Source organism: Tachypleus tridentatus, chromosome 11 (assembly GCF_004210375.1).
Source record: "Tachypleus tridentatus isolate NWPU-2018 chromosome 11, ASM421037v1, whole genome shotgun sequence".
Taxonomy (NCBI): Eukaryota; Metazoa; Arthropoda; class Merostomata; order Xiphosura; family Limulidae; genus Tachypleus; species Tachypleus tridentatus.
The window spans coordinates 80,988,711-82,038,079 of record NC_134835.1 but is presented as its reverse complement, the minus strand read 5'-3'; the positions used below and the strand labels follow the sequence as shown (position 1 = coordinate 82,038,079).

Genomic DNA, 1,049,369 nt, shown 5'->3' with positions numbered 1-1,049,369 from the left:
TTTCATTAAGAACAGTTTTGTGCATATAATTCTTTTATTAGAAACGGTTTTGTGCATATAGTTCTTTCATTAGGAACGGTTGTGTGCATATAGTTCTTAAATTAAGAACGGTTGTGTGCATATGGTTCTTTCATTAGGAACGTTTGTGTGCATATTAGTTCTTTCATTAGAACGGTTGTGTGCATGAAGTTCTTTCATTAGGAACGGTTGTGTGCATGAAGTTCTTTAATTAGAAACGGTTGTGTGCATATAGTTCTTTATTTGAAACTTTGTGTATGCATGAAAGTTTCAGTTTTTCAATAAGGAACGGTTGTCTATATAATATTTTAATTAGGAACGGTTCTGTGCATATCTCTTCAATTAGAAACGGTTGTGAACTATGTAGTTCTTCATTTGAACAGTTGTGTGCATGAAGGTCTTTCATGTGGAACGGTTGTGTGCATGTAGTTCTTTAACTAGAAACGGTTGTGTACATATAGTTCTTTCATTTTCTACGGTTGTGTGCATGAAGTTCTTTCATTAAAACGGTTGTGTGCATGTAGTTCTGTTCATTACAAACGGTAGGGTTGTAGTTCTGTCATTGATTGTGTGCATGAAGTTCTTTCATTAGGAACGGTTGTACGCATGCAGTTTCTTCAATAAGGAAGGGTTGTGTGTATATAATATTTTAATTATAAACTGTTGTGTGCATATAGTTTTTAAATTAAGAACGGTTGTGTGCATGTGGTTCTTTAATTAAGAACGATTGTGTGATGGTTCTTTAATTAGAACGGTTGTGTGCATGATGTTCTTTCATTAGGAACGGTTGTGCATGTTGTTTTTATTAAGAACGGTTGGGTGAAGTTCTTTCATTAGGAACGGTTGTGTGCATATAATTCTTTTCTTAGGAACGGTTGTGTGCATATAGTTTTTAATTAAAAATGGTTCTGTGCATATTATTCTTTAATTAGAAACCTTGTGTGCATAAAGTTTTTTCAATTAGAAACGGTTGTGTGCATAGAAAGTTGTTTTATTAGGAACGGTTGTGTGCATGTAGTTCTTTCATTAGGAACGGTTGTGTACATATAGTTCTTTAATTAGAAACGCTTGTGTGCATATAGTTCTTTAATTAGAAACGCTTGTGAGCTATTAGTTCTTTAATTAGGAACGGTTGTATGAATATAGTTCTTTCATTAGGAACGGTTGTGTTCATTAGAAAGCTATTCTTTAATTTGGAACGGTTGTGTGCATGTAGTTCTTTCATTAGGAACGGTTGTGTGCATGTAGTTCTTTCATTAGGAACGGTTGTGTGCATGATGTTTTCATTAAGAACGCTTTGTGTGCATATAGTTCTTTCATTAGGAACGGTTGTGTGCATATAGTTCTTTAATTACAAACGGTTGTGTGCATATTATTCTTTAATTAGAAACGCTTGTGTGCATAAGTTCTTCTATTAGGAACGGTTGTGTTCATATAATTCTTTCATTAGAAACGGTTGTGTATATAGTTCTTTAATTAGAAACGCTTGTGAGCTATTAGTTCTTTAATTAGGAACGGTTGTGTGCATGTAGTTCTTTCATTAGGAATTAGGAACGGTTGTGTGCATATTAGTTCTTTCATTAGGAACGGTTGTGTGTTCATTCATTGTTGATGCAGCCTTTTCATTAGGAATGCATGGAAGGAACGGTTGTGTGTATTTGCATATAGTTCTTTAATTAGAAACGGTTGTGTGCATGAAGGGTTGTGTGTATATAGTTCTTCAATTAGGAACGGTTCTGTGCATATAGTTCTTCAATTAGAAACGTTTGTGAAATATTAGTTCTTTAATTAAAATGGTTGTGGGCGTGAAGTTCTTTAACTAGAAACGGTTGTGTGCATATAGTTCTTTCATTTTGAACGGTTGTGTGCATGAAGTTCTTTCATTAAGAACGATTGTGTGCATGAAGTTCTCTCATTAGAAATGGATGCGTGCATATAATTCTTTTCTAAGGAACAATTATTTAAATAGAAACGCTTGTGAGCTATTAGTTCTTTAATTAGGAACGGTTGTGTGCATATTGTTCTTATATTAGGAATGGTTGTGTACATATGGTTTTTAAATTAGGAACGGTTGTGTGCATATAGTTCTTCAATTAGAAACGTTTCTGAACTATTAGTTCTTTGATTTGAACAGTTGTGTGCATGAAGTTCTTTCATGAGGAACGGTTGTGTGCATGTAGTTCTTTAACTAGAAACGGTTGTGTGCATACGGTTCATTTAGAACGGTTGTGTGCATGAAGTTCTTTCATTAGGAACGGTTGTGTGCATATAGTTCTTTCATTACAAACGGTTTGTGCATGTAGTTCTGTCATTTGGCATGATTGTGTTCATGGAGTTCTTTGATTAGAAACTGTTGTGTGCATTTAGTTCTTTCATTAGGAAGAATTGTGTGCATATAGATCTTTAATTAGAAACGGTTGTGTGCATGTAGTTCTTTAATTAGAAACGGTTGTGTGCATGTAGTTCTTTCATTAGAAACGGTTGGGTGCATGAAAGTTCTTTCATTAGGAACGGTTGGATGCATGAGTTCTTTAATTAGGAACGGTTGTGTGCATATAATTCTTTTCTTAGGAATGGTTGTGTGCATTGAGTTCTTTAATTAGAAATGGTTGTGTGCATATTAGTTCTTTAATTAGGAACGGTTGTGTGCATATAGTTCTTCATTAGAAACGGTTGTGTGCATGTAGTTCTTTCATTAGAAAATGTTTGTGTGCATATAATTATTTCTTTAGGAAAAGTTGTGTGCATATTGTTCTTAATTAGGAACTGTTGTGTGCATATAGTTCTTTAATTAGAAACGCTTGTGAGCATTAGTTAATTAATTTGGAACGGTTGTGTGTATGTAGTTCATTCATTAGGAACGGTTGTGTGCATGTAGTTCTTTCATTAGAAACGGTTGTGTGCATAAAGTTCTTTCATTAGGAACGGTTGTGTGCATATAGTTCTTTTATTAGAAACGGTTTTGTGCATATAGTTCTTTCATTAGGAACGGTTGTGTGCATGTAGTTCTTTAATTAGAAACGGTTGTGTGCATGTAGTTTTTAACAAGAAACGTTGTGTGCATGAATAACTTTCATTAAGAACGGTTTTGTGCATGGAATTCTTTCATTAGAAACGGTTGTGCATGAAGTTCTTTCATTAGGAACGGTTGTGTTATGTATTCATTAGGAACGGTTGTGTGCATGCAGTTCTTTCATTAGGAACGGTTGTGTGTATGTAGTTCTTTCATTAGGAACGGTTGTGTGCATGTAGTTCTGCCATAGAACGGTTGTGTGCATCTTTTTCATTAGGAACGGTTGTGTGCATATAGTTCTTTCATTAGGAACGGTTGTGTGCATATTATTTTTTAATTAGGAACGGTTGTGTGCATAAAGATTTTTAATTAGGAACGGTTGTGTACATATAGTTCTTAAATTAGGAAAGGTTGTGTACATATGGTTCTTAAATTAGGAACGGTTGTGTGCATATAGTTCTTCAATTAGAAACGTTTGTGAAATATTAGTTCTTTAATTAGAACGGTTGTGTGCATGAAGGTCTTTCATTAGTAACGGTTGTGTTCATTAGTTCTTTCATTAGAAACGGTTGTGTGTATATAATTCTTTAATTAGAACGGTTGTGTGCATGAAGTTCTTTCATTAGGAACGGTTGTGTGTATGTAGTTTTTCATTTAGAACGGTTGATGCATATAGTTCTGCCATTAGGAACGGTTGTGTGCATGAAGTTTTTCATTAGGAACGGTTGTGTGCATATAATTCTTTATTAGGAACGGTTTTGTGCAAATAGTTTTTTAATTAGGAACGGTTGTGTGCAGCTAGTTCTTTAATTAGGAACGGTTTGTGCATATAGTTCTTTAATTAGAAACGCTTGTGAGCTATTAGTTCTTTAATTAGGAACAGTTGCATGAATATAGTTCTTTCATTAGGAACGGTTGGGTGGATGAAGTTTTTTCATTAAGAACAGTTTTGTGCATATAGTTCTTTTATTAGAAACGGTTTTGTGCATATAGTTCTTTCATTAGGAACGGTTGTGTGCATATGTTCTTAAATTAGGAACGATTGTGTGCATATGGTTCTTGAATTAGAAACGTTTGTGAAATATTAGTTCTTTAATTAGGAACGGTTGTGTGCATGAAGTTCTTTCATTAGAACTGTTGTGTGCATGTAGTTCTTTAATTAGAAACGGTTGTGTGCATATAGTTCTTTCATTTTGAACGGTTGTGTGCATGAAGTTCTTTCATTAGAAACGGTTGTGTGCATGAAGTTCTCTCATTAGTAACGGTTGTGTGCATGTAGTTCTCTCCATTAGGAACGGTTGTGTGCATATAATAGGAATAATTCTTTAATTAGAAACGGTTGTGTGCATATAGTTCTTTCATTTTGAACGGTTGTGTGAATGAAGTTCTTTCATTAAAACGGTTGTGTGCATGTAGTTCTTTCATTAGGAACGGTTGTGTGCATGAGGGTTTTTCATTAGGAACGGTTGTGTGCATATAATTATTTTTTAGGAACGGTTGTGTGCAAATATTTTTTTAATTAGGAACGGTTGTGTGCATATAGTTCTTTAATTAGAAACGCTTGTGAACTATTAGTTCTTTAATTTCAAACGGTTGTGTGCATGAAGTTCTCAAATTAGGAACGGTTGTGTGCATATAATTCTTTTCTTAGGAACGGTTGTGTGCATATAGTTTTTAATTAGAAACGATTGTGTGCATATTATTCTTTAATTAGAAACGTTGTGTGCATAAAGTTCTTTTATTAGGAACGTTTGTGTACATGTAGTTCTTTCAATAGGAACGGTTGTGTACATATAGTTCTTTAATTAGAAACGGTTTGTGAGCTATTAGTTCTTTAATTAGGAACGGTTGTATGAATATTCTTCTTTCATTAGGAACGGTTGTGTGCATGAAGTTCTTTCATTAGGAACGGTTGTGTGCATGTAGTTCTTTCATTAGGAACGGTTGTGTGCATGAGTTCTTTCATTAAAAACGGTTGTGTGCATGTAGTTCTTTCATTAGGAACGGTTGTGTGCATATAGTTTAAAATAACAAACGGTTGTGTGCATATTATTCTTTAATTAGAAACGGTTGTGTGCATAAAGTTCTTTCATTAGGAACATTTGTGTGCATATAGTTCTTTCATTATGAAACAGTTGTGTATATATTGTTCTTTAATTAGAAACGGTTGTGAGCATTAGTTCTTTAATTAAGAACGGTTGTGTGCATGTAGTTTTTATTAGAAACGGTTGTGTGCATTAGTTCTTTAATTTGGAACTGTTGTGTGCATGTAGTTCTGTCATTAGGAATGGTTGGGTGGATGTAGTTCTGTCATTAGGAACTGTTGTGTGCATGAAGGTAATTCATTAGAAACGGTTGGGTGCATGTTGTTCTGGTATTAGGAACGGTTTTGTGCATGTAGTTCTTTCATTAGAAACGGTTGGGTGCATGTAATTCTTTCATTAGGAACGGTTGGGTGGATGTTGTTCTGTCATTAGGAAATGTTGTGTGCATGAAGGTCTTTCATTAGAAACGGTTGGTGCATGTAGTTCTGTCATTAGGAACGGTTGTGTGCATGAAGTTCTGTCATTAGGAACGGTTGTGTGCATGTAGTTCCTTCATTACAAACGGTTGTGTGCATAAAGTTCTTTCATTAGGAACGGTTGTGTGCATATAATTCTTTTCTTAGTAATAATTCTTTAAATAGAAACGCTTGTGAGCTTTAGTTCTTTAATTAGGAACGGTTGTATGCATATATTTTCTTAATTAGGAACGGTTGTGTGCATATAGTTCTTTCATTAGGAACGGAATCGTGCATGAAGTTCTCTCATTAGGAACGGTTGCGTGCATGAAGTTCTCTCGTTAGGAACGGTTCGGTAGATGGAGTTCTGTCATTAGGAGCGATTGTGTGTATATAGTTCTTTCATTAGGAACGGTTGGGTGGATGTAGTTCTGTCATTAGAAACGGTTGGGTGCATGAAGGTTTTCATTAGGAACGGTTGGTGCATGTAGTTCTGTTATTAGGAACGGTTGTGTGCATGTAGTTCTTTCATTAGAAACGGTTGGGTGCATGTAGTTCTTTCATTAGGAACGGTTGGGTGGATGTAGTTCTGTCATTAGAAACGGTTGGGTACATGAAGTCTTTCATTAGGAACGGTTGGATGCATGTAGTTCTGTCATTAGGAACGGTTGTGTGCATATAGCTTTTTCATTTGGAATGGTTGTCTGCACATAGTTCTCTAAATAGAAACACTTGTGAGCTATTAGTTCTTCAATTAGGAACGGTTGTGTGCAAATAGTTCTTTCATTAGAAACGATTGTGTTCATGTAGTTGTTTTATTAAGAATGTTTGTGTTCATATAATTATTTCTTTATGAAAAGTTGTGTACATATTGTTCTTCCGTTAAGAACTGTTGTGTTTATGTAGTTCTTTAATTAGAAACGCTGGTGAGCTATTAGTTAATTAATTTGGAACAGTTGCGTGGATGAAGATCTCTCATTAGGAACGGTAGCGTGCATGTAGTTCTTTTATTACAAACGGTTGGGTGCATGTAGTGCTTTCATAAGGAACAATAGTGTGCATATAGTTCTTTAATTAGAAACGTTTTTGAACTGTCAGTTTTTTAATTAGAAACCGTTGTGTGCATGTAGTTCTTTTATTAAGAACGGTTGGGTGCATGGTGTTCTGTGATTAGGAACGGTTGTGTGCATGACGTTCTTTCATTAGGAACGGTTGTGCGCATATAATTCTTTTCTTAGTAACGGTTGTGTGCATATAGTTTTTAATTAAAAATGGTTGTGTGCGTATTATTCTTTAATTGGAAACGCTTGTGTACATAAAGATTTTCCATTAGAAATGTTTGTGTGCATGTAGTTCTTTCATTAGGAACGGTTGTGTACATATAGTTCTTTAATTAGAAACGCTTGTGAGCTATTAGTTCTTTAATTAGAAACGCTTGTGAGCTATTAGTTCTTTAATTAGGAACGGTTGTATGAATATACTTCTTTCATTAAGAACGGTTGTGCGCATGAAATTTTTTCATTTGGAACGGTTGTGTGCATGTAGTTCTGTCATTAGGAACGGTTGTGTGCATGACGTTCTTTCATTAGGAACTGTTGTGTGCATACAGTTCTTTCATTAGGAACAGTTGTGTGTATATAGTTCTTTAATTAAAAACGCTTTTGAGCTGTTTGTTGTTTAAGTAGGAACGGTTGTGTGCATGTAGTTTTTTAATTAGAAACGCTTGTGAGCTATTAGTTTTTTAATGTGGAACTGTTGTGTGCATGTAGTTCTGTCATTAGGAACTGTTGTGTGCATGTAGTTCTTTCATTAGGAACGGTTGGGGAGATGTAGTTCAGTCATGTGCTTGAAGGTCTTTTATTAGGAACGGTTGGGTGCATGTAGTTCTTTCATTAGGAACTGTTGTGTGCATGTAGTTCTTTCATTAGGAACAATTGTGTGCATATAGTTCTTTCATTAGAAACGCTTGTGAGCTGTCAGTTCTTTAATTAGAAACGGTTGTGTGCATGTAGTTCTTTTATTAAGAACGGTTGGGTGCATGAAGTTCTGTCATTAGGAACGGTTGTGTGCATGACGTTCTTTAATTAGGAACAGTTGTGTGCATATAATTATTCAATTAGAAACGCGTGTGAAATATTAGTTTTTTCATTAGGAGCGGTTGCGCGCATGAAGTTTTCTCATTAGGAACGGTTGCGTGCATGAAGTTCTGTCATTATAAACCGTTCGGTGCATGGTGTTCTGTCATTAGGAACGGTTGTGTGTATGTAGTTCTTTCATTAGGAACTGTTGTGTGCATAGAGTTCTTTCATTAGGAACAATTGTGTGCATACAGTTCTCTAATTAGAAACGCTTGTGAGCTGTCAGTTCTTTAATTAGAAACAGTTGAGTTCATATAGTTCTTTAATTAGAAACGCTTGTGAGCTATTAGTTCTTTAATTAGGAACGGTTGCATGAATATAGTTCTTTAATGAGGAACGGTTGGGTGCATGTAGTTCTTTAATTAGAAACGCTATTGAGCTATTAGGTCTTTAATTTGGAACGGTTGTGTGCATGTAGTTCATTCATTAGGAACGGTTGGGTGCATGTAGTTCTGTCATTAGGAACGGTTGTGTGCATATAATTCTTTTATTAGAAACGGTTTTGTGGATATAGTTCTTTCATTAGAAACGGTTGTACGCATGCAGTTCTTTCATTATGAAGTGTTCTGTGTATATAATATTTTAATTATGAACGGATCTGTGCATATAGTTCTTCAATGAAAAACGTTTGTGAAATATTAGTTCTTTAATTAGAACGGTTGTGTGCGTGAAGTTCTTTCATTAGGAACGGTTGTGTGCATGTAGTTGTTTAACAAGAAACTTTTGTGTGCATATAGTTCTTTAATTAGGAACTGTTGTGTGCATGAAAGTAATTCATTAGAAACGGTTGGGTGGATGTTGTTCTGGTATTAGGAACGGTTTTGTGCATGTAGTTCTTCATTAGAAACGGTTGGGTGCATGTAATTCTTTCATTAGGAACGGTTGGGTGGATGTAGTTCTGTCATTAGGAAATGTTGTGTGCATGAAGGTCTTTCATTAGAAACGGTTGGGTGCATGTAGTTCTGTCATTAGGAACGGTTGTGTGCATGAAGTTCTTTAACAAGAAACGGTTGCGTGCAAGTAGATTTTTAACAAGAAACCGTTGTGTGCATGAATAACTTTCATTAAGAACGGTTTGGTGCATGGAATTCTGTCATTAGGAACGGTTACGTGAATGAAGTTCTTTCATTAGGAACGGTTGTGTGTATGTAGTTTTTCATTAGGAACGGTTGTGTACATGCAGTTCTTTCATTAGAAAGGGTTGTGTGTATGTAGTTTTTCATTAGGAACGGTTGGGTGCGTGTAGTTCTGCCATAAGGAACGGTTGTGTGCATGAAGGTTTTTCATTAGGAACGGTTGTGTGCATATAATTCTTTCAGTAGGAACGGTTGTGTGCAAATACTTTTTAATTGGGAATGGTTGTGTGCAAATATAATTTTTAATTAGGAACCGTTGTGTACATATAGTTCTTAAATTAGGAAAGGTTGTGTACATATGGTTCTTAAATTAGGAACGGTTGTGTGCATATAGTTCTTCAATTAGAAACGTTTGTGAAATATTAGTTCTTTAATTAGAACGGTTGTGTGCATGAAGGTCTTTCATTAGTAACGGTTGTGTTCATGCAGTTCTTTCATTAGAAAGGGATGTGTGTATATAATTCTTTAATTAGAACGGTTGTGTGCATGAAGGTCTTTCATTAGGAACGGTTGTGTGTATGTAGTTTTTTCATTTAGAACGGTTGGATGCATATAGTTCTGCCATAAGGAACGGTGGTGTCCATGAAGATTTTTCATTAGGAATGGTTGTGTGCTTATAATTCTTTTAGTAGGAACGGTTTTATGCAAATACTTTTTTAATTAGGAATGGTTGTGTGCATATAGTTCTTTAATTAGAAACGCTAGTGAGCTATTAGTTCTTTAAAATAGGAACAGTTGCATGAATATAGTTCTTTCATGAGGAACGGTTGGGTCATGTAGTTCTTTTATTAGAAACGCTTGTGAGCTATTAGGTCTTTAATTTGAAACGTTTGTGTGCATGTAGTTCTGCCATAAGGAACGGTTGGGTGGATGAAAATTTTTCATTAAGAACAGTTTTGTGCATATAATTCTTTTATTAGAAACGGTTTTGTGCATATAGTTCTTTCATCAGGAACGGTTGTGTGCATATGGTTCTTAAATTAAGAATGATTGTGTGCATATGGTTCTTGAATTAGAAACGTTTGTGAAATATTAGTTCTTTAATTAGAACGGTTGTGTGCATGAAGTGCTTTCATTAGGAACTGTTGTGTGCATGTAGTTCTTTAACTAGAAACGGTTGTGTGCATATAGTTCTTTCATTTTGAACTGATGTGTGCATGAAGTTCTTTCATTAACAACGGTTGTGTGCATGAAGTTCTCTCATTAGTAACGGTTGCGTGCATGTAGTTATCTCATTAGGAATTGTTGTGTGCATATAATTGTATTCTTAGGAATAATTCTTTAACTAGAAACGGTTGTGTGCATATAGTTCTTTCATTTTGAACGGTTGTGTGCATGAAGTTCTCTCATTAAAAACGGTTGGGTGCATGTAGTTCTGTTATTAGGCATAGTTGTGTGCATGAGGGTTTTTCATTAGGAACGGTTGTCTGCATATAATTCTTTTAGCAGGAATGGTTGTGTGCAAATACTTTTTTAATTAGGAATGGTTGTGTGCATGTAGTTCTTTAATTAGAAACGCTTGCGAGCTATTAGTTCTTTAATTTCAAACGGTTGCGTGCATGAAGTTCCCAAATTAGGAACGGTTGTGTGCATATAATTCTTTTCTTAGGAACGGTTATGTGCATATAGTTTTTAAATTACAAATGATTGTGTGCATATTATTCTTTAATTAGAAACGCTTGTGTGCATAAAGTTGTTTTATTAGGAACGTTTGTGTACATGTAGTTCTTTCAATAGGAACGGTTGTGTACATATAGTTCTTTAATTAGAAATGCTTGTGAGCTATTAGTTCCTTGATTAGGAACGGTTGTATGAATATTCTTCTTTCATTAGGAACGGTTGTGCGCATGAAATTATTTCATTTGGAACGGTTGTGTGCTTGTAGTTCTGTCATTAGGAACGGTTGTGTGCATGACGTTCTTTCATTAAAAACAATTGTGTGCCTGTAGTTCTTTCATTAGGAACGGTTGTGTGCATATAGTTTAAAATAACAAATGGTTGTGTGCATATTATTCTTTAATTAGAAACGCTTGTGTGCATAAAGTTGTTCTATTAGGAACATTTGTGTTCATATAATTCTTTCATTCGAAACAGTTGTGTATATATTGTTCTTTAATTAGAAACCCTTGTTAGCTGTTAGTTCTTTAATTAAGAACGGTTGGGTGCATGTAATTCTTTCATTAGGAACGGTTGGGTGGATGTAGTTCTGTCATTAGGAAATGTTGTGTGCATGAAGGTGTTTCATTAGAAACGGTTGGGTGCATGTAGTTCTGTCATTAGGAACGGTTGTGTGCATGAAGTTCTGTCATTAGGAACGGTTGTGTGCATGTAGTTCCTTCATTACAAACGGTTGTGTGCATAAAGTACTTTCATTAGGAACGGTTGTGTGCATATAATTCTTTTCTTAGTAATAATTCTTTAAATAGAAACGCTTGTGAGCTTTTAGTTCTTTAATTAGGAACGGTTGTATGCATATATTTTCTTAATTAGGAACGGAATCGTGCATGAAGTTCTCTCATTAGGAACGATTGCGTGCATGAAGTTCTCTCGTTAGGAACGGTCTGGTAGATGGAGTTCTGTCATTAGGAGCGATTGTGTGTATATAGTTCTTTCATTAGGAACGGTTGGGTGGATGTAGTTCTGTCATTAGAAACGGTTGGGTGCATGAAGGTTTTTCATTAGGAACGGTTCGGTGCATGTAGTTCTGTTATTAGGAACGGTTGTGTGCATGTAGTTCTTTCATTACAAACGGTTGGGTGCATGTAGTTCTTTCATTAGGAACGGTTGGGTGGATGTAGTTCTGTCATTAGAAACGGTTGGGTACATGAAAGTCTTTCATTAGGAACGGTTGGATGCATGTAGTTCTGTCATTAGGAACGGTTGTGTGCATATAGCTTTTTCATTTGGAATGGTTGTCTGCACATAGTTCTCTAAATAGAAACACTTGTGAGCTATTAGTTCTTCAATTAGGAACGGTTGTGTGCAAATAGTTCTTTCATTAGAAACGATTGTGTTCATGTAGTTGTTTTATTAAGAATGTTTGTGTTCATATAATTATTTCTTTACGAAAAGTTGTGTACATATTGTTCTTCCGTTAAGAACTGTTGTGTTTATGTAGTTCTTTAATTAGAAACGCTGGTGAGCTATTAGTTAATTAATTTGGAACAGTTGCGTGGATGAAGATCTCTCATTAGGAACGGTAGCGTGCATGGAGTTCTGTCATTAGGAACGGTTGTGTGCATGTAGTTCTTTCATTAGGAACAGTTGGGTGGATGTAGTTCTGTCATTAGGAACGTTTGTGTGCATGTAGTTCTTTTATTACAAACGGTTGGGTGCATGTAGTGCTTTCATAAGGAACAATAGTGTGCATATAGTTCTTTAATTAGAAACGTTTTTGAACTGTCAGTTTTTTAATTAGAAACCGTTGTGTGCATGTAGTTCTTTTATTAAGAACGGTTGGGTGCATGGTGTTCTGTGATTAGGAACGGTTGTGTGCATGACGTTCTTTCATTAGGAACGGTTGTGCGCATATAATTCTTTTCTTAGTAACGGTTGTGTGCATATAGTTTTTAATTAAAAATGGTTGTGTGCGTATTATTCTTTAATTGGAAACGCTTGTGTACATAAAGATTTTCCATTAGAAATGTTTGTGTGCATGTAGTTCTTTCATTAGGAACGGTTGTGTACATATAGTTCTTTAATTAGAAACGCTTGTGAGCTATTAGTTCTTTAATTAGAAACGCTTGTGAGCTATTAGTTCTTTAATTAGGAACGGTTGTATGAATATACTTCTTTCATTAAGAACGGTTGTGCGCATGAAATTTTTTCATTTGGAACGGTTGTGTGCATGTAGTTCTGTCATTAGGAACGGTTGTGTGCATGACGTTCTTTCATTAGGAACTGTTGTGTGCATACAGTTCTTTCATTAGGAACAGTTGTGTGTATATAGTTCTTTAATTAGAAACGCTTTTGAGCTGTTTGTTGTTTAACTTGGAACGGTTGTGTGCATGTAGTTTTTTAATTAGAAACGCTTGTGAGCTATTAGTTTTTTAATGTGGAATTGTTGTGTGCATGTAGTTCTGTCATTAGGAACTGTTGTGTGAATGTAGTTCTTTCATTAGGAACGGTTGGGGAGATGTAGTTCAGTCATATGCTTGAAGGTCTTTTATTAGGAACGGTTGGGTGCATGTAGTTCTTTCATTAGGAACTGTTGTGTGCATGTAGTTCTTTCATTAGGAACAATTGTGTGCATATAGTTCTTTAATTAGAAACGTTTGTGAGCTGTCAGTTCTTTAATTAGAAACGGTTGTGTGCATGTATTTCTTTTATTAAAAACGGCTGGGTGCATAAAGGTCTTCCATTAGGATCGGTTGTGTGCATGTAGTTCTTTAACTAGAGACGGTTGTGTGTATATAGTTCTTTCATTTTCTACGGTTGTGTGAATGAAGTTCTTTCATTAAGAACGGCTGTGTGCATGTAGTTCTTTCATTACAAACGGTAGGGTGCATAAAGTTCTTTCATTAGCAACGGTTGTGTGCATAAAATTATTTTCTTAGGAACGGTTGTGTGCAAGTATTATTTTTAATTAGGAACCGTTGTGTACATATAGTTCATTAATAAGAAAAGCTTATGAACTGATAGTTCTTTTATTAGGAACGGTTGTGTGCATGGAGTTCTTTCATTAGGAACTGTTGTGTGCATAGAGTTCTTTCATTAGGAACAATTGTGTGCATACAGTTCTCTAATTAGAAACGCTTGTGAGCTATCAGTTCTTTAATTAGAAACAGTTGAGTTCATATAGTTCTTTAATTAGAAACGCTTGTGAGCTATTAGTTCTTTAATTAGGAACGGTTGCATGAATATAGTTCTTTAATGAGGAACGGTTGGGTGCATGTAGTTCTTTAATTAGAAACGCTATTGAGCTATTAGGTCTTTAATTTGGAACGGTTGTGTGCATGTAGTTCTGTCATTAGGAACTGTTGTGTGCATGTAGTTCTTTCATTAGGAACGGTTGGGGAGATGTAGTTCAGTCATGTGCTTGAAGGTCTTTTATTAGGAACGGTTGGGAACATGTAGTTCTGTCATTAGGAACGGTTGTGTGCATATAATTCTTTTATTAGAAACGGTTTTGTGGATATAGTTCTTTCATTAGAAACGGTTGTACGCATGCAGTTCTTTCATTATGAAGTGTTCTGTGTATATAATATTTTAATTATGAACGGATCTGTGCATATAGTTCTTCAATTAAAAACGTTTGTGAAATATTAGTTCTTTAATTAGAACGGTTGTGTGCGTGAAGTTCTTTCATTAGGAACGGTTGTGTGCATGTAGTTGTTTAACAAGAAACTTTTGTGTGCATATAGTTCTTTAATTAGGAACTGTTGTGTGCATGAAGGTAATTCATTAGAAACGGTTGGGTGCATGTTGTTCTGGTATTAGGAACGGTTTTGTGCATGTAGTTCTTTCATTAGAAACGGTTGGGTGCATGTAATTCTTTCATTAGGAACGGTTGGGTGGATGTTGTTCTGTCATTAGGAAATGTTGTGTGCATGAAGGTCTTTCATTAGAAACGGTTGGGTGCATGTAGTTCTGTCATTAGGAACGGTTGTGTGCATGAAGTTCTGTCATTAGGAACGGTTGTGTGCATGTAGTTCCTTCATTACAAACGGTTGTGTGCATAAAGTACTTTCATTAGGAACGGTTGTGTGCATATAATTCTTTTCTTAGTAATAATTCTTTAAATAGAAACGCTTGTGAGCTTTTAGTTCTTTAATTAGGAACGGTTGTATGCATATATTTTCTTAATTAGGAACGGTTGTGTGCATATAGTTCTTTCATTAGGAACGGAATCGTGCATGAAGTTCTCTCATTAGGAACGGTTGCGTGAATGAAGTTCTCTCGTTAGGAACGGTTCGGTAGATGGAGTTCTGTCATTAGGAGCGATTGTGTGTATATAGTTCTTTCATTAGGAACGGTTGGGTGGATGTAGTTCTGTCATTAGAAACGGTTGGGTGCATGAAGGTTTTCATTAGGAACGGTTCGGTGCATGTAGTTCTGTTATTAGGAACGGTTGTGTGCATGTAGTTCTTTCATTAGAAACGGTTGGGTGCATGTAGTTCTTTCATTAGGAACGGTTGGGTGGATGTAGTTCTGTCATTAGAAACGGTTGGGTACATGAAAGTCTTTCATTAGGAACGGTTGGATGCATGTAGTTCTGTCATTAGGAACGGTTGTGTGCATATAGCTTTTTCATTTGGAATGGTTGTCTGCACATAGTTCTCTAAATAGAAACACTTGTGAGCTATTAGTTCTTCAATTAGGAACGGTTGTGTGCAAATAGTTCTTTCATTAGAAACGATTGTGTTCATGTAGTTGTTTTGTTAAGAATGTTTGTGTTCATATAATTATTTCTTTATGAAAAGTTGTGTACATATTGTTCTTCCGTTAAGAACTGTTGTGTTTATGTAGTTCTTTAATTAGAAACGCTGGTGAGCTATTAGTTAATTAATTTGGAACAGTTGCGTGGATGAAGATCTCTCATTAGGAACGGTAGCGTGCATGTAGTTCTTTTATTACAAACGGTTGGGTGCATGAAGTGCTTTCATAAGGAACAATAGTGTGCATATAGTTCTTTAATTAGAAACGTTTTGAACTGTCAGTTTTTTAATTAGAAACCGTTGTGTGCATGTAGTTCTTTTATTAAGAACGGTTGGGTGCATGGTGTTCTGTGATTAGGAACGGTTGTGTGCATGACGTTCTTTCATTAGGAACGGTTGTGCGCATATAATTCTTTCTTAGTAACGGTTGTGTGCATATAGTTTTTAATTAAAATGGTTGTGTGCGTATTATTCTTTAATTGGAAACGCTTGTGTACATAAAGATTTTCCATTAGAAATGTTTGTGTGCATGTAGTTCTTTCATTAGGAACGGTTGTGTACATATAGTTCTTTAATTAGAAACGCTTGTGAGCTATTAGTTCTTTAATTAGAAACGCTTGTGAGCTATTAGTTCTTTAATTAGGAACGGTTGTATGAATATACTTCTTTCATTAAGAACGGTTGTGCGCATGAAATTTTTTCATTTGGAACGGTTGTGTGCATGTAGTTCTGTCATTAGGAACGGTTGTGTGCATGACGTTCTTTCATTAGGAACTGTTGTGTGCATACAGTTCTTTCATTAGGAACAGTTGTGTGTATATAGTTCTTTAATTAAAAACGCTTCTGAGCTGTTTGTTGTTTAAGTAGGAACGGTTGTGTGCATGTAGTTTTTTAATTAGAAACGCTTGTGAGCTATTAGTTTTTTAATGTGGAACTGTTGTGTGCATGTAGTTCTGTCATTAGGAACTGTTGAGTGCATGTAGTTCTTTCATTAGGAACGGTTGGGGAGATGTAGTTCAGTCATGTGCTTGAAGGTCTTTTATTAGGAACGGTTGGGTGCATGTAGTTCTTTCATTAGGAACTGTTGTGTGCATGTAGTTCTTTCATTAGGAACAATTGTGTGCATATAGTTCTTTCATTAGAAACGCTTGTGAGCTGTCAGTTCTTTAATTAGAAACGGTTGTGTGCATGTAGTTCTTTTATTAAGAACGGTTGGGTGCATGAAGTTCTGTCATTAGGAACGGTTGTGTGCATGACGTTCTTTAATTAGGAACAGTTGTGTGCATATAATTATTCAATTAGAAACGCGTGTGAAATATTAGTTTTTTCATTAGGAGCGGTTGCGCGCATGAAGTTTTCTCATTAGGAACGGTTGCGTGCATGAAGTTCTGTCATTATAAAACCGTTCGGTGCATGGTGTTCTGTCATTAGGAACGGTTGTGTGTATGTAGTTCTTTCATTAGGAACTGTTGTGTGCATAGAGTTCTTTCATTAGGAACAATTGTGTGCATACAGTTCTCTAATTAGAAACGCTTGTGAGCTGTCAGTTCTTTAATTAGAAACAGTTGAGTTCATATAGTTCTTTAATTAGAAACGCTTGTGAGCTATTAGTTCTTTAATTAGGAACGGTTGCATGAATATAGTTCTTTAATGAGGAACGGTTGGGTGCATGTAGTTCTTTAATTAGAAACGCTATTGAGCTATTAGGTCTTTAATTTGGAACGGTTGTGTGCATGTAGTTCATTCATTAGGAACGGTTGGGTGCATGTAGTTCTGTCATTAGGAACGGTTGTGTGCATATAATTCTTTTATTAGAAACGGTTTTGTGGATATAGTTCTTTCATTAGAAACGGTTGTACGCATGCAGTTCTTTCATTATGAAGTGTTCTGTGTATATAATATTTTAATTATGAACGGATCTGTGCATATAGTTCTTCAATGAAAAACGTTTGTGAAATATTAGTTCTTTAATTAGAACGGTTGTGTGCGTGAAGTTCTTTCATTAGGAACGGTTGTGTGCATGTAGTTGTTTAACAAGAAACTTTGTGTGCATATAGTTCTTTAATTAGGAACTGTTGTGTGCATGAAAGTAATTCATTAGAAACGGTTGGGTGCATGTTGTTCTGGTATTAGGAACGGTTTTGTGCATGTAGTTCTTTCATTAGAAACGGTTGGGTGCATGTAATTCTTTCATTAGGAACGGTTGGGTGGATGTAGTTCTGTCATTAGGAAATGTTGTGTGCATGAAGGTCTTTCATTAGAAACGGTTGGGTGCATGTAGTTCTGTCATTAGGAACGGTTGTGTGCATGAAGTTCTTTAACAAGAAACGGTTTGTGCAAGTAGATTTTTAACAAGAAACCGTTGTGTGCATGAATAACTTTCATTAAGAACGGTTTGGTGCATGGAATTCTGTCATTAGGAACGGTTGTGTGTATGTAGTTTTTCATTAGGAACGGTTGTGTACATGCAGTTCTTTCATTAGAAAGGGTTGTGTGTATGTAGTTTTTCATTAGGAACGGTTGGGTGCGTGTAGTTCTGCCATAAGGAACGGTTGTGTGCATATAATTCTTTCAGTAGGAACGGTTGTGTGCAAATACTTTTTATTTGGGAATGGTTGTGTGCAAATATAATTTTTAATTAGGAACCGTTGTGTACATATAGTTCTTAAATTAAGAAAGGTTGTGTACATATGGTTCTTAAATTAGGAACGGTTGTGTGCATATAGTTCTTCAATTAGAAACGTTTGTGAAATATTAGTTCTTTAATTAGAACGGTTGTGTGCATGAAGGTCTTTCATTAGTAACGGTTGTGTTCATGCAGTTCTTTCATTAGAAAGGGATGTGTGTATATAATTCTTTAATTAGAACGGTTGTGTGCATGAAGGTCTTTCATTAGGAACGGTTGTGTGTATGTAGTTTTTTCATTTAGAACGGTTGGATGCATATAGTTCTGCCATAAGGAACGGTTGTGTCCATGAAGATTTTTCATTAGGAACGGTTGTGTGCTTATAATTCTTTTAGTAGGAACGGTTTTATGCAAATACTTTTTTAATTAGGAATGGTTGTGTGCATATAGTTCTTTAATTAGGAACGGTTGTGTGCATATAGTTCTTTAATTAGAAACGCTAGTGAGCTATTAGTTCTTTAAAATAGGAACAGTTGCATGAATATAGTTCTTTCATGAGGAACGGTTGGGTCATGTAGTTCTTTTATTAGAAACGCTTGTGAGCTATTAGGTCTTTAATTTGAAACGTTTGTGTGCATGTAGTTCTGCCATAAGGAACGGTTGGGTGGATGAAGATTTTTCATTAAGAACAGTTTTGTGCATATAATTCTTTTATTAGAAACGGTTTTGTGCATATAGTTCTTTCATCAGGAACGGTTGTGTGCATATGGTTCTTAAATTAAGAATGATTGTGTGCATATGGTTCTTGAATTAGAAACGTTTGTGAAATATTAGTTCTTTAATTAGAACGGTTGTGTGCATGAAGTGCTTTCATTAGGAACTGTTGTGTGCATGTAGTTCTTTAACTAGAAACGGTTGTGTGCATATAGTTCTTTCATTTTGAACGGATGTGTGCATGAAGTTCTTTCATTAACAACGGTTGTGTGCATGAAGTTCTCTCATTAGTAACGGTTGCGTGCATGTAGTTATCTCATTAGGAATTGTTGTGTGCATATAATTGTATTCTTAGGAATAATTCTTTAACTAGAAACGGTTGTGTGCATATAGTTCTTTCATTTTGAACGGTTGTGTGCATGAAGTTCTCTCATTAAAAACGGTTGGGTGCATGTAGTTCTGTCATTAGGCATAGTTGTGTGCATGAGGGTTTTTCATTAGGAACGGTTGTCTGCATATAATTCTTTTAGCAGGAATGGTTGTGTGCAAATACTTTTTTAATTAGGAATGGTTGTGTGCATGTAGTTCTTTAATTAGAAACGCTTGCGAGCTATTAGTTCTTTAATTTCAAACGGTTGCGTGCATGAAGTTCCCAAATTAGGAACGGTTGTGTGCATATAATTCTTTTCTTAGGAACGGTTATGTGCATATAGTTTTTAAATTACAAATGATTGTGTGCATATTATTCTTTAATTAGAAACGCTTGTGTGCATAAAGTTGTTTTATTAGGAACGTTTGTGTACATGTAGTTCTTTCAATAGGAACGGTTGTGTACATATAGTTCTTTAATTAGAAATGCTTGTGAGCTATTAGTTCCTTGATTAGGAACGGTTGTATGAATATTCTTCTTTCATTAGGAACGGTTGTGCGCATGAAATTATTTCATTTGGAACGGTTGTGTGCTTGTAGTTCTGTCATTAGGAACGGTTGTGTGCATGACGTTCTTTCATTAAAAACAATTGTGTGCCTGTAGTTCTTTCATTAGGAACGGTTGTGTGCATATAGTTTAAAATAACAAATGGTTGTGTGCATATTATTCTTTAATTAGAAACGCTTGTGTGCATAAAGTTGTTCTATTAGGAACATTTGTGTTCATATAATTCTTTCATTCGAAACAGTTGTGTATATATTGTTCTTTAATTAGAAACCCTTGTGAGCTGTTAGTTCTTTAATTAAGAACGGTTGGGTGCATGTAATTCTTTCATTAGGAACGGTTGGGTGGATGTAGTTCTGTCATTAGGAAATGTTGTGTGCATGAAGGTGTTTCATTAGAAACGGTTGGGTGCATGTAGTTCTGTCATTAGGAACGGTTGTGTGCATGAAGTTCTGTCATTAGGAACGGTTGTGTGCATGTAGTTCCTTCATTACAAACGGTTGTGTGCATAAAGTACTTTCATTAGGAACGGTTGTGTGCATATAATTCTTTTCTTAGTAATAATTCTTTAAATAGAAACGCTTGTGAGCTTTTAGTTCTTTAATTAGGAACGGTTGTATGCATATATTTTCTTAATTAGGAACGGAATCGTGCATGAAGTTCTCTCATTAGGAACGATTGCGTGCATGAAGTTCTCTCGTTAGGAACGGTTCGGTAGATGGAGTTCTGTCATTAGGAGCGATTGTGTGTATATAGTTCTTTCATTAGGAACGGTTGGGTGGATGTAGTTCTGTCATTAGAAACGGTTGGGTGCATGAAGGTTTTTCATTAGGAACGGTTCGGTGCATGTAGTTCTGTTATTAGGAACGGTTGTGTGCATGTAGTTCTTTCATTACAAACGGTTGGGTGCATGTAGTTCTTTCATTAGGAACGGTTGGGTGGATGTAGTTCTGTCATTAGAAACGGTTGGGTACATGAAAGTCTTTCATTAGGAACGGTTGGATGCATGTAGTTCTGTCATTAGGAACGGTTGTGTGCATATAGCTTTTTCATTTGGAATGGTTGTCTGCACATAGTTCTCTAAATAGAAACACTTGTGAGCTATTAGTTCTTCAATTAGGAACGGTTGTGTGCAAATAGTTCTTTCATTAGAAACGATTGTGTTCATGTAGTTGTTTTATTAAGAATGTTTGTGTTCATATAATTATTTCTTTACGAAAAGTTGTGTACATATTGTTCTTCCGTTAAGAACTGTTGTGTTTATGTAGTTCTTTAATTAGAAACGCTGGTGAGCTATTAGTTAATTAATTTGGAACAGTTGCGTGGATGAAGATCTCTCATTAGGAACGGTAGCGTGCATGGAGTTCTGTCATTAGGAACGGTTGTGTGCATGTAGTTCTTTCATTAGGAACAGTTGGGTGGATGTAGTTCTGTCATTAGGAACGTTTGTGTGCATGTAGTTCTTTATTACAAACGGTTGGGTGCATGTAGTGCTTTCATAAGGAACAATAGTGTGCATATAGTTCTTTAATTAGAAACGTTTTGAACTGTCAGTTTTTTAATTAGAAACCGTTGTGTGCATGTAGTTCTTTATTAAGAACGGTTGGGTGCATGGTGTTCTGTGATTAGGAACGGTTGTGTGCATGACGTTCTTTCATTAGGAACGGTTGTGCGCATATAATTCTTTTCTTAGTAACGGTTGTGTGCATATAGTTTTAATTAAAATGGTTGTGTGCGTATTATTCTTTAATTGGAAACGCTTGTGTACATAAAGATTTTCCATTAGAAATGTTTGTGTGCATGTAGTTCTTTCATTAGGAACGGTTGTGTACATATAGTTCTTTAATTAGAAACGCTTGTGAGCTATTAGTTCTTTAATTAGAAACGCTTGTGAGCTATTAGTTCTTTAAATAGGAACGGTTGTATGAATATACTTCTTTCATTAAGAACGGTTGTGCGCATGAAATTTTTTCATTTGGAACGGTTGTGTGCATGTAGTTCTGTCATTAGGAACGGTTGTGTGCATGACGTTCTTTCATTAGGAACTGTTGTGTGCATACAGTTCTTTCATTAGGAACAGTTGTGTGTATATAGTTCTTTAATTAGAAACGATTTTGAGCTGTTTGTTGTTTAACTAGGAACGGTTGTGTGCATGTAGTTTTTTAATTAGAAACACTTGTGAGCTATTAGTTTTTTAATGTGGAATTGTTGTGTGCATGTAGTTCTGTCATTAGGAACTGTTGTGTGCATGTAGTTCTTTCATTAGGAACGGTTGGGGAGATGTAGTTCAGTCATGTGCTTGAAGGTCTTTATTAGGAACGGTTGGGTGCATGTAGTTCTTTCATTAGGAACTGTTGTGTGCATGTAGTTCTTTCATTAGGAACAATTGTGTGCATATAGTTCTTTAATTAGAAACGTTTGTGAGCTGTCAGTTCTTTAATTAGAAACGGTTGTGTGCATGTATTTCTTTTATTAAAAACGGCTGGGTGCATAAAGGTCTTCCATTAGGATCGGTTGTGTGCATGTAGTTCTTTAACTAGAGACGGTTGTGTGCATATAGTTCTTTCATTTTCTACGGTTGTGTGAATGAAGTTCTTTCATTAAGAACGGCTGTGTGCATGTAGTTCTTTCATTACAAACGGTAGGGTGCATAAAGTTCTTTCATTAGCAACGGTTGTGTGCATAAAATTATTTTCTTAGGAACGGTTGTGTGCAAGTATTATTTTTAATTAGGAACCGTTGTGTACATATAGTTCATTAATAAGAAAAGCTTATGAACTGATAGTTCTTTTATTAGGAACGGTTGTGTGCATGGAGTTCTTTCATTAGGAACTGTTGTGTGCATAGAGTTCTTTCATTAGGAACAATTGTGTGCATACAGTTCTCTAATTAGAAACGCTTGTGAGCTATCAGTTCTTTAATTAGAAACAGTTGAGTTCATATAGTTCTTTAATTAGAAACGCTTGTGAGCTATTAGTTCTTTAATTAGGAACGGTTGCATGAATATAGTTCTTTAATGAGGAACGGTTGGGTGCATGTAGTTCTTTAATTAGAAACGCTATTGAGCTATTAGGTCTTTAATTTGGAACGGTTGTGTGCATGTAGTTCATTCATTAGGAACGGTTGGGTGCATGTAGTTCTGTCATTAGGAACGGTTGTGTGCATATAATTCTTTTATTAGAAACGGTTTTGTGGATATAGTTCTTTCATTAGAAACGGTTGTACGCATGCAGTTCTTTCATTATGAAGTGTTCTGTGTATATAATATTTTAATTATGAACGGATCTGTGCATATAGTTCTTCAATTAAAAACGTTTGTGAAATATTAGTTCTTTAATTAGAACGGTTGTGTGCGTGAAGTTCTTTCATTAGGAACGGTTGTGTGCATGTAGTTGTTTAACAAGAAACTTTTGTGTGCATATAGTTCTTTAATTAGGAACTGTTGTGTGCATGAAGGTAATTCATTAGAAACGGTTGGGTGCATGTTGTTCTGGTATTAGGAACGGTTTTGTGCATGTAGTTCTTTCATTAGAAACGGTTGGGTGCATGTAATTCTTTCATTAGGAACGGTTGGGTGGATGTAGTTCTTTCATTAGGAACGGTTGGGTGGATGTAGTTCTGTCATTAGAAACGGTTGGGTGCATGAAGGTTTTTCATTAGGAACGGTTGGTGCATGTAGTTCTGTTATTAGGAACGGTTGTGTGCATGTAGTTCTTTCATTACAAACGGTTGGGTGCATGTAGTTCTTTCATTAGGAACGGTTAAGTGGATGTAGTTCTTTCATTAGAAACGGTTGGGTACATGAAAAGTCTTTCATTAGGAACGGTTGTATGCATGTAGTTCTTTCATTAGGAACGGTTGTGTGCATATAGCTTTTCATTTGGAATGGTTGTCTGCACATAGTTCTCTAAATAGAAACACTTGTGAGCTATTAGTTCTTCAATTAGGAACGGTTGTGTGCAAATAGTTCTTTCATTAGAAACGATTGTGTTCATGTAGTTGTTTTATTAAGAATGTTTGTGTTCATATAATTATTTCTTTATGAAAAGTTGTGTACATATTGTTCTTCCGTTAAGAACTGTTGTGTTTATGTAGTTCTTTAATTAGAAACGCTGGTGAGCTATTAGTTAATTAATTTGGAACAGTTGTGTGCATGAAGTTCTCTCATTAGGAACGGTTGCGTGCATGGAGTTCTTTCATTAGGAACGGTTGTGTGCATGTAGTTCTTTCATTAGGAACAGTTTGTGGATGTAGTTCTGTCATTAGGAACGTTTGTGTGCATGTAGTTCTTTATTACAAACGGTTGGGTGCATGTAGTGCTTTCATTAGGAACAATTGTGTGCATATAGTTCTTTAATTAGAAACGTTTTGAACTGTCAGTTTTTTAATTAGAAACCGTTGTGTGCATGTAGTTCTTTTATTAAGAACGGTTGGGTGCATGGTGTTCTGTGATTAGGAACGTTTGTGTGCATGACGTTCTTTCATTAGGAACGGTTGTGCGCATATAATTCTTTTCTTAGTAACGGTTGTGTGCATATAGTTTTTAATTAAAAATGGTTGTGTGCGTATTATTCTTTAATTGGAAACGCTTGTGTACATAAAGATTTTCCATTAGAAATGTTTGTGTGCATGTAGTTCTTTCATTAGGAACGGTTGTGTACATATAGTTCTTTAATTAGAAACGCTTGTGAGCTATTAGTTCTTTAATTAGAAACGCTTGTGATCTATTAGTTCTTTAATTAGGAACGGTTGTATGAATATTTTTCTTTCATTAAGAACGGTTGTGCGCATGAAATTTTTTCATTTGGAACGGTTGTGTGCATGTAGTTCTGTCATTAGGAACGGTTGTGTGCATGACGTTCTTTCATTAGGAACTGTTGTGTGCATACAGTTCTTTCATTAGGAACAGTTGTGTGTATATAATTCTTTAATTAGAAACGCTTTTGAGCTGTTTGTTGTTTAACTAGGAACGGTTGTGTGCATGTAGTTTTTTAATTAGAAACGCTTGTGAGCTATTAGTTTTTTAATGTGGAACTGTTGTGTGCATGTAGTTTTGTCATTAGGAACTGTTGTGTGCATGTAGTTCTTTCATTAGGAACGGTTGGGGAGATGTAGTTCAGTCATGTGCTTGAAGGTCTTTTATTAGGAACGGTTGGGTGCATGTAGTTCTTTCATTAGGAACTGTTGTGTGCATGTAGTTCTTTCATTAGGAACAATTGTGTGCATATAGTTCTTTCATTAGAAACGCTTGTGAGCTGTCAGTTCTTTAATTAGAAACGGTTGTGTGCATGTAGTTCTTTTATTAAGAACGGTTGGGTGCATGAAGTTCTGTCATTAGGAACGGTTGTGTGCATGACGTTCATTAATTAGGAACAGTTGTGTGCATATAATTATTCAATTAGAAACGCGTGTGAAATATTAGTTTTTCATTAGGAACGGTTGTGCGCATGAAGTTTTCTCATTAGGAACGGTTGTGTGCATGAAGTTCTGTCATTAAGAACCGTTGTGTGCATGGTGTTCTGTCATTAGGAACGGTTGTGTGTATGTAGTTCTTTCATTAGGAACTGTTGTGTGCATAGAGTTCTTTCATTAGAAACAATTGTGTGCATACAGTTCTCTAATTAGAAACGCTTGTGAGCTGTCAGTTCTTTAATTAGAAACAGTTGAGTTCATATAGTTCTTTAATTAGAAACGCTTGTGAGCTATTAGTTCTTTAATTAGGAACGGTTGCATGAATATAGTTCTTTAATGAGGAACGGTTGGGTGCATGTGGTTCTTTGATTAGAAACGCTATTGAGCTATTAGGTCTTTAATTTGGAACGGTTGTGTGCATGTAGTTCATTCATTAGGAACGGTTGGGTGCATATAATTCTTTTATTAGAAAAGGTTTTGTGGATATAGTTCTTTCATTAGAAACGGTTGTACGCATGCAGTTCTTTCATTATGAAGTGTTCTGTGTATATAATATTTTAAATATGAACGGATCTGTGCATATAGTTCTTCAATTAAAAACGTTTGTGAAATATTAGTTCTTTAATTAGAACGGTTGTGTGCGTGAAGTTCTTTCATTAGGAACGGTTGTGTGCATGTAGTTGTTTAACAAGAAACTTTTGTGTGCATATAGTTCTTTAATTTGGAACGGTTGTGTGCATGTAGTTCATTCATTAGGAACGGTTGGGTGCATGAAGTTCTGTCTTTAGGAACGGTTGTGTACATGAAGTTGTTTCATTAGGAACGGTTGTGTACATGAAGTTTTTCATTAGGAACGGTTGTGTTCATATAATTCTTTTATTAGAAATGGTTTTGTGCATATAGTTCTTTCATTACAAACGGTTGTAGGCATGCAGTTATTTTATTATAAAGTGTTGTGTGTATATAATATTTTAATTAGGAACGGTTGTGTGCATATAGTTCTTTAATTAGAGACGTTTGTGAAATATTAGTTCTTTAATTAGAACGGTTAAGTGCGTGAAGTTCTTTAATTAGAACGGTTGTGTGCGTGAAGTTCTTTCATTAAAAACGGTTGTGTGCATGTAGTTCTTTAAAAAGAAACGGTTGTGTGCATGTAGTTCTTTTTATTTTGAACGGTTGTGTGCAATGAGATCTTTCATTAAGAACGGTTCGGTGCATGGAGTTCTCTCATTGGAAACGGTTGGGTGCATGAAGTTTTTTCATTAGGAACGGTTGTGAGCATATAATTCTTTTATTTGAAACAGTTTTGTGCATATACTTCATTCATTAGAAACGGTTGTAGCCATGCAGTTATTTTATTATGAAGTGTTGTGTGTATATAATATTTTAATTATAAATGGTAGTGTGCATATAGTTCTTAAATTAAGAACGGTTGTGTTCATGTGGTTCTTTAATTAGAACGGTTGTGTGCATGAAGTTCTTTCATTAGGAACGGTTGTGTGCATGTTGTTCTTTTATTAAGAACGGTTGGGTGCATGAAGTTCTGTCATTAGAAACGGTTGTGTGCATATAATTCTTTTAGTAGGAAGGGTTGTGTGCAAATACTTTTTTAATTAGGAATGGTAGTGTGCATATAGTTCTTTAATTAGAAACGGTTGTGTTCATATAGTTCTTTAATTAGAAACGCTTGTGAGCTATTAGTTCTTTAATTAGGAACGGTTGCATAAATATAGTTCTTTCATGAGGAACGGTTGGGTGCATGTAGTTCTTTCATTAGGAACGGTTGGGTGCATGAGGTTCTGTCATTAGGAACGGTTGTGTGCATCAAGTTGTTTCATTAGGAACGGTTGTGTGCATATAATTTTTTTTAGAAACGGTTTTGTGCATATAGTTTTTTCATTAGAAACGGTTGTACGCATGCAGTTTTTTCATTATGAAGTGTTGTGTGTATATAATATTTTAATTAGGAACGGTTCTGTGCATAAAGTTTTTCAATTAGAAACGTTTGTGAAATATTAGTTCTTTAATTAGAACGGTTGTGTGCGTGAAGTTCTTTCATTAGGAACTTTTGTGTGCATGTAGTTCTTTAACAAGAAACGGTTGTGTGCATATAGTTCTTTAACAAGAAACGGTTGTGTGCTTGAAGAACTTTCATTAAGAACGGTTTGGTGCATGGAGTTCTTTCATTAGGAACGGTTACGTGCATGAAGTTCTTTCATTAGGAACGGTTGGGTGTATGTAGTTTTTTTCATTAGGAACGGTTGTGTACATGAAGTTCCTTCATTAGAAAGGGTTGTTGGTATATAATTCTTTAATTAGAACAGTTGTGTGGATGAAGTTTTTTCATTAGGAACGGTTGTGTGCATGAAGGTTTTTCATTAGGAACGCTTGTGTGCATATAATTCTTTTAGTAGGAACGGTTGTGTGCAAATTCTTTTGAATTGGGAATGTTTGTGTGCATATAGTTCTTTAATTAGGAACGGTTGTGTGCATATAGTTCTTTAATTAGAAACGCTTGTGAGCGATTAGTTCTTTAATTAGGAACGGTTGCATGAATATAGTTCTTTTATGAGGAACTGTTGGGTGCATGTAGTTCTTTAATAATATACGCTTATGAGCTATTAGGTCTGTAATTTGGAACGGTTGTGTGCATGTAGTTCATTTATTAGGAACGGTTGGGTGCATGAAGTTTTTTCATTAAAAACAGTTGTGTGCATATAATTCTTTTATTAGAAACGGTTTTGTGCATATAGTTCTTTAATTTGGAACGGTTGTGTACATGTAGTTCATTCATTAAAACGGTTGGGTGCATGGAGTTCTGTCATTAGGAACGGTTGGGTGCATGAAGTTTTTTCATTAGGAACGGTTGAGTGCATGGAGTTTTGTCATTAGGAACGGTTGGGTGCATGAAGGTTTTTCATTAGGAACAGTTGTGTGCATATAATTCTTTTATTTGAAACGGTTTTTTGCATATAGTTCTTTCATTAGAAACGGTTGTACGCATGCCGTTTTTTCAATAAGGAAGGGTTGTGTGTATATAATATTTTAATTAGGAACGGTTCTGTGCATATAGTTCTTCAATTAGAAACGTTTGTGAAATATTAGTTCTTTAATTAGAACGGTTATTTGCGTGAAGTTCTTTAACTAGAAACGGTTGTGTGCATATAATTCTTTTCTTAGAAACAATTATTCAAATAGAAACGCTTGTGAGCTATTAGTTCTTTAATTAGGAACGGTTGTGTGCATATTGTTCTTAAATTAGGAACGGTTGTGTACATATGGTTTTTAAATTAGGAACGGTTGTGTGCATATAGTTCTTCAATTAGAAACGTTTCTGAACTATTAGTTCTTTCATTTTCTACGGTTGTGTGCATGAAGTTCTTTCATTAAAAACGGCTGTGTGCATGTAGTTCTTTCATAACAAACGGTAGGGTGCATGTAGTTCTGTCATTTGGCATGATTGTGTGCATGAAGTTCTTTCATTAGGAACGGTTGTACGCATGCTGTTTCTTCAATAAGGAAGGGTTGTGTGTATATAATATTTTAATTATAAACGGTTGTGTGCATATAGTTTTTAAATTAAGAACGGTTGTGTTCATATGGTTCTTTAATTAGAACGGTTGTGTGCATGTTGTTCTTTTATTAAGAACGGTTGGGTGCATGAAGTTCTGTCATTAGGAACGGTTGTGTGCATATAATTCTTTTCTTAGGAACGGTTGTGTGCATTGAGTTTTTAATTAAAAATGGTTCTGTGCATATTATTCTTTAATTAGAAACTCTTGTGTGCTTAAAGTGTTTCATTTAGGATAGGTTGTGTGCATCTAGTTCTTTCGTTAGAAACGGTTGTGTGCAAATATTTTTTTAATTAGGAATGGTAGTGTGCATATAGTTCTTTAATTAGAAACGGTTGTGTTCATATAGTTCTTTAATTAGAAACGCTTGTGAGCTATTAGTTTCTTAATTAGAAACGCTTGTGAGCTATTAGTTCTTTAATTAGGAACGGTTGCATGAATATAGTTCTTTCATGAGGAACAGTGGGGTGCATGTAGTTCTTTAATTAGAAACGCTTGTGAGCTATTAGGTCTTTAATTTGGAACGGTTGTTTGCATGTAGTTCTTTCATTAGGAACGGTTGTGTGCATGTAGTTTTTTCATTAGGAACGGTTGTGTGCATGAAGGTTTTTCATTAGGAACGCTTGTGTGCATATAATTCTTTTAGTAGGAACGGTTGCGTGCAAATACTTTTTAATTGGGAATGGTTGTGTGCATATAGTTCTTTAATTAGGAACGGTTGTGTGCATATAGTTCTTTAATTAGAAACGCTTGTGAGCTATAAGTTCTTTAATTAGGAACGGTTGCATGAATATAGTTCTTTCATGAGGAACGTTTGGGTGCATGTAGTTCTTTAATAAGATACGCTTATGAGCTATTAGGTCTTTAATTTGGAACGTTTGTGTGCATGTAGTTTATTCATTAGGAACGGTTGGGTGCATGAAATTTTTTCATTAAAAACAGTTGTGTGCATATAATTCTTTTATTAGAAACGGTTTTGTGCATATAGTTCTTTAATTTGGACGGTTGTGTACATGTAGTTCATTCATTAGGAACGGTTGGATGCATGGAGTTCTGTCATTAGGAACGGTTTGGTGCATGAAGTTTTTTTCATTAGGAACGGTTGTGTGCATTGAGTTTTTAGTTAAAATTGTTCTGTGCATATTATTCTTTAATTAGAAACGCTTGTGTGCATAAAGTTCTTCACTTAGGAACGGTTGTGTGCATGTAGTTCTTTCATTAGAAACGGTTGTGTGCATATAATTCTTTTAGAAGGAAGTGTTGTGTGCAAATACTTTTTTAATTAGGAATGGTAGTGTGCATATAGTTCTTTAATTAGAAACGGTTGTGTTCATATAGTTCTTTAATTAGAAACGCTTGTGAGCTATTAGTTCTTTAATTAGGAACGGTTGCATGAATATAGTTCTTTAATTAGGAACGGTTGCATGAATATAGTTCTTTCATGAGTAACGGTTGTACGCATGCAGTTCTTTCATTATGAAGTGTTGTGTGTATATAATATTTTAATTAGGAACGGTTCTATGCATATAGTTCTTCAATTAGAAACGTTTGTGAAATATTAGTTCTTTAATTAGAACGGTTGTGTGCGTGAAGTTCTTTTATTAGGAACGGTTGTGTGCGTGAAGTTCTTTCATTAGGAACGGTTGTGTGCATGTAGTTCTTTAACAAGAAACGGTTGTGTGCATATAGTTTTTTAACCAGAAACGGTTGTGTGCATGAAGAACTTTCATTAAGAACGGTTGTGTACATGCAGTTCTTTCATTAGAAAGGGTTGTGGGTATATAATTCTTTAATTAGAACAGTTGTGTGAATGAAGTTCTTTCATTAAGAACGGTTGTGTGCATGTAGTTCTTTCATTAGGAACGGTTGTGTGCATGTAGTTCTTTCATTAGGAACGGTTGTGTGTATGTAGTTTTTTCATTAGGAACGGTTGGGTGCGTGTAGTTCTGCCATAAAAAACGGTTGTGTGCATGAAGGTTTTTTATTAGGAACGGTTGCGTGCATATAATTCTTTTAGTAGGAACGGTTGTGTGCAAATACTTTTTAATAGGAATGGTTGTGTGCATATAGTTCTTTAATTAGGAACGGTTGTGTGCATATAGTTCTTTAATTAGAAACGCTTGTGAGCTATTAGTTCTTTAATTAGGAACGGTTGCATGAATATAGTTCTTTTATGAGGAACGGTTGGGTGCATATAGTTCTTTCATTAGGAACGGTTGGGTGGATGTAGTTCTGTCATTAGGAACGGTTGTTTGCATGAAGGGCTTTCATTAGGAACGGTTGGGTGCATGTAGATCTGTCATTAGGAACGGTTGTGTGCTTAAAGTTCTTTCATTAGGAACGGTTGTGTGCATATAATTCTTTTTTTTGTAATAATTCTTTAAATAGAAACGCTTGTGAGCTATTAGTTCTTTAATTAGGAACGATTGTGTGCATATATTTTTTTAATTAGGAACGGTTGTGTGCATGAAGTTCTCTCATTAGGAACGGTTTGGTGCATGGAGTTCTGTCATTAGGAACGGTTGTGTGTATGTAGTTCTTTCATTACGAACGTTTGTGTGCATGAAGTTCTCTCATTAGGAACGGTTGCGTGCATGAAGTTCTCTCGTTAGGAACGGTTCGGTGCATGGAGTTCTGTCATTAGGAACGGTTGTGTGTATGTAGTTCTTTCATTAGGAACGGTTGGGTGGATGTAGTTCTGTCATTAGGAACGGTTGTGTGCATGAAGGTCTTTCATTAGGAACGGTGGTGTGCATGTAGTTCTTTCATTACAAACGGTTGGGTGCATGTAGTTCTTTCATTAGGAACGGTTGGTGGATGTAGTTCTGTCATCAGGAACGGTTGTGTGCATGAAGATCTTTCATTAGGAACGGTTGGGTGCATGTAGTTCTGTCATTAGGAACGGTTGTGTGCATATAGTTTTTTCATTAGGAATGGTTGTCTGTACTTAGTTCTCTAAATAGAAATACTTGTGAGCTATTAGTTCTTCAATTAGGAACGGTTGTGTGCATATAGTTCTTTAATTAGGAACGGTTGGTTGCATGTAGTTCTTTAATTAGAAACGGTTGTGTGCATATAGTTCTTTCATTTTGAACGGTTGTGTGCATGAAGAACTTTGATTAAGAACGGTTTGGTGCATGGAATTCTGTCATTAGGAACGGTTGTGTGTATGTAGTTTTTTCATTAGGAACGGTTGTGTACATGCAGTTCTTTCATTAGAAAGGGTTGTGGGTATATAATTCTTTAATTAGAACCGTTGTGTGCATGAAGTTGTTTCATTAGGAACGGTTGTGTGCATGTAGTTCTTTCATTAGGAACGGTTGTGTGTATGTAGTTTTTTTCATTAGGAACGGTTGGGTGCGTGTAGTTCTGCCATAAGGAACGGTTGTGTGCATGACGATTTTTCATTAAGAATAGTTGTGTGCATATAATTCTTTTATTAGAAACATTTTGTGCATATAGTTCTTTCATCAGGAACGGTTGTGTGCATATAGTTCTTAAATTTACAACGGTTGTGTACATATGGTTCTTAAATTAGGAATGGTTGTGTGCATATAGTTCTTCAATTATGAACGTTTGTGAAATATTAGTTCTTTAATTAGAACGGTTGTGTGCATGAAGTGCTTTCATTAGGAACGGTTGCGTGCATGAAGTTCTCTCGTTAGGAACGGTTCGGTGCATGGAGTTCTGTCATTAGGAACGGTTGTGTGTATGTAGTTCTTTCATTAGGAACGGTTTGGTGGATGTAGTTCTGTTATTAGGAACGGTTGTGTGCATAAAGGTCTTTCATTAGGAACGGTTGGGTGCATGTAGTTCTATCATTAGGAACGGTTGTATGCATGTAGTTTTTTCATTACAAACGGTTGGGTGCATGTAGTTCTGTCATTAGGAACGTTTGTGTGCATGTAGTTCTTTTATTACAAACGGTTGGGTGCATGTAGTTCTGTCATTAGGAACGGTTGTGTGCATGAAGTTCTTTCATTAGGAACGGTTGTGTACATATATCTTTTTCATTAGGAATGTTTGTCTGCACATAGTTCTCTAAATAGAAACACTTGTGAGCTATTAGTTCTTCAATTAGGAACGGTTGTGTGCATATAGTTCTTTAATTAGAAACGGTTGTGTGCATGTAGTTGTTTTATTAGGAAGATTTGTGTTCATATATTTATTTCTTTATGAACGGTTGTGTACATATAGTTCTTCCGTTAAGAACTGTTGTGTGAAGGTAGTTCTTTAATTAGAAACGCTGGTGAGCAATTAGTTCTTTAATTTGGAACGGTTGCGTGCATGAAGTTCTCTCATTAGGAACGGTTGTGTGCATATAATTCTTTTCTTAGGAACGGTTATGTGCAAATAGTTTTTTTAATTAGGAACGGTTGTGCGCATATAATTCTTTTCTTAGTAACGGTTGTGTGCATATAGTTTTTAATTAAAAATTGTTGTGTGCGTATTATTCTTTAATTGGAAACGCTTGTGTACATAAAGATTTTCCATTAGAAATGTTTGTGTGCATGTAGTTCTTTCATTAGGAACGGTTGTGTACATATAGTTCTTTAATTAGAAACGCTTGTGAGCTATTAGTTCTTTAATTAGAAACGCTTGTGATCTATTAGTTCTTTAATTAGGAACGGTTGTATGAATATTTTTCTTTCATTAAGAACGGTTGTGCGCATGAAATTTTTTCATTTGGAACGGTTGTGTGCATGTAGTTCTGTCATTAGGAACGGTTGTGTGCATGACGTTCTTTCATTAGGAACTGTTGTGTGCATACAGTTCTTTCATTAGGAACAGTTGTGTGTATATAGTTCTTTAATTAGAAACGCTTTTGAGCTGTTTGTTCTTTAATTAGAAACGGTTGTTCTCATGCAGTTCTTTCATTAGGAAGTGTTGTGTGTATATAATATTTTAATTAGAAACGATTTCGTGCATATAGTTCTTAAATTAGGAACGGTTGTGTGCACATAATTCTTCAATTAGAAACGTTTTTGAAATATTAGTTTATTGATTAGGAACGGTTGCGTGCATGAAGTTCTCTCAATAGGAACGGTTGCGTGCATGAAATTCTCTCATTAGGAACGGTTCGGTGCATGGAGTTTTGTCATTAGGAACAGTTTTGTGAATGAAGGTCTTTCATTAGGAACGGTTGGCTGCATGTTGTTCTTTCGTTACAAACGGTTGTGTTCATGTAGTTCTTTCATTACAAACGGTTGGGTGCATGTAGTTCTGTCATTAGGTATGGTTGTGTGCATGAAGTTCTTTCATTAGGAACGGTTGTGTTTATATAATTCTGTTCTCAGGAACGGTTGTGTGCAAATAGTTTTTTTAATTAGGAACGGTTGTGTGCCTGTAGTTCTTTCATCAGGAACGGTTGGGTGCATGAAGTTCTTTCATTAGTAAGTGTTGAGTGTATGTAGTTCTGTCATTAGGAACGTTTGGGTGCATGTCGATCTGTCATTAGGAACGGTTGTGTGCATATAGTTTTTTAATTAGAATCGCTTGTGAGATATTAGTTCTTTAATGAGAAACGCTTGTGAGTTGTTAATTCTTTAATTAGGAACGGTTGTGCGCATATAATTCTTTAATTAGGATCGGTTGTGTGCATATTGTTCTTTTATTAGGACGGTTGTTTACATATAGTTATTTTTTTGGAACGGTTGTGTACCTATAGTTCTTTCATTAGGAAGAGTTCTGTGCATATAGGTTTTTATGTGGCCTTGCTCTAAAAGAAATAAATCAACCATTTTTTTCTTTAATAATAATGTGGATGATAATTATGTATATATTTATATTATTACTATTACGAAAGAAAACATCGATAGGGTATATTAAATTAATTGTATTAATTACAGGCTTAATCTCCAAGTCTGATCTATATGGATAGAATGCTTTGGTTAGGTTTTTCTGGAGTTTTAAGTTTATTAGACTTGTGTTTAATGCTTTATATCTAATCCCTGCTGATATTTTCAGGTATCATAGTTTACGATGAAGTTTATTTTTAACGGTTCGGCATGACGTAGTGTGTTAAGGTGTTCGACTCGTAGTTTGAGGGTCGCGAGTTCAAATCGCGGTTGCACCAAACATGCTCGCTCTTTCAGCCGTAGGAACGTTACAATGTTACGGTCAATCTACTATTCGTTGATAAAAGAGTATACCATGAGTTGGCGATGGGTCGTGATGACTGGCTGCCTTCCCTCTTGTCTTACACTGCTTAAGTAGGGACGGCTAGCGCAGATAGCCCTCGAGTAGCTTTGCGCGAAATTCAAACTAACAAACAAACTATTTTTAATATAATAGGAATAGGTGAAATTCTCAATGTGATGAAATCTAGGAAACATTTTTATGACAGAATGTTAAAAATAAAAGTACTGAAGATTGGCATGGCCCGGTGGTCCTGACACCCGACTCGCGATCTGCGGGTTGCGAGATCAAATCCTGTCACCAAACATATTCGGTCTTTCAGTTGTGAGGGTGTAATAATGCGACAAACAGTCCCACTAGTCATTGGTAGAAAAATAGAGAAAGAGATGGCAGTAGAAGTAGTTGACTAGCTGTCTTTCATTAGCCTATAGTTTCCACGTTAGGGGTGATAGGCATATGGCCCTCGAGTAGTTTTGCGCGAAATCATAAACTACCGTATTTATAGAAATGGGAAGGGAGCACATGGCATACTAATGGTAAAATATAATTTGTGTCAAGTGGAAATCACACATGTGGTGCGCAGTTCTTAACATTTCAGGTTTGTTGAAATGTTCGAACTGTGGTAATAAAGAGATCGGTTAAACAGATCCGGTTCTGATGAAAGTTTGCTGGGTGTTAATGCAGGTTTTACCTTCTACTGTAAATTTTTTTATTTATTGAGTTGTTACTTCCTTCAACAGTTCACTGATTAACCCGTGTCCTTCCATAAATATTTCATTTATATAATAAGTTATGGTTTATGTAAATTAAGGACGAAGTAAAACAATGGATCTTCACTCAGAGCTGTCATCAAAGAGGACTAAGACAGTGAGTGACCATTAATGCATCATTTGTTTAGAATTTGTAACCAAAAACAATCATCAAAATCCATCCATTGGTTGCAGTCTAGCCAGACAGGTGCTCCAGTCTCTCATAGACTTATCAAGACAGATTTGTAGACTAACCAAAACAGCTACTGTCGACTTACCAAGACAGCTACTGTAGACTTACCAAGATAGTTACTGTTGACTTACCAATATAGTTACTGTAGACTTACCAAGATAGTTACTGTAGACTTACCAAGACAGCTACTGTAGACTTACCAAGACAACTACTGTCGACTTACCAAGACAGCTACTGTAGACTTTTCAAGATAGTTACTGTAGACCTACCGAGATAGTTACTGTAGACTTACCAAGACAGCTACTGTAGACTTACCAAGACAGTTAGTGTAGACTTTCCAAAATAGTTACTGTAGACTTACCAAGATAGTTACTGTAGACTTACCAAGACAGCTACTGTAGACTTACCAAGATAGTTACTGTTGACTTATCAATATAGTTACTGTAGACTTTCCAAAATAGTTACTGTAGACTTACCAAGATAGTTACTGTAGACTTACCAAGACAGCTACTGTAGACTTACTAAGATAGTTACTGTTGACTTACCAATATAGTTACTGTAGACTTACCAAGAGAGCTATTGTAGACTTACCAAGACAGCTACTGTAGACTTACCAAGATAGTTACTGTAGACTTACCAAGATAGTTACTGTTGACTTACCAATATAGTTACTGTAGACTTACCAAGACAGCTATTGTAGACTTACCAAGACAGCTACTGTAGACTTACCAAGACAGCTACTGTCGACTTATCAAGACAGCTACTGTAGACTTACCAAGACAGCTACTGTCGACTTACCATGACAGCTACTGTAGACTTTTCAAGATAGTTACTGTAGACTTACCGAGATAGTTACTGTAGACTTACCGAGACCGCTACTGTAGACTTACCAAGACAGCTCCTATAGATTTGCCAAGACAGCTATTGTAGACTTACCAAGACAGCTACTGTAGAATTACCAAGATAGTTACTGTAGACTTACCAAGGCAGTTAGTGTAGACTTATCAAGACAGCTACTGTAGACTTACAATGACAGCTCCTACAGACTTATCAAAACTGTTACTGTAGACTTACCGACATGCCCGAACTCTGCTTCATTGGTTTATTCAAGTTCTGTTTTCTTTTGTGCAGATTATGTATGCCTTTACGTTATGTAACGAAAACAACACATTTTACGATGTTTGGCATCAAATTCAAATAGTTCAAGGCGTTGGAACAAATTCTTTTCTTCGTTAAGTTTTTCCTCAGGAGCTGTTACAACACAAGACTGTATTGTTAATTGTCTTTCTTATAACCGTCAGAGTTCAGACGTGATAAGGGCTTCAGTAACTGTCCTTTTAAACCATTGAGACTCATGATCAGGCCTGACTAGTGGTGGGTACCAAGATGTACAGAAGGACGAAACAGAAGGTATCTGGAAGATCATAAGTATATATGAAACGAGATTTGCACATGGAAATCAGAGAGTATGGGCCCAAAGAAATTTCTTATTTATATGTTTTAAACGATAATTTTTGGAATACATGGTAAAACGTTGACAAGTATTTTATAGTAGCTATAAAATTATTAACAGATTCTAACCTGTCACCAGGAGGTGAAAACCTCGTTTGTTTCTACCTATGAGATGCCATTGGTCATTTGATGCTTGTGTTTGATTGATCGCAGGCTGTGTATTACTGGTGTATTTGGCCCTACAACAATTCTGGGACACGGCTTTCCACGTAAGATTCAAAATATTATCTTTCATTGGCCAAAAACGTTTTGTTTCTGTGAACTTATGCTCTATTCAAAAGAGAAAGTATTCCGTCTTGTGTTAAGTGTCTGACAAATGGATTTCAACGACTGCCTTTGGTTACGGATTGTAAATAAATAACACAGTGTTAATCCTCCACTGTCCTAGGTTGTTTTTTTTATGCTAAGCCCGGCATGAACACGTGGTTAGGACCGTCGACTCGCAATCTGAGGGCCACGGGATCGAATCTCCGTCACACCAAACATACTTGCTCTTTCAGCCGTGGCAGCGTTATTAATATAGCAGTCAATCCCACTATTTGTTGGTAAGAAAGTAGTTCAAGAGTTGGCGGTGGGTGATGAGGACTAGCTGTCTTTCCTCTAGTTTACACTGCTTAATTAGGAGTGGCTAGCATAGCCCTGGTATAGCTTTGTGCGGAATTCAAGAACGAACAAACAAACTTTTTGCCAAATGATATGAGTGAAGACCTATTGCTTCAATGTGTCACTAACGCAATCAAACCATCACCATCAATATAACAACAAGATAATGAAGAACAAGGCTTAACCCCCGAATTATTGAAGTGGTTAAACATTTTACAAGAATAGTAATGACTTCTGCTCAAACACTCGTTAATTAGAAATTTATTTCACCAAAACCGATCATTTTACGATCAAAATTCAAACATTCCAACCAACCTTGAACATTAAAGGCAATTTTAGAACATGAATTAGGCCTTTGTATGATTTTCGTTCGAAAAAGAAAAAAAGATCGTTTTTGTTTGTTTTGAATTTCGCGCAAAGCTACTCGAAGGCTATCTGCGTTAGCCGTCCCTAATTTAACAGTGCAAGACAAGAAGGACCACCAATCGCCAACACTTGGGCTACTCTTTTACCAACGAATAGTGGGATTCACCGTCACATTATAACGCCCCCACGGCTGAAAGGGCGAGCATATTTGGTGCGACCGGGATTCAAACCCGCGACCCTCGGATGACGACTCGAACACCTTAATCCACGTGGCCATGCCGGGCCCAATAAAAAAAGAGAAAGAAATTCTGTAATAATTGTGTGAAGTATAACCATTTCTATAAAATCCCTTATATTATTGTTTTTCAGGGTTTGAATACTTTTAAAACATACTCACAAACATATATTGACTATATTTTATAAATGTACAATCGTGTTATGAAAAATTGGTCATGTCATCATTTTATGAATGATTGGATATGCCATTTATTTTACCATCGGAAGGATGTAAAAAAACACATTTTTATCATATGGTCAATTTCTTTCTTCTTAAAAATCGAAAAAGCATTGAAAGTAAATTTTGGTAAGACTGGAAAGGTAAATATATCTATTATACAATTCAAAATATATTGTTTTAATTCATAAATGAAATTAGAATTTTTTACCTTGAACGTATATTTTCGGAGCACTTTTCAATATTCATGTAATGACATCTATAGGTTTAAATCTTAGTTAGAAAAATGTTTAAAATATAAAAAAAAATTTACAAATAAATATAAGTGAGCTTAGAGATATTCAAACGTCTAGTCACCACGTGTCTTCAGGTAAATAATTTTATTTAAATTTAAAATAATTTGTGCAGTGGTTGTAGATTAATAATCAAACATTTGAAATTAAAATAATTAGAATTATTTTGAACCAGACAAAGGTAAAAGTAGCCAGTTTTAAGGAAAGATAAAACAATATGGTAATTATATATATCTTTTAAAGATTTTGGGCACAAAGCCCTATGGGTAATATGAAAGTTGATTAAAGACTGTTTATTTTCAGATCAAACTTTCTGTTACACAGAACATATCATGGATGAATATGGAGAGACAATTTTGTTATCTAAAACATGCGCTACTAAAGAACAGTGCAATCACAAGACGGTTGGATGCTATTTTTCAGGAAATGATCCTATTAACATGGTAACTCTATACACTCCTTCGTAATTACATTTTTTTTAGAAAAATAACTAATTAGAAAACACAAATGTGTTTATAAAGAGGACCATAAAAATTACAATTTACTATATTTTTAATAGAAAATACTTTAGATCTTCGTTTAAAATGTAGTCAAACTTATCTCGTCTTTCTAAAATTTAAATGAATAAATTATTTTTTTATTTAGAACAATTTATTAGATATTATGTTCCAATTAGAAATACAGGTAAACATCGATATAAAACGCATCGATAAAGCGCGATAATCAGTTGGGCGCGATGGGGTCTTAGGCCCCAAATTTTTTTTGGTTTCTACAGAGGCTGCCGCTTAATATTACCACTGCTTAATGTAATCAGCCGGTTAATGTGATCAAAAATCAAAAACCAAATCCACTTCAATCTTTTTGTATGGTTTTCACGCCGCATATTGTGATCAAACCCCTCATTGGCAAGTTTCGACAACCAAGATGTTTCCATCACCTCAACATGAAGACACTACCACTTGACTACAACAGCAGCAAAAATGCATGGATGACGGCAACAATCTTTGAAGAATGGTTTCATCAGGAATTCGTCCCAGCGGTCAGGAAGCACCTCAGAACACAGAAGAAAGAAGAGAAGGCCGTACTACTATTGGATAATTGCCCAGCACACCCGCCGGCAGAGAACCTCACCAGCAGAGATGGAAAGATTACCGTACTCTACTTACCCAAAAACACCACCAGCAAGATTCAACCACTTGACCAAGGGATCATCGCCAGCTTCAAGAGAGAATACAGAGCTCAACTGGTCAAGGCCATAGTCGATGATATCAGCAACGTACCAGAGTTCTTGAAGAAGATGACCATCAAGAACGCCATCTACATGAGCAGCATAGCATGGAACAAGATAAGCCAGAGCACCATCATCAATTGTTGGAATAAAGGACTCAAAGAAGCAGCACCAGAACAACAACCAGAAAAAAACAGAAGAAAAAGATGACATTTTCCATGGATTTACAGCAGAAGAAGTAGCAGAGGCAGAAAGGAAGTTTGTAGACTACCAGGATGGACTCCCCTTGACAGCCCTTGTGAAGCAGTGGGCCGAGATTGACGAAGTAGCACCAGTTACCCAGCCACCCCTCACAGATGAAGAGATCCAGAAAGCAATAGAGAACCCAGCGGCAGCACCCACAGATTTTACCACTCCAGATGAAGAAGAAGAAGATGACCCCATTCCAGAAGAACTCAGGAATTGCATCACCTCAACTCAGGCAGTACAGTACACAGAACAACTTCTATATTGGGCAGAACACCACAATCTAGGAATTTGCAAGATGCTACAGATCCAGGACCTAATGAGAACTGCGAAGAGGATGCGGAACCAAGGAGGAAGACAACAGACACTTTTGGAGGCTTTTGAAAGAAAGAAGACTACTGAGTAACTATAAATTTGTGCATTTCAACTTGTTTTATGTGCTTACTATATTTTATTGTTATTACATTTTTTTAAAAATCCGTTTTTGTTTCAGTACTGAATTCGTATTTTAAACTTTGCCATGACATTTTTTTATCTGGTGATTATTTGACTTCAGTTTGTACTTAGATTTTAATAATTAGTAAATAAATTATCAAAATTAATTACTATATGTATTAACTTTTAAAATTGAACTAATTTTAATCAGCGTCTAATCGTAAAACCGATCACATGATTGCTCTGACGGAACTACTTTTAGAATATCTGCCCCCATCAAAGTAATGAATTCGATAAATTTCTTTAGAATTCTGCTTTTTACATTTAATTTCAGTCTTAAAATTGAGTTTAATAAATAAAAAAAAATAAAAAAAAATACTATATCATTGGTGTAAGTAGTTTTGTTTGTTTTTCTTTATTTCACTACAAAACGCGTAAATTTTGCATTATCGCTCACCCCGAGGGTCAAAAAAATATATAATCAAATCGGGTTAAGGCGCAATCAGATACAACGCGGTCGAATTTTTTGGACCCCAACTAGCGCCTTATATCGATGTTTGACTGTACTTCTGATACCCAGAAGAAATCCTATTTGTGATTTAGACACTTTCTTTCCATAATTAGCTGAATAAAACTCAAATATATTTCTAGGGTTCATAAAAGATGTCCAGATATGCTTTATTTAACTTAAAAATAAAATTACCTATTGAAAACCGTCCCCTGTTGGGTCACGTGTAAGTTCGCGGACTTGCAACACTAAAATCGGAGAATCGATAACTTCGTGTTGGACAGAGCAAACTCTGTATTTTTGAGCTTAAAAAAATATTGAAAAAGATGTGGTAAGAAAAACTCGTAAGTCCTTTAGATTTAAAATAAAACACGATTTATTAGGAAATTTATTTTATATTTTTTAAAGTGATTTTGTAAAGTTTTCAATGCTTGTGAAACTGATAAACTGACAAATTTATTTAGTTGGATGAATAATTTATTTATTTTACAACACATGCCAATTATTTATCTCGTATCAAATATAATTTAAGATGTTTTTTTTTTGCCAACAGAAATGTATTTCTTGCTGTGACATTCCATACTGCAATCGGAAGATCCCAACCAACGAAACCAGCGCCATTTTGTTATTGAAACGACAAAACTCAAATAAAGGTTTTCAAACTGTATTCCACTGGACAGGGATATTCCTGTACATTAAACTGTGGGTTATATTAATATGTATTTAAAACAACGTGTCTAAATGCCTAGTTTTACATTTTCTGATTCCATAATTATTTAAGAGTAAAATATTGATAGAACAATTTCCTTTTTCAGCCATAGAGCTGTTATTATTGTTTTGTTTAACTGAATGACAGTAATAAATGCTTTCCAAAAAATTAAACATCTCTTAATTAAAGTTAATTATCATACTTACTTAATATGTTTAAAATATATCGTCACTAATAAATAAATTTTACTTACGATAATTGATTTACTTTTAAAATATATTACCAAGCTTGAACATATAAGTTATTACTCATAAATTCGTGATTGCAATTTCAACAGAAAAAGAAATTTGTTTGTATACATTAGCGATATTTGCAATAAAAGAAAATGGCCAAGCGTGTTAAGGCGTGCGACTCGTACTCTGAGGGTCGCAGGTTCGCATCCGGTCGCGCCAAACATGCTTTTGCAGCCGTGGTGATGTTATAATGTGATGGTCAATCCCACTATTCGTTGATAAAAGAGTAGCCCAACAATTGGTGGTGGGTGGTGATGACTATCTGCCTTCCCTCTAGTTTCACACTGCTAAATTAGGGACGGCTAGCACAGATAGCCCTCGAGTAGTTTTGTGCGAAATTCAGAAATAAAACAAATTACCTTTGTTGTTTGACATTACTAGCAACAGATAGCAGCACGAGTTATAATTTGTTACCCTATTGCTGCAGTAATTTCAATTTTTTTAGCAATTTAAATATTTTCCCTTCATCATTTATAAAATTTCAAAATTAAACTTCATAGATCACAAAAAGTGAAAACTTTATCTATCATTTTCAAAAATGATAAAAGCAAATAAGAAATTCTGTGAAAGTAACATATTTATCCAAGACCTAAATACCCTTCATTAATGGTTATACAGGGCTGATATAGCTATAAAGAAACAGAAATAATACATTTGGTCAATAACCTTGTTTGAACTCTGACTTAAGAAGACACTTAGATAGAGATGAGTACACTTGGAAGAAGTTTGATTATTTGCATCTGTCTCACAAGGTTTTGGATGATACTTCGCGTTTCTAACACGGATCTTCGTGTTAGCACTTTCATTCTTTCTTCAGGTTTTTACACGGGTGTGCCCCCCCTAAAAATAAAAATAGGAATCACATCGCATATATCCCTATGTTTAGCTTTGTGATTCAAGCAGTTTACAGGACTATTCAAGAACAAAACAACAGTAGAAATACTAGGAAAATAATGATAATCAAATACCTTTCTTTGATATTTTATTCAAATTATTTAAAAAAGTAAATAAAGTTAAAAGCACTGAGAAAGAAAATATATTTAGCTAATAGCTAAATAACCTTCATTAGGGTTTCATAAAACTGTCTTAAAAAATAGACATCTCTTGAAGATAATATATTTGACTGATGACTAAATAGCTTTCTGCTTTCATAGGTCGTTTTCATAGACCTTTATCTATTTTTTTGCGTTTTATTACAAAATAATTATTAGTTTCGAATTTATTCATCATATTGTAATAAAGATTTTAGAACATTCTTTAATATTCCACTACAATTGCTATTTGGGAATAAAACTTACACTGTAAATTATTTGTAGCCTCCAAAATGTTTCCAAATATTTAAAATAAATGATGGTTCGTGATTATAATAAAATGTAGAAAACTTTCTAATTACGTGAAGTTTTCTTAAATATATGTTTGTGCCACTTATTGCCTCTTAAATAAACCTTTCAGAGTTCAGTAAGTAAAGGTCTTTTGTACTGTTACTACTTGCAATCTTGAAATACTTGTAACGTATGGAAGTGTAGTAGTTTATCTCTAGAAGCACACAGTGAAGTTTAAAGTACAATTAATAAAAATGTATTATCTGAAAAAACTTATTTCTGAGTGAAGTGCAATGGACCTGTTCATGTGCAAATCCATTTTTTAAAAACTTTCTTTACCATGTGAACTGAAACCTTGAAACATATTTTATAACCGCGTTGATTAGTCCTGTGCTAAAATATTAATAGTGATGATTTGAAACTAAAAGTACGATATAAAAAGCTGTATTATTGATATTATTACGTAGAATTTATGACGTTATTACAAATGCAATATGCTGTGTATTTAAATGAGTACAATTTAATAAAGAACGCTATTTATAAGCATTTCTTTCAACTTATTGTCGATAGCAGATAATGTTTCACAAGATACCAATTACAGAAGAATTTTAAAAAGAAAGTTATATTAAAATAATTGCATTTACAATATGTGTTTTTAGTTGTAGATTACAATTGTAGCTCCTTTTTTGTCTTCTTTGGGTTTATATGAATTCAGAGCTGGAAGTTCATAAGTTATATTAAAATATCCATTCTTAAATTTTAGATATTTTGTATGCAATTATTCAACGAAGCCAAAATAGTTTAAATACTGTTATTGATAGTTTTTGAAATCCATTACACAAACTTCAATAATAAAATTTTGTCACGTTAGTGTCGAGATTATTATAATTCATTTCGAATATTGACTTTTGATTTGAATCCATTTAAGAATCTGCTAAAATAACTGCCATCTAGCGGTAGTTATATACACTAAGAGGTACTCGGTAATTATTATGCTGCAGACATGCAGAGGTGAAAGTTGATTAGCTAGTTAGTTGTCTATGGGTTTCTATAACTAACAAAATTTTGGTGTTTTCAATCAATTTGGCAATTTTGCGTGTATATAGACGTAGCCAACAGAAGATGAAACACGAGATTTTACTGTCAGAAATTCTGCAGTCCGTTATCCATAAAAAGAAATTCAGTGGCGCGAATTTACATAAATGCATTCCAACTGTTTGTAAACGTAACGAAAACAAAACTTGAGCATTAAAATTTATAAAATGTTTTATAGCTAACATTAAAGTTTGTAGGATAAAAAGATTTAAAAATAAAATATTGTTTTAGGACTCTACTTCAGTTAATATCAGTATTTATTATGAATAAAATTACCATTATTATAAAACTCACAACAAAATAAACAAGTATCACGTAATTACGAAATAATTCAGTAAAAAGTATTGAACTAATAACAATGTAAGTTAAACTTAAAAGTCTCACGTAGTTACATGTGTTGCTTTTCAAACAATAAAATGAATAGTTTTTACATATTATGCATGCTATTGTTTTATAACACTTTCTTGGACTTGATGCCACACCAAAAAATAAAAAAGTGATAGCATTATCACTTTTTAGCATTAAATCTGAACGTTTAGTCATAGTGTAAATTTCTCGATTCAGAAGCGACTGTTTCTATCTGCTCTGAGAATAACATTTTGTTACTTACAATACGTTTATCTTGAAACTAGCTGAATATCTTAACAAAAAAAGTTAATTTTTAACAATTATACATATAAACACGCATTACACTTGGCTTCTTAGCACCTAAACTAGGACGTATTGTCAATATTGGCATTTTATAATTGGATACTTCTCTTCAAACATTAAATATTTTGAAAACTGCTTGATGATGTAGACCAATGCAAGATGTTTTATTGTCGTTATGTTAATTATCACTGATTTATTAACATGCTTATGATTATTCAATACTGATTTACAATTAACGTTTGCCTGACATAAGGTCGTTAGGTTTAAACGTATGACAGAGAGAAGAAATTCGAGTTAACAAAGTTTTACAAAATGGCGCTCGTTTTTCACTTTTTACTCATTAAGTAGAAACCTTCATTCAACGTTAACAACAATGATTTCTCGACACAATGAAATATTTTTATTAATTTTTAAGGACCTTTTGAGCTTATAAAACCTCTTGTTCTTGATTTTTTATAAATAAATTGTATACATCTGCATATATTCTAGGTTTACATGGTGGAAACAGACGTCGTCAGAGTGGGAAATAATATAAATGAAAGTGTTTGTGGGCGACCACAGTTGACATCTGTAGTAAGAAGACAGGTATCTTCTTATGAAATGTTAACACTGACAACAAGTTCTAGTTTAGGTGCTAAGAAGCCAAGTGTAAACCGTGTTTATATGTACAATTATTGTTGAAAATTAACTTTTTTTGTTAAGAAATTCAGCTAGTTTCAAGATAAACGTATTGTGCATAACAAAATTATATTCTCAGAGCAGAGAGAAACAGTCGTTTCTGAATTGAGAATTTACACTTTGACTAAACGTTCAGATTCTACTACTAGTAATGGTATCACTTTTTTTTTTTTGGTGTGACACCAAGTCCAATAAAGTCTTATAAAATAACAATATACATGTACGAAGATGCTACTTATAGCATTGTTATTACTTTTATGTTATGGCACCAACACCAAAAAAGTGTTATAAAACACATGCATAATGTGTAAAAACTATTCATTTTATTGTTTGAAAAGCAACACATGTAACTACGTGAGACTTTTAAGTTTAACTTACATTGTTATTAGTTTGATACTTTTTGTTGAGTTATTTCGTAATTATGTGATACTTGTTTATCATGTTGTGAGTTTTACAAAAATGGTCTAAATTAGGTACGGCTAGCGCAGATAGTTCTCGTGTATCTTTGTGAGAAATTGAAAAACAAACAAAAATGGTCATTTTATTCATAACTGATAATAACAATAACTGAATTAGAATAGTAATGCAATATTTCATTTTTCGGTCTTTTTATCCTACAGACTTTAACGTTAGATATAAAACATTTTATAAAGTTTAATGGTCAAGTTTTGTTTTTGTTATATTTAAATTTTTGAAACGCTAACTTACCTGCTTTAAATTTTCGTTTTTGTTAGGTGTATAAACAGTTGGATTTCATTTGCGTAACTTCGAGAAACTAAATGTTTTTATGGATAACAAACTGCAGGATTTTTACTGTAAAAACTAGTGTTTCATCTTCTGTTGGCTATGTTTATATACACAAAAAATTCCCAAACTGGGTGTAAATATCAGAATTTTGTTAGTTATAGAAATTCATAGACGAATGGCTAACCAACTTTCACCCCTGCATGTCTGCAACACGATGCCCACCGAGTACATCTTAATGTGCATAACTACCGCTAGATGACTTATTTTTAGCAGATTCTTAAATGGCTTCAAATCAAAAGTCAATATTCGAAATGAACTATAATAATCTCGACACTAACGTGACAAAATTTTATTATTAAAGTTTGTGTAATGGATTTCAAGGACTATCAATAACAGTATTTAAACTATTTTGGCTTCGTTGCATAATTGCATACAAAATATCTAAAATTTAAGAATGGATATTTTAATATGACTTCCAGCTGTGAATTAATGTTCTTTAATCTTCCAAAAGAATGAAATACGCGCATCATAAACAAGGCTTCAAAGTTTTATTATTCATTTTCCAACTTTTGACAGTTTTTTCTGTAATACTCAAAACTTTCTTTTTATCGTTAAAAAGATACATGAAAATGCACTTACATTCTGTTCACATCATAGTTAAAAGTTGTTTTTCATTCTATAAGGAGAACTTACAAAACTTCTCCATATGACATAAGTTTGTTTGTTTTAAAAGTACATTTGGCTTGTTTTGCTTTTAATAAAGTCAACGTAGCTTACACGAAACTCAAAGTTGATAAACCGTAGAATTTATTATTGTATACTTGTGTCAGAGTCCCCCGCTACTACAGCTGTATGTCTCCGGATTTACAACGCTAAAATCAGGGGTTCGATTCCCCTCGGTGGGCTGAGCAGATAGCCCCATGTGGTTTTGCTATAAGAAAAACACACACACACTTGTGTCAGAATTCACAGAAAACAACTAGGTTGAAGATTTTAGCTGATCAGTTCTCAGCTTACTTTAGTATATACAGGACCTACTAAATCACCGTTACCTATTGTGTCCCAGCTTTTTTCAGGATTTTGAGGACCTACTAAATCACCTTAGATATTGAACCCAGCTTACCTCAGTATATTGAGGACCTACTAAGTCACTATTAAATATTGAGCCTCAACTTACCTTAGCATACTGAGGACCTACTAAGTCACCGTTACCTATTAAACCCAGTTTATCCACGATATTTAAGACTTACTAAGTCATCGTTACGTATTGAACTCCAGCTTACTTCAGTATATTAAGGACCTAAGAAGTCATAGTTACATACTGAATCCAGCTTGCTTCATTATATTGTGGACCTACGCAGTCACCGTTACACACTAAACCCAAAAAGACCTAATACCGAGTAGCTGAAAATTGTTCCCCGGTGGATAAGCAGTGAGGTTATGGATTTATAAAGCTAAATCTGGGGTATGATTCACTGCTTTGGAATAAAAGAGCAACAATTTTAACGGATTTACTAATGTATATTTATTTTAATATCGATGTTTGTTTTAGTAATGCATATATTTAGAAATGCACGTAACTTACATTGTTAAATGTGCATTGTAAAATTCCCACCTATTCTCTAAATTTGTAGAATATTCTCGAGCGTAAGAATCAATAATATATGTTTTATGAAATTACTAGCGTATTGTTGGGTTAACTGAAGTTCCTATAACGTCGCCTTAACTTTTATAAACCGAGAAATAGTTTTATATTGTTGGTTTGCTACAGTTGGTATACTATAAAGCTTGGAATCTATATTTATGATTAACGCTTATTAATCGGGAAACTACAGGTAGTTGACTAGGAATGTTTACGGTTTTCGAACAGTAATAACCATTTATCTACAGTGGTGAATAGTCAGCTTGTAAATGGTGTAAGACTAGCGAAAAATACAAAGTTAGTTAACTCCCTGTAAAGTAAATTCTATTTATGTTAACTCGAAATTAATTCGCTCATCGTGAACCCTCGATAAAATATTCAGTTTCAGACCAGAAATAAGATCTAATGATATTTGTAAGTTGGTAAACCTTTGTATGTAAATCATTATTTGTATTAACTATTTATAATAACCATTATAATAAATTGTATCACTGTTTGTATAGTAAAATATATTTGTATTAAGAAAGAAATCTATGTGTATCAATCTTGTTAGCAAATATCATAAATTTGATACATCTCGACATTTAATTAACTTCTAAATTAAAATTAAAATTTAACTCAGTTTTAGACTATTTTAAATCGTAGCACGTAATATAATAAATTGGAGACTTGTCCGAGATAAATAATAATACGTAACACCACGTTGAAATTAATAAAACACTACGACATTGCTCATCTTATCAATTATTAGAAAATATTTTAAAGTCTCTCTTTCTTTATCACTTTTCCTCAAAACAGTATAATGAATTTCTTTCATGATGTTATTTATTGAGTTATGTCCTGTATTAATTATATTTTAAGTTTTTATGTGTGTTGGTATCAAGCTAACTTCTTCAGTTCTAAATATAACAAGCGAACTCATGATAGTCTGTGTGGTGTTCCTTTCTTTCTCTACGTGGTTATCAAAGGGGATATCGCCTCAGAAAAGTTCCTCAAGTATGATGAGGGTCTAAGAGTAACATTTTAGGGTCGTTGGATCCAAATAAAGCATCAGATTTTGTGGCTTTAGATCCCTGAATCACTGAATCTTTGCTCCCCCTGTCCCACATTTGTCGCGCTAGCAGGATGAAATTTTACAGTGGACCTAGTGTGGCCTGGAAATGTTGTTTATCCCTTACAACCGAGGGCTTACAAGAGAAAATAATCACACCCAGATGGTCACTCAGGCAAGATGACTGGGGTTTAGGTGTAATTTTCAGAATTTAACATCGAAAGTTGTGTTTCTGGTCCCTCGAGATTCCGAGGGCGTATGTATGAAAACTAGTTAATACTCCGATCCGAAACCAGTGGAACTCTTCTTGGGGCAGCTAGAAGTATGTTTGACTAGTACAAAGTGAAAAAGGCTTAAATCTCATTGCAGAACGCGTGTATTTTATGCTAGTCATATTAAAGAAGTTGATATTCGTCTAAGTAACAGAAGAGATATGTTTGACTTTTACTATATATAACTGTGTAAAATAAGATAAGAAGATACTTGGACACAGTATTGTCTGCAGTTAATATTCACAGATAAGATCAAATAAAACAGCATTAACAACAAACAAAAGTTTTTGACACAGTATAGCTTCTAATATATTATCATTGTAACCTAAAACTGGGAAGATGTGGAAAAATAAGTTAAAGGAGAAATTGGATTTTAATTTGGAATAGAGGAGGGGGTATACATAATTTAAAAAAAACTGAGGAAGATGGCCAACACTGAAAACAGTAATTTATAATTAGGAAAAAGAAATAAAATATTTTGAAGGAAAAAGAAATAAAATATTTTGAAGGAAAAAGGAAAATTGGAAAAACAAACTCAATTATATGTATATAATGTATGAGTATTTTTCCGAAAACGTACGAGAGGTAAGGCAAAAAAATGGACAAAGAATGAAAGTGGAATAACGGTTATAATACAGTAAAATATTATTATTGTAAAGTTCATGTAAGTATCTAGAAATGAAGAACATTATTTTTAGGTATCATATCCTTTGCTATCAGAAATCTACACCTTCTAAACATTTATTGCAAATCGAGAGACTGCAGACACTGTGTTACAATTTTGGTCAAAGAAATACGTGTGGCTTATTTCCAGCTTTCGAAAGAAAGTAAACTTGTAAAGTTTTATGAAGAAAGTAACAAAACTAATATTTATATTGTAACTAAAACCAGTAAATGGACTGAGTTAATCTCCAAACTAAACTAGCTCCAGACAGGCTGTATACAAAGCATATTTGGTTGATTAATTGTTTAATCTCAAAAATCTCAAAAATGCATCATATATGAGTATAAATAATTACTTCATTTTCGTTTTATTGAGAAACTATATAATCACACTGAATGATTTTGAGGCACACTCATATACAGTTATAGATACAAACGTGTAGATATTTATATCTACGTAATGACACTACGAGCTACGTTTAAGAGAAACACATTTCTAGAACTAACAAAGTACTTCTTTAAACAAACAAATTATACACGTTAAAAGTATTTTCAGTTATAAACTTTTTAGATTCAAAATATTATCTGAAGTACAATTTGTGAATGTAATAATTTAGCAGACGACCAACGTTCATGAAGTACGTTCCATTTATTTGGGGTCAAGATGTCATTTTTAGAGTCTAACATCGAAAGTTGTGTTCCTGTTCCCTCGAGATTCCGAGGGCGTATGTATGAAAATGAGTTCATACTCAGATCCGAAACCAGTGGAACTCTTCTTTGGAGGCTTCAGCTATTATAACAAATCATCTCCAGGACTCCTAGATATTATAGTAAAGTCTTCTCCAGAGCAACTTTTAACTATTATGATAAAGCTTTCTCTGAGGGTTTTAGTTATTGTGACAAAACCTTCTGCAGGGCTTCCAAACATTATCTCAAAACTCTTACTTGTTGTGTTAAATCCCGTTCTAAGTCTCTTGTTCGTTATGAAAAAGTCTTCTTTGGGCTCTAAGCCTTCTTCAGGAATTTTAACAGTTTAGATAAAATCTTCATCAGAGTTCTTAACTAAACGAAATTATGTAAACTGATAACTAGACGTACACGTTTAGCCGTCCGAAACTTGTAAGGTCGACTTCAACTTGTTTATATCTCTTTACATAATACGTGTGTGTTTTTTGCTATAGCAAAGCCACATCAGACGATCTGCTGAGTCCACCGAGGGAGATCGAACCTCTGATTTTAGGGTTGTAAATCCGCAGACTTACATAATACGTATGTTAAGTTCCTTCGTTGCACCAAAAACGTTACGCATAAAATTAATTTTGTTAAATTTCTTTAAGACTTGTTATGAGTGGTATGTACATAGAAGAGTTGTAATTAAAAGTGAAATGTCAGATTTTATCATATGAAGAAACCAGAGGCTAACAAACCGTACAGAATCGAACGTTGAATTTTAACAAGTGCTATGCCATTATTATATTCCCTTATTAATTACTCTGTTTTCATAAAAATACTTGAATGTAGATAAGTGTATGCTAAAGATGATCTGTTATGTGTCATCCAGACCCAAGTTTTTACAGTAATGGTTTTTATCTTCCACTGTTTTTCCTAGCAGTTGGTCTATGAAAATGGAAGTTCCAACTCTCGGCAGAACTCATGTTTCTAATTTTTTGGTTGTTGTTTAGCGCATATCTAAATAATGAGTTATCTGTGCTACAACTATTATCGAAACCCGAGTTTTAACGTTATAAACCCTCATATTTACTACTGAACCACAGGTGGACAAAAGCTCACGTTATCGGGTTTTTGAAATTATAATGTACATCAAATGGGTCAACGATAGATTTACAGACTTTCACCGTTAAAATTCTGGTTTAGATTACCCGCAGTGGGCATAGCGTAGGTAGCCCATTGTGTTGCTCGAACAGCTTGAACTTCAAATTATAATTCATCTATACCTGTAAATTAACTTGATGTCATAACACCATAGAAAATAAAAAAATATTGTTGGATTCGGTTTTAACTGATTAAGCTATTTATGAACTTTGATCTTAAATATACAAAACCATGTTAGATAAACAGTCATGTCAGTCCATCAGACAAGGGCTCCACTTATGTGAAAAAATGTATAATTACATACTCAGTAATATGCAGCAACATAAATTATGAAGATTTATGGAGAAAATGTTCATGACAAGCTTACGCAATAAGCTTCACAAATTATACGTGTTAAAATTTACCAACTTAAATATTCAATTTAATATTTCTCTAGGGAATATTCGCTTTCTGTTATACATAGATCATCTAGGAATAAATAACTTGCTTCATTATTTATACATATATTTTATGTTGGGTGGAAAATATCTTAACGTTTTTCTTTCTAATTTAAGTAATGCGCACAAACTAGATATAAATTATTTAAAATTCCCAAATTAACGTGTTTTTTTTAAAGGGTAGCAATATACTCTAAGTATGATTTATTGGGTGTCCATAATCTACATGACTTGCAGAAGGAAATGATTGTGTTTATTATAAATTGTCTTCGTGGACTATAATTCAGAATTAATGCATTACAAGAAAGTATTATCAAATACCAGCAACAGTTTAACGTCACTCGGGTGTGGTTTGCATTAGCTATCAGATGTTGTCTTTTTTTTCAGTATAAAAAAAAGAAAAGCAAATAGACGCGAGATTTCCGTTTATTTTTCCATCTAGCTTTCTGTCCATCCGCTTATTTACGTTAGTTACGACATCGAAATAATTTTCACTTCTCGTGATCAAAAAATGAAGTTTTAAAATTTTGTCCTGTTCGATCACAGTAAGTTTGTTTCTTTGTAGTTAAGCACAAAGCGACACAAAGGGACCATCTGTGCTCTGCCAGAATTAATTCTCACTTTCATAGTATTGGTAGAATTTAAAAAAAATTGTTCTAAAAGAGAAGATCTAACAATATCTTATTGAATCTTTACGTTAATAGATTTGTTATTATTACGTAAAATGTGTGCTGTTATCTATCTATTTCTATATAGGCCCGGCATGGCCAAGTGTGTTAAGGCGTTCGACTCGTAATCCGAGGATCGCGGATTCGAATACCGGTCACACCAAACATGTTCGCCCTTTCATCCGTGGGGGCGTTGTAATGTGACGGTCAATCCCACTATTCGTTGGTTGACGGCGGGTGGTGATGACTAGCTGCCTTCCCTCTAGTCTTACACTGCTAAATTAGGAACGACTAGCGCAGATAGCCCTCGAGTAGCTTTGCGCGAAATTCAAAAAACAAGAAACAGTCTCTCTCTCTATATATATATATAGAGAGAGAGGGAGGGAGAGAGAGTTACCGAAACCTCCTTATATAAAAATATAAAAATGCACTTGTCATAATGTCCAAACTAGAGAATCAGTCCTGTGTTATAAATTAAACTCAGATTATAAATATGAGAGGTCAATGTATTAATACATACCTTGTTACACTTCTAAGAACTAATAAATCAATGCCATGGTTCTGGGTGAAGCCCTATAAATGTATATAGTGTATGTCGCATCTGTTAGAATGATATATAATTTTGTGTTAAAAAGGGGGGGGACTAAATCTCAATGTAAATTCTGTTTTTCTTGTATTGTAAAAAACACATACAAAAGTCACAATAAGGACCTTTTCCATAGGTTTTAAAGCAACCCAAATTTATTAAAATGCTTGTATTAGAAAAAAATATAGTGTCGTTATTTTATAGGATTAGTAACTGACTCTGTAGAAAAATAATACTGTTCACATACCGAGTTACTGTATTAATATATAGTCACAGCTCTATAGCATCTATTAAATATATTTAAATACTTTAACTTAAGTTGAGAATTTTTTTCACACCAACAAAATACCTACACTTATCTTTCAAGTAAAACTCTCTGTATAAGTCGCACAGGAAAGAATGAATATATAAGGTATATGTGACAGGAAGACATAAAGAGATATCCGTACATATACTGGAGCATCTAAAAAGGTATCCATACATAGACTGTAAGACATAAAGAGATTATCTTTTATCCAGAGCCTAAAGTATGTTGTTTTTTTCTATTTCCGCCATCCATTGGCATATGTGATGGTCTCGAATTCATTCTGTCTTAAATCTACAAAACGAGGGTAAATTAATGATGAAAACGACACAGTCAGCTCTGACCCTTGTTCAGTTAGTGTTGTACTCTTATCCAGGAGTATAGCTGTTGATCTAAATACCCCTCAAACATAGGAGTTGAAATATTTATCAGTTAATTACTGAACGTAGACGTCAAAACCCGATTGAGATATTTTTTCCGTTATATTTCATTCAGTTATATTTGTCTGTTTGTACTGCCCCCAGTGGCACAGTGGTATGTCTGCGGACTTCCACACTACAAACCGGGTTTCGATACCGGTGGTGGGCAGAGCACAGATAGCCCATGGTGTAGCTTTGTGCTTAATTCAAAAACAAACTGTTTGTACTTTTGTAGAGCATTTGGCTGTTATGCACGACAAAGTTGAAACAGTACTGTCAAAATGTATTTAGATTCATCTGACCCATACACAAACATGGGTTATTATTATATAAAGTTAAGAAATCAGTAAATTTTAGTACACAATTTTGTTTGAACGATTTTTTTTTCTTAAAAAAGCCGCCGGATACACGTATAAAGTTGTATAAAAATGACTATTTTCAAAACAATTTTCATTCTGAGGTTACGGTAAGCCAGGTGCTGGTGTATTACCGATACGTACCAGTGGCTTCCAGCATCTGATTGCTGCACAATGTGCAGTCAAAGAATTAGCGAAAGTTCGCCTACCTAAAATTGTTCTTTTGACATACAGGAGAGCATAATTACCGACAAAACTGAAAACCTGTAATTTATACAAGTAACCTGGTCTTAAACGCTGAACTATTAAAGCGACGTCCCGGGCAACTGAATAGGTTGTATACTGGAGCTGTAGAAACGTTGATCTAGTTGCACCGGCTGTTCCGTATTGTTCATATGATGACAACCCAGCATAGCCAGGTGGGCAAGGCGATCGACTCGTAATTCGAGGGACGCAGGTTCGAATCCCTATCACACCAAACATGCTCACCCTTTCAGCCGGGGGGAGCGTTATAATGTGACGGTCAATCTCCACTATTCGTTGGTAAAAGATTAGCTCAAAAGTTGGCGGTGGGTGTTAATGACTAGCTGCCTTCCTGCCAGTCTTACACTGCTAAATTAGGGACAGCTAGCGCAGATAGCCCTCGAGTAGCTTTGTGCGAAATTCAAAACAAACAAAAACAATTATATTTCAACTGGTTTATACAGTGTAAAATCAGGCTTAAAATCATATCTTGCAAAAGTTTTAGTTATTTTTGCTTACTAGTTGCAGGTTTTTATTTATCCGTATAACAATTTCATACAATTCAAGTCTTACTGAGACAGACAATAGCGAAGGTTTATACACCAATCACGCGTGTACGTGTTTACATGACATTGTTATTCTAAGTTATGAATATTTTCTACACATAGCCAATAAAATTTGTACATCGGAGTACAGCCTAGAAAATAAAAGCTCATTCCCTGAAAACAACACACAATAACCTAATTTTGATACAATCGTCATTATTTGAACAATCGAGTTTAAAGTTTGTAATGAAACGAACCCTTTTTTCTCTGAAGTTATAAGCCTTCCATACCACAAATAATTTAAATAAGCAATTTTACTTGTTTATAATTCACAGCTTATTAGATACAATATAATTTGTTCATCGGCACAAGACTTCTTCCATAGAGCTCGCAAACTCCCTCTTACACTTCCCAGACAACGTTCCTCATTCCACATTCTAAACACAAAATATATTCAGTTCTATTTAAAATCCAATAATATTTTTGCTACAGACTATGGATTTATATGATTTTTAGAACAGCATGGCCTTCTAAAAACGTTAATGCTTACAGTTTAATTTTCAGATGTCGCTTTAGTGTATTGATCACAATTAGTTTTACTTTCTGTTAGTTTATGTATGTTCTTATACAGTTCATATGAGCGTTAAAATAAATATTATCTTAGCAGTTAACATGATAATGACATCAAAACTGAAGACAGCGACATCAAACCTGTGATGAAATAAGTCATAATGTTAATACAAGAACTAAAACTATGTATAAAAAACCAAGTCACCAGGGCACAGGCTTGATGTCAAGTGTAAGAAATTAGGTGTTCAAAAACTGACTTTCAACAACTATTCTAGCCTTACTTCCATAGTCACCTCTATAAGCCAGGATAAATCTCATAGCCCTGTGTCCTGATTACTTTGTTTTGTTGTGCAGTGTTTTTGATTAAGGTTTGTTTTACAATATAATTGCAACTAATATTAGCTGTGTAATTGTTTCGTATATAGTATAGCTTTATGCCATTAGTTTAGTTAAATTGGTTTTTGATAATTACTTTCCTTGACGAGCGTTATTACTTTTACTGAACTTCCTTTCGACTTTTACACAAGATTTGACGTTACTGTATTTAATACTCCATGTAACTAGTTTCATGTGTTAGTTGAAATAAAAGAGATAATATTATACATCCAACAAAGTATGTTTAGCTTATTAACACCGACTTTTCAGGTGTTACTTTATTTTCATATTTATTATTTTGTACTTTCGAAATAATTAATTTTGAGTTTTACTATAGAAAAATTACTTCTATTACCGCAACGTAGTTTAAACAGTAACATATGTAGTCATATTTATATTTGTCACAGGTGTCACTCTCTCTTAACGTTATACAGTAGGAGTGGCTTAATGAGTTTAAATTAATTAAAAGATGTATTATGGGGAGTTGGGAAAATAAGGTATATTATAACAGTTTAAGTTTTTCAAAGAAATGTTGTTGTATGAGAGTAGTTCAAGCTAACGGCTAAATGTTACTTAGGTATTGAAAACAATACTATCTATCCATTGTTGTGTTTATTAACATTATTAGTTACACTGTTTAAAAATATACTATTATTTTTAAATTTCATTATCATACTTTCATTATAGTGGTTGTTTTACATTATTAGTTTAATATATTTATTTAGAACTAAGGCAAATCTCCTAAAGTGGCTGAGCGTTGTGAGATATTATTGGGATTACGGACGAAAATATCATTAACAGCGAAGGTATTAAGTTGGTGATACAATGCATTCTGATCTTTATAAGTAAAAAAGAAAGAAAAGTACGCTTAATTAATTATACTGATTGCAAAGTCGATTCTTAGTTTCGGTCTAAATACATGGTTTACTCTACTCAAAAGTTAATTACCCAGATCGTAAATTCAAATTCTATGTTTTAAAGCATATTAGAGAGGGAGTTTTTTGTTTAGTAAAATCAGCTATAAAATCTAGGCTTTAAAACTTATCAGAAAAGACTTTTCAATTAATCTGATCTGAAATTCAAATTTTATGGTTTAAAGTATGTTAGACAGAACTTCTTACTTAATATTAGTTGCAAAATCTAGGATTTCACCTGTTCAGTGCCGTAGATGAGATAACTCGTCCAAGCCGATCGGTAACACAGTGCCACGGACGAGTTAATTCGTTCTCAATAATACCGAACTTGAACGCTGGATGTCAGAACCATACATGCATTTGACCTACTTACAAATTGTTTCACTTTCGATCCAAAATGGCGTCATAAAAAGTTACAAAATGAAGAAGCATCAGAGTTGTATTGTAGCAGCTGTAATACTTGGCAGTCAACAGGTTAAAACTTGTTGAAAACTACTATTTATAGAATGGTGATTTAAATTCTAGAATTTATTACTTTTCTTCTGAGAGAATTCTTAGTTAGAAAAAGTAATAAAATATAGGGTTTAAAATATGTCTGATCAGTTTCCTTTCTTTCATTAACAGCGATTGTAACATCAAAGCTTTTGAAGGAATGCCTGAGAAGAGCACAGCATGCTTTAGGGGTAATAGGGAAAACAAGACTACGAACTGACAGATCATAGTCTGCATGATAACCACTAGGTCGCGCCAGGACGAGTCTACAAATAAACTACACGTGCTGTTCACTGGCTTATAATATGAAAGCACATTTTGAAGCATTCGTTCATTTAGAAAAATAAAATAAAATAAAAATGGGTAAATTAAAGGTCTTCAAAGTACAATGCAGACCGAGGTTGTAATAATTTCCTGTTCCATGAAAAACTGCGTTGGTGAAGCACATACAAGGCATATTATTTTGTTGACTCCTATGAATTCGAGAAACATTTATGTGTGACTATAAGTGACTCGTCACGAATGACTGAAGAATCAGATAAACGGTTTCAAACCAAGCGTAAAATAATACTCTTAGAAGTTTGATATCACCAGTTCGTAATAAGTTAGGCAGCATAATATTCAAATTTATACATCTGAAACTACATGAAGCAATGAATTGTAGAAATTCATGTTAAGTGAAGTAAAAATTGAGCTCGCGTAGAATTAGAACTGTTTTTTGGTTGTATTTGCATGTGTGTATATATATATGTGTGTGTGTGTGTGAGAGAGAGAGTGTATGTTGGTTTTAATCTTGAATGTAACACTGTGAAGGGACGAAACATTCTCCGAATAGAGGAGCTTAATTACATCATCGATCACCATAACACTGTAACATGTACACAAACAAACAACGTAGAAGAGAATGGTTCAGAGTGTAACATTAGAAGCAACTAACTGTAACCATCGAATATCTTCTTCTTCATTTGAACAACTCTAATCTGTTTCGTTCGCTGCAAGACTTCTTAGTGTTAAAACCGTACACACTAATGGAACGAAGTACTTGAGTTGGAAATAGCTGAAACTTTAATAAAATTTTCGTTAGAAACTCTGAAGACAAATGTATTTTCCTGTGATTTAATCAGCAACTCTGAGTCATTGAGCATCAACTATTTAATTGTAATCTCGATAATAAGAAATATTTCAGTAAGTCAGGCCGTTAATAACAAGTCTGTCAAATAATGAAAATTATTGTTTGTTTGTTTTTGAGCTTTGCGCGATGCTACACGAGGGCTAATTACACTAGCCGTCCCTAATTTAGCAATGTAAGACTAGAGGTAAAGCAGCTAGTCATCACCACCCATTTTCAACTCTTGGGCTATTCTCTTACCAACAAATAGTGAGATTGACCGTCACATTATAACGTCCCAAGGCTGAAACAGCGAGCATGTTTGGTATGACGGGGATTCGAACTCACGAATTACGAATCGACCACCTTAACCACCTGGCCATGCAAGGCCTTGAAAATTATTACCTGTAATAGTTTGTAGAATATGGCTGATGTTAGGATAAGTCCAAATAAATTAGTTAACTATTTTTATAGAAGTTTGCGTTATATAAATATATCAAGCCTATTTCAACTTACATACAAAGACATCACAGAAGTGATGTTTCGATCTTAGCTGAATATGACAATTAAATAGAGTTTAAGATCTTTAAGTCAACGGTGCGTTTCAAAAAACGTTCATCTTTATTTTTAAAATCAACTGAACATCTTAAGAAACACCTCAATGGCTGACTGACATATCATATCTGGTTTTGGAAATATGAGTTGAAGATGTTATAGAATTTCTCAATGACTGATTCACATGTAACATCTGGTTTTGGAAGTACAGGTTAAACATCTTATGAAAAACTCAATGGGTGACTGAAATGTCACATCTGGTTTTGGAAATATGTGTTAAGTTGCACATCTTATGGAACTGCTTCACAACGCCCTATCGAAATGTCAGATTTGGTTTGAAAGTGTGTACTCAGCTGAAAATCTTATGGAATTGCTCCATAGTAGCCGCTGGGCATATCATACATACAGTTTATAAATGTGTGTTCAAACATCGTTGATCAGAAACTATTATAAATTATGTCACATTTGTCAACCCTGGTAAAACTAGTCAAATTTATAACGTTGGTGTATACCTTTAGATTCTTTTTTGACCCAAGTGCCAGTTGCTATGACTGAAAGTTGGAGATTGCCAAACCAACTGTACAATAAAGGAACATGAAAGGTTCGAAAGTGAGACTCTCTAATCATGTAAAATCACTTTGTATGGACAGCGTATACAGCGTTAAATATTATGTCGTCAATATTCTACATATAAAAAAAATTGGTGTCATTGGACTTTATTCCATTTTTATGTGTCTTCACCGTACATACGTGACCGCTGCCACCTTTGAACCAGACCCTATGTTGTGAATAGACTAACATAACATTTCTTCTGAACCCAAAGACCGTAAACCACATATGAAGTGTTAAACCTTCGTCACCCACCAGATGCTGTGGATCATGAAACAAGTGTATTTGCAAAGTAACAGAACAAAAAAAGTAACATATAAAAAAATTTGGTGTCATTGGACTTTATTCCATTTTTATGTGTCTTCACCGTACATACGTGATCGCTGCCACCTTTGAACCAGACCCTATGTTGTGAATTTTTTATATGTTTTATATTTTTTATACACCAAATTTTTATATGTTACTTTTTATGTTTTTTTTTACTTTTTTATATTTTTTTATATGTTACTTTGCAAATAAAGTAACAGAAAACCTTATTCCAGAACTCCATTCAAAATTCATACAGTTATGCAGTGAAGCCGTACTGAGTGGCCATACTATAAAAGTGATATAAAAATTCGGGAAGCAGATTAATTTACGATATATCTGAGCACAAGCCGTTTACAAACTAGAAGGTGACATATCAAGGGCAGTTGTAGTGCAGTACGAGAAACAGTCTATTCTTGATGACGAGAAACCCACAGAAATAAAAATGTATCTTGGAACAGCTGTTATGGGTATTATCACTTTTATTGATAAACAGAGAAACAACGTTTTAACTTCCTAGGTCATCTTGAGGTCTTAACCTAGTAAGGTCGAAACGTTGTTCTCTGTTTATCAATAAAAGTGATGATACCCATACCAGCCGTTCTGAGAAACAGTCTAGTTTATGATCTATTTGAGCAGTAACCATCTACGTGCAAAGTAGGTGGTGTGAAATGATTTTACTTAAAAATGTCAATAAATTTGCTTTTTGTCAGTAGTTTATAAGTTATAATTTAACAATTTGTAAGAGATATGTTAATACTTGTTCATTTTTCATTCTTACACGGCATATAGCTTATATTTTAACTGTGAAATATATGACTGATAACTGAAGTGTGATTATCTGTTGTATAGTTTTAACCCTAAAGTATTTATCTAAGCATTAAAAGCATTGTTTACTACATTTTGGAACAAGTTTTCAGTTTGAAAGGCTCTTTAACAAAATACTAAAGTTTTACTATTTTATTCTATTCAAAACCAACATATGTATGAAGAGTGAAATAAAGCGTTACGTTTAGATAAATTTCATTATTCAAATCATGTGAAAATTAATTTTTCTGTTACGCAATAAGGTAATGATCTATTTTATTAAAATGTGTAAAATGCACACGCCTTACATTTTTCCACGCACTTGATTTGAACAATGTACATGTCACAAAAACTATATTCTTATTCTAACATCTGATCTATGCGTGACCGTCATGTTGTATTTTTAATGCTTCGGAAAATAGAGAAATGCCTTATTAATTTATTTTTAGTGCAGTAAGGCGGATAATTGTATAGATCTTGTAGTGCAACAAGATGGGTAGTTCTATAGATCTTGGAGGAATAGTAAAAAATGTAAAATAGAAAATAACAAAATTAATGACTATTGAGAATGTCCCTCCAGTGGCACAGCATTATTTCTGCGGATTTACAACACTAGAAACCGAGTTTCGAAACACGTGGTTGGCAGAGCATAGATAGCCCATTGTGTAACTTATGTTTAACTTCAAAACAAACAAAACTGAACTAATTACTATTGCGAGCATTTACTAAAGTCAATAAAATAGCTTCTGCTAAAGATATACTCCATGTTCGTTGAACAGTGGTACTAACAAAGCTTGAAAAATATGTAATCAAGCCCAAGATCAGTTCACATGTGTGGCTAAACATGACTAAACCCAGCCAAGAATCGCATGGAATAGAAATTGTGTTCTGTACAGCGATTACCTTCTAAGGCACTTAACGTAGGATGGAATGAACTACGTAGTAATGTTGATCTCACCAGAGCTTCGGTTTGGTACATCAATAAATTTACAGCTAACACAAACACTTTAAACATGGTAACACCATCCATTCATGAAGAAGATAGTCTCTTTGTTTAAGAAGCTTACGGATGCCAACATGTGTATGTTAGTGTCAAAATATCAACATAGATAGGAAACAGGTATCCCTAAGATGTGGGCTCATGCTTTTATCAAATTCTTATACTTAAACGACAACTCTTGTTTTAAAGTGTATTGAATCGTCAATGTTGTATAAAACACCATAAGTAACGTCCAAGAGAAGGTGTAGTTACAGTTTTATCTCCATCAGAACGAGACACTACTGTGAAAACTAAGTGGTTATCACAGTGGAAAAGAAACCTAAATCAATGCTTCTGTATAAGCAGCTGATTCATGGAAAGGCTTTTAACATGATGATGAGGACTAACCATTACTATCCTTTGTGTACATTGCAATTCCTCTGAAAAGAACCACTGAAATATCTGTGGATAATCTTTGAAAGCCAACTGAACTTCTCGAGTCACAGTTAACACTATGAGAACCAGAGCTATGAGAGGAACCAAATTAGCACTAGAAAATAAAGTTGAAGAACATCACTTGCTTATTTTATCTATCTTGAATTACACACTACCAATGATAAGTATACGAGGGCTGTTCAAAAAATACGCGGACTGACGTCATAAAACAAAATGTACTTTATTTAGAAGTTACAGGTCTGGGACCCCTTCAAAGTACTTTCCTCCCCAACGCACACACTTATCCCAACGGTGTTTCCACTTGTTGAAACAGTCCTGGTATGCTTCTTTTGTAATGTCCTCCGGCTCCTTCGTCGCATTTGCCTTAATCTCGGGAATCGTCTCAAATCTTCTTCCTTTCAAGGGTCTTTTGAGTTTGGGGAACAAAAAAAATTGCAAGGAGCAAGGTCAGGTGAGTAGGGGGGTGGGGAAGAACAGTGATCGAGTGTTTGGCCAAAAACTCACGAGTTCTGAGGCACAAATTTCGCAGCAACGCGGTGCATCTTCAATTTTTCGGTCAAAATCTCGTAACAAGATCCAACTGATATCCCACACACTTTAGCAATCTCCCTGACAGTCAGACGTCGATTTGCCCTCACCAGGGTGTTGATTTTGTCGACGTGTGGGTCGTCAGTTGACGTGGAAGGACGTCCAGGACGCTCATCATCTTCAATGGACTGTCGATCATCCTTAAAACGTTCATGCCACTTGAAACATGCCGTACGCTTCATAGCAACATCACCGTAAGCCGTGTTAAGCATAGCAAAAGTTTCAGTTGCAGATTTTCCAAGTTTAACACAAAATTTCACAGCAAGTCATTGCTCCTTCAGGTCATTCATTCTGAAATCCGCCAAACGAAAAAATCGCACTTCACTTAAAACCGCGTAGCTAATACACAAATGAAGATATCTGCAATCGAGAAATGGCGTCGTAATTAGCTGATCTGTGCAAACCTAGCGACACCAAGCGGATTCCCCTGGAACCAACTGGAGCCGCGCAATTCAAACAGTCCGCGTATTTTTTGAACAGACTTCGTATTCAAAATCGAAACCCCACACTTAAAACTCAGATAAACACAATAAGAAATAAAATACGAAACTTAATCAGACAACAGAAACAAGAAAACTGGGACACCTTCTGTTCCGATCTAAATCATAAAACTGATCCTAAACAATTCTGGACACATTTGAAAAGATTTACAAACACAGGAACAACAAACACAGTATATCCACCACTGGAACTGGATGGAGAAACAGCATACACTAACACAGAAAAAAGCCGAGATATTTAAAAACACCTAGAAAACACGTTCAAAACACATCATGAACCAGACATGAACAGATACTTTTATAATACAGTCACAAACTTTATTGACCAAAACAGAAGCATTTTACACCTAAATTTCCAGTCAACAATATTACACACCAAGAAAAAAAACAAAAGACTGGAGCACTCATCAACTGGTAAAACATATCACTGTTACAGAAGTAGTAACTGCTATTAAAAACACAAAAAACAAAGCTCCTGGAGAAGATGGTATTCAAGCTATCCTCCTAAAACAAGGCACTCAGAGATTATATGAACACCTAACAGCGTTATTTAATCTCTCACTATCAGCTGGATATATCCCCGTTTCTTGGAAGGAAGCAATAATATTAATGTTCCAGAAAGAAGGAAAGTCATGAATAAACCAAACAACTACCGCCCGATTAGCTTAACCAGTTGTATTGGCAAAGTATTAGAGAGGATAATTAGTAATCGTCTGTCAGTTTACTTAGAAGAAAATTCAAAATTACCAGAAATTCAAAACGGATTTCGAAAACCGCCAAACTACAGACCACCTGATTCGACTTACAGAATCAATTACCGACAGCTTCAACAAAAGAATGCACTGTAGCTTGCTTTCTCGACATTGAGAAAGCATTTGACACAGTGTGGCATAACGGCTTAAGACATAGATTGCTTGAAATGGCATTACCCCAGGAAATTATTCGCTGGCTGTCCAACTTCCTGGATAACAGAATGTGTAAAGTAAATGTAAATGGGGCCCACTCAGGGTCCTTTTCACCCGAAGCAGGAGTCCCGCAGGAGGGGTTGTTAGCCCTATATTATTTATCATGTACGTGAGTAATATGCCTCTGTCGGACCTAAATTTAGGTTATGCATCACAGTTCGCTGACGATGTAGCAGTCTGGAAAAGTGCCCCCACTCCGTCAATAGCAGCAACGAACCTACAACCAGTCCTAAATAACATCGAAGAATACTGCCAGAAATACAGAATCAAAGTTAATATTCCAAAAACCCAAGTCATAGTATTCAGCAGACTGAATAAGCTGAAAAAGATCCACCAAAACTCTATATGAATGGATCACTTTTACTGACTGCTACTTCTGCTAAATTTCTAGGTCTAACCTATGACTCAAAATTAACGTGGCTACCACATATTAAAAAATGTACTGATACGAATCTGGAAAAGAGCAAACTATGCAAGAAGTCTTTCAGGTAAAATCCAAGGAACATCACCAGACAACATACTTAAAATCTACAAAACGTACATTAGACCAACAATAGAATATGCATCACCTGCCTGGATTAACATAGCACCCACACATGTACAGAAACTTCAACGTATACAAAATTCTGTACTAACTTCAGCATACAAAGTACCACGTAGCACCTCAACCACATTCATGCACAAGTATGCAAACATAGATACAATAGCTGAAAGACTCTTGCATAATTCTCTAAAATATTTCAATAAGAATTGGCACAAAAATGACTTAATGTGTGATCTCGACAGATATCACGTACATGATGTAAATGGTACTAAATACCTCTCCCTTTTAACATATATTTAAGAAATGTAACACAAGCTGGCCACTATGCACTAGACACTTAGTCCTTGTTTCTTTTTATTTTATAATTATTATTTTCTTTTTTAATCATTATTATTATTTTTATTTTATTTTCTTTTTGAATTATTATTCAAGTATTGAATAATAATAATTATTATTACTTTCTTTTCTGTGTGAGTGTTTGTGTTACTACAAGTAGTAGTAGCATTCTCTCAATCGAGAAAAAGGAGAAAAAATACAAAAAAAATATATATATATATGAAAAAAAAAAAAAATTAAATGGAAAAAAAAACCAAAAAACTCCTTGTTCGTCCATGCATGGACTGAGCCCTGAAATGGACCTGAGTATGATGTTATACTTTTACTCTGGCCCAAAGCTTTAAAAAAAAAACAAAAAAACCCTAAAGACAGACGCTATAATCGTTCGGGAGGGAGGAAGAGGTCAAATGTACCTGACCCTCCTGGGTATTTAACAACATCAATACCCAAATACCCACACAGTCAAACTTCGAACTTCGAACAGACCTCGTATGTTACATAAGATACAATACAACTGTTTAAGTTTGTTTGTTTGTTTTGAATTTCACGCAAAGCTATTGGAGGACTATCTGCGCTAGCTGTCCCTAATTTAGCAGTGTAAGACTAGAGGGAAGGCAGCTAGTCATCACCACCCACCGCCGATTCTTGGGCTACTCTTTTACCAACGAATAGTGAGATTGACCGTCACATTCTAACGCCCCCATCGGCTGAAAGGGCGAGCATGTTTGGTGCGACTGGGATTCGATCCCGCGACCCTCGAATTACGAGTCGAATTCCTTAACCACCTAGCCATGCCGGGCCAACTGTTTAAGACTGGCCAAGGAATGTGTCTCAACCACCTTGATCAAGGGCTTTTTACACTTCACAAGTTTCAATAACACATAGCACCAACAGTTAAGCACAAATCTAGACAAAGGGTTCTCTGTGCTCTACCCACCACGGGTACCGAAACCCAGATTCTTGCGTTATAAGTCCGTAGACATACTGCTGTGCCACTGGGAGCCAGAGAAAGAGAGACACATCATTTATTGAACCACTAACGAAGTGAAACAAAATATTTGAAGATGCTAACCTTGGTAGTTCACCTGACCGATCTTTTCTTAAATATTTACTGCATAGAATAAACTAAACATTCAACGATCCTCATACTTCAATGTACCGATATTCATTTAACAACTCGAGCGAATCTTCTGTTTCACGTAACATTGTTTTAACTAAGCAGTTTTTTCTCTACGGAGTTACAGATATGCAGCTGTATAGGTAACTGTAATTAAGTCGGAAAGCTGTGGAGTGTGTGTGTGAATTATAAATTAACAGCATTTTCACAGAACTGTATTTAAAACAAATTTAAGTATACGATATATAGCAGCCATGAGGTCACTTCTTTGGAGTATTAGCTTTAAAATAATGAAAGAACAGAGTACCTAAAACACTTTGAGACACGTCTTTCTGAAGCATTATGCTCACGAACTCTTATGTTGTTCTACTGAAATTACATGTAATCATTATAATGATACAAGTGTGGTAGAAAACCAGAACGTAATCTGGCGTTTAGAGCGGAATTTTGCGTTCTCCTTAAAATTAGCATGTAATTAAGCGTTGATGCGCTGACTGTGAAATCGTCGCCGTGTAAGACTAACTAATCAGGAAGTTTGCCAAAAAAAAACAAAAAAAACCAACATCATCATGGTCTGGTAATTATGTCTTACACGTGGTCATTCTTAAATTAATTAAACCATTAGAAAACTTGAGGAAACTTACACTTTGTAACCAAACAACACATTATAATTAAAAGTGACATATTATACAGTTGAATATTATTCATTGCCCTTCGCTCCTTCCATAACAGACCCGACATGGTCAAATGGTTAGGGCGTGCGACTCGTAATGTGAGGATTACGGGTTCGAATTTCCGTCGCAAAAACTGAGTTTCAACATTCATGGTGGACAGAGCACACACAGCGCATGGTCTAGCTGTATGTTTAACTACAAACAAAAATTTTATTTTCATTCGTTTGGAGTTCATTGAAACCGTTAACATGCATTTAATTAAAAATAAAATCTTAAGGTATTTTAAAAATAAATTAGAGCTACACCTATCTCATTTATTTAATTATATACAACGAAAACGTATTTGTTGGTTGTTTTTGTAATTTTCGTGTACACATAAATACTGTTTGAGCATAACAGTTTTTAATTTTGAACTGTTAGTTAAAGGGAAGGCAACTTGTCAACAGCAGATGTTTCTAACTCTCAGTTGTTATTTTCTGATCAAATAATGGGGTTTGACAGTCACTGTTATAGCACAGTTAATGCTTTAAAATGTGGGTCAGTTTTTTATGACAACGGGACATAAACAAAAACCTTCAAATTCACAGTTTGGAAATGCTAGCACAAGGTCGGCTTGGATAATATTGAAAACTAGGTTGAGTGTTTGTTCGTTTTAGTTCATGAACTACTAGTTCGATGCATTATATATATATATCAAATATAGAAAGTTATCTTGAACAAACCTTTGAAGTATGGAAATAAACGTACTCTTCTTTACTGTGTTACAGCTTCAGTTTTTAATTTCCTATTTTGTAAATGTAATGAAAATGACTTGTGGTATAAAATGCAAAGTGAGTGAGTTGTAGTAGCTGTAAGGTGTTCTGAGTTTAATATGGTATTCCCGTTAAGGATCGAATTACCATTTGTACAAAAGTACAATAAAACGGCTAAGTTTTTTTTTTAATATCGCGCAAAGCTACACGAACAGTATCTAAGCTAGCCGTCCCGAATTTAGCAGTGTAAGACTAGAGGTAAAGCAGTTAGTCATCACCACCCACTACTAATTCTTGGGCTACTCGTTTACCAATGAATAGTGGGATTAACTGTCATATTATAATGACCCCACGGCTGTGAGGGCGATCATTTTTGGTGTGACGGGGATTAGAACCCGCAACCTTCAGAATATGAATCAAGCGCATTAACCACCTGATCATAACGGGCCTAAACTACTAAATTTATGCAAAACTCAACGTTTGTTTGTTGTAGTAATCTGTTAGATAATTATGCTCTCTAACTCGTGGCACGAAATTAGTTAGATAAGATTTACTACGACGTGAAACAATGGAAGATAACAACATAATGTTGAAACAGTATCAATAAAAAGATTTCATTCCTTTGCAAAACTCTGAATACGTTTGGTAAACTATACTGGAAAAATATGGAATTTGTTTTACTTATCCAAATTTAGAGACGAACTTGATTAACCAACCACGTCGCATAGTGATGTTTGTTAAACTAATTAAGGTTCACAATTGCGTTCTAGCTTTGCGTTTGTAGTTTGACTGATCTGTTAATGGCATATATTAAGCTCTTTCACTCATTAAGTTCACCTTTGTTCCATTATACATTTTACTTTTATAAATCAATTCACACTGTTCACACCGTACTTTTGATATTGATAGAAGCAATCGGATGTAGACTGGTGGTCAACGTGTCGACCTGTGGTTGTCCGAGATTATAAACGTGTTGTTAATGGACACATTCCGCATATTCATCTGTGGATATGTTATAAAAATTGCAGTCAGTCCTATTATTTAAGTCAAAGATCCGAACAAAGTATTTGTCACAGGAGATACTATTGTTTGGTTACCCTTCCTCTGGTCATCAGCCCAAAACTGTATTCTAATGGTTTGGAACTTGGCGAAGCTCACGTACCGTTAAGCTTGAAATTATATATTTTTAAAAATAACCATAAGAATTAATTCAAATAAAATAAGTTTTATGATCATTCGTGAAACGGAAAAAACAAAAATATAGAAGTATTTGATACATTAGCTCATTCTAATATTGTAACCCCTGGTGGTGGCTTTTTGCTTGTTATTCAACGTCATTTTTTTATATTAGGTTAGCTTAAGTGCCTAAATAATTGGCTAAGACAGTTGCGTTTAGGAAATCCATCTAAGTAGTATTTTTTACGTGGTTAGGTTATTAATTTTATGACAGGCATTGGATCAAAACGACTTATTTCTTTTAAGTGTAAGAGATATAAAACATCTAGTGAAAGCATAAAAGACATGAACACAGATTATGGATTATGAGTTTCGCACAGTGCTCTGGTATGTAAACAAGTAATGTTCTGTGATGTGTTTGTGCTCTTTTTAACCAGTACAGAAGTATGACATATTAAATTATTGCTATAGAGTTACTCAGTGGTGACTTCAAGTTTTATCCATTGTTCGTTCTCAACTAACCACGAAACGTCTATAAGCAAATATATTGGGTTTAAATAAGTCAGCCTGCATACACACGTTTTTCTTAACTGTTGTTGTCTCTGTTAGAATATCAATGTTTTAATTTTTTGTATATTAAAATATAGAATTTCTGTGAACTTTTTGGATAGCTGTTATAGGTTTATCAATACAAAGTCTGCAAATATATACATTTTCTAGTTACGTAAGCCTAATTCGATTAGGTTTGGATTACACTGCTTCTAGTGTCGATAAGAGTATGGCAGATACTAATTAGTGTTAAGACATTACATTATAATGGATGTTTAATGTGCCTAGTTTTAAAGTGTTGCATCATTCCTAAGATGAATCATAACTGTGTCTTTTTATTCTGTGGAGAGCAACATTCTCTAACTCATGAGTTGGGTAAGAGCTACTGACAGGGAGCAATAGAAAGAGAATAATATGAAACGTAGTGTTGAAACACTATCAACCTAAATGAAAAGGAAACCAATTCTCAGAACATGTTTCGATAAAACCACATAGAATTGTTTTGTTATACAAACAAAAGTCACTTAATGTACTTTATTTATTTTGTTCACATAATTACATTAACACATTTTACAGCGAAACCGCGTTTTAACAGGTTCCTTAATATTACCAAACGGCCTAAGTCAGTATCATTTATCTCGACATCCTGAAAGTAATTAGTTCTTCACGCAACGTTTCTTATTTCTGTGTTAACGTTGTAATACTTTTTTTCAGTATTACGTTGCCGTGAAATTTCTAATCTTGCATTTACATTCTTGTTTGTAATAACATTCGACGTACAGAATTTCAACGAATATGAATTATTGTGGACAAGTAGGTGTTTTAGTGTTAATCTGTTTACAAATAATTAATGAGCGAAGCATTAAACAAACATGATACTATTTACTTTGTAAAACTCACACTACTGGCTCTGTTGTTAAATATTTCACCATTGAGACTTGCACACAACTTGGAACAATAATTCACGTAAACTTTTATCTTCCATCAGATATAATAGTGTTGTAGTTTTGTTTTCAGTTACAGGGTGTTCCAAGAATTCATTAGTGAAAACAAATGAAATTATATTATAATAAGAAAACAACATTAAATCTACTATATCAAGTGTTAATAAGGCCTTTTTGTACAATACCAGAGTTTTTTTATTTACAAACTTCTTGAAGAGGCCTCATAATCACATAAATTACATACGAAACAAGTACAAAAATCAAATACACAGTTATATACAATTGAATGCACCTAATACTATTTGTTATTGCTCATATCAAAGGACACACAATAATGTAACGTTGTGAACAAGGATGAACAAGTTTACAATACAATTGAAAGAAAGAATGGACATCATTATGAATAACATACCTGGAATAATCAAAACTTATTTTCTTTATTAACTGATCCTTATAAAATGACAACAGACTTAAATGGATATTTTTGGTTAAACAAATTTTCCTAAAAGTCATAATACAATATTTAGCTAATGTAATCAAAAACATACACTGTAGGCTGTCATCTTTTCTTAATCCTTCTAGGAAGCCGTGTACAAGAATTCGCCCTTTCTGATTCATTGAATGATAAAGGAAATAATGTCGAAAACTAATGCCCATAAGGGTTGAACCATTGGACACAGGCAATATAAATGTCTCACTGTTTCGGTGTCTTTAACACAAAGTGTACATAAGCCAGTATCATGTTTTTGCATATGAACAAGTTTATTGTTCGTCATTAAAGCATTGTGATAAAATAAATAATCCACATCTGCAAAGACAAAGCCTTTAAATGGGTGATAAGTATATTTATGTATTTTTTCCAGTTAGTATCTCTTAAATTTTGTCGTACCTGTACTTCTCTTTCAACCAAGTCTTTCCATTCTTCTGGAATAGCATCATATAACTTTTTGTAATACTGTCTGACTTGAACAGGTATCACACTTTCAGATACATCCTGACATAACTCGATAATGGTTTTCAAGGGAAGCCAAAGAGAGACAAATTCGCAAGTGAAGTCCCTTAAGCGAATTAGTCCCGCGCTAATAAAATTTTTATTATAGAATGTGCTAAATCCCGTTGTGGGAATGAGAAACTGTAGTTGCCGGAAAACAATTTCTGTTAAAATTCGACGACACCTAACGAGCGTTTTACAAAACTCTAATACTTTACAGTAAAATGTTACAATACCACACATCGTACTCAAGATTTATATCACCATACTTGCCTAGAAGATGGGTAAACATACGAAAATGTGTTATAATCTGCTGATCTGAAGAACCATTATTAACCTAAACACCGCCTTTTTCATCTTGGAACCTACTAAATTGAGATAACCTTTGTCTTTCACAAGGTTGGAACACATGCGATAAATTACATATAGTCCAGGCACTGCTATATATTATCAGTTTTCATGATTAATGACTGTTATGGTGTGAACCGGATTAATACATCAGTTATAAGTACTATCAATCTCACATTAAACATCTATAATCAAAATTTGAGGAAAATAATTAAGAACAAAAGATTATTTATTTTTACTCTTAATTTTAACATTAATTATTTATTTATAGTTGACCAATGACTTCTGAACATTAACAATCAGTCGAAACAAAATCTGTTCATTTGTAATAGTTGCTTATAGAAACGTCTATTCAATAATGGGAACGATTTGTATCTTATTAAGGATACCAATGAAATATACAAGTATACTTCAACTGAATTTGAAATAATGTTCACGTTTCCCACTTGTTACAATAACAGCACTAGCCTCCAGGCCTTAAAAGTTAGATTTCATGTTCTTTCACCTGAACGTTTAGTTGAATTGGTTTCAAGGATTATCTGTATTTAATTTATTTAATCTATTTTGCAAATCCAGTTACAGAAGATTTTGAGCAAACTAACTGTTGCCAATTTTATTTCTGTTTCTAATTATACATAAACCAGGTGAGATGGGTCTGATTTAACTTCCACGAGATTCAAGTACAATATTTTTTACTTCGTGGCTGGAATATAAGTGGATTGTACTCGGCTTATAACACATAATTATGCCAAATATCTTTACATGTTGGAAAGAGCTACTGAAACATTACTAATTATCAAGTAAATAAAGTTCCATGAACCTAAAAACTATAACTACTGTCATATGGGAGGATCAAAACCTTGTCTGTGCCTTAAATATTTTACATTTTTTATATAAAATCTTGAATAAATTGTTTATGTGTATATAACGTTGTGTGTCTTTAGTATTTCTTATAGAAGTACGAAATTCACAAGAGGCCCAAGGTTTGACATGAAGTTAGTCATTTCATGCTTTCTAATAACATTTGAATACAGCCCAGATGTTTCTTTGTGTTAGCACAAAGCTACACAATGGATTATCTGTGGTGTGTCTGTCACAGGTATAGAACCTCAACGTCTAACAATATAACCTCTCAAGTGAAATAAAATTATAAAATGCGAGAACAACTGATATGACGTATATATATATATTATTGTGACAGTAACTGGCCTATTCCTATTGTTTGTTTATATTTCTAGTCAAACAGTTGTGATAATACATAACTTGTATGCAATAAAAACAGAGTTGAATTACAATGAAGAAAACAAACTGTTTAAGACGACTTAAGTGATTCGAGGTTATGTAATGGTTTTGATTTCAAAATTGTAGTCAGAATTTGTCCCTTGCTTCTAGTTTTTGAGTCTCTGTAGTATCTCAATAAATTTATAAATACTTTTATTAGTGCTATGTGAAATACCATACAATCAACTTAGTACACTGGATTTATGCTGTCATATTAAGTTTACTTGGTCAGTTTGATGGATTAAAGACATACGTTTTTGATAACTTTAAATACTGATTGTACTGTATTGGTATGAAATTCCGATTATATTGTCCACATATGAAATTTGTTCTCGATATAATTGTAACGATTGCACCACTTTCGCTTCATTTCCATGCTCACTTGCTCCACGTGGGAATCAAGAAATCCTCACGTGCTCAGTTTTCTAGAACATTCGAAAAGTCATCAACTAATCATAAGAAGGGAAGAGTCGGTTAATTTTCTCTCAGTTACTTCTCACTCACTCAGTTGGTCACTTCGCCTTTCTCCGCGCACAGTCAAAACAAATCCGAGCTTTTTTCCCGCTCCATACCCAAGATATGTTTTTACTGAAATAAATTATTTTATATTTTTTATAAAATCATTTGAAATACTGGTTGCTTCCAGTTCAAGTAAAATCCGAAAGTGCAAAAGTAATCCAGATAGTTTCTACTACATTTATAGAAACTTTATTACAGTTTCAGGAAGGTTAAACATTACACACGAGATAAAAGTAATTTACTATAACTAGTTTAAACATAAACTTGGTGACCAAGAAAAGCATTGGACTCTACATGTGTGTTGTACACATTACACATCTGGCTTGATACAGTGGCTGACTAAAAAGAGAGAAGTATAACATTTACAATTTTCGTGATACGACGTGAGACTAAAGATCAGGTATCTGACTGTTGCTTTTGCTTAACGTATATTTATTGATATTTAGACTTAATTAAACAATACATTAAATATTCAAATATTGCATCTGCAATGAACTCAGCATATCATAAGGATGGTTTTCCAATGCCACGTCCACCAGTGAACAGGAAAACAGAAGAGTTATCCTGCAAAGAAGAGAATGAACCTTCTTCATTCTCTTCCTATTTCTGTGAAATATCAACATAAACTAACTCATCTAATCACTCAAGAATAGCTAAATGATATGATTACTGATTTGTCTCTGACAAAGAAACACGAAGCACATCTTAACTCTCGTGCACAATAGCAAGAGTTTCAGTTTACTGACGTCAACATCAAAGTCTTGCTTGTCACTAGAACATGTAACATACTTTGTGTTTCTCAATAATTGTTGATGCACTAATTGAAGAATTTAGAACTGAACATCATCCTCAAGAATGGAGAGTTTGCATCGAATCATCTGAAATTAGTCTGAAAACTGTATATTTGCACAATGTGAAACTAATCTGCCGATTCTTGATGCTCATGTTGTGACTACCAAATAAACTTATGAAAGCACGCAGATTGTATTATACATTCTTAAATAGAAATATCAATAAACAAGTAGTGTTTTTAAAGAAAAAAGTTATTTTCACGATGTATATATAAGAATATTTCGAATAAATCTATTAGAACTCAAAAACTACAGGGGTTAGTAATTTTAAACATTATTTTTAAATTACTCAGAAACAGTTATATGTTTTCTAGTAGCAGATAAAATTTTTGTTATTGTTGTTGCTCCATGACGTATTCAAACTTGGTTTGTTATGAACTTAAAGTATTCGTAGGAATGATAAGGTAAGGCTTTTACTTTCTATTATACGAAAATGAACAGTAAGTTAAGAAATTATTTTATACTTATAATGATGAAAGTTAATCGCAATTTTTTAGAAAGAAGTTCCAGGTCTATGTTACCTTTGAAAATATGTTTTTTTTAAAGTTCAAAATGCTCATTATAATAGCAAAGAGTAAACAGTATCCTATGAAATGGTAGCTTTAATTTTAACAAGCTGGTGTGAAGAATGGTAACGTTAGGAAATACGTATTGATAATGTTTACACAGATCCGTAATGCTAACCTATTTGTTAACCTGAAAATAACTTAAGCCGTCATGAGATACATGTTCACACAGATCATTCACAGTATGTGGACATCGTCGTCCAAGAATACACTTGAGCTGTACAGGATGCTTTAATACATGTAGTAGGATGTGAATGCTTTCAGACATCTGTCCCATGTTGACAGCCATTTATTTCGAAATGTGTCTCTTTATGAACATTCTTCAAATTCAGGTAACAGCCCTAAAATTCTGTGATCGTCTATGCACCAATGAGATATGAATCGTTGTATTGACAGTCTGAGCACGCTTATTACTAAGCTACGCTCGGCCGCTCAAGGGATGCACTTGTGTTTAAAAAACGATAACTTGTAAAGATCTTTATTCTTTGAGTTTTTAAAACTATAGATATGGAGAAATTGAAAAACCATGAAGCATTTGTTTAGATTTCTTTCGATTAGATAAATGATTTGCACAGCATGCACTCACTTGCTGTCCAGAAGTAAATAATTAAATATAATCTCACTTAAATAAGAATGAATTAGAATGTAGTAACCTAACGACTCTGGTTAGATTGTTATTGATTTTCGACACCATTGTATTCCTTTGAATAAAAATATATAGATTAATCTTCAAATGTTAAATTTCAAATGAAACTGTAAATTAAAACTACGCTTTACTCAATAGAATATTTACAAAACGAATTTCATGCAATTAAGAGTTTTCTGAACTTAAGCTATGAACAATACACATTTAAATTTATACTACAATAAAAGCTATTTATATATTACTAATCCTCAAAACAATAAGAGGGCGTAATTGATTTTAAGCAAATTATTTTCATGCAGCATCCCGCTAGTACAGCGGTAAGTTTACGGATTTACAACGCTAAAATCAGGGGTTCGATTCTCTTCGATGGGATCAGCAGATAGCCCGATGTAGCGTTGCTATAAGAATACACACTCACACATTTTCATGCAGATTAAATTTTTTTATTTGTGCGAAAAAAATGCGCTTTGTAACAATTCGCTTGAGTAAAGCAGAATAAAACCTACATTTTCAAAAGACATAAAGGTTATTAGAAAATGTTTTCTAAGACTTCCAATATCACCAGTTTTCTGTGTCTTCCTTTAGTAATTCCACTTTGATGTTATATCTTGAAGTTTATCTGAACTTAAAGTTGGCAAGTGTTATTTTGTTGCAAATAGTTAAAAATGTATTTCATTGGCTAGAAATAAAAATTATGATGTAAGGTAATTTCCTCGAGTGACATGGAAGACGTAAATAAGTTTTAATTCCATTATAAACAACACATTTTAAAATATACTCAAAAATACTTAAAAAAACATGTTAATATGGAGACATGTGAAGTTAATTTATATGTTGTCCAGTGAAAATATACTGAAAAATACTTAAAAAACATGTTAATGTGGAGACATGTGAAGTTAATTTATATGTGGTCCAGTGAAAATATACTGAAAAAATACTTAAAAAAACATGTTAATGTGGAGACATGTAAAGTTAAATTATATGTGGCCAAGTGAAAATATACCGAAAAAATACTTAAATAGCATGTTAATGTGGAGACATGTAAAGTTAATTTATATGTGATCCAATGAAAATATATTCAGAAAATACTTAAATAGCATGTTAATGTGGAGACATGTAAAGTTAAATTATATGTGGTCCAGTGAAAATATATTGAGAAAATACTTTACAAAAACATGTTAATGTGGAGACATGTAAAGTTAATTTTTATACGTGGTCCAGTGAAAATATACTGAAAAATACTAACACCTGTGCATCAACTTCTATTGCATCTGATGCTACTTTTAAAGTGAAAAATGAAGGCTAGAACTAAATCCTTGTATTTAGAAAATAAAATATATGTATTTTTAAAATAGCTAACTCGTTAATATGTTATGTATTAAAACTAGAACGTTTTATTTCAACGTGGTTAACATCTTGGTTAAAAATGAACTAAATTATTAGCATATAAAGTCCTTTGTGATAAACGTGAATTTTTATATTTAGAAGTAACTACCAAAAAGACGATTTATTCAATAAGTATATGAACTCAGAACGTTAAACACCGACGATGGGGGAAGACAGCCCAGAGTGTAGCTTTCCATTAAGAAAACAGCATCTTTGATTCATTCAAAATACATTTCGCCCGTTCAGCGTAAATTATTTTTACACAAGAAGACCTAAAGAACGTCTAAATACGCCAAAGAATACGCCATAGAAGTCTAGAAATATTAGAAATATAGGTGATACTGGAGGTCTATGCACGTTTCAAAGATATAAAATAAATTTCACTAAAACTGGAAAATTTATTTAAAAAACTCTTAAAATGTACACACACGCTCATATATATATATGTTTGTTATTTTAACTCCAAAACAAGCCCAAAAAAACAAACAAAAACTCTGCATCCGCTAAAAATATCTCAGTTTGTTACGGCTTGTTTTTGAGTTAAAAAACAAACTAACTTTGGTCAGAGGTTTGGATTTGCTGTTTTTAACGCAGTCCTTCCTTACGATTTTACTTATTTTACTATTGAGCTTCATTAAAATGTAATTATTTTCACTAACATATATATATATATACATATTAAATTTCTCGTGTAAACTAGATACTGTCCTATGTTTACTGCCACTACTACTATAATTTGGTCAAAAGTTGTGTGGAAATAAGTTATATTAAAAATCACTACGTCCGAATCAACACTATGAAGACACATTAATAAAGGTATGAGATACTGCTTGTCTAGAGAACCTTTCGAATGCGCCTCGTCAGATACTGATTATTATTGTAAGTTAGTATTTTTATGCATAAATATATTCTATATTGTTGTAATATATAATTCAGCTTTCGTTCATAAATATGACTTATTCTACAGACTCAAACTGATTTTATTCAAAAATACTACACTATTTTATATTAACTCATTTTCAATTCAAGCAGAGATTACATATATACAATGTTTATGAACGTTAAATTACTGAAAGTACCATTGTTTCAGAAACCTGACGGTTAATGACCGATTTTGTGTCGTGCCATTTGTTCGATATGAGATACATTAAAATTTAATAATATGATTTTGTATCACCTACGTTGTGGTGACACAAATGTTACTAATTTATAATCTTTAAATATAATTGTCTATTATATATTTCAGAGCTCCATAAATAATAGCCCTAATAGAAGAATTAACAAAAATTTTAAAGATCTAACAAAAATTCATCTACTTTATATATATTATAAACTGGTTTATATAAAAAACCAAGTAACTAGAATGGCATGGCTTCAATGAGATGGAATCTGGACAGGCGTGTTATTTGAATTCTACGAATATCTAGAAAATCTTTATAAAGTTACTTACCAAAACTATCCAGAAATGTTTCCAGCCTGATATAATAAATCTGCCAATATTCATCTTCCAGCTTGCCGAACGTTTTTGAAAATGTCACTCCAACGACCATTTCAAGAATACGCTTTCCGTGTACTGTCACATCATGTGATCTTTCATTTATTTTAGTGTTCTAACGTGATGCCAATTCACTCCTATTTGTATCTCTAAAATAACCTTAAGGGAGTACTAGATATTTCAAGAAGAGTAAATAAATTAAGGACACATGAAGATGAGAAGAACCTTTTTAAAATATGTCACAGTTACAAAATTAGATTATTACCAAAGTTATAATATCTGTCAGAGCTAGATTAATGTTCTTAAAAAGTGGGTACAATGAATTAATACCCTATAATGATTAAGTCTTAAGAATATTTGTATTATCGACCGAACATTTAATTACCAATGCTAGTAGTAAAATAAAAATGACATAAAATATTTTATTATATAAATATTTAAGATGTTTTTGAAGCCATGAAAAGACGCTAAAATGCAATGAAAGTACCGCAATAGTTTTTATACTAATACAGTGGCTCTTTTATTTAATGGAACACCTAATGTTTCATTCAGTAAATCCGTATATTTATGTCGAATTGTAAACTATAACCTGATTTTTCAGTAAATGCTAATCAATAAAAAGTAATAATAATACTAAGTGGGTTGAATTTCAAAACGTTATTAACACCGGACAAGGTCCACCTTAATATTTCTAACATGCTACTCATAATCGATATATTTTCAGAAAAATGGATGGATACTGAAGGAAGTGATTAGTTTCTGTGTAAAATAAATGTAACATTTTATGAAACCGGGCACGTATTGCAAAACAATTCGTCTTTAAAAAATGGTTTTAACTCGGAAATCTTTTCCTTCTTTTCTTGGAAAGCTCACCAGGGTTCGTTGTGCCTTTTGGAATACAGTTGTCAAGCAGTTTTGAAAATTACTTTCCAGGTCAAGTAGGACTAAACTTGTATTCTTAAACCCAGATCATCTATCAAACATCACATGCGTGCACTTGGAAAATTGTCAAGAAAAAACTTTGTATTTTTGAGCAACATTTATGCTTCTTTGCGAGTCGCTGGAAATAAAGGTGCGAACGAAACAGATGGGACAAAACATGGCGTTCAATACTGTCGCTAGGTGATAACAACAACAGAATCCCTTTAGGTTGTATTACAGCAGGCCCAAGCCATTTGAGTTATCGGAAAAGAATAATTCTCAGACCCAACGTTCATAATTAAACGTCTGCATACATTATTTACATGGTGAAGTTGTACCAGTACAATAAGATAGATTTCACACTATTTGGTAACAGGATCATTCTTTGACCTAACGCTCATAACTGAATGTCTTTGTATATTATTTACGTGGTAACATTGTAGCAGTACAATAAGGCACATTTCGTACAATTTGGCCATAGCAGAATATAAGTTAGTTATAAGAGTATGCAAGTTTATGCAGATAAGCACAGATAGGCCAGGTGGTCAAAGTGCTCGCCTTATTATCTCAGGGTCACGGAATCGAATCCCCATCACATAAACGTGCTTTTTCTTTCAGCTGTGGGGGCGTTATAATGTGACGGTCAATTGCTATTTTCAAGAGTGAAAAGAATATAAATTCAGCAAATGAACGTATCACAAACTTATTTTTTCTCCACAAAAACAAAAAATATACAACCAAACGAATGAGCATGTTTTGTCTCTATCCACTACAGTAAGAAGTCATAATACCTTTAACATGATTCAAAAACCAGCTGAAACAATAAATTTTAAATGCTTCAGCTGCGCAAAAGCTTGAATCGACTCTCGATAATTTCAAGCTTGGGAGAATTGCGTGATGCTTAGAAAACATACTGGGAGAATTTTCCTGGAATAATTCCAAATGATTATCACTAGGGTTAGCTGTACGTTTTCTGCTTGTTGTAGTTACCATAAATGATACGTCGTTTAATTCTGATAACAAGACTCAAGCTCTGTTCGTTACATATTATCGTGTAACGTCTGCTTTGTAATGTTGGAAAAAGGTATTGAGATCTGCGCTTTGTGTAAGGTACTGAATATTCTCAGCACGTCCGATGAAAACAATGTTGTTTCTAAAATTCATAATAAAATAAAATAAAAACATATCACTAAATTTCTACTGTTTACCTTTCAAGGTGTATTTGATATTTTTTACAGTTGCGTGATTTATCTTCTATTTCACTGTAAAAAGTTGGTTTGGTAAGACCTAAACGTGTCTGCGCTTTGAAGACCAAATATAAAAAAAAAACATGAAAAAATTTTGGTTTTTCCAAAGTTATAGTGAATATAGAAACATGGGTAGTGGGTCGGATACATAAAAATAGTCTATGTTATATATTACCCAACACCACTAGTGATAAACTTATGTAATTAAAATAACAATGTTTGGTAGACAGTCCATGCATGTATACGTGTTGTCTCACATGGAATCCAGTATTCCTATTTGCTATTCGTGCAGTGGTACTTTTATATTTATACGAGTACTAAAAAAGAACACCACCAACGTATATTCTTCTATACAAGTGCAAAACTATAACCTTTTTAATAACACTAATTTTCATGAAATTTACTTCATAAATTAATACCAAAACAAACACATTGTAATAGTTCGTTACATTTTCGTGGCTTATAAATAAAACAATACTATTATATCTCTGTATAAATTCAAATAGGCGCCTAAAAATTGATAGTTAGGCCTAAAGTTTAAATACGTTTTGTACACAAAACATGAGTTTGCTGGCTATATGATTCATGGCAATTAACTTTTATAAGTGTCACTGCCAGAATTTCATTCGTTTTAGATGCTACAGTTGATATTTTTCCCTAAATAAAATAATTATATGTTTCAGACGATATACAAATGCAATATAGACGCAAATATACACAAGAAATGTACAAACAACAATACAGTTGACTTTTACACTTACTGCTAACAAAATTTTAACAATTCATTATTTTATAAGTTTTATACGCTTCTATCTCAATACAGCCACATAAAAACTGATGATTAGGCCTTAAATTTGAATATGCTTCTCACGCCAAGAACAGATTTATCTGCCAGGGAAATAAAGTATTACATCACTTCCATTATCAGTGATATGCTTTCTTACTACTTTAGGGCAGTGTTTTACAAACTATGGGGCGAGTTTCCCTGGTTGGACGTACTGGTGGATGTGAAAAAGCAGCCTTTGATGGAGGAATCCTAAAACAACGACGGAAAAACAATTGAAGACAACGATAGCCTAACAAAGCTAGCTCTTACTTTTTGACACTTTTATCTTTTGCCCTCGCATTTATGCACTCCTTACAAGCATTTTTCAATTGAAAATATTAACAATAGGTGGAAAATGTTGATTTTGCTGTTATTACTTTCGCAAATTATTTTAACGTAAAGAGGACGCAAAAAGCTTTGCTTAGTTAAGAGATGTCGCTATTTAAAAGTTTGGAAAATACTGCTTTAGGGAAAAGCAAAAAACAACAACATTGATACCATCACGAAGGAAAAGATAAAGGAAAGTTAATAGCGATAAGTAAAGACAGTTGATTCATAATCTTATTGATACTATAATTTTTGAAATTCACTGTTTTTTTATGTATTCTCAAGAGTTCAAACAAAATATCTAGATCTAGTCAAAGATGGCGATTTTCCATAAATACAACAGCTATACATTTTTTATTGCATTCTTGTCCAACTACAAAGTACATCAACAACATTATTTAATAAAAGTATTTATCTATTTAAAACTTGAATTCGTTTCACATACACATATGTAGTGTTCCACTTCATAAGGTTGCACGCTTGAAAAATCTTTGACCCTTACTTACATGATATGTTTCGTGTGTGCTGAGTAGTGGTTTCAATCCCGTCTTTATCCTATTTTATCAGTTGTTGTTTTTTGCGAAACAACGTTTCAGTTGTCAAATAATTTTAGTACATATATCTAACACAAAGCACGAGTTGATTATTTAGTAGCTTTTAAGAGCAATAACATTATGCACTAAAGGTAAGGTTGTGACAAACAGATTTTATTCATTGTCGTGGTTACTAACCTACATGGTCACGAAAGTGTAATTACTAAGAGGTGGTTAATTACTACTATTAGATACTAATTATCAATTAACTTATATCCTACTTTTGAGCTGCTAAATTAGTGACGCCTTCAGATTTGTCCCCAGGAAGGATGTATGTGGTTCCAGACAGCGATTTTCTTGCTAGAAACGTTCCCTACTGAGATCTGAATCAACTAGTTATTCGAATAGTTTCAGGATGAGTACCCAGGTTTTGTTGACATCCATGCTAGTTTGGTTCATTGTTGTTCTAGTTAGGGAGATGAAGAAAATTTTGTTTTTTATCTTTTTTGTGTGTCACTAATATCCCATTACTTAAGTGTTATCACATTTTATTACACAACTTTTACTGACGTGATGAGTTATTCTAGACAGATCTATATCTAATCTTGATTTCTGAATTATGACTTCTGTGATCATTTCTCCAGTATATCAATTATAATTATTGTTAATCCATGAAATCTGTACACCATAATTATGTAAAGCATTGACTGTGAATATGCTAAACCTGAGGTTAATCTCTTTGTAATTACTTATGTGCAATATATTTAAATTATTCGTTATTTAATAATTTTAACATTGATTAGTCGCTTGGCTACTAAACGTGCATTTTAAAATATAAAAATATAAGAAAACTTATATCAACTGCATTGCCCACTAATGTATTGATAAATGGGTTGAAAAGTTACAATAGGGTTGCAGTGTATTTTGAAATGTAATAAAATTGTATATAATATGGTGTAACTGTGGGTGAGTAACTTAGCGTTAACGGCAGAAATGCCTCTAGTTTTGATTTTTTATTATAAGTCAGAGATGACTTTAGTTTTGATTTTTTATTATAAGTCAGAGATGTTTTTAGTTTTGATTGTTATTATAAGTCAGAGATGACTTTAGTTGTGATTTATTCTTATTTACTGCAGGTGACACGTTTTTCCTTTAAACTGTTGTGATAATATAGTTTATTACGAGCTAAGCAACCCTAACAGCTGTTGTCTTTGTGTCTAAAACATATAAAAATATAAATTAGGGTCAGCCGTAGTGACTGTTACATGTTATTAATTATCGTGTAGGTGGTTTTTCTCTTGCACATGTTCATTGGGTATTACTAAGTTATTAGGTATTTTGTCAAAGATTTCTACAATCAGCTTGAAGTCCACTAGCCTTTGACCAATCGTGAACATCAACACGAACTGTTCACCTGCTTTTTTCCCACAGTTTCCAACAAAAAATCTATACAATCAGTGCACCAATACGGTTACCTTTTCCTATGACTTAACTACACATAAACAGGCTACTAGCTGGGTTAAAAAATCACTGAAGCGATCGAACTGATATTAAAAATATACACGCTAAAAGCATTTCAATGACAGACTTAATGATTGTATATATATTCTCTCAATTCAGCCGTTGTAACTAATGTTTTTAAGGGTTTTAAAACTGGGATTTTCATTACAGAAAATTTCTTATTCAGCCATATCATGACATAAATTTCTTATTATATTGAACTAATAAGTTTTACTGGATTTCGCTATCTAGTTGAACCACACACATAGTTTAATTATGCTTTTCAAATGAGTTCAAAGTTAGCTAGGGTTCTGACATTGTTATCGATAGAAATGGGTTTATATTTAATTCGAAGTTCAGTATTTATTGTTATTTGTCTATTTCATATGATGTATAAACACTGTTCTTTTTTTTTTAATATCTCATTTCACGGTTGTTTCTTGTCCAAGCAAACAGCCGAATTATTTCCAGATTTGGAAGGTCATTAATGCATCTATAATCTTCTCATTAAATGTCGCATCAAACGCTGGCCACTATCGTTTTTGTTTTTCAATTTCGCGCAAAGCTACACGAGGGCCATCTGCGCTAGCCTTCCCTAATTTAGCAGTGTAAGACAAGAGGGAAGGCATCTAGTTATAACCCCCTCCGGTTCGAATCCTCGTCGCACCAAACATGCTCACCTTTTCAGCCGTGGGGGTGTTATAATGTTAACACCAATCCAACTATTCGTTGATAAAAGAGTAGCCCAAGATTTGGCAGGGGAGGGGATGATGACTAGCTGCCATCCCTCTAGTCTTACACTACTAAATTAGGGACGGCTAGCACAGATAGTCCTTGTGTAGCTTTGCGCGAAATTCAAAAACAAACAAACAAACACATTATATTAATACGCAAAAACAAACCGTACTGCTGTTTAATTTTGGGGTAACAAATAAGCGTAAAACTCAATAAATCAGGGATCTTTTGTAGACTTTAGAATTCAGAATTAATCAGTGACATTAGTGTTCGGTCATGTAGTTGGGATAAACCACAATGATACAGCTATTTTAAATTCTATATATATATTAGTAATATTCTGGTAATCTATAACTATTATAACTTAGTTGTAATAAATAAATATTTATAACTGTCATTATATTATACATAGCACAATGTTTACTGTATTACTGTTACAGTGAAGTGTCAGTGTTATTCACGTGTCTTAAATTATATATAACAATGTCGTAGTCAGTTTATTGAACTGATATATCAGTACAATGGCTGTATTAGTACTATGCATGCATCTACAGGTATGTTTTCAATAGTTTTGTTTTGATATATTAATTATTGTATTTAATATTATTTTACTCGCCCCTTATATTAAATATCAACTTGTATGTATTCAAAGATAACATGCTTGTGTTTTGTGTTATTATATGTATAACTGGCTGAAGTGTCCGTCCCCTGAACAAAAGTTATGTACAATCACAATTAATGAAAGGTCATCTTAAGATATGAAAAGTTCTTTTCCTTATATGAAGTTGAATAAAATCCAAAAACGCTCATGAAATATGCAAAACAAGAAATGTGAAACTGCAAATTTACATGCATCTCCATATGGACCCAACAAACCTCTACGTGAAATTTGGTGAAGATCCATCTACAGGGCACAAAGTAGTGGTAAAAAACACACACAGAAAAACGTCTATAAAAAACCACAAAAGACAAAACCAAAAATTTGCATAGACCTTACGAAGCTCTGTACTAATTTTGGTAAAAATCCATCCTCATCGCGCAAGGTAGTTACACATGCATGCAACAAACAGTACTATTATATCTATATATATTTTAATATATATTACATAATTGTACCCGTTTCTTAACGTCAACAGTTGTAGAAATCCGGAATTTGGAGTTGAATTGGAAACCGATATCATAAAGTATTCGCCACACTTTAAGCTGTGGGTGAGTTATAGGACTGACACGTAATTCTTTAGCATCAATGATGGTCGGTAGGATGTGCTGTCTGACCGGCTACTTTCCTTCTGATCACATTGCACAACGAAGTTTTCGCTTCTTGAACACTGCTAGGTGTTCCTTATAGATTTTTAGCTACTGATCACGAAAATCACATCCAAATTTGCCCATCGCGTACCGTTTCATCGAAATCTTCAGTTTTGCTACAATAGAAAAACGATATCAGGGCAACTGGGATCCGTCAATGCTTGCTGACTACTGTTGGACACTGCAACGTGATGCACCGGACATTGAATACAAACGAAAATCAAGAGCAAAACACTTTTAATTATGTTGAACTTAATAGCGTATTAGAAACATAAACGCAATTAAATACGCTATTGTCGGTAAACAGTTAACTGTCTATTTCTCATAGTTCCTACGTGATGAAGCAAAACCAAAACTATATTTGTGCATACCCACCAGATACCTGTCACAATCAGCAAAAACCTTTTAAGAAGCAAAACTTTAAAAAAAAATTGTTGCGCAGTGTCATTAGTTATGGCCAGGTAGTTAGGTCGTTAGACTCGCAATCAGAGAGTCGCAGATTCGAATCTCCGTCACACCATTATGCTCGTCCTTTCAGCCGTTTGGGCATTATGTAATGTGACGGTCAATCTCACTATTCATTGATAAAAGAGAAGCCCCAAAGTTGGTGATTAGTGGTGATAGCTAGCTGCCTTCCCTCTAGTCTTACACTGTTAAATTAGGGAAGGCTAGCGCGGATAGCTTTCGTGTAGCTTTGCGTGAAATTCCCAAATAACCTAAGTTTAAAATTAAAGACGATGGCCTTAATGGTTTTGTTATAATTACAAAATAATCAACAGTATAGAGGATAAACACGAAGGTATTCTATTTTACGTTCTAATTTATACTAACTAATTCAAACGACTCAAACTGATGTACTTGGAGCAAGAACAAATAGATATTGACAAAGAGAAGAAAAAATGAGATAACGTTTTTATATAGATGTGGTATAATTTAGCAAAAACTTTTAGGATAGCTACTTTATTTATATGAAGCACCTTCTGGGTATTGAAATATGCAGGCATTACTTTGGATAATTGAATATTTTCCACATACTCTGTCACATTTATGTTGTTGTTTTTTATTTGTATGCTTGATATTAGAGACCGTCACTTCATAAAACTCACGTTATAACGTGCGCTTGTGCGCTCTTACAGACAATTGTATTTAACTAGTCAAAATACACACGTTTGATAGGGTTTACTGATTTAGGGGATAATATAGGGAGTTTGCACGCGAACGTCAGTGAGACTGCTAATTGTAGTGCATACAAATGTACATTGACTACTTTCCAAACGGCAACTTGTTTAATTTTGCACGACGGGGCAACAGTCATATTGTTTTCTGTGCGAGAAAGGTAAAACAAGCTAATGAAAGCGCACATAAACATAATGATTCAAACATATCTATTGTTGTCTAAACACCTCATATCCCAACAAAGGAGATGCGTGACACTATTAGAAACTTATTTTCACTTTTTAACTATGTATACACAGAAAAACAGGTGTGATTGTTCCACAGCCAAAACTCATGCACACATATTTAGCAGTAACTTCTGTTCAAGACTCCAGTCACACCAGGTCAAAATATGAAATGTTTCTACAGGTTCTCTATCGAAGTCTATGCCTCACTAACTTAATATTGACATCATAGACACACGTTCAGTTTAACCATAAAAACAACACAATGAGCTGAGAACAAGAATTTTCATTATAGTGTTACTGTTTATTTATTAGAATGTTTCATTGGTTCATTATTGTTTATCCTTGTTATAGTGTTACTGTTATTTATTAGAATGTTTCATTTGTTCATCCTTGTTATAGTGTTGCTGTTATTTATTTGTATGTTTCATTTGTTCATGTATTGTTCATCCTTGTTACAGTGTTGCTGTTATTTATTAGAATGTTTCATTTGTTCATTATTGTTCATCCTTATTGTAATGTTGCTATTTATTTATTAGAATGTTTCATTCATTCATGTATTGTTCATCCTTGTCGTAGTGTTGGTGTTATTTATTAGGATGTTTCATTGGTTCATATATTGTTCATCCTTGTTGTAGTGTTGCTGTTTATTTATTAGAATGTTTCATTGGTTCATGTATTGTTCATCCTTGTCATAGTGTTGCTGTTTATTTATTAGAATGTTTCATTTGTTCATGTACTGTTCACTTTCCCCGTTGTTTTTATCTATATGTATAGAACTATCCATGTACTCTTTTTTAAAATTTATGTACTTTATTATTTTTAATATTTTCCCATCGGCTACAGGCTATATTTTCATTTATCGAGCATTTACTTATATATATCCTCCTACCTTCTCATTGTTTGGCTGTTTTCTCAACTATTCATTATTCATCCACATTATCATTGACATTTTGCCTGTTTGTTCAGCCATAACTTTACTTGCTTATTTCCATTGTTTAACGTACAACTTATTCGTTCTTTTTTTTATTTGTTTTTTATTAGTTTAAAATATGTGGAGTCCGTTGTAAGGTTCAAAGGCTCCCTCTAGTGATTCACTATTCCACATTTGATCGTGTTTGCTTGTGAGTGAAGGTTTGATTAAAGTTTCAAATATGTCTTCCCAGAAATTACGAGTGGAGCCAGGAACACAAGCTTCAATATGTCATCTAGGTTTAGTGAGATATCCTTTTCACAGTATCTCAGACGTGCCTGAATGATGATTGCCGAATCTTCATTTGAAAAATCCCCAAACAGAAAACATTATGAAAGATGTTTGCGAATGTTATAGCAATAATTATTGTATGTGCTTGTGTTTTGCAAAGGAACAGTCAATTTACTCGAATGTGTGGTTAGATACTTTGTCTTGATAGAGATTTATCAATTTGGTATTTAGTCCTAACAAAGATGGTACTTATTAGTGTTATATTGGTGTTGATGGCATGCAGAATTTATCTTAGTATCTTAACAATTTTCCAGACGTTTAACTTACCATTATTTCTGTAACCTGCATAAATTCCTTGGATAGATTTTCACAACATGTGTGGCCCGGCATGGGTTAGTGTGTTAAGGCGTTCGACTTGTAATTCGAGGGTCGCAGGTTCGAATCCCGGTCGCACCAAACATGCTCGCCCTTTCAGCCGTGGGGGCGTTATAATGGTACGGTCAATCCCACTATTCGTTGGTAAAAGAGTAGCCCAAGAGTCGGCGGTGGATGGTGATGACTAGCTGTCTTCTCTTTAGTCTTACACTGCTAAATTAGGGACGGCTAGCGCAGATAGCTCTCGAGTAGCTTTGCGCTTAATTCAAAAACAAACAAACAAACACAATATGTACTGTGACAGTTTGAAAATATTTTATGATTATAAATCGCCTACTACTCGCCAAACACTTTAAGAAGGGATATACTTCATCCAATCTAACGACATGCTTCCATACGTCAGGCGCCACATATAGCTCGTTCAGTTTTCGACAGTTAGTCTGTTATGTTTCTTGGGAAGAAGTTTCAAAAGTAACTCTTATGTTGGTTTTATAAACCTATATGTATGTGAGTAGTTTTTATTGCAAAAGAGGTTCCTACTCCAGTTTAATTGTACCCATTGTGATTTTCGGTTATTTGTAATGACAATCTGTTCATTACTTCTAGTGCACAACTGTTAGACGGACGTGTTTACATCTTATTGAAATTACGCTCTACCTTGCCTTACCAGTATGGACGAACGCTAGAGGTATCCTTTCATCGAAGCATTTAAAAAATCATACTTTGCTAAATGGAACTTCGTTAAGAAAAGTCGTATTACGCAACTACTCCGAAAGTGAAATAATTTGTTCATGTAAATCGCACCTAAAATTAACTTGTGTGACCTGTGGCTACAAAGGTACGACCAAATACAAAGTTATTAAATATTTACATTGTTGACATAGATGGTGGACAATCCTTTAGGTATATTTACCTTCCCGTGTATCTCTTTAGTATATCGTATATTGTTGTCATTTTTTTCATCTTCCTATTTCCTTAGTCATCAGATTTATCTGTTTTCCTACGCATAATTTAAATGTAACATTATTTTTATTAAACTTCTAGCTGTGTGAGAAGTACAAGCTCGTTGATAAGGGTTCGATTATTCTACAGGTTTTCTTATTTGTTTTCTTTAAATAATCTTATTCTAATTAAAACAGACTGCTTTTAACTAAAATTATTAAACATGATGATAACAGCCTGTTAAAACGAATTGTGTTTTAAATAGCTGCATGTCGATATTTAGTTCATTTTGGTGGTTAATGTCTGTTTTTATTCCATTTGTCATATAAGTTTAGTTTTATGACGAACACATTCCACCCATATCAATGAGGTTTCCTGGATTTTAATTGGCTTAATGTGTCATTGTCCCCTCGGAGTTATCTTTCAACTACACTTTATATTACTGATTGTAATCTGAGCATGGAAGTTATTTAAGACAGTCATATCTTATAACTGGTGGATAATAATGTTTAGGCCCTTCGTTTATCCGTAATAAATATTGTGTAGTTGTTGTTAGAGTAGCATTTTGTCAACTCATTACCATGAAGTAAAAAAAAAATAAAAAATCAAACGTCACTGTCACGTGGTTAGGGCACTCGACTCATAATCTGAGGGTCGCGGGTTCGAATCCCCATAACTCCAAACATGTTCGCCCTTTCAGCCGTGGGAATGCTATAATGTGACGGTCAATCCTACTATTCGTTGGTAAAAGAGTAACCCAAAGATTGGCAGTGGGTGGTGATGACTAGCTACCTTTCCTCTATTCTTACACTGCAAAATTAGGGATGGCTAGTGCAGATGGCCGTTGAGTAGCTTTGCGTTAAATTAAAAAAACAAACAAAATAAAGGTATTTTTTAAAAAATTCAATTTTTTGGTGTAACAATATAACTCCATATAAGACTGTGCCATGTTCTCAACTTATCACTGTTATATAAAAAGAGTATTGAAAAAACCTATGTGTAGTTTATTGACATAAGACAATGGATAATGTTTGACCGGTTTTGACAAATCATGGCGTTCTTTTTTCCTTAAAATTACCATCAAAGATGAATTTGATCTTATCTAAAAAGTAATGTACTGAAAGAAACAAAGTAATCTATGATGTCCAGTATTATTATTAATTATTATTATAAGAAGAATGGAGTTATACCTTTTTTATTTATTTTGTGCAGTACTAAATAATGCTTTTGTTTTCTCTTCTCAGCATTTTGGTTGATAGAAACTTATTTCTAATCCCATCGTGATATTGGATGCTGGCATCTCAGCAAGATGACTTGGTTGGACTCTAAAGTATGTTGGGAAGGAGAGAAAACTGACAACGAATGTATGTAGCTGTGTTAAGGTGAAATACACTAAGCTTTAAATGCTTGTTTATCTGTGATATCGGAGTGCTGTTTCAAAGTTAAGTGAGACTGTTATCGGAACATTACAACAGTAAATGTGCTCTATTTTACCTGAAAGAAAACAGTAAGTCACACATGTCGAAATCAACATCTTCTAGACTTTTAGTAATAATCGTTTCAATGATATAATTCTATTATCTGTTTCAATATTGTCTCCAGAAGATATTATAGTCACGAAACAAGCTCACCTGTAAATATGTGAAACGAGGTTCGAATTACAACCAAAGTTAAAACAAACTTATGGAACAAAGTTCTAAGCAGAGTTCATATTACAATGCAGATGGTGAAAATATGAATCCCACTGATTCGTATGTTAAGAACCGTTCAAAGTGAACATTTCTTGTCTTGTATAACTACAAATCGTCTGAACAATTGGTATTAAAAAAACTAAACAGCGCTTCATAGTTGTTCAGTTCAGTTTCTTAATTTAAAACTTAACAACGGATACAATAAGATCTATTTTGTTCAAAATTTACCTTTGTACCTTTCACTAAGGACAGCTTGAAAAAGAGGCATTCCGAATGTCTTTGGTATTGTTCTAAAAACACAATTGGAATATTAGACTCATTCTAGCATTCAAACATTCGCACGCATGTTTGATATATACTCATACAGAAGTGTCTTAATACAACAACAAGAGTGATCTATTGCAAGTTCTGCTTAGTGCAAAGATAGTTTTTATGTTATAGGTAAACAATGTACATAGGAATAAACCATTAAGAAAAAAATAACACAAGTCTTACAACATATATATGTATATACTTAACAATATGGTTGATTCTGGCAAACCTGTTTTAAATTCTGCTATTCTTGACAGTCCAGACAAAAAACAAACAGCAACAAATAGAAACACTGTTTTGTCGTTGTCGTGAGAGACGAAATTACTTCAGAGACTTTGCATACAAAAACTCAGGCCCCAGGGCAATGACGTAGTTCTATACAGAGTACATTAAATATAATATATCCAGGCATATCTTCACAGTACGAGTAGGCCGTCCATAAAATATAATGCAGTTACCATGGCAATCCGCCAGACACGGTTCCACTACCCAGACAAACTCAGACACAAATGCTCTTTCAGCAAGAAAATGCAATGCCCTCCTTGTCATTCTCTATACCCTCCTTGTTTTAAAATAATGAATAGTTGGAATTATTCCTTCGTGTTCTGTTCCTTTTATCCATTAATATTCATTACCGCTTGTGTTTTTAAACGCATTAATAAGCGATGATTGGTTTGTTAAATGCAGAATTTACAATAACTAGCTGCCTAACTATTCGAATCATGTGTAATTCCTTTGTGAATCTTATGATGTAAAATGAAGCCTCTTTCACGACGAACTAAGGATTTTGTTTGTTTGTGTGATATAACAATATTTTATTTATATTAAAAGGTATGATATTAACCTTAATCAGAAAATAAGACTCATATACTCCCAGATGTTTTTCTAGAAAATCTGAAATGTTTGGGGTAATATCTAGTATTGTTATTGTTATAAAACGGATATTAATATTTAAAAGGAAACCATGTAAACTAGTCCATAAATAGATAGATATATTTTGAGGGCGCATTTGAAAAATGGAAATCACCGACTAGTACATTGTAAATAATAAATATTAGAAAATGTTAATATTTGAAACTTCGTCATATTACAAGTTAACCAGTGGCATAAAGTGACTCAGATATTATACGTTCTTAATACATATTTTAACTAACAGTAATGTGTTTTCATAAAATCAACTTTTGCAGTAGATATATATAAGACCTTCTACTACCATTTCAGTTTTTTATTATTTTAAGGAATTTAACCCTTAGTTAATGAGCTAGTGTTAGCAGTTGTTTAACCTTATAAATACATTGTTTTATAAATTGTACGATCTAATGTAATTGTCTCATTAAAATTGTATGTTAACCGATTTACTCGAGTTATAAAGTTTGCAAATCAAAGGAGTAATTTTAGAGACTGAAATACATACTTCATTTCAATTTCCCGTCTCTCTATAAGTATGTATTTTAACTTAAACGAAGGGAGTCATTAAGAGCTTAAAACAGCCTGCTGCATCGAAAACTAATAATATGGGTGAAAACTGGGTAATGCAGGTAATACCAAACCCATTAATTTTAATAAACAATAATATAAAAGTCGTGTTGTAAAAAGACAAGATAATGATTACATATACTCCACACAATTGTATATATAGAGAAAACGGCATGACATGAAACGTTTTCTGAGTAAAGTAAGGAACTGGTACTTGCAATGAATGTTGCTCACATAAAAGGACTGTCTTTGTAACAAATTTTAACTCCGTCACAATAGTGTGTCATGTTGATAGAAAATAAACAGGTTGTTCTTTGGGAAGTCCGTTCACAAACTGTTTACGTTCTTTTGCATCCCAAACACGACAATAACTTTGTATTCATTCGTAACAAGTATCATCAAATGCCGAATCCATATTGTCGCCCAGCATTTGGCTGGTAGTGCCATGTGTAAGAAGACTGAACTGGTACACTCGTATTGCATCTCCATGGTACTTAGGTCATTACTAAGACATGCATGGATGTAACTCCTACAACTTTAGGCGACCGACGTGTACTTAAATTTGACGGATCGAGAGTAATACACATAGTGGTAATAACTTAAATTCGTTAATGTTCTGAGAAGATTATAGGGTTTGTTTTAAATGGATATCATGTAATGAACAGTGAAAAAACACTTATAATATGTCTGCTCATTCTGTCGTACAAGCTGCCATAATGAAAAATTGGTGAACTAAATACCTCCGTCTATCTCCATGTCATATACACACACATATGTTTATTGGAATTGTGACTAGTAATGATATAATATGTTATTTGATCTATTATATTTATTACTACACGACTTATTTTTAGTCATTCTAACAAAACGTTGAGAATGAAAAATACTATGCAGGATAAAGTTATCGTCAATAATTATTTTATCATGATTAACCAATTTTAACTTCGTTACACTGGATATTTATTTTTAAATTTCTTTACATAAAACATGGCAGCTAAGCTGTTCAACTTTCCAGTGCTTTAAATAACATACATGACCGTCTGGTTTCTTCTACGCATAGAATTGGATTGTTTGCAGGATTAAAAATTAAATATATCTTTCATATATACATAAATCATTTTACAATTTTATTTCGAAGAATACTCTCAGGCTATTTAGATGTCCAATAAATTAATCTCTAATATTTTAGTATACTTCTGTCTGTGGAATAAATGGTAATACGAACATATTGTAGTTCGTTTTATTTGCTAATGTTCATGCGCTTCAGTTCCAATTGAGAATCACAGTATTCGCCTCATCATGACACAGGTTCTGGAGCTCGAGTGAATTTAACTATTTTCCTCTCCCGTAAACACAAGTTTATATGAAGGCTTCAAGAAAATACACATCGCATTATTCGGCTTAATGTAATCAATACTAACTATACTTAATGTTACTACGCGTTTTACCTCAATAAATACCAGCTGAGAATTTCAATCTTATCTCGTTTCTCTTTAGGTAACTAGTGGGTACTATAGTGAAGTTTAGCACTACTGCTTAATAATTGTTTCGCCTCACTGGCACTGCTTTAGAAACCTGAAAGTGTGGAATTAACCATATTAGAACACCATTTTAACCTTAAGTTTGAATGCATCTCTTCTCCACGTAGTATATGTATATATTTATATGACACTAAAGAACATAATTTAAGTAAATGTCAAAAAGAAAGATTTCACCAGTTATTTATCTCGCTGTCTAAGATACTGAACATATTTCTCTAAAGTCATGTTCTATGCAAGAGTGGGACGAAATCAGTTTATTTCAACATCAGGTGATGTTTCTCAATCTGTTTTGGAAGCAATGACAAAGCAATGTTTAAATCAAACCCAGTTTTCTAACGAGCAACCTTTCAATTAGTATCTCGTCTTTTTTCCCTTCTTCAAGTAATTTTAACCGTCCTTGAGGTTTTTGATTATTGATAGAAGTTCAAATAATTTTTTCATAAAAATCAGTAGAAATTCATGTACTATACTTGGGGATCCCAGTGGCTCAGCAAAATGTCTCCGGAATCACACTCCTAAAATCCGGGTTTCAATACCCGTGGTGAGCAGAGCACAGATAGCCCATTGTGTAGCTTTGCGCTTAATTCAAAAACAAAAAACAAACAAGGGTTAGCTTGATTGCCTGCAGCAAGAAATCAGGTTTAAAAATCAGAGTAGAATATTGATTAATTATTTGTAAGTAACCATAAAGCTACACAATTGGCTATCCGTGCTCTGCCCACAACAGGTATCGAAACCCGGATTTTAGCGTTGTAGGTACGCAGACATACCGCTGAGCCAGTGGGGGGCAAAAGCTAACCCTTACAAAGCAGAAAAACAAAATAAAAACTATTTATTTTCAATATCACTTATCATATTGAGATAATTTAATATAAACATAAAGCTAACTTAACCATTTAAACATAACAAGCATGCCTAATCATTTAAAAGCTTAAAATTTAATGTTCTTAATTAATCACAAGGAACTTAAACTGTTCTCTGTCCAAGTATTTACAGAAAGAAGAGCTGTTTACTATTCTGATGGCCCGGCATGGCCAAGCGTGTTAAGGCGTGCGATTCGTAATCTGAGGGCCGCGGGTTCGCATTCTCGTCGCGCCAAACATGCTCGTTCTTTCAGCCGTGGGGGCATTATAATGTGACGGTCAATCCACTATTCGTTGATAAAAGAGTAGCCCAAGAGTTGGCGGTGGGTGATGATGACTAGCTGCCTTCCCTCTAGTCTTACACTACTAAATTAGGGACGGCTAGCACAGATAGCCCTAGAGTAGCTTTGTGCGAAATTAAAACAAACAAACAAACAAACAAACTAGTATTCTAATTTAATTCAACCTATGAACTATAACATTACAGTACGTCCAAAACATTAAAGGGACAAATAGTAACTGCATATTGCATCAGGGTAAAAAGTTTATAAATTCGTTGTCATCAGTTATATGCGCGTTTCACATGTCTTTTTGTTGAAGATACTTCTACTTCGTCATAAGTTGCATATTATGCCTATCCTGAAGTTACATATCATGCTTATCCTAAAAGGACAATATCTCTTCTTCTAATGACATTCGATCATTGTTTATGTGCTGTTTTGATTATCTGTATAATAGCATGGAATTATAACCTGTGGATAGAGGGCCCAGAAAATTCAGACTGTCCACTCTGTTGAAGTGTGGGAGACCGGATAAACAGAAACAAGCGAGTGACAACCATTTTTTCTACATTAAATCCTATAATCTGAATGCTTTAAACACGCTACCAGACACCTGGTTTGTACAAAGGCAGCCTAGACAATATTGTATTTCGCGAGAGAGCAATTACGCTATACACAGTGGCTGCTCCTGTAGAACACGGACTTTAGGAATAGCAAGTGCTCAACCAGAGACTCCTTGCATGTTGATGAAATAATTCTTAGTGACTTGATGATAAGAAATAAAGTTTATGAAAAAAATCTGCTTCATCCGTACAATTTACAACACAGCAGTCCATAACTCGTTTGAACTTTTGTCATGACCAATTAACAGCAAAGCCACTACACGTTTCTATTCGTTGCAGACGAGTCAAGGTTTCATATCTTTACCAATGTTCAACGGATATGTCTCTGTGGAGTAGCAGGTCAAGGACATACTCAGCTCGATGTCGCCGTGATGTTATGGGTAGCGTTGTAAAAAGACTTATACATCGATAGACATATGGCTGTTATTGTTCTAAAGAGGAATAGCTTAATTTTCGACAAGATATTGACGAAGTATTGGATCTACTTGCATGACCTTTTCAGACACAGTCAAAAGCAAAATCATTCATAATATCATATAATCATCATTATGATGAAATAAGTGGAACAAGAAACGATGGAAATGATGGGTTGTCAGAAAATAGGGCCAGCCTAAATGTCTTTGTGAACGCTGAAGTGATAGCGTTAACCTATCTTCCACTATCAGAAAGCTTGGCTAACTTATGTCTAATAATGGCTTTGAAGAGCTTGTGTTGGTATTAAAGAAGAACTTAGAAAATATTAAAAAGTGTGTGTTTCGAAATTCAAAAATCAGTTTTAAAATAGCCTTACAACCATCGCAGAAGTTTGTTTAGTAGTTGTGCATAGATTTTGGAGCAGTATACCTAGCCGTTTTTGCTGTAGTATTTGATCCTTGGATGGCTTCAAAAAGAAACTAGGCCAGTAGCGATAAAAAAAACTGATAAACTTTCTTCTTCTCGTTCAATAATTAACATAAAAATAGTCCTATGATTTGCACAGGAGTTTTTTTCAGTAGGTTTGCTAGTGTTTGGATAAAGTATTGATAGCCGTTTCTTCTGCAAACTTGTGAAACAATAATAAGGATAACGCGAGGAACAAATGAATGAATTTTATATTTTATTTAACAGCCAGAAAATAAACGTTTTTTCTATTATCAATATTTTAGCAGCCTTAGCCATTGAGATAGAAAGTTTTGAGTGTTGTTTCGAGAAAATAAATCTACTTTTAAAGATGTTTTTTTGCCAGCATGTTCTATTAGAAATTTTGTGAAATTTCTACGCGAATCGTATTTTGAACCACAATAGTGGTTCATGACAAAACAACAACAAAAAACTCTAAAAGGATGAAACTATAAAGTTTTATATTAAAGAAGTGAAACAGTCATAGAATACAATGTTCATATAACGTTTTCAGTTCCAACAATAGATAAAAAGACAGAAAATACATATATAGATCTCGTAATCGGTGTAACATAAAAGCTTTAATTTATGTATGAGTAACAATTTCTACTTACATAGAGTGTTCTATAATAATACAAGATATTACCTCTAAGCATATTTTCCTAACTTGATTCACTTGACACATATGATTTATCTTTGATATGTTTGCTTACCGTTTTTTTTCCATCAATGCAATTGTAGTTCAGTTTAAATACAGAAGATGAGAGTTTATTCCTTTTATTAAAGGTAGATCTTAAGAGTAAATGGGATTTTTTTGTAGATAAAAATACTCGATATTTCTAATATTTATAAGGGGCTGAATATTTATAAAATGTGCTTATAAAATTGTAGTATGAAAAGCAATTATGTGTAATGTTTTCCTTTATCGTTTTTCTCTTGTTTTGTCAACGATATTAGAAAAATGATTTTTTGTTTCATAATAGGTAAATTATATGACTTAAACTTCTTTTTGACGAAGATCTAAAATCAATTATGGACGTTACTATTATTTCATGAAATAAACTGTTGTGCATTTATGAAGGTTCCAGTAGAGTGCTTAAGCCTTTAGTAAATTAAGCAGCAATTTTTCTAATTTTTGAATATGTAATAAGTTTTATGGACAATTGATTTTCTATATTTTCTTGTAGTTTTCTTTAGAATAGATAAATCATTTTTTTTTCTGTAAAACGTCACAAAATGGAGCATCGATTGTTATTTTTAGTTATCTAATTGATTTTAAGAAATGACGTTAGGATATACCACTAAACACGAGACTTATAAACTAAGTGGTGATAACAATTAGGAAGGAAAATTTGTACAGTAAAATCAAATATACACATTTTGATAACGAACAGATAGCCTGTCTGAAAAGGAAAAAGACACTCTTTCCTAAAAAACATCAAGGATGCACTATTTAATAAAAAAGAAATACATTTTCTTATAAAGCAAGGGCGCACTATATTGTAGAGAAAATACTCACTTTTTTATAAAACAAAGATGCACTATTTTATACAGAAAATGTACACTTTCTTATGAAGAAAAGATGCATTATCTTATAGAGTAAAATACTCTGTTATAATAGAAGTGACATAAATTATTCTTTGTGATTTTCAAAAAAAAAATTATAATGACGACCATTTGATGTTTTTTTTTTTTTACCTAGTAAAATATAACATGCAATTTTTTGTTTTGTTTTTTGTAGTTTGAGAATAAAGCTACACAATGGGCTATTTTCCACCATGGGTATAACAACTCGTTTTCTAATGTAAGTTCAAAAACATTCCACCGTGGTACTTTGGAGGGAGTCAATCAGTTCTACGAAATTGTGTGATCTATGTATTGTGACATAACTCAACTGTTCGGGATAATGTGATTGATGTATAATGACATCAATCAACTGTTCAGGATAGTCTGATTGATGTATAGTGACATCAGTTAACTGTTCAAGATAGTCTGATCGATGTATAGTGACATCAATCAACTGTTCGGAATAATCTGATCGATATATATAGTGACATCACTCAACTGTTCAGGATAGTCTAATCAATGTATAGTGACATCAATCAACTGTTCGGAATAATCTGATCGATATATATAGTGACATCACTCAACTGTTTAGGATAGTCTGATCGATGTATAGTGACATCAATCAACTGTTCGGAATAATCTGATCGATATATATAGTGACATCACTCAACTGTTCGGAATAATGTGATCGGTATATACAGTGACATCACTCAACTGTTTAGGATAGTCTGATCAATGTATAGTGACATCAATCAACTGTTCGGAATAATCTGATCGATATATATAGTGACATCACTCAACTGTTCAGGATAGTCTGATCAATGTATAGTGACATCACTCAACTGTTCAGGATAGTCTGATCAATGTATAGTGACATCAATCAACTGTTCGGAATAATCTGATCGATATATATAGTGACATCACTCAACTGTTTAGGATAGTCTGATCGATGTATAGTGACATCAATCAACTGTTCGGAATAATCTGATCGATATATATAGTGACATCACTCAACTGTTCAGGATAGTCTGATCAATGTATAGTGACATCAATCAACTGTTCGGAATAATGTGATCGGTATGTACAGTGACATCACTCAACTGTTTAGGATAGTCTGATCAATGTATAGTGACATCAATCAACTGTTCGGAATAATCTGATCGATATATATAGTGACATCACTCAACTGTTCAGGATAGTCTGATCAATGTATAGTGACATCACTCAACTGTTCAGGATAGTCTGATCAATGTATAGTGACATCAATCAACTGTTCGGAATAATCTGATCGATATATATAGTAACATCACTCAACTGTTCAGGATAGTCTGATCAATGTATAGTGACATCAATCAACTGTTCGGAATAATCTGATCGGTATATACAGTGACATCCCTCAACTGTTCAGGATAGTCTGATCGATGTATAGTGACATCTATCAAATGTTCAAGATATTCATGTTCAGATAGAGAATCAAGTGTGTTTTTATAATTTGTAGTTGTTGCTCTTTATATTCTAAACATTTTTTCTTACTCTAATTATTAATCTTAATCTAGAACACACCCATTAATAAATGGTGATAACGTTGTTATTTTAGTGGAAAACTATACAGTAATAGCATGTTTCCGTTCAGTCCAACTTGAAGAATCGAAACTCGAACTTTATTACTGTAAGTCGTAAACTTACCAAGTGGGATGGGGACTAATAATGACGAAACCAAGTCTTTATCTTATAAACTGCAACTAAAGAGTATACATGAAAATTCGCTTGGCTTGCCAAAAATGATAAACAAACTGAAGTTGTTACATAAAAAGGAAAAGAATTATGATACGTGATTCAGCTCCTGTTATCTTCCATTAACGAAAATGATAAGTTAATTAACTTTTCCCCTATATTTTTCTAAAGTTCTAATTTCATAAGAAAAACTGCAGTGCAGATATTTCTTTGCATAACTGGTTCCTTACTTCCTTATGATTACGAAGCTTATAACGTCTGAATACCAGACCAAGATAGATAATTATTAGTTGTCTATTTCTGGAGAGAACGTGAAATTGACAACACGTATCGAATGCAGGAAGAATTCAAATTAAGTTTTCCAGGTTTTATTCCTCTTCGTTCGGTTGTCAGTTATTTTACATTAGATGAAAAATATATTCGTCGAATGTCACTGCATTTCTTTCCCAACAATTAAAACTGAATTTGGTTGTTTATATAAAAAAGAGAAATAATACATTTTTTGACCCTATGACTCTATGTTTTCAAACAGAATAATAAACTTATTCAACGCTTATATAAAGCATTTCAGTTTAAGAACAAATAAAGATCTGATTTCCGAGTTAGCCGAGAAATGTGATAGCCCCGATGGTACACACTGCGTTCTACGTATTATGAAGTTTTATTTCATGTCATTGCGTGTACCACTAAATAGTCCAGACACATTAGCCTAGGTTACATTTTGATACTAATCAATGTAACTTGTTTCTCTCACGTTTGTTCATAGAAAATCTATGTCAAAGGATATTATTATCAACGTACTTATATTTCATTTTCACATGCATGTTAATGACAGAAAATACTGGACAGAATGTTATATTGTAACTTTTGCTTTTGCAAGTTTCAATGATTCACAACTAAATTTATTTTGATTTAAATCTGAGAAGAGTGTAAAAATCATTGTTTATTACAGAACATTCTAACGTGATGAAAGTTATGTTGTTTATTACAGAACATTCTAACGTGATGAAAGTTATGTTGTTTATTACAGGACATTCTAACGTGATAAAAGTTATGTTGTTTATTACAGAACATTCTAACGTGATGAAAGTTATGTTGTTTATTACAGAACATTCTAACGTGATGAAAGTTATGTTGTTTATTACAGAACATTCTAACGTGATGAAAGTTATGTTGTTTATTACAGAACATTCTAACGTGATGAAAGTTATGTTGTTTATTACAGGACATTCTAACGTGATGAAAATTATGTTGTTTATTACAGAACATTCTAACGTGATGAAAGTTATGTTGTTTATTACAGAACATTCTAACGTGATGAAAGTTATGTTGTTTATTACAGAACATTCTAACGTGATGAAAGTTATGTTGTTTATTACAGAACATTCTAACGTGATGAAAATTATGTTGTTTATTACAGGACATTCTAACGTGATGAAAGTTATGTTGTTTATTACAGAACATTCTAACGTGATGAAAGTTATGTTGTTTATTACAGAACATTCTAACGTGATGAAAGTTATGTTGTTTATTACAGGATATTCTAACGTGATGAAAATTATGTTGTTTATTACAGAACATTCTAACGTGATGAAAGTTATGTTGTTTATTACAGGACATTCTAACGTGATGAAAGTTATGTTGTTTATTACAGAACATTCTAACGTGATGAAAGTTATGTTGTTTATTACAGAACATTCTAACGTGATGAAAGTTATGTTGTTTATTACAGAACATTCTAACGTGATGAAAGTTATGTTGTTTATTACAGAACATTCTAACGTGATGAAAGTTATGTTGTTTATTACAGGACATTCTAACGTGATGAAAATTATGTTGTTTATTACAGAACATTCTAACGTGATGAAAGTTATGTTGTTTATTACAGGACATTCTAACGTGATGAAAGTTATGTTGTTTATTGCAGAACATTCTAACGTGATGAAAGTTATGTTGTTTATTACAGGACATTCTAACGTGATGAAAGTTATGTTGTTTATTACAGAACATTCTAACGTGATAAAAGTTATGTTGTTTATTACAGAACATTCTAACGTGATGAAAGTTATGTTGCTTATTACAGAACATTCTAACGTGATGAAAGTTATGTTGTTTATTACAGGACATTCTAACGTGATGAAAATTATGTTGTTTATTACAGGACATTCTAACGTGATGAAAGTTATGTTGTTTATTACAGAACATTCTAACGTGATGAACGTTATGTTGTTTATTACAGAACATTCTAACGTGATGAAAGTTATGTTGTTTATTACAGAACATTCTAACGTGATGAAAGTTATGTTGTTTATTACAGAACATTCTAACGTGATGAAAGTTATGTTGTTTATTACAGGATATTCTAACGTGATGAAAATTATGTTGTTTATTACAGAACATTCTAACGTGATGAAAGTTATGTTGTTTATTACAGGACATTCTAACGTGATGAACGTTATGTTGTTTATTACAGAACATTCTAACGTGATGAAAGTTATGTTGTTTATTACAGAACATTCTAACGTGATGAAAATTATGTTGTTTATTACAGAACATTTTAACGTGATGAAAGTTATGTTGTTTATTACAGAACATTCTGATGTGATGAAAGCTATGTTGTTCATCATAATTTTGCTTATCTTGAACACTTTACGAAAACTCTTTGATGGTCGCCGGGCGCTAGTACAGCGGTAAGTCTATGGATTTACAATGCTAAAATCAGTGGTTAGATTCCCTTTGGTGGGCTCAGCAGATAGCTCGATGTAACTTTGCTAAAAGAACACACACACACTTTGATGTTCGTGAAAAATGTTGGTGTTTTAATTCTATGAATTTGGCTTGATCTGAAACTTCATTTTTAGTTTTTATATTTTCATATTCACCAGAGAAGATCTTAGTGAAATTATGGGGAAACAAATAATCGATCAGGTAGCCAAGTGAAAGAGTTAACACAATGAATGTCTCAAAAAAGAATAAAGCGATCGCAGGGAAATACGAGTGTTCATCTAAATAAACTTAAATGGCACAGCTGCTTGACAAAAGTTAAGAAAAATATTACGCTATTTTTTGGAAACACGGTACTTATATTCAAATATTACATACCATTCGCAAAGTTTTTAGCCCTATTTCTAACACTACGGCCTGCTAATTGCTTCACTGTAAAAAGTTGAGTTGCAAGCGACGAACAATGGGTGTAGCTTATATTGAGTTTAGGTTCTAGTGCCCATCTTGGGGTGTCTCTGAATAAAAACACAAAATTCTGTGTTTTAGCTTATAAAAAATATTTGTAATGCGTCATATTTTATATTGAATAGAAACATTGGACCGAATGCAGTATAATAAATAGCTAAGTCTTAGGCCTATTAGGATTTAGAAAGAGTCGTTCCTAGTTATGAACTACCAAAACGAAGGAAAGCAGATATCCAGTGACACCCACCACCAAAAGGGCTTTTATTGGTCTTTGAACCTAATAACGGGATAGCCTGTCACATTTATAACATACCCATAGCTGAAAATATAGAATGTTATAAGGGAAACTAACTAAAGCACGTAGACTCTTCCACTTGTATTCCGAAACGTTAACCATGCTAAGAAACAGGTCTAAGTAAGGAATGTCTATGTTTGAAACTTAAGTGTCTCTGACTTAGCCAGGTAATCAGTGTCTGGCATAAAAATATACCAAAGTAAACCCTAGTTTTTATTCAATATTTTATTTAATACTCATGATTTATAGTTGATCCGTTTGTCAAAATTACTCACCCTATCAAAAATCAGAAAGATATGACACGTAAGGACTTAGCGAGCACATTTTGTTTTAAATATATTAATAAAAATAATCGAAAATGTTTTTTTTTTATATATAACATCAAATAAAGCCCTTTCACAGGGTATTCGCAAAGATGACTAAGGAAAATATTCTATGTAACTCGAAGTTGTTATGATGAAAGTAGTTATGAAATTCATAAAGTTATAATTATTTACTTTAAAATGCATAATCCAGTATAAAACGTCCGAGTATTTAATGGCGGTTCTGTGTGATATTTGATAATTATTACATACAACCGCATCAAATATTTATTTATTTATTAATTATGATATCCAACGTAGAAATTTAGGATTATTGTTATTAACTTCTAAACGTGTGTTCCTTTATTCTACTACATATAAAGAAATGTGTGCAGAAAGTAGTATTACACTAAATAATAACTTACTATGTAACAGTATTCCAGAAACTTAAAGTATTACTTCTAAATTGCAGGTTTGGTTATTTTGGACATAAGTTACACAATGGGCTATCTGTACTCTACCCATCACTGCTAACAAAACCCGGTTTTTAGCGTTGTAAGTCCATAGAAATACCACTGTGGAGTTTAAATTAGGGATAAGTAATTGTTAGGATAAAAGACCAATATCTTTGAGTATCATCACTTAAAAAGACTAATGCTTCATTATACTACATTAATTCCATTATGTGATGGTAAAATCTATGTTGAAGTTAGTTCACATAAAGGCGAATAAAACTTCTTAAACCACAAGACGGCTAGCACAAATAGCCCTCGTTTGGGCTTGCACGAAATTCAAAAAAAAATTCAGTATTGGAAAATATTTTATATTCTAAACATTTTTCACACTCTAATGATTAATCCTAATCTAAAAAAAAAACAGCTGAAACTTTAATAATGATAACTACGTTGTTGTTTCAGAGCAAAACTATTCAGTAATAGCATGCTTCCGTTCTGTCCATCTTGAACAATCGAAACCCTAACTTTATCGTTGTAAGTTCTTAACTTACTGCTGACCGCACAGGGAGACTAGTGATTGTGAAACCAAGTCTGTATCGTATAAATTGCAGCTAAAGACTACATATGACTGTTCGCTTGGCTTTCCAGAAATGATCAACTAACTTACGTCGTGACAAAAGTATCAGTCTTCTTTGGACACAGTACGTGGAGTGAAATATTACCTAATGTTCACGTAATTTTTGGCAATTTGCTAACAATACGGCCTATGACTTGCTTCACTGTAATAACTTTCTCTAGTTTATTGTGATCTTAACAAGAACCTGCTACAGTAAAGAGTCTATAATTCTGAGATGTTAAACAAAGTTAACAAGTTTGGAGAGATACACGATTTTCTCTTATTACATATAAACTTGAGAATATTTAAATAGATTAAGCTACTGAATATTCTTAAAGAGGCTTACATAACTTATAAGTTGATTGTCATTAACAACTTATGTTTAATTTTTTTATACTTTTGTCTGCGTTCTCTCACAAGCGTTTTGAAACTCAATAATTTTAGTATGAAAAATTATTGACTCGAGTGAAATCCAGTAGAGGGCAAACTTCCACAATGCAGCGTTAATTATATTCGGCTCACAAATAAAAAAAAATATATCCGTCGTTGTCAATGGACCCGGGCTAATTTCGGTAAAATAATTTTGGAATAATATTATACATATTTCCATCAAGTTTCATCAACATTTGATCATTTATGACTGAGCTTAGAGCAAAAACAGTGTGAAGAATTGGACCCCATGTTAACAGACAATTTTTTTTTTTATTTCCTTAATCTTGCTTTATCTTGACCTCGAAAAACTAACTACTTCTACGATAGGTCACACTCCAAATGTATACCAACTTTTGTCTATATCCATTTAGTCGCTCTCGAGAAACCTTATTAACTAAGAATGAAGGCCTGGTGATTAGAAATTTTCAACTTGTATTTGAAAGAGGCTGCTGCTTCGAATGTCACCTATAGTTCATCGTTATGTCCTTGAGCAAGACAATTTATCCAAAAATTGTTTCAGTCTACCCTGCTATAAAATGAATACCAACTAATATCTCATCCTCTTTTGCAATAGGAAACCAAAGTTAAACACTGGCGTTATTGTTTTTAAGCCGCAGGGAAGTTTTATTTTTGAAGTATAACAGTAGTAGCGCTATGGTTACAATATCGTATGATAAAAATCTATGTTGAAGCTAATTTACATGAAGGCGAATAAAACTTCTTCAACCACAAATTAACTGTCTTTTGTTCATGTTACGAAACCACAAAGAATATTTTTGACAGTGTAGTAGCCTAGTTATTAACTTTCAATGTATAAATGCATGCTAGATGGAAATCACTAAATATAAATTGTATCTACTACCAAGCAGGGAAAACTACTTAGATCTTTTACATAGAATTAAAGCAAGTTAAACTAACTATTAATTACAGTATTTAATGAAATGTATTTAACATTTATACAGGTACACCAAATAATAAGTTACTTAATGAAAAGCCCCCCAGTGGCATAGCGGTATATCTGCAGACTCACATCATTACAAACCAGGCGAATACTCGTGATGGACAGAGCTCAGATAGCACATTTTATATACTTGTGCTTAATTCTAAACAAACAAACTTATTGAGAAACCTTAAAAAAAACTTACCACTTGTAACTAAGAGGTTTACGTTAGAAATAAAATGAAACTCAAAGGTTATATATATATATATATTTTCTGTGAGAAGTGTGAACATATATATGTAAATCATTAACTTTTTTCCCACCTGACTAACTGATCCAGGTTTTTAAAAATATTTTCTTCACATAGCTGTGATATTTAATCATACTTCGTACCTAGGAAGTAATTATCCACAAGCACTTGTACACAGTAAAACTAAACATCTCTCAGCTTACTGATATCTCACCAATATGAAAAGTGTTTGAACTAGACTTGGTGGGCCGTAGTAATTCTAAAACTTTTAAAAGGTGCCCTTTCAGTAGAAAGTTTCTCTAGTTTATGTTAATGTTAATGGAATGTTGTTGTAATAAAATGTTTACTATGCTAAAAACCTCTTTGTAGTTGGAATGTAAAACAGGGTTAACAAGTTTGGAGAGATACATGAATTTCTTTTATCACACATAACTTAAAAAATCGTCGTCGTATTCAAATATTTACTAGAATTATTTTGAGAATATTTAAATCTCTTCCACTTAGGCGAAGTTGTGTTCAATGTAAAACTTCTTTTAAATGATAAATTATTTACATCTTAAGTACCTAATAACACCTGAGATATTTTTAATCTATGTATAAATCATAAATCGCTTGAAAACTTTAGTCATCTTGGGAAAATGCAACGAAAAGCAGGTTTATATGGCGCTATCAAAACGTTTCACAGATTGTAGAAACATATATTACAAGAAAACTAACTATCTACTCGATTTTTCCTTCCTTTTTTTTACCCTAATCTAAGTAAAAAGTTCATGTTTCCACCATCTAATTATTACGATTAGTTGCAGTTTTGGAAGTATTCTTGATTAATGGGATCACTGTTTTGATACCTAAGTAGCACTGATCTTTTGGGTTTTAGTGTCGTATTTTTATAATAATGACAATTTTTGATATATCTCTTTATCTCTAGTACATATAGCTGAGAAAACATGATAAAAATTATCTAAATTCCTCATTTGACACAAGTAAATATAAAACTTCATCTCGGTTCCATTATAAGCATTTTCTAGAACTTATGTATTAATACGTAAAGTAAAGGCAGCGACATCTACTTAATAAATTCTGCTTCATAAAATAAACCTTATTTTTTGCACTAATTCACGACTAGACGCCACTGGATTTGCAACAGCGACGGTATAAGAATATTTCAGTGGTTTATCCAGCTGTTGCTCAAATTAATATCTCTAGTTTCCAAGTAAAATATTGTAAAATAAAAATATTATGCCTAATAACAAAAAAAATCACTGTTTGATTATTCAATGAAAGTTTAGATGTGCTTTCTTCACCGAAGCACATCAGTAGCGATATGACGTTATTATTTCGTAAACATATCTTTCACTTCAAGTTTCACTTATGCGGTTTTTAACACTAATACAGAGCACATCGAAATATAGTCAAGTGTATTAAAAACACTCAATAAACATAAAGTACATTTATTCGAAAAAATGTACTTCTGAATTTAATTATTTGAATTAAATGGTAATTTTATTATAGCTGATAGAAATTGATAGCATCGCACTTTATCACAATAAAAAATGTGTTTTTATTATAAATCAAGCAACAAAAACAACAGAAGCCGACGCCCGTTTCGAGATAAGCTCTTTAATGTTAATGATTTTGTTTCTTTTTGCCCCACTTGGGAGATTGAGCCCCAAATTTTATCTTTATGAATCCACAAGCTTAGCTGAGCCGCAAGGTCACCAACTAGGACAAGGAACTGTGTTAAAATATCACATTCATTTAATCAAGTACGAATAAATAAAAATGAAATCGTTCAGGGAAGTGCAAGGCATTGTCTTATATAAAAGCCCTTTCCATTGTAATAACGGCATCAGACTTACAACGCTAGAAACTGGGTTTCGATATCCATGATGGGCAGAGCACATAAAGCCTATTGTGTGGCTTTTTGCTTAAGTACAAACAAACAAATCTTACACACATAAAGCCATTATAATGAAAAATTATTATATTCAGTAAAGGCTTAGATAATATGCAGTCTATGGTAATTATTGTGGCAAACTCAACTAAACAGAAAACTATTTACGGATTCCGCATGACAATACGATTGGTACAGTAAATAGAGCTATGAGTTTAAAAACATACACAAAAAGAAACAAACAAAACATCTAAATTAAAATATTAATTCAACAATAATATATTCCTACACTCTAGATACCTTGACAGTAATTACAACCTTCATATCTGAATAATTCTAAAAGTTTGATTTTTGTTATACATCAAAACTCTTTTACTCTCCTTGTATAATTTTTAATGAACATTAACGTTACCAATAGTGCATATTAAGCTATCAAGTATCAACCTTAATAAACAAACGGGTTTGAAAAATGAAAGTTTAGAGAAATTTGTATGTTACATTTGAAAAACATTAAGGTAAAGAAAAATAATGTAACATTTAATTAACTGAGAAAAAAAAAAAGGTACATAAACTGGCTGTCTTTTAAAATAACTAACGGCATCAGAGTTCAATATAATGAAGTAGACATATCAAATGTACTAGGCTCGTTGGAAGCCAATAATTCTATTTAATTTGATAATTAATTAGATGTAATTACTTTTCATATTCTAAATGTATATTTAATGATGTTGTAGTTTTTTTTAAATAAATTGTAGCTATATCTAAACATGGAATTTATTAATCTTAACTGCAACACTATGAGCACTGACAGAATCTGACGTTTTCTAGTAGGAGTGACATAGAAACAAAGCGTCATATTTATTGTTGACCGTATTTGGCGTTCTGTTGCATGAGTGACATGAGAACAAAGTACAGCTGTTGTTTACAAGTATGACGCTGTAACAAGGTACAAATCTGGTGTTTTTTGTGTCGTGTTTTTAAAAGAGTGACGGTGATGTAGTGGGTGTAGCATAGGAACAAATATTTTGACCTACAATGTTTTATCTCTTTCTAAAATTTGGGTAAAGCTACACAGAAGTTATTTGCTCTAGCCTTTCCAGCTTTAAAGTAATGTTTGAAAGTCCTAGGCAGTGATTGGTTAGCTGTTGCTATACAATGATATCTGCGCTCTGTCCACCACCGGTATCAAAATCCACTTTCTAGTATTGTAAGCCTGCTGACTTACCACTTAGTCCCTTGGAAAGGGAGGTATTTGGGCAGTGAACTAAAACATTAATGCAATTTATTTTTTTTTACATTTTAAAAGAAACGTTACACTTTGCAAACTTTACTGTCAGTTAAATAAACACAGGAGATTTGGGAATATTGTTGTACTGATTCAAACACCCCTCTCTATAATAATGGTAACAAGTGGAAAGTTTCAAATTTTTCTTCTTTTTTTTTTACATCGCGCATTTTAAAACCCATTTGGAATTTTCTGAACAAATGTTTAGTTTGCTATAAAAATAATTTTCCGGATTCTATAAGATATATTTTAGATGTTTTTTTAAAGCACAATTAAAATTTACATTATTGAGAATACAATTAACGATCTTTAAGTAAATTCCAGTTAGTTTTGTTTTTCAGTAGAAAGCAGAAAAAGTTAGTAAAACATAAACATTTTCGAAATGAATTTATATCTGCTCTAGCCGTCTCTAAATTAACAGTGTAATACTAGAGGAAAGCAGCTAGTCATCACCACCCACCGCTAACTCTTGGGCTACTCTTTTATCAACGAATAGTGGGATTGACCGTAAAATTACAACGCCCCCACGGCTGAAAGGGAAAGCATGTTTGGTGTGACGGGGATTCGAACCAGCGATCCTTGGATTACGAGTCGAATGACTTAAACACCTGGCCATGCCGGGCCTTGTGTAGGTTTATTACCATAATTCTATCAGTGGACATATTAACTTGAAAATAACTAAATTTCAAACTAGATCAGTACCTGTAACGAATCTTCTGTGTCACAAAAATTAAAGCAATAGCAATTTCTTTAGTGAGGAATATTGGCCTTTTATATTAATTTAATAATCAAATAGATACATTGTTATACTAAGCATGAAAACTTAATCAAACACAACCATTTACTAAATAAATTATAAACTAAGCTATATATGTGAAAACAAAAAGGCTGAAGATAAACACTTGATTTTAGAGCATTTACTAATATTAAAGTTTAACTATAATACATGCTTTAAAGTTCTTTTTTACCTACACCCTAGCTTGAATTAACGTTACGTGATGGAATTTATTGTCTTAGAGTTGGTTTTTACAACATTTAAGTCGTAAAGTTAAACCACGACACAATTAACCTAGTCAATGTAATATATTAACCTACAAAACAGCACGAGACAGATTTTGAACAATTTTCCATGTAAAATGTTAAATCATAACAAAATTATCTGGTCAACGTAATATATAATGCTTCAAAATATTAAGCAACACTAAATAGTTTTTGAACGATTTCCCATCTAAAATATTAAACCATAACACAATTATCTAGTCAACGTAATATATAAAGCTTCAAAATATTAAACAGCACGAAACAGTTTTAAACAGTTTTCCATGTAACATATGACTTATATATAGCATTTTACTGAAGTTTGCTCGCATTAGAAACGCTATACAGCTGGATAGAGAAATAATAGTGTACACTCTACATTATTCATAATATAGGACCAATGTTTACTATTGTTTTAACTGATGGTACAACACGTCCCTTAATATACTGTAAGATATTTTATGTTTTCGTGGAAAAAAAGAAGAAAATTATTATATATATATTTTCGGTTCATTTCTTATGTGTATGTATAATCGGGTTGTGTTTGCAGAGTTGTTTGTACAGATTAATCGAGATTTACCTAATATAATCTGTTAAATTATACTATTCTTTTTTTTGTACTTTTCTAGAATAAAATTTTTGCTACCATTATACAAATGTTCCTTGTCAAACTTTTAATCTGTGTTTAAAATTGTTGCTTGAATAAATATTATTTTGTATTAAATTGATTGCTTTGATGTCTCATAACTTTTGTTAAATAAAGCTAGTAGGGTGTTTGTTGTTCGGTGTTAAAACCCGATACTGCTATTGTTGTTCATCGCTACGTGTTTGGTATCGATATATGGTGTAGAATTCATCACTCTGATTTTCTAAAAAATGGAATACACTGAAGACCGAAGACAAGGTTGTAGCAGCTGGTATAAAAAAAGCTATTATGTACACCCGTACCTTTTTTGACACATGTTGAAAAAAGCGAACTATTAAAAGAACAATTGCTTTTGGTAAGCATAAGACATGAAAAACCGAAATTCAAGTGATTATTAGTCCAGCAGCCAGTGTGATAAAGAACTATATTGAATGAGGATGCACAACCACGAGTAACCTGCAAAAAAATTGAATTTATATCATATTTTAGAACTATATTGAATGAGGATGTACAACCACAAGTTACCTGGAGAAAAAATTGAATTTATATCATATTTTACAGACACCTTTCAGAATGGACATGCATATTTTAAAACTAGACGTATGTTTTATAAATATATATATAAGTGTGTGTGTGTAGCGAATTTTGCACTTATTGAATGAAGGTTATAGGCTTAAGACTCTTCAATACTCACTTATAACAGCAACAAAAACTTTATAAAGCACCTTCAGAATTTTAAAAGTCTGAATGTGTAACATAACAGCATTTTAGACCAGTTTGTTTAGTATCATATAGAACTACCATTGGAACTCTAAATAACTGCAGGTGTCGTTTTTATTGTGGTGGTGATTTTATGTTGCAAAATAAGGAATTTACGAACTAATGTTAAACACCAACTGAAATGTAAATAATCCGTTTGGCGAAGAACAAATGTTCGTCTCTTTTATGACTTCACTTTAAATTAATAAATGAATAATTATTATTTCACCAGTGGAAAAAAAATATCGTTTAACGCTTTGTATTCGCAGTCAAAATGCAGCAAGTTTGTGAGACTTGTTCGTGCCCACGGAACTGCTGTATCCTTAAACAAGACATCAACTCACACTTCGTGTAGTATACCAATCTTTAATTTGTGGCCCTGCTATCAGATGGAGCTTACTCCGAGATGAACGGAAATCCAATCCAGGAGGAATGCCACAACATCCTTACCCGTAAATACCACAAGAAACCAGAATTAACTACTGGTTTTTATTGCACGGAAAGATTAATTTATTATTTTAGCGCACCATATCATTACACTCTGACTAATATATAGTACTTTTAGAAATTCACAAATTGCTCTTTCAAAACACACACACACATATAACCAGCACACTCAAAGAGATCCTTTGTAGACATCGAAATAAAAATTAATTATAAAGTACATGAAAAAATTGTTTTAAATTAAACTATCATTAAAGATTCATTGAAGATTTCGGTCTTAAATTTCCTTCATATATTTTCACACCTTTCTTTTGTTAATTAAAACAGTAGGAACCTCCTCATAGTTCTCTGGTGAGACAGTGGTAAGTCGTCGTATTTACAACGCTAAAAGCAAATATTCGATTACCTTTGGTGAATAATTCAGATAGCCTTGTGTGGCCTTGCTACATAAAAAAAACATCCATCCACCTCTTATTGTAGGGTTTTGATATCAATGGTGGGCAGAGAACAGATAGCCCATTGTGTATTTTTGTGTTCAACTTCAAAGAAACCTAAAAACCTCTTATCGTAATTTCCTCAAACATGTCCCTATAAGCTTCTGATAATTGTTTCCTGAGAATTTTTTTTTCTTATACGCAGGAAATGAAAAAAATATTAGCGTTTGAAATAGGTTTTAAGTTTAGCTTGGCTCCTTTTTACTCAGAAAACCATTGTCTCATTATACTTAAGCTAAATTACGAATGATAAATTTAAGTTGGGCGTGATTTAATGGCTATCTTGCTCAGATTTTTAAATCAAAAGATTAACGATTCGCGACTTGTTCCCCTAAAATTAAATTCAGTGTTTGGAGCCTTGGAGGTACTGTAAGAGTGTAGTCCATTTCTGCAGTGGAAGAAGAGTAGCGCAAAAGTACGGTACTGTTAACTATCTTTCTTCTAGTGTGCGAACTCAAAACTATGCAAAGACAGCAATTTGTGTAATTTTTGCCAACAACATCTAAAATAAACAATCTGGCGAGAAGATGTAGAATAACTTTACAGTTTTAAGACCAAATGAAGACTTTTCCAAGAAAGAAATTGAGGGTTTGTTTAACTGACCTTTAAACAGTTTCATACGATCTTTTAATGCACTTATTTTAGTTTCACGCTTTCAATCAGTCTACGATCAACCGTGAACGAGAACTATGTATTTTAGTTGTCCTTAGTAGAATAATAATTTTCCAATTGTTTGTAACCACTGCACCATTGCATCCATTTTAATTAATTGTATTTCAAAACTGTTGACAAAAGAGGACGCTAATCGTCCAAAACAATGAGAAATTTCAGTTTCCGGTCTTTCATTTTCGATTGCTTAATTATCAATTTTATAGAATATCTTTATGAATTCTTAGCATATTAAACTAACGTCAGACTCTGTCTATCAGACATTTTTTGAACTGTGCCTGCATCATGCGTATAAAATACTAAATCAGAACCAAGCAATGCTAAAATTGTAGGTTTATTTTCATTACCTTTATTTTTGTTTGTGTGTTTGTAATTAAGCTACAAAGATTCACAACAGGCTATATGTGCTCTGCCCACCACTTGTATCAAAACCCGGATTCTAGCGTTATAAGTCCGCAGACGTACCGCTGTGCCACTGCAGGGTTAACTTTATTTACTCATAATCTTCAAAGAGGTGCATTTTGAACAAATAGATGGAGTCTGTGGCTTTAACATTAGATATACTCAGCAAAATTGAAAATATTAATGGATTAAGGAAAGAACGAATTTTAGATGGTATGACATGAAGCAAACACTAGTTTTATGTCTTTTAAATATGTTCTATTTTTAGCTTCATTAACTTTATTGGTTTAAATGTTTAACATATTTATATATATAATGTTTTGTTTTTTTCATTATCCTTCATTTATTTGTTGTTTCTATCATGAAGATTATTTTCAGTGATGTTGAGAAAACCCACTTGTAAAGAAATATATATGTAAAAACGAGCCGTTTTTACATACACATGAAGATTATTTTGTTCTGGTTGCTTTGTTTACGGATTTAAAAGTAACCCATGTCTATTAAGCTGACGTAACGTCATGAAATATTATTGGAATTATGGCCGAATATATCAATAACATACTTATATTATACACTAGGTACGTAGTTTATTGTTACAATGGATAACTGGGTAGTAAAATCAATAATAAACCTGGTTGTGATAGAATTAGTAGCTAAATCAGTAACAGTTTTTGGTTATCAAGAACTGGGTAACTAAGTCAGTAACAGTTTTGGTTATGAGGACTGGATAGCTTAATCAGTAATACTTTTTAGATATCAAGACTGGGTAGCTAAATCAGTAACACGTTGTGGATAGCAGGACTGGATAGCTAATTCAGTAACAGTTTTTTTTTTTTTTTGTTATGAAGATTGGTTGTTAAATAAATAACAGATTTTGGTTATAAAAAACTAGAAAGTTAAATAAGTAGTAGATTTTGTTTATGAAAGATTGGAAAATTAAATTAGTAACAGTTTTTGATTATGAATAGCTAATAGTTATAACAGGAACAATTCTTGGTTATGAGGACCGTTATATTATGTCAGTAATAGTTTATAGTTATGAGACTGGATAACTAATTCAGTAACACTTTTTATTACTAAAGGCTAGTAGTTAAATCAGTGACATTTTTGGTTGCTTGCTTTCAACAGAAATTATTTATAATATTGAATGGATGTACATTCTGTTAATCCCAGTTTGTATGGTTTAATAAAATTTAATAAAATGAAAAACATATTACGAGATTCATCCACAAATACTTCATATCTATCATCCTGTCGCCATAGTATTAGCACGAAAATTTTAATGTTTGGATATAATGTAAGATAAGATAATTACAAAAAAAAAATCAGCAGATAGCCTGATGTGGCTTTGCTGTAACAAAACACACACACATTACAATAAATAAATATATAAAATAACTTCCTGGAGGTAAATGAGAAGCCATATGAGTATATGTAATAATTTAAATTCAAACCTATGCAAAATACCCTACTTCTTATCTGCTAACAATAACCGTCTCATTTTTAAACTTGAGAAACAATCAATGGATATATCGTTTCAATTTGGTATATATACAACACGCCACCTATGGAGCAAGAATATAAATGCTTGTATATTGACATATATATATTAACAAGCCATATTGATCTTTCTAAATACATAAACAAAATTTTAGTATCAATATTAGATTTAATAAGTATTTGAAATTATATGTTTATTGGAAACAGTATAGACGTTAAGAATATATTTTTTTTGTGAATGATATACGTATGAACAGTACATATCTCCATTCTCATTTTACAAATTAATGAATCTAAAGCATATTAAAGTACAATTTGTGATTGACATTCAAGGAATGTAATCACTGTATGACAAGATAATCTAAAAATAAGAAGTTAATTTTAGAAAATTTAAAGAAATTCAAACTATGCTTTCAGTTTTACTAAACACAAAGGTTTAATAATGATGGGTTTGAAAACAGTTTTTAACCTGACGATGTTATTCGCTATCTTAAAAGAGTGATATTGTGAAAAAGTTCGATGACTGCTACTTCATTGCCTTTTAAATATATCTTTATTTAATTCTAACTTGGTAACGTTGACTTAATACGATATTCATTTGCAATGTGGTTTTGAACATTGGCTAAGCACACATCCCAGTTGGTTGTTATATTTGTGAATCTGTTTATTTTCAAGTTTAGCATAAAGATATACAATGATTTATTTATATTATGCCTACGACTGGTATCGATACCCGGTTTTTGTTGTTGTAAATTCACAGACTTATCCCTGCGCCACTGGAGGAACTTAAATGCAGAACTAAACCATTTAGGAGTTAGTAAAACTACTTCTTCAGTTTAAAAGAAAAAGCATAAGATTAAAGCAGTAATAAAACCCAAAAAGCTATTATAGTAATAGTGACTATAATATGTTACTAATTACTTGTTCCTGAAGAAAATTGCGTTTTTATAGTCTCAGCATTACAAATTATTAATTGAAAAGGAATCCTTGTCTATTTAATGGCTCATTGGTAATTCATGTTTCTCAGTTTCACCTGTGGGAACAAACTCTCGTTTTAATTGTAATAATTTGGTATTTAAACATCACTTTAATAACGCGGACCCGACAAGTATTTGGAAATATAAATTCCAACGACAATCTTTATATGTTTTCTGAATGCTGTAATATAAATATATATTTCTTTAATTTTAGCAGATTTATGATAAAAGTAATCGTTATTTTACCCGAGAATGGTAGCATTGAAGATTGACGAATAACATTTCAGGAAGGTGGCGCTACTGTTTGTCATCCCAGATCGGGGTAGCGAAAGATACGCACTGCATTCGCGTTCGAATAGTCGAGGGTAGATGCATAGTGAAGCTAACATGTAAGTTTTATAGCAGTTGAACGCTATAGCTCTATCTTCCGGTCAGTTGGGAACCTGAAATACTGACGCTGTAGTATAAGCATAATCTTCCACTACAGGAAGTGATGAGACTATTGGAAACAGCACTATATCACCTTCTTGGTGCTCTTCTTACGGCTAGTACTAGATATAAGCTAATTCCAGTTGAAACACGTTTCTTTTGAGAAGTCCGGCATTTTATGTTCCTGCCAAGTTTATAATCTTTTAATCCGAAAAACTTGGCCCTGTTTTAAACTGCAAACTTTAAACAATGAAATCTGTTTACGTTCAAGAAATATCTGAACGAGATTCGGACACAGCGGCTGGTTAAGTTAATACTCTTTTCAAGCAAAACTATAAATTCAGTTTGTTTTACAGTTGTTTTTGTTCATTTAAGAACCAGCTATGAATTTAAAATTTATACAAGAACTGGAAACCTCCACGTGGTATTTCACCTGCAGACATCGCGAAATGTTTGCTTTGATGTTCATGGTTTTCATCACAGAGGTCACTGTAATTAATACAGGTGAGTGTTAGTTAATAACTAATTTGAAATATTTTCCTATTTCATACATGCCAAAACTTATTTCGTGCTGATACACGATTCATACGCAGTTTTAATGTGCATACAATGAAATTTGACAACGTTGTCTTCTGTCTTGAAAGATTGTCACTTGGTTTGTTTACTGTTAAATATGAAGCTATAAAGTGGGCTATCTGCGCTCTCTCCACCAAGAGTATCTAAACCCGATTTTTAGTGTAAAAGCCCCTCAAACTTATCACTGAGCCAAGGAAAGACAACGTTGGTTGTTGCTTCGTGTTTTTTTATTTATTGTTTATAAAAATGCGACGTTACTTTTGAACCTCCCTTAGTAACGTTGGCCTAATGTAATTTTCGATAATGTGCATTTGCGAAGTTATTCTGACATTGCACAATACACATTCCAGAATCTATTTTATCTGTGGAACTAAAAAAATAAGCGATTACGAATATTTCTATAAATACGGTTTAAAACGGCCAGTCAAAAGATTAAAACACTTGACAATACTTAATAGACTATAATAATAGTTCGTATTGAGGAAAAACTGAAAACAATATTTATGAAACGATAGAAAAAAACATTTGTTTTTATATAATATTATAAAAATACGATAATCAATCATGGTCACTTATTTTTATTACAAATAGCATGGCAGTTAAATTACACACTCAGAGGGTCAAATATTTATTGAAATGTCTTAATAGTTAAATTCTTGAGCTTCTTGTACAGAAGAAGAAACCCTGTTGGAAATATAAAACTAATAAAACTAAACATATGTTTGTCCAGCTGTCCTGAGACTGCTTTTTACAACCAAGTAATGAAAAGTAAACAGTGCCTCATTAAAAAATGTGTAGAGTTTTAATAGTCAATGAGAAATAACTTAACAAAAACTATACAATGAAAGAATATTTCGAAGACTAATTTGAGATCTGATCTACCAGAAATATTCAATATTTTTGCTTTTGTACGTAATGTGCTTTAGAATTGGAATCTTTAATCGTCTGATCCAAATTGCACTTGAATAGTTATTAAATACATTATTATTAAATAATTATTCTTTTTCTATTTCATTAATTAATTGCATAAATAAAAATAATGTAATTATCTTTTCAGGGACTCGCATATTATTTGTGACATTACAGTCGTCTATGAAACGCAAAACATAACTGAAACCACCATTAAACATGGTTGCTTGTTTCCACAGTGCAAGGATACCAAAATGTTAAACTTATAATGTGATTAACAAAGGGGAATAAACTAGATAATGAGCTGAAAATTAATTAATATTAATTAACATATTTGAAAAGAAAATATTAAAGAAAAAAAGCTCATATAGGATGTGTGTGAAACGGTGATATTGTTATTAATATTAGGATATACTAATAACCATTTTCCAGTATTGTTATGTTTAGGCCTTGGAATAGTCTTTGTTTTGTTTTTTGAATTAAGCACGAAGCTACACAATGGGCTATCTGTGCTCTGCCCACCACGGGTATCGAAACCAGGTTTCTAACGGTGGCAGCCCACCGATATGCCACAAAAGAACTTAAAAAATCATAAATATTTAAAGTTCTATCCACGTTGATCTTATTCGTGTAAAAACGTTATTAAAAACTTTTGTATGAATTGACAAAAAGGGTTTATTCAACTCTTTTGTAATGGTAAGATCATTTTGAAGCTACAACACAGAGAGTAGGAATACTCGAAACGTTAGGTTATATTTTTGACACCTCCATTTCATTATGATTTTATCCATCAATATTAGGAGTATTTTTTGTCAAAGTTATTTAATATTGTATGTCGTGAAATTATTTATTGAAAATTCTCAACTACAATTTTGTTTTTAAGTTGTAGTATTTTATTACTGGAGCAACGTTTCTTCATTAATATAACTTATTGTTGTGGTATTCTTATTTTTTTTAAAAAAAACTTCGCAATTTTTTTTCGTATAATTCACAGACAACTCTTAGTTTGCTATATGGACACTGAAATTTCATATTAAAGAACTTGCTGATCAGAGATCTGATGCAATCTTTAAAGTATAATATAAGTAAGTAAACCGTGATACGTTTTTTTTTCGAAGTAAAGCAAATCCTCGTAATTAGATATAAATAGAATGACATAGCGAAGAGTAAACTTTAACGTGATATTGCAATAGGTATAATGTGATGTTGTGGAAAGTAGTGGTTTAAAATTTATAAAGGAGGAATAATTGAATTACTCATTGTTTTCTAAATTCTAACGTGTTTTAAGTTGGGAGTATTTGAACCAACTTTGTGAAACACCAAAAATAAACTATTATTATTCCGATGGAAGATTGGACGACATTTAGACCGAAACGCATGCAGATCTTGATGAAAGGTGTTTGTCAACGTGTGTCTATAATCTGTGTACAAGATTTGTTGGAACTAACTATAGCTTAAGTCTTTAACATAATTTTGTTGTGAGTATTGTCATAAGTTTGATCGAACAAATCAGTGGTTACGTATATATTTTATTGTCGTTTAAGATAAGCTTTTTTCTCAAAAGTAAACCCTTTTCCATTAAACATTAATGGAAACCAGTAGTGATTAAATTTTTAATGACAGAATAAGTCTTATTTTATAGAAACTAAAGCTGTTTGATAATTTTGCGAATGCTAAGCTATCTTTGAAGTACATTTCATATTTAATTCGAACACAGTCGTAGAAATGCGCTTTGCAAACCAGGTAGAAAAACTTAAATCTGTAGAACTTGCTCAGAAGGGAATGAAGTTTGGTTTGATTTGTTTTAAATTTCGCGCACAACTACACGAGGGCTATCTGTCTAGCCGGCCCTAATTTATCAGTGTAAGACTAGAGGAAAGACAACTAGTCTTCACCACCCACCGCCAACTCTTGGGCTACTCTTTTACCAACGAACAGTGAGATTGACCGTCACATTATATCGCCCTCACGGTTGGAAGAGCGAGCGTGTTTGGTATGACGGGGATTCGAACACGTGACCCCGGGATTACGAGTCGAGTGCATTAACCACCTAGCCATGTCGGGCCAGAAAATAAAGATAAGCGCCATACAGAAATTTGAAAAGCAATATGATAATAATAATAATAAAAGTTGTATAAGAGATATTCGTGGTAGTTTATATTTTGGATTTTGTTCGCCTTTCCTTCTGTAATGTATCGTAATAAAAAGTAAATCCATCATCCAATCACAAAGAACAACTTTTTAACTGGAATTTTTTGAGCGATTGAAGACATTTGTTTTGATATGTACAAGTACTTAAATATGCTGTCATATATATATCTTTTTACTTACTGATCTAATGTCTTTACTTGGTGTACATAAACCAACTTTTATATACTTTTAATTATTGATCTAATGTCTTTACTTGGTGTACATAAACCAACTTTTATATACAAGTATTTATATATATATCTTTTTAATTATTGATCTAATGTCTTTACTTGGTGTACATAAACCAACTTTTATATACAAGTATTTATATATATATCTTTTTAATTATTGATCTAATGTCTTTACTTGGTGTACATAAACCAACTTTTATATACAAGTATTTATATATATATCTTTTTACTTACTGATCTAATGTCTTTACTTGGTGTACATAAACCAACTTTTATATACAAGTATTTATATATATATCTTTTTACTTACTGATCTAATGTCTTTACTTGGTGTACATAAACCAACTTTTATATGCAAGTATTTATATATATAACTTTTTACTTATTGATCTAATGTCTTTACTTGGTGTACTTAGTCCTTTGTTTTAGACCCATATGATCAATAATTACATTAAAACTCTTACTTGCTTCTAAAACGTTGACATAGTAAGTAACTAAGTTTTATTTCTTTTGATGAAGTTCCCTGATGATACATCGAGACGTCTACTGACTTAAAACGCTAACATTCAGGGTTCGATTTCCCACGGTGAACCCAGCATATAACTCAGTGTGGCTTTGCTATACAGAAAGCAAAATTTAGAAACATCCTTTGATGCGAGTTACTTTTATATCATTTATGTAGCCAATCTCAATAGCTATTTTGTTTTATTAACATGGACTGTACGAACGAACTCCATAGGCACTTGATAAAAACTATTGATAGTTGACAAAAGAAAACTTCGAATTTTCTTAGGTCTTGAAATTCAAATAGTGTATTCTAAAACATTTTCGTATCAGAAAAGACACCCAATCACTCGAGTGCTTTCGGAAAGTAAACGTTCCTCCATCAGGAATAAATATACCTGGTGATTAAAATCATAGGCTCTCGCAATCTGCGGATCGGAGGATTGATACCCAGCACCATACACGGTGATCCTTTTTGCCACGTGAGCGTTATAAACTAAAAGACAATCCCATTATTCGTTGATAAAAAATAGCCCAAGAGCTGGTTGTGGTGCTGCCTACCGGTTGCCTTTACCCTGGTCGGTAATTCAAAACTAAGGACGTTGGCAGATAGGCATAGTAACATTACCATAGACAAAACAGAGGAAAATGCATCATTAAGGCAGATCTGACTTAAGAAGTTTTGATTTCTGACACTTTCACACACTCATTTTGTTCCAATATGTGAGTAAGTAATTCACACCAAATTATATCCATGCTGAATAACATTTGAAGACTGCTCAATATACTTGAAGTTTTACTCTGAAGTTCGCATTATATCTACATATCTTAAATATTCTAGAATGTTCCAGGATGTTCTAAATATCTCTGAAATATTCTAGGTTATTCTAGAACGTTCTAGCACATGATTATGGAGTATTCTAGCATATTCTGGAATATTTCAGAATATTCAGAATGCCCCAAAACATTCCGCATGTAAATAATCCAGTTTATTACACTCGATGTTTGGAATATTATGTATAACATGACAGTAGTTTCTACAAGAAACTTCAGGTCAGCCAACCTATAGACGACTATCGAAAGCTTCTTGGAATCTCTATTGATGTAATGCAATTTATGTCACCTGGAGCACTATATTATGCATGATGGATGACCAAGGCATTAGTTACTTTCAAGATCTAGACGTCTATGGGATAGTTTAAGCTCACTGAACCATGAAGAAAAAGGACTCAGTGATATTGCACCATCGTTGTTGTAGCGTGTCCTAGTTTACTGCTCCTTGCAAGGACCTGATCTTCATACAATGACTTATTAAGTATAAAGAGGTGAGTTCTACTCTTTCAAAATCTAACTATAAAAAAATTACTGGATATTTATGGTATCTCAATGAAGAACTCGTTAGTGTGGTATTCTTTCATTCAGCTGTGTGAATGAATTTCCAAAATACACCAAGTTGAAAATCATGAAGTCTGAAAAAATGCCACTTGAATAGTTCATCATGAAAAACACAACAACGTTTTCTGGTGCTTCGAAATTCTGTCTGAGTTTCTGGATTATGATCTCAAGTCATAGGGGCTCATAGAGGACTACAGGAAGGCAATAAATACAACTTAACACTTGAATGTTGTATTTGACCAGTATAATGACATCACAACAACAACACAGAAACAATTTATCGCTTAAGTTAAGCAAGATCATAGAAAACCTTTTCCCAGTAGCAAAAACAAGACGATAACTAACCATACCAAAGTCTTATAAAAGCCCAGGAATTTTTAATAGTGCAGTTTAACACATATTAAGTAAATTGCTTATAATACATAAAAAATATATTCTTATTTCATATACACATACGTTACCAGACCACTACAGTCTAAAGCTTCAACTTTAAATATGGTCCACAATGGATGAAGTGTTTGATATTCAATTGTTTTTATTTTTAACATTTTGCATGTTATAAGAAAATTAGGATGGTGGGGCCTTTAGAATTTTAATCTGTAATTTTACCTTCTATTAAGAACCATCCTAATGTCTGGTCCCAGCTTTTCTTATTGATCCTGTGAACATTTGAGTATCACAAGATTATACTATTTACATTTCTCCTTCCACTTAATCAGCATGTTTACGACGCTAAAAATCGAGTTTCGATACCAATGGTGGGCAGAGCATACATAGACCATTATATAACTTTGTGTTTAACAATAACAATAAACCATATAAGATATTTTTAAAAATTCGGTGATCAAAATAAGTTTTGATTTTGAATTATATTTCTTTACTAGTGTCAGCGATTTAAACAAGTCTGACTTTGGGACGTAACATTTTTCGTGGAGTTACAAATTTGAATTTAGTTCTTTCCTATCGATGGTCAACCAACTAACACCGTCGGAATTTCTAGTTATACAGTAAAACCTGTCTAAGCAGGAAACTCCATAGAGTGGAACCTGTAAAAGCCGGAAATATCAAAATTTTGCAGCATTATTTTAAGATTTCTCTTATAAAAAGCCCTCTGGGTCCCGGCATGGTCAGGTGGGTTAAGGCGTTCGACTCGTAATCTGAGGATCGCGGGTTCGAATCCCCGTCGCACCAAACATGCTCGCCCTTTCAGTCGTGGGGGCGTTATAATGTGATGGTCAATCCCACTATTCGTTGGTAAAAGAGTAGCCCAAGAATTGGCGGTAGGCGGTGATGACTAGCTGCCTTCCCTCTAGTCTTACACTGCTAAATTAGGGACGGCTAGCGCAGATAGCCCTCGAGCAGCTTTACGTGAAGTTAAAAAAACAAACAAACAAAGGCTCTCTGAATGGCGGAACTTGCGTAGCGCGGACGGAAAACTAACTTTACCTTTCTCATCTATCAATAAGTAGGATTAGAACCTGAGTAAGGCGGAAACATGTTTTTGATTAAATATTATATCTTTATTTAGTTAATAATTTCTTTAAATATTAATAAATTCTCGAACATTTTGTTACAGTAAGTATTGGTTAAATATATTCTGTTATTTTTTTCTGCCGTCATTATTTCTGCAGTTAAATTAAACAAAAGAATGGAAAGAGAAAATAGGAATATTTTACTTTTCCTATATAATGCAACTTGTTACCTAAAAGTTCAACTTTCAAATGTTCGTTTAGTCTTTCTACCTACATGTACAACATGAGTTCTACAGTCACTAGATAATGGAATTATACAGTGTATAGAATTGAAATACAGAAAATTGATGCTTCAGCACATTATTACAAACATGGACGACAGTAAGAGAGCATCTGAAATGACCATGAAAAATGACGTGTTAGATGCAATTGCATTTTTAAGTCATTCAGTCAAATGCGTAAAAGACGAATGCGTAACAAATTGTTTTCGAAACTGTGGATTTATTCTTGATAATGGCGGAGATTGTGAAGAAGTTGTTTGTTATTCTAGTGAAATACAAACTCTGATTGAGAAGATTGATGCAGATGATTCTTAGAACGTGGAAAGTTTTGTGAACGTTGACAAGAATGTTTTAACAGAAACTGATGAAACTGATTTAAAATCTATAATAGAATCACAAGATGGTAACAGTGTGAGAGATTCAGAAGATGAACAAAATGGAAAAGATAGTGAGGAAACAGAAATTTCTACTTCATCACAAGTGTTAAGTTATATTAATGCTATCAAATTGTATGCAAAAGTGAAGGTAGAAAATGAACTTCATGAAAGGACTGTAGAATTGGAGTTCTTTTTTAACCGCATGAGAAAGCCCATTAAAAAAATGAAACAGTTGAAATTGGACACTTTCTTCAAATAAAATTAAGACTTTGTGTACTTATGTATATTTTAAATATCTATTTTTGTTCTTATTCTAATAAATATAGCATAAATAGTATAATAACTTTATAGACAAACGTCTTTTTTCCCTTGAGTCAAGCAAGCATAACGTTCCACTCAAAAATTATATATAATTAAGGAAATGCATGTTCACTATGTCTAAGACGGAAAACCCGCTTAAGCCGCAAATTTTACTCGGTCCATTGAGATTCCGCCTAAAACAGGTTTTCATGTAATAGGTTTATCATGCAACAAAAATCGTTATTGTAATAGTATATCATTCGTCAAGTGGTGTTGACAACCTAAGCTCATATAATTCTACTTTTATGGGTTGATAAAATAAACTGTTTTGTCTTATTTGCTCAATATACACGCAACGCCACGTGTGTTTCGTGCCCATAGCCATTTCTAATTTTGAACTGATTTGTTTTTATTTATTTTTGTTAAACCTAAAGATACACAATAGGGTATGTGTGCCCGATTCACATCGGGTATCAAAACCCGACTTTTAGCGTTACGAATCCCCATCCATGCAAACAAACTTCAGACTAGAAAGACGTCAGCTAATTGTTTGCACCCATTGACACAATTTGGGCTGTTCTTGTCTGATTGAATAGTGGTATATATCGGTCACGTTTATAATAAGTCCCCAAGTCTCCAAAGTGAGAATGCCTTTCTGCAGAAAGGACACGATCCATGAAATCATTAGATTTCCAGTTCGGTCACGAAAACCCTAAGATATACCAAAACCATTTTTCTCATTACCGCATACCATATAATTTTGTTTGCTAACTGATGGCTTAAACTTTGACAATAAATAAAATTAATGATACCCAAAATCTCGAAACTATATTTTCAAAATTTTAATTAATTTGTATCGAAATAACACGTCACTTCAAATCCATCTCAACTGCATTCCAATACTTTTATCTCAGTAAATGAACTTGTAACAGGAGAGAATCCTGAACAGCCGCAGCATTTGAAATTACTTAAAGTAGGATTATAAATAAAGCTATGTAGGCCCGGCATGGCCAGGTGGTTAAGGCACTCGACTCGTAATATTAGGGTCGCGGGTTCGAATCTCCGTCACGTCAAACATTCGCTCCCTTTCAGCCATGGGGACGTTATAATGCGACTGTCAATCCCACTATTCGCTGGTAAAATAATAGCCCAAGAGTTGGCGGTGTGTGGTGATGACTAGCTGCTTTCTTTCCAGTTTTACACTGCAAAATTAGGGATGGCTAGCGCAGATAGCTCTCGAGAGCTTTGTGCGAAATTTAAACCAAACAAAACGAATGACGCTGTGAAACCTTCCCCACCCTAACAACAATAACATCGTGTGGACCCCCCTTCTCATGTCATCCTGTATCACTGTGTCAAGTTTGGTGCTGATTGATGAAGAGATATGGAAACGTATAAGGAACAGATACACGTATTTTGTGGGCCAGTAATTTTTATCGTGGGGTGCACGCACACCCGATTCGATTTTATTAGTCATCAAGACTCTATCCCACCCTATCCCTATCTTAAATTATTTTAAGCAGAACTAGAGTAAATTAACGTATGAGATTTTAGGCGTATTCGGACATATCAATCGAAAGAGTGTTATCTCCCTCATGTGTCTAAAACTGTAACTATATATCAAATTGGTGAAGAGATGATGGAGATACGAGTTAAAAGTTTTTCTTTGAGAAAAACAACAACACTGAGAGCCATTTTCGAGTCACTATATCGCGACTAATTTATGCTACAATAGTTATAAGGAAGGTCATATTTATACAACTGAGGTCATGATAACGGCTAAGCCTGGCATGGCCAAGTGTGTTAAGGTGTTCGACTCGTAATCCGAGGGTCGCGGTTCGAATCCTGGTCGCAACAAAAATGCTCGCCCTTTCAGCCGTGGGGGCGTTATAATGTAACGGTCAATCCCCCTATTCGTTGATAAAAGAGTACCCCAAGAGTTGGCGATGGGTAATGATCACTTGTTGCCTTCCCTCTAATCTTACACTGTTTAATTGGGGACGGCTAGCGCAGATAGCCCTCGAGTAGTTTTGCGCGAAATTCAAAACAAACAAACAACGGCTAATATCACTTTATGCAACAATGGTCATAAGGAAGGTCATTTTTATACAGATGAGATCATGACAACGGCTAATATCACTTTATATACACAATACATGCTCAGCAATTACATTTGACATATTTTGACTGTGACTGAAACCCTATCAAATTTTGGCTCTTCGAAATATTTCTTTCTCCCTTATAACATAGAGCTAAAGAAAAACAAAGCTAAAGTACAAATGGGTTGTGATTCAGTTCGATCACAGGATTATTTGGATGGTTGGTTTTAAGACAAAGCCGCAATAGGTTATCTGCCGTCTCCACCGCAGGGAATCGAATCCAGAATTTAAGAGTTCTAAGCCCATAGATTTATTGCTCTTCCCTTTGGGGATCGACCATGGGATAACACTTAAAAATGCAAATAAGCATATCAGAGGTATGACTTCTTTTTGTTTGTTTGTTTTTGGAATTTCGCGCAAAGCTACTCGAGGGCTATCTGCGCTAGCCGTTCCTAATTTAGCAGTGTAAGACTATAGGGAAGGCAACTAGTCATCACCATTCCAAAGCTTCCATCTCACAGTATTAATCCAAAGTGAAAAATCTCCAAAGCTCCTATCCCACAGTAATAATCAATGTGTGAAAGCTTCCACAATCCAAAGCCGTAAATCCAATTCATCTTATTAATCCAAAGTGAAACATCTCTAAAGCTTCTGTTCCACAGTATTAATTCATTGTGAAACACTTCCAAAGCTTCCATCCAGCGTGAAAAGTTAAATACTGTGTGATCTAGAAGTAATTACTCTCCATTGTAATCACGCTGGCCAAAGCATCTCCCAAAGACGTTGTACGTTTCTAGCTGAAACTATCAAATGAAAAACACAAAAATTTTACATAACAAGTCTTTATACTGGTTGCTTTGTTATCATATTGCTAGATGTTTCCAATTTAAACCTAAAAATGTTCTAAGTCTTTCGTGTTCTGTTTGAGAATAGATTTCCTTTCTGTGTTAATTTCATTAATTAGTATGTGTTTTTCTTTTAGCAAAGTGGCCCCCGTTAGTACAGCGGTATGTCTCCGGATTAAAACGTTAAAATCAGGGGTTCGATTCACCTCGGTGGGCTCAGCAGATAGCCCTTTGTGGATTTGCTATGCGAAAAACACACACACACACACACTTTTAGCAAAGCCACATCGAGCTATCTGCTGAGCCACCGAGGGGAATCGAACCCCTGATTTTAACGTTGTAAATCCGTTGACTTACCGCTGTATTAAGCATTAATAATTATGTGTTCAACCCTCTAAGTTTGTTGTTTCGTCCTTTTCTGTTCGTGTAAAAAAAATTCAAATTTTTTGTATTAACAAAATTCTAAAATATTTTTCTGGACCACTGTAGTTATTGTGAAATGTGTATTTAGTTCTATTACATGGTATATGTTTCGTTTATTTCTGTAATGTAATATATCAGACAGTGAAAATTCCTATATGTGTACTGTCAATTTTTATATGTATAATATCTTGCAAAATCCTTAGTTTGTTTTACCGCGTAATCTCTTATTCAAAATCTTTAATGTCAACAATAATAGGAATTATTAATGAAAACTCTTCTTTTCTAAGTTAAAATGCTTTTTCTGGCAATAATAAAAGTAAACTTTAGCGATCCAATGAAAAATATTTTACATTATTAACAGAAATTCTGTAGTATCGATCGGCACTGAAACAATGAGTGAATTTCGAATTATATGCATAATATACCTGCAGTCACAGATAGTCTAGATGGAATCCAATAACGACGCCATAATGGATAACGTTAAGTGTTTCGTTGATGTTGGAGACAACAATATCTAATTGGTTTGATGTTACGATTGTTGGGTTCTAGTTCTTTATGTTTATTCAATAATGAGTTGTTCTATAGGCATTTCATACAGTTCTTGGGTTTTTTTGTTCAATTCAGTTAACTTTTACTAACGTTATTTATCATTCTGCTCGTCTCTCGAAAATACGTGTTCTGATTTAAACTTTGAATAAAAAAGTGAAGCAAAGGGTTTTTTGTTACTTTTTAAGGTGAATCGCTTAAGAATCTAAAGAACCAGCTTGTTTTGTGTGGCACATTGAATTAAAGTTTCTCAAAAGCTTTCCTATATGTTCAGGAAGTTAATCGCAAAGTGAAAAGTGGCAAAAATACAAAACATGGATAAAAAGTCCATACACAGCACGATCCGCTAATCCGGGAATTTTTTTCGTTTGTCATACATTTAGCTCTTTTAATAAAATGCGTTACTTGAACAGAAAATGTGACATACAAACTTAGAGTTAGACTTGTAAAAAGGACTTCAGTGAAGTATGGTTACGCTATAAATTGGATTTTCAGTTAAAGTATTTGGGATCTAAAGTAATCAAAATAGACTTGTAAGTTGACTTTTGTATTAAAATAAAGGTTAGACAAGTAATCTAGGTTTTGTATTAAAGTGTGTGTGTTTTCTTAGAGCAAAGCCACATCAGGCTATCTACTGAGTCCACCGAAGGGAATCGAAACCCTGATTTTAGCGTTGTATTAAAGTAGTTAGACAAATAAACTGGGCTTTCAATGAAAGAAACACTTAGACTTTAAATGGTGTTTTCAATGAATGTATTTCCAATGAGCGTATTACTAAACCGTGAGTATCCAATAGTATTATTTCGAATATGAATGCTGAAAGGTCTCAAACACTTATCAGTATTTGATTTCTTCAAATTAAACGCGATGTTTTGATATTTTATGCTAATTAAGTGTTAATACAATTACATGTCGAAAACTTTGGGGGAGGGGAGAAGCCTGGTAAATATGATGAAAATAAACTGTAAATGTTCAAAATCTGAAATGGAGAAATAAAGAAAAATGTTTTATCTTTAGTTTGTTCATTTTAAATTTCATCATCTGTAGTTTACGTTACTTTAACCACAAATGCTAGGCCTATTAATGAATACGATACAATTTATCTGAAGAAAAACATCAAAGGTATATCCTTCTGTGACATATTTGGGCTTAGAAACATCTTATCGTACAAATCTAATTAAGCAAATGTTTTGATTGAGAATATTATTCACAGTTTCATCTGAGGTAGCAAAGAACTGTGATCATCAGATGAGATGAATTGAAAACCCACTTACCCTGTAAATTTTACTTCATATGCAACATATACATAAGTTTAGCTTCGGAACTAAGTAACTTATTAATAGTCTGGTAATTTTTGAAATGCTAAGTATGTTAAGAATGCGAATGTTATTTCAAACTCCAGAGTTTATACAGATAAAATTATTATAGTTGTTTCACATTAAGATTTTTCAGTATTGTGTTTCGAAAATGGTAAATAATGTGTTAGAGTACCATAATCATGCAAATAGAGGTATTTTACATTATTAACATTTTATCTTAAAATAAATGTTTTACACAACAAATCCGTAAAACGTGAACAAGAAGAAGTGTGCATGTTATAATATAGTACACAAAGCAATCTTTATAGGTTGTTTTATTTTCACTTCAGTATGGAGTATGCTCAACAGTAATATCAAAGACAGCTAGACACTGATGCTGCATATTTAAAGTAAGAGTATTGACAAGGTCATTGAGTATTCTCGACCACTTATCTGAAGAGCTGTCGCTAGAACATCTCTGATAGTTAAGAGTCCTACTTGATGGGACATGACACGTCTCCAAACAGCATTCCATGCATGAGTGATTGCAATATATCTTGAGCACTCTGGCCACTTCATTCGCTCAATCCCATTTCTTCTTAAAGGAATGAGTATGACTAGCATGCTGGAAATGGAAATTATCGTCCATTAGGCGAAGCACGATAAACTACATCAGCACATGGAAACACAGAACTTCAGGAAACGAAGACTCTTTACAATATTAATGTGTCATTCGACAAGATAACTAGAGGTCATTATACTTGTTCCTGCGATACCAAACTTCCACATCGCTATGTGCGTCATGTTTCTGCGTGAACATAGGGTTGGATATGCTTCTAGGTTCTCTTCGCGTGAGCATACGTTTGGTATTTCGCTGTAAAAATAATATTAATCCATATGACGTTGTTCTTCTGAGATGGAGGCAACTATTTAGTGCCCCTGAATGGATGCCTGCCATACATTCCAGTCTTGTGAAATCTTTTTCTAAGCGCCTGTACAACGAAACAACATCTTCTTGCGGTGAACCAGAGCAGACAGCGGCTGCCTTTTTTAGTTGTAGATGATAGTATATCTTGTTTAGGTGTTCTTGTAGTTGCACCATTAGTTTGTAAGCGAATCAATATTCTACCTATTGCACTTTGAAACATCTGTAGTCAATATTCAACAACGTGCATTAACCAACTTCCATTTGTCTCGTTGCTCTCGACATGCAATGAAGACCCAAATGTCTTCTTAGAGTTTATGGATCATCGAGCACTTGAAACTCCGTGACTCACGTTCACAATTGACACAAGATTGCTATTATACTACTAAATACAACACAAACTGAATGAGCCATTTGTATTTCAGATCACACGACTAATCATAAGATAATAAAACGAACTGAGAGAATGATTAACATTACTTTATAACAGTTTGTTTCTACTTTGTCAGAGCTCTAAAATTACAAATTTCCATAGTATTTTTATTATTTTTCTTCCTTCAGTATATTAGAAGTATTCAGAAATCACAAATTTTGATCTTATTATTTTTTGCAACGAAAATAATGGTATTTTCGATATTTTTTTACCCTCAGTAAGAGGATTTATTAATTTACTATGATTAGCTAAAGACGATTGTTCAAGTACACTTGAGTTACTTTCATGGTACCCGCATGTTCTGATAACTGTCGGTGTAGCTGTAACGCTAATGGTTAGATAAGTGTTAATATGCACCAGTGACAGAGTCCTTTAAGACTGATTTCGTTGTATTGACCAAAGTTATTGAGAAATTGTTTATGTGAAGCTCTATATGTTAGTTTATTTTTAGTTTTTATCCCTCTTTGTTTTTATATATATATGTCTTAACCCTGACACCTCTCTGATCTTTTGGAAGGCACACTTGTGTGCAGGAAACCTTCACATTTTTTCTTTTCTACCCAGGAGAATTCTTCATTAAAAGTAAACAATGAACAAACACAATGTTCGATAACAAGTCGTACCTACAGTTTCAGCTAGATTTTTTTTAAGGATCCAACCAGTTAAGTGGATTAGAATAATCACAATTAAAAAATTTATTTGAAGTAATGAAGAACCCCCGAATCCCCATTAAAATTATTGAAATTAGAGAAACATAAAAATAACAGGTTTTCACAATAGACTTCTCACCACGTTCTTAACTTGAATGGAAACTTCTACGATTCAAAGGTCCCCGTCGCGCCAAACATGTTTGCCCTTTCAGCCGTGGAGGCATTATAATGTTACGGTCAATCCCACTATTCGTTGGTAAAAGAGTAGCCCAAGAGTTGGCGGTGGGTGGTGATGACTAGCTGCCTTCCCTCTCGTCTTACACTGCTAAATTAGGGACGGCTAGCACAGATAGTCCTCGAGTAGCTTTGTGCGAAATACAGAAACAAACAAACAAACGTTTAAAGGGTATTTCATTAATGAAATACCATAATGAAAGCAAAATAAAAATCCAACACGTTATTTGAAGCTTGTAATGATTTCCAGTTAAACTATTGATGCGTGTCGATATAGATATTCATCCATCTTTTTTCTCGAAATTGCTTTACTTTATCAAATATCAAGGTTTCGGAATGGTTTAAAACACTTAGCAAATAACAGTATTTGTAATAGTTGTATATTTCATCGCTGACAGTTATTTTGCCGTTTCTCTGTGGCACTGACTCAATGAATTAAAAAAAAAAATCACTTAATACAAAAGAGAAAGGATAGAAATGAGCTACATTTACTCCTCAAAAAGAACTACCTAACCGTTAAATACTGTATATTGTTATTTTTCTTATGTAGCCGCCACCCGCTAACTCGTAAGCGAGTTTACTGGCTTAATCGCTAAAAATCGATTTTTGATACCTGCAGTGAAAAGAATACAGATAATCCCTTTTGTGGCTTTGTGTTTAATAAACAAACGAACTTCTATTGCTCTATGAATAACCGTGTATATCTCAAAGCCGTGTTCACATTGTTAAACCAAGCAGTGTCAGTTTTGAAACTGGAAAATGTTCAACGGGACATACCGCATTAATGTAGACAACCTTATAACAGTATCTCAGTATAAACATTATTTTATTTCTCCACTTGTATTATAGGTTCAGGAACAGCACTAGTCAATTATTTAAGTAGCTCTAAATGAGAAACCAATCGAACTGGCTTGAGAAAAAACTAAAGTTATGGTCATAAAATAAAAAGAACAGAACTCTCTTTATTGTGTGATATTTAAGTCCCACTAGACGCCATTTTTAATTCAGTTTTAAACAGATCGAATATTGTGTCTGTGGTTATTTTCCTTGTCGTTCTTTCTGCTCGCGACTTTCGTCTCGATCGGAAAGTATTTAGTCTCTCCAAAATGCCCAGCATGGCCAAGCGTGTTAAGGCGTGCGACTCGTAATCTGAGGGTCGCAGGTTCGCATCCCTGTCACACCAAACATGCTCGCTCGCCCCTTTCAGCCGTGGGGTGTATAATGTGACGGTCAATCCCACTATTCGTTGGTAAAAGAGTAGTCCCAGAGTTGGCGGAGGGTGGTGATGACCAGCTGCCTTCCCTCTAGTCTTACACTGCTAAATTAGGGACGGCTAGCGCAAGTAGCCCTCGTGTAGCTTTGCGCGAAATTCAAAACAAATCAAACCATTACTTTTTAATTTTGTTTCAAAATATTTGATATTGGACGGCTTCTTCTTTCTTCAGAACCTTTTATGTACTATGTCAGACGCACCACAAAATTAGCATACATTTTAAACAATTATTCAGTTGAGATGGCTATATTTATATCTCTGACGAATGATGTTAAATCAACTCGAATTTTAACGCATTTAAAAGTAGACTTCTTGTATCTCCGGTATGTGTTGTTACGAAATCGTAAATGATAGAAATCACTACTATATACTGAACTATTGTCTGTGTTTCCCAGTACTTTCTGTTTAAAAACTAATGTATTTGGATACAACGGTATTTCGTTTATATTATTAGATGTCTGGTAAACCATTAAACCTTACTTTAGCAAAAGATGTGAAATCTGTAGATATAGTTAAGTAAACAGTTTAAACGTTATTCAGCGAGTTAATTGTTGTCTGAAACACAGTGTATCAACCCGTATTTTTATAACACGTAAAATCAATTTGTAAGGTGTTCATGTTAATGATATTATTACTTACGAGATTTTAACTATAACTAAGAACCAAATCATACTGATTTATTTCCTCTAAGCTAATTTTTTGTATAATACACGACTGTGTAATACATAACTGTTTGTATAATACACAGCAATAGACAAGCAGCATTTGGTAGATTAAGTAACATTTGTACGTAATAACGTAATATTGTTAAAGCAGTAACGGGTTAACGAAAAATGTGCTAAGTTTTCAGATAAACACGTGTAAGATGACCAGCATGCGTTATAAAGAGGTTGTACTTGTAGCGTGATGAATTTTTGCGTGGACTGCCTGGAGCCATAAATACCGCCTGCTAACTTCCGTCAGTGCCAGAGTTGGCCCCGGACCGCTTATCAAGACTGATATGTCTTCCTTTGGCTACTAAAACACAAAGAATAAATGAACTGCCAAGTGTTTTGATTTGTCATTATATATTCCCGTTGAAATGGTTGCTCGGCCGGAAGGATTATTTGTTCGGTGTTCTACACGTACTCGCCACTTTTTAGTTATTCTAATCAGCGTATTGTGTTAGCAAGGGTAGTGGAAGGGCTTGCTTGCATCGGGCTGTGCCTCACGGAGTCATTTTAAGCTACGCCGAACAGATTTCTGACTCGAAGAAATTGTCAACATTAAGTTTGTCATATCGTTTCTTAATACACGTATTTTACTTTCCTAAGCCTAAATCATGTACATGTATTATTTATGAATATAAAAGAGTAAATGCGTATTTATTTGCGCCCTAACACTTTGGGATCTACTGGGCCAATCTCAACCAAAGTTTGTATGTAAACACCATGAACTGTGGGGAACGTCCTAAGGGGTCAAAATTGAAGTTAACTATATTTCTATTTAGTAATCTCTGTGAGTTAATTGCTTCCAACCTATTGATCTAATCTCAAACAATTTTAGAGGTTGAAGCTTCAGATAATATTAAATATCCTAAATGGATTCAAGGTCAAAGTAAGAAAGTTCCTTAATTGTTTCTCAAACAACCAATGCTTTTTAGATGGTCAATGAAATGTCGGGTGTTCAAGGTTTGTAATTACCTCAACATCTTGGACCTGGCATGTCCTGGTAATTAGGGCGCTCAACTCGCAATCTGAGGGTCGCGGATTCGAATCTCTGTCACACCAAACATGCTCGCCCCTTCAGCTGTTGGTTGGAGCGTTATGATGTTATGGTAATCTTACTGTTTGTTGGTAAAAAAGTAGCCCAAAAGTTGGCAGTGAGTAGTGATGACTAGCTGCCAACTGAAGTACGGCTAGCGCAGACAGCTTTGCGCGAAATTCGAAACAAATAAAGAAACCTCAAAATCTTTATTTGTTGCCAGATTGAAAGCAAATAGCATATGTTGTTTATAAAGAAGCTTCGTCATAACTTTAAAATTTTTAGATAAAGTTGTATCACTTTGAAACATATGATTGCTGTTAAAATTATAATGTTTGAACTAAGTTTAAACATTCTCTGTCAGGGGACAGGTATATGATCTTGTAAGTTATAATTACAGAACCACTTTTATATTCATTCTCAGATGTGGTAAAATATATACATCCGTGTAGGCCATATGACACTGTAGTTTCAGATCTTGATAATGTTTGATCAGATATATAGATTCAAATTGATTGTGACTTTAATGCTATCATAACTACTCAGTTCTTGAATAACATTAATCCCTCAAGTTTTATCGGTGTTTTATAAATAATTCTTATTTTTTAGAAACAACACAACATAAAAACAATCAATTTTGATTTTCAAAGACAACACTTTTTTTCTAATTACTGTTTTATTGGCCTAACACGTAATATAATTTTGCCTTACACTTTGAAGTTCTCAAACTATTATTTAAGCCAAACTACGTGGAAGAATGGCTGAAGTCATCGTGTTTAACTGACTACACATTAAACCTTTCGACTAACAAACTCATGATCAGAAGTTTTAAATATCAGTAACCAATGAAGGAACCTAGAACTTATAATTTGCAATATTACATACTAATTCTCCTATAGCATATAAATCATATCTTCAAATTAGATGTTTGAGATCTAATTTGGAACATACCAAATTCGGTCAAGGTCACGATAAATGTAGCCCGAAATATTACTTTCTGTAGTGGGGTCTGATCACAAAATCTACCTATGATTTCATGTGATAATTATTTTTATATTTTACCTCAGTATATGCAGTATAGGTACTTCCATATCATTTTGATCCGGTTTTCTGATTGGTCCACAGCAGGGATATATATTGTGAATCATAAATACAATTTTTGTGGGTTTCAAGCAGATTAGTTTCTGTCGTCAGAAAGTTTCGTTTGGTTTGTTTTGAATTTCGTGCAAAGCTACTCACGGGCTATCTGCGCTAGCCATCCCTAATTTAGCAATGTAAGACCAGACTCTTGGGCTATTTTTTACCAACGAATAGTGGGATTGACCGTCACATTATAATGCCCCAACGACTAGTTACAGCATGTTTGATGTAACTAGGATTCGAACTCTCGACTATTAGATTACGAGTCGAGTGCCCTAACCACTTGGTCATTCCAGGCTTATAGCAGATAGACCAATGTGGGTTTAATATATGAAAACAACATAAATACCTACGAATTAATTGCAACAATATTTCATATTGTTACTTCCTTAGAAATATATGAAAAAAAACCTTTTAAATAGGTTGAGTGCCACTTTTTAGCGATTTAGGATCATTCTTTTTTTGTTTTTGAATTTTGTGCAAAGCTACACGAGGGCTACCTGCGCTAGCCGTCCCTAATTTTGCAGTGTAAGACTGGAGGTAAGGCAGTTAGTCATCATCACCCATCGCCAATTCTTTGGCTACTCTTTTACCAACGAATGGTGGGGTAGACCTTGACGTTATAACGCCCTTATGGCTGAAGGGGCGAGCATGTTTTGTGCAACGGGGATTCGAACCTACGACCCTTGGATTACGAGTCGAGTACCTTAACCACCTGGCCATACCGGGCCCTCGTCAGAAAGAATATTCTATTTAGCTTTCACAGAACCAAAGGTCATCCTGTAAATATTGTATTTATTTGCTACATTTCTCAGCCTAATTGTAACGATATAATAAATAATTTTTAAATATACAGACTAGATATCGGAAAAGAAAAATTAGAGGCTAGGTTACACAACAACAACGAGAAACGTCCTTAGAAATTCTGAAACATTTGTTTTATACACTGAGGGTCAGGTAATAATTGGTTTTGGAAAACAATGTTTAATTTTAACTATCTTTGGGGGTAAAATTTGTTATGTAATTGAACATGCTGGTATATTGTTTTGTTCAAAGCTTTCGGGAATATATATACATAGGGTACATTTTATAATCCCGAATTATAACTTGTACCCTGGAATTTTTTCATTCAGTGCAGCGTTTTTCTGTTTAATTTATTTTTGTTTCGGCTTATGTTTTTAAGTTATAACAATCTATATATATTGTTATATATTTCTCTGATGATACTATAGAAGATTAAAGTATGTTCACACGAAACACAGTGGAAATGTATATCGAAAGAAGATGACGTTACCGTTCTGAACATATGTGACAAGTGTAAAAAAATCAGAGACCAGACTTTGAAATTATGTCCTATAGTTTTATCAGACTTGTTGCTCTGTATTGGAAAATACGATCTCTGGACAGATTTATATATGTGTTATTTAACATATGTATAACAGAAAGATTGAGAAATAAATGAAAACAGAAATCATACCTTTATTTAATAGGTCAAAGTTTTTATATACTTAAACATATACATAATTTCTCCTCACATAAGCAAAACTCACCTTCACCATTGCATTAGGACACACATTAATGTGCTAAATGTGTGCTCGCGTACGTGCTCAGACATATATTAGTCATAATTCAAATCGAGCTTTTTACAAGGTCTCAATTCTAGATACAATGATCAAAGAAATTAAAGTTAAAATTAATGCTGTAGCATATCGTTTTCTAACACAAACGTTGCCGTGAATTCTATGTTTGCTAAGTTATTGTATGTTTGATAGGTTAGAAATTTTGTTACCATAACATTTTTTATACTGCATATACCAAACTTGACAGAGCGACCAACTTTCACACAAACTTTGATTTCTGACGTCATTTGGCCCGGCATGGTCAGGTGGTTAAGGCGCTAGACTCGTAATTTGTGGGTTGCGGGTTCGAATCGCCGTCACACCAAACACGCTCGCCCTTTCAACCGTGGAGACGTTATAACGTTATGGTCAATCCCACTGTTCGTTTAAAAGAGTATCCCAAGGGTTGACGGTGGGTAGTGATGACTAGCTGCCCTCCCTTTTCTCTTACTCTGCTAAATTAGGGACGGCTAGCACAGATAGTCCTCTTTCAGATTTGCGCGAAATTCAAAAGGAAACAAACTGAATTATTTATGTTCAAATTCTATCTTAGATGGAGCCCACGTAGAGATGTTTTTTTGCTGTAATTCTTAATTCATTTCTTTTAAAAGTTCGCTCCTTGATACGCAACATCATTGGAACCACAAAATTGATATCGAAAAGTCTACACTTTTTTCACGTTTCATGTAATTAGATTTTACATTACACTCGAATGTGTATAAAATATCCGCAATAAGACTGCAGTTACGTGTACGTGGTTTTTCATTTTAAGAGTAAACTAATTAAAGTGTTACGGGAAATACCTAAATACCTTTAACAGTTAGCTTATTCGAACGTAATCTATCTCTAACACCAAACATCAGTATCTGCTTAGTTTCAATGTTACGTTTAGACATACACAGGTACGCACCCATTTTAGGCAGACGTATTAAAAAAAATATAGTGATGAAAAGCTCGAACAAATGAACATAGAAAACTTTGCTACTTGTGCTGGACATTGCAATAACTTTTACCAATATACCACTTTCCTTGAAATAGACTATTTTAGAAGTATTACTTCTGTGGTGGTATGTGATACCATTTACTCGAAAATCAAATAATCTAGTTAATAAAAATGTTTAACTTTGGAAAATAATCTGTTCAGGTTTGACGGCACTGAAACAAATTCCTGTTTCACAGTGAAAATAATTGACGTAATTTAATTTATCATTTGAGTTTTGAAGAATGGTATATAAAAAGTAGTGGTTATTTCAGTGAAAACATATATCTCCCTGTTATATAAAATCATTTTTGTTTTTCCTTAAATGTGTGACTTTTGTATAAACCATATACATCTATTTTTAAAATGTTGTTTCCTTATAGAATTTATAAAAATTTGGTTATCTCAATTTTTTGGCTTCTATATATATAAAAGAAAAGAACTTTTAAAAAGCACGTCTTTAACTGAGTTATATCTTTGATGCTCTCTACTATAAAATAATATACTTACTTTACGACGTAGACTGACCCTCTATTCTTTTAAACACAGATACGTCAGCGTCTACTTTTATTTGCGACATGCATGACATTGAATAGCCCAGTGTGCAAGATGTTTCTTTCAGAAATCATGATATACTTACCAGCAGAAAAACTAAGTGCATTGTTGTTGCAAACTCTTAAGAAACAGGTTAACTTCTAGGAAATTTCTTGAGCCTTGAGGACTTCTCAAACTAAATTTTGGTGATAAAAAAAAAAAAAATGTACTAAAGAATTATCCAAAAGAGTTTCAGGAAAGCGTACTCAAAAGGAAAGGCCTGATAATGTTCTATTTTTTTTCTTTAAATAAAGAACCATCTTTTATAGAGACCAAAGCGAGGCCTTAAGCAATGAAGTGTAAGGTAATAGAAGAATGACTGCATAAGAATTTCGCGGAGGTTCTACAGTGCCAAACTTTATGTACATAGGTTCTACAGTGCCAAACTTTATGTACATAGGTTCTACAGTGCCAAACTTTATGTACATAGGTTCTACAGTGCCTAACTTTATGTACGTAGGTTCTACAGTGCCTAACTTTATGTACGTAGGTTCTACAGTGCCTAACTTTATGTACGTAGGTTCTACAGTGCCAAACTTTATGTACATAGGTTCTACAGTGCCAAACTTTATGTACGTAGGTTCTACAGTGTTAAACTTTATGTACATAGGTTCTACAGTGCCTAACTTTATGTGCATATTTAAATAGACAAAGAGAAAAATATTTCGCAACTTATAAAACGCAGGTGGTATAAAATATTACCATATCATCATAGATGTAATATTAGCAAAAAGTAGCCAGTAATAAAAACTTGCAACACTTCATCGGTTGACGTCATGTTATTTGAAATAGCATCGGTGTTTTGTAAAATATGTTGTGATTAATATATCTCCTGATCTTATCTTTTGTAAGGCCGCATTGTTGATCAAAAGGTCTGGGGCTCGAGACGTGCTGCTGTTGAATATTTTCAGCTGTAGATGGCTTATAAAAGTGACAATCTCGTTATGTGTTTGTGTGTGTTGTCTTATGGCAAAGCGACACCGAGGTGAATCGATTCTCTGATTTTAACGTTGTTAATCCAAAGTCTTATCACTGTCCCTACCAGAGTCCAATTTCGTTATTCGGTTGAAATTATAATTACAATTCAGTCTAAAACTTTGCAATGATCCATAAAATATTGTATCTGATAAATATGTGTTCTCGAAAAACTAAATCACTTTACTTGATCTTAAATACATTATATTTATACTTTTTGAAACTTTTTAATAATCAAATAACAGCTATTAAGCGAATTGTGTTTTATTATTAGCAATAATAACATTATTATCTTTCTATTAAGACGTCATTCGTTCTAGTCAATATCGTCAACTACATTGAAGCCATTAATTGTTGTACAACATTACATGGTTGCTACTGTTCTGAGATATTTACAAATTATTTTTTATTTTGTATAACCTAACAAGTATCAATGCAAAACAACGCCTTCAGAGAGCGTTGCAAAACGAATACAGCTAAAATGACAACGTTAGGATTTCAGTTTAAATCTGGGAAGAAAAAACTAAGCCTATTACGTGTATTAACATATTCACCTAACACAAATAATCCGTTTACCTTGTGTCCCTCCCTGATTGCTACATTAACGTCTGAGCTCGCTATGTTTACCAAATTGAGGAATGCGTTATTGAAGCGATACAATTTAAAGACACAAATTATTGTCAAATATACAATTAAAACTTTAATTTAAGCTTATTACATGCTCTGTTTAACCTGTTTGAAAGTTTTCCTAACACAGTAAGATTTTTCGTATTATCGACGAAATGCACCAAGAGACAACTCGCGTAGATCCCTAGCGTTTCCGGTTTAGTGTTAATGAAGCAATCGAAACGTAAATTGATGGAAGGAATAGATTATTCGATTTAATATTTTCTTATTTAGAGTCAGGTAAAGAGTATGAGTGTAATAATCCAATCATTAGTAATCATGTCTTCCTTTAATGTAAACAATGACAGTACCGACATATGACGTAGTCCTTGTATTTGGATATCTTGTTTCCCAGAGAAAAGATGTAAAATACATTTTTCATTGACAATGTCAAATCTACAAAGCGAATCTGGCCCGTCACGTGGGAACCAGTTGATATCATTGAAGACTGTTTTCATTGGTGTACTACAAAAAGGGAAAGTGGTACTGTTGTATAACACCACAGGTGTTTGGCGTACCACATGTGTTTGAACGTACATCAACTCACTTAATGCGTTATTTCTCGTGAGAGTGTGTGTATATGGATCGATGTAAGCGACACAAGGATAGGAACTACAAAGTTGGGTCAACTTATGTTGTGGATTTAGACATTTAAAAATGTGTATGTGAAGCGTTATTACCGAAAATGAAAAACATATTCTAAACCGAGTGAAATAATTCGATTCTATATCTATAAACGTGTTTAAGTTTGGCCCACAGTGGTACAGCGATATGTTTACGGACTTACAACGCTAGGATCCGGGTTTCAATACCCGTGGTGAGCAGAGCTCAGATAGTCCATTGTGGAGCTTTGTGCTTAATTACAAACAAACAAACGTATAAATTTAATATTACCTTTGAAATAAAGCTTTACAGATCAATCAAGCTGCATATTTATTTTAGATTGGGTGTTCACATTAAGGCAAAAAGTGCTGAACATTCTATCATTTAGATATTGTCGCTCAATGTGTTGATTATTGGAAAATACTTACTTCCTTTTAATATATTTATATATGTATAATTCTTTAGATCATTATCGTTTTCCCTCATGGAAGTAAACGTTTTTCTTATTGCAGGGTGCGAACTGTTACATTTCTAGTGGGGAGGAAAGGGGAGTAAAATAAATATAAGGAAACCTATTGGCTTGTGTATACTACACAGCTTAAACAAAGATACGTTCAATAAGTTGCTTCTTTATACCGAATCGACTACTAACAAAATACATATTTCAATGTATACATGTATATTGTTTTATATGAAACGAAAAGGCATTTACAACAATTACTTACACTACACAACAACTTAACATAAGAGAGCACTTATGCTCTATCTTGTGGTGTAATGTCAAGAACTGAACAATAATAAAAGAAACGTTGTTCATATTTCTGAATAGATAGTGTTAGTTTTATTCATCAGGAGAGATAAATTAGACAGAGATGAAAAAACAGACCCACGGTATCCCCTCCCTCATGTAAAATCCTATCTAGATAGTGTGGACACTTTTTTTTCTAAAGCTGGGGAAGTATGACCACATTCCTAATCAAGCTCCTCAGGAAATTTCAAGAATTAGAATGATTTAAAGGTAGTATTCCAACAACACGATGCTTGTTATATCCATTGTCGACGACGCGTTTTACTCACTCCAGAGCTCATTAAATCGACTGGGATTTAACAAACGTAGTGAGCGTCGGAATATTAATTATATAAGCTTATTGAAACAACCGGCTGAGCTCTGGATTGAGCAAAACGCATCTTTGACAATGAATGTGACAAGCATAGTGCAGTTTAAATACTACTTTTACACCATTTTAATATTTGATAATTCCCAATAGACAAGAATAAGAACATAGTGTTTAAAAACGTAGTAAGCCCAATACTAATGTCTTCTGACAAATATAATTACAATAATTATAATTAGTTATGCTTGTAATAAGACATTAATATTAGGGCACGGCGTGGTTGAAATATTATCATACACTTTTCTTCTTGAGAAAACAAAGACCCTAAGAGGCTGGACAAATAATGTTTGGTTTGTTTAGAATTTCATGCAAAGCTACACAAGGACTATCTGCGCTAGTCGTACCTGATGTAACAATGACAAACTTGAGGGAAGGCAAATAGTCAACACAACCCACTGCCAATTATCGGTTTCTTTGCGATTGCATTATCCTGTGACCAATCATTCACTCACTCGCAAACTGAAACATACGGCCCGGCATGGCCTGGTGGTTAAGGCACTCGAGTCGTAATCCGATGGTCGCGAGTTCGAATCCCTGTCACACCAAACATACTTGCTCTGTCGTTAAAATGTTACGATCAATCCCACTATTTGTTAGTAAAAGAGTAGCCCAAAAGTTGGCGTGGGTGGTGATGACAAGCTGCCTTCCCTCTTCTCTTACACTGCTAAAGTGGGGACGGCTAGCGCAGGTAACCTTCTTGTAGCTTTGCGTGAAATTAAAAAAAAAACAAGCAAACAAAACAAACCGAGACATACTGATGTAATCCTTTCGGCCAAATTAAAAAAGATCACAACATTTTAGAAACCAGGGACTTATGGTATCTTATACGATACAGAGATGAGGACACGCTAGAATTAAGAAATGTCGGTGGTTTTCTCGATCAATGTTTTCAGGTCAAACATACATACAAACAACTACACTAAAACTCGAAAACAAGTACTGTACTATAAGTAATGAAAATGTAAAGGATAGACAGAACTCGTAATGTGATTACATTCCACAATATCATGGATTTAAAATGTATTGTTAAGTACTACTTTTAAATAATGAATTATTTTGGTTTCTGTTTAAGCAAAAAAACTATAGAAAAGATTATATCCACGATGCCAACCACCGTCAACTCTTAAGCTACTCTTTATCAACAAAGTGTAGGATTGACTTTCACATTGTAATGTCCGACGCCCAAATTGGAGTATGATCGAGAGCGGATTTGGATATTACGATCCGCTGATTGCCGTGGCAGATCTGCACAATTGAGGAATATATTTACTTAAATTCGGGCCCACCACTTGATTACAACAAATTAATACCTGCGATAATCAAGTTGTATGGCCAGAGCTACTGTGTTCAGTATGTGTAACGTTGAATTATACCACACAAAACGTGGAGAAGTGCCCTAACCACTTGGCAGCTTTCTGTATTCTTATACACGTAGTCTTAAGTTTGATATAATTATGCTTAATTTTCTGTAATAAACTCGTAACTAAACTTAGAATTTTCATCTATAACTTTTATTATAGGTTGTTTTCTCTTAAATCTAACGAACATTTCGACTGACTTATGATTTTATACGTATTTCTATAAATGTTCACGATGACATATTTGTTATAATATTTCAGGCTTAGAGAAAAATATCTTATACTTGTAACCGTCTGTTATCGCTAATTATAGATGTTACTTGAAAATATAAAACTGCCTGCTAATACCCGTAATAATATTGCATATTTAATGCTTGACTTAAACAACTTACCATACCAGAACGACTTAGTGTGTCATTAATATAATAAACGTTTTCACCAGTTGCTGTATAAACAAGGCATTTAACTAACGGTGATTAAAAGACAGTTTTGTTATTTTTCCGTTCTTACTGAATAATTATGCTCATAGCGAAACACTTCTGAAACGTTTGTGTGTGTGTATAATTAAGTATCTGTCTTTAAGAGTCGTAAAATTCAGTGAAAGGGAAGTTTTGCTGGTCGTAATGTTACATAAACTTATAATAAGCTATTCGAATGCACATAATTAAATTATTGGCTTTACGTTTGTCAGAACAGTATAATTTGTTCTTTCGAAAATTTTACGTGAAACATACTATGTAAATTTAAATTAATATTATCACTATGTGCAATTATCTCCTTTCTGAGTTATTGGCGTTTTATTTGGCTCCGTCTTCGTATACATTCGATTTTGCATTTTATGTATTAAATAGGCGCATATAAACTAGATAATACCAGAGTTGTTTCTTAACTCTACGATGATTTTGTTTTTGTTTTGTTTTGTTTTGAATTTCCTGCAAAGCTACACGGGGGCTATCTCTCCTGGCCGTCACTAATTTAGCAGTGTAAGACTATAGGGAAGGCAGCTATTCATTACCACCAACCACCAACTCTTGGGCTACTCTTTTACCAACGAATAGTGGGATTGACCGTCACATTATAACGCCCCACGGCTGAAAGGGCGAGCATGTTTAGTGTGATGGGTATACGAACCCGCCACCCTCAAATTATGAGTCGAACGCCTTAACCCACCTGACCATGCCGGGCCTATAAATGTATATATATGCATTTCAGAAATGGAGAGGTATAAATATAATTGCTTTTGTTCGTTTGTTTGTTTGGTTTGAATTTCGCGCAAAGCTACTCTAGGGCTATCTGCGTTAGCCATCTCTAATTTATTAGTGTGAGACTAGAGGGAAGGCAGATAGTCATCACCACCCACCGCCAACTTTTGGACTATTTTACCAATGGATAGTGGGATTGACCGCCATATTACAACGCCCCCACGGCTGAAAGAGCGAGCATGTTTGGTGTGACGACCCTCGGATGACGAGTCGAGTGCTTTAACCACTTGGCCATGTCGGACCCTTTCAATGGCGTGCTGAACTGTGAGTCTGGAGATCAACTGTGTAGGTCTATATATGGCAAAAAAAAAATCGTGTTCTGCACATTAGGGTTGTAGTTGCATCAAAAGTGTAGTAACCAAATTACACTATTTGATTTGATAGGAGCAGCCCAAGAGTTGATAATGGGTGTTGCTGATGACGTAATTATCTCCTCTTTGGTTTATCGATTGAAAATTAGAGACAGTAAATGCAAGTAACCCTTGATTAGCTTTGTGCCAATGTCTGAAAATAAAACAACAAAAAACACGAAACAATAAAATTTATTGTTCCAGTAAAACAAGAAGTTACATTACTTTATTCGAAAAACTCAAATTATGTTTGTTTGTAGTTAAGCACGGAGAGACAGAATGGGATATCTGTGCTCTGCCCACCACCGACATCGAAACCCAGTATCTAACAGTGTAATTCAAACAAATTCTTAATGGCATTAAATATAGCATTATTAGGCTTAATATATCCTACTACGACAATCAAAATTTATATTTTATAAATGTCACTTGGTAAAAATTCATTTCATAATCTTAGATCATAAGCACTTTAACACAAAAACGTTCTGACTTACAAGACTCAGTCTTATTGATTCATTATTTGATATTGTTTATCATATAGCAAATACAGTAATATAAACAATAAAAAAATGCATCAGCCTTTGTTTACTTTTGCTTAAAGCTACACAACAGGCTATCTGTCTTCTGTCCATAACGGAGAATCGAAGGCCGAACTTCAGCAATGTAAATTTGTGAACCTAACCCTGGCCCATAGGGAAATAATAGTTATTTATCGTTTATCGCCTATTTTTATTTAAAAGCAAAAGTATTATACTTTACTTTATGTTAACCGTTTAAGTTAGTACTTTAACCCATATAAACTATTGAATTTACATGGTAAATAAACATACGATTTAATATTTCAGTAAAAGCGAAATATTTCAGATGTTCAGATTATAAATTTTAAATAAAATTCTATTGATTTTTCAAAACATTTGTATTTCTGTGTTGTATTTCGCAATTAATTTGTTATCTTAGGCCCACGGTGAAACTACTGAAAAGATACATGGACTTTCTTTCTTTAGCTTTATGGACTGCATTACTCTGGATTTTTATTTATAGGTAAATGTTTCACCTATGCTGAGTTATTCCACTGTATTTGTACGTGTCGAAATTAATAGTTAAAACAATCATTCGCGTTATAATTGACTCGCAATATGAAAGTCGCGGATTCGAATCCCCGTCACATCAAACATGCTCGCCCTTTCAGCCGTTGGGGCGTTATATATTTTGCGGTCAATCCTACTATTCGTTGGTAAAAGAGTAGCCCAAGAGTTGGCGGTGGGCGGTGATAACTAGCTGTCTTCCCTCTAATATTTCACTGTTAAATTACGGACGGGTAACGCAGATAGTCCTCGTTTAGCTTTGTGCAAAATTCGTAACAAACCAAACTACATAACAATGTTTTCACTGACTTACACATTTTCTTACTTCATTAAAAAGTTATAATTAGACTTTCGGAAATACGTTAAAGTGTGTGTGTGTGTGTGGAAAAGGTAAAGCTGTTCTTTTATCCGCATGCATTGATATTGATCATTACGTCTTTTATTAATGACCTAACTTTACGGATAATTACTTGCTTCAGTCAATATCCACTGCCAGTAACAGAATCGAATATCTTCTTGCTTCAAATGTATCTTTCAACCAGGTCGGCCAGCTGCCAAGTAAAAACTGCTGAGTTCTGGTCACCGTATGGTTATGTTCTGCTTTACCAAGTAATTGCAGTTTATGAAAACATCTAATGAACCGTATTGTGCCAGCAGTAATATTAATATTTCTACTTGATTTTTTATTCTAAGTGTGACAGAGTTTATAGGAAATTTGATACATGGAAATGGTATAATTATGTACACTGTCCAAAAGAAAAACGTGGTTTGATATGTGCGCATGAAGTTTATACATACAGTCACCATAGATCACCACGAGATACAAGAACATTGTCCAGTCTGTACAAATCCTATAAGTATTTAATCCCTAACAAGTGTTTTTGTTTGTTACTTCTGCAGAAGTAACCTTAGTGAAGGCTCGTGGGAAACGTTGATGTAACGGTGTTGAAGGTCACCGACCTGCAGAAATAATACGTTAGCTTGTAATGTCTCCAACTGTGGCAGGCTAATATTTTACAGCATGTTGAGGTACGTGTTTCTCATGACAGTTGCTTCTAAAAAAAAAAAAAAAAGGAACAGACCAGTGGCAGCGTTATGTGTGATTGCTACCCAAAAGTTTATTTTGGGCCCATTTCTCACATATTCATGTGCTGTGAAAAGGGTTTAAATATTGTTTATCCACGTGCAACAGACTTTGGTAAACAGTTTTCTGTTAGATATACAGGACTATTTCATTTAAATTTAATATGAGAGTTATGACGTACTAAATTAAACACCCGTGCTTTATAATTATCTATCTTAGAAGTGATGATATATCGAAGATTTGCTTACGTAACTGTTTAGGTACTATTTATCACCAGCAAGTCACAGACGCTTACTGTAAGAATCTTGCACATACATACATAAAATCCAGACATTTTTTTCCAAATATAATATTGCAGAAGTATTTCCACAAATCTTGGATACCCTAAAATTTAAATGTAAGAAACAAAACAATAAACATAAAGACTAGGGCGGTTATAACTGATAACGCCCGATTTATGAGTACCAAACAAGACTTTAGTTTGTGAACAAAGTAGGAAACTAAAAGAAATAAAACTATTTTAGATTTTTCTGTTTACATAGTTTGCATCTTATGCGTAAAATATGCATGTTTATTAATATTTCCCAAAAGTTTGGTTTGTTTTGAATTTCACGCAAAGCTACACGAGGGGCTATCTGGGCTAGCCGCCCCTAATTTGCAGTGTAAGACTAGAGAAAAGGCAGCTAGTCATCACCACCCACCGCCAACTCTTGGGCTACTCTTTTACCAACGAATAGTGGGATTGACCATCACATCATAATGCCCTTACGGCTGAAAGGACGAGTATGTTTGGTTTCCCAAAAGTTAAAGTGGCTAATTTTTTTGTTTTATTCTCAAAATTATGCACCTTTGCAAAATATATTTCACCGACTTTGCCTACTTTTGATTATACAGCTAGCTTTATGAAGTTATCCGGAAACATTGAGTACTGCAAGCTTTGTTCAACAACAAAATATAAAAATATTGGTACATGCATTATTTTTATTAATAAAATAAATGTAAATAAGAAGGTTTGTTGTTCAGACTTTCGCGACGTTTTATTGTCAAATGCGTTAGATTTGCTTTAAAATTGCTTTCAAAATAATCTGTTTCTGTTTTACTATTATTCGTTGCTAAGAGAAGTAACTCCAAAAGTGTAAGCGCTTACAACGTTAGCACATGGCAACTAAGGTCAGTAAGTTCTTATTTTATCTCTCCCAAATGTTATGATTTTGTATATATCGCGAGCTGGGGCGTCTGTCCGAGCGTTCGTCTTTCTCCAATTTACAGCGATTTGAAAAGCTGCGCATGCTAGCAAATATCAACATATACTTTTAAAATTATAAAGAATAGACATGATTAATATTGATACCAAATTTTGTTTAATAACCAGAATTTATACAATATATTGTTAGGAATTAATTGCACTATCGTTCACATTTTAAAAAAGAGACGTAACTTAAGTAATTATAATGTATGTTTACCGTATATTATTGTTTAAGCACTCAAGCTATGACTTTTCACGGTATGTTGTGACTCAAAGCTTTGACTCTGAGTGAAACCGAGAGTACAACACATTCAGTTTTTCAATTTGAAATTCATGAAGTAATTTGAGTTGATAGATCAACTGAAACTATCCCTCTCTCTTGGGGCGGGTACTTTTGCTTGTATCTACCAATCCTAGCAGCATGAAATCATGCTGTGGGTGCTACCTTTTTCCTTTTAGTTTTATTTATCCTTGAAAGTTGTCCACATAAACGATGAATGGGGAAGAAATATGTAATATATTTGATAACGTGTGAAATATAAAAAAAAATATCCTGGTTTGTATTTTATTTCTCTGTTCGAGTTGTATCCTTTAAAAGTCTAGATAAATAATGGTTACAATGTAAGTATCTTGAGTTGATGTAACATCAAAAATACATTAAATCGATCCAGAACCACTGGAGTAAAAGAAAAATCTAAAATGCTACTCAAGCTCAAAAAGTAGAATCGTCACCGTTTAGGTGGATTAAGAGTAAAGTTACAGTAAACACAGTGCAATGTGGTGAATTATGAGTTAAGCCTAACATAAATCCAGTTTTACAACACATGAATAAAATGGTACAATGTGAGTAATAGGAAGTTGCTTTATTTTTGAGACATCACCTACTCTTTGAGCTTAAACAGATCGTTGGGTTTTTGTTTGTTTTCGATTGCTATTTGGTGAATAAAATATGATAATTGCTTGTTTGTTTTTATAAAACAGTGTGAATGAAGTTGCAAATGTTTTGAACTGAATGTAATTCACAAATGTTTTGCATTTTGTATTACAGGCTTGCAGGATGGAACTAAAGTGATTTGTACTGTGAAGAAACAATGTTACTTTTTAATTAAAATACAAAGTATTCAGAATCAGATTATGTGTATTAGGTCTTCTGAACATCAAGTGTAAACAATGTGAACAACACACCAAACGATCCAAATACCAATATATAGGTTATTATGTTTTGAGTTTCTCTTAAAGTTTGTGAAACTTTTAAATTCTCTGTAGTGAGAAAATATCTAAAGGTTTTATCATTAAATACTTCTCGGTAACTTAAAACGCTAGAATCCAGATTTCGATACCAGTGGTAGGCAAAAAAAACATAGCTCAGGGTGTAGCTTGTGTTTAACTTCAAAGAAACCAAATTGTCATAAATTAGAATATGTTACTTGTAAAAAGTAAAAATCGTTAACGTGTCTGTAAACCCTAAAATACTATTTAGTACAAGCACGTGGCCTTGATGTTCCCGCGATAAATGTTTTGAAAAAGTACAGAATTTAATTACATTTATATATGTATTTTAAAATAATTATTTATCAGACTGCTTTACTTTTTTTTTTACTTCGGATTACATTTAACACATATGAGGTTTTTCTTTTGTAACATAATGTGATACGGAATAGCCCTACTATCTGGGTTAGAATATAGTTTGAGTTTTATATTATTACGATCTGATCACGGTTTATCGTTCTAAGTTATACCTATGATACCAATCTATGATCTGTTGGCCCGGCATGGCCAGGTGGTTAAAGCACTCGACTCGTCATCTGAGGGTTCGAATCTCTGTCACACCAAACATGCTTGCTCTTTCAGCCGTGGGGGCGTTATAATGTGACTTTCAATCCCACTATTCGTTGGTAAAAGAGTCGCCTAAGAGTTGGCGGTGGGTGGTGATGACTAGATGCCTTCTCTCTAGTCTTACACTGGAAAATAAGAACTGTTAGCGCAGATACCCTTCGTGTACCTCTGCACGAAATTCAAAACAAATCAAACCAAACTATGATTTGTTCCTAACTCTTGGTAAACAATCTGTTTTCATAGGCTGTGAAATTAGTATTTCAGTCATGATTTAGAATTTACAACAAGAACTAAAGTAGATTTTATTACATATCTTCCGGTGATAAATGGTGCTCTACTTTGCAAAAGTGCAAACAATTAGAAAGTAAAGCGTTTCAGTTAGTTTCGAAATTCGTGTAGTTATTATTAAGTTCAATTTCCTAAAACAGTGGCTTATACATATTCTCAAACTTTTTGAACAGTAATATTAATAACGGAGGAACTCATAATCTATTCCGAAGAATATGTTTAGATAATTCTTTTGCTTATTGTGTCAGCAGATATGTTATAACAAATAGCTTATGTCCTGCAATCGCATGGAGAATTAAAGAATAATAATAAAAAATAACTAAATATTCGTTAAACCCACAAGGAAGACATGAGGGATGAGGGGGGGACCTAAGGGTACATACCATGTTTGGTGGCAATCTGTTCAACAATGCGCCAGTTAGAAACGGACGCATACAGACTTTTGTTAAATAATGATTTAGGTCAGTACAAAAGAGTGGCTGTCTAATGAGTAGTGTGAATTCAGGAAGCTCAATTCGTGTGAACTAACCTGGATAGGAAAACAAGCAATATTATTTCAGAATGACAAATGTTATTTTCATGTCGTATCAGAAATCGGCATCTGGCGGATGTTTTGTTGCAAGACAGGAATGCTTGCATTTATACTGGAACAATATTCGTGTGTTTCACATCTTATTGAAACGACGGTAGCATTAGATACGTCATTGTAATTTCCATATCAGTCACTCTGACAGTCCTGTATTTCTAGTAAATACACTACGTTATTCGTGAAATAATCATAGGTTAACATAGATCAGTCATTGTTTGGCCTTTAGTTGTTGCTATCATGAATGTTATTCACAAAAATCTTTCCAGTTTCAACACCATTATTTGAGATTTGCTATTTGATAGATACATGAAGAGACACTTTGCAAAGAGCGTTACTATTATTCAGTTTGATGAATACTTTTCAAACTCAACATTTGCTCTCATACTTTGTAGTTGCATATGTGTATTAAAGTTGGAATTAAAGGAACTGTCCGGACAATGCCTTACAAAGTCAAATATACCACGCTGACACCATGTTTTTACAAGACCGTGGTTTGTTTGAACGTATAAAATGAATTTTGTATTGACAGCTTTGACTTCATGGACACATCTAAAGATCGAAAACGTTTACACACATTTAACTGTTTGTTTGCTGTTAAGCGTAAAGCTGCACACTAAGCTATTTATGCTGTGCTTATCGCGAGTATCGAACCAAGAATTTAGTGCTATAAATCATTAATCAGGAAGTTACAGCTTAATTAGAAAAACACCGATAACAATTTAAATAAGCATATAAAGAAGTATTTTGATCACTGTATTGATACTTGATGAAATACAGATTGTCTTAATTAAAGATGGCGAATGTAATCGATTTGTGATTTCATACGTATTAGTTATTTGTTTTTTTAGCTCCAATGATACTATTAACTGTTAACGCTTTATCTTCTTCATTAAGTAAATAGTTCAATATACCGAAATAAATGTATATTTCTAGCTGTTCACTCGTAGTTGAGGGGGTAAACTACAATTACCTTTCCCTAGCTAAGAATATGGGACGAGGTAAAGGTCTTAACTAATAATTTGATCTAAGTTTTAAAATAGTCTCACTGTATGAATTCTTTTGTTGTTGTGATTTGGAAGGTGGGGAACATTTACATCAAAGTTTAAAATATTTCGTTCTCAAGGTTTGAGAACGCGTTATATGTTCATTCAAATTTGTACTGTACTGATTATATTTTTGTATTTTTCAAATAACAACAATTTGTAATTATACAAAGCTAGTTCTGACCAATTTTCGTTTGGGCGTAAGACTTAGATTGTAATTGCAGATCAGTTGAAGGAAATCCCATCAAAGGATATAAGTAAAATTCGTGGAATTAGAAATGTTCAATGATATAAGCTTAATTTATGGACGAAGAGTAGGCAAAGAGATAAGAGGAAATAAGAGGCCGACGAACAAAACAGCCCATTATTTTGTGTATAAAATAAAGAGAGGGAGATGTCCAATCCAAAGCGGTGTAAGTGGGCAAACAATTATGTAATCTCAGCTTTTTACGAAAAAGAACATAGAGTATTTCAACCTCTAAAATAAATATGCATAGACATATAATATCAACTCTTACAGGTGCACGTGAAGATAAGGATGGTCAGTTAGGGAACGTCCCCTCTCTCTCAGAGAAAAACAAAACAAAGTTTAGTATAGATATAAACCAGTGTTGAATTCAGGTCTTTTCAATATGGGGCAGGAAATGTGAACCTTGGGAAAATGAATTAAAACTCCTCTTCGACAAATAGATTTTTATTCAGGGGGATATTTTTTGGCATAAGGAGAGTTTCCCCTGTACGCCCCCTGAATTCAACACTAGATGTGTACAGAGAAGTATGAAACATCTTGATGAGGAAGTACAAGATTTAAAATTTCCATTATTTGCAATGGGGAGCTGTACGAAGTTATAAGACAATTAGTAGAGATGCACACTAAGGGGTAAAACTAATACTTGTTGAAATGTACAAAGAGATGAGGTCAACTCTTAATAGGGAAATAAAAGAAGAATAAATGTAAAGTTCAAGTGAAAAATAACATTTAAAGAATAGGTCAAATTATTGGTGGAAAAGGATGTAAGATAATATTATGAATTATTGATGGAAAATACACAAAAATAATTTACTGGCTTTAAAATGTGCTTGAATAAGAAGTTCAATATCTAGTGAAGTTAGATTAAAGTATAGAAATGTGCATTGATAATTTCGTATTATGAGGAGCTCCAAGGTTTGGGCCGAATATTCTGTTGGAAAAATACAAACTGGGATAGTTCCAACGTTTGATAGGGAAAGTACCCAAAGAAAATGTAAAACACCGAAATATTTTGTGTTAAATGAAGGAAGTACAGGTTGTTGAAAGTGTAGAAATCGATAAACGTGTAAAATTGTTGCAATACTTAATCTTTGATGATGTGTTGTGTATTAGATCATTCAGCCGTATGTGGAACGTCGAAATGCTCCATCTCAAGAAAGCTCAAGTCAACCAAGTGTAACAAATATTACTTTTTATATTTGTAAAAATCACCGATCTTTTTTCAACACATTATCTGGAAAATCATGATTATGGACACTGTCTGTATGTTTTGTGCAGTGTATCATCTACGAAAATGGTTATTTTAATTGGTACGATACACTATCCATAAATTACGCTGGAAATGTTTGGTGCGATTTTGCTTACAAATTGATCACTTTAGAGTGTGTGAAGAATTCCTTCCACAAGTTCTGATTTCATGTTGTCTTATGTAAAATGTGAAGGACCGTTTTGCGCAATATGTAGGATTTCCCTCTCTTTGAAGTTCCCATAGTAGATATCACCATGGATGCCAAGAAACCTCAAAACAAGAGTTGTCTCTGGGACCACGAAGATTTTTCGTCAATAGGTCAATATATCCATGCAACAGTTTCAAAGTCTACTAAATGATAAAGTTACAGAACACTTCTTAGGTTCTATGGATGAGGATTTTTTCGAAAGTATGTCATAGTCTTTCAGGCATTATAATGGATATTTTTGAAATACAACATAAAAAACACTATCCTTACTTATATTCATTATACTAATTTTGTAACTGTCCGCCTCATCAGGGTTAAATGTTTCATTGAGAAACAAGTAAAACAAACAAAAAGGAATTTCACTGTATTTTACCTCATAAAACTATTTCTGATTAACTTGTACTATTGTATTTAACGCACAGATTTACAGTACTAAGTCTTTTGGCGCTTTATGTGATATTATGTATTTTAAGCTGAAGTCTTTGGTTTGAATTTTGCGCAAAGCTACACGAGGGCTATGTGCGCTAGCTATCCCTAATTTAGCAGTGTAAAACTAGAGGGAAGGCTGCTAGAAGTCACCACCCACTGCCAACTCTTGGGCTACTCTTTTATCAATTAATAGTAGGATTAACTGTCACATTATAATGCCCATATGGCTGAAAGGACGAGCATGTTTGGTGTGACGAGGATTCGAACCCGTGACCCTCAGACTACGAGTCGAGTGCCTTATCCACCTGTGCATGCTGGGTCAAACTTAAGTGACTGTTCTTGCTAAATGGTTTTTATAGTATGCATGTATATATAAAAATAAAAATGAAAAGCCGTCCGTCTGTCACACAAATATCTCCGTTCATATATGCAACGGACGATGCATTATGCTGGGTATATAATTAGATCAAAGGGTAGGTAGGTTGATCGAGATGAGTAATAAAATCAAATCGAATATACACGCGCTCCATGCTTTGTATTACTGGCGCACAAAAATCATAAACATTGACTAAAATTCCCCATTGCGTTTGCTTGGTTGTCAAGAGGACACATTGACGCAAAATCACCAAATGTTATCGAGCCCAAACCCTTGGCTACAACTCTATAACAACTCACATGTTTTACCCGCAGCACATTTCAATCAAATTCACTGTCTTTACCATCACAATCAATCACTTGCAGGGTCATACAGTTGATGATGCAAGTAGGAATATGTCTTTAAGGTTCAGTTTCTCGCGTGTTTCAATCTATAAGAATTTATCGAGAAGAACATTTGACAATATACAAAAGTCACAATGATAATCAAGCAAGAACAATACTTAAAGATGATAACAGATATACATAAAAATTGTTTTCTTCAAATACTAGAAATATGATATTGATTCTCCATACATATATTGTTAATATATTATAATTAATTCACATAAAACATGTTCATAAATTATTTATTTAAGTATAATTTTAAGGAGAAAAACTAATTATTATTTCCAGTTATAGTAGGAGCATTCAGCTTGTATTTGTTATTTCACAGCTATAATGTAACAGTATCTATGTCATCTTATAGTCGGATATTTCAGTCAACCTTATGCATGCGGTTATATTTTACTTTATTATTTCATAACTTTGCAGGAAGAATTTCCTTGGAAGAACATTATCATACAGGGAATATTTGAGATGATCCATGAAATAACAAACGCGTGAACGTTTTACCACGTACAGTGTAAACTAATATACAAAAGCTGTTTGATAAGAGTGTCGCTTTTCCCAGGTGAAGTGATTCTTTTAAAATGGTATAGTAACATACTATAGCTCAAGTAGTAATATTTGTGCCGTTTACAAAATGTATTACTGTCATTTTTACTAGATGACAGAACATGTAAAATAATAAAATCGGTGTGTACGGTCTTTCAGCTGAGCATAACAAGAGAGAAAAACGTAATATACTCTCTAAAGGAGTTCTGGTGAATAAATCTCTATCTAACGTTTTCTGATTTTTTATATTTTTTTTACAGAGGAACCATTTGTTTAAAGCCTTCGATGAAAGGTAAAAGACATGAGTTGTATGTAATGAGAATTTTAGCCAGCGAGGCGTAGCTTCACACTACCCCATCAATATTCGATGTTTCATGCAGGGATTACTGGAGGAAGAAATAGTCCACACAGCTGATATCGTGATCCACATAGTAACTGTTCTTTCTCAAATAGTAAATGTTCTGTTACTGTCGAACACTAAATTGTCTTGAAGTCTAAGTACATGATATGTTTTAATCAGCTTTTTTTTCACCACTGTCGAAAGTGCGTATTTTTATATATCGTATTTTTACGATATAAAATTTGAGTTTATCAGGAAAGTTAACAGCTACAAAAGTTAACAGAGAAACGAGATTTGTTTTTGTTTGCTTCGTAGTCTTCCATTGAATTTTAATTGTAAGTACACAAACAACCACACACACACACACACATATATATATATATATATATAAATTGAAAACATTGAAACCTCTAATGCATATACATAACTGATTTTTAAAGAGACTAACATGTCTCTTTGAAATATTAGAGCGCGAATAATAATTGACTATTATTGTTTCTTTATGTTAAGTTAATTAATGTAGTTATTTTAGTTGCATAACTTATGATATATGTTATGAAAAAGATTTGAAATAAAAATATTCGGTAAACATCGAGAAATTCGTGAACTCAATGTTTATAACACATTTGGTTGGCTAAAACATGTTCATAATAGCTAAAATCAGTATTAAGAGGTGTAAACTCTTTAAGACCTTAAAGAAACTACCTTCTAGAGTTTGTAGAAGAACGTTCCTAAACTGCTAAAGGTGCAGTAGTTTCACTATTCTAACTTTCATAACAGAGTATTCTTCTACTACAGTTTGCGTATTGACTTAGGGCCGTTACGTATCATAATTTATCTCGTATGAGTATCCGTTTTATTATGCCATGTCTGTTTGTCTGTCTGTTTTTTGAATTTCGCACAAAGCTACTCTAGGGCTATCTGTGCTAGCCGTCCCTAATTTAGCAGTGTAAGACTAGAGGGAAGGCAGCTAGTCATCACCACCCACCGCCAACTCTTGGGCTACTCTTTTACCAACGAAAAGTGGGATTGACTGTAATGTTATAACGCCCCCACGGCTGAAAGGGCGAGCATGTTTGGCGCGACGGGGATGCGAACCCGCGACCCTCAGATTACGAGTCGCATGCCTTAACACACTTGGCCATGCCGGGCCATTATGTTATGTACATTGTTTATTACCATTTCAAATATCCGGAATTATAATTTTAATTTGGAAGTTAATTAAATGTTAATATGTATGTACTCAAATTTATGATATTTGCCAACAAGACTGATACAAATAATTTTCATTTTTAACACAAACATATTTCAGTGTACAAAAAACAATGTAATTTATGATGACGGTTATTAAAAATAATTATTGCAAATAATTATTTATATACAAAAAAAAAAAAAATTCACAAATAATGTTCAGTCTTTTATTTGGTATAAAACTTAATATTTTATTGACGGCCCAGGTCCACGACGAGCGAATTAATTTCATGTTTATACACAGATACACTTCATTTGACGGGAATGCAAACCAACGTGGTTTACAAACTTATTTTTCACAGAGGAAGATAGACATATAATGTCCTCGTAGAAGTACTAACGTCCGAAGTTAATTCTCCAAACGTTCCTGGTCAAATATCTGATTTTCTGATTTCTAATCGTTTATCACCATTATAGCTTCCGAGGCTTTTAGCAGACCAAAAATATTGTTTTAACTGTCTTTTAGGAGACTTTTTCGAAAGCTCACTTGGTAAGAATACTATCAATCACTAGTATTACATACACACCTAGTATATTGTTGATTCTTACGCTTGAGAATCTTCTAGAAATTTAGAGAACAGGCAGGACTTGCCCAATACCCATTTAACAATATAGATTACATAGAGTAAACTAAAACAAGCAAAGATATTAAAATAATATTAAATCCTTCAGGGCTAAGGACGTTTTGCACTGGAAATATATGTATATATTTTAACTTTTTTTTTGGCGGCGACTCGAATTGCAGCCATAAGTACACTAAAGCATACGTGATTCGAGCTTAAAAATTCTGTCTTACTTACTCACTTTTATAATTAACGCTATTGTTATTATTCTTATTTAAATTTTGTTGAATATTTTTTAACTTTGGGGTATATTTTAAATATATGTAATAGCAGTAACACGATCACACTTAATTTTGTATGATAATTTTAGGATTGCTACATTTAGATCACGTGCCGAAACAGCAGTGTTTTAAGACTGTATAGTTCAAATCTCAAATATTAAGAAAGTACCGAAACCAAGGTAAAATATAACTGAGTATATATGTAATCTAGTTTTTTATGGAGTTCGTATTAAAACAAAATGACAGCACTCGAAAGTGTTCAGTTGCCCATTTGAATCTTGCGCAAAGCTACACGAGGGCTATGTACATTGGCCGTCCCTAATTTAGCAGTGTAAGACTATAGAGGAGGCAACTACTCAACACCACCCACCGCCAACTCTTGGGCTATTCTTTTCTCAACAAATAGTGAAATTGACCGTCATGTTGTGACGTTCCAACGACAGAAAGGTCAAGGATATTTGATTTGAACGAGGCTCGAACCCGCAACCCTCTGATTGCGACTCAACCACCCTAACAATCTAGCCATGCCAGGCCGTTTAATTAGCTAGAATGATACAGTTCATTAGATTAAGTCACATTTTTGTGATACATAGCGGCGATTTCCATCTGTGAGTTATAAGGCTGTATATTTGTACCGTTAAGTATAAAGCGAATGTGCCCGTTAACGACAGTCACAAGGCTCGATTTTCAACGGTAGACAAAATACTGATGACTCAATGTATGGCTTTGCGCTAAAATATACAAACCTTTAGCGAGAATTTTTTTGTTTCGAGATAGTTACTCGAGGGCTATCTGCGCTGTAAAATGTCATCATCACCCGGTATTCCCAGTCGGTCACCCTCTTTAGCTTTGTACTTTAGGAAATGTCCCTTATGAGCGCTAATTTTCCCCTGTGAAAAAGTTTGTTTATTTCAGATTTTATCACAAACTTGCGTAAGGCTTATCGGTGCAAACCGTACCTAATTTTAATATTATAATCTAGATAGAAAACAGCTAGTCAACAGCACCCACCGATATCACTGGTGGTACTCTAATAGATTAGAATATGCGGAACGCTGATTTTGCGATAACGGGATACGAACATATAGCTCTTGGATTCACAATTCGCCACCCTAAGAGAAGGTTATTTTTATTCGCGATTGTGCTGTATGTTTCCACTTGATCTGAGTATGTATTAAAGTCGTCGAAATTCTTTTTTTTTCTGTGTGAACGTGTGCTACAAGATCACGTAATGCGTGAATCTATTGAAATAACTTATCTACGAAAGGTAACGATACGTTAACACATTGAAATCAGGTATGATTCAGGTTTAAGTGTGTTCAAATACTATAAAATTATGAACCTCTGACCTCTGACTAACGCACAAAAATGAAAGATAAAGATTTAAGTAGCCATTCCATGTTGGAACTTATATTAGTGGACTTTGTTATTAAACAGACACCATGTTCTTCTATGCGCGTGTGAAAAATAGTTTAGGTTTATTAACAACATATATCACTTTATTTTCCCTTTCAATAACTTAAATGCAGCTTGTGAAACCACACATATTATCTAAAATTAGGTTACCAGCCTCATACAGTGACCAGCTGACAGTTGAACCAGCTTGTAGTTTCTACAGTTTGGTTAGACAAATGTACTGAGTCATCATCACGCAAGGTTTACCACGAACTTCGCAAAACTGAACATTTTAATTGTTCTTCGAAGAAATATGTGTCGATTGAAGAAAATAAAATGACTAGGACTTGTAGGTGGGTGTTATGTTAAGCTACAGTTTTAGAGACTGTGATATCCTGAGTGAAAAAATTAATGAACGTCTCACATACGTTTGGTTTGATTTTTTGAATTTTGCGCAAAACTACTTGAGGGCTATCCGGGCTATCCGTCCCTAATTTAGCAGTGTAAGACTATAGGGAAGGCAGCTAGTCATCACCACCCACCCCCAACTCTTGGGCTACTCTTTTACCAATGATTGGCCGTCACTTTATAACGCCCCACGGCTGAAAGAGCGAGCATGTTTGGTGCGACGGGGATGCGAACCCGCGACCCTCAGATTACGAGTCGCACGCCTTAACACGCTTGGCCATGCCGGGCCCGTCGTATACGATTATTCCCACAAGTAATTTCAGTTATAGAACAGTTGAACCTAACTCAAATTATTACGTTCTCGGTGAAATCTGAAGACGTTCGTTATATGATTCTGGCAGGTTTTCACGTGTTGTTTGAATTAGCTGTTTTCAGCCTTACCCCCCATAGGCACAGCGGTATGTCTGCGGACTTACAACGCTATAAACCGGGCTTCGATACCAGTGGTGGGTAGAGCAAATATAGCCCATTGTGTAACATTGTGTTTAATTATAAAGAAACAAGCAAAAAGCCTTTTTTCAACTAGTGATTTTTTATGATGTGCGCTACGTGTTATGCCCAACGCCAAGCAGCCGCGTATACATGAAGTCCCTAATGTTTTTGACAGGAAAATGTACGAGAAACATGATGCCCATTTTATCCTATTTTTGATCTTTAACATTGTAATATTATATGGAATGTTATCCAACCTTTAATAAATCTGAGGGGTAGTTTGTTTGTTATTAAGCACAGAACTACACAAAGGGCTATCTGTACTCGAACACCGCGGTTATCGAAGCTCGGTTTCTAACAGTATAAGTCCGCAGACATATCGCTGTACCACTGTAAGAGGGTAGGGGATAAGATACAGTGTTCATTCAAAAACATTTCGTATATAATTATTATTTATATAATAATAATGTATTGATTGCTTAAAATATAAGATATTCAGTTGTAACATACAGAATTCATACTTTGGAAATCTTATTTTAAGATATTCAGTTGTAACATACAGAATTCATACTTTGGAAATCTTATTTTAAGATATTCAGTTGTAACATACAGAATTCATACTTTGGAAATCTTATTTTAAGATATTCAGTTGTAACATACAGAATTCATACTTTGGAAATCTTATTTTAAGATTTTCAGTTGTAACATACAAAATTCATACTTTAGAAATCTTATTTTAAGATTTTCAGTTGTAACATACAGAATTCATACTTTGGAAATCTTATTTTAAGATTTTCAGTTGTAATTATACAAAATTCATACTTTAGAAATCTTATTTTAAGATTTTCAGTTGTAACATACAGAATTCATACTTTGGAAATCTTATTTTAAGATATTCAGTTGTAACATACAGAATTCATACTTTGGAAATCTTATTTTAAGATATTCAGTTGTAACATACAGAATTCATACTTTGGAAATCTTATTTTAAGATTTTCAGTTGTAACATACAGAATTCAAACTTTGGAAATCTTATTTTAAGATTTTCAGTTGTAACATACAGAATTCATACTTTGGAAATCTTATTAATTACATTTAGCTTTCTATTTACCTTTCCTTATAATAAAGAAGTGACAGATTCTATAGCTGCATACAACACGAAATTTTGTAAAACTTGTACGACGGACGAGCTTTCTCTGTTTTGTGTTTTGTCTGGTTATTAAGGAACCGGATTTTCAATGAACTGCCGTTACTAGACTACACTGGCTGATGGACCTCCCGATGTCATTAGTAGAAAGAATGTTTCTTAAAATTTCATAAGAAACTTCTGCAACACGAGCGGGCTTTCATCTGAAATCAACCCCGCGACTTATCTGACTTTGGCACGCCACCCCAATAAAAGGGTATTGTTGTCCAGCCACTCCGCAGGGATTACAGAATCAAGATAGATGGGAAGACGCAGCCTTCGATATAAAGTCTCATCCAACTGTGAAATAATAGAGACAGACTTTAGCTGCAGGTTGTCTAAATTCTTTTATCACGGAGCGTAGATTAAGGGCTGTATGTTATATTTCTCATGAGTATCTAAAGCCAACAGTTTAAATGGAAGTCGGAACGCTATGCCGTGAGGAATTCTATACGATAATTGTTGTATTCCGATTCATGATTTTATAAAGGTTTTCCTAAAGAATCCACGACGACGAAAACTTTAATGTCTTGTCTTTTCTTAGCGTCGATGTTTTTCATACAAATGCGTTATGTATTGTAGCTAGACGAAGATGATGTTATTATTTAACCCAAATCGACTTAGTTTATTGTAGATGGACATCAATTCTGATTCTGTATTTTTAGAGATAAAATGTGACACTTAAAGTCATTTGCTTAATATAAATAACTGATATCATACCACTGTTACTGTTTCTTTAATTAATAATATTTGAACACTAGTCACAATAACACATGGTTGTTACACAAAAGAAAATTGCGCTGCAGTGGATATTAATGTATTGCTGTATAGACTATTGTTATTATTTGTTAGTATACTACTGTATAGACTGCTGTTATTATTTGTTAGTGTATTACTGTATAGACTGTTGTTATTATTTGTTAGTATACTACTGTATAGACTGCTGTTATTATTTGTTAGTATACTACTGTATAAACTGTTGTTATTATTTGTTAGTATACTACTGTATAGACTGTTGTTATTATTTGTTAGTATATTACTGTATAGACTGTTGTTATTATTTGTTAATGTATCACTGTATAGACTGTTGTTATTATTTGTTAGTATACTACTGCATAGACTGCTGTTATTATTTGTTAGTATATTACTGTATAGGCTGTTGTTAGTATACTACTGTATAGACTGTTGTTAGTATAGTACTGTATAGACTGTTGTTAGTATACTACTGTATAGACTGTTGTTAGTATACTACTATATAGACTGTTGTTATTATTTGTTACTACACTACTGTATAGACTGTACATAACTATCCGTTACTATACTACTGTATAGACTGTACATAACTATCCGTTACTATACTACTGTATACTGTTGTTGCATATAACTATCCGTTACTACACTACTGTATAGACTATACATAACTATCTGTTACTATACTACTGCACAAACTGTTTCAAAAATTCAGAAAACAAGAGTCAAAATTTCATTTGTTTCATATTTGTTTCATCAGTCACTATTACAGTTAGAGCTCTAACTGCTCCTCTTAAGACTTATTAAATTTCTTTAGTCATTTACTTTAACTCTAGTATCCAGTTGTTGTTTTTTTGTATTTTGATTTTTGGTAATAGAATTTGTAAAGGTATAATCTTCAAGAGTAACCAGTCATGCCAAAGTCCCTCCTGACACTAGGTTCCTGTTATACAAACAATTTCCTTCTCGATAATTAAGTCGTATATGTTCCATGGGTAATTTATTCATGTTTTTATTGAATGTTGGCTCTCTGCTAATGCACAGACTATGTAAAAGAGAACACGAAGTTGGACGATTGACTGAAGCAACTTGCAATTCTTATAAACAATTACTGTGTTAAAGGATATAAATGTGTATATCCACAGACTGTCTTGTAATTTTTTTACTGTGTTGTATTTCCGTGATAATAAATAACAGCGAAGGAGCTACAATACAAATAACTGCTTTTGTTTCACCCGACACGTTGTAAAGTTTCTTAAAAATTAATAGAAATAAAACATATTTGAAAATGTAAATAAGAGTAAAAAAATGAAAATAAATTATATTAGTTGTTTCTAACAGTTGCTCTCTGTTCCGTAACAATTGCTGAGCTTTATTTAATGGTAACATGAATGTGGTATTGGACCAGTAAGCAATAGTATCTTTAATTATTAATAGTACTATTACGATATCACACATTGTTCTGGCTTAAGTGTGAAGGGAAGGCATTGAGATATATAATGGGACGAAATCGAAAATTAATTAACTTAGATTAATAGCTTGGGGAACAACCCCTTGTTTTCTTCACTATATTGTTAGTTTATTACCAAACTATTATTCTCTACTCATAAACAGTTCTACAGTTTGTATTATAAAATAAAAGGAATGTTTTGATAAATGAAGATTTTTAATACATGTTTGTTTTTGAATTTCGCGCAGAACTACTCGAGTTGCCTTCCCTAAGGGACGGCAGCTAATCATCACCACCCATCGCCAACTCTTGGGCTACTCGTTTACAAACCAAGAGTGGGATTGATCGTCACATTATAACACCCCCACGGCTGAAAGGGCGAGCATGTTTTGAACGACGGGGATTCGAATCCGCGACCCACAGGTTACGATTCAGCGCCTTAACCACCTGGCCAAGTTGGACTGTTACTTATATGAATTTTCAGTTGTAGAGTATAAAAACTGGGTCTCGAAAAACTGGAGAACTCTCACAACACTTCTTATGTACAATTTTCCTTTGCTAATAATTTCCGTCGAGCATCGTAGATTTAGTTTTAAATCATTGTATTGTTAGATTCGTTAAATGTCACTGGAGATACGAATATTTTAACTGCGAGGTTTGCAACGTCTGCACCAACTCATCACGGTGCTTCGAAAAGTTTCTGATATATTCTTACATTAGGCTTAATAATGGTCATGTTTTTGTTAAATATACAGCTAAAAATCATACGAATGGTAATAAAACAAAATAATTTATATACAAAAGAGAACGCCAAATTGTACGATTAAGTGAAGCATCTCGCGATTGGCCCAAAGCCAAGATAGGAGCCATGAATAAAGTATCATTTTGGTCTTTCACAAATAAAACTGTTATCTCCAGACAAATTATACATATAGCTGTACTTTAAAGCAGCTCTAAAAATTACCGGCACTTCGCAGGATACACTTATTTCGTTTTGGAAAAAACAAAACAGGAATTTTATAACTAAAATCACACTTAATTGTGATGAACGTATTGACCATTGAGTTGGTTAAGTAATGTTATACTATTAAAGTTTATTGTTTCTTTCTGAGCTTTACAGTTTTCATACGAACATTTATTTCTTGGAAAGAAAAAGGAACTTGAGGAATAGGGGTGGTTGGGAGGGGGTACGATTTAAATCTTTTCATAATGTTTATTGTTTTCTTCTTTTTTATGCACACTTCCTTATTATTTGGAATAATATTCGATTCCATTACTTTCGTTTTAGCTAATCGCTGCAACTTTAATCTAACTAGAGCATTTCCTAACCAACTGCAGAAAGCAATGCAAAATTAATTAAAGGCTTAGAGAATGTGTTCATCACCGAGTGAGACGTGTACTATTTGTCTCTTTCTGACATAGTGAATTGAATGTTTAAATATTTCTCCTGGCTTTAACTAGTCTCAGAATGTAATTCGATCGTCAGAGTTATTTAAACACATTAATGAAATGACTAAAATTATGAAGTCGAGCACTTTATATTAAAAGGATTTTAGATCCTCTTCATGTAGTTACTGTCAGTGTCGTCATATCCAGGCATGCTTTATCTGATGACTATACGTCTTGAAATAGGCCTGCAACGTAGCTTCCATTACAGAAGGATTCGTCGTAAGATTTTAATGTTTAAAGCACACCCTTTTCTCTCTTCAGGCTTTCTGTAATCCGAATAATATAGTTATTAGTGCATATTCTAGCAGTTTGTGTGATCGTATGAAATAGCATGGATGACCGTTCCCTTCTTCAGTTGTTTGAGGTATGCAACGATTGAACATAAAGTACAACTGGAAATATTATTTTGGTAAACCCATATCCTTTGGGCTTCGTTTTTAGACACAAATCTTTCTTAATAAGTTTGTTTGGAACAATGGACAACTTTTACCAATGAGTTTGTGTTCATAGGCTCTCACCTTACTAGAACTCTCATTTTTCTTACCACGACGTTTTGGAGCTCTATTTCTGAATGGTCCTGGTGTCCCAAGTTGATTCTTATAATTTTCCTTTCCAATATGCTTGAATAAAAAAGTAACCCCATCTCAGAAATGATAAGTTTCCTATTTGAACACATTGATATAAACGTATTTTGCGTCGAAAAGGGCTGTTATATACATTTCCCAAAATCGATCATTTTTCGGTGGCGTTACACCACCTACGAGTCTGCAACGAATGTCAAAACGTTGCGATACAATGCTGTATACACTAAACACAGTAGCCCTGTGGTTTATGTGATACAATGTTGTATACACTAAACACAGTAGCCCTGTGGTTTATGTGATACAATGTTGTATACACTAAACACAGTAGCCCTGTGGGTTATGTGATACAATGTAGTATACACTAAACACAGTAGTCCTGTGCTTTATGCGATACAATGTTGTATACACTAAACACAGTAGTCCTGTGGTTTATGCGATACAATGTTGTATACACTAAACACAGCAGTCCTGTGGTTTATGCGATGCAATGTTGTATACACGAAACACAGTAGCCCTGTGGTTTATGCGATGCAATGTTGCATACACTAAACACAGTAGCCCTGTGGTTTATGCGATGCAATGTTGTATACACTAAACACAGTAGCCCTGTGGTTTATGTGATACAATGTTGTATACACTAAACACAGTAGCCCTGTGGTTTATGTGATACAATGTTGTATACACTAAACACAGTAGCCCTGTGGGTTATGTGATACAATGTAGTATACACTAAACACGGTAGCCCTGTGGTTTATGTGATACAATGTTGTATACACTAAACACAGTAGCCCTGTGGGTTATGTGATACAATGTAGTATACACTAAACACAGTAGCCCTGTGGAATATGTGATACAATGTTGTATAAACTAAACACAGTATCCCTGTCCACACTACTTGGTTATCGCAAATGGTAATATTTTTAATCAGTTTATTTGCCAGGCTTCAATTATAGCACTTTGTTAACTGTGCATGTTTTGCATGACCTTATGGTTAGGGTGCTCGATTTGAACTGCGTCACCTCCGTCTTAGTTTAGCTAAATACACCCTTGTGCAAATTAATTGAAACAAGACGGAAAATTACGATTTTTTCAAATTTTTTTGCGTTTTATTTCTGAGAATCCAAAAATTACTCACAAATTAACACATGATATGACCGCCTTTATTTTTCAGAAGATCATTAATCCGCTTTAGCATCGAGTCCACGAGTTGACTGCAATCTTTACTAATTTTTGGATCGAGATACCACACCTCAATTATGGCCTCAATTAGCTTATCTTTCGTAGCACAGTCTTTTCCCCGAAGTCTTTCTTTACAAATCGTCCAATGATTTTCAATGGGATTTAAGTCCGGAGAGTTTCCAGGCCAGTCCAGCACCTATATTCGCGTTGTAGTCATGAAATTCTTCACAAGTTTCGATGTGTGACACGGAGCCAGATCTTGCTGAAAAATGCCAGATCCATCTGGAAATTTCTTTTTCAATTCTGGAACGACTCTTCTCTGCAAAACTTCGATGTGCTGTGGTTTTCGCATCATATCTTCTACGATATGTAAGTCTCCGACGCCATCGTAGCTAATAAAGCCCCAAAACATCTTCTTAAAGGGATGTTTTACGAACTGATTGATGTAAGATTCTCGAAGTTTCTCACCTGGAGATCTGTGAACATGCAGACTTCTTTGACCCTGTACGAAGAAATGAGTCTCGTCACTGAATAACACATTCCTCCATTGTTTTTGTACAGTTCCTGTATTTCAGACCCCATTGATACCGTTTTATCTTCATTGAGTTGGTAAGAAGTTGTTTTTTGACTGGTCTCCTTGCCCTTCTAACGCAATTTTGTGTGACGTAATATTCCTCAATATTTCGTCATGTATCCCAAAAATAGATCGACCGTACTGCAAAACACAGCTAATGATGACGTCTGTGTGAAAAAATGACTATTAAAGGAAATCAGCGGGTCCAGCGAGCCTACACTGGCTGCCATGCTGAAAATATTGTAAAATGACCATTTGTTTCAATTAATTTGCACAAGGGTGTATATGCCCATTGCCATGTATTGTATATAGAGAGAATTTAGTTACACAGAAATTATAAATGCTCACTGTATTCTCAAACAAATCTCGCTGACAATCTCCAGCTACAATTTAACATTTTACATCTCTAAGTAATGCGATTAAATAGTCAATAGCTACAGTAATTCGTCGTTAACCGTAAGAGATAGTTACTAAATATGTTCATTATCATTACAATATATAAAAATATCTACTATATTAAGTAATAATTTTCTTATTCTTGAACATAAAAAAACAGCAAACAGGATAAACAAAACATTCGAAGTGAAGTCAAAATAGGAATTTGTTGTTTGAGTAAATAATATCTACAGTATCTTCAGCCTTGTTTCTTTACTTTATGGCCCGACGTGGCCAGATGGATAAGGCACTCGACTCGTAATTCGAGGGTCGTGGGTTTGCATCCCTGTCGCGCCAAACATGCTCGTCCTTTCAGCCGTGGGGGCGTTATAATGTTACGGTCAATCCCACTATTCGTTGGTAAAAAGAGTAGCCCAAGAGTTGGCGGTGGGTGGTGATGACTAGCTGCCTTCCCTTTAGTCTTACACTGCTAAATTGGGGACGGCTAGCGTAAATAGCCCTCGTGTAGCTTTGCGCGAAATTAGAAAAAACAAACTTCACCGAATGTAATTTTACGTTAATTACCAACTGTTGGGATAAGTATTATGTTGTATTTCTTGCCATTCAATTATTGTTTGTTCATCACCTAGTAGCTTAGTCTGGTAGTCTCTTTGTATGTGTGTGTGTTTTCTTATAACAAAGCCACATTGGGTTATGTATTGTGTCCACCGAGGGGAATCGAACACCTGACTTTAGCGTTGTAAGTCGGTAGACTTATCGCTGTACCAGAGAGAGACATTTCTTTGTATTATTTGAACAGTTACGTTAAGAAAATACATTTGTTTTTAAACACTAAAACAATACTAAGGTTCACCTTCTTCCTAAACGGCTTGTTTGAATAAAATTACTATATTTATCCAATTTACTTATTACACCTCTTTTTTTACATTCCGCTTATTTATCAAAAATAATAAAGATAAATAATGAAACTGTCCAAAATTGTAGCTACATTTGGCACTTGTATTTGATTCACATTTTGGTTTTGAAATATTAGACATTTGTTCACGTTGGATGATAAAACCTATACCATATTCAGCTGAATACAGCAGTTTCGAACTATATAATTTCTTAACAGCAGGATGTGATCACTTCTTTTATAGGGAATGTCATTCAAATAAACCTCTTTTGCTGTGGAGAGTCAAGACGTGTGTATAACGGAAATATGAACACCAATATTTCCTACATCCACAGACATAGGAAATGTTTGGGCTCGTTTTCTTCTTGGTAGTATAACCTTTTACCAATAATATAAAAACTACTGGGTATAATATGACAAATCAGTATTTGAAGGTACTTGTTCTGGTCCATTTTTCCATTTATTTTGCAAATATCTCCTGCCGATTCAGTAGAGAAACACTTCCAAAGCATTACACTGCTTTTTCTGTGCTACACGGTAGGTACAATGCACTGAGGTATGTTTCACTTTTCTTCTGCCGGACTTACAACCCTCACTTTGAACCAAATATTTAAAACTTAGACTCATCTGTTCACAACATCCTTTTCTAATCATCAACAGTTTAGTTTTTATACTTTTTAGCACATTTTAGTGTACCGATAATATTTGGAGATTATCAGACAGATCTATTGATAATATTTGGAGATTATCAGATAAATCTATTGATAATATTTGGAGATTGAAGTAAAGGATTTTAAACTGCTACACGACTAAATATTTCATTTTCTTCGATTCTTCTTGACACTGTAGATCTGGATACTTTTCTGTCTTCGAGTACATGATCATTTATCTCATGCTAGAGATAAGTGGCAGTCATGAAGGCTACATAAACGAAGATACTTAACATCAGTATCACTAAGTTTAGATGTTTTACTTCCTCCTTTCCTACTTTCACATTTACCTGTCTCGGTTTCATGATCTACAGTGTAGTTGATAGTGTTTGGGGAACATTCCAAGACTGCTGCAATTTGTTGGAGAGTCCAACTAGCATCACTTAAAGTTGTCATGCGAAATCTCTGCTCTACTGACAATTCTCTACGCTTTTTGGGCCGTAGCGTAATGACAAAACTTAATATACAGTGTTAAACACAGTTTTTATTAAGTGTTTTTGTAGAGACCTATTAAGTTGATTTATACTACTGACACATGCCAGCTCCTTGTTTACTTCTTTTTATATAGTTAAAACACTACATAGGAAACCATGACAGTTTTTGCAGACCCTAAATTTGATCAGTATGTTCATTCAAGCAGAACCTTATGACATGCCCTTGATATAAGTATATAGGAATTCTAAAGAAGATTCATAAGTATTCTCACCTTAGCCGAATCAGTTGTCAACAGGAATCAGTGAAGCATTACCGTAACGTTGATATTTACATTCTATAATAGCAAGGAAAATAAGCCTCATAATATGGAAAGAATGACCAAATATTCTCTTGTCCTAAGCCTTTTCACACAGTACAATATATGCCGTTATTATTCTACGTGTCAATATAAACAGATTGGACACATTTTTGATCAGTTCCTTTTTGCCATATAAATTGACATTTCCAGTAAATTTGATTATTAAAAACTTGCTTGCACTGAAGAAGAAACACCTTAAGTCTGTCAGAAACAAAGATTTCATTTTACTGCCTTCGGTGTCAAATAAAGAAAATTATATCAGAAAACAGTGCACGTTAATTTTTAAGAATTTTCTATATATGTGGAAAACTAAGTATATTTTTCTTATGTGATATTTATGATGTCGCAGAAAGGGAGGAGAGAATAGCTTGTACGTTTCTTTCAGATAATAAACCTTTAATTAACGGATCGTGGTTAAATTTTTACTGTAACTTGTTCTATTTCCCTAGGTATGTCTAGACACGCACATGACATTGAAACATGGAATCAGATATTGATAATTGTATATTTTTATTTTTCTACGAACAAAATTTTCCTATAAACTTTTATCTTTACTTTCATTATCAGTTCTTTTCAGCTACTGATACGTTAATGCTTGAAGGGCGCCAGAATCGATGAGCAAATGCTCCTTCAGTAACATAGCTCTGTGACTTTAAACTTCGTAAAAGTTGTTTTGGTTTTAATAATTGATTTTTCCACAATTCAGCTACCCATACTTTCAAAATAATATTCATTTTTTGCTATTACGGAAAGAAATATGTTGCTTAGATCAAATTGTTATTTCATTTACCACAGTGAGGATTTTTTTATTATCATATTTCTTAACGAAATTATAAATAAACTAAAGGGAAGACATTGATGTCATACAAATACGTATCTTCCTTCATCCTGATTTTTTTTTTTTTGCGTGAAATCTAGGTCTTTTAGTCTCAAAACTACTTGTGATCTTTCTTTTATGTATTACGCCTGGAACATCTCGTTTCGATGACCAGAAGTAATCAGCCATTATGTAACTAAATATTCCACCTTCCATGATACCTCATCTCCATATCCCTGGTGTCTTGATGAAACCTATCCCTTTGTTCTTGGCTCGACATGGCCAGGTGGTTAAAGCACTCGACTCGTAATCTAAGGGTTGCGGGTTTGAATCCTCGTCACACCAAACATGCTCACCCTTTCAGCCGTGGGATCGTTATAAGTTACGGTTAATCCCACTCATTATTCGTTGGTAAAAGAGTAGTCCAAGAGTTGGCGGTGGGTGGTGATGACTAGCTGCCTTCTCTCTAATCTTACACTGTTAAATTAAGCATGGTTAGCGCAGTTAGCCCTCGTGTAGCTTTGCGCAACATTCTAAACAAACCAAACCAAACCCTTTATTCTTCGCTGACTGCACTTATGTTTTCAGGAAAATAGTCAATATGTGAGTGTAGGAAATGAACTCATAAGGACATGTTACAATCCAACTCTTTGAATTTATAGATAATGTTATTGACAATATTTTCATAATTCGGGTCCTCGTTGCTTGATAAAAATTGTCAATAACATCTTTAAAGACAATAAGACAATCCACATTTCTTTAACAAGTTCCCTTTCGACCTGTTCATACGAAGTCAACTTCCTAATCTGAGGTCCAATAAATTCCTTCTTTAAGTTTCGGTTTTGACAAAGCTGGAAATTACTCATATAGGTACTTGAAAACAGCTGCCATCTTAGTCTAAGGCTTTTCCAAACTGCTTAATCAAGCCCAGTTTTATAAGAAGTAAAGGTAATGGGACTTGTGTCAATGCTTTTTTAACAAGATCTGTAATGTGTTGACTTTGTTTCTTTGTAAAATTTTGCAACAAATACAACAGAATATGTTTGATCATTTAATAACCTCTTGTTGCCATAGTTACGAATAAATAATGTTGAAAAAATTAAAGATTTCGAAGTGCAAGTACAAACAAATACTATGCAGAAAAGGCAAGTCGTGCGATCTGGTAACCGTTTTTTATACTAGCGGTGCGTTCCTCGTGGATTCTAGAACAATTGATAAAACACTCAGGTCGCGATTGGTCTAGAGAAAGCTACAGCCACTGGTTATCAACATTTTAAGCATAAGAAAATGTGACCCGATTTCAGTCAAAATGGTTCACATATGTAAAATAACGTGAAGTTTTCTAAAAACTCTGCACATGATAGAGAAAAAATTGTTTTTGTTTGTTTGTTTGTTTTTTAATTTTGCGCAAAGCTACACGAGAGCTACCTGCATTAGCCGTCTCTAATTTATCAGTGTAAGACTAGACGGAAGGCAGCTAGTCATCACCATCCACCGCCAACTCTTGGGCTACTCTTTTATCAACGAATAGTGGTATTGACTGTCACATTATAACGCCCCCACAGCTGTAAGGAGAAGCATGTTTGGTGTGACAGGGATTCGAACCCACGACCTTCAGATTACAAGTCGAACGCCTTAACCCACCTGGCCATGCCGGACCTTGGAGAAAAATGGATATCACTTTGGGATTCAACGTAGAGGAATTATAGTATAACATGTAAAAGTGTCAAGGTAATAAAACCATTGAAGGCCTGTTTAATTTGTCTCTAAAGTTTTCTCTAAACTTTTATTTCAACTTGTTTATTAAACGATGGCCAAACAAAACGATTCTGCTACTGCTAGCACTAACTAATTTGTATTTTTGTGCACTTATTACAGGCCAAACACTAAATACACGGCTGTGAACGTAATTAACTTATAAACAGCGTTTAATTCTTGGTGATATACGCTAATATGGATAAAGGTAAGAAAAATTGTGGTATAACACACCGACAAAGTAGAAATAATAATACTACGTTGCGTATTAAAATTTATCTCAGATAAGACTCCAATTCATTATGTTATGTATTACAATTTGAAATAACTTGAAATTGAGTTAAACTGTAATTTAAGTTAAGAAGTTAATTAAATATCTATATGTACAAATTTATGACGTTGTCCAGTAAATATGATGCTCACAGGTTTCTTTCTAAATATAAATATATTTCTGTATGGAAACAATAATACAATTCATGATAACGGTTATCACAAATATTGATTTGTATACAAAAGTTTTGTGTGGTTGTTTTTTAATTTTGTGCAAATCTACACAACGGCTATCTGCGCTAGCCGATTCTAATTTAGCAGTGTAAGACTAGAGGAAAGGAAGCTAATCATCACCAACGAATAATGAAATTGATCGTGACATTCGCACAGCAGAAAGGGCGAGCATATTTGGTGTGGTGGGGATTCGAACCCACGACCCTCTGATTACGAGTGGAGTCCCTTAACCACATGGCCACGCCAGGCCTACAAAAGTTTTATAAACTTATAAACATTATTGAGCTTTATATCTTATCCGGAACTTCCTTGATATTCTACTGAATGCTCACGATGAGTGAATTAATTTATCGATTTGGTATCGTCTTTGCCGATCATATGTAAGTTTTTCATAGTTAAAGTTATATAATGTTTTCGTAAAAATACTAACGTCCGATGTTATTCCTGTGAAATTAAGTGGTTAGTAATGTTCAAAATATCTAAACGTCTCTGGTCAAATATCTGCAGTTTCCGATTTAATAAGCAGTAATCACAGTCATGGCTTCCAAGGTTTATAGTACACCAACTATAGGAAAACAGAAATGTATACGGTCTCTTGAGGTGTTACGTTGGTTACCTTTTCAGAACGTGAGGAGAACTTCTAGAAATTTCAGCTGTCACAACAATACTGACGGTACGTTAGTAGTTTCGCAGATCATATATTGTTGATTCTTACACTCGAGAATCTTCTACAATTTTAGCGAACAGGCTAATACACATTTAACAATGTAAGTTAAATGTATTTCTAAATATATATTTATCTGGAACAAACATCGGTATTAAAGAAATATATAATAGTAAATCTATAACAGGTTTTAATAACGCAAAACACTTCAAAAATTATTTAGTTTTGGGCGAAAATACGTTTGGCTTTAATGTTTCTGAAATTAAAACAAGAATGTGTTTTACCTCATGTTACAGTACTTATTCTCTGAAAACATCATTCTGCCCACTGCCCCAAATACATGTGTAAGGGCTCAGTTTTAATAAACTACTTTTAATACTGCCTACAAACTGTAAAGAAGGAAATACACGTTCAATACCCATAAATGTGTAACTACATAAAGACGATTGTTTTCTTACGTTTTCATGGGTATCCAATGATTATTGGCTAGATATGCATAGTTTTATTTCATGCTGTAATTTATTTGATCAGAATATTCGTTACCATTTTTTCGCACGTGTTATAAAACAGCAAGGTGCTCAATGAAACATTTATTTCGGAAATAGTACTCGTGTAAATTATTTTTCATTTGCACCAGTAATAATTAGTAATCGCATTTAACTTTAAAAATGCACTCATTATTTTACGTTCTGTAATCACAATTAATGTTATTACAATCTTCCCCCCTCCAGTAATATTTACACTTGGCGACAGACAAAATCTCACTTCCTATTTTGGCGTTACTTTATTAATGATTCTTGCCCCAGTAATGAAACTTTGCTTTTTGCGCCTCTTACCTTATTTATTGGAAACTGCATTTTCAAATTAGTGATAACACACTACTTCCATTTTGAAAGAAACTATTTCCCAAAAGTAATAAAGCCGTACGACCAGTGCTAATAGTTTTTAACTAAAGTTTGTTCGTTTTGTGCCAAATTATAACATATTATATCTTATCATTTTATTCTAAACGCATATCTTTTATATATTTTAATTTATTCTTTCTCTGTCTTTCTGATATATGAGATATATGATTCCAAGACAGATCTGTAACCTCTTATTAAAGTCAGACATAGTACAAACACAGTTATAAAGCAGAGCTACGTAATTAACTTTTCTCACCCATGTTCACTTGAAATTTGAATTGGAAAAATAAGCATGATGAAATGTTAAACAAGTGTAGAAAATTTATACAGTGGGTTTAAATAACCAATAAAGCAATGTTATCGTTATACTATTGCCTGGCCTGGCATGGTCAAATGGTTAGGGGCGCTAGGACTCGTAACCTGAGGATAGCATGTTCGAATCGCCGTCACGCCAAAGATTCTCGCCCTTTCATCCATGGGTCACATTTTAATGTGACGGTAAAATTCTGCTATTTGTTGGTAAAAGAGTAACCCACGAGTTAGTGGTGGACGGTGATGACTAACATCTTACACTCCTAAATTAGGAACGGCTAGCGTAGATAGCCCTCGTGTAGCTTTGCGCGAAATTCAGATCAAACCAAAACCAGTGTTGTCGTGAAACGAAACTTAAACCAATTGTGTACACAGCATTATTGCTATATAAAGCAGTTAATTGGTTGGTTTATAATCGTTGTAAGTTAAGTCTTAACAGCTCTTGTAAGGAATAAGCGCTATTCGTTATTAAATATATCAGTTAATTGTAGCTAAGATTATTTAAACTTATCTTGTGGTTAAGATGTGTTAACTAGTTTTAGTTTGATTTTAGCAATATTAATTTTCAGTATTTTTTTCCTGGATTTTATAACTCCTTGTATACCAGTTGTTAACAATTAATTACACTTAGTTGTTTAAACTATGGTAAATTGTCTTGAATATTTGATTTTTAACTAAGCAATGAATATTAAAAATGTTTTCTTTTGAGAGTTTAGTTGTTTACAATGTGAATTCGAATTGTTTACTTGCATTTTGTAGATTTTGTATAAATTAGGTTTAAAAAAAAACAATTCATTTTGTGGCGTCAGTTTATCAGCTTTGGGCAGGTGGTTCATTAATACACTTAGCCTACTTTCAAAACAAAATAAAAACTTTAGTATTTTAGCTGCACGCTCCAAGCACGTGCTGCCCTCTGTTCTTCCACGCATCAGTAGAAATGAAAGCGTTATGTGGAGAACAGACCTTACATACTTAGTCATCGTTTCTTAAACCGTGAAACGCGACGTAATACTGTAACACAAAATACAGTGTTCTTATCAGTGTGAGTAATGATGATAAAAGATAACACCGACTCTTCTTCTACTGTTTTTATTTAATACATTGTTAGTTTCGTAATGTTCTTTGTAAGAATTATTTAAACTATCACCCGCGTTCAATGATGTCGAGAAAACCCACTTGTAGAGAAATATATGTAAAAACGGCTCGTTTGGGTTGAGAAAATTAGAAAATAAAATTATATATTCAAACATCTAAGTCCGCCCTCTACATTCCGACACTCAGTTACACAAATCCCCTTTCAAACATGTGGTCAGCTTCCGGTCAGTTACCTCTCTCTTTCTTTGTGAACTTGACGATGGCCGAAGAAGGTCGAAACGTTGTTCACTCCTCTACGAAAAAAAATCTCAACCCAAACGAACCGTTTTTACATATATCACCCACGTTGTTAAACAACACAATGTACCAACAGTTTATTTATAGAGACAAGAAGACTAACCCTAGTGTAAGTTTTTAATTTTCGATATTTAGGTCCTTTGTGTGAACCTGGGAGGGTGAGGTACAATCTTAACCTCTTCTTCCCTTGTGTACGTTTGTTTTGTTTTTTGAATTTCAAGCAAAGCTACACGAGGGCTATCTGTACTAGCCGCCCCTAATTTAGCAATGTGAGACTAGAGGGAAGGCAGTTAGTCATCACCATCCACCTCCAACTCTTGGGTTACTCTTTTATCAACGAATAGTAAGATAGACCGCTATATTATAATGCCCCCATGGCTGAAAGGGAGAGAATGTTTGGTGTTACAGGGACTCGAACCTGCGACCCTTAGCTTACGAGTCGAGCGTCCTAGCCACCTTGCCATGCCAGGCTTCCTTGTGTAAGAGCCGATCTTTAAAAGAAACGTGTTAGTCAAGTATGTTTTTGTAGCTGTTAATATGAATAATAAACCATAAAGTTTTGTCTTAAAGAAAAAAAGAAATCATTATAGAACCATATTAGAACATGCGCAGCTAATTGTGTTTGTTGTTGTTGCTAAATTCCAAAAGATTTAGAAGATCTGAACATAAAAGTGAATAACATCGATGAAACAAGAGTTTACGGAGGGTGTCGTTGACTAATTGCCTTCCCTCAATTTCATTAGTACAGAATGAATGACGCACTAGGACTAGGCGCAGGTGATTAATAAGTGCGTTAGCTTATCATGGTTATGTTATGTAAAGACTTCTTGGAATTGCGTGTTAACTTTGTTTTAACACTAATATCTGTGTATTTGTGTGTGCTTTTCAGTCAAATTATGCATCGTGATTGCTGATTTGTTAATCTAATTCTCCAAGGCCATTCGAGAAGATTTTCAACATAGGTTTATGTATAGCATGGAATAATATGAACAATATTCAAAAATGTTAACTTTGTTGTTTATTATTTAACCCAAAACTAGCTGCGCCGTACCCATTGCGAGTATCAAACCCTGAATTTTTACGTTATAAGTCCCCACGTTTAGCGTTAAGCGAACGGAGGCTCGAAACTTCAACTAGTGAGTAAAGCGAGAACAGTGTAGTTGAATGACAGCACCGTAACCTAATTTCATTTACATCATTTCCGGTATAACTGTAGAGCAACATGTGTCATGAAACATGTCTTACACATGCTCTCAATAAATGTAACACACACGCGCATGCACGTGTACGCAATCACATAATATAAATGTATATACTTTTGATAGTTTACTGCATATTGCAAATACATGAATATTTGATATTTTTTAAAATTTTTCCACTTCTCGTAACGTAATTAGTTTTGTTCGTTATTTCTATAAATGCTACTCTTTAAGAACGTTTAACGAATAGATCTGTGTTATGTGTGCACATAATATTTTTTAAAATATCTCATTCTTAGAACGCTAATAATGGGCCCTCTAGTGGCACAGCGGTATGTGTGCGGACTTACACTACTAAAAACCCGATTTTGATACCCGTGATGGGCAGAGCACAGATAGTCCATTGTTTAACTTTGTGCTTAGTTCCAAACAAACAAAGAAAAAACTAATAATGATGACGCACGACGGTAGGCCTAAGGTTGAGCCCTGAAAATCACGTGTCTTTAAATACTCCATGGTCAGAAGAAAGCGCATAATAAAGTGGTAAAAACAGATGTTTGAATTTTTAAGAGAAGCAGGTGTTTCTGTTCATTTAAAATGGGTTCGAGTTCCCGTTACACCAAACATGGTCGCCCTCTTAGCCTTGGGAGCGTTATAATGTGACGGCCAATACCACTATTCGTAGGTAAAAGAGTAGGCGAAGAGTTGGCGGTGGGTTGTGATGACAAGCTGCCTTCCCCCTAGTCTTACGCTACTAAATTAGGGACGGTTACCGCAGATAGCTCTCGTGTAGCTTTGCGAGAAATTCAAATCAAACCAAACCAGTCATTGAGTCTCTTAATCGGTTTTCTATATATATTAAAAAAAAAAAATAAAGGGAGAAAGGCTTAACGTTATTAGATAAATTCCCAGTCAATGATCACAATACATTGCTATTTATAGTTTCGGAACACTCACAGTCTCGTGGTTAACAAGTTAATTATGAAAAGAAGCTAAACATTCAGAACATAAGACCACTTTTATTTATTGCATTTGTCGAGTTAAGCCTCTATGTGATGATGTTGTAAGTCTTAAGAAAACCCTTGGAAGCGAATTGTTCTAAAGGAAGCGTTAGGTAAATCTTGATGCATTTGTATTTCTCATTCTACTTCACTTTATTGATTCTTATTAGCTGCAAATCATTGATGTGGTTACATGATGATGGATGTTTAAATGTAGATGAAGAAGTCGTCTTCTCTCTATTAAAAAAAAACTATCCGTCTGATATCCGAAACGTTTCGTTAAATATTATTCAGTGATATTTTGCATGGAATGTTTCAGTCAACTGTATAATAAATAAGGTAATGGTAATATATGTAACTTATATATATATTTTCATATTCATAAAAAATTTGTACAGCTGAATAGTTTACAATAATAACTGGTATACAACTGTTAAAATAGCAGCTGTAGATGATACAGATTTCTAAATTAGTTGGAATAAAATTCACATGTGAGTGTTTGTCTTAACACTAAAAGTAAAATTTTTCATGTGAAGCATTCTGGCATGTTCAGCTCATTACTTGAGAATATTCTTTATTGTCCAAATTCATGCTGGCTTGTCGGGTAATAATTTTCTGTGGTAGACAGTTCTGTGATTACTTAAAGTATATAAGTAAATGTAGGTATAAAGACATGTAGAAAATGTTATGTTAAGATAGAAACATGGTATAAACAGAAGTTTAAGACTTATTTTGAATTTAGAAGTATATAAGGAATTAGGACGTACCTATCTAGTGGGGATATACCTTTTATCGGGTACATCTTGAAATCATTGGCTTAACAGATGGTTTTATAATTTATGAGAAGACGTTGGCGCTTAAGCACACACGGTGTCGCATATCATTGTCTGCAATTAGCTCTGTGTTTGTTTGTTTTTTGAATTTCGCGGAAAGCTACTCAAGGGCTACCTGTGCTAGCCGTCCCTAATTTAGTAGTGTAAGATTAGAGGGAAGGCAGCTAGTCATCACCACCCACCACCAACTCTTGGGCTACTCTTTTACCAACGAATAGTGGGATTGACAGCATATTATAACGCCCCCACGTCTGAAAGGGCAAACATGTTTGTTGCGCCTGGAATTCGAACCCGCGACCCTCAGATTACGAGTCGAACGTCTTAGCCTACCTGGCCACGCTGGTCCTGTTAGCCCTGTGAATGTGACTGCTAAAATCTGTACAAACAGAAAGTGATTATGGACAGATCACCAATGGGGAGATAAACTTTTATCCCCAGATGTTGGTGCTGGAACCCTAGGAACGTTTGCAAATAATTACATTATAACCATTAGTAGCCAGCAAACAGTGGGAAAACCGATAAATATATGAATCACAAAATACTGTAAGATAATAATAAGTATTTCAAATTAGTACAGCACATAGGTTCCTAAAAAGAAAGAAGTTCTCTTTATACTTGAACGACAATCTCTAAAATTCCGAAGCAGTCATTCAATAAACTTTGGAATTGGCACTTTTACACTTCACAAAATTATAACACAACAAAATATTGTATGTACGATTTAGACAAAATTATAACACAACAAAATATTGTATGTACGATTTAGACAAAATTATAACACAACAGAATATTGCACGTGCGAGTAAGACAAAATTATAACAGAACAGAATACTGTACGTACGAGTTGCACAAACTTATAACACAACAGAATATTGTACGTACGAGTAAGACAAAATTATAACACAACAAAATATTGTACGTACAAGCTACACAAAGCGTTGAAATTTTCACAACCTTAATCAGATAATTTTATGTAACTTCCTTATAAAAGAAAAACTTAATTTCATATATTACAAGTTTTTGTTGAAATTATTTAAGTAAATTATATTTATTTATTTACAGTTAAATAATTGAAAATCTGTTTTAATCATACTTGGTTTCTGTCTATCCTGTACTTTGTAAATAAGCATGTGTTTTGTATAACATATTAAAAAGTTATCAGTGTTTAAATAGGTCTAACATTAGGTCATAAAATAACGTTGTAAGTTCTTTTGTTGGTAGTGTTAATTAAGGTTTAGCCCTAACTAAATTAAAGCATATAAACGCACACAAGTTACGATATTAATTTACCTCTATTGAATATAGGCGGCCTCAATAAAGGCTTAACGAAAGTTAGGCCTAAGGTAAGTGGACTTCTAATTGAAGTTACAGATTTCAGTGTTTATTGTTACAATTTTTTTTGTATTATTCTAGACATTCTGTATTTAAAAAAGTACCGTGACAATAAAGATACTAATTCGCCCACAAATAATTTGTAATAAAAGTGTTGTGATGAAGCTGATGTGATAACTTCCACATTTTGAACGATTTCGATATCAAGTTTTTAACGTCTGCAGGATATTCGGTATAATACATGCTTGCGCGGACGAAGTGTGATTCAGACACAATTATTTTTATTTTCATTCATAGGCTGACCTCGTCAAATGTAGCTCTTCATTATTAAGGTAGCTATAATTTAAAATCGAATTTATTACATATTCTACAACATCTGACCAATTGTGAAATAATAAAAGTTTGACGTAATTTAGATTGGCCCGGCATGACCAGGTGGTGAGGACACTCGACTCGCAATCTGAGGGTCCCAGGTTCGAATTCCCCGTCACACCAAATACGTTCGCCTTTTAAGTCGTGGGGGCATTTTAATGTGACGGTTAATCCACTATTCGTTGGTAAAAGAGTAGTCCAAGAGTTGGCGGTGGGTGGTGATAACTAGCTGCCTTTCCTCTAGCCTTTCACTGTTAAATTACGAACTGCTAGCACAGATAACCATTGTGAAGCTTTGAACGGAATTCGCAAAACAAATAAGCTGAAGTAGATAGATAAAACATTGCTGTAAAGATAGTGTAGGCCATAAATTTGACAGAAATTGTTTTCTTGAACTTGACCCAATAAAAATGGTGATGTGAACAGTATGGTTTGCACCTTGAATACGTAAATCTAAGTTAACGAATTTCGTATTTGAGTAGTTCGTGTGTTTTCAGTAATACTGTAGAAAGACACAAGTCGTATACGTTTTTACTTTCAGAATTTCACACAAAGTTACTTAAAGGTTACATATGAGTATGTAACCATCAATAATTTTGAACTTATAGGCTATACAGAAAGTAATTGTACAGTGTCACAATCGACCCCTTCTGCCCCGATTTTCGGGTAACTCTTACTTCAAAAGTAATCATATTGAACCGTCCTCTCATAGCACACTCACGCTTCCAAAGTGCAGAGCAAGTTTTCTAGAAAATAAGTCGCGAACCATGAATCCTCAGTTCGGTCCACCGCTAGTACAGCGATAAGTCTACGGATTTCCAACGTTAAAATCAGGGAAGGCCTGGCATGGCCAAGCGTGTTAAGGCGTTCGCCTCCTAATCCGAGGGTCGCGGGTTCGAATTCCCGTCGCACCAAACATTCTCGCCCTTTCTGCCATGGGGGCATTATAATGTGATGGTCAATCCCACTATTCGTTGGTAAAAGTGTAGCCCAAGAGTTGGCGGTGGGTGGTGGTGACTAGCTGCCTTCCCTGTAGTCTTACACTGCTAAATTAGGGATGGCTAGCACAGATAGCCCTCGAGTAGCTTTGCGCGAAATTAAAAAAACAAAACAAACAAACAAAATCAGGGAATCGATTCTCCTCGATGGACTCAGCAGACAACGCGATGTGGCTTTGCTATAAGAAAAAAAAAAACACTCCTTAGTACGGGCGTCATATTTACAAAGTATTAAACTATAACAGTAAATAACAAAAAATAAGAATAAAACTATAACAATATTAAACCTTAAATAAATCACTTCTTAAAGGACTTTTATTCAAAAATATAATACCTAAAGTAGCTATACCTCTTGAATAAGTTGTCATTATCATCATTAATAATTACCTTATTAAACTTTCTTGCCCCAGTGGCGAGTTTGAAAACTAAAAACACTACAATTCAGGCTTCGAACGTTTTTTTGAATACAACACAGACGCCCTACTGCCCTTAACAACAAGTATACTATATGAGAATAGAAGATTGCTTTTACAGTCTAAATGTTTCAGAATCCCAAAATTGCAACCGAGTTCAACAATCAGAACATTAACATATCACCTTTTATTGCTGAATTTTTGCTTTTAAGTTAGTAAGATAGTAAGAAAAAATCAATATGGAATGTCTTTCAGCGGAATGTTGATGGTTATAATTATCGAACAGGATACGTAAATTCCAATTACTTGGGAGTGGCCACGAATCGGTGTTTCATACATTAAAACTTTTTACGGGAAATGCTTAGCTTTTTTCCTTCTTTTAAAATTACTCAGTTTAATTTAGGGTTGTGAAATTCCTAACTTTTGAAGATTTCAGCTTGCTCGGTAAAAATAAAATAAAAAATAAGTAAACGCTCGTTCCAACAGCTGCAGTCGACGTTTACCGCCTAGACACGGGCAGCTCCTAGCGACACATGCGGCGACTTTTTAACGCGTTCTCTTGGTAAGTGTGACCTGCGCTCCTGGGTTGGTTTTGCAGATTGTTAATGCCGACTCGGCTTGGAGCTTCACCACATCAAAGTAAAAAATTCTGACGTTTCTCCCGGGAATATCTTGATAACAGTGGACTGAATAATCTATTTTGCGTAAAGAATGGTCAAACATGTGTGATATATTTTTTGAAGACCACGACTGGTTGTATGAATTCATAGAGGAACAAGGCTTCTTCTACGGTTTTTTTTTGCAGCATGGAAAAGATTTTATGTATATAAGATATATCTAAGTAGAATCCCGCTGATTGCATTTATTCAGTAAAGAACGTAACTGAAATGGCATTAACAGAAATATTGTTCTGAGAAATAAAACTTAGTTTTAGTTTTATCAAATACAGTACTTAGTACTCGTTATACATTGCTAGACAAAATCTTAAGACTAATGAACATAAAGAAAAAATATGCATTTTGCGTTGTTAGACTCAACCACTTATTTGAGTAGAGCTTCGAAAGATGAAAATAAGAAAAGTAAAAAAAACAACAACTTTTTTAGCATTTATTAGGGAAAATGTGAACGCTATGAAATTAGCCTAAATACCAGCTGGACAAAATTTTAAGACCATACAGAAACGAAGCGTTAATCGGTAAACACGTAACGAAATTTAGTCAATTGTGTTGTCAAGCATTAGCGTTGTCAACATTTCCCACTGACATCTCCTATGTTACATTGGGTAAAAATATGACAAAGACTAAAAAATTGACAGAGTTGTGGCAGAATTGTCGAGCTGCAGAAGCAAGGTCTCTCATAACGTGCCATCGCTGGTGAGATTGGGCGTAGCATAACTGCTGTTGCAAATTTCTTAAAAGACCCTGAAAGATACGGAACGAGAATTTGAAGTGGTCGGCCCAATAAAATTTTGCCGGCGATGAGCAGGAGGATTCGACGGGTTGTCCGGCAAAACACCAGCCGATCATCGAATCAAATTAAGGCCCTTACGGATGCAGAATGCAGCTCAAGAACAATAAGACGGCATCTACGAGAGAATGGCTTTAAAAACCGTAAACATCTTCAAAGGTCACGCCTCCTTCCACACCACGAAACAGCTCGGTTAAACTTTGCTGAGAAGCACCAAACATGGGACGTAGAAAAAGGAAGAAGGTTTTGTTCTCTGATGAGAAAAAATTTAACCTGGATGGTCCAGATGGCTTCCAACGTTACTGGCACGATTAGGATAGCCCACCGGAGACATTTTCTACACGACACAGTGGAGGAGGTTCCATCATGATCTGGGGTACTTTCTCCTTCCATGGAACAATAGAGCTTCAGGTTATACAGGGGCGTCAAACAGCAGCTGGCAACATTGGCATGTTAGAGAGAGCATCCTAATTGACTGAAGGCCCTCGCTTGCGGTGAAATGACTGGATCTTTCAGCAGTACATACGTGTATAAACATTTGTTTCGAAATCTTGCCAAGAACTACTATACTGATTCGGAACCAATAGTTTAGGTGGAAGGCGGCTAGTCGACAAATCCCACTATTGACTTTTGGGCTATTCTTGTTTGACCAAATAGCAGGGTTTTACCATCACTCTTATAACATACTCACGGCCTTATTTTCTTTTATAGCAACTGAACCTTTGAATACACTCTCTGTGCACGCTTACCACTACTTCGCGCCTGGTTCTATTACATAATTGAATCTTTAAGCACTAAACTTTTACATGAAAATATTACTACAATTAAACATTTATTACTATTGAAAAATATATATGTAAAAACGGCTGGTTTGGGTTGTTTGCTCCTCTACATAAATTTTTTTCTCAACAAATCCCAGCTTTTTTTACATATATATTTTTCTCGACAAGCGGGTTTTCTCGTCATCACTGATTTATGACTATTGGTTTATCTTCAAGGAAGTTTTAAACTTTGCAACATTTTATAACACAGATTTGTTTACATAGCAACGAATGACGTATTTTACATCCTGTGTATTTTAATCTATAGAGATGAATTCGAGAATTAATTTGTGTTGAAATTTAACAGTATTGCTTTGTCGCAATTAAATTTAAGGCTAAAAATATCTTTTAAAATGAAAAGACAAGTTTGTTGCGCCATCTCGTGAACGCTATTAAAATCAATATATGAACAGCTGTTATAAAATAAAACCTGATTACTGCTTTCTGTTCTAAAATAGTATATTTTTATGACAAATACGTTGCGTTCGGAGTCATTGTTGTTGATGCTTTTATAGAATCATAATATACTAGGTTGCATTTCCAGTTCATTTTAAAATATATTACTATGACGTATAGCATAACAATGTTTTTAGAATGAACTCACAAATGGAGTTCAATTACATATCCACAACTTTTTCTCATTCATTTAAACCTCCATTCGTTTTCAATAGTGTTTTTTTTATGTTTGTGTTTGTTTTTTCTTCAATATCGATATAAATGAATTATTGAATACTTCACATGAATTTATTATATAATTAAATAATCTTCAATTAGTGAACAGAAACTCTTATTAGGTAGAACATCATGAAACAGATAAATGGGTTAGTTGTTTTTTTTTCGTTGGTTATCACATTCATATCAGAACAAATCATTCAAACAATGTTACATGTGTGAAATGTTGTTAAATGAAATATCTTTGGGGAATCTAGGACAGACAAAGACAACTAAGTGAAAGAAAGATTGCTGGTTTTTGTTAGAAAAATTAACTTCCAGTGGAAGACCTAAATAATCGTATTTCTGCTAGACTTTACACAAACTTAACAAGTAAAATAACTTTCAATTGGGGAGCTATAAGAAGTCTTGAATTCTCGAGCCCTTATAATTTATTAGAAAACCACTTTTCCTTATCTATCTACAAACGATGAAGTTCGAACAATTCTGTTTTAATATAAACAATTACCTTCCCACAATTGTCTACAAACGGTGAATGTCGAACTTTTTCTGTTTTATTACAAATAACTACATTTCCTCAACTGTTTATAAACGAAGAATGTCGATCCATTCTGTTTTATTATCAACAACTACTTCCCCACAACTGTTTACAAATGACTCATGACGAACTAATTTCAAGTGATGCAGTTAGTCCTTTTTACCAATACTATTTCAATAATTAACTCCTATTAGTTAATGGAATTTCTTCTGTTGTTTCTGTTATTTTATAATTTGTTTAATTCCGTTTTCTCTTTGTTTGCAAATCAGTCATGATAAACAAATTAACATTCACAAATAAACATAAGATTAAAACTAATTTTATAGATAGTCACGCAGGGCAAGCTTTTCTCATTATTTTGTACTTTGCTTTCCAATCTTTAACATAAGTAAAGATGACCAAATTTAATATTTCTCGCATGAAAAAAAATTACAGCTGTAAAAAACTTAATTCAGACTGTTCTTCGACTGTGAAAAATATAACACCACATCTATAAACAACATCGTTGATAATAAACCCGCTGGTACAGCGGTAAGTCTACGGATTTGCAACGCTAAAATATGCGGTTCGATTTCAGTCGGGGGACTCAGCAGATAGTGGCTGTGCTATAAGAAAACATACACAAGTATGATATTGGAGTTTTTTCTTTGATGTTTAGAATAATTATCGGTTAAATACGATATATTATTTTGATATTTTAGAGATGTTGTAACTATTTCAAAGAAAGTTAGTATAACTGTTCCAGTAAACTTGTGTGAAATTTTCCAACAAAAGTTTAGCAAGAGAAATCACTCCAAGTACAATACGAGCATTTGAAGCCTTGGGACCAACCGGTGTCATCGTTAGCAATATTGAAACCATTATTACACTAAATGGAATTGTAGCAGTCAACTTCACTGTTATTTCAAGCATGATGTTCCGCTAGACGTAAATGTAAAAACTTATATTAGCGTAGACTCTAGTTTAAATTCAAGGTGAGCTCATACAATGGATTAGTCTTTTTCAATGAGTAGCTCACGTACTCGAACGTGATTCATTTTATTAATGTGAATCTTTTTTTGTTTGTTTGTTTGTTTGGGAATTTCGCACAAAGCTACTTGAGGGCTATCTGTGCTAGCCGTCCCTAATTTAGCAGTGTAAGACTAGAGGGAAGGCAGCTAGTCATCACCACCCACCGCCAACTCTTGAGCTACTCTTTTACCAACGAATAGTGGGATTGACCGTCACATTATACACCCCCACGGCTGGGAGGGCGAGCATGTTTAATGTGAATCTATGAATAATCGAATATATTGTGTGCATATATATATATGTATATAGTGCACAGTGTTTAAATCAGTTTAGGTATCAATGTATTAGATAAGGGAGAGGGGAGGTATCTGTAGACAATAAAAACAAAATCAATGACCTGAGAAGAAACATTTTTGCAGAAATATTAAAGCCAAACATAATTTCTTGGAAAACTAAAAATATGTATGTGGCGTGTTCTATAAATATATGTATACTGCTTTGTTAATTTTTTATTTGTGTGCAATACTAAAGCTTTTCTCTCGGTTTGGTCTTCATGCATCTATATTACGCCCATTTTAACTACTGCAAATATATATAATTTTTAATTGTAATTTTTAAGTCAAAACAAATCACATTAATGTTAAACAAAATACGCTGCATTTAGAAAACAAGATCCTCGGGTACAAGCTACAACGTAGGATTATAAAATGTATCCTAAGTTTGGTGTGTTTTGAATTTTGCGCAAAACCACACGAGGACTATCTGCGCTACCCGTCCCTAATTTAGCAGTGTAAGACTAAAGGTAAGGCAGCTAGCCATCACAACCCACCGCCAATTCTTGGGTTACTCTTTTACCAACGAATAGGGGGATTGACTGTAACAATATATCGTCCCCACGGCTGAAAGGGCGAGCATTTTGGTGTGACAGGAGTTCGAACCCGCGACCCTCAGATTACGAGTTGAGTACCTTAATCATCTGACCATGCCGAGCCGTATCCTAGGTTTTGGAGGTGACTGAGGAAGTAGGACCCACATTGCGGTGAGGATACTCCGTTTCTCAGTCTTAACTTTCAATTCGCTAGTCTCACCTGAAAAATAGACGCAATTAGACTAGAAATTAGGAGAGCGAGATGTGGGTGTTCAAGCTCACAACGTCCCACATCTATTTCACCCTTCACTGCCTGCAGATAGTTAAAATAATAAGACGAAAAAAGATAAACATAAAAAGATAAAAGTAAAAAAATAAGGAATCTAACTACCATAATTTGCGGGTAAGTAAGATGAAACTTACCTCTTGAAGTTAGCATTCCTGCCCCCAATATGATACAGGCACTAATTAACACGACATTAAACCATATCAGTGGGTTAAATTTACTGTGACTGTCGTTGTTTTATATGCGACTCAAGGTGTACATCCGCATAAAGTAGTGCCAAATTTTAAATGACCTTATTTTTAACTAAAAATAATTATAAGTAAGGGGAAAAAATCTAATTTTTATTTCTTTGTATTTATTTAGTACATTTTGGTACTTATTACAAAATAGTTTAATAATTTTATCGAAAATTTCTTTATTAAATCCATTAATATTATTTCAACATTATTATATATATATAACCTATATGAAAAATATCCTCATAAACTTGTCTATAATTCAAGTATGTACTGTTGATAGTTGCTTTTCGGTGCTATTGCTATTTTCGTTTTACAATACCATATATACCTTCATATAACATCGCTTTGTACGGTTTTGCTGGCGCAAACATGTATTTGTTGGCGCGTACATATGTACTAGGCACATTGTAATTTTACATTATATATGTGTCATTTAGCTTGAAACCGACATTCACGTTATGAAGCCATGAGTTCTTAGCGAGGTTGAACTTCAGTTACGCCCAAAACTGAGCGAATTGCAATAACCTATCAGATCAAATATTATAAACGTTAATAGTTTCTTGCACAAGATTATTAAACTTTCACTTCAAGGGATAAATTTGCTGTAACTCGATCTTCATGCAAAACCTGAGCCTATTGCAGAGTAAATGTAGGGAGAGATCTCGTTGATTTGTATAGGTTATATATTTCGTTTAAAGATATTATTTATCAAGATGGCCAGGTGGGTTAAGGCGTTCGACTCGTAATCCGAGGGTCGCGGGTTCGAATCCTGGTCGCACCAAACATGCTCGCCCTTTCAGCCGTGAGGGCGTTATAAAGTTACGGTCAATCCCACTATTTGTTGGTAAAAGAGTAGCCCAAGAGTTGGCGGTGGGTGGTGATGATTAGCTGCCTTCCCTCTAGTCTTACACTACTAAATTAGGGTCGGCTAGCGCAGATAGCCCTCGAGTAGCTTTGCGCGAAATTCAAAAAAACAAACAAACAAACAAACTTATCAAGACAAAAGCGAGGTATGCTGTACTCTCGTCTCCTGTTCGTAGAGGTGTGTTTGTTTGGAATTAAGCACAAAGCTATACAATAGGCTCTGTCCACCACGGGTATCGAAAACACTGTTTCTAGCTTTGTAAGTCCGCAGACATAAATAACACTGTGGGAAGCGTTTCTGAGGTGCCGAATGATATAGAAAAATTGTTTCGAGTTTCTAAATATAAACTTATGTATTGAAACAGATGTCAAACTGTTTGAATGTTTTTACTTTATTTAATGAATTATATTTTATTTTGTCAAATTATATTACTCAATGAATAGGGATTTAAAACATATCTTTTTTAAACTATTTATGTACCAAATTGCGTATCAGAATGTAACTTTGTTGATTACGGGGTCCATAATACCATAAGATATACCACAAAGCCACGCAATGAGCTATGTGTGCTTTTCCCATCAAGAGTATAATAATGAAATAACATATGAATCAAAATATTGCACTTAATTACACTAATTAATGTTGAGGTTTTATTATATAGGAAATGAACGCTTTGACCAATTTTACTGAACATAATGCAACATATGAATCTCAGAACATAGATAAGTCGATGATTTGAGAGTTGAATATTACACTGTCGGAGTTTACAGAACTAACATTCATGTTGGTACTAATCAAACTGTATTATTTACAGTGTATTATTAATTACACTGTCGGAGTATATAAGATTAGCATCCATATTGGTGCTAGTATTTGTATTATTAATTACATTGTCGGAGTGTAGAGGAATAACATCCATATTGGTACTAGTATCTGTATTATTAATTACACTGTCGGAGTTTAGAGGAATAACATCCATATTGGTACTAGTATTTGTATTATTAATTACATTGTCGGAGTGTAGAGGAATAACATCCATATTGGTACTAGTATCTGTATTATTAATTACACTGTCGGAGTTTAGTATCTGTATTATTAATTACACTGTCGGAGTTTAGAGGAATAACATCCATATTGGTACTAGTATCTGTATTATTAATTACATTATCAGAGTTTAGAGGAATAACATCCATATTGGTACTAGTATCTGTATTATTAATAGAAAATTTTCATGTCTACAATATTTATTGATTTTTTATATCAATTTAAGGAAATTTTTGGAAAGCCTTGTTTATTTTTAATCTTGATGAGTTCTTGACTAAGACTATATAAAGGCCTTAATCAAGTTTTAAATGCACCAACAATACAAAGTTATCTACGTTAACGCTACGCATTTTAATTGACACATATATTATTATAGGATAAAAATTTTAAAGTATATCTGTTTTGCGTTTATATAACGTGGAGTTCTTTCAGCGTTTCAGCTATGTATTTGTATAACTCGTCGTTTCATGAAACTTACGTTCCTTTTATCTGCGGAACCTTCAAAAACATTACGGTGTTTTCAGAAACGATCGTCTGAACTTCTGGTTCCACTTATGATCTATGCATTCATTAAAATTGATAAATACGTGTTTGTGATATTATGACAATTCTAAAGTATGATTATTACGGTATTTTCAAACTTCAATAAAAATATTCTCTTGCAAGTCATTCTAAAACTAAATATTTTGAAGGGATTAGAAGGAGGATATACCGGTAAAAACCGAATTCTGTCTTATTCACGTAAATATGTGTGACACCTCTTATTACAAAGAAATTAGAATAAGATTCCTTAAGCTGCTGATGCACTGCAGTAGTAACCTGTTGATGGGCTGCAGTGTTAAGCTTTTGATGTGCTGCAGTATTAACCTGTTCATGTGCTGCAGTATTAACCTGTTCATGTGCTGTAGTATTAAACTGTTCATGTGATGCAGTATTTTTAGAATTCGAGTATACAATATCGTAATATCCCCATGACTTCCGGGATTTGGTTCATGTTTGGATCAGGGAGGGTAGGCCTCTTTATCCCTCTCAGGATTTGTAATTTTGTTTACACTGTTACTGTATCCTAGGTAATAACCCTATTTACAATGTTGTTGTTGTGTTACTAGCAGTATTTTACGTTTTGTCTATTGTCAGCAGTTTTAATTAACATATGCAATTAATGGAGTAATGGTAAGGTGTATATTTTTACTAGCTTCAGTTATATATGATCGCACTGTTAGTCCATGTTCACAATACGGTTCCGCCAAGCAGTCATATATACACATATAATCGTATTTTTAGTACAAAACCCAATCAAAATAGAGCTACGTTTGTGTCTGTGATTTATCATACTTAGTTTAGCGCTGTTTCTCTGTAAATTTCTTGTTTATGATGTTTAGATGGGAGAGGACGTAGAGCTAAGTTCATCATGTATTATATAACTCTCTAGTTTGCGCATCATTTCAATATTATTAATATTTTTCTTATAATATTGAAGCGAGTTATTCAGGGGTCTGTCTGATATTATTGGTGTCTTTGAATAGGTGTGTGGAATGAGCATCACATTATAACGACCCCATAGCTGAACGAACGAACATGTTCGGTGATGGGGACTCGAACAAACGACTCGTACTGCAATTCGAGCGCCTTAACCATCAGGCAACGTCAAGCCTCCCCATATTCGAACCATTCAAAGTAACTAAGAAAACGAAACACAAAATCCTGCTAAATAAATTACGTTATCCTTTTTAATGAGCTTTGCACAGCAAAATGAACGGAAAAAATATTCGTCTTATACAAATACATACGTATTTACTTATTGAAGAGCCTCGCTACCTAAAAATACATTACACTGATGACAAAAACATTTGAGTTATTTTGTACTATTAATGTGGAAGTGGATGGATTCCACATGTGTCCGTTTCTTTGTTGCTTGACTTTGCCAGTTGTAAACTTGGGAACAAATGTATGTAACACATGCCTCAGGTGTGTTCTTTATAATAAATATTTTTTTCAAGGTCTTTCTGTTTGTACTTGGACGATTTTCCTCATTTACCCCGAACTCCTTCGTTGATTTAATATGATATTTAATTAATTAACTTTATTACAGAATAATTAAGCCAGAGAAAGAGAAGGGTTTACATTTTGTTACTTTGACCATTACGCACATATATCTAAGTAAGTAGTTTACTAATGTTTTAATTGTAGCTAATAAAGATCGTGGGTGCTGTATGTTATTATTAATTAAATTCTTCATCATCTGATACTTAGATTTTATTTATAACTCATCTATGAGGGCTTACATAATAAATATTGATTAAACGTATTTATAACCCCTCAGCAGTTAGCTTGATGGCTCACAACGCTAGATTTAGAGGCTCGATCCCCACGGCGGACACAGAAAATATAACCCAGTTGCGTCTTTGAGCTAATAAAAATAGTACATCCAGTACTATGGCTAGTGAAATAATATTGTTTCTTTAAGTAGGGGCCCGGCATGGCCAAGCGTGTTAAGGCATGCGACTCGTAATCTGAGGGTCGCGGGTTCGCATCCCGGTCGCGCCAAACATGCTCGCCCTTTCAGCCGTGGGGGCGTTATAATGTGACGGTCAATCCCACTATTCGTTGGTAAAAGAGTAGCCCAAGAGTTGGCGGTGGGTGGTGATGACTAGCTGCCTTCCCTTTAGTCTTACACTGCTAAATTAGGGACGGCTAGCACAGATAGCCCTCGAGTAGCTTTGTGCGAAATTCAAAAAACAAACAAACTTCTTTAAGTAGGTAGTTAAAACTGTCAAACATGAGATGATAACATGTTGCATGTTAATTATAATGTAAAATAGTTGAAACTTCGTTTTGACATATAGATTATAAGTACTTCGAAATTATACAGAGAGTTAATCACACATCAGGTGAACACTTATTACAGTCGAACATACGGTAACGCGTCATCGTAGATGGAATCCATGGCGTCACAAGTAACATATCTACTACCTATAGTTTTACTTCAAAGCGAATTTCCAACCATATGGGAATATCTTTGTCGTCACAGTTATACTTAAGGATGGAATAATATATGAGTGATGTAGTGAACTGAATGTCTGCGAACAGCTTGTTAAATGATAAAGTGCCAAGAAGACAGAACATTTCAAAGAAGGAAGATTTCATGGAAGCGAAAAAAGTCTCATAGCTGAGAACTTAAAACACAACGGGCTTCAAAACTTAAAAAGGAAAAAAAAGAAATTTATAATTGTGAAATAAGAATCTCTGCCTCTTACTTCCCTTTACAAATTTAACCGTGCCTTTGAAAAAAACAACAAAAAAAACAAATTAGGGAAATTGTCGTAGGAACTGGAACCGCAGCAGTATCATTCGTAAACATTCTGGTTAATAAATTCCCGGATGCAGTTCAAATGAACCTTTCTACATTTAACCTGCTTAGGTGTAGGCTAGGAAGCAGACATCTTCGTACAAGTGAGAAGGTTTGTGAAAAGTTTATAAAACTGTACAGTTTCAGAACGACCTCCTTGTTTACTGCAGAAATTGATTACATTGATTATTGTGGTAAAAGAGTTACCTAAATGTATCAGCACAAAATTAGGCACTTGGGTAGTTTTGTTTCAAATTTTCTAAACAAACAAACGATCCATGCAGTGGACACATCGTGTAATTTTGTGTAAAATAAACAACACACTCTCTCAACGCACCCTGGAACCCAAAGGTAAAGACTGCATGTATTTTTTTTTCCGGCAACAGGTCACGAGCCACGAATCATTGGATTCAAAGTTCTAGGACACAAACTAACTCGCCAGGAAATTCCGTTCGGTTATATTTCAGAGAACCCCAGCTGTAAAATAGTTATTTAACATGATATTATTGCATGTACTACGGTTGTGTTTACTTTTTATATCAATGTCACTCAAAAAAAATAAAGTTCCTACACGTTTCGAAATTCTGAAGAATATCATGAAAGTAGAAATGTTATTGGACTCTTTCATACAAAAATACATTACGATCTCCTCGATTCATCGAGTTTTTGGCGCGCGATTTCATATCGCTTACCACCTGTCGCGTAACCGTTTCTGGCTGTAGTGCAAAGATGAACTAACGAGGCTATAAAGTTTGAACACTGGTTCGATCATGTGACTGGCATGCGTTTCTTTTGCAAACTTCTAGAGTATATATATATATTCTTACGCCAAGCAAAAGACATATATAATTACCGCCTCTGTTCCTCACTATGTTCGGTTAAAGAAAAAAAAAAAGAGGTAAAATAATATGTATTAATTATTTCTGATAGCAGATGAGCTGTATGGTTAGCATCTGAGTATCTTACCAGAATGAAAACAAGTGCTGATGGTTTACGATCAAACTGGATTTTTTCCAACCAGTTAGAAGATAATACACCAGTATAAAGCCTTATATATTCAAAGACAGTTATACTCTGCCCAGTAATAGTAGTGTGAATCTTGTGATTGCCCCAAGAAGTGAATTGCCATATAACAAGCGTGTAAAAATGAGAGTGTTAGTTGGTAAAAGGTATTGTGTGTGAAAAGTTGTGGCAATAGTTTGTTTCTATTTTTTAGTAAGAGCTGTGTGGAGAAGGTATGTAAAACTGGCATTACTAACAATAGAAGAAATCGAAGTTGAAACTGGACCATTCTAAAGGTTATATTAAATATCTCGGAATGATTTCTTTTTGAAGCATACAAAGATCTAGCACAGACCTTGCGAACGAATATCTGGTAAATGCAGTAAGGTACACATAGGCACAAGATGGTTTCTAAGGACATGTAGCAGCTCGAAAGTTACAGCTAAGAAGAAGTAAAGAAACCAAAGGATTGATATGAATATTGGGTCACAAACACACACAGAAAAGAAATGAGCAACACTAGAGATGTGTTATTTATAGGTGAATCCAAGTTCGAATTGTTTGTTAACAATCAACAACAGTTTCGTGATGACAAGAAACTTACTTGAAGTAAAAATGTATCTCAGGACGTCTAGTATGGCTATTAACAATTTTATTAATAAAGCAGAGAACAACGTTAATCTGAAGATGTCCTAAGAATGTCAAAACATTGTTCTCTGCTTTATTAGTAAAAGTGTTAATAGCCATACTAGCCATCCTGAGATACATTTTCAACAACAGTTTGTTAAACAGTGAAGGGAAAAAGTATCATAGTGAATGTACTACATTTAGAGTGTGTGTCTTAGTAAATACACTACATTTAGAGTGTGTATCATAGTGAATGCACTACATTTAGAGTGTGTATCATAGTGAATGCACTACATTAAAGTGTGTGTCATAGTCAATGCACTACATTTACAGTGTGTATCATAGTCAATGCACTACATTTACAGTGCGTATCATAATGAATGCACTACATTTACAGTGTGTATCATAGTCAATGCACTACATTTACAGTGTGTATCATAGTCAATGCACTACATTTACATTGAATGGCATTTTAACTGCTGACAAATACAGGCAAGTATTGATCCACCATGTTGTACCCTCAGAAACACGACTCATTTAGTGGAGATTTATCTCCCAGCTAGGCAAGGACCTCCAGCATACAACATAGGGGGTGAAACGAGGCAAATAGAACATTTACAGTTATGGCTTAACCTGCACAAAGCCTTCTTACGAACATTCTTGAAGCTGTATTGGGTTTTGTAGAAACTGATGGTGAAAGGACTAGACAGTTCAGTTGTCCTTTCACCATCGATGTGCAATGTGTGATAAACTTTGAAGGAACGTGAAAACAAAATTCAGTGTTTTATATAAAGCAAATGACTCGTACAAAATACAAGTGCATTAAACAACTTATTCAATTTCTTTTGTATTTACTGTGATAATGTTTTGTACCTTTAATAAATCCATCATCTGATTGTTACTAGCCTTTGTTTGTCACTCCTGTGTGTACTTAGCTGGTGCATATTTTCTACTTCTGCAGCTCTATACATTTTTTTTCATGATAATGTTGACGATTATTGTTTATTTTTTGCCAACATTGTGTCTAGATAAAGGTTACTAAGAATCTTCAAGTAATGTGTTAAAATGTTGATGATAAAAGAGAGGAATGTTAATTCAGTCTTTGAAGTAAAAAATACTTGTAATTATTTTAAACTTAGCACATTTTAAAACCAATAAACATATCACTTTGTTTTAGAGCAAAGCCACATTAGACTGTCTAATGTGTCCACCGCGTGGAATCATCCTGGGTTTTAAGGGTTGTAAGTTCTTACATCGGGGGAACAAGCGGAGCATTGGAGATGTAATTATTTATCTGTATAGATATAGGCATATAAGACTGTCCCCAGCCGTCACAACGGTAAGTCTATTGATTTACAATGCTAAAATCAGGGGTTCGATTCCCCTCAGTGGACACAGCAAATAGCTCAAGTGGCTTTGCTATAAGAAAGCACACGCACAAGTATATAAGACTGAACATACGGTATCCCTCAGAATTCTAAACAAATATCACTTTACATCCATGAGTTAGTGCTTGGTTTAAATCGAAAACATCTCTAGAATTTTAACACCATCTCAGAAATACATAGTAAAATCAAAATGGGTGTTTTTGACTGATGCCTGTAAAAACGATAAACGAACAGAACGCACTACAGCATTTAGTACCTTTTGTCATCATAGATTAAACTGCAAGTCTATTGCAAGTCTATAATATATAAGAGTTCTTGCTCGATATATAAAACATTATTATAGAATAAAAATAGTAGTTATCTTTGATGAATGATAATATTAGTCTTATATGATTATTGTACTAATATTTAATGCACCAAACGTTGCAAAGTGATTTAGCGGATTAATATATCAAGTGAAAGACAGAAGAAATATTACGTAATTGTGACAAATCACATTATACCAAAACGTAACAACGAATTAAAGAAGACACAAATGTGGCGAAATTAGAATCCCCGTACTTGTGAGTTTTATCTTTTTCTTAAGTGTAAACATATTATTTTGTTATTTTTGTGCTGAGAAGTTGGTTTGTTCGTTTTGAATTTTCGCGCAAAGCTACACGAGGGCTATCTGAGCTAGTCTTACCCAACTTAGCAGTGTAAGACTAGAGGTAAGGCACTCATTACCACTCACCGCCCACTCTTTGACTAACAAATAGTGGGATTGACCATCACATTATAATGCTCTCACAATTAAAAGAGCGATCGTATTTGGTGTGATAAGGATTCAAACCCGTGACCCTCATATTACTAGTTGAGCGTTCTAACCATCTGGCTGGAAAGACGTGATTTGTTTTTGTTACGTAACTTAATATTATTCGTCTTTTTGTACACCGAATTAGTCTTTGAACAACTATTTTTTTCTGCTAGTTATTATCATAACTTGTCATAGAAATCAGTGGCAGTGAGCCAATAGAATAACGACCCCCATTGTTCGGATCTCTTGTTTTTCGGCTATCTATCTGTTCGCTTTCTAGCGGAAGCAGCTGACGTTAGCCCTCTACAGGTGGTGAGACTAGACGATACCTTCTGCATCAGCAACAGCTCAACGATTAATGAGGTTTAGTCCTATAACGTTCACAAATAGCGCATTCTAGACATTTGATATTAAAGAGAGTTCTGTTGTTGTTTTCTTCGTTTTGAGAATATATGAAGACCCTAATGCTTAAAGATGATGAATGAAATCGAACAGAAACGGACAGTACTTAAAGGACACTGATAGAATGCTTCTTTAAGTGTTTGTTGTTTTACTTCAGAAAAGCAACACAAAAAGAATTTTAAGGGTGTAATTAATGATTGGAAGACCAGTTTAGAAGAGCAATATTTATTCGTGCAACTGTTTTGCGTATCCACCCCATTTCCACTGATTTCTCCGACGAAATTGTTATATGAATACTGAGAAAGAAACAGGACAACACAAACTGGCCCAAGGCATTTGCTTGGAGGTTAGATAAACTGAGTATTGACTATCACACCTGTGTTGCGATTTCGGATCTACCAATGAAAGTAACCCACAAAATATTATATCCGCTGGTGCGAAGTGATTGTTTAGAACAGTGGTAAACCTTAACAAGCGCGAGTCGTACTAGCTGACACTTGCGCGTAGCTGTATGGTCGTTTCGTCAAATTTAGTTTCAGGTAATAACACTAAGAGCTGTACACAAGTTTTAGAATCATAAAGAAAAAACGCTGTGATTGACTTTCGAGTGAATAGTAGCCGAACGCTGATTATAGAACATCTATTAAATATCAAAAATTATCCATTAACGGAGAAATTTGAAAAGTTTCCTCTTTCAACACATTTTATGATGTCATAAATATATCTGCAGGTGCAAAAGGGATTATCTTCGAAACAGGTATTAAACAACCAAGTTTTAAGTGAATAGGGACCCAGTAGAGATAAGACGTTTTATTAGCACGATAGATTGAATACAGCAGCAAGAAAGTGAATTTGACATCACTTTAAACTGGAAGTCTTATGTTTGTGCACAGTCGCTAGAAACGAGTTAACAGTATCGATACGGTTGTTATATGGTTACAAACTCATCCACGAGAGTAATGTTTTAACTAATGGACGTTTTTCTGTATGGATAAAGCGTTAGAGTAAGTGTGTATATTTTGTTGGTGAAATCTTCAAATGACCACCAGGATGTTATTCACACAAAGGACCAAGTGGTTTATCCTGTATTTCATAGTCCCTGTGATGGGTAAGTATAAATACGTATACTACATCAAATAAAGTATGTATATGTTATTACAGATATGTGTGAAACTTGGGAATTATTGAAAGTTGCATGTTTTAAAACTTTTGCATTAAGATGAAGGCGATTTAAGTGCAATATACCGGTTTAGTGGCTCAAGTAGAGAAGTGAAGTGTAACCGCCAAAAACAATCGTAAATTATTTGCATTTGTTATTTTAAAATATCTTAGATTACTTTAAAATACATGGTTTACTTGCCTTGGATATTTTTACATCTTTATCAGAATGCAATTGGTGATTCTAGAATTATATATTTTTTTTATTTTGCCTGAAGTAATGATCGGAAATTGTTGAAGACTTTTATTGATATAAATGTATAATATTGGTATGTTGTAATTATAAGATATTATTATTTATTTATGCCTCTCGATTCCATAAAGGAATATAGGGCCGCATTTGCTTGCTGATTCATTAACAGGCTGGTTTTTTAATGTGAGTAGATTGTTAGCCTACCGCACAACCCCCAACCAGGAGGAGAAACCTTAGCCGTCCCTAATTTTGCAGTATAAGACTAGAGGGAAGGCAGCTAGTCATCACCACCCACCGCCAACTCTTGGGCTACTCTTTTACCAACGAATAGTGGGATTGACCGTAACATTATAACGCCTCTACGGCTGGGAGGGCGAACATGTTTAGCGCGACGCGGATGCGAACCCGCGACCCTCAGATTACGAGTCGCATGCTTTAACGCGCTCGGCCATGCCGGGCCAATTATAAAATAGTAAAGTTTGAATTATATTTTTTCGTATTCATAAAGTTTGATTACAAAAAAGTTAATTCTATTTAATCGTATGTGTTGTCTTTTTCCCATTAATGACATATGTTAATCAGAAGTTTCGGTTTTTATTAGCTGTTTCGCTCTTTCTGTCTATACATACACATATGTTTTATATAGTTTCTTTTATTCTTGCAAAGCGATCTCCAAATATATGAAGATCTTGAAACAGTAACTCGTACTTCTTTTTATCTCGAATGTATACATTTCAGTCCGTTATATTCAACACCTTTTATTTCTCAAAATGTGACCTGTTGTATAAAATCAGTAATATTCCTAAGGGAACATATACGATCAAAATATTGTTTTTTTTTTCGGGTATAAAAGCAAGTATTTCTTTGAAGACTATAAATGTATGCCAAAAATCCGTATAAATAGGAATTACTTATATCTGAATGAAGGTTTGGTGTAGGATTCAAATTCCTTTTGGAATTCAACTAGTCTACTTTTCCCATTTAACTTCTTGGACGACCTTTGGTTATTCTTGTGAGTTTGGATGGTATTTTTTTGGTTTCTCTGCTAGCTCAGGTTTGCATCAGGACCAATTGAGGTTTTAGGTATATCTCTGTTAGATTTTAAATTGCTAGATATATATATAGATGCTTTATATGCATCTGAATGAAATAAGTCTTAAAATGGAGTTTTTATGTGTTTGGAACGAATGTGTAATCAAGAAAACTTACCATGGAATATTAATCGATCAATGGACAGTTACTAATATGGTGAAAGTAAATTACCGCTGAATTTTTAATAATTACTCGTGTAACATCTGCATCACAAACTTTCGATGGTTTTGTTTTAGTTCGTAAAGGTTAGTCCTAACAGAATAAATGATATCGTAAATAAACATATTAATTTAAATAAATTACAATTTCTCATTAGTTTATTTACAAAATTACGAATAATGCAGCTGTGTTTGAATACGTTAGCATTTATCTGAAACCAGAATTATTCATGAATTTTAACCATGCATGTGACAATGTTATCTGTCATTATTTCGTTCATGAATATTGAAGAAAATATTAATTGTAAACTAGAAGCTGCTTAAACTGTTTTTTTTTCAACTTTGTTAAATATTCTAATAGTGTCTTTAGTAAAGCTACGACTTCTAAACTTAGAAAAAACAAAGTATCAGTTTTTAAGAATGATTGCATGTAATAGGAAAATTATTAATCTGACTTTATGCTTATTACTGATACTGTGAAAATTTAGTCTGTATTAGTTTCATTTGAATTTTCGGGCCTTTCCAAATAGATTGTAATGTAGTTCGCATTTTAGCCTTATGTTTAATCATGATTTCAGAAGTTGAGTATGCTATATTAAACTGTATTTCTAAGCCTCGATAACTACGTCATAGTATTACATATCGCTACCTCCCGTAATGTTCAACTGACGATCCTGAATCTTGACAATAGAAATACAGCGTAGTTTGTATTGCAGAAGACTGCCATTTAAGACTGTCATGTCTTAATCACATCATTTCTCCCTGCTTTGTTTTCATAATCCATCTAGTGTACGATTGCAGAGGAATACGTATGTCTTGCGTCCAGTAACTTGAACGGTACCTTTCATGGAAAAGCATGAATACCTGTTTTGTTCTACACCTCTTTTAGGTTTGCAACGGGTGAAGGCGAGGAATGACTAGAAACCTTATTTCGGTGAGCCTATGTCATGTTGTCCTCATTTCCAGACGGAAACCTTTCTCTATCAATGTAGCTTGGGGAGATGGAGAGCTTTTACCTCGGACCTTTGTGTCTGTGGATTATTTTCCATTACAAGTCGCTGCTTTTTATTTGTCATGGCTGCTGTACCGTCTTGTTGCAGGTCTCTTTCTAGATACTTCTGATGTCCCCAGTTGATCCACATTCTTTTATTTTTAATGCTTTTAAATTCTAGGACTATCTTACTATGTATATATCTTCAGGAAGGGCGATCGATTTTCATTATCACCAAAAGTTATCCACGCAATACCAAATATAAAACATACTTCTAAACCATTCCATTCTACCGTGACTCTACATCCGTTATCATGTGGCTTGCTGATCTTCATATGTAACATTGTTTAATATAAAACAATATAGCGATAGCGATTAAACTCGTTTTATACGAGCTTATTTTTTGCTTAAATTTGAGTATGCTTACTGTAGTTGTTGTGAATCTCAAAAATTAAAAAAAAAGGTTCCGTCACAGGTTTTATTTGTTTGGGGCAGAAACACCTTATATATTTTAAAACTCCAATATTTAGCACTTTGACGTGACTGAGAAATGTTCCACGATTGTATTGCTTGAACATTATTGTGTGTATTTTAAAAATCTTGTAGTGATAGCTATATCTTTGTTAGGAGTTAACAACAGGTAGTGGTATTTTCAAACTTGAAAGTGCACCTTATGGAATACATTATGCAGATAACCATAATTTTCTGACATTATCACTACGCTCTTTTAAGTGATCTAGAGGAATGATACGCAAATCCTCCATTGCGTTCGGTCTTGTATCTGTTCGCTGACCACTATTCTGTGCAGGACTTTATTTCTCATATCCTCACGATTGAAGCGTAAGACAGGTATATTTCATTCTTCCTCCACTTGGTCCGGCATGGTCAGGGGGGTAAGGCGTTCAACTCGTAATCTGAAGGTCGCGGGTTCGAATCCCGGTTGCACCAAACATGCTCGCCTTTTCAGCCGTGGAGACGATATAATGTGATGGGCAATCCCTCTATTCGTTGGTAAAAAAGTAGCTCAAGAGTTGACGGTGGGTGGTGATGACTAGCTGCCTTCCCTCTAGTCTTACAGTGAAAAATTAGGAACGGCTAGCGCAGATAGCCCTCGAGTAGCTTTGCGCGAAATTCAAAACAAATAACCCTCCACGTCTTCCAACTGCCTTCAACATTGTTTGTTTTGCCAGTCTATTTTACTTCATTCTTAAAACATACCCTTAAATAACTCAATCTGTATAACTTGAGAATTTCTATGATTTCTATTATTCTGTACCTGTCTCTCTTAACGTATCTTCTCTTATGTTTAAAATCATTTGATTTTCATTACATTTTTTTAATAGTTACTTTAAAAACTTCTTAATCTAGACCCAACTGCCCCTCACTGGCACAGAGGTATATCTAGAAACTAGGTTCTATACCCGTGGTGGGCAAAACATAGATAGAATATTGTGTAGCTTTGTACTCAACTTAGAACAAACTAGATTCAGTTTTCTGTAATCCTTTCCATTATTCACAGCCATATAACAAAACCGACAAAACAAAGCTATTGAACAACTTAAGCTTCATCTTAATAGAACAAGCTGTATTATTCCAAATTATGTTCAATTTTATAAAACCATCTGCTTTTGCAGATATTGTTCTTATTTCCCTGCGTATATTTACATGAATACTAAGTAATTAAACTACCACGATATATAAAAAAGGTTCAGGCATAGCCATACCTAATTTAGAAATGTCGACTAGAGGTAGTGCAACCAATCAAAAAGCATCCGATATTGATGTGGCTACTCTTAAATGGAGAGTAAAATCGGCTGTCACAGTTATGTTGTGGCACGTAACGCGACTCGGATCTTGAACCTTTCTATTCTTAGCACACTACACTAACCAACTGCAGCAAGCCTGATACCCAGTTAAATTATTGATTTTTCTAACAACAATATCAAAGCACATATTTACCTTTCTTAAATCTACTCAATTATTCCACTCCGCTGATGAGCTATAACAAGCCCAGCATGGCCAGTTGGTTAAGACGCTCGACTGATAATCAGTCGCGAGTTTGAATCCTCTTCACACCAAACATGCTCGCCCATTCAACCGTGGAGGCGTTATAATGTTACGGTTAATCCCACTATTCGTTGGTAAAAGATAAACCCAAGTGTTAGAGGTGGATGAAGATGACTAGGTGCCTTCCCTCTAGTCTCACATTGCTAAATTAGAGACGGTTAGTGTAGCTAGCCCTCGTGTAGCATTTTGCGAAATTTAAAAACAAAACATCAGTGGTAACAATTATAACACTAACAAAAACCCCTTGTATATTTCCAGGTAATTCTATTTTTGTACCTACGATAGCAAAGGTTCTGTTATGGATATTATATTCTTTTTTTCTTGTAATTTTAAAGTCGATAAATTAGTCAATGGAATTTCAGTTACGTATTTTTTTTAACGATATTTACATAATATGAACAAAGATAAACAGCATAAACACAGAAGAGTGGGCTAACCGTTTAGTGAATCTTAGTTTTCTGACTGAAGACACATCGAATTGAATTTTTGTTTGATTTATTTCTTTTCCAGTAACATAGAAATGCTTATATGTATTTGTTGAAAATTAAATTTCTGTATTGGATTATATTGCTTTAACTGAATGTTTGCCGTGCCTGTTGTTTTATTTAGCAGCGGGTCTGCAGATTGAACCATCTCATCAAATAGATCTCATTGATGGACTTGACGTTTTGAACTTCACCTATCGAGGCTTAACCTTAGTAGAAGGATTTCATAAACTTGCCCCAGCTGTCAAACTGACAGGTATAGTATTAATAGTTACTATGTTCGTGGGTCAGTAAAACATTAACAGCATTTATATCTTTTTCCCATTTGTAATTTTTTTACAACTCTAAAAAAGAAGCCGATCGTTAAAAATATTAGGTAATTTTAATTTTCCGTTAGTAAGGCTCAGAAGAACTTAGCAACTAATGAACTATGAGACTCATTAAGTTAATTAATCGTATTTTTAGTTTTAAGCAAATATTATTTGATTATATCTAATAATGTTTTTTAATTAAAGGATTATGTTTCTGTTGGAATTTGGAAGTATGTTTAGTGGTTGTAGTATAACTTTTTTTTTTGAGGCGTTGTTGTATTGTAACAGGACTGAATGAGCTTCTGTATCTAGATTTTTTTTTTTTCGTTGTTGGTTGATCGTCCGTCTCAAATTTGAACAGTAATTATATAATATTTCGGCTTAAATTTTGTCTAGTGTAATGTGTAGTCATTAAAAGTTAAATTTATAAACTATAAATCACAATGTAGAATGTTATGTTATCATGAACGATCAGTAACCGTTATTCTTGGTAGTATGTGGTCAACAAAGCGGGTTTACTGCTTACGTTTTATACAACTAGGGGACAATAGGCAGCTTGTTCTTCCACCAGAAAGTTACGTAAGAGCAGCTAAAATACTTTCACTTAGTAACGAATTTACGTTTATGGTGACACTGAAACAGAAGCAAAGAAATACTGGGACAGTTTTTGGGTTTTCAGCGGGAAACGCCAGGTAAACTTTAACCTCGTGTATTTGCGTTCTTTTTTAACATGTTATTTTAACATTTACTGTTATGTGTAATTTCTGAGTGGCATCATATGCCTTGTTCTTTGGTAAATTTTTCTCTGTTTATATTATTAGTTTTCTTTATACAGTGCAAAGCCTATATAATGTGATTAGAAATTTAAATAATAACAAGTACTGCGTGTATGTTAGTGAATATTTGTTAAATAATTTGATGTATTAAGATTTTGATACAAGCTAGAGCTGTAAAAATAGCTTTTTACATCGTACTAGTACCTCAGAATTTGGTCTGTGGTTATAAATTTGTATTATTTACTTACTGAAAAGTTCAAACATTCATAAAATATTGATCTGACATCTAAAATTTGTGTTATTGCCCCACTAGGGGTGCTTGGAGTAGAATGAAAGAATAAGGTTTTGTTTTTTAAGTCATACATTGAAATTAATAGTTAAAAATGTAGTCTGCAAAACACACTTTACTATTATTATTATTCATTATTATCTTTGCCCCCCGCTAGTACAGCGGTGTGTCCGATGTGGCTCTGCTGTAAGAAAAATACACATTATTATCAAGTTGTTGGCAGGGTACTAAGATATAATTAAAAAGGCCATTAATATCTAGGTTATTTAATTTATAAAATGTAAGGAAACTTTTTTCTTCTTGCATTTTTTTTTTTTTTGCTTTTCCCACGAAATGTAGATTATCGTTTAGAAAGTTTATGTTCAAATTATATATGGTAGAATAAATTTTGGTGTTTTAGTTTAGTCATTTATGTATTAATACAGTGTAGAATACAACTGCTATAATTATTTCATCATATTTCACTTCAGGTTTCTGGAAATTCAGAGTAGTGGCAGGAAGAATGAGATACGTTTGCACTATACTCATGGTAGCATGGTTTATGTAGAAACATTTCCTTATCGTATAGCTGATGATAACTGGCACCAGGTTGCTCTGTCTGTCAGTGGCAATGTTGTTGATTTATTTGTAGACTGCAATCATATTTATAAACGGGTAATTTTTGATGTTGATCGAAATGCAACTTCAAGAAACACTTCACTCTGGCTGGGTCAGAGGAACTTACATCACTTTTTATTTCAGGTTTGTATGCATTCTTCTACTTAACTGATATCATATGATCATGGTATTAAGAAAAAGACAGGTTAAAAATGAATACCATTCTTCATCATTGTTAAAGATGTTTACTGAGCTTGATCATAAGCTCAAAAATTTCAGTATTACCCAGTTTTTAGTTATATAATTATTTAAGAAAAAAAATAGTGTTTAATTATTTTGTTTGGTAAACTAATTATGTGTATAAAATTGAAGTTGATCTACTGTTACTACTGAATGCTAGATTTGTAAAAGTAGGTTGGTTATTGCAAAAGAACTTAATTTAAAGATGTAATAGTAATGTTTGTTTGGAAATTCAAGCAAGTTCGATAGAAGTTTCATTTAATGTTCCAAATACATGACTGTAAACAAATTCAAGTTTTCATCTTTATTACCAAATTTTAACATATATATTTCTCTGTGTTATGTGATTTAAAGGTTTTCATGTAATTTGTATGTAAAAATAAGAAATTCCAAGACATAAAATTTTCTTTATTGAGAAATAGCTGTAAAACTGTTTCATAGAAGGATGGCCATAAAGCATGTGTTAGAGTTAGTTGCATAAACAAGATGCACAGTAGTGTGTCGTTGGCTAAAACTACTCCCAGGATACACTGAATGTTGTTAACAGGAGTGATAGTTCAGCAGTTTTCCACTTTTGGTATGTCAGACTATGGTAATCCAAACTATTGCATATTTCCAGTGGCTGTGCTCTTTTTCACCCTTACTTTAAATACCAAATTTCAAGACAATCCTTTAAGAAATACAAGAGATATGTCTCCAATTTTTATTCATGTTCTGCCTTTTTTTTTCTTTTTGCCAAAAGTATGAAAAACTTGATTGATAGAACTTAGATATTTTTTTCAACTTTGATGCACTAATACATCTTTGCAATCAAAATTAGGTGTCAAATTTGGTCTAAATATAAGCCATTCAACAAAAACTGCTCAATTTTAACCAAAATTTTAGCACGACAATGCAAAAAGTCCTGTGAGCTACCAAACTAAAATTGTTATTACAGTTTCACCTCAGAGTATAAGTGGGCTGTTTGTAGTTTTTTGACACTTGGATTAAAGACAGCTGATTTGGAGCAGCAAAACTATAGGGTGAAAGCACATGCAGATACATAAGTACTATTTAGGCCAAACAAACTAGATTATCAATTTCTAGCTCAAGATTTCAAAAAATTATACAGGTGGATGGTTAGTATTTATTACTAACTTTTAAGCATAATTGCCCTAAATCTTATCAAATTATCCTAATTAAAAGTGTTAAGCATCACATGATTAGCTTAAGCAATTAGCATAAATGATATGTGATGTAGCTATATCAGTTGCATGGGGGATGGTGACAAGAAACTGTTAATCTAGATTCCATGGCATTACTATTGAGTTGAAGTAAGAAAAAGAAACTGCCATATGTTTTAAAGAGTCTGGTTGGTTCTGTAAAGTATAGGCCTATTCTGCTTAATTAGGGTTGTGATACTAAAACTAATGTCAGTTACTAATGAGTTTCACTTTCTTATTTGTTGTAGTTTGTTAGTGTGTATTGAAAAAAAAACGTAATTAAAAACATCTTAGATAGGTAAAAAAGGTTTGAAGGTATAATTTAATGTAATGAATTCACAATTGTCAGTCAAATTGGTAGTTGTACTTAAAGCATTAATAAGAATTTGTATAGCAAATAATTGTTAGTCAGCTAGGCTGTGTATTTTGTTTTGCCTACATTATGCCCAAAGTTGAACAAAAAAGAAGCCTGGCTAACTAATGAATGAATATTTGCTGTAAGTGTTTTATCAATGATATAAATGTAGCCATCAGTTCGGCTACAAATTTTGACTTCATTGCTTAATTTGCATGCATAATCATTTTTTTTGCCACACTGTTTTTTGCACCTAAGGTGTTTAATTAGATATTATATATGACCTAATGAGTTTGTTTAATTGAGTCAACTAGAACTGTTTTATAGAAACAGGTTTTAAATACAGATTGTTCAAATTGTCACTGTTTCTATATTTTAAGAATAATCATTCTCTTACAAAATCAATAACTTCTAGGGAATTCTGCAAGATGTGAAAATAGTTGGAAGGCCACATGGATATATCATTCAATGTCCACATCTTGATACAGGTGTGTTTGTTGTTTCTTTCTAATTTTAAATCTCTACAAGTGATAAATGTAATTATTTTTTTGCAAAAAAGCTGTTTGAATTAGACATACATAAAACCAGCAGTGAGTTGTATTAAAGAAATAACATATGCATTTTTGTTTCTTAAACATGTACTTTTGTTGAAATGGACAAGGTGCCTGTTTTATTGGTCAGTAAACAACATTTCAGTTCTTCATCAGTGGATTGAAATTTTGTGTGATAACTGGTTCATCAGTTTAGTTGTACATTTAATGCTAAATTTTTCAATGTGTGTAACTTGGTAATCATATCGTTCAAACATTGTATGTTGTTATTTGAGATTTTGATAAACCTAATTCACAGCTAATATCAATTAATTTATTTAATCACTTTTTATTGCTAGTACAAAATGGAAACAAGTATAAAAGAAGAAAATTTAACACGTCTAAGCACAACAAGTATAATAAATTTATATTGAAAATCATGTGAAAGAATGTAAAATTAATCATAATTTATACACCTCTAAGATAAAGCAAAATATACCATTATCAGTTTCATTAAGTACCTAAGAATATCTTATAAAACTTAAACATTGCATAATTGTATCTATTAGTTCCAAGTTACATGTAAAGCTTACCCTTATAGGAATACAGAAAAGTCATTATAGTTCATGTAAGCCTTCTTGAAGGCATTATATGTAGTTAGTTTAATAAGTGGGAAATCTTTTTGAATCTAGATGTGTATATATATATATTTTTTACTAGACTGTCCAACTTGTGGCCAATTTAAACAGTTGCAAATGTCTGTGGTACACTTGGAGAATTATATGAAAACTTTAACAGAAAGAGTAAGTACTTTACTGTTGATCTTTATAAACATTTTTATTATTGGTAAACAAAATATCTTTCTTTTTTAAGATAAGTAAATTTCTACTAATACCTGCTAAAAATTGTGTATTCAAGTAGTGTCAATAATCAGATTTATTGATTTAGTTTACAAGTTCAAATTGTGTCAACATTTATTCATTTAGGATGTAGACACAAATTGTCAACATTGTTATGCTTGTAAATCAGGTTTATGGTATTTGGGCTGTATCCTTCAATTAAACTTGAAATACCTTTATACTTGTGCAATAAATATCTTTACCAACTTTGTGAGATTGTAAACTTGAAATGTTGACCAAATTAGTTTGGGGATTAGACTCGTGAATCTGTTCAAAAGCCCCCCTTTCCAAACCATAGTTGTTTAACAATACATTCACTGACTGAAATTTGTTTGAAACAAGTTGTCTTTTGTGTTTGTAATTCTATTACACATTATTATGCTATAGTGTAGATTGTCTGCAGTATATTTTGGGTTCTGTTTTTTACGTTCATTGCAAAATAGATTATACTGTGTATTCTCTCCCATTTAGCTCTAATTGTGCACTGTTTGTGTATTGTCTTGCAGATACTTCAAGCAGAAGAAAGATTGGCTTTGTTGGAAGAATGTGAATGCCATAAAAATTGCCATGTGAATAAAACAGTTCATATGGATGGTTCATCCTGGGAAGTTGGTTGTGATATTTGCTCATGTGTGGTGAGCTCTTTACCTAATTCACCTTTTACTTCCTATTGTTTTTTTTATTTTACATTTCATAAGACTTAAGAAACTTGGAGTTATACTGACCATATATCAAAATAATTTTATGATTCTGTTAATGTCGTGAAGTTAATAAGTTTTTTTTTTGTACCTATGTAACACTAAGTAATAAAGTATAAAATATTCAATAATTATAAGCTGATATATGAGGTAACATTAAACAAAGTGATTTGTGCAGATAACTCTCAAAGTCAAGGATGTAATTTAGACAAATTATATTCTGTTAAAGTAAAATAAAACAAGAAATTATTTTCCATTTTTCACAAAGTATTCTGTCTTAGGTTAAGTGAATAAAAGCTATTACATTGCATGTTATATGTTGTAAGGTTTCCAGGAATTAAATAGTGCCATTGTATTTATACTTGATATTATTGAAAATGTCTGTATTGTTAGTTTTGACTGTATATTTTAATAAAATTGCATTCTGTTTGACATTTATAGAAAGGAACAACTACATGTCATAATAAACCATGCATTCCAACACAATGTAAAAATCCAGTTCAGCTTCCAGGAGAATGTTGCCCAATATGTCTCAGTAGGTATTCAAACACTTGTTTTTCTGTCAAATTTACACTATTAAAAGTGTTGTAACATTAGTTTTCTGAAGAGAGATTTAAAAAGAAATACCTTATTAAGTGTTTTTATAATGAACTGAAATCATTGGCTGCAGAAGTGTCTTATGAGATGAAGTTGTAGAGTCACAGGTTAAAGTGTAAAGTGAGTATAACTCAAGAAATAACTATTCATTCTAGCATTATGATGAGTGTTGTCATATCAACTTCATCTGAGTTTACGTATTATTTAAATAGAGGTGGCCAGTTTGTTTCATTGCATTTCTCTGTAGAGAATATCAATGCACTTTGAGATACGTATAACATTTGTGTACCCTTCCCCAGATTGTGTGTCATAGAAATTTTAATGTGTGTGTGTGTGTTTTTCTTAAAGCCATATTAAGCTATCTGCTATGTCCACTAAAGGGAATGAACTCCCTGATTGTTGTTTTGAAAATCTGAAGACTTACCACTTCTCTACCAGGGAGTGGAAAACTTAGTTTTTTGTGTTTTTTGTCTGGCATAAGAACATGGTGCTTTATATGAATCTAGTTAATGCTAACTTATATCAGATATAATCAATGCTCAGTAACATCAATTACGGGGTGGAAGCATCGTGAATGTCTTTGTTCCAAATTATTATCCCATAAATTTGGTTGAGATTGGCCCTGTGACCTAATAGTAGATAGGTAAGGGACAAACAGACAGACAAAAATGTTTATGATTTTTATATATAGAGAAATATTAAACATATTTTTCTGTGACATGCTTCATATTTGATGTATATTATCAATATACTTTATTAATGGGCGTCCTGGCATGTTATATGGCAAGAATGTTTCTTTAAATGCCTGAAATTGAATGTGTGAAAGTTTCCAAGATATCCACACTTTGATCTTATGCCTGTAGGCCTAATAAAACAAGAGTCTTCCATTATTTCCACTTTCTAAACAGCCATATTTCTCATTTTATTGTGACAACCCTAAATTTTTGTTGATTTTTAAATCACGTTTTTACATGAGTTTGAAGTTTAAGATGGATTTTAAATTATTGTAGCTCACATGTAATGATTGGAAGAATAACTCACAACCAACACTAATCAGTTTTTTCTATCAACATGTCAAAACATCATTTGTTTGTTCAGCTCTTGTACTAATTCCTTGTAAAATATTTATAATGCATTGATGCTATTCATAATACTTCTTAGACGCATTTGAACGACATTGCAGGCACACACATACAAATAAGACAAATAATACACAGATGTCCACCCTCCACTGGTACAGCAGTAAGTCTACTGATGTACAATGCTAAAATCAAGGGTTCAATTCCTCTCGGTGGACTCAGCAGATAGCTCGATATGGCTTTACTATAAGAAAAATACACACGCACAGATGTTCAGTCCAAATAACCTGATTTAAAATATTCAATAAGACAAAAGTGCATGGTAATAACAACATTTAGCATATATTTCAGTGTTCTGACACCTTCAAGTGTTTAAATGTGATTTCCCAAATTGATGTTTGGAGCTCTGGACTTCCTGTTTTTTTACAAATTAGTGTAAGATCTGAATATAAATTTCTTTTGCAAGCAAAGCACTGATTCGTATTGAATTATTAAATGAACTGATATTTTGAATTATTGCATATTCATCATGTAATTATATAGAACTTCATCCAGTTAGTTATATTCTGGTGAAAAGTTCCAAGAATAGGCATTGTACGAAAAACTAATAATTCTTATCTTTTCTAGAAAAGTGCTTAATGGATGGAGAAATATATGACCATGGTGAAGGAAAGAAATTGGGAAATTGTCAAAAATGCTATTGTAATGTAAGCAGTATTACATTTGTCAAATACGTAAAATATATATTTTTCTGTTGTTCCAACACTCTTATGTTACAATAATTTCAACACATTTTAACTCGGTATTCTGTTAGGTATGACTTAATTAACTTGAGTTGTGAAAAACACAGGCAGAAGAAAGTGTAAACACTAATACATAGGTGCATATTAATTCCAACCAGTAATTTGTGAAGTTTTGTGCTCTTGTAGACATCATATTCTGTGGAAATTCTTATTAGTGGATGTAGATCATTGTAAGATTTCTTTTTTGCATTTGAAATTGATGGTTTAAATGTAACTTACCTATTGAGGGGACATGATGGAAACAGGTATATTATTTTCTTTTTGTGATAAAGTAATGTGTACATTTGTTTGTTTTTCAGAATGGCAACATGATCTGTGAAAGGAAACAGGAATGTCCACCTTTATCTTGTCCTGTAGAAGATAGCTTTATTGTAGAAGGAGAGTGCTGTAAAGTTTGCAAAGGTTAGTAACTCCAGCAAATAAAAACACTTCTAGAGTTGAAGTAACTTTGATCTGTTATGTATTTGAATTTTAGAGTTCAATGAATCTTCCTATCACAGACTTTATCAACATAAGAATTCAGCAATCAAAATGTTGAAAATTAACCTTGTGTGTGTGTATGTGTGTGCATATTAGCCTATCCAGTTAAAAATATGTAATATTACTTTTGTTGCATTTATTTATTTGTTTATAGGCATAGACTATTGTTCCAAAGGTCATGATTGCCATATTAATGCCAATTGCAGCAACCTCTACACTCGTTATATTTGTCATTGTACAATTGGTTACCAAGGAGATGGAAAGCACTGTGAAGGTATAGTGTTGATATATCCTCAATATATCAGTTTAGAAGATACTAATTTATCCTTTACTTTTGGTGTCTAATGTAGTTTTTTGAAAATTGAGTAAATTACACAATATTTGTTTAAGATATTGAGAACTATGTACATACAAACAAATCTTAAATACTGACAACCTTTACAAATGTTTCAAGCCAAAACAAATTCAGTGTACCATAAACATTTTATGAACCCATTTTATTTTAGATCTAATCTAACTAAGCACTTGTATATAACTTTTAAAATGTACACATTTTTGTTTGCAGATTTTAATTATTATTTTAAGTATATACTTAAATCCACCTGTTTTAAACACATCTATGTTTACAGCAATAAACAATTAATAATTAAACATTAATTTGAATTGCCTCAGTATTTATGAATATGTATCTGCAACTCTGAAGATTGAGTCATATAAATCCATTATCAGATGAATTTCTAATGTTTGAAATAATAGTGTTAGAGTGTACTAGTTATTATGGTTAGCTGTTACTTTGTTCTAGCTCCACAATAGTGTAAGGTAATATTGTGACAACTGTTTCTTAATTATCTTATGAAGCTATTTCATTACAGACCTTAGTTAACTGGCATTTTTATGACATTTTTGGTGAGATTTTCTTTTATAGTTTCCTTCATTTTGACTGTAATACAGGCATGTGTGTGTCTCCCAGTCCCTTTCTATATATATATAAAATGATTTGTTTTTATATTTTGTTTTCAGAAGTAGGTACAGGTAAACATTACCTTTAAATCACCATATTTTTACATGTATTCATATTCAGATGTGAATGAATGCCTTCAGAAAGGGGGTCATACAGGTCATCACTGCCGGGAGAATACTCGGTGTGTTAATTTGCCTGGCACGTATGCTTGTGAATGTTTGCCAGGTTACAGAAGGGTTGATGCATATTATTGTGAAGGTAAGTTTGAGACACATAATGTAAATTTAACTTCATTTTTGAAGGTTTGAAACTTCAAATATTTTTCTTTTCAATGTTTCTGGTAGAGGGTGAAACATGGGTTTGCACTTAGAAATAAGCTATTTGTTAATGTAGGTTCTAATTACTTGGGAAAGATGTCTAAAAACCTTTTTACATTTTATATTTGTATAAAATGAAACTACACAAGGATGTGAAAATGATAAGGCCAACATAGTGCTTTAAATTCATAATTTAAATGTTGTGGGTTTGAGGATTTTTCCTGTCTAGTCATTACGTTTTGAGTAAAACACAGTATCCCATAATATTTCAGTCTAATCAGTTGCAAAATAAGCAGTGAGGACTAATCTTTAATGGACCGGCATTCATTCTTTTTAGACTTTCTAAAATTTTATGTCAAAAACACATTTCAAAAATCCTAGCCTTGATGTGCACCCAAAGAATCGCTAATGGTAAATAGTTACGTTTATTTTGACACTTTTCATGAAGTTAATTCTACTTATAACATACATGGAATATTTTAGTTTACAAACTTGAAGGAAAATAGGCAATAAATGTATTAATTTTTAGTACTTGCATTTCTACTATTTTTGTAGAAACATATTGTTGATGAAAATTGCCTTAAAGCTTATTAAGTGGAGTTCCCCTGTATGGATTCTCAATGGATATTCGAATTGTATTATGGTAACCAACTCAGTGTTTCAACAATTTATTGTCATTTCTTCTTTCTTCTTGTACATCAGGATGAATACAGTTTACTGTCATTTATTTGTTTCTTCTTTCAGAGCATAATGAATGTCTTACTGGTGAGCATGATTGTGGTGCAAATGCTTTATGCATTAATACTGTAGGAAGTTACAAATGTCAGTGTCTAGAAGGTTACAGTGGAAATGGATATTCATGTGATCGTAAGTTTATAATATAAAGCCTCACTTTTAAAGCACAGAATAATGAGTGCCTTTTAAGAACTAAACTGTTTTGGAGATGTATATAAACAAGCAAAGTAAAAAAACAATTACAGTAGAAGTAGACTCACACAGATGGAGAGACAAGGTACTGAAATATTGTTAGAACATATTATTTACATTAAATGTAAATTTAATGTTTATTTAAAACTCATTTCTCAAAATTACATGTGAACTACTTAAAAGGTTCAGAATTTTTATACAGTGAAACCTCTCTCGAGCAGCCACCTTTGGGACTAAGACAAAGTGGCCTGATTAGAGGGGTTCCACTGTGTATAATTAGGGATTATGTAAACAAAAAAGGGACCGTAATTGAATGACCACTTTCAGATGGTGACCGAATCTGAGGGGTGGCTGCTTAGAGGGGTTCCACTGTAGTTCATTGTTGTTTGCTTTTTCAGTTAATCTTTAATGTTTGTTATTATGAAACGTAGCTTTATTTTTTTTTTTAATTTACTTCTTATTTAAACATAAAATCTTCCCAATTAAGTGCAGAATTAGCATGTGAAAATATTTTATCAAAATTAAATTGGAATGGTTAAATTGAATATTCTGACAAAGTTTTAATTTTACTGAAAAGTTCTGACATTTTGATAATTGTGTTTTACTTTAATGGCACTAAAGTATTTAACAATTTTTCCATCCAGCTATATGCAACCAGACTTGTTTGAATGGTGGCAACTGCGTAGGACCAAACATTTGTTCCTGCCGTCAAGGTTATGCTGGACCAAGCTGTGAGTTAGGTGAGTTTACAGGGAGATAAAAGAAAGATTTTAGGAAAATCACATATTAGCATGGAAAAAAGCACAATAAAAGTAAGTTTAATCAGTTATGCTGTCAAAATTTAAGTATATGAACATTTTACTAAACATTTTTAAAACACAAAATGGTTATAAATTTCACATTCTCACAAGATACAGAATAACTGACACTTATTGCTTCTTTTGGTAAAAAAAAAAATGCTTTTATTTTCTTTGAAAATTTATTGACAGTGCATTAGAAGGATCCTAGTCCATAGAGTGAAATGTGATGGTTTGTTGAAAAAGATGAAAGTTAGCATTTATGACTAGAAATCCTGTATGATAAAATTGTATTAATGACATTTAAAGTTGATTTAATTTACTGGTTGAACAAAACCTTTGACTTTCTTTGATATTATTAAGTACACCAGTGCTACATGTGATTTAATGGTGCCATATCCACATTTTGTTATGATATACTGTATATATATGTAAGGGTGCATGAGTTTAGAGTAATATTAATGAGATTGTCTGTACTGTGTCGTAGCAGTGGAACTGATTTTATTTATTATTTTATTAAGAATAAACTTCCATATAATGAAAATGATGTAAAGGTGTATGAGAAAGCTGTCATCAGATCATAACTTTCTCAAGATGAGGTTTTACGAATCATGAAGGTATGAGTTTGGAAATTTTATATGCTGATATTCCTGAAATAACATTACATGGTACTATCCTTAAAAATCTTTTTCATCAAATAAATTATTAATCATTTTTAATTTTCCCCTTTTCCAGATATTGATGAATGTAAGTTAGGCATTCACCACTGTCATCCAAACTCAGAATGTATCAACATGCCTGGATGGTATTATTGTCACTGTCATTTTGGCTACGAGAGTCATTTGGATAATAACCACAGTGGTATCACGTGTCAAGGTATTTTGATAGACTTTATTCAACACTATATAAATATTACCGTATTTTCCGGTTAATCGCCGAATAAGCCGAGGCCAATTTTCAGCTCTGAAAATGATGGTTTTTGCTTATTACCGCCCAATAAGCCGAAGCCATTTTTAAGAAGTGACAAGTTTCTTCAAAATGATTTCTTAGTCTTGTTTCAGCGTCAGCATGCATGTTGTGTGTGATCATTGGCGTTCTGTAGTAAAGCAGAACGTGTCGCATTGAGACAGAGATGGAATCAATATGTCATTCGTTATTGGCTCCACTCACTGTAATTAGGTAACCAATGAAATTCCAGAAACAACGTTTCAGTGTAGTCTTAACGTGCTTTGCTGATGGGACAAAATTACCGCCTATGGTAATTTTCAAAAGAAAAACATTTCCTAAGAAGAAGAAATTTCCGAAAGGAGTGATCGGCCAATAAGCCGACCCCGAAAAATCAGGTCCAAAATTTAGGGCCAGAAATTCGGCTTATTAGGCGGAAAATACGGTATTTGTATATTAATATTTAATACTTGACAAAATAAAATGTAGGAAAGCAGTGTTAATAGTAGAGTTATAATGGGTAAATGAGTAAATTAAGTTTAGGTTTTTTCAAAAGGCTTGTGTTATTACTTGATAAATTACATTTTTATATTTTCACAGTTGAAGCTTTAGTGACAATGTGCCTATCTTTTGATTAAGAGCTGATTTTCTTAATTCAGTGGCAAATGATTCTAGCATTATAAGTTTGAATTCTTTCTATGATGATAGAGAATGAACTGGAGGAAGGTGCAACATTACATTTGCTTAAACACTGTTGGGTAATGTTACTGATTTTATACGTTTTAATGTAACAGTGTTCTTTTACTAGACTACAGAGCCTTTTAGTAATTGATCTAATATATCCTTGATTGCACCTCAGGCTCATGAATTTGTCTTGCTATTTGTCTTTAACAGTAAAACCTTATATTGATATGCTTACTATTTAACACTGTTAATATGGATAGGTTAAATCATATATGTCATGACTGTTTACAGAGTTACATATAAAACTTAATGAAACTGTTTTATTATCAGTGTGTACAAATAAACTTGGTATCAAAAAATAGTCAATAAATCAACTTTTAATGTTACATAAATTTTAATTTGTTACTTTTAAAAAGAAATACTTAATTATGTTTTTAATTTCTGCTTGTATGTGTATTATGACATTTTTCCATCCAGACTGCCTATTTTCTGTTTCTTTCATCACCCCATTATCATATTATGAATTTAGCATAAATTATTTGTAATGGTATAGATATTGCTAAGGCATAATTTAATTTTTTTTTAAGATCCACTTGCCATGCATACCTATCACATTCTTTTCTGTACAGATTGCTATGAATTCTCTCTGACATTTTATTATTTATTATTTATTAATTATTTTGAATTACTAAATGATGTTAATGAAAAGAAATAATAAGAATAAATAATTTCTTCATGGGATATAACTGTGCGTTATGTCATTTAAAATGGTAATTTGAGCTATGCATTTACCTAGTGATTTACAGGTTGTATCCTAGACGTATTAGTTAGATGTAGTTCAAAGAGAAATAAAGCAATAAGATCTATTAGAAACAGATGTCATCATTATGAATCTTGAGGTATTTCAGATAAATAATTTTCAGGTACAATCTACAGTTGTTCTAGAAAGAAAAAGGGATATTTTAGATTTATTCCATATTTTTTGCAGTGGTTATAAGGTCAACAAAATCAACAGAGTCTGAATAGAAAATAATAGAAAAAAATATTAAGTTTTACTGAAAAAATACTCTTGATATTCATTAAAGAGGTTTTGTAGGTTATGTAAATGGACTTTGGAAACTGTAAGATGAAAAAGGTATCTTTAATTTTAACATGAAAAATCATTTTTCACTCGGACTGTTCAGTGTTCGAATTTTGTATTTTAATGGACAAGTCTTTAGTAAAAGTAGTTTAATAAAAACCTAATTTTTTTATATTCAAAAGACTTGAAGTATTTACTAAAATGTTACCATATTAGAAATTATATAATGGATACTTTCATGGTTACCTGGTAGTTGCAAAGTCAATCAAAATGACTTAAGCTGTGTTGTAATACTGTATATGTCATTTTCCCATCTTAATTGTTGTTAATGTATTATTTAATAGTAGTAATATTTGCATAGTAGTTTTAAAAATTACTTAACTATTAAAGATGTACTATCACATATAATTTATATGCCTTTATAGTCACAGTTGTGCACCTCTGTTAACTCTCATTTCTCACCTTGGTGTGCATCACAGTTTATGCACCATGGTTTTAGTCTGTTATTCAAAATTAAGAGTAGTTAGCACAGATAATCCTTGAATACGATTTGTGAAAATATTTGAATCCAATGAACAAATTCAGAAATTAAGGATATCCATTCCTTGTGCAATGTCGTGTGAATATTCAAAATATATAAAAAACTGAGCATGGAATTAGAATTGGCAGTAGAACTGTATAATGCTGTTACAAGGAAGTTGGAAAATAGGAAAGTTTTAGCCAAAAGGTTGAGTAGTCCACATGTTTAAATATTTAAACTTTTCAAGAAATCAAAAAATTGGAAGAACAAATTAGTGTGCTAAGACTAACAAACCAACAGTAATTTTGTGTGGAGACATCACCTTGAGAAACTTAAGCAAGTATATGTATGCAAAACAGTATTTAGCTATGTGTCCATAAAAATATGGAGATTTCTTTTATTTCCTGTGGGAGTAATAAAAATCAGTTTTATAACAATCTTTTTCATCACACAGTATCCAGTGGGTGACATTTAGTTGGCCAATTGCTTTGAATCCCACTATGCTAATGATCCAGTACATACTTCCTCACTGAATAAAATGTACTTAAAGAAAAATATAATAGCTTATAGAGCAAAGCTGGAAGAAATTACTGTTTTATAATTCCATAATGTAGTTAAAGCTGTGAGAGAGGATAAATATTGATTATTTAGTTCTTATATGTGATTTTGTTATAATGAGTATAAATATATCATGCAAACAGAAATAATCTTTCTTTAATAAAATTACTATTGACACCTTTTGACTCAAAATTATGACTGAAAATCAAATTTAATTTTTTTCAACATTTCCATTGCAATATTTACTTCAATCAAATTTTTCCTTATGTTTAGAACATCTATGATAATAATAATGGTTGAGATGTCAACATTAACAAAGTAACAACAGTATTACCATAAGATCACTGATTTTGTATAGCAAAAAAAAAGAAATTTAAATGAATTTAAATTTTCTTTTATGTAGATGTTAATGAATGTGCAGATAACTCTTCTACCTGTCACAGAACTGCTGTTTGTGTTAATGACGAAGGAAGTTACCATTGTGAATGCCAGAAGAATTCCACATGCTCTCTGAGTCAGTTTTTTTTTTCCTCCCAACAAAGTATTTTAAAATAAATTATGGTGAATCACATAAATTTTGAATTTTGATAAAATTTTATAAAAAGTTTTATGTTTGTCAACATTCTCTATTTATGTTATTAGTATTTTAGGTTTGTGACTGAAGATTATGTGTGGCAAGGAAAATTATTTTGGGAATTATTACTTGAAAATTAGTTAATAATATCAATAAATGCATTTAAATCTAAATTCAAAAAACAAGTTAAATGTTAGCTGTATTGGTGTTCATGTTTAGTATCTATTTTATCGTTATTACTATTTTAAATCATTATCTCTGAATGAAACTTGTTTCAAAGTATAAATCAGTTTTTTTTATTTATTTGTTAAAAGTCTCCCCGTTGACTTGGGAATACGTCTGAGGGCTTATTAGTATAAAATTTGGGTTGCAATACTCATGGCCAGGTGGTTAGAGTACTTGATCCATAATCTGAGGGTTGTGGGATTGAATCCTCATCACACCAAATATGATTGCCCTTTCAGTTGTGGGGGCATTATAATGTTATGGTGAATCCCACTATTTGTTTGTAAAAGAAGTAGTCCAGGAATTGGTGATGTGTAGTGATGATTAACCATCTCCCTCTTGTTTTACGCTGCTAAATTAGGGATGGCTAGAGCAAGTAGCCCTCATTTAGCTTTGCACAAAATTCAAAACAAGCATTATTGATGGTGAATAGATAACAGATAGCCCATTGTGTAGCTTTGCACTTAGTATTGTTTGTTTTGAATTTCTTGCAAAGCTACTCGAGGGCTATCTGTGCTAGCTGTCCTTAATTTAGCAGTGTAAGACTAGAGGGAAGGCAGCTAGTCTGATGCCAACTCTTGAGCTACTCTTTTACCAACGAATAGTGGTATGACCGTCACATTATAACACCCACACGGCTGAAAGGGCAGCATGCACTTAGTAACAAACAAATGAATTATTAAAGCTAAATTTTAAATAACATTGCCAAACTACTATAAATATTATAGTCCATTACATAATTATGTATCCCCCAGTGAGTCAGTAGTAAGCTTATGGCAATGAAATTCTAAAATCTAGGTTTGATTCCCAACAGTGGATAGAGTGCACATTGTTTGTTATGTAGCATTGCATTGAAACAAACAGAATAATTCTGGGGTTTGATAAAAAAAATTAATTAAGTATTTTAAATTTGAATTTCTTTTTTCACTTTCACTGTTAAAGTAAAATAGAAGTGTTCAGTGTTTGAGAAAAGACCAATACTGATTCATTTTTAATATTATTTAGGTTGTATATATTATGGAACTGAAAAATCAAATGGGGACACCTGGTTAGCAGCAGATTCAATTTGTACTGAATGTTTCTGTAAGGCTGGTGTAGTCACATGTCAGAAACAAGAGTGTGATTGTAACAAGCCAGACATCGATCTTGGCTGCTGTCCTGAATGCGACACCTCATCCTATTGTCGTCACCAAGAAGTATCAAAACTTTTTCGCAATGGGGAACGTTGGGTTTATCAGTGTCAAATTTGTGAATGTTTAGTAAGTTTAGGAGATTTTATACTTTTACAAATAAGTTTTACTGAATACTTCAGTACTTTTTTTTTATTTATATACAGTTTTAGGATCACTATAAAGGTGTCAATTATACTGTCACTGGAACTGGAAGCTATTTGAATAATTAGGTTAATCATAAATAGAGTTTTACCATAGTTTTTGAAATAAAAAAAATGTCTGTTTTTTTTTCTTTTTTTTGCATTAAGTAAAAATATAAACCTTAATTATATTATTGTATTGAAGGGAGCAGTAATTAAATTCTTTGATAATTTTCTATCTATTTTTGTTTCAGTTAAACTAAGAATATATGCATATTGGCTAATTTTGTGATGTGTTTATTCAATTAGGAAACCTCGAGTGCATATCCCTCAACGTCTTGAAAATTATTATTCTCTCAAATAACTACAAAGAATTCATAAATCAAGACTTTTCACTTCTCATTCAAACCTTCTTCATTTAATAAAAGAGAAATCTGAAGAAGTGAAACATGTTGGTTTATGACTCTTTCCAGTTACACAAGAGATGCTGAAATTTGTCAATAATTTTGTGATAGAAAAGTATTATTTATACCTTAAGTGCTCTGATGGTATTATTTAAGGCAGGTAGTGATGACAGTTTTTGTAAAGCACTGTTGTTTTCAGTTGAAACAATTGTATTAATAACCTTAATGAAAAACATGTAATTCTAATTTTTTAAAATTTAAGATGCACATTTGCATCTAGAAATTTAATTATAAAATTTGTGAAAATACTTTATTCAAAGAAGAGATGAAAATTTAATCGAAACGCGTATTTATCATGACATGTGTGATACATGATAAATACATAATTTTGCTGGCACAATTTGAAGCACAGATTATTCTGGGCACACTTAACGTTACAAGTTAAATATTTGCATCTTTCTTTTCGGCTGCATAACCTGCACTGTTTTTTATCTTTTCCTGCTAAAACCAATGTTATATCTTTTAACAAATGTTTAATATCTTTAGCATTTGGCGATTTACCTTCACCTGGAGGATGTAAAAGCTCTTATTACTGCCAGACAAATCTCATATAGAATTATTTTGTATCTGGAACAGTGATTATACAAGTGAAAGGAATTTAGCAGAGTTGTTTGTAAATATGATTACAATCATTCTTATGCCATTCTATGGTTCTTCTTGAGTAAGGACAATGTGATGTCTGATCTTGCCTCTTGATTCTACTTACATACATGTGGGAGTATAAATTATGTCACTTATACTTAATGCTTACAGCTGCTATGTGCATTTCAAACTGCTATTAGGAATATCATCTAATTGGAGGTGCACATATGTATTCTCAGTGGTGAACATGTTCAACTGGTTTAAGAATATGCAGAGTTGGGAAGGTTGTATTTGGTTATTTTGTTAGTTTTTAATTGCACAATCTATTTCCATCTCTTGTTTGTTATCTCAAAAAGTTCATTGTTCTGTCTTTTATATCCTAGTTTACTGATCTAAATTCTGACTTTTAAATCTCAAAATTTTAATTTAGTTGTTGTATAATTAAAGTATTACATTATACATTTTTTTAAACTTCAAGTAATATTTAACCTGATGTTTTTATATGAAAGTGTTAATACTAACTAAAATTTTCATTTTGTTGACTAAAGGTTTATTACCCATCTTTTTATTACCTTATGCGTATGTGAACATATGGACACTTGTAAATGACTGGGAGCAACATGAGAACAGAATGACCCATTGCAATTAAAGTTTGTTTCTTCTGTGGAAATGCAAAGTATAATAATTCGCATAAATTTAGGTTTGCTAAAGCAGTGCAAAAACTATATTCACAATCTGCCCTCAATCCAAAAACACACAGTCAAATGGAAGATTAACTGCTGAAAGCTATGTGTGACATTTGGAAGTACGTCTTTTGGTAAAACCTAAACAGTTTTTTGTTGTTCTGCCAGTGATACAACGTTTCCAAAATTTAATAGAGCACACTAGGAAAGTGTTTCCAAACAACTTGTGGTGGTTCCAGCTTACAGCTATAATGAAAAATTAAACATCTGGAATCAAGAAAAATATCAAGGTGAACTTTACATACTAGCAGGCTGTGTTGACACACTAAACCATGAGGAAACACAATCTTTGTATGGACTGGATGCTCAAAAAAATATGGTATGTTTCTATGAAGACAAAGAACTCACTAACAAATCCAAACATACCAGTCTTACTTCTGCATATAGTACCATTCATGGACATCTCCCATGGGTTTCTATTCCTTTGCTTTGTTAAAACAATTCTTTGAAAGTCATAGCTCGTGCATTGTTGATGTACTTTGTCGTAAAGCATATACAGATGATGGAGACAGCATTCACCTCAGTGTATTGTGTAAAAACTCCCTATGGTGAAAATTTTGCTGTAGAGTAATAGTCCACAGCAAAGACCATTACATAAACCAAATAAAAGTAAATCAAACTACATTCAGTAGCTGTTAACTAGTAATGTTACTTGCAGAAGTAAACATAGGGATGAAATATAACACACTAACTCCAACTAAAGATGGAAGAAGGAATCTTTAAGGGCTAGGATTTCATTCTTGTTTTGTTTACATATTTTATGAAAACCTCTCTTTTAGTCTTTGAAAAACAGTTATTTGTTGTAAACAAGTTTAGTTTTGTATCGTACTCTTCTAGGCTTTTTATCAAGAAAATATAACATAAAATGTGTTTCTTTCTTTTAAAAATATTTAAGATATTGTTATGTCCATAACGCAGAAGCTAATATTTTGTTATGGGATAACCTTATACATAACTAACCTTGTGATCAATTACTAGTTTTAAAAGTTTTTTCTAAGAAATTTTCGTTTTTTTTCCTGAATGAACTGTTAATCTTATTGTTTAAGTTTGGAGAGATTGACTGTTGGGAACTGGAGTGCCCACCAGTGACATGTGACTATCCTGTTCTGCACGAAGGTGATTGTTGCTATCGCTGTGAGGATGATGTTTGTAGTTCTCAAACATTTAGTAGAGATGAAGTCAGTGGAAATGCTACTTCAAACCAGCATCATGATCAGGGCTGTACTTACAAGGGATACTTGTATCAGTCTGGGGAATCGATCCCCATCAATCATGATCCCTGCACTTCTTGTAACTGCAAGGTAAGAAGTTAAAATATATTAGTAATGTGTGTTGTTTTTCATATAGATTTTTGTAAGAAAATGATAACCAATCTGGTGTTGTTTTATGGTGAATCAACCCAAAATAAAATAGTAACATACTAATAGTGTAAAACGTAAATGTAGGTTTATGTGAACTTGTATAGTAAGGTACTTTTCTCTCTAACTTCTGTAAAACAGTCTTGAATTTTAGAAAATGTTATTTATTATTGACTTTTTTAATTTATCCATCAGAGCATCATAATTTTTTTTTTATTTTTGGGTTTATTTCTCAGTTAATACTATAAAACTACTATCTGTAGTTTGATCCACTTTTATTGAATTTTTTATGTCTTGTTCAATTTATGTTTAATTTTTGTGTGTGAAGTACTAACAAATTTGCATCAATTGCTGATTATAATGCAAAGTAACTAATATATTCCATCTTTTTCCAATTATTTTTTGCATTTTGTGCTCCCTCATCATATTATAAAACCTTTAAGTGATTTATGGAATATTTTGGGGTGAAATATTCAGCCTTATAAACTACTGTATTTAGTAAAGTGGTGCAAGTTTGGACAATATTCAAATGAGCGGTTGTTATGATCTAAGTTGAAAATTTTCTGAATTGTGATTTAATCTACTTCTGAATGTAAATGTTTTTAAACTTCAGTGTACCAGGAGGTCACTAAAAGCTAGAGATAAAACAAAACGTTTGCAATGTTTTTGAGTACTACCTTTTTAAATTATTTTTTGTGCACAAATTATATTGTACTTTACTCAGAAAATAAATACAAAAATAAGAAAGTTGGTCAGTACCAATGTAATTGACCCATTACATTTGTATGACTAATTATTAGAAAATCATTTCTAACATAAAGTTTTTTTGAAAATCATTACCTAATGAGCCCATCTGACCTAATATGTTGTACTGTTTCTTGATGGGTTTTACATTATTATATAAATTCTCAGATAATTTTCATATGTAAATACAAATGTAAGAGGAATATAGCTGTGTAATTCATATATTTGGAAGCCATAAGTTTTTAAGTTAAATTTTTGTTTTTATAATAATTTTGAAAACGTAAAATCTTATTATGTTCCTGGGCATCCTATTACAGGGGAAGATTGGTCAACACTCGATGAGCAATAGAGGTTATAGTTCACATCGGTAAACACAATGTTATTCTTATTTCTTATTTTCACCTTAAATATTTCTTGATTTCACACACACTCTCTTTGTTTTCTTAGCACCATTTTCATACTTCTAGTTTTCTATTCTTTTGTTACATTCACTATTTTATTGGATTTCTGATATTAGGAAGCAGTCTACAAGTTTGATGTAAATATTAATAGAAGTACTTGTATACAAAGAGTGATTCAATATTATAAATGATAATGTTAATATCAGATATTAGAATTTTGTACATATTTTTTACCTGTATCACTGTAAATATCAGAGGTGCTCCATCTTCATTATTTTCTTCATAAATTCTGCCTTAGCTGGTTTTCATCTGTTAATGTACTTAGTTACCTTAATGTAGTCTAATTACTTTTAACTGGAATTTATAAATCATTATTGTTCTTCTAGATGAAATTATTGATACCTGTGTTTTTTTATTATTACTAACTGGGTTAATATGATTGGTATGTATAAAAACTGTTCAGAAAGAAACAGCTGTTTTCTAGTACTTTGTATATGAACTGATCCTAAATGGTAAATTATCACTTTAAAAGAGACAATGTTCTTCTACTGGTAAAAGCACCAAAAAGTATATTACAATGATAGGTAGTATGAAACACAGTTACAAAATCTTAACTTTGAGTGTCATTGATTTTGAATACTATGCTGCACAAATGTGCTTTATGAGAGAAAATGAAAGGCTGTGAGCATACAACAATGGTTAACAAATATGTGTGAGAATGATCTCTTATCACATATTCAAGTACATAAGTGATTCACAAGGCTTTGATTCTCAATGCTGGTTAAAATTACTGTTAGACAGAAGCTTAACCAAGATGATCCAGGATTTACTGTACAAGATGAAGCTACTGCAGTCATGTCAGATATATACTCTTCATGAATTGGAAATCAATATTCAGTCTATTGAAACTATTATTGTAAAAACTCCCATAGTGACGTATTTGTTCAATGGGCTCTTTAGATGTTAACAAAATGATACAAGAAAGACAGATTTGACGACTTTAAGTAGTTAGTGTTGCAATATAATATTGAATTAACACATTCGATGAATGTTTACTGCATAAGCTTGAGACAGAAATCTGATATGGCTGACTTACAAGTTAGGAAATTGCATTTCATTCTGAACATTGCTAGTAATTTTATGCCCCTATTTTCTACTGAAGATTTGAAACCTAATACATTGATTGTGAAGAATTGTGTCAGACTCTTAAATAATAACCTTATTAGTCATGTTCTCATGTCATCAAATTGGAATTTATTAAAACAATTTTTTTCTACCTTAAACAGCCAGATTCTAAACATTATAATGTTTTTATAAGAAATATTTGATACATATATGATTTTTTGAACTATGATGGTTAAAATATCTCTTGATTACTATTTAAAAGTATTTTGTTCAGGCCTTTCATTTTATATAACTGTTAGACAATATTCGTGTTTTCTTTATTACTATGTAGCTTTTCAAGTCACAGGGGTGAAAAGTATTATGTATATAATAGTGGTAGTTGTTATAAATTGTTTAGAAGTTAATTGATTTCCAAGCCATTATCATAATTCTTTTAGTAACTGGATTGTTAATTTTTCTTCACTTCCATTATTGTACAGCTCCAAAATTCTACATCAGTTTTATTATCAGTCTGGAATGAAAGCTTAGGAACTGTTCATTTCTCAGTAGGTGTAAATATATTTGTTTGAGAACAACTGCACAAAAACTAATCTCCACTAATCTAGATCTGATATACAGCCTAAGAACATACATATATATATCTTCTATTGGAGCTTTCCTTAGAAAATATTTTCAACTGTAATTATTAATCATATGTGTAAAAGTCTGGTTAGTACCAATGTAAAGAAATAGTCTTAAACTCAGATACTTAATATTAATTCAGTAGTAATTAAAACTAGTTAAACTATAATAATAATAATAATTACCTTTGGAGATAAAGCCTTTAATGCTTCCACATAGTTCAAACGATGTTATGAACCACTGTACCAAAAGGTAATTTAAACTTTAAAGCCTGTAATAAAGTATAATGGACTTCATTCTCAAAATGTGTAATCTGTAATAATATATTGGAATGCATTAATAGACAGTGTTTTTCTGATCTAATATATGATGCATACTGTACGTCTCTCGTGTAACGGTCACCAACTGAATTTCAATTACATACAAGTCCTTTAAGCATTTAGAAACTTTTTTTGTTAGCACTGTAAGAATAGTTATAATTAATCATGCTCATGGATTCAAATATTTAAATAAGTGATGTATGGGAGTGTGGCTCTTTCTTTAGTCTTGTATGTTTCTTATACTTTATAATAATAATAAAAAAAATAATTGTTAAATTTGATTAACTTTTTCAATATTAATTATAACTTCCAAAAATATTGTTAAGCAGCAGTACCTAACTAGTGAAACAATGTATTTTAATCAAAATAAGCTGAAATGTAGAAGGGTGAATTTAATGACATACACTGATTACCAGGTTGAATTTTAGTTTCACTTGAAGAACACAACTTGCTTTGATTGGAAGGCTACATTAACTCCATTACAAACTTGAAATTTAAATTACCTTTTAATATAAGTTCATTTGAGCTATGTGTAAACATTAAAGATTTTACCTTCATAGATAAGTTACTAATCTTCATTGTTTATTATTGATGACAAGAAACCCACTTGAAGTAAAAATGTATCTCAGGATGGCTGGTATGGGCATTAACGCTTACTTTCAACCTTCTTAAGTTTGTTAACCTGAAGATGATCTAAGAAGGTTGAAATGTGGTTCTCTACTTTATTAGTAAGTGTTAATACCCATACCAGCCATCCTAAGATACATTCATTGTTAACTGTTATATTTTTATAATGTTATTGTCTACTATTGTGTGCACTAAGGTTAATTCATTATTTGAACTATTTTCTTTTTTTATGCTTATAACCATAGAATTGCAGCATGTCTCTTTATTTCACTATTATTCTCTCTTCTTCCTTTTTCTACTTTCTTTAGTGTTTTAACTTTTAAAATTTGAGTAGCTAAAACCTTACAAACCTACTAAACAGCAAATTGTGTTTTTTTTTAATAGAAGTTTAACTTAAATTCAGGAAATTTAAGAGTTTCCATAACTTGCATGAAGAATGTATTTTGGCCAGAGATTGAGATTTTAATTCATTTTTCAAATTAAACTGATATTAGTGTTCTCAGTTCATATTTGTTTATGTTATTCTATGATTTAGTCAATTTTAGGCACACAAATTTTTTTGGTTTAAATATCATTCAAAATTTAGAAAACTTACAAACTTAGAACAAAATGTTTATATACCAAATCTTTTTCAATCTGTATATGGTATAGTTATTACAACTGATTTAATAATGAATAGAAATGTTTGTGTTATGTTTTATTGTTTTATGCACTTGTCAAACATTTGTTTTGTTTAGGATGGACAACTCTGCTGTTCGTATACTCCTACTTGTCTTGCCAGCTTTGGTGACACTGATGTCTTGCCCTCTACGGACAAATATAAACATATCAAGCCAAATTTTATCCATAACTTTAAGCAATATCTTTTCAAAGAGGAAACAACACAAGTGGAAGATCTTCCCCTGTTTACTGAGAATTACGTTCATACAAGTTCTCCTTTTTCGAAGCTCCTCTTGGTGGCAAAGTCAACACAAGTTCCTGACTCACAGATGGCAGACCACCATATAAAGGTGTCTTTAAAGATTAGTAATGAAAATAATCCAAGTAATAACCATGGAAATATTGAAAAAAGATTTAGTGGTGCTAAGGATTATCTAGGCAACAAAGAAAAACAACAAGATTTCACTGAATCCCAAGAAAGCACACAGATGGAAGATAGTGGAAAAAATCACCAAGGTCACAGTAAGGAATGGGTAAACATTCCAGAAGGAGGAGGAGTAAAGATTCCTATTTTGTTTTCTTCTGTATCTGAGGTTTCTGATATGAACTCTGAGTGATACTCAGAAATCATGTTAAGAAGAATGGATAGGAATATAATTTGTGTGAGGGCCAGAATAGGTTCTTTTGCCTTCAGCTCATAAGCAGTGTCTTTGTGGAAAGTTCCTCTTCCACTTGCTCAGAAGCTCCAGTTGAATTTCAAGAGGAAGGTTTTGAAGAAATAAAGGAAGGGGGTAGAATGTTGGAAGTATGCTAAAAATACCCAATATCTTGTATAAACTGTTGGTCATTGCTGTGGAATGTTGAAAAAATGTTTGCCGTATTTTCAAATGTAGTCTTGTTAAAATCTTTAAAGCTTTGTGTGCCATCCAGATATTATCACCTGCAGTAGGTTGTTCAAAAAGTGTGGTACATATTTAATTTATTTAAAGGCTCATTTCAGAAAAGGTAATTTGACAGAAAATGATTCAGGAACTGGTAAGATGTAACTATGGTATGCTGATTCACTGTTACTCAATCATTTACACTAGTCTGTATATAAATGTTTGCACCCAGTTAATGAGTTTAGTTGTATATGTACTTAATTTATTAAACTTATTTTGTTTTGATAACTTAAGTTCAACACCAAGGTGTTTCCATTTTTGAAAATTAGATCTTTAGAAAATTAAGATAGGGAAACAGTAAAATATATAATGTATTTTAATTGGAAAGATAAAAACATTAATATATATATGAACAATATATACATGTATTTGTGATGTTAAAAAAACACATAGGTTCAATAAATCTTAATATAAGATGATAAAAATCCTATAACCTGAGCACATTCAAAAGGTACACCTTTTTTCTTGAGGGATAAACTCAGAATGTTGGTGTAACTGAATAAGTGATACACAAAAGTTGAGTAATATTATGAAGGTGTCACCTGGCATCCAAGGAAGTATTTTTGTACATTTTTAAGTCACATGTAAATATATCTCATTTCTAATAAAACATAGTTTGAAACAAGGTCATTGGGTAAAACAGTGTTAGCAAAAAAGGTAAAGATAAAGGTAAATAAGAAAAATTTCTGCCAGAGAACAAGTCAATGATCAGAGATCACTGATTTCAGTATCCAGATTTATTCTACAAGGTTGAACAATATTTAGATTAGCAATCCAGTAAGTTTTTTTTATCTTTATGTCAGCTTTTGTTTTAAAGTTTGTTTCAGTGACAATGAGAGAAACACTGTTAAATATCTTTAACCAAGTTGGTTAAAGTGTTGAGCAATAGGGAGATCTATTTTTTGGTGTTACTAGAAGTTTTATGGTTGTTGAAATGTTCTGTAACAAAAATTTGGGTATATCTTACATACTTGGTGATTGTATTTTTTACATTGTATAAAGTAAATGGTATTCTGTGTTCCACAAGTAATTTTCTTAGTTCTCTGGTTGTAATTGTGAGAAAAAAAAGTTGGTAGATTTTATGAATTTGTAGATTCACAATGAGTTCTATTATATGGATGACAACTATTCTTTGGTGAAGTGTAATTAACTTGCATGAATAAGAGTATGTTTTAAAATTCTGCTTTTCTGGAAGGAGATATCTCAGGAAATATCTTTTTAAGGTGATCATTCAGTTTTAAAAGATGAAAATGATTTTCAGAAGGTGTGAAATGTTTCTGAGTTTAAAGTGATAGGTATTAACAAGAGGAATTTTGTTTGAAACTTTAGTGTTACTCTATTTTAGGATGTTTTCAATCTGTCTGTCAATTTTGGTATCTTTATATCCTCATTGTAACATTGTTTGTTTTAAATCCTGGTGTGTTTTTTGTAATCTAAACAGATTTTCTTTATTCTAAGAGCTTGACTGTTTTGTGTGAGCATACTGACAGCTTTTATAGTGTAGGTACTGTGGTCTGTCTGTCTGTTTTTTGTATAAATTGTGTAAAATTCTATTCTTTAAAAAGATAGTGATATCAAGAAAGTTAATTGGGTTGGAGAGTAACTAAAGGTAAATTTTATTGCTTTGTAAAAGGTATTTGAATATAGGATAAATTATTTAAGTGATTCAAAATTGGCTGTCCATTTGAAAAATGTCACGATGAAACCTTGTAGAATGGACGGCAACTGCCTCTACACTTGTGTCTCCACAACAGGCAGTTGCCGTCCATTCTACAAAGATTCATTGTGAGTACTCCACCTAAACAGTCTCTCAAAGAAAAATGTCATGTATGAAACTTACAGGGCTTATTTGTAGAAGCTGGTTTTCAGTATGAACTGTAAAATTATTGACGTAATTGGGAGCCAATTTGATACTCATTGTGGTACCATTAACGTGAAAATAATGTTTCTTATTGCATTGTGGAATATATTTAGATCCTGGAACAAGTAAACTTCAATTATTGGTTTGTTCTTTCTCAGAAAAGTAATTTTTATTTTTCATGTAGACTCTTAATGTTTACCCATGATCTTTCTAATACTTCTTATTTATTTGTGATAATTTTCCATCCTGTCTTTAGAAATTGACCCGTTTAACATTTCTTGTTTAGTCAGTCTACATGTGTCAACTTTATTTTACTTTAACAACATTTAGGTATAGTTCTTTTTGATCACATGTAAAGAAAAACGTCTCTAACATCTTTTTATGTAATGATCTCATTCCAATTGTGTTTTATTGGAAATGAAATGTACTTACAAGTAGATTGAAAAATATGCAAAAACACTTCCTGAAAGCCCAGATAACCTTCATCATGTTGCTCAACTCCCATTATAAATCTCTCACTCAGTAATGCAAACAGTCCCAGTTTACACCTGAAAAAGAAAGGTACATCTTTTGAAAGTGCTCAGTTTACAGGGTTTTATCTTTATATTCACATTTATTGTACCTGACTGCCAGCAAACATTTTCTGTGAGAATAAAAATCATTATAAGTATCCCAATTTCTGTACATTCTTTTCATATGGATTCTGAGTCTTTTGTGTTTTTTTGGGGGTGTATCCAATTTTTGTTTTTCTTTGTACAGTTCACTGCTGTATCTAGTCATTTGTTATCAACAAACATTTTTTTATCACCAAGTTTAAGATGAATTTTATCAAAGGCCAATATTTATTTAATAATAATTGTACCTGATAATTTTTATTTGTTGATTGTTAAAGAAAACTTTAATTGGTAAATTGAAGCAATTTACAAAGAAATCATTCCCAGTTCCTTATTGAAACTATTATGCTCACAAACAATTCAAAATATAAGCTTATATATCTTTTCTCTTAAGGCATTCCATTAATACAATATTTAACTTTTTTTTATCTATTCTTCTGCCTAATATTCAGACCTGACAAATTGAAAACTTAACAAAATGTTTCTGATTCATACATTTTGTGTTTTCATATCATGTCAGATATTTTCCTTGTAACTTAAATTTTATGTCATGGATAAAATAGCTTTCTCTGTCATTCTCTTTGAAGGTGTTTAATAATAAGTGGAAGTGCCAAATTTAATAACTGATATAAACTTCATTCTTTTTCTTTTATAATATAGTACAAGTGAGACACCCAAAAAAGTGGCTTGTGTATATAGGTATTTGTGAATTAAATGATCATTTGTGTATAATTAAAATATATTTCATATCTGTCTTCAATTTGCTTTTGAATACAACTAAATTTCTTCTCATGCTATTAACTCGTAATCTGAGGGTCGTGGGTTCACATCCCCGTCGCGCCAAACGTGCTCGCCCTTTCAGCCGTGGGGGCATTATAATGTGACGGTCAATCCCACTATTCGTTGGTAAAAGAGTAGCCCAAGAGTTGGCGGTGGGTGGTGATGACTAGCTGCCTTCCCTCTAGTCTTACACTGCTAAATTAGGGACGGCTAGCACAGATAGCCCTTGAGTAGCTTTGTGCGAAATTTAAAAACAAACAAATAAACAAACTCATGCTGTCAATTATTCCTTTTACCATTTGCTCTTTCAGAAGAGGTTTACAGTAGAAGAAAGAATAAAAGATCTTTGACACAACATAAGTTCTCTTTAGAAACAATCAAATATTTCTTTTTGTGTGATCTGAGAGCTAACATTGTAATAACTGCTAACAAGGTGCACTACTATATTGTGTGTATATAAAGTGTTTTATTTATAAAACTTAACGGCACTTGTTTTTCTTTTAGTTCTATTTTGTGCATTATATGACATTTATTGTCAAGATTTACTTTTAACCCTAAGGTATAATTTGATGATATTTTTAATATACTTGGATGGTCTGAACTAGCAGAGCATGATATAAATCACATATTTGTCACTTTAACTTAATTTTCACTGTTTCCAGCCTTCATTAGTACATATATCCAAAGTCAGATTAATGTGATATGTTTCATATTAGTGCCATTGTAGTTGTTTTATTCTGTGTAGTCCTGTATCAATATAAATAGAAGAAAATAACAATACTAGCTTGATTTATCAAAGTGTGATGTAAATAAGATAAATTGATTTAGAAGTACTGTAGCATTTCTAGGATATATCTTAACTCAATATTCATATATTAATGTTCCAAAGTGACTTTACAAACAAATAAGTTTTATCTAACTTTAGGTTCTCATAGCTAAACTGAGTCAACCATTGGTGAGTTGTAACTCTTCTAGCTATGCATCATGTCTTCCTAACAATAGTCTGTTACTTGTATGCAGCCTTTGATTAACCTGGATTAATTGCCATACTTGGCAAATTTATTCATTATCCATCTCAGTGTTCTAATAATTGTGTGAGTGTAGTACTTGTACATTCTGTATTAACAGTTCAATATCTCTAGAAAATGTCATTATTCCAGTTATTCATATATTTTACTGAAACATTTGTTTTCCTAATTTTTATCTCTAAAACTCCTAAATCACTCTTTTTCTGGTTTTCTCAAGGACTTTGAGACCAACATGTAAAAAGAGAACAGAAGATAACTCGGTAATGTTCAGAAAAGTCTTTAGAAGTGAAATAATAACATTGGAGAAAACAGTACAAAGATATTTCATACACTGATCTCTACAGCTGTACTGAGATAGTTACTATGAGTGATGTTTTGTTGATACAGAATTTATTTGCATCAGATGTATTAATCAAATAAAGTTTTTTCTTTTAATTTCAAAATAATTAAGTGTTTAGAAGATAAACTAAAGAATGCTTATTATTAAAAAGTCAAACTTTGATAAAACTAAACAAAACCATTGGTATTTTTCTCCATTTAGCTCAAATGAAAATCAAAAAATCCATTAAGTGTAGTTTACATTGTTTGTAGCCAAAGAAAATAAATTATAAAGCTAGTAGTAAATGTATTTCCAGTACTACAGCTTGTAAACTACATTATGAGCTTTGTAGTTAAGATATATTTATGTATAATAACTTTCAGTGTATATAGTTTTGAATTGAAATTTAAAGAAATTAATAATATATCCAGAATGTAAAATGTATTTAAAAATCACTATCAAAACATGTATAGTTTAAACCATAAACAGTCAACCAAGATTGTTATGATAGTCAATAGTCAAATTTTCCTATCTAATATTAGATGTGCAAATGCATATTTCTACCAATCTGTTACATGCTTGAGTATAACATATTTCAGATATAATCTATCATAGAAAAGAAACAGTTTATAAGAGTGGATGGATCAAGAACTAATACTAGTCTTGCTATGGTTTAACTTTTGGTGAGGTTTACAATGGTTGCACTGAAGTTTACATAGTTTGTTGTATTTATGAATGGACTGACATTCTTTGATTATGGTGTTTTTTGTTGTTTTTTTTAAACGGTTGTTAGTCATATTCACAAAATGTTACAGTTTGACTACTATATGAAATTATGGGTGACTTAGTGTTAAAAAGCAGCCTGTAGTTTAAGATTGATTGTTATAAATATATACAGAAAGTAGTTCTTATACCCACTACGTTAGATATACAGATCCTTACTGTTGTCTTAAAAATTGCACTTTTGTTTTCTGTTGTACTAAACCTGATCTCAATGTTGAATTAAAAGTCAATCGTACACTATTAACTGTGTGTGTGTGTTTAGTTCGGGTTTCACTTAATTGGAATAGTGACAAGCTTACTTTTGGGTCTGTAAAATATTGGGTTGAGGAATAATTCGTGAGCGTTTTTTCAAGTTAAAAAAATATATTCATAAATGAAACGCTTTCGCAAAATATTTCATGTCATTTGGTAGATAATTTTTTGCTCTAATAGATGGTGTGTTTGATTTTCATATGTCTTTAATTTTTGCTTTCATTTTCAGCTCATTAAATGGAATGTCAAGTGGACAAAATCGAGCATTTTCGACACCATCTGCTTTTCGCATTTAATTTCTTGCAATTTCGTTTAAAACAATGCATACTATATACCTAGGTATTACATGAAATAAAGTATCATAATAAATGTTTTGGGTGTAATATATTCATGCATTGAAGTATTGTATAGTCTTGAATGTAATGCTTGAAAGAAATTATTTAAAAACGCTCACGAATTATTCCTCAACCTAATATAATCGAAATGATTTAGCAATTACAAATTTTATATTATTTTCACACAAGATAGTGTTTCAAAATATGAAACTTGCTTTTTAAGTAAGCCACAGTATGAGACTATGAAATAAACATCCTTATACAGCTACATTACACTTAACTGTATTGGTCAAACCGTCATAGTGTATGTAGTCTAATACCGCGAAAAATCATCTCGGGCATAACTTTTTTACCTATTGACGTTTTAGGTTTTGCTTCTCCCATTTTTTAGCAGAAAAATCCACTTTTTCATATTCATTAGCAATGGTCTCACAGTGAGTTAGCAATCACTTTTCCAGACTTATAACGCTTAAATCTAGGGTTTGATTCCCCATGGTAAACAGGGCACAAGAGCTCATTGTCTAGCGTTGCGCTAAAATAGTAAAGATTACGATAACATTCAGTGATGTATTCATATTCCTGTACGATATTCATCGGAACTGCGACTGCCGTTGCTCATCCTAAGAAAAGGTGAAGTAATATAGTTTCATTGGAAAAATTACGAAAAAAAAACTATTCACAATCATTTTTATTGAAAAAACCAAGACATACAATGACTTCAAACGGTAATTAGTTAAAGGTTCAAACACACAAAATACGCTGTCTATCGTTCACCCTCAGTGACATGCATGGGGTGGTGGCGGTTAGGTGGGCAAAAGACCTTGCCTGTGTGCCCAAAAAGTGTCATTTTTTTCTCTGTTATTAAAGTCAAAACCTACGAAATGATAAACCTGTTTTCACACATGGCTTATTAGGTGTGGGAAAACTTGAGGTTTTAAAACGAATGGAACACAGATAGATGAATTTCAAGATAAAAACAAATCGATATGTTTAGTGGAAAATTATGAAAGTAATTATATGACAAATTGAATAGGAATGACAAGTGATTTACCAGCTTCTTATGACTTTCATCCCATGTCTATAAAAACAACCTATATTGTCCATAGTCTCATCTAACATACTCCCCCCCCCCAAAAGGCCGTGCATGGCCAGGTGGTTAAGACACTCGACTCGTAATCCGAGGGTCGCGAGTTCGAATCCCCGGCACAACAAACATGCTCGCCCCGCTAGCCGTGGAGACGTTATAATGTGACAGTCAATCCCACTCTTCGTTGGTAAAAAAAGTAGCCCAAGACTTGTTGGTAGGTGGTAATGACTAGCTGCCTTCTAGTCTTAAACTGCTAAATTAAGGAAGGCTAGCGCAGGTAGCCCTCGAGTAGCTTTGAGCGAAATTCAAAACAAAAACAAACCCTCCCACAAAAAAAAACATAATTCCTCAACGTTGTTTTATAAAGCGTTCATTTTAATATTCTTTGCACTTTACAGTTTCCTCTAACAGTTAAAACTTCCTTGAATTTAGCGCAAAGCTCTGCTGTTACAAACAAATTATTTTTACTATTCATTAGTGTGATATTATATTCGACAGAGTTAAGTGAGGAAGCGTTTCCAATTATTTTTCTAGTTTGTTTCGGGTGTAGATAATGTTTTAGTGTTAAACGTATACTTGTTTTACGTCAGTTTTGAATCAAACCCATAATCCGTTATCTCATATAGAAAACGGCAATTACCAAACTTGAAAGAGCTGAACCAACTGTATCTAATGGTGATATAAACAGATGCAACACAAGTTTATAACTCACCTCACGTTCAATGATTAACCTGTTGACTGCCAAGTATTTCAGCTGCTACGACAACTCCGAACCAAGTTCAAAATACAACTCTAATGCTTCTTCATTTTGTTATCTTTTTCGTGACGCCATTTTGGATCGAAAGTGAAATAATATGTAAGTAGGTCAAATACATGTATGGTGCTGACATCTAGCGTTAAAGATAGGTATTATTGAGAACGAATTAACTCGTCCGTGGCACTGTGTTACCGATCGGCTTGGACGAGTTATCTCGTCTACGGCATTGAACAGGTTAAACGATTGTGTTCTGTTCTTCACATACTCGCAGCTCTCTTTCTGGTTACGAGCTGGCATTCTTAATTGATAAAAAGATTCTATCGTTCTAAAGTGGAATTCTTCAAGGGAGTGGAGAATCACATTTACTTAGACAGTGGCCAGCATGAAGTGCAACCAGAGATTTATTGGGTGAAGTATTAGGAGGCTTTCCATTCAAATAAAAAACAGTGTAACGGTAAAACTTACAACGCCACTAGTATTATCACCCACTGACTAGATGAACGTGTTAGGGTCCATGAAGAGAAAGTGATCTATAACGGCCTCCTTCGTTGAATCACCACTACTGTATATTATCAGTAATGATTCTCCAACCTCGTATATCATGAACACAAGGTCGAATGTCAACAAGCAAAATGAGACTTCGTTTTCTTGTTATTGAACAATTTTGACCTAAGCTAAACAGTTGGAATCTCTTATTGTTATATAGTAGATACGTAAATAGAATTTCACTTTGTTCAATTCAAACAAAGAGAAATTGTAATCAACTGAATATGTTGTGAACGAAACACAGTTCAATCTCATCCACTTTTATATAACGTACGACTGCTTTACGTTACTATTGGTTTGCTACCTTATCATGCAGCTTCTGTTTTCTAAAACAGGGAAACAAAACTACACTTTATTAAAAAAATATGAATACAAACACATATTGTAGCAGAAATAAATTATTAACATTAAGATCAATAGTGAATCTTGATAACAGCTACAGGCAATGTATTTGCTCATTTTTACCGACTACTGTCATCTTAAAAACATGTGTGAAGTTTTACTTTTTTTTTTGGAAAGAGTAAAAACATTTCCCGAAACACAACTTGGAGAGATACTTGTACTTAATTTCTGTTGTGCGTATTGGAGAATCAAAGGTATATTAATTCTACAGATAAATGACTTTATAACACCAAGTGTAGTTGGATTATTATTTAATTAGACTCCCTTTTAATCTTTCTTCAGACACGTGCACAAAATAGCAAACCGTAAATGATAGTTTATATAAGAAATTCTAATCGATTCTGTAGTGTGCGATTCGAACATTAAAGCTAACTGTTGAAAAATTAATAGTTTTCAACAGTAACCAAAATTCCTATTAAGATAAAAACAATGAAAGTTAAAATTCCGTTCGTCTGTGATGGTAGTTGTTGAATGGAAAAAAAAGCTTTAAATATTCTATTAGTAAATTTGGTGGTTCTTTTTATGTTGGAGCTGTTAAATAGTCGAAGTGTCCCATTATACTTATGTGTATGGTTCTTTCTGTTTCGCCAACGTTTATTTGTTTGTTTTGAATTTTGCGCAAAGCTACACGAGAGCTATCTGCGCTAGCCGTCCCTTATTTAGTGGTGTAAGACTAGAGGAAAGACAGCTAGTCATCGCCAGCCACCGCCAACTCTTGAGCTACTCTTTTACCAGCGAATAGTGGAATTGACCCTCACATTATAACGCCTCCACAACAGAAAAGGTGAGAATGTTTGGCAGGACAGAAATTAGAACCTGCGACCCTTAAATTATGAGTCGAGTGACGTAACCATCTGATCATACCGTGCCTTTCCAGAAAGAAGTAAAGGATGAAGATTAGAAATAGAGGGGTGTCAAGATTAATATCTCATGGGTGACAGGAGTTAAACTACTGATAAAATAAACTTCCTTTGTTTCTCTGCCGGATTTTATAATTCTATTCAAATACAAATGAAAATCACACAATTGATGCAGTGGTAAGATTGAGTAAACATTATCAGAAGGAGAACAACCATCCTGATACCATGTAACTGATATTTGCGACAACAAGAATATTTCTATAGGTTTTTGTTTTTCGAAAGAAAACTACAAGAAATTCAATGAAGATTTGCTTTAGCATTTCACCCAAGAGTAGAATTTAGAATATTGTAAGAGGATTCTTGAAACATTTTTGAGTTTTGAACAATATGTGATAAAGAGAGGAATTATGTTGGATTGCTGTGGTTTAGAATGTTTGGGAGCAACAGTAATATATTTTGTCAGGTTTTAAATTGAATTAAAAAGTTATATTATTTACGTGGAGTTTTTGGTGAGTTGGTGTACGTTTTAAAATCATTATTGTTAGTACAGGTCTTTTTTCATGTGAAGGGGTTGATTCTGAGTGATGTTTTGTTTTATATTGGCTGAATGACAGAACTTCGGTAGTGAATATGTTGTGGTGTCTCTGAATCGTTGTTGTATTTGTATGATTCGGTATGTATGAAGCCATGTCTTAAAGATACGGTGACACGAAGATAACGTATTTCTCGTGGAAAATATTTAAATATAAATTTATTGATTAATGGAAAGTGTGTGTTTTCTTACAGCAAAGCCACATCGGGCTATCTGTTGAGCCTACTGAGGGGAATCGAACCGCTGATTTTACCATTCAGGATTTGAACAAAGGTTGTGAAATCAATTATATATTTTTTTATTCAAGGCTGTTGAAAATTTTAAGATGTTCTAGAACTTTAACATGTGAAATGTTAGCGTACGTAGATAAAACGTTCATTGTACAAAGAAGACTGTTAGGAAGCAGTAAACATCATAATTAATATTCTGAATATTTTTGAGAAAATGAGTAGCGTCTTTCATATAAAAGAAAGAAGGCAGAGAACGTCTGTCATGTAGTAAACAACATAAATAGATAACTTTCGTTAGCCATATTATCATCAGATATGATAAGACTACAATAATTATCGGGTTTATGGATTTTAGGGAATGGGTAAAAATCTCTCTGGAAAATACTGTTTTGGTGTTAAGTATCAAAAAGTATTTTTGTTTTTGTTGGCCTTTCTAAACTCAGTAGTTAGGCCGAAGGCTAGGTTCGTAAAAATGTTTGTCTCTGACTTGTTGGTAATCTCCAGTGATGTAGTTCTTTTATCGAGTATAACAATAGTATTATTTTTTATAAGTAGTTTTTATTATCACCTCAAGGGTGATTCTTTCTTTTGTGTTGAGGTTATTGTGAATGTTTTTAGAGAATTTCAATGACTATGTCATGTATTTCCCATCAGTTTTAATGTAGGTTTCTAAGTGAGGTTCTTTATTAGTGAGAGGTGTCCACCTATATTTTTGCTACGAAATTAGGCATATTTATGATTAATAGAAGATAGTTTGTCATGAAATACTTTCTGAACTGAGAAAGCTTATTTAAGTATCCGGGGAGAGAGCCTGTCTTAGAAGTTAACATGTTGGAATGGTTTGCGATGTTCTATTGTGTATGGTTGTAATATTTTGCGACTGATTCTCCTTTATTTATCGTCCCAAGCTGGTACAGCGGTAAGCTTACGGATTTACAGCGCTAAAGTCATAGGTTCGGTTCCCTCTGGTGGTCTCGGCAGACAGCTCGATGTGGCTTTAATATAAGAAAATTCACACTTATTATTTTTAATCATCGAGAAATTTCCTTCAGAGAGACATTATACATCTAAGTGGTTATAACTGTATGTAGTTACTGTGGAAACAAAATCTTCCGTTGGTTTCATGAAGTTGTGAAGACGTGTTTCAAATATTTGTTTTACTTTTACAAAAACGAGCTTCACTATGGAGATAAAATTTTGTAAACCTTAAATACATTTGTTTACAAGTTACACACACACAGTGAATTTTACGTTATTTAAAACGTGTGCTTTTGTCATGTCATTGTTCACATCCCTAGATGGCACGTCAGTTACCGGATGAGGAGAGTCATTCCACGTTACCGTGCGCAGAAGCATGTTAGAAAGACGGGTGTACGCATGTTAATAATACTAATAGTGCCAAATGGCAAGGCATACGTCAGCAACTTGTGTCTGTGTGTGTTATCGTACGTTTTTTACTTGGCGACGATAATCAGTTCTGTCAACGTAAGTCTTATTTCTCTTGTAAATTTTTTTTATTGTACTTTTTTAAAACTTCAATATCGAACTTGGTCATTCATACGATCTGTGACTATGACACGTAAGGCAAAAGTAAATTTAAGGGTGGAAAAACAGTATTGTTTGTAATACATTCTGATTTGATACAGAAATGAATTGTACCCTACACGTTAGCTGATTCAGTTCTGTCGTCGAACATTAACAGCCAATCTGGGCAGAAAAAGAAAACGCATCTTATTAAAGTTACTGAAATGATACAGGAATGATGCCAGAGTAATGAAACAGGACTATTACCGACAAAGTGAGGCCCGGTATGGCCAGGTGGTTAAGGCACTCGACTTGTAATCCGAAGTCTGCAGGTTCGAATCTCTCTCACATCAAATATATTTGCCATTTCAGCGATGGCGGCGTTATAATATGACGGTAATTCCCACTATTCATTGGTAAAATAGTAGCCCAAGGGCTGGCAGTTGTTGGTGATGACTAGCTGCATTTCCTTTAGTTTTACACTGCTAAATTAAGGACGGCTAGCGCAGATAGCCCTCGTTGTGGCTTTGGGCGAAATTCAGACCAAACCGAAATATTGCTACAGGTGATGAAATGTGGGGAAATATATAAATTTCACTTTGAAAATTTATTTTCTAGTAGTTTATTTTAAGTATTTAGATTACTTTAAAAATCATTTATATTTTCAAATAAAGTATGCCAGATAGTAATTCTGATAAATTTCCCGAATGAGATTCATATTAATGTATTTGCTGTATTAAGCTAATTTTATTCAAATATCAAAATTTCTTCAGAATATTATTTTTTGAGTGTGAAATCAGGTGATATAAACCTCAAGGGCGTACAATCTTGAAATAAAAGCTGAGGCTATGTTTTGGACAGGAGTAACTTAAGGATCTCTCGTAAAGTGGATTTTAAATTAATTTTATAAAATGAGAAGTCAAGGCTTATAAATTATTAAACTTTATAATTGATTGGTAGAATAAAATCTACTCTTTTTATGTTTTGTTTTCATAGCATACAAAAATTGTATTAATAATCATGACGAATAATACAAGATAGATGAGCTCAAACATGTTTAGTTGCAAAGTGAATCGAGTTATTATGCAATGATCCAGGCGTTTGTGTGACATAATTTCAGATCGTTCACGTAACAAATGTATTCTGTTAATGTCATAAGGCCACTATCATATGTGATTTTAAAAGGATAGCTTGTAGAAGAGTTAGAGGTGTGGGATAGCTCAGTGAATTAGGTCCTAGACTAAGTCTAATAGTCAACCTAGATTTTAAAATAAAGGTTAATGAATGTCTATTTATATTTCCCTAATTTTCTTTTATTGTGCATAAAACCTTAAGCAGAAATTTCAAACTCTTTGGGTCTTACACTTCTGTTTCTTTACGTGGATGAATAATTCAACACCCCATCATTAGGCAACTAAAAACAGCGAACAAACATAATGGTAGAAAAAGTGATAGTAAAATAATATCTATAGAACTATACATGCAGTTTACCTTCTTAAATTGTTCCTTTACTGTAAAATATCCAGTCAGAAAACCTATAGAGTACAAAAAATAAAACTTTCCTCGTTGTACAATCAAACAGCTCTTAGGTTGAGAAGGACTTAAATTCTCTTTGATGTCTCCTTCCTGCAAGAGCAACGACTACTAGTTTGAACCCCCAACACACACAAGAAAACTATCTGACGCCTTCCTTTTGAAAGGGTAGCAAATACCAGTTTGACCATCCATCCCACACAAAAAACAATAAGCAAACAAATAAAACGAATTAAGTTAATCTTCCGGGTTATATGACTTGTTGCTTCAATCAAAACAAATGTTGTGATGTTTAAATGACTTGTTGCTTCAATCAAAACAAATGTTGTGATGATTAAAACTTTATTTAATCCTGTCTATCTTACAACTGTCCTAAACTCTGGCAGGATTTTAGTGTTATAAACACTCAAGTCTATTGCTCATCCTTAGGTGAAGAGAAAAAAGCTAAAATAGTGTATTGAGAGATTACTAGTTAATCTATCTGTAGAATTATTGTAATGGACCTTAAAGTTTCGTTTCACGAATGAATGTGACTTTAATAACGTTTTCAGTTGGATTAGGACAACTACTGCAAGAAAAAGTTTCGATGGAACTACATTTTGGTGTTTTGTAAATAGTGTATTTTGACCGAAAACTGATCGCTTTTAGGAAAGGTATGCAGATATATTTTCCGACACAAAATGTTTGTACACTCAGATTATAAAGTGACTTCAGATCGAGGATTTAAAATTTTTAAGTTGAAGATACCCTTGTAATTAACGATAGTGTAAAACCAAATAACGTAGATCATCTTGAGCGGTCAGAACCATATAGAAAGAGACTTGCAACAAGTCGCATCCAGTCTTGTAATAGGAGTTAATTCGCGAACACAAAGGTCAGTACAAGAAGCTGAACATGTGCCCCAGACAACAATATCACATAACCACGATTGATATCTTTCTGTAAACGAGGTGAACAAGGTATGATTTCATCAAAATAAATCTTCCAGACATACCTTTTATTTAACCGTCGTGGACCTTAAACAACTGAGAAATGAAGCAGGAGTTAATGCTTTTCCCTACAAATATATTACTTCTAACGTAGAACCAACGGACTTCTGTGCACCAAGAATCCGCATTCCTGGTACACTAAATAAACAATAGGAAACAAGCAGAGAGGAATATTGTACGTTGGATATTTCAGCTTTACGTCTGATCTTCTTGCAATGGAAGTTATGCTATCAGATAGAGTTAAACCGAATGTAGCGACATACACTGTAACGGCGTGACAAAGCCCCAAAATAGTTTTGATATATATCTAAGGTACTCAACTCACTGTATTTCACGATATCAAATTACAATGAGGGTTCGGTTTATTTGCTTAATACATTTATTATAACATTGAAATACTGAAACAGAATATTCTCCATATTGGTTTATTTCACAGATACGCTTACGTAATATTCATGACAAAAATGTTTTGTTCAAAGGAGTGAATTTTGAATGATAAAATTCTTTAATAGGAAAACATATAAGTAATGTTTTAAATCAAATAGACAGTAAAAACAGGTTGTAACATTACGTACAATTAAGCTTTCAAAAGAGAAAATAACTTGGAGCGAACGTGAAAAAGTGTAGAACAAAAATGCAACAAAAACATAAAACATTTTAGACCGAATTTATCTGACAATTCAACGAAAGTGGGCCTGGCATGGCCAAGCGCGTAAGGCGTGCGACTCGTAATCCGAGGGTCGCGGGTTCGCGCCCGCGTCACGCCAAAGATGTTTGCCCTCCCAGCCGTGGGGGCGTTATAATGTGACGGTCAATCCCACTATTCGTTGGTAAAAGAGTAGCCCAAGAGTTGGCGGTGGGTGGTGATGACTAGCTGCCTTCCCTCTAGTCTTACACTACTAAATTATGGACGGCTCGGTGCAGTGGGCTAACAACCTACTCACTTAAATACCTGTTGAAGAATCCGCAAGCGATTGCGGCCCTATGTTCCTTGATGGAATCTAATGGTGATAACTAACTAACTAATAATCATTTTAAAATGTAAAATAAAAAGCCAAATCATTGGTATTTAGTAAATTTTGTTTTTATTTTCGCTTCACCTAAATTTACAGAATACATTATTTATGTTTTATGATGTTATTTTAACTGTTCTCACTTCATGAAAAAAAATGTTAATTGCTTCGTTTTACGTTTAAAAGTTTTTGCTTATTTATTATTCCAATGTCAGAAGCCTAATTTTATTTAGAACTTCCTTATTAAAATTTTCTCCTTCTATTATTCCAAGTGTCCCTCGCTAGTACAGCGCTATGTCTCTGGATTTGCAACGCTAAAATCACGGGTTTGATTCCCCTCGGTTGGCTTAGCAGACAGCCCGAGGTGGCTTTGCTATGAGAAAACACACACACATTATTCCAAGCATGTCCCGGTGTTTAGCCTATCAGAATGAGAATCCGAGGGTCTTAGGTTTAATATGATGCCGAAGATGACGCTTTTTGCTGTAAGTGCATTATAAGAGTGACAGTCAAATATTATATTCTACTATGAGTAAACACTACAAAAGGCAGTTGCTACCAACTGGCTACCTTTCTATAGACGTCACTGATAGTGATATTTAGCTTGTTTGTTCTTTTCGTACTTAGCAAAATATTAAGCTAGTTTCGCTTGTTACAAATAAATATTGTAAGAGAAATAATTATGGAAACATGAATTTCTACGATGCACGACTTTTGTGTATGGAAGCCCTTTGTTTTCATGTTGCCATATAGTTTCTCAATATACGATTGTTTAATGTTGTACCACATGTCTTTTATTACATCAAACAACTCGGCCAAGTTGTTTCGCTGCTTTTCTCACCTTTTAAAGACATTTACGTTGGAACTTTGTGTTCAGACTAAACCTTAACTGTAAGCGTTCCATTAGTCTCTTTTCATAATATTGTTTCCCATAATCATTGTATAGTTGGGAACATTTCCTTACTGGATGATGAATCCCTGTCTGATGAAGAAGTACCATGTTGGATCGGAATGTATTTGTACTCGTAAGCAGTCAGTGCCATTTCTATTTTCAGAGCATTTACATCTTTGCTAAGATGAAACCCTAAGCCTGTAACGATCACCCATTCTGTTTCATTGTAAATGTTATACATTGATTATGTTACTGTTCTCCTCTGCCTTTGGACAAACTGTCCTTGATTGTTGCAAGACTTTGCTTATTTCATTGTTCCTAGACCAATGCTCATTTTAATCTCTTATTTAGATTACTTCTTCCCAGCGGCAGTTTTTGAGCAGCTATACGTACATTGAGATCTCTTCGTGTGCATTTGTATCTGGCTGTTTTCGGAACTCTAGTGACTATTTATACTACAGAAACCATTGAAATAAAGGAGATTCGAAAAGATAGAAGAAAATAAGATAAAAAATTTGGGATCTTGAAAAGAAACCACAGACGAAAGAAAATTGTTCCTTTTTAAAATTAACAATCTATTTATATACTAACTGAACTACTCCTTTCCTGGACGGAAGTTATGTAAATCCATGTTTAATGAAAGGCTATCTTATGACATGAAAAAAAATTATAAGAAACGCAAAAACGCCTATATAAACTGCAATACTTGAAACGTGTAACCGAAAATTTGCATGTACCTCCTCAGTGATGTAATGAGTTTCCATATACCTCAAATTATGTGAAGATCCATCTACAGGGGGTGAAGTAATGGTAGAAAATACCATTAAGAACCACAAAATGCGTAACTGAAAATTTGTATGTACCTCGAAATGGACCTAATGAGCCCCCATTCCAATTTGGTGAAGATCAATCCACACCCTGTGAAGTAATTACATTGAAATATAACAGAAAACACACAGTACTATTATATTTATATAGATATGCATGTGCAATTTGTATTTATCACATGATTATAGTGTATTTGTTTCAAAAAACGTGTAAATGTTGACTAATTACCATGGCACTCAACTAGTACAATAAATAATAGTAAACAAAAGAGCTAAATCATCATATGGTATTAGATGTCAAAAATAAATAAATTAATTTGATTTGTTTATATATTTTAACACGTCCTTTAGGAGCCAATGAATGTTTTTACACTGCAATGGTTTTTTTTATATTAAAGGTAAATTCAGTCTGGAAACTCCCAAAGAGGGTGGTATTGGATATATTGTTTCGAGACAAGTTTTCATTTGCTTATTGATAAAGTTTAAGTAACATACAGTGGAGCGCCATTAAGCCGCGGTTAAGCAGGTTGATCCCTCAAATATCGCGGCTTAACGGCGCTCCACTGTATAACATCATCAAGTGTCCATACTAGCTAGTACTGAGATCTATCCGCTGGGAGTAAATCCAATTTATATATAAAAGAAAAACCACATTATCAGCATAATTAATTATGCAATTGCCAATTTTTTATGTTTCTGCTATTACCTTTTTATGTTTAGCTTTCAAGTCAGATACGAATGATTTCACCTGTGATTTCGTAGGGAAGGTTGAAGTATCACTGTAGTCAGCAGTGGGATGATCAGACAGAAACACTTCGATATCAGCTACAGACTTGATATCTTATTCGGTTTTCTGCACAATATTCACAAAAGTTGTTCTAAGCTGTTTCTGAATATCTCTGTATGTTATTTGGAGACTTCCATGTTTTTCTGTGCTTGACTGTTAAGGTCGTGATGTTCTGACAGATTTAAGTCACTATAATTTAATGTTGTGTAAACAGGCATGGACGCGGGGAATAGGTGCAAAGGGGTTCAAATCCTCATCTGCTTTCGTGGCCGAAATTAACAACTGTTATTTATTGTACAAGTCGGCGCAAATTTAGATGGTGTTTTAAACATATTGTTTGGTTGAAAAGTTAATTAAAAAGAACCATATTCTATCACAAAGAAACATTAAATGTCAGTGTTTCACTTGATTGGTTTATTAATTACCTTAAAAGCTTTTCTTTCAGTTTTTATGACGTCAACACAGCTGGAGTCTACAGAAATCCTGCTGCAGCTTCAGCCAATAACTGATTATTATAAACGAATACAACAATATAACAGTCAGTTAATCGTTGCCATGGTAAATTTTTGCGTACTATCTTTTCCCGCGCACACTCTAAAAATGCGTATGTATTCTAGACTTTAGATTCGTTTTCATCAAAGCTAGTATTGCCCAGAATACCTACAGCTTTTACAACATATACTTGTTACAAAATCGATTTTTAATTGTTTAAAAGTTAAAATAATCGCGAAAAAGATCTTTTCGATTGTTAATCCTAAAAGTAAATGAACATACAATTGCTGTGACTGTGTAAGTTACAACTTAAACGATAAACAAACAGACGTCCTGTTTACGAATGCTAAAATATAGATTTAGATGTAAACCTTATTTTGTTTTCTAAATACAAAAATAGCTATTTAATTGTTACAAAATTTGAAATGTTTGTTTTTAGATTTTAATTTTCGTACAAGCTGAGACACACATCCTACGTTTGGAGTAAAAAGGTTGTATGCATGACTTAAACTAATGAATTAAATCAGTAATTTGTATTTATACGCACAATCTATTTCACACATAATCTACAACTATTTTATCCCACATTACAGAAATGATGTTACAGCTACTTTCCTTTTACTAATCCTTCTCGACACGTCAGTGTTTGTGCTGAGTGCTTCTTGATAAATTTCAATAGAAGGTCTTCCTCCTCCCTGAGCCAAAATAAATAAACTTCTTTGTGATTCAGGCCCGGCATGGCCAGGTGGTTAAGACACTCAACTTATAATTTGAGGATCGCAGGTTCAAATCCCCTTCACACCAAACATTGTAGTCCTTTTAGCCGTGGGGGCGTTATAATGTAACTGTCAATCCCACTATTCGTTGGTAAAAGAGTACCCCATAAGTTGGCGGTGGGTGGTGATTAGTAGCTGCCTTCCCTCTATTCTTACACTACTAAATTAGGGAAGGCTAGCACAGATAGCTCTCGTGTAGCTTTGCGCGAATTTCCAAAACAGATCAAACCAAATCTTTGTGATCCTTTTCTTGAATACACGACAAAGAATTTACCATGTAAGAAACAAAGGGGTTTCAAGGTAGTCCTATCACTTTAAAGGTCTGACCTTCTGCTTTAATTGCAATTTTTCCTGGTAAAAGAGATCACAATTTTCCAATGAAAAACTGAAAATAAAGAACATAGGAATAACAATTGGTCCATGAATGCGGAGTCGTTAGCAAAATAACCATGCTTTGTTCCCTAGTTTAGAGTAGGTAGGGGGTGATAGTGACAGGCATAAAACATGTTTTGTGGTCCATTTGTCATCCAACCAAATTTGGCTGGGCTTGGTCCTGCAGACAAACAAGCAAAAATTTTTCTTTTTTTTATGAATGTAAATCAATCACATTACTAGAATTAAATATAGTAACTTTGAAATTGCTGGATTATAACCTAAATTGTTTTGTACGAGTCTTGATTGAAAGCTTATCGTGTTACTTCATCAAATTTTTTAATTATTTACTGATGAAACACGTGATGAGTTTTTATATGCATTTCAGAGGCTGAACAAAAATCATAGTGGCCTTCAATATTGCTTAAACTTATTACAAATATTACAGGTAAACAATGCCAAGCAAGTCGAAAAATTACGTACGAGTAATAAAAAAGCAAAATTAATGAGAAATGGGAGTATTTGATTACACAAATATCAAAGAAAAAATAACTTTTTAAGATGTATGAATTGATGTTTTTGTAGATGGTAAGTTATCTTTTGTTATATATTACTTCTCTTACCTGTTTCTCATACTTTTGATGCAGCACAGTTCACTCCTGGATAAGGAAAACTCTAATGTGCTAGACGGTTGTAGAAATAGATTGACTCTCCATAATCGTTCTTTTTAACAAGCCAAACACATGATAAATTGGACTAAGTCCAGTAACTTAGTTGGCTACTCCGGTATATCTATTTTTTTCACCTTGAAAAACGTTACTGCATGATACTGATGGTGTGAGGACCTGTGTTATCCTGCTGATATATGAACCCATCTCCAACAGCAACAGGATAAAGGTGAACAATGTGTATCAAGATCTTATCCGCGTAACGTCAGAGATCCTCCATTCACCACATATTCCCTCTGTATACAGATGCCATGCAAGCCCATTACCGAGTCATCCTCCTAAAGGTATCATAATGGGCAATGTTACAGGCCGAAAATAGCCTTTTTTACGTCTTTTTCCTTACACGTAGATCACCTCAATACATACAAAATCTGCTCTCATCTGTGAACATAGTACAAGTGCCCACTGATGAAAGGTCCAGGTGATATGTTCTTGAATAAACGCAAGCCGGACTGTTCCATGCTTTTGGGTTATTACAGGGGCTATAAATGGTATTCTATACCTGATGTTAATATATACACTACAAAGGCTTGCTGAAGCTTGTTTATGATGCCATTAGCGTTACTGGTGTGGTTTCTAAAGGTTAAAGAAGCAGTATGCTGCATCTATAGCGCTTCTGCGACCATGACCTGGCCTCCTGGTGTATTCTTCTGTGGCCAGGTATTGGAGAAAAATCTACTGACCACAGATTGTGAGAACCTCATGTCTTGTACCACTTCAGTTTCTCTTAATTGGTTTTAAACAGCATACATACTTTTTCGCAAAAATCAATACCAGCATAAAAAACCTAAACTTAGCATTGTATAAACAATAAATATTTTCCTTAATCAGTCATAACAACTAGCGTTTCACTTTTCGGAATTTGAGCCATTTCTCACACAGGCTTAGTACATAAATAGTTATTGGTGCATAAACTTGCAAACCCCAGGAAGGATTAGTGTAATGCTCTACAATAAGCATGCTAAATTTGAAAAAAAAAGAAACTGATAGCTTACAAATGTACAAATATAAACAAAACCTAATATCATTTAATTTTTGTAAGTAGTGTTTCACTTTCTTTTACTGTGAATTGCAAAATTATTTGTGTTTGAAAGCAGCAGAAAGTCTCTTCAACAAGAAGACAACAGATGACGTGAAATAAGCTTATACGCTTTAGATAGTTTTGTTATGAATTTCGCGCAAAGCTACACATATGTCCTAGCCGTCTCTAATTCAGCAGTGAAAGACTAGAGGGAAGGCAGCTACCTATCACCACCCAACGCCGACTCGTGGACTATTATTTTACCAATGAATTGTGACTCTGATTTTTCACATTAAAACTCTTCCACATCTGAATGGTCGAGAATGTTTTATGGGAGGGAGAACTGGAACCACCTTGTCATGTACAATTTAGCGACTAGTTACTGGTTAACAAAGAAAACTTTATTAAAATTTTAACAAATACCAATGTTGGTTAAAGGTTTTTTTTTCATTTTCAGCAACACATAGTTTATCTTAACACAATACGAAGCAAATAAATTACACTACAGAAGATCGCTTGGCGTCTAATAAAGATTTCTTATCGATAGTTAATCGGTTCTTTGTTTAAAGTTACAATACTTTTACTTTTTAATAAATGTTATGGTTTTCTTGGGTCGCAATACTTGTAAGTGTTGTGTTCACAAAATTAAATTCTCACCAAAACCCATAAATTATATTTATTTTTTACTGAGTATGGTAGACGATCGTTATATATTCTGATGCATCTCATATTTATTTAATTTTATTAGTATGATGTTTATTTTATTCATGCACTGTAAAATATATAAATTGGCTAACGGGCTACTTAATAACTTGTAATGCGATCATGACATGTTTTGAATAAAACATCATTACACTTATCGGTAAGAGTACAACATATTTTTTATTATTTAATTATCATTGAGTTTGATTTACATAAAATCAAAAGAAACAGATTTGTTACTGTTTGTTGCTATTTAGTCGACATTAGCGAGCTAACTTGCACTCTTAAATAAAAAATGTGTTGTTATATTTTGCAAATGGCGACCTTCTGACATAAGAACCAGACTATTAAGTAGAACTTTTGGATGTTACCTATTTGCCAGTTCTCAGCTTTATCTTTTTTTTTTTTTTTTTTTGGATAAACTGACGGTCTTAATAGCTTTTGAGAACCTAAGTTAGGTGTTTATAAAAGTCTCTTAGATTGTTATAACAAACATTTTAGACTATGATTAGCAATGAACAACATGCTACGGCTACTTTTTATTCCTGGCCCATCTGTACATATTAAACATAACCGTGCTTAGCGCTGCTGAGTACTAGACTACATATCCAATTAATCTGTAGTATTGCAGCATTGTTCACTGTATGTTCACGTTGGAACGCAGCTCTGATTTGCTTTCAAGCATCTAGAAACAGAAATAGTCTATTTCTTCTTGCATCCACAAAACATTAGTTACACGTGCAGTTGACGTAGACCAGGTCATTTACACAAACTCCATGCCATCTTCACATTGTGTAGTTTGTTTGATTGTCGAGAAATCCTCCCACCTGTTATTTTAGACTCGTTACGTGAGTATTCATAATTAATAATTTACGAAGTGAATATCTAATAAATCTATTCATTAAACACATACTTGTTTAAGGTTTAACACCTCCAGTACGTGTAATGTGTATCTTTAGTCTTATCCCTAAATCTTCATAACTTATCTTAGTAGGTAAATAACCTGTAACACTAATAGGTTATGGTGGCACAAGGTCATAATGATAGTTTGACTTTGTCTTGGTTCCGATCTAAGTATGGTCACTGATTCCACGTCTGTTATATAAACAATACAACACCTAGCATGTCTTTAATTAAATTATAAATGTTCTACTGTCAAAGTCAGATGATGTTTGCCGACTACGTGACGTTCGATTATGATGTTAAGAATTCTTAGTTACCACAGGTAGCGAATTTTGATTCATCTTTTGTTCAGTAGAGCACGCTGAAAAATACCACTTGTGAAATGAAACATATTCATCTTAAGTCATAAGCTAGACATTTTCCCCAAATTTTTATACGTAACTCGAATATCATCTATATGTCCACAGTACAAAGCACAGTTTGTGCGAATTTATATGACTGTTCATCTGGTCTAATTCTACTCACCTTAATCAACTATAGTGGTTGAAAATGGCGTTTAGCAGACTTGAAAATGGATGAAAAACAAACAAACAAACAGTGCCGAGTTCTTAACGGCGGAAGAATAATTTAAGAAAAGTTGCAGATAACGAATAAAGTTTTAAATTTCTATGGAGTGAGAAATTTTTGGACTCACCTTGGAGTGTGTAAGGCTAGAACAAAAGATTATTTATACCCTATAGCTACCGTGTTAGTCATTTGATCAATACAGAGTCAATGACCACACCTTGATATTGACCGAGCATAATTCTTGGTGGAGTTGAATAAAATATGTGTGAAAAATGTTAAGGTAAGTATTGGAGGGAGTACATATATATATCTATACCACCAAGATGAAGAAAGTTATTTATATTCTGTGCTAAATATATTAATTGTGCAGTCTATACGGTGTTGATGGCCATACCAAGGAACAAACAATATGGCTTATGTTAGAGTTGAATAAAGTGGTAATTTCGAAAAGTAGTATGCTAGCTTAGGTTTATGTTAGGTTATGAATAATCCATATCTATTATATCAATTTGCAAATCAGTATTCCTTTTGTTAAAAATATGATTTTGTTTCTTTTAACATAAAGCCACACAATAGGCTATCCAAACTTTGTTCACCAAAGAGAATCGAGTCCCGAATTTTACCGTTGCGAGTCTGTAAACTTACTGCTAAGCTACTTGTACACGAAGGATTTATTAAATGTGGTAAAATTCTCAATGTTATACAGTTTAGTTAAAAATAAACTATGTCTACCCCAAAATTTAAAAAAAAATTGTGTTTGTAATTTACAAAAAACTTGGCACTATAATAAGTGAATTATTTAATATAACTTACACCTCAAAACGTCGATTTGTGTAGTAGTTTCTCTTAATATACCTTCAAAATATGCCTCACAAAGAATTATGTTTAGCTACGTTAATAAAATTACATAGGTTTAGTACTGCTAAGTGGTTATTGTATATGTTAATTTGAAACACTTTATTGTATCTTTTTTTAGAAGTTGTATGATGTAGCTACCAGCCATCGGTATATCTTATGTCTGCTTTAAGATGCGTAAGCCAAATAATACAAGCGTGTTAAACTGTCGCGCTCGCATTATGATATGCCAAATAATACAAGTGTGTTAAACCGTAACGCTAGCATTATGATATGTCAAATAATACAAGTGTGTTAAACCGTAACGCTAGCATTATGATATGCCAAATAATACAAGTGTGTTAAACCGTAACGCTAGCATTATGGTATGCCAAATAATACAAGTGTGCTAAACCGTAACGCTAGCATTATGATATGCCAAATAATACAAGAGTGTTAAACCGTAACGCTAGCATTATGATATGCCAAATAATACAAGTGTGCTAAACCGTAACGCTAGCATTATGATATGCCAAATAATACAAGTGTGTTAAACCGTAACGCTAGCATTATGATATGCCAAATAATACAAGTGTGTTAAACCGTAACGCTAGCATTATGATATGCCAAATAATACAAGTGTGTTAAACCGTAACGCTAGCATTATGATATGCCAAATAATACAAGTGTGTTAAACCGTAACGCTAGCATTATGATATGCCAAATAATACAAGTGTGTTAAACCGTAACGCTAGCATTATGATATGCCAAATAATACAAGTGTGTTAAACCGTAACGCTAGCATTATGATATGCCAAATAATACAAGTGTGTTAAACCATAACGCTAGCATTATGATATGTAACGCTAGCAATATAATACAAGTGTGTTAAACCGTAACGCTAGCATTATGATATGCCAAATAATACAAGTGTGTTAAACCGTAACGCTAGCATTATGATATGCCAAATAATACAAGTGTGTTAAACAGTAACGCTAGCATTATGATATTTTATTTGTTGAGGTTGAAAAGTAAACGTCTTTATCTTTCAGCTGTTAACACAGAAAAAACAAGGACATGAGCATTTATAGGTTGTATAACTCAGTTGATATTGTTTTGTTGTGTGGTTGTGCGTATTATTTGACAAATATTAATAGCTGTTATTTATAGAATACATGTGCATAAAGATCCAGTTATGTTAATCTTAACATCAAAGGAAAGAGGGCGTAAAACAATGACGTTTACCATCAATAACGTTTTCAATTAAAAAAACTGAGACAAAAGCAGCACTTCGGACGTATATATATATATATATATATATATGGAATGCTAGCTAGCTAACTCTGTTTCTGTTTCTTCTAACGTGGATTACAATCTGACTTTTACAAGGAAGATATCTAGTGTCATCGTAGAAAGTTCTGTGCAGGACAGTTTATGTTTGTTTGCGTAGCTATGAACTATCTGTGTTGTGCTTACCACGGACATGAATTTACGGGTCTTAGGATTATAAGCCTTCAGACCTACTGTTAAGTCACTGTGGGAGTAAATGACAGATAAATTAACTTAGGATAAAATCTGGTACAAAATAGAATTATGAACGTTATTCCATTAAGACAAATACAGGAGAAAGATAGATCAACACACCTTCTGTCCCGTTTAACTTTTATCATCTAGCCTCTCATGCAAAATGGGCCCGGCATGGCCAAGCGTGTTAAGGCGTTCGACTCGTAATCCGAGGGTCGCGAGTTCGAATCCCGGTCGCACCAAACATGCTCGCCCTTTCAGCCGTGGGGGCGTTATAATGTTACGGTCAATCCCACTATTAGTTGGTAAAAGAGTAGCCCTATCTGGCTAGCGCAAGATTGCCCTCGAGTAGCTTTGCGCGAAATTCAAAATAAACAAACAAACTTATGCAAAATGAATTGCAGTCACCTATAAGATTATTTTAGTTTGTTAGAAATTATACAGTATCCGTGAAATTGTAACACTTTCGTGATAACGTGAAGGTACGTTATCAGAATGTAAAGGAAATCCTGTAAATTTCGAAAGCAAAAAATTAAATAAATCGTGTATCAACCTAACCTATGATTAATTTTATATCCAGTTTCTGACAAATAAGTTTAGTTATCACATACATCATGAATATTAGATGGATAGAGTTGTAACATGGTTATGTGCTAACGTTTCTTGCTTTAATGTAACTAAGATGGTCGAAACAACTACAAATCATGTGACTGAAATTTCTCTCAGTAAAAAGAAACTTGTTTGCTAATTGCTAAAAATCTTCGTGATATATAACTGTAAGTTTATGATTCTAAACAAATTAATTAATATACGAAAACAACTACAAAACCAGAATAAACCATAATCTGTGTGATTTTGAAAAGAAACATTCCTGCTTTAGGAGTAAATGAAATTTTCTTACATTATTTTATGCTAAAAGATGTATACACTGGGTTAAAATACATATATACTGGGCTAACTGTTGTTACTTATAATTTATTTCGGACGGGTTTCCAATTTGCTATATACCTTACGCATAGCTATATCAAATAGCCGGTAATTTTAATTTTAATTTATAAATTAAGTAAATTTCGATATATATCAGATTTATGATATTTGCTAACTCGACTGATAAGTACAATTCTGTTTCCTAATTATAATAACGGTTATTACAGATATTGGTTTATAGACAATAATTTTACAAACTCGTAAACAATATTCAGTCTTTTATATGCTCTGGAGCTAAATAATTTATCAACGGTCTAAGTCAACACGACACAAATTACTTTTACGTTGATACAAAGATATCTTTCACTTTGCGGGAAAGCTAGCTAGCTAGCTGTGTTTCTGCTTGTTCTTCTTACGTGATTTACAATCTCACTTTTACAAGGAAGATATCTAGTGTTCTTGTAAAAAGTTCTCTGAAGTTAAACGGTTCGCGATGTTCGAAATCTATAAACGTTCCAACTCAAATTCTGTAGTTTGCTGATTAAAAAACATTAACCACAATTATGCCTTCTGAATCTTATAGTATACTAACTGTAGCTGATCAATAATATTATATTTCTTGGCGAGTTGGTTTATACAGTTTAAGCGAGATTCTAGAACGTTCAACAATATTTGAAGACACGCTGACATTTTTGTAAAACAAATATTCTTGATTTTTACTCTTGAGAATCTTCTACAAATTTAGAGAACAGGCAGGACTTGCGCAATACACATCCAACAATATACGTCACACATCTCAAACTGAAACAATCGCAGCTATTAAAATAAATGTATAACATTAAATCCATTACACTGTGCTGTACTCACTGCGGGTATTGAATCCTGTTTTCTAGCAATATAAGCTCTCAAGCATACTGCCCAGCCACTGGCGGCAGTAAACGGAAGTTTATCTTTCCAAAACATCCAGATTACCGAAATGCTTTTGGTATCAATAAAAAAAAATTAACATTTAAAAAAGTCTACAGCTAAAACTTTGTAAGTCAACTTCAAAGCATCTAAAAACTGACCAGCAGAAAATTCTTGAAAGATTCAAGTCACCCGCCGTTAAATAAAATAACTCAGATATTTGTAGATTGTACTTAGCTTGAAAATGTGTTTCTGAATAGATTATGTTTTTTGGTGCAAACTTACGTTATTTTTGTTACATGCTGGTGAAAACTGATACATAGGATAACGGTAAACGATCCTTCTGAATAAAGTTAAATCGTGTGTTGGTTACTAAGAGAGAATTCTTTAAACGTAGATCGAAAGAGTTACTGAGAACGTGCTAGAGTTTTCTAATTATCTAAATTATCTTTGTGTATCTAAAATCACATCTTTTATGCGTGGGTCGATGTAACTACCAAGGGACATATATGGAAGACATAGAATAAAACAGCCCGCTCCAGGTAACTTAATCAGGAGATATCTAGAGGAACAGTTGAAGTATAGAATAGGGCGGGTCTAACCCAGCATATATAAGGGAGGATAATATGCTAAGCAAGAAATACAATGTTTGTATAATGTGCTTTTTCTTCGTTCTTGACATCAGTTTGTTTTCCTTTAGCAACTTTATAAACCAGAAAATGTAAAAATAAGGTTTATCAGCTGAGTGATGAATAGTTGCACGCCCGACGTGTCTAATCTTGAGAAACATTGATCTGTTTCTTGCCTCTGTCTCTTCTTTGTAAGTTCAAATTGCGATTTTGGGATTTTGTTGGAGAATTCTTTGTTTGAAATTAAACACAAAGCTACACAATAGGCTATCTGTGCTCTGCCCACCACAGGTATAGAAACCCGATAGCTAACGGTGTGAGTCGGCAGACATACTGTTGTGCCACCTGGGAGTTTGTTTGAGACATAGGTTCTTTTAAATTAAGACTCCTGGTCATAGAGAATTTGGAGTGTAATAGATATTTCTGAAAGCACACAACTTTTAATAATTTTCGTGGTATTTTTTTGTTATTGATTTAATTTTCCTTTCACGTAGTTGACTCGTGAAGTAACGTTCATGCTGTGTTAGACCAACAACGACACCTGCATTCATTTGAATTAAAGATAGCAACGATAACTAGAAGATGTCGTTGTAGCAACGCCTTTTATTGCGTTACAAATCAAGCTTTTTGCCACATATTCCATTGACATGAGAATAACTAATATTATTGTACTTGTACAGCTTACTTAACTAGCCCTGCTCTTGAATAACTGTAATAGTCTTCTTTCCGCTGCTAAAAGTCTAGGTAATAACTACAGAGTGACTGCAACAGTCACTTCATTTGTGTCACACCTGAATATATTCATCAGAGTGACTGCAACAGTCACTTCAATTGTGTTACACCTAATCATATTCATAAGTAACTGTAACAATAATCTTTCCTTTTCTACATATCTGTAAAAGTCATTACTTACACTAACATTTCTTTTTCTCTGCTAAACATCTAGTTAGACCATACTACAGAGATAACTACATGAAAATGACCTAACAGGCCATCTTGTGGTATGCATTTACATAAAATAACGTTGTTTGGAAAAAACTATACGTTTCGCACTCTATATTTATGTAAAAACAAAAAGATTTATTAATAAACTCACACAGAAAATAAGTTGCATTAGGATATCCAAAAGAATTCAAATCTATCATTATTTTTGCTCAAATGTTAAAATATTTTTTCTCCAGAAAATAATTAACCAATAATTTGTAACAAGAACTTCTGTGAAGAGTAATCACAATTTACATGATATTAGAATTACAAGTAAAAATACACGTTCTCCGGGCAGGAATACAGCTAGTTTCTGTGAAAGGAAATTGGGCCTGAGACCATTCCCGAATTTGTCTGACAATTCAACAAAAGTGGGCCCGGCATGGCCAAACTTGTTAAGGCGTTCGACTCGTAATCCATGGGTCGCGGGTTCGAATCCTCGTCACACCAAACATGCTTGCCCTTTCAACAGTGGGGGCGTTATAATATGAGGTAAATCCCATTATTCGTTGGTAAAAGAGTAGCCCAAGAGTTGGCGGTGGGTGGTGATGACTAGCTGCCTTCCCTCTAGTCTTACACTGCTAAATTAGGAACGGTTAGCACAGATAGCCCTCGAGTAGCTTTGTGCGAAATTAAAAACCAAAACAAAAACAACAATAGTGTATTCACACTTGTCATTTAATAAAGTTCACCATCCATAAGAAAAGGATTTTATTGAAAGTTTAGGTTTAAAATGAGCTATCATCACAACATTACATCACAGAGTAGATTTTATTCAAGTATTTCTTTGTAGACACAGTTATCAATGAAAGAGCTTTGCTTTTCTGTTGCAACTCGTCAGATTTTCGGTAAAGAAAAACAAATATTTTAAAGTTGGTTTTTATTATTTTATATTTGAAATTATTCCTTTTTTAATTTTTCGTGGTTAAATCTGAAACATATTACTGTTTGGACATTTTGGTTGTTTTACTTTTTGCTCAGCTATAAAAATACTGAATAGTATCTGTTTCGTGAGGTTATTTCAGTTACGTGGTCAGTCTTCTAGTTTCTTTTTTTTCCTTGAACTAATATGTTTTTTAACCATTCAGAAGCTCTTTCAGACAGTAGAAAGCTCAACTATGACCTGACTCAAAGGTATTAAACAAATAGCACAAGAAGCTGATGTTGCTTTACCTTTGTGGACATTTCATGTGTTTGCTTTCATTTTGATGTTCTTTCTTAGTGCTGCCCTTACAATACAATGTGACATTAAAGCATTAAGTACACGTGCATTTATAAACAAATATTTCTCGTACTTCATCTTTTTCTACAAGATTTATACGAACCACATACTTTATCTAAGTGATGTCCAAGCAAATAATTCATTCAATGATTTCTTACTGCTAAACACCAGGCGAATCATCTGGGAAAACGAGAACTATGTTGTAACTTTAATTGGACATGGTTATGTGGTTAAAAAGTTTTGTTTGTTTGTTTTTGAATTTCGCGCAAAACTACACGTGGGCTATCAGCGCTAGCTGTACCTAATTTAGCAGTGTAAGACTAGAGGGAAGGCAGCTAGTCACCAACACCCACCGCCAACTCTTGGGCTACTCTTTTACTAATGAATAGTGGGATTGACCATCACATTATAATGTCCCCACAGCTGAAAGGGCAAGCATGTTTAGTGTAATGGGGATTCAAATCCGCGACCCTCAGATTATGACTGATATTAGAATTAATTTTAAGCAGAAAGAAATGAAAATAATTTCGATTAAAGAATGTTAGCAAAACTATTTATATGAATTTAATAAAACTGTCGACAAAGTTTTTTTTCTTTTCATTTTTACTGGTTGTAAATGTGCGTTTTATTAGGCGTAATTTTTCTTCTCTTACACGCGCTAGTGATTATGCGAGAGCTGAAATCGCTACAAAGTTGTACATTACTAACGCTTAGAGTAATAAATCTCCAACTCGTTAGGGTAAATGGTATTTATACTGGTGAGTTTGCTAACAGACTGAATATTTATCTCCTATTTGTGGCAGGTTCTGATAACACGTGAAAAATATTAATTAAACCATGAAGAATACACTTTAAAGGTAATGTATTAGCAGTCTTCAGTATACCATAGTTTTAATTTCCGTTTTCAAATATATATTGCTCTTCCTTTGAGCACGAGACATGGTTCACGTAGAATATTAACTGAACGAATTTATAGAGTTTGAATACAGATATACACCGTGGAAGTTGAGCAGCAGTGTCGAATTCGGTGAAAATGTTAGAATATCTGGAATTTTGTGAGCTTGAGAGAAGACGAATTGTAGGCTATTTAAAGAGTATAAAATTATATGTGATATAACCGCAACGCTTTCATGAGTACATTTAACGGTACAGATATCCTGATAATACAACGTTATCAGAAAATACTTCAAGAGCATGACAAACGTTCTCTTGTTAAAAACTGTATAAAGTTGTCAAACTAATTTTTCAGCTACTGCAGAGCAGTTTTACTTTATTAAACAGGAACAGTCTCGAGTCTCTTTTGGATTAGAACTCAGACCACTAGGTACAATTTTTTTAGAGCAATTACAAGTGGTTCTTACGCTTTTAAGGTAGAGGTCAAATGTGGTTTGTAGTGAAGCAGTATGATGTTGCATCCTTCACGTTGGGCATGGGTGTCTTATCCGTGGATACTTTACACACGTAGCTAAGTACACGTAGTTATTTAATTAATGTGTTGTTTCAGTGGATAATACTATCTGACATAAAAAAGATCATTGGTTTAATTTAGTTTGAATTTCGTGCTAAGATACGCTAGGGCTATTTGTGCTTGGCGTCCCTAATTTAACGGTGAAAGACTAGAAGGAATACAGTTAGCCATCACTACCCACCGCCTACTCTTGAGCTACTCTTCTACCAGTGAATAGTGGGATTGACTTTAACATAATAACGCCCTCACGGCTGAAAGAGTGAGCATGTTTGGTCGATGACCTGTCACTCGCTTCAAAATAACAATTTCAACATTTTGCGATTGGTCTATTAAGCTTTCCAATATAAGCTTGTGGAAACAACTAGAGGGGTTACAATATAAGATTAATTAAATGGTCAATTAACTAGACATTACTCAGAATTGATGGAAAAAAATGCATTGCAGAATATCAGCAATTACTTAAACCAAAGACAGTGCTGCTACCTCTCGGTAGTCAGAGTTTGTTTGTTTACAAATTATACCCAAAGGTACGCAGTCTATCTGTCCAAACCTGTCCCTAATTTGGAACTGGTTGAGTCTACAGAAGGCAACATACGAACAGCACCCTTTGACAACATTTTGGGTTTATTTTGTTTCGTCAAATAGTGGGTTTTGATCGTAAGTATAGCTCGCGTACGACCTTAATGCAGATTACGTTCTTGTGACGAAGTTGCGTAAAACAGAACCCTCGGAGTCATAGTTCGCTTGCGCTAATCGCAAGCTTTCGTCTGGTCCGTGAAACACTGAGAAATAGGATCCTATCTACTAAACTTCGAGCGACCAGATTGTTTTGATGGTGTACTTTATATATGGCTTAAGCATTATACCTTATTACCAAAATTAATACTTCGTTTGATTCATAAATATTTAATATGACATTTTACAGTTATTTGAAAAAGCCAATAAAATTTAGTTATTATCGTCTGTACCGTTAAAACAAGTTTTATTTTCCATGCCAGATAAGGTTCTTGTTATCACTTCTACTTCAGTAATTAATCACTGGGATAAAGTTATGCCTTTTCCAACAAATAACAAGAACAAACTTAAACATAAAAATATAAATTTTTCTGAACGTTACTCGTGAGTTATTTACAAAATCAAAGAGCTGAATTTCCAAGTGTACTCGTATTACATGTTGATACTTTTATAATTGTTTTGTCTCTACATTATAATATCAGAAAGTTTTCAATTACTAGTTAGTTGTTTGTCTGTTTGTTGTAAATTTCGTACAAAGCTACTTGAGATCTATCTGCGCTAGTCGTCCCTAATTTAGCAGTGTAAGACTAGAGGGAAGGCAGCTAGTCATCACCACCCACCGCCAACGCTTGGGCTACTATTTTACCAACGAATAGTGGGATTGACCGCACATTATAACGCCCTCACAGCTGAAAGGACGAGCATGTCTGGTGCGATGGGGATTTGAATCCGCGACCCTCGGATTACGATTCGCACGCCTTAACCCACCTGGCCATGCCGGGCCCCGCTATCATTGTTTTGTGAATATTATTTTGTAAGAAATGAAATTGTAATTTTTTACTTAAACTAAGTATTGCATGCATATGGTATATTCATGTTGAAATGTCACAAAGTATTAAATGTTTTTTTTTTTCATTTTTTCATTTAATTTGATGTTTACATAAACTTACAATATTCTGTTTTTTGTACGTTTTTATCGTGATCAAAACAACTACACATTTTGATGGATAATTGCTTCGCGAATGTCGCTAATGATGTTTTTTTTCTAATAATTAGTTACACGGGTAAGGCAAAATTTATTTTAGATTAAGCTCTGGAATGTGTGAGAGCAAACTAGATATTAATACGATCTGAGGATATATCAACTGGTAATTTACATTGAGCGTATTGGTCAATTTGATTAATGACCCACAGAATGAAAAAAAACGAACAAGAAAGAGCGTAGCATCACAGAGGACTAAGTCAGTTGCTATAGTTTAATTGCATTTCAGCCAGACGTCTTTAGTTACTTATTCTGAAGCTCCGCAATATAAAAGTTTAAATAGCCAAGGAAAACATAGACATCTCCAGCCTAACTTTCTTAAGTTATTAACGACATTTTCAACCTTGCTTGAAACTGATTCTTAAATGGAATGGCATTTAACTTCTTCAAGCAATTAGTTATACAAGATTTAAGTATACGTTCAACTTCTGTATTTTATTTTTATATTTTAACAGTGAAGAGTTGTTAACTGTTGAATTTCGAAACTTAACACTGTATAACAGATAAGAGATACAGTGACACCTGTACAAATAATTATATCATTTATTAGAAACTTCTCTTAATTATGCATTCAGTTCGTAAATACAGCTCCAGCTATGTAAGTGTGCATTACAGTACATACACTCTTATATCGACGTGCAACTTACACGATCTATACTGGTCATTGGTGCACATTAAAATTTGCAGATGCCCACAAACTGTATTTCACTTATACAGTAGTTTAATTGAAGCCCATTTTTTAGTGATACAACAGCTGGTTAAAGATACCCCGAGCTTTAATGAATTCAACTAGTCGTAAAACTGTTTTCGCTTCTTTAAGCAGCAATTGCGAAGAGCAAGTCCATTTACGACAATAAAATGCGAAAAGTCGTTTTTCCTTAAGATGAGTTGGCAAAGATGTATTAAAGAATATACAGTAAGCATATGAAAGCGCAGTTATGTGGATTGATTTGTCTTGTTCGTTCTTAAGGCAGGTACTTATTGAGACAAAATAATTGTTTTGAATCTCGCAAATGGTATCTCAAATAAAAGTAATGAATGCATGCTAATGTTAAATGCCTTAATATAAGAGTCAGGTACTTACTGTGAACCTCAGTTAAAAACAAAACAAATAATGCTGACCACGTCCCAAACTAAAACTGGAGCCCCAATTATGTACCCATTTTATTGAATATCCCAATTCTCCCATTTCAAATTTCCAATGTTTAATAATCATATCAATTTATGAATAACCAAAGACAGTGTGTGAGATTTATCGTAAAAGTAAATTAATGAAGAAGAAAATTTTGGCGTGAATTTTCATGTTGTTATTCTGCGTATCTTCCCGCAAAGTTATTTAAGGATTAAAGTGATAAATTAGAGGAAAAACACTTAGTGACCAGTAACCAACGTCAATTCTTGGGCAACTGTTTTCTGACGGAACAGTAATGTTTAACCGTCATCCTCACAACACACCCAAGTCTTTAAAGTACGAAACGCAATTTCTTTTTTCTTTTTTTTTTTGCGGTAAAAATATTCGAACGTAAATCCGACGATTGATAGTGAGGCACAATAACCGGTGGGTAACTTAATTGTGAAAATCGACCTTCTACTTTAAAGAGTCATGCCGGAGATAGTTTATGTCCGTTGTCCAATGATAATGGTAAGTTCGTGTGGTGCTAGAAACATCTTCGATTCTTGATGTAGTAGCAAAATGTTTAGAACTCTAATACCATATTCGCGGTAAAAGCGGTATTTTATTATCGACATTCTGATGTTTATATAATGTTCTAATTATTTATCCTTCAGTTGTTTGTCTTTTCTTTCGTTCACATGTTTAACTGTCTTTTCCGTTCCAAAGCGGCAATCGTTTTTTGTTCGTTTTACAGAAAACACTGTACTTACCAACACATTATATGTCAAGAACAGACAGTGTAAAGCACTGAACAAGTTCCTGATATAAAAAATAAGTTTCACGCTTCACTTGTTTAGCTCAGCAGTGACCAACAAATATTGTCTTCATTTTTCTTTTTCTCCTTTTCCGGTTTCAAAGTAAAAGAATTCTGTAACTTCGTTGACGATATTTTCTTTCGTTCATATTACATAAATACCAGACACATACGTCTTCGTGCAAATAAATTGGTAAATTTTCCTAGGTTTTTTACTCCAGTGGGGTTTGCTAGTGACGTGAACTATTACACAAGGACCTTGGAAAGAGACAGGTTGTTGGAAACAGCAGGTAATGTTTTTCCACTACTTATACACACAACCATTGATCAAACTGCTTTTCATCTACACTCACAACGTTTCGTTCGGCAGACTTTATGCTCTCAACCGTGTTGTCTTGTAGTAATGATCCAATGAATAATTAATTGAGCTTCTATTGCAGTCTTTTGTAGGTGTTTAGTCGTTCAGTGCGTTTACATTAACCGCTGCGACAGACAGATAATGGCTCTGAAGTATGAACGAAATATGATAAATTAAAAGTAAATACCTGTAACAAAGTCTGTGTGTGTACAACGTCTACTAAAAGTTGTATGCATATATAAATATTTACTTAGTACTGTTGCACCAATATATTGAACAAGTCTCTCCAGGAAAGGAGCACGTTACTAGGTAATTTGAGTTACAAGCCCAAGTTACTAAGTGCACTAAATTTTAATGTATTATAAATTTAAGGAAGCTAAAGCATCTGTAAACATGGATGTTGCCTTCAAAACCTTTGAAATAAATACGTCTTGTTGACGAATAGTGGGATTGATCGTAAAATTATAACGACCCCACGGCTGGGAGGTCGAGCATGTTTGGCGCGACTCGGGCGCGAACCCGCGACCCTCAGATTACGAAGCGCACGCCTTAACGCGCTAGGCCATGCCGGACATTTAACGGCAACCTCAAAATAGGTTTGATTTTATTTACTGAAGATGCGCATAAGAACATATCTTAACAGAAAGAGATCTTCTTGAAGGGAAAACATTAAAAAAGTAAAGTGAGAGTTTAACACATATCCGATATTTTAGAGAACGTAATAAATATCAGGTATCTATTGTATGCTATTTATCTGAGTTAATTGGATGTTTTTGATATACTGTGATGCAGTGATATCATATACTCAGAAGTACAATAAATTAAACAAAAAGAGCATTTAAATCACTGGATAGTAAGTCTATCGATTATTTATATCATCATGAAACGCCACCTACATGTCAGTTTCCATTTCAAAATTTGTCCTCCTGTTGATAACTGAATGAGCCAGTGTATGAGAATACTTATTATTCTTTAAAATTACCATATGCTTGTACTAATGGTAATTCATATGGGTTCTGCTTGAATGAACATACTAATCAAACATAGGGTCTGTAATAACTGGCATGATGCTCCGTGTAGCGCCTTAATTATGTAGCGCCAGGTGGGTTAAGTCGTTCGACTAGTAATCCGAGAGTCGCAGGTTCGAATCCCCGTCACATCACACATGCTCGCCCTTTCAGTCGTGGGTAAAAAAGTAGCCCAAGAATTAGCGGAGGGTGGTGATGACTAGTTGCCTTCCCTCTAGTCTTACACTGCTAAATTAGGGATGGCTAGCACAGATAGCCCTTGAGTAGCTTTGTACGAAATTCCAAAATAAACAAACAAACAATCATTATATAGAAAGAAGTTAGCATATGGTACAGGACTGTGTTAGAAAAAATCAATTTAATATCACTTTGCAAAAAAAAACCTTGACAAAAATAGTATTTAACACTATATATTAAATTTCCTTGTCATGCCACGGCCGAAAAAAACGTAGAGAATTGTCAGAAGAGCAAAGAGCTCGTATAAAAGCTTTACGTAATGTTGATTGGCCTTTCCGACAAATTGCTGCAGACTTAATGCTCCCCACATACATCAAGTACACCATATATCTTGAGAATCAGACTGACCACCAACTCTTAACTGATTTTTCTCAGTTGCTAGTTAATTTCTGCAAATATTTTTGTGTCATTTTAATTGATCAGAGAACCACTTGAAAACTGTTTGTTTGTTTTCTTATAGCTAAGCCACGTCGGGCTACCTGCTGAGCCCACCGAGGGGAATCGAACCGCTGATTTAAGCGTTGTAAATTCGTAGGCTTACCACTGTACTAGCGAGGGGTAGAGGGAAGTCAACTAGTCATCACCACCGTCCGCTAATTCTTGGGCTACTCTTTTACCAACGACTGAAAGGTCGAGCATGTGTGATGTGACGGGGATGCGAACCTGCGACCCTTGGATTACAAGTCGGCCGCCTTAATCACCTGGCCATACCGGGCCAACTTCATAAAGTCAATAGAAAAAATACAAATTAAACAAAACTACAATATCTCAATCATACTGACCGACTGATACTGTTGAACGGTTCTAGTTGCGTAACAAACAGACTTTATATAATTATTATCGCACCAAATAGAATAACAACACAAGGACACCAGGTGCTAGTGCTAGCGTTTTTCTATGATAGGCATAATTAAAATAATGAAGTATCTAATTAAATTAATTAACTGAATTATCAACCTTTAGTATACACATACATAACCGCAACTCCGCTACATCGCCCAAATGACATTCCACACTATAGAATTTGTGCTATCACATGTACAGCACATATGCTCACTCAGATGTGTACACATCACGTAAGTGACGAGAACATACACCATTGGTTTATTGTATACAGGATAAAAAATATAAACGAAGTTGGCATACACCAGATGTGGGACACGAACTCTTGTGAGGTTGTACAAAGGAAATTTTATTACACAATGTCCATTGTTTCCTTACTTTGTCGTGCACCTATTCCTATATTTTAATTTAAAAATGAATCTATTTGTTTTTATTTGTTTCAAGTTAGCGCTCTTCTTCAGATCCTAAAACTTGCAACAAAAGCGTGTGAGCAGAATATAAAAAACAAACTAGTTCTTATACCCAGAAACAAGCGCTCAACCCTACAAAAAATGAGCATACCGATGTTTTCAATTTATGCTTACATACCATCAGACCAACAATGAGATGAAGTATATCATATTAAACAATCACACAATACTTACTGAAGAATCTATCAATAAATCTAATTTCCAACATCCATCCATTATTTCTTTCAGATACGACTAAAACCTAAAAGAAATCCTGATGCACAGTAACTTTAAACAAAATGGTACTCCAAGCGCTCACACGTGTAAACGAAACAGATGTGCCACCTGCTCACATATAAACAACAGCACAGATATACCAGGAAAAATCACAACTTTCGAGATAAAACAATCCTTTACGTGTACCATTGGGTGCATCATTTACTGTAAAATTTGCAAAACATATAATACTTTATACATTGGAAAAACAGGCCGACTCATTTAAGCGCGAGAACATTTAAATCATGTTAATTTGCAGAACCAAAATACACCTATATGTAAATAATTCACCATCAGCAGTCATGTGGTCGAGGATATTCTTCGTTTCTTGGCTTTATTAGTGCTCCAACAGCCATCCACATACGAAACAAAAACGACTCGCAAGGAGATTAATGTACAATCTGGAAACTCTAAAACCATTTGGTTTAAATGAATGTTTTTATTCTTGTAAATCCTATTTTTTTCTATATTCTGCTTCAATTTCAATTTTTAATCTGTTTTCTTCTTTGTTATCTTCTTATGATTTTAACATTTATGTAAAGGTTATAATTTTGGGATGATACTTCACGCTCAAAATGCTACGTACTAATTTTGCGCATGTGCTTCTGTCGTAATTTGTATGATCTTACGAAGAGCGTCAGCTTGAAATGGAATTCTCTCAAAAGAAAAATAAGTTGAAAGCTTGGACCGCCAAGCCAATCTTTTGTTTAATTTCGACAACTGTATCGTCTGTGCAGTTAGTGGTGTCATGCACATTCCAAAGTTTTCCTGGCTTTTGCAATAAATATCAGCGCAAACTTTAACATATCCAGACCTATTTGGGTTTTAGGCTGGCTTCTGACATTGTTTCCTTACACTGAAATACAACAAATAATTTCAAATGAAATAAAAAAGGCAAACAAACGCACACGAAACACAGAATATTTGAAATGTAATATCAAACGGTATTTTCCTCTGGTAGAGATTACAGGTAGAAAAATCTAAAACATCCACTGCAGTCGTAACGCAATATTTAATTGTGAATGTTAAGGGCACGTCGCAGTAGCCCGTAAACTTTTCCCACGGTGTGTGGGATATAATGGAGACCACCATAATTCAGCTTATCCAAAAGAATGTGGAAATCTTCTGTGCTGTATTTGTAAGAAAAAATGAATCACAAATTGCAAAGGACCTTTAAAATACAAGTACATGAAAACAAGAAGTTACAACAGACACCATAACATCAAGACCACAGAAACAAATAGTCCAATACACCGAAACAAATCATGCACAAAAAATTAACTACAAAAAATACACCTTCTACCGACACCAAAAACACACTCACACCTTCACTTACACACTTTACACTTTCATTTAGTTATGCAGCAGCAGTTCGTTCACAATGACACATTAAATAAATATTTCATCCAAATAAGCACAAAGAGGAAAGAACCATTGAATAGTAGTTTAACATACTTACAAGTCAAATAATGCCTAGTCAACAAATATCCCGCACTGAGACATATCTATAAACAGCAGTGACCCGGCATGGCTAGGTGGGTTAAGGCACTCGACTCGTAATTTGAGGGCCGCGGATTCGAATCCTTATCACACCAAACATGCTTGCCCTTTCAGCCGTGTGGGCGTTATTATGTTACGGTGAATCCCACTATTCGTTGTTAAAAGAATAACCCAAGAGTTGGTGTTAGGTGGTGATGACTAGCTGCTTTCCCTCTAGTCTTACACTGCTAAATTAGGAACGGCTAGCGAAGATAGCCCTCGTGTAGCTTTGCGCAAAATTAAAAAACAAACATACCTTCCCTAAGTATTAGTTTTTATAGATGGAATAAAAGATACGGTTAATATATTTTGTCCTACATACCTAAACTGTTAAGTGGAGTAAAAAAAAACAGAAAGCATTTCGTGTGTATACTTCAGACAAATAAAACTTTTCAAGACAGTTTTGGATGGAAAAGTTTCCTTTCTGCCTTCTAATAACTAAACGAATCCTGATAAATATCAGTGATTTTATTGATAAATTACAAAACTAATACTTAGTTTTAAGAAATTCTAGGTTATACTGTAATATTTAAAAAATAAGAATCTAAGTACATGTGCTCTCTCTTTTTCTCAGATTTTACTAAAATCAAAATGAAAACGTAGTTAGCAATTGCATAATTTTTATAAAATACAATCTATGAATGGAGCACTTAATAAAGAACAGACATATATCGTTCTGAAGGATTTAGAATAACAGAAAACTGTAAATGATTTCATCTTTGATATTTGTAATAAGTACGATATAAGAGTAGACATTTTTGTTATTTTCTAATAACATTTAAAACAGTATGCGTTTGTTTTTTTAAAGTAAAGCCACGTCAGGCTATCAACTGAGCTCACGGAGGGAAATAGAACCCCTGATTTTAGTGTTATACTAGCGGGGTATTGTTTAAATAAAAAGCTTAATGCATACACAGTTATTACATAACTATTTTCCACCATATCACAGAAGCACCAGTTTAATTACGTTTTGTTTTATAAATATTTTATGTTTTTTAACTATAGTAATGCTTTAGAAATTCTGAGACATTTTCGCAGAATCAGAAATATGCGTGTGGTATGGCAGATGTTTCATATTTTTTATGTGGTGTAACAGTTGCTTTGTATTTTTCATAAAAGTTTACCGTGTACAAACAACAGCAAAAATATTAAAATAATACGATTAAAGTTTGTTGGCCTGTATGAAATTAACGTGTATATTTATTCTGAAGAGCTTATATATGTTGTCGAAAGATGGTGCTTTCTGTAAAGTTTTCAAAAGCCTTTTCAAGAATTGTGTGTAATTGTATACCGTCATTTTATCATTACATTATTTTTATTTAGAAAATACACTGTTATGAGTTATAGTACCAACTTTTTAAAATATTATTTTCATCTGTAACAGTATCTTCATGATTTTGGGAATAGTAATCTAACGAATTACACAGTTTGTTTCATTGTTTCTTGCCCTCAAAATTTTTTTCAAATTATCTTTCAAAATTATCTGTACACAAAATATTATGGAAATCAGCTGCCACAGGTGTTTGTGTGAAACTACCATTGTAACTTTCTTTATTATTGGGCGAGTTCTTTTAAATTATTTGATAAAAATGTTGTCATGTCCAGTCGTATTTTTTTAAATAAACGATTACTGCAGTCTACCTTCACTTTGACGCAAGTTGTTGGCCTATGCTTACAAACAATGTCTTTGCGACATACGCTCTGAAACTACTGAAACTAAGCCTAACGCACTAATTATGTTGAAAATAATTTTATTTGACTGCTAACAGATGCTAAATAACTTAGTGAGTTGCTTGCAGAACCACTAATTTATTGAATAACTTTATCAGTTATCTCTCGCACAGCATTCACACACTGAATACTTCACTAACTTGTGAATAAATCACTACTGAGTAACTCCTCAATAAATACATCACTGGATTCTTATTCACTGATTACTCGCATTTATAAAATGTGTCCTAACCTGAATATTAGTTAAAGTTACTAGATTTTTAACGATATGTGCTCTCAAACTAACATATAAATTAAGACATTAAAAGTGTACTTTAGAACATTTTCATGTAATAGTATACCGGTTATAACGTAATGTGAAATATTATATAAATGTTTGTGCAGATTCACAAAAAAGTTTTGTAACTATGAGCAGCAATTGTATCAGCATGAAACTAAAACTTCACAAACTAGATGAGAGCACATTAACACATAAACATTATTTGTTATTTTACACACACGTGTGTGGTGGTGAACTTCTTTAATAGTCAGTATAAAGTTGCATAGACAGTTCTGTACAATGCATTACTGTCAATCTAACGAGAGCCATGTGTCAAAACAGTCTTGCTCTGAAATCGAAATTCACTTATATATTTATGCATGTTAAAGGTGGAACGGATGGTACCTTAGGGAAAGTCTTAACGTCTTTGTGCAACGTGCCTTTAAAAATAAGCTGATTTTAAATATCGAGAAATGTAATAAATATTCTTGAAGCATCAACATGTTATTGTTTAACGAGATATCTATTTACTGCTATTTATAAAAAGCTATGACATGTAATCAGATCACATTTAGTGAAAACGATTATAGCACTTGTAATCTAAAAGTCCTGGGTTGGAGATCTCGTCATACCAAACAGTCTCGCCCTTTCAGCCGTGGGGTCGTTATTATGTGACGATCAGTCCCATTATTCGTTGGTAAAAGAGTAGCCCAAGCGTTGGCAGTGGGTGGTGATGACTAGCTGCCTTTCCTCTAGTCTTACACTGCTAAATTAGGGACGGCTAGCGCAGATAGCCCTCGTGTAGCTTTGCGCGAAATTAAAAAAAAAAAACTTTCGTGGAGGAATCATTTATCTTAAGTTATTGACAGTTTTCATTGTTTTTGTTTCCCAGTAACCGAAGAACTAGATACCAAACTGTTAGAAATTGAGCAATTAGACTTTTTGTTTGTGTTTTTTTTTTTTTAAATTTCGCACAAAGCTACTCGAGGGCTATCTGTGCTAGTCGTCTCTAATTTAGCAGTGTAAGACTAGAGGGAAGGCAGCTAGTCATCACCACCCACCGCCAACTCTTGGGCTACTCTTTTACCAACGAATAGTGGGATTGACCGTCACCTTATAACGCCCCCACGGCTGGGAGGGCGAGCATGTTTGGCGCGACGCGGATGCGAATCCGCGACCCTCAGATTACGAGTCGCACGCACGCCTTGACGCGCTTGGCCATGCCGGGCCAGCAATTAGACACCTAAAGATGAGGAAGTAAGACGCTTCGACACCTAATAATTCTAGAGGGATATTGAGACTTTTAAAACTTCGCAACACGCTTAAAAGAATAACTTCATAATTCGCAATGTAATAACGTAGAACTAAAATACATTGCGAATATTTACTCCAATATTTGATCTACATGAATCTAGATTTATTATATTACCAGTTTGATTTCGTTCATTATGCCAACTGCATAGGACAAGTCTATTTTATTAAATTTTAAATCTATTCCATATTTGATCTACATGAATCTAGGTTTATTATATTACCAGTTTAATTTTGTTCATTATGCCAACTGCATAGGTCTAGTCTATTTTATTAAATTTTAAATCTATTCCATATTTGATCTACATGAATCTAGGTTTATTATATTACCAGTTTAATTTTGTTCATTATGCCAACTGCATAGGTCTAGTCTATTTTATTAAATTTTAAATCTATTCCATATTTGATCTACTGAATAACTTCTCAATCAATTGAGTTATGTTAATGGTAGTCCAATTAGTAGATAGTTGTTTGCGTGTATATAGGTGAATTGTTTTCCCAATAACTTCAGCCTATGTAAGTGAATTATATTAAAACTGTAGTTCAAGTTATGTTCTCTCTCTTTGAAATATTTTAATAGGATATGCGCAACCTTCTCATGCCGTATTGGCTCGGCATGGTCAGGTGGGTTGAAGTGTTCGATTTGTAATATGAGGGTCGCGGGTTCGAAACCCCGTTGCACCAAACATGTTCGTCCTTTCAGCTGTCGGGGCGTTATAATGTGACGGTCAATCCCACTATTCGTTGGTAAAAGAGTAGCCCAAGAGTTGGCGGTGGGTGGTGATGATTATCTGCCTTCCTTCTAGTCTTACACTGCTAAATTAGAGACGGCTAACGCTGATAGCCCTCGTGTAGCTTTGCGCTAAATTAAAAAAACAACAACAACAAAATTCTCATGCTGTAGGTCAACGGTATCCAATACGGTCGCCACTCGCTACATGTGGCGAAACGCTATTGACCTGTGACGAATTGGTGATTTACTATTTATGTTTCATATTTTTTCAATAAAATAAATGAAAGATATTTGTATTTTCTAGCCCTCTATATCTGTAAAAATACATTATTTTTGTCATATTACAAAAGTGTTAACCTATTCTTCTGGGTTTTTGTTGATTACTAAAAAAAATATTGGATACCGCTGCATAAGGTGTGAAACTAAACTTTAGGAAACGAGATATAAAATATTCTGAAAACAAAAAAGAAGGAAATAACTACAGCTTGACCATATTTTATGTTACCGATCGTTAAATCAAAGCTTGAGTGTTTATAGCCTGGGCGTGGCATTGTTACTCACAGGGCGGTGTCTTTGTAGTACTTCAAATACGTTCTTTATACCACGCGCCTATCGAAAACGTGTCCGTATATCTATCTTTGTTTGAAATTATACGTAAATTTCCAGACTTTTTTAAAATTACAGTCGAAACAAAACATCGATTTATGTTAATGTGTCATCAACTTCGTGCAATATTTTCAATAATAGGTTAAAGATAGATGACAGAATGTACAGCAAGAACAACCACAATTTTTAGAAAGAAGTTTTAATGCATTAAAATTTATTTAAAATGAATAATATATATATATATCAACCATATTTCCATTGGTCACAATAGAATAAAATATATTGTGGGTCTTACCTAAGATTACCAAAATATTCCATTTTTATAATATATTTCTTAAAAGTTTTCTAATTATTGACTCAGAAATCATACGTATTTTAATTCAAGATTTTATTTTTTGTACTTTTTTAACTTGTTTATCTTGTTTTCTATACTCCCAGTTTCTGTTGTATACAATGGTTTGTTTGGTGTTTTATAGAGCAAAACAACTAGGCTATCTGCGCTTGTTGTATACAAGCACGATTGATTATTTACTATTCGACGGGCTAGGCATGGCAAGATGGTTAAGGCAGTCGACTCGTAATCCGAGGGTCGCGGGTTCGAATCCCCGTCACATTAAACATGCTCGTCCTTTCAGCCGTGCGAGTTTTATAATGTGACGGTCAATCCTACTACTTGTGGCTAAACGAGTAGCCCAAGAGTTGGCGGTGGATGATGTTGCACTTCCTAAATTAAAGGCAGCTAACGTATATAGCTCTCGTGTAGCTCTGCGCGAAATTGAAAAAAGAGAAACACTATTCGACTTGGGTTAGAGTATTTACCCGTGAAGAATACACTTGAGGACGGTAAAGGTCCATACTAATTGATTTTTTTTTTCGTCTTAATGAATTTATACCCTAAAACAGTTCATGCTTGGTTATCTGTATATCCATTGAAAGATGTTCGAACTTCCCAATTTCCTATTGCCTGAACTTCTGGGGATTTTTGGTTATGGCCTTAATCCATAAGACAGGAAGAAGTTAAAATATATATATAAAGTTTGTCATTTGGGGCAGCACATTCCAAGCTTTCTTGGTTCACGGCGCTATTAGCGTCTTAGCAATTTTTTGACGGCGTTCCTAGGCAAAAGAAAAACCTAACAGTTCCATTAATTAAGTAGTTAGGTCCAAAGAACTTAATACTTAAGTATTTATGTCCTAATAACTTATTAGCCGTCTGAAAGAATAATGCGCGTAAATTGAAAGTAAAAACAATATTTTTATTTCATTTATAAATAACCACAATTATTAATTGGATGTGCGCGTCTGTTGGGCACTGCACAGCTTCTCAAACCTTGGAATCAGATTGGACACCGCCACATTCATTTCCTGTTCCACATTGATTTTCGCGCGGTACTTGCTTTTAATAACAGTAACCGCCAAACACCCAGCTTTGCAGAGATATGACGTCACAAATGGAATCAGTATTCGCTAAGGTTTAGCGCTTAGCATCGTATATTCATCTTTTACTGATTTACAAAACTCGGCCAGTTCCATGCTGCCAAATTTTGTTTTTTAAAGGCTTATCACAAGACAGCTCAATAAGATTTTCTTCTTTTGCGGAGGTAGATTCAGATGGGATCATATCCTTGAATGGGTCTTGGATCCATTCAAACTTCTCCATATCTTCTGGAAAGTAATTTTCAAAGCAGTCATTTAGCTGCGTTAGGAGCTCCTCAAAAACAGATTTTAGTCCGTGGGTCAAATCAACTTCATTAGATGTAACAAACTGTTGCAACAGGGGGAAACAGTCTTTGCCACCATCTACATTCATTTTTTCTTTTCCATAGTAGTAACTTTTTTCTGAAGGATGAAACCTTCTCTGAGAGTTTCAGAATGTGCGTGTTGCTTTCCTGCAGAGAGAGATTCAACACATTCAGTTTTTCGAAGAGATCACACAGATATGTTAATTTTGACAAAAATATCCAAGAAGTTTTTTAGCACATTCATGTTCCTCTTCTTCGAGTTAAAAATAGAGTTTCTGTCGTAATTCGAACACACGGGATAGTACATTCCCATGGGAGAGCCATTGCAAGCTACACCAGTACAACAAAGATGTGTGCTCAGATCTCATATCTTCACACAGTTCTTAAAAACTTCGCCTTCTGTGGCCGAGTTTTTATAAAATTCACCACTTTCAACACATTTTCGAGGACTAGGTTTAGTGGAGAACTCAGGTGCTTTAAAACAAGGGATTCTCTGTGGATTATGCAGTAGGTGTGCAGCGCATCAAGAGCTTTACTTCCTATGAATGCCTGCAATCATCCATAACAGTCGGACATAGAGCAACCACCATTGGTACAGACCCCAAAGCACTTAGTCCGGTTTTAGTTGTTTTCACACATAGAAGTATCAAGGATCTTAAAAAGTTTTGAGGCTTTGTACCTGCAGTGACACTTTTACAAAAGAGAAGGTCTTCCACAATTTTGTCACCATCTACTAACTGTGTGCAGTAAATCAAATGAGCATCCTTGTTGCTATCTGTTGCCTCATCTAGCTGTAACCAGAATTCCTTCCATTTCATTTTTTCAATTAGCTGATCGTTGAGATCTTCATCCATGTGTTGGATTCTACGACTAATAGTATTGTTGGATAAAGGCACCTTTGAAAGCAGTCTTCCCGAAGATTTATCAACCATAATGTTCACCATATCCAATGCAACAATTAAAATCAGTTCTTCTGCGATGGTATGAGGCTTTTTACATTTCTCAACTCTATATGCCACTTTGTAGGATGCTAGAAAGACATTGCTTGGTATTGATGCTTGTTTCAAAAATGTGTCTTTTTGTTCTTTCAATTCTTTTTACTTCTTGGTAATATAATCACGGGAGTAACTAGCCATGTTAGGATGATTGGTCTCTAATTGGCATTTTAGTTTACTTGGAAGCATGCACTCTGGAGCCAAAACTTTTAGACATAATATACACTGCAGACACTCTTCAAGATTGACATCTACAGAAGTAAAACCAAAATCTAGATAACTATCGTCATATTTTTGATATTTCTGTTTCTTCACAACTTTGCTCTGTGGTTCGTTATCCTTTTCTTCACTCCCACACTTATTAATGTTCAAAAATCTGTCCATTCTTATGAACAAGGACTGAAAATCAACAAAATAATTCACTGAGTTTCGCTAGACCTCACAGACACGTTATCACAACAACCTTCAGTTATTTCGATTACTAACGGACCCGGAGAGTCGACAGGTATTTATATACAAAAGCTACAAAAAGAGAAAGTTCGAGAAGTTACTGGCGTAGTCGAAAGTACAAGTGAACAAAAGCATATCTCAAACATTCGAGAACGCCATCGAAAGGAATGTAGCGCGATCTAATGTTAAAACTGTGAACTACCTCGAGCTAGTACTTCGCGCGGTGTCCGACAGATGTCGACATTGTTGTGTTTCTCTCGAAAATTTGAAATATCCCGAGGCGGACAGTTTGGGAACTACTTTCTAATGTTTAGAAAGTACTGTGCTAATATTCAGTACATCAGCATGTCGAATGACGCACTTCGTTCTACTATACCCGTGAACTTTCGCTAATTTATGTAAAGTGATGCTATCTTAAAGTCTATCAATTGACATTGATTCAAGTTTTGTACGTTTTTTTGTGTCTTTGCTTAACAATTATTTCAAGTTAATTTTGTATTAAAATCAACCTTTTTCTCAATATAATGCAGATACATTATAAATTTAACAATTAAACAGCATAAGATAAAACATAAATAAATACCTGAACTGTTACGCCTAAATTCAATCTTCTGTAAGCCAGAACTGTCAGTGTGCTATGCTCTTCCTTCTAAAATAGGATTTCCAATCTTAGATAGGCTAAGAAACTAATACTTTTCCAGTTGGTAGGTCCTTATTTATTATCTCATTTGCTTTGCTTTAATAAAAGTGTAATTACGTGAGTAAGTAAGAGAAGTATTAGAAAATTATTATTAGCAAACAAATAAACAAAGTATTATGAAAAACACTTTTTGATAAAACATCGTTATTAATGAGTGGGATAAGAAAAAGAAGGTGGTTGTAATAAATTTATCTTAAAATATGAAGTATTAGCCAATTATGTGACAGCAGACAATTCAAAACTTTAGGCTCATAAAACTTTGGTCGATAAACCATCTTAACATTTTGTATGTCAGTAGTAGTAATTAAAGCTTCATTATCTTTAATGCTTTGAAGGCTTGTTACTAAAATAAACCATGACTTGATGAGGTTTGGCTTGAGGACGCAGTGTTATTAGAGTGTTAGAAGCTCGCTGGGTTAAAAACTCAAATCTGCAGTTGAACTTAAGAGATTTAAGACTGACAGTGATGCACAGGAAAAAGAATTTGAATTTCATGTTTTCATAAATATTGAGACAGACTCATAGCACTGTGTCCCTGTACTCATAAACTGTATCAAAGAGCTAACAGAGTTTGGGAAGGTTAACAACTCTTGTTACAAAGTGATCAGGAAAATTAACTCTGACTTTATGGCTGTAGCAAAGGGAGAATTAGATGAATTTACTTGTGGGCCCTGGCAGGATTATATTTAGGATTTCTGGATGGAAGACAAAGTGAGGCAGTTATATCTGCATGCTCAGAGCAATCCAGACGTTCAAACAGTAACCAACTTTAGAACTAGACTTTACTGGTAGGGCTCCACTGCAGGCTTGTTAGGGTGGAAAAATGGGTTTTGCAATAGCTGTAATTTATAGTTGAAAAATATAGATATACAGAAATGATGTATGGATATGCAGATAACCTGTACTAAATAAACAGTAAAGTTTATTTATGTGTGGTTACAAGAGATCTTAGAGATGTCTTAGTGGATAAATTTATCAAATGTGTGTTAGCGAGTTTTCGAACTATCAATTATAATTGAGAGATATTCTCGTTTGATAGAATTAATGACTACAGTGTCAAGGTTTGAAATGGTGACTTAAAATACACAAAATCAGAAAATAAGGTGGAATTAGAAACTGCAGGCTCTAGAGCAATGCAACCTCTTAAAAGCTCCAAATCTCACAAAAGCAATCATTATTGGCAACTCAGTCACCACCATGAGAGATTGGTGTGGATTTGTGAAGATAAATGTTACTTCAGAAAGAGTCATTAATAATGCCTGTCATGTCTACTGAACTGCAATGATAACTTTACTCTGACCAGCATTGGAGACATATTTTATGGAGAAGTTTAGGAAGTAAAAATGAAATTGCCTATATCTTGTTTGTGGCACCAAAATCAGAAGGTGACTGAAATTTTCATCCTAGTAACAGAAATCAAAGACAGACAATCTCGAATCAGCTGAGTTAAACAAACTAGGCCTGGAATGGATATTACCACTAGCCATAGACTAAACAGTACTGTAGATAAGTTACAGAAATATTCTGATGATTATTTTGGCTTTACGAGCTTGTGTCTGTTACAGTTAGTACTCGTAAGGTGGAAATGTTGGTTGAAAGAAGACATGCCAGAATTCAACTGTTAGCCTAACGTATTAGGCATTGTTAGAGAAGATATCTTTTTGGCCTGAAAATGCCGATTTTATTCCGAATATATTCAACTTGTCTCATACTTGGCTGGTTTTGGATCAAGCAAGTAGGCATCATAGGAATGTATCTGCTGCATAAATTATTTATTCATATTGCTTGAAACAAAAACGAATTGTGGTTCTGTAAACATATTATCAAGCGGTAGTCAATTAAATCCCCAAAACAGTTGACTGTTGAAATAAAGCTAGAGGGAGATTTTTTTTCTTCTAATCCACATACATGTATAATGTTTCTGATGAAATTGCAAATGTAGTCTCATTAATTATCAGTAGACTCAGCAGACAACCCGATGTGGTTTTGCTATAACATAAACACACACACACACACACACACACACACTCATTAACCCTCGCCCCTAAGTGGCACAGAGATATGTTTGGGGACTACAACGTAGAAACTGGGTTTTGCTACTCGTGGTGGGCAGAGCCCATTGTGTTGCTTTGTGTTTAACTTCAAACAAATAAACATACACCATTAACTTCAAACATATTGCTAGAGGAAATATATGTTTATTATCCAAAAACAAAGCCACATTTACCTGGATTGTAATTTCTTCAAGGATAAGTGAGTTATCAGTGTAAATAGTATTTAGCTCACTCGTGAAGAACTTGCATGTAACTGCTTTTATAAACAATTATACAATTGTACGTTGGTTCGGTTCTGGGTATGGTGTAAGAAAGCAATATAAATGAAACCAGCATATTACTAGTATTGCTCGAAATGCTTCATGAAAAATACATGTATTCCTGAAAATCCGAACATGGTCGTGGTAGCTTGTGTTGACAGTTTGGGTGAGAACCAATAAAATAGAGTTGATAATAGAGCATCTCGACGTTTCTTGTTAGACTTGAACAAAACAAATTTTATTCAGCAAAACTTCGACAACCAAGGTTCACAACTAACCAAACAACTACTATACAGGGTTTTCTGAAGTTCTAAGAGTATACTTAGCACTCGAATCGAATGGGTGTTTTTATAGAATAATCACAAACTGCAGTTATTGAAAACATAAGGATATAGTGAAGTTCTTGTGAACATGATAGTGGTAAAATACATCATCGTACAACATTATGTTTATACTCTCTAATACAGACAAATGTCCGAATATTTTGAATAACCTCTGCCTGGTACTATGAGAGATCACGCATGTGGCTACTGGCAAATCGAACTTTCTTGTGAAAGTAGGCATAAAACGGTTTTCATTACTCAAAATATGTATTGGTTCTAAGTAATGTCATCTGAACTTTGAAACTCACTGGATGCTGTTGAGTAGCTGATGAAACTTGCATAATGTGATTTGTAGAGGAACATTAATAGACAGTACGTTAGTGTTCATCCAAACATTTCAATTTGCAGCTAAAGATAAGTGTGGTATTTTAGAGAAAAGTGAATGAAAATGTGATGTTAAAGCCAGGAAAGTGTGAACTAATCATATTCGAACTGCAGAATATCTTTCAGATGTCGAATGGATATCAAATTTCAAAATTTCAGTAAATAGTGACAATTCTAATTCTACTGCACATTGAAGAAAAAACTTTCCGCCATTGTAATATTCATTAAGTATTTCAAACTTTATTTATAGTGATGAGTTCTTACTATCTGTGTAGACCACGTGCCACTGAAACGAGAAATGAACTTCAAAAACCCCGGAAGGATTGTTTTTTTTTTGTTTGTGTTTTGAATTTCGCGCAAAGCTACTCGAGGGCTATCTGCACTAGCCGTCCAACTCTTGGGCTACTCTTTTATCAATGAATAGTTGGATTGACCGTCACATTATAACACCCCCACGACTGAAAGAGCGGGCATGTTAGGTGCGACTGGGATTTGAACCCGCAACCCTCGGGTTACTAGTCGAACGCCTTAACACTCTTGACCATGCCGGACACCCCTCCCTTCCTTCGGAAGGAATAATTGTACATTGGACAACAAAACTACTAGAGTACAACTTTTGTCCGTGCACGAAAACCATATGGTAATAGAGATGTATTTTCTCAGTTAAGACAAAATCATGTACATTTGAAGAATGTTCTGATAAAAGCATAAGGCTGTTGTGAAAGCTGTAATTGTTCTAATAACAAACAACTTTATGTCATTGAAAACATAATAAATGATTGATTACCAAAGTTAGTAAACAGCTTCAACAAGAACAGATAAAGTCACAAAAATAGATAATGCTTTCATGGTAGAATCTTTTGTTTTGTGATGTCATATTCATAAATCTTTTAGTAGCATTCAGAAATCGCTTATACAACGATTTTTTTCTTGGTATTATCAGAAGGTAATTTATTAATCTTGATATATTAGTAACTGCACACGTTACATACACTTTACATGAAACCAGTATCCTAGATTTATTTGGGATTATTGGATACTACTTTAAAGTTTCAAAGATGAAGTTAGAGTAAACCTCTTGTACAAGTGAAATCATATTTAATCATTTTTGTTTCCATGTTTATCAAGGTTAAGCAGCAATATACAAAAGTAGAGCAGTGAATGTCATAAAAACCCTGTCCTTTATTCCAAAACTTTTGTGACAACACGTTATCCTGATAAAAAGTATATGGTATTCACATGTTCATGTTATGTCATCTGCTTAATACATAATGAAAAGTTGATAAAAAAAGTATGTTATTAAAGGGGTCCGCTACATGATTCATAATTTAAATTGTGTTATCTAGCTGACGTACCAGTTCAACAAACGGGAAGAAAAAACATAACAGGTGTTTAGTAACAATAGATTCAGAGGAAGCAAGTTATAAGTTGCACCCCACACTTCTATCAAATATTGGTTTAAATTCGAGAGTTTGGTGTAAGCTATTCTCATTTAAACACAAAACTTTCTTTTGTTTAGAAGGTTAAGAGTTTAATTTGATATTTTTTATTTTTCTTATATATGTGAAATTAAACAATTTGCTATAATTGATCCATAATGTAACGTAAGAAATTATTTGATAATGTATTTAAACTTGCGGGTTTGAAGTAGTTATGATATCCATGGTGTTTATATGATATGTGCATGTACTGTAAATTTCAAAGACAGTTGGCCATAGTAAGTGAGATGAATGTGCAGTTCCACTCACATGGAAATGGTCGATGTGTATCTTTAGAGATGTTTCTTTACTTGCTGGTGGATTATATATATGCATTGTTTTTTGTTAAAGGTTATGTTTTAACGTTATGGTTAAATTTTTACATAGTATATTACTTATCTAATTTTGTTGTTTCTTTATAAAGTCAGCTTATAAGTTAGAATTTTGTAGTAGAGTTACTATACAAGTAACTTATGGTGGACATATAACAATAGTTATTTTATAATTATGTGTTATGTTTTATTGCACATGTACGATTTTAACGATGTTTTTGTTTGATTATGATGGTGTAATGTATGGAGTGGTTTTGACATTTTGCTTTTCTTATCTTACACTCATATGATGTGGGAAAACGGGATTAATCATGTGTCCAAACCAATGTTTGCGTTTGATGTTTTGTGACAGTTATGTTTGTGGAATTCACCTGTTGGAACTATGTGAAGGAAGGATGAATATGTGTAATTCTGAAAGTGAATACTCAAGTGTCAGCACTGTGTTGCGTCATGTGCTGTTTCTTATTTAGCAGTTTGCTCTGCACCATAAATCCACGTTTTAGGATACAAAAAGAATTACCTGAAACGTGTAAGCTAACAATACCATTTGAATTTTAAGTGAACCCAAGTCAGAAGTTGTAATACAACTCTCTCTCTTTCTTTATATATATAAGGTCACGATGGAACAGGATGCATCAGGATTACATTTTGTCGCTGAAAATTGAACACTTTTTTTGTGAAATTATTTAAAATTTAATTTTAATACAAAATATTCTCATTCTCAAATTATAATGATGAGTTCATGTGGGAGATTTGCAAAGCCAGATACTTTTTATACCAACCTCCAGTGGCACAGCGGAATGTCTGTGGACTTACAACGCTAAAAACCTGGTTTTGATACCCGTAGTGGGCAAAATACAAATAGCCCATTGTGTAGCTTTGTGCTTATCTTCAAATAAACAATTCACTTATACTTAATATTATTAGAAAACAAAGAAATATCGATCACCTATGGATTCCAGAACCATTTATAAAAAGACTTGTTCAAATCTTATCCGAGCTGCGGCAAACAAACTATAGCCTCTTTTAACAGACGAGAATCACAAACACAGAACAGCGGCAAAAACTATCTATGTGTTCCAGGCAACAAGAAACAATACAACCACGATGAAATTCTCTCTGGAAAAGTGACGCAAGCCACATGTACACAAGTGCTTTTATGATTTATCCATTCAACAGTTGCATACTTCAAGTAGATACAGAATGAAATGGTATTCATGCTATTTCATACGAAGGCATGCTGATAAAGTTAATAGACTCAGTGCTTAGGTATTTCTGTGCGATCAAACTGTTGAGGCAGGTGTGAGTGAACTGTAGTCATTGTACACTAATTATAAAATTATAAAAATAATTGTAATTATTTTAGAAACTCTGTAGGGAAGAGCGTTGTATTTTGAGCATTACAACTTTATGAAAATGTCTTTCTCAATGAATCTTACGCTGTATGGCTGTCACCGTGAAGTATGGTGGTCAGATAGAGAATGATTGGATGTGGTGATATACGTTGTAACGACGTGATGAGGCCACAAAATCGTTTTGATGCAATATATTCAATCTCTTCAGGTATATTTTCAGTGTGTTTTTCTGCACGTATTGTAATTTCTTGTCCTTTATTTAAATCCACCTGACCAAAACACTTTTAACATAATCCTTGGAAGCTTCATTTAAGCACGGTCGTCTGGCTTGATCGGTGTTTACTTATATAAAAAAATCTTAGTATAATAGATTTATGTTGTGAAATTAAATTTACTTCGACACTTTAATGAGTAAATGGCATACATTTTTGATAATTTAAACACTGACCTTAATTTATTAGAATAAAACACCAAATCTATTATTCATATACACTGTTTGTTCTTGATATAATTGCAGCGAATTGCATCACTTTTGCTTCATTTTCACACTCACCTGAACCGTTAGGAAATCAAGAAATCCTCACGTTCTCAGTTTACTAGTATATTTGAATAGTTTCTCGACTGAGTATAAAAGATAGAGTCAGATGCCTTTCACTCACTCAGTTGATCACTTCGCCTCGTCTTAAGTACAGTTTAAACAAAGTCCCATCGTCTTCCTTGCATCATATTCGTGATATAATCAAACTGTATAAAACCTTTTTTAAATATTTTAAACTCTAGTTCTGTAATTATAAATTATTTTATATTTTTTGATAAAAGTATTTGAAATGCTGACTGACTCCATTTTAAATAAAGTCTGAATGCGCTAAAAATCACCCAAACAGATTCTGCTACATTTTTGAAAAATATGTTGCAGTTTCATAAAGGAAAAACAACATACAAGGTAAAAGTTGCTTACTAACAAGAATTCAAACCAAAATTAAACTAATTCAAAGGAACACGTTTCTACATATAGTAATTAAAAACCTGATTGCAAAGTCCCCTACAATCTTGTACCCGTTTACACTCTCGTTCCTAGGACATGAGCCCAGCAACGATAAGCTGTAAATTCTCTTTGTTAATTTGAAGATGACTTCAGAAGGCTATTATTTACTTTATTTTAATTACAGTTTTAATACTTATGCCAGCCGTCTATAGCTTGGAATATTTCTTGGTGTTAAAAATAGTGAGAAACAGTTTTACGCAGATATAGAAGGAAATGAATACATGAATCAGAGAAGATGGCGTAGAAAGTGATATAGAGTAGAAATGTCCGTCAATTATTTTACCCAACACAAAATAACGAAGTTAAAGTTATGGTTTAAACCCCGAAAATTGATGAAGAAATAGGAACGAATTCGCCCAGCTATGTCCTACAAATCACATAAACTGGAGATGTTTTCTCCGCATTTAAGATTCAGAATCAAAGATATATGGAAATCACATTGCAGATGTATGTTTTTTCTCCCGCTAGGCATTGCCTAAGAGACCTTTTGTACAATACAGGATTCGTCATGTAAGCTGGGCGATGGGCGATAAGAATTCTCTGAAACGTTATAAGACAAGCGATAGAACTTCTTCTGCAGGGATGGATCAGATGGCTTATCTAGGTGGTATTTTAAATATCCCCTCAACAGGTTATCCCAGCTTTACAATACTATACAGTGTTTTCTATGTAGTAACTGAGCCAAAACATCTGGAAATGTCTGTAAATATCATAGCAAGAAGTTTGAATTTATTGTTCTTATTTCTTATGCTTATTTTTTATTTTATGATAACTCAAAAACCAAAACAATAATGTCAACTAGTTTCACTGAGGTTACATAGTTTAAAATGGAGTATCTGCTTTTATAAGTATTTATTAATAAGTAGTAGTTATCTTTAAAAAAATCATAATTCTACTGTAAGCTATGTTACCATTACCACTTAGTCAGATTTCAAAAAGGAAGCAAATGTAGGAATGGCCAATATCAGTCCTTCAAAAACAATGTGAACTGTAGAGATGATGCAAATGTTATCCATATTATCTTGTTTGGTTTGTAATCGAAGGATTCATATTAACCACCTCTGTATTTATTTCCTTTTTTTCTTTACTTGTTTTAATATGCAATATAATACTTAAAAACTTTGTTTAATTAGATGGCAAAAGCTTGTGAAACATTAGAAACTAAAAGGCTTAACGTTTGTCATAAAATCATTCAAATTCCTTTGGCGTGTAAGTAAAATAATAACCTCGAGGTGGAGCACGATGGAATGTTAATAAAATACATTGTTTTTATTTTTATAGTCTGTTCATTGTACTCTCGTTTATAGTGTTCTGTTAATCATGCTGCATTGTTGCTTAGAAACAAAAATTGGTTTCGTTTGGTTTGAATTTCGCGCAAAACTATGCGAGAGCTATCTATGCTAGTCATCCCTAATTTAGCAGTGTAAGACTAGAGGGAAGGCAACTAGTCATTACCACCCACCGCCAACTCTTGGGCTACTATTTTACCAACGAATAGTGGGATTAACCGTCACATTATAACGTCCCCACGGCTGAAAACATTGTTTTTACTGAGTTAGAGAGCAAACTTTTTTCTGTATTTCATGACGTTTTACCAGGTTAACTTGGCATTTACAGGTTATTTACATGATGTTATTAAAACAGCAATGCCTTCATATAGAAGGAAAGCAAGCGAACATCAATATTTTAATACAATGTTTGTTTCGATGTAACAACATACTGTTAGGTATTATTAATTATATATATTAAATTCACGGTTAACTTATTTACTTTTTCCAAAAATCTTCCATCAACAAGATTCATGTTCATTTAGTTTAAAAGCATTAAAAGGCTTTTAAGCTAAAACTACGTTTCTTTCCGGAACGTGCACTTTTCATTACACTAATGATAATAATAGAATAATATATTTCACATAGAAACTTGAAATAAAATATAATATAAAGCATTATCCATCTTCGTTTTTCATATAACGGTGCAATTTACAAAAGGAGTCATTCTTTATTAGAAATCTCTATCTATTATTTTAATTTCGTTTGGTAATATAATTCGGTTCTTGTCCTTTATAATTCCAAGGATCCTATTTGCGAAAAATAGCATGAAATTAGCAACTTATGAGCTAAAAACGTCTTATCCAGATATGTGGTGGACAATAATCTAATTAAGGATTCATTGTCACAAGGAGAAAGTTAACGCTGTTGACTCTAGTTTTAAGTACCTACACTTAAGCCACTTATTTTAACTAAAGCCCTTAAATTAATAGAAGCAAAATTACGTTCAACGAACCTTTTTATTATTATCTCTCTCTTTAAGGCACAAAGTCAACTATTTTATTTTTTAATTATTTTTATATGATTGAATAGATTAAAAACATATCAAAATAACTTCGGGCACAGTGTGGCCCAGTAATTTACGTCTTGAAAGAACTCGCATTTCTAATGTTTAGTTGTGGGTAGATTTCAAAAATGACTTTGAAATCCGACTATTTGTTAAACAAAGATTAGCCCAAGGGTAGGTGATGGGTGCTGTTGGCTAGCTACTTTCCTTCTAGTCGATCAGTTACAAATTACAGATTGCTGGTGTCGTTAGCTCTTAAGTATCTTTGTGCGAATATTCAAAAACAAACGAACAAATTACCCAGGGCTCTGCACGGTCAGGTGATTAGGGCGCTTGCCTCGTAATCTCAAGATCGCGGGCTCGAATCTCATCTATTTCAGCCGTGAGAGCGTTACAAGGTTACGGTCATCCCACTACTGGTTGGTAAAACAATAGCCCACGAGTTGGCGGTGAATGGTGATGACTAGTTGCTTTCCGTCTAGCCCTTTTCTGCTAAATTAGAGACGACTAGCATAAATGGCGAATGTGTAGCTATGTATGAAATTAAAAAAAAACACCCAAATATTGTAGTATTCTTAATGAGTAGCCATTTCATTCTGATAGAGAAAAATAGTACATTCTAAAAAGGTTTGAGTTTCTTGGTCTTTTCTTATTAACTTTTCAGTCAATTTATATTGAAGATATTGTCTAACGTTAAGATATAGAAACAATAAATAACCAATCCGTAGTCGACAAAGCTGATCATGGTTTAGATCAAGTGTGTGAATGTGGTAAGACTGTCTCTAACAACAGATACTCATGCACTAATTATTGCTGTATTTGAAATATCAAACCTCATCTAGACAAATTAATATGCAATGTTTGCTTTGTCATTAAAACTGCACACTGATGTCAAGTATCATTTTTAACAAGAAGCGAGAAGTGTTGGTTTGTTTGTTTCTGAGGTTTGAGCAAATAACACAATTTACTCAATTTTCTTTATCGTTTTCCCAATTTTTGTTTATAATTTGTACAGAATAGTGATGATAAATTATGTAACAGTGAATGATCAACAATAATTTGTTTTTATCATAAATTTAATAAGCTTTATTTTCAATTATATTTCGCAAAACCAGCTATTAGCTATTATTAATGTTATGACAAGCACATGATGGCTACTTTCTTGAGGCAGAATTATTACTTCAGTGGTGGCGCTACCTTCTAAATCAATGAGAGATCAAAAGGAACTATGCAGGATTTTCTGTTTGATAATTTACGACGTATTAAAACAGATTACTTACTAATTGGTGTGTGAGTAAAAGTTGATTTGTATTCTATAAAAAATATACTGAAATTAGTTAGACACTTGATGTTAGAGGTTCTGTTAACGTGACGATTATTATACAAGCTGTTTATTTCAAAAACGTTTAGGTGAACCAACACAGTCAACAACAATCCAGAATTCCGTGCAAAGCTAAAGTCGTTTATAAATTGAACTTCGGTATGTTTGAAGCATTTGTAAGTTGTTGTTTTTGTTTGTTTTCTGTATTTAAGACCCACGAACATTTCCAATATTGTACAGTACAGGAATGTGTGGAAAGAATTTCGGTATCATGATTGAGGCTCGAAGTGAAAACAAAGATAAGAAGTAAATCTTGGTGTAATGAGAGTCGGAGTGAAACGAAAGGGAAGAAGCGAAAATATTTTTTCATGAAGCTCAAAATGAAAATTTGTTTGTTTATTTGTTTTTAATTTCGCGCAAAGCTACACGAGGGCTATCTGCGCTAGCCGTCCTTAATTTAATAGTGTAAGACTAGAGGGAAGGCACCTAGTCATCACCACCCACCGCCAACTCATGGGTTACTCTTTTACCATCGGATAGTGGGATTGACCACACATAATAATGCCCCCGCTGCTGAAAGGGCAAGTATGTTTGGTGCGTCCGGGATTCGAACCTGTGACCCTCAGATTATAAGTCGAACTCCTTAACCGAAGTAACTCGATATCCCTTAAAGTACCAGAAGATTGGCTATCACTCGATCATGAACTTTTCTGTATGCGGCTGTTCCTTAAAGATTTCAGAAGGAATTGAATTTGTATAACATGCATATTCTAGTTTAATTCAATATGTCTAAAGAGTGATCTTTTTGTAACAAATTTTTCTGGTAGCAAGAAGCTTGTATTTGTCTGGTATTTGTTTTGAAGAGAGGAGGCAGCTAGTCATCACCACCTACCGCCAATGCTTGGGCTACTCTTTTACCGACGAATAGTGAGTTTGACTTTAACATTATAACGCTCTCAAGGCTGAAAGTGTGATCATGTTTGGTGTGACAGAGATTCGAATCCGTAACCCTCAGATTACGAGTCGAGCACCCTAACCAACTTTTAGCAGAAAGTTTTAAAAAGTTTTCTCTCGATTAAACATTATTCTTCATACTTTTTGAAGAGTCACAAACGCACACTTACACATGGAACATAAAATACTTGTTTCATTTATTGATTACTTCACATGGATGTGTTAATCACCAGTGATATATATTTTTGACATATAACATGATCAAAATTTTTGTATACAATTTTAAAAGATGTCACCTTTTTGACGGCTTGGAATTGTTTTACAAACTATAAACATACTATTCTAGAACTGAATACCTTTTATACAAAAGTAGCAATTATATTAACAAAACGTGAATAATTTAAAACGCTTTCAATCTCACTGAAGCACTGATGTGTATTCTCAAAATTAAATATCCAGCATCCTTTAGTTTTAAAAGAAAATTAAACCAAAACGTGAAAAGCACATTGGTAGTTTTAATTTTTGTATTATTTTCCTTTATGTTATAGTCAGATACAAGTCTTATTACATGTGAATATAAAAACGTTGCTACCGTGACTAAATGGTCACTACTAGGTGTCGTGTTTATAAATGCTTTAGCAGCTCTAATTAATCAAACACAGCGCAATAGCCTCGTTTGTTCTAAGTAAAACGAGTGACAATTTAGTCTTTTTGTCAAAATCAGACAAACATCGAAAATTTTTCCGACTTTAAATGTTGTAATATGCTGTCACGTTATAAATTTCTTTAAAATGTTCTCTAATTAGAAATCTTTGGTGTTGTATATCTTTTCATAATTATCTTGACTTTTTTTCTAGTTAGCAAGTCTTTCCTTTTTTGCGTATTCGCGCCTCTTCTCATTAGCATTGGAAAATCTTCAGTCTTTCTTTAGACTTCCTTTCATAAGACGTTCTTTTTTTTTTCTGTTCACATTTTAATTCTTAGTTCTATTGGTGTCTTAACAAAACCCATCTTGTCTTCCATGAACACTATAACTGAAAATAAATTAGAGCTACTAACATGACTGAAAGGTCTTTGAAAACTTTGCTAAACCATTTATGTTTCCGAGTTCATAATGGGATTGGTGAAATAAAAAAGGCTTAATGTTTTGTCTTTAGGCCTCAGTAAAATGTCAAAGAAAATAACTGGATGATGGTCTCCCTCTAGTTCTCTATATCCTTGTTATTAAGTTAAGGCCCCCTATTGTCACAGTGGTATGTCTGCGGACTTACACACTAAAAACAGGGTTCGATATTCATGGTTGGCAGAGCACAGATAGCCCATTGTGTTGCTTTGTGCTTAATTCTAAACAAACAAACAATACTAAGTTAGGTAAAACAACTTTGATTATATGATACATTAGAAATTTGACTAACGTCGGCAAGTCTATGGAACTCTAAGTACGTGTTGTTGGTTGGCAGTTACTTGAATAATAGTTTAAGTATATCATGTTTCATATATGAAGAGCACCAAGTTTATTAGAATATAAAACAAGATTTCGATTGTGTGTAAAGGAACAAAACCCTACGACAACGTTAATTTATATATTATTTAAAACTAACCGCGATTCGCTAAACATTTACAGTAATTCTTATGTACTTCGCTTGAAACTTCTTATTCTATTATTCTTATATACACCATTTAAGCTACGGGTTTTGCAAACATTGTGTTACATCGATAAATCCTGGTCCATTTGAAAACATATAAGCGATTAAACAGACGAACCCACCTTCACGTAAATTTATTTTATAAAACTTCTCGTAAATTGAACAAATTAAAATAACGGTATTTATAATAATGTGCAGAGCATGATATAGTTTTGAGCGTTCAGTCTATAGCACAGTTTTACCAGTTGAAACGAAGAAACACACGAGAACGAAAAAAAAAACCGCAGTGAAAGAGTAGCCAAACGTTGTTACAGCGGTCTATGAAACAAACCGAAGCTAATCATTGGAAAGTTGTTGTTGTTTTGAATTAAGCACAAAGCTACACAATGGGCTATCTGTGCTCTGCCCACAACGGGTATCGAAACCCGGTTTCTGCGTTGTATGTACGCAGACATACCGCTAAGCCACTGGGGGGGCTGTTGGAAACTAAAGCAAACGTTAAGTTGTAATGAAGGCAAACTTAGCTGTGTATGCCAAAATGTCTGAATTGTTTTGAATAAACTGTACATGTGTATTTGAGACGTCAATAAGTTAGGAACGCCGACAGAAATCACACTTAGTGCGTGTTATTTACTTTAGGAAATTATAAGTAGGTTAATTTTTAGCTGTGTGGAATACTAAAACTGAAATTGAAGCCAGTGGTCACGTGATGATAACGACATTGTATCATGGTGTACCATATTCTTTACATTGACAAGTTTGATAAAGCAAAATAAAGATAAGATGATTTTGAATTGAAAAGCTAGTATGTTATCCGGATTCCTCTGGAAAAAGTCTTTCTGACAATATAAGATGGCCCGGCATGGCCAGGTGGTTAAGGCATGAGGTTTTGATATGTTGATGATACATTTAATATTACTATGCATTACAAATAATTCTCATTAATCTTTGAACCACCTGAACAAAAAACATCCAGCGATGCAATTTACAGTAGAAATAGAAGGTAACATAGCTTACATTCCTTAACGTGTAGCTACCAAGACACTTAACTCGTATACCACAAGAACTTACAGTAAACCCATAGATATGGGAAAGTACATTTTCCATAGATGGAATAACTCAAACGGTGTAAAGAGGGTATCATAGACTGCCTAGACTCAAGAATCAACAAGGTTTGTAACAATGAAGATTCTAAGAATAAAGAAGAAACGCATATCAGTAAATTTTTTATTTACAATGTTAGGAAAACATGGATGTTCACAAATTCAATTAAAGATTGAAATATGCAACCTTATAATCTGGGCGATTTTAAAAGAAGATAATGAACAAGAATGAGTAAGAAGACAACTATACAGGATATATAAAGAAATACAATCAGAACAGTAATTAAAAGCTACAATACAATCGGACCCTGCATGGCCAGGTGGTTAAGGCACTCGACTCGTAATCTGAGGGTCGCGGGTTCGAATCCCCGTCACACCAAACATGCTCGCCTTTTCAGCCGTGGGAACGTTATAATGTGACGGTCAATCCCACTATTCGTTAGTAAAAGAGTAGCCCAATAGTTGGCAGTGGTTGGTGATGACAAGCTGCCTTCCCTCTAGTCTTACACTGCTAAATTAGAAATGGCTAGTGCAGATAGCCCTCGTGTAGCTTTACGCGAAATTCAAAAACAAACAAACAACACAATTGCTATTCAATACAAAAAGAACCTAAAGTCCTCATGGATAGAAAAAAGCTGTATTTACAACACATTTTGATGTGGATTCCAATACATTGGAGAAACTAAAAACCCAAGAAAAATTAGATTTCAATATCACGATACACACACGAGTTTCTAATATGGATCTGTCTGGAATAGTCTATCCTGCCAGAAAGGACGAGCATATAATAAATTTGAATAATGGTAAAATAATAGGATCTGAATCACACATGGGAAAAGGAAGATAAAAGATACTTCGTACATTTGAATAACTGACAACACACTCAGCCAAACTGGCAAAGATGTAGCAAAGCTTCATTATTTCTTTTGAAGGCATTAAAATGAGTTCGTTAATTAATGTCATAACGGGAAAAATTGAATCCAGACGAGATTGAATCCATTAAGAGAATTCATCTTGGAATACCAGTCGCTAATGACCAACAGTCATCGGTGGAGCCTTTCTGAAACCGGTAGTAGATCACATCCAGCACTTAGGGTATAAAATAGTTAATATTTAGTAACAAAAAATAACCAGTTGATAATTACACCTTGGTGATCATATACAAATCAACTCTAATAATGACTGATATACGATAATTATATTATTAACTTAAATAATCAAACTATCATCCTTTCTTTTTTCTAATGCTTCATAAACATTTATTGTATTTTATAAAAAAAATTCACAAAAAGTGACACTGTTCTGTAGTAGAGAAACTTTTAAAAGAAATATGTTTATAAAGGCATAATTGTATGTCTGCGTATTTTAAACGCTACAAATTGGTTTTCGCTACCCGTAATGGGCAGGGTACTGATTATTCTACTGCGTTTCTTTGTGCTTAATTACAAACAACCTGTTTATAAAGCTCCAACATCTGTATTAGACGTAGTAAACCAAAGATTCTTATAAAAGTTATTGTTGTATGTTGCAAAGTATATTTCAAAACTAAAGTAACATCTCATTTATTTCATATGAAACTAAATGGACATTTATTATCTCCAGAAATTAACAATGAATAAATAGACCAAAGTTTAAAGAACAGTGCACCGAATATTTATGGGATTCTGCTAAATTCTACGTGTTTCTGGGAGCCTCTTCTAATAAATAGAAGTAAAACTATATACATATAATAGCTATGAGATTACACTATATCAAATTTCAGCAGCTAATGTAAGTTGTTTGATTAAAAAATCTTTTGAAGCAGACAAGTGTGACTGAACACATTACAAAATAAAATATATTAATTTCACTTTAAGCAATAGGATTAGATGTGCTGAGAAATTTATACAAAATTTACAAGTAATTATTTCAAATTTAAAGACAGGTAATTTTATACAAAGAATAAGTGTTATAAACCTAAATGAAATATTTAAAACTAATCATTAGAGCACAGAATTGTTTTCTTTTTTTCTTTTGTCATTATAAATGTTCAGGCTCATAACTTTGTGGGGTAGAACATGAATTAATATAGGTTGTTTAATTAGCTGTCAAAACATTTCTTTTTATATGATAATAATGTTTATCTAAATTGCGTTTTATTCTTGGGATTATTATTGTTCTGTCTAGTAATAACAGAAAAAAACTAAAAAATGTGAACTTTATACCCGATTTTTGTTTGACGTGCGTCAATTTTTTCTGAACTCGACTTTAATAGACAAAACCAAGTTGTGAGTGAATAGAAAACCTACACTTGATGACACTCGTAGTTTCTGCTCAACACAAAAAAAATCTGGGACATATTCTGGAATATATATAAATGTATATTTGTGCGGTTGTAGAACAACTGCCCCGAAGGAAAATTACCACCGCACAACTGTCCCTCGCTACCATAACTTATATTAACATGACAGACTAAATAGGAAAAATAAAATATATTTTCTATATTTTATAGGGCTGGCATAGCCAGCTGGTTAGTATGCTCAACTCGTAATCTGAGGGTCGAGGGTTCGAATCCCCGTTACCAGTCGTAGGGGAGGCTTTAATGTAATAGTCAATCTCACTATTCATTGATAAAAGAGTATCCCAAGAGTTGATAGTCGATGGTGATGGTCTAACACTGCTACATTAGAGATGGCTAGCGCAGATAGCCTTTATGTAGCTTTGCGCAAAATTTCAAACACAAACAATTATATTTTGAAGAAGAATGAATTATTTAAAATTGTTTAACCCTATCGCTCCAGCTATTTTCTACTACGTATGTCACGAGGTTTTAGTGACCTACATTTAGATTTCAATGAAGTAGTTTTTGTTCATGTTACACCAATTAGTACAGCATAAAAATATAATAATTCACTTTCAATAGTATAAGTTTAAGTGTGTTTTTAATTTTATAAGGCTATGTTTCATAAAGAATAGCTTATAACGAACAGTTTTAGTTTACTTTTGGTATAATTTGCATAGTTCAACATTTTTATTTTATTATAATAAAAATATGTTAACAAAACCTGTGTTATTCTCTCCTGCTTAAATGCCTTCCACTGGGACAGCGGTAATTATTGGGATTTACAACGCTAAAATGAGGGGTTCATTTCCCCTCGGTGAACACAGCAGATAGTCCGTTGTAGTTTTACAATTAGAATACACACACACACCAAACTTAAACAGTCTTAGAAAGTTAATTTTTCTATAAAATAAAATATGTTTTTTGTCCTATTTTAGTTAGTAATATTAATATGATAAGATACGGGTGCAGGAGGAAGTTGCTAGGTTAACGTTTATGTGTACCCATTTACTAACATTGGGAAGCAAAATAAACATATAACTCCTTAATAACTTTATTGAACAAAACTGATAAACTATACAAATATAATGGGTTTGTTAAAATTTTATTTGAATATTCATACATTAGTTTTCGTAACATTATTATCTTAAATTTGTGCAATTTTGAAATGCTAGGTACCACAAAAAGGTGTTTTTAATCAAAATTTAATCCAAACCCAAGCGAACTTTTTTGATCGATTATTCTCATAGGACATGTTCTTTAGAGTTTCAGAAAACATTTTCCTTTATATTTTGTCAATCTAATTAATGATTCAAACCCTTGTTAGGTTACAATTGGAAATATTACATTTGTTTTCCTGTTTTGAGTTGTAGATCAACTAATTGTTGAGTTTTTAAAGAAGGTATAACAAACGTTAAGTGAAACGAAATTTTTTTTATGGATGTAAATCCTCTGTAATGTTATTTGAGAACCACCAGAGGGCAAGTGTTTTCATGACCTCATTTTAAATTTTTATATAGTCACATTATATGTATCATTTTTCATCTCTGATCGTATTCCTCGTGTTTTAAAAGCTCACCCTGTTATTTTGGAAGCAAATAAGATAAAAGCTTAGCGTCAGGATTAAAATAATAGTTTTGATTTGAATATTGTATCGAATTACGGTTGTGTTTCAATCGATAAGATCCATAAAAAATCAGTATGGGCATGAAGCAGCTACTGTTAGAAACTCAATTTGAAGTTGAACTTATAACTAAGTTTCAGAGATGGTTTATCGTTTTGTATTTAAGTAGGAATATATATTTCTGGAAGTATAATTAGAGGACTTATACTTCACTTTTTAATTGAAGCCCAACTTAAAGTAAAATACTAAAGTATAATGAAGTAGAAACTCACCACTACATAGAGAAATAAACTGCGATTTTACCGTCTTCACTCTTTAAATTATAGCTAGAGTGTTAGGGTGGAGTAATTGTCTTGGTCCATAATTTTTCTCATATGAACTCTACAACTGCAGAATTTTCTTCTTTAGTAGTGTGTTATTGACTTGATGACTTTCATTCGTATTTGTTGTTTAATGTATTATTACTAGTGTTTAATATATGTTAAAGTTATTATTACTTAGTGCTCATTCATCTCTCTCTATATATATATGTGTGTGTGTTTTCTGATTTGCCTTAGTGAAATTTGGCAAACACCCTTAGGGTCTTCCAAAAGTGTTGTGAGGTTCGGCGTTAAGTTCTGACCACCCATATCACTCACTCTCCACGGATCTTTGTCTATCTGCCTTTCGCTGGTATCATTTTTACCAATCGCAACCAAACGTGGCATGCACCCTTGGGCTTTTCCTGGAAATGGTATGGAGGTCGACGTTCATATCTCGTCTCCCTGTGCCACCCCAGTGGCTCCTATGTTTTCCTCGTGCTATTTTATTGATCTGCTCAGAACTTCGACAGCACTTTTATTACACTCAAGGGACTAACATAGAGGTTCATGTTAGGTTTCCTCCTCCCATGTCACTCGTCTTTATGTCTTATCCGCGTGTTGAGCGAATACATCGGCTAACCCAGTGGTTTTCAACCTTTTGACTCAAGATTCATCTATAAACATTGTTAGCCAGTAGCAATCCAGCAAATAGCGCTTCAGTGCAGACATATAACACTTATCAAATACACACCATTGGTATTCATTTGTAACTAACCATAAAACTGGATAATTGGTTACATGTATTATACTCCCCACGAATATTGAAACCCGGTTTCTAGGACTATAATTTTGCAGACGTATCTTTGTGTCACTAGAGGCAACACTTACTAAATAAATAACATAAATCTTATTTAAAAGTCTATTTGCGACCCTTTCATACCTTTTGATAACTCAGTATTGGGTTGCGACCCATGAATTGAGAGACCTTGACATATGACGCAGGCGAAATTTTCTGTATGGTTATACACGACAATGTTCTTCACAGCTTAGTAAAAAATCTATTTCATACATCTGTTAAATGTGTATTTATATTATTAATAAACGTTTATATACATTACTCTTAAATAATAAACATTTGTTACAATTTAACGACAGTTTCTACACCTAACTTTCATTGCAGTTTTAAGTTAAAATGTCGTTATTTTTGACCAGTAAGAAAGTACAAGCGCGAGTATAAAAGTACGTTGTACTATATACGCTGTAGGGCACTTTTTACTGCGTACAGCAGACCAGTCGTATTTTCTGTTACTTTAAAAATAATTTCAAAGGATGTTAGATGAGCCTGTCCGGATTTTAACTCAAGCAAAATTGATGTTCGTTCAGTTTCATTAATTTCACTTAAGTTGCAGCTGACGGAATTTGCTGTTGGTAATCATTAAAAAATCTTTAGCTATTTATAAAGTTTTGATCCCTTAATTTTGACTGTTATTATTACAGCCTAAAAAACAACTGGAAAGTTTTCAGTATATGCTGAAGTCGCTTCTATTTGACTGAGCAAGTTGAGAGTAAAATTGTTCTATTATATCAAGAATGAACAAAATTTAGTTTTTTTATTTCGGAAACGAGTGGTTGTTTTGGAATTTCGCGCAATGCTACTCGAGGGCTATCTGCGTTAGCCGTCCCTAATTTAGCAGTATAAGACTAGAGGGAAGGCAGCTAGTCATCACCACCCTCCGCCAACTCTTGGGCTACTCTTTTACAAACGAATAGTGGGATTGACCGCCACATTATAACGCCCCACGGCTGAAAGGGTGAGCATGTTTAATGTGATGGGAATTTGAACCCGCGACCCTCAGATTACAGTAGCACGCCTCAACACGCTTGGCCATGCCGGGCCCGGAAACGAGTGAGAAAACTCAAAGTCATATATATATAATTATATTTAATTTTGTTATGAAAGAAAAATATAAGTAAATAGATATTGCTTTAATACCGAATTATTAGTGACATTTATCACTAGGTGAAAAAATTTGTTGTTTGTCTAAAATTACTAAACGTTTTTCAAGAATACAAACTGAAAAACAACTAAAAATATAATTTGAAGTTAAGAACAAAGATATACAAAAAGGTATTTGTGCTCTACCCTCTGAAAATATTTAAACCGGGTTTCTAGTGTTGTAAGTACACAGACGTATCACTGTTCCACTGGGGACGAGAATATACATACACTATTGTTAACTTAATACTGTATTGCTTACTCTTATGATTTTTTTTTTATGTTATGTATTAATAAAAACATTTTTACCTTCGTTATTCTTGAAGATTTATATATGATTGCAATATCAATTTTCCATTAATTGCTTACAATCTAGGTGTATATAGGGATGCATACTTATTGATTTAAACTTAACTGAGAAATATGTCTTCACAATCATCTGACAAAATTTGGCCTGGCATGGCCAGGCGTCGATTCGTAATCTGAGTGTGGCGGGTTCGAATCCCCGTCGCATCAAACATGCTTGCTCTTTCAGCCGTGGGGCCTTATAATGTGATGATCACTTCCCCTATTCTTTGGTAAAAGAGTAGCCCAAGAGTTGGCGGTGGGTGGTGATGACTAGCTGCCTTCCCTCTAGTCTTACCCTGTACAATTAGGGACGGCTAGCGTAGATATCCCTCGTGTAGCTTTGCGCGAAATTAAAAAACAAACAAACTGACAAAAATTATTAATAAATGAAAATATAATAAGTCATGGGATCAAAAGGATATTTATTAAACTCGTCTTGTTCGCTTCAATTAGAAAAAAAAAAAGTGCATTTTGATAAATTTCTAATAATCCCAAAAATTCGGCTTCCTTTTATGTTCCTCACTATTAACTGATAGAAGCACTGGAGGCACTAATGAACCATTCTAATTTTGTAACATAATTAAGTGTGTTATCCTAACAAGAACCGCGAGGAATTTGGACGAAAACATATATATTTCATTACTGTAACATGGATAACTTACTAGCACCTTTAAACCACATTGACACTAAATAACAATCGTGGTATTCTGGTAAAGGACTGATCTGTTTTTTTGAACTTGGAGAATGTATTTGAATTTAAATTGATGAGCAAACTTAATTTTACATGTTTTTGTTAATATAGCGAAACGATAATAATATGGTGTAAAGAAACTATGTTGTTGTGCAAAAGCCACTAAATACATAGTTGCACAAACTTTACGAATCGAATCGGAATTAAAGTAAAAAGTTATTCATTCACACGTTTGTGTGAGTAGTTTGAACCAACATTAAATAACAAAATAATATGAATCCTTGATGAATAAGGGTATTTATATAGTTTAGTTTTTAGTTTTTTTATATTCAGTTACCTCAGTTTATAATTTTTTTAAATAATACCCGTCCTACGGACGAGAGAGTTAGGCCTCGAACGTAGAGGTTTGAAATTGCTAGTGCAATCCAATAGACTTTGAATTTTATAACGAATGTTGGAACAATTTTATTTTTAACAATACTAAGCCCAAAAATGTATTTTAAAGACTGCTAGTATGGGTATTAAAAACTTCAAGTGGATTTCTCGTCATCAAAGAATACGGAACCCAGTTTGTAGCTGTAGCAGTTATATCATATGATTTTGTTTATTGACTTTCCTGCAAATCTAATCAAAGGTGTTACCCGTCTTTAAATTTAATTTAAATAGTAGAAGGAAGGCAGCTTGTCGTCACTCCTCAACGTCGAATAGGGGGAATTGACAGTCACATTATTAACGCCCCTATGCACGACTGAAGAGGTGATCGCGTTCGGTGACAGGATTCGAACCCGCGACACGCATAATTACGAAGCCAGCATCCTAGCCACAAGGCCATATCAGATTAAATGTAATAATAGAATTACTTCGTCTATGATAGTAAATATTTTAGTGTTAGCTAACCTTCATTTATCTACTTACAATAGAAGGAGCCCCGAGTTAATACGGTCCTGTTGTGCGAACACATCGAACCTATTTTTTTCGATTAAACCTGCAAAGGATTAATTTCGATTTATTTTAATTAATTTAACAATTAGAAACTACAACAGAAAGGGAAATATTCCTCAAAAGCAGCTCGTAAAATCCGTTTACCACCCAGCCGAAGTTGAGAGATATCGTAAAATACATGTATAAAGCAACGATTTAATTTCGACATCATACATTGATGTATTTTGGTGTGTTGTTTTCATGGTGATTCGTCAGATTATTTAAACAGTACAAGACAAGACGAAGAGCTATTCGGTCTAGTAATTTTATTTTCTCATACACTGATGTGTTGAAGAATGAATACAACAGTCTTTATCTGTCTTTTGCTACTAAATTATAGAGCTCTGAATCCTTCTTAAAATCTGATTATGGGTTCATAGATTATTCAAGAATTTCAGCATGGTTGAAATTCATTTACTAAAGTTATAATAAAAGTTGTATTACGACGTAACTAACCAGCTTCAATCTGGCGATCGTCTTTCAATACAGAATCTGTAGCATAGGGTGGCGCTGTGGTAGAGCTTTGAATATCGAGACTGACGAACCGTCTCCGAATTCACACGATATCATAGTATATTTCCTGCACTTTAATTTGGTTATAAGAATGATAGTATTTTGTTTGTTTTGTTTGTTGTGGAATTTCGCACAAAGCTACTCGAGGGCTATCTGTGCTAGCCGTCCCTAATTTAGCAGTGTAAGACTAGAGGGAAGGCAGCTAGTCATCACCACCCACCGCCAACTCTTGGGCTACTCTTTTACCAACGAATAGTGGGATTGACCGTCACATTATAACGCCCCCACGGCTGGGAGGGCGAGCATGTTTGGCGCGACGCGGGCGCGAACCCGCGACCCTCGGATTACGAGTCGCTAAAGACGGCTGTAGATAGTCTTAGCAGTGTTGGCATAAATTTAAATATACCATCTTTAATGTCAGTTAGTTGTTTATTAACTACTTTCTGATTTAAAATCACAGAACTCATTAGCAATAGAATGAACGAAACTCAAAATATGCTTAGTTTACAGATTAGTTTGGATTCGTATTTTCATAATCAGTACAAGTGATTTTGAGCAGTGGTAGATAAGAAACATTCTTACACTTTACTTTATATAAAAAAAAATTGTTTGTTTTGGAATTTTGCACAAAACTACACGAGGGCTATCTGCGCTAGCTGTCCCAATTTAGCAGTGTAAGACTAAAGGAAAGGCAGCTAGTCATCACCACCCACCGCCAACTCTTGGGCTACTCTTTTACCAACGAATAGTGGAACTGACCGTCACGTTATAATGCTCCCACGGCTGAAAGGACGGCATGTTTGGTGCGACGGGGATTCGAATCAGCGACCCTCGGATTACGAGTTGAATGCCTTAACCACCTGGCCATGCCGGGTCGCTGCAGCGATAAGTAGTTAAATTGATATGACGTTTTTTCTATTTATATGGAGGCTCAACGTACTGAAAATTGAATAAGTTTGTAGTTAAGCACAAAATTACGCAATGGGCTATCTGTTCTCTACCCACAACAGGTATCAAAACTCGGATTCTATTGTTGTAAGTCCACAAGCATAATGCTGTTCCAATGGGGGAGGAACAATTGAACAAAAAACACCAAATGTTTTTTAACACCAACGGGTCTTAAAGTGTGTTCAACAAGCAAACACCAACTTCAAATTTTACCCTTGTTAATATTCGTTAGGGTATTTTCATTTAGGTTTCTTTTGCAATTTGTATTGAAAGATTATTATCAAGGTAAAATACTGCTACTTTGATGGGTAAATGTGTATTCTCTAGAATATTTGTTTCAATGTTTTGTGCTGCTAGAGACTTTAACTGGAACTCCTTTTCTCACAACATCGTTTAGCGAGGGTTTCAGTGAGATTTTACGTCAGCAACGAATTGATTACCGATATTTTCAACTAACCAGGAGAAAATAAATTGTGCTACGAACATGGGAGTTCTCAGCCCTTAACAGCGGTTCTTTTGCCTTTTAAAATATTCACGTTTGTTTGAAACTTTCTGAGCCTTATATTTGTTTAGTTATGCATTAAAGCTTATCTAAAAATCTCAACTTAAACGTGTTTTGTCACGCAATTGAATTAATGCGGAGCTATAAGTACGTGCAATTGGTTAGTTTTATAACTTCAAAGAACCGATATAGAAAACTAGCTAAAACATAAGACTATACAGAAACATTTCGGTAGGTTATATTAAAGTCCATAAAGCTTGTTTCTATAAATAGATTAGATTACTTACTACAGCCAGATTATACTGAAGTAAAATTATGCATAAATCATAACCAATGAACGTGTATTCTTTATTATAGGCAGATTTTACAAAAGTACTCGAAGTTCATCACTATAGACGCTTTAAAGAACGAAAGCTAAACCCCTATAGAATAAGTACAAAAGTGGCTAATGTGATATTAAATGTAAATATTTATTTGATATAAGTAACATTGACATGCTTTACCCTAAAGATAATGATATATGAAGAAAGGAAATAAACTTTCGACTGCGCCCACTCTTTTATCTGAATGTGAGAAATCCATTAAACAACTGATTCGTCATGTAATAAAAATTCATAGACTAAGATATTGAAATATGGTTGTGAATTAGTTTTGTTTTGTTTCTTTTCTCGATGTTAAAAACGAAACGTTTTCTTGTATTGTGTTTTCACAATTCAATTGAAAATACTGATATTATCTACTTCTGCTTAAACACCTAACTTTAAATGTTTGTAAAGGTTCTGTTCATCACTTTGCCCGCGAACTACACTGTATTTAAACGTTTTGATATGCAATTTAGAAACTTAGCTTGCAGTAATATTTGTTGCTTTTAATAAAAAACAAAACAAAATGAGTAAACGATGGAATACGAAACAACAATGAAACGTAAGAGAACAACATATTGCTGAGCGGTTACATCTGAGAGCAAACATACAAAATTATATTCACAAAGTATGACTTGGTCAAAAAAAAAAAAAGGACTTATTTCAATATACTTACAAGCTCAAATCGTGTGTCCACTGCCAGTTATTTACTCCGTGTTGTGTGACAGTACTTTGTTACAATAATTCTGATATCCATTTTGTTATTCATTTTTCTATGGCCAATTGAGAAATTTAAGAGCGTGCGTAAGTGAAGCAAACAGCTTTTCAAGTAATATTGAAAAGGAAAGTTTAACTTACTAAGTCTGATTTATATTGTTTTGATTTGTTTGATTTTTATTTTAAATATTCATTTATGATTGTTTTTCTATTCAAACTTAAAACCATGTGTAGATAAAGATGCAGTATTGTGTAACTGAAAGATTCCTAGTAGCATACAGTGAATGTACCGTGTTGTTTGTTTACGTTTCAGTCTGTTTTTATTGAAATTTTTGTTTCTTTGGTCTTAGTTTTTGTGAATAAAATATGTATTTCTTATTTTTATACATTGTAATAAAAATAACTTATTGAATTATAAAATTCAATTGTTTCAAGGTGTTGTTTTACTATTCCCACAGAGAGGTTGTCTGTTTTTTTTATCCAGTTCATCCAAGTTTCCTCTCAGCAGTTCTCTCCCCTGTATTGTTACAGGGTGTTGTTTTACTATTCCCACAGAGAGGTTGTCTGTTTTTTTATCCAGTTCATCCAAGTTTCCTCTCAGCTGTTCTCTCCCCTGTATTGTTACAGGGTGTTGTTTTACTATTCCCACAGAGAGGTTGTCTGTTTTTTTATCCAGTTCATTCAAGTTTCCTCTCAGCAGTTCTCTCCCCTGTATTGTTACAGGGTGTTGTTTTACTATTCCCACAGAGAGGTTGTCTGTTTTTTTATCCAGTTCATCCAAGTTTCCTCTCAGCAGTTCTCTCCCCTGTATTGTTATAGGGTGTTGTTTTACTATTCCCACAGAGAGGTTGTCTGTTTTTTTTATCCAGTTCATCCAAGTTTCCTCTCAGCTGTTCATTCCCCTGTATTGTTACAGGGTGTTGTTTTACTATTCCCACAAAGAGGTTGTCTGTTTTTTTCAAAAGCCTCTCTTACACTTACTTGGATAAACGTCTTGACAATACATCATTTTAAATGAATAAAATTCGAAATCTTCGTTGGAACTTTTGAATGTATTCTTATGTCTCTGTCGTGCAACCGAAATGAATAAAAAGAGAACAGTTTGAGGTATTGATTTGTGTTAAATCTAGTTATTTTTCCCTTCATCCAATTCCATGTAAGCAGCAAATTGATTAGCTGAAAAATGTGAACTTTTCTATTTTGTTTTTTCAACGTTGGTTACAATTGACAAATTGAAGCTTAAACTGAAAGACTCGTTACATGAATTTGGATTTTCATGCGGAAATATATTTGCAAAGTTTTATCATTGAGACAAGTAGCGTATTTTTATATTCAGTGTATTCTATAGAATAATAACTATTCTATGAATTATTTATGACTTTGCTATTTGCAGAATCTATTACAGTAAAGTATTACAGTTGTATTACTTAATACAACTTGTTACGTGACCAGTTATTACTTTGTTTGTTTGTAGTAAACTTTCACTGTTTTTTCTGCAGTGTTGTTTAAATGTTCTTATACGAGTTGATATTTTTCATTTACATGTTTCAACTTGTTAATATTTAGAATACCCAACTGAAAACTGAATGTAAATTTAAAACTATACTTATTTATGTTTTGTATATGTAACATTTTCTTCCGGGTAAAATAGTGAGGGAGGAGATTTCTGAGTAACATGTAACCCTGTGTTCCTTGGTTATGTTCTAACGACGTTCTAGGAACAGATTCTGATTTCTCTCTAACGATGTCTAACCTATAGGGCAGATTACATAATATATTGGTCCAACAGCTATTTGCACTAGCATCGTATCATACTAGATCAGTCCTTCATGATGTACTTTCGATATGTGGTTATCGTCTAGCGATTTGTGTCTACATCCAACTTCCTAATCAGTACTCTGCTGTGTAGTAGTCACTGAAATCTAACAAGATGCAGCAAAGAGTGCATCTCAAGCCTCTAGCACTATAAACATTTCAATTACATGTACATGTGGTCTAATCAAACTTTACTACTATGGAAGCGTGATGGAGCGACAAACAATGCTGTTTACTGGCATTCGTAAACACAGATGTTTGACTTTAATCGCTTGACGCCGATCTGTAAGCAGATAACATCCAGGATGACTAGACAGTTCTTTCCTGCAACAACAATTCTCATATTACACAACAAAAATGAGGACTAGAAAAGGTGAAAGGAGTTTGTTTATTTGTTTTTATAGCAAAGCGACATTGAGTTATCTGCAGTGTTGACTGCTGGGAATCGAACCTTGTATTTTAGCAATATAATTCCATAGACTTATCGTTGTTTCATCGGAGGACTGTACCCTAAGCAGCTGCCTAGTTCTACGACTCTGGACTAGCAAACAGCAGCTGGCAGGCAACTTTATAAAGAAGACGAGGATTAATATTACTGTCAAGAGACATCATGAAGAAGCTCCAGAATATCACGAAGATGATCAATATGGGTCCTCAGCAGTAAGAGTTACGGTCACCGTGCGTTTGCTGTCAGAGAGATCCAAGAAAAAGATATTAAAAACAAATGAAATAAATGGACTCCAATGATGTCTTTGTAAATATAACCAACCCTTTGCTGTAAAATAATTCCTATTAGGAATGTCTTGTTAAAGACATTATGTAAAATATTCGACCTCAGTTGACTTTGAGTCAACTGAAAGGTCGCACAGCTCATCCAAGAAAAATGTTTTGTCTTGTAGGCCCGCCAAAATACACACACACTCTTAAATAATATGACCTTTAACTTATTACCAGCAAATGTGCAGAAGCACCAAACAAATATGTCCTCTCCGTGAGCTTGAGCAAAATAAATGTACCAACTTGTATGTAGCAAACAATACACAAAATCATCAAAGGCAAAGAACTAAAAGTAGTGACTGATTTCATATACTGGAAAGAATCTTTTCAAATTGGAAATAAAAACACGGATTGAGAATGGCAACGACTCACATGGGAGACTTAAGTATTGACTGTGTGATCAATGTGAAATTGTTAAGAAAGTTAAGTACGACTGTAGGATCAGCGCTTTTCTTTTACCTATAAAGCTGGGAGACTTAGACCTGTTATCGTAGTTATACGAGAAAACTTCATAAATTCCATCAGAGACATTTCCACTCTCCTTAACACAGAAGGACAATCACAAATAATGATGTTTGTCCATCTGCCAACACAATTAGCATGGAGCATTTAATGATCAGCCAAAGCCAGCTATGATGGATTGCAAATTTTAAGCAAACTGAAAGAAGACCATCTCTCCAAACAAGTATTATTGGGTGAACTGAGACAAAGGCACTGGTCAAAAGAACGCCCAATAAAGAGATAAAAAAAATTAAATCTTCCATCTGTGTGGCATGAATAAGGAATGGGAAGTTTTGCCTCAGAAAGGCTAGAATAGTGGATAAAATATTCATTCGGAAGTCATATTGTTCAAGAAGAAACCTTGCTATCCCTTTAGGACTAAAAAAAAGCAGAAACATAAGCAACAAGTTACTATTGTTAACCGCAAATTGACTTGCTCCTCTTGCAAAACAAGAAGTCTCTCATAAAGTTGAACTCATCAGTGAGTCCATAAAAGACAATACTGATAGCCTCAGTCAGTTGTTTTTACGCTTAAAAGATAGCCATTATATCTACACACAAATTGCGAACACATGTATGTATATTTAATAAATATGTACGTATGCACTGTGTGTGTACAAATAATGACAGATAAAGATGCAGCTCGAATTTATTGTTTAGAAGCCTTAAACAGTTAATGTAGTATATACTTTTGTAACTGGGCCTGTGAATACAATAATTTATGGTTCAAAAATCTTAAAAACTGGTATGGTTGTTGAGTTCGGTAAATTAAAATTATCTTAAAGCCACGTCACGCAATTGTTGCCCATATTGTCATAACTAATCATGCTTTATCTGACAAAGAGCATATTAATAATAATCCTGCTACGTAATATCCATTGCAAAAGATTTTATCGTACGACTCTCATATTCAAAGCACGCAAACCCGTCCTGTTTATTTTCCATATTCCATTTTTTGTACGAAGACGACAATTTCTCATGTGCTTATTTCAATAGTCTGATCATAAAGCATTGCGTTTGTTGACTTGACCGGTGTTTCTTCGTAAATACCAGTTTTTTCACAAGCTGTTTGAAGTATACAATGACCGAATGAGACATACTGAAGAGAAGTGTTGACTTGGACACGTGAATGGTTTTTGTGAATGACTTTTCTTGTTCATGAATTCTCACCTATTATAAGACGTCACACTTTGCCTACCACGACTATGGTATGACTTCATGTAGGTCTCTTCCTGAATAGGTCTGGTGCCTCAAGTTTTGTTTCCAATACCATTAAGTAAAAAAACAGATATCTCTGACTTGTAAATTACAAGTTCTCGATCTGATTACGTCTATACAATTCGGTTTTGTATGTTGCTTCGGAAAGAGCTGTTACATACCTTTTCCAAGAATGGTGAATGATCGGTAGTATAACACCAAACATTGTCTAAATGTAGTTCTAATACATTTTATTTTATCCAGGCTTTATACTGTCTGTGGTCGTCACGTGAATTTCCGTTTCAATATAATGCACTAATTCTTTTATATAGTGTTGTAGCTGTGTTTTTTCTGTACTATAGTTCAAAGGTCTTTAACAGTTAACCAACTAAAGTATCTACATGCCATCTCCAAAAGGTGTAGGACTTTTGAAAAAGGTATTAGCTATGTTCTTTCTATGAATATACTTCCTTTATTCTTGGCGTTCTTGTTTTATACAGGTCACAACATGTGAGAAATTATTGTCTATAATATCATATGATAATAGTTATTACTTTCACGTTGGAAAAGAAATGATATCCCATATCGGTCTACAACTTGATGACATCAAAACATGAACCTGAACCCAAAAGTATTTTTCGACATAAAGAAGATGCCCTTTCTATTCAATGATTTTGAAATATGATCTTCAAAGATGTGTAACTTATTAGATTGCAGTTCGATAGCCCTAGGCTTACGTATAACGCTATAATTACCATGCAATTTAGAAAACCATACTATAGTGATTTATATAGGACCAAGCGCGGCTCTATATTTGTGACAGGCTAAGCATCTTTCGGTCCATCGTTTGCGGCCCATTATCACCAAAAAATGAAAAAAAATCGCATTCTGCATTTTGGGCTTGTGATTACCTTGTGAGGGCTAGAGAAAAATCCTAATATTAAGTCATACAATGGTAGCAATATTTATCAGTTGGTGCCGGTTCACTAGTTGCCTTCCTTCTATCAGATCGAAACGAGGAACGGCTACCATAGATAGTTATTGAGTAATGTTTTGCGAATATCTGAAAATAAACAAAAGCAGAAATAATTTGAATTTCTATCAGCCATAGGAAAAGTATTGTTATTACTCACCACTTAGCTTAAGTAACCTTACGATGACCGCGGGTACAGTATTATTCCTCGTTATTCACTTACGTCAGAGTTCCAACATGTAAATCACAGTTGAGTCTTGTGAAATTATATTTTATTAGACGAGAAGCAGGTGTTGCAAAACTTGCTTTTAATTACGGGTTAAGTTTCGTTTCGTTTGTGTGATGTATTAAATATGTAAACAGTAGTATTAAGCGTATTCTTAAATATGTTTAAAGCATACGTGATGTAATTTCATCCTCTCTTTGTAGTCTGAATATCATATTTTAGGTGTTTTCAATGAATACTTGATGATTTCATTTAGTGTTTTAAAAAGCAGAAAAAAAGAATTTATAAGCAACGGTTGTGTGAAATTAAGTAAACAGCACGTAAAATAAGGGTAGACTTTCTCTTCCATAAACAAGTGTTGCTAATTTTTTAATTCTTAAAAAATGTGTTCTTGAGCCTTTGTTATAAGCCTTGTTATATATATGTGATAAGATGTGAAACGCTGAATTTTGACTATTGAATAATTATGTAAATTGATATAACAACTAGGAATAAATTTTTTGAGGGTTTCTGTGTAATTCATACAGCTTAAAGTTTGTGAGTAGAGGTTTTTCTTTGTTAAAGGTTAAATAGATACTGTTACATACTCAAGGAAATCCTTGATAGAGAAATAATAAAGTCTAAATTAACAAACTGCTCTACACTCTTAAGTTGTTTTCCTGGTGTATACTCATTATCCAAAAATAACAACGTTAAACTGGATAAAAAAGTGTGTTTTCTTGAAGTAACAACTGTCTTAAGGTAGTAAGTATTACTGTTGTTATCACTACAACTGTCTTAAGGTAGTAAGTATTACTGTTGTTACCAATACAACTGTCTTAAGGTAGTAAGTATTACTGTTGTTACCAATACAACTGTCTTAAGGTAGTAAGTATTACTGTTGTTACCAATACAACTGTCTTAAGGTAGTAAATACCACTGTTGTTATCACTACAACTGTCTTAAGGTAGTAAATATTACTGTTGTTACCAATACAACTGTCTTAAGGTAGTAAATACCACTGTTGTTACCAATACAACTGTCTTAAGGTAGTAAATACCACTGTTGTTACCAATACAACTAGTTTAAGGTAGTAAATACCACTGTTGTTACCAATACAACTGTCTTAAGGTAGTAAATATTACTGTTGTTACCAATACAACTAGTTTAAGGTAGTAAATACCACTGTTGTTACCAATACAACTGTCTTAAGGTAGTAAATATTACTGTTGTTACCAATACAACTAGTTTAAGGTAGTAAATACCACTGTTGTTACCAATACAACTGTCTTAAGGTAGTAAATATTACTGTTGTTACCAATACAACTAGTTTAAGGTAGTAAATACCACTGTTGTTACCAATACAACTGTCTTAAGGTAGTAAATATTACTGTTGTTGCTAATGATAAGACAGACACAACAAGCTCGATATTTATCATCCAACACACTTGCTTCTTCTCCTTTACTTTTATATGGTGTATTATATTTTATCGTGCATAACATTTTTATTATCAGGCTTTGCTCATAGGTTGTGTGAGTATAAAATATATATATTCATGTTTATCTTTCAAAAGTGAATTTTGAAAAAGAATATGTGATTTTGATTTGATTATTCTAAGTATCATTTAAGATATATTACATAACTACCAATAATCTCTTAATGTTATTAGTAAAGAACCTACAAGGTCACTGAAATACAAGTCAACATCTGTATAGCCACATTTATTAAAACAAAAACGTAAGCCTAAACCAGATATCTACGGATGTAAACTTCTGATGTTGGATGCATCATAACACTTCTGTTTCAAAGTGATCACGAGCGAAACGACATACGCATAATGAGTTCTATAAAGCTCCACTGAAGAGTGAATCATTTTGCCAACATAACAAAGTTTCTGGTTCTGAATAGTAATTACTGGAATAAAATAATGATTCCGTAAAACTTCTCTCCAGTTTTACAATAAAGTAATCATAAAATTGATGTATTGATAACAAAGGATGCATTTAATGCGGGCACGTTCCTAGCACACGTTTATTATAAAGATTATAATATATCTAGTATGATTAATAACCTTAAAATCAAACTGCGCACGATCATATTTTGAATAAAGTTTATAGCTCGAATGCAAGTACTTGTGCGTTGTAGAAGACAATATATTTTTTGATGAAAACATTAGATGTTGTTCTGGTGCAACAAAATACTCATGTAGAGGTGTAATATAACTATTATTTAGATGACAATATGTAGTTCTTATATAACCATGATTTCACCTAACTATTGAGCTAGAATATATTGTTGTGTTCTTACAACTCTTTATACCATACTTAAAATTTTGGAAGGTTTGTTTGTTTGTTTTTTTATTTCGCGCAAAGCTACTCGAGGGCTATCTGCGCTAGCCGTCCCTAATTTATCGGTGTAAAACTAGAGAGAAGGCAGCTAGTCTTCACCCCCCACCGCCAACTCTTGGGCTACTCTTTAATCAACAAATACCTGATTGACCGTCACATCATAACGCCCCCACGGCTGAAAAGGAGAGCATGGTTGGTGCAACGGGGATGCAAACCCGCGACCCTCACATTACGAGTCGCACATCTTAACCCACCTAGCCATGCCAGGCCAAATTTTTTAAATTTAGTTTTGTAACATAGCTGATTTATACATATTAAAAGAGAATTTAAATAAATGTGTTTACTTAACCGTGTCTTTATTTGATATTCTGGTTGGAAAAAAATATAAAACTTATTTATTTCGATTCTCATTATGTTTAAATGGAACTCAAGTAAAATTTTTAATAAATGTATTTCATTCTCACTCAAACATATATTCCAATATAGTCATATATGAATTTTTACTTTCGTTCTAAAATGAAAAGAAACTGCCCTTTTGCAATAACAGCAACCAATCAGCGTGGTCAATTGTACATTACATCATTTGCAATTACAGCAACCAATCAGCGTGGTCAGTTGTACATTACATCATTTGCAATTACAGCAACTAATCAGCGTAGTCAGTTGTATATGTGTCGTGAGTTTTGATTGATATTGATTTATTGGATTTATTTTTCTTTAAATTGCTCTATTTTTTTAGCTCTAGCATATTGCGTGTTTTGCAATAACACTATTGATCCGTTTTTGTTGGTTTGCTTGGTTCCTTCTTTTTCTTAAAACCAATTTTCAATTTACTTTCCACACGTTACAGAGAAACATTAAGCATTCTTTCTCTAGTGTCAGATTTACGGACCACTCGTATCATAATATTATTCCTTTACAAGATAATAGCCATCTTCACTCTCGAAATTTTTTTTTTAATTTCGTACAGCACGACTGAGTTGTGTTACATTTGTTTATCAGTTTTCTCCACTATTTTAAAGCCTTTTGATTTATGCGTTCTAATTCCTCTAGAATACTACTTTTTCCTTCTGCTTAAAGCTGGTATATAGGCTTAATGTTTGTTTTTGAATTTCGCTCAAAGCTGTACAAGGGCTATCTGCGCTAGCCGTCCCTAATTTAGCAGTGTAAGACTAAAGAGAAGGCAGCTAGTCATCACCATCCACCGCCAACTCTGGGGCTACTCTTTTACCAACGAATAGTGGGATTGACCATCACATTATGACGCCCCACAACTAAAAGAGCTAGCATATTTAGTGCAGATTCGAACTTGCGACCCTCAGATTACGAGTCGAATGCCTTAACCCACCTGACCATGCAGGGCCTTATAGGCTTATGAAAATCCCCTGGGATGTACTGAAGTGAGACTTGGGAGCAGCTACAGTTATCCCGACTCTTAGATAATGTCAATACTATCAATCTCATCAAATGTATTCTCTCCGCTAACTGCTCTATCCAGATCTACTTGGAATTCAATATTTAATAAACACAATTTTTGAGTTAAGGTTTATGTTTTACGTAATCTATATAGAATATTTCTTTAACAACTTATCGATCCACTTCCTACGATCTATAGTAACTTCAAAGAAGCCATATTCGAAGTTCTAAAATATATGAATGTATGTAAATAAGGCTAGTTCTGTTCATAGAAGAATAGGTTTTAACTGGATGAATGGTTCACTCAGAGGTTAATGAGATCAAAGTTCGAAATCTCAGAACGCAAGTATAAAACGATCCTGTAGAATATGATTACCAACTTTAGCCCTACCTCTCTATATCTCTTAAGTAATAACTTCGTAAGTAGTAAAAGGGTAAATAAATTGTATCAAGGGTACTTCAGGCCATTTAGTTAATGATTTTGAGTCAATGCTTCTCAAATGGGTGAGTTTTTGTCTCTGGGGTTAATGACATCAGAATCAGAGTGAATGCGAATTATCAATTATACAACAAATTCAAGAGCAAAAACGTCATTAGTTATTATTATTTATTCTAAATGAAGTTCGGTAAATACACTTGTTTTGTGTTTATTTTATATTGTATTCATTCTAGTTGCAGTTTGATATACATTTAAGTCGTTATAAATAATTCTAATTTAGTACTGTTTTGTTGTTTTTTTGAAGTGAGGTAAATGAGCTGTTTCGGAAAACAGAAAAGGGCGAGCGACATTGGTTCAGAAGAACTGCCCTAGAAAATCGAACTAAGTCAGGTCCTGCATGGCTTGATAGTTAAGGCACTCTTCTAGTAATCAGAGAGTTGCGGGTTCGAATCCCTGTCACAACAAATATGTACGCCCTTTCAGCCGTGAGAGCGTTATAATGTTACGGTCAATTCCACTTTTCTTTATAAAGAGTAGCCCAAGAGCTGGCAGCAGGTGGTGATGACTAGCTGCCTTCCCTCCAGTCTTCCACTACTAAATTATGGACAGCTAGCGCAGATAACGCTCGTGTATCTTTACGCGAAACGCAAAAACAAATAAGCTGTGTCAGTTAATAACAGTAAATAATTATTAATAGAATATTCTGATACTATGCACGGTTTACCGCCCTGAAGCTACATGACTTTTGTTAGCTACTTCAATACACGATAGTTCGTATTTCTTGTTTTGTTTTATTGTATTCGCCCGCTAAATCATTTATAAGAATTAGCTGAAACATGTATACATGGTATTATTGTATCTAACAGTTTCAGAAGGCAACCTACTTTGTCTCTTAGTGATTGTTACTACACTTTCCGATAACGGGACCGTGTAAAGGAAATGTGAAAAATCGTTTAGATGAATATGTCCCTACGTTGTTTTGGAAACCATTAATGTAATTTTAATTATGAAGGTTTAACTGACCAAAATGAGTACACGAATTTACATTTAAAAGTTCTTACATTTAAACATTTCTTATTTATTTTCCAATCGTTGTTTCCAAAGGCATTCAAATATTTTATATAGAAAGTTCGTGCACATATGTGTCAGTTTCTGTAATTGTGTACCTTAACCTTTTAAACCAGCTTCCATCTCTAGAAAATTCTACACCGAATGAAAACCACCATTTCTTAATATTTTTTGGGGGTTGTGTCACTAGTTCGATTCCCCGGTATGAAATATGCTCAACCTTTCATCTGTGGGGTCGTTACAAGTAACGGTCCATCCCACTATTCGTTAATAAGACAATGGGTGTTGCTGTCTAGCTGCCTTTCCTCTTCTCTATCACTGATAAATTAGGAACAGCTGACGTTGACAGCTGTTGTGTAGCTTTACGCTTTATTCAGAACAAACCAAGTCCAACCATTTTATATAGGTACGAGGTGTAAATTACATTAAGTCGTGATATAACTTAATTTTGTGTCCAGTAACTGGAAGTTTCACGTTTGAAATTTTAGCTTCAGAAATGTTTTTGAACTTTAAAATTTGACTATATCTAACCAAGTTTTACTTCTGGACATTAACGTATATAACGTCTAGCGACATTGCATTTCTAATTAATAACTTCATATGTTTAACCTACCATAAACTTCCTTGCTTTAAATTTTTAGTGTAGATATATCCGCTATATACTAATTGTTCAAACGATTAATCAAATTAAATCGTTAATCTTTTCTTTGTCCTCTCTATGGGGTCAAAGGGAAGTGTGAGGGCTCAACTTTAAAATGCTGGGCTGGATTCTCTGTGACGCACAAAGGTAAAATAGTCTATTACTTTAGAGTCAAACAAAAACCTTGTCTTTGTACTCTTTACGCTTCCTGTATAATTTGATTTAAGTTTTTTGACTCTGTTGGATGTGAAATGTACGAAAAAATTGAAATATGAAGATAAGGTTGCCAAAACTTATCAAACAATACTGAACACGGTAATAAATTGAATTGAGAAATAATCTTGTCACACTTCAAACGTACTTGTGTGTTATCACTAATTACACAAACCTGCAATGGTTTGATTGACTAGAAATGTTTACTTGCTCCGAAGTAATTCCTGTATGCTGACTCGAAAATTATATCCATTTTACCTAACACGTACAGATTTTTCACAAATCGTTATATGCATTTTTATAAAAGGGAATCATTTTCATTGAAATTTGGTCACATCTTGTTATGCCTAAAATATTGACAACGAATTGCTATAGATTTCTCTAGATCAATTGTTACGTGGGTCTTATCGATTGTTTTAAAACCACGAAAAGGCACACCACTAGTATATAAACGGTTAACAGGTGGCGTGACGTGTCATTTCTGGATAGTATTTGTTTATGTGTCTACTTCGATATTATTTTTTCTTTTCAATATTATTTATTTATTGCTTCAGCAACAAGAGGTTGCGTAAGTGAACCAAACATATTCTTCTATATTTCTGGTAAATTTGTTATAAATTTGATCTAAGTGAGAGTTTTTGTTTTGTTTTTTCCAGATTTGTTAAAAAAAACCTACTTGATAGAAATAATGGATAATATTTTAGAAATCTGTGTATCTGAATTATAAAAAAAAAGCAACAACAAATGTTATTAAAACGAAAACAACTTTTAGGAAGTTTAAATTTATAAGCCTGTGTTATCTACTGTACTGTACTTCTGTTACTTGAAATTTAGAAAATACGTTTTCGTATGAAGGTTCGTTTTTCCAACATATGTCACTTGCAATCATATCTTTTTGGTGATAGTAGTATTCACCCAGTTACTGTTAAGCTAATTTCTATTGCATTTATATCCCATAGTGCATTGCTCTGTAAGTCTCGTGATAAAAATAAGTTTTCACAGTCTACTAGTTGGATTTAATAAGACATCATGAGGAAAGGAAGTAATCTTCAAATGAAAATGTTTATAAAGTACAGGATTAAACCATGGATATCTGAGACATCTCAACTTTTTATCTCGTACACAAACCCACTTTGTGCAGGGTAATGAAGAAATAGAATTCCACTCGATAAACTAACTCGTAATATTGACTTGACCAATCAGAATTACACATTCCTATCTTCGTGCTAATTGTGAAACAAGCTGGGAACTAAGCCACACCTTTACTAATTGAATTGTCATCTATAACTAAAATGAGAGTTTAGGATGTCAGGCCACTACATCCACTGTGTGAAGATAGCTTCATACTTCTGATATCACGAGGAAATGTAGGGTAGGGAGACCGTGAAATAAATGGGGGCGCAGTGCCCAGTTTGATGAGAAGAACGATGGAACTCTGTGAAACAATTAATTCAGTTTGTCTGAGAAGAACTATTTTGGGTGTAAGGATACAATAAAGATACGTTTTGGATACTGACAATACCGTCTTAATTATGACTGATGCAATTCCATTCGTAAGGACTGTATGTTCAGTGTAATAATGTAACAAATTACTCCTCTGGTAACGACAGAGGTTTGAGATTTTTATTAGAAACAAAAGAGGGCCCGGCATGGCCAAGCGTGTTAAGGCGTGCGACTCGTAATCTGAGGATCGCAGGTTCGCATTCTCATCGCGCCAAACATGCTCGCCCTTTCAGCCGTAAGGGCGTTATAAAAATTGACGGTCAATCTCACTATTCGTTGGTAAAAGAGTAGTCCAAGAGTTGGCGGTGGGTGGTGATGACTAGCTGCCTTCCCTCTAGTCTTAGACTGCTAAATTAGGGACGGCTAGCACAGATAGCCCTCGAGTAGCTTTACGCGAAATTCAAAAACAAACAAGAAACATAAGCTCCCTGAATCTGTCTTGACCTATAGAAGATCTCAGTCTAAATCTGGTGTAACTGCTCTGTGACGTTTTGGAGCGCCGCATCAGAGACAGACCTCAATATAAATATAATATAAACAATAGAATTGGGTTATAAAATTGAGATACAAAATTTGAATTGTAATTTTTTAATTAAGTAAAATCTTACACAATCGGACACGTGTTTACGAGGAAAATAATCAATGAAACTTACCAATTGCAAACAAGAAATATGTCTCTAAACATTAACTTCATTTTATGTATAAAGAAAATCATACTTTATGTATTTATAATGATAAACCGATAAGACATTTTCTGAGTGCTGACAAAATCAGCTGAAGAAGTGATTAAATTCGGTATTATATGGTGTAAACATATGGTCATATTTCCTTGGAAAACTGTCTGATTATAACACATTTTTTACCAGATTAAGAGCGTAGTGTCAGAGACTGTCATTTTTTATTGAATTTCAAGATTAATGATTTTATCAACGCTACCTACATACGGTTTTGTTTAACGACTTTTCTCTGATAGCCATCATACTTCAGTGAAGACACGGAGCTGTTGAACAAGCAAGCGCAGAATCAATACCAACGCCAGGCAGCATCACAAACCCTGTGATACTTCTAAGATGTGGTGGGCACGATATGTTGCGATCTTCAACAAGTGTAACCTGTGAGTTACGTGTTCAAAACTTCTATGTACGAGATTTCGTTACCTTATTAAAATACGAGGTTTGGCAACGGTGAAGACGGAAATTATCGTGTAAATAACATAGGTGTATATGTACTTATATGTGAGTGCCATTTTGACTGGAAGAAGGATAAAAGTGGACTTGCAAGTTTATCGCAACTGTGATTTATTCTGAAACGTTGAAGTTTATCTGAGCTACTGTCAGCCATACTTCGCACTGAAACTGAGGCACATTTTGTGGACTTGATGTGGCTTGGTAAATGACGGTTTGAGTTTTTTTCTTGACTGTAAAGAAACGGTTGAGAAGATATTTAATATATACTCTTAGTGTGTCATACAATGTGAACCTTGCGGAAAAATATAGTTGAAGAAATAATCTGAGAGTGTTCAATCTAATAATTATTATAAAACCTTTACTGTTAAATATCAAGAGTTTAACTTAGTTATATCGAGCTGTCTTCACGAGTGCTACAACCCACAAATTTCAAAGGTAACTACTGTTTTGTTTATCTTACAGGTTTTGAATAACATTACGTAAATAATGGGTGAATGATAATCAAATAAGTTGTTAAACACACGCACACAAATAACACATTACAAGTAATACTGGATTTGATGTTGATTTGTTTCTATTTTATTGTTTAGTTGGTGTCAAGCACATAATTACAAAATGAGTTGTCACCCGCTGGAACAGCGGTAAGTCTTCGGATTTATAATACTAAAATCACTGGTTCAATTCTCCCGGTGGATTCAGCAGAGAGTACGATGTGGCTTTGCTATAAGAAAAATATACACACAAAATGGGTTATCTGTACTGTGCCCACCACCGATATCAAAAATAAGATTTGAGCATTATAAGCCTAAAGAGTTACTATTGAGCCAATGAGGGATTCCAAAGTATAGAAACGCAATGTATTACATAATATATTGTACAATTATATTATTAAGTATTATACTGAAATTATTTTATGGTAATGAAATCCATTATAGGATCATCACAGAAACTTGGAGAGATAATGTATTATATATAAGATTTTAATAATTTAAATTTGGAAAATAATTAGTGTGATAAGGATTTTAATGTCTATTCTCTCGTAACCAAATGATTATGGGATTCTTCTCACTTAGGAAGATTGACAGCTGTCATTATTCAGTGTTCGTGTCTATCGCTGCTTGCACTTGCTTTCATAACTTAAACTACCATCCATTTTGTAATGTCATCAAGCTAAGTGAATTTCTGTCTGTCTCTCGTTCCACGTTCTTTGATTCTAAGTACCATAATCTGTGCCATCCTTCCTCCAGATCTAATTATGTCTAAGTAGCGCATCTTATGGTTCCAACAGAGATCCAACAGTCGAAGTTCTGTCTTTACACGTTCCAGTATTTCTTCATTAGTTGTTGTTTTATTTACACAGCTTATCTTTACTATTCGTCTATAAACCACATTTCTAATTGTTTCAACTCTCTTGTAAACATTTCAAGTGTTGCAATATAAAGCTCTAATTTTAGATTTCTCTTTATATATATATATAATATTTATATATATATATACACGTAGTATATTTAGAGTAGGGGTTAGTAACTTCGTTGATAGATACAAAATGCAGAAGAAAGTCTGTTTTATTTATTTATAGTCCGACTGAGAATACTGTGCTACCAGTATACATCTAATATTCAAATAAAAAAGAAGGGACAATGTTTTTCCACAAGCCTATTAATGCGTCGCAGACTCAGAATCTTCGGTCCATGTAACTTCCAGCAATAAAACCATAAATAAATTATGATTTACTAGACACCAACGCTTTTCTATAGCTTCTGATATGTCTCTACATAAAAGGATATTCTTTATCTAAAGAGACGGACAGTTGATTGAACGTCGTCGGGAATTCTCGAAGGAAACATTACTGTCAGCTAAACTTTGTAAGAGTAGAAGCAACATGAAAATATTTCCAGCATGAGAATTTTGTCATTCTCAAAGTATTGTAAGAAACCTTGGCCCATTATATTTTGGAAGTGATATTAAAGTTCAGTACAGAACATGAGGTATGGAATCTTCGAAAATTGGTAAATAAAAATGAGAATCGATGGTTCTTTTACTTCATGGAGGGCAGTAAAGTAGGATTTCAAAAAAAATTCTTGTTGCAACTAATAGAACCTTTTTTGCTTATAAATAAATTGCTTGATGGAGATAAATCAAATTAGCTAGTCTTAAAACAAAAATAAAAAACCCTGTTATCCGATATCTTTCTCAGTTTGCCCTTGATGAAAAATATTTTTACTTTTCTAAATTGTTCGAGTTATAGGGTTAAAAGGTTTATTACTTTTGTCTCTTACTGATTTTGTAAGATATTTTTTTCAGGAGGGTCAGACGTGGCCAATTGGCTTAGCGTGCCTGGAATGTGAATCCAAGGGTTATTGGTTTGCATCTTGTTTCTTCTTCAATGTTTTCTGACCTTTGATGTCGAGAAAACCCACTTGTAGAGAAATATATATGCCAAAACGGCTCGTTTGGGTTGAGAAAATATTTTACATAGAAGAGCGAACAACGTTTCGACCTTCTTTGGTCATCGTCAGGTTCACAAAGAAAGAGGTAACTGACCGGATGCTGACCACATGTTTGGAAGGGGTTGTGTAACTAAGTGTCGGAATGTAGAGGGCGGTGTTAGATGTTTGAATATATAATTTATTTATTTTATTATATTAATATAGGTATAAAGGCGTTCCTTTATATTGGTTTATTTTGGGTTTAAGTTGTTGTATAAGTAAGGCTTCTTTAATTTTGCCTTTGTTTATGTTTGTTTCTTTATTTAGTATTTGAGTGTTTTCTATGGTTATGTTGTGTTTATTTGACTTGCAGTGTTCGAAAACGTGTGAAGGTGACTTTTTATGTTCTTTGAATCTGGTTTCCATTTTTCTACTTGTTTCTCCAATATTGAAGTCGTGACAGTTATCACATTGTATTTTATAAATAATGTTGGTGTGGTGTTTGTCAGTGTAGTTTTTACATAGTATAGACCTCAGTTTTGTGTCTGGTTTTTGAATAAATTTGGTATTAACTGGAATGTCATATTTTGTTACTAGTTTTTGCCAAATGTTGGTTATTTGTTTGCTGATGTCAGAAATATATGGTATGCAGCAGTATATGGTTTCGTGATTTTTTGATTCGTGAGATATATTTACTTTTGTTGGTTGATTTTGCTCTCTGTCTAGGTGTGTGTGTGTATAATGTTTTCTACGGTTTGTGGAGGAAACTTATTGATGTTGATGAAGTATTGTTTTATTTTGTCTAATTCATCGTTAATTTTATCTGGTGAGCGTAGTTTTATGGCTGTGTTTATTTGTTTCTTAGTATGTTGAGTTTTTGTTTAGTTTCATGTGCTGAGTCCCAAGTAATGTATAGTCCAGTATGGGTGATTTTTCGGTGGATTTCTGTTTTGAATTGTGTGTCGGTTCTTGTAATTTTGAGGTTAAGAAATGATATTTGATTGCTTTCTTCCTGTTCACATGTGAAGTTAATGCTGGGATGTATAGAGTTAATGTGATTGAAAAAAATTAAGTATGTGTTCTGTAGATTTGAATCCCGCAACCGTGTCATCTACATATCTGTACCAGTATAGTGGTGGATGTAATGCTGTGTTAATTGCTTGTGTTTCAACTTGTGTCATAAAAATATTGGCTAGAACTGGTAATACTGGGTTGCCCATGCTTAGGCCAATTGTTTGTATATAGTTTTGGCTGTTGAACATGAAGTTTGTCTTCATCGTGGTGAATTCTATGAGGGTTGCTAATTGGTTACTGGGAATGTCTGTAGTTGGGTTAGGGTCTCGGATATAGAGTTCTAAGGCTATCTTGCAGGTTTCAGTGGTTGGGACTTCTGTAAAGAGGGATATAACATCGAAACTGGCCATTGAGGCTTTATGATTAAGTTGATTTAGATTAGACTTGAAATTAAAAGAGTCTTTGATGAATGAGCTGGCTGATGTTACATATTTGGAGAATGGCCATGCTATGTATTTACCAAGATTGTAATTACACGATTCACATGTGGACATTATTGGTCGTAATGGACAATCTGGTTTATGAGGTTTGGGGATGCCGTATATTTGTGGTGTGCGTGAGTCGGTTTTACGTAGGTAGGAATAAAGTGTTTGTGAAATTGTGTTGGCTTTTTTCATTTTTAGTAGTAATTTGTTCAGTTGCGTTTCGTGTGTCTTTGTTAGATTTGTGTGTATTGGTTTAAATTTGTTCGTGTTTGATAGGATGTTCTTCATTTTTTGGATGTATTCAACAAACAAAACAAAAACTCAACATACTAAGAAACAAATAAACACAACCATAAAACTACGCTCACCAGATAAAATTAACGATGAATTAGACAAAATAAAACAATACTTCATCAACATCAATAAGTTTCCTCCACAAACCGTAGAAAACATTATACACACACACCTAGACAGAGAAAGCAAAATCAACCAACAAAAGTAAATATATCTCACGAATCAAAAAATCACGAAACCATATACTGCTGCATACCATATATTTCTGACATCAGCAAACAAATAACCAACATTTGGCAAAAAACTAGTAACAAAATATGACATTCCAGTTAATACCAAATTTATTCAAAAACCAGACACAAAACTGAGGTCTATACTATGTAAAAACTACACTGACAAACACCACACCAACATTATTTATAAAATACAATGTGATAACTGTCACGACTTCAATATTGAGAAACAAGTAGAAAAATGGAAACCAGATTCAACGAACATCAAAAGTCACCTTCACACGTCTTCGAACACTGCAAGTCAAATAAACACAACATAACCATAGAAAACACTCAAATACTAAATAAAGAAACAAACATAAACAAACGCAAAATTAAAGAAGCCTTACTTATACAACAACTTAAACCCAAAATAAACCAATATAAAGGAACGCCTTTATACCTATATTAATATAATAAAATAAATAAATTATATATTCAAACATCTAACACCGCCCTCTACATTCCGACACTTAGTTACACAACCCCTTCCAAACATGTGGTCAGCATCCGGTCAGTTACCTCTTTCTTTGTGAACCTGACGATGACCAAAGAAGGTCGAAACGTTGTTCGCTCTTCTATGTAAAATATTTTCTCAACCTTTATTGCTACGAGTGCACTATAAAATCTTTATCTGGTCAGGCAAGAGTATTCCCTTTATATATCAATTAAATCTCAGGGACATCTGCGCACAGATTGCACAGCCCTTGTGTGGCTTTGTGCAAAATATCTAAACCAACAAATAATGCTTCGTAGAATAATACACGGTAATGAAAAATTCATTAAAATAAGCGATCATAAAACATTTCATTGGTAAAATACCGTCAGAAACGAATGTCTCCAAATTTCTCATGTGATATTTGTTCAGAAAATTTAACTATAAAGAGAAACAAAGAAAATGCTTAGAAACTGCCTTTCTTAAAATATAGAAAATTCATTATTAGACTTTTAACCTATTAATAAAATTGTATAAGATATTCAATGAAAAACATACATGTTTTACAATAAAATATAATAATGTATGTAATACTACCAAACTATAAGCAAGACTGAATAACAACAGTAGATAAAACACCTTTATTAACATTATATTACTTTGAACAACGTCAGATTTATTCCAACAATATATAGTTTATATTGTGTATTACTTTATTACACATGTTCAACAGATATGTTAAAGAGAAAAACTTTCAATAAAGTAAGGCAAATTGGTTGATGGAGATATTTCCAATTAGCTAGTCTTTAGTGGCCAGGTAGTTAAGGCACTGGACACGTAATCAGAGAGTCGCGGGTTCGATTCCCGGTCGCACCAAACATGCTCGCCCTTTCATCCATGAGGGCGTTATAATGCTACGGTCAATCCCACTATTCTTTGGTAAAAGAGCAGCCGAAGAGTTGGCGCTGGGTGGTAATAACTAGCTGCTTTCCCTCTAGTCTTATATTGCTAAATTAGGAACGGATAGCGCAGATAGCCCTTGTGTAGCTTCGCGCGAGATTTAAAAAAAAAAAAAAACAAGCGAAGAAATAGCATCACCGTAAATATTTTTGTAAACATAAGGTATAATAAAAGAAGTCTTACTTGAAAATAAGTATTTTCAAATATTTTATTTTTCTTAATGAAGCTGGTTTTTATTAATTCCACTTGCTACAAATATAATTTATGAAATACTTTACTTAGTATGTCCGAAATATATATAATTAAAAATAGTACACAAGTGCCATTTAATTTATTTGTCTTAAATAACATTGAAATTTGTTTGGATTTATCCACAGCATACTTAGAATACACATAAAATTCGCACTAAAACCTAAGAAGCTTTATTTATTAAGCATTAAAACTGTCAGTAAAGTGTCTATCAAATATTAATCTTTTTTGTCTTTTTTCATCACAATTCTAAAAGGAAAAGACAACTTTGAATAAAATGATTTATTCAATCTGTTAAAAATTAGAATTACAGAAACAAAAATGTTTACTTACTGAAAGAAGAAAATTTTTTGGATTTCTAGCATATTACATATGTAAATTAACCCTCAATTTGAAATTTCGTTCTTTTTTCAACGCCTGTTTTATAACAAATAGAACTCTAAAATAAGATGTAAAGTTTTCTCAATTCATGCTCTTTTGGTCCAACAATTAAATTTCCTAGTTCAGGACATCTATTTATATAAAACAAATAAATTTTATCACATGGTTAAATATCTTTAATTTTTAATTATTAAAGATAACAACCTAATTAAATTTGGAGGTTGCTGATTAATTCAAATTATTTAATAATTTTCGGAAGCATTCTTTCACAACTTTATCAATTATTTTAAAGAAAGTTTATATTAAGTGATATCTCTGGGCAATATATTAAGAGGTATAACTTTTGTACCAGACCAGTGAAAATGTTTAACTTTATTGATTTGGATTATTGCTAAAACAAACTTAAATATTTGTGTGAATTCGTTAGTTTACAATAAACGTTTATCGTTATTACAAAATTTTCTCTAACCACTTCTAAATTATCTAAGAATGATGATATTTTTATTATATTTTAATAAGTCAGAAGGTGATTTGTTTAATTAATTAAGAGTTATGGATTTTCGAGAATAGTTTAGATGCACTTTACTTACACTAAAAATAAACTTTAAGGTTATTCATAACAAAGTAAATAAAACATTTCCAAAATATTATTTATAGTCTATAGAGTTGATAAAAACAGTTTGGTTTGTTTGTTTTGAATTTCGCGCAAAGCTACACGAGGGCTATCTGCTATAGCCGTCCCAAACTTAGCAGTGTAAGACTAGAGGAAAGGCAGCTAGTCATCACCACCCACCGCCAACTCTTGGGCTACTCTATTACCAACGAATAGTTGGATTGGTTGTAATATTATAACGTCTCCAAGGTTGAAAGGGCGCGCATGTTTGGTGAGATAGGGAATTCGAACCCGCGATCCTCAGATTAAGAGTCGAATGCCTTAACCACCTGGCCATGCCGGGCGAAAAGTTTGGTAAAAAAAAAAGGATTTGTTTTCTTGTGTAATGGCTGCTTACCTTGAATGGTATTAGACTATAATTTTACAAGATATAACATACTAAAAACTGTTAGAATGATATTTTCGCACGACTTTACCAACCACGACAATAATTTTATTTTAATTTTATGATTTCATTTGGCTGTTTTAATATATTCATCATAAGCAACTTTTCTTGTGAAAGTAATTTTCAACTCAATATATCAACATTTAAAAACATCGTGTTATGAAAGATTTAAAACAAAACAAGTGCCTTTCCTCTTTGTAATCCAGTATTTTCAAGGCACTTGTTTGACTTTAAGTTCTATAGAAAGTATCGAACGATTTTAGTAGATGACAAGAAACTTCAAATTTCTCATTGCACTGGTTTTATTATTACTGATACATTTTAAGAGCACTGACTATATGATAATGCACTGAAACGAATTTCACTTCTATGGGCAAGTAATTTCTAAACTGAAATTATACTCTTCATAATCCTTTCGCAGGACGTAATGGTATGCGTTAAGTGTTCTTTAAGTGTATCTCTCAAATAATCTATATGACATCAGCTAGAGACTATAGTCCTAATATGTGGCCAATGTATAGACTCAGGTCTCACAAAAAGGGTTTGTTTAACGGCTACGTCTCTAAAAAAGCTCATTATACTTTAAAAAGAAACTCATTAATCCTTAACATTAAGTGAGTTTCTAACGTATATAATTACGGGTACAATAAAAAATGCTTCGATAACGTACAACATTAAACTAGTCAAGCAGAACTGACGAATGAGTAACTCAGATTATATTCTTCTCCAACCGTGTACAGTAGACGAACTTTGAATTGTTAAATTATTATATATAATATAAATAAATGACTTTCACACACACACACACATATATATATATATACTTGAAAAAAATATGTTATTTTACAGAAATAAATATACATTAATTTGCTTGTTTTTTATCTTACCTTTTTAAATAATCAGGAATGTATATATAAATAAATAAATACAAAAGTTGTAATATTTCTATTATCTGCCATTACTTGTTTTTATATTCTTAGATAAGGAGGCTGGTTTATATAAAATATGTTATTGGAGTTTCAAAGATGAATTCTATATTTAAAGCCTAATCATAGGTCTCCCGATGGTTTACCGTAAATATGAAGGCTTATAACTCTAACATTTGAGATTTTATATCCGCTGTGGCCATTGAATAATTTTGCGTTTTACAACAAATAAACAAAATTGGTGCTTTTAACTAGCTGTCCATATTTCGTTTCCAGTTGTACTCGGAATTTCTACGGTTATCTTTATTCCCTGTCCACTCTGTGGAATGTAGCTTGTTCTTCATTATTTTCTTTTGTCTTGTTGTTTTGAATTAAGCACAAAGCTACACAATAGGCTATCTGTGCTATGCCCACCACGGGTATCAAAACCCGGTTTTAGCGTTGTAAGTCCGCAGACATACCGCTGAGCCACTGGGGAGCTTTTGTTTTGCCTACATATCTCTTTGTCTTATTGAATTCTATCTCCTAATTATTTTCATTTACTTATGGACGCTAGCCAATTCCATTCGTTTGTTATTCTTGAAAACATAACTGTATTGTGTCCCATTAAAAACTGGCATAGATTTAAACTTAGTTAATCTTTCGTTTATGATACTTCATAACTTTAATATGCAGTTACCAGTTTTATAACTTTTAATTTATCTACTCATAATCAACTCTTATTGGCATAATTCATGGAAATAAAACACCACTTCTTGGCAGAGCTGCCGAAAGCAAAATATTGTCTTTTTGAAACTTCACCACACATTAGTATACCACCAAGTTCTAGTACACTACTTCTTTGATATTTATCTTAATCTAATATGCAAAGCATGTTCGATTTAAATATTCACTTGCCAAACTCCAGAAAATTATTTTTTCTACCAGATTGGAAATTTGCCTGAGTTTTTCGTCTTCAGATATAAGTAGTTTGAGAACATGTGATCTCGTGTTAGTCTTAACCAGGTATTTCTTTACATAAGTTATCAATATTCTTTTATTATGGATTATAGACTACCACGTATGTAACTTTAAAACTTTCATTCAGATAGATCAAATATGTGTTTTTTGCATATCCTCATTTCAGAATTCTTGTTTCACTCATAACTTTCTGTATGAAATTCTTGTTTCACTCATAACTTTCTGTATGAAATTCTTGTTTCACTCATAACTTTCTGTATGAAATTCTTGTGCAAAGACAGAACAAATTTTCCTTAATCCAGTTGTGTGACTCACAGCAAACTTTTCTTCGAAAATTTATTGTATTAGTTCTTTCACGTAAGATAAAATAGTATCACCATTTTGCTATAAAAAATAAGTGATGAAACTGTTATTTGAACTAAGTAACTGAGAAGAGACGAAGAAAATTGGCCAATTAATGTGGTTATTTGTTTTTTAGCCTGCGTTGTAGGTTACTCTTAGGATTGTATTTTCACTGGTTTATGGAACAAATTGGAGCTTTTAGACTCTGTTTGGACTTTCTTAGGTCTATTGGTATGCTAATTATCGGTTAATTTCGGACTATCGATTTATTTTTACATCCGAGTGAATAAAGGAAACCTGAGAGCAACAATATAATCGCTAACTTGTCTTGTTTGGTACTTAAGTCCAAGGTTCAAGTAATACTATCTACTAGACCTAATGAGAAAGTACTAATCTGAAGAAATAATTAATTTTATTTATGAATACAACAAAAAAGTCATTTATGTAAGTGAGAGTAATAAAATAATTGGTTTGATTGAAGAAGTAAGAAATTGTTATAAATTGAGGTTAGTGAAACTAAATATCATGGATCATTACTGGGACATTAGCTATTTTTATATCATTTACGTAGAGATAAAAACTGTCAATCATTTACCTTTGTTAATGAACATAACAGTTTGTGTGATGCTGGCTTTAAGAAGGATGCTACGGCCTTACAAAAGGATTTGGATTATTTGGAGATTTGAAAGAATAAGTGACAGGAAGTTTTTTTTGTTAAAATTAATGTAAGGTGGAGTATTACAATATTGATTACGAATATAATTTTGATAAGAAGAACCTTAATAAGGTTAATGGAAGAAACATAATTGTATTTTGCGCAATAGATATTTGAATGATAAAGGCTGGAACTAAGTTTTCAGTATTTTGTTTAGTAAATAGGACTATTTACATTAATATTTTATATGCTGCACTAATAAAATTATACTTAATGAAACCATATTGAAACAAATGTTTCTTTTCGATAGCATTTTCCTTTTCCTCTTTCAAGCGATCAAGCAAAGAAAATTGCAACAGTTTTTAGTAAAACGTTGTTATCTTCAGTGTTTGTCAGAGATAAACGACCTTAGACTTTGTTTATGTGTTTGTTTTGGTAAAACAAAAAGCTACCTAACTGACGGGTTGGGCTCTACCCAACGCGTGTATCAAACCACAATTCTGAGTGTTATAAGCCCTCAGACGTACCGCTAAGCTACCGTGGGAGATAATTGAAAGGAGAATTTGATATTTAAAGACCGTAAGCATTAACATAGACAATTTACTATGAGCTTTGTTTTTATTTTTATTTTCTTTGATGCTTTTATTCAAATAAAAGTTTGGTCATATTATTTCCCCAGACAATTGAAGTTACGTAGGGTTTTTTTACCACTGTGGAACACTAATGTCATAAGCATGTGTTATGAATTTAAAATATTATATTTCTATGCAATAAAATGGTACGTTGAGCTATGAGTATGTACAGTATTTTATACGGTGTTTTTAACGAATTTAAGTATTGCTGTTTATATTTTGAAAGCCACTAAGTACGAAGGTTTTACTGCTTTAGATTTTTATATTCACATGAAAGACCAGTAAAGCAATGACAGATATAACAATGATAGATATAACAATGATAGGTATAACAATGATAGATATAACAATGACAAATATAAAAATGACAGATATAACAATGATAGATATAACAATGACAGATATAACAATGATAGGTATAACAATGATAGATATAACAATGACAAATATAACAATGACAGATATAACAATGATAGATATGACAATGACAGATATAACAAAGATCATTTAGGAAAGAGAAAATGTTTTTGTGGTTTTTTTTCTGATAACGAATAAATTTTATTCTAAACCCATACTGTTCTTCCACCATCGTAAAATGAATAGTAATAACTTTCCAAAAAGAATCCATCTAAAATTAGAAGACTAATGTTCCATATTTTTCTCTAAAAACAAATGGTTTGGTTTTTGGAATTTCGCACAAAGCTACTCAAGGGCTATCTGTGCTAGCCGTCCCTAATTTCGCAGTGTAAGACTATAGGAAAGGCAGCTAGTCATCACCACCCACCGCCAACTCTTGGGCTACTCTTTTTACCAACGAATAGTGGGATTGACCGTCACATTATAACGCCCCCACGGCTGGAAGGGCGGGCATGTTTAGCGAGACTCGGGCGCGAACTCGCGACCCTCAGATTACGAAGCGCACGCCTTAACGCGCTAGGCCATGCCAGGCCCCTAAAAAACAAATACAGTTTAATTTAAATTTCCTTTTTATCTTTACTCGAGTTATAGTTTATTTTAAAGTTTTTATTACGAAAATGGTTTTCAAATGCAAACTGTGTTTTATACTTGACTGTTGTAACTGGTGTGTTGATGAGGTTTATTCTTTGTAACTTTATTATTAAACGAACACTTAAATCCCTAACAATTGCAATATCAGCTACTAGCTATTATGTACTTTGCAGAGATACGTATAGTATTAACTAATTAAGCTGTCACTGAATGTCCAAGATAATTATTCTATGTTAGTGTGAATGTTAATATATACTTTGACGTGTGTAGAGATTGTTCTAACATGAAGTTTCAAGAGTGGTTGTTGGCTTCTGGCGGTACTTAGCTCATTGATTGAGAGGGTAAGTTGTGTAACTTTAACAGATGTTTAACAAATATCGTGTTAGTTAATAATAAAGACAAGCTATGAATCTTCGAACTGATGTAAAGTTAAGTCCTTGAACTAAATGGAAAACTGGATGCGTCTGATCAATCTTCGATACGAACTAGATCAAATAAACAAAAACTCCACCAACATATTTCTGTCTACTAATACGGTGAGCGTTACTTAGTGAATCAAAGCCATTGATTTGTCTGAAATACTGTCCAAAGATATGGCGTTTAGCTAAAGTAGGTAATCTAGTGTTTCTTTGAAAGAAATCAGTTGAACGTTCGAGATATTAGGAACGCTGGACATAACCAGTTGCTCTCTCGTAATTAGAGAAGGGGAAAAAATTACATTCTCTAGTAGTGATTTATAAGATATTTATTTTAGTTTGTATATATGTAACATACGAGGTTACATTAAGTCGATGGTTACTAGTTTTCAGTTTCGACTTTCATTTTAAGTCACTCTTCAATATTTGTGGTAGAAGCAAGTTTGGGTTATATACGCAAACTTTTCGTTCTACTCAAAATTTTCATTGTATAATGGTATACCTAATGTCATTTTTAGCATACATTAAAGTGTATAGTGAATTACCAGCAGTTTTTGTTTTTATAACTCGGCTAATTAAAGTTTAGACTGAATTACCAGCAATATATTTATATCTTGATGGATTAAAGTATCTAGAGAATTACCAGCAGTTTTATCTACATCTTAGTTGATTAAAGTATATAATTAATAATGTAAACATTCTTTTCGAACTAGGTAATATTATATTGTTGTCGATTGAATAACCACTGTAAGACAAGAAAAAAAAACTTACTACAGTGTAATTTTTCTTTTTGTGAATAATAACATTAATCACCAAAAATAAAAATAAAAGTTATTTTAAAATCAACACAGTTTTACTATTAACACATTTGTTTTGTTTTTCATTGGGCTAGCTGTACTCTGCTCACCATAAGCATCGATACCCGGTTTCTAGCAGTACAATTCCGCAAAAACCCGCTATGTTACTAGGTTGTTTTTTCTCTTCTGGTAATTATTTGTAAATACAAACCTTTTATTAAATATTAATTAGTTTTAAGTTGATTTAATCGAGACGGATAAAAGCAAAATGCGTAAAATAGAAAGTGATTCACATTAATTTTGCACCAAGTATGCTCGCCCTTTCAGCCGTGGGGACGTTATAATGTGACGGTCAATCCCACTATTCGTTAAAAGAGTAGCCCAAAAGTTGGCGGTGGGTGGGGATGACTAGCTGCCTTTCCTCTAGTCTTGCACTGCTAAATTAGGGACGACTAGCGCAAATAGCTTTCGTGTAGCTTTGTGCGAAATTCCAAACCAAACGATTAATTTTGTCTGAAAACATAATTAATACTCAATTTATTGTTCTTGCTAAATATATTTCGACAGTGACGGTGTTTACGGTTCTTCTTTAACCGTTGGAGGAAGAAGTTGGCATCACTTTTTAAATCCAGTGTGTTTACTTTTAAACACACAGATATGTATGTGCAGTTTATAATATGATATTTAAAAATAGGATTTGTCAATGAAGAAAACTCGCAACTAATATTGGTTTCCTTTAAATGGGAAATTATCTTCAGATGTAAAGACGATTTAAATCTTATACTTTATTTGCAAGATTCTGACTTGTTCTTGTATTTAACAAATGGGTCTCCCGCACTATGGTCATTTACACGTTTTCATTATGAATGTTTGACTTGAACTTTTACGTATCTTAAATGTTTCTGTCTCTCGATGTAGATTTCTGTGCGTGGTGAGAGGATCTCCAAAAAATGATTTTGTAACTTTCAGATTACATCTTCTGGGATCTAAACATCCACCTACGTGTTTAGCATGCGTGGCAACCCATAAAGGAGAGAAGAGAATCCTGGTAGTTGAGGGGTCCAACCTTAACACACCACTTTCGTCTTGAATTCCCACAGACGAGCAATCTTGGAGAGGCCCTCAGGGTCAATCGGCTGGTACACTGGGCTAAGATTAACCAAGAACCAGTATTAGACATTCTGAACGGGAGTCGTAGACATTGTGTCTAATGCTGATGTTTGAGTATAGTGCTCACTAAACCCTGGCGTTGCTGCAATATCCTTGTTCGGTATTGTAGTGCGACCCCTCGTAGGGCTTTATGGTGGGTGGGGTCAGTGGGAACTGAAATATTCTTTCTTTATTATGGATTCCCCAATTTAAAACAAAAATACCTCATTTTCTTATGTTACATTTTTTAGGAGACAAATAGTTAGGACAAATATCTCCCTTTTTTATTCAAAAGGGTCTAGAGAGGCTTGCTGGCTCTCTTAAGTCAGTCAAAAAGCTATGTTCTGTGGACATCTTGGTGGAACATCCATTCCAAAACACAGTAAACTTCTCTTGCATTCAAAAGTCATTGGGGATATACCCATTAAGGTTACTCCCCATGCTACTTTAAATTTCTTAGGAGGAGTTATTGTTGAGAGCGGTTTGGAGAACATCTCGGGTCATAGATCCTCGCTTATTTCTCTATCAAACAAGTTTCTGCAGTGAGGCGAATTTCCACTCGCAAAGATGAAATTATGATGCCAACCAAAGTCCTAATTTTGATGTTTACATTATCACATCTACCTGCCAACATCAAGGTGAGTTACTTAAATTTCAAGGTAGAGTCGTATATTCTGAGCCCTGTCAGATGTTTCCAATGTCAGAAGTTTGGTTACTCAAAGACATCATGTTGTGGTACCTTGACGTGTGATCGTTGCGGTGGCAAAAACCATGACGCTTTTGAGTGTAAAATGGACTCTCATTGTGCTAACTGTAATGGCTCTCACCCCTCTTACTTTCGTTCTTGTCCTAGGTGGGTGGAGGAAAATAGTTCACAACATTTCTTACCCCGAGGCTCGAAAGTTACTGTCCACCACTCCATTTCGGACATGCTGCTGCACTCCATTCCACTGTTACAGTAGGAGTACAGATGGATCTCTCCGTGTCTCTAACAGGGTCGTTTTCAAACCACGTGAAGAAGCTTTTGCCTTCCATGGATAAAAGAGTTGACAATGTCAATGTCAACACCTATCTCTATCCAATCATTCCTTTCAGTGGCTTTCTAGATCCAATTATTTTAGCTCCGGCTTCTGGAATCTTCATCTACTAACAGAGAACTGCCCACTCGACCCAGGGCAGGATCCATGGAGATCGATAGATTTTTAATAAAGAAAAACAACGTGGTCGAAAACAGAAAAGATCTTCTTTCATTTTTATTGATGTGAAGGAGAATTTGGATGACGTCAAAGTGCTGATTGATTCTTATCATTTTGTGTGTTTTTCCTTACAGGAAACATTTCTTGAAACTGTCGATACAGTCACCTTTTGGCAGTTTTTTTTTCTATATAAATGACAGTTTGTGTGGTGGACGTGTGTATTGTGGAGTGACACTACTGATTGATAAGAATGTTCCAAGCTTATTTTTGCTGCTCAATACACCCTTAGATGCTGTAGCCATACCGTGTTTCTACCATTACTATTTGTTTTCTCTGCCTGTATCTTATAAATACCTTTGATCAGTAAGATCTTGATGCTCTCATTGAACAGTTTCCATCTCCCATTTTAATTGTGTGGAACTTTAATGGACATAATTCTCCTCTGGGGTCGTAAGGAAGAGCATATGCTTTGGGAATAATACTTCTCTCTCTTCAATACCCATTTTCATGCACCTAGTCAGTCTTTTACTGTTATTGATGTCTCTATCTTCTCCCCTTTACTTTTCTCTCATTTCTTTGACATTGATTAATGGGGAGTGATAATTTTCCTATCATATTGAAGGAGACTGGCCATGGTCGATTTCACCTGACCAGCGTGCCTCAGTGGAAGCTAGACTAGGCCAATTGCCATCTTTCATTGTTCTGTTGGAACTTGATCCTGCTGTCATCTGTAAACCACCAATAGACGAATGTGTGGAAGCAGTAACTGACTGTATGGTCCAAAAGCAGATGCTCAATCTATTCCTAAACCCTCGACACTTTTTGTATGGTATCCTCGTCCATGCTGTAATTCTGCCTGCCACATGGCATGAAAGGTTCAAAAACGGGCCTGGGATACCTTTCGTAGGTATCCAATACTTTCAAACTTTGTCACCTTCCAGTGGGCCCTTGCACATGTTCGGTAGGTAAGACGGCAAAGCCAGAAGTAATCTTGAATTAAGTTCACAACAAGCATCGCTGCTACCAAAGCCATATAGGAGAAGATTCTGAAGGTCAGTGGGTAGTATACTTCTGGCCTCCTTTTGATTTTGATCTCCGATGGCCAGGAAGCTGTTGATGCTTACAGCATTACTGATACTCATGGCAAAAGCTTTTCTTATAGATCTAGCAGTTTTGCCTCATCATCCATCTTCTTAGCCATCAAGACTCAGGCAGACTGATCACTTCTTTCCTTTCGGGCTCATTGTCTCTCTGAGTATAATTGCCCCTTTATACTGGTGGAACTCAAGCTTGCTCTTCATCAGTCGAGCAGTACATCAGTCGGACCTGATAATATTCACTAAAAGATGCTGCGCCATCTCTCTCCTAACTCTCTTGCTATTCTTCTGGTTGTTTATAACGGGATCTGGTAGAAGAATGTTTTACATGATGCTTGGTGTCATGCTATTATCCTATCTTTTTATAAGTCTGCAAAGGATCTCAGTATTCCTTTAAACTACCGTTCGATTGCTTTGATGAACTGTTTCTATAAGATCTTAGAGAAGATGGTTAATGCTCGCCTTATTTGATTTCTCTAATCAAACAACCTCCTCTCGCCCACCCATTGTGGGTTTCGCCAACAGTACTCCACCATGGCCCACCTGATTTGACTTGAAACTTCAATCGTGGAAGCCTTTTTCAAGCAACAACATCTTGTTTCTGTATTTTTACCTTGAGAAAGCTTTTGATACTACGTGGAAATACGACACCCTTTGAAACCTCCACTCATACGAATTGCATAGCCATTTGCTCATTTTTATTAAGCATTTTTAATGGACCGTCAATTTCAAGTCTGTGTGGATTCAACACTTTTCCGTTCTTTCCTACAATAACTTGAAATCCCTCAGCGCTGTGTCTTGAGTGTCACTCTTTTCATTATAAAGATTAATGTTATCAGTGGACAACTCTCCCTACAGATGCAAGCGGTCTCTATGTTGATGACGTCTACATCTCGTGCCAGTCGTCGAGCATGAGGTTTATTGAGTGGCAGTTACAGACTGCCCTCAATCGTTTACTAAAGTGTACCACAGCAAACAGTTTTACCTTTTATCGTTCTAAAACCGTTTGCATGCACTTTTGCTGTGAATTGGGTATTCATCCTGATCCCAAACTCTGTCTCTGAAAGTTATGCTTCCTGCGGTCCCTGAGGCAAAGTTCTTGGGGCTTATCTTTGAGTGTAAGCTGACCTTTATTCCACACACCAAGTAGTCAAGTGTACAAGGGCGATGAACATTCTCCGTTTCCTCTCTTCCATATTTTGGGGAGCAAATCAATGTTCTATGTATGACATCATCTATAGTGCCCTATTCGATCAAAACTTGTCTATGGGTTTCTGATCTATGGCTTTTCCAGGATTCTGACCTTGGAAATGTTGAACCCTGTTCACCATCAGGGGCTTCGATACTGCATCGGGGTTGTCTGCACTTCTGCAGTCCAGGGTTTGTCTCATAAACCTCCTTTACACCTTGTGTTTTGCAACTATATTTACAGTATGTGGCAAAACTTCGCTTTTTACCACAGCATCCCAACAGGGGGTTGTGTTTTCCTTCCTCATTGGACATGAGCTTTCAAATAGACTGTCTGTCATTTGCCCCTTTTAGCCTTTGTATCCAGTTGACTGAATTGAGTCATCCTTGGATGGTGTTGCTGTCTGCACTGGTCAACCTATCCTACCATGATTTATCAACATCCCCAAATGTGACCTTTTCTTGGGTCATCTATTTGCTGAACATCTTTCGAAACATTCTTCCATTCCTATTTATACGGATGGTTCAAAATCAAGTGACTGTGGGCTTTGCCTTGGTTTGTTATGGTTTGGTGGTTGCACACAGGATCCCCCCTACAATTTCTGTGTCCGATGCCGAACTGTACGGCATTTCTCTTGCCCTGGATCACATAGAAGCTATGCAGTACACGAACTGTACTATTTATACCAACTCACTTAGCTCTCTACTGGCCCTAGAATCGCTTGACGCTAGTTCTCATCCTCTTCTTGTCGATATTCGAAACCAACTGGCTCGTTTCTCTATATCATCCATTTCTATCCAATTCTTCTGGATACCAGGCCACACTGGTATTCGCTGTAACGAGATCGCTAATACCACAGCTAAGTTTGTCTGCTCTAGTGCTATCAGGACTGTGCCTGCCCCTTACTTGGACTATGGTCCTATCTATATTCAACGGTCGGCTCCACGCCAGTTGGCAGTTGACTTGCAGTAAGCAACGTGTTTATAGATAAAACCTTTGGCCGTCTTGCATCCGTAAGAAGGAAGTTGTCGTAGCTAGACTACGCATTGGTCACAGTTTTTTAACTCGTTGTTTACTTTTATCCAGAACTGATGCACCAGTGTTTGGTCTGTGTGACACTAAAGTCACAATAGTTCACATTTTTCTGTCGTGCCGTCGTTATGACCGTGAACAACCGCACTATTTTTACCATGGGTTCACCCTTGGCGTTGGACAAAGCCACTGGCAATAGTGACACTCGGTTGTGTTTTTAAATTTTTAAAGGCCATTGGCCTTTTAAACCCTATTTAAGTTTTTAATTCAAATATTGGATTTTAGTTTGTTTTAATATGGTTCCTTTTTATGTATTTGAATAATTTTACTCTTATTTTTAATTATTTACCGGTTCGTTTGGCGCGGATAGCCTAGTTGCTTTGCGCCAATAAAAGCCGATCAACCACCTAAATGTTTCTGACATACAAGTTATTATGAAAGTATAAATTCCATTATATTTGTATGTGGTTATTTTTGTTAATAAATAGGACCACCAGTGGCTCAGCGGTATGTCTGCGGACTTACAAAGCTACAATCCGGGTTTCAATACCCGTCGTGAGCAGAGCACCGATAGCCCTTTGTGTAGCTTTGTGCTTAATTCAAAACAACAACAACAAGTTAACACATAGAATTTGAAGGAACTTTATTAGTATCTAAATTTCACGAATAAAGTTTTTTTTGGGAAATGTGTGTGGGTTTTGTGATAGGAAACCCATATCGGGCTACCTGCTGGGCTCACCTAGGGGAATCGAACTACTGATTTTAGCGCTGTAAATCCATAGACTTACCACTGTATCAGCGGCAGACATTTTGGAAATGAGGGCAAAATCATGTTTAAAAGATGTCAATTTTAGAAATAAAAACATTTTTAAAAGTATCACTGTGACTGTTTGGACGAAAATACAATTAACGAGTTCTTCCTATTTACAACGTGCCTCCCGTTAGTACAGCGGTAAGTGTAGGGATTTATAATCCTAAAATCAGCGGTTTGATTCCCCCTCGGTGGGGTTAGCAGATAGCTTGATATAGCTTTGCTATAAGAAAAACACACACATTACTTACAACGTATACGCTTTTCTAACCATTTTTTATATAGTTTTATTTTCTCAAGCTGAAACATAACTCCTGATATTGAGCACCATGAATCAGATGAAAACCAATATATTTATTTCATGTCATTGATGTTACTTTGATGCTGAGAAACTGAACTATATCTGTATAAAACTTGATATATATATATATATATTCCTCGTGAAGCAAGCCATGCTTCGTTGATACAAATTTGTTCAACATTACCTCGATGAATGAATGTTTTATCATGAAACAGAAAGAGACACGACTCGCATTCATGTCGAAGTTCTATTGATGGTGAATCGTTCGATAACAACGGAACAACAAAGAAAGCGATTTTGCAATTGGTCTAAAAGGTTTTTTGTTGAAATTCAAAATTTTTGCTTTCTTATTTATTTTACTGTAAGTTTTGCTTAACATTAAAGACAACATATATTATCGTTTTGACAAAACGAACACAATAAAAATATTATTATTTTACACACTTTCATAGCGATTTGAACTACCTTCGCTATTAATTTATTTACTTCTATAAAATTAATTTGTGTGCTATCTATCCAAGTTAATTTCCATGTTCTTATGTTTCAGGATACAGTATTTTAAATGTGATTGATTTACAACAAAGTTCCAATGAGAGTTTTTGTGTTTTTTAATAACAACACTTTAACTGATCAACAGTTTTCGTTATTTCTAAACGCATAGGTTTCTATTGCATTAAAATATCAATCTGACTGGATTTTTTTGTTATTTGTTTTGTGTAATTAATTGATTTCTGATGGGCAGCGATATGTTTCTGGACTTAAACAATAAAATCCGTGTTTATATTCCTCTTGCTAAACAGAGACTATAGTGCAGCTGTGCACTAAATCAGTAAGTCACAAACAAATTGTGCGGATACCATACTTACATAAATTATTGTTGTTTTATTAAAAATACATAAAATACGCAACATGTATTCTTATATTTTTAGGATAATATTAAATACACTGTCGTGCTTTAAAATATCTTTGTACAGCTAGAATTTTTTAGACTACTATTTCTAATTTACAACTGACTAGAATGAAAAAAAAACAATGAGTAGGAACCACCATCTATACGTATACTTTTATTGAAATAACAGATTTAACTGTATCTTATATCTGTCCCTTCATAGGACAGCGGTAGTTTATAGACTTATAACGCTAAAATCAGCGATTTGATAGCCTTATATAGTTTTACTTTATGTGATATAAATTTCCGTGGAATGGAACAAGAAGCCTGCTTTACGCTACTTTTAGAATGTAATGTTATTGCTTAAACGTTAGTCTGCGTTCTTGAAAGATTAGCAAAAAACATCTTCTAGAAATTGCATCTTTAAAGAGGTACTATTAAAGGCTTGAGCAAACACCGAACTATAACATGAGCTCAACACGAACGTTTTATGAATATGTTGCTTAGATTTACACCAAGTTCTTTACTTTTCCTAATATTGGCTTTAGCGTGAGATTATTAGCTTCCGTAATTTATTGCTCTTAAAACCTGTAAAATATGAAGAAAAAAATAAAACATAGATAGTTTATATAATTAGAAACTTTCAATTCCAGTATTGCTTTTCAGAAATTACTTAACTTTTTACTTAGTGGCAAAAAAAGCGTTTTTTTTATTCCACTGCACCATTAAAACCAAAAGTTAAAATTATTAAATATACTAACAACCCAGTTGACAGGCAATAACTTCATTTCGAAACAATTAATTTTACTCCCTGGTGGGACAGCGATAAGGTTAAGGACTTTCAAAGCTAACATTCGGGGTTAGATTCATCCCAGTGCACTGATTGAATACAGCCAAATGTGGAGCACTGAGCTGGAAAAGACAAGAAAATGTTTGAAACTTTATCTTAATCAGGGAAATAATAATTAGACGAAATTATTTTACTAAATTTTAAAAAGATGTTTGTATATTTTAAATTTCGCACCAACCTCAAAGTGCACAATGAGCTATCTGCGCTATGCTTATAACGAACTCAGAATATTTGGAAATATAAGACCTCCAGCTTCCTGTTTAGCCACAGGAGGCGGGAGGGGAGATAGAGAGTTGACTAGTAAACTAAGCTACACGAGGGCTATCTGCACTAGCTGTCCCTAATTTAGCAGTGTAAGACTAGAGGGAAGACAGCTAGTCATCACCACCCCCAACTCTTGGGCTTCTCTTTAACCAACGTATAGCGGGATTGGCCGAACTTTATAACGCCACCACGGCTGAATACGAGAGCCTGTTTGGTGTGACGGGTGTTCGAACTCGCGACCCTCAGATTACGACTCGAACGCCTTAATCACTTGACCATGCCCGGCCTAAGGTGTTCGCAAGAACTCATCGTTTGAGAAAGGTGTAATTATCAAGAATTACACATTTAAAGTATAGTAATAAACTAATATTTCCCAACGTTTGTGGTGAAATTTAAATATAAAAATGTGGTTTTATTTACCCTAACCCCACAAAGATTGTTGAGACAATCATTGTGCCCTAGCTACCTAAAATTTATGTGAAGTTTGGAAAAAAATACTTGTTTTTTAAAGTACGTGAGGTCGTTCAGTTATTTTACCAAATTTTAAAAACTTATTAAAATAATAAATCGAAAACAAAACACGATGATGCCTCTAGGCTTAGCTGATCTATAATAAAAAATGATTTTTACAGTTGAGTTTAACAGTTACTGCCTAACATTTTAACATATCTTTAATATTCAGATATGGTAGAGTATGAATCAACCAAAATATCTTTAAAATATTCTATAATCATTACCTATTGACCAAAATATATTTTAAAGTAGCTTATACCTTAATATAATAGATAACTCGTCTTGTTTTTTTTTCGTATTATACATATATACATATATATATATACACTAATTCAGTGTTACTGATGACGTGAACATATTACAACATTATAATTTACAAAAAAAGAAACAATGTATCTAAATACTCGTTATTAAAATTGAAGAAATACACGTGGTCATACAAATAAATTTATATAAATATGAGATACAAAATTCTGACACTCGGTTCTACCTTGAATTTTAAAAGTCGGTTTAAGGATATTTTTTCTTCAGAAGAATGAGCTCCTAATTAAAACCTAAAATGACCTTTGATTTTCTTCCTTTTTTTATCATTTTCTTGTATTGGTTCTCTTTGCACGTGCCACATTGGTGCGAATGGATTCATTTACTCTCTCTTTGTTACACACACTCAAAAGGTTGGATTGAATGTTTGCTCACCAACTGAAAGTTTTATGTTTAACACGTTTGCTGCCATGTGCTCCATCGGTGGGTCGGCTCGGTATGGCCTGATGGTTAAGACTCGCAATCTAAGGGTCGCGGGTTTTAATCCCCGTCACACCAAACATGCTCGCCCTGTCATCCGTAGGGGTGTTATAAAGTTATGGTCAATCCCATTATTCGTTGGTAAAAGAGTAGCCCCAAGAGTTGGCGGTGGGTGGTGATGAGTAGCTACCTCCCCTCTCGTCTCACAGTTAAATTAGGGACGCCTCGCGCAGATAGCCGTCTAGTAGCTATGCGCAAAATAAAAATAAAACCCATCGGTGGGTCACATACAGTTATATTTTAAAGCCAAATTTCTCTCTAACATGAAGTTGGGACACTGTGACTGCTTCTCGACATCTTTAAATATTTTATTTTATTTGTACTTAGTTTATTATGTAATAACCAACTTGCTAAGTTCATATCACACAATCGTAATGTCGTTGAGTAGATAATGTTTCAAAAACGAACTTGCATTGAATCTTTAATTTTGTAAATTTGTTCCTTGATTTTTTTTCTAAGTATTTGCTTGACTGTAACATTTGCAAAATTTTGCAAAATACCTTTCAAAGCAAGAAATCTGGGGGAAAAGGAATAATATTAAATGCTTAAGATTACACGGTTCTTAGAGTCTTCAAAAGTTATTGAATCTAAGTTATCATTTATATTTTTATTGTTTTCTATTACTAAAGCAATATTTACCGTTGCCTCTTGATGTGAAAAGAGAAAAAACGATCAGTAGAAGCGATAATTCATTCAAAGGTTGCACTAAGTATATGAATACTTCATTTTTAAAATTGTCGCTAATAAATTTAAAACAATATTAATTACTACTTTGGGTGTTGTATACGAACGAGAAGCCAAACGCAGTCATCTATACTGAAATCGTATTAATGAACTTTTATTAACGGAAATCCTTATTAAGATTGAAGGAGAAATTGGTCTAAAAGATATCATGTCTCGCCATTTACAGTATTAAACATTAATGTTTTTATTATTATACATCAGGGTTTCATAAATGTTTTATGCTTTAACCTTTTAGTGAATATTCGTTCATCAGTTAAAATGTCCCCACGTGGGGCACCGACAATTCTACAGATTTACAACACTAAAATATGGGATACAATTCCCCATAGTGAACACAGCACACAACCCAGTGTGTGTTTGCTCGTAAACATACAAACTAATAAAGACGTCCAGCAACTAGGCTTAAAAATCAGTGCTATTAATGAAGATATGGACCGTCCTTTCTACAATTTTGAGCCATAGCACATGGATCGTTCGTCCGATTCAAGGGTGCTTCTGCTACGCTCGGAATTAAACGTTACTTTCGTTCGGTGTCGCATTCACATATCTTTCCACTGATGTACCTGCAACAGTTGAGTTCCCAGTATTAGCATTTAGTATTGGAAATGGGTGTTAAACTCAATCAACTTATCCGATAGCTTATCCATTTGCAATTGAGTTGAATTTAATTAATTCAGTTGAATTAATCTTCTAAATTGAATTGAAGTCGGTTTAGCCAATTTATCACAACTTGTTTCCACAATTAGGAAGTTGCTATATATAAATGTAATATAGAAAGGTTTGCAAAACCTGAAATTTATTGATGTTTTAGCAGCGGATTAAACTTAGTACATTTTCCAAACTTCAGAGCACCAAAGAAAATAAATGCATGACTTAAATAGGATGATAATTATTTATCTTTGTGTCGTCCTGTACTCAAGTTCGATTAAATTCATTAAACCATTCGATTAAACTCAACGCTTAATAATCTATGTGATTACAATAAAGTTGTATTCAATGTTATTTAATATAAAGATAACAGTTGATATGTCTTTCGTAAACCATTGTTTTAGAATAATAAAAGGAAACTAATACAGTTTCATTCTGTTTGCAGCTAAGTACAAAGTTACAGAATGGGTTATCTATTTTGTTATTATCACGGGTATCGAAACCTGATTTTTAGCGTTGTAAGCCTTCAAACTTACTACTAAGCACTTGGAGGTCCAAGCCTACATTTTGATATCAGTTTTATCATTCATCAAAGATTTCTATACTTTATTCCTGCAACTGAAAGTCATATACAAATTAGTATTGTAAATCTATGATACAACTGAAGATCTAACTTACAATTACATGACTGCGTGTTGTTGTCTGTCATCAGTATATTTTTTTCACTGGATACATGGTTTTGAAAACCACTTAGATCTGTAAAAACTGATAATTGCTAAAACCTCTTGAGCAATCAAGATATTTATGTTCTCTTATAGATTCTGAATTTATAAAACATTATAACATTTCGGTACCTATTTCGTATTAGGTAAATAAGCGATTATAAAGTAACTTTTAAGTAAAACAATCGATGATCAAGGCATTACAAAGAAAATCCGATGTACGGAATAATTCATAAGGCTGCACTGTCTCATTGTCAGAAGTTATTAGTGAATAGGGCGTCACGATAGTTCGATTCTTACAAAATCTTCAATGTTAGATTGTACATAGAGCTAGGACAAAATGAATCAGTATATTATACATAAAGTTAGTAAAAAACAAGTTAGGTTATACATATAGCAAGGGAAAATTGGTTAGATAGTACGTAAAGACGGGGACAAAAAGTTAGTAGAGTGTACATAGAGTTAGTACAAAACGTACTAACAGAGCCAGGTGAAAACGAATCACTCTACTACATAATATCAGAGCTGATAGTACATCTGAAAGTAATCATTGGTGAGGTTTTACAATAGAAAACTAAAAATAAAATAGTTTTGAAAGCTACCGTACAAATACCACTACAACGAAGTAATGTGCTAACAACAATTACATGGGAAAAAGACATATAGACGATAAATATTTATACAAATAGCTTATACGGGATGATAAGGGGTTGTGGGGTGGGATAACACCCATGTTAAAGTCACAACGTTGGTAACATGGATTATAATGAAGCGTGGTAACCAAGAACTATCCGAAATATACTAATCACTCATATCACACAAACAAATAAATTTCCCCCATATTTTCCACAAATTCAAGATTTTGCTGTTAACATGCACAACTCTTTGCTGTTTTGAAGTCCATTATTATTATTATTATTTATATCTGTCATTAAGCTAGACAGCAATAATAGCTTCAGGTTATTAACTTGCGTAATATATGGCTAGAAGACAGCTTCAGAGAACATTGTTCATTATTTGTTTAATCATAACTCGTATGAACGTTGACACACAAGGTTTTCTTTATTCTAGAGATGCTATTAAAAGTCTAGATGAAATTTAGTTGGTAATTTGTCCTAGAGCTTGGTTTAGCTAGTGTGTTCTACAGAGTGTTCGGAAAGTCACTGTGCACTTATATATTTATTAACAGACATATTTCAATATAGAATACAGGAGGTAAATATGAATGACAATTATAAACAATGTTGAAAGTGACCCCCGTTGGCATCAATACAGGCTTGGATCCTTCTTATTTTGTTTCTAAACACCGCTATCAGTTGCAGGCTTGAAATAGACTGAATGAATGCTGTTATCACTGCTTTCAAAACTGCACAGTGACTTTCCGAACACCCTGTATAACGCATAGTAACATCGGAATGTTTTGTTTGTTTTACAGCAAAGCTACATTGGGCTATATGTTATGTCTACAGCAGGAAGCCGAACCCCAGGTTTTAGCGTTGCAAATCCGTGAATTTACCACCGGGATGCAAGTGAGAGTGGTGTGATACTCCACTAATTGTTACATTAAAATTTCCTAACTTTTCTAAAACTCGTTTAATTCCTCGAGTGGTTCGAATCCTCTCTTGTTCTTTTGATGCTTCAAGTCGAGCAAATTTTGCTAATGAGTTGCGTAGGCTGGCGATCAAATCTTCAAGACCTCGTAGTCATAATTCTGTGTCTGTTAAAACATGATAAATTGTTCATTTAAGAATTATGAGAACACCAGTAAACACATGTAAAGTAAATTATTCTCCCGGTATGTGTGTGTGTGTGTTCTTATAGCAAAGCCACATCGGGCTATCTGCTGAGTCCACCGAGGAGAATCGAATCTCTGATTTGTAATCTGCGTTGTAAATCCGTAGACGTACCGCTGTACCAACAGGGGACTGTCCTGTATGAGATGCGTTTCCTATATGATATTTATTGTTGTCCATATAATAGTGTGTCAGAATTTTGGAAAAATCAAAACTTTACCTCACTTCGTTTGAAATGTAGTTTGTAGATTTAGTCATTACCTGTGGTTAAAGATATTGATTCTTAACCTGCGGATTACATTATTACCTGTTAATCAATCCCACTATTTGTTGGTAAAGTTTGTTTTTATTAAATTTCGCACAAAGCTACACGAGGCAACTAGTCGTCCCTAATGTAACAATGAAAGACCAGAGGAATGCAGTTAGCCACCATCATCTACTGCTAACTCTTATCCCACTCTTTTACCAACGAATAATGGGTTTGACCGTAACATTATAGCTATATCCTGAATGAAAGAATGATCATTTTTGGTGGGAAGAAGATATGAACCACAAACTTGCAGATTGCGAGTAAAGCGCCTTAACCACCAGGCCATGCCAGGCTCCATTGATAAAGAGCAGCCTCAGAGTTGGAGAGTGGTGGCTTTGACTAACTGTTTTCCTTCTAACCTACCACTTCAAAACTAGGGATGGCGAGTTTAGATAGCCAGCCCCTGAGTAGCTTTGCATGAAATTCAACAAACAACCTAACAATTGGTCAGTATCTAGGTGTTAAGCATATTTTCAAAGAGTGTTAAGGAATCATTTATATAACCTGCTAAGTCTTTTAAACTGGTTCCTGAAAAATCAACTAGTAAAAAAAAAATGTTTGACGTTGGTAAATTTATAAATCTTGGACAGACTTTCTAAAAATTCAGTTGCGATTGTTACTTCAGTTTCAAGTTAAATTCACATACGAATCCTATATTAGCTCATGATATGAATGTCTTTAAACATTCCATATTAATATAACAATGTAAAGGAAAATATCTTAAACTTACATTGCCAAATTGATGTATTGTAAAAGGTTAAATGGGACATCTGTTATCACTAAAAATCAATCCAAGATAATTTGCACATTTCTGTATTAACTTTATATATAACTAAGTTTCATCGAATTTTTCTCCTCGAATGCTTTAATAGATCATACCTAAAATCTTCCACATGAATAAAGAAACAAAATGACTAATAATACCCAAAACCTTTTGATGAGACGTTTAGCTCTGTATTTTAAAGCAGAAATTATGTAAATTATTTTAAATAGGAATGTCATTTACACTTAACTTTGTTCTTTTAAGAAATAATCTGGGGCTTCATTTAGTGCGTGTTGTTTAACCCTGTATAACGACAATCTATACCTTATTGCGCTATTATAAAAGCTCACCTTTTGACGTATTTCCATAATATTAATTGTCATGTGAAATCTAGAAAATTTCTTGTTTCAGTTATGTGTGATTGGAACAAACCTTAACACATTTAGGAAGCAGATTTACTAACTTACAGAACAGAACTGAAATTTGGACAGAGAAGATAAAAATATGATGAAGAAGATTAATTGTGTTCTTCCGTCTTATCTTTAGTAGACGTCAAGTGCAAAGAAGATCAAAGAACAGCAAGGTATTAGAGCTTAACAGGAAAAGAAGTAATTAAATCATGGATCAGTGTTTTCTACTGTGTCTGTGGAAATAAATGGCCGTCTGAGTCTTAACTTTAACATTTTAGTAATGAAGAGGGTACGGTGTGAAAGAGAAAAATGGAGCTTATACAAATATAAATATATATGTGTGTGTACATTTAAGATGTTAAATGTAAAATACATTTAACAAAAACAAGGTATTTTGTTATTTGTCCATAACAAAACTGTTATGGACAGTTTTCCATAACTGACGTGGAAAAATTGTGTTATATTACATTCATGCATTAGAGTTAATTATTGTGAAAACATGCATGTCTCAGAATCCTCTCAAAACCTTTGGAAACAATGATTTTTTATAGCACGTTTGTTTTTGTATTCTTGTTTTTACTATTTACTTTCGCGCAAAGCAACACGACGGCTATCTGTGTTACCCGTTTCTAATTTAGCAGTGTAAGAATAGAGGGAAGAAAGCTAGTCATCACCACCCACCGCCATAGGGCTACCTGCGCTAGCCGTCTCTAATTTAGCAATGCAAGACTAAAGGGAAGGAAGCTAGTCATCACTACTCACCGCTAACTCTTTTACCAACGAATAGTGCGATTGACTGTCACATAATAATGCCCCCACGGCTGTGAGGGCAAGCATGTTTGTTGTGACCGGGATGCGAACCCGCGACCCTCAGATATTACGAGTCAAATGCCTTAACCACCTATTTCAAGCAATGATACCATATTGATTTTAATCTAGAACTTTAACAGACAGAAACAAAAAAACACATACATTTATCTAATACCTATTGGATTCTAGATGTATTACGTGTGCCTAAAGTTATCTAACAAATACCAATAAGAATAATACTGAACTCCTGTTTTGAGATCATGCTAGTTTTTCCATTGTCAGTTCTCAACATTGTGACATAAAACAAACACAGAACTAATACATAAAAACATGTACGAACAAAGTATCTTCTGTCAAAAAGGCATTATTTATACAGATGCAGAAGTCTAAACCATAAAAGTAAAGATCGGGTTTCGGACGATCTGAATAAATAAGTTCATCTAATTAGTAAAATGGTTTCTTTATTTTATAAATTTCGCGCAAAGCTACGACAGGGGTATCTGTGTTACCCGTTCCTAATTTAGCAGTGTAAGACAAGAGGAAAGGCAGCTAGTCATCATCACCCACCGCCATAGGACCATCTGCGCTAGTCGTCCCTAATTTAGGAGTGTAAGACTATAAGAAAGGCAGCCAGTCATCACTACCTACCGTCAACGTTTGGGTTACTCTTTTAACAACGAATAGTGGGATTGACAGTCACATTATAACACTTCCACGGCTGAAATGGCGAGCATGTTTGATGTTACGGGTCTTAAAACCGTGACTCTCACACTACGAGTCGAACGCACCATCCATATGGTCTTGCCAGTCTACCAAGATAGAATTCAACCTTATTCAAATATGTGTAATAAAATGGAAATAGAAAGCTAAGATACTTTCACACGAGTTATATTCCAGGTTTCAACTGTCACTTACTTTCTGTGGCCAATAGGAAAATGGCACTATTTCAAAAACAAAATAGTGCCTACATCCAAAAATATCCTACAATTTAACGACTTTCGTAGGAACTACAATAGCACGATTATGCAATGTACAGTAACTCTAATAAATAACCAAATAGCGTGCATTTCAAAATCACTGGCTTGTGGCTGAAATAAAGCAATTTACAAACTTTACGACTCTACCTTATGTTAAGTACATTAGATGTAATACACCGAGTTAAAAGCTAACATTATACACTGATATTCATTACAATTCACGGAATAAGACATTTATTACGTTGTGAAACACAACATTCAAGAGAGAGATAGAAAACCATAAATTAAAATGGTAACTTCCTTATCTTGTCAAATAAATTTTAGTGTAAGGATCAACAAGTGTAATGTTGATGTCCAAATAGCATACGTTATTACTGATTACATAGCTGATTTTAATGAGAAATATAGTTTCACCATTTCTCTCTGTCTAGTTAGCAGGATTATATATATTTCAGTAAATACCATCAATAAGATTGGCAACGTTCTGTTTAAAGTTGTCGAAGGTGAGATTAGTAAGTAAATACTGTCACCTTTTCTTTAGTAAAACAGTTTCATGACTGAAAAACATTAAATATCAATAAGAAAGGTTGTTTTTTTTTACAAACATATTAACTTCAAATATTTCTTTACTTATAAAAATGTGCGTTGTCATGATTTTTATAAATAATGAAGAATAAGAGTTAAAGAAACCTCACCTTGGCTCGTGATTTTTCAATTTGATATTCGCGGGTTCGAATCTCGTCGCCGAATGCAATCGTCTCTACAGTCCTCATGGTCAATGTTGCTACTTGCTGATAAAAATACCAGAAGAGTTGGCGGTAGGTGATTTTGACTAATTAATTTGTCGCTTAAAAATGGCTCGGCATGGCCAAGCGTGTTAAGGCGTTCGACTCGTAATGCGAGGATCGCGAGTTCGAATCCCGGTCGCACCAAACATGCTCGCCCTTTCAGCCGTGGGGACGCTAATCCCACTATTTGTTGGTAAAAGAGTAGCCCAAGAGTTGGCGGTGGGAGAAGATGACTAGCTGCCTTCCCTCTCGGTATACACTGTTAAATTAGGGACAGCTAGCGCAGATAGCCCTCGAGTAACTTTGCGCGAAATTCAAAATAAACAAAAGCAAACAAACAATCGTTTCAAAATATAGGGACATTTAGGGTGGCTAGTTCTCATGTAGCTTTTCGCGAAACTTAAACAAACGGGTGTTTTGGCTTCAACTGTGGACAAAGAGCAAAAGTTTAGGAAAGATGATCTATTTTAATTTTTTTTCATTAGTAGAAATAACTTAATTTCTATAGTATGCTAACTGAACAGCTATCAGGCGGAATATTTTATTTCGTGCGTTTTTCTTAAGTTTCAGTGATTAATTGTACTATCAGAATATATAACGCGTAGCAGTACAAAAATACGTGAACCTTGTTCATCTTTGACAGCATGGCAAAGTGCGCTTCATTGAAACTATATCTAAAGTGTAAGAACTATAAGCACTCACTTGTAATAATTATTTTACGGGCTGAACAAGCTCTTACTTGTTTCGTTATTCCAATATCTGAACATTATCGTTTCAAAAGTCATCATTTGATGAAACGAAGTTGCCACTTTCTGTCAAGATTCGCTTTTTTAACTTTGTAGTGTACGTTGTGAAGTAGAGGTAGCAGAACTATCTCTGCTGAGTAACATACATACCAATTCTTCAGTTCTCTATCTGAATGCTCTTACTTACAGGGAATAATCCATACTATTATGTTCGTTGGTTCATCAATCGAACATTGTTCCTGTATATAATATATCCAGCTATACGCTATGACAATATATCCCACTAAAGAATATTTTGTGCAATATAGACCTATTTGAGTGAGATCTTAAAGTAAAATATGTTTCGCTACTATGTTACACAACATGTGTAATAAAGGTTTAAACTAATAAATAATACACATAAAGTACTGAATTACAAATGGAATAATTGATATACAACGACAGTTCGTTTTCCTGTGAATATTGTTCCTCTTATCTTCATTCTATATAAATAAACAAATAATTTAAAATAAAGTGGCGGAAGGGCAGCGGTATTTATTCTACAGTTATTATAACGTCTGAAAGTCCCCTTCGTTTGTGTTAATAAGAATATAATACTAATTATTAAAAATACGTTGAAATTTGGATTTAAATATCTTCATTTTCTAAAGTAGATATTAGGTATGTTTTTGATTTAGAACAAAGTCAGAATGGGCTGTCTGCTGTTTCTATCGCGGAGAATTAAATCTCCGATTTTAGTGTTGTAAGTCCCTAAACTTACCGCTGCCCTACCGAGATATTTGTTCACAAATGTTATTCACAGAATATCTAATTACTGTTTCTCTTTCTCTTCTTTTCTGTCTTTCTTTGATGGGTTATTTATCATGTGGTAGTCTAACAAAATATGTTTTTGCGTGTTTGTTAAGCCTAGTTCATAATATGTTATTGTTAATCTACTCGAAATGATAGTTGGAAATAACTTTTTTTAGAACGAAAAGCTCGTATTTCAAATTTCCGGAGAAAAGTTCCTAAAAAAGCTTTTTTCTCTTAGCTTTTATAGGAATAGAAAATTTCAAATTGAAGAAATCTAAAGTGGTCGGAAGACCCTAACCTGGATCATAAGATGTAAAGCCTTTAATACTTAATTAAAGCAAAAAAAAACAGCAAAATAACAGCTCTAATATCTTTGATATAATCCCTGTAGATATAGTTACTTTTGAATGTGTATGTGCAAAGTATTTACGTTCATTAAAATTGATGATGTTGAGACCGTGCAAAATAAAATATAGCCGTTAGTTATTAGTATTCACTGTTTCAAAGTAATGTGAAACAGCAGTGGATATTCTATTCTTTTCACCAGAATAGCTATCCAGTAACTGAAAATTACGAAATCTCGATGTGCAGAAAGACCTCTTGCTAATCCAGTCTTGTTTTCTTGTAATAAAAAGACTGTAAGTACTTAAAGGAAACCGTGTTGAATCCAACTATTTGCCAAATGCTACAAATCTATCTTTGTATTATTTAATATGTAATTTACAATCAGTCACAGCACAAATGACCTTGATTGTGTATTAAGATATATTGTTAACTTGGTAGCAGTATATTATGGCTTTTGTGCTCATATAACTGATATTATTTATCAAGATGCTTTTATGATAGAACCAATTTAACATCAGTAATGTTACACATTCGATATGTACTCATTACCTTTAATAATGTATCATTACACAATTAATATCTTTGATAACAAGTTAGAATATATATATTCCATGTTTGGTGCCTTACGAATATTCATTACACTTATTTCGTACTTAAAATTATTTTTATAAGCCGTCTTCTGTTTATTGCGAGGAATCGAATCTCGGATTTTGACGTTTTAGGTTCGTAAGCTTATCGTTGATCTACCAGGGACAATTATTCATTAATACTTATGTATGTATTAAGCTATAGCAATCGTTTCTGGATAGTAATGACCTTTCAACTTGGCTGACATTTAATGGGGTCAAAATAAATAGATTCTTCACGCTGATAAAGTATTTTATTTGCCAATGTTTTGTTTGAAATTACATAAACTTTATTTTATATAATTTTGCAATTACGTTATTTCGTAATTTGAGGTAAACCTGGGATTATACGTTTTATTATTTCTCTAGCTTGATTCCACATTTAAATTAGTCATTAGCAATGACGTCTTCAAAACAACCTAAAATATGTTTATATTTTAAATCTCGTTTTATTTAATTAAGTTTGAACCTGAATTCTATCACATTGAAGATATTTTATAATATTTTTACTGCAGTACAGGAATTTACTTCATCTGACATCTTTGGTGTTTCTGTCTTCTTACTAAAGGAAAACTAACTTTGTTGACTTTAATATTCTTTGTTTTGTGTTGCAACAGACAATTCTAGCATTTATAACACATACATAACCAAAACAGCAATAACACTCACCGCATGGATACTAATATTCGAACACTACACTATCAAATTATACTTTTTTTTTCTCATTTATTAATACCTTTAATCAGTTTCATAACTTCAAAGTTTACATTTCAGAATAACATTTTACTTAGAATCTACAACAAAAACGTACAAATACTAAACATGAATAATCTAAATTAAATACATATATTTTCCAAATGTACAAACATATAACAAACTCAATCTATAAATTAAGTATATTAAAAACGCTCAAAAACAAATTATATTACTCGAAGTTTATCCAATATACGTCCCTTTTTGAAGTAAAGTAACATTTTAATTATACTTTTTATTATTATTATAGAAATGTGAGTTGTTTATTCTACAGTTTCATATTTCTACCTAGTTTTTCTTTCCTGCATGTCTTAAAGTTTTACAATTCCAACTGACTTCACACAACCAGCTACTTCTGCCCTATTACTTCTATCTATTTGTTTAATCGTTTTTTGTTTGTTTTTTAATTTAATTTCGCGCAAAGCTACACGAGGGCTATCTGCGCTAGCCGTCCCTAATTTAGCAGAGCAAGACTAGAGGAAAGGCAGCTAGTCATCACCACCCACCGCCAACTCTTGGGCTACTCTTTTACCAACGAATAGTGGGACTGACCGACACATTATAACGCCCCCATGGCTGAAATGGCGAGTATGTTTGGTGCGATGGTGATTCGAACCCGCAACTCTCGGATTACGAGTCAAAAGCCTTAACCCACCAGGCTATGCCGGGCTTTCTATCTATTTAAAGCGGCGCCAAAAATGTAACAAAATATTTTATGAAAAATATTTTGTTTGTTTTTCAATTTCGTGCAGAGCTATTCGAGGGCTATCTGCGCTAGCCGTCCCTAATTTAGCAGTGTAAGACTAGAGAGAAGGCAGCTAGTCATCACCACCCACCGTTAACTCTTGGGCTACTCTTTTACCAACGAATAATGGGATTGACCTTCACATTATAACGCCCCCACGGCTTAAAAGGCGAGCATGTTTGATGCGACGAGGATGCGAACCCGCGACTCTCAGATAACCACCCGCATGCTTTAACCCACCTGGCCAAGCCGGGCCTTATGAAAAATATTTTTTTTATGTTTTACACCACATGCTCAAAAATGGAAAACGTGAAAATATTGCGCGTTTACAACTCTTTTTTTTTTTTTCAAAATACATTCATTAAAATGTTTGCTGACATAAAGTGGGATTTTCTTCGGGACATCGATCATGGAATTTATGTAAATGTATTCTTAACCTTAAAATATCTTTTTCACTAATATAGAACTTACCACAATTTACATATTCTAAAATATATATTAATACCTCAGAATTGTAATCAAATGAAATATTAATAGAAAACAAAATGTATTTGTTTCTGTTCTTTATTATTCTGGTAATTTTCGTGTAATTTCATTTACATACATTACAGTTCACTCATTCACAACTGAAGGTACTTTATTTAAAAAATGTCAGAAAATTATTTTTAGCAATTTCAAACCTCTTGTTATAATGTTTCCGGAAAAACTTTACAGGAACATTTAATTTTATAGTTTGGAATGATTACTACAAAAATATCATATTGATAAGAGTTTTATGAGAGTTCATAAATAAATATCAGTTTTAAATTGTGAAACACTTACCAATTCATCAGAAAATGACAAGATTTTATTATTTTATTGTATTAAAAATTCGAACAAATTTATTAATATTTTGAGTATCTTTCAGTGTTACAAAACAATCATTTGAAACATCTTTTACAAAAGTTTTAATTTGAATTGCAAAACTATCTTCCAAATAATTATGTAGTACGTTAAATAACTGTAATTCCTAAAATTCTATAATGATATTAGCATTAATTGAAACGACTTTTGTGTCTATTACTGTACCAGAAGTTTCGTTAAAGATTTGTCCCTTATAAGTACAAAAAACAAACAATTTTTAACTATTATATCTAAACTTTGTAATCCAAAATCTTTATTATTTAATTGTCTTAAAAAGTTTAGATATAATAGTTAAAGATTGTTTGTTTTTTGTACCAGGGGTTTCATTAAAGATTTGTCCCTTATAAGTACAAAAAACAAACAATTTTTAACTATTATATCTAAACTTTTTAAGCCAAATTTTTTATTAAACCTGGCATGAATTAAACTTTTGTATTTATCTAGGAAAAGGTATATAACCACAGTTTTCATGAGACTAATTATCAACCCAGAAAAGCTTTGCACACGATTTATCAGAGAAGTTTCATTGTGAGTAACCAAGGCTGCTACTCTACAAGCAAGAAATTTGTTAAACTAGTTATTTTACCTTGATTCCCCTCTAATCCTTGCAATGTTTATGAAAGTTCTAATTAGTCTGATTCACAGATAAATGTCATCTTTGCAATTTTTAAATGCGTGGAGAAACAGGAATAAAAAATCAGATTCTCTTTCAGATTCTTTGTGGATATTAAAATAATCAGATTTTGTGTTTTCTTACACTATAATTGTCTTCATGCGTTTATAAATGAGTGAAAGATGTTCATAAGTTTGGGGGGACAACTCAACTTGTTCAGAACATCAAAAATGCAATGTATTTTTACGGTATGAAAGGTCTTCTTCAAATCGATAAAAGCTACATAGAGTGGTATTCGTTTTTACCCACACTTCTTTTGTAGTTGCTTCATAGAAAATATCACATCAATGGCAGAGCGTCCTGAGCGAATATTGCATTAAATTTGGGAACAGATTCTTTCATATAGCGATGGTAGCCCAGAAAGCGCAATGCGAGCGACAGCCTCTCTGATATAGAAATACTTCCATATTTATCACAGTGGCTTTTGTCTCCCTTGTTTTTGTACACTCATATAAATCGAACTCTTTATAAAACTAAGTTATCGCTTCCCCTTTCCAACAGAGCATTATAATTTCATGGAGCTTTCCAAGTAATTTACCACTGACATATTTTTAGACTTCAGTAGACAAGTATGGATACACTGTTGTTCCTCAGAATCAATTTAATGACCTTTAGCAAATCTTCTAAAGTAGACTCTTTGTACAAATCCATCTTAACTTTAAACTGCAAACCATCGTGTTTGATTCTGGTCTCACTGCATAGTAATATTTCGTAACTTAAGTTCAGCGCTGAAATTATTTTTGTTTATTTGTAATGTCATTTCTGTTTATATCGTTCTGCAGAGCTATTTTATTCTTTGCTGGACGAACTGGTCTTTTAATATCTTCACACATTCCACGACTATTACCAGCGTCAGCTGCTGACATGGCTTGGTGGATTACACAATCAAAATCACTTTAGTGTAACGTACTCAACCATATATACACAAACATACCTCTAAAATATTATTTAATTTGCTTGACTCGTTTATTCTTGCATATAAAAAAACAGAGTAAAGTTATGAACATACCAAAATAACGATATAATTTAATATGTTCCATTTCACGACTCTCATTGTCTTTATGAGGATTCGTATGGTATGTATTGTAAAACCTGATAGTCAGGGAGACTGACTGCCACTCTGGCTACTCTGCAGGTTAAGGATTCAAATCTCCTTCTCACAAAGCATGATCACCTTTTCAGTCGTAAGGGATTTAATAAATCCCATAATTCGTTAGTAAAAGAGTATCCCATGAGTTTGTTTTCTTTCCTCTAGTGTGTTACTGTTCATTTAAGGACGGCTAAGGTATATGGCACTCGATTACATTTATACAAAATTTAAAACAAACGCATATTTGTTTGTTCTGGAGCAAAGCCAAACTGGACTGTCTTCTGTGTCCACAGCGGGGAACCGAATCACAGGTTTTGGCGTTATTAGTCACAAACACACATTTAGTAAAACATATAAAATCATCGGAGCTAATTTTTAAAGTATAAATTATAAAACTCTAAATTGTATATTATTTTCACATGCTTAACATAATGTATTAATTAATATTGTTATATGCCTTTCAATGTTAGTCACTTTGGAAGCTAAGCATGTGAGACGTGAAGTTCAGATACAAGTTAATTTTATCTAGAGATACAGTGGATCACTAGTACACCTACCTTTTATGCACTTTGTAGTTTGTTATTTACTGTACACGGTCTTTTATACTCAAACCTACAAAAATGACACAGAAGACCAGGATAAAAATAGTATAATTTTACAAAACTCTAAATCAAGTATACCGTGATATTTGACCTTAAGAACTAAGTAAGACCAAGTGGATAACCAAAGTGAAAAGTCTTGATTTATTTTTGTAGGATTTCTGCGCATATGCTTTGTTCTCATATTAATGTACAAGGGCGGTTTAGGGAAATCACCATGAGTTTTAAGCATTTGGAATGCTACAGATTTTACTAGTATGGTACGTTCATAACATTCAAAATAATCTGTAGTCTATTTCTATGTATTAATTATCACTGACTATTCCCAAATATAACTTATTAATATACTGGCTGGAGTACCCGTCCCCTGAACGGAAGTTATGTAAATTCATGATTAATGAAAGGTTATTTTCGGACATAAAATAAGTAATTGCAAAAAAACGCCCTTAAGAATTGAAAACACAGCATATAAAACTGTAAGTTTTCTACCTATCTCTCCCGACAATATGTTTAAGAATCATATATATATACCTTACAGTGAATTCACCACCATTCAGCAGGGCAATACAGTTGGAGGAATATGGCACAATTATCTCAGTGCAGGTATATTGTATAGCGATATTTAAACGATTTACGCTTACAAATCAACTTTTCTAAGAAGGAAGTCTTAAACGTTCTCAACAGAACTGGAATACTTGCACAGAAGATTATTCAGAAGATGATCTAGGTTCATAAACAGAAGGCATTACAGTCCAGAGCAACGCTTATATCCGTAGAAGAAAGACTATGATTATGAACCACAACCTTCTGATACCAAAAACCATTGCAATGAAGCTAAGCATGCCACATTTAATAAATAAAAATTTGAAGCTGGGAAACACTCACAAGGCAAAAGTTGAAAAGCCTTCAGTAATGTCTCCAAATAAGCAGTTCTTTCTTATAGGAATGAGTAAAACAGCTGAGACCACAGCACTCAAAGTCAACAGTTAGCCTAAATATCAGTCAGTGCAGTTCCTGTAAAGTTTTGTGTCTTTGATGTACATAAAGATCATTAAAAGACGCTCTGCAAGTGCAAATAGAATAATATGAAAATTTTGTTAGAATTTATGGACAAATTAATCCTTTCCATTCTTCTCCTACTAAATATATCAATGTTGAAGGAAGTAATTCCAGAGGCAGCAGGATCATTGTTCTTGGACTGCAATTATCCTTAATAAATACATTGTTGACAAGTGTGAGTGTGTTCTGTTAATTTTTCAGATTCATTAAGTTGCATAAAATGTTAACACTTAGCAACAAAGTTTATTTCTTTTGTCTTGTTATTTTGGAGTAGCTTTTACTTCAATTAAAGGTATGTAAACGAGCGATTTGTGTTTGTCTTTGAAAAATAGTTTAATGAAATATCTTTGACGAATTGTTACTCGTAACATTACGATTTAAAGGTAAAGAAATTTAGAAATTGTTTTATAATCAATTTAAATATCTAATGCAACAGGAAAAGATTTAGTAGAAGAAATAACTTATCAGCAATTGGTGGCTAAATGTTATGTATTTTCTAATAAATTTAGATTTTATAGATTACAAAATTAATTCAAATTATTTAGGGCGATATAGAGGAAAAATAAGTAAAAATACAATATTATTTCTCGATTTTTTTCTCATTAATAGAACACTTAGAATACTTTAAAGAATAATGTACAAAATACGTGAAGTTTCTAAGTATTCCATCTTTATCAGTCTACTATACACGGGGAAATATATAAGTATTAAAAATCGGTTCAAAATATCATTAGAAGGGTGTAACAGTAGATAGAGTTAAGATGTATATTTAAACCTAATTATCAACCGTAGATGTTGTTTTCTTTAAATTTGAAAACCGAAGTTCTGTTTAACAGTTATCAATAGTATCTTATAAATGTACTTGTCCTCGCTGTCAGCAAAGTTTTATCGTTTCTACTAAAGGAAAACTGCTAACACAAGTTAAAGAAATGACAACCTAATATCTTCTACTAGATCTGAGGAAGAGCCTTTGATGAACAGACATTTCAATGAAAGAGATCTTCCAAAAGTCACAAGCTGACGCATGAGATTAATGTTATTAGAACCACTGGGAATCTGGAGTAACAGTCAAGTCCACTAACAAATATCCAAATGTAGTAATCAAATCAGCACACTGTAATACAATCTACCTCTTGTTTCTAGATAGTTCGTCTTTTATATCATTCTCTAATTGTTTCTAAATTCGATAACGTAACACCCAAGAGTGTGATAGTCCACAAAAATAAAACAAATTATTTGTTTAATTATTAACAAGCTTAGTAGTACTATCTACTATATCACGCTCTATATTGAGTTAGACTGTATACGTAGCATCAATCAATCCTGTTGCAATGTGTAAAGAAACGTAACCCATGCAGCTCTATCCATGTAGAAGTTGGAAACGAAACGTACGATACGTGTACTGGTTAAATTAGGATTTTGAAAGAAAGAAAACTTATTTTTTTGACCCAGTTCGACGTCCCATTTAGAAGATTAGGAAAGCAAATATCTTGAATTCTAAACAGGCGAAATGCCGTTCCGCATCGTTCCGCCTGATCTTAATGTCTTGCTATGTGCGTGTACTATGTGAAACGAAACATAGGTTACGTTACTATTTCTTAATAGCACTGTGAAACGAAACGTCTACTACATAGCTAAAAGTCTTAGGAAAACCATTCTATACTATATAAAAGTCTTTTTCGTAGATATCTGATTAGTTTAAAATAGGGCGTAATAGTTGGAGTCCAAGACCTTCCATAAGAACAATAAAATGAAGGGCAAATTAATAAAATTTTAATTTTAATTTACAAATTAATAAATAATAATTACGTATTTGTGAAAAGAAGAAATAACCAAGAAACTTTTTTTTTAGCTGAAGTAATAAGGTTATGATTTAGCTGCTTCTCCAAACAAGTACACGCGTTGAGCCCTAACCTCAGGTTTGTAATACCCTAGATAAAAAGATGTAGCTCTGTCCAACAGCCCATATGACTCCAAAACCTTAACTTTGTCGAGGAGCTTAGTGAAGCGGGTCAAAAGAAACAAATAGTCGTCTAGACGGTAAGAAGAGATGTTCTTAAGGACTAAGAAACATATATGTCGTTGACTCTTGGGCATAGGGTATAGGATCAGATAACTTAAAGAAATAACTTGAGAGTTATATTAAACTGAAAAGAGAATCTCCAATAGCAAGTTCACAGTGAATAAACTTCGTATATTGTTTTGGAAAAATATGATAAGATAAACTAGTTTGAAGTCCATAAGTAAAAACGTCAGTATGTTGAATATACTAGCAGCTGCTTGTAGTGATATGTAATGTTTCAAATTGACAGATTAAATATATTTCTTCAATAGTTTTGTTTGTTTTCTTACTTTTGTCACACGAAAATAAATTTACTTCGTATTATTCTTTCGTTTTTATTTATGAAACGCTAATAAAAGTATCAATGACTTAATAAGGAACAATTTTTAAAATATTTAGAAACGGTACAGTAACGTAATAAATGATTGGCTCATGAAATATTCGAGATATGGGGGTTTTCTAATGCGGAATTTACCGGTACTTTCATAACTCCTTGCCATCATTACCGGTACTTTCATAACTCCTTGCCATCATTACCGGTACTTTCATAACTCCTTGCCATCTCCCTTTTCCCTTTATTATGCCCTGTAGCATAAACAAAAGTGTTTTTGTATCCCAGGACAAAGGTATTCCAACATAGATAACCAGTATAATTTTTGTTTTGTGTTCTGCTGTCAAGAATAGCAAAACTGTAGTGAAAATTTATCAACAGACTGGTGTGGGGACTTACTGAAATTATAACCCAAGGACTGTTTTACTTTAGTCGTTAACAGCTCAATTTCTATTTTTGAGGATTTCCAGAAGTTGTTATTAATATTATTAATTCTATTTTTAGTCATGGAAGTGAAAATTTTATAATGTAGAGTATTTGTAATCCCCCTAGATGTAGCCATTTTTCATCGATTTATTTAACCAATGTGTTGATGTCACGCATTCATGTTTGGTTATGTTTAAGGATCTGAGAAGTACTACTGTGTAACATTAACCAATTTTGTCAAAGTTCTAGCCCGATGTGGCTTTGCTATAAGAAAACACACAACACACATACAATCAAGTGTACGTTAAATTAATGCTAAAGATCTCTCGAAAAAGTATGAAAGATGTTTAAGCTCAATTTCATAATTAAAAGTATATTAGTACAGTTAAACACACTGCTTCTATTAATTCTAGCTTCCGGACTATTGTAATTTTCTCATACTGAGATGTATTGATTAATTATATCATTGACGTCACTACAATACCAATATCATGTAGGAAGCAGAGCATTCATCACGTGTTGCTAAACAAATGTCAACTCCAGACACTCTCCTTAAACTCTGAAATGAAGATCAAATGTAATAATTCACATTTTGTTTTAAAGAGTGAAATAAAGATGAATTAGAATAATTGTGTTTCTCAGTAAGGTTGCTGGCTTTCGAGTACTTCATTATGCATTATTTAAAAGATAAGAACACAAACACGCATTGAAGCTTGAGTTGTCTTATTACCCAAAACGTTGCTTGCAAAACAGTGAAATATTTCTTAACCTTTGATAGATTGTTTAGGCAGAGTATTCATGACAAAACGTTGAAGAATGGACAGCAACTGCTTGTTGTGGATATCAAGTGCAGAGGACGACGTTGCGAAAGTTTGTTTGTTTTGAATTTCGCGCAAAGCTACACGAGAGTTTTCTGCGCTAGCCGTCCCTAACTCAGAAGTGTAAGACTAGAGGAAAGGCAGCTAGTCATCACCACCCACCGCCAACTTTTGGGCTACTCTTTTACCATTAAATAGTGGGATTCGAAAACTTTGAAACAAATTTTCAATTTCAAGTGTACTTTGTGCTTCTGGTTAATCTTTTGAAAAAACCGTTGCATGCTTTTGTGTCATAAGTAAAACTCTAACGAACGCATAATAAAATGATTACTAGTAATTTATGCTCGAGTATGATAAAGAATTACTTCCGACTATTTCCGGGTGAGTGTTGTAGGCGTAACTTATTAGACGACAAGGAAGGCTTAGTTCAAAATATAAGAAAGTGTAATTTATTACATTAAGTCTTTCTCTGGTGCTAGGTATCCCGTTCACCTCTTCATATAAAAGGTTTATCGTGACGCCCTTGTTTAAAATGTTGGAATCTGCATATATTTGTTGAATACTGTCATTTTTTAAAATCATTCGTCAATAAATATAATTTAACAAAATGTGTTGAGATTGGGTTTGGAGTGGAGTTGTATGTATTACTTTCTACTTTGTTATATATATTTATTTCCTAAATGTAATAGGTATAAAAGTAATACTTTAGTTTCTTTTGAGATTACACACTATAATATATTAACAGATTATTCAATCGGTGTTCCTTCAGCTGTGTGTTTAAACTAATGTACTTAAGGTTTCGTATGTTACTTTATATTTTCCTGAAACTGATCCATTCTCACTTTATCTTACAAACGGCGAATCGACAAATGGCTTGGAAATGCTTTTACCAACTTCCAAAGATTATATGTATGTCATATGCTTTAAAAGTTCCATGAAGGGGATAACTTTTCCACCATTAAATTATATAGGTATATAGGTAAAGCATAGCTTTACGATGTATATAATCGAGGTGAAAATTCTTGTCTATGTAACTTCATATTTTGCAGAAGAACAATTAATTACTTCTAATTCGTATGTAAATACATAGATTTTTTTTAGATTAACATCAAACTTATTAGTAGTTATGTGTTGTAGAGTGATTGTTTGCATGGCCACGCGTTGAGGCGTGCGACTCGTAATCCGAGGGTCGCGAGTTTGAATCCCCGTCGCGCCAAACATGCTCGCCCTTTCAGCCGTGGGGGTGTTATATTGTGACGGTCAATACCACTATTCGTTGGTAAAAAAGTAGCCCAAGAGTTGGCGGTGGGTTGTGATGACTAGCTGCCTTCCCTCTAGTCTTACACTACTAAATTAGGGACGGCTAGCACAGATAGCCCTCGAGTAGCTTTGTGCGAAATTCAAAAAACAAACAAACAAACAATTAGTATTGAAAGTTTAACTTGTAAATACAATTATTGTGTTTCGTTTGTTATTGAAATTCACACAAAGCTTTTAAAGAATTATCTGATTTATTGTTTCCTAATTTTAATATGATAGACGAAAAGGCAGCTGGTCAATAACATCTGTCTCTGACTCTTGAGTTAATCTTGTGACTTCGAAAACTATAACGAATCATGGAACTCAGATCTGCAAGCTTGGACGTTAATAACTAGATTGCGTTTGTCCCAGAAAAAGCGTATCACATTTTAAATATTGTATATATATTTCACTGAAATCTGTGGATACATATAACATACAAATATATCTATAGTTCTGTCTACGAACTGGACATTCTACTTTGGTCACATTTTATTGAGAAGTTATTCAGATTCAAGACCATTTGGTCATGCTAAGAGTTTAGTAATGTGAAATATACAATCACAATAAAATAATTTACTTTAACATAAGAAAACCTTATCTGTTACAGTTCAAATTTTATTTAATCAATAAGTTAAGTTGAAGTTTTGAATTTCGCGTAAAGCTACTCGAGGACTATCTGTGCTAGCCGTCTCTAATTTATCAGTATAAGACTAGAGGGAAGGCAGCTAGTCATCACCACCCACCACCAACTCTTGGGCTACTCTTTTACCAACGAATAGTGGGATTGACTGTCACATTATAACGCTCTCACAGCTGAAAGGGCGAGCATGTTTGGTGCGACCGGGATTCGAACCCGCGATCCTCAGATTATGAGTCGAAAGCCTTAACCCACCTGGCGGGCCAATCAATAAGTTCCTTTACAATGACTTTTATAGCGAGCTGGAAATACAGATTCAATGGTATATTTCATAGAGAAAATGTATTTAGGCCTGAAGGAAAGATTGAGCACGAGTGTACACTGATATAGTTATAACAGACAGATCTTGAGGTTTTGTCATTTCTACATTAAGGGGAGTATCATCGTGGAACTTTCTGAGCATATCTTGTGTAGCAATCGAAACCTGATCCTAGTATCGAATCACGTTTTCCCAGTGCTGGTTTTTGTTACTCTGTGCTACGCTGAGGAATTTGACAGACATAGTGTACGTAATCCAGGAAACGAGATGGATTTAGATATTTTGGTTTGCGTCAAATAAATCAATAAAAAAAAAACTAGAAAAATATGGTTCCAATTTTCAAATAAATATTTTCTTTTGTCCCAAATGTTATTCCAGTGCTGTAAAATTCAATCAAAACATTGTTAAAATAAATGACGTTGGTGATAGTAGTCGAATTTTGAGCACAATGTAAACAGTTTTTGATTTCTTTTTTATGTAACTAATTTTCGCAGTGTGTAAAGAACAAATTAAATGACAAAATAAACGGATTAAGGATACAGTTTCCTAAATTCACGAAAGGGTCAGAATAAACTATTGAAAATGTATGGTTCAACACAATATCTAAAATCAGGGGTTCGATTCCTCTCGGTGGGCCCAGCAGATAGCCTGATGTGGCTTTGCTATAAGAAAACACAAACAAACCAACATAATATTTTGCGACATTTTAAGGTGTAAAAATATACTGATAATTAAATATTTAAACTCTCTCTTGATATATGGTTTAAAGGTGTTTTGTATGTGTTATCTGTGGAATAATTCTCAGTTATATATATATATATGCCCCCCGCTAGTACAGAGGTAAGTCTACGGATTTACAACGCTATAATCAGGGGTTAAATTATTCTCGGTGAGCTCAGCAGATACTCTGATTTGGCTTTGCTATAAGAAAAACACACATTAAACACACTATATATGTATAATTAGCTTGATTTACTTGATTACGAAAACACAATTATTGACGAAACTAATCAAAATTTTAAATATAGTCTCTTAATCCCAAATAACATGAACAAATTAAAAACACAAGGAAGTTAAAGATGGTGTGGTTGTTTTAAATTTGAAGGTCAAGGATATTGTTTATGGAATTTGTTTCGTTTGAAGATCCCACTCTGGTTTATGTGAGTACCATATTTAAGTAACTGTTGTCGTCACTTATGTTGTTTATCGTTATATCATTAATAAATGTTAAAGGCTAGTATATTATTTAAGATGGTGCTAAGTATTTTGTGGAAAATACTTTTTTATGCTTAATTGTAATGATCCATGGCTCGAATCCCCGTCACACCAAACAATACCGCCCTTTCATCCGTGGGGGCGTTATAATGTTACGGTCAATCATACTATTCTTTGGCAAAAAAGTAGTCCAAGAGTTAACGGTGGATGGTAATGACTAGTTGGCTTTCCTCTAGTCTTACACTGCTAAATTAGGTACGGCTAGCGCAGATAGCCCTCGTGCAGCTTTGCGCGAAATTCATGAGAAACCAAATCATGGTTCATAGGATCACATTATTTAAATAAGCCGCTGGGAATTTTGTGAATAAGAAAAACTTATTTATGCCTAAGTGAAAAGGTAATAGTCTATAAGGCTCATGGTGAAGTAGTGTCAATGAGAAATTACACAGTCATGCCGAAAGAATGCAGTTGTTTGTCATGTGAAGTGTGGGCCTAAGGACAAAAGATACTAGGTCTACATAATGCGAACTATAAAGACGTCTTTGTATATGGTGTATCTTGTATAAAATTCTGCAAATGGTTTGACTAATAAATTCGATAGGAATTTGTTATTTTAAACAATTTGAAGTTTTGTTGATTGGTTTGGTTTGTGTTTTAAATAACAATTCTGAATAATGTGTAAAGCAAAACGTTGAGAGTCTAATTAAATAAAACATTTTTTGTATTATAAGGTTGTTTATTTCTAGTATTAAACAGTGTTCTACTTGACTTTATTTAAATAAACCTTGATACAAAAACATGACTGCCGACGATATATACATGATGATTTACATAACAACTTGTTAAATCGCTCAATACTGGCTTTTCTTCACTGTATATTTGAAGTAGCATTTTCTAAGAAATCAACAAGTTGGCAACAGTCCATTTTAGTAAAGACTATTTCAAGCTTGTATTCATATACAAAACAAATAAAAGAAAATTATGATTTTTATTTAATATGGAGCTTTATATAATCTCAGAAATATTAAGATGAGTGTTTTAACTATTTTTATTAACCTTTGTTCCGAGTTAACATGGATAAAGTTTATAAAAAAAAGACATTTTATTCGTTTGTTTAACTAGAAAGAAAAATGTACTATTATTCATTTTAGCTATCAAATCTTATAAACGTTTCGTGTATTTTATGACTATTGATGAAATGTGTTGTGTTTTGAAACGTTCTTTAATTTTACCCAAATGATCTGTTGAATCTCTTTCTGAGACTGTTAAAATAGGCTTTTTTGTAATATATTTAAGCATGTCGTTATTACAAGTCGAAATTATCAAGTACATATTGAAAGACCAAAGAACTAGACAAGTAGAGAGGGTGGTTTTGTGTTGGGGTTTTTTTCAACAGTTTATGTGGGGAACTCCATCGTAATTTTTGGTTGAGTAAAGCTAATTTTACATTCTTTTTATAGTTTTATAACTGTTCTAGTAATGTAGCAATCGTAATGGAAATCTAGTTTAGAAAATTAATTCTGAAATGTTCGTGTTTTACTTAGGTTTCCGTGCGTGATTGAAAAAGTACATCGTTTTGATGCACGTTTTACTCCGAGGAATTTATTCATTCGTCATGAAATTAAAGTACATCCGTAATGTAAAGAAAATGTTCTTATTTTTCCATGGTTATTTATTCCAGTTTCAGCATCTTTATTTCCATTTCACGTGCTTGTTGTGAACTCGTATCTTTTCTTATTAGGATTACGTCTTTATTATATAATACAAAAAACGTAATATGCTAACCAGTAATAACAAATATTTATGTCAAGTTTCTATAAACGGACGAGAAACCAAAATAAATAATAACAGATATCCATGATGTTTCTCTGGAACTTTTTGTTGCTGCTGATTACTGAAGTTTCAAAACGTTCTTACTGCATCCACAACGCTTAAAGCGATTTTAACATGTTTAATATTTCAGAAACTGAAATGCAATTACTAACTTCAACAACACCTTACAAGCATCTCAGCCTAACAGTTGGGTCAGAGAAATCAAAGGTTACTCTTGGACTATTGTCCAGAGGAATGGCGAACAGAATCTCTCACTTATAATAGTGGGCCCGGTATGGTCAAGCGTGTTGAGGCGTTCGACTCGTAATCCGAGGGTCGCGGGTTCGAATCCCGGTTGCACCAAACATGCTCACCCTTTCAGCCGTGGGGGTGTTATAATGTGAGGGTCAATCCCACTATTCGTTGGTAAAAGAGTAGCCCAAGAGTTGGTGATAGGTGGTGATGACTAGCTGCCTTCCCTCTAGTCTTACACTACTAAATTAGGGACGGCTAGCACAGATAGCCCTCGAGTAGCTTTGCGCAAAATTCAAAACAAACAAACATTTCTAATAGTACTAGATGTCACTTTTAAGATGTGCTGTAGATAAAAATGTATTCATTGTATCACGTCTCGAACCTAGGATCATTCGATGTACAGTATTCGATAACTATTAGAAAATTTCGGGTTTGTTTTAAAATAATGGACTGATAAATGCTTTTTTTTAGTAATTAAGAATAAATATATTGCAGCTTGAGTTGAGTAAGTTGGATATGGTGATCAGAGTGTTACAAAGTTGTTTTCTGCTGTAAATAGGTCAAGTTATTTCAATAAAATAATTTCTTGATTATATTTACAAAAGTTGATTCTGTAATTAAATATACTTTAGAGCAATATAGCTTTTACTGTTTATTAAAAATCCACCAAGTAGCAAGCTATAGTTGTTTAAAATATCTCCAACATTAGTGTACTTATTCTATTGAATTTTATGCTGTTCAGTGTCAACATATTTATTGTTAACCAATGTGGTCAGTTTTCGCGGCAAATACTTTGATCACACACAGAAAAATAAAGATATGATAATAAAAAATTTCCAACTATTTAAAAATAAATAACTGCGTGTGTTAATATAACACATTGAGATAAATGAATATGATTCAATGATGTAAGAGAGAGTGTAGCCTAGTGGATTATTAAGTCAGGCTGGGAATTAGAAGACCCAAGGTTCCAGCTACGATATGAGGCTAAACACTCTTTGAATTCTTATTGTATATCTCCGTATTTGTTTTCTTGTGTTAATTTATGAACGCTTCTCTCTTCTTCTACACGTGAAGGTATGTGAAAGATAGAGTTAACATTTTTGTTTTAGTTTAAAACTCAGACTTTATGTATATTTTTATAAGGCTCATTTTGTTGTTTCTCTGATTTGCTTTTGCTCGTTTCTGCATACCACGTGTGGGAGAAAAGGGGTTTAATACGTATATATAGAGATGTATTTTACCTGACATCAGGGATTTAAAATGATTAGTTTTGTATCATATTTGGTCAGGGTAAATAATATATCTTTTTCTCATTCGTAACCTAAGGAGATCTTTCTTTTTAAACCTCATGACAGTTATTTAACAATACGTTAACTTAATATTTGATGTTAGAGCTAAACGAAAACTCTTCACTTTACTCTACACCGCTGATGTAATGACAGCTGACAGTAGAAAACAGGAAGTACGAAAACAATGGGATATTAAAAACACAGATCTGAATTCCAGAGGTTCGATATACAAACTGTGCCATTGATAAAAATGTTTTGATTACTTACATGAACATCATGTAACACACTAGCTTGTCAGGTTCTGAGTCAGGCTGACGTTGTAAATTCACAGGTATGTCTTGAGTATAAATATACTCGAACCATATCATGTATAAACACGAAGTAAATCTGGAATTATACTCAACGCTTACTCTTTACTATGGAGTCAATCAAGTTGACCAACGACATGTACATTGGGTTAGAGGGTTTGATGTTTTGTTTATATTATATTTTCATCATATTTTATTAAGTATTTCTTTCAAATTATAACACTATGTAACACAAATTTTGTTCCTGGATAGTATGTGTTACTTCTTAATTGCTTATGTTGTAAAAGTACAGAAAATGGCCATTATTCCCTTCAAACTTTGCTTTTGTGACCTGGATATTGAAATTTAGAAATTAACCTATTTTCTACGTAAAAACGGGCAAATTTGCACATTTTCATTCACATGAGGTTTGAATAAAACAACGTATGAATCAAGATTTACATGTATTTATATTAAATTTACACAAAAATTGAACAAAAATGTTTAGAAGTGAGTAGTTTTTCGAGATTTGCGACTGTAATGTGAATCACTTTCACGTATCAGCCCCCATAGTCTCGACATTCGACTTTGTTAGACCAAGATCTCTGATCAAGTCATTGAGGTCTCTTTGGTTGGAGTAGTATGAGTTTCTCTCACCAGCTGCACCTGTGAAATTGTAATCTGGATCTTCAATGTCTACTTCCTCTTCTGATTTGCTGCCCTCTTCTGAGGATGGCAGCTTCCTAACTGTCTGAGTGGTTACAGGGAGCTTAGGGCAGTGTGGCACTGGGGCGATGAAAGATCCGGATACATGACAAGAGATGCATTCTTGCCAGCCCGACGTTTAGATGGGTCCACCATGCAGAATTAGCAATTGCTCGAGTGGCCAGTGGGTTCACGCCAAATTTTTGGAATAGCAAACTTCATGGCTCTCTTTTCCCCTCTGTACCATCCTGCAAAAGAGCAAAATAAAATTGTTATTATGAAAAATAAATTTATCTCATCCACAACTAATGTATAAGAGGTTCATGCAAAATATTTTACATGTTATATTTTTTTCTATACTATTGGAAATTAAAAAAATATATTTAAATTTTAAAAGGTATAAATTTTGTAAAATATAAAATCTTACTATTCAAGCAAGCAAAAATTGTCCGTCTTACCTTCTAGAGTGTTTTTGCAGTGCTCGCAGGTAAAATGAGGTGCCCAAGGTTTGTCTCGATCCCCGACAGGCATGCCGAATTATGTCTTGCAGGCTTCACACATTTTAGCAGATGCTGTCACAGAGTACTTTTTCGCTCTTGTTTTCATAAATTGGCCACATACATAGCATAATGTGTTTGGAGAATGCTTGCAGCTTCTTGATGCCATCTCTGATAAAATCAGATAGGTCTACGTGTTCACTTAGGCAGCTATAACTAAACTGAAGTGGTGAGCTCCTGTATATATATTATTATGGACAGTTTTAGAAAATTCTTAAAGGTTCTTTAACATTCTCGTAACTTCTACAACATTCTACAAAGTTCTTGAAAATTCTTGTAAGTTCTACCTGGAATGTTTTGGAAAATGGGTAAATTTGAACATTTCATTACCCAGACCACAAAAGCAATGTTTGAAGAGAAAAATGGGTCTTTTCCATTTACTTTAGGCATAAGCAATTGGGAAATTACACTTTCTGCCCAGGAACAAGAAAAAGTAAAACGTTTGTTACATAGTGTAATTAAATGGCTTTCTATGTGTTTCTAAACTTATATATTAACACTTCTTAAAGAATATTATTTTCATCATGTTTGTGTATGTATGTAGTTTTCATAATCTGTAATATATTTTCTTCTATTTTATACGTATTTGATCTGTATCAATAAAGACTTAAGTTACAGGTTCGAATCCCCGTCGCACGAAAAATGCTCGCCCTTTCAGCCGTGGGGGCGTTATAATGTGATAGTCAATCCCACTATTCACTGGTAAAAGAGTAGCCCAAGAGTTGGCGGTGGGTGGTGATGACTAGCTGCCTTCCCTCTAGTCTTACACTGCTAAATTAGGAACAGCTAGTCCAGGTAGACCTCGAGTAGCTTTGCGCAAAATTAAAAACAAACAAACGAACAAGACTTAAGTTTAATAACTTACCTATGTTAAAAGTTTTCATTTTCGTGTATAGACTGCCCCTTATCGAAAAAATATTTTTATGTTTCGTATTTCAGTGTTAAAGGGCATTTATTTCATTATTAAGCTAATTTTAAATTATGACAATTTTTATCATTTTTATCGTGTAGTGCTGTGACATATTTCAAAATGTAGCTAAAATATTTTCTTTTGATGATTGTACGATCATGTATTATATTGTAGATTTATGTTATACTTAAATTGTTTTCATTTGATACATTAAATTGGAAACTATAGCTAAAGGGTTATTTTATTTAAGCGTACTTCTTTGTTTGAGGATTTTCTCAAATAAATGGAGTGTAACATTTCATAAGAATGAGAGGAAACTTAACGCACTTTTCGACAGCGGTGCAAGTTAAGAGATTACTTTAAAGTTAAGTTTAATTATAGGCTTGAAGTCGATTCTGAAACAGAGAAAGTGTAAGTATGATGCAGAATCATATCAAATGTTTTCAGTCTGCTTTAATTAATATCGTAATTTAAGGGTTTTTTTTTATTTAGTCTGTAGTTATGCAGTATTTGAGATAAACACGTAGTCGAGAAAATCAATGAAGTTGTTGTGTTATAGTTGTCTTTGTATCTTTGTTGTTCTTTAGTAAATAGTATGCATCTACTTTGCCCACTAAATACTTTATGTTGAAAGAGGTTGTTGAAAGCAGTGTCCTTTGCTGGCCAAGTAGATGATATCTTTATGTTACAACCTTTTTCTGTTATACAAAAATGATTTTGGTTAAAACTGAGGTTATCTTTTTAGCACGTTGCATCAGTTTACTCGTGACAGATCTAATTATAATCATACGGAGTTTAAGAAATGAGTTGATGTATAGAGAGACACCTTGTAAATTTATAATTTTTGTTGGATTCATTGGTCTAGTAGGATGGTTACTATCCAGCGTCCACACAAGTATGTACTCTGTGTTTTGTTCCTTTGCTTTTCATATAATATTTTTCTTTTCGCATCATGTGTTCTGTTTTATTCCACAGCTCGAAATTAAACTATTTATGTGAATTAACATTCTGACTGCTTCTTTTGTTATAAAGAAGATTACCTGATACTTGTACGGAAATCAGTTTACTTCAGGATACAGTACAACAAGCTTGACTATCATTAGTACAGTTGCATTTGTGATAGGTTTGTTTGAAGATAAGCACAAAGCTCTACAATGGGATATCTGTGCTTTGCCAGACCACAGGTATCAAAACCTAGTTTTTTAGCGATGTAAGTAGGTGGATATACTGCTGTGCCATTGGCTGGCCTTATCGTAGGAAGAGGATGGATACACAATACTCAGTTTAAACTGTTTAGTCATATACATCTTTAACAACTAAATAATGAATCTTCAAAAGTATTTGAATGATACACTTATGTATAAATAAGCCGCATACAAAATTATCAGTCAAAACCTACCTGACAAAATCAGTAGAGAAGTTACAAAAATTCACAAAACCACAAATTTTTCAAGCTTACTAATTGACTGACATTATTAAATGCTTCTAGTTGTATAACAGAGTTGACACAGTTATAAGTGCACCAAATAAACAATAGCACAGGGATCACGTGTTAGTGATATGATAAAAATCACCAAAAAGAAGTGCTACTTGACATATATGTGTTAACACCGTCAACAGAGACGTTAGTTTAAAATACATACATACGTTTGTTAACTCCATACATTGAGTAGATGCAAGAGCCAACTTACGAGTTTCGCTGCTGTACAAAAGAGGGACGAAAGATATTTCTGTTAAGGTATATCTATTGGTTTAAAATACTTAAAGTTCATTTCCCTGTGTTAACTAATGATAAATTAGAAACGCACTGATAATTACATATAATTATGCAATGTTGTAATAATTATTAATGTACTTACGCGTAAATAAGTAAGGTCAAAGTCCAACTCAAATCCATTTCTTTCATAAATGTCAACCTGCATTACCAACTTTTTAGTTATCGTCTCAACTAGATGAAGTAGTTGATTAAATTAATTAACTAATTTATCAATCTGTCTTACATGCACACAATCACAACTTACAATACATCACCCAAATGACATTGCACATTGTAGAGTTTGTGCTATCACATGTACATCACACATGCACACTAACATTGTTTATATACATGGTAAATGAACAGAATTCACACCACACGTACACCATTATTTATTTGCTAATTTATTTCTGTTGATATCTAGTATGCATATCATCAGAATAAATACGTTAATGATGCAAAAGATAATGTTACCTTGTACGAAGTGTATGAACAAGTGGGAAAATATTTCAAAAAGGTGTGGGGAAAAAGTGAGGAAACAAGGCAGGAATGGACATGCTATAATAAAATATTCTCTGCACAATTTCACAAGGGAGCGTTTCCAACATTCTGTTCATACCTACTTAGTTTATCTGTGTTCTTGATATTATACACCTCATGGGTACATACAAAAGTATGTCTGTGGTTTTCCCACTTATGTGTAGACAGAAAGAAATCAGTGACTCGATACACAAATAAACGAAGTAAGCGTGTACCAGATGTCCGACACGACCCCTTGTGACTTTGTACGGAGTTAATGTTATTACACTATGTCTATTCCTACCTTGCTGCTTCAGTTATTTGTTCCTCCATCCTTACACTTTCTTTGTCTAAAATATTTTTTCCACTTGTAGAATATAAGATTGCATGACTAATAATAATTCATAAAAAAACTAATTTTATCATCTGTTTGCCTCTAACACTTTAGTTCTAGAGTTCTATAATGTTCTTATTAGGCTATTATCTAAGAATCAGTTGAGTATTGATACCTCCTGTAATTTTATACATATCCAGTATGACTCGATTTGTAAGTTAAAAGCTTTCTTTCTTTCAATTTGCTCTTATTGGGATGTGATGGTTATGGTAATCCAATGGCAATTTGTGGATCATGGGTTCGAATCCCATCACCAAATTTGCTCGCCATTTCAGCAGTGGGGACGTTATAATGTGACGGACAGTCTCACTATTCGATGATAAAAAGCATCCTAAGAGTTGACGGTGAGTTGTGTTGATTAACTACCTTCCCTGTAGGATTCGTTTCCAAATTAGGAACGGTTAGCGCAAATTTTTAAAAAAACAAACTACCGTGTCGGCTATTCGATAGGTTCATTAATTTAAGTATGGTCAAAATATTCAATTAATTACAAAACAATATCTGATGAAACAAAATTAGGCAACTAATCATCACACCTTATTAACATGTTAATTATCATATTATTTGGTTTTTTACTAAGTTACATCACTGAACGTTTAAAAAGAGAAAAATACTCAAAACGTCCAGGCTTATGTATATTTATAGATATATGTATGCATATAAAGTAAGTAAAAACTGGATGTATTTATTTATAAAAGTGTTTAGGGGCGATCCGTATAATGTAGGAGCAAAATACTTTAAGCGCATACGTCAAGAATAATTGAAGTGCATTCTGCTGAATTGTGCAAAAGACCTTTGTATGAGCCACGTGTGGTTATTTGTATTTCTAATTGGGCTGGGTAGGTCCGGTATGTCCAGATTATTAAGACATTCGACTCGTAAGCTGAGGGTCGCGGGTTCGAATCTCCGTCGCACCAAACATGCTTGCCCTTTCAGCCGTGGGGCGTTACAATGTGACAGTCAATCCCACTATTCGTTGGTAAAAAAGTAGCCCAAAAGTTGGCGGTGGGTGGTGATGACTAGCTGCCTTCCCTCTAGTTTTACACTGCTAAATTAATGACGGCTAGCGCAGATAGCCCTCGAGTAGCTTTGCACGAATTTTAAGAAAAAAATTAAATCACAGGCTAAGAACGATAGCCGTTATATTCTTGCTAAATTGAGTGCACAGCACGATGTAACTTTGAAACAACCGATCATATTGGTAGAGCTCTACCATGAAAATGGCTGCTGTTAATACTGAGGCAATACTGTTGCAATGTCAATACATGTCAGACATTCCTCAGGCAGACTTTAGTGACATCAAAACACCACTTCCTCCCAATGTGTCTGGCTGCCGAGTTCCCCTTTACTTATGACTACTGATGAAGTAGATTTTTAATGATAGAAGTCTATCCAACACGTTAACGTTTATTCCTCACGAAGGCCCAGCTAATTCCTTGGAAGATGTTGCGTGTTGCAATATCCACTACCATTTTTAGAATGAGCGTATTAATTGAAATTAATGGTGGCAATTATGAGAAATTACAGTAGTGGAATTTCCAGAAACTAGCGGTATGCATGTATTAAGTAATGGTTTTAAGTGTATATCTAAAACATGTCACCCGAATGTTGCACGATTTGCACAATTTATCATTCGAAACACCCATAACGACTTTATAAGCAACTCGCAGATGTGACTGCACATAAATGTTTGCAGTATATAATTTTCTTGTAGTTATGACTTTATGGTAGTTTATGTTTCTTTTACCCTCCGATAGGGCGCTGTCTAAAAATACGTCACAACAAGAACCAAGCCGAACTATCTCTTCGCTAATTTTTTTTATGATAACAAATATTTTATTTTAATTTGATTCTTACGGGAAAATCAAATACTTTATTTATCAAAATGAATCCCAGTAAATGAAGAAATTTAAAGGGAAATAATGCACGTGACACGTACAGATCCCTCAGTCAAAATATCCACAAGCCATAATAGAAATATCCTATATTGCGTTCCAAAACTTTTAGTTGATTTCTACTTTCGCGTCAACTGACATTCAAACAGATAATTTACGTTTTGTTTTATTGATTTTTGGTTATAATAGCAAATGTACGATGGTTTCTACCCTATATGTCAGTCTTTCTTTTCCTTCAGTAACAAAAGGTTTTACTATTCGATCTAACCTTTCACTTATCTGTTTTATTCTGCTTCATTTATTCGGTTATCTAAATATTTATTCATCTCCTACTCTCTTTTATTGTTTAACTTTGTTATAATAAACATTTTAAATTTATCTTCAAACATAATGCTTACAATGTGTGTCAATAACCGAGGTGGTATTCATTATGGTTTTATACCAACATTTTCAATTAACCGTGAATATTTTCGACGGAAGTGTAGAGGTGTTTGTTTCTATAGCTCTGTACTTCACGGTGAACAATGTTCTATTAGTGTTATACTTACCACGGGTATCGAAACCTAGTTTTTAGCGTTATAAGCCAATAGATTTACCACAGACACTGGGGTACATGTACAGGATGTTCTGGAAATATTTAGCAAACTGTTTACTTTTGTTAATAAAGGGAGGGTCCCTGTAAGGGCTGTTTTTTTTTCTCCCTACCATGAATTTAAACAACTGAAACACGCGTGGTAGTTCGAATTGTACATGTAGCAATTACAAAAACATGTTTTTTTACCCTATCGGGTGTTTGGTGAAAAATATGAGGAAAGAAACATACAAGTGACAGCACAGTGTCATTCATGTGACCCCAGAAAGCACAACTAGAGCAAACATAAAACATGGATATGATGTCGAAAGATATGTGAAATGTTTAAACCTATAATGTCCATGGTATGCTATTCCCAGGACAGTGGTCACCAGTGTCATCACAATTACTGTTCGCTCTGCCACATCAATGATGTGATCTTGAAAGTGTCTGGTAACACTGTGAGAGTCGATAGACCGATGTCGCATATCCCATATTTAGACATGACAGTCTTGAAAAACAAAGAGTATGGATGCTGGATGCCACAGTATTATAAAGGTCCGAAGCGCATATGTCATAGTAAACATAAATATTATATGTCACAACTTCTGAATTTTTTAACATTAGTTATCACATAAGTTTTACCATTTCGCTATGAATCGTACGTACCACATTCATTTTCATATCTAATACGTGTTTCGTTTCGTTACCTATGCAGGTCAGACATCATGATGGTACGTACCTGTGCTGATGTAAAGTCGAAGCCGTTTGAGTATCAGTGGTAGAATACTTGCTGAAATCCATACGTAATTATATAAATATTTTAAAGACACGCGATATTTTGCATTGATTTTGGCCAAATACGGCTGACGTAATAATTTTCTTATGCCAAGACCACCGTGAAATTAATAATCCTTTTAATTATACTCAGTTGAACCACTTAGCGTAATTTTAGATTTTTTCACACATAGTGTGACTAACATGAATTTTTACACTTGACTACGATAGACGATTCACTAGTTCTGTAATGGGCACTTTGTTCAATATTTAAAACAAACTCAAACTAAACGTGTTAGTGCAACAGCCGGTCATACGTTAAACGCCATTTAAGAAAAAAAGTTACATTACAGAAGTGTATTTTTTGCACTGCAACACTCGGCTGTCACTAAGGATAACAGCTGAAACAATATTGGTAAGGGTTAAGGAAAAAACTGTAATTACGGAAGTGAAGGAATAAGAAAGACAATTACACGCTTCACAAAAGGGACTATCAAGAAGTGTAATTATTGTAACTTCGTTGCAGTACTTGATGTTATAGTTTGTCTGATCATAATCTGTAAACAGAAATGGAATACCCTAGTCGCCACTGCCACTACAAAAATGTGTCCAACAAACAGATCTTACTTCTTCGGTAAAACATTTGTTTGCTTTTTGAATTTCGCACAAAGCTACTTGAGGGCTATCTGCGCTAGCTGTCTCTAATTTAGCAGTGTAAGACTAGAGGGAAGGCAGCTAGTCATCACCACCCACCGCCAAATTCTTGGGCTACTCTTTTACTAATGAATAGGGGATTAACCGTCACATTATAACGCCCTCACGTTTGTAAGGGCAAGCATGTTTGGTGTGACGGGGATTCGAACCCGCGACCCTCAGATTACGAGTCGAGTGCTTTAACCCACGTAGCCATGCCGGACCTTATGAGGCATCTATTAACTATCACAATTCTTGAAAAATAAGGTACTCAATTTTCAAGACTGTTTTTCATTTTATTAATGTAATTAAATATTTTAAGAAAATGTTATTGCACTACCAGTGCTGGGAACATCAACAAAAACGAGCTAACTCAGTAGAAAGAGAATAAGCTAAGTATTGTTTATTTTATACATATAGAGCGTTTTTTATTTATGTAATTAGCTTATGTGATTACTGTTGTTAGTTGTTTCATCGCCACCCGCTAGGACAGCGGCATGCCTGCGGATTTACAACGCTGAAATCAGAGGTTCGATTCCTCTCGGTGGGCTCAGCAGATAGCCCGGTGTGTCTTTGCTGTAAGAATATGCACACATACTTGTTTTATATATTTAGTATGTTACACGTACATTCCCTCTTGATTTTCTCGTATGTTAAAAAAAGGAAGATTTAGCATATGATAAAATAATTTCTCTTTGGTTTTCTCGAACACCTAAATAGTTATTTACAGTTGATGTTTTAGTTTATCTGAATACTTTAATTAATTTAAGGCTTTTGCAAATGGTTAGGAAAGGGCCACGAGTGATTACTGAGTAATGAAACATGAACTCATTAGAACTCGCAAAATATTGAAAAAGTAAATATTTAATGGATAGAAATAAGTTAAGATTTCATTTCAAAGTAAACCTAAAATAAATTAGGAAAACTATTCACCTTATTCACATCAGACGCGGAGACAGTTTGTATTGAATATTGAACTGTTACTGCAGTGGCAGAATTATAAATAGTACAAATATATCAAACCGAAAATTATTTGTAGAATAATGTAAACAAAAAATACAATTACTTGGTATAGTGTATTTGTTGTTGAATTGTTTACGAGTCAGCAAAATCTTCATGATTTAAGGTTCCTATAACAGGGTATAAGCCAGAAGCGAAAACCTAGGTACATCTAACGTAAGAGATCTTGGGTTCCTTTGACACTGTCAAGCCAAGATGCAATATATCTAACATTAGACATCTGAGGTTCTTATACTATGATATACCTAACATGATAGATCTAGGGTACTTATACCAACCTATATCTAATGTCAGAGGGTTCTTATATCATAGTGTATCTAACATTAGAGATATAGTGGTGTTATACCGTATTATATCTAACGTTACATATCCAAAGTTCTTATATAGTAATATTTCTAAAGGCACATATCAAAGGTTCTTATACCACAGTATACCTGCCGTCACTGATCGAAGATTCCTGTGTATTCAAGTTGAATTAGCTAAATGTAAGAATTGTAGGAAAAGTTAAAACTATTTGGGAATATGTCTTATAACACCATCAAATAGGAAGATAAAAAGCAAGAAGAGGTACAACTAGTCTCAATGTGTATGAAAACAAGATATGAGAGTCGAATAACTATATGTTTTATATCAAGATTTTCTAGGATTATATTGAATCTACCAGTAGGTGATTACAAATATACATTCAAGAACATTTAAAATTACGTCATTTCATCAGCTTCCAGCATCAAGAACCAAGCGCTGAATGAACGTCGTGAAACGAAGTAGAGACTGATTTGAAAGTCTTACAAAGGCACGCAATTAACAGAAACTACGCACAAAGGAAAGTCTATTGATCAACAGACTTCAGACGAAGTTGAATGAATAGAGTAGTGCCGTTCACAAGGTGGGTCGCACAACTACTGAGTTAGTACTACCTTCGCTTCACAACTGTTTACACTAGAAATTCCCAAAAATAACATCCTGAACCTCCGGGGAGGGAAGTACAATTCTATAGATAATTCTATAGAAATTGACATCCTCACAGTATTAAAATTTAAATTTACGTTAAAAGGTACACCAGTAGGTTTGCTTTAGGCTTACTTCTCAACTCGGGTTAACGCCATTGTTTCTTTTCTGAAGGAACTGATATTCAGTTTTTTGCCGATTAAGTTGATCACTCGATAGTCTTAAATGGCACATTATATTATTTATTTCTAGACTAATTCTGGCTGTTGTTGAGTTAAGGGAAGATTCTAAACTTGGACCTTTTTTAGGACTAAAATACTAAAAAAACATTAAACCACATTATATACATATATATTTTGTCTTTTAAAACTGGTTATATGACAATAGATATTTAACATCTTTCATCTGCAAAGGTTAGTTCGAGCTTTGTATGTCCTGCAAATAAATCTGAGGGGTTCACTAAGGATCTCTTAGTCGCTACATAATATTATAAATATCTGGTGGATGACGGATCTTGAAGGTTTTCTGACGAGTTTCATTAAGAATCAATAGTCGTTATATCATATTATGATATAAATGAAATGAATCAAAACTAACAGAGAATAGCATATTTTAAAACATGTTTATGTTAGAGACAATGCTAAATCAAAGATGTTACGGTTTAATGTGTGTGTTTCTTATAGCAAAACCACATTGGGTTATCTGGTGAGCCCACCGCGGGAAATCTAACTCCTGATTTCAGCATTGTAAATCCGTAGACTTACCGCTACACTAGCGAGAGACTGCGGTTTAATCTGAACCGTAGTTCTACATATACACGTATGTCTGAACGTAATATTGAAAATCCAAGATACAGATTTCTTCGATATACAATAATGAATATAAATTATAAAGTTTTCTATAGACAAATCTTGTTATTTTAGTTTAGTTTTTAAATAAATTCAAGGTTATCAACTTTGATGTTTTTACCCCAACAAACTCTAGAAAACAAATGCCCAATAGTGTATTTATACAGTATTTTACATTGTTCGTCAATTTTACATATAACAAAGCCCATGATATTGTTATTTTCGTCTATAACAACGGGAGATCGGTTTTTCTTTTTGCAGTTATAAACCAATGTCTGGCTTTCTTCAAGCTATTTTCAAGTGGAATGTCTTCTCAAAAAGCGATTGCACGCACGTCATGTGACAAGTCTCATTTTTCAAGTAGGGGAAAGCATATTTAAATGCTTCAGGTGTTCACGATTTATTCAGTGTACCGGATATATACACCAGGATACACCCGTGCTCTAGTCTTAACCAAGTATAGCAACATGTGAACAAAACTAGTGTTTTTCACGGAGAGCGTTTACGCACATACAAACTACACTAATATTCTGAAATATTTTTTTACAATATACCTTGATAGAGACATATTTGTTTTCTGTTTTAGGGTAAGTCTACGACGATAATACCATATTGCACAGGTAATTAAGCAATATCTCAGTTAAAAGTAGTTAATGTACGTAACATAATTTATGGATTTTAATCATTAACTACGAGAGTGATACCTTATTATATCACAATACCACTAATAATAATTTATTGACACTATTTATTGTTGTATGAGAGTTTCTGTTAAGAAACGAGTATCAAAACAATTTTAACTACATTTCGTTTGTTGCACACCAACGTCGGCGAGACCCTTCATCAATACCAAAGTTATTAGACAGAATGGATTTCAATGTAAAAAAAAAAGTTTTGTCGACACTGCCTTCACTACACATTCGTGAGACATCAAGTTTAATGTAGTTTAATAATTACTCTAGCGAAACGTGATGTTTTACTGAGCAATAGTGTAATAATTATTTTTATTTCACCGTTTCCATCAGCAAGAATGCATAATAACCTTTCAAATACATTTTACTGCCGTGATTTTGTTAATTTTGTAACACTATAAAAAACGCTTAGTGTTTTATCTATAAACTGTTTGCTGTAAGGCAGTTGGCCTGATGAGGAAGTCTAGAAGTTGTTATGAAATTATTTACCCTTCTTCAGTATCTGGTATACCTAATGTAAAGAATGCCATCAGCAATTCCACTGATATTTTGAAGAAAATATTCCATAATGCAAGAAACTGGAGAACAGTTAATTCAAAGTTAAAGAAGGTAGAATATTTAAGAATTAAAATCGTGTTTCGCTTATATAACAAGGAATCAAACTGCAAATATAAATGTTTGAAAGCAACAATTATTTTAGAATATTAAGATTGAAAAGTGTGATTAAAATTAATTAACTTTTCTAAAGCTATTTCGTAGAACTTGGCAAGCACAAGTGACACAAACGTCTCTCGCCCGAGATGCTAAGTTCTGTCATGATCGGTCACTGGCTAATTTTAAAATTTCCACCAAAAAGGGCCGCTTTTATATCTTTTGAAGAAAATTAATGCCGCTAAAATCAGTTGCTGTAACAAAAGAAAAAAAACGATTAGTGAAACACAAGAATCACTATCATAATACTATAATGGAACTCTTGCTTATATGATTCCGGAAAAACGTTTTTATTACGTAATGTGCAACCCTCAAATCTGCGAAATTTTTATCCTATATACATGTAGACTTGCAATTGGGTCACGATTTTCCTGTTTCGTCTCCGTTTTCCGTCACGAAGAACTTTGCCTTTCTCCATTCTTAGGATGAATATATGACGTTACGAATACGTCACACATGGATCTAATACATTGGAGCCACGAGTAATTAAAAATAATGTTTCTACTTACGAAATATTAAAATGATCGTCTGAAAAATAGCTTTTAGACTAAATAGTTAAATCTAGAAACATAATCACGATTACTCAAAACTCACCGTGATAAAAATGTGAAGCTTATGAACCCAAAACAAACTTTATTTATTTTCATTACGTAAGTAGAAACACGTGAACCTTCTTGTGTAATTAAACTGTCGGCCCGGCATGGCCAAGTGGTTTAAGGCGTGCGACACGTAATCTGAGGATCCTGGTTTTGAATCCCCGTCGCGCTAAACATGCTCGCCATTTTAGCCGTGGGGGCGTTATAATGTGACAGTCAATTCCACTATTCATTGGTAAAAGAGTATCCCAAGAGTTGGCGGTAGGTGGTGATGGCTAGCTGCCTTCCCTCTAGTCTTACACTGCTAAATTAGGGACGGCTAGCGCAGACAGCCCTTGAGTAGCTTTGCGCGAAATTCAAAAAACAACACAAACAAACAAAATTAAACCGTCTTTTAAAGAAACAATAAGTCTTACTTTCAGTTTAACACTTCCTTACTCTAGCATATCACACAGTCTTACAGTTTGTTTTAACAATGCTAGTATTATATAATAATAGACATTTCCAAACTAAAATGCATGGTTTATTTGATAGAAATCCAAACACAATCTCGTGAGAAGCACGTGGTTCTTTTGATTACAATAACAAAATTATCTTCCACATTTCTTAAAATAAAGTGACGGAAACATGGTCTAACTTGTTAAACGTCTTTAGTTTTAGCACACATCTTCTTTACGTTTATAGTTTTAATTAAAACGTTAAACAAGAATGTATTCTTGAACACCTCTGTTGTTTACTTTTTCTGTTTTGGCGTTTACTTTACTTTTGTGTACTGTTCTTATCACATTTACCTTACTTTTGTATACTGTACGTATAGCGTTTACCTTACTTTTATGTACTATTCTTATACCTTATAACGTTTATCTTATTTTTGTGTACTGTTCTTGTAACAGTTAGCTTACGTTTGTGGACTGTTCTTACAACGTTCAACATGCCGTGTTACCATAGCGCGGAACTGTTGTACTTTGTTCTTTGTTTGAAGACTAAATGCAGGCATTTTTTAATAATGATGAAAGCAAAGCCGTAATTATTAATTTGTTTTAAGTAATACAAATACATATCACAAATTCAAGAGTTATAAAGGTGCTTTAAAATTACTTAGCATTCCTATATATAATTAAATATACATCAATATTCCTTGTCTGTATGTGTATCACGCAACTCTTCCTAAACCAATGGTCGTACTGAACCGAATCGTCTTGGTTCCGAGGTTTTCACAAAGGTTTCAACTCAGCTCCTTAGAGAACCCGAGTAATTCTCGAAGACACTTTTACGGGGATTATCTGAAAGTAGACTCCAAGCAAACAGAAATGAATAAATAGAGACTTTTATTCAAAATAATATTTTTTTAGTCACCGTGTTGGTCGGCTTTTTATTTTCCGTTGTCATTTCAACTGGTTGAAGTGATGAAAACAGAGGCAGAAGTAAATCAAGACCAAACAAAAGAGTTCAATAATATTGTAAATACCCCACTTTTATAGTCCTACAGCCTACACTAGGTTAGATAATTCGATTACACATAGTCCCAGTTGACCTGAAGTTTTTATACCACTTATTTGAATATGTTACTTTCGTGCAAGGTCCGTACGCAGAATAATGCATACTAGTTCGAGACTAAATTCGTATCATGTAACTTTTATCTATGTTAAAAGATTAACGTATGTTTACGACCTTTCGATGTCGGTTTTACAATAATGTCATGACTATATGTAAAACTGCAAAGAAATATAAAAAAGCTATCTTTATATAACTAAAATAATGTGCATTCTATACTGATTATGGAAGGATAATAACAATAGGTATTTCAGCCTGGATACAGATATATTCTGTACTCTTTATTCAATATAAAATTAATGGTTATGTAAGTTGACATTTGTAATCCTGAATTTTAAAAACTGTGTTCAATAAACCTAAATATTCAGTATCATATGTGAAGTGAACTGATTTAGATAAATATTTTTAAGATTTTTGTTTCGTATTTAGAAGTGATATTTTCCAAGAATTTCTTTAGAAATTCTACTACTTTCGTAAGTGTAGCAAGGGGATCCAATGGAAGAAATAGTATCATTTTCATAAGTGTAGCAGAGAGACCCAGTGGATGTTTCATCGTAAATCCTAATTATTAGTATTATTTTTACAATAATTGAAATCTTTCTACTCAACTTTTACTATATAAAACTACCTTGACTTTTGAGATGTATCATTAACTTTAAGTACTTGCGATGGAGTTTGTTCTCCTGAAATTTTCATATGGGACTATTATGTTTAACCTTTAACAATTGTAATACGAAACTTACTTCAGCCGTTTTTTCAGCCGTGGAGGCGTTATAATGTTACGGTCAATCCCACTATTCGTTAGTATAAGAGTAGCCCAAGAGTTGGCGGTGGATGGTGATGACTAGCTGCCTTTCCTATTATCTTTCACTCTTAAATTAGGGACGGCCAGCGCAGACAGCCATCGTGTGGCTTTGCATGAAATTCTAAAAAAACATAACATGTGACTGCACATTATTTTTTATTAAAACCTTGTTTTATACAACCTTTCACTCTTTAAGATTAAGTGTCACTATTATAACATGTACACAGCATAAATAAAAGAAAGTATTTCCTGATTACATACAGACTATTAACTTTCACATCCTACAAGATATAACACATTTTTAATGCTGTGAAAAAATAATTTAAACTCGTATAAACTGTATTTCTTTAAAACATGATTCTTTTATATCATGCTTAAGAAAAAGAGCAAACCGTGATTTATTCGTAATAAAAAACATGTGCTTATTTTAATTGCAATTATAATTTGTACTGCTGTAAATGTTCAATTTTGAATGCCAATTTCGTTCTTATAATAACGTATCGACCAAATAGGTTGGCCCGCCATGGCCAGATGGTTAAGGCATTCGATTCGTAATCTACAGGCCGTGGGTTTGAATACCCGTCACACCAGATTCGCTCGTCCTTTCAGCCGTGGAGGCGTTATAAACTGATATGACGGTCAATCCCACTATTCGTTGGTGAAAGAGTAGTTCAAGATTTGGCGGTTGGTGGTGATGACTAGATGCCTTACTTTAGTCTTATACTGCTAAATTAATGATGGCTAAGGCAGATAGCTCTCGTGTAGCTTTGCTTAAAAATCGAAAAACAAACAAACAATCGAACAGTACTTTAAAGGATAGAGCTGAGGCTCTGGTCTCTTCGATCTATATTAATAATAAAATTCAATTATCTTCAACATTTAACTTTATTCTGTGGATATGTCATTAAAGTAAGCTACTTACTTGAGCTCCTGATGACTTCCGTCATCAGATGCAGTCAATCATTGTAGAATAGCACTTCAAACGTTAATTTTTTAGAACAATTAAATTAATGAGTGCTTTTGAAAGCATCTATAATAGTTATTCAGGACTCAACTAATGACTTTTTACTTCGTTGTATGAGAACCTATGAACATATTAATTGATTCCGGACTCAAACGTTGCTACCATTTTCAATGAAAGTTAAAAAAAAAAATCTATTTTCGGAATGACTTAACCTATCAACAATATTACGAAGCGTTTGAGCTTTTCTGCTAACCGCAGAGCTATTCAGTTTGATTAAATTAATGTTTTTTATATATTTCTGGTTAATATAAAACAAAACATCACATTGATGAAAAAAATAAACTAATATAATAAACAGAATTATAATATACATGTTTTAGATTAGATATACCCTATGTTTTAATTTATACAAAATAAATCCAATATTTTGACATAGTACAAGTTATTACTAGGAATAGTTGACGATGAATCCCCTAGCTGTCGTAGGAAATCAGTTTTTGTTTGTTTTTGAATTTTGCGCAAAGCTACACGAGGGCTATCTGCGCTAGCCGTCTCTAATTTAGCAGTGTAAGACTAGAGGGAAAACAATTAGTCATCATCACCCACCGCCGACTGTTGGGCTACTTATTTACCAACAAATAGTAGGATTGACGGTCACGTCATAACGCCCCCACAGCGTAATTTATACAATAGAATCCTGTATAGTTAAATTCTGGTAGTGGTTCTATCGGGACATTAGTAGATGAAATTATCTCCCTTTGCCATTTAACATTTATGAATTTCGTTGACTGGAATGGGGCACCCTCTCCCCTGTCGGTGGCTCGTAGCAAGTCTTGGAGCAAGTAATGCTAAAACTCTAGTTTTGATACTTGTGGTAGGCGGAGCACAAATGCTCATAGTGTAGTTTTATGCTTAACAGCAAACATCTGTTAACTGGCAAGCTTTAAGACTTAGTCTTTTAAAACATCTAAATGTGACAACTTTTCGGATGTTTGTCATAGCGTAGATAAATATCCAAATTATTTTGAAAGGTTTTAAACAATGACTTAATATTCATAGTCTCCACCAAATTATTCTTTTAAAGGTTTACATTTAACAAAAAACTGCCATTAACTGGCAAGCTTTAATAAAACTTCACGCTTTAATACATCTAAGTTTGACAGCTTTTCGGTGTTGTTTTTTTATAGCATAGTTGAATAATCGAATAATTTTGAAAGTTACTGAACAATTACTTAATATTAATCATCTCTACTCAAATCTTTCCTTAAAACATTTACGTTAAACAGGTGATCATAAAGAAAACTCTATATTTAAAGTAGTAATTATTGAATTTAATGGTTTAGTTTGGTAGTTGTTAAAGACGAAGTCAAACAATCGACTCTTTGCTTTGCTTACCACGGTTTTTTAAACCCGATTTCTGAGTTGTAAGGCTGAAGACTTAGATCTCTGCCCTATGGATGACTACCGTATATAACTTTTCTGTTTAGTACTTTCCTCTAAGAAACTTCAGTGACTCTTCATTTTCTTTATAAATGCTTACCAACGCTAAAATCAGGAGTTCGATTTCCCTCGGTAGACTCAGTAGATAATCCAATGTGGCTTTGATATAAGAAAAACACATAAACGTACACACAAATGTTTACAACACGAATTCTGAAACAAACTAGGATGCTTAACTAAAAACAAAAAATTCATAGAATAAAATTCAATTAATGTAAAAAAAATTCATTAAGGTAGTTCATAAATGAAGTAAATAGAATAGAACGTATAATAATATTTAGTTGTCATTATACATATCTCGGAATAATACAGGGTGTTCAGAAAGTCACTGTTCACTTATATATTTATTAACAGACATGTTTCAATATAGAATACAGGAGGTAAATATGAATGACAATTATAAACAATGTTGAAAGTGACCCCGTTGGCATCAATACAGGCTTGGATCTTTCTTATTTTGTTTCTAAACACCGCTATCAGTTGCTGGCTTGAAATAGACTGAATGAATACTGTTATCACTGCTTTCAAAACTGCACAGTGACTTTCCGAACACCATGTATTTAGTTGCCAACATATATCTGTATGTTAGAATAATATTTAGTTGCCAATATACATATATGTTAGAGTCTAAGTGGTCGTTATAACGCATTTGAGCCTAACAACGTACATATACTATTATGTTGTGTTAACTTTAACCAGATAATGCTTGAGGTAGAAAAATATCTCGTGAAACTTCTTTGTAAAAACAGTGAAGCTTTATTGGTATCATAATGTTTTTTGTTTTTTTTTACCATGAATATTTATTAACTTCTGAAGTTGAGTATGAATTAGATCTGTGAAGGAATAAAAAGTAACTAATAAGAAACCGTGAGATAAACTACTTTCACGTTCAGAGCTCTTTCTTATAACACAGCGGACGGATTTCTTATTCCAGATACTAAGTACCTATAACGGATACAGTCTTAAATAACTTAATCTTATAGTCATTTCTCTAATAATTTCGTATAGAATGTCAGTAGGAATTTTCCTAATACACAAAATAAATATTTTTTAGTGGATATTATTATTTCATATACTGGAAAAGATTAATTTCTTAGTTTCTTGTAGTAGCCACACGTTCGTAGACTCAGCAGAAAGTTTGAATGCAGTTTGTTCCTTGCTGTGGCATCACCCATAAAGCCATTTTACAGCTGTGCTGCCATCTGTGATCAAAGAGGATATTTTTAATATAACGAATTTACTTGTAAAACATTTAAATTATGTCCAAAGGTAACGAAAGCATAACTTTAAAATTGAAGTTTCAAATCAGTAGATTATACAAACATACACAAAAAAGAACTAACTGAAAAATAAATTATTTTAATTATTACAAATTTTAAGTAGTTTCTATAAATATCAGATTGAGTCGTATTGGCCCGGCACGGTCGGGTGGCTCGGGTGCTCGACTCGTAATATAATGGTCATTGGCTCGAATCTCTCTCACATCTCCAATGTTCGCTCTTTCAACCAAGGGGCGTTATAATGTAACGGTCAATCTCACTATTCGTTGGTAAAAGACTAACCCAAGAGATGATGATGGGTAATGGTGAAGAACCAGTTGTTATTGTTTTACGTTTTTTCAATAATGTTTTCAGTAGTAACCGAGATATTAATCTGATAAAGTTTTATTAGCACAATTTTAATCAAATCCCTGAGAGAAACAGGTAATATTACGCATTTACTTATAAATAATTTACATCGTGTAAACGTCAAAAAGGTCCCAGTGTTGTACTCTTAAGTACAGCTTAAACTTGGAAACAAGAATATATTGAACTTTCTCTCTTTGATCAACTGTTAATTTTTTTACCTAATACTCTTCTGTAATACGGTTTTCTCGAATTTTTTGTTGTTTTTTAATAACTTTATTGAATGTCTGTATGGATCACTACGTCTTTCAGCCAAATAACGTTTAATGATAGTTAGTGCCAAAAATATATTGATTAAAACCGTGACAAACGTTTAGTTATACGACTGACACTTATATAACAGTAATGCATATGTTTTGAAATAAGATTATAGAATCATATTTACTACAAAAACACTGTAAATTTTCTATTTACCTGATAAGGTTATATTAATTACCACCATGTAGATGCTGTTTTAACCTTACCGCTAATTTTGTTTTAATGAAAACACTCTAATTAAATAACTTCCTGCTTATTACATATCAATTACTTTAATAATTAAAATTTAAAGGCTGTTGGGGATACTACTGCAGCCGAATGGTTTGTCGTTATGTTATATTTACCTAACCAAAAGGAAAGAAACAGTGGAAATTTATATAAATAAAACTAGCAAGCACATAACTTTGTTTTCGATTAATTATGTTTTTTCCTTAATTAACTCTAACTAGTTGCTGGTTAATGCCATCATTCCAAAACCATGCCTAGATTCAGCTAAGGCAAATGACCTTATTATACACTTCTCTTAATTTTTCAGATGTGTTGTAAATAAAACTGCATGTGTGGCTGTACGTTACTATGGCGACAGGCCCAAGTGGCTCCGCCTTAGTACCGCCTACAATCATCGTTGATGAAGAGCCGGCAGAACAGATCGTTGAATATGTACCAACAGATGGACTTCTGACGCCTCCGGATATACTAGATAGCGTAGATTGGGCACAACTTCCGCTTTCTCGCCATAGACTTTCATACAGGTTTGTTTACATGTCAATATTTTATGAATCTTAGTATTAAGTCCAAAATATCATTCTATGAAAGAGCAACAACATTGATGTCTAACTTTCGTCCTTCGATAAAAAGAAAAACAAGGAAAAGCATTAATATGAAATAACTGTTATTACAATTATTATGTTACAAAAATTTAATACATTAGAAATGTATAACTGAAAATTATTACTTTCAGAAACTTAACAGAATAAATTATCAGATGGCGTTCATTGAAACTTGTACAAAATCGTGATTTACAAAGCTTAACATTTCTATAGTTAATGTTCTATAAGCTTATCACCACTGAAATGATCGTATGAAATAGTTAATAAGAAAATGTTAGCATAAAAAGCTTTTACCAAAAATATAAATTAATTAAGTTGCTTTACTTGCTATCCTTTTAAAGCTACGTTTAATAATTACAAATGTGTATTGAACGTTCAGTTGAAGGTGGAAAACAATCATCAGTGAAATTACGTTCTGAAACTCTCGTGAATTAATGTGAAGTTGAATGACATGATGACAAAAACTGATCATTCTACAACAGAACATGTGTATATTAATGCTCGCTTATAATACGATACAGACATTTTCACAGTAAAGTATCACATAATGAGTTTCAACGTGTATATATCATTGTAAACCATATGATATTATTAGTTAGTCATCTAAAATTGACCATATCATATTAATGCTTCTGACATTAATCTGTTACGCTAAGTTTGGTATAATCTCACTAGATGGCAGAGCAAGCAGTTCGTTTTGTATCATTTGGTTTGAATTCTGCGCAAAGCTGCTCGAGGGCCCTCTGCGCTGGCCGTCCCTAATTTAGCAGTATAAGACTAGAAGGAATGCAGTTAATCATCACCACCCACCGCCAACTCTTGAACTACTCTTTTACCAACGAATAGTGGGATTGACTGTACTTTATAACTCTCCCACGGCTGAAAGGGCGAGCATGTTTAGTGTGACGGAGGTTCGAACCTGTATAACCCTCGAATTATGAGTCGAGTGCCTTAACCACTTGGCCATGCCGGGCCGTATGCTTTGGGATTTAAGTTGTTATTAAAATAAAGTTGATTTTTAGTGTTTATTAATGTTAATGCATAATATTTTATTAACGTGTCGTTTTTTATAAGTTCATAGAGCGGAATACTTTAAAACTGCAAGTAAAATGTTCTGCTTAAATATTTTATGTCTTCTGATTATTATTTGTTTGTTTTGAATTTCGCGCGAAGCTACTCAAAGGCTATCTGCGCTTAGCCATCCCTAATTTATCAGAGTAAGACTAGAGGGAAGGCAACTAGTCATCACCACCCACCGCCAACTCTTGGGCTACTCTTTGACTAAAGAATAGTGGGATTGGCCGTCACATTATAATGCCCTCACGGCTGAAATGGTGAGCACGTTTAGTACGACCGGGATTCGAACCCGCGACCCTCAGCTTGCGAGTCGAACGTCTTAACACGCTTGGCCATGCCGGGTCCCCTGTGTGTTACTAAAAGAGTAACCCAACATCTGGTCTTACACTGCTAAATTATGGAAGTCTAGCGAACATAATCAGAAATTCAAAAACAATCAATACTAATTTACACCGTATGACCAACAATATTAATAAACTTCGCTTAAAAGATGGAGTATCTTATTAATTACAAAACACACAAAAATTTGTTGTCCATCCTAACATCCACATAGCTCATTACCACATATCATACTTGCATTTACTTCTAAGTAGTTCAATATTGCTACTGCACGGGTGATGTAACATCGGTAAAAATTACACATCAAGTACTCTTTACATCATTTGACACGTTTTTCATTTTCAAAACATTCTAAATGCATTGAAATTTTTAATTACCAAACTTTAAGCTGGAGTTTGTTTCAAAAAATTAATTTACTAAAAGGTATTTTTATTACCGAGGAATTTCTACCTAGAACTTTTCAGACTAAATATAAACAATTCAAAGTTTGAGAAACGATCGGCTCGTTTTAAAAGAGATGCGAAATTATCTTGTTATTTCTATATGTTGCTACAGATCTCCAAGAGATAGCAATAAACATAATGTAATATCTATCTTTGTAAGAGCTAGCTGATGCAAAGTCTCTTGTTAACCTGAAGATAACCTAGCAAGGTCGAAATGTTGTTCTCTGCTTATCAATAAAAGTGTTAATACCCATACCAGCAGTTCTGAGATACAACTAGCTGATTTAGTATTACTGGTGATATTTTCTTAGATTACATTTTCAATACATTTTAGTTACGCCAACCGTAAGTACTTCAATGATGAAATAAATACATTCGTAGTACATTGAACGCCAACTTTTAGAACACCTTATCGTGCTTTTCATGTTTTATTTAAACTAATTGCCTTGGGAAAATTTCTGTTTGTTTGTCAAATGCAAATATCCATTCAAAGATGGCGCCACAGAGAGTACAGCGTTAAACGTCACCCATCATTACATTCGAAAGTTTGATTGGTTGGTTTGGCGTTATATGGAAAAGTTTGAATAAGTATGATATATATCTTTTTAACTAGAAATATTTATTACATATCGCTGTTTCAGTCTAATCTTTATCCTATTTATCTTATATTTATTCTTACATTCTAAGTTAACTATTTTGATTACAATGGATAGGTAATGAATGCGTTGGAGAAAATCGATCACTGGCATTCATTCAAAGTTCCAGACACGAAAGTGATGTAACAGAAGTATACTCGTAATTAATTTTATTTTTACGTACGTAATGTTAATTAAATAAACCAAATAAAATTCTCAATATCCGAGGCACATGAAATTCTTTTTAGGCAGAATGAAGAGTAAACCAATCTATGAAACCGTTTTTATGTTTTTCCAGTTTTATTTCTCTGCGCCAGCAATACCAAGAGTGAAGAACGCGCACATCTAATTCTATTTAATTACTCATCAGGACCTCTATCGGCTTACCTTCAAACTGAAATTATCTTAGGCAGAATTAGATTAGAATAAATTAATTTATGAGGCCTTGGGCATATCCAAATACATCAATCAAAAGTGTTGACCTCCGAAGCCCAAAACTGTAATTAGGTCTCACGTCGGTGTCAAGAGATGACGTACCAATGAGCTAAAAGTTTGTACTTGAAAACAACAGCAACAACTAACGTATCTCGTGGCTTAACATTGTAGAAAATATCACTTTTTATTTTTGGAAAAGGAAAAAATATAATCTGCTGAACAATACTTCGAAACTACCAAACTTTACTATTACGAAATTTAGAATTTAAATGTTAATATGTATTAAATTTATGATATTAATAAGCACAATTTTCTTTTTTTAAAAAATTTATTTTAATATACAAACAAAAACAATACAATTTATAATAACAGTTGTAACTAACAATTATTGAAAATGATGGCTTATATACAAGAATTTACAATCTTATACATTCTACTGATTCTTATATCCGGTCTAGAACTGAATATTTTATCGACGATCCAGGTTCACAATGAGCGGATTAATTCTGAGTTGATATTGTCACATCTCGGTTTTAGCTAGCTAGCTGTCATTTCTTGATTGGCCTCACATAGGTTACAAGTTCACTTCTTACCAATGAAGATACTTAGCATCCTCCTAGAAATACTAACGTCCGTAGTTAATTTACTGAAGTTGAATGGTTTGCAATGCTCAAAATTTATAAACATTCCTGTTCAAATCCCGTAGTTTTATGAATGATAGACGTTAATCACAACTGTAACTTTCTAGACCTATACCACATTGACTGTAGCTGACTTATAACATTATTCTTAAATTGTTTCTCGGCTCCTAAGCTGCTATTATAAGAATCACGCGAGTTTCTCGAAATTTCAGCAATGTTCTAGCGCATTCTCATAAAGTATATATTATCGATTTGTATTCTAAGTAAATTTCTAGAAATTTGGAGAACAGGTAGGACTTACGGAACACACAGTAAAGAATGCACTCCACATGCAAAGAAAAAAGAAAACTGTACTGAAAAAAGCGTAGGTGTTATAATAAACGTGTAACGGTAAAGCGTAAGTGTTATAATAAACGTATAACGGTAAATTCGTCACAATTCCATATGTTCAAGTAAAGCTTAAGAGAAAAACAGAATTCTGAATTACTATAGAGACAACTAACGCTCCTCAAATACGAATGACCAATACAGCAGAGCGCATATAGCCCTCGTATAGCTTTGCGCGAAATTCAAAACAAACCAATACAGCAAAACTAGATTATAACAATATTCCTGAAGGAGAAGTTTTGTTGTTCTCTATAGTAATTCAGAATTCTGTTTTTCTCTTACAAACCCTACTTTCATATATTTGTTTCTTTCATGTTATACCACGACCCTGGTATTTCATATTGCTGTTCTTAAAGAAATTTGTTTTAATACAAAGGTTTTAAACAAAATGTCTAAATCCAGTTATATTATAGTTTTCAAAACACCACGATAAGTCATATTTCAAGTTTTAATTCTGAACAAACTTCGTTTCTGTGCTGTACACTTTAGTGTTGTATTTCAAAATGTCACTCGTCCATAGCGCAATAAAGTTGTTATTATAATTTATTTGTCTGTAAATACGATCATCCGTATGCTTTAGTAGGCAGCCATTTTTGTTAAGGCTGATTTAAAAAACATAAAGCGTCAACGCTAGTAGGATGATCTTCAGTGACGTCACTGGTTCCGTTCAGAAGTTTCTGACAACGGAAAATCTCAGTTGGTTTTTGGAAAAAACTCAGTTGGAAAATTATGGTTGGTTTAAAGAAGTTACGTTCCATATCTGACAATCATTTGTAGTGTAAGAAAAACATGAATAAGATAAATAAAAAGGAAATATTAATATATAAAAGGAAAGAAAAGATATCTAAAAATGAGTTGCTTTAGTTCTTAATCGGTTTTATTTAGATGTGCATTTCTAGTCCTTACTTACATTTTATTCTGTTTAATAGCAAGATAAATAAAACCGGAATTATACCATAATGTGCATGTTTCCCACACATTGTTTTCTAATACCAATCTATCGTGTGCGTTTGTATGTAGCGTTTGGAGAGTTTTTTCATAAAATTACCTTAAATATCAAAAACCTTTTGGAAGCTATGTTATTTCAAAATGTATTTCTGCATATATGTATTTAGGATAAAATGTTGCTTTTCTTGTATGTTGAAAGGAGTTTAAAATACATATACATAAAGTTGCCCCCTAGTGGCATAGCGGTAAGCCTGCGGATTTACAAACCTAGAAACCGGATATCGATATCTGGGCAGAGCACAGATAACCCATAATATATGAAGTTGTTTTATGTTAATTTTGTTGGAATTTCTAACGTTAAAGCTCGCTCCTCCTGATGACTCAGTGATACGTCTGAAAGCTTAAATCACTAAAAATTGAGTTTCGATACCTCTGGCGGGCAGAACACGTATAGTCAATTTAAGAATCTTTTTCATTAACAAAAAACACACACACACAAAACGTCACAAATAAATATTTTCTTCTTACACGAATTTTAACGACCAAAACAAATTAAAGTTATATTTATGTACTTGAGGAAATGTCCTTTCTAAACATTTCCACAAGGTTCTGAAAACGACGCTTGTGCGAACCGAAGCGATAAATTCAGTTTGGTGTTTGAATGCTATCATCAGTAACTTTTCCACCTTCTTCCACCTACTCGCCTCATAATTAGAGTGCTGTATATGTTTCTGTTTAAAATGTCTCACCTTCCGACTACTAGCACCGCAATACGGACTTTTCACCAGCTGTAATTGTTTTTTTTTTTCACTCTTTCTCTTGACGCCAAAAGAAAGATAATATTGAATTGTATATAATTTAGTCCTTTTTATTAGTATGGAAAATGCGGTCGCGGCAAATGCACTTTGGATGTAGAACAGAACTAGAACTGATTTATATACTTCCAGTTGCTGAAATCTGTAACTTCTGACAGCTGAATAGCGGAGTAAATTGTGGGCTTGGAGCCACAGTTATGGTTAGACACAGAACTTGACGGTTTTTTTGACAACTAAGTTCTAGGCCTTACGGCAGTGATATGAGCACCGCAATAGGTATAAAGTAAAATGTTCATGTTATTATATTCCAATAATGTTTTTTTGTCTAGTTTTTCATTGAATTAAATTATGGTAGGTGCTTTTCAAACAGCCAGGTTTATTGTAGTGAGAAACTTTACATATTGAGATGGTAGAGAAAAACCACACGTTAATATCGTTTTGCGGTCGCTCATTTTATGAGAACCGTTCCCGCGTGATATTCTTTTAAATTTCACGAATACAACCACATACACACCCAAAGGTGACACCTACTGAGCGTTAACGTATGTAAGTAAAAGAGAAAAAAAAAACATGTTATATTTCAATTCCGCTTGATGCCAAATTCTCTTACTAAATAACGTATATTTTCCTCACACGCATCGTTAAATCGCTAATGTTGTTCGCCACAAAATCAGCTTTTGTCACCAGGCGTAAAATTACTGATTGTTAACTACTCTAAAATAACCACTCTTCACGTAAGCTTTGTTTTTATGTAATTATCAATAACACCTTGTTAAGAAATATGTAAAGTACAACGATATAGAAAATTACCAGAAAAGACAATATTCGTCTGTTTTATTAACGTTAGATGCTCTGTTTAATATAACGTCAGTTATTTCGTCGCAAACTGTCACACTAAATTCTGAGTAAATGTGTCTTCTTTGTTTGAAATGTTATTAGTTATCAGGAAGATTGTTTGAAGGACGAAAAAAAAATTATTTGATAATCAAAAGCTTTTTATTAAAGGCGGTGGCGTCGAGCAAAACACTTCATTTTATTTTTTATCAAATTCAAATATTGGTTTCCGATCTATTTAGCAGAAAACGAGAATTTTTAACCACTATTTTGCAAAAGTTGAAAGAACATTACAAAGTACTGACATGGAGTAAATAATGTACAAGAGAATTAGTGTTTAAACTTACGCCTAATCCTTTCACACAAGTGGTTCATCAAAGAATAATTTTTAGAACCTTTCTATTTAACATACGTCACAAAATTAGCAGATAAATCAAAGAATAACTTGATTTTTATTTGCAAAAACAATTTATATAATTAGCAGTTATAAAGAACTCGGTTACAGCATGGGCCCAGCATGGCCAGGAGGTTAAGGTGCTCCTTTATAATCTGAAAGTCGTGGGCTTGAATCCCCCTCAAACCAAACATGCTCGTCCTTTTATCCGTGAGGGCGTTATAATGTAACAGTCAATCCCACTCTTCGTTGCTAAAAGAGTAGCCCAAGAGTTGGCGGTGGGTGTTGATGAATAGTAGCTGCTTTTTCTTTGTCTTACACTGCTAAATTACACTGCCTATACTTATTGTAACGACAGTATTATTAAAAAGTGTATGTTTTTCTTATAGCAAAGCCGCATTAGGCTACCTTCTGTGTTCATAGAGGAGAATCGAATCCCTGATTTTTGCATTGTATACTTGAAAACTTACTTACATTGTATATTTGAAAGACAATAATATTTTAAAAGAATTTTTAGGCGATATAAATGTTAACAGTAATGTAATTCTCAAGTTACTATACATATCCAACACTTCATAAGTCACTCTGTACCTGGAGGTAAAAATTCCATGAAATGTACATTATACATTTTAATATATGTAAACCTTAAGTACACCAACGAACATAACAAAAAGTATCTTATCACTACGAAACATAAGACAAGTTTGGTTTGTTTTAATGTTCGTGCATAGCTATAGGATAGCTATCTACACAAGCCGCCACTAATTTAAAAGTGATAGACTAGAGATAAATCAGCCATCACCACCAACTCTTGGACTACTATTTTACTTATGAATAGTAGGATTGATCGTAACTTATAACGCCCCCACATATGAAAGGACGAGCATATTCGTTGATGAGGTTTCGAAACCGCAACCCTCAGATTACGAGCGGAACGCTCTAACCACTATGCCTATACCAGACATTGAAGTATAAATAATTACAAATACTTAATTATTGAAAATTCCATAGAATGAACTAAAAGTAAAACATCTTTCGACGCTACATCTATCAAAATGTTTTGTTTCAACAACTCCTACACCAGCCTACTCTTACCTGAAATCAACGAAAACTCAAATGTGCAATTAACCGAACTTTCCACAATATTGGTAAGTTAATGATTTATATAAACGACACTATTTTTATAACATTCACATTAACACGTATCATTAGTTTACAGACGACACTATTTTTATAACATTCACATTAACACGTATTACTAGTTTAAACTTGACGAATTGAAACACATAACTTTTTTATACTTAACAACTACTTTCAGTAAGATTTGACTAACAAAACAGTTTAAGTACGTAAGCAGTATAATATATTTTAACATGAATTTCAATACGTCACACAACTTCTCTTAAAAGACTACCGTATTCTTTACACGTAATACATAATTTTTGACATAGTATTTATTCGATGGGCTTAACATTGAAGCTAAAACGTTCAACTAATATGAAATGAAGTGTATTTTCGCGATTTAAACATTGGCGTTATTAATAATTTTCCTTCAAGATTTACAATAAATTTTAAATTATAAATTTGCCGCTTATTGTTACAAACATCCCAAGGAAAATAAATTGTAATGTTTGCCTATCACAACTCATTATATATGCTAGAATTTGTTATGATTTGGAAGGTTTATGGAGAAAGTTCGAAGACTAACCCATTAACTTTTTAATATAGTTTTTAGCCGTGGCGTAGTAGCTCATGTAATGGTTCTGAGCTGATTTTTTTCGAGTAGAAACTTTTAGTTTCTCGGTTTGTCATCTTTTGACCGATTTGAAACCTAATTACTGTTTGGGACTCAGGAGATCAAATTCTTTTGATTGATCTATTTTACCACACCCAAGTTTCATACATTAATTTACACTAATCCTGCCCAAAAGAATTTCAATTTGGGGGTAGGCTCAGAGTAGAGATCCCGTTTGGGTAATAAAAATCGAATCGGGTATATGCGCACCCCATACTTAATATTACCGACGCACAAAAGTATAAGTAATATATAGGAAAAGAAAGCCTCATAGGTTAATTTACTGTAATCCTGTCTAAAGAATTTTCATGAGTTGTATCTACTGAGGTTTTCTTTTTTTTTTCTCTCTTCTTTTTTCCGACAAATCACACACAGTGTTTTTTTTTATATTTGATGGTAAGCACGATTTTTAAAGTAAAATGTATAATATTAACAACCACCTTTACATGCAATATTTAATAGGAATATTATTAAAAATATTAAACAAATTAACAAAATAATTATAGATTATGTACAACTTTCTTACACAACGGCAAACAGTCCTAAGCATTTCACATATCCGAAATACAGTTTTATTCAAATCTAACGTAAGTGGTCGTTGACTTAGTATAAAAAAACGTAACACAATGTAACAAAATGTTTACTTTTTTTTGTTCCTGGGCAGAAAGTGTTATTTCCCAATTGCTTATGCCTAAAGTAAATGGAAAACACCTATTTATCTCTTCAAACTTTGCTTTTGTGACCTGGGAGTGTATAACGAAAACATGAAGAGAGACTATATTTGGGGGCTGAAACGTGAAAATGGTTTACGTTAGAGTCACATATCTCGAAAAACTACTCACTTCTAAACATTTTTGTACATTTTTATAACTTTAGTATAAATACATGTAAATTTTGTTTCATATATTGTTTAATTCAGACCTTATGTAAATGAAAATGTGTAAATTTGCCCGTTTTTACATAGAAAATAGGTTAATTTCTAAATTTCATTATCCAGGTCACAAAAGCAAAGTTTGAAGGGAATAATGGATATTTTCTGTACTTTTACAACATAAGCAATTAAGAATAACAGATACTATCCAGGAACAAAATTTGTGTTACATAGTATAATTAACACAGCCAATACAGAATAGACATTACTTTATTCATCATATACTCTAACATAAGCTAAGCTTTTAAACTTCACACTTATAACTCAATTCAACTCCAGCAAGACTTAAGCTGGGTTAGTCATTTACCAGTGTGTAGTTGTTGACTCGGTATAGATCACACAGTAAGCACTGTCACTATAGGATACACATAACATTGTTCTTCCTAACTTTACTACTTCAACAAAAGTTTAAGAAATTATTACACCAGAGAGATTTAAAACAATATTTTTTTTGTCTTTAACGTTTATTAACTTTCTTCTTTTAAGACTAAGAACATGACATCTTTGGTTTATAAAATTCATAAACAATTTGTTTCAAGTCTGGACATTGAACATACTCAATTTATCAAGGTCAAATTAAGGTTGATATTGCTGTTGGTTTAGCGCAAAGCTTCACAATGCGCTCTGTTTATCACTAATCAAACCCCGGCAGTGAACGTTTAAGTATGTAAACTTATTGTTGATTCAATACAAATAGAATTTTCTACTGTTCTGCGGACAACTAGCTAGAACTTGCCACATAATAAATAAGACTTAAGCTTTATATGTTTGTATAGATCGCAGAATTAAATTCATTTTTTTTATTTTAGTTATATATGAAATTAAATATATTTAATAAACAACGTTAAAATCATTAATTAGCAATAACTACGTTTGACAAGTGTGATGAGTATGGTTCATGAAGCTTTACGTGTGACAGTTCTGTTTCAGTGTTTACTAATTCATCAAGCAAATTCAGCTTTGTTGAGTGTTTTTGGGATAAAGACCGAAAGTACTGCTAACAGCCAGGATATCCAACTGATGTTTTAAAACAGAATGGTCAAGGAGAAAGTTTCTGGCTTGCTTGTTACTCGAAATTAAGAATGATCATTATAAGTCTTTTGAATGTAGGGATTGAAATGGTTCAGAAACTAGAAGCATTCTACAACACATACACTGCACCCCCAGGATAGATGCACGTGTACGTTAGTTGATAGAATAAATAAATAAATAAATAATTTGATACAAGTAAAAGTTAAAATCATTCCGTTTTTACAACTAATACTTTTCTAGCCATGTGCCAACTACGTTTCTTATTGTGTTTTTTCTAGCTTCTCATATATATCCATATTCTTATCTCTTCAGTAGTTTCTAGTTACTTCTATAGTATGTCTATATTTTAGTTTTCTTAGTTTTGTCTATGTGGTAATTTTATATTTTGTTTACTTGATACGCTTCCAGACATCTGTCAGTCTGCTTGCTTGTATCTGTTTATTAATCTATCACATTTTTAAATTAGTGATTTATTTAGTTTGGTCAAGTAAGAAGTGAGAGCAAAATAGAAAAATTAGAAATATCTGCTAGTAAAAAAATGACTTCAACATTACATCAAAAATCTAAGTAAAAACATATTAAAAGCTTTTGTAACTAATTATTTTTCATGTTATTAGAGGGACAGAAGTTTACGGATTCGACTACCAACATTTTTGTGTGAGTACTTTCGACTGTCTATCGATATACACATAGTTTAAGAATGGGTGATTATTTTGTGTTAATAACGAATTTCATGTCTCCCTCGACCTAGTTCCTCTGTAAGCCAGAAGTGAGTTGATGGACCAACCCTTATGTCCAAGGTTCGATTTTTCATGGAGGGCAGAGCACATATGCCCATTTATGTAGCTTTGTGTTAAAACAAACTTTCGCTCCCCGGTGGTTCAGTGGAAATCTTGAGGGCTTATAACGTCAAAATTCGGGTTTTGATACCTGTGGTGGGCATAGTACAGATGATCCGTTGTGTAGCTTTGTTTTCAATAACAAGAATTTCTCGATCTACAAAGAATACAGATGTTAGTATGTCTTGGCATCGCTTGCAAAGCAGTGATTTCTGTTCAAAATATACACTTAAGGAATACAGCTAAATATAGAACACTGAAGCTGTGAAATATGTAATAACCTTTTAAACCTAATCCCCCGTAGTGTAAGTCAGCGGAAAGTTTACTCATTTGAAATGCTAAAACCTGAAGTCAATTCTTCGAGGTGAACAGATAGTCCATTTTATGTGTCTGTTCCCAAATAAAACAAACTGTGGTAAAATTCACAGCATGACCTCGGTAATTTTAAAATGTTGTTGTATACAATTTTACTGGTGGTTTGATTCGAAATTAATTTTTTTAATTATTTTTATTTTGAATATATATACCCTGTAAAACAAAGCATACCACCAAATATCTGATAATACCTATATACTGTGTATGTGTATATTTTATTATCTTGGATATGTCTGAGGTAATATATTTTGTATAATGTACAAACCTCCAAAAAGAATAATTAATTTAAAAAGTGTATTAGAATCAGAAGTTAATTTATCTCAAATTATCTTTCACAATAAAGACATTATCAGAATTAACCAAAGAAAGCGTGTGATACGCATTATAAAATACTTCCAGTGAACAAAAGTAAATAAAGCGACACCTAGCGGGAGAATAAACGTATAAAAGTACACAACGGAAAGGTATCGTCCTAGGCTACATTACATTTTCATTTATAGATTTCTTATCTTAAAATATTTATTTATCTATATAGAGCAAAGGAAGGTTCAGACCTAATGATCCTTCATTGTTTTTTAACACGCTCTCTTCCGTAACGTATTATCAGTACTATGTACCGTGAGGATTTGATAACAAAGAGAGATACGCAATTGTTACAAACGTTCGATTGAACGGTAGCACATGATACAAGTTTGAACCCTTGGACTGCACAACTATCCTTCCTAAGGTGGTTTCGACACTGCTATAGATGGGTGGGTTGAAATAACGAGAACCATTTCAACGCATTACCTAAAGCTGATTAACTCGGATGCTATAACGTACATTAGTAGATCCTGAAGATAATACGATCTAACGTATAGTTAGCGGCCAATCGACTTTGGGTTGGGTAACTGTTTATGTTAGTAAACCTATCTTTATATACATAGCTTTATATAGGGAGAACAGAAAGTCGGAACATGAATTTTTCCTTTAATAAGAAATGGTGCTATAACACTCCTTTGAAAGACCTTGCGTGAGTAACGTGGTGTTAAAAGCTTCCTTATAATGATTATAATAACAGCTGTCCGTAGACGTATACAGTAGGCAGGGCGAAGGTAATTGCTTGGAAGTGGTACCGCTGTTTAAAGTAGCCTTTTTGTAAGAAGCATCCCTACTTCAACTGCACGATATTGTGGTTTCTCCTAGAAAAAACAACTTTCCAGCTTTATTGTGTACATGTAATCTTTTCAGGCCCAATATAGATATTTTATAACATTTTGTGATCCCTGTGTTCATACATTAGAGAATTGTGACTGAGCTTGATCTAATTCTAAGTACAATATTCTCACTCTGAGTAGTGTTATGCTCAAGTCACTGGGATTAAGATGGTTTGTGGATCCAGCAACATAATCTCACTCTGAGTAGTGTTATGCTCAAGTCACTGGGATTAAGATGGTTTATGGATCCAGCAACGCGAATTATTTTATTTAAATATAAAGATGAATTAAAGAAACTACCGTCCTGCAAATTACAATAATATTTACTCAGAACTCCTATTTCTGATTGACCAACAGTGAATAGATAAAAAATAACAAGAGTTTTTTGACAGGTGGTCTTAGTATGGATATCGACTAATGAATTGAGGTTTGTTTCTATAGATGGAAAGTTTTAAATGATAAGTGTCATGAGTCTCATATTTTTCAATAATAACTAATGATGCTACATTGAAGAATAATTGATACAGATGCAAGCGACCAACCTTATTCTCCATTAAAACATCTAATGTGTTCTATTCTCTGATCATCATTGTTCCGACGAAACGCTACATTTAACCACAATGTCTGTGACAAAATATTGATTACACTATGTAACACAAATTTTGTTTCTGAATAGTATGTGTTATTTCTTAATTGCTTATGTTGTAAAAGTACAGAAAATAGTCATTATTCCCTACAGACTTCTCTTTTGTGACCTGGATAATGAAATTTAGATAACCTATTTTCTATGTAAAAACGGGCAAATTTTCGCATTTTCATTTACATAAGGTTTGAATAAAACAACATATGAGTCAAGATTTACATGTATTTATACCAAAGTTATACAAATATGTTTAGAAGTGAGTAGTTTTTCGAGATCTGCTACTGTAATGCAAATCACTTTCACGTATCAGCTCACAAATATAGTCTCACATCATGTTTTAGTTACACGCTCTCAGGTCACAAAAGCAAAGTTTGAAGAGAAAATATGTGTTTTCCATTTACTTTAGGCATAAGCAATTGGGAAATAACACTTTCTGTCCAGGAACAAGAAAAAATAAAACTTTTGTTACATGATGTTATTGGTGAAGGAAAATAACTGATTTTGTATTAAAACGGTTTACATTGGTAATTGAATAATATTTTCTTTTGTTATAGCACACAAAACTTTAGGTGTCTTCACTTGGTAACTTGTAATGGATTGATTATTTTAACCGAAATAATGAGGCGAAGTATGAAATAACCTGGTATTTAGGGCACTCGACTCGCAATCAGCAATTCGTCGACTTGAATTCCCATAGCCAAAAATGCTCTCTCATTCAGCTATGGGAGTGTTATAAAGCGATGGTCAATATGCTATTCATTGGCATGAGAGTAGCCAAAGAGGTGTTGGTGATTAGTGCTACCTGGATGCTTTTTCTTTAGCTTTTCACCATTAATTAGGGGTAGTTACCTGAAAAGGGGATGAACGCTACCAGGTAAAATTAGCCCTAGAATCACATATGTTGTATCACCCTCTCAGTTGCTTCAGCAGTCGTAAGTGGCCTCAGGACAAAAACAAGAACAACAGACAATTGGAGTAAAGTAATTAGTAAGGTAATAGTCAATGACGTTTTTAAATTTAGAAAACTAAAATGTTCAGGTGATTAAAATGTACTTAAAATGTTATAGTATACCGTAGAGCTTTTACACACAAAATTTCTTATATTTTGTCATTGTACATGCTATTGGCAAGAATGGCTTCTCGACAGGTAAAAAGTGAAACTATAAGTAATTGGTTTAAAACACTATGGTAGACTTCTTCAGTAGTGTACCGTAAGAACAAAATACTATATTATTGGGTGTACGGTCGACTTAATGTGTCTTAAGTCTATTTACAATGCCTGGGGGGGAGGTGAAATGAGAAACCCTGTTATGACAACCTGTTGGTCTATGATCTATAGTGACATAAACACCATTCCTTTCTGGCGTACGTTAAGTTCAGTTTTTGTCCTTTGCTCGATTACTACTGTCATGAAATCCTACGGCAACGAAGGTAAACAAATATATGCTCTGGAAGTACATTTTAAAATGTCACACAAAACCTTAGTCGAGTTTAGGTCTGGGAATTGTTGAAGTTAGGGAAAATGGTAGAGTTCCCTCTTATGCTACTCACATCAACCATAAACAGTTGATGATGGTGGCAACGTCACCTTGAAAACAACTATTTTCTTGAGGATACTATATAGCGAATTAAGGGTGAACATGATTTTTATGGACGTTCAGGCTCACTTCGTACCATGAAGATACAATCCACATCATTACTTCATCTTATGCAATATTTTAATTCGTCAATAGTCCAATCCTGATGGATTTTGCACCACACTAGATCCACTTTTCTGTTGACAGCTGAGACTAATGACTTTTGATTCAAACAACAGTTACTAGGATTCACTTCTTGCAACTTCCTACCCATTATTTTAGTTTTCATGGCTGGTTTTGATACATGTCTGATGTAAACTCTCAGTTGTTTGTCCTGAACATTTCTTGTTCTTCACAACTCGTGCTAACTGCCATTCAGTTTCCTGTTGGAGCAGTTTCTTCCATCTCATGCTGTATAAACTTGTTAGATGATTGCCTTTGACTTCGAGGTCAGTTACACTTTTTTCTCTATTAAAGCTCCAGCTAATTGAATCCCAACAATAATTCCTCTTTGTAATTCAGATGCATCACACGAATTGTTTAATTTGGTGCACTAGTCACACGGGAGACATTCTTTTGTCTGTCCACTCATCAAACAGTGGAATAATTCAATAAACAAATAACTATTTTTTTATCAAACAGCTATACCTTGATGATACGATGTAGTGATCCTATGACCCAGTCAGGTAATTAATCCTCAATAATAGGATGTAGTTTTCCTGGGATTCAATCACACATCCACATCTCGGTGGCACGATGAAGTGTTCCTGTGACTCAGTCAGGTAATAAATTCTCAAAAATAGGACGTAGTGGTCCTGTGGCTCAATCAGATAATAAATCCTCAAATATAGGATGTAGTGTTCCTGTGGCTCAGTCAGGTAATTAATCCTCAATGATAGGATGTAGTGTTCCTGTGGTTCAGTTAGGTAATTAATCCTCAGTGATAAAAATGTAGTATTCCTGTGACTCAGACAGGTAATTAATCATCAATGGTAGGATGTAGTGTTCCTGTGGTTCAGACAGGTAATTAATCATCAATGGTAGGATGTAGTATTCCTGTGACTCAGACAGGTAATTAATCCTCAATGTATAGTTCCTGTAGCTCGTTTGTATTGCATTCTGTTGTGTTAAAATAACAATATGGAAAACAATTAAATCAAACAATAGGACAGTAAATTAACTCCGGTGTTTCATCAGGGTAAGTATTTATATTCGTCAAGACTGTGTTATGAAAATTATTAACATGCTTTTCTTTCTTCCTATAGCTCTTTCTTCACTACCTTCTTCAAAGACTTCTATTTCTGTAGAAACGGATGTTACTTATTAGTTGTCTCCTTTGGCCAGAGTTATGAACAGTGGTTTCAGATTTAACCATTTATAACGTCTTCTTAAAACTCCTATGGTATAATCTTATACGTTCTAGGACTGTATTTAATTCGAAATATTCTTGACAACATTCTATGTCTCTCTACACATTATAGCAAGTAAAACAAGATATTCTTGACAACATTCTATGTCTCTCTACACATTATAGCAATTAAAACAAGATATTCTTGACAACATTCTATGTCTCTCTACACATTATAGCAAGTGAAACAGACTAAGGTTTCTTACGTAACGCATGTGTTTAATACCTTTTCACCCATAGTGAGATTATATTTTGTTTATTTACTGATTACTGATCTCGAAAATTCACTACATAAATAGGCTTTCCTCCTCCTTTGTTAGCAAGCAACAACTGTGATTTCTATAGTTTAAACAATTACGTTATTTTCCATCCAGAACCGGAATCTCACTTTTTGTTTAAATAATAATTCTCAGTATAACAAATGAATAAAGGTTGACTGAGTTCGTATAGAATATCCTGCATAATAAAGACAGTATTTAAAATAAGCCAAGCAACCTGTACATGTGATGAATGCTTTGACATCACGATCTCCTGTTTCACGGTTGAACAGATGATGTTTCTTTGTCAAAAACGCACTCATTAACCCACTTGTGTACGAAACAGTTTACATTAAACCTAATGCTAGACACTTAGTAGTAGCCCAAGGACACGTGTTCGTCTCCACTGACACAGTTATGTGAAATATTTTATTATTCTGTAATCATTAAGTATATTGCGTCTCAAGCGATTGTCTCATGAGTTTTGCTTTTTATTCTAGTATTTCGCAATCTGAAAGAAGTTTGAGGTACATGGTAAAAATTATGGTAACCCACCTACTTGGATCCAAATTGACTATAAGTGTTAACCTGTTAACTCATATTAATCGACTTACTCAGATATAAATTGACTCTAGGTATCAACTATTCAGTTGTGAATAACAAACAGTACAGCCACAAAAAGTAATTGCTTCTCGAATCTTAAAACGTATCAGAAAAATACAAAATGCGTTTTTAGCATGAAATTCACTGCCAAAATATTACAAATTGTTCATGAGAGCAAATCATTATGTCCACTGTTAACCTGAAATCCCATTGTGCTGGGTTGATTTTCATAGTGAGTTTCAACCTATAAGTTATTCATCATCACAGCCATTAACACGCGATTTCAAGTCTTGTTTTTTTTGAGTGTGTAGAAACTTTGATAGATATCAATAGAAGTATTATAACGTAAAACGATAATTTTATATTACTGTTATTCATTTGTTTCTTCTGATAGACAGATCTAAGCTGGCTGGCAAACTGAAAAACAAAGAATAGTATCATAGGATTCAATGGCATGAATGCCCTGTTGTAGTGACACCTATTGGAAAATGTTGCATTAAGTACATTGGTGAAACCATATGGGAAAAGTCATGTTTATGCGTTATCCAATACAGCAAATATACACTGTGTACAGCGGTGGCTTGTGGCAACTAACGTTCAGTCTGCAGTTATTAATTTAGAACCCTGATTTGTTTTCCACTAAACCTCCTGAGAAGTTTCGAAACGGCGCCTGTTATGAAAAGATTATCTGTTTGTTTTACAGCAAAGCCATATTGTACCATCTGCTGTGTCCACCACGGGGAATCGAACCTTGGATTTTAGCATTTTAAGTCCGTAGGCTCACCGCTGTTCCAGCAGGGGACAAGTAAAATGCTTTTCACAATAGCATTTAATACACTTCAAATATATCAGATAATATCAGCTCTCTTTGGTTACGGAAGAACTATTATATTTTCACGTGCATTGAAACTACAAAAGTCGTCAAAGTTAATAAATTAGATCAACGTTAAAACGTTTCAGTTCTTGTGATTAAAACTAAAATATAATTGAAACACATTTATGTTGAGTTTGTATCATGTATAAAAAAATAAAACAGATGGTGTTCGGAGTTGACAAGTTAATAAGACACGTACTAAATCAACTGCTTTTTCAAATTTATCCAAGGAAGAAGTGTTTATGTATTCTAGTTTGGGGAGAAGATAAGCTTTGTATTTATATATCAGACAAGAAGTAATTGACATCTGTCGTTTGATATATTGTGATTCCTTGAGTCTTTTCATCTACACTCACGTGCGCCGACAATGACGTAGATGATTTGCATTTCTAGTCACGATATTTTTAAATAAAATACCCGAAGATAGATCTACTGCACGCTATCGGTGCTTAATAAATGCGAGAGAAATCTAAAAAATACAACAGCAGCAATAACCCGGATGCAGTCAGAGCTGTCGTTTCTTCGTTGTGTAATTTAACGGATAATCACTGAGAAACATGCAAACCTCGTGATCACCCCACGTGTAGGTTCCACGTAATCAACAACCAGAAAAGACAAACAGGACGAAAAAGAACAGCTATTGCCAATTCATGTACAAACTAAAATGTAATGTACAGGATATACCAAAAGCAGTTTAACCAAATTTTCTTTGTTTTAATTTTTCTTATTTGTTTCGGATGACTAGAATGGCAGAAATGACCGCAGATCAAACAGTCTTTGTCAAGTTTAATGTATCGATTCCAGGATTCTGTGATTATCATTAATGGTTCTGCTTTGTTTAGAAACAAACCTTTATTGTTTTTTCTGTTTCATTGGAAGCAATTAATTAATTAATTATCTTCGAAGACGTTAATGCACTGTTATGTACTTCATGAAACGTTCAACTGTTTTTAAAAACGTCGCTTTGAAAGAATGTGCGTCATATTTTTTGTTTAATTATTTTAAGCTGAACGAATGGCTTCATAATGATATAAATATTTAATATAATCAGCTAAACTTTATTTGTACGTTTTTTTTTATTCAGTGTGATTATAAATTTTTATATACAGCTGTCTTGTGTGTACTTTTGGTGCAAATATAAGTAACTGTTATTGTATACTTAGTTATCAACTCGAGTAATTTTTCGCCGAATTCTTTGAAGATGAACTAATTGCAAGAATGCAGTGCCAAACAACACAGAATTATAAGTTGCTACAATTCTAAAACTTTATTTGCTTATTATAAAAGTCACGTATTAATCATATTTTTCTTGAAATCTTTCACAGATTTCAATCTGTCTCTGGTCAAATAATTTCAAAGGATTTTAAAGAAATGTATAGTGATTTATAATAGTAATTGTTCCATAATTTATATTGCATGATAAAACAATTTCGCAGGTTAAAAAAGAGTTTGAAGCGTAAATAAATCAAACACAGAAAAAAATTACTTTCGTTAAAAAGATTGCTAAAAAAAAAGATGCTACACAAACATAAAGCTATAATTGGCTTAATCCTAATGTTGATTAATGACAAGTGCTAACTAGTTTAGATGACGTATCACCTCCTGCCGGCCAAGTGTGAAGAATCAATGTAGTAACTACGTATTAGTGTCAAAGTTGTAATACGTAATACAAAACTACAAATACGATGTATCAACTACAAACATAATAGTGGTGATTGCGTCGCAGAAAAATTGTAATATGAAATATAACTTACAATAATTACACTGAAACAAGATAATAATTGACATCCGTATAGTTAGAGCATTGTGTTAGCATAAAGAACAAAGAAACCCATTTGAAGTAAACTTGTATCTCAGGATGGCGGGTATGGGAATTAACACTTTTACTGAAAAAGAAGAGAACAACGTTTCGACCTTCTTAGGTAATCTTCAGCTTAAAAAAGATGTTAACCATTTAAGCAGAGAAAAACGTTTCGATCTTCTGAGGTCATCTTCAGGTTAACATCTTTGTTAACTTTTTAACCTGAAGATGACCTAAGAAGGTCGAAACGTTTTTCTCTTCTTTATTAGTAAAAGTCGTTCTTGTATTAGAAAATGTAAAATTAATACGAGAAAGAAAGCGTTCTTAGTAAAAAAATATTAATAGCTTTATCAAAAACAGCAACAGAATAATGTAATATTAAGAATGAGAAATATTTGTGAATAAGTCCCATTAATGAAATTAAATTAGCGGAATATACAAAGCAGAATACTATAAGTAGAATCACATGAGAAAATAAAAGTAGAAGAATCTGAGAAAGCACATCGTGCTAACAGTGAAATCAGTCAAGGCAATTATTGAAAACTACATCATGCTAACAATGAAATCAGTTAAGGTAATTATCGAAAAGCACATCGTGCTAACAGTGAAATCAGTTAAGGTAATTATTGAAAAGCACATCGTGCTAACAGTGAAATCAGTTAAGGTAATTATTGAAAACTACATCATGCTAACAATGAAATCAGTTAAGGTAATTATCGAAAAGCACATCGTGCTAACAGTGAAATCAGTTAAGGTAATTATTGAAAAGCACATCGTGCTAACAGTGAAATCAGTTAAGGTAATTATTGAAAACTACATCATGCTAACAATGAAATCAATTAAGGTAATTATCGAAAAGCACATCGTGCTAACAGTGAAATCAGTTAAGGTAATTATTGAAAAGCACATCATGCTAACAGTGAAATCAGTTAAGGTAATTATTGAAAAGCACATCGTGCTAACAGTGAAATCAGTTAAGGTAATTATCGAAAAGCACATCATGCTAACAATGAAATCAGTTAAGGTAATTATTGAAAAGCACATCGTGCTAATAGTGAAATCAGTTAAGGTAATTATTGAAAACTACATCATGCTAACAATGAAATCAGTTAAGGTAATTATCGAAAAGCACATCGTGCTAACAGTGAAATCAGTTAAGGTAATTATTGAAAAGCACATCGTGCTAACAGTGAAATCAGTTAAGGTAATTATTGAAAACTACATCATGCTAACAATGAAATCAGTTAAGGTAATTATCGAAAAGCACATCGTGCTAACAGTGAAATCAGTTAAGGTAATTATTGAAAAGCACATCGTGCTAACAGTGAAATCAGTTAAGGTAATTATTGAAAACTACATCATGCTAACAATGAAATCAGTTAAGGTAATTATCGAAAAGCACATCATGCTAACAGTGAAATCAGTTAAGGTAATTATTGAAAAGCACATCGTGCTAACAGTGAAATCAGTTAAGGTAATTATTGAAAACTACATCATGCTAACAATGAAATCAGTTAAGGTAATTATCGAAAAGCACATCGTGCTAACAGTGAAATCAGTTAAGGTAATTATTGAAAAGCACATCATGCTAAGAGTGAAATCAGTTAAGGTAATTATTGAAAAGCACATCGTGCTAACAGTGAAATTAGTTAAGGTAATTATCGAAAAGCACATCGTGCTAACAGTGAAATCAGTTAAGGTAATTATTGAAAAGCACATCATGCTAAGAGTGAAATCAGTTAAGGTAATTATTGAAAACTACATCATGCTAACAATGAAATCAGTTAAGGTAATTATCGAAAAGCACATCGTGCTAACAGTGAAATCAGTTAAGGTAATTATTGAAAAGCACATCATGCTAACAGTGAAATCAGTTAAGGTAATTATTGAAAACTACATCATGCTAACAATGAAATCAGTTAAGGTAATTATCGAAAAGCACATCGTGCTAACAGTGAAATCAGTTAAGGTAATTATTGAAAAGCACATCGTGCTAACAGTGAAATCAGTTAAGGTAATTATTGAAAACTACATCATGCTAACAATGAAATCAGTTAAGGTAATTATCGAAAAGCACATCGTGCTAACAGTGAAATCAGTTAAGGTAATTATTGAAAAGCACATCGTGCTAACAGTGAAATCAGTTAAGGTAATTATTGAAAACTACATCATGCTAAAATGAAATCAGTTAAGGTAATTATCGAAAAGCACATCATGCTAACAGTGAAATCAGTTAAGGTAATTATTGAAAAGCACATCGTGCTAACAGTGAAATCAGTTAAGGTAATTATTGAAAACTACATCATGCTAACAATGAAATCAGTTAAGGTAATTATCGAAAAGCACATCGTGCTAACAGTGAAATCAGTTAAGGTAATTATTGAAAAGCACATCATGCTAAGAGTGAAATCAGTTAAGGTAATTATTGAAAAGCACATCGTGCTAACAGTGAAATTAGTTAAGGTAATTATCGAAAAGCACATCGTGCTAACAGTGAAATCAGTTAAGGTAATTATTGAAAAGCACATCATGCTAAGAGTGAAATCAGTTAAGGTAATTATTGAAAAGCACATCGTGCTAACAGTGAAATCAGTTAAGGTAATTATTGAAAAGCACATCATGCTAAGAGTGAAATCAGTTAAGGTAATTATTGAAAAGCACATCATGCTAAGAGTGAAATCAGTTAAGGTAATTATTGAAAACTACATCATGCTAACAATGAAATCAGTTAAGGTAATTATCGAAAAGCACATCGTGCTAACAGTGAAATCAGTTAAGGTAATTATTGAAAAGCACATCATGCTAACAGTGAAATCAGTTAAGGTAATTATTGAAAAGCACATCGTGCTAACAGTGAAATCAGTTAAGGTAATTATTGAAAACTACATCATGCTAACAATGAAATCAGTTAAGGTAATTATTGAAAAGCACATCATGCTAAGAGTGAAATCAGTTAAGGTAATTATTGAAAACTACATCATGCTAACAATGAAATCAGTTAAGGTAATTATCGAAAAGCACATCGTGCTAACAGTGAAATCAGTTAAGGTAATTATTGAAAAGCACATCATGCTAACAGTGAAATCAGTTAAGGTAATTATTGAAAAGCACATCGTGCTAACAGTGAAATCAGTTAAGGTAATTATTGAAAACTACATCATGCTAACAATGAAATCAGTTAAGGTAATTATTGAAAAGCACATCGTGCTAATAGTGAAATCAGTTAAGGTAATTATTGAAAACTACATCATGCTAACAATGAAATCAGTTAAGGTAATTATCGAAAAGCACATCGTGCTAACAGTGAAATCAGTTAAGGTAATTATTGAAAAGCACATCGTGCTAACAGTGAAATCAGTTAAGGTAATTATTGAAAACTACATCATGCTAACAATGAAATCAGTTAAGGTAATTATCGAAAAGCACATCGTGCTAACAGTGAAATCAGTTAAGGTAATTATTGAAAAGCACATCGTGCTAACAGTGAAATCAGTTAAGGTAATTATTGAAAACTACATCATGCTAACAATGAAATCAGTTAAGGTAATTATCGAAAAGCACATCGTGCTAACAGTGAAATCAGTTAAGGTAATTATTGAAAAGCACATCATGCTAAGAGTGAAATCAGTTAAGGTAATTATTGAAAAGCACATCGTGCTAACAGTGAAATTAGTTAAGGTAATTATCGAAAAGCACATCGTGCTAACAGTGAAATCAGTTAAGGTAATTATTGAAAAGCACATCATGCTAAGAGTGAAATCAGTTAAGGTAATTATTGAAAACTACATCATGCTAACAATGAAATCAGTTAAGGTAATTATCGAAAAGCACATCGTGCTAACAGTGAAATCAGTTAAGGTAATTATTGAAAAGCACATCATGCTAACAGTGAAATCAGTTAAGGTAATTATTGAAAAGCACATCGTGCTAACAGTGAAATCAGTTAAGGTAATTATTGAAAACTACATCATGCTAACAATGAAATCAGTTAAGGTAATTATTGAAAAGCACATCGTGCTAATAGTGAAATCAGTTAAGGTAATTATTGAAAACTACATCATGCTAACAATGAAATCAGTTAAGGTAATTATCGAAAAGCACATCGTGCTAACAGTGAAATCAGTTAAGGTAATTATTGAAAAGCACATCGTGCTAACAGTGAAATCAGTTAAGGTAATTATTGAAAACTACATCATGCTAACAATGAAATCAGTTAAGGTAATTATCGAAAAGCACATCGTGCTAACAGTGAAATCAGTTAAGGTAATTATTGAAAAGCACATCGTGCTAACAGTGAAATCAGTTAAGGTAATTATTGAAAACTACATCATGCTAAAAATGAAATCAGTTAAGGTAATTATCGAAAAGCACATCATGCTAACAGTGAAATCAGTTAAGGTAATTATTGAAAAGCACATCGTGCTAACAGTGAAATCAGTTAAGGTAATTATTGAAAACTACATCATGCTAACAATGAAATCAGTTAAGGTAATTATCGAAAAGCACATCGTGCTAACAGTGAAATCAGTTAAGGTAATTATTGAAAAGCACATCATGCTAAGAGTGAAATCAGTTAAGGTAATTATTGAAAAGCACATCGTGCTAACAGTGAAATTAGTTAAGGTAATTATCGAAAAGCACATCGTGCTAACAGTGAAATCAGTTAAGGTAATTATTGAAAAGCACATCATGCTAAGAGTGAAATCAGTTAAGGTAATTATTGAAAAGCACATCGTGCTAACAGTGAAATCAGTTAAGGTAATTATTGAAAAGCACATCATGCTAAGAGTGAAATCAGTTAAGGTAATTATTGAAAAGCACATCATGCTAAGAGTGAAATCAGTTAAGGTAATTATTGAAAACTACATCATGCTAACAATGAAATCAGTTAAGGTAATTATCGAAAAGCACATCGTGCTAACAGTGAAATCAGTTAAGGTAATTATTGAAAAGCACATCATGCTAACAGTGAAATCAGTTAAGGTAATTATTGAAAAGCACATCGTGCTAACAGTGAAATCAGTTAAGGTAATTATTGAAAACTACATCATGCTAACAATGAAATCAGTTAAGGTAATTATTGAAAAGCACATCGTGCTAATAGTGAAATCAGTTAAGGTAATTATTGAAAACTACATCATGCTAACAATGAAATCAGTTAAGGTAATTATCGAAAAGCACATCGTGCTAACAGTGAAATCAGTTAAGGTAATTATTGAAAAGCACATCGTGCTAACAGTGAAATCAGTTAAGGTAATTATTGAAAACTACATCATGCTAACAATGAAATCAGTTAAGGTAATTATCGAAAAGCACATCGTGCTAACAGTGAAATCAGTTAAGGTAATTATTGAAAAGCACATCGTGCTAGCAGTGAAATCAGTTAAGGTAATTATTGAAAACTACATCATGCTAAAAATGAAATCAGTTAAGGTAATTATCGAAAAGCACATTATGCTAACAGTGAAATCAGTTAAGGTAATTATTGAAAAGCACATCGTGCTAACAGTGAAATCAGTTAAGGTAATTATTGAAAACTACATCATGCTAACAATGAAATCAGTTAAGGTAATTATCGAAAAGCACATCGTGCTAACAGTGAAATCAGTTAAGGTAATTATTAAAAAGCACATCATGCTAAGAGTGAAATCAGTTAAGGTAATTATTGAAAAGCACATCGTGCTAACAGTGAAATTAGTTAAGGTAATTATCGAAAAGCACATCGTGCTAACAGTGAAATCAGTTAAGGTAATTATTGAAAAGCACATCATGCTAAGAGTGAAATCAGTTAAGGTAATTATTGAAAAGCACATCGTGCTAACAGTGAAATCAGTTAAGGTAATTATTGAAAAGCACATTATGCTAAGAGTGAAATCAGTTAAGGTAATTATTGAAAAGCACATCATGCTAAGAGTGAAATCAGTTAAGGTAATTATTGAAAAGCACATCATGCTAACAGTGAAATCAGTTAAGGTAATTATTGAAAAGCACATCATGCTGATAGTGAAATCAGTTAAGGCAATTATTGAAAAGCACATCATGTTAAGAGTGAAATCAGTTAAGGTAATTATTGAAAAGTACATCGTGCTAACAGTGAAATCAGTTAAGGTAATTATTGAAAAGCACATCATACTAACAGTGAAATCAGTTAAGACGTATGTGAAAAAGACTATTAAAATAAAGAATAGGTAAAGATATATGGAAGAATGCTCACTTTCCGAAACTAATTGAATTCAAAATGATAGGATAAAAATATACCAGTAAATCCATAATAAAGTTCTTTAGACAGGACAACATCATGTCATTTAAAGTAACAACAATGTTCGGTAAGTAGAATCATAGTGAAATTGTAAAAGGATCAGCAAGGATCCAGTCGAGATAGGACACTGGATTATTTTGAACTAAATTTTACTAAAGAGTTGCTATGTCTGTAAAGAAGAAATAAAGTTTATTTACGTAAAATAATAGTATTTATTTGTGGGTAGTTATATTATAGCAATGTCACCCCTACAAATGGAAAGAAAGAACGTTAATTCCAGTTTCAGTGTTACTAGAATAGTGAGACAACGAAATATAACTTATTGATTAAAAAAAGTAATACGTTCCGATAATTCCTAACGAACATGTGTGACAAAATCCAGCTGCTTTATTTCTAGTAACTTGATCCGTAGCTTCTAACGACATTGTTTGACAGAAACTAACTTATGTAGTGCCAGTAACTTGATATATATGTATATATAGTTTCAACGACCATGTTTGACAGAAATCATCTGCTTTCTTTCTAATATCCTGATCCATAGTTCTTAACGATCATGTGTGACAAAATCCAGGCACTGTTTCTTTTCCAGTAAGTTGAATCATATTTATTAACGATTATGTGTGACAAAATCCAGGCACTGTTTCTTTTCCAGTAAGTTGAATCATATTTATTAACGATTATGTGTGACAAAATCCAGGCACTGTTTCTTTTCCAGTAAGTTGAATCATATTTATTAACGATTATGTGTGACAAAATCCAGCTACTGTTTCTTTTCCAGTAAGTTGAATCATATTTATTAACGATTATGTGTGACAAAATCCAGCTACTGTTTCTTTTCCAATAAGTTGATTCATAGTTATTAACAATTATGTGTGACAGAATTCTATTTATTCCTTTCCAATAACCTCATTATTAGATTCAAACAGCCATGTGTTAAAAACCATGTTAGTTTCTAATAACTTGATCCGTTGTTCCTAACAATCATGTGTAAGATAATCTACTTGATGTATTTTTATTATATCGCTGAGACGTCAGATATTTGTATACGATATACGTGTGTCGTTAGTTAACTGCGTGTGATATAAATGTGTCGTCAGTTATCTGTGTGTGATATACGTGTGACGTAACATTTGAGTACTGCGGTATCCATGAAAAGCTTTGGTGCAAGTTTCAAGTTAAACCTCAAATATGTATATTCCAAAACAAACCGGTTTTTTTTTTCGTAAAATTTTCCGATTTTGTTATCTTTTTATTCGTTTACAACTTTCAAGAGTATGGTATTACAGAAAATAACTGTACGTAAAAAAAAATGATTGGATTTGTTCAAAACTTCTTTCTTTACCCTAAAGGATTTGTTAATCAAAGTATGTTTTATTCAATGTATAGGGGTATAAATGCAGATAATATCCGAAGAACTCCATTTCTATAAATCTTGTATAGGAAGAACATTGCAAGGCTATTAGTGAACTTCTAGGGTTAGGGGAAGATAAGAACTGAAGAGTTGGTTGAACTATCATAGCTCTCATCATTACCTATAGACAATTGATTCGCACAACAAAGAACTTTCGTGACGTCACTCATTGATTTCTCGGCGAGCCGTTATCTAGATTTCATTTCACTAGCAAGTCTCCACGTGACTCATTAAGTATATCATTCAGTACAGCATTTATCTCGGGGCGTAAAGTATTAGAATCCGCCGACCGGAACCAAAGAGATTGTTAAAAGTGACTAACCTGGGATTATTTTCGATTGGATGTGTGTTGCAAAAGTTGGCTTTTAAAGTTCGTAGCAGCTGCACGAATCCCTGTAAGAGCTGGCCAAAAGGCGCAGCTCTTTCGTCGGCTTCTGTTGTGCGGCTGAGCCCCGCCTATTCGCTCCTGGCAAATTTTCTTCACGTGGATTCAAGAGCTCGGTTTACCCACTTGAACTCCTTTCTATTCTTCGTTTTTTTCCCGGATTTTTCACATCTAGCTCTGTACTTATTTGCAGCTTCATAAAGAAATAAGCTGTATGCGTTAATCACTAACCAAGTAGGGTATTCTGTAGAGGCGTTGCATGACAGCCAGATGTATGCTGGTAACACAGCTGTCGTTAATGAAGAGTATATATATGAAGAGCTGGTTAAACAACGGTTGAAGCGCCTACACAGAGAGACAAAAACGTTTATTTTAAGCGAAAAACCCGAAAACGTGTCCAAGTGGTAAATTAACATTCCGATTGCCGTAATGTCTCTATAACAGCGACAAACACAAGATCAAAGTGGCATTTTGTGAATTTTGGTTGTGATTTAATTCATCCGTTTCTGTTTTCGCTGACCATCACAACATTTAATAGTGTGAATAGTGTCACAGTTTCGAAACAATATAAACGTGATCTATTATTATAGAAGTTGAGGGCCATGACTAAGATCTCTGTATTTTTGGTCAGTCATGTTAAAATCACTAAGTGTCCAGACTAGTACTGATAGGTATACCACTATGTTGTCATGCTGATATATTTTAATTCCCCTGTGATTTGTCATAAATTACAAGTTTGTTGTCTAATTAGCACATGTTTAGTCAATGTACTGCTGGATTAATTGGCCGTAAATCCCGTCCAAATAAAAGGCGGCAACCAGGCCATTATCGCCACCGACCTGCTTTCCGTCACAAGGACCGGACTTCCCCCGCATCCCTCTCTCCACCCTCTTCAACTCATTTAACAGAGACGAGGGACTGTGAGAGATGTATGTCACTACCTACTACCCCTCTTCAAAATGGAAAATTCAGTTATGGATCTTTAACATCACCGGATTCTGGTTTCCTTCCTTCTCCGGATTCTGAGAGGTAAATCCAATATACCATATGGCGCAACTTTCAGAAATATTAAACAGAGCAGTCAGGTACTGAAAAGTAATTTTCACCACTTTTTTCTGTTTTATATAATTGGGTACATAACAAAGAATTGCACATACTGCAAAAACATGAAAAATAATAAACGATGTTTGTTAATATGTTAGGACATATTTAATTTCTATTTTTGTTCATAACGTTTTCAGTTAAGGTCTGTACACCACACAACATAAACTGTGTTGTGGTAATTAAATCATGTGACAAAAGTTGTTATTATCTCTATTAAATAATCATTTACAGAGTTCTATTAAACAGTTGGAATTAAATATGATTTGATCATTTTTGTTAGGCCTAAAAAACAGTTAATGCTTCGCTAGTTTAATCGTTTTAGACAACTGTTCTATTTAACCATCATTACTGTATATATTAGGATGTGTATATAGTGATCACCCCACACGTGTAAGCTTTTCGTTAGAATATCAAGAAACGGTTTTGGAAAGTACAGTGTCAAAATAACCCTAAATATTCCTTTATTTGTGTTATCTTTATTAATAAACAAGATTCATAAAATCAAACACTTATATACTTTACACACTATTGTGTTAATAATTGTGAATGGCACTTCTTGAAAATCCGTAATCCTGGATTTTTTATTCATAAAAACATATAGTTATTACATAGAACAGAATATAATTTGTTTCTCAAATCTACGTTAGGCTCATGTTGCTTCAAATTATCTTATGATAATGGGATGTGTCATCAAGCTGTTTTGTTTTTTATGGAATGAATAATCTCTACAAATGTGAAAGTTTAAAGCTCTTCGCTGTTGTAAAGTGTTAAATTTGTACACCGTTCCGGATAGCATAGTTTTGTAACTTCTTTTATATTTGATCGGAGTTTTTAACATCAGAATTATTTTACGCAGTGTGCAGAATTGCTATTTTCTAATAATTTTATTATAACTACGGAGAGCACTAATACTAGCTACGTATATCAGAGTATATTCTCAGGTCCAATGAAAAGTCACAAAATACCTTCTTATTGATTTCAGATGAGCTAGTAACCTGTTGTTTTACCCTACTCAGATAAACATGTGTACCTAAAGATGTTCCTTTCGGGCCCGGCATGGCCATGTGAGTAAGGCACTAGACTCCTAATCCGAGGGTCGCGGGTTCGAATCTCCATCACACCAAACATGCTCGCTCTTTTAGCCGTAGGGGCGTTATAATGTTACAGTTAATACCACTATTTGTTGGCGATGGGTGGTGATGACTAGCTGCCTTCCTTCTAGTCTTACACTGCTGAAATAGGGATGGCTAGTGCAGATAATCCTCGTGTAGCTTTGTGCGAAATTCAAACCAAACCAAATCATTCCCTTTGTGTTAAACTGAGCAAGTTCTTCATTAGTAGCAACAAAAGAAAAGAAATAACAGAAACGTCTTTGTTACCAACATACATACGTGTACTTGTAAATAATTCAGTTACTAAAACAAACAGTCGTATTAATTACCAGCATCAATGATAACATAGAGTGCACCATGTTCCTCCTTGATGTACTGTAAGCTAACTTAAAGTGTTATAAATTAACTTTACGTGTTGTAAGTTAACTAAAATATTTTTTTAAACTAATGCTTACACATTTCAACGTTTAGGCTCAATCAGTCAAGTTTAAGTTCATATCCATCATATGTATACGATTGGTATACGACGTCAGTTACGATCCGGTTATATATGGATCAAAAACAATAAAGTTGATAATATATCAAAATTCATAGGTCCTAGGAGACCAATTCCAAAATATACACATCAAGAGCCAGTTTAGACATATTACAGGATTTATAAAAAACTTTTAGAAATGATATTCAGTATGTTTTGTTTGTTGTTTGTTGTTTTTTGAAACTCTCAACCTGCAAGAATCTATATATTAACCTTCGTAATGTCAAGCACCTGAAGCACTTTGGATAAATCAATGTAAAGTTATGATTTCAGTTATTACATGCACACTATGTACCAGAAAGGCGATAGAAATGATCCTACATAAAATAAAAAGTTGTGTGTTAATATACAACACTTTTCAGAATATGTGGTAAACCTAATAAGAAATACAGTAAAATGATCTTACGAACTTCTCAAATATTATCACTAATTTTGTTTAAAATATTACCCTTTCCCATTGTGTACGCCCTCCTTCCCTAAGTCTATTATTGGGGTATATCTTTTGAAGTTTACTTCCGTTAGGGTACAGTGTTTATTGACTTTGTTCATAGTGTTTCATGTATAATTTTGATACGTTGAATATTCATCTGTGTTAATTCTTATTTAAGCTCTTTTATTTATATTCCATAACAATCTTTTCAAGAACTTAAAGTGTGAGTATGTTTTTCTTATAGCAAAGCCACATCGGCCTATCTGCTGAGCCCACCGAGGGAAATCGAACCCCTGAATTTTAGCGTTCTAAATCCGCAGACATACAGCTCTGTACTAGCGGGGGGCCAAGAACTTAGGAAATTATGTTTATAATGTATCTATTTTACATACACGTGAGTATTGAAAGTAAAAATGTCTGAGTTGATATAACCAGGAAAGACAATAACCTAAGCGCTTTCAGGAAGCAAACGTTTTGTCATCAGGAATAGATGGCTCAGGCTATTTGATTTCTTTTTTGATGTTAACGTTTCTCTGTTGATTTTTCAATATCACAAGTAGCCTGATAGAATAATGCTGGACACATATATTGAATTTGTTTTGTTTTCGTTAATTTCTATATGCTAATTGCAACAGATTGGTTCAGGACTTCTTAATACAGTCAACATTTCAAATTATAGACTATGTTATTTTAAGAATTAATTACTTTGACTTCGATCTGAAAAAAAAAAAAAGGCTTCAGTATAAAAAAGCCAAGATGTTGTCCTACTCAAAAACAGGAACATTCCTTTTAGGTCAAATCTGTAGAATGATAAAACGTTGTTGTTGTTGTTGTTCTTTTATTTAAAGTGGCTCCGCATGGCCAAGCGTGTTAAGGCGTTCGACTCGTAATCCGAGGGGCGCGGGTTCGAATCCCGCTCGCACCAAACATGCTAGCCCTCCCAGCCGTGGGGGCGTTATAATGTGACGGTCAATCCCACTATTCATTGGTAAAAGAGTAGCTCAAACGTTGGTAAAAAAAGATTAGGCTGAAGAAGTCCAACCAGCTTAATAATGTTGTAGCCATGTTTTTGAAAGTTCACTCAAAATGAACAATAGTATAATCAAAAAGAAAAGGTGTTTATGTACATTCCACACTGGCAGATGAAAATCGAGAACCTCGAAAGCGGTTTTGAGTTATAAAATATGTTTTTTAAAGATGTCTCACAAAGGATTTGTATATATCTTGTCGTGCTTGTCCTGCCAGTTCAACACCATCGATTCTAAAAACAATTTCACTATATGTAGACGTTTCTATTTATATGTCTGTTTTGTGTTAAGAGCTTGTGTAAACACTTCCAAAATGAGTGAACACTCTAAACGCTGTAAAGATTAGATAAATATCGCATTAGTGGTTTATTATAGAATCTGAAACATTTCTCTCTAACAAATAAGTTTCAATGTGAACATTTGTAAGATAAATTTTCTTCTTTCCATACGTCAACAAAGTTCAGTAAAAGAGCTGCAGCAAGGTCTGTGTAGTTTGCATATTCAGTGCACTATTTTTTTTTAAACTAAAGTAAGCACATCAGAACCATAATAGCAGTAATATTGATACTTAAAGGGCAAAGTAATATAACGCGATGTTCTTTTCTCTTGCTGTACCAAGTGGCGTATTTAGGTAGGGTCTAGAGGGGACTCGGCTCCAGGTCCCATGGTAATAATAAGGGTTCCATTCATAATTTTACCCCGCTGGTACAGCGTCAGTCTGCGGATTTACAACGCTAAAATCAGGGGCTCAATTCCCTTCAGTACACTCAGTAGATAACCCAATATGGATTTGCCATAAGAAAACACACACACCCACATCCATTGATAATTTTATTCTATGTAAAATTACATGGGATATAGGGCCCACAAATGTTATTAAACCTTGGGCCTATACAGTCTTAAATCTGCCACTGCTTGTAGCGAATACTAAAACAAATTTAAACTGTACCATTGTAACCGAATATCACTGGATGTAAATATCACTGCTTCTGTCCCTAGTTCCGCTTGAAACCGATTGGTCTGTTACAATATTTTAATAGTTTTTGTTTACAACGAGCGCACGGAATTTTAAAATGGTTATTTAAGTATATTGAGAAAAACGGAGGCAAACGCTCTAATAATAACAGTAGATAATTACCCAACATGGTTCAGCATAATTATGCGCATATCGATATTTAATAACATATCAATATCAAAATGGATGTATTTTACAGCTATTTTTTGTATCTAATGAGAAATAAAGTTTCATGAATACCTCGCTTACATAACATAGATCAGGATCTAACCTTAATCGTTATTGATATTCCAGACTTTAATACCAACAGCCTAGAGCCTGTGTGCACATTTCTGTTGTGTTTTTGATTTAGTTTTTAGTTTTCTTTGAGCAATTAATCCAGATATCTCAATTGTCATCTTAAATTTTAATCCGCTAAAAGGGAACATTCAGATCTTATATAACACGCCACGATACTTAGTTAGAATCGAAATGTTCATTATCTCCTACCTATGATCCGCTAGACAACTATAAAAAAAAATTAACATGACGGTACAAAGTAGTTTGTATTTCTGTACACGTTCCTACATCAGTGCTATTTGTTATTACTACGTGCTACGCTTATTATATACCAAATACATTTCAAACTGCCAGTAAAACAGCGAGTTACGTTTCTTAGTCAAATAAATATAGATGGTCGTATATTTCATTAAATTTCACGTATATATATATTTTAATTATTTCAGTTATACGTATGCGTATAAATACATTCATTTTTTTACGCCGAATATAGTATATATTGTAAAATCTGGTCAATTCGTGGTCTTACACAATTCTTTTAGTTTTCAAGAATAAAACACAATTTATAATTAATTGCGAACAATTATGTAATAAACTGATATATATATGTGTGTGTGTGTGTTTCAACCAACAAATTAAAATTTCATCGATATGTTTGTTATAAAAACAAAGCAACTCTAGGAAAAAGAACATTTTAAAATTCGGTATTCTCACTTTGTGACAGTTTCATGTTTAAAGTCCCCCGGTGGCAAATAGTATGTCTGCGGACTCACACCACTAAAATCCGAGTTTCGATATTCGTGGTGGACAGAGCACAGATAGCCCATTTTGTTTTTACTTGTTTATTCAGGTTTATGTGACCAACCGTATATTTTGAGACAGTCTGAAAATTCACCCTTAGATCGTTACTCAGTGCGATTTTAATGTTATAATAATATTTGGAATAGTATGGAAAACTCACTTAAACAATTACTTTTAAAGAACAATTTTAATAGTATTACTTATTTCGGACAAGCCTCCGATTTATTATATTGCGTATTACTATTTCTAATAACCGGAATTTTGAATTTGAATTTAGGAGTTAATTAAATGTTAACTTGTATAAAATGATATTTGCCAATAAGATTAATACACACAATTTTCTTTTTTGTTAACACAAATATATTTTATAACAAAAAATACAATTTATACTAGCAGTTACTACTAGTAGTTATTACAAATAAAGATTTACATCCAACAAACTAACAAACACTACTGTGTTTTATATCATGTTTATAACTGAATATTTTATCGACGATCTAGATCGACGACGAAGAAATGAATTTTACTTGATATTGTCGCACCTCGCTTAAGCTAACACTATCTTCTCTTGGCTAGCCTCACACTGTTGACTGTTTATCGATGAAGATATTTAATGTCGTCGAAGAAGTACTAACGTCCGCATTTAATTATCTGAAGTTGAACAATTATAGCTTCCGAAATCTATAGCACACTGACCTATAATAATCTTCATTTGTCTCTCTCTTACTTGCTTTCACACGAATCACACGATTTCTAGAAGTTTCAACAATATTTTAGTACGTGTTTCTAACACAAATATTGTTGATTTTCATTCTCAATGATATACTACAAATTTCGAGGATAAGCGGGGCTTGCGCAATACACTGTTAAGAATATACGTCACACGTAAAAAAAGAAAACTACAGTGAAACAACAGTAGGTATGAAAATAAATATAATGGTAAATTCGTCACAAATACTATAATAATGTTTGTCATAGTACGGAAAACTAACTTAGACAATTACTTTTGAAGAATGATTTTAGTTTATAGTAATGTTTGTAATAGTATAAAAAACTCATAATTGGATCATTGCTCTTTTATGATGTGATTTTAATGTTATAGTAATTCTCTGCCATGTCCAGTTATATATAATTACAATTTCAGTTTTATTTATATTTTGTTTAGGCCAGGTGGCTCGGACGCTCGACTCGTAATCTGAGGGTCACGGTGCCAAATGCCCATCACAACAAACATGCTCACTCTTTCAGCCGTGACGATCAATCCCACTATTCGTTGGCAAAAGAGTAGCCTAAGAGTTGGCGGTTGTGGTGGTGACTACATTACTTCCTTCTAGTTTTACACTGCTAAATTATATACCCCTTGTGTAGCTTTGCGCGAAATTCAAAACAAAGAAACAAACAAATACTTTTGTTGAGCTGTCGTACCTTGAAGATAGTTATTTATATCTAATTAGAACAGGTGTAGTAATACTTTTGTATCTTGTGACATCCTCATAGGGCATGTTCAAGTAAAGTTCACTTAATGGAGTAACTTAGGTTAGCACATTCTTTCGTCCGCTTTACAAATTTGTTTGATTTACATAGTTGAACGAATGTTGGTTATTATTAGTTTCTTGATAACGTTAATTTTACTTCAGTTTATAAGACGTTGGGATGCTATAGTTCATTGGCCATTATTATAATGTGTTTTTTTTTCGGATGTATGACATAAGTAGTTGGGGTTGGTGTGAATGGATGGTTTCTTTGTTTTTCTTGAAAACGAGAATCCCACTAGAAATAAAAAATGTGTCTCAGAACGGTTGGTATGGGTATTAACACTTTTATTGATAGGCAGAAACAACGTTTTGACTTTCCTAATCTTGTTAACATGAAGATGACCTAGAAAGGTCGAAACGTCGTTCTCTGCTTATCAGTGAAAGTGTTAACACCCATACCAGCCGTTCTGAGATATGTTTCTTTATTTTGTTTTTGATTCTCATTGGCTTTTTATATATTTTCCATTACACTATGTAATACAAATTTTGTTCCTGGATAGTATGTGTTATTTCTTAATTGCTTATGTTGTAAAAGTACAGAAAATAACCATTATTCTCTTCAAACTTTGCTTTTGTGACCTGGATAATGAAATTTAGAAATTAACCTATTTTCTATGTAAAAGCGGGCAAATTTGCGCATTCTCATTGACATAAGGTCTGAATAAAACAACATATGAATCAAGATTTATGTGTATTTATATTAAAGTTATAAAAAATGTTTAGAAATGAGTAGTTTTTCGAGATTTGTGACTATAATGTAAATCACTTTCACGTATCAGCCCCCAAATATAGTCTCCCATCATGTTTTCGTTATACGCTCACAAGTCATAAAAGCAAAGTTTGAAGAGAAAAATAAGTCTTTACCATTTACTTTAGGCATAATCAATTGGGAAATAACACTTTCTGCCCAGAAACAAGAAAAACTAAAAATTTTGTTACATTGTGTAACAGACTGTTAACGCGAATTAAAAAAAAAAAACATGCTAGCGTTAGATCCCCCAATTATGTCAAGTGTACTTGAACATGCCTTAGAAAATGTGATGTTGTTGTTCATGAAACATGAACAAGGCTTCAGAATGAGAGGCTGAGGTCTAAAAAAAACTTTGTTGGAACGAGCAGTGAACTGTTTCGTAGTATGACAATGTAACATCTTTTATATGTATACCTTTTGCAATTTCAGTTTCATCAAGTAGAGACTGTCCTACTTCGTGTCTAAAAATGATGTAAAAATATACACATACAAAACGGGTAAAATGGATGTGTGTATACACACACACACACACATATACATATATATATATATGAAACTTGCATATAATATACACTGAGTCTAGTTGGCATTCTTGTATTGTGCGTACTATAAGATTTTCTGCATCTATTCATTATCTGCATTTGTATACGTAGTAGTCTTAGCTTCAGTTATGGACCAATACATAATTCTAAACATTATTTCGCATCATGTTTGTTTGTTTGTTTTTGAATTTTGCACAAAGCTACTCGAGGGCTATCTGTGCTAGCCGTCCCTAATTTAGCAGTGTAAGACTAGAGGGAAGGCAGCTAGTCATCACCACCCACCGCCAACTGTTGGACTACTCTTTTACCAACGAATAGTGGGATTGACCGTCACATTATAACGCCCCCACGGCTGAAAGGGCGAGCATGTTTGGCGCGACGGGGATGCGAACCCGCGGATTACGAGTCGCACGCCTTAACGCGCTTGGCCATGCCAGCCTTCGTACCATGTTAGTAGACTGCTGTTGTTGACAAAACTGTTTCTTTGAATATTATCGTGTGAACAAATCCTGACACACCTACTGTGGAGTTTATAGTCTGCCAAATTACACAAGTTATGCAACGGGAATTTAAAAAAATATGCAAATCGGAATTATAAAGATATAAGCAATACAGGTTGGACATACTGTGGGCATTATTTACTGAAACCTCTGTACTCTTCTCAAAAATAACATTTTGTGGAGTCATTGTTTTGCTATAAAAACCTGCAAAAATGGAAACCACTGTTAACAGAACAATGGTTTCTTTCTGTGTCATATCAAAGTATGGTTTTGTAGTAGAAACCATATTCACTTCATAAATACCAAAATAAAAATATCTGTCAATTTCACAGCGTAGTAAGTAGATACACTTCAAAAAATCCAAATCGACCATCTATCTCCATGATGTCATATGCAAATAACTCCACCGTACATATACAGGTATTGTTTGGTAATTATTACAGGACAGAAGCATTCATGCTACGAACAAAGTGATCCTGGTAGTTAACTATATTTTCACGAGATTGAAAATTCGGTTAATGCAGTCCACAGTGATTAAGAGTAGCCCAAGAGTTGGCGGTTGGTGGTGATGACTAGATGCCTCTCCTCTAGTCTTACACTGCTAAATTAGGGACGGCTAGAGCAGATAGTCCTCGTGTTGCTTTGCGCGAAATTTAAAAAAGAACAAAACAAGAGTAGTAATAATGCTGTAGGGACATAGTCCCTAAAACCATTCGAACAAATTTATGTGAAGAGCGGGCGGCTGGTCGTTTTTTCTTAGAAAGCTTGGCCACTTTTCACTCCAGAGAAATATTTTATATCGACAGCAGTAGACATCACGCATGTAACATACTAAAGCTCACGTTTGCATAGTCCTCGGTAAGTTAGGAAACCTTTTCGAACTGTCTGAGTGACGACAAAATAGGGTAGTATTTCTATTATTCTCGGGGGTCTCATTTAACCGGGTGAACGATCACGTCTGGTGATATTCAAGAATGGTCTACCTTTCTTACGCTTGTGACTAGCTTACCTCACAAGAAAGAGTTTTCATGCCATGAGTGGTTCCAAGTCGGTCTCAAAACGAAGGGTTAAAGGTCGAAGCATTGCCGCTCTTCCTTAGCCAGACCGATCGCCGAATAAGAACTACAACCCGTCCCGGCATGGCCAGGTGGTTAAGGCGCTCGACTCGCAATGCGACAGTCGTTGAATCAACAAACATGCTCACCCTTTCAGCCGTGTGGGCGTTATAATGTAATGTAATGTCAATCCTTCTATTCGTTGGTAAAAAAAGTAGTTCAAGAGTTGTCGGTGGGTGGTGATGACTAGCTGCCTTCCCTCTGCTCTTACATTGCCAAATTAGGGACAGCTATCGTGGATAACCCTCGTGTAGCATTGAGTGAAATTCATAACATAATAAGAATTCCATCGAACAAGTCTATCCTTGATTGCTCCCCAAATAATCACCCATACACACTTATCCGAGCTATTCGCTAGAGTGTAATACGTCCCTACAAGTCCACCTCTTTAGCATTTTATAAATAATATGTGTAACTGTATTTCTGCCTTAAATACTGCATGAGTCACATCCTCTAAATACTAATGATAGCATTTTATACTATCCGTACAGTAAGGCTAAATTTACGTATTGGTAGACACAACAGCAACAACTTCAAAATTCAGATATCCTCTCGAAATATTTATTTAACATTTTTGTTCTCACCCAGGGGATAATCTCTAAGTCTGCGGACTTATAACTCAAAACAGAGTTCGATACGCGTACATCACATATAGCTTACTAGGTAGATTTGAATTTACAAATTTTAATATCTTTTTTTTTTCGCATTCGGCTGATTAGATTTTTTTGTTTTTATCCTTAATTTGTTGTACCGATTTGTGTAGCACGCGTATACGCACAAGCCTATAGAATAGCACACTTCATGTTTGCGTCGGTAAAACAACAAAGATTTGTTTATTTTACTGGAACGAGATCTCTATTTTCATATTCTGTGTGCACTCTGTATAGTTGCTTTTTGTTATCAAATGTCTTTTAGAATGTCTTAAATTATTTATTCGATAAATTGCAGCACTCGTGAGGCTTTGTTTATTGTTCAAGTAATAAATATGTAAGTTCTGTAGTGGAAACGTTTCTATTCTGAAAATGACTTAAAATAACCTTAGTAATACTTTACATTAAAAACGTGATTTTCTAAAAAGAACAAAACAAAATTATCGAGTATTTACTAGTTTTGCAACACTGACCCAACTTGCAAAGAAAAGTACACGTATAGTTTTATGTCACACTTGTGTTGCAGTGCAATTCTAGTTTGTTATATGAAACGTAATAAAAGTAAGATGGTGATTTAAATATTCATGTCATGCGTGATATCAACTTATCCAAACGTACTTAAAGTTGTTAATAACGTTAAATCATAGTTTTATAGGTTGTTTTTTTTAGCTGTTAACTCTTTTTGTCATCATGACGTCAATATGATAAGACGATATGTGTGCGTGTGTGTTTTTCTTATAGCAAAGCCACATCAGGCTATCTGCTGTTCCACCGAGAGGAATCGGACACCTGATTTTAGCCTTGTAAATCCGAAGCCTTACCACTGTCCTCGCGGGGGTTGTGATAGGGCAAATTATGTATACAAACTGTAATATGGAAGATAAGGTGTCTAGAATGACTTCCACAGATTGCGTAAGAAGACATAAAACAGAAAAAGCTTCTGAAGCAGTATGAAATATTTCCATTACAGACTTTTCACAATCCAGGTGGCAGTGTAATGGAGCAACAACTAGATATTTATATGGTTGAAAGACGCGTGGCAACATTTGTCACACTACTGCACTACAGCATATACTAACAATGAATAATCAAAATTCTAGCTGAAGTATCCATATCTACAGTAATCAATGTTAACAACAAAAGTAGTTAAATCTGATAAACAGTAGAAAGGTAGAAACGTGTGCTGCTTTCTTTGGATTATTAGACAGAAGCACGTGCATTATCAGTTTTAATTCTGTCAACAAATACGATTCTTCGGTCAGCTCCATGGTTACTTATGATTAGCAGTAAATGCTGGTAAATGGAAGTTGTTGTCACTATTGCTGTTTTTTAGTGCAAAGCAACACAATGAGTTACCTCCACTCGTACACCGCGAGGAATTGAACCACTGATATGAGAGAGTGTGTGTGTTTTCTTATAGCAAAGCCACATCGGGCTAACTGCTGAGTCCACCGAGGGGAATCGAACCCCTGATTTTAGCGCTGTAAATCCCTAGACTTATCACTGTATCAGCGCGGGACTGGTGTGAAGTTCTCAGTCTGTAAACTTACCGCTGACTCACCGGGAAACATTGTAAATCTAACTACCAAATATAATTGTGTGGCGTTTTCAAAACAGATAGACCCGGCATGGTCAGGTGATTAAGGCACTCGACTCGTAATTCGAGAGTCGCGTGGTCGAATCCCCGTCGCACCAAACATGCTCGTTCTTTTAGCTGTGGGGACGTTATAATGTTATGGTCAACCCCACTATTCGTGGGTAAAAGAGTAGCCCAAGAGTTTACGGTGGTTGGCGATGACTAGCTACCTTCCCTCTCGTCTTACACTGCAAAATTAGGGACGGCTGGAGCAGATAGCCCTCGTGTAGCTTTGCGCGAAATTCAAACCAAACAAAATCAAAAGAGATAAATAACTTACTGATTTATTAATTATATATTTTCCATTTCTAATCATTGTTAAACTATGGAATAGACATAGAAAATAAAAAATACTTAATTTCATAAATATTTAATTGTTACACGTATAAGCATAAAAATACAAAGTAAGTTTCGGTTACGAATCTGTTGGCAGGAATTTGCTTGTTTGTTTTTGAATTTCGCCTAAAGCTACTCCAGGGCTATCTGTGCTAGCCGTCCCTAATTTAGAAGTATAAGACTAGAGGGAAGGCAGCTAGTCATCACCATCCACCGCCAACTCTTGGGCTATTCTTTTACCAACGAATAGTGTGATTGACCGTCACATTATAACGCCCCCACGGCTGAAAGGGCGAGCATGTTTGGCGCGAGACGGGCGCGAACCCGCGACCCTCAGATTACGAGTCGCAAGCCTTACGCGCTAGGCCATGCCAGGCCTCTGGTGGTAGGAAACTTAACAGATGACGTGAATTTTAACATGTTATCAGTTAATTTGATTATACTAATTACATCTGTTTCTGTCAAGTTAAGAGCATTAATAAATTTAAAAAATAAATAACTGACGTTTTTGCACGTCCGTGTAATCACTACTAAACCTAAATAAAATATTTAGAATATTTTGTTTCCCTTATTCAGTATTCTCTATTTCTACAAGTGTGATATAATAATTATACACATTAGTATTAATTTACTGTAGTGTATAAGTTACCATCTCTTCCCTTATTTCAGTTGATAACTAAGCCGTTGTGGGTTGGTTGGAGTTGGTAGCTAAATTACTATTTTGTAAAAAAGTTGTTTATTACATACTATTTCAGTGAACATGCCACTGGTTGGTCGTACATTTTTACGCTTACACTGATTATATAATGTGGATATTTCTAAAAACACTCATCTTGGAGGCTGAATGTACAATTTCAATAGATAAATTTATCATAACATTCAACGTTATCAATAATTTTGTTCACATCATTGTTGTAACTCTCCTCCCCTTTTGCCCCCCGCTGGTAAAGCGGTATGTCCCCCGATTTACAACGGAACAATCAGGGGTTCGATTCCCCTCGGTGGGCTCAGCAGATATCCCGATGTGGCTTTGGTATAAGATAACACACACACACTCCTTTCAACAACTGGGGTCAAACGCAGCTCGGTGTGCCAGTCTGTCTTTGTAAGGTTTCATGATTCATGATCAGAGGCCGTGAATACGTTATAAGAGTAACGAGTGATATTCCAGTATTTTTACAGGATATCTCAAGAATTGGCCGGATTTAGTGTTAACTAGCTGTCTTCCTTTTAGTTTATCACTTAAAAATTAGAGATGGCTAACGCAGATAGCCACCAAGTAGCTTTGGATGAAAATTCAATAAACATTTTTAAACTGTCAGTGACTTTTTTGAGTGGTAAACAGTCGTTTTCACACAAATTATTGAGACAGATTTGGATGTTGTTAGTTTCAGTACTCGTATCTTATAAACGAAGAATCCTTGGTGCTATTCGACTTTTGTTTTAATAGGTGTCTGTAAAACCAAGGCACATCTTATAATCTTTTCTGGCAGTTCGTGCTTTAGCGGTGTTTGTGCAAAATGCTTTGGCGTTTCCTGCATAATTTATCGTTTCTGTTGTTGTTATTTTCAAACGTTTCTTATTATTGGTGTAAGATTTTGCGATACAAAAAAGAATGTGATGGTACATAAAACTATGATATACAAATTGCAACCAGACCAATTATAAAATGAAAGGTTTCAATTTAAAGAACGAAACATCATAACCTCAGTAAACTAAGACTACAGCTTTCCACAACAAATTAAAACTTAACAAATTAAATATTTCATTTGTAGCTAGTTTAGGTTAATTATTTTGTGGATAGTTAACTTGTTATCAGCAGTTTAAAAAGAAATACAGTGGAACCCCTCTAATCAGGCCAGTTTGTCTCAGTCCCGAAGGTGGCTGCTTTAGAGGGGTTCCACTGTACATTATTTTGTCGCTAGTTTATATTCATTACTTCATGGATCGTTAACTTGTATTGAGCAGTTTAAATAACTACTTTATTTGAAGCTGGTTTACATCAATTACCCTATCGATTATTAACTTCATATTCATGCTCTGTTATTCTTGTTTCCTATATATTTTTGTTTTTTACTCGTGAAAATATATTATTTAATCAGTGCGAGAATCCAATAAAAGTTTTATTTGAAAACGTTTTCTTTAAATATAATTTTATACTTTTTTATTATAATTTCTAAAATATAAGGTTTTATATTTGAGCTACATGGGACATTTTAGTTATTCTGTTTGCTGGTAAATATAAAACTACATAATGAAACCACCGCGGTATCGAAATCCAGTTTTAGGGTTATTAGTTATAACGATGGTCCATGTCAGTTGTCTGTAACAGCGTAACAATCAGAAGTGCTACGAATATTTATTTTTTTTATAATTTAAGAAAATTGTGCATAATTGGATCTGTTGTAATTATTTCTTATATTCTTATATCACAAATCAGTTGTTACAGGAATATATATGGTGTTTTTTTATTTACTTACAAAATAAAATAAACAAGAGTATTTATATGTATTTATAAAGCTTACAAATGTTTCTCATGTTGACTATATTTGTATTTGCATATACTTCCACCAACTACTGGTCTCAAGACTATTGTCAGAATCCTTTCGTTCAAAGGAAATTTGGCCACTTGCACTAACCCAAATGGAATAAATGCTACATTTGAAATCCGCCTCAAATTACCGATTTCCTTATATATCGTTCATGGTCCGGCATGGCTAGCTGGTTAGGGGCGCTCAACTGACAATCTGAGGGTCGCAGGTTCGAATCCCCGTCACACCAAACACGCTCGCTCTTTCAGTCCTGGGAGCGTTATCATGGTAAGGTTAATCCCACAATTCGTTGGGAAACAGAGTAGCCCAAGTGTTGGCGGTGGGTGATGATGACTAACTGCCTTCCCTCTAATCTTATACTGCTAAATTTGGAACGTCTATTGCAGATATTTTTCGTGTAGTTTTGCGCGAAGATCAATAGCAAACAAACAAGATGCATCGTTTAATATCGATATGGTACATTTATTACATCATAGTAAGTAATTTTGTCTATTTTGTTACAATATAAGAAATGACCAAAATGAATTAAACCACTCATTTTTTATTAATTAAATCTGATAATATTCAGTACTGTTAGTGTTTAAGTTTGTTTGTTTGTTGTTGTTTTTTGCCTGCCTCATAAATTACTAGGGACGTTCCGGAAATAACAAAGTAATGGATCCACTAACACTTTGGTACAGGCTAGAAAAATGTGTTTTAAAATGTGTTTAATATGTTTTAGGGTTAAGGGTTAACTTGTATATAAATCTTATATGAATATCACCCAGATATTCCAGTGCGTGGACTTTCACAAACTGTTTTGAATTTGGGCTGAGCTTACATTAAATAGTGATTAATCACAACATTTTCTACAGTAGCAGTTTAGCCAGATTATATTTCTGGGGATTATTTTCTATCTTATTGTTAAACTTATAACAAGGTAGATCACAAATACTAAATAAAGAAAAAAATCTAAGGATTCCATATACTGCACAATGATCTAAAAATATCTTTGTTTCTTTAATGGTGGTTTTATGGGTGAACCTTGTAGACAAAATGACGAAATATATATATTTCTTGTGCGCGTAAATCAATACTAAACATACGTGATTACATATGTTTTACATCAGTCGTTTTACATATATGTATATATAGTAGCTAAAGTACAAAGTCAATGTTGAAAGTAGAATTTCATGTTTGTTATTTCATCAGTCATAAATATGTAGCTATTTCTCACTTTTGGGTTGTATAGGTTCTATCCTATCTTATCGCTTGTATTACTTAAGGTGTGTGTTTAATTACATATCAGAAAGTGGCAATCACAAATACGTTGTAAAATATAATAACAAAACAAAGTATATTAATTGTTAAGCCCACAATTTAGTAACAAATCGAATCGTTGTAGTAAATATGCAGTTAATATGATGAAAATTCCAGCTTTCTATGTTAATGACAAATATTTATTTAAAATCGTCTGACAAACCATTCAGAAAGTGTTATGTATAAGGAGAAAATATTACCAAGGAATTCTGTTCACATTTCAATTGTTAATATTCCCATCTATAATACTAAAACCTACTTACTGTCAATCAGTTTAGAATATATAAATTTTATAACCTGAACACAAGCACGTTTTTGTCATTTGTTTTCTCATAAAAACAATTTCGTTCACATTCGTCTTTCTTCTTTCATATTTGAAGCTATTTGAACTAAAAATTGATTCAGGAACTTTCCTTCGCATAGTTTCCGTAACGCCAATAAATGAACTGAAAATAAATCTTAAGAAAATACCCTAAAATGGTTTATTGAAATTTGCTACAAGAAAAGAAAATAGCATTACCTAAGCCTAAAAGCTAATGTGAGTACGCGGAAAGCAATAAACAACAAGTTTACTGCTTCTGTTTAAAATGTAAGATACAGAACGTGACATACAGCCAAAATAACTTGTTTATTTGAGACTTACAGAAAGCTTTAACCAAAACTGCTGTGCTAAAAAAAACAACAACTACAGATTCCCAATATAAATGGCCCTAAAACGAAATTCCAGAAAATATTTTGCAGCTGAGTTTGTGTTCGTGCAAGAGAATTTAAATTCACAAATGATAAATAACTTAGAATTGTTTAATCCTGAACACGTGGATTCCGAAAATAACAAGCACGTAATAGTTTTTATTTTCACTGAAAGCTTGAATTCTGAAAATAAAACATATGTGAGATAGTGTTCATGTCTGAACACGTGAATCTGAATTTAATATACTCAGGTGATAGTGTGTGTGGCTGAAAGTTTGAATCACGTGAGTGACATATAATAACGATTGGGTATGAACGTAAAAGTATGGTTTCATATACTTATCCACTGATCAACTATGTATGTATTGGATCTGGATTAACGAGCACTCATTCATTAACATTATTTAGTTTCTAGTCAAAGTGGCTCATAGAACGATTCTGAGTTGGTATTGCTGTTTTCAATTACCAGCATTTAGTTTGTAGTTCCACCTCTTGACCGATATGATATCTAATTACAGTCGCGGCTATTGAGGATTTTATTTTATTTTAAAAATTCTTTTCACGTGATTGCTTAATATTGTGGTGACTTAAAATGGAAGATTAATTATTGTGCTGATTGAACTTCTTAAATAAAGATATACTGTAATTCGCTCACACATTCTCAGATTAACAACCCTGCATAATCTACGCACTTGTATATCATATCTCTTTTGATCTGTTTTATGTTCTAATTGCTCACTTTTGATGTCATGAAATGTAACTGAAAGTTACCAGATTTGTGTAAGAAGCCTAACTTGGTAGAACAATATAATAAACAAAAGAACTCTAGCTAAATATATCTACAATTCGAGGTAATGTTAGTTATTGAAACAGTTAAGATTGCATAACGACATATTTTTTCTTACATACCGTTTATCCATGTATATAAGTAAATATTATTCTGATATTAGTGAAATTCTACAATGATAGATACACATGTTTGAGTATATTGACTCCAAAACTGTGGTATTACTAAAAAACTTCTTAGTTTTCTAAGAATTCGTGTCCTGATGAGATATCCTAGTTATTCATCGTCGTATTAATTTTGTTTTTCTAGTTCAATGTGTTTTTAGGTCACTTGTAAAACATATACCAACAGCTTGCAACACACAAGTCAAATTACGTTTTCGTTTAAAAACTTCAACCGATTTTTGAAATTTCAAATTATTTCTTTACCTTTCTCAAATGACTGTAATTAGTTTTTAGCAACAAACCATTTATTTCAAACGTTTTATCGTTATTCTGAATGGTTTCAGGTTGAACTCTCTCTCTCTCTCTCTCGTTGTTTTGGTATATATATATATATACACAGGAGGGTCAGGTGCACTTGACCTCTTCCTCCTTCCTTATTTTTTGTTTCTGTAAACTGTTTAATGTATTAATAAATATCACATGAAGGACAGAGTAACCCGCACTTACTCAGGCCTCTTTTGTTTGTTTGTTTGTTTGTTTTTGAATTTTGCACAAAGCTACTCGAGGGCTATCTGTGCTAGCCTTCCCTAATTTAGCAGTGTAAGACTAGAGGGAAGACAGCTAGTCATCACCACTCAGGCCTCTATCAGGGCAATGTCCATGTACCTTTCACCAATAAATTTGGTGTGAATATACTATTTCTCTTTATAGTTCCATAATAACTCACATTTTCATTACCTAAAACACATTTACATAACCTACTCAGCAAGTTTCTCACTAACGTCTAGTTTATACGTGGACTGTTATTATTTTATTTATTTTTATATGAATTGTTTAATTATCTATTCTTATTGATCTGATGTATAAATTAATCGAGGAGAGGTGTTTTTGACTATCTTCATCTTATAAGTAGTACCTGTCGAGTTCGCATAATAGTTCATTTTTCCTCCACTACTATGTAGCAGTCTATCTGCTATTGTATTTGTGTTTGAATATTTATGCATAAACTTTGAAGAGGTGGTTCTAGGTACTCTATGTACAGTCATAAGTAGTATATTTTGTAATGACTGTAATTTGGTTTCCAATTGTTTTTACTTAATGCTGGAGTTGCATAGTCTATTATAGGTCTTATATATGTTTTGTATATTCTTACGATGTTTTCAGGTGTTGCTCCACTGTTTTTTGCCAGTTAGACTCGTAGCATAGTTTGTTCTTCGTCAAACTTTGATTTTTATAATATTTAAATGGTTTGTTCAAGTAAGGTTTGAATCGTAACTTAGTCCTAGAAATTTTGTTGATGTTATAGTTTGTAGATGTGCGCCATTCATGTAAATCTGTGGTCGTGCTTTTTGGTGTTTCGTTGACTTTGTAAATATCACTAGCTGGGTTTTTGCTGTATTTATTTTGATTCTATATTTTTGACAGTATTCACATATTTTGTTTAACTGTGGTTGTATGTTTGTGGCTGCTTGTATTGTGGCACTTTTCCAGATTGCTACATCATCAGCGAACTGTGATGAGTATCCATAATTTGGATCTTTAAGCGGCATATTGTTCACACACATGATGAAGAGAATAGAGCTAACCACCCCTCCTTGAGGGACGCTGGCTTCTGGAGTGAAGAACTCCGAGAAAAGTCACTCTACATTGCTTGTTTTCCAAAAAGTTCGAGAACCAGTAATAATTCCACACAAAATTCCCATTTCATTCATGTGGATTTGAAGACCATTATGTCATACAGTGTCGAATGCCTTCTCGATGTCGAAGAAGCAAGCGACAATGCATTCTCTTTTATTAAAGCTGTTTACTATTGTTTCTTGTTGTTTGTCTAAATTTTCTGAATCCGTTTTGTTTCTAAGATAATTTTCATGTTATCTCCAGAAATATGGAGAGTCTGTTACTTATTATATGTTCAAAAATTTTGCCTACACAGCTGGTCAGGCGGATTGGTCGATAAATGTTTGGTTTAGTTGTTTATGTGCTCAGTTCCCCTCGGTGTGTAACTCTATAAGTGATGAGAGGCCTCCCAGAGGTTCTGTACTTTCAGTTTACCTCCTCTGTGATCTCAACATCCACACACATGTATGCCGTACATGGCAACCAGTGAAGAGGAGGAGAGGATCCACTTTGATCTTGAACTCCTGTAGACAAGTGGCCTTGGATTGGCCTCCCCAGGGTCAATCGGCTGGTCGGCCAGGATCAATCAAGTGCCAATGTTGGACATTCTCAACGGTTGTTGTGGCCATTGTGCTTGATGCTGATCTTTGGATATAGTGCTCACGAAACACTGCCGTTGCTACAATGTCCTTAGTTGGCATTGTAGTGCGTCCCCTGGTAGGGCTCTATGATGGATTGGGGTCAGTGGGCACCGGAATATTCTGTCTTTATTATAGATTCCCAACTCAAAACAAAAATAAAATAATAAAAAGACAGACTATAAACAACGACCACGTCTTGAAAATTACGAAAAGCAACTTCCAGCTTCTTTAGCACCTATACCTCATTTTCTGATATTAAATTCTTTATCAGACAAATCTTTAGGGGAAGTATCTCCATTTTTTATTCAGAAGGGACTAAAGAGGTTTTCTGGCTCTCCTAAGTCAGTCAAGAAGCTACGCTCTGGGACATCTTGGTGGAAACATTCACTACGAAACAGAGGAAACTCCTCTTGAATTCGAAGGTCTTTGGGGATATACTCATTTGAGCTTACTCCCCATGCTATTGTTGAAAAGGATTTAGAAAACATTCCCAAATCAGTTATCCTCGCTGTTTTCTTCACCCAATATGTTTCTGCAATGAAGCATATCTCCATTCACAAAGATGTAATTATAATGCCAACCAGTGTTCTAATTTTGACGTTGACATCACCAAATTCACCTGGCACCGCCTAAACGGGTTATCTATATTGCACGTTGTGGACATATATTCCGAAACCTCCCAGATGTTTCCAATGTCAGCAGTTCAGTCACTCGAAGACATCATGTCGTGGTTCTTTGACGTGTGCTCGTTGCAGTGGCAAGAACCATGATGCCTACGAGTACAAAATAGGCTCTCATTGCGCTAATTGAAGTGGCTCTCACTCCTTTTACTTTTGTTCTCACCCTAGGTGGGTGAAAGGAAAAGAGGTACAGCATTTTAAAATGGTTCACAACATTTCTTAGCCCGAGGCTTGAAAGTTACTGTCGACCACTCCGTCTTGGACGCATGCTGCTGCATTCTGTTCCTCTATTACAGTGCGAGGATAGACAGATCCCTCCGTGTTTCCAACAGAATCGTTTACAAACCACGTGAAAAAGCTTTTACCCTCCGTGGTTAAGACAGTTGAAAAGTTAACATCAACACCTATCTCTATCCCCACCATTCCTTCCAGTGATTCCCAAGATCCACTTCCTTTCGCTATGCCATTTCCTCTGGTCCATTTTTTTCTTCAGCAAAATGACAACTCTTGCACGTCCTCAGTCATTGGAATCTTCATCTACTAACAGAGACCTATCTACTCGACCCAGGGCGGAATCCATTAGTCTGGCAGTACATCAGTTGGACCCGATGATATTTATTACCAGATGCCACGCCATGTCTCTCCTGCCAGATCTGGTACAAAACAATCAGAAGAGAGCAAGGAATCTTGGTATCATTCCGAAGATTCCTTTAAACAACAGTCCAATTGCTTTGACAAGCTGTCTTTGTAAGATCTTAGAGAGGATGGTTAATGCTAATCTGATTTGGTTCCTCGAACTAAACAACCTTCTCTCTCCAAGCTAGTGTGAGTTCCAATGACAGCGTTACACTGTGGATCACCTGATTCGACTTGAAACGTCAATCAGGGAAGCAGTTCTCAAACAAATATCTTGTTTCTGTATTTTTTACCTTGAGAAAGCTTATGATACAACGTGGAGGTATGGCATCCTGCGAGACCTTCATTCATACGGGTTGCGTGGCAATTTGCCCATTTTTATTAAACATTTTTAATGGACTAGCAATTCCAAGTCCGTGCGGATTCGACCCTTTTCCGTTCTTTCCAACAGTAACTTGGACTCTTTCAGGGTCCTGTCTTGAGTGTCACAGTTTTCATTGTAAAAATTAATGCCATCAGTGGACAACTCCTTCTACAGTTGCCAGTAGTTTCTTTGTCGATGACTTCCTCATCTCGTGCCAGTTATAGAACATGAGGTGTATTGAGCGGCAGCTACAGACTACTCTCAATCGTTTACTGAAGTGGACCACAGCAAACAGTTTTACTTTTTCTCACTTTAAACCCGTTTACATGCACACCGACAGGGTATTCACCCCAATCCACAGCTCTGTCTTGGAGAAGTTGTGCTTCACGTGGTCTCTGAGACAAAATTCTTGAAGCTCACCTTTGACCATAAGCTAACCTTTCTTCTACACATCAAGTAGCTACGTGTCAAGTGTACAAAGGCACTGAACACCCTCTGTGTTCTCTCTTTATCCTCTTGTAGAGTGTGTCGATGTTTTATGCTCAAACTCTATTTGTGTCCTCAGAGATTCAATTAAAACTGGATTATGGGTCTCTGGTCTATAGCCCTGCTAGAACCTCAACCTTTAAAATATTGGACCTTGTTTACTGTCAGGGGCTTCAGTTCTGTACAGCACTGTCCACACTTCTCCAATTCAGAGTTTGTACTATGAATCTCATGATCCTCCTCTCCACCTTTTGCACTGTCTTTACTGCTTGCCCCAAAACTTTGATCCTTAGCACAGCATCCCACCTGGTTGTATTTTCCTTTCTCAGCGAGCCATGTTTATCAAAATACATGGTCTGCCATTGCCCCTTTTGGCCTTCGTATCCAGATGCAGTTGGTTGAATTGCGTTTGGTCGTGGATGACGTTGTTTTCTCCACTTGTCAACCTATACCACCACAGCCTATTACCACCCCCAAATGTGACATTTCTTTGAGTCATCAAAAGGAGACGGATATTCTCGACTGGAAGTTCTTTCTTCTGTTTACTGACCATCTTTTCAACCATCCATATAAACTGAAATGGATGAATGGTTTTCTGGGTTCCAGTGGTTGCACACAGGATCCTCTCCACAGTCTCCATGTTCACTGTCAAACTATACGCCATTTCTCTTGCCTTGGATCACCTGGAAGCTATGCAGTACGTGAACTATACTATTTATCCCAATTCACTTAGCTCTCTACTGGCCCTGGAATCGCTTCAAGTCAGTTCTCACTCTGTTCTCATTGATATTGAAAATGGACTGCCTCGTTTCTCTTCGTCATCCATTTCTATCCAGTTCTTCTGGATACTGAGCCACTTTGGTATTCGCGGAAATGAGCTCGCTGACACCACAACTAAATTTGTCTGCTCTGGTGCTATCACGATGGTGCCTGTCCCACACATGGACTGTAGTCCTGTGTTCAAGATTCAACTCTGCACTATTTGGCACTTGACTTGGAGTGAACAACGTGATAACAATCATTTCCAGATGAAACATTCTCTTGGACATTGGTCGTTATGCTTCCTTATGGATCGGAAGGAGGAAGTTGTCTTAGCTAGACTACGTATTGGTTAAAGTTTTTAACCCGTTTTTTTTTATCTGGGACTGATGCGCTAATGTTTTTTGTCTGTGTGACACTCAGGTCACAATAGCACACATTGTACTGTCGTGTTGTCGTTATATCCGTGAGTGACGGCACCATTTTAGACATATTTTTACATAAGTACACCCTTGACGTTGGACAGTGTCATTGGCAATGGTGACACTGTCCACTTCGGTTTTTTTTTTTTTAATTTTTAAGAGCCATTAACCTTTTCAACTCTATTTAAGTTTTTAATTAAAAAAATGGAATCTGTTTTGTTTCAACATGATTAATTTTTACAAATTTTAACAATTTTAGTTTTTACCGGTTGTATGGAGCAGATAGCCTAATGTCTTTGCGCCAATAAACGCCAACCAACCAACCAACATGATCAATTATGTCAGTATTATTCTAATGAAATACACGTGTCATTGTAAATATAGAACTAAAAACGTCTTTTTTTCACCTAACTAGAACCAGAATAGTCGAATACTTACAACTTTAAATTATGAAAAGTTGAATTTTTTTTCATTGTAAATATAACATTAACAAAATATTTACTTTTACTACTCTTGAAGCTAAGTAGTGGAAGTTCCAATCGTAGTAACTGAAAATCAAATAAATTAATTTTTACATGATTCATAATTGGCCGAGTGCATGTTTTATTTATATTTAATCCATAAATGAAAACAACATGAAGTTTAAATATTCGGTTAATTCAGTCACACAGAACACTGGAGAGGAGGAACTATTTGTAAACATGTTCGTTGTTCGTAGCTTCTACTGATATTTGTCGACGTTTTACTAAAAGTTAAGAAACGAAGATAATAAAACTAGCATGTTTCAAACAAAAGTCTTGCGGCTAATTGAACAGATTTTGTCAGTACTTGTGACTGTTCCGTATTTGTTACAATTCTAAATACGTATAGTTTAGTAAAATAAGTTCGTCACAATTACCATACTACTCGATCCTTCTAAAGAAATTATTTACAAACCAATAACAAATACAAGAGTATGTACAGCACGACATACAGCTAAAATCGCCACTGTAGGTATTAAAAAGAAATTTAATCTCTTGTTATAATTTAACAGAATTAGCATGGTCTTCGTTGTATCTTATTGTCAGATCTGTTCCAAAATTACTGAGTCTATATCTGAATAAAGTATTATCATGCCAAAGATTTATCATAAGCAGGAGTTTGTATTTGGTACATAAGACCAGCTCTGTTGTCACACTTTACACTGATTAGCATCATTAAGGTTTCAACTCACGACTTTAAAGTTGTAACCTTGCCAACCACGCGATACTTCGGGTATTGAATAGCACGCCTTTCTTGCAGGGGCGGTGTAACTGACATTTTATGCACCCTACGTATCGGTCAGAGAGCATGAAATACGTAAAGTATTGCTCTGTTGGAAATTATGTTTCTTCAGATTAGCGTAATTAAAACGTCAGTATTTGTATTCGGTTTATAATGAACTCTGATAGTAAACAACAGACATTTTGAAGAATGGACGACGACACATGAAGTACAGGAACTTGATAATTATGACGTTCATCTTACTGACACAAGAGAAGAAAACAAAGTTTAAAAAATGTTCAGCTTTGTGTTGATATTATCTTACATGAAATGACATTTGAATATCATCTTTTCTCGATATTCATGGATATTTACGTATATGTATCAAAAAACTAAAACAATAATTGGTATTTACTGGCATGAACAATTGATGAAGTTTCCATTAAGAAATGGCCAAAAATGGCCAGGTGGTTAGGGCGCTCGACTCGTAATATGAGGGTCGCGGGCTCAAATCCCCGTCGCACCTAATATGCTCGCCCCTTCAGACTGGGGGTCGTTATAATGTTACGGTGAATCCAATTATTCGCTGGTAAAAAGTAGCTCAAGAGTTGACGGTGGGTGTGAGCCGCATTCCCTCTAGTCTTACACTGCTAAATTAGGGACAGATAGCGCAGATAGCCCTCGAGTAACCTTGCGATAAATTCCAAACAAACCATTGCAAAATAATTCAAGTCTATTTCATTAAAGAGTTGTTATTACATGAAACAGGTTAGATAATAACGAAGGTTCAGACAACATTGTAGTTCAGGTGAATTAACTGGAAAATTCTGTCATGTGTACATATGTCATATAGAACTAACGCTTTGAAATGTATATCAATTTCTACTTAACGCCACAAATAGATAAAAAGTAAATGTCTATTGCCATTTTAAGTTTCCCACTATTATTTTGCAAAACTTCAAATTAGTCTAAGTTTCCGATATTCATAAATAATATCCGAATAATTAAATTTATTCATTTTTTTAGTATACGAGAAATTACTGGAATGATTTACAGTTTTTTCATGGAAGATTGTAACACGCGAGCTTTCTCTGTCTCTCTGTTTCATTATATCATCTGTTATATTTTTGTTATTTTCGTGTTTAAAGTAAAAAGTCACGTCAAGAAGTACTTTACCTCCCAGTTGTTTTATTAGTTGAACATAACGTGACTTTTAGCGGCTAATTGCACACTTGAAAACGAATTCTTATATGGGGTTGTTTTTCTTCATCATGTTCTATGAGTTAACAAAAAGGCCCGGCTTGGACAGGTGGTTAAGGCACTCGACTCGTAATCCGAGGGTTGTGGTTTCGAATCCCCGTCACACCAAACATGCTCGCCCTTTCAGCGGTGGGGACGTTATAATAATACGGTCAATCACACTATTCGTTGGTAAAGGAGTAACCCAAGAGTTGGTTGTGGGTGGTGATGACTAGCTGCTTTCCCTCTAGTTTTATACTGGTAAATTAGGAACGGCTAGTACAGATAGTCCTCGTGTAGTTTTGCGCAAAATTAAAAAACAAACAGTTAATTAAAAAAAAGAAATTCTCATTGTTGTTCTTTTCTCTTATTTTTATTTCGAGATAACAACGATTTTTATAAAGTTAAATCAGTTTCTATATATTTACAAACTCCTCCTGAATCCAACAGAAGGTATAATAGGTAATAAAACAGATTTGAAGCATTTAAAATCACCAAGAAATGTCTTGCTTAAGGTGAATGTTATTAGGAAAAGTTAAATTCAGAATTGTTGTTAGCCACTAGAATTGGATTATTTTAATTCCAAACTACACTCTAGGATAAAAACGTCAACTAACAGTATTTTCTGTCACTATTTAAAGGGCACCCTTTGAATACGTGACACAACACATTAAACTTGTTTTTAAAGATAAGGTGTTGAACTGTTGTATTGGTAAAGTTGGAAAGTCTGGCTTCAACCTAGAGACCTTCACCTGTAATAGAGACAAATTACACTATGTACTTGTAATCACCTAATTATCTGACAATCCATATCTCGTGATGTGTTCATACACTTGTTGTCTGATACACCATCCCTTCTTACAACACCTCTATACGTGATGTGTGTTCATACACTTGTTGTCTGATACACCACATCTCCATTTGCGAAAAGTGTTCATAAAATTATTGGCTGGTACACCATACATCCACATGTAATATGTATTTATAAATTTGTTGCCTGCTGCACAACACCTTGTAACGGATTTACTGTTATATATTTGTTTTAATGCCTACGCTTGTTTCTGTATAGTTTTCTTTCTTGACTGTGTATTGAGCAAGTTCTCCCTGTTCTCGGAATTTACAGAAGAATCTTCAGAGTAAGTACTTGTTTTATGAAATGCGCTAAAATGTTTTTGAAACGTCGAAACACTCGCATGATTTGTACACAAAGCTGCTAGCGAGAGACAGATGAAGAGTATTACAGGTCAATAAACTATAGGCTTAGGAATATTAACGTTTATTGCTTTGGAACATTTCAAACCGATTAACTTCAGTGAATTAACTACGGACGTTATTATTTCTATGAGGACATTAAATATCTTCCTCGGTAAGAAGTGAACTTGTAACCGGTGTGAGACCAACTAAACAAGGAGCTTAAGCGATGTGCGTGACAGTATTAACTCAGAATTAACTTGCTCGTCGTGGACCTGGACCATTGATAAAATATTCAGTTCTAAACCAGAGAGAAGACTTAGTATAGATTGTAAAACTCTTGTGCGTAAGCCATCATTTGTAATAACTATTAGTAACAACAGTTATTATAAACTGTATTATTTTTGTGTTTGTATATTAAAATATATTTGAGTTGAGAAAGGGAATAACGTGTATCAATCTTGCTGACAAATAACATAAATTTGATACATTTTATTAACTTCCAGATTTAAATTTAAATGTCTTGTTATTTGAAATAGTAATACGTTAACACACGTAACGCAATAAATCGGAGTCTCGTCCAGAATAAATAATAATACGTAACAACCTGTATAAAGTTGCTGTTCAGCTCACCACACCTTCATGTGATAGGCCAGGCATAGCCAGATGGTTATGGCACTCGACTCGTAACCCGAGGGTCGCGGGTTCAAATCCCAGTCACACCAAACATGCTCGCCCTTTCAGCCGTAAGGGCGCTATAAGTGATGGTCAATCCCACTATTCGTTGGTAAAAGAATAGCCCAAGAGGTGGCGGTGGGTGGTGATGACTAGCTGCCTTCCCTCTAGTATTACACTGTTAAATTAGAGACGGCTAGCGCGGATAGCCCTCGTGCAACTTTGCGCGAAATTCAAAACAAACCAATCATATGTGATGGGTGTTCTTTGTAGCGAATAAAAGGTATTTTGTTTTTCAGTCTCGATCGGCTAGAGTAATTCGCGAGATTCTGTGAAGAGTATCTTCTAGGTGACTTATTTCTCTTCTAACCATGGTATTCCAGTGACGTGTATATACAATCGATGTATTGATTGGTAGACACGTTTGTTTGAAGTTTAATGTTGCGAACGTTGACGTCACCACCCTTTCTTATTGTGTAAACAACAACGAGTTACACAGATTTTTTTCGTGTGTAAAATATTTTAACCCAAAACTTTATCTTAAACAGTGGATAAGATATCAGTGTATAATTACACAGTTGCTGTTTTTTTTTCTATAAAAACGTTTGTTAATGTAACTGTTCTAAATAAGTAGAACAATGTTATATTAAAACAAGAGAAACTGAAGTGAATATACCAGTTATTAATGTAAATTTATGGACTTTTTTGCGCTTAACTGATGAAAAAAACAGAAATGGATCTGGTACTAAATAAATACTAAGTAATCCAAACACATGTTTGTTCTTAGTAAACATGTGCTTCAGCCTTCTAGAACTGAACGGTAAACGGTGAAAGTTTTTTTGGTCAAAGGGAATAGTAGAGAAATATTCAGTACAAAACAAGGAGACATTTAGAGAACCTCCATTTGTTTTCTAAATTACTGAAAACAAATAACAAAAAATAACAGACTGTACTTCTTAGATTATTCTTGTATTCCGAATGGTAGCAGAATAGTAGAGTCATTTTTTACGATGTGTTTCTAACTTTTAAAATGTCAGTCGGGCGAGACGGATTATATATATATTCAAAACGTGTTTCATTCGCCGATGTTTTATAGAAACCTTAAAAGGAAGGAGAAAGACAGTGCTGGAGATGTTTGGCGCCAGGGATGTATTATATTAAGATGGATAACGGCTTTACTTTATTTGTTACGTTAAGATGATTGTCTTTCTGTGTGGCAAAGTATCTAACAAAAAAAGAACTCATGTTCTTTAATACAAAAAAATGTAAATCATGATAACAGAACTAATTCATATATACGTTAACAATGTGAATATCCCTAAAATATACACAATTTCTTGTTAAATCCCCCCCATTAAACCTAATCATATCCTTTCCTAAATGAACTGTTTCACTATTGTGGCTTTACTTTTCAATCTCTACACTTGATGTCATTACACGTATAAGTTAATGAGGATTCTTGGAACTATTAAGAGATCAATGAACAAAAAAGAAACTTTTTTTAAAGTACAATGTTTTTTTTCCTTCTAAGAATGTTTTTATACGTAACAAATGAAACCGATTGCTACAATAACGATATGAAAGTAGATGTTTTCTCTTTGGGACAAGTTTGTTTTGGCATTTCGCACAAAGCAACTCGAGGGCTATCTGTGCTAGCCGTCCCTAATTTAGCAGTGTAAGACTAGAGAGGAAGGCAGCTAGTCATCACCACCCACCGCCAATTATTGGGCTACTCTTTTACCAACGAATAGTGGGATTGACCGTCACATTATAACGCCCCCACGGCTGAAAGGGCGAGCATGTTTGGCGCGACCGGGATGCAAATCCGCGACCCTCAGATTACGAATCGCACGCCTTAACACGCTTGGCCATCCCGGGCCCCTTCGGGACAAGAGAAATGTGGCTAGATTATAGACTTTTTACATAAATCAAATGCGATACTCGCTATTGTCTGCAATATCTTAAAATTGTTAAAATAAATCTACAAATAAGAACTAGGATACAACAAGTATTTACAACAAAATCCTTAACAAATCATTTATTTCGAGCAATGTAAGGGAACATTATCTTCCCAAATGCACTCTTTCCTGTCAGTACACATTTGTTTCTCTGGAACTGTGATGGTACATATGATACGTACAAACTAACATAGAAAGAAACGTGAGTAAAAGTATTTGTATAATAAAAAACAGATTCCTACATACAAACGGAGAAGATGAGCCAATCAACACTTCCTATTGGATGATTTGTTTAACTTAAATATTCTGGCACGTACGAAGTAATTTCCCTCTCATCTTTTGATTTTATTTTTTTAAACTAACTCGCCCTAAACTAACTACTTACGTAAAGGACACTGTATAATTTTTTCTCTAATGATGGTTACACGTAACATGATGTTACAGCTGTAAGTTATGTTAAATAAATTTGATTATTACTCTACGAAAAAACGTTTTTGTGTGATTGTAAGTATACCATCACAATGTGCCTAAAAAGAATTATAGTCACATGACTACCATAGGTTCTTATTTGCTACCTATTATTTATGTTGTAACACACAATACAGTCGTTTCTCTTATGGTCCCTACACGAGAACTTGAGAGCTTGTAATGGGATTTGATCCCCGCATTGGGTAGAATAAGGATGGCACATTTTAAAACGTGAGATAACTCCTGTATTAATATACTTACTACGGGCCGGTGATCGCGGTTTCCAACCGTCACAACAGACATCCTTGCCTTTTCACCATGGGGGCGTTATGACGTGCGGTCAGTTTTGATATTTGTTGGCAAAGGAATAGCCCAAGAGTGGGCATTGGATGATGTTGATTAGCTGTGTTTCCTTTAGTCTATCACTACTAAATCAGGAATGCTATCGCATGTGTGTTTTGTGTTTTACTTTTAGAAAAGCCACATCGGGCTATCTGCCGAACCCACCGAGGGGAATCGAACCCCTGATTTTAGCGTTGTAAATCCGTATACTTACCGCTGTACTATCGGGGGGCAACGCTATCGCAAATAGCCATCGTGTTGCTATACGTGAAATTCCTAACAAACTAAACCAAACGGTGATGATATGTAGCAGATATTGAATTATCATAACTAAACCTTTCCCGCTCTTCTCAAGCCATAAACGTATTTTACGCTTATCAAGAAAGATACGTTTTATTGAGCTATTTGTTAATTAACGTACGTATAGTTAAAATCTGCAAAAAGTGACAGAAATCAATGAAATTTTAATTCTTGTCCAAAGTAAAAAAGGAAGTGAAACAAAATAAGTTAAAATTGTGTCGTCTCACAACACCATTCAATTCAGTGTATTCTTCTATAGTTTCTTAACCCGTTGTTGTCACGTTGTTAACAGTAATAAATAGCACTTAAATTATGTATTAAAAAAACGCGAATAAAATTATGTTACACTTTTTCACTTCCATTGGTTTTACGAACTGTTTTGGGTGAAAATTAAATCTCTGGCATGACCTTGAAGTTGGGATGCATATCACGGGGCCGAAACCTTACGCCATTTATAGACCAGTGACAGTTGAACTGTTTTTGTAGTTTGTTTTGAATTTCGCGCAAAGCAGTGTAAGACTAGAGGGAAGACAGCTAGTCATCACCACCCACCGCCAACTCTTTGGCTACCCTTTTACCAACGAATAGTGGGATTGACCGTCACATTATCACGCCCCCACGGGTGGGAGGGCGAGCATGTTTGATGCGAGCGAAATTCGAACCTGCGACTCTCGGATAACTGGTCGAACGCCTTAACACGCTTGGCCATGCCGGGCCTGTTTTTATAGCCAATATTAAATGTTTTATCGTTCTTTTAATAAAAAAAACACCATTAACACAATTCGACTTAGTGCCATCAAATAATACTAACTCACTCTCTCTTCCTCTGAGCCAAAACTGCAGGGCTTTTGTTGTTGTTGTTTGTTTTCCTTTGATAAAAGTGAAGAGGACGTAACTTTCTTAGATGGGAGCCAGTGTGTGGTAAATATGATATTTAAGCCTTTTTCGGAACTTTAATACTTTTGAAACTGCCTGAATTAGATTGTATATTAAAAAACTTACTAAATCCTACTTTAGTTTACTCTTTGTGACTTTTCTTTACTAACGTAGCTATATATAAATAAATATACAGTAGTTTTTACCTTTATATTGAACAACGTAATAGGTATGTTTCTAAAATGTGTTAAAATTCAGTGAACAATGTAAACAAATTTAAAATACGTGACAAAAGTTAGTATTAAATTAATATCATTATTCTTTTTTAAAATTCTGTTAATCTTAAGATGCACTAGTTGTGCAGCGAAGACTTGTCACAAACGTTTTTCTCTGAAAGTTTGTCTTACGTTTCTTAAGGGGTAAGTTTATCACTCAAAACGTTAAAATCTGGGTTCGATTTTTCGCTGAACAGAACACAAGTAGCTCATTGCCTAACTTTGACTTAAAATACACTTTTAATAGTACAGCCTCATCCGATGTTGTAGTTGATAAATGCCAATAAAAATTACAAAATAATATGTTTAATCCGTATTAACGGTCGTAGTAGTTCATGAAAAAACCGTTATTTTTTTATTTAATTTCAAATAACACTTGCTTTATCGTAGTTGTGGGATTAATATTTGTCGTACCTCATAAGATATTTAAAAAATGTTCATACGTTTCCTTGAACTAGAAAGCAGTATTTTTAGTGCACTTCTGATATACCTCAAGGCCTATAATGTTAAAATTCTGGCTCTATTCCTTCAGAAAGCATAGTGAATATAGCCCATTTTACAGTTTTGTGCTTAAATAGTGGGTCACACTTGTAAAATTCAATGGTATTACGTACATGTAATATAACATTACAACATATGTCATAAAAGATGACTATTAAAAATACTATTGACATGGCACTCGACATGGTTAAGGCACTCGACTCCTAATCCGAATCCACGTCGCACCCGTCGTAGATAGTTAGCCCTCGTGTAGCTTTACGCGAAATTAAAGAACAAACAAATAAACTGTTAAAAATACCTGATGTAATTATATGTCGGGATCTAGTTTTGCGTAGAGGTTAGGGCTCTTGAGTCGCAAAATAATGATCGTGAGTTCGAAACTATGTCAGTGAACTATGTCATTTATGGAAGCCGCCTGGACCGTCCACTAGTGTGTAAAAATTTCTGTTTTACAAGTGCAACGGACAACCCTCAAACTAGATGATATTAAGGACGTTGTAGGGAAGAAGAAAAATACGTTATTGTATGTTATGTTTCTTATAGGTTATTAAATTGAAAGTCATTTTATGAGATGTTTTTTTCTGTGTTTTGCTGCGCGGTTAATAACTATTACAAACGATTAACGTTCGGTGTAATGTACCATATAGTAATCACTTATTTTTATCCAACGTTTTTGAAAGTATCTAGTTATTACTAATGCTAAGTTACAGTGTTTTACGACTATTTTAATGTGGTAATTATTATACCTGTTTATTATAAGAATTTTACAAGAATATTGTTTTTGAGAACGGATTTTTTGTGATAAACAATAAACAATGAGGCGTGTATCTACATCGCCATGTCATTTCTGTATGATGCGAAGAAACCATAAATAATCTTAAGTTTATATATTTTATGTTTTACCTTTTATATTTGTGTACTAGTGTTTCAATTTCTTTTCTTAGTGAGTCCAAAATACTGATAACTATTTTTAATGTTAAAGTATGTGATATAGCTCGAGACGTATTTAGATACTTGCGATGAAGTAATCAAGTGAAGTGCATGCACAAATTTAAATTTTTGGGCTGCTCTCTAAGAAGGCCGCTTTATGATATACAAATACCAACCACAACAAGGGTAAACTTAAAAGTTCAAAACTTGGGTAATTTACGAGCAGTACCAATGATGGATGAGAAAAAAGCTATCGTATGGTTGCCCCAAAAAAAAATTAGTTTTTTTTTCGCTTAAACTCACAATTTTCATTCAACAACCCTGTTATTTTAATATGGTGAAAATTGCAGGAAAAGTAACCAGTGTTTGTCTTTCGTTCTAGCTATTGTTCAATCAATTATATAATAACAGCCTTCACTTGCCACAAAGATATGATTTATTATTACAAAGCTATTACGTTAAGGAACCACCCAGGTCGTGTCAAAAACGAACAATGCACGTGTGTCCTCGGTAAGTTGTACACGAGGCTGATCGTGTCTTTACTATAGTGACACACCAACTACATCAGGCGTTACTTAAAACAAAAATGAGCTTGACATATCAATTGCTGTTTGTTTAAAGGTATTTTATTCACCGTACCTTTACCGAAAAACAAACCTTTCTATTCAATAAATATTCAAAGTCACATAGATAACTGATTGCCTACAAGATATTATCAGCTTAGTCGATACTGTTCTATTATCTTAGAACAAAAGCCAACAATAGATAGCGATCAAACCTGACAATATCAGTTTTATTTTCGAAAACGAATTACGTTTATCCATATCCTTTATTCTGGTACACAGTTTTATAGAAAAAAAGTGTTATCTTTCTCTATATGGTTTAAGTTTTTACCTTGATGTGCATTCCCTGTTTTCTTTTATTAGTTTGATTCAGTATATAACAAATATTTCAATAGATATGAATATAAGAACGTCTTATTTTTAATTCTAGCTTCTCAATATCGGTAATTTAAGCTCCTAATTCGTACGAAACTGAAGATGTAATACTTTGACCTCACACACATCTAATCTGAATCAGTGCTTATTCAACACTAAAAGAATCTATGTTTAACTTTTTTTTTATTCACTCTTAAATTAAGAGATTGATTAATATATAACACTAAAATGAGAATTATAATCTATACAGTTTGTTATGTATGTGTCTGATTTCTTATAGCAAATCCACATCTAGCTATCTGCTGATCCCACTGAGGGGAATCAAACCCCTGATTTCAGCGTTGTAAATCCGTAAACTTACCGCTGTACTAGTGAGAAGCTACAGTTTGATACGAAATAGTAGTCATTAAAATTTTGAATGCAATGACGTGGCCTTTGATCCGTGATCCGTCTGAAGAAGGATAATAAATGCTTCCATGGATCAACTTTGATATGGTATTTTAAAACTCACACACTAAAAATATACCATTAAAACTCGTGTGGACACAAATTCTTTATTTTTGAAACCTTACTTCTCAGAATCGATTACCATACATCTATTTCTTTCTTGAAATTTTCTTTCAGATCGAATAAAAACCCGATGATTGGAGAACAGAAAATAAGCGATAAATCTTCCTCATGGCTTAAAAATCACTGGTATTTTAAAGTCGTAAAGCCACTAGAAATAATCGTTCTTTTCATATAATTTATTTCTTCAGATGTAAGATATACAGCTAAACAGAACTCAGAGGTATCAAGGTATGTTTTATTTAATTTATCTTTTAATCTTTACTATACAGTATATCCCCAACTGGTAGAGCGGTAACGCTAAAATCAAGGGTTCGATTCCCCTCGCTTGACTCAGCACACACACTACACACTAGACATTTTATACGCTTGACTCAGCACACACACTACACACTAGACATTTTATACAAATTCTCCTTCAATTCTTATTATCTTCAACGAGAACCACTTTATACTAAACCTTATACAGGGGGTATTGTACGAAAACTAGAAAAATCGATTAGCTTTCTTGTTGTAGTGTAAACGTTAGTTGTCAAAAAATGTTTAGCTGTGACGGCCAGAACAAACAAAAGGATAATGTGATACGACTACACCCACAGCACCTGCTACTGTTTATGAGAGACAATAAAACAGAGCATGGTATGGTGCTCTGACAAACACATGTAGACGAACAAAACATAACAAATGCTTTGCAGGTTAGTATCTATGTCATAATGATACTTTTTAACTTGTTAAACCTCTGGCAGATAGTGGTCTATGCTTCTACTCAACATGAGCTTGTGAACAATTCAGAGTAAAATTTAGTATCTATACCTTCAAAGATTGTTCATTGCGCCATTTAGGTTCCTTATACATGTTGATAATATTACTAGATTATCTTTGCAGGACTATACCCACTGTACTGTTTAATGAAGCAGCAAAACATTATACCTCTATATTCATGTGTATACATGTGTAATATCCGCGTGAGTTAGGTGTCTAATAAAGGTGGCAATGCGTAAGAGAAACAGAGGTGAAAGCAAACCCTGTTTCTTGTCTTGTTTTTCTTTAATTTCGCGCAAAGCTATCTGCGCTAGCCGTCCCTAATTTTGCAGTGTAAGACTAGAGGGGAGGCAGCTAGTAATTACCACCCACCGCCAACTCTTGGGCTACTCTTTTACCAACGAATAGTGGGATTGACCGTCACATTATAACGCCCCCACGGCTGAAAGGGCGAGCATCTTTGGTGCAACCGGGATTCGAACCCGCAAACCCTCAGATTACGAGTCGAGTGCCTTAATACACCTGGCCATGCCGGGCCACGCAAACCCTGTTTAATTGCGTTGTGCAATTGAAGTCCGTTAACAAAGCACTTATAGAAAATATTTCTGTTTCAACTTTCAATTTTGAGCCTAAGTGTTAAACCAGAAAGGTGTTTTATGACAGAGTTAACTTCAAAAGTTACTCTTACATGTTAAAGATGATTTCTGTAAGTTATTTGAACGTTAAGTTACATGAATCCGTGACAATAGTTTTTCAAGATACAAATTGTTTCTTCACATAATTTCAACAAACATCAGTACAGAGCAGAGAGTTAGCTGCTTCACTAAATATTCTAAATATTTTTTTTTCTCCGAGGATAAAAAGAAATGAGCATAATACTAAATACTAAAATAGAATATATATTACGTAAATATTTACTAAATCATATATAGCCCTTTATTGGATGAATGGAGAGAACTAAAATCCCTAATGTGCGTGCCTTAAGGTGACACAGGATGTTGATGTCTGTTGCAAACTTTTAAGAAATTCTGTATTTTTAGGACTACATATAACCATTTTCCCTTCTCGTAACAGGTTCTCTAGGTTTGGTTTTCTGATTTCTCTTTCATATTTCTTGTACTGCAAAAAAGATCCCCAAATTGTAAATGAGCCCCCTATTCGTGAATATCAACTATATATATATATGTGTGTGTCACTTCGTAAAAATTACACTTATTAGCGCAAGTAATTTTAAATCTGAATGTTTATTGCAAAAATTACTCGCCGTCTCAAGCTTATACGTTGTTAGAAGACGCACCTGTGGGACTGGATAGGCCTAAAGGTACAAAAAATAATAATTATAGCTTTCTGTTTCATCTTGTAAATGTCTTTTTGCTCGACACAAATGTCTAATTTCCATCTGTTATTGGTGATGTTTACAATGTATCTGCGCATATTATTTTAGCGATAATTTACGTACTTCCACGAAGACTTTTTTTTTTTGTCACAGGAACTGTTTCTTCAGGCATTCTTTAATAAATGCTAGTGCAGAACACACCCACACCCAAAAAGCAGACACACCACTGGAATACAAATTCGTACCTACTAGACGTTCCGTTTAGACTTATGTGTAACTTTATATAAAATATTTGAGTAATCGTTCAATATGTATAATGTTAATACACAATGAAAGTAACTGTCTAGTCTTACAAACATACTATACGAGGGTAAAGGTCACTTGTCTTGATAACCTGTTTTCTTTTGTTTTACTTGCTTCTTCAGTATTAATATTTTCTCTACATACACGTAGTTTTCTTCAACTATAAAACAAAGCCTCGCCGTCACACCAAAGATACTCGCCGTTTCAATCGTAATGGTGTTATAATGTAATGGTCAATCACACTATTCGTTCGTAAAAGAGTAACCCAAGAATTGGCGGTGGGTGGCGATGACTAACTGCTTTCCCTCTTGTCTTATACTGCTAAATTAGGGACGGCTAGCGCAGATAGTCCTCGTGTAGCTTTATGCAAACTATAAACAAACAAACAAAGCTTCTTGTGCTCACGTTCACGCCAAATTATTTGGTCTGTTCAAAAGTCCTCCTTGCGGACATGGTAAGAATTAAATGACAATAAAAGCATTTTGAATTTGCACGTTCTTACAGAATTTAATTACATATTCAACTCAGCTGACGACATCTTTCTTATAAGGGCTTGAACAGATAATTGCTTGCTTTGTATGGAATGTATTGTCATTTGCATACGCTGAAGACTTCCGTTTTTTTTAATTGCGCAGTGTATTATATTTAGCGGTAATTTGTCGAGCTTTTGTCATTGCGCAGATAAATTGTGTGATGATTGTTACTCTTTAATTAAAGTGACGTGTAAAAAAAATCTTAATATTTTGTTGAAGAATATAAAAAAGAGGTAAAACTATATTTTTTATTTCAAAATATTAACATCCACAAAGATACTTTGTAATAATTCATATATTCAACAATATAAGATGACAGCAGAAAAAGAAAAAAGTCTTATAAAAGTACCTAAAAAGTGTAGTGGTTTTTTAACAAGCTTAAACAGCCATAACAACACAGATGGTGGTCTATACTGTATTCACTACCACGATAACGCTTAGCATCATTAACCAGAAGAATTGTGAACAATATTTTATAGGCTAAACGTAATACTAAACTGTGTTGAAGCAGTGAATGAATACTAGGACGTTCTGCTGTGACTTAATGTCCATTTACGCATAACAGAGAACTGCATGTTTGGATTTATATTGTGCATGAATTTTTGTTTATTATTCGGCTGCTAATCTGCTCTTATCTAAGTTTCGACAGGTATCTTAAGTACACTTCTTTTTAGTTATGATTTGAAACGTCAGGTGGTCCCGAATATATTATGCAATGGTAAGACCCAAGCACTAAGTGGACCATTTCAGAACACTCATAATGTTAGGTTGTTGCCATATATGAGTTTTACGTATTTTTTGTAAGGTATTATGGTGTTGTAATGAATCATTGGTCTACAGAGCACAGCGGATAGAAAGTGCTCATTAAAGATACTTTAATACTTATTGGCATTTAGACGTACATTCACTTCACGTGTAGACTTCTCACTCAGTCACTACACCTCTCTAATAATATTATTATTCACAATTATTAGAGCACAATAATGGACCACGTAAGACACATATAAAATCACCACAACGTTAAAACACTTCACGAGTAGGCACCACTCAATCAATACTCCACCACTGCACTTCACAGTTGTTTCAGTACAATTATGACCTTTTTCTAGACCTATAATCAGTCATCATAACATGCAGAGACTTCACGGGTAGGCACCACTCAATCAATACTCCACCACTGCACTTCACAGTTGTTTCAGTACAATTATGACCTTTTTCTAGACCTATAATCAGTCATCATAACATGCAGAGACTTCACGGGTAGGTGCCACTCAATCAATACTCCACCACTGCACTTCACAGTTGTTTCAGTACAATTATGACTTTTTCTAGACCTATAATCAGTCATCATAACATGCAGAGACTTCACGGGTAGGTGCCACTCAATCAATACTCCACCACTGTACTTTATAATTGTCTCAACACAGTTATACCCTTCTCCCAAATCCATCTTTAGTCATCGCATCAAAATTAGATGGGGCAGATTTTCATCCCCAGAAACAAGTTATTCCAATTTTAAACAAAATAAAATGTACTGTGATGCTCGTTCTGTATTAATTGACCTAATTAATGACTCTTTCTTCAGTTTGTTTGGATAATCAGTTCTGGTATAATAACACAAACATTCTGAGGATATCCTTCTTTATTTACACTTTTTAACTTATTGTTAAACAACAATATTTTCATCAAGTGAAGTACAAGTACAGGTAACCTCAAAATTCGTTGTGGACACGTTTAAATATTTTAATCTGTCGTGGTTAAGAAAGTGAAGACATCGTGAATGTACTACACCAATCGTGTTGTCGACTAGAAAAAATAATTTTCACATTTAAAGACGTCTTTATTGGCTGATTGCGATATTGTTTGTACAAGATATCTGTGAGGCAAATAGTAATGTTATTTTTAAATGTGTGCTGTGATGTACTATTGGTCGTCTGATTGTTCCTCTTTACAAGATGTTTTTGCTGTTAATTGTTGGTTAGACATCATCTTTTTGTTGCTTGAAACTGGATGGTGCGTCTTCTTTGTCCATGAGTAGAGTGGCTTTTGTCTTTGTCTCTTGACTGAACTATTGTGATGTATTGCCATGTTTAGGTTCTGCAGGTAGTTGTTTTATCGCTTTTCGGTCTACTGACTTTCTCCTAAATTCTTCTAATGTGTTGTATGTTGTTGTTGTTTTTTTGGTAGTAGCTGTATCCTGGTTGGATATATTTATGTGTGAAGGCATGTTGTTCTGAGTGTTATATGATAACTTATTATTGCATATAAACTGAATGGGTCGTTGTTGATTTTCACAAATGTACCCAAGAGTTGCCTGCGCTACGTGTTCTAAATTTTGAGGCTATAGACTAAAGTAAAGGCATCTAGTTAACTACAGTCAACTGTACATACCTCGAATTCGTGAACTACTATAATCGAATAATAGGATTTAACTATCACTCCTATAACGCACTCAAAGTGCCACAATGAGGAGTGCAATTTTATAAAATATAAAGAAATAATGGGAAGGACACGTGGGTCACGGAACCATCGATTACCACAGCGCTGTATGCTCGTCACAAACAGAATAGTAAATACCGTAAATGCATGTTGCAAAGGTGCTAGGTATTTGAATTTATCATTCTGAGATAAACAGTTGAAGTAGACGTGGTTGGAATTTTGTTTGGAGTTAAATTTAAGGGAAGAATTAGGGATGCTGAGAAATATTTCTTTCTCCATTCCGCTTCGTGGTTAGGGTTTTGTTACTTCTTAGTGAAGGGAAGATACGGAACATGAGTGAGTGTTGCATGCTACACTTGAGGTGTTGATGCGCATCAGAGAAGCCATACATGCTACACTTAGGTGTTGGTGTGCATCGGAGAAGCCATGCATGCTACACTTGGTGTTGGTGTGCATCGGAGAAGCCATGCATGCTACACTTGGGTGTTGGTGTGCATCAGAGAAGCAATGCATGCTACACTTGGGTGTTGGTGTGCATCAGAGAAGCCATGCATGCTACACTTGAGGTGTTGATGTGCATCAGAGAAACCACGCGAAGAAGAAAGAAGATGAAGACAGCTAGATGGGAGAAGTCAGAAGTTACGTTTAGTTTAATAGCTCTGTCGACCTGAGAAGTGTTACTGTAGATGCGTTGTGTCAGTTTTGGAGGTCTTGTGGTAGCAATGTAAATACTGCTGTGGTTCGTTAAACAACCAGTTCCAAACAATACTTTCGTATTTGTTTACGTTTATTTGCTTGATAGTTGCATGATTAGTATTAGAAGTTCGAGACACAATTTTAAAATGATATTTCACATATTTGTTTTCCCAGATTTCACTTAACGTTTACTTTACTCATTACTTTAGATAAGTAGTTCCCATTTTAAGAGAAGTCGAGACCTTATCCAAAGTTTTGCTGAGGATGAAGAGTGATGATACAAACGGATCTCAGAACGTAGACACGTTTGTATTAGAGAAACAAGCTGTCGACTTTAAAGTATTTGACAGTAATTCACTTGTAACATTTATTGTATACTGTATTGTGATATTTACGTTACGGATGGGGATTTATTCTAGCGTAAGGTTACTTGAAACATCAGGTTGGGAATAGTGTTGTATGTTCAACTGATCTTTCTACAATGAAATACATTTATTTTTAACAAATATTTAATTGAACGTTATTTGATTCTTAGCCTGGCATGACCAGGTGGTGGTTAGAGCTCGACTCGTAATTTGAGGGTCGCGAGTTCGAATCCCGTCACACTAGACATGCTTGCCCTTTCAGCCGTAGGAGCATTATAATGTGAAAATCAATCCTACTATTTGTTAGTTAAATTGCAGCCCAAGAGTTGGCGGTGGGGTTGTGATGACTAGCTGCCTTCCCTCTCGTTTTAAACTGCTAAATTACGGATGTCTAGAGTAGATAAGCCTCGTATATCTTTGCGCAAGTTTCAAAAATAAACATATAATTTTGTTCCACACATGTTACTTATTTAGAGAAATGGAAAAAGGGTTATATGTTCAACTGGTTTTTATAATGAAATACGTTGATATTTGTTCAGAAAGTATAAGTGAAACACGTTTGATTTTTTTTCCACACCAGTTACTTACTAACCTTTAATACAGAGAGAAAACTAAGTTTCTGCAACCATCTGAAAGGTTTAGTTCTTTGCATGAATTTGCATCCTGTTGTATGGCTTCTAATTCTTGATGCTAATCAGGATATAGAGCCTTTTCGGATTTTCTGCCTTTTTAAATTCCTGCGTTTTTGCCAGCAGAGTTAAAGATGGAAGTATATGTCAGCAGAGTTAAAGATGGGAGTATATGTCAGCAGAGTTAAAGATGGGAGTACATGTCAGCAGAGTTAAAGATGGGAGTACATGTTGTGAATTATTCGTTTAATGTTTATTTTACGGTTTAGTATGCTGTGTTTGAACAAATGAACAAGTATAAGAAACCTGATAATCGAACAGAAACACCTAAAAGTAACCATATTACTACGCTAACACAGATGAAATGAATGTTATTTAATAAGTGAATGTTTATTTGTTGTGTTATAGAAAGCTGCCCTTTTATACCCGATCTAACAAGTTAAGCGAAGATTAGTTTCAATGGTTAGAAGAAATGCTAACACCTACGTAAGTAAGAGAATTACAGAAACATCTGTATCACAGTTTTCTGATACAGAAACATATATATGATTCTCTGTAAACCAAACTTCTGTTCCTTTCCTTCCCTTTCTTATATATATATTGATCTTAAGAAAACCCTCAAAATTGAAGTTGGACAGAATATATTTTTGCAGTCATCATTCATGTTTAATGACCCGTTTTTTTCCTTTCGGATAAAACATAAAAATCATACTTTACACTTTAGGAACGCTGTTGAGTGTTATAAAAGTGATGGTGAAATCCTGCAATTCGATTATGTAGGTGCATTTGTATATTGATGTGTTATGCACATCGAGAAAACTGAGACACACCATTTTCAAATGCATTTTTTTTTACCTAAATGAGCTAATCAGTCCAGGTATAGCCGTAAAAACAATGTCATAAATATATACAAGTGCGGACTTTATAAGTCTGTACACATACACATGAATGCGCTGATAATATTTTCTTGTGGGTTTTAACTGCGCTAACAGCCTTATCGGTATTTACCGCCATCTATACGCTGGAACGAACTCTAAGTAGGCAAAGACATTAACAAAAATTTGTTTTAAAATATTATAAACATCACCTCAATAACTTCACTTCGTTTTTTTACGTACCTAAACAACTTATCTTTATACATGTATTTTACAAATAGATATCTGATATAAAGTGTGAAAAAATAACGTTGTTGAAAGGAAAGTGACCCATGAACTAACTATAAGTAATGCTTTTCTTTAGCCGTCATAATTTACTCTGTGGTTTTACTTAACTCAGTAAGTGTAAAGTTGAAGGCTTATACTTGGGAGAAAATATTTACTTCCTAAGACATAACCTACAATACATATATATGGTTACATAACCTATAATATATACATGTGTGTGTGCTGAATAATAATCGTATGGTTTAGACTAGTTCAGGGTTATGAAATGAAATAATTATTGTTTGTTTGTTTTTGGAATTTCGCACAAAGCTACTCGAGGGCTATCTGTGCTAGCCGTCCCTAATTTAGCAGTGTAAGACTAGAGGGAAGGCAGCTAGTCATCCCCACCCACCGCCAACTCTTAGGCCACTCTTTTACCAACGAATAGTGGGATTGACCGTCACATTATACTCCCCCACGGCTGGGAGGGCGAGCATGTTTAGCGCGACGCGGGCGCGAACCCGCAATCCTTGGATTACGAGTCATTTTGGTTTGAAAAACCCTTTGTGGTTTCATATATTTCTACGGGAATTTTCGAATGTGATTTACTTTGAAAACTTTGTTTATTTAAAACTGACACTAATTTCTCTGGCTGTCCTAATCGTATTAATTCAATAAACATTTTCCCTTGAAAAAAAATATAACAGGCCCAGCACGACCAGGTGGGTTAAGGCGTTCGACTCGTAATCAAACCCGCGATCCTTGAATCCCCGTCACACCAAACATGCTCGCCCTTTTACATATACAGACTGTTATGAAGGCAAGTGGAGCGTAGTGTCATCTGACGATCATTTTATAACGTAATAAATATAAAGTTCCAATATTGTTTGATAGATGGCAGCACATTACAATCATGAACCGTAAGTTTCGAAACAAGCTCCTTTTTTTTCTTTAGTCCTTTCTACATCCTCTGAAGTTTTAAGCCATTTCGTTTTGAAATTAACTATTTTATTTATCCAAGTAAATTACAGTCCATATGTCAAAATAATGAAATACACTTAAATGTAATTAAAATACAAAGACTGGGGAAAAATTATTCGTGGAAATGCCTCTAAGAATATAATTACTCATATTTTCTGAGTTTAGCCTTGCTGAAGATTTACGGTAAGTTTTGGCCATTAGTTGCTGCATAAACATTATTAGTATTTATTGCTAAGTTTAAAATTTTTTCAGCCACTTTCTGGAGTTATATGTCATATAAAAATGTAATTTTGAAACATTTTTCTCTTTTCTAGTTTCAAATGTAATCATTCAAAAATGTTCCTTATCATATAATGCTGTATCTAACAAATTACCCCATCAACTTATCTACAATATAGCGGAAACAAAGTGCCTATATTAGAAGCCTGAGTTCTCGTGGTTTTTTGTTATAGAAAAGCCACAAGCGTTTACAGTGTCTGAGTTGTGGCAGATATTTTTGGTTTTGACACAGACTGGAATTATTACAGGTCGAGAACACTATAACAGTGTTGGTAGAAACACGTCCTTTGTAAGCAAGTTTTTTTAGAATCTAGTCTCAGGGAAAATGTCTATAATTAACGTAAAAATTAAAGTGTGAAATAAGTTACTCTTATCATATGAATTGAAATCGGAATTGCAGCTGATCATATACTTCGTAAGTTTATTTCAAACTTATGCAACGTGGAAGTTCGTATAATATTTTTATGCGATCTTTCTTTTTCAGAATTTTAACTATGAAGATAAAAGTATAACATGTTGCTAGTGTATTCCTATTAAGATTGGTGTACTTAAATTATACACGATATCATCACAATTTCGCTATTTCTATCGGTGACTCCATAAGGAAATTCTGGTATCGCTTCTCTGATTTCTTTTCTATACACAGGTGTAGCTTAAAACAACTGCGGGCGAGTGCAACATGTCTCCGCCACGCAATCTCAGCATGGCCCATTTTCATACCAGAAAAACACAGAAAAATCGAACATCTCTATGCCACCATTTAGGATCTGCAGAAGGTATCTTTGTATCGAATACTGTGTACGTTGGTTTACATACACATGAATAGTTCACGAAAACCCCACGTTGTACTTTCCTCGCTGAAAAATTGAGCAACAGACAAAATTGCCCGTATCATTGTTCGAGACCTGTAAAGAGTACCTTTGTGATACATTTCATGTAAATTGGTCGAACCAAGCCTGAGCCACTGACCAAAACCCTTAAAATTTTAGGTTTATTTAACCTTTTCAATCCCTAAAATGACAAATACAAATCCCTAATACAAACAACAAGATTTTTTTATGTGTGTTTTTTGCATAAAATAGTATAGAATGAATAATAAATATAATTGATAAGAGATGGCGCTAAAGACCCAATACTGCCGAAACTTATTTGTTTCGTGTAACTCCAATTCACTCAATAATACAAAGTATGTAAAATTAATTAAATGCTTATGCAAATACACAAGGTTTTAATAATATTATTTTTACAAGCCTTTTCACAAATAGCTGCAAACGATAAATGCTAATTTCAGGTCTGAAACACTGTGGGTTTCAATACCCTTATCTGCTTTTATTCATCCCTTGTGAGGCTTGCTATAACGCTTAAATCTCTCAGCGTGTCCCTACTGATATACGAGTCCTACCTTTCAGACTCTTATCAAATTAAGGTACATTCTATTGTTCCCACACTGACTATAGAATGTAGCCTAATATTGTATATTTCCTTTACGTATGATGTTCTGATTTTGACATTGTTCCCTGAATCATTTATATATGTGTATTCTTGTGTATATTTTATACAGAGCTTCTGAAAATTCTGGAAAACGTTTTACAGCTTGCACGATTGTTCCATTTCTTGCCTAATTTACATTAAGATCTCTCACGTTGAAGGTAAATTATGTTCTTAAAGAAATAAAAGGTTGTAAAAATATTTATATAAATATACTCTATAAAATATAAAGGTTAGACATTAATGGTCACTCCTTACTGGCAAAATTTAACAAGCTGTACATGTCTCCGTGTGTTCTCTTCTCCCGTCAGCTTCAATTATAATAATATAAAATAAGTTATCTAGAGCTATCTTATAGCTGGTCGTCCCTTGCTGGTACAGCCGTAAGTCTACGAATTTAGAACGCTAAAATCAGGAGTTCGATTCCCCTCGGTAGACTCAGCATATAGGCCGATGTGGCTTTTCTATAAGAAAAAAACAAACTTAGAATTACGAAGGACACCATTCTATTTGATTATTATAGAAATATTTGTATTTTAAAAGGGAGCAAAGCTTGTTTCATTTGTCATTTATCTGTTTTTGAATTTCGCGCTAAGCTACACGAGGTCTATCTGGTGCTAGCCGTCCCCAAATTAGTAGTTTCAGACTAAAAGAAAGTCAACTAGTCATCATCACCAACCCCCACCTCTTGGGCTACTCTTTTACCAACGAATAGTGGGATTGACCGTCACGTTAAAACTCTGCCACGGTTGAAATGGCGAGCATGTTTAATGTGACCAGGATTCGAGCCCGCGACTCTCAGATTACGAGTCAAGCACTTTAACCAGCTGGCCATGCCGGGCCTCTTTGGTTGTTAATAAACTTTGTGATGTTTATCATACCGCTCAGGAGGAGAGTGACCTAAGATCGTGTGCTGTTCGACAGGTCTAAAATATTGAGTGAGGCTAGGTGTGGCGCAATTTCAGCTGTTGGGACATTATAAGTGTCAGTCAACTCTTCTCTGTAGTTAAGGGTAAAAGGCGTGAGTGGCGGTTGCTACTGATTTGTTTCTCTTTCTTTGATCAGCAGTTTTAAAATAGGAATGGTTATTTCTGAATTCTAGGGGTCTCTAACCTGGCCTTTAAATATATGTGTTGGGTGAAGTGCTGCTCTGGTTGAAAGTACCAATATGGTACAGCAAGCGTGGGTTGAATACTGACTTACATGTTCATACAATAACTAAATAAACTTATTAAACCTGGTAAGTCAGTGCCATTCACATTTTCTGCGGTCTAACATATGTTTAAAAAACAAAATTCATAGTTGAAATTTATACTGTTTATGCATTTGTCGTGGTACAGGAATATTGGAAAACTAAGTTAACGATAACACCAGATGTATATGATAAAAAAATACTGAAGAGCCATTAATAAATACAATATACGGTTATTTCATATTGTACGCAGTTATTGTTTCTAAAGCCCATTGTGAAATGTGTAAAACACTTTTTTCTTAACTTCGTGTAAGGTGAGTGTTAGAACTTTCAAAGAGCTTCGTCCAAGCGATTAACCTAACAGAAGGTTGTATTTCTTTTTCTCTCTTTGAAATATCGTCCTATATCTTTTTACAGCATGTTTCTATAAGGGTCAGTACATTGGTTTCTCTTAAACAAACATGGGCCATGAGGTCACCAGTTTAAACAGTGTATGTTTAAGTTCTGCGTTATTATGACAAGGAAAATGATCCAATTTAATTTATCTCGTTTTGAGGTGTCATTTCCACGCAAGTTATCAGAAATAAAGAGAGAGTGGAGCAGGTGGAATATACTACTGTCCGTTTAATAGTATAGGCGTATCACGTGGTTTTCATGAACTGTCTCTTTCTTTTACGATTTCTTTACGTTGTTCCCTGTTACAGCCAGTTTGAAACAGAGACAATGAATATTTATTACAGAATTCGTTCTTTCTAGCTCATCACTGGTATCAAGCAAGGAGTAGCACCGCTTTTGTAGGGATGGCTCGGATTGTTCACCTAAATGGTACTTTAAGTATCTCCTTTATAGGTCATCAGAACTTTACAATACTATAAAGTGTTTCCTTTTTTAACAATATCTATGTATTGATTGAATCACATGTTCCGGAAATGTCTATAAAAATCACAGAACAGGGTTTTAATTTCTTCAATTTTCTTCAGTTTCTTTTATATTAACGAAACTCAAAAACAAAATCAATGGTGCTGACCAATTTCACTGAGGTAATGCAGTGTCAATCGATATTTGTTTGTTTGTTTCTGAATTTCGCACAAAGCTACACGAGGGTTATCTGTACTAGCCGTCCCTAATTTAGCAGTGTAAGACTAGAGGGAAGGCAGCTAGTCATCACCACCCACCGCCAACTCTTGGGCTACTCTTTTACCAACGAATAGTGGGATTGACAGTCACATTATAACGCCCCCACGGGTGAAAGGGCGAGCATGTTTGGTGCGACCGGGATTGGAACTCGCGACCCTCAGATTACGAGTCGAACGCCATAATCCACCTGGCCATGCCGGGCCAGTTTCAAAAGAAGTGTCCGCTTTTATAAATATTATTAATCTGATGGTAATTTTAAAAAATATAATTCTGATTTTAATCATGTTATATTTACCCCTTAAAATTTGTTTTTGTTAGAGAAATATGGTGTTTCTGTAAAAGGATTAAGTGCAGAGCGAAACAGGAATAATTAAACAATAAATATTATAGTTAGAACCTCATTGTATTTATTACTTGTTTATAAATACAGTCATTGTGTGTCTGTTAAAACACTGCATTGACAGATAACACAATAAGTAAAGAACAAAACTTTTCAAAACAGAAAGTAAATGTAGGGATGGTTGACATTTATCATTAATAAACAATACCAAAGAGATATGTAGTAGTAATGCAAATGCTATTCTTACTATTTTGTTAGCACTGTTTTTGAAGGATTAATATTAGCCATCCCGACATTTACTTCTTGTAGTGAAAAGTTCGTTTTTTTTTTACTTGGTTATTTAGTAACGTGCCAAGCGTGGTGCAGTTATTAACGTTCCTGAACTGTCAATCCAATAATTCATGGCTCTCATTCCGTTTCCGCAAAAGTGAATTCTGTACTTTAGGATCGTGAGTGTAATAAAAAGTCATGGTCAAACTCAAGTATTCGATCAGACAAAAGCAGTCCGAGAGTTGCCTTCCTTTTAGTATAACTTTTAAAAATTAGGTCGGCTAGAGCAGACCGTCTTTTGTGTAATGTCAGTCGAATTTCTGAAGCGGACAAACTCAAACAAATTATTGAAATGTAATACAAAGAAGATAAAACGTGTATAGAAAGTTTTAGTTCGCATTCATGATAAATTATGAGTCTGACGAGACTAACTTTGGCAGTGTTTGATATGAGAGTTGAATAGAACAACTTTGGCAGTGTTTGATATGAGGGTTGGATAGAACAACTTTGGCAGTGTTTGATATGAGGGTTGGATAGAACAACTTTGGCAGTGTTTGATATGAGGGTTAAATAGAACAACTTTGGCAGTTTTTGATATTAATGTTGAATAGAACAACTTTGGCAGTGTTTTTATGAGGGTTGGATAGAAAAACTATAGCAGTGTTTGATATGAGGGTTGGTTAGAATAACTCTGGCAGTGTTAGATATGAGGGTTGGATAGAACAATTTTGGCAGTGTTAATTATGAGGGTTGAATAGAACAAATTTGGCAGAGTTAGATGTGAGTGTTGAATAGAACAACTTTGGCAGTGTTAGATATGAGGGTTGGATAGAACAACTTTGGCAGTGTTAGATATGAGGGTTGGAAAGAACAATTTTGGCAGTGTTAATTATGAGGGTTGAATAGAACAAATTTGGCAGAGTTAGATGTGAGTGTTGAATAGAACAACTTTGGCAGTGTTAGATATGAGGGTTGGATAGAACAACTTTGGCAGTGTTAGATATGAGGGTTGGAAAGAACAATTTTGGCAGTGTTAATTATGAGGGTTGAATAGAACAAATTTGGCAGAGTTAGAAGTGTTGAATAGAACAAATTTGGCAGTGTTAGATATGAGGGTTGGAAAGAACAACTTTGGCAGTGTTAAAAATGAGGGTTGAATAGAGCAAATTTGGAAATGTTAGACATGAGGTTTGAAAAGAGCAACTTTGGCTGTTTTAGATATTAGGGTTGAATGAAACAACTTTGAGAATGTTAAATATGACGGTTGAATTGGCCAATTTTATTAATGTTAGATATGACGGTTGAACTGGACGATTTTGTCAATGTTAGAAATGATGGTTGAATAGAACAACTTTGGTAATGTTAGATATGAGGTTTGAATTAGACAGTTTCAATGTTATTAGACATAAAGAGCGAAGAGACTAATTTTGTCGATTTTGGTTATATGGCTCGAAGAGACTAATTTTGTCGATTTTGGTTATATGGCTCGAAGAGATTTTGTCGTTATATGGCTCGAAGAGACTAATTTTGTCGATTTTGGTTATACTCGAAGAGACTAATTTTGTCGATTTTGGTTATATGGCTCGAAGAGACTAATTTTGTCGATTTTGGTTATATGGCTCGAAGAGACTGATTTTGTCGATTTTGGTTATATGGCTCGAAGAGACTAATTTTGTCGATTTTGGTTATATGGCTCGAAGAGACTAATTTTGTCGATTTTGGTTATATGGCTCGAAGAGACTAATTTTGGCAGTACTTGATAGTTACCCGAATGTGGAAAGTAAACTGACTAATTAACTAATGTATTTTTATAAGTTTCACCTTTTGTTTTCTCGTTCTTGTTGGAGGAATAAGATAAACACTTTATCTAAATGTTATTAACTACATCGCTGATTAAGCTGAAAATCGAGTATATTTAGCTTATCTCTAAGGAGTAGTCGTAAAGTGTTAAAACAATCGAGTAAATGAAACCATCAGAGATAAACGATGCTATAAATTCTACCACTGATAAAATAATAGTTAAACCACTGGCGTTAGATGAAGGCTCGGCTAATCAGCCACTGGAATTAGAAAATCTATGGTAAATAAAGCCTTAGTTACAAGTGGTGTTACATGAATTCTTTGTTAACCAGGTTTAGTGAAACAAAAAATATCAACACTTCTCAAAATCTTCAAGTTTAAATCATTACGGCCCTATGTTTTTGTGTTTGTATGGAACTACAGAGTTGCATGTACAGGTTGTAGATATATCAATACATTGACTTTTCAGTCAGCCAGTGCAGTCGAACTCCCAGCTTGATGGTTCTTTTCAGTTGGTTGAATGTTTTTTTGGTTTTGTGTTAAATTAGTGTTTATCTTATGCTTGCTGGCTGTGTCTTATTGTTGCAGCTAATATAATTCCAAGTATTCACAAAATATAGAAGGTATATTAAAGTTAACACTCTATGAATTCGTAAAGACTCCTTTAAATGCACCATTAATCATACGTTTGAAATGAACAACATGTTGGTTTGACATCGCGTGACCCGGCTATCCATTGTTGAATAAAAGAGGACTTCCAGCAAATCTTATTAAAATACTTTATTACGGCTCAAAACTGAAATGGATAAAAACATAAAATTAAAACATGGTTTTAAAATATCAATCACATTGGATACTTATGAAATGTTCCTATTTTCTCTTTTGAAAATATCCATCAGAAGAGTAAAGCAACAACCTAGGAAATGGGTAGCTTCATTTGTGTATAAAAACATATCCTCCACAGAACATTTATATAAACAGGGTTTCACTGCTATCACTTTACGGCCATAGCACAAAAAAATCATTATTACTTGAAACATTGAATCATGTGACCTGATAATATAAATGTAATTAGCTGTACATTAAGATTTCAAATGCTCAGATACGTGTAGATGTTTTAAAAACAATTTGGCTTATTATTTAAAATCACTTATTAAACAACAACTTACAGTAATATAATCCTAAGAATTTAGAAGCAAAAACGAAGAATAATACGTATTAATATGTTAGTACACCATATTTATCAGTTTCAGTATTGACAAGGTGTTTAACCTAATTCCAGTGCTTAACAGGCTAGCTAGGACATAACAGGAACAGTAGTGTATTTGTTTATCCTTGGCAAGTCTTTAGGTTTTACGAACCAGGGACCTCCAAATACAGGCACCTCTTCCTCAATTTGCTCGTGACTAAAGAGGCAGTAGAAAGACTTCGTGGAAAAAATTGTCTTGAAGTTCACTTCATTCAGATTTAAACATTAAGGCATCCGAAAAGAATCCATTGTTCAATCCCGATGTCTTTGGTCGTCCCAGCACTAAAGAGACTCCAATCTTATTCAGGAAATTAACTGAATGAGTTGAATGAAAAAATAAGTTGAAAACAACAGTAAATAAGAAACAAATTTAACTGCACTAAACTAAAGTGAAATAAGATCACAGGATCCAACATAAGAGGAAGATGATCCAATCATCCAAAACCTGAGAATTTACTGTGGGGAAAAAACAAAAGAGTCGTGATAAAAACACAAAACAGTTTCACTAGTGAGGCACCGAAAATGCTAACCGATAGTGCCTCAGTAGTGAGTCTAAATCTAAAAATAGTACTTTGATAATAAGACAACACAGTATACGTGAATATTTGCAACACATAATTTGTGGTGTTATTAATAAAGACTAGAGAAAAATAAGTAATTGATTGTTCTAATAAGATCATCATTGGAATCGTGACTTGGAATACTTGCTTGGCTGTAGTGTGTTTGTACCAATGTAGTAAAGTGTCCGTAGAGTTTCCGTGCTAATAGTTAAGGTTATTTCTGGATCAATGGAACAGTCAGCTTCTTTAAAAGTTTCTCGATCAGTGTCGTAGGCTTCGGTTTCTGGATCAATGGAACAGTCAGCTTCTTTAAAAGTTTCTCGATCAGTGTCGTAGGCTTCGGTTACTGGATCAATGGAACAGTCAGCTTCTTTAAAAGTTTCTCGATCAGTGTCGTAGGCTTTGGTTTCTGGATCAAGTGGCGTTTCAGTTTATGTTTTTTATGCTGCTGTAGGTGTTTACTTTAGTTTGTATTCGATGGTCCTGTAGTAAATGGTTTGTCATTGGACGTGTTTGTACTTTGGATCTCCTTAATCGGTGTTTGAGTATGTTGGTCTTTAGTTTTACTCTTCCTTCTACAAGTAGTTTGGGTTTATTGGTCGACCGAGATTTTATTTCCTGGAGCAGTTTGAGAATTTCAAATGTCTTAAGGAGGGTTATAGAGGACGGCTGGTTCAGATTTTCATGGTTAAGATAGGTATTTGAAGTCTCTGGACGTTTGTTGTAGTCCTCTTTTTCGATATAATTCTGGCTGCTGATTTAAAATACCTAAAGAATGCGCAAACTTGTTGAATAGAGTATAGATAAGGCAAGCTGTCGGTATTCAGAGGTGGTGAAATGTTAACACTTAGTGATTAAGGTGCTATTTATATCAGGAACTGTTGTGGTTTGAATTAGATTAATTTAGTGATGTGTAATTATTATTAATTTTATTTAAATCATTTTCCAAATCATATTAAGAGTTAATAACATGATGCTCTTTAATTAATTGATCATTGGAACTAATTAGTTATTATTGTTATATTTTATCTTGTTTAACTTTACTATCGTTCAGAAAAACTGGCGAACTAGAAAGATAGTGTTTTTGTTCTATAGCAGTGGTACTTAACCTAGGTTCAATCGAACCCTAGGGGTTCGGCGGAGGTCAAGACACACACACTGTGTGTGTGTCCGTTCCGTTCACCCCCACTCGTATAATTCGTGACGTCATGCTCCACTTGGCTATCATTGGCTGCGGCTGATTACGTCACATCACTTGGCCTTAATATTTGTGCTGCAGGGAACTTCGTGCGCTTAGCAGTTGACTTGTGACTGTAGTAATCGTGCGTCATTTGTGATTTTTTCCTAATCTTTCATTCCCTTCATACTAACTATGTCGAGCAAAAACAGAAAGTGGTCGGACGAATACGTACAATATGGATTCACGTGTATAACGGAACATGATGGGAGTCAGCGTCCTCAATGCATGATTTGCAATGCCAAGTTGAGCAATTCTAGTCTATCACCGGCAAAAGTAAGAGAACGCTCCCTAAAGCTGCATGAAGATGGGAAATACAAGAACACGACGTTTGCTGAATTCAAGGTAAAGAGAGCCAGGTTCGATGAAAAGGCTACTTTGCCTGTTCTCGGCTTTGTACCCATCGACAAACCGATCCTTACAGCATCGTACGAAGTTGCGTACTTGATTGCAAAGCAGGGCAAACCACATACCGTTGATGAAGCACTCGTAAAACCAGCTGCGTTAAAGATGGCGAATATCATGCTGGGAAAATCTGTTGAAAATAAGTTATCCCAAATTCCTCTTTCAAAAGACACCATCAGCAGCAGAATAGATGACATGAGCGATGACATCTTGGTTCAAGTAGTTGCAGATCTGATTTCAAGCCCAGCAAAATTCAGCCTTCAACTCGACGAGACCACCGACTTTCCAATCTAAGCCAGCTTGTTGTATTCGTGCGCTATGTGAAGAATGACGAGATAAAAAAAAGATTTTTTTTATTTTGTAAGCCTCTTACAACAACAACTAAGGCAGCTGACGTGAAGAAACTTGTGGATGACTTCTTCAGAGACAACGATCTTTCTTGGGATATGGTTTGTGCAGTTTGTTCGGACAGAGCTCCAGTTATGCTGGGACGAAACTCTGGTTTTGGTGCGCTGGTGAAAGCTGATGCACCACACATTATTGTAACACACTGTGTTCTGCACAGGCATGCGTTGGCAACAAAAATCTTGCCTTCAAAACTGGCAGAAGTATTAAAAATTGCAGTGGAATGTGTGAACTTTGTGCGAAATAGTGACCTGAAGCACCGCATCTTCAAAGAGCTGTGTAATGAAATGGGCTTTGAATTCGAGGTACTTCTGTACCATTCTAATGTTCGGTGATTGTCCCGAGGAAAGATGTGAATCGTGTTTTTGCCATGCGTGTGGAATTAGCCCTCTTTTTGCGAGAGCACTAACATTGTCACGCAGATTGCTTCGAAAAATCTTGGCCGATATCTTCAATGCTCTCAATCATCTCAATCAACAGATGCAGGGTGGTGGAGTCAACATCATCGAAGCGGAAGAAAACCTGAAGTCTTTTCAAAAAAGCTACCGTTATGGAAACGACGAACAGAGAATGATAACTTCGCAAACTTTCCCCTGCTGGACGACTGTGTAAATAAGATCAAAGATGTGTCTGAAATCGGAGACATTTCTGTACCCGGGGAACTGAAGCAAGCAATGAACTCACAAAGTCTCTCGATGGATACATCCCCACAAGAGAGTCATATCTAGCATGGGTGAGACAGCCGTTCACGTTCAATGTTGCGACAGCAGATGTCAATGATGAATACCTTGACGAAATCATTAAACTTCAGCAAAGCCAGGTTCAACAGCAATTTTTCATAACACCAATTCTCTCAACGTTTTGGTGTTACCAAATCGTAGAGTACCCTCTTATTGCTAAGAAAGCCATTGAGATACTCATACCGTTTGTTACAACGTATCTTTGCGAGCAATCCTTTTCGAAGATGGTATACATAAAAACGAAGAAAAGAAACAGACTTTGTTGCGAAAATGATATGAGAGTAGCACTTGCTAAGGTGAAGCAGCGCATTTCTCAACTTGTCTCTGAAAGGCAACAGCAAAAGTCACATTGATTTGCAGTAAATATTCATTGAGTTTTGGTTTTGTGTGAAATTCATGTTTTGTTGGTTTTGTTCTTTGAACACAGTGATATTGTGTGCAACTGATGCATGGTTCATTTTGTGCACTAATAAAATATCTACTTAAGTTTTGAGTTTGAAAAAATCATATTTTATTTTTCCAATTACGAAGGGTTCAGTGAATACAAGTACGAAACTTCGGGGGTTCAGTGCCTCCAACAAGGTTAAGAACCACTGTTCTGTAGTGAGTTAGACAACCACAGCAACAACAGCAGAAAATCGCATAAGTAATTCTAAGAACCGGGAGTTTGTTTGTTTGTTTTGGAATTTCGCACAAAGCTACTCGAGGGCTATCTGTGCTAGCCGTCCCTAATTTAGCAGTGTAAGACTAGAAGGAAGGCAGCTAGTCATCACCACCCACCGCCAACTCTTGGACTACTCTTTTACCAACGAAAAGTGGGATTGACCGTCACATTATAACGCCCCCACAGCTGGGAGGGCGAGCATGTTTGGCGCGACTCGGGCGCGAACCCGCGACCGTCAGATTACGAAGCGCACGCCTTAACGCGCTAGGCCATGCCAGGCCCCAGAACCGGCAGTGAAAGTAAAGAAGAATGTTTAATAATTCGTTATCCAAACTATATCTTCTAATACCTAATACCGATGAAGCCTTTCGTCCAATAACGAGGTTCATCAGGGTTGTCGAGATAATATTTTCTGTTATCAACTGTGTACCTTCGACTAAACAAAAATACATTTGTGGTTATAAAACCAAGAACAAAATTCAACAGAACTTGTTCAGCATCTGACTTCAGTTTATGCAAAAACAAAGTTTTATACGAAAGTTCCTTTAATTATTGTTGGCTCTTCTTAAAATATTAAAACAATTTGAGTGAACAGTTATGTCACACTCATCTAGGACATGTTCCAGTACACTTGATCTATACAAATGTATTAAATTACCATGCTCCTAATTAACAGTTTTCTTTTAGTAGAACCAGTACAACCGTCCTGAGAACAAGGGCAGGTAAACTGATAAAAACATGTTATAATTTCACTATTAAATCCCACTGTTCGATAAAAAGAGCCAAACAGTTAGTTTAGTTGATGTTCAATACCTGCTGCCTCTCTAGTCTATCAGGTTAAAATTACACAGGACAGCGAAAGTAAACTTCAAATAAATTGTTATTTTAATAGTTGATTTTTTCCGAATTGAGTTACGCAGACTTCGGAAAAAAAGACATTCATATTTTATCACGTTAGGATTTTTTTTATAAATCAGGAAGAACAAAAACCTGTTTAGAACAAATTATAATTTCATTTCTCACAATGAGCAGTTTTTATTATTATGTTTGTTAACAAAAATACAAACAAACTGAAGAAAAGGGATGAACATTGATGTGAAATAAATATGTATCCTCGTTCAACCTGATTTCTTATGTAAAATTTACGTCTTTTAATTTCATAACTTCGTGTTTTGGTCTTTCTTTTATGTATTGCGTCTGGAACATCTAGTTTCAATGACCATCAGCTGATGTTCCACTTTCTCTAATGCTTCCTATCTGTTTCCTTGACGTATTGAGGAAATCTGCTTTATTGTTGACAGCACCAAGAACTTCAGTGAAATAGTCAATGTGTGAGTGTAATAAATGAACTTTTAAGCTCATTAAACAAAATAATTCTTTGAATTTATCCAGCATATTATTTACAATATTTTCGTAATTTGTGTTCTTGTTGTTTTCTAAAATATTTGTCAATAACATCTTTAGAGACGATTGACGCAAATTTTTCAACTTTCCTCATTGTCTTTTCGACCAGTTCACCCGAAGTCAATTTCTTAACTTCAGGCTCAATGAAAATTCTTTCTTTAAGTTTTCCTTTTGAAAGGCTCCCAGTAGCTCAGCGGTATGTCTGCGGACTCACAACGCTAAAAACCGGGTTTCGATACCCGTGGTGGGCAGAGCACAAATAGCCCATTGTGTAGCTTTGTGCTTAATTCAAAACAACAACAACCTTTAGAAAGAACTACGATTTGCTCACATGGATACTTCAAATAGTCGCCATCTTTGTATATGGCCTTTTACAAGCTGCTTCCCCAAGTCCAGTTTTATGTGAAGTAGAGACAACAGGACTTTAATTGCGTCAACTAAACTTTCATGTTCAATGTCTTCTGATCCTGTTATCAGGATGACTCTGGTTATTACTTCTTTATCCTGTGCTAATTTCGTGCTCTGCTGACACATTTACACACAAAAAAACCTTGAACTTTGTATTACCGGATTATTGAACCAACAACATACTATGGTATTTTAAGACTCCTCATGGTAGAGAACCGTGTTATACTAAGGTATTTTAAGACTCCCCATGGTAGAGAACCGTATTCTTTGTATTTGACCTCATTAAAAGTTCGAGATTTTCGTACATTTCCTTCAAGTGAACAAACTGAGTAACAGGAACGGATGCACATATGTGTAGTGAGAGTCTTATTAATTACCCTTTTGTATGGATGTAAAGTATTTATTGCTTACTTAAGGTTTACAAAGAAGAGCGGGCTCGTCTTGTGGTGGAGCTTTGGAGGAGACGATCTGGGATTGAATCCTTGTGATACCACAAAATATTATTCGAGTTTAAGTTGTGTGAGCGTTATAAAAGTGAAAATCAATCTCTTAAGGAGGATAGTGGGTTGTAAGGGCTGTTGATTTTTTGCTTGCCTGTCCTCTGGTCAGTACTTTAAAATTAAGGATGGCGACACTACTTGTAGCTTTGTCAAAAACACAAAATACACAATTGAAAAACTTATTCTTCAATAGAACAACGAATTCTAGACAAATTTAGGGGATTTTTTTACATGCTGTTACGTGGTAATTTATTGTTTGAAGGAGACACGGGTAACATTTTTTAAATTCATGTTCTCTTAACATTTATTTTATGTTTGCAACTCTGTTTACAACAAAATAAAAGAATCACGTTTAAAATGACGCAATCTGTGTTATATGCCACATACTCATGTCTAAAGCTTTCAAATGACTACAACACAATCATTTTAAACTACCAAAATTCAAACAGTTGTGTTGGTTGATGTATAATATTTGTTTTGAATATCGTGCAATTTAAATGCTCGTAATGAAATTGTTACTTTACTACATAGCAATTGTTCTGAACAAACATATTTAGATATTGAAAATTGTATATCTTTCGCATTACAGCCCGGCATGACCAGGTGCTTAAGGCACTCGAGTCGTAATCTAAGGGTCGCGAGTTCGAATCTCGTTCCACCAAACATGCTCTCCCTTTCAGCAGTAGGAGCATTATAATGTGAAAGTCAATCCTAACAGCGGTTAGCGGTGATGATTAGCTGCCTTCCCTTTAGTCTTACACTGCTAAATTAGGGACGGCTAGCACAGATAGCCCTCGAGTAGCTTTGCGCGAAATTCCAAACAAACCAAAACCTTCGCTTTGCGTGTGTTTTCTCAGTGCAAAGCCACATCGGGCTATCTGCTGAGCCCACCAAGGGGAATCGAACCCCTGATTTTAGCGATGTAAATCCGGAGACGTACCTCTATACTAGCGAGAGGCCTTCACTTTGCAAAAAAATAAACTAAAATTATGTTTATATCAATACAACATTATTTCATTTTTGTATTATACTTCGAAAAGTCTTTTATGAGTGTGTTTGTTATTTTTGGCACAGTCACATTGGGCTATATGCTGTGTCCATCGCGGGGAATTTAACACTGGATTTTAACTTTATAGGTCCGTAGACTCACAGCTGTCCACATGTGGGACATATGTGATGGGTACAATTTGTGTTGTGGAATATTCCAATTTTCTGTCTGCAGCACAACTGTTTCATAACGTAATTTACGTGGCTCAGCGATAAGCCAGTGGAATTATAAGGCTCCCTCTAGTTTTACACTGCTAAATTAGGGACGGCTAAATCTGGTAGCCCTCTTGTAGCTTTGCGCGAAGTCCAAAACAAACAAAATATTACGTCGTAATTTGTGAAAAGAAAAATTCAATGCGCAGTTTTATTGGGTTCTTCTTACAGTAATACCTTTTTAAGTGATCTATTTTCATTTCTTGTATGCTGTTTTTTCCGAATCCGTCAGTGGGTGGAAACATTCCTCTCCTTGTACCATCTTGAACTTTTTGGACATTCCCTTGTAACATAAACACTTTTTTCTAAAAACATTAATTTTAAAATCTAATTTTGAGATATTTAAAGTAATTCATTTTACATAACTGGTTCTTGAAACTGTTGGTTCTTGGTAAAGCTATATAATTACAAGCAAGACAATTGTACGTTTCACAAATACATCATTTATTGACGATCGTGGTTTGACCAATGACTTGATGTTACTTTTACTAGCGAAACCATAGTCGTGAAAAAAAAAGATGTGTTTCTGAACGTACAATTGTTTTTTTTTATCCAATACTGTGATTTCGTTTTAACGTTTTTCTTTATCCTACCTTCAAAAATATTTATAATTGTTAATTATATTTTATACATGGTTTGGACACCTTTTCTAAGCTAGTGAAACATAATTAGGATTAACTATACTTATTATAATAAGCTGTTACTAGGCCTATTACATTTTTTCTTAAAAAATCCTTAAGAGCCTGAATAAAAAGTAGGGTTAAAAGTATAATAGACCTACTACTATATGTTAAATTAACTATATTGTACAATGTTTGCTTTATATATACGTATACGTGATTATATATATAAATAAATGTCAATAATTATCTATATAAATATGTATATTTGTTTACGTTTCGTTTCTATGAAACATCAAAGAGACGGAAAACATTCAATGCTTTGTAATTTTCTTTTCATCCTCTCATTTCTAAAGTACATTAAACGTTACTTTTGATCTTCGAAATTAATTTTTAATTAATTACAATACACATAAGCTATTTAGAGAATTTTAGTTGAATCAGTAACAAATTCTAATAACCAAACCTGTATCATGTATTGTATCGAAATAATTATTATATATATATATATTCTATTACCACATACTTTATACATGGGAAGTATACAGATGTTTTCATTGTTGTTGTTGTTGTTTTGCTTTAGCTTTGTACATCTGTTACCATATGGTAAAACAGCTACTTAAAACTCTCTCTTTATATAGATGTGAATATTATATATGAATTTGAATAATTTAGTAAGTAACGTACAATAAAGCTGTTTTCTAAACTCTTAAGTGTAAATAGTTTCGTGCAAAGTAAGTCGAGTGTGAAGAATTAATATGGCTGGTCCTTAATCAAAATGTATAAATATGTATATGGCTGAGAACTTTTATTCCATATTATCATACAATAGAAGTAACATCAAAAATTTAGCTCACGAAACATAAGAATGGAGAGGCTTTATTATTTGTTATCGCTTCAGCTGCTTGTGTATCGAAACTTTTCGTGTGACGTTTAGCCAAACTTTATATACAATAATTACTCCAGATAAGAATAGCAATACGCAGACCTAATGGTGCATGAAACACATCTGCCGTATGTGGAAATCTATCGTCAGTTGTGTTGTTATACGACAATATTTTATGTTATAGAGAAGGTTGAGTATGTTGTAATGAAACGATTTCCAGGTGGCAACTATGGCAAATACAAACTCATGGTGGAATTCGACGTATCAGAACCAAATTTTGAATTATTTAGTTTTTTTTTGTAGGTAGCGTAACCTCACCAAAATAATAATAATCATTTTTGGGAAAGGTATGTAAAAGACATTTTAGATGCAATCTGGTTGGTTGGTTACTTACAACGAAAGAGTTGAGGTCAAATCTCTAAGACGGTTTTTATATAATGATATTGTAAAACAAAGAAATATTGCTCAACTTGGTGCACCAGGACCTTCTAGAAAGGGACCTGTAACAAGTTATACCTTAATCATGGTAATAATGTGCGACATCTTGTAATATTCGAAAATACACGAACACCATGGTTCCTGGTATGGCCATTCACGTGCCCCAAACAGTAGTACACGCATACTTAAGAAGGGCGTCCACCTCAAAATCCATAAAAATCACATATACACAAATTGCTTTTACGATACACTTATTCAAACGTCGCTTACCTTGAGCATCCAGAGAATTAAACAAATATATATACTATTCCATACCAAGTTCTATCTATAGGTTAAGTTGCCTATGGATTTTTGTGAAATTGGACTTTTAAAACAGGCGTTGTATTCGTACATTAGATGGTTTAGAGAAAATTGACAGAGAGTAGGTGTGAGCTTTTGACTGGACAGCCTTACAACCAAATCTTCTGCTGCATCGGGATATTATTATCAAAATGAATCATGGCCAAACGTAATGACATGGACTCTTAACGAGAGCGGCTCAGTTGTGAACGTGTTTGACCAAGAAGCCAGTATTTAGGGGTTTATGCCCTATTACTGTACTCGCACGCGGATACTATTCGCGCTCTACATTTTGATGTAATAAACATGATACGAAAGTGACGATCAAACATAACTTTCAGTCAGAGTAGCCACGGGTTGGAAGTAAATAGTGATGTTCCTTACCTCTGTTCTGTCACATAAAATTAGAGACGGGTAACACTAATCACCCTCGAAGAGATTCGTGCGAAATTTAATATCATACAAGTGAAACATGTAAACGTGATTTTAGTTTTATACAGTTGAAATAATTACAAAATTTCCTAAAATCTTGCTCCCAGTGGTACAACGGTATGTCTGCGTACTTCCCCCGCTAGAAACCACGTTTCGATACCCATGATGGGTAGAGCACAGATAGCCCATTGTGTTACATTGTGATTAATTCTAAAACAAATAAGTCCTAAAATCAGTAAGTTTGATAGATGACAAAGGTTTTATACTTTTAATTACAGAAATTAACCAGAGCCAAACGTTTGGTGAAAAAAACATTTAATGTATGCTTTAATAAATAATATATGTACAACTTTAAATTTTGTTTTTAAACAAAGAATTGCTCAATAAACTAACTCCAAATTTTAGCAACTTAAACCATTAAGATCACCCTCAAATGAGCGGGGCCTGGCATGGCCAGGTGGTTAAGGCACTCGACTCATAATCCGAGGGTCGCAGGTTCGAATCCCCGTCATACCAAACATGCTCCATCTTTCAGCCGTGGGTGCGTTATAATGTTACCGTCAATCCCACTATTCGTTGATAAAAGAGTAGCCCAAGTGATGTCGGTGGGTGATGATGACTAGCTCCCTTCCCTATAGCCTTACACTGCTAAATTAGGGACAACTAGCGCAAATAGCCCTCAAAAAGCTTTGCGCGAAATTCAAAACAAACCAAACCAAACCAGCGGCTAGATAAAAATACCACAATGATTTATATCTTGTTTCATTATTAAGACGGATTTTATGGTTCTCTTCATATTAACAACGTGACTTCATCAGCCACATTATCACCATATTAACCTGCACATCAATGCGCAGTTGAAAAATGTTATATTTTCATGTTCTTCCAAACTCTTATCTATTCCACCTTGGACTACATACATCCGATGATCAATACGAGTGTCATGTAGTTAATAAAGACTGAAAAGTTCCAAAATGCTTCTTTAAGACTAGCTGCGATAATGTACTTCAGTCAACAGGATTTTAAATCCTGTTACACCTCATAATAAGGAAAATTATTTATTAGGTCTTGAAGTATAAAAACCGTCCATTCTATCATAGAGCCCCTTCCTTTTTCAGTTGGGAAATTATAGCTTTGCAACGATCCTGTAGACAGGAAGCAAATAATAAATAGTTTATGAAGAGTCTCAGAAGGCGAATATATATTTGTGAGATCTGCTGAACTCAGAAAAAAAACATAAAGAATGGGGAAAACACGAAACACAATATCTATCATATATATAAATATCTATAGAGACCATGATGGACAGTTATTTGTCTTAATGCTAGTAAAGCATCAAGACTTACTTCAAACAGCCAACGGATGTAATTGGAAGCCATAAAGTTTGGTTGGTTGGTTTGACATCTATTGGCGAAAAGTTATTAGGCTATCCTTAGATGGAGAAACCAGCGAGGATCTCTCTGATTCGGGGATGTTTTTCAAACCCTTCTCAACAATATCTCCTTGTGAGCAATTCAAAGTAACGTGGGGTGTAATTTCAACGGGTATATCCCCTGTGGACTTAGAATTCAAGAGGAGTTCATTGTGTTTTTGGGTAGATGTTTCCATCAAAATGTCTCCAGAACGTAGCTTCTTAACTGATTTAGGGGAGCTAGCAAGCCCCTTTAATTCCTTATGAATAAGAAGGGGAGACATTTACCCTAAAGGTTTGTCTGACAAACAATGTAGTATGAGAAAGAGGTACAGGTGTGGAGGGAGGTGGAGACTGCTATTCAAAGTCTTTAAAATGTAGTTATTTACCGATGATCTGTTTTTATTACTTTATTTTTATTTGGATTTGAGGGATTCGTAATGAAAGAAGAAAGACTCATTGGATGCAAAACAAGGGCACTCCAGGAATGTCATGGTTTTTTGAGCACTATACCGAAATAGCAGCATCAGATAAAATGTCCAGAACACAAGTTCAAAATGCTCTATAGTGGTTCTCGTTTGAACTTAGCCCAACAGGACCAGTCAACTGACCATAGTTGGGCAACTCCAAGACCACCTGTCTACAGGAATTCAAGGCAAAAGTGGCGTGTTGGGGTGAACCTCACAAGCTATAAGGTAAGCTTTCCTCTGTACTGCTAAAAGCAATAAGCTGCAAACAGAGAAGGCCATCAAATAATGTTTCATTTCAGTGATAGGCAGTGCTCCAAAGCTTCAGAATATTTAGTCTTTAGAAAACAAAGAAACTACACAGTATGATCATCACCTAGATATGTGCCAGAACGTGAAAGTGGCATTACCGGCTGGTGTAGCTAGTAAAAACAAAGTAAAATAAATTAATAGGACGATATGCAGCCAGAATGCCTCTGATAACAATAACAAAAAACTCTCTCTTTTGTTTTACCTCCTGCGACACATCTATTTCTATATGAGGTGTCAGAGTCTGTCAGTACAACCCCTGAGATTGTCAACTAGTATTTAACTCAACCTCTCGACTTTATAATCCGTTTATATTATTGCTAAACAACTAATCACTAGCTTTGAAGAAATATTGGAAAACAGACAGACAGACGCTGAAAGAATAAATAGAAATATTAAATTTTAGCTTGTGTATAAGAATATTTGGGGATAATCAGTTAAAGTAACATAAACGTAAAATATTTATACAAAATGTAAATAATAGATACAAGTACGGTTAAAACACTACAGATTCATTATATGAAGCCTAACATGTAATTAATTTATAATGATTTACCAACAAATAAACAGGAAAAAAACAGATATTATCAGCTTACAAGCAGACGTCGTATAAAAGGTTTCGTTCTGGCTGCGAATTTACGTCACGTTTTATTCTTGATCGCAAAATTCCTTTTGCATGAGTAATTTATCGAATTAAGATGTCTGGAGAGTAAGGAGCTGGCGTTTCACTTTAAACCTTTTGTATTCCTGATTTTGGTTGTCAAGACTGCGTAATGTGCTTACAGTGTAAATTCAAGTATATTCTGTGGAATATCTTCTGTCGAGAAAGTATATTCTTTGGATTTTAATATCTTTAGAAAAAGCTAGAAAACTACACGGGGTCCCAGTGTATATGATATGTAAATTGTAAAGGTTTACTCTTATCTGCCGGGTATTTCAAACAAACTTTCCCATGTTGGAAACATGATCTCAGGTTTCATTATCTCTTCTGGACTCAGTTTGCTCTTGTTCAAATTATTTGGTCAGTTTTTAACGACCATTATGTAGTAATATCCATTACTATTTCGAGGTGATGCTGTTCTCTATCTTTTTATTGTGGTATCCATCTACTTACAGTTACCTTGCATACACCAAACCACATTTAGTTTTATAAAAGCATAGATACATATGGCCCGAGAAACTTAATATACCAAAATGCTTGTATTGACTCATCATACCTATCCACCATGTGTATTAAAGTGAAACAAATAAACATAAGAGATCTATTCACCCATCCTTTATTTTGATTCTTACAGCGGTAGTACACATTTTTGCAGGCAGTCTTACGAGAATTGTGACTACGTGCAGTCATACAGTCTTGCTGAGAACTTCTGAATAAAAACTGAGCAGATAAACACGTATTTGAAACTGAGCCAATGCACGATAGCTCTACAAAGCAATCCCCCTAAGTGCATTAGATATAATATGAAAGTATAATATAAAAAGGCTGTAAGATTTTCTGATGCTTATAAATCGATTCTCATAATTGAGAGCCAGAATATTAGATGTATGAAGCTTACGTCTGAAGTTTAAAGTAACACTGATCGATTGATTCGAAATATCTTGAATTTACGCGAACTATAAATTGATGATATGACGTTATAAATCCTATAGAAAGTGTCATTATCAAACTAATGGGACATACATGGTTGAAATACCGTCAAATGGATCAGTACGTTGGAAAACACTCGTGTCTTTGTTAAGCACATTTGAAATTTGAGGTATTTGGAAACGTGGCGGTTTTTTTATATAATTTGAGTCAGTACGTGAATTTATTAAAGAATTCGTTTTGTAAATGTCAAAACCCCATTTTGCTGATAAAGAGAGAATTCAAAATTATAATAGAACGAACTCTGGATTTTTTTTTGAAATTGTTGCAAAAATTGAAAAATAGTTTAAAAAACATACGATTGGCATCATTCTGAAACTGTGTAACGCTACATGTAAAAAACAACAAAAACACATTTGGTTGGTTCTGAAACTGTGTAACGCTACATGAAAAAAACAACAACAAAAACACATTTGGTTGGCTAAAAGCAATTTTTTACTTAATTGTCCTGGAATAAAAAAATATTCAGATAACATGGTAAGAAAAACAGGACAGTATCTTATTTCCTGCTTCATAAAATGCTTGGAACAACATAGTGAGGACATTAAAAACTAACCAAAGAATTTGAACAAGAGCAAACTGAGTTCAGAAGAGATGATGAAACCTGAGACCGTGTTTCCAACATGGAAAAGTTTGTTTGAAATACCCGGCAAGTAATAGCAAACCTTTATAATTTACATATAGACCATATCAATAGAGTTGTGTTTCATTTACAAAAAGCTTTCGCAGGACGAAACTATTATGGAGGTTCCTGTTTTGTGGCTTCTTTAACATCGTTGTCCTCAACCATGCGAGTATTTTTAAAGGCAGAAGAACAAACGTCTGGTTGACTGAAATCGACCTCATGCTATTAGCAATTGATGACATGACGTTGTAAGTCCTATAGAAAGTGTCATGATCAAGATAATGATACGTGCGAAGTTGGAATAACGTCAAATTGTCCAGTATTTTGTGAAACACTTGTAGCATTGTTGAGTACAGTTGAGAATTGAAGTATTTGGAAACGTAGCGATTTGTGTGTGTGTGTAAAGTTTGAGCCAGTATATGAATTTGAACAAAGATTATCAGTTTTATATATGTTTGTACCCAAACCTTTTCATTTTATATATGTATATATACAGTATATCACAATAAAAAAGCTACAGTTTGCTTTAAGCTGAGTATATAAATTCGAGGCCGTATTAAGACCAGCCAGGACTAAGCCGTTTACGTAGTATTGTTAAATCATTGCGCCACTCGTAGAAAAAAAAAATAATGCATCGTAGATATTTGCTTCTAAACAATAAAAATAGATGAGTTGGAAAGCAGGTTAACGCAGCAACATTGTAAAAAGTTACCCTGAAGCTTCAAGGTTACGAAAGACTAAAGACAGAACAATGTGCAATAGTAAAATTGGGTGAAGAGTTGAATTGTCGAGATGCGCAATACATAACGTTGTATAATCTAGAAAGGGTGGATAACTACTAAATACATTTTCTAAATGTTTTGGTTTCTTCTGTAGTAACGTATGTCATGGACAACTAAAAAAGATGGAATCTTGCATGACACTGAGCTACGATACTTCGTTTCTTTGGTTTGTTTTGAATTTCGCGCAAAGCTACTCGAGGGCTATCTGCGCTAGCCGTCCCTAATTTAGCAGTGTAAGATTAATGGGAAGGCAGCTACTCATCATTACCCACCGCCAACTCTTTGGCTACTCTTTTACCAACGAATAGTGGGATTGACCGTCCGTCACATTATAACGCAACTACGGCTGAAAGGGGCGAGTATGTTTGATGTGAGGGGGATTTGAACCCGCGACCCTCAGATTACGAGTCGAGCATCTTAACCACCTGGTCACTTAACCACCGGGCCGCTATGATACTATCGATAATCTTGCAGGTGTTTTATGCACAAGTTTAATGAGGTGTCTTAAATTATCTCAATCGAACAATAAATATATCACTGTGAAAAATGAAATCACAAATAATAGTTTCATTAAAATAATGTTGTGAAAGGCAAAATAATAGTGAAAAAAGATTAAAAATTAAGTATTTTCTAGGACTTACATTGATATGTTATTAAACTGAGCACCGAAGACAATAATCTGTGAAGTCGCTCGGTTTCTACCTCTGACTACTAACTGTTATTATTAAGAACGTCTGATTAAAACTAGCTTAATTATATAAAAAACAAATGGTAAAACAATGTTTAAAAGTAGGTTGTAAGTTGGCAAACTTTGATATTTGGTATCCTCAACCTTAACAACTCTTAGAAACCTAAACTGAACGAGTTAATTTAAAGTCCCTAAATTTCAACAATAACCATCCATAATTTAAAATTTCTGATTAGATGGATGGCAAACTGTCAGCACCACCTGTCGATCACTGTTAACCGAACTGAGAAAATGACTGTCGTGGTTATAACGCTTCTACATTTAAAATATAGAACACGTACGGTAGCTTATCGCGACTCGATATTTGAACCTTTCGATTCGCAGTAACCATGGTAATCGGCATGACTTTGATTTGGCTATAACATAATATTAAGTGAGGATGATACCCGAACTGCTTTTTTCTTTTTCGTAATTTTATCAGAGCTTTGTTATCATTTGTGTTCAAGGGAAATATTTTTAATACGTTGGTTGTTGTTGTTTTTTTATTTTGCGCAAAGCTACACGAGGGCTATCTGTGCTAACTGTCACTAATTTAGCAATGTAAGACGAGAGGGAAGGCAGCTAGTCATCACCACCCACCGCCAGCTCTTATGCTACTCTTTTACCAACGAAAGGTGGAATTGACTTTCACATAATAATGCCCTCACAGCTGAAATAGCAAGCATGTTTGGTGTGACGAGGATTCGAATCCACGACCCTCAGATTATGGGTCAAGTGCCTTAAATACTTCGTTTCTGTCATTTGGTGTATTCAGAATTAACACTGCTTTTTTCTGATGCAGGTGAAGTTTCAAGCAGCTTTGTAGACACAGTGTTTGCTTTTTGGTAGATGTAATGGATACACCAATTAAAATGGTTTGGTTTTTCTAGTTAAAAATGTCGAACTACCTTATCCTGTTTTCTTTATAAAATACCTTCAATTTCTTTTCGTTTTCTTTAGCTCAAAAATTTCATGTGTTGTGATCGTTGTTATGAGAAAGTTTCCGAATCGATTTCGATTAAATTCAGTTGAAGAATTGAACTAAGTCCTCTCAAACCCTGAGTTTAGATGGATAAGCAATCGAAAGAAGGGCTCGAGTTTGGTTGCATTTGAAGTTCTACCGTTGCTCAAAGCAGAGCCAAACGAAACGACGTTTAATGCTGTGTGTAGCGTAGTACCTTTGCTAATTACTTGTATCTAGTAGGGCTGTTTAACGAATGACACATACGAACACTATTCCGTGAAGACAACGTAACGATGTCACGTAAAGCCCAGGTACGTTATATTCATATATATAAATATATATATATATATTAGTGAAATTAAATAATTATATCTAAGCGAAATTAAATGGACAAACAAAATCATGAGGAAGGACTGCGTTGAAAACAGCAAATCCTAACCTCTCATTAAGTATATTATACCCATAACATTTTTCAAACCATAAACCAAAACGCATTAACATAAAATAAAATAACCTGCATATATATATTTTTAAAAAGGATCCTAGGCTACAAACTACAACGTGGGATTATATAATGTATCCTAGGTTTTGGAGGTGACTGCGGACGTAAAACCCATATTGCGGTAGGGATACACCGTCTATCAGTCTTAACCTCCAATTCGCTAATCTCACATAAGAAAATTAGAAATTAGGTGAAAGAGATTTGGCTGCTCAAACCCACAAAGTCCCATATCTATATCACCCTTCACTGCCAAGTTAAAATAAGAAAAATAAAAAGATAAACATAAAAAGATGAAAATAAAAATAAGGTTGACTCCCATTTGGGAGTAAGTAAGGTATAACTTAACTCTTGAAGTTAGCATTCCCGTTCCTAGTATGGTAGAGATGCTAATTAACATGACATCAGCAAAGTAATAGTTTACTGTGACTGTCGTGCTTTTATATGCGGCTTAAAGTGTACATCCGCATAAAGTAGTGCCAAGCTCTTAGACGACATGCACGACAATCAAGTAGATCTGTCAATTCATTGGATGAATTTTGTTCACTCATCATAATGCTTGAAACCAAAACTAACTCAACAGCTGGTTGTGATCCAAGACAGTAAATTGCCAGTCTGTTTGTACGTAGTTCTCATCGTTTTCTTCAGATTAAGAGTCAACCAGAATCTTTGATTTCCTTGTTAATTCCTTTTATTAAAGTTGCATCCTGTATCTAACAAAACTAATAATAACTTTCTTGTAGCTTTCGCAATGTTCCTGTGGCGTCGGAATATAGATAATGTGAGAAGCTGGTTTTCATTACTACCTGGAATGTATTTTACACTTAACGTATATATTTCTCTTCTTATTCAACCATTGTTATGTAGCTTCTCGCATTCGTTCATTAGATGTGTCATACCTTTCTCTATATTATACGTATGTACATCATATATGAAATTATATATGTCATTCCTTGAAGGATTCGGAAATAACGCGAACATACACCAAAATACTGCAAATGCTTTCATGACCTTTATTAACCTTGGGCATATTTGCAGACAACTACACAATTAATCAAATATGTGTACAAACGTGGCCGTTTTTGGCATCAATGCAGGCAAGCTGTTTTATTGTGAAAAGAGTGATCTTAATGGACATCTGGCATATAGGAGGGCCTTGTCTGTTACTTAGCGTTTTTACTCTTAACACAGTATCTAGGCTCAGCGTCGAACGTCTGATGTGACGAACCGGAATCTACTGATAGCAGTCGTTTATTTATATTGCGAACGATTTTCTGCTTTATCCAGGTATCCAGGCAACAACGTAACCAGCCTGGTACTTCCTACATTCTAATGAGACAGTTCGAAGCACTTATTACCATCTTGAACAGGCTGTCGTGATCAGCCGGCTTTCATTCGTGCCATAGCTCTTCATTTGAATGAAACATCCACATGTGTTTTTGAGGTCCAACTATATTTCACGAACAATTTGAAGTACTGAAAATAGGCTTAATCACTTCAGATTTGGAACTTAGACAAAAATGTTTGAAACTGCTGAACACAGAAGCAGGTTTGGCTGCCTAAAACGCTAAAATTGGGTTTCGATACTTACATTGGGCAAGGCATAAACGACCCATTGTGTAGCATTGTGCTAATAAATAAACAATAATTTGCATAATATTTACATGAACGTTTATTATGCACCATATTTGTGTTATACTAAATTGAGAGGGCGTGTGGACATATATAATAGCCAAATGTCTGTTGTTACACGTTTAAACTCCTGAATGGTTAATCGTAGAAAAAAAATTATAAAATTATTCACTTTTATGGAATTCTTAAGATTTCATGTTCGATCCTTCAGTGTCAGAAAATGGTTATTAAGATCAAAAAGCTTTCTTTTTGAGAGGGATTTTCACTAAACGAAAGCGAGGCTTTATCTGTATAGAAATGAAAACTGTCAAAAAAGCGATAACCTTGGTAGCGGTTTTCCTTTGATAAAATGACAAAAAATAACACATGGTGGCATTTAAAGTAAAAAAAAATCCCCTCAGCAACACAGCGGTATATCTGCGGACTTACGATGCTAGAATCCGGGTTTTGATACCCGTGGTGGGCAGAGCACAGATAACCCCTTCTGTGGCTTTGCGCTTAACTTCAGAACAACAGCAAAGAATCCCGGCTGGTTTTTAGCGAATCTGAGCTCCTGTTGTGCTGGATGTACCCATTGTATCGAAACCGAAACTTTTCTGCCAACGTTGCATTAAAGTCAGTATTCTGTGTGTGTGTGTGTGTGTTTTGTTTTTTTTTCTTATAGCAAAGCCACACCGGGCTATCTGCTGAGCCCACCGAGGGGAATCGAACCCCTGATTTTATCGTTGTAAATCCGTAGGCATACCGCTGTAATAGCGGGGGGCAGTATTCTGTGATTAAAAACAATCGTATTGTAATTTTACTTACTGAAATAAAACATGGAATGACATAAGACAGTTGTTAACAGCTTACTACACAATAGTATTGTATGTACGCTCTGATCCAAGGGATTGAGTTAACTGCACATTTCATATTTATTCGTCACGGGCATCTGTTAATATTTCATAACATTGATTGTGCCTGCTAATAATTATGATATTACAAATTACGATTTTCTTACGTTTAGTTAGTGAAAAGTGTGATGATTACGTTCACCATAACGTTAACTGATCAATTTCACCCTGTTATTCTATTATAATTGTGTTCGTTCCTCAGATGTCACTTAAGATGACGTGCCAGTCACTCACACAGATGCAGCCAACAGTTGAAAAAGGACGTTTTCCAGGTAGACAAATAAATGATGTAATAGATTGGCTAATATGTATTACTCCTTCCAACTTGGATGTGCCATAGCATAATTAACGCAGATTTATTTATGATTTCTTAATACACCTGAAATAATCGTCATATTATTTTAATTCTATTTTTAGATATTACACTTTATATTCATGAACACTGAAACTAGTTCATTCTTTGGCAACATTACATTGTTGAAATAACCGTAAAATATTCACAACTGAAGTTGTTTGTTTGTTAGTTTTTCATCTTTTAGTTTGAACGGCTAAACCCTTTCAGTGGAATAGCGTTTGTTTAGTTGTACTTATATTGTTGTTAAATACATACATTTATATCTGTTGGATTTTCCCAGACTTCTAAATTCCACACATAATTCACCTTCATTTGGAATATTATTTGTAGTCTATGATAAACAAAAAAAGCATTATTATCATTTGAGTACATAATAAAGATTTTTTACATGTTGCTGTAAAGAGTTTATTTGCACCTACGTTAAAAAGCAAGTATAACTTTATGAGAGCTACACTATCCATGTTTTAGTTATGTATTTTTAGAACATCGATCGTTTGTTTGGAGGACAAAAAAAAGCTGGCGTGTTTCTATGAATATCAGTGTTCATTATAACAAGCACGTATCAATACTTGTAGTTTGTGTCATAATCATTTAGAATATAAACATTCTATTCTGGGAAAATCTAAGCCATCTGTCGAACAAAGCTCCGTGGTTTGCTGCTATTTTCAGAAGCTGCTGATCTAAAAATAGAAAAGATTTATCTGTTCACCACGCAACTTCAAACTGCATTGCATACGCTTGCAAAACGTCACGCTGACGTGGTAAATTATTATTTAACAACTATAGCGTCGGTGGCGCCTGGTCAGACAGACGTGACTTAGAAGGCATATATGACTTACGTAGAACTAACTCGCTATCGATGGTGTCGCAGGCTGGCATTGATTTGACTAGGTTGCCATGGCAACAGAGTCTGGCAGTGAGCGTCAATCGGTCCGTCGTGTATATCGTTCGAGATGCTCAGAAAACGTGATTGAGTCTGCTTTTACTGAGGAGAAGTTTCAGAAACTGATTAATCACATCACCATACCATATCCCAGCATTCTAAATTAACCCACCTTTTCTGTGATAAAGGAAATTTCGTGCTTTGAACAATATGTTGTGTTATACGACTTTTACTTAAACCTATATCGTTATTTGTTTTCATTGCAAGATTGTGAAACGCGGGGCTATTAACTGATATATAGGATGGGCTTTACGATTAATGTGCGTATAAATTTGATCAGGACCTCGGCCTTAAAACAACAGCAACAACGATAGTCATTCGGACATTAGCATCAATGAAAATTCTTACATCTATTTTGTGTTTTGATAAAGTTATGCTTTATGACATGCAGTGCTTACCGTGAAATTGAACGACATTTCTGTTTTATAAACATACATTGAAATATGTGTCAAAACATTACAAATATGTGTAACAGTTTATTTTCTAGATTTTCGTTTACACTTTCATGTTTAGAAATATTTGCGTGGCATTATTTATTTTCAAATTAGGTTATTTTTATAATGTGATGGATTAATAGCCCAAGTTGATTCTTATACGACCGCGCTGAGATTTGAATAACAAATCATTACTTATATGTGTCATTGGGAATTCTGAATTTAAAAGTATTGAGCGACATGGTGTTATTCCACGATTGGTGCTCTCTGGTTTTAGACAGTAAAATGACTCCGAGTTAAATTCGTAGAAAAACACTAGGTGTGATAAGTGAGGGTTAATAATTGTTATATGAAGGGACAAGTTGATTTTATCAGGAAGAATAAAAAGTTGTTTTATAAAGATAAACATATAGAACATGCGTCGTAGAATTATTTGTTGTGTTACAGTTCCATCTTAATTATTGCTGGCTAAAGACATCCTAACACTTGCAGATCAAGTATTTAAGATATCATAGTTGTTATGCATAATTTAATGTCTAAACTAGAATTCCCTCGCTTGTACAGCGGTGAGTCTACAGATTTACAACGCTAAAATCAGGGGGCTCTATTCCCCTCGGTGGACTCAGCAGATAGCCCGATGTGGCTTTGTTATAACAACAACAACACATACCTAAACTAGAATAATGTATAAGGCTTAGGCATATTTTATAAACAATTTTTAGGAGTAGAAAAAACATATGCATCAAGTACTGTAGTTTTTATCAAATGTGGAACTTATCTTCTGTATCTAAGTAGGTTATCATATCTTTTAAACATTAATAAAAGGCATTAAATTTACCTTTGCCAATACAACGTTACAACACCCAAAAATAATTGATGAAGTGAGAAAAAAGGAGGGTTCTAAAAATTTATGCTTTGTTATTTTATTGCAGTTTTGTCATTTTGTGGTTGTATCAAATCATTGACAATATACAGTGACTCTTAGTAATCTTTAAACAAAAACTGAGAAATTGTACTACTCAAAAATATTATTTATCCAGAAGAGAAAAGCATAGCTTCAAACATAACTTGGTTACTGTCATCAAACCGTGTTAAACTATTCTTCAACTGAAAACTATATTTATTAAGATGAGTTGGAACAGCTACGGTACAGTTCCACTTCCTAATCATATGAGCCCTTCAAAGGTGCAATGGGGCCGGCATGGCCAGGTGGTTAGGGCACTAAACTCGTAATCTGAGGGTCAATCCCGCTATTCGCTGGCAACAGAGTAGCCCAACAGTCGACGGTGGATGGTGATGACTAGCTGCTTTTCCTCTAGTCTTACATTGCTAAACTATGGAAGGCTAGTGTAGATAGCCCTCGTGCAGCTTTGCGCGAAATTCAAAACAAACCAAACCAAAGGTGCAATGACCAGATTATACAACAGTACGACCGTGAACCTCAAGCCCTTGCTATGGTCTTATGTGCTCAAAAGAGATGCATTTTTTCTGTAGAGAACTGGTGTTCTTAAGAAACGGTTATGGCACTTATTGTTTTGTAATGTCTTATTTAATACTTTCTACAACATTTATATGTGTGGTGAATGTTGTTGATAATTCCTTGAATGTTCTTGAATTATCCCAATAATAACATTACATGATAGGCCCACACCAATACTCATTCCATGCGATCAACAGCTATTTCCGTATATTTTTCCATTCTAGAATTATCTCCCTTTCAGTGGATCACACTGTACTGAGATCACGAAATATACACTTTCTTTGTAGCTTCTTAAATAATAAGTTCTCTTAAATTTAAGCACGATAATATAATTCAGATAGAAATGAAGATTTGTTATAAAAGTTAACATAGTGTGGATACATTATTTTATGTTAAGAAACGAATCATTAGATTTAACATAATAACGTAGAAGAAATGATTCGATTATGTACTACGATTGTTAATCTGTCGTAGTTAAGTATGAACGTTAAAGTTATTGTACTTTGAAGCTTGAATTTTTAATACTGAGTGAAATGTGAAAAGTAAAGATTTGCTCCAAACAACCGGTAGGTTTGGTAGATTTGTTAAAACGTACGAAAAATAAAAGTAGAATTAAATTTGTTTGAATTTCGCGCAAAGCTACACGAAGGCTATCTGCGCTAGCAGTCTCTAATTTAGCAGTGTAAGACTAGAGGAAAGGCAGCTAATCATCACCACTCACCGCCCAACTCTTGAGCTACTCGTTTACCAACGAATAGTGGGATTGACCGTTACATATAACGCCCCCACGGCTGAAAGAGCGAGCATGGTTGGTGAGAAGTAATTTCGAACCTGCTACTCTCAGATTACGAACCAATGCTGGGCTGGATAGATGGGTTTGTAATTTTATTTTTAATTATCTTACTGCAGAATCGTAAAATAAACATAGATAAAGTACATGTTTTATGAAAATGTTATTTTAATTCAGAACGACTATACAAAGCTGTTTACAAAAACCATAACAGAAGTTTCTATATAAGATAAAAAATAACATCGTCCAATCAGATTTCGCGAGGAAAAAACTTTTTGATATACGAGCTTTAACATCTCTCTATTTTAATGTAAAAATAAAAAAATCCATAAATTGTAAACTTATAGACAATTGAACGTATCTAGTGATTTCTGCATATAGCTAAGAAACAATCTATGACCACTTAACCAATTTGGGTAAAATATTTTAAACAACGAAATATTATTATTATTTGAAAAACAAGTTTGAAATTAATGATTGTTTATAACTCAGTTTTCCTGTATTGTTTTTGGAACACGAGTGATTAATTTTGAACAAACGAACAACTTAGTGAACTTAAGTTAAATAACAAGAGTTAGTCGTTTTAAAATTGATTTAGGTTTAATAATCTGGTTTTCTAATATTGGAAGTGATCTGTGAAATTTGTCGTTTTATCTGCACCTCTTTGGTTTGCCTTTCTCGTAAACATTTCTTGTTTCTCTGCGCACCGCTGTTTCTCGTATAGCCACCCCTGGTGGGACAGCGGTAAATGTACATACTTTTATCACTACAATAGTCATTTCTCGGCAGTGGACAGAACTCAGAAAACCCAATTTATGACTTTTAAGCTAAACTATATCACACGCGCAGATAAAACAATGCATATAATCGTTGAGTATTCTTTTCAAACGTATTTGATCAATTATGATAATCTGTAAAATCATGGTCGTGGAATCAGATGTCGATATTCGATCATTCATCTCTCTAGATTTGTTTGGTTTTAATGAAAACAAAATCGTACTCGTGGATGCTGCGAATTAAAATACTAATGTTGTTGAGAATACTTTCTAGATACTATTTTAAATCTTTGATAAATAGTACAATTTCTTGGAAACCTGATATACAGTGTTTAGAAAATTATTTAGCAGCCTTAAGGTGTCGTCAGGGTCCATATCAGTACAGCCGGTCATACTCAGTCTGACGACAATGCATCTTTGGAATAGGCCCGTAGCGTAGTTTTCATTGAATAAGGTTTAGTCGTAATGCTGTCATATCTAAATCACATAGTTTCTCCCTATTGCTTTTCACAATCACAGAATTTGGTCTTATTGTTTATTCTGGACGGTTCTGCAGCGTGACCATTGTGTTGAGTATGTTTTCCAACTATGATCCAAGTATTGATCCAACCAAAACATAATTAAAGCTTTTTAGTGTTATTAGAGATGAGAAAAATACACACACACACTCAAATATATAGTATAATTAAAATAAAAGGTGATAATTCACGTGAGGTGAACTGTAAAATAAATGATTACTAATTAATGCTCTTACATAGAACATTTCATTTTAAACTTATCAGTGATCACTGAAAAAAAGCAAAAATATTTTTGCATTTCGAGATATATTATAGTACTAATTTTAATAACATTTTCACTGAAACAAAAACATTGCATCAGACAGCAGGAATCAACATTCTGCCTCTAAGTCGTTTTGGTATAATATATTAATTATATTAAATTTGAGGGATGACTAGATCTCGTGGTCAATATTCAAAACTAGAACCTAATGATGTCTAAGCTTCTCCTGGGCGTTCTTAAATTATAGTCCAGACAATAATTAATCTGTAATCTCTTACAGAATGTACGAGTAACTTCCGTTTGTAAGGCTTGAAGTGACAATACTCATATCCAAAACCTATGTAAACGTTAAATGACAGTAGTGGAACATCCAAACTCCTTGTTCTAAATACCAGTAAATGGAAAATAATGAAATCTTTGCTTGGGATAATAATAACTAAATGGTATATTAATGAATTAACTTCTACCTGCAAACAGAATACAAGATATAATGGATTTAATTTATTTGTCACGTTTCAGTGTGTTTGGATTTCATCTCTGCTCTGTAATGAATTATCCATCGAACGAAATATTTAACAGCATAATACCACTTTACTACAAACTCATTCAGGTTTTATTTTAATGTGGGAAACATAAGGCACATAAGGTAGCAAATTATTTTATGTAAGATATCTGAGAAAGACAAAAAGATCATATTTGCAAATGCTGACTTTATTTGTTTACTAAGTTACACTTTTCAAACTGAAATGTGTTTTTTAGATTTTCAATACAAAACTTTAGCAAGTTGTATTTCTAAGATAGTATTTCAAATGACGATAAATGTTTATTCAATGTTTTTATAAAGGATACACAAACCTGGATTTATTGCAATTATTAGAATGCTTATGATAAACATCAACGGTTTTTAATGTGAGAAAAAAAAACACGTTTAACCTAGAGAACAAAATAGCTTTATAGTTAACACTAACATTAATGTGTTTCATTGTTAACCTGTACCTAACCTGTTTATGTGTAATTCATGTTTAGACTTTCCTTTTATGGTCTTCGTTGATTTTCTAAGGCTTCTTTATAACCACATTAGCGAATGTAATCACTGGGAGTCTTTATAAATCTTGTCGTGATGTTCTGAGGTAGCTTAGAAATATTCGTTCAAGTCCGGGTTATATTTCATAATGACCTCATAAACCAAAATTTACGCAACGTTCCTCAGAAAGTGGATTTTTGAAAACAGCAGAAAGACGCAAGACTAACAGTGAAACACTTACACTAACATGCCTAAAATGTAAGTACGTTCAACATCTTGTAGCTTTCTAATACGACTTATGATGCCGAAACTGACCGAGAACGAATATATGAACTACTTAGCTATTCTTAGCATGACGTTTATCGTAATCTTATAAATAACTTACATCGCGATAAAAATGTCTACTTTTTACTCAATAAAAGATAGTCTTTCTTTGTTTTTTGAATTTCGTGTAAAGTTGCTTGATGTCTAATGACTCTAGCCGTCCACAATTCATCGCTGATAATGGCTCTAGCCGTCCACAATTTATCACTGATAATGGCTCTAGCCGTCCACAATCTATCACTGATAATGGCTCTAGCCGTCCACAATCTATCAGTGATAATGGCTCTAGCCGTCCACAATTTATCAGTGATAATGGCTCTAGCCGTCCACAATTTATCACTGATAATGGCTCTAGCCGTCCACAATTTATCACTGATGCACCAGAGCAAATCAACACCTCCCATCATCAGCTCTTGGGCTACTCTTTTACCAGCGAAACGTAGCCCGGCATGGCTAGGTGGTTAAGGCACTCAACTCGTAATCTGATGGTCTCGGGTTCAAATCGCTGTCACACCAAACATGCTCGCCCTTTCATCCGTGGGGGCGTTATAATGCTGGTCAATCCCTCTATTCTTTTGTAAAGGAGTAGCCTAAAAGTTGGCGGTAAGTGGTGATAACTTTCTAACTTCCCTCTATTTTTACACTGCTAAATTAGGGACGGCTAGCGCAGATAGCCCTCGAGTAGCTTTGCGCGAAATTCAAAACAAACCAAACCAACGAAAAGTAAGACTGGTCGTAACGCCCGCATTTTAAAAAGACAAGCACTTTCGGAGACAAGATTCAAATTCGCAACCCACAGATTGCGATTTGAGTGCTCCAACTACTCAAACGTGATAACAGAAATGACTTTATTTATCCTAGTAGGGTTGAAATATTCTGTGCTATCACTTGTAGCTGACAGTTATATTATCACAGTATGTCAAAATGCTTTTCAATATCACTACTAAGTAATCGAAATGTAAGCTAATGGATATTTTTTTAAAACAAAAATATGTTATTTCTGAAAATCAACACCAGATGTTCTGCTGTTCATTCTATTTAAATATAAGTATTGTTGGTTGTTAATGTATTACTATGAAAAGCGTATTTAAACAAAATTCAGCGATTTTTATCATAATGGTCTTCCAGTATTTTTATTGTACTTTTGTTTAAAATATCTTTGACAGAGTTCACGTTTTGTTCATCTATTTGACGCATTTTCTCTCCTACATAAACGTATCGACTATCGTGATGTGCAAAAATATTAAACTTTGGTTAATCATCTTGAAGCATCTGAGTAAAAATGTCGTAACATGTTCAAAGAAGGACTTTCACGGGAAAAAAATAAATGCAGATTACTATTATTTAAAGTTTTGTGTGTGTGAATTATGAAACAGTACAATTTCTTATATCTATATGTGACAGAATATTGAAGAGATAGAGAAAATAAGAAGAGAAAAGCTTCTCATGCTTTCTAATAACATTAGGGATTACCTTGTTTATAGAAATACACAACTCTTTCATATTAATGAGTTTTTTAACAGTCAGTATAGATGCAAAAATAAAAACGATATTTAATAACGTTTCTATTTATGAGAGGAGAATGCAATTCACAGAGCTCTCCTAGCTCATGATTTATAAAGATAATGGTATGTGTGTAATATTTTATCCGAGAAATTATTATTTTTTTAAATTTGCATTGGGCACTTTAACGTTTTCTTCAGATTTGTTATGCATTATGATTTTTATAAGTTATTTAGAAGATATGGAGGACTTAAGTCAAATGAAGACATAGATATTATTGGAAATCAGTTTCCTTACGTAAAACGTTATGAATAACTTTATTTTTCGAAAGTGATAAGAAATAAAAGTTGGATTTCATCTTAAGTAAACTATTTTGCATTAAACCTTTCAAGTATTTAATGATAAATCTATGTACATTATACACCCAAAGAAAGCGTGGGTCTGAACATTTTCTAAGTCCTTTCTCTCTAGTTCTCTCTTCTCTAGTGACAGTAATAATTATGATACCTGATATCTCTTTGGGGGTTAGGGGGTGAAACAAAAAACCTTTTGAACCTGCCTAATGCAGTGCTGTGCTTGTAGGATTTCAGATATGTGTAGTAAGTGAATTTAGGACGTTGACTCTAGTAATAATCCAATTAGTTTTTCTTATTGGATTTGCTAGACTAGAATGGGAAAAATGCACGTGGCTCAATCTTGGTATTTTGAGTGTTATCGTTAATTTAATATCAAACTATTGTATTAATAGATTGGGGCTGTTTGCACAATTGTAACGTTTTCTGGGTAATTTGAAAATAAATACTTATTTTCTCAGAATAAAATTCATCAGTAAATCGTTTGTGCATGTACTCATACGTTATATTTTTGACTAATTTCGTATTAACTTCGTAACGAGTTACAATGCTAAAACCAGCTTCTTGATTCTCCGTTGTTGATAGAATAGAAATAGCCCATTGTTTAGCTTTAATGTTAGAAGGTACCTTATTGTTTATTAACAGTTTCGGAAACTTTTTATAAAAAGTTAGGGACTTTTATTTTAAATTAACGTTCTTGCATAAATAAAATTTGCAGTTTAAATTAAAACTGGTCTTTTTATTATCAATTATCGAATGTTTCACCTTTTTCTTAAATACATTATTCAAAATTCAATCCTATCACACGTTAAGATACTTTATCTAATAGTAGTGATTTTAAGTATAACTAAAGTATAACATTAAGATTTAATGTTACGATAGGGAGATACTTGTTAATAAACGCTGTTAGCTTTGTTGATAAAGTAGTTAAGTTCTAATACCGACATTGTTTGAAAGAAAATCTGAGTTACATGTTAAATATTATTGTTATATAAATTAGGTATAATGTTGTCTCGTGTATTTGGTAGTTAAGAAGTAATTAAGTTGTAGTGTTTGCTGTGTTTTTATATATATATAATATGAGCAATCACTCATGAAACTTACTGTGTTAGATGACAATTATTTCTCTCAATATCAATATGGTTTTAATTTTCCATAACACGTGGTTATGTTGTAAGAAATTTCTCTATGGACTTCTACAAAACGGAATATTTAAAATTAAAATAGGTTTTTACCACGTACATCTACCTTTTAATTAGAATAGCACAATAAGCAATAGTTGTTGTATTGCAATAACTTTATTAGTTAAACTATTGTTAGGTTATAACAATAATTACCATGAATAAATTTAGTGTAAATTCTATTTTAATATTACTTTTAAAAAGTACGTTTCTGTTTATTAGTATCTAATATTTCGTTAAATCTCTGATAATGAGTCGTAAAAACCAGTATTTAGACTTCATAGAAATGATTACCTATAATAGTAAATACACGTAATTTCTTTTTAAATCACAATTTGATTCGTAATTGAACAGAACGAAAAATATACTGATAGAATTATATTTCAAGATTTGTGGATTAATGCTGACTTGGTTTACTTGTTCTTATCTAGAAGATGAATGGCCAGAAGATAATACACCTTGTACTTCGCTTATTTCGAAATTCGGTGGCATTAACTTGGATAAATATCTAAAAAGTCCTTTCTCTGTCTTTCTTCTTGCTTGAAACATACTGGTCGTCAGCAACTTTTCGGCTAAGCTGAAGGGTATTGCAGAGAAAGGCCTTTTACAGGGGTTCAGTAAATTGTTGCTTTACTCTTAGAAACTAACTACAAAGTTTTGATCCGTTCAAAAATACCGAGCAGTATAACGACGTGAAACGAGTACCAATCGCAGAACATTCTACACCAGATCAATATAAAGTTTCCGTAGAGATAGGCATATAAAAACTCGTCTCTTCGTTAGTCTACACGACATTTGTGGCATTCATTGCCGGAAGCTATATTCGTTAAGTCAAAGTCTGAACCAAATGCCTAAAAAAAATAAGGCCATTGAGAACGCACGCACACATTTGCGCACACGAGACCTTTATATTGTACAACTAAGCTGTATGCAGTACATCATGGAAAATTTGTTTCTAATAGTAACTGTACGTTTGTATGATTTTCACGTCCAACTGTGCCTCACACCCGTGAAGCCGAAGAAACAGCTTAAGTGTACTGTGTCTCTCTTAATGTCACTAGGGCCGTGAATAGACACTTACCTCAAATTACATTAGGGCTAACCTTCGAACAAGAATATGCTATAAATAAGGAAACATGGCTGTAATAATAACTTGTGCTGTTAAGTTACGGTCATAGTTTATATTAAGAAAGTCATTTTTCATTAAATGTAACTAATTTCGTACTTTAAAGCACATTAATAAGTAAACTTAGTAATATGTATAAATATATGTTTTAGAAATATCTCTCAAAGCTACAGAAAGGTAGCTGTTTATATTTTTCCACATTTGAACCGCTAGACTAGAAGAAAGGATCTAGTCAAGAATACCCACCACCAACTTCTGGGCCACTCTTATTTGACCGGATAAGGGGATTTGACCGTCAGCATTATAAAGTAACCAAAAGTGTATGTGTGTGTTTTCTTATAGCAAAGCCACATCGGGCTATCTGCTGAGCCCCCGAGGGGAATCGAATCCGTGATTTTAGCGTTGTAAATCCGTAGACATACCGCTGTACCAGCGGGGGGCGTAACCAAAAGTAAAAGTGCGATTTAACGATAAGTGGACGCGAACAGTAAAATCCTCTGCTTACAGTCCACAAACTAGAGCATATTCAGTTTCTTGTGTAAAGAAAGTTTTCAGTTTTATACACCGTGTTTCATTCATAGAAGAAACCACGGTACCAATATATTTAAAGAGAGAGTATAGCAGAGAAAGAAACGTTTAAATAGAAAATATCAGCATTTTTATATTAAATGATAGCGGCACCTGAACAATGTGGTGATATTTAATATTAAATGACAGCGGCACCTGAACAATGTGGTGATATTTAATATTAAATGATAGCGGCACCTAAACTATGTGATGATATTTAATATTAAATGATAGCGGCACCTAAACAATGTGGTGATATTTAATATTAAATGATAGCGGCAACTGAACAATGTGGTGATATTTAATATTAAATGATAGCGGCACCTAGACTATGTGGTAATATATCGTAGTAAATGATAGCGGCAACTGAACAATGTGGTGATATTTAATATTAAATGATAGCGGCACCTAAACTATGTGGTGATATTTAATATTAAATGATAGCGGCACCTAAACAATGTGGTGATATTTAATATTAAATGATAGCGGCAACTGAACAATGTGGTGATATTTAATATTAAATGATAGCGGCACCTAGACTATGTGGTGATATTTAATATATATGAACGTAGTAAATGATAGCGGCAACTGAACAATGTGGTGATATTTAATATTAAATGATAGCGGCACCTAAACTATGTGATGATATTTAATATTAAATGATAGCGGCACCTAAACAATGTGGTGATATTTAATATTAAATGATAGCGGCACCTGAACAATGTGGTGATATTTAATATTAAATTATAGCAGCACCTGAACAATGTGGTGATATTTAATATTAAATGATAGCGGCACCTAAACAATGTGGTGATATTTAATATTAAATGATAGCGGCACCTGAACAATGTGGTGATATTTAATATTAAATTATAGCAGCACCTGAACAATGTGGTGATATTTAATATTAAATGATAGCGGCACCTAAGGTATGTGGTGATATTTAATATTAAATGATAGCGGCACCTGAACAATGTGGTGATATTTAATATTAAATTATAGCGGCACCTAAGGTATGTGGTGATATTTAATATTAAATGATAGCGGCACCTGAACAATGTGGTGATATTTAATATTAAATTATAGCGGCACCTAAACTATGTGGTGATATTTAATACTAAATGATAGCAGCACCTGAACAATGTGGTGATATATAATATTAAATGATCGCAGCACCTAAAATATGTGATGATATAACTCTTTTTTTCCTAAAAATTTGATCTTGAACGTTGTAATAGCTAGGGTTATTAACTTTGTTTCGTGCTTGTAGCTATATTATTGGATAATTGTATTTTGGTGTAATGTTTATTTACAGACTTGAAGAAACAGTAACTAACTTTTACTGTAACTTCCTTTTCTGGCTAAGAACTAAGCCTGTCATACTTCCAATTTAACAAATACAAAATCAATATGTAATTTGTCGCCAGCGCTCTTGTCTTTAGAAAGTTTTCTCTGGAGGATTATAATAAAGGGTTTCTTGTTGTAACGAACGTTAACACGTGATAGGCTAACAAAATATTGATATGTTGAGTAGGAATTAATTATAAACTACTGTAGTGGGGGCTCATAAATAATTAGCTCAATGAGCCAAATGCAGCCAGTATCTTAATTAATTCAAGTAAGTTTGTACTGGCAACCAATTCACTCATTCATGATAAAAAGTAGTTCTGAAGAAAACTCGTTTGTTTTTTAGTAATTTCCTTCTCTCTCTACGCTGCAATATGAGGACTTTTATAATGTGGTGAGGTTTGATTAGTGTGGGCGAAGATAGATTTTGGTGGTAAATCCAAAGAGACATCTTCCTTTGCGAACTTACTTATCACTGGTAAAAGTTAGATGAAAAATACTTGCTATAACTCATACAGTAATAAACCCGTTGTACATGCACTGTTTTAGAATTTTTATTTTTATTTGATACCACAGCTGTGTGATAAATCATCACAATCAAAATATATGTGTACAAGTAATGAAAGGAAGTGTTTGTTTCAGAAATTCGTGCAAACCTACATGAGAGCTGTATGTACTAGCCGTCCCTAACTTAGCAGTGTGAAACTAAAGGTTAGGCAGCTAACTCTTTGGCTACTCTTATACCAATGAATAGTGGGATTCACCGTCACTTTATAACACCTCCACGGCTGAAAGGGCAAACATGTTTGGTGTGACGGGAATGCGAACCTCAGCTTAGGAGTCAAACGTCTTAACCACATGGCCATGCTGAGCTCGTGAAAAGAAGAATATAAATTAATTTCTGTAATCATACAACACAAACGTTTTGTAAAACAGTCGGAAAACAGTCTGACGAGCGTTTATGATTTGATAATTCGCCCGAGAAACATTTGAGCTTGCTTAAAATAGTCTAAAACTTATTATCTTAAACGAATTTCCGTGTTACAAATCAATAATGGTCTTTGTGGCATGAACTGCTTACGTTTATCAGTTAAAAGTCAACGTTATCATTCAATAACATTTTGTTTCAATAGGATAGATTCCAAAGTTTTTCAAGCTTCGTTTAATTGGGCTCGGCATGACCAGGTGGATTAAGGCGTTCGACTCGTAATCTGAGGGTCGCGACTTCAAATCCCAGTCGCACCAAACATGCTCGCATTTTCAGCCGTGATGGCGTTATAATGTGACGGTCAATCCCACTATTCGTTGGCAAAAGAGTAGCCCAAGAGTTGGCGGTGGTTGGTGATGACTAGCTGCCTTTCCTATAGTCTTACACTGCGAAATTAGGGACGGCTAGCGCAGATAGTCCTCGAGTAGCTTTGCGCGAAGTTCCAAAACAAACAAACAATCGTTTAATTTAAAACAATAAACCCATCAGTCACTGATATGAGCGTCACTTATATTCTATCATACAAAATATATTATGATTTATAACATTTTTTTTTATAAATTTCAGCGCGCTCCAAATATTATTTGTGTCTCAGCAAACTCCAGATATTCATAAACACAAATTATATTTCATAACACGTCAGGTATTATTAAATACGCAAATTATGTTTCATCACACACCAAATAACCCCAAACCCACAAATTATATTTCCTAACACGGTAAATATTCTTAAATACGCAAGTTAGCTTTCACCCCCCTTCAAATGTTCATAAATACATAAATTATTTCTCATCACACGCCAAATGTTCATAAACATGTAAATTATATTTCAGTTAATGTCAAATGTTATCACAGGTATATAAACAAACTGTTCTTCATCACATGCTAAGTATTTTTATTCGTGTACACCAATGTTCATCTAACCCCCACAAAATATTTTTAATACTAAAGAAAATACAAGTTAAAGTCACCTGGTGGTATACATATAACATTAGAACGGCTTCATAATAACTCGAAAAGAACAATAAATCTGTGTTAGGAGCAAAGATTCGTGAATTATAATAACAGTTCTTAATTTTGCATGTGAATAATATCAGCCATCATATATGACGTTATTGCATCACGCCTTCTGGTTTTTCGGCCTGGAAATGACAAAACAAGCAACGTTACACGTTATCACCAACAGTGTCTGCCTATATATCCTGTACCTGCCAGGCGATACTGAAATTATGTCGATTCAAGGTATTGATTCTAAGTCCTTGTAGCTGGCTTCACAAACACTTCTACAGTTTGCTCGCATTAACCTCATTGTAATCAACGACCTTACATCCTCGCATTCTTTACTAAGCGCCGAGAAATCCGAAAGAAAAGAGATAAATTGCTTTTCATTTTCAGGGCACGTCTGTCGTTCATGAATAACATTTGTGGTACAGTCGAGTTCTCTTTGTTAATTAACTGATTTAGTGGAGTAAATCTTTTGTGCAACTTTGCTAAGGACAGCTGCAGCATAGCTAAATGATCTCACAGAATTACTCTAACCAATTCTTTATTTTCAAACTTTCATTTATAAGGTTGTCTTCACCATTTCAATAAGTGTGTTCATTTCTAAACGCTTCTACTAATATTGCCCGGCATGGCCAAGCGTGCGACTCGTAATAATCTGAGGGTCGCGGGTTCGCATCCCGTCGCGCCAAACATGCTCGCCCTTTAAGCCGTGGGGGCGTTTTAATGTGACGGTCAATCCAACTTTTCGTTGGTAAAAGAGTAGCCCAGAAGTTGGCGGTGGGTGGTGATGACTAGCTGCCTTCCCTCTAGTCTTACACTGCTAAATTAGGGACGGCTGGCACAGATAGCCCTCGAGTAGCTTTGTGCGAAATTCAAAAACAAACATTTTACTAAAATTTTGCTGAAGACAAAAAATTATTCGAAAATCTTAACGTGGTTAGAATGAAGATGCAAATTTATTTAAAGCTCACGTTTGTGTTTATTCTTATTTCTCTGTTAGTACCAATAATTTAGTAAAATTTCTACGTCTTGAACTATGTCCTTATAGAGGATTTTGAGTTCATCCAGTATTAAACTAACAATTATTTAATTAATAAATGTAAGTAATCACCAACCTTCTCGGCTTAAGTTCCCTTTATTTATCAATTGTTTGTTTAGCACAAAGCTATATAATGGGCTATCTGTGCTCTGCTAACCACAAGTATCGAAACCAGAATTTTAGCATTTCAAGTTTGCAGACTTATCGCTGAGTCTTTGGTAGGTTTTCTGTTGCTAGGTTTGTGAGAAAATATTTTTCATTTTCCTTTGACTTGAACACCAACCAATAACTGCAGGTTTTATCAGACAAAATTATATATGTTTAATATAATCGTGCTCTTGCTAAGAGAGAATATACATGATCTTATGTAAGAAATCTATATAACTGTCTTTCGGATCAGCACTAAAGGATTCGCTTTGTTAGATTAGACTTTTCTCGACTACTGGGTTTGACACCAGCAGTCGACGTTTGTGTATGGAAATAGGGCATATTACTATAAGTAGAATAAATTTGTCTTTGCTTTACATAATTAGAGAAACTATGCGAATTTCTATAAAACACGTGTTCTTTGTCCATGCAATTTCTTAACGTTATTAAGCATTTCACTTACAATTACAGGAAAGCAGTAGCCATATGTAGAATGGTGAGACTTTCCTTTGACACGAATGGTGATGATAAAAGCTTCGAAATGGCCCCAGATACTTTCATTAAGTTCGATTCGTTACTTGATTAGTTAGGTTAAGTACTCCTAATAAAACAAACGGTGGAATTAGCTTTTTCGATACTCTAAAGTTTCTTAATCAGTTAAAATGGAAATTAAACTTAAAAAAATATATATTAACTTTGTATTTATATAAGAAAGGTACCATTCTTTTATTCTTTAAACAAGAAAGTAATTCTCATTTCACTGATTTATGTGTTGATTTAGATGAATATCAGAAATATATTTGAATGCTGTCAAAATATGATAATGACTGTGTTTGCATGAGAACAAGAATAAGTTCATTATACGCTCTTGGTGAGTGTTTAATACATAAAAAAAATTAATTAGACGGTAGTACGGAAGGTTAAGGACATATTGTTAAAGATTTTAAGCTTGTATTTCAACATATCAACTGTAGACCATAGGGGATATAAAATCGCTACATATTGACACTGTTTGATGTTTGTTTAGTAGTATTATGCTTACAAAAACTGATCGATTTTCAAAGAAAAGGTAAGTAGCAGTTTCTTCCGACGTAAAGTTTTTATACACTCAGCTCATAACGTCGTGTTCAGATTGGGGAATTTGAGCTTCCAATACATGGCTATCCTTTTGTTTTAATAGCATTGTAAGACAAAATAATATGGATCAATTTAGGGCATCAAAAGCATCCACAAAGAGACCTTCAACAAGTCTTGTCCCACCCGTGGTGAACCAAGTATGATGTTTTGAAACTAGTAAGAATTTACAAACTCAAAGGTCAGAAACAAATAAAATAGCAACTGTCGTCCACGTGCCCTAGGCAACAGTATGCAACTTAACCAAGAAGAATTTCCGTCTGGAAAAGTGACACAAGTCGCATGTACAAGATGTTTCGACGACATGTTCGTTAACAGTTGTATATCTGAAGTAACTGGAGTATAAAACTATATCATGCTACAGAACCTTGCAAATGTATTCACCTCCCACCAGTAATGTCACATTTTGATGAAATACAAATAATAGAAAGAATTTTGTAATAAATTTATTTTTATTCAAAAGTCTAATAATCGAACTTAACACTGTTATGTGTGAAAAAGTTTAATGTCGGCAAAACCTACAAATAAATTATATAAACTGAAGTTTGCTGATTGGACAAGTTTTCAGCCCCTTAAGTCAGTACTTTGTGGAAATACCTTTGGTAGCAATTACTGCTGTGAGTCTTTTTCGTCAGCTTTGCAAAATGGGATGGTGTAATTTTTGGCCATTCTTCCTTACAAAACTGCTCTAATTCTGTTAAATTCGTTTACTGATTGCAATTTTAAAGTCTTGCAATAAATTTCCTATTATATTCAAGTGAAGACTTTGACTAGGCCACTTCAGGACGTTCACTTTCTTCTTTTGAAACCACTCCAGTGTGGCTTTGACCTTGTGCTTCTGGTCATTGTCCTGCTGAAATGTGAATTTTCAACTTAGTCTTAGATTCTTGGCTGTCTCAAGCAGGTTCTTCTCCAGGATTTACCTGTACTGCTTCCCAGTTCCTGCTTTTGAAAACCATCCCCATAACATGATGCTACCACCACCATGCTTGTTGACAGATGGAGTGGTGTTGACTGGGTGATGTGCTGTGTTGATCTTACACCGGTGTAGCGCTTTCAATTTATATTACAGAGCTCATTTTTGTCTCATCTGACCAAAAAACATTCCAACACGTATCTGCAGTTTCATTTACTTGCTTTATCATAAACTCCATACGATATTTAAGATGGTTTTTCATTAATGACTTCTCTTTTGCCACTCGTCAGTAAAGGTCAGCTTCGTGTAGGGACCATGATATTGTCGATGTATGAAGACTGACTCCTACCTCAGTCATGGATTTTTGCAGATCTCTCAATATGGCGTCCTTAATAAATTTTCTGCTTTCCCGAATGCCTAATTTGGAAGAGTGGCCTGATCTGCAGAAAGACTGGATGGAATTAAGCACATTTTAATTTTTAATGATGACGTCACCGTACTCAAATAGGTAATCATCAACGTTGAAAGTTTCTTGTGACCTTCTACCAATCTGTGCTTCTCTGTCACTTTATCCCTGACTTGTTCAGAAATCTCCTTGATCTTTATGGTTGCTTTGTCACTATATGAGTTGTAGCTTGAACAGATGCATTAGTCTGAAGTCAAGTTAAATCACTTTGATTTACACTAATTTTATAACATTTCAGGCTAATCTTTTGCTCCTGAACTGATTTGGAACTGATGTAGCAAAGGGGTGAATATCTTATGTAATTGATAATATTCTAGTTTTCTTTGAAAATTTAACTTACATAATATTAGTGTCTTTTCAGTTTTCTCAGCTTGGAGTACATTGTGTAGATTATAAATACAAAAACCCAGTTAAAAGCATCACGATTACAAGCTCAGGTGGCAACAAAATGTGAAAACTTTACAGGGGGGTAAAGTAGTCAGACGCAGAGCCTATGGATTTCGAGTGCCAGTAAGCAGCCGCCCTTGTATATTAAAAATATTAATTATGGGAAGACTTGAGAGGAATACTCTATGAGCATTACGCCCTTACTACTTTGTAATGGAATCTACGCTATAGAGCAAGAGCTATTTTCAAGACCCACGGTCGTCAGACAAAACAGGATCGGACGTGGCGACATGGGTTATAGTGACGTTGTGAGGCTCCAAACTCGTTTTAATTTGACGTACTCAACTTCTACGCAGAATTTTTACATACGTGTCAGATACGACGAAAAATTGTTTGTTAACATTTGTCACATATCTCAGTATTCACGCACGTAAGATGTAAGACTTAAATTTCAACGAGAAGTAAACTGAGTTCAGTTAAAGCATGCTAGTAAACAGGTAAGCGACACTTTCCATACAATGTGCACCAGTTTTTACTGTGAAATTGGGCATCAATGTACGGTACACTTATCAGATATGCAGATGAGATGTCGTATTATATTATTTCTCGTTACATACATCACGGCTATTGAGTGTTTGTATGTGAATGTTTAATACATCATGAAAGTCGGCGGAAATTGTATGCTGGTAATTACCACAAAGCTTAGTTGTGTTGTTTCAAAGAAGTATGCTTGTTTACTATATACACTGCTGGCCAAAATCTTAAGGCCAATAAACATAAAGAAAAAAATATGCATTTTGCATTGTTAGACTCAATCACTTATTTGAGTAGAGCTTCAAAAGATAAAAATAAGAAAAGGTGAAATGAAAATAAAAAACTTTTTTAGCATTTAATAGGGAAAACGTGAACACTATGAAATTAACCAAAATACTAGCTGGTCAAAAGTTTAAGACCATACCAAAATGAAGTCCTAAACAGGAGAGGAAATGGCCAACAAGAGGTCTCATTAATGAGTTGCACGGCCATCATTGCGAATAACTGCAAACATTCGTTTTGACATGGTCGATATAAGCATTTGCAGAAGGCTGGCTGGAATGTTATTCCAAGTGATGAAGATAGCTTCACGAAGATCATGCACTGTTTGGAATTGACGTCCATTTCTATAGACTTCCCTTGCCATCCACCCCCAAATATTTTCAATGGGGTTCAGTTTGGGCAAACACGCTGGATGGTCCAAAAGAATAATGTTATTCGCCATGAAAAAGTCCTTTGTCCTGGGGGCATTGTGTATTGCAGCGTTGTCCTGCTGAGAGATTCAGTCATTTCCACACAAGCGAGGGCCTTCAGTCAATTAGGATGCTCTCTTTAACACGCCAATGTAGCCAGTTGCTGTTTGACGCCCCTGTATAACCTAAAGCTCCATTGTTCCATGAAAGGAGAAAGCACCCCAGATCATGATGGAATCTCCCTAGACCATCCTGGTTAAATATTTTCTCATCAGAGAACAAAACCTTCTTCCACTTTTCTACATCCCATGTTTGGTGCTTCTAAACAAAGTTTAACCGAGCTGTTTCGTGGTGTGGAAGGAGGCGTGGCCTTTAAAGACGTTTATGGATTTTAAAGCCTTTCTCTCGTAGATGCCATCTTATTGTTCTTGAGATGCATTCTGTGTCCGTAAGGGCCTTAATCTGGTTCGATGATAGGCCGGTGTCTTGCCGGACAACCCGTCGAATCCTCCTACTCAACGCCGACAAAATTTTCTTGAGGCGACCACTTGAAATTGTCGTTCCGTATCCCTCAGAATCTTCTAAGAAAAATTGCAACAGCAGTTTTACTATGCCCAATCTCACCAGCGATGGCACGTTGAGAGAGACCTTGCTTTTGCAGTTCGACAATTCTACCACGTTCAAACTCTGTCAACTTTTTAAGCTTTCCCATGTTGTTACCCAATGTAACACAGGAGATGTCAGTGGGAGATGTTGACGACGTTAATGCTTGAACACAAATGACTAAATTCCGTTTCGTGTTTACCGATTAACGCTTCTTTTCAGTATGGTCTTAAACTTTTGACCAGCTGGTATTTAGGCTAATTTTATTGTGTTCACATTTTCCTTATTAAATCCTAAAAATAGTTTTTCATTTTTATTTTCCATTTTTTTTCTTTTCATCTTTCGAAGCTCTACTAAAATAAGTGGTCTAACAACGCAAAATGCATATTTTTTCTTCATGTTCATTGGCCTTAAGATTTTAGCCAGCAGTGTATATGTGTATATATATATTACAAAAAATAATTTATTGGTTTATTAATGTGACATTAAAGTATAAAAATAACTACGTACTTCACATTTTAAGGCATAGTTTAGTCACGAAAAAAAAGTTTATTGCTTTGATATTTGTGATATAATGTGTTAGGTGACTATAGTATTTTAAATGCTATGGTTGTGTTCATATTACTTAGGTCCCTTAACCCTCTTATCCTCTTGTTATTTAACATTATTACCCTACGGTAACCCTATTTATTTTCATTATGTCTCGTGTAAGATTATGTTTATGAGCATGGTATAAAATAAATAGAGGTTATTTTAGGTTTTAAAGTACTATAATTACAGAATATTCTATTCAAGTATTATTTCTTATGTTTACAAGTGAATTAAACAAGTTATACAAACTATCACAAAACTAATATTACATAAAATAATATCAGTATTAAATTCCCGTTAGAAAATCCACAAACATATTATGTTATTTAAATCCTTTGGAATCCATTGTACAACTAAAACCACCTTTATAGCTTATACAATAGATATGTCATTGTAAGTTGACGTTATTAGTTGTTATGAATATTAGTTAATATTAGGTATGCAATCGGAATTTCATAGCTATTCAGGTAGTTCCAAACAACATTCCTGTGCACGTGCTGTTTTCCCACATGATAGCTCGCCTGCATGCAACCCTGTCATTCGTCGATTTATAACATCCACAGGCTTAGTTTAAGCTAGATTGGAATAAATACAGTGATAGGTGATCTTATTATTATTCCTGTGTAGAATAGATAAGACCACTAAGGAAAGCGTACTTCTAAGATTAATTTTTCCAAAGAGCCCATCCGTTTTATTTACAAACCCTTATCAATATAAAAATTAAATTAGAAAATACCTCAAGTTTTAGTTTCACGCAAGGATAATAAATTTTGATTCTGAAGCAACTAATATTTAGGTAGGAAGATGTGGTTTGGAATATCATATTATTACTAATATTATTGTAAAGTGACGTTTAGTTTAAAATATCAAATCACTAGTAATATTAATTTAGGCAGATACGTGATTTGAAACATTAGATTACTGCTCATATTAATGTGATGAGACATGTGGTTTAAGATATCAAATTACTATTAATACTAATGTAGAAGGCCCGGCATGGCCAAGCATGTTAAGGCGTGCGACTCATAATCTGAGGGTCGCTGGTTCGCATCCCCGTCGCGCCAAACATGCTCGCCCTTTCAGCCGTGGGGGCGTTATAATGTGACGGTCAATCCCACTATTCGTTGGTAAAAAAGTAGCCCAAGAGTTGGCGGTGGGTGGTGATGACTAGCTGCCTTCCCTCTAGTCTTACACTGCTAAATTAGGGACGGCTAGCACAGATAGCCCTCAAGTAGCTTTGTGCGAAATTCCAAAAAACAAACTAACTAATGTGGGAAGAGTAGGGAGACATGTGATTTAAAATATCACATTAACTGCCAATATCAATGTAGGTAAGCTAACCTTATGTTAGCGGGTAAAAAAATATTTGGACACTCGGACTTGCATATCAAATTACCAAACGATAGTTGTTATTTTGAAGACTTTGTGTTACTAAGACTGTGATGCCAGTTATAAGTCATGTGACTGACCTCTTGCCATGAAACACTGAAGTTTTCGAATTGCATTCTGAATCGTATATTCAAATTCCACTCACACGTGGTAATTAATTCCGTTTTACAGTAAATATCTATTATTTTAAATATTTCATTCCAAAATACTTTACGTACTTTAAATTGGTTTAGTTAACTCCAGAAACATCAGGTTTTGTTAAAATAAATTAATATCTTACTTAGAAATTATAGTAGTTGATGTTTGCGTGTTTCTCTTATAGCTGAATTCACCGAGGGGCATCGAACCTCTGATTTTAGCATTGTAAATCCGTAGACTTACCGCTGTACTAGCGGGAAGTTAGTGGTTGATGTTTCTAACACAAATATAAAAACACTTCATAATAAAATAAAACGAATTAAAGGAAAATAATTTGATTTTTTTTTAAAGTTGAAAATGTACATCTGCGAAAACTAATTTTGTGCTATACAAGCAAAAGTACTAGTCCCAAATGACGGGAATAAACTTAAGTTAATCTAACAATTTAAATTATTTCATAGACATTTTTGAAAGGTTAATTGTGCTCCACTCTTGGTTTTACTCAGAGCCAGAGCTCTGAACTATTTTTTACAGTGCACCCGAATAGTGATTATTGAACATTTCAGTTATATTAAGAGCCGCTGAACAATAACATACGGTAAATTTACATTTTTATTCTTCAAATTACGTTACAATTTGAAATGTGAATGATAATGTGGCTATTTCTTTAATGTAGAACATTCTGCTTGTCGAATAAAATATGGGATAAACATTATTTATGTCTGTTCCACTGTCTTTTTAAAAGAGAATCTTGAGCTTTGCCTGCGCGCGTTTCAGACGCAGTAAACGCAAGACAAACGAACATTCATAAAACATATAAAGTATAAATACATATAAATTTCGCTTAAGAAACGGGTGGTTTCACATCCTAAGTTGAACACATATATTGTATAAAACACGTTTTAAAAAAATCCTCAGATACCATAAAAAAAACGTCATTTACAGTAAAAAGATTCCCAAATTGCGTTATTTTATTCTTCCAATAGTTCGACAACCATTTCTTTTTTCTTTTCCTTCCAAAATTACTCATGCACGAATAATTTTTAGTTTTCTGCCTATGTTTCGTAAACGTACGATATTAAAGAAAATATGTCTATACAGCGTTGTTTTGTTTCAGAAACTTTATACAGTTGATAATCGAGAAGTCATTTGCTAGGTCGTTTTGAAAACGTTCCTGAGGACTAAAATAGAAGCGGCACAGTTAATTTCCACAGTTAATTAACAAAGTTAATTTCTTCTCCGAAGAGCCACCGTTGGAAAGTAAAACACATACAAAGTGCTTAACATAAGAATGACTCAATGGATCATTTTAGTATTGGGCAGATTTGGTTTTATATATATATATATATAGTCTAGGGTTAGCTGACACGAATAATTCACTGGATAAACTAGATGCAATAAACTGTTAAAGTTAAGCTTATCGTCAGTTGAAGATTTCTCTTTATCTTCGATTGTCACCTACACACGCATCATGTAATACATAGTTTTGGAATTAGGAGTTATTAAAAGTTCCGTAAATATGTTTCATCGGAAGTTAAAATCTGATAGGTAGAACCTACCGTATCTCTTGTCGTTATTAATTGCCACATCTTGTCTGGAAGATGTTTGTTTAGTAGAAATTCGCACAATATGCTATTGATGTCCTGGAAACAAACGTGAGCTTTGAATAAATCATTTTAATAACGTCAGGGAGTGGTAGTGCGCATTTGACTGACTGATCAATCTAGACATACTTTACGTAATCTAACACTGTATGACTATCGGAAGTTATGGAAATAACCGTTTACTGCAAAAGTAGGCTCAGGTTAAGTCATATGGACCTGTAATGTGGCCAACTGAGAACAGTTAAATCAATAAACGACTCAACCAGAACAATATTAAGAAGTTATGTGCAGTTGAGATTTTTATTTAGGAGGGAATACTGTATGGAAGTAAGTTGGTAAGTTAATCTACTGAAAATTTTCGTTGAAATCGAGTTTTGAGGTTTTGTAGTTGCTTCCAAGACTCTTTTCTTCCCCACTTCCCATTAAAGAAACATATCTCAAACATATCTTTATTATATGTATACATTACACGAGGGTACTAAGCACAAATATAGACTGAACATTTCCTGTTTATTCAGTTACGCCTGCCACCACACTTTAATTTTTTAAATATAAACAGGGAGTACTGTTTCTTTGTCGACTTATTAAGGTGTCCCTATTTGTATGTATTGTGAAGCGCCATCTTCTCCAATTCTATCTAATAATGCCTTGACTAACATCATGAACACCTACTCCACTCTACAATTTTCGTTCTTTAATATCATTGTCCATCGTAATATTTTTGATACTGTGATATAATAGCATATATATGTATATGTGTTTTAGTGCACAAGTACTGACAAACATATTCGAATACTGTGACATGTTCTCCTAGTATGTTACTGCAATTCCTTCTGAGTGAAAATGCGGAGACATATTATATTGGCGAATTAATAGTGTTAAGACGTATGCAAAACACGAAAATTACATGAATTACACAAATATAGAAAATGGGAGATAATAGGTTGAAGGAACTGTGGGAAATTATTAGGAAAATAGAAACAATATTTCTTCACAAGTGATATATGATATATATCATCGAAAAATAATACTTCAAGATGTAAACAGTTTTCACGTGGGTTAAAGGTGTGATTAACTTCTATTCATCACGACTGTGAATAAACAAATGTCGGAATTCACCTTTTTTACTACATCACATCGACCTCACTGCATCCAATGAGGTCACTAGTGAGTAGACATCGTCTGTGAAGTCACTGAACCATGTGTTTGTGAATAGAAATACGTTTGACAAAACTAGGGTATAATAACCACAAGAATGAACGACACTGCTTTGATTTATAATTTTCATTAAATGGTGATAGAAACACGACGGATGGTTGCAAGCTTTATATAGAATGGGGTCCTTTTTCACCCTTATTTAAAATGATGGATGAAAATGGGCGAATCCTTCGAGTCTGTAATAGAAGAATGTCCTGTTTTGGTGAATTAAGTTTTACCTATCTACATTTAAATACCCTTACGTTGTGTGAGATCTTGCAGAAATATGTTACAGGAGTTATTGTAGAAGTTCATTTTTTTATCTTTTGAATTTCACGCAAAGCTACACGAGGGCTATCTGCGATAGCCGTTCCTAATTTAGCAGTGTAAGACTAGAGGGGAGGCAGCTTGTCATCACCACCCACAGCCAACTCTTGGGCTACTCTTTTACCAACGAATAGTGGGATTGACCGACATATTATAACGCCCCCACGGCTGAAAAGGCGAACATGTTTCGTGTGACGTAGATTCGAACCCGCAACCCTCGGATCACGAGTCGAGTGTTTAACCACCTGGCCATGCCAGGCCAGTTTCATTAACTTCAGTAGGATATTTATCTCACTTGACAGAAATTTCTCGGTTATGGCCCACCTTTAACCCATTAAAAATAAATCAGACTGGCAATCATTCAGGCCAAACATATGAATGTGATCACTAGGGAGCCTCATCCCTGGTACATGTCTACATTGTTGGCAGTGCAATGTACCTAAACCTGTGATTACCACATGCTGACGTATCTTATAGAATAATGTACCGAATTACACTAACGTACAGCTACAAGAAGCTGTGTGTATTATTAAATGTAGTAATATCTACTCCATCATACGAGAATTAATAGCATCACGTTCAAGTACCTTCAGCGCTGTAAACTGCAATTATTTGCACATGACTATACCATTTCTGTTATTATAGGAATTCTTCTACTGTCGCAAAAAACGACATGAAATATGGTTTCACTTTGACAGCGTTCTTTGAAACTAAAACGTACGCGGTTCCAAAGACTTGCCCATCCTCCTGAACGTCAAGCTGTGACTTTAGAGGCACAACAAAACCTTGTACATTATTATTATACCAATGCAATTTTAGTAATGTTGACCACACCTAACGAAATGGTCTTCCCGAAATATAATAATACTTTTTTTTTAGAAATAATTACACTAATGAAATATCGTCAATATTCCTTTTCGTGTAATATACGAGTGTATATATATTTTTTTATTGACTCTAAAAAACAACATCTACAGGTTGAGCCGGCTTCATTAGCATAATACACATCATCTTCACGTGATTAATGGCAGAATTATCTACTTTGAAACATTGCTTAACTTTACTTTGATATCCAATGTTGTTCAACTATGTGCGTACTTATAGCCAGCTGCCAGTCTATGCAAAGTACGTTCTTTTGTAGTAAAATGTTTAATTACTTCCCAATTTTAAGGTCACCACTGTCGAATAAGCAACTCGTTTTGTCAAATCTTACGTTACCAGACGTAATATATGTTACGTCACGTGTATTTCACTCTAACTACAACTTGAAATTACACGTGTTTTTTTTTACTTGGGTTTAAAAACTGTGTAACTGTTTATTAACTTGATTCCTATTACCAGCATCAAAATGGTTTGTCAGAAATAATGCTATAAAAATGTTTTCGTTACATAAAAATGTAATGAGCTGACTTGTTGGAAAGGTGGCATCCTATGACAGTGTCACGTTGAAAGTTACTGAACTCTTTAGCACGACCCATTCTACTGCCAATGTTTGTCTATGGGGTGTCCAAATACTTCTGGCCATGTAGTGTAACTAGTCGTTTTATAATTATTTTACCCATTAATTTCTTACGTAGATTTCTTTTGGCACCTTACTTTTCTTTGTGTATTTCACTTCATTACACATTGATACAACGGTCACTTTATAATGACTTTATCTCTTTGTTGCGTGGAATTGTGTGTTCTTTGTAGGCTATGACATTTATGTAAAAGAAGGGTGTTTAAAGTACTTCCTGAAGCTGTTCTTAAATATCTATAGCACAATTAGTACCACAAAGTACCTTAGTATCGTTTTCCTAGTTTTATTTTAAATTTCGTGTTTCAGCATATAACAGAATAATGTACAATCACTCCAAAAGTCTTAATATTTCCTTAACTGTTTATGTTAGCTCTGTTTATTTAGATATTTGTTTAAGAAGTTTTTGTTACAACAAAGAAACAAACATATTTTGACGTGTTTTTTTAATTTCGCTCAAAGCTACACAAGAGCTATTTATGCTAACTGTCCCTAACTTAGCAGTATCAGTCAAGAGGAAAGGAAACTAGTCATCACTACCCATCGCAACCTCTTGGGTTTCTCTTTTACCAACGAATACTGAGATTGACTGTCACATTATAACGCCCCCACGGCTGAAAGGGCAGGTATGTTTCGTATGACGGGGATTCGAAACCCCGACCCTCGGATTACGAGTCGAACGCCCTAACTGCCTGGCCATGCTGGGGCTATTTTGACGGTTATAGCCTATTTATCTGCGTATCCGTGTATTTAGAATTTTACCTGATGTTTTGAAAAAAAGGATGAGTTGTAAATTGTACTTTTTATCTCCGTATTAAGAACGCTTGTGCTTTTTTATGTTAGTCAAAGTACGTACGAAAATGTGTTAAAAATAATTCCTTGATCAACGAATCAAATGCTGTCAACATTTTTACCCAGCAAAGAAACTCCATTAAGCAAATCTTCCTGTGCCAGGCAGAGCATCTTTCTCCATCCGACTGGTTTACGTTTCCGTAAGAATTTGATCTTATTATAAAACCTGACGTCAGAGTACATGTGGGTGGATGGGCATTATGTAAATTCATTTTCTCTAATTTTCCTCCGCTTTATCATCTATCTTCTGGATTATATAGTGTGTAAACATAAAATATTAGGTAACTTCATTATAAGTACGGATGTGTTAGGAAAATAGCAATAGCTCTTTCTCGTAATTACACGTACACAGGACTGACAGATAATTTCAGAAAGGTCTTAGATTCTTAGGAACAATCTGCAATCGATACTTCTGTGAACAATGACATAAACATTTTTTTTGTGTCTAGACGATGAACTTGTGATGAGCATTGTTTACAAAAATATGACATCTGTATATAAAGCGTTTCTTCCAACTCCTGGAACTCTTACTTCGGTTACTTTAAGACCAAAATAAGATCACTTGGAGATTGTACTGACAAGATAAATTCATTTTCCTTTTTTGTGATTCCTGGAGAAACATCGGTAAAGAGCAGTTTCTTCAGTTGCTACAAAAGTAATAAAAACTGTTGAGAAAAAAATTAACTCAACGAAGACGTTTCTTCAATTATATAATATATATTTTGAAAACAATTTAGGAAGTGTGTATTGTTCAAAGTCTGGTTCATATTTATATAATGATGCATATATATATTAAATATACTAACGTATATCTAAAAACAACGTTTAAAAATATAAAGTGTAATTTAATAGCAGCATGTATTTCCAAGAATATTTTAATTTCAAACAGCTGGACTGAAAACAAATAACACATCTAGGATAGACAAAACAAAAACCCACATAGTAGAATAGTATTAACAATTTCTGTAGAACTAAGGCACTAGTAACACCTACCATTTTTCAGATTTAAACGGTATTAAGCCTAACATCAGAAATAAAAATCCAAGTTTAATAGCTTAAAAAATATATACGTGTCCATATTCATAACATGGAGTATACAGAATTAATATTCATCATTTGTTGCCATTCATGGGTAGGTAATCGGTTCTGATTAAACACAGAAGTAAAAAATAATAAAAATAAAAGAGATTACAACGAAAAACCGCTAGGATGATATGTAATATGTAGTGCCTATATCAAATTAAGAAGTTAGAACTTATTCTTCGGATAACAGTAATTGTAGTGCCTTTACCAACCTTCTACTAGTTTATTCTACTATTAAAATAGTAGCAAATCAAACAAGAAATAATTCAACTAAGTTCCACACTAGGTAAGAAGTATGTTAACTGATTATGACATCAAAATAAGAGGCTCGATATCTTTGGTAGCCAAAGCGTAGATAGCCTGTTGCGAAGCTTTGCGTTAATACAACAGTCAAAGGTAACATGATTCAATTGCATTACAGTTATGAAATTTATTAGATGTACTAATTTATGACACTTGAGTCGTAAATTATTACTTATTGTTTTGTCCATCAGTGATTTAGTGGTAAACCTAAAGAGTTAAAACGCTAAATACAGGCTTTTCGTTCTCGTAACGGGTACAGCACAGATAACCTATTGTGTAACTTTGTGCTTACAAATAAACAAAAAAAATTATTGTCTTGAAACTTAAATAATATTATATATTTAATATTAAAAAGTCGTCTAAGTCTTACAGCCAGTCAAACTCCATAAAGGAAAGAAAATATTCTACATTGTTATACACTCTGCAGTATCTACGTAGTCAAGAAATTGTGTATTATGTATTATATGTGTACATATATATATGTAAAAGATTTTCTTTTCTTTATTTTCCAATACATCAGTTTCATAGTATTAAAGTCCCCTCTAGTACAGCGGTAAGTCTACGGATTACTATGCTAAAACAAGGGTTACATTCCCCGCGATGGACTCAGCGGATAGCCCGATGTGGCTTTGCTATATGAAAACCAACACACACACACGTAGTACTAAAAGGATGAGTGCATTTTGTAATAAATTCGTTTAGCAGCGTCCTAAACTACCTTAAACATTATGAAAGTTATTGAAAACAATTGTAATAGAACAAACATAAGACATCTACTTATGTAAAGTCGTACGCATCGGAAATTATCACCAATATACAAAACTCCTATTCTTTATTATTAACCAGCAGATGCCTAACGAAACAATTCAACGGTAATAATTTTTCTAAAATTAGTGATGAATAAATGAAAAATGAGCATTAAATCATCATCTTTGGATTATAGTATATATGTTTGATAATTGTTTAAAGGGTAATTTACAACTGAATTTTATAATCCGTCTGTTATTTCAACAGGAAAATTGCACTGCGCCTGTTTCAAAGCAAAAAAGAGTGACTGTAGATGCATTGTTGAGAAATATTTCGCTGGATGCCCCCGTTTCTTGTCATTTTACTGAGCGCAAGAAAATATAATTACCGAAGTGAGCGCTTTATTGACAGTTACCATTTCTATAAGAAGTGTCGAAAGAGATATATTCATTTCAAATCAACCTATTCGACGTGGTGTAATAAAATCCTGTATGTATACAACACTGGCATGAAAAACATGTATACTGAACTACAACAAATATGAGCTCAAATATTTCCTCCCTTTATGGGTTTTTTTCGTTCATATTTTTATCTTGGAAATATTTCTTTCCAATCAGTCGACGGAAGAAGTCCTGTTTTTCTTTTCGTGAAATTCCTCACAAAAAGAAATATTAACTGTTCATCACTTGTAAAGAATGATCAATCGATGTTAAATATGAAAATTCCTTTTGTAATTTCCTCTTGAAAAAAGTTTTGATATTTTTTTCCCTACGACTGACCTTTCAGAAGATACAGAGCATGACATAGAGACAAACATTTGGCTATTATATATACACAGATATAAATAATAGAAGTTTCGAGTATATTTTATTAAACAAATTGCTGTTTTCCAAAGCCAGAATGTGGTCGTTAATGGATATCTAGAGTATAAATGAAGATTATTCCAAATTATTCGGTCCGACATGGCCAAGTGGTTAAAGCACTCGACTCGTAATCCGAGGGTCGCGGGTTTGAATCCCTGTCAAACCAAACATGCTCGCCTTTTCAGCCATGAGGGCATTATAATGGTCGGTCAATCACATTATTCGTTGGTTAAAAAGTAGCCCAAGAGTTTGCGGTGGTCAGTGATGACTATCTGCCTTTAAGGCAGACTATCTTTAAGGATGACTAGCGCATATTACCTCGTGTAGCTTTGCGCGAAATTCTAAACAAACCAAATTATTCCTAAAGACACTATCAAAGAAATTTGTATCTTAAAAGGAACTGGTTCTTTTTCCAGTTTTAAACAGATTGCGCGAATAGCGGTATAAAACTTCTTTATTTTTGAAACATATTCGTTCTTTAATAATGTAATAGTATCATAAAATTGCTTGTCAGAAACAGAGATCAAAGCCTATGGTAGTGAAAGAGTGTGACATATGTCAGCAAAGTTTCCATTTGCGCTTCTGATGGAGAGATTTCTCGAGAACAAAAAACAATATATATGTATCTAAGTGTACAGGCAAACTGATAGTACAGTGAACTGGAAATAACAAAAATATGTAGGAGTCAACAGGAATTAATAGATTTTCAAACAATTTTTTGTGAGAAACGAGCGATCTTCCTGAAAATGGATTTTCTGTGAAATATATTTTATTATATTCGTAATCATCAATGGAGAATAAAAAACTTTAGAATTTCTTAGAATTCGAAAAGGAACTAGTTACACATTCTATACTACAAGCATTTGAATTCTTTTGTGAGTATTTTAAGTACTAGTATAACATGAGTAAACTGAAATTGTAGCATATACATCAATCTGAGGAGTCGAACCTCGAGAATTGTAAGCGGTAACTTCACTTCCAGGAAGGGTTAAGATCAATTTAATTCTAAGAATATCGTGTTATGGTAGCTTGTGGTTTCATGGTTAAAGTGTGCGAGCAATTTAATAAAAAGTCTTAGCAAACATTATTCTCTTTACAACCACGTTAATTTCTTCCTACTTGTCTTGTAATTAAACAAATATTGTAATTATTTAAGTTTTTTTTAATTTGAACTTTTATTAATTTTCACCAATGTATTGTTTTTATAACAGTAATCACTACATATTTACGTGTATACGTCTTTAGAAAACTAAACTACACACTTTTAGATGTTTTAGTTAGAATTGTATCTATATGTGGGTATGTTTTTGACAGACTCCTATCTCCCAGTAGCACAGCAGTACGTCCGTTGGCTTATAGCGCTAAAAACTAAGTTTCGATTTCCGTTACTGGCAAAGCACAAACAACCCATTGTATAGTTTTGTGTTTATCAAAAAATAAACAAGCTAAAGTCTTCGGTGGTTGTGTGTTCATATCTTGAAACTAGAAAAAAAAAACAATTTCTATTCCGTAAAAATTTGCTAAAATAACCCTTTAATGAAAAGCTGATTTTTGTTTTTATGCTTGATTTCAATTTTGTGCTATACAGGTAACACAGATCAACCATATAAACAATAAAAGTAAATTTACAGTTGAATTATTTAAACCTTTCATAGTTTTACTCGTATTTATTTACATACGAAGTTGTTATTCTGAATCTAATTAAAAGTCAGAATAATTTTAAGTTTCACAGAATAATCTTTAGACCGAATATTAACTCATGAACCATCAACCCCTTGTACTTGTTACCTGTATACGTTGAGAAATTACCCTCATCTAGGTTTTCACAAACAATCACTGTGCTTAACAAACAAATGGAAAAAATCATGAAACGACCAATAAAAAAGTATAAAAATAGACAACCTTTTGCTTTTATCTAGGTTAAGTTCCAAATATAATTGTAGTAAAAATTGATTCTATCCATTATCGAAATTACAGTAAATGACTATAGATGTGTTTACAGGATGAAATTGGACTGAAATCAGGTTGTTTCACCCGAAAGAGATTTTAAGGCAATTATATTTCACCAACATATACAGGGTTGATTTAACTAGAACTTTTTTGTATGAAAAAGTAAAGTTATAGTAATTTAATAAGATCATAAGTAGGTACAGTAATTTAAAAAGTGTCTTCTCTATCAAAGAGAGTAAAATTTAGACCCATCTTCGCTACTTTGTAAGTTTTGTTAGAAATTTCAATAGCACGAAGACTCGAAACTTTAAAGGTGTAGCAGGTGACTTATTTACGTTTTTTATAGCAATAAAAGTTCAAACTAACGTTTCAACAGGTTTTTAAATTACACCTATGATTTGTAATTAATTGGATAGACGAGGCTTCATGGATAGCTTTCCAAGTTGGACTTTCAGTTGATTCAGAGTTTTAATCTGGCCAGCCACATCCGTTGTTCGGTTAAGAATAGTCGTGTCGGTGGAGAGTTCTACTGACATTTTGTTCTGAGTAAGCTATTACTGAAATGTGGCTGTGTCTTAATCTTTAGAACTCTGGTCTTGCAGCTTAATCCATATGTCGTATAAAGAACTTGGTTTGTTTTGGTTTAAATTTCGTCCGAAAGCTACACGATAGTTATATGCGCTAGGCTAGCCGTCCCTAATTTAACAGTGAAAGACTAAAGTAAAGGCAACTAGTCATTATCAGCAACTAACAATTCTGGAGATACTCTATTATCAATGAATAGAAGGATTGACCATCATATAATAATATCAGCACAACTGAAAGGGTAAGCATGTTTGACGTGACGAGGATTCGAACCCACGATCCTCAGATTGCAAGCCAAGTACCCTAGCCGCCTAGCAATGCTAGGTATTTCACCATTTCGCAAGTGATGTTTATATTTTTTATTTATATAGGGTCCTGGCACGGCCGAGTGGTTAAGACACTCGACTTGCAATCTGTATGTCGCCAGTTTGGATCCTTATATCACCAATCATGCTCACTGTTTCAGCCATCCATAGAAGTATTATTAAGTGATAATCAATCTCATTATTCACTGGTGGTAGGTGGTAATAACCAGTAGCTGCCTTTCTTCTAGTCTGTCATTGTTGAATTAAGGACACCTGTTACAGACAACCCTCATGTAGCTTTGCACAGAACTCAAAACAGAAAAAAAACCATATCATTTATGTATTTAATTGTATTACGTATGTTTTATAAAAGCAGATCACCTTACTGGGTGGATTGTGTTATAAGATTCTATAATCGGAAGGTATTACTTAGTAAATTGTATTATGAAAGCTAGTGCTGCAAAATGGACGGTGTTTCTATAAATAGAACCCGGCATAGCCAAGTGGGTTAAGGCGTTCGATTCGTAATCTGAGGGTCTCGGGTTCGAATCCCGTCGAACCAAACATACTCACACTTTCAGCCGTAAGGGCGTTATAATGTGACGGTCAATCCCACTATTCGTTGGTAAAAGAGTAGCCCAAGAGTTGGCGGAGTGTGATGATGACTAGCTGCCTTCCTTCTAGTCTTACACTGCTAAATTAGGGACGGCTCGTGGAGATAGCCCTTGTGTAGCTTTGCGCGAAATTCCAAAACAAACAAACAATATTCAAAATAAGCATTCAATTATATATATTGAGAAATCAGAGATTATATAATATTACAACCATACCAACAAATATATATTAAACAAATAAACATAGTTTATAAGTGTGAAATAGTTAACAATCATTATGTAAAAGGGCCTTTAATTATAAATGAAGTTATTTCTCACACACATTTTATAAATTCAATATATTTGCTGTTTATCATTACAAAATATTATTTACAGAAACAATGTAAAATCATAGACTTAACAAACATACTGAAACTCTTATTAACAAAACTTCAAGATACACGAAACGCTTCTCAACTCATAAAATACTGAATTAGCTTTCACACAATTTTTGTACATAATATTCATAAAACTATTTCAGTTAATGTTTCTATACTTTATTTATAGAACATTCTGTGAAAGCAAACAGAATTTATCACAATACTTTATACTAAAGACGTGTATTATATAAATCAATGAATAATGGATGAAAACATATGCATTATTTTGTGACACCAGCAGTATTATTTCTTCGCACACATTTCAAAATATATATTTTCTTCAAATATCTTTTATCATGAATTATAACCCGTAAATTTGAGTTTCTAACAAGTATATTTGAGCATTGTTTGTTTGTAATTAAGTATAAAGCTTCACAATTAGCTATCTGTGCTGTGCCCACCACGGGTATCGAAACCTGGTTTCTAACAGTGTGAGTTTGCAGACATATTGCTGTGCTATTAAAGGAGCATATTTGAACATCTAATACAAGTCTCCATTTATATTTCAAATATAAAACTCATATCTCATCAATGATATACGTAAGTAAAATCACAGACTTAATAAGTATCATAGTTATTAACAGAACTTAAGATGTACCGTATACTATTTACAAAAACATAAAACAAAATAGTGATATATAGTAATATCTTAAAATTACTTGTTTTACCATCATCTAGTATGCTATTATCAGTAATGTAAATATAATCACAGACTTGTCAAATATCACATACACTGAGTCATTTATTGACAAAGCTAGAAAGTTAGAAAAGACTACTCTATGTATGACAAGCTGAGGTACCCGTCATTTGTCCGAGTTATGAGGTTTAAAACATGTGGGGGGTAGATACTTATATTATAAGCCTAAATGCCTAGTCATCTGTAAAAGTTGGCTCTGGTGAGCTCTATTCATACCAATATTATTAAATACATCACACGAAAGGAAATAGGGGCCCGGTCAGGAGATGAACATTAAATTCACCCTTGGTTAGATGCTATGATAAATAACACAAAAATCCTAACTTTAATATAATTCATTGATAACATATTATTACAGCATTCATTATTACCTCATCAAAAGTTTTGTATAAGGTTTAAGAACTCAGTATATGTACTAAAAACACTGTTAAACAGTCAGGATGATTTTGTATTAAGATGTAGCGGCCAAGTAGTGGTGGTAGATATGATTTCTGTTATCCACTTTACATACCAAGCTATTATTGTCCTTTCATACTATTTCATATAACCGATTAACTGATGATCACTAGCTCTAGAAATGTCTTATGTCTTACAGGCCAAATCTGAAAGGACTTAGGTCAAATTATGAGGTAGGTATAACTCAAGAAATAGATTTTCATACCAGCTTTGTGGTAACTGCTGGCGTAAAAACTTTATTTAAGTTTATGTATTGTTGTAATAGTTGTGGGCATTCTGTTTCCTTGCATTCCTCCATAGAGAATGCTAGTGCACTTCGTAAGATATATAAAATGTTTCTCTGCCCTCTCCACACATTTCGTTTACATAGTGTTATGGAAAATTTAATAATTGTTTTCTATACGAACTGGCACCATCTACAAATGTAATTAACGTTAACTTATGTTAAAGATAATAAATGCTCAAAAACAGCATCAATGGAGGTAAAGTGGTTTGTTAACGTCCCATTAACATGTCCTTTATTCCAAACTATCATCCTGCAGAGTTTGGATGAGATTCATCAAGCAGCCTCGAAATAGTCAGATAACAGACAAACATACAGACACAGGATATTTCTGCTTTATATATATATATATATCGTAAATAAAGTGCACATATTCTACTTGTAAAGCTTTTAGGAGAGAAATCTGTAAAAAGTTCTTGACAAAACATTCCAATTTTCTTGTTGCTTATGATAAAACATGTGATCTACAAGAAAAGACGTTTAGTTGATGGTTCTTTCATATTTCATAAATAAATTTATTGTTTATCACCACAGAATATACATTACATTCTAAATATCTTTTATATGAGTCTAGGAATGAATATTAGATATTATATATCATATTTATTCTTCCACTTTATATAATGCTATAGAAAGCTGAATATATATTCATAACATTCTCAAGGTGTAACAATTCATTAAGAAGTTTTGTGTCTAGAACTCACATATTTATCACTTGAAATTAATATTGTTTACAAACACAACCTACAAAAACCTATACTTAGTCTACATTATTCAGGGTGTATTTGTTTAAACACGTTAAAACAAATATCAAAATAGTCTATCTTACAATTTGGGCTGTATTCTTCAAATTAACCTGAAGATCATAATTGACTAACACCTCGAGTCCTTTGATAGTTAGAAAAAACACTAACTGAAACATGTAAGAATTATAAAATATAGGATCACCATGGTTAATTTAATTTTCATAGAGGTCCGATACATTTCATATAGAGTTCATTTCTAATATGTTTTTTAGTGATCTGCATTCATTAGTTGTACAGATAAATATATACTGATTTATTGTTATGCAATGTGTGAACATCACGACAACAAGAGCTACTATATTTCGTCTGATACATATATAACCCCCTGTTAGTACAACGGTAAATCTACGGATTTATAACGCTAAAATCAGGGGTTCAGTTCCCCTCGGTGGGTTCAGCAGATAGTCCAATGTGGCTTTGCTATAAGAAAACACACGCACTGATATATAAAAATATGCCAGGCACGGCCAGGTTATGAAGGCACTCAACTCGTAATCCGAAGGTCGCGGGTTCGAGTCCCCGTCACACCAAACATACTCGCCCTTTCAGCCGTGGGGACGTTAAATGTTACAGTGAATCCCACTATTCCTTGGTACAAGAGTAGCCCAAGAGTTGGCGGTGGGTGGTGATGACTAGCTGTCTTCCCTCTAATCTTACACTGCTAAATTAGGGACGGTTAGCGCAGATAGCCCTTGAGTAGCTTTGCGCAAAATTCAAAATAAACCACACTAATATATAAACATAAAAACTGTGTTGATTGTAACTGTAAAACTTAGATAATTCTCGTAAAAAAAAAATTTGTAAAATTTGTGATATTTTAAGAAGTTAGACATTTACTGACATTAACGTACTGTATTGTACGTTATGATTAAGAAGCATTAGGACGAACGTAAAAAATGTTTTATGACGAGGAAGGGTTAATACTATCGTGCTCTTGTACAATGTATAGGATGAATAATGTTAAATGTTATTTTAGGTTTGGTGTTTGTTTGCTTGTTTCAATTTCGCACAAAGCTACTCGAAGGCTATCTGCGCTAGCCGTCCCTAATTTAGCAGTGTAAGACAAGAAGGAAAGCAACTTGTTATCACCACCCACCGTCAACTCTTGGGCTACTCTTTTACCAACGAATAGTGGGATTGATCGTCACATTATAACACTTCCACGGCTGAAATGGCGAGCATGTTTGGTGCGAGCGGGATTCGAACCCGCAACCTTCAGATTACGAGTCGAACGCCTTAACCCATCTGGCTATGCCGGGCCTAGGTTTTCTGAGTTCACAACTAAAAATACAGTTCAGAAGAAGAGACGTATCTATCCTTTGACACGAAATCAGTTTATAAAGAGCGTTCATGTGAATTAACACAAAAGCCATGTCAGACCTTGATCAATGGCATTAGGTTCATCTTCAGAGACCACTTGTTAAATATGATGTTTATTATAATTAAGTTAGTATTATTCCTACCACATAATATAATATATAATATTTATGTATCAAACATAAACAAAACTGTTATAAGAATTATAAACATTAAAGTTTATTGTAGTAACAAAACTAAAATAAATTCATAATCTGTTATCATATGGTTCTCCCTCAAGTTATAGTAATAAAAACCTACATTATTGTATTAAGAAGCCAACTGTGCCTGATAGGGATGAGTGAATGTTATTTACCCTTGGAGTAATTTTCCAATCATCGATAAAATAATTATTTTTGACAGTATATAGGTAAACAACATGTAGCTTACTATTGCTATAGTGACTATTTATAATGACAAAAATAAAAATAATGAAGGCACTTGGGTTTTATGGCCTCGAGGTCTTCCAAACGAGACTGTCCAGATCAGTAGCCAAGGGTCCATAAAATATAGATACGTATACATTTAATAGGTGACATAATTTCTCTTTTATAGTATGATGAACAAAGGTCAGTAGGTTTATTTGTTTTGTTTTTTGAATTTCGCGCAAAGCTACTCGAGGGCTATCTGCGCTAGCCGTCCCTAATTTAGCAGTGTAAGACTAGAGGGGAGGCAGCTAGTCATCACCACCCACCGCCAACTTTTGGGCTACTCTTTTACCAACGAATAGTGGTATTGACCGTCACATTATAACACCCCCACGGCTGAAAGGGCGAGCATGATTAGTGCAACCGGGATTCGAACCGGCGACCCTCGGATTACGAGTCGAACGCCTTAACAGGCTTTGCCATGCCGGGCCAAAGGTCATTAGGAAACATACAAAAATGATAAGCTAATTGAAAGGTAGTAGACTTGTATAAGAATTAATTTATTCAAGGCAGTTTTGTATTTTATTATTCCTATATGTTTCAATTTGTAGAAGGTAGACAGCTAGTCAAGAGCACCCATCTTCAAATATTAAACATCACTGTAAAAACACACCCAAAGCTTCAAAATGCGGAATGCAGTTTTGCTCATGTAAAGGAAACCATGAAGCCTCAATTTGCATTTTGTCTTTTTCCTTAAATATATGGCTCGGTTAAGGCACTCGACTCGTAATCTGAGGATCGCAGGTTCGAATCCCCGTCACACCGAACTTGCTCGTCCTTTCAGCCGTGGGGGTTTTATAATGTGACGATCAAACCCACAATTCGTTGGTAAAAGAGTAGCCCATGAGTTGGCGGTGGGTGATGATGACTAGCTGTCTTCCCTTAAATATACAGAGAACATACCATGCACTATATATTCTATAATCATGCTTTAAATGTGCTCAATGCTAACGCTAGGGATTTTTATACTTAATTATGTTTTTGAAATAAATAATTTGTCTTATTAAAAACGTTTATCTTTAGTTTCGAATCAGAAGTAAACTAACTATCAGTATCACAAATAAAAAGAACGTAAGCCAATTAAGCCAGTTCTATATAACAAAATCACCAAAAGTGAATAACGTCATAAATTAATATGAAGGAGAATATGGCCTGTAATAAATGTAATTTACTAATTTACCGGTTGCGTGCGCTCATTATGCTATTGAATGTTAAAAGGGACTAGAATCAGCTCTTTTATTCTGAATCTGTTATATTTGAGCAGTATCTATTCACGTATTATTTTATATTATGCGCCCTTTTGAGGATTTCAACTAAACGTTAATTTATTTCTTACTGAATTTCATGTCAGTTTTTTTACCGTTAAAAATTAAAAATTAATAAAATTAATTTGTTTGTTGTTAAGTACAAAGCTACACAATTTACTGTCTGTACTGTCCACCTGGATAACTATACGTTTTCATACTTACTGCTAAGCCACTGTGGAACAAAGAAAACAGATATACGAGGCAGTCATCTCCAAATAACTGAAATATTTGAAATTCAAGATAAAATTGGTGATCGATATACGAACATCGTTATATCATGGTGGCCGATATAGATTGTGTTTATTTATAGAAATAGCGGGTTGTAGGTAAACCCCGGTAAGGCGTTATTTTAATTTTTCTATCAACGAGAGTTGGTTAAAACCATTATTAACTAAATATCGCTTACGTTTTTTTTTTTGTTGTTTTTTTTTCAAATATAATGCTTACCAGATTCTGTCTAATGATAGATTCAACTTGGATTCTGGTCAGAAGTGATTATTAGGAAACAATGGTCAATTTTCAGTTCGGCCCTGCAGCTTTGCCTGCTCTTTTATAACTTACAAGCAAATATTCCCGTCCCCAGTACCGGGAAAAGTTTAAGTTAGTCTATCAAGTTAAATTATTTCATGGACTTTAAAACGGATTAATTGTGTTGCACTCAAAGTCAAAACTCTGAGTTACTTATACCTCCCACCGTGTAAAATAATTATTGAGCATTTCAGTCATGCTAAGAGCCTGTCATCAATAACATATGGTACATCTATGTTTTTATTCTTCAATTCGGTCATATTTAGAAATGTGAAATAAATTGTGATTATTTCCTGATAGCTTAATGTAGAATATCCTGCTTGTGAAATAATATTTGCTGTTAACATAAGCCTGCGTGCGCAGCTTTTCAAACAGGAGACAGCAGAAAAGCTCAATGGGCACCACGATTCTCAATATATATATAAGATTACAAACGATATCAAATGGAGACTGCTTGGAAATCATATTAGACGAGTCAGTAACTTCAATAAGCGCATATTTTAAATTTCCACAATAAACTTCATAAACACTTTGTCCGTACAGCGTAGGTTTATTTGATGGATTCTTTGTCATTTCTTTTAAGAGTGCTAAGTGTAATTTGTAGTCTGGTTTGGTGTAATTTGAGATGAGTGTTGTCGATATGTAATCCAATATTTTTATTAATGTTCTTCTTGACTTCGTCTATAATATTTTCAGCGAGTATAATTCCTGTCTGACATTATAGGAAATTTTAGTCTCTTCCATTATGTAAACGTGAGAAGCTATCTACGATGGATAATGTTTGTAAAGCTCTTTAGAGTTCAGTAAGGAAGACATCTTGAATGACAGAGTTAATGAAATATGTTCCTTCTCCAGTAGGTGTTCAGAAAATTTACCAATTTGCTAGTAGACACCTTTTAAACTATTTATAACGGTTAAAATTCCATTGGCGAATTGTGATGAAACAGTTAGTTTTGAGATATGATTTATTATACATTTGTCCACTATAAAAATAGTCTGTGAAGGAGCAAACCGAAAAGGAATGAAATTATCCGAATCCACATAATTCACTGACAGGTCGAATGATCAGTTAGGGTCAGTATTTCTCTATCTGTTGTTTGTTTGTTTTCGGACATTCTTTCAAATTATTCAAGGGCTATCTGCGCTAGCCGTTCTTAATTTTGAATTGATAGACTAGAAAAATGGCAGATAGTTAACAGTATCCACTACCAACACATAGGTTTCTCTTCTCTGGCTGAATATTGGGATTTGACCATCACCCTTATCATGCATCCACTGCTCGAAATTTCGGAGCACAAAATTTTATTTATTTGGTGAACGAAAATGATGGATTGTCGAATCCATAACCTAATACGTTTACCAAGGGGGTTACACAATTATTCTTAAACTTTTTCTTTTTTAGTATTACTATTGTTGTCACACATCTAAGCGTTTTACCGTTTACACTTTTTTTTTACAATATGTATGTATAAATTTCATCTTTATTTCTGTATTCCATACCCACTGTTCATATTTATACTACTCACTGTTTCATGGCATTGGTATTACCGCCCATTCACAGCTAATGACTTTTGTATTTGTATTTGTTTGTTTTTGTTGCTCTTCTTTTCGCTAATTAAATTGTTTGTTTTGAGTTTCGCGCAAAGCTACTTAAGGGCAAACTGCACTAGCCGTCCCTAATTTAGTAGTGTAAGACTAGAGGGAAGGCAGCTTGTCTTCACCACTCACCACTAATTCTTGGGCGAATAATGGGATTGACCATCACAATATAATGCTCCCACGGCTGAAAGGGTGAGCATGTTTGATATGACAGGGATTCTAACCCGCCTTGTTTTGTTTGGTTTATATTAATTTAAACGGGCAGACATGGCCGTGTAGTTAGGGCGCTTAAATTGCAATCTGAGGATCAAAGGTTCGTATCTTCGTCCATCAAATAGGCTCCCTCTTTCATTTGTAGGGGCGTTATAACGTGACAGTCAAACCCACTATTTGTTGATAAAAAGCAGCCTAAGAGTTGGCTGTGGATGGTGATGACTAACGTCCTTCCTTCTGGTCTTTCACTACTAAATTATGGAAGGTTAGACCAGACAGTCTTCGTGGAGCTTTACATGAAATTCAAAACAAACCAAAAAAACTAACTAATGTATTGCACATAAAACAAATACTCTCTGCTTGCCAATCAGTTTTTCATTTTCTACATTATGGTTGTAGTTCATAGTGTTATTGTATAGAATGTTCAAATATTTTTACAGATTTGTTTACGGTGAAAACAGCATGTGGTTAACAAACGGAGAGTACATTTGTACTGCTTTTGTATGCATTTTATTATATCAAAGCCACGTCGAATTATCTGCTGTGCCAACAGAGGACAATAGAACCTTTTATTTTAACGTTGTAAGTCCGAAGACTTAACGCTGTTCCACCGAGGGACGCGTGTATGTGTGTGTGTATTGTTTTGTTTATCTGTTGTTAAGCACAAAGTTACACAATGCTTTGTTCATGGAAATAAGATTCGTGGCGTTACAAACCTTGAGATTTACCGCTGAAATGTTAGGGCGCGTGTGCACTGTTGAACAAACAAGAAATAAAACCCCTTAGTTATAAGTAGTATAAAATTCTCCCCTCACCCAGGAAAGAAGGGTTGTTTTTCGAAAGAGAAGCTGAAAACACTAACGTATATTGTTTATTTTGCCGGTATGAAATTTCTGTTGCGTATTAGTTAGGACTAGAATTTCTAGCGAAACCAAGTTTGAAACAAAAACATATCTTAAACATGTGTTGTTGTTGTTCATCTTACGATAAAAGTTTTCCAGTCTTCTTTTTGAAAACTTCCAACAGATAATATTGAGAAAAAGATAAATTACAGAACCAGCATTTCCTTTGCCATAGCCTCTATCCAATTTCGTATTTATGTTCATCTAAATTCAGAATATTCCCCTCTTGCTGAGTGATCGCATCATATTTTGACGAATCTAGCGAAGCATGTAATTAAAAATTAAAGCTTCATGATACGGCCCAACCCCTTGTTTGTGCAGAGTTCGTAGGTAATTCGTATCATCATTCTTTAAAAGTTCTAAGCTATTCATTTACAATAGTGTCTATTTCTGTATGGACACTATAGAAGTATGTCTTATAAATGGAAGGCATAACGGCATAAAAAGTGCTGAGTGAACAAACCGTATAACATTATTTTCAGTATTCTGTTCTAGTATGTCTCAACGAAAACAAATTTTTAATGAAATATCTTTACATTCTTAAGTCTTTTGTCGTAAGTATTATTTATTTTGTGACCAGAAATGTGAATCTACATTTTTTTCATCACATATTATATTATTAATAAAATATCGATTCGCAAAGTTTAATACGCATTTAATATTTTAATAGCCACAATCTTTACAGCTCGAATAGTGATGTTCTTGTTTCAGCGCAAGGCTACACAATGGGCTATCTCAGATTTGCCCACCTTAGAAAATCAAACCTCGTTTTGGCGTTATAGGTCCATAATCTTGCCGCTGACCCCTCGGGGGAACCGAGATATGGAATGATTTTTTTTAAATGTATAATTCAATGTTGAATAACAATGATAAGAAAGACACAGACAGAAAAGAAAGACCGATCATTGAAGAAACGAATAAAACCAATCATACGTGCAGTAGATATAATATTTATATAATCCTCAGACAGAGAATTGAGTTACTTGGAAACATCTGGTAAACACGTATATGATTGACAGTATTAAAATTATATTTTTTTGTTATTTTTACATGTACCCTGCAATATCTTTCAAGTATACACAGAGAGAGGGTCGTAATCCCAGTACACTGCCCATGTAGATCATGCTACTGCTTTCCACTAGTAAGCGATAAATGTGTTACCATAGCAACGGGTACAAGACCGTCCCATCGCTGGTGAAGTGAGCACGTGATATATTTTTACTCAAAGGTTTGTTATACAAGTACTAAAAAAGGTTAACAGAGCTTCGATTCAGGCGCAATGATAATATTCGAATATCTGCCTTTATACCTCGGAAAATAGTAAATAGAATCTTACTACTGTTTTAAATAGTTGCGTAACCTTCCATGTAGCCTTTAACATTTTACACAACTTTATGTAATTTAAATAAACAAAAATACAAACTTCTAGCAGATACATTGTTTTAACTAAAACATGCGTTCGATCGCTGGATCTTATTCTACAGATATGCCAATCTGTTACCCTTTGTTATGTAATAAAATGCTATTTACGAATATTTATTAAAGTTCTATTTGAATCTCTAGGATACTATTAGACTTTACTATTAACTGTTTGAAAGAAATATATTAGCAAAACTAGTATGCTTAGATTTTAAAATTAAATGCTCTGTATTAGAAAGAAAACATTAAATCCTTTTGTAAATTCTGCACTATTTGAATAACTGTGAAGTTATGAAAATTTTTTCGTAAAAACGAAAGCATGTTACTTCCAGTTCTTAAATTTAAAAAGCAAGTGATGGAATTTATCTAAATTATTTACATCAACAGCACCATTGCTTACTTTTCTATTTCAATCTATATTACTATTGCACACTGCAGTATATCAATCTATATTACTATTGCACACTGCAGTATATTTTATTTTCCAATTTAACAGGATTTATCATAGTAATATAGTTGTTTATACCCCAATAAACAGACAGATATGTTGATGAAATACTTAGTTAATGGATGTCATTTTTACAATAGTTTTAATGTATTAGTAATAAACCTGATTTGACTTTATCTATATGTAAGTTGTAAATTACATATAAATTCAGCAATTACGAAAATGTGACATCTTTGTTGGTTTGTTGAATTTCGCGCAAACGCACTACCTGTGGTAGCCATCCTTAATTTTGAAGTGACATAATAGGCGAAAAATATCTAGCTATCATCACCAGGTTTTGGGCTGCTCTAATCATACCTGAGTAGTGGAATTTTACCGTCACTCTCATAACGCATTCACGATTCTATTGGTGTGAAATATGATTTTTCTCGCAGAATCTAAGATTCACGGCTCCGCACGTTAACCACTGGGTGACCCCGTGCACAAAGAGACAACATTAGTAGTGGTTCTTTAAAATGTTTTACTTTGGTTTATTAGAATTTCGACTATTTGTGAATTTTCTTTGCACGAACATTATATCTAACAAACAGTTTCAGCAAAAATAAAGAATTATCTAAATTATTATGAAAGATGTGAAAGAATCTCTGAACATATTATTGATGTCTGAGTTTAAAACTCCAGTTTCTTAATTATCATAACAAAATATTATGTAGAGATCCACGGTTTTTAAAAAAAATTCAGTGAGCCCGAGCCTGAGTTGTGTGTGCATCATATTGTGTGGCCTGAAATATGTATGATATCGTCTATATTAATCCACGTGAGATAGAGTGAAGTTGGAAGTCATGGGTTCTATAAATATCCTTTTAACGTCGGTGCAGTGCTTCAGGATATTTATACCGTCCTGGAGGAACCATTCCAACTTCACTGGTCCCCAGTATAATCCAGAATTGAAGAAACTGGCAAAACTGACATGGTTTTAACAATGTGTTTTACCATTAAACTATAAAAATCGAATACAAATTCACTTGTAAACCTACTTCAGTGAAAATGTTTAGAGAAAAACAGAGGGGAAAAAAGCAATAAAAATTTGGTGTAACGATGACAATATCAAAAACGTATAGAAACAAGGTAAGTTGAATACATAAAACCGTACAAAACATAAGTAACCACTGAGGTCATAACTGATTTTATTCAAACCTGAATTCGTGTGACTGACAGAAACTCAATATTTAGTTGTAGGTAAAAGTTATTCTTGAAAAGGTTTGACTGCTTATGTAGTGATTTTTGTATGGTTTGTGTGTCCATCTCTACCTTGTTTCTGTGCTATTTAGCATTTCATCTTCCAGTGGCACAGCAGCATACCTGCTGACTTATACCGTTAGAAATCGGTTTCGATACGGGTGGTGACAGAGTACAGTTGTTGTTTTGAATTAAGCACAAAGCTACACAATGGGCTATCTGTGCTCTGCCCACCACGGGTATCAAAATCCGGTTTTTAGCATTGGAAGTCCGCAGACATACCGCAGAGCCACTGGCGGGCAGGCAGAGTACATATAGCCCTTTGTGTTGCCTTGAACTTAATAACAAACAACTAAAACAATTTGGTAATGTCATCCTTATATCATATATAATTTTCGCAAAATTTATTTTTATTACTTGTAAACATATTTACTCGATGTTTCATTTATTAACTCTAAAACGAAGCTTTTTTACAGCTTATATATAAACAATATTCGGATCATTTATCAAGAATATCTTGTATATTATTGAGTAATTTCTAAATCAAAAGCTTAATACGCTTATAAGACGTACCTAATAAATCATTATCAAAAGCTTACAAAATAAATAATCGGTATATACAAGGTTAAAATTGTTCAGAACTATCTTTACTAGAACTTTTGTTTCTTTATTTGTTTTTGAATTTCTCGCTAGCCGTCTCTAATTCAGCAACGTAAGGCTAGAGGGAAAGTGGCTAGTCATCACCATCCACCGCTAATGCTTGGGCTTCTATTTTACCAATGAACAGAGGGATTCATCGTAATATTATAGCTTTCCTACAGCTGAAAGGGTAAACGTGTTTGGTGTGACGGGAATTAAAACCCCCGACTCTCAGATTACAAATCGAGCACCCTAACCACACGCCTAACTTATAAATAATATCATATTTTCAAATTACAAAAAAAAATTGTATTTATAATTCAACATACGAGTCAGTTATGCTCTTACAAGTTATTTTAGCAGTAAACCTTTAAAGTTCTATATTATTCAGTTAATCCAGCTGATTTAATAACCTTTCATATTTTGTTTACTTGTTTGCAGTTAAGCAAAAACTACATAAAATACGTGCTGTGTCCCATCACGGGTATTTAACCTCGATTTCTAACGTTGTAAGTTCGCATACTTGCGGCTGTGACACTGAAGAGTGGTGGCAGCTATTACTGTTCGCTGATAAAAAAACAAATACTTCTATACTTAATTCACAATGTTTCAAGTCAGTGTATTTTATAAATTATGTTGTAATACCATTCAGTATTATATCACCTCGAAACAAAATTACTTGAAACCACGTGAGGTAAATAGAAACGTTTTGCATATTATATTTTTGGAGATTTTTCTATTAATCTCATTAATTATTTCACTTGATTTTGATTTTTTTTTCTCACCGAGATTCCAAATTTTTGTTTTCATGTATAAAATAATACGGTGAACTTTCGTACTAACTTCACTACTGGGACACTGTTTACCCATGCTCTTCTTTTCGCTAATTAAATTGTTTGTTTTGAGTTTCGCGCAAAGCTACTTAAGGGCTAACTGCACTAGCCGTCCCTAGTTTAGTAGTGTAAGACCAGAGGGAAGGCTGCTAGTCATCAACTCCCACCGCCAACTCTTGAGCTACTCTTTTACCAACGAATAGTGGGATTGATCCTCACGTTATAACGCCCCCACGGCAGAAAGAACGAGCATGTTTGGTGCGAAGGGGATTCGAACCTGCGACCATCAGATTACGAGTCGAACGCCTTAACTCATCTAGCCATGCCGGACCCCGCTAATTAAATACTCGTCTTTACCTGATCAGTTTATTGCCCCCTCTCTAGTAATGTAGCTCATCTAATTTTACATGTCTATAGCAACTACCCGATCAATGCCTAGTGATCAGCTTCCGAAATGAATCTGAAGAATATAATGTGACGGTCAATCCCACTATACGTTAGTGAAAGAGTATCCCAAGAGTTGGCGGTGGGTGGTGATGACCAGCTGCGTTCCCTCTAGTCTTATACTATTAAATTAGGGACGGTTAGCGCAGATAGCTCTCGAGTAGCTTTGCGCGAAATTAAAAAAAAACAACTAAATTCTACTTTGTCAGCAATAAAAGCTGATTTACTTGTAACTGGTGTCTTTTACAGCTTTTTTATTTAAAATTTTTAAATAATTTCAGAATATGTTTCTTATATTTTATTTTTCAATTTTGACAATATGAATATTTTTCTTTAGTTTTCGATTACGAACATAACTTTTTACGTTACGTTGACATATGGTACAGTACAGTCGACTGTTTGATACCTTAATCATTAGAGTGCATCATTTTTTGAATTATTTTATAAAAAATTGAGCCATTTGTCCTCTTACTCGCGAAAAACTACAGCTGTTTTCCTTTTATTTCAGTAAAACTGTCGAGTACTGTCAAAGTGCAGACAGAAATCGAAAGACAGAAATCGAAAGAATCAGCTGTTTTCCTTTTATTTCAGTAAAACTGTCGAGTACTGTCAAAGTGCAGACAGAAATCGAAAACTACAGCTGTTTTCCTTTTATTTCAGTAAAACTGTCGAGTACTGTCAAAGTGCAGACAGAAATCGAAAAACTACAGCTGTTTTCCTTTTATTTCAGTAAAACTGTCGAGTACTGTCAAAGTGCAGACAGAAATCGAAAAACTACAGCTGTTTTCCTTTTATTTCAGTAAAACTTTATTTCAGTCGAAAAAACTGTCGAGTGCTGTCAAAGTGCAGACAGAAATCGAAAACTACAGCTGTTTTCCTTTCATTTCAGTAAAACTGTCTGTTTTCCTTTATTTCAGTAAAACTGTCGAGTGCTGTCAAAGTGCAGACAGAAATCGAAAAACTACAGCTGTTTTCCTTTTATTTCAGTAAAACTGTCGAGTACTGTCAAAGTGCAGACAGAAATCGAAAGAATCAGTTATATATACATCACACCTTAATGAGAAATAAATGGATTAATTTTTTAAGGCAGAACAATCATAAATATCTGATAGCGCTGAGAATAAGCGTGTATGAAAAAATCCAATGTTTAAGGCTAGAAACTACATTTGTTTGTTTAACGAAAGAGTTTTCTCATTTAGTTCAAAGAATCTCAAAATATTCCTCTGATTTTATTTTTGGTAAAGGAAATATACATTATTGCATATTAAGAATCTATATTTTATTTATTGCATTGTTATTAATAAAATTGTTTCTTACAAATTAATTTTGGTGTGTTTGTTTGCTCTGCCCGTCACGGGTATCGAAAGCCGGTTCTTAAGCTTTGTAATTACACAGATATCCCGCTGTGCCATTGGTGGAGGTAGCTCATTGTCAACCACAAAAAATACTATTCATAGCACGCTATAACGTGCAGTATTTTGTTGCAAATGACTTCTGTTAAGGTTAAAAACCTACGATTCTAAATATTTTGTATTTCTTCAAGTCAACATTGTACGATTGGAGAAGATAACAAGGCAATATTTTTTTGTTTTCGAACTGTTTTATTCTTATCTGAAAACAACACTACGAAAACCTTTATTCGGAAATGCTTAGGATTTGTACTTTCAAAACCTTCTAATGTTTAAACTGTTCGAAGCGTTATCTTTAAAAGCATTAATTTTTTTTTCCAGTACAAGTATCGTAATTATTTAAAACCTAGAATATAACTATTATTTTGAACCAACTGAGAAAAAAAAAAAAAAAATTTACTGGAATTGCGTTGCATTGCTGTTTTAAAGCAGTTATATATAAAAGAAATACAAAATAATTACATAATTATTATGACCGCTACACTGAGTGAGTTGCACAAACTATAACAATGTAGTGTTTGTATTATATCTTCAGACTAATGAATATTAAAAATAGTATCAGTTATAGATACGCGTGGGGATCAGGTGAGACTTCGGGCTGTGCTCCCAGTAGTTAAATTGGGGCCCGAATATCATTGACCATCCTCAATATTTGCATCATCTCTACACTTTACACTGCTTTTGTGGGATTGATGTGTATCCAAATTCCACTCACATCTGGTAATTAATTCCGTTTTACAGTAAATATCTATTATTTTAAATATTTGATTCCAAAATACTTCACGTGATAGTCTTAAACTAAATAGTTTTAGTTAACTCCAGGGATATCAGGTTTTGTGAAAATAAATTAATGTCTTGCTTAAAAATTATAGTGGTTGATGTGTGTGTGTGTGTGTGTTTTTCTTATAGCAAAGTCACATCGGACTACCTGCTAAGCCTACCGAGGGAAATCGAACCCCTGATTTTAGCGTTGTAAATCCGTAGACTTACCGCTGTACTAGAGGGGAGCTGTAGGAGTGATACTGATCATCTCTACATGTGCTTCCTTTAGTCATGATCATTATTTTATAATAAAAAATTCTTATTTAGTCTTCCTTCTGCACAGTCCGACTTTGTAAGTTGAAATTAAAAGAGGCTACACTTATTTGTCAAACTCTGAACGATACACCGTTGTTATTCATAAATGTATAGCGTGGCTTTCTGTGGCTTAGGATTTTGTAGTAAATAGCAAAAAGAAAAATCATTTATATGCACATTACTGTCTTGTCATCGTATAAAGTTGCTGAAATATAATTTAAAGCGTTTTTATTGACTGTCAGACAACTTCCATTCATTTAGGACCACCCTCTTCCAATGTTTTGTACGTTCCGACGTGCTTCATACGAATTATTGAGTTTGTGTGGTTCACATTACTTTTTTTATTTCTAAATCGTGGGTAGAATAGCAACAGTTCCTACAATTCTTATCTATCTGTAGTAACAATTACAGGTTTAAGAGTTTTATTAGGGAAGCGTAAATCTATAGCGCCACCTTGTGCTTGATTCTTTAAAAAAATATTAGGTTTATTGGTTTTAATAGACGAAATGACGTAAGATGATTTTTATCGTTAGTGGGTTTCAGAGTAAGCAAATTCAAAAAGTAAATATCGAAGAATAAAATCATAAAACGTTAGTAGAAGAGTGAGAGAAGACCAGTACTATTGTTTTTAAAACCTAAAGAACTGTCAAACTGACTTTTGTAGCTTAGTTTGGTTAATACTTGCTAAAATATTCATGTTTGTGTGCACGTGTTTATGAATTGTTTGGCTTATTTTATGAATTTCGCCCAAAACTACTTGAGGGCTATCTGCGCTAGCCATTCCTAATTTAGCAGTGTAAGACTAGAGGGAAGGCAGATAGTCATCACCACCCTCCGCCAACTCTTGGGATACTCTTTCACTAAATTATAGTTGGATTGACCGTCACATTATATAGCGACCTCACGGCTGAAAGAAAGAGCATGTTTGGTGTGATGGGGACTCAAACCCGCGACCCTCAGATTACGGGTCGAACACCTTAACCACCTGGCCTTGCCGGGCCGTTTGTGAATGGTGAAATATTGTTTGTGAAATAACCTACAAAATAATTCAATGAAATACCGAGATAAGCAAATATAAAATGTTTGCATAAACAAATGCTTTAGTATACGTGATTTTAATTATTCTCACTGTTATGAATATTTCACACCTTGTATAGGTGCTCATGATCTTCCAATATGTAGCATGTTCAGAGTTTTAACCTTTGACAGATGAAAATTATGTTAGTCGTGCATATATATACGAGGTCTGTTCAAAAAATACGCGGACTGACGTCATAAAACAAAATGTACTTTATTTAGAAGTTACAGGTCTGGGACCCCTTCAAAATACTCTCCTCCACAACGCACACACTTATCCCAACGGATAAACAGTCCTGGTACGCTTCTTTTGTAATGTCCTCCAGCTCTTTCGTCGCATTTGCCTTAATCTCGGGAATCGTCTCAAATCTTCTTCCTTTCAAGAGTCTTTTGAGTTTGGAGAACAAGACAAAATCGCAAGGAGCAAGGTCAGGTGAGTAAGGGGGTGGGGAAGAACAGTGTTCGAGTGTTTGGCCAAAAACTCACGAGTTCTGAGGGCTGAATTTCGTAGCAACGCGGTGCATCTTCAATTTTTCGGTCAAAATCTCGTAACAAGATCCAACTGATATCCCACACTCTTCAGCAAGCTTCCTGACAGTCAGACGTCGATTTGCCCGCACCAGGGTGTTGATTTTATCGACGTGTGGGTCGTCAGTTGACGTGGAAGGACGTCCAGGACGCTCATCATCTTCAATGGACTGTCGACCATCCTTAAAACGTTCATGCCACTTGAAACATGCCGTACGCTTCATAGCAACATCACCGTAAGCCGTGTTAAGCATAGCAAAAGTTTCAGTCGCAGATTTTCCAAGTTTAACACAAAATTTCACAGCAAGTCGTTGCTCCTTCAGGTCATTCATTCTGAAATCCGCCAAACGAAAAAACCGCGTTGCTAATACACAAATGAAGATATGCAATCGGGAAATGGCGTCGTAATCAGCTGATCTGTGCGAACCTAGCGACACCAAGCGGATTCCACTGGAACCAACTGGAGCCGCGCAATTCAAACAGTCCGCGTATTTTTTTAACAGCCCTCGTATATACAGGCGCAGATACAATCAATGGTCTACATATAGGCACTTTACTGCCACACGAAGTCACCGTAAGAACCAACTGGCCTTCCCGGGCCGTTTGTTAATGGTGAAATATTGTTTGTGAAACAACCTACAAAATATTATTGGTTCGATTAAACTTTCCTTTTATTCTTGTTTTTTTTCAATTTTGTTATTACGTGCATAAAAAATATGTTATTTATATTTTCATGCTAATAATTCAATATGTGTTTTATATTACAAATGAAAAACATTAATTTCTGGGTGGTTGTAATTACTGGTGTTAAGCCTTAACCTAATGCGTGGCTACACATCTATAAGTTACGACACATTCAATGAAATACCGAGATAAGCAAATATAAAATGTTTGCATAAACAAATGCTTTAGTATACGTGATTTTAATTATTCTCACTGTTATGAATATTTCACACCTTGTATAGGTGCTCATGATCTTCCAATACGTAGCATGTTCAGAGTTTTAACCTTTGACAGATGAAAATTATGTTAGTCGTGCATATATATATATACAGGCGCAGATACAATCAATGGTCTACATATAGGCACTTTACTGCCACACGAAGTCACCGTAAGAACTTTGTTAAGTTAGGTGCTATAAAACTATTGTTCGAATGGTAATAAAACGCTTCAGGACTGTGTAAAGTCGCCATAGTAACAGAGACGCTTGTGACAGTAGAAAACCTGGTCGAAGCTGCAAGTCATGAGGGCAAACTGTAGTAGATTAGTTTATGAAAAGGTTTAACGCATTTAGATTTTAAATGCCCAGTAAAGCACAGGGCGAGTTCTGACACTCTCAGACTCTAATAAACTTATTGTGCCCTGTAGAATTACGCAAGAATATAGAGGGAGCTTTGGTTCTAGCAAAATCTGAGAGCGTTTCTCGGTGCTAGTTCTAGATGCCTCCACCACGTCATCACAGAACGCCCTTCACACCCTACAGCTCAATGTTCCGCGAATGTTTTGTGCACGTAGTATCTGTGTGTATGTGTGGAGGTAGGTGTTCTCTGTAGCAGGTGTGTCGGCACCTGCAGAATCTCTTTGCTGCTGATCCAATTCAGAAACCTCGGAGCGACCGAGTCTGACGTGACTTATCTACAGAACACCCGAAACTCAGAAGCTCAAAAATGTTTTGTAATGCACCTGATTCGCCGGTGTTTAAAAATTAGCCAACGGACGCACTACATTGAATTTAACGACGTAAAGAGAGCTTTACGTGGTTGGTTTAGTTGGGAAGTGTCAAACCAAAGTAGTAGTTTTTTCAAAACAGCAAAGTATACCTTATTCTCAAAACAAACGTTCAGAGTTCAAGGTAGGACGATTTTTAATGATGGAAAAATGTGGGTTATTTTCAAACGCGTTACTAATTTGTGGTCGTTCTTTTAAAGTTAACAGTTATCTTAATATGTACAGTTTTGAAAATGTCGTTGTTTTATTTTAATAGCAGTTTTTGATCTAGAAATGTTTAATGGTGTTTTTGGTTACTGTCCGAAAGCTGTAATGATAGCGTGACAAGTGAAGTTGAACAGAGGCTTAGCTCTCTAATTGTTTTCAAAGTTGTTCATAGTGGGCGCCATTAAAAAGACTTTAACTAATTTCACTTCTTTTGATTACATAGGAAGAGCAAGACTAATATTGGTTCTATTTACTTTATCTAATTCTGAAAGCTAATATTCTAATAGTAATCTATATCATTTAACCTGAAAGAACTTATCAACACATGATACAGAAATTTTGAATAAAATAGAAAACTTTTAATTTGGTCTGAAATATAAAGTTTGAATAAAATGCGTTTCTGTTGTAACATTTGATTCGAATCAAACAAACGGTGTTGGCTACAATCAAAGAATGTAACATTTCGGACCAAAATTAATAGTCAGTTCACGCTCTTTTTTCATTTTCAACACGTAGAAAGCCTTAGGAGAATGGAGATTTATGTAACAACGAATAGACTCTCTTTATTTAAGGGCTCTATGACATTTAGCCTACATTCCGTAATATGTATATTATTATTATTTAGTAGGCAACTTTAATTTTATAATTTCATTTTTAAAGCAAACTTTAAAACAAAACCTTTACACTGGTTCACTTTTTCTCTCCATTTGAGAATTCCAGTGGAAACTCTTGCAATGATTCAATTCATTTCTTTACACGATTGGTCAGTGTTTGTGAAAGTCGAAAGAAGTTTGATTCAGCTGAGACAGTTTAATGGTATTTCGAATGCACGATGTTTCGATATATTATAATTTTACCTGGAGATACTGAAGTACACTTAATTGCTCGACTGGATCGAGTTTACAAGTACACTTTCATCAACCATTTTTTAAAGTTTGTTAAGGATACAAATAAAATAACTACGGACGAAAGTAAATATTATTTCGTCATTTTTATCGAGTTTTCTTTAAAAGTAAAACGATTGCGTTTTAGTTAAACTTTCTGTGGATAAAAACAACCATCTCTACGTTTTACCAGTGATTTTGTAACATGCAAAAGATCCGTGATACGTTCAAAAAAGCAAAGAATCCAACTATGGATGCGCCAGAGGCGAATTTAGCAACTCACTTGGAGATACATAAACAAGTTAGGTCAGCTTCCTACGGTGAAATTCATTGCAAGAACAATGAAGAAGATTCCGAAGTTCCATCATCCTTGTTGAATGTGCCTAACAGCAGAGGCCAGAGATCGCGATCTTTTGATTTGGTCACTATGGAAGCAAGAGGAACTGAAGGTATTACAACATTAGATGTTCCACGTTGGCGCATAAGAAGACGTTCCTCTAGCGACAAAAGTCAGCACTCCAATCCATGTTTTCATTGTTTATGTCTAGAGAAATATTACAGAAGTAATAATTCTGGAAGCTCAAGTTCCTTAGATCAATCCTTCTATCTTGATTCTAGTTCAGATAATATTGAAGAAAACTATGATGTACTCAGTCATAGTGAAGATCCAACCAGTTCGGTAGCTTTAGAACTGCCAGCATGTCCTGTTTTAGTAACTCTCTCTTCACCATCATCGGATGATGTTAATACTAACGAACTTACTTATGGAGAGAGCGACATGGCTGTTGTCTCTCTGGGAGTTCCTCCTCCATCAAAACAAGTTCGCTCAGCATCTGTGGATTCCTCATTCTTGAAAGTTCCAGATGTTGATGAGGAGGAAGAGGACGAACATGGCCATAAAACCCATCGGTCACGATCTGTGGACATTGGACTTCCCACTGGTGGTTACACTCGATATACAGTCCACACCAACTCCAAAAAGAACTTGAAGTAGGTTTTTTTTCATATATATAATTTCGCAGTTATTAATTTTAAAAATTGCCGTATTACTCATATGGTATTGATAAAAGTATTTAGAATGTATAGTGTGCACAATGTAAAATAATGTATTGTAAGACTTTTAAAGACCAACGAAAAGATTATTAATACAAATACGAACACTAAAGATATATCTTTGTTATATCATTAATAAAATACTTCACTTTAATTGAACAAAATTTTATCTTTAACCTAATGCTGGAGGTAGACGTTGATAATTAAGAGTTTCTCAAATATTTTCTCATACAGATTAAATATCAATGGTTTAAATGATAAAAATTTATTATAAATAATTGTAAGTTTATTTACATTCTTAGTAGGAACCCTTAGAAAAACTACTAATAATCTTCTAATAATTATAAAATCGAAAAATAATACTGTCTGCACGTGATGCTAATGGAAATTATTACTGCAGTCTTTTAATTTGACGCTATTCTCCGGTTCACCTTTGATAAGAAAAACAGTTGTGTAGTTGTGTTTTGATGGGTAAGGAAATGTAATCCTTAAGTATTCGGAATACGTATCACTGGAGGATCTGAGTCACCGAAATGTCCCTTTATAATTGTCTCAAAATATTAAAAGTTACTAAATATTCATTTCATCATTACACCATAAATTTATGATAGTTAGCTTAAAAAATAAAACTAATTATTTTCAGCCTGTGTGACAACTAGTTTTAAAGTAAATATATGACTTTTAATTATTGAATTATTTACTCTAGTCTGTAAAGCTCAAAGTAAACATATTACTTATCTAAAATCATCAATTTATTAATCGGGTAAGAAGGAATCCTCAATAGCCACGGCACTTGAAATTCCTTTCAGCAAAATTAGAATAAATTAATCTATGAAGCATTTTTTCTACCTGCGGCAAAGCAGCTCATACAACAGCTCCAAGTTTTCGTGGTTTGTTTATGCGTTATTTTCAATTACAAATTTTTAGCTCAAATTTCTATCAAATCCTGAACGATTTGAGATTTAATTACATTTTTGGACTGCTTTTCACGCTCATTTTCTAATTATTCCAGATGAAAGTTAGTAACAATAAGTAGGTTTTCTTTAGGCTTTACTATATAATTGGTTCTTATGCAGGTTCAGATAAACAAATTTCTTGTGACGTATACATTTTTTAAGTAATAAAATGTCAAAACGTGCGTGATTTGTATTTTAACAACATTTGAAGCAAGCGTGCCAAAAATAAAATATAATTATAGAAGATTCTTTTTGAAATTTTTTTGTTGTTAGTTCATCGCTCCAGAAAATAATGTTTAACAGGAGTCCTGGAAGTTTCTAGCACACAGTTTAATCCAAACTTTTGCATGACAGCCATAGTTTCGTATTGTTGTTGGTTTTTTGTTTTTTTCACAAAACGTGATGAATCTGTAACCTTTTACGTTCCGAACTTCAATATGGCGTTTAGTCTGGAGAACACAATATGTTACATATCAGCATTTCGCATATTTTTTCTAAACAAAGTATTTACGACATGCAACATGGGAATCTGAGCGACATTCGTAGAACATATAATAAGGTTAGATTTTTTTTTACTTTTTTTTACATAGTATTAAATGATGGTTGAGAGAAAATCTGTTTTCATCTTTGGCTGTTATAAATGCAACGCCATCCAACAACATTCCACTTTCACAAACATATTTTCAATCTCACATAGTAATTTATAGAATCGGACAAATTTTCATTTATTCGTTTCATCCGCATGGCACTGTCACGCAAATAAGCCGTTGATGGAATCAAGTCCTTAGATAACGTTGTAAGTTGTTGAAAATGAACACTTTATCAATACAATGACGTTTATTCCTTTCGTATAGTCTAAGACACTTGCTACGCTTCAGTATTTTTCTTATGGTATTGAGTTTTGTAATGAAAGTTATTCTGCTGAGTTTCCCATTTGTTACTACTGACGATTTTAAAGATAACGAACCTGAAAACGAACTCTGAACATCATTACTTTTATACAGTCATATTCGTTAAATATATCAGTCAGTATAAAATTTCTTAAACTACATTTATGATACAAATTTACATATTTATATATTTCAAAACAACAAGAGAAAGTTTAAGATAAAAATAACAACATGTAATACTATTAAAAATATTATACGCTCAAATAAGGACAACAACAAATCAAGAATAAATAACCTGGACCTAACATGGACATTGCAACACAGGATATTTATTGATAATCAACCAGAGAGAAATACAAGTGGGGGAGTTGGAAAGTTGGAGCAGTTTACTATGTGTAGATAGATTAAAGATTTGTATCTGCATAACTTAGAGCTGGAAGCAACAAAGTCATGATAAAAGACTTATCTATTCAGATTACTTAGTGCATGTGACCGTACTAGTCATATATTATCTAGCACTCAATGACGACACGCACATTCAGATAAACAAATGTTGTCTTAAAGTAAACCAATGGTTAGTGACTAAAGCATGCAGATCATTCAGGTTTCAAAGATTATGGGATACATTCTATTTGTAGCCTTCGTTATTTATTAAATATCTACTGACGTAATTAACTGTTCGATTAGGTTCCCAATGTTATATGCATTCCTTATTTACCATGTTAGTTAACTTCACACTAACACGATAACACTAATATGTTAGTTAACTTCACACCAGACGATTCTTCCTTTTGTTCTTTCAACTGAACTGAAATCTGGACTTACAACGTTAGGAGACAACATGTTAGTTTTGTATATACAAATTGTACTATATTTATCTGAGCCTTCTGTACGTAATAAAATACAGGAAGAAACATAAAAGTCATTTGATTCATTTATTAGACTAACAAAAAATTATTAAAAGAAGAAAATAGTGTAGTTTTAAAACAGCAGTGTACACCAATGGATAACGTTGAACCACAAATCAGTAAAATATATATACATTATCACAGTCCGGTACTTTCCTGTTGTCATATCAACGTTTAGATGAAGCAATAAGATATATGAATTAACATGGCTTAAATTTATTTTATACTTACGTTATTTTTAACGTGTTGTCTGTAAAAGGATATATAAAGAATATCTCAAAGATATATAGTTATATAAGGATACACGCGTTGTATAAATTACCTATGCCGTATTTGTTAGATTACATTGAAAAGTGACATGTTTTAAAGCGATTTACCCTGATAAACTTTATGTATAAAATCTGCTGTACGAACAACTGTTTGTTTGATTGTAGTTGAGCACAAAGCTACAAAATATGTTACTTCTGTTCTGCTTACCACTATTGAAACACATTTGAAGTCCGCAGACATCCTGCTGTGCCACGTGAGAGCCGTGGTTTGGTTTGTTTTGAACATCGCGCAAAGCTACACGAGGGTTATCTGCGCTAGCCGTCTCCAATTTAGCAGTTTAAGACCAGAGAGAACACAGCTAGTCATCGCTACATCTTTAGCTACTCTTTTACCAACGAATAGTGGGATTGACCGTGCCATTATAACGCTCCCACGGCTGAAAGGGCGAGTATGTTTCGTGTGACGGGGCTTCGAACCTGCGACCCTCAGATTACGAGTCGAGTGCCTTAATCACCTGGCCATGCCGGGCCTAAGGGCAGTGTGAACAAGAAATAAATAGTTTAATTTGTTTATTGTTAAAGCTATAACAATAAATTGACCCTATAGCAGCAATATAGAAAGAAATATGTAGTTAGCCCTATGGGTGACAAAGATGTCGACATTAAATTATAAGTTAAACAATCACCAAGTTCTTGCATATTTTTATTTTAAGCAGACGATGTTTCAAACTACCGCTCTTCGTCAGATCGTACAGATTACGACTTTGTAAACCGTACGATCTGACGAAGAGCACTAGCTCAAACGTCATCCTCTTAAAATAAAAATATGCAAATATTTGGCGATTGTTTAACTTATTTACTTTTGGGTAGCAATAGTTAAATATAAATAACAGATGGCTTAAAATGAATGAAATTTAACATATAATTATTATGTTTAGATTTATATTAAAATAATTCTTTTATATTTTATATTGATATAAAATCTGGACATGATCTAGTGGTTAGCAAACTGGATTGTGAATTTAAAATTCCATGGTTCGTGTTTTGTTATCACAAAAATGCACTCTGCACCTTGGGACTATAGGTGTGTTATAAGATTGTCGGTCAAATTACATAATTCGATAGTTGTTGTCCAAGAGTTGGTGGTGGATTCTGTTGATTAGCTGCCTTCCATCTGATCTACCAGTTCAAAATAAGATACGACGAATTCAGATAGTTTTCAAGGAATTTTCGGCGAATTTCCGAAACAAATATATTGCACTAAACATTATATATATGGTACTATAAAAATGTCAACGTACCTAATTCATGTGCGACTGTAAATTTTTTGTGTCATAAAGAAATACAAAAAAGTTACAATAACGAACTAAATAGTAACTATTTCATGCTATTAGACTGAAATGACTAAGATCCGTTTTTCGTTCACCGACAGTTCCACGTTTCATTTTGGCTTTCGTTCTCTTCATCCATTCTGATTGTCTATACGTTACATTGACAGGTGGTACTTATTATTTCAAGTTATGAGCTGGTTCCAAGCAGCGAGAACTCATTCGCGTCTGTCTTTTCCTTCTGTCAAATCCAAATAGGTTGTTCTTTGCACTATTGTTTTGCATCAGCCATTTAGGCCTATACATGTGTTCACGGAAAGATCAGGTTTTCATGTTAAAACAAACTGTATATTTATATCAGCGCTCCCTGGTGGCTCAGCTTTAATTCAGTGATGTTATAACGCAAATAAATCGTGTTTTGATGCCCGCAATACATAGATCGTTTATTGTGTATCTTTGAGCTTTAAAACAAATTTTGTTTCATCACTATGAACATGTTACAATATTTCTTACCTCTGTCTTCTGACATGCCTTTAAAAGGTTTTTCCAAGATATTTGTTAAAGTAGTTTGTAGTTAGATCACGAATGATTATTCTTTACAACACGAAGAACATCAACTAGACAGAATATTGATTTTAATCTAACTAGAATGTAATTACCTTATGATTCTACATCATTAGGACGTCGTGTGTGTATTTTTCTTATAGCAAAGCCACATCGGACTATCTGCTGTGTCCACCAAGGGGAATAGAACCCGTGATTTTAGCGTTTCAAATTCGCAGATCATACGCTGTCGGGGGGCAATATATTAGATTGGTTTGCTTTGAATTTCGCCTAAGCAGTGTAAGACTAGAGAAAAGCCAACTCTTGTGCTACTCTTTTGGCAACGAATAGTGAGATCGAACGTAACATTATAACGCCCCCACGGCTGAAATGGTGAGGATGTGTGGTGTGACGGGGATTCGAACCCACAACCCTCGGCTTACGAGTCGGGTGCCTTAACTACTTGGCCAAGCTGGGCTTTAACACATTAGATAGAAAAAAGAACTTAATTTTATGCGATAGCTTACATTCTTATAACTGTTTTTATTGTTAATATATTGTTATTTTCTTAGATTTAAACTTTTATTTGTAAAATATACAAAATAATCTACACATAAACAAGTAGATGCTAGAAAATTAAGATCAAGATATGCTAAGAAAATGTTTAAAAACTATATTTTATAATGATACATAGATGTGAGTTGGGCTAATTTAGAAAATTATATAAGCTATATATTGAAGTTTAACCTGAAGATGACCTTGGAAGGTCAAAACGTTGTTTTTTACTTATTTTAATAAAGGTTTTAATAACCAGACCAGCCGTCTTGAGGTACATTTTTACTTCAAATGGGTTTCTTTTCATCACGAATAACTGTAATATTTCTCCATTTGAAAACAAATGTGTCATTCGTGAAACTCTCAATTCCACAATATTCACAATAGGCTTCGGAGCGAAACGAAATAAGTGCATTTTCAGCAGCGAGCTGCAGTTGCGAATTACTTCTTGTTAAGCAACAATGTGACATCTTTCGATTCGAAATAGGTTTAACTCAATGTATGTTCACTGTGCTATCGTTAATACTTTACTTTTCTTTATAGGTGGATTCAGTACAAGAAATAAATTATTCTTTTGGTGTTTCTTTATTAGAATATAGATTTGAAATGGATACATATAAAATGAATATAGCATTTTTTCGATTGCGTTTAAAAAATGTTTTTTTTTCAACATTTTCGAACTGGTTATACGCTATTAGTGAACGGAATACCCTCACATGTAAACTGCGCTTGACTCCGGTCATTCGGCCGAAAATAGTGCAGACTCGTCGGTCTCTTTACGTGATAAGTACACAAGATAAGACGTTAATTAATTTTTCACCGTGTCTAGCTCACTTGTAATATGCAAAGAAGAAAACTGCTTTCCCTTTCTGAATAGTGAGCCTCCTGAAGTAGATGGCACGGCTTTCTGGGAAGTTCTGGCACAGCTGGAACTTAATTATAGTTGTAAGTAAAACTCGTACTAGATCAAGTTTACTCCAGTGATTGTTACGAATACATTTACAGATCGAATTTTATTTGTCCACGATCCGTATGCATTTATTTCTTAAGAACATCCTGTTTTAGTGGACTTCATGTTTGTTGGTAGTTCAGTTTTACCTGAGAATACAGCTATACAACAGATCGCATATCTTCTGACATCGTAATGAAATATTATTTAACTTGGTGTGCTGTGATACCTTACTTCTGTGCTTGTTAGTTACACATGTATTTTCTTTACCCATATATTTTCTAAATTTTCCATTACAACGGGGGCAAATACGGCCCAATGGTTAAAGTGTCCGACAGTGGAGATTTGAGTCCTCGGTTTACATTCTGTTACTGCAAAAATAATAATAATAATAATTTATACATTTTGAGGCATGATACATTATTAAAGTGACAGTTAAATCCCATTATAGTCCTCGATTTGATAAGAATAATGGCAACGTTGGTAGTGGATGAGATTAACTAGCTGCTTTCCGCTAGTTTGCCACTTCCAAATGAAGGACAACTAATGCGGATAGTCCTCGTGCTTTTCGCGAAATCCAAAATATCGACCAAATAAACCAATACACTGGTTTGAAACTGCAACGCTAATTCGACAATTATAGAACCATATTATAACTTAAAGATCAACCATACGATTATGGTGTGAATTATATTAGTCACTTATTCCTCAGACATTATGGTGAGATATTGGTTTTTTGGTTGTGTTTTTTTTTTTAATATGACAACTTCTGGAAGGCGTATTAACTTTCTCGCTTACTGGTATACATGTTATTATTCTAGTGAAATGTTGATCAATCAGTAAACGAAATTAAATCGTTTTTCGGTTGAATGAACTTTGTTTTTACTTGTGGTTTAAAATGTAAGGTTTACATTTTAAGTGGTGTGTAAAAACTTTTGATGTGGCTCGAATGAGCAAGATCTGTCTATGGTATTTTTTCACACACAAAACCTGTCAACTATATTATACACGGTGATATTTCGTATACTCATGAAGCTGTATTTGAACAAGAGACAAAAGTTGCATATGACAATACTATGTAACCTAAACCTTTTAGATATACAATATAAGAATTATGAGTGAGTTTAAACAATAATATATTATATTAATCACATTACATTTGGCATGTTCGGTATCGATTAGGCACTTAGTTAGATATTTGGAATGTTCACTTGTTACTTGCGTATTTTTTAACTCAGAATGTAAGCTTTCCCATTTCTCCAGTAGAGGGATGGTTACGAATTACACGAGGCAAAACATCAACTTCTTTCACGTGTAAACTGAATTTGGAATTATTATAAAAGTATTTGTTCGTATTCTTCATTCACTTTTTCATCGGTTAGCTGAACGTGAACTTTCTTGTTTGCCTAAATCTGTTAAGTGTAAAGTTATTGGTCTGTCATAAAATTATACCTGAAGAACCTTGTTGCTTTTAGTAATGTAGCATCAGATCTTTATTGGAGGTGCGATAAAATTACAATTTGACAACACTGATAAGTTGTTTTGAGCTTTTGCTTTAAGCTACACATGGGCTGTTCTAAATTTTTAGACTGATAGAGTAGATGTAAAACAATCAACAACACCAATCTCAGAATTTTGGGTTTCTCTAATTGAATAATGGCCCCAAATTACAAAGCGTTTTTTTTTTTTTTTCTTGTAGCAAGAGGTGCAACCGTAAACCTCGCCCTATCAAACTGACAACAATTTACAATGTGTATGTGCGAGTATGCGGGTCAGATATTGTATGTTGTATGTTTAACTCAGAAGTTGCGACGTTTAAAAAGGATCCTGTCAGGCGGGTCATGTTTGATTATGAATATAAATGGTTTTAAGTATCACTTACTTTAAAGACATTTGATACCAAAATATATCTACAGCTTGGCCTTACCTTGATGTCATTCGCTTTCATCCATAATGCTTTTTCACATTAGTAAAGCCTTGATAAACCCTTACGATATAGTTAACAATACAATACACTTCAGATATAATGTAGACAGCCCCTGCCATCCAGTGGGTCAGCATTAAGTTTACGGACTTATAATAATAAATTTTGGGGTTCGATTACCCACGCTGAACAAAGGTCGAGTGCCTCTATTGTTGGCATGGCCAAGTGTGTTAAGGCGTTCGACTCGTAATCCGAGAGTAGGGGGTTCGAATCCCAGTCACACCAAACATGCTTGCCCTTTCAGCCGTGGGGGCGTTATAATGTGACGGTCAATCGCACTATTCGTTGGTAAAAGAGTAGCCCAAGAGTTGGCGGTGGGTGGTGATGACTAGCTGCCTTCCTTCTAATCTTACACTGCTAAATTAGGGACGGCTAGCGCAGATAGCCCTCGAGTAGCTTTGTGCAAAATTAAAAACAAAACAATCATATTTACTTTTATAATTGATAGCTGGGTTAAAAACACTACCCAAATATGAAAAATGGCAATGTGACAGTTTCATTATCATTCCTGATTGCTGGTTTTGGTCTTCCAACATGATATTTATATGTAACTGAGTCTGTAGTACGCAGTCGCTGATACACGTTTCCTTTCACCTGACGTCAAAAATGACGTTCATCTGGGAACGGTTGACACAAATACACAACCTGACATTGTGGTGGTCATCCTCATAAAGTAAGATCATATTAATTCAAAGTGCTTTTCAACTTAGCACTGTAACATTATTTAAATTATTTCTGAGCAGTTGTATCACAGTGATTGTGTTATACGTTAGTAGCTTTTATCTTCATACTTCTTATTATTATGGACAGTTAAAAGGTGCAGTTATCTGTTTGTATAAAATATGGACTTTGTATCTTAAAGTTAAGTTTGTGTAACATCAGAAACAATGTTCAAAATTCATGAAAGAGGGGCATGACTATCTGTAACTCTCGTTGTTGAAGAGAGGTTTTGGTAATTTTTAGTTTAAATTCTTCATTTTTAATGTATACACCCTTTTAATTGACATTTTGTGTGTATGGTGCATATCAATCAAATATTCGAAGAACATGACCTGGAAGATAACCTTGATTGACATCTCAATGATATTGTCACAGGCTAGCCCCAGAACATCATTACATATTACAAGCAATTGGCCTGGCAAGTCCAGGTGGTTAAGGCACTCGACTCGTAATCCGAGGATCGCGGGTTCGAATCCCCATCGCACCAAACATGCTCGCCATTTCAGCCATGGGGACGTTGTAATGTGACGGTCAATCCCACTACTCGTTGGTAAAAGAGTAGCCTAACAGTTGGCAGTGGGTGGTGATGACTAGTTGCTTTCCCGCTGGTCTTACACTGCTAAATTAGGGACGGCTAGAGCACATAGTCCTCGTGTAGCTTTGCGCGAAATTTAAAAACAAACAAATATGTATACATATGTATATATAGACATACCAGGCCATCGAGAGAGGAATGTATTGCACTGGGTTAATATAAGTCTAACTTTATAATTTTATAGTTAAACATTATCAAATAGCAATTGATAATTGTGTGACGTTTCACTAAAAATTATGAAATAAAACTTCTCCATTTTCGTTTCCTATAACGAGACATTTAGTTCAGTGTAAACGGTTAAAATAATGTTCAATCGTATAAAATATTCGCTTCAAAGCAAAAGAAAAAATCTCATTTTTTGTTGTCAGTTTATAATTTAGTGAATAATAATTTCTTAAATATCTCTTTCGCTCACATGTTGTTGTTTATTCATACATATTATGTAAACACATACTTGTGTTGTATTTCTCACATAATACAACACGACGTGTATTTCTGGAGTAGGAATTATTGATGATTTCTAATCGTGACACTATAACATTAAAACCGTGTGTATTAATTACTTCTGGCTAGAGATATTGTTTTACGGTGACATGCTATCCTCACATAAGTGTTATCACTGAATACAAATCATTGTCACATCTAATGTTAGTAACCTGAGGGATGAAAAAATTAGACTTCTGTTCATTCACACCAAATCCGTCGATGTTGCATTTGCTACTCTTTAGGAATGATGTCGAGAGTACAATTTCTAAATTTTGTTTGTTTGAATTTCGCGCAAAGCTACACAAGGGATATCTGCGCTAACCGTCCCTAATTTTGCAGTATAAGACTAGAGGGAAGGCAGCTAGTCATTACCACCCATCGCCAACTATTGGGCTACTCTTTTAGCAACGAGTAGTGGGATTGACCGTCACATTATAACAACCCCACGGCTGAAAGGGTGAGCATGTTTGGTGCGACCGGGATTCGAACCGGCGGCCCTCAAATTAAGGGTCGAACGCCTTAACCCACCTGGTCATGTCGGGCCACAGTTTCTAATTGTCATCCTTCACGAAATTGAAAACGAAGTGTTAGGTGTATTTTCCATCATCTTCGTTGATTTAGTGACGGCTATAGTAACGTTGGTTTAAAAAAAAGAAAGTATGGAAATGCATTACATACATATTTACATGGAAAATAACAGGAAATCTTGATACATAAATGGCCGAAAGAAATGGAGATGGATCTGTATAAAAAGAATTTTGATTTTTATTTGTTAGGTTTTTCTAACTTAAATCTATTTGCAAATTACGTTTTCCATAAATTATTTAAGAAAAGCAGAAGTGGTCTTCAATTACTTACTTGGATCAGGGAATAAAACAAATAAATAAATCATTATTCTAGAATTTGGGAAAAATAGAATAAAAAATTCTTGATGAGTTGTGGAATCAATGGCTAGATACTCAAAACCCAAATAAGATCAGCAGTACTTTCATGGATTGTTCGTTTGTTATTAAGCACAAACAACAAAATGGATTATCCGGCTGTGCCCATCGCTAGTATTGATACCCAATTTTTAGCATGATAAGCTCTCAGACTTTCAGCTGAGCCATCGAGAGAGGAAAAAATAAGTAAAAGTAAGGACTCTTCTAATTTTGATTCGCTGAACCAAAGAAAAAATGTTCATAGCTTTTGTCACATAGAGGAGTAAACAGATCAAATACCAGTCAGGAAGACGTTTGAGAACACGTAAGGAATGGAGTTCTTTCATGGCCCGGCATGGCCAGGTGAGTTAAAGAGTTCGACTCGTAATCTGAGGGTTTATGGTTCGAATCCCCGTCGCATCAAACATGCTTGCTCTTTTAGACTTTAGGGCGTTATAATGTGATGGTCACTCCCCCTATTCTTTGGTAAAAGAGTAGCCCAAGAGTTGGCGGTGGGTGGTGGTGACTAGCTGCCTTCCCTATAGTTTTACACTGCTAAATTAGGGACGGCTAGCGTAGATAGCCCTCGTGTAGTTTTGCGCGAAATTCAAACCAAACTCAATGCAAACTCAAAAGTTTTACTTAAAATGTATCCATTACTCACTGAACACACGTAAATAGTACGGAATGAATTTTCTTTGATGTGTGAGTTGTTGTTTTTTTTTAAATTTACACACGTAGATGCTAATATAAACTTTGGTGTCATCGGTTTTTTTTATTATTTTTTAGTACTGTCAGTTAATTAATCAGACTAATATTTATCTTTTCGTAAAGTGAAATAAGATAAACATCGATATGGTTATTTTAAATTGTTTGTCCAAGAAGCGGCTGTTAATTTGGGCAACAGCCAATTTTTTACAGACAAGCAGGCGCCATTTAAACCTGCTCGATTTTAGAAGATGCCTAGGCCTAAGTCAGTAATTTTTATAGTGCTATCTATTCTAAAATATTGGATTTAAGATGATGACGTAATTCAGTTGTTGCACCTTGAGTTCATATGAGACATCTACTTGTAAAGTGGTGTGAAATTCCAAGGTCATTGACACTTTGAATTTATCAGTAAAATTATAATATCTACCCTCCATTGCTTGCTGAATTCCACTGGCATCAGCATATGATCAGGTGACATCCGAAGATAAAATAACGTGTGTTTTTTTTTCTACTGCATGATAGAAAGCAGGAAGAGAAACACTTACTGAAATAACTTATAATTAATTGTTTTAAAAGTGGTGTAAAATATGAAGAGGATAAGATGCCATCTGCGGGTTATTTTGCACCAAAGAAACCAACCCTACAGGTCGGGCGTGCGTCTTAATAAAGTAACATATAAATATTTATACGAAGAGTAGTATTCTTTCCTTTGTATAATGATTGATAAAATGGAAAAACCACTTAGGAATTTACAAATAAAATCCCGGATCTTACAGTGTTAAGAGCACTACAGGATAATGATCGTACGAAATGTTTCTGTTTTAATACGTTTTTGAGCAGAATAGAGAAGTGGTTCAGTCCAAACAGGATGTTCATGTAAGAAGTCTTACCGGGAAATACAGACCCTGATCTATTGCGAAACTGAAACCATGTTGGTTTTTTCTCTATCTACTTTTTATAATCGATTAATAAAATTTAAGCTCTCGGTGGCTTCGCGTTAAAATAATAACATGCAGTTTAAATTAAAATTATTCAACTTAAATAAAGCGTTTGTGCTAGTAAGTTTGCATTACGATTGTTCTTAAAAAAATCTCAAATTATTTTTGAAATATTAATTCTACATAATGGTTTGTTTTCAATTTCGCGCAAAGCTACACGAGGGCTATCTGCACCAGACGTCCCTACTTTAGCAGTGTAAGGCTAGAGGGAAGGCAGCTAGTTATCACCACTCAACGCCAACTCTTGAACTACTCTTTTACCAAAAAATAGTGGGGTTGAACGTAACATTATAACGCCCCCACGGCTGAAAGGGCGAGCATGTTTGGTGTAATGGGGATTCGAACCCGCGACCCTCGGATTACGAGTCGAACGCCTTAATCCACGTGGCCAGACCGGGCCACCACATAGTCTATAATCTTAAGCTGACCTATATAAGTATTTTTATAGAACGTAATTTTTCACAGTAAACTGAATTATTTTTACAGTTTCATTGTAGAGGTCATTGTTAAGTAGAAACCTTTAGAATGAGCTATCTGAGCTGTATCCAACTCCTGATGTTTTGAGTTATTATCCTGAAATCTACTTGAGGGGTATTTTTAAAGATAACTATTTTTGTTTTGTAATGAATTATTTACAAGATCGATTCCATTAATTAAAAGGCACAAAATGTTTAATTTTATATAGATTATATGTGACGTAAGACAAATTAACTGTAGTTGTCACAAATACGAATAGTAACTGATTATAGGGTTATCACTTTTTGACAATGATAGACACTTCTTTTATTTAAAATCTCCCTATAGGGGTAAGGCATTTAAAGCTAAATAGTAGGGAGAAACAACAAATGCCTACAATGAACCCAGTGTGTAGGAGGTCAAAGCTCTATCGCCGCTTTCGTAATCACTTCCTTCGTAAATCTAATTTTCTAGTGACTTAATGAATTTAATTTGGAGTTCTGAATACAATTTCATAGCAATTTCCTTTTTATCTGTATTGAATATTTTATATTCTATCTTCCCCAATATTCGTATTAAAATCAAAGGTTCAATAATAAAACCATTTAAAAATACATTTTATAAAAATTATATATTTTACTTCGATTACGTTAAAAAGGGGTTCTATTCAATTAGCTAGCTATTCAATACATTACCTTTCTTCTCGTGTCAGTACTGTTTATTTGTTTTTGAATTTCGCGCAAAGCTACAAGAGGGCTGTCTGCGCTAGCCGTCCCTAATTTAGCAGAAGGAAGACATCATTGTTAAGTACAAAGAGCTTTAGAATGGGCTATCTGTGCTGTATTCCAACCTTAATTTTAGAGTTATCATCCTGATATCTACTTGAGGGGTACTTTTAAATATATATTTTTGTTTTGTAAAAAAAAAATTATAAGATCGCCAGCTCTTGGACTACTCTTTTACCAATGAATAGTGGAATTGGTCATAACATTATAACGCCCCCACGGCTGAAAGGGCGAGCACGTTTGACGTTAGGGGGATTCGAGCCCGCGAATTATGAGACGAGTGTTTTAACCACCTGGCCATGCCGGGCCCGTGTGAGTATTTCCATATAGCGGTAGACAAAACTCAACGTTTCTTATCACGACAACTTCCTAAATATTAGCCCTAAAGTAATCATTTTACTCTGTTACAAGTGATGAAGTTCTACAATATTTTCATCGCAATTATCCCTTTTATACATTGTTGTTTGCAACAAAATGCTATTAATAATATGGTTACAAATATTTGACACCTAGTTCTTACGTAGTTCGCAAAACTGTTTTATTTCTTATACCAGATAATAAATTGATTGGGGCAATGGTGCAACAAATTATCTGGGGTCGTAATCGGTTTCGATTGAGAAGAAAGTATTTTCTCAGATAATTCAGTTGGACCCGAATGGAAAACCTGGGCTTGTTGACCTATTCTTGAGGTTCTCAAAACACATCTTATGGAGAATCCTTAAAATTTTCCATAAATTATAACTGATGTGCTGAATATAATTTCACTATTATCGTGTACGTAACGTGACTCAAGAACATAGCTATGAAGTACAGCACATAAATTTTTATTATGGATAACTTGCGTAGATTATCCATCTATCTCACCCACATCCCCACCCCTGAGGCCCCTATATATTCACTAGGCTATCCTAGTGACCAAGAGACAGACCTTGAAGGCACCTTCAGAACACTCCAGAGAGCGACATCAGGGTTTACATCTTTTATAAGAAAAGTTGAAATTTTGGTCGGAATCTAAAGAATCAAGATTACAAATTTCACTTCAATGTTCAAGGTCGCATGAGGGTTAAAGGTCAGAGATGTTATTGCTTTATATAAACAGTCTAGCTGATGCACCAGTTCAACGTATGGGGAAGACATATGGGCCTCCTTGGAAGGACTTAGAGAGGTATATATCCGGATGCAACCCCCCTCTATGCTACTCCTCAGGGGACACTACGAGTGCATCCGAAGAGTGGACACAGAGATAGGTAGCTCTTTGCGGGGATGACGTGAAGGCCTAGATTCGAATGTCACTCGACGTTCCCTATATCACTCACGGGATGTTCTCAAAATTTGATAGATTTCAATAGTGACAGACACTTCTTTTGTATAAAATGTCCCTATAGGTGTAAAAGAGATTTAAAGATAAGTGATGGGAAGGAACAAGGAATACTTAGATGACCAGGAGGAGATGCTGTTGTCGGTGGGGTCAAATTCGAATGTCCATTGCGTATAGCATTTCTCGTAAGTCCTAAGGGTTCGAACTAATTTTTGATTGAGGTCGATGTATGGCATTTATACATATAGAGAGATAGATTAGAGTGTAGCCCCTCGAAAATGGCAAGTGTTATGAAAACACTGTAAAGACTGTTACAAATTAAGTAACAACAATTTTGTTTACATTACAACTCACACTTTTGTTTCATAGTAGCTCATTGTACACAAAATTGACAGTGAAAATATCTTCCCTATTTTTCAATTTCCCTTGAAACTACGAATCAATAAATTTTATCTTCATTTTTTTTATCTCTGTAAGTGCATCTGGAAGAGACCGCGTGAAGCTGACAAAACACCGTCTTCGTTCTAACAAAACACCGTCTTCCTTCTTCTCGTGTCTCTTCCATTTGAAGATTTATTAATTAACGTTTATGGACAATTAAAACATTTCAAACATATCTTTTCGACTTACATAATGTGTATGGTTTAACGTTATATATGCGTTGAAAGAATAACTGACATTTTGATATACGTGCTACAATCACTGATATTTTCATTAATATAATCAGTTGTTTTCATGTGTGCGCTTAAAATTTAAATATTTTTTGCAGGACATATTTCAAACAAACATATAATTTAATGGTATTACAACAGTAAAAACTATTTTGTAATCTCTTGGGCTACTCTTTTACCAACGAATAGTGGGATTGACCGTTACATCATAACGCCCTCACGGATGAAAGGGCGAGCATTTTTGGTGCGACTGGGATTCGAACCTGTGACCTTCAGAACGCCTTAACCCATCTGGCCATGTTAAGCCTAACTAAAATGAATTGACGATGAAGTGAATTGAAAAACGTAACTTTATTTAATAAATTTTCCACTGATAATAGTGTAAATAGATTTAAAAGGTAAAATTTAACTTGATGTTTGGTGATTTTTTAATTTTTTTTTGCGACTTTCGACTAATTAACTATTCCTACTAGTTTTCGAGCTCGCCACAAAAGGTGCTGACAACAACGTGACAGGAAGCCAGGTATTACTTATTATTTAGAAAGACAAAAAGCTAGATAGAATAGAGTTCGTACATAAATTTTAGCACGAAATATTTGTTCAGGTGGTTAAGGCGTTCGACTCCTAATCCGAGGGTCGTGGGTTCGAATCCCGGTCGCACCAAATATGTTCGTCCTTTCAGTCGTTGGGACGTTATAATGTGACGGTCGATCCCACTATTCGTTGGTAAAAAGAGTAGCCCAAGAGTTGGCCTTCCCTCTAGTCTTACACTGCTAAATTAGAAACGGCCTGCGCAGATAGCCCTCGAGTCGCTTTGCAGGGAATTCAAAAAACAAAACACTTGGTTATTCTTCCCATGTGTGATATTGTTGTAACTATGAAAAATTACGTGTAGGTGCATTTCTGCGAAAATCAAATCTCTGAGCGTTGGCACTGCGTGCGTTGCATTATAGATCAATGCTACGTGCGTCACACGAGAGATTAGAGTCTACGTGCGTTAGTCTCGAAATTAAGGCAAATGCATTAAACGAAAAACAAAGGATGAAAACATTACTTGAAAAGTCAAGGGTATATATGTCACACTCGTTAGTGATTAAAAGCTTTATGTGTTACTTTTTATATCGTAATTATATGGGTGATTAACTGCCCGTAATCAACGCGATGAACAAATTTCAATCTGGTGTAAGTTTCAAGGGCTCAATGATTGTTATGGAAACGTGTGAGATGTAAGTGGTAAGTGGTAAAAGAAAAGCTACACAATGGGCTGTCTGCTGACCATGGGTATCAAAACCCGGTCTCTAGAGTTGTAAGTCCACTGATACACCGCTGTGCCACTTGGGAGCTATATAACAAGGATGTTGACGATGGGTATTTCTGAAATGTATTGAATTGGAAGATGGAATGATTAGGTAGAAGATGAATATTAGGCAAATGGATAGTGTTACAGAGTACAGGTGACTTAAACCTATAGTGCTGGTTGACTAACGCTATACCTTTGTCAGAGAGTACAGAGGTGACATAAACCAATAGTTTTGGTTGACTAACGCTATAACTTTGTTACAGAGTACAGGTGACTTAAACCTATAGTGCTGGTTGACTAACGCTATACCTTTTAAACAGAGGTGACATAAACCAATAGTTTTGGTTGACTAACGCTATAACTTTGTTACAGAGTACAGGTGATTTAAACCTATAGTTTTGGTTGACTAACGTTATAAATTTGTCAGAGAGTACAGGTGACATAAACCTATAGTGCTGGTTGACTAACGCTATAACTTTGTTACAGAGTACAGGTGAAATAAACCTACAGTGTTGATTGACTAACGTTATAACTTTGTTACAGAGTACAGGTGTTTTAAACCTATAGTTTTGGTTGACTAACGTTATAACTTTCTCAGAGAGTACAGATGACATAAACCTATAGTGCTGGTTGACAAACGTTATAACTTTGTTACAGAGTACAGGTGAAATAAACCTACAGTGTTGATTGACTAACGTTATAACTTTGTTACATAGTACAGGTGTTTTAAACCTATAGTTTTGGTTGACTAACGTTATAACTTTGTCAGAGAGTACAGATGACATAAACCTATAGTGCTGGTTGACAAACGTTATAACTTTGTTACAGAGTACAGGTGAAATAAACCTACAGTGTTGATTGACGTTATAACGTTACAGAGTACAAGTGTTTTAACTTTGGTTGACTAACGTTATAAGAGTACAGATGACATAAACCTATAGTGCTGGTTGACTAACGCTATAACTTTGTTACAGAGTACAGGTGACTTAAACCTATAGTGCTGGTTGACTAACGTTATACCTTTGTTAGAGGGTGCAGGTGACAAAAACATAAACGTAGAGGTTTGGTTGACTACTATAATAACTTTGTTACAGAGTACAGGGGAAATAAACCTACAGGGTTGGTTGACTAACGTTATAACTTTGTTACAGTGTACAGGAGAAATAAACATACAGTGTTAGTTGACAAACGTTATAATTTTATTAGAGAGTGCAGGTGACACAAACATAAACGTAGAGTTTTCGTTGACTAATATAATAACTTACAGTTCTTGATAGCCTTTATGTCCTGTTTCTGGCAACAGTCTTTCCCAGATGAAGAATGTACGGTTTAGTTGTAACATTAAATCTTTCAGAAGTAATAACTAACCTGCTGAAAGCATTCTGACTAGTCAGCTTCTCCATGCACCGGTGCACTTGTACTGACTAGTCAGCTTCTCCATGCACCGGTGCACTTGTACTGACTAGTCAGCTTCTCCATGCACCGGTGCACTTGCACTGACTAATCAGCTTTTCCATGCACCGGTGCACTTGTACTAACTAATCAGCTTCTCCATGCACCGGTGCACTTGTACTCCAACATAATGCTATCCCTCTTCCAGGAAGAGAAAGGACATTCTCGAGAAGTTGAGCTGGCTATCAGATGTCCATTGTTGTTAAAGAGTTCATCCCATTGTTTATAACTACAGGTTATGTGTCCCAGTAGCACGTCCAAGAACTGTCCTGTAATTTACTACTAAAACATTACAGCTTTACTTCCTTGTGGGTCTATGATACTTTTCAGTAACACATATACTCTCCGTTATAGATCGTACTTACGCATGTAACGTGATATATCAGGATCACGTGTCGCTTGAATGATCAAGGTTGCATGAGTTAATTAAGAGAACTGTCACGAAAATTAGTATTTCTGCTGAGTTTCAATTCATTTTAACTATTATTACAAATATGCTTAGGTAGATAGTCTATGGAAGACATTTCATCATTAAAAGCAAATTCTTTTTATTCATGTATGTGAGCTCTGTAAATATAAGAATGAAAAATATTAGTATACAACATAAGGATTTAACATTAATGTATTTGTGGTAGTTTATATGTTGCATCGTGTTGAAGACTAGGCTTGTGAAATATACCAAGATAGAAATAAAAATTTGGCCAATGAAATGAAAGCTTCTAGCAAAACATTTTTCACCGGAATAAACTTTGCTGCAAAAACAACAACAGCAAGATAAACAAACAAATTACGTTTAAGTTTGGCGTCAGAATTGAAAACGAAAAACGTGTTCCTTGTAAGGAGCTTTTGTTTACTTGCCCGTAACCTGTAAAAATAAAAATCGAAACTCATCACTGTTTCAACTGGATATACTCTTTTTTAATTTTTTTACAACCAATTATTATATTTACTAGAAGTCAGAAAATAGTCCACACTAATTTAGGTACGTAGCGTTTGGAAAAAAATCATTATTTTGTGTATAGAAGGAAGAAAGATCGTTTTTAGGATATAGAGTGTTGCGTATTACAATTTCAAATAGCCTAAAATTGAGTTAAATTGTAGCTTGGACTTAGAAGTTAAATAAATGTCGATATGTATCCAATTTATATTTGCCAACAAGATCGATAGACAAAGTTCTTTTTTTTCAATACAAATATATTTTAATTTACAAACAACAATATAATTTATAATAACACTTATTACAAATAATGATCTATGTACAAGAGTTTTGCAAACTTACAAACGATATCGATTTTTTTTCATTCTCGGCTGAAACTTTCTTGATGTTTTATCGAGGGTTCACGATGAGCGATCTAATTTCGAGATGATGTAGGTACAATTTCTTTAATAGGTTGCTTGCTAACTCTCTATTCTTCTTTTTTTCACCAGCTACACGCCGAGTTATTCAATCGCTGAAGTTATATAATGTATTTGTAAAAGTACCAATGTCCAATGTGAATCCGCTAAAGTTAAACGGTTTGCAAAGTTCAAAATTTATAAACGTTCCTGATCAGTAATATACACTGCCTCTTGGCACGTCGCTTTTGTTACCTTTATAAGCGTTAGAAGAATCTATAAATTTCAGCCTTCACAACAACACTGACGATACACTAGTGTTTACGTATTTACACATATTGTTGTTTCTTACCCTCGAGAATCTTCTACAACTTTAGTGAATAGGCGGGAATTTTGCTATACAGATTTAACGGTAAAGTTACGTACATTTCTAAATATAAATTTATCTTAAATAAACATAGATATTATACCAAGTATATGAAAGTGCTTTCGTTACAAGAGTCACGTAAAACGTCTTCAGTTAGATAGTTTTGCATTTAATACAATCATAAAAAGTAAATAGAAAATGGTGAATTGATATTATAACTTTCAAATGAGTTGTTTATGTTATGTTAAACTACATTACGTATAGTGTAAAAACGTTCTTGATTTTGACCTTTGAATTAGTTCTGAAACGTCCAGGTTGTAGAGCGAGTAACAACATTTTTATAATTCTTAATGATTCCAAGGGGTAATTTCACATATATTCCTTATATCTTGCCTTCTTGATTTATAAAGAGTATTATATTAAGAACAGTTCTCTCTCGTGAATGTTTACCTATCATATTGCTTTTCGTATTGACCAATATGCTACTAACCATCTAAAAGGTGTGCTTATAATACTATGAAGATTAAAACATTCCAAAATAACCATGAAAAGAGTTAATAACACGTTATTTTTATTCAGTTTTAAAATACTTACCCAGTTAATTTTTACAGCAAATGTCTATGTTACATGCACCTAAAATTGTGCAGCTACTTTAGTGAAGGCTCTGCTTGGCCAAGCGTGTTAAGGCACTCGACTCGTAATCCGAGGGTCGTGGGTTCGAATCCCCACTACACTAAGCATGCTCGCCCTTTCAGCCGTGAGGTCGTTATGATGATACGGTCAGTCCCACTATTCGTTGGCAAAAGAGTAGCCTAAAAGTTGGTGGTGATGACTAGCTATCTTCCCTCTAGTCTTACACTGTAAAATTAGGGACGTCTAGTGCGGATAACCCTCGAGTAGCTTTGCGCGAAATTTAAAACAAACTTTTGTTTTGTTTGTTTGTTTTTGAATAGTGGGATTGACCGTAACATTATAACGCCCCCACAGCTGAAAAGGCGAGCATATTTGGCGCGACGGGGATGCGAACCCGCGACCCTCGGATTACTAGCCGCACGCCTTAACACGCTTGGCCATGCTGGGCCGCAAGACGAACGAAACCGATACTTTAGCGACTTTTTTTTTTAACGCAAGAAATTCAGAAGTAAAAATAGTATTAATATTCCTGTATGAAACCATCACGTATTTGTGGCTAGCAGACGCTTTTATTTTTACCTTTGGAGACTAGTTACTAATATTAATTCAATTACCTAAAAGTATTCCCTTAAGGCCCATGGTTTTATTATAATTACTCCATTTTGGAAAATTTAAAATTCAACAAACGTTGAGAAGTTAAACTCAGCGACTTGCCGATTAAAATTTGTTTTACGATTAAAACTAGAAGTAAAAAAAAAACTTTTAGAAAACATTTTTCATTAGTTTGAAAAAGGCATTTAGTCTACTTTTTACTAATGCGCTTAGTACTAATAGCAAGCTAACTTAGGTAGTAAATTAAAGTTCAGTGTTCCTACGTGAGAATATATTGATGGCTTCATTTTTATTGATCGGTTGAGCATGTGTGAATTTGAGATAATAATACTAAATACCTTTGAAAACGAATGTGTCTGTTTGTAGCTATGAGGGTTAGGAAAAAGGTTATAGTGAACAAGGTAATAATAATCCTTTTAAAAACTTAGTTGAAGTTTCAAATTAAAATTTAATTAATACTTTCTATTCAAATTAGCTTGTACTTCTTCAGAAATTGGCACGTAAAATCACTGACATTTTGAAACCTCAAGCATACTCTGTCTTCAGAGAAAAGGCTTCTCTCCTATATATATTTCTTTAGGTATACGTTCTACGTATTCATATATACTGGAATCACCATTTAAATATATATATTGAACGCTTGTAACAGAGTAACAATACTGTTATTTATTGTAGTAAGTATATTTCTTTATGCATCATTGACAAAATCATCAGAAAATCACTTTGTTTACAAAAGTAACGTATTTTTGTTTTTTTTTCTTAATAAGGTTTGTGTTACAATATTGATTTTTATAACATTACCAAAAACAAAGTGAAAAGTTTAATTCGAAACTGAGTATCTTAAATGTTTTCTGAAAATAATAAGTTCATCATAGGTCCAAAAGTAACAAAATCAAAGCTTCGCTCGCTAATTTAGTGCGTCAACTTTTCCATATCTTGTACTTTTAAAAGTGGTTTAACGTTGTGAGGATATGCAGCTGTTGACGAAGTTTTTAAGAAGGGATTTTTTAAAAATAAGTCTGTGGTTATTTTCCACCTTGAAAGATAAGTCGAAATAATGTTTCGCCATACCTGATAAAACATGACATGGATGAATTGATCATGAGAGAAGAAGATAACTTGATGCATGATGTGTGAAATTAATTGCGTTAGTGGATAGCGACCCTTTTACGATTGGAGTGTTGAAGGGTAGACGGGTAAGAGGTTTTTATATCTGAGTATAAATAAGTTGCCAGAAATGTATATATATGTATGTATCTGGATGGACCGATAGACGCGTGTTTGAGAGAATAAAATACTGGATAAATTGGTGAAATGTACACATGTTTCAATCAGCTAACTAAATGGTCAAACTATTCGATGGAAAACGTAGTTAGGTGTATTATAACTAGATACAGACAGTAGAGTTACTGGCGAGCTTGCTTTCACGCACAGCTTTTTTCGGTATTTATACATTACCACACTGATTTCATGAGCAGTTTTTTACCACACAAATGTATGTTAGGTTAGTTAACGGTTTTACATGTATAAGAAAGATTTATGTTGTACTGGTTTGAAATTATCCATTTTAGATCTCGTGTAGAACCATCTTATAATATGATATGAAAAGCTTATTTCTTGCTCACTGTTGTCCCTTACTGGGACAGCGGCAAGTCTACGGATTTACAACGTTAAAATCAGGGGTTCGATTCCCCTCGGTGGACACAGCATATTGCCTGATGTGGCTTTGGTATAAGAAAGTACACATCCTCACTGTTTTCACTTAACTTCGTTCTTAGAAACATTTAGCTGCTACGGAAGGTTCTAGTTTAGTTCGTGACAAATGTTATTAGTTTCACAACTAAAATAATCGCATGATGGCAAAGGAGATAAAAAAAGGTGTTTAATGATGCCTTCTGACATAACAAAATAATGTATAACAGTGTTTCATTAGTTGTAACATTAAACACGTTTCCATCTGGTCAAATGCTTTATTTTTGTTGTAGCTCAACAACTAATACAGAGCAGGTGACGATGAAACCTTCGTGTACCTGTAATATCTAAAACAATATTATGGACAGAAGGATGAAACCTTGAAAGGAAACTACTAACAAATAAAACATTAGAAAATAACGGTTTTGTATGTAGTTTATGAACTTCACTTATACATCGTTATATAGTAATTACTATATGCTTACATCTACCATATTACTGAACGTGGCCAAAACAATTACGTTAGGATTATTTTATTTTAGTTCACTACGACTAAACTTGTGGCTGGAGCTCCCTCTTTATTTCGGATGACCTAGAAATACTGTGAATCTTTTCACGACAACATTTATAAACCTAAAAGCTTTTCTATGTATCTTTGCTTATAACTGTTTCAACCCTTCCAATTCCTTTTAAAATCTGGGAAGATAGAAAATCACATATTTTGTACTTACTGTGTCTCAGCTGTTTTTGTTGGTAAGACTAACATACCTATTACTGGTTGGTTCAAAGATTCCATCGAATTATCTGTTGATACTGTATTTCTTTTTATATTAAAAATCTATTTGTTTCGTATTCTCCCTTGAAAATTAGATTCAGATTTAAACAGTAAAGACGATTATCGTATGCTCAATAAATTTATCTTCAAACAGAAATAGTTTAGTAACTCGGATATTATTTCAATTCGTGAAACTTTAATATAGCAACAAAATTAACTACTTGCAAATTTGATTCGGTCATTTGAATTTAGATACAAATAACCCAAAACAAGTGTTCCATCTTGTGTTATTTTCCGTTAATTTTACTGACTTGTATTTTATATCCTGCTGCATTAAGATAAAAATGTTACCTTTATTGGAGCAACAAAATTTATTAATCTTTTTTATAACTCAAAGGACACCTTCAGAACTGTAACTTTTCTTTACAGAAAACCTTCAAAATTGTAGGTCTTTTCAAACAATCTTCAAAATTACAGGTCTTTCCTTGAAAAAAATACTTCTGTATTGTAGACTGTTAATCGAAGATAAATTTTTCAAATAGTATTTGGAACATTTTTTCATATTACTTCCTTCTACTTCCACTAAGTATAGTCAGGTTCGCTGCAAAGGTACATATACAAAGTAAAGAACAAGTCTGCTGACACAGAGCCTCGTGATTGGTCATTTCACGGTATGTTGCTTCCTGGTGCGTGAGGCTACTGCCTGACAGCTAGGTCTCGTTATCGGTGTAACTGATATTAAACATTGACATACGGGATCTTTCTACCATGTAATAATTATTGAACGAAGCATAACACGCGCTTTCTGTTATAGTATATAATCAAGGAACAAAAACAAGCAACCTTTATTAATGGTACTTACAATACAGGTATTTCTAGAGTTCCAAGAATATAAACCATTTATTTACCTTATTTTCCTTTAAGTATTCATACTCGCGCGTGTCTATACTCATGTGGGAAGTAAGAGAGACTGCATCCAAAAAAAATTAAAACAAGCACTCATGTTATTAGGTCCGTAAAAGAGCACTTGAACATACACATTTGAAAATCGGTATTTTGTTAAATAAGCTCACGTTTCAAGTATCCTGTAAAGTTTATAGCTAGTTGCTCAGGCGTATATTGTTTTGGTCATAGTTAATTTTTGCTTATTATTGTTTCCCTAAAACTGTTTGCGGTTCATGTGTGTATATCTAGATCCTTAATATGAAGGCTGGAATCCTGTCAAATGACTTGTCTGTTCATTAGGTCGGATGAAGTCGCGGAAAGTAAAATGTGCATCCCAGTGATGGTTAGCAATATCGTCTGTTATAAGTTGCACATCTTTTGCCTATGACCTCATCATGCTTGAACTTGAGAACAGGCTTTGTGAGTTCGGATTACAGTCGAAAAGTCTACATAGCACCGCACGTCACATTTAAACTTTTTTATTTTTCCGATATCCCCATTTATCGCCTGTTCGGTTCACAGGTCAGTTTCGGTTTGGCTTTTTTGCACGTGGTCGATGAGCTGGTGTCTGGAGAAATAGCAAGTGAACGCTATGTTCGATGTGACGTTCAATATTATCATTTGGGTAGTGTGGTTGAGACGTGGTTTGGAGACTATCATAACGAACTTTAGAGGAGCATAGTTAGTACTTGACGAAATATTTACGCGGGTAATATTCCTAGTTTGTACATAACATACTTCTTCCTGATGTAAACTAACTTTCTGTGTCATAATGTCAAGATTTTGATAGATAACATAGAGCAAGAAAACTTCCGTGATCGTGGACTACTCAGCAAGAAGTCCTGCTATCGTATCCACCACCTCAAACAAATTTTTACATTTTCTAAGATAGGGTGTGTACTTTAAAACTTTAAATCCTCCACAAGAGGACAGCGAGCTTACAGTTTCTCTCAGAAATGTCTCCGACTGTGTATTTTGTTTTACAAATGTATCTCTCTCACTCAAGTTGACTCTGCTCTGATTATTTAAGTGTTCTTCCACATATTGTAATTAGGAACTCTTTGATAACAAAACTGGTTTACTAATAATTAAGTGAATAAGTGGTGTTCCTGACACATGTTTTATTTTTAGCTATGTTACTCATTTGGTTGACAAAATTTTTAATTATGAAATATGATCTATCTACTTGACAAAAAAGCATCGTGCATAAATTATAGATACACCATTCTAATACAGATTGTAGTTTCTTTTTTTATATACATGAGTCACTTAAGCCTATTGAATGAATCGTAAATAATCGGATATATAATACGTTAGGTCTAAGTACACAAAGTTTCTGATAATTTGTTCACTTTTATCGTTTGTTTGCATTTTAGAAAATTTTCAGTTAATGTAATGTCTTTAAGAACAAGATTTATAAACAGCAACTGTCTGAGTAGTTTTGACATTGATTTTAATTAACAATGCTTTGTGCTGAAGGAAGTCTCAGTTTCAGGGAAACTGTTTGTGATTTTCCTGAGAATCATGTTCAGTTGGGTATAATTCACGAAATTTGTGTATTTATTGTAATAACACAAGAACATACATAAACTAGCAAATGCACCCAGAAATGCTGGTTTTGAAAAGTAATACTATAAATGGAGAGCGTAGGACATCCCCGTCCAATATTTTGAACTTTAACACAAGATCCGCTAACTCAATGCAAAGGTACCCGCACTATGCGTGGCATTAAACGTCACTTTCGATTTGTATCGGTTTTAAGTATTTTGCTACCTACCTCATCCTTAGCCAAGTTTTTTACTTGCAACAGTAAGGTGGTAAAATTAAAGTAATTTTCAAACTTCTTAATCGGAATGTCCACCTGAGTTTTCTTACCACATTTCATCGCATTTGGTTTCGCTACTTCCTTACAACAATTTTGACAACATATAGATAATTCTGCGTTATATAATTAAACATATACGTGAGGTACATATACATTGGAGTTTCTCCTCGTTACCTCGGCTCGTCGTAAGCACCTAGAAACGATTCGTCTTTAAAACGGTCATCATAACAACCATTTTGCTTGTGGGTGAAATAGACACGTTGAAATAGCAATTTCACTACGTAAAGAAATTGACTTGTTATAAAGAGAATATTTTCACATCACGTCAAATTAAACTAAGCAGTAGAGGATTTGTAATATATTATTACAATTTAAAAATTATAGATGGCAGATCAGGTGTTCTACAAAACTGTCATGATACAAAACCGTAAAATAAACAAAGAAAAAATCTTCCTATAACAAACAACTACTTTAGAGACAAAGCAAACTTCCACATAACAAAGATATCCAGTAACTGTTGCAATACAAAAGCAAAGCAAGTTAAGCATAATTTAAAATGGCAATAGGATAATTGAAAAGAAACTAAAAGAAGCGTGTTAAGTCACCTGAAGATAACCACATATAACATTAATGGTTTACACAAAACAGACAAGGAGAGTTTAGTGGGATTTGTATTCTAGAGAAGGGATATTGCAATGAAAAAATTAAGGAAGATTATTTATATGACTAGAGATACAAAGGTCAAATAATGACATAGTAAGTGAGGGTTTGGTTTGAATTTCGCGCAAAGCTACACGAGGGCTATCTGCGCTAGCCGTCCCTAATTTAGCAATGTAAAACTAGAGGGAAGGCAGCTAGTCATAACCACCCACTGCCAACTCTTGGGCAACTCTTTTACCAACGAATAGTGGAATTGACCGTCACATTATAACGCCCTCAAGGCTGAAAGGGCGATCATGTTTGGTGCGACGGGGATTCGAACCCAAGACCCTTGGATTACGAATCAAGTGCCTTAACCACCTCGGTATGCCGGACCCTGTAAGTGAGGAAGGGTAGGAATATCATTAAAGGTGCCAAATAATAAGACAGTTTAACATACCTTGTCTAGAGAGATTAGACATTTTAGAAAAGGTTTTTTTTTCAATAACTGAGAGAGAGAAAGGAATAGCGGAAAATTATAATTTCAATTGTAATGTTTATATTTTCTACTCTATAAGTTTCTTGTTTAAAATTATTATAATAACGAATGTATTAGGAAAATAATGTGAATAAATATTGTGGTTGTTAGTCTGATTTGACGTGAATTCCCTACTTTTCAACAAAATACTCTAAAATATAGATAGACAGATAGATAGGTAGTGAAAGAGAGGGATGATAGCTGACTTAACTTCGTTACAAGAATAGTCACATGTTTCAACATACTTCCACTTACTTTTGATTCAAGTATGTTTTTGTGGTTTTTTTACCATGATGAAAGGGCACACTTTTATCGTATATAATTTTAAGTATACTCATATGTAATCCATAAAAGAAGCCGAGTTCGAAATTTTCAAAGCGTATTTGTAGCAGCCTTTGAACAGTCCTAAGTAAACACTGTAATCCGTCAAAACCGCGGTTCAGCCAAGTTCATTCAGTTAAATGTATAGTGACTGTTCTTATCTAAACATTTATGTTATAACGTAACTCAGAAACCTGAACGTATTTTTTACACTACTTACTTGTGTTATAAACTTTTAAGTATTTTTTTTTTAAATTGTGCATTGAGAAAAAAAAAAATTGAAAAAAATATTATTATATAAATATTTTAATTCTATGTTTAGTTTTATCCAAACACTCAAACTATTAACGAAACACAGTCTTTAAATTAACATTTTATGGCCATAAATTCTCTTAGAATAGGGGAGCAATAACCGTATCCAACCGTACAATCTAACTGTTTTAAGGAAATTCTCTTAGAAGAGGGGAGCAATAACCGTATCCAACCGTACAATCTAACTGTTTTAAGGAAATTTATGGAACTAACATGATTAGTTTAAATAATGTAGCGGGATATTCTTTGAAAACATTTTCTCCACATTTTTGACAAACATAGGCGTTAACCAACTCATGTTTTATACTGGATGCTGACTTCAAAACATGTTGCTTTCCTGGAACTTGGAGGGATCACCCATGAAACAGTTTGAGTGGGGGTGAATTTCTGGCTACGCATGTTGTTTCTACCTATGACGTCGATAAAGTAGGGTCTCAATGAGAGATATCTTAGTTAATATGGTATTGGTCATTGGTTATCAGTTCAAGAGTTAAAAGAAATATTGTTTAATTGGTTGATCCTAATATGGGTTAAATGTGCTTATACAAAACATGTACTGTATTCAAAAATAACTTAGTTCTAGACTAGGCCAAATGTAGAATTACACACCGTTCTTATAGATAATATCATGCTTCTGTAAGTAATGCGCAATAACAATTTGTTCGCTTGTTTTTGAATTTCGTTCAAAACCATACGAGGGTTATCTGCGCGAGCTCTTCCCTCATTTAATAGCGTGGGACTAGAGCTAGCCATCACCACCCACCGCCAACTCTTGGGCTACTCTTTTACCAACGAATAATGGGATTGACCGATACATTATAACTCCCCCCTGACTGAAAGTGCGGGCATATTTGATGTGACAGGGATTCGAACCCCTGCCTCTCATATTACGAGTCAAGCTCCCTAACCACCTGGCCATGCCGGGCACAATAGAAATTGAAATTAAATATAAGTAAGTTATACTCTTAGGAATTTTTATCTATTTTTGGGAGATATAAAAAAAAAATTACTGTTTTTTTTTTCGCAATTTCAATCATCATGCTCTTACAACATAAAAGTAAAAATTAGGATCTCCAAAATACTTTAATAAAAAGTAAATCAAGATTTTAATGGAAAGTATGGATTCGGTTCCTTGGTTATTCGTACAATTGCTATAGTAAGTAGTAAATAGAAAATAAGTGTTGCAACAAAAAATATACAAATTCGCTTCAATTAGCTATTTGCCCCGGCATGGCCAGGTGGATTAAGGCGTTCGACTCGTAATCCGAGGATCGCGGGTTCGAATCTCAATCACACCAAACATGCTCGTCCTTTCAGCCGTGAGGGCGTTATGGTGTGACGATCAATCGTTGGTAAAATAGTAGTCCAAGAGTTGGCGGAAAGCGATGATGACTAGCTGCCTTCCCTCTAGTCTTACACTGCAAAATTAGGGAAGGCTAGCGCATATAGCCCTCGAGTCGCTTTGCAGGGAATTCAAAAAACAAACAAACAATCATTTAGCTATAATGATCACGACCAAAGTAGGAACATCAAAAATCGTTTAAAAATCTATCCAACTATCATCACTTCACTTGCTATCTTTTATTACAGCATTTAATTTGTGTTTGATACTTGTTCTAGGAATTCTACGAATAACCAAACATCCCTACTTTATCTTAAAATTTAATTTTTTCCTATTTATTTGTTCGGTTTTTTGTATGTCCATAAAATGTACGCAATATCTATAAACTTTAAGTATAGCTATATCTCCGATAGCTAAAACTATACCAAAATTAAAACCACAATTACGCATTTATAAAATGTAATTCTTGCTTTGGCCTAAAGATAAGTGTATAAGGCTGGAAAAGTAGATATTAAATTTTATAAATTTGTCATTATGGTTTAATTAACTTTGGTAGCATGATCCCTATATCATTTTAAAATTCATAATTTTTTATATTCTTGTTTATCTTTATATGTTATACCTGTATAAAGTATATACTTTACCCTCAGATACCAACGAGTATCAATCAATTGATATGTATCGCCATCTGTTGGCTTGAACTGAGTGAAAAAGGTATTAAATACGTGCATGATACGCTTACCATTTATAAGATATATTTATATATACGAATCGGAATACCAAAAGTAAATAGTCAAAACCAGTCACCTAAGATGATGAAATCATGTAGCGATAGTTCGAACCGTCTAGGGTATAGCTCCGCTGACAGATCAGATCGGTTGCAGACGAAAACTTTTTAGAAAATTTTCAATTATTCCTTCAAAAGATAAACAATCAGTTTTATTTAACTTGTCGTAATTACAAATTTTACGGTTGTCAGTTGCTGTTACTAATATATTGTAAAACGCTTAAATAATCAACAAGTATAATGACTTCATAAATGTTTTGTTACATTAAACTGGAGGTAAGAAGCCGGTATAAACGCGCGAACACAACATTGAATAAATCAGTTTTCTCCACCACTTACATATGTACTTGACACATTCCGAGAATCACGCACTAAATTATTTTATAACCTCTCACACAGATTACAGGAGTAAAGAGAATTTTCATGTTTGTATAGTCTACCCCATAAAATAAAAAGACCTCTCATGTTTCTATCATTTATCTCATGGAGAGCCAGTTCTGATCATATTTGTATTACGCATCCCACGAAATGCAAATACTGCTCATTCTTGTGTAATCTATTCCATAGAGTGCAGAGTCTGCTCATGTTTAGGTAATCTATCCCATGAAGATTAGAGTCTGCTTGGATTTGTATAATCTATTCGAAAAATTGTAGTCTTATATAATCTATCTCAAGAAGCCCAGTGTCTTTTCACGCTTATATAATCTATCCTATAGAACAACAAGCGTTCTCCTGTTTCTACAATGTCTCATGGAGTAATGAGTCTGAACACATTTACATAATATATCCCACGAAAGGCAGAGCCTACTAATGTTTCTATAATTTATTCGGAGGACAGGGTCTGCTCATGTTTCTATAATCTATTCCATTTAATGAGGAGTCTATTCATGTTTTCATAATATATCTAATAAAGTGCCAAGTCTATTAATGTTTATATAATCTATGTAATAAAGTGTCGAGTATGTTCATGTTTTTATAATCTATCCCCTAAAGTGTCGAGTGTGTTCATGTTTTTATAATCTATCCCCTAAAGTGTTGAGTGTGTTCATGTTTTTGTAACATATCCCCTAAAGTGTCGAGTGTGTTCATGTTTTTATTATCTAACTCCTAAAGCGACGAGTCTGTTCATGATTTTATAATATATCCCCTAAAGGGTCGAGTCTGTTCATGTTTTCCTAATATATCCCTTAAAGTGACGAGTCTGTTTATATTTTTATAATGTATCCCGAAAAGGGTCGAGTCTGTTCATGTTTTATAACATGTTCCCTATAAGCTATCTAACAAAGAGCCAAGTCTAAATGCCTATTCAATTCCGTATCAACAATTTTAGGATTCCTGTTACTTCTCGCAAGCCTATCAGCTATACGAATTGGATAACGTTAGTAATTAAAACGATTTACTGAATTAGTGTGTCGTTAAAAAAAACAACGAGGCTATAAGAACTGAAGCTTATTTAAAAACTATAAAAGCATTAAAAAACTACTCATTATCATAGTCTATGAATCTGGAAATGTGGCCCGATATAACTGAAATGTTACCTGATCGATAGAAGGCGTTAAACTTTTTGTATAACGTAAAGTATAAAAGTACTGCTGTAACGAAAACTTTAAAAATAAAACTATATTTAATACAGATGACATAGCTTTATTTCTTAATCTTATCTTTAACTGCTGTAACGAAAACTTTAAAAATAAAACTATATTTAATACAGATGACATAGCTTTATTTCTTAATCTTATCTTTAACGTTTTAGATCAGACAAAAACTGTCGTTATTCCTATAAAACACTGATTACACATGAATTTCGTATTTATTAGGGGTTAAAACGAATTATAGTTGGGATTCACTATATAATCAAAGTTTGTATACCGTTAGAAATGAGGAGAAACGTAATGGTAGATAAGAATGCGTCACTTGAACTTGTATAAGAATGCTAGCCTGGATATGATAATTCTAACATTAAACAACGGAAAGAGATAAAACATAAACATAATAGATCAATTTGTTAATTAACACATCCCAACCTGTAATATCTTTTATACATTTTAAAGAAATGCTTACATATATTGGCTTATAAAAATACTATTTTTAATTATATTTTTAAGAGGTTAACTTTGCTTTGCTTCGCTTCACTAGCCTTACTTTAGGCCTACATTATTTTCCGAGTAAGTGTATTTTATAGTACAGTGATTAATAATATTATTATTAATTAAATAAGCTGAAATATATTATTAATAAAATATTGTTAATATCTATTATATCTCAAGTGTCTAAGATTTGATTCTAATGCAACGTAACTCTACTTAGCTATTTATTAATGCCGGATATACATATGTGTAATTTTAGCCCAGAGATTTTAATATGAACATGTCAATATATATAGTGCTTCATGGAGTGATATGTCCTTACACTTGTTCTCAATTATTTTAATCAACTACTGACATGTCAGATTTTATTGGATGAATGTTCCGGACATTACAATATTTTATTCGAAATAAGGTTGAAACCGCATATCACTAATGAAAAGGTGTATTCCTCTTGTGAAACTTCACGCTTTGCTGCATAAGTGATTCAGTAGATACATTTTGCTTATCTATATATGCTTCTATGACCACCAGTGACATTTGGTCAGAAAGGTCTGGTAATGTGTGTAAGGTGAAAACGTCCAGGAAGTGTGTTTAGTGTTAAAGACTGCAAAATAAGAGTTGTGGGGGACAAAATAAAGACGTTTATGGAAAACGACTGAATCTCTTGTTCATGAACTACTTTCTCACTGTTTACCAAACAAACTAAAACCACTTTTTAGAACCTGAGAGAGACATTTCACGACATTAATATATAGAGCCAACTCGTGTGAAATACAACCATTGGAGAATGTGACAAAGGTCTGCTACGAGATATATATATAGAAAGTTTTGAAATGCTAATAAATAATGGAAAATTATACAGAAAGAAAACACTGTTGAAAAGGATCTAACATTTTGAGTATTGTTTTTCTATGTGAGGTTTGAATCATTTATAAAAGTCGCGTGAAAAAGCAAACATATATTCAGAAATGTCGTTTGTATTTTCTCATATTGTTAATATTTAATCGCATGCAACGAGTACTAAGAAATAAGCTTTCCTTTTGTTTTACTGCTCTTAGGATATCAAACTTAGTTCAACTCAAATTTTCAGTTATTCTGTACGGAAAATGTTCTCACTGTTTCTTCAATTAAGAAAGCAGTAACCATGTTTTTGATGTGTATTCATGTTGGCTCGGCATGGCCAAATGGTTAAGACACTCGATTCGTAATCTGAAGGTCGCAGGTTCGAAACCCGCTCGTACCAAACATGATCGACCTTTCAGCCGTGTGGGCGTTATAAAGTGACGGTCAATTCCATTGTTTGTTGGTCAAAGAGTAGCCCAAGAGTTGGCGGTGGGTGGTGATGACTAGCTGCTCTCCCTCTAGTCTTACACTGCTAAATTAGGGCCGGCTAGCGCAGATAGCCCTCTTGTAACTTTCCGGGAAATTCAAAACAAACCAATCCTAACTTCTTCGCAAGTTAGAATATTTTTTTACTTTCTTCAATACGAACACGAATTAGGTAAAATTTTATTTCTGAGTCAAGTGAATATTCTTCGGTCTTACAACACTTAAGTAGGAACAAAGAAAGCTTCTGTGGCAAAATTAATCGTTGGTAGAAGATAAGCATCTGTTTTGTAAAGTTAATCCTTCATAGACGATAATCATCTTTTTTTTGTAAAGATATATTTTTTGTATAAGGATCTTTATTGTGATATCTTGGATCATCTTTTACTCCATACAGAAGTTGTTTTTTTCTTCTCTGTAATGGCTAACGTCCTGGGACAGGTACTCGTTTCTCTATTGCCCCCTGTTTTTTTGTACCTTTTGTGTCTTTGGAAATTTTGTGCTGATTAATGGAAGATAGACATCTGATAAGGTGTCAGAAATAATTAGTGGCTAGGTTTTGTTTTCCAATTTTGTTCTACATTTATTTTATATTTATTCATACTGACGATATAAGTGCATCTCATTTTCTACTGCGTGTAGAACCAGGCCACATGGAAGTTTAACCAAATCACGTTGATGATTGTGAAGGCTGAACTTCAATAAACATGTTACAACTACATTATACTTGCTTATTTACTCTTTCCTCGTTCTCTACACTTATCAATACGTGATGTTGCTTATTTACTCTTTCCTCGTTCTCTACACTTACCAATACGTGATGTTGCTTATTTACTCTTTCCTCGTTCTCTACACTTATCAATACGTGATGTTGCTTATTTACTCTTTCCTCGTTCTCTACACTTACCAATACGTGATGTTGCTTATTTACTCTTTCCTCGTTCTCTACACTTATCAATACGTGATGTTGCTTATTTACTCTTTCCTCGTTCTCTACACTTATCAATACGTGATGTTGCTTATTTACTCTTTCCTCGTTCTCTACACTTATTAATACGTGATGTTTTATAGCGTGTGTAGCATTTGCAATTAATAAAATATTTCCTTTTCATAATTTCTATTAACGTTTTTCCAATCTACAAGTCTTTTAATGATTTAGAATGTCTTTTTTCATCAACACGATACCAATAAGTCCTCTGCGTATATATGTTGGGAATTATGGCTTCACTTTAAGCTGGGATAACTCTTCTTGAAGTGTAGTCTTTCTGTGACTGTAAATCACATGTCACGTAATAAAAACAAACTTGTACTGTAGTTGATAACCTTCGAGTTTACTTGCAATGTATATTTTAATGTGTAATTAGCAGGAACCTCTGCTTAACTTTCGTTGTACAGTTATTACATGTGGTTGTGCTGCTAGTTGTTACTGTTTTTTTAATTATAATCACAACTTCAGTGTTTTGCAGAAATCATTTTCATTTCTATTTGACAAAGTCACCTTAAACACGAAGATCATATTGAAACTCAGACATCAACGCTATTCACTTGTTTTCTTCCTAGGCTTCTACAACAATATCTTAAACATCTAATTTACCATCTATATTGGCCTGGCATGGCCTTTTGATTAAGGCACTCTACTTGTAACCCTAAACGTGTCAATCTCACTTTTCGTTGGTAAAATGTAACGAAAAAGTTGGCGGTGAGTGATGTTGAGTAGCTGCCTTCTCTCTGATCTATCACTTCTAAATTAGGAACGGCTATATTTTGTTACTTGTAATAATGGTTGTAATGTTTTATTAGTGTTAGTGGTAACAATTCCATAATGGTTATTTGTATGCAATGTGTTCAAATGTTTTTTGTCGTTTTTGGATCTTTTGGTAAGGACGGTGTCTGTTCCGTATGTCTGACTGATTAACCCTTCTAAGTTATTTAAGCAATGTTAAAATTAACTGTCTTTTAGATTCAATAACTTAAAGCATGTACTCTGTACAATCTATTATCTGTCTTTACGGATAATAACACCAAGGTTAAACTCATTGTTTGGTTTATTGTTATGTGCATGTTTTAATCTTCAATGGCAAAAATTAACTTGATTGCGCACCAGTTAGCCCATCGTTTCTTGGAACATTAGTGATAGAACAACTGATTAAAACATTCCACATCTTAAATAATCCCTGGCAAAGTTTCTCTATAGTTTATTACTCTACTTTTTAAATTCTCCAGTGTTCCTAGTAGTTATTAATTTAAAAAAATATATACGAATTATTGAGTTCTGTTTTGGTTTAGTTTATTATACTCTGTAAACACTGGGTCTGTCAGTTAAGTCACAAAATGAATAACTTTGTGTGCTCTACCATTTTCAATTATGACATAAAACCAAGCGTAGCTTTTTACGTATTTGACAGGATTTCCTCAATATATTATCCATATTTTTAATGTGTAATAGTTATAGATCTAAAAGTTGGTGCTAGTGATACGATCATCATCGCCACTGAAGAGTTTGTAAGTTCTTGTGTGACAAGATTAAGATGGTCTGATTGTCTATCTTGCTATTTCTAAACTGGCCCGTTGTTACTGACAAAGCAAACGATTTCTGTAGCATTTTGCATCTTCCTACACTACGAAAACTTGATCAATCACCTTTCTTATTACAGAAGCAAACATGGCATTTTATTTTCTTAATCAGCTGTTACAGCCACCCACTTTTCAACCACTTTCTTCGGCTTATTTTTCTGAATTTTCACGATGAATATTATAAACCATTTCCACAGTCGGTTTCACTCCTGAGGCCATTATACGACAATCTTCAACTGTAATATTTTCTAGGGTGCACACTAACTCGCTTACTCTTTTTATAAAGCACGAAAACGTTATTATACAACTAAACTACTTGAATGGAAAAAAAATCTAAGTTCAGTAGAACAGCTTATCAGATGTGATCATTTTTCTGAGGAAATTAACATTTAAGAACGATTATACAAGTACATCTACTATGTGTTAACACTTGGTGTTTGACGACATAAAACAGTATGGCCGCTAAGCCTACCGTGCAAAACTGTTTGCCAGCACTTTCCTGATTCTGAATAATCTAATGTTCCAAAAGTTTGTAGAGTCGTTATTACTAATCAATTCTTTTGAATTTTAAGTATGAATTTTAGCAGTCGCAATTTTATATATGTTTTTAAAAGATTACCAATGATCTTGACTAGGCTAGCATTTACTCCAGTTGTTAACTTCATTCCGTTATGATATTGTGTAACAATAAAAATGTGCATTTCATTACCTCATCATGATGTGCTATAAATAGCTCCACGTGGTATGTTAACAGATAGAGAATGACGTGTAATCAGTTTTACGTTCGGCATTAAAAAGTTTATAACAATGCATGTTTGTGGTCCTTTTACAGTAATTTTATTTGAGTAATAATAAGTGCAGAAGCAAAAAATATTAAATAAAAGGTTAGTTTGGAGAATATCCATCCAGTAAATTTCTTTTCATTCAAATCCTCGCATCCTTTTTCATCATCCAAAGACAAGGACGACCACGAAAGTCAAATTTAGTAGTATTACAGATCATTGGTTGTGACAATCATCCAGGGCCCGGCATGGCCAAGCGTGTTAAGGCGTTCGACTCGTAATCCGAAGGTCGCGGGTTCGAATTCTGATCGCACCAAACATGCTCGCCCTTTCAGCCGTGAGGGCGTTATAATGTTACGGTCAATCCCAATATTCGTTGGTAAAAGAGTAGCTCAAGAGTTGGCGGTGGGTGGTGATGACTAGCTGCCTTCTCTCTAGTCTTAAACTGCTAAATTAGGAACAGCTAGCGCAGATAGTCCTCGAGTAGCTTTGCGCGAAATTCAAAACAAACAGACAATCATCCAAAAGAACAGTGAGATCACGTACATTCCATTGTACGTCCATTTTGTTGTTCTTGTTGCATTAAAGCACCATTCTTTTCTTCGATAGAAAATCGCCGTGAAACGTAATTTAAACTTTCACAATGTAATTTTTAAAGCCATATTTATTTAGTTTAACCACATTTAATTTTTATATTACTTCACTGAACCTTTAAATGCGTGGTATTGTTATTAAAAAGACTAATATTTACGTAAGATACGCAATCTATGATATTTCAACTGTTTATTTATTAGTAATGAAAGATCCACCCCCGCTAGTACAGCGGAAAGTCTAGGGATTTACACCGCTAAAATTAGGGGTTCGATTCTCTTCGGTGGGCTGAGTAGATAGCCCGATGTGGCTTTCCTATAAGAAAAACACACAAAAACACATGCGGCTTTGCTAATAGAAGCCCACACACGCTAATGAGAAATTATATTTTGAATATATAATCTGGTGCTTTTAATACTGACAAACAAAAACTTTGTTCCTCTTATTTTTAAGAACTAAAAACGTACACCTCTAAATATCAGAAAGGTTCTTTCAACGTTATTGTTTGTTTTGGTATAACGTAGAATAGATTTCCCAGTTTTGTTATATACACTGAATGGTAGCTTTGGTAGAAACAAAATATACCATAGAACTAAAAATACAGTATTGCAATTCGATTTCTTCTCAGAAGTAGAGACGTAATAATAAAAAAATATTGTAACGACTTCTTATGTGAGTACAGTAACACCTGGCGGCTCATAAACATATTGTTCAAGTGTCTTTGTCTGTCATTTTCCCCTTAGGAGGAAATAAATGTGGTGAGATATGATAAAATGGAAAGTTCTATGGGGAACATTATTAACAAGAAGACTAAATTACAAGACTGTATTACATGGAATGTTTTTCGGTTAGAGGTTTTTAGTCAGCTCTAATGTGTAATTTCCACGACAGAAGGTCTAAATATATTTCTATTTATTTTCAAGTAGTTTTGTAACACATTAAGCACTGATCATATTTGATTTTTGAAATCCAAATTTTGGTAATTTTCCTATTCAGTGCTTGATCATATCGAGATTTTCAAAATTATTTTGAATATTTTCAAGATTTGTAAAAAACATCGCCGTTAGGGCTAAGAACTCTTTCTCTAGAAGACTACAGTTTAAAGGTAGTTTGTTCAAATTAATGTTTGATTAATAATATTAAGGAAAAAACTGCGACAACTCGAAAGAATTATTTATTGCAACAGGGAAATATGTTAAGTGAACCAGTATAATAAGTTTCACGCGTGAGTTCTAACGAATCCGTCATATTTAATGATGTAGAACATTTCGGTATTAGAGATGACCGTATCCTTAATAGCACATATCTTAAAAAATAAATATTATTTTTATTTAGACAGGTGGATGCTAGCCCTTCCTCTTAAAATGTACAGTCCTTATGTAATAATATCAGTGTTACTTAGGTTTATTCAATGTAAATACACACGTTTCCTGAAGCATAATTTAAAAATAAATCAGTGCTATGAAATCCATCTACCACTATACCCTAGTGGCACAGCAGTGTGTCTACAGACTCACACAGCTAAAACCCGGGTTTCGATATCTGTAATGAGCAGAGCACAATAGCCCATCGTGTAGTTTTGTGCTTAATTCTAAACAAACAAACCGTCTACCGCCAACTAAAGTACATTACGATATTTACTGCCCTTAGAGCTCCTTAGAATATGTAAAATATTATGTAAGGCGAAGATGTATTTTATTTTGTATATACATAAAATAGTTAACGCTTTGTTTGTTTGTTTTTAACTTCGTACAAAGCTACTAGAGGGCCATCTGCGCTAGACGTTCCCTAATTTAAAAATGATTGATTAAAAGGACGGCATCTAATCAACATTACTCAGCGCCAATTTGTGGGGTACTGTTTTACCAACAAAAATGGGACTGACTGTCACAAAAGTACGTTACCACTACTGAAAGGGCAAACAGTTTGGTGACAGATTAAAGCACGCGACTCGTGGATTGCGAGTCGAGTGCTCTAATCACTAGGCTATGCCAGGCAAAAATAAGCTCAACATTTACGGATTCTAAAAGAAGCAAAATTTTCTGACATGAACATACACAATGCCTTTGTTTTATATGCAACACTTGTTCCTTTAATAATGAAACATGTCACTTATATCACAATGCTTGTTTTTAAATGTATTTTTAACAAAATTCAACGTGTTCTTTGTAAAAAAAAAGTTGTAAGATGAATACTTATATTTTAAAATGTACAAAATTCCGTGTTAGATGTATCTTACAGCAAATATTGTACACATTTTCTGGATTAAACTGTAACTGTCATGTATACTAACAGGTTAAGCAATAAAGATGAACTCTCTGTTTATCATTGGACTCGTATCAATGCCGTAAAATGACGGACCATGCCGTTATGCGTCCTCAACAGTATATATATCTCCCCGTTTTGGGATCATTTTTCTTCAAAATAGAAATGTATCTAAAATATGTCGTCAAAAGAAATCTTTACGTTTAAATTTTTAAATCATGTACCAAACCGTGCCTAGTTATGGAAAACACTTTTCTTTAGACCCAAATAACACTATCATTTAACACATGATGAGGTAACTTTTTTTACAAATTATGTTAATTAGACACACCATATATTCCTATATGGCAGATAAGTGAAGTAAGTGTACATGTTTCTGTTGTTCTATGACATTTTGTTTAATAAATTATGTTAATTAGACACACCATATATTCCTATATGGCAGATAAGTGAAGTAAGTGTACATGTTTCTGTTGTTGTATGATATTTTGTTTTATAAATTATGTTAGACACACCCACACCAAAAATCCACCAATTACAGATAATTGAAATTAAGTAGACATGTTTCTATTGTTACATGACATTTGGAGTTATTTGCATACTTATTGTTTTGAATCGTTTGTATAAAAAAGCACCTTTCTCTTTGTGATTTTGCGACTATTTTTAGTTTTAACTTTAAGGGTGTTTTTTTTTTATAACGCAAAGGTTTTCTAAAATAGCATGTTGTGAAGTATCGTGTGTTTATTTTTCTGTATGACGAAGGAAATTGTCAACTCATAACAAATTACAATAATATTTCTCCTACTGTTATAAACAATTCCGGTCAATAGGTTTTTGGGACCTTCTAACGATTGCTGTAGTGAGAAACATAATATCACTGATTCTAGCAACAACGTAAAATGACTTGTGGTCAGATTTACTTAGGATGTAGTTTGATGTCACGATCACTATTATTACATTATTAACAATTCCGCTTCAGTGAAATTTGCTTTTAAACAGTGAAATGTTTTCTTATAGACCTTGACTCTGGTTTTGCAGTTTTGAAGTGTATTAAATAATATACCACGCACCTCCGAGCGAAACGGAGAGTGGATGTTATTTACCTACAATCAAGCAAGTTGGAAGGTTCTATTTCTCTTTTTCTATTTGATACGTTTTTTATTTTGTAAATCTATACCAAAATAAAAAAGGTAAAAAAAGAAATACAGAACATGTACTTGAGGAAAATGTAAAAAAACAAGCACAAAACATGTACTTGAGGAAAATGTCACGTAAACTATTCAATTCTGTAATTTCAAGTTCAAAATCCACCTACAAATTGCACATACTGACTACTGATGAAACAAATGTGCTACGTTTGAAATAACAATATCGTAACATATGTATTTGTTACATTGTCTCAGATACTTTTTTTCAAACTCGTAAAACACTAGTTATTATTTACAAGTTAAGCAATACCTACAACTTTAAGAATGGTTTATAAAAACTGTTCTGTGCTTTGATACAATAAACATGTTCACATAAGGATTATAATTGTTGTGTAAGCTATTTATCTAAAACCTTATAGACTTTGTTTTCGAGTAAAGCTACATTAACATATCTGCTGTTTCCACCACAGGGTATCAAACCTCGGATTTTGGCGTTGTAAGTCTGTAAGCTTACCATTGTCCAACCGAGGGATACTATAAAGAGGTAGGAAGATATATTTCTAGCTGCGATTGGTTTTAAGCTTAGTTGTTGCTTATCTGCAGGTAAATCGTTTTTGGTAAGAAGATATTTTACCAACAAATGAAGGGACCAGTTATATAAAGATATAGTATTTATATTAAAAATAATAACTAAGTTATACAACAATGTAACATTTATGTTGGTAATATTTCCCGATCCAATAAAAAAGGATCTGGCATAGCTAGGTGGTTAGGGCGCTCGACTCGTAATCCAAGGGTCGCGGGTTCAAGTCCCCCACACACACAAAACATGCTCGCTCTTTCATCCGTGAGGACGTTATAATGTTACAGTCAGTTCCACTATTCTTTGGTAAAAGAGTAGCCCAACTGTTGACGGTGGACGGCAATGACTAGCTGCCTTCCTTCTAGATATACACTGCTAAATTATGGACTGCCAGCGTGGAGAATCCTCGTGTAGCTTTGCGTGAAAATAATTCAAACAAACCAATGATATTTTTCATTGGTGCCAAATTTGTTCTAATTATCTAACTTTTAACTTAGCCATTTTAACATTACGTTTTTATATATTTATCACCTTTACCTAACTTTGCTCTTTTTGTAGCTAACATATTTAAAAGTGCATGACAATTTAGGTACTTTGCTCTTTTTTGTAGAAAATACATAATCAGATATCACTTGTCACATTTATGTTAAATTACGATATTTCACAACAAAACTCTAGATTTTGATTATAACGCATTAATCGTTTCATTTTTATGTTAAACTTATTTTAACAACTGATCTGATTGTTGAAAAAATAATTAGATTATTATGTTTTGTAATTATTTAAGTGGTAATAATTTTAAATGCATGTATTTTCATTATTTTCCATGAATATATTTTATTAATTTCCAATGCTTATATTTTAATTTAATCAACGAAACAGGAAAACACAAAAGTTATTAGTTACCTTTGACAGATATTATTTAAACTAATCTTAAAAGTTTTACAGGATGTTCAAATGAACAGTTTGTTTGTTTGTTTTTGAATTTCGCACAAAGCTACACGAGGGCAATCTGTGCTAGCCGTCCCTAATTTTCCAGTGTAAGACTACAGGGAAGGCAGCTAGTCATCATCACCCACCGCCAACTCTTGGACTACTCTTTTACCAACAAATAGTTGGATTGACCGTAACATTATAACGCCCCCCACGGCTGAAAGGGCGAGCATGTTTGGCGCGACGGGAATGCGAACCCGCGACCCTCGAATTGCGAGTCGCACGCTTTAACGCGCTTGGCCATGCCGGGCCAAACAAAAACACAACAGTGATTTTACCGCTTTTTGCTGTTTTCTTCTCTTATTGTAACAAACAATAAATTATGTTCTTGCTGCATGTGATGTTAAAATGTTTATATATTTTTTAAAAACACAAGAATAATGGCACCAAACTGTTTAAAGTAACTGTGGCAATAGCTCAGATTTTGTCCAAATCGTTGCAGAAGTGCCTTTTCCTACCTTTGTTGGAGTTCGCACAGTAAATTTGAATACATACTTACCTTATTAGTAATTAAAATACGCTCGAACTATTTGCGAGTTAGAAATGATTCACTCGATCCAGTGCCTGATTTTTCGACATAAATATACATAAATATTTTAGTCATAATTAAGTGTCGCGAACCTATAGTGAGAAGTCGTTTCAATACCCTCTGAACATTTTAAAACTTTAGAAGCTTATTTATACAATTTTTTTCTTTCTCTAAACGAATGACAATAACATCTTTAAATTCTGGCTTCTAGAAACCTTTCTAACGTTCTAATGTAGTTCTACTTTTACTGCTTTACTAACAGCTTTCAAAACATTTAACCTGTATTATGTTCAACCTACTTTACTAACAGAAAACATGTCGTTTCTACTATAATTTTTTAGAACTTTATTTGAAGTATTGATTTCCTTCAAACGTTTTAGCTGATATAACTTTACTTGTGTTTTTTTTATAACCTTGCGTATCTGAAAACTCAAGTTTCATGTGCTCGTATAATCAAATTCCTTCAAGAGCTCAAGTGGTGCTCGTGGTTTCTCTTTGAAACCTTCCTCTTTCGAATTTCGGAGTACTAGTTAATGTTGAACTCGATTTATCTTCCCAAACAAATTTAAAAATAAAACTATAAAAAATACACTATATATATATATATATATATGGCATCTATTAAAAACGTATTTTTATCTTCTTTTCTTCTTCTTCGTTTTCTTGGAAAAATTAAGTTTAACCCTTGAAACAAAGAAGCTTTGACTACTGTTTTTTTTCTGCTTTATCAAGTAGCCTCTTCTATAGCTTTAAGCACTTTATAGAAGGCCACTCTGTAGTAGTTACCAGAGTCTTGAATAATTATTATGTTTACTTAGTGAATGTTATTACAAGGATGTATATAATGTTGAATTGTGACGAACAGTCCGCACTGTCTGTCAGGAAGAGATCCGCAAACTCACCCCTTCTTTCGTTTCATTAAAGCAAAGATAGGTGTTTTGAGTTTTTGACTTTACTTTAGATAGAATCCTACGCGCCCCCAAATGGCACAGTGGTATGTCTGGGGACTTACAACGCTAGAATCCGGATTTCGATACCCGTTGTGAGCAGAACACAGATAGCCCACTGTGTAGCTTTGTGCTTAACTTCAAAACGTCATCAAAGAACTATGTACTTGAATCTGAAGTCTTCCAACTAGTGGTTTAGTGAAAGGGCACTTGCCTCCGGATGCCGGGTTCGCTAAATTAACACCCACCTTACTCAAAATTTAGGTGTTCGCATAAGACTAAGGCTCGTGAGAAACGTTTCTGTTATTTTTGACTTCAAGCATTAGTAAATCATGAGAAATATAGTGCCTGGGAAATCCCTTATAGCTGATTAAACTACACTGACATTTCATAATTGGAAGAAATTTTAGTAGTTTTTTTTGAACACCTAACAACTTGAGGCTACATTTTTCAAGCTGTCGAGGGGTTTTTGGCGTCGCAAACAACTCTATCTCAGATCTATTCGTCCTGTAATAATATATATCAGGAGAGCTGTGGTGCATTTTAATTAATGTTAAGTATCAAACACAACATATTGTTATAAATGACTCTCAACTATATTATGAACTGACATGTAGTGTTCCTTTCAGCTTTGATTTAAAATACTGAGTATCTGATTAGCGTTCAGCACTTGAATCAATGTACAGAAGTGTTATAAAGATCCTAGTTTCCTTATAGCTAGTTAATAAACACTAATATGTCACATCATATCAAGCATCAAATTGACAAAATAAAACTTAATAAACCAATGAAAATCTTTAATCAAATAAAGTAACGTGAACAAGTATTCCCATTTACCACAAATTCCTTTCAATGGAATTAAATGCCTACCTACATCCTGTGCTGCTATTGTTACTTGACCAGTAATTGTCTTCAAGAAACCAGATAATCATGAAATAGGTTGAGCACAGTACCATAAGAGATCGAGTGCCACATAAGGTTAGAAAATAGAAAGTAAGAGTTTAAAGGTCGTATTTAAACTTGTATCTTTTCGGGTGGCGCCAAATTATGTTTTACCCCCGGATATCAAACATCCTTATTATACCACATATTCGAACACCGGATCTATAATATCACTTCGGATATAGTATGGTATAATAAAGTGACGGTTAACATTAGTAATGAGCACTAAATAATTTGTAAACCATATCACACTACAAAACTTATCAAACAGACATAAGTGTAGCAAACCTCTTACACTTGTGTCCGTTTGTCATTGAAGTACTCTCTTAAGGTCGTCTACATGGTCAAGGGCAATGTTTACAATACATGGTTTTATTTAAAACGTATTCGTCGTTATATAAACAGTGGGGTACTCACTTGTCTTTAATTCACCGAGACATCACGTTTTAACAGATCTTATTATGATTTAACAACGTATTCAATCACAGACTCACGTCCGTATGCTGCAGTGCGGGTTTCGATGTAAAACTTGTCGTTGGATTTAAACCTACGGAAGTTTATATTTTTCGTATCCAAGTACTGTTACTTGTTAGCTACTGCAAATCCACTTAGTATTTAATTAAACGAGTTCATCTTAGATATCTTAAATCACCAAATAACTTCTCTTAAGATAGTCATCATGATTATGGAGATGTGTATCTGGGATGATGTTTCTAAATCAAAATCTAATATTAATTCATCTAAATCATTAACTGATATAAGTATGTGTGTGTATCCGCTTAAAGCTGTTGAAACACTGCACCGATCGTCACCAATCTTGACATGTATCCTCAGAACGCCTCAAAGAACAGCATGGGGTACAGTAAAATATAAATGTAAAAACGGCTGGTTGGGTTGAGAAAAATTTTTACGTAGAGGAGCGAACAACGTTTCGACCTTCTAGGGTCATCATCAGGTTCACAAAGGTCAAATTAAATAATAATACGAATGCATCATACCAGGGTAGAATTTACTAGGCAATAACAGTCTATTTTGTGTTGTTCTATTTATCCCATGATGTCTTGCTTTAAAATATTACTTAAACGTAATTTTAAGTCTTTGAAACATATTTTTTTTAAATAAGTGCTTTATCAGGCTACTTAAAGGATAAAAATAAAGGTTCTTTGTGAACCTAACGATGACCGAAGAAGGTCGAACGTTGTTCACTCCTCTACGTAAAAAATTTTCTCAACCCAAACCAGCCGTTTTTACATTTATATTTTTCTCAACAAGTGGGTTTTCTCGACATCACTGATGGGAGTACAGCATTTGGATCTATTTAATCTTTTGTCACCTCTCAGAGCTCTTGGTTTTCCCTGTGCCTTGAAGTGGTACATAATGTAGTATTCCTATAAAAATGATTTCTGATTAGCATTAAGAGTTAAGAAACCAATTTTTATTTTTCATATTGTATCGTATGTCCGTATTGGCCATTCTTATCCTTTAAGTGGCCAGATAAAGCACCTATTTAAAAAAAATATGTTTCAAAGGCTTAAAATTACGTTTAAGTAATATTTTAAAGCAAGACATCATGGGATAAGTAGAACAACACAAAATAGACTGTTGTTGCCTAGTATTTGATTTTGAATTTCGCACAAAGCTACTCGAGGGCTATCTATGCTAGCCGTCCCTGATTTAGCAGTGTAAGATTAGAGGGAAGGCAGCTAGTCATCACCACCCACCGCCAACTCTTGGGCTACTCTTTTACCAACGAATAGTGGGATTGACCGTCACATTATAACGCCCCCACGGCTGAAAGGGGAAGCATGTTTGGCGCGACGGGGATGCGAACCCGCTTATTGCCTAGTAAATTCTACCCTGGTATGATGCATTCGTATTATTATTTAATTTGTTTCCTTTAGCTTAAAGGAGCTGACATTTATCGGTCAGTCAAGTACAAGAGCGATAAGGCCCGCATCTGGTTTAAATCATCGTTTAACATTCATTTCGTAACTTCACAGGAGTTATAGGAGTTCGCTGTTTCTAAAGCGATGAAAGTACATATATGTGTTAGTTTTAACATTTTTTTTTCTTTCTTTCAGAAAAGCTATACAAGGAGAAATTAAAATATCCACAGAAAATGGAGAAACGAGAACATTACGTAACACACCAGACTGGGGAGTATGTTTTATTTTTTGCTTTCATTTGACTATACATTAACATCAACTTAGAAGTATTTGTAATATCATTGCGTATGAAGTACTAAAATCAATGTTTTATGTTTTGTTTATATTTAATTAAACGTTCACATCAACTTAATAATACTAGTAGTGTCATTACATGTGAAGTACTACTGTTAATGTTTTACTTTTTATTGTTTGTTTTGAATTAAGTACAAAGCGACACAATAGGTTGTCTGTGCTCTGTCCACCACGGGTATTTAAACCCGGATTTTAGTGATGTGAGTTCGCAGACAAACCGCTGTGCCAGTTATGGGCGTTTTTTATTTACATTTGCTTATACATTCACATCAACATAGTAATACTTGTAATGCCATTACCTGTGAAGTATTAAAATCACGTAAATACCACATCTTATACAAGAGAAGTATGATATTGTTTGCACATTGTATGAATGCAACATAAGTATGAGATACTTTAAGCTCTTTATCCTGACAACACTTGCAATATTATTTAAATACGTGTTCACGCTCATATCAATAATAGAATCGATTCGGTGTTAACACTCACATTATTATCACTCAAATATTGCAATATGTACTTAAACACCAATATCACCTAAGTACTGCTTTTTGTAATCGTCGGGTCGAGAACCACAGCAGTATACGGACTTGCAACTCTAAAATTCGAGGCTCGATTTCCCGCGTTAGAACACAGCAGTGAGTCCAATGTGACTCAGCTCCAAAACAAAAAAGCAAAGCTTCTTATGCTCACACATTGATATGACCTAAATCTTTCATTTTTTATTCACTTTCATATCTGTATCATTTAAGTACCGCTCCAACTAATTAATTTTGTATCAAGATTGTCTACGTATCGAATTATATGCTTTATTGGTTAAAATTACATAACAATTACTGTATAGATTTCACATGCCGAGAGAATTTATCACAGATATTTCGACTACGACATCATTGGCAAATAATTAACCTTCAAATATTTTGTTAAATATTATGTTTTCTAAACAGACAGTTCCTAAATGGTAGAAACCTTCTTAAAGAACAAATGAGTTCTAAAACTGTTTTGGTTTTTAAAAGCTCTTTGATACTAAAAATAGACATTTCCTGATGTGGCTTAACTCCAGTTGCTTAACCTAAAACTTTGCATTTCTTTCTCAGGATTCACTGCTACATCTTGTTTGTGCAAGTAATAAAAAACTATAATTAATGGCGATGATTTAACTTCTCATTATTCACGCCTTGTGCGAAATATAATCCAATTATTTGTAAAACGAACTTGGATTATGATCAACTGGTTCGTTACCTACATATTGATACTTTAAGATTTTATTTTATCTTTGTACTTGTTATGAACATTGTGAATACATGTTGTTGTTTAATTCGTATAGTATGTTGCAATGAAGGGTTTTTATAAGGACTCGAAAATTTATTTTCATCCTATGTATGTCATGAGCAATTATATTAGCTTAATAAATTTGGTCACTGGTGAGCAGGACGACAACAATATTTGCCTTTGTTTGCAAGATAGCTTTACGAAGATCTAAGATGAGACTATCGACGTGAACCTAATTATGGTTCTATTGGCTTCATATAACTACGATGCATTTCCTAGCTTCTAATCTTAACTTGAGTTTACCTTATAGGAGACTGCAATAAATGGAGATCACCTCTGGGTCGCCACTAGTGTCTCCGGGGATCTCTGCTACGTTGGAGAAAATGATTGCTCAGTAAGTTAATTTTTTGTCGTTAGTGAACTGTTTTTATTTAAGTTGGTAAATTTCTACTTCATTTGCTACTTTTAAGATACAAAATAAAACTATCTTATGATAACGTAATTTAACAAATTACAAGCAATGAATTTTAAAATACATAATTTTCGGACCTTGATATTACAGTTTTACTCCTGTTAGGCTGCGCAGTTGGGTTCGTTGGACAGTGTCTTTTACAGGACCTGATATTTACATTTTCTTGTTATAACTATTTTGTCAGAGGTCGTCTCTTATATTTGGGTTATTATAACTAACCGATGAAAAATGATTAGATACAGATTAGTATAAAAATAGCTTCAATATGATAATTTAATAAAGAAAAAAACTCTGTTATAAATAGCCGAACAGTGTATGATTTCATCTTTCTTAGTTACAATATCAAGTTCACTATCATAATACAGTGCTTCATCATATATAAATATTTAAAGGATAACCATAACATACATTTTCATCAAGAATTTCTATAATCAGAATATATAATAAAGTTTTGAAACTTAAGTACTACTGGATAAATGTAAAATATAAATAAAGTTTAAAATTCTGGACAGTGGTCAGTGGTCCACACATTTACCTAAGAGTATTCGTAGTAGCATAAACACAAACACGTGGGCATTAAATATTTCATGAAACGAAAACAAATCAGAACTTCAACAGATTGAAAAATATCTTCTAAAATATAATTAATATTTTTCTTTGATTACGACAAAAATGATTTACCAAAAGATAAAATCTCCATCTAGTTGGAAATACGTCTTATATATGTTCTTCGTTTGAATCAATATCTGTCAAAGGGTTAAAAGTTTCAGCTGTCTCTCAAACTTCAGTTGTCTATATTTCAATTAATATAATTAAATACATTCTTCAAAGTAGTGTTATTCAGGAAAAGGTTTGACAAGTAAATATTTCACAATAGTATTTAGTCAGAAAGAGATATAGATATGTGATATATATATATGTATAAATAGCTGTGTGGGTGTACACACAACTATATATATATATGTGTGTGTATACCTTCTGATCTTTTCTAGAAGATATTTCACACTCTTCACTCCGTGAAAAAAATAAAGTTGTCAGGGAATAAGAAAAATAACATAACTTGGTATGTGGTTTGTATCTTTAGATACATCACAAAACTTCAAACATAACATAAAAGCCACCTGACTTTCATAGAAATCGATCCATGAGGAGAATCACATGTAACTTCCTTAGCTGGAGGCTCTGTACCGTGCTTGCTTAAGTCACTTCACAGTTCCTATTCTGAGAGAGCAAGAGACATTTCATGTTCTTATTCAAAAGCTTTTATATACTTGTTCGAGTTGTTTCTATATGTGTTAGGAGTCAGTGGACCCATTACAGTGAGAACTATAAAACATGAAATATATTATTTGTAAAGCTGTGCAACGGTTAGAGAATAAGGAATAGAATACGTGAAAGATGTTACGTGAAAAGGTGTGTGTCAATAGGAATAAGAAATATGAGACACACTGGGGACACTACTTGAAAAATGGAAAGGTGTGCATTCATTGGAGAATAAGAAATACAAAGCACAAGTGATGTGACATGAAAAGATGTGAAAAGGAACATAAAACATGAAAGATATTGATTGAAAATAAAAACCTCTCTAACCAAACCATTAAAGTAGAAAGTATAAAACAAGAACTTTTTTTTGAAAATGTGTACATCCATTACAGTAAGAAATACAAACGGAAATTATTAATTTTAGCTCCACAAATCTTCTAAATGCACGATTAATGGATCCACATTTGTATGCATGATTGGATAACCAAATAAGCTTTATTCTAATCAAAGAAAGTGTCGTCTGTTAATTTATATGACGAACTAAGTCATCATGTAATCATATATGATACACACACTTCATTTAAATTTGTAAGGGCCTGTAAATAATAGTCGTAACAACAATGTAATCTACGGGAGGTTTCGTTTCTTTGTTGTTAAGAACAAAGCTGCACAGTTATCTGTGCGGTGTCTACTGCATAGATCGAAACCCGAATGCTAACGCTACAAGCCCTCAAGCCTACTGTTGAACCGTACGAGGGAAAGCTCATGGAAGCAAGAAATTAATTTGGTGTTCTTGAGATATATATATATTATCGGATTTTTTTTTCACAAAAACATTTCTTTTGTTCAGCTCTGAAGAACAATGACTAAACAAACAATGAAAAAATATTTAAGAAAAGCATCAACTTTTGATTGCCTATGGGTAGAATTATAAAATATAAATAAGTTAGTCTTCTTTCTTCACTCTGGAAGACAAAAAATTGTTTCTATGTAAAAGTTATAATATTCATTTTCTTAAGCAAATGTTCAAAGCAGCTACATTTGACCAAAGAATTCTGTAAAAATATTTTCATCAACTAAACTCATAAAACTTTAGGAGAAACTAGCAAGGAATTACAATACATCGTAATAAAACTTATATAAAATATTTGGGGACCATTTTATGTCACAGAATATGTTTTATCATAACAGTCCCTGCACAGGAGAAGATAAAAAATAGAAGACTAAACGTGTAACCAATAACTTTAAAAAAGGGTTATTATTAGGTTCATCATATTTAGTAATATGAATCACTTCAATAAATCTGCTTTAGTTTGTTTATTTGTTTATTTTTTGTGGAAAGCTACTCGAGGGCTATTTGCGGTAGACGTTGGGATTGACCATCACATTGTAACGCTACCACGGCTAAAAGGCCGAGCAGGTTCGGTGCGACGGGAATTTGAACCCACAACTCTCAGATAACGAGTCGCGTGCCTTAACCACCTGGCTATGCCGGGCCTAACCGAGTTCGTAAAAAGTGAAAAATATGTGTTAACCGAACAGCATACTAAGTACAAGGTAACGGTATTTGTCTAACATGTTCTATTGTTTTATTAAGCTCACAGAAAGCATTCTCAACAATGTAATTTTAAGAGGGAAGAATGCACCTTCATAATCAACCCAAACTTCGATTATTTGTGCAATTACTGCTGTGTGGATCGAAACCTGATCGTTACAAGCCCACAACCTTATTGCTGAGTCACAGAAGAAGGGAAATTCATTGAAGTTAGGAATTAATTTTGCGTGTTTGAAACATGTGAAAGGTCTGACAGTGAAAAATTTTTTCTCTCTTTAGGTTAAATTTTTCTTTTTATATTACAATATCATAATAAACATCTCAGTTCTGGGATTTACACAACTTTCATTATTGTTACTTAGTAATGATTTTAATCCCTTATATATACGGTTGACTTAATTTTAATTACTATAACTATTCACTTTTCTATATATAAGTGTGTGTAAGTACAGTAGCTTTTCTTAATGGACACCAAAAACATCATCATAAATTACATTCAATCTGTAGAGAAATGAAATACGTATTTATTTAATATCTAGCCAATTAGAATTGAGCTTTTCAACCAGGATGGCCCATTAGAAGTACAAGAGTTAAACATACAAGTCAGAGAAATCCTTAAGGCTCACATATAGCTGTTCGTAATTTGGATCTATGAGCTAGAGATATGGCAGTCGCTGCTATAAGAGCTTGTTTCTTCCAGTCCTTTGGATCATATAACGAAATTGAATGTCAATCTCTCCTCGCACACTAAACGAAAAAGACGGTGGGTGTTCATCTTCAGTGCAATTAAGTCTTAAAAAATGTTGTTCCTTTTGTCAATTTAGCTTCGATTTTTAATGCCAATGTACGTTTGTCAATACATTTTATATATATTCATAATGTAAATAACACAGTGAAAGAAAAAAACAACGAAATAGCCACGTTCTTCGTCACTAGTACAAGGAATATGAAACAAAATACTGGGCAATTCTTTATTCTTTACCTGTATTGTAGCCAATGTTGATGCCATGAAGTACTTTTGTTACACATCCATAATTCTTTTAGTAAACAGTGACATAAATAGGTTTCGTCCCCGGAGATAAGCGAACGCCTTTTACACATCTCGTCTGCAGGGCCGTAATTTGATGGTTGAGGGAGGAAAACTTGTCGTTTTATTCGATCAGATTCTTGACGGCACAGAAAGATGAGTCATGAAGCAGAACTAATCCTGTCAATAACCATAGCAATCCCGAAGCTAAACAACAACCCAAGTGTCGTTTATCACGTAATGGGTTCCACGGTCTGCTATCTTTCGGGGGGGAAAAAGAACAAATGATTTTGTTTACCAATCTGTCTTGACTATGGAGCTCAGTAAATTTGGACGGGAAATCAAAGGTTTTCCTTTCATCTGTTCCCGTACATCTTATCTATGTATAAACGAAGGTCATTCATCAAACTCACTGTCTAGTTATCTTTGACTAGTTTCATGAAAGTGCAAGCTTTTACATGCGTTTTTATTTACAAAAAGAGTTCAAAATATTTACATTTAACTACTACTGTAATTCGTAATGAAGTCATAAGTTTCCTTTCAGTTAAGAGCCTTGTTTTTAACTCTCTTGCTATTTCTCTCAGTTCTTCTATTTTTCTAAAGAAATGTAAGAAAAGTGACCCTGAATTTTAGATCCTACATTTTTATATGATACTTTTTAAAATAATTTTTATTAAGTTTTCTTAAAAACGTTTTTCCTAACTACTTACATTCAGTTCTAGTGTGTATTTATATCAGCAGAACAATGCAATAGAGGGTCCCTTACACTAAAAGAATGTTCTAAGTGAAATTTTCGAACCCTATGAATTAATATAATTGATCCAATGATTTATAATATGTCAAAAATTAATCAGCTTATTAATAAATCTATTTTGAAAATGTTTTATTCATTTTATAATGCTGTTCAGTTACTAGTAAATATTACCTTGGTAGCTAAATGCCTATTGTGAGTTTTGCAACTGAAGATGGCTATGCCGTTATTAAGGATCCTGGGATAACAAAAATTATAAAAGTTTGGCCTTCGTCAGTTTAGCAATACTATGTAACTGAACCGCCTTGTAAATGTATTGGGGAATCTTATACTGTTGTTGAATGACTTCAAAGTGATTTACTGCTCAAATTTTATTACATGATTTGGTTTCAAGAAGTTGACACCTTAAACATAAAGTTAGGCACTACAAGTAAGTACATGAGGCAATTCGAGTAAGAAGTAATAACCGATAAAGGTTGAATGAAAGTAAAATATAAGTATCCAACAGCCTAGAGGCCCGGCATGACCAAGTGGTTAGGGCCACTGGTTCAACTCGTAATTTGAGGGTCGCGGGTTAGAATTCCCGTCACACCAAACATGCTCGTCCTTTTAGCCGTGGGGGCGTTATAATGTTACGATCAATCCCACTATTCGTTGATAAAAGAGTAGTCCAAGAGTTGGCGGTGGGTGGTGATGACTAGCTGCCTTTCCTCTAGTCTTACACTGTTTAATTAGGGACGGCTAGCGCAGATAGCCTTCGTGTAGCTTTGCGCGAAATGCAAAAACATACAAACAGACAAGCAACAAAACATATATCATCTCATTATAGAACAGTCGAATGAAACTAGGACATCGATAGTAAATGTAAATGGTAAACTATGAATTGATCTGACATCCATATGTTAAAGTTAATAATATATACATAAAACAATTATAACTATTATCAGGCTTAACGTCTATTATCATGTCACATATATGACACTATAACAGAACGGTAAGCTGAGTAGATGTTCCACTCCAATACGTATTACGTTTAAACTGCCAGTCGTTGGCTGCAGTTATCTGTAGAAAATTGGAACTACTAATGAAATGGAAAATGAAGAGTAATAAATATAATGGAAAGTGTTATTAAGAGTAAAGAATTCAAAGGATAGGAAACGTTTTTCTATGAACTGAGCACAAATTACACAACGATAAAATTCTGTGTAAGCTGCATGTCATTATATTGGGTGAATGTGGTGGTCAGGTGGTTAGTGCTCAAGACGAATAATCTGAGGAGCGAAAGTTCGAATCCCCTTCCCACCAAACTTGCTTGTCATTTCAACCGTGTGAATGTTATAATGTGACGGTCAATCCCACTATTCCTTGATAAAAGAGTAGCCCAAAAGTTGGCGGTGTGTGATGATAACTAGTTGTTTTCTCTTTAGTCTTACACTGCTAAATTGAGAATGGCTAGTGCAGATAGTCCTCGCGTAGCTTTGCGCAAAATTAAAAAAACAAATGAACATACTTAGATGAATCTGCAATATTATTCTCCCAAATAAAGAATTAGCCTCATGCAGGGTTGAAAAGTCAAACAAATTGTAGAGACTTTTATACATGAGTTTCAATAGTATAAGATAGGAATGCAAGTTTATTGTCAATCTGAAGAGGTATAAATGAGAACTGTGTTCTTAAAGGAAGAATTATTGTGTTAAATGTTGCAAGGTTTTAAATTATAGCGATATGTTTCTTTTCCAGGGATCAAAGGCCGTTCATATATACCACTATGCAAAAGTGTTAAGTACGACAGAGAATCAGTGGAAGTGTTTGAGTTCAGCGAGCAGTTAATATGTTGCTTTAATAACTACAGACAGTCTATCAGGCATTACTGTAACATCTTTAATCAGAGTTTCCTTTGGAATTTTACTCCAAATGTCTCTAGCATATATTGTTGACATATGCTAGTTTCTTGGTAGCTTCTTTCTATATCGTTAAGATAACTACATGGGGTACCATGACAGTTATTTCAGACACTAAATTTGATCAGTATGTTCATTCAAACAGAATCCTTATGACATGACCTTGATACAAGTATGTGGGAATTCTAAAGAATGATAAGTATTCTCAATCTGGCTCATTCGTTTGCCAACAGGGATCAGTTGATTGGTTTGGTTTGTTTTGAATTTTGCGCAAAGCTACACAAGAGCTATTTGCGCTAGCCGTCCCTAATTAGCAGTGTAAGATTAGAGGGAAGGCAGCTAGTCATCACCACCCACTACCAACTCTTGGGCTACTCTTTTACCAACGAATAGTGGGATTGACCATCAGAATATAACGCCCCCACTGCTGAAAGAGCAAGCATTTTTGGTGTAAATGAGATTCGAACCTGGGACCTTCAAGTTACGAGTTGAGTGTCTTAACCACCTGGCCATGGCGGGCCCAATAATGTTGAAATTATTTATTTTGTAATGGCATGGAAGAACTATTCCCATAAAATGAAAAAAAAAAACGACACAATACTTTCTTATCTATCACTTTTTGTATATCCTCAGTTATTCCAAATGATGAGAAGAACTTTGTCTTTTAAAATATTTCATTAAAAGCGAATTAATTTAACTGTCAGACGGAATAATCCAGATAAACCAAAACTAGAAGTCTAAGTTATTATTCTCTCAAAAACTACTTTTATTGGTTTTCAACAGGTCGATATATTAGGGTTAGAGTACACTTATTCATAAAAAAATTGATACGTCTGGATCCTTTTTTTAACATGTGACATAAAAGCTACAAATTTTTATAAAATATTTTATTAACTTTATTTTGTTAAATGTCTACACGTTATGTCTACACTTATAATACGTGACGAAAACAACTTAAAATGATTTTTCTATCGTAATCCCAGGTAATCATAATAAGCTTTATTTCTTATGCTCAGAAGGTCTTAATAAACATCTTACCGAATCCTATGATACATTATCTTACTGGAATACACTGTAAGTTTGATAACTGGACAACGTCTTATTTACTAAGTACGCAATTTTCCATTTTTCTAGATGAGATAAAGTTATGCTGATGGTGATGAGTCATTCATATGACATACAAAATACACAAATACAGTTGTGTGGCAAGAGCTGATATATTTTTTATTTAACTGTGTTATAACTTCTAAGTACTTCGTATTTGAGCTATATTGCAAAGAACTATGTTTAGAAAATAAATAATTTTGTACTCAAATTGTAATGAAGTTCTGCAAATGTAACAGCTTTGAAGCTTGTATTAAAGTACATTTAAAAGATGGATTTTCGTAAAAATGACGTAAAAAGATGATTTATTGCTTATTTTTAGCGTGGTTAAAAGAACAATTGTTTTAAATGGAAGTGTAGCTAAGAGATGGAATATTTTGTTGTAGATACCATTAAAGGGTGGATAGGCTTCAAACAAGTGTGGTTCAAGAATGTTATTAGTAATAAAGTTTGTTATATTGCATTAGTGTGTTGGCTTATTTGTGCTATTTTTAAGTACACATTTTGTATTTACTTTTCGACTTTCCATGAGTGAATGATTTTATTAACCGTAAATAATTATTTTCCCTTTAGAAACAAGGCCCTCGCATGAAATGTCCTGCTTGTAAAATTACTGCTCATACAAGTTGCATCAGTATCCTGATAGAAAAGGTAAAGTGTCGTTTTTATAATAATATAAAAACTAACTTTAATGAATCTGCTGCAAAGACACATCCGACACTCAATACACATACAAAGAAACACGCACACGTATAAATACAGTTGTAATAACATTATTATTAACAAAGTTTGTCCGGAACACAGGCTCTTACCTTTGTTTTCGTAATGCAAACAAGCAATGTTAATGTCATTCTGCACGAATGATCCAAATTATCATAATAATCTTAAAGTTTGATAAATCCTGTAACGCTTACTGATTTATGTTGTTTTTAAAGTTTTATAAATCTTCTAACGTTTATTGATTTATGTTGTTTTTAAAGTTTTATAAACCCTCTAATGTTTATTGATTTATGTTGTTTTTATTAAAGTTTTATAAATCCTGTAATGTTTATTCATTTATGTTGTTTTTAAAGTTTTATAAACCCTGTAACGTTTATTGATTTATGTTGTTTTTAAAGTTTTATAAATCCTGTAATGTTTATTGATTTATGTTGTTTTTATTAAAGTTTTATAAATCCTGTAATGTTTATTGATTTATGTTGTTTTTAAAGTTTTATAAATCCTGTAACGTTTATTGATTTATGTTGTTTTTAAATTTTTATAAATCCTCTAATGTTTATTGATTTATTTTGTTTTTATTAAAGTTTTATAAATCCTGTAATGTTTATTCATTTATGTTGTTTTTAAAGTTTTATAAATCCTCTAATGTTTATTTATTTATTTTGTTTTTAAAGTTTTATAAATCCTGTAACGTTTATTGATTTATGTTGTTTTTAAAGTTTTATAAATCCTCTAATGTTTATTGATTTATTTTGTTTTTATTAAAGTTTTATAAATCCTGTAATGTTTATTCATTTATGTTGTTTTTAAAGTTTTATAAATCCTGTAACGTTTATTGATTTATGTTGTTTTTAAAGTTTTATAAATCCTCTAATGTTTATTGATTTATGTTGTTTTTATTAAAGTTTTATAAATCCTGTAATGTTTATTGATTTATGTTGTTTTTAAAGTTTTATAAATCCTGTAATGTTTATTGATTTATGTTGTTTTTAAAGTTTTATAAATCCTCTAATGTTTATTGATTTATGTTGTTTTTATTAAAGTTTTAAAATCCTATAATGTTTATTCATTTATGTTCTTTTTATTAAAATTTTATAAATCCTGTAACGTTTACTCGTGTTGATTTTAAGTTTTATAAATCCTCTAACACTTATTCCTTTATATTGTTTTTCTTTTCCTTATTTCAGAAGTTCTACTGCAAACCAACATTTAAAGATGTTGGTATTAGACAATATAGAGAGGTAAGTGTTATCTTCTTAAAATAAAGGTGGAAAACTTGATACATCAGAGACATTTTTAAAATCTTAGATTTCTTTATTTTTATCAATGGCTCACAGAGAGATTAAATTTGAAAGTAGGTCTTTCACTTAATGTCTTTATTTTACAGTTTATTTGTGTTTCTTGGTGACGGGGATTTTCAAACCTTTTAAGTCCCCTTTTATGTATTTCAATAACTCTCCCAATTTTTAAATTACAAAAAATGATGAATTGTCTGGATATCAGTGATACATTTCCTTTCTAGAAAAGGATAACAGTCAGGGATTTCAAACCGATTTGTTCTATTTTCTCCAACCGTTTGGGATTCACTTAAAATTCCTCCGCGAATCTCTCAGGATCACAAACCACAGTTTTGTAACAGCTACCTTAGAATGTTTAGATATATCCACCTCCATATCTACTATTACTAGATTGAATATAACTTCACTGTAGTAATCACTCTAAATTCGAAACAGTACCATTAAGATAGCTAGGAGAACGATATTATGTTACTATCTTTTATTTCGAGTTGTTCAAATTAATAAAGCTGTAGTTTGTTTTAAGAAACAGATAGATTGATATAAGTGTAACGTGTCTACAGGTAGGAGTTTCTTATAATATCAATAACAACCGAAACTATAATACTTACAGCTAAATGAGTGTATACGTGAGAAACGTTTTAAACCTCAATTTGCAATGTAAAAATGATACCAGGTGTAGGGAAGTACGGATGACGTCATCATATGCGTGAAGAAGGGGCGGGGTAAATACTACCTTACATTGTAAAGGGAATAGTAAGTAGAGAATGGATCTATCATCTCTCAGAGCCTCATCTCAGGCAGAAGTATTTATGTGTTAAGGTCATTTATTTATATATACTTAGAGTATCGGTACTGTCACCTTGTTGAGCTTTAATACTTGCCTCAACATCTAAAATTTGAAAAGACCTCTGATTTCTCTGACTAGATAAGTCGATCTGTAATTTTTGATCAGACTACTTGGCTCAAAGTAGCTTTTGTACTAAAGGTGTTTAGTAGGTATAATGCGTTTTAGAATAGGTTTAACCCACTTACACGTAACCTCGCAGACAGTGTGACGCCCCACACGGCCATCAAAATTCGTTCAAATCTCTAGATATCTAACCTCATTCGTGAGTAATCTAAGCAGGTTACTTAACGGTTTATTTACACAAAAATATTTCTTCCTTCTCATTTTATAAGCCTCGCGTATTCGAATTCAAAATACCACAACCAAAAACAAAAAACGTTTTGTACGCGAAGCCCGAATTTTCTCCCTGGTAAGAAATTAAAACAGAATCGAATGATCTGTCTCTCTGCAAATATATGTATTGAAAGTAAGTCGCCTATACTGTGTTGTTAGAAAGAACAGTTTATCAATAGCAATGTCTTATATTCACTGGACATTTCTTAGCAAACTGTGATTCATCATCACTGGGTGCACCGGCGACAGCAAAAAGGGCGTTGTAAACAATGTGGAAAGGTAAGAACCGATTCCATTTTCCTTTTATCATTGTTTCCATTCTTAAATACTATTAGTTATTCTTACGTTAATATAAAAATATTCGAATGTTTGGAGAGTATGGAATGTCATAATTTGCTTGCTCCGGATTTAATATATATATATTAGATACAGTTCAAGCCAACTGATGTGAAATTTAAATATTTATTAAATAGATCGTATCTGTTGCATTTCAACATAAACAATTACAGCAGCTAGGCGACATTTAAAGCTCTTTTAATCTCTAAATTGTTCTGAAGTCCAACCATTTCACTAGATTGTGCCTTATTCTTCTCGTCTGGAGAACCAAATGACTCGTTGAATGAGTCGGGTTATGCTTTAACACTCTGAGTCAGTCAGGCATGACTCACTTCAGATGGGTTGCACATTCTTCGTAATAACGAGAAACTCACTTGAAGTAAAATTGTAATCTCAAGAGGAATGGTATGGATATCAACACTTTAATGAAAATAAAGTACATAACAACATTTTGACCTTTTTAGGTCATTTTCGGGTTAACAAAGAGAGTTTGCAAACTTTGTTAACCTGAAGATGGCCTAAGAAAGTCGAAACTCTTTTCTATACTTTATTTTAATTAAAGTTTTAATACCCATTCTCGCCGTCTTAAGAATACGATTGTGTATTATGTCAGTGACTTAGCTGGGTTTTCAATGATGTGAGTGACATTCTAGTATTTACGAATTTGGATTCAGAACTTACGTGTTTATTGAAATGTATCGTTAGAAATTATAAAGGGTTAAAAGAAGCTAATAATAATAACGTTTTCTTCTTTTTAAAAATAATTAACAATTGAATCAATTTTACATCTGAGTTTTTATTCGAGCTCAACATTTTAATTTGAAAAATATTATGTAATAACACATAAAATTACGTGTCCACAAAACTGAAATAAATATTTTTTGTTCTTTTTGTGGGGGGGATTGTTATATTTTAAATTTCGCGCAAAGCTACACGAGGGCTATCTGCGCTAGCCATCCTTAATTTAGCAGTATAAGAGTAGAGGGAAGGCAGCTAGTCATCACCACTCATCGCCAACACTTAGGCTACTCTTTTACTTACAAATAGTGAGATTGACCGTCACATTATAACAACCCCACGGCTGAAAGAGCGATTACGTTTGATGCGACGGAGATTCGAACCCGCGACCCTCAGGTTACAAGTCGAACGTCTTAACCCACCTAGCCATGCCGGGCCTTGTCATATTTTACCACGAGAAATTTTTTGCATGACAAATAAGCATAGTTTGCTACAAATAACCAAGCGTTTAAGAGTAACATTTCATGCACTTCAATATAGTATTGAAGAAAGAAATATATAAAAATGTATTCAAGAATGCGTTTGTGATATGATATTTTTGTGGCATTTTGAGCTTTTTTTTAGTGTTGAAGAAAAGTTTTGTAACCTTATCATATTTTATTGCATACATATCTATATTTTTAAATTAAAAGTTATACTTTTCTTTCTACAGAATAAAAGCTAACTATTGTGGCTCCAAAGGTACAGTGTTATGTCTGTGGGCTTTTACTGCTAAATACCTTTTATTAGGTAATCCTGGTGAGCAGAGCAGAGATAGTCCCGTTGCAGCAAAATTTTGCTTAGCACTTTAGAGCTGTTGATACGTTATAAAAGTGATGGCCATATTTCACTATTCGATTAAAGTATCCTATAAGCTGGCGGCGACTGCTGTTTGTTGACTCACTGCCTTCCCACTAATTTATTAATTCTCAGTTAGGAGACGTTAACTAAAGTAAGCTGAAAAAGAAATCAATTTTAGGATATTGTGTGTGTCATCTTGTGGTAAAGCCACATCGAACCATCTACTGTGTCAAACGAATCTTCGATTTTAACGTTATAAATCCAAACAATTACCGTCGCTCCACCAGAGGACTTTTAAGATGTTGGTCTTTATCCAGAAAGTGCTCTTTCACTTCAGGAAATTAGATAAATTTGGAACTTTTTTTTTTTTTTGCTGTTAAGCACAAAGCTACATAATGGACTATCTGTGCTCTGCCCACAATGGGTATTACAACCCGATGTTTAGTGTTATAAGCCTAGATATTTGAAATTCTTAAAACAGTGGTAACTCTAATTGAAGAAACAATAAATATGAGATATTTCATAGTAAATGTAGTTCCTACTTTGCAATTTCTGTATAAATTTTACATATTAGATTATTTTGTAGGCTTTCCAATCCAAACTCTCGTTTGCCAGCAAGGTAAGTTTTTTTATTTCTGAAAGATTATTTTCTTTGTATGTTTTCAATGTTGATACTTTGCTAATTTTGAGAGAAGAGTGTATATATATATATATATACTGATAAATGCACTTGTTTATCTGGTTATTCTTACAACTTAAGTTTACTGTAAACAAAATATATTAATTTTCAAAACAAATTCATCAGTACTTTGACTGTCTATTCAGTTCCGCGTTTAAAATAAAAACTAATTAAAAAACCAAACTAATTAAAAGACACTGAAAGTATGTCAACTAATGACAACACGAGAGAGTTCTTGTCTCCGTAATTTGCCAGTTCGGTTTTTAACTTCATCAGACATTTAATAGCCTAAGCATGTTTTTGTTCTTGATGGGCCGGACGTAGCTTAGTGACTAGCATGTCAGTCTGTGAATCCCTGGTTTGAACCCCTTATCATAAAATCTGACTCCTCATTTCGGAGCCGTGGATGCGTTACAAGAGTAACAGTAAAAATTCCACTGTTTGGTTAGAGTAAACCATGTCTGTAGGTGTTGTTGAGTAACGTCCTCACTCTGTTATTTAAAAACAGTGTTTTTTAAACACAGATTAGTCTTGAGCTAATACCAGTAACTAACAAGTTATTTGTTAAGATATATTGTCGTGTTAATGCGTAACCAACCTCAGATCATTATCTTTCTTTATGTCATGTAAAGGTTTCTCGTTAGCCTGCTGTTTATATCACAACGCTTGACATTGGTTTAAGTGTAGCTTTGATCATGTATGTTTCATCGTAAAGTGTATCGCCTAAATGAATTATATTTTTCTTCATACAGTCGTGTTTATCTCTCATAAATAACCATGCTAATCAGTAAGTTTGTTCGTTTTTTTTTTTTCACTGCATCGTTTCACTTTAAAAACGAAGTATAACGACATATTATCAAGTTAATGTAGCTTTCAGTCCAGTTCCTCCTTTCATGTTTCGCTCTCGGTCTCGACGAACTCTCAACTTGCACGTAGCTTTCAAACATGAAATCTTTTTCTCATTACTTCTCTGTGGTGTAAGTTCCGTCGATGACAGAGAAGGTTCATTTGTTTGCTGTTGTTTTTAGAAAGCCAGCGTTTTCTTCTGAACCATTCTTTTGAATTTTATTTTAGCCAAAGGTATTCAGTAACTTTATTTAATGAAGTTTAGCGAACATTATTCTGTCATTTTAGCACAAAAATTCATTAGAAATGTAATATTTCCTTCTTGAGAAACTTTCTATATGTAACAAGAGAGCATACTTGTATAACTGTTAATCGTAGCTATATCAGACCATGAGAGTATACGCTTGTTTGTGGCTTTTGTACAAAACTACACAAGGGTTCTCATAATCCTCGAGAATATTCTACTGTGAAACTAGAAGAAAGACAGCTAATCAACAGTGCCTACCGCCATTCCATTGCCTGTCCTTGTGTTATCAAATAATGGGAGTTAACTGTCACTCTTATGGTGCACTCTGTAGGTCACAACTCATGAATCCTCGTATTCACAGCGCGGACCACAGGATTATCAAATGGTGAACTGTTCAGTTGAACCAGTCTAGTATTACAAAACATATCTCAGTTGTTACACTGTAGGTTTTATTAAGAGATTTTCATCAGTTTGCATTATTTTTGTAAAACTTGTGTAAGCTAAAGGTTATAGCAAGGCAGCAGCAGACTTGTCACAAACCCTGTTATACATGTATATAAAATCCAGATCTTTCGTACCGATAATAGATCTTTATGAGAAAACAGTTTAAGTTGATAATGTGTGTACCGTTGATATTAAAATTGGATATAGCTTACAAGTGTGAATGTTAAAGAAAGTGTGTCCTTTAAAATGTACTTACTGTTAATTCCAGGAAATCGTGGGTATCAGTTGTTCATGGTGTAAAACAGCTTATCATAATAAAGAACAATGCTTTAATATGCAAAAGCTCGAAGAACACTGCACTCTGGGAATCCATACAGACATCATTGTTCCTCCATCTTGGATAGTAAAACTTCCCCGGAAAGTGAGTAGTAATGGCATTATAAACTATTGTTTATATTTTAATTACTTCCCATCTACTAAAAAACAGGAAACTAACCAGGTGTCTCTGTATGCTTGCTAGTTTTTTATAATCTGTATTAACGTGTATGACTGAAACATCTGTTAGGGAATCCAATAGACCATATGGAAGCGTATGTTACTTTTCAATATTATCACATATTGCAGAGTACATTGGACCATATGGGAAAACTGCATTTCATAAATTACCAAAACATATCTTTATTAGATTTAAAATAACATTTTTATATGAATGAACAGATTAGTTTTATTACAGTTGGCTGATCAGAACAAATTAAGATTTTAACTAATGCATTACAATTCGTTTGAGGCTAGCTTGCTACATAATATGTCCTTGAACAGTAGGTTTCTCTCCAGTTGTATCAATCTAAACATCTTTGTAATGGATACCATCGAATAGCCAGTGTTAACCTACGATGGACTAGCATTCTATCCAGGGAGAATGTTTTACCATTCTAACCTTTTTGTGTCATTGAAACCAATATTTAGGACAAGTTCATACACGTTGTCTGGACTTTACTTGACGTTACGATAATCTAAGCCTTATCTGTTATTAGATACTAATTACCTATTAGTTTGTATCCTACCCTACGGCTTCTAATGTGTTGTTTTCTCCTAAGGGATGTTGTATATGAACATAGGAGCACAATCTTCTGTTTCACTTTACTTTTTTTTTTGTCCTAACTTCATAGTGAACAACACATCAACCTATGTAGCAAAAAAAGCCGGTATCAAATCTCAATATTTGCCAACGCGTACAAACTTTCTTATGTTTCCTGAAGGTAGAAGCAAATTAGAATCCAGGACATAAACTAATAACTAGTTTCTAACAGTACACCATAATAATAATAAGAAAAATAGCAACTTATTAGAAATTAGACTAAGTGTTCAAAAAGGCTGCTAACCATGATAACGATTATACCCTATCGCCACAACCTTAATGAAAGTACCGTATATGCTGGAGTACAAGACGACCATATGATTTTCAAGTTAAAATGTAAATATCGGGATATACTCGCCATGTAAGATGACTCCACGAATCGTGCACTTGTTCAGCGGAACGAAATGAGCCTGTAAGGAATTGGTATCCGATAGTCCTTAGTCATCAGTATTAAAAATAAAATATAATGTATATGCTTACTCAATGAACTGTAATGTTATAAAATTCCCTCTAGAACATTATTGATCCTAAATACAAGGTTAGGTTCGATCGAATATAATATTCGCCGAACAATTCAATGGAGATTTGGCTTGTTTCTTTTATTTTATTCCATCACAAATATATTGGAAATCATCCCCACTGTATCTGATCCACCAATATAAATTTACCGCACACGACAGTATTAAAGGTTCACATTTCATAGCTGGTGTATAAGACGACTTCTAGTTTTCAGAGATATTTTTAAGCTTCAAATGTCGTCTTATACGCCAGAACGTATGGTAATTAAACATATACTTTTGTTTTTCAGGAAAACTTAATTTTTTAGCACATTCGAATATTTAAGATACTACAAAGATATTTATAAGATTGTCATCGTGTCTACTACAGTACGTTTTCCCAGATTTATTTTTATAAAGAAAATCATACACGGTTTACATATGTTTATATAAATATTAGGAAGAAATGATAAAGGGAATTTCTACTAAACGTTGATATTATTTTCCACTTAGGCTGGATAACATGCTATTTATAAATAATTTCAGTATTTGCTTTCATTTTACCAACACTGATTAATAAGCTTACAATGAGCATCCTAGTCAGACATTGTGACACTTTATATCTCTCGCACAGTTCATTTATTGATTCGAAACCTATATAAACAATTTTATTGTTAGAACCAGCTGCTTCACTGAATATTAATATTCTTCTATATCTGGTTCTGTATTGTATTTTCAGTCTTGTATATATTGTATTTTTTTATTATTTTAGGGATCTTTTAAGTCTTCTCTGCGCAGGTCACCAAAGAAAAGAGGATCTACAAAGAGGAAATCCAAGAAAGAGGCAAGTCGATATATTTCTGTTGCTTCTATAATAATTAAAGCGTTTCTTTTCGGCTGGTATTCAACAGAACGTAGAGTGTACTAAAAACAAATGCATGTGTCTTTCTTTCTCATTTTAAAACTTTTGAAGTTACATATTCAAATTTAGTGTTAAAAAACAAAAGGGTTTGAGTTATTTCTTTTCATGGTGAACACCAGCAGGGCTTTTTGTTGTTGTTTTTTTAATCCTTTTATCTGAACGAAGTCAGTACAATAAGATTTCCGCGTAACGTTCAGGAGACGTGACTGGGTTTGAGAATAAGGATATATGGGAAACTAAAAGTTTCTTAAAACTAAACTAATGAGTTTAGAATTGAGTGTTGCACATTACCATCTCAGTTGTGTGCGATGCTAGAATTGGGAAAGACGATACTGATAAAGTTCCGCTACCGTTGAAAACATTATCAAATTATAAATGACGACATCAGTCCTGGAGGTTTGGTTCAGAATTTATTTGAAGAAAAGAAAACGATATTTCTTAAAATTGCATTTTCTGTCCTTTAAACTTTCCGACAATTCCATATTCCAAGGAATGTCACCTAACACTATTTGAAGAATGATTTTCTCATCTTTTATTTTATTTCGTTTCATTCAAACTCGATAGAATATTAAAGTACTTTTATTTTTTTTGTAATAAAGTCTTAGCATTAAACCGTTGCAAAATAACTTCCAACATGATAAAGGTAGTTTGAGAAGAACAGTTGCAGTAAACCTCGTGTACTGTCAGACTATTCTTCTCTTTGATTTCTATTATTGCAATTATACTCTTGAAATTAGCGTTCAAAGTGTAATTAGTTGATGTGTTGTTAAACTGAAACGTTGATATATGATTTAAACAAACATTTATGAAATTAGGAGATGTTAGGTTTATCCTGAAAGCTCGCGCCACAATGTAAATAAATTATAATTAGTGCGGTAGAAGTAGGGAAAGGTAGTTCGGCTTGTTAACTGAAATTCTAAAGTGACTGAATAGGCCTAAGTGAATGGACATTTGACAAGAAGGAAGCTACCACATAGTGGTTGTGAAATCCATATGTTCTCTATAGTGTAAATAATTTGTTGTACATACGTATAACTAGTTCGAATATATTATATACAATATATATTATTTTGAAAACAAGTGAAGAGCGTACTATTCGTTTTTTAGACTAGTGATGTATCCAATATTTTAGTGTGTGTGTGTCTAGGTGTTTAATTGGTGAAAACTATATTAATGTCAAAAATGTCGTATGATATAGTCTCTCACTTTGACAATAATTGAACTGTGCTTATAAAGCCATTAAAAATTTATAAAATTAGTGATGCTGGGCTAACGTTGCCGTGGCAGCTGTCAGGCTAAGTCGTTCTTATGTTTTATTTATCAGGTTTTTAGTTTTAACTATTCACTTGTTTGAGAAATCGACGGGCATTTGGATCTGATTCGACTGTTTTGTGTTGTGTTTTTTAATCAAACGTTGTTAAGCTAATAACACATGTATAGAGACCAAGTTACCCATCTGTAGTTTAACGTTTTTAATACATTGTTTTTTATTATGATAAAACTGATTAATAAATAATATAATAAAAGAAATATTGCTGATTTCTTTTTAAAAAACGTGTTTTTATCCCAACATTTGTCAGTTAAGATTTAGTTATGTGTTTGTTATCGTATATGCCTGAATTCAGCCTTTCCTCCAGTGGCACAGTGGTAAATCTGCGAATTTATAACGCTATAAATCTGTTTGCAATACCTATGGGGGCACAACGCAGATAGTTTATTGTATAACTTTGTGCTTAACTACAAACAAACCTATATTAGGAATCGTTGTCTTATTTATTTATAATATCTATCATTCTACTTTCTTCCAAATTCACTTGTTCACCATCAACTCGTGCGCTTTCCATTCTCGAAATTTCCTTTTTGCAATATATTCAACTTGTGGAGTGATATGCTATGAATTACTCCTTTACTTTATCTTAACTTGTGGACTAATATGCTATGAATTACTCCTTTGCTTTATCTTAACTTGTAGACTGAGTATGTTATAGATTACTCCTTTGCTTTATCTTAACTTGTGGACTGAATATGTTATAGATTACCCCTTTGTTTTATCTTAACTTGTGGACTGATATGCTATGGATTACTCCTTTGCTTTATCTTAACTTGTAGACTGAGTATGTTATAGATTACTCCTTTGCTTTATCTTAACTTGTGGACTGAATATGTTAAAGATTATTCCTTTGCTTTATCTTAACTTGTGGACTAATATGCCATGGATTACTCAATTGCTTTATCTTAACTTGTGGACTGATATGCTATGGATTACTCCTTTGCTTTATCTTAACTTCGAGACGACGATTCTTGCTCCACGCTGATCCCTTTTTCGCGACCATTCATTCAAATCCTCGACATTTTTAACTTTTCTTTCTATAAAGCAATGAAATGCCAACCTGATAGACAACAATCCAAGCATTTGATCAAACTCTATTAATCGAAATTTATAACAATACATCTCGTTGGTCTCAAGCTTCTGTTTATACAAACATCCAAACAAAAGCTTTTGTTCGTGTGAACATCCAAACACAGACTGTTGAACTTAATTAAGACAAACAAGAAAAACGAGCAGAACTTAGTCGAATCTTCTGTTAAACAGGTGTTAAAGTAACATTATAAATTTTGGAAACTTAATGATATTTTCTCTGACTTTATTTTACGCACGTGCCATGACTATATCTTGAGTCTTGTCTTCTCTAACTTTAAACATTTATAATCTGATTTCATTTCTAGACGTTAAATACTTAATCACACGTGCATGAGTTGTTTCCCTGATAATGTTTACGAAATCATAAATACAGAAGTCTCAGATAAACATGAGTGTTCAATCATATTTTTGTATTTATTTACACGCGAACAACAGCGTTGAGGTAGATTTATCTCATATGCTTACCATTTATATTTGTTAAATTTATTTACTTTCTCGGGATAAGTAGTTTCAACTTTTAGAATCGTTATACGTTAATAACGAATATGAAATCTAACTATCCATTCTTTCCGTAAGTTTAACATTTGACATACTTCACACAAATAAGAAATTTTGCAATAAAAATCATTTTCACGAAGAAATGTTGTTACTTAATTATAAACATTTTAAGGCATGAATTTTTTTGATGCTATGAAACTGTTTTATTCCAAAGATTAGCAAGGTTTGCGTAAAGGTGTATTTTAAAAACAGGTTTTAAAAGTTCATAACGACGAAATTTGGCGAATAAGTAATGTTATTCGATCTCAACTTTTGAAGTCGTTAGTTATACGGATTATAATGACTGTTAGTAATGGTTAGGCCTATCAATTCTGCTTTTCATTATTAACCACTAGTTCGCTTGAGAATGAGACAATGAAAGAGTTAAGTCGATTTGAATATTTCTTCTATCTATAAGATTCAATCATTAATATAAAATATAAATGATTTTTTTCTGTAGGGTCTGTAATTACAACCACAAGTTGGTATATCTAGCTGCAGCACATATTATGAAATAAATCCCAAATGATTTTTCTTCTAACCTTACCTAGTTTTATGTGACTTCGTTCTTGCATGTCCTACTAATCGTTTTATGTCCTTCACTAATGCTGTTTCTGCTTCAAGTCAAAAGCATTGTAAAGCCGTAAAGTAGAAACAATTGCAAGTGATAGTGTTACAAGGCTTCCATATCAACAAGGTAAGCTAACATCTGTCTTTCTCTATACTCTCAGCAAGATATTCTATTAAGCTGTGAAACAATAAAAATTGACAGTAACTCCCCCTTAAAACAAATTCGAGAGAAATCAACCATATTTTTAGTTTAAATTGCATAATTGAATTTATTATTTTTTAAGTTGAAGAATAAATGTCTCCCAGTGGTACAGCGGTATGTCCGTACCGCTAGAAACCGGGTTTTGATGCTCGTAATGGGCAGAGTACAGATATCCTATTGTGTAGCTTTGTGCTTAATTCGAAACAAACACTCGTATAATATACCCAATGCTCAAATTATAAAATGAGATTCCCAGTTTTTCGGTCTAACATATTAACCACTAAAACACATAGTGTTAGCTTTTAATGATTTTTGAGACCATGTTCTCAATGGGCATTAAAAGTAAATGAAAATTATCGTTAAAATATATATCTTGTGGATGGAAAAAGCAATATATTTCTTATACCTATGAATTTCAAACATAAATTATTTTTCCGAAAAGAGTTGAAGGCAACATAAGAGACGCGTAACGCTGCAATTTGTAAAACATGCATATGCTCTGAATCATGAGAAGAATTATGCACTCTGTAGACTACAACAAAGTATAAATATGAACTTCAATAGCAAGATATAAGAATATTTGTTACTTTTAATTTTGGTTTTATTTATTCTTGAAACGGAACATTTTCAGGAATCCTGCGGAAGTGCATTAGTACACCTTAAACCAAGTTGCGCAATCTAATTTGTGCGCAGTTTAATTTTGTTACTGGTATTAATAAAACCAATACATTATTAGCGTCATCTGTCGAGCATCGATGTAAATGTAAATTCCACATTTTCACAAAACAATTTAATTTTTTATCTAAAAAAAGCTGAGCAATTTTTCATGCTAACCATGTACCATTTTTCTAAAAATCTATTTTTATCTTGCATCTTTAAACAAAACGTTTGTACCTTGTAACTTCGATATTTGTCCCTAACTTCATGGATTCCTGAAAGTACCATCAACCACATGATATGGAAATAAGTTTGTTCTATTTTAGAGTCATTTTTAGCAACTATATTATTTGTAAGCATCAACAACATAACTTTGTGAATTGAATTATTACTGAGCTGTTATTTTATGTGATAAGTAACACATTAAAGTCAGCATCTTTGCAAAGTAAAGAGGTATTGAAATATCTCCGGGCAAATGCTGCAATAATATAGTCTTGTGAAAATACTGATAAAACCGCATGTTATATGGACTTAGATATTAAGAAATAAAAAAAAAACTATTTTTGCTTTATGAGCAAATCAATGTGAAATCAAATATTTTCTTCTTTGTTTTGTGCTTTAATGTGATTGGCATTTTGTTTCTCAATCAACTTTGTTCATCTTCCGAGTTCATGTTTTTTGTTTATATGAAGTTTTCCTGTGTAATATTTTCCCTAAACAAAAACAAAATGATTTGGATTCTCTTAAATTTCACTGTTGCAATCAGTCGTTTAGTGAATTGGAATAGTGCTCCTTTACTTATTCGAAGGAACAAATGCCCCTCCAGCAAGCTTAGTAGTTCCTAATAAATGTTATATGCTAGTAGACACCAGGCTATGAGACTTACTCATTGGGGAACACCGGATGAAGATGATATAAAAAAACAATGTGTACTCTCAAAAAGGCACATATATTAAACTGTTTGAGATTTTTCTTTGTATTAAAAGGAAAATGTAGCCTGAAACTTTTGCATAATTTGGAAACTAACCATAGTTAATTATTTATATTGATTGATCCATTCTAGTTTACTACTTTTATTGATAAGGAGAGAATAACGTTTCGACCTTTCTAGGTCATCTTCAGGTTAAGAAAGAGAGAGTTTGAATGTGACCGTTGACGAACACCTGTCTTAGGGACGAAAGTATAAACGGGTACTGGATTGTAGGGGCGTTGTAGGTGGATGTTAGGTTATTAATTAGTATAGGTATAAAGGTGTTCCTTTATATTGGTTTAATTTTGGTTTTAATTGCTGTATAAGTATTTGCTTGTATAAGTATTGCTTCTTTTATTTTGCGTTTGTTTATATTTATTTCCCGACTTAATATTTGGGTGTTTTCTATGGTTATATTGTGTTTGTTTGTTTTGCAGAGTTTAAAAACGTGTGAAGATTTTGTGTATGTTTTTTGCATCTTGTTTCCATTTTCAGTTTGTTTCTCTAATATAGAAGTCGTGGCAGTTCGTGCATTGTATTTTATATATTATGTTGGTTTTATGTTTGTCAGTGTAGTTTTTACATGGTATGGACTTTAGTGTTGTACCTGTTTTTTGAATAAATTTGGTGTTTACTGGAATGTTGTGTTTTATTATAAGTTTTTTTCCAAATGTTGATTATTTTTTCGCTGATGTCGGGAACATATGGTATGCAGCAGTATAAGTTTTTTGTAGTTTGTTGTATCTTGAGATTTATTGTTGTTTGTTTGTTGTTGGTCTAGATGTGTACGTATAATCTTTTCTACGGTTTTTTGAAGAAATTTGTTAATTTTATCAGGTGAGCACAGTTTTGTAGCTGTGTTTATTTGGTTTATTAATATGTTGAGTTTTTGTTTTGTTTCATGTGCTAAGTCCTGGAAATGTATAATCCACTATGGGTGATTTTTCTGTGGATTTCTGTTTTGAATTGTGCATTAGTTCTAGTAATTTTGAGGTTAAGAAATGCTATTTGGTCAGTTTTTTTCCTGTTCGCAGCTGAACTTTATGTTGGATATAACTTTCTAAAGCTATCTTGCAGACTTCAATTGTTGGGACTTCTGTGAACAGGGAGATTACATCAAAACTGACCATAAAGGCTTTATGATTTAGTTAATTAGTAATATATTTAAAGTTAAAAGAGTCTTTGAAAAAGGAGACGGTTGATGTTACATAGTTAGAAAATTCCCACGCTATATATTCACCAAGGTTGTAGTTAAATGATTCATAGGTCAGCATTAAGGGTCGTAGTGGACAGTCAAGTTTGTGAGGTTTGGTGGTGCCGTATAGTTGTGATTTGCGTCAGTCGGTCTTTCGTAGGTAAGAATAAATGTTTTTTGACGTTGTGTTGGTTTTTCATTTGTAGTAGTATTTTGTTTCATTGGTTTTCATGTGTTTTGGTTAGATTTGTGTTTAGTAGTTTAAATTTGTTGGTATCTGATAAAGTGTTGCTCATTTTATGAATGTATTCATTTGTCTTCATTGTAACTATAGCATTTCTTTTATCTGTTTTTAGAATTTTCATATTCTTGTCTTGTTTTAAGTTGTTTATATAATTAATATCCTTTTTGTGTGAGGTTGTTTTCTAGGTTTCTTTTCTGTGAAATTATGGTGATAGTCAGCCGTTTTGAGATACATTTTTTATTTCAAGTGGGTTCCTCGTCATCAAGAATTCTGGTTGACCGTTTATTACATTCAAACTTGTATCTAGGTAAAGGTATTATTTTTTGACTCGACACTCAAATATTCTTGTCCAGACTGGAGTTTTAGCAAGTGCAGAAAGATTGCCACTAGGGGATATATCGTTTGTTTGTTTTAAAAGTTTGTTCAAGACCACACAGGTGACATTTGAAGTTAACAGTCCAATTTTAAATTGTTAACTAAAGATTTGATATACAGCAGACAGTCAATAGTATCCACCTAAAATATTGGCTATTTGTATCTGATCAAATAGTAAAATCTGCGAACCTCGAATCCTTGGATTTACAGTTCAAGCAAGCTTATTACTAGACCAAACCCAGCAGATGATTGGGTCTAATCAACTCACGGTAATAGATTCAATCAAGCTAAACTCGAAATTACATTAACTTTTCGGAAAACGTACATTAAAATTTGTAATAAGTATAATTGAGAGGAAGCTTGCCGTTGAGAGTAAAACCACAGTTTTATCGGAAGAGGTTGAATATTATTATTATTTAGTGAGACTGCATTTATTTTTTCTATTAACTTAACTCACCAACCGATGATATGTAAGGGTTGTTTGTTGTACCAGTAAACCCGATAAGCAACATAACAAGATGTTTAATTTTGTTTTGATACAACAAAAACAAATCACAACTTAATTTCTGAGGTGTGTGTTTAGTGTAAGAAGGTTTATTGAGTACCCTAAGTATCTGTATCTAATACATTTACAATTTAAGGTGATCAGAGCAATCCAATAAATCTTAGTATATGGCTTCTTTCGAGCATCAGCAATCACGTAAATGTTTCGGCTTAAGTAGTTTTGACTTTGTGCGATACGTGTATTCGTCCAGCGCAGATTTCTTTCTCGATACGCGATGTAAGTATAATCAACGACCTGCGTTTAAGTTTGTTAGAATTTACAATGAAGGTTTAAGGAGCGAGTAAAAATTTCTACTAGTGTTATAGCTAATTTGTTGTTGTGTTTTTCCAACGAAATTCACCGACTTCATTTTGTTTATGTCTCCAGTATTATTCTTGTACACGACATTTTGGTTACTGATAAGTTTAGTTGTGAAGTCAGATCAACTGTATGAAGTAACTAAGAAAGAATTTTATGAAATTATGTTGATACATTCGTTTCCTTCTTTTAGAATGAAAAGGAGCAACCAAAAACGTTCGCCATAAAGCCCATTCCTTCTGCAACATCTAAACCATTAATTGTTTTCATTAATCCAAAAAGTGGTGGAAACCAAGGGGCCAAATTAATGCAAAAATTTCAGTGGTTGCTCAATCCTCGACAGGTGTTTGATCTTACTCTTGGAGGTCCCAGTGCTGGGTAAGGTTAATATTTCGAATCTTGAGGATTTGTAAGATTTAACTTTGTAACGGACTTTTGTTTTATTGTAGAAAAGTAATAGATAATGGATAGGTGTCAAACTTTTTGTTCAACAGTTACACAGCTAATATCAGTGCATATATTAATTTTTCTTTAATTATTTTGAGGTTTTGGTGCAATTTCTTGCTATTATTGTTTGACTAAAACAAACCTTGTATATGCCAAACGTGAATAACAGGCTTACGAGAAATCATTCATTAAGTAATGGTAAGACATAATGGATCTAAACATAGCATTAGCCTTGTGACAGCATTGATGCTTATAGGAAGACACTGGGACTCCATTACAAAACAAAGTTGTTATATTTTGCCAAAATTTGAAATCCGTTTTTAATATTTGTGAAGAACTGTGTCAGAAAATAAGTTCTAATGATTAAGACATTTTCACCATCACTCAACATCTCCTTCCCAGTATGCTATAAAGTATTCTTTACTAAAGAACAATAGGATTTACCATCAATTTATAGCGCCCTCACAGCTGAAAGGGCAGTCATGCTCAGTAACAGGTTTAGATCTCACGACAGCCAGATCATAAGACCAGCGCTCTGACCATCAGGCTATGCCAAGACCATTTGTATCTCGTTAATGAATGCGTTAATGAATTAGCACATTAAGTCACGTTAAATTGTTGTATCAAATTAATAATTTACTACTCACTGCTAGTATTATGTTTGTTTGTTTTGTTTGTTTTTGAATTTCGCACAAAGCTACATGAGGGCTATCTACGCTAGCCATCCATAAGTTTGCAGTGTAAGACTACAGGGAAGACAGCTAGTCATCACCACCCACCGCCAACTCTTAGGGTACTCTTTTACCAACAAATAGTGGGATTGACCGTCACATTATAACGCCCCCACAGCTGAAAAGGCGAACATGTTTGGTGTGATGGGGATTCTAACCTGCGACCCTCGGATTACGAGTCAAGTGTCTTAACTACCTGACCATGCCGAGTCTCCTGCTAGTTAAACATATGCTTGATAAAATATTTGAAAAAAACAACACATTTTTAGTAACTAGAAGGAAATCATCTAGTCAACATCACCCACCACCATACTTGAGCTACTCTTTTCTAACGAAAATGAGGATTGATCTTAACATCATAATGCCTCAAATATCGAAATTGTGATCATGTTTGGTAAGGAGATTCGAACTTGTGGTCCTCAGATTAGGAGTTGAGTGCATTAATCACCAGGCTACGGAATAATAAACATTTAAGAAAAGATTTGTATTAACGACACAAGTGTTAATTTCCACTTAATACCCCGCTGGTATAGAGTTAAGTCTACGGATTTACAACACTAAAATCAGGGGCTCAATTCCTTCGATGGACTCAGCAGATAGCCTGATGTGGCCTTGCTATAAGAAGACGCACCCACACATTTGCACTTAAAATAAACATACAGAAATTTTTTTCTCAAACTTGATTGTATCCGCTACTCTATAACTTAAAGAAACGTCTGATTTGTTGTGTGGTTTTTCTAAAGTATCATATGATCTTAATTGTCACTGTTAAGTACTTGATGGTGTGATATAGGATTTTAATCTATTTCAACATTTATAAACTTCATTCATGGTAATGCTTGGCATTAATGTATTGTTTCTTAAAAGCGTATGCCACTGTAATGCAGTTTCTCACTCAAATCCACAGTCATGTAGTATTAGATATAAGTATAAAGGTATCATAGAGTGGCATAGCTTACTATTTGAGTTTATTTTTGAAACGATCTGTTATTAGTCTGGTAATGATTCTATTACTAATTATAGTAAGCTGTGTAGTTCGTTGATCCGATCTAATTGCTTGTAAAAGGCTATTACATTTTCATTTTTACAGATTGGAGCTATATCGAAAGGTTCCAAACCTACGAATATTAGCCTGTGGAGGGGACGGAACGGCAGGGTGGGTCCTGTCCGTTCTTGATGAGATAGGCATAACCCCCTCTCCTCCTGTAGCAGTACTACCTCTAGGCACTGGAAACGACTTGGCTCGAGCTTTGGGCTGGGGTGGGGTGAGAGGATTACTATCATTTTTAATTATTTTCTATTTACTACGATGTTTATTTATGTATTACTATCTAGGCAATTCAGTGAATAGGTTATTTGTTAATAACTATTGGGACGTAATTAAATTATAACACCATGTGATTGAATTTTGTTGAAACCATTGGGACGTAATTAAATTATAACACCATGTGATTGAATTTTGTTGAAACCATTGGGACGTAATTAGGTTATAACACCATGTGGTTGAATTTTGTTGAAACCATTGGGACGTAATTAGGTTATAACACCATGTGATTGAATTGTGTTGAAACGATAACATTATAGGTTTATAAAATTAACTCTTCAACAACAACTAAAAAACTGACTTAGAAAAATAGTTTTATTAATTTTACTTGTATTTTTATATTAATATTGTTTATTTGCTTAAACTTGGAATAGTTTCCAAAACATTATGTCTGTATCAGAGTTTATAAGATTTTTTTTCATCATTCATACCCACGTGTTCTAGGGTTACACAGATGAACCGATTTCTAAAATCCTCTCCAATATTCAAGCTGGGGATGTGGTTCAGCTAGACAGGTACGGTGCGCTTCATTGTATATATATTGCAAACTCATTTGTTTCTCTTTTCTATACAAAACTCACGTGTTCTAACGTAATTCAACTTTTGTGGTTAAACCCGTTTTAATGCTGAATGAATTGTATATTCCAAAACCTATGACGTAAAAACTTAACTGATGCATGTTTTCTTAAAACAATTTTACTGCTGTTTATGAAAAGCATATTACAGGTTTGATGTTTAGGTAATCGAATTGACAAATTAAAACAAGGTATCCCCAGTTTCATTTATTATTTTTCCCCCGAATGTCATAAATCTTGCATCAACGGAAGAATATGTTTAACTGTAGAGCGGAATGTATTATTTTAACATTAATTAACTTTACTGACTCCATTTTCTTTTCATATACGTACATACAGAGAAACGAATGAAGACTTAATCGTATTACGAATGTAATGCATTTTAATACACTTTGCAGCAACATTGAACACACGAAAATAAACAACACAGATTTGAGGAAAAAACATCATGAGTTTGTAGAGCAAAAATTACTGAAGATGGAACCAATCGTTAGCTCAAACAATAATCGTCAAATAAAATCTAACACTTGCTATAGCTTCTGTCAACTCTTTGCAGCAAGCTTTGCCAATGACGAATAAATGAAAGACTAGGGTATAATGATGTATCTCGTTTATGGATTTAAAAATATATGATTGTGCAAGTTTCGAAAAAAAAGTGGTCAGTGGTAAAAACGACTATTTAAAATAAATCATCAGCTCACATGCTTCAACTGACACATAAATATTAATATATTTTAAAGCCTCTCTCTGTGGATTCCTGTACATGGTGAGGGGACCTCCCAGAGAAGGTTCTGTTCTTTCAGTTTGCCTCCTCTGGGATCTAAACATTCACCCACGTGTTTGCCGTGCGTGGTGACTCATGAAGAGGAGGAGAGGATCTTGGTGGTTCAGAGGTCGAACTCTAACACATCACTTTGGTCTTGAATTCCTGTAAACGAGCGGGCTTGGGATGACCTCCCTAGAGTAATTCGACTGGTCCGCTTGGGCTAGGGTCAACCAAGTACCAGTGTTGGATGTTCTCAACAGCTGTTGTGGACAGTGTATCTAATGCTGGTGTTTGGATATAGTGCTCACGAAACCCTGACGTTGCTGCAGTGTCCTTGTTTGGCACTGTAGTGCGTGCCCTCGTATGGCTCCATGGTGGGTGAGGTCAGTGGCACCGAAATATTATTTCTTTGTTATGAATCCTCCAAATAAAAATTTCAATAAAACAGTGAAAAAACAGTCCATAAGTAAACGACCACGAGTTGAAAATTCTGAGCAGCAATCTCCCACCTCTGTAACACCTTTACCTTATTTCTTATACTACATTCTCTTTGAGACAACTCTTTAGAACAAATGTCTTCCTTTTTATTCAGAAGGGACTAGAGAGGCTTGCTGGATATCCTAAATCAGTCAAAAAGCTTTGCTCTGGTGACATACTGGTGGAAACATCCACTCCAAAACACAGTAAACTCCTCTTGCATTCGAAGACGATTGGGGATATACTCATTGAGACAACTGTGTGCTACTTTGAATTTCTCACGATGAGTTATTGTTAAGAAGAATTTAAAGAAATCCCTGAATCAGAAATCCTCGCTGGTTCCTCCACCCAAAGAGTTTCTGCAGTGAAGTGTATCTCCACTCGCAATGATGGTGTTATGATGCTGACCAATGCCCTCATTTTGACATTTACAACACCACGTCCACCTGTCACCATCAAGGCAGGTTATCTTAATTACAAGATACGGCTATACATTCCAAACCCTCTCAGATATTTCCAATATCAGCAGTTTGGTCACTCGAAGACGTCATGTCGTGGTTTCTTGACATGTGCTCGTGGCAGGGGCAAGAACCACGATGCCTATTCGTGTGAAACAGACCTTCATTGCGTTACTTTTAACGGCTCTCACCCATTCAACTTTCGTTCTTGCCCTTAGTAGTTGGAAGAAAAAGACGTTCAGCATTTGAAAACTATTCAAAACATTACTTACTTTGAGGCTCGAAAGTTACTGTTCACCATTTAACCTCGGACGTATGCTGCTGCACTTCGTTCCACTACTACAGTGGGAGTGCAGATGGATCTCTCCATGCCTCTAAAAGAATAATTCTCAAACTATATAAAAATTCTTTTGACCTCCATGGTTAAAAACGTTTATGAATCAACTTCAATACCCATCTCTGTCCCAACTATTCATTTCAGCAAATCCCGCAGATCCATTTCCTTTGGTTCTGAGGATAGACATTTCCTTGGGTACATCTTCTTGTCTGACCCCAAGATACAAAACGACCATTCATACACGACCTCCTTCGATGAAATCTTCTTTCAACGATAGAGACTTATCCAATCGACCCAGGGCAGAATCCATAGAGGTGATAGACCTCACTCGAATAAAAAAAATGAGTAAAAAGGTGTGGTCGAAAACAGATGGACTCTCCACCCAATTCGCCTAAACATAAATAAAAATGGCAACTTTGATATAATGGAACTGTCGAGGTTTACGTTTTAATTTGGATGGCATCAAAGCTTCTTACCATCTTGCATGTCTTTCCTTACAAGAAACATTTCTGAAACCTACCGATACAGTTACCTTTCAGCAGTTTTCTTTGCGACAGGATTTGGCAGGAGCATGTTTTTCCTGATGCTTGGCACCATGCTATTGGCATCCCTTTTTCTAAGCCTGGGAAGGATCCCAAGATTCCTTTAAACTAGCATTTGATTACTTTGACGAGCTGTCTCTGTAAGATCTTAGAGCTAATGATTAATGCTCGTCTTGTTTCTTTCCTTGAAGCATACAACCTCCTTTCGCCAACCCAGTGTGATTCCAACAACAGCGCTCCACCATGGATTACCTGATTCGACTTGAAACGTCAATCAGAGAAGCGTTTCTCAAAGGACAACAATTTGTATCAATACTCTTTGACATTGAGAAGGCGTATGATATAAAATGGAATTATGGCATTTTGCGAGACCTCTGTATATGGGTGACGTGGCCATTTGCCTATTTTTCTTAAACATTTTTTAATATACAGGAGATTCTAAGTTCGTGTGGGTTCAACACTTTCCTGTTCTTTTCTACAGGAACTTGGAGTCCCTCAGGGCTGTGTTTTGAGTGTTACACTTATCATTATAAAGATTACACTGGGGAACACTTTTTCAGTAACTTTGAGTTGCATTGGATATTTTAACTGATTCTGAAGGAGTTTTAGGCGCTGATTTCAAATCTGAAATTAGTTTTTCTCTACAAGCTCTAGTTTGTATGCAATTTGAGGTTAATGAAACTGTACAAATGTGAACTTGCGTAAACCATGTATAAGTTCCCTGACAACCTGGGGGCTGTGAGTGACGAACAAGGAGGACGATTCCACCAAGACCTAAAGGTCATGGAAGAACGCTACCAAAGGCGCTGGGACAAAAGTATGATGGCTGACTACTGCTGGAGCATTAAACGAGATTGTCCAGATGAAGTGTACAAACGCAAAAGTTACAAACGCAAATTCCTACCTGAATAAAATACACAAACAAATTGATAAGCTATTCCTATAATTTCCTATAATAACGAAACATTAAAAAATAAATAAAAATGTCAAATTGCATAAAATCTGTAGCTTGCAGACAAAACCAACTTCAGATTTGAAATCAACACACTCAAATTGACTATAGAAAGGTATTTTTTTTAGTGCAACAAAATGAGTGTTCCCCAGTGTTAATGCCATCACTGAACAACTCCCTCTTACTGTTGCAAACGGGCTCCATGTCAACGACTATCACATCTCATGTCAGTCACTGAACAGAAAGTATATTGAGCGGCAGCTACAGACTACTCTCAATCGTTTACTGAAGTGAATTACAGCAAACGGTTTTAACTTTTCTCTTTCTAAAACCGTTTGCATGCACTTTTCCCGCCAAAGGGGTATTCACCCCGATCCTGACCTTTATACCACACATCAAACAGCTACGAGGTAAATGTACAAGAGCACTGAACATCTTTCATGTCCTCTCTTCCACCACTTAGGGAGCGGATCGATGTTCTCTGCTAAATATATATCGTGCTGGACTATATTCATTGTCAGGGACTTTGGCTCTACACCTGGACTTTCTGCACTTCCCCAGTCCAGAGTTTGTACACAGAGTCTCATGAATCTCCTCTACACCTTCGCCGTTTGCAAATGTCTTTACTGTGTGCTTCGAAACTTCGATCTTTACTACAGCATCCCACCTAGATATGTGTTTTCTTTCCTCAGTGGGCCATGCTTTTTCAGAACAGACAATCTAGCATTGTTCCTTTTGGTCCTTGTATCAAGGTATAGTTAGATGAATTGGGTCTATCCTTGGATAACATTGTTGTATCCATTGTTCAGCTCACCCAACCATGGCTTATTACAGTCACCAAATGTGACCCATCTTTAAGTCATCTGAGAAAAGCGGGACACTCTTGATTGGAAATACTGTTTGTTATTTGCTGAACATCTTTCGAACCATCCTTCTATTCCTATTTATACAGATGGTTCAAAATCAGGTAACTCTGTGGGCTGTGCTGTGGTTTGTTGTGGTTCGGCGGTTGCGTACAGAATCCTTCTCCACAGGTTCTGTGTTCACTGCTGAACTGTATGCCATTTTTTTGCCCTGGATCACAGAAACTAAGCAGTACACGGACTGCAATATTTATCCTTACTCGCTTAGTTCTCTACTGGTCCTGTAACCGCTTCACATTAGATCTCGCTGGTATTCAAAACCGACTGGCCCATTTTTCTTTAACATCTACTTCTATCCAGTTTTTCTGGATACCAGACCCCATTGGTATTCGCGGAAACGCGCTCGCCGACGCAGCTAAGTCTGTCTGCTCTGGCACTATCACTGCTGTGCCTGTTCCATACATAGACTATGGTCCTGTATTCAAGGCTCAGCTTCATGCCAGATGGCAGTCAACCTGGAGTGAGCAACGAGAAAACAAGCTTTTCCAGATAAAACCTTATATTGGACTTTGACCGTCTTGTTACCATAAGGATCGGAAACAGGAAGTTCTAACTAGACTACGCATTGGTCACTGTTTTTAACTCATCGTTTTCTTTTATCTGGAACTGATGCATCAATGTGTGGTCTGTGTGACACTTAGGTTATAATAACCCACGTTTTACTATCATGCCATCGTTACAACTCTCAACGACGGCACCATTTTAGACATGTTTTGTCCCAAGGTTTATCCCTAACGTTGTACAGTGTCATTGGCGATGGTGACACTGTCCACCTTACAAACAGTTTTAGTTTTTTAAAAACCATTGGCTTTTTTAACGTTAAGTTTTTATTCATAAATTAGATTTTGCTCTTTTTAACATGATTCGTTTTTACGAATTAAAGTAAAATGAGTTTGATATAAAATTAGAAAATGGCCATGACATCAAATAACTCAAAATCAGGAATGGAAAGACCAACTTCAGATGACTAACACTGATATTTGAATTTATCCGTTAGTCATTCTGGTGAGTTATAATAATTAAAATTATGCTACAGAAAGTCTTTTAGAACTTGTATTACTTTATTTTCTCTCTTACTGCTGTAAAGTGATTTAAAAATTGGATTTAATACTATTTAAGTTTTTAATTAAAAAATTGAACGGTTTTGTTTTACCTTGGTTCATTTTTATGAATTTTAATAATTTTACTTTACTCTTAATTTATTTTTACCAGAAGTTTGGCACAAACAGCCCAGTTGCTATGTGCCATAAAACGCCAACCAACTAACCAACCAACCAGACCCCGCATGACCAGGTGGTTAAGGCACTTGACTCATAATCTTAGGGTTACGGGTTGGAATTCCCATCACACTAAACATGCTTGCCCTTTCAACCGTGGGGGCGTTATAACGTTGCTATCAATCCCACAATTCGTTGGTAAAAGAGTAGCCCAAGAGTAGGCGGTGGGTGGTGATGATTAGCTGCCTTCCCTCTAGTCTTACATTGTAAAATCAGGGACGGCTAGCGCAGATAGCTCTAGTGTAGTTTTGCGTGAAATTCAAAATCAAATAAACGAACCAACTAACTATACTTTAATGCCATCACGTTCAGTAAATAATATCTCGAAAGGTCAGACACAGTGCTCGAATTATTCAAATTTAAAACATACTCACAATGGTCATTTCTGTTGAAATCTAAAGTAATTATAAAGATAACACAGTATGATCTGCATCTATCCGTTATTTAATCTAACCGGATTCATTAGTTTATGATCTTCCGACTATAATTGATTCTGACATCTTCAACTTTAGTATTTTTTTAATGTTCCTGAATTCAAAAGAGCAATCAGTTGTTTTTGTCTTGTTTAGCTGTTAGATTCATATTTTAACGATGAGATACATGAATGTTAACATGTTTCTAGACATTAAGAGGTATGATTAACATAGATACCCAAAATTTCTATTTGTTGCTCTTTAATAAAAGTTAAACAGCTATACAACAAATTTGAAGATTTGAGAACATTAGTGGTTTTATCTTTCCCATTCTGGTTTGTTTAAATAAGCTAGTATTACTATTTTAAATGTTAAGTAAGATATATGTGTTTAGTAGTAGGTAACATGCTATACAACCTAGACTTATTACACGTTTCATCATGCTAGCAGGTATTTATACAAGATTCTGTGCTTTCAATATGTTCCTAGAAATAACAGTTCGTATGCCAAATCAGTTGCTTTTTCCACATAAGGAAACCTCAGAGCTTATCAGATTCCAGTGATTTTAACATTTATTGCGTTTATTCCAAGGTTTGTAATTTGAGTTATAGATAAACATGTCAAACGCGTATTATACAGGTGGGACCTGCAGGTTGAGAAAAATTTAGATGTGGATACAACAGGTTGTGAAGAGGGAAAAGAGAACCTGCCGCTTAATGTTGTCAATAACTACTTTTCTTTGGGTGTCGATGCTCACATTGCCCTAGAGTTTCACGAGGCCAGAGGTGAGAGACTTTTTTGAATCTTTAATACAAACTGTTCCACAAGTATTGCTACAAGTTAAAGTAAAAAATGCAAAGAACATTGAATATAACATTATATTTTAACTAATAAATTCGTAAACTTTTAACGTAAAAAGACGGGCATCGTTATATAGATGATTCAAAACATAATAAATATCAACAGATAAGAATGACAACATTACTTTATTGTTGGTATCAATATAACCTTGTGTTTACAGAAAATAAAAACAACATCATTACTTTATTGTTGGTATCAATATAATTTTGTGTTTACAGACAAATAAAAACCACAAAATCACTTTATTGTTGGTATCAATATAACCTTGTATTCACAGAACAATTAAAAAACAACAAAAGCATCATTCTCTCGTTGGTATTAATATAATCGTGTGCTCGCACGAAAAAATAAAAACAGTAACAATATAATTGTCTTGTTCATGTTGATATAATCTTCTGCTCACACAAACAAATAAAACCACATCTTGTTGATAACAAGTTAAACGCTTGTTCGTATTTTTTCAATTGTGTTTAATTTCAAAATCTAATTTTCACAGTGCACAATCATATCTAAAAACAATTTTGTTACAGAGGCTCGTCCAGATAAGTTCAACAGCAGACTTAAAAACAAAATGTTTTACGGACAGGCAGGAGGAAAAGATTTATTACAAAGAAAGTGGAAAGATCTCTGCAACTTTGTGACTCTTGAGGTATGTTTTCCAAGCTCTTTCATGTTAGTGCTTACATTACTTTGTACTTCCAGTTAAAGATATGCCACACGTATTAAATCTATTAGTTACATCTTTAGACCGTTTGTTGTTCTTTTTTAAAATACAAGGTTGATGCAAAATACATTTGGCTATAAACGTAAGATGGACGAGACGTGTAACCATCTGGTTTTCCAGTTGGCACAAGTGTTTAAAACACTTGAGGAACACATTTGTGGAAACAAACGGCCTTAGGCAGTATATCAAGGTGACGTTGACTTTAAAACCCTCACTTAATTATAACGTAATACTATCGGAAACAACAACAAAAAGTGTGAGTTTGATGTCAGATATAATTCTTTCTTCGACGACTTAGGTTGTTACAACACTTAATATTAACCATTGAGCAAAAAATGCTATCAAGAATTACGTGATGCTAGCTGTCACATTTTACCTTGTATGTCACATCCCACCTTATCTGGGGTCTGTTGTAAGGGCAATATATTACACATTTGATTTGGCTTGCGCTGCTACAATCTACTGTGTTTCATGGTCACCTTGCAACGTCAACTGTGTGTTGTTTTTTTTCATGTGTTCCGCATATGTTTTGATACAGTTCTGCCAAATTTGCAGCTTGTAAGTTCTGTGTTGTGTTTTTATGACTGTCACACTGTTAATACTTTATTTCAAAATTTGTTTTTGCCAGCTCTCTATGACTTTGTTAGTTATACTTCACTTATCAAATTTTTCACACAGTAAAAATTAATAACGTTTGTTGTCAGTACTACTAATGCTAGAAGCTAGGCCAATTTGAAATTAACTGTCCCTCTATATTACTACGAACGTTTTTTCATAATAATCTTTAACCCATCACTGAAGGGCCGTAGAAAGTTCGGTTCATTTCTTTTTTCCTTAAGGATTGTTATAAATACGTATTGAAAATACAATTTTTGAATCTATTTTTAATTCGATAAGACTAAACTTCATAGTTCGCAGTAATGCTGTCGAAGTAGCAAATGCTTTGTGTTTATACCAGGTGGCGTGTCAGAAATGCATTACAAATTGTGGTAGAAAAAACATACCTAGAAAATGAAAACATTTTTCATACAATTGCATACCATTCTTTCAAAAAATATGAAAAATTAGGTTCCTACACAGGAAATTTTTTGGTAGAGAGTAATAAGCAATAACTAAATGCTTCATAATGTAACTCCGTCAAGGTATCTAGAGCACATTTGTAAAGCACTTTAATAAAGATAAAAACATGCTAATAAGGTCTAAATATATAGGAAAATAACATTTCAATATTTTCGTACATTGGTGTCCAACCAAAGTACTAAATTGTCTAGAAACTTTGTGTGTTTATTTTGGATTTCATGCAAAGTTACACGAGGGCTATCTCAGCTCGCCACCCCTAATTAAGCAGTATAAGACAGCTAGTCATAACTACTCACAGCCAACTCTTGGGCTACTCTTTTACCAACGAATAGTGGGATTTACCTTCACATTATAACACCCACACGGCTGAAAGGGATGAGCATGATTAGTGCGACGTAGATTTGGACCTTCGCCCCTCTGATTACGAGTTGAGTGCCCTAACTACCAGACCATGCTGGTCCTGTTCATGTGTACAATTCCTTTTCACATAATGTCATATGAAACAAAATTATTATAGAAATTGATAATTAATTTAAAAAAATAAAAAGTGTCAGACATGGAGTCGTTTCGTTGTAAACAAACAACTAGAAAAAGTATTTATCATTGATGCTAAATAGGCTAGGAGTAATTGTAAAACTTTTTAGGTCTTAAAGTCTTTCGTTAAAATATTTTAACCCAATATAATATGTGTATATTAAACATTTTGTCAGCTTTGACTTAGAAAACTTCGACGCCTTTCATGACGTCAGTATGCAATATAAATAAATAAACCTATTTTTTTCTGTATTTCTTTCCTAGTGTGATGGTCAGGATTTGACACCAAGATTGAAGGAACTTCGGATCCATGCTATCTTATTTTTAAATATCCCAAGGTAAGTATATGATAGATGTATTTTTTGCGAATTCATGTTATTATCGCAATTCTTAATTAACTGTCCAAATCTTCCTTTACTCCCAGAGTACAGCTTGCACACGTTAAATTTATATTTTCAGTGCCCTATATTTCACTCAGTTTTTAACTTTGTTTGTTTAGATATTTAAGCACAAAGTTACTCTATTCCTACCATAGTCTTAGCTTTATAAGTTTATAAACTTACCCCTGAGATATCTAGTGGATGTGCTTTTATTTTCGGCACCATGGATATCTTCAGATATGTTTTTCGTACAAACGACGGAACACATGAGTGTGAAAGAATGCCCTACTGATTTCAGAACGTTCACGTATTCTCTAACAGGTTTCACCTTCTTCTTTTTTTTTTAGTTCAAGGGTCTAAAGTATCTTAACATTGAAGAATTAGCATTACATGTGTTACGTGTATAAAATAAACACTTAATACAAATAACTACAGTCACACAAGCGGGTAAGTCTGTTAAATTACGAAAGTTTTGGTTTTAAACTCAAATTATCATAAATTCAACTGATTCGTCCCCTTTCCCAGTAGCTCAGTGGCAAGTCTGCTGTCTTACAGCGCTAAAAATTAGAGTTCGATACCCGTAGATACCACACTGCGTAGCTTTGCGCGTAACACCAACCAAATCAGTAGTTACTTTTCTTGCACAAGTTTCCCTTAGTGTTAACTCTTCATATACAAATATTTTGTACGCCTGTTACTACGGCTTGCTTCGTAATATATGACACTTAGAATAATTATTAGATAAAAGTAATTTTTATGGAACGCAAAATGGATGAATATTTTTATTCAGAAACAGCATTAGCTATAATTTCAAACCAAACTTTCAAAAGAGAGATTACGATTCATATTGGAAGATGTAACCAGCTTTATCTGTCAGCAGTCGACGACGATATGTCTTGATTACGTAGAATATTGATTATAAGGAGCGTCTAAATGTCGTTTACACAGACAAACATATGTGATTGAGGCTAATTACACTTTAATTTCGAATTGGAAATTAAGACCTCATTAATCTCATGTTCTCATGCGTATTCATCACTGTCATCTAGTATCAGACAGAATTTTGAGAATTCCTACTAACTGTCAAAATATCAACTCTTGGAAATAAAGGGATTTCACTTGGCCAGGTACATCTCACAAATATCTACTAATGTGTTATTTCACATCTATATTCGTTTCTAGTTATGGTGGGGGAACACGGCCTTGGATAAGCCCCGGGGCAGGTTTTGAACATCAGAGAACGGATGATGGATTAATAGAGATCATAGGTCTTACAACGTATCAACTGGTAAGTGACTTTAAACAGGTATTATCATAAATTTATTAAAGAGTCGTCCACTCACACGTTGAGATCAAAAAGCTCTTACATTTTACGTGAAGATAAATTAACATTTTAACGACAGATGGCACTACTATCGAGTTAAAAATAGAGCCAACTACGTAATGCTGTATGCATTTTGACAGTTAAAAGTTCTGTCAGCTTCCAGATCTTACCATATGGTACGATATGGTAGTAAGTTTAATTAAAACGAACAAAAATTAAGTATGGCTGTGGAATATTGGAGATAATATATAATCGTATAACTCAAACTGGAAGAGAATACACTATTTTAATTTTAAGCCTTGGGATCGTGACTTTCAACAGTACTTTTAATGGTGTACCAATACTGGTTGACAGTACCTTAAGTTGCATGATAACGTTACGATAACACTATCTAAAATTAGCTATGTTGCATGATAAAAACATTTTAGTGTTTTAACAGTACTAAAAACAGTTATGTTGCTTTACAAGTTAATTTGAGTGCTTTAACTATACTAAGAGTAGCCATACTGCATGAATATTTTGTTTTGGTAGTTTATCAATACTAAAATAAGACGGATAGCACGACAAAATTTTAGTTTTGCGCTAACCACAACAGTAGCTACGTTATATGATAAGAATACTTTGGTGCTCTACCAACACTGTCTATGAACAGTTAACTTGCACGATTAGTTTAATTTAATGTTTTAAGAGTAGCTACGTTGCATTATTTGATTATTTCAGGGCTTTACCACTACTAAAAGTAATTGATGTTACATAATTAAATTATTTTAGTAAACTAAACAGTTTATTTAACTCGCAGCCCTTGCTCCAAGCAGGAGGCCATGGAACCTGTCTTGCTCAGTGTCAACATGCACGTGTTGTTACTACTCGTACAATTCCTATGCAGGTAGACGGAGAACCATGTAAAATACTGCCCTCTATAATAGAACTTCGTCTCCGGAACAAAGCAAGTATGGTTGCCAAAGCAAAGGTGTGTTATTTTATCAGTTTTTATAAACTTAAACCATACGTTTTATTTAGTAGTTTACTGTAGAATAGCTCACCTTTTTACTATCTTTCTAAAATTACCCATTTCAAAACAAGCAAACTCATTTGACTAACATAACCAAATATATGAAATTAGTCATCCATTTACTACCATATGCATGCTGTATTTCAATAAGAAATTTTAATGAAGTGGCAAAATTCTTCATTGCCAATCGTGACGAGATTTCGAAGGTTCTTCTGTTTGTAAAGTCTGTCGTTTAGTAATAATGTTTGTGATTTCATGTTTACATAAGTAAACAATGCTATTTTAGTTTTTGCTGCACTTCAGTTCATTTGAGTATTTTCTAACTAATTGCTTCCCTGAGAAAATACAGAACATGTGCCTTATTTTCGCTATTAGTGCCTCCCTGTTTACAGCTAATTAACGTAATTTATAATCTGTGATAAATTTCACGGAAATGTATCTTCGTTTTGCAATTTGATAGTTAAATATAAGATTAAAAAAGTCGTTCTTAAAGCGTTGCAGACAAAATAAGTGCGAGAAAAATGTTTTCTGTCTTTCTCTGTGTATGAAATTTTAGTGTTTTTTTTCTTTTTATGTGGTCCTGTAGACTAAATTAAGTGCTATGGATCCGTACATTCAATATTTTTGACCATCTTTCTAAACGTGTACTTTAAAAAATTATTAATTGTTTGCTTTACAGAAACTTCTAACGTATAAAATATTGATCTTTCTATCTATTTTTGGTATAAGTGAGTTTTGTTTGTTTTTCAGAGACACGGTGATGTGCAATCAATGTAAGTAATGTTTGCTTACACTGTTCTTTGCTACTTTCTCTTTTCAAACATATCGTTTTAGAAATTCACTTAAGTTTTGTATATAAGAGTTTGGGTTTGACTTACTTCAGATATTACGTTACAAAAATAAAAAGGTTACGTTTTAGATAGCGTGCCAATAAAATCTCAGATCAATACGTATACAGGCCTTGACATGGCCTGGTGGTTGAGGTGCTCGACTCGTAATCTGAGGGTCGCGGGTTTTAGTCCCCGTTGCACCAAACATGCTCGCCATTTCAGCCGTGGGGGCGTTATAATGTTACGGTCACTTCCAGTATTCGTTGGTAAAAGAGTTGCCCAAAAGTTGGCGATGGGTGGAGATGACTAGCTGCCTTCTGTCTAGTCTTACACTGCTAAATTAGAGACAGCTAGCGCAAATAGCTCTCGAGTAGCTTTGCGCGAAATTCTAAACAAACCAAGTTCCTTGTGACATTTTTCCAAATGTTTTTTGATAAGAACTTGACTGGTGTTAGTTATAAATGGGTACAAAGGTTTACTATTTTCCCTCAACATTGGTAAGATACACGAAGTACCTTGGATTTCTTATAGAATATAAAAAAAAAGAATGAAGTTTAAAGCGTACTCAGAAATGGGTATAATCTGTGATCCTAAAAAAGCATTGAAGTCACAGCACTAGATAAATCAAGGGAGAAAAAAAGAATTTGTAACCGAAACGTTTACGTAAGATAGACTCCCTTTCTTTAAAGGTAAATTTTACGATGTTCACACTATAAACGAAAAATCCTTACTTACGAAAATTTCAGCTTTTTTTAAAGTATTTTCGATGAGGTTCCAAGGAAATGTTTAAAATTAAACAAGTATGATGCTTACTGGTGACAAAAATTAATCTAACACCAAAATGTAATTTGAAACACAATTCTTTTATATAATTATCCTACGTGTAGTATTTACTATTCTGAAAATATGAGATTTATTGACAGCAATCTCTGATTCTAGTCCTCCGGTGGATTTACTACACTAAAATCGGGGGTTACATTCTAGTTGGTGGACACAACAGGAGCCCAAAGTGGCTTTGCTATAAGAAAAAAAAAAAAAAAACACACACACACACAACCTGCCCCCTCAATGGCAAAGCGATATGTCTGCGAACTCACTGCTGGAAATCGGGTTTCAATACCCGTGATTTGCAGAGTACAGATAGATCATTGTGCAGCTTTGCGGTTAATTAAAAACAGTCAACTCTGGTACTAACAGGTACTTTATAAAAATGGATAAACCAACATTCTTTAACACCCGATACTGCAGCTGAAAAGCGCGACAACAGCTTAATGAAAACGATTAAAAAAATATCGCCTCGTGTTTGTTTCAAATGTTTACATTAAACTGTGTGCCGTATGTCAGGATGACCTTACTCGCAACGTAAGGTTTATTTAGGAGATTCATGCTTCTTTATTGGCAAAGACCAATCAGAAAATTACTTATTAGTTTTATGAGTTCTCATATACGATAGTGCTTCAGAATGTGATTATTCTTTACCTTTTAGTGAGGAGTCACATCTCAGATTTTTCTCTTGCAGTAGTTCAAACTTTCAGTTTCTTGTGGTGTGTCACGTCTAGTGTTTAAACCAAATTAAAACAACTTGGAGAAGAACTAAGTTAGTAAGACTTTTCGCTAGTTTAAAACTTCTAATTTTTGTACGATTTTAACCTTTTTATAATGATTATGTATTTCAAGTTGGAGAAATGCTGTAAAACTTTCATGTATGTATCCAATAATCCATGTTATGAGACGTAAACGATGGTATGAGTTTAAATAAAAACTATTACAATACTATTTAAACTCCCGTTACTCATTAAAAACTTTGAAATATTATATATTTAGCTCCCAAATCAATATTTAAACTTAAAGTTGTCAGCTAATTGGTCAGGTTCTCTAATTAGCATCAGTTCTATGTGTTCATTTCTACCTTTGTCGTTAAGAAATGGAACTTTATACAGAATTCAACTTTCTTTGTAGTTTGCTTTTAAATAAGTGAGATCTATATAGTTTGTTTCCCTAGGCCTACTTTAGAAAAACTGACAGTTGAGGTTCGAAGACTAAGCATGACAGAATACGAGACATACCATTACGATAAGGAAAAACTAAATGAAATTTGTAAGTCTCGTCGTTGTATTCCATTGTTTGTTAAAAAAATATTTTTAAATGTTTGTTTAGAATAAAAGAAATGAGAATTGATCGATTAAAATAAGTTCTTGGCAAAGCGAGCTACAGATATACATGAAAACATTAATAAATTTAGGTTTATTTAATAAAGTGTTCTTACCTTTTTACTTATTATGAATTGAATGCGTGGATTCAATGGTTTCCAAACTTTATGCAGTGGCGTCCTCTATTATTCTTCTAGGGGATTCCTTCTTCATACTGAATAATTTTCACAAGCGCTAATAAGACCAAATATTGTAATTTCTTTGCCTCTCTCCAATTAGTTTTTCTTAAGTATTAGCAGGAAAATTGTACATGTTAAAAATGTCTTTCTTTCATTGTTATGTTTGAATTACCCTGGCAAAAGGCCGCCCTCTCCCAGTCACTGCTTCGCGACCTCTCAAGGGGGGTGCCCCGCAGTTGGTAAAACGCATTGATTCATCGGCTGGGTACTCTCACTGTTGGTGTTATTTTTGGCCATAATCGCAAGAATTTCGTACAGGATGTGTCAAATTTTGGATATTTAGATAAGTCCTAAATCTACATAATAAAATAGAAATGGAAAATAATTGTTATGTAATAAAATGTATATTAATGAAGATAAATATGTATTAAGCAAACTGAGTACTGTTTTAATGAAACTGTCATTAAAAAAGGAATAAATTACAACTTAACTAAACAAATACATGCACTTTCACTGATTTACTGTCCTTTGCGCAACATTTTTGACTCTTAATTGTACGAAGAAAGGTTATTAATCCGCATAAAGTTTCTACTCACATCAGCCTTTGCGATTCGTTGCTTAGTTATAAAACAACTTAAAACTCTATTACTGTTTGTATGTCTGTCAAACACCGAAGCGAAATATTCTAATCATCATTGAAATTGATCTATTTTGAGCTTCTGTAGGACTTTATTAGGCAATATTACATATGAGTTTTGGAGTTGACAATAAGATGTAAAATTTATCATGAACATTAGACTTATTGAGTCCTTTACGTCGCCAGTTTTCGGCATTTAACAACATATCGCTAAACCTAACTTTTGTTTGTACTACATTACAAATTAGAATTTTGAATGGACGTTTGGCTCTCACGTTTATCAGCCTAACTAATGAGTTTTTAAAGCGAAGTCTAAAATACCAATTTTTCCATCCCGTTCACGTGAAGTCTAAGAGACGTATTAAGATAAATGAAAATATATTACATTGTAGCATGATTATTGTTACCAATATTAGATTTACTGACTTTAATTTTTTTATTACCTTTCGACCTTTAATACAGTAATATTAAACTTCTATAATACTTTAGTGAACATGGATCTTAATTTTCACTGATATTTATAGCTTTAAATAAATAAAAAATACTTTGTTTCTGACGATTACGAAGAATCATATAAGATAATTTCGGTTTGATAAATTATCTCCTCTGTGTCTATATTTTCTCTTTGTGAAATATTCAATCAAAATTTTATTAAATTATGATTTTCCTTTGTATAAAATTTATCCTTCTTATGAGATATTATTCGAAAATATTGAAAATAGTCTGATGCAAACAAGACTCAAATTTATTTTGTTTTTTTTTATAACTTTTGGTAAAATCATCATCCGCCAACTCGATCTAGTCCACGTTGCATCAATTATTATTCCTGCTTTGCTTATGTAATTTTAAAATATCAGTATATCAGCCTAATGGCTTGCTATATACACTAACTGTTCAGATCTGAACTGTGTAAGTCGTAGTTCTCTGTAACCCTTAATGTCTCCCTATTTTACTTTATTTTCAAGCTGTGCCTGTGGGGAAGCTGTCTGTGGATCCTGATACGTATTTGGAACAGATACGAGCTCGAATCAATGAACTTCTAGAGGTAATATTTTACTTTATTTTTCGAATTATTAATAAAAACAACCAAGGTCAGACAACAACAGATTCGGTTATTTTCATTTAACTTTAAAGTTGTAAAGGGTAAATGTTTTATTTCATATTTCTACAATTTTGTAAGATCAGATTGGCAGTAAAAACAATGACTTTTGGCAACTGCTAGAAAAGATTCAAAACTTACTCGTGAGAAACGATAAGTTAAAAATTACCTAAACTGTTACATGTACTCAAGTTCTTCCCGTTAAGAACATCATTTAATACAAAATTCATAACAAACGAGAAACGGTTTAAAATTTTATTACTATCAAACTTTTGTTTAATAAAGTAAAAATGCCGTTTGGTGTTACACGAATATGTGTGAATTTAAAACGTAAACGTCATGTCAATTTGAACCAGCTTTATATATGATAGCATAGCATTCCAACAAAAACTGAGTCTAAGCTCTGTAAAAAACTTATGCTGATTCAGATGAAACGTCAAAATTGTGAGTACAATTAGATCAAGACACTCAATGGGTTTTTCTTCTTTGTTTTAATTCGAATTTTTCTTCTTCGTTTTAATTCCTTTACTTGTCATTATATATTATGTACCACAGCTCCTGCAACTGTCAGTACGATTAAACACCGAGCATGAAGACCCTATAAGTTCAGAAACATCTGGTTACTTGAAGTCTAAAGAAATATAACGTTTGATTAATGCGACAGAGGAGCAACTAATATTACAAAGAAAACTTATTGGCACCTGAAGCATGACTTTAGTTAGGTTTAAAGAATGTTAACTGAAATCTCGTATTTTAAATGAGATTGAAAGTATATTAAACTTTAATTACTAGATCGACCTCGTGCATAAAATGTAAACAGCAGTAATAAACTACTTAAAATAGTTTAAAATAACAGATTTCAATAAAAAACTCGACTTAAACATGTCTTTCAAAAAGTAGTTGTTGTTCTATTGTAACAATAGTTTAAGTGGATCGGAGTGGAGCTTCCATTCTTGTATATAACAACAATAAAATGGTTAAACGAAACGTTTGATGATATACACTCACACATAACCACTTATGGGAAAGTAACTCTCTAGTATTAGTATTGTTATATGTAGATGTATATATAAAATATATATATATATATATCACCAAATTTTTCGATTTAACCGTTTCATTGTTGATGTGTACCAGAGTGGTAGTTCCACTCTACTCAAAAAGGTCAGCGTGTTGTTTCTTTTCATTAAAATCGATAGAATAAACGAATATCTGGTCTATACAGAAATAAGAACATTCGTTTTAATACTTGAAGCCTGAACTGGAATGTTGTGAGACATAATAGAAGATTGGTTTAATTTTGCAGCTCACCAATTTAAGTTTTCGAACTTGGTCCAACACTTATTCAAATATCCCAACATGGTGGTCTGTACTGTGTGATATTACTGTTACGTCAAAAAAACATTTTTCAAGGCGTAATAAAATACAATTTTGTACTTTGTATTATAATACGCTCGCTTTTCTGTGAACATAATCTATGTGTTGTTGTTTCAAATGCGGTTATACACGTATTAACGCATCATAGTTCCATATCTTAATATCCATTGGATAAGATACTAATGTAAATTGATACTGTTTTCTGACAAATGTAGTAATAAGTCACTTTACCCAACTGTTTTTCCGATACGAATTTCACACACCTTAATAACTAAACTAAATTAAATACCTTTAAAAACTCAAAGTAAAATGTCTTGATGTCATTTTTAATTAAACTCTCTAATTTTGTTATTTACACCTGTAAAAACTCAATAATAACTTTTAGGAACATTACAATATCAGCCAAGGTATAAGCATTTTGTTGTATATATTGACATGTAGCAACATACATAAATGCGTGTATGTTTTTGTTGGTTTTTTCTCATCAAGCAAACATCAGGAACCACACCAGATGATGAGTCATTAGCTGTGAATAACCTGTGTCCGGAATGGTGTTTTCTTGACTGTGAGTGTCCAACTTGCTCATGTACATTCCTACCAATGTTTTTTCAAGTGATACAAGTTAACTCTTTTTAAAGAGTGTTACTTTTTAATTACAAAGTGTTACATTAGTTTAAATAGTAATATTAATTAAGTATCAAATAGTGATAAGAGTTAACTGTTCTAGTTACATGAACAGTAGATAAGTTTTGGGACAGTAATAATTCCAAACTTTCTGTTATGATGAAGTGTATTTGGAAACGAAATCCACGCTTGTAGTAAATGTCATATTTTCATTATGAGTAACACATTATCGTCACTGTGCCTTAGCTACTTTATTTAGGATCGTTTTGAAAGGCCCGGCCTGGCCAGGGACGTTAAGGCGTTCGACTCGCAATCCGAGGGTTGGAGGTTCGAATCCCCGTCACACCAAACATGCTCGCCTTTTCTGCTGTGGGGGCGTTATGATATGAAGGTCAATCCCACTATTCGTTGGTAAAAGAGTAGCCAAAGAGTTGGCGGTGGAAAGTGATGACTAGCTACCTTCCCTCTAGTCTTACACTGCTAAATTATGGACGGCTAGCGCAGATAGTCCATTCGGTAGCTTTGCTCGAAATTCAAAAACAAAGCAAACAAACAATCGTTTCGCAATGGACTTTTCAAGGAATCCATTGTGCATATAACAGTTTCCAGGAAAACTGATTTGGCTTCTCATAATGATTTGTTTCTGCATATTTTAAATAATATCTTTGAAACATCTACCTGTTGAAATGTCTTATAGATGTGATTTATACGAAATTGTTCTCTGTTCTCATTACGACACATTTCACAAGGACGATAAGTAGTTTCTTTATAACACTGGAAACAGTTATTAATAATACGTTACATCAGATAGTGGAAAAGTTGGACAGAAACTGTTTTAAACCTACTCACTCCTATGCTAATTAAATGGAACAAATTTTTGCTTGTAATTAATTTTATTTCTTGTCAAGCTAAATTACGAACATTAACAGTAATTTGTTGTTCATAGCCTGTACAGCTGAGCGATTTTTTCGAATTGATCGAGCCCAGGAAAATCTTTATTACGTGGTGGACATCTGTGCTGATGAATTGTTTATTCTGTACCCTGAAGATACATCCCTTGTTGAATCTAACGGGCAAGATAGCACAGAGTGCCTTGAAAACGATGCCTCAACTGTTGCCCTCAATGGAAGCGAACAGTCTAGCATGCCTAGTCCCAGTGGCCATGAAGACATTCTGTTTCAAGTGTTACCTGACGAGCATGGAGGGTAAAAACTACGTTAAACTAATTCTTAGATTGGTTGAAAGGATTTTTTAGTAAATGAGATTATTAAACTGTTATTGATTTTGTGTATCTTTATATTGTCATAAATGTCAGATGGAATGGTGTGTTTAAGCTATGATGATACTTGTATATGGGTAGTGAGAATATTTAACGTATACAACACAACTGAAATAAGGTACGATAAAACTATTCTTAGAGTAAACGTAAACAGTTTGTTTAGTGTTCTCCAGAATATATTCACAATCGCTGTAAGTTAGCAGTGACTTTTTGAGTAACATTTATTCAAGAACAAACATTACAAAAATACTTTTCGGCTCTGTTTATAATTAAAATGAAATACACGTGGAATGTGAAAAACAATTGAACATTTACTATTTTATTTTTCAGTGTTACTACTGAATATTTGAAAGACATTGAGTGAGTGTTTACTTCTCTTGAGGTTTCTAATTAAAGTAAAATATTTTCTGCTCAGTCGTAGCTTAAAAGGATAAGTTTAGTCCATTTATCTTCGTGTTTAACTGTTATGACTTCATACAATATCAATAGGACTGTTTCGTTATTTCACCTGTGTAAAAAAAAATAATTGTAACAGACGTATTTTAAAATATTTCTTTTAGGGTATTATCTTAATTTAAGAAAATTTTATCCATTTAATTCTTAAGCTGACTTGAGGAAAGAAAAATGCAGTTTGATACACATGGAATTGAATATCTTTTTTCTGCATTGAGTAAAGAGATAGCTTTTCTTGTTACCTGAAGATCGGAGTTTCCATAGCTAACGACGAATAAGTAATATAGATGTTCAAATGATCATTTTAAAGTATTTTCTTCTCTTTACATCAAAAAGAGTTATTTCAATTAACCAATCAATGTATGACTTACGTTTTAATACACAAAATTATCCTGATTCAAAGAAAGTGCTTATGATAATTGAGTTTCCAATTTAAAGCTATTATAACCTTTGAAAAAGTAGTTATGATTTTTTATTTCTATTTTGAAGTCATAAATACAAACATTAATTTTTCTTTTTATATGCTTATTTCAGAAGTGCGTTGGAGAAGTCATCAGAAGGTAAATATAGAAGATTTAACGAAGAAATTAAAAGTTCTCAAGTCAGAGATTCTGTTTTTTTCCCACATTACTGTAATATTTATTAGAATTATGTTCTGATGATATTTTTATATACAGAGAAATGTTCTGATGTTTATTAATAATATAAAGATAAGTATCTGTCTTTTAAGTTCCTTCTTTAACCATCTAGTGTGGTTCTATATGATAACTCTGTAGCACAATTGTTATTACCAGAGGTCTTTGTGTAACACATTAAGGTCACTGTAGTCCCTCTTCTCTTTACCTGCTTTCCAAAGTCCATCACACTAAGGTTCATTTGAGCAATATAAAGGAACAAAGATCCATGTGAAATATCTACAAATGATACAGGAATGACGTGTTTTTTTTTGTAGAAACATGACTAATTGACATTCAGTCCGTAAAAAAAAGATGATATTTTGTCATGGTACAGTAGAGTTCATATTGGCATTCTAACTTCGCGCCAGACTTTCACGTATAATTATAACCGTAACCTGCAACCACCACTTTTAAAATGTTGTATCACCAGCAGAACGATAATAAATTATCCGGATTTTGTTGAGCATTTATGTAGATATAACACTCGCGACATGTCATTAGATTCTTGAATGTCACGTGCCAAATACCTTTTAACAATAATTCTTCCATTCAATTAATCCCCAGGTGGTCAGTGATAAATTTACCATGCTGTATGTAACTTTGCGCTGAAACAAATAAACCATTTTGCCATGTATTTTGGGTTGAAGCTTATGAACACCGTTCTTATGTTACTCTTGTAATTCTAAATCTGTGTGTATATTTTATATAGTTTTAGAGGAGATTCCTAGTCAGCTGAAATAGAATTATGTATTGTTGGGTTACTTCTAGTTATAAACTGTTAACTTTTATCACTGCGTCCTAAAAGCCGGTTGTGGAGTGGCTTGTTAATTTTGCTTGCTGGAACTACACCATCCCGTGTTTTACCCATAATATTCAATATGTAAATATATTTTATTTTAGAGTAAAATATCGCGCCTTGCATAATATCATAATCGCATAAAGAGATAACTTTCTGTACTAAAATCTTATAATATAACATTCTCAGAAGAGGTAACTTTCAAGCACCATCTGCACTTGCAAATTACGTAATTTAACTTATTTGTCAGGAGGTCAGGGCTTTTGTCCTGTGTGTCAAAGTGTAATGGGGTGACTAGTGGTAAGATTATTGGGTATTCAAGTTGACACCGTATATCAATCATGATCAATACACTGTAGTATGAACAAAAATATTTTCAACCGTTAAATATTGTTACAAACATTTAGAAAATCTAAGCATTCTAGGAACTGTATTATGTACATTTGTTTTAAAACTGAAAGCACGGGTTTCATGAAATGCTTTGATCATTTATGTATTGGTTACTATTGTTGGCGTTTAAAGGCATGAATTCATCTTCCATATAATCGCGTCAGTGAACTTACAATTCTAGAAACCGTTGTTTTTGATACTGACTTATACAATTAAAACTTTTTACTATAACAAAAATTGTGCAAATTAATTTCATTCAGTTTAAAGAATTATCATGTTACGGTGGTACCAGATTAGTTTCTTTGTTTGTTTGTTTTTAATTTCACGCAAAGCTAAACGAGGGCTTTTTGAGCTAGCCGTCCCTAATTTAGCAATGTGAGACTAGAGGGAAGGCAGCTAATCATCACCTCCCATAGCCAACTATTGGGCTACTCTTTTACTAACGAATAGTGGGATTGACAGTAACATTATAACGCCCCCACGGCTAAGAGGGTGAACATGTTTGGTGCGACGGGAATTCGAACCCGCGACCCTCAGAGTACAAGTCGAACGCCTTAAGCCACCTGGCCATGCCGGGCCACCAGATTAGTTTGGCTCCCAAAAGCTTGTCCCACCCCCAGTGGCACAGCGATACGTTTGAGGACTTATAACGCTCAAAGTCAGGTTTCGATACTCACGATAGAGCACCGCAGATAGCCCATTGTGTAGCTTTATGCTCAAGAACAATGAAACAGACTTATAAGTTACCTAAAATCATACAAAGTTCTTTTTTCTTACGAATTTAAATTTTAAAATTTCAAAAACTTGTAGAGTTTGGAGTTTGATGTAACGAGATGAAAGATACTTGGAATGAAATCTCTCTCTTTTTATGGTTTACAATTTTTTCATAATAGGAAGAAATGCTAAGGTTATAAAACAATGAAGCTTCTACCATAATGGGTAATTAAATAATTGATATTCATGGTAACCTTATTAAAGTTCTTGTTGGACTTTCATTTTCCATTGAAACAGTAACATTCAGAATGATGTCTTTAAATATATTTATAATTAGACTACTAACCTATATTTTTCTTCATTTCCTTGAATAATCCTAACTAATTTGTACAATCTTTAAAACATTGTGAAATGTGTAAGCTTCAGTGTCTCATTTTTCTATAATAAAACATTTTTGTTGTAAGCCAATATAAAATACTTTTTTATACAATTTACAAATTAATACCTTAAATACGGTTTCAACTATAGTTCTTAGGCCTAGCCGTTTGGATGAGCTATGGCTCTGAGCAGAGGGTTTTATATAAAACAACTTGCAAAATTACTATAGATTTAAATGTTTTAGTGAACATTTGTGTTTCCATAAACAGGTATTGATCTGATTACAGTGGACTGTTTAGATTATTGAAAGTTTATTGTGATTTCTAAAAAGTATAAACAGCGAACAACGGGACTTAAAAAGAATACAAAACATGACTCAACGTTTACCACATCAGCTGTTTATATTTGTTAAGACTAAGTAAACGGGATACCTGTTTTTAAATAGAAATTTCTGTGATATTCTATAACACTTTTCACCCAAATTATTAGTACTATGTAGTTTAATTAATACTTAATAAGATTTCCATTATGCTGTGTTTACTTACTTATCGTGGACATTAATGAGCATTGAATCAGCATCGACGTGTAGGATAATAAAGAATCAGATCTTGATTTAAAATTATGTTGATTTAAACCATTTCATTACTGTCCAGATCATTAGCATAGTTCAGTACTTCTTTCTTTAATAAATAAGTGTGTTGGTATATTGTTACTAAAACGTGTGTTATTAGACACTATTGTTCGAAACATGCAGTAATGTTTTTTTTTTCTCTATAAGTGTTTGTAAATAGAAAATAATATATGATTAACACAATCCCTTTTTTCATCTTTCAGATGTGATAGTTGCATCTAAAACAGGCGACTTACAACTGGTAAGGATTTGGTTTATAATTTTCTTTAAATGATAAAAAGTCTATTTTAAAACACCCAACAGAATTTAATACATTGTTTAATCTTACACCCATGATTACCCAAATAGATTAAAACAACTTTCCAACAATATATACCCTTATGAAACCGTGTTTAAGAAGTGATTAGGCTACGATAATTGTTGAACAATAACAGTATTTAGGACAAAGTCACTATATGAAGTATGATTTAGAAACTTGATTAGCTAAACTTTATACAATTAAATTGTTTTGTGTATATGACACTTAATGATATGAAAGCAAGAAGCTTTATTTATGCACTCTGTTAGTAGTATGTGTATTTCAACTAACAATGAGCAACAATTTGTATTGTTTTATATGCATACTCAAGAACTATGTTTAGTTTAATTAATGTGATAGAGTAGTATTTTTAGATTATTTAAATGGCTACTTTATTCAGACTTGTTATATATGAAAACAGCCTAAACTCAGCCAAGCATGGCCTCTACAAGATATTTAAGGTTTCTTTTCTAATAGAAAACCATATATATTCTTAAGTGTAATCAATAATTAGTTCAGAGTTGTCTGTAAATAAATATGGCGGTAAAAGAGACGTTAGGTTAAGATGAAATGATTGGTTCTGATGGTAGGATGTTACTTAAATCACTGTACATGCTCTTCTGAGCGAGTTAGATAATATGAATTATCGCTTATCACTGTTGAAATCCAACATTATTAGATAGACTTCATTTCAGTCTCAGCATTCTGAATAATATTTACTGTTGTGAATGAATAACAGAATCACTTCAGTGTCAAGAGAATATTCCCCAAAACATTACACCACCTCACATTGTTTCCACACACAATGTTACTGGACACCGTTTTTTTCCACTTTTGTTTATAATAAGTTGGATTTGAACTCATGATTGAATTAGTCAAATCTGGACAGAACCTGTCATCAAAAATAATTGTCATTTTCCCGTCACTCATAGTAGTTATCTTCAATTTTCCCTGCCAACTATCGATATTAATAAATTACTGATATATTACTTTAAAGAGCCAAAGAGCCAGCCATAGCAAAAGTGTAATAAGAACGTCCTCTTTGAAACAGCACCAATTACCATGCCTCTCTTGAGTCTCACATACGCTCACTCTTGCTGTTTATTTTGCAGATTAACTGCAATATAAAATGTATCTAAATTATAAGACTTAGGCAGTCAGCTGGCATGCAACGTGATAACGTGTTTTTGTACAAGTGCAAATACTTGAGGTTTGTCGCTCATCACGTATTCCCAATAGAAAAACTACTCAGTGTAGTTAGTAAGTGTTACTATGTATAGGAGGTGGGCTACTATAGAAAGTCACTCCATTAGTTTTACACCTCCTACACTTTACACCTTCTCTTCTGCAAAAAGAAAGTTTACTCTTCGAAGGTGCTTGAGTTGTTATGAGTTTTTATTTTAGTTAATGGATACGCGATCATTGCAGAAATATTGTTTCTGAATATTTATTTAGTAAACAAGCTACCGAATGAACCAACTCGAATAATTTGTTGCACTGCACATAAAAACAGATTGGTAATTACTCATGTTATGAAAACTTTTCTTTTGTAATGTTTTTACGCTGTAAAATATGTTTTTAGCTAAAGCAATTACAGCAATGTGGATACAGCCTTCTTTCAATAGACCAGTATGGGATGACGGCCTTGCATCATGCTGCACGGTATGGACACAAAGATATTGTTCGCCATCTTATTGCTAATGGTCAGTAATGAATTTTCTGACAAAATGAGTTTTATTATAAAAATTATAAGAGTGAGACTTTAGTTTAAGGAGCGCCACCTGATATAGCACCACGTGTTTTGTGACATGTTGTCTGTTTGACGTGTTTGGTGAAATATTTTTAAAAAATATATTGATTTCAATATTCAACTACATCTATGTTTAAACTTCCATATTTTTCAATAGTACACTTTAGCATAGAGTTTAAAATAATGTAATTTTATAGTGTTTCTGAAAGTGTAATCTACTTTTTACAATTTTGTTATTATTATATTTGTATCTGTTATATTTTGCTATGTACTAAATAATACTAGAGTTTCTACTTACGTTCTTGTTGTGTTTGGGTTTAATTGAATTTTTACAGATATGCATTATGAATCACTGCATTCAAACCGTGTGTATAAACTAACTAAATGTGGAATTAAATGAGGAACAGTAGAACTGAAAAATAAAGTAAATTAATAATTGTATCTTTGTTGTACAGCTTCATTACTTGTAGTACACTTCCATTACTTGTAGTACAGCTCCATTACTTGTAGTACAGCTTCATTACTTGTAGTACACTTCCATTACTTGTAGTACAGCTCCATTACTTGTAGTACAGCTTCATTACTTGTAGTATAGCTCCATTACTTGTGGTACAGCTATATTACTTGTAGTACAGCTCCATTACTTGTAGCACAGCTCCATTACTTGTAGTACAGCTCCATTACTTGTAGTACAGCTCCATTACTTGTAGTACAGCTTTATTACTTGTAGTACAGCTCCATTACTTGGAGTACATTTCCATCACTTGTAGTACAGCTCCATTACTTGTAGTACACTTCCATTACTTGTAGTACAGCTCCATTACTTGTAGTATAGCTCTATTACTTGTAGTACAGCTCAATTACTTGCAGTACAGCTTTATTACTTGTACTACACTTTCATTACTTGTAGTACAGCTTTATTACTTGTAGTACACTTCCATTACTTGTGGCACAGCTTCATTACTTGCAGTACAGCTTTATTACTTGTAGTACACTTCCATTACTTGTAGTACAGCTCCATTATTTGTAGTACGGCTTCATTACTTGTAGTACAGCTCCATTACATGCAGTACAGCTCCATTACTTGAAGTACAGCTTCATTACTTGTAGTAAAGCTCCATTATTTGTTGTACAGCTTCATTATTTGTAGTAAAACTACATTACTTGTAGTACAGCTCCATTATTTATAGTAATCCCCCATTACTTATAGTACAACTCCAGTATTTGTTCCAATATTTTAGTAAATCTCCAATACTTTCGAAAAGTGTATGGAATTATAATTACTTCTTCATACGTGTAAAATGTCTCTTTTTCAACTTTTGATTTTATTAGCGAAGACTGCATTACATTTATGGAGGAAGCACTCACTGATTTTTTCCTATTTTTAAACTACCGTTAGTCACTGTTCGTGATCAAAATGTTCAAGTTAACGTGAGAATTGCAATTAAGACTACAGTTTGTTTAACTATAGCTTCGATAACTATAACTTAAGCTTCGATTGGTCTTGAGGAACACCTTGTTGTTTTCTGTAGGCAAAAATTAAATAGAAATAATGGCTTCAGTTTTTATCCTTATTCTCTGAGTAACCTGTTTTATATCAATATCCAGGTTACTGTGAGGTCATACAGACTGCGTTGCAAGAGAATTTTTCGAAAATGTTTGACAGATTTTCAGATATTTTTATGAACGAAAAAATTACTTGTGTCTTAGGTTTTTCAGAAGCTTTTTGTTCGTTTATTTGACTATACTAAAATACTAACAGAGTAATATCTTATGATCTTAGTTCGTGAGTTTTCGGGATATTTTCTCATATATTTACATAAAACGGATCATACTTTTTGTGAGAAGATCTATCATAGGTTGGTTGTTTGTTTTAACAATGCTATTTCAATGAGTTTTAAACATATCAGTAAAGTATATTCTTATTCCTACACGTTTTAGCCCTAAACGTTTGTTGGAGAATTTGATTACAAAAACATTGTTGAGATAACTTAATCCTCAAAGATCGAGTAAGAAATTTATTTATTAGTATTTTTCTGTAAACAACTTATTATTTTCTACACGTTACAAATTGTATTTTGTGTCTAAATTTATTTATTTGGAAGCAACTTGCGAAGTTGTGTGATTTTTTAATAGCTCTTATTAATGGATAGTTCTGTATTTATAGCTTCTCCAGCCATGTTGGACATGGTAGATAATGAAAAGTAAGTATTCTTTTCACCTCCGTTAAAGTGTTGTTAGTTATTAATTTACTTTAACTCGATTTTATGTAGTTAGATAAAAATCATTTACACTGTGTGACACTTGTAAAAAACAGTAAAAAAAATAAACAACTACACCGTCATACCACAAATTGACAGTGTATTATTTAATATCACAAAACAAACTTGTAAACATTGTTTAAACTTCTCGGTATTTCAATACTAATAGTTTATGAACTTTTAAGATTCACCTTTCTTCAGCTTTCAGCGTTATAAGTTCTAATAATAGTGAATGAAATTGAAGAAGCCAACATATGCTGACGGGCCCGGCATGACCAGATGGTTAAGGTGTTCAACTCATAATCTGAGGGTGCGGGCTCGAATTCCCGTCACACCAAACATGCTCGCTCTTTCAGCCGTGGGAGCTTTATAGTGTGACGGTCCATCCCACTATTCGTTGGTAAAAGAGTCGCTCAAGAGTTGGTGGTGGGAGGTGATGACTAGCTGCCTTCCCTCTAGTCTTACACTGCAAAATTAGGAACAGCTAGCGCAGATAGCTTTCGTGTAGCTTTGTGCGAAATTCAAAAATAAACAAACAAACATTCGCTAGTGAATGCAACATGTCTTCGCCATTCAAAAAAACCAATTTCGATACCCAAAAAATTGAAAACTAAATATATCACTGCTTGGTATCTGTAAGTTGGTTGGCATACACATAGATAATACTATGTAACAAAATTTTTACTTTTTCTTGTTCCTGAACAGAAAGTGTTATTTCCCAATTGCTTATGCATAAAGTAAATGGAAAAGACTTATTTTTCTCTTCAAACTTTGCTTTTGTGAACTGGGAGCGTATAACGAAAACATGATGGGAGACTATATTTGGGGGCTGATACGTGAAAGTGATTTACATTACAGTAACATATCTTAAAAACTACTTACTTCTAAACGTTTTTATTCATTTTTGTATAACTTTAGTATAAATACATGTAAATCTTGATTCATATGTTGTTTTATTCAGACCTTATGTAAATTAATTTGCCTGATTTTACATAGAAAATAGGTTAATTTCTAAATTTCATTATCCAGGTCACAAAAGCAAAGTTTGAAGGGAATAATGGCCATTTTATGTATTTTTACAACACAAACAATTAAGAAATAACACATTCTATCTAGGAACAAAATTTGTGTTACATAGCGTTATTCACGAAAACCCCAAATAGTTTTTCCGCGATAAAAGTTGAGAAAAAGGTAAATTTTTGTAATTGTTTGTATCTTTGTTTGGGACCTGTAGAAAAAAGTATCTTTATATCAAATCCCCTGTAGATTGATCGAGAGCAATTATCAAAACATCCTGAAATTATGTTTTTCTGTCGTCTTCATTTCCATATAATTATTAAAAATGGAAAAATTCACCATATTTGTTTGTAAATGTGTGTGATATTTGGAAAAATATCTTTGTACCGAATTTCATGTACATTGGTCAACACTTGACCACAAACCCTCAAATTATGTTTACTTGTGAACTCTGACTCTCTAAAAGCACTCAAATTGAGAAATCCAACTTTTGTTTTGTATGTCATTACTTTGGGCGCATAAAAATTTACATTTTACAAATTTTCATTTTGAATCCTGTAAATATGATTGCCAAGGAGCCTAGAATATAGAGATTTAGGGAGTTGACCTTTGACCTTATAAAATTTTTAGAAAGATCTAAATTAAAAAAGTGAAAAGCTTGTCTGGAGATACAACCTTACCAAGTTTCAAGACCATCCTCCGAGAAAGGAACGAATGGCAGTCGATTGAAAAGTGTTTGAAAGAAGATGAAATTCTGCGGAGACATTAATGTATTTCAACTATGAAAATGAAGTTTGTGCTGATTTCCCTCCAACTTCGTGAGCTCTACCGAACTTTTCGAAAAACTTTAATCCAGAACACGATGTGTTTATTGTTGTTAATTTATATTAGTAACACGAAGTTGACAACTAAACCATAGAATTGTAAGAAGTTTTACTCTAATGACTTATTACGTTTTCTTAGTTTTAGAAGCTCTCTTATTTTATTCTAAAGATCTGCAGATAAAGTCACGTTGTATAAGAAGCGTTTCCCAGTTCTTTAGTTTAAAATTATAACTTGTATATTCCAATGAGAAAGAATACACTTCAAAAAGTTATAATAACTAATAACAACTTTAAGTTATAAACATGAGTTATTTATTTCATATTTTCTTTCCCTAATCTTTTCAAGAGGTCAAACGGCTCTTCACAAAGCAGCAGCTTACAAACGTCGCACAGTGTGCTATCTATTAGTATCAGCCGGAGCCTCTCTAACAAAAGTTGACAAACAGGTATGAAACTTGACTTAGCAAGGGAAAAAAAACATTTTTCTGTGTATTTTTAATAAATAATTCGAATGACAACAATGCCAAAATAAGCTCTTACAAATGCAAAAGAAACCTTTGTTTGTCAAATTCCTTTTAAAATATTTAACACACAAACACCTTCAGTTACTAGCCTAAAGAAGGTTTCAATAGATGTTAAAAGTTTAAAATATTTTTGCTTAATTTTTTAAATTATGTTACGTCACTCTGTCATACGGGTATACACAACGTATAGAAATATCAAATTATCTATTTTATTTTCAGTCTCCCAGTTCTGTTTATATAATAATTCATTCCCTCAACTCATGAGAGTTCTGGTAGAATCCTAAGCGTTATGAGAACATTCAAAATGCCTTATTAATCTAATCTGTATAACTCCCAGAAAGTTTTGATATAAGCCTTGCTAATATAAATACAGCCTCTATGAAAGTATTTCTGGTAAACCTTCCTAATCTCTACAACTCGTAGAAAAATTTTGGTGTAAACCTTACTAACATATGCAGCGACTTGAGGCGTTTTGATGTCAACTTTGCTAATCCATATAACTACCAGAAATGTTTTGGTGTTGGCCTTGCTAATACATACAACTCTTAAAAAGGTTTTCCGTTAAGATCTGTGTAATGGAACTTTGGTTTTCTTTGTAAGGGGATGACGCCGAAACAGTTAGCCATGAAGGCTGGAGACGATGCACTGGCGTCATACCTAGAAAGTAAGTGACTGTAGAATAGTGTTAACAATTAATGAAATGTAAGTGATAGAAAATTATGTAAACGTAAAACGAATACAAATGTAACAAGACAATTTTTATTAATTTTGTTGTGGTTTTAATTCCTCTCAGTATGTTTGAAACTAAACCTATCAGTTTAATTATGTTCACAAGGAATAGTTTAAAATAAAATAAAAATTAAAACCAAAGTGAAGAAAAAAAAATAGTCGAAGGAAAAAATGCTCTATCATTGTCATTATGTTACCGTCATACCATATGGTCCATCTGTGGTGTACCTGTAAGTTTAAGGACTTACGACGCTAAAATCCAGGATTATATTCTCTTCAGTGGATAAACAAGTAGCTCATTATGACCTTGCTGTAAAAACCAAGTTAACAAATATTTTACGTAAACTTTGAGCCATGTTTTCAGATATAGTACCATACTGGTGATTGTTTTATTGTTTTTAAGCAGTGTGTTTGTGTGGGTTTTTCTTATAGCAAAGCCACATAGGCTATCTGCTGAGCCCACCGAGGGGAATCGAACCCCTGATTTTAGCGTTGTAAATCCGTAGACATACCTCTGTACTAGCGGGGGGCATGTTTTTAAGCAATAGCTATACGAAGAGTTATCTGTGTTGTGTCCTTCATAGCTATCGAAACCTGATTTTAGCGTTATCAGCCATCAGAAATACCACTGTGCCACTTGGAGATGGGTGGTTCGTATTGACGAGATTTCTTTTTCATTTTCATCTATGGCTTTTCTAAAGAGATAAATTTTCTCGCATATAAATTAATATTAAGAAAAAACCAAAAGAAACACTGTTAGTATTAAGAGACTCTTCCCCCGGTAACTCAGCAGCAGATCCTCTTCCCCCGGTAACTCAGCAGCAGGTCCCCTTCCCCCCGGTAACTCAGCAGCAGGTCTTCAGAGTTACAACACTAAAAGTCGTTGTTACGACACCCGCAGTAGGCATAGCATAGGTAGCCCATTGTGCAGCTTTAATATTAACCCGATATACACGTTTTAACAGAATTGTTTATCAACAGGGTTTTTTATTTTCGTGTGTTTTAATAGTGTTAATGATTTTATGAAATTTGAGAACAAGCTTAAGTTATTAACTGTTAACACTTAAAAAGAAAATATGAATTCATTGCATAAGTTATTTTGCATACATCCTTTATCTTCACTATATGCTATTTCTTTAGATTTATTTATTTTATAGACTCCATGATATGAAGTAATTACTTTCTTAGGTTTATCTATTCTTTGTTGACATAAATTATTTTGCATTACGTGAAACATTCCAAAGTTAACAACCTGATACAATAATTAAATTTCTAAACTGCGAATATTTTCTTTATATATAAAACCAACTTAAATTAACTCAGTGTTTTTCTTCTTTCTTTTTTTTTTCTTTTGACAGATCAGCAACATTTCCAGATGCTAATACGAGACAAAGAAACCGCAGTATGACATATACCTGCAATAGTGCGGAGTCTCCAAACACCAAATGTCGTTTAAGTCAGACAATTAGAACAAATGGGCAAATAATTAAATCAAAAATGAGTACGTCGTGTTTTAAAAGCGTTTTTAGCATTTAGACATAAGTGATATTTTGTTATAACCATCCCAACAGATGAACACCCTTTTCTATAAATTCGAGTCTTGTTAAGAGTGGAGTATCCTATAAGTCAGCAATACAGCAGCATATAGTTTATCCTAGGATTGCACTAAAGATTTGTGTCCATTATGAATACTTTTAATTCACAACAGTGCTTAATACACTCAAGAGAAAACAAATTTAAGGTATACATCCCTTTTATAACCTTCCTCCATAAAATATGAATGCGTTATTATATACTGCCTCACAGAATTATTAAGAACTACAAATTTAATAAAAAGCTTTGATTACAGATATCAGTTTTATTTAAGGCTAGTCAAACATAGAATAAAAAGCTTATAGGTTAATGATTTTTAGTGTGTCACTGTTAAACAGGTATTTCTTTAAGTGACATTTTATCTGTTTCCTTGAGGTGTTGAAATACTACAAAAGTTATTCTTTGTGTTATTTCATATTAGTTTTATGGTTTGTTTTTCATTTCACTACCAATCTGTGAAAACAGATATGTCCTTGAAAAATTAATGACAGAGATGATGGTATTTAAACCATTTCAAAAAAAGATTTTTGGCGAAGAGGTGAAGCTAGAATATTTATTTCTAATTGTACAGATATAAACAAATTGTAATTAATATAATACATTTATAAGTTTGTGAGTTAACTAATTAAAGATAGAATATCTAAATAATGAAGAAATCTTCATTCAAAAGTAGTTTCTTTGAAACGTTTATAGAAGTGACCAACGTCACAACTCACTAGAAACGTATGCAGTTAATTTCCGAAACATTCCTGAGCTATCTAGTCGTAAGTTGGCCTCAATTACAAGGTTTTTGTGAAGGACTTCTGAATCGCTATTTCTAAGAATATCGTTTCGCGTAAGAGTTTCATGATCTTTATTAATACGACACGTGTATTGCAGTGAATATATATGCATCGAAGTAAATCGTCTATTTTCAGCCACATTTTGTATTTAGTATCCGCTGGAAGGACAGAAGTGTGCCAATTATTTTGTCAACAAATAATCCTAACAAAAAAAATGGATAAGATCTATAGGAAAAATAGACTTTTCAACAACGTTTCGCCTAGATCATTGATTTTCAACAGAGAGATTTCAGCCGGTCCATGAGACTGTTGAAAAAAATGTATGTATTAAAATATAGCTAATGAAATATATTGTGTTGCAACATACTATAAAAATCCTTTAAGACGTTAGTATTGTAAGAAGCGTTTCATGAAATTTTGGGTTGGAATTAGCTGGTCGTCACACAGAAAAAGGTTTGAACCACTGACATAAATCTTCTTTATGGAGTCTTGGAGGTTGTTTGACCAAGAAGTTGATTTTCTCTCCCAATTACAGTGCGTTGTTACCATTTTTATAACTTTATCACGTTACAGTTACACCTTAGTATATTTACAAATAGGAAATCAAGAGTATCACTTCTTGTGATTTCCTTGTTTTGAAGACGTGGGTGAACTAGGTACGCCTAAGAAATAGCAAGTGTTTAATCACAATGAAGCTGTATAGTGAGGCTTACATAAATATTTTTGGGAATACTAAAAACACACATTCCATTACATTAGCCTTAGTGTGATTCTGTTGTGTGAACAGGTTGAACTTCTCTAGTCCACTGTTATTTTTCATCATTCTCTAGTTCTCTGTCAGTAGAGTAAACCTAATGGATCCTTACAGTTTTTGTTCTTATGTAAGCTGTAAACCGTGATATTCCTGTTACTGATTGCTAATTACCATCACGTAAAACAGGCTGAAAAGAGTGTGAAACACACTGATGATTCATTATTTCACTTCTTTGAAACGCCAAAATATTTTTGGAATGTGTTCGACATTATAAACTATTCTCAATTATAAGATCGAAAACAGCACAGTGTTTCCAGACTCCTCTGTTTCAGCGTTTTAGTAAAAATCTGAGCGTAGCACATACCAGACATAACAATATCTATTCTTATTGCATATTTGTATATTAAACATTAACTCTTTTCTTCGTTCTCTAATAAGTATAGTGGTTGATTTTAAAATTGAAATAAAACATAAATGTATCAACTTTAAAAGAAAGAAAATTGTCAGGAGGAAACATAAAAAATACACCACCAAAATATTTATAAAACTCTCCTAGATTACAGTGAATTGAACATATTTAACAGTTTTAATGAGGTTAGGAATTTCAGACAGTTGTTGAGATATTGTGAAGCTGGAACATTAGTCATATCCTGGTTAGTAAACGTTTTACAACAATGGCGTGGTGCAGGAAGTTTACAGATGTGTAACTTTGACAATATATATCACAGAAGATTTTTTTTTTTTGCAAATTAAAATAATATTAACGAGGCAAATAATTGTATTATGTCTAATCCTTTTGTTACTCACAATTTTGTTGATTCTCTATAGTGGTACACTGCTAAATTAGGGACGGCTAGCGCAGATATCCCTCGTGTGACTTTACGTAAAAACACTTGCCCCAAACCATGCAATAGCTTACTGTACATCTAACGTTTTTCTCATCGTTAATATTACAAAATTTTGCGATGAATAAAAATTCAAGTCTATTATCACATTTGTCACATGTTGTACATCGCTTACTTTTTAGTAAAATGTAATTCATTGGCATATAGTAAATCCACTTATTCTTTAGATACTTGTACGAGTTGAGGTTAGAAACTGTAGGTGAATTGGTACCTTAACTCAAACACATTGCTGAAGATTGTTTATTAAATGTTGTTTACAAACTATAAACAGGAAAAGTTTATTGATAAAACCGCAATCCGAGTGTTAGTGGCACATTATCATGTTTTATTATCATTCCTAGGCTGTATAGAATTTCATATTATTGTTCAATTGTAGACAATAAAATAATTGAGACCTTCTAAATAACTAGTGTACTGAGGTTGTATTACAAAGTCTATAGGTAATCTAAGTATAATGTATTATTTGTTGAGAAAGTATATAATATTTATAGTAGATTAGTAGATTAATAGAACTGCAATGGTGCATAGTCATTTTTTTAACTTAGTTTCGAAATTTGTTTCGATTAAAACATGGGTAATCATTATGTTTTATAGAAGGAGAAGAAATAATATAGTATATTACCCATAGGCGTTGTAAAGTGGCAGTAAAAACTCAACACTTTGATTGTTGACCTTTAAAGTTGAAATAGTTTAATTTATTAATATGTGTATATCATAGCTCTTAAGATATCAAATGGTATCCTGTATCTTTTTTGTTTAATTTTTTTATTAAACTTTTACAGTTTACTGCTATTTATTGTGAAGAAACGTAGAGAACACGTTACTAGAGAACATTCTAAACGCTATGTACTCACGTTACCAAATTTCTCTATAATATGTAACTGTCTGAAACGGTTGAAATTATGTAAATTTTTATCCATTGGAAATTACTCACGTAAATCTAAGTGTCAGCAAATTATTAAAGTTACATGCCCAACAGAACTCATATATTCCCACAAAAAGATACTTGAATTCGTATCTTACAACATGATTGCCAATTTCTTCAAAGGACAGTGAGTATTTGTGTTTTAGTAAAATGCACTTTTTATCACGAGTATGTGAACTCTTTGGAAATGCAAGTGCCTTTTTTTCCTGTTCTTTATTCTCAGACTAGTGATAAAAAACCTGATGAAATAGGGAGAAGCTAATAATTTCTAATGACACTTGTGAAGCTACTTCTAATCGATTTGGTTTTGACTGCTTTGTCTTTTCTTTTTGTTTGACACTAGAAGAAATAGTGAAATTAATGAACACAAGTTTTTTAAGTTATTTTTTTAATATACTTCAACTCAAACTATGTAATATCTGTCTGACTATCATTTTGTACCAATATGAAGTAAGACAGCTTCATATATCACTTCAAAGTAACTGAAAAAAGCCATGAAGATACGACTGCAAGACTTGAGTTTTTTTCTGAACCGTAATATGTTTCTCTCAGAGCTTTTGGGTCTTTTTAAATACCTTTATTTTATCTGACAATGTATTTACAGTAGTTTATTTAAGGGCCTAATATGTATAACGTCATCTAGACTTTAAATATATTCATTTCTTATTTAGTGTATTAGGCTGGATAACTCTAGTGAACAAAACGTATATGATTAGCAATACAATAAAAAATTAAATATTAATTGTACATAGTTTGTGATTTTATGATGCTGTGAAGTTGTTCGATCTTAGAATAATTCGGTAAGAATGAAACGTATATTAAAAAAAAAAAGCTGTTTCCTAATTTTCCTTGCGCATCAATACATCCACCAGTTATACGTCATTATAAAGAATTGTTCATCACAAAAATAAGAAACCAGTTTTTGTACATTTGAACTTATTTCGAAAAGGAAGTAACGTTGAAAAATCCAAATTTGTGTGCTTGGCCTTATTTATGCTATAAATGAAATGTCAGGAAATCAGATAGCGCGTGACGTAGTGACACAACAAAATAGAAGATTCTCTAAAAACGTGTTAAAAGAATGAACTGGGTTGAACTAACGCTTGTGTGTATATATACTTATAAAAGAGGTTATATTTAGACTTGACATTTGCTCATCAATAGCAATGGTTTGATTTTCTGAACAGTTCTCTTATTAATTAGGTTATCTGAGAAGTAGGGGTTAATAGATGTATATGTAAATAAAGGAAACCATTTTAAAATTAGATTCCATTATCCTTCGAGCATAGGAAGCACTTCTTTATGTTTCTTCCTAGATAATAGAAAGTTAGTAGGACGAAAGTAGCTACCTATACTTGTATAATGCTTAAATTGTAAAAATTTACTTTAATAAAAACAAATATATTCAAACGGTGTTTCCTTTTAGTTTCTTTATGGACTGTTGAAACTGATTTGCAGATAGGTTTCTCCTCAGACTTTAACCGTTATATAGTTGTTTATCTTGTCTATTACTAATAAATAAAACATGGAGTTTAAAGTAAACTACTCCATGTGACTAAAATGGTTCTATAATACATGGTTAAAAGAAATCTAATTACACAGTTGAAAGTAAAGTGGCTAAATTGTTGCGAGCAATCTACTGATATGATGGAAAGCAGTTAAAAGTAAACTGAATACATGTTTTAATACATACAAAAGACGTATAAGCAATACAGATTATATGAAGCAAATAGTTATTTCTTTTTCATTGTTTTCTAAAAATTACTTTCATATTTTACGATAAATCTAAATCAAATTTCAGCCCAGTTTTAAGACAATCAAAAGAGTTTTCTCGTTATTATTTAAACCTAGTTCAGTTTTTTTTACAGTATTTAAGAACAGTGATCGTTTCTTGTTAAGTAACTTGTAGATATATTGATATCATTACGATTGTAGAGGGCGTTTATGTGTTCTTCATGCCCTAGCTAGGGATATGCATTGTAAAGTATTGTAGAATAATAATGCAAGTACATTTGAATAAATTGTTATTTTTATTCGATAAAAAATATTGTGTTTCGATTTTTATGTATACACGGGTACTTATTTTATAACATGGTTTGTTTTATTGAAATATTGATTTAAGTGTTAAAGGATAGTTTGAATTCATTGTGTCATCTCAATTTTAAACTGTGTGTGATAAACCAATTTATTCGAACGAGGTTACAATGTTATTTTTATTAGCAACAAAACCATAAACTAATAAATGTTAGTTATAAATAAATAAATTACATATTATTATACAGATAGGGGGAAAGGCTTAAGTACGAATGAACTACGAAGATTTATAAAACTGCATTAGCGAGTGCAAGAACGTAAGTTAAGCCTATTTAGAATTGATAGTGTAGAGCTATTTTCTACTAATTCATCCATATAGATGTCTAACTGAAGCACTGAAAGAAAAAAAGATAAACGATAAATGTAGCAATAGTCTTTAAACTCCTAACAGTAGAAATTGGGTTTCATTACCATGGTAAGTACAACAGTGATTGTCAGTTGTAAAGAGTTGTCCTTAACTATAAACAAACAAACCTTTTTATTTGTCATAAAAGTGTTCAGTGACTACATAATTTAATATTAATATTCTTCAATGTGAATAAGAAAGCGCCGAAGAATTAATTAATTTAATATTTCTATATGAAATGAACTCCAGTTCATTTCTTACTTTACATTCTTTTAATACACAATGGAACTGAATTTTATTGATTATTAATACCAGCATTGGAGTACAAGTTCAGCTTAAGATATCATAATGGTACATTTTAATAAAGAAAACAGATCAATTTTAAGACGATTAAATGCCCTGTTCTTTGTCAAACGTTCTTTCTTTTCCAAAACTTTTTATAAAATAATTTATATCCTGCATATCGTTTGTTTGTTAAGAACTAAGCTGCACAATGAACTAGCTGTGTTGTGCCTACGACATCTATCGAAATTCGGTATTTAGCTGCTGAACCACAGGGTAAGTCTTCGGATTTACAACGCTAAAATCAGGGGTTCCATTCCCCTCATTGGACTCAGCAGATAGTCCATGTAGCTTTGCTATAAGAAAACACACACACACACACATATATATATATATTATGGTAATATGATGGCGTTTATTATTATACTTAAGGAGTATTTTAAAGCGAAGGAACAAGCTGGTTGTTGAGATTTCAGTTTGAGCCAGAATCTTTGGCACGTTGAGTAATCAAACAGACATATTAGTAATAACCCACAATCCCCAAACTCTTGTTGTAAACGAAGCTGGAAACTAACACTGATGGAACAGAAACATAGGGTTACTAAATATTGTCTATTTTTCTTTTTCTTTAATTCTATCTACAAATGTGTTTAAAATCTAGCGTTCAGTGTGCAGGTTGTTATCAGAGCATTTTGTCTAGATTCTTGCTAACCCTGGTTTTTGATCCTTCTGAAATGCGTATAGTAGATTTTTTTTTCCCTTGCTTTTCATGCTACCAATAAATTATTATAGAGTAATACCCTTGAAATTCATTTTAATATCTTCAGATTCATTTCACTGACACGAACAAATGAATATAAAATATTCTTAAAAAAAAAAAGGATAAGTGTTGTTAGGGATATTAAGAATCTAAGTGTTGAATAATTTCTTCGTCTTCAACAATAATTGTTATACGGAAGTTTATATATAATGCTGTAACAGTTAAAAATATATAGTTCAGATGGATTACTAATGCTAGTGTTTTTAATTATATGAATACTATCTATTAATGAACCTGTAAATACATTTTAATTTTTGCATTCGTCTAGAAACAGTTTTCAATTTGTTTTAGCATTATTTTCTCGAAAAGGGGGCTTCAAACAGCTCATACCACACTAATACGAGAGCTGTTCAAAAAATACGCGGACTGACGTCATAAAACAAAATGTACTTTATTTAGAAGTTACAGGTCTGGGACCCCTTCAAAGTACTCTCCTCCCCAACGCACACACTTATCCCAACGGTGTTTCCACTTGTTGAAACAGTCCTGGTACGCTTCTTTTGTAATGTCCTTCAGCTCCTTCGTCGCATTTGCCTTAATCTCGGAAATCGTCTCAAATCTTCTTCCTTTCAAGGGTCTTTTGAGTTTGGGGAACAAGAAAACATCGCAAGGAGCAAAGTCAGGTGAGTAGGGGGTGGGAAGAACAGTGATCGAGTGTTTGGCCAAAAAACTCACGAGTTCTGAGGCACGAATTTCGCAGCAACGCAGTGCATCTTCAATTTTTCGGTCAAAATCTCGTAACAAGATCCAACTGATATCCCACACTCTTTAGCAAGCTCCTTGACAGTCAGACGTCGATTTGCTCGCACCAGGGTGTTGATTTTGTCGACGTGTGGGTCGTCAGTTGACGTGGAAGGACGTCCAGGACGCTCATCATCTTCAATGGACTGTCGACCATCCTTAAAACGTTCATGCCACTTGAAACATGCCGTACGCTTCATAGCAACATCACCGTAAGCCGTGTTAAGCATAGCAAAGTTTCAGTCGCAGATTTTCCAAGTTTAACACAAAATTTCACAGCAAGTCGTTGCTCCTTCAGGTCATTCATTCTGAAATCTGCCAAACGAAAAAATCGCACTTCACTTAAAACCGCGTAGCTAATACACAAATGAAGATATCTGCAATCGGGAAATGGCGTCGTAATCAGCTGATCTGTGCGAACCTAGCGACACCAAGCGGATTCCCCTGGAACCAACTGGAGCCGTGCAATTCAAACAGTCCGCGTATTTTTTGAACAGACCTCGTATGTCAGTCAGTAGACACTAAAATGACGTCACACAAATGACATTTAACATTGCAATTTGTACTGTTGTGACTGACATCAGTAAAACTTGCAAATGCCAGGAATCACGAGAAAAACTACGCATTCTTACGCTACTACACAGCATGACATATGAACTTTAAAGCAAGAAATAATAATAGTTGTTACTCTTAATTTTGGATTCATTTTCTCTTGAAACAGAACATTTTCAGGGACCTTTTGGAGGTTTGTTGATTCTTTGAAGTTAATCACAAAGCTACACAATGAGATATCTGTTCTCTGCTCACCATGAACCGGTTTCTAGCGTTGTATGTCCACAGATAGAGCACTGCGCCGCCTTGCGGAGGTACGTTTAGTTTTAAACAGTTTTATGTTACTCATATCTACATTTATATTCTTCTAGAGTTAAAATAATTCCTGATGAAACTAAATAGAATATTCACTTCCATTTTTAATGACGTTTGTATAAAGTTAAGCACAAAGCTACACAATGGGCTGTCTTTGCTCACCACGGATATCGAAACTCAGTTTCCAGTGTGTAACTCTGAATATATACTGCAGTGCTACTGGGGGCTTTGCAGTTAAGATGCAAACTTGAAGAATCAACACCGACTTCATTCGAACGATGGCTTAATGTTTTAATTTTGTCTTATAAATAACACATAAACGACTTTAGCTCTGCGATAGCTAAGTTTTGTGCAATACTCTTAAACAAATGTGGTTTACCAGTGTGTCCTAATAATTTTACTTTTTGTTATTGGTAAGTTCCAGCTTTCTTTTTTAAGCCCATTGAATATTTCAGATGCTAATCGTTTCCATTTTTACAATCTGCAACAAGTATAAGTTATTCGACCACGTCACTAAGAAACTATTTTAGCCTCTTCCATGTTTAAAACACGTTTAGATAATTGTATTGTTTTCATAGGCCCCCAGTGGCACAGTGGTATGTCTGCGATTTTACAACACTAGAAACCGATAGCCCATTGTGTATCTTTGTGCGTAATACAAACAAACAATTTTTTTCATAGCTAAAAAAACAGGGAATGTTTTCATGAAATGTTTAAAGTTTTTGCATGAAGAGGCTTGATTATCATGTTTTAGTGGCCAAATATCTGTTGATAAAAACAGTTAAACTCATCAGAATAATGTTAGATATTGGGTAATTTTAATTTGAACAGAATGGGATCCTATGCGACACATGAGCTAAGCGGTCAGTTCATAAAACCGTGTTTCTCACATGTAGTCAGCCCTAATTTATAATTCTTCTCCAAAGGAAATGGGAAATTTGATTGTCAGAGTTATACTGTTCTCATAGCTGAAAAATACGGAACTTCTTCAACAATATATTGTAGCTCGAACCTTGGCCCTTCTCTTCCACGTACCGCCACAATAGTCAGAGCTGGCCCATTTGATGATGGTGCAAAAACGTTAACATAGTAGTAAAATTGTGAGAATTCTTAACAAGTAAAAGGTTGAATTGGGGCAGTTTTCACAAATATAACATTTATGGTAACATTTCCTAAAATGTTTTAACATTCACTTATATTGTACAGTTTCACAAAATATATAATTATATGGCGCACGAAGTAAAATGTTAGATTTAAGCAGAAGATTAACAACAGTTTATCTCAACAATTTTTTTTCATGCTAATGCAATGACGTGATGCTGCAAACGCGAGTCGTAGCGCCATCAACGTGTGATGGGTTTGTCATGTACCTGTTTTGTCTCATGCTGAATTACTGACCATTTAAGAGTGCAATAATGCAATAGAAATGTGTATGTCTGAAGGACTAAATAAAAACTTTTCTGAAGTGAAAAATTAATATTGCAAGGAATTCGATTTTTGTTGAACACAAAAAGTCCCCCCCTCTGGTACAATAGTAATCCTATGGATTTACAACGCTAAAATCAAGGGTTTGATTCCCCTCAGTGGACTCAGCAGATAGCCCGATGTAGCTTTGCTATAAGGAAAACACACACACTTGAACACAAAAAAATCACAAACACTGTTATAGCAGTAACAAGTAGGATTATTCCGAAATTGGCTCAAAACATCGGAATAGATAAGATGAATTGAGACATTGAAGTGTATAGTTAGATATTTAGTTTTGGAATTTTTCGCAGTGGATGATAAATAGTTCGAAATTTCGTGGTGTGAGGTGTAGACTAATCCGCAAAGATTATATATATGTTTATCACAAAATTAATAATTAATCAAGTGTAAATGTTACAACAGCACCGATACAATGCACAGTAAAAACATGATGTATTTGTAATCGTAATTTCAAATCAATTGTAAATTGTACGGTATAATGAAATAACGTACTGTAATATACACCGCAAAATATTATCTAGTATTCTTGCTACATTTTTACATTAAATATTTTACAAAGGTTTCACACAGTTATTCATAGCACAATTTTATTATATATTGATATAATACCTCACCTTTAGGTAAAAGGTTATTAAACATACGTTAATCAATAGAATTGTTATCATTCATTTACATAATTTACTGTTAAAATACTAGAAAAATTGATTGTTTAGTTACATTGCGTGATAAATATATACATGGAAAGAAGAGATTACATATCGTCAATGTTTCCCGGTCACACCAAACATGCTCGTTCTTTTAGCTGTGGCGTTATAATATGATGGTCAATCCCACTATTCGTTGGTAAAAGAGTAGCCTCAGAGTTCACGGTGGGTGGTGATGACTAGCTGCCTTCCCTCTAGTCTAACACAGCTAAATTAGAGACGGCTAGCGCAGATAGCCCTCGTGTAGCTTTGCGCGAAATTCAAAACAAACAAACAAACAATAAAATATTGAAGAAATGACATCATGTACATTAGCTGTATAGCCATTATTTGTTTGTATATTTAAGCAGTGATACACAATGAGCTATCTATGCTCTTCTCACCACGATAACCTGAGAGTCATGGGTTCGAATCCTCGTCACACCAAACACGCTCGCCCTAATAGCCGTGGGGACGTTTTAATGTGACGACAATCCCACTATTCATTGGTAAAAGAGTAGCCCAAGAGTTGGTAGTTGGTGGTGATGAATAGCTGCCTTTTCTCTAGTTTTACACTGCTAAAGTAGAAACGGCTAGCGCAGATAGCCCTCGTGTAGCTTTGCGCGAAATTCAAAAATAAACATACGCCATGGAGGTTACTGCTATCAATTGCTGTATTGTCACGGTTTATTTTTGGTATGTGCTACGTAGGAAATATATCACTAGGTAGATCTTACTTATTTCTTTAATAAGCTGAAATCTCTATTTCTCATCCTTGGAAACTTCAATAAACAATTTCATCTGGAAATATGCTGTTATGATTGAAAGTTATAGGTTTTAGAGCTCATACTTTTTGATCGTAATGTTTCTCTTCTGACTTCTGGTGCCACATCATAATTTTGCATGCCTTGAAATAGAATTTTATTTCAAATGATCTGTCCATTTATTTACAGGTGGTTCAGGCACTCGACTCGTAATTCGAGGGTCGCGGGTTCGAGTCCTTTTCACACCAAACATGCTCGCCATTTCAGCATTGGGAGCGTTATAATGTTACGGTCAATCCTACTATTCGTTGGTAAAAGAGTAGCCCAAGAGTTGGCAGTGGGTGATGATGACTATCTGCCTTCCCTCTAGCCTTACACTGCCTAAATTAGGGACGGCTAACGCAGATAGCTTTGCGCGAATTTCAAAACAAACAAACAAACCATTTATTTACATCGTATCCTTAATTCATTTTCCTGAAAAATGGGTGTTTCATCTTCTCCTAAGGTCGAATAATCTTCACTCTAATATCTAGTGACGGCTTTCACAATCAGGAATCCAAAATAGATTACCAGATGAGACTTGAAGTGTCTTAAAGAACATATTCGGCCGCTCAGTGACACAGAGATATATCTGCGGACTCGCACCGCTAAAATTCGGGTTTCGATATCTTTGGAGAGCAGAGCACAAATAGCCCATTGTGTAGCTTTGTGCTTAATTATAAACAAACAAAGAAGTGTATATTCGCACGACATTAGCATCTAATCTCCATGTTCTTAGACTCTATGCAAGGAGACTCTTCGTTTGCCCCCCACTGACATAGCAGTACTTCTGCAGACTTATATTTATAAAAACCAACTTTCGATACCCTTAGTGGGCAGAACACAGGTAGCCGTTTGTGTAACTTTGCACTTAACTCTTTGCTTTTCCAATCCAGAACTAATACACAGAGTATTTTCAACTTCTTCATACACTATGTAACGTATTTCATCGTAAAATGCTATAAAGATAAAATCAGTTATTCCATCCAACAGTTTGGACAGCTTATGCTTTTTTTGCAAATATTCTTTCCGTATTCCAATATTCACTCTATTTATCCAGGAAGTATTGAGTAAATTAGGTTTATATTTCTTTTGAGATATGTTTGTTTGCTTGTTTTGCTTTGATCGTTATACTGTCTTTAAAATATTCCTGTATATAAACTTTAAATCCTGCTGCTTTCGACCTCGTGAATGACAGGCAAGCCACTGTCATTCTCTCTGGTAACAAATGTTCTGTTGCTCCAAATACGAAAGCAATCAATAATTGATTTATTCCATCCTCTTATCTGTTTTCAGTCTTGTTAAAATTTGTCGTACATCTCCGAGGCCTGCATGTAAATCTATATTTTAACATTTCATTGAAAATCTTGATTTCTTTCTAAAAATCAATACTAAATCAATAAAAAATTATCAGTGTTCTTATTACAATTAAAACTGTTCCGTTATCTCGACATATGCAATTTCAACTCGTAAGCCTATCTGTCTATACATTTCATTACTGTTAACTTATTTATGAAGGACGTGGGCCCATTTGACAGGTTATTATAATATTTATACTAAAAATAATTAAATTAATCGAGAATTGTGCCATGCTGATTCAATATATTAAATATATCGCTGAATCTCAGATTCTAAAATAGACTGTACCTGTATGTGTTTCAAGATTACCTTAAGCGTATAAAGTACGTATCTATTCAAATTCAACTTAAAATTTTCTTCGAATGAGGTAGAGTTCCAACGTTGCTATCTACAATTATCCTCAGTGCAGTGCAGTATTTCTTGAATAGTTTTACAATTCCTTTTAGTATGTGCTTTGTATTCTTATGGTCCTTTTCTGCAACAAATCTCGAAGGCTTTTAATCTGCGAGAAGCTGAAATCTTACGGCATCAGACATGTCTATATTCATTTTACGGTTTCAGAAATAATTTTTATAATCAGGCCTAAATGAATCAGCATGTTTTCATTGAGCTGCGAAAAAGTCTTTTCTACGAACTTCTGCTAGAATAATGTATGTTACTTCTCATCCAATCATAGTAGTGTGTTTAAGATGTATGTGGTACCTCTCTAGAATAATGTATGTTACTTCTCATCCAATCATAGAAGTGTGTATAAGATGTATGTGGTACCACTGATCCCACCATAACAATGTGGATAAACAGTGTTTGTTGTCTTTAGACTTTATTGCTATATTGTGAAAACTCGACGTATAATATCTCAGATCTCATCAGAACATTACGGAGAAGCAGTATATATATTTTAATTTCATTCCAATATTGTAAAACCTTAAAGTGTTACTTCTGATCGTGTTACAAAAACAGTGAGAGCACAACGCGTGTTATTTTCTACTCAATTACAATAATCTGAATAATCTGTGTGAAGAAATAATAAGATTCAACAGAATGTCGACAGAACAATACATATTATTGCTTAACGTATTAAAACAATAGAAATAAGCACTATATTTTTCTGTGTCTTCAGTATTTATCCCTAATTGATTAGTGGTAACCTTATGTACTTACAATCCTAAATTCTGTTGTTCGATTATATGTGGTGGACAGTCTGTAGATAGCCTATTGTGTATTATTGTACAAACAAACAGGCAGGTATTCTCTAGTTGTTGTTGTTTTTTACAAAAACGTAAATGAAAACCAGGCTTGTTTAGAAAGCATACAAATTTGTATATATGACGTTAATGGTTGATTGATATTTCTTCGGAATATTATATCTAAATAAGTGTTTTGTGAGCATGTTTTTTAAAAATTAATTATATCACAAAAACACATATGTATAAATAGTCTTTATAGTTTTCTAGTATTTCACGCAAACAAACATTTTTGTGTAGTAAATATACTTTCATGTATATTTTCATGTTATGTTCGAATCTGCTTTTGATTAAGCCTTATCCTTATCACTATTGGCTTTCTTATGATCATAGGTCAAAGGTCATGTCATCTCGCTTATAGACTTACATTCAAATTGTTATTGAACTATTATTTTATGAATTTATGTCAATATGTTTGGTATCGAATTGTAGGTTATAATTCATATTCCAGTATTATGTACTGAGCAATTTCTTAATTTAAAAGTCAATATTTAAACACATTCTAAATATCATTTTTTTGTGTTACATGACATCTTGAATGAAGCTTTGGCTTAAAATAGATGTTTTCGATAAAATAAAAATAATAAATATATATAGATGTATAATGTTATTAAATTTAAGCTATTTAGACTAAAACATTTGGGGTTTGGTGTTGTAATTTGTAATATTTCTAGAAAGAAAACGTAATTTATATTTGTTTCTTAATTTTGATTATTATTACAACTAATTAAACCCATACAGAAATGAAATAGTGAAAGAAACAGATAAAATATAGTTTTCTCTAATTAATAATTATCTGGAGGTTATAAACATTTCTCATCTCAAGTTTGACAACGTTTTGATACAGAAAAGTGTTTTTTATCATAAAACATCACTTTGCATGTTGAATAATATGTGTGTTTTTAATAACAAAGCCACATGTCTACCGAGAGAAATCGAACCGCTGATTTTAGCGTTGTAAATCTATAGACTTCCCTCTGTCCTAGCGGGTAACCGTGTTGGATAGTGAACATTCTAAAAATAAAAATGCACGTGCAAACCGTTAGTTAAAAATCTTAAGTTTAATAAAAAGTATGATATTTTGTTTAAGAAAGCATTGTAATGTTAGCTAATAATAATAATAGTTAAATAGGTTTTGTGAAGACACGCATAATGTATTAAAAGTTATAACTGACAAAATGTATCAAGCACAAGAAAATTAATCCTTTTTCCAGTATTTCACGAGTACAACAAATTTTGCGTAGTAAGTGTCCTTAACTAGAATATTGACTTAATGTACTTATTTTGTTATATTCACATCTTCTTGACAAACCTTATTGATTAAACCACGCGAGAAAACTGCTTTTCCAAGAATTACTTCCACGTAATTAAATGTCTGATCCTGCAGTTTGGTATAGTAAAGGCAAATAATTTTATGTCAGATGCACAAATGTATAACTTTCGTACATAATTATTAATAGTTTTTTTTACTGAAACTTTAAAAACCTATTATCGAAAGTGAAAACATCATTTAAAATAGTGTATTTTGGCGTCATCTGTTGGCTTTAAATAATACAAAATTTGTTTGTTTGTTTTTTATTCAAATTTTCCCTAGTGTTCAGAGAGCTTGTTTGGAATTAGACACAAAGTTACACTTTTGGCTGTTTGTACTCTGCCCATCACAAGTATCGCATCACGCTTTCAGTACACAGACTGTGCTTCTTGTACATATGGTAAAATATATTAAATATAATAAGTACGTGTGTTTCTTATAGGGCTATCTGCTGAGCCCACCGAGGGGAATCGAACCCCTGATTTTAGCGTTGTAAATCCGTAGACTTAACGCTATACTGCAGGGGGTCGAATATAATAACAAAAACAAATAACGTAAAATCTAGACTTCAATAGGATTTGAATGTGAAACTCTAGCATGACACTGTCTCTTTAACATGTAAAACGTGACATTATCTCTTTAACCGTATGTTAAACAAAATTAATTAAAATCGTAAATTATCCAATTATTTTGGCTTTTTGTAATATTGTAATATTTTGCTCACCATCTGAAAGTTAATAATTAGTGTGTGTTTTCTTAGAGCAAAGCCACATCTGGCTGTCTGCTGAGCCCACCAAGGGGAATCGAACCCCTGATTTTAGCGTTGTAAATCCGTAGACATATCGCTGTACTAGGGGGGGCGTTAATAATTAGAAAATATCATAGAAACTCGCCATTCAACTGGGATTTCAACTCGAGACCTCTATTTGAGACAAAAACACTAAACGAAGTCGAACGTTACCACCAGAGAGTCTGGCGTTACTCACAAGAAGAACATTCCACTGAAAGAGAGAAAAGAAAGTGGCTTTTATAAACATAGATTTAAAATTTTAATATGAGTACTCTTAACCCAACATTCAACTTTAATAATTCCTTAAAAATAAAACTAGAAACAAATTTATTATTCAAATTATTTTAATAAAGGACAAGAGTCGACAGAATAACACTAGTTCAGAAGAAATAACAGCAATAAATCATTAATTACGTAAATAAAAGTAGTTTCTAAGAGAGCATGTAAATACTGTATTATTTATGGTTTAATCTTAATTATTTACCATCTTATTCTAATGTTTACAATACTGCTCTGAAAATAAGCTTTCATTCATTTTACACAGATTTTCATATTTTAAATTATCTTAGAACATGTGTTGTTCTGTAGAAAAAGTTTCATGAATATATATTTCCAACCATGAAAATGTAATGTACTATGTTATTTTTCAATGTTTACGTTAAAACAGATTACCATGTTTAAATATTTATAGTTTTCTCAATGAACTTGAAAAACCCCTGTACATATTTATTGTTAGATCTTTGAAGTAAAGGTAAACATACTAAGAAATTTATCATACATTTAAATGCATAGATAAAATCGTTAAGTTCTTATAATAAAAACATACTTCGTGACATATCTTTCATCTCTACAATCAAACATGAATGCTACAATGTTGAATCAGAGTCAAGACGAGAGGGTAAGCTAAGTATTGTTGATTGTGAGCTATCTCCCATCTACCAATCACAATACTTCCATTATATTTCAAACACATCACGTGTTACACATACGTGTAATAATAAAGTCGTAATCTTCAAGCTTTAATGTTTACTCGAATCAATTTTGGATCGAACTTTTACTCGCTGGAAAGTGTTTTTTTCACCCTTGTGATAGATGCCACACGTTATCTTTAAGAGCAGTGAAATGAAAACTTCTGTTACGAATGGGCATATATTCATCAAAACTACATCAAGTACTTTATTTTAAGAATTGCTTTTAATTATTTATTTGTTTTTAGCGCAAAAAATAGTTATCCTTGTTGTGCTCATCACGGGTAGTTTGCTTAATTTTTAGTGTTATAAGCTATCAAACGTGCCATGTACAACTGGAAGCGTGTGTTGCGATAAGTTTTAAGACGCATCTAGTTTGTATTTGTGTTTATATTTGCCTCTTAGAGAAGTAAACATTTCTTTTCAGGGGAAGACAGTACTAAAAAAAAAGATTATGTGTGATGTGTGGGATTTTCATACTTCCTCAATGTTGAAAGGCAGAAACAACATGAAATTATTTTAAATGTTTGTTCTTACTGTATGTCATACTCTGTATCTTCTGAATGGTTAATCGTACACAGCAAATTACATATCAAAATACCTGTTTTCAAGAGTATATTACGTAAATTTTATTAGTGTTTCTTTTGCATTTCCTAAAAGTTCATATCGATATCAACGTCAATCTTTCATTCAGTTTTTGTATGTGTTAAACTAACAATATCAGAAAAACTTATTAAGAACAAAACATTTTCTTTTTGTTTTGTGAGGGAATTTCATAAAAAACGGGACTTCCTCTGTCAAGTGACTGAAAAAATGTTTTGATTATAGAAGCATGAACAAAAAAAACTTAAATAGAGCAATTTGTAGAATATGTTTCTTGTTTTTCGCTTTATATTTATTGTTTATTATACATTCCATGTTTTTTTATTATATATATATACATGATTTTATTGTACTATGCAAAATAAATTGAGCTGAACTAAATTAAATATCTCCCCTTTAACATTTCCTATAGAAACGGCTACTGCCAGAAAGCACTCACTCTGCAGCGGCTTTTCCTTGCGCTCAATAAAATGACAAGGAACAATGACAGCCAGGGTGAAAAATTCCAGCAGCTGCTTAGGGAAGCTGAGCCCTCAGTTGTGCTGGATGCACCCATTGCGTCGAAAACCAAAGTTTGTTGTCAACAATGCATTACAGTTAGTCTCATTTTTTTAAAACAAACGTGATACATTTTTTGTTATTGAATAACCCATGAAATGACAGAAAACGGTTTTAAACGGTCCACTCAGTTGCGAGTCGAGGACCAGTCCATGCCAAGCTCCTCATTCATGAAAGATAAACTAATTTATCTTATTTATCTTAATTTTTATACCGAGTACATAAAGATGGTATGGTTAATATTATTAGTTTTATTAGTAAATACTTATATGGATATATATATAGTAACTTTATAACAAAATCAAATAGAAGTTTACACTGACTCACCAAGGAAACAACAATATTAGTTGTGTTTCTATCATTTATGTATTTACGCCTTATATTACTTGTAATATAATTTGGTTACTACCTTTATGAAGCTTGCTCATCAGTTTACTCATGGTTGTGTTAACAGAATCAGTCCTTACCTGACCATTCATCGTACTGTGAATGTTTACATTTTTAAGTAGTACTTCTTTTACGGAAACAACTAATGTAGTATTGTGCAAAATATGATCAGAGAAAAAATTTTGTCATGCGTTAATGATCAAAGTTGAAACTATTCAAGCAACACAATAAACCTGAACAGTGAATTACAATGCTAAAAGAAGTAAATTAAAAGATTATGTTTACATGAATTCCAGACACTAACATTTTATGTTTACATTAATTCCAGACACTAACATCCTATGTTTACATAAATTCCAGACACTAACATCCTAAGTTTACATAAATTCCAGACACTAACATCCTATGTTTACATGAATTCCAGACACTAAAATCCCATGTTTACATGAATTCCAGACACTAACATCCTATGTTTACAAAATTCCAGACACTAACATCCTATGTTTACATGAATTCCAGACACTAAAATCCTATGTTTACATGAATTCCAGACACTAAAATCCCATGTTTACATGAATTTACATGATGAATTCCAGACACTAAAATCCCATGTTTACATGAATTCCAGACACTAACATCCTATGTTTACATGAATTCCAGACACTAACATCCTATGTTTACATGAATTCCAGACACTATAAAATCCTATGTTTACATGAATTCCAGACACTAACATTCTATGTTTACATGAATTCCAGACACTAAGATCCTATGTTTACATAAATTCCAGACACTAACATCCTATGTTTACATGAATTCCAGACACTAACATCCTAGAATACGTAGATAATAACTACAAATAACAACAAAGAAGCATTCAGATGCACCATTTGTGTAAGTAACTCCATCTTTATAAACTGTGTACATGATCAGTTATGAACTAAGCTTAAAATGGTAGCAACTAAAACTATTTTCTCTTATAATACACAAACTGTTTTTTTGAGGTGTTATACCGATTAGAAGCTCAGACGCTGGTTCTATAATTTAAAATAAAATTGTAGCATATATATATATGTGTGTGTGTGTGTGTGTTAGGAATATCTAAAATTCACCAACATTCAAAATGCTGACACCTTCTTATAGGAAAATGTAGAGATTGGTTCATTTGGAATTTCGTACAAAAACTACATGAGGACTAGTAGTCCTTAATTTAGCAGTGATAGATTAAAGGGAAGACAGGTAGTCAACATCATCCACCGCCAACTCATAAACCACTCTTTTACCAACGAATAGTGGGATTGACAGTCACGCTATAAAGGCCCCATAAATGAAAGATCTTTAACCAGAGGGCTCTGACAGGCCTGAGTTTAAAGAAAACAAAAACGTTAAAATGTATCAGAAAAATACTTTACTTACGTATTGTGATGAGAGAACATTTAATTCTAAACTGCTCATATTTCAATACAATATCTGTAATAATAATTGTAATAAATCTAAAATAATTACTGATTTGCAACCATAATAACTCACTAATTTGAAGGCTAGTTGAGTTATTCATGCTATGGCAGATATATAAACTCATAATAATTCAGTAGAGAATACTGTACATTAAACATTTGAATTTATTCTTATATGATAATCAAGTGTATCTCCTGGCTAAAGAATGTTCACTGTTTTATACTTAAGTTGCTAAATTATGTTTTAGGTGCCCTAAAGAAAAGGCATAACATTTCAATTAGGGCAAGCGAGAACTGCGATTTCAAAAAATTAAAAGTTTTGTTATTTGTTTATGTTGTGTGTGTGTGTGTTTTACTAGGAAAATGTGATACGAATTAAATAAAAACAAAAGCTTATAACTGACAATTTATTATAATCGTTTTGTAATAAATTTATGATTAATTGTTCCAAAATGTTTTCTTCTTTTGTTTTTGCCTGGCTTTATTATTAATTGTTTTTTTATATTATAATAACTACCAACAGGTGGCGCATGCATCAGACCTTGGACACTCAATGTTTTTATGGACATAGAATAAACTGCACTATACATCTGTTATATTTCAACCTTTCTTAGAAAAACGTATCTTAAACACACTTACAAAATACAAATATCCTGTATATCTGTATTTTACTACTGCATAGAATAAGCTTTCAATACAAATTAAATAGGATAGAATATTTTTAACCTAATGAAATCTATTCCCAACATTATAATTGATATTAGTATTTTCGAAGTGTAGTTTATTCACTCTGGTTTTTAAATAACAAAGTGATCCTTAATTTGCTTTTGATATGCTCTACCGAAACAAGTAGTTTATTTGCACCAAACGCAATATTTCCAATAATTAATTTTGTTTGTTTAGAAATTAAGCACAAAGCTACACAGTGAGCTAGCGGTGCTCTGCCCACCGCATGTACTGAAAACAGGTTTTCAGCTGTCGGAGTCCACAGACATACCGTTGTGCCAGTGGGGTGCAATTAGTTTTGAAGAAATAAATCCATGTTAAGTTTGTGTAATATAGCGTTTATGAGTAAATGGTCTAAGACTTGAAAACCTGTGTATTATACCATAAAGTATTGAAAGTATAACGCTTATATTTTCAAAACATCATTCGAAATGAAAAAAAAAAACGACAACATTTTTAATTTTTGCAAAATGGCAAAAATGAACACAAGTAAACAGGCATTATGGAAATTAAATTATGGAAAACAATGTTTATTGCGTACTAAAACCTAAACGAACAGGGCATTGCATGATCTAGAGATGAGGGTCACAGAACTGGGGTTGCGAAATTCGATGCAACCAAATACACTCCTCACTTTCAACTCTTGAAAAATTTTAAAACAAAAATCAATCTCGTTTCTTTCACAAACAGATCCGACTGTTTTAAAGTCCAAACTCTAATTAAAAAAGTGTTTCCACTACTCTATGTAAGTTATGGGAACCTGACCAGAACTAGTGGTTAGATCGCTCGACTCCCAAGATTCAGTCGCTGAACATGTTCACCCTTACAGCCGTAGAGACGTTACAGTCAAAAGTATGTTGGTAAAAAGAGTAGCTCAAGAGCTTGCTAAATGCCTTACTTATAGTCTTTTACTTCTAAATTAGAGACAGTTACCAAAAGAGGAGACTGACACCAACAGCTAAAGCTGTCCGAGAATCCTCATTGATGAATTAGTACTCAAAGTATCCCAACGGTTGTAGGGGACTCGGAACTTAAAAATTAGGATTAATTAAATATATATTTTAAAAAGTCATATATATATGACGTTTTAAGAAATGAAAAGCGATTTTTTTTCTCAAAAGAGTGGTAAGCTAACATACTGTTGTATGACTAACTGTTGCATGTTTAAGGAATATCTCTGTAGCATTATGATAGTAAACGTATTGTTATCACTGTTTTAAGAATAGTTTTTGTCAAAATATTTCTAAATTGGCCACTTATTTAAATTAAAACCAATATGCAAGAAACAGAAATTAAACAAGAGACCGAACTCTTCAATGAAATAAGAAGTCTGGTGATAAATTCTAAATATTTTACTCTAAGCTTCAGTTATACATTAATCATAGTGTATCCAGTTGTCTAATATCACTTCTTCTCAAACACGCTATATATAAGTGGCTAATTGGGTAATATTCTGTACTACGCTACTTTTAACAAAAACTTTGAATTTCTAGCAAAGCTACACAAGAGCTATCTGAGCTAGCCGTCCATAATTTAGCAGTGTAAGACTAGAAAGAAGGCAAATTGTCATCAACACCCACCGTCAACTTTTGGGCTAATATTTTATTAGCCATTAATGGGATTGATTGTACCATTATAACGCCCCCACGGCTAAAAAGGCAAGTATGTTTGGTGGCACGGGGATTCTAACCCACGACCCTCGGATTACGAGTGGAGTGCCTTAACCACCTGGCCATGCCGAGCCATGTATGTGTGTAAACAATCTCTGACTTTTCTACCTGAAAACGACAATAGATTACTGTTCTTTCTGTTTTAATTTTCTTCTCTATCTTATAAAACAATAAGTATATTCTTGACATTCAATATTGTGTTCTCGTGATTCCCATTAGCCTATTGCAACAGGATAAAACAAATAAAGGTTTTAGAGTTAATTTTAGAACTTCACATATTTATTGTAGAATATATAAAAACGATTTATTTGGATGTTGGTTTTATTTCAATATATATTTGACTTCATTGATTGAAATCCTGTACAATTATTGTCATTCGCAATAAAATTGACCTAGTAAAATGGCAATGTTGTCATCGTCAATGGTACGGATGTAGAACGCTAAAATCAGTGGTTCGATCCCTCTCGGTGGACACAGCGGGTAGCCCGATGTGGCTTTACTATAAGAAAACACACAAGAACTTTAATTTTTTTCGTTTTATTCAGACATCACAGTGAAAATATAACGTTGGTCAGCCGAGTGTCATTTTGAAAAAAATATTCGATTAGTGAAGTCTACCTGAGTAATACTTTACCTTCAGTCCTTTTGTGAGAATTAATGTGCTTCTTCTGTTGACTTGGGAACAGTAAAGTTGTTACAATGAATAAAATGTAAGGTATTTAGTCTTCAGTAATTTAATTAGTTCGAAAATAATTCCTTTGTTTGTTTGTTGTTTTTTTTGGAATTTCGCGCATTGCTACTCGAGGGCTATCTGCGCTAGCCGTCCCTAATTTAGCAGTGTAAGACTAGAGGGAAGGTAGCTAGTCATCATCATTTCCCACCGCCAACTCTTTGGCTACTCTTTTACTAACGAATAGTGGGATTGACCGTCACATTATAACGCCTTCACGGCAGAAAGGGCGAGCATGTTTGGCGCAACGGGAATTCGAACCCGCGACCCTCATATTACGAGTCGAACGCCTTAACCCACCTGGCCATGCTGGACCCGAAAAGAATTCCACTGACAGCCTGTTCTCTGACAAAACATTCTGATTTTTTTTGTACTTGCTTGTTATATATCAGTATGGGTTACAACTCCCAGTAGATGTCGTGGATTTGCTTAAGGAAAAGCACCTTAATCATTGCCCCACTTTTATTTTTTTATATTTAAACGTCATTCATAAAATAAACTATTTTGAAGGAACTGAATATTATGAATACACATTACTGGTTTATATTGTATTCACGATATTATGACTTCAGCTTGCTTGAAGTAGTTGTATATGAATAGCTTCTTGTCAAAACACAGTATCTACACAAAACTTAGTTTATCAATCTTATAAAATACAGAGCGCTTTTATTACGCAATATCGTAGGAAATAAACATGTATGTTCCAAAGAACGAGTTCCTTATAAGCTTATAAACAGTGCGATCTATTACTACCTGAAATACACCCATTTCCCTTCACAACGGTGTGGCGAATCATAACGTCCGTTGTTTGGACCCTTACATTTTAGGATTTTCAAGGTCACAGTGTGATAATATTATAAATTCTGGAAAAACAAAGATATTTTAATTTTGTACCTCAAGGGAAAACGATTAATTCTACATTCTTCGTCATGCATTAGGCTGCAGTCTGTTAAAACAGAGTAGTTATTTCAAGATCACCACCAGCTTAGACAGATGGTTTACATAACATTTTCAAAGCGTCTGCTGGTCAAGCATGTAATACCAACTCTAAACCTGAACCGATGACATATCTATTTCCCTTTATATCTTTTGGTTGAACTTTTAAAAACTCTCCTGATCTCTAGCAGAATACAAAGGTTGTTACTGTGTTTTAGAGCAAGCACATATTTTAGCGTAGAGAAGTTCAACGTCCTGTTATTTGCTGTGTTTACGGTTGCTGTACACAAGATAGGTGGCGTCTTGGCAGGTACGTCACTGACCTCCAGTGAAACTCCCCCATGCAGATATCTTTTACACACCCTACCTGTATATGCACATGACCGTAACCTTGATAACTATGCTGTTTCAGAGGTAACACGAGCGCATCTTAAATTGAATGGTGGAACTAGATTGCATATTTACGAACATCACTAGCTTTTCAACCAAAGTTTTCACTAAAGGCTCTTGTAGACATTTGTAGATATTGCCTGAAGGAACATAAAAACTCATAAACCACCAAAAATCCTGCCTTGAAAGCCTCATACGCGGCAAATTGAGAAGCGTGTAAATATTTAGAATGATCCGGAATTTCGTTAGTAAATTTCGTTGCAATAGTGTTGTGATTTAAATAATCCGCTTCTATAAGTTGGCATGGCCAGGTGGGTTAAGGCGTTCGACTCGTAACCTGAGGGTCGTGGGTTTGAATCCTCGTTACACCAAAGATGATCGCTCTTTCAGCCGTGGGGACGTTATAATGTGACGGTCAATCCCACTATTCGTCGATAAAAGAGTAGCCCAAGAGTTGACAGTGGGTGGTAATGACTAATCTTGCACTACTAAATTAGGGACGGCTAGCGCAGATAGCCCTCGTGTAGCTTTGAGCGAAATTCCAGAAAAAAAATCTTTAAGCTGTGTGTGAATAAATATTTAATTTTGTGCGTTTTCATTTGACACACGTCTTTTAATTACAAAAATAAACTGAAATATACTTTTTAATTCATAATAACCGAAACAAATGGTGTTTTAAACATCAGGTATTTAATGATAAAAGAAAAAAAGCGAGTCGACAAGTAATATTGTACTTTAATTAATAAATATTTCGTTTCGTTAGCCCCCTGCTAGTACACCGGTATGTCTACGGATTTTGCGACGCTAAAATCAGAGGTTCGATTCCTCTCGGTGGGCTCAGCAGGTAGCCCGATCTGGCTTTGCTATAAGAAAAAAACACTCGTTTCGTTATGCCTATGAACGTCGTTTGTTTCGGTTTTTAACGATAAATAGCATGATTTACCTTAGCAAACATTATGTATATTTTTAGTTACAAGTTATTAGCGCGTTCTTTATCAATTCAATTGAAACATGTATAATGCTTATTATTATCTTTGAACATAAACACTCGTGTAAAAAATTATACCAGAAAAGACTGTAAGCGCCATTCAATATTCTTAAAATTCAAATTCACTAATATTCTGTCAAGCTGCCTAACCTTACAGGAAAACTAAGCACACTAAAGATGGGTAAAAATACTGTTTTCTATTTCTGTTAACATTAGTTCAAAGTTTATTATTTTTAGTTAAATATTTTTTCTCTTAATTTGAACAGTTTGTTAAAATTAGCACCAGCAAAAATGTGTTTCTGAAAATTATTTATCATCGTTAAGAATTCCATTCATTAAGTTTTTAATATGGTGTATTTATGTTTATGTTTAAAAAAAATATTTTTGCGTAGAGAAGTCGTTTTTCACATTATGTACATACGTGATCTTAACTGCCATCAACATTTTATTACTCTTTATTTGATAGAATTACATCTAACGATAATTAATTCTAATATATAACATAGTAGTCTGCATTAAGTAAAGACTGATTTGGCCAAACATTGCATTTTCTAATAGTTTGTTGAAAGGTTTGAAACGTTTTGCCGAGTCGTTCTTTATCATATTACACAAGTAAGCGCCCCCAGTGGCTCAGCGGTATGTCTGAGGACAACGCTAAAAACCGGGTTTCGATACCCGTGGTGGGCAGAGCACAGATAGCCCATTGTGTAGCTTTATGCTTAATTCAAAACAGCAACAACAACTACACAAGTAAGTTCGATGCAAGAAAATGAAATTAGTTGTTGGATACATTAAATAGAAAGTGAACGTTTCCCAATCACAACACGAGTAGCTTGTTGTGTGGCTTTAAGTTTAACAACGAACAAACTGTACTTTGTGCTTAGCCTGGCTTCTAAAACCTCTAATGAGTTTCAATTTAATTCTTCTGAATTATCATAAGTCATTTTACTTGATCATAACATTGTAGTGATGAGAATAGAAGAACTAAACTAAGATGTAATCTCTCACTACTCACTTTTAATTCTGGCCACGACATCAATGTGTTTTAATGCTGCCTCTGTGACTGTTTCAATTAACATTATAGTGTCAAGTTACAAATGACTTCTTCAATTTTTTACGCTTTCGCCCTTTATATTTTTGAGCATAGAAATATGTTGCTTGAAAACACGCGATTATTTATGTTTTATTAATAATGTTTTCTATACCAGTATATTATAATATTTGCATTTTATATTTATGGCAAAAATTACGGCCATAGTAAACACTATCTATCACCGTTCCTAATTTAGAACTATTGACCAGAGAAGATAGACAGTTGGCAACACCTTACCATTCACTATTCACACTATGACATTGATGGTCAATCACATAGCGAACCTATAGCTTGTAATGTATAGAGAATAAATTGTGGCATTGCAAAGATTCAAACTCAGCTCACTATCTCCGAAATACAGAGTTTTCAAACAGGAACAACCCTTCTTTTCATCCTGTTCACAGTGAGAGATGTGTTACTAATGTCGTTGGTCAGGAAAATCCTATATATTTACATAACAATTTCCTGTTTCATTCTCGTAATTCTGCACCTCAGAATCAGGCCATACCTACCATGCTGCAACCCTAACACTCAACGCGAATCAGGCACATGAGTGAGTTATAACTTTGCAACTGGAATACAGTCATGACCAAGTTGTGCCAACGTATCAAAAGAGGTCCAAGAGAATACTTTGCTACTTTCACTGATGATCTGCACCATCACAATGGCATTAGGGTATTATGAAAATATCTTGATAGATAAGGACTACTAAGTGATCAAAGCGAAAATAAATATTGCACTGACAGCTTCGGCGACTGTACCTCAGCCAGATCACTACCGTATCTCTTACCCCAACCCCATGATGGACCTTTATGGATTGCTATACCATAAGGTGAGACTGCTTAGACAAAGGATAGTTGGAATACTGTCTTATATCATGTTACTCAGCTGATAAAGAATAAGATGCTAGAAATATTGATTTTGCTGTCAGAAAAAAGTCAGATGAGGAAGAACAATCAGAGTCATTCAGAAATCTGTGAAGATTAACAATGATGTTGTTGTGACTGGGATTAACTGCATACTCAATGGTTCAAAATAAATAATTTTTTCCTACTTTTAAACATGCCGAGCGGTGTTTTATAAGAAGCTTCATTTCATATATCATGTCACTTAATTATTACAACATTATGTTAACATGTACACAGTATGATGATACAATATTATACTACTTTCGCTACCGATTTTTGTAGCCATCAAAGCAAATACAAAATAGTATATTTACTCATATTTAGACTGTAAAGCATGTTTCGGTTCTTAACTGCACACACGTACATCAAATTTGGAAATGTAAACACAATTATTAGTGATAAATCTATTTCAAGTTTTTCAACTGAAAAATATCTTATAAATGTTATTTCATTATGCTGTGAAACTTAATTTGATTCACACACAAAATAAAACAAAACTGAAACCATGTACTAATTTCCAAGTTTCACCTGTAAACAATATACTTCTCGACTTTCTTTTGTTAGAATGTTTCCGTCCGACACGTTGCAAATATTTGTATTCATTAAAAAGTTATCATATCTAGTTATCCATGTTTTGTTACTTACATAACTTTCCATATCTGACAGTGATTTTTATTACTACAGCAATTTTTTTAACCTTTTATTATATCACAACACGTGGTCTGAAGAACCATTTTGATAGAATTACATGACTGGATATGACCGGTCAGAACATAATGTAAAGTACTTACTCCAGTGTAGAATACAAAAATCATTTAATCAATAATTTAAAACTTTATGGAAAATCGACCACCTGGAGCTTCTGTAGAGATGAGCAAAGCAGCTTATAGGAACATTAGAAAATTTAGGAGCTAGATGGTGGCAAAATATTCCAATGACTGAAATCCAAATCCTTATTTACCAAACATTATTATTATGTTTATCGTATTCAGACATTAATATTTGTAAACGTTATCCAGATGCCACATTTCTGTGGAAGAAGAAAGTTGTTTGAAATGTGTGTTATTCGATTATCGATTATCTAACAGTGTTTAAAACCTTGAAGGCTGACCTAATAGTTAGCCTAGCTGAAATAGAACTAACAGAGGTGGATGAGTTACTAACTGACTCATTTCGCATATAGGTTTTGACATAAGTCACAGATAGGTTAGCTCTAAGCTCTTAAGGGATATCATGCCTCTCATTGAGCCCTAACCAACTGACAACCTCCAGACTTCCGCGAGATATAGCAGCACCTAGCCTTATCTTTTGTTACTTGTGACTACTACCAAAAGTTCCCTGAGAATGTCACATAAATAATCATATTACAGCTATATACGAGTTTGAATCAAGATACTTAAGTGCATTGTATTTATTGATGTTTAACAAAAAGTGGTATATTTAGCTTGAAAACTATATTTTTAACACAGAAAATTGCTTTCGTAATTTAATTCAAAAGATGTTATAGAATCGGTGTAATTTAAGCGTTCATCATTGGAAGCCTTAAGATAAAAAAATATGTCACTCTAAGAAATATAATAATAATTTCTATTTCAAGGCAAAGTAATACTTAGAAACTTAAATATATGACAGACAAAACTGTGTTAATTTCTGAAAGAATGTCAGGATGTTTGTCAGGATTTAGCACCCAACCCCTCAACATTCAACAGTAAAATTTTGCACAATATTTATTATAACCTTAAGATGTGTCTTTTATAAAATAAAGCTTTGTTCAATACATTATTTGTTCATTTAAGAAATGAGCTGTATGCCCATGCACAATATTACGTCATTTAAAATGGACTAAAATTGTAATATCTCAGTAGGTCTAATATCAAATGTATGCATCCTTAATTCAAAATTTATATTAAAATATTATGGCTATTTTCATTTTACCCATCATATGGCTATGCTTTAAAATTACGAAGGTATTTATATCGGAAAAAAACATTCCTGGAAGTACAGTCGTAAAAATTACTATTACATTAAAATCTTTGAATGACAAAGAGCGTTTAGTTGATCTGCTTGCTCGCTTTATTCGAAAGGTTTGAAATGACTTTTACCCTGACTTACATAGAATTATATCTGCATGTAGTTTTCGTAACATAATTAGTATACTTGATCTCAGCATAAATGATGACCCTTTTTTTGAGTAGCACTGAATAGTACATTCATCCTCTTCAATTCATTAGATTATACATGTCTCCTTGAACCCAACAATATTGATTCTAATATGCTTTATCAGCTGGACTCAAACAGTATTGCTTTAAAGTTCACTTTATTCCTTTAAATAAAAAGTAATCATTTTAGCGTTCTTGAATAAAACAGTATTGAAGAAGATATGCTGTGGCTCACACAGCATCGTAGGGTCAGTATAATTTGTGTACGTAGATCACTGAATAAAAAACTAAGCAATTGTTATGATATCTTGATCAATATATTTTAGTGATCGAATTTCTACAGTATGAAAATAAAATTTGTTTATAGATAGGTGATTTTCCACTTAAAAATTGAAGAATAAACATATTTAAGCGTTTTAAAAGTAAGTTTACAATTAGATCATTAAATAATTCAATAGTATCTATACATTATTCTTAGACAGCAAAACGAAACTTTAATATTGGTAGATTTGTCTGTAGTTATTTTAACGATACTATGACATCATTATAACAGTTTTATTGTGATTAAAGCAACATTAATTTCAGTGGATCTGTCATTATATTTCTTTACGATACTGTAGTATCTGTAAAGGATTGTTCAAGAATAGAGCAAGCTACTGTATCAGTAGTTTTGTTACTCTGTGTATATTATTAAGGTATTAAAAAAACTACCTCGTTAATAAAAGCAACCTAGTTTCTTGAACTTTTTTTGCTTTATCAGAAAATCTTATTATCAATTAAGAGACTACCAGATTATATGGTGATTGTCCATTAAGGGACTACCAGATCAGCTGGTGATTGTCCATTAAGAGACTACCAGATCATCTGGTGATTGTCCATTAAGAGACTACCAGATCATCTGGTGATTGTCCATTAAGAGACTAGCAGATCATCTGGTGATTGTCCATTAAGAAACTACCAAATCATCTGGTGATTGTCCATTAAGAGACTACCTGATCATCTCGTGATTGTCCATTAAGAGATTACCAGATCATCTGGTGATTGTTCATTAAGAAACTACCAAATCATCTGGTGATTGTCCATTAAGAAACTACCTGATCATCTCGTGATTGTCCATTAAGAGATTACCAGATCATCTGGTGATTGTCCATTAAGAGACTACCTGATCATCTCGTGATTGTCCATTAAGAACATCTTGATGGCGTTTCATTTACCAAAATCATCATTATCAAATATCATATTTTGGCTGATTTTCCAAAACTGTACATGGCGTCTCAATATATCGTAAAAAGTACTCGAAAGAGAATTGGACTGCTACAAGGAAAGAATTAAGCCCGCTAACTACTGGTAACTTCTGGACACAAAGAAGAAAAAAACGATTGTACATACTTGTTGAGTGCAATAGGTATTAAACTGTCTCATATTAGATCGTTTCCTGCAATAATGGCTAAAGATATTTTTATACCTATCACACGCAACCAACAACCAGTTTCAAAATATCTTAACTCAGATATAAGCAGGAAAGCACAGTTTCGATGGTTAAACAACGATTTGAAGCATTTTATATGGTCTGATAATTTGCACTTCATCATTTTCTAAGTTTAAAATATGGACAAAACAATATGAGATACTTATTCCTGTATATATTGCTTCCACAGCGCAAACTGTTGAAAATAGGATAACAGTATGGGGAATAGTTTAACAACAGTAGTTTTGTCTTTTGATTCCTTTGCAATAACAGATAGCATGGTTTATACTTGAATATATTGTAGATTATGTCCACTTCACAACAGTGCAATCCCAATGAAGAGATAATAGTATAATATAACTCGAACTTATTGTAGGAAATGGGTTTGGGTAGCGTAAAATTGATTTCGTTCGTATTTTTAGACAATTATAGGCATTTAATCTCCACCTAAAGAAGCATTTTTGGAACATTTCTGAATCTTAATTAGAATATTTATTGTCCTGTTTGACTGAAATACGGTCAAGGATAGTGTATCTTTCTTCCTGTACCATCAATGAATTATTAATTTTGCTTGAACAGTTGCACTTACCTGTGAGGGGCGTAAGGTAGCTAATATTATGGATGATCTTTATTTTTCTTTGTCTTTTTTTTCGTTATTTATTTATAAAGATAAGCAATAAAATATGAGAGACGAATATTATTTCATCAGTTAAATTAGAAAGAAAACAACTACATTGTTAAAAAAAATCATTTCTGAAACCATTACTATAACTATTTTCTTATTTTAATTTACACGCGTTCTCTAGAGACTTGTGAGATGCTTAATAATTAGGCTTTTGTTATCATTAGCAAGTGTTTTTATGAAGCCTCTAAGCTTTTTGGAGCAAATATTGTGATTTTCGTAACATGTAAAACGTTTTATGAAATAGAAACTTCACTTAAACTTCCTTGTATATTTAGTTTATTTTTAATATTCTGGAACGTCACAAAAAGTTTTTACATCATAATGCATCGCATAGATTTTGTTATGATTTTACTGACGAATATTTTATTTCAGTGTTGTAATTATGTCAACCAAGTACTACTGGCCAAGAATAAAAATTAGTCCTGGAAAGATATTAACCAAAAGAAAACAACAAAACTAACATCATATATGTTTCTTTAGTTTTAATTAGTTAATAAATCGAACTTTCCATTTGGAAAGTTGGATGTCTGGAAATGAATTCTGATTTCATCACGTGAAAGCTTTTTAATCCTTTGTTAATGTGATTCATAATTATATCTGGTTAGGCGATCCCTTAGACATCCATCAAGTAATCCAGTCGAGAAGTTTCGTTAACCCTTCTTCAGACTGTTATTCTCAGTTTAAAACATTAATCCCCATTACTAATCTCGTAACAGTATAAACATCAGTATACATACAAGAACCACATTCCTGTCCGTATCAGACGATGGTATAAGTTACTGTAAAAACACAATGTTTCAAATAAATAAGTAAAATCGTAGAAAACTGTTTATGTTAGAACGAATATGCTAATCGGTCGAAATAACACATTATAGTAAATGGAATAAGCACGATAAAACAATGTGTTAACTGCTGCTATACATTTCTTTGGAGGGTTAAGGTTAACTTTCAGTTGGTGTAAACTATTCACTGGAGGTGTTTTGACAGTTCCTAAACTTTCCATAGATCATAAGCAAACTCCGAAATCCTAACCTTACATTATGTAAAATCTATATACACGTATAATTTATCAAATAATCGTCTACATCTCCTGGTGGCCCTTATCCACATGTTCACTTTGGGTTTGCAGGAAGAACTGGGCGGGATGAGGGCAACGGCTGTACACAACTTCACAGTCAGCCTGTCTATTTAATCCATACTGGGCAGCATCCGTGTATGTCCAAAAAATTATTTTAGCCAAAGGAATTACCTCAGTGTCTTCCAGCTCATGCTCCATCCTAAAATATTTAAAACACATTTATGGAAACAGAATCCTCCTACATAATTAATACGACAATTGTAGTTAGTCCTCTTAAAAAACAAATAAACTAAAATGCGTTAAAGAAATAAAACAATGAACAAAAGCTAACACTTATGAGCATTGTGAGCCATTTAACCATACTATCCAACTAAGATTATGCATAAACTGTGAATAGTACAATTTATCTTCTATTACGCTTATTCCCTCTACCTGGGCCTGGCATGGCCAAGCGTGTTAAGGCATTCGATTCGTAATTGCGGGTTCGAATCCGTCTCACACCAAACGGCCGTAGGGACGGTATAAAGTGAGGGTCAATCTCACTATTCGTTGGTAAAAGAGTAGCCCAAGAGTTGGCAGGAGGTGACTACTCTGTAGTCTTACAGTGCTAAATTAGGGACGGCTAGAGCAGATAGCCCTCGATTAACTTTGCTCGAAATTAAAAAAAAAAAAATCCCTCTTACCGATATTAAGATTTTTTTCTAATTAGCAGGAAAACTTAAGAATAATAAAATAATTAACTTTTGCAATTGGTTACGTGAAATTGGGTTACTTATCTTGGTTTCTGAGTATAAACTTATCTCAAAAAAATTTTTTTGGAGAGAAATAAATAAATTACAAATTTATAAGATGTCGTTCTCGAGCTGAAAAGGTGGCATTTTATCCCAAATTTCTTGAAAGTTTTAAAATAAAAAGTAAAAATAAATACATGTTCTAATCAGAAATGTGTGATTTAATTCAGCTGGAATTCTTTAAATAATATATTTAGCTTTAAAATGTGTTTTTATTATTCAAGTGTACTTATATGATAATTTTGGGTTCTTACATATTAATTAATAAAAAAATAAAAGGTAAGTATATTTATTATTAAATTCAACTTTTAGGAAATATTCTAATATTATCAACTGCATGAATACATACTAATGAACATATTAATTTTAATTAATTACGTATTTGCATAAGTAAAGAGGCAGCAGTTAATATAATATATCTAACAAAGTTGTCCAACTTTGCTTCCTTTAGTTCCAGGTTCTTAAATGCAATCAAAAATTGGCCTTAACATCCTTATCTCGAATTTTAAAATACATACGTATACAAATCACCTTCTCAGGTCTAAACTTTCTGTTGTTATATTTTTTTAACAGCGCTATTCATAAATGTATCATTATATTTATTAAACAAATAAAGTAATATATCGTTTTCAATATTTAGCTTTCTAATCGCGAAATTTTCTTTATTGTCCTTCTCTTTCTATATACAGATAATATCACAATCTTTTACACAGACATTGTTGTACAAAAGTAGCGTGTTTAGGTATCCTAATTTATCGCTTACATCGATTCTGTGTATGCTTTATAAAGGGTAAGTAACATCACCCTGGATAACAGTAATAATATCTGACTGAAAAACTTTATTAACGTTTTATGTGTTTTTATCTTGGTTTTTCAAACTGTATGTTTGAATTTAAGCACAAAGCTACAAAATGGGCTATTTGTGCTCTGTCCCCACAGGTATCAAAACCTGGTTTCTAGTGTTGTAAGTCTGCTGTGCCAATGGGTAACTTAAATGTATAAAATATAGGGTTATGAATACACTGTGACTTCTCTAACTGATTATTTGTTGTGCAAAAGTCTGGTTTCTTTTTTTTTTCCTTTTACTGAATATTCATCTGTTATTTAACCAGTTCATACAGGAATTAAATACTTAATTTGTTGTATTATGTCACCTAAATGTTCGAGAATGTAATTTAAATGGTTAAACTTATTACTATTTTAACATACATTTTGTTACTAATATGAACGTTGCAGTGGGCTAGCTAGAATCTACACAAACTGGAACATAAAGAATCATTTCTAACCTCAGTAGTTCAATGATTTTATCGCCAAAGTTGCCCAGAACTGATTTATGACCTTCACGATGTGCCTCGCAGATTGCTCGAAGCTTACATTCATTTCCCTCTATGTTGTACTGGTGAAAAGTGTCTTCCAATTCGGCCATGATGTCGTACAAGTTTCGAGCATACAAAAGCGCTTTCCCAGCTCTGTCCAACAAATCTCGTTTATTTCGATATGCAACAGTTGGAGAATAGATTCGTCTGAAAGCAAGGTTCGTTCCAAAGAAAGGTAGCAACGATTGAGCGCCCATAGCGAGAAGTACCACTAAAGGTACCATCACAAGACCAGCTAAAGCCAAATCGCTGGAACCACCTAACAGATCCAAGAGACCTCCGAGTTGTCGGCCAACCTCAGTCAATGTAGCATCTATCTCATTGTCTTCGGTTTTCTTAGAAGAGTCTTCACTGGATAATACCATGGAAAATAGTCCCAGACACAAGAGAATGAATATCTGAAGGTGTTGTACTCCGTTGTTCATTTTCTGTGAAAAAGTTAGTGTACAAGTTATTTTTAGGGAACAGAAAAAAACTTGTTAAACATCGACTTTTATTTCAAATAAAGGTGACAAAGATAGAAATTAATAGAGAAGGGTTAGCTTCATATTAAAAATTTGGAGAAGAAGAAAAAAGGCGATTTGATAAAACTATTAAGTCTATTTTCCGCCTTTCCTAATATCAGAGGAAAGTCAGCCAGTCAGCTTCTCTGTAACATCCAAGCTAAGGAATCCACCGTAACTTTTATAATGCACCTAAAGCTATAGATAGTACCTAGGTGTGTCGCATGAAACCGAACCTAGCCTGCTAGCTCTATTAGATCTAAGGCAGCTTGTTAATATACCTAAGTTTTATAAAAGGTGTTTTAAGATGTTGTTTTAAGTAAAATTTCTTATGTTGTTAGTAATGATACAATTAACTTATTCTAAAATTATTGTTCAGGCAAGTTAGAGGGAGACAGAACAACATTAAAGAATGTAATACTCAATGGTATTTCTCAATATATTAAAGAACAGTCAACATAAAATTAATTTAATAAGCCAAAATAAACGTAAGCACTACGAGAAAAAAGAACTGTAATTACTAAATTAGTTTAATAATATTTTATTGGTACACAATTGTTTGCTATATTAAAATTTATAGTTTTCCCTTTTTTCTTGTTATTTATGTGTCCAGAAATATCAGCTATAAAAAATACATCACTCAGAAATTAATATAGTCTGGGAGAAGACACAGTTCCCAGAGTTTGTAATTATAACGAGATCAATTACTAAAAAAAAGGCTTATTGTTAATATACATGAAAACGTAATAAAGTGAACAAAAATATAGATTTTATTCAATACATAATTATTTATTTATTTATTGTTTATTGTTAATATGCATGAAAACGTAATAAAGTGAACAAAAATATATATTTTATTCAATACACAATTATTTATAATATAATCCTTCCTGTTTTTAACCTACATATTGTTATATAACTTGAAGTGAAATAAAATATGTATTTTAGACTTACTGAACTTGTGTAACTTTCTCACTCTCACGTTTGATGATGATGGACGAAGCGTAGTGAAGCAATAAAAACACTAGACAGTCTGAACTCAGATTGGTCAGATACAAGTATTTATACTCACGGAAGTAAGAGCAGATTCCCTGCGGTAGAATTCCTTCCATGTTGCTAGTACTACTTTCATTAAGTTCGTCATAACGTAACAATCGTTATTTACTTCCCTAATCTGCCCTCTCCCTTCTCACCTTACCTTCGTTCTCTCAGCTGTCGGGTGAGAGAGCGAAGACCGCACTTTTACCTTTTCTATTTAACATTGTAATGTAAAATCAGAACTCCAGTAAATGGAACGAAGTTAACGATCTGGATAGTTTACTGTAATTTCTGTTGGTACTTCAGTTAAGTGTTGAGCCAAAAATATACCTCCATGTATTTTTTGAACCATCATCGAAAAATTGTGAAAAAGACAACGGATTTGTATTTTTCCTTTAGTGACAAATATTGTGACGTACATTTTAACCTAGTCACCACGTGGGAAGCACATGGTTGACTACTACGAAACAACGAAGTATTTCAGCAAATATTATGTGAAACTTTGTAATAACAAGAATATAAATATATGTGTATGTATATATTGTTATTACAAATGTGTTCTGTATATATGATTGTTATACAAATAATAATATAAAACTATATAATGTGCAATATACTTATATACGTAGTAACTAAATCAATAGTTTTGTTGCATGAATATTATACTGGTTAATCTCTGTAACACATTCATATATATCGTGTATTAAGAAAAACAACAAAAGACAGAAGGATTAATTTATGATTCTCATAAGTAATGATTTGAATATTTGACACTTTTTATTTAGTTTACTGTTAAATAAGTCACTACTTTTAATGCGGACAGCCCCCAGTAGCATAGCAGTATTTGTGTGGACTCACATCTCTAGAAACCAGGTTTCCATACTCGTGGTGGGCAGAACACAGATTATTTATGTAGACTTGTGCTTAATTCCAAACAATCAATCAGTGCAGATAATGTTTTGTGTTTATTTTTAAACATGAAGCTGCAAAGTAGGCTATCTGCTCTATACCCAAAGTAGGATATCTGGCCCCGAATATCAACTTAGAATCCTCTAACTTATCGCTGATTTGCTCTAACTTATCACTGAGTTGTAATTATTAAAGGTTTCAACATGAAAAAAAAAAATTAACATATCATACACACGAGAGAAAAAAACAAAAAGACGCCTATGTTTTATAGTGTGCTCGGTGGTTACGTTATCTTATGAAAATGTCTTTTGTTAAACACCGGAAACATGTTGGAAACTTCGCAAACTTAAAATTATTCAGGTGCCGCTCATTCATCGGTTAATAACACTATTAGATGACTAACATACAGCCAGACTTAATATTATGCCTGTCTAGGGCTAAGATTGAACTGGTGAATGACAACTATAACTATTCATAACAGCAAAATTAATTATCAATAATAGCGAACTTAATCTAAGGTTGTTAACTGACGTTTCGTTTCTCTGATGGTTTAACAACAGGATTCAAGTACTTTAAAAAGTAAGATTGTTTGCTGCCTTCTTACTAGGTAAACAAAGGAGAAATAGAAAAAAAACAAGTGCTTGTTTTGTAATTCAAAATAAGAGCAAAAGAGATTAATTTTACTCACTTATGTCCCTATTTATTTAAACAGTTCACACTTAAATGACGTTGGTTGGTTTTGTAAACAATCAGTTCAGCCAGTTAACAGTTTTAAACAATATAGAAATAATAATATAAATGTCGTTTTATGTAAACCAAGAATGTACTAGATGGCTGAGGTTAACGTTTAGTAAGATAAGGATATGGATATAATTAGAAAGTTTTTTTTGTTTTGTTTTTTAATTTGGTAAATGTCAAATATATTATTGGTAGTTGACTGGTATCTCGTAATATGCTCAATACATCACTGTTTCTTGACTGATACTTTGTAGCAGTGTTTACTTGTTTATCTGCAGTTGACTGGTATTTCGAATCCAGATTTTTGAGTCCTTTTGATAATTTACTGGTACTTTATCACAAGTTAATTATTCTATCGGAAATTCACTGGTCCTTCTTGTAGCCTGCTTAATATATCACTGTTTCTTGTCTGGAACACTTAATATTTCACTGGTATTTTAGCCAATATAAACATTTTATTGGTGGCTGCCTGGTATTTTTAATCTATGTAAAAAATGAAAATGATATATAGTTTTACACCTTATTTTTTTAGTGAACACTTTTGTTTCTAGTTAAACACACAACTACACAATAAGTTATGTGTGCTAAGGCCAGTACAAGTATCGAAACCCGGTTTCTGGCATTGTAAGTCTCTATAGTGGAGCGGAATGAAAACGTTAGAAGATGGAGCTATGGTTTATACACCTCTGTTTATAAGTTTATTTAAAATATATTTAAAGTCAACTGTAAGATAACATTGTAAGTGCAAAAATGGTTTGTTTGTTTTGAATTTCGCGCAAAGCCACACGAGGGCTATCTGCGCTAGCCGTCCCTAATTTTGCAGAGTAAGACTAGAGGGAACGCAGCTAGTCATCACCACCCACCTCCAACTCTTGGACAACTCTTTTACCAACGAATAGTGGAATTGACTGTAACATTATAACGCCCCAAGGCTGAAGGTGAGAGTATGCTTGATATGACGAGAATTCGCACCTGCGACCTTAGATTACCAGTCAAATGCCTTAACTCCCTGGCCGTGCTGAGCCCTTCAAAAAGGGTGTGACATATAATAATAATTTTAGCTTCCCAAAATAATTTGTCTGGTTAACATTCTTCAACGAACGTTCTTGTTATATTTAAAACAAAAGACATGAAACGATACATGCTACTGTAAAAATAAAACGATAAGCATAGTGAGAGTTAATACAATACAACCTTTTTGTTTGTTCATCCGCTAAGAGGAGCTCAAAATAATAAAATACATTACCACGTCATACAGAAAAGGCTCATACAGTGAATAAAAACTTGACGCCATTATTTTCTTTGATAACTGTATTATTGCAACCTGAATTTTCATCACTACATATTTTTTTGTTAAGTTCCGCTGGCCACGTGAGTTTGATCTAATCAGTTTCCTTTGGAGTTATATTGGAATGAATGCAACAGACCAAAAATGCTAAGATAAATAATCAACAGTACAATCTGTTTTTTAAGGTTTTATTTATTTCTGTCAGCTCTCTTTATTGTTTAGTTCTTTTCTTTCTTCCTCGGAAATACGCTTACGAACTTAAAACGTTTAAGTCCTGGGTTCGATTCACTACGTTGAACAGACCGCTGAAAATGAATTAACAAATTAGTTGAATCTTAATAGATCCACTTACCAGTGTGCTGTAGATAAACAAGTGTACATATAGAGATTTCATTAACTTTATAATATTTGCTGCTTTTCGTATTACTATTTGTTTTTCAATACCTACAAGACAAACCATAGCTTCTTGTCCTGATCATTAAAGATATACATACAATTAACAGAAAGTATAACTTTCAGAGTAAGTATACTTTGTATACAAAGTAAGTAAGTATCTTCTGTGAATTTTTCATTAATTTAGTTAAAGTATAAATAGCTGTAATTGCAATATGTTTTATACTTGTATTGGTTAGGTGGATTTAACATAATATCGAGCGTCCTCTGTATGATCACTGTGGTGATATTTTAGTTATAAAAGTAAAATTATGATATTTTTAATCATACAAAAAAAAAAAATTTAATGGAATGATGTTCAATCTAAATTTTCAAAGTAATTACACCAGAGATAATAAACCTCCATTTAAACTAGCCGGAATATTTATTCATGGTTTTAGTGAAAAAAAAAATGAAAATGGAGTTAGGTTAAAGTAATAGTTATTTATATTGATTATCGGGACAGATATACCAGCACATTCTCACCCTCGAAGATTGCTTGTTTGTTTTAAATTTCGCGCAAAGCTACTCGAGTGGGGATAGTGGGATTGACCGTCACATTATAGCGCCTCCACCGCTGAAAGAGAGAGCATGTTTGGTGCGACTGGGATTCGCAACCCTCGGATTATCCTCGAAGAAGTTCTGCCACTCAGTTTGATAAAAAAAAATAAAACTTGAGATATGTCTCAGCGTAGACACAACACATAGATAGTTCAATGTGGCTTTGTTCTAAAACAAACAAGTAAACAAAACCTAAATTATTACGTTTATTCTTATACTTATTATACCTGCCATGCTAACTATATTGGCAAAACAACTTGATTAAAAATAAGAATCTATGACAATATGAATATATTTATGAAGTTGGAAAAATTCCCTAATTCATGTTCTTTTGTTATTCAAGGAAATTTTGATACAACTAATCACCCCTTCTCAGAAGATAACTTTAATAACACTATATAACACAAATTTTGTTCCTGGATAGTATATATTATTTCTTAATTGCTTATGTTGTAAAAGTACAGAAAATGGCCATTATTACCTTCAAACTTTACGTCTGTGACCTAGATAATGAAATTTAGAAATTAACCTATTTTATACGTAAAAACGGACAAATTTGCACATTTTCATTTGATAATAAGATTTTCATAAGGTCTGAATAAAACAACATATGAGTCAAGATTTACATGTATTTATACTAAAGTTATACATAAATGTTTAGAAGTGAGTAGTTTTTAAGATATGTTACTGTAATGTAAATCACTGTCACGTATAAGCTCCCAAATATAGTCTCCCATCATGTTTTCATTAGACGCTCCCAGGTCACAAAAGCAAAGTTTGAAGAGAAAAATAAGTCTTTTCCATTTACTTTAGGCATAAGCAATTGGGAAATAACACTTTCTGCCCAGGAACAAGTAAACATTTTGTTACATTGTGTAACACAGCAGATGATGTCTTTAATCTAAAGCTAATAACGAAAGAAACTTTCATTATTGAAAGACAAAACACTGAACTAAATAATTCAATTATGTTGTAATTGTTATTTGTTTAATGTTTTATTATTGTACCATTATTTTTTTCTTTTTATAATCGTTGTTTTTATTAGAGTTAACGGTTCTCAATTACTGTTTTATTTTAGTGTATGCTGATGATCAGATGGTATATTAAGAAACATTCATAGCTTGGAAAAATGTTTGCTATATCATGATGTTTCTTTTTTATAATCAAACTAGCAAAAACTCGCAATAGATATGCGGTCAGATTAGTATCTTTATTGAAACAGTACTTATTTAAATAAGTAACGCCCCCACAACTGAAAGGGTGATCATATTTGGTGTGACGAGGATTCGCACCCGCGACCCTCAAATTATGGGTCGAGCGCTTTAACCACCTGGTCATGCCAGACCGAAATATTATTATATCAGAAAAACGACTAATAGTATAACGAAACTACAAGATTCACAACTCGCAGTGATAAAAATGTCAGGTTTGTAGTCCCCCGCTGGGACAGCTGTGAGTGTTCGAATTTACAACGCTAAAGTCAGGAAATCGATTTCGGTCGGTGGACACAACAGGTAGCCCCATGTGGCTTTGCTATAAGATAAACACACACACACATGTCAGGTTTGAAATTCTAGATTCAGAAAAAAATAAGATTGGCATGAAAGTTTCTTATTTCGAAACAAAACCATTAAATAAATTTATAATGTTTTATCTTTTGTGTACATCACGAAGAAACGAAAACAGGATTTTAACGATGTAAATCTTCTGACTTACCGATGTCCCACTAAGAGACATTTAAGTATTATATTTCCATCTTAAATTACTTAATTTTGTGTTCGCCGGTGAAACAGTGGTAAGTATATTGATTTGCAACGCTAAAAATCAAAGGCTTGATTTTTTTCGGTGGATATAACAGGTAGCCCGGTGTGGCCTTACTGTAAGAAAAAAATCACACACACAAGCTGAATTTTGAATTATCAATATGTTGGTCATACCTACATAAATGTCATGTAGGAAAATAAAATGTCGAATTTCTTTAATGAATTTTTATCATTTTTATGATAGCTTTAAAGAGCCGTATTTCTTTTCTGCGCTTCTTAAATATTTAGAAACAAATAAGAAATTAAACTTAAAGCCTTACTAGATAGTTCAGTATTACATATTATAACACCGTATCGAGTATGCAATCATCTTATGAAGTATCAAAGATCGTATTTTTATATACAAAAAAGGAGACATAAGACAACTACCTGGATAGTTCAGTGCTGATACAGATTGGTTACAGATGGCTGCTGAGAGAGAGTTTTGATATGACAAGAAAGCTTGGAGTTTACACAATTTGGTTGGCGAATACACATTTCTCAAAACAGAGATGGAGTCGTTATTCTATCCACGATAAAATACAACTATTGGTACTATATAAATTCAAGGTATTAGTGATGTTATTTAATATCACTAACTATGTATTTATATATGTATTGCTATAGCTAGGACGTAGAAGTCTCTGAATATCCTTTAACTGTACTGAAGTGTCTTCAAGCGTTTCTTATGCATTTGATAGATGCTGATAAACGAGTTATTCCTGTACTGCAATGACAGCAATATGTATCTTTAAAGTACAGATTTTGTAGTTGTTTCTTTTTTTACATTTGGAATAATGTTATTTTATTATGTACTTCTGGAGTACATAGAATGACGATGACTCCCATGTGAAACTTATGGTTTTACTGATTTTATGTTTATATTTTATCTTAATTATCTGAAACACGCACGATTCATTTCAACATAATTTATTAGAATTTAAATGCTTGTAAAAGGAATGTTTATACATAGGTTTATATATATAAATGATAGATACAACCTTTAAGTATTTGAGAAAACGATTCATTCGGTAAAAAAATGCTGCTAAGGGTGTTACAAACGTTTTATCCAAAGAGCAGATGTACTATGTGCATATACACTAAGAGATGTATTAAAGAATATATACATAAAATAATAATAACTGGGACATCATACAACACTTTATTCAATATCTTATATATAATAATAATTTAGGCCTTATACATGTATTTCATATCAGGATTTTAATATAAATATTTATAAATTAATTGTATAATATCATCAGATGTTTATAGCAGATAAATAAATACAAAATGAAATACAGTAAAACTTCTATGAAGATGAAAGATATGCACAACATGTATGAAATGAACTTCCCTTAATAAACTACCAAAAGCAATTGGCATAAACAACACCACGGGGAAAGACTGTTTCATACATGTATGTAATAATAATAAAATCTTAAATATAATATTGAAAGTTTTCCAACTACAATAATGTCAGCATAATGTTAAAAGCCTTAAGGACTCTTAAAACATTGTCGATATAAATTCTGACGTAAACATCACACTTTTGTTAAATTATTAAACAAGTTTTTGTAATTAAATACAGAACTACATAGCAACGATTATTTAAACATAACAAAATTTGAAAAGCAGATCTGCAGAAAAATAGCATCGAGTGTATTATAAGATTATCGGTAGGAAAAAGAAACTTTAGCCTAGTGATAAGTGTTTATACATTACCTAGGAGTCATGAAGACCGTATTACTTCTTTAAAATTTAATCTATTACTTATTCATGTGTGGTTAATTCACAAGACTAGATAGCAATTGCTTATATCTCACTAAATTAAAACTACTCTAAGTGATTCACCAATCTAATAAACAAATATTATAAAGAAGTGAAAACTTTGCTCTTCCTATCTCATATACATGTTAATGTAATGTGAAGTTGTCTTAATCAGATCACATATATGATATATACGTTTTGTTTGTTTTTGACCTTGAATGGGACCTAAAACATTATTGTTATGATTTTCCTGCCATAGCTTTCATAACTATACTGTTTTTTATTCTTTTTTCCAACAATTACAAATTATGTTTTTACTTGACTTGGAGTTTGATATTAAACAAGAGTGAAACAGTGCTAATGTTATAGGATATTTGCAAAATATTTTAAAGACTGTACCTTTCTTAAAAATTGGGAAATCGAAGATACACGAACTGCAATAAATGAAGGATTATTTATGATATATCCAACATCCAGTTGAATAGCTTGTAAGGTATTGGACGTCTAATTTCAAAATATCGAATGAATAGTTTAGAAATATTATCAGATAGTAGTTTTCATTAATTATGGTATATTTGTGATAAAGTTTACTTTCAAGTTATGAATTCTTGATTTTTTATAAGTTTTAATAAAAACAGTTATTCATCAGTTACTGTCAAAGCTGATATCAAACACTATTTGAAAAAAGTTGAGTTTAGGCTTGGCTTTCAGTATTTAAAATTTCTTTCCAAAAGTTCTCATTAGAAGATGAAATAAAATTTTTTACTTTATATATACTAGTCTTAGAGCTAGATTTTTAAACAATCGTGTAGTTATTATCAAATTAAATGAAAAATATTACCTTGTAGATGTCAGCTGTACGTTACTAGTCAGTAGATGTATAGGTTTAGTACAGAAGCTGCGTATGTTCAGGATTAGCGCCATGGAGAGGTGAGAGGGTTCAAAGAGTCTTGCCCATCCATATTATTGTTTGTTTGTTTTTGAATTTCGCGCAAAGCTAGACGAGAGCTATCTGCGCTAATCGTCCCTAATTTAACAGTGTGATACTAGAGGGAAAGCAATTAGTTATCACCACCCACCGCCAACTCTTGGGTTACTCTTTTACCAAAGAATAGTGGGATTGACCGTCACATTATAACTTCCCCACAGGTAAAAGGGCAAGCATGTTTGGAGTGCCTGAACCATCTGACCATGCTGGGCCCCTGTCCGTATTAATTAAGTTTGTACCGGACTTAATTTCAAACACTAAATTGATATAATAAATCTGGAGTTAAGTACTAAATTAAACCTAAACTGAAACACAGTAGATCAGACTTATAAAGTTTCTAATACCTTCAATAATAATAATACCAATAATCAGTGATGTCGAGAAACCCACTTGTTGAGAAATTTATATGTAAAAACGGCTCGTTTGGGTTGAGAAAATATTTTATATAGAAGAGCGAACAACGTTTCGACCTTCTTCGGTCATCGTCAGGTTCACAAAGAAAGAGGTAACTGATCGGAAGCTGACCACATGTTTGAAAGGGGTTGTGTAACTGAGTGTCGGAACGTAGAGGGCGGCATTAGATGTTTGAATATATAATTTTATTTATTTTATTATATTAATATAGGTATAAAGGCGTTCATTTATATTGGTTTATTTTGGGTTTAAGTTGTTGTATAAGTAAGGCTTCTTTAATTTTTCGTTTGTTTATGTTTGTTTCTTTATTTAGTATTTGAGTATTTTCTATGGTTATGTTGTGTTTATTTGACTTGCAGTGTTCGAAAACGTGTGAAGGTGACTTTTTATGTTCTTTGAATCTGGTTTCCATTTTTCTACTTCTTTCTCCAATATAGAAGTCGTGGCAATTATCACATTGTATTTTGTAAATAATGTTGGTGTGGTGTTTGTCAGTGTAGTTTTTACATAGTATAGACCTCAGTTTTGTGCCTGGTTTTTGAATAAATTTGGTATTAACTGGAATGTCATATTTTGTTACTAGTTTTTGCCAAATGTTGGTTATTTGTTTGCTGATGTCAGGAATATATGGTATACAGCAGTATATGGTTTCGTGATTTTTTGATTCGTGAGATATATTTACTTTAGTTGATTGATTTTGCTTTCTGTCTAGGTGTGTGCGTATAATGTTTTCTACGGTTTGTAGAGGAAACTTATTGATGTTGATGAAGTATTGCTTTATTTTGTCTAATTCATCGTTAATTTTATCTGGTGAGCATAGTTTTATGGCTGTGTTTATTTGGTTTCTTAGTATGTTGAGTTTTTGTTTTGTTTCATGTGCTGAGTCCCAAGGAATGTATAGTCCAGTATGGGTGATTTTTCGGTGGATTTCTGTTTTGAATTGTGTGTCGGTTCTTGTAGTTTTGAGGTTAAGAAATGATATTTGATTGCTTTCTTCCTGTTCACATGTTCACAAGGACTATTTTTTGGATGATGCTGGTGTTCCAGATTAGTCCTTATTTCTTCGATTTCCAATACCATTAAGTATAACAGATTTCTCCCTATTCAGAGTTCTAATTTCCTGTTATGAGCACATGTTTATTATCTGAGCTTATGAAAGAGCTGTTACATAATCTTCCCATAAGCGATATATTTTTGGTAGCATCACACTACAAACATAACGGCAAACAATGTCAAATGTAGTTCTGAATAAAACATTCCGTTACATCGCAATTGTGTATCAACTGTGGTTATTTCATTACTTTCTAATTAGCATATTAAAGGTCGTTCTATAATGTTTTTTGAATAAGATGAAGTAATGAAGTCTTATCTTGAATTTTAATTCAAAAATAAATTGGAGAATTATACTGACTTAACAAGTGAAGAATTTTAGTAGAGTTACAATATTTGATGAAAATTACGAAATTAGTTAAAGATGAATAAATAATATTTCAAAAATGACATATTTTTCTTTGTACTACACATCAATGTTGTATTTTGGTTTCTTCATACTTTAACTTGATTTTATAACATTAATATATTGTGCTCTTTCATGATATATACAAATTCTGAAACAGTCTTCATGTGTAGTTCGTCAGATTTACAAGTGTCAAGCTGCGTTTACACGTTAAATGTCTTTAGTGAATAGGGCTTTCTAAAGGGTTTCAATGCAAGTTTAGATTCTGTACACGTAACCTTACTCTAAGATTATACGTAATATAAAAATAAAATATGAGCCGTTTCTTTATAAAATAATGCATTTATTTGGCAAAATTAAAAGAAGCAAAACCATAATTAGAATATTTACTGCACGTAATGTAACTCTTGAAAGAGTGTTAAAGCGTAATATTTTAAACAAGTAAAAAAAATATTGCTTGTATTTCTCATTTAAACGAATAGCAAAAATACACAAACTTAAACCATTAAACCATTAAAGTCCTTGCAAAAACATTCTTGGGTTTGTCTAGTTAGGAAATAAATGCATATAATCAATTTCCTACTAACTTTCTTTCATAAAAAGAATTTATTCACTGTTTTTTTTGTGATGTTGAAACTTCATATTTGTTACTACCTAAATAAATGATCACTTTGTAGTAATCGGCATTTTTTATTTTTGTGTTATTTCTCATAAACAAAGTTCTCAAAATTATTTCTTGCACAAAACTGTGTATTCAACAAGACTGAATTATATTTACTTGCGATGACAGAATCAGGGGAACATGATTCCTTTTTAAATAACAAAAACATGAAATATTGTAGTGACTTTGTAAATAATTTTAAACATCTAACTCTTAACTCGCCCAATAAATTCGGGCTTCCGGTAAAATAATTGAGCAAGAAATATCGCACACTTTCTCAGGATTAACGTTGCCAAACTGACAAAAACAACTCAGTATAAAAATAGCAAAATTACAATCCCTTATTTTTACTTTTATTTTAGGAATAGACATTTAGCTATACCAGCGATTCAAAGTACATCGTTTTAAAAAGCTTATTAATCAAAAATAGGATATATTTGTTTTAAACAACAACACATAGGTGGAGCTATCATTCACAAGTTAATTTTATCACAGAAATTGTATTAAAATATTAGTTGAGGAAAGTCCTGATCTATGTTTTACATGCAATTAAAGTGTCTATTGTAAATTATTATTACATTAAGTTATGTTTGTAATTAAGCACAAAACTACAAAATGGGCTCTTTTCCCACCACGGATACACAAAAACTGTGAAAGTCCGCAGACATACCATAATTCCACTATTAAGGTACACAAATATGTTTTTCGATAAGACATCGGAAATAAATTCCAACTTTGTATGTTATGAAGTCAAAATTATTCAGCCTGCGTATGATGTTTAATCAGTGGAATATGTTCTCATACTTTTCTGTCGTCTACTTGTTTGAAAAGCTATTCGTGACTAGATATCACATATGATTTTTATCTGCTGTTTTTATAGAAGTCAGCTCGTTATTATAAAAACATACCTTTTATGGATTTTTTCCGAGTGTACGAGGGCTGTTCAAAAAATACACGGACTGACGTCATAAAACAAAATGTACTTTATTTAGAAGTTACAGGTCTGGGACCCCTTCAAAGTACTCTCCTCCCCAACGCACACACTTATCCCAACGGTGTTTCCACTTGTTGAAACAGTTCTGGTACGCTTCTTTTGTAATGTCCTCCAGCTCTTTCGTCGCATTTGTCTTAATCTCTGGAATCGTCTCAAATCTTTTTCCTTTCAAGGGTCTTTTAAGTTTGGAGAACAAGACAAAATCGCAAGGAGCAAGGTCAGGTGAGTAGGGGGGTGGGGAAGAACAGTGTTCGAGCGTTTGGCCAAAAACTCACGAGTTATGAGGGCTGAATTTCGTAGCAACGCGGTGCATCTTCAATTTTTCGGTCAAAATCTCGTAACAAGATCCAACTGATATCCCACACTCTTCAGCAAGCTCCTGACAGTCAGACGTCGATTTGCCCGCACCAGGGTGTTGATTTTGTTGACGTGTGGGTCGTCAGTTGACGTGGAAGAACGTCCAGGACGCTCATCATCTTCAATGGACTGTCGACCATCCTTAAAACGTTCATGCCACTTGAAACATTCCGTACGCTTCATAGCAACATCACCGTAAGTCGTGTTAAGCATAGCAAAAGTTTCAGTCGCAGATTTTCCAAGTCTAACACAAAATTTCACAGCAAGTCGTTGCTCCTTCAGGTCATTCATTCTGAAATCCGCCAAACGAAAAAATCGCACTTCACTTAAAACCGCGTAGCTAATACACAAATGAAGATATCTGCAATCGGGAAATGGCGTCGTAATCAGCTGATCTGTGCGAACCTAGCGACACCAAGCGGATTCCCCTGGAACCAACTGGAGCTGCGCAATTCAAACAGTCCGCGTATTTTTTGAACAGACCTCGTAAGTATAATTAAAACATCTCCCAAAGATGTTTCAAAATCTTGTATTTTCGCAGCAGTCAAGATGGAGCTCTTAACTTAGACATTTTTCCTGTAACTTCACACCATCTTCTGTAACTCCACCTGAACCATAGATTTGTGTGACTGATCTCATTATATTTCTGAATGCTATTTTTATTTTGAAAATGAAGCTTACTCTCGTGTTTTTTCCTTGTGTAAAACATGTTCATAATCAGTTATAGTCCTCCACATTCTTCTAAACTCAAAATGTTATTGGTAAGCTTATGAATAAGAGCAAACGAACATTGCAAGTTAAGTTTTGCTATTACGCGATTCTTGAATACTTGTAATAGGCTTAGTACAAAGACACTTGAGGGTTTAGGTTTACTAAGCTTAAAACTTTATACTAGCCATCCCATTTTAAAACACCCTCAAAAAACCCCGAAAATGTTAAGATATAATAGTTTCTTTAAAATAAAAATAATATTTTAATAAAGAATAGCAATTTTAATGTGTAATTTCCATCGTCTGCCCCCTCAAAAAAGTAACAACAATATTATATCGTAAGAAAAATTCAAGTTTTTCATTTCGTGCAGAACAATGAAACCGCAAAAGTAATCTTTGTTTACTTTCATTTTTAATCCATACCAATTATATAGAAACATAACAATCAAAATAGATTTAAAATTACCTAATATTTATATCCCTTACAAGGATCGTGTTATATTTCTCCAATGCTTTTGCAAGTTGGTTAACAGTGTATTGTATTTTTTCTTCTAAAGTAATATTATCGCCAGATGTCTCTCTTTTACGACGGCGACGACCGAGAGCCACTACTGTTCCTGTTATAATAGTAGTTAATGCTGTTAGCCCTACAATTCCCAATATTCCAGGAAGTAGAAAACCTAGAAGGAAAAGAGGTAAGCCAAGGATGCCGATAAATAGGAACGTGGACAAAAACGGTATGAAAAGCACTTCTGTTCGACCAAAAGAAATTCCATAATCTCCGTAATCGTAATCGTAGTCATAGTAACGAGTTCTTGCTACTTCCTCGAACTCATCAGCTTCTGATACATGGAACTCAGTAGCATTGGTTTCCGAGAAACCTAGAAGGACTAGGAAGTTAACACTAAGGAACAATAGCATTGTCTCCATCTGGATAAGTAGGCTACCTGGATTTAAAAACAGGAAATTATAGTGATTGTTAATCTGCATATTTTTTGTTTAGTATCAAATTATCAACTTAAATTATTTACGTTAGTCCAAGTCTATCACAAAAGATAACTAGTTGATTTTCCTTCCTAGCAAACTGACAATTTTCACAATAGTCTGAGGTAATTAGTTGTTTTGATTTCCTAGCTAACTGACAATTTTTACAATAGTATGGGGTAACTAGTTGGTTTTACTCCCTAGCAAACTGACAATTTTCACAACAGTTTGAGCTAATTAGTTGGTTTTATTTTCTAGCTAACTGGCAGTTTCCACAACGGGCCGGATAACCAATTACTTCCCAGTTAACCGACAGTTTCCACAACAGGATGGGTAACTAGTTGGTTTTACATTCCAGTTAACTGACAGTTTCCACAACAGGCTGGGTAACTAGTTGGTTTTACATTCAAGTTAACTGATAGTTTCCACAACAGGATGGGTAACTAGTTGGTTTTACATTCAAGTTAACTTACAATTTAATTCAGTCAAAATAAATAATTCAGTAAGAAACTGATATCAATACCTCATTCAATGAGAGAGATTTTATTCACCCAATACGACAGTAATGGATATGGTTATGTGTCAGTAAATGAAACGGAAGCAAGAAGTGCTAACTTAGTAAAACCTAAAAAACATTGATAACTTACTTAATCAAGCAAACAAACGTTACTGTAAATAAAACTTTTCTATTAGTTGAATGTCATTCTTTCTTTGTACAAACATCTTAAACAATAGAAAATCAGTTATTTCATCACACATAACATATTTTATAGCTGTAGGATGTTGTTTTTTTAATTGTTTGTAGTATTTAAACTTTAAAAGGAATGTTTAGACCACAGAAACTTATTGTGAAAAAAAACATTTGTATTGTGCAAAGTAATAGAAATACGATATGTTAATATATCTTGCAACCATTAACACCGTACAAACTAATAGAAATACGATATGTTAATATATCTTGCAACCATTAACACCGTACAAACTAATAGAAATACGATATGTTAATATATCTTACAACCATTAACACCGTACAAACTAATAGAAATACGATGCAATGATGATATATCTTACAACTATTAGTACCGTACAAAGTAATAAAAATAAAATGGTGTCGTAATATATCTCCACTTAAAGTTGATATCCTTCATATGCAAGAATCCTCTGATGGATCAGCGATCGGTATAAGAATATGCAGAGCTCAGTTCTCCATAGTGGACAGAGTGCAGACAGCCCACTATGTAGTGTTGCGCTAAGGAAAACTAGACCATATTCTTGTATTGTTGAAACAACATTTGTGAAACTTATGATTTTGCTCTTGGAAATAAAATTTAAAAAGCACAATTATTTTTTATTCATATAGATATTACTAGTTTTTAACCAAAACCAAATATTTTGGAAATTTAAAAATAACACGTTTAAGGTTTGTTTGTTGCTAAGCGCATAGTTAAATAATGGTTTTTTTGTGATGTACACAGCGTGGGTATTAAAACCCGATATTTTAGGTTCGTAAGGCCTCAGACTTACCGCTATGCCACAAGGGGCAATACAAAAACAATAAAAAATAAGTTTTAAGTTAATGAACTTTGAGGCTGCTTTAAAAATAACTAATTCGTTATGGTTTGTTTTGAATTTCGCGGAAAGCTACACTAGGGCTATCTGCGCTAGCCGTTCCTAATTTAGCACTGTAAGACTAGAAAGAAGGCAGCTAGTCATCACCACCCACCGCCAGCTCTTCGGCTACTCTTTTACCAACGAATATTGGGATTGACTATAACATTATAACGACCCCACGACTGAAAGGGCAAGCATATTTGGTGTGACGGGAATTCGAACCCGCGCCCCTCGGATTACGAGTCAAGTGCCTTAACCACCTGGCCATGTTGGGCCTAATTCGTTAAGTAACATAAAACAGTGTCATCAGCAGGTAACTTATAACTGTCATTGGTCGAAACTTTCATAAAAGAACCAATAAACACAGATTGCGAAAAAACATAAATAATTCCTTAACAAAAAACGAAAATATTTGCGAGATTTTGTCTCAGCTTTCTTCATCAGGAAAATAAATATTTGTGAGAGATTTTTATTATTACTGTTAAATCTGTAGTATTATTTTGTGTTTTTCTTATAGCAAAGCCACATCTGGCTATCCACTGAACCCACCGAGGGGAATCGAACCCCTGAATTTTGCCCTGTAAATCCGGAGACATACCGTTGCACTAGAGGGGATCAACTTTCTATTTCCTTAACAGTCTTGTGATCAAAAAAACAAAACAAATATTACTTAAAGTTTCAATGGACAAGCACACAAAATGATCACTAATTTTATCAAACTTATTTCCCGATTAATTTGTTTACATGTTTCAATATCCAAATTACTAGGATTATTAATTTAAATAAGAATTTTTTTGGTATTACACATTGTTGAATGATTTTTATTTGAAATACGAATACCTACTAACATGTTAGAATTAAAAATAATTATTGTATGTTTACTATAAGTGAAAGTAATTTTTCAAACATGGTTAATTGAGCCACTGATCCTGTGAAACGTATGCTTGTGTAAAATAAATTAGTTGTAACAAAGCATATGTTTTCAAAACTTAAATTTCTGTTGTAAACGCTGTCATTGGTAGAGTGGTGTTGTACCATCATTACTTTTAAATCATTATGAAGTTATAGATAAGATTAAGTAAATTATTTTGTAATAATAGCTTTTAATACTGTGTAGAATTTTCGTGACCTAGTTGGTAGCATGTTCGGTCCGTCAGTATCAAGGTTCTTAGTTCGTGGCTCGTTGTCACAAAATTACGCTCTGCACAGTGAGGCTGTGAGTGTATTATAAAGCTGACTGTTAAATCCCAGTATTCTATAGGACAGAATTAGTCCAGAGATTTGCAATTGGTAATGCTGGTTTTTCAGTTAAAAATTACGGACAATTATGGACGAATAATTACGAAATAAGCAATCAAATATGTAAGCCTACACAACATTTCAGCCGGTGCTGGGGAATCTGAAATGTCGAATTTTAGGTGAATTTTCTAAAATTAAATTTAGACGTCAATCGGAACTTACCCTTAAGGAAACTGTTACCCTGTCAACCTGTTTAGAAGATGCTTCTTTAACTTAGAACTTATGGAGTGCATATTCGTTGTTGAGTAATTATACAATGTCAATATTACATGCTGTCTTCACAAAAATGATAGAAACCCAATACACTTATGGCTTTTATATTCCTTGATAGGCTTCAGTGAGGCTTTTTACTCAAAATCAAGACAATGGTTTAAAATTTGTGGTTATTGTAGATATTCAGAAAAATTAGACACTCAGGATCTCAGTGAAGCTCCACCCTGAGGTTAGATAAAAAAAAATATACGTATATATAAACATACACGATACCTTCTTTCAAAGCAAGTGATGCTTAACAGAATCAGCTCATGTAGGTTCTGTGATACGGTGGTCTAGTCCAACTAAGAATTCCTGCCAATGTCTTTTGTCTGTTTTTTAATGCTTTTATGTTACGTAAATTGTGGTTTAGATACGTTAGTTAGCATTATGAAGAAGAAACTACGATTTTATCTATTCTTATTATTTCTTAAGATTAATAAAATAACTCTGTTTTAAGAATATATTCCTGAAAGTTTTGTTAAAAGCTGATTTCTCGCTTAACAGGCCTAACTGTATTAGACCACCTTACAGGTTCAAATATCTTTGAGTTAGATATTGCTTAAATCAATGGTTTCGTTTACCTTTGGTGAAAGAAATGATTTAAAATGTTTTTCTATCGACTTAATTTTATTCGTAAATATAAAAAAACGCACACGTAGTTCATTTAAATATTATTGTTTCCTTATTCTTACCACTGGTGGGCGAACCACAGATTAAATTACAAACAATAATAATTTTCTTTAAAAAAGAATCTACTTAGGAAAACACGTAGTCCCTGAATAGCATTCGATTAAAAATTACTTTCAGAGACCTAGTAGCATTACAGAATGAAAGAAAGAGAACTTGAAAGTGTGAATCTAATAAAATTAGATATAAAACACAACAGAAAAGAGTCGTGATGTATCTATTTCATAACTGTCATAACAACGAGAACTCTGCTAGTCCTAAAATATATTAAATTCAAACTTTCTTCAAGAAACTCATATATATGTAAAGGTGGGACGATATAGCATTGATAGAACTAACCTATTAATATGAAATTTAAATGTTTACTGCATCACAGAAAACACAATAATATTGCTGATTGTGATTTAACGTTTCTTTATTTGAAGAACATTTTGTTCAATAAATTCCAATTTTTTCGTTTGTTTGTTTAAAATTAAGAGAATTATGCACAAAGCCACACAATGGGCTATCTGTGATCTGCCCACAACAGGTATCGAAACTCAGCTTTGAGCAGTGTGAGTCCGCAGACATACCGCTGTGCCACTGGGGAGCAAATTCCAAGAACCCAGCTAGATGTCAGCTACTATATGCCCCTCACTGGTACAGCGGTATGTCTGCGGTATCACATTTCTAAAAACTGAGTTTCAATACCTGTTGTGGGCTGATCACAGATAGCCCATTGTGTAATTTTGTGCTTAATTTCAAACAAACAAAACAACTAAAGCTACTATATTTTAACTTTAACTTCTTATTTTACCAAGTGAGCACTCATAGTTTGTCCTGGTTGTTGTTACTGAAACCTAATTTTAAGCGTCTTAAGCCTTCATACTTACCGAGCCATTGGAAGATGTGGGTAAAAGCCCATATAAATTGTATTACTGATGTCTCTTATAAATGTGATATTATTTTCATGAACTGAGATTCAAAACTAACTATTCAAATATTATAAACTATAATTATTTATATTTGTTTTTTTATTGTGTTCACAGAAAGTCCTCGTTTTACGTACTTTCCGTAACCAGTCACAAGTCTCAATAAGTACAACACAAAATACTTGAATGTAAACAGCGGTTCATGACAAAATAGTGATTTCTTAGTGTTTTACTGACAGTAAAATGAACGAAAACAATACAGTCATACATAGTTTATTAAAAAAACAAATGTCACCGAGGTTTTAAGAACACAAAGTTTAAATAGGTTGAAGTCTCTTGTTTAATAAACATTACAAGTTTTAAACACACTAAAACCTAACCCTAACCAGATGCCTGAACGTCACATCCTCAACTTTAATAAACTACTTCTTCCTTTGCGATAGTTAAAAAAAATAAATAATTGAAAACCTTAAATTTTTAATTATATTTTCGCTTAAAGATAAAACCTCTGTTGGTTTATTGTCTCTTACTTATATGATTCTCATTAGTAATAACCCTTAAAGATGTACACTGAGCGGATCGTAAATCTAAACCATGAATACAAAGATGTCGAAAACTACACATTTTAAAATGTCCTCCTGCTATATCAGATTATTAAGAAAAGTGACTGTTTTAATCACTATGCGTTAGGTGAATGTTTTGGTTCGTGCGGACGGAACGTTTAACACCGGTAGTTGTCAGAAAGTTCGGAATGTGAACAGCTTCCCTCATCATAAATCTTCAAGTAATCTCTTGTTTTATTACACCCCAGGCACCAAACACACATTTCGTTTCCTTCTTAGTACCATGCCGAACACGTCAAAGCTGGTACGAGAAGTGTAAAACATTAATTACATTCTATCATAAATTTTCGGTTACTGTTTTTTTTTTGTCCATTAGACCTATGTGTCACATGGATAGTTCAAATAAAGTTTGTGACGCACGTACCCAGTAAACTTATCACAGTAAGTGGTCCCCTTAGGTACGTTGACTTTCAGATCCAAGTCCTTAGATTCGTGCACCTGAGAAAGTGAAACTTATGATTAAAGGCGTGGCTGCTGAGACAAGTTCATAGTTTAAATTGCATATTTTTGTTTCCATTCTCTTCAATTTCAAATACAAGAATGTTTTATTTCTATAGAGTCAATAACCTGTGGACTTGGTGTTATCGGACAAGAGGCATTCTTATGACTTGTTTTTATCCCAGATTTAGTTTCAGGAGACAATCTCATGTAATGGATCACAACTACTTATTCAAAGTGAGATGTAATGGACAACGTATATTTGCACAAGAGAGTTTCTTTAAACCTTTACATGTTTGGTCACTGTAATCAATTATTATATCTACTTTGTCACAACCATTTGTGTTTTTATATTTGAAAAATTAAATTACTTTTTAATATTGGATCACCGTGTTTGTTTGTTTGTATTTCGCGCAAACCTACATGAGAGTTATCTGCGCTAGCCATCCCCAATTTAGCAGTGTAAGACTAGAAGGAAGGCAGCTAGTCATCACCACCCACTGTCAACTCTTGAGCTACTCTTTTATCAACGAATAGTGGGATTGATCGTAACTTATAACGCCCCCACGGCTGAAAGGGCGAGCATGTTTGGTGCGACGGGGATTCGAACCCTCGACCCTCGGATTACGAGTCGAGTGCCTTAACCACCTGGCCATGCCGGGCCCTTCACCATGTTCTTGAGTATTTAATGTCATACACTTTTTAAGGTTTATTCATGTATAAGAATACATAAGAACTCTTAAGTTGCTTTTTTGTATTCCAAACACGAAGAATTCACGAATTCAAATAGTAAAAAATACAAAACATTTACAAAAAAACAGAACGTATCACAAATGTCTTCAAATAAACTATGTTTTATAAATTACTTAAAGATGTTAAGTCTTGTAACTACCGAATTTTAGGGTTATAATTCCACAATGTATCGATGAATCATCGCACAGAAAATACATAAATTCCTCTTGTCTTTTCACATAAGGTTGGGTATGATCAGTTGTAGTTTTTTTTTTTACATTGTTAATGTTCAATTGAGAATTTTCTTCATTTAAAAGGTGCTTTCAACCATGAATATTTTTGTGTTTACAAGCAATGCGTTACTTTTCTTTAAACACCGTGAAATATTCACTGCGGTGATTAACCCTACAAAATTTGGTTGCGTGTTCTGTGGCCAAAAGGGTCTCGCAGTTTTCTTCTTTTAATTTTATCACACAACTTCAAAATCATTCGACAGACACTTCCTGAGTAAATTTGAAAACTACTCTGAAATAGTTTAGAACTATTATAAAAAAAAAAAACTAATTTTGAAATACATGCAATAACATCATTAACTACATTAGTAATGATAGTGATCACTAGAGAGAGCAAATACGTCAATAAATATTTCAAGAATAAATGGAAATAAACATTATTTATTACATACTATATTATGCAACATTATATGAAATGAAATATTTACGAACCTGAAACCTTAAAATCTGCAAATTTATTTTTTTTTAATTTCGCGCAAAGATACATGAGGACTGTCTGCGCTAGCCGTTCCTAATTTAGCAGTGTAAGATTAGAGGGAAGGCAGCTAGTTATCACCACCCACCTTCAACTCTTGCGCTATTCTTTTACCAATGAATAGTAGGATTGATCGTCACATAAAAACGTCCCCACGGCTGAAAGGGCGAGCATGATTGGTTCGATGGGGATTCGAACTCGCGACTCTCAGATTACGAGTAGAACGCCTTAACCCTCCTGGCCATGTCTAAAAGCATAAAAGGAAATCCCTGGAGGGAATTTTGTTCTCAGAAATGAAAAGCCATCCTTAAATAAAATACTTTACACAGCCTTTAACCTGCTAATCCTGAACTTATCTGGAAATTAACCTTCTAATTATACGCTTTTATTCACTTCTTTCAGAATCCGTTTGAAATTTATATTTATTCATTTTTTCAAATCTCATGATATTACCTCTTCTTATAATTTTAAAACAAATTATTTTAGGATAATTAAGAAGCAACTCTTACAGCTTTATTAAAAGTTAATGTGACACTAACTTCAGCACTGTTATAAAATTGAAAGCATCTTCGGTCTTTAAATACGTAACTTCATATGGCTGTTAACATTTTCTCTCCATTTATATTTGCATAAACTGGGTTGTAATATTTACTCGACTTGGCATAGCCAGATGGGTTAAGGCGTTCGACTCATAAACGGAGGGTGGCGGGTTCGAATCTCGCTCGCACAAAATATGCTCGCCCTTTCAGCCGTTGAAGCGTTATAATGTGACGGTTAATCCTACTATTCGTTGCTAAAAAAGTAGCCCAAGAGTTGGCGGTGGGTGGTGGTGACTAACTGCCTTCCATCTAGTTTTACACTGCTAAATTAGGGACGGCTAACGCAGATAGCCCTCGAATAGCTTTGCGCGAAATTAAAAACAAACAAATATTTACCCTTTTAATTTTGTTTAATTTATACAATGAATGGTGGTCGTTGAAAAATACATTTATGAAACGACTGAAGAGAGAAAAGTGATATGTATATATACATTTTAGAATATTTGTAATATATAATAAATATAATTAAATGATACAGTTTTCAGACAATAATAAAACACCAAATAACTAAATTGGGTATAATATTTTTTCTCAGACAATCATTAGTTTTATTAAATTCCTTTTTATTTGTTTTTTTTCATTTATAAATTTCTTTGCACAATACTTTAATTAACCAAAAATTTTTACTAATAAAGAAAAAGTGTAAATAACTAACACTTAATTCAGCTTATGACATGTGATATTTTTCACTCAAAATATTTATTTATAGCCAAAACGTCAATTCTTAAATTGTAGTTTTATGTTACCGAGATACAAAAAAATTATCTCTGTCCCCACTTCAAGATCTAGCAGTCGGAAAGCTGGGTAAAAACTAAAACCTTTGAAAAGCAGTAGAAATATTTTAACCTAAGTAAGAAAACTGCTGGCGTGAAAACGTACAAAAAAGGTTTCGGGTTATTTTTCACAAACTGTGGTTACAATAGTTTAAAATATGTCTCACAATCAACCATCCATGGAAGTACAACTAACCATTGTTAGAGTATAAATGATTATTCTGACAGGTGGAGCTCCCATTTTGTTTTGTAAATATCTATTGAAGTCCAAAGAATTGGAACTGAAAAACTCCAGGTTTCCAGGTCAAAAAATAACACTGTGATTATTTAGTGTAACTAGGTCATATTATTCGTTGGATTCTTAAAACACACACGTGTATATAATATAAGATTCTGTAGCCTATTCGTACGTCAATAAAATGGGTATTTTTCAAAATGCAATAATTATTGGTGAATATATCAATGATACAATGGTAAGCACGAATTTTTTCGCTCATAAATTGGTCACTATCTGATGATCTACATAATGTTTCGCTATGAGAATGAATTCCTAGCTGTTTTTAGTGAAGCACCTACCATGTCTAAGGATTTAACAGGTGCCATCTGACAGAACCTAATTTTGAACATCTTTGTTCTGCTCTGCATCACATCAACCCAAGGTAACAAGCCATTATTGACATGAATGATTGTTACATTGACCATTTCCCGTGTTCACAACTTCATTCAGCTGTCTGTCACGTCACCCTAAGGATGAAGGCCATTGTTTACGAAATTGATAACTACATTGACCATTTTCGTGTTCATTGATTCGTGTTCTCCTTGGTGTATTTAGTAAATCCCCAAACCAATATTGCTATAATACTAATGTAATTCATTTTTTTACAAATAATAGTACGCTAAGGAACTTTATGATGCGTATATGTTCAAATAAGTTGTTAATATTATTGATTATTAAATAAATATTATTGTTACTTCATTCTGAGTTCTGTGACTTCAGTATCAGTTTGTAATATTCTTAGAAGTGTTCCTACTTTTTAAAAGGGCCCGGCATGGCTAGGTGGTTGAGACACTCGACTCGTAATTCGAGGGGAGCGGTTTCGAATCCCCTTCACACCAAACATGCTCGCCCTTTCAGACATGGGGGCGTTATAATGTGACGGTCAATCCCACTATTCGTTGGCAAAAGAGTAGTCCAAGAGTTGGTGGTAGGTGGTGACGACTAGTTGACTTCCATTTAGTCTTACACTACTAAATTAGGGACGGCTAGCGCAGATAGCTTTCATGTGGCTTTGCGCGAAATTAAAAAAAACAACTACTTTTTTATTTATACCTCAAATTGATGTGATAGAAAAGTTTGTAGTCTGAAGAACAAAACCATGCATGCGATAAACCCCAACATTTGCTATTAAAAACTAACTTAGGATAAACCTGAATCTAGTTTTAAACTATTCTAACTAAACGCTTCATAACTCGTGCATTTTATGAAACTTATTACTTCTTACGAAGGTTGGTAACATTATTCTGTCTTTCATTATTTTCTTCTCTTATAATAGCTTTTATACTCAGCGATATAATATTTACAAATCAGGGGTTCGATTCCCCTTGGTGGACTCAGCAGATAGCCCGATGTGGCTTTGCTATAAGGTAACACACACACAATATTTACAAACAAGCGAACAAGAAGTAAATATTGTATTTAATGTAACATCAGAAAAATAAAGAAAAGGGTTAAATATGATAGTGGAAACAAGACTCTGCATAGTTTTATTCATATTTAAAACAACTATAGACGAAAATAATTTAAATATCTGATTAATCTTAAATCTTAATTAGAAATTAATAAAAGTGCCTTAGGCATCGGTTCACTTTACTTACCGTGATGTTATGGTTTTGAAATAGTTCTCTTTCGCTGATTTTATATATAGATGTGGCATAAATGTTTAAATACGCCAGCTTATAACCCTATGAAATATTTTTCATAGATAAATTGGTTAGCTAGCTCAACTTAGAAAAGAACCCGGCATGGCCAGGTGGCTAAGGCACTCGACTCGTATTCCGAGGGTCGCAGGTTTGAGTCCCCATCACATCAAACATGCTCGCCCTTTTCAGCCGTGGGGGTGTTATATTGTGACGGTCAATCTCACTCTTTGTTAGTAAGAGAGTAACCCAAGAGTTGGCAGTGGGTGGTAATGACTAGCTGCCTCCTTTCTACTCTTACACTACTAAATTGGGAACGACTACAGCAGATAGCCCTCGTGTAGCTTCGCGTGAATTTCAAAACAAAACAAACCTTACAAAGAAGTTAGTAAAATACTATTTCTTTTAAGTAAAAATATCTACTTCTGCATTAGTCTTAACATAAATGGAAGTAATACTCAGATTAGTAACGCTAATACAATAGCTATATTACAAACAAAATATTTGCTACGATTAAAAAAGGCTTACGAGTTAGGAAGAGAAGAATACTTGATCAAATTGCTAATTACATTTTAACCTTATGCACTTAACGATCGAATAAAAAAATTAAAGCAATGTTTCTCAAGGCTACCAATTTTCAAACAATTCATGTTTTGCTTTGTATTCATTGTTGAGTACGTTATATTAAAATAGTTTTAAATATGCAAATCACCATTCATGCGAAAACTATAATCAATATAAAATTCCGGTGAAACGGTGTATAAAAAATTGTTTGGCGTTATGTTGTATGATTACATGAAAAACAGGTCACTTTCAGTAAGGGTACGTGACAATCTTTTAAGATTTAAAATGTTTATACAACCATATCAAGTTCAGAATAAAGAATTTTATATTTTCAAAATGAATATATCCTTTGTTCTTAAGGACATTGTAAAATCAAAACAATATGGATCAGCTTAGGATACCAGATCCATCCAGAAAAAAAGTCTACAACAAGTTGGGTAGCCATGATAAACAAAGTGCTGCATCTTGTAGTAGTAGAGGATCAAAGAACACTAAGGTCAGAGACTATTAAGAGCCCTCTGTGTGCCCTAGGTAACAGTATGCAACATAATCAAACAGAATCTTTGTCTGGAAAACTGACACAAGTTACATGTGCACATTTTGCTTCAACGATATATTAATCGTCGTGTACCTCAAAGCAGCTATAAAATGAAACATATATTGCCACTCAATATGAAGACGTAGAGATAAAATCGTTGGATCCAATGCATGTAGATTTCTATACGATTAGACTATTTAAACAGACCCTAGGAAACCGTTGTTCTTACACACTGATTGACTTATGGAAAGTTTTCACGGAGGAGTGGCAGCTTCATGACGGAACCTTTGCTATGGGAACTATGTCACAAATCTATTTTTTATGATGTATTGTGGTGAGATAAGCTCGACTGGATGTGAGCACATGGACTGTAACGGCTTGATAAGCTTCGAAAATCTATTTATTATAACATAGCAATAAAGATTGTCTTATCCAGTAAATCAATCTAAATACCATCCAAGACATCATCTCAGCAACCTTTCCAACAATCCATTGTCCTTTTCGAAGTAAGAAACTCAAGAATAAACAAAATACTTCAAATGGGACCTAACAAATGATACAAACAATGGCATTATAATATCTTTAGGATTGTATTCAGTATTTCTGTACATACAAAATCATAATTGTTCAGCCACTAGCGAAAACACATTGCTGGATGTCTTTACAAACTGATCAACCAGATCATTTTCTTTCATACCACTGTTGGGACTATTCTATTCATTGTTATACTCATAATTCACATTATATTATCTCAAGACCATTAACTTGCATTCACACAAGTCAATAGTGTTGAAAAACGTTCGGGGACCGAGCATGGCCAGGTGAGCTAAGGCGTTCGACTCGTAATCTGAGGGTCGCGGGTTCGAATCCCGGTCGCACCCAAACATCCTCGTCCTTTCAGCCGTGGAGGCGTTATAATTTGACGGTCAATTCCACTATCCGTTGGTAAAAGAGTAGCCAAAGAGTTGACAGTGGGTGGTGATGACTAGCTGCCTTCCCTCTTGTCTTACACTGATAAATTAGGGATGGCTAGCGCAGATAGCCCTTGTGTAGCTTTGCGCAAAATTCAAAACAAACAATAAAAGACGTTCGTGATATTGTTAGATATTTTATTGAATAATTGTTACTGTACAATAGAAATTAGATGTTGCAATGTTATTATATTAATGACATTAACAGAAATTAGTTATTGTATTAGCTATCGTGTTAATGGCGTTAACATAACTTAGTTATATTATTGTTATCATATTAATGAAGTTGACAGAAACTGTGTTGGTGCAATTAATATAGGTTGTAGTTGTTGTTTCCGTAGTGAAAAGATACGCTAATGGCTCCCTGCACTTTGTCCATCGCGAGAAATCAAACGCCGGATTTCAGCATCGTGTATAGTAAGCTTACTGCTTACCTGCCGTAGAACTACTGCAGTTTGAAATAAAAAAGTGTTATTGTTTGTACAACCAAACAAATATATAAGAATAAGAGGTAATTACTACTTTCTTTAATAAAACAAGTCAGACAGTAACGCTGTGTCAGTGTCCAAATATATAATTTTATTACCAATAACTGATGGCTTTTACTAGGTTGTTACTTACAGTTGCTGCTGTCGCTATTGTTACATTAGAGTAATTTATCATCAGAAATTGTTTTCTCATCATGTTCGGTTTGTTTAATACAAAACTACACAATGAGATGATATTTACTGCCTGACCACCGCGGGAAATCCAATCCCGAATTTCAGTGTTGTGTGTCCAGACCCTTACTAGTAACTAACCGAAGGAAACTTTGTCCTTTAAGTTTGTATTACTTGAACAACATTACACTTCTTTACGCCTACCAAAAATATTATTTTAGTGTCCAGTCTGCTTTCCTCTCGACAAACAAGTTGCTAGAGTAAATAAAGTAAACATACATAAATGATATAGACTTGAATACTAAAACCTTCCATGAACGCTTTAATATAAATAATAATTTACAATATTCGAAAGTTAATAATTAAAGGCTTAATTTAAAGCTTTATTTGTTTTTACGTGAAGTAAATTTCGAATAATAGTCGATCCTCTAATTTCTCAAACAGTAAAGACGACATTGGCCACCGTAATAGTTCTTCTACTACGGTGCTTGGTATAATCGTAATATCTACCAACGCCGTTAGCAACAATGAACAAGTTTGAGTGTAGAGTAGAGAAGGGTATTACAGTCAACGTACAGTACCTATAATAGTGAAACAATACTAATTTCTTATTATGTTTCCGACAACAGTGTCTGCGGTTTACACTTGATTGATGGCACCCTGACTATTGACAGGCACAATCATAGTTTATCCATCACGTTTTTCCATGAGTAACACGACCTGATGGACAAGAATTCATTTTCCAGATAAAATAATCTTAAGCATATATCAAATGTGTTGGAATGATATATCAACAGTGAAGAAACCAAAGGAAGACTCACAACTATGGTTTACATAAGGTCTCAGTTATAGCATTCTTGACCGTTATGTGTTTATTTAAAAATTGAGAGTTTTAAAAGTCTGATTTGTCAATAGAAATATAAGACTTTTGGAACGATATTTCATAATGGTTTACTTATAAATTATAGTGTAGCGTTTTGTTTGTTTGTTTTTGAATTTTGCACAAAGCTTGTCGAGGGCTATCTGTGCTAGCCGTCCCTAATTTAGCAGTGTAAGACTAGAGGGAAGGCAGCTAGTCATCACCACCCACCGCCAACTCTTGGGCTACTCTTTTACCAACGAATATGGGATTGACCGTCACATTATAACGCCCCCACGGCTGAAATGGCAAGCATGTTTGGTGTCGAACGCCTTGACCCAACTGGCCATGCCGGGCCTTGTACAGTAATGAGTTAAAGAAACGACCTTCGAAAACTCTTCCAGTTTAAATCACCTGGAAAATGTTTACAATAACATCTGCATATATTGATTACAAATTTCGTTTTCATCACAAATTTCCACAAATAACTAATAGAAGTTAATCTATAATATTTTCTTGCGGCATTTTATTAACTTAACAAGTTAAAATTAAGCTGGCTGTGTTGTTAACTCAAATTTCCGACACGTGTTGTTTTGTTGCACTTGTATAACTGTTGATAAAAATCCATTTGCGACTTTGATTTTAACCCCAAGTTTAACACTCAGTATAGCCAATTAAACGTTACTTATTCATATAAATAATTTTAAAGAAATTTCAAATGAGAAAACAACGTACGATGAATAGCTCCTGATCAAAGGTAAGTTCGTTACATAGGTCATAACTAAATAGTAACTTATACATTAATGATGCCAATTCCAGAAAACATGTAGACAAATCAATCCACAAGAAACACTAAAAAACTTTCCAGTGATGTGTGTTTTTACAGCAAAGCCACATGGGGGTATCTGCTGTGTCCCTTGATTTTGTGATAGCATTGTAAGTCCGAAGATTTACCGCTGACTCATTGGTGGATCTCTATAGAGATTGGAATACATTGAATCACCAAAGGGTTACACTTGTTTGTAACAAAAGTTCAACCTTAAACTCCTTTATAATTCATGTTTCAGTCACTTAGGATATTTAGCTTAGGTCGAAATTCATGTACTGACCTAGGAATACAAAACTATTTAAATAATAGCACTGAAGTCTATTTTAAACAAATAACCAATAATACTGATAAAACTAACTTTAAAGTAAAAGAGAGTATATAATTATTCACAAAACACAAAAAGTCATTATTACCACTATTAGAAACCTGTTGGCATCACTTACAAGAATTTATATGTTTACAGTAGTGTACATCAAACCAAATAACGATTGAAAATACTAGAAAAAAAAGACTACAGATTAAACAGCTAATAATCAAACTGAACAGAAATAGAATTCGATGATCGACACAAATTCAATTTGCACGTGCGAAGTGTGAGCGACTTCGATGTCTTTGTACCTGTAAAAAACATGGTAATTTCTGAAAAGAATTCTTTTACATGGTAAGCCACTAAATGATAATATTCTAATAACACTTAAGCACTTTTAGTTCTAGTCAACAGATAAAAAAGATTTTGTTCTAAAACTCTATAATTTTGTAACAGTAATTTAGCTTTTTACGAATTTTTATTATCTAAATTGCATTTATTCTGTCTCGTACCATTACAAGGAGTAATGTTTCAGCGTACAAAAAATGATAATTTTAGAGCCCTGGATGATTTTATAAGAGTGACAGTCAGTCCCTTTGTTCGATTTAAAACTGCCTTTCCTCTAATCGTTAGTTTCAAATAATGTAAAATTATACGCGAACCTTATAGAATTTAGATCAAACTGTATATTTTTGTTTCACATTCGCAAAAAGGGATATTGATGTTAAAAATAACTACAGAAGCTTTCTTGAATGTAGTGTAGATAACGTAGTTGTTTGTTCTGAAGTGATTAAAAATCTGAAAAATGTATTTTCAATACGAATAACCATCTAATTACTCGTAGATAGTTTAGATGTGTTTTTTCTTATAACAAAGCCACATCGGGCTATCTGCTGAGTCCACCAAGGGGAATCAAACCCCTGATTTTAGCGTTGTAAATCCGTAAACATACCGCTGTACTAGCTGGAGGCGATAGTTTAGATCTTAAGATCATAAAATAGCTTTATGAATATATCATTGTTTATTGTAAATAGAGTATTTTTTATCTCTTAGCGATAATGAAAAAAAAATGTTTATTATATAGAGATTTTTACTAAGAGGTATTTGTATTTAATTCACATAAACTTTTCTTGTCAGCTTTATCTGCAGTACAGATTAATAAACGGGTAAAACATGTCGTTATGAGAAAGTTTATATATCTTTAATTTATGTTTCATACTTTCATTATGCGTGATCTTCCAGAACTGACATGTCATTATCTTTAGTTAGTTACAAAATTAAAACGCTTACTGAAAGCAAAGTTTGTTTGTTGTTAAGCGCAAAGCTACATAATTAGCTATCTGTGCTATGCCTACAGCGAATGTCGAAACCCGGATTTTAGCGTCATAAACCCTAAGCCTTCCGCTGAGTTACCAAAGGAGTTTTCCTGAAAGTAATTATGTAATTTTTCACTATCTCTTATTTTAGCTTACACCCGTATTTTCAGTGTTCAGGACGTAATGATCTGTTATTACTTTAGTAGACCATGTATTGAAAGATCGGGATTTTGAAAGTTACAAATGAAACAATTTCGCTGTGTGGTTCAAAGTAGCTATATGAGCGGCGGTTGTTTTTGATTAGTTGTTCACTGTCCATTTCAGCTTTACTGTTTAGCCGATATTTCGCATCAAATACCAAAATTAGCATTAACAAAGTTAACGAGCAAATTATCTAGCAAAAACATGATTTTTTTTTAACATTTCCACTGTGGATGTAATATAATCTTGTCTGGTCGTACTTTAGTCTTAGAAAATGTTCACAATTTTTTGGTTTGCAAGTTTAAAAAAGAGCACTAGTGATAATTTGAGATACAAAAACCTTCATGTAATTAATCAGGTCACATAACATGTGACTGTAATATTTACTTTATCTAAAAGAACTCATAATGTGAATGATTTCAGGGGTAAAATATTTATGATAAAATTTTTTTTTTAATCAGCATAGGTCCAGCATGAACAGGTGGTTAAGGCGCTCGACTCGTAATCTGAGGGTCGCAGGTTCGAATCCCCGTCACACCAAACTTGTTCGCCCTTTCAGCCGTGGGAGCGTTATTATGTGACGTCCAATCCCACTATTCGTTTGTAAAAGAGTAGCCCAAGAGTTCACGGTGGGTGGTGATGACTAGCTGCCTTCCTTCTAGTCTTACACTGCTAAATTAGGGATGGCTAGCACAGATAGCCCTCGTGTAGCTTTGCACGAAATTCAAAAACAAACAAACAAACGATAATCAGCATGATATTACTTGCCTTTAACTTCGTCCCACCAAAGTCAAACTGTTAAATGTTATCACATGAAGCAAGATCTTTACCTTCTAACAGCTCATTGAAAAAACAATTCAATCATTCCATATAAACCAGAGAAAAGAGTAAATGGTGTTAAAAGCAGGTCAAGCTTTTCTCTACCTGTCAAATCCGAGCAATCCAGTAGGTTCTATCGATAACTTAGAAATCTGCTTACAAAATCCCTACCGGTCATAAGAAAACTTAACACTAAGTGAATAATTTAATTCAAACCCTGTCTCTTTTAAACACACATAAATCAGACCACCTAGGCTTTTCCTTTATGTTGAGAATGCTAAGTGGTTCTTCAAGTATATTAATCCATTACAACGTGAAAGGTGCTTTAAGGAAATGATAGATCTACGTAATTTAAGTCTTAGTTTTATTTCCACAAGAACAGCACGAGCCAAACGGCGTGGCGTGCAGGATACAATTATGGTGAGAACAAGTGCATTACAAAAACAAAGAATTCATGATCCGTAAGAACTAAACATGATTACTGGTACCAGTGTTTGGTAGCAAAATACTTAGTTGAAAACCATAGAACCAAACACGCCCAGTCGTTGATCAGTAGACCTGGTTACAAATTTCATGTGAGCACACAATATTCCATCTTTAAAAACAACAAACCAACGTCTGATGAGTGGTGGTTGAAACAGCGCTTGAGCAACTCTTGTAAAATACAATTATCAACTAGTGGAAACTTTGAGCTTATTTCCTCAAGAAAATAGCTTTAATTACCTCTAATACTTCGTTATTTCCATATGTTTCACAATTTACGTTTCGTTGCACCCTTTTCTTTGTTTAATTAATTAAAAATACTACCGTCTGTAAACTGATTTTTTCTTTGTTTTCTTTCTATAGACAGAATATATGTAATCTGTGTTTGTCATAGATTAGTCAGATCCTGTATATTTTACAATTAAGCTAGATATTACAGTCGGCTGTTGTAGGAATGATTTGTCTGGTTATACAAGTACAAATACAAGTAGGAACTGCTCTTTTATAATAGGTAAAACTGGTCTGATATCATCGTAACAGGTAAAACAGGCATGGCTCGTGTGTTACAAAACTTACTATAGGTAATTAGTGTTATTAGATCACTTCTTATATTTTTGTCGCTACTAAAGCAGGTGCTAAAGTATTATTAATGTTGCGTATCTTCCCTTAGTATTTATTGTTGGTAAGACAAGTACTATATAATTGTTGTGCATCATTTCCTAGATATTTGTTACTAATGAGACTGACACTATATGGCTAATATATGTAGTTTACCATTTACGTGTTTATTGTTGGTAAGATACGTGCAACATGATTGTTGTAGATCATTACATAGATATTTATTGCTGATAAGACAGGCGCTATGTGGTTGATATATTTACAGGTTTATTTTTGGTAAGACAAATGTTACATAATTACTGATGGTACGTTATTCCCTGGAATAACAAGCACTACATTAATGTTATCGATAATGTTATGGTTAGTGTTAGTGGGTTAGTTTTCACCAGATGCTGAAAAAAACAAGAACTATATCAGTGCTGTTTGTAATGTTTGTAGGGCATTCTCTGAATGTTTGTTGCTAGTGCAAGAGACCTCACATGAATAGTTTTGTTAGATTACTTTGTAAATGTTTGAGATGTTCTATATTTTTACTGTAGAAACATTTTGCACAATGTGTTTTCTGTACCTTATTTGATACAAACATAATAAATTGCTTGATGATACGTGTGTTATAAATATTATTACACCGAAAAAAAGAAGTGTGTTTACCATGCTAAAGTGAAGTAAAGGTTAAATATCCTAGTTTTTATTTTTATATAATAATTATCTTACCTCACAACAAAATCACCACCGTTTATGAAGTAGTAACATACTTATAATTTCATTCACTGAGAGCTGTGTATGCACTCATTATGTGTGCTTTCATTGTTTTATATCCACCTATGTGGTACACTGGGACACTTCAATATGTTAAAAATTGTTGTAAATAGTAAATATGAATTATCCCAGGAGAGAGAGTGCTGTTTTAAATGTATTTAGATTTTTTTGTTTTAGTCCCTCAAAATGTATAAAGTGGTCATTAATAGTAACTGCAGGTCAACATTTTATTTACCATTATTAAGTATTATCATAACCCCTTTACGACTCCTGTACTACAAGAGTCTACAATACCGAACAACAGCTATAATTACTTATTAATCTTTCACTTATGGTTATTTTATTGTTCTACTACTTTTCAAGATATATGATACTAAAATAAATGTTTTATTCGGCGCGAAGATATGTGAATATACATTTGTTTTAATGATTATGTGATTGTAGTCCGAAATGCTATTCATGTCAAGCTATTATTATCCCATATTTAATCACGAGTTTTTTTAGACAACCAATTTCATAGTTCATTGTATCCTATGATGGCGTGGTCAAAATATTTTTTATTTTCAGGTATCAAAACTACATGAAGTACTTTGGTGAATAAGATTAATAGTGTCTTTACTAGTTTAGTTATATTTTATAAATGAAAAATATTTTTGATGCACTAAACTTTAAACTAACAATGTTTTCTATGTTCTCAGTGTATGAAAAGCTGTTACAACGTTCATAATTGGTCTTCAGGGTTTGATGAAAAGTCTTTTATTCACAAGAAATAACCTAAAATACTTTATATATTTGAATAACATACAACAATACTGTCACAACTAATTATTTATAATTATTGACCAGACTAACTGATCAATTCATTGTGAATTGTTTCTTTTTCCCTGCAATTGTACATTTTTTGTGAAGAATAAAAATGCAAAAATGATTTATAAATAATATTTCTTTCTTGAAAAATTAAGTTAAAATGTAGATATGTTCCACAAAACCTTGTTAGCGTTTCGGTAAGCCTCAGGTGAATGAAAGTAGCCTGTTTCTCAGCATAATAACTCGACTTTATTATTCATAATTAAAATGAATGCAAATTGAAAGTTTGATTTTAATTCTTTTATAATTATATCAGTAGAAGCGTATCAAATAATGAACAAACAGAACCAGAGAGAAACGACAACATAGAGCGATTAGAAATTTTGTTTTTGTAATTAATATTCCTGTGTACAGCTGTAAAATATATGAATATTTAATATTTGCTATATCCTACTGTTATATTGCATGGATTATCAGGCAGGCCTAAGCACTGCCTACGTAAGGATGGCTCGGATTGTTCAGGTAAATGGCATCTTAAATATCTCATTAACAGGTCATAAGAACTTTACAGTACTATACAATGTTTCCTTTTACAGCAATATCTTCCTAATGACTTAGTCACAAGATGTAGTAATGTCTGTAAATATTATACTGAAAAGATTGTTCTCATTTTTTCTGCTTATTTTTCATTACCTAATAACTCAAAAAATAAAACCATGTTGTCAACCAGTTTCACTGAAGCGACAAGTTCGAAACGAAGTATCTGCTTTTACAAGTATTATTAATAACTAGTAATCATATTTAAAAATAATAATAATAATCTAGTGTAAATGATTTAATCATTACCCCTTGAAGGTAGCTTTTTTATAGAAATTTCATGTTCCTTTAGGAAGCTTTAGTACAGGATGAAATAGGAATTACCAGACAATAATAGATATACAGTAAATATTACCGTTGAAACTCACTGTATTTATAACTAAATACAACCTTTCTATGTCTTTTGCAACAGTACATTATAGGAAGAAATAGGTAAATAAAGAGTTCTCGAAAAGGATATAAATGTAAGGATGGCTAATATCAGTCCTTCATAAACAATATAATCAAGATAGTAAGGATGCCATTTACATCATCCCTACATAATAGTACAGGCAAGAATTAACATATACAAATACATCACAGTGAAGTTTAATGTGTTCTATCTTAACTTTCTACTACGGTATGTGCCTTTGTATGTGTGTATGGATGATGCAAATTCTATTCTTACAACTTTGAACATTGTTTATGAATGGCTAATATTAATCATACTTATGTATACTTCCTTTCGTGAAAATATTTATATTTATCTGTGTGGTAGTAATGTTGGTTTTTTTTACATTAAATTTGCTATACGTTAAGTATAGTTTTGAACGTATGTCCTATTAATTCGCAAGCAATTATAATATTATTTGGTAAAATGCTATTACTAATTATAAAATAATTGAAAATATAACTTGAAAAAATGAATATTTTTTATGTACAAATAACGTTAGCATTGAAATATCACTTTTCCATTTCTTGCTACACGAAATTCAACCCTATGTGCTTCATGTAAAGACCAGAAAACTTGATCTATTATTTTATCTTTCACTCCATATTTACATTTATTTATAATTAATTTTACGTAACTAAGAGTTCATATTTATAATGAAGACAATTCGGATTATTATCTAGGTAAAATATCTCTCTGCTGAATGAGTGATAGAATTCAATAATTAACACACTAATAACGATGCAAAAATTCATTAACGTTTTTCACTTCACTTAGAGCAAATTAACTGGCATTTTATAAATAACCTTGTAGCTGTTTGTGAGATACTTGATTTTGTTTTTCATACGAACTATGTTCACGCAATGCTTGTTCAAATAGCAGTAGTAGATTTAACAGTTTTTCTTCCATTTCGTTATCATTTAGAGGAAAAAGCGCTCTCTTTCGTCTGCCCGCGGTTACCGTCTGTGTTAACCCTGTGAGACCACCATTCAGTGCAAAAAATATCATAATCAAAAAAGGGAGACCTATGAGGCCGATAATCAGGGGTATCAAAATAATGATAATTATAGGAAGCAATGTGTCCGACAAACTCGTTCCTATGTCGAGTCCACTGAGAAGCTGTCGAGATTCTGTGGACTGCGTTTTATTCAAAGGAATCTCCGTCGCCATAATAAAACTGTGGTAGCACACAGGAAACAGTAGCGCCACCTGAACGATCATATCTGTAAAGATCAATTCCCTTATTAATAATGTTTTCCGTGTAAATTCCATTCCAATAATCGAACCTAACTTTCATTCTGTATATTACCATTTTTAGTTGTTTAAAATTGTCGGCTGTGCAATTACAAACTGTAAATTTGTTAAAAAATAAAAGGCCTTCAAAGTAATACTAAGTAACCCTAAACGTACAGATCAGTTTGATGTTTAAGTATAATTGTGAGCCACAAAACTTTAAAATACTCTTACAATATAGTTGGTTATTTGATAAAATTTTGACTGATGAAATTATTCATCTTCTGATGATGTTTATATGTGTATAATAATAATATTAAGTGTTCTCATGAAATGTAAGTTAACTGCGCAAATAAAAACTAACACCATTTTAAATAGCATATACGCTAATAAAATCCTGTGTATCAAATGAAATAGAGAAACTCAATGTTATAAATTAATACAGCAGAAAACTAAATCCATTTGAATCATCAGCTGGAGTGCCCTCACTATTAGCAACATTTACGGCCATAATCCCAGCTACTTCTCACTAATTTCAGTCAACTTGAAATACACTAACGAAAAATAATTTTAAGACCGAAGATATACTTTAGAAAAATAATCAAAGCTATAGAGAGAGTTTTTTTCCCTACGGTTACTGTAGGAATCTTGCCTAAAATTTAGCCTCATAAGCCCTAAGGCTAACCCACTGAGCCACTGGAGTAAATATTGCTCAATGAAACTAAATATATCTACGAATGTAATAGAAACCCTTACTCTGCTCAAGTTGCAATAGTTAAGACATAAATAAAGTTTTTTGATTTTAACTACTTGAACCATAGTAGATTTTTATAATAAATACGTTATTATTAAAAAACACATATCTCCTCCAACCATTTGCTAATACCATATATACAGCTTACCAATATAAGAAACACAAATGTACCTACAAGTGATTACAATAGTGAGCATCCAACACCATAATTGATATTTAGCTTTATTATACAAATACGGATTTTGTACTTGAAATATGCCTATTCATTTATAAATACAAAACATTTAATACGTCTAAAACTACCTCCTATAAAAATACTAAAACTTCTTGGTACTACTCTTAATATTTAGTACCATGTAGTTATTTTTCCTAAATTTAATGTGTTTTTTTCATTTCTCGAAAAGGTATCTTAAAGAGTTTCTTATAGAATATAATTGTAAATACTAACATATGTACAATATTGCTACATCTTTTTCCTATCTTTTTTATTCTACAAAACAATCGTCATTTCGTAATTTGTATCAACCATAGATAGCATGAACTCTAATAATTCAGCTTAACTTAAAACATTCCACAACACATCATAAGTTTAAATTTGTGTCGGCTCACCTGTGATTTTATTCATTTTACGTTTCAGGCCCTTGTGTATTCTTAGTGTATCCTATAAACATGAGCGTCGTTTTTTGGTGGAGGGAAAAGTAGTTGATCTTATATAAATATCTGTCTTAGGCTCAAGATTTCATACTGACTAGGGTAACATGTTAGTATGTAAACTTTAACCTCAAGGTTACCGAGGTCACGACATGACAGAGGGTAAACCGTGATTAGTATAAAAGTCGCACTGCAATACGAAACAGCAAAATGTAAACGTGGAAAAAGGTCGTTCCGTTACAGTAACGTGTTACCAGTCTATGAAAAGGTTATTTGATGATACAAAATGCGAGATCATTATTCCTTGCACCCTGGCCACATACATTATTTATCGTGGTTATTGAAGCGAATATTACAGTACAACGTCCTTTATTATCTCAGCTCCCTTCCCCTTTATTAAGGAAGTGAAGTGAACAAGTTGTGAAATAAGAGATATAAATAAATATTATATAAATTTGTCGATAGTCGTTTTAAAGTATACGACTGATGTAAACCTCGTAGTGAATATTTAAGGTACCTTCACCAGGTCAACAGTAAGAAGCATATGAGAAGTGATAGTAGTTTCCACTTTTCGTAGATCTAAACATCATTAAATTATTTTATATTACTCTAGTGTAACAGTAGACATCTGTATGACTTGGAATCCCAGGATTCATGGTCTGCGACTTGTTGCCACACTTCGAGGGCTAGGATGCGTTATAGGAAATACTATTAGGTCCCACTGTTCGATTAGACAAGAGTAGCCCAAAAATTGGCGGTAGGTGTTGTTGAATAGCTGCTTTCCCTCCAGGTTATTAGTTTAAAATTAGAGAAAACTAAGGTAAATGCTTGTAACGGTTCGGCAACAGCTGTCTTTAATGCAATAAGAAAACTGGTTCCATGCCAACTTCGACACCAGGATGCTACTTGATATCATCTAATAAATGATGGTTAACTAAAGGAACTAACTGAGTTATTCACTTGAGTAAATTTGGATAATCATGTAATGAAATATTCACAACAATCACACTATTAGTCATGAGTTTTAGTGTTTGTGAGTTTTAGGGATACATGTTAGTCATATCTGTATATTTTCAATAACGTGTTTGTGAGCTTCAGAGGTCCATATTAATCTCATCTGTATGTTTCAACAAAGTGTTTGTTTCAGAAGGTACATGTTAGACGATATAGTCAATGACTGATATATGCTTTTTTTGTTTTCATAGTCCATGACAGTAGCACAATACACCTTATATAATTTAAAATGTTCATTATTTTCCCAAAATAGGGCCGAAGGCTGCCCAGAAGTATCACTTGTTTTGACCATTCGCATAACTACATAATATTGTGTTGTTTGTCAGTTGGTTAGTATATACTAAACAGGCGACAAGGGTCGCCTAACGTTGCCATTTTTACTGTCGTTCTATAGGAAAACTTGCGTATGCCATAATTATACATACAGCATGACATATAAACATAATTATACATAAATACAGCATGACATATGAACAAAATTATACATAAATACAGCATGACATATGAACATAATTATCCAAACAGCATGACATATAAGCATACTTATACATACATAATTATACATACAGCATGACATATGAACATAATTATACATACAGCATAACATATGAACATAATTATACATACACAATTATACATACAGCATGACATATGAACATAATTATATACATACAGCATGACATATGTACATAATTATACATACAGCATGACATATGAACATAATTATACATACAGCATGACATATGAACATAATTATACATACAGCATGACATATGAACATAATTATACATACAGCATGACATATGAACATAATTATATACATACAGCATGACATATGAACATAATTATATACATACAGCATGACATATGAACATAATTATACATACAGCATGACATATGAACATAATTATATACATACAGCATGACATATGAACATAATTATATACATACAGCAAGACATATGAACATAATTATACATACATAACTATACATACAGCATGACATATGAACTTTAAAAGTAAGAGTATTCGATACTCTTTACTTTTATATTTATTTACTCTTGAAACAAAACACTTTCAGGGACCCTGCGAAGAGTTGGCGGTGAGTGGTGATGACTAGCTGCTTTTCCTCTAGTCTTACACTGCTAAATTAGGGACGGCCAGTGCAGATAACCTTCGAGTGGCTCTGCGCGAAATTAAAAAAAAAAAAACCATTCAGGAAACTTCAGACGTGATCCGGTGTCTTCATATCATAGCCATCATTATCCACACAAACAACGTTGTCATAGTTGAGGAGTGAAATCAGCGAAATAGGAGTGATTAATAATAAGAAAATGGCATACGTTTGTTTAATCAATCAGAGAAATATTATCAAGTGAAGTTATGACATAAAGCATGACACGTGATGAATTAAACGTACAGAATAGCACAACCAGAAAAAGGTACGTAAGTTGACGGGTCAACTGCGTGATGTTTGTTTGTTTGTTTTTGAATTTCGCGCAAAGCAACACGAGAGCTATCTGCGCTAGCCGTCATTAATTTATCAGTATAAGACTAGAGGAAAGGCAGCTAGTCATCACCACCTACCGCCAGCTCCTGGGCTACTCTTTCATCAACGAATAGTGGGATTGACCGTTACGTTATAACGCCCCCACGGCTGAAGGGGCAAGCATGTTTGGTGTGACAGGGATTCGAACCCGCGACCATCGGATTATGAATTGAACGCATTAACCCACCTGGCCATGCTGGGCCCCGTCCATATTAATTAAGTTTGTACCGGACTTAATTTCAAATTCTAAATTGATATAAAAAATCTGGCCATACAACTTTCTAAGCGATCTCTTGTAAACCAAACAATGCGCTCTTTAGATACCCAAACTGACATTAACATAGTAGAAAGGTGTAGATAGTATCCTTGCATATGAAGTTTTAGTTTCAGTTGTACACACACAACATACAATTGAATAAAGTTATTTAACAGTACTCACATTTTATTTTATGAGTCAGCACTGTATGAACATCTACCACAAAGCTGTTAAAAGTATCGAAATATAAATAGGGGTAAATAGAAGTTTCTGGAGATCTTATTCAGTTATTTAATTTTAAACCTCTCACTTTTATACTTTTTAATGATTAAGCGGACTTATGATTGAAACCGGACTTTTTATCTTTATAAGCTTTCAGACCTTATGCTGTGCCACCAGGGGTACATGTGTGTTTATGTGTGTAAGTCTGTTTCTGTGTGCACACTTCAACAGTTAAACATACTTCATTAAGAAATAGTGCACATTTATAACATATAGCAAATGCTTTATTACAAAGCTTGTAGATTAAATTTCCTTCTTCAAATTCTCAAAGATAACCCAAAACTGTTTGTAACAAATATATTTTCATTTTTTCCTTTTACGCAAGGTACACTTCTGCCACTTAAATTTACTTATTTTACAAACAACAGAGAATCTTCAATAGCTGCAACACTTGAAATTATTTTAGGCATAACTAGAGTTAATTAGTCTAAAAGATCTTCTTTTTTTCTTTTTATTAGCTTTATTTTAGTGCGCCATCAGTACCAAGCGTGGCTTGCACACATACCCAGTTAGATTTTACTACTCATCAGGATCTCTACTAGCCTGCTCTCAAATTGAAATAATTTTATGTAATATTAGAGGAAATTAATATATGAGAAGACCTTGGAAGTGGACAAATGTATAAGTCGAAATAGTTTGACCTCCTTAGTCCAAAACTTTAATTAGATGTGAAATCAATCAAGAGATGACGGAACTATTAGTTTAAAATTTGTACTTTTAAAAAGGAAAAAGGGGGAAAAAAACCTCAGAACCGTTCTATGAGCCGTTATGCCGCGGCTAAAAATGTATGTTTTAGAATATTACATGCATTAGATTGTACTATATTTGTAATATGGTTTAATTATTTATTTCTCGATAAATATCTCTACGTGCAGAAGAAATTCAGAGAATACATTCCGGTCTTTTTGTTCATACAGATATACAATATACATAAAATGGTGGAAACAAACAGCATAAATTTTCAAACCATTAACATGAATTAGGTTCACTTCTTCAGTAAGACTTGAACAACGTTTCTGTATTCAATTAACTGAGGTTAACTACCACATGAGTGACACCTTAAAACACGTTTAAGCCAGGAAAAAGCGACAAAAGAAAGAACAAATCGTATTTTCTCTCGTGACAAAAGCTTATTAAAGTAACACCAGAACATAATTATTAAATTTAATAATTCAAATTAACTCATAGTAATTATTCATCTCTTCAGTGTTTTTGAAATTATATACAACCATAATATGAATAATACCAACTAGAGAGATGTAAAACAAACAGGTATGACAATTAAATGATAAGGTAATAATCCAATAAATTGTGTGTATATATAAATATATAATCAAATACGATCCTGTCGGAATTTATGGCATAATGTGTGTCAAAAAATATTATTCTTTGTCAAACAAAGTAATATAGTATGCTGTTTACGCATTTCGATTCCAAACTACTTTAGTCTCCAACATATCAATGTCTAAAACTTTCACTCATTACTATAACTCATCGGTTGAGCTGATCGACTGGAGAGATAAAGGTTTCTGAAACGTCATTTATATCTGCAGTATAATAGTTCTGGTACTGAACGAAAGGAGGCTTCAAGACAGCGACTTGTAAAAGATAAGAAATGGATCTGAGAAACTGAGTTTGTACTCAAAATGGAAAATTACAAACAAAATTTGTAACTCAGGTTTCTAATAATACAGAAGATATATGCTATATGTGAAGTCTGTAACTTAGGTCTGTAATACTATATGAGATACTAATGTGACATGTCAAATTATTAAACAACCAATTAACCCCGTCTAGCTTTCAAACTTTATAACAAGAGCTCCCGTATGTGGAGTCACATAACAAACTTTATCAACGTACCAAACTGCATATTTTAGAAAATACTAATATTTAAACACTATCATCCTTCATTTCTAGTACACTAGGGCATTTGTTTCTGTATTTGTGACCACGTGACATTCATTTCGATTTTGAAATTCTCAAGCAATCTTTTTATAAAACCATGTTGTTTCTTTTATTACTTTCGTCATTTTTTCAGCTGAAAACACATGTCTATAAAATAACTTCAATAATGTTAAAACAATTTCACACAGGGACATTCTTACATTCTCTTTGTTTCCTTCTTAAACGTTTTAAACACATTATTAAACAATAAAAAACGAAATAATTCATAGAATTCATCAATTTAAAACGCTTCTAATTTTTAAAGTAATATTAAATATCGTATTGAGCCCGGCATGGCCAGGTGGTTAGGGCACTCGACTCGTAACCTGAGGGTCGTAGGGTCGAATCCCCGTCACACTAAACTTGTTCGCCCTTTCAGCCGTGGGGACGTTATATTGTGACGGTCAATCCCACTATTCATTAGTAAAAGCGTAGCCTAAGAGTTGGCGGTGGGTGGTGATTACTAGCTGCCTTCCCTCTAGTCTTACAGCGCAAAATTAGGGTCGGCTCGTGTAGCTTTGCGCGAAATTCAAAACAAATATCGTATTAATTTATCAAGATAAATTTCATATTAATCTAATAACTTCTGAAATTGACTTTAATGTGTCAGTTTTATTTTACAAATTATTTGTGTCAATAATTCTGAGAAAAATCTATCGAGAAAAATTAGATAGTACAAGAATCTCGTATGCAAACATGGGTATATTTTGTTTCGAGTTATGGTTTATATCACCTGTTTATTCATATATTTATGTTTTATCTCCGACAGCAAAATGTCAGATCGTTTTCTTCTCCTTCTATGAAAAAAAGTTCAAATTTACTCAAATTAAACTATCGATACTCGTGAATTACCAAAAAAGTATCCTTTATACCAATACTAATTACTGACCTTACATGCAACTGCAACGCCCCCTACAATTACGTACCCGTTTATATTCTCGTCCCTAAGACGTGTCCGGCAACGCCCAGTTGCAAACTTTCTTTGTTAACCTGAAGATCTAGGAAGGTTGAAAAGTTGTTTTTTGCTTATCAATAAAAGTATCAATATTCATACCAGCCGTTCTGAGATACAGTTTTATCTCAAGTGGATTTCTCGTCATCAAGAAAGTATCCTTTCTTTGAGTTTTTCTCACCTACATTTTATTGTTTCAAAACACATTTCTTTTTGCTATTATGAAATTCCCATCTTAACCACAGAGCATCAGATTTAGTACCGCATACAGTTATATAAAGAGTAGTGTAAATATTGTAGTAATTCAATAATGCACTATGTAATATCTTCAAATGTTTGCTTATTTCATTCATTATAAAACATTGTATTCGCTCACTCATCTTTTAGAACACACAGTTCCGATGTTTGTAGGTAGTCCATGAAGAAGCTGGGATAACAGGAAATTCAACAAGACGACAGCTAACATCAATGGAGATAGAAGAATAGAACCTAACCTTAGCACGGCCCCTGCTTGAAGAATTTCTATTAATGCAAGTGTTCTTACACTGATGAATCCCACATGAGAAACAAACAAGTAACAATCCTCAGAGGTAGAGAGCACTGGTACTCCAACTGCCATTGTCTCAGTGAGGTGGCGCTGACGCTTTGTTGGTGCATACATGCAACTACTGTAAAACAAACAATATTACTTTTCATAGTGGTCACTTCACATCACCCTAGAACAGTACCTCTATCTGTGAGAAAATAGTTAATATTATTTTGTAAAGTAACCTTTCTGAAGTAAAATGGTTTTGATAAGCTAATGTGTTTGTAAATAGTTTCGAACATATGCACGTAAATAATTTCTGGTCGAAGCACAATAATTTTTCATTAGTTTACCCTGCCATTGATAGGTAATTTTATCTTAGAAATTGTTTGTTTGTTTTGAATTTCGCACAAAGCTACTCGAGGGCTATCTGTGCTAGCCGTCCTTAATTTAGCAGTGTAAGACTAGAGGGAAGGCAGCTAGTCATCACCACCCACTGCCAACTCTTGGGCTACTCTTTTACCAATGAATAGTGGGATTGACAGTCACATTTTAACGCACCCACGGCTGAAAGGGCGAGCATGTTTGGCGCGACAGGGATGCGAACCCGCGACCTTCAGATTACGAGTCGCACGCCTTAACACGCTTGGCCATGCCGGGCCTATCTTGGCCTATCTTGGTAGTTTTATCTTGGCAGCTTTAAACAAATTGTTTCAATACATTTTAAAAAATATATAAATGTTTACCCACCTTTTCACACAAGAACATTTAGCTATTACTTGTGACTAAAGAAGGCTTTCTAGAAATATCTGAACGAAAAAAAAAGTAATTAATGATTTTAATTTAAATTAAGCTTAACGTTAGGCTTAACTTCTTTTAATCACAGTGTTTCGTCAATTTTAGTTATATATATATATATAAAGGATATCTGAGAAATTGTTATTGAATTATGTGATACAGCACAATTAAAGCATTTTTAAATTTTTTTTGTGTGAAAAAATATAAAGTGGAGTGATAAGGCTGAGTGACTGTGTAGTTTTCAATCTCATTTTAATAAGGCTTCTAAACGAATGTTTGGTATTACTAGTTCATCATTCTGGTTGACGTTCTCTAAAACTAGAGTCTAGGATGTTCTGCTAAACATGATACGCATACATGATGAGCACACTAAGCGTTGGGCAGTCAATTTCTCTAATTCATTTAAGGAAAGTCGTTTAGGTGGCGGATACTGGTGACTGATTACGCCCCCTAGGGTTAGCAGCTATAAATTATGGATGGCTATAAAGGAACCCTAAGGTATCTGACCTGACATCTTATCCTGTGTGTCACATAAAATGTCTTCCTAGTTGAAAATACCTAATACCGAAACCTTATCATGGCATAAGTGTAACACAGGAAGCATACACATACATACGTATATAGAAAGTTCAACATTATTCAACTGTTCAGAGTACAGACATCTACAATTGCACCGTGATTCTGTTCTCATCTGTGTTTCTACCAATAAAACGTGGTTCTATACTTTAAAAATTGAGCTTACGTCTATTATTCACGATTACAGCTCGAATTTCTTCTTAACAATTTAAACTGATATGTGCATGTCCTTATTCTACAGCTAAGGGAATAAGTGGTTGAAACTTTTGAAACGTCTTTTAGATTACGGCTGAAAAAAGCTTTAGCTTTTCAAAATTTTATTAACCGCCAGTGACACCTAGTGAAGATAATTAGATAATTACCTACTTAACTCGTGTAACAAGTAAAAATTCAAAGACACTACTGCACATAAAAATTAAATTTTCTCCTCTGTAATTTGGTTTCTTTAATTCCATAAGTAAAACAAGTTGTATATCACTGGTCACCTTAATGCTTTCGTAACACTTGTCATAAAGTATTGAAAAACCACAAACTAAAATACACCCCAACTTCTCACAAATGAACTGTTTTGTTTGTTTTAAGGAAATTTATCAACGTACAAAAGATGTTAAAACGTTTCGAAATGTTTGACCATTATTTTCTTTAATAATACTAATAACAAAGTACTTTAAATTTACAATTATCACGCTTCTAATGTTCACCGTTTGAAACAATGTACAAAAAGAAACGCTAGCTTTAACATCTAAAAAACATAATTACATACTTCACCCGTGTAGCAAATAAAAGAAAATCCCGAGATAACCTCATAATTACGTAACACTGGCTACGTTCTTTGCTGTGATAGGTCTCGCGAGTGCTACCAGTGACAAAGTTCAGTGACAGCTCAAAGAAAACGTGAACGTAACGTTGCTAATTTAGATGTTGCATGGTCGATAAATAAGTAAATACCATCAGAAATGTTCGTAAAAAGAACATAATTGCAGTCCACACTTTTATATTAATATTTGTACATCAAACCCTAAATTAACTCTTATACCTGTCTTAGAACTTATCGATAACAAATTTAAAAAAATATTTTGAATAAAGTTGATTTCAATGTCAAAAGGTAGACTGAATAAGAAACATTTTCATTTCAATAAATAATCATAGAAAGTTTGTTTATTTGTTTGAATTTCGCGCAAAGCTACACGAGAGCTATCTGCACTAGCTATCCCTAATTTAGCAGTGTAAGACTAGAGGGAAGGTAGCTAGTCATCACCACCCACCGCCAACTCTTGGGCTACTCTTTTACCAACGAATAGTGGGATTGACCGTCACATTATAACGCCCCCACGGCTTAATCCACCTGGCATGCCGGGCTATATCATAGAAAGAGAGCAAATACAATTCCGTAAACTTACTGCTGACCTACTAATGAACTAGTAAGACAGATGGAGAGAGAAAAATTTATAAACTGAAATTCAGTTTTACTTTATTTCCTTGCAACAAGTTAAGAATGAGACACATATGTTCACTTGAATAAATGATTCTTCAGAAGCAGAAGAACTGAAAAAAATTGCTGAATTAATTCAGGTATCTTCATGATAAGAGAAACTGAAAGGAGTTAATTTAAGAGGATCGTAAGATAAGTGATCATAGATTTATTACATTACTGTAATACTACGTAACTTAATATAGATGCTAACTTAACTATATCAACACAATATTAAACAGACTAATACAGAGGTAGATTTTGGAATAAGTACGTTGCCCTACAATAAGAATAGAAGAAATATTGATTGATGTAGAAAACCTTATTATTTAATACAATGACATTTATCATTATAATATATACTGAGAATGACGGAGATTTGTCAATCCGTGACCATTACGTTATCATAAAACAGACTGAAAAATAAGATAATTTGAAGATCTTATAAGATTAGTTTAGTATCCACATATGAGTTCCATTTTGCTTCAACAATATAATACCTAATTTACCAGCGACGTCTATAAAATACATCACAAATGAGCACTAAGTAAAACTATAATATAATTTTCTATTTTATTTATTAATCATGTTTCAGAGTCCATACACGGCAATTTTTCTTCACTGAACGAAATATAAGCTTCGACTTCATCGAATGCAGGCAGATTAAACCAGTGTCCACAACACTATATTTTGAGTTAAAATGTGTTTCTGTTAATCTTACATCTAGTTATGTTCGTTTCTAGAATGACTCTGTAGAAGAGACTTGAATATATATTAGCAACATTAATATTCTTTTCTTCCTTCTAACTGCCTATCTAGCAAGCATTATTAAAACTGATAGTTGCAATACAATTTGCAGTTAATCACAAAAGTGACTTTAACACATTTTGAAGAAAGTTTGTAACGACTATCATTTGACAAACCATTCAGCTTGCAATAAAAAAAAAGTGTTTTTGAACTGTCAGATGGTTGTCGTTTTGTATTACTAAAGATTTAATATTTGATTTTGAGTTTCACAAGTACTACAAGGAAAGGCAAATGATGACCAGAAGTCATTTTGTTTAAAGATATAAATGATGTTTTATGGGACTGAAAACCTAGAATAGTCCTTAAGGAAAGTAAACACAGACTCAAGTAGTACCAGGAACAAGAAGATGTAAGAAGCTACAACAGATGCAAAACACTTTTTATCAGAATGTGTAACTAAACCTGTGAAAAATTCAGATAGTTACGAAAGATAGTTTTCAAATTAAGGTTTGATATCATATTTGAAGAGATCTCGTCGAGTGCGTCTGCTTGTGTTTTTATTTTGCGCAAAGCTACACGAGGGCTATCTGCGCTATCCGTTCCTAATTTAGCAGTGAAAGACCACCCATCGCCAACTTTTGGTCTTTTCTTTTACCAACGAATAGCGCGATTCAGCGTCACCTTATAACGCCCCTACGGCTAAAATGGCGAGCATGTTTGATGTGGCGAGGATTCGAGCCCGCAACTCTTAGATTATAAGTCGAGCGCCCTAACCACCTGACCATGCCAGGCCCGTCGAGTGCTTCCTAAAAACATATAGTTTTATATATTTTTCTGTAACCTAATAAAAGATATAACAAATTAACAACGTTTTCCCGGGGGTGGGGCACACTTTTTGTTCACTCCCTATATTTTATATTTCCAAAATGGAAATTACTGCTTAGTCTAAAATGTTAAAAACATAACTAAATGTATTACATGATTTTCTATGATATCAGGAGAAGACTATAAAGTTGACAAAGTCACTGCAGTAAATGATAACGAGTCTGATTTGGCTGAGCCAATTTCATGAAATTTGAAATTGTTACTTTTCACACCAATAAATACTTCTTAACGTTTTTTGGAATAGGTGGTGCTGCAGCTATTAGTGTACACAAATATGAATATCTTCACCAGCTTAAACTCGTAAATGTCTTTAAAATGCCCTCCTGCAGCTTTGAAACTTTCTTATGTATTATCATCTTAACTTTTATGGGAAACTGTCAAGCCATTCCGGAGAGATATAACTTATTCATGTAATACGCTAAGTTCTCATGAACCTCCGTGACAAGTTAAAGTATGTTTGCAATAGCCTTTTGGTTTATAGGTGACGTCCAGTGAGAAAGGATGATTTCAGTGTAAAATATGACTCTTTACTTTGCTACCTTTACATGGCAAGTGCACGTGTTGTTTTAGACTGATGTCATGAGACTGATAATAATTTTCAGTTAACGACTTCTTAGGTAAAGCTTTTTAGATGTTTCGATAGCTGTATTTATACCTGCTCATTATGTCTGAGTTAAAGTCAGCGAGAAGGGTACCTATCACGACATGCTCGACAGTATTTTGTTACATTGTTGATAGTGTTTCCCAGTGCCTCATAAACGACACAGTTTCTCAATGCTTATAACGTTAAAATTCGGGACTCGATTTCGCGGTGGACAAAACGTAAATAATCCATTGAGAAGCTATGCACTAAAAGAAATATAGAAAATTTCCGCCGTATTCTCTAAATTATAAAATATTTGTCGATTATGGTGGTTACTAGGTATGAAAATACCATATTTAAAACTAGAGTGTGTGTGTTTTTCTTACAGCAAAGCCACATCGGGCTATCTGCTGAGCCCACCGAGGGGAATCGAACCCCTGATTTTGCGTTGTACATCCGTAGACTTACTGCTGTACTAGCTGGAGGCAATAAAAAAATATGTATTTTACCTCGTTTATTTTTGTTAATTTCGCGCAAAGCTACTCGAGGGGTATCTGTGCTAGCCGTCCCTAATTTAGCAGTGTATGACTAGAGGGAAGGTAGCTAGTCATCGCCACCCACCACCAACTCTTGGGCTACTCTTCTACCAACGAATAGTGGGATTGGCCGTCAAATTATGACGCCCCCACGGCTGAAAGGGCGAGCATATTTAGTGCGACCGGGATTTGAACCTGCAACCTTCGGATTACGATTCGAGCGCCTTAACACGCTTGGCCATGCCGGGCCCCTTAAAACTAGAGTTTAATAGCTCAAAAATATATCAAATTTGTGTTACTTTCCCTTTTTATAGAAACATTTTCTTAAAAACTGTACCGTACGTAAAGACTCTTGCTTCCAATAAAACGGAAGTGTAAAATGGTTTCCAAAAGCAATAAATTATAGAAAATGATTTATCAAGATAACGTATGTGTGTTTGTGTGTGTGTATTTTTCTTATAGTAAAGCCATATCGGGTTATCTGCTGTGTCACCTGAAGGGAATGGAACCCTCGAATTTAGTGTTGTAAACTGAAAGACTTCCCGTTGTCCCACCTGAGAACTTAACATTAAAAATGAGCAACAAACATTGACATCAACCACTCACTACCATCTCATGGCATTCATTTCAACCTACTGCAATACCTGCTGTACCTGTATAATAATCAGGTTATGCATTGATGGTTAAAAAGTGGTAACTTTGTACCTATTATTTTCAGATATACAAAGAAACGCTAAAGTTCCAGACTTGTGCTCCAGTAATAACTCAAAACCTGAAATCTCGGCTGATATCTTTTAGTACAGCACATGCTGTTGTGTCTTATTGTTTGAGTGAGTCCAAGTTTAGCAAAGTTGTGTCCTTTCCAGGATGCCAAACCAGTATGAATAGTAAGATTTAATACAACAGAGAGGGAGCGTGAAATATATTATTTCGCTTCTATTATATCTCGATTTAATATACTATGACCATTCCTCTATTTTATATAGTAACAACACGCTATGCTCGTTGTAAACCCAACAATAACGTTTTGATTGTTTGTTATATAACTATAGCTACAAAATAAAGACGGTTCAAATTATCTACATAAAACTATATGACAGTGTCCAATTAATTTAGTGTTATTTAATGTAACCTTTTTATAATCCCGTACATTTGTGCCAAAATAAGTTTCGGTTGTTTGCAAATGCAACACTATGCTTTATTATGTAGTTACGTCAGTGTTTTATAGGAAAAAACAATATAATGACATTTTACGAGTATTTTCATGACTTAAGTAAAAAACTAACGGTTGGCATCAAAATAAAATGCAGTCCTATAAAAACTGATGTAAAATATAGTTTTGATCCTTCATTTTAGAATCACATTACAATGAGATATGATATGTCGGATTAAGTTTCCATAGGAATCAGGCGTAAAACTTTGATCAGTCATAGCGTAAGAACAACATAGAATCTATCAAAATAATACTCCATGATATTTAGGAATATTTGTTTAACCAAGCTTTCCATAATGATGAGATATAATCCTTTTAGTTTAGTTTAGGTAATAACTAGCATGTGGAGTTTACGCTAAAAGAACATCTCTTAACGACAAGAATAGAGTAAGAAACAGAAGATGATGAAATAATATATGATGGATGTTGAACTTGTGCAACAATTAAAAGAGACGTGAATGTGACAGGTGGAAGACAGGGGGCGATTAAAAGACATTCTTTGTACAACTATGAACGATTAGGTGTAATCTTTAAACTTAGTTTTCCATAACTTATTTGTTTGTTTATTTAGTAATAGCCTTTCAACCTACGTTTCGATAACATGTTTGTTTGTTTAATAATAATATTTTAACCTAACCTTCCATTACGTGTTTGTTTAATAATAATCTTTCAATTTAACTTTCAATGATTTGTTTGTTTTGGTTAATAATAATCTTTCAACCTACCTTTCCATAATTTGTTTGTTTAATAATAATCTTTCAACCTACCTTTCCATAATTTGTTTGTTTTGTTAATAATGATCTTTCAACTTAACATTCCATAATTTGTTTGTTTTATTTAATAATAATCTTTCAACTTAACATTCCATAATTTGTTTGTTTTATTTAATAATAATCTTTCAACCTACCTTTCCATAATTTGTTTGTTTTGTTTAATAATGATCTTTCAACCTATCTTTCCATGATTTGTTTGTTTTGTTTAATAATGATCTTTCAACCTACCTTTCCACACTTGTTTGTTTAGTAGTAATCATTTAACGTAACTTCCTACGGTAATCACAATTTATCATGTCAACTTTACATAATAATAAGTAATAATCCTTCGAACTAGTTTAACATAAAAATTAGATACAATCCAATACTAAAATCAGTCAGCCTAGATTTTCAACACAATGAAATCCATAATGTAAATATGCATTTAAGTTTAACGGTAAAATATTCCTCTATGAAGAATTTTTAATCTAAAAGGTTAATAGCATGTCACATCGTTACAAAACTAATAAATTCAGTAACTATTTTAATTAAAATTTGCAACTGAAATTTTATCGTAATTTAATGCTATTATCAGACAGTTGTAACAGTATCATCCACTCTGATGTATTAAGAAACACAGATCTTCACTCAGATGACAATGCTAAAGACCATCCTTCACATTAATCTCTTTGTACAAAATATTATATTATGTTAATGTGATTCATTCTGTTAAACAAGTGGCTTTACTAGTTTATATAGGAACTTATCGATTCCATTTACCTAATTTATACGAAAGTTTTGTTTAAAAACTTCTATTATAGTTCAAAAACTAGTGTTAGTAGTTAAGAGTTTCCTTATTGTATTAAAACCATTTTCTATTTCACCCTGAAACCCTTTGTAATTACATTAAACGTGAATTATTAATAAGGAACATGTCCTCATAAATAACTCATTCCAGTGTGTTCATATGAGCAGTTAATAGTATTATGTCTACATAAACAGTTCTTATCAATATATCCTTATGAGAAGTTCACAAGTAGTTCATACAACATAGTCATATGAGTAGCTCTCAAAAATATGTGTACATTAGTAACTTATACCAGTGTATCCATATCAGTAAACGTCCATACGCGAAAATTCTAAGGGCAAACGTTAAGCCTTTTATTATTTCCAAAACCAGTTAACATGAGAAATTCATTTCAAAACTCGCAAAAGTTACTTACATTTTTCGTTACAGAAAGCTTGAAAATACACGCTAAGCACGTAATTTCAAAATGATTTTAGAGCCCTTACACGTCGTTACATTCCATGTCATTACATCCAGTCATGTTCTATTTTGGCAATAGCCATGAAGCGCGTAGTATTCATTTCATTGGGCTCCTTCGTAAGACTGTCATGTCAAAAGCACATCTCTCCTCCCTGATATTTCCATAGTCTATAAATATAATAGCCTATATGTGCTTTGTAAACCCGGTTTCCAGCTATATAAATCCACAGACATACCGCTGTGTGACTAGGGAGAGCACAAACATTTACCACATGTTTATTCCTTGATTTATAAGAATAGTTTTTCTGCATAAATAAGTTCAAAATAAATTATAATTATTAGCACGTCGAGATTTTAAGTTGTTAATATTAGATGCCCCCACGTAGCACAGTTCTTGATTTCCAGGAAAGGCAAGGAACAGATAGTCCATTGTGCAACTTTGTGCTTAAATACAAACACCAATATCAACAACTTCATGTCATGGGTTCTACATAGATTTGAATTTCCCTAACGACCTTTTTCTTCTATACGTATTTACAAAATGCTGTACATTTTCTACGTAGAAATTGGAAAGAAACTGTTCAGAGGAACAGAGACCAGTTTCCTTGGACATGATGACCACTTGTATATTTCCTTCAACATCAAATTTTTGATATAGATTAATTTAAATTATCACAGCTCTACGTCATCCTAGGTTCCAAAACACTGATATGGCTTACGTACTTTCGTATTAAGTCCTGTGTGAAAACGTTTCTCTTCGTCTAGCTACTGAAATCAAGTGTTGACTCAATAAACAGCTGGTTTCTATTCTTGTCGCAGCTTTTCTGCTTTAACACAACTATTATTGTACTCCAGATCAGATTTTACCATGGCCTCCTCTGGTTTCTTTCGTTTATTTTCCAAGTTGCTAATATCTTTATCTGTCACAAGTTTTCCATTACTAGTTCTACTTTCTAGGCCTGTTCCTTCAATTGTTCTTTTTCCGTGGCACGGCCATAGCTCTGATTTTGAGCCTTTGCTTTTTCATTATGACGATCCTGTAAGACTTTTGGATGTTCTTTCTATCATTATCTCAACCTGTTGGCCTATCTTACGTTACCCATCAAACATCAATTTCAACGACTTAACAAAGCCTTCTCAAAGTACGGATGCTAGACATCTATGACATTCTGCTTCATACGCCATCATAGAAGCTGTTTCATGCCGTGTCTGAGATGTTGTCCATAGAGCATCCATCATAGCTTTGGACACCTTGGTAACATGCTTATTCTGGTTTTTGGCATCTTTCATGTACAATACAAGAAATGTCTTTGCGAAAATCTTCTCACTGCTGTACAACTCTTCAAATCAGTTTGGTCCCCAAAATTAATCTTTAAACAATTCCACGACACCAAAGAGTTAAACTAATAATGTAATTGGTTCGTTTTGAATTTCGCGCAAAGCTACACGAGGGCTATCTGTACCAGCTGTCTCTAATTTATCAGTGGAAGGAGAAAACTAGTCATCACCACTCAACGCCAACTCTTTATTAACGAATAGTGGTGCTGACCATACATTATAACGCCTCCATGGCTGAAAGGGCGAGCATGTTTGGTGTTATAGGGATTCAAACCCGCGACCCTCAGATTACAAGTAGAGCGCCCTAACCATCTAGCCAAATGACGTAATATTATTCGCAAAGTAAAATCTCGCGTATCGCATATAAACTAAAACGGATATATTTGATTCTTGTATCTATTCCATTTTACTCTCTCAAAACAATAAATATTAGATATCGTACCACATACCTACTGTTAATTCAGACTTCTGTTTCCTATTATTTTAACTGTTTCAATTTTTTTCATGTATATGGTATTTCTTCAACTTCTCATGGAACATTAAATGTTTATGAAATATTTATAACCTGACATATTTGATATGCTCAAAACAATAATTTTTAAGGTATTTCGAATTGTTGATAGTTGATATTTTCGTAATGCTTGTCAACTGTGTGACAAATTTCCAGACATTTTGGAATATCTAAATAACTATATTACTGTGTGTGTATGTGCATATATTCATTTTAATTTTATACTATTTTCGAATATCAGAAGAGCGTCTTTAGTTATGAATTCTATTTAAACTGTTGTTATTACATTACTATTTTAATTTGGTTGTGGTTGTATTGAATTAAGCACAAAGCTACACAATGCGCATCTGTGCTCTGCCCACCACGGGTAAAAACCCGGTTTTTAGCATTGCAAGTCCACAGTCATACCGCTGAGACAGTAGGGGGCATTTTAATAGGGGAGAAAATAATGCTTATTATATAATATAAAATTTATGGCATAAGTACGTAACAAAAGTAAGTTTCGAACATAAATCATAAACTGCAGTAGAAAACTAACACAATAATGATTAGTTTCTGATTTTACCAGTTTGCTCATAACTTAAAATGTTCTGCTACTAAGATAGTTGAATCTCAAGCAGTTGACATCTCCGACCTTCATTGTGTTCTTGATAAACAGATCTCTACTGACAGTTTTTGAAATTATGCCAGTTTTGCACAAGATTAACAAAAATTTAACCATTTATAAAAAATTAGACAAAACTGGGCAAAATAAATAATATTATAAACTATTAAAATACCCGCGCTATGCGTAGAATTTATTTTGTTCATATCATAGAAATTGAGAAACAGTGTGTGTATTATTCGCCAAAAAAGTCTAATGAATGCAGATAGATGATAGGAGTTCGAGAAGTAAACATTAACGTGTTTTCAACAAGAAAAATTGATATGATTGTAACATATCCGAAGTATCTGTGCTAAGCGCAAAATTGGACGTCATTGATGTCAGCTTTATATAATAATGATTGACAAGACTGCCAAACTACTCGAATCGTTCTTCAGATTGTTTGTTTCTTTAAAGTCGATCTCTGAGGTTCCACCTGAATTATTCTAAATTTTATCACAGCTGACTTAGCCCGTTGTTCGCGACAACTTGTGGCGTCAAGACACCAGTCAGACGAATCTTTCTGCTCTATGTAGATAGATTACATCTTTCTGGACCCTCTAGCCTCTAGTACTTGTTTTCATGTTGTTTCTGTGCTAAGCCTTTACTTAGAAAGGTTATTTTTCTGACCAATAAAACTAACTTAAGCCACAAAGAGGCCCAGCAGTATGCTTGTGAATTTACAACGCTAGAATTCGGGTTTCCATGCCCGTGGTGGGAAAAGCAAGAGTATCCCACTGTGATGACGAGAAAATCCACTTGTAGAGTAAAATATATATGTTAAAACGGCTGGTATGGGTTGAGAAAATTTGTATGTAGAGGAACGAACAACGCTTCGACCTTCTTTGGCTTGAGTTGTTGTATAAGTAAGATTTCTTTAATTTTGCGTTTGTTTCTTTATTTAGTATTTGGGTGTTTTTTATGGTTATGTTGTGTTTATTTGATTTGCAGTGTTCAAAAACGTGTGATGGTGACTTTTTATGTTCTTTGAATCTGGTTTCCATTTTTCTACTTGTTTCTCCAAAAACAGGACTTCACAAGACGAAATGATGAAAATCACATACTACAAAGTTCTGCGACAATGCATGTAATAATTTCTTCTTTCTATTGGAGTTTGAAGAAGAAATTCTGATCTACCAAAATATATTACTTACTCTTTGGAATGCTGTTGTTTTTTGCACGATTAATGCTGATCGTTTCATATAAATAATTAGTTTTAATCTTTAGAGTAAAACAATGCTAACCCTAAACTTGTAAATAAGTATTAAAAGATTACCTCAATATAATTCATTATGGTCTATGAAGCCACAACAATGTAAATTAAATCAGTGAAATAGTTAAGTTTTAAAAGAATAATGCAATTTTTCTAATGAAATAATGCATTTGAATTACAAGTTTAGTTAAGCTCAGAATATTTCTTCATATCTTTATAAACATTTCATTGAAGTACATAAGATTCAATCATATCTTAAACGATGTTTTAACAATCAGATGTCGAGAAAACCCACTTGAAGATGAAAATACATATGTAAAAACGGCTCGTTTGGTTTGAGAAATTTTTTTACGTAGAGGAGCGAACAACGTTTCGACCTTCTTCGGTCATCGTCAGGTTCGCCGAGTCGTTTTTACATATATAATGTTTTGGGAAACTTATAGACACGTGTCTCCTCACACTAGAAACTACGAATGGAATCTTATTTTGAAAATAAAACTAGTGTATTCATTTTACTGGTAATATATATAATTTAATATGGATTTGAGAGTACATATACCGTTGATAGTGTTTATATATTTCCTACAATACTTGTTTCAAATTCAATTAAAATACATGATTCTTATTTATATGTTTTTATATGTTACTAAATCCAAATTAATCTCCCAACGAATTTACTTACATTAGGCCTATTTTGAGATCCCTGTACTCGCTAGGCCAACTTTGAGCTCTATGTGTCTGATTCCATACGAATAACGTGTAAAGTAATTTGATTTATTTCTTAATTATTTTTATCATTTTCTTACTGTTACGTCCATTAAATTATGAAGTGAATGTGTACACGCATTCGGAATAAATTATTTTCCATTTTAATTAAATTTATACTTTCCTAATAATCGTACGAATATTTCTTGTCTTCACCTAATTAAATATTATTTATGAATGGTACGAATAAGTTGTCTACTTCAAAGTGATATTTGCGTAAAATGTTAATTTAATTAACTAATTTCTAAAATTAAAATATTGCGTAAACATAAAACAGTTTTCAAAATGTTGTATGATGATAACATCGCTTTATGTGGTACTGATAATCTATGTTTTTCATATTCAAGTTTGCTCGTTGTCACGTATTTTGCAAAATCATACTTTTTATTGTTAGGTATATAACAGAAAAACGTGTTTGTAAATAAACGTACGAAAAGAGAAGAAACAACGAAACTTAGAACGTATATAATAACGTTCCACGTTGTAAACTATTTTAAAATTATTTCCAAAGGCGATTCATTGTTTCTAGCCAGGATACTAATTTTATGTTCAGTTTATACGACTACCGAAATGTGATTAAGATTTATACAAATGAGTAATAAAAGATCTATCTCATAATAAATTATTTTTCTTGTTCAGAGTCAACTGAATCCTTTACATTATAAATCTTGTCCGAATACCAGAATCCTCATAGCTACTGTTCATGTGTTGATCCTTATACATACTGTCCATACGTTGGTCCTCGTATGTACTGTTCATATGTTGGTCCTCATAACTTCCTTCCATATGTTGGCCCTTATTTCTAATGTTCATATGTTGCTGAGATATTTCACGTAAGAAGCTTGCAAACTTAAAAAAAACACTGATAACGTCCTCCACGGATACAGCTTCTTCGTCTGAAGAACGAGATAATCTATGATAACGGCCGTAGGTCACTTTATAAGGTGCTTTAAAATTATTAACATGAGGTAAGGGGTTTGCGCTAATATTCACTGCTGCATTCAAATAATTACGAACATTTCCCACATGGTCTGGATTTTTTATCGCTTTCGCTCCTTTCCCTTTGGTGTAGCCTAAAAGTGACATGGTTGAATAATATTCTGAAGAAAATTGGTGCCTTGGGCGTAATGGCCAATCAATAGATAACGGTGAAGCGTGTTTCTCACTTAGAATATTCTGAACGTCATCGCTTTTCAGTGGACTTATTGTCCTACCGGACGAACGGTGCATCATATTGTTAATGTTTGATGACGGTGGAGCATCAGTTAGAACATTATTTTCTAGCACTGGATTGAGCAAAGGAACTATTCTACATGATCCCAACATAGCATGAACCAATAAGAAAGCAATTCTTAGAAACATATTTCTTGAGTTTACCATTTTCCCACTGAAACCAAGAAAATATGCTGTATTACTTAAGGTTTTGTCGACTGATGAACAATTAAATTAATAACATGCTCAGTAAAACTAGAAAAGGGATAGTAAGTCGATGTACTTACGTGAATGTTCGGATGAGTTGTTTATTACTCTTTATCAAGCGTGATATACATTATAAATTAGTAAAGTTTCTAAAATCCAAAGTCCCTTTATAAAAGAACTAATTTAAATTGTCCTTTGTAAAGAAAAGTAAAATTCACTCCAAACTTGTCTTACTAGCAGTGTAGATAGACGTTTTCTTCGTTATTATTTAAAAAGTATTTAAACCTAATCTTGACATTAGCAGGAATAATTTAAGCGTCATAGAAAAATAAATGTTAAGTTTACCAAGATATTTCAATTAAATATCTTTGTCATTTGCTGTTTTAATACAGTAAAGAGAATGAACATAACCCAAGAGTATATGTAAAAAACGAAATTGCGTTTTTAGCATATTTTCTCACATAAAGCTATGTATTTAACTTCCTATGATTAACTGTGCAAAAGTTTCACATTTAATATTTACGGTTTGGGCTACTAAGTCTACCACAAACATGCCGATAAACGAAGATGATAACATTTCTCACTTGTCATATGATATAATATTATCTTGGAATAGCTATATTTCAATAAATAAAATACCTACCAATGTTTTCTCTCGAAAATATTCAAACTGTCGTAAGGGGAATTCAAGTAAATAATGATTTTCAAGCGAAATGTTACGAAGCTACTTATTCGATGATTAGTTCAATTCTAAGTTTCTTTACTTCTATATTTGTTTCTGATGCTGTTTCTTGCTGAAGCGAAATGTTTGTTTGACCCTGGAAATACTCTACGTGGTTGATGTGGCAATAAGTTGTTCTCTAATGACTCAGTATACTTAGGGTTAACCAATACTAACAAATCAAAAGTTTTTAACCTTTTTTTTCACAAGTCACGATACCACAGATGTTTCTTTCGAGTGCTACTACTTAGGTCATTGTCCTCGTTAGTAACGCAAACTATTAAACAAAAATTAATACATTATTAGGCATCTTGCTAAATTCTTGAATGCACTTTTCAAATGCTTTGAATTATTGGCTAGTAAAATACTTTGCTTCTGTAGCTCAACAGACAACAATATTAGCGAATAAAGGCTGTGATTTTGACCCTTAATTTTTCATTAAAAAAAACAAACACTAGCCATTGTCAGTAGTCCCCCGCTGGTACAGCGGTAAGACTACGGATTTACAACGCTAAAATCATTCCCCTCGGTGGACACAACCGATAGCCAATTCTAGAGATTTTACTGTTACTGGGCCTAACGTGGCTTAGTGGTCTTTAGTTTATTTTATCAGAAAAATCTATAAAGCTACTAATTGAATATATTTGGAGCCTTATGTGCACAACTTGAAAACTTTATAGTAAACTAAAATAATGCATTTGAATTACAAGTTTAGTTTAGCTCAGAATATTTCTTCATATCTTTATAAACATTTCATTGAAGTACATAAGATTCAATTTTGAGTTTTCTAACTCATACAAAATAACGTGTGCAAGTTTCGTGATTTTGAGTATTAATTACGCGCACAACTGTAGGTAGTAAAAAGGAATTTGTCATGAGGAGTAAATAGATTATATCCAATTTGACGCTAAAAAATCCTACAGAAGACAAAGTAACTCAGAGAGAATCGTCGAACTATCGACATTTAGACAGGTCTGGAGCATGTATAAAATATACTACAAATTAGATAAACATTTTTAGGCATTCTTGAAATTTATCACACATTTAATTGTCTAAATAAAGATCCGTGATAAATAGGTTTCAGTGATCACAAGAATGCCTAAAAATGTTTATCTAATTTGTAGTACATTTTATACGTGCTCCAGACCTGCCTAAATGTCGATAATTCGACGATTCTCTCAGAGTTACTTTGTCTTCTGTAGGATTTTTTAGCGTCAAATTGGACATTATCTATTAACTCCTTATGGCAAAGTCCTTCAGGATATGTTAGATTTACTATAATTCACTGGTTTTAATATGTTGAAACTTGAAACCGACATTTAAGGACCATTGTCTCATGAATATTTAACATCAAATATTTTATATCAAAGTTAGAGATGTTTGGGATACAACATATCTCAAAATATGTTAAATGAAAAACAAAAATAGCTTTGGTGGCTAGAAAGATTAATAAAAGAACCATTTAATTTAAAAGTGTTTTTTTTCACACACAAGTTAATATTTCTCCTTAATATTAGGAATCTGACTAGAGAGAAATATAGATCCATCTGAAGGAGAAAACATGTTTATTCGAAAGCTCAAGTATAAAATGTATATTTTACAAACGTAAATATCATGAAATAATAAATACGGTGATAAGAAAAGATTTATAAACATATTGACAACATATATCACTACAAGTTCGTGGAAAAACATCTACACAATTTGAGCCTTGTGAACGTGCATTACAAAATAACCAGAATATAATAAAACATTAAAAGTTAAACAAAACGTCAAACGACAGCACATATTTCGTTACATGACGTCACGGTTTATGGCACATTAAATAAAGTAGGCTTAAATATTTTAACCGTCTTCTTCTTCTACAAATTATTCATCAACAAACATCAGGTTTGGAAAGCCAGCTTGGATGATTTTCTTCTATATTTCTGTTAGGAGGTAAACCTAAAATGAAAACATTTTACATCTAACAGTTTCATAATGCAACCAGATAAAACACGAAATTATCTAAATATAAGTATTTTCTCAACTATCAGTTTGATTCTTTAATAAAACAAAGAAATCTTAATAGAAAGGCAGACATATTTGTTGTACTTGGAAGTATTTAAAAACTTTATCAGATTTGGTTGTTACATTTCATTGTCGTAAATATCAATGATACACTTGATAACAGTTGTAGTTGTTAAGAACAGATTAGAGAAAGCTTATCTCTCTTTAAAACGTTTTTCTTTGGGTTTAAGGCATATAACAGTAATAAACACAATAAAATAAACAAAATCGTTTTCAGAGGTTAGCTTTTGCTCTCAAAGCTTCTTGGTAAAATATGTCTTCTGTAAATTCATTTATAATTTTGCTTGATTTTTAGGACTATTGCTTTATAATTTGAAAACAAATATTTTATATATATGTGTGTGTGATATATGTGTATGAATGTGAGAGTTTGTGCACATGAGTATGAATGTGAGTGTATCTTTACGAGCCTGTGGGGGGTGTTTATGAATGTGAGTGATATAGATAAAACGATTTACAAGAGGAACCCCAAACTAGACACTTACCTGCAAAAATGTGCGTTTAGGCATACTACAATGGACGAAACTTAGTTATATTTCTTATCTACATTATCCAAAGCTTTGGCGACTTTTTCAAAGATCTCAGTAAGATTTTGCATAAATGCAGGGTTCACATCGTCCAAGGCTCTGCCAACACCTTCTCGGAATCCACCAATACCTAACACTGGAAGTAGAAGAGCACCCAATCCTAAGAGGATGAGGACAGGTGCCAGTGTAGTGATCAAAGTTGTTAGAAGACCAGCTAGACCTGTTCCTGCACCACCCAATGTACCAAGAGATCCGGTATTCAATAGAGAAGAAAGTCCACCTAATCTAGTTGTAGTGGCGACACCTGGAACAACAGCTTGTCGATTCTCAGGTTGAGCGAAATGGACTTTATTGGACGAAGAGTTTGGTACAGCTTCCAAAGACGATACCAGTAAAGTAGCTATAGCGAACAAAGCCAGATATATTTTGCCACTCATAGTCTACCTACAATTGAAAATCAAATTAAAACAAGTTAAACATGTGACACAATATACATACATACGTACTCAAGCACATTTTTATAAGTAATTTACATGCAAATATGTAAATATACATATACTTGACTTGTTTTGAATTTTCACGCAAAGCTACACCAAAGTTATATCGTAATAACTGTTCCTAACTTAAAAGACTAGATAAAAGGCGACTAGTCATCCCCACTAACTCCTGGGCTACTCTTTTACCAACGAATAAGTGGATTGACCTCGTATTATAATGCCCCTCATGGTTGAAAGGGCGAGCATGCTTGGTGGGGAGGATTCAAACCCTTCACCCTCAGATTTTAATTCAAGACCATAACAACTTGGCCAGACCGAACCGATAATATACATCGATATACATATATGTAGCACATATAATAATATTATGAAATATGCCACATTTGTAACATTTTATCCCTTGTTAAATACATCAGGACAAATATCATCCAACAAATTGATAAAAATACGATAATTTTGATTGCTGATAAAAAGCTCTGCCATGATACTGGACATCCAATATTTTTCACTATTTTATATTTCATTTAAAGAGGTAAATTTTGAGGCATACCTTTCCTTAAACAAACTGACGTACGAACATTAAGTCACATATCCAGTTTTGGGAAAAATGAGAACTTCTGATGTCCTTAGAAATCTTCACAGGTTGTATTATATATAGTCTCCCAATTTGTTGATTTTTCATAGGGTCTTATTAAAAGTGTTTTCAATTATTAACTACTGGTGCTTTGAAATACTATCTTAGATCAAATTGTTCTTTTATGCATTTTGTTTGTTTTAAGCTTTTCGCGCAAAACTTCTCAAGAATTTTATATGCAAAAACGGCTCGTTTGGGTTGAGAAAATATTTTACATAGAAGAGCGAACAACGTTTCGACCTTCTTCGGTCATCGTCAGGTTCAAAATTTACCTCTTTAAATGAAATATAAAATGGTGAAAAATATTGTTAAATACATCAGGACAAATATCATCCAACAAATTGATAAAAATACGATAATTTTGATTGCTGATCAAAAGCTCTGCCATGAACCTGACGATGACCGAAGAAGGTCGAAACGTTGTTCGCTCTTCTATGTAAAATATTTTCTCAACCCAAACGAGCCGTTTTTGCATATAAATTTCTCAACAAGTGGGTTTCTCGACATCACTTCTCAAGAATTGTTTGTGCTAGCCCTCCCCAATTTTGGGTTAACAGACAAGAGGAAAGTCAACTAGTTAAAAGCATCCACCACTAACCTTTGATAAAACAAGAATATTAACATCGCTCAATTAGCGTAAACAAATTCAGACCGTATTTCTGCTACATAAACTTTTAAAAAACAACGGATTCGCAATCCAAGCAACCTAATCTCTTTACACCTGACTCCACTGTCTGAAATATTGTACTTCACAACAAATCTAAGCTTCATCTTACCTCATATATAAACATTTGTAATTCATTGATATTTTTAAATAATATATTTGCTTTTTTTCACACTTCTTTTACTGAATTTAATCTAATTACACATTTTTACTTTTTCCAATATGAATAGATGGAGAAGTAGAATCATGCCTCAGAATAAAACAAAATGAAATGAAAACTAACATAACGAAAAAACAAAAACATGTTTTTATACTAAGCGAAATCATTGTAAGATTTGGAGTTTGGGATAATACTTCGTAAATTCAGATGGCTCAATAGAAAATTAGAAACCTTTACTGAATTCTACCACTATGAAATTTACAATACTGCTGAGCAGTTTCTTACATTAACTTTGAATTGAACTACATAGATATTTCTATAACTAAGCAGACTTGACTTACCGTGTGTTTCTGCTGAATTAAAAAACTCAAGACTTTCTTTTTCTTGGAGAGATTTACTCGGTACTGACCATATTAAAATTTAGCCAGCCTTTTATATCATGAATATATACCATAGGTCAGTCAACCCGGTACTAACACAAAGGAAATAGTACAGGGATCATCAAAATATACTCTCTAACTAGTCTCCTAACTAACTTGTGTCCCTAATTTCTCTCCTCTCGCATCATGGTATTATTGGCCAGATTTTAAAAGCTGTCTGTGACGTAATTATCCTAAATATAACTCAAATAAATAAAGCTGGGAAAGTCCCGGATACATACCATTCTTATTTATTTTATTAGCCTCACTTCAGACTCTTCTGAAGCTGGATTGTGGGGTTCCCCCCATCTTCCGATTATTTCCTTTACGTTTTCTGAGTAATGTTTCCGACCTAGAACCTAATTTCTAAACGGGCAATGTAGAAAACCAGCCCGTACAGATCAGCGATCTGGTTCTTAGCACACTGACCTACATATGCAAGTATCCAAACAAACTCTTTTGAGAACAACCAAGTAAACTTGTAACTAGAAATCAGAGTGACTACAATTCCAAACAAATGCTTTTCATTATTAAGTTTCTTGTGTACACTTTAATTTTTATCAGCTAAAATAAAATCTTTTTAAGAAGCATCTTATCATTATTATTTTTATATTTACAATGACAAAAGCTTCCTTTCATTCTTAGCCTTAGTTTTCGTTATCTACTGTACTTTTAAAAAGAAATATTTCAGTTTGTTCAAAACATCTGAACGTAAGTAAAAGAGCGTGAAACATGTTATTCGATATACATTGTGTTGTTAATAATCGAGAAATATAATCCTTCTTTAGTAAATCAAATCATACAACAGAAGGTTAATATAGAGTGAACAAACAACTGTACAGAGTCCCTAAAACGTTTGTTGTTGTTTTTTTTAAAACACAGAGAAATTATTGTTTCGGCGTGTTTAAAGGTAATTACTAGCAACCTATCCAATACATTTCATAAATATAGTATTATTTTTAATCAGTTAATAAAATTGATGGTATTATTGTCTCAATTAAAGACAAAATAACGGATGTAGATAAATTTGGCATTTAAAGTACCTGTCACAAATGCAATATAAAATACAATGGACGAGTTAGAGAAATACGAAACTCAAAGTATTACAAAAAAAATTCATCTTAACCTTAGCTGATCGTGTAAATGAAAGAAACCATAGCATTAACTTGTTAAATACTAAATCCATAAGTGAATCGAAATATTCGTGAATTCATTGGAATGATATTAAATAGACAATATAGGAAGAGCTTTAAACAAAGACTGTAGCTCAGGATATCAATATGTACAAACTATATACGTACAAAATAAATATGTACAATATATATGTGTACAGTATATATATGTACAAAATAGATACGTACAAAATATATACGTAAAAAATAGATATGTACAAAATATATACGTACAATATAAACATGTACAAATAGATATGTACAAAATAGATAAATAGATGTGTACAAAATATGTATGTACAAAATATATACGTACAATATATACATGTACAAATAGATATGAACAAAATGTACATGTGCAGAGAATATATATGTACAAAATAACAGGTCATCCATTAAGTAATGTCCGATATTAGGTTCAGAAAGAGAAAGGATTTCAAACACTTTTAATGTTATTTAATCAATAATGAATGTTCTATTATTATTAATTACTTCCTACTAACGATTCACAGGCTTCTGAATGCCACTTCTATAAAATTCTTGGGGTTTGGGGGGGAAAAAATGTAGAGAGAGTAGTTTTGACATCTTCATGTGTTCCAAGCTCTTTTCCATCAAGATAGTTCTGAAAACTTCGGAATAGATGATAATCAGATGGAGCAAGGTCTGGAGAATAAGGAGAATGTGGAAGATTTTCCCAGTCTAGCTCTTCAATCTTTACGGATGTGATCATTGCTGTATGGAGCTGTGTGTTATCCTGGTGTAACACAACACCTTTACGATTGATCAAAGCAGGCCTCTTTACTTTCAGTACAACATTCAAGCGCTCTAACTGTTGACAATAGAAGTCTGATGTAATCGCTACGTTGAGTGGCAGCAACTCAAAGCAGATCACAGCAACAGTATCTCACCAAACACTTAACAAGACTTTCCTAAGGTGAAGGTCCATTTTGGGCTGTGCTTTAGCCAATTTAGCTGCAATAAGCCATTATCTGTGGCACTTAACATTTTTATAATATATCCATTTTCCATCTCTAGTCACTAACCTCTCAAAAAAAAAGGTGAGTTACGTTCACGAGAGTACAGAAAAGTAGAAATGTCCTCTCTTACTCTAAGGTTGGCTTCCGTCAAATCATGGAGGACCAATCTTCAAAGTTTTGACACCTTTCCAAGCTGTTACAGATGACGCCGAACTGTTGAATGTGTTGAATTAAACTTCTTGAACTGTTACAGCACAACCTTCATCAAGTGCAGCCACCAGTTAGTCATCATTGACATCAACAGGACGACCTGAACGTGGCGAATCACTTAAGCTGTAGTCACCTGATCTGAACTTCTGAAACCACCTTCGACATTTTCTATCATTAAGAGACTCCACACCATAAACACATTGAATGTTTCGTGTAGTTTCTACTGCACTATTGCCTTTTTTAAACTCATAAAGCATTGTATGCCTAACTTGCTCCTCAGACATATCCATCTTCACAAGGGTTTATTTGATTAATGATCTAAAAAAGTGGAATTGGGTTAGTTTCTTTTATTTGTTTGAACATTTGTATATACGTCCTACTACACATTTTAGTCATTAAAGCTTTCTACAAAGACATAAATGATAATGCACTTTCTATATTAAATTTTCGGACATTACTTCTGGGATGACCTAATAGATATGTACAAAATATGTTTGTACAAAAATGGTCAAATTTGTAAACTTTCTACACCCTTCTTCTTACACGAATTTCTAACATTATAACGCCATTTGCACTTAGTGTAACTTTTCTACTGATGTGGCTCTGGAACAATACTAAACCATGTAAAGTACATTTTGACATTCTGATAAGAAACGTTTTATTGAACATTAAGTTATGTAATCTTTTTAATACCAAGGTCTCTAATAGTTACCCATTAATTATATTTCATTTTGTTATTGTTCTCCGAGTAATCCATCAATTTTTTTTGTATTACCTACAATGTCAAAAACAGCAAAATAAACAAATGTATACGTGGTTAATATGTGCCTTATTCATTAGGTACAACAGGATGAATTAGAAACAAAGTATTCATGGCGAATATTTACTGTTAACCTAAAACAAAATTTTAAAAAATAAAGATGTCAGCTTTATAAAAAAAAAAGTGAACCGTTCTTTTATTATCAACAAACAAAGTGAGTATTTCATAACACTTTAATTGTAGAAAGTTCATTCACTTGCGTCGTTTTATGTAACTAGTCATGCTTCAACTGATTTACTACAGCGATGGTTTGGTCTTTGACTCAAAAGTTTCATTTGCTGTAGAATTAAATCTTGTCTTCCATACCATTAGGTCTTTGTATCGATTGTCGTTCTGTCGTGTTTAATGAACCAATGAGAATATAGAAATCAAAATATCCAAAACAGATGTAACACCTTTATGTTATGTACGTGTAGTTACAGCATATCCATGACCATAACTAGCTATGAGGTTAATTAGGTCGTTTTCGTTTGTTTATTTTACTCTCTTTCACAAAGATGAATTTACATAGTTAGTAATTATAAGTTGGAACCCATGTTTGACCTCGGTATAATATTGGCTCTGGTTACGGTGCTGAACACATTTTATCTTCAGGTCTGCCACAACGGTAGAAGTAAAAGTCCATGACACTTCTATTTGTTTGCTCATATGTAGTATTTCTGTAGTAAAATAAACTGCTTTCAAGCATAACCTTAGGTTTGAACAAGTGTTTTTGAAAGTACATGGAAATAAGTTCGAAAACCTTTTGACCAACTTCTGGTATCAAAAGAAAACAGAAGTAACCAGACTAATGATGTCACAGCTAGTTTACAAAGTTTTACTATTCAACTAATTATTTTCGACTTTTTAATTTTACCATAAAATTTGTCATTTAGACTTAAAGAGATTACATAACAACAAATTGTTTACAAAAGAAAAGAAAGTGTGACTGTCCCACTAAAGGGAATAATTAGCCAGAGGAAAGTAGCAATCTTGTGCACCTTCGATAAATAAGAAACGTTTAAACTACTGCTACGTAATTAATAATATGATTTTTCAGAATTTTTAATGTTCTTTCTAAAGTTTAAATAGTTAATTCAATATATTTTATGTTTCTTATAAAGTTGATTTATCATTAAATACTTCAAGAGTTTTAGGGTTGTAACTGTTTGTTTGCTTGTTACTATAGAAAACCGTCCAATCGACCTTAGAGTGAGATTTAAGTGCTACTCTTACAACGACCACACCACTACAAAGTATTAACCATCAGGCCACTCTTTGCACTTAATGTTGTAATCACTCATAACGACAAATTCTGTGCTATTTTCAACATGGATAATTTAGAACCTAGATTAGCATTTTTGCTTTTATATAGCAGGACGCCCTCTAACGTTTATCAATACCAAACTTGACTTGATTGGAAATGTTGTGAAACAGAGTGGTTTCTTGTGTCTTATAATTGTTTTATTGATAAAGCTACTTCTCAGACTAAAGAAAAAGTCACATAACATTACCATATGTAGAAAGTTGGTTGAACAGCTCACATGAAGTTTAGGTTTTGCTGTTATCATTGTTCCTGTGCATCCGTTAATTACCACAACGGTTTTGTCCAAAATTCTATTAGAACTCCTAACTACTACAATGGTGTGGTCTTAAAATTCCCAACTATCGTAACAATATAGTCCTAAATCCAGTTAGAAATCGTAACTACCACAACGATGTAGTCCTAAACCTGCTACAATAGTGTAGTCTTAAAATTCCTATCACAACAGTGTAATCCTAAACTCTCTTAGAAACCCTACCTACTACAATAGTGTAGTCCTAAACTCTCTTAGAAACCCTACCTATTACAATAGTGTAATACTAAAATTCCGATCACAACAGTGTAGTCCTAAAACCTCTTTAAAATCCCTAACTTCTTCATCTCTGTAGTCCTAAAACCTCTTTAAAATCCCTAACTTCTTCATCTCTGTAGTCCTAAAACCAAAATGATTCTGATCTTGAGATTTTCAAACTCGAAGAAGCAGGAATGACTTCTCAACAAGCACGAAGCTAGTCAGACAGGTTTTCATGTTATTTTTAACTGAAATACAGAGAAGAGCTAAACGTTTTTTGCGTGTTTCATATATATATATACTTAAAGTTACAGTATTAATATAATTTTTATTAACTAATAAATCACAGTGAAAAACAAAAAAAGGGCTTAGACGCTGCTCAAGCCCACTTTGATTGAGGTTGATTACATTACTACCCTAACAAAAATTCCTTACTTTATTTACCCCAAGACCAAACACCTCTTGAAAAATAAGTCTAAGTAATGTGTACAATTTCTGTAATAAGTTGCAGTCGAGCATAACCCTAAGATTTGAGTATATTTCTTTGAAAGTAAATGAAAATAAGTGTGTGTGTGTGTGTGTTTTCATATAGCAAAGCTACATCGGGCTATCTGCTGAGACCGCTGAGAGGAATCGAACCTTATTTTAATTATGTAAATCTGTAGACACACCAATCATGTCACAGCCAGCTTCTAGACAAATTGTTTTCAAAAAGAACGTGCGAGTGTTTCACTAAAGGGAATAATCAACCAGAGGGAAATAACAATATTGTGAAACTTCGATAAAGGGCTACAAATTTTGGAACACTGACATGTCAAATTTATTAATTTTTCTTGAAAGGAAAGAACGGTCGTCTGGGTTGGAGAGAAAGAACAAATGTACATGAAAAAAAAAAAAGAAGACGTTATGACCTACTGACCCTGTGAGTGAATGTGATAATTATTAAATTTATGTTGGAGTTATTTTCAGGATATAAAGTTGGTATTTATCTAAACCTACTTTGAAGGAATTCTTCGGTTATTGTTTTGGTCGACATGTTCTCCACATGCACATTATGTTTTACGTTTTTGCACATATTATTATCCAGAATCGCCCGCGTCGCGCTAAACATGCTCGCCCTCCCAGCCGTGGGGGTGTATAATGTGACGGTCAATCCCACTATTCGTTGGTAAAGAGTAGCCCAAGAGTTGGCGGTGGGTGGTGATGACTAGCTGCCTTCCCTCTAGTCTTACACTGCTAAATTAGGGACGGCTAGCACAGATAGCCCTCGAGTAGCTTTGTGCGAAATTCCCAAACAAACAAACAAAATTATCCAGAAACATTTCAGAAGAGCGACCAACAGCTGCTGACACCTACAGGGTATTTTTAAAATGTTTTTAGCTCATGTGTCGTATTTTAAGGGCTGTAATTAACCGTCCCATATATATACATTTCAGTCACACATGTACAAATAATTGTTTACTATTCTGCACTTACATTATTGTATCTATAGTCTGTTAAATGAAGTTAAAAGCTAATTTGTTGTAAAGCACAGAGCTATATAATGAACTATATGTGCTCTGCTCACTGCGGATATTTAACCCTGATCTTTAGTGTCATAAGTCTTCAGAGTTATTGCTGAGCCACCTGTTGGGACGAAATAAAAAGTAAAAGAAATAATCAAACTTTTTCTTAAATTCACTTATGTGTACTGCCTCCACAAGATCCGAAGGCAACCCATTCCAAAGGCCAATTACACTGTTAGAAAACCAAAACTTTCTTAAATAAAGATGATTTATGCTCTCGCTTGTAGCCCCCCGCTAGTACAGCGGAATGTCTCCGGATTTACAACACTACAATCAGGGGTTCGATTTCCCTCGGTGGGCTGAGCAGATAGCCCTTTGTGGCTTTGCTATAAGAAAAACACACGAAACACACGCTCTCGCTTGTATTTCTTATTCCCAGTATTCTCCCTGTTAAGGCCTTCCAGTGGCATAGCAGTGTGTCTGTGGACTCACACCACTAGAAACCGGCTTTCGATACCGGTGGTGGGCAGTGTACAGATAGCCCATTGTGTAGCTTATTTCTAAACAAGCAAACAAACTCACTGTTAAGTACGAAAAAAATGTGATGTATAAACAGTATCAATTCCCTTTAAAATCTTAAACACCTCACTCAGAGTCCCTCTAACTCTATCTTTTTTCAAGATAAAACAGTTTGAGAGATCTCAATCTCTCCTCGTAAGACAGTCCCTCCATCCCAGACACCATTCTTGTAACCTTCCTTTTAACTTTTGTCAACAATTCATTGTCCTTCCTAATGTTATTGTTATTTATTATTAAGCGTAAAGTTTCACAAAGGTCTACCTGTTCTCCGTCCACCACAGGTATAGAAACCCCAGTTTATAGCAATTTAAGTGTGCATAAATACCTCTGTGCCACTGGGTGTGGGCACCTTCCTAAGGTAAGGAGTCCAAGACTGAACACAATACTACAAATGTGGCTTATACAATTAAATTATAGCTTATTTACGCTTGTATTCAATAATTTTGTAGATATAGCCTAAAATTCTATTTGTCCTACCACTGGCAATTGCTTGTACATGATTTAAGAAAGATACGTTTGCTCAATGTGTATGTATCATATGTAAATATAGCTCAAAAAGCTCTTTGGACTATGATTATAGAATTATGTAAATGGCCTGTATTTTCAAAGTTCAATATGTACAAATTATCATTTTACTGAACTTGTAACAAAAAACAAAATCAACGTTAACCATTATTTAATTCTGTCAGTGTCGTAGAAAGTACTAAAAATCTGCCTGGCATGGCCAAGCGCGTCAGGCGTGCGACTCGTAATCCGAGGGTCGCGGGTTCGCGCCCGCGTCGCGCTAAACATGCTCGCCCTCCCAGCCGTGGGGGCGTATAATATGACGGTCAATCCCACTATTCGTTGGTAAAAGAGTAGCCCAAGAGTTGGCGGTGGGTGGTGATGACTAGCTGCCTTCCCTCTAGTCTTACACTGCTAAATTAGGGACGGCTAGCACAGATAGCCCTCGAGTAGCTTTGTGCGAAATTCCAAAAACAACAACAAAACTAAAAAATCTCGTCTTTCAGTTTTAGTACTTTGAATATTCCTAGATTAAAAATGTCATTACATTTTATAAAAATATATTTATATTTTAAAACCTATTATATTATTAAAATTTTTATCATTATCAGAATATCATAAACTGTCACATATTTAAAATGTAATTATTATGTTAGAAGAAAGTATGTCCTCAAGTTTCACATCTTGTATGAGGTAACCCTAATTTCCCGTTGAATGTGTTAAGGTTTTGAGTATTACTATAAAAACCTGGGTTTTTTTCATTTGATTTGTATCTCTTATCTTACCGTCGGTTAGTTGTTATGCATTCAATAATGATTCTCCAGTTCCCGTGGGCTGCTCTTGAAATTACGTTTTACGTCACCGATATAATTATAAAGATCGTGTACAGATTGTTTGTTTTGAGTTTCGCGCAACCTTTTTTGACCGTCACCTTATAACACCCCACGGCTGAAAGGGCGAGCATATTTGGTGCGACCGGGATTCGAACCCACGACTCTCAGATTACGAGTCGAATGCTGGGCCAGATGGAAGCTACCCTAATAGTTTAAGTTGGTGTTAGTAAAGTAATATCTTGACATCTTGGTATTTATATCCAGACATCATTATAGGGACTGGAATCTGAATTTCAAGGACAGATTTACTGTCTGCTACCCTGAATGTGTTTATTTCTTATAAAAGTATTTTCTTATTTATTTATTTATTTAACTTTTTATGAGAACCTTCCCAAAGGTGATAAACATGTGAGCGCCGTGGACGTGAGCACCCACCTTTTTTATTATTCCTCTTTTCTTCTGTGTAGCCTAAACTCTCTGCTACTTACCTGCTTCCACTGAAAAGTTCCTTTTTCTTAGGCATTTTTGACTTCTTATACAGAGTGTTCGGAAAGTCACTGTTTACTTATATATTTATTAACAGACATGTTTCAATGTAGAATACAGGAGGTAAATATGAATGACAATTATAAACAACGTTGAAAGTGACCCCCGTTGGCATCAATACAGGCTTGGATCCTTGTTATTTTGTTTCTAAACACCGCTATCAGTTGCTGGCTTGAAATAGACTCAATGAATGCTGTTATCGCTGCTTTCAAAATTACACAATGACTTTCCGAACACCATGTAGTTTAAGAATTTTGCCGCAGGAATATATTTTCTTCGGAAAGATTTTCAGAACTTTCCTGCCCCAAGCTACCGGTAACTGCATTGCATCTTCCATCAGCGAGAATTAGAATTCTTTCTGGACTAGTTTACAGGTGTCAACGCATGTTGCGCTTATAGTGTCACGTCTCGTTTCTGCAGCGACGTGCAGTGATATTACCATCAGCAAACCGTAAAAAAAAAAAAGAAGTAAATAATTGTCTGTGTCGCAACTAAACAATTTAATAACTAAAACAGGAAAAAAGGTGAACAAATAGTAAATATTTGTATCAGAGTAATTCTAGCGATAAATATTTTAGTTTTACAAGCTGTGGTTCTCATATAATTTACCTTTATTTAAAATCAAGCCTAGATAAAAAGCACGTAAAAGTTAAGTCAAGGTCCTCTTCGGTGTTCGTTTGTGTACCAAGCTCGTTTGGAAATGAACTTGAGTTCACGTTAAAGGTTCGCTTCCGTGTTTTGTCAGCACTCATGGATACCTTCCAATATTCAGTTTAATGTTTTCCAAGCAAAAACAAATTCATTTCTTTCAACAAATGGACCAGAAAAACCTTTCTGATTAACTCGGTTCAGTTCGGTTAATTTGTAAATCGAACTGTTATTCACACTACTCTCCAAACGAAACTAACCATACTGAGTACCATAAAAAAAAACACATTGTGAACAAATCCTCACAAGGGGTGTTTCTCATTTCGTCTTTTTTTTAAAAAAGTTTTAAGTATAATACAAACCTAATATATACATCTGAAGTCGTGTAAAGTGTAAACTTCAACATACGAAACCCCGTTAAAGAAGTCGTGAGTGAAAAACTGCTTTAAACAAATTAATAACTTTTTCAATGTCTTATTCTCTGGCACTTAGCAATGTATTGGCCTTAATATCAGAAGTGTGCATGAAACTGCTAATGACTATCCCTAAATATTTATTTTAAAAATGAGCACTATTTTCCTCAACCTTGTGTCCATCCGCCCCTTTAATAAGTATTGTGATGGAAGATGTCAAATAAAAAATGTTAACATTTGAAAAATTCACCTGTTTTCGAATTGAACCTAGCATAAACCAATAAGTTCATAGATTAACCTACATTAATAAACAAGTTCATAGATTAACCTACACAAACAAATAGGTTCATAGATTAGCCTACACAAATCAACAAGTTCATAGATTAATCTACACAAACCAACAAATTCATAGATTAACCTATACAAACCAACAATTTTATAGATTAGCCTACACAAACCAACAAGTTCATATATTAAGCAAATGTTCTGGAGTGTAAACGTTAAAACATGATTTTCCACCAGAAAGACTGTCTAGTTGTTGTTGCTATTTAATTATGCTTGACTCTATTCTCTTTCAAAGACTGGGCTACAAACAGTAGCGATTATGAAAAACTTTCGTTCTGACGACTGTGTACATTGCTCTTCTGAGAAAGGCTTCCATCTTCGGTTTTTGAATGTGTGGAGGGGAGATAATTCTACGTCTCTGAAAAAAATATCCACATGTGTGTTTGTATACGTTCTCCTTTGGGGAAAAAAATTATGTTTGCTTATACTGTTTGGAGAAAATTATTTGTTTGTTTTTAGGGCTATCTGCGCAAGCCGTCCCTAATTTAGCAGTGCAAGACTATTTGACTATTTTTATGACTGTTTACATTGTGTGTTGTAAAAACATCTCCATATTTGTAGATATTTTAATATATACATATATAATTCATTCGTAACTATGGATAACATATCATTTTTCTTTCTTTTTATTTATTGTTGTTTGCTTTTAGGCCCGGCATGACCAAGTGTGTTAAGGCGTTCAACTCGTAATCCGAGGGTCGCGGGTTCGAATCCCGGTCTCACCAAACATGCTCGCCCTTTCAGCCGTGGGGGCGTTGTAATGTGAAAGTTAATCCCACTATTCGTTGGTAAAAGAGTAGCCCGTGAGTTGACGGTGGGTGGTGATGACTAGCTGCCTTCCCTCTAGTCTTACACCGCTAAATTAGGGACAGCTAACGGAGATAGCCCTCGAGTAACTTTGCACGAAATTCAAATTAACAAATTTTTGCTTTTTTAATTATGCACAGATAATTAATAGTATTTTGTTTGAACTATTCGTACTTGCTACAGCAGCAATTACCTGTGAACCAAAGGTCAACTTGTTTTGTAGCCATAAATTTGATTCAAGGTTAATTTCTAACCGTTCAACAAAGCAATACTGTCAGATTTACGTAAGTAAAGTGAGTGGCCGCAGTTTCTAAAGCGAAATATTCGTATGGGGAACAGGGAGTGTATTAAGCAATAAATAAGACCATTCGCGTTTCCCACGGAGGGGCAGACAAGGGCACACCCTCCATCCAGTTCTGAACAACGTCCTGGTAACTTCAACAAGATAACAAAGCAGGAGTTGAAGTTCAAGAAAGTAAGAAGCTTTCAACCACGCCTCAAAATTAAAAGATGTGTTCGTGAGAAAGATGGTCAAAGAAATTGGTAACACAACAACCCCATTCAACAAAAACGTTATCACGACCCGGATGGAGCTCCAACGGTCATTGTCCTGCTTTTACGTGTTCTAGAAAACCGACGTCCACGCACAGAGGGCCTGTAGAAAGTCAAAATAAACTCTGCAGTAGCTTTAAAATGCAGTGGCTGGCACTGACGCATGTCATGACGGTTCACTGACTCATCGCGCTCAAAGTGGTGGAAGCAGCTCTAAAAGTGGCATGACACACTGAATACCACACTTATAGGCCCGGCATGGCCAGGTGGGCTAAGGCGTTCAACTCGTAATCCGAGGGTCGCGGGTTCGATTCCCCGTCGCACCAAACATGCTCGCCCTTTCAGCCGTGGGTCCGTTATAATGTTACGGTCAATCCCACTCTTCGTTGGAAAAAGAGTAGCCCAAGAGTCAACGGTGAGTGGTGATAACTAGCTGGATTCCCTCTAGTTTTACACTACTAAATTTGGGATGACTAGCGCAGATAGCCCTCGTTTAGCTTTGTGCGAACTTCAAAATCAAAAAAACAAACCCAGCGCATTAAAAACCTCAAAAAAGGTGAGCATGCTCAGATTTTGAGCGAGTAGCTTTTTCTGTTACGAGCCACAATAGATAACCACTTTAAACGTATCTACTTTTGTCATACACACACGCACACTAATCATTGGTAAGTAGTCATAAGTTTGTTGCTTATGAACATATCCCATATATTATGAAAATTAAACCGTCACGTTTAACCATACTTATAAAATGCAGTTAACCTCAGTTTTTCTGGGGTTGTTTTAGAAAGGAAACTACAGGTTCTCAGGATCGTGTAAATAATATTGTTGTTTGCAAAAACAAATCTTCTAAGCTTGACTTATTGGTATTGTTCTTTGAGAGAAAGGAAAGAAAATATTTTAAATATCTATGACTAAGTTTATCTGTTTCTGAAGCACGAAGCTGCACAATTGGCTGTCTATTCGCCGCATAGATTGAGCCCAGAGTTAAACCTGTAAAGTCTAAAGCTTACCGCTGAGCTACCTGTTAGAGGAACTATAGTTATGTACATTGTTTACAGCTTTCGTTACATGTTAGTATTTTCAACATCTGCAGTTTGGTTACAAGTCTTAAGCTTCAATCCATAAACTATCACAATACAAACGTTCCTTTCAACAAAAAAAGTATTACAAACTTGAAGAAGTTACGAGCACAATCTGACAAAACAAAATGTGGTAAATTCTATAACGTTAGAGCTGTGAGGTTTTCTGTTTAAAATTGAAATTAGGTAATCTTTGTGTACTTTATATTGTCTCGTAGAGCAAATTATTATTTATATACACAAAACTTTTAGTTGCTTTTCATCTTCTGTATCACGAGTTTTGAAGTTTTAAGAAAGAGTTTGAATGAACTGAAGGCAGTGAATTTCGATCAATCAATAAAGGTATTCTAGATACGTTACCAACTAGAGGGCCCAGCATGGCCAGGTGGTTAAGGCACTTGACTAGTAATCTGAGGGTCGCGGGTTCGAATCTCGTTACACCAAACATGCTCTTCCTTTCAGCCGCGGGGGCGTTATAAAGTGACGCTCATTCCCATTATTCGTTGGTAAAAGAGTAGCTCAAGAGTTGGCGGAGGGAGGGTGGTGATAACTACCTATCTTCGCTCTAGCCTTACACTGCTAAAGTACGAACGGCTAGCGCAGATAGCTTTCGAGTAGCTTTGCGCGAAATTCAAAACAAAGCAACTACAGAGAACCATGCACTTAGTAAGTACAATTTTTTTTCAAAAATAGAGTATGGGGTTTTTTGTAAACTCGACTGTTAAGACATAGTAAGTAATATAGAGCATAGCATCTCTCTCTATCTCTGCACACCACATGAGCCTTTAGTATATCTATACTTGTAGTATCACCAGGAATCCGAAAAAAACAAACTCAAAGCATATCCACCACTAAAGACATAAAAAAGATTATTTATTTTTCATTCATTACAGCTGTGAAATATCTCTCTAAAACCACTCTATATCTCTAAAAAATACCTCGCAAACAAAACATCAAGTGCTTATCAACACTGTAAAACTTAGGAATTTTGAACGTAAATAAAATTTGGGAGCCACGCTACATAAACATGTGTATGCTTTGTGGAAGGCTTTGAAACATTTCATGATGACATAGGAGTACAAATTGAGTGTATACGACTGGGTCTAACATGCAGTCCATGGATAACATGTATTGGCTAAAACTAATTAATTAGGTTGCGACAGGCAGAGTATAGGTTGCCCACTTTGTAGCTTTGTGCTTAACAATAAACAAAGAATACATCGTATTATTAATAGCCTACGTACATGCAGTTAAACAATTTTAATACGCTAGGTTAACATAAGTTTTCTATGAAACAACCCAAGATTGTTGCGTTTTTAATGCCTCTCGTGTATTATCATTGTATAAACAAGTTTTGTTTTAATATTTAACTTTATATATATACATGGCATAACATGCACAGTTTGAAACTTGGGACGCTAACCTCCTACACTCTTCTCTAGATTAATACCTTTGGGGTCTAAAGCCTGACATGACCTAGTGGTTAACTCGGAATCTGAGAATCGTGAGTTCAGTCGCTTTCGCTGAACACCATAGTCTTATGTGGGTGTCGTCTGGACCGGTCGCTTACGTGTAAAATGCTAGTGGAGTCCAAAGTAGTTGAGACTGAGGTCATCATGGAGAAGAAGAAACTTTGAAGTTTAATATAATCGATGATATCTACAGTATACAACTATCTGTTCTAACTTCTCGTTAATTATTAGTTGTAATAATCTAATTTTGATATCTACAACATACAACCAACTTTCTAGCTTCTGATTAATTATTAGTTGTAATAATCTATCTTTGGTAATATTTAAGGTATTAGTTGCTACAGATGTTTACTACTGCTGGTGTTATCAACTGGTAAGTACATGAAAACAAATACACTGCGAGGATTATTATTCTAACTCTAAGTTAAAGAGAAGTACGGAATGTTTCTTTGATTCAGCAGTTCGTGTCTCTTTCAAAATATCAAACTTTGATCTAATATGAAGCTTTATTGACAAATATAGTGAAACTCGAAACTTACTGATAAGATATCCACGTTTCTTTACACCAATGGAATATGTAACAACAACCAGCAGCTCACCTATAATAATTACTCATCCCACCTTCTAATAAAGCTAATTTATTGAAACAGATTTTCTATATTTTAGTGAAAAATATATATTTATAAGTAAAGCAAAAGTCCTAGGTCATTTTTAAAGTATAACCTACGTAGTAGGAACGCAACTGATAACAAGTTATTGCTTTAAATTCCTGCACTACACAAACAATTTACAAAAATTAATACAATATTAAACATCTTATTTGCTAGCAGTTTATATTGAACATTTTAATTCAAACTAATTGTGAATATGTTATTTTTGTGATAGTTACACAATAATTTGAATATTTTCAATTATTAGAGAAATCTTGGTCAAAAACAAATATAAATATCTCAAAACTTTCTTAAATGAAACATACGTGAACTCTTAAAAAACAAGAAGTTTCCCAATCGTTTGAAGAAAGCGTTGACTTTGATAAAACAGGTCAACAGCACGTTTCGTGCACGTCCTTCATTGTTGAGGATTGTGCCCTTGAACGGATCTGTTATCGGGCAATTTCCGGGTTGTGGGCAATCCACGTCAGCAGTTTGGCGCTCAACTTTAAGTGATTAGGTCAAAAGTTTAGTTGTAGTAGTGACGTCAAATAAAACACGAACTTAGTGTTTAAAACCGTCGGCGGAACATGAAGGATAACTTGTTGGATAATATAATTCTTTGTGTGTTTACGCACCGTTAAAACAGTGTTGTAGTAGTAGTTAATTAACGCAAAATATTTACTTTCTAAACGATTATAATTCATAATAATGATCGTAAAATCATTAAAATGATTAATTATAAAGCTAATGAAGACAATTCAAGCACATGAAAGAATATAGAACATATTACTGATATTTTAAACCTTTTCATAAAACATTCATCTTTAAAATACCTATATATAGAATTCTTTTATAACTTTCGAATAAATTCAGTAATCACTTTACGTCCTTATCTGGTTGGCCTGTTGACTCAGCGTAAGTTTAAAGGTTTATGACTCTATAAATTGGATTTCATTACCCTCATAGATGTACGGATAACTCATTGAAGAGTTATGTTTTTAACAACAAACAAATCCATCAGTTTCTTTCTGCACTAGAAACAGAGACTCTACCCTCACCCTAAGAAAATTTCTGAATTTATCAAGTTTGTTCTTACTAATTTTGATGACTATCTGGTATTTTTACATGGCTTTAAGTGTATCAACCATTTGCTTTGTGTTTCTACAGGCAGGTGATTTTACTAGGGATAGTATTTCTATAGGCAGATGATTTTACTAGGGATAGTGTTTCTATAGGCAGATGATTTTACTAGAGATAGTTTCTATAAGCAGATGATTTTACTAGGGATAGTATTTCTATAGGCAGATGATTTTACTAGGGATAGTATTTCTATAGGCAGATGATTTTACTAGGGATAGTGTTTCTATAAGCAGATGATTTTACTAGGGATAGTATTTCTATAGGCAGATGATTTTACTAGGGATAGTGTTTCTATAGGCAGATGATTTTACTAGGGATAGTATTTCTATAGGCAGATGATTTTACTAGGGATAGTATTTCTATAAGCAGATGATTTTACTAGGGATAGTATTTCTATAGGCAGATGATTTTACTAGAGATAGTGTTTCTATAAGCAGATGATTTTACTAGGGATAGTATTTCTATAGGCAGATGATTTTACTAGGGATAGTGTTTCTATAGGCAGATGATTTTACTAGGGATAGTATTTCTATAGGCAGATGATTTTACTAGGGATAGTATTTCTATAGGCAGATGATTTTACTAGGGATAGTGTTTCTATAGAAGATGGTCTCACTTCGCAATATTGTGTGTGTTTTACAGAAGAGAGTTTTTATACACAGATAATGTTACATAGGGCTGCATACAGATTTCAACCTTTTTATATTTATATTTAAAATTGTCATTTATACACTTAATGATATTATATCTGTTTTACCAAGATGGATCATGATACTGGGTGGATTGTGTAACTAAGAAGCCACAGTCATTTGGCAAATTATATTACTACGGTTAGACTCAATGATGTTTCTCTAAATGGAGAGTTCGAAACATAATGAGCTCATTGTCGTATGTATCTCAACGTGTCTTAGCGTGTAATTGTGTATTCAACATTGTAGTCGAGATTTAATTATATGTCTTGAAAATGGTACAAGTAAATCATTATTTTATAGAGAGATCTACTATAACATAATATATTCCATATGTCAGTTTTATTACATATATTATCTTAATTTACTATTTGAACGAAACCCGTACAACCAATAATTCACCTCACATACTTTTACAATTATCCTTTGCTATAAAATATTTTGTCAGTTCATTAATTATCTTAATTTATATTTAACTTGAATGACGTGGTTTTTGTTATCTGTTTTTGCATTTACTGATGTTTTACCTATAAAGCATTAACTGCGAATTTATTTATATAATTAATATATTGTATAAGTTATATTTATCCTGAAAAGTTTGTTTGTTTGTTTTGAATTTCGCACAAAGCTACTCGAGGGCTATCTGTGTTAGCCGTCCCTAATTTAGCAGTGTAAGACTAGAGGGAAGGCAGCTAGTCATCACCACCCACCGCCAACTACTCTTTTACTAACAAATAGTGGGATTTATCATCACGTTATAACGCCCCCACGGCTGAAAGGGCGAACATGTTTGGTGTGACCGGGATTCGAACCCTCGACTCTCAGATTACGAGTCGAACGCCTTAACCTACATGGTCATGCCGGGCCTTTGATGTACGAAGGACACAAAGTTTGGTAATTTTGGCCATGTTGTCTGGATTGTTTGAATAATATAAGTTAGGGATATACTGTTGAGTTATACTCTACTTTATTCATATATAAATGTATTATAAAGATTGTGAGGAGTTATTCCAGTTATTATTTTGGTAACCACATCTTACTTTTATTGAGGTAACATTTATTAGTTAAATTATATAGTATACACATTATAAATGAAAATATTCTATATACTAAAACAGTAATCATTCTAGCGCTGAATTTTCATACTTGTAAAAACATCGCTAGAAAGTTATTTTGGTTCACGTGTATTGAGATATTTTCAGAATTTGCTTTGAAAACGTCTACCTGAGTCACATGTGTGCTATTAAGAACTGAGAATAAAGTTGTAAAATAATAGTTTAGAATAAGATAGCCTTCTTAAAATCATCAAGATAAAACAACAATAAAGAATCTCAGACAAGTATATATATTCAAGAAATTGTAATGCTCAATCAAACAATTGCGTTCGTGGATTAAACCACCAGATCAGAGGCTCCTCCGTTTCAAGTATAGTCTCTCTCCCTAATATTAAACTTTTCAAAAGGAAGTTAGCCATTTAGCAGCACCTGTCCACATGGCTTTCTACTAAATAACAAATCTGGCTTTTACTTTTATAACGCACCCACAGCTGAAGATGTAAAGTGGGTTTACTCTCATCTCACCTCGAACCTTGAACACTGATATTCAGCCAAACACACTAAAACACTAGCAATCGTCCTGCTTGTAAAATATATATATATAATAGTAAACTAAGTTTACAGACAGACAGGTCCATTACAATGTAATAAATATAAATATCTTTGAAATAAAATACCGTCAAGATCTCCAACATGGCAATGTTTATATTTTCCATGTGGTAAGAAAAGAAATTTTTGTTTTGAACCAAGTTTTCAATAAATCGTCCAATCACCTCCCATAATCCAATTATCTCAACACTTTAGACGGATAGTACGTACAAACGTTACATGGGTTTCCTAGCAACAAATAATATGCTAAAGGTCCAGTTAGAACACAGATGACGATACTGAAATATATTTTTTTATTTCAAGTGCGTTTCTCGTCATCAAGAAGATGAATCCTGCTGGTCGTTAAAATACTAGTCACTAAAACGCCTAGATGATACTGTTCAGATGTTCCAATCGATAGTGGGGAGGGGGGTATCAGCGAATTAGTGATCCTTATAATATATAAAACTAAAACTTGCACCACGCGATAGAAAAGTGGGTTTAGCAATGCCTGTTATGCTGGACTTCGGTTAAATCTTCTATAAAAACGATAGCACTGGATATAATCAATCAAATATTCTTAAGACTTGGAAGCAATGAATATATGCTCGTACTCGTAGAGTACTTCGAAGTGAATCGGGAAATATATAAAGCCAAAATATAAAAACTAAAGAGAAAATAGAACTAGTAAAAGAACAGCCGATAATTCAATCAGAGATTTAAAAAAAACGTTCGGCAATGAAGTAGAAGAAAGAACGGAAGGAGACTCCACCAAAATTCTGTGGAAAACGGAAACTGAGACGTCATAAGGTCTACTCTGTCTGATAGCATCATCTTCGAACAGTGAAAATAAAAGCTCATGACTCCAAAATGGTAATTCAGAAAGAACTTTGAACACTATTGTTAATTGTTATACGTTGCGATTAGTAACTTTATAACTTTACTGAGACAAGGATGCCCTCTAGGGAAAGAAAAGTGTAACAAAGTCATCGACATTAGAAACGGTCATTTAATGAATTAAACATACTGAAGCAAGAAGGTAGAAAAGAATAGTAACCCTTGTCTTATGAGCAATGATGATGAAGATATGAAAAAAACAAACCTAGAACAAAATGGTTTAATATGGCAGGACTATCAGATCTTTAGTTATTTACGTCTAAAGTTGATCACGAACGAAATAATGAGGACTACCAGAAAAGAAGAATCGAAGAGAAATATAATAGAAGACTTTGTTTTATCTCACACATCTTCTAATGTCTTGTTTATTTGTTTCATGGATTTTACGCGTGACTATGCGAGGGCTTTGTTGGTTGTCTTCAATTCTAAAGCTATGAGCTTCAGAGAAGACAGCTAGTCAAAAACAACAGCTTTTGGGTTATTATTGTCAGACAAAATATTGGGATTTGACAGATTTTGGTTGCTGTTGTCTTTGCAGTAACGAGACACGAACCATGCAACTTCAACTCTTCCCTCTGACACATTAACCATCGGGACATTTATCGTCAAGCTTACATATGTGGTTCTGAGCAATAAAACTGCAACTGACTTTTTTAGAAATAGAACTAGTCGTACTCACAGTTTAAAGTAGCTTGGAAAAGTAACTGATATGTATGCATTTCGTGAGGGTGGGAAGATTGGTGTTTGACTTGAGGTGTAACATGCTCGAGCTGTACCTGTAAAGACACTAAAGTCAAACGTATTATCTTGAGAACCAAAGTGGTGTTGGTAGGGTGTTTTGAAGCAGATGTTGAGAGAACAGCTAAGGTTTGAAATTACGCAACACATATTTAAAAGGTCCTCATTCCACAATAAAACATTTACTCAGTTATTTACTGTGTGATTGTTTTTACGTTCTATACTTTCAACGTGTATCGGTGTCTTAGTCCTAGTGATTATGAATTCCTCAATCATATTGGGCCTGATAGTTTTGACCCACAAAAAAGAAAGAAATAGAAAGTCGAAGTTCTTAAAATGATACTTTATTATTGATGAATCAACATCGATTTAAAAACTTTTCCAAATAACATAATCAGTGTGTCATCACATACAAATAAATATATCAAGCTTTCATATAAATACAAATTAAAAGGTAAAACGTGTCGAAACGACTCGGCGCTGAATTGCGAGTTAAACAGACAAAACGTGTCAAAGATATCATAAAACTCAATGTGTAACAATCAGCAAATCGTCAAAAGATACCCTACGTTTCAGTGTCTAACAACCAGTTAGGTCGTGTCAAAGAAACTCTGCATATAACTGATTGGTAAAACAAACAAAACATGTCAAAGACATTGTATATTTCATTGTTTAATTAACATTTAAAATGTGTCAAAAAGAACTGTACGTCTAACTGATTGATAAACAGGCAAAATATTTCAGAAATACCTCATATCTTACTGTATAATGAACATACAAAGCTTCTAATGATTACTCTCTGTATATAACAAATATTTATTAGAAAGAACATACAATGAAAACGTTTCGTCCTCAATAAGTTATCAAGATATTTTGATCGATTTAAAAACTTGACTTCAGATAGTTTACACTCTTTTTATGCTACTTAAGATTGCTATGGAAATTTTTATATAATTCCAAAGAAAACAACGTGAATTCTCTGATTTTTTATACACCTTAGTAATCCCGATATAAATAAAACTGCAAACTAGGCAACAAAAATACGATACATCATCGCTAACTTTATTCTTTCACTGGTACAACAATATATTAAATTTCTCAGGTTATCTTTACAAGTAAGAATAGCAATATCTAGCTCTTTCGAACTTCTCTGCTCAACTGCTACTCAGCGAAAAACCAATTCAAATATAGAGGAAAAAAAACGTTACAGCCGAAAAACAAATTAGACACTCCAGACTACGTAACCCTAATTCGATAATACAGTCTAAAACATCTCCTTCTTCTGATTGAAAAAATATACTCATAAGTGAATGAGTACATTCCAAAATATGCCTTGCCAAGAATGTAGACACAGAAAGGAAGGAGACTAATTCGCCTGTGGCCATTGTAGATGCTGCTTGCCTATCTTTTGATTCATGCTGAAATAAAGTAAGTCATGTTAACTGGTAGTGAAGAATTGATGCTCAAAGTGGACAAAGGATGAGAAGGACAAGTATCTTAAGAGGTCAAAATCGAATTAGATTAGAAGAAAGCAAGATGTATGATATTGATTTTGGAGAAGATGATATGGGCTTGTTTCAGATCGTGTATCAAAGGTTATCATTACTTTGTTCAAAGCTGGCTGTCTTTAGTCTATCAAAAATAAAAACTGAAAGGTCCATGAAGAACTATGATCACTTACTTTTGGTGGTTTTCTGAGGGAAAGAGACTGGTGGGCAAACGTTAAAATAATTATACATATATTGGACTTCAGCTTAACAGACAGATTGTGTTGACAGTAATTTGTTTGTTTTTGAATTTCACGCAAGCTACATGAAGGCTATCTGCGGTATCCATCCCTAATTTAGCAGAAAAAGACAGCTATTCATCACCACCCACCACCAACTTTTTGTCTGGATTACTCTTTTACTAACGAATAGTGGGATTGGCCGTGACATTATAACACGGTTTAACGGGTGAACATGTTTGGTGTGACGGAGATTCGAATATGCGACCCTCAGATTACGAATCGAGCGCTCTAATCACTTGGCTATGCTAAGCACAAAATATCAAAACCTATAGTTTCACCCGAAATAAAAACTCGATGATTAATTTACCCAATTGTGGATCAGATGTTTCGTGGTTCGTACCCCATTTTTGCCTAATATATATATACATGTACATATCACGCTCTGTACTTTAGAACCATGGGTGCATTATAAAAGTGATGGTAAAAATCCTACTACTTGATTAGAGTAGCTCAAAAGCTGTCGGTTAATTGAGTATCTGCCTTCCCCTTAGTCTACCACTGCAAAATTAGGGACATCTAGCGCAGATATCCACCGAGTGCATTTGTAACAAATTCAACAACAAAAATAACACATCACAAAACAATTATCATTTCATTTAAAGCAATCAGATTTTTAATAGGCATAATAAAAAAATTGAAACTTATCGACAGTTGGAGAAAGTCTCAAAAGAATTCTAAAGATATTTGTTTTTTATTTTGTTTTTGTATTTATGACAAATCTGCTAAGGCTATCTGCCACCGTCTTTAATTTTGAACTATTGAAAGGCAGCCAGTCAGTAGTACCGTACAATTCACTGTGTATCATTAATTGAATGAACACACAAGTCAAAGTGCTGAGAGTATTTGGTAACGTTGCATGAATTGTAATTAGGTTCGTCCACTCCGAAATCCAGAGTTCTAAGTTCTACCACAGAGACAACTCGCACCCAAAATCAAAAGAAAAATCGCCCTTGGAGAGGAAAGACGATCAAAGAATATTCAGTGTAGTGTAAAGTATTGACTAGATGACTTCAGGATAGCGTGATAGCTCTACAAAAAATACATTGATTTGGAGAAAACCGTGAGAAAGAAAGAGCAAAGAACAAATTTATTTTCGATATTCTAACAAACAAGGTAATGATTTTCATATTTTCATAAACTCACATTCATCATGTTTGTTAAAATATAGAAAATATAGGAAAAAAATCACATATTTGTCAAAATTCACGCAAAATGAATTCTGAGAAAAAACAGAATATAATATGAATGTCTTCATAATTACGGTTCGGAAATTGAGAAATAACACCCAATCAAACAGTCGATCATGGGTTTAACAGAGAAATCGTTTCCAGATGTAGTGGTACCAAGTTTTCTCTAACTTAAAACTTTTACAAATAATAATAAAACTGGGTGTTTACAGTCAAGAACATACTTTACAGGTGGTATTTCCAAACTGCAGTAATACTGGAGTATTAGAATCTCATACCTGTTCACATGTGCCCAGCAACGGTCAGTTGCAAACTCGTTTTGTTACCCTGAAGATGACCTAAGAAGATCAAACGTTGTTCTGTATTTTATTTTAATTAAAGTTTTAATATCCATACCAACAGTCTTGAGAATGCAAATCTTTTAACGATTGAAGCGGTTTTGAATGAATTTTGTTCCTCAAAACGTGAGAAGAAAACTTTGATAAATGGTGCTGTTTGGTTTGTACCTAGCTAAAACATCCTAATAAAAATTATTTTTTTTTCTTGTACGTTTATATATAATTTTCATGTTTTTATTCAGTCTAGAAATTTTCCTAACGGTATGAGAAGCTAAGATAATAATTTTAAATTATCTTTATCACCACACACATATTTTATTCTACTAATTTTTCAAGGTCTCTATAAACTATGTTTCTTACAATCTTATACTTTTCTGCCATCAACAAAACCTGGGTTTGTTAAGTAATACTTCTCGTATTGGTGTAGTATATGCTTATTTTTATCACTCCATATAACCGGAAATGTATGTTTTGTCCACCAACAGAAAAGATTTCCGATTTTTTAATTTCTGCAATGAATGAACTATATTTTCTCTGTTGTAAATAATCATACGCCACAAGTTAAAAATTCCACCTGTTTTTTTCACTACCCAACATGAGTCTCTTGCTGAATGAATATGCTATACTGGACACATCAATGTTGTTGAAATTTTGGTATGACACAGGTAATCAACGACTCATAACAACATTTTCCAGTCACATTGCAATTGTAATTCATCAAGTTGTTTGTTCCTCAAGAGAGAAAAGTCCTACGATAGAGGAATTAGTAAAATCACACCACACATCGAATTAATAGGCTGTGGTTTTTGGATTTTTTTCTTGACTTAAGTGACACAATTAAGGGTACGCACATTATAATAAAGAGTAAAATGATCCATAGGATGTACAATATATTGTTTTCGTCAATTATAAGTTGTACCCTGAACCTGAAAGTCTCCGTTCAAACACAGTCGTGGTTTATGCAAGATCACAATGGTAAACTATTCCAAAGTGCCAAGTTATATCCAATGCTACCATCACAGACGTATCCTCAAGAAATAGTTGCAGTTGTGCGTAGCATCACCATTAAAGAGTCCATTGGTGTTAGTGGACTTCCTTATCTTGGACGGTTGGGTATACTACATCTCTTCCAGAGCTTTTAACGAATTTGCTGACAATAAAGACTGTCTGTGAACGTCTGTTTATGTTGGCCCTGCAGCGACATATCCGTTGTACATGCACCTAAAATAGTTTTCTTGTTTGTATATGTTAAACAAACGTTTTACCATTTAAGTAACAAATTAAACATTCTAATATGCGCAAACAGATTAAAACGACTATTTCATTCTTGAAATCAAATAATTTTGTTCAGATTTTTTTAGGAGAAACGTCTGTTTATTCAGCATCCTCAAACACATAAGTTGTTTGAAGTGCAACATAATATTGTTTTTGTCCAATAGCTTACAATTTTATTTGAATTAAGGCTAGTCTAGTTTTGTATCATGAACAAACTCATTGTTTGGTTCTGTAACTTTAAGTCACTTCTAAAATTAATTTTCATGAGATACCAGACTACGGCTTGAAATAATTTCCTTTTGTTTAAAAGTTTGATGTTACAATTATGTTTGACCATGAATGATGCAATTTGAAGATGTAAAGGAGAAAACGTAATAATTAAGTTCTTAACTCAACATCAATTTATACATCACAAAAACAATGTGTGAGGAGAAAATATTTTAAAATAATTAGTTTATTTATTTATAGGTAGAACAAATATGCTATATAAATTAATTTTAGATTTGTCTCGTTTGAAAATAATTAAAATAGCACTTTGCTAACTCTTTGTTTAATTAGATCAAGGTAAATCAATCTCTAATTCCGGTCACTTATTCAATAAGGTACTTACACCTGTATTGTAACACAATATATATACATATAACTTCTGTAAAGCATAAATTGATCAGATTTCTCAGTAATGTATGGTCTTTTGTACTCATTAGCTGGTCTTTGTTGGACATAAAACTGACAAATCACAATGACGTTTTTTAAGCCTGTTAAAGCCCGCATCGAATTAGAAGAAATAACACCCTTGTTACCTTCTTACAGTGAGCTATATTTAGAGAAAAGTAAATAAAAGGTAGGCTTGGAAAGTGTATACTATATTAACACAAAACGAATGTTTGTTTTTAATTATACATCCCTTTTAATCTACGTCTCATTTATGAGAGAACGGAGGGAAAAGCAGATATTGATTTTATAAGATGGAGATAAAAGAAACTCATCTCATTGGTCGTTACAAAGGTTCAGCAAAGGATGTTTGTGCACAGACTTAAGAATGCTTTTTGTATAAAAGATGAGCTAGCTTTACCGTTTAAATTATTCATGGAACAAAACGAGGTGCTACAAAACTTTACAAATTTTTGTCCTGTTTGAATTTTTTTCTTTCACGTTGCTTAGATTGAAAGTTTCACAGTAAAAAAACAACAATAAAAAGTTATCTCAGTGAAAAAAACTCCAACAAAAAACATGCATTGATCGTAGATTATAACTAAGCCTATATATCACGTTTGTCAAGCAAATCGTACATCAAATCATAATTGGTATCGATACACGACTGAACCCCGTTAGTGAAAACGTGACTGCAGCCAGTCCTGGTTATCTAAGTCAAAGCTTACATATGACCAAAAGTGCTAGATAGATAGATACAAACTTAAAGTGTTACTTTTCTCTGCCTGATGTAAAACAACAACAAATTTGTGTACAGCAAACATAACATAAGCATGGGTAAAAATTCAGGACTGAATACACGTGATAATAGTGAAAAAAATTTCACAAATAAAAGGAATAACCCATATTATAATAATTTGGTTCTAAATAAAATCATCAGGTAATTCATTACCACAGTAACAAGATATTTTTAGACTTATTTGGCAAATATATTAATATGTAGAGTAACTTAGCTGGTTGAGTTGAAAGAGATAGGATTCGAATGCAAAATACATAAAAATACTCTTTACTATAGAATAAATAAGTGAAAATTGAAAGTAGTACAAGAAATGAATACACTTGTATTAAATGTAAATAAAATGAAAGTTTCAATAATATATTATGTCGTGTAGTCGATAAAGTACAAATTAAAAAACAATTCTTGACGCACTGGTCCTAACTCTTATAAAATTTAAAGTAATATCTCCGAAAATCTCAAAACTGCTCTAATACTTTATGCAGTTCCATCCTCAGGGGATATTTGTAAATAGCCTCAAACCAAGGGATATTGCTAACAGTAGACTATCCCATGTAATTGTGCCCCTTCAGTGGCTCAGCGGTATATCTGTGGAATTAACACGCTAAAAACCGGGTTTCGATACCCGTAGTGGGCAGAGCACAGATAGCCCATTATGTAGTTTTATGCTTAATTCAAAACAACAACAACCATGTAATTGTGAATACAACGTTGAATATCTTCTAATATAAAGGCTAGAACCTTAAATTTAGCACATTACAATCTGGTTCCGAGCAGGAGTTGCGCCTACAAGATACTTGGGTAAAAAGAGAAAGTTCATATCTGATGACCTGTCGACAAACAAGCATCCTTCCCGAATAAAATGTCTCTTACAGAGCACTCTTCTGGCTAACTGAAAAATGTAATACATTATATATGACAGAATAACGTCGCTCATGGTTCTTTGTTAGAGCTTTAAATAACAAGAAATTCCACAGTTTGGAGGAAACTACAACATAGTTTAGTACTTAGCGGTTGCCTCTCACAACAAGACATACAGGGTAGAAAACTAAAGAGCTATAACGGAATGAGAATGCAGCAGGTAGATTACGTAATTTAAAAATATTTGGGTTAGTTTCAGAAACAACGTAACTTAACCAAACGTACAATAAATTTAATATTTTATACTATTTCTATATTATATATTTTGCACTGATCTTCTAAGTGTATATAGAGTTGTTCAAATAAGCAAGACGTCTATTGATATAGACAAAACTTAGAGTTCCAAAACTTCTCCTTAAATCTTTTGTTTTTTAATCATTAATAACAGTGCTGAGTAAACATAAGAATGATTATAATGGGAAGCATTTTATTTCATTATAAAGTAATCACAAACTTGTTTCATTTGAGACATAATTAATCTCCCATGAACAAAGTTTGTTCATAAAGAATAAATTTAGAGATATGTTGGGACATAAAACTAATGTGATATTTTTGTCTTAGTTTCTAAGTTTCTATTGTAAAATTGCATGAGGATCGCAGTCAGTGATGATCGGTTCATTGGATCGTGCTTTAGATTCATTAAGTTTGCAAAGATTAGTCTTAAAATCAATTCCTCTCAAAATTTAACATTCATTTTATAACACATATTCTGATGCCGTATTACACAATGTTAAGGAATTACAAATGTACTAAACATTATTCAGGTTGGACCACCATACTTTTACAACGGTAGGTTGGAATAAGTGCGAAATACAACTCATAAAATGTTGAAAGATGTCTTGTTCAGTTGTAGCCTATTTTTTGAAAAACTTTATCTACAGGGAGATCACAGATATTAGATAAAGATCATGATATCACATGCTTAATTGGTTCGATGTCCGTGGAATTTGGCCCGGCATGGCCAGTTGGTTAAGGCACTCGACTCGTAATCAGAGGGTCGCGGGTTCGAATCCTCGTCACACCAAACATGCTCGCCCTTTCAGCCGTGAGGACATGATAATGTGACGGTCAACCTCACTATTCATTGGTAAAAGAGTGGCCCAAGGATTGGCTGTAGGTGCTGATGACTAGCTGCCTCTCCTCTAGTCTTACACTGCTAAATTAAGTAAGGATGGCTAGCGCAGATAGCCCTCGTGTAGCTTTGCACGAAATTCAAAACAAATCAAACCAAACCATGGAAGTTGATTGAAGTCATATCTTGCTCTTCAAACAAATTTTTGACAATAAAAGTTCTGTAGATTGTTGCATTAGCGTCTTATAAGATTACATGGTGTGGAAATGTAAAATTAAGAACAAATAAAACTGCTTCGGCAATAAGAAGGTCCCTAATATCATTATATCTCGTAGCTTGCGTTGTCGGAATGACCCCCAAAAGATTGTTTCCTGAATGATTCTAAACTACCACACAGAAAATGGTGAAAAAAACCGACTTACCACTGCACATGCTCTAATATATTTATACAAATTGTTCTGTAAGTACCACTGAAGTCATAGCTTCCTGTTTGCTTCTGATATAAATGTCTTTTTGACTGGTTAGCGACTGCGATGTTTTTGTAATGACTTTTGTATGATGCAACTATAAATAACCTTACTGAATAACTTTGTTAAATGGAACACAGTCTTACACCTTTTGCACTTTTACAATACTACAAATAATGTTTGTTTTAAAATAAAATTCTGACCGTTATTGAAGGATTCCGTCAATTGGGACGCAATCTTACATTTTTCACACTTTTACAAACTGTAAAGTGATGTTTTTTTCCTGATTTGTCAAAAACAGTTGGAGCAGCAACTTTTCCAATTGCCACTTTTTATAGACTAGTGATTATCTAGTCATGAAACAGTTATGTGTAAAAGACGCTTCTTTTAAACGGATATCAACTATGAAGAACATTTTTCCTCTCTCCTACAGACTAACTACAGGCATTACAGATTAACCATGACTAATAACGTTTCTGCAATTACAAAGTTTAAAATTACAGATTAGATAACCGATCTACTTTGCGTAAGGATACAAATTCAGTTTTCTGTTATTGTGTATATGAAGATTTAATAAAGTGGCTGTAGTCAGAATAGTTCAATGTATGCTTATTCTGATAATACGTACACGGTTACTATTATGTCTAGTAAGATTAAAAAAGTGGTCAGTCTTTACTAGTAAAAAAGATAGTGCATTGTTTTATTTATGATCTGTTCTGGTTTTTACAATGGTATTTATATAAATGTATTCTAAAGTAGATTATATCAATGTTAGTGATTGTGTTAATTGTAAAAAAATTAAAACTAAAGGATTGAAAATTAAAAGGTAACATATTTCATAAAGATGGAGTTAAAATGGCGTCAGGCAACTTGTAGATGATTATTTAACTGTTAACTTAACAACGATTGTTTTTAAAACAGAAGTGTTAATAACTGTTTAAACATAGTAAAATTGTGATACAAGATCGGTGTCTTTGCCTGTTAATTTCTCAAAACTTATGCTGCATGAAACTTTATATAAAAATTATAAATAACACAAAACTAATAGTTGAATTAACTTAAAAATTTAGGAACTGCTTCTTTTTCAAGCTATTTTTCCCTAGTTATTTATATTTGGGCAGAGAATGCTATTCAACATCGTCGTAAGAGGCCGTTACTATAAATTGTTTATTAAAACAATCTCTAGGACTAAAAGTTATTTTGTCATTTCTTGTATTTGAATACACTTCACAAACGCTACATTGTTTCTACGATTAATGAAATAATGTTCCCACAAACGTTTTATACGATACCTTTACTTTGTTTGTTTTGTTAAGCCCGCAGCTAAACAATGGACAACCCGTGTTGTACCCACTGCGGTTAAAGAAATCAGGTTTTTAGCATCATAAGTCCATAAGTTTGCCTCTGAATTACCTTCAATTAATTTATCGGTTCCTGACAAAAAAGTATTCTTGCTGACGTAATTTTGGTATAAGTACTTCTAACAAACGATTCTGGGAATCAGATCTGTTTTCGTCCTAGAATTACAGAAGAGGTTCATGGACTTTGGAAACTATTAATGCACAAAATTGTTTGTGACTATATGACTTTGTTGGTTACAGAAATCATGTTTCAAACACAAAACGTAAGCAAAACATGCCATCGATACTGCAATTAATAACAGTAAATACTACTAGGTCCATTTAGGTATTCCATATAGAAATACCAGTAAATACTACTAGGTCCATTTAGGTATTCCATATAGAAATACCAGTAAATACTACTAGGTCCATTTAGGTATTCCATATAGAAATACCAGTAAATGCTGCTAGGTCCATTTAGGTATTCCATATAGAAATACCAGTAAATACTACTAGGTCCATTTAGGTATTCCATATAGAAATACCAGTAAATACTACTAGGTCCATTTAGGTATTCCATATAGAAATATCAGTAAATACTACTAGGTCCATTTAGGTATTCCATATAGAAATACGAGTAAATACTACTAGGTCCATTTAGGTATTCCATATAGAAAGTGAATATTTTTACCCAATTTCTTTTGGCTTGTTCTGTACAGTTAGTATTGCAACATTAAAAAACATAAAATTATTCAATATGTAATATGTGTATCTCATATTATAACACCCCTACGGTCGAACCCGCGACCCTCAGATTACGAGTCGAGTGCCTTAACCACCTGACCATGCCGGGGCCTAAATATCCTACCTATACGCCTAATCGAAGGAAGTGAAATATTTCTCTATTAGATCACATAAAGTTATGTTGTATTTGAGATGTGTTATCAATTTACTATTACCGTTTTCATTGGAATTTTAATTTCATGTTTTAATTTTTCTGGTAAGAATACTTTGTGGAATATGCTAAGAAAATCCTTCAACTTAAGTTTCTTATAAGTTTACCGATAAGTGATGCATAGAATAGAGTTACTACAATGAAAACCACAAGTGATTCTCTACACTAAGCACTGAATAACATGTCCAAATAAAGTGATCTAAGAAAATGACATTTTAACTTCAACAAACAGTGTAAAAGTACACGATGTAAATGCATTGACATGATTAACGACAATATCATTACACTTGAGAAAAAAAGTGCAACTTTATACACAAATCTAACAGTAATGGTGTGATAATGTTAGATATTAGAAACACAATAGCGCTCTTCAAGGCCAGGTGGTTAAGGCGCTCGACTCGTAATCTGAGGGTTGCGGGTTCTAATCCCCGTCACACCAAACATGCTCGCCCTTTCAGCCGTGGGGGCGTTATAATTTTACGGTCAATCCAACTATTCGTTGGTAAAAGAGTAGCCCAAGAGTTGGCGGTGGGTGGTGATGACTAGCTGCCTTTCATCTAGTCTTACACTGGTAAAATAGGGAGGGCTAGCACAGATAATTCTCATGCAGTTTTGCGCGAAATTCAAATCAAGTAAAGAAATACAAGTATAATAACATGCTAAATGAAAGTAATATTTTAACAATGAATATATCCGAAACTAATCACTTTATGTAAATGAACATAAACATATCACAGGAGAAATAAAAACTGTGAAGGCTATTCAAGATTTTTACTCGATTTACCACATTTTGAATTACTTCTTGCTCATTTGGTTTCGGTACACATTTATAGAAATCATATTTGTTTATAAGCGACAAGTGAAATAAGTCGTTATAATCGACCCGCAAAGTAAGACTGTCAACTGAAGTTATATTGATTAATTTAATCTATGGCCTGCCTGTTTTGAAACATCTAGACTTTGCGAGATGCTTTAATTTCTCATTGTTCCAAAAACTTCCACTAAACATATAATATCTAATTGCATACCTATTGATTAAACCACTTTCCAAGCTGCGAGTTCAGCAAATACATGGCTAAATGCTAAAGCAATAAACGCTTGTAGTCCTTCGCCAGTGTGCTGTACATGGTAGGATGGAAATCCGATATACAAACTAGACTACTTCATTGATTGGTTGGAGAAACACAATAGTGCAGAAGACGTCTGTTTTATATCAGATTGTTTTTGTTTTCTCGGGAATTTCCTTCACAAAAGAAAAGAACTTGAAGCATTAACATTTCAAACAGTACAGCTGAAAATGAATTCACAGCTTGAACAACAAATAGTAATAAAAAACAATTATTGATTAACCACGATAATAGATAAACGTTATCAAAAATTCTGAACAGAAAGGTAAAATTGGAACTTAAATTAAGTAATAAGTAGCTTAAATTTTCATTACCATTCACTTACTTCTCGAATAATATTAGATGCATTTTGCTAAAAATCTCAAAGGGAACTTATTAAATTAAATAATTTGGATATGTATTTGCACATACCTATTTCTCACTTCATCATGAGTGTCTTTTGCCGTGATAACAATTTTGAATCAGCATCTCTTGAACTCCACAAAGTGCTGGAACATGTTCTACAGAAGCACATTTCTCAAGTATGCTGAAGTGGGTTCATAACTGTTAATAGAGGAATGAGGTGTAAGTGGGGTGTTTAAGCTTCTCCTATAAATGCCAAATATCGAAATGAGGTCTTCTGATTGTCCCAACCAATGAAAATGACTGTCGTGTTTTTTAAGCCAATGTCTAGAAATACGTACATGGTGAATTCTTGCATTATCCTCTTAAAACCATTGTATATCAGAATGAAACACGACAGTGTGAAGTTGATACCACTAGAACTATGCAGAATTCCGGTACATCCTTCCTTTCTAAATCAATCAAAGCATACAATTCCTGTGATGGTAATCTGATGTAGATCATTATCCATCTACGAGAGATTCCACTATCATAACAACACGAGCTTCTCTACATATTTCTATTTTAGCGTCAATAAAAAAACGGCTGAAACTCTTCCAGTTTCTCACAGTTCTCAGTTTGTGTTCTAACTACAATTGAGCTACATTTCATACTCGCATCGCAAATAATAATTTGTGATTTGGTTTTGATTAACACGTGCATGTTTCTTTAAAGTTATTGGCAATGTAACGTTTAAATAAACAAATCATAACTACTGTTAAAAAGAATTGACCAATTAGGACACGATCTGACGTCTGTTACACTTTACAAGCCTGCTTAATCTTCATTTTCGTTTATTAGACACAATTGGTTGACAGCCATAGTTTACCATGGCGTAAGACAAACGGTTTTTTTTTCTTTTTAATTGTCGTTGTTGTTAGACAATTATGAAACATATCTTTGAAATATCTATAAGAAACTTACCTTCAACAGTAACACGTTTGCTAGACAGGCTTCACCATCATACTGTTTTGTAAATAGTTTTTCTTAGCTATTATTTTGTGGATTAAACTTGCAATTATATCTCTACCCAAAGGTCAAAGAATCACATCACGTGATCTATCTACTTTACATATGCAAATGGAGTTTTCTACAAATGTGTGTGTAGGATTTTAATAAAGTAACCATAGAGTGTATAATGAATACGATAAACAGATAAGTGTACATACACAATAAACAGAACATAACAGGAAATCTGATAACGATGCATAACACGCATTAATGTTGACGCTACAAAAACGCTCAAATAACATTACGATGCATCTACTTATTACCTGTTTTAATGCACTTGATAATACTCAATTTACATATAACGAATACCTAACAACGGGTAATTATTTATGCAAATTGTTACGACAGGAACCTAAGCTTCAGCATACCAGAGTCATTTACATATCAAAAGGGACACCTGTCCACAAGTTTTTGTTTCACGCTCATGGTCTTCGTGTAAACCAAACATTAATGTGTCAAACTCAAACGTGAAAAAGGAACGTTTCTAGGTGTTAGTGAATAAAGAGGATTACTTTATGGAATAAAGAGAAAAGGTTTATGAGAAAATACAATACTAAAGTAACAAAGCACTGTTGTCGAAAAGTTTATTGATACTATCTTTGACGACAGTAGTGAAAAAATACGTGTGTTCGACGAAGTTTTTTATTCATTTTGGTTCTAACTATTTGAGTCAAAATCATTAACAGCAAAAGAAAAATTGAAATGATAAAGTAAAGAATAAATCGAATTATTTAATACATTTTTATCTTCAAAGTATTTGAAAAGAAACAAAGTTATAAATGAAATTTGATTTTAGTTCATGGTTGTAGAGAAATTAATTATTTTGGAACATATAACAAACACGTCTTAAATATTAAATGGTTATTTAAACTACTCAAAAGCTTTATAGATGAAAATAGCAATATAGATATGTTAAATTTCTTTATGACTAACAATGTTCGTACTACATATATGCGTTTATTTTGGATATAAAACGACTTTGTCATCTATAATTAAAAGCTCAGTTCGAAATTAATGTACAGTATGTTGTTATCCCATCAGAGAAACTGTATCAAACCACAATAATTACAAATAAAACTTAAATTATTATTATTTCTGACAATAATATAATTTATGAAAAAAGTGGTAATCTTAAGAATTTTAATTTCGTTTATTTTCAAAAAAATTATTTAAGACACCTATTGAGATCTACTGTAAAGAGTCATTAAACGCAAGCCGGTGAAATCATTTTACACACCATTAACATCAAACGTGTCAAACAAAAGCTTTCACATTGCAAGTCATCAATGAAGCGTGGCATTCAAATGCAAATTTAATAAGAACTAGCTCCAGAAACTCAAACAGTTTCTAAAATTAGAGTAGGCGAGCTTCTATACAGCAACGATTTCTGATAGCTCTTGTATTTTGCAGTTTTAACAAAATCATTTGCAAGATTGTTTGACGTCTTTTTCTGTATTAAAATAAGAAAATAACATGATGTACAAAATAAATAATTATTTATGTTTCTAATCCCTAAGAATAGTTTTATTAATAAAACGTTTTCTCCGGATGAACAAATAAATTCGTATTCTTAGAATTAATGAAAAATAACAATTTAAGATTTACTGCCATGTATAGACTGTGATTACAACAAATATTTCTGCAGAGTACTTATTGTTGCTAATGTAAAGATTTACTACTACGTATTTACTGTAGTTCGTGTAAAGATTTACCACTAAGTATTTACTGCAGTTAATGTAAAGATTTACTACTACGTATTTACAGTAGTTAATGTAAAGATTTACTACTAAGTATTTACTGCAGTTAATGTAAAGATTTACTACTAAGTATTTACTGCAGTTAATGCAAAGATTTACTACTAAGTATTTACAGTAGTTAATGTAAAGATTTACTACTGAGTATTTACTGCAGTAAATGTAAAGATTCACTATTACGTATTTACTCTAGTTAATGTAAAGATTTACTACTAGGTATTTACTGTGGTTAATGTAAAGATTTACTACTAAGTATTTACTGCAATTAATGTAAAGATTTACTATTACGTATTTACTCTAGTTAATGTAAAGATTTGCTACTAAGTATTTACCATAGTTAATGTAAAGATTTACTACTTGGCCTTCTGCTGACTGAAACATTATACCCTTTATTCTAGGACAAAATAATATAATACACAGTTCATATCTTGTTTAATTCAAGAAATATTTAACTACTCCAGAAAATCAAATGTTAAAGATAAAATTAGGGTATAGATGCATATTATTTGAAAGGCAAAAACGTAATAGATATGTTTGTTTTATTCGTCATGAAGTATTGGACAAATTCCTGTTCTTTGCATCTATTTCTCTCCGATATTAAATATTAGAAGCCCCTTAATAATTGTAGCTATCAAGAGATTATGCGAACATTTGGTTAAGTTAAATTTATTACTTTAGGAAAGTAAGAACGCGCTGCGAACAACACCGTTCCTCGCAATCTTTTATATAGGGTTTGAAGGGTTTCTACACTTAGATGGTTCCTGGCCATGTGATGTTGCTATGGAGACACCTGCGCTATTGTATGAAAGCGGTTGAGAAGAACGTGATTGGTTAGCACACTCTGGGACTGTGAGGTTGAGAGTTTTTGAACGTTGCACTCGAGAATCTTAAGCTATGGGTAAACAGAAACTCCTAGAGTGAGTTTGGAGTTCATCTCACGAATATCAGTATTTGTTGATCCACTACCGGCTGTAATTAAATGAACGTCAGTGAAATAGGTATAGAATAATCCATTGTGGTAAAATGTATGAGAAACAATGAGGGTTTTCTAAAGTAGCTTCTAGGAACAAGAAGAAAGTCGACAAGAATTATTCTTATCTAAGTGGCACAGATGAAACTAGACAAAACCAAAAGTAGGAGTCATCGTGAGATTTGATTCAACTCCTGTTTTCAGGTACGTTATCCTTACGTTTCTGAGACTGTCTTACCCTAAACACCTACAAAATCAAGTTAGTAGTTAGACTACTATTTTGTAGTCATATTGTTTCTCATTTTTAACGATCTGTGGCTACTGCTACACATTGGAAAGGAATAAAAGCCTGCATTGTAACGCATATACTCACTAAAGACAAAAGTAAATAGTATAGAATTATTGATGACATCAAAGAAACAAATCGCTTCCAATTTTCTTAATTTTTCAAATAATTTGATGCTGGGTAGGGTTGCGAATTTAGTTTGAAAGGTCACAATAAAATATACAAATACTTTATATTATTTTGGAGAATGTTTTATTTACTACTGTCCAATACTTGACCACTATTTATGACCGAAGAATGCCAAAATAGCTGTGATGGTCAATAATTAACTGCTGATTTTATTGTTATTATAAATAACGCTAGAGAAGAAAGTTTAACGTTGGAAATCTAGCCTGTCTAGGTGTCTTTAAAGTAACACTTAAAATATACATTCGAAGAACAATTGTAATAGTTATGTGAATCCGAGTATTTATGGTTCGCAACCCGTTGCGCAAAAGAATATTCCAAACTTTGATATACATGAATAACATTCATATCCAAATGTTCGATCGGTTAAAAGTGCCCAAAGATTTTCCTGTAGACTTTGTTGGTTAGCTTCCTTCACTCCAGCTAAGAAATGAGAAATGGTCATGAGTAGATTTATATGACATTCTGAAACAAGCAAACTACCTTCGTTCTGTGTTCTATTTGTTTAAGTGTTATAGCATTCTGAATTTATCTATATTTGTTGTTACTTTTCAAATGACGTAAAGTTTTACATTAAAACATTATATAGAATCGTAAACCACCTGTCCTTGTAAGTTTATATCCTTTCATTGTTGCCAGTACTTACAAAATAAAATAGTTTTGAAATTTAATGGAGTTTTAGATATTCGGAACATTTTTTGTTTAATTTTCGATGGTAAGCTTAAAATAATTCAATCTTTAAGTTGTTGATTTCAGGATTTCACAATTTTCATACACTGTAGTTCCAAACTATCCACTTGTTACTCAAAGGCATGTTTATTTGTTCTGTATATTTGCGAAAAGTTACACCAGGCCGACCTACACTAGTCATCTCTAATTCTGAATTGATAGACGCAAGCTACTTCCACATTTTTTCACATATGTTCTCACATTATTTCAAAGTTATCACTCATCAAGTAGTTTTTATATTGTTGAGCATTACTTCGTGTTACGCACGTAACCATTGGCAGATAAATCATGTTTTTGATCTAAGTGATGAAATTAAGGAAAATAATGTATAAAATGCCAAATACAAAGATCCCATGTACGATACAAGGGTTTGGAGCATTGAGAATTAGGTCGATAAGATACAACTAGTTCTATATTAGTTCCGGGGTGGACAGGTGGGTTAAGGCGTTTGACTCCCCGTCGCACCAAACATACTGGCCCTTTTCAGCCTTGGGACGTTATAATGTGACGGTCAATCCCACTATTTATTGGTAAAAGAGTAGCCCAAAGAGTTGGCGATGAGTGGTGATGACTAGCTGCCTTCCCTCTAGTCCTGCCCACCAGTGGCTCAGCGGTATGTCTGCGGATTTACAACGCTAAAAACGGGGTTTCGATACCCGTGGTGGGCAGAGCACAGATAGTACATTGTGTAGCTTTTTGCTTAATTTTAAACAACCCTCTACTCTTACACTGCTAAATGAGGGACGGCTAGCGCAGATAGCTCTCGTGTAGTTTTGCGCGAAATTTATAAAAAGTTTTGTATTATCCTTTTAAAATTAGATAATTCTAGTGTGTCAATACATACCTCACAAACAGATCGTAAAATGCAGACGTATTTATTTAACTTAAAAAATATCGTATATTTTTTATAATGTATGAAACATTAAAATACCTTTAGAGCTATTGCATCACATGATATTTTGCACGGCTTATCTGACATGCGTAAATCTAATTCACAATCAGACCCACTATTTCTAGCTTTCATATGTATAATCATAGATTGGCCAAATTGTATGTTGAATTTAGATTCTAGTTAAGGGGTATTTATTAAGTTATTTTAGTTTGCTATTAGACAGTCACCCTTTTTCTCATTGTTTTAATTGGAAAACCTGGTTGGAACATTACTCTAACTATGATACTGTAACTCATTACTGTATCGTATATTTTTCTATGATATTTTGGTCTATACAAGAATATTAAATAATGTCTTAGATATTTATAATATTTGAATTAATTGTTGAAGAACAGAAAGATTGTTCTTGATTTTAATGTTGTTAATTTAGTGTATTGTTGTCTCTTTCAAAAATCTGTTTTACTTAACAGTAGGTAGTAAATAAGGTAACTTTAGTCATGTACGACATGGAATTTTACAACACGTTCACGTAGATTTGGTTTAGTTTGTTTTGAATTTCGCGTAAAGCTAGCTGTTTCGAATTTAACAGTGATAGTCAAGAGGGATGGCAGCTACCCAACGCCATCCATGCTAACCTATTTGCTTCTAAGTTACTAATGATTAGAGAGATTAACCTGTTATAATGCTTCCATAATTGAAAGAACGAGCATGTTTACTGATGGGGATTCGAACCTACGGCCAGAAAATTGCCGTTCCATCACCGTATCCACTAGTCTCATGCCGATTTACTTAGTTAACATCCTATTAAACACGCCGTGGACACCAGATTATTTTCTGTTTCAAACAAAGTTAGCATACCACATTGTTAATATACCACGTTGTTAACACACCACATTGTTAACATAACACATTATTAACATACCACATTGTTAACATACCTCATTGTTAGCATACCACGTTGTTAACATAACACATTGTTAACATACTACGTTGTTCAGAAGAGTTTATACATTTGCTCCTCTAACTGTATCAGTTGAAAGTTCATACAGAGATTTGTACAAGTTGGTTTGAACTGGAATTAATTTTTCTTGAATATGCCTAATAAGAGTGATCACTGATGCAGGCAATTTTCGATTATTGGACACACAGGGACACTTATAGCTTACCAGTGTAATAATATCATTATTAAAATCACTTTATCTGTCTTGTGCAGAACCAAGGTCTTCTCTGAATAGTAAATTGTTTGTACAGTCTTTTCCATCTAAATAGAATCATTGAGGTAACCCGTGAAGTAAAAATGGTCACCTGACCTGAATAGATTCATGACACACACAAAGAAGAATCAGTTTTCATCATAACATAACATTTAGAGAATTAATTAGTCCTGGAATCAAAACTGGATAAAAAAATCAGCTCTAAATCATTTTTTGTATAATCTCAACTCAACTTATTAGAATCAAAATGCTGGTAGTACATACCTACCAGTTCATGAGAAATTAGATGATCGAAAAGAAGTTTGTCTCGTATTATGACACCTGTGAACACTAGCATCGGCCCGCTAACCATTATGAAGAGGATTAAGTTCTTGACAATAAGTTAAGATAGTTAACTGTTTGAAAAGTTATGGCTGAAGTAAGTAGTTTTCCTTGCTTTCCTACTTAAGTGAGATGGTTTGTGGTAAGATGCCTCCAGAACGTTCATTGTAAAATAAACGATCTACCAAAGTGCAGCTAGGACGGTAAGTTTGTTAGTTTATAAATCAACTCCTCAAAGGTCACTGCAATTCTTACTTTCTTGAGCTATCAAACAATATCTGATAAAGAGACATTATTCTAACGTCTTGCAACAATCCTTTGTTTTACGTTACGAGTTGTAGTGAATCTCTGTGGGGCAGGCTGCATGATACCTACCAAATAAGACAGATAAGACTGTTATATAAGATCTTTAGAGGCTGAAAGGTTTTTGCAAACCTTCTTTTCTGACTACTCGTGTTACGTTTTGTGCTAAATGTTGCCAGATGTGTGTTTATTGGTATAACAAGAAAGAACTATGTCATCATTCTCAGGTGCAGTAAAGTAGTCATGATCTAATCCATCTTCGACAACCAGCAGATATCGTATAAATGGTGTAAATATCATTTTTTTCGATTTTTGTTGGAGAAAGTTTGAAAATTATCTGATATAGTATGTTGATGGGCATTGAATGGTAGTAACAGTAAGGAAAACAAGGTAATTTATGCTGATTGTTGTGTAGTAATAAAAATAAAAATATTTTTTTACTGTCATTCCAAGCACTTCTGTTATATGACTGAGTAAATAAATATATGTGTGTGCATTTTGTAGATGACAGTACAAAATATGATCTAGAAGTGTTATGGTGCTAAGCACAAACATTTCTCTTAATTTATAATCATGATTACTTCTGATTTTATTATTTAATCCGGGTAATTGTTGGTTTACTTCCTTGGGTATTGTCTGAAAGCTCTATGAAATCATTTTTGTTTGTTTATTTGGGAATTTCGCACAAAGCTACTCGAGGGCTATCTGTGCTAGCCGTCCCTAATTTAGCAGTGTAAGACTAGAGGGAAGGCAGCTAGTCATCACCACCCACCGCCAACTCTTGGGCTACTCTTTACCAACGAATAGTGGGATTGACCGTCACATTATACACCCCCACGGCTGGGAGGGCGAGCATGTTTAGCGCGACGCGGGCGCGAACCCGCGACCCTCGGATTACGAGTCGCACGCCTTACGCGCTAGGCCATGCCGGGCCCTATGAAATCATACATGGAAAACATGCTCAACGCCTGCCATAACTGGTATGATTATCAGCTTTGTTACTGAAAGGTAATTTCATGAACTACAAATATACATTGGTTGATGAGCGATATTAAGATAGAGGTAGTACATACGTCATGTATGAAACAAGAACCAATTTTTAGATGTTTAATCACGTACAGAGGTGTAAGCCTTACAAGGGCACAATTTTAAGGCTACAGCACTGCTTTATGAATCGTATACTTGCTTAAACCCATTCTATACCATTTCAATGTACAATTAATGAACCATGTTCCTGCTATGAGATTGCGCATAGATATGAATAAATTAATATGAATTAATATTTTATCTTCTTTCTAACATGCATAGTGAGAATAGTCATTATTGTAGGTAACCTTGGATTGTAGGATACCCTACTAGGGTCTTGATTTCATTTTCTCTCATAAATTTATGCACCAAAATATAGCAATGTTATCAGAAGTTTACATTCTTCTAGTTGTATTTCAGTTGTGATAATTTGACTTGATTTACTTTCAAAAGAAATTTAGTTGTTATTCAGGTAATAGACCTTTTTAAAATTTTCAGTATTTCTAATTTTTCTCTTTGGAAATCAAAAATTACTAAGACTTTTTACTTAAATTATTTTCTATTTTCTCTTACAAACAGGGTGATAAAAATTTACCTTACAAAAGTCTGTATCTCTGCTTTTAAAATGTTTACTGTACTCCTAAACTATCAATGATCTACATTATTTATTCTCAAGTTTGTTACAGATGATGTTTACAATCTACCTTTGTCTTAAGTGGTATTGCCATTTTCAAATAAAGCTATTACGCACAGGTTAACTCGTCCCTTTTTAACAGAAGGACAGCTTCATGTCAGTTTTCGTCGTACATAGATGGCTCGGTGTATCGAATTAATATTGTGCTTAATATTATATTTATGTATGTTTACGTATTCCTGCTACAAGAGATTTGTTGGTTCTAAACAGCGCTAGAAACGAATAGGTTTTGTAAGTTTTGTGTATTAAAGAATCCTCATCATGTTATACTCTTTGAACTGATTTCAAATAATTCGAATACAGTTGTAAGGATCTTTGCCAGACATTGTGGTGGAACAACATTTCTGGATGTATAAGGTCAGTTCAGGTACACTTTAAATGCTATTCAATCTTTCAAAAGGATCAAAAGGCGCAACTCCTGCAATGACAAAGTTTTACACACAATCACACATCTCCAGTATATCAAACAGTCTGATCCACACAATCAGGAATACATTATGATATATTTTATTATATCGTCAGTACAGAAGTGAATGAAATACTCAACAGTCCTCGCTATACTCTTCCAGTCATTCATGGTAAACAGCTTTCTCTCTGAGCACCATCAAATATCTGTTTATATGTTTGCATCTGAGATAAGCAGATTTTGTAGTGGTTTCACCTTAGTTTTATAAGGTTCTTTATAAGGTACTCTTCAAGATAAACACATTATGAATACTGTCAAAATAATCTGCCTATTGAGATGGCGTCCAATGTATGTATACTTATTTTAACGTTTGTCCAACAGTCTCTTTCGTTTAGCACGTCACCAAAAGTAAGTGATCACAGTTCTTCACCGGACTTTTCAATTGTTATTGCTGATAGACTAATGAAAGACAGCTTTGAACAGGCACTCAAAGTAATGACCTTTGATAATACGATCTGAGATGATCACACTCTATCCAGTATACTTATTAAGCAGACAAGTAGAGTGAAAGACCTGCTTACAAGAATCTTAACTATTATTTAAACCATTTGTATAGGATTAAAAATAACAATATTTAGATACTGCTAGGTCACAGCATGTAATCCGTTAATACACAGTAGAATTTACATATGTAGAGAGCAAACATCTGCAATATTGGTTATAAGACGTAGGTTTAAAGCCACCAACAATTGTTTCACGAACATAAGGTGATTTATAATAAATAGTTCAAAAAGAAAAATGAATGAGTTTATTTATATAAAAGAATCGTCTCCCTCATCATCTCAATAAGTTAAAAGGGGAAAGTTCAAAAATTGGTTTCTGAACGTCACTTCTGATTGTACTGAGATACTTTTGTATAACTAAATTAAAGAATGTTATTTAGAAACAGGTAATTTTAAATATCATACACCTTTTACGATCTGGCATTCAGAACGTTTTAAGGCTATTAGTTCTAGAAATAACTAAGTGTAAATTACAGAATTGTAGTTGATAATATATATAATTATAAACTTTTAAATTTAGCTTATAAGCAGTATCTATCATTTTATAGGATACAATTAGAGGTTGCATATTATTATTCTGAAAGTTACCTCTTACAAAATTAGGTGTTTCACTAATACATTGAACTACTGTCATTTTACTAGAATATAAAACGTAGTGTTTTTATCTTCCTGGTGATGTTTCTTTGTATCACTGAAAGGTATGGATACTCTTGTAAAGGTTAAAGGTTTGCCCCACAGTGGCATCGCGATGTGTTGGTGAACGTATGACACTAAAAACCGGGTTTTAATACCCTTGGTAGGCACATTACAGATAGCCTATTGTGTGATTTTGTGCTTAAATACAAATAAATAAATAAGGTAAATGTCTTGGAATTGTTATATATTTCTACTCAAAGAGATAACATGTCAGTCTCGTTAATTCTTAACTGGCGCATTTACTTTTCTTTGTTATGTTCTTGTTGTTTTCACTCAATCAATGATCCAAATTCAGTTCTTTTTCGCGCATCTCTGTTGCTTTTAATTAAATAGTAGCATATCTCATTTCTTTCAAACTAATTCGCCAGTGATGTATGAGTTTCTTAGACTGACTGAAACATTTTCGATTTTCTTCTTAAAACGCATTGCTTGCTATTCGAATATGATTTTTTCAATCAAATGTGTTCGGGATATTTTGTTCAGAATGTTTATTTGTAAAATATAAAATACCTCATACTTTGCAAAATACATAAGAAAGATATATAGTTTAAGTCTTTCTGCCTTTTAATAAAAGTATTATATGAAGCCGTATGATTAGTTTAACAACAAAACCAACGTGATTCCTTAGCATTTTATTCATCGGAGTTTTTGACTGAACATAGCAGTGGAGCCCGGCATGGCCTGGTGGATTAAGGCGTTCGACTCTTAATCCGAGGGTCGCACCAAACATGCTTGCCCTCCCAGCCGTGGGGGCGTTATAATGTGACGGTCAATCCCACTATTCGTTGGTAAAAGAGTAGCCCAAGAGTTGGCGGTGGGTGGTGATGACTAGCTGCCTTATCTCTAATCTTACACTGCTAAATTAGGGATGGCTAGCGCAGATAGCCCTCGAGTAGCTTTGCGCGAAATTCAAACAAAAACAAACAAAACGTAGCAGTGAGGCTTAAAACGCATCCAACCAAGAAAAGCTAATAATACAAATTAAATTAAGCAGTTCAAAAAAAACATGGCCGCACTTTATGAACACATGTGTTTAGAGATAATTGCATTCCCATGTATTATAATTAATGTATTCATTAACATAAGATATACCGTAAAACTCTGAGGATTTTTTCTCTTCTTCACTCTCTTTGATCTCTTGAACACTTTGCTTTTTTACTCCATTTTCATTTTGAAATTCATTTCGTTAATTCTTAACTGGCACGTTTACTTTTGTATTTGATTTTATCAGTTAATCAATAATCCTTATTCGACTATTTGTATTTTGCGCATCTTTGTTGCTTTTAATTAAACAGCTCGTTTATCCCATTTCTTTAAAACTATCTCAGCGATCATATATAGGTTTTTAGACATCTTCAATTTCATCTGAAAATTCCTTCTTTGCTATTCGAAAATGAAATTTCTAAAAAGAAAAAACTCAGAACATTTTGTTCATTGTGTTTATTAAGATATATAAGTAATTGGTATTGTATTTATTTTACACGTACATATGGATACTGTTTCACCAATGCATTCCTTGAATAATTAGCAAAGTTAAGATATAATGGCAAATTCTGTCTTGGTATCAAAAAGTATCGACTAAAACAAAGTAACAAACTTGCTTTGTTATCATCTTAATATTAACTATACACAGAACCAGATAAAACTTGATGTTTAATGTCGTACTTAAAAGTAATAAAAGTTAGAAGGCAAAGATGAGTAGGCCTAATAGCATTACTTATTCATGTTAAGAATGGATTTTCATTGTGAACTTCTATTAGGAAATTGTTGTATTGTGCACTTGTTTAAATGTATAAAATAAATAGAAAATATACAGTTAACATAATACAGTTATAATGCTACGTTAAAAACTTACTGAATAAACCGTCCAGTCTTAAGTTGGTTAATATTGTGAATAACTGATTTAGTAATCACATTTAAAATAGAAAAGTGTTAATAATACATAAAGATAGCAGTCAAAAATGAGTTCGCTAACATTAATGTGTTTGCAAGAATATAAAAAATAGGATTAGCGACAATAACTTGATAAAGTACTTCAATCAACAAAGATAATAAACTTAAAATATTAACAGTCAACAAGAGTAAGAGCCCAGAGTTATTTCTCGAAATATTATGGTATTAACAGTGAGCAAAAATAACAGCCGGTGATTATTCGCTTAAACAATATAATGTTAACACTCAACAAACGCAACAATCAAAAATTGCTTTACGGAACAATAAGAATTGAAACATTAAATAATATAGCAGTCCCTAATTACTTTGTAAAATACCAACCTTGTTAACACTTAACAAAAGTAACAATCGGGTTCGTTTGTTTGTCTTTTGAAACGGAAACAGAAAATGTTTTAAAAACACATAGATATTCTTCTATAAGAGCTAACTCAATAATATATATATATATATCGTAAAACCTCGTATCATTGGTTAACTAAATTTACGCTGACCCACTTTAGCTGTAAAATTAACCAATAAGAGCACAACTGAAGCAATTTGAAATTTTCTTATCATTTTATTGCCCTTGATATAGAAGACTTCTACACACTCCTTTAGTCTGTTTCGAATATATTCGTCATTAAATTTCTACAGTCACTGAATAGGTAAACAGTTTTGTTGAACGCAGATTTCAAATTTCATGCACTATCAGTTTCAAAATTAGCTTCACTTCAGGGTATTTTGGCAGGAATAACACTGAGTAATGGACATTTGAAACAGCCACTACAATATTTGTTTTACATAATTAAAATATAGTTTTCTTATTGGTTAACTAAGATTCCCATCATAAGCCATATTTTTACAAGATTTTGCTTATCCAAGATAGAAATATTCACTTAGAAAGAATTAAATTATATTCCTCAAGTATCTTAGCCATGACAATAACCCTAATTACCAAAGATGTAGCATTCCACTGTACATTATTTAGTCATGTAAATAAGTACTTTTTTCAAGTTAGATGTTCGTGTAATCATTTTTAATCTACAGATAAATGAACTGATGTTCATGAGAATAAATAAGCACTGAATTACGATACATTATTCTAACAAGGAACCGTTGACAGTAGAATTTTTAACAGTGAACAAAAATAACATTCGAATATTATTTGCCAGTGAATAACGTAATTAGTGTCTAAGATTATATTGCTTTTAACTAAAGAATTGTTTTTTGCAGGCTATATTAAACCTTTCAAAAAAATTATATTTGCCTATTATTCAAATTTTCTATAATCGCAATGTTTGAGCTGTATAATCAATATCTGCTGTAAGTAATGTGACCAACGACAGCTTTATGAGAAGCATGAATAAGGTTTAGAGTCAATTAGATACGAAATTTTCCAAAAAATAAGCAACTTAAAACGATATTCAGAAATTTCTAAAAATATTCCTTCGATTTGATCAGTTTTAACATAATTTTTTGCTATAGTATTTTTACTTTATCCCCACAGTTTATAATCTGTAAGATTATCTATCCATATTAATTCACTAACTACTTGATGTTAAAAAAGAACAACTTTATATCTTATGTTTAGGCTGTTAATCTGCTGCAGTTTTCAGTTCAGATCCTGGAAATAGGACTTTATGTTACTTTTTCCATTGTCATATATGTCGATGAGTGTTGTCTGTTCACCTTATAAATACTGGAATCTTTTCTTTAGTATTGGGCTTTGAAATACGAATTTATGAGCTATCTGAACAGACAATATCCAATGATAGAATGCACAGTGGAAAACAAGATAATTAACTCTTGTTCTTCCATTCCTAGACGTAATGGTTGCTAAAACATGTACTTCACATGTACTTCAGGAGTTTACAGAAAACCTACATATACTGGGCTGTAAATCTAACGACATAAATACCAAGGTCATAGACTGTATAATGCTAAGAAGTATCAAGATTTTTCATACAGGAAAAGGAAAAAAATAAAAATAACAAATTTAAATATTTAGTAAATAATATTCAAAAAGAGGTTAAATGCAGAACTATGTTTCACTTGTTAAATGTCTCTCTTGAAACATACACAGGGTCTGTAAGCAATATAAAGTCACAACACTATTTTGGTACCCACAAACAATATGATTCCAGTTATATACACACTAAACCACCTAAAGACTAAATGGAAAGCACCAACATCACTTACCACACCCCCAGTGAAATGGAGCCCTTGAAATTCATTGCAAAAACAAATTGAACAACAGAAATTATAACTCACGAGTATAATACACGCGTAATACTCTGTAATACAGATTTATACACAATAGCCAATCGCACCAAAGAAGCCTGTATATAAAAATAGAATAATTATTGCGAAAATAATGGGATATGAGTCACACAGATGAAAGAAAAATGAAAGAAACCTTTTGCAACCACCTATTTGATATCACAATAAGCAAACCTGGAATAGAATACAATTAAGGGAGAAAACAATCTTTTTCAGAACTCCTGTGAAAACAGTGGTGAATCAACTACTCAAACGTGTGATATGAATCACTTGGTAATTAGATTCCAGTAATGTTATTATAAAGATGATTCATTGTGTGTGTATGTGTTTTAGTATCTGTCACCCAGAATTTGCTGACTAGATCATCGTAGTTTTTGGTATAGTTATTAGAAACTATCTCACAATGTACATGGGCTACCTTATTCTAAAATATTATCTTAAAAAGGGGGAAGAAAAATTCTAAAGTTGGACAAATTTCCACATTTTTTATAGATTTTGCTTCAATCAAGCAGAGTTGGCTGGTTCGATTATTGAAATTTTTGGTAAGGTAACTTGAAACTGTGCAACGATTTACATTGGCAATTTTGTTTTAAGAAGCTTATTCAAAAAGAAGAATAAAAAATACTAAAGGATGGTATCTTTCCACGTTTTTATAAACTTAGCTTCGGTCGCTAACAGCTGGCTCGAGGACCGTGCGTTTGTATATAGTGACTGGAACTTTTTTACTGGCAACTTGTTTAATTTTACAGTAATAAGTTTGTTTGTTTGTTTTGGAATTTCGCACAAAACTACACGAGGGCTATCTGCGTTAGCCGTTCCTAATTGAGCAATGTAAGACAAGAGGGAAGGCAGCTAGTCATTACTACCCACCGCCAACTCTTGGGCTACTCTTTTACCAACGAATAGTGAGATTGACCGTCACATTATAACGCCCCCACGGCTGAAAGGGCGACGGGGATTCAAACTCGCGACCTTCAGATAACGATTGAAGGTCCATACCGAGCCAGTAATAAGCTAAAAGTTTGAAAATCCTTTGCTTAAAATCGTCCTAGAACGTGGAAATTAATTATTTCCAAAGCTAAAAGCATCAATATACAATATACTTTTATCTTGAATAGGTAGAAGCTAAGCATGACATAAAAGCAGTGAACGACATTTATTAAAATATCTGTCGTATTTCCAGTCTTACACGAGTAAACTTATCTTTAGAAAATATTCATTATTCACTCTTTTTGCTTGTAAGAGAGAATGTTTGTTTTTATAGAAAAATGTCTTTAAATATAGCAGTGACTATCAGATAATTATTTATAGAACGTTGCACCTTGACAAAATTAAAGCACGGATATTATACAGAGATAAATAAGCTTCGGTAACATTCGAGCATGTGCAAATAACTCGAGAATGTTTTCTTTGAGACATACAGCAACACCATCGTTCCTTCAAGAGAAGGTGAAAAGGTCAAACTGTGTTTTCATTCAATAAAATAACATTTTTATTATGCATGTTAAAGAATGGATTATCTTCCATTTGCAGCCAACACACTTTAACCACTTCGTGGTTAAAAAAATCAATGACTGTTCATCAAGGACTTGTACCTTTTTATATCAGTAAAGAGAGAAAGACCAGGCAATTCTTTATGAAACATTTACAGTGAGCAGTATTTCAAAGGATGAAGAGTTCCAGGAATTATTCAGAAAGCAATGAAGAAATGTATTTGAGTCATTTTTTATGACAGGAGACAATATCGAAAACTGAGTGGACTCTTCAATTGATGTACAGAGAAGGTTGGCTAAATTAGTTTAACAAACAAACTATATTCATAAATAGATATATTGTTTTATGCTCTCGAATACTTTGCTGTAACCATAGCCAGTGCTTGCCGATGTCAAGGTTTTAAGCTACTTTCAATTATGTGTGTGTACGTGTTGATATAATCTCATTCTTAGTTACAATCCTGATTGAGTTGCAAGCATATTTTAGTAAGTTTGGTGAATTTTCTGTCGTAAAAGAGCAAAACAAATACAATCATCATTTGTTCAATTTCTATACTAAATCATAGTTCAATTTCACCACTGTTGATTATTTAACTTTAAATATATCAAGTTATTTGTTGTGGTCTAAAATTGTGTGTTTTTCAATGTCAAGCTAGAAAACAGCAATGCATTTTTATCCAGATATATACTAAGTCCGAATGATTTATGACTTTTTTCTTTACGTGTGAGTGTGAAAAATTCATGATGAAAGTTTAAAGACTTCACGTTATAATCAATGAATCTAAAGTATTATATCAAAGTACTCATCCTTGGATAATTGGGATATATTATTAGTAACTAACTATCTCTTACATTCTATTAGTACCTAACCATTCTTTTACACACTATTAGTAAAAGACCATTTCTGATACATTATTGGTGTCTAACTATTACTTACTTTCTATTATTATCTAAACATTTCTTAGTATTAATATCTAACCATTTCAAATACTCCATTAATATCTAACCATGTCTTACATTCTACATCTAAATCTCTTAGTAACTAACTTTCTTTTACACTTTGTAATTTCATACTCTCACACACAAATAGTAAGCCTAGCACTTTAGCGTCCAAAGAATGTAACCACAATAGGGTAGAAGAAGAGGATCGGTGATGTCATGAAAGATAACGAGGTAATATTTCCAGTTTTTGTCACAATAGAGCGCCACATGCGTGTGTGTTGTCACTGAAGAAAACAAGGTAATATTTTAAAAAAGTTGCCACCAAAAACATGTTAGAAACGTGTTAATAAGCTGCCATTACAGGTGGCCATGAAGACCTAATGTTAAATTTTGTTACCGGTAACGTGTTACTAGACCGCTATAGTGAATGAATACCTAATATTTGTTTGTAGCTAAGCACAAAGCTACACAAAGGGCTATCAGTTAACTATGCCATCATATAAAGTGTCTCTTAACATTAATTACCTTTATTACTTAATTACTTTCTATTATTATTCAAGCATCTCTTACTATATATTGGTATCTAACCATCTTGTATACTATATTAATACCTAATCATGTCTTACATTCTGTATCTAAACATCTCTTACATCAATAAGCATTTAAACATCTTTTACTATTAGTATCAAAACATCTCTTACTACCTTTTTGTGTCTAGCCATCTCATAGACGTTATTAATATTTAACCATGTATTACATTCTATATCTAAACATCTCTTATTATCCATTATCATTTTATACTATCTATTATTATCTAAACGTCTTTTATTGTCAATTAGTATCTAAATGTCCTTTATTATCTATTAGTATCTAAACATCTCTTACTATTTATTAGTGTCTAACAATCTCAAATACGCCCTATTAATATCTAACTATGTCTTACATTATATATCTAAACATCTATTAGTAACTGACCTTATTTTACACTTTCAAATTTCTTATTTGGTTTACCAGATCTCGGACCTAATACATGTATTGAGCTCTTAAGTTGTAGACTCTACACAGTTTGTTTACATTACATACAAACGTAAACTATTTCCATTTTTGTTTACTGTAGTGATAAGTATTTTGCGATATCCTTGTCATTTTGAGTGAATCCAGTAAAACTCGTTGTACTGTAGCATATAGCTCATGGTATGCATGTACATCTTTGAAGACTAGGCCCAACCTCACAGTATTATTATATATCAAATGGTATATCAAATCGCTATGAAAATTGAAAATGCCAGTAAACACAATTTTTGAAACTTAATTATCTACATTTCCATCTATATCTTCCCATACTTAACTTCTGGTCTTTCGCAGTTGGGTCTTTCTATCTGCGTATTGGATTTCAAGTCGTTTCTGAAGTCTTTCCAGAAGATTTTGTATTGTCGCGAAATCTTTTTACATCAGAACTTTAATATATTTTATCAGGTAACCAAATAAATATACCTTATTCAATTTATTAAGCGACGTTTTTAAATACAATACGTAATTCTTACAATACAGGTTATTATATTCGTTACTTGAATTGCACATGATTAAACTGAAACACTAGTCTCAACTAAAATCCTCCAACTGAGGGCGCACAGGGACATTTAAAGTTTTTAAGACTATTATAAAGTGAAGAGTTTAAGCATCAGCTCCTTAGCTTGAGTCCTGCTACTGTAAGAAATAAAATCGCTCTTCGCACTTTGGAGCCTCAGGTGTGTTATAAGAGTGACAGGTAATCACTGATGACAAACTAGTAACGGTGTTTACTAACTACCTTCCCACTAATATGTTGTCAGTAGCGGTGGTAACTAGCAACCTTCCCGCTAACATGTCATCAGTGGTGGTGTTGGTTAGCTACCTTCCCACTAATATGTTATCTGTAGTGGTGTTGACTAGCAACCTTCCCACTAATATGTTATCAATGCCAGTACTGAGTATCTTCTGACTAATATGTCATCAGTGGTGATATTGATTAGCTACCTTCCCACTAATATGTTATCAGTAGCAGTATCTCAGAACGGCTAGTATGGGTATTAACACTTTTACTGATAAGGAGAGAACAACGTTTCACCCTTCCTAGATCATCTTCAGGTTAAGAAAGAAAGAGTGTTTGAATGTGACCGTTGACAGACACATATCTTTGGGGCGAGAGTATAAACGGGTACCGGATTGTAGGGGGCGTTGTAGGTGGATGTTAGGTTATTAATTAGTATAGGTATAAAGTTGTTCCCTTATATTGATTTAATTTTGGTTTGAGTTGCTGTATAAGTAGGGCTTCTTTGATTTTTCGTTTGTTTTTTCAAATATAAAGGAACACCTTTATACCTATACTAATTAATAACCTAACATCCACCTACAACGCCCCTACAATCCAGTACCCGTTTATACTTTCGTCCCTAAGACAGGTGTTCGTCAACGGTCACATTCAAACTCTCTCTTTCTTAACCTGAAGATGATCTAGGAAGATCAAAACGTTGTTCTCTCCTTATCAATAAAAGTGTTAATATCCATACCAGCCGTTCTGAGATACATTTTTATTTCAAGTGGGTTTCTCGTCATCAAGTATTAGTAGCAGTGTTAACTAACTACCTTCCCATTAATGTTACCAGTGACGGTGTTAACTAGCTACCTTCCCATTAATGTTACCAGTGGAGGTGTTGACAAGATATCTTCCCACTAATATGTTACCAGTGGAGGTGTTGACAAGATATCTTCCCACTAATATGTTACTAGTGGTGGTGTTGACAAGATATCTTCCCACTAATATGTTACTAGTGGTGGTGTTGACAAGATATCTTCCCACTAATATGTCATTTCAAAATTAAGTGCATAGAACCTTCGTGTAGCTTTGCCCCTTTTCCACAAATAAATAATTTTCCAAACTTGCTAGTGAATGTCCCATGCAGGCTTTGACGTCATCAGATTACAGTGAAATATTTTTTAATAAGTATTTCAAAATTTTCTCGTTTAGAATATTAAAAACAACTACATAAAATGATGAAAATTTTTGAGATTTAAAAAAATTTTCATTTGCATTTTAATACAGATAAAACAATAATAATTATCGATAGTGTATATGTTTAGTCTGAAAAAGAAAATTCTATTATCAAACGTAGAAATACTACTCTAATGAATAATACTGTATGTTTTAGAACCTAATAAATTTTTAGAATATCTAGTGAGTAAAGTAATAAATGAAACTGGCTCTATAATTTAAAAACTTGGTTATTGACAGAACGTTTCGAGGAACTGTTCAACGTCTATTCAGCTGTTGGGAAGAAGCAGGTGGTTGGTTTCTGCAAATATCACGATAACAGTTCGGTTTCGTGGTTGTCTGTTTGTTATTTAAAGTGCTTGTTTTCTACTTCCCTGCTGATTAATGCTCCAATATATTAGCAGTGTTGGACATTGTACACACTTAACTACAACGGGTTTCCCATCGGTTTTCATCAATGTTGATAAGGACCATCATAGCATGAATACTCGAGATAAATCTCATGGGACCATTAAAATGTATTGAAAAACAGTCACTATTTCCAAAATAAAAGAACAGATGTTCCAAAGAATCGTTATCACTACGTAATCATAATATTAATAGACCTAATGGTATTTAAAACCGTTATACATACGTTTTTAGTAATTCCCAACAGAACAATTTACTTAGGCATCGTGAAATGAGCATTTTGATTAAGATTCAAGTGAAGACAAACATTTCAGTAATTTCAGACAATAATAAACATTTCAGTGCCTCTTAACGCACACTAAAATAATAATAACCATATGTTCTTTGGAAAATTTTTAACACATTTGAAAATAGGTAAATATAGAAAAACAAGTTTCAACGTATTCTAGCAATATAAAAATACCCCCAGTGGCACTGCGAACTTACAATCCTATAAACTGGGTTTTGATACCCGTGATGGGCAGAGCACAAAAGGCACATTATGTAGCTTTGTGTTTAATTTCAAATAGCCTACAATATACAAACCCAGGCAAACCTTTCCACAGCTTCAGAAAACAAATAATTAGTGAGATTGAAACATTGTCTGATAACAACCAAAGAACACAAGAAAACTTCAAACATTCTGCAACAGGCGGCTGTGTATACTTAGAATATCAGCTCTTACTGACAGGCAAAAAACAAACTTTCAACATATAGTACCATGAGATAGCTAAGCAGATTACAAATTCTAAATATTTTTTAAATAGTCAAACAAAATGACGAAAGTTTCAATGCGTTCTTCTACAAAAGGCAATTGAAGCTGTCTTTCCATTCTTATATTACATGACATTCTATCAACAAGCAAGAATGAATATTGAAAATGTCAGCATTTTCTGACAAACAGAAAACTATAACTTTGGATCATTTTTATATCAAATATCTTTGAAAACTGACACTGTCATCTTATTCTGTTAACATTCAAACAAGAAATAAAGTGTTGAAATCATTCCGTCAACAGACTATTCTATACATTGAAAATGTTAACATATCTTGAGAAACCAAGACCGAAAAATATCAAAGCATTCATCCAACAATCAAATATGAAGAGGGAAAATTTGTACCAAATAATAGCAGCAAACAACAAGTCACCAAATAATTTAACAAATTTTGCTAGTAGTTGAATATATGCACCAACAATGTTAACACATTGTGGCAAACAAAAGAAAAATAATTAAAAAATTCTGCCAAAAGTCTGCCTTAAATGTCAAAAATGCCAACTAATTAAAAAAAGAAAAACTTTTCAACGTATTCAATAAACAGATTAACATTTTTTTCACAAATAAGATAACACATTTTGAACTAAATTCCGTCAACTGACATCTACATACACTGAAAGTATTAACACATTCAAGTAAATAAAATAATGCATTCTACTAGCAATCAGATGAAAACCTTGACAACATTAACACATTTCATGTTTGTTTGTAGTTTAAATACAAAGCTACACAATGAGGCAATTAGATCTCTATATTCTTTCCACCACGAGTATTGAAACCCGCTTTTTAACGTTGTAAATCCGCAGGCATATTGCTATGTCTGTGTGTGTGTTTCCTTTGCTCACAACGGGCTGTCTGCTTAGCCCACCAACGAGAATTAAACTCCTGATTTTAGCATTGTAAATCCGTAGACTTACTGCTGTACATTGCTATGTCACTTGAGATCTTACACATATTCCATTTTGCTTCCTTTATGAACATTTAAACTTTCTGCATGTCCTAACAATACATTAACATGTTTACTTGTTGTTACTAGGATTTTAAATCTAATGGTGAAAAGTATCTGGTGGGTCAGGTTTTGTGTTTATTTTGAACTTTATTTTTAAATTTAAGTTTAAAAAGAAATTATTTTGAAATTTCAAAAATGTATAAAAATGGGAAAATAAAACAAAAGCTTAGGTATCTCAGAACGGCTAGTATGGGTTATAAAACTTTTATTGATAAGCAGAGAACAACGTTTCGACCTTCTTATGTCATCTTCAAGTTAACAAAGCCGTTATACCAGCCGTTCTGAGATACATTTTTTATTTCACGTGGGTTTCTCGTCATCGAGAAGAACAAATGCTTGTCATTGAAAGTAATAACTGGATTAAGTAGTATATTTTTTATACTTTTAAACAAGTTTTCCATTATTATATTTCAGCTAATTTCTCAGATCAATAAATATAAATTAATCATTCCAGTTATTTTACTCTTTTGCAGGGACAGGAAATCCACTTTTTTAAAAAAAGGACTATGAACTTAATAACAACAAAAGCCAACAGTATGACTCAATGGAAAAGCAGTTTTTATTTCTACCACAGAATGGGACTAGTTCTGGCTACATGGCTAACCCTTAGCCTTGGACGAAGTATTCCGTTGCAAGAATCTGAAAAGAATCCATTGATTCGTACCAATAAAGGTTTGGTGAAAGGGAAAACAACAAAAGTTGTTACTGGTAATTTAGTCGACATCTACTTGGGTATACCATATGCAAAGCCTCCTGTTGGTGAATACAGATTTCGACATCCTAAACCTATAGACCCATGGGATGATATTTTTAATGCAACCGAAAAACCCAATACATGTTTTCAGATTAGTGATACATTCTTTGGAAATTTTTCGGGTTCAAAAATGTGGAATCCAAATACTCCTCTAAGCGAAGATTGTTTAAAGGTGAATGTATGGGTGCCACACCAAAAACCGAAGAAGGCTTCTGTTTTGGTTTGGATCTTTGGTGGTGGTTTCTACAGTGGGACGTCTACTCTCAATGTATACAATGCAAAAATTTTAGCTACTGAAGAACAAATAATAGTTGTTTCAATGAATTACAGAGTGGCATCTCTAGGGTTTTTGGTTTTCGATCGTCCAGATGTACCTGGTAACGCTGGGTTGTTTGACCAGTTGATGGCACTAGAATGGGTGCATGATAATATTGCTGCTTTTGGGGGTGATCCAAACAGTATCACTTTGTTTGGTGAGAGTGCTGGAGCAGTCAGTGTGGGACTCCATCTGTTATCTCCATTAAGTAGAAACCTCTTCAACCGAGGCATCTTACAAAGTGGCTCAGCGACGTCTCCATGGGCTATTATTGATTATAAGGAATCCAAAAAACGTGGACTTCGTTTAGCTGAAGCTGTCAATTGTCCACATGATCCTCAAGATATGAATGCTGTTGTCAGGTGTCTTCGTAACGCAGATCCTATGGACCTTGTTATTAATGAATCAGGCACTTTAGGGGTCATTGATTTTCCTTTTGTTCCGGTTGTAGATGGAGCTTTCATTGACGAACCACCATATGTGTCGCTGGACACCAGAAATTTTAAGAATACCAGTGTTATGATGGGTAGCAATTTAGATGAAGGCACCTACTGGATCATCTACTATCTTACAGAACTTTTCAAAAAGGAAGAAGACATTTATCTGACTAGAAAAGATTTTGTTAACTCAGTAAAAGAGTTAAATCCCTACATAGGAGAGGCCGCCCAACAGGCCATTATATTTCAGTATACTGATTGGCTGAATCCAAACAGTTCTATTCATATCCGAGATGCTATTGATAAAATCGTTGGAGATTACCACTTTACTTGCAGTGTGAACGACTTTGCCAACCATTATGTTAAAGTTGGAAATGAAGTCTATATGTATTACTTTACCCATCGGTCTTCTGTTAACCCTTGGCCGAGATGGATGGGAGTGATGCATGGTGATGAGATACCATTTATCTTTGGTGAGCCGCTGAACCCATCTTTAAGATATACGAAAGAAGAAATACTTTTATCCAAGAAAATGATGAGATACTGGGCAAATTTTGCTAAAACAGGGTAAGTATGAATAAACTTTGGCGGTTAATAGCAATCAATTCTCTTCCAAGAGCAAATTTTACTTCTCTTCGACTTTATACTTCAGAAGCTATATTATAATTTAAAAGTACACTAACAGCATTGTGCTTTACATTTGTAAGTGATTCTTCATTGGTTAGAGTAATCAATACATACTCTAAAAAAAAATAAACCAGCTGCATAAGCTTTCTAATTTCGTTTAAATTATTACCTAGAAATATACAAGCATGTATTCTAAAAAAGAATCTACTTATTATGAAATTCTACTTAATGGTGATGTTATGGGAAACATTTCCAGCTTTCTGATAAGTACTGCCAAAGTCGATTTTATGTACGTTTTCGTAGTTCATTTACTATTTAGGCTTAAAACTTAATACTTAATGTTTATAAATATAAAATTTTACACTTCCGTAACTCATTTACTGTCTAGATCTAAGAACTTACAGTGCTAAGAAAATCAAGTTTAATATTCCGTCCAGGGTTCACTAATTCTGTAAAAAAAGATGAATTTATGATAAACTTATATTAGTGAGAAATATGCAGGTGGTATTGTTGCTTTCGTCGGTATCAAAAATGAAGTGATTTTAAGTCAACTATACGAAAACCATTAACATTTGTTTTAGTTTTGAGGTCGGTTTTTAGATATGTTATTTGACTTTAATATAAAACAGCTCGTTTTAACACATTAACGTTTGAACACGAAGGCACTTCAACATCTGTTTCCTTGTTTTTGGTATTTGATGAAATATTTAAGTGTATTTGATGTTTTAGTAATTAAAATATAGTATTATTACAACATATTTGAGTATATTGGAGATATCGCTCAGTGACTTTAAAGATATATTTTCTTTCAGTTCTTTAAATAATTCTTTCCTTTTTATCTCTCATTGTTCTTATTATACGTTATTAGGTATTTTTAATTTTGTTTAAATCAACTCAAAGCATTAAAAAATAATAATAATTTAAATTTGAATTTCATTTTACAGGAAACCACTCGAAGTGGTTATATTTATTTATAGAGATGTTAACACGGAATCGAACATTTTAAAATGCTGAAAAATAAATTTGTATTCACCTATTCCTTTCTTCCTTTGAAGAAGAATGGTGAGTGTGAAGGTTTCGATACCGAGGGTGAACAGAGTACAGAAAATGTATTGTGTTTCTTTGTGCTCAACACCAAACTAAACACTGCTCTCTTTGTGTTTGTCGTTAAAATATGGTATAAGTTAATTCAATCTAAATAAATTCTGGAAATGTTTAAAGTAAGCTGTAAATAGACATGCGAACTTATAAACGTATTAATTACTGTTAACATATAAGGCATTAATGACGGTAATCTTTAACCCAGAAATAAACCATATAATTCACACAGGGTTTATTTTAAGTATTTACCTGTTTTCTGCAATACGGAAACTTCGTTACTGAACTGGTAGATTAATGGTACCTCATATTGATATCTTAGTTCATAAGAAACAAGCAATAAAAACACTTATATTTCTTAAGTTTCGAAATATTATAAAATCCTGATATTTAACGAAACTCTTCAACAGACGAAATTTATCATTACTTCATTGAGTACAAATATTATTATACACGATGTTTCAACATTTACTGTAGAATAATTATATAAAGGTTCTAATTTCATTGTGTATATGACTGATGTCGATTTTATTCGTCAAAAAGTACTTAATGTTACTACAATGTAGTCGCGTTTTATATTCAGTATAAATGTATATAATGAAACAGATAAACTACTAGATTTACGTTAGTTCCTTATCTGGTGAATTGGCTTGCGCGTTGATAAAAAGAAATGTCGTTGCAATGGTTATTGTAACTTTTATTGTACTAACGATAATTAAAGATATTTCGCAGTTCATAAAAAAACAACTAAATCACTAACTGTAGAACTTGATTAATTCAAAGAGGAACAGCACCTATATGCAAATGTGAAATTTTGTTTATCCAGAAAGACGTTTATAATTTAACCCTTACATAATTTTACGAAAGTAACTAGTGATAGAAGCTGAAATTGCCGACACCTTTTGTTGAGAATTTCAATTTAACTTTTATACGACTGAGATCGAGAATTAGAATTATGAAATGTAGGCTAATTTACGATTTATTATGAATTAATACAATATGTCATACCGGCGTTAAAAGATCACTTTACTAGAAAATATAATAAAAACAATTCTGTACAAATGAATAAAAAAAAATGAAGAAAACGCTTAAAGAATAACAAAATCGATTTCTCAGAAACCCTAACGCGGAAAATATCGAAGTGGAAGACGGAACCTACTGGGTCACTCGTACTGACGGCGGAAAAGAGTATATCACTCTAAACGTGGAGTCTCCTAAGATCAGCCGTGGTCCACGGGCAGAATACTGTGCTTTTTGGCAACATTACCTACCTCAATTGGTCAAAAGTACAGGTTAGTAAATTGGATTTTGCTTTTACGGTTTGTTGTTTGTTTAAAAATCTCACATAGTGTTTCAGAAATATTTATCTCACACTATTACGCTGTTATACTTAACTTTTATATTTAAAATTGATATATTATAATAGGCAGTTCTTAATATAATTATAGTTAAATAATTTTAAATGTGTGCAATATTATGGTTATTTTCATCAAATGTTGAAAAATATTTAATTTTAACTCAATGATAAAAATGAAAAGCAGGTAGTTACAAGTAACCAAAGATCGGTACGAGTTATTATGCTTGAAATAAATAGTTGAAAAACTGATATTTTTTACCACATTTTAGTCAATACAAACGGAATTAACAGACGCAAAATGGCAGACGTTTAGGTTTTTCAGGAAAAGGTTATTTTGTATACCAAAAAGAAAAATTCAGCATATTTGTCCACTCAAATAATTTAATATAAATTAGGATTTTATTTCGAAATTTGGACTTTTTGCATTTCTGAGAACAAGTGGAACATACTATTGAAAAACAAACACATAATACCCAACCCACAAATTAACGCGTTCAAACTATTTTTAACAGAAAGTTATCTTCATACAATTCATAGCATATCAAAATACAAAATAAATGCATTAATTGAGCGCAATAACTTGACTTTTTTATTTTCATATGCTAAAATCTTTTTGGCATATGACAATACCCTCAACAGACAACGTATAAACGTCCATCGCTTCACTTCTGTTGATCCTATTAACCTAAAATAGCTGTAAAAAAAAAAACAATTTTTCAGTGTGTTCCAATAACACACTACTCTATTGTTTGAAAGTCAGTTTGTTTAAATTACTTTATAAGATCGTCAACATTAAACTATTGTTATCAAAGATAACCAAAATTATTTAATAAATAAGATTGTGTGCCTTTTACAATAAATATATTTAATAAAACAATATATCAGTATTATTTCTACAACGCAGTCCAATTAATATATCAACAGGAAAAAAAGAGATCTTAAAATATCTAATTAATATCTTGATGGGAAAATATGTCTTAAAATATCTATTTGACGTATTGCCTGGAAAAATGGATTATAAAATATTTTAATAGTTAGTGACAGACATATTGGCTTTCTATCCTCCTTGAGTGATTTGCTTCCCTTCAAAATTATTTCTAGCAAATTTCTACGTCATTCGCAAATTTCTTATTGAATGAGAGTATTATACAGGGTGGCCCGTAAGTCCCTACCCATCCATATATCTTATGTATCCAGTGTATCTGTATGCTGTACCTCATTCTCGCTGCATAATATTGCATAATATTACATAATATTGTCACAAGTGTAATTTACGCTCTTCAAGTGTAAATGGGCTTACATCGTCCATATTTCTCTGAAAAAAAGAAACAAATTTATAATACATGCGTAATTGAATATAACATAATAACATATGGATGGGTAGGGACTTACGGGCCACCCTGTACAATCCTAAATGAGAGAGGAAGTACATTTCACATGCATCTACGTCCTCACTTAGGATTATTTTCTCCTATTCGTTTCAGTAGGATTCCATATTGTAGAATCGAAATTTCTTTAGTAAAAATCTTTAAGTCGGCGTTATCAAACCTAACAATGACCCTTTATCGATTTATAATATTCACAAACGATCCTCTAAGCTTAGTGTTCGAAAGAAGACGAACCTTTTTAGGACATATATTTAAAAAATATGTTTATTTTTGGGTTAGGTAACTTTTTTCTGTTCATCTTAGTAAGAAATATTAACTCAAATCAACCTATCAAAATTATATTAGTTCTCTTTGCTCCAGTTCAATGTCATTTAAAGACTTCACATCGACGTGAAAATTTAATTAATAAAATATTATAATACAACTAACTCAGATAATTAGAATAGCTGTTCGTAAGTTAACTAATTACCAAGCAAAGGATTGTTTGTATTCAAGTCTGTCAAAAAAGCAGAACAATGTTACTAGGAGAAAGTCAATAGAGTGCACTTAAATCTAATGTAATTGTGAAACCAACGAAAGCGTATGGTGTCTGCAGCTATTCTTTACAGACATAATGTCTTATAGAATGATTATATTTAACACGTATTATCTGTGTGGTATTAAAGTACAGAGAAACAAACTATACATTTTAAAACATGTCTCACCTTGCTCGTAAAATTTCGAAACATTTAGAAGTTCGGTATTTCAAACTTATTTCATCCAGAATCGAATTTTTAACATGTTTTCTTTGATCTGTTTAGGCCTAATACGCCGATTTCTTCAACTTCAAAAACTTTAAGATAATATGTTAGCTAACTTACAATTGTGCATTACATTTCTAGTTTACTGCAAATATAAAGAGGGAATTGATCTCAAGTACTTTCACAAAATTTCTTTTGATCAATTCCGTTGTTTAACTTTTCACTTTTATCAAAGTAATTTAGTGAAAGTGTTGTCACACACATCACGCTTAAGAAACGCGTGAACTATTTCCAAACGTATTTTGTATGTAATATTCGTAATTTTCTTCGAAGTATATTTATACATATTACATGTCGTTTCTTAGTATTTTATAGATTACTTGATGTTAATATTTATTCTTGCCTTAACGTTGTATTGACCGAGCATTCCAACTGATGTATGACGTAGAATTTTTTTTCCTGGATACAGAGTCTCATATAATAAAAAAAAAAATTGATAGACTCTGTAATCTTCTCAAACTGGTAACTTTTTCCTACACTATTGAATCATGTAGCAGGCTAGGTTTTGTTTTAAATACATTATCCTAAATAATTTCATTAAGTAAAACTCGTGTGTTTGTTGTTAAGCACAAAATTACACAGCTGGTTATCTGTGTTGTGCCCACCGTGGGTATCGAAACCCTATTTGATAGCGTTATAACAGTAAATCAAGTAATCGAGTTTCTTGTTTCGAGATTGGAAAAAAAGAACAAAGTTTTGAACAACATTAGGCTTATGTTAATGATTTTATGTTGTATTTGCATCGATTCTAGCAGAATAAAAGTGATATATCTGATGCAAAAACAAATTAACGCTAAAGAATAAGTGCTTTGCATGGCAAGTTGTTTCAAAGCGTCAAAACGACATTTTTTTAACCTGTTATCTCTAGACTCAAAATAAATATTAATGTTGTATGTAAGACATGCATACTTTATCACAAGTTAATTTACCAGAGTCCAAGTGTAATATTCTACACATATAAATTCTTTATTTATCAGTAGGGGGGATTAAGATTTAAATTACTGTCTAATCACTAATTTTACTTTTACAGTAAAGTTCGAAATTACACCAGGAGAAAGCAGAGTATTTGAAAGTGTAATAAAGAAAGATAATTTACTTCAGATTTAAACTAATATAAACAATAAAGTTAAAAGTTAAAAATAAAAACTCTAAGCGTAAAGATGATATCAAATGGATACAGTGCACTGTAAAAATGATATTAGGAACAACTGGTGCGTTATTGGAATTATTGGAATTATTACAAAATTGAAACAAAGATACTTAGGAGAATCCTATTTATTATAATGCTTAAATTTATATACTGTGGGAAAAACTGTGTTAAACACAATACCAAATATCTTGGGTTATGTACAATTTATGTGTTGAAATTTATACAGTCCACATACACATAATACATACACTGCTAGCCAAAATCTTAAGGCCAATGAACATAAAGAAAAAATATGCATCTTGCGTTGTTAGACTCAACACCTTATTTGAGTAGAGCTTCGAAAGATGAAAATAAGAAAAGGGAAAATAAAAATAAAAAAACTTTTTGTTACCATTTAATAGGAAAAATGTGAACACTATGAAATTAGCCTAAATACTAGCTGGTCAAAAGTGTAAGACCACACTGAAACGAAGCGTTAATCGATAAATACTGAACGAAATTTAATCATTTGTGTTCAAGCATTAGCGTCATCAAAATCTCCCGCTGACATCTCCTGTGTTACATTGGGTAAAAACATGACAAAGGCTAAAAAGTTGACTGAGTTTGAACGTGGCAGAATCGTCGAGCTGCAAAAGCAAGATCTCTTTGAATGTGCTATCGCTGGTGAGATTGGGCGTTGTAAAACTGTTGTTGCAAATTTCTTAAAAGACCCTGAGAGATACGGAATGAGAATTTCAAATGGTCGGCCCAAGAAAATTTCGCCGGCGTTGAGCAAAAGGATTCGACGAGTTGTCCGGTAAGACATCAGACGATCGTCGAACCAAATTAAGGCCCTTACGAACGCAGAATGCAACTCAAGAACAATAAGACAACATCTACGAGAGAAAGGCTTTAAAAACCGTAAACGTCTTCAAAGGCCACACCTCCTTCCACACCACGAAACAGTTCGGTTAAACTTTGCTAAGAAGCACCAAACATGGGACGTAGAAAAGTGGAAGAAAGTTTTGTTCTCTGATGAGAGAAAAATTAATCTGGATGGTCCAGATGACTTCCAACGTTACTGGCACAATAAGGATATCCAACCAGAGACATTTTCTACACAACACAGTGGAGGAGATTCCATCATGATCTGAGGTGCTTTCTCCTTTCATGGAATAATGAAGCTTCAGGTTATACAGGGGCGTCAAACAGCAGTTGGCTACATTGGCATGTTGAAGAGAGCATCCTTATTGACTGAAGGCCCTCGCTTGTGTGGAAATGACTGGATCTTTCAGCAGGACAACGTTGCAATCCACAATGCCCGCAGGACAAACGACTTTTTCATGGTGAATAACGTAATTCTTTTGGACCATACAGCGTGTTTGCCGGGACTCAACCCCATTGAAAATGTTTGGGGGTGGATGGCAAGGGAAATCTATAGAAATGGACATCAATTCCAAACAGTGCATGATCTTCCTGAAGCCATCTTCACCACTTAGAATAACATTCATGCCAGCCTTCTGCAAACGCTTATATCGACCATGCCAAAGTGAATGTTTGCAGTTATTTGCAATGATGGCCGTGCAACTCACTACTGAGACCTCTTGTTAGGCATTTCCTACCCTGTTTAGGACTTCTTTTTGGTATGGTCTTAAACTTTTGACCAGCTAGTATTTAGGCTAATTTCGTAATGTTCACATTTTCCCCATTAAATGCTAAAAAGGTTTTTATTTTTATTTTCACTTTTCTTATTTTCATCTTTCGAAGCTCTACTCAAATAGGTGGTTGAGTCTAACAACGTAAAATGCATATTTTTTCTTTATGATCATTGGCCTTAAGATTTTGACCAGCAGTGTATTTTACTTCTAAACACAACGTGTTTATATAATTGCAATTCTTAATGGAAAATCGAATGTTCCTCGTGCTGTTAGAAAACAAAGTGTGAATGTGTATTGGTGTATTAATCAAATCTGCTTTAAAGTTCACACGGGTCTAGGCTTGATGATTACAATTCACGTTGCTGTTAAATAACACAATGGTCTGTATTATAAAATTAAAGATTATATACATTTTGAAGTTCCAAGATATCAGGAAAGCACACCTTATAATATTATAACTATAATACGATTTGTTCTTATAAAGATAAGTAGATATTAAGAGATGGTCTTTCATAGTTATGTTTGAAAAAGTGTTATTAATAAAGGATCATCTATTGCACTTTTTACTACTAAGCTTCAAAGAAACTAAGACTAAAACCCCGAATTATTGTACTTATATGAACTTACAGAAGACCTGTAATAAATCGTATAAAACTGGTTCATGGTTTTAACCTGTTCAGTGCCGTAGACAAGATAACTCGTCCAAGCCGATTGGTAACACAGTGCCACGGATGAGTTAATTCGTTCTCAATACTGTGCTCTCAATGTGTTTTTAAAGACATACATTTCACCTACTTACAAATTGTTTCACTTTAGATCCAAAATGGCGTCAGGAAAAAGGTTACAAAATGAAGAAGCATTAGAGTTGTATTTTGAAATTGGTTCGGAGTTGCCGTAGCAGCTGAAATACTTGACAGTCAACAGGTTAAACAAAAGATATAACTCTATTTTTTGCTGGTTCAAGTCACTTACTAGTTCCATTTTGTTGACTAGTAAGTTCACATGTGCTTAACGTCCTACTGTGTAACGTACAAGGTTACACACATGTCCTTATACACTGTGTAACTCAGTTACGGTACTCTTCTTATTTGTTAATCTGTGTATTTAAACTCTTAAATAATGTCCGTTTTCTTCTCTTTGTAGCCTCACTTATCAGATCAAATTCCAACTGTGTCAGCAGCGCAGATGATACCATAAACAAATTTTCCCATTCTCGTCTTCTCAGTGTATTCTTCGTCTGGATCGTCATCCGTCGACATTTTCAGAGAAATTAACATTTTGAGACATCGTGGTTCTTTCATAAGCTAACACTGTTTAGTCTTGTTTCTATTAACAACACCATGATGTACCATAAGTATTATCTGATACGAGGAATACTGATTCTATCTTAACATTGATATGCATTATAATTCATTCTTTGCAACTGAGACTTCGTGATGGACAGCTTTTCTTGCGACAACAGTCAGTTATTCTATCTGTGGCAAAGTTTTAATGTTATTGAAATAAAGAAAAGAAAAATTAATTCATTTTTGAATATTTTCAATGTGGTTAACTAACTTGCATATAATTTAGGTTTTAGACGTTCGCTTGTTATAACTTACTCTATAGCAATAATTAAACACAGGATGAGATAAAATACATAAAACTAGAGGTTTTCGAAACATTAGAAGTTCATAAGATAAAATACATGAAAAAAACCACAAACCTGATGAACATCGATAATAGCTTCGCATACACCCTATTCTGACTAAATACAAAATCACAGTTAGCATATTTTTTCGTCATATGCCAAAGATATTGAGTGATACCAGTATTTGAGAGTCATTCTAGATGTTGAGTACTGCCAGTGTTTCAGAACAATTTCAGAAACTGAGTGCTATCAGTACAATGGAGTTATTTCAGATATTGGATGCTGTCAGTATCTGAGAATCATTCCATATGTTGAGTGCTGCCAGTACTTCAGAACTATTCCAGAGATTGAGTGCTGTCAGTACTTCAGAGTCATTCCTGAATTAACCTTTCCCTGTTTGTGAGTTTAAATATATATATAGCACTGAGCAAAGGTAAACATTTGTATAATGCTAAGGTCACAAATGTATTACATGGTTGTGATAGTGCACATGTAATAATTTTTATAGCTTCTAAAGATATGTATTCTACTCGAGAACACAGAAACTTTTAGTAGTACGAATATTGGGGTTATAGTCTTAAACATTTTCATAATTTTAGAGTCTTATAAACCTGTCAAACCCTGGTATTATTCGACACTGTGTATAACAGATGTAGCGTAATAAAAATATTATTATATTATATTTTATTGTACTCATAACTTTTTACAATTAAAGCCAGTAATATCAGTATAGCAGTATTGGTATAAATAGGTAAAAAATCAAAACCAATGCTGTATGTACAGTTAGTCAGAAATGTATCGTATTAAAATACATAGAAATATAATCCTGTTTTACAACGAAACCTTATCACTGTAGAACTGGAGTTTAATATTAATATTTTTCCAACTTTCAGTGTTTAAATAGTAACTTTACAAATAATATATTGCATCTATAAATAACACTTCAAAGAATTCCTTTGCCTCTTATCTTCCAGCCCAGCTGACTAGTTCTGGTATCAAACGAAAAATCTCTTAGGCAATGACTGGTGAGAAAAAAGTAAACAAATAAAGAGATACTAGGATGATACACAAACTGAAGGGGTTATCATACAAGAATAAGTTAAGATTTCTGAAACTGTTTTCTCTTGAAAAAATAAGAGTTAGAGTGGATCTGATTGAAGTGTCTAAGATAGTGTTGATGCATCATCGTTTTTACATACTTAACAGTTAAACTAGGGGACAAATATGAAGTTTGGCAGGGAAAGATCATCTTTGTCTAAGACAGTTTTATTTTTTAAACATAGAGGTTGACCTTTGGAATGGGATGCCTTCATATAAAGTAGATGTAGTTAATTTAAGGGCGTTTAAGGGAAGGCTTGGATAAAGTTTGAACAAAATGGCTGGCTTTGAGTACTGTAATTTTAGAATTTAATATAGTGGACCGGTGTCTAGATGGATCACTGGCACTTTGTTGTCCATAAATTATATGTATGTTTGTATACTTTAACAAACCCCTGATTTTAAATACATAATGAACAAGTTAAGAGGAATTTGGAAATGTGAAAAAAAATATCTATACTTAATGTAATATCTATTCCAAATGTTAGGCTTAATTATTTCTATGCTTTGCCAGCTTTAGGCGTTTAAACTGTAACTGATGCCATGTGATTTGAATTTTAACTCCAATGAGTTATTATGTGCTCAATTCAGCTCTGTTTTTTAAATCACATATCGTTATCACAATAATACCAGTGTTACCTGTTCTGTTATGTTGTGTGTTTTTTATTATGGTCCAACAGATTCCTTAAAATATAAATAAAAGTTAGAACAGACAACAGTTCCCACTTTTATTTGTTGTTGAAAGTCTCAAATAAGTATGTCATATTTTTAGTCTTATTCGTTAAGTAACGTTATGTTGTGTCACATTGTTTCTTGCATCCACATATATTGCTCTGACTATGATGAAAATAGCTTTTTATTTTGTCATACTATCACACCAATAAAAATACATTTTTATAGTTCCAAAATTAAATTTAATTTGATCGTCTATATTGGTAGTTTTATTGTCACTAACAAAGGTATGGCTGCTAGCAGCATTTATTTCGTCAGCTTTGAAAGCTGCAGGAGATTAGTTTTACTTTTAAGAAATGTATTATACTTTTCAATATTTCCTTTTATTCCCGAAAACTCTGAAAGAAAACGTGTTAGATCCAAGTTATATTCTAGCTATATTCCAACGTCATTTTTCAATGGAAGAGTAAGTAAGTAGTTGTGTAAATCAAAATACAACTAATACATTGAAATTGCTTTAACAGTTTTTCACCACGATGAAAAACATTTTTTTGTAACCACCTTTTCCGAAACGAGCTCGTTGGATACAGATTCGCAAAATTTGGTTTTACTTAAAATGTGTCTACTAACAATATAATACACGGGAAATATAAACTATTTTGCTCAGTTTCACCCGTTTAAAAATTAGGTAAATAATCCTCAAAATGTTTAACAAAAATTATAAAAATCGTTTTGTAAATACTCCACCGTAACAGTTTCTTTTAAATGTCTCATTCTGTCTCAAGCTGAATGTCTTTTAGGTGTAAATATTTATCAGGTTTCTAAAGCTCATAACTTAAATTTTTGTAAACAATAGTTCTCGGATGGGTAAAATACGTGTATATTACGACTTAATATCGATTACGCTACATTAGAATACTTGGTTTCTACTACAGTATGTCTTCTATTCAACAATTTCAAAAAAAGGCAAGTGAACGTTTATTACCATATTACCTTCTAAAATGTTTGTAAACCCTAAGTTACAAACTTTATCTTACTATCAGTTTTACGTTTTGGCCATTCATTAGTGTGAATACAGTAAATAAAATGTTTTTTTACGTGCACAGTTAAATTAAATCAAACACCTAAAATGTTCAAAATACACTACTCAAAGCAATCACAGTTTTCTACATTATATCTGTTAAATCATATAATTTTCACTCCTGATTCCATTTTGCCCAATATTTAAGTGTCAGGTGGCTTGTTTTGTGATACGACGTACACATTTCAGTTGAATACTAAAGGGGAGTCATTTTATCTGATATTGCATTTCAAATGTTTATTTGTTTGTTTTTGAATTTCGCGCAAAGCTTTTTGGACGGCTATCTGAAATAACCGTTCATAACTTATGAGTGTAAACCAATAGAAGGAAGGCAATTTGTCATCTCCCACCAAGAACTCTTGAGTTGCTCTTTTACCTACGAATAGTGGGATTGACGGTCACATTATGACTCCCATACTACTGAAAGTATGAGCATGTTCCAGTGAAACTCCATTTCGAGCCCGCGACCATCACATTGCGAGTCGAGCACCCTAATTACTTAGCCATGCTTGGAAATTTCAACTGAATATTAAAGTGAAGTATTGTAATCACATATACACATTGTATTTAAATATTAAAGTGAAGTCATGTGCTTTGATATATACGTTTCAGTTGCACATAAAAGTGATGTGTTTGTGTGTGTTTTTCATATAGCAAAGCCACAAAGGGCTATCTGCTCAGCCCACCGAGGGGAATCGAACCCCTGATTTTAGCGTTGTAAATCCGGAGACATACACCGTATGTCTGTACTAGCTGTACTAGTGGGGGGCAACATAAAAGTGAAGAAAACGCTGTAAGCCCTCAGACTGAAAGAGCATATAAACAATATAAAGCGCAGCCAAGAGCTTTTCTCGCGGCTTAATAATACCAATTAACTTTTTATTCTTACCTTTGACATTCGTACATTAATTTGTTATTAATGTGGTCTATCCAATAAAATTAATTTAAAAAACTAGTCATTAATGTTCTGAATTCGAGGAGTTCTTCTTAAAAACGGCCCGGCATGGCCAGGTGGTTAAGGCTCTCGACTCGTAATCCGAGGGTCGCGGGTTCGAATTCCTCTCACACCAAACATGCTTGCCCTTTCAACCGTGGAGGCGTTATAACGTAACGGTCAATCCCACTATTTGTTGGTAAAAGAGTAGCCCAAGAGTTGGCGGTGGGTGGAAACGACTAGCTGCTTTTCCCTCTAGTCTTACACTGCAAAATTAGGAACGACTAGCGTAGATAGCTCTCGTATAGCTTTGCGAGAAATTTAAAAAACAAACAAACACTCGTCGACAAACGGTATATTACGGACTTACAACACTAAAATTCGGAGTATGATTTCTCGTATAGAATACAGTGCAGAAAGCCCATTATGATTTTGCACTAGGACGACAACAATTTAAACAAAGTTCGTGAATAGTAAACATTAACTCAGGAGTTTGTAACACTTAATTTCATATTTATTTTTGAATTTCTTTTCCTCACAAAAATGTGAATTTTAGTGAACAAATGTGACGTATTTTTAGGCAATTAGAGAGTAAAGGACCAAACATTAAAATCAAACAAACATCTTAGTCAGCTTCAAAACTTTCAATATACAGAATTGTTTCATTACGATAAGTTATAAAATATCCAACAGGTGGCACTTTTAGATATTAGTAAACTGTTTAGCATTGTTCTAAATCTCTCACAATACATTTATATTTGTATATGGATAGTTGTTTATCTTACGAAACAGAATAAACTTTGTGAACTATTATTCTTTCTGTTCATTAAGATATATTTAAATTTCAGCATTCTATCAACATATGGTGGCAATACAGCTCTTTCCGTGTTATATATGTACACTTCCTTTATGTCAGAAATATTAAAACATTCATTAGCCAGGAAAAATAATTTTTATAGTAACAAACTTTAAATATCTGTTGGGCTTCCAAACTATTTTACTTCCCTTTATATTTATGTATAAGACAATCTATTTCATGGTCATGTTGTTTATTTTTGTCTTTGTATGCCCTGTAAATTTAAAGTTTGAAATATTTTGAAGTTTTTTATGATAAACTTCAAACATTTCCTTCTACTTTAAAATGACTAGCATTATTTATTAACATGTATTGGTTTATTCAGAATTTTTCAATGGTTAGGCATTTCTCATTGATTTTATTTCGTTTTATATAAAACAAGATCCTATTTTCCCGAAAGACTTCTAGAACAATTGAAACATCTCGATTATGTCTTTTTATATAACGTATACCAAGAACTGTGTTCGTATATCAACGGATATCGAGGTGTATTGCAACCATCTTTGTTAGGTTTCAAAGTATTGAGAAATGTTTAAATGCAAACGCTATCTAGAATTATATTTTAAAACCTTTTTTGAGATTAATCATTTGATTCGATGAGAGTTTTAAGTTATCAAATATGACTCAATATGTAAGATAATAATAACTGATTACAACAATAAAAAATTGTTCTCATGACTTTCTGAAATCTTTTGAAGGAAAAAAAAATTAGTGTAAACTACACAGAAGGAACTTTCGGCCATCTTGAGGTAATTTATTCCTTGCCTGTTCTTCAATGGTTGAAACCAAGGAAACTAATTACACAAACACAACTCTTCCATGTGACGTAAGAGCATTCATAAATGTCAAGTATTTGTCTCAAGCACAATTTTTCAAAATAGTCTGTTTGTTTTGGAATTTCGCGCAAAGCTACAAGAGGAGGGCAGCCAGTCACTACCACCCACTACCAAATCTTGGGCTACTCTTTTATCAACGAATAGTGGGATTGACCGTAACATTATAACGCCCCCACGGCTGAAATAGTGAGCAAGTTTGGTGCAATGAGAATTCAAAATCGAGACCCTCAGATTACGAGTTTAACGCCTTAACCCACTTAGCCATGTCGGGCCTTTTTCTAAAATTATAGTTGTTTTTTTTATTTCTAAATGTTTCATAATGGTGAAGTGATGGAAATGAAACTCAATATTTCTCATCTTTTACTAACGAATTCTACAACCTTCAAAGAATATTAACTTTCATTAAAAGCCCTAGAACAGAATGAAAAGTGACTAAAACGGTATGATATTTTTTTAGTTTGTTGCTGTTGGTAAAAATCGATATTTAAAATACAGATCTCAAAGTTACACTAAGAATCTATAAAATTTAACTTGCAAGATAGATTGTTTACCAAATAGGACTTAAAGTGGATTTTGAATTAACTTGTACTTAAAAATTAAGATCACTAATTTAAACATGAACGAAAGAAATAAATTGTTGTTTAAAAATCTAAAAACTAAGCCCCCTGCTGGTGCAGCGATAAGTCTACGGATTTACAACGCTAAAATCAGGAGGCTCGATTTCCGTCGGTGGACACAGCAAATAGCCCAATGTTGCTGTGCTATAAAAAAAAAACACTCCAGATGGAGCACATGGACGTTTTAATGCCGCATATATTTGTATTCGTGACTTATCTCCTACTACAAGACACTTCGCTTTGATGATTATAGCTGGGGTACGACTAGATTCAAGTATTTTTCTAAATGGTTCAAGAGCTCCAAGTTGATTCATATTTCTTTGCTTTCCAATGTCATTAAGTACAAAAAATATCTTCATCTTGAAGTTATAAATACCCTGTTTGAACCCATCTTTGCGATCTGAGGGTATGAATATATTATATCAGAAAGGACTGTAACATATCTATCGTAAAAGTAAACAATGTTTGGTGGCTTCATACTTCCTAAGAACGTAAAATAACGTTAAAATATAGTTCTGATGCATTTTGTTCCACCCCAACTTTATATCGCCCGTGGTTGTCACGTGACTAGCCAATTTGCTTACTCAGTATCGTTTTAATGTAGCATACTCGACTCTCTGTGTATATTAATATCCCATAATAGTTGCTCATTTCTTAAAGGCAAGCCACTGTATATAAAACACGTCTGTAGTTTTTCATCTAACGTGATGGTTTAATTTTCATAATATTGCACACACGTATATATATGGGATATGTTCATAAGCAACGACCTTATGACTACTTACCAATGATTAGTGTGCATGTGTGTATGACAAAAGTAGATACGTTTAAAGTGGTTATCTATTGTGGCTCGTAACAGAAAAACTACTCGCTCAATATTTGAGCATGCTCACCTTTTTTGAGGGGTTTAATGCGGTGGGTTTGTTTGTTTGTTTTTGAATTTCGCACAAAGCTACTCGGGGGCTATCTGCGCTAGCCGTCCCTAATTTAGCAGTGTAGGACTAGAGGAAAGCCAGCTAGTCATCACCACCCACCGTCAACTTTTGGACTTCTCTTTTACAAACGAATAGTGGGATTGACCGTCACATTATAACGTCCCCACGGCTGAAAGAGCGAGCATGTTCGGTGTGTCGGGAATTGGAACCTACGACCCTCGGATTACGAGTCGAGTGCCTTAACCACCTGGCCATGCTACGCCCATTAATTTTCAAAAAAAGTGCTTAAGTCTTTTATCACCCATCTTGATTTATTAAAACTTATATCATTTCAATTGCATATTTTTATTGAGAAAATGGCTTAAGGAGTGTAAGTTTGTTTTCATGTGAAGATGGTTTAAACAAATTCATAATATGCTTCATACATGAACATTTCGAATAGCATACAGTGGTAAAATTCGCTCTATAATTCATCTCCATGGTGTAATATAGTTATCGCAACATAATCTGTAAATTGTGCACTGTTTTAATTGTTTATGTTTTGTTTCTATATTTAGGACACGAAAATAAATTTATATTGTATTTACATACTATTTACATTAAAAATGAACATTACTATTTCAAAAGTGTGGTGACAGAATATTCTGTCACTATTTGGTATCAATACCTTTCTTTTACAGTATGATTAAATGCGTTCTGATTAGTTTTTAAGACAGAAGCTGTTCCGAGACCAAGGAATATATCGTATCACTCAGTTAGCGGACGTATTTGTTTTATCCATTCTCAACCACACAGATTAAAAGAGAAAGTTCGAACGAGGTAATGACACTTTAAACAAGATCTATCTAAATCTTTCAAGACTTTAATCAAAAATAGCCGAAGGAGAAATTTTAAAATTGTGAAAGTTCAGGTCCTCCAGTCCAACAACTGACATCTCTATGTAAATTATACATTTCTCAGCGAATCCCTGAGGTGATTTAAACCAGATGACGATGACAGCAAAGTTATACGTTTATTAAAAACATATTGTGGAAAATCTCGGTGGATCTTTGGTGTTGCGGCAAAGTCAAAAGCAAAGGACATGGACAAAAGGTTGACTTTGAATTCCAAGGTATATACGACGAAAAAATCGTCTACAATTACTAAAGATCTGCCCGAAGGAACAGATTTTATTTTCTGCAAAATTTTATTAAATAAGAAAAATAAAAGCATCCTTTATTACAATGTTTGTTGTGATTTTCACATTTTCTTCGTGTAAACACAAATATTAAAAAATATATATACACTGTCAAAACTTTTCATTTTGCTTTTAGAAACGCTCGTGGCATTTCACACACATACTTAGTTTTTGTCAATGGATACACATCTAACTTATTGATTACGATGTACAGTTACAACAGAAAATGTTCGTACCCATGCGTCCCGAGTTATTTTTAGCTCATAACTTAAAAAGTATCACGAGTAGGCTAATAGAAGTATAGTATATTATAAATGTTATTCTAACACACGTCTACATTATTTTTTATGTAAATTAAACGACAAATATACTGTTTATAAGCAAATAACCAAAATTAGGAAAAGCAGAAAGTGTTCGTACAGTTCAGAACGTGTGAAAAAAACTGATATTCCCGTAAAAATTTTGTTTAGTTTGGCGAATAAAATACATTATACCATTCCAGAACTAGACACTGGGTTCATAATTATTGGAATTTAGCCAGTAAAAAATGTACTTCCGGCAATTTAGCGCCGTCTTCATCATTATCTGCTTGGTCATCATGGCGAATAGGAAACAACTGTCCAGTGATTTAACAAACCGAATTATTGTAAAATACAAGTCTCATGTGTCTCTTTCCGTTATTGCTACACAACTTAATGTGCCGAAATCTACTGTTCAAAGCATAATTGCCAAGTTTAAGCTTACAGGATCAACTGCTAACCTCCCTCGTTCTGGACGCCCTACCAAAATTCCAGAGATAACCAAGAGGAAGGTTCTCAGAGAAGTTAGTAGAAATCTTCGTTTAACACGTAATGACATACAGAAACTGGTAAGCGAAACTGGGATTGAAGTAAGCACCTCTAAAGTTACGAACATGTTACGCTCTTCTGGGTTCAAAGCATGCCGTCCTCGTAAACTCCGTATTTAAAGCCTGTTCATTTAGAAGCATGATTGAGGAATGCAAGAAAGCATGTAGATAAACCCTTCACCTATTGGAAAAGTATTCTTTGGTCAGGCGAGACTAAAATCGAGTTTTTCGGCCACAATGATGTTCGCTATATTTTCCGTACAAGGGGGAACGAAATCTTCCAAGGAACACCGTCCCTACAGTTAAACATGGAGGTGGTTCCATCATGCTATGGGGTTCCTTCAGCTCTTCTGGCGTAGGCAGTCTTCACCGCGTCAACGAAATCATGAAAAAAGAAGAGTACGTTGATATATTAGGCACTTATATCAAAAATGATGCTCGGAACTTGCAGCTTAAGCGTCGTTGGATCTTCCAGCACGACAATGACCCTAAGCACACATCGAAATATGTGCAATCCTGGTTGCAGAGGAACCATATAAGCGTTCTGGAGCGGTCATTGCAGTCACCCGATCTCAACCCAATTGAAAATGTTTGGCATGAGTTGAAGACCAGGGTTCATCAGCGTCATCCGAAAAACTTGCAAGAGTTAGAGGCCTTCTGTAAAGAAGAATGGAAGAAAATACCTGTCAAGTACTGTCAAACGATCATGGAGGGCTATGAGGAGAGATTGCACCAAGTAATTCACCTGAAAGCTACACAACTGACCATTAAACTTGACGCACGAACACTTTCTGCCACTTCTATGTTTGGTTATTTGTTTATACACAGTTTATTTGTCGCCCAATTTACATAAAAAAGTATGTAGATGTGTGTTAGTATGATATGTATAATATACCTTACTTTCATTATCCTAATCGTGATACTTTTTCAATTATGAGGAAAAAACTACTTATGACGCAGGGGTACGAACACTTTCTGTCGTAACTGTATTATTTTTTACAGAACAAAATGTGATACAAGTTTTTACAAGCATAAAGGCTGACCGTAAAACACAATCCAGATGAAACTTAAATCAGTTAGTGAGTTAGATCGTACTGAAGTACAAAACTACGCAATGTGCTCTCTGTGCTGTGACCACCTCTGATATCAACTCCGGTTTTTAACGCTATAAGTTCGTAAATCTGTTACCAATGTGCCACCAGTTATAATACCATGTACACTAGTTTGTGAATATGTACTTAATGAATGTCGTCATTCCAAATGTAGATGGTTTAAATAACACGTTTTTATTTCCTCTCTTCTCTTGCTTTTAGTTTATTCTTCGAAGGGGGGATGCAGTTTCAATCTTTTTTTTCTCCATACAGTTATGTCTTGTTGCTGTTTTTTCTGGATGATGTGTCTCTGTGTGTGTTTTCTTATAGCAAAGCCACATCGGGCTATCTGCTGAGTCCACCGAGGGGAATCGAATCTCTGATTTTAGCATTGTAAATTCGTAGACTGAATGACGTGAAATTAAAATCCTTTTTAAAATCTACTAGTTGACGAAAAATAATCTTGAAACCAAATTCTCTCTATCATAATATTCGACTTAAATGAAATAATCTAATTATTTCCTACTATGATTATTGTTTGTTATTAAGCAAATTACAAGGGATCTTGTTTGATTTGGACATATAAATGAAGAGTATTGTAACAGTGTATTCTATCTAGTAGCTATTTAATTTTGTTGCATAAGTTTCTGTGTTTTATTACAGTAAAACCACATCCGGCTATCTGCTATGTCCACCAAAAAAATCGAACTCCTGATTTTAGCGTTGTAAATCCGTAGACTTATCGCTGTACCACGGGAAGGATGGGGGGGTGCGCCCGAATGAGATTACGTGCACACAAATAACATATTTATTACGTAAATGTATATTTTAAGATACACATTGGTAATATTGCTTGTTTCGTTTCATCTTTTGTGCATTGTAGATAAAGTGAAGTGAGGAAGTTGTGGTATTTCATTTGGTAAGTGTCCAGGTGGTTAGGGCGCTCTACTCGTAATCTGAGTATCGCAGGTTCGTATCCCCGCCATATCAAACATGCTCGCCCTTTCAGCCATAGGGCAGTATAATGTGATGGTCACTTAGTAAAAGAATAGGCCAAGAGTTAGCGGTGGGTGTTTATGACTAGCTGTCTTTCCTCTAGTGTTACACTGCTAAATTAGGGACGGCTAGCACAGATAGCCATCATGTAACTTTGCGCGAAATTAAGAAAAAACAAACCTCTCAAGAACAACCAATCACAAGTTTCATTATGTTGTACATCTCGAACCAGACGTGTGTTACAATGGTCATTGATAAACAATTACTTTATACCTGCATATTAAGATCTACTAGCCAAGTTTAATCAAAATAATCAGAAACCTGTAACTTTCATATCACACTTAATGGTGCAATTATGTAAACCAAACGTTATTAAATACATTAGTAACCAATAACAACCTTCAATTTATATCAGTTTGTTTTCTTGATCTTCGTTCATCTGTGGTCTCAAAACGTATTGCGCACTGATGAAAGACTGCGCAATAATAGTATACATTATAATAACAGATAATAATTTCCTATTGAAATCGAAGTTCGTTTCATGAGTCATTTCGGTACTCAAATATGTCATATTAATATGAAACTACTTTCAATTAGAATCATTTGTTTGGATGTATTGTCCTGGTCAATAAATACGTTAAAATAATAAGTTTTGAACAAAAGTATTATATCAACGTTATTTGATAATTACCACTAAATTGTTAAGAGGCCAATCCGGAAAAGTATCTTGAAAAGACGGTGCCTGCATCATACAAAACTTAGTTAACTCATGGTTGGACACTCAAGTTACGAAACAGAGCACTCAGTTTATTCTTCGGTGGTTATTTGTGTTATTGATGGGAATGTTATTAAGGAACTCAATACATCAAAGGTGTATACAGAGTTTACGTTTCCATTGCAACTTGAAGGATATATGTAGAAACAGAACATTGGTTTGGTTTAAATTTTGCGCAAAGCTACATGAGGGCTATCTGTGCTAGCCATCCCTAATTTAGCAGTATAAGACTAGAGGGAAGCCAGCTAATCACCACCCACCGCCAACTCTTGAGCTACTCTTTTACCAACGAATAGTGGGACTGACCGTTACATTTTAACGCCGCCACGGTTTAAAGGGCGAGCATGTTTGGTGTGACGATAATTCGAAGCCACGACCCTTGGATTACGAGTCGAGTGCCTTAACCACTTGGCCATCCAGGGCCAGAAACAGAGAAACAGCACTAAAGTTGCAGTTTATGTCAAAAGTGGTTTATTGTTCATAATTGTAGAAACAGAAGAACACCACTGAAGTTGTATTTTATAAGATTTATTGTTCATAATTGTAGAAATAGCATTGAAATTGCATTTTATGTCAGATGTGTTTACTGTTCATAATTGAAAACAACAGCATTGAAGTTGTATTTTATGTCATAAGAGTTTACTGTTCGTGATGTAGGAACAGCACTGAAGTTGCATTTTATGTCATAGAGTTTATTGTTCATAATTACAGAAACAGACGAATAGCACTGAAGTTGATATTTTGATAATCTGCCATTCTTCTTATCCATCAGTACAATGTCTAGTGCATTCAGACTGTCCCCTAGTGTTAGTCTATGGATTTACAATGTTATAATCAGAGGTTCATTTCCTCTTACTAGACGCAACAGTTTAGCCATTATGTGTCACTGCATCAACATCAAGCAACCAATCAAATGCAAAAAGAATGAAATATATACAATGCTGTAAATCACAACTATAAATCGATGTTGAAAATTTAATATGAAGTTCCAGACCCAATAAAAAATTCGATGATTATTAATTTAGATGACATGTACAAATTTTCCAATAAACTCAAATATATCAGTATACAAAATACAATTAAGAGGTGTTTCTATGGATTCTATTTTGCTAATTAAAAGTTGAGTTTAGCATATTTCACCTTAAAATCACTACTAATCTTGGCTCATGATGTGTTATAATAATTACAGTTTGTTTTGGATTTGTGTAAAGCTACTCGAAGGCTATCTGCACTCACTGTTTCTAATTTAGTAGTAAAAGACTAAAGGGAAGGCAGTTAATCATCACCATCCACCGCTGCCAAGTCTTGGGCTACTCTTTTACCAAAGAATAGTACGATTGATGGTAAAATTGTAGCATCTCCATGGTTTAGCCGGACAGGAATTTAAACCCACAACCCTCAGATTGTGAGTTGAGCACCCAACCATCTTTCTGTGTGCAACTACAATTCCCACATAGATTAATGAATCCACACATAACTCAACCTGTCTTTCTCTGTCAAACTATAACCCCCACGTAAGATTAATGGATCTACAAATTTGGTGTGAGGGGGCCTTCAGATTGCTAGTCAAACATCATAACCACCTGAATATGTCAGGCCTCAACAATTATAAATATTTTTTATTATTATTCGAAATTGTTTACATTTTCTTGCTTCGTTTAGTTTTCCACACATTCTCACAAGGCTATACACAGGACTCTACAAGATAGACGTAACTAGTTTTGAACTGATAATTACAGAAATAGCAGATCATTACCTCTTTGGCTACTTCTGTCTAACAAGATAGTGAAATTTGACCACCACCTTTCTGACACACCCACAGCCCAAAATGATGAACAGAATTTATATATTTATTTTGCAATAATAAGAAGCAAATAAAAATGGACTTGCAAACTGAGAATCCAGCGCTTTTTCTAAATGAAGTTTTACTTACCATTATATTGAAGTTATCCATATAATTTATCCAATGAAACTTACAAATATTTAACCTTAACAATCTGATGACATTAAAAAGTTGCTTGGATTATATGTTATCACTTAGGTTAACAGTTACTCACGCTGTTAAAAATATAATAGTTTTGAGCCCACAAACACTGGATTATTCACAGCTGGTTTTTTTCTTCTTAAATTTCATGCCAAACTGCTCGAGCAATACCTGCACTAGCCATCTGTATTTTTCATGTAATAGGCTACAGGGGTTAATCTTTACCAATGAATAATGTGATTGATCACTGAATTACAATGCCCTCATAACTAAAAGAGTGATGGGTTTTCAATCCCGCAACCTGCATATTGCAGGTCGAATATCCTAACGCACAAATTTCAACATAATATTGAAACACCAAATCATGCATTTAGTGCTAAGAGAAAGGAAAATACTTCTGTCATGGCATTTACAATTTATAAAAATTCAATCATAATCATTTTTAATAATAAAATGATATAATGCATAGAATTAAAATACTAATTTGAATTTTAGAAATGGCAGAGCAATAAATTGTAATTTCACTTTGGGTGAGTTCAGTAATTAACAAATTTAAGCAACATCCGATTACCTGAAATATTATTTTATTAAACTATTGTTGTATTATTACACACACACAAAAATTTATTTTCAAATCCTAAATACATAAATGTTTAGATGACAAAAATTATCAAGAAATATACTAGTGCTTTTAAATGTGTAATTGGTAACAAAAATATTCACAGACAAAGAAAGTCAAAAGTCGTGATTCTCTCATAACAAGCACCACTTGTCTGTTACCTAGTCAATTTATATGCGACTCGTAATTTGAGGGTCGCGGGTTCGCATCAAACATGCTCGTCCTCCTAGCCGTGGGGGCGTTATAATGTGACGGTCAATCCCACTATTTCGTTGGTAAAAGAGTAGCCCAAGAGTTGGCGGTGGGTGGTGATGACTATCTGCCTTTCCTCTAGTCTTACACTGCTAAATTAGGGACGGCTAGCACAAATAGCCCTCGAGTAGCTTTGTGCGAATTTCAAAGAACAAAACCCTAATGTCATATTTATAGTAACTGACATACATTCAACAGCTTTTATTTTACAATTTTAATAGGTGTATAAAATGCTCAATTTTCCAATATATCAATGCTTCTCTATGTAAACGCTAAGTCACACTCTGAAAACAGAATAAAGTCCAAGTTAATCTACAGACAGCGTTACATAAACTGTTAGCCAATAACAAGTGCCAGCGAAATCAACAAAACAGTGTTTACATTAGAAATAAGTTAGGGTTTTAACTATACGTACTAGATGTACAAGGGCTGTTCAAAAAATACGCGGACTGTTTGAATTGCGCGGCTCCAGTTGGTTCCAGGGGAAACCACTTGGTGTCGCTAGGTTCGCACAGATCAGCTGATTACGACGCCATTTCCCGATTGCAGATATCTTCATTTGTGTATTAGCTACGCGATTTTAAGTGAAGTGCGATTTTTTTCGTTTGGCGGATTTCAGAATGAATGACCTGAAGGAGCAACGACTTGCTGTGAAATTTTGTGTTAAACTTGGATTATCTGCGACTGAAACTTTTGCTATGCTTAACACGGCTTACGGTGATATTGCTATGAAGCGTACGGCATGTTTCAAGTGGCATGAACGTTTTAAGGATGGTCGACAGTCCATTGAAAATGATGAGCGTCCTGGACGTCCTTCCACGTCAACTGACGACCCACACGTCGACAAAATCAACACCCTGGTGCGGGCAAATCAACGTCTGACTGTCAGTGAGCTTGCTGAAGAGTGTGGGATATCAGTTGGATCTTGTTACGAGATTTTGACCGAAAAATTGAAGATACACCGCGTTGCTGCGAAATTTGTGCCTCAAAACTCGTGAGTTTTTGGCCAAACACTCGATCACTGTTCTTCCCCACCCCCCCTTCTCACCTGACCTTGCTCCTTGCGATTTTTTCTTGTTCCCCAAACTCAAAAGACCCTTGAAAGGAAGAAGATTTGAGAGGATTCCCGAGATTAAGGCAAATGCGACGAAGAAGCTGGAGGACATTACAAAAGAAGCGTACCAGGACTGTTTCAACAAGTGGAAACACCGTTGGGATAAGCGTGTGCGTTGGGGAGGAGAGTACTTTGAAGGTGTCCCAGATCTGTAACTTCTAAATAAAGTACATTTTGTTTTATGACGTCAGTCCGCGTATTTTTTGAACAGACTTCGTACTTGCACAGGATCCCTAAAAGTGATCTGTTTAAAGAATAAATGAAAGCAAAATTAGCAGTAACAAATATTTTTATTTCTTGCTTTTAAAACTCATATGTGGTGCTGTGTTGTAGCCTACAGAATGCATAATTAATCACATGATTCTTGGCATGTGTAAATTTTAATGCAGTCACTACAGCATAAAGTGCAATGTTAGGCATCTCTTATGTGACGTCATTTCTGTGTCTACTGACAGACAACACACTACTGTTCATTAGTGTGAGTGGTTAAAACAGGTGACCCATACAGTTAGACCTGATAATCACAAAACCCTAAAATCAACAATATTTTAGAAAAAAATACTGCTAAGAAGGCAAACATTATAATCTACTCAGAAAGAAAAATTTAAACAAATATTTCATCCATTATTGGACAAAGATTGGAAAAAGATCTTGGGTCCTTCTAGTATTTAAATTTTTGTGTGCTATAAAATATTGCAAACGTAGAATGATTAACACAAAGCATGCTTTGTAAAAACAAAATCATTTCAAAATCAGAGAATATTACAATCTTTTACAGCATATTTTACTTTCAAAACTAATTTGCAAATGGAGGAAAAAAAATAAATAATATAAAAACATAGCTTGTAAAAATATAACAATTGTTATAAAAAAGTAAAAATGTTTCTAAATATTTCCATGAAATACAATTGTTAATAATTATAAACTAATTACAAGATATATAATCTTGCAGAGATAAAAGCAATAGACATAAATTCAGTTTCTGTATTCATGTATCTCCTAATAAAACAAAAAAAGAATTTCAAACATTTCATATTTGAAACAGATACTGACGAATATTCAGTTGCACAGGAAAACAGCAAAACACATGAAACAGTTTCAGCAGGAAATTGTGGAAAATTAATTTTTAATACTCTTTTAAAGAATGTTCCCTTTACAAGCAATCTATTGCTTGCAGGATATCTACAATATTTTGTTATACATCAGTTGGTACATTCTTTAAACTTTTCCCATGGTAAATTTTGTCATAAATTTATATACTTTTGCTGAGAGCAAGTGTACTAGTCTTCCATGAAGTTTTCTAGCTCACAAAGAGACCACAATGCTTTCAGTTTACTGTACTCAATTTCCTCTTTGTTTATCAATTTTTTCTTATCAATAAGTATGATGAGTCTGTTGGAAATATTTAACAGTGTAATAACCATAAGTCACCGATAACACCTAATGTTCTTTCAATTTGCTAGGATAAAGAGTTGATGTTTATTGATTCTTTTTTTTTTCCTTCATTATCACTTAATGGGAAAACACAAACATCTGTTCAATATCACATCTTTCCTAATAAAATACAAGTTAAATTATTAATTAATTCATCCTTTAATGTAAAAATAGTCTAGCGCTGGAGAAAAACTCCAAATTATCCTTTTGAAATGGTAAAAGTATCAAGAATTAATACACACTTGAAGAGTTTACAACAACCACAAGCTTAACTTTTATTATTGTTATACAAATCTTTTTTTAACTATTTGCTAAACAAAGCATGAATTTCTTATCTTTGAACACCCAAAGCTGGCAAATGTTTACAAAAAAAAGAACTAGTCTGGCCATGGCATTGTAGTTATTTACAAAGATAATTAGAACAATTTGGAACAACAAAAATAATCAACACAGCACTTGTATCACAATATACACAAATCAATAGCAATTCTGATTTTAACAGTCAACAGAAAAGAACTGTAGCATGACTATTATAATACTATACTTCATATCACATCCAAGATATATTTGCAAATGAAAGTTTTAAATTTAATATTATTTTAAATGTCAGTTACTACAGACATTTATTTGGAATTCATGACCTTAATTTTATAGAAAGTTTTTTCCCTTTAAGAATGTCACTGAATATAATAATCTAATTAGGCTTAACAAAAAATCAATAAAAACATTGTTTGGACCATTTGTCAAACTAAAGCATTAAGTTAAAAATCAAAGGAGTTGTATATAACTAAAACAAAAAAGTTAATACTTTAAACTACCATCTACTACAGCTAGAAAACATGTTATGACAATGAATGGTGTGAAATCGACTACCAGGTGGCAAGTATGAAATTCATCAAGTTCAAATTTTGAAAGTTATATGTCTAAAATACAATTGTACATGTAGAATTCCACATGAAAAAAAAAAAAACATTGAGACAATATTCCTCTTCAACCTGTATGACTATAAGAGTGTGTGTAAGAATCAATCAAAATCTAGCTCTCTGCCAAGAAAACCTCATAATAAACAATATTACAATGTATTTAGTAAAGATTTTGTTAGTTTGTATCCTCATTTTGCAGACTAAGAAAAACAGAACTTACTTGTTAATGGAAAGAAATATATCTACATCTCTAACACTATCACCTAGAACTAGAAAATATTTTGTTTCTTTACATATGCCTTAAATGCTGCTTTATAGGTTTCTAGTGGTATTTTGAAAATTATGGTGCTAAAAACCATATAGTATTACAGTGGAACCCCTTTAAAGCAGCAGCCTTCGGGACTGAGACAAACTGGCCTGATTAGAGGGGTTCTACTGTACATAATTAGGGATTATATGAACAAGAAAAGGGACTGTGATTGAATGACTGCTTTCAGATGGTGACCGAATCTGAGGGGTGGCCACTTAGAGGGTTTCCACCATTGTACTTTTCTCCATTTTATACACAGAAAAATTCACAAGAAAAAATAATAAATTTTGGGGTAAAGATAGCACTGAAAATTTGTGAAAATACATCAACTAACTCATACAGCTCAGCTTTTATTGTATTCTTATATTTCTTTATTTAAAATATTCATGTTTTTAATTTCACTTCTGGTACACATCATTTACTGTTGAAGATTTTAGATACCACAGTATATGCAGCTTTTGGCCCAATTTACAATACACACAATATATTCCTTTTTAAACATATATCATTATTTTTTATTTTCCTTTTCTTACGATACAAAATTAATTTGTACAACACTGAATATACATAAAAAAATCACATGAAAAGGGACAAGTTTCATTATCTCAAAGTCACAACTCAACCATCTGTTAATAATTCAAACTTAAAGTGAATAAAAATAAAGTAAAAAATACATAGATAATATTAAATAAAACAGTGTATTCTTTTAATTTTCAATTTTATACTTAGCTTAAACATTTCACCCCTCTTTTTCTTTTTAAATATAAATTTTAAATAATTTAGAAGCAAATGACAAGTTATTAAACTAAGAAGTAGCTGGCCTTTCAGCAGTTGTGCCAGTTTTTAGGTCCCTAAATGTGAGTTAGGTGTGACTAAATCAATACAACACTTTAAACCAGTCAACAGTAATAAGGTGGTAGTGCAGTTAAAGAAGTCAAATAAAATAACAATACAAATTAAATGAAGTAGTTATTAACATCTCTTTAATAAACTTCCATGCATATATGGACATTACAAACAATACTGCACCACAACATGCAGTATTTTCTAGGTGATGAGCAAATTGGAAATTTTTTCTTTAACGTGCCATTTGCAGCATGAAGTGGTCAACCTCTGGTCTAAGGTCAAGAATCCACTTTTGTAACTTGTTTTACAAAAATTAAATATTCTCTTGCAAGAAGTTTACTTCTGGAATTACTTCGATTAATTGTTATACAATACACTTATAAGACATTCCAAAAAAAACAAAACAAGAAGCAACAGATTTAATTAAACAACTTATACTGTTTTTACTAACTAATAAGTTCTATAATATTTACTGTTCTCCAAGAATGATTTATAACTATATTATCTACATAAATACTTATAAGAGAGGAATCAGTGCAGTTTAAAGGCTAAGTTCATATATCATATCTTTCAAACCCAACCATTCCCCATAAACCCAACTCTCTTACTTATTGAAGAGCCCAATAATCAAACCAAGTTTATAATAAAAAATAGCCTACTAGTTTCTCCTTTCTCTACACTTATCAAACACAGTAGTCACTTATTTTACTTCCATTTCAGTTCAATGATCATCCTGAAGATGACAAATTCAATAACAACTCTCTATTTACAAGTCCTTATTATGAAGAAACCAGAACCAGTCACAATAGTAATGTTGAGATGAGATAGACCAAATGAATGTTCTTCTTTCTTCTCTTTATGCCAACCCAGCAGGGAAAAAAAGACAACATTAACAGCCAACATGTGGCAAACTAAGACCCTGATTCACCTTCAAAGAAATACATCAGTATTTAAAGGCCCCTTGTTGAGCAGCCTTGAAGATGAAGTTTTTTATAGTCAACTCATCAAGCTTATTGAAAGCTTCTGTCTGAGCCACAGCTGTCAGGTGGTTCAAAGCAAAACGAAAGCAGAAATCTTCCAGTTCCTTAATAATGAAGAAAACATATCAATGATGCACATTCAGTGCTGAATATAGATGTACAAATGCTAACAGCAGTACACCTGAATATGCCTCTTACAAAGCTGTCAGCTTAATACAAAAATATTACCTTCAAATACACTAAGGCATTAGTTGCAACTAGCAATAAATGATCCATTACACTAATAAAACCAAATCTTTTTTCAAATTAAATCACCTTTCTCTTACGATTAAAGGGCAAAATAACTTATAAATAAGCAATGTTATAAAGTCATATAATTAAAAATATTAAAACTCCAAGAATGGTAATGTATTTCAATGAGTAATCTTTATAACATCAGAGTCTTGTTGGGAACTATTGCACTACCAGTTTTGGTAAAGAAATTAACTATAAAAGAATAAAATAAACACGTCTTGTTCAAACATAACTTATGTCATAGAATTAAATTTGGATGAATTCGAACCATATGTAGAGACTTTATAAATATCAAAATGTTTTTAGTTATTTGAGCTTCAAAGAATAATGTAAATATTATTTTTAATTTCTCACCTTTGCTTCATATTTAATTGCTGCAGCATATAACATAGCTACATTATCTATAGTGATGCCATGTTTGATGATTCGCTCACAGTGTCGCTTCAGTTGCAACTCACAGTAAGAGTTAGCTAAGTCAAGCAAACCTAAACAAAAAAGGTAACAATGAATAAAAACTTTAAATTCAACTTTTTAAAATAACAAGCATTATGCAATATTTTTTTATGCTGTGTAGACATAAATCAGTGACAAATAACTATTAAACTTGTGTTTAAATTACTTATAAATCAAAACAAAAAACTGAAAATACAACACATCCGTTGTACCATTAATAAAAATAACTGGCTATAACAAACTGACTAGATATGTATATCATAAATCAGTATACAAGAGGGCTATAACCAGTATTAATAAGACCACAATAATTCTTCAGTTCAGTATGCTCACAGTTAAGATATGAATGTGTTTTCAACCAATTTATTCTAGATATTTGTACTTTTGTTTAGCTGAAATTAAATCTAACAAAGTGTGATGGAACTTTCTAAGTTTAGAAACAATTTAAGCTGCATATTAACAAATTAATGAGTAACCATGATAATTCATTCAGTTTCTCTGTTGACGTCAACCAGTTAATCAGTTAGTTCAGTTCTGTAAACAGAGTTTATGTTTTGATGAATAAATAGACATTCAAAATTAGCAATTGCATGGAATTTTTTTTACACATTTGTGAATTTCAGAGTACCAGTGAATGTGGTTATTCCGGTGGCTGAACTTGAAGAAATGATATTTTTTATATCAAATAAGCCAAAACAACCCAGTCAACAAAAGAAACCATTATAATAATATTCTTGTCATTAACCCTAAAGATGTTTCACAATGTTCAGCCATCTTTGGAAATTTAAATTAGTCTTACACGTACATACTAACAAGAAAATAGTAGCTATAAAGTTTGTAAAAATTTGTTTTTTCATTTCTGAATTTTGCACAAAGTTGCACAAGGGCTATCTGTGCTAGCCATCCCTAATTTAGCAGCTTAAGACTAGAGGGAAGGCAGCTAGTCATCATTGCTCACTGCCAACTCCTTGGGCTACTTTTTTTACCAGTGAATAGTGGAATTGACTGTTACATTATAAAGCCACCATGACTGAAAGGGCAAGCATGTTTGGTGTGATGGGGAAATTTGTTAAGAATACAAGAAACCAGAGAATACTCCATCTATGAAAGGGCTATCAATGTATAAGATACTAATCTAACATGCAAAGAATTAAGTTTGGATGGTTATAGTCTTGTCCTAAACTTTAATAATTATTTTCCATCCAGGATCATACTTAATCTAATGAAGAAACAACCATATGTAACACAGAGCACATAATTAGAAAGAGGTCAAGTATTTAAAAGCAGAAGGTTACAAGAAAAATTATCTCTTTATATGTTGCACATGTAAGTACCTTTTATTTTTAATTTATACGTGATAGCTTGAATACACATCAGGCTTCAACTACTTACAACCATCTTTCTTTTAAAATCATGTTTCATATATGTTATAGAGATAAGAACAAATAATACAATTTACTTTTCAACTCAAAGACAAGCCTTCTGATCCAAAGAAAACAAATTAAGTAAACTATGTCCCTTAAACTTGGTCTTAACAAAATACTCATTCTCCAACAAATTCTTATGAGTTTTGGAGAAAACTTGCTTTAACCATATGAGAGAAATTCAGCTCACTACTTTTAACTCTATAAAAATATATATAAGCCAGTATCCACTGCTTTTTTGTGGGGAGGAAACACACACAACTTGCAATGTTGTTGAGAAATTAAATCATAGTTTATTAATAAAATTAAAATTACTTCATTTGTTAAAAGACTATTACACAGAATTTCCAACATACCAAGTTGGTGAAGATCTATCCTTCCTAAATATATAAAACACATAATGCTCTCAAGTTTCACACTTATGTTATGTCTGATGAAGTCTGAAATCATCAACACATGGGAATTACATTATCCAAACCTGGCTGGAGAGTATCTGAATGCTAAAACAGCAACTACTACTTACTTTCTGATATAATTCAATAACCTTATCACACTGCTAATAGTAACTTAGTAGGCAAACATAACTGTAAAAAATAGTTAAAAGTTCTGACACCCGCTTTGGTGAAACTATGATAATATTCCTATACATTATCAAAAAAAAAACAATTTATGCATTAGGGCATTCATGATGTTAGAAAAACACATAGTTTCAAGAAGTCTTGATATAAGTGAAATAAAAACCCTATAATCCAGGCACTTTTGAAAAAGTGAACTTTTCTTCTTCAGTTTACCTCTGAAGAAAAAAGTCCACCTTTCAAAAGCGCTCGGGTTATAGAGTTTTTATTATATTCCACATCGGAGCATAATACAAATGGTCAAAATCTTTCAATTTTTTACATTTTTTTTTCACTTTAACTTAGTATTAAATAAAAAAATTTAAATCTACTAAATAACTTCGAGTATTAGACTAATATAAATATACAGTGTTACTATACACAGGTCTGTACATTAAAAACTCCTCATTACCAGTGTGCACAACTTACCAATAGCATCTTCTGGGGGTAACTCCACTTCATCAGTGTAAAGATACCTCAAAAATGCTTGATAAACAGGATACGAAAACTGTGTAATTTCTATTGTTCTATATAAAATGAAAACTCATCAGAGAAGGTAAAACTAAACACCAACAGATTATATATTTATAAAATAAATTTAAGTGGATTACACTTAAAACAACAGAGTCAGTAAACTTTTCTCAATTATGACTACCATATTTAGACATTATATCTAATTCAAAGAAATAGTATAGAAAAATCCAAAATAAATGTCAGGACTTCTCACCTTAGTTTGCTATAAATTTTCCATTATCATATCAGAATCTTTTGAATATCTTTACAAGTCCAGGCAAATATATAAACACTGATTACCATTATAAGTTATTAAATGTAATCTTAAACTAAATAAGCCTACATTTGAAAATCTCCAAGGTACTCAAACTCTAAAACGTTTTATCTTAATCCTTGGCACTATATAAATCTTTCAATACATCTATAACAAATCTTTACTCATATGATTTTTCTTAACTTTTCTGAGTGTACTTTACAAAAAACTTTTAATAAAGAAGATCCATTCAAAATCAATTAAGCAACCTAGAATGAGCTGAGATAGTAAAATGACCCACACACCACAGAAAAATCATTCAGGTTAAGAGAGATTTCAATTGTAAAAGAAACAATGTTCTTATATTTTTCATGTAAACTCATTACTAGCACTGCCAGTTATTTTAAAATGGTAATTATTATGCAGTGAACTCTGACATCGTAAAATATAGTGCAGACTGCCAGGTTTCAACCTTAATTCAAATGGATAAAAAAGATGATCCAACATACGTCCTGGTTTTTACCTCTTGCTGATTTAACCGAATTTCCACCAAATACAGTACTTTAGTTTAAACAAACATTCAGAGCATTTTCAGTTAAATGCAGTCAGAATTAAATACATCTGTTCTTCAGTTACAATCTTATGTTCATTTCCAAATTATGAAATGTAAGAAATCTCACTCCTTCTCATCCTCTCCCCAGTGTGCTTGAAACATGGAACGAAAATGTTCACACCTATTACAAAAAAAGAGAAAGATGACACATGAAACACCAGAAACCAAAACATTCAAATATAAAATGAAAACTTTAATTAATACCTAAATAATATATAGAAATTGATACCCCCTATTTACTCAATGATATATCCAACAAATGATACTAGCAGAGACATCTTCTGAGATATTTGAGCAAATTTACTCAAGGACTCTGGACTAGTAACCCCCCCCCATTTTGAAGTAACAAATCAGAGCAGTGACTTTCAAACTTTTTTCTATGGAATCCACGGTTCCCTAAAAAAATAACAAGTAAAAGTTTGTTTCTCTATTACTGAGTGTCAATCACCCCATCAGAGACCAAATGTATTTTTAACAGTAAGCCAGTTGCTATTTGGTCTTCTCCACACAGTTACATACATAAGCAAATAAAATAAGAAATATTCAAATGAATATATATTTTTGGAGGAGATTAGGGTTTTCTGATGGAAGGAATGAAATAAGAGGTTCAAAAACTACTGAATTAGAAGGAACACAACACGTCAATACCATCTATCAATAACTTAAACTAAAGAATGAAATTTGACCATCACTCTTAGAGCCCAAATTATACAGCATAATTTCTTATTTTAATTGTTGTGGCTAAAAACAATGGAATCACAGATCCATAATTAAGATTCTAACTACCGGGCTACACTTTGCCACTAGTAAAGGGAAAAAAATATTGACCAAACCAAATTTGTAATGCTGTACTCATAAAAAAAACAAATTCAATATTCTCAAATCTCTAAGTATGTTTATATACAAACAAAATTTATTGCCCTCAAAAACAAAAAAGCACTAAACACTCAAGCATTTAACATTCAACACTCTCAAACAACTACCTTCATGAATTTATAACAATTTTTAGGATCATTTTTTAAAAACCTTTTCACTTAACAGAGTAACTTACCAAAACTTCTTCAGCAACATATTTTCTTCTTGTACTAGTTAGATACATTGGTAGTGGTATTCTAGGGTTTATTCCCATTTCTGTACAATATAGTCACAACTAAGTATAAAGTACTTTAGTTTCAAAAAGAGCCAATTAATTAATCAGAGGACACACCAAGGAAAAGTTGTTAATACATTACCGAAAATATTCTGGTATGTACAAAACTTAGAATACAATGTACTGTTTTGTTTTCTTACATCCGTTTCTCACCCAGATAATATAAAGTACTTTCATTTCTCTACTACTTTTTGATATGTATACTGACAATCAGATGAGTATTATCAAAAAAAGCCTAATACTAGCCTAAACTTGGAAGAGGAAATTTGAATTGAAGTACACAGGCAGCCTACATACACAGTTTGTTCACTGACACTAAATTAAAGACACAGAAAAACTATATTTGTTTACAGTTGTGTTCACTGTATGCATTTATTATATCTAATGTTGCCTCTGATTAATAAAATATGATGTAAGCAATAGTATTTTGAAATGTGATATTTAATGAGGGGAAAAAAATTTTCAACCCTTTTTAACATGACTGATATAAAATACTCCATTCATTTAATAATTTATTAGTTTTGTGTAAATTAAAACTTACCTAATTTTTAGAATAGCCTTATGAACATGCACAACTCTCCCTTCTATAGAAATTTTCAAATCACTCGTACTCTGTGGGAAATGGGTTTGATTAAAGAAAAAAAAATTTCTAGGTATTGTTTCAATAAAATATGATCCTTTGTCACTATTAGCATAATTAATAACATGTACTGTTTTACTTACAAGATTAAATGACCATCACTCTGCACTAGAAAAAAATCCCTAAATATCACGTTTTTTGAAAAAACCCAACTAAAACACGACCTCCAAAAGAAAACCTATATTTCATATCCAAGTGGTATTGCTTCGTCAAACATGCATTAAGATAAAGGAAGCAATATTTATTATGTGGTCTTGGGAACATTAAACAAGTCTGGTCAAAGTTGCTTATAAGTTATAAATAAGGTGAGTGACTTACATGGTCATCAAATGCTTGTCGAAGACTATCTCCTACTCTATTTACCATGCAAACATCTGAAAAAGAGTGAGTAAATCAAACACATGGAAAAACAAAACAAGTATTTGCTCTTACGTTAATGTGCTAATTTATGTCATGAATTTGAACAGAATAATGTACTTTAATTCTGTAAAAGTACTGCCTGACCACATTTTCATAAAGTACAATAATGATATTTCCCCGATTGTATCATAATGATTTGATTTAAAAAAGTAATGCTTTCTAAATTATAAAGCTAAACACACACACATGTACAAATTAATTATAAATATTTGAGTAAACAGATTAATTTTAAGATCCAAAATCATGGGTAAGGAAGAGTGATACAACAATCTCTTTTCTTCAGAGGATAAAAAACTTATCACCTTAACCATTTTCTCTTTTAAAAAATATAACATTAGAAGAAAAATGAGCAATAAAAAACTAACAACTGATTACGACAAGGACAACTAGGAGCTATGGACATTTCTCACAGAAGTACTTGATATAAAAACTGTTGTTAGTTCTTAAATGGATTTTTGTGGCAAAGAATTATTAATCATTGTATTTTGTGACAGATTTACTTTCCTGTATGCAACAATACACTCACCCAGAAACTTCCGTAAGTGTTATGATATTAAAAACTGACACAATGTTTAGAGCAATACTAAAACCACACACTGTGACAAGGTAAACAATTACTTGTGGAAATAGCATCACATTATAATACCACCATTGCTCTTCTGATGTATAATAACAGACTATATAGAACATTACTAAAAATCTCTCCTACATTTCCTCTCTGTGTTACTGTATACAAACAACCTTCTGGAAACAGAAATAACTCCTGCCTCACTGTCAATGTGACAAAATAGGTCACCAAACTATATACCTACAATTAACAACTGAACCAGAAATAAACCTATCTTCCTGCATGGAACTATACCTCCTACCTAGCTTGGATTTTTTTGGTTTGTTTTGAATTTTGCTATCTGCACTAACTATTCCTAATTTAGCAGTGTATGACTAGAAGAAAGGCAGCTAGTCTTCAACTCCCACCACCAACTCTTTGGTTACACTGTTATCAAAAAAATAGCAGAATAGAACATCATATTATAAATTATAATACCTCCATGGCTGAAAGGGCAAATATGTTGGATGGTAAACAGATTCAAACCTGCAACCCCCAGATTGATAACTGAGCTCTATGACCACTTAGTCATGCCAAACAACCTTAATAGAGTTACAAATAAACCAATCTCCCTGAATGAAATTACAATTCCTACCTAGCTTAATGGATCTACATATAAACCTATATGTCTTTCTGTGTGAAACTACAATTTTCACACAGATTAATAAATCTACACATAAAACATTTATCTGTGCACGTAAAACAATATATCTCCTAATTTTATCCATTTATCAGTAAAACCCTGTCTAGTTGTCTGTAGAAACTAATTTCTATTCAGTCACCTAGTTCCATGGGTCTACTGGTGACAGCAGGAGAGGCAAAACAAGCAAAAACATCATGTAAATTATGGAAAGGAGACTCTTCAGGAAGTGTCACAGATTGTCCCCGACACTGTCCCCACATATATACCTTAGATGTCTGAGTCATGGCAGCTGAAATATGGTTGTAGTGTGATGCACTGATATCCACAACCCTGGAACATTACGGTATACACAAAATATTTAACATTCTATTAATTTTCTTTCACGTAAAACTGTATAAAAGTATGGGGTATGTTCTAAAACTTTATAAGAAAATATTGTTAATAACACAAACAGAATCTATATTACCAACTTATCATAAGAAAAGTGTAACTATCCGATACTTTAATACTACAATAAAAATATTATTGATAATCTTATTTCAAAACATAAATTCATCAAATGAAAAACTAGTTTATGAAGTTTTACTTCACATGCATCTAATTAATATCTGATCTCAAACATAAGTGAATATTAATTTAATATCATTATTTCTTTTCTCATGTTGATTGATTACTTATACATGTAGCTTCTTAATTAACTCAAAAGTGTAAGTAAATAAATATGAAAATGTAACAAATGGTATTACGAAAACAAAGCTACAACTTACTGAAAATGCCTCACACTGTCCTTCCATAAAACAAAGTCCACTCAAAAACTTGAAAAAGTTGACCCCCCACAAAACTTACTAAGAAACAGAATTACTGTTGCCAAAAATTAAATACAGGTGTAGCTAATTTCACCTTGTATGCTTTTTGTTATAAACATAAAAGTACCTGAATTACCTAAAATTATAGCAGAATCTTGATCCAGTTTTTAAATCAACCAATCATATTTAGTTTTAGTTTACATACTTGAACAGTAAATATGTAATAAGAAAAAGAAAATATAATGTAAGGCAATTTTTTCTGTTTCAAATCTTGCAAATGAAACCCAGTATTTAAAATCAATAATTTAAAAAAATGTACTTTCCATTGTAGACTTAATTCTGCTGTATATTCAAGAATTTAAGCTGTTTTTTTATTATGTGAATATAATGATTTTGTTATCCAACATCTTCATGTCTCTATGTAATATTTAATCAACATGATAGTTTGTTATGATACAAAGTGATGAAGTACACTTCATTAAGATCTTCAAATAAACTTACATATTTTACACATAAATTGGTATTAATGTTCTTAGTATAATTAAAATGATTAATGTATAATTAAACAAAAATAGCATACATGTAAACATAGTAAGTTTTGAGCCTGTGTTTTCATTACTTAAATTGCATCCTGTTTTATGAAATGTAAGGATTTAGTTTTGATAATTTTTTGAAAAACATATGTTTGTTCTTAAGTACAATGATTCAACGTGATCTGTCTGTGCTGCAGTCACTAGAGAAACAGAAACCCTAAACTTTAGCATCATAAGCCCTCAAAGCTTACAACTGAATAATCACCAGGAACAATAACATTGTTATACTGAAAATACTTGTTTTCATAAACTATGAGAACAACTTTAGCTTGTTAATGCTTATCAACTGACCTCCCTAAACATAATCTCTGTTAAAAACCAGAGTTTTATAAAAGACCATTATATGGATTAAAAAAAAGGTTCCCTCATACAAAATTTTAACATATCACTGTCAGAATCAGCATAATAAACATATTTTTAAACTGAGTTTTAATATTAAACTATTTTAAGTTTATTTGTTTTCCATGCAATTCAAAAATTATTTTAAAAATTAGTATAAATCACTCTATACACAAACAACATTGAATATTCAGAAATATTATACAGAGAAACAAACTCTATTAAACCTAAATGAAATCCTCATGGAATTTTACAAAATTAAAATTACACAAGTAAAAACTTGTATGACTTATTTAAAACCAGAAATGCTTACCTGCCAATTTCAGCAGCAATTCTAACTGGTGTTACTTGATTAGCCTTGTTTCCAGTGCCTAACTGACCATACGAATTGGCTCCCCAGGCATATAACACACCTTCATCTGACAATGCCAAAGTGTGTGCATATCCACAAGCTATCTAGAAATGATGTATAAACACTGGAAACTTATATCACACCTTAATGAAATAACCAACATTAAGTTTTAAAGTTCGATTCTGCCCCTAAATTAATAAAACAAGTTATACCTTAGAGTGTTTTACCATGACCATTGCTGTCTGTCAATTTAAAAAAAAAAAAACTACATTAGAGAATTTTCCCTAATCTGCTTTTAAGCCCTTCAATTTTTTTTTATTTAAACTATTTTATTGTCAATAAAGTCTAAGAATATAGAAGTGGTAAAAATGAATAATAAATTGAGGTATAAATAATGATTCAACACTACCTGTAACTTTCCATTTGACAAGTTACTCTTATATCCACCTGATATTTAAAACATGTAATCAATTATTTTGCTGCTAAAGTAACCCCTACAAGCATTTTTTCTTACAATATACATTCGGGAATTTTGTTATAATAATTACATTTTAATAAATGTTTCATAAATGTACATAACATGAAAAGTATAATTTTGTCAACTGCTTTTGCACTAAAATGTTACAAAATGTTCCTGGTAATTTATGATCTATGTTAAGAAAATGTATACTTATCACAATTAAAAATATTTCATTAAACCAATGTAAACTAAATGTATCAGTGGTCTTCAATACATTTATTAAACACTATTTACAAAAAGATAACTTCAACGATTCTGAACCCAATAGGTTGAAACATGCAAAATAATGAAGTACAGTGAACCCATTAACAGTTGTTTATACCCATGTGTTTAGCCAATTAACAATAATATACTCTTTGACATATGTAATCACAAAATAGCTTTTAATTTGAAAAAAAGTTTACATATTCACTTTAATACATCTATCTGTCCATCTACATTCACTGAATAGTTAAATGTAGCATAATATGCACGAGCTAAGTATTTATACCATAACTTTAGTTGGAGTATATCTTCACAAAATTTGGTAATCTTTCAGTAAAGAATGAAAGTCATTTATACACAAAAAATCATATTTTTTTAATGAAGTACTTTTACTAAAAATTTGTTTGTGAAAGTATCAAGTCTCATTCCACAGTCTTGGCTGTGCTTTAGTGGACTAGTATTTGGTGAAATCCATCACATTTCAATATTATCCATTATATATGTGTATAGATTATGACTTACAAACAAGTCTTTAAACATAGAACAGTAAATAAACAAGTATAGCAAACAATTATATCTTCTAGTCATGATGAACTTTGTACCCATTTGCTGCTTAACATAGAATGCTCAGCCTTTTCAAATTTCACACATAGAAGATGTGAAACAAAATTACTTTTTTAGGTTTTATATATATATAATATACAGATACATATATTTGGTTATTTAAATTGTTTGTGTGTGTGTTATTTGATTTAAATAACCAAAAAATATCATGAATAATTATATCAATACTATAGGAGTTCCTCTACAATTTATGAAGCTCAGTAACTGTTCTTTATTTTGTCTAAAAAGAATGTAATTTCAAGCAGACTAAAGACACAACTTACTTGTTTGAAATCTTGGTTTGAGAGAATGAATTGGCTTTCTAGCACTTTAAAATGGCTTAGAAAGCCACCAGAGGAATACTCTGAGCTTTTGATTGGTTATTCACATCATATATTGAAATAAGTGTTCATAAGGCACTATTTCCAAAAATGGAAAGAGGTGGGCAGGGCCCATTGTGTTTGATTCAGTACATAAGCCATATTTCAATGAATTGAAAAGATAAGGTTTTTATTTGGTAATCTAGCTTGGCAATATCACTAATTTTAGTTCCTAATTCATATGAAACTATAGACTTTGTATTTAGACATCTCAAACATGTAACTTGAACCAATGTTCTATTCAATATACCATATGACACACAAAAATCAATATTTAGGTATGTTATTTTAACATTTACTTTTAAATAAAAATTAACTCATATTTAACACTAAAATTTGAATTATAATTTACAATTAGATACCAAACTTCATGATATAAACCCATAAAATAACAGTTCAATAAAATTTTGAATGCAAGTCAACAAACAAGATGTTTGACCTATGACCCATCATGGTAGGGTTAACAGTGAATTCAACAGTGGTAAGTAATCAAGTAACTACTTTATTTGGGGTTATTCAATAAAAAAAACATAAATGTATCACCTATGACTCTTATATATTAAATTCGTTTGAATTATTCTAAACAATTTTCTATCCAGTTTTTCTTTTGAACATAGAAATAAAAAAAAATATTAGCCAAATATGGAGCCAACCTTTATCCAAATAAAATTCCATTTCTTTAATCATACAACTCATTATTCAAAACAGGGTTGCTTGAATACCATTAAGATTTAAAATGTGAGCTAAGCTGTTTTCTATCAATTTATGCAAATTGGTTCATCAAGTTCATACAACCAAGGCTTAACTTGTATTAATCAACTCTTTTCTTAAGAAACAGAAAATCTCTGAAATTAAAGTATTTCAAGATACACTCTTTAATAATATAGATGTTAATCAAGTACAGATCTAGTCAACAGCTTAGTAGAAATACAGGTGAAAATTCTATTTTGAGAACAGATTAGACACACATCAGCAGTGAAGTAGTCTCAATAGATGGATAGCTTTACAGATGATTCCAAATTCAAATTGTTTGGGTACAACAAATGAAGGTTTGTTAGACAGAAGAGAGGAAAACAGTACTATAATTAATGTTCAATAGCTAAAGAAAGTCTAGTAAGGGATGAATATAAGTTTAGTGATACTTTCCAGTCAACAGTTTCAGTGATTTACAAAAAAAATGTCATCATCCTGGCTAATAAAAGGTGCAGGATAATTCCATAAAGACACAGCTCAGAGAGCAGAGATCCATATTTTGGCAAGACAATAATCCTAAGCACAGAATAAAAGTTGTAAAACCAAACACTGACATTAAAAGAGGTGACAAAACTCTCACAACCAAGATTTGACCTGCACAGAATGGTGGCATGCACATTTTTTTAGGCTCTATAAGCTTACACAAAATATAAGTTCAAAGGTACCTAAATAACATAACTGAATCATAGAAATAATTAATACAAGATATTCAGAAAAATATTCCTAAATCATAGATTAATATACTTTATGGCAGCATGAAAACAGGGTGAAATTCTTAACATAAAGCAGAAGGCTCATGGGAAAACTCACTCTGCTTTTTTTGTATATTCTGTGATATTTTGTATTGCAAGTAAATGCACCATCTGATTATGATTACTTATTAATTTTAATGCCTGTATGAACAACACATGGTTTTCACAACTTTTCCACTGCTGTATTTTTAAAAATTATTCTATATACCTTACCTTCTGTATGATTACTCCTTGTAGGTGTGTTACTCGACATGGATTTGATTGGTTTACATTGTTACCCAGTCCCAACTGTCCATTTCCATTGTAACCCCAACCATACACCTTCATAACACAGAGAAGTAAAAGACACAGTAAAAATCTGTTTTGTAGTTCTGGTATTTCTTTTGTTCAACTAAATAGCACTAAAGTCCAAGAAAGATACAAGTAATACTGATAACAGATCAAAAGTAATCACTTTTAAAGCATGATACATTTAAACATTTCTTTGTTTCTTGATAAATACTAACACAGTGCTTAATGTACAACTTCTACAAATCATACTGAACTTCCTAATATCAAAAAGTCACTAATATGCCCATTTTGTTGATATAATACAAATATGTCCATCTCACACCACTCTTACATTCATTAAGAAATTAAAATGTCCATGCATAAATATAAGATACAAAATAATGAGAAAAAAAGGAAAAAGAAATTATGACACACTGGAAACCAAAAAAACCAGTTTGTGATATATTTCTTGATCTAGAACATTGTTTTTTATGTAACTGATAAATTTTTAATCAATCATTAAAGCAAAGCTTTAAAAGTTACTATTATGTGCACAGCTTACAACTTTTGAATCTCATATCTGTAACAAAAAACTGCTGGTATATTAATGTTTTGTGACAAATAATTTCCAAGTTGTATCCATTGCAATTCCAAAAGAGGTAACAGAGGTAAACATATATAAATCATTACCTCTCCATTATCCAAAACAGCCATTGAAGATGTTTGTCCACATGCTACAGCAATACATCTTCTACAACCTATTACAAATGGAATTAAAAAGGAAAAAAAGAGAACAAAAGCAGCTGTTATGCATCATCTCATTATTTTAAACCCAATTGATCAAAAGCATTTACTCTTTACTATCAATTTTTACTCAGTTGATAGAATAAAGTCTAACCAAAATTTAAATTAACATGTAAAAAACACATTTAGGAAAAAAAATCAATATAAGGTTGGTTAACATCAATCCTTCAAACACAATGCAACCAAGACAGTATGGATTGCATTTCCATCATCCTGATCATATCACACACACACACAAAGAAGATGAATGTTACAATAATTAAATTCAATTGTGATTGAAGAGTTACATATATTGCTATATGTTAATTCTTGCTTGTTATTATGTAAGAATGATGCAAATGCAATCTCTATTAACCTGCTCATTGTTTTTGAACGACTGATATCAGCCATACCATTTTTTCAAGTTTTTCTTCACTCATTTGCTTTTTTTAATGCAGTGTTCCAACAGACATAGAAAGGCTATATTTATAAACAAGTTCTACATACATTGAGTTCCAACTGTGATATTTATTGTTTATATACTACTAGCTGGTAACTGCTGTTTCACTCTGTACTGAAAATATTTAAAGGTACATCAAATTTCTGTAAGAACACTGACTTCAAAAGTTAATGATCACCTTGTTTACATTGGAATTTTGGTTTTTTTTTTAATTACTACCAGTTATTAATAATATTTATAAAAGCAGATAGTCCCTTTGAAACTATGTCACCCTAGTGAAAGTGACTGACACTGTTGTTTTGATTTTTGAATTATCATGCAGTAAAGAAGAATCAGAAAAAAAAAGGAATTCTAAATTTTTGCTGTGATATTGTGACTAAGTCATTACATAGGTATTATTATAAAAGGAAACAAAGTATAGTATAATAATAAATATACAATTGAGGAGACATTTAAAATACCATTTTAATGAACAACTAAAATCATCCTTACATAAGCAATGCTACAGCCTCCATGATGAAAGAGATATTTACACTACAAAGCTCATAAGCAGTAAGTACATAATTTATGCACACATATATTCATATTGTTTTGTCAACATTACTATAAAGCACTGCTATAATAAGCAAGGACACATCTTGTAAAGTCTTAATTAGGTTTCCCTTTGGTTAACTAGTTAATTTACTAATTAATGTAGTATTTTGAGTGGAGCTGTGGTCTTAACACATACACTAGAAGATCCAGAGTGCCTGTTCAAAGCTCAACAATCATGTTATACGTCTTCCTAAGATAATATCTGTATGTATATGACCTAGTGTTGTAAGTTATTAAAGGCTAGTAAAAGACTACACATCAAAAACAAACATAGCAATGATCCAAAGAAGTGGTAAATGATTAAATTATGATCAAAGGTATTCTGTAAAATACAGTTAAAAGTTACTTATAGTAACAATACAAACTTTGTTCTGAACTGTTAACAATGAAATATGTCACCATCTTTTTACCTGCAAGTGAAGCATTAATATGTCAAGAACTGGTCAGTAAAAGAAAAATTTGTTTGCCAATTCTTCCTAGTGCCAACATGCTTAAACACATTATATTTCAGCTACAAACCAGGTTATTGCCTCACACATATCAATAAAACAGCTTCAACAACAAAATACTTATTAATCTAAAGTTTTACACTTTAAAATTCTACTTCCCTCCTCTCACAAGGTTAGCTAAAATCCCATGTTGATTAGATTGTGGGACCAGTGTGATAAAATGAAAGAAGTCATAGCCAAAGACAACAAATGAGCCAATGTGGAGAAAAGAAGGAAGAGGGTATTCAAAGAAAAACCCTCCGGAATTTGGTGGAGATCTTCAGAGAAGATAGATGATTAACAAATACCATAAAAGAGTTGTGAGGGAAAGAAGGATGCAGGAAAACTGGGCATGAGATTTGGGAGTCACATCCCAAACAGGCAAAATGGAACTTAATTATAGGTCCAGAAAAGAACAGTCTGCACAATGACATGTAAGTGCAAACTTATCCAAACCCCAACAGGGAGATGCTAATTCCACCACTTAATTGTAAAGCAACTTGAACAGCATGCACCAAAATATCCAAGAAAGGGGAAGGAAACAAAATGGGGTGGGAAGATTTGTCATGTAGTAAGGAAGGAGATGGTTCATAGGAAATAGAGAAAGGGAGAAAAACATGACATGCCTGAGAAATGAAATTTAAATGATTGTATTTAGCCTAACTGACTCCTCAGGTGGGGCAGTGGAAGGCACAGGTGTTGTAGGTATTTTCTTGTAGCAAAGACACATTAGGCTATCTGCTGAGTCCAGGAAGGCATGAGAAAATCAAGAGGTGGAAATAGGCATTTCAAATCCTCATTCACCTGAACAAGTTCAGCTTGTTATGGAGGAAGTGGGGTGAGGTCTTAAAACAGGATCTGACCCATGTAATGTTCAACCTCCCATCAAATAAACACAGATAAATCCCCCCACAAATTCACCCCCATTTGAGATCTGAGACATAGTGCTAGTCAGAGATGTGACTCCCAAAGCCATAACACAAACTTTATAATTCATAATCAGGTATAATCAACCAATAATGAAAATATGAATAACAATGTTACTGTAATAAACTGGGATTAAAGTTATGAAATAGTCTAAATAGAAGTTAGAAGTGAAAATAAATGAAGACCACTCACATTAAACAAACAAAAAGGAATACTTCCAAGTACAGGTAGTGACAAATAAGAAGTGATAATTTGGTAAAGTCATATAGAGGGAGTCACCTGCATCATGTATGTCATGCTCCTATTGGTGGAGAAATGACATATGACAATTTACATGAGAAACACATTGGAATCATTTTATTCCAATAGGAGAAACAAAAGGCTTGTGGCATACATAAATAAAAATACTGCACAGGGTAGCACTTGACAAGAAAAGCTAATATTGTCAGTGAAAGAAAACACCATATTGGAAATAATGTTCCAAATTTCAAGCATTTACACAAGTTAGTCAAGTTATTTGTTTGTGATTTCATCTCTTTAGTCTCCAAATAAACTCATAAGACCTTAATAATATTCATATCAGGACTTTCTCCAAGCCAAGTTGTGGATGTTCAACTGGTATCTTTTTCATCCACTTTTCCTGCATGCTTGGAGTCACTGTCTTGCTGGTAGTTGAATCCCTGTCTAGCAGGTTTTTTCTTGAGGGAACAACATGATGGATATGAACCTGACTGTACCAATCAGATATCAGGATGCCATCTAATTTCTGTGGAGCTCCAATACCATTAGCTTAGATGCATCCCACTCTTGTATTAAGCCTCCAACATGCTACACTGTAGATCTTGCACATTGACTTCCATACTAATCTCTTCTTTGCCCTATAACAAGCTAGCATTGATCATTACCAAACAATTTAATTTGGATTCATCTTTGAAGAACACTCTCCAATTGTTTGAAGTCTGATGCCAATTTTAGTATTTTGGTTATCTCTCTTAAAGAGCAATTACAGCTACACATCCACTGAAAAACCAGTTCATGCTAATACATCTTATTATTCTGAAAACTTTCACATCTGTGATTACAGCTAGTTCTTAATAAGGCCTCTAATAGACTGTTACATATTGCATAAAGAACATACTCTGAGTTACTTAAAATCACTTTAAAGAGTTGGTACTTTGTTACTTAATTACTTCTATTATTAGTAAATCTAGTTTAACTTATCTACATCAGTTTCCATAAAATTCCTACTGAAAAATGAATTTTTGCATCAATGTTTTGCATGGAATAACCTCCACTACCAGTCAAAACTCTGATTTCTACATGTTCATATAGGCAATGAATAGATGTGCCACATTACTGCTGGATATACCACAGCTTTTGTTTTGATAGACATTATACACTGTGATTAGCTGTACAATTCCATTCACAGAGTACACTATCAAGATGTGAAAGTACATTGTGCAAGTCACTTTCATTCAAAAAATCAAGAGAAATTGAGTACTACATGCAATTAATATCCATTTCATTCAAAGTTTCAATAATTATTTCCAACATATCATATATTCTACACTTTGGTAAGTCACATAAATAATAAAAAAACTAAACCTAAGAGTAAGATAAAATATCAGTATATTGTTTCTATTTATAAAGAATTCTTCTGTAAATAAAGTATAGTAAAATATAGAATATTTATATGCACTAATTCCTAAGCATAAACAAAAGGAAACAATTTTGTTATTTTACTTACTATCACTGGTATTCAACTTACTTATATTCATTGGAAGACTTGAATACTAATGCAAGTAGAAAGAATTTTAAACAGGCCTGTAAAATTATCTGATTAATATATAAAAAGATAATTATATAATTATCTTAGGAAACAGTCGAGTTCTTAATAATAAAATTCAGCTATAATGTTGCTTACTTCTTTGCACTTCACACAAATTTTACAGAACTGAATACAGTTTCAGCAAATTTCATTAAAACTATGGTAACATTTCTATTGCTTATTTCAAACTCTTAATTCACTGAACTGGGCTACTTTTCTCTGTCTGACAAAATTGAATATAAGAAACCATGTTATAACTTATAATTTCACATTCCATAATCATTATATTACTAGTCATCAATAATTTTAAATTGATATAACAAAAAAGAAAACTACTAAACAATGCCCACCACCACTGCCTGGGGTACTGTAACTGAATACCGAGATTCGAGCATCACTCTTATAACGTTGTCATGACCACAGTATTTAAAGTGATAGTTTCTCTCAAATGGTACCATACACCCTCAAATTGAGTTCAGCACATTTACCACTAAGCCATGCCACACCTTTACCAATTAAATACATATATGTAAGCACACATGTTGGTAGACATGAAATCACTATTCACCAAATTGTTGAAATCACTTAACTAATTTTACTTGAACAGTAAAATAAGATGTAATTTCCAACATACATTTGACAGCACAACCTACCAATTCCTGCTGTTACTTTTCTAGGTGTAAGTTGGTTTGTTGTTGAGCCTGATCCTACTTGTCCACAATTGTTTTGTCCCCAGGCATAAACCTATATAAATCAAAATTACATAAAGCTAAAGGTAATTGCTAAAAATAATTAATACAAAAGTAAATCAAAGGAAAAGCTGTTAAACTTCTGTTTTTAGCACAGCAAAAATGAAAAGGGAAACAGCATAAGAATTTATTCTGAAGAAATATACATTACATGTTTTTACTATTTGTTTAAAATTCAAACAATTTTCTAAATTTTTCAAACATTACAGGCCATTACTGTTAACTGTTTATTGAATTCAAATTATACATGTACATTTACTCTTGAAGAATAGTACATAATGTTTGGTATGTTATACAGGTAAAGTTGATGAAAACCAAATTTGTTTTGCTATATCCTATAAGTTTTATAAAATTGCTCAAGTTAAGTTTTTATTGTAAAAACAAACATTCATATTTCTTTGTCACATTCCATTTTCAGAATGCATTGTTCTGAACGTAATAGCATGCAACACAAATAAATTTGATACCATATTTATAGAATGACTTAAGTATGCTGGCACAGTAAAATACAAAAAATTATAATGCAGCAGTAAGAAAATTCCATAAGTACTTTGGCCAAGTAAACAAAACAGAAATTAATTTTAAGAATACTTAGTTTATGTGAAAAACATTACTTATGTACTCCTGCAACTACAGCTGAAAGAATACAGAACAAAACAATTGTTAATAAACTTCAACTCCTGGCTGGTGTAAAATGGCATGGACAAAACATCATTATTCATTTGAATTACCAAGGGTTATCAAAGTCTAGAAGAATTCCAGAGGTTCAACTTATTTTAGTCATACAAAACTAGATTTTTTACCTTAAACAGAAACACAGACCTCAGAAAAAACAGCACAAAAAATTTTAAAAGAAAAATTATTTAGAAATCGATAAGAGTATCAAATCCAAATTGTCAGCAAGCAACTCACTATTAACTACATGTGCACAGAATTAGCCCAATGGAGAAAGTGTGTTGACTATAATTTCAAATTTACTAAGTATATCTAATCAAATTATGATAAGCTTTTACTAAACTGTATAAAAATCAGATACATTAAAGTATTTATACTTTAAATACATCTGAATTAAAGATAGTTTTATAGAAACTCTGATAAATCAAAGTGCAAAATGATGTCCATGTACAGAATAAATTTATTTCTTGTTCATCATACAGTTTCTATATTGTATTTGCAAAACCATTAAAACCTCTGTCACTAAATGAGCAATGTAGAATAGAATGAATAGTTGACAACTCTGACAACAAATATAAAACACCATGTTGAACAGCACTCTATAAAAGGTCATGCTAGACAAACTTTGACCCGCCCTTCTTTATCCATACACATAGAGCTAAATAGCCACAAGCAAAGTAGCTCAATGACCAGTGAATAAAGAAAAGTAATTTAATAAAAAGCATTCTATAAGGATAAATTATAAATGTATCTTACAACTCTGTGTTACAGAGAAATTAATTATGAGGTAATCAAACAATATAATCTGCAAGATTTCAAAACCTTTATTTAACTCACTGAAGAGCTCAATGACCAGAGAATAAAGAAAAGTAATTTAATAAAAAGCATTCTATAAGGACAAATTATAAATGTATCTTACAACTCTGAGTTACAGAGAAATTAATTGAGGTAATCGAACAATATAATCTGCAAGATTTCAAAACCTTTATTTAACTCACTGAAGAGCACAGTTTCTATAAAATTAAAAAAAATATATTCCCAAGATTGACCTGAATCTCACATTGAATTGGAGGAGAGATCAGTGCAAGGGAGTCACAGGTGTATCCCCCAAAAGTGTCTGAAGAAAACCCTTTAATTGAGAGGAACAGATCAGAAGATCTGAGTAGTAGCACTGCACCACATCTGAGCAAAAACCTACCATAAGATTCCTGAAACACATATGATGGCCTAATGCCAGGAATCCATGAATATGGTATCCACAATTGGAAGGAAGTACATTACATGCACCCATGAGACCACGAACAAGCTCAAAACAACCCAGGACATCGACAACCTTATCATGACAGAACACCAAAGACAGCAATTAAGAGGGAAAGACTGACAACCCACAACCTGTGTGAGGACTTGAGTGATTGGTTCACTCAATCTTCAAAATCTCATTCACTGGATACCAACAACTATGTGATGGTAGGAGAAGGGGGGATCCATTCACAAGTGAACTGCATTTGAGCATCTCAACTCTAAGAAAAATCACCCATCAAGAGGATCTAACATTCTCTACACTGGCAGAACACCACTGCCCTATTCTGAACTAAATACTTATAGCCATCTTTGTTGAACTCCTCCAGCAGGTCTTATTTCCATGGTCAACCACCACAGCAACATGGAACTGTTAAGTGGTAAGGACTTCCATACTCAACTGGAAAAAAGCAGAGAAAAAAAGCATTGTGGAGACTGGAAAGATTGCAACACCTGGAACAATACAAAGGGTGATCATGAAACCCTATTTTTAAAAGCAGACCATACCAATTTATTTAAATTTATTCAAAAGAAATCATGCCAAGGAGAAATAAACCACCTAACATAAAACCTAAATGGTAAGATTAACCAAGGAAAGGTCGCAGAAGGAAGAAGGTTGCAAAAGGACAAACAGGTAGGAACAAGGACCCAAAAAGAAGCCAAGTGAGCAACACAATAATGGAGAGCACAACAGAACAGAGGAATCCACATGAAACAAGAGGATTTAGTTGGTTGGTTGATTTAGTGTTTTATGGCACAAAGCAGCTAGCTGCACCAAACATACAGTAAAAAGTTAAATGCAAATTTAATAAAATTCATAAAAGGAAATTAAGGTAAAATAAAATAAAGTTTAAAAAAACACAAATAGCATAAAACCAATGTTTACATCTAGTCTACAACAGTAAGAAAAAACTACAGTAATTCAAGTTATAAAGGACTTTCTGTAGCATAACTGTAATTATTATAACTCACCAGGAAGACTAACAGGTAAGTACAGAAACCACCATCACTCACCTGGAGTTGTCAAAACAAGAGGAGGTAAGAAATGAGAAAACTGAGGATAGGTAGAAAAGAGAAAGGAGACCTGATCATAACAAGCTGCAGAAGCTGCAGAAAGTAAAGAAGGATCCAGATAAAGGATAAATGCTGAGAAGTGGTACAAGGACCCAATATCTTTGAGATCAAAATTATCTGACCTATAACAACCACATGGCAGGAGGAAAAAGAAATACACCATCAAAGAGAGAGGAAACACATACAAAGAGGTGCAAATAGAGATAATTTGAGGGTAGAATGAGTGGGTTCTGGCATTTTATGGTGCAAAGCAACAAGGCTATCTATGCCAAACATCCAGTAAAAAGTTAAAAGTATCAAAATTTGTAAAAAGGAATCAAGGTAAAACAAAACAAAGTTGAATTTTTGAATTAAAACTTAAACAGCATGAAATCCAATTTCTATATCTAGTGTACAGCAGTAAGAGAGAAATTACAGTAATACTAGTTTTAAAGGACATTCTGTAGCATGAGTTCAATGGTCATAATTCACCAGGATGACTAACAGGTAAGTACAAACACCAGTGTTAGTCACTTGAAGTTGGCCTTTCCAGTCCTAGTTTCAAGTTATGTGACATTACAGCCATGTTCAGAAAGTAAAGTAACATAAGTTATAAAAGACTTTCTGTAGCATATTGTAATTATTATAACTCACCAGGGTGACTAACGGATAAGTTCAAACATCAGTGTTAGACACCTGAAGTTGGGCTTTCCATTCCTGTTTTCAAGTTATTTGACATTATGGGCATCTTCTAATTTCATATCAAACTAGTTGTACTTCAAAAAGAAATCATAAAAAATGTCTAGTTTATGAATTAAAAATTTAAATAATGTTAAAAAGGTTGATGGCCTTTAAAACCTAAAAACATTTGTCACAATCACCAATGACACTGCTCAATGTTATGGATAAACTTTTGGATAAAACATGTCTAAAATGGTGCTGTTGTTAAAAGTCGAAATGATGGTAAGACAGTAAAATGTTGCTTATTATGACCTGAGTGTCACACAAACAACACATTAGTGAATCAGTCCAAGAAAAAAAAAAGGAGTTAAAAACATGTGACCAATGTGTAGTCTAGTTAGAATAACTTCCTCTTTCCGATAATTACAGAAACAAGATGGCCAAAGTCTAATAGAGGATTTTATTTGGAAAAGCTTGTTTACACATGCTCACTCCAAGTCAACTGCCAACTGGCATAGAGCCATGCCTTGAATACAGGACCATAGTCCATATATGGAACAGGCACAGCAGTGATAGTGTCAAAGCAGACAGACTTAGCTGCAATGTCAGCAAGCTCATTCCCACAAATACCAACATGGCCTGGTATCCAGAAAAACTGGATAGAAGTAGATGTTAAAGAAAAATAAGCCAGTCGGGTTTGAATATAAGTGAGAACAGGGTGAGAACTGGCACAAAGCAATTCCAGGGCTATCAGAGAGCTAAGTGAATCAGTATAGATAGTACAGTTAATGTACTGCATAGCTTCTATGTGATCCAGGGCAAGAGAAATGACATACAATTCAGCAATGAACACAGAAATTGTAGAGGGGGTTCTGTATGCAACAACCAAACCACAGAAAACAATGGCAGAACCCACAGGGTTATTTGATTTTGAACCATTAGTAAAATAGGAATGAAAGGATGGTTCAAAACACGTTTGGCAAATAGAAGGCAATACTTCCACTCAGAAGTATCTGTCTTCTTCAGATAACTCAAAAAAAGGTCACATTTGGGGATAGTAATGGGCAGATCTGTGGATGCCACTAAGTCATCCAAAGATAGACCCACTTTATCTAACTGCACCTGGCTATGAAGGCTAAAAGGAACAATGGAAGATCGTCTATTATGAAAAAGTGTGACCCACTGAGGAAGGAAAACACAACCCCATGTGGAATGCTGTGGTAAAAATCAAAGTTTTAAAGCATACATTAAAGACAGTTGCAAACAACAAAGGTGTGGAGGGGGTTCATGGAACTCCACCTACAAACTCTGGACTGGAGAAGTATGGAAGGCCCCTGTGCAGAGCCAAAGCCACTGATGGTGAACAGGGTCCAACATTTTCAAGGCTGAAATCTTGATAGAGTCACAGACCAGTGACCCATCGTCTAGTTTTGATTGAATAAAGGCACAACAGATTTTTGGCATGGAACATTAATCCACCTCCCAAAAGGTAGAAGAGAGGACATGGATGACATTCAGTGCCCTTGTACAGTTGATCCACAGCTACTTGGTGTGTGAAATAAATGTCAGCTTACAGTCAAATATAAGCCCCAAGAACTTTGCCTCAGGGGCCATGGGAAGCACAGCTTCACCAAAACAGAGTTCAAGATCAGGATGAATACCCCATTGACAGCAAAAATGCATGCAAACAGTTTTGGAGGAACAAATGTTGAAACCATTTGCTGTGGTCCACATCAGTAAATGGTTGAGGGTAGTCTGTAGCTGCTGCTCAATATACATCATATCTGACGACTGACAAGAGGTGTGGAAGTCATCAACAAAGAGACCATTTGCAACTATAGGAGGTAGTTGTCCAGTGACAGCATTAAACTTAGTAATGAAAAGTGTGACACTCAAGACACAACCCTGAGGGACTCCAAGATCCTGTGAGAAAGAATGGGAAAGTGTCAAACACACACAGACCTAAAATCGCCAATTCATTAAAAAAATTTTTAATAAAAATAGTAACTTGCCATGCAACCCACACAAGTGGAGATCTTGCATGTTACCATACCTCCACATTGTATCATAAGCTTTCTCAAGGTCAAAAAATACAGAAACAAGATGTTATCACTTGATGTTAAAACATTCTCCTGTCAGATCTGGTTAAAAACAATCAGAAGAATAGCAAAAGAGGCAGAAGAGAGATGGCACACCACCTTGTATTGAATATCATCAGGTCTTACTAATGTACTGCCAGACCGATGAAAAGCAAGTTTAAGTTTCACCAGTGTAAGGGAGTGATTATAGTCATAGAGACGATCAGCCTGAAAGGAAAGAGGCAATCATTCTGCTCATGTTTTGTTGGCTAAAAAGATGGGGGATGAAGCAGAAGTGCTAGATGTTCAAGAAATCTTTTACTGAAAGTACTGGTGATGCTCTGGGTATCAGCAACTTCCTGGCCATCAGAGAACAAGATTGAAAGATGGGAAGAAGGATACTGATAACAACCTTTTGAATTTTGTTCCATACGACTTTAAAACTGGTGGTAGAAGAAATGCTAGTGGTGTTTTTAATCCAAGATTCATTCTGGCTTTGATGTCTGACCTACCAAGCACATGTACAAGCCTGCTGAAATACAATGCAGTTTAAAAGTGTGGGATATCTACGAAAGGTATCCCAAGCCTGTTTTTGAGCTTTTCTTGTCATGTAGCAAACAGAATTCCACCAAAGATGAGAATACTGTGGAAAACATGTTGAGGTTTCAGGAATACACTGAAAAACTACCTGGACAATACAGTCAGTCACTACTACCACACAGTCATCTATCGATGGCTTACAAGTGGTAGCAGGATCAAATTCTGAGAGAATGGTGAAAGAAGGCCAGTTAGCCTGGACCAACTTCCACTGAGACACACGGGTCAGATGGCATCAACTACGGCCAGTCTATCTTGAAATTATCACTACCATAGACTCTCCAAGAAATGAAAGTGAAACGTGAAAGGGAGCAGATAGAAATATCTATAGCAATAAAAGACTGACTAGGTACATGAGCCGGTATTGAAGAGAGACAGGTTGTGGTCCAAGAGCATATGCTCAATAGCATGACCCCTCCCATCAATACTAGCACCACCTCAAAAGAGATTATGTCTATTAAAATCCCCTTGTTATAAAAAGGGGAATAGTAACTACTCAATGAGGGCATCAAGGTCTGACTGATTATAGATCTCTTCAGGAGGCAGGTAGAGAGAACAAATAGTGGTGATATGACCCAAGGAAATAAAAATGACCACAGCCTCCAAAGGTGTATCAAGTGATAACAACAGGGTGAGCACACGCTGATCAACAAGCAATGCCACCCCACCATGCATTTGTCCATCACAAGACATGTCATTTCTACACAAAGAAAATTGCTGAATGATGACTGTATCAGCAGGTTTCAAAAGTGTTTTCTGTAAGGAGAGGCATACAGAATGGTAAGAATTAATCAAATTCTAAATGTCATCTAAATTTGATCAAAAAACCTTGACAGTTCCACTGAATCAGAGGGGCAATTGTTATTTATGTAGAAGAGAATGTGATGGAAAGGTCTTCTGTTTGCAACCACATTTTTTTTTTCTCTGTTGGATAAAGATCTATCAACCTCCATGGATCCTGCCATTGGTTGGGTAGGGAGGTCTCTATCTGTGAACAGAGATTCCAATGACTGAGGGCATGAACGAAGGGTCAATTTACCTTTCAGGGCTGCAGAAAAGTATGGACCTGAGAAAACATATGAACCTGAAGGAAGTGAAACTGGGTAGCCACTGAAAGAAGTGGTAGGGATAGAGATGGAAATAGACACAGATGGGTCAACTTTTCTAATTATGAAGGGCACAAGATCCTCAAGATGTTTTGCAAACAATTCTGTTGGAGGCACAGAAAAATCTCTCTGCACTCCCATTGTGGTCATGGAATGGAGTGCAGCAGCATATGTCCGAGATAGAGTTGGGGACAATAATTTGAGCCTCTGAGTAAATGATATTTTTTAAGTGTTTAAGAATTGCACCTCTTTCTCTTCTACCTCTTTAGGGCAAGAAATAGAGTAAGAGGAGTGTGGGCTACTACAGTTAATATAGTATGGTTCCAGGTTGCACTTATAATCATCATGGCCTTTACCATCACAACAGGCGCATAATTAAAAAGAACCATGACATGATGTTTTTGAGTGACCAAACCGCTGACAATGGAAACATCTGAGAGGGCGAGGAATGTAAGGTGGTACCTTGCAGTTCAGATAACCTACTTTGACTGTAGCAGGAGAATGAGGTGATGTAAATGTTAATATCAGAACATTAGTAGGCATCATAATTCCATCTTTAGGGGTGAAGATTTGGCATACTGTAGTAACACCATGGCTGGAGATTACAGCAAGGATTTTCAACTCTGGAACATTCTTTAAATTCCTCTCAACTCTAACTCCTCTGGAAAAATTCAAAGATGCATAGGGAGTAACCTCAATGGGTATATTCCCAATGGCTTTTGATTTCAAGAGGAGTTTGGTATGCTGTGGTGAAGATGTTTCCACAAATATTTCTCCAAAATGCAACTTCTTTACTGATTTGGGGAGCCAGAAAGTCTCTCTAATACCTTCTGAATAAGAAATGGAGACAACTGCTCCAGGAATTTCTCAGATAAGGAATGGGGAATCAGAAATCAAGGTGTAGAATCTGGCTTTAATGGTGACTGTACAACAGAGTCATCCATGTGTGGTCATTTTTCAATAATGTTTTTTCAATTCTTTCATTTTTATTTATTTTGTTAGAAAAAGAGGTATCCATAACAAAGAAGCTACATTTCAGTGTCCACTGTAAGCAATAGATACCTCTGTGGTCAACAGAGCTGGAAAAAATGGATCAACAGGGAAACAAGAAAATTGGAAGGTATGGAATAATACCACCAAACACCAAAATTGAGAAGACCAAAGAACCATGTTAGACACTTCAGAATACAGGCAACAATTGAGTGAGAAGCCCAGAAACAAAGATTCAATACTCAGGAGAAACAACTCACCCCAGCTGAATAAACAGATGGCCAAATAAGGATAAATGAAACAGATTAAATGTGAAGCTACTCTATAAAAGAAACTGGAAGATATACCCAAAGACCTGACAAAAGCTAGAAGGGAAGATGAAGAATGAATTGTGTGGGATAAAGAATCCATAAACAAATGCAACTCAAGCCACAGAGGAGGAAGTGGGACTCCCACTAGCATATTGACCTTGTCACATACCAACAAAAATTGATAAGCATGAAAAGGAGAATCCAAGGGATCTGATGCGATGTTTCACTGGTCATGAAGAGCCCAGTGAAACAAATGCATGTGAGCCCTGCTAAAGGGTATGACATTAGAAGGAACCACCACCTCCAAATATACAGAACCTCACCAGTATGAAATAAGGTAGCAGAAAAGGACAGTACAAACAGCCAGCTTCATAGAATGAAGTCTGAGAGGAGTAGGTAGAGTTCAACCAAGATGGGAGTTGAAAAAAAAAACACCCATGTGTAGAAAGTATTAGAGATGATGAAGGAAGAACCTCTCCAAAATGATCAGCCATTCTACCCACACAGTTTCAAGAAGGAGCAGATAAGTAGGTCTGGCAACTCCCACCTGGAAATGACAAGAAGTCAGTTGTCCATGTATATGTGAGAGCAGCAGAGAAGCACCAACAAGGGACAGGGCCCTAAAAGGTATACCATTCTATGGCAGGCAAACTGACAATGTTAAAAGCTGCATGGAACAGGTATGACACTTGTTGGGGTTGGAGGTTAAGAATTGCCTTTGATAGGCACTTGTGTAACAAGGAATCCCAAGAAGGAGGAAGGATAATCCATATCTCACCACAAAAAACAGAAAACAGCAGTACCACAGGAAACTGTGACAGACAGGGCTGGAAAGGTCAGAAAATGGGACTCAAAGCCACATCCAGAGAAACTTGAGTCTCTCATAAGAAAAGGAAAGATCCCTGTTGGACAGAAACCACCATGACAACAAGGACACAGTAACCATGTCAAACTCAAAATGTCAAAGAAACAGAGCCACAAGAATGACATATATACAGAACTGGGTGATGGGTCCCTGAAAATATTGCATCATGGCTCAAAAAAAGATCTAAGAGAAGTGAACTATGTAATTAGGGCTACAATTAAGACAACATGCAGCCAACAGTGAAATAGAAGAGGAGAAATGTCTCCAGAAACCCTCACAAGTTCCCCATAAAAAAATGTCAGAGAGAAAGAGGAAAGCTAATGTTGGAAAAACATGGCAAAGGTAAGATGAACAGGAAATTTTTGGGACATGTTAATTTAACACACAACTGGTGGTCCAGAATGTGAAAACCTGCTCAAAAAGCCATAAGGGTTGACTGACACAAAGCCCATTGGAGACAGACTCATCAATGTCAACACCAAAAAGGATGGCAAAAGCACAGTGCAAAGCCAAATGAAAGGGAATAGAGAAATAAAAAAAACAATAACAAGAAATAAAACAACACATTACTGAGATAAAAGTTCTGAGAAAAAACAATGAAAAGGGCTAATAGGATCTTTGGGATGGTATGGGAAGGCAAGGCTAACTCTGGACAGGTGGAGATCAAAAGCATAGTCAGCATGTGCCTGTAAAAGATTCAAAATGTACAGTAAGAATAATAGAACAAACAGGAGACAAAGTGCATTCTATATAGTGCTTCATTTTCCCATGAACAAAGGCCACAAAATCTTCTGACAGGTGTGTGACATGAAACCAGAAAAAAATATACAGTAAACATGGGTAAATTAAACATTCTTAAAGAAAACTGAAATGAAACAAAGCTGAATAAAGTTAATTTGTACTACATTAGTGTGGGCAAAGTTAAATAAAGTTAAACCACTTCTAGGGTAACAATTGTTTTAAAAAAAGACATCTGCACTTGAGCAATGCCAGATGAGAAGAGATGGTTCAGTGGTGAAGCACAGATATAATGGTAGTGTTCTCCTATTGGTGGAAAGATGAAGTATACTGATTTATATGAAAGATATGTTGGAACTTTGGATTCCAACAGAAGGAAGGATGAAGACTTGTTGCATACATTCAAAAGTTTACAAATAGAAAGCAACACAAAATGAGAAAAACTAATGTTGTGAGTAGAGGGAAAGTGCCATAGCAGAAATATCACTGTAAGTTACCAGAGGATTAAGAGGTGTTACTAATAAATCTGATGCTATTTTTCAGACAGTAATATAGTTAAGGTCTATGCTGTATTAAGCATCAAACATCTTTCAGTCAAGTGAAGAAAAGTAACATACACTGTTTTTTAATGAAATACGATAATCTTAACTCTTACAATATACTGTAACAAAGAGCAGAACAACAGAAGTTAATCTCCTAGGTTAAAACCATACATCTTTCATAAATATGCATGCTGAACTATACAATATACACGTTTCAGTGCATGTTCTGGAACCACATACTTCACCATCTGAAGTAAGAGCTATGGAATGATGACTTCCACAAGCAACTTCTATCACCTTACGACCAATTAGATTTGCTGAGATGAGACCAGGGTTTAAGCCTTGGTTAGTACTTCCATTTCCCAGTTGGCAGTAACCATTATGTCCCCAACTATATAGTTCACCATTTTCAGTAATGGCCAGTACATGTGGCCCACTTCCATATGCAAAGTCTTTTATCCCCTTCTTGCACAGTGAAAGCACTAGAACAAAAATTGTTAAAAACAGTGCACAATTACTGTACTTGTACAAGTCAAACATAATATAGCAAATGTCTAAAATATTTAAGATACTATATAAATCAAACCAGTTTAGTTTTAATGACTAAAGTACGAGATAATCACCCGTATAAAGTATATGTTTTTGTTAATTATTAATAGTGCCTACATATTCCATTGTGCTTGTATTTAAAACACTATTATTTACAAGGAAGAAACAAAATACTGCAGGTACGATTCATCTTTTAACTAAGATTGGTTTGTGACAATGCAATATAAATATATAAATGTATATAGTCAGTAAAATACTGTAGTCGTGCAGCAAAATACACAGTTTATCTTCTCACCTAATAAATAATAGATTAGATAAGAAACACAAAACTAAATTTACCTTAACTGCATTTGCAATTTTAACCCATGCATATGACATGTCATATGTTCTGTAACAAAATAAAAATCTACTAAAATGGATGAGTTAGATTAGACCAGATCCCTTCTTCTTCTTAATTATGTTTGTGTGCTTGTGTATACACACACTGCTACACTTGCTTTTCTTCCAAATTGTTCACATATCAAAGAATTCAATATGTTGTTCCATACTAAAACTTCCAACTAATGACATTTAAGATAGATAATTGTGATTCTACCCAGCACAGAATCTTACAACTCAGCTTAACCTTCACCTTACACTATTAGGTTATACACATTACTTCAGTATTTTTTTTTTTCAATAACAGATATTATTGTTAGCAAAGCATATGATTTTCTTTTTAAAGCTGCATTAATAAGCATTGTTTCATATGTTTTTTGGAACATACCTTTTTTTGGCTCAAGACTTCCATGCGAATCTCCTAAACCAAGACATCCACTACAATTTGAACCAAGAGCAAAGACTTCATCATCTTTAGTCACAATTATAGCTTCATTTCCAGAGCTTCCAAAAACACAAGCTAATTTCACATTTGATACAACCTCAGGTGTAAGGGTACTGAATATCAGCCATTTGTCTATATCAGTCATAGCTGCTTGAGGTCACACAGTCAAATTTCAAGAGATTAAGAACTGATATGTGAAGATGACATTCTTTGATAACATGTTTGGAGAAGTTACAGTTTAATAAAGATTATAAGATAATTATAACCTGAAAATAATTAATAATATCATTAGATACCACAAATTTAGAATATTTATTTATTTATTTAATTCAAAAACGTTTTCAGAAATATTTGCCAAAAAACATCCATAAATTAACAAGTTTGTAATCCTATAGGAACTTATTTGTGGTCCTTCAAGGACTACATATTCAGTCATAATCACATCTTATATTTTTTAAATGAAAAATGTTTCTAAAAATAACATATGTAAACTTCTGCACATGTCAATGAATATGCAGTACATATATCCTTATATGACATGAAAAACACACTGTAATGCCCTTCACTTCAGTATGTTTTGTAAAACCAAAAGGAATGGCATTTTAATAACCAAAATATAAAAACTGAACAATATCTCACTAGCCAACAATATCGTTACAGAAATAGAGCATAAGGAACCACATTTTTACTTCATCTATGTGTATATATTTTTAAATTAGTAACATGAAAAAAAAGACATTCTACAAATATTGTTCCTCAATTAAGTTTTGCCATCAGTAATTACAAAACATTACTAAACTACTCATACCATTGAAATTCAATATAGCATTTGTAACTGTAAAAATAAAATAAATAAAAGTAAGCTCACATCAAGCCTAAAATGTTCATTAAAAATTAGAAATTGTTTCCAAAAATAATTTCCTGCTTTTAAATACAAATAATGTACCGTAGCATATGTTATGTGACAGTTACAGGTTTTAAAACTAAAAATCAAATTAAAACTTTTATCTTCTACAGAGGCAACTGAAAATGACTCGTATCTCGATAAATTTTTGTACCCTACTTTTACCATTCCCACAATAAAATAAGAAAAAAACTTAAAAAGATGATGTATCAATACTATCGCGTTCATTAATACTCTTAACTTAAAGCTAAACACCTTAGCTTAAAATCATGATGTATATAACTACATACCACTTTAAATAGTTAAACTTACAAATTACAATGTGCTATATTAAAACTTTAAGTTTTAAAAAAATTAAATCTGCAAACACGAAACAGCAAAAATTACATACTGCATCACAATAAGCTGTGGACCTTTATTTATAATTGTTTATTACTTCTTAATTTAGTAACAGTAATTCCTAAACTTGTGTTATACAGCTGGGTGATTAAAACTTATACAACTTAAACGTCACTCTGTCTTATTAAATTATTTTAATAATTGCTAAATTTTTTTTACCTCTGAATAAAAAAAAATTAAAAATTACATACAAACATAATTCGCTCAACACTATTACTAATGTTTAGCATTCAACTTGCATTTAGTATTTTGTTCTACTTTATTTCCTATTGTTAAGAAAGCGTCATCTGTGAATATTAAGGTTCAACTTGGGATAAATGATAAAATAATTTTAAAAATTGGAAAACAAGTTGTTATACGCAAGAAAAACTAGTTTTTGTATGTTTTGTAAGTAAACTGTATTAGATTATTTCTGTAGTGTTAATTTAATTTATTTCTTAATATAGTTAACGTTTGTTTTTATTATGCTTATAACAAAACTATTGTGCTTTGTCAGATTAATATTTAAAAAAATGCAATAGAGCCAAATATACCGTGCTGGCTGAACTTCTTGAAATAGTAACATTAGGACTAGAGTAAAAATATCGCTGACAATGGTATTATCATATCATTACATATTTGTGGTTTATGGATGCAATGTACCAGTTAGAATGGTACAAAAACTAAACTTCACACATCACTGGAATAATTTTTATTTCTCATTTATACAGGTTGATTGCTTTGGGCAAAAGTGTATGATAGGTAAAATGTGATTTGGTATTGCGACATAGTAAATATATATTATATAACTATATAGATACACTGCTGGCCAAAATCTTAAGGCCAATGAACATAAAGAAAATATGCATTTTACGTTGTTAGACTCAACAACTTATTTGAGTAGAGCTTCGAAAGATAAAAATAAGAAAAGAGAAAATAAAAATAAAAAACTTTTTTAGCATTTAATGGGGAAAATATGAACACTATGAAATTAGCCTAAATACTAGCTAGTCAAACGTTTAAGACCATACCGAAACGAAGCGTTCATCGATAAACACGTAACGAAATTTAATCATTTGTGTTCAAGCATTAGCGTCATCAAAATCTCCCGCTGACATCTCATGTCTTACATTGGGTAAAAACATGACAAAGGCTAAAAAGTTGACAGAGTTTGAACGTGGCAGAATTGTCGAGCTGCAAAAGCAAGGTCTCTCTCAACGTGCCATCGCTGGTGAGATTGGGTGTAGTAAAACTGCTGTTGCAAATTTCTTAAAAGTCCCTGAGGGATACATAACGAGAATTTCAAATGGTCGGTCCAAGAAAATTTCACCAACATTGAGCAAGAGGATTCGACAGGTTGTCCGGCAAGACACCAGCCGATCGTCGAACCAGATTAAGGCCCTTATGGACGCAGAATGCAGTTCAAAAACAATAAGACAGTATCTACGAGAGAAAGGCTTTAAAAACCGTAAATGTCTTCAAAGGCCACGCCTCCTTCCACACCACAAAACAGCTCGGTTAAACTTTGCTAAGAAGAACCAAACATGGGATGTAGAAAAGTGGAAGGTTTTGTTCTCTGATGAGAAAAACTGCAAAGCGAATGTTTGCAGTTATTCGCAATGACGGCCGTGCAACTCACTACTGAGACTTCTTGTTGGGCATTTCCTACCCTATTTAGGACTTCTTTTTGGTATAGTCTTAAACTTTTGACCAGCTAGTATTTAGGCTAATTTCATAGTGTTTACATTTTCTCTATCAAATGCTAAAAAAGTTTTTTTTTATTTCCCTTTTCTTATTTTCATCTTTCGAAGCTCTTCTCAAATAAGTGGTTGAGTCCAACAACGCAAAATGCATATTTTTTCTTTATGTTCATTGGCCTTAAGATTTTGGTCAGCAGTGTATATAGCAACATGTATGAATAAATGAATACAAACATTAAATAAACTCATTCATGAGTGTAGTACAATATGAATAGATCAACTACATAGAACACAAATTTTAAAAAACATGTGAAGTAAAGGATTTGATATGAATGTTGAGACTGCAGTATAAGATTAACTGTGATTACTGACCTGAATGCTATCATTGGAAAATATACTGTACCTTTTATTTTCATTAATATTAGTGAGGGATTGTTTCAGTTTTTACATTTAAGTAGTCAGCAAATAGTGAATTTTCATTTAATAATTGGAGAAGCATAAAACTGACACTTTGTTCGAGAGAAAAAACTCAGTTCTATCTGGTGTTTCTCAGTAAGATTAGTGCACCATTCAGAAGTTAGTGAACTTAATAATCGTGCACGCAATTTATGTAAAGTGACTTAGATATCATATTGAATACAAATCTGGTATGCCCAATGTTTTATTTGGTTATAATGGAAGATTTTCAGTTATGAATACTGGAATATTTTATAAGCACACAGTTTAATGAATATTTTCACATTGTTTCAATATTAGGTACGGACAAAGATGCACAAAACTATGGGCTTTGAGTACACTATGTGTGGTAAGATAACATATTTGTGGTGACATTTTGTAATTGTTTTTAAGTAGTAGTAACCTTCCATCTGCAAAACATTCCACGAGTAAATGATGTGGGAATTACATGATTTCACTTAGTCATTTATCGTTGTTCTGAATTAAACACAAAGCTACATAATTGGCTATTTGTGCTCTGCCCACCACAGGTATCGAAACCCAGATTTAGCATTGTAAGTCTGCAGACATACTGCTGAGCCACTGGGGATTGAGGCCATTTGGTCAGAACTTAAGGGTTAGCTCGTATCTAAGAACAGGTTTTTGTGTCTCAGTAACAAATATTTCATACTGGGACTATGTATGGCCTTTGTTCAAGTAAAGGCAGGCAATAATGGTTAGAATGGGACTGGGTGTGGAAGGTAATTTGTGTGTTTTAGTCAGGTGAAGATACAGGTTATACAATTGATAAAGAGAGTGAGAACATGCAAAGCCTCAAGAAAAGTTTTATTACCCTAAGTGAAATTTACTTTCAAACCAGAGTTGTTTGTAACTGGATAATTATAACATTTTACAACTTATGCACCTACCTGAACACCTGACCAATCAGAATTCATTTTATTTCATTTTCAATCTTAATTTTTGCTTCTTAAGGAAAGATTCTTAATACTTCTAGTTATCTTTTTCTAACCAACACAGTTTACTGTGTATCTCAATCTTCAAATAAACAGAAATGTTGCATTATAGAAGTACTATGGTAAAGATGCATTGGACTTTTTGTTCAATGATGCAGAGAACCTGGAACTTATGAACATTCTCAGAACACCTGAGGCTAGCCCTGCTCTTGATCTGGTGGAAACAAGGAATCAGGATGTGTTACAGAGGAAATTTACAAAATTGTAGACTCATTTGATGGACTTAGTCCTTAAGTTTTCAGTAATTAAGCAACCACCAATGGCTAATACTCTGGCCAACAATGAGCCCTATCATAAAAGAATCAACCTCAACACAACTCAAACTTACCTTAAAAGTAGCTAAGGCTCAAAGTGCCATTCCACAGAAATATCAGTGACTGTGAACAAAGGAGCAGCAGAAATTCCAACAAGATGAGAATTCAAACCTTTTTCATGCCACGACAAAAGTTATTGATGCCAAATGTGTGCACGCTACTGGTGGGGTAACTATACACCACAACCTTTATACTTTCACAGAGCTAAAGCCTACCTGAGAGTGAACAAAATGTCAAAGAGGTCACTTCCAGCTAGAAATAGTGATGCTAAGACTGGCAGAAGTCAAATGCATCATTCAGCAAACCACTGTCTTTATCTTAAAATCTGCAGCTGTTCAAGTTCACCTGATGGATTCAAAATGAAATAAGGTGAGAGCTTTCATCCTTGTATCCAAAATAACAATAATGTATACAGTCATTTTTATATCAAATGTAAATATTAAAGGCTTTCTGATTTATATGATGTATTTTACTGTTAAACTGTTTGTATTACAAATACAAGTTTTCCTATATTTCTTCCTTTTGCTTACTTGGATTTTATTTTGCCAATCTGTTTATTGAATTTGTGTAGAGTTCATCTACTTATAGTTTTAATAAGTACATTACAATCTTTTTTTAAAAATAAAGTTTCGTGTATAGGAGTTTATTGTAAATATCTTAGGTATATTTTGTATTATTTTATCAGTTTTTCATTTTTTATTGGGAAATCCAAGGTGAAAAATATTGTTAGTCCTTTTAAAGTTCATTTTGTTACATTTCATTTCACTAAGAATGGAACATAGTATTGCTCAAGCAAGTTTCTAACATTTTGTTACATTTCATTTCACTAAGAATGGAACATAGTATTGCTCAAGCAAGTTTCTAACATTTTGTTACATTTCATTTCACTAAGAATGGAACATAGTATTGCTCAAGCAAGTTTCTAACATTTTGTTACATTTCATTTCACTAAGAATGGAACATAGTATTGCTCAAGCAAGTTTCTAACATTTTGTTACATTTCATTTCACTAAGAATGGAACATAGTATTGCTCAAGCAAGTTTCTAACATTTTGTTACATTTCATTTCACTAAGAATGGAACATAGTATTGCTCAAGCAAGTTTCTAACATTTTGTTACATTTCATTTCACTAAGAATGGAACATGGTATTGCTCAAGCAAGTTTCTAACATTTTGTTACATTTCATTTCACTAAGAATGGAACATAGTATTGCTCAAGCAAGTTTCTAACATTTTGTTACATTTCATTTCACTAAGAATGGAACATAGTATTGCTCAAGCAAGTTTCTAACTTTTTGTCTGATTCTCATACAAGAATATCATTCTTTTTAATTATCACACCTAGTTATTCTTGTTGAGGAACTGGACAACAGTTGCAGGTGTATTCACCCATTATATTTGCCTGTTGGCCAACTGATATATCAAGTACCAATCACTATGTTATGTCTGAAATTTGAAGGGTTATTTTCATGTTGAGGCCTGAGAAAGCAAGATTTCAGAAGAGTTACACAGACTTAACAAGCTTTTCCAGGGATCTTACCACAGATATTACATATATTTTTCTGGATTTTACACAGATATGACTACATTTTCTCTCAGTGTTTAACTTTCACTTCTGCACAAAATCCCTTTTTAAAGTTATAATTTCGGGTTGCTAGTAACAGGCTTATGTATTATGTATTTTTTATAATTTTATTTGCAGAGAACTGGGCTATCTGTGTTCAGCCAATCACAAATAGGGAAACCCAGTTGTTGTTGTTTTTTAATTTTGCACAAAGCTATCTGCTCTAACTGTCCGTAATTTAGGGGTGAAAGAATAAAAGTAAGACAGCTAGTTGTCATCACCCACCACAAGCTCTTAGGCTACGTTTTTACCAAGAAATAGTGGGATTGCCCATCACATTATAATGGCTGAAATGGTTAGCATGTGCATTGATGGTTTCAATTTTATCTGAGGATATCTCATGCTTTGGAAACAAAAGCACATTTATTAAGTGTTGTTCCAGTAGTTTATCTCTGCCTTTTCTACAGCAGGTTGGCATCACTCACATAGTAAATTCCAATGTGTCAGATCTCGTGGATTTGATATTCTTCTTATGGTCTCAATTATATGTGATCTCAAATCATGGAAAATGATTTTAGTTTGGCAAATGGTAAGGTCATATGCTTTCAGGTAGACTATTATTTATGAGAAATGAAGATAGTTCTCAATTATACAGATTAATGACATGTATGGTGGAATAAGTTAATTAATCATATAATTATTCCTGGACTTAAAGTATGTTGGAGTAAGGTTAATGAATTTTATAATTATTTCTAGATTTACATTTCTATAGTTCAATGTAATGTGCTTTTATGCTCCCAGATTTATAAAAATAATCTGCATATATTCCATATTAAAGAGATTCAGGAAATTATGATTGATTATTCAGATCATACTGCACAGAAAGTCAATCTTCTGCTTCATAGTCAAAGTAACACGTATACAGATGGTTGTTTTAACCAGTATATCTTCTAAGTCTCAGAAATTCTGAAGGTGTAAAGTTAAAACCCTATGTTTACAACCTGTCTTCATTACAAAAATGAAAAAAAGAATCAACAGATATCATTTAACAAATCTTTCTTGTGTTATAAATAAATAAAACATTTCAAAATGTTATCCATTAATGTCTAATTTAATAACTCAAAGTTTTTTTGTAAGAATCATCATCAGAAATTGTCAAACAATAAATATTTTGCCTCCACCTTTATTATCTGATACAATAACTGCTAAAATACATGTACACACAAATATGAGAAAAGCAAAGACAGCTGAAATACAGCTTTTGGAATGAAAAAAAAACTCGATGTGATTTGTTAAGTAATACTAAATTAGTACCATACAATTGAAAACAAAATGATATAAAATCATAGCAGAAACTATAACAGAATATATATAAGAATGGCGCACGTTAGATCTACGTAATAGAAAAATCATAAATAGAATAAAAAACATTTTCCTGATCCTTTAGTATAAGAAAATATAACCAGTTTAACAGAAAGAATTATCTTTTATTAAATGCTGACTGAAAAACTACAAAAACCTTTTGCAGTATCACTAAACAATAAACAGCTATAAACATTATTTTAATTATCCAATAACACAACACACAGGATTTCAGAATACAAAATTATGTGAAACTGCCTAAACCTACATGTAAACTTCAAGACCATGAAATACCATAGTGATATTTATTAATAAAAAAACTACATAAATGAAACAGTGCCACAATTACCATAAGCTGAGTGGTATGTTGTTCTATTTATCATTTCAACACTTTCAAATTCAACATTTATAAATACTAAATATCACAAATACAATAGGTTAAACACTAAGTACATAATTAAAGCACACACAAATGCCAAAACTTGCCTTAATTATAAGTATGTCACGGCCAGACAATTTAACTATACAGAATGTGCATTTTTATGTTATCTTTTAATATATAAAGTGCTTGATTCTGCAAAGAACCTGAATTGTTCACTATAAAAGACTAACATATAGTATACAAAAAGTATCTCCTTAAAAATACATTTCATAATGACCAGTGAAACATTTATTTCAAAAAGTACCCTGTGTGTGTGTGTAACCCTGACACTTTAAGCTTCAAGAAGTAATGATTAAAAATGTTACTTCACAGCCAATCTTTTCTAGAGTAGAAACAGATTTTAGGCAACTTTTGAATGGAATGATATTAAAAAAAATGTTAAATCATGAAAACATTTCTGGAGATCAGAATGTAATAAACATATTTTGTTTGATAGAACATGAAACTTCATAAATACATATACCAATCAGCATAACTTACATAATATACGTATGGAATGTTGTGTGGAAAACAATGTGTTAGACTAGACGGTCCAACAAACCTCTTTTTTTTTTTAAGTTACTTTGTAACACCTTACTTTGCTATTCATTAAGAACATTTCTAAATTTCATAATGGGAAATCATATATAAAGTCTACTTGAGCAATGCATTTGCGTATCTAATGAAAACTAAAAGCCATCAGATAAACATGAAGTAACTTAACCACTTTAATAATTCCTAGAATATTTACTAACCCTTTAGTTTTTATTTTACCAGTCTTATTAATCTAGTGATAAATACAAGAGTTCTTTCTGAACACAAAATCTCATTGGGTATTAACAGCACAACATAAAAGGCTTTCCATTTACAAAATTGTAGGTTGTTGACTACAGTATTTAATTCTTCCGTTTCACAAACATTAATAAAATACACAACTCCATTTTGACAAAAGACAGAATAATATCTTAACATTTATGAGTTGTTCAAATGTATATTACATACATATTGCTGTGCACTAATTAAATAACAAAAAGTTTCCAATATTGGATGATAAGTACACTATTTATTGTTTCCAATTTCTTTTTAACAAGGAAGCCAAACCTTTCTACAGTAAATCAAAAAATTTATCAACACTATAACATGTACATCATCACTTTTTATAATACTTTGAAAGTGTTATAGTTATTAACTTTTGTCATAAGAACAAATATGAGTACAACTTTTAATTACTGTAAATTTTTCCACAACACAATAAAAACTTACAATACCAAAGTTAGCTCAGCACTTTCTAAGATCTAAAAATATAGTTTGATTTTTATAAAATTTACCATAATTTGTACATGTTTCAGTCATACATAAAACAGACATAAAAGTCATGTTAATAAACTTTAGAATTTTTTACTTTGTATTCACTAATATGTATATGACTATTATATCAAAAGTGATTGTGACATTCTCAGATGTTTAGATCAATTCATTACAACTTTAATTCATAAAACTGTTTGTGTTTTTTATTAATGTTGATTTTTTTTTCAACTTAGTGTTTCTGGATTGTTTAAAAAAATCTCATTTGAGCATTTGTATAAAATTTCATTGCAAGTCATAAGCAAAATATTTCAAAACAGAATGAGTTATTAAAACCTAAATAATATACCTTTATGACAGATAAAATCCACTAATATAAGAATTTTATATTATTGTAAATAAACAAAATTCCAAGTCTGTAATTAAAAAAAAAATGGAGTACTTAACCTAAAATAACAAATATGATGCATAAACCGAAATTTCATTTAACATGTTAATATAAAAAATTGTAAACGAAAATGAAAGGTAAACACAAAAAGAATTTCATGAAACATAAAAAGTAATAAATGTTTGTACTAAAGAGAAGAAACATCACAACCAATAACCAAGTAATAAACCAATGAGTTTCTGTAGTTTAAAATATATGGCACAATGTTCTTTGGTGTTGCACCTTAAGAATAAAAAAAACCAAAAACAGACTGATGAGATCACAATTAAATATGAGATATTACTTACTTAACAAAATTTTGATTTGAAATCAAAACTAAAGATCAGGAAAATATACAAAACATAACTTCATGGTCACTTAATTAAACATGAAAAACATGGCATTAGCTATGTTCATGTAAGTGTCACCAACTTCATAATTCTGACACTTTTCTACAGTATTACATTTCATTGCTGAAGTTTTGGTAGATGTTCTCCATCTGTTTACTATGGTTTTATTTTACTATTTTTTGGTACAAATAGCCTTGTTACTAAATTACTTCAATATTCAACACAGATACTTTACATGGCTGTAGAAAAAGTTAATTCTGAGTTCACGCATCTACCAGATGCATGAGATCACGTAGGACTTTGAAGACAAACCTCTATCTTGAGCCATTCAAATGTCATCCATACTATGAAAATGAACAAAAAATATTACTATTTAGAATTTCCAATGGATGAATTACTATATGCCCTGCCAAATAAAGTATAATAATCCAACCCAATTTAGAATTTCATCAAATATATTTTATAAACATAATTGAGATTATAAATTACGTCTAATTATTGGTGTTTTAACATCCCCAACTAACATGTTTACTGTTTAAATCTACTAAACTTTATCAAATGTTTATTATAAGTGACTAACTTTTGGATTAAATTTCTATCAGAATTTTTGAGATACATAAATATTAGATATGGTAGTTTTTATTTTATTAATCGAAATATTCATTACAACCACATCATGACATAACAGCAAACCTGCTGCCAAAAGTATCCCTCAAAAATGAGTTAAACTTCTTAAGCTTAATTTCTGAAGTTCGTGAGTGTTGCAGATGGTACACTGTTCACATAAAATAGAAATATAATTTTTAACACTTTTATTTTTTATATAAAGTAGATTATAAAAGTATGGCATATTCTTAAACCAACTCTTAGATATTTATAAAACACAAGTCAGCTCTTATTAACCCATAAAAGATATAATGAATTTACTTCAGAAACAAGACATCATGGAAGTTTTTTTTGTTACAAGAACACTTTGTTGTGATAGCTTTCCATTATTTGAACCATTAATTTTATTTTCCTAAACAAATCAGTAAACTACAAAATAAGTACAGTAACAAACAGTTTGCTCTCATCTAACAGCAAGCTCGCTTAACCAGAATAAAAATTGAGTTTCATTAATATATTATTAGAATTTAAAAAAATGCATATTGCACATGACTAAAATATTACTAAACATTTCAACACTAAATACATGAGAAAATGTACAATCCTGTAATTCTTAGTGGAAACAGACACGTTTTAAGCAATAATAATTCCAGTGAAAGAGTTATTTCCTAGAGTGGATATCCAAGTCTTTTATGACAAGGCACATTGAACAGTTAAAATATATTTGTACCAAAGTGTACAACCACAAAAGCTGTTATTCTTCAAAATATCTGTGTAAATATTTTCACTATAATGATAAAATATATTTTCCATATTTAGTTCCAACAAATACTGACATATAAATGTAATCACAAGTATTATGAGAAATGGGGGACTACATTTATCACTAAGCATATTAGTTAGAGCACAAACTGTAGTCTAATGAAATAAAATTAGAATGTTTTGTAACCTGAGAAAACCAAAGTTCCTTATCTAATGGACACTACTTTCAAATTATTTTGGAAACTATGTTATGTTTATTCCTTAATACTTTGAAACCTGAACATTACTTAAAAACAGTTGTAGCATAACTGCAGTTTTAACATAATTCTTACGTGTTTCAGGAGCACATTATTAAACAACCTTCATTGACAACAGGCTACATCAAGTACAATACAGGTACCTCGTCATGTTCCTGTAATATATGTGATGATGGACTAAGCTTGTCTTTATTTTAAATGTTCCTAAACTTGCTTTAGTAACTAGTAATAACTAATTCCCTTATAACTCAGAATTAAGTACAAGTGTATACTTAATGTATTGTAACACAGTATTAAATAAGAAAAGTTCATACTGAATGTACTGAATAAAATAGATACATTTACTGCAATACAGTATTCAATACAAGTGGTGTAATGCTAAATGGTACCACAATTCAGTATTCAATACAAATGGAGTAATGCTGAATATACTGCATTACAGCATTAAATAAGAAAAGTTCACTCTGAACGTACTGCAATACAGTATTCAATACAAAAGTGTAATGCTGAACTTACCTTTAAGATATATGATAGTTGTAATGTCTTGACATATATTTTAACAACTACATAGATATTGTGATAACAGTTACTCATCAACATGGTTGAACTGATTTGTAATTTATTAATTACTTTGAGTTAAGCATCTATGTATTCAAGTACTGTAAAAGCCATGTTGTGTAGCTTGTGACAGATCATAGGATTAGTTAAACTTACATTTTCCTTTGTTAAGTTTTGATTATTCACTCATACATTAATTCTTTGTATATGAGCTTGGTCAATTTAACCATCTGCAACCATGAAACAAGATATACTATAACTCTGAACGCATTTGGTGTTTTCTCACAAAACATGACAAGCTTTTAGTAAACATTAGCAGTGCATTTTAAACAAAAAAATTAGATGTTTTTAAAAAAGTATTTTCACTAAAGACTTGTCTGTGAATTTATGAAGCCTTTGCTAAGCCAGTAAGTGAACGGTGATTTTCATCTCTCCGTTTTCTTATTTCATTTGCTTGACCACTTAACCTCCTAATTGAATATCAAAAGTAGTTTTTAATTTTGATAAAAATATTATTTATTTCATACTTTCCCTACCCTAATACTAATATAATGAAATCATTAATGAGAAAAAATTTTGGAAAACATGAATTTTTTTTATTTTCTAACCTCTTTCTCTGCTTTCTTTCACTTTTATAACTTTATTAACATATATTTTGATCCTATTACATAGAAAAACAATAAATCATAGTGGGAGTCCATTGAGATGTTTTTTTTGTTAAAGCTTAGGGTAAACAAATAATCAGGTTAAGAGTCACACAGATACAAGAGGCTTTCCTTAACAATCAACTGAGCATATGAAATCTTAAATTTAAGTTTTGTTACATAACCTAAGACACTTCTAATTTTTACATTTCAGTTACTTTTGTTGAAAAAAATATATATATGTAAAAGTACATTAAATAACCACAAGAAAATCGATTTCGCACTTGAATTTCTAAGTAAACAATGTTGAATCTATTAAATTTAAGTATTTGAAAAAAATCATTTAGCTTTCTAGTACACATTTTAAAACAAAGAATATATCAGTCACCAAAATAGAATGCTCCCATACTACTATATCTCATTCTCAAAATAAGCTATAAATATTTTTAAAATATTCTCTCAGCTGATCAGAATTCAAGAATAACAATCACAGACAAAGAATGTGAGATCAGCTGTATGCCAGGCAAACAGAAAAAAAATAAGTTTAATGCAAAGGTGAACCTGCTCATTCTATAGGTTATAAAAATGTCCATCAGCAATGAAGGGATGATATCTATCTTAACAAACAGGACATGCAGCAGGGGCTTCACTGACAAATATATTGATATCTCAGCAACTATGGAAGGAAGAAAGTTCACATAGTTTGTGTTTCTAATTGGTGGTACACTCTGAAAGCCATACTATGGGATACAAAATCTAAAGGGAAGAATTCAAAGCAATGAAAAAAAGTGAACATAAAGATTTTTTTTTAAATATTTCCTTTTGAAATTTAAACTTAGGTAACATAAATGTTTATGTTATAAACTGTATTTTTATGTCAAGTTTACTGATATAAATTAATAATAAATTTGTTAAATTAACTTTTTAATCTAACTCTTAAAGAGGTCATGGCATGCACCCTTTTACCCAGTCACATTCAAAGGGTTAAACCTTTCACAATGGGTACCCATTTAAACACTTTTTTGGCAAGTCACTGTATTACATTCAAAATCTAATTACACACTTTTATTATCAATGCATGTGAATGAAACTGGTATTATAATACATGTTGTAATTCAAAGTTTTATCTAAATTTTGTTTCTTAGTTTTAGTTATTTCTTTTCAGTGTATTTTGACAATAATAGCTAGTGAGCAATATGTTAGAGAAAAATAAAATATAAATTCTTACTGTAAAAACTACTGATATTCATTTAGAAGGTTCCAGAGACTATGGAAATTAAATATGAAAACCATAACATAAAAGTAATTTTACACTTAAAATGAAAATCACCTTGCACTTGAACTATTCACAGTTTGAATACAAATAAATATTTGGCAGAAAGATGTAATTAAAAAGATGTCATTCTGCATACAAGATACCTATAAACTTTAACAAAATCTTACCAGATTTTGTGAGGAATGCACAGAGTTACCATATTTTGTTGCATAAATGTCCCTCCCTTGTTGAGTGGATGGTAATCACATTTAATCATGCTTACAAGATTCAGAGGTGAATAGGATATTAAATCAGTCCTCTATTTCAGAAAGAAATGCACAAGGTACTTCAAGTGAGCTGACCTCAGTTCTTAGGTTTAAAAAAAAACAAAGTAAATTCTCCTTCATGATCTGTTTACGTAATTTCTTCTCTCTTGTAAAGCAACTTAAGACCAAGCAAGTGAATTTCAACAACAACTGAATTTGTAGTGGTATAAATAAAGCTGGATATATGGATATACAAAAAACAATGTTTTGAGTCATGATAAAAGTTTGAACTGATTTGGCCCTTTAACTGAGCTTTAACCATTTATCTAAGTTAGCATGACAACCCCAGTAAGGGATTAACTTTGTGTTAAAATATTACACAAGTTCATGTTCAGTTATTCCATAGAAAAGATAATGGAATTCTTAAAACTAGTATAAATGATTTTTTCATTCCAGATTTTTCTTTATTCTCCTATGACACAGGCAACATCACATAAAGCATTATATACTGAAATACACACAAACTAGCTAGCTGCCTTAACGTGTATATATACTTTAAACCATAAGGTTTCTAAACTGCTGCCTGTTTTTCTTGTGGGTAAGCTCTTGCTGAAGAATTTTCAATCACAACATCTTCTGGAAAGTGATACTTTGGAGATCTGAATTCAACTCGCAAAGAACCCTGTTGGTTCCCAGGAGAGGACTGGTTACTTTCTGCAGTTCCTCCAATGTTAGAAGATGTTCCAGTAACTCTAGTTTCCATATCATCCACAAGAGGTACTTGATCAACTTGATGTTTCTTCTTGAAACATCGGAAACACCAAACATAGACAACTATGCCCAAGACTAATGGTATAATAAATAGAAACACTACTATAGTAGCAATGAGATTCTCAGATGAATCTGCAAAATACAAAGTCAGAAAAATCACATGTAACACAAAAATAACATTAGAACTGGTAATAAATATATCAGGATTTCACATAATTTTGTGGGAAGTTTCTTTATCAAAAAACAAATCCGGTTGGTTATTTTTGTACAAAGTAACATCACATTTGAAAAACATTGAAAAAATATTGTTATGTAAAAAGTTCAAGGCCTATAAATCAATACAGCATAAAGAATTTTTTTTTCATCTTATCATATTAATTATAAATAAATATCCAATGCCTGCTGTCAATACCACCTGACTAGTGTGCCTGATTCATCTACCCACTATTACCAATTGCATGAAGGCAGTAACTGATTGTATTGCTCAAACAGCTGTTTCTATGATCCACAGTATTTTCATTCATGATGAGCCCCTGACTTCCAACAGGAATGGAAAGCACAAAGAAAGACTAGAATGTCTTCTACAGATATTCAACTTTTCACAATCACAGCCTTTCAGCACTTGTGTCCATGTCCAGCAAGTCAGATGAAAAAGAATCTTGGGTTAAATTCACTTCAAATATATCTTTGACCACTAATTTCAATGTCATTTTGGACAAAAATTTGAAAAGTTACTGAAGTTTACCTCCCATCCTTTTTTGATAATGCAAACACCCTTAAGTAGTGCTATTCTCACCATTCCAGCACTTTCATCTCTTCCTCTGCCTTCTTGGCCATCAAGTTACAAACTGAAACATCAACCCTTTTATTTTCTGGAGCCAATAGTCTCTATGACTATTGAATTTATGATTTCTCCTTGTAAAACTAAAGATCACTCTTCATCAGTCTGTCAATACTTTATGAGATACTGTACCATCTTTCTCCAGCCTCAGATGTTCTTCTTTTGTCTACTTTTAATTGGATTCGTTATAGGAAGGATTTTCCAGATGCTTCACAAAGGGCTATTTTTTATCTCTCTTTCTAAACCTGGAAAGGATCCTAAGATTCTTTCTAATTATAAACCAACTATTTTGACTAGCTGTCTCTGTAAGGTTTTGGACAGGATGGTTAATGCTTTTCTTCTTTAGTTCCTGGAATCATACAACCTCCTCTCACCCACTCAGTGTGGTTTCTATAAACAGTGCTCAACCTTGTACCACCTGGTTTGACTTAAAATTTTGATTAGGAAAACATTCCTCAAGAGGAAGTTATCTTTTTTTTTAATATCTTGCAAATGTTTATTACACTACATGGAGATATGGCACCTTACAAGACCTTTATTTCTATGGATTACATGGTCATTAATCCAGTTTTATTCATAACTTTTTAAATGACAAGTCATTCCAAGTCTGTAATGGTTCAACTCTGCCTTTGACACTGAACAGAGTCATCAACAATGGTAACACTGTCCAGATTGATCGTGTTTTTAGCTTTTTTTTTAAAATAAGTTATCAGTTCTTTAAATGCTATTTAATCTTCTACCTTTGTTTCATAAAAAATATTGAAACATTTTTTCCATTCTTAGATTTTTGAATATTTTTTACATTTTTAGTTTTTTGAAAAGTGCAACCTGTTAGCTTTATATTCAAATGTAAATAAATAGTTATCACAAGAAATCACACACATATTTGTATCTTCAAAATTGTTCACTTTATGCCACCTATCAACTGTTTTCACGATTAAATGTAAGTTTATGTAAATATACATTATTACACACAATGGGATTTTCAAGTGCTTACTAATTTATCATACTAAGCTTTCTATATTTTTTTCCTTTTACATAAAAACAATACAGTGTGAAAACTAAAGCAGTCACAATATTACAAAACTATTTTGTTGAATTACTATAAAATATAGGTTGTTTTTCTATCTTAAGGTTGAACTAATAACAGCATCGCGTCCATAAAAAGAAATTATTTATGAGAATTTTCTCCAACTGTTACACAGTGACAGCAATCATAAATGATAAATTTTGTTAGTTACAACACAAATTTTATTTGTGATAAAAAAGAAAACTTTTCATAAATACATAATGTGCCTTTAATAGTATAAAAGAAAAGTCTACCTAATTATATTGTTTTTAAATCAGTATCTATTTTGTTCAGGATTCCATTAAAAGTTATAATTTTCTGACACTGAAAATTTATTTCTGATAAGTGCTAACCTCCTCTTATAAGATTAGCTGTTCTCTTTTAGTATTGCCCTCTATATATGCAAAATCCTTCTTTAAGTATGACAAACCTTTAGCTCTCCCTATTGGAATTGCAAGATTCTAAAATGTCTCTCATGTAAATCATCATGTGTCATTTCCTCACTAATAGGAGCAAAAATGCTCATATGATGCATAGGACTCCCTCTAAACTCTTATATCAAATTGTCACTCCACATTTTGACAAAAGATGGCAGAACCTGAGAAACATGGGGAGGAAGAGTGGAAAATGTGAAAGTAGGGAAGTACCTATTAGAAATACATTTTCCATATAGAAAAATAACTTCATATAGTACTTCCCTCCACTTACAAAATTAGCTAGAATTCCACACTGATAAAAAGGAGGAACAAGCGTGAGAGAAAGACAGATATACCACCTGAAAGAATCTGAAGGATATCCCTGGAAATGTGACATTCAAATCCAAGGATCAGAAGAGGAGAACCACAACACTTCTGAACCAGGTGTACTCTTCACACAACTGTGCGAGATATAAGTGTAAAATGAGATGGGCATATCCCAGTAGAAGGGATGTGGTAGGAAAGTGATCCTAACCACAGAAATATACTGGAACTCAATCTCAGAATGAGAAAGGGTAAATGAAGAGTAGCTAGAGCGAAACACATACTCAGTAAGTTAACTACATCCAAAATCTTCCATATAAGGGTAAGATGAGGATCATATTGTCTTCACCTCAAATCAAAGAACCAGGAAACTGAGCAACACATAGATTCCCAAGTATGATGCAAGGATTAGCTCTGAGCTATCGATCTGAGAACTTGGTATAGAAAGTATGTCTATCACATGCAATCAATTTCCCAAACTGTGAAACAGGCAGGGACTACCCATATAGCATCAACATCCCCATAAGAAAACTTGACAAAGGACAGCCAAAGAGAGCCAGAATAATACCACATATCACTGCTGTGATCCATAACACAGACAGAGGGTATAGAGGGTTTGGTTTGTTTTGAATTTTGTGCAAAGCTACACAAGGGCTATCTGTGCTAACCGTACCTAATTTAGCAGTGTAAGACTAGAGGGAAGACAACTAGTCATCACCACCCACTGCCAACTCTTGGGCTACTTTTTTACCACCAAATAGTGGGATTGACCATCACACTATAACACCCCCATGGCTGAAAGAGCAAGCATGTTTGGTGTGACAGGAATTTGAACCCCAACCCTCAGATTGTGAGTCAAGTGCCTTAACCACCTGGCTATGCCAGACCTGATATAGGAGGAGGAGGATAGACACCTGAATCCTATACAAAGACTTATGTTGATCGGTTCACTTTAAATCCAAAACCTGCCTTCAGGGTACCAAAATCCACATGAAAGTATGGTCAAGGCTCTCAGTTGAAAGGGTGAGCTGCATTCTTATGCTTCACTCTGTTATCATTGGTATTTGCAAGTAGAAGGATATCATGTCTTTTATATCCACAGAACATCATTGCCTTACTCTGTAACTGAATAGTTATTTTGTGGCACTTAATCAACTACCCCAGTGACTCAGAAATACAAAATGTTTAGGTCTCCCATACTCCACTCATAATACAGACTCACACTGCTAAAAAACTGGATTTTGACACCTGTGGTGGGCAGAGCACAGATAGCCAATTGTGTAGCTTTATGCTTAAATCTAAACAATCAAATTATTTTGAAATGCAGAGCATATCAACTTATTCACTCTCGGCACTGCAAGGATGGGCAGCAATCCCATTCTACTTTACTGATGAAGTCTGTGAGTGGTCCAGTTTGGGACACACACGTTTATGAAGCAAAATATCACAAGATTATGAACCAACAAGCAATCTTGTGGTGCTTCCCATCTCAACAGTGATTGTGCAAAGTCATGGAAGATAAAATGCAAGATGCCATGGCTGGACAGTGTGGATTTGAAATTAAAGGGTACCTGGTCAGGCACCACTTGGCACAGAGCGAAATCCATGAGATAAAGAACTATAAAAAGGGGCCCTGAAAAGAAACGAAAGCATGAATAAACATTTATCAGTTAGAGTCACACAGAAGTTTGGAGAATGGTCACAGGTAGTAGACAAAACCCTGATAAAGAGAAAACTGTGACATGATGGAGACAGTGGGATATGAACATACTGAGTGTGGTCTACATGTCAGATTGCAAAATCTCCTCCACTGGACAAATAAAACAAGAAGTAAGGTAAAGTGAGGTGCCAGATCTGATGGCAGGATACCTGGAATAAATTCGGGAAGAAGAAGGTAGGGAGGAATAGGCTAATCAAATTGAAAGACAAACCCAACAGGTAAGGGTAGAAGTGGAAAGGTGCTAAAAAAAGAGAGAATCACCAGAGAATAAAAGTTAGGAACATGGAACTCAGAAGGAAGTAGTATAGACAATAAAACAATGAAGAGCCTTCACTGGACACAGAAACCTAACCAGATCCAGTTAAGAGTAAAGATGGGAAATGGAAGAGTGAAAAGTAGGACATATGACCAAGGTTCATGAAGAAGGTAGGGAGAAAGTGGAAGAGAGATAGCAGGGATGAGAGAGGAGCAGACACTGTAGCCACAAAAACCAAGGCTGAGCTGGCCAATAAGAAGCAATCAGGAGAACCTGACAAGGAATGAAGTGGAGGAGATAAATCATCAACTGAAGTAATCAGATACATAGTTACACATAAATATACTTGTATAACCAATCCTGGTTGAAGGCATTGATTGCTAGAGACTGGGAATGAGGTACAGATGACTAAAAGAAAGGTAACTTTTTGACACCCATAGTAAAAGCATCCACATGAGAAGAACCCCACCAATGACTGAGATCCCTGAAAACAAGGGAATCTATTGCTCACTTTGTGGGATATATCCAGTCTGGGCATAATAGATGATCAGTGATCAGACTGAAAGCATCCAGAATATGACAAGTACTGGGATGATTGTGATGTGCATGGGCCCAATATAAAAGATCCAACATCTTACAAAGTAGATATCTGGACCAACTACATAACTGATAGTTGGTATGTGCCACCACAGCAGAATTATCTGAATGCATTGTCATCAGACAATGTTGGACAAGAAGGAAGTGATGCAATATCTAACAAATGGACAAAAATTCAATAATATTGATATACAAGGAACTTCTGTCCACAGACCAATAACCCAAAGCCTTCTGGAAATTATCCAATATCTCCATCCCTAAAGGGTTGCATTTGTGAAAAGATGTAGATCCAGAAGCAGAGGGAGGAAGTGGCACAGTCATTGATGCAAGGGCTTTGTCAAACCAGATTTTCTTGCAGGGAAAAGGGAAGATAAATGGGGTGAAAAGAAAATCCCAAGCAAGCATCTGTCAATCATAAAGCATCAACTGAAGAGATCTCACATGAGCATGACTGAGAGGAAGCAGTAATGTTATTGATGACCACATCCCCAAAAGCAACATATTCTTGAATGCAATAAGTAACTTAGCCAAGAAGGCATAGCAAACCAACAGTTCCACTGAGTAAAGTAGTGAAGAAGACAGCTGCACCCAACTGATATGAGTGTGGAAAGACTCCTACATGGACAAGATATTGAGTGAGTCTGAGGAAGGACTTCTCCAATTCCATCCACTAGCCCACCCAAACCACCACCGAAAGATGCTTCCAAGAATGATTGGTCAATTCCTGTTCAGAATGAGCCAAAACAAGCCAGTCATCCATGTAACAATCAAATCACAGCTCCAGATGTTGAAGATGCCAAGCAAAAGCATAGACTACTTGGCAAAATACATGATGTGTCAAGTGAAGGGCTCAAAATTAATAAACCACCTTGAGATGGACAAAATGAAGGCAAGAGACGGAACTGATATGACTATTTTTAGGTAAGCATTGGAGACATTATTTTGGTCATCCACAACTCTGGAGAAAATGGCCATCTTGGGGTAATAAATAACTCCAGTGAACCAGGGTAGTGGATCAAAGTGGTTCAGGAAATATAAATCAATTACCAGCCATCAATCCCTGGTTTTCTTGGGGACAATGAAAAGTCTGGAAAAAAAACAACCTAAGAAGAATGGGGTATGAGTTTGATAGCCTGCTGCAAAAGCAATTCCTGAACTGCTTCAAACAGATGCTGGTTGGTCATAAGATCTTCAGAAGGAGGGAAGACAATACAATAAGGAGAAACAGGAAGTGGTGAAAAACACTGGACAGCAAATACTTTCAACAGAACCTGAAGCACCCACTTATTGCTGATGAAGGAATGCAAGTGGTGAAGAAACTGAAGTAGCAAAGTTCCCAATGGGCACAAACCTACTAGGTAGTCAAAGGAACTGGTAGTGATGGGGTGAGTCACTGAGGAAGGTGACAAGAAGTACCCCAAGTAGAATGGATGGGTAAGGGCTGAGAGAGGTGGAAAACAATAATTATGGGTATATAAGGTTTTGACTGAGACAAATAGGCCACAGTATTCATAAGGGTAAATTGTTATTGAACTGATGACACTTGAAACTCTATAGCTTCCAGGATTGTATCAAAAATGCAATACTTAAAAAATTGTGCTAAATGTAAATCCCCAAGAAATGTTGACAATAAATAGATCTGTGCCAATAAGGCATCATGACCTATAAGGTCCCAACAACAAAGAAATAACGTATGTTGTGCCATAGCCAAAGATGATATGTGGGATCAAAGGAAGGAGAGAAGGGCAAGAAGTCCTGAATGGATTTCTGGATAGAGCTTCAGATACGAAATGTATGGAAGAAAGATACTGTAACAGATTTTTAAGAGTAAGACACAAATGAGAATAATGGGCATGGGTAAAGCTGACAGATGATTCAGGAGTCACCCCCCAAAATATGCCATAAGGAACCTAACAACTGGTGGTCAGAAAATGCATAGTAGGCATAATGATAGGAAAGTGCAAACTGACCTGAAGTCCTTGGGAGACAAAGCATGCTAATCCTCTCACTTAATTATGAGACAAAGTGATCAATATAAGCTCAAATAACAGGTGAGGTACAATAAACCAATAAGGGTTGGGAGGAATGTTCATGCAATAAGAAAGGACAAGATACATAAGAAATAGGGAAAAGGGATAAAACAACACAAACCTGAGATACAAAATCCATAAAAACTGCAATATGCCTAGTAGATTCATTAGGTTGGGAATGGAAAAGAAAAGCAAAATCTGGAGGTGGAAAATATGATCAAAGTCCTCATCAGCCTGCAGAGGATCACCCTGTTCTAGAGAAATCTATGCAATGTCTGAGGACAAAGGTTGTCATATGTAACATTCTATCTTCCAGTGTATAAAAGCAGATAAATTTACTGTCAGGTCACCCACACCTTGAACCTAAGAAAAATCACTGGTCCTTGGTGTAATCTCCAAAGTGGTAATGTTAACTTTGGAATTTGCTGCATAGAATAGTTCACCAAATTCAAGTGCAGAAATAAGGCAACTATAATTAACTAATAATAACAGAAAAACCAAGTGCTGCCAAACAAGAAGTGATACTTCAATAGAGGAGTGTAAAGTGAGCCACATCCATCATGTGAGCATGCCATGCTCCTCCTGGTGAAGAGTTGATGCATGATGCCTTGAATGAGAAACATATTGGAATCTTGTAATTCTAATGGGGAAGCAGAAGGCTTGTGGCATGTGGAAAGAAAAAGTTTGCAATATATAGGACAGCAATGAATGAGAAAAGCTAACATTCTTAGCAGAGTATGTACTGTATCAAAATTCCAACATTCATACTAGTGTTCTAACCTACCTGGGGAATTGCAAGTGTCATAGGATCCAATATTTACTGTAGAGTTCAAAAAGACTTCTCTTTTCCCATTTCCAAGATTAAGTTCTGCCAAAACTACCACTTTTTTCTTATCATGGCTTTGCAACTCCACATGAAGTTCTACTTTATGCTTCTCTGGAAAGTTGGAAATTACCTGGCTTTCAGCTTTGTTTGTAGTAACAAAAGTATATCGCCAATCAATATCCGCATTCTGTAAAATAAAGTTTGAAGCTATTAATCTCTTTGTGCACACTATTTAAAAAAGTCTGACATTTTTGTAAATTTTTTAAAACTCTCATTCTCTTTCTTTTTTCAAAACTCATAATTAAATTAAAAATATTTTATACAATATGTATATATGTTATATGTATAATTGACATAATAAATAAATCAATTTACATAACATCAGAAGTGAGGAGGTAGGGTGATGTGTATCACCCTATATGTCAATTATATGTATAATTGACATAATAAATAAATCAATTTACATAACATCAGAAGTGAGGAGGTAGGGTGATGTGTATCTTTTGGTTCATCTAGAGGAAGTTTTGGGTTTACAAAAATTGTTCAAGGGAAGTATGATCTAGAGAAATGAATAATCCCCTTACTGGTGAAGGGATAAAACCTAATGCTGGTTGCACCTTAGACTAATAAAATTCATAGTATTAACTGTTGGGCTGAGAACTCATTCAGTCTTGTCACATGCACAAATAATTTTCTTCAATGGCGTGAAATACAAGGTATTTGTTCAGATAAGGAAAATGTGATGTTTAAGATTAGTAGTTTCATTATGATAAAGATTTTAATTTGGTCTTTTATTATTATTTGTAAGGAATTACACCATCTTAACAGAACCTGTAGATAGAATCCCACACTAAGGTGGTGGAGGAGAAAATGTAGAGAAGGAAATCATAAAGGTGAACTCTTTGGAGTATGTAGTGACAGAAAGGGAATACTTTTGAAAATTCTCCCTCATTGGGTGAGGTTAACCAGTGGAAGAATCAGTTCATATGGGTTTCATAAAAGAAACTCCTGCTACTTGCTAAAGCATCACAAAAGTGGACAAAAAGTGAAAGCTGCTCAACTACCCTATATATCCCAGGAGATCAGCAGACCATGCAAGTTAATTATGGCTTGGGCAATAGGTTAAGCCTTATAGCATGAGTGAAATACTTATAAAAATATGCAAGTTCAGGGATGAATCATTTCAGTACTTTTTTCAAGAGAACCCCAAACCAATCTGGCTTTTCACAACTACCAGGTTATTAGTGTTGGGATGGCATAGACTACTCTTCCAAGTTAACACTCCTGCTCTACATCCTACTGAAGGGTATTTCAGCTTGGTCTCATTTACACCAACCCAAAGAGAATTCTCTACATCAACCCTATCAGTGGATTGGATTTGGGAAGGAATCCTTTTGAAATGGAGTCCATGGGTGTGCAAGTTAAAAGTGTCAAACTTTCACAGAAACAGGAGAAGAGGAAGCTCCATAAATAAGTCACATCCGAGTGAGTACTTAATGGCTAGCCTGTTAGGAGAGGAGATACTTGGTATAATCTATACAACAAAGTTTGAATTTTGAATCTCATCACAGAAAGAAAACCAAGAAGCAAAGACAGACAGAAAAAGGAGCTAATTAAAATCATCTAAAGACATGACAAGCTCAGTAGAAACTACAAAAGCAAAAGTCTGTAAGTCTTGGACAATCCAGTCACCTTTGAAGCAATAGAAAATCACTTTGCTCAATGAATGTTTGAATTGTCTGAAGCTTTGGAAATGTGAATTCATAGTTCACATAATCCACCCAAATTTTTCTTTATTTTTGTTAATGTTAAGAAGATAAAGTTCAGAAAGATTACAAACTGAATGTTAATTAAAAATCAAAAATAATTAGTGCAAAGCAAATATTTGATAATTCTCACTGAAAACAAAAAACACAAATAAACATTGCAGTTGTGCAAAAAACATAAGCCTTTAATTTATATAATGTACTCAAGGAGAGTGATACTAAAGGAAGATGTGTTGCCCTTTTACTAGATTAGCATATCTTGTTATTAAGTGTAGGACTAAGAATTCATTCAGAAGCTTGGAACATACTACTAAACCTTTTGGCAGTGACAAAAGATTTCAGTGACCTGTAATGGGAAGAGGTGAGTAGCATATTTTAAAGCTAGTTTTATCAAATAAGAAAGAAAGTAAAGCATGAACTTTAAATTTGATCATTTATTATTACCAAAATTTCAAATTTGTAGAATAGCAAGCTGTAAGACAACTAAAATGTACAAAGAAAACATACCATAAAAAAGTGTGGTAACAATGATTAGTAACTGAAGATATTTATGTAATCTTGAACTTTATCTAATATAAAAACATACCTCTAGCGATTTTATGTGGTTTGGTAATCCAAATTATCATATTTTGTTACTCAAAAAAAATTCAAATTACAAAAATAGTTTCAAGACAAAACATGCATTTTTTACACTATGCAGTTATATCTTATGAAGTGACTCTTAAAAGTGTTATTCCATATTAAGATGTTGAAGCTTGAAGCTCTACCTTTGACCTTGTTATTCATAACTTGTATTTATGCAGGCTAAACACTCTAAAAGCAATCCTTCTGAAGTTATAGAAACTAAAAGAACTGAGAGTGAATCCAAGCTACAAGTCGAGATTGAAAATTTTTTCAAATATTTCCTTTTGAAATTAAGATCTGATTCCAAGTTTATTGACAAATATGATAATAAACTTTTTAAAATAATTTTTAAATTTAGCTGTGTAAAATGTTGCCATGAGCAACCAATACGTGCCATATACATAGGGTTAATGTAACTAACAAGCAAAAGTGTAGCATTAAGTATAGTAATATCTGACAAAATGGTTGAAAGCACTAAGAAAAATAATGTTCACTGTTTTAACAAATGATCTTTATTAGGAACTGAATAAGATTGTTGGAATAAAAAAACACCCAAGTTGTTTTATTCATTTACATCATTTTAAAATTTACTCTTGAAGAAACAAATTCTGATTTCATTTTTTTTTATTATAATAAAAATATACAGAGCTAAGCAGTTGGTGGCCATTTTTAAATTGATTTTCAATGACACCATTAATTGATCATATTTGATTAACTGACTGGTACAGTGTTCCTCCAACAATGACACAAATAACTAAAAACATAAGTTGGCAGTTATTCATACCAAACAGTTTCTTTCCTCTAGTCAGCAGTTCACTTACAAAGACAAACAATCAAAGTAACTTTGTTGTAACAAAGACTAAGGCAAGCAAATTTTGTGTCAATGAGAACTGAACCCAAGACTCATGCCCCCTCCCATAATGAATCACCAAACCAGAACAAATTTGAAGTAAAAAATAAAAAGTTACATGTAAAACTTTGCTTAACAAAAACATGTATAACAGCAATATTCTGATTACTTGGAATAATTGGCAATCCTAATTTTAATTAGTAAATTATTCTTATGACAAATGATATAAACAGAATTTTGATAAACCAACTGCTGAAATAATCAAATGCAGTAATGAACAGAAACACTAACGTTATTTAGTTAATTATTTTTGTGGCAATAAATTTTATCATAGTTTCAATTAATTGATTGCTGGAACAATCAAAAACAGAAACAATCAGAAATGTTAACTTTGATTAAGTGACTTAATAATAATTTTGATTACTTGATTAATTTATGAACTAGTCAATGTAATTGCTACTCACACTTAACTGATAATACAAAATATTCCATTAAATCACCTAACTCTAAGAATATACATTATAGAACAACTATTTGTACAAGTTTCTCACAATTTATACAAAAAATAATTCATTCAAGGAAAATAAATATTGTAACCAAAATATTGAAATGTTTCTTTATTACACATCATTCTGAAAATTAGATTTCAAGATTCCACAGATATTTTTACTGTAAAAATATCATATACATTTATTGTTTTTAAATATCAGGTATACATGGATACTTAAATTTAAAAATTTAATGTTTATTCACAATTGTTATAAATATCTTATGCTATATAAAATGAACAATAACATTTATCTCTGGAAAAAAATCACACATTTTTTACACTAAAGTGAAAAAGGTTGCAAAATATCAGTCAACTGTTACTTTAACACTACCTTTTTCTTAACTGTTCCTGACAATAAAGTTATATAGTCTGCTGGTTGTATTTACTTTACCTATTATGCCAGTTTACATTATTTGTTTTTACCATTTTTTTTCACATTTACACCAGCAGGAATCCTACTATTATGACAATATTTCATTACTCTTTTCATAAATTGTAGACAAAGAACATTAGCAATAGAAATTGAGTATGATTTCACTTTCAACAATAAATTCAACAAAAGATATTTCTTTAAATAATATGGTTTATGAAAATATCAGCTGCATAATAATTTTAAATACGTAGCTTTCCCCTTCATACATTTTAATTTGTTCTTGTTCATTAATAAGCTGTATTGTACAGTATGGAATAATGAGATTTTTTCATTTGTTTGTAGATTATTAAATTCACACACAATTACTTGTATATTTATGTATTAAAGGCCATTGGCCATTAAAGTTAAGGTCTGCAAAGTACCAACTCTGCATATGTGAGATGTTTTAAAAACCACTGTTTATGATTATTTCCATTTTTCAAGTTTCTGAAGATGTTTTATAAGTTGTCACCTACAAAAGAATTCATGGATACAACTTGTAATAACTTAAAAAAAATAACAGTCTTTGAAAATTAATAGTTTTATCATATTTTACAAGAATAGATTTCAAAAAGTTTTCCAGTGTTTAACAATTACTGAATGATAACAGTTGTGAACACAAAATAAATGCAGGTATTTATTTACATATTTCTCTTAATTTATCCATTAGAGCTCAGAATTAGAGATGAGAAAAATAGCATTTCAGATATATCTTTGGTCTTTCACAGTGAGCTTTTATTCAATATCAGAACATATTATAAGTTGATTGAATTATTTGAAACAAGAAATTCCACAAAATATTATTTAAATATGTTATATAATGCTTTAAAAGATACAGTGTAACTAAAACCTGATGAAGCATTTGAAACCAACAGGTCTAAAATTTGTGGCTAAAATCTTGTACTGCACATTCTTGACTTGTTCATTTTGGATTCAAAATAACAGGTGCACAAAACATATATTTCAGTTTCATCATGCAATTGCTGAAATCAAATAACATTTTCTACAAAAAAAAAGTTTTATCTTAGATTGTCTAAGCTTTTACAGTTCATTTTAATGGTAAAAACCACTACATCAGGGGTTCCCAACCTTTTGGCACTCGCGACATGAAAATGTAATTGATGAAATAAAATTAATGTTATCCCAAGCTACTTCTAACAAGGCTATGCGACACCCCTGCCAAGGCTTCGCGACCCCCTTGGGGGTCGCAACCCACCGGTTGGGAACCCCTGCACTACATTCATAAAGCATATATTTTGAAACTTATAACATTAATATTTCACAACATACTGATACAAAACATATCAAACAATATATCAAATTCACAAACATTTAAGATTCTGGAGTCTAAACCTACCTTAAGATAGAAGGTTACATCAATAGGTTGGTGACAATGATTAACAACAACTCTAACATTCATTGCTGAACTTCTGACTGGAATGTTACATGTGGCTACATAACCAACAAAAGAACACTTCTCAGCACCTACTGAAGAGGTAAAATACAAAAAGTGAGAGCCTGTAATCCAGAGTGCACTTAAACACAACAATGAAATTTTTAACAGAATAAATTAAACTGTCATACAATAAAAAAATAAATTCAAGTAAGCAACACTGTATCAGAATTACAACTTACACCACATGCTTGAGGAAAGCATATGAAGGAAATCAATTATTGAAACTACGTATCCAAGTACCATTCTAAATATATATTATTATTTCACGATAGATACATATATACCTGTGCTAAATATAAACCTTTTGTTAAATAACATTTGAAAAAATGTTTCATAAAAGCAACTTTATATCCAGGAATATTATGAAAAACAATTAACTGGGGTTTCCATTCAATAATATGGTTTTAGAATTTACAGTGAGGCATCTTTCTGGGCTGAAGACAATTGATGCAACCAAAATCTAATTCATGACACAATTCTGAACAAATATATTATCTGCTGATAGGATTTCAGCTTTTCATAACTGCTGACACTTTATTCCAAAAATGTGTCTAGTCTTAAACTTAACCGTTTTAAAAACAACAAAGTGAAAAACAAATCCATATTGTACTGTCCAGTAATAACATTCTCATTATGTTTAACCTATTTATAGAAGTCTTTTAACTATATCATTTACAGACAATATTGGGTTGGTAAACTAGTCAACTTATTGGCCAAATAATCAATTGTACACAGCTTATTATGTGATCAATTTACAATATTTCTATAAATTTCTTTGGCAAATTGAACTGAATAGATAAGAAAATACAAACAACCACAAAAAATCATCTTGTATTATTATTTAGCAATTTATCAAAGTAAAATCTTTAGTTTTCTGCCATAGGCTAACCCTAGCAAACAGGTTGGTTAAAATTACTTTATAGTGTCAATATGTTATATTACTACTTTTTAAAGAACAAAATCATGGCTTACAATAGTCTCATAACTATAGAAAGTTATCATACTAGTAAAAATGTGTAACAAATATTTTCTTTTCCAATTTCAATTTTTATCAAACGTGATAAACCAACTAAATATGATAACAGTTACTACGAACAGAGAGGTTACCAAAATTACCAAAACTTCGTGCAAAGCTACTCGAGTGCTATATGCACTAGCTGTCCCTAATTTAGCAGTGTAAGACTGGGGGAAAGGCAGCTGTCATCACCACCAACTGCCAACTCTTGGGCTACTCTTTCACCAAAAAAAAGAGGGAGATTGACTGTCACATTATAATATGGTTGAAATGGTGAGCATGTTTGGTGTGATGTGGAAATTAACCCGAGACCTTCAGATTACGAGTGCCTTAACCACTTGGCCATGATGGGCCATCTAGAATCAGCTTGTAAACAGTAAAATAACAATTTTTGTATAAAATTTTCTTCATGTTCTAACAAAATATGTAAAGTTTTAAAAAACTGAAGGCATCTGTTTAAAAGTTTTACTCATGTCAAGATGGTAAACAGGTTAAAGTTCAAATACTGTTCAACTGAGTGTAGAAACCTGCAACATATATTAACCATTGTCAGGAACCAAGTATAATTTCTTCTTCCAGATACACACATCTACTGGTACAATAATTACATAACATATAATATCATTACACATGAATAATTTACTTCCACATTTACTACTTACATCTTGGGTCAATCATTTTGTCAAAACCTAAACTACAACTTCCATGTGGCATTAGGTGTACACAGTGTAATTTCTTGACTGATCAGTGATGAAGAGTGAAGTATATCATTGTAAACATGACACCTATATATACTGAGTTGCAGTGTATAAATGATTAGGTGTCAAGTTAGGTAATGAGTTTTGATTAGTAATTTTGGCTGGATGGTTGTCCATGTGCAGACATTATCATGTAGGTTTCAATCCACCAATGCCTGAGTTTAATGTTTAAAATAAGTTACTGTAATGTGACTGTTTTGGTTGATCATTACGTAAATTGTACTTGTGAAGTGTTTGAGAACTGTCCTTTGTATCTTGTTTTACATGTTAATAAGCAACTTGTGAGGATTCATAATCCGTCGTTACTGGACTAACTGAATATACTGTAGACAATTTAGTCACCATATTACAGAGTCAGATCATCACATCATGTTTATATAACATTTAGAAAATTTTTATCCTATATGTCCATGATTGTGAAGGACAGAATTTAAGAGCATCAAGTCAAAAGCAATATGAATAACACTGTCTTTCCACTCACTATTGCTCCTACAACATTAAAATCAGAAGACAACCATGTTTATCGAACTTAATACTGATGAAGCTGACAAAGTGAAAATGAAAATATTTCATCACTTTCAAAGAGAAGCGTCAAGAGTCAAAGGCTTGCATTAGATAAAATTGTTGACTGACCAGAGGAGTGAGCTTCATCATTTCACAAAAACCTGACAATGACCAAAAAAGGTCTAAACATTGGTCACTCCTCTAAATAAAAATTTTCTCAACTCAAACTAGCCATTTTTACATGTATATTTTTCACTGATGAAAGCTACTTAAATATTAAAAAGATTGTAGCTGTATTCAAAAGTGGAAATTTCACAGCTTTTACCCCAAATTTATAACTAGTCTATTCAATAGCAATGTACCATTACACAAATTAATATAATTTATGTTTGTATCTAAGTGGATTCACGAAAACAAGTTATTTAACAAAATATACTACCCTTTTTTCTTACCAAAGGATGGGAGAGAGATTTCATGATTGATACCCTTTGTGCAGTAAGTAGAGTGGTTTAAACAGTAAGTAAAGTAGTTTAAAAGTTTGTTTTTGGAAAGACAAATTCAGGCTTATACAAGGTTTTTCACAAGGCTGCAGAACTATGAGAGTTAAATACCCTTGGGTGTCAAATTCTGAGGTAAACTCTTAAGTTAACTAATGTTTACACTGTTGCTCCCTGTAACAGTTATGCCATAACATTGTATCACAGTGATAGATTTTAATCCATTTAATGTCAATACATGTATACGTATAAATATTTGTAACTTTGTAATGGTGGGTGAAAAACAAAAAGAAACTGGTGTGTGTGTAGCATTTTAATGTATTTAGAATATTGGCTTTAAGGAGTTAATAGCAAAAACTCAAGGAACCTACAACAGATAAAGTAATATATCTTAATAACTACTAATGTTTCTAGTAGTTAATTTAAAGAGATGTTTAAAGAACTTGCATTATTTCAAGATTTGATAAGTTTATAATTTAAAAATGTTTTATCCATTTATTTGTCATCACATTTATTGACTTGCATTCAAAATATTATTGAACTACTATTTTATGAATTTATGCCAATAAGTTTTGAATCAAATTGTAGATAATTCATACTTTAATATTATATATGAACAAATTTCATACTCCAAATACACACATGAACATTCAATTTCCCCACACCTTTTTCAGTTGCATTTCATCTATAAGACTTATACACCACTTTTGAGAAAAGCAGCTTTAATATCTTTTAAGAAATATTTAGAAAATAACAACACTTACTTGTTCCATCAAAACAAATGGTCAAAATAAGAACAATTTGCAAGGTGGCAATACAGAGTCTTGAGGCCAATTGAGTGTTGAGTACAGAGTGATAATTGCACACTTTTGTCTTCAAGAAAAACATGGCGTTGGCTTCAATAACAACGAAATTATTTGTTCATTCTTGTTCCATACAGTTTCATTCTCTTAATGAAATCCAAGTTTTCTGATTATGACACCTCAACAAAACTAATTTAAAGAAAGCAAACAGACAAATATTAATATATACACAAAAAAGAAGAAATGAATGACCTCATAAAGTAAAACACACATCTTGTACTTTTTACAACATTTAACACTTATATTGTTCAAAAACCATTTCTTCATAGTTAGAATTTTTGAACGATTTCTTTCACTTGTATAATTGACATGATTTAACTTACTATTTAGTTATTACATTACAGCACATTGATCAATGTTAACTAAAATTATTATTCTTATAAATCTCTATTTTCAATCTACTATGATGAATGCTATATATGCAAGTTATAAAAGTATAAACTGACAGATAGATTGCAAGATTTACAGGACCTTAAGACAACTACATTTTTTTTTTAAAGGCTTGTGAGAAAACACTGACTGATAATGGTAAAGCTAACAAGAAGAAATGATTTAAGTATATTAAATTTAAGCAAAATATTAAATGGGAATTGATCCCTTACAGAGTATTATTAACAAGATTTTTGTTGATGACTATTGGATGGAAAAACTTTTAAATATATTTTCCTCTTATTTTCACAAGCTCAAATTAGTTATTTTTGTGACATTGACCCTTTTATAAGAAATAGTGGAACTGACCTGAATCATGTACATATAAATTTTTTTTATTGTAAGTAGAAAGACTGATCGATTAAAAATAAATGATGAGTTAAAAAACTGTGACCAATGCGTTGTCTAGTTAGAACAACTTCCTCTTTCCGAACTTTATGGAAGCTAGATGGCCAAAGCCCAGTATAGGGTTTTATTTGAAAAAGCTTGTTGTCACGTTGGTCACTCCAAGTGGACTGCCAGCTGGCATGGAGCCAAGCCTTGAATACAGGACCATAGTCCATGTACGGAATAGACACAGTGGTGATAGTGTCAGAGCAGATAGATTTAGCTGCCATGTCTGCAAGCTCATTCCCGTGAATACCAACATGGCCTGGTATCCAGAAAAACTGGATAGAAGTAGATGTTAATGAGAAATGGGCCAGTCGGTTTTAAATATCAGTGAGAACAGGATGCAAGGCAATGTGAAGTGATTCCAAGGCCAGCAGAGAACTAAGGGAGTCAGTATAAATAGTGCACTTGGAGTACTGCTCAGCTTCAATATGATCCAGGGCAAGAGATATGGCATACAGTTCAGCAGTGAACACAGAAGCTGAAGAGGGGATTCTGCATGCAACCACCGAACCACAACAAACCATGGCAGAGCCCACAGAGTCACCTGATTTTGTACATTCCGTATAAATTTAAATAGAAAGGTTGTTCGAAAGATGTTCAGTAAATAAAAGACGATACTTTCAATCGGGTGTATCTGCCTTTTTCAGATGACTTAAAGAAAGGTCACATTTGGGGGCTGTAATAAGGTATGGGGGAATGGGCTGACCAGTGGATTCTGCAATGTTTTCCAAGGACAGACCCAACTCATCCAATTGCGCCTGGATGCGAAGGCCATAAGGAGCAATGGCAGATCATCTGTTTTGAAAACGTAGGGCTCACTGAGGAAGGAAAACACATCCCCAAGTGGGATGCCTTGGTAAGGAGCAAAGTTTCGAAGAATACAGTAAAGACAGTTGCAAACGGCAAATGTGCAGAGAAGGTTCGTGAGATTCCACATATAAGCTCTGAACTGGGGAGGTGCAGAAAGCCCCAGTGCAGAGTCGAAATTCTTGATGATGAATGGGATCCAGCATCTTTGAGGCCAAGGGTCTAGCAGAGCCATAGACCATTGATCCATAGTCGTGTTTTGAACGAATAAGAGCATGATATATCTTTAACATAGAACATCGATCTGCTCCCCAAGTGGCAGTAAAGAGGACACGGAGGATGTTCAGTGCTCTTGTGCATTTGACCAGTAACTGCTTTAAGTGTGGTATAAAGGTCAGCTTACGGTCAAAGATAAGCCCCAAGAACTTGGTCTCAGGGACCACTATCAGCAAAACTTCACCGATACGGAGTTCAGGATAAGTGTGAATACCTCATTGGCAGCAAAAGTGCATACAAACGGTTTTAGAGGTAGAAAAATTAAAGCCGTTTCCCGTAGACCACTGCAGTACACGATTGAGGGCAGTTTGTAGTTGCCGCTCAACATATCTCATGTTCGACAACTGACATGAGATGTGAAAGTCGTCAACACAGAGCCCATTTACAACAGTGAGAGGGAGTTGTTCAGTGATGGCATTTATCTTTATACTGAAAAGTGTGACACTCAAAACACAGCCCTGAGGGACCCCAAGTACCTGTACAAAAGAACAGGAAAGTGTCGAACCAACACACATACTTGGAATCTCCTGTCTATTAAAAAAATTTTCAATAAACATGGGTAAATGGCCATGTAACCCATATCCATGGAGGTCTCGCAAAATGCCATACTTCCATGTTGTGTCATAAGCCTTCTCAATGACAAAGAATATTGAAACAAGATGTTGGCGTTTGAGAAAGGCTTCTCTGATTGATGTTTCAAGTCGAATTAGGTGGTCCATGGTAAAATGCTGTCATCGAAACCCACACTGAGTGAGAGAGAGGAGGTTGTTTGATTAGAGGAACCAAACAAGATGAGCATTAACCATCCTCTCTAAGGTCTTACAGAGACAGCTCATCAAAGCAATTGGACGGTAGTGTGAAGGAATCTTGGGATCTTTCCCACGTTTAGAAAACGATAAGATAATAGCCTGCTGCCAGGCATCAGGAAAAACATTCTCCTGCCAGATCCGGTTAAAAACAATTAGAAGAATATCAAGAGAAGCAGGAGAGAGATAGCACAACATGTCATAGTGTACATCATCAGGTCCAACAGATGTACTGCCTGACCAATGAAGGGCCATTTTCAGTTCCACCAGTGTAAAAGTACAATTATAGTCAAAAAGACAGTCAGTTCGAAAGGAAAGAGGTGAATGCTCTGCCCGAGTCTTAATTGCCAAGAAGGTGGAGGAACAAGCAGAAGTGCTAGATACCCGGCAAAAGCTTTCACCTAGAGTATCAGCGATGCTCCAAACATCAGCTACCTCTTGGCCATCAAAGAGTAAGATCGAGAGGGAGACAGAATTGTAGTGCCCACTGACCTTTCGAATCCTATCCCATATGACCTTGGAACCGGTGGTAGAAGATATACTAGTTGTGAACTTAATCCAAGATTCCTTCTGGCTTTGACGTCTTACCAACCTAGCATGTGCACGGGCCTGTTGGAAAGCGATGCGGTTTGAAAGTGTGGGATATCTACGGAAAGTATCCCAGACCCGTTTTTGAGCCTTCGGTGCCAAATGGCAAGCAGGATTCCACCACGAATGAGAATATTGTGGAAAACTTGTCGAGGTTTTAGGAATACACTGAGCAGCTGCTTGTATAATACAGTCAGTTACCACTGCCACATAGTCATCTATTGATGGCTGATTCACGATGGCAGGATCAAGTTCTACGAGAGCAGTGAAAGTGGACCAGTCTGCCTTATCCAGCTTTCACCAGGGCACGTGGGTAGGGTGGCATCGACCACGCCCGTCTCTCTCAAAAGTATAGGAAAATGATCACTGCCTAGTGGAGTAGTGTCAACCCTCCATGAAAAATGGGAAAATAATGAAGGGGAGCAAACCGTTGAGATCAATAGCAGTAAAGGACTGACTAGGTGCATGAAAATAAGTGGAAGAACCAGTATTGAAAAGAGAAAGATTGTGATCAGAGAGCATACGCTCTACAGAGCAACCCTCCTATTAATAACAGCACTTCCCCAGAGGGGATGATGTCCATTAAAGTCCCCCAGGATTAGAAATGGTGACAGCAACTGTTCAACAAGAGCATGAAGGTCTGATTGATCATACGTCTCTCCATGGGAAAGGTAGAGAGAACAAACAGTGATGGTATGACCCAAGGAAACATGGATGGCTACAGCCTCCAAGGGTGTGTTAAGTAACAAAGACAGGGTGGGCACATACTGATCAATCAATAGTACCACCCCTTTATGTACTCGTCCATCACACAGCCTGTCATTTCTGTACAGAAAAAACTGCCGAATGGTGACTGTATCAGCAGGTTTTAGAAATGTTTCTTGTAAGGAAACACATACAGGATGGTAGGAAGCAATCAGTGTTTTGATATCATCCAGATTAGAATGTAAACCGCGACAGTTCCATTGTATCAAGGTGGCCATTTTTAACGACAGGTAGGTGAAGTGGCTGGAGAACCCTTCTGTTTATGACCATGTCTTTTTTGCTTACTGTTCTTAATCGGAGGAGGTCTATTGACCTCCATGGATCCTGCCCTGGGTCGATTGGGCAGGTCTTTGTTATTGGAAGGGGATTCCAGTGACTGAGGACGGGAACGAACGATTGTTTTGCATCTTGGGGTGGGAGAAAAAGATGTATCAGAAGAAATGCCTGTATTTGAAACTGAAGGATGTGAATCTTGAGGTTTGTTGGAATGTATGGGAGGAACAGAGATGGGTGTGGAAGTTGAGTCATCGACCTTTATAACCACGGAGGTCAAAAAGCTTTTCATTTGTTTTGAAAACAATTCTCTTGGAGGCATAGAGAGATCTGTCTGCACTACCACTGTAGTTGTGGAACGAAGTGCAGCAGCATATGTCCAAGATGGAGTGGCGGACAGCAAGTTCCGAGCCTCAGGATAACTAATGTTATGTGTCGTTTTCAAATGCTGCACCTCTTTTTCCTCCAACCATTTTGGGCAAGAACGAAAGGAGAAAGGGTGAGAACCATTGCAGTTGACACAATGTGGGTCCGAGTCACACTCATAGGCATCATGGTCCTTGCCACCGCAACGAGCACGTCAGAGAACCACGACATGACGTCTTAGAGTGGCCGAACCTCTGACATTGGAAACATCGGAGGGGATTTGAAATGTATGGCCATACCCTGCAAATTAGATAACCTGCCTTGATGGTGGCAGGTGCATGAGGTGACGTAAAAGTCAAAATGAGGTTATTTGTCAGCAGTATAATTCCATTTTTGCTAGTGGAGATGAGCCTCACTGCAGAAATTCTTTGAGCAGAGAGACCAGTGAGAATCTCTGACTCAGATGTTCTTCATATCCCTTTCAACAATAACTCCTCGTGATGAATTCAAGGTAGCATGAGGGATAACTTCAATAGGTATATCCCCAATTGCCTTTGAATTCAAGAGGAGTTCACTGTGTTGGGTTGTGGATGTTTCAACCAATATGTCTCCAGATTGAAGCTTCTTTACGGACTTTGGAGAGCCAGCAAGACCCTCTAATCCCTTCTGAATAAAAAATGGGACATTTGCCCTAAAGGTTTTTCTGAAAGAGAATGTGATATAAGAAAATGAGGTACGTGTGTCACAGATGTTGAAGACTTCAACTTCAGAGTCTTCAAGACGTGGTCGTTTACCTATTGACTGTTTTTTCACTATTTTAGTTAAAATTTGTGAAGGAAGATCCATTGGAAAAAGGAAAATTTTAGTACCCACTGACCCCACCCACCATGGAGCCCTACAAGGGGACTCACTACAATGTCATGCAAGGACAATGCAGCAACGCCAGGGTTTCGTGAGCACTATACCCAAACACCAGCATCAGACACAATGTCCACAACACCCGTTGAGAACTTCCAACACTGGTACTTGGTGACTCTAGCCCAAGTGGACCAGCTGACTGACCTAAGGGGGGCCACCCAAAGGCTGCCCGTCTGCAGGAATTCAAAGCCAAAGTGGTGTGTTAGGATTAGACCCTCAACCACCAGGATCTTCTCCTCCCCTTCACGGGTCGCCATGCACGGCAAACACGAGGGTGGATGTTTAGATCCCAGAGGAGGTAAACTGATAGAACAGAACCTTCCCTGGGAGATCCCGTCACCATGTACAGGAATCCATGCCGTGGGGGGGGGGAATGTTATGATTGGTTGGTTTATTTACATTTCTTTTACATTAACATAAAGAGATTCCAGGTTAGAGGTGAGTAACCTGTGGCTATCATTGGTTGAATATACAGGAAGTCTCTTCATTAATTAGAAACAGATATAAACCAACCAATCATAACCTGCCCTCCACAATCCACCAGAATACTGTTAAGACTAACACCACTAAAAACACACTAACCTGAAAACAAAAGGTAGAAGACTTTCAAAACATTGTTCTCTACACTTGTGTTTCTACAAGAAGCTGCTACCCATCCAACTAAATTTCATCATCAATACTCTGCCAAAACAATCTATCAAAATATATTATTTATTAACTGGATCAGTGTTTCCCAACCAGAGGTCTTCAGATTAGTAGTAATCCATTACAACCACCTAGTCTGTCTGAGGGATTTCACACATAAGAAAAAGTATTTTCATAGATAACTCATAATGGTTTTTTCATTGCACTTGTCTTTCAGTAGCCCTCAACAGTTTAAGAAAGCAGTGAATAAATTCCTGATATCAAAAAGGTCCAGAAGTACTGATCTAGACAATAGAAAAGGTGTGCAATGCATGCACTCAGATTTTTGAAAAGTTTATGATAAATGTAACAAAAACAAGAAAGCAAAAGGTTGTTATTAATAAAGCCCCTTAAGTTGGACAGGAGTAAGTGCTTGGGTCTTTGCTTTTACTCACTGACATTAATAAATTAGATGGTGTATAAGCTAGTAAAATGTACTGATGAAATTATGTAATAACTTCTACAACAAAAAGTGCTAAAATCTAAAATAATAGTACACGGGGACCTTTCCCTCAACTAGAGGAAAAGTAGCTTTTTTTGTGTGGCAGGACAAAAAAGAAAATCCAGTAATTGTTTCTTGGAGGTGTTGCATACACTGTTGGAAATTCTGGAATCCATTGCATCTAACTATACAATCCATATGATGGTAAAATATTTTTGTAGAGAGTGATAAAAGCAGTAAATAAAAAGCTGAGTTATGGAGTGAAAGCACCAACTAACCAACAATGGCCACAAATAGTAATTATCTATTTTATAATTCTTAAATTTTGTGGCTTTTTCATTGTTTTTTTGAAGCTAGAAACTTTGTTCTTGATCTTCTGATCTGATAGAAAGCTACTACTAGTATCGCTACTGTATCAAACATTTTCCAGTGCCATCATAGCACCTTTGGGCTTCAAAGACAGAGCTGCTTCAACAAAGACCATCAAGAAGTCCATTGTGTTTGAGTAAACAGCAAGTGAACAGGTTGAAAATTAAACATTCTGAAACCTTTCACTTGCAGGTAATTGAGGGAATAATAGTGTTGATGATGGCATGCTAAAAAGTAACAAAGCTCTAGTCCAGGTCAATAGGGCTTACAGCTATGTAGTGATGATCTATTTGGCTCTGGTTTGAAAAAAATATCCTGCAATGACTGGCAAAAAATGATCACACAGCAAACCCATCAGTTTGCACAACAAGAAATACTATGATTAACTACAGGCCTTCTGCTGATGGTTTGACCAGTCATAAATCAATAAAATTTTGTTCAAATTTAAAACTGTAAATTGAAACCATATGTTACATCCTGCATAGATTTCACTAAAAAAAGGATAAACACCAGACCTTTTATGTCAAGTAATGCCATTGAGGTGCCTCTAGTTTAAAGAAAGATGCTATATTAATAGCAAAGTTTTTACTATAAGTGACAAGCAAATTACAATAAATTTCTATGGTCACTATGCTCTTGATCAGTGGTTCTAAACTGTAGGTATGGGAGAGCAATTCAGAACAGTAGCTATAAGTTAGTGTAGCTATGTACCAGTATGGGATGTGGGTAGTTAGTGCATGTGTAAATGGTCACTAATTTGCTACCCTTACATGAGGTTAGGCCAGATTAGTAATATTACCAAATATTGAAGCAGAACTATCACGTAAATCATCATGTGTTATGTGTTACATTTGGACAAAGTGATGTCGAGAAAACCCACTTGTTGAGAAATATATATGCAAAAACAGCTCGATGATGACCAAAGAAGGTCGAAACGTTGTTCGCTCTTCTATGTAAAATATTTTCTCAACCCAAACGAGACGTTTTTGCATATATATTTGGACAAAGTATTTTACTAATTAATAAAATTGATATTACACATTCATTAGTTATTATAACAATTAAAATATGTACTGAATTACTCATATTCTTGGATATTTCTAGTTATACTAGCTTCAATCAGTTTGTAATTTGGATAAACAGTTGACAGGAGTCCTGCAATTATTGAACTAGTAAGTGAATTGCAATACATTTGGATTTCACAGTTTGTACCATATATTTAATACCATCAATCAGAGCTACTCTGAACATGTTTTGGCATCAACATACAATCCTAAATGTATTTTTTGGTATACAATCTTTACTAAGGCATTCAGATATGAGGACCAGTTAGGCCTTCCTGAAACTTTGATGATATTTCAATTCTGATGTATTTATGTTTATTTGTCTAATTATGTCCAAAGCTGACCCCATATAGGATTACTTTGAATAACTTATTACTTTTATCTTCTGTCCAATAATACCCCTTCCTTTTGTATTATAATGACTGCTACTTTGTCTTTAAAACATAATTCAATGTGAAAAAAAAACTCAAGTAGAGCACTATTCCAGCACACAAGAATTATTCCAGTACACCGAGGTGTCTCAGCAAATAAAGCAGGTTTTGTTTACTTGTACTGTTTTACTAAAACAGCATATTATGACAAGCAAATATTAAAGATCACGTGTAGCACACACCTTCTAGTCAAACTGTAGTGGCCTAAACAAAATACTGCCACAACTATGGTCAACCAAAAACAATTTATTAAAACATAGCCACAGAAGTCCATAATACAATTTTCAAACAAGCATAATACAAATGTTATCAATTCTGGAAAACAATAAGTGAACCTATGCCTGGCCAGGACTAGATACAAGTGTTAAAAGCAATGCAACACAAATCTCAGTGTTATTACATTCAATTAATTTTAAAGGAATTGAGAAAAAGAAACATAAGAATAAAAATCCCTAACACATCAGAGAATAACACAATGTTCCAAAATTAAACCACTTCTCAATATCAATAACAATACTGAGCAATAACTCTAACTATTTCTCATGAACCAATTCATTTTTGAAAATTAAGAAAGGCTTTTATTTAAAGGTTAGTGGCTATACAACTAGCTGTTACCATAAATAATGCCACACACTGCCACTAAGGAAAGCTTATGTTATACTAAAAATCAAGGAGTTTTGTATAGAAGTTGAATTAGTGCATTAATATAATTAAAAATGCATAACTAAATGATAGAAGGAATAATAAATGAACAGTAAATAAAACCACAACAAAAGTAGAATTTGCTATCACACATTCCTTGTCCCTTAAAACAAGTGATCCTAATTTTTGTATTGTTAATTTTTATCTCACTATTAGTAGATTAACTATCCAATGCTTTGTTAATTCTGCTTCACAGTGCCAGAAAGAGATAATTGTGAAGGATCAAAAAGCAATGTTGCTACAAACACTTGGTCACCCCAACAGCACAAGCCAGGTATCCTCCCACAGTAAAATTTCTGACACCATTGGTCTGAAACTTCTAAAGTTAAAAAAAAAACAACTGACCATACATATTTTTTATCAAACTAGTAATGGACAAGGATACAAGTCCACAGTCAGCTACTTAATATCCAAGCCACAATTAAAAGGCTTATAATTCTATACTATTAATAGCTGTGTACAGATAGATGTTTGCAACAATAACAAAAGCAATGGTTCATTAGTCAAAGGGCTCATTACTCCAAAGGCACAGCAGTCTGAAGATGTTTTTTTTAACAATTAAAAGGGTAAGTTCCCTGTTTGATTAAATTAAAAAATGTTATGCCCCCCTCAAGTATGTGACGTAAAAGGTTGCCATTTATCATCATTTGATAAATAATGTTTATCCTCATATCCCCAATGTTATTTTCTTGCACACATGAATAGGGTAGCTATAGATCCCCCATATTTATGCATCAGGATTGTATTTGGGAATCTAGCTTTTCTGAGAGAATGGACATAAGATTTTTATTCCATAGCACTGTGACAGCAAACATTACATCCCCAACTCATTAAACATATTGACATATTTCAGTAGGTAAAATTATCTTGACACTGAGCCAATACAATGAGCTGTACACTACAATGGCATTTCAAATATTTTTGTATGTACTTGAAATGAGAGAAAACCATCAGGGGCAGCTTGTCCCCCAAACCCCTGCTAAGATGCATACTTTAAATTTTTCATTTGAGATTGCATTCACTTTTCACTTATATTGCAAAAAACAAAAATACATGACTACTGGGTCTTTGTAATACTGGGAAGTCAAGATAACAAACCTATAAATGAAGACAAGCCACTTCAAACTTCTTCTACAAGATTACATTACGATCCCTTACATAAATATATAATATTCATTTGTTTCATAAATTCTAAAACATATCACTAAATATTCAAAGACTAATTATTGTAATATTTCAGTGCCATAAACAAAAATATAAAATTTCACTTAAACTGGTAAAAGCAACTGTTGTCAATGCTATAGCATGGAACCCACTCAATACCATACCTAAAAATAAAGATCTAGTATACTGGTGGATAAGTTACTAGTTTCACAGGTAAAATATTCAACTAAGATATTTACATATAATTACCTTTGGGTCATGTTACACCTGAAGGAAATAAAAAGTGCTATACTCTTTCACATTTTATCATTTTTGTACTTCACTGCTTTCAGCCCACATGTCAAATATCAACAAAGATGGATATACATGTAACACAGTTCATTTTTACCCTGATCCCTTACAACAAGAGAGTAGCATCAACAGTTTGTTTATAATTAGTAAATATTTTAACATCTGTTATCATTGATAAGTTATACTTTTAAACTAAGTTAAAAGGAATCTTTATTTTATCATTCTTTACACTTAAGTTTAGTGAGATTCACACTCAATTATAAAATAATTTCTTCTGCTGCACTGTAATTTGTACACAATCTAAATGTTAAATTGTAAAAAGTGTATCCTCCAATGAGTCAGTGGTAAGTTTACGATTTGCAACATTAAAATCCAGAGTTTAATTTCGTGCAACATTGTGCAGATAAACGATTATGTAACTTTGCACTAATTTTAATAAAAACGTATGGTAAAACTATAAGAGCACATAGATAGATTTCTAATTTTAGTTGAAATTACCTCAACGGAGTTCAAATTAGTATAAATACTTCACCTTTAATCGTAATAACATAATATATATTTCTTCTGACATCGTACCTCCCTTGTCGCGTTTTCGATCTTAGTTAAAGACTCGGGAGGGTCAAGTGGGCTTGCCCCCTTCCTTCATTAGATGAAGTGCATACGTCTTCGAAAAAGTTAGCAATATTCTCGAATTTAATATTTCAAGCACTTCGTAAATTTGCAGTGCAACATTACGCCATTTACATCCTATTTCGATGGCAATATTGACAGTATACCTTATGTCATCACTTTAACTACAAACGCCTATATCTTAAAAGTAATATAATTAAAAACGCTTTAAATGGATTGCCTTACTAATTTAAAACATTCAAACATTTTTGTTACCTTCGAACAGACACTTCATCTAATCAAGACTTTAAAACGAAAGTAATTCCACTTCTAAAGCCATTCCACTTGTAAATAAACACCCTCTACGGCAAGATTATTTATGTTGAAAAATTACAAGTAAATCAACAAGTGATCCTATAAACAGAATATAGTATGGAAGTTATGTGGTTGAAATGCCGCGTTTAAAATGTTATTACAGTGTATGATTATTATTTTCCATTGTTACGTGAATCTTTCTGTATAAGATTAGTTATACATAAACCGACTTTTCTTATCTTACGTTGCATTCATCGGGTAGTTGTTTTTTTCTTCTTTAAATCTGATAGTAAAATATCACCGGAATGCATGACTTCCTTTAACGTCCGCGTATCCAGAATGCAAAACAACATCAAAATGTTTCAAGATTATTTAAATTCAAAGCACAACACTATCGAGTTCAAAGCTGAAAGGCAAAAAAAAAAAAAATCTAAACTGCCTTTTTTAGATCTAGAAGTCACCAACCACAATAACGAAAACCATTTCAGCACATTTATATCCAACTGTTACAAAACTCAATAGCTCAGCATGGTCAGGTGGTTAAGGCATTTGACTCGTAATACGCGGACTCAAGTCCCTATCACACCAAACATACTTATCCTTTCCGCCATAGTAGTGTTATAATGGCACAATCACTCCTACTATTCGTTGGTAAAAGAGTAGCCCAAGAGGTGGCGGTGGATGGTGATGACTAGCTGCCTTCCCTCTAGTCTTACACTACTAATTTAGGGACGGCTAGCGCAGATAGCCCTTATGTAGCTTTGCGCGAAATTCAAAAACAAACAAACTTAATTTAATAAGCATTTTAGTTTATATATAGATATAAACTTATCGGCCCTTGTGGTTGTTTATTAGTGATGATATTATCAGTATTAAAAATATTTGATTAAAAATGCCTTCCCTCTAGCACTTGTCAATATAAGCATTTTCGAATGTATCAGTAAGGCTTACAAGTCCAAAATTCCTGTTCTCAACATTCCTGAATGTCCTATCACCTTTTTGCTACCTTTCACTGGTTCCCAATAAAATCAATAGCATTCGGCAATTAACTTATTCCCAAGTCAACCTAAAAGTAATCTTTAAACCGCACAAAATGATTTTTTTTACTCTTTAATGACAAAATACCCCCTTCAAAAATGGCTGGTAATATACAAATATTTATCTTCGTTGCATTCAAGCCTTTATTGAATTAACGACTCGAACTTTAGCTACTAGAATTAAGGAACACGCACATAACAGCCCTTCAATAACTGAAATTTACAACCACACAAGCGAAGACTGCGACGAAAATCTGAATAGTAAACACTTCAGATTAATAGATCCAGATAAAAATTAATGGATGCTAATAAGAAATGAAGCACTCTCAATTCATAACCTACAGCCTAAGCTGAAAAATGAACCAGCTATGTCACTGCAAAAAAACAAACTGCGATCAACTTATCGTGCCTGAGATGAGCAAAAAGTGAAAACTTCATCCAACAAACAGATGTCAATATTTATTGAAATGAAAAATAAACAAAAAACTCTTACGTATTCCATATTCTCAAGTATTCTGGAGGATACAGTGAAGTTCTCTTATATGAATGACGACCTGGAAACATTTACAAACTTAAAAATTTGAAAATACAAGTATTAAAAAGTGTGTTTATTGGACTCAGTGTTTTGTCCACAGAGGGGAATCGAACTATTTGATCTATGTAAAAGAGATTCATTAAAAATGATTGATACTTTACTTAATGTTTGTTCGTTTTTTGAATTTCACGCAAAGCAACACAAGGGCTATCTGCACTAGTCGTCCCTAATTTAGTAGTATAAGACTAGAGAGAAGGCAGCTAGTCATCATCACTCACTGCTAACTCTTGGGCTTCTCTTTTACCAACGAATAGTGGGATTGACCGTAACATTATAACGTCCCCACGGTTAATAGGGCGAGCATGTTTAGTGTGACGGGGATTCGAACATCCGACCCTCAGATTACGAGTCGAGTGCCCTAACCACCTGGCCATGTCGGGCATTTTCGATTCGTATATTACTGATAAACTTTTTTATTAGGTTGCGAATTTTATGCGCGCAAGGTGTGGAGGAAGGAATTTTGACAACAGTTTATGTTACTATAAAACAAAAATAATTATTTTCTTTTTCCCTCCAACCTTGAAATATCAACAATAGTACTTCTACACACTATTTCTCTTAGATTTTATGTATATATATTTTTCTATTTATCGTGTTGGGATTTTAATTTTAATCCATACTTCTTTCTGTGTGTTTTCATTTTCTTTAACATTAACTGCTTTTAATTTTCATTGCCTGATACATCAAAACAGCTAGAACAACTTTCACTATTATATTGTCCTTCTGTTTTGCTGATAAATTATTCTAATTTTACCTATTTCTTTGAACCACGGTGCGATGCAGACATTCTACTATTTTCTGTACGAAATTGAAGTAATTGATGTGGTCAATGACTGAGTTAGCACTATTTTATTTGAATAACACTTCTCGCATAAAATATAAATACAGTGTAGTATAGCTTTTGGTAATCATCTAAGAAAGTTTGCTCTCGGACCACAGAAATGTTTACTCATGTAGGGTTTGCATATGAGCCTAGAACCGACAAGTAACTACTAACTATTGTATTGATGAGTTGACCAAAAAGATTTGTTTGCGAGAATATAAAGTGAGCATGGAAAGTACATGAAAGATTTAAACATGAAAAATGAAGAAGCAACAATTTTTGTTTTTACATAATTTTGAACTATCAAGACATGATGGTACCTCGTGACTCGATGTAAAGCTTTAAAAGGACATCGCTGGGTATTGGAGTTCGAGGAAAGGTAAGATACTTCTTCGACCAATTTAGAAAGCGTGTTTATGATGAACAAACAAAGGATGAAATCAGAAGCAATTGTTCTGTAAGATTTCCCAGGAAAATTAATATTGAGCTTTTTAAATACACGTCTAATTATTTCACTTAGCTTTTGCAAATATGGGTGGTGAATAGTGTTGGTTTTGTTATCTTTTACATTGTATCAATTTAGAAGGGTACCAGTTCTACTTAAAACACCGGATGATGTGTCAAACTTTATTATGGATGAAGTTTTCCTAAAAGTAAAAGAGTACACGCTATGTTTAAAATGCCGAATGATGTGTCAGCCTTCAGTTTTGATGAAGTTTTCTTTGCAAATGTTTTCAACTCTGTTGCTTAAACACTTAATACTATTGCCTTAACATAAGGTTGATTTAAAAAAAAACAACTAGAAATATACGCATCTTTTATTATAAGTAAGTTTTTTTTTCTGGTTTAATGAGTTTGTCATACTGTTTGGTGATGAAAATACTAAAGAACGACAGGCTGATATTGTTTTTTTATTTCTATATTTAAGTGCATTCTGTTGTATATGGAGTTAAGAGACAAGTTATAAATGTGTCATCATCTTTAATCTGGCTTTAACTATAAAACGTACGGTGCATAAACAAAGCCAGGTTGCGCATGGTACGCATCTTGTACACGTGATCTGAGCCATACACTTGAGCAATTACACGATTTACTGAGAAAAAGAAATGACAGAAGTATGTTTCAGGAAATCACGAGTGAAGTCACGGCTATCTTTTCTATAAGAGAATTTGCTTATTGATCAACCACCGGATGCTTACCCTGTGTTTAGGTAGAGACCTTTAAGAAAACGTTGAGCTGTTTACTCGAGGACTTTGTTGAATACAAACTGAAATTAAATAACACAGAAAATTCAAAAGCATTAAATACTAATTGTTTGTTTGTTTTGAATTTCGCGCAAAGCTACTTGAGGGCTATATGCGCTAGCCGTCCCTAATTTAACAGTGTAAGACTAGAGAAAAGGCAATCCGTCATCACCACCCACCCCCACCTATTGGGTTACTCTTTTACCATCACATTATAACGCACCCACGGCTGAAACGGCGAGCAAGTTTGGTGCGAGCGGGATTCGAACCAGCTACCCTTAGATTACGAGTCGAACGCCTTAAACCACTTGGCCATACCAGGCTAAATATTAATTAATGAGAAAGTAAACATAAGATACAATCCTGTATAACGTTGATACAGAAATGTAATTCACCTTATAGTATATTATACATACCTTCGATTTAAATATTCAACGTACGCCAAGAAAATTGAGATATCACATTAGTAAAAAGGTGTAATTATGCAGACCATAATAAAACCATTTTAACATAACGTATGGCTACAGTACTGTATTATCTAATTTACTCATCTGCTAGCATTTTCAGAGTGGAATAAATTCAGCAATGAGTCAAATAAAACATGATCAGAGACCCCTACACAATTGCTTTTCCTTCTTCGAACGTCCACAAGTCAATATCATTAAAAATCGTCACTTCTTTAATACCTCCCCAACCCCGAGATACCTCACTGCTATTTTGTTCTGTGATATCTCTTAAACTGTTCTATAAAACAAAATCCAGCATTACTTGTGCTACATGTATTTACTAAAGTTTAAGGGCCTGTTTCGAGTCTTATAATAAACAAAGATACAACATTTTCATAAAATTTCACAAAGTTCATTTGAAAGTTTTAGAATTTAATAAAAAGTGAAAATCATAACATACCTTTATTCTTACGTGATTTCGATGTGAATATGCATTATAATGAAGGTTAATTGTTGTTGTTTTTTTTACATGTTTCTCAGGTACCAAGGGTTATCTTTACATTACAATTTCTTTAATATCAAAAGTAAGTTCAAGCCGGAAACTTACAAAGTGGGTAATTTTGCACACAAGAACACTTTGGAAGCAGCTATAGGCATAATATTGTACTCGGTTTGCTGTACAATATCTATCACGGTGATTTTAAACTCTTCCTGAATATTTTTTAGGATCGCGGGTTTGAATCCCCGTCACACCAAACATGCTCGCCCTTTTAGCCGTGGGTGGGTTATAACGTGACGGTCAATACCACTATTCGTTGGTTAAAGATAGCCCAAGAGTTGGCGATGGGGATGATGACAAGCTGCCTTCCCTCTAGTCATACACTGCTAAATTAGGGACGGCTAGCGCAGATAGCCCTCGTATAGCTTTCCGCGAAATTAAAAACAAACAAACAAACTGGAATTACTCGCCCATCACAAACTTTTGAACTATTAGTTTATCAACGAATAGAGGGATTGACAGTGCCTTATAAACCTCCTCCCCGACGTCTGAAAAGGAGAGTATGTTTCTTCACAGGGATTCGAATCCGTGACACTCAGATTGCAAGTCGAGTGCTTAAACTCACAAACCATACGCTTATATTAAAAATTCATGATTAAACCTGTGATACGCACATTGCACAACTTCTATTTTAGGAGTTTTGTGCTTAAATGATAAGCAAACCTTATCGAATGGAAATTTAGTGTTACAGTACTTGTTGTGGATAATCCATGAAGCTTTTTAATTTTTGACATCAAACTGGCATTCCAATATCTTATTTTCCATTGCATATAACATCAGCTGTTTGATTTCATTTCTTTTTTTTACTGAACTGTTTCTTTGTATTGTTTGTTTGTTTGTTTTTCATCGTGAAGTAAATAAAAAAATAATGATAAAATATTTTATTCACTATGTATTCTTCAAAATATTTGACCGATGTGTATATATAAAATCGAGCAGTTACTTTATAATAAAACAAAATACACAACTCCATTTTTTGAAATGTTAAAAATAAAGTAAAAATTCCAGGGATATTTTAAAACATTTCTCATGTAAGGGGACGAAGAGGAACTATAAAGTTCCTGAACACCCCAGTTGGAGAGAGAAATCAGAAGAGTTCTCTCTCTCTAAACTGAACCCCAGCCACGTTAGTTTATAATAAAACATCATACGGTAGGTGAATCTGGGCGTTGTATATGCCTGATTCAAGTCACATATAAAACGTTGACCATAAGCTTGCGAATGAAATGTAAAATAACGTGGAAGGAGAAAATAAATATCGTTTTGAAGTTTTGTTATATCCAAAATGAGAACAGTTTAAAAAACTAATGAAATGATTAATTTATTAGTTAATATTCAAGTCGACGCATGAGTACTAGTAGTTACCGTAGCTACACGCATCTAACTGCACTGTATATGGCTCTTACGCTTTATGATATAGAATGATGGAGAAAATGTAGGATACGTGCATTGATGGAAATCGTGTGAGACATTCAGAGGAAGCCCACCGTTTATGTAAGTGTTATTAAATCTGTGTTATATAAGAAACTTATGGAAATACGATTTGCATTTGTTTTACTGATTATTATTACTTTGTGTTAACTCGTGGATATTTTACAAAATTATATGCATGTTACTAAAAATTTTACTTCTAATATCATTAGAGCATGTGCTACAAAGTTGACATTTGGTGCTTTGTTCCTAATCTTTACGCAGTTACGACTTTTAAGTTATATTACGTTTACAGGGAGGGCATATTTGTCTGAAATTTATGTTATTGTAGATGTAAGAGACACTGAGTGTTATTTTTACACTGATGGTGGTAACTGCTGTTACAATTTATAGACAAATGCACTAATTACTCAATTTATTGTACCACACGTTTGTCATCCGTGATCTAGCATATCCAGTTAGTAATTGTTTAAAATTTGAATGGCAGTTTTAAACTTTTATGAGCATAAATTTCAATTCCAGTGGTCTTTTCTTTTTGTGTAAATTGTATATATAGATTTTATTTATAGATACACATGCAAATACCTTTCATTTCCTCTCCAAAACAAGTTGAAGGTAAAGTATTCAGCTTTCAAACCAAATTTAGGACTTTTCTTTTTTTCACTTCTTTTCAGCTGGACAAATCGTAATATGAAAAATATGGCAATAATTTAATAACTAAACTCATACACATTACCACATTTATGGAGAGGTGGGGTTTCAGAGTTCTGGAACTTTTCTGTGCTATAATTTGTTTGTTTGTTTTTTATTTGAGAAATTATTTACTGACAGTTTTGCTTACATTGAGGTTATATAAGGTGGTACTCAGATGTAGAGAAAGCAACATATTTTTTCTTATATTTATTAGGTTTGGCAGTCTACCCTGTTTACATTCTATTATCTAATCCTTCACACATTGAGCAGGGATGAAGAATGACAGAGCAGGCTGTACATTGGCTCATATGAGCTTCCTGTCTATCTTAAATGTCTTTGAAGGTGGCATTTAAATGCATTTATATTACTCACAGAAACTGCTTCATTTGGAAAGTTATTCCAAACATCCACTACTCTTTCAGAGAAAAAGAACTTCCTTAAATCTTTTCTGGAGCTTTGCTTTTATATTTTATACTGGTGGCCTCTAGTTATAGAATTATTAAATATAAAAAAAAACCTGCAGCATGTAATATTTCAAAGCCTTTAAAAAATTTAAGATCTCAATTAAACCAATCCTTAAATTATAGGTTTCAAGTGTAGTGAAATGTAATTTCTCTAACATCTGATATGCAAAATTATGATAACCTGATGAACTTGTTAAGGTAAATCTACATCCCTTTGAAGTTATGGATGTTACACTTGAGGTACAATATTCTGTGTGAGGCCTGATAAGTGCCTTGTACAACCTAAGTATAACATTACATTTCTTATTTTAAATAGTTCTTGTAATTGTACCTAAAACCTGATTTGAGGCTTTTGTAGCTTTAGCACATTGTTTGCTAATAGTAAGAGATTAGCAATCACTCTTGTGTCTGTTTCTGCATTGACAGATTCAGTTAAATTGGCATCTAGAAAACAGTCATATTGTTCATTGTTGAACCCCAAATGTAAATAAGTATACTTTTCAGGATTATAAAGCATCTGTTGTGCATTTTACCATTTTAACATATTCTGAAGATCATCTTGTAATTTTGTAACCTAGTATTAACTAATATACTTTCATATTATGATATCAGAAATTGGTTTTATGATGAGTTTAAAGTTTTAAGACAATGGTGTTTAGTTTTACAATGTGAATTAAAAATTAAAGGCAGCATCAGAGTTTAACCAATTTGAGAACATTGGAGTAAAACTGTGATTAATGTATTTCAAAATTCCATATTAATTTTTTTAATTATTACATTGACACCTTAGCTAATAACTTCTTATAAGTCTGTAAAGTGTAATTAATTTTGTAGAATAAAACAAAGTTATACACTCTCCTAGACATATTAGTTTATTTTCAGAGCTATATCAGGAAAGAAATTTTGGAGTTGGTGAACCAGGTTTGAATCTGTGTAATATCACAAACTTTTCTCTTCAATTTAAAGTATTGGTGTGTTATAAGAATGACAGTTGATCCCATAGCATGGATGGTGAATGTTAGGGTGCTGACTGATTGTCTTTCTTTCCTCTGGTTAGTAATTTGATATCAGGGGTGGTGGAAAATAACCTTAGTATCTAAGCCTTAAATTCAAAACAAACACACAGGAGTGTAGAACAACAAAATATGTTCCTTAGTTTTTAGCCTTTAAAAATAGCTTAAAGCTGTTTTTTCTTGCATTTTGATTATTTATTATTCTGAATTAATTGTCCTTTCGACTAGCAAGAATTAGAGAGAAAATAAAGCTTTTAAGAGCAACATATACAGCAGCTAAAAATGACATTTAGGAAGTGAGAAATAGTGTTAGAGCTAGAAGTAGTAAATTTAACTGTAATTAGCTGGTTCTGTTAATTAACAGTTTTTGGACTTTAAAGTCTGCAGATTAAAACTAGGTGAGGAAAGGAATACAGGAGAAACAGATAGGAATGGTAATGCAAAACTTTAGGATATTATAGTTGTAGATGATATTTTGGGTATGGCATTTAGGTAGGGTAATATCCTGGGTAAACAGGAAGTAAAAATATGATTATTTTTAATTAAAAGCAGTATTGAAAGATATAAAAGACAGAGTGAGTAAGATAACTAAGGGTATTAGCAGTAATGTAGTATTTGTTTTGTGCATATATGCTGATGATGTAGCAGAGGCATTGCTAAGAGCTGGCACATGAGGCACAACCCCATTTCAGTTTGACAGTGCCCTGAATCCCCAGCTGGTATCTTGACAAATCAGAATAGAAAACCTTGATTGGTATGATACTGAAACACCAAATATTTTCATGCCTGTGGGCTCAAACCCTGAATATTTTAAGCACTTAGAAATGCCTCTGTGATGTAGGAAGGGGTAGGTCAGAGGAGTTAATTAAAAATTATAGGAAACTGATAAAGACATTTAAAATGAAAATGCACATTTTTTGTACTTATTAACTGTGAGGGTAAGATTCTGAGTAAATCTTAATTCACTGTGTAAAAATGAACTGATAAGTTGGATGAATCTGTGTGATCAATTTGATTGAGATAAGAACATTTTGAAATGGGTGAGATATGTGTGAATAGGCTGAGGTTGGCATGTTTTTAAGAGCTATCAAGTCAACTATGAGGGAAATTTTAAACTAGAGCTTAACAAAAGAGTGCTAAAATCAAATAAGTGCAAGAAAGCTAACAAGTGAAGTATGTGGAAGATTGCAGAATAGGAACAAAGTGTTTGACTTAAGAAAAAAGGCTTACTTGTTTTTATCTGATGATGAATTTAAAGCTCTTATTAGAATAGAAAATTTTGACATTTTGAGAATTATTAAGACTTGGTTGTATTTAGAAAACTGTGATAATAGAAATTTATATGAAATAGAATATTATTGGCTCTTTAATAGAGTACAACCTGTTGAAGTTCAGGATATTAAAGAGGATAAAAAGAAGGTTGAATCAGTGTGGATATCTATTAGTGGACATAATGATAAAGGGTTTAAAATTGGAATCTGTTGTAGACCACATGATCAGATTAATGTTGTTTTTTAATTTATTAATTTCATCAAGAATGCAACAGCTGACAAAGTGTTATCATGAGAAATTTTAATTTCAGGAATATTAATCAGGAGATTTTGGTGGCTCGTAAGTCCCCACCCATCCATATGTTATATTCAATTACGCATGTATTATAAATTTCTTTTTTTTTCAGAGAAATATGGCCGATGTAAGCCCATTTACACTTGAAGAGCGTAGTGTGACAAGTACATGGGTACATAAGTACAAGAATACTGGTGACAGTACGCAGATACACTGGATACATAAGATATATGGATGGATAGGGGCTTACAGGCCATCCTGTACAACTACAGAGATACTTTTTTTACAAACCTTTTACATGGCACCTTGTCAAATGCTTTTTAAAAATCCAGGTGTACCAAATCTACATCCTTACCCTCATCTATATAAGCAGTAACCTTTTCAAAGAATGATAAAATGTTTTGAAGGCAAATTAATTCTACATTAATGAAACCATTTTGACTATCCAATAAAATTTTAAAGTTTGTTAGCATCTTTTAACAGATTTTCCAAAGCTTTTTCCACAATTGATGCAAGAGTAATGGGTCTATAATTACTAGGAGAGTTTTTATCACCTCTCTTGAAAAAGTTACATTAGCTCACTTCCAATCTTCTGGTACCTGCCCATTATTCAACGACTGACAAAAAAAAATAGTAGTAAGTATTCGCATTCAATCTTTAACCTCCTTCAAAATCCTTGTGGAAATCCTGGCCAAATCTTTTCTTAACCATCTCTGAATTAATGTAGTCATCTTGTTTGATCTTATTTCCATTTATCAACTGTTCAAGATGTGGAACACTGCTAAAATCTTTATTAGTAAAAGCCAATGAAAAAGCAAAATGTAATAGCTAGCCATATCATAATTATCAGGTACTAACCTTCCTTTATCAAGGATCCTACCTCCATTTGAACATCTTGTTTACTTTTAATGTGTTTAAAGAAATTCTTACTGTTAATTTTACATTTTCAGCCACACTTTTCTCATACATCCTTTTTGATGTTCTAATTTCCTGTTCCACCAACTTTATTGATTTTGTGGAATTTTTAAAATTTCCTACAATACTAAGAAATATATGATGCTTTTCTTTAATTTTATTTCTCAAACTCCTTGTGAGTCAACCTGTTTTTTTACTTACAGCTACCCTTTTCTTCTTATAAGGAATATATTTACTTTGAATATTTAAAAATTCATCATTAAAAATGTTCCATATGTGATCAGTTTCTCCAAATAACATAGCTGCTCAATTAACAACAGAATTCTTGTCACATGCCTTCAAAACTTGCTTTTTTGAAGTTTGTAACCATAATATCATTTTCCTTATCTCCATATGCTGGAAAATATCTTGTAACTTATGACATATGATATGACAGAAGTGTTTCTATATTTCCTAATTTAACAGTCTGTTTTGTTTTCTTTTACTTTCAGATAATATTATGTTTACCAGTTTAAGGTTTCTTGAGCATAAACTATTTCTCACTTACTGTAAATATTTGAAATAATCAAGTTATTTGCCATTAAGATATAATAGATATTTCATGAGCTCTATGTTAATATTTTGTTTGTTAAATTTTTTTTTTTTTAATTAGGTTTGACAAAACTTCAGGTTCTTTCTAATTAATATGGTACTAAACATTTTTTGCTATTAACTAACTTGATAAAGAAATTAACTGAAGGGCTTCTATGTATGCTCTTTATTTCTAAGGTAATCTATGGTTGAGAACAACCAGTTCTTTTGGTGACCACTAAGTCATTAAACCAGTTCCATCATCTGTAACAATCAGTTTTTGTCATACATATGTTTAAGTGGTAGGATGGATAGTAGTTCAGATGATCAAGGAAAACGTACAGGCACACGGTGAGTGTTTTAAATGTTTCTATATACACTTTACATAAAAGCAAATTTAATATAACTGTCATATTGAAATCCTATTTTTCTATCTTGAATGAAACAATGTAACAAAATTTTTACTTTTTCTTGTTTCTGGGCAGGAAGTGTTATTTCCCAATTGATTATGCCTAAAGTAAATGGAAAAGACATATTTTTCTCTTCAAACTTTGCTTTTGTGACCTGGGAGCATATAACTAAAATATGATGGGAGACTATATTTAGGGGCTGATACGTGAAAGTGATTTACATTACACTCACAAATTTCAAAAAATTACTCACTTCTAAACATTTTTGTATAACTTTAGTATAAATGCATGTAAATCTTGATTCATATGTTGTTTTATTCAGACCTCATGTAAATGAAAATTGTGCAAATCTGTCTGTTTTTACATAGAAAATAGGTTAATTTCTAATTTCATTATCCAGGTCACAAAAGCAACGTTTGAAGGGAATAATGGTTATTTTCTGTACTTTTACAACATAAGCAATTAAGAATAACACATACTATCCAGGAACAAAATTTGTGTTACATAGTGTGATATTTTGATTTTTGCAAGACTGTGAAGAAGTATGCAGTTCTCATAACATGTGATAACAAACTGTTTAGTAGTAAGGCAATGAAATGATGAACTAGTTAGTTAGAGTTTATACAAGTTTCATAAAAATTATTAGTTCTATTTACAGAACAGTAATTTATTTTATTAATTGTTAAAAATCCTCTCCACTTCAGTAACAATTTAAAAAAACAGTCATGATAAAATGAGCTGAGCACAATAAGTTTATTGAGGAAATATCATATTTCTGGTTAGGTTGTAATAATAGTGTTTGAAAAGCTTTTAAAGATAACCTATGTGACAAGTTGCATGGTTTGAGTGTCTTTTTAGGGAAGTTTATTTAGGATAAAATTGTTATGAATTTGGTAGCTGTATTTTATAAATATTGGATTCATGGTGGATTTTGTAATCAAGGAGGGTTATAAGATAACATATGGACAATGAGGGACCATTTGGTACTTCAAACTTGTCCTTCACACGTACCCCTCAGAAAAATGAAAATTTAAATCCACCTATGAAACATCAATTCCCCTCTTAAGATTCAGTAAAATGTTGAGTTCCAGCACTACAAATGAGAACTTGCTTCTTAAACTAATCACCCTATTACAAAAATAAAATTTGCCTAGGTGTAGACAGACCTTTCTCTTCTGAATCGTAAACTTTTCCTGTGGTCCTGATGTTTTAAATATAGCACAAAGAAATCAGACCTTTATCTTACTGATACTTCAGTAATTTCATCTTTTACCATTATCTTCTCAAGAGCAAATAGGTCTTAACCTTTCTCTATAAGATAATCCTTTCATCTTTGGAAGCATGTTAGCCCTTCTCTGACCCTCTTTCCAATAATTCAGTACCATTTTTTTTTTAAGTAGGCTAAAAGTGTGTACATTATTCCAAGTGAAACCTAACTTGTGGGTTGTATTTAGAGAAAATTACTTCTTGTTCACATCTAATCAATATGCTATGAATACATACCAAATTCTGTTAACTTTACTACAAACCAAAGAGCATTGCCTCAAAGATTTCAGTGACTTATCCACCACTGTGTCAAAATCCTTTATTTGAATCATACTGTCGAGTCTATCCCAATCTGTATTACATGTGTGATATAAATTGTTATAATCCAAATGCATTATTATGTACTTATTATAATTAAAGAATTTCTGCCCACACCTCATAGTTTTGAATAGAAACTTTACCATTGAAATCTTTTAAAGGCCTATCTTCTATTTTAACATACTTAAAAAAATATCATAGTTGTTAGTTTAAAGATTATTAGCAGGCTGTTTCTCATAAACCCTGTATTTATGTATTTATCACTAATATTCCTTATGTTTTTCGCAAGCCAGTTTTGTTTTATCTTCCTTGTTATTTTCCTATTTTTAGGAACATATGTGACTTAAACTGAAAGAAATTTATTTTCAAAATGCCATAAAGTTGTCTCATACCATCTTTTAATTTGCTATCTCAGTTTGTTAATGACAAAATTTGTGTGATAGCTTTAAAATCTGCTTATAAAATATATTACAACTTGAAACTTGATTCTTTTATCTCAATATGCAGCAAAGTATTGAACCTAATCATTTTTCTTAAAGTGTTTCACCAGTTCACCTCCTGTAATCATTAATGGTTGCCAATAAATATAAAATGACATTCCTCTTAGTTAGCTTTCTAACCATCTGGTAAATGAACTATTCTGAACCGTTAATCATCCCAGTAGCTTGACACTAAACTTGATGACTTGCATTGCTGATATCTAAGGTTTGGTTTCTCATGGTGGATATATTGCTGATAGTCCACTGTGTAGCTTTATTTTAGAATTAAAACAACTCTCATCTCCTTCTATTCTAATAAATATAATCCATCTCAGTGGATCCAAAATTAAAGTTTATCTTAATAAGCCAAAATATCCTGCTTTCCTTAACTTTGCTTGTTTATGTGTTATTTTTTTCAGTTTGCCATGTTGTGCTTCTGTTCTCAGTTTATGGACAATGAAATTTTGAATGTATTTCTTTGTGTTCTTTCAACGGTGATAAGTGTATACTTTTTCATGTACAATTTATTCTCTCTTTATTTCAGGGTTTTTAAGAAAAGTTCACCTAATGGGAAGGTAACTAACCAGCAATTAAACTACTTCTTTCACAAAAACGTGTACATGCCCAGTGTATATACTGTATTATTTGTATAATAGAAACTAGCTCAAGATTAGTGATAGTTTTATGATGTTGTTAAAGTATCTTGATTCATTATCACTTTATATTCTGTTTTAGCAGTTGTAAAACCCATTCAGTCACTTATTTCTTGATTAATAAATTCTAAACCAATATTAACTTTATTTAAATAGGAAGAGTAAGTTCATATTTTGAAACACTAAAACTAGATTGAAAGGAAAATAAGAAATGTCTTAAATATATCAAATGAAACATGAACTGAATCAAGGCTTATTCATCCTATTTTGTGTGATGTTGAAAAATATCCTAAGTTTGGGTTTATCTAGCACACTAAGTAAACCTAGATTAGACATAAATATAGAAAAAATGGGTATAAACATACACTGCTGGCCAAAATCGTAAGGCCAATGAACATAAAGAAAAAATATGCATTTTGCCTTGTTAGACTCAACCACTTATTTGAGTAGAGCTTCAAAAGATGAAAATAAGAAAAGGAAAAATAAAACTTTTTCAGCATTTAATAGGGAAAATGTAAACACTAGCCTAAATACTAGCTGGTCAAAAGTTTAAGACCACACTGAAACGAAGCATTAATCAGTAAACACATAACAAAATTTAGTAATTTGTGTTCAAGCATTAGCATTGTCAACATCTCCCACTGACATCTCCTGTGTTACATTGGGTAAAAACATGGCAAACGCTGAAGAGTTGACAGAGTTTGAACGTAGCGGAATTGTCGAGCTGCAAAAGCAAGGTTTCTCTCAATGTGCCATCGCTGGTGAGATTGGGCATAGTAAAACTGCTGTTGCAAATTTCTTAAAAGACCCTGAGGGATACGGAACGAGAATTTCAAGTGGTCGGCCCAAGAAAATTTCATCAGCATTGAGCAGAAGGATTCGACAGGTTGTCCAGCAAGACACCAGTTGATCATCGAACTAGATTAAGGCCCTTATGGACACAGAATGCAGCTCAAGAACAATAATAAGATGGTATCTAAGAGAGAAAGGCTTTAAAAACCATAAACATCTTCAAAGGCCATGCCTCCTTCCACACCACCAAACAGCTTGGTTAAACTTTGCTGAGAAGCACCAAACATGGGACATAGAAAAATGGAAGAAGGGTTTGTTTTCTGATGAGAAAAAATTTAACCTGGATGGTCCAGATGGCTTCCAATGTTACTGGCATGATAAGGATATCCCACCAGAGACATTTTCTACATGGCACAATGGAGGAGATTCCATCATGATCTGGGGTGCTTTCTCCCTCCATGGAACAATGGAGCTTCAGGTTATACAGGGGCATCAAACAGGGGCTGGCTACTTTGGCATATTGGAGAGAGCATCCTTATTGACTGAAAGCCCTCGCTTGTGTGGAAATGACTGAATTCTTCAGTAGGACAATGCTGCAATCTACAATGCCTGCAGGATAAAGGACATTTTTATGGCAAATAATGTGGTTCTTTTTGACTATCCAGCATGTTTGCCCAAACTGAACCCCATTGAAAATGTTTGGGGGTGGATGGCAAGGGAAGTCTATAGAAATGGATGTCAATTCCAAACAGTGCATGATCTTCCTGAAGCCATCTTCACCACTTGGAATAACATTCATGCCAGCCTTCTGCAAATGCTTATATCAACCATGCCAAAGTGAATGTTTGCAGTTATTTGCAATGATGGCCATGCAACTCACTACTGAGACCACTTGTTGGGCATTTCCTACCCTGTTTAGGACTTCTTTTCGGTATGGTCTGAAACTTTTGACCAGCTAGTATTTAGGCTAATTTCATAGTGTTCACATTTTCCCTATTAAATGCTAAAAAAGTTTTTTTTTTTTTATTTTCCCTTTTCTTATTTTCATCTTTCGAAGGTCCACTCAAGTAAGTGGTTAAGTCTAACAATGCAAAATGCATATTTTTTTCTTTATGTTCATTGGCCTTAAGATTTTGGCCAGCAGTGTATTAAAATATTTACACAGGAATACTTAAAATGCATGTGATTTAGTTCAATAATTTTTGTTACAAAGTAACAAAGCTTTTCTATTGTCATAATACTAACTTAGTTTTCTTTGATATTGATTGATTAATTTTTTTTCTAGATTACAGTGTATTTGGGAAAAAGAGATTTTATAGACCATATTACTCATGTTGAACCAATAGGTAAGCACAAGTACATGTAAATAAATTGTGCTCTTATTGAAATTTCAGTGAGGTGTGTTGTGTATAAAGGAAGAAGTATGCCTAATTGAGTGTAATATTAATAGTATTACATTGGTATCTTGTATTATTAATTTAAAGCTGTGTTATTCAAGTTTAAAACTATATGAGTATTATTATAGAAGATTCATGTAAGGTTTATCTAAAAACTACTTGTAAAAATGCCACTATAGACTATCGTAAAAGCTATTGATGCATTAAATTAGATAAATTATAAAAAGCTTTAGATTAACCTTCTGAGGAATACAGAGCTTTCAACAATAAACTTAAATATTAATAAAATTAAAATAATTAATTTGTAGGTTATAAGTACTTTATGTATTCTTATGATGTAAAACTTTAGGTAGCAAAGCATGACATTTATATGCTATTATCACAGTGTATAAGAATGATAATAAGTTATTCTTTAACAACCCACAAGGACTTCCATTAAAAAAAGTGCATATCAACATTTCAACCTTATTTTGTTTGTTTTATGCTAGTTCTGTTGATGAGGCCTTCTGCTCAGTATCCTAACTCATCAGACTGGCTGGATTACAACATACAATGTTTGATGTCCCATACAAGAATATATATAATTTTTATGTACATATGTGTGTGTAATAAAAAAATAAATGTATTATAAAAGTACATGACTGTTATAAATAGTGTTTAAAATAAAATTTTGCACATCAAAGCTTAACACTCCTGATGAGTTCCAATGTTGAGTATTAGCTAGGCCTCTTTTGTAGTGGAAATCTGACAGTATTATAACAGTAATATAAGAAAGAGCTAATTAGTTAGAATTATAATTAATTATAAGTTTTTATTTGTTTTAAAATTTTAGAGTATCTTTGTAGAACAGTTTGTAAATATGACAACATTTTTCACACACACCAACGGCAGATGGCGTGGTTCTTGTAGATCCAGAGTATGTGAAAAACAGTCTAGTTTTTGGCCATATTCTTGCAGCCTTTCGCTATGGTCATGAAGACTTAGATGTTTTTGGGCTGATTTTTAGAAAAGACCTCTATCTTGCTTCAGATCAGCTCTATCCTCCTTTGATTGATTCTGATAGAAAGCAGCCTCTAACTCGTCTTCAGGAACGACTTATCAAAAAGTTGGGGCCAAATGCATATCCATTTTATTTTGAGGTATTTTAAAACTAATGACTTTAGAATTTGATTTAGAGCTTAATGTTTAACTTTTGTATTATGGATAAAAAAAAAACTGTGTTAAAAATTCTACAGGGTGGCCCATAAGTCCCTACCCATTCATATATCTTATTGTATCCAGGGTGTCACCAGTATTTTTATGCTCATGTACCCATGTACTTGTCACAATACGCTCTTCAAGTGTAAATTGGCTTACGTTGGCCATATTTCTCTGAAAAAAAAGAAACAAATTTATAATACATGCATAATTGAATGTAACATAATAACACATGGATGGGTAGGGACTTATGGGCCACCCTGTAGACTAAATTTCAACTACTCTTCATTTTTTATTCCAATGGAAGAAAACATATTTCCAGGTATTACAGTCATTTTTGAATTAATTTGTTAACTGTCTTTGTTTTTAATAAATGTTAAATCATGCTAGTTTTATATACTAAAGTTTGATGGTCTGAAATCTCATTGCATGTGCATGACATTGTGGAAATGCCATAACAAAGTTAGCTCAAAAACTGCAGAAGACATAATTCCTCAATAAATTTTATTATACACCCAATAAATGAGGCTAAATTTTATGTATTTCTTCATAATTATTGACAGTGTGATGTGAGGCTGGGACAGTATTAAGCATTATGTATCAGTAATAAAACCCTGCAACTGTTAGATGTCATTGTAATCCAGTGTTTTTTTATTTGGTAGACTGCCTGTAACAGAGTAAATACCAACAATATATTCAGAAATTGAAAGTTAGTTGACTTGGTTTCTTTCTTGCTTTATGTTTTTCATTTCAGACTTAGTGTTATTTCTGTTCTGTGGTTAATTCTATGTAAGTAAAGACATGCATTGTTGTATCATGTGGTTTTGCAAAGTGCATTGACTGATTATTAGTGTTGTTTTTTTTTCTTTCTTAGTTAAAATATACACTTATTATGTAGATTTGTAGAGTTCAACATTTTGGATGCATTTGCTGCATGTTATATCTAAGATTTTGTGCATGGAGTTTTACCAACAGCATTATCTTTAATATTATCTTTCTTTTAAGGCTTACATTAGTCCTTAAAACCACTGGTTGTTAATATAAGTGTCTTTAGACAGTACGTTATGTGTGCTTAGAGTAATTGACAAATATAATTATACAGTTTCTGTATTGGTAAAGTCACTAATTTTTCTGTGGAAATTTGAAATTTATGATTTCAGTTTCCATACAGTAATAGTGAGCATTTTGTGTAATGAGAATGCAGCAGTTGGTAATTCATAATAATTACATTTCAATGATATGGAGAAATTCAGTATTTGATTTTTGGTCCGTGTTCAAAGGATGTGGTGCTGAATTACTTATGTTGCAAAACACAGTATACACTGAACAGACACAAGGGCTAACATTATTTAGCTTTCAAGTCAAAGTTATCATTTTTTGAATTTTTTTGCAATGTAGAGTATTTATATCTTGACAGTTTTTTTTAAACTAAATTAGTAAAGGATTTAAGCAAAAACGTCCTGCTCATTAATGTTGTTTTATTACATTACGTATATCTATTGAATTGATTTTGTATGTTTCACCTGTAGTTGTAAACACAGCTGAAAATTACAGTTGATCAGATTATGAACATTGATTTTTTAATTGGAGGAGGAAACTTAATTATATTACCTTAAAGGCTGTAGGCCAAATGTAAATAATCTTTTCCTATTTGATTGAAAAGCCTAACAGAAATATTGGAATATCAGTTTGGAAAGGGAAAACCAAAATCTCATATACATTCCCAGATTTGCTTTGTAACCTGTTCATGATAGAAAAATATGGACTTTGTTTTATTTATTAGCTTTTATGTATGTGGATAATAAAAAAAAATTATTGTAACAATCTAGCATTTCTTTTTTTATTCATAGTTTTTAAATCTGTATTATCACATTTTATACATCAGCTTCCACCTCATTGTCCAGCCTCAGTAACATTACAGCCTGCAGTAGGTGACACTGGAAAACCGTGTGGTGTTGACTATGAAATGAAAGCTTATATTGCAGATTCTATAGATCAAAAACCACATAAAAGGTATATCACAATTTATCAGTTTATATATTTTTTTTCTAATCAGGTAAGTCATTTTATCAACATGTAAACTAAATTAATGTTTTTATTTACTTGGTCAGGTGAAAACTTGTATAGCAGTGGAAAATGTATTTACTGTGTGTGTGGAAAGCTTGCTATAGAATGCAGTGTACAGAAAAAGTGATATGCAGTTTGTTTTCAAGAAGACAACTGAATGTATATTGATAACATTTGATGTAATTTTATAAGTAACTGATATATATTAAAATTTGAAGGTGATATTTCTATATTGTATTTACTATGCTGATATCAAGTGTAAATAATTTATTCTGCACAACTGACAAGGACATACTTAACATTCACGAAACTTTTATCCTCATTTTGTTTTCACTGTATTGATGAAATAAATGAGAATATAGTAGCCTTTTTTGTGAGGTAAAAACAACATTTTAGACTAAACACAAGTTCAAATATTTGTAAGGTAGGTCTTCTTCATGTTCTCATATATGCTTCTATACAAAAACAGTTAAAATGATCCTACAAGAGTTATAAGTTATTTCTTGAGATACGTAATCAAGTAGTAGTGGTAACTTTTAGGGGATAGTTTTGAAGATGTTTTAGTCAAATTAAGGGACTCACATTGGTATATATGTATGTTATATTAAGGTAGTTCTGAATTCATTATATAAAATAACAAAACTCATTAGAGAAAACATTATTTATGTACAATAAACAAAGTATAGGGTTGTATTACAAAAGGAACTTTATAATGTTTTTTAGGAACTGTGTTAGGTTAGCCATACGAAAGATAATGTATGCACCAAATAAACAAGGAGAACAACCAAATGTTGAAGTCAGTAAGGAATTTATGATGTCTCCTAACAAGTTACATCTGGAAGCATCATTAGACAAAGAGGTTTGAACTGTTGTTTAACTTTTGGCAAGAATTCATTGTTTTAATTTCATTGTGTTGAATGTCTTGTGCTTAAGGTTTAATTGATGTATTAAAAACTAATAATATACAAATGCAAATAATAAACAAATAATAAAACTTCTAATTCAAAAATTTATAAAATATTTCTGAAACTTTGTATTTATATAGGGTGTTTGGAAAGTCACTGTGCAGTTCAGTAATCATATTTTATTCAGTCTATTTCTAGCCAGCAACTGATAGCGGTGTTTAGAAACAAAATAACAAGGATCCAAGCCTGTATTGATGCCAACAGGGGTCACTTTCAACATTGTTTATAATTGTCATTCATATTTACCTCCTGTATTCTATATTGAAACATGTTTGTTAATAAATATATAAGTGCACAGTGACTTTCCAAACACCCTGTATAACCACACACTACTTGTATGCTATATATTTTAGAGGTAATAATTTTATATAAAAAAAAAAGATAATGGAATACCCTCAAGTTATTGGGTAAGGGAGCACATAATGTATATACACAGCCTTACAATGTATAAATAGAAAATCACACAAGAAAATACTTTTTTATTAACTAAATAAGCATACAGAAAGGGATGCAAGATTACCATTAGTATTTATTGGGTTAACCTTTGCAGTATTTAAGGCTGTATACACTGTTATACATTGTATTTACATGATCTGAAATTTGGGCCTTCAGGATGGCATGTCACTCTTCAAGAAGAATTTGGATGAGGATGTCCCTGGAACTTAATTGCTTGTGACGTTCTTACAAAAAATGATAAAAAAAAGAAAAGACTAAATGTCTTCAGTAGGGTTCTTATCAGGTTGTTGACCTGGTCATGGGAGAGTGGTAATGCCCTGATATGAATGAGCAGGGAACTCATCTTACATGAAAACGCTACCTTTTCTCGTAAGCTGGCCACAGACATAAAGGAAGAAAGCCTTGTTTGGGAATTGGTATCAAGCAGAAGTGACAGCTATCATCTTTGAATATTCAACTGCTCAAACAGGTTTGTTGTTAAAGTTGAAATGGTCCAGTCATTTTGGAGAAAAAACCCTAATTGTATTAGAAAAATGCACATATGGCCATTAATAATCTCTATTATCAAAAAAAGTGGTAACGATGATGTTGTCCAATGGCACCCCAAACTGTAACAGAAATAATGTCTTGTTGTGTTTGCTTGCAAATGATTTAAACACAGATGCATGTATAGTTTATGAAATATGCAGATCTTGGATAGATGGAAAACATTTCAAGAAGTAGGATGGTAGAAATGCATCTGTAATGTAGGATGTGGGATGACATCTGTAGTAAGGAGTGGCTCCTGTGTAATTACTCTGCCATTGTAGCTCTTACTATCAAGATAACTTCTGATTATATTAGGGGACACTTGCTCTTGTCTTACAGTTTAGTAGTAGCTGTTTGACTGGGGTTGTTCTTCTCCAGCATGAAGAGCCTATTCTGTTGATTTTAATTAGAACATTCTCATTGTCCAATTATGAAACCATTTAACCCTTTCACCCTAGGTATCCTTTGACACATAACACATTCAAAGTTTTGTTAAATTACTTTTTGTTTATGTATAGCATAAAATATTAACTGATAATCCATATTTTAGCTTTGTGTAGCTTTGTGCATAACTACAACCAACCAACCAACCCATGGGAATCAAAACAGCTAACTTGGATTAATTTGTAACTGATATTGTTATATAATTAGAAAGCCAGAAAAATTGTGATTGATGGAGGAAATTGTATACTTTTTGCATATTATTAGTCTTTGTTCTTTAATGCATTATTTATTTACATAAAAATTATTTAGTGCATTAATATCATTAGTATAAAAAAATAGGCTTACGTTTCACAGATAATTGTCAGCAAGGAAAAAGAAGTATAGGTAAATACTTTATTTCTTATATTTCATGGTTATTCTTCATTTATTATTATAAATGTAACTGAGATGTAAAAATAAGAATCTTTTTAGGTTAACTAAGATTAGATTATGTAAAATCATAAGTTAGTTATTGAAATAGTATAATAAAAGTGTTTCATGAGGCACACAGACAAGGAGCTCATAGTAACCTGTTGGTAATATAATTTGATAGCATAACATAAACTTTATGTGCTCAAAGTGACTTACATGGTTCAAAGGGCAATAAAACAATAAAGCTTAATTTTAAATAGTTGTTGGATGTTACATGCTTAAAGGGGCCTGGCACGGCCAAGCGCGTAAGGCATGCGACTCATAATCCGAGGGTCGAGGGTTCGTGCCCGCGTCGTGCCAAACATGCTCGCCCTCCCAGCCGTGGGGGCATTATAATGTGACGGTCAATCTCACTATTTGTTGGTCAAAGAGTAGCCCAAGAGTTGGCGGTGGGTGGTGATGACTAGCTGCCTTCCCTCTAGTCTTACACTGGTAAATTAGGGATGGCTTGGTGCAGTGGGCTAACAACATACTCGCTTAAATACTTGTTGAAGAATCTGCAAGCGATTGTGGCCCTATGTTCCTAGATGGAATCTAATGGTGATAACTAACTAACATGCTTAAAGCTATTTAGGATAAATGAATGTAGTTTCATATACTAATTTGAAGTCATTCTAGAAAGAAAGTGTAATTTAGATCAATTTAGATTTTGTTTTTAGGTGGTTACAAGGTTGGTCAAATTGACCATCCTATTTTGAGATAGTGTGGAGGAAATAAGAGATAAAATACAAAGTTTTAATGTAAAAAATGTTAGAAATATATTTAAAAGGTTTTTATGGATCACACAAAGGAAATTTGAGATTTTTGAGATAGGGAAAATTATTTTTAATCTTAACATTAAAATTACTTTGTACATGGATTATTCAAAATAAACACTGAGCATATTCATGGACAAATCTTTTAGTTTATCTAAAATATTACTCTAAAATATTATTTTTTTGTATGAAAGACTTGTAATGTTAACTGAAAGATGGCCAACTTTTGTGAACATATACAGAGTACATTGAAAGTTAGAAGCATTAAACTTATAAAGACTAAATGAGTACAAAGAGGTAATGTGGTTGGTCAACTTGACTAATCCATGTTGAGAAAGTTAAGGTGCAAGTAGTTCCAATGGTTCTTTCATTTTTGCTATGATTTTATTCCGTGGTCTTTACCAAGAAATACTTGAAAGTGCATCTGTGTTTGCGTATGATATTATGGAGAAAGTTGATTTGTATGTATTGTAGGTGCATATATTTGTATATATATTTTGCTAGATTGTCCATCTTCTTAGATACAATTTTTAATCTTTTAATATTTGTTTTCTTTTATTCTGTTGTTTTATTTCCTTTATTTTGGTGCATCATCCTTTATGGAAAGAAAAAAAAATTTTGAGTAAGTAAGTAATTAGTCAACTGTCACAAGCAAAGCTCTTGCCTCATACATGATTTCTTTAAAATGAGTGTAAAACTGAGTCTCTTGTTTTTCATAAGTTAATTATTGAAATAATTTGTGTGCTTTTCAAATGTACATTTGAAACAGTAAAAGTAGATCAGGCAGTAAAATATATGTCTCAAAATTACTGTAATTTAATGGGCTTTTGAACTAAGCTATAACAATGTATAAAAATGGTTAGTTCTTCTTACCTAATAAGTAATGATCAACGATAAAGAAAGTGAGGCCAACTGTCTAGTATATCCACTGGAAAGAAATAAATGTAACAAAATTTACATAAAGGAAAAAAGTATTTCTGTTGGTTATAAATATGTCCAAATAATTACTTGTATTATAAATAATTTATTTGAAAGAGCTACAATAAGGTGGAAGGGACTTGAGGACTTGATTAGTAGTTTTACAAACTTATTGATACCTCATTAACTCAAGAAGGTAAGAAGTTTACATTCTGATCCATGACTTCCCTTTTCTTACAAAATCAGCTATTCTCATTTGTTACTCTTCTTAACACATTCTACAAACCTTCTACTCTACCCCTTTTGGAATTGAGTGATTCCAACGTGTCTCTTATGCAAATCATCATGTGCCACCTCCCACAAAAAGAAGCATATATTCATGTGATGCATGTGCCTTTACCAAACTAGTACTTTTTGTTTGACAGCATTTGAGTTTGGATGTGATCTTTTGTTTATTTATTGCAGTATGTTCAACTTGGTTTTCCTCACAAAGTGGTTATTTCTCAACTTAATTTTATTTATTCAACCAGATCTTTGTCTTCATATTTATCAGTTAATTCCACTCACTTTATTTTTGCACTTGAGTTTGGTTGAAACTTTCTGTGCAATGCATTTGAAAGTTAGCTTTATCACTTTGGAGGTTACAGCAGTAACTTTGAGTTTCAGGTGTGAGTGACCCAGTTGCTGATTTATGGGATTTATACATCAAAAGATCAAATGTTACATCAAATGTTATCTATTCCTCATTCATTTCATCCTTCTTATTACATTAATGATCTTCGTGATCTTTTGATTTTTCCTCACTTTCCTGACATGTTGAAATCACTAGATTCAAATACGGAGGAGCATGCGTAAAGAAAATATTCACACACAGAAGGCAGCAGTGAACTTGAATAGTTGATCTTGTGGGAAGAGGGAAGTACCTACAGGAAGTACATTTTCAGTATTGGAAAATTATAACTTTTATATTCAAACTTACCCAAATCTGTATGTCTTTCTAATTAGCTGAATGATTGAAATCCAAAAGAATGAGAGAGAGAGAGAGAGAATCTGCAAAGGAGAGTTCAATGTGTGAACACATCACATGATCCAAAGAAGTGAAGATTGAGAAATTATTTAAATATTTCCTTTCAAAATTCAAAAAATTAGAACTTGGATAATATAAATATTTGAATTATAAACTAAGTTTTTTGATGCCACAGTTGTTGATATATGTTGATAATAGTTATTTAACTAAATTTTAAATGTAACTCAGTGAAAGGTCAGACAGCGTATCCTCTTGTGTGTGCACAAGTATGTCAATGTATGATTTCATTTATACTGTCAACTTGAAAATTGTTTCTCAGGATATTTTTACTTATATAAATTTTTATTTTTCAGGTTTACCACCATGGAGAAGAAATTGCAGTCAATGTTCATATAGCCAACAACTCAAATAGGACAGTTAAAAAGGTTAAAGTATCAGGTTTGTGTACAAGAATCTCACTTTTAATACGATATATTAGTTGCAACATTTGAGAATGTTTATCCAAACAACTTATACTTAAAATTTAATACAAATATGAAATGGATTCTATTTATAAAAGTGTATGAAGTAATATTTATTTCCTCTGATTTTCACAATTAAGTTCAACTGATATTTTGTAATCTGTAAATTATTTTCCTAAAACTATGAATTAGAAACAAGATAGATTATTAGAGTTAATATTAACTTTCCTGTACTGAAAGAAGGATGTTTGTTCCTAATGTATTTTCTTTTTTAAGTTGCATAAATGATAAGTTGTTAAATTACTAACTAATATAAGGCTGTACTTTCAAAGAAATTCAAAATTTTGGGTTTTTCAAAAACACTTGATGTGAAAATTACTCTTTTTGTGATATCTCTACCTGTGCTTCCAGTGGCCTAATGGCAAGTTTGAGGGTTTATGATCTAGAAATTGGGGTTTTATAACCAGGAGGCAGAATACAGATATATTATTGTGTAGTTTTGTACTTAAAGCACAAATACATTTTTTTTTGTGCTGTTTTGTTAGAAGCAAGTTTGATTAACTTTTGTTTTAGTCATAATGCAATACCTGGTTTCAGACAGGTGCTGCTGTGGCTTCCAGAATCATGTTTTGTACTTTTTACTTTTATTGCCAACAAAATCTAAAAATGTGATGCAAATTTTTTTATATTCTCTTCTTTTTTCTTTACTGTCATTAAAATTTAAACTCAAATATTTCATTCACATTGTAGCAACAACTAGCTATCTATTTACTGTATGTTAAAATCACAGGTTGTTCATTTTATCTGCTTACCGTACCATGCTGTCTAAGTATTAGTTCAAAAGGTAATAAATAATTAACTTTGTTTCAAGTTTTGAAAATTGGTGACAGGATTCTAACACTGGCAATGTTTGGCTCCAAGTTTTTACAAGTCAGGGCAGTGTCTGACAGATCAAGGCTGTTTACCTATAATGTTTCATATTTATTTATATATACATGAAGTAAAGTTTAAAAAAGATCATTTGACATATTAAAAGCAGTAAGTAGGAAAAAAATGTTCATTTCATAATAATAAGATTAGTAGGATAAAATAAATATACCATAAGTCTTAACAGTTGGTGAAGTAAATATAAAAAATTTACAAGGTTCCTTATTCATTCCCTTTAATTTACAATATTCTCTATTGTACTATGATACTTTGGACCACAATTTATGGAATCTGTGTTTAAAAATAACTTCCTTTTGTCTGCTTTTTTTCAGTGTGTTCAGGTTATCTATTTATAGAATTGGATAATTTTTAACTGTTAAAGACTGTGTGTTAGGACTTGTGAGAATTAGGTACATAAAGTTAACACAAGTAGAAATTATATGTGAAAAAACATATTCTTGATATGTTTTGGCACATCTTATTTTTACTGATTTGTACTTTACTATTATTATTTTACATATTTAATTTTTTGTAATGAATTTGTTTCTGTTTTCATTTTTATTATGTTTCAGTTCGACAGTTTGCTGATATCTGTCTGTTTTCTACGGCACAGTACAAGTGTACTGTAGCATCAGTTGAAAGCGAGTAAGTGCATGAGTACATTTAATTTGGATCTACATATGGTACTGTAATATCTTTGTCATCATTAGCCACAACCAGAATTTTCATTTTGCAATTAAAAATCTGTGGCATGCTGCTGAGAAAAAGTGAGTGTGTGTGTGTGTGTGTGTGTGTGTGAATGAAGAACTGGTCTCTTGGTGACTGATAAAGAAGCAACGAAACAAAATTGGAGTTTGATAAAAAATAAACAAACTTCATTTGAATATTAACTCTCCATACAGATTTTTGTGAATTATAAGCTTATTCTATAACTCTGAAATAAAATTATTACAAAATTATAACTCTATTGAACCTACATAGAAGAATCTTTTAAAGCTTCCATCCACTTATGGGAAGCCTGGCCATACCTATTTAGTGAGGTAGTATTTGTATTTAATAGTATATTATGTTTTTATGAAAGATATTTTTTTGAACCTTGCAGAGATGGCTGTCCAGTGGGTCCTGGGTTTACATTATCTAAGGTTTACTATTTAAAACCACTACTAGCTAATAACAGGGATAAACGTGGTCTAGCTTTAGATGGGCAGTTGAAGGATGAAGACACAAACCTTGCATCATCCACCATGTAAGTTATTTATATTTCTACTGTTTCCCAGTTTTATTTGTTTTTATACATTTTTCAATGAATATATATTAAAGTACTATCTAGTTTTTGTTAGAGTTCATGGCAAGGATTTTTTTCAAAATTCATATTTTTTTTAGAAGATGCTGCATTTTGCACACCATAGCTTACTAGTCAAATAAATTAATATATTCTCTAAATGTTGAGCTCAGTTGGGTTATTTGCCAGTAACTTCAAAACTTGTATCTTTGTTTCTAGTAATGTAATTGATATAAAAGTACAAACAGATAAAAACAAACTTTTCAAATATTTGAATCAAAATGAAATATCTATAATTCTGCATAGCCATATCTAGAAAACAACAACTGAAAAGTTCATTCACAAGCAGGATGTCTGTTTTGAAACAAATTTTAAAGTCTTTATTTATACATTTGCAATTTTGAGGTGATTCACACATTTCCCACAGAAAGTTACCTTCCTCATGCTTCTGCTTTAGAAATTTGCATACCACTAGCCTTTAGACAACTCTCTATAGGTTAATGAGATTTTCTCATAATTCGTGTTGCTACTTAATAATATTATTATGCAGCAAAAGCCTTACACCAATAAGAGGGTGGCACAACTTCCAGGTGCATTAACTTATGGTCATTCTTTTACCTTGACTCTGAACATATCAGACCTATTGTGATTTTTTCAATTTTCAGAGATTTGGAGTATATTAAAGAAGTTTTTTGTTTTTTTTCCCAACTATGAACTCTCAAGTTCTTTTAACTCCAAGTTCTAGTGTGAAGAAATTCTTAACACACTAGAAGTTGGCTACTGGAGACCTATTAAATGTTATGTGACCACAAGTTTCAGAGCCCTTCCATTTGTCTGGCATTCTTTCCCCTTATATTTTAGATATGTTCTATTCTCTCTCTTCTTCCTGTATGATATGACAATTTCTATACATGCTACTTCCTGTTTATATATTAGTTGAACTCTATTCCCCTGATAACAGGCCTCTTCCTTCTCACCTTTATTGTTTCTATACCATGGCATATGGTTTTTCTAACTTTCCCTTTATTAAATTACAGACCTTGGAGTTTCCTCTGTTTGTGTGTGGGGCAGACCCTTTGGTATTGGTTTCACTTTCCAATTCTCTTGACTTTGCCTAATCTTTCTCTCTGAGCTTCATTATATTTCCTCTCTGTACCTCATGTCAGAAGCACCTCACAGAGCACTGGATAACTTTACTAATGATTCTTGTCCCCTTTTCCTTTCTGCCTTGGCCCATTTTATTATTTTATCACTTTCCAAGCTCCTTTGGACCATTTTATGTTGGGTAGGGATGCCTTTTTTTCCCTGTGTGTGTTTTCCATCTTCTTTTTTAAGTATGTTTTCTTTCAAAAATTTTTCGTACTTTTGAGTATAAAGAAAACCTAAATCAAAATTGGAGAATTTATATCTCATTTATTTCTTATTTTTATCCCTACTTTGGCTCAGACTAACAATTACAGTGATCTCGCAAAGTGGAGGTAATTTTTTTGAAATTTTAAGTAGCTTTGTTTTTGTAGTTTTGATGTTTTTGTTCAATACTTTTTTGTATCACTAAAACTTTCTATATTACTATAGCTAGCTAGGTTATGTGTATATTGATCTCTTCTTGTCTTTATAAAATTAAAATGTTATATTTATTCTGACCTGACCTATTGTTATCTAGAGTTCATGTTTCATAATGATCAGAAACAATAATTTTGATTAGTTGATTATTTTCACATAACACTAACTGAACTAACTGCTGCTCATGGATAACTGATTAATTTGCCTCGTTCTTTCTGAGTGTATTTAATGACATCATATTATATATGAAAGGTCAAATTGTAGTTCTGATACAGCCTGTTCCACAATTTCATTTCTGTTTGTAAATGTAGCTGTCATACTCATTCAAAATAATTCTAATGTAATGTACTCAAAACTGAACCCTGTCTATTAACTCTATAAGAGCTGTAATGTTCCATTGGACCAGGAATGTGTCTGTTAAGCTATTTGTATACTGTAGATCCAATTTTACTTAGCTTATGAAATCTTGTCAAGATATACTATTTATTTTGATGTTAGAAAATTCTGATGGGGAGAAAACAGAGCTTTGACCTTAAAATTTACATAAGAATTTGTATTCTAAACTATGTCTTTTTACCACATTTATTGACACATATTGATAATAAAGTTGTTTAATGTGAATGTAATACTATTCATGACACATACACCTGTGACAGCCATAGTCAAAAAGTTAACTTTTGAGTAGTGTGGAGAGAGAAATATATTTTGTTTATCAGCTTTGGTTTTTATTGCTAATTATGTATTTAATATTGCTTTAATTATTTTCATTAGCATTACAGACCATTCTCAAAAAGAAAAATTGGGAATTATTGTGCAGTACAAAGTGAAAGTAAAATTGTGTTTAGGACCACTTGGAGGGTGAGTTCAACTTTCTATATAGTTTTTAGTTTGAATAAAGTTTTGTTATGTAAAACACTTGTGGCATGTGACTCTGGTTTTGTGTAAATAAGTATAATCACTTGTCTCATGTATGTTGAAAAAATCTCTAGATTAGTTGTCTCCTGTCTTGTATAGTGCTTTTTTAATTTGGTCTTTCCCTTCCACTTAAACATTCTTTGGAGGTCAGTGTTTTCTTTGCACCTCATTAGTTTATTTATGTTGCATCATAACTTTTGCTAGTGTTTCATAATTTCTTTATTTTTAAAGGGTTTGTAAATTCAGAATTATACATAACTGAAGGAGAACCAATGTGTTGTTCTCCTAAAGGTTGTAACACCACATGTTGTTAAAGCTAGTATAATAAGTCTTTCTTGATATATTATTTTCAAAATTCAGTGCCTGATTGCCATTACAGTTTCTTTTGCTGTTATACTAGAGGGAATGGATATGTTTTTCTTTGAAATCACCATCATTCAGTTTTTTTTACTTATGTGGGAACATTTTTGTCCAAGAAAATATCTGTGGTTTTGAATTAAATCATTACTACACTGGTATATCACTGTTTTAGGCTTTTTCCATGTTATATATGGTTATACATTTGTTCACAGTAAGTGGACCTGACCTTGTTATATATGGTTAGGGAACAGCATAGATTTGTTGACAGTCAAAGGACCTGACCCTGCTATGTATGGTTAGGGAACTGCTTGCATTTGTGGACAATGAGTGGACCTGACTCTGTTATATATGGTTAGGGAGCTGCATACAATTGTTGACATTGAGTGGAACTTACTTTGTAACTTTGTCTTGGCCTCCTTTGCACTTAAATGGTACTTCCTTCACTTTCCCTTTGCCTGATATTTATACCTTTAGGCAAACATTCTTCTTTGTTAACTTGAGAGAGAGAAAGAGAGAATAATTTTTGTAAGACAGAGATTTGTGTTTTTGTTGTTCTTGGTGTGGAAGTTCTTTGGCTTTGAAATAATGTTTCTTTTTTCTGTTATTTAACTAGTGATGTGGTGGCAGAACTTCCTTTTATTTTGATGCATGTTATGCCTGAAAAAGTTAAAGACATACAGCTGAGTCAACAGACTACACCAGAAGGGGATGAAGAAAAAACTGATATTCCTGTTGATACCAACTTAATTCAGCTTGATATGTAAGCAAGACAGTTTATGTAATAAACATTATTATTTAGAAATACAAAATATTAGTTTACAAGAGTATTTGGAAATATTAAGTATGCAACACCTACAATGTTGTTTGTATTATTTACTAGTTTATGAACAATATTATCTACAAATACATAATTTGGCACTCTACTAGTTAAGTAATATTACTCAGGTGTAAAAATTAAAATAATTTATTAGATACCAATAATATTAGGTAATAAGAATCATTACAGTCTGTCAGTATCATCTTAATTTTAGAAATGCAAAGTAGGAAAGTCTTTTGAATGATGCAGTGTATCAGGTCATAGAAAGTAATCTTAGTTTCATAGTACCTTGTGAAACTAAATATTATAGTTTCTCTAACACTATTACTTTTTTAAGTAGACTTGTTAAACAGTTTTTTCCTTCATATGTTTGAGGGTTACTGATAAGATATTTTCAGAATCGGTCTTAACTTAAAATATTGGATTTCATAAACTTCTGCATGAATTTTTTTAATTATTTCTCTTCACTCACAAAATTGTGGCTCAACGATTTTGAACACTTCATAAATTAATTTGATATTTTCCAAATATAAACAAACATTATGATCCAAGTCATACTTAAGGATATGCAAGTAGTTTATTTAGTCAATACTTTTTACTCTGAAACTAATGAACTAATTAAAACTGATAAATTAAAAACTTATTACTAGACTAGGAGCCATGTGCACAAGTAATATTCAGTAGGCCTATTAAAGAGATATTTTTAATGCCTAGTGGCAGTTTTTAAATTAGATAACTAGCTTTCATTTAGACATTAGGTTATATTTAAGTGATAATGTTTGAAGAACATTGTTTATTTTTGTCTATACAACTTTCAGTATTTTGTAGTATCGATGTGCACTTGCAGGTGTAAAGCATTCGTTATTTCGTAGTATTGAGGTGCACTTGCAGGCGTAAGGCATTCGTTATTTCGTAGTATGGAGGTGCACTTGCAGGCGTAAGGCATTCGTTATTTCGTAGTATGGAGGTGCGCTTGCAGGCGTAAGGCATTCGTTATTTCGTAGTATGGAAGTGCGCTTGCAGGCGTAAGGCATTCGTTATTTCGTAGTATGGAGGTGCGCTTGCAGGCGTAAGGCATTCGTTATTTCGTAGTATGGAGGTGCGCTTGCAGGCGTAAGGCATTCGTTATTTCGTAGTATGGAGGTGCGTTTGCAGGCGTAAGGCATTCGTTATTCGTAGTATGGAGGTGCGTTTGCAGGCGTAAGGCATCCGTTATTCGTAGTATGGAGGTGCGTTTGCGGGCGTAAGGCATTCGTTATTTCGTAGTATGGAGGTGCGTTTGCAGGCGTAAGGCATTCGTTATTTCGTAGTATGGAGGTGCGTTTGCAGGCGTAAGGCATTCGTTATTCGTGGTATGGAGGTGCGCTTGCAGGCGCAAGGCATTCGTTATTTCAGTAGTATGGAGGCGCGCTTGCAGGCGTAAGGCATCCGTTATTTCGTAGTATGGAGGCGCTTGCAGGCGTAAGGCATCCGTTATTTCGTAGTATGGAGGCGCGCTTGCAGGCGTAAGGCATCCGTTATTTCGTAGTATGGAGGGCGCTTGCAGACGTAAGGCATTCGTTATTTCAGTAGTATGGAGGCGCGCTTGCAGGCGTAAGGCATTCGTTATTTCGTAGTATGGAGGCGCGCTTGCAGGCGTAAGGCATTCGTTATTTCGTAGTATGGAGGCGCGCTTGCAGGCGTAAGGCATTCGTTATTTCGTAGTATGGAGGTGCGCTTGCAGGCGTAAGGCATTCGTTATTTCGTAGTATGGAGGTGCGCTTGCAGGCGTAAGGCATTCGTTATTTTGTAGTATCAATGTGCACTTGCAGGCATAAGGCATTCTTTATTTCATTATATTGATATGCATTTATAGGGAAGGCACTAACTGCTCAATTGCTCAAGATGATGATCTCATTTTTGAAGATTTTGCAAGATCAAGACTGAGAAGGGAAACTGAAAACTAAAGAAATGCCAGTCTAGTTTTGTTTAACCTTTATCGGAAACATTTGTCTCAGGTTCTTTGTACAAACAATACACAAATTTAATAATGTGTGTAAGACTGTTTTACTTTGTGAATTGTTGTTTTAAACTGTTTTATATATATACACACATATATATATATATAAATATATAAGTGTTGTTTCTGATCTTAAAATTATAGGAACTATTTTGTATACGTTGCTAAGAGCTTAAAATAAGTGTTGGTAGTTGTATTTACTGTACACTCAAAAACGCTGATGAATTGTGCTTGCCTAAATAGCTAATCATATCACTGTATATTGATAGAGGTTGAATTATCAGTGGATGATCTTTTTGTCTACCTACCCACAATTATTATGGTGTTGACTTGTGTGTAGCTGTTGTATCTGTTGAATTAGTATGACTTAAATTGACTGTATTGATGGTTTCCTTGTCTGTATACCTGAGAATATTGTGATATTTGTTGTTTTGCTTTGTGTAGTACTAATTATATATATATATATCAGTCAATATTAGTGGAAATTATGTCACTTATTGCTGCTTTGTGCACAGTTGGTTGTATCACTTTTTAATTTCTAGAGCTTAAATTGAACTGTTTTGATAGTTTCTTTATACACATAAATGTAAAAGAATTGATATCTTTAACTACTTTGTTTATGTGTAGTTTTATGAGTTTATACTGGTAGAGCTTGAAGTATTAGTGTGTTTGTCTATATAATAATAAAAAATGTTTGTTTTTGCTCTGGTTCTGTAGTTTATATTGGTAACGTTTGATTTAACATTGTTGATGGTTGTGCCTACAAACAAATAAATGAAACTGAAATCCACAAAACTTAAATACTTTTATACTGGTTTGACCCATAGTCATTCCTTTTTAGTCAGGCAGTGTCTTGGAAACAGAGATTTGTTATAGTACATGGCTGAACTTTAATCGCTTATTTGTTGTAGGATACAGTTTAGTGTCAAAGAACATTCAGAAATGTTGATGTTTAATATCCTATTAGTTACATAGTTCAGGTGACTTCCTGTTAATGTTGTGGTCAGAATCTCTCAAATGTAGAGAAATGACATTATGTCCATATCTCTTGTAACATCTTTTGTGTTTCTTGTATTTGTATTTTGCCAGTGTAAACTTCTTCACAAAAGTTGCATAAAAGTATTTAGGTATTTGTTTCTTTCTTCATGTGGAGTGTCTTCCTGGTGTTACAACTATAAGTTTAAAGACTTGTAATGCTAAAATCTGGAATTTGATTCCCTGCCACCCCTACATAGAATAAAATTGCAAATTTATAATGCTAAAAATTAGGTTTCAATACCCATGTTGGGCACAGCACAGCTAACCCTTTGTGTACCACTGTATTTAACTACAAACAGGTTGATTTCCTGCAATGGACATAGCATATAGCTCAGTGTGATTTTACTATAAAACAAATAGTAAATATTTTTGGCAAGTGTGTTTAATTGATTGATTTTAGTGTTGGGGTGATTATGGTAATACATGCATTTTTCTTGAGAACCTTACCCATGGATCTCAACTTTGTGCTGTGCCGTAATTTGAAAAGGTGGTTTATTATTTTATTTAACTTTTTTTCATTATACTTAAAAAGATGTATACATGTTCAATGAAGTTTACAAGGAACCATAATGCTTTCAGAATAAACCACATGCGAATTTCTTGTTCTTATCTTAGCGGATAATTATCCCGAATGTTCTTACAAATCTAGTTAGCACTAGATATTTTAACTATTTTGTGATGGCATGAGAAAAAATGGATGTAGATAAGAGGTTCTAAAAGATTTTTTTGCTAGATAGAAAGATACAGGCCTTGAGTCAGTTATGGTTATAACTATGTCTAATAAGGGAATGAATTATTTGTTTCCTATTCAAATATTATAATTTCATGAAGATGGTTTTGTTTCTGAAAGATTGAAAATCACCACAGTCGTGTGGCCAAACTCCAAAAATAGCCTCTACATAGTGCGACCTTAGAATTTTCATGTTGTTATTGTAAGTCAAGATTCCAAATAAATGTGAACTGTAGTTTAACTAATGTAAAGCCAAAAATGTTGAGGCATTTCTTGCAGAGTAATTCTCAGCTAATTATAACAGTTTATACTAGTAGTGTATATGCTAGAATTATGTGTATTCATTGTGTGTTTATACGATGTTTGTGAAAAACTAAAATGTCACAACCAAATCAGTGAATAACACTTCATAATTCTAAAGGCTCAGTCATACAAGTTAAAAACTTTCTTTGTCCTTCCTTTTCCAAAAACCATTTTTCCAAGTACAACCACACCTTTCTTTCCAACTTCATTACTCTAACAGTATTACAGAAAATTTACATATCACATCACCATACCTCCCCTTCTCTTCATTATGTACTTATCTGTCTATAGAACCATTAATGCATTAACATACTTTACTTCACTACCTACATTTTACCATTTTGAATCAGCATTTTTAAATGCTCTTTTCTTTTTTTTCAATATGTAATTTTTATTTCTTTAGGTCACTGTACCACATTCTATCCTCATAGCAACATGTTCCTGTGGTTCACTACTTACACCACTATCATAATATATCTTCTCTTCTTGTTTCCTTAGCTTCGTATCTATGTACTTCTGTTTATAACATAACTATTACTTCATACCTCATTTAGCTCTTCTGAAGAACTGTGTTTTTACATTCATGCTTCACTGTGTTTTGTTGTTATTACCACATCCCACTAACTCTTAGCATGAACTTTACTGTTTTTTGTTTTATCACAGATCCAAAAACCACTACTTTACGTTTTCAACTTGAATGTAATTATTTTGTATGAAGGAATGAAAACTGCAATTATGACCACTGTTTGTGAACATAATATAGAGTATAAAAGACAAGATTATTGGAAAATGACTGTTTGTGTGTAGAGTGGGGTAAACAGTGATTTTAAAGAAACTTTAATAGCCTTATTTTCTAACTGTGGGTGTTTCAAATAGCTACTGTTGAGAATGAAGTGTTTAAAACAATGATCTGAATTGGAGATGACTCTGATTCAATGTGTTCTGCATGTTGTTCTTGTTATTTGAAACAAGTTTGGGTTAACTCAATTTTCTCCTACTTTGACAGTACCAAAATCAATAATGTATCTATAATTAAGAAAAGATGCAAATCACCTGTGGTTTCAGACACTTTGGTCACCCTGAAAAAGTGTTTGAATTTTTTCCAAATGACTCTATTACTTTAAGACCTTTAATCACTAATTTTTAGCACATATTTAGGAAAGAAAAAGCACAAATCATAAACTTAACTCCCTGTACTGGTAAAACTACCTTTGCCTGAAACTGTTCTCACTGTTTGATTACAATTTGACTTTATTATCTAGCTCATACAACTGAGAATAACTATTGTTTATGTTGGAAACAAGTCTCAATTAATGATTACATGTTTATCTAGAAAAACGTGTTTCTGTTGCTTCTACAAATTTTATATTTTACAAAAAGTAATATCTTGTAAGTTTTGTAATGTTTAGCATTTGCTTAACTTATGAGGTGATGTTTATTTATTTATGAATTTGCTCAAATCTGTAAGTAAACTTTTTTTAAAATATTGTATATCTTTGTTAGAAATTTTTTGTTTTGTAATTCTTAACCAGTAAAGTTTCCAGTATATTCTTTAAGCTGTAGCTTTGTTTTAAAAATCTTGCTGTTCATTGGATCATTTAAGCCTTATACATAATAAAGAATGAATGCAGAATGTGAAATGTTATTCATCATTTGCAGTCTGTTAATCTTCTAAATGTGTAAAATTATTTTTTTTGCAGAATCTTTCCATTAAACAGTTTTAAAATGGTAAATTAAACATAGTGGATTTAATGTTAGTAAAGAAAGAAAGATATTTTTCTTGTATATATTGGTTCAAGTGTTTACCAAGCATTAGTATTTCCTAAGAAAACCATGCTACAGTAAATCTCACAGGAGTACTGAATAACAACATAGTAAAAAAACTAAATTAGAAAAAAGAAATTAGAATGTTGATTAAAAAATTAAATATTCCTAACTGTTTCATGACTATTCTGGGGACCAACTTTCTGATCCAAAGTTCAATGTTAGAAACCATGTATCTTCAGAGTGTTAAAACCATTGATGGTCTTACCCACAGTAACTGTTAAACCTAATTTTGTGTATATCTTCACTTATTGTTAAGTTTTCCTTGCTCTTAGCCACTTTGGATTTTGATGGATCTGACTCTGCTAATGTACAAGATGGATACAGTTTGCTTCAAACAAGGTTCTCACAGACATTTTAATAATAAATAAAAACATTTTTAATAATTAATTTTAGCAAAACAGAGGCATAATTTTTTTCTCCAAGTTATAAATCATTCATTTCACCTGCTTAATTCATCCTGGCAAATTTACAATGGTTGTTACATACTGTCAATTACAATATTAAAATAAAAGTACAAAATAGCAAGTAATAATGAACAATGTTGAAGTTTTGATGTGAGAATCAAGTACAATGTTAACCTTACTGGTAATTATAATGTTTCTAGTGTCTGTTATTGGAAAACACTTGTATAGAACCCACCCCCCCAAAAAAAAATAATGTTTTCTAATTAAAGAACTAACATCTTTAAGATTATATGATCTTGAAAAGTTGAGAGATGGTAAGGTTGTAGTACAGTTTCCATAATTCACGAGTTTTTACTTTTTGTTCACCAATTTGTATTTTGAAGTAAATTTTCAGTTTTCCAAAAGTTAAACCTCGTCAAGTTTGAATTGAAAAGTTCAAATTGAAGCATTTCTATGATTTTCAAACAAGAGTGGAAATACTTTCATAAAAAAGAAATTGTGGATAATTTTAACTACAAAAGAGATCAACTCCATGATTTAGAAACACTTATTGTATTCAAAAAGTGACTCTACTATAAATAATTGGCTAAAAATTAATAGAAGTAGCATTGCTTTTTGTTTTGTTTTAATTTCATGCAAAGCTACTCAAGGGCTATCTGCACTAGCTGTCCCTAATTTAGCAGTGTAAGAGTAGAGGGAAGGCAGCTAGCCATCACCACCCACTGCCAACTCTTGGGCTACTCTTTTACCAAGAAAGAGTGAAAATGACTGTCACATTATAATGCCTCCATAGATGAAAGGGCGAGCATGTTTGATGTGACTGGAATTTGAACTTGAGAACCTCAGATTACGAGTCGAGTGCCTTAACCACCTGCCAATGCTGGCCCTAGAAGTAGCAAATAAAAGTTAAGTAAATATTTTCTAAAGAAAATATATCATTTTTCTATATTTCTAGGGATATTCAACTTAAAATAAATTTGAAACTCAACAAATTAAAATACAAAACAGAGCAAACTAGGCACACAATGTAAGTTTGTTTTAGTTGAAATAAAGCAAACTGTTGTTTCTCTGTAGCTTGTATAGTCAAAAAGTGGCCATTGCACAGCATAAAACAACCAACAAAGAAGTGGTTGAATTTTTTCCTTATGGTTTTAATATAGTTTGTAGACATTTGAAAGAAACAGATGTATCTGTTTTAAAAGAGCTTTCATGCCTTGTCATCTGAGTAAACCACATATTTCTACCTATTTGTAGTATTATAATGTTCATTATTTTTTCTGAGTAAGTGCAGATGTCACAAATAATATGGTTGAGAATACTGCTAAATTGATCTTTTCCCACTTACCTTTGGTATTCATGGATGAAACTGATTTCCATACAAGTTTTAGAGAAGCCAGCAAAACAGAGATGTACCCAGGACTGTGGAGAGCATTTTAAAGAGTTAGATAAAAAGATTCAATATTTTTCTGAAGGTAAGAAGCCCAAGACTGAATACAGTACTATAAATACGGCCTAATGAGTGACCTGCACAGTGAAATTATGACATCTTTATATTTGTATTCAACATTTCCGTAAACACAACCTAAAATCCTATTTGTCCTATCACAAGCAACAGTACACTGGTTGGATGATCAACCATTGCAACAAGATCCTTTTCTTTCATGACATTCTTAAGGTTAGGCCGTATTTATAGTACTGTATTCAGTCTTGGGCTTCTTACCTTAAAAAAACATTGAGTTTTTGGAAAGGGTTCAAAGGAAGGTTACTACAATGGTGCCTGGGATGGAGGAGTTGTCGTATGAGGAAAGATTAAGATCTTTAAAACTGTTGCCCCAAAAACATAATATTTTGTTACGTTATACATTTTGTGGATTGAACTTTGAATTAAACATTTGTAAGTACAACAAAATGCTGTTTCAAAGTAATCAAAAACGATTCAGAGTTTTGGTGTGTGTTTTTTTTTTCGTAAACTTTTTTCCCAATATGTCATATGTATGAACGTTAAACTGTACAGTAGACACAGATTTCATTTGGTATGAAATCACGTCATAACCAAATATAAATAGAATTATAACATACAGTCACACACAGCTATTTGTCATCAGTATTATATTTTACCGATATATTTTAGAAACAAAAACAGATACACACAGAGGTTTCAAGTTTATATATATGTATATACACACATTAAGTTTTTTTTTAATGATTTTAACTAATTTGTATCATGTGGAACATTTTCAATGCAGTTTAACATGTTTCGAGTAAATTTCAAAAAAATTGCTTAAAGGTTTATGAATTTGTTCATTTTTTATAGATTAGTTTACTGGTGCGAAAGTGTTAAGTCTACGATCTTACAACGCTAAGATTCGAGTCGATTCCCTGCGATGGGCATAACAAATACTTCGATGTGGCTTTGCTCTCAAACAAACAAACGAAGGTTTATAGATTGACTTATCCAAGTATTAATGTTTTAATATGTCTTGTAAAAACATAGTTCATTGGTTTGCAATGTCGCCAAGATAGAACCCATATTTTAGCACTGTAAACATTCAAGCATAGTAGAAGTAAAACTAGTGAGATTATGCGTCTGTAATTATATTTTTCAGAACGATGCAACATATGCAAAACTATTTGGAAACAATTTGGTTTCGAATATCGCGCATAGTTACACGAAGAATGTCTGCGCTAATTATTCCTAATTTAGCAGTAAAAGATCAGAGAGAAGGTAGCTAGTCATCACAAATTGTTGGGCAGTTATTTTTTTTACAAAGAATAGTGCGATTGACTGTTACATTATAACGTCGCCACAGGGCCAAGAATGTCGGGTAGGAGGAGGATTCGAACCCATATTTGGGGTTAAGCTCCCTAAACACCTGGCTCGGCTGGGCATTTTTGAAATAAACTCTCCCTGTTTCCTTTTAAAGTTACCAGATGAAAAAAAATCTTTCTTCTTAAATGTTAAAAACTAAACTCAGGTTTTCATTAATATTTATTTCTCTGATGCTTTGTTATTTGAAAAATAGAATTGTCTGGTTGCAAACAATTATAATGTTCTAAGCTCGTTGTTAGAAAATATTCCAATATTAGAATTGTAATGTCATAACAGATGGCGCTAGCATCTTACTATAGTTGTAAGACATGTTTCATTGCTTACATGACAAAAAGTTAAAACATTTGGCCGAAAAATTAATAACAACTTCATATCCTAATACACAACGCAACTACTGGGTGATATTAATTAGATCTGTAAAGCTGTCTGAGTGAATTAATTCGCTATTGAGAAACTTTAGAAAAACGATTACAGGAGTTAATACGTATGGTGCCGATCTTAATTCTGAGTCCCATAAGAAAGTCGAATCATTTTTCTATATAGAATGTGAACCACTATTGATAATCATCAATGGTGTCGCTCTGTTATATACAGAAGAATTGCGTTTTCAGTAAGAATAAAATTTGATATCAACTAATAGGCAATATTAAATCTAGGCTTAAGTGAGCTTCATTTATGGATACATATTTCTATAAAGATACTTTTATTTTCACATCCGTTTTAAACCATCAACTGCAGTGTACAGCTAATAATTTGACATCGTCATCCACAGGCTTATCAAGTTTCAACATGACTAAAAATGAAAAAATATATCAAAACAATAATTTGTAATTATAAGGTGATATGTAGTGCTGCATATTTTACATTTACGTAATAACCATACAAAAACATGACTGTACATACAGCTAAAGAATTTAGCACTTGGAAGAAAGTAAGTTAAGCTGAAATTAAAGTCCAAGAAGAATTCTTCAAGTCGACTTAAAACACCGCCAGGAATAAATACATAAATATGAAAAGGGAAGGGAGCTAGGATGAAACATAAAAATGTTCTATTCAAGTAAGTTATAGAGCATGAAACTAAAGGAATAAAACTAACACTGCACGTGTTAAAATAGTCAAGCATTTAAACTTAGCAAGGGATGAAAAAAAAACAAAGTAGTGGGTGAAAAGTTTCATCAAGTTGCAATTAAATTTCAAATTTTGTCAGAGTCATTTTATGAGCCACGATGCCGGGGCTAAAAAAGTAAAAATTGAAGTATAGTCTATAAGAGAATAGGAGTGTTTTTACTACTATAGGAATGTGATATATTGTTAAAATAGATGGCATTATGAAGAGTGCTTTTATTAAATTGTTTATTTTCCAAAATAACTTTTTAAAACATAGTCTCGTAAACTGAGTGAAACAGAAAATAGTAAACCAAGACAACTCTGGTTTCACTTCAAAACGTTCATACAGAATTTTATTTATGTTCATGCTCAAGCTTGCCGTTGATATTGCAAGTAGAATATTACGTAATTTAAGCGTCCACTAATTTCTTTTTAAATTTAGTAACAATAACATCTTTGTGTAACTTACAGTACATTTTATTGGATACTAACATCAACTATCTTTACAAATACGGTGTACAACGTGAAACACTGGATTTTAAAATCAATATAGTTAGCTCTAAAGTTCTGAATAAACAGGATATTATACATACACTATAACAAGAACTTCATAAATTTATTCATCCCCGTAACAACATCGTTTTTCTAGGAGGAAAATATGCACCGATAAGCTAACACTTTATGTAAATGTATTAAGAATTTGTTTTGGTTTACTGCCCTTCAAATGGGGCGTTTCCTTTCCTTGTTGTTTAGTCGCCTTTATAGTATGACGGAAAAGTAAATGGGTGAGTTTTTTAGACAAGCCTAGAATAAAGGAATAACTTACCATATGTTGTTTCTCTAGCAAAGTCGTATTCCATGGTTAACTTTCTGCTAAAACACATGAATTATAACCTTTGTTTTAAAACAACAAAGAAGTAAATTAAATCATGGAAGGAATGTAAAAATATACAGTTATCACAACATAACTTTTAATATTGTTTACTGTCACACATGTTGACAGATTTGAATTCATAAAATAATAGAGGATGAGCGTATTAAAAGAAGTTTACCCTGAATTCACTCCCTGTGAACTTAAACAACATTAACCCATAAGAACTTTTTTTTCCCAGCCTATTTGTTAACCATTTGGTTTGATTATATTTGAATAGAGATTCGGAAGAAAAATACAAGCAGCAAGGACGGGATATTACGTTGGCGAGTTTGAAAACGTTAGGCGTAACGTGAGATACAATTTGGAGAATAGTTTTCTGGAAATTGCCTGTTCGAGTCTGTAAAACGACCCGGCATGGCCAGATGGTAAGGTCGCTCAACGCGTAATGTGAGGGTTGCGAGCCTTGAATGCCCTTCACACCAAACATGCTCGCCCTTCTAGCCGTGGGAGCGTTATGATGTTACGATCAATCAGCTATTCGTTGGTAAAAGAGCAACTCAAGAGTTGGCGGTGGGTGGTGATGACTAACTACTTTCCTTCTAATCTTACACTGTTAAATTAAGGAAGGTTAACGCAGATAGTTCTTGTGTAACTTTGCACGAAATTCAAAACAAACAAACAAATCAACGTAAACGCTTTTTTTTTGCTTTACAACTGTATTGCGATGATATATATATTACAATAAATGTAAGGTATCTAGTCAGCTGTATACTATTAAACTTAAAATTTATTTCGAAGATAGTGTTTTCAAATGTAAAGACGAAAAGTGTTTGTTTCAAAAGTCAATGACTGTATACTACTAATTTGTTCTAGTTAAGCAATGGGCTATCTGTGCTCTCTATATCATGAGTATCAAAACCTGGTTTTTTATCATCGTAAGTTCACAGATATAGTGCTGTAAAAATAATGTAGGTTTCACTAAAAATATACCTCCATTAATAACCACCACAGTTAAGCATCAGCTGATAAGTAGTTTCAACAAATGCTTAAAGGGTGGCACTGAGAACTGTAGCAGAATTATTGTTAATAGAAGTATATAACAATAGTGTTGTAGTGTAATATGTACAATTGTGCTGGATTATACACAAAGTTAAATATTATTACCTACCTGATCTGTGGGAGTAATGAATACTAGCTTATAAGTTACTCAGAAAAATGCACAACAACATCATCTTGTTGCCAACTATGATAATATTTTTACTCCCTTTCAAACCTTACATAGTTTGTTTGTTTTTGAATTTCGCGCAAAGCTACACGAGGGTTATCTGCGCTAGCCGTCCCTAATTTAGTAGTGTAAGATTAGAGGGAAGGCACCTAGTCATCACCACCCACCGCCAACTCTTTCACTACTGGGCTACTCTTTCACTAACGAATAGTGGGATTGATCGTACCATTATAACGCCTATGCGACTAAAAGGGCAAGCATGTTTGGTGCAACGTGGATTCAAACCCGCGACCCTCATATTACGAGTCGAGTGTCTTTAACTACCTGGCCATGCCCAGGGGGTACTTTAGGGACATTTATATTCGTAACTGACATTCAACGGGCTCTTCTTTGTGGGTTTAATGTTTGGGTATTTTGTGTTATCGGGTTAGGACAGCGGCAAGTTGAGGAACTTACATTGTTAAAACCTGAGGTTCGATTCCTCGCAATGGATACAACATATAGTCCAAAGTGACTTTGCTCTGACACAAAGTTTTTCTGTGTTTTTTTAAACATTTTGAAATCCTTTTATCAAATATTACCTCTTTTTATTTCTGTATTTAATTTCGGTAATGTGTTGGTTAAGAGCATAAAATATCATGTCTGATATATTTCATAAACAATGGTTATTAGATGAAAATATCAATGTGATATTTTCATTGAATATTTGAATATAGAGATTGGTCGAGCTTTATTTCACATAGTTTTGTTACTTTCAAAATTTCATAGCGAAAATGATTAAACATATGCTTTTGATTTTCAAAAATCTGATTAATATCAAACTATACTTTCATTAACAACTACGCAAAGGGATAACCTATAGCAAAGACAAAAGCAAGCAATTATCTTTCCTTTCTGTCCGCTTTTCCTCCTTGTGCCTAAACACGTAGGCACAATGGCCTTGGGAGTACGTCAAAGTTACTTGGTAACTTGGCCTGGACTAATTTACTTAAGTTACAACAACAACAAAACAAAGCGCAACTTGAATATTTGTTCTAGTGTGTAGATTGGACCAGTAGAGACTCCTTTAGAATAATATGTATGTAAATTACATGTTTGTGAAGAACTAGACAAACTTTATTTATAAACATCAATGTTTGTGTGTGCGTTAGGTAGACTAGTGTTAATAGTTTCGTGTAATCATATATGAATATGGATATGCTCACTTCTTAGTGTGACATATTGCTCTTGCGACAACGCCTCACTGCATTATAATCCTAATCCTCGTGTTATGACTTATAATTACAATCATAAATTAAAAGTCATCATTTTGAATTTTTCAAGATAGCTAATAACTCAGCACATGTATTCTTGTGTATTGTGCGTGGAATTCAACCTGCAATCCTACAGCTTGGAAGATATCACACACGTATTTAATTAATAGTTACTTGCAGCCTCTACTACTTAACTATAAACTGAGTTTTAGTTTGAATAACTTCTACTTTGAGTGTAATTACCTAATCATTGAGTAGGAGAGCCTTAGTCCTGTTCAACATAAGTCCTGAGTTCAACTCTATTATTGAGCTTTTTCCACTTAGCATCTTTTTCACTTAATCTTTAATGCTAGGCATTGTCCCATTATTCACAGACAGGAAAGTATTGGTTTACAAAGATTCAGTTTCAATGGTTCTCTAATAACAAACTGGAAAAAACTGAAAATCCTGAAAGTAGTCGTTTCTTTCTATTTAGTGAATTTAGGGCTGCATTAACGTTACCATTTATTTGTGAATATATCAACTGGATTTTCTTTAAAACTCAAAAGAACTAACAAGAGTAGCTGAAAACACAAAAACTCTTACGAACTACCATTCCTGATCAAGCCACAAGGGCGATACGTTGACTGAAATAACAAGTTCGTTTGTTTTTTTCATCTGAGATTAAAAGTTTGTTTTTTTCTCGCTTTATTTACAAAAATCGCTGCTAAACAACACGTGAAAATATTGAACAATTTATTATCCTAAAAGTGGTTTGTTTTGAATTTCGCGCAAAGCTACATGAAGGCAATCTGTGCTAGCCGCCCTTAATTTAGCAGTGTAAGACTAGAAGGAAGGCAGCTAGTCATCACCATCCACCACCACCTCTTGGACTACTCTTTTACCAACGAATAGTGGGATTGAAAGGGTGACTATGTTTGGTGTGACTGGGATTCGAACCCGCGGATCACGAATCGAGTGCCATAACACCCGGCCATGCCATTCCTTTCCTAAAAATACGATATATTGTCAAACTGTGATGTTTGTTATAGCCAAACGTCTTAGAAAGTTAATATAATGTACACTGCATGGTCCATTCATTTATAAAACTTAGACAATGCAGAGAATGTACGTAAAAGGAGTTCAGATAAATTATAAGCAATCTATAAATACTATTATTCGTCTTAGGAAATAACGAAATGGATGTTTGTGAATAACGCAACAGCACTTTAAAACTCTTAAGTTAAACTTGAGGTACTTATGTTTTATGTAACTGAAATATAAAAAAGTGTGATTTCTACTTATGCAATAATATTTAAGTTGCGCAATAAAACTAGCGAGTAAACAAAACACTGTCATGGGTGTGGGTTGACAAAGACACCAATACGAGAAATCTCTGTTTACTTAAGCGGAATATTTCATCCAACGTACATTTCTCTAAGCAAATAAGTTGAGAAGACACTAACATCACGAAGCTCATTTATTTTCAAAATTTAGCCTATAAATTATCGGCTCGCTTGTATGCTGTTTACTGCAGTAAGGTCCACGTTTTGCATTATATTGAGTAATTTTATCTATTCTTGGTATAATACACATTGAAGACAAAACTCAGTTAAATCACTCTTTTTTTTTTTATTAAATACATGTGTGTGTGTGTGTTTTTCTTATAGCAAAGCCACAAAGGGCTATCTGCTCAACCCACCGAGGGGAATCGAAACCCTGATTTTAACGTTGCAAATCGGGAAACATATCACTGTACTAGCGGGGGGCTTTAAAATACATCCAACATGCTTGAATTTAAATAATGAGATGAATTGCTATAATAAGAGTTGTTTGTTATTATGGGCTCTACTACAAAGGTATTTAGTGCGTAAATTATTTAGAAAAATCATTTGGAAGCTAATCTAAGGTTAACTTCTCAAAGTTAGATATTTTCTTTATTCGTACAATATATATATGTATTAAAAATATTAGAGAGAGACTCAAAAACCAAAATTAATTTTCGCATTATCATTTCTTGTTGTCATCTTTAAAACTTATAGCGATAAAGCTGGTGGCCATAGAAACCAAACGCGTTAGGGATTTGCCATCTCTCGGAGAAGATCCAGACACCGATGTTAAACTAGTCAATATCTAAAAAGAATCAGTTAATAATTAGGACAAGAGTGTTTGAACCCATAATGTCTCAACTCCAAATGCTTTCGACTGTGCGCAGCCAGTTACTCTTAATATTTAAATAGAACCTTAAAATAGAAATAAAATATTTTAGCTTTCCACAATGGAAATATCACAACCTCCACCCTTTTATGATATGGATGGAAGTTCAAGAACTATTAACCTGTTGACTGCCAAGTATTTCAGCTGCTACAATACAACTCTAATGCTTCTTCATTTTGTAACTTTTTCATGACGCCATTTTGGATCGAAAGTGAAACAATTTGTAAGTCGGTCAAATGCATATGTGGTGCTGATATCTAGCGTTGAAGTTAAGTATTATTGAAAACGAATTAACTCGTCCGTGGCACTGTGTTACCGATCGCCTTGGACGAGTTATCTCGTCTACAGCACTAAACAGGTTAAGGTAAAGGTTTTTAGTTCTCTTTAACATCATTTGTAACCCCTAAATAAGATTATAGAGGTTAGGAGTCTTGTAGAAAAATAAGGTGGTTTATCTCTACCTTGAGAATAATTTTGCTTTTTTGTACATCTCACAAAAGGGTGAAGTTTGGGAGTTTTACAGTGTAGAATTTTAGGGTGTTTTATATCTACTTTAACGTTGTATCTAAATATTAAGGGTAACTGCCTTCTTACAACTAGCTACAGAAAACGAAAGGCAGTTGGAGTTGAGACATTACGGGTTTAAAACACTTAACTCCTAACCATTAACTGATTATTAGTTGGTGGTTAGTTTGATATAAGTGTTTGGATTTTCTCTGAAAGATGGAAAATCCTCAATGCGTGTGCGTTCTACTCCCACAAACATTATCGTTATGGGTTTTAATGATAACAACAAGAACTGATAATGACAAAATGTGTTTTGGTTTTTGAGTCTCTATGTAATGTTTTTAACTTTATTAATTGCATCATAATTGTTTTATAATGCTGATCAAAAAATACGCCTATTTATAATTAATTTATATGATATTTAATAAGTATTGATATGCATACCTATGATATGTAAGTTGAATGCGTATTTAGATGGAAGAAGTAGAGCTATGTGGAAAGATATAAAGACAGTTATTTGAGTACCTAAACAGACGTATATATATATATATGTAGAAATTAATATCTATGGCCGGAAATAAGAAAAGACGGCGAGATCAAATGATATACAAACAATAGCAGATGCAGAGTTGATCGAAAGGGGGCCCAATAACAGGGCGTGAATGAACCAACGAGCGAGCGAAAGTTTATGTGGGGAATTTGGGTTTATAATGGCTTCACTAGCCTTCCCTTTTATCTGTTCAGCATATGGCTCTCTCTTTCTCTGGTATTTGGATATATATATTTGTATATCCAGGAGGGACAGTTACACTAGACCTCTTCCTCCTTCCATGACTTTGTTGGAGTAGCCAGATTAATATATTTTGATTATATACTAAATGGCTGGAGTGATATCATAAATTTAGTCAGGTTCTTTTCAGGGCAATGTCCATTTATATTGTTCTTTGATTTTTATTATTTTTTTTTTTTAAATAAGTCTAGAACGTAAGTGGCTTGTTTTATTTTAGCTCTATTCTATTATTAAAATTATTATTGTTATTTTAAACGATTCTATCTTAGTGATCTAATGTATAAATTTAACGGGGAGAGGTGTTTAGGTCTCTTTTCATCATATATACAATATCTGTCTAGTTCGCATAACAACTCATTTTTTCGCCAATTTTTATCAAAATATTTTATTGTACTCTGTAGAAGTCTATCTGGTATTGTTTGTGTGTTTGAGTAATTATGCATGAACTTTGATAAAGTGGCTTTAGGTACTCTGTATGCTGATGTAATTAGTGTATTCTGTAATGTTTGAAGTTTGGTTTGAATTTGATTTCCACTTACATTGATCCATGCAGGAGCTGCATAGTCTATTACAGTTCTAATGTATGTCTTGTATATTTTAATGATGTTTTCTGGTGTTGTTCTGTAGTTTTTACCAGTTAGACTCCTAGCATAGTTTATTCTTCGCCAAATTTTAGTTTTTATGTTATTTACATGTTTTTTCCATGTATGTTTCTGATCATATGTTAATCCTAAAAATTTTGCAGATGTAGCAGTCTGGAGAAGCTCTCCATTCGTATAGATTTAGGGTTGAACTTTTTGATATTTCGTAGATGTTGAAAATATTACTAATTGCGTCTTCGCTGTATTTATTTTAATTCTATATTTTTCGCAATATTCACATAATCTATTTAGTTGTGGTTGTAAGTTACCAGCTGCTATTTCTGGTGTAGGGCCACTTTTCCAAATTGCTACATCATCAGCGAACTGAGACGCGTATCCATGGTTTGGGTCTTTTAGTGGCATATTGTTCACACACATGATGAAGAGAACAGAGCTAACCACCCCTCCTTGATGGACTCCAGCTTCTGGAGTGAAGAACTCCGAGAAAGTTCCTTCTATATTTTCTATTTTCCAAAAAGTTTGATAACCAGCAAATAATTCCTCGCGGTAGTCCCATTTCATTCATACAGAATCGAAGACAATTGTGCCATACAGTGTCGAATGCTTTCTCGATATTGAGGAAGCAGACGACAGTACATTCTTTATTATTAAAGCTGTTTATTAATGTTTCAGTTAACCTAATTAAGTGATCTGTTGTTTGTCTGTATGTTCTGAATCCGTTTTGTTCTTCTGGTAATTTTGAATTAATCTCCAAAAATGTGGAGAGTCTATTGCTTATTATTCTTTCGTGAATTTTACCTACACAGCTGGTCAGGCTGATCGGTCGATAACTGTTTGGTTTATTGGTTGGTTTTCCGTCTTTGTGGAACATTAAAATATTAGCTTGCTTCCAAGAAACTGGAGCATATGGTTGAAGGACTGTTTGTTTGTTTTTGAATTTCGCGCAAAACTACACGAGGGTTATCTGCACTAGCCGTCTCTAATTTAGCAGTGTAAGACTAGAGGGAAGGCAGCTAGTCATCACCGCCTACCGCCAACTCTTTGGCTACTCTTTTGCCAACGAATAGTGGGATAGATCGTCACATTATAACGCACCCACGGTTGAAAGGACGAGCATATTTGGTGTGACGGGGATTCGAACCCGCGATCCTCAGGTTACGAGTCGAACGCTTTAAGCCACTTGGTCATGCCGGACCTCGGCTGAAGGAATTAAGTTACCAAATGAAGGCAAATCAAAGATGGTCATGATGAGTCTGGAAATTCGTAAAATGGATATTTGGCCCAGCCCACATGGATCACCCTCTTGATCTGCTACTGATAAACATGAGGAACAATAGATATGCTGGTAAATACATAACGCTGATATATACATACACGTTCTTACACACTTCTGAAACAAAGCTACGGGAAAATGCAGAGGGAAAATACTGTGTTAGATAAGTAGACCTAGAGTTATAGAAAAAAAATGACTGGCGGAAAAAGAAATAATATATTTCTGTTTCAGTATATATGAGGATCGCGGGTTCGATTCTCAGTCATACCAAACATGCTCGTCCTTTCATCCGTGGGTCCGTTATAATTGTACGGTCAATCCCATTATTTATTGGTAAAAGAGTAGCCCAAAAGTTGACGGTGGGTGGTGATGAATATCTGCCTTCCCTCTAGTTTAACACTGCCATATTAGGGACGGCTAGCGCAAATAGTCCTCGTGTAGTTTTGCGTGAAACTCAAAAGAAACAAACAAACAACGTATATGAGCAGTGGAAACGTTTAAAACAAGAGGGTCAGTTTCACTCTTATTTCTCTTGCCAGTGAATGCTTTTGGAAAACCACAGCGAAAAATCGCTAAGACCTGTTTTTACCTTGGTTTGTTTTCTAACAGGTTACAGAGTCATTAAAATACTCGACACCTGCCAAACCTGAAACATGTTCCATTTGTTGCAGGAAGTTTTTTGAGACGACTAGCATCGCGTGAATTCGTTTTTTCTTGGCGATCAGTATTTACGGTAGAACAAGTAATACGCACACTTTTAAAAATATACGTACTAGTAACGTTGATTGTTAAAGCACTTTCCTGAAAAGTTAAGTAACTATTAGCCAAATTATTCATTGAATTCATTTGCTTTCGTATATGACGATTGAATGCTGTTCACTTTAAAATATTGTCACTAGATGGTTGTAGTTTCACACATATAATTGAATATTCCTTTCAAATACCGTCATCGAATACTTTGACTTTATAGTCCGATAATTAGGTATGTTGGTTCTAAAACATAACTCGATAAGTTCTTTACCAAACATGATCATTGCATTAGTTAGCTGTAGTAGGTGATTACCTTATCCGTTCACATAGAACATTATTTCTTGACATCTTTCATTGTAGGACATTGTGATCAAATATGTTTATCGTAGAATATTATCATTAGACAGCTTTACACTGTAACATTATCTTTAGCTATGTTTACATACTGATGAAAAAACTGACAAAATGCAGCGCAGAAAAGACAATTAGACAAGTAGGCCTAAAGCTATATAAACTGACTGGATGAATTTCAAAGCAATTTGAGGTTAATTTTGAAAAGTCTTAAAATTAAATTACAGTATTTTTCAAAACGTGTTGCAAAATAGGAAGATAATAACGCAAACTACATAATATGTTATAAAATGCAAACTATAAATTAAAGTAATGCACACGAACCTGGAATAACAACTATGAAACATTTGGATTTTTTAGCACTGTCATACTTTTACAGGGTGGCCCGTAAGTCCCTACCCATGCACATTGTGTCTAAACAACGTTATAACACTAATGATGAGTTGAAGGCAGCTGTTACCGCGGCATTTGGAACAATAACCCCTGCTATGTTGAGGAACATGTCTCACAGAACATGGCGTCGCATAATATTATGCAGCGAGAATGAGGGACAGCACACAGATACACTGGATACATAAGATATATGGATGGGTAGGGACTTACGGGCCACCCTGTATAACGTTGTGCGGTGGGCTACCGTACTAAAAAAAGTTGAGAAACGCTGCCATAAAACATTCTCAATTAAAATTTATCATAGAATATAGGTTTAACGTAGAATATTATCATTACAGATCTACCATAGAATATTGCTTACAGTAAGAATACTATAGTTAGATTCGTTTTTAAAATATAACATTATTATTAGATACGTTTATCGTATAATATTATCATTAGACTCGTTTACAGTGAAATATTATCATTAGATGTTTATTTTAGCTTGTGATCACTCGTTATTTTTAGTATCCAGAATGATTATCAGACACATTCACTTCTCTATCGGTCGATTGCACATTCTTCTCTAACTTTTACTGAAAACTCTTTGCGTTAGTGCAACTACTGCAACAGAAAGCATACAGAATATTTCTTAGAATTGTCTAACAAAAACTTTTATCATCCGTAGAATAAACTTTCATAATAACACGAAATATACGGAAATCTATAATAAATCACTGTAATTACAAGTTACTATAACAGATCATAGATTACAGTGGTTTAGTAAATCTGGAAACGCTAACAAACTACAGTTACCAAAAATTGGTAATTTGAAAGAAAGTTATCATAGGTTGAACAGCCGAGAAAAATTACTAAAGTATGTTAATAATACATGAACTCCAGTTACTGAGCTAGTGAGAGCCATCAATATGGCTCAGACTGTGATTAAATGATACATATTTGAATAAATATTATATTGATCTGATTTTCTTAGTATATTCAACGATGAAGAAAAACGCCATCTGCAATCACTTTTCAAACCTTTTCTTGCTGTTTTATTAAACGAATGGTTAAGCACTAAACAGACGTTTCATTATGATATGATTAAAGAAGTGTATATGTTTTTATTGTTCTTATCTTTTTAGCATATACACTTACATCGATTCAAAGAAATAAGCATATATATATACTTCTCTGAGTTATCACATTCATGTCATAATATGTAGATCTTGCACAGCTGTAAATATTTTTCACTAACTTTACTGACATAATAACTTAGTGGACCATCGTTTTTGATAATCCAAGGACGAAAACGATCTGTTATTATATTTTATAATTAGACAGATTTATCTTAGAAAATTATCATTAGATAGGCTTACCTTAAAACGTTATCATTACATGCATTCATAGTAGATAACTGTTATTATATGTGTAAAACATATACGTAATATTTCATCATTTTCCAATGTTCGTAATATTATCAACAGGATAATTGCAAATGTTTTGTTTACGAACAAAAACAAAACACAAAATATTTCCAAAAGATACTTTTATTTATTTCCAACGTTTCTGTGTACCATCTTTACCAAGAGATAACATCAAAAATCACATCACAACAGTCGAAAGTGAAAAGTCAAATAGAGACGAAAGAACTAATTTAAATAATGCAAAAATAACTATTAAAGGTAATAGAGGATAAATTAACATGACTAGTTAAAGAATTTACTTAGTTTCATTTTGTGAAACATTTCGAGCAGACGATTTTCGTCAAGCAGTGACAAATGTAAACACCGCGTTACGCTCAAACTAGGCCTAGAAAGAATATTTCGAGCGTGAGAATATAAAGATTCTCATTACGTGCGTTCTATGCGGAACATTTAACATAAATATTTGTTGAGAAAAGAATTTACTTAAACGTGTTGATTTGTATTTTATTACCTTTATTCTAATTGTTTCTGCTTTTATCTTGCAACACAACAGTATTTTCAGTTACACGATGGTAACAAAAAAATCATAGTGTGTCACGACGGCAGTACAGTTAATAACCAAGAAACAATGAAACAATTAAAAGTTAATACAAAATAATTAAATAAAATATAAAATTTCACTTCCAATAAGATAATATGAGGTCTATTATACTCTTCAGTACTACATTCTCTATGTAATCCCTTAGTAATTTTCAAAGGTGAGAAGAATGTATAATACCAGTATTCCAATCACACTGTATTCACCACATCCATCGTTGACGAGCCATTACAGAATCCAGAGTTATTAGAAGCAGTTGGGACACAAGGAACACATTAGTGGACGGAACAATATTTATTTAGACAATTTGTTACAATAACAGGTGTTATGGTGTAAATGCCTTTTACAAGCTGGCGAAGCATGATTATAATTATATTTATCATAAGTTGTCAGTTATAGATATGGTAACAATAGTGTAGTTGGAATACTATTATTTTACACTCTTCCAATTCTTGAAAATACTTAAAGGATTAGCTAAAGAATGTAGTATTTAAAAATATAATAGGCCTAATATCAATGTCTCATGACAAGTATAATTAAAATGCAAGGTTTGTTTATGAAAAAAATAAGACATTAGAGTCATTAAAAATTACTTTTTATACAGGCAACTTTAATCATGATTTAATGTGGAAATCCGTTTCCCAATAAACAGAGATTCTACTTATTTTCTATCAAGAAAAGTTTATTTACTTTTTGGAAAACCGAGGGATTTTATGCCAATGTTCTGTAAGGACATTATTATTCATATTCAATTGTTGAATATAGTTAATATATTCCAAAATTCTATTTGGAAATTCATGTCCAGTTTCTCTAGTATATGAAAACTGATTACTCTTCTTATATTTGAACTTGTAAAGAGCATTCTTTAAACAAGATGTTTAGAGAAGTCCTTGGTCTGCAGTCAAATAATTTATTCATTTCTTCTTACATGAACAATTTTCCGTCTCTTTGTAAACATAACTAACAAGTTATACTTTCAATTATTTTCTATATTTTGGACTATTTTGGTATTGCGTTTGCATGTTGTGACCTGTTTAAGTTACGTTTCGACTAATCAAAGGTTTACTTGTTTGTAGATAAGCTCAAAGTTCCATAATAGATTCTCTTTGCTGTGTCCACCACTAGCATAGAAACCGGTTTATAATGTTATAAGTCCCCAGACTAACCGTGCCACTGGAAGCACAATGAGGAATGTGTTTGTTTTGTAGCAAAGTCATATTTGACAGGCCCGGCATGGCCAGGTGGTTAAGAGGCACTCGATTTGTAATCCGAAGGTCGCGGGCTCGAATTCTCGTCACACCAAATATACTCGCCCTTTCAGCTATGGGGGCGTTATAATGTTACGGCCAATCCCACTATTCGTTGGTAAAAGAGTAGCCCAAGAGTTGGCGGTGAGTGGTGATGACTAGCTGCCTTCCCTATAGTCTTACACCGCTAAATGAGGGACTGTTAGCGCAGATAGTGTATTTGAAAATTAAGTTGAAGCAAGAAATGTGCCACGTAGAACAAAATACAGTATAATTTTAATTGTAGTCTTAATAATTTCTCTGATACATCATTTTATTTTTTATCAGTAAAGTGTAAAACAAAGTTGGATCGTATGTATGGGTATAATTACATTAAGGGTTAAACAAAATCGTTGAGTCATAGAGAATGGGGGTTTCTACTTTTACCTGGTAAAGAAAATCACTTATATGTGTGATGCTGGATGAAACAGATTTTAATGGAGTTTGCAATAGTTCGTTTATAGACCAATAAATGGTTTTTATTTGCTGAGTTATATGCTGAAATAATAGGTTTTAGTGGCTTTTTTTGTGATATTTTGATAAAGTTCAGATATTCGATTGTTATTCGGCTAAAGATAGATTTGGAAATTTGGGGACGAATTGCTGTCTTTTTTAACTTTTGGGGTAATATCTTTTTCTTCAAGAGTGGGTTATGGATATTTAAAAATAAATTTGTAAGTATTATGATCAAGATATGCAAAGATTTAGCAGTGTGAACCTTTGTTTTCTCAACTACGTTCACTATAAGATTTTTGCCTCTTTTGAGATCATTTACTGCATTTTCTTCACCTTTGTATTTCTTTAGAGAATTCGTAAAATTTTTAGAACGTTTTTTTATCTTATTTCTTAAATCTGTGACACTCGTTTCTATTTGGTCAGAAGCCTTATGTAGGTTAGATTTTAGTGTGTCGAAACGAATACGAAAATGAGATTTTGCTGTAGTTTCTATTGTGTCATCTCTAAAATTCTTTGTCTTAGAATTATTGTTTAATATGTATTTAAGATATTTGAACACACTATGCAGCTTGGTTGTAACAACATGGGTCAGTCGGTTCGACTATAGACTTTAAGCAATTTTAGTTGCTTGGTTGTAGCAACACGGGCTAGTTGGTTCGACTATAGGCTTAAGATAGTTTCAGGAACAAATTTCATTTTGTGGACTTGGGCTTCGGGAATAGTGTCAATTCCCATAGTAAAAGAATTAGTCATTCCAAATGTTCTACATCAGTTTTCTATTAGATTATGCTGAGCTTCTTTGACGATATTTTGAATCTAGTTTTTCTTTATACTTTATATTGTTACATTAAATGTATAACCGCTTCATAAGGGCTTTATTTCAAAAATATTGCACAATATTATACTTATGAACTACATTTTTTGAAATGCGCCGTATTGTTATAAAGGCTAAACCTGTTAATAATACCTTTCTCAATAGACGTGAGAAAGTTAAATAGTCCTGTTATATAGCTTTTGTAAGCAGTTTACACGATTTATAAATATTTTTTTGAATAACATCTGTATTTCTTCAACATTGTAAGATACCAGTCTGTTCAAATTTTTTCGTTAGGTTCAGACTGTTCTTGAGTATTAGGTCATCAATACTGGAAAATATTTAATTTTTTAACATGCGTAATGTTAACTTCAGAATATTAACTGATAAATATTCTAAATAAAAATATGAGACTAAGCACAAGAAAACACTTTTATCTATTTCCAACGTTTAATTGTTGGACGTTATCAAACATTGAACCAAAATAGTCCAAATTGATAAGGCTTTCAAATAAACTACTATAACTACCATTAGAATTTATCTTATGTCACACCATAAGTGCAATATAACTTCTTGAAACTCAAAACACAAAAATCTCCAATCTCAACAGCACAAAGATTTTGTTTGCTATTGATGTAATTAAATCCATCCATTCAAATTGATTAATATGTAAAGTAAGATCTTTAGCAATTCTGCATATGTAGTCTTATCATCTTTCTACTGGTATATCAATCAAGTTTATTTCGAGTGTAGGCGTTTAGCTCATGAATAAGTGTATCCGAATATAATATGTAGAACTCGGTGTACTTGCGCAGGGTTCCCAAAAATGTTCTGTTTCGAGAGCAAATAAATAAACCCCCCATTAAAGTTCCCAAGTGTCACAGCGGTATGTCTATGAACCCACACTGCTAGAAACCGGGTTTGGGTACTCCTGGTAGGCAGAGCACAGACAGTCCGGTGTGCAGTTTTGTGTTTTACTCCAATCAAATTAAGAGTAACAAACATTATTACTTCTTACTTTTGGAGTTCATATTTGGAATGTTACAGCGATTATAAGTCTCTGGCTTGAACTCACCTTTTACTTGGAAGAAGCGTTCTGCAGTCTACATTATATTGTCCAATCAGTGATCTCCGTTCTCCGATTATGTACAACAGAACTTCTCGTTTTAGTACGTTACTAACAAACATGGTGCTTGTAAAATCATTAATGTAATAGACAATCAAACTTAAGCTGAAAAGGACACAAATATTTGTTGTGTTACCAGCTGGTTATGGTAAAAACTAACGTTTACGCAATTTATCTGACACTTATAAGCAAACAGCTAACTTTCAGTCACAGTTTTTGCACTAGCTGTTTTTAATTTAGCAGTGCAAGACTAGAAGGAAGGTAGCTTTTCATCCTCACCCACAGTTAACTCTTGGGCTACTTTTTAACCATCGAATAACTGATTGACCGTTACATTATAACGTTCCCATAACTGAAAGGGTAAGTATATTAAGTGGAACGAAGACTCATACCTATGACCCTCAGAGTGTAGGCTAAGCGCCCTAACCTTCTGGCCATGCCTGCTCATTATGGAATGTAATGAGTTGAAAAAGTCACTTGCACTTCTGATTAACGAATTATTTATAATAACACGTTGAAACGTAGATAAAGCGATCTGGTAATAACGAATGTATTTTTCTGGTTCAAACTCAGTGAAATTTATATCAACCACTATATTAACTGGCTTACCTTTGAATCTTTCGGAAAAGAAATTCAATAATTCACTGCCTACCTGAATACACTCCATGACTTTCTCCAATTTTAAAATATTTTAATGCTCTGAAATCATTGTACTTGAAAAACTAATAGTGATACTGCTAGACCTATGACTTGGGGGTCTGAGTCTCGCCTGGCCTAAAGGTTAACATCTCGATCGAAAGTTACATTATTGTAAGAAAAGTAAAAAACGCGCTCAGCGTTCTCTGTAGATATGGGTGCGTTATAAGAGAGAAGTTAAATTCAAATATTCAGTAAAGACAGACAAAGTGTTGGCGGTGGTTGCTGTTGATTAGTTACCTTCCCTGTAGTCTATCAGTTCAAAATTATGGAGAGCTAGCGCAGTTAGCCCTTGCGTGGCTTTGCGCGATTATCCGAAATAAACCGGCTTGGTTCAACTAGAACAATAGTGTTTATCGACCAGAACCTATAAAGTATAATTAAAAACAACTCAAACAAAATTATACGTTCGAAAGCATCCATAAATAACAAATATTTTATAATTCAATGTCACCTCACAAGAGTGAATTTTGCTGAGTCATTCCAAGCTAAAGATATCTGCGAATTACACGCCACCACACGAAGCCGAAGGTTATGTTTTCGACCCCTGTGTGTGTTTGTCAGCAATAATACTGGAAAGGGTTGAATGTATTATGAAAATAGTTAGAACACACTTGTATTATGACTCAACTAAGAAGTTATTAATTTTCTTATGATCAAGATCAAAGGTGAAGGCCACAGCAGATTTACAAAAATCAAACAAAATCCTTATTTCTTAACAGAGGGACCGATTTTTTACACTATTTTTGTTCTATAACTCAGTCAAAATTATTGGATTTTGATGAAACCTGGGGAGATAGTAAAAATATTTTTCCTCACTGTTTTGCGGACTCATTTCTTATTTTTTTATGAACCGAATATGATTAACGCTGCACAGCGGGATATACGTTCTACTTATAAGCCCTCTAGTTTTCCTAAAGTGCATTACACCAACATCACATATTATCACCTAATTAATACTGCAAATATAAAGCTTCCAGAGTGACAGTGTTTTATTTCCGACTGCTGCTTAGTGACAGTGCTTTTTGAAATTCACATTGAGCATTCGCAATTTAATTGCATAATCAGTTTGAGTAACACACAGCAACACTGCCATCTAGTGTTGAGATTTGTTTTGTTTGGTTCGACCATATCAACGTTATAATTGGTCGAGGAATACGAATTTAGATAAATATTAAATGGTGGTGAATAATTTGTAAAATCTTTGTGTAGTTTAACATATAATCGATAAAAAAAAACTGGACTTTCTATCAGAAACAAACTTATCTTGTGTGTTAGAACAAGTGTTGGTTGATTCAGTGTTTTATAGCACAAAGCAGGTGTTAGAACAATAACACATTAAACATTTAAAACATTAAAAAGTGGTGTTAATGCTGTGAAAAGGTCATTTCACCTCGCGCAGCAACACACATCTTTGTTTAGAATTTTGCGCAAAGCTATTTGCGCTAACCGTTACTAATTTTGATGTGAATAGACTAGAAGGAGCATCAGTAAACACCACCAGCCGCCAACTTTTGGGTTATAACATTTTAACGCCTCACAGCTGAAAGAGCAGCATATTCAGTGATGGGATTCGAACCCGCAAATGGCAAATTGAGTACCATAACCACCAGGGTGAATTTAAATCTAGTTTTACATTTAATTTAAATATTCGCGTGAACGGAATTCATGAATGAGTGATGACAATATTTGCATCATTAAATTAAGGCGTGCGACTCGTAATCTGAGGGTCGCGGGTTCGCATCCCGGTCGCGCCAAACATGCTCGCCCTCCCAGCCGTGGGGGCGTTATAATGTGACAGTCAATCCCACTATTCGTTGGTAAAAGAGTAGCCCAAGAGTTGGCGGTGGGTGGTGATGACTAGCTGCCTTCCCTCTAGTCTTACACTGCTAAATTAGGGACGGCTAGTACAGATAGCCCTCGAGCAGCTTTGTGCGAAATTCCAAAACAAACAAACCAAACAAGCATCATTAAATAATTATTATGTTATTAAACATTTTGCTTTTTATCCGGTTTTAAATCTTTATGTATAACAAATTATTCTTAGTGGACATATAACAATCTTTTCAAAAATTAGAACACAAACACAAATTTATTTGTGTCATTGATGAATATTTCTAAAGTACCGGACTTGATCACTTTCGGCGAGACCCCGTGGCTCAGCGGTATATCTGTGGGCATGAAATAATAGCCCATTGTGTAGCTTCATGCGTATTTAGAATAAAACAAATGAGTCGAACTCACCTTGGCTTTTACATTATAAATAAATTATATTTATGCGACAGGCCTACGGATTAAATAATATGCGAAAAAGTGGCTATTGTTACGACACTGACGCCACCATGTATACGCTAACTTATAAATATTACACCAATGTTTCGTTTAGAATGCAACCCCCTTTTTTTTAACACATAGTGATACATCTAGCTATGTGAAACTATCGGCTTGTCACAATATTCCATATACTACAGTCTTTGTTTTTCTGTTAGCTTAGTTAAAGATGTTAATATCATATACATGACTCTCAGATTTTTTAACTGAATAAATTGGCCACTATATATATGTTATAGCATCTGAACCAATATTATTTATGGAGAAAAAGCATTCTAATATAATATTTTTAAGTTAAAACCCTTATATATTAGGTTTTTGTTTTGTTTTTGAGCATAATCACCATATTACATTGTGATGATGTCGTTGTCAAGCAATTAGCGCGTTGATTTACCACCAAATTCAACAAGTCTGTAACAGATTTCTATATACTAGCAAATATGTCGCTCTACGAGGGTTTGTTTGTGGCAGTAGTTATTATTCATAGTATTCATACCTCATTAAAATGAAATTCGTAAAGGTAATTCTTTTTTGTCTGGGAACAGTTGTAAGGGAGAAATGTTCGAATCGTGCCGATATAAATGACAATGTTTTTATGTATTAAAAGTGGCACCCTTTATTGAAATAAATAACCTTTCTTAATAATTCCATTTTTTCAGTAGTATATTTACAGATTACATCAACAAAGACATAAACAAACCCTTATGAACAATCCCAGTGAAAGTCATTCTTGTTATGAGGAGATTACTTTTATTTAAATTAGTTCTATTACAGTGAAACGATCGTTGCACATATCGTAGTTACTCTTCTGTTTGAATTTTGAAAACCTAAAGTGTGAAATTCTTATATGGATTTATGCTTGTAGTGTCATTCAGTATATTTGAAACCAACTCCATAATTCTTAATTCTATATTTCTAACATCCTGACAGTCATTTCATGGAGTTACAGTTCTAAAGTCAGGGGTTTGACTCATCATAGTGGACAGAGAGTACATAACACATTTTGTATCTTTGCAGGACACTAACAACTTTGCATGTAATTATATCCAGCTAACTTCTCCTACAGTTTTGGAGTTAACAGGACCAAGAGGAACGCCTTTATCCATACAGCATAGCCTACTTACCAAGGAGCTACAGTAGGGAAGAGAGAAACATGCTTGTAAACCCACTCAAACGTTATAGGGTCTAAACTTAGATTTTTGAGATTTTATATCACTAAATCTAGCATCAAATGTTATGCTCCTATCCCTTCCTCCACAGGGTCCTGGGAGCCTCATATTTGCTCATACACTTTGTTCACAAGTTCACAGGAAACTTGGCTCACATGCTTTAATAATAATTGGTGTCCTAGCAGGATTTTCCTGGCAATGACCACCTTAGGATAGCTGTAAAAGTTACTGGGGATAATAGAAGATCGTTTCCAATACATTGGATTAAGTGAAAATCATTGTGGTTGGCGCCTTTGAATCCTTCTGCGGAGCACAAATATTTTATACTTATACGTTGAAATATTGTCTAGTTCTGCTAGTACGTCTAAATATTGTTTCTAGGTCGTTAGTTTTGCCAACTTAACTGGTCTCACGTCAGTCTCGGAAATCTCGGAGGAAAAAAAAAACCCGTTCAAGGCTTTCTGGACACGAATAATGAAAATACTTTCGAATGGGAATCCCCTCTAAGTATCAGTGTAATCACACTAACCATTTATGGTATTACGTAAGAAAACGATCACTAACCTTACAAGATATTTCCTTCATAACCGATACAGTAACACGAAAGTATCTTGTAGAACGTAAGTATTATCTATTATTAATACGATGTATTTTTTAATGTTCTTTATATTATAAGTCTAATTTATTAAAGTTCACTTGTTATTTACTGTTTTAATTATATTTACCAGTAACGAAGTTAAATATTCGCACTCAGAAGTATTGTATGAAGGCTTGAGTGAGAGGCCCAGCTGTGAGGTCATTGTCAGTTATTAAACATAAAAAGTGGTTCAGCAGATGGCATCAAGATGATCATGTGGAAGATAACGAATGATGGTAAAAGCGAGATATGGGCACCTGAATATTTCGTTCTTATAAATTGATGTTATTGAAACTAAAATCTACTTGTGTTAGCATTTTACAATAAAATAAAGCTTATCAAATTAGGCCTCCTAATTATATGCCAATTATTTAAAGATAAACGTGTAACTATTGAAACAGGACATGTAACTAAGCAGCCACTGAATGATGAATCCATAACTAATTAAATACATATGTCACTACCAATTTTGTTTTTAAGGATGAACTTGCCTATATAAATACAATAGTACGTGTGTTTCTCGTCCGTGTAACTACTTCGCAGGGTGTGAATGGAAATTCACTAAAATTTGTATGGATGTTCATTAGGTCCATATGAGAGTACAAAAAAAAAGCATTTTATTTTTGTGTTTTGCGGGTTTTTTGGGGAGCGTTTTTCGTTTTTACCATTACTTCGTCTCCTGTTGACGGATCTTCACCAAATTTGGCATGAATGTTTTTGGGTTTATGCAGATACATTGAAATTTGTGGTTTCACATTTTGTGTTTTGCAGTTTTTACGGAGGTTGTGCGTTTTTATACAATTACGTATAAGAGAAACAAGTTTTCATGTTCCGAGATTATCTGTCATTAATCTATGTAATACTCCAACTAGTAAGTAATGAAACAGGACAGTTAAGTAAGAAACCATTGAGAGATTAATCTACAACTAATAAAACATAATATGTAAGTAAGAAACTATTGAAGGATTAACCTATAACTAATGAAACAAAACATGTAAGTAAGAAACCATTGAGGGATTAACCTATAACTAATAAAACAGGGCAGGTCAGTAAAAAAAACATTGAAGGATTAACTTATAACTAATGAAACAAAACATGTAAATAAAAAAACCATTGAAGAATTAACCTGCTAATAAAACAGAACAATTTCATAGATGATATAAGTTTATTAATTGGAAGTTTTTTTAATTAAGAACATTTCTTTCAAAAGAATACCATTTTTGTTGCCGCTTCTTGACACAAGTTAAAATGGACATTCTTTTATATGCTACAACTACGCATGACATGTTCTTTTATACTAGACTTATTTTTACTTAATAGATTTGAGTGTTCTTGTACTCTAATTTCTAGTCATCCATCTATATACCTAACATCACATCTTGGACAAATAAACTCAAACTCAAAACAACATTAAATTTTCTTTTGTGCGTGTGTGTGCAGAAACCATGTAGTTAGGCTTAAAAATCAATATCTTTTTCGGTTTGAAAATAAGTCTAAAGTCTGTTTGAAAGTATACTCTACTAAAGAGCGTATGTAAGTTTTTTGTTGGCAAACAAACCACGGGTTTTCCAGTAAGTAGGTCTGTTTGTTTGAAGTTAAGCACAAAACTACACAATGGGTTATCTGTGCTCTGTCCACCACGGATATCGAAATTTGGTTTTAGTGTTGTAAGTCCACAGACATACAGTTATGCCACTGGTGTGCCCATTGAACAGGAGTATTACTGACTCTGTTAATTCACATATATTTATGGTATATGATTTCAATATCCCAACTCCTGAATATACTCTGATGATCTTCTCTATCCTGTAAATTAGAAGACTGTTTCACATTCTTTACTTCTTCATGAAAATATTCATAAGTACTTATTATTTTGTAAGCTCGATGGACTAATTTTTTCACAATAATATTTTGTACTTACGTGCAATAAAGCTATCAAACTTGAGACATTATCTTGTGAAAGTCTGTTGTTAGAGCCTTCACTGTCTAACATTCCCTTGTTGTTATTGTTTGTTTGTTTTTTGAATTTCACGAAAATTTACACGAGGGCTATCTGCACTAGCCTTCCCTAATTTAGCAGTGTAAGACTAGAGGGAAGACAACTAGTCATCACCATCCACAGCCAGCTCTTAGGGTACTCTTGTACCAGTGAATAGTGAAATTGACCGTCACATTTTAACGCCCCCACGGCTGAATGGGCGACCATGTTTGGTGTGACTGGGATTCGAACCCGCGGATTACGAATGGAGTGCTTCAACCACCTGGCAATGCCAAACCCATTTTTTGTAAAAGGCTGAAAATATTCAAGAAAGCAAACTGTCCTGAATCTTATATTTCACCGAAATGATTTTAATGTTCCACTTCATTAAATACGACAAAAGTTTTATTCACATACATTCGGCAGTATACAAGATTGAGAATTTTCAGACACTCCTTTAATCATTGTTTTTCATGACAGCGCAAAAATAGATTAGCTCATGATGGAGCTAATTCGGAATTCATCGTAGCTCCAATAGTTGGAGCATAAATATTAACAACAAAAATAAAATGTTATTTCTTTTTGGCAATTTCCAGTAATTGTTGAAAAAAAAAGGTTAAAAACACTCTCATCATATTATTTTCATAAATCAGATTTGTTATCATTTGTAATGTCTCCTTTAGTGTATACATTTCTACAAATTCTATGTCCCGCTCTTTATGGGAAATTACAATGGTGTCTTTTGCGATATAGTTGTTATGAGTGGTTTCGGTACCCCTGGTTGGCAGATCACCTTTATGTAGCTTTTGTGCTTAATAAAAACAACAACAACATCGTCATGCATAAATAAACTGATCCAAAAATTGCATTAACAAACTTATATCTTACTCGAGTGATCTACACCCTTGTGCAAATTAATTGAATCAAGATGCAAAATAACGATTTTTTCAATTTTTTGCGTTTTATTTCTGAGAATCCAAAAATTACTCACAAATTAATACATGATATGACCGCCTTTATTTTTCAGAAGATCATTAATCCGCTTTGGCATCGAGTCCACGAGTTGACTGCAGTCTTTACTAATTTTTGGATCGCAGTACCACATCTCAATTATAACCTCAATTAGCTTACCTTTCGTAGTACAGTCTTTTCCCCGAAGTCTTTCTTTACAAATCGCCCAAAGATTTTCAATAGGATTTAAGTCCGGAGAGTTTCCAGGCCAATCCAGCACCTTTATTCGCGTTGTAGTCATAAAATTCTTCACAAGTTTCGATGTGTGGCACGGAGCCAGATCTTGAAGAAAAATGCCAGATACATCTGGAAATCTCTTTTTCAATTCTTGACCGACTCTTCTCTGCAAAACTTTGATGTACTGTGGTCCTTGCATTATACCTTCTACGACATGTAAGCCTCCGACGCCATAGTAGCTGAAAAATTCCCAAAACATTTCTTCAAGGGATGTTTTACGAACTGATTGATGTGAGATTCTCGAAGTTTCTCACCTGGAGATCTGCGAACATGCAGACTTCTTTGACTCTGTACGAAGAAATTAGTCTCGTCACTGAATAACACCTTCCTCCATTGTTCTTGCGTCCAGTTCTTGTATTTGAGACCCCATTGATACCGTTTTTCCTTCATTGAGTTGGTAAGAAGTTGTTTTTTGACTGGTCTTTTTGCCCTTCTAACGCATTTCGAATGACGTAATATTCCTCAAACTTTCGTCATATATCCCAAAAATAGATCGACCGTACTGCAAAACACAGCTAATAACGCCGTCTGTGTGAAAAAAATGACTATTAAAGGAAATCAGCGGGTCCAGCGAGCCTACACCGGCCGCCATGCTGAAAATATTGTAAAATGACCATTTGTTTCAATTAATTTGCACAAGGGTGTAAGTGGAAACATTACGAAACTCTGAACTACCTGATAATATACTGGAACGGAATCCAAAAGGCTTTATCTTAGCATATTCATCTTTTATCAAAATATTACCTTTCTTTTTTAATTTCAGAAAAAACTTTTAAATTTGTTTTTTTATGCTTTTGGTACGATCACTTTTGGGTTTGTTTATTTTCTATTTACTACTGTTATTAAAATACATAGTATTTTTGGAAGGTTATCAGAATTATTTAGGACTACAAAACCATTTCCTTTTCACGTTTCATTAACTCGGTGTTGTCATTTTTACTTAATTTTCTAACGTTTGATCAGCGAAGAACGAAGAATGCAAAGGAAGCTTGTTGCGTGCTAAATAAATTGTATCTTCATCAACTCGAAATTGATTCGCTAATCGCGAACCATCGAAAAATATCAAGAAATTCTATATCAGATAGAAGACTCAATATTATTTGTAAGTTTGTGAAACTTTTGTACATAAATCATTATTTGTAATATCAGTTATTGTAAATTGTATTGTTGTTTATATATTAAAATATATCTGTATTAAGAAAGGAAGCTGTGTTTATCAATCTTGTTCGTAAGTTTCGTAAATTGGATACACATCAACATTTATTTAAATTATAAATATAAATTACAATTTGATTCAGTTTAAGACTATTTGAAGTTGTAAAACGTAACATGCCTCATAAATAAATAGAAACGTTATATACCTCTGTCGCTATGTAGTAGGGATGGCATAATCATTTTCTTTGATTAAAAGAGGTGCTAAATAGAAATGAAGAAAAATAACAGGTATGTTATACTAAGGTTGCGTTTCTCAAATAAATATATTTGTGTAACAGTATTTCAAGCCAATAGTTAGTTCTTCTGTAAATATTTATTGTCGTTTTCACCAACAGTACTGGTTATTCTATTTAGTATAGTGAATGTCATTACTCTTTATTATTTTCATACTGTAATTATAAAGCGTTTTTTTTATTGTTAGCTAAATATATTTAGAACCGACTTAAATCTTCTAAGCCGATCTCTTTAGGTATTATTAAAATTATGGCTCAAAATATCGTTAACAGCGATGGTACATTAACTGATGAAACAATGCATCTTAATGTTTACAAGTAAAAGTCTACGTAACAATATACCAAATTCTCTATACCGATTGACAGGACGATGTTTAATTTCACTCTAAATACATAGTTTCTCTGACTGGAAGTTAATATTAACACTTTGAACTTGGCCTGGTTGATTACTTCGTTCAAAGTATCAAATTCTACAGAAACATTGAAAACATTGCTCCAGTTCGAGTAGCTCTACATTCAAACGTTCTGTGAGAGGTGACGAGCTACCTAGACTCAGTTGGCTCGGCATGGCCAGGTGGTTAAGACGCTCGACTTAAAATCTGAGGGTTACGGGTTTGAATCCCCGTCGCACCAAACGTGCTTGCTCTTTCAGCCGTGGGAATATTATAACGTGACGGTCAATCTCACTATTCGTTGGTAAAAGAGTGGGCCAAGCGTTGGCGGTGGGTGGTGATGACTAGCTGCCTTTCCTTTAGCCTAACGCTCCTAAATTAGAGACGACTAGCGCAGATAGCCTTCGTGTAGCTTTGCGCGAAATTCAAAAGAACCCAAGCCTAGACTTGGCACCAGTTGTTGCTTGCTTCTACAATGCTTTAGTAATTGTTTCAAGTCTGTTCTTGTCATTCTATTAAACACTGGAAGACTTGCTGGTTCGTATCATTGACATAATTATGGCTTGAAAAGCACCTACTACAAACTTCTCTCCTACTCTCAGAGTCCCCCGCTGATACAGCGATAAGTCTAAGGATTTACAACGTTAAAATCAGGGGTTCGATTCTCTTCGGGGGACTCACCAGATAGCCCGATGTGGCTTTGGCATAAGAAAAATCCTACTCTCAGTATATGGGAGGCTTATTTCCATCCAAGTGTCTACACACTCACACACGTAGGTATAATGACAAATACAGCTTCTTCGAGAAAACTGTAAAGTAGAACATCACATATGTTAGGACGCACATCAGCAATATCACAGTTTGAATCAATCTCAGCTGCTAGAGACAACCTTGGAGTATCATCAATATGCTTTTTCAGATGACATTATTACTGAATACCCAGTGATCCACTGGATTATTGGATAGATATTAATTACTATTCCTGATGACATTGTGACACTTATTAGATATTAACAGATATTAATTGCTACTTTTGATGGCACTTACAGCTAAGTTACACCAACTGTTCACGCCTTGTTACTCTCTTTGGTTATGGGTGACTCAAACTAGTGCTTGAAAATGCCTGGGCTAGCTAGTCCAGTAAAGACCCTCGAGTGAGGATTAGAACATTCAAGATGTTTGCTACTACCATGACATATCTTTTTCCACCATATGCTTTTGCCGGCGAACTTATCTAATAAACGTCGTGTAGCTGCAGATGAGTTTCCACTAGCCATCTAGTAACCCCTCAATCATGAGAAAAGGTTGAAAATTCGTAAATGGCTCTTGTCATCGTCACATAAATTCTTGGCCCAACAGTTTTTTTTTCGATAACATGTAACATTCTGATCATGTTTTCTTCTCAACAACAGCTTCATCCTTTCCATTCTAAGTTCAATAGGGCTTCAGAAAGTTTTGTGAAATTTATAGCAATAGAAAATGCAACAGAAAAAGAGGTACATTTCAAATATCTGCTACTTCTAAGAGGAGATCTAATCACCCCTACATAGCATTAAGAGAGGATTCTAAATAAGACCTAAAAATCTCACTTTTAATTCAGCATGGAACCCTAGAGCAGTATCCAACATTTTTTCAATTACCTAAATCAATAATCATTACAAATAGCATATTCAAGAAAAATAAACCCATAAATAATTCCGTCTGGAATGAGCATGACCACACTTCAAGAAGGTATAACACTGATACAAGCCAAGAAAGTCTAAGTCTCTTAAACGGACCTTGTAGTGTGTAATTTTTATGTATATTTGTGAACTTTATAGTTTCGTTTAATCAGGAAAAACGTACGAACAAAAAAAACTGTGTATTTTATTGACGACAAAAATGTTACAATACTGCAGTCTACATTATAGTATGAAAAAGAAGTATTAAAACCACAGTATTTCATGAGAGATGACAAGTGACATCTAGCTGTTACAATACGATGAATTTGTAACCTCATCACAGAAGCTTTATCCAGCTTCTCTCTTTCTGTCCTTTTCATCAAAGCATTTCCGATCTCCAACATATTTTGGAATAAGAAATAATTTTTCGTGTTTATTTTTTATCAACGTAAGTTTTAGTCAGAAATATTAAAGGTCAGCACACTTTCTTTCTTTACTTTAAACGTTCTAGATGACCAAAGCAATCATCTGAGTTCATGTTTTTTTTGGAGCCACGTTTAAGCACTTGCCTTTGCTCTTAGAGATTATCTACTATCACGTCTTCCGGTAACTCAGTGGAAATCTGAGGACTTATAACACAAAAAGTAAAGTGTTTGTGAGCTTTGGGAGGTACATATTAGTCATATTTGTATGTTTCAATAAAGTGTTTGTGAGCTTCGAGAGGTACATTAGTCACATTTATATGTTTCAATAAAGTTTTTGTAAGTTTCAGAGGGTACATGTTAGACGATGGTCAATGAATGATAATTTTTTTGTCTTCATAATCCATGACAGTAGTACAATACACCTTATATAATTTAAAATATTCATTATTTTCCCGGAAGGGGGCCAAAAGCTGCCCGCACGTATCACCTGTTTTAACCATTCCCACAACTCTACAGTAGTGTGTTGTTTGTCAGTTGGTCAGTATATACTAAAGAGACATCACATAAGAGATGCTTAACATTCCAATTTTTACTGTCTTTCCGCAAAACTTGTGCATGCCATGAATCACTCTGTAGGCTACAACACAGCATAACATGTTAATTTCAAAAGCAAGAAATAAAAATATTTGTTACTCTTAATTGTGGTTTTATGTACTCCTGAAACAAAACACTTTTGGAGACTTTGCGAAAGTACATCTGGTATTTAGAAATACAACTATTTTCCTTGTATGAGGAAAGTCGTAGTTAACACAAGCATGTATTTCGCATAAGTATTTAAACGAATTGTCTGTTAGACAGACAGAAAGCTGGAATCATTTAAGAAATTTTCAACTATAGATAACGTATTAACTCAACTGGTTTCAAAATTGTTCTGTGTGTTTTCTTATAGTAAAAGTACAGTAGTGTTTGTTATGAAATAAAAATATTACGGCAGAACTGTCCTTCTTTTACGTATGGGTAGAATTCTTTACAGAAAGTGTCTGTGACTGGTTGGCGATAAAGTTCAACAACAAATATACAGCAACACAGTTCACTTGTCAAACGTATATACAAATATTTGTTACACTGTTGGTTATCGCGGTTGTATCCAGAGTCTTAAATAGTTGTCTCTTTTTTAGTTAAAGTCCACATAGACTGTATATTGTAATAATTTGTCTTAACAAACTGTATTCTAAAGTAATTGGACCAGCCTATGAGGATTTTGAAAAAAAGACAGTTACTCAAAGCTTCAGATACAACTGTGATAATCAGCAGTATAACGAACATTTGTATAAATGTTCGACTTGTTTTATGATATTAATTTAAAACAAGTGAACTGCATTGCCACTTGTTTATTGTTGGAATTTATCGCTAACGAATTACAGACACCTTCTGTAAAGAATCCGGCTCACACAAAAAACTTCACATTATACAGAATGTACAAAATCCCCCAATAGCGATAGTCGTAATGTCTATCAGATATTAATTTTTGGTTACTTCAAGAGCACTACATCTCTGATCACTCATTCTCTCGAAAATATGTTTATGTGTGTAATGTAGACAGAGTTATTTGAACTTACTACTAATTCTGTGTGTAAAAACCTATTTAATGAATCTGAAAGTTTAAGTGTTTCAAAGAACACGAAACTCTGTGGAATCACACAACGTGTTTTATTATCGTATTCATTAAATGTTTCCCTGCTATCGAATAGTGGGATTGACAGTCCCATTTTAACGCCCTCACGGCTGAAAGGGTGAGCATGTTTGGTGCAACGGGTGTGTAGAGCGCTCAACTCGTAATCTGATGTGTCACGGGTTCGAATCCTCGTCCTACAAAAAATATGCTCGTCGTTTAAGCCGTGAGGCGTTTAAGCATTATGGTCAATCTCATTATTTGTTGATTAAAGAATAGCCGAAGAGTTGGTGGGGGTTGGTGATGACTGTATGTCTTTCCTCTTGCTTATCACCCCTAAATTAGGGCCTGCTGGCACAGATAACCCTTCCGTTTTTTCTAAAAATCCCAATACGATAAGTCTAAACCTTTATAAGTATGTACTGAACATTTATATGTCTTTAATGACATTACCAGAATGCGTTCGTAATTTTTTTTTCTAAAAGAACAAAATCACTGATTAAAGTACACATTGCTTCTGAAGAATGTTCTAAACGCTAGTTGTAATTTGTCTATTTCAGCTTATTTTTGTTTTTACAGGAAAACAGAAAAAAAAATAATGTAACTGGCATAGTTTTCCGTGTTTTTGACCTGTGACGTAGTCAACCTGTTTGAAATAACTACCCATTCTAACGCGTGAATATACAGCACTTATATCTTTGCAAGGTTAAAATAAAAAAACAACCAAAGAAACAGAGCGGGTCATACGCTTATACAAGCTCTTGTTTCTAAACCACATCTAACCTGATTATATCTCTCACCAGACTTTCCCATAGCCAAAACTGGCTTACATCCCCACCTCTTGCTGTTCCACAACCTTATAAGGATGTATACATTAGAGCCAAAATAAATCACCATGTTATTACTTTCACACGCACGCACGTATGCAGCGGGGGTGTCGGCTGATTTTTTTGTTTAATTTGTCAAAAACAGAACAGGGGATTCGACCAAAATATTTATTAAGAAAGAATTCTGAATTTACAAAAAAGAAATAAAGATACTGGACACAATAGACTGAAATAATCTTCATTCAAACTCAAACACTGTGTATTTACTTACTTGATATTACAGGCAGTCACTTTTGCTGGAACTATGCTACTTTCCGTCCATGATGTCTTAGTTGGAGTTTACTTCGGACTGATTAAACTTGATGTTATTTAGTTGAATCGATAATTTCAGGCTTACCCAGAAAAACTAGCGACGCTTATGTGATTGGTCTTTTCTATTAAAAATTAAAGAGGTTATAACTTCAAAATATCACCTGATCTACTATTGGAGGAAACATCTGTATACCCCCATCCACACATACACACACACCGGTAAGCCATATATTATCTCTGGGGGACCATACAGATTGTTTGTTTGTTTTGAATTTTCGCGCAAAGCTACACGCTGGCTATCTGCGCTAGTCATCCCTAATATAGCAGTGTAAGACTAGAGAGAAGGCAGCTAGTCATCACCATCCACCGCCAACTCTTGGGTTACTCTTTTACAAACCAATAGGGTGACTGACCGTAACATTAATACGCCCCTAACATATTAAATGGGTGAGCATGTTGGCAGGGATTCGACCAACTCTGGTCCGGCATAGACTGGTAGTTAGGGTACCAGACTCGTAATACAAGAGTCGTGGGTCCGAATCCTCGTCTTGTAATGTAGAAAAATACGTTTATATAGTTATAGCACAACTGCTTATGGTATTTAACATCTTTTGCATAGTCGATGTTTTACTGGTGAAGCATTAGTTGCTTTTTTGTTGTTGTTTTTAATAGTCGCTTGCAATGGCTTCTGCTGACACTTTGTAAGTAGAATACCAAAACCATATTACTACTATCAGATTTTGTAGGCTGGATTCTTTACAGCAGGTGTCTGTGATATGTTGGTGATAGATTTCAACAATATACAAACAGCAACACATTTTTTAAAAAATATTACATTAGCTAATGCTATAGGGGCTTGAGGCATGCAATTAATTCAAGCCAGGAGATGCTAATGCTTCATCAGAAGAATGTACACCATGTATAAAATCTAAATACTATAAGCATTTTCACTATTATTATGTAAACATAATTTATTTACATGACAAAAATATGGGGTTCTGTTGACTCCCTCCTACGTACGTGCGTGCTATATGCTCTTTATCACTAAACTCACAATGACGCAGTCTAGACATAAATAATAATGTTTCGACATTTATTTATACCACAAAAGACGTCTAGATCATTGCACGCAATACTAAATATTCTGATACAATAGTACTCAATTAAAGCAACGAGAAAGATTCAGAAAGTTCTAGTAACTGAACACAACAATATAAGAATCGCTAACTTACAATAATTGAACGTAAACGCAATGGGTTGTCTAAAAATACTGGATTCATTTTGTGTTTAACAGATTTACAATGTTTCCTATATCATTTTAAAAAAGCTTTTATAAATTTGTAAGGTCTGAGCCAAAACATTGTTTTTCTAACAAAAAAAAAAAGTTTAAAAGAACTAACTTCATTAAGAGGGAACGTAGATGATTACTCACATCATATCTTCAAGCGCAGCAGTAATACATGTGTAATATCAATGTTAACAAACAACGAGTTAGTCAATGACTAGCCCAACGTGTAAATGTGGGATATAGTTCCATGGAAACTTACTTTAAGAAAACAGGAAACCTTACTTTATCAGTAATCTTTCTTCCACATTTGATGCACATGTAATGCAAGCAGCGTTAGTTCAGAAACTTATGCCATCAAAAGTCACATAAGAGTTTTCTGTCTCTGAGATCAGACAGATTATACATTTTTATAAGAAAGATTTGCTAGATACTGAAATTTCTGATGAAGAACTTCATCGATGGAAGACAAAATGACTTTCTATACTTCCCTAGAACAAACCCTAGATACTGGTGCCTTAGTGTATCATTGTACCAGAATATCTGTTTCACTGAAACTTTTTGACACAAAACAACTGAGTTCATGTTCATGTAAACGTTCACCATCTTCTTTCTTCTGAGGTCATACAAACCGAAGAAAGACCGGGTGTTCTAGCTTTAATAACTAATTCTTATGACGCTACAAATCAACACAGAAACTGTATGTAAGTCATTTATGGAAAAGCACCCCAAAAGAATGGTGTACATTAACATATTATTTGAGTCGTGCATACATGTACGAATATGACAACTAATGATTGAAATACATGACATACTATAGTTGTACATTTGTTTGTTTGTTTTGGAATTTCGCACAAAGCTACTCGAGGGCTATCTGTGCTAGCCGTCCCTAATTTAGCAGTGTAAGACTAGAGGGAAGGCAGCTAGTCATCACCACCCAACGCCAACTCTTGGGCTACTCTTTTACCAACGAATAGTGGGATTGACCGTCACATTATAACGCCCCCACGGCTGAAAGGGGCGAGCATGTTTGGCGCGACAGGGATGCGAACCCGCGACCCTCAGATTACGAGTCGCACGCCTTAACACGCTTGACCATGCCGGGCCCAATATAGTTGTACAGAGATATTTAAGTTAGCAATATAATTTAATAATTAATAACTACACAGCATGTATATAGTGCACTACTATAATAAAACATACATATTTATGCTAATGTAAGTCTGGCTTCCCATGCAGTGTTATAACCGAATTATAATTTATTGACCTTTCATTGGAAGTTTGTGAATTATAGGCTAACAGCCAAACAATTAATTTATATTTCATGCAAAATCTCCCAGATTTAATATCACAGTACCTATGCTTTAAAAAAATTTCTGGTTAAGGAACAGAGTTCTCGTGGTATTAGTATGCTCTGCACAATGATTGTGCTTCGCAAAGCATATGTTGGCTTTTGATACAAAAGTTGACATATATTCAAATCTCTCGCTCCACAAATGTTTCAAACTTCATATTGTTCGAAAGTGAAGTGGACACCTTCGATACCTCTTAAAAACGTCCCCCTTCCTGGTACAGCTGTAAGTCTACGGACTTGCAATGCTAAAATTAGGGGTTCGATTCCCCTAGGTGGTCTCAATAGGTATCCCTATGTGGCTTTGGTAAAAAAAACAAAATACATACATACACATACCTCTTGAAAAGCAGTTAGTTAAATTACACACTTGATGTATTTCGTTTGTTCTCAATGCATCACCTATTAATTTCTATCCAATCATTTGATATCTTAATCTACATGTTTCTTACAGAATATCTTTCCATCTACATAAATTCTGCCCTGATAATTCGTCATTCTTGTTTAATATGTTATTATTTTTCTAAAATTTAATTATTTCTAATCATTTACGAATGTTTATAGTATTGTCACATTTGATTTAAGATAATAACATCCCCTCCATCACTGGATTATGTTTTGAGTTATACCAATATCTCGTTTATGTTCATTCACTCTGTTTTTTAGGTTTCTTTTAGTCTGACCTACGAGTATGTATATTACTCATATTCAGACATTAATTTCTAAATACAGGTAAACATCGATATAAAACGCATCGATAAAGCGCGATAATCAGTTGGGCGCGATGGGGTCTTAGGCCCCAAATTTTTTCGGGTTTCTACAGAGGCCGCCGCTTAATATTACCACTGCTTAATGTAATCAGCCGGTTAATGTGATCAAAAATCAAAAACTTCAATCTTTTGGTATGGTTTTCACGTCGCATATTGTGATCAAACCCCGGCCTGCATGTAATAATTCCTGGCGCTGTCAACTGCAGTAAAGTACATAATCTGCCAGTCATAGGATAGCTCTCAGTGCGTAGGCAAGAAGTATCAAAACTTTATTTTCATTAAAACCACAAGTCATCCTTGATCGACCGATGGATGACGAAGGATGAGTCATATACACTCATACACCAGTGACAGTGGCATGAAGTGCTGCAAACGATAGCGTCAATGTTGAAACCATATAAATTTCTAAGAAACAGCTCGCTCCCCAGAAGCTTTCAGACGAAATAGTTTCTTGGAAATCTGTGACGTCAGCTATTCCATTTTATTCTAATATCGCCGAATAACTGAAAGGTCTTGTAACACCAGCTCGTAGGCAGAATTTCGTCGACCGAATCAATTTTGTCGTGAGTGAATGGGATAGTGACCATCCGGTGGCGAGAGACTGCGATTTTCATATTTTTTCAACATACAGCGTATTTATACCCATGGAGAAGAGAGGCACCAAAAGGAATGCTTACACAGTACAAGAGAAGATACAGATTGTGCAGCGAATCCGGAACGGGGAAGCAAGTACCAAGATTATGAAAGAAATAGGAGTTCCAGAGTCTACACTTCGAGGTTGGCTAAAGAATGAAGATCAACTGAGAGAATTCTGCAACCAGGTAGACAGAATGACAGGACTACAGAGGAAGAAAGCCAAGACAGCAGCAGACCCAGCAGTGGACATGGAAGTTTATGATTGGTTTGTGAGACTTCGAGCAGACAACATTCCCATCTCAGGACCCATGGTCCTTGCAAAGGCAGAGAAGACCTACCAGCAACTATACCAGAAAGAAGATTGGCAGCCCACCCATGGATGGCTACAGAGATTCAAGGAGCGGCACGGCATCAACCAGATCAAGAAAGGACTCAAAGAAGCAGCACCAGAACCACAACCAGAACCAATAGAAGAAAAAGATGACATTTTCCATGGATTTACAGCAGAAGAAGTAGCAGAGGCAGAAAGAAAGTTTGTAGACTACCAGGATGGACTCCCCTTGACAACCCTTGTGAAGCAGTGGGCCGAGATTGACGAAGTAGCACCAGTTACCCAGCCACCCCTCACAGATGAAGAGATCCAGAAAGCAATAGAGAACCCAGCGGCAGCACCCACAGATTTTACCACTCCAGATGAAAAAAAAGAAGATGACCCCATTCCAGAAGAACTCAGGAATTGCATCACCTCAACTCAGGCAGTACAGTACACAGAACAACTTCTATATTGGGCAGAACACCACAATCTAGGAATTTGCAAGATACTACAGATCCAGGACCTAATGAGAACTGCGAAGAGGATGCGGAACCAAGGAGGAAGACAACAGACACTTTTGGAGGCTTTTGAAAGAAAGAAGACTACTGAGTAACTATAAATTTGTGCATTTCAACTTGTTTTATGTGCTTACTATATTTTATTGTTATTAAATTTTTTGAAAAATCTGTTTTTGTTTCAGTACTGAATTCGTATTTTAAACTTTGCCATGACATTTTTTTATCTGGTAATTATTTGACTTCAGTTTGTACTTAGATTTTAATAATTAGTAAATAAATTATCAAAATTAATTACTATATGTATTAACTTTTAAAATTGAACTAATTTTAATCAGCGTCTAATCGTAAAAACGATCACATGATTGCTCTGACGGAACTACTTTTAGAATATCAGCCCCCATCAAAGTAATGAATTCGATAAATTTCTTTAGAATTCTGCTTTTTACATTTAATTTCAGTCTTAAAACTGAGTTTAATAAATAAAAATAAATAAAAAAATGCTATATCATTGGTGTAAGTAGTTTTGTTTGTTTTTCTTTATTTCACTACAAAACGCGTAAATTTTGCATTATCGCTCACCCCGATGGTCAAAAAAATATATAATCAAATCGGTATAAGGCGCAATCAGATACAACGCGGTCGAATTTTTTGGACCCCAACTAGCGCCTTATATCGATGTTTGACTGTACCATGTTTTTCTTTTTCCTGTAATATTCACTTTATCTTCAGTTTTACTTAACAATAATCTTAATTATGGGTTTATATGGAGAGTAAAACATTATTTATTAAAATATTATGCGCGGCATGGCCAGGTGGGTCAAGGCGTTTGACTCGTAATCTGAGGATCGTGGGTTCTAATCCCCGTCGCACCAAACATGCTCGCTCTTTCAGCCGTGGTAGAGTTATAAGTTACGGCCAATCCCACTATTCGTTGGTAAAAGAGTAGCCCAAGAGTTGGCAGTGGAAAACAGCTAGTCAATGTTACCCTCCGCCAACTCTTGGGCTAGTCTTTTACCAACAAATATTGGGACTGATCGTCACTCAAACAGCTATTAATAAGGAAGAACTGGAGGCCTAGGATGAACCAGACACCCACCAAACTATGAGATGACTTGTCGAAAATGTCAGTGTTTTTTATTCAATAGTTTCTTGACATCTTGAAACAATTAGTAAGGTGAAAAAGCTCGATAAATGGGTACCTCACGAATTGACTTAAAACATCAAACGAGTTAAAAATTGTTTCTCGCTACTTACTCGCAACAAAAACGACTCGTTTCTTAATAGAATGAACACCTATGATGGAATACGGATTCTTTACGACAGTCAATGACGATTCGAACAGGGGCTTGATTATGAAAAAGCACCAAAACATATGCCAAAACCAGTTCTTTACTCTAAGAAGCTTATGGTCATTGTTTGGTGGTCGTCAATCCACTATTCATTCTCAAACCAAGGAGAAACAATCACAGCAAAGAAATGTTGTTGTGAACCTGAAATTACGCATCAAAAGTTGTCACAAAAACATCCATCAGTAGCCAATCACAATGGATCCACACTAGTTTATGACAATGCTCGACCCCATGTCTCACGCGTTACTGTCTAAAAAATAAACGAACTTTATTGTGAAACTTTACCTCATCTATCATATTCACGAGATCTTTCCCCAACAGATTATCACTTTATTAAACATTTGGCCATTTTTAAGTGAAAAACGTGAGTAAATCAAAGATCAATTGAAAGTGCCTTCTAAGGCTTCATTGCATTAAAAGGTGTCCAGTCCTTTAAAGATGGTTTTTATAAACTTACAGCTGTTTACAGAAGAGTATTGAGTCTAAAGGAACTTATTTTGATAAAATAAGTTAAACAACAAAAATATTTACTTGTTTCACACTTTCTTTTAAAGATCCGACATTTCGCATGCAACAGCCTGATAAAAGTTTCTTTAGAATTATTTTAAATCGGAAGTCTCAATTTTCCTTTCCCAGCAGAGAAGTAGCTAAGGGGACCTATCCCTCCGAAAATCTAGGTATATTGATAACATACTGTTTTTCAGCTTTTATTTTTAATAAACTCGTTTTGTATTACTTAATAAAAATAAAACTTCTGTAAACAGGATTACATTTGATTTGATTTGTTTTGTTGACTATTTTATTCAAAATGTAGATCAATTTCATCCCACCTGAGTGGAAACCAGGCAACGCTACTGTTCCACAGCAGCTCAGCGGTAACTTTGAGAGCTCATACTGCTAAAAACTGGTGTTCAACATTCATAATAAGCACAGCATAGATAACTCATTGTACAGTTTTGTGCTTAACAACAAACAAAAAAACCTATTTTATTTCTGATTTCATTTCCAAAATTTTCCTTTTCACTTGTTCAAATCATCAAAGAACTAAATATTTTTTCAGCAGCCCTGACATCATTTTCAAAATCACTAAGTATCTTTTCACTTGTTTTCCTGTATTTACCCCATAATCTAGGCAGGTCTTTTTTAGTTACTGAAAACTACGAAGCCTAATTATTATTTTAAAAAGTGCAATTCAACATGTCGGAAGACCTTAACTTCTTAGCCCTTTTGTCTGTGCAATTCTATCATCAGTCTCTAAATCTGATGCTGTTGCTATTGTTTTTTCTGTCATTTGGATTGTCATAGAAAAATAATTAGTAATTTAAAAAATCTTTTATACAAAACAAAATATATTTTTTAAAAACCTAGAATATCTGGCACTCCGTGAGTGAAAGCCAATAACAGATATCTGTTGCAGATAGTTTGATTTCCATAACAAAAATCATGGATATCGATTAAAAATTATTTTTTAATATATACTCGTTTTAATTTGACAATAGCTATTTGGCCAGGTGGGTTAAGGTATTCGACCCGTAACTTGAGGGTCGCGGGTTCGAATCCCCGTCGCACCAAGCATGCTCGCTCTTTCAGCCGTGGGGGCGTTATACTGTACGGTCAATCCCACTATTCTCTGGTAAAAGAGTAGTCCAAGAATTGGCCGTGGGTGGTGGTGACTAGCTGCCTTCACTCTAGTCTTACACTGCTAAATTAGGGACAGCTAGTGCATATAGCCCTAGTGTAGCTTCACGCAAAATTCAAACAAACAGACAATACCTATTCAAAAATCAAATTGGAAGAAAATGACGTTTACTTGAAACCTAGTAAATCAACCATATTTTAAAATTCACCTGAAAGTATGAGAATGTTTTATCAACATAAATATAACTTATCTTAACAATACAAATTTACCCTCAAATACTAAAATTCAAGTGCGATGTTTTACCTAATATTTTTTGGTCAACTTTTTCTTGTGTCGCGTATAGAAGCTGTAAGCACTTTTATTTTGTATCCCTGAGCAGGTACGAAAGCTACAGCAGCACCATCTTGTGTAAAAAACTATGACATCACACTAGTGCTTAAAACTGTAATTACAATGAAAGCAAAAATTTAAGATTACGTTGATTATGATTCTGTCATACTAGAAATGAAAAAGCAAATGTTATCTATTGCTTTATGTATCGTTCTTTGATATGTAGTCGCTTTATACGAATGAATAAATATTAAAAGTTCTTACACGGATGTTTGAAATCATTGATATACGAATGAAATTTTGAACACAATTCTCTCTTCTTTTCTTTGATTCCTTTTATTTTCTCTTACACTTTGCATACCTACATTTGCCTTGGTACATTCATTTCGTGGCATAAATTGCTACTGTTCATGCAGCCATTGTGTGTAGTGAAGGTTTGGATTGTTCTCATTCGATCAATAAAGGAAATACCTCAAAGCCATTTAAAACCTATTGTTTCATATTTATCAACCGTGTATTTATCAATTATGTACATCTAAGAAACACTGTTTTGACTGATATATGCCCCTCAGTGGCTCAGCGGTATGTTTGAGGGCTTACATCGTAAGAAACCGGGTTTTGATACCTGTCGTAGGCAGAACACAGATAGCCCACTGTGTAGATTTATACACCCTTGTGCAAATTAATTGAAACAAGACGGAAAATTACGATTTTTTTTCAATTTTTTGCGTTTTATTTCTGAGAATCCAAAAATTACTCACAAATTAATACATGATATGACCGCCTTTATTTTTCAGAAGATCATTAATCCGCTTTGGCATCGAGTCCACGAGTTGACTGCAGTCTTTACTAATTTTTGGATCGCAGTACCACATCTCAATTATAGCCTCAATTAGCTTACCTTTCGTAGTACAGTCTTTTCCCCGAAGTCTTTCTTTACAAATCGCCCAAAGATTTTCAATAGGATTTAAGTCCGGAGAGTTTCCAGGCCAATCCAGCACCTTTATTCGCGTTGTAGTCATAAAATTCTTCACAAGTTTCGATGTGTGACACGGAGCCAGATCTTGCTGAAAAATGCCAGATCCATCTGGAAATCTCTTTTTCAATTCTGGAACGACTTTTCTCTGCAAAACTTCGATGTACTGTGGTCCTCGCATCATACCTTCTACGATATGTAAGCCTCCGACGCCATAGTAGCTGAAAAAGCCCCAAAACATCTTCTTCAAGGGATGTTATACGAACTAACTGATGTGAGGTTCTCGAAGTTTCTTACCTGGAGATCTGCGAACATGCAGACTTCTTTGACCCTGTACGAAGAAATGAGTCTCGTCACTGAATAACACCTTCCTCCATTGTTCTTGTACAGTTCTTGTATTTCAGACCCAATTGATACCGTTTTTTCTTCATCGAGTTGGTAAGAAATTGTTTTTGACTGATCTCCTTGCCCTTTGACCGACATCAAGAAGCCTACGACGAACCATTGAAGAGCTGACTTTTATTCCTTTGACCTCCAAATCTCTTTTTATGGCGTCACTTGTTTTCCGTGGGTCTTTCACACTCTCCCTAACCACGTACGCGTCGTCTCTTGGCGTTGTTTTCCTTTTTCGGCCACATCTTCCTTTACATTTTGGACTGATAGATCCGGTACTCACCTTAGCCTTGATCACACAGCTGACGGTCGATAGACTAACACCAACAACGTCCGCGATTTCCCTGTAAGTCATGCCGGTGTGCTCGTGCAGTGTCACAATCTTTGTACGCTTTCCAGGAGTCACGTCCATTGTGTATGACAGCTGAAAGACGACTGATTAGCAGTAAAACAAATAGCCTCATTTTTGAGAAAAGTCTAACGCAATTTCGAATGACGTAATATTCCTCAAAATTTCGTCATATATCCCAAAAATAGATCGACCGTACTGCAAAACACAGCTAATGACGCCGTCTGTGTGAAAAAATGATTATCAAAGGAATCAGCGAATCCAGCGAGCCTACATTGGCCGCCATGCTGAAAATATTGTAAAATGGCATTTGTTTCAATTAATTTGCACAAGGGTGTACTTACCTATAAAAAACAAACAAATTGACTTAGATACACAATATTAGTAAAGGTTCTCTGCTGTATTTGTATAATCCCAATGCATCCATTGGTTATCAAATGACCAGGTATGGCCTGGTGGTTAGGATGCTCGACTCGTAATTGGAGGGTCTCGAGTTCGAATCCCCGTCAAACGAAAGGCGTTCGCTCTTTCAATCGTGGGGACCTTATAATGTCACGATCAATCCCACTAGTCGTTGGTAAAAGAGTAGCCCAAGAGATGGCGGTGAGTGGTGATGACTAGTTGCTTTCCCTCTGGTCTCACACTGATAAATTAGAAAGGGCTAGCGCAGATAGCCCTCGTGTAGCTTTGCGCGAAATTCAAAAACAAAAAACACAGTTGTTACCAGCTGAAAATTTTGTTTGTTATTTATTTATTTGCAACTTTTGATACTGGCTTTTAACACTGACTATATTTCTGTATTAGATCCTTCAACGTGGTCGTGTTCGCGTTCGCCCCTCGCTAGTACAGCGGTATGTCTCCGGATTTACAACGCTAAAATCAGGGGTTCGATTTCCTTCGGTGAGCTCAGCAGATAGCCCAATGTGGCTTTGCAATAAGAAAACACCCACCCAACTCAACGTGTTCGCTCCTGATAAACCTGTATCACCATTACCTTCCCTTTCATTTGTGAGAAACACTTGTAACTATCAACTGGAGATTTCTTACCTTTTTTTAACTTATCTAAATATGATTAGAACTTAAGTTCTTTTAACCCCGTCATTCAAGTGAATTAATCTATACAAGTCACATTTGATAATGTAGATACAGATCAGAAAAATATTTTACCAATAAAACCGTTAAAAGCTATGAGTGTAATCTTAACATTTTTCTCACAGAGAAACATTAAGCAACATGTTTAAACCATCATAAAAATTTTGTCTAATACAGTTTCTAAACAATTCAGTGAACACGCACAAACTGTATACAGGAGAAACTGTCTGAACTTAGTTGTTTTACAAACTGTGACACCAACCTCTGTTCACAAGCAAACTCATTCTGAATGATTGTTCATAGTCTCTCAAATAATTTCCTGAGAACTTCTGGACCTAATTTTGTTTTTGTGTCATAAGTAAAATAATTATTTTATTTTTCTCAAGTATACTACGAGAGTATAATATACTGTAAACTGTATGATCATTTTGAAGGATAAGGCAGAAAGTGAAGATTGCAACATAACCTTTCTTTTTCGAAATATAACATTTTCTGACTAAACTCTAGTCTGCCTACATTCATTGTATTCATAATACTCCCTATTGTCCTTTGAACATTTATTAAATAATCCAGAGGGCGTTATAAACCATTATATTACGAGATTCTAAATTGACAGTAACTATCATTGTATACCAGCACTTCTCTTTGCAGATGTACATCTTAACTTTACAATCTCGTAAAGGAAGTATTTGACATTGAACGGCTTGTTTATTACATAATGCACGCAGCCCAACAATGAATGACCTTTGTTTCCATAGCTTTCAAACAATCCCAACACAGAACAAAATTGGACATTTGAAATTTTAAAAATATGGTACTCTATAAGCATTTACTTGGATAACAACAGTATTGCGTCTGTAAAGACGCGAAACACAAAACTAATTTAGAGAAAACCCCAACACAAAAGTTTACACTTGGATTCTCTCTTTATATACAAGTATAAAATAGTGTTTTTTAGGTTTTTGGTTAAATTTAGGTTAATATTTTGTTAACTATTTAAAAGACTTATTAATGTTGATGATAATTTTGTATTCAGAGGCCCAGAGGTCTTGTTATGGTTTCACTGGTACTGTACTGGTGCTCCATAAGAATTTCTTGCAGTATATGACAGATTTAGACTTTTTGTATCTACAGTCTCCATGTGGCTCAGCAGTAAGTCAAAGTGATGGTAACATTAAACATCGAATTTCGATAGCCGTGTTAGGAAAAATAGATAAAAATAGATAAATGTATAATTTTGTGTCAGTAGCGTTTACCCTGTTTCTGGTGAGTTGTTTCTGGCAGCAATACTAACATTTGTACTAGGTTAACTGCCACTGCCTTAAGCCTTACACTGATTAGTTTTTTCCATTTTTTGTACTTCAGCATGTATTCTTCTTTGTCTGTCCAGAAACAGGTACTCATTTCTACAAGTTAATGAAGACGTAATGAAAGAAGGTTTAACCCGTTGACTACCAAGCATTTCAGCTGCTACAATACAACTCTAATGCTTCTTCATTTTGTAACTTTTTTCGTGACGCCATTTTCGATCGAAAGTGAAACAATGTGTAAGTAGGTCATATACATGTATGGTGCTAACATCTAGCGTTGAAGTTAGGTATTATTGAGAACGAATTAACTCGTCCGTGGCACTGTGTTACCGATCGGCTTGGACGAGTTTTCTCATCTCCCGCACTGAACAGGTTAAACAATGAAGTTAAAACAGTTTCGTTAAAATAAATATATTCACGGTTTTCAATACGACAACTAAGCCTTACCACCTATGATTGTACTAACTAAATATTCCATATACTGGGGGAAGGGAATCTGATTCTTAGCTTTTCTGTAAATTAACAATGTTTCACGAAATGAAATATGGCCCAAGTACTCATGTTTAATGTATAACGAAAGTTCTGCACAATCTATTAAGTTTTTTTAATATGGCAGTTTTGCAAAAATCAAATATTTCATTTTGTTGAACTTACGACTTTATTGATTTAATATTTTTTCATTATCAAAAAAGTAACTTGTTGAAATGTGATTGTAGGTTACTGAATTGTTTTTCGTGTATTTTCTAATGACATTTTTACAAAAATGTTAATATCATCCGAATTTGACTCTTCAATTTCTGAAAAAAAAAATTAATTTAGGGATGATGAATCCTAAAAAAAAATCAACAACACCCTAAACATTTGGTGAATTTTCCTTCCAAGTGAGTTTAGGTAACTTACACATATCCATGAGAGGCTAAAAACTTCAAAACCTTCTCTTCATTGTGATGTCTTGTGATAAACTCTGTTTGTAACGTAAAAAGAAAATCAGTTCAGGGCTCTATTTTCTTTAGTTTCATCATGACCTATTAGGAACATCACATAATAATTCATTCATACTTCCGAATGATTTATATAAGCAATATTAACAACTGTCGTTGAAGAATTTATCCACCGTTTTCTAGATCATTATTGGCCCGCCATTGCCATTGGCCCATCATTGCGTTATAAACTCGAGGCAATCCCACTATTCGTTGGTAAAATAGTAACCCAATAGTTGACGGTGGGTGGTGATGACTAGCTGCTTTTCTCCTGGTTTTACACTGCTAAATTAGGGACGGTTAGTGCAGATAGCCCTCGTATAGCTTTGCGCGAAAATTCAAAACAAATCAAGAACAAGATAATTATTTTTATCGACTTAGACATATTACGTAGCATCATTAATGTAATATGCCAGTTCAGTGTTGTTCTGTGTATTTATTTGTTCTAAAGAAAAGGAATAGACTTCACCGTGATGTCTAAGCACTTAGAACAGTCACCTTAATGAGTTCACACACATACGCGTGATTTTATATAAGATATCAACGTTTCACATGTATACAGTCTTATACTGTAAAACAAACAAGTTTATAAACGTTAACAAATATAAACGTGTTTGAATCTGTTTAACTGATTTACTGTCTTACCAAAATCGGTTGAAAACATTACTGAAGCCTCCATTAGGCTTCACCTACCAATACGATAGATGATTGCGCCCGAAGTATTAGTGAATGTTATAAATTTAGTTTTATGTAATAACTGTAATAGAAAGATAGAAATGAATATTAAATACTATTATACAGAAACAGGACTTTTTGCTACTTCTAAAACGAGATATATAGTATTTTTGCTTTTCTATCGTATATATATATAGTTTTTTAAATTTAGTTTTATAAGCTTGAAAGCCATTACAAAACACATTAGAATTGACTGAAGTTTAAAACTTCACATATGTATATTTTAATTATAATGTAAATATCAACAACACGGGTCCGTTTGTTTTAGGTTGAAAATCAGACTTTCAACAAATCTGTTGCTTGCATAACTTGTGTTTCCAAGTTTTTGCTTGTTTTTTAATTTCGCGCAAAGTTACACGAGGGCTATCTGCGCTAGCCGTCCTTAATTTAGCAGACTAGAGAGAAGACAGCTAGTCATCACCATTCACCGCCAACTCTAAGGCTACTCTTTTACCCCACTGCTGAAAGAGCAAGCATGTTTGGTGCCACGGGGGATTCGAACCCACGACCCTCAGCTTACTAGACGAACGCCTTAACCCATCTGGCCATGCTGGGCCCGAGGTTTTGCTAGCGTCAAAATGTAATGAAGTGCTTTTAGAGGAATGACTAAGCACTTAACAGACTTAATAAAACATTGATGTTATCCCGAGGCTACAAGAACTGGTGATGAGACAAGTTCTTAACGCTTCTCACCTGCTGGCTACATTAACATTCCTTAACAGAATAATAACGACCGAATACATTGCTTACCATTTTATAACAAGACTTTTCGCATTATAAAAAGTGTTCAGCACTCCCGTATAATCCATACCAATTCACATGAAGCCAAGAGCACTGTAACCTTGACCACCAACGTCAGAGACATGTACAAGTTCATGTGCTCGGTTTTACCCGTCATTTTGCTCTGGGCTAGCAGAGAAAAACAGCTGAAGAACCAAGAATAACGAAAGAGTGTAAATTACAGCTTTAATATTCATTTAGAATACGTTCTTGAAAGGGAAGGGTTAATCATAATATTCCAACTTCTAGGTGTGAGGTACAGTAAGCAGATACTTTTATTAACAGCTTATTTGCTGGCATTTGAACTAGGACATGTATAACTTTGAGGTGATGTCTATATTAAGGGTAACTGCGTTCCCACAAATGGCTGCCGACAGCGAAAGGCAGTAAGAGTTGAGATGTTGTCGGTTCAAGCACTCAACTCCCAATCCTTAACTGAGTTTTAATAGCAACTGGAGAGCTGAACATCTTGTCTGATAAATGGAATATCACAGATTATCCGTTATGATCAAAGGATGATAATAAAGAATGCTAATGAAAGAATTATTTTGAATTTTAGCTTCATTGTAATATTATTTTTGTGTTGTATATGTGTATACACATGTATTACGGTTTGTTTTTTTAATTTCGCGCAAAGCCACACGAGGACTATCTGCGCCAGCCGTCCCTAAGTTAGCGACGTAACACTAAAGTGTAGGCAACTAGTCATTACTATAACCCGCCAACTCTTGGGTTACTCTTTTTTTATGAACGAATAGTAGGATTAACCGTAAAATTATTACGCCCCCACGGCTGAAATGACGAGCAAATTATGAGTTAAACATCTTAACTACCTGGCCATGCCGGGTCACATGTATAGAGTTCCGAATAAAAGTTAAAGACACTCAGTTAATGACACATTTAAAGGGGTGTTTATGAGCATGAGCAAAATTATTAATTAATATGATTATGTTGGATATTTATAAGGTATTGCAACCAGTTCGGAGGGATATAAGTTCAGGTATGACAGGTTAAAAATGACCAAATACCTGAAGTCTAAGAACCAACTGTCATTTAAAAACGGTTTATATACACGCGAATGTTAACTTAGATACAAATGTTATTTTTTTACACACAGTTAAATATCTGGTTAACTAGAGGTTCAAACTCAGCACGTTTAATACTAGTTTTAATTGTTGCTGATCTGTTTATTTCTTAAAGCCATAGAATTAATAAAATTTAATAAGATTTTACAATGTTTGTCAGTAATATTGCACATTTTGACAAAAATAAATAACTAATTTTAACCCTTGTTTTCTTAAAATTGTCGTTACCATTGAATATATCGGTTTTGGTTAATTCTATTATTTCTCAACAACTCCAAATAAAGTAACCTAATGAAGCACTGTTATTTATTCACCTAATGTATACATTAAACTGAACACTCAGGTTAAAAACAACGATAGTTCAGGCCTATTATTACTTAATTACTATCTCCAAAGTACAAAGAAAGCAATTAGTTGAGATTCTTATGACGCATCCATATCTGAGAGTCAAAATGCATTTAATATCATGTTTCAAACCAGAGACCATCAAATCGTCAGTCCGAAACGTTAACCACTTGCCTCTGCTCGGGCCTTTCTCTACTTATCACAAGAAGTTTGTTACGTGTTTCAGACACAAGACAAACTTCTAGTTATTCTCAAATTCTTACACGTATTTTAGCAGTTTACTGCTGCATTTTTTTTGTATTATCACTTGTCACCTTCCCTTATGGACACAGTCCTTTGAAATTAGTTACATATGGGTATATTTTGGATCCTGGGTGAAGAGAGGAGAGGGTGATAAACGATCTACTACTTAATTGAAAAACAAAAATAAGAATGTATTTTTTTATGTTTATGGTGAACTTACAATAATAGTAATTTTTAACTGTTGTATTTGAATAATATTATAGTTGTATTTGTAGAACTTTATCCAATGCAAAGAAACACGTGAATAATCACAACAATAAGAACTAGCGCACTTATGATAATTTTCTTCTTTAAAGAGAGAGAAACAATCTGATTTATCACATTAGTGTTGAACGAAAGTGATTTGTTATTCTTGTCGTATAAACAAAATAACTTGGGTTGAATATATTTAAAGCTTAGGCGTCGTTTCTAGTTATGCGGCATTTCACACGTCCTTAAGCTCCTTGAGAATAATTTAAAATATCAGAATTTTTTTAAATTTGATTCATTTTAATTCCAAACATGGAATTAAATTTGCTATCGTCAAATAGGTTTAAAAGCTAATTTCCTCCTTAGTAAAGTCTGTCCGGTTAAGAGTTATACACCAAGAAGCCGAAACGACTGCAACGTTTGCATTCAGTTTGTCTGTAAAAAATCATTATATCAATATCACCACTTGCATCTTATCTAGTCTATTAGAACTTCCCAACATAAACTGAAATACAATATTATTTCTACAGTAAGTTTAATTTCCACTAAATAGTGTTGATCGGACATTATAACCATTATTGTTGTTGTTTTGAATTAAGCACAAAGCCACACAATGGGCTATCTGTGCTCTGCCCACCACGAGTATCGAAACCCGGATTTTAGCGTTGTAAGTCTGCAGACATACCATTGAGCCACTGTGGATGGGGGGTATAACCCTTGTCATATTTATCTGACGAATTGAATTAAATTGTGATGGAAAAGTTCTGACAACAAATAAATATTTCTATAAACACCTATAAGTAAAATGGATTTATGAAACTTTTCTATGTATAAAAAGATGTATTTATTTTTTCCAATTTGATTTATCACATTGAGAAAGAGGAAAGACTGAAAAAATATATATGTAGTTTATCTAGGAGATAAATGGCTTACGTATTTATGTTTAATTTGTTTTTCATGAATAGGTCTCATTGTCGTGTACGTGCTAAGTTTGTATATTTATTAAATCTCTTATTTTATTTATTTATATGTTATTTTTCATGATATAATGGGTTTGAAGCTTTATTTTTTTAAGATTTTCCTCTTTCCTTATAATTAACTTCAAATCCAGCGGAATGTAAAACAAATGTTGAATGTTTGTTTCTAAGCGAATGTGTTGGTATGACTGTTTAATGTGAAAAGTTAAATTTTCCTTTGTAATTTGAAAGAGATGGCTGGAAAATGTTAGAGATAAAAACAAGAATAATATAACATTATTAACTGGTTAAAACTTAACGATGCTTGACGTTATAAAAATATTTAAAGTAAAAGAAACCGCAAAATTAAATCTGTCAGCTATTGGTAGTTTAAAATTTTGATCATTTGTATACATAATGATATATTTGTTAAAACTGAAATTATAATAGTATGTTTGATTTAAAGATTGTATATTTTTTAAATCCTAAAACATTTTAATAAATGATTCCATATAAGTGCATTAAGTCTAGTGAAGTAATATTGTTTGGCATCTATTGAACATCTTGATTTTTCACCCATACCTGAATGTTTTTATGAACCTTAGAACAAATTCTGACAGTTCTTGAAAGTTTGAGAAGAATATTTTCATTGTCTTATGTTTTATTTGAATATAATCAAATTTCTTATGGCTATGCTAAACATCTAAATAATACTAGAGAGAAGGCAGCTAATCATCACCACTCACCGCCAACTCTTGGGCTACTCTTTTACCAACGAATAGTAGGATTGACCGTCACATTATAACGCTCCCACAGCTGAAAAGGCGAGCATGTTTGGTGTGACAGGGATGCGAACCCGTGACCCTCAGGTTGCGAGTCAAATGCTTTAACCACCTGGTCATGGTGGGCGAAAAGTTCGAAAAATATTGCACTAAGCAAACAGAAAAATTTAACGTCATTTAAGTGAACTGTGGAAAGTGTTATGGTTTCCTCTTCATCACCTTGGAAACGATAGTCTACCTTGCTCAGTATTATAGCCGACCTATACAAGTAAATTGTTTTGTATGAACCATAGAACAGATAATGTAGTGTTCTGTGACATACCACTTGTTGTTGTTCTATAGAAGACAAAAAGAGAAAATACATAAACCAGTAATCTTGTTATAATGAGTGGGCTCAGAATGGCCAGGCGGGTTAAGGCGTGCGACTTGTAATCAGAGGGTCGCGGGTTCGCATCCCCGTCGCGCCAAACATGCTCGCCTTTTCAGCCGTGGGGGCGTTATAATGTGATGGTCAATCCCACTATTCGTTGGTAAAAAGTAGTTTAAGAGTTGGCGGTGGGTAGTGATGACTAGCTGCCTTACCTCTAGTCTTACACTTCTAAATTATGGACGGCTAGCGCAGATAGCCCTTGTGTGGCTTTGCGCGAAATTCAAAAAAACAAACAAACTTGTTATAATGAATGTATGTGTGTGTATATGTTGTTTTTTATCACAGTAAAGTAGCATTGTCTATTTTCTATATTTACTGAGGGAGAATCGAGCCTCTGATTTTAGCGTTGTAACTCCACAAGAGGAACTGTTATAATAAACTAAGAATAACTCGTCTCTTATCTTGTGAGTGAAAACTTTGTTATTTGGTGATATTTGTTGGCTCTAAGTAGGCTGTACTGAGGTTTTTAGATTAAAGAAAGCTTAATCTAATTTGTTCTTCTATGTTAGGCGAGCACCACGTATTAAGATACTAACAAACAACAAAGTTTGTTTGTTTTTTTGAATTTCGCACGAAGCTATTCGAGGGCTATCTGTGCTAGCCGTCCCTAATTTAGCAGTGTAAGACTAGAGGAAAGGCAGCAGTCATAACCACCCACCGCCAACTCTTGGGCTACTCTTTTACCAAAGAATAGTGGGATTGACCGTCACATTATAACGCTCCCACGGCTGAAAGGGCGAGCATGTCTGGCGCGACGGGGATGCGGTATTTGGTAGACACCTTGCGACTGACATGCAGAACAATGATTTTCCACATTATGGCATTCTTTCATTTGTTTGATTAGCTGTAAAGAGATTGTGTACTGTATATATAGTTTTTGAGAGCTGATAACGATTCACACGTTTTCGAACACTACAAATCAAATAAACACAACATAACTAAGGAAAACACCCAAATGCTAAATAAAGAAACAAACATAAACAAACGCAAATTTAATGAAGGCTTACTTATACAACAACTTAAGCCCAAAATAAACCAATATAAAGAAACACCTTTATACCTATATTAATAAGTCAAAATAATCAAACATCTAAGCACGCCCTCAACATTCCCATACTCAATAATACAACCCCCTTCAAACATGTGGTCAGCTATCGGTCAGTTATATGTAAAAACGGCCCGTTTGGGTTGAGAAAAATTTTTACGTAGAGGAGTGAACAACGTTTCGACCTTCTTCGGTCATCGTCAGGTTCACAAAAAAAGAGAGAGGTAACTGACCGGAAGCTGACCACATGTTTGAAAGGGGTTGTGTAATGAGAGACAAAATTCGCTGTGAAACTTCTGTTTTTATATTTGTACCTACAGATTGTGTAATTTACATTAGTTTTATTCTCACTTTTCTACCACTAGGGCAATTACTTGCACCTAGTCTTCCGTGCATTTATTTATTACTTTAATACATAATACATTGTTTTTATTCTAGTTCCAACACGTTATCTCTTTTGTTCTACCTGTCACAAATTAATGTACATCAGAACCACAAACTTTTCGTTCTCTGGGGATTAGGAAGTTGCACCCACGTGTAACCCTGAATCTCCACTGTATCCCAATCCTACGTCATTATGCTGATCAAAATATTCGTAAGCAAACTGTTAAAAATATATAGTAACGAAAACATCCAATATTTCTACCTCATGTTTTATAAAGGGTGAAGTTTTTTTGTGTTTGTATTTGCGCAAATTATAACAGTGCCTTACAGGTTTAGAAGAGAATCAGTTCGACATCAATATAATTTAGACTTACAAGAGAATACACTTACGTGACTTACCTCAACATAAAATATATAGTATTCGAAGGAATGGTAGGAAGCCCTACTTCAGGATCTCAGATTCTAAGGTTTGAAGTTCCTAAGTTTCGTTGCAGCATTTTCCAAGTAAACTTTAGAAGTTTACTAGGTTCTGGTTTGCTTTGTTTTGAATATCGCGCAAAGCTACATGAGGGTTACCTGCGCTAGCCATCCCTCATTTAGCAAAGACGAGAGAGAAGGCAGCTAGTCATCACCACCCAACGCCAACTCTTGGGCTACTCTTTTACCAACGAATAGTGGGATTGACAGTCACATTATAACGCCCCGCTGCTGAAAGGGCGAGCATGTTTTGTGTGACGGGGATTTGGACCCGTGACCCTTGGATTACAAGTCGAGTGCCTTAACCCACCTGACCATGCCGGGCCTATTTTACTAGGAAACTTTATTCATTGGTGCAATATTTTGGGTTGTTACTTATTCTAAGAATTTTTTAGCTTATTAGTGTTGATTTAACTATTTTTTGCTTAAGTAAAAAAATAAACCCAATTTCTTTTCTTTAAGAAGAAACTTGTTTCGCCATCATGTTTCATTAATTCTGTTCTCATACTTTACCAATCTTAAGTTAGCTAACAATTCTTAAATCAGATATTTAAAATACAAAATAAAATTAATTGAACTACTGGGTGAAAAAGAATCAAACAAACAGATTCAATTGACAAATTGAATAAGCCTAAAGTGTATTTTGAATTAGGTATAAGGTTTAATAATGCTAACAATTCGACAAACTATTCACGATGAGTGTAGCATGGATAGCCTATTGTGCAGTTTTGTGCTTAACTAAGACAAAAGGAAAAAAAAATACATTGCTAAAATATGTATAAACTGTGTCTAAGGAAAGACAGTTGTATAATTTTGTTTTCTTCTTGGAAAAACAATGATAAGTTCTAAATTAATGAATGCACTCTTTAAATAAAACTTTTCTTGGACGAGTCGTGTGTGGCTTAAAACTAGAATGCCAGGCTATGGATCCGAAGGACTACGGTTCATGTCAAAATGACACAATTAAAATTGCGCTTCACAGTTTGGGTGTGTTATAAGAGTAACGATAAGAGTATTGTTTGTTTGTTTGTTTTGAAATTTCGCACAAAGCTACTCGAGGGCTATCTGTGCTGGCCGTCCCTAATTTAGCAGTGTAAGACTAGAGGGAAGGCAGGTAGTCATCACCACCCACCACCAACTCTTGGGCTACTCTTTTACCAATAAATAGTGGGATTGACCGTCACATTATAACGCCCCCACGGCTGAAAGGGCGAGCATGTTTGACGCGACCGGAATGCGAACCCGCGACCCTCAGATTACGAGTCGCACGCCTTAACAAGCTTGGCCATGCCATGAGTATCCTGATAATTGAACATGGGTGCTGCTGCCTAGCTTCCTTCTTTCTTGTGTGCCAGTTCAAAATTAGGGATGGTTTATTTTCTTTTTACGTACATAACTAAACAAGTCTGATTTTACACAATTTATGGGAATGGTAAAATTTTAGAGAGAGGCCACCTTTGATTGTAACTTCTCCAGTTTCATTTGTAATCCAAGCAATTTTCTTTTACTCTATGTGAGTTATAAGTCTGGGTTTATGGACAATTATAATAATTACTTACTTTTCATCTAAAGTCCCGATTCTTGAGAAAACTGCTATGTGATAGGTTGAAATAATAGAGATTTTTCTCAACGTATTTTTAATGTTGCTGATGAAGAGTTTAGCTAGCTTCAGTTGTTATTATTGTATAATAATTATTCGCCAATGTTTGTGAATTCGTAAATATTACTTCGCGAGTTTTTAGCGTAATTTTTTAACTTAGCAGAACTAAACTTGCTAGATCCCAGAAATAGATGTTTTAGCTCACAATATCCGAATCTGACATCGAATGACCTATCCTCTGGGTTCCGAGAAAGACATTTTTTAAACTATGTTCTGAACTTTACTCACAAGTTAGAAGGACCAAACGATGTACACGTGCTTAGGGTGCTGTATGGCCAGGTTGTTAGGACGCTAGACTCGTAACGTGAAAGTTGCGACTTCGAATCCCCGTTACACCAAACATACTTTCAGCCGTGGTGGCGTTATAATGTGATGGTCAATCCTACTATTCGTTTGTAAAAGAGTAGCCCAGAAGTTGGCGGTGGGTGGTAGTTACTAGCTGCCTTCCATCTAGTCTTTCCCTGTTAAATTAGGGACGGCTAGAGCAGATATCCTTTATGTAGTTTTACGCAGAATTAGAAACAAACAAACAGATACCACAGGTGGATGTCCTAAATGGTTTGTTTCTGGTTACATGCCCCTTCCATTGATGTATCTAGAGATGTAACTGGAGATAACTGAAAAACGTGGCCAGTGCATTTAGTCCCTTGCGTATTATAAGAGGGGCCTTTTAACCTCGCAGCAAAGAAAGTTTCCAACAATAATAAAAGGAACCAAAATTTTTTTGTTTGTTTTGTTGGGCTTACCGTAAACCTCAGGAAACTTATACACTAGATGTCCCTATATTTTAAGTGACAGACTCGATGGAAGGTAACTAGTCAAAAAAACCCATCGCCAGCTCTTTTGCTCTTCTTGTAAGAGCGAAATTTATTGTCACTCTTATACTGCATCTACAACTTCAGAGAAAGAAGCGAGATTTTCAATATGATTTCATTTTTTGACTAAAATCAAAACCATCAAAACCCCGCTCCGCAGTCCGACACGTTAACCTCTCAGCTGTGTTCAGCCCATTAGAAGTGAAGAAACGAAAACTTTTCTCATTTTGAATCATTAAAATAGTGTTTACGATGCTTATGAAAGTTATTCAGAGATCCCTGTGCTAAAATGTGTTATAAAGGACTTCGGGCCCGCCATGGCCAAGCGTGTTAAGGCGTTCGACTCGTAATCCGAGGGTCGCGGGTTCGAATTCCGGTCGCACCAAACATGCTCGCCCTTTCAGCTGTGAGGGCATTATAATGTGACGGTCAATCCCACTATTCGTTGTAAAAGAGTAGCCCAAGAGTTGGCGGTGGGTGGTGAAGACTAGCTGCCTTCCCTCTGGTCTTACACTGCTAAATTAGGGACGGCTAGCGCAGATAGCTCTGAGTAGCTTTGCGCAAAATTTAAAACAAACAAACAATAAAGGACTTTTTTGTACTCTATTTGTTACCAATGTTATCCAAATACTTTTGAATATCATTTATTCTAACATATATATATAATTTTTTGGACAAGCTTAGGCTAAAGTAAATGCCTCTCTTAATCGAAAATCTATAAACTTTGATACTTTGTTTGGACGTTACATCAAAATCAATTTTAGTGTTTGTACTAAATATGTATAATCATATCCAGGGAATCTGACCTGCTTAAGTTGCAATTTCAGGTTAAATTATAAATAAATCTAATCGATGTTCTGTTTTCTACTGAAATGTAACGTACAAGTTGCCTTTCTTATTATTATTATGGTGTCACATCCGATTCCTCCAATAATGGGTTTTTCGGAAGCTTTAACGCACAGGTCATAATGTTTGGAATTCATCACAATAGAAAGTGTCGTCTCGTTACACATTTTAATTTGTTGGCTGAACCGGAATAGTTTGCTTATTTTGTTGTTGTTGTTTTTTTAATTTCGGGCAAAGCTACACGAGGACTATCTGCGCTAGCCGTCCCTACTTTCGCAGTGTAAGACTAAAGGGAAGGCAGCTAGTCAATAGCACCTACCACAAGCTCTCAAGCTACTGTAATCTAGTCAATAGAGAGATTTAACTGTTACTCTTATAGCGTATCCACGCTTCTAAAAGTTGTTTCTAACAACGGGTCCATGAATATGAGGTGCACCATCAGGAGATAGCAGCCACTAAAGTCATGCTCAAACCCTTGGGTTTAATGAAGTGCAATGTTACACAATTATCTCTCTCTCTGCCGTAGGAATATAACATCACATTTCAGCGTTGTAAGCCCTCAAACATTTTTCGGAACCGTCGAAACTTGTGGCATTCTTCACTGTTTAAAAATATTGTGAATAAAATAGAAAATGAAACATAACATATTTTTATCTCCGAAGATGATGTGTAGAAGAACACATTTAAAACTAATTATTTAACATATGTTTTTACTTCACAAACTACTCATCTCAGACATTCATTTACATACTGACTGATCCAGCACCAAATCTATATTACTCATGTAATGTTGAAACCAAATGTGTATTACTCATGTAATGTCAAACGATAGCCAGAAGACGATAACGTTTTTTTCTTCGCGAACGTAATGAGTGAGGCGTAATCCGGATGATTGTTTGTTTTGAATTCCGTGCAAAGCTACACCGGGTCTATTTGCGCTTGCCATCCCTAATCCAACAATGTAAGAATAGAAGGAAGGCAGCTAGTCATCACCACCTACCACCAATTCTTGGGCTACTCTTTTACTAACGCATAGTGGGATTGACCGAAACGTTATAACGCTCTCACGGCTGAAAGGGTGAGCATGTTTGATGTGACTGGGATTCGAAACCGCGACCTTCAGATCACGACTCGAGCGCCTTAACCACCTGGCCATGCCGGGCCCTGTCATACAGGTGAAACAGACAAGGAATTAATTGTTTCGTAAGAAGAAACTTTTTTCACGTTTCTCTTCAAAACACGTGTATTCAAATAAATATCAAATGTCTCTTATCGTATCTTTGTTTTCTATTGTATGGTGTATGAACATTCTTGCAGGCTTGTTTAGGTTATATACCAAATTATCTCCTAACAAACCTTGTGAAACACTGTATTTCAAATTGTTTTCCCTCCTACCCGTTCCCAGTTATTTAAATAAATAGTACACATACTATTTCATTCACACTTTGTTTGTCATTGTTTGCAACACTTTTAGTGAAGCTCAATAGTTCGAGTACTTAGTACTTATAAGAAGAGAGTGGTAGAACCGAGAACAAACACTAAGACGTAATATCTGCGATGACGTAATCTAATTTTTGAACACCTGTGGATATTAATGGTATTGTGATTGCACGTGTTCTGAATTTAAACTGTGTTTTCCTTATATCTGAAGAACAAACACGTGCAATTTAAATATAAGTATAGTGACTAATATGCTACCCTAAACAAAGTGTACATTCACTTAAACTTCATTATATGAAACAGAACGAGATGGGCTGTTCTATAGAGTCCAACGACACGACTCATGTAACCTTGTCCTTCATGATCAAGATAACATGATGAACGGTCTCTGGTATAAAACCCTCATTTACATTTTTAAAATATTTAGTCAGATGTTAGAACCGCAGATGAGCAGTTAAAAGAACGGTTATGATTTTTTCTTCTTCAAGTACAAACGTTTAACTCTTGACCTATTCGAGATATAATTACAGTTTTTTACTCACGAGGTCAAACTCTTACCATTTACGTATTTAACTACGTCCAAAGTCTCATAGATTAACACTGCTGAGTATTTGTTTTAGTTCCATCTAAAGATATATATATTAGATTGTTGATTCCAATCAACTGCTAATACATTTAAATTGTTTTTCTTTCAATAGAATATTTTTGCCACTGAAACATAATTTACATAAAACCTGAAATTTAATAGAAACATTTGGTTGTTTATTTAGATTTTTCGCTCTTTAATTAAAAACTGAACTGAGATTTCAGGTTGTGCAAATTTTCAGCTAGACCAAAACTTCATGTTTGTTTGATTTTTATTAAAATGATATTTTTTAGTGTGCTAAAGCAATAAAAATTATATCAGCATATTACTTTTTCACTTACAAATATCTAAAATTAAAAATACGACGTTTCTTATGATTGTAGGCAACTGGAGAAGTTGTAAGTAAACAAGACAGTACCCTGTCATACTATATCACTTTGATATTAATTACCATTACAATATCACAAGGTGACGTTTCAAAATGAGAGGAATATTTATTGTTTTGCTTATCATGAACATTTAAGAAAAGATTAAAATAGTTTTCGTTGAGATTGGAATTTAAAAGTTTCAAATACCTATTCTAAATTTATAGATTTTTATAATGTTTAGAGTGAAAAAATAAAATGGCTTTTAGTAAGTTGTATATGTTTTTAGGTCTTGTTTTAGCAAACTGCAACACTTTAGTTAGTGGGGTAATAAAAGATTGCTGGTTTTTTAACACAAAGCTACGGAAAGGATTAACTGTATTCATCATTTCAACACAATACGATCTCAAACTTACTACTAACCCATAGAGGTATAATGGCTCAGCATTACCAAGTGGTTAGTGGCGCTGGACCAGTAATGTGAGGGTCGCGGATTCGAATCCCCGTCACAGCAAACATGCTCGCCCTTTCAGCTGTGGGAGCGTCATAATGTTACAGTCAATCCCACTATTTCGTTGGTATAAGAGTAGCCCAAGAGTTGGCCGTGGGTGGTAATGAGTAGCTACCTTTCCTTTAGTTTTACACTGCTAAATTTTGACGGCTAGCGCAGATAGCCCTCGTGTAGCTTCGCGCGAAATTCAAAAACAAACAAGTAGAGGTGTAAAATAAGTATTAAAAACAGACCCTAGAAGTTTTGGTCACATTTAAAAAGACTCACCAACGAAGCCAAACAACAAAATACCCAACACTAGAACATAACATTTTAGCGCACACCAACAAAGAAAAAGCAGAAGCCTTCGGACAACAACTACAGAACACTCAAAACACATAACGACCCAGACATGAACAACTATTTTTGCAATATAGTAAATAATCATGTAACAAATAACACAGAATTATACAAACCATATTTCCCAGCCATTATCAACAACAATAACACAAACGATTATAATAATATACTACCAACCAAAAAAATCACACCAACAGAACTCAAACAAGCAGTAAAGAACTTAAAAAACAAATCAAAAGGAAATGACCGCATACAAGCAATTCTCATCAAAAAAGGCACTCCGAAATTATTTGACCATCTATTAGCAATCTCATCAAAAAAGACACTCCAAAATTATTTGACCATCTATTAGCAATCTCATCAAAAAAGACACTCAGAAATTATTTGACCATCTATTAGCAATCTCATCAAAAAAGACACTCCGACATTATTTGACCATCTATTAGCAATCTTATCAAAAAAGACACTCCGACATTATTTGACCATCTATTAGCAATCTCATCAAAAAAGGCACTCCGAAATTATTTGACCATCTATTAGCAATCTCATCAAAAAAGACACTCCGAAATTATTTGACCATCTATTAGCAATCTCATCAAGAAAGGCACTCCGTAATTATTTGACCATCTATTAGCAATCTCATCAAAAAAGGTACTCCGTAATTATTTGACCATCTATTAGCAATCTCATCAAAAAAGACACTCCGAAATTATTTGACCATCTATTAGCAATCTCATCAAAAAAGACACTCCGTAATTATTTGACCATTTATTAGCAATCTCATCAAAAAAGACACTCCGTAATTATTTGACCATCTATTAGCAATCTTTAATTTATCATTTTACTCTGTCTACATCCTAGTTTCTTGGAAGAAAGCTAATATACTAATGTTTCATAAAGAAGGTAAGCCAGCCAATAAACCAAACAGTTATCGACCAGTCAGCCTGACCAGCTGGATAGCCAAAATTCTTGAACGAATAATAAGCAATATACTCTCCACATTTTTGGAGATAACATCAAAATTACCAGAGGAATAAAAGACATTCAGAAAATTTAGACAAACGACGGATAATCTAGTTAGGATAACTGAAACAATAATAGGCAACTTTAAAAAAAAGAATGCACTGTCGTTTGCTTCCTCGACATCGAAAAAGCATTCGACACTGTATGACATAATGGTGTCGGGTTCTGTATGAATGAAATGGGACTATCGCGTGGAATTGTTCGCTGGTTATCAAACTTTTTGGAAAATAGAAAATGTAGAGGGATTTACTACGGGAGCAAAACACAAACCGAAACCGATGTGAAACGCAGCAGTGCACTATACCAGGTACAATACCTATATATTAACAGTTTGCACAGGTAAAAACGGTAGCTAAAAGTACGATAACTCAGCTGAAAGTGTTTTGCAACTTACATTCTGAGACTTCAGGCAGTGTTTTACAATCTAATTTACTATTTGATTTGCTTAATACTTTGGAACAGTTATGTGATTGAAAAGTAGGTGAGTAAAAGGGTGTTGGAACCATTATTTTTATAGCTAAAAGTACAAATACTCAGCTGAAACGGTTTGAAACTTACATCTTGATACTTCAGACAGTGTTTTACTATCTAATCTAAGTTTACACTTTATAAATAACACTCGATTTATGTAATAAGTTAGGATAGTTATGTGATTGAAAAGTCGGTGAAAGATATGGTGCTGGAAATATTGTTTTTTAGCCAATGAGATAATTTTCTGATTAAAAAAATAATATTGTTCAATGCCTTCAGAGTATCACTGTTGTGATCTAGCTGAATGATGAGAAACATTTCTCAGTTTACATCCTTAGGAAAAATTTCATTTTACTTCCACATAGAACAGGTTTATCTAAATATATATTGGGATACAATGATGATAGTATTAGTCCTGTATAGATAGACATTTAATTAAAAATCTTATTTGATTCAAACAGTTGAATTTGATGGCTTTTAGAAGGTAATGCGACCACTTTTGAAAAATCACTGAAAAGGTTACAGAAGTAATTTACGTATGTATTGGTAATACATACGTATAGCAATATATTTATACATAAACAATCTTACACATACATATATAAATATTACATCAGCTCATTTAAAAGTTTTATTGTTTGTTTGTTTTTTGAATTTCGCACAAAACTACTCGAGGGCTATCGGTGCTAGCCGTCCCTAATTTAGTAGTGTAAGACTAGAGGGAAGGCAGCTAGTCAACACCACCAACCGCCAACTCTTGGGCTACTCTTTTACCAAAGAATAGTGGGATTGATCGTCAGATTATAACGCCCCCACGGCTGAAAGGGCGAGCATGTTTAGCGCGACGGGGATGCGAACCCGCGACCCTCAGATATGAGATAGGCCCATGCCGGGCCTAAAGGTTTTATGTACCATGATTGAATCAGCTATACGAAGAACATAATAGTAAGCCACAAGGGCATAGAAAAAAATATCTTTATGTTAACCCTATGTTTGTAGTGGGTGTCAAAATGCATATGTCACGACCTTGTACAGACTACCATTCTCAAAGGTATTGTGAAATCCAAGTTAAACTAATCAACTTTTTTTCTACTCACATTGCTAATTTTGTGACATATCTTGTTAGAGTAGCGAAAATAGCAGATACAATACAGAAGGATACTGAAAAACTTTAAACATGCACTTAGGAGTTTCTATAAGTTATGCGAATGCAAACAGTATGAAGAAATGTATTTCCATTTTTAAAATGAGCATCTCTTTGCACCCAGGCATACCTTCCATGCAAATACTTTATTAATACACTTTAGTTTTATGTAAGTTCGGACTTATAGCATTTGTTTGTAGTTGAGCACAAAGATACACAGTGGGCTGAGTTGTGACCACCACAAGTATCAAACTCGCTTTTTAGTATCATTAACACTCAAACGTACTACTGTGTCACTGGGTAAAGGAAAGAAAATTATATTCAACATTACTGCTCGTTCATATTTCTTTAAGAATTGATAACTATGAAACTAATTAATTTGGAGGATATTATTTAAAAATATGAAGCGTCTGATATTTTCAAAAATACCGCAAACAGAATGTTTTAATTTTGGCATGCAGTGAAATTTCATGAAAACAAAGTAGCAAAGAAACTCACAATACATCTAAAAGATAATGTACTTTTACCTGATGTTTCCCTGAAAAAGTAATGCGAAAGATATCTTGATTAGATTAAATTAAGATATTCATGGAGGGTGAACTTTTCTGGTGTTAAAGAAATTCATGAACAGATATGTAACAAATACAAACTTAGGATACGCAGTGTTTTATTTGACTGTGATAGAATACATTTGGTTATGCAGACTGAAATATGTTAAAAAACACTTACTTTTCAAAGTATTTTTAGTGATATTTCAGTAAAAGGCGGACTATGTCATAGCAAGAAAATATAGAAGGAAAAAGAAAGTAACATATACATTGATAAAATGTTGTAAATTTTATGAAAAACGAGTATTAAACTGTTAACTGTAGAAAAATCTTTCAATAATTACCAAAGAATTTTGGTGAACGCTAATAGTGTTACCTAACCCTGATCAGTTTGAGCGTGTAAAATCATGTTGTAGTCTCTATCCATATTTCTTTCTGCTGGAAATAGGTCTTTCTATGTTATAACCAAACATTACAAAGAGGAATAAAGCTAGCTTAGAGTACATTGCGTGTTCCAGATATCCGGCAAGAACAAAAGAGTGTAGCACAGCCACAGATAGATGACCACTTGAAGACCAACAGAAACTTGAAAATTTCTCATATTTTTGGGATGCATGTTCTACTAGTTATATATTGCATGAGTAAACGTGTTTGACTGATAATTGATATATAAATTTATGATTATAAATGAGCATTATGACTATTTTAACCTATATATCTAGATAAACTTTTGACCAATCAAAATTGGGCTAAACTTATATTTTCAACCTTGACTTTTGATACATACGATTAAATTTTGGAGACTCTCTTGTTCTTCATCTAGACAGAAGTTTTTACTTCTGGTTATCAAACATATTCACAAAGTATTTTCGACTACGTAATAAACCAATGACGCAAATGAAGACAGTTATGATAAGACACAAGTTTAGCTGAAAATGTCACTCAAGAGTAGATTACCTGATGCTCAGTCCATCTGCCACCTGGCCAGTGGGTCTGATACTGAATACCAAACATTAATCCTACTGATATAAGAAAGGTCTTGGTAAGTGTCCGCTTCAGTTTTATTTCAGGTAGTTGTGGTACCACTTTTCAGTTACAGACTTGGTAAATATAGGGTTGAAGGAAGCAGAAAGGCCAGTCATACCATGACCTAACCCTTTTTCATGACATTTATAGCTACGATTTATGTATTAAAAACTGCTTATTTTAATTCAATACATTACATTATATGTGTGCAATATTTGGAATAACAATTACTCAAAATTCAATCTCATAGAATTAAATTTAAAAAAAAACTTTTAGAGGGTATGCCCTCCCCCAGAAAATCGCATAGTTTTTACACAGCGTATATCACATTGTTTCGTGGCAATGGCCTGATCATTCCAAAATTGCTTCCTACGGAAATTAAATAAATATGTGGTGTAAATTATTCTTATGTATTTATATTATTTTTATTATTTCTTCATTGTGTGTGTATATATATATTAGATATATTGGTATTTTATTGAAATGCTTTGTTTAAAAAATGTGTATAGCTATTATATTATGTTTTTATTTGAAGTACGTATGTTTTATTCACATAGAAAGTTATTTTAAATGTGCTCTGATCCATTGTTAAAAATTGTGAGAACTTTTTCTTTTTTTCACTGATCAGACAAAAAATAGCTTTTAATTTACTTATTTATTGGAGAATATTCCAATTCTACGTTGTAGTTAGTTATTTGATGTTTTTCTTTTGTTCTTGCATTTTATGTTTAATGGTAATTTTATGCACTTTTCTGAGTTAAAGTGATTTTATTATGTTACTTAACTGATTAAGGGTATTTCATTTCTGTATTGTGGAGAGTTTAGTAACTAGTGTTTCCACGATGTGTAAACGTTCGTAGGAACGTGGAAAAATTAACGTACATCTTTTCTATGTTGCAAGGTTAAAAAATAATGAGATTTAAAGATAACTTTAATTCTCGAGAAGATTTAGCTAGTTATGTGGTGGTTTTTGTATGGATTTGTGTAGTCATTCTTACATTATTTCTGTATCTTTTGGCATTACCACATCTATCCCATTCTTAAGTTTTTCATCATATGTTTCCTCTCTCTTTCTTTTAAACATTTTCATTAAAATTGGTTTATAGGAGAATATTTGCTTTATTTTTATAAAGCAATGGTAATATACATTGCTAATATCATATAATTTTTTTTCCATTTTCTCCAATTCTGGATTAAATTGGTGGCCAGTGAAGCTGAAATGTTCCTCCAGGATGGTAAAAGTACCCTGAAGCACTGGAGCAGTGTTTATACAACCCATGCCTTCTAACTTTATTCCAACTTACTGCATGTACATACAGTCAACTCTAGCACATGTTAGTGTCATGGCAATTATGAGGAAAGACATTATACACATCCCAGATCATGAAGTATAATACCATCATAGACACATAACTGATAGACTCTGCCACACTAAAAATTTAAAGAAAAATAGATTACTATATAATGTATGATTTTGCTAATTAAGAAACTGGCGCTTCCAAACCCAAACATCAATAACATGTATATTGAGCTGTCAATTGCATGTATATTTGACATCCTTACACCTTAAATATTAATTAAAATCATTAGGTATCATTATTTATTATTACTGAAATTGTTTTGGTAGATATCATGTTTGTGGATGAAAAGTCACAAACGGTTGTTATATAAGAAAATTTCTGCTGACATCTAGCGACCAGAAATAAAACTGTTATTTATGAAACGTGTTAATAACATATGCTTATAGGCAGATTTAGCTGCTTAGTAATAGTTTTCCTTTTCATTATCGGCCCGGCATGGCCAAGCGTGTTAAGGCGTGCGACTCGTAATGTGAAAGTCGCGGGTTCGCATCCCTATCGCACCAAACACGCTTGCCCTTTCAGCCGTGGGGGCGTTATAATGTGACGGTCAAACCCACTATTCGTTGGTAAAAGAGTAGCCCAAGAGTTGGCGGTGGGTGGTGATGACTAGCTGCCTTCCCTCTAGTCTTACACTGTTAAATTAGGGACGGCTAGCACAGATAGCCCTCGAGTAGCTTTGTGCGAAATTAAAAAAAACAAAACGAACAAACCTTTTCATTATATCCTCAAAAAAATACGTTGGTGGAAGAGAGGAAGAATATTACTGCTATAAAAGTTGTGAAACACTCCGTGATGGCAAATAAGTGGCTAAATAAGACTATAACACAACTTCAGTAAAAGTTCAGCCTTTGCGAAAATTTCACTCATTATTTGGCTATCATAGGAGAAGAAAAAATGAAACTTTGACTCTTTAGCTAATTACCAATTCTAGCAACACTGTTCAATGTTATTGGAATCTCGCAAGCTGTGAAACACTCGATAATGCCAAGTACATGCTAAATAACATTATAATTAAACATTAGCATTATTTGTAAGCATCATAAAATAATATATTGAATATCGCAGCCTTTTTTCTTGTCTCCCTCAATACATAATAAGCGCTTAGTGATAAAAATGTTTCACTTTACGTCATTGTGCAGTCTGTTTGTAACAAACTTAAATTTACTGAGATAAAAGAGATCTGTAACAGATTTAGTAATGTGTATTTATTTTAATATTGATGTATATTTTAGCTTAGTGAACGTTAGTATTTCTACGAGAATATTAGACATCTTCGATTGTGAAAAGTCAGCTTGTAAACGGTGTGAGGCCAGCCAAGAAAAAGCTATCTATTAACTGAATTATATTGATATCAACTAGAAACTAATTCGCTCATTGTGAACTGTAGATAAAATATTCACTTCGAGACTAGATAGTAGACTCAATATCGTTTGTAAAACTTTTGTACATAAATAATTATTTGTAATAACCGTTATTAGAAATTGTATTATTGTTTGTATATTAAAATATATTTGTGTTAATAAAGAAAACTGTGTGCATCAATCTTATTGGCAAACATCATAAATTAGAACTTAGCTCAGTTTCAGGATATTTAAAATTGCAATACGTAACACATCTGAAAACAATAACAACATACTAACCCCTTCAAATATCACTGTCACTGTAGAGCTGTTTTAAAGTGACAAATAAGGTATTAACACTGTGAGAACTATTATATTCAGCATTATGGTGTCGACTTTTGCCATAATTTGACAATATATACATAAATGTTCTACCGTACATGTATTATTTAAGATAATAGTAAGAATATCAATACTTCGATGATTAAAATACTTCCAGTTGAAAATGTTCCCAGTGGTTCATGTATCCATACACAAAGTGGACACATCACAAATAGCCCATTGTGTAGCTTTGCGCGTAACTACAAACAAACACTTAAATATACTTACTTCTTACTAAATCTTAATGCCTTTCCGATTCAAGATAATCATATTAAAATAAACATTAATTATAAAAACAGCTGAAAATTAATACAGAAAATGAAAACCTTTCATGAACATATTTTAACAGTTTTTCCACTCATTGATTACGTTTTACTCAAGAGACAGTGTAACAGTGGTTAAAGCTTACTTCAATCGTATGTAAATTAACTCAGAATTTCAGTGTTAGATAGGAATGTACACTACTGTCCACACATTTTAAATTTATGTGACACGTGTTTTTGTTACTACAACACCAGACAGGAAAAAGTTTGAAATATTTGTGCATTTTTGGCTATATAAATTGAGTGTACAGTCTTGGAATAAAGAATTTTCATTTTAGTGATATCAGGCCACGTTATTTTTGTGTTTGTTTTGTCATACACATTTTATGGAGAACACGAGAATACTTCATTGAACAATAACACTTGCGTTTACAGAAGAAAAAACATCTCAAACTTTCCAACATACTGCAATACAAATTAAAAACCAACACAGGCAAGTACAACTAAGCAAACTGATAAAAGAAATGTATGTTGATATTATTTAACTGTAGGAGCCACGTAAAAGAAACAAACGAGTTTTTTTTCCTTTTATTGGACTTATTAATACATTTTTGAATGTATAGTTTTAGTCAGTAATACACTATTAATTCAACTGAAAACAAACATAACCATCTAGCAGAATCCTGTAAAATAACCGATTAACTTAACGCATGTGCGAGTTGGGACATTGACTCATTTTAATTAATTTGTTTTAAACGTCAATAACTCCCTGCTTATAACGAGTTCGTTAAGCCAAGCACTTATAAATAGGTCGACTTCTACGTCCATTAACGCAGAAAGTGGTGTCTTTCATCTCGAGGAGTTACACAGCATAAAGGCAATATGTGTAGTTATATGTTACTTATGTTTGCTTTATCCTGTCTGATATATAATACATTTTTCCAATGATAAATTGTGGCCTAATTTTCCTTTCAGTGTAACAGAATTCCTTGTACACACATAAATTTTATGTTAAAAAATGGAACTGCACCTTCACCTCCAAAAAACAACAAAAAATTAATGTTGCACAAGTTAATACAACGTCTCCAGGTGGTGCTGAACCAAAAATGTCTGTTTTGCTGTGACAACGTAGTTTTTAAATAAATGTAAAAAAGTCGGCGTCCTTTGATACTTGCTAGTTCGAAAACATGTTTTTACAGTATATCGAGTACTCTTTATTAAATATTTGTAATGTGTATGTTCCATACTAAACAGGAATTAATACGCATTAGTTTAATAGAAAACGAAGGAAGAAGTAAACAAAACACTCCTTTGAAAACTTGAATATGAAATAGATTTATTTAAACAAAAACAACAAATACATCACAATAAAACCAAGTAACTGGGCAAGGTCGTTAGATGAAACTGACACTACCAAGTGAATCAATATTACGCCATACGTATATATATACAAGTCACAGAGTATCTAGTGTTTTCTAAAACAAACATTACAATTTTGGAAACATGCAAAATTTTGTACAAACAAAACTAAATAAAATAAAGTAAAAGTATCATAAAATTAATCTGCAAGTTACAGTAAGTTTCTTCTAACGAATCTACCATACTTGCATATCGACCGTGGTTCGTTTTCCAATCAGTTTGTTAAACCGTAAACACTGGATTTTTATTTTACAAACAGTGAACAAACCATGTCCATATTTACTTTGTTTTTTGTTGTTGTTTTTGGTATACTACTTAAATAATTCTTCACATTAACAGAGGAGAAAAATAGACACGTATTAACATACTATTATAGAATACAATATTACCAATACTATTAGTATTCGCTTGGAACTGTATTAACTCAAAAAAAATAATTATAAAAGTTAACACACGAAACACAATTAGAAACAAAAATAAATAAATCTCAGTATATTACTTTGTTGGTAAACATAGGTTATTATGTATTAATGTAAACTTATTATAGTGTATCTTATCTCACCTTCGTTTATTTAACAGTATAATAATAATAACATATTGGTAAGCTTCAAAATGGCAATTAATTAATTTTTTGATTGGATTGCTTTAATAAGCGAAGGAAGTTCATAAGATTAATCTATCTTGAAGTTTCAGAATCTAGTAATTTCCACAAGCAACACAATATCATGTATTTATGTTTAAACCATGTCATATTCTAAATAATTTAGTATTACAAAATATTGTATTCTCGAATTATATTCGATCTCAAGATTGCCAGATTTATATATTTCGGGTATTACTGTAAATTATAATTACATTATGCATTTTTACTTTAACTTTACAACTTAGAACTCTCCAAAACAGTAACTGAAAAAACTACTTTAGCTTAAAGTTCAAGTTCAAGCTACATATCAGGTCACATCACAACTCAACGAAAGTATAAATCGCCAGGATAACACATCGTTAGTATAAATACCTTAATTAAACAAAAAGTTAGTTATACCATCATCCCTAAAAAAAACTTAAAATTTACTCTGCGAACATGACGAGTCTACTTCTTCCTGATATCTTGAGGAGAGGAAATCTGCTGAATCGGATAGCTGATGTAGAATAGTTTGAAGGCCCTGCAGATGATAACGATATGCAGTTGCAAAGTGTGCATTTGGGTCAGAGATCACACAGTCCATTTCATTGTCCACCTGGCTATCGGAGTCTGACGTAGAGCTTCCATTGCAAACCTCACCGCTAACTTCCGAGATATCACGCGTAATCTTCATGGATTGGTTTACCTGCTCTCCAACTGTCTCACAAACAACCGACGACAGACTTGTACCGCTGGTAGCAGGCCCCCAAAGTAGTTCGTTTTTTATGTCATTTAAAACTCTGTAAAAACTAAAAAGATCTGTTTGGGGCAAATATGGTGGTGGTCGTTTTTTTACTTCTTTCCCATCAATTTCCATGTCTCGTAATCTTGATGGAACTAGAACAGTAGAATCCATATTGGTAACTGAATTTACGAATCTATCCATTGCGCTAAGAATAGACTGTTGGGAACAGGTAAACGCATCATCAACAGTTTGATGTATTTTCTGTCGTACCTGTTTTCCAGGCTCATAATTTTGTAGTTTCAAGGTAGGCCTGGGTCTCATATCATTTAAGTGATGTAACATAGTGTAACGCCAAAATGTTTACCTTCGGATGATTTCACCGAGAATAATTTTATAGACACAAGTCTTACTTTTCTTCTGGTTTTCTAATATTTATACAGTCTTTGTACCATGCTTGACCTATTTTTATAGACAGTTGTATGCGTTAAAACCGGTTTCTTCTTCGTCAATAAGAGAGTGCGGAATTACGTAAGGGATCAACCATTAGAAAATTATGGAAAGACATGCGGTTTGCTGTTGTTTTCAGAATTACAAAATGAGAACATATGACAAATATTTATAAAATAATATAAATGTGTATAATATAATATCTAAATAACATCAAATGTAAATATTTTTGAGTTAGATAGGCTATGTATGAGTTTATGGAGACGCACATTCTTTACCTGTAACTTGCACCACCCCTATATTACAAAATGGTAGCTTATACTTCCGTTTCTAGATCAGGTGATATCGGTGATTGTATCCTGATTGGTCAGTTTATTACAGCATGTGGTAGTCTTAGTGTCTTATGTCGTCTGATTGATACGTACATTATGTCGATGAACTTTGATGTTTCAAAGAAACAAAAGGAAAAAAATTGTAATTATTTATCAGTTAACTCTTTTTTATAAAATTTTAATACTCACTACTCATATTACTTTATTAATTAAAAAAGTGTCCATCCCCAGTGGATTAATGGAAAGTTTGAACATTTGTAACGCTATAAACAGCGTTTTCATACCTGGGGTGAGAATAGCACGGATATTTTGTTTGTTTGTTTGTTTTTGAATTTCGCGCAAAGCTACACGAGAACTATTTGCGCTAGCCGTCCCTAATTTAACAGTGTAAGACTAGAGGGAAGGCAGCTAGTCATCACCACCCACCGCAAACTCTTGGGTTACTCATTTACCAACGAATAGTGAGATTGACCGCACATTGTAACAGCCCCTCGGCTGAGAAAGCGAGCATGTTTGGTGCGATGGGGATTCGAACCCTCGACCTTCAGATTACGAGTCAAATGCCTTAACCACCTGGCCATGCTGGGCCGTAAAATAATTTGAGTAAGAAGTCAACGGTACTAAATAAGTGTAGAAATTCCTGTTCGTTAAATATATTGAGAAACTTGTAATTATATTCTATTTCATTTTTGTTGGAGTGACTGTTAACAAAACGTTTTTTTTCATAGATAAGTTAATGAATTTCGAACACTTGCGAGAGGGATTAAAAAAATACAATTACAAAAATTTTTTCACGTAAAAAAATATGATACAGAACTGCCCTATTACAAGGTCAACTACAGTACTTCTCTCGGTAATTTTATATAAGGATCAGTTACGTAATTTATAAAAAGTGTCTGTGTGTGTGTGTGTCAACTTTCAATATAGCATTTTAATGCTAGAAAAGAAACAGTCGCAATTTTTTTTAAAACGTGCTGTAGTCATATATAAAGAACAGTTACAAAACTTCGTTCAGTAGTTATATATAAGACACTAGTAAAACATCCACGTAGAATGGTTAAGTTAAATTTTGTCTATTTGTTTAAGACAAAAATATTAGAATTGCCTCCTGTTGTCCTTAATTTTGGACTGCTGATCAGAAGGAAGGTATCCAGCCTGCCGCACCTTCCTCTAACAGTCAGGCTACTCTTTACCAATACACAGTGAGATGAGCTGTCACATTATATCGTCTTCGCAAGTAAAAAGGCAGGGAATGTTCGATGCCTAGTTTCCATCCCGCGACTTGCAGATTCAAGCCAAGCGCTGTAACCACCAAGCCATGACAGAATAGGTCAACATAGCTATGAATGTTTACTTAATTATAATTGATTAAAAGACCACACAAAGCATAAATTGCCTAACCACGTTTGTGAAATTTGTCTGTTATCGAGCAAATATGCATAGACCGTGCATCGTATTAAATAGTGTATCAAATATCAAATTTGTGTGTGTGAACTTTAATTATAACATCTCAGTGTTGGAAAATAAACGGTAGCAGTTTTGTAAAAACTAAACAACATTGTACTGATACAAGGACCAGTATAGCCCAATGATTAATATGTTGAGCTGTGAATCGTAGTATTCAGGGTTCGAGACGTCATGCTACTGAACATACTCCACTCTTTCATACCTAGTTTAAAAATAGCAGTCAATGACGTTATTCGGTTCCAAAAACCGAACAAAGTCCTGCTGGATAAAGGTTCTCTTTGCTATTTGCCCCAGTTTTAGTCACTAATTCCAAATTATAAGGATGGCTATACCTGAATTTTAGGGTGTTCAGCTCACGTGCGCATGAAATACCTTGTTATTTAAAAAAGTTTTCCTCAAATCTCAGTTGTATGCTTCCCAAAGACGCAGCGGTTCGTGTTAAACAGAATACAGACAGCCGATCGTATAGCTTTGTGCTGAAACTATAAAGAAACAAACTCAGTTGTATGCTCGAGCATTGAAACTGCCTAATAACAAATAAATACCAGAAAAATTAAGACAATAAAAAAAAACACACTTTGAAATAATCACTTTCATATCTAAATATGTAAAAAATCCTTTATTAATAAAATTCGATAATCTGCAGGAATAATGAATGTATATAATTATTACTTGGGTGTATGTTTCACTAATTTCACTTATGCTGCCTTTAGTAGGAAGATTTAATTCAGTCTTATTTAATATAAGTCAGTGCTAAAACTTTAATATTATAGGCTACGTTTGTAATTTAGGCGTTCCTAGAAAATGTTATTGCTGTTTAGTTAGAAGGAAGTTTGACGAAACATGATGAGCGTGGCATTAAAACGTCTGGAACTTTTCCCAAAGATTATGAAACATTTGGAGTCGTATACAAAACAATGAATCTGTTACTGCGAGGTATTAAGTTAATGAGTTATTACTGTATTATTTAATCAGCTACTGTCAGCCAATTCATTAGTTCAGTTAGTGTTTAGAATTTAGTTTATGTTTCAAAGGCATGTTATGGTTATACGCTAAACGTGGAACTTGAAGAAATAAACCTTTTAGACCTCGTTAAATAATATACGCAATACAGAAATCCGTCTGGGCCATGTGAATATCGCATCTGTTTCGATACCCGTGGTGAGCATAAGACAGATAGCCCATTTCATAGCTTCTTGCTTAAAAAAGAAACAAAAATAATCTTTCATATTCTTTAGAAGTTTTCTTAATACTACTAAGTAGTTCCAATAAAAGGTATTATTTTGAACTAAGAACAAAGCTACACAATTGGCTATCTGTGTTCTCCCCCCCCCCTCGGGTATTTAGCCGGTTTTTAGCGTTGTAAGCCCGCAGACATACCGCTGAGCCACTGGGGGGCTCCACCAAAAGCGTTAATGGCATGTCTAGAGTTTCAAAGGTATAATGTTAAAACTGTTGAGATAGAACATATACAGCTCATATTGGTCCCGTCTTCCCTGATCTTGCATGTGAATTTTGTAACGTACTGTAAAGTGCTGCGTTAAGTTTATAATAGGTCTTCCATGACAATGCATGGTGAAGTATTAAATTCGCTCTCCAGAAATAGTTGAATACAAATAATAACCAGAATGTAAATAAAACGTTTTCACTAAAAACCCTTTCTGTAGAACAAAAGGACAGACTCCCTAATCTCTCTATATTTCGAGTTGCTTTGTAATAGTAATGCTGGTTTACCAGACGCATGTCGAAGACTGGCTACAAGCGTTGAAAAGAGTCCAAACTACGATTAAAACCAAGGGTGGGGTGGGGGCTCATTTTTTATTCAAATGAAAAGTCAGTGTCAAGCACAATATCCCCTTTTTAATCCTTTGGTTATAATGGAATGCTCAGAATGGTTGGCATTGATATAATTAATGGCTAGTGTATTAGACTGTGGATCCGAAGGTATTGGATTTAAATCGTGATGCTACGAAACATATTCTGTATTTCCAGCTGTAGATACATTATAAGAGTCACAATCAATACTTTAATTGGATTAACAGCATCAGGTACGTATTATCTAAAGCTCAAAATTAAGGATGGCTATGCCTGAATCACAGTTAGCATGGTCATATAACGAATTGTAAGCATAAGGTATCAACAGTGCTTTAATTGTAACTACTGAGCAAAGAAAACTCCATTAATATAATGAAAAGTGTATACTACTTTGTTATTTTCCCATATGTCCGCTAGCGGGTTTAGGAGTTCACAATGCTAAAACCCGGAGTTCGATTTTCTGCAGTGGACAAAGCAGATAATTCAATATGGCTTTGCTCTGAAATAAACAAACAAGCTTCCTCATATAAATATATTATGTGAATTTAATTACCTAACTGATCGGTCACAAAACAGGCAAAAAATTAAGAATTAACAATAGCTTTATACGTAATAATGAAAGAAAAACACCAAGATCAAATTCAAAACCAACTTTAAGAAAGTTCCAATTATAACTGTACACATGTTTTTCCAATGACACAAAATTGGTAAGTAAAACCTCACTTTATAAATTCCCCACTCTCAACTCTTATGTAAATAAGAGCTATATTAAAAGCTATATTAATGGTTTAGGCCCGGCATGGCAAAGCGTGTTAAGGCGTTCCACTCGTAATCCGAGAGTCGCGGGTTCGAATCCCGGGCGCACCAAACATGCTCGCCTCTTTCAGCTGTGGGGGCGTTATAATGTGACGGTCAATCCCACTATTCGTTGGTAAAAGAGTAGCCCAAGAGTTGGCGGTGGGTAGTGATGACTAGCTGCCTTCCCTCTAGTCTTACACTGCTAAATTAGGGATGGCTAGTGCAGATAGCCCTCGAGTAGCTTTGCGCGAAATTCAAAACAAACAAACAATTAATGGTTTATTTGAAGACCATAAGTATAGTATATTAAAAACTTAACTTTCGTGTAAATAATTTACATTCGCTGTATAAAAGAAAAGTTCCAAAGTTTTGGGAAATAGACCTTTCAACCTTGTAGTACTGATTATGCCCACAATACTTATCTTATTTTAAGCTTATTCGATCTATTAGCAAAAAAATTATGCAAGTTCATTTGCGAGACAATAGTGCGGTTTGGTTTGCTTTGAATTTCGCGCAAAGCTTAGTGTTTGTGTTTTCTCATACCAAAGCCACATCGGGCTATCTGCTCAGCCCACCGAGGGGAATCGAACTCCTGATTTTAGCGTTGTAAATCCGGAGACATACCGCTGTACTAGCAGGGGGGCTCGCGCAAAGCTACAGGAGGGCTATCTGCGCCAGCTGTCTCTAACTTAGTAGTGTAAGACTAAAAGGAAGGCAACTAGTTTCCACCATCTACAGCCAACTATTGGGCTACTCTTTACCAACAAATAGTGGAAGTGACCGTCACGTTATAACGCCCCCCTGCTAGTACAGCGGTAGTACCCACGACCCTCAGATTACGAGTCAACTGCTTAACTACCTGGACATGCCGGGTCGTGAGTCAACAGTCCGTTAATATTGTAGTTTCTATTAAAACGTTTTTTGTGTGTTGTGTGTGTGATCCTGGGGCTACAACTTGTGTCAAAGTGAATGTAGCTTGTAATAAACGTTATCGAAGAAAATACGTTAATGTTTAATTTAATGCCCCATTATTCAATTTAAACTTCACAATTCACAAATCTGTGAAATGCGCTATTAATTTAACGCAATACTGCAATCCTCGCTGCAATACTGGTACAGCTTTCAGCAAGAGCATGAGGCAAGCGAATATACTCTTAGCTTTTCCAGCAGTACCGTTAACAAAATCATTCGCTGCGAGTGCTTTGCATGATAAAACACCTAGTGATATTTAAAAATAAAACCAAAACGTATTTCTCTATAAGTATCCAATAAATACAGGCGTTACGCTTCCTCTCAGACCTCCAAGATCAAATTGTCAAGGTAACTTTCTCCAATCAGTATTCATGTCAGACAATTAGAAATTGAATAGAAGAGCAGGTCTTCTCATTTCTTCCGGCAGTTTTCAATTTCCTCGCTGGATAATTCTCCACCATGTTGTTTTAATATCTACTTTGCAAGCTTTTAACGACAATATGAACGATAATTTTACACAGTTGTAAACGTAAATATTTAGCTCTTCAAATCCTTTAATTCCAAGACAATTTAATGAGAAGATTAGTTATCTTTTGGTGTGTTAATCCAGCATAAAGTGAAAATATTATTTTTGATTAATTGCAGTTTTATAATTGTAAATTAAAGAGAGGATGGCTTGTTGCCCCAAATCTTGAGAAACAATATTACTTGACTTTAGACGAGGCTTGGCATGGCCAAGTGTGTTAAGGCGTTCGACTCGCAATTCAGTGCAGACGTGTGTTCTTGAGCTCCGTAATTTGCTACTTTTTATATTTCGCTAGGCCTCGTTTTCTGAATATTAATTGTTTCTTGTGTTACTAATCGTTTTTGCTGTTTTTTCGCTGTGTAGTAGCGATGTCTTCTAATGACGTTGATGTGCTTGATGTTATGCAACGTACTGTTTTTGTTGAATGTTCTAATGCCAGCCATGGTGAAATTATCCATGCAGTTTGTTCAACTTTTGGAGCGGCTTCAGTAACTTCAGTTGTTCCACGACCCGGTGGCTATGAGGTTGCTTTTGTTTTTATCTGCTGATGTCGATATGGTGATTGATTCTGGTTTATTGGTTAATGGAGTGCATTACTTCACGAATGAGGTTACCAAACGTACAGTTACTGTTTCTTTCATGGATGTACCTGAGTATATCGACGATGCTGTACTTTTACAGAAGTTGAAGGACTTTGAATGTGAGGTTAAAAGTCCTCTTGTATGGAAACCGGACCAAGGTATTTATTAAGGTGTTCGCCATGTTCTTGTTTCGTTTAGTGCCACATGTACATCTTTGCCATATGTCGTGAAGTTTATTGATCCCCTGGGAAAGGTTGTAATGCTTAAGTTAAAACGTGACCATCAAATGAAAGTGTGTAATTTGTGTTTGAGTGCGGATCATCTGTATAGAGATTGTTCCAAATTAATTTGCCGAAACTGTCATGAGAAAGGTCACGTGCGTCATCGTTGTCCTAAGCTTGGGGTTTCCCCGCCTCTCCCTCAATGAGTCAAGCCCCCAGCCCCCCGATATTGTTACATACATATGTTCATAAAATGTGGAAAACACAACACAATCGTCGTTGTTGCTTAACAATTAGCATAAAAAAGACATAAATCTGTAGAACTCAACGTCTTCATTAAGACAGAAGTATGTGTCATGCGTCCCATAGCAACGTACTTAATGCACTGAAACTCATGCACTGTATTGCCGCTCCCTGTGTAATGCCATTCTTCTCGCACAAATCTAATTTAGTAGTGTTAGAGGGAGCTTGCCAACTCTTGGGTTTGTGGGATTGTCACATTATAACGCCCCACGGCTGGGAGGGCGAGAAATCGGGCGCGAACCCGCGACCCTCAGATTACGAGCGCATGCCTTACGCGCTTGGCCATGCCAGGCCTTTGTTACAAAGTTTTTGATTTTGAATTTCGCGCGAAGCTACACTAGGGCTATCTGCGCTATCCATCCCTAATTTAGTAGTGTAAAACTAGAAGGAGAGCAGTTTGTCATCACCACCCACCGCCAACTCTTGGGCTACTCTTTTACCAACGAATAGTGGGATTGACTGTTAGTTTATAAAGCCCCCACGGCTGAAAGTGCGAGCATGTTTAGTGTGACGATGATTCGAGCCAGCGACCCTCAGATTATAAGTCGAGTGCCTTTACCACTTGGCCATGCCGGGCCACTGTTAGAAAATTATAGATATTTGTTAGTAAAATAATTTGCCCAGAAGAGAAATTATAATAGTGTAAATTTTACGCTTTGTAATCACAACTTTATTCTTACGATCAGGGGCGTGCGTTGATTTGTCCTGATGGGGAATCGAAAGCATAAACGGTGTATTATAAAATTTAAAAACAAACATGTACAGGATGGCCTATAACGAAAAAAATTAATTACTTGTAGTCATTAATCATATTTAAGTACTTCCAATTAAAGATAAACACAAGACATGTTCAGATACTATATTTATGTGTTGATTCTATCCTCCTTTCCTATTAATAAATTTATTACATCTTCATGGAAACTATCAGTCTTTATTTCCTTAAGAAGCTTTTTTCTAAATCACGATTAACGTTAAACTTGCAAGTCTTTCTTGTCGTTGTGCATTTCTGATGTAGCTGTGTATTCTTCTTAAATGAGAGAAATAACGCTTAACTGAAGCTCTGGTGGCTGGAAGAGTCAAGGTTAACTCGCATAGCTTTGTAAGTTGTTGTTTGTTTGATTTTGAATTTCGCGCAAAGCTACTCGAGGGCTATCTGCGCTAGCCGTCCTTAATTTTGTAGTGTAAGACTAGAGGTAAGGCAGCTACTCATCACCACCCACCGCCAACTTTTGGGCTACTCTTTTACCAACGAATAGTGGGTAACGCCACATTGTAACGCCCCCACGGCTAAAAGGGGCGAGCATGTTTGGTGCGACGGGGATGCGAACCCGCGACCCTCATATTACGAGTCGCACGCCTTAACCCACCTGGCCATGCCGGGCCTGTAAGTTGTTGCAGGGCTTTATCTAACTTGGCATTTCGCAAACAGTAATGTAATTCATTCACTGATTTTCCTTTCAAATCAGCGTCAGCGTATAAAACCAAAAGTTCACTTTTCAACTGATAAATATCAAAGTTTTCTCCATAATTATTTTGCAGTAATTTTAATGCTAATTCAGGATATTTTTTAAATTCTTTTCCTGTTATTTAATGTCAAGAAGTTAAAGGAATGCTATGTTTTTCAAGCTCTGAAACCTAATTTCAGTTTGTGTATGTATGTTTCTGTATGTTATTGTAATGTCTTTTCCGGGATAATTTTTTATTCGCTTAGTAGGGGGTTATAATCCATCGACTTCTGCCCAAAATTCATCAAACACATTTCTCATTTTTTGCAAAATAGTCACCATTTCATTTACTTTATTCATACAGCAGGATGTGTCAAATATCATACTCTGTAGAATATCGAATTTCACATTTGTATATGAAAAAAATACTGGCAAATATATTCAACAAGAAATTTAACTCAAAATCTCTGAAATCCGATGAAAATGCTTGGGCACAGATAAAGGTTTTAGTATCCCAGTTGTCAAAATTACCAACAATATTTTGAAATAAGTTAACGAGTTCTTCCTTGTATTCCAAGACAGTTTCAACAAGATAGTGATTATAATTCTAACGAATCATGAGTCACTTTCGGGGATCTTTTCTTCAGTTCAGTATCTAAAAGGTGCACTACTGATATGTACGCTATAGTAGAGTGCTTCCATATGAATCAGTTGTAGTTTCATAACGTCATATTTAGCCGATACTTAAAAATTTAAGCTCGGCATGGCCAGGTGGGTTAAGGCGTTCGACTCGTAATCTAAGGGTCGCGGGTTCGAATCCCTGTCGCACCAAACATGCTCACCCTTTCACCCGTGGGGGCGTTATAATGTGTCGGTCAATCCCATTATTCGTTGGTAAAAGAGTAGCCCATGAGTTGGCGGTTGGTGGTGATGACTAGCTGCCTTCCCTCTAGTCTTACACTGCTAAGTTAGGGACGGCTAGCGCAGATAGCCCGAGAGTAACTTTGACTGAAATTTAAAAAAAAAACTTAAAAATTATTTTTTTAAACATATATTGGGGAAACATTGCCTCCTTTGCTTCCATGGACCACACACCTTAGGTTAATATCCTATAAAAAGTAGATAATACGTTTGATACTTTGTCTAGGCCCCTCAGAAAGTGGGAAGTGCATGTACCACATTTCCTTTAGTGATATGCACCCATGTAGCACCTCAAAACACTATTTTATGATCGTGTAAATAAAACTGTTTATTTGTTTTTGAGCACAATGCTCTAAAAGGAGCTATCTGTGCTGTATCCACCACGAATCTCGAAACCAGGTTCTTAGCGTTATAAATCTGTAAACTCACTGCTGTGTCTTGGGGGCCAAGATTTGTTATTATTGTTTGCTT

The 1,049,369-nt window shown here is 33.5% G+C and overlaps 10 protein-coding genes and 3 long non-coding RNA genes across 37 annotated transcripts in view; 5 read left to right on the top strand and 8 right to left on the bottom strand.

Annotated features, from left to right (window-relative positions):
• Positions 1 to 42,200, top strand: part of LOC143231543 (ly6/PLAUR domain-containing protein 6B-like) — a 159,370-nt gene extending 117,170 nt beyond the window's left edge. The window contains exons 4-5 of the mRNA XM_076466065.1: positions 39,052 to 39,191; positions 41,719 to 42,200. Coding sequence (XP_076322180.1) covers positions 39,052 to 39,191; positions 41,719 to 41,892 — 314 coding nt within the window. The 3' untranslated portion in view covers positions 41,893 to 42,200. The remainder of the gene's footprint in view (positions 1 to 39,051; positions 39,192 to 41,718) is intronic.
• Positions 42,201 to 118,292: 76,092 nt separating this feature from the next.
• On the top strand, positions 118,293 to 235,205 carry LOC143232602 (protein kinase C-binding protein NELL2-like). 2 transcript variants are annotated; one of them, XM_076468222.1, is made up of 20 exons: positions 118,293 to 118,882; positions 207,278 to 207,409; positions 208,006 to 208,156; positions 209,000 to 209,270; positions 211,339 to 211,411; positions 212,174 to 212,256; positions 212,859 to 212,987; positions 213,492 to 213,585; positions 215,354 to 215,433; positions 215,829 to 215,931; positions 216,164 to 216,283; positions 217,091 to 217,228; positions 218,032 to 218,154; positions 218,859 to 218,954; positions 219,747 to 219,887; positions 223,203 to 223,313; positions 224,604 to 224,857; positions 227,746 to 228,000; positions 229,119 to 229,168; positions 232,633 to 235,205. In XM_076468222.1, exons 1-20 carry the CDS (start codon positions 118,762 to 118,764, stop codon positions 232,901 to 232,903), a joined length of 2,796 nt encoding a protein of 931 aa, XP_076324337.1. In that variant the 5' UTR covers positions 118,293 to 118,761; the 3' UTR covers positions 232,904 to 235,205. The 2 variants fall into 2 exon arrangements, with proteins under 2 accessions (XP_076324337.1, XP_076324336.1); XM_076468221.1 differs by lacking the exon at positions 229,119 to 229,168 and having other exon boundaries at positions 232,633 to 233,309.
• A 10,126-nt stretch (positions 235,206 to 245,331) lies between these two features.
• LOC143232600 (eye-specific diacylglycerol kinase-like) lies at positions 245,332 to 669,718 on the top strand. Of its 5 annotated transcripts, XM_076468219.1 has the most exons (31): positions 245,332 to 245,427; positions 394,052 to 394,268; positions 600,547 to 600,625; positions 602,288 to 602,371; positions 610,624 to 610,701; positions 611,958 to 612,011; positions 613,459 to 613,527; positions 615,749 to 615,781; positions 617,647 to 617,799; positions 619,786 to 619,857; positions 628,163 to 628,347; positions 630,238 to 630,412; positions 630,916 to 630,986; positions 637,831 to 637,976; positions 638,583 to 638,701; positions 640,655 to 640,728; positions 641,953 to 642,058; positions 642,894 to 643,064; positions 643,857 to 643,879; positions 645,939 to 646,033; positions 647,868 to 647,947; positions 649,868 to 649,943; positions 650,949 to 651,207; positions 651,612 to 651,641; positions 652,269 to 652,294; positions 655,524 to 655,561; positions 657,201 to 657,321; positions 659,536 to 659,572; positions 661,817 to 661,916; positions 662,595 to 662,658; positions 664,082 to 669,718. In XM_076468219.1, exons 2-31 carry the CDS (start codon positions 394,093 to 394,095, stop codon positions 664,129 to 664,131), a joined length of 2,844 nt encoding a protein of 947 aa, XP_076324334.1. In that variant the 5' UTR covers positions 245,332 to 245,427; positions 394,052 to 394,092; the 3' UTR covers positions 664,132 to 669,718. The 5 variants fall into 5 exon arrangements, with proteins under 5 accessions (XP_076324334.1, XP_076324333.1, XP_076324335.1 ...); XM_076468218.1 differs by lacking the exons at positions 245,332 to 245,427; positions 394,052 to 394,268 and adding an exon at positions 422,412 to 423,709; XM_076468220.1 differs by lacking the exons at positions 245,332 to 245,427; positions 394,052 to 394,268 and adding an exon at positions 502,534 to 502,684.
• On the bottom strand, positions 387,507 to 433,473 carry LOC143232601 (uncharacterized). The gene is made up of 3 exons (XR_013017626.1): positions 433,322 to 433,473; positions 391,469 to 391,672; positions 387,507 to 389,230 (listed from the first exon to the last, which is right to left on the bottom strand). It is a non-coding gene; the product is annotated as an uncharacterized LOC143232601 (long non-coding RNA).
• Positions 669,719 to 759,183: 89,465 nt separating the features above from the next.
• LOC143232598 (uncharacterized) lies at positions 759,184 to 761,041 on the bottom strand. The gene is made up of 2 exons (XM_076468214.1): positions 760,978 to 761,041; positions 759,184 to 760,302 (listed from the first exon to the last, which is right to left on the bottom strand). The coding sequence occupies exon 2, from the start codon at positions 760,293 to 760,295 to the stop codon at positions 759,570 to 759,572; it is 726 nt and encodes a 241-aa protein (XP_076324329.1). The 5' UTR covers positions 760,296 to 760,302; positions 760,978 to 761,041; the 3' UTR covers positions 759,184 to 759,569.
• Positions 761,042 to 762,618: 1,577 nt separating this feature from the next.
• Positions 762,619 to 766,140, bottom strand: LOC143232597 (uncharacterized). Its single transcript, XM_076468213.1, has 3 exons — positions 765,949 to 766,140; positions 763,611 to 764,096; positions 762,619 to 762,999 (listed from the first exon to the last, which is right to left on the bottom strand). The coding sequence occupies exon 2, from the start codon at positions 764,087 to 764,089 to the stop codon at positions 763,652 to 763,654; it is 438 nt and encodes a 145-aa protein (XP_076324328.1). The 5' UTR covers positions 764,090 to 764,096; positions 765,949 to 766,140; the 3' UTR covers positions 762,619 to 762,999; positions 763,611 to 763,651.
• A 20,286-nt stretch (positions 766,141 to 786,426) lies between these two features.
• On the bottom strand, positions 786,427 to 799,345 carry LOC143232596 (uncharacterized). 2 transcript variants are annotated; one of them, XR_013017625.1, is made up of 4 exons: positions 799,286 to 799,345; positions 798,392 to 798,523; positions 797,882 to 798,096; positions 786,427 to 787,480 (listed from the first exon to the last, which is right to left on the bottom strand). It is a non-coding gene; the product is annotated as an uncharacterized LOC143232596 (long non-coding RNA). The 2 variants fall into 2 exon arrangements; XR_013017624.1 differs by lacking the exon at positions 799,286 to 799,345 and having other exon boundaries at positions 798,392 to 799,004.
• Positions 799,346 to 801,989: 2,644 nt separating this feature from the next.
• On the top strand, positions 801,990 to 832,408 carry LOC143232595 (acetylcholinesterase-like). Its single transcript, XM_076468212.1, has 4 exons — positions 801,990 to 802,300; positions 821,796 to 823,396; positions 825,671 to 825,846; positions 832,030 to 832,408. Exons 2-4 carry the CDS (start codon positions 821,829 to 821,831, stop codon positions 832,158 to 832,160), a joined length of 1,875 nt encoding a protein of 624 aa, XP_076324327.1. The 5' UTR covers positions 801,990 to 802,300; positions 821,796 to 821,828; the 3' UTR covers positions 832,161 to 832,408.
• A 19,150-nt stretch (positions 832,409 to 851,558) lies between these two features.
• On the bottom strand, positions 851,559 to 885,819 carry LOC143232594 (RCC1 and BTB domain-containing protein 1-like). 5 transcript variants are annotated; one of them, XM_076468207.1, is made up of 14 exons: positions 885,688 to 885,819; positions 884,169 to 884,491; positions 883,094 to 883,335; positions 871,823 to 871,913; positions 866,780 to 866,847; positions 866,033 to 866,140; positions 862,569 to 862,711; positions 860,657 to 860,847; positions 859,166 to 859,221; positions 858,749 to 858,819; positions 857,125 to 857,178; positions 856,108 to 856,205; positions 853,542 to 853,672; positions 851,559 to 852,997 (listed from the first exon to the last, which is right to left on the bottom strand). In XM_076468207.1, the coding sequence occupies exons 2-14, from the start codon at positions 884,368 to 884,370 to the stop codon at positions 852,857 to 852,859; spliced, it is 1,596 nt and encodes a 531-aa protein (XP_076324322.1). In that variant the 5' UTR covers positions 884,371 to 884,491; positions 885,688 to 885,819; the 3' UTR covers positions 851,559 to 852,856. The 5 variants fall into 5 exon arrangements, with proteins under 5 accessions (XP_076324322.1, XP_076324324.1, XP_076324326.1 ...); XM_076468209.1 differs by having other exon boundaries at positions 884,169 to 884,372; XM_076468211.1 differs by having other exon boundaries at positions 884,169 to 884,372; positions 885,720 to 885,819.
• Positions 885,820 to 893,384: 7,565 nt separating this feature from the next.
• Positions 893,385 to 929,208, bottom strand: LOC143232593 (uncharacterized). Of its 4 annotated transcripts, none has more exons than XM_076468205.1 (5): positions 928,850 to 929,208; positions 916,815 to 917,042; positions 913,178 to 913,308; positions 907,577 to 907,805; positions 893,385 to 899,671 (listed from the first exon to the last, which is right to left on the bottom strand). In XM_076468205.1, the coding sequence occupies exons 2-5, from the start codon at positions 916,936 to 916,938 to the stop codon at positions 899,340 to 899,342; spliced, it is 816 nt and encodes a 271-aa protein (XP_076324320.1). In that variant the 5' UTR covers positions 916,939 to 917,042; positions 928,850 to 929,208; the 3' UTR covers positions 893,385 to 899,339. The 4 variants fall into 4 exon arrangements, with proteins under 4 accessions (XP_076324320.1, XP_076324321.1, XP_076324318.1 ...); XM_076468206.1 differs by lacking the exon at positions 928,850 to 929,208 and adding an exon at positions 928,567 to 928,798 and having other exon boundaries at positions 913,178 to 913,305; XM_076468203.1 differs by lacking the exon at positions 928,850 to 929,208 and adding an exon at positions 928,567 to 928,793.
• A 5,229-nt stretch (positions 929,209 to 934,437) lies between these two features.
• Positions 934,438 to 966,129, top strand: LOC143232589 (arrestin red cell-like). Of its 3 annotated transcripts, XM_076468199.1 has the most exons (14): positions 934,440 to 934,803; positions 938,960 to 939,112; positions 940,160 to 940,312; positions 942,979 to 943,009; positions 945,165 to 945,225; positions 946,168 to 946,415; positions 948,359 to 948,486; positions 949,264 to 949,399; positions 954,458 to 954,542; positions 956,065 to 956,137; positions 956,595 to 956,738; positions 959,109 to 959,195; positions 960,226 to 960,372; positions 962,285 to 966,129. In XM_076468199.1, exons 3-14 carry the CDS (start codon positions 940,269 to 940,271, stop codon positions 962,373 to 962,375), a joined length of 1,275 nt encoding a protein of 424 aa, XP_076324314.1. In that variant the 5' UTR covers positions 934,440 to 934,803; positions 938,960 to 939,112; positions 940,160 to 940,268; the 3' UTR covers positions 962,376 to 966,129. The 3 variants fall into 3 exon arrangements, with proteins under 3 accessions (XP_076324315.1, XP_076324314.1, XP_076324313.1); XM_076468200.1 differs by lacking the exon at positions 938,960 to 939,112 and having other exon boundaries at positions 934,438 to 934,803; positions 946,234 to 946,415; XM_076468198.1 differs by lacking the exon at positions 938,960 to 939,112.
• Positions 946,360 to 1,033,105, bottom strand: LOC143232591 (uncharacterized). Of its 10 annotated transcripts, none has more exons than XR_013017618.1 (5): positions 1,032,871 to 1,033,105; positions 968,076 to 968,149; positions 954,057 to 954,127; positions 953,033 to 953,087; positions 946,360 to 946,647 (listed from the first exon to the last, which is right to left on the bottom strand). It is a non-coding gene; the product is annotated as an uncharacterized LOC143232591 (long non-coding RNA). The 10 variants fall into 10 exon arrangements; XR_013017621.1 differs by lacking the exons at positions 946,360 to 946,647; positions 968,076 to 968,149 and adding exons at positions 950,099 to 950,477; positions 1,001,323 to 1,001,485; XR_013017617.1 differs by lacking the exon at positions 946,360 to 946,647 and adding an exon at positions 950,099 to 950,477.
• A 4,489-nt stretch (positions 1,033,106 to 1,037,594) lies between these two features.
• LOC143232588 (mid1-interacting protein 1-B-like) lies at positions 1,037,595 to 1,039,578 on the bottom strand. The gene has a single exon (XM_076468197.1). It carries the CDS (start codon positions 1,039,410 to 1,039,412, stop codon positions 1,038,765 to 1,038,767), a length of 648 nt encoding a protein of 215 aa, XP_076324312.1. The 5' UTR covers positions 1,039,413 to 1,039,578; the 3' UTR covers positions 1,037,595 to 1,038,764.
• Between the last annotated feature and the right edge of the window lie 9,791 nt (positions 1,039,579 to 1,049,369).

Excerpts from the sequence above, each read along its gene's own strand:
- LOC143232602 (XM_076468221.1), top strand. The coding sequence starts at position 118,762 with ATGAATTTAAAATTTATACAAGAACTGGAAACCTCCACGTGGTATTTC. Across the intron at positions 207,410-208,005 it reads CCCAGCTGTCAAACTGACAG|GGGACAATAGGCAGCTTGTT; the intron begins GTATAGTATTAA and ends TTATACAACTAG. Across the intron at positions 209,271-211,338 it reads TACATCACTTTTTATTTCAG|GGAATTCTGCAAGATGTGAA; the intron begins GTTTGTATGCAT and ends AATAACTTCTAG.
- LOC143232600 (XM_076468216.1), top strand. The coding sequence starts at position 551,934 with ATGCAAAAGATCCGTGATACGTTCAAAAAAGCAAAGAATCCAACTATG. Across the intron at positions 651,208-651,611 it reads TTACCTGACGAGCATGGAGG|TGTTACTACTGAATATTTGA; the intron begins GTAAAAACTACG and ends TTTATTTTTCAG. Across the intron at positions 662,659-664,081 it reads ACTGGCGTCATACCTAGAAA|ATCAGCAACATTTCCAGATG; the intron begins GTAAGTGACTGT and ends TTCTTTTGACAG.
- LOC143232598 (XM_076468214.1), bottom strand. The coding sequence starts at position 760,295 with ATGGTAAACTCAAGAAATATGTTTCTAAGAATTGCTTTCTTATTGGTT.
- LOC143232597 (XM_076468213.1), bottom strand. The coding sequence starts at position 764,089 with ATGAGTGGCAAAATATATCTGGCTTTGTTCGCTATAGCTACTTTACTG.
- LOC143232595 (XM_076468212.1), top strand. The coding sequence starts at position 821,829 with ATGAACTTAATAACAACAAAAGCCAACAGTATGACTCAATGGAAAAGC. Across the intron at positions 823,397-825,670 it reads GCAAATTTTGCTAAAACAGG|AAACCCTAACGCGGAAAATA; the intron begins GTAAGTATGAAT and ends TCGATTTCTCAG. Across the intron at positions 825,847-832,029 it reads TCAATTGGTCAAAAGTACAG|CCTCACTTATCAGATCAAAT; the intron begins GTTAGTAAATTG and ends TTCTCTTTGTAG.
- LOC143232594 (XM_076468207.1), bottom strand. The coding sequence starts at position 884,370 with ATGACTGATATAGACAAATGGCTGATATTCAGTACCCTTACACCTGAG. Across the intron at positions 871,914-883,093 it reads CTCTTACTTCAGATGGTGAA|GTTTATGCCTGGGGACAAAA; the intron begins GTATGTGGTTCC and ends TGATTTATATAG. Across the intron at positions 866,848-871,822 it reads AAAAGTAACAGCAGGAATTG|GTTGTAGAAGATGTATTGCT; the intron begins GTAGGTTGTGCT and ends CATTTGTAATAG.
- LOC143232593 (XM_076468205.1), bottom strand. The coding sequence starts at position 916,938 with ATGTTTTTCTTGAAGACAAAAGTGTGCAATTATCACTCTGTACTCAAC. Across the intron at positions 913,309-916,814 it reads CATTTGTTTTGATGGAACAA|TAGGTGCTGAGAAGTGTTCT; the intron begins GTAAGTGTTGTT and ends TTACCTCTTCAG. Across the intron at positions 907,806-913,177 it reads ATGTAACCTTCTATCTTAAG|AATGCGGATATTGATTGGCG; the intron begins GTAGGTTTAGAC and ends TTTATTTTACAG.
- LOC143232589 (XM_076468198.1), top strand. The coding sequence starts at position 940,269 with ATGGATAGTAGTTCAGATGATCAAGGAAAACGTACAGGCACACG. Across the intron at positions 940,313-942,978 it reads GGAAAACGTACAGGCACACG|GGTTTTTAAGAAAAGTTCAC; the intron begins GTGAGTGTTTTA and ends TCTTTATTTCAG. Across the intron at positions 959,196-960,225 it reads TGTTTAGGACCACTTGGAGG|TGATGTGGTGGCAGAACTTC; the intron begins GTGAGTTCAACT and ends TTATTTAACTAG.
- LOC143232588 (XM_076468197.1), bottom strand. The coding sequence starts at position 1,039,412 with ATGTTACATCACTTAAATGATATGAGACCCAGGCCTACCTTGAAACTA.